The following is a 1071453-nucleotide window of genomic DNA, read 5'->3' on the forward strand; positions in this document are numbered from 1 at the left end:
TATGGCCAATAAACATGTGTAAAAAGCTCAACATCACTGATTATTAGAGAAATGCAAATCAAAACCACAATGAGATACCATCTCACACCAGTCAGAATGGCTGCTGTTAGAAAGTCAAAAAATAATAGATGCTGGTGAGATTGCAGACAAAAAGAAATGCTTATACTCTGTTGGTGGTAAAAATTAGTTCAACCAGGTGGAAGAGAGTGTGGTGATTCCTCAAAGACCTAAAAACAAAACTACCATTCAACTCAGCAATCTCATTACTGAGTATATACCCAAAGGAATATAAACATTGCATTGTAAAGACACATGCAAACACATGTTACTGCAGCACTATTCAGCAAAGACGTGGAATCAATCTAAATGCCCGTAAATGATGGACTGGATAAAGAAAATCTGGTAGATATACACCACAGAATACTATGCAGCCATAAAAAAGAATGAGATCATGTCCTTTGTAGGGACATGAATGGAGTTGGAGGCCATTATCCTTAATAAACTAATGCAGGAACAGAAAACCAAATACAGCATGTTCTCACTTATAAGTGGGAGCTACATTATGAGAACACATAGACACACAGAGGAGAACAAAACACACTGGCGCCTATCAGAGGGTAGCAGTTGGAAGGAGGAAGAGGATCAGGAGAAATAATGAATGGGTACTAGGCTTAATACTTGGGTGATGAAATAATCAGCACAACAAATCCCCATGACACATTTACCTATGTAACATACCTGCACATATACCTCTGAACTCTGAACTTAAAAGTTAAATATATATATATACACACACACATATACATACACACATACATACAAGACAAGACATGAACAAAATTGGGGCCTGTAGTCCCCAACTGGACACCTAACTTTTTTCTGGTGTGTGAAAGTTGTATTAGTCCTTGAGGCACAGATGACTTTTCTCCTGGCCTCCTTGCTTGCTTGCCCCACATGTTCAGGAACTAAGATCTGGGCTGGTCCTGTGTCTCTAAGAAGCCAGGCACCTCACTACGAGAATGAGGAGGAGTGGGGTTTGAGGAATGTCAGAGGAGAAGGTGAACTAAGGAAGAAAAAACAGGACAACCAGGCACCTGGGGCCACTGGTGGCAGTGTGGGCAGGAATGGCTATTGCCTGGGCAAGGTGATCCAGGGTGCCAGGAGTCACTGCTATTCCCAACCACCACCTAAGAGCACCAAGGCAAATCTGAAGTCATTCCTAAACTGGGTGCTCAAGAAACTGAAGAAGCAGCAGCTTCAGCTTGGAGTGGCATGAGGGTAAGTACATTGCCTGGCACCTGATGCCCACAGCTTTGTCTGCAGCCTGGGCCAGGGTGCCCACCAAAACACATTGGTGCAGCTGCCCTTGTACTTCTCTTGCCTTCTTCTGTTGTGCAAAATGTTCAGGTGGCTGCATCTCAGGCAGAGGGGTCAGAGATGTCTATAAGAAGCCCTGCTTGTGTTGCTGGCATGGAGGAGAGAGAAAGGTGGCCAGCTGGTTTGGGTTTTAGAGGGTAAAAACCTATAAGACCCTGTCTCTTCAGGGGTCTTTCATTGAAGTCTTACCTGGTCTCCACTCACCTGAGCCTCTGAAAACAGAAGAAATTGGCTCTTTTAGATTTTCCCAGCCATAGTGGTCAGGACCCTTGTGTGTGTGGCTCTCTGGGAGCCAGTCTACTTCAGGAGTATCCAGTCCAGGTGTAGTCAGGGCCTCCCAGCAGAGTTGCTGAGATGTCTGGGCAGATCTTTTTATTGCAATTGGCCTATCTGACCTTCAGTGTTGCAGGCCATGTCTGTTGCTTTCAGAAGCCCCCTGCAAGCCTCAGTGTTGCTGGGCCCAGGCCCTTCTCTCTTTATTTGTGTCCCATCTTACCCCTCAACACATGATCCAGAGCACTGACTCTGCCCTTCTTTCCCTTTCCCAGGACAGGGCCCACGCCCACTCCACTCTATCAGAGCATGTCTGGATCATATGTCTGTCTCTTTGTTGTTAAAAAAGGGAAAATGATTTCATTGGCTTTTTCTTTTAAATTCATAGAACTGATTTATTATTAAAATGTTCATTTTATAGGTAGATATACATGGAAATTTGTACAAAAACGCTAATGATGTGAGATTAACATTCTTACACTTTGTTTGATGATTATGGAGTTGCTATTTCACCTTTGCCTATTTTTATGTTTATGTGTTCAATGAAAAAATCTTTCAGTGAAGACTCCTCAGTATGATACACAAAATGTTGTGCAATCAACCATTGATAGATGCACAGTGAAGCGACTTCCAGTTCCCATTTGGAGCTAGAATTAAAAACTCCTGATGGTAAACTCGCATGATGAGGAGTTACAGGATGCCATCATTTTCTACACATCTATCTGCCTTCACAGTTGTTGTTTGAACTTGCCAAGGGAAAAAGTGGGAATATGTTTTCCTAAGACCTACTCTTCTCCATTTTATAGGTTTCTAGTTTGCGCTTTGTTCAGATTGCCCAGAAGCTGATGATCGCAGAGAAGAGGTCATATTGTCATGAGAAAGCTTTCCTGCAGATTCAGTAAAGGTGTTTACCACCAGGACCCGTGGTGCCTCCAGATGCAGGATGGGTCTCAAAACCCATCACTGAGGCCAGGAAGTAAGGACAAAAGTTGAGGGCTGCCCACAGGAAAGAGAAAAATGCTCTCTTTGGGTTTCCAAGAAGTTACTGCTTATTCTTGCATCAGTCTTGCTCCTGACCACGATGTGTTCCTTGTTCATTCTCCTTGGTATCCCACTGATTGTGCATCTAGGAAAAAGAAGACTGGATGGGGGATGGTGCAAAGAACAACTGCATCCTTCCAGAGCTGATGCCCTGATGAGCTCTGAAGCACACAGCAGAGCCTGAAATCTCTGGGCTTCTCTACATGCATCTGGAAAACATTTAAATTAACTTATTAAATTTTTCTCTACAAAAACTCTGGGTCAATTCAAACCCCAACATATCAGTACAGCTGGCCTGCCTTCCTAAATCAGCCAAGGCATGGACTGACTAGCTTCACTATTTACCTCCCTTTGACTGCAGGCTGCATGTTCTATCTCATTTTTCTTAGAGTTGCAGAACTTGGAGGCTTTTGGCTTTAGTTGGGCTGGTCAGGTTCATCTCCCTTACTTTGATTCTAGTGTGGCACCACATCTACCCCTGAGAGCTGTAAAAACCTAAGAAATGATGCTCCTATTATTATCCACCTATTGTAGGAAGCCTCACCCTGCCAGATGTGCTGTCTCATCCTTCCTTCTTTCTGCTGCCTGTGCTTCTTCATTTTTTTTATTTTATGTTTCTGAGGTGGAGTCTCACTCTGCCACCCAGGCTGGAGTGCATTGGTGCTATCTTGGCTCACTGCAACCTCTGCCTCCCGGGTTTAAGTGATTCTCCTGCCTCGGCCTCCCAAGCAGCTGGGACTACAGGCACAAGATTATCAATTTTGCTTTGTGATTAATCATTGGCTTCTCATGTTGATAACTCCTTTGAATCTTTTCTTGACTTATATGTGTTCCTGCAAAGTCGTGATTTGTTTTAGCTCTATTTGGCATTGCAGGGATGCACACGCATTCACATTGCACACATAACAACGTGATTACTTTACTTTATTAATATGTAAAAATATTAGTAGCTGCACATGGCTAAAATGAATGTTTCTGTCTTTAACAGTAAGTTAGTACTGGTAGAATTTGTTATGCAGTATTTGGTGATTTGGTTCCAGTCTCAATACTTCCTTCTTGGCATGTCATTGAATATCTAAATTAACCTCAGTATGAATTTCCTTTGAAATTCAGTAATTATTCAACTTTGTCTTACACTTGTCTATGGCTAGATATTGTTTATGGGTTATACTTCCAAACATAAGATCTAAATGATAAATTATGACATATACAAACAAATAAGTTCTCAGAATTTATTATTATTTTTTATTATACTTTAAGTTCTAGGGTACATGTGCACAACATGCAGGCTTGATACATAGGTATATATGTGCTGTGCTGGTTTCCTGCACCCATCAACTCATCATTTAGGTATTTCTCCTAATGCTATCCTTCCCCCAGCCCCCTCCCCGTGACAGGCCCTGGTGTGTGATGTTCCCCACCCCGTGTCCAGGTGATCTTATTGTTCAATTCCCATCTATGAGTGAGAACATGCGGTGTTTGGTTTTCTGTCCTTGCGATAGTTTGCTGAGTATGATGGTTTCTAGCTTCATCCATGTCCCTGCAAAAGACATGAACACATTCTTTTTTATGGATGCATAATATTCCATGGTGTATGTGTGCCACATTTTCTTAATCCAGTCTATCGAGTTCTCAGAATTTAGAGTAAGAAGAAATTGGATGTTACATACATTTATAATATTAAAATTGTATTAAAAATGTTTAAATCAATTAAATGGTAAAATAAGAAACCAAAATAATATTGAAAGAGGAAAAAACTTTATTTATTTATTTATTTATTTATTTATTTATTTATTTTTGAGATAGTGTCTCCCTCTGTCATCAAGGCTGGAGTGCAGTGTCTGCAAACTCAGCTCACTACAACCTCTGCAATCTGGGTTCAAGCAATTCTCCTGCCTCAGCCTCCTGAGTAGCTGGGACTACAGGCACGTGCCACCATGCCTGACTAATTTTTGTATTTTTAGTAGAGACGGGATTTCACCATGTTGGCCAGGCTGGTCTCAAACTCCTGACCTCAGGTTATTTGCCCGCCTCAGCCTCCCAAAGTGCTGGGATTACAGGAGTGAATCATAGCACCTGGCTGAAGAAGAAACTTTAAAGTTGAAGAGTATACGTGGAAAGAGCCAAATGTAAATTGAATAAAAGAAAAATAAAATCTTTAAATTGAATATACATTGTAGGGGTTAACTATTAACTTATAATAAGCCAATGAGAGAAATAGTTAACTGGGAGATTAAGCAGAGCAAATCTATGGTAATAAAGACAAACTGATAAAAAATGCAAATATATTTACAGATCTATAAAGACTAAAATTAGAAGGAATAAAATATACTTAATTGCTTTACTAAAATATACTTAAAAAATAAAACATAGCTTTAGTAAAAAAAAATTTTTTTTTGGAAAACTAAAAGACAGAAACAAATTCTTGAATGCAGAAATGCATAGTTTTCAACAAAAAAGCAAATTAAGGTAATAATTCCTGCAGAAATAATAGTCAAACTGTATAATATTAAAGGGACAGGGTGTCACCATGTTGGTCAGGCTGGTCTCGAACTCCTGACCTTGTGATTCACCTGCCTTGGCCTCCCAAAGTGCTGGGATTACAGGCGTGAGCCACCACGCCCAGCCAGGATCACTAATATTTTAAGCAAAGTCAAAAAGATTACTTCAGTCTTATATTAGTTCACTCCATGCAGTTATGTCCTGTTCTGCTTGATATTCATGAACATTTCAGCGTCTCCATGAGAGTCCTGACAGTTTTTTCTTTATTCTAATACCAAGATTTCCAAAGTTATCAGAAACCTGCATTTAAGAGCACCTGTCAACGTCCTATAGCTGATTATAAATTACCTTTCAAAGAGGATTGAAACAAGACAACAATTGTCTGTGGATGACAGAGAAGTCTTAGAACAGCCACTATTAAAGCCACAATTGACAGGGAGATTTTTGTTACTTCTGTTGCATACAGGAATTTTACATAACAATTATTACTATTAATAACATACATTAAGTCATATCGGAATTACAGGATTTTCCATTATTTTGAAACACATACAAAATAACATTTTTCTACAAGTACAGCCCAAGGAAAACAAAACACCATTTCATATTTGACAATGCCTTCTTTTTTGTTTTTGAGATAGTTTCGCTCTTGTTGCCCAGACTGGAGTGCAATGCTGCAAGCCGACTTGCTCACTGCAGCCTCCGCCTCCTGGGTTCAAGCGATCCTCCTGCCTCAGCCTCCTGAGTAGCTGGGATTACAGGTGCCTGCCACCACACCTGGCTATTTTTGTGTGTGTGTGTTTTTAGTAGAGACAGGGTTTCACCATGTTGGCCAGGCTGGTCTTTTACTCCTGACCTCAGGTGATCCACCCTCCTCAGACTCCCATAGTGCTGGGATTTCTGGTGTGAGCCACTGTGCCCAGCCTGACAATGCTTTCCGAGAATTCTTTCTGTATGATTTTTATACCAAATAAGCCAAATGTCGTTTTTGTCCTTTAAGAGATCTACTGTCTAAAAGATATTTAGGTAAGAAAAATACATAATTTATAATTTGATTTTTTAAAGTTTGTCAAATATCAAATCTCAGGTTATCATAAGTTCACTCATTAACCAAAATGATAACTCAAAATTTTAAGGCCGGGCATAGTGGCTCACGCCTGTAATCCCAGCACTTTGGGAGGCCAAGGCAGGTCAATCACAAGGTCAGGAGTTCAAGACTACCCTGGCCAAGATGGCGAAACCCTGTCTCTACTAAAAATACAAAATTAGCTGGATATGGTGGCACGTGCCTGTAATCCCAGCTACTCAGGAGGCTGAGGCAGAAAATTGCTTAAACCCAGGATGTGGAGGTTGCAGTGAGCCAAGATCACACCACTGCACTCCAGCCTTGGTGACAGAGTAGGACTCCATCTAAAAAAAAAAAAAAAAAATTTAAACTGGCAAAAACCTTTACTCATTAATAGAGGGAAGACTTCACTTCCCAAATAATCTTTTTTTTCCTTTCCCTTTGCTCCAGTTTATTCAAAAAAGCAGATAAAAATATTTCATTTTTAAAATGTTACATGAAAATCTTGTTCACAGTTTGCTAAATCTCACCCTTGTGTTAATGCACTATTGATGTCAAACCTAATTCTTAATAAAATCTTATAGGCAAATCTATCTAGTCTTAATCACTTTGATCATAAGGTAAGATTCCTGTAATCCTTTGATAACACTTTATAATTTTTGTGAAAAAGCAGATTAGTGCTGTAAGGAAAACCAGCTGTTCTTTTATTCCAGTGTTCAATTTGTAAAATAACTGAATATACCTTTAACTTTAGCCAATATGTTAACACAGAGAATTTCCTTTACAAGATTTGACTTTTGACAAACCTTTCATAACTTGGTTAAACCTTCAGCTCTATAATTTAGGCCAAAAGTAATCCACATTCCCATGACTTCTTGTAATCTTTTACCAAAAACACATTTTACTTTTTTTACATACCTAGCATGTAAAACTGTTTTTATTTCCCAAAGATTACTAAAGTCATGTAAACTGAAACATGACTTTAGTAAAACACACCACGGTTTCTATTTTTCTGATAATTATTTGATTTAAGCTCTTATTATTTTTAAACCAATTATTCAAAGCTCTTTCTTGTTGCACACACACCACTTATAAATACACAGATGGAAGAAGAAGATCAAGTACCTTTAAGATTTTTCCTTTGTCAGTTTTTTAATTGGATTACCACCCTGGCTTCAGGGTGGATGCCTCGGAGAAACAGGGCCAGGAAAAAAAAACCAAGCAGTTTCTACAGACTAGTAAGTAAGCACAGCTGGAGGGCAAAACAGATCCCTTCAAATTAAGACTATTTTTATACTATAACCTGAATCCCAAAAAGAGAAAATTAGTCCATCTCCCATTGGCATCTTATCTCTCAGTTAGGGGGAGGGGACATTTTCATACCTTCTAGGGAGCCAAGAGCACACTTCTCTGATTCAAATTTGCAAAAAGCCAAGTATCCCCCCATAGCTGCTATTAGCCATCACTCAATGTATATTTCCTACCTAGTTATTACATTTCTAAGTTCTCTCATAATGTGAAGTAATTTCTGATATTCCAGAAAGTAAAAACCATCAGACAATGCAATGCAAAATGGAACAGAGCCTTAGACTTTGAGAGGGATCTATCCACTTCCAGTTCCTGGGGTTTCATGAGGAAAACAGACGTTTTCCCCAAAATGCCTATTGTGGCACCTCCTCTGTTTTTTCCAAGGAGTTCCAGTTGTTAGAGCTTGAATATCTGCATTTAATTAAGCCAATTTTGGGGCCAGGCATGGTGGTTCACGCCTGTAATTCCAGCACTTTGGGAGGCCGAGGCAGGCAGATCATTTGAGATCAGGAGTTCAAGATCAGCCTGGCCAACATGGTGAAACCCCATCTCTACCAAAAATACAAAAATTAGCGGGGTGTGGCCACGGGCGCCTGTAATCCCAGCTACTCCGGAGGCTGAGGCAGGATCATTGCTTGATCCCAGGACGCAGAGGTTGCAGTAAGCCATGATTGCTCTACTGTACTCCAGCCTGAGTGACAGAGCAAGACTCTATCTCAGAAAAATAAATAAATAAATAAATAAACAAACAAACAAACATAAGCTGAATTTTAACCATGATGCACTTTTTAAAAAAAAATTGTTTATTTATTTATTTATCTTGAGATGAAGTTTTGCTCTTATCGCCCAGGCTGGAGTGCAATGGCATGATCTCGGCTCACTGCAACCTCCACCTCTTGGGTTCAAGCAATTCTCCTGTCTCAGCCAACAGTAGCTAGGATTAAAGGTATGCGCCACCATGCCTGGCTAATTTTGTATTTTGAGTAGAGACAAGATTTTTCCATATTGGTCAGGCTGGTCTCAAACTTTCAACCTCAGGTGAACTGCCCACTTTGGCCTCCCAAAGGGCTGGCATTACAGGTGTGAGTCACTGTGCCTGGCAAAAAATTTATTTCATTCTCTTATTACTTGACTTAAGCCATGCCAAAGTGTCAATATTTCTGACTTTTGAACTTTACTAACAGAACCTCCCAGGTGAAACCAATAAGCTTTTTTTTTTTTTTGAGACAGAGTCTCCCTCTGCCACCCAGGCTGGAGTGCAGTGGCCAAACTTGGCTCACTACAACTTCTGCCTCCTGAAATCAATGAGCTTTAACTAAGGTTATGGACCTAACCATAAGTGTACAAAGTATTTTCAAAAAGGTGGCAAGCAGTTTTTACAAAATCTAGAATCTTTAAAAGTAGCTCAAGATGATTCACAGAGGGGAAGAGAATCAACAAATGCTCACACAGATATCAAATCACAAATGACTCATTTCCTAAGCCAGAAATTGAAGCCTGAACTCGGGCTGCCACTGTGAGACAGCTAAGCCCAGCTACTGAGCTACAGCACTGAGCAGGCTCCATTGGAGTCTCCCAGAAGAAGCCTCCAGCAGCCAGTTTTGAGCTTGCAAAGGTTTTTAACTGCTCAAGATCATTTTTAGGGTTAACTAGAACACAAATTTAAAAACTTCTGTATGCTGGATGGTAGAAACCAAGAGAACATATTGCCACATGGCTACAAGGTCAAGCTCCCAAGAACATAAAACAAGAGGGAAACTTCATCCATTTTGTTGTTGTTTTTTTCAAGGCCTTCCTTTTTGTTTCTTTGTATCTTTGAGAGGGAGTCTTGCTCTGTCTCCCAGGCTGGAGTGCAGTGGTGTGATCTTGGCTCACTGCAACCTCTGCCTCCCAGGTTCAAGCAGTTCTCCCTGCCTCAGCCTCCTGAGTAGCTGGGACTACAGGTGCCTACCACCACCCTGGCTAATTTTTGTATTTTTAGTAGAAATGAGATTTCACTATGTTGGTCAGGCTGATCTTGAACTCCTGACCTCAGGTGATCCGCGTGCCTCGGCCTCCCAAAGTGCTGGAATTACAGGCATGAGCCACCTTGCCAGGCCTGTTTCAGGAACTTCTGACCAGAAGTTTCATCATGTGGTCTCTGGGAAAGATGGTGGCCCAGAGTAACAGAAAAGACAGGAAAGGGAAATACACATATATGTGTGTGTGTGTGTATACATATATATGAAGGCAAACAGATCCCTCTCCAAATTAAGACTACTATTTTATACTAGAACCTGGATCCCAAAAAGAGAAAATTAGCCTATCTCCCATTGGCATATTACCTCTCTCTCTCTCTCTCTCTCTCTCTCTCTAGAAGAGAGAGAGAGAGACAAGCATTGCCTATGACAGGGTGGGAAAGGCATTATAATACATTATAATTAGGGTGCCACGATCCATGATGACAATCAGAGGTCACTTTCATTCCCATCTTGGTTTTGGTGGATTTTTGTGGCTTCTTTACTGCAAACTGTTTTAGCAGCAAGGTCTTTGTGAACTGTATCATGAGCCAACCTCCTATTTGTCCTGTGACTTAGAATGCCTGACCTCATGGAAATGCAGTCCTGTAGGTCTCAGCCCCATTTTACCCAGCACCTATTCCAGATGCAGTCGCTCTGGTTCAAACGCCTCTGACATGGCCACAGGGTACTGGAATGTGGCTGGTCTGAACTGCAATGTGCTAGAAAGGTAAAATACAAGGTTACATTCAAAGATTTAGCTTCAAAATATATATGCTTTATTAACCATTGAATACTAATCACATATTAACATAATATTTGGACATATTGGGCTGATTAAATTGTTACAATGAATTCTACCAGTTATTCCATCTGTTTCCTTCTTTTTGATCTCTCTCTAGAGAGAGAGGCAAGCATTGCCCATGATAGGGTGGGAAAGGTGAGGAGCTCAGAAAAGTCATAGAAAGACCCACGCATTGCACTGAATCGAAAGTTCAGGTGGCCGCTTGTTGGTTATGAAAGAATCTTTTTCGGCAGTCCCATCAGCTCTCAAGTTTCCCACATGTTTCATGATCCCATACTCGCCTGATTCTGTCAGCCACAGTCATCCGTGAAACATGCAAGGTAGATTAATCCAAAAACAGGGATGGGTGCGGTGGCTCATGCCTGTAATCCCAACACTTTGGGAGGCTGAGGTGGGCAGATCACGAGGTCAGGAGTTTGAGACCAGCCTGACCAACACAGGGAAACCCTGTCTCTACTAAAAATACAAAAATTAGCTGGGCGTCGTGGCGTTTACCTGTAATCCCAGCTACCTGTGAGGCTGAACAGAAGAATCGCTTGATTCTGGGAGGTGGAGGTTGCAGTGAGCCGAGATCTCACCACTGGGCAACAAGAATGAGACTCCATCTCAAAACAAACAAACACAAAGGCAACAGTGGTTAACATTCCATAATGCCAAATCTAATCTTAGCTGAGAGGGACTTTACTGAGAGGGGCCTCTAACCCCCTAAATCTTAGGAAAGACTCTAACCTTTTGAAGTTGCACCTCAACCACAAGTTTTGTCAAGTGTTCTTGCCTTTTATTAAAGGGGACCTTTTGTCTTATCTGCCTTAGGAGACACTCTAACTCCCCTAAATTGGGCTACTAACCCAATCCCATTCTTTACCCGGATATGCCAGCACTTACAAAAAGTTAGCCAGTTGGTGATTCAGTCTATTTCCATTGAGTTGGGGCTTTCCTTAGTATCATCCCTTTGTGATTCATTGAAAGGAAGCTTCCAGAAATGGTCCCAATCCAGAACCGATGAGTAGGTTCTTGGATCTCATACAAAAAAGAATTTAGGGCCGGGGGTGGTAGCTCATACCTGTAACCCCAGCACTTTGGGAGACAGAGGCAGGCGGATCACCTGAGGTCAGGAGTTCAAGACCAGCCTGGCTCCCATCTCTACTAAAAACACAAAAATTGGCTGGACATGGTGGTGTGCACCTGTAATCCTAGCTACTCCAGAGGCTGAGGCAGGAGAATCTCTTGAACCCAGGAGGTGGAGGTTGCAGTGAGCCGAGATGGCACCACTACACTCCACCCTGGGGAACAGAGCTAGACTCTTCCTCAAAAGAAGAAGAAGAAGAAGAAGAAGAAGAAGAAGAAGAAGAAGAAGAAGAAGAAGAAGAAGAAGAAGAAGAAGAAGAAGAAGAAGGGGAGAGAGAGAGAGAAAGAAAGGAAGAGAGAGAAAGAGTTTTGGGCGAGTCTGCTGTGCAAAGCAAAAGCAAATGTATTAGGAAAATAACAGAATAAAAGAATAGCTACACCGTAGGCAAAGCAGCAGTGTGGGCTGCTCAACTAAAAATACTTATAGTTATTTCTTGATTATATGCTTTGAAAGGGGTGGATTTTTCATGAGTTTTACAAGAAAGGGGTGGGCAATTCCTAAAACTGAGTGTTTCTCTTTTTTTCAGACCATGTAAGGTAACTTTCTGATGTTGCCATGGCATTCGTTAACTGTCATGGTGCTGGTGGGAATGTCTTTAGCATGCTAATACATTATAATTAGGGTGTAACAATCCATGATGACAATCAGAGGTCACTTTCATTCCCATCTTGGTTTTGGTGGATTTTTGTGGCTTCTTTACTGCAAACTGTTTTACCAGCAAGGTCTTTGTGAATTGTATCATGAGACAACCTCCTATTTGTCCTGTGACTTAGAATGCCTGACCTCATGGAAATGCAGTCCTGTAGGTCTCAGCCCCCTTTTACCCAGCACCTATTCCAGATGCAGTCGCTCTGGTTCAAACGCCTCTGACATGGCCACAGGGTGCTGGAATGTGGCTGGTCTGAACTGCAATGTGCTAGAAAGGTAAAATACAAGGTTACATTCAAAGATTTAGCTTCAAAACATATATGCTTTATTAACCATTACATACTAATAACATATTAAAATAATAATATTTTGGACATATTGGGCTGATTAAATTGTTACAATGAATTCTACCAGTTATTCCATCTGTTTCCTTCTTTTTTATTTTGAGACAGTGTCACTCTGTCATGAGGCTGGAGTGCAGTGGTGTGATCTCGGCTCACTGCAACCTCTGCCTCCTGGGTTCAAGCAATTCTCCTGCATCAGCCTCCAGAGTAGCTGGGATTACAAGTGCCTGTCACCATGCCCGGCTAATTTTTGTACTTAGTAGAGACAGGATTTCACCATGTTAGCCAGGCTGGTCTTGAACTTCTCACCTCAGGTGGTCTGCCACCTCAGCCTCTCAAAGTACTGGGATTACACGTGTGAACCACTGCACCTGTCCCCACCTTTTTCTTTTTACTTTATTTGGCTAATAGAAAATTCAAAATTTATATGTGGCTCATATTTTACTGCAGAGGATTGCCTCCTTTTTGAAATCTCAGGCTGCCTTCATGTATTAGTCCATTTTCACACTGCTATAAACAAATACCTCAGACTGCATAGTTTTTTTTAAAGTGGTTTAATTAAGTCATAGTTCTACATGGCTGAGGAATCTTCAGGAAACTTACAATCATGACCATGACGGAAGGTGAAGGGAAAGCAAGGCACATCTTACTTGGTGGAAAAAAAGAGAAAACTGGGGATGGGGAGGGTAGGGGGGATGTGCCACATTTTTAAACCATCAGATATCTTGAGAGCTCCCTTACTATCACAAGAACAGCAAGAGGACAGTCCACCCCAATGATCCAATCACCTCCCACCCGGTCCCTGCCCTGACACGTAGAAATTACAATTTTTTTTTTTTTTTTTTAGACGGAGTCTCCCTCTGTCGCCCAGGCTGGAGTGTAGTGGTGCAATCTCGGCTCACTGCAAACTCCGCCTCCCGGGTTCAAGTGATTTTTCTGCCTCAACCTCCCAAGTAGCTGACACTATAGGCGCCCGCCACCACCCTGGCTAATTTTTGTAATTTTAGTAGAGACAGGGTTTTACTATGTTGGCCAGGCTGGTCTCGAACTCCTGGCCTCAAAGGAGCTCCCCGCTCCCCCTGCCCCAGCCTTCCAAAGTGCTGGAATTACAGGCGTGAGCCACCGCGCCTGGCCAGGAATTACAATTTGAGATGAGATTTGGGTGGTGCCACAGAACCAAACCATTATCACTGCAAAGGATCCACAGCAAGGAAGGTCATAAAATCCAAAATTTTAAAATAATTGTCTTTATATTTTTTCAATTTCTGAATAACTATATTATATATCATTTATAAATGCATATGACATTATACACAAGGTTAAAAGCAAATATCCTCTGTGGTTGGCCTGTCTCAGATCAGGGAAGAAGCCTTGGCTGTAAAGGCTGCAGCCTAGCCTGTTATTTTTGCTTTATTCAGCTCAGTGTTTGATCAAATTTTCTGTTACTCAGTGCCTGAAGGGCGGGGCCTCAAACCTTATCCAGTCAGAGGCCGTGGACTAGAAACTGTCCAATCAGGCATGCAGCTGGAGAGAACAGGACGCTTCCGTAATTTTGTGGGTCCTTTGTGTTTCTCTGCGCCCAGAGCTCCAGTCCAGTGCGGTGGCGTGATCTCACTTCATTACAACCTCGGCCTCCCGGGTTCAAGTGATTCTCTTGCCTCAGCCTCCCGAGTAGCTGAGATTACAGGCCTGTACCAGCACAGCCGGTGAAGTTTTGTATTTTTAGTAGAGACAGGGGTTTCACAATGTTGGCCAGGCTGGTCTTGAATTCCTGACCTCAGGTGATCTGGCCGCCTTGGCCTCCCAAAGTGCTGGGATTACAGGCATGAGCCGCTGTGCCCGGCCTCAGCTGTGTCTTAAGCGGGGTCTTAAGTCAACCATGCTTTTCTCACAGACTAACTCTGGCTTGCAGTAAAGTAATAAATTTTCAATTTTTCTGACATTCCCAAATGCCAACTTTTTTCTAACTCACATTATTATTTATTTGTCCTTTCTTGTATATTTCAGACACAGTACTTACATTAATTTTTTTTTTAAAGCATTGGATGACATTTTAAAAGTGTCATTCAATGTCAAACGGGAAAAAAAGTTTCCCGTTTGTAAATATTTAACCTAAGAAGAAAGTAGAGGCTGGGCGCGGTGGCTCATGCCTGTAATCCTAGCACTTTGTGAGACCCAGGCGAGCAGATCACTTGAGGGCAGGAGTTGGAAATCAACTTGGGCAACATGATGAAACCCCATCTCTACTAAAAATACAAAAAAATTAAGCGGGCGTGGTGGTGGGTGCCTGTAATCCCAACTACTCAGGAGGCTGAGACAGGAGAATCGCTTGCACCCAGTAGAGGGAGGTTGCAGTGAGCCGAGATCGTGCCACTGCACTCCAACCTGGACAACAGAGTGAGACTCTGTCTCAGAAAGAAAAAAAGAGAAAGAAAGAAAGCAGAGATTAAGCCTCTGACACTGTATTGTAAAAAATCTCTGTGCCTCTTTTTTTGTCTTCTCCATGCACGGACATCTTATCATAATGTCTGGGTTGAGTTATTTGGGGGGAAACCTTACAGGGTAATGTTTCTTCAGCCACACTTTAGGTTTTGCCTGGCCCTGGGTCTTAGTACTGCTTGTGGATAAACCAAGATACCCACTGTGGCCATGTCTGCTGGAGTGTCTAGTGCATATCATCTCCTGAGTTATTTTCTTTTTGAGAATAACACACGGTATAAAGTGTAGCCTTTCAAGAGAGCAAATGGATGCCCTGGGGCTGTGAGCAATCTCCTAGTATACTTTTCCTGTAAAAAGCTAATCCCTTGCGACATTAGGATTGTCTTTACCCAACTCAGCTTCCATTTCATGGAGACACATTGCTGGTCAGCCAATCAGATGCTGGTATTGAGGGAAAAACCCAGAAGTAATTTCTGCCCTCTGGATTCTGTCAGATTTGTGAAGGCAAAACAAACAAACAAACAAACAAACAAAAACTATCCCTAAAGTCTGTAGCAGGACAAGCCGCAGACAAAACTCCTCAGACACCGGATTAAAGAAGGAAGAGGTTCTTTATTCCGCCGGGAGCGTCTGCAGACTTGGGTCTTAAGAGCCGAGCTCCCCGAGAGAAATACCAGCTCCTCCTTGTACCTCTGGTAGAATTCGGCTGTGAATCCATCTGGTCCTGGACTTTTTTTGGTTGGTAGGCTATTAATTATTGCCTCAATTTCAGAGCCTGCCATTGGTCTATTCAGGGATTCAACTTCTTCCTGGTTTAGTCTTGGAAGAGTGTAAGTGTCCAGGAAATTATCCATTTCTTCTAGATTTTCCAGTTTATTTGCATAGAGGTGTTTATAGTATTCTCTGATGGTAGTTTGTATTTCTGTGGGGTCGGTGGTGATATCCCCTTTATCATTTTTTATTGCGTCAATTTGATTCTTCTCTCTTTTCTTCTTTATTAGTCTTGCTAGCGGTCTGTCAATTTTGTTGATCTTTTCAAAAAACCAACTCCTGGATTCATTCATTTTTTGAAGGGTTTTTTGTGTCTCTATCTCCTTCAGTTCTGCTCTGATCTTAGTTATTTCTTGCCTTCTGCTAGCTTTCGAATGTATTTGCTCTTGCTTCTCTAGTTCTTTTAATTGCGATGTTAGAGTGTCAATTTTAGATCTTTCCTGCTTTCTCTTGTGGGCATTTAGTGCTATAAATTTCCCTCTACACACTGCTTTAAATGTGTCCCAGAGATTCTGGTATGTTGTATCTTTGTTCTCATTGGTTTCAAAGAACATCTTTATTTCTGCCTTCATTTCGTTATGTACCCAGTAAGCCGAATTCTACCAGAGGTACAAGGAGGAGCTGGTACCATTCCTTCTGAAACTATTCCAATCAATAGAAAAAGAGGGAATCCTCCCTAACTCATTTTATGAGGCCAACATCATCCTGATACCAAAGCCTGGCAGAGACACAACAAAAAAAGAGAATTTTAGACCAATATCCCTGATGAACATCGATGCAAAAATCCTCAATAAAATACTGGCAAACCGGATTCAGCAGCACATCAAAAAGCTTATCCACCATGATCAAGTGGGCTTCATCCCTGGGATGCAAGGCTGGTTCAACATTCGCAAATCAATAAACATAATCCAGCATATAAACAGAACCAAAGACAAGAACCACATGATTATCTCAATAGATGCAGAAAAGGCTTTTGACAAAATTCAACAGCCCTTCATGCTAAAAACTCTCAATAAATTCGGTATTGATGGAATGTACCTCAAAATAATAAGAGCTATTTATGACAAACCCACAGCCAATATCATACTGAATGGGCAAAAACTGGAAAAATTCCCTTTGAAAACTGGCACAAGACAGGAATGCCCTCTCTCACCACTCCTATTCAACATAGTGTTGAAAGTTCTGGCTAGGGCAATCAGGCAAGAGAAAGAAATCAAGGGTATTCAGTTAGGAAAAGAAGAAGTCAAATTGTCCCTCTTTGCAGATGACATGATTGTATATTTAGAAAACCCCATTGACTCAGCCCAAAATCTCCTTAAGCTGATAAGCAACTTCAGCAAAGTCTCAGGATACAAAATTAATGTGCAAAAATCACAAGCATTCTTATACACCAGTAACAGACAAACAGAGAGCCAAATCAGGAATGAACTTCCATTCACAATTGCTTCAAAGAGAATCAAATACCTAGGAATCCAACTTACAAGGGATGTAAAGGACCTCTTCAAGGAGAACTACAAACCACTGCTCAGTGAAATAGAAGAGGACACAAACACATGGAAGAACATACCATGCTCATGGATAGGAAGAATCAATATCGTGAAAATGGCCATACTGCCCAAGGTTATTTATAGATTCAATGCCATCCCCATCAAGCTACCAATGAGTTTCTTCACAGAATTGGAAAAAACTGCTTTAAAGTTCATATGGAACCAAAAAAGACCCCGCATCTCCAAGACAATCCTAAGTCAAAAGAACAAAGCTGGAGGCATCACGCTACCTGACTTCAAACTATACTACAAGGCTACAGTAACCAAAACAGCATGGTACTGGTACCAAAACAGAGATATAGACCAATGGAACAGAACAGAGTCCTCAGAAATAATACCACACATCTACAGCCATCTGATCTTTGACAAACCTGAGAGAAACAAGAAATGGGGAAAGGATTCCCTATTTAATAAATGGTGCTAGGAAAATTGGCTAGCCATAAGTAGAAAGCAGAAACTGGATCCTTTCCTTACTCCTTATATGAAAATTAATTCAAATGGATTAGAGACTTAAATGTTAGAGCTAATACCATAAAAATCCTAGAGGAAAACCTAGGTAGTACCATTCAGGACATAGGCATGGGCAAAGACTTCATGTCTAAAACACCAAAAGCAACGGCAGCAAAAGCCAAAATTGACAAATGGGATCTAATTAAACTAAAGAGCTTCTGCACAGCAAAAGAAACTACCATCAGAGTGAACAGGCAACCTACAGAATGGGAGAAAATTTCTGCAATCTACTCATCTGACAAAGGGCTAATATCCAGAACCTACAAAGAACTCAAACAAATTTACAAGAAAAAAACAAACAACCCCATCAAAAAGTGGGCAAAGGATATGAACAGACATTTCTCAAAAGAAGATATCATACAGCCAACAGACACATGAAAAAATGCTCATCATCACTGACCATCAGAGAAATGCAAATCAAAACCACAATGAGATACCATCTCACACCAGTTAGAATGGCGATCATTAAAAAGTCAGGAAACAACAGGTGCTGGAGAGGATGTGGAGAAATAGGAACACTTTTACACTGTTGGTGGGATTGTAAACTAGTTCAACCATTATGGAAAACAGTATGGCGATTCCTCAAGGATCTAGAACTAGATGTATCATATGACCCAGCCATCCCATTACTGGGTATATACCCAAAGGATTATAAATCATGCTGCTATAAAGACACATGCACACGTATGTTTATTGCGGCACTATTCACAATAGCAAAGACTTGGAATCAACCCAAATGTCCATCAGTGACAGACTGGATTAAGAAAATGTGGCACATATACACCATGGAATACTATGCAGTCATAAAAAAGGATGAGTTTGTGTCCTTTGTAGGGACATGGATGCAGCTGGAAACCATCATTCTTAGCAAACTATCACAAGGACACAAAATCAAACACCGCATGTTCTCACTCATAGGTGGGAACTGAACAATGAGATCACTTGGACTCGGGAAGGGGAACATCACACACCGGGGCCTATCATGGGGAGGGGGAAGGGGGGAGGGATTGCATTGGGAGTTATACCTGATGTAAATGACGAGTTGATGGGTGCTGACGAGTTGATGGCTGCAGCACACCAACATGGCACAAGTATACATATGTAACAAACCTGCACGTTATGCACATGTACCCTAGAACTCAAAGTATAAAAAAAAAAAAAAAAAAAAAGGCTTACAACTTTAAGGGGTCCACGTGAAAGGGTCATGATAAATCAAGCAAGCGTGGGAAACGTGACTGGGGGCTACATGCATCAGCTAACAGAACAGAAAGTTTTACAATGCTTTTTTCATACAGTGTCTGGAATTTACAGATAACACAAGTAGTTTAGGTCAGGGGCTGATGTTATTATTATTACTTTGTCTAACTCCTAGGGCTGGTGGTGGTCCCAAGGTTGTCTGGCTATTTATCTTTTGTTTCTTTCTCTCTTTCCTCCTGTCTTGTGAACTAGGCAAGGTGGGGGGAGGAGGGCAGCAGGAGTAGTAGTGGTCTCCTTCCTTATCCCTCCCTTTGAGAATTTTACAGCATCCTGTAAAAGCGTCCCCACCTTGCCTAGTTCACAAGAAGACAAGAAAAACTGATCCCAATAAGATGGTGCAAGAATCTCAAAGTAATTGCACCTGGGGAACTCATTAAGGCACAGTGCTGCGTCTCCTGGAATGGTTGTCATTGAACATTTCAGTGAGCAGGATGCGCGTGGGAGACTCTGAAGTGATTGGATGGCTTGACTTGACACATGAGTCAGACATGTCTGTGTTCCAATCAGCACTGCCAGTCTCTGGGTGCGTCACTTTGAAAAGATATTTTCACTTCTTTCGACTTAAGTTAGTTAACTGTAAATCGCATTTTATCAGTAGAGCTCAATATGTAAGAAAATATTTACAAAGGGCATAAAAGAGATGAGTTTCACACAAAAAAATGTAGTCATCTATTTGTTAAAAATTCTCATTTGCCCTTTTCTTTTTCAGAGTGAGTGTAGAAATTTTCTCAGGTGTGTTACTTTTTGGCTGCGTGATTTCACACGGTATTCTAAGCTTAGCTTTGGGAATATTACCAAGGGAAATAATATGAAAAATGTCTCTTCCATTATCGCTGTAGGAAATGAACACATTTGCACAAGAAAATATGGTAGATAACTGGGGAATTACACAGATTTGTCAAAACATCAGTCTCTCTTTTTGCAAAATTAATATGTGACAGTAAATACCTCTGTTCTACATCCTGTTATTTTTATTTTTGAGACCGAGTCTCTGTCGCCCAGGCTGGAGTACAGTGGCACGATCTCTGTTCAATGCAACCTCCGACTCCTGGGTTCAAGCGATTCTCCTGACTCAGCCTCCCGGGTAGCTGGGATTACAGATACCCACCACCATGCCTGGCTAATTTTTGTATTTTTAGTAGAGATGGGGTTTTGCCATGCTGGCCAGGCTGGTCTCGAACTCCTGACCTCAGGTGGTCCGCCCACCTGTGCCTCTCAAATTGTTGGGATTATAGGCATGAGCCACCCTCCTGGCCCTGTTATCTTGATTTCTGAATTTTATGCTAAACTTTATGAGATGGGACTGGGCACCTTCTAGAAGTTTATTCATATTACTAATTGTTTACTGAATATTCTGTTATGGAAACAAGTTAGTGATATGTGTATTGTCTGAAAGAGATAGATACTTTTGCTTTTCTCATTGAGCTATAAAATGTAAGCACCTTAAAATTTTTTTCCCTTCCATAAGCACTACGTTTCAGTAATTTTTCTGGATTTATCTTCCACTTAGTTTCTAAAACTAAGTGAACATCTCTGACTTGGAAATTAAAGCCTGAGCCCTGTGACTCCAAGCTAAGAGCAATATGGAGCCTGCAAAAGGAGGTTATTGAAGACCTAGTCAGTTCTTTCTAGGGAGTCTCTCCTGCAGTTGTCCCAACCTGCTCATCCCAGCCATGGAAGAAGCCATTTTACTGAGATAAGCAACAGAGCTCAGAAAAGCTGGGGACCCACAGGCAGATGCAGTTAGAATTAGAATGGATGGTAATTGGGAGGATCTTATTGAAATTAAAGGTGTTGCTGTTTTGGGGGCAGCTTCTAGACTTTGTAAAATAAAACAAGTTCAGATTTAGGTAAGAAGTTCTGAATCCCAACAACAGAAAAAAGTGCCAAGTATAAGATTTTTAAGGATATCAGCGTATAGGCAGACAAGGACTTTCTTTCATAGAGAATAGCAAACAAGTTTAGAAAGAAGATGGAGTAAGAATGGTATGATAGAAGGGGACAAAATTAGATTCTAGATCAGAGAATGTTTTACCCTGAAGAAGCATGTTCTTAAGGAGAGACAGAAAATGGGGTTGTATGTTGGCTCAGACAGGGTACTCAAAGGTCAGGAGCCCTGAGAGAAGAGAAAAATTTAAGCAAAGTTGATTAAAAAATATTTTGACCACTGAAGAAAAGTATTTAGCTGATTCTTTCATAAGAGAGAGGTGAAAATTTGCAGAGTCTGTATCTGGCTATGTGATAAGTAAGAAAATACAAAACCATCTAAGTCATAATAGGAAAAAATATTTCTCTTAAGCTGTTGGTGAAGACCACAAAGGATGGAAAAATTAATTAATTAATTTAGAGACAGGCTCGCTCTGTCATCCTTGCTGGAGTGCAGTGGCATGATCTCGGCTCACTGCAACCTCCACCTCCCGGATTCAAGCAATTCTCCTGCCTCAGCCTCCAAAATAGCTGGGATTACAGGTGCCCACCACTGCGCCTGGCTTATGTTTTGTTGTTTTAGTAGAGATAGGATTTCACCACGTTGGCCAGGTTGGTCTCAAACTCCTGACTTCAGGTGATCCACCTGCCTCAGCCTCTCAGACTACTGGGATTACAGACATGAACCATCGCACCTGGCTGGAGAATTTTATTAATCACAGCTATTTACCAGGACTATCTATATGCCCCATCTTTCCCAAACTTTTTTCATACATCTTTTCTTTTCCATTTCACTGTTTCTTGGTTGCATGTTTTATAGTAAACTGGTTAACATAAGTACAGGATTTTGCAGAATTCTGTATCTCTATCAAATTATTGAACTTGAGGGAGATTATGGGAGTCCCCAATTTACAGACTGTAGCTGAGAAGCATAGATGGGTCCCTGGGATTTGTGACAGGCATGTGCAGTAAGGGCGATATGGTGACATTGAGCTCTGAATTATGGTCCGTGCCGACTCTGGGTGGTATCAGGATGGAAATGTTAGACAACAAGTTGGTGTTAAAAAATTGCTTGGTGCCAGCCTGGCCAACATGGTAAAAAGCTGTCTCCACTAAAAATACAAAAATCAGCTGAGCGTGGTGACAGGCGCCTGTAATCCCAGCTACTTGGGAGGCTGAGGCAGGAGAATCACTTGAACCTGAGAGGTGGAGGTTGCAGTGAGCTGAGATGGTGCCACTGCACCCCAGCCTGGGCGACAGAGTGAGAGACTCCATTACAAAAGAAACAAAAATTGCTTGGTGTTTAGCAAACTCCACAGATTTGGTGTCAGAAAAGAGATATTACAGAGGCCTGACCTGGAGGGGGACTCTGGGCATCTGGTAAGGGGAGGCTCTGTTCTCCTGCACACAGGCTGTCACACTGCACATTGTCCTGTGACTCTAGGTCTCCTCTCAGGGTGAAAGGGGACTAAAAGGAATTGTGATAACAGACCTCCTTTTTTCAGAGTTGCCACCACGTGATTCTCACCCATTCACAGACAGACCCACTAGACACTGATGCGTCCACATCCCTCCCAGGACTAGGCACCAACCTCAAGCATTCCACCACAGCGCTTTTGCTCTTAGTGCTTCTTGCCAAAATCCCACCAAAGTGCCTACAAGTTTTCTGGCATATCCCCAACCCCAGACACTGAATCTGCAGTAGCAACCTGTTTCCTCCACTAATGTAGGGGTCCGTATCACTTGATCATGGTCTAATCTGCCTGCATGGACACAGGACTAAATCAGAGTATAGCTCCACGTGGACCACTGTCTGTAGCATAAACCAGTCCTACCACTGACCTTGCACTCTTTCCCACCCATGAATTTTTTTTTTTTTTTTTTTTTTTTTGAGACGGAGTTTTGCTCTGTCACTCAGGCTGGAGTGCAGTGGTGTGATCTCGGCTCACTGCAACCTCCGCCTCCTGGGTTCAAGCGATTCTCCTGCCTCAGCCTCTTGAGTAGCTGGGATTACAGGTGCGTGCCACCATGCCCAGCTAATTTTTGTATTTTTAGTACAGACAGGGTTTCACAATGTTGGCCAGACTGGTCTTGAACTCCTGGCCTCAGGTGATCTGCCCACCTCGACTTCCCAAAGTGCTGGGATTACAGGCGTGAGCCACCGTGCCCAGCCAAATTGTTTTTCTTTTACCTTTTATTTTAGGTTCAGGAGTACGTGTGCAAGTTTGTTATATAGGTAAAATCGTATCATTGAAGTTTTTGTGTACAGATTATTTTATCACTCAGGTAGCAAGCATAGTACCCAACAGATTTGTTTTCTGATTTTCTTCATCCTCTGACCCTCCACCCTGAACTAGGCCTCAGTGTCTGTTTTTCTTATCTGTGTCCATGTGTTCTCATTATTTTGCTCCCACTTGTAAGTGACAACATACAGTATTTGATTTTCTGTTCCTGCACTAGTTTTCTAAAAATAACAGTCTTCAGTTCCATCTATGTTGCTGCAAAGGACACGATGCTGTTCTTTCTTATAACTGCATCGTATTTCATGGTGTATACATACCACATTTTCTTTATCCAGTCTACTATTGAAGACATACAGGTTTATTTCTGGTTTTTGCTATTGTGAATAGTGCTGTAATAAAAACATGTGTGCATGTGTCTTCATGGTAGAGTAACTTACATTCATTGGGTATATTCCCAGTTGTGGGGTTGCTGAGTCAAATGGTAATTCTGTTTTCAGGTTTTTGAAAAATTGCCAAACTGCTTTTCTCAATGTTTAAACAAATTTATACGCTCACCAGCAGCGTATAAGCATTCCATTCTTCACAACCTCACAAGCATGTGGTTTCTGACTGTGTTTATTTGAATTATTTCTTTTTACTTCATTAGTGTTGTGTTTTATCTTTTACCAGAATCAACTTCTGGTTTCGTTGAACTTCTTTTTATTTATTTATTTATTTATTTATTTATTTATTTTTTATTATTTTTTGACATGGAGTTTCACTCTTTTCACCCAGACTGGAGTGCAGTGGCACGATCTCGGCTCATTGCAACCTTCACCTTCCAGATTCAAGCGATTCTTTTGCCTCAGCCTCCTGAGTAGCTGGAATTACAGGAGCCCACCACCACACCCGGCTAATTTTTATAGTTTTAGTAGAGGCGAGGTTTCACCATGTTGGCCAGGCTGGCCTGGAACTCCTGACCTTGTGATCCGCCCACCTCAGCCTCCCAAAGTGCTGGGATTACAGGTGTGAGCCACCGTGCCCAGCCCGTTGAACTTTTTATAGTGATTTATAAATACTTATTTAACTATTCATAAAGAGTGATTTATAAATACTTATTTAACTATTTATAGTGATTTATAAATACTTATTTAACTATTTATAAATAGTGATTTATGTTTCAACCTTCTTCATTTCAGCTCTGATTTTGGTTATTTCTTGTCTTTTGTGAGCTTTGAAGTTGGTTTGCTCTTACTTTTGGAATTCTTTTAATTATAACATTAGATTTTTAAATTAAGATCTTTCTAACTTTTTGATGTAGATGTTTAGTGTTATATATTTTGTTCTTAACACTGCCTAAGCTGTGACCCAGAGATTCTGGTATGTTGTTATTCAGGTCTAATTAGTTTCAAAAATATTTTTTTATTTCTGGCTTAATTTGATTATTTACAAAATAGCCATTTGGAAGCTGATTATTCAATTTTTATGTAATTGTATCATTTCATATTTTTTGGATTATTATTCTATACATTTTCTTTTTTAAATTAATGATAGAGAAACATAAGAAGAAATGAAAATGCTGTGCTCTTAATCTAAATGCTAAAAATTATTCAACACTTAGTACCAACTCCCAGGATGCTATGAAAATTAAATCACAAAATGTGTTATTCCCAGCACAGCGTTCTTTGACATGCTCCAGAGCACATAGTACCTGCTTAATAAAAAATTTTTAGTACATGTGTACAGGTTTCCCAAGTGCAGATTTACTTGGACATTGCTGCCTTCTGTAAACTTAAAAAAGTTAACAAAAAATATAATATTTCAGCATGGTGGTTCGTTGTCTTTATTTGTACCAGAAGTGTTTGTATTGTGACAAATGTGGCGGGTGTAAGGGACTCTTTGCTGTGCCTGCTTTCTCTCGCTAATGCTAATAATGTGTCTGGGAAAGCACAATCAGCATTTACAGGGGACTTGTTGAAAAAGCCCATTCCTGGACCCTTTTGGATCCTGCAGAATCACTTTGCATAAAGCAGGGCCGAGATTATCAAGTAACTTATACACTTGAGGGGTTCAAGATACATTCAGGAGAGTTTAGTTCAACCTTTGCATCTAAGGAAGGCTGCACTGCCTGCCCTGTTTCAGTTTGGTAGAAAGAGGTCAGTGCAGTTCATGCTCCCATTACTGTAAAGAAGATTGCTGGTGTCTGATAGAGGAGGACAGGGAAAAAGAAACTTATATTTTAATAGTTATGGAGAAGCTCATTGTTCTCCCATTGCTCTTAAATCTTTTCCGTTATAAGCAACAAAAATGGGTGAATGTTTTCTTCAAGTCTCGGTCTTTCTGCCCATGGGTGTGTGTGGTGGTAGCAGGTAAATAGATTGTGCTTTAAAGGCATATTCTCAAGATGTTTGATATGTCCAGGGCATCTTATCTGAAAATACATTTCAGAGAAAGAGGAAGAAGAGAAAAAAAATCACTTTTCATCAAGTGAGCATGTCTCAGATCAAGAGCAGTGTCGGGGCTGGGCATGATCTCTCACACCTGTAATCCCAGCACTTTGGGAGGCTGAAGCAGACAGATAACGAGGTCAGGAGTTAGAGACCAGTCTGACTAACATGGTGAAATCCCGTCTCTACTAAAAATACAAAAATTAGCCGGCCGTGGTGGCGTGCACCTGTAATCCCAGCTGCTCAGGAGGCTGAGGCAGGAGAATCACTTGAACCCGGGAGGTGGAGGTTACAGCAAGCAAAGATAGCACCACTACACTCCAGCCTGGGTGACAGAGCCAGACTCTGTCTAAAAAAAAAAAAAGAAAAGAAAAGAAAAGAAAAATAGAGCAATGTCTACTCTGCCTTTTGGAATGCCATATGTTTGGAACATGCAAATTTTTACTTCTCTACTTGTGCTGTTTATCCCTAATGAGTTTGTTTCAATTATTCTTTGTTATTTTTATGATAGTCAAGGGGTTCTGAACAAAATAATTTTTTTCTGTATACCACAGCCTTCTATACATTCTCTTCATCTTGGGTTCTTGTATGCCACGCAGAATTCTCACCACAAATTTATGACCCGTAATATTTAAAATGTTCCCATTGTAGCTGTTGAACGTGAGAAGGTGTGGATACTCAAGATTTCTATTGGGGAAACACACTTGTCTTTGGTATTAGTGAAAAGTGAAACATGTCCTGTTGAGGTTTCATCTGTGTGCTCTATTAGTTCCATGCAGAACAGGATTTCGAAAATGCTCATTTAAACAGGATGGCATTTATTACCCAGGAAGTCCTGAAAAAATCATTAGAAGATACTTGCTTTCCAGGGTGCTAAAGGAAGACTACTTAAAATTACCGTTAAAAATTACAGCACGGGGAAGTTATCTGCACCTTCAACTTTGCATAAAACTAATGTTTCTTTATAACTAAATTTAAGCCAGTCGCGGTGGCTCATGCCTGTAATCCTAGCACTTTGGGAGGCCGAGGCAGGCCGATCACATGAGGTCTGGAGTTTGAGACTAGCCTGGCCAACGTGAAGAAACTCTGTCTCTACTAAACAAAATACAAAAATTAGCCAGGCGTGGTGGCACATACCTGTAATCCCAGCTACTCAGGAGGCTGAGGCAGGAGAATTACTTGAAGACAGGAGGCGGAGGTTGCAGTGAGCCAAGATCACACCACTGCACTCCAGCCTGGGCAACAGAGTGAGACTCAGTCTCAAAAAAAATTATATAGATAGATAATTAAATTTAGGTTACAATTTACTTCTCTGAGAGGAGAGAAATACTATAGCAGTGATGTTGTGTCCTGTGTGGACCAGCAGATAATAAAAATGTGTCCCCCGACAGTTGATAACAGTTTTACTCACTTGGTTCAAGACGTCTCTGACATTTTTTTTCCACTATAGAGTTAATTTTTATTCTCTCAATTATTAAGTACACATAGGAGATTTACAAGCTGAGGTGCATAAACTATCTCATTTAATATATTTGTCTTTTAAAAATGAAGGCTCTTATCTTTATTTACAGATGAGAGAAACTGGGATAAACTCAGACTCTGCCACTTACTGGATGTTTGACAACGTATGCTTTCTAGGCTAGAAACATTGGTGAGCTTGCTAAAAACTCAGAAATTCAGACTTTATCCCAAATCTCCTGAAACAAAATCTGCACAACAAGATCTTTAGTTTATTGCACATATTAAGATTTGAGAGGTACCTTCCAACTCCTCATGACTGTTATATCTGAGAAATACACACAACTTATTCTGCATGATGTAAATATAATGCTCAAAAATAGATATGTTCTGCTGGGTGAGGTGGCTCATGCCTGCAATCCCAGCACTTTGGGAGGCCGAGGCAGGTGGATTACCTGACGTTAGGAGTTCAAGACCTGCCTGGCCAACATGGAGAAACCCCGTCTCTACTAAAAATGCAAAAATTAGCCAGGCATGGTGGCTATGCCTGTAGTCCCAGGTACTTGGGAGGCTGAGGCGGGAGAATCGATTGAAACCCGGGAGGTGGAGGTTGCACTGAGCCAAGATCACACCACTGCACTCCTGGGCAAGAGAGCGAGTCTCCGTCTAAAAAAAAAGAAAGAAAGAAAGAAAGAAAAGAAAAGACAAAAATAGACATGTCCATGTTGATGTTCTTAATTTTATAATTTATCATCCAGAAAGGTATCATATCCACAGTACTATTGTGGATGTTATGCTATCCTCTTTTCTCAGAGTTAGAGAATACTTCAGTATTAAGAATTATCTTATTGAATAATTTTAGTCACTCTTATAAGTCAGAACCACTTCTCTTCACTCTGTTTTTTAACTTGAGTAACATAAAAATCTCTGCCTACGGCCACATTGTATTTGTGTGTTCATTAGTGTTTTTCGTATGTGAGTGTGTGTGTGTGTTTTCTAGGACTGCTGACATTCAGAGATGTAGCCATAGAATGCTTTCTGGCGGAGTGGCAATGCTTGGATCATGCTCAGCAGAATTTATATAGAGATGTGATGTCAGAGAACTACAGAAACCTGGTCTCCCTGGGTGAGGAAAACTTCAATACACAATTTCTAATATACCCTGAAAATGTTCTTTCTCTCTTTTCTAAGATTTTTTTGGTAATTTCTGCTTTGCATGAAATTTTAGCTCTCAGATTTTAAGAAAATCTTGGGGATTCACTGGTGTAGAACAAATTCTTTAAGATGTTTTATCTTGACCTGAACTTTTCCCTTTCCTGAGCTTATGTATCTTTTGCTCTAGGTTAGTGGCAATTCCAAAAATGTCATGGCATAAAATACTGTTGCCCACACCTTAGAATTCAGTTTCCACCACCAATGTTTGATTCAGTAGTACTGAGTAATGAAATTAAGGACCTACAAATTTAAAATATTTTCTAAATATGTAGAAAGCTCTGTTATGAACCAATATTACTTTTTTAGAATTTTCTATTATATCCTCTTTACTAAGCATAATATTAGGTTGGTAATTAAAGAATTCAGTAAATTTGTGTTACTTTTTTTTCTTAATTAAACAGGTATGGCTGTCTCTAAGCCAGACTTGATCACCTGCCTGGAGCCCTGTAAGAGCCCTGTAATATAAAGAGAATTGAGATGGTAGCCAAACACCCAGGTAGGTGAGAGTGAATGAAGCAGATGACATAGATGAAAGGTACACAAATCAGGGAGGCAGCCAGTCTTTAAAATGTGGTCTGGGGAGCTGTGCTTTGATGGAAAGTTTCTGGGGAGCCCGAGTCATTTTATTCTTTTGCTCTCACATAGGGACACCTTCTGCCCCATGCTTTTAAATTCTCTAAGGATTCTATTTTCTCTTCAGTAATCTTCCTTCAAGTTCAGTGTGAGCCAAAGTTTTCTTTATGGCTTACCAAGGACTGCACAAACTGACTGCTTTGCTATTGCTTTTGGGGACATACAAATATCTGCATATTTTTTAGAAACTCTATGTTAAACTATTTTTAAAATTCTTTTTTTGCATCATGTCCAAAATATGTGAGAATACTAGTTTCAGTTTCATTGGTGGTTGTCCACTTTTCTGCACTTGCCATTCTGTTTTTATTACTATAGCTTTGAAATATAGTTTAAAGATTTTTTACCAAATTTTTTTATTTTTTAATTTTTATCCACATATTTATTTATTTAGAGGCTGGGTTATGAGACTTGCTGTGGGGGGATATGCAAGCAGGGTACCGCTTATGTCTTCATTTTACTGTGTTGCATACTTTATATATAGATTCATAGATGGAATTGCTATATCATATGATAATTTCATTTTTAATTATTTGACAAACATTCATGATGTTTTTTATGATGGCTGCACCTTTTTTCTCACCAACAACTTACATAGGTTTCTATTTCTTTACATCATCAACATAGTTGGTGTTTTTGAAAAATTCATAGTGGCCATTCTAATTGATATAAGGGAATTTTGTTTTGTATTGTGATTTTGTTTTTCATTTTTCTATAATTTATTAATTATGTGCAACCTTTCAAATGTTTCTTCCAATTTGTATATCTTTTTTTAATTAAAATTTCGTTTAATCATTTGTCCATTTTTTCTTTTTAAGATGAAGTTTCACTCTTGTTGCCCAGGCTGGAATGCAATTGCATGATGTCAGCTCACTGCAACCTCCGCCATCTGGGTTCAAGTGATTTTTCTACCTCAGCCTCCCAAGTAACTGAGATTACAGGCATGCACCACCATGCCCAGCTAATTTTTTATTTTCAGTAAAGATAGGGTTTTACCATGTTGGTCAGGTCTCAAACTCCTGACCTCAGGTAATCCACTCACCTCGGCCTCCCAAAATGCTGGGACTACAGGCGTGAGCCATTGCACCGAGCTATATCAACTTTTTAAATTACAATTTAATAAAAGTAGAAAATAATAGCCAAAGAAACATTTAAAAACTCACCAATATGTGAACAGTAAACATGTTCCTGGACAACGAATAGGTCAAAGAGAAAAAGCAAAGGGAAATCAGAAAGTATAATGAGAAAAAAGAAAATAGAAACATAACATACAATAACCCCTGGGATACAAAAAAAAAAAAAAAAAACCCCACAAAACAGTTCTAAATCAGAAGTTTACAGTGATATATTTCTATATTAAGAAAAAAGAAAAGATGTCAAAAAACATAACTTTAATCCACAGAAATACTTGAAAAGAGCAACTAAATAATCCCAATGTAGGCATAATAAAGAAAATAATCTTAATTATGATTATTTTATAATCATAAAAATTATGATTTTTTTATGATCGGGTGCAGTGGCTCACACCTGTAATCCCAGCACTTTGGGAGGCGGAGGTGGGTGAATGACCTGAGGTCAGGAGTTCAAGACCAGCCTGGCCAACATGGTGAAACCCCATCTCTACTAAAAATACAAAAATTAGCTGGGTGCGCTGGTGGGCTCCTGTAATCCCAGCTACTCGGGAGGCTGAGGCAGGAGAATCGCTTGAACCTGCGAGGCGGAGGTTGCAGTGGGCCGAGATGTTGAATTGCACTGCGGCCTGGGCAACAAGAGTGAGACTCCGTCTCAAAACAAATAAACAAACAAACAAAGACAATAGTGGTTAACATTCCATAATGCCAAATCTTAGCTCAGAGGGACTTTACTGAGAGGGGCCTCTAACCCCATAAATTTTAGGAAAGACTCTAACCTTTTGAAGTTGCACCTCAACCACAAGTTTTGTCAAGTGTTCTTGCCTTTTATTAAAGGGGACCTTTTATCTTAATTGTCTTAGGAGACACTCTAACTCCCCTAAATTGGGCTACTAACCCAATCCCATTCCATACCCCGGTACGCCACCACTTACAAAACGTTAGTCAGTTGGTGATTCAATCTATTTCCTGTGGGTTAGTGGTTTCCTTAGTATCATCCCTTTGTGATTCACTGAAAAGAAGCTTCCAGAAATGGTCCCAATTCAGAACCGAAGAGTGGGTTCTTGGATCTCATACAAGAAATAATTCAGAGCCGTGGGTGCTGGCTCATACCTGTAACCGAGGCAATTTGGGAGGCAGAGGCAGGAGATCACTTGAGGTCAGGAGTTCGAGACCAGCCTGGCCAACATGGTGAAACCCCCATTTCTACTAAAAATACAAAAATTAGCCGGGCATAGTGGTGTGTGCCTGTAATCCCAGCTAATCCAGAGGCTGAGGCAGGGGAATCTCTTGAACCCAGAAGGCAGAAGTTGCAATGAGCTGAGATGGTGCCAGTGCACTCCATCCACCCTGGGCAACAGAGCAGGACTCTGTCTCAAAGGAAAAAAAAAAAAAAGAAAAGAAAGAATTTTGGGCGAGTCTGCAATGCAAAATAAAAGTAAATTTATTAGGAAAGTAAAGGAATAAAAGAATAGCTACTCTATAGGCAGAGCAGCAGTGTGGGCTGCTCAACTAAAAATACTTACAGTTATTTCTTGATTATATGCTAACCAAGGAGTGGATTATTCATGAGTTTTACAAGAAAGGGATGGGCGATTCCCAGAACTGAGTGTTTCTCTTCTTTTTAGACCATGTAAGGTAACTTTCTGATGTTGCCATGGCATTCGTTAACTGTCGTGGTAAACATGACAATAACATAACATAACTGGTTGAAATGTCTTTCACATGCGAATGCATTATAATTAGCATGTAACGATCCGTGAGGACAATCAAAGGTCCCTTTTGTTCACATCTGGTTTTGGTGAATTTTTGTGGCTTCTTTACTGCAAACTGCTTTATCAGCAAGGTCTTTGTGAACTGTATCTTGTGCCAATCTCCTATTTATCCTGTGACTTAGAATGCCTGACCTCATGGAAATACAGTCCTGTAGGTCTCAGCCCCATTTTTACCCAGCACCTGTTCCAGATGCAGTTGCTCTGGTTCAAATGCCTCTGACATGGCCACAGAGTGTTGCAATGTGGCTGGTCTGAACTGCAATGTGCTAGAAAGGTAAAATACAGGGTTACATTCAAAGATTTAGCTTCAAAAGCGTATATGCTTTATTAACCATTACACACTAATCACAAATTATAATAACAATATTTTGGATCTATTGGACTGATTAAATTGTTACAATCAATTCCTCCTGTTATTCCACCTGTTTCTTTTTTTTTTTTTTATTTTGAGACAGAGTCGCTCTGTTGCCAGACTGTAGTGCTGTGGCGGGATCTTGGCTCCCTGCAACCTCTGCCTCCCGGATTCAAGCGATTCTCCTGCATCAGCCTCTAGAGTAGCTGGGATTGCAAGTGCCTGTCACCACACCCAGTTAATTTTTCTATTATTGGTAGAGCCGGGGTTTTGCCATGTCAGCCAGGCTGGTCTTGAACTCCTGACCTCAGGTGGTTCGCCATCTCAGCCTCTCAAAGTGCTGGGACTACAGGTGTGAGCCACTGGGCCGGCCCCACCTTTTTCTTTTTACTTTTTAACATTTGGCCACTAGCACATTCAACAGTTACAAATGGCTCATATTTTACAGCAGAGGATTACCTCTTTTTTGAAATCTCAGGCTGTCTGCATGTATTAGTACATTTTCACACTGCTATAAACAAATACCTCAGATTGCGTATTTTTTTTTTTAAGTGGTTTAGTTGAATCATAATTCTACACGCCTGAAGAATCCTCAGGAAATTTAAAATCATGACCATGACAGAAGGTGAAGGGAAAGCAAGGCACATCTTACATGGTGGAAAAAGGGAGAGAACTTGGAGGAGGGACGTGCCACATTTTTAAACCATCAGGTATCTTGAGAGCTCCCTTACTATCACAAGAACAGCATAAGGATAATCCCCCCCAGTGATCCAATCACCTCCTACCCGGACCCTGCCCTGACAGGTGGGAATTACAACTTTTTATTTTTTCTTTGAGAAGGAGTCTCACTCTGTAGCCCAGGCTGGAGTGCAATGGTGCCATCTCGGCTCACTGCAACCTCTGTCTCCTGGGTTGAAGCAATTCTCCTGCCTCAGCCTCCCAAGTAGCTGGCACTATAGGCACGCGCCACTATGCCTGGCTAATTTTTGTATTTTTAGCAGAGGAGGGGTTTCACCATATTGTCAGGCTGGTCTCGAACTCCTGACCTCGTGATGGAGCCACAGAGTCAAACTATATCACTGCAAAGGATCCACAGCAAGGAAGGTCAGAACATCCAAATTTTTCTTTCTTTCTTTTTTTTTTTTTTTTTTTTGAGATGGAGTCTCACACTGTCGCCCAGGCTGGAGTGCAGTGGCACGATCTCGGCTCACTGCAAGCTCCCCTGAAAGGAGCTGGGCACATTCCTCAACCCCGGGCTCAAAACTCCCTGAGCCTAGCACAAACACATCCCATCCTCCCATCCCACCACCATATATCTCTCAAACTCCCTGAACCCAGTATAAACACCACCTGGAAAGTCTCCGATAAGGGGACAGCCGTTCAAGGTTACTGAAAGCGCAGGAGCCAAAAGAATTTCTTTGTTCCCCTGCAACTTTTGGGCTATAAAAAGCAAACGCTCGCATTGTTCAGGGCCCTCTTGTATACTGTGTAAAGGAGGGACCAAGTTTGAACTTGTAGTAAAGATCCTTGCCGCTTGGCTTTGACTCTGGACTCTGGTGGTCTTCTTTGGGGAACAAACAGTCTGGGCATAACATCTGGGGGCCCGTCCGGGATTCCCCAAGCCCACCAGACCCCTGGTCAACGGATCTGCTGTGATCGATCTACTGATAGGTGAGCTAGCTCGTCTCCGTTTGTCTGTCTGTGTCTGTGTGTCTGTTCTGAATCTGAATCTGTGACTCGCGAGGTCTGAAACTGAGGCTGGCACAGTCCTGGCGAACGCGCTATAGGACGGCCAGTGGAGACCGGTGGGAGACGTCCCCTGGCTCTCTTCTGATTTAAATTGCGATCTGAGTTGCCGGGAGCGTGTTCGCGATCCGGGCAATGTCTGAATCTGACCCCAGTCCCCGGGTGCGCGCTTGCGGTCTGAATCTGACCCCGGTCCCCGGGTGCGCGCTTGCGGTCTGAATCTGACCCCAGTCCCCGGGTGCGCGCTCGCTGTCTGAATTGCCCCAGTCCCCGGGTGCGCGCTCGCTGTCTGAATTGCCCCGGTCCCCGGGCTCCCGGCTTCCGGCGCCGCGCTCCCGGCCCGGTCCCAGGGCTCCCGGCTTCCGGCGCACGCTTCCGGCGCTGCGCTCGCGGCCCCGGTCCCCGGGCTCCCGGCTTCTGGCGCCGCACTCCCGGCCCGGTCCCCAGGCTCCCGGCTTCCGGCGCCGCGCTCCCGGCCCAGTCCCCGGGCTCCCGGCTTCCGGCGTGGGTCCGCGCTCCCGGCCCCGGTCCCCGGGCTCCCGGCTTCCGGTGCCGTGCTCCCGGCCCCGGTCCCCGGGCTCCCGGCTTTCGGCGCTGCGCCTGCGGCCCCGGTCCCGGGCTCCCGGCTTCCGGCGCCACGCCTGCGGCCCCGGTCCCCGGGCTCCCGGCTTCCGGCGCAGATTTCCTTTACAGGGATTCTAACCCACATTCCTTTACAAAAAGAGACACAGAAAGTGAGACTGGGGGGGAGAGGGAGAGAATGAGTGAGAGAGAGACCATAAGAGACGGGAGAGGGAGAAAGTGAGAAGGGAAATCGGAAAGAGAAAGGGGAGGAAACGGCAGACGTGGAGAGTCAGAGAGAGAGACAGAAAGAAAAAGAGACTGAGTGTGAAGGAGAAAGGACACGGGATGACAGAGAGAAAGAGAGCGCGCACGAGATAATGAAAGAGCAGGAGAGAGCAGGCGGAGGGGAGGCAGCCGGCACTCACGGGCCTGCTGAAAGGGAAAGTAACTTTGAGGGGCCGGCAGGGCGGACGCAAAGGCGTACTTTGCGGACTAGCGCCCCCCAGCCGCCTGACTCCACGGTGGCTTTACCCCTCCGGGAAATAGGACCCCCAGATGACACAGGAATGCCCAGGCTCCAGTACTGGCCATTCTCCACCAGTAATCTGTATAACTGGAAAACTCAGAGTGCCCTGTTTTCAGACAACCCCAAAGATCTACTGGCTTTACTGGATAGTGTCATGTTCACCCACCAGCCCACTTGGGACGATTGTCAGCAGCTCCTCCGAATCTTGTTTACCACGGAGGAGCGAGAGAAAATACAGGTAGAAGCTAGAAAGCTGGTCCCGGGGGACGACGGTCAACCGACTGCCAACCCCGACCTCATAAACGCGACCTTTCCTCTGACCAGGCCGGCATGGGACTACAACACGGCAGAAGGTAGGGGACGGCTACGCCTTTATCGCCAGACTCTAATGGCAGGTCTCCGGGCAGCTGCTCACAAGCCCACTAATTTGGCTAAAGTATATTCTATTCTGCAAGAAAAGACAGAGAGCCCAGCCACCTACTTAGAAAAATTAATGGAAGCTTTTAGACAGTACACCCCCATAGATCCAGAGGCTCCAGGAAGTCAGGCAGCTGTTGTAATGTCATTCGTAAATCAGGCAGCCCCAGATATTAAAAGAAAACTCCAGAAATTAGAAGACTTGGAAGGAAAGCGGATTCAGGACCTCCTTCAGATAGCCCAGTGGGTTTACAATAACAGAGATACTCCAGAAGAAAGGCAATTTAAGGCCACTGAAAAAATGACCAAGGTCCTGGCAGCAGTAGTACAGAAAGAGCATCTACAGCCAGAGTACACCCAACCCAGGCGGCCCCCCAAGGCATAATAATCTGAAAAAAGACCAATGTGCCTACTGCAAGGAGGCTGGCCACTGGGTAAGAGACTGCCCCAAAAAGAAACAACGAGGACAGGGACCCCCTAGGTCTACACCCGTACTAGTCACTCAAGATGAAGACTAGGGAAGACGGGGTTCGGATCCCCTCCCCGAACCTAGGGTAACTTTGCAAGTGGAGGGGTCCCCGGTCCAGTTCTTGGTCAATACGGGAGCACAGCACTCAGTCTTAATTAAAACTAATAGAAAATTATCCTCCAGGTCCTCGTGGGTACAAGGGGCCACAGGAGTTAAAAAATACCCATAGACAACACAAAGAACAGTAAACCTCGGAGCCAAGAATGTAACCCATTCTTTCCTGGTTATCCCTGAGAGCCCCTGTCCCCTATTAAGGAGAGACCTGCTAACTAAAATAGGAGCACAGATCCATTTCCTCCCTGAGGGGCCCATCGTGACCAACTCCCACAATCAACCCGTGTCCGTCCTAACTATAACCCTGGAAGATGAGTACCGGCTCCACCAGGAGCAAACGGCCCCTGACCAGGATATAGCAACCTGGCTCCAGCAATATCCAGAAGCTTAGGCGGAAACGGGGGGCTTAGGACTAGCAAAACACCGTCCTGCTTTATTTGTTGAACTTAAACCTGGGGCAGACCCCGTGCGGGTACGCCAATACCTGATGCCCCTAGAGGCCAAGAAAGGAATTGCCCCGCATATCCGCCGGCTCCTTGACCAAGGGGTCCTCCGCTCATGTCACTCACCCTGGAATACTCCATTGTTGCCGGTACAAAAACCTAATAGTGGAAAATACAGACCTGTACAAGACTTAAAAAAAATCAATAAGAGGGTTGTGGACATACATCCAACTGTGCCTAACCCATATACCCTCCTGAGTACCCTAAACCCTAAACATCAATGGTACACTGTTTTAGATTTAAAAGATGCTTTCTTCAGTTTGCCTTTAGCCCCTCAGAGCCAAAAGCTCTTCGCCTTCGAGTGGAATGACCCTGATAAGGGCATAAGTGGCCAACTGACATGGACCAGACTGCTGCAAGGATTCAAAAACTCTCCTACCCTGTTCAATGAGGCCCTCCATGAAGACCTGGGATAACTTTCCTGCCCCCAACGACCTTAAACCCTGCCTTGCTGCTGCCCAACCCGGACCTGGACGCCCCACTCCACGAGTGCACCGAGATACTAGCTCAGGTGCACGGAGTTCGAGAAGACCTGCAGGATCACCCACTTCCTGACGCCGACCTCGTCTGGTTCACTGATGGGAGCAGCTTCATGCATCAGGGCCAGAGGTACGCTGGAGCGGCAGTGACTTCAGAGACTGAGGTAATCTGGGCGGAACCCCTGCCCCCGGGGACATCGGCCCAGAAGGCCGAATTGATAGCGCTCACCCAAGCTCTTACCTTAGGGGAGGGGAAAAAGCTGACGGTATATACAGACAGCCGATATGCTTTTGCAACAGCGCATATACATGGGGCCATTTACAGGGAGCGGGGGTTACTGACGGCTGAAGGAAAAGAAATAAAAAACAAGCAAGAAATCCTAGCCCTGCTAACAGCCCTATGGAGGCCAGAAAAGTTAGCCATTGTGCATTGCCCAGGGCATCAGAAACTAACTACTCCAACTGCTCAAGGCAACTTTCTGGTGGACCAAACTGCAAGAAAGGTAGCGAAGGCTCCCAGCCAACTCCTTGCACTCCAGCTCCCTGACCCGGGCCCCCGGGACTTGCCATATTTCCCTGATTATTCAGAACAAGATCTCCAGTGGATTGACAAGCTTCCCCTGAAACAGATCCAGAATGGGTGGTGGACTGATACTAATGACCAAACTATCCTACCAGAAAAATTAGGACAACAACTGTTAGAACACATCCACCGAACCACCCACCTGGGTGCTCGGCAGATGATAGACCTGATCAAACGCTCTAAGCTCAAATTCAGACATACAGCCGAGATGGCCAGCAACATCGTGACAAGTTGCAAAGTCTGCCAGCTTAACAACGCCTATCCCCAATCCCAGGCTGCAACGGGAACAAGGCTCAGGGGAACCAGGCCCGGTATCTACTGGAAAGTAGATTTTACTGAGATAAAGCCAGGAAAATACGGGTATCGGTACTTACTTGTCTTTGTAGATACTTTTTCAGGGTGGACTGAAGCATTCCCCACCAAGAAAGAGACTGCTCAGGTTGTAGCAAAGAAAATCCTGGAAGATATCCTCCCCAGGTATGGCTTTCCCGTCCAGATAGGGTCAGATAATGGGCCGGCCTTCGTCGCTAAGGTAAGTCAGGATTTGTCTTCCATCCTTGGGGCAAATTGAAAACTACATTGCGCTTACAGGCCCCAGAGTTCAGGACAGGTAGAAAGAATGAATCGGACCTTAAAAGAGACCTTAACTAAATTGACTATGGAGACTGGCGCTAATTAGGTGGTCCTTCTCCCCTACGCTCTGTTCCGGGCCCGTAATACCCCTTATAGACTGGGCCTTACTCCTTATAAAATTATGTATGGCAGACCCCCACCCTTAGTTCCCAGCCTAAAAGATGATCTGCTCAAGTCCGAAACAGAAAATGTCTCTGAACTCTTATTTTCCCTACAAGCCTTGCAGAAAATTCATCAAGAAATCTGGCCCAAGCTGAAAGAACTATATGAGACTGGTCCCCCCGCCAACACCCCATCCGTACCAGCCGGGAGACTGGGTCCTGGTCAAGCAACACCAACAAGAGACCCTAGAACCCAGGTGGAAAGGACCACTCCAGGTACTCCTAACCACACCCACCGCCCTGAAGGTAGAAGGCATCGCATCGTAGATCCACTACACCCACGTCAAGCCAGTAGACCCAACCTCCGATCTTCTGGGACCAATCACGGCAGCGGCTGAAGCACCGGACACGTGGACTGTGGACAGAGCTAGGAACAACCCCTTAAAACTCACCCTGCGCCGGCAGCATAGCTCACTGCAAACATGCAGTTAGGTAGTCTAACCCTAACGTTAGTCGCCCTAGTGGCCGCTGGAGAAATCACAAAACCAGCTCATAATCCCTTTGTCTGGAGATTCTGGCTTTATGAAAACCGAACCCACCCTGGGCAACCTCATAAGCCCGGAAAATTACTGGCCAGTGCTGATTGCCCTTCCTCAGGGTGCAACAGCCCAATTCTACTAAATTTTACTGGTTTTCAAATAGCCAAACCTATGACACCAATAATATGCTTTGAGTTTGATCAGACTAAATACAATTGTAAACACTATTGGTGGCACCAAAATGCTGGCTGTCCTTATAACTATTGTAACATCCATAGACCCCGTTATTGGGGAGAGAAAAAACAGTTAGACCCTAAATGGCCCTTCCATCGTAGACGGGATAGAGACTTTTCATATACATGGATAGTTAGAGACCCCTGGAACTCCCGCTGGACCACGCCTCAACATGGGGCTGTATACTACTCCCCCTCCTCCACATGGCCTAGCAGTCACCTCTATCTGTGGCGAGGCCTTGTGCAAGTACTGCCCCTGGTCCACGGGAATATCCAACGACAGGAAAACAGACTAACACAAGACTTACGTCCTTTCTCCTGGTTAAAGTTATTACAAGAAGGACTAGAACTTGCTAACCTTACAGGACTTCATAGCCTGTCTGGCTGCTTTCTGTGCGCCACTCTAGGGCGTCCACCGCTAACTGCTGTCCCTCTGCCATGGGGATCCTCTACCTTTGCCCAAGCTAACAACCTCCGAAACCTCTCGTATGCTCCTATCCTGAACGTGCCCCTATACCTAAACCCCAGTCAGGAGAAGTTTCCCTACTGTTTCTCAAGAACCAATTCCAGCCTCTGCAGCATCACTGCAACGCCCCCTAATATCACCTTAAGGGCTCCATCAGGCATATTCTTCTGGTGTAATGGAACCTTATCTAAGAACCTACCTAGTCCTTCTGTTAATAACCTACTGTGTCTCCCTGTCACATTAGTTCCCCGGTTGACTCTACTAACTGCTGGTGAGTTCCTAGGATATACCGGTAACTGGACTAGTGCTGTTATTCACCCAGACCCTAGACCAAGACCTGCACGAGCCATATTTCTCCCCCTCATTGCAGGAATCTCCCTCACCGCATCCTTCATTGCGGCCGGACTGGCGGGGGGAGCCCTAGGTCACACCCTCATAGAAAGTAACAAGTTGTACCAACAATTTGCCGTTGCTATGGAGGAGTCGGCTGAGTCCCTTGCCTCCCTTCAGCGGCAGCTCACGTCCCTAGCTCAGGTAACCTTGCAGAACCGGAGAGCCCTAGACCTACTCACTGCAGAAAAAGGTGGTACGTGTATATTTCTAAAAGAAGACTGTTGTTTCTACATAAATGAATCAGGACTTGTAGAGGACCGGGTCCAACAGTTACGCAAGTTAAGCACTGAAGTAAAAACACGGCAGTTTGCTTCAGCTGCAGACCAATGGTGGAATTCCTCTATGTTTTCTCTGTTAGCCCCCTTCCTTGGACCCCTGCTAAGTCTACTATTTCTGCTTACCGTAGGACCTTGTGTTGTTAACAGAATTTTACAATTTGTTAAGGAAAGATCTGAGCCTAGCACAAACACATCCCATCCTCCCATCCCACCACCATATACCTCTCAAACTCCCTGAGCCCAGTATAAACACCACCTGGAAAGTCTCCGATAAGGGGACAGCCGTTCAAGGTTACTGAAAGCGCAGGAGCCAAAAGAATTTCTTTGTTCCCCTGCAACTTTCGGGCTATAAAAAGCAAACGCTCGCATTGTTCAGGGCCCTCTTGTATACTGTGTAAAGGAGGGACCAAGTTTGAACTTGTAGTAAAGATCCTTGCCGCTTGGCTTTGACTCTGGACTCTGGTGGTCTTCTTTGGGGAACAAACAGTCTGGGCATAACACCCCCTCCCGGATTCACGCCATTCTCCTGCCTCAGCCTCCCGGGTAGCTGGGACTACAGGCGCCGGCCACCACACCCCGCTAATTTTTTTTTTGTATTTTTAGTAGAGGCGGGTTTCACTGCATAACATCCAAATTTTAAAAATAATTGTCATTATATTCTTTCAATTTATGAATAACTATATTATATATCATTTATAAACGCATATGACGTTATACACAAGGTTAAACGCAAGTATCCTCTGGTGTTGACCTGGCTCAGATCAGGGAAGAAGACTTGCCTGTAAAGGCTGCTGCCTAGGCTGTTATTTTTACTTCATTCAGCCCAGTGATCAAATATTCTGTCATTCAGGCATGAAGGGTGGGGCCTGAAACCTTATTCAATCAGGGGCCGTGGACTAGAAACTGTTCAATCAGGCATGCAGCTGGAGAGACCAGGACGCTTCCGTAATTTTCCGGGTCCTTTGTGTTTCTCTGCGTCTAGAGCTCCAGTTCTTCTCTTCACGGCTCTGCGTCCTCTGCTCCTAGAGGCCAAGACTCTGTGGCTTCGTGTCCTGCAGGTATTCGCAGATTTATGGCTAAAACACCGGAATCCCCTGGAAGCCGAGAAACGGTGAGTACTGGGTCTGTCATCTGAGAGAGGGGCGGAAGCTGGTTGGAACCAGCTGAAAGTGGCTGTAGCAGGACCCAGACTTCCTCACAGTCCGCTCCGGGGTCTGAGGACCCATATCATCCTTGGCCCAGCTCGGCTCTTAGTCCCCTCGAAGCGGAAGATGCTGGGCAGCTCTGCCCTCCCAGCGCCTCATCTCACCCATTTTTGTTGTTTATAACGGAAAAGATTTAAGAGCAATGGGAGAACAATGAGCTTCTCCATAACTATTAAAATATAAGTTTCTTTTTCCCTGCCCTGCCCTATCAGACACCAGCAATCTTCTTTACAGTAATGGAAGCATGAACTGCATTGACCTCTTCCTACCAAACGGAAACAGGGCAGGCAGTGCATGCAGCCTTCCTTAGATGCGAAGGTTGAACTAAACTCTCCTGAATGTATCTTGAATCCCTCAAGTTTATAAGTTACTTGGTAATCTCGGCCCTGCTTTATGCAAAGCAACTTCCGGTTTCATTGAACTTTTTTTTTTTTTTTAAGATGAAGTCTCATTCTGTTGTCCAGGCTAGAGTACAGTGGTGCAATCTTGGCTCACTGCAACCTCCGCCTTCCAGTTTCAAGCAATTATCCTGCCTCATCCTCTCGAGTAGCTGGGATTACAGGCATGTGCCACACGCCCAGCTAATTTTTGTATTTTTAGTAGACACGGGGATTCACCATGTTGGCCAGGCTGGTCTCGAACTCCTGACCTCGTGATCTCCCCACCTTGGCCTCCCAAAGTGCTGGAGTTACAGGAGTGAGCCACAGCGCCCAACCCCTTGTACTATTTATGTCTCAGCTCTGATTTTGGTTATTTCTTGTCTTTTGCGAGCGTTGAAGTTGGTTTGATCTTACTTTTGAAATTCTTTTAATTGTAACATTAGATTTTTAAATTGAGATCTTTCTAACTTTTTGATGTGGGTGTTTCGTGATACACATTTTGTTCTTAACACTGCCTTAGCTGTAACAGAGATTCTAGTATGTTGTATTTTGGCTGTAACTAGTTTCAAAATTTTTTTTATGTCTGCCTTGATTTCATTATTTACAAAATAGCCATTTGGAAGATGATTACTCAATTTTTATGTAATTGCATCATTTCATATGTTTTTTGTGGTATTGTATTGAATTACTCTTCTATACATTTTCTTTTTAAAAGTAATGATAGAGAAACATAAGAAGAAAAAAATGCTGTGCTCTTAATCTAAATGCTAAAAATTATTCAATACTTAGTACCAACTCCCAGGGTGCTACGAAAATTAAATCACAAAATGTGTCATTCCCAACACAGTGTTCTGTGACATGCTCCTGAGCACACAGTACCTGCTTAATAAACATTTTATTAGTACATGTGTACATATTTCCTAGGTGCAGATTTACTCAGACATTGCTGCCTTCTGTTGTCCCTGTAAACTTAAAAAAGTCAACAAAAAATATAATATTTCAGCATGGTGGTTGGTTGTCTTTATTTGTATCACAAGTATGTGTATTGTGACAGACGTGGCGGGTGTAAGGGACTCTTTGCTGTGCCTGCTTTCTCTCGCTAATGCTAATAATGTGTCTGGGAAAGCACAATCAGCATTTACAGGGGACTTGTTGAAAAAGCCCATTCCTGGACCCTTTTGGATCCTGCAGAATCACTTTGCATAAAGCAGGGCCGAGATTATCAAGTAACTTATACACTTGAGGGGTTCAAGATACATTCAGGAGAGTTTAGTTCAACCTTCGCATCTAAGGAAGGCTGCACTGCCTGCCCTGTTTCCGTTTGGTAGGAAGAGGTCAGTGCAGTTCATGCTCCCATTACTGTAAAGAAGATTGCTGGTGTCTGATAGGGGAGGGCAGGGAAAAAGAAACTCATATTTTAATAGTTATGGAGAAGCTCATTGTTCTCCCATTGCTCTTAAATCTTTTCCGTTATAAACAACAAAAATGGGTGAATGTTTTCTTCAAGTCTCGGTCTTTCTGCCCATGGGCGTGTGTGGTGGTAGCAGGTGAATAGATTGTGCTTTAAAGGCATATTCTCAAGATGCGGGTTTGATATGTCCAGAGCATCTTATCTGAAAATACATTTCAGAGAAAGAGGAGGAAAAGAAAAAAATCACTTTTTCTCAGGCATGCATATCTCAGATTAAGCGTGGTGTCCATTCTGCCTTTGGCAATGCCATCTGTTCGGAACTTGCAAATTTTTACTTCTCTACTTGTACTGTTGATCCCTAATGAGTTCGTTTCAACTATATTTTTATCGTTTTTATGATAGGCAAGGGGTTCTGAAAAAAAATATTTTCTCTATATGCCATAACGTTCTATACATTTTCTTCATCTTGGATTCTTGTATGCCATGTAGAATTCTTACTACAAATTTATGACCTGCAATATTTAAAATGTTTCATTGTAGCTGTTGAACGTGAGAAGGTGTAAATACTCAATATTTCTACTGGGGAAACACAATTGTCTTTGGATATTAGTGAAAAGTGAAACATATCCTGTTGGGGTTTTATCTGTGTACTCTATTATTTCCAGGCAGAACAGGATTTAGAAAATGCTCATTTAAACAGAATGGCATTTATTACCCAGAAAGTTCTGAAAAAACTATTAGGAGATACTTGCTCTCCAGGGTGCTAAAGAAAGACTACTTAAAATTACTGTTAAAAATTACAGCACAGGGAAGTTATCTGCATCTTTGACTTTGCATAAAACTGATGTTTCTTTATAATTAAATTTAGGCCAAGTGTGGTGTCTCAGGCTTATAATCCCAGCACTTTGGGAGGCCGAGGCAGGCAGATCACATGAGGTCAGGGGTTTGAGGCTAGACTGGCCAACATGGTGAAACCTCGTCTCTATGGAAAAAACAAACAAACAAAAATTAGCCAGGTGTGTTGCATGCATCTGTAATCCCAGCTACTTGGGAGGTTGAGGCAGGAGAATTGCTTGAACTCAGGAGGTAGAGGTTGCAGTGAGACGAGATTGCAGATTGCACCTCTACACTCCAGCCTGGGTGACAGAGCGTGACTCCATCTCTAAAAAAAAAAAAAAAAAAAGAAAAACAAATATATGTACATCCATATAATTAAATTTGGATTACAGTTTACTTTTCTGAGAGGCGAGAAATACCACAGCAGTGATGTTGTGGCCTGTGTCCATCAGTACATAATACAAATGTATCCTAATAAAGTTGATAACAATGTTATTCACTTGGTTCAAGATCTCAATGACATTTTTTCCACTATTAATTATTATTCTCTTAATTATTAAGTACACTTAGGAGATTTCCTAGCTGAAGTGCATAAACCATCACATTTAATCTGGAAGTTGTCCTTTCTTTTTCGATGACTTTTTTTTTTTTTTTTTTTTTGAGACTGAGTCTCGCTCTGTCGCCCAGGCTGGAGTGCTGTGGCCGGATCTCAGCTCACTGCAAGCTCCGCCTCCCGGGTTTGCGCCATTCTCCTGCCTCAGCCTCCCGAGTAGCTGGGATTACAGGCGCCCGCCACCTCGCCCGGCTAGTTTTTTGTATTTTTTTAGTAGAGACGGGGTTTCACCGTGTTTGCCAGGATGGTCTCGATCTCCTGACCTCGTGATCCGCCCGTCTCAGCCTCCCAAAGTGCTGGGATTACAGGCTTGAGCCACTGCGCCCGGCTTCGATGACTTTTGCATATATTTGTCTTTTAAAAATGAAGGCTCTTATGTTTATTTACAGATGAGAGAAACTGGGAAAAACTCAGACTCTGCCGCTTACTGGATGTTTGACAAAATACTCTTAGTAGGCTAGAAACATTGGTGAGTTTGCTAAAAATTCAGAAATTCAGACTTTATCCGAAATCTCCTGAAACAAAATCTGCACAAGATCTTTAGTTTATTGCACATATTAAGACTTGAGAGGTACCTTCCAAGTCATCATGACTGTTCTATTTGAGAAATACACACCACTTATTCTCTATGACGTAAATATAGCACTCAAAAATAGTATGTCCAGCAGGTGAGGTAGGTCATGCCTGCCATCCCAGCACTTTGGGAGGCCAAGGTGGGTGGATCACCTGAGGTCAGGAGTTCAAGACCTGCCTGGCCAACATGGAGAAACCCCATCTCTAGTAAAATTACAAAAATTAGCCAGGCATGGTGGCTTACGCCTGTAGTCTCAGCTACTTGGGAGGCTGAGGCAGGAGAATCGATTGAACCCAGGAGGTGGAAGTTGCACTGAGCCAAGATCATGCCACTGCGCTCCAGCCTGGGCAACAGAGTGTGACTTGGTCTCAAAAAAAAGAAGAAAAGAAAAATAGAAAAAAAAGACATGTCTATGTTGATGCCCTTAATTTTAGAATTTATCATCCAGAAAAGTATCAAATCTACAGTTGTATTGTGGATCTTATGCTATTCTCTTTTCTCAGAGTTAGAGAATACTTCAGTGTTAAAAATTATCTTGTTGAATAATTTTAGTCACTCTTGTAACTGAAAACCACTTCTTTTTACTCTCTTAAGTCAAATACAAATCTCTGCCTACAGATACATGGTAACTGTTTGTGTGTTCATGAGTGTTTTTTTTGTTTGTTTGTTTTGTTTTTTCAGGGATTGTTGACATTCAGAGACATAGCTATAGAATTCTCTCTGGCAGAATGGCAATGCCTGGATCGTGCTCAGCAGAATTTATATAGAGATGTGATGTTAGAGAACTACAGAAACCTGGTCTCCCTGGGTGAGGAAAACTTCAATACACAATTCCTAATATATTGCCTTTCTCTCTTTTCTAAGATAATTTTGGTAATTTCTGCTTTGCATGAATATATTTTAGCTCTCCAATTTTAAGAAAATCTTGGGAATTCATTGGTGTAGAACAAATTCTTCACGATGTTTTATCTTGACCTGAACTTTTCCCTTTCCTGAGCTTATGTATCTTTTGCTCTAGGTTAGTGGCAATTCCAAAAATGTCATGGTGTAAAATAGCGTTTCCCATGCCTTAGAATTCAGTTGCCACCACCAATGTTTAATTCAGTAATACTGAGTAGTGAGATTAAGGACCCACAATTTTAAAATATTTTGTAAATATGTAGAAAGTTCTGTTATGAATCAATATTAATTTTCTAGAATTTTCTATTATATCCTCTTTACTAAGCATAATACTAGGTTGGTAGTTAAAGAATTCAGCAAGATTTATGTTACTTTTTTTCTTAATAAAACAGGTATTGCTGACTCTAAGCCAGACTTGATCACCTGTCTGGAGCAAAATAAAGAGTCTTGGAATATAAAGAGAAATGAGATGGTAGCCAAACAGCCAGGTAGGTGAGAGCGAATGAAGCAGATGACACAGATGAGAGGTACACAAATCAAGGAGGCAGCCAGCCCTTAAAATGTGGTCTGGGGAACTGTGCTTTGATGGAAAGAGTTTCTGAGAAGCTCAAGTCACTTTTTTCTTTTGCTCTCTCACAGGGACACCTTCTGCCCCATGCTGTTAAATTCTCCAAGGATTCTGCTTTCTCTTCAATAATCTTTTTTCAAGTTCACAGTGTGAGCCAAAGTTTTCTTTATGGCTTATCAGGGACTGAAAAAACTGACTGCTTTGCCATTGCTTTTGGGGACACACTAATATCTGTGTATTTTTGAGAAACTCTATGTTAAACAGTTAAAAAAAATTTTTTTTTGTATCGTGTCTAAAATGTGTGAGAATAGTAATTTCTGTTTCATTGGTGGTTGTCCACTTTTCTACACAGACCATTCTGGTTTTTATTACTATAGCCTTGAAATATAGTTTAAAGTTTTTTACAAAATTTTTTTTCATTTTTTAATTGTTATATATGTATGTATGTATTTATTTAGAGGCTGGGTTGTAATACTTGCTGTGGGGGGATATGCAAGCAGGGTATTGCTTATGTCTTCATTTTACTGTGTTGTATGTTTTAGATATAGATTCATAAATGGTATTTCTGTATTATATGATAATTTCATTTTTAATTATTTGAAGAACATTTATGATATTTTTATGATGGCTGCATCTCTTTTCTCATCAACAACTTACATAGGTTTCAATTTCTTTATATTATCAACATAGTTGGTGTTTTGAAAAAATTTCTAGTGGCCATTGTAATTGGTGTAAGGTAATTTTGTTTTGTATTGTGACTTTGTTTTGCATTTTTCTGTAAATTATTAATTTTGTGCAACCTTTCAAGTGCTTCTTCCCATTTGTGTGTGTGTGTATATATATCCTTTAAGTTCTAGGGTACATGTGCACAATGTGCAGGTTTGTTACATATGTATACATGTGCCATGTTGATTTGCTGCACCCATTAACTCGTCATTTACATTAGGTATTTCTCCTAATGCTATCCCTCCCCCATTCTCCCACCCCACGACAGGCCCTGGTGTGTGATGTTCCCTGCCCTGTGTCCCAGTTCTCACTGTTCAGTTACCACCTGTGAATGAGAACACGTGGTATTTGGTTTTCTGGCATTCTGATAGTTGGCTCAGAATGACGGTTTCCAGCTTCATCTGTGTCCATACAAAATATATGAACTCATCCTTTTTTATGGCTGCATAGTATTTCATGGTGTATATGTGCCACATTTTCTTAATCCAGTCTATCCTTTATGGACATTTCGGTTGGTTCCAAGTCTTTACTATTGTGAATAGTGCCGCAATAAACATACGTGTGCATGTGTCTTTATAGCAGCATGATTTATAATCCTTTGGGTATATACCCAGTAATGGGATAGCTGGGTCAAATGGTATTTCTAGTTCTAGATCCTTGAGGAGTCGCCACACTGTCTTCCACAATGGTTGAACTAGTTTACAGTCCCACCAACAGTGTAAGAGTGTTCCTATTTCTCCACATCCTCTCCAGCACCTGTTGTTTCCTGTTTTAATGATTGCCATTCTAACTGGTGTGAAATGGTCTCTCATTGTGGTTTTGATTTGCATTTCTTTAATGACCAGTGATGATGAGCATTTTTTCATGTGTCTGTTGGCTGCATAAATAAATGCCTTCTTTTGAGAAGTGTCCGTTCATATCCTTTGCCCAGTTTTTGATGGGGTTGATTTTTTTCTTGCAAGTTTGTTTAAGTTCTTTGTAGATTCTGGATATTAGCCCTTTGTCAGATGGGTAGATTGCAAAAATTTTCTCCCATTCTGTAGGTTGCCTGTTCACCCTGATAGTAGTTTCCTTTGCTGTGCAGAAGCTCTTTAGTTTAATTAGATCTCATTTGTCCATTTTGGCTTTTGTTGCTATTGCTTTTGGTGTGTTAGTCATGAAGTCCTTGCCCATGCCTATGTCCTGTATGGTATTGCCTAGGTTTTCTTCTAGGGTTTTTATGGTTTTAGATCTAACATTTAAATCTTTAATCCATCTGGAATGAATGTTTGTATCAGGTGTAAGGTAGGGATCCAGTTTCAGCTTTCTACATATGGCTAGCCAGTTTTCCCAGCACCATTTATTAAATAGGGAATCCTTTCCCCATTTGTTGTTTCTTTCAGGTTTGTCAAAGATCAGATGGTTGTAGATGTGTGGTGTTATTTTTGAGGGCTCTGTTCTGTTCCATTGGTCTATATCTCTGTTTTGGTACCAGTACCATGCTGTTTTGGTTACTGTAGCCTTGTGGTATAGTATAGTATAGTATAGTATAGTATAGTATAGTATAGTATAGTATAGTATAAGGTAGTATAGTATAGGTAGCGTGATGCCTCCAGCTTTGCTCTTTTTGCTTAGGATTGTCTTGGCAATGCAGGCTCTTTTTTGGTTCCATATGAACTTATATTTTCCAATTCTGTGAAGAAAGTCATTGGTAGCTTGATGGGAGTGGCATTGAATCTATAAATTACCTTGGGCAGTACAGTATGGCCATTTTCACAGTATTGATTCTTCCTATCCATGAGCATGGAATGTTCTTCCATTTGTTTGTGTCCTCTTTGATTTCGTTTAGCAGTGGTTTGCAGTTCTCCTTAAAGAGGTACTTGACATCCCTTGTAAGTTGGATTCCTAGGTATTTTATTGTTTGTAGCAATTGTGAATGGGAGTTCACTCATGATTTGGCTCTCCGTTTGTCTGTTATTGGTGTATAGGAATGCTTGTGATTTTTGCACATTGATTTTGTATCCTGAGACTTTGCTGAAGTTGCTTATCAGCTTAAGGAGATTTGGGGCTGAGACAACGGGGTTTTCTAAATATGCAATCATGTCATCTGCAAACAGGGACTATTTGACTTTCTCTTTTCCTAATTGAATACCCTTTATTTATTTTTCTTGCCTGATTGCCCTGGCTAGAACTTCCAACAGTATGTTGAATAGGAGTGGTGAGAGGGCATCCCTGTCTTGTGCTAGTTTTCAAAGGGAATGCTTCCAGTTTTTGCCCATTCAGTATGATATTGGCTGTGGGTTTGTCATAAATAGCTCTTATTATTTTGAGATATGTTCCATCAATACCTAGTTTATTGAGAGTTTTTAGCATGAAGCACTGTTGAATTTTGTCGAAAACCTTTTCTGCATCTATTGAGATAATGACGTGGTTTTGTCTTTGGTTCTGTTTATGTGATGCATTAAGTTTTTTTTGTGTGTGTATGTTGAACCAGCCTTGCATCCCAGGGATGAAGCCCACTTGATCATGGTGAATAAGCTTTTTGATGTGCTGCTGGATTCGGTTTGCCAGTATTTTATTGAGGATTTTTGCATCGATGTTCAGGGATATTGGTCTAAAATTCTTTTTTGTTGTATCTCTGCCAGGCTTTGGTATCAGGATGATGTTGGCCTCATAAAATGAGTTAGGGTGGATTCCCTCTTTTTCTATTGATTGGAATAGTTTCAGAAGGAATGGTACCAGCTCCTCTTTATACCTCTGGTAGAATTCAGCTGTGAAACTGTCTGGTCCTGAACTTTTATTGGTTGGTAGGCTTTTAATTATTGCCTCAATTTCAGAGTCTGTTATTGGTCTATTTAGGGATTCAACTTCTTACTGGTTTAGTCTTGGGAAGGTGTATGTGTCCAGGAATTTATCCATTTCTTCTATATTTTCTAGTTTATTTGTGTAGAGGTGTTTATAGTATTCTCTGATGGCAGTTTGTATTTCTGTGGGGTCGGTGGTGATATCCCCTTTATCATTTTTCATTCTGTCTATTTGATTCTTCTCTCTTTTCTTCTTTATTAGTCTTTCTAGTGGTCTATCAATTTTGGTGATCTTTTCAAAAAATCAGCTTCTGGATTCATTGATTTTTTTGAACCCTTTTTTTGTATCTCTATCTCCTTCAGTTCTGCTTTGATCTTAGCTATTTCTTGCCTTCTGCTAGCTTTTAAATTTGTCTTCTCTTGCTTCCTAGTTCTTTTCATTGTGATGTTAGGGTGTCGATTTTAGATCTTTCCTGCTTCCTCTTGTGAGCATTTAGTGCTACAAATTTCCCTCTACACACTGCTTTAAACGTGTCCCAGAGATTCTGGTACATTGTGTCTTTGTACTCATTGGTTTCAAACAACATATTTATTTCTGCCTTCATTTCATTATGTACCCAGTAGTCATTCAGGAGCAGGTTGTTCAGTTTCCATGTACTTGTGTGGTTTTGAGTGAGTTTCTTAATCCTGAGTTCTAATTTGATTGCACTGTGGTCTGAGAGACAGTTTGTTGTGATTTCTGTTCTTTTACATTTGCTGAGGAGTGCTTTACTTCCAACGATGTGGTCAATTTTGGAATAAGTGTGATGTGATGCTAAGAAGAATGTCTATTCTATTGATTTGGCTTGGAGAGTTCTGTAGATGTCTATTAGGTCTGCTTGGTGCAGAGCTGAGTTCAATTCCTGGATATCCTTGTTAACCTTCTGTCTTGTTGATCTGTCTAATGTTGACAGTGGGGTGTTAAAGTCTCCCAATATTATTGTGTGGGAGTCTAAGTCTCTTTGTAGGTCTCTAAGGACTTGCTTTATGAATCTGGGTGCTCCTGTTTTGGGTGCATATATATTTAGGATAGTTAGCTCTTCTTATTGCATTGATCCCTTTACCATTATGTAATGGCCTTCTTTGTCTCTTTTGATCTTTGTTGGTTCAAAGTCTGCTTTATCAGACACTAGGATTGCAACCCCTGCTTTTTTTTGCTTTGCATTTGCTTGGTAGATCTTCCTCCATCCCTTTATTTTGAGCCTATGTGCGTCTCCGCATGTGAAATGGGTCTCCTGAATACAGCACACTGATGGGTCTTGACTCTTTATCCAATTTGCCAGTCTGTGTCTTTTAATTGGGGCATTTAGCTAATTTACATTTAAGGTTAATATTGTTAGGTGTGATTTTGATTCTGTCATTATGATGTTAGCTGGTTATTTTGCCCGTTAGTTGATGCAGTTTCTTCCTAGCATCAATGATCTTTACAATTTCACATGTTTTTGCAGTGGCTGGTACCGGTTGTTCCTTTCCATGTTTAGTGCTTCCTTCAGGAGCGCTTGTAAGGCAGGCCTGGTGGTGACAAAATCTCTCAGCATTCGCTTGTCTGTAAAGGATTTTATTTCTCCTTCACTTATGAAGCTTAGTTTGGCTGGATATGAGATTCTGGTTTGAAAATTCTTTTCTTTAAGAATGTTGACTATTGGCCCCCACTCTCTCCTGGCTTGTAGAGTTTCTGCCAAGAGATCTGCTGTTAGTCTGACAGGCTTCCCTTTGTGGGTAACCTGACTTTTCTCTCTGGCTGCCCTTAACATTTTTTTCCTTCATTTCAACCTTGGTGAATCTGACAATTATGTGTCTTGGGGTTGCTCTTCTTGAGGAGTATCTTTGTGGCATTCTCTGTATTTCCTGAATTTGAATGTTGGCCTGCCTTACTAGGTTGGGGAAGTTCTCCTGAAGAATATCCTGAAGTGTGTTTTCCAGCTTGGTTCCATTCTCCCCATCACTTTCAGGTATACCAATCAAACGTAGATTTGGTCTTTTCACATAGTCCCATATTTCTTGGAGGCTTTGTTTGTTTCTTTTTACTCTTTTTTTTTTGTCTTAACTTCTCTTCTCGCTTCATTTCATTAATTTGATCTTCAGTCACTGATACCCTTTCTTTCACTTGATCAAATCAGCTACTGAAGCTTGTGCATGCGTCACGTAGTACTTGTTCCATGGTTTTCAGCTCCATCAGGTCATTTAAGGTCTTTTCTACACTGTTTATTCTAGTTAGCCATTCATCCATTCTTTTTTCAAGGTTTTTAGCTTCTTTGGGATGGGTTCAAACATCCTCCTTTAGCTCAGAGAAGTTTGTTATTATTGATCTTCTGAAGCCTACTTCTGTCAACTCATCAAAGTCATTCTCTGTCCAGCTTTGTTCTGTTGCTGGCAAGGATCTGTGTTCCTTCAGAGGAGAAGGGGTGCTCTGGTTTTTAGAATTTTCAGCTTTTCTGCTCTGGTTTCTCCCCATCTTTGTGGTTTTATCTACCTTTGGTCTTTGATGATGGTGACCTACAGATGGGGTTTTGGTATGGTTGTCCTTTTTGTTGATGTGGATGCTATTCCTTTCTGTTTGTTAATTTTCCTTCCAACAGTTAAGTCCCTCAGCTGCAGGTCTGTTGGAGTTTGCTGGAGGTCCACTCCAGACCCTGTTTGCCTGGGTATCATCAGCAGAGACTGCGGAACAGCAAATAATGCAGAACAACAAATATTGCTGCCTAATCCTTCCTCTGGAATCTTCATCTCAGAGGAGCACCTGCTGTATGATGTGTCAATTGGCCCTTACTGGGAGTCGTCTCCCAGTTAGGCTACACAGGGGTCAGGGACCCACTTGAGGAGGCAGTCTGTCCGTTCTCAGAACTCAAACACCATGCTGGGAGAACCACTGCTCTCTTCGGAGCTGTCAGACAGGGATGTTTAAGTGTGCAGAAGTTTCTGCTGCCTTTTGTTCAGCTGTACCCTACCCCCAGAGGTGGAGTCTACAAAGGCAGGCAGGCTTTGTTGAGCTGCAGTGGGCTCTACCCAGTTCGAGCTTCTTGGCCGCTTTGTTTACCTACTCAAACCTTAGCAATGGTGGATGCCCCTCCCACAGCCAGGCTGCCACCTCGCAGTTTGATCTTGGACTACTGCGCTAGCAGTGAGCAAGGCTCCATGGGTGTGGGACCTACTGAGCCAGGCACGGGATATAAACTCTTGGTGTGCCGTTTGCTAAGACCATTAGAAAAGCCCAGTATTTAGGTGGCAGTGTCCCGACTTTCCTGATGCAGTCTGTCATGGCCTCCCTTGGCTAGGAAAGAGAATTCCCCCGATGCCTTGCTCTTCCCAGGTGAGGCGATGCCCCACCCTGCTTTGGCTCACCCTCTGTGGGCTGCACCCACTGTCTAACCAGTCCCATTGAGATAAACCAGGCACCTTAGTTGGAAATGCAGAAAGCACCCATCTTCTGCATCAATCACACTGGGAGCTGCAGACTGGAGCTGTTCCTTTTTGGCCATCTTGGAACTGGGTGTATATCTGTTTTATTAAAGTTTAGTTTAATCATTTGTCCATTTCTTTTCTTTTTCTTTTCTTTTCTTTCTTTTTTGTTTTTGAGATGGAGTTTCTCTCTTGTTAGCCAGGCTGCAGTGCAATGGCACAGTTTTGGCTCATGGCAATCTCTGTCTTCCAGATTCAAACAATTCTTCTGCTTCAGCCTCCTGAGTAGCTGGGATTAGGGATGTGCCACCATGCCCAGCTAATTTTGCATTTTTAGTAGAGATGGGTTTCACCATGTTGGCCAGGCTGGTCTCAAATTCCTGACCTCAGGTGATCTGCCCACTTCAGCCTCTCAGAGTTCTGGGATTACGTGTGAGCCTCTGCACCAGGCTCATTTGTTCATTTCTAAATCAAGTAATTATTAGATTATTAAATCATCAGTTATTGTTGTCTAGTTCTAGGAGTTGTTTATATATTCTCAATATTAAGTCATCACATGTGATTTTCAAATATTGTCACCCATTTCTTGGGTGACAGTGTCACTCTATTAAATGTTTTATTTGATTGCAGAAATTTTGAAGTTTAGTCCAGTTAAAGTTTTCTGTTCTCCTATTCGTGGCTCATACATTTGATGGCATGTCTAAGAAAATGGTGCCAAGACCAATGTCATGTCTTTCCACTGTATTTTTTTCTAAGAGTTTCATTAGTTTTTTTTATTAGTCTAAGTATTTTGTTTAAAATATCTTTTGTATATGATGCGATTAAAGTATTCAACTTCATTTTTTCAATGTAGATATCCAGTTTTCAACATTATCTGTTGAAGGGATGATATTTTCTCCATTGTCTGCTCATGGCAACCTTGTGGCAGATTATTTGGTCATGCACAGAAGAGTTCATTGCTGGTCTCCCTATTTTATCATGTCTTTATCTGTCTTTTTGTGAATACCACATACTGTTATTGCAGCTTTTTATTGTGTTTTGAAATTATGGAGCATAATGCCTCTGTGTTTTTCATGTGCGTTTCTCTAGATATAGTTCATAATAAAATTTAAAAATTTTAAACAATATTTCAGGAATAAATATACTTTTGGAATTTTGATACAGATTATATTAAATTTGTTCACCACTGTGGGTTATACTGACTTCTTAACAAATTAAGTTGTCACTTAAATATGTTGACCCTTGAGCAAAAATATTAAATTAAATTAAATTATATAACCTTGTGCAAGAATATATTGAAGAATGTGTTTATTTCCACATATTTTTGATTTGCCAGTTTTACTTTTTTCCTTTTCAGTTTTATTTAGTTTTGATTAGAAAACATACACTGTATGATTTTGCTTTTCTTAAATTTTTTTCGACACAGCATTTCTCACTCTGTTGCCCAGACTGTAGTGCAGTAACACAATCTTGTCTCACTGCAGCCTCAACCTCTTGGACTCAAGTAATCCTTCCACCTTGGCCTCCTGAGTGGCTGGCACTACAGGCCTACCCTACCAAGCCCAGCTAATTTTTTTTTTTTGAAATGGAGTCTTGCTCTGTTCCCCAGGCTGGAGTGCAGTGGTGCAATCTTTGCTCACTGCATCCTCCGCCTCCCGGATTCAAGTGATTTTCCTGCCTCAGCCTCCTGAATAGCTGGGACTACAGGGGCCCACCAACACACCTGGCTTTTTTTTTTTTTTTAATTTTTTTTTTTTTTTTAGTAGAGATGGGGTTTCACCATGTTGGCCAGGATGGTCTCGATCTCTTGACCTTGTGATCCACATGCCTTGGCCTTCCAAAGTGCTGGGATTACAGGTGTGAGCCACCGTGCCTGGCCATGCCCAGCTAATTTTTAATTATTTGTAGAGACAGGGTCTCACCATGTTCCCAAGGCTAGTATCAAACCTCTTGCCCCAAGTGATCCTTCCACCTTGGCCTCCCAAAGTTCTGGGATTACACCTGTGAGCCACTGCACCTGGCTGATCTTTTTAAATTTACTAAGACTCGTGTGTTCTAACAGAATGCACCAGGTGCAAATAAGAATATTGTGTATCCACTTGCTTTTGACTGGAGAGCTCTGTACATGTCTGTTTAGCCTATTTGGTTTGTGATATGGTATAGATGCCCTCCAAATCTCATATTGAAATGTAATCTCCAATGGTGGATGTGGGGCCTAATGAGAGCTGTTTGCATCATGGAGACAAATCCCTCATGAATGACTTGGCACAATCCCCTTGGTAATCATAGAGTTCTCAGTCTGTTAATTCACATGAGAGCTGGTTGCTTAAAGGAACCTGATTACTCCACCTCACACGTGCATCATCTTTCACCATGTGACATGTTTGGTTCTTTTTTGCCTTCCACTATAATTGTGAGCTTTTTCATATCCTCACCAGAAGCAAATACTGGCATATACTTCTTGTACAGTCTACTGAACTGTGAACCAAAGAAATCTTTTTCTTTATAAATTACCCAGTCTCCGGATCACGAGGTCGGTAGATCAAGACCATCCTGGCTAACACGGTGAAACTCCGTCTCTACTAAAAATACAAAAAAATTAGCCGAGCATGGTGGTAGGCGCCTGTAGTCCCAGCTACTCAGGAGGCTGAGGCAGGAGAATGGTGTGAACCTGGGAGACGGGGCTTGCAGTGAGCCAAGATTGCACCACTGCACTCCAGCCTGGGCGACAGAACAAGACTCTGTCTCAAAAAGAAAATAAAAATAAAAATAAAATTACCCAGTCTAAGGTTATTTTCTATAGCATTGCAAAATGAATTCATACACAATATAATGTTCCTCAGGTTTTCTGTTTTTTAATTGATTTTTGTATTTAAATTTTTAATTTATTATTGAAAGTGAGGTCTTAATGTTTATAATTTTATGTTGCTATTTGATTTCTTGCTTCATTTTTGTAAATATTTGCTTTATACATTTTGAAGCCCTGATGTTATATATGCATATACATATAGATAGACATAATAGTTATAGATTCCTAGTAAATGGACTCATTTTACCATTATATAATATCAGTCTTTGTCTCATGCTAGTAATCAGTCTTTGTCTCATATTAGTAACTAGTAACATCTCATGCTAGTAATAGCATTTAAGATAATATGGATTATCTTAAATTTTATAAATTAATATATACATTTCTTTTGTGTGTCTATAAAGATTTTTTCTTTGTGCTACATTAGAGATTTTATAAAACCTGTTAATGCTACAACAGTATATTTTAACCTGGTTTAAAAAAATGACTTCAGTTGCATAGAAAAATTTGTCCTCATTATATCTACCCTATGCTTCTATTGATGTTGCTAATTGTATCATTTTATGTTTTATGATTTTTTTATGCTTATATCTTTCAAATTTTAAAGAATAACTAAAAATGTTTTCTGCAGCATCACAATAATACCACGGATTTGTTTTGTGTGTGTATATGCATGTTTCTCAAAAACATGTATTTTATATGATTATATATTTTTTTCGTCTATTATTTTAAGTTGAAAGACCTCTTTTCAGCACTTTATTTAGGGCACATGCGGTGCTTATATGTTTTTCCAGCATTTGTTTATTCTGGAAGATCTTTATTTTTTATTTATTTTATAGTACATTTTTTGCTGGTTACATTATTCTCACAATGAAGATTTTTTCTTCAGCCTTTGACCATTTAACACAGTTCTTTTCTGACCTGCAAGGTTTCTGTTGACAAATTCACTGGTTGTCTCAGAGGACTAGGCTTGTAAATAATACCTCATTTTTATCTTGCAGCTCCCAAGATTATATTCTGGTTTGTGACTTTTGAAACTTTGCTTAAATATGTGTTATGGATCTTTTTATATGTGTATATCCTAGTTTGTTTGTTTAGTTTCTTCATTTTTTACATTACTTTTTTCATACTTTAAATTTATTTCAGTTACTCTTTTTTACCTCCACAATTGTCTATTTTTATTATTCCAAGCCTTTTGTTGATATTCTCACTTATCTGATGTCTGGTTTTCCAGTTTTCTCATTGAGCAAAATATGGATTATCTTAAATTTTATAAATTAATATAGACATCTTTATTTTTATAGTTGCTTTTGAAAATTTTGTTTTTTTTTTATTGGACCATGTTGCCCAAATACTTTGTATACATTATAATCTTTGGTTAAGATTTAGACATTAACATAAAACTGCCTTTCACAATCTTTATAATGCAGCTCTTTTCTGGTATAGCCTGAAACCAATTGTTTTAGGTAGAGGTTCTGGGAGTCTCCCAAATATGTTCTCATGATGTGTCTTGTCTGCAATTTTGTATTTATTTTTCAGTTAGAAGACTTCTTCACATTTCTTATTACTTGTCAATAACTACTTTCTACACCTATTTTCCATCCATGGTACTGCAGTCTTTCTGCTGTTGTAACATTCACTTTTGATCTCAAGACTTAAAGCTGTCATTAAAGGCACCATGTTCTATTGGGGATGAGGAAGGGCTGTGTTGGGTAAATGTAGCTGACTTTTCTTTTCTCTATATATGGCTTTTGACATTGTGCTCACATCGGGCACACACTTACTCTATAAATTTCCACCAAAGGTATTTTGATTACTATGATGTTGTTACATTTATACATCTATGAAGGAATTGTGGCCTGTAGTATTTTAATATGCCATTTTGCTAATGTGCCTTGTATAATTTTATATATTCGATTTGTAAAGTATATTTATCTGAGTCTAGTAAGTGCTGTAACTTGTGATTTTTATGTCTTTCAGTTACATGTTCTCATTTCACCCAAGAACTTCATCCAGAGCAGGGCATAAAAGATTCACTCCAAACAGTAATACCGAGAACATATGGAAAATGTGGACATGAGAATTTACAATTTAAAAAATGCTGTAAAAGTGTGGGTGAGTGTGAGGTGCACAAAGGAGGTTATAATGAAGTTAACCGATGTTTGTCAAATACCCAAAACAAAATATTTCAGACTCATAAATGTGTCAAAGTCTTTGGTAAATTTTCAAATTGCAATAGACATGAAACAAGGTGCACTGGAAAGAAATATTTGAAATGTAAAAAATATGGCAAATCATTTTGCATGCTTTCACACCTAAATCAACATCAGATAATTCATACCAGGGAGAAGTCCTACAAATGTGATGAATGTAGCAAATCCTTTAACCGCTCCTCAAACCTTACTGCACATAAAAGAATTCATACTGGAGAGGAACCCTACAGATGTGAGGAATGTGGCAAAGCCTTTAGGTGGCCCTCAAACCTTACTAGACACAAGAGAATTCACACCGGAGAGAAACCCTACACATGTGAAGAATGTGGCCAAACCTTTAGGCGCTCCTCAACACTTACTAATCACAAGAGAATTCATACTGGAGAAAGACCCTACAAATGTGAAGAATGTGGCAAACAAAGCCTTTAGCTTATCCTCATCCCTCACTGAACGCAAGAGAATTCATACTGGAGAGAGACCCTACAAATGTGAAGAATGTGGCAAAGCCTTTAGCGTATCCTCAGCCCTCACTGAACACAAGAGAATTCATACTGGAGAGAAACCCTACACATGTGAAGAATGTGGCAAAGCCTTTAGCTGCTCCTCAACCCTTAAGACACATAAGAGAATTCATACTGGAGAGAAACCCTACAAATGTGAACAGTGTGACAAAGCTTTTAAGAGGCATTCAAGTCTTGCTAAACATAAGATAATTCATACTGGAGAGAAACCCTACAAATGTAAATAATGTGGCAAAGTCCAGCCCTCAGGTCTCATAATACAGAAAATAATTTATACTGGAATAAAACATTACAAGTGTAGAGAATATGAGAATATGGACAAGCCTTTAACAAGTTCCAAACCTTAATAGAAAATTAGAGAATTCATATTGGACAAAAATTTTATAAATGTGAAAAAATGTAACAAAGCCTTTGACCAACCCTCAAACCTTAATGAACCCAAGAGAATTTATTTTAAAAAAATGTATTTTTTTGAGATGGCATCTCCCTTTGTCACCCAGGCTGGAGTGCAGTGGCACGAAGTCAGCTCACTGCAACCTCTGCCTTCCAGGTTCAAGTGATTCTCCTCCCTCACCCTCCTGAGTAGCTGGGATTACAGGCATCTGCCACCACTCTGGCTGATTTTTGTATTTTTAGTAGAGATGGGGTTTCACCATGTTGACCAGGCTAGTCTTGAACTCCTGACCTCAGGTGATCCACCTGCCTCAGCCTCCCAAAATGTAAGAGAATTTATATTGGAGAGACCCTAGAAAGGTTAAAAAAAAAAAAAAAAGCGACAAAACCTTTAAGCACATCTTAGGCCTTACACAATATCTGTTCATTTGTTCTAGAGAGAAACCCTATAAAAGCAAAGAATGTGGTAACGCTTTTAACTAGTCTTGAACCTTCATTATACATAAGAGAATTAATATTAAAGAGAAACCCTACAATAAGGAATATGGCAATTTCTTTAAAAAGTCCTTAAACCTGAATAACTGTAAGATAATTGATATTGGAGAGAACCCCTGCAATTGTAGAAAAAAAATGTGGCAAAGCCTTTAACTGGTTCTCCATCCTTATTTATTAAAAAATTTTATACTGGAGAGAAACTCTACAGATATAAAAATGTGACAGAGCATTTAACCTTATCTCAAACTTTTCTAAAAAATAGAAATCATACTGGTGAGAAACTAGAAATGTGTTAAATGTGGCAAGGCCTCTAAATGGTAGTCACACATTATGGTAGGTAAGATAATTTATACTGAAGAAAAACTACAAATATGAAATGAACAATGTGGCAAAACTTTTAATAAATTCTGACACCTTATGGCACAAGAAAGCATTTATACTAGAGACAAATTGTAGAAATACAAAGAATGTGAAAAGCCATTAATATCAGCTCACATTTTACTCAATATCAGAAAGTTTATACTTAATAAAAGCATTATAGGTTGTGCGTGTTGGCTCATGCTTGAAATTCCAGCACTTTGAGAGGCCAAGGTCAGTGGATAATGAGTTCAGGAGTTCAAGACCAGCATGGCCAATATTGTGAAAGCCCATCTCTACTAAAAATACAAAAATTAGCCGGGGGTGGTGGCATGTGCCTGTAATCCCAGCTACTCTGGAGGCTGAGGCAGGAGAATTGCTTGAACCTGGGAGGTGGAGGTTGCAGTGAGCCAAGATAGAGCTGCTACACTGCAACCTGGGTGACAGAGCAAGACTCCATCTCAAAAAAACAAAAAAAAAAAATTATAAATATGATTACTGTAAAAATACCTTCTGGAAAATATAGCCCTTTAAAGTAAAGACTATTTATTCTGAAGACAAACATATGAACATAAAGAGGATTGTTGTGTCTTTACTTGCATTACAGATATTATTGTATGCATTCTATATTAAAGGAAAACCCTGAAGCAGATGCTCAAACTTTGTTGAACATCAGAGAATTTATATCGCAGAGGAAGCCTAAACATGTAATGAATGCGAAAAAACATTTGTTCAAAAACTACACCTTAGAAAACATCAGTTTATACTAAATATTTTTGCAGATCCAGTAAATGGGGAAAATATATTTAACCAAAAAGTAAGTCTATATAAACATTTGAGGATTAACAGTAGAAAGAATGAAGGCACTGAAACTAGACATTATACTAAATCAGAGTGTTGAGTGTAAAAGAGATCCAAAGATAACACTATGTACATTTTAAAGAAGTAGATTTTTTTGGAGATTTATAATTATATTTGAGGTATGCTTTTTCTGTAAAAAAAAAAAATACAGATTTTCTGAGAAGCAAATAATATTGTAACTCAAGTCTCAGATTACTTCATGTTGATTCTTTCATCCATTGTTTGTGAAAGTATTTGATCAATTGTTGCATCAGAGATATAAGAGATTGTTTATCAATTGTACCTTTATGTAATAAAATGCAATAAATTTAAAAAATTTTTAAAGATTATGTGTGAACTTAATTTTTCATTAAACAAAGTTGTTTTTAATGTGTTAAAACTGTTGTGCTTTCAATGAAGTGTTAATTTGCCATAAACATGAATGTGTCTCATCTTAAGGTTCTAAGTAAATGATGGGAACAATATACTATTTGTTAATGTAGGGGAGTAACATCTCTAGTAATCTCTTTTTTGCCAGTGTTTTTTGTTTGCTTGTTTGTTTTGAGACGGAGTCTTGCTCTGTTGCCCAGGCTGGAGTGCAGTGGTGCAATCTCAGCTCACTGCAACCTCCACTTCCTGGGTCCAAGCAATTCTCCTGTCTCAGCCGGCCAAGTAGCTGGGACTACAGGCACATGCCACCACACCTGGCTAATTTTTGTATTTTTAGTAGAGATGAGGTTTCACCATGTTGGCCAGGCTGGTCTTGAACTCCTGACCTCAGGTGATCCACCTGCCTCGGCACCCCAAAATGCTGGGATTACGAATGTGAGCTACCATGCCTGGCCCTCCAGTGGTTTTAAACTGGAAAGAAGTTGAAGAATTTTGTTCTCATAGGTGAAATTTGTATTCTTTTGTACCTTATTTAGATTTTTAAAAATTTTTTGTGGGTAGGTAGTGTGCATACACACTTATGGCATATATGAGGTATGTTAACACAGGCATACATTATTTAATTATCACAGCAGAGTATATGAAGTATTCATCACCTCAAGCATGTATTTATACTTTGTATTACAAACATTTCCATTATACAGTTTTAGTTATTTCAGTATGTGCAATTGAATTATTATTAACCATAGGGTCGTTTTATGATCATAAAAATTACATGAATATAATTAATATCCACACATTTCTGAGTCTTGATTAAATATTTTTAAAAATTGGTTTTATATATTTTTTGTACATGTGGCCTCTCTGCTGACCAACAAAGACAGACTTTTCGTTTTTATTTATATAGAGTTACATATACAAATATATTACTCTAAAGATGTACCAGCCAGGTGCAGTGGCTTATGCCTGTAATCTCAGCACTTTGGGAGGCAGAAGTGGGCAGATAATTTGAGGTCAGGAGTTCAAGACCAGCCTGGCCAACATGATGAAACCCCATCGCTACTAAAAATACAAAAGATGATCTGGGCATGATGATGTGTGCCTGTATTACCAGCTACTAGGAAGGCTTAGGCAGGAGAATTGCTTGAACCTGGGAGGCAGAGGTTGCAGTGAGCCAAGGTGGCACCACTGTACTCCAGCCTGGATGACAGAGTGAGACACCATAAAAAAAAAAAAGATATACCTTAAGTATAAAAAAAGTTATATAGCAAGTGAGAGTGTTTGTGTGCAACTTTGTATATGCATTTTCAGAACAGAAAAACAATATTGAAACAAAAAAGATTATTAAGGTGGATAATTAATGGGAAACCTGGAAACCTTAGAGATTCTCAAAATAAATCTATATTCTGTGCCTTACATTGAATTCATTACTGTAAAATCTTATCCCACCCAAATCTTATCTCAAATGATAATCCCCACGTGTCAGTGGAGGTACTTGGTGGGAGGTGATTGGAACAGGGGGGTGATTTCCCCCCATGCTGTTCTCATGATAGTGAGTTCTGAAAAGATCTGATGGTTTTATAAGTGGTGGTTTTTCCTGCTTTCCCTCTCTCCTGCTGCCTACTGAACAAGGTACTTGCTTCTCCTTTGCCTTCCACCATAATTGTAGGTTTCCTGAGACCTCCCCAGCCATACAGAATTATGAGTAAATTAAAACTCCTTTCTGAATAAATTACCCATTCTCTGGTAGTGTCTTTGAAGTAGTGTGAAAACAGACTAATACAGAAAATTAACACTGGGAGTTTGGGGCACTACTATAAAGATAATTGAAAATGTGGAAGTGACTTTGGAACTGGGTGATAGGCAGAGGTTGAAACAGTTTAGAGAGCTCAGAAGAAGAAAGATGTGGGAAAGTTTGGAACTTCCTAAACACTTGAATGCTTTTGACCAAAATACTAATAGTGATATGGATGATAAAGTCCAGGCTGAGGTGGTCTCAGATGGAGATGAGAAACTTATGTTTAAAATGGAAGCAGAACATAAAAGTTTGGAAAATTTGCAGCCTGACCATTAGGTAGAAAATAAAACCCCATTTTTTGAAAAGAAATTCAAGCCACTGCAGAAATTTGCAACAGTAAAGAGGAGCTGAATGTTAATAGACAAGACAATGGGGAAAATGTCTTTAGATCATGTCAAAGATCTGAGACAGGTCCTTCCATCACAGGCCAGGAGCCCTAGGAGGCAACAATGATTTCATAGTCGAGGCCCAAGGCCCCACTGCTCTATGAAGTCTTGGGACTTAGTGCCCTGCATCCCAGCTGCTCCAGATCCAGCTGTGGCTAAAAGGGGCCAAGGTACAGCTTGGGTTATTTCTTCAAAATGGCAGTCCTCAAGCCTTGGTGGCTTCCATGTGTGTTGGGCATGTGAGTGAACATAAGACAAAAGTTGAGTTTTAGGAACCTCTGCCTAGATTTCAGAGGACGTACAAAAATGCCTGGATGTTCAGGCAGAAGTCTTCTACAGGGGCAGAGCCCTCATGGAGAACCTGTAATAGGGCAATGCAGAAGGGAAATGTGGGGTTGGAGCCCTCATGCAGAGTCCCCACTGAAGCTGCCTACTGGAGTTGTGAGAAGTCCACTATACTCCAGACCCCAGAATGACAGATCCACCATGGGCTTGCACTATGCACCTGGAAAAGCCACAGGTATGCAATTCCAGTCCATGAAGGAGCTGCCCAAGGCCATGAGGGCTTACCCCTTTATCAGCATGGCCCAGATGTGGGACATGGAGTCAAATGAGATCATCTGAGAGCTTTCAGATTTAATGACTGCCCCAGTGGAATTCAAGCTTGCATGGGGCCTGTACTTCCTTGGTTTTGGCCAGTTTCCCCATTTGAAAGAGTTTGTCTGATTCCTGTACCCCCACTATATCTTGGAAGTTACTAACTTGCTTTTGATTTACAAGTTCATAGGCAGCAGACACTTGCCTTTTCTCAGGTGAGACTTTGGAGTTAGACTCTTGGATTAATGCTAAAATGAGTTAAGACTTTGGGGGACTGTTGGGAAAGCATGTTTGGTTTTGAAATATAAACAAGGCATGAGATTTGGAAGGGGCCAGGAGCAGAATGACACTCATGGTGTTCTTGTGATACTGAGAGAGTTCTCATGAGATCGGAAGGTTTTATAAGTGGTCATTTTTCCTGCTCTCCTTCACCTAGTGAAAAAGATATCTGCTTCTTCTTCACATTCTGCCATTCTTGTAAGATACCTGCTTCTCCTTCACCTTCTGCCATTCTTGAGGCCTCCCCAGTCATGCTGATCTGTGAGTCAAATTAGCCTCTTTTCTTTATAATTTACCTAATCTTGGGTGTGTCTTTATAGCAGTGTGAGAATGGACTAATAGACACAGTAACTTTGGAGCAACTTTGACTCCAGGGATAATACTCTTGAATACAACAATAAAAGCCCTTTCAAACAGAAAAGAAGTTACCTTTAACATCCATTCTTAAAAATTTAACAAAAATGAAAATGGATACATTTGTATTGTTATATATGTATATATGTGAATGTATATTATAAATAAGAAATACTTCATATAAGCCAGAAAAAAATAATTATTTTAATGAATAAAATTGAAAAGCAGGTCAAATAATTATTGTTTGCAGATAATATATGTGTTTACTTAGACAACAAAGGCAACTGAAAGGCTATTTTACAAATCTATTCAGGTGGGTAGGCAAAATTCTCAGATGACCCTCAGGTTCCCACTTCAGTGCACACCTGCTGTGTATCCTTCTCTCTGGAGTGTGAGAAAATGTGTGTGACTGTGGTGGAACATTATTCATGTAATTAGGTTACTAAGGTATTGGCTTCCTGTTTATCGTAAGAGAGATTATCTTTATTACACTAAACTTAATCAGACACGTTTTTAAGAAAAAGGGTACATCATAGAAAAACACCCCTGTTTCCCTGAAATTAATCAAACTTCTAGGTAAGCCAGGATGTAACCTGCTTATGGTGGGCACATGGCAAGGGATATATTTGTATATTGTCTCTATTTTTGCCTTCAACATGTTGCTTCCAGAAGGAAGAATAGGAGGATCCTACAGCAGAGGAAAAAGAAGGGATCTCATTTATGCAAGAAATAATCACACCTTAAGTGAGACAGCTTAAGAAAAACAGAGACTGGGGGGATGGGGGTGGGCGCCCAAGATGGCCAAATAGGAACAGCTCCAGCCTCCAGCTCCCAGCATAAGCGATGCAGAAGATGGCTGATTTCTGCATTTTCAACTGAGGTACTGGGTTCATCTCACTGGCGTGTGTCGGACAGTCGGTGCTGGTCAGTGGGTGCAGCCCAACCAGCGAGAGCTAAAGCAGGGTGAAACTTTGCCTCACCGGGGAAGTGCAAGGGGGAAGGGAATTCCTTTCTCTAGTCAAGGGAAACTGAGACACACAACACCTGGAAAATTGGGTAACTCCCACCCTAATACTGCACTTTACCAAGGGTCTTAGCAAATGGCACACCAGGAGATTATATCCCATGCCTGGCCCGGAGGGTCCCACGCCCACAAAGCCTCCACATTGTTAGCACAGCAGTCTGAGATCTAACTGCAAGGCAGCAGCAAGGCTGGGGGAGGGGCTCCCACCACTGCTGAGGCTTAAGTACGTAAACAAAGCTTCCAGGAAGCTCCAACTGGGTGCAGCCCATGGCAGTTCAAGGAGGCTGGCCTGCCTCTGTAGACTCCTCCTCTGGGGACAGGGCATAACAAAAAGCAGCAGAAACCTCTGCATAGGTAAATGTCCCTGTCTGACAGCTTTGAAGAGGGCAGTGGTTCTCCCAGCATGGAGGTTGAGATCTGCGAACAGACAGACTGCCTGCTCAAGTGGGTCTCTGACCCCTGAGTAGCCTAACTGGGAGACATCCCCCACTAGGTGCAGACTGACACCTCACACCTCACATGGCTGGGTACACCTCTGAGACAAGCCTTCCAGAGCAAGAATCAGACAGTAACATTGCAGTTCAGCAATATTCTATCTTCTGCAGCCTCCCCTGCTGTTACCCAGGCAAACAGGGTCTGGAGTGGACCTCAAGCAAACTCCAACAGACCTACAGCTGACGGTCCTGACTGTTAGAAGGAAAACTAACAAACAGAAGGGACACCCACACCAAAACCCCATCAGTACATCACCATCATTAAAGACCAAAGGCAGATAAAACCACAAAGATGGGGAAAAAGCAGTGCAGAAAAGCTGGAAAGTCAAAAAATCAGAGCTCATCTCCCCCTCCAAAGGAATGCAGCTCATCGCCAACAATGGAACAAAGCTGGATGGAGAATGACTTTCACAAGTTGAGAGAAGAAGACTTCAGTCAATCAAACTTCCCAGAGCTAAAGGAGGAACTACGTACCCAGTGCAAACAAACTAAAAACCTTGAAAAAAGAATGGATGAATGGATAACTAGAATAATCAATGCAGAGAAGACCATAAAAGAACTCATAGAGATGAAAAGCATGACATGAGAACTACATGACAAATGCACAAGCTTCAGAAACTGACTCAATCGACTGGAAGAAAGAGTATCAGTGATTGAAGATCAAATGAATGAAATGAAGTGAGAAGAGAAGTGGAGAGAAAAAGGAGTAAAAAGAAATGAACAAAGCCTCCAAGAAATATGGGATTATGTGAAAAGACCAAATCTACGTCTGATTGGTGTGCCCGAAAGTGATGGGGAGATGGAACCAAGTTGGAAAAAACTTGGCAGGATATTCTTCAGGAGAACTTCCCCAACCTAGCAAGGCAGGCCAACATTCAAATTCAGGAAATACAGAGAATGCCACAAAGATACTCCTCGAGAAGAGCAACTCCAAGACACATAATTGTCAGATTCATCAAAGTTGAAATGAAGGAGGAAAAAATGTTAAGTGCAACCAGAGAGAAAGGTAGGGTTACCCACAAAGGGAAGCCCATCAGACTGACAGCAGATCTCTCGGCAGAAACTCTACAAGCCAGAAGAGAGTGGGGGCCAATAGTCAACATTCTTAAAGAAAAGAATTTTCAACCTAGAATCTCATATTCAGCCAAACTAAGTTTCGTAAGTGAAGGAGAAATAAAATCCTTTACAGACAAGCAAATGTTTAGAAATTTTGTCACCACCAGGCCTGCCCTACAAGAGCTCCTGAAGGAAGCATGAAACATAGAAAGGCATAACCGGTACCAGTCATTAGGAAAACATGTCAAAATGTAAAGACCATCGATGCTAGGAAGAAACTGCATCAACTAACGAGCAAAATAACCAGCTAATATCATAATGACAGGATCAAGTTCACATATAAAAATACTAGCCTTAAATGTAAATGGACTAAATGGTTCAATTAAAAGACACAGACTGACAAATTGGATAAAGAGTCAAGACCCATCAGTTTGCTGTATTCAGGAGACCCATGTCACATGCAGAGACACACATAGGCTCAAAATAAAGGGATGGAGGAAGATCTACCAAGCAAATGGAAAACAAAAAAAGGCAGAGGTTGCAGTTCTAGTCTCTGATAAAGCAGACTTTGAACCAACAAAGATCAAAAGAGACAAAGAAGGCCATTACATAATGGTAAAGGGATCAATTCAACAAGAAGAGCTAACTATCCTAAATATATATGCACCCAATACAGGAGCACCCAGATTCATAAAGCAAGTCCTTACAGACTTACAAAGAGACTTAGACTCCCACGCAATAGTGATAGGAGACTTTAACACCCCACTGTCAACATTAAACAGATCAACGAGACAGAAAGTTAACAAGCATATCCAGGAATTGAACTCAGCTCTGCACCAAGCAGACCTAATAGACATCTACAGTACTCTCCACCCCAAATCAACAGAATATACATTCTTCTCAGCACCACATCACACTTATTCCAAAATTGACCACATAGTTGGAAGTAAAGCACTCCTCAGCAAATGTAAAAGAACGGAAATTATAACAAACTGTCTCTCAGATCACAGTGCAATCAAACTAGACCTCAGGACTAAGAAACTCAATCAAAACCGCTCAACTACATGGAAACTGAACAACCTGCTCCTGAATGACTACTGGGTACATAACGAAATGAAGGCAGAAATAAAGATGTTCTTTGAAACCAATGAGAACAAAGATACGACATACCAGAATCTCTGGGACACATTTAAAGCAGTGTGTAGAGGGAAATGTATAGCACTAAATGCCTATAAGCGAAAGCAGGAAATATCTAAAATTGATACACTAACATCACAATTAAAAGAACTAGAGAAACAATAACAAATACATTCAAAAGCTAGCAGAAGGCACGAAATAACTAAGATCAGAGCAGAACTGAAGGAGATAGAGACACAAAAAAGCCTTCAAAAAAATCAGTCAATCCAGGAGCTGGTTTTTTGAAAAGATCAACAAAATTGATAGACCGCTAGCAAGACTAATAAAGAAGAAAAGAGAGAAGAATCAAATAGATGCAATAAAAAATGATAAAGGGGATATCACCACCGACCCCACAGAAATACAAACTGCCATCAGAGAATGCTATAAACACGTCTATGCAAATAAACTAGAAAACCTAGAAGAAATGGATAATTTCCTGGACACTCACACTCTCCCAAGACTAAACCAGGAAGAAGTTGAATCCCTGAATAGACCAATAGCTGACTCTGAAATTGAGGCAATAATTAATAGCCTACCAACCAAAAAAAGTCCAGGACCAGATGGATTCACAGCCAAATTCTACCAGAGGTACAAGGAGGAGCTGGTACCATTCCTTCTGAAACTATTCCAATTCCAATCAATAGAAAAAGAGGGAATCCTCCCTAACTCTTTTTACGAGGCCAACATCATCCTGATACCAAAGCCTGACAGAGATACAACAAAAAAGAGAATTTTAGACCAATATCCCTGATGAACATCAATGCAAAATCCTCAATAAAATGCTGGCAAACCAAATCCAGCAGCATGATCAAGTGGGCTTCATCCCCGGGATGCAAAGCTGGTTCAACATACGCAAATCAATAAATGTAATCCAGCATATAAACAGAACCAAAGACCAAAACCACATGATTATCTCAATAGATGCAGAAAAGGCCTTTGTCAAAATTCAACAGCCCTTCATGCTAAAAACTCTCAATAAATTCGGTATTGATGGAACGTATCTCAAAATCATAAGAGCTATTTATGACAAACCCACAGCCAATATCATACTGGATGGGCAAAAACTGGAAAAATTCCCTTTGAAAACTGGCACAAGACAGGGATGCCCTCTCTCACCAATCCTATTCAACATAGTGTTGGAAGTTCTGGCTAGGGCAATCAGGCAAGAGAAAGAAATCAAGGGTATTCAGTTAGGAAAAGAAGAAGCCAAATTGTCCCTGTTTGCAGATGACATGATTGTATATTTAGAAAACCCCATTGTCTCAGCCCATAATCTCCTTAAGCTGGTAAGCAACTTCAGCAAAGTCTCAGGATACAAAATCAATGTGCAAAAATCACAAGCATTCTTATACACCAGTAACAGACAGAGAGCCAAATCATGAATGCACTCCCTTTCACAATTGCTTCAAAGAGAATAAAATACCAAGGAATCTAACTTATGAGGGATGTGAAGGACCTCTTCAAGGAGAACTACAAACCACTGCTCAGTGAAATAAAAGAGGACACAAACAAATGGAAGAACACACCATGCTCATGGATAGAAAGAATCAGTATCGTGAAAATGGCCATACTGCCCAAGGTAATTTATAGATTCAATGCCATCCCTATTAAGCTACCAATGACTTTCTTCACAGAATTGGAAAAAACTGCTTTAGAGTTCATATGGAACCAAAAAAGAGCCTGCATTGCCAAGACAATCCTAAGCCAAAAGAACAAAGCTGGAGGCATCACGCTACCTGACTTCAAACTATACTACAAGGCTACAGTAACCAAAACAGCATGGTACTGGTACCAAAACAGAGATATAGACCAATGGAACAGGACAGAACCCTCAGAAATAATACCACACATCTACAGCAATCTGATCTTTGAGAAACCTGACAAAAACAAGAAATGGGGAAAGGATTCCCTATTTAATAAATGGTACTGAGAAAATTGGCTAGCCATAAGTAGAAAGCTGAAACTGGATCCTTTCCTTACTCCCTATATGAAAATTAATTCAAGATGGATTAGAGACTTAAATGTTAGACCTAAAACCATAAAACCCCTAGAAGAAAACCTAGACAATACCATTCAGGACGTAGGCATGGGCAAGGACTTCATGACTAAAACACCAAAAGCAATGGCAACAAAAGCCAAAATTGACAAATGGGATCTAATTAAACTAAAGAGCTTCTGCACAGCAAAAGAAACTACCATCAGAGTGAACAGGCAACCTACAGAATGGGAGAAAATTTTTGCAATCTACTCATCTGACAAAGGGCTAATATCCAGAACCTACAAAGAACTCAAACAAGTTTACAAGAAAAAAAACAAACAACCCCATCAACAAGTGGGCAAAGGATATGAACAGACACTTCTCAAAAGAAGACATTCATACAGCCAACAGACACATGAAAAAATGCTCATCATCATTGGCCATCAGAGAAATGCAATTCAAAACCACAATGAGATACCATCTCACACCAGTTAGAATGGCAATCATTAAAATGTCAGGAAACAACAGATGCTGGAGAGGATGTGGAGAAATAGGAACACTTTTACACTATTGCTGGGACTGTAAAGTAGTTCAACCATTTTGGAAAACAGTGTGGCGATTCCTCAAGGATCTAGAACTAGAAATATCATTTGACCCAGTCATCCCATTACTGGGGATATACCCTAAGATTATAAGTCATGCTGCTATAAAGACACATGCACACTTATGTTTATTTTGGCACTATCCACAAAAGCAGACTTGGAATCAACCCAAATGTCCATCAGTGACAGACTGGATTAAGAAAATGTGGCACATATACACCATGGAATACTATGCAGCCACAAAAAGGGAGGAGTCGTGTCCTTTGTAGGGACATGGATGCAGCTGGAAACCTTCATTCTCAGGAAACTATTGCAAGAAGAGAAATCCAAACCCCGCATGTTCTCACTCATAGGTGGGAACTGAACAACGAGATCACTTGGACACAGGAAGGGGAACACACCGAGGCCTATTGTGGGGAGGGGGGAGGGGGAAGGGATAGCATTTGGAGATATACCTAATGTAAATGACGAGTTAATGGGTGCAGCACACCAACGTGGCACATGTATATGTATGTAACAAGCCTGCACGTTGTGCACATGTACCCTAGGACTTAAAGTATAATAATAATAAAAAAATGTTGTTGAGTTCAAATTCCTGGTGTTTTTTCAAATATTTTTACATCTGTGTTCTTGAGAGATATTGGTCCGTACTTTTACTTTCTGTTGTGATTTTGGTATCTTGGTAATACTGGCCTTGTAGAATGAGTTTGCAGTAATTTCCTCTTCTTTCATATTTTGTAAAGATGTAAGAAGTATTGGTATTAATTCTTCTTTAAATGTTTTCAGATGTTAACAGTAAAGCCATTAGTCCCTGTGCTTCTCTTTGAGAGGAGAGTCTTTATTTCCAGTTTGATCTTGTTAGTAATTATTTGTCTTTTTATGTTTGCTATTTTTTCATGATTTAATCTTGGTAGGTTGCATGTTTCCACAGATTTATCTTTTTTTTTTCCCAGTTTTTCATTTTATTGACATACAGTTGATCTTAATAGTCTCTTGTGATCCTTTGTATGTCTGTGGTAGCAGTTGTGATTTCTCTCTTTTTATTTCTACTTTTATTTATTTGACTATTCTCTGTTACTGTCTTAGTCTACTAGGAAGTGTTGATCTTATTATTTCAAGAAACCAACTTCATCATTCATATTTTCTATTTTTAATTCTCTATTTTATTTATTTTTACTTTGATTTTTGTTATTTCTTCACTTCTACTACTTTTTGACATTTGTTTCTTCTTATTTTGCTGGTTCTTTGAGATGTAATATTAGGTTATTTATTTGAAATATCTCTTCTTTTCCATGAAGGTGTTTATTGTTATAAACTTTTCTCTTATAATTGCTTTCACTGTATCTCAAAATTTTTTGATATGTGGTATTTTCATTTTCCTTTGTCTCAAGAAACTTAGCAGTTTTCAATTTTTTTCAAAATAAAAATTCATTCGATCTGTAACAAGATCATTGAATCTGCACATTTGCACACAAATTCACATTTAAAAACAGCAGAGCACATCAGTAAGTAAAAACATCTAAGATACAAGTGGAATATCCCAACCACCAGGAAGATTAAGGAAGGAGATGAGACCACTCTATATTCTGCTTCAAATGCCTCAAAATGGTCCCGGAGATTCCAGAGAGCACCTGCTTTAATAAAATGTGAGCACAGAAGTTTTGGGTCGCTTGGGACAAGGGTAACAGTCAGAGGGAGAGTCTTCTGGACTTGTTTTCCATGTTTAGAACAAGTCCTACAAAACAAAGCAGAAAGCAAAAAAAAGAAAAGAAAAAGAAAGAAAGAAAGAAAAGGTACCTTTAGATACGCCAAGCAAAGCAAAATCCAACACAACATGAAAATCAAACATTTTCCTGTGGGCTTGCTGATTGGGAAGCACTTCAGGGCCAGTTACCCAGTATTTTAGTTTGGGTATTAGCTCTGTATGTGTACACAGGACGCTGCCACCAGCATTACTTTGAGGACACAGATGGCAGCACCAGTCAAATGCTTCTTGGAGGATCTTCAAGCTGATTAAGGATGATTCCAGTTTAGAAATCCTGTCCTAGATCTCTGGGGCACTGAGAAAATGAGGTTGGTTTTCTTCTCACAGCAGGAGCGAGGGCCATTCACCTTCCATTTCCAGGCCGGAAAAGTATAGAAGCACCTTGCAATAACACTTTATGGTGTCAAGGGACCCCACACCCTGGGAGAAGGGTTAGGAGTGTGCAGCTTCCTGCTTTGGTGGCAGGCCTTTTCCTAATATGGATGTCAGAGGAGTTGAGGCAGCAAATATGCTTGGGTCTAATACATGCCTTGATCTTTTAGTTTGGAAGGGAAAATAAATTCCAAGATGTTTTTAAGTTAGATTGGTGCTGAAACAACTAAAATTTCATCTTATCCACCATGAAAAAGCAAAACAAAATTAAACAAAATGACACTAGCCATTCACCATTATAACCATCACTATAAGACACACCATCACTGAGGAAATGACAACTATTTCCATAGAGAATGCTGGATGAGAGTGCAGGACACAGATAGAAGTCAGCTTCAGGGTACACTCACTTATTCACAAGGGCTATGCATGATGGCACTGCTCTGCATGAGGACTCACAGGACAGCTAGGGCACTGATGCCTGCAGGACTGCGTGGCCAACAAGATGATGCACATTTAACATTCAAAACTAAACAAAGTATCCACAAATAGTCCAAAGAAGCCTGGGGGCCATCCCCTTTCCTGAGCAGGTCCCAGGGAAGAACCAACCCCATCCCCATTTGACCCAGGTCTCAGCCCAGAAGGCTGCCTAGGGAAGAAAGGACAGACAGGGCCTTTGTGCTGGCTGACACTCAGGAGGGGCCGGGGCAAGAGAGCAGAGCGAGCACAGGGCCAGGCAGGAGCTGCTGAGGATCCATGGGGGCTCAGGCTGCACAATGGGGCTGCCCCTCCTGGGTTGCAGGCAGCATCCCCTATGGGAGCTGAGAAAGTCCAGTCCTGAGATGGGACAGTGCTGCCCAGGAGTGTGTGGCTGGGCCCTGACAGCAGTCTCCCAAAAAGTGACCACATCACCAGGCTCAGTTCCCGGAAGCCTGAGAAGTGCCCAGTACACCGAGGATGCACTTGGACACCAAGGATGCAGTACACCGAGGATGCACTTGGACTCTGACCATCCAGCGTTCACCGGCCTCTCCTGCATATCAGCCACCACCCCTTCCCTTTTCCTCCTTTCTCCATCGTGTCTGAACCAGAGGCTGTGACCCTCTCTCCAGCCACAGTGGCCCTTCTTTTAGCCTTGTCCTGTCAGAGTTCCTGAGCAAGACTCCCCAGATCCATCCACGTACCTGCCTTGTCCACTTGCACTGGGGTGGCACCAGAGGCAATGAGGTTGACTGAGGGCCTCACATGTGGCGAGCTTGGTCCTTTACCTCATCCCTAGCCTCAGGGGGTTCTTAGGGTTGTCAGCCAGCAGCCCTGGGTTACAGCACCTCGCTGTCCTCCCTGTTTTTCTCTGACTCAGCCTCGCCCTCCTGTCCTCTGTCCATGGTGCTGACCAAGCCAGCAGGGAGCAGGTCCCCAGAGGGTGCTGCTGAGTGAGCTTTGGGGACCGACCGAGGCTCCTCTGCTGAGGGGTCCCAGGTGAGTCGCTGTTCCTGGTTCTACGTCATCTGCTGTCCTCTTCAGCACCATCCCCCCCAACCCCAGGCCGGCTCCATGCAGATGCATCCCCGAGTCACCAGTCTCAGGGTCCTCTGTTGTAGGATGCAGATTACTGTACCTGCTGTACACATTCATGTTTATTGTGTGAAATAAAGTATAGAATCTAAAGTAAATGAGGACTTTGGTTTGCATTTTCCTGATGATTACTGATGTTGAGCACTTGTTAGCCATTTTTATATCTTTTTTAAAAGATAAGTGTCTATTCAGGTTCTTTGCTTGTTTTTAAATCAGGTTATTAGATTTTGGTGAGTTGTCTCTCTTTTTTTCTATTCAATTGTGTGGGTTTATTATGTATTTTTATATTAACCCCTTATGGGATATATTGTTAGCAAGTATTTTCTCCGAGTTCATAAGCTGCTTTTTAATTTCATTGATTGATTTCTCCTGTGCAGAAGCTTTAGGGTTAGATATACTCCTACTTGTATTTTTGGTTTTTGTTGCTTGTGCTTTTAATGTCGTATTTAATAAATTATTATCTGAACCAATGTCAAGGAGCTTTTGCCCTATGTATTTTTCTAGGAGTTTTACAGTTTTTGGTTAAGTAACAATGGGATATCACCTCCCATCTGTTAGGATGGCTGTCATAAAAAGGACAAGAGATAACAAGTGTTGGTGATGGTGTGGAGAGAAGGGAACCTTTGTACACTGCTGGTTAGAATGTAAGTTAGTACAGCCATTATGGAAAACAGTATGAAGGTTCCTGAAAATCTAAAACTAGAACTACCAAATGGCTTAGTAGTCCCTCTTGTAAATTATATATCAACAGGAAATGAAATCAGCATGTTGTAGAGATATCTGCACTCCCCTCTTCCCCATGCTCCACCACAGCATCGTTCCTAACAGCCAAGTTATGGGACCAAGTTACTGTACATTGATGGACAAGTGGAGAAAAAAATTGTGGGGGAGGTGTTTGTGTGTGTGTGTGTGTATAATATATTATATAATATAATACTTTTCAGCTTTTAAAAAGGAGAAGATACTGCCATTTGTGATACCATAAATGAACCTGGAGGATATTAAGCTAAGTGAAATAGCTGAGAGAGAGAGAAAAATACTGCATAGTTTATGTTATGTATGAAATCTTTAAAAAGATTAAATACATAGAGACAGGATAGAATGATGACTGGGGGGAAAACAAACACAAGTCAACATTTCAGTTTATAAAATAAATGAATCTGGGGGACTAAAGTACAGTTTAAAGGTTATAGTTACTATTTTTATATGATATACTAGTAATTTTTTAACACAGCAAACTTTAGGTGCTTTGACACCAAAAGGAAACTACATGAGTTCATGCATATGTTAAATTGTTTAATTGCAGTCATCATTGATATGTATATGTATATATATAATTATGACCTCATTAAATTTAAATATTATAAATAGGTAACAAAGAATAAAGTTAATTAGAAATCTGTGTCATTAAACTTGATTTTGCCTAAATGACAAACTGAAACTACCTCCTAAATATTACTATTTGTATATCACATAAACTTCATATATTGGAAATATGTTTGAAGGAAAGGAATTATAAATTTTGATAAACACTAAATGACACAGTAAATGCAAAACAGTAGAAAGAAATGAAAATTGGATTAATCAGAGTGATTAATGCTTAGATATAATTAATGAGGTATTAGGTGCAATTTCAAGCCATTTACACGTAGATTTAATACCAAAGAGTTTAATGTGTACGCAGAGAGTAATTAAATGAAAAACTGATACATTTACAATGACATTAATTGATATTAAAATGAACATGGAAATCAACTGTCTAGTATAGAAAAAATAAAGAGTGTTAAGTATTAGAAAGTTTGAAACTTTATTAGAAAGTTAATTCAGTGGAAAAAGGATCAGCATTTTTGAGCACTAAAAAGAGGATGGACATAATTTTCCAGTACCAAGAAAATAATTTAATATTGCAAGGTTTTAAACCTAAATTAGTGTCTTTAACTTCACAAAGTCACAAATCCTATAAGCAGTATTTCTTGATCACTGTAAAATGACAATAAAAATTAAAGTGTAGCCAACAAGTAATGTGTAGCCACATGCAAATTTCCTTTCAGATTGTTTTATTATTTTTTACTTATTATTATTATGGTTTTGAGATGAAGTCTCACTCTGTCACCCAGGCTGGAGTGCAGTGGCGCAATCTCGGATCACTGCAAGCTCCGCTTCGTGGGTTCAGGCCATTCTCCTGCCTCAGCCTCCAGAGTAGCTGGGACTAGACGCCTGCCACCACGCCCAGAGAATTTTTTGTATTTTTAGTGGAGACGGGGTTTCACTGTCTTAGCCACATGGTCTCGATCTCCTGACCTTGTGATCCGCCCGCCTCAGCCTCCCAAAGTGCTGGGATTATAGGCATGAGCCACCGCGCCCAGTCCCTATTTTTAAATTGTATGTGAATTTTTTATTTGAATAGGTCTTTGGAGAACAGGTAGTGTTTGGTTACAGGGATAAGTTTTTTAGTGGTGATTTCTGAGATGTTGGTGCACCCATCACCTGAGCAGTGTACACTGTACTCAATGAGTAGTCTTTTATCCCTAAAATTGTTTTAAATGACATCTAGATTAAATGGAAAATTCAAACTGAGATGACTTTTATAGCACCAGAGAAATGCTAAAGAGGAAGCTTTGTGACTGAAACCAAAAGACCTGAATTTATATATTTAACTCTACTAATTAAGATTCTTAATTTTATAGAAAAACAGCAATTCTGCCCACGTGCAGGAGTTATGCATTACAGTGGAGCATGGTCACTTCAGATATTTGTCCAAAACATAAAAATTCTTCCAAGTATTAAGAAAATATTTACACTTCGTAGATAATGTTAGTGTATAATACATGGGCATTGAGATGTTTTAAATGAGAAAAATTGCAATTTCTCATGAGTCACTGTTCTACACAAAATATTTTTGTAACATTTTTTACTCATATATGCATGTGGACATTTGATGTTTTAGCACAGAATAACATATTCTCAAAGGTCATTTAATGTAGTAAATTAAAAATCTTTAAAATTTACAAGAATTCTAAAACTGCCCAGCAGAGCTGGTAGAAAAATATGGGAACTTCCCAGGACCAGAAGTGAATCAAGAGGCAAATTCATAGGAGGCACGACAGCAAGAAGTTAGAGCTGCCTGCAGGTACAGCTCTGATTGCAGGGCTGATTACAAAGACTTCAAGCCTGTGAGGATCGTCCACTCTGTCCCTTGGAATAAACAGAGAAAATTACTAACTAGCGCCATCTCAAATGTGAGATCTCTATAATGTAAGAACCAAATTGTAAGTAACGAAGCACACAAAATAAGTTACCCAAAAAAAGGTAAAGAAGAAATTATACATCATATAAACTTCACAGATTGAAAACATATTTAAAATAATTAAGTAACACAAATGGGGAAAGAGAATCAAAATAATTTTGAAAACACATGAAGTTATAAAGCGGGCACGGGGGGCAGTGGCTCATGCCTGTACTCCCAGCACTTCGTGGGGGCCAAGGCAGGAGGATCACTTGAGGCTGGGAGTTTGAGACCAGCCTGGGCAGCAAAGCAAAAGCTGTCTCTACAATGAATAGATATGAAAAATAATCCAGGCACAGTGGTGTGTGCCTGTAGTGTCAGCTACTGGGGAGGTGGAGGTGACAGTGTCTCTTGAGACCAGGAATTTGAGGTTACAGTGAGCTATGACCACCACTGAACTCAAGCCTGGGTGACAGAGAGATTCTGTCTCAAATACACACACGTGCACGCACGCACACACACACTGAGCAGGCATGTTTTATAAAGACTCAAATAGAAATTGAACAACTGAAACTTAAATAAACTTAATATACAATGTATGGTTTAATTATTAAATTAGACCAAGTTAATAACAGGATTAATGAATTAGAATACTGAAATGAATAAATAAAAAACTACAGAAAAACAAAATGATCACAATACAAATGTGATTATACATGTACAAAGAATAAAATGAGATGAAATCAAATACATTGGTTTCACTAGCTTACATACAAGTAACACATCACACTAATAACAAATATTTATAAATTTCTGAAACTGAATATCAGATAGGAACCCTTAAATGCAGAAGTGTATTGTGATTAAGTGAGCACCAATGAAAAATACTCAACAGAAATAAAAGTCAAACTGCATAACACCAAAGAAAAGAAAAAAATCTTTAAAGCCATGAGAGAGAAAAGAAGAGAGAACCAATGAAGGTGAGAGCAAACTCTCCACAGCCTGTGTTCAGCCAGAAAACAGAGAAATAAGTAAGGGTTCTGAGAGAAGTTACTGTTCAACAAATAATTAGATACTTCACTAACATATTTTGAATAAGTAAGGATGCACTAAATGATTTTCAAAAGTAAAAAAAAATGAGAAATCTTATTACCAATATGAGGTTATTAAGAATATGCTTCAAAAAGAAAAAATTAAAATGAAGTTCAAGAAATCAAAATGAAATGCAAAAAACTGCAAACATACTGAGCTATGAAATCACAGTGGACAATGAACTAAAGGATCCATCAAGCCTTTGGCAGCATCAGTTTCCAAATGATTTACATAAAATAATGGTGTTTGCAATGAAATAAAATATCAAATCCTCTGATACTTGAATAATTTAACTGATGTTAGAATCTCCTTTTCAGACAAGTATTTGCATAGAAAAAATATACAATACTTCTGTCACATCATTTGCAGAATATCAATTATCTTTTTTTCAGATCTTATTAGCACCAAAGGGCTCACAGTGGCATAGGCACTGGTCACACGCCTCTGGACACCCAGGATGACTGGGTCATACATTGATATCAGGATCAAGTAGGATGAGAGACTCAAATCCATCCAGTACATGACCACAAAGAAACTCACCAACAGCAAGACTGTCTTGGTGGCCCTTTTTTCTGGAGAAACTCTTGGGGAGAGCCTGGTGCTGTGAAGGTGCTGGGATTGCCTCTGATGTTTGCATAAGAGAGTCACCATGTATTCACTTGAGAACAGCATAATTCCCACAAAGGACACATCTCTGGATAATGAGAGAGTAAGAAAAACAAGGTTGCTGATGATGGACTTCCTTGGGGAAATGAGGCAGTATTTATTGAGCATCAGAAAACTGGTGTGAGTCGTATTGGAAGAAACCACAGTGTAGAAGATCATGTAATTACTGCAGGACAAACTGAAGGACCATAAGAAGACAAGAGCATATGAAATGTGATTTGTGAATTTATGTTTAAACCTCATCAACCAGGAGGTGCTGGGGCTGATGGTGACGGCCTAGAGCACACTCAGGAGGCAGGTGATGCCGATGGAGAGGCCCCGCATCACCCTTCTCAGCTAAAAATGCATCTTACACTCAAAGTCATCTTGAAAATGAAGGGACTTAAAAATGTCTCGAGACAGCAAGAACACAATGGTGAGCAGTGTCATGATGTGGATGAGGGCCAAGTGACTGGTGGTCAGGTCAGTGAGCTTAAGATCCAGGAGCTTCATGGTACAAGAGAAAAGGAGGAGGATTTTGATGGAGACTCCAATACCAGCTTGGGCAAAGAAGGCACTTTTGAATTATAATGTAAGTGGAAACTGTTCATTTTAATGGCAAATAGGAAATATTTTATGTACCTGAAAAAAACAACCAATAGAACTTCCATCATCAATGTTACTTACTTCAAATTCAAAATTATCATCATCATTATCATTTTAAATCCATCCATTCATTGTGATTAATGTTGACCATCACATATAAATTCTTAAACATACAGCCTGATCATTATATGATAAACCAAATTAGTAGTATAGTCGAGTGAACATGCACACATGCACAGTCACACCTGTAGAGGGCGCACATTATCTGTACTCCGATAGTACCAAGGACACACTTTTTTTTTTTTTTAATACTTTAAGTTCTAGGGTACATGTGCACAACGTGCAGGTTTGTTACATATGTATACAAGTGCCATGTTGGTGTGCTGCACCCATTAACTCGTCATTTACATTAGGTATATCTCCTAATGCTATACTTCCCTCCTCCCCCCTCCACATAATAGGACCCGATGTGTGATGTTCCCCTTCCTGTGTCCAAGTGATCTCATTGCTCATTTCCCACCTATGAGTGAGAACATGCGGTGTTTGGTTTTCTCTTCTTGTGATAGTTTGCTGAGAATGAAGGTTTCCAACTGCATCCATGTCCCTACAAAGGACACAGACTCATCCTTTTTTATGGCTGCATAGTATTCCACGGTGTATATGTGCCACATTTTCTTAATCCAGTCTGTCACTGATGAACATTTGGGTTGATTCCAAGTCTTTGCTATTGTGAATAGTGCTGCAATAAACTTACATGTTCATGTGTCTTTATAGCAGCATGACTTATAATCTTTGGGTATATCCCCAGTAATGGGATGGCTGGGTCAAATGGTATTTCTAGTTCTAGATCCTTAAGGAATCATCACACTGTTTTCCAAAATAGTTGAACTACTTTACAGTCCCAACAATAGTGTAAAAGTGTTCCTATTTCTCCACATCCTCTCCAGCACCTGTTGTTTCCTGACATTTTAATGATTGCCATTCTAACTGGTGTGAGATGGTATCTCATTGTGGTTTTGAATTGCATTTCTCTGATGGCGAGTGATGATGAGCATTTTTTCATGTGTCTGTTGGCTGTATGAATGTCTTCTTTTGAGAAGTGTCTGTTCATATCCTTTGCCCACTTGTTGATGGGGTTGTTTTTTTCTTGTAAACTTGAGTTCTTTGTAGGTTCTGGATATTAGCCCTTTGTCAGATGAGTACATTGCAAAAATTTTCTCCCATTCTGTAGGTTGCCTGTTCACTCTGATGGTAGTTTCTTTTGCTGTGCAGAAGCTCTTTAGTTTAATTAGATCCCATTTGTCAATTTTGGCTTTTGTTGCCATTGCTTTTGGTGTTTTAGTCATGAAGTCCTTGCCCATGCCTATGTCCTGAATGGTATTGCCTTGGTTTTCTTCTAGGGGTTTTATGGTTTTAGGTCTAACATTTAAGTCTCTAATCCATCTTGAATTAATTTTCATATGAGGAGTAAGGAAAGGATCCAGTTTCAGCTTTCTACTTGTGGCTAACCAATTTTCCCAGCACCATTTATTAAATAGGGAATCCTTTCCCCATTTCTTGTTTTTGTCAGGTTTCTCAAAGATCAGATTGCTGTAGATGTGTGGTATTATTTCTGAGGGCTCTGTTGTGTTCCATTGGTCTATATCTCTGTTTTGGTACCAGTACCATGCTGTTTTGGTTACTGTAGCCTTGTAGTATAGTTTGAAGTCAGGTAGCGTGATGCCTCCAGCTTTGATCTTTTGGCTTAGGATTGTCTTGGCAATGCGGGCTCTTTTTTGGTTCCATGTGAACTCTAAAGCAGTTTTTTCCAATTCTGTGAAGAAAGTCATTGGTAGCATAATGGGGATGGCATTGAATCTATAAATTACCTTGGGCAGTATGGCCATTTTCACGATATTGATTCTTCCTATCCATGAGCATGGTATGTTCTTCCATGTGTTTGGGTCCTCTTTTATTTCACTGAGCAGTGGTTTGTAGTTCTCCTTGAAGAGGTCCTTCACGTCCCTTGTAAGTTGGATTCCTAGGTATTTTATTCTCTTTGAAGCTATTGTGAATGGGAGTGCATTCATGATTTGGCTCTCCGTTTGTCTGTTACTGGTGTATAAGAATGCTTGTGATTTTTGCACATTGATTTTGTATCCTGAGACTTTGCTGAAGTTGCTTATCAGCTTAAGGAGATTTTGGGCGGAGACAATGGGGTTTTCTAAATATACAATCATGTCATCTGCAAACAGGGACAATTTGACTTCTTCTTTCCCTAACTGAATACCCTTGATTTGTTTCTCTTGTCTGATTGCCCTAGCCAGAACTTCCAACGCTATGTTGAATAGGATTGGTGAGAGAGGGCATTCCTGTCTTGTGCCAGTTTTCAAAGGGAATGTTTCCAGTTTTTGCCCATCCAGTACGATATTGGCTGTGGGTTTGTCATAAATAGCTCTTATTATTTTGAGATACGTTCCATCAATACCGAATTTATTGAGAGTTTTTAGCATGAAGGGCTGTTGAATTTTGTCAAAGGCCTTTTCTGCACCTATTGAGATAATCATGTGGTTTTGGTCTTTGGTTCTGTTTATATACTGGATTACATTTATTGATTTGCGTATGTTGAACCAGCCTTGCATCCCGGGGATGAAGCCCACTTGATCATGGTGGATAAGCGTTTTGATGTGCTGCTGGATTTGGTTTGCCAGCATTTTATTGAGGATTTTGCATTGATGTTCATCAGGGATATTGGTCTAAAATTCTCTTTTTTGTTGTATCTCTGTCAGGCTTTGGTATCAGGATGATGTTGGCCTCGTAAAAAGAGTTAGGGAGGATTCCCTCTTTTTCTATTGATTGGAATTGGAATAGTTTCAGAAGGAATGGTACCAGCTCCTCCTTGTACCTCTGGTAGAATTTGGCTGTGAATCCATCTGGTCCTGGACTTTTTTTGGTTGGTAGGCTATTAATTATTGCCTCAATTTCAGAGTCAGCTATTGGTCTATTCAGGGATTCAACTTCTTCCTGGTTTAGTCTTGGGAGAGTGTAAGTGTCCAGTAAATTATGCATTTCTTCTAGGTTTTCTAGTTTATTCATGTAGAGGTGTTTATAGTATTCTCTGATGGTAGTTTATATTTCTGTGGGGTCGGTGGTGATATCCCCTTTATCATTTTTTATTGCATCAATTTGATTCTTCTCTCTTTTCTTCTTTATTAGTCTTGCTAGTGGTCTATCAATTTTGTTCAACTTTTCAAAAAAACAGCTCCTGGATTCATTGATTTTTTTGAAGGCTTTTTTGTGTTTCTATCTCCTTCAGTTCTGCTCCGACCTTAGTAATTTCTTGCCTTCTGCTTGCTTTTGAATGTGTTTCCTGTTGCTTCTCTAGTTCTTTTAATTGTGATGTTAGGGTGTCAATTTTAGATATTTCCTGCTTTTGCTTGTGGCTATTTAGTGCTATAAATTTCCCTCTACACACTGCTTTAAATGTGTCCCAGAGATTCTGGTATATTCTATCTTTGTTCTCATTGGTTTCAAAGAGAAACCATCTTTATTTCTGCCTTCATTTCATTATGTACCCAGTAGTCATTCAGGAGTAGGTTGTTCTGTTTCCATGTAGTTGAGCGGTTTTGATTGAGTTTCTTAGTCCTGAGTTCTAGTTTGATTGCACCGTGGTCTGAGAGATACTTTGTTATAATTTCTTGTCTTTTACATTTGCTGAGGAGTGCTTTACTTCCAACTATGTGGTCAATTTTGGAATAAGTGTGATGTGGTGCTGAGAAGAATGTATATTCTGTTGATTTGGGGTGGAGATTTCTGTAGATGTCTATTAGGTCCGCTTGGTGCAGAGTTGAGTTCAATTCCTGGATATGCTTGTTAACTTTCTGTCTCGTTGATCTGTCTAATGTTGACAGTGGGGTGTTAAAGTCTCCCATTATTATTGTAGGGAGTCTAAGTCTCTTTGTAAGTCTGTAAGGACTTGCTTTATGAATCTAGGTGCTCCTGTATTGGGTGCATATATATTTAGGATAGTTAGCTCTTCCTGATGAATTGATCCCTTTACCATTATGTAATGGCCTTCTTTGTCTCTTTGGATCTTTGATGGTTTAAAGTCTGTTTTATCAGAGACTAGAATTGCAACCCCTGCTTTTTTTTGTTTTCCATTTGCTTGGTAGATCTTCCTCCATCCGTTTATTTTGAGTCTATGTGTGTCTCTGCATGTGAGATGGGTCTCCTGAATACAGAAAACTGATGGGTCTTGACTCTTTATCCAATTTGCCAGTCTTTGTCTTTTAACTGGACCATTTAGTCCATTTACATTTAAGGTTAATATTGTTATGTGTGAACTTGATCCTGTCATTATGTTATTAGATGGTTATTTTGCTCGTTAGTTGATGCAGTTTCTTCCTAGCAGCAATGGACTTTACATTTTGACATGTTTTCGCAATGGCTGGTACTGGTTGTTCCTTTCCACGTTTCATGCTTCCTTCAGGAGCTCTTGTAGGGCAGGCCTGGTGGTGACAAAATCTCTAAGCATTTGCTTGTCTTTAAAGGATTTTATTTCTCCTTCACTTATGAAACTTAGTTTGGCTGGATATGAAATTCCGGGTTGAAAATTCTTTTCTTTAAGAATGTTGACTATTGGCCCCCACTCTCTCCTGGTTTGTAGAGTTTCTGCTGAGAGATCTGCTGTTAGTCTGATGGGCTTCCCTTTGTGGGTAACCCGACCTTTCTTTCTGGCTGCCCTTAACATTTTTTCCTTCATTTCAACTTTGGTGAATCTCACAATTATGTGTCTTGGAGTTGCTCTTCTCGAGGAGTGTCTTTGTGGCGTTCTCTGTATTTCCTGAATTTGAATATTGGCCTGCCTTACTAGATTGGGGAAGTTCTCCTGGATGATATCCTGCAGAGTGTTTTCCAACTTGGTTCCATTTTCCCCGTCACTTTCAGGCACACCAATCAGATGTAGATTTGGTCTTTTCACACAATCCCATATTTCTTGGAGGCTTTGTTCATTTCTTTTTACTCTTTTTTCTCTACACTTCTCTTCTCACTTCATTTCATTCATTTGTTCTTCAATCGCTGATACTCTTTCTTCCAGTTGATCGAGTTGGTTACTAAAGCTTGTGCATTTGTCACGTAGTTCTCGTGTTATGGTTTTAATCTCTATCAGTTCTTCTAAGGACTTCTCTACATTGATTATTCTAGTTAGCCATTCGTCAAATCTTTTTTCAAGGTTTTTAGTTTCTTTGCACTGGTTACATAGTTCCTCCTTTAGCTCTGAGAAGTTTGATTGACTGAAGCCTTCTTCTCTCAACTCGTCAAAGTCTTTCTCCGTCCAGCTTTGTTCCGTTGCTGGCAATGAGCTGCATTCCTTTGGAAGGGGAGATGTGCTCTGATTTTTTGAATTTCTGGCTTTTCTGCACTGCTTTTTCCCCATCTTTGTGGTTTCATCTGCTTTTGGTCTTTGATGATGGTGACATAGTGATGGTGTTTTGGTGTGGGTGTCCTTTCTGTTTGTTAGTTTTCCTTCTAACAGTCAGGACCATCAGCTGTACGTCTGTTGGAGTTTGCTTGAGGTCCACTCCAGATCCTGTTTGTCTGGGTATCAGCAGCGGAGGCTGCTGAAGATTGAATATTGCTGAACGGTGAGTGTTGCTGTCTGATTCTTGCTCTGGAAGCTTCGTCTCAGGGGTGTACCCTACCGTGTGAGGTGTCAGTCTGCACCTAGTGGGGGATGTCTCCCAGTTAGGCTACTCAGGGGTCAGGGACCCACTTGAGCAGGCAGTCTCCCCGTTCTCAGATCTCAACCTCTGTGCTGGGAGATCCACTGCTCTCTTCAAAGCTGTCAGACAGGGGCATTTACCTCTGCCCAGGTTTCTGCTGCTTTTTGTTTAGTTATGCCCTGTCCCCAGAGGAGGAGTCTACAGAGGCAGGCCAGCCTCCTTGAGTTATGGTGAGCTCCACCCAATTGGAGTTGGGAGAGGCTTTGTTTACCTACTTAAGCCTCAGCAATGGCGGGTGCCCCTCCCCCAGCGTGGCTGCCGCCTTGCAGTTAGATCTCAGACTGCTGTGCTAGCAATGAGGGAGGCTCCCTGGATGTGGGACCCTCTGGGCCAGGTGTGGGATATAATCTCCTAGTGTGCAGTTTGCTAAGACCCTTAGTAAAGCACACTATTAGGGTGGGAGTTACCTGATTTTCCAGGTGTTGTGTGCCTCAATTTCCTTTGGCTAGGAAAAGGAATTCCCTTCCCCCTTGCGCTTCCCAGGTGAGGCATGCCTCACCCTGCTTGAGCTCTGGCTGGTCGGGCTGCACCTGTGGACCAGGACCAGCGCCAACTGTCCCACATGCCCCAGTGAGATGAACCTGGTACCTCAGTTGAAAATGCAGAAATCACTCATCTTCTGTGTCGCTCAGGCTGAGAGCTGGAGGCTGGAGCTGTTTCTATTCTGCCATCTTGGGCACGCCCTCAGGACACACTTCTTTAGTAAACATTTAGTTTTCACTTTTTGCATTCCTTTAGTTTTCACCATCCAGATTTGTGACACGTATATAAAAATGAATCATGGGTGTTTGTAGAACTGAACTTAAGTAGATTTTGTGCTAATGGAAAAAGCAATCACCAGAAGTATTTTGGAAAAAAAAAATAAGGCATTGAATGGCTGTCATATCACATCACTCTGACATCATGCTGAGTATCACATTCATGCATACAACGTTTCATGTATCCTATAAAAATTATATAAGACACATAGCAGAAGATGTTCTTTTCAGATAGTTTTGTGGTAGCAAAACCAAACAAACAAACCTCCCTATTAGCAATTAGTATAATAGGAGTAAATGTAATTTTATTAAGGTCATCTACTAAAATCTTCTTAATGCGAAGTATATTGAAAGTCTTGGGAGTGCGCCGGGCTGGCCCCGCGGTGGGGTCGCGCGGGGACTCACACGGGTGGTCTAGGGGACCGAGGCCGGGAGCCCATGGCCCGGGCCGCGACAGCCGAGCAGGGCTGCGTGTCTCCCGCCTAGCCCGCGCGCGGCACGGATGGGCTGCCGCGCGCCTTCCTGCAGAGCCTGCTCACCCTGTTAGACATCCTGGACCACCGGCGGCGCGGCTGATTGCACCTGCGAGAGATCCAGTCCCGCTGGCAGAGAGCCCAGGGGCTGCCTAGCGGGGTGCTGAAAGGACTGAGTCAGGTGGCCCCAGCTAGCTGCTACCTTACCTTCCAGCGCTTCGTTGCCGGTCTGCGCACCTAGCTGCTGAGAGCCGATGGCCGCACCCGGGGCCCCACGCGCGGCAGGGCCGGGCCCGGAGACCAGCCGCCGCAGCGCCTGCTGTTTGCACCGGCTGTCGATCTGCTGACGGTCCTGGAGAGGAAGCCCCTGTCCCTGGGCGTTCGCGCCGCTCTGACAGGTCCCAGAGGCCCGGCCCGCAGCCTGGAGCAGCTGTACGCCCCCGCCAAGGCGGCGCCCTGCCCAGCAGAGCCGGAGTGGTCCCAGAGCGCGGCGGTGGAACGGAGTCAGGGCGCCGACGCAGGTGCAGCGGCCTGCAGGGTCTTGGAGGCGGATTCAGGGGATGCCCGGCTGCCCCCCCGTGCCCGAGGGGAAGGTCGGAGGCACACCATCACCAGCGGCGTGGACTGCGGCCTGCTGACGCAGATGTAGAAACTGGAGCAGGAGAGGGAGATGCTGCTGCAGGGTTTGGAGATGATGGCGCCGGGCCGCAATTGGTACCAGCAGCAGCTGCAACGACTGCAGGAGTGCCAGTGCCGCCTGGGCCAGAGCAGAGCCAGCGCCGACGTTGGGCTGTGGGGAGCCCTCGCCCACTGGGACGGCTACTGCCCAAAGTAGAGGAGGTGGCCCGGTGGCGGGGGGAGCTGCTGGCTGCTGCTCACGTCCTCCTCCGGACCGCCTGCTCTGTCCTGACGTCCACCTTGTCTCCCGGATGGCAGCAGCAGATCATCCTCATGCTGAAGGAGCAGAATCGACTCCTCACCCAGGAGGTGACCGAGAAGAGTGAGTGCATCACGCAGCTGGAGCAGGAGAAGTCGGCGCTCATTAAGCAGCTGTTTGAGGCCGGTGCCCTGAGCCAGCAGGAGGCGAGGTCTCTGTACTCCACCTTCATCTTGCCGGTGTGGACTGAGTGGGCCCCCAGGGCCGGCCTGGCACTCAGCCCTTCGAGGGCGGGCGCCTTGTCGCACCCAACCTCTCTGGCTGGAGACCCCCAGCAGGCCCAGGCAGTCCAGGAGTCGGCGCCTTCCTGTCCGCCTTTCCATCTTTGTTCCCCAGGCCTGTCCCCAGCTGGCCCGGACACCGAGCCCTTGACTCGGTTTTGGCCTCAGGTGCTGACATGGGCTGGGGCTCTCTTGAGTCCGCATAGTCCGCAGCTACTACTGCCGCTGTGAGTGGACAGTGGGGGACCCCTCCACGAGTTACCAGATCTCTGGCTGCCCTGGCTTCCAGCGATGCTGCCTGCCCTGGGGTCCCATCTCCAGGGAAAAGAACTGCTCACTCCAGGCTGCAATTCCGACAAAGGCCAGCAGAGGGCGCCTGGCGGCTCGGTTGCGGCGCTGACGCTGCGCCCAAGACCTGCGGGTCCAAGGGCAGCTTCCCCCGACCTCAACCAGGGCACCAGGGCAAAGTGGCTGTCGCCCGGACGGGAGCAGATGGAGGGGGTGGGGATGACCTCTAGGCAGGGGATGCCCGCCTGGCACGGGAGCCCCAGGGATGGCGGTCGGATTTCAGGTCCCGGCCAAGCCTGAGAGACTCTGGCTGCAGCGAATCGGGGAGCCAGGTGGACTAGAGCTTGGCCTGCGTGTGCCTCCCGCAGACCCCGCGGTGATGGTCTTCCTCATCCTGGCCAGGTGATGGCCTTCCTTATCCTGTGGGACTCAACGTGGCTGCCCCACGTTGAGTGCCACAAAGCAACCTGTGAGCCTGGCTCCCCAGGAGGGCCCTGTCCCCAGGAGGGGCCTCCAGACAGTTCCAGGCACGTCATAGGCAGAGTCTGTCACCCCCCACTCAGGATTCCCAAGGTCTGGGGTCCTGCTCATCCCCCTTTCCTCCCACGCCCAGCCTGAACCCAGGTTTCTTTAGGGAGAGGCCACTTCCCTCAGCCAAGGAAAAGGAGAATCCCCAGGGTACAGGAGGAGGCTGGGGCAGGTCCCCTTTGGTGTCATTCCCTGCCCCCCTGCCCAGGCCCACTCCCGCTGGTTCTGGGATACGCACTGGTGGGGGCCCCATGCTCAGCCCAGCCTGGAGGGCTCCAGTGCCACCAGAGCCAGGGACACGGCAACATCATAGGTGGATTCTGAAGCCCAGGGCTCCTAATGCAGGGTCAGTGTGTGCTGGGCGCAGGGACCCTGATGAGGAGTCAGTGTATGGGGGGGGTGCACGGACCCCGATACAGGGTCAGTGTGTGGGGGGTGCAGGGACCCCTCGTGCCCAGGGCACTTTGGTGCACTGTTCCACAAGGCACCCCTGTCTCAGAGGAGGGGTCCTGGCAGGCAGGGCAGCAACTCCCTTCCGGAACCCAACTCCATGCTAACCTGCCCACAGGAACCCCACAGAGCCGCATTCCCTGCTGCACCCGGGCTGCAGGGGTGTTCTAGGACAGGCCCAAGCCAGCCCAGCGTACAGCTGTCCTCCTACCCTGAGGATGGGAGTGGGCTTTCCAGAGACATAAGGACGCCAGGCCTGGACATCCTGGGTGGGAAAAGGAGCGGGTCCTGAAGGCCTGTGCCCCACAGCCCCAGCACCGGGTGGACTGCAGTGCAGTGGGTGGGCCAGCGGCAGCTGGGGAGAAGCCCCCCATCAGCAGGCTGGGGTCTGCCCACCAGGGCCTCCCCACGTCTGCCTTTGAGGGTGCCTGCCATGCCCTGGGGGATCCTAGCCTCTTTACAGGACTGGAAGCAGAAGACAGAACAGTGTCTGTCCTGGGGTAACTTCATCAAGAAACCGCCCATGTAGAGCTGGACCCCGCAGCTAAAGAGGAAATGTGAGACAGGCTGGCATCTCTGGAAAAACTGCCTCTCAGCCTTGGTGTTCCATGCAAGGTGAAAAAAATATAGGTCCTCCAAGTTTACAGTTTGCAATCAGGCTAGTGCATGGCCCTGCAGACTACGAGGGGAGAATTTAAAGTGGCTCCCCGCTGGCAGGGTCTAGGTGGCTGGCAGAGGCACATGCAGACCCTGCCTGGAGCCCGCCCTAGTGATGCTGGGTCGGTCAGTATCCTTGCACCATATGAGCAGCATCCCTGGCCTCTATCCACGAGATGCCAGTAGCATGTGCAGGTACATACAAGTGCGTGCACACACAGTTGTGACACTCAGAACTGTCTCAGGATGTCAAAATGTGTCCCCGTGGGCAGAAGTGTCCCTGGTTGAGAATCTGCCCCAGAGGAACACAACCACAGGAGGCCTCAGGATTTTGTGTTGATCAGGTTCCAAGGAAAATGACTATCTCCACCGACCGCGGTGGCTCACACCTGGAATCCCAGCACTTGAGGCCAGGAGTTCGAGACCAGCCTGGGCAACATAGTGAGAAACCCCATCTCTACAGAAAAAGAAAGAAAGAAAGAAAAGAAAATGAGATCTCCCGTTTTAAAATTCCTAAACATCACAAGACAACAATACACTATGAGACCCAGCAGAAACAACACGTAGACTGTAGATACAGATACTGGAATTATCAGAGAGAATATAAAAGAACAGTGTTTTATATATCTAAAGAAATAAAAGAGATTTCTGGAAACATGAAAAAAAAATCTAGTTTTATCAGGTGATCATTCAAACCATCCTTAAGTATTATAAATACACTACAGCATTTCCAAACTTAAGCCGAAAGTGGTATAAATACATCACTCTGAATTAGTGCAGATTTGTAGTGTCTTAAAATGTAAAGATTTGTATAAATGCATAAAACAATTTGTTGTTGTACTAATTTATTAAAATTGAAAATAGTCAAACAAAATTCAAATTCAAATATGATTACATAATTTATTTATTATTATTGTACTTTAAGTTCTAGGGTACATGTGCACAGCATGCAGATTTGTTACATATGTATACATGTGCCATGTTGGTGTGCTGCACCTGTTAACTTGTCATTTACATTAGGTATATCTCCTAATGCTATCCCTCCCCCCTACCCCCACCCTACGACAGGCCCCGGTGTGTGGCATTCCCCACCCTGTGTCCTAGTGTTCTCATTGTTCAATTTTCACCTATGAGTGAGAACACACGGTATTTGGTTTTCTTTTCTTTTCTTTTCTTTTTAACTTTATTAAAATACTGAGTTTTATTTCACAGGTATATTTTTGTCTCCCCACCATTTCCATGTCTGACCACCGCTACTACTATGTCCTATCATAACATTGCATACTTAAAACCAAGCAAAGGGTGGAGTTCCATCTGTAAAAACTAAACAGGCATTTTGGACAACACATTCTTGGCAATGGAACCTGGACAATATTTATCAAACACGGTAGGGAAAGTTCTCACTCTGCATTATAAAAAGGACAGCCAGATATCAACTGTTACAGAAATGAAATAAGACGGAAAATTTTTAACAAATTGTTTAAACTATTTTCTTAAAGAGACTTCCTCCACTGCCAGAGATCTTGAATAGCTCTTGGTCAGTCATCCAGAAGCAATTCTTCACATATTTGATGAACTTGGCTTCCACTTTGGGAAGAGAACCACTTTTTTCTATACTTGCTTGCATTTTTGCTTTAATGTCTTCTACAGAACTAGGTCCTTTTGGTGTTTTAGGAGTTTTTTCCTGTTTTTTGAGGGATTCTTGTCCTTTTGATCTTGGTGTGATGATGGTTTTGAGTCTTTTCCATTCTGATTTGGCTTTTGTGCATTTTTGGCTGGAGTATCTCATATAGATTTCTTCACTGATGCTTTTTCTTTAGGTTCCTCATCATCAAAATCATCATCATCATCATCATCATCATCATCATCATCTTCATCAGCAGCAAGTTTTACTTTTTTCTGTGGAACCTTGCTACCACCTTCAGGGGCAGACCGCTTTCCAGATATACTTAAGAGTTTCACGTCCTCCTCCTCTTCATCTTCTGACTCTGCATCTTCCTCCACAGCTACTAAGTGCTGTCCACTAATATGCACTGGTCCTGAACCACACTTCAACCTTAAGACCACTGGTGGTGTTATTTCAAAGCCCCCAAGGGAAATCGTTGGCTATACAGACATTTTCAAAGTTGCTAGTGTTACTTTAATTGGACTGCCTTCGTAATTCATTGCCTCTGCTTCAACAATGTGCAATTCATCCTTTGCACCAGCCCCTAAACTGACCGTTCCTAAAGATAACTGGTGCTCATTTTCATAAAAGTGGATAATCTTTGTCGGCCTTTAGTTCACAACCGAAAAGATAGTTCTGGGGCCTCAGGGGGCTCATGTCCACATCCATCGAATCTTCCATCAGGTGGCGGCAGGCACTTAGGTGGGAGAGAAGGCGGACGGAGAGAAAGGAACGCTGCTCCAGAGAACAGCCGTGCAGGACGGAATCACACTAGGGACGGTGTTTGGTTTTCTGTCCTTGCTATAGTTTGCTCAGAATGATGGTTTCTAGCTTGATTACATAATTTCAAATTTTCTTCCACCAATCTATACATTTATATATTCATAATATTAATATTTCATCTGGAAATACCTACTGACTAGTTATAATTCAGTGAGATGTAAGAACAAATCGTGAGAGAATTACAGACATCATCCCACCTGAGTCTTGATCACTAACTGGTAAAGAAGCTGAGAAACAGACGCTTACCCGGCTGAGTCTTGGAGTGAGTCTGTGTATGAATTGTGTTCCCTGAACCATGGTTATAAGGAAGGGATACTGTGAGTTCATCTCCCTCACGCCCATAATTGTCATGTCACCTGTAGAAGCAGGATGGCCCTGGCCCTGGGATTGTTAGAAAAGGGAGCCACCAAAGCAAAAACTAAATGTACCTAATTCCTGAAAAACAGCAGAGTCGCCACAGCTGGGTTCTGAAGTTTATAATGAGTGCGCTCATTTTCTTAGGTAATCTTGCACAGATGAATTGCCTCCTCTCAGTCCTTGTCAACAAAACAGATGTTAAAGAATAACTCTAACTTCAAACTGTCTTTACATTTTCCTGTCAGATTACCAAAAGTTTCCTTACTGAAAAAAAATATATACATACATACAATGGGATGAATGAATATCACAATGTTGTATACAAGAAACCAGATTAAAAAGCATGCATAGTATTTAATTCCATTCATGAAAAAAATCAAAAAGCAAACAAAACTGAGTTTCTGGCTTCAGGTAAGAGTGAAATAGCTTGTTTAACAAGACTCTCACTGGAAAAATTTTACATTTTTGATAAAATATGATATGTAATTATATGGAAATATAATTTATATGTAATACATATGGTATAATACATGGGTGGGTAAGAAGTGAATAAGAATTTCAGCTTTGTCCACTGTAGGGGAGATAGGGTTTGGGATTGGAGTTGAGTTCAAATTAAGTTCTTCTAGAAAAATAATAATACTCCTCAAGAAACACAACAGAATCCAGAGTCTCTATAATTATTTATAGTTTCCAGCACATAATTTTAAAATTCATGAGATGTGTGAAAAAAGCAGGATAATGTAATTCATATACAAGACTAAAACTAAAACAGGCATTAGAAGCTATCTCCAAGGTGTTCAAGGTGTTGTAATAAGATGACAAGAATTGGAAAGCAGCTATTATAAATATGGTCATGGAAGTAAAGAAAAATATTCTCATAATGATTGAGCAGATGTGGGATCTCAGCAGAGAAATGGAAATTAGAAAAGAACCAAATAGAAAGATGATAATAAAAAAGTACTGTTGAGAGGATCAGCTGATTAGAAACAGAAGAAATAAACTTGAAGATGGAGCCCTAGAAATTAACCAATCTAAAGACAACGTTTCAGATGAATGATTGAAGAAAAATGAAAAGAGCCTTACAGATCTGTGAGATGACTGAGTCCTACTAGACAAGGCCTGCCTTTCCAAGTATTGAGTCCACAGTGCAGCTGACCTACTCCTGCCTGAGCATTTCAGCTGTGGCCCGCATTCTTCTGAGAGCCTGGCTCCAGAGGCCAATGGTCCACCCTGGGGCTCCTGCCACAGTCACTGTTGCCACTGCTATTGCTGCCACAAGGCCAAGGAGGAAGTGTGGAGACCAGGCACTTTCATGCACCCCAACAGTGGAATCCACCCTGTTTTTGAGGAAGGGAGGTGGCAAGTGGGCCACAACGTTGCACAGCTGCCAGCCTCCACTGCACCCACTGAGGGGGGAGCCTATCCTCCCCAGTAACAGGCCCATCACATAGCCACACTGCCCTTGCCTAGGTGTTTTGGTTTCAGCTGCGCACTCTTCTGAGGCATTGCAACTGCAAAAAACCAGCCCAGTGCAGAGCTGCCTGACATGGAATTCCCTCCCCAGCTGCTGGCAGAGCAGTTGACTCTGATGGAAGGGGTGAGCAGCTCTGCTCTTTAGGGCAGGGCAGGGTCAGGCCATGCCTCTGGCACCAGCTGTCTCAGACCAGCCATTCCCTGACTAGAGTCTAGTGATCTGGGTCTTATCCCAGCTCCACGTTTCACCAACTGTGCGACTTGGATGAGTTTCTTCACCCACCAGCCTTCCCTGTCCAAATGCAGACAGTGGGTATGGGACACAAACAGTGCCAACTGCAAAGAGTGACTGGGCACATCAAATGAGATGGAACAGATAGGAAGAAAAGTGGAGGCCTGGCCCATTTGTTGGTGGAGGTGCTCAAAGCAAGCAGGTCTATAGGTCGCCCACCCATCTGCCCAGGAGCCTCACCTGCCTCAGCACTTATTAGGCACCTGATGTATAGAGATTCTATGGCAGACACCCGACAGAGCCCTTAGTTGTGGCTGCCACATGATTCTCCCATCTTGCTCCCAAAGTGCGGGGATTATAGGCATGAGCCACCACCCAAGCTTAAGTTTTTTTCATTTTTGTTGTTTTTATATGCTTTAATTACTTTCTCTTTTTCTTCTGTGTATTTACTACAGTTTTTTTCTCCTAGTGGTTATCATAAGACTTATGTAAAACATCTTGTATCTTAACAATCTTGTTTAAGATGATGACAATTTAACTTCTATGCATAGAAAAACTTTACAAATTTTCTCCCTTTCATAGATTTTATACTATATACGTCAAACTTTACAACTTTTTATGTCGTGTGTCCATTAGTAAATTATTGTAGTTATTTCATTTTTAATATTTTTATAGATTTTATACTAAAGTTCAAAATGACTTGTGCAAAACCACTACAGTGTTAGAGTGTTCTAAATTTCACTAAGTATTTACATTTTCAGTAACATTTATACTTTAATGTTTTTCATATTATTTACATTCGATCATATCAATACGAAGACTTCCTTTTAGCATTTCTTACAAGACAGGTTGAGGTGTGATAAATTCCCTCACCTTCTTTTTTGTCTCGAAATGTTGGAATGTCTTGACCTCTATTATTTCTAAAGAACAGCCTTGTTGGTTAAACTCTGCTTAATTGTCAGTTTTTTTTCTTCTTTCAGCATTTTGAATATATGTTCTCCCAGTTTTCTTGCAAAGTTTCTGCTGGAAAATCCACTGATACCATTATAAAGATTTCCTTCTATATGAAGAATTTATCTCATGCTGCTTTCAAGATTTGTGCTTTATCTTTGTGTTTTGACGATCATAATGTGTCCAAGGGCAAACTTTATTAGGTTCTTCTTGCTGTAGGTATTTTGAGCTTCAGAAAACTGGATGTTCATATTCTTTTCTAGATTTGGAAAGTTTTAAGATGAAGGGGTAGCCTGCCCCTTCACACCTGTGGGTGTTTCTCATCAGGTGGGATGAGAGATTGAGAAAAGAAATAAAAGACAGAGACAAAGTATAGAGAAAGAAAAGAGGGCCCAGGCGACCGACACTCAAGTTCCCTCAGTATTTATTGATCATTATCTCTACCATCTCTGAGAGGGGAATGTGGCAGGACAATAGAGTAATAGTGGGGAGAGGGTCAGCAGGAAAACATGTGAACAAAGGTCTCTGTGTCATAAATAAGTTTAAGGAGGACGGGTGCGGTGGCTCAAGCCTGTAATCCCAGCACTTTGGGAGGCTGAGATGGGCGGATCGCGAGGTCAGGAGATCGAGACCATCCTGGCTAACATGGTGAAACCCCGTCTCTAAAAAAAAAAAAAAAAAAAAAAAAAAAAAAAAAAGAAAAAAGAAAAAAAAACTATGCAGGGCGTGGTGGCTCACGCCTGTAATCCCAGCACTTTGGGAGGCCGAGGTGGGCGGATCACAAGGTCAGGAGATCGAGACCATGGTGAAACCCCGTCTCTACTAAAAATAGAAAAAATTAGCCGGGCGCAGGGGCGGGCGCCTGTAGTCCCAGCTACTCGGGAGGCTGAGGCAGGAGAATGGCGTGAACCCGGGAGGCGGAGCTTGCAGTGAGCCGAGATCGCGCCACTGCACTCCAGCCTGGGCGACAGAGCGAGACTCCGTCTCAAAAAAAAAAAAAAAAAAAAAAAAAAGAAAAAAAAAAAGAAAAAAAACTAGCCAGGCGTGGCGGCGGGTGCCTGTAGTCCCAGTACTCGGGAGGCTGAGGCAGGAGAATGGCATAAACCTGGGAGGCGGAGCTTGCAGTGAGCTGAGATCCGGCCACTGCACTCCGGCCTGGGAACTTGAGTGTGGGTCCCCTGGGCTCTCTTTCCCCTCTCCGAGATGGTAGAGATAATGATCAATAAATACTCCAGCCTGGGTGACAGAGCAAGACTCCGTCTCGAAAATAAATAAATAAATAAATAAAATAAGTTTAAGGAAAGGTGCTGTGCCTTGATGTGCATGCACACAAACATCTGGGTGCAAGAAAGAGCAGTATTGCCGCCAGCATGTCTCACCTCCAGCCTTAAGGTGGTTTTCTCCTATCTCAGTAAATAGAACATAGAATCGGATTTTACACCAAGATATTCTATTTCCAAGAGGAGCAGGAGACAGATGCCTTCCTCTTGTCTCAACTGCAAAGAGGCTTTCTTCTTTCACTCATCCTCCTCAGCACAGACCCTTTATGGTGTCGGCCTGGGGGATGGTCAGGTCTTTCCCTTCCCACGAGGCCATATCTCAGGCTATCACATGAGGAGAAACCTTGGACAATATCTGGCTTTCCTAGGCAGAGGTCCCTGTGGCCTTCTGCAGTGTATTGTGTCTCTGGGTACTTGAGATGAGAGAATGGTGATGACTTTTACCAAGCATACTGCCTTCAAGCACTGTTTTTAACAAAGCACATCCTGCGCAGCCCTAAATCCATCAAACCTTGAGTCAACACAGCACATGTCTCTGTGGCACAGGGTTGGGGCTAGGGTTATAGATTAACAGCATCTCAAGGCAGAAGAATTTCTCTTAGTACAGAACAAAGCGGAGTCTCTTATGTCTACTTTTTTCTACATAGGCACAGTAACAGTATGATCTCTCTTTCCTTTCCCCACATAAGACATTATATATTTAAATCCCTTTTCCTCTTTCTCCCTTTTTCTGAAATTTCTGAAATGTGTACATTTGCTCACTTCATGATTGGTTACTTTTAAATAGCCTGTCTTTGAGTTTGCTGAATTTTTCTTCTTTAGGATTGAGTCTCCTGTTAAACATTTCTATTATATTTTTTTAGTTCTGCTACTGTTTATTTCAGTTCCAATTTCTGTAAAATTTTTTTGACTTGCTCAATCTCTTGATTTAGTGGCACACATAGAATGAATGAATTAGCTCTTAGTTGTGGCATAATTAGTAAGACTGATCTTGCTTATAGAAATAGGATCTTAATACTTCAGTCTCAGAACACTATAAAACCCAAGCCACAGTTTTTCTTTTGAGGATATGGAAAGCATTCCTCATTCAAATCTGATTATGGTTTTACAAAATATGTGCCTCATTTTTATTAGTCATTATCTTCATGCTGGATTCTAATATTCTTTTTGATGTCGATGTGTTCAATGATATAAACTTATATAGAGAAAATTCCTTACTTCTCAATTTATGAACAAAAATTTTAAAAGCAACATTTTTGATGTGGTAGGAAGACATTTATATGACATACACAGCTACTGCCTTAAACTGGCAAAAATAACAAAAGAAAAAATTGTTATTTATCCTTTAAATAATGAGTCTCTATTTGCTACAAATCTATAAATATTTTAAATATATTTCCTTCTACTGCAATAAAAATTAAGATAACCTTCTGTTTAACAGCTTATGGAGATGTTAATTTTATAAGGAAATAAAAAAGATTGACTTGCCTCCTGAATGTCCAGTGATAAACTGAATTCTAATTTCCCTCCCTCCAGAACATAAAAATGAAGTAAAGTGTATCAAGTATGTAACAAGTTAATATTAAAAATGATTCTTCATATGGTCTTTTGTAATCAATGTAAAAAGAATGTAAAAATGTGTTTTTGCTTGAAGATTTAGTGACTGTCCAAGGAATCACAATTTTTGAGCTTTTCTATCCAGAGAACTATACTATGTGAAAATACTATAATGCCCCATATAAAAAAGCACAGCAATAAAATTCCACATGTGGCTGGGCATGGTGGCTCAAGCCTGTAATCCTAGCACTTTGGGAGGCCAAGAGAGGTGGATCACCTGAGGTCAGGAGTTTGAGATCAATCTGACCAACACGGTGAAACCCCGTCTCTACTAAATATACAAATATTAGCCAGGCGTGGTGGCAGGTGCCTGTAATCCCAGCTACTCAGGATGCTGAGGCAGGAGGATCGCTTGAACCCGGGAGGTGGAGCTTACAGTGAGCCAAAATTGCGCCACTGCACTCCAGCCTGGGCGACAGAGCCAGACTCTGTTTCAAACAAACAAACAAACAAACAAACAAATTATCTCATTGTTTTGACTTTAGATTATTCTCTATATTAAACATTCTTGTTTAATGTAAACTTTGAAAAATTTAGTGCCTTTGTACTTTATCGTAAAAATTCTCTGATGTTCATTTAGACTTGATTTTTGAATACTTCTTCACATTTATTGCATTTGAAAAGTTTCCCTATGGAAAAATTCTCTATGAATTCTGGTTATTTCTAAGGTTTATATTTTAGATCAAACTCTTTCTACATCCATTACATGTATAGTATTTCTCTAGTATGAATTATCTGATCTTGAGTAAAGTGTGAGCTGTAGTAAAAGGCAAAAGAGCACACAGCACATAGAAAGCAAATCTGTTTTAGTCAATAAGATAAATTAATAATCTGTTTTCTATTTTAAAGAAAGTGTGAGGGATTTTTTTCCAGCTAGTCATCATCCTTTATTTATTTTTATTTATTTTTTTGAGATGGAATTTCACTTTTTTTGCCCAGGCTGGGGTACAATGGCATAATCTCAGCTCACCACAATCTCTGCCTCCCGGATTCAAGTGATTCTCCTGCCTCAGCCTCCCAGGTAGCTGGGATTACAGGCATGCACCACCACACCTGGTTAATTTTGTATTTTTAGTAGATAAGGTGTTTCTCCATGTTGGTCAGGCTGGTCTCAAACTCCCGACCTTAGGTAATCCACCCATCTTGGCCTCCCAAAGTGCTGGGATTACAGACATGAGCCACCGTGCTTGGCTGTCATCATCCTTTATATAGGCAGATTAGGGATCCCTGGGTGCTAGAAAAGGGGTCTCATGCCCACTTAGATATTCAAGAAGGTTCTGGTTGGGATTCTTTCATTTAACACAGAAATACTAAGCCGTTAACTTTGTGTGGTTACTTTTCTAGAACTTTGGCATAATTTAATGACTATAGCATATAGATCTCCGGGCCTCAATTCTATTCAATGAGTTAGACACTCCTTCAAAGTAGACAGACATCATAGCAGGTCATGTCCACAGAATGTGGGATAAGATGCCCAATGGCCTCTTCTACGTAGGGAGGCACTCTCTGGGATTCTGACCAAGATGACAGATCCTAGGACTAACTGTAAGGTGGGTGGAATTTGAGTTTATAATAAGTGCCTCCTGTCTCCCAAATATACGGGGGACATAGAAAGACCATGGTTGGGAAGAGGCTGAAAGAACCCTGGGCCTCATGCATCTTACGATTCCCATGAGAAGGCTGGGGTCTGGGTGTTCTGCAGAATAAAAGGAGTCAAAGAGAGCTGCAGATGGGCCTCAGGCCTCCTACCAAGGAAAGAGGAGACTGGAGCTCCCAGCCAGCCCTTTACAGACCCATCTCCATTACAATCACATCCCAGTTCTGCCTGTCCCCCTCTATCCCACATCTGGGGGCCCAGAACTGGAGTTGTGATAAGCAGCCTGCTTCTCATAACCCTCCTTCTGCGGGTGTCATACACAGACCTGGCAGGGAGCGTGCCTGCCGGTAGTCGAGGGCACTAGCTGAAGACGCTAAGGTCCCCTCCCCACCTTGGGCACCTCGGCCTGCGTAATTGTGCTCTGCTTGGCTGCAGCCACTGTGGCCGACACCTCCCCGGAGCTCCTGGAGAGTGAGGCAAAGAAAGACTCAGCCAGCACAAGACAAAGGTTCAGAGGGCTGAGGCTTCAAGGACGCGGAACGGGTGCCTGGGTGGAAAGTGGTCTACAGGTGTGAGTGGTACCGTGGGGCCAGTGCCTGGTTTTGCTGCCCCCGCTTCCTGAAGATCGCAGCTGGAGCCACCTGGGCGCAGCATTTGATGTGGCACCTGCAGTGGCAGAAGTGACACCCAACCGTGAGGATGCTGCAGGGAGTCGGCACGGAGATGTCTGTCCCCTCTGTCCCAAGGCCCCAGTTCCTGGCCAGCTTTGGCCAAAGTGAGAAGCTGGACTTTGGAGGGTGGGTATGAGTGCATGAGCTCATGTCCAGCCCCCCAGTGCTGGGCACGACAAGGTGACACCCTTGACATCACCACTGCCCCCACCCTGCTTTCATACCTGGTGGGCTAATAGGGGTGCCCAATGCAAGGAGAAGGGCAGTGGGCAGATGTCCCAGGGCTGTGGGGCCGCTGGCTGTCAGGGACAGGAAGATCGTGGTGGGTCTTCTAGAAGGGTTTGTGGGGCCAGCAGGGGGAAGGGTGAGCTGACCCCAACCTGCAGGGGTACCACGGTCCCAGAGGTGCAGCACCTACAGTCCCCAGCCTAGCCGGGCTAAGCGCTGTGCATGCCACCTGCTCTTTACATGAGCCCCGGGCTCCACGCAGTAAGCAGAGAGCAGTGGCCTGGTGGGCGGCTGCCAGGCACCTGCCCCCTTGGGACAGCCAATTCCTAGGGGGACTGAGGCATCCTCATCCCTAGCCTGGCAGCTTTGCAGGAAGGCTGTTGTCTGGTAAGTGGAAGGGGAGGGTTTGGGAGGGCCAATGGCACAGCCAACCTGAGTGATTTCCAAGTGAATGAGCTGGGAGTCCGTCTGCCTCTGGCTGAGGGTTGGGGTGGTGTCTGCCTGGACCTTGGGGGCTCCAGGCTGCCAGCTGCCTGTCCAGGCTCTGATTGCCTCCTCCAGACCTTAGATTCCTCAGCTGTCTGAGAGGACTGATAGGGCATGGTATGGCAGGAGTGTTTCAGGATTGGTCCAGATGATCCCCTGTAATCTCTTATCACTCCCTCCTCTCCCCTCCACTTTTCTGCATCCCAACTCCTTTTTATTTTTTTATATTATTATTATTATTTGCCTATTCCAAGTTTGTCATGAGACTTTGGGAGTGTCTCCGGTGGGGATGTAGGAAAGGTGAAACCCTTACCCTTGGCTTCAGAGTTCCTTCCAGGCACCCCCACTCCCCTCAGACTTTTTTAAAGCACAGACCTGGCACCATGTCCTGTACCTCAGAGAGCTGCAGAGAACTTCATGTGTTTCCAAAACCAGAACATTCTGATGCTGACTCCAGATCCTTATCTCATCCCAAAACCCAAATGCCTCGGGGCAGACAGCTTCAGACAGGAGTGAATTTGATGCTTATTCTCTGGGATTGACCCAAGGCTTACGTAATGGAGCACGCCTGCCCCTGTGTTTTGGGGGAGTCAATAGTAGTGACCCAGAACTCTGAGCACCATTTCCCACTCAGAGTACAGGGAACACAGCCCTCTCCAGGAGGCCGGGCTGGCTGTGGCCTGATGGACATCAGTCCCAAAGCAAGAGACCCAAGGCAAGGAATGTCTGTTGCCCCCGACTTTCACAATGCAGCCATTTAACTGGGTGTGGCGGCCTCTGTGGGTCCTCCAGCCTTCAGAGTGGGATGGTTACCATGTGCCACCAAGCGAAGCTGAAGCACAGGGCCAGTGGGTGGCAAAGTGAGAGGCTCTGGGATTGGGAAATACCACCTTAGACCCAGCATGGCCCGTTCAGGACATAACACCTCTTGGGATCCAACCATGGGCTGTTCTTTCCATGGAGCACTTTAGTTGTGGTCAGCACCCTGTGGGGTTGGGGATGGAGGCACCAGGAGGAGCAAGTGTTCCGGGATCCACAGGGGGAAGGAGGGGATATTCCCCCTTTGCCTCACCCTGGGCACAAAAGGTTTGTTCTCTGATGTGTGCAGGCATCAGTGTCTGCGTGGGTTTGGGTGGGGTTGCCTCATTTCTTGACCAATAAAGAACCATTCCTAGGTCTCCTGAGAGGCTTATGGGCACTACATGTACCTGGGAGCTGAGTGGGGTATATGAGGGCTCTGCAGTACTCTCCCCTGCTGCCTCCTCTCCAGTGGGAGCCAGGTCATGTGCCCTTAGTGCCCACTCATGCCCAGGCCCACGCTGCCCTTCACTCAGCAGGCCTTTCTCTGACTCCCCCAGCTCAGCTCTTTTTGGGTCTCTTCAGGCCCTTGTGGGCGGTGGGATAGAGTCACAGAAGCTGACAACTCTGCTGCCTGCCTCGGCCTGAAGTCAGAGTCCCTCGCGGGCAGGGTGGGCGGCAGGTCAGGGCTCAGCTTTTGGCTGAGTACGGGGTCCTTTTTCCATGCCACACTGATTGCCTCATTTCTTGACTGGGCAGGGCTGGCCTGGGGGCTGCTCTGTGGCCCCCCCTAGTCTGTGACTGCACCTGATTGAAGGCAGTATTTGTGCAGATGGCTTCACCTGTTGTCACTATCCAGACACTAGAACCAACTGGCTTTTGCTCTTGGGCCGGGGTCTTGGGCTGAGGCTGTCATGATCAGGACGTTCTCTGCCATTTGGGGGCTTCGGGCAGCTCCCAGTGCTGAGTGGTCCCCAAAAGACAACATAGCCAGGACTGAAGGCTGGAATTCAGGACAGGAGTATACCTGACTCTGGGGCTTCCAGAAACCTGGCCCTGAGTTGTGGCCTCTGCAAAAGACAGGCTCCTCTGAGTTCACGCCACTGCACTCCAGCCTGGGCGACAGAGCGAGACTCCGTCTTGATGAATAAATAAATAAATAAGACAGGCTCCTGTGGATATTTCAGGGGACAAATGTGGGTCCTTCTGGCTGGCAGGATTCTGATGATCACTGGACAGGTGGGGCTGGCTTAGGTAGGTGAGACACAATTGGGCCTGGCAGAGGAGCCAGGGAATGGTGTGGCCAAAATGGACAGCTAGACCTTTGAATCTAGGCCATACATAGGCAGAATAACAAGAGATGGTGCAACTAGCTCAGGCAGGTCTAGGTCAGGGCGCCTGCCATGTAGGAATATACACCCCTTTCCCAGACCCCAATCCTAGACCAGCTGCCTGCACTGGGCATTGTCTGGTCTTGACAGAAAGGCCTGGGGGTGATGATCAGCTGGTGTGTCCATGGGTCTCAGGCCTCAGTGGCTCCTTAGGAACTGGGCATTCAGTGGGCAGAGGGAGGGGCCCAGGGACTGGGCAAGGGACAAGTACATCTGCCTATGGGATGTGTTCCCACCCCAGCTTCTCAGCCCTCACTGGGAGAAGCCAGGGCTCCCCGCCTGCTCTGTTTCCAGCTCTGACCCACTCACCTGATGACTCTGATAGCTTCCTCACCCCAGCCTGGGTCCTGCCCTGTTAGATGGGGGTCCCAGGCTTCCTGCAGACAGAAGCCAACCACCAGCCCTACCTTGTGGGCCCACCTGGAACTCTTTACCCCGCTGACCAATGAGACCCAACTGGCCAGACCTGATGTCCTATTTGTGTATTGCCCTTTTCCCCGGTGTGTTTTCTGTAATGACTGCTGTGTGGAGCTTCCATATAAGCTGCAGAATAGAGAATGTCCTCTACCCCACAGAGCCCCCACCACTGTCCCACTAGGGCTGGTCGTGCCTTGCTCAATTTGATGTAAATGGCTGCTGCTGGCCTTGTGCAGTGGCTCACAGCTGTAATCCTAGAACTTTGGGAGGCCAAGTGGATCACCTGAGGTCAGGAGTTCGAGACCAGCCTGGCCAACATGGCGAAACCCTGTCTCTACTAAAACTATAGAAATTAGGCCAGGTGCAGTGCCTCACCCCTGTAACCCCAGGACTTTGGGAGGCTGAGGCAGGCATATCATGAGGTTAGGAGTTCGAGACCAGTCTGGCCAACATGGTGAAATCCTGTCTTTACTAAAATTACAAAAGTTAGCCAGGTGTGGTGGAGCACCCCCATAATCCCAGTTACTGGAGAGGCTGAAGCAGGAGAATTGCTTAAACCCAGCAGGTGCAGGTTGTAGTGAGCCAAGATCATGCCACGTCACTCCAGCCTGGGCGACAAAGCAAGACTCTATCTCAAAAAATAAAATAAAATAAAATAAAATAAAATAAATAATTTTTTTTTTTTTTACAAATGGCTGCTACAGTGTGCACTGTTGAATGTCATCCATCCATGTGGCTGCCTGACCCTATGTCTCCTTCCTTTTTGTTGCTGAGGTCTTTTCTGTTCCCCTGATCTTCCTGGACTGCTCTTGAAGCCAAGATGCGGGGTGGTGTAGACAGGGATCCCTCCTGGGGTAAATCTCAGCTGAGAGGGGCTGGCCTCACCCCCTCCTGTCATTTCCTCCGCTGAGCTTTATTTCTGCCAGATGTCATCAAAGTGCAGCCTGTCCCCACCTGCTCTACTGCCTCCCATGAGCCAAGGATGAATTTTACATTTCCAAATGGTCAAACAAACCAAAAGAAGAATCATACTTTGTGGCATTTTGAAATTGGAGTTTTCAGTGCCCATAAGTAAAGTTCTGTGAGATTGCGGCCACACGCCTTCATTCACAGGTTGTCTGCAGGAGGCTGCTGTCATGCTACAGCTGCAGATTTGAGTCATTGCAATCGACATGGGTTGGGAAAGCTGCAAATATTGGCCCCCAGCCATTTTGAGGAAGAGTTTTTGGACCTTGGTTTGAGAATTGTCTGGTGGGACTCTGGGTTCTAGGTCAGAGTCTTCCCCACTCAGGGCTGCTTTGACCTTCACTGGGGTGTCTGTAAAGTGGGGGTGCCATGTGCCTATTGTGGGGGAGTTAAGCCCCAGAGTGTCAAATATTGGGGTGCCTGCCTCATGGTCACCCACCTCACCTGCAGAGGTCCTAGGATCTGATCCCAACCAGCAGGAGCACTTGGTCTTTGGTAACAGAGACACCATGGAGCTAAGTTCCCACCTGCATCGAGGTTGTCCCCTGGGGCTCACTCCCTCGGTCAAGGATGGTACAGGACTGATGTCCTGAATCCCATTCTGGTGGAGCCTCAGACACTACAGGTGCTGAATGAGCTGCTGGCCTGCTGGGATGGGGGCGGCAGCTGGCAGAAATGGTTGTAGCTGCAGGACATTAAGGTAGCTGTGAGGCTACTGGGAGTCACACCTCAGGTCTCACTCCCGGTACTTGCCCAGCTGGAATATTTGTGCCCCAGTGATTACTATGCAACAGGACGTGGCACTGATCGGTGAGCTATGGCCACAGGCTCCCTGCGCTGGCCACAAAAAAGAGTGTTCTCCTTCCCTCTGCTAATTGGCTGGGTCCTCTTCTCTCATTCTCACTTAGCCACTTCATTGCCTGAAAGCAGACCCAAAGATTCTCCTTGGACTGAAAACAGTCATTTTTTTCAGCCACCTGGAGTGGCTACATCTCCTGGAGAACTTTGATTTTCTAGACACAGAGGGAAGGACAGGATACTGACAGGGCCTGGGTGGAAGATGCTGAAGGGGCCTCGTGGGGAAGGGAGGCAGCAGGGGCCCAGCCTCTCGGGGCCTTTCTCTTAAGAAGCTCCCTCTTCTCCAATCCCATGCCACCCCAATCTGTTCTCAGAGTTAGACAGATGGAGCAGCCTTCCTCCAAAGATTGGTCCTGATTTCAGTCCCCTATTCACACCTTTTATTGAGATGGGTCTCCTCTTTCTCTGTGTATCAAACTCTCCCAAAAAACCTAAGATGAAGAGAATGGAGCCAGGCAGTGTGCTGCCCAGGGAATCCTCTAACCCCTGGCCTGTGGATAAAGCCCATCCCCACCCCCTCTCATGCTGTACTACCACCAGTGCCACCAGGGTCAGCTTTTGGTATCAGGATGATGAAGGCCTCATTAAGTCCCTCTTTGTCACTTGTTTGGAATAGTTTCAGAAGAAATGGTACCAACTCCTCTTTGTACCTCCGGTAGAATTTGGCTGTGAAAACATCTGGTCCTGGGTCTTTTTTGGTTAGTAGGCTATTTACTACTGCCTTAATTTTAGAACTTGTTTTTGGTTTATTCAAAGATTCAACTTCTTTCAAAAAATATTTCAAAAACAACAGATGAAATTAGCATTTAATAACAGAACAAAAGATCAGTAATTTTTTTCTTTTTGAGCCGGAGTCTCACTCTGTCTCCCAGGCTGGAGTGCAGTGGCGCTATCTCAGCTCAACTGCAACCTCTGCCTCCCACATTCAAGTGATTCTCCTGCCTCAGCCTTTTGAGTAGCTGGAATTGCAGTTGTGCACCACTACACCTGGCTAATTTTTGTATTTTTAGTAGAGACAGGGTGTCACCATGTTGGTCAGGCTGGTCTCGAACTCCTGGCCTTGTGATCCACCCGCGTTGGCCTCCCAAAGTGCTCAGATTACAGGCATGAGCCACCGTGCCTGGTCAGGATCAGTAATATTTTAAGCAAAGTCAAAAAAATTACCTCCGTCTTATATTAGTTCACTCCATGCAGTTATCTCCTGTTCTGCTTGATATTCATGAACATTTCAGCGTCTCCATGAGAGTCCTGACAGTTTTTTCTTTACTCTGATTCCAAGATTTCCAAGTTATCAGAAACCTGCATTTAAGAGCACCTGTCAATGTCCTATAGCTGATTATAAATTACCTTTCAAAGAGGATTAAAACAAGACAACAATGTCTGTGGATGAAAAAGAAGTCTTAGGACAGCCACTATTAAAGCCACAATTGACAGGGAGATTTTTGTTAGAGGACATTCTGTATTCTGCAGCTTATATGGAAGCTCCACACAGCAGTCATTACGGAAACACACTGGGAGAAAGGGCAATATACAAATAGGACACCAGGTCTGGCCGGTTGGGTCTCATTGGTCAGTGGGGTAAAGAGGCCCAGGTGGGCCCACAAGGTGGGGCTGGTGCTTGGCTTCCATCTGTAGGAAGCCTGAGACCCCCATCTAACAGAGGAGGACCCAGGCTGGGGTGAGGAAGCTATCAGAGTCAGTAAGTGAGTGAATTACCAATTAACTTTTTATAAGTGCTGGCATATCCGGGTAAAGAATGGGATTGGGTTAGTAGTCCAATTTAGGGGAGTTAGAGTGTCTCCTAAGGCAGATAAAACAAAAGGTCCCCTTTAATAAAAGGCAAGAACACTTGACAAAACTTGTGTTTGAGGCGCAACTTCAAAAGGTTGAGTCTTTCCTAAGATTTAGGGAGTTAGAGGCCCCTCGCAGTAAAGTCCTTCTCAGCTAAGATTAGATTTGGCATTATGGAATGTCAGCCGCAATTGTCTCTGTGTTTGTTTGTATGTTTCTTTGTTTTGAGATGGAGTCTCGCTCTTGTCACCCAGGCTGGAGTCCAATGCGAGGTCTCAGCTCACTGCAACCTCCACCTCCCAGGTTCAAGTGATTCTCCTTCTCGGCCTCCCAAGTAGCTGGGATTACAAGCACACGCCACCACGTCCAGCTACGTTTTGTATTTTAGTAGAGATGGGGTTTTCCCATGTTGGTCAGGCTGGGCTCAAACTCCTGACTTCGTGATCCGCCCACTTCAGCCTCCCAAAGTTCTGGGATTACAGGCTTGAGGCACAGCACCCATCCCTGTCTTTGGATTAATCTGCCTTGCACTTTCGCTGATGACTGTGGCTGTCAGAATTAGGCGAGTACAGGATCATGGAACACTTTTTCCTCCCTAAAGTGGGAAACTTGAGAGCTGAAGGGATACATATGTATTTCCCTTTCCTGTCTTTTCTGTTACTCTGGGCCACCATCTTTCCCAGAGACCACATGTTGAAACTTCTGGTCAGAAGTTCCTGAAACAGGCCTGGCAAGGTGGCTCATGCCTCTAATCCCAGCACTTTGGGAGGCCGAGGCATGCACATCACCTGAGGTCAGGAGTTCAAGACCAGCCTGGCCAACATAGTGAAACTTCTATTTCTACTAAAAATACAAAAATTAGCCAGGGTGGTGGTAGGCACCTGTAGTCCCAGCTACTCAGGAGGCTGAGGCAGGGAGAACTGCTTGAACCTGGGAGGCAGAGGTTGCAGTGAGCCAAGATCCCACCACTGCACTCCAGCATGGGAGACAGAGCAAGACTCCCTCTCAAAGATACAAAGAAACAAAAAGGAAGGCCTTGAAAAAAACAACAACCAAATGGATGAAGTTTCCCTCTTGTTTTATGTTCTTGGGAGCTTGACCTTGTAGCCATGTGGCAATATGTTCTCTTGGTTTCTACCATCCAGCATACAGAAGTTTTTAAATTTGTGTTCTAGTTAACCCTAAAAATGATCTTGAGCAGTTAAAAACCTTTGCAAGCTCAAAATTGGCTGCTGGAGGCTTCTTCTGGGAGACTCCAATGGAGCCTGCTCAGTGCTGTAGCTCAGTAGGTGGGCTTAGCTGTCTCACAGTGGCAGCCCGAGTTCAGGCTTCAATTTCTGGCTTAGGAAATGAGTCCTTTGTGATTTAATATCTGTGTGACCATTTGTTGATTCTCTTCCCCTCTGTGAATCATCCTGAGCTACTTTTAAAGATTCTAGATTTTGTAAAAACTGCTTGCCACCTTTTTGAAAATACCTTGTACACTTATGGTTAGGTCCATAACCTTTGTTAAAGCTCATTGGTTTCAGGAGGCACAAGTTGTAGTGAGTTTGGCCACTGCACTCCAGCCTGGGTGGCAGAGGGAGACTCTGTCTCAAAACAAAATCAAAAACAAAAACAAAAACAAAATAGCTTATTGGTTTCACCTGGGAGGTTCTGTTAGTAAAGTTCAAAAGTCAGAAATATTGACACTTTGGCATGGCTTAAGTCAAGTAATAAGAGAATGAAATAAATTTTTTGCCAGGCACAGTGGCTCACACCTGTAATGCCAGCCCTTTGGGAGGCCAAGGCGGGCAGATCACGTGAGGTTGAAAGTTTGAGACCAGCCTGACCAATATGGAAAAACCTTGTCTCTACTCAAAATACAAAATTAGCCAGGCATGGTGGCGCATACCTTTAATCCTAGCTACTTGGTTGGCTGAGGCAGGAGAATTGCTTGAACCCGAGAGGTGGAGGTTGCAGTGAGCTGAGATCATGCCATTGCACTCCAGCCTGGGCAATACAAACAAAACTCTGTCTCAAAATAAATAAATAAATAAACAAAATTTTAAAAAAGTGCTTCATTGTAAAAATTCAGCTTATTTTTACTATTATTATTTTTTTTCTGAGACAGTCTTGCTCTGTCACTCAGGCTGGAGTACAGTGGAGCAATCTTGGCTTACTGCAACCTCCGCGTCCTGGGATCAAGCAATGATCCTGCCTCAGCCTCCGGAGTAGCTGAGATTACAGGCGCCCACGACTACACTCTGCTAATTTTTGTATTTTTAGTTGAGATGGGGTTTCACCATGTTGGCCAGGCTGATCTTGAACTCCTGACCTCAAGTGATCTGCCTGCCTCAGCCTCCCAAAGGGCTGGAATTACAGGCGTGAACCACCATGCCTGGCCCAAAAGTTGGCTTAATTAATTGCAGATATTCAAGCTGTAATAGCAGGAACTCCTTGGAAAAAACAGAGGAGGTGCCACAATAGGCATTTTGGGAAAAACGTCTGTTTTCCTCATGAAACCCCAGGAACTGGAAGTGGATAGATCCCTCTCAAAGTCTAAGGCTCTGTTCCATTTTGCATTGCATTGTCTGATGGTTTTTACTTTCTGGAATATCAGAAATTACTTCACATTATGAGAGAACTTAGATGTGTAATAACTAAGTAGGAAATATACATTGAGTGATGGCTAATAGCAGCTATGGGGGGATACTTGGCTTTTTGCAAATTTGAATCAGAGAACTGTGCTCTTGGCTCCCTAGAAGCTATGAAAATGTCCCCTCCCCCTAACTGAGAGATAAGATGCCAATGGGAGATGGGCTAATTTTCTCTTTTTGGGATTCAGGTTCTAGTATAAAAATAGTAGTCTTAATTTGGAGGGATCTGTTTTGCCCTCCAGCTGTGCTTACTTACTAGTCTGTAGAAACTGCTTGGTTTTTGTTTTCCTGGCCCTATTTCTCCGAGGCATCCACCCTGAAGCCAGGGTGGTAATCCAATTAAAAAACTGACAAAGGAAAAATCTTAAAGGTACTTGATCTTCTTCCATCTGTGTATTTATAAGTGTTGTGTGTGCAATAAGAAAGAGCTTTGAATAATTGGTTTAAAAATAATAAGAGCTTAAATCAAATATTTTATCAGAAAAATAGAAACCATCATGTGTTTTACTAAAGTCATGTTTTAATCTACATGACTTTAGTAATCTTTGGGAAATAAAAACAGTTTTACATGCTAGGTATGTAAAAAAAGTAAAATGTGTTTTTGGTAAAAGATTACAAGAAGTCATGGGAATGTGGATTACTTTTGGCCTAAATTATAGAGCTGAAGGGTTAACCAAGTTATGAAAGGTTTGTCAAAAATCAAATCTTGTAAAGGAAATTCTCCGTGTTAACATATTGGCTAAAGTTAAAGGTATATTCAGTTATTTTACAAATTGAACACTGGAATAAAAGAACAGCTGGTTTTCCTTAGAGCACTAATCTGCTTTTTCACAAAAATTATAAAGTGTTATCAAAGGATTACAGGAATCTTACCTTATGATCAAAGTGATTAAGCCTAGATAGATTTGTCTATAAGATTTTATTAAGAATTAGGTTTGACATCAATAGTGCACTAACATAAGGGTGAGATTTAGCAAACTATGAACAAGATTTTCATGTAATATTTTAAAAATGAAAGACTTTTGTCTGCTCTTTGGAATAAACTGGATCAAAAGGAAAGGAAAAAAAAGATTATTTGGGAAGTGAAGTCTTCCCTCTATTAATGAGTAAAGGTTTTTGCCTGTTTAAATTCTTTTTTTTTTTAAGATGGAGTCCTACTCTGTCACCCAGGCTGGAGTGCAGTGGTACGATCTTGGCTCACTGCAACCTCCACCTTCCAGGTTTAAGCAATTTTCTGCCTCAGCCTCCTGAGTAGCTGGGATTACAGGCACGTGCCACCATATCCAGCTAATTTTGTATTTTTAGTAGAGACAGGGTTTCACTACCTTGGCCAGGGTGGTCTTGAACTCCTGACCTTGTGATTCCCCAGCCTTGGCCTTCCAAAGTGGTGGGATTACAGGTGTGAACCACTATGCCCGGCCTTAAACTTTTTGAGTTATCATTTTGGTTAATGAGTCGCTTATGACAACCTGGGATTTGATATTTGACAAACTTTAAAAATCAAATTATAAATTATGTATTTTTCTTACCTAAATATCTTTTAGACATTAGATCTCTTAAAGGACAAAAATGACATTTGGCTTGTTTGGTATAAAAATCATACGGGAAGAATTCTCGGAAAGCATTGTCAGGCTGGGCACAGTGGCTCACACCAGAAATCCCAGCACTATGGGAGTCTGAGGAGGGTGGATCACCTGAGGTCGGGAGTAAGAGATCAGCCTGGCCAACATGGTGAAACCCTGTCTCTACTAAAAACACACACACACAAAAATAGCCAGGTGTGGTGGCAGGCACCTGTAATCCCAGCTACTCAGGAGGCTGAGGCAGGAGAATCGCTTGAACCCAAGAGGCGGAGGTTGCAGTGAGCGAGCCGATATTGCAGCATTGCACTCCAGTCTGGACAACAAGAGCGAAACTATCTCAAAAACAAAAAAGAAAGCATTGTCAAAGGACAGGGGCCTTCAATTAGTATAAAATTCAATATAAGATTGAATGTAAGATTGCTTCAATCTTATGTTAGTTTACTCTGTGCATTTATGTCCTGTTATGCTTTAGGCAGGGGCCCAGTCTCTTATGGTCTTTTTCTTAAGAGGCTCCCTCCTCTCCTCCAATCCCATGCCACCACAATCTGTTCTCAGAGTTAGATAGATATAAGCAGCCCTCCTTCAAAGATTGGTTCTTGATTTCAGTCCCCTATTCACATCCTTTATTGAGATAGTTCTCCACTTTCTCTGTGTATCAACCTCTCCCACTAAATCTAAGATGAAAAGAATGGAACCAGGCAGTGTGCTGCCCAGGGAATCCTATAACCCCTGGCCCATGGATAAACTCCGTCCCCACCCCCTCTCACTGCACTACCACCAGTGCCACCACGGTCAGGTTTTGGTATCAGGATGATGAAGCCCTCATTAAACGAGTTAGGAGGAGTCCCTGTTTTTCAATTGTTTGGAATAGTTTCAGAAGAAATGGTACCAGCTCCTTTTTGTACCTCTGGCAGAATTTGGCTGTGAAAACATCTGATCCTGGACTTTTTTTGGTTAGTAGGCTATTTATTACTGCCTCAATTTTAGAACTTGTTATTGGTTTATTCAAAGATTCAACTTCTTTCAAAAACATTTCAAAAACAACAGATAAATCTAGAATTTAATAACGGATGTACCATAGTTCTTAAAGTATAATTTTTTTTCTCTCTCTAGTCTCCCATTTTACTAAAGACAAATCATGGTATGACCAAGTTGCTTTGTTATACTTGGCCTGATTATTTGCATAAAATTCGGCAAGAATAATTATTTTTACATAGGTTTTAAAAATTGGATTTGATGAAACTTTGTTCCATGAAATGAATCTCAGATAAGACTTTTTAAAGCTGAGCCCAGCCATGAGTCTATACCCTCAAATATGAGTTGCATAAATTTCTCTTTTGAGATCACAGGATAACTTGGGGCTCAAGAGCCTGTCAGGAAGTGACATTATTTACTTACCACAGGTTAGGAACCCTGTGCAGGGACTGTGTAGACAAGGTAGAAAGCCAGTTTTCCTAAGGGACCTTTATTGGCTCTATAAGTCAATTTTGATTCCTTAAAGGAAAGTATGCTTTAATTTCTAGTTAAAGCCTTGGCAAAATAATTTCTCCAATTGTGTCCTGGTGCAGAAAAAAAACATTCTTTTGCACTTATTCAAATTATATTGCCGTAGTTAAGAATACTCACAAATAGTTTCCAAATTCTGGAGAAAACAGGTAGAGAGAAAAAAATGTGCTCCAAATTTTGTTTACAGAAGTGTATTTTACTCAATTGCTAAAAGCTGTAAATAGCTCAAAATAAAAGTTTCCTGGACCCTGAAAAACACAACAAAGTATCAGTAATGTTTTAAGCAAAGTAATTAAAAAAAAGATTACTTCAGTCTTATATTAGTTTACTCCATGCAGTTATGTCCTGTTCTGCTTGATATTCATGCACATTTCAGCGTCTCCATGAGAGTCCTGAAAGTTTTTTCTTTATTCTAATGCCAAAATTTCCAAATTTATCAGAAATCTGCATTTAAGAGCACCTGTCAACGTCCTATCCCTGATTATAAATCACTTTTCAAACAGGATTAAAACAAGACAACAATTGTCGATGACAAAGAAGTCTTAGGACAGCCACTATTAAAGCCACAATTGACAGGGAGATTTTGGTTACTTCTGTTGCATACAACAATTTTACATAACAATTATTACTATTAATAACATACACTAAGTCATATCAGAATTATAGGAGTTTTCCATTTTTTGAAACACATACCAATAACATACTTATACAAATACAAATAAGGAAAACCAAACATCATTCCATATTTGACAATGCTTTCTTTCTTTTTTTGAGCTAGATTTTCACTCTTGTTGTCCAGACTGCAGTGCAATGCCACAATCTTGGTTCGCTGCAACCTCTGCCTCCTGAGTTCAAGTGATTCTCCTGCCTCAGCCTCCTGAGTAGCTGGGATTACAAGTGCCAGCCACCACACCTGGCAATTTTTTTTCTTTTTTGTATTTTTAGTAGAGACAGGATTTCACCATGTTGGCCAGGCTGGTCTCTAACTCCTAACTCAGGATATCCACCCTCCTTGGCCTCCCAGATTACAGGTATTAACCACTGCACCCAGCCTGACAATACTTTCTGACAATTCTTCCCGTATGATTTTTATACCAAATAAGCCAAATGTCATCTTTGTACTTTAGGGGACCTAATATCTAAAAGAATTTAGGTAAGAAAAATAAATAATTTATAATTTGATTTTATAAAGTTTGTCAAATATCAAATCCCAGGTTACCATAAATCACTCATTAACCAAAATGATAACTCAAAAATTTTAAAAAGGCAAAAACCTTTACTCATTAATAGAGGGAAGACTTCACTTTCCAAACAATCTTTTTTTTTCCTTTCCTTTTGCTCCAGTTTATTCAAAAGGGCAGACAAAAATCTTTCATTTTAAAAATATGGCATAAAAATCTTGTTCATGGGAAAAAGCTAAACCTCACCCTTGCATTAGTTGACGTCAAACCTAATTATTAATGAAGCCTTATAGACAAATCTATCCAGTCTTAATCAGTTTGACCGTAAGGTAAGATTCCTATAATCCTTTCATAACACTTCACAATTTTTGTGAAAGAGCAGGTTAGTGCTCTATTCCAGTGTTCAATTTATTTAAAAAACAAAACTGAATACCCCTTTTACTTTAACCAATATATTAACACAGAGAATTTATTTTACAAGATTTAATTCTTTACAAACCTTTCACAACTTGGTTAAAACTTCCGTACTATTTTATCTAACTTAAAACAATCCTTTAACCCTTTAATTTAGACCAAAATAATCCACATTCCCATGATATCTTGTAATCTTTTACCAAAAACACATTTTACTTTTTTTTACATACCTAGCATGTAAAACTGTTTTTATTTCCCAATGATTACAAAAGTCATGTAAACTAAAATACACCACGGTTTCTATTTTTCTGATAAAATATTTGATTTAAGCTCTTATTATTTTTATTATTTTTTTATTATTTTTATTATTTTTAAACCAATTAATCAAAGCTCTTTCATATTGTACACAAAACACATGTAAATACACAGATTTATATGTGTTTGTATTTTTAGTAGAGACGGAGTCTCTACTAAAATGCTGGCCAGGCTGGACAGGTCTTCTGGTGGAAGAAGATCAAGCACCTGTGAGATTTTTTATTTGTCAGTTTCTTAATTGGATTACCATCCTGGCTTCAGGGTGGATCCCTAGGAGAAACAGGGCCAGGAAAGCAAAAACCAAGCAGTTTCTATAGCCTAATAAGTAAGCACAGCTGGAAGGCAAAACAGATCCTCCAAAATTAAGACTCCTATTTTTATACTAGACCCTGGATCCCAAGAAGAGGGAATCAGCTCATCTCCCATTGGCGTCTTCCCTCTCAGTGGGGGAAGGGAACATTTCCTTATCTTGTAGGTGGCCAAGAGCACACTTCACTGATTCCAATGTGCAAAACCCGAGTATCCCCCCATAGCTGCCATTATAGCCATTCCTAAATCTATATTTCCTACCTAGTTATTACATATCTAAATGCTCTCATAATGTGAAGTAATTTCTGATATCCTGGAAAGTAAAAACCATCAGATAATGCAATGCAAAATGGAACAGAGCCTTGGACTTTGAGAGGGATCTATCCACTTCCAATTCCTGCGGTTTCAGGAAGAAAACAGACGTTTTTCCCAAAATGCCTATTGTGGCACCTCCTCTGTTTTTTCCAAGGACTTCCAGGCTGTTAGAGCTTGAACATCTGCAATTAATTAAGCCAACTTTTGGGCCAGGCACAGTGGCTCATACCTGTAATCCCAGCACTTTGGGAGGCCAAGGCAGGCAGATCACTTGAGGTCAAGAATTCAAGACCAGCCTGGCCAACATGGTGAAACCCCATCTCTACTAAAAATAGAAAAATTAGCTGAGTGTAGTGGTGGGTGTCTGTAATCCCTGCTACTCAGGAGGCTGAGGCAGGAGAATCGCTTGATCCCAGGAGATGGAAGTTGCAGTGAGCCAAGATTGCGCCACTACACTCCAGCCTGAGTTACAGAACAACACTCCATCTCAAAATAAAATAAAATAAAATAAAATAAAAATAATAGTTAAGTCAACTTTTAACCATGATGCTCTTTTTTAAAAAAAAATGTATTTAATTCTCTTATTACTTGGCTTTAGCCATGCCACATTGCCCATATTTCTGACTTTTGAACTTTACTAACATAACCTCCCAGGCAAAACCAATAAGGTTTTTTGTTTTTGTTCTTTGTTTTGTTTTGTTTTGTTTTTTGAGACAGAGTCTCCCTCTGTCACCCAGGCTGGAGTGCAGTGGCCAAACTCAGCTCACTGCAATCTCCACCTCCTGAAACCAATAAGCTTTAACTAAGGTTATTAACCTAACCACAAGTGTACAAGGTATTTTCAAAAAGGTGGCAAGCAGTTTTTACAAAATCTAGAATCTTCAAATGTAGCTCAGAGAAAGGAAAATCCAAAATGCTTCTTGGAGGGGAAGAGAACCAACAAATGCTCACACAGATATTAAATCACAAAGGACTCATTTCCTAAGCCAGAAATTGAAGCCTGAACTCGGGCTGCCACTGTGAGACAGCAAAGCCCCGCTACTGAGCTACAGCACTGAGCACGCTCCATTGGAGTCTCCCAGAAGAAGCCTCCAGCAGCCAATTTTGAGCTTGCAAAGGTTTTCAACTGCTCAAGATCATTTTTAGGGTTAACTGTAACAAAAATTTCAAAATTTCTGTATGCTGGATGGTAGAAACCAAGAAAATATACTGCTACATGGCTACAAGGTCAAGCTCCCAAGAACATAAAACAAGAGGGAAACTTTATCCGTTATTTTGTTGTTATTTGTTTCAGAGACTTCTTTTTCATTTCTTTTTGTTTGTTTGTTTGTTTGTTTGTTTGTTTGAGACGGAATCTCTCCTTTCTCCCGGGCTGGAGTGCAGTGGCACGATCCGGCTCACTGCATCCTCTGCCTCCGGAGTTCAAGCAATTCTCCCTGCCTCAGCCTCCTGAGTAGCTGAAACTACAGGCACCCACCACCACTCTGGCTAATTTTTATATTTTTAGTGGAGACGAGGTTTCACTATGTTGGCCAGACTAGTCTTGAACTCCTGACCTCAGGTGATCCACCTGCCTAGGCCTCCCAAAGTGCTGGGATTACAGGTGTGAGCCTCCATGCCCGGTCTGTTTCAGGGACTTCTGACCAGAAGTTTCAACATGTGATCTCTGGACAACATGGTAACCCATAGTAACAGAAAAGATAAGAAAGAGACAGAGAAAGAGAGAGAGAGAAAAACAATGCCTATGGTGGAGCAGGAAAGGTGAGGAGCTCAGGAAAGTCAGAGAAAGACCCATGCATTGCAGTGAATCAAAAGTTTAGGTGATCGCTTGTTGGTTGTGAAAGAATCTTTTTCGGCAGTTCCATCTGCTCTCAAGTTTCCCACTTTAGGGAGGAAAAAGCTCCTCATGTTCCACAATCCTGTACTCGCCTAATTCTGTCAGCCACAGCCATTAGCAAAAAGTGCAAGGTAGATTCATCCAAAGACAAGGCCAGGTGCAGTGGCTCATGCCTGTAATCCCAGCACTTTGGGAGGCTGAGGTGGGTGGATCAGCTGAGGTCAGGAGTTTGAGATCAGCCTGGCCAACATTAAATCTCGTCTCTACTAAAAATACAACAATTATCTGGGTGCGGTGGTGGGCGCCTACAATCCCAGCTGCTCAGGAGGCTGAGGCAGGAGAATCGCTTGAACCTGGGAGGCAGAGGTTGCAGTGAGCCAAGATCTCACCATTGCACTCCAGCCTGGGTGACAGGAGTGAGACTCTGTCTCAAAACAAACGAACAAACAAACAAACATAAAACAAAAAAAAACCACAAAGGCAACAGTGGTTAACATTCTATAATGCCAGATCTAATCTTAGCTGAGAGGGACTTTACTGAGAGGGGCCTCTAACCCCCTAAATCTTAGGAAAGACTCTAACCTTTCGAAGTTGTGCCTCAAACACAAGTTTTGTCAAGTGTTCTTGCCTTTTATTAAAAGGGACTTTTTATCTTATCTGTCTTAGGAGAAACTCTAACTCCACCCAATCTCATTCTTTACCCGGGTACGCCACCACTTACAAAGTTAGCCAATTAGTGATTCCGTCTGTTTCCTTTGGGTTGGGGGTTTCCTTAGTATCATCGCTTTCTGATTCACTGAAAAGAAGCTTCCAGAAATTGTCCCAATCCAGAACCGAAGAGTGGGTTCTTGGATCTCATACAAGAAATAATTTAGAGCCGGGGTGGTGGCTTCTGCCTGTAACTCCAGCAATTTGGGAGGCAGAGGCAGGAGAATCACTTGAGGTCAGGAGTTCGAGACCAGTCTGGCCAACATGGTGAAACCCCATCTTTACTAAAAATACAAAAATTAGCCGGGCATAGTGGTGCGTGCCTGTAATCCCAGCTAATCCAGAGGTTGAGGCAGGAGAATCTCTTGAACCCAGGAGGCAGAGGTTACAGTGAGCCAAGAGGGCGCCACCACACTGCAGCCTGGGTGACAGAGTGGGACTCTGTCTAAAAGAAAAAAAAAAAAAAAGAAAAGAAAGAATTTTGGGTAAGTCTGCAGTGCAAAGCAAAAACAAATTTATTAGGAAAGTAAAGGAATAAAAGAATAGCTACTCTGTAGGCAAAGCAGCAGTGTGGGCCCCTCAACTAAAGATACTTACAATTATTTCTTGATTATTTGCTAACCAAGGGGTGGATTATTAATGAGTTTTACGAGAAAGGGGTGGGCAATTCCCAAAATTGAGTGTTTCTCTTCTTTTTAGACCACGTAAGGTAACTTTCTGATGTTGCCATGGCATTCGTTAACTGTCTTGGCGCTGATGGGAATATCTTTCACATGCTTATACATTATAATTAGCGTGTAACGATCTGTGAGGACAATCAGAGGTCACTTTCATTCCCATCTTGGTTTTGGTGGATTTTTATGGCTTCTTTACTGCCAACTGCTTTATCAGCAAGGTCTTTGTGAACTGCCTCTTGTGCCAATCTGCTATTTACCCTGTGACTTAGAATGCCTGACCTCATGGAATAGGAGTCCCGTAGGTCTCAGCCCCATTTTACCCAGCACCTGTTCCAGATGCAGTTGCTCTGGTTCAAATGCCTCTGACATGGCCACAGAGTGCTGGAATGTGGCTGGTCTGAACTGCAATGTGCTGGAAAGGTAAAATACAAGGATATATTCAAAGATTTAGCTTCAAAAATGTATATGTTTTATTAACCATTATATATTAATCACATAGTAAAATAATAATATTTTGGATATATTGGACTGATTAAATTGTTACAATCAATTCTACCTGTTATTCCACCTGTTTCTTTTTTATTTTGAGACAGAGTCGCTCTGTCGCCAGACTGGAGTGCTGTGGTGCGATCTCAGCTCCCTGCATTCTCTGCCTCCCGGGATCAAACAATTCTCCTGTCTCAGCCTCCCTAGTAGCTGGGATTGCAAGTGCCTGTCACCACGTCCAGCTAATTTTTCTATTTTTGGTAGAGCTGGGGTTTTGCCATGTCAGCCAGGCTGGTCTCGAACCCCTGACCTCAGGTCTTTCACCACCTGGGCCTCTCAAGGCACTGAGATTACAGGTGTGAGCCACTGGGCCCGGCCCCACCTTTTTCTTTTTACTTTTTAACATTTGGCTACTAGAAAATTCAAAATTTACATGTAGCTCATATTTTACTGCAGAGGATTGCCTCCTTTGTGAAATCTCAGGCTGCCTGCATGTATTAGTTCATTTTCACACTGCTGTAAACAAATACCTCACACTGCATAATTTTTTTTAAGTGGTTTAATTGAATCATAGTCCTTCATGACTGAAAAATCCTCAGGAAAATTACAGTCATGACCATGACAGAAGGTGAAGGGAAAGCAAGGCACATCTCACATGGTGGAAAGCGAGAGAGAACCGGGAAGCGGGGGAGGAGGGACATGCCACATTTTTAAACCATCAGGTATCTTGAGAGCTCCCTTACTATCACAAGAACAGCATGAGGATAATCCACCCCAGTGATCCAAGCACCTCCTACCCGGTCCCTGCCCTGACAGGTGGGAATTAAAATTTTTTTTCTTTGAGATGGAGTCTCGCTCTGTCGCCCAGGCTGGAGTGCAATGATACCATCTCAGCTCACTGCAACCTCCACCTCCTGGGTTCAAGCGATTCTCCTGCCACAGGCTATCGAGTAGCTGGGACTACAGGCGCTCGCCGCCACTCCTGGCTAATTTTTGTATTTTTAGTAGAGACAGGGTTTCACCATATTGGCTAGGCCGGTCTGGAACTCCGGAACTCGTGATCCGCCCGCCTCGGCCTCCGGAAGTGCTGGGATTACAGGCGTGAGCCACCTCGCACAGACAGGAATTACAATTTGAAATTAGATTTCGGTGGAGCCACAGAGTCAAACTATATCACTGCAAAGGATCTGCGGCAAGGAAGGTCATAAAATCCGAAATTTTAAAATAATTGTCATTATATTATTTCAATATATGAATAACTATATTATATATCATTTATAAATGCATATGACGTTACACACAAGGTTAAATGCAAATATCCTCTGGTGTTGGCCTGGCTCAGATCAGGGGAGAAGCCCTGCCAGTAAAGAGTGCAGCTTAGGCTGTTATTTTTGCTTCATTCAGCCCAGTGTCTGATCAAATATTACGCCACTCAGGGCGTGACGGGTGGGGTCTGAAACCTTATCCAATCACGGACCGTATATTAGAAACTGTACAATCAGGCATGCAGCTGGAGAGAACAGGACACCTCCCTAATTTTACCGGTCCTTTTGTGTTTCTCTGTATCCAGAGCTCCAGTTCTCTTCGCTGCTCTGCGTCCTCGCTCCTAGAGGTCAAGCCTCTGTGGCCTTGTGTCCTGCAGGCATCCGCAGATTTATGGCTAAAAGACCTGGACCCCCTGGAAGCCGAGAAATGGTGAGTGGTGGGTCTGTCATCGTGAGAGAGGAGTGGGCCCTGGTTGGAACCGGCTGAAAGTGGCTGTAGCGGGACCCAAACTTCCTCGCAGTCAGCTCCAGAGTCTGAGGACCCAAATCTTCCTTGGCCCAGTTCGGCTGTTAGTCTCCTCAAACCGTAAGATGCTGCCTGGGCCAGCGGCTGGGACCCTGGGAGTTCTGTCTTTCTCCTCTGCAGTGGCTTTGCGCTGGGCTGGAGTCCTCTCTGGGCAGCTCTGCATTCCCAGCGCCTCATCTCACCCAGATTGTACAGGGATGGGAAAGTCATCAGGGGAGAATCCAGACTCAGGGTGCAGGATTCATAATTGGTAAGAGCTGTAGTCCCTGGGGTCCCTAGTTCCTCATTTTTCCTTTTAGAAGTGTATGGGAGTCACTGTAAAAACATTAGAGAATTTAATCAAAGTGTGATTCAAGAATCATAGAGCGGGCTGGGCGCGGTGACTCACACCTGTAATCCCAGTACTTTGGGAGGTCGAGGCGGGCAGATCACGAGGTCAGGAGTTCGAGACCAGCCTGACCAACATGGTGAAACCACATCTCTACTAAAAATACAAAAATTAGCTGTGTGTGGTGGCACGCGCCTGTAGTCCCAGCTACTTGGTAGTCTGAGACAGGAGAATCGCTTAAACCTGGGAGGCAGAGGTTGCAGTGAGGCGAGATGACCTCACTGCACTGCAGCCTGCACATCACAGCAAGACTCCATCTCAAAAAAAAAAAAAAAAAAAAAAAAAAAAAAAAAGAGAATCATAGAGTGCCCAGCTATGGCTTCTGGGTTGTGATCCATGGGAGAGACTTGAAGAAAAGTCTGTTATAAGTTGCATGATGAAGCAAACCAAATTCAATAATTGGTTTGGTACAGTTATTTAGTTTTTTTATTTGTAAGATCCAGGTGAAAATTTATTGGTTATGTCATCAGAGATTCATTGGCAGATTGTGGTTACCTAGGCCCGACTATTTTCTTCAAGATAGTAATTTCCAATAAATGCTTTTTTTTTTGTTTGCTTTGGAGGGGGAGTCTCGCTCAGTCCTCCAGGCTGGAGTGCAGTGGTTCAATCTCACCTCTTTACAACCTCTGCCTCCTGGGTTCAAATGATTGTCCTGCCTCAGCCTCCTGAGTAGCTGGAATTACAGATGTGGGCCACCAGACCCAACTAATTTTTGTATTTTTAGTAGAGACAGGATTTCACAATGTTGTCCAGGTTGGTCTCGAACTTTTGGCCTCAGATGATCTGCGATCTGCCTGCCTCAGCCTCCCAACGGGCTTGACTTACAGGTGTGAGTCACTGCGCCTAATCGAATTTTTTTTCTTTTACCTTTTATTTTAGGTTCAGGAGTATATGTGCAAGTTTGTTATATAGGTAAAATCATATCGTGAAGTTTTTGTGTACAGATTATATTATCACTCAGGTACTAAGCATAGTACTGAACAGATTTGTTTTCTGATTTTCTTCATCCTCCGACCCTCCACCCTGAACTGAGCTTCAGTGTCTGTTGTTCTCTTATTTGTGTCCACATGTTCTCATTATTTTGCTCCCACTTACAAGTGAAAACATAAAGTTTTTGATTTTCTGCTCCTGCACTAGTTTTCTAAAAATAAGTCTCCAGCTCCATTGACGTTGCTGCAAAGGACATGATGCTGTTCTTTGTTATAGCTGCATCATATTTCATGGTGTTTACATACCACATTTTCTTTATCCAGTCTACCATTGAAGACATACAGGTTTATTTCTGGTTTTTGCTATCGTGAATTGTTCTGTAATAAACATATGCATGCATGTGTCTTCATGGTAGAATAACTTACATTTATTGGGTATATTCCCAGTTGTGGGACTGGGAATGGTAATTCTGTTTTCAGGTTTTTGAAAAAATGCCAAACTGTTTTTCTCAATGCTTAAATACATTTATACTCTCACAAGCAGCGTATAAGCATTCCATTTCTCCACAACCTCCCAAGCATCTGTTTGAGTTTTTTTTGTTTTGTTTTTATTTGAATTATTTGTTTTTTCTTCATTAGTCTAGTGTTTTATCTATCTTATTGTTTTTACACAGAATCAACTTCCGGTTTCATTGACCTTTTTTGAGGTGGAGTTTTGCTCTTTCACCCAGGCTGGAGTGTATGGCATGATCTCAGCTCACTGTAACCTCCACCTTCCATTTTCAAGCGATTCTCCTGGAATTACAGACATATGCCACCACGCCCAGCTAATTTTTGTATTTTTAGTAGAGACGGGGTTTCACCATGTTGGCCAGGCTGATCTCAAACTCCTGACCTCTTGATTTGCCCGCCTTGGCCTCTGAAAGAGCTGGAATTCCAGGAGTGAGCCGCAGCGCACAGCACGTTGAACTTTTTATAGTTATTTAGTTCTCAACCTTCTTCATTTCAGTTTTGATTTTGGTTATGTCTTGACTTTTGCGATCCTTGAAGTTGGTTTGCTCTTTTGAAATTCTTTCAGTTGTAACATTAGATTTTTAAATGGAGATCTTTCTAACTTTTTGTTGTGGATGTTTAGTGATACACATTTTGTTCTTAACACTGCCTTAGCTGTAACCCTGAGATTCTGGTATGTTGTATTTAATCTCTAATTAGTTTCAAAAATTTTATTTCAGCCTTTATTTCATTATTTACAAAATATCCATTTGGAAGCTGATTATTCAATTTTTATGTAATTGTATCACTCCATATGCTTTTTGTATTGAATTATTAATCTATGTATTTTCTTTTTAAAATTAATGATAGAGAAACATAAGAAGAAATAAAACTGCTGTGCTCTTAATCTAAATGCTGAAAATTATTCAACACTTAGTACCAGCTCCTGGGGTAGTATGAAAATTAAATGACAAAATGTATTATTCCCAGTACAGTGTTCTGTGACATGCTCCTGAGCACATAGCACCTGCTTAATAAACATTTTATTAGTACATGTGTACATGTTTCCCAGGTGCAGACTTACTCAGACATTGCTGCCTTCTGTTTTCTCTGTAAACTTAAAAAACCCAACAAAAAATGTAGTATTTCAGGGTGGAGATTGGTTGTCTTTATTTGTACCAGAAGTATTTGTATTGTGACAAATGTGGCGGGTGTAAGGGACTCTTTGCTGTGCCTGCTTTCTCTCACTAATGCTAATAATGTGTCTGGGAAAGCACAATCAGCATTTACAGGGGACTTGTTGAAAAAGCCCATTCCTGGACCCTTTTGGATCCTGCAGAATCACTTTGCATAAAGCAGGGCCGAGATTATCAAGTAACTTATACACTTGAGGGGTTCAAGATACATTCAGGAGAGTTTAGTTCAAACTTCGCATCTAAGGAAGGCTGCACTGCCTGCCCTGTTTCCGTTTGGTAGGAAGAGGTCAGTGCAGTTCATGCTCCCATTACTGTAAAGAAGATTGCTGGTGTCTGCTAGAGGAGGGCAGGGAAAAAGAAACTCATATTTTAATAGTTATGGAGAAGCTCATTGTTCTCCCATTGCTCTTAAATCTTTTCAGTTATAAACAAGAAAAATGGGTGAATGTTTTCTTCAAGTCTCGGTCTTTCTGCCCATGGGTGTGTGTGGTGGTAGCAGGTAAATAGATTGTGCTTTAAAGGCATACTCTCAAGATGCAGTTTTGATATGTCCAGAGCATCTTATCTGAAAATACATTTCAGAGAAAGAGGAGGAAAAGAAAACAATCACTTTTTTTCTCAGGTGAGCGTGTCTCAGATAAAGAGCGGTGTCCCCTCTGCCTTTTGGAATGCCATCTGTTCGGAACTTGCAGATTTTTACTTCTCTGCTTGTGCTGTTGATCCCTAATGAGTTTGTTTCAACTAATTTTTGTGATTTGTATGATAGTCAAGGGCTTCTGAAAAAAAATATTTTTTTCTATATTCCTTAGCGTTCTATACATTCTCTACATCTTGGGTTCTTGTATGCCATGCAGAATTCTCACTACAAATTTATGACCTGCAATATTTAAAATGTTCCCATTGTAGCTGTTGAACATGAGAAGGTGTGGATACTCAAGATTTCTACTGGGAAACACAGTTGTCTTCGGATATTAGTGAAAAGTGAAACATGTCATGTTGAGGTTTCATCTGTGTGCTCTATTAATTCCATGCAGAACAGGATTTAGAACATGTTCATTTAAACAGAATGGCATTTGTTACCCAGAAAGTTCTGAAAAAACTATTAGGAGATTCTTGCTCTCTAGGGTGCTAAACAAAGACTACTTAAAATTACTATTAAAAATTACACGACAGGGAAGTTTTCTGCACCTTCAACTTTGCATAAAACTGATGTTTCTTTATAATTAAATTTAGGCCAGGCATGGTGGCTCAGGCTTGTAATCTCAGCACTTTGGGAGGCCGAGGCAGGCAGATCACATGAGGTCAGGAGTTCGAGGCCAGCCTGGCCTACCTGATGAAACCCTGTCTCCTCTAAAAAAATACAACAATTAGCCAAGCATGGTGCCATGTGCCTATAATCCCAGCTACTCAGGAGGTTGAGGCAGGAGGATTGCTTGAACTCAGGAGGTGAATGTTGCAGTGACCTGAGATTGCATCACTGCACTCTAGGCTGGGTGACAGAGCAAGACTCTATCTCAGAAAAAAAAAAATATATATATATATACACTTATATATTTAAATACATATATATTTAAATTTAGTTACAATTTACTTTTCTGAGAGGTGAGAAATACCACAGCAGTAATGTTGTGTCCTGTGTGCATCAGCACATAGTAAAAATGTGTCCTAATAAAGTTGATAACAATTTTTATTCACTTGGTTCAAGAGCTCTATGACTTTTTATTCCACTGTTGAGTTAATTATTACTCTCTTAATTATTAAGTACACTTAGGAAATTTACTGGCTGAAGTGCATAAACCATCACATTTAATCTGGAAGCTGTCCTTTCTTTTTAGATGACTTTTGCATATATTTGTCTTTTTAAAATGAAGGCTCTTATCTTTATTTACAGGTAAGAGAAACTGGGGAACACCCAGACTCTGCCTCTTAGAAACATTGGTGAATTTGCTAAAAATTCAGAAATTCAGACTTTATCCCAAACCTCCTGAAATAAAATCTCACAAAATATTTAGTTTATTGCACATATTAAGACTTAAGAGGTACCTTCCAACTCATAATGACTGTTTTATCTGAGAAATATGCACAACTTATTCTGTATGATGTAAATATAGCACTCAAAAAATAGACATGTCCGGCTGGGCGAGGTGGCTCACACCTGCCATCCCAGCACTTTGGGAGGCCGAGGTGAGTGGATCACGTGAGGTCAGGAGTTCAAGACTTGCCTGGCCAACATGGAGAAACCCTGTCTCTACTAAATATACAAAAATTAGCCAGGCATGATGGCCTGTGCCTGTACTCCCAGCTACTCAGGAGACTGAGGCAGGAGAATCTATTGAACCCAAGAGGCAGAGGTTGCACTGAGCCAAGATCATGCCACTGCACTCCCACCTGGGCAACAGAGTGAGACTCGGTCAAAAAAAGAGGAAGACAAGAAAAAAGAAGGACATGTCCATGTTGATGCCCTTAATTTTATAATTACAGAAAAGTATCAAAGCTACTATGGTATTGTGGATCTTATGCTCTCCTCTCTTCTCAGAGTTAGAGCATACTTCCATGTTAAAAATTCTCTTATTGAACAATTTTAGTCACTCTTATAAGTGAGAACCACTTCTTTTTACTCTCTTTTTTAACTTGAGTCAAATAAAAATCTCTGCTTACGGCCATATGGTAAGTGTGTGTTCATGAGTGTTTTTTTTGTTTTTGTTTTTGTTTTTGTTTTTTCAGGGACTGTTGACATACAGAGATATAGCTATAGAATTCTCTCTGGCGGAATGGCAATGCCTGGATCATGCTCAGCGGAATTTATATAGAGATGTGATGTTAGAGAACTACAGAAACCTGGTCTCCCTGGGTGAGGATAACTTCGATACACAATTCCTAATATATTGCCTTTCTCTCTTTTCTAAGATGATTTTGGTAATTTCTGCTTTGCATGAATGAATTTTAGCTCTCCGATTTTAAGAAAATCTTGGGGATTCATTGGTGTCGAACAAATTCTTCAAGATGTTTTATCTTGACCTGAACTTTTCCCTTTCCTGAGCTTATGTATCTTTTGCTCTAGGTTAGTGGCAATTCCAAAAACGTCATGACGTAAAATAGCGCTGACCACGCCTTAGAATTCAGTTGCCACCAACATTTTTTGATTCAGTAGTACTGAGTAGTGAAATTAAGGACTTACAAATTTAAAATATTTTCTAAATGTTTAGAAAGTTCTGTTATGAGCCAATATTAATTTTCTAGAATTTTCTATTATATCCTCTTTACTGAGCATAATACTAGTTTGGTAATTAAAGAATTCAGCAAGATTTATATGACCAGGCTCACACCTGTAATCCCAGCACTTTGGGAGGCCAAGGCAGGCAGATCACGAGGTCAGGAGTTCGAGACCAGGCTGGAACTGGAGACCAGTTCGAGACCATACTGGAACTCCAATATGGTGAAACTCTGTCTCTACTAAAAATACAAAAATTAGCTGGACATGGTGATGCGTGCCTGTAGTCCCAGCTACTCAGGAGGCTGAGGGAGAAGAATTGTTTGCACCTGGGAAGTGGAGGTTGCAGTGAGCTGAGATCGTGCCACTGCATGCCAACCTGAGTGACAGAGTGAGACTCCATTTCAAAAAATAAATAAATAAATAAGATTTATGTTACTTTTTTTTCCTTAATAAAACAGGTATTACTGTCCCTAAGCTAGACTTGATCACCTGTCTGGAGCAAAATAAAGAGCCCCAGAATATGAAGAGAAGTGAGATGGTAGCCAAACACCCAGGTAGGTGAGAGCAAATGAAGAAGATGACACGGATGAGCTGTCCACAAGTCAAGGAGGTAGCCAGTCTTTAAAATGTGATCTGCAGAGCTGTGCTTTGATGGAAAGAGTTTCTGAGAATCTCCAGTCTTTTTTCTTTTTTTTTTTTGCTCACATTGGGACACCTTCTGCCCCATACTGTTAAATTCTCTACGGATTCTACTTTCACTTCAATAATCTTTCTTCAAGTTCACAGTGTGAGCCAAAGTTTTCTTTATGGCTTATCAGGGACTGCACAAACTGACTACTTTGCCATTGCTTTTGGGGACACACTAATATCTGCATATTTTTGAGAAACTCTATGTTAAACCATTAAAAAAAATTTTTTTGCATCATGTCTAAAATGCATGAGAATAGTAATTTCTGTTTCATTGGTGGTTGTCCATTTTTCTGTACATGCCATTCTGTTTTTATTACTATAGCCTTGAAATATACTTTAAAATTTTTTACAAATTTTTTATTTTTTAATTTTTATATATTTATTTATTTATTTAGAGGGTGGGTTATGATACTTGCTGTAGGGCGATATGCAAGCAGAGTACCTCATGTCTTCATTTTACTGTGTTGCATATTTTAGATATAGATTCATAAATGATATTGCTGTATTATATAATAATTTCATTTTTAATTATTTGAAGAACATTCGTGATATTTTTTATGATGGCTGCATCTTTTTTCTCATCAACAACTTACATAGGTTTCAATTTCTTTACATCATCAACATGGTGTTTTTAAAACAATTATAGTGGCCATCCTAATTGATGTAAGGTAATTTTGTTTTGTATTGTGGTTTTATTTTGCATTTTTCTATAAATTATTAGTTTTGTGCAACCTTTCAAATACTTCTTCCCATTTGTATATCTTTTTATTAAAATTTAGCTTAATCATTTGTCCATTTCTTTTCTTTTTTTTTTTTTTTTTTTTTTTTTTTTGAGACAGAGTTTTGCTCTTGTTGCCTAAGCTGGAGTGCAATGGGGTGATTTTGGCTCACAGCAACCTCTGCCTCCCAGATTCAAATGATTCTCCTGCCTCAGTCTCCTGAGCAGCTGAGATCAGGGATATGCCACCATGCCCAGCTAATTTTGTATTTTTAGTAGAGGTGGGTTTCGCCGTGTTGGTCAGACTGGTCTAGAATTACTGACCTCAGGTGATCTGCCCACCTCAGCCTCCCAAAGTTCTGGGATTACATGAGTGAGCCACCGTACCCGGTTCATTTGTGCATTTCTAAATCAGGTGATTCAATTATTGTTGTCTACTTCTAGGAGTTGTTTATGTATTTTCAATATTAAGCCTTATCACATGTGATTTTCAAATATTGTCATCTATTTCTTGGATGACACTGTCACTCTATTAAATGTTTTATTTGATCGCAGAAATTTTGAAGTTTAGCCCAGTTAAATTTTTCTGTTCTTCTCTTTGTTGCTCAGGCATTTGATGGCGTATCTAAGAAAATGGTGCCAAGACCAATGTCATGTCTTTCCACTATATTTTTTTCTAAGAGTTTCATTAGTTTTTTTTTAGTCTAAGTATTTTGTTTAAAATACTTTTTGTATATGGTGCAATTGAAGCATCCAACTTCATTTTTTCAATGTAGATATCTGGAACATCACACACCAGGGCCTATTGTGGGGAGGGGGAAGGGAGGAGGGATAGCATTTGGAGATATACCTAATGTAAATGAGGAGTTAATGGGTGCAGCACACCAACATGGCACATGTATACATATGTAACAAACCTGCACGTTGTGGACATGTACCCTAGAACTTAAGTATAGTAATAAAAAAAAAAGAAAGAAAGTGAGGTCTTAATGTTTATAATTTTATGTTGTTATTTTATTTCTTGCTACATTTTTATCAATATTTGCTTTATGTATTTTGAGGCCCTGATGTTATAGATGCATATACATATAGATAGACATAATAGTTATAGATTCCTAGTAAATGGATTTAGGTAATATCAGACTTTGTCTCATGCTAGTAATGGACTAATTTTCTTTTGTGTGTCCATAAAGAGTTTTTCTTTGTGCTACATTGGAGATTTTATAAAACCTCTTAATGTTACAATAGTATATTTTAAACTGGTAAAAAAAAGACTTCAGTTGCATAGAAAAATTTGTCCTCATTATATCTACCCTATACTTCTTATTGATGTTAATTATGTCTTTTTTATGTTTTATGATTATTTTTATGCTTACATCTTTCAAATTTTAAAGAATAACTAAAAATGTTTTCTGTACCATCACTATAATACCACAGAAGTTTATTTTTTGTGTATGCATATGTTTTTCAGAAAGTTATGTATTTTCATATTTTTTGTTCCCATTATATTATTTTAAGTGGAAAGACCTCTTTTCAGCATTTTATTTAGGGCACATGCAGTGCTTATATGCTTTTCCGGCATTTGTTTATTCTGGAAGATCTTTATTTTTTATTTATTTTGTAGTATATTTTTGCTGGTTATATTTTCACCATGAATATTTTTTTCAGCACTTTGACCATTTTACACAGCTCTTTTCTAACCGGCAAGGTTTCTGTTGACAAATTCACTGGTTGTCTTGGAGAACTAGGCTTATAAATAATACCTCACTTTTATCTTGCAGCTCCCAAGATTATCTTCTGGTTTGTGACTTTTGAACTTTGCTTAAATATGTGTTATGGATCTTTTTGTGTATATCCTACTTTGTTTGTTTAACTTCTTCATTTTTTACATTACTTTTTTCTTACTTTTAAATTATTTCATTTTCTTTTCTACCTCCACAAATGTTTATTTTTATTATTCCAGGCCTTTTGTTGACATTCTCATTTATCTAATATCTGGTTTTCCATTTTTTCTCATTGAGCAAAATGTGGATTTTCTTAAATTTTAAAAATTAAAATATACATCTTTATTTTTATAGTTGCTGTTTGAAAATTTTGATTTTTTTATTGGACCATGTTGCCCAAATATTTTGTATACATTGTAATCTTTGGTTGAGATTTAGACATTAACATAAAACTACATTTCACAGTCTTTATAATGCAGCTCTTTCTTGGCATAGCCTGAAGCCAATTGTCTTGAGTAGAGATTCTGGGAGTCTCCCAAACATGTTCTCAGGATGTTGTCTTGTCTGCAATTTTGTATTTATTTTTCAGTTAAAAGACTTCTTCATATTTCTCCTTACTGGTCAGTAACTACTTTCTACACCTATTTTCTGTCCATGGTAGCGCAGTCTTTCTGCTGTTGTAACACTTTTGATCTCAGAAGACTTAAAGCTGTCATTAAAGGCACGATGTTCTTCTATCAGGGATGAGGAAGGGCTGTGTTGGGTAAATGTAGCTGACTTTTCTTTTCACTCTATATGGTTCTTGACATTGTGCTCACATGGTGCACACACTTACTTTATTTATAAATTTCCAACAAAGGTATTTTGATCACTATGATTTTGTTACATTTATATGTCTATGAAGTAATTATGACCTGTGGTATTTTGATATACTCTTTTGCTAATGTACCTTGAATACTTTTATATATTTGATTTGTGCAGTGTATTTATCTGAGTCTAGTAAGTGAAGTAACTTGTGATTTTTATGTTTTTCAGTTATGTGTTCTCATTTCAACCAAGACCTTCAGCCTGAGCAGGGCATAAAAGATTCACTCCAGAAAGTAGTATCAAGAACATATGGAAAATGTGGACATGAGAATTTACAATTAAAAAAATGTTGTCAAAAAGGGGATGAGTGTGAGGTGCACAAAGGAGGTTATAATGAAGTTAACCAACATTTGTCAAATACCCAAAGCAAAATATTTCAGACTCATAAATGTGTCAAAGTCTTGGATAAATTTTCAAATTCCAATAGACTTAATACAAGATATACTAGAAAGAAATATTTGAAATGTGAAAAATATGGCAAATCATTTTGCATGCTCTCACACCTAAATCAACATCAGATAATTCATACTATGGAGAAGTCCCACAAATGTGAAGAATGTGACAAATCCTTTAACCACTCCTCAAACCGTACTACACATAAAAGAATTCATACTGGAGAGAAACCCTACAGATGTGAGGAATGTGGCAAGGTCTTTAGCTGGTCCTCAAACCTTACTAGACATAAGAGAATTCACACCGGAGAGAAACCCTACACATGTGAAGAATGTGGCCAAGCCTTTAGGCGCTCCTCAACACTTACTAACCACAAGAGAATTCATACTGGAGAGAGACCCTACACATGTGAAGAATGTGGCAAAGCCTTTAGTGTATCCGCAGCCCTCACTTACCACAAAAGAGTTCATACTGGAGAGAAACCCTACACATGTGAAGAATGTGGCAAAGCCTTTAACTGCTCTTCGACCCTTAAGACACATAAGATAATTCATACTGGAGAGAAACCCTACACATGTGAAGAATGTGGCAAAGCCTTTAGCTGCTCCTCAACCATTAAGGCACATAAAAGAATTCATACTGGAGAGAAACCATACAAATGTGAAGAATGTGACAAAGCTTTTAAGTGGCATTCAAGTCTTGCTAAACATAAGATAATTCATACTGGAGAGAAACTCTACAAATGTGAATAATATGGCAAAGTCCATCCCTCAGGCCTTATAATACATAAAATAATTTATACTAAAAAAAAAACACTACAAGTGTAGGGAATGTGGCCAAGCCTTTATCTAGGTCCAAACCTTAATTGTACATAAGGGAATTCAAATTGTGAAAAATCATATAAATGTATAAAAATGTAACAAAGCCTTTAACCAACTCTCAAACCATAATGAATCTAAGATAATTTATTTAAAAACAGATGGAGTCTCACTCTGTCACCCAGGCTGGAGTGCAGTGGCATGATCTCAGTTCACTGCAACCTCCACCTCCTGGGTCCAAGTGATTCTTCTGCCTCAGCCTGCCAAGTAGCAGCGACTACAGGCACTTGCCACTATGCCTGGCTAATTTCTGTATTTTTAGTAGAGATAGGGTTTCACCATGTTGGCCAGGCTGGTCTTGAACTCCTGACCTCGCGTGATCCACTCACCTTGGCATCCCAAAGTGCTGGGGTTATAGCCGGGGATCACCACACCTGGCCTGCCAGTGGTTTAAACTGCAAATAAGTTGAAGAATTTTGTTTTCATAAATCAAATTTGTATTCTTTTTTACCCTATTTAGATTTTTTTTTTAAATGTGTGGGTAGATAGTATGCATACACATGCTGAGACCAGTTCAGTTGGGGAGACCCTAACCCAGTGGTACTAGAGGAATTAAAGACACAAACACAGAAATATAGGGGTGTGAAGTGGGAAATCACAGATCTTACAGCCTTCAGAGCTGAGAGCCTCGCATATTTATTAACAGCAAGCCAGTCATTAGCATTGTTTCTATAGATATTAAATTAACTAAAAGTATCCCTTATGGGAAATGAAGGGATCAGCCAAATTAAAGGAATAGGTTGGGCTAGTTAACTGCAGCAGGAGCATGTCCTTAAGGCACAGATTGCTCATGCTACTGTTTGTGGCTTAAGAATGTCTTTAAGCTGTTTTCCGCTCTGGGTGGGCCAGGTGTTCTTTGCCTTCATTCTGGTAAACCCACAACCTTCCAGCATGGGCTTTATGGCCATCATGAACATGTCACAGTGCTGCAGATATTTGATGGCCAGTTTTGGGGCCAGTTTATGGCCAGATTTTATGGGGCTTGTTTCCAACATACATGCAGGCATACACTATTTAATTATCACAACAGAGTAAATGAGGTATTCCTCACCTCAAGCATGTATTTATTGAACAATCCCATTATACAGTTTTAGTTATTTCAATATGTGCAATTGAATTATTATTAACCACAGGGTCATTTTATGATCATAAAAATTACATAAGTATAATTAATATCAATACATTTCTGAGTCTTTATTAAATTTTTTAAAAACTTGTTTTATATGCATTTTTGTACATGTGGCCTCTCTGCTAACAAACAAAAACAGACTTTTAGTTTTTATTTACATAGAGTTACACATACAAATATATTTCTCTAAAGATATATCAGCCAGGCACAGTGGCTTATGCTGTAATCTCAGCACTTTGGGAGGCTGAGTGGGGCAGATAATTTGAGGTCAGGAGTTCAAGACCAGCCTGGTCAAAATGGTGAAACTGCATCTTTACTAAAAATACAAAAAATTAGCTGGGTGTGCTGGTGTGTGCCTGTATTTCCAGCTACTAGGGAGGCTGAGGCAGGAGAATCACTTGATCCTGGGAGGCAGAGGTTGCAGTGAGCTGAGATGCCACCACTGCACTACAGCCTGGATGACAGAGCAGGACACTGTTTAAAAAAATATATATATATATACCTTATGTGTAAGAAAGTTATGTAGCAAGTGAGTGAGTTTGTGTGTGAGTTTGTATGCATTTTCAGAACAGAAGAACAATATTGAAACAAAAAAGATTATTTTAATAAGGTGGATAATTAACGACAAACCTGGAAACCTCAGAGATCCTCAAAAAAATAAATCTATATTTTGTGCCTGGTATTGAATTCATTACTGTAAAATCATATCCCACCCAAATCTTATCTCAAATTGTAATCCCCACGTGTCAAGGGAGGGACTTGGTGGGAGGTGATTGGAACATGGGGGTAATTTTCCCCCATGCTGTTCTCATGATTGTGAGTTCTCAAAAGATCTAATGGTTTTATAAGTGGTTTTGTTTTCTGCTCTCTCTCTCTCCTGCTGCCTAGTGAAGAAGGTATTTGCTTCTCCTTTACCTTCCACCGTAATTGCAGGTTTCCTGAGACCTCCCAGCCATGCAGAACCGTGAGTAAATTAAATGTCCTTTCTGTATAAATTACCCATTCTCAGATATTATCTTTATAGTGATGTGAAAACAGACTAATACAGAAAATTAATACTGGGAGTTTGGGGCACGGCTATAAAGATAATTGAAAATGTGGAAGTGACTTTGGAAATGGGTAATAGGCAGAGGTTGAAACAGTTTAGAGAGCTCAGAAAAAGATAGAAAAATGTGGGAAAGTTTGGAACTTCCTAGAGACTTGTTGAATGCTTTTGACCAAAATTTTAATAGTGATATAGATGATAATGTCCAGGCTGAGGTCATCTCAGATGGAGATGAGAAACTTATGTTTAAAGTGGAAGCAGAACATAAAAGTTTGGAAAGTTTGCAGCCTGATCATGAGGTGGAATATAAAACCCCATTTTTTGGAAAGAAATTCAAGCCACTGCAGAAATTTGCAAAAGTAAAGAAAAGCCAAATGTTGACAGCCAAGACAGTGGGGAAAATGTCTTCAGGTCATGTCAAAGATCTGAGGCAGGTCCTTCTATCACAGGCCAGGAGCCCTAGGAGGAAACAATGGTTTCATGGTCAAGGCCCAGGGCCCCATTACTCTATGAAACCTTGGGACTTGGTGCCCTGCATCCCAGCCCCTCCAGATCCAGCTGTGGCTAAAAGGGGCCAACGTACAGCTTGGGTTATTTCTTCAGAAAGTGCAATCCTCAAGCCTTGGTGGCTTCCATGTGGTGTTGGGCATGCGAGTGCACATAAGACAAGAGTTGAGCTCTAGGAACCTTTGCCTAGATTTCAGAAGATGGATAAAAATACGTGGATGTTCAGGCAGAAGTCTTCTACAGGGGCAGAGCCCTCATGGAGAACCTGTAATAGGGCAATGCAGAAGGGAAATGTGGGGTTGGAGCCCTCATGCAGAGTCCCCACTGAAGTTGCCTACTAGAGTTGTGAGAAGTCTACTATACTGTAGACCCCAGAATGACAGATCCCCCATGAGCTTGCACTGTGCACCTGGAAAAGCCACAGGCACTCAATTCCAGTCCATGAAGGAGCTGCCCAAAGCCATGAGGGTCCACCCTTTGCATCAGCATGGCCCACATGTGAGACATGGAGTCAAATGAGAACATCTCAGAGCTTTAAGACTTAATAACTGCCCCGTTGGAATTCAAACTTGCATGGGGCCTGTAGCTCTTTGGTTTTGGCCATTTTCTCCCATTTGAAATGGCAGAATTTATCTAATGCCTGTAACCCCATTGTATCTGGGACGTTTCTAACTTGCTTTTGATTTACAGGCTCATAGGTACTTGCCTTGCCTTAGATGAGACTTTGGAGTTAGACTTTTGGGTTAATGCTTATTAAGTTAAGACTTTGGGGGATTCTTGGGAAAGCATGTTTGGTAAAAAGGGCATGAAATTTGGAAGGGGCCATGGGTGGAATGATACTCATGGTGTTCTCATGATAATGAATGAGTTCTCATGAGATCGGATGGTTTTTTAAGTGGTCATTATTCCTGCTCTTCTTCACTTAGTGAAAAAGATACCTGCTTCTCCTTCACCTTCTGCCATTATTGTAAGGTTCCCAGCCATGCTGAACTGTGAGTCAAATTAACCTCTTTTCTTTAAAATTTACCTAGTCTTGGGTGTGTCCTTATAGCAGTGTGAGAATGGACTAACAGACACAGTTACTTAATAACAAAGGTATCATTATTATCTTTAATTTACAAAGAAAGAAATCTATTCAGGTGGGTAGGCAAAATTCTCAGGTGACCCTCAGGTTCCCACTTCAGTGCACACCTGCTGTGTATCCTTTTCTCTTTAGTGTGACAAAATGTGTGACTGCTTTGGGACATTATTCATGTAATTATGTTACTAATGTATTGGCTTCCTGTTTATCATAACAGAGATTATCTTGATTAGACTAAACTTAATCAGAGGTGTTTTTAACAGAAAGAGCACATCGTGGAAAAACACCCCTGCTTCCCTGAAATTAATCAAACTTCTTGGTAAGCGATGCTGTAAGCTGTTTATCGTGGTCACATGGCAAGGTATATATTTGTATATTGTCTCCATTTCTGCCTTCAACATGTTGCTTTCAGTAGAGAGAATAGGAGGATCACATGGCAGAGGAAAAAGAAGGGATCTCATTAATGCAAGAAATAATCACCCCTCATCTGGGACAGCTTAAGAAAAACAGAGACCAGAACATGACCACATCAATGGGAAACAAAGGCAACTTGGTTGAAAGGGTTCACTGGCATTATGAAGCAATGTCTACACAGCCGAAGTAAATGATCAGCCTCTGGGATACCAATAGTTTACCAACACGGCTGAATTCATTCTCATTCTGATTAAGTTAGCATTCTGCACCATTCTGGTAACTCGGTTTTACATAATTCATGACAAAAATACCATCAGGGTGTGGTGGCTCACGCCTGTTATCCCAGCACTTTGGGAGGCGAGGCGGGTGGATCACCTGAAATTGTGAGTTTGAGACCAGACATACCAACATGGAAAAACCCCATCTCTACTAAAAATACAAAATTAACAGGGCATAGTGGTGCATGCCTATAATCCCAGCTAGTCAAGAGGCTGAGGCAGGAGAATCGCTGGGAGAACCCGGGAGGCAGAGGTTGCGATGAGCTGAGATCGTGCCATTGCACTCCATCTTGGGCAACGAGAGTGAAGCTCCATCTCCCTCCCACCAAAAAAAAAAGGAAAAGAAAAATACCATGTAGACCAGTGAGTACTATCCTAGAATTGAACTTATCATGGAAAAGCATAGCCAATTCTTTAATTTCAACATTGGAAAATGTTGAAAAAATAATGAATTCATTAATAATAATCTGACTTTCTAATTTTAGAGTATTCTACCATTCTGTAATACAATATTGACCTTTGATCACCTTAACATGAATATTTCTTGAATACGTATATTTTTATGTAGTTTCTCTTTTAGATTAAGACACTTAGAGCAAACAATTAGAGAAAACATTTGAAATAAAATAAAAGTCATCAGATCCACTTCTTTAAATGGCTTGGCATAATTGGCTCTTTGAAAGACGCAAAGACAAGATTTTGGCTTAGCCCAATTATTAAGTCCTTGACCTTTTGAAATCTAATATCCTGGCTAAAAAATTAGGAGGGAATATTTTTTAGGTGGCTGCCTAGAGTGTCCAAGGCAATATGAGAAGAATTTTAAAAATTAAGCAAGAAAATGCATACTACATACACACATTACTCTTCTCTGCTTTGCTTTAACATTGAAAGATTGGAAATTGCAAATCTAGTCCCTCAATTTAGGGAAAATTAACAAAAGATTCATGCTTCAGCTGTGCAAGTTATTGTATGAAACTTATAGGTAACAGATGACTTTATCTGCAAAAAACAAAATCGTATGACTAGATTCAGTAACTATCTAGCCATGCGAATGATAGATCAATTAGGTTAAGATCCTAACAGGTGCATGTAGAAAGCATTTATGTGCAATCTCTCTATTGTCTTTGTCCAGGTATGAGAGTTATTACCTTACCTGTGTTTTGGGACCAGGTATATGTCCCGTTTGAAATCTGGGCAATATTATGACCCTCCCCCAAACACCTTTTTCTGTCTCCTTACAGAGATACCAATTTTTCCTGAATGACTCAGGGTGAATACTGGGAACTGAGAATGCTCAGTGTTCAGAGTTGATTACCCAGAACAGAGTTAACACATCTCTTCGATATTATGAAGACATTTTATGAATCTTACTCTGCCTCAGAAAGGCATTTTTTTTTTTCTTGAGACGGAGTTTCCCTCTTGTTGCCCAGGCTGGAGTGCAATGGCACTATCTTGGCTCTACTCAACTCTGCCTCCTGGGTTCAAGCCAGTCTCCTGCCTCAGCCTCCCCAGTAGTATATGAAAGAGATCTGTTTCATATAATGTAAATATACTTAAAAGTACTAAACATAGAGCTTAAGTATATAACTTTAAAATGTTTAAGATGGTAATTATATGTTTTTAATCACAAATATTTACATCTTTCAAAAAATAGTTACATTTATAAAAAATTACTTCAAATAACAATTGTTTTTCTCACACAATAACATATATTCACACAATAAATAGATGGTAATTTTAGACTGTCTTTCTGACTACTCATCCAGACAATAAAACACTGACAACCACCCGAGAAAAGAAATAAACAAGATAATTAATAAACAAAATGGGACAATATTTACACAGGCAAATATCACATAAGTAACTTTTATAGGCAATAGAAATGTCTGACTTGTGGAGCTGGGCACGGTGGCTCACGCCTGGAATCCCAGCACGTTGGGAGGTCGAGGAGGGCAGATCACGAGGTCAGGCATTCGAGACCAACCTGGCCAGCATGATGAAACCCCGTCTTTACTAAAAATACAAAAAATTAGTCGGGCGTGGTGGTGCGCGCCTGTAGTCCCAGCTACTCAGGAGGCTGAGGCAGAATCTTGAACCGGGGAGGCAGAGTTTGCAGTGAGCCTGGCACCTGCCACTACACTCCAGCCTGGGCGACAGAGTGAGACTCCATCTCAAAAAAAAGAAAAAAGAAATATCTAACTTATACTTGTTTTTAAAAATTTTCCCCAAGTGAAACCCAGTGATTTATATTTGAGTTAAACACCACATTTTTTTTTTAGATGGAAGTTCACTCTTGTTGCCCAGGCTGGAGAGCAATGGCATGATCTTGGCTCACCGCAACTTCCGCCTCCCAGGTTCAAATGATTCTCCTGCCTCAGTCTTCCAAGTAGCTGGGATTACAGTCTTGTGCCACCGTGCCTGGCTAATTTCGTATTTTTAGTAAAGACGGGGTTTCTCCATGTTGGTCAGGCTGGTCTCGAACTCCTGACCTCAGGTGATCCACCTGCCTCGGCCTCCCAAAGTGCTGGAGTTACAGGTGTGAGCCACCTCGCCCGGCCCTCTTAAACACCACATTTTTATAAATAATTCAGAGTGAAAAATTACCATCCAAATCATAAATGTAAGGTTAAAAACAAAATACAATTAAATAATCAAAAGGAACCTATATGAAAAAACCATGAAGTAAAATGGAGTTAAAAACAAAAATAAAACATGTTGAAATACTGAATATTAGCATAGATGTATCAGAATATAATTTTTTAAATAACTACAGTTTTCAAATGTGACTATGAACTTATGAAAATCTGGCATTTTAAATTATTGGCATGCAATGTATAGCAGTAAAATTTCACAAAAAATATATTCGAAGAATTAGTAAAAGTCTAATGAAAATAGAACCTTTTTTTTTTTTTGAGACAGAGTTTTGCTCTGTTGCCCAAGCTGAAGGGCAGTGGCATTATCTCGGCTCACTGCAATTTCTGCCTCCCGGGTTTAAGCGATTCTCCTGCCTCAGCCTCCCAAGTAGCTGGGACTACAGGCGCATGCCACCCTGGGACTACAGGTGCATGCCACCATGCCCAGCTAATTTTTGTATTTTTAGTAGAGATGGGGTTTCGCCATGTTGGCCAGGATGGTTTCGATCTCATGACCTCGTGATCCGCCTGCCTCAGCCTCCCAAAGTGCTGGAATTACAGGCGTGAGCCACCAGCTCATGTGAGCCGCCATGCCCAGTTGAAAATGGAACCTTTTAATTAATAAGTATTTAAAAGATACTAGGTAAAGTTATTTCTGTTATTAATATATTCTTGCTATTACACAAATTATAAGATCTATAATATAGCCATATGAACACAAGAAAATAATATGGCAAAGCAAAAACAGTATTTTTTATAATACTGTGAGATTAATTATATATAAAATAAATATTGGAATTAAATTGTATCATTATTTAGGTATAGGTGGAGAAAAATGAGTAAAATACTAATGATGCCTGTAATGGTGGTGCATGAATTACTTTTAACTCAGGGATAAAAGATACGAGGCAAAAGTATTAAAAATACAGATAGCTTAAACAATTTATTATGAAATGCACAATATAAAAAATGTAGTGTAATAAAAATCATGTATTGAAGAGAGTAACATTGTTGAGTCTTTCTATACATCAAAGTTGAATTGTTATTATCATAAGCTAGACTCTCCTGAATGGGCCCGGCTTTCAAGAAGATTTTCACCCATCGCTGGGCCAGTCATATAGGTGATGTGTCTCTCCTCTGTTGCCTGGACCCTGCCCAAGTAAGAATTGTGTTGTATCACTTACCCAGCACCCAGCTGATATGACTCCCATGTCTGGTTCCTGCCCACAGGTGAAATTGTGACATATACATGGTCACAGCTCAAAGGTGAGATGATGACTCTCATACTTAGATCCAGCTAAGAGAACAGATTTTGACTCTGATATCTAGACTTGGGACAGCAGTCCTGGGTCTCCTACTTAAATGAAGGACATAGTGTATTACGATACTGAGGCATATTGTATGAAGCCCGCATGTGATACAGTGCCGTAACAGGACCCAGAACAAAGGTGAGATTGTGACTGTCATGCACATCCAGCTGATAGAATTGTCACCCTCACACATAGACAGTGCTCACTGGTGAGGTCCTAAATCTCACATGCAAACTCAATCCAGACTTGGAATTGTGACTGTCATATGTAGATGCAGCTACAGGTGAGATAGTGACTGATTTTTTTTTTTTTTGAAATGGAGTCTCGCTCTGTCCTCCAGGCTGGAGTGCAGTGGCCGGATCTCAGCTCACTGCAAGCTCCGCCTCCCGGGTTTACGCCATTCTCCTGCCTCAGCCTCCCGAGTAGCTGGGACTACAAGCGCCTGCCACCTCGCCCGGCTAGTTTTTTGTATTTTTTAGTAGAGACGGGGTTTCACCGTGTTAGCCAGGATGGTCTCGATCTCCTGACCTCGTGATCCGCCCGTCTCGGCCTCCCAAAGTGCTGGGATTACAGGCTTGAGCCACTGTGCCCAGCCTGATAGTGACTGATTTTTGAACCCAGCTCACAGGAATAGCAATGGAACTCATACCTGGACCCAGTCAATAGCAGAAATTCACAATCCGGGACATTTTCCAGCTAAAGGTATAGAGTCAACACCTCTTGTGGGTTGAGTTCAACTATGCAAGTCAATCACAACAGTGGACTAAATCAATGCATGAGAGCCCAAATCTCACCAACAGACTGTGTTTTGATAGGGGAAGCACATCCCCCAGGTGTTCTGAATCCTGGACTTGGTGTTATCATCTCATCTGTTGATTGGATTGATGTATAAGATTCACAGTTCCAACTCCATTGGCTCTTGGTGTGTGATTCAGAACCTCAACAGTGGGTTCTGTTAATGTGGAAGGATGATAATCCTTACTTTTGTCTGAGTTTGCATACAACAGCCACAATTTTCCCTGTGTGCTGGGCTCTGTTATGGCACTCTTTATAGCACTTGAGGGCTTCATACAATGTGCATGGAAATCATAGTTCTCTGTGACTATACTGCAATTTGAAGACCCAGGACCTTAGTTTTTGCCTTAAGACTAACTACAAGAGTCAATATATCTCCAGATGAGTCATCAGTCCACCCGTAAGCTGTGCCCATGTGTGTTTCCCAATTCCAACTGTGGAGAGAGACCAGGCCCAAGGGTTGCATCACCTGGGTGCTGGCCACAGATATGTCACAATTGCCACTTTGGGCAGGGTCAAAATCTCCTGAGTGCAGAGACAATTCAGGAGGGTCACATCACCTATGTGCTCGGCCAGCAATATGTCACAATGCCCTCTGTGGGCAAGGCCAAGCAGGACAGTTACATTACCTAGAAGCTGGAGCCAGTGCTATGTCACAATGCCTCTTGGGGGCAGGGATCAGGCAGGAAAGAAGAGTCACATCACTTAGCTGATGGGTCTAGAGATATTTCACGATGTTCACAATGCCTTCTGTAATAAGAACCCAGGAAAAATAGTTGTATCATTTGGGTTGGAGTCACTTCACTTTGATGATTGGCCCAAAGATATATTGCAATTTCTCCTGAGAACAGGGCTCATGCAGAAGAGGAACACCTGGATGCCTGGCCCAGTGGCACTACCATCCCTTATGTAGAAAGGGCAGAGGTAGCAAAAGAAAGTCACATTACCTAGCTGTATATCACAATCATTTGGTTAGCAGAGCACGGGCAATAGAGGAGAGTCATATTCCAAACTGGTGAGCTCAGTGACATGTCAAAATCCTTAATGGAGGCAGAACATAAGTAAGAAAGTAGAGCCACATCATATAGGTGATGGGCCCAGAGACATGTCACTATGTCCCCTGTGGGCAGAGCCCAGGTTGGAGAGTGACATTCACCTAGGGGCCTGGTTCAGGTATATTTCAGAATCTGAACTCCCATTTGTTGGCTAGGCTTCCACAGAACAGAAAAATCAATCAGCTGCTGGGTAAAAGTATATGTTACACCTGCAGGAAGGTCTGTGAATAAGATTCATAATCCCACGCATTTCAGGGTTCAGCTGTAAGAGTCAACACCTTCTGTGAGTTGTGTCCAAGTATGAGAGACTGAATCTCAATCATGGACAAAATCCACGAAGGAGAGCCTCCGCTCCACCTGTGAACAGCGTCTCAGTAGGGCAGCCACATGCTCACAGTTTTGCTGAATCTTGGTTTGAGAGTCACTCTCCTAACTGTGGACCAGATCCACATAGAAGAGTCACAATGTCATCTTTCAACTTCCTTCAGATGTAAAATTCAGAACCGTATTAGTGAGCTGTGGTTATGTGAGAGGATGACAATCCTTATTGTTGGCTGGGTGTACATAGCAGGGTAACAATCTCACCTGTGCGCTAGGCCCTGTTATTACACTCTTTGTACCACAGAGAGTTCCATAGGGTATGTGTGAGTCTGCTCAGAAACTTTAGTGGTGATATAATCCCATGATACTGCCCATGGCCCTAATTAGGCCCAGGCACAAGAGTCAATGCTTCTCTTACTGGCTGGGCTCAAGTATGAAAGTTATCACCTTGCCTGTAGGCTGGGTTCAGAAATGAGTCACCATCTTATCTGTGACTGGATCTACACACAATAGGCACAATTCCAACTCTAGACTCTGCCTACAACTGAGATTCAGGATCTCACCATTGGTCTCTGTCCATGTGTGAGGGTGACAATCCTGTCAGCTGGGTGTGCATAGGAGAGGAGTAATCTTATCTCTGTGTTAAGCCCTGCTATGACACTCTGTGTACACCCTGAAGGCTTTATACGATATCTGTTAGTGTCATAATCTTCTGTGTACTTTGTACAAGTAGGAGACCCTGGGCATACCCATTGTTCTAAGCTTATCTACAAGAGGCAAAATCTCTCTATTGTCTTGGTCCAGGTATAAGAGTTATTACCTTACCTGTGTTTTGAGCCCAGATATATGTCACAATTTGAACTCTGGGCAGGAACCAGGAAGAAAAATCACATCACCTAGGTGCTGAGTACGGCAATATATTAAAATCCTCCATAGTACAGGGCTCGCCCTGGCAGGAGAGTCACATCACCTAAGTGCTTGGCCCAGGTGTATGTAACAATCCCATCTGATGCATGCTGGGCCCACACATGAGAGTCATATTACTCAGATATTAGACAAAGGTATATGTCACAATCACACCTTTGGTAAAATCCAGACATGAGATTCACAATCCAGCACATATCTCAGCTCCAGGTATGAGAGTCAACATCTCCCGTGAGTTGGGTTCAAATACATGAGTCACATTCTACACAGCATTTGGTTTGTGCATGACAGCCCCAATCACACCTGCACACTGTGTCTTGGTAGAAAAATCACAGCCTATTAGGTGTGTTTAATCCTGGTGTGAGTCACCATCCAGCCTGCGGACTGCATTCACATACAAGGGTCACAGTTCGAACTTTTGACTGTCTCTGGTTATGAATTCAGAACCTCAACAGTGGGCTGTGTTTGTGTGGTAGTTTAACAATCCTTACAGTCACCTGGGTGTACATATGAGGGTCAGGTCACAATCATAGCTGTGTGCTGGGCTCTGTTATGACACTCTGTATACCACTGGAGAGCTTTATATGATATGCATGAAAGTTGCAATCAGCTCTGAGACCTTCATTCTGGTATGGACCCATGATCTTACCTGATTTTCTATTTTGAGGTACAAGAGTCAACTTTTTTGTTGGCTAAGTCCAGGTATGAGAGTCATCACCATGCCTGTGAGCTAAGTCCAAACATAGGTCACAATCCCACCTGCGAGAACTGACCAGGTAGGAGGGTCGCATCACCTGGGAGCTGGACCAGGAATTTGTACCCATTGTTCCAAGCCTAGGTACAAGAGTCAAAATCTCTCTATTGTCTTTGTCTAGGTATGAGAGTTATTACCTTACCTGTGTTTTGGGACCAGGTATATGTCCCGTTTGAATTCTGGGCAGGAACCAGGAAGAAAAATCACATCATCTAGGTGTCCCCTGCGGGAGAGGTCCAGGTAGGAGAGTAACATCTTGGTGCTGAGCGAAGTGAAATGTTCCAGTGCCCGCTGTGGACAGGGTCCAGGCAGGGGAGTAGAGTCACATCACCTAGAGGCTGAGTTCAGCAACATGTAAAAATATCCCCTTAGGGATATTTGCATGACTCATGCATGAGTGTCACATCACCCAGGTGCTTGGTCCAGGCATATGTCACAATCCCTCCTGAAGGCAGCACTTGGGCACAAAAGGAGAATTACACCATCTAAGGGATGGGCCCAGAGATGTCACAATGCCTCTGTGTGAAGAGCTTAGGCAGGAGAGTCACATCACATGGATACAGTGCCCAAGGATATTTACAATCCCCACTGGGACAGGGCCCAGGGAAAAAGACATGGGCCACATCCCCAGGTGCTTGGTTCAGTGATATATTACAATCTCCTTTGAGGATACCACCAAGGCATGAGTTACATAACCTAGGTGCCTGTGCCAGGTATATGTCACAATTCTATTTGTAGAATTAGCCCAGGCTAAAGAGGCAAATCACTCAGATGCTAGGAAAAGGTATATGTCAAAATCACACCTGTGGGTGTGGACAAGAAAACATGTTACACCACCTAGTGCTGAAGCAGGGATATGGGAAATGTATCTCTGTTGGCAGGGCCTAGGCAGAAGAATAACAATTCTTGGATGCTGGGCCCAGTGATATGTCAAAATTACTTTTGTGGGCTGGGCCTAGGTAAAAAGGAGGGTCATGTGGCCTAAGTACTGGGCCCAGGGATATGTCACAATTCTCCTTGTAGGGAGGGCCCAGTTAGGACAGTCATAGCACTTGGGTGCTGAGCTTAGAAATATGTCACGCCAGGCGTGATGGCTCATGCCTGTATTCCCAGCACTTTGGGAGGCTGAGGTAGGTGGATCATTTGAGCTCAGTACTGGGGGAACCCACCCCCAATATTTCAATGTAGGTTCTTTCTATTTTCCGTAAGTGTCGGCCAGCTGAGAAATAAAGAGAGACAGTATAAAGAGAGGAATTTTACAGCTGGGCTGCTGGGGGTGACATCACATATTGGTAGGACCGTGATGCCCCCTGAGTCTCAAAACAAGCAAGTTTTATTAAGGGTTTCAAAAGGTGAGGAGGTGTAAGAACAGTGAACAGGTACAAAGATCACATGCTTCAAAGGGCAAAATGCAGAACTACTAATGAGGGTCTAACAAAGATCACATGCTTCTGAGGGAACAGGACAAGGGCAAAATCAGAAATACTGATAAGGGTCCAACAAAGATCACAAGGCAAAGGGCAAAGGCAGAACTACTGATAAGGGTCCAACAAAGATCATAAGACAAAGGACAAAAGCAGAACTACTGATAGGGGTTTATGTTCAGTGGTGCACATATTGTCTTGATAAACATCTGAAATAACAAAAAACAGGTTTCAAGAGCAGGGAACTGGTCTGACCACAAATTTACCAGGGTGGAGTTTTTTCCCACCCTAGTAAGCCTGAGGGTACTACAGGAGGACAGGGCGTAGCTCAGTCCTTAACCACATAAGACAGACATTCCCAGAGCGGACGTTTATAGACCTACCCCCAAGAATGCATTCCTTTCCCAGGGTATTAATATTAATATTCCTTGCCAGGAAAAGAATTTAGTGATATTTCTCCTACTTGCACGTCCATTTATAGGCTCTCTGCAAGAAGAAAAATATGGGTCTTTTTGCCTGACCCCATAGGCAGTCAGACCTTATGGTTGTCTTCCCTTGTTTCCTAAAAATCGCTGTTATTCTGTTCTTTTTCAAGGTGCAGTGATTTCATATTGTTCAAACACATGTTTTACAATCAATTTTTACAGTTAACACAATTATCACTGTGGTCCTGAGGTGACGTACATCCTCAGCTTGCGAAGATAACAGGATTAAGAGATAAAAGACAGGCATAAGAAATTATTTGGGAACTGATAAATGTCCATATTAAAATGAAATCTTCACAATTTATGTTCCTCTGTCACGGCTCCAGTTGGTCCATCTGTTCAGGGTCCCTGACTTCCTGCAACAGGTCAGGAGTTCGAGACTAGCTTGCCCAACATGGTGAAACCCTGTCTCTACTAAAAATACAAAAAATTATCTTGGCATGGTGGTGCATGCCTGTAGTCCCAGCTACTTAGGAGGCTGAGGCAAGAGAATCACTATAACCTTCGAGGTGAAGGTTGCAGTGAGCCAAGATCACACCATTACACTCTAGCCTGGGCGACAGAGTAAGACTCTGTCTGGTGGGGGGGGAAGCAAAAGAAATATGTCAGAATGCCCTTTTTTGACAGATCCCAGATGAGAGAGTCTCATCACCTGATTGTTGGAGCCACTGATATGTCACAATTATCCATGTGGGCAGGGCCCAGGAAGAAAAATGAAAGTCATATCACCTGAGTGCTGAACCCATTGATATGTCAGAAGTCTCGCTGTAGGCAGGCCCCATGTAGAAGTGGAGAATCACATCTCTTAGGTGCTGGGTGCAGTGTAATGTCACTATCTTTCTGAGAGCAGTGCCCAGGCACATGAGTCACACCTCTTTGGTTCTTGGCCCAGGTATATGTCACAATTTTATTTGTGAACTGGGCCATCTGGAGAGTCAAATTACTCACACGTTGGACGAAGTTATATGTCACAATAACACTGGGAAAGGTCCAGTGATAAGTCCCACCATCCTGCACATGTCTTGATTCCAGGTAAAAGATTCATCATTGTGCTTATAATTGGGTCCCAGGTGTATGGCACAATACAACCTGTGAGGATGGAGAGGACAGAAAAGACACATCACCTGGGTGCTGGTCCAGAAATACATCACAATCCCCCTTGCAGGTGGGACCCTGGCAAAAGAATCATATCACCTGACTGATGGGCCCAGTGATATATCAAAATCCCCCCTGTAGGCAGAGCTTAGGCAGGAAAGGGGACTCACTTCACCTAAGTAATTAGCCTAGACATGTGTCACAGTGGCCCCCATGGGCACGGCCAAGGCAGGAGAGTGACATCACCTTGGTCATGGGCTCAGCAATGGGTCACAATCTCTCCAGTGGGCAGGAACCAGGTAAGAGAGGGGAATCACATCACCTAGGTGCTGGGCTAAGTGATACGTTCCACTGCTTCTTGTAGGAAGAACTCAGGAGGGTCACATTACCTGGGTGCAGTACCCCGCTAAACGTCACAATGCACTCTAAGCGCAGAGCCAAGGCAGTAGAATGAAGTCACATCATCTATGTAATGAAGCCAGAAATAAGTCACAATGCTCTTTGTAGGCAGGGAGCAGGCAGGGGAGTCACAGCACCTGGGTGACTGCTGGTCGCAATGAAATGTAAAAACGCCCTTGGCAGGCAGAGCCCAGAAAGGAGTTTCACATTACTTAGGTGACTGGTGCAGGTATATGTCACAATTTTATCTGTGGGCTGGGCCTAGGAAAGAGTCACATCACTCAGGTTCTGGGCAAAGGTATATTTCCCAATCACACACTTGAGAATGTATAGAAATGAGTTTCACAGTTTCACACAAGTCCTGGCTTCATGTGTGAGAGGCAACCCCTCCAGTGAGTGGGGTTCAAGCAAAGGAGTTACAGTCTCAACAATGCACAAATCCGTGCATAAGAGCCCCAGTCTCACCTGCAGATTGTGTTCTGATAGGGAACTCACAGCCTCACAGGTCTGCTGGACCATGGTTCGACAGCCACCAAACCAGCTGGAAACCAGATCCACACGTGAGAGTGACAATTCCAACTTGCAACTGTTTGTATGTGTGAGATTAAATGCCTCATTCATAGGCTCTATTTATGTGTAAGAATGAAGATCCTGTCGGCTGGGTCTGCATACAAGAGTCACAATCTCACCTGTTAGCTAGGCCCTGTTATAAAACTCTCTCTATCACTCTAGGGCTTTCTATGATAGTCCTGATGGTTGTCATGTTCTGTGAAATTTGTACAAGTAGGAGACCCAGGACATTACCTGTGGCCTAAGCCTGGCTACACAAGTCAAAATATCTCCCACTGGCTGTGTCCAGGTAAGAGAGTCATCATTGTGCCTGTGATCTGGACCCAGGTATGTGCCACAATTTCACCTGCCAGCAAGAACAAAATAGTAGAGTCACATCACCTGGGTGCTAGACCCAGTGATATGTCATGATGCCCACTGTAGGCAGGGCACAGGCAGGGGAGTCACATCATCCGAGTTCTTGGTTCAGCCGTATTTCACAATCCCTTCTGTAAGTAGGGCCCAGAGAGTAAGAAGAGTCACATTACCTAGCTGCTGAGCCTGGCAATGTCACAATGCTCCCTGTTAGCAGGACCCAGGAAAAAGCACAGAGTCACATCACACAGCTGATTGGCCCATGTTTTGTCACAATCTTCACCGGTGGCAGGGCATGTGAAGAAAAGGAGAGTCACATTACCTAGGTGATGGATCCAGCCAAATGTCATGAACTTGCCTGTAAGCAGGATCCATGCAGGACAGGAGAGTCACATTACTTAGGTTATAGGCCCACAGGTATTTCACAATTTCTAATGAGACCAGGGTCCTGGAATGAGAGAAAAGTTATACCATTTCTGTGAGGTGTCCAGAAGTATGTCACAGTGACCCTTTTGGGCTTGCCCACACAGGAGATGGGAGTCACATCGCCTTGGTAATAAACCCAGAGTCATGTCACAATTTTTCCTGAAGGCAGGGCCAAGGCAGGAGAGTCACATCACCTACGTTCTTGGCCCAGCAATATGTCACAATCCCTTCTAAAAGCACAAGCAGCAAAGAAGAGTCACATAACTTAAGTACTGGGCCCAGCAATATGCCACAATTCTCAATGGAGGCCAAGATGAGGCAAGACAGTAGAGTCACATCACATAGGTGGTAAGTCCAAAGATATGTCACAATGCACCCTGTGGTAAGGCCCAGGCTGGAGAGTTACATCACCTAGGTACTTGATCCAAGTATATGTCACAGTCCCAACTATTGGCTGGGCCCAAGCAAATTAGTAAAATAAATTAGGTGCTGTGTGAAAGTATATGCCACAATCACACCTGCGGGAAAGCCCAGGAATAAAATTCAGAATTCTACATATTTCCCAGCTTCGGGTCTGAGAGTCATCACCTTTGGTGAGTTGCATCCAAATACACAAGACACAGTCTTAACACTGGACAGGATCCGTGCACAAGAGCTCCATCTCCAGCTGCAAACGGTGTCCCCATAAGTAGGCATAGCCTCACTAGGGTGCAGAAACTTGGTCTCAGAGTCACTATTTTACCTGTTGACCAGATGCATGTATGTGAGTCAAACTTTCAACTTTTCATAGCCTCTGGGTGTGAGATTCAGAACCTCAACAGTGAGCTGTGTCTATATGGGAGAGTGACTATGCTTATTACTGGCTGGGTATCCCCATGAGATTCGCAATTTCTTCTCTATTTTTGGTTCTGTTATGACACTCTTTGTACCATCTGAGATCTTCACACAACATGCTTGAGAGTGGAATTCTGCTCTGAGAACTTTATGTTTCTATGGATCCAAGATCTTACCCATTACCCTAAGCCCAGGCAGAAGTCAACATAATTCTCTTGTCTGGGTCCAGATATAAGAGTCATCACCATGTTTGTGAGCTGGGTCCAGAAATGAGTCACAATCTTACTTGTGGTCAGATCCACATATGACAGTCACAATTTGGACTGTGAACTGTGTCCACAAGGCAAAGTCAGGACCTCACTAATGGGATCTGTCCCTGTGTGTGGGTGACAATTCTTACTGTCAGCTGGCTGTGCATGTGAGAATAAGTCTGAACTTTGTATTGGGCTGTGTGGACACTCTCTGTACCACCATAGGGCATTATACTGTACACATGAGTGTTGTGATTTTTTGTGACCTGTGTAAAACCCAGAACCATACCCATTTTCCCAAGTGTAACAGTGAGACTCAACGTCTCTTCTATTAGCTTGGTCCAAGTATAAAAGACAACACTGTGCCTTTGAGTTAGTCAAGAAATGACTTCCTCTTCGACCTGTGGCCAAATCCACACACGACAGTCATGATTCCAAGTGTGGTCTGCAACCATATGTGAGATTTATAACCTCACCAGTGGGCTGTGTCTAGGTTTAAGAGTGATAATCCCATTGTTGGCTGGATGTGCCTATGAGAGTCTCAATCTCACCTGCGTGTTGGACTGCATTATGACACAGCTCATAAAACTCATGGACTCTATAAAATATTTGTGTCATAATTTCCCATGACATTTTATAAGAAAAGCCAGACCCTTACCTGTGTCCCTAAGTCTAGCCAGGAGAGTAAAAAATCTGTTGTATTGGCTGGGTCTACGCATGAGAGTCATCATCATGTCCGCTAACTGGGCCTGGGTATATGTAACGATTTCACTTCAGAGTGTGGATCAGGTGAAACAGTCATATCATCTGAATTTGGGGCCAGGGATATGTCAACATTCTCCTTGTGTGCAGTGCCATGGCAAGAAAGCCATATCACCTGAACGCTGGGCTTAGTGATATGTTACAATGCATGCTGTGAACATAAGAGGATACTCAGATCACTTAAATGTTGGGTCCAGAAATGTCATAATGCCCACCCTAGGCATGGCCCAGGCAGGAGGGTAACATCATTTGGGTGCAGGATCCAGCGATATATTACAATTCTTACTGGAAGCAGGACCCAGGCAAAAGGGAAGAGTCACATCACCTAGGGGTGGGTCTAAAAATATATTATGATTTCCCCTGTGGGCCACGTTCAGGCAGAAAAAGATGGTAACACAACCCAGGTGATAGGCCCAGAGATATGTCCAAATTTCCCCTAAGAAAAGGGCCAAGACAGACGAGTAATATCACCAAAGTGTGTGGCCCAAATATGTGTCACTGTCTTGTGTATTTTATCCAGGCAAAATTATCAAATCTCATGAGCTGGGCAAAGGTATATGTCACAATCACACCTGCAGGAATGTCCAGAGATTAGATTCACAATCTCACATTGGTCCCAACACCAAGTATGGGAGTAAACACTTGTGAGTTGGGTACAAGTTTGCAAGTCAGAATCTCAGTGGTTAACTGGACTCCTGCATGAGAGCCCCAAGACCCTTGCAGACTTTTTCCTGGTAGAATAATAACAGCCTCACACGTGTGCTGAATATTTGAGAGTCATCATCTTTTTTTGTGGAACAAATTCACATGTAAGAGTCACAGTTCCAACTTTTGACTCTCTCTGAGTGTAAAATGCAGAACCTCAGCAGTGACTGGGCTGTGTCCATGTGGCAAAGTGACAACCCTTACTGTTGGCTGTGCCTATGAGAGTCCCAATCCCACCTGCGTGCTGAGCCCTGTTATGACACCCTCTGTGCCACTCAGGAACTTTATAAAATATGCACGAGTGTTGTAATCTCTGACCTTTCTACAAGTACAAGACCCAGTAAATAGCCTATTTCCATAAGCCTATTTAGAAGAGTCAAAACCTTTTCTATTGTCTTGGTCCAGGTAAGACAGTCATCATTATGCCTGTGAGTTGGGCTGAGGTATATGTCACAATCTCACATACGGCCAGGGACCACGCAGAAGTTCACAACACCTGGGTGCTAGGCTAGGAATATGCCAATATTTCCCCTGTGAACAGGGCCCAGGAGGAGAGTTACATCAACTGGGATCTTGGTTCCGTGATATGTAACGATTTCTTTTGTAGGCGTAGCCTGGGTAGGAAAGGAGAGTCACATCACATAGGTTCTGGGCACAGCAATATGTCTCAATGTCCCCTTTAATTGTGGCTTAGGCCAGGGAGCAGAGTCATGTCACCTAGTTTATGGGCTCAGTAATATGTCACAATCTTCAGTGGGGCTCGGCCCAGCCGGGAGTGTAGAGTCACATCTCCCAGAGATCTGTCACCATGCCTTCTATAAGTTGGGCCTAGAAAGAAGGAAAGAGTCACATCACCAGGTGATTGGCCCAGAGATAGGAAACAATTTCTCCTCAAGGCAGGGTCCAGGCAGGAGCATCACATCACCTATGTAGCCCAAGTATATGTCACAATTTCAACTATAGGCTGGGCCCAGGCAAAAAAGTAAAAGCAATCAGATGCTAGGCAAAGGTATATGTCACAATCGCACTTGCACAAAGATCCAGAAATAAAATTTCTAATCCTGCACATGTCCCAGCTGGAGGTTTGTGAGTCAACACCTCCTGTGAGTTGAGTCTACGCATGCAATTCGCAATCTCAACAGTAGACAGGTCCATACATAAGAGCCTCAACTCCACCTGCACACAGTGTCTTAGTAGGGCAGACACCCGAGCAGGAGTGCTGAAGTTTTGTCCAAGAGCTGAGGCAAGAGAATCACGATCCCGGGAGGTGGAGGTTGCAGTGAGCAGAGATGGTGCCACTGCACTCCAGCCTGGGTGACAGAGTGAATCTCCCAGGTGTGAGACTGAGAACCTCAAGAGTGGGCTGTATGCATGCGTTGAGGGTGAAATCTTAATTGGTGGCTGGGTGTGCCTATGGGAGTGCAAATTTCACTTGTGCACTGGCCTGTGACAACATCTTTGTACCACCCAAGGTCTTTATAAAATATGCATGAGCGTCCTAATAGTCTGTGACCTCTCTGTATGGAGAATACCCAGAAGCATACCTGTTGTAATAAGCCTAACTATGAGTAAAAATCTCCCTTATTGGCTGGGTCCTTGTACAACAGTTATCGTCATGCCTGTGAGCTGGACCTACATATATGTTGCAATCCCATCAGTGGGCAGCCAGGTAGGTGGGTCATGTTACCTTGGTTCTTGGCCAGGGATTTGTCACAATACCCACCGTAGGCAGAATGCAGGCAGGCGAGTGACATCATGCGGGTGCTTGGCCCAGTGATATGTCTTAGTCTTTTCTGTAGACAACGCCCAGGCAGAAAGGGAAAGTCATATTATCTGGGTGCTGGGCCCAGTGATTGTCACAATCCCCTTTGTAATCAGGGCCCAAGCAGGAGAGAAGAGTCATATCACCTAGATAATGGGCCTGGTGACGTGTCACAATCTTCACTTGGGGCAGGGCAAAAAGGGGAGAGTCACATTACCCCTGTGATGCGCTCAGAAATCGTTTCACTGCTGCCTGTGGACAGGTCCTAGGGAACAGAAGTAAGCCACATTCCTAAGTGATTAATCCAAAGGTATGTCACAATACACCTTAAGGGCAGGGCCCAATAAACAGAGTCATAGGCCGGGCGTGCTTGTTCACCCCTGTAGTCCTGGCACTTTGGGATGATAAGGCAGGCAGATTGCCTGAGGTCAGGAGTTCGAGACCAGCTGGCCAATATGGTAAAAACACCGTGTCTACTAAAAATACAAAAATTAGATGGGAGTGGTGGTGTGTGCCTGTAATCCCAGGTACTTGGGAGGCTGAGGCAAGAGAATCACTTGAATCTGGGAGGAGGTTGTGGTGAGCCAAGATTGCCCCACTGTCCCACTCCAGCTTGGGTGACAAAGTCAGACTCTGTGTCAAAACAAGCAAAAAAGAAAAGAAAGAAAGAAAGAAAGAAAGAGAGAGAGAGAGAGAGAGAAAGGAAGGAAGGAAGGAAGGAAGGAAGGAAGGAAGGAAGGAAGGAAGGAAGGAAGGAAGGAAAGAAAGAGTCATAGACCAGCTTGGGCAACACAGGGAGACCTCGTCGTTAAGAAAAATTTAAAAATTAGCTGGGCGTGGAGGCATGCTCTTGTAGTCCTGGCTATTGGGAGGCTGAGGTGGGAGGATCACTTGAGTCTGGGAGGTTGAGGCAGCAGTGAGCTAAGACGGCGCCACTGCACTCCAGCCTGGATGACAGAGTGAGACTCTGTCTCAAGAAAAACAAAACAAAAAACAAAAAAGCCTTTTTCCTGTCAGTTAGGATATGGTTTCCATCCTCCTAGTCACCCTTTCAGGTCATTGCTTCCCTGTAACCTGCTTGGGGCATGCTCTTCCCCCAGCCTCGGTGTTCCTGTGTGGTCCTGGGTACTTCCATTCATTCCATCCGTAACAGGGGAAAGTGGAGCAAGGAAACCACCTTCACCTTCCTTCCCATCGCAAGACAAAGACTTGGGAGTAGGGTGGTCTTGATTTAAGGATTTAATCTGGTAGATCCTTACAGGCAGTGACAGCAAAGCCTTAGCCAAATCATCAGAAGTGTGAAAGATCTACTCTGGCGGCGGGGAAAATGGAATCCCTGTACACAAGAAAATGGAGACACAGGGCTGACTTGTGAGAAACAGGGACAAGGTAAGGCACTGAGAGAAGGGACACTGGAAGAGAGAGAAGAAACAGAGTCAAGGATGAAGGAGCTCTGAGAAGTGAGATGCTCAGTGCTACTGGAAAGAGGATGGAGGGGTGGCTCAAACCCTCATTAGAATGCACTGCTGCTCCCACCAACACCACAGCAATGGGTGTTCCAAGAATAGAACAGGGCTGAGTTCCAGATCTGGGCTGTTGTTGGGACATAACAGGGACCCTTCATGGGGACAGCAAGAAGGTTCACTGACTGACCCAATTCAGAGGGCCTTCAAAATCACTATGACCATCAGAATGCCCTAGGAGATCAAAGAAATAACGGAGTGGGTGTGAGATCTTTAACAAATGTGTGCACTCAAACCGTGCAAAGGCAAATCTCCCAGGGAAATCAGAATTCAGAGCCCACCTCTAGAGAGCTTCCTCTGCCAGCAGCAGAGGAAGAAGTCAGAGATTCAAAGTAGGCAGGAGATGCAATGCACTTTTGCTGACTTTGAAGATGGAGGGAACAAATTGAGTAAAATGTGGGGAAACATCTACTTACAGAGAGTGGGTCCTAGCTAGCAGCGAGCAAGGGAACAAGGATCCCAGTCCTACAACCATGAGGAATTGGAAATTGGCAACAACCAGAATGGGTGTAGAAGTGGGTTCTTCCCAGCACGTCTAAATGAGAGCCCAGTCTGTCTGATACACTGACTTTAGCGTTGTGAAAACCAAAGCAGAGAGCCCAGCGGAGTCTTCTGGACTCTGAACCATAAGTTCTACAGAACCATGAGCTAGTAAATGGGTGTGTTCTAAGCCACTACATTTGTGGGGACTTGTTATGGAGCAATAGAAGACTAATATACCTCTCATGCCCTGCTCAGTGGTGACCTCAGCAGCACCTTCTAGGTCTAGGGGACTCATGTAATATACTCTTTTTTTTGAGACAGAGTCTCACTGTCACGCAGGCTGGAGTGGCATGGCACAATCTCAGCTCACTGAAACCTACCTCCAGGGCTCAAGCAATTCATGGGCCTCAGCCTCTCGAGTAGCTGGGACTACAGGCATGTGCCACCATGCCCGGCTAATTTTTGTATTTTTTCTAGAGACAGGGTTTCACCATGTTGACCAGGCTGGTCTTGAACTCCTGACCTCAGGTGATCCACCCACTTCAGCCTCCCAAAGTACTGGAATTACAGGTTTAAGCCACTGAACCCGGCCTTATCAACTTTTTAAATTATAATTTAATAAAACTAGAAATCAATAGCCAAATAAAAATTTAAAAACTCAGAAGTATGTAGACAGTAAACAACATATTCCTGAACAACCCATGGGTCAAAGAGAAAAACCAAAGGGAAATCAGAAAGCATGTTGACAAAAAAAGAAAATAGAAACAACATACAGTAACTCCTGGGATAAAAAAAAAAAAAAAAAAGACAAACCCACGAAACAGTTCTAAAACACAAATTTATAGTGCTATAGTTCTATATCAAGAAAAAGTAAAAGATGTCCAATAAAAAACATAACTTTAATCCACAAAATGCTTGAAAAAGAACAACTAAATAATCCCAATGTTAGCATTAAAAAAAAAAAAAAGGCCGGGCTAGGTGGCTCATGCCTGTAATCCCAGCACTTTGAAAGGCCGAGGTGGGTGGATCACCTAAGGTCAGGAGATCAAGATCAGGCTGGCCAAAATGGTGAAACCCCGTCTCTACTAAAACTACAAAAATTAGCCGGGCCTGGTGGCATGAGCCTGTAATTCCAGCTACTCAGGAGGCTGAGGCAGAAACATCGCTGGAACCTAAGAGGCGGAGGTTGCCATAAGCTGAAATCACACCACTGCACTCCAGCCTGGGCGACAAGAGTGAAACTCCATTGAAAGAAAGAAAGAATGAAAGGAAGGAAGGAAGGTAGGAAGGAAGGAAGGAAGGAAGGAAGGAAGGAAATAGAAAAAGGAATAAAAATTAGAGCAGAGATAGATTTCATAAATACTTAAAAGACACAAAATATAAGCAGAGAAAGAATTTACATATAAAAGGTATCTAAGTCAAAAAAAATTTTTTTTCAAAAAGAAGAGCTGGGCACGGTGCCTCACTCCTGTAATCCCAACACTGTGGGAGGCCAAGGCGGGCAGATCATGAGGTCAGGAGTTTGAGACCAGCTTGACCAACATGGTGAAACCCTGTCTCTACTAAAAATACAAAAATTAGCCAGATGTGGTGGCTCACGCCTGTAATCCCAGTTACTACGGAGGCTGAGGCAGAATTGCTTGAACTCAGTAGGCGGAAGTTGCAGTGAGCTGAGATTGAGCCGTTGCACTCCAGCCTGGGCAACAGGACGAGACTCAGTCCAAAAAAAAAAAAAGTAAATTCTTTTTTTAATTTTTAAGTTGAATGATTGTCTTATTTTTATTTTGTATTTATGCTGACAATAAGCAGGTCCAAAAAATTTATCCTGAACTCATCGTCATTTGATTTCCAGTAGGGTTTGTATTTACACACACCAGAGGTGTTGTTTTGAGTTTGTGAAAGAGCGTTTCTGGGGGGAAAAAAAAGGTAGAATAAGAGAACCTGATATAAAAAGTCTATGGGGGCTGGGCACAGTGCCTCACTCCTGTAATCCAGCACTTTGTGGAGGCTGAGGTGGGTGGATCACCTGAGGTCGGGAGTTTGAGACCATCCTGGCCAAAATGGTGAAACCCTGCCTCTACTAAAAATACAAAAATTCTTTAGGTGTGGTCGCATGCACTCGTAATTCCAGCTGCTCGGGAGGCTGAAGCAGAAGCATCCCTCAAACCCAGGAGGCAGAGGTTACTGTGAGCCAAGATCCTGCCACTGCACTCCAGCCTGGGTGACAAGAGTGAAACTCAGTCTAAGGTAAGAAAGAAAGAGAGAAAGGAAGGAGGAAGGAAGGGGAGAAAAAAAAAAAAAGATAGAGAAAGAGAAACAAGAGAAAGAAAGAAGAGAGAGAAAGAAAGAAAAAGAGAGAAAAGAAAGAAAGAAAGAAAGAAAAAGAAAGAAGAAAGAAGAAAGAAAGAAAGAAAGAGAAAAGGAAGGAAGGAAGAAAGAAAGAAAGAAGAAAGAAAGAGAGAAAGAAGAAAGAAAGAAAGAAAGAAAGAAAGAAAGAAAGAAAAAAAAAGAAAGAAAGAAAGAAAGAAAGAAAGAAAGAAAGAAAGAAAGAAAAGAAAGAAAGACAGACCTATGGGTAGGGAACAGTACACGGTTGGTGAAATGACTGGTTAGGGCTACGGAGACTGGTCCAGGCAAGATAGCTTGGACTTATAAATGTGTGCGTGCAGGCAGATGGGAGGGATGGATGACCCAGAATCCTAGGCTAGTGTAGAAAACAGGTCACTGGTGCAGATTCAAGATCTGGTCATAAAAAGAAGCCATGAGTGCTCTGGGAACTTATGTAGCCTATAGGCAGAAAACTCTAGAAGCAGAAGTTCTCTCAGCACAATTTCTGAGGGTGGAGTCTTGTCATGGGAGGAGTGTGGCTACATCACTGCCCAATGTGCGTGGGCGTGAGTGTGCAGAAATCACTTTCTAGCAGCGAGGTGGGGAGAGGAGTCTGCCCTCTGCACCGCTTTCCTTTGAGTTCTCAGTTCCCTCTGAGATGTCCCGGATGAGACATGGAATCACAGGACAATTCACAGCACAGCAGCTTGTGTGCTGAAGAGTAGAGTCTCCCTTCCCCAAAAGACTCACAGTCTCCTTCCAGCCAAGGCTTCAGTGATGTCTTTCTTTTTAGACCAAATATATGGCATTTGCTGACACCAGCCAACTCCTCAACACCAACTGGGTGTTCAACAACTCAATTCTGACAGAATCCAGAGTCACCACAGACCTGACCACTTGAGGACTCAGTTCCTCAATACACTCTCCAATGCACACGCCAGTGACAGGCACCATAGGCCCATCTATGCCTATAAGCAGCTATCTATAAATTATGGGCTGTTTTAAACTTCTCCCTGAAGTTTAATAATTTGATAAAACTAATCATAAATTTGATAAAACTCTCAAATTTAATAATTGATAGAACTTTACCAGGTTATTATAAATAATATAATTCAGAAAATGCCAACTGGAAAAAAAATGTATAGGGCACAGAAAAACGGGAGAGAAAGATGGGGTGGATAGTGTGTCCTGGTAAATAGCTACAATTAAGAAAACTCTCTAATACTTTGTGTTCTGTAAGAACAACTTACTGCAAAGAAAGATCCTTCGCATTATGAGTGAGATGATATGCCTTCTATTAGATATCACAGATTCACAGACTCCACATTACCATTGTTCTTCACACACAATTAATTTTGTCTTCAGCGTTCACAAGAAAATACCTGTTAAGCAAACTTTGCTTAAGTTTCTGTCTTTCCCCCAGAGCCCGGACTCTGCTCCACCTCCAGTCTGAGCAAACATACAACCCCTCTTCACGTCCCTTCCGAGAACAGGCTGACTTCAGGGTGCAACATTCTCTATTGCATTGATTTTGCCACCCTCCATTCTGCCCTCCACTCCCACCTTCTTTCTAATCTTGCTTGTTCCTCCATATGAATGACAGCCCTTTTCAGCCTAACTTTTGAGACATATGCAGATATTATGTTTGGTGCTTCCCCCATTGCAACACTATTAATTTTATTTGAAACAGAGTCTCACTCTGTCACCCAGGCTGGAGTGCAGTGGTGTGATCTCGGCTCACTGCAACCTGTGCCTCCAGGGTTCAAGCGATTCTCCTGCCTTCACCTCCCGAGTAGCTGGGATTACAGGTGCCCACCATCACACCTAGCTAATTTTTGTATTCTTAGTAGAGAGAGGGTTTCACCATGTTGACCAGACTGTTCCTGAACACCTGACCTCAAGTGATCCACCTGCCTTGGCCTCCCAAAGTGCTGGGATTACAGGCATGAGCCACTGTGCCTGGCCACAACATTACTTTAGAATAAAGTTACTTCATACTTACATATAAATTTATTTTATTTGACGGTATCTAAAAACAGCCCCAAAACAATAACAATTACATCCTGACAGAGGACATCACAACCCTCCTCCCATCTCGACTCTCACTGCCCCTGCCCGTGCATCCCCACAGCTGAGATGGTGACATATACTTTGACCCAGCTTACAGGCATTACACATAGGCCCAGCCAATGAGAGAGATTTTGACTCTCACAGATAGGCCTAGGGCCATGAATAAGGTCCTGGGTCTTCTACTTGTGTGAAGATCACAGAGGATTATGACACCCATGCATACTGAATAAACCCTGTGGGGGGTACAGAGAGTCTCATAACAGGGCCCAGAACACAGGTGAGATTGAGAATCCTGTATGAGCACACAGCCACAAGTAGAAATTGTCACATGTCCAAGTGTACGTAGCTCATGATTGAGGTTCTGAATCTCATACCCAGGGGCAGTCAAGAGTTGGAATTTTGACTCTCATATACAGATCCAGTCCACAGGTGAAGTGAGGACCCTCCAACCAGGATTCAGCACACCACTGAGGTTGTGACACCCCTACTGGGAGACAGCTTGGAGAAGGGATTGGGGCTCTCATGAGAGGATGCAATCCACTGTTGAGATTGTGACTCATGTACTTGGACCTAAGTCTCAGGAGTTGTTGACTCTGACACCTGGAGTGGGGAAATGTGGGTAATTGGGAGTCCCATTCCTGGGCCTTCCTGCAGGTGTCATTGTGACATGCACTTCTACCTTGAACCTTAGTAATTTGATAGTCCTTCTGTGCTCAAGACACAGATATCTTGTGACTCATACCTGGGCCAAGCCCCTAGGTGATGTGACTATTTTGTCTGGCCACTTCCTTCAAAGGAATTGTAATATATCTCTTTACTGAGCACCTAAGTGATGTAAATCTTCTCTCCTGCCTGGACCCTGCCCACAGGTAAGGTTATGACATATCACCAAGCTTAGCACTTACTGACGTGACTGTCCTATCTTGTTTGGGCCCTGCCCTGAAGAAGCATTGTGACATTACTGGCCTAAGTGAAAAGGTAATTTGAGTCTTCTGCCTGGGACATGTGCACCGGGGGGTTGTGAAATATCTCTTGGCTTATCAGCGTGTTCTCCTCTCTTGCCTGGAACCTTTTTACAGTTGGGATCACAACATATTGCTGGGCCCAGCACCGGGTGATGTTATTCTTCTCCCAGGGCCCAGCTCACAAGTGGCATTGTGGCATCTCTCTAGGCCCATCGCCTAGGTGATGTGACTCTGCTCCTCTAACTGGACACTTTCCACAAAAGGAATCGTGACATATAGCTGGACCCAGCTCCCTGGTCATGGAACTGTACTGTGTTGGCCCTGTGCAAAGGGGGCATTGTGATATATTGCTTGGCCAGGCAGCTAGGTGATATGATTCTCCTGAATGGGCCCGGCCCTCAGAGAAGATGTTCACCCATCACTGGGCCAGTCATATAGGTGATGTGTCTCTCCTCTGTTGCCTGGACTCTTCCCAAAGTAAGAATTGTGACATATCACTTACCCAGCACCCAGGTGATATGACTCTCATGTCTGGTTCCTGCCCACAGGTGAAATTGTGACATATACATGGTCACAGCTCAAAGGTGAGATGATGACTGTCATACTTGGATCCAGCTAAGAGAACAGGTTTTGACTCTGGTATCTAGGCTTAGGGCAACAGGCAAGGTCCTGGGTCTCCTACTTAAATAAAGGAAATAGTGTATTACAATACTGAGGCATATTGTATGAAGCCAGCATGTGATACAGTGTTACAACAGGACCCAGAACAAAGGTGAGATTGTGACTGTCATATGCCCATCCAGCTGATAGAATTGTTACCCTCACACATAGACAGTGCTCACTGGTGAGGTCCTAAATCTCACAAGCAAACACAATCCAGGCTTGGAATTGTGACTGTCATATGTAGATGCAGCCACAGGTGAGATAGTGACTCATTTTTTGACCCAGCTCACACGCACAGCAATGAAATGCATACCTGGACCCAGTCAATAGCAGAAATTCACAATCCGGGACATTTTCCAGTTAAAGGTATAAGAGTCAACACCTTTTGTAGGTTGAGTTCAATTATGCAAGTCAATCACAACAGTGGACTAAATCAGTGCATGAGAGCCCAAATCTCACCAACAGACAGTGTTTCGATAGGGGAAGCACATCCCCCAGGTGTTCTGAATCCTGGATTTGGTGTTACCATCTCATCTGTCAATTGGATTGATGCATGAGATTCACAGTTCCAACTCCATTGGCTCTTGGTGTGTGATTCAGAACCTCAACAGTGGGTTCTGTTAACATGGAAGGGTGATAATCCTTACTTTTGTCTGAGTTTGCATACAACAGCCACAATTTTCCCTGTGTGCTGGGCTCTGTTATGGCACTCTTTACAGCACTTGAGGGCTTCATACAATGTGCATGCAAGTCATAACACTCTGTGACCATCCTACAACCTGAAGACCCAGGACCTTAGTTTTTGCCCTAAGGCTAACTGCAAGAGTCAAAATATCTTCAGGTATGAGTCATCAGTCCACTTGTAAGCTGTGCCCATGTGTGTTTCCCAATTCCAACTGTGGAGACAGACCAGGCCCAAGGGTGCATCACTTGGGTTCTGGCCAGAGATATGTCACAGTTGCCACTTGGAGCAGGGTCAAAATCTCACCTTAGTGCAGGGGCAAATCAGGAGTGTCATATCACCCAGGTGCTGGACCCAGCGGTATGTCACAATGCCCCCTGTGGGCACGGCCAAGTCAGGACTCTTACATCACCTGGAAGCTGGGCCCAGTGATGCGTCACAATGCCTCTTGGGGGCAGGGTTCCGGTAGGAAAGAAGAGTCACATCACCTAGGTGATGGGTCTAGAGATATGTCACAATGCCTTCTGTAATAAGAACCCAGGAAAAAGAGTTATATCATTTGGGTTAAAGGTCCAGTGATATGTCACAATCCCAACTAAGGGCAAGACCCAGGCAGAAAAAGAGAGTCACTTCACTTTGATGATTGGCCCTAAGATATATTGTAATTTCTCCTGAGGACAGGGCTCGTTCAGAAGAGGAACATAAATTTTGTGCATGGCCCAGGTATATGTTACAATAGAGTAAAATTAATCAGAGGCTGGGAAAAGGTATATGTCAGAATCACACCAGCAGAAAAGTTTAAGGATAAGATTTAAAACCCCACAAATGTGCTGGCTTCATTTATGACAGTCAACATATCTTGGGATATGTGTTTAAGTAATTGAGTCACAATCTCAACAGTGCACTGGCTCTGTGCATGAGAGCCCGAACCCCACTTATAGACAGTGTCCCAGTAGGGGAGTCACAGCCTCACAGGGGCGCTGAATCTTTGTGTGAGAGTCACCGCCCTACCTGTGGACTGCGTTCACGTATGAGAGTCACAATTCCAACTTTTGACTGCCTCTGAGTGTGAGATTCAGGATGTTTTACGAAGGCTGTGTTCATGTGACAGGGTGCCAATTCTTACTATTAGCCAGGTGTGCAAATGAGAGTCAGAGTCTCACCTGTTTGCCGGTCCCTGTTATGACACTGTCTGTACCACCTGCGGGTTTTCTATGGCACATGTGAGACTCACAATCTGCTTTGAGACCTTTGTGCTTGCCCAGGCATTTGTTACAATCCCAAATGTAGGATCACGCCCATTGCCCTAAGCCCAGGCTTGAGAGTCAACATCTCTCTAGTTTTTAGGTCCAGGTAAGGGAGCCATCTTTGTTCCTATAATCTGGTTACAGAAATTGGTCAACATCCCTCCTGCGGCTCAGTCCACATGTGACAGGCATGATCCAACTGTGGACTGTGTGTGTCAGTGAGATTCAGGAAATGTTTTGCTCTCTCCATGCGTAAAGGTGACAATTTTAACAGTCAGCTGAGTGTGCATACAATACTCACAACCTCAGTGTTGTGCTGGGTCCTATTATAACACTCTCTGTCTCATCTGAGGGCTTTACACAACATGCTTGTGTGTTGTAATCACCTGTGATTTTTTTTTTAAGTAGAAAAGCCAGAATTTTATTTTTTGGCCTAAACCCAGCTATGAGAGTCAACACCTCTCCGATTAGCAGGGTCTGAGTACAAGAGTCATCACTGGGCCTGTAAGCTGGGTCCAGCTATGACTCACCACCTGACCTTTGGCCACATCCACATTGCATGGTCAATATTCTAACTGTGTGTTGTGTCCTCATATGAGAGTCAGGACCTCACCAGTAAGTTTTGTCAGTGTGTGAGGGAGACAATTTTAATTGTCAGCTGGGTGTGCCTATAAGAGTCACAATTTGGCCGGGCGCGGTGGCTCAAGCCTGTAATCCCAGCACTTTGGGAGGCCGAGAGGGGTGGATCACGAGGTCAGGAGATCGAGACCATCCTGGCTAACATGGTGAAACCCCGTCTCTACTAAAAATACAAAAAACTAGCCGGGTGAGGTGGTGGGCGCTTGTAGTCCCAGCTACTCGGGAGGCTGAGGCAGGAGAATGGCTTAACCCGGGAGGCGGAGCTTGCAGTGAGCTGAGATCCGGCCACTGCACTCCAGCCTGGGCGACAGAGTGAGACTCCGTCTCAAAAAAAAAAAAAAAAAGAGTCACAATTTTACCTCTGTGCTGGACCCTGAGATGACACTCTTTAGATCACCCAAAGACTTTATAGAATATGCATGAGGGTGATATATTGTGTGATCTTTCTACGTATAGAAGGCCCAGATCATTACCTGTTTTTCTAAGCCTAGCTAGAAGAGTTAAAATCTCTTCTACTGGGTGGGTTCACATATGTGAGTCTTCATTATACCTGTGAGCTGGGCCTAATGTGTGACCATCCCACCTGTGGGCAAAGACTAGGAGGTCAACTAGGTGCTGGGCCAGCGATGTGTCAATATTTTTACTATGGGCAGGGTCCTGGCAATAAAAGTCACATCTCCTGGGTGCTAGGAAAAGCAATATGTCACAATTCACCTTGTAAATATGTCCCAGGTAGAAAACAGTCACACCATCTAGGTGATGGGCCCAGTGATATGTAACCATTTCTCCTGTAAACAGATTCAAGGCAAAAAAAGAGTCACTTAACAAAGGTGATGGGCCTAAAGATATTTCACGGTAACCCCTGTGGACTGGCCCAGGCAGAAAGGGAGAGTCACATCGCCTAAGTGATTGGCTCAGAAATATGTCACAACACCCCGGGAGGGCAAAGCCCAGCAGGAAAGTCACATTATCTAGTCGCTCACCCTAAGTATATTTCACAATCTAAACTGTAGTTGGGGCCTAGGCAAAAGAGAAAAATCAGTCAGATACTGAGTGAAGGTATATATCACAATCACGTCTGTGAAAAGTTCCAGAGATAAAATTTACAATCTCTCACATGCCCAACTTCAGGATCAGAGTGAATACCTCCTGTGAGTTGCACCCAAAATGCATATTGTGGCACCTCCTCTGTTTTTACCAAGGACTTCCAGGCTGTTAGAGCTTGACTATCTGCAGTTAATTAAGTTGACTTTGGGGCCAGACACGGTGGCTCAAGCCTGTAATCCCAGCACTTTGGAAGTCCAAGGCGGGCAGATCATGAGGTCAGGAGTTTGAGGACAGCCTGACCAATACGGTGAAACCTGGTCTCTACTAAAAATGCAAAAATTAGCCAGGTGTGGTGGTGGGCACCTGCAATCTCAGCTACTTGGGAGGCTGAGGCAGGAAAATTGCTTGATCCTGGTAGGCAGAGGTTGCAGTGAGCCAAGATTGCGCCACTGCACTCCAGCCTGAGTGACAGAGCAAGACTCCATCTCAAAAAAAAAAAAATAATAAATAATAATAATAATTAAGCTCTTTTTAAAAAAATTTATTTAATTCTCTAATTACTTGATCTTAGCCATGCCAAACTGCCAATATTTCTGACTTTTGAACTTTACTGACATAACCTCCCAGGTCAAATCAAAAGGTTGTATTTTTGTTTGTTTGTTTGTTTATTTTGTGGTGGATTCTCTCTATGTCTCCCAGGCTGGAGTGCTGTGGCCAAACAAGGCTCACTGCAACCTCAGCCTCCTGAAATCAGTAAGCTTTAACTACGGTTGTGAACCTAACCACAGGTGTACAAGGTATTTTCAAAAGATGGCAAGCAGTTTTTACAAAATCTAGAATCTTCAAAGGTAGCTCAGAGAAAGGAAAATTCAGGATGGTTCGTGAAGGGAAAGAGAATCAGTAAATATTCACGCAGATATCAAATCACAAAGGACTCATTTCCTAAGCCAGAAATTGAACCCTGAACTCAGGCTGCCCCTGTGACACAGCAAAGCCCAGCTACTGAGCTACAGCACTGAGCAGGCTCCATTGGCCTCTCCCAGAAGAAGCCTCCAGCAGTCAAAAGGTTGTTTACTGCTCAAGATCACTTTTATGGATAACTATAACATAAATTTCAAATTTTCTATATGCTGGATGGTAGAAACAAAGAGAAAATACTGCCACACGGCTACAAGGTCAAGCTCCCAATAAAATAAAACAAGAGGGAAACTTCATCCATTTTGTTGTTGTTTGTTACAGGGACTTCTTTTTTGTTTCTTTGTTTTTTAGCTTTTTGAGATGGAGTCTCACTCTGTCTCCCAGGCGGGAGTGCAGTGGCACGATCTCAGCTTACTGCAACCTCTGCTTCCCAAGTTCAAGCAATTCTTCCTGCCTCAGCCTCCTGAGTAGCTGGGACTACAGGCACCCGCCACCACCCTGGCTAATTTTTGTATTTTTAGTAGAGACAAGGTTTTGCCATGTTGGCAGGCTGGTCTTGAACCCCTGACTTCAGGTGATCCAGCTGCCTCGGCCTCTCAAGGTGCTAGTATTACAAGAGTGAGTCACCATGCCCGGCCTGTTTCAGGGACTTCTGACCAGAAGTTCCAACATGTGATCTTTGAGGAAGATGGTGGCCCAGAGTAACAGAAAGGATAGGAGAGAGAGGGGGGGGGAGAGAGAAAGACAGCATTGCTTATGGTAGGACAGGAAAGTTGAGGAGCTCAGGAAAGCTAGAGAAAGACCCACGCATTGAATCAAAAGTTTAGGTGATCGCTTGTTGGTTGTGAAAGAATGTTTTTCACAGTCCCATCTGCTCTCAAGTTTCCCACTTTAGGGAGGAAAAAGCTCCACATGTTCCATGATCCTGTACTCGCCAATTCTGTCAGCCACAGCCATCAGGAAAAAATGCAAGGCAGATTAATCCAAAGACAAGGCCGGGCACGGTGGCTCATGCATGTAATCGCAGCACTTTGGGAGGCCGACGTGGGTGGATTGGCTGAGGTCAGGAGTTCAAGACCGTCCTGAACAACATGGTGAAACCTTGTCTTTACTAAAAGTACAAAAATTATCTGGGTGTGGTGATGGGTGCCTGTAATCCCAGCTACTCAGGAGGCTGAGGCAGGAGAATCACTTGAATCTGGGAGGTGGAGGTTGCAGTGAGCCAAGATCTCGCCATTGCACTCCAGCCTATGCAACAAGAACGAGACTCCGTCTCAAAACAAGCAAACAAACACAAAGACAACAGTGGTTAACATTCCATAATGCCAAATCTAATCTTAGCTGAGAGGGACTTCACTGAGAGGGGCCTCTAACCCCCTAAATCTTAGGAAAGACTGTAAGCTTTTGAAGGTGCGTCTCAAACACAAGTTTCGTCAAGTGTTCTTGCCTTTTATTAAACGGGATCTTTTATCTTAATTGTCTTAGGAGACACTCTAACTCCCCTAAATTGGGCTACTAACCCAATCCCATTCCATACCCGGGTACGCCACCACTTACAAAAAGGTAGCCAAATGATGATTCTGTCTATTTCCTTTAGGTTGGGGGTTTCCTTAGTATCATCCCTTTGTGATTCACTGAAAAGAAGATTCCAGAAATGGTCCCAATCCAGAACCAAAGAGTGGGTTATTGGATCTCGTACAAGAAAGAATGCAGAGCTGGGGGTGGTGGCTCATGCCTATAACCCCAGCACTTGGGAGGCTAAGGCAGGTGGATCACTTGAGGTCAGGAGCTTGAGACCAGTCTGGCCAACATGGTGAAACCCCAACTCTACTAAAAATACAAAAATTAGCTGGGCATGGTGGTGCGCGTCTGAAATCCCAGCTCCTCCAGAGGCTGAGGCAGGAGAATCTCTTGAACCCAGGAGGCAGAGGTTGCAGTGAGACGAGATGGCGCCACTGCACTCCCGCCTGGGCGACTGAGCAGGACTCTGTCAAAAGATAGAAAAGAAAAAGAGAGAGAGAGAAAAAGGAAGGAAGGAAGGAAGGAAGGAAGGAAGGAAGGAAGGAAGGAAGGAAGGAAATTTTGGGCGAGTCTACAGTGCAAAGCAAAAGCAAACTTATTAGGAAAGTAAAGGTATAAAAGAATAGCTAGGAAGGAAGGAAGGAAGGAAGGAAGGAAATTTTGGGCGAGTCTACAGTGCAAAGCAAAAGCAAACTTATTAGGAAAGTAAAGGTATAAAAGAATAGCTACTCCTGGCCGGGCGCGGTGGCTCAAGCCTGTAATCCCAGCACTTTGGGAGGCCGAGACGGGCGGATCACAAGGTCAGGAGATCGAGACCATCCTGGCTAACCCGGTGAAACCCCGTCTCTACTAAAAAAATACAAAAAACTAGCCGGGCGAGGTGGCGGGCGCCTGTAGTCCCAGCTACTCCGGAGGCTGAGGCAGGAGAATGGCGTGAACCCGGGAGGCGGAGCTTGCAGTGAGCTGAAATCCGGTCACTGCACTCCAGCCTGGGTGACAGAGCGAGACTCCGTCTCAAAAAAAAAAAAAAAAAAAAAAAAGAATAGCTACTCCTAGACATAGCAGCAGTGTGGGCTGCTCAATTAAAAATACTTAGTTATTTCTTGATTATATGCTAAACAACGGGTGGATTATTCATGAGTTTTGAAGAAAGGGATGTGCAATTCCCAGAACCAAGTATTTCTCTTCTTTTTAGACCATATACGGTAACTTTCTGATGTCGCCACGGCATTCATTAACTGTCATAGCACTGATGGGAATGTCTTTCGCATGCTAATGCGTTATAATTAACATGTAATGATCCGTGAGGACAATCAGAGGTCACTTTCATTCCCATCTTGGTTTTGGTGGATTTTTGTGGCTTCTCTACTGCAAACTGTTTTATCAGCAAGGTCTTTGTGAACTGCATCTTGTGCCAATCTCCTATTTATCCTGTGACTTAGAATGCCTGACCTCATGGAAAAGGGAGTCCTGTAGGTCTCAGTCCCACTTTACCCAGCACCTATTCCAGATGCAGTTGCAACGCCTCTGACATGGCCACAGAGTGCTGGAATGGGGCTGGTCTGAACTGCAATGTGCTGGAAAGGTAAAATACAAGGTTACATTGGAAGATTTAGCTTTAAAAATGTATATGCTTTATTAACCATTACATACTAATCACATATTAAAATAATATTTTGGATATATTGGGCTGATTAAATTGTTACAATCAATTCCACCTGTTATTCCACCTGTTTCTTTCTTTTTTATTTTGCGACAGAGTTGCTCTGTCACCAGGCCATAGTGCGGTGGCACAATCTCGGCTCACTGCAACCTCTGCCTCCTGGGTTCAGGCAATTCTCCTGCCTCGGCCTCCTGAGTAGCTGGGATTACAAGTGTCTGTCACCACGCTCGGCTAATTTTTGTATTTTTAGTAGAGATGGGGTTTTGCCATGTTAGCCAGGCTGATCTCGAATTCCTGATCTCAGGTGGTCCACCACCTCGTCTTCTGAACATGCAGAGATTACAACCGTGAGCCACTGAGCCCAGCTCTACCATTTTTATTTTCTTTTTAATATTTGGCTACTAGAAAATTCAAAATTTACATGTAGCTCATATTTTACTGCAGAGGATTGCCTCCTTTGTGAAATCTCAGGCTGCCTGCATGTATTAGTTCATTTTCACACTGCTGTAAACAAATACCTCAGACTGAGTAATTTTTTTAAAGTGATTTAATTTAATCATAGTTCTACATATCTGAGGAATCCTCAGGAAAATTACAATCATGACCACGACAGAAGGTGAAGGGAAAGCAAGGCACATCTTACTTGGTGGAAAAAGAGAGAACCGGGGATGGGGGCATGTGTGCGGGGGGAGATGCCACATTTTAAAGCCATCAGGTATCTTGAGAGCTCCCTTACTATCACAAGAACAGCATGAGGATAATCCCCCCTAATGATCCAATCACTTCCCACCTGGTCTCTGCCCTGACATGTGGAAAACACAATTTATTTTATTTTATTTATTTATTTATTTATTTTCGAGACCGAGTCTTGCTCTTTCACCCAGGCTGCAGTGCAGTGGCACGATCTCGGTTCACTGCGAGCTCCACCCCCCGGGTTCAAGCGATTTTTCTGCCCCAGCCTCCTGAGTAGCTGGGACTACAGACGCCCGCAAACCACCCTGGCTAAGTTTTGTATTTTTAGTACAGACGAGGTTTCACCATATTGGCCAGGCTGGTCTTTAACTCCTGACCTCGTAATCCACCAGCCTCGGGCTCCCAAAGTGCTGGGATTACAGGCCTGAGCCACCACGCCTTGCCATGAATTACAATTTGAGATGAGATCTGGGTGGAGCCACAGAGCCAAACCATGTCACTGCAAAGGATCCGCAGTAAGGAAGGTCATAAAATCTGAAATTTTAAAAAAATTGTCATTTTTTTTAGTTTATGAATAACTATATTATATATCATTTACAAATGCATATTACGTTTTACAGAAGGTTAAATGCAAATGTCTTCTAGGGTTGGCCTGTCTCAGATCAGGGAAGAAGCCTTGGCTGTAAAGGTTGCAGTCTAACCTGTTATTTTTTGCTTGGTTTAGCCCAGTGTCTGATCACATTTTTCGTCACTCAGGGCATGAAGGGTGGGTCCTGAAACCTTATCCAATCAGGAGCAATGGATTAGAAATTGTCCAATCAGGCATGCAGCGGGAGAGAACAGGACGCTTCCGTAATTTTCCGGGTCGTTTGCGTTTCTCTGCGTCCAGAGCTCCAGTTCTTCTCCTTACTGCTCTGCTTCCTCCGCTCCTAGAGTCCAAGCCACTGTGGCCTTGTGTCCTGCAGGTATTCGCAGATTTATGGCTAAAAGACCGGGACACCCTGGAAGCCGAGAAATGGTGAGTGGTGGGTCTGTCATCGTGAGAGAGGGCTGGGGGCTGGTTGGAACCGGCTGAAAGTGGCTGTAGCAGGACCCAAACTTCCTCGCAGTCAGCTCTGGAGTCTCAGGACCCAAATCCTCCTTGGCCCAGGTGGGCTCTTAGTCTCCTCCAGACATAATATGGTGCCTGGGCCAGCGGCTGGGACCCTGGGAGTTCTGTCTTTTTCCTCTGCAGTGGCTTTGCCCTGGGCTGGAGCCCTCTCTGGGCGGCTCCGCACTCCCAGCGCCTCATCTCACCCAGATTGTGCATGGGTGGGAAAGTCATCAGGGCAGAGTCCTGACTCAGGGTGTGGGATTCATAAGTGGAAAAAGTTGTGGTCCCTGAGGTCCCTAGTTCCTCATTTCCTTTTAGAAATGTATGGGAATCACTGTAAAAATATTAGACAATTTGATCAAAATGTGATTCAAGAATCATAGAGCGCCCAGCTATGGTTTGTGGGTTGTGGTCCATGGGAGAGGCTTGAAGAAGTCTGTTATAAGTTGCATGATGAAGCAAACCAAATTCAGTAACTGCTTTGGTAAAGTTATGTAGTTTCCTTATTTGTAAGATCCAGGTGAAAATTTCTTGGTTATGTCATCACAGATTAATTAGCAGTCTGTGGTTGACTAGGCCTGAATTTTTTTCTTCAATGTAATAATTTCCAAGAAATGCAATTTTTTTTTGTGAGGGAGTCTCGCTTTGTTGCCCTTGCTGGAGTGCAGTGGCGCAATCTCGGTTCACTGCAACCTCTGTCTGCCGGGTTCAATTATTGTCGCGCCTCAGGCTTCCGAGTAGCCGGGATTACGGGTGCCCGCCACCGTGCCCGGCTAATTTTTGTGTTTTCAGTGGAGACGGGGTTTTACCATGTTGGCCAGGGTGGTCTCGAGCTCCTGACCTGAAATGATGTGCCCTTCTTGGCCTCCCAAAGTGCTGGGATTACAGGCGTGAGCCACCGCCCCGGCCACAGAGATACATTTGAGTTAGATTTTTGTTTTTTTAAGTGAGAGCCGAGAAAAGTCAATCCACCTTGGTCCAATTGCCTGCTGTTTAAATATTTGCCTGTGGAAAGCCACAGGAAACTGGCTTTCCCTTGCTGTTATTTTTATTTATTTATTTATTTTGAGACAGAGTCGCTTTGTCACTCAGGCTGCAGTGCAGTGGTGAGATCTCAGTTCACTGCAATCTCCATCTCCTGGGTTGAAGTGATTTTCCTGCCTCAGCCTCTCGAGTAGCTGGGATTAAAGGCACCGGCCACCACGCCCGGCTACTTTTTGTATTTTTAGTAAAGATAGAGTTTTGCCATGTTGGCCAGGCTGGTCTCAAACTCCTGGCCTCAAGTGATCTGCCCGCCTTCGCCTCAAAATGCTAGGATTACAGGAATAGGCTATTGCAGGCAGCCTGCATTTTTCAACTGTGCCTTTTTCTTTCTTTCTTTCTTTTTTTTTAAGACGGAGCCTCATTCTGTCACCCAGGCTGGAGTGCAGTGACTCCATCTTGCCTCATTACAACCTCCGCCTCCCTGGTTCAAGTAATTATCCTGCCTCAGCCTCCTGAGTAACTAGGATTACAGGCCCACACCCAGCTACTTTTTGTATTTTTAGTAGAGATGGGGTTTCGCCATGTTGGCCAGGCTGGTCTCAAATGCCTGACCTTAGATGATCCGCCTGCTTGGCCTCCCAAGTGCTGGGATTACAGGCGTGAGCCACCACGCTGGGCCTCAACTGTGTCTTAAACAAGGTCTTGAGTCAATTTCCCTGTTCTCACAGACTAACTGGCCTGCAGTAAAATATTAAATTTCCAGTTCCATCTGACATTCCAAAATGCCAACTTTTCTAACTCACATTATTACCTATTTGTCCTTCCTTGTATGTTTCAGACACAGTACTTACACTAATTATTTTTTTAAAAAGTAATTGGATGACACTTAAAAAGTGCCATTCAATGCTTTGTAAAAAAAAAGTTTGCCATTTATAAATATTTCGCATAAGAAGAAAGCAGAGGTCGGGTGCTATATACCCCATCTTTCCCAACTTTTTTTTTTTTTTTTTTTGTCTTATACATCTTTTCCATTTCACTGTTTCTTGGTTGCATGTTTTATAGTAAACTGGTTAACATAAGTACAGGATTTTGCAGAATTCTGTGAGTATCTTTATCAAATTATTGAACTTGAGGGACATTATGGGAGTCCCCAGTTTATAGACAGTAGCTGAGAAGCATAGATGGGTCCCTGGGATTTGTGACAGGCGTGTGCAGTGAGGGCGATATGGTGACACTGAGCTCTGAATTATGGTCCGTGCCGACTCTGGGTGGCATCAGGATGGAAATGTTAGACAACAAGTTGGTGTTAAAAAATTGCTTGGTGCCAGCCTGGCCAACATGGTGAAACCCCATCTCTACTAAAAATACAAAAATTAGCCGAGCGTGGTGACAGGTGCCTGTAATCCCAGGTGTCAGAAAAGAGATATTACAGAGGCTTGGCCTGAAGGGGGACTCTGGGCATCTGGTAAGGGGAGGCTCTGTTCTCCTGCACACAGGCTGTCACACTGCACATTGTCTTGTGATTCTAGGTCTCCTCTCAGGGTGAAAAAAACTAAAAACTTAGAGAAAAGGAACTGTGATAACTGACCTCCTTTCAGAGCTGCCACCACGTGATTCTCACCCATTCACAGACAGACCCACTAGACATTGATGCGTCCACACCCCTCCCAGGACTAGGCACCACCCTCAAGAATTCTACCACAGCGCTTTTGTTTTTAGTGCTTCTTGCCAAAATCCAACCAAAGTGCCTACAAGTTTCCTGGCATATCCTCAACCCCAGAAACTGAATCTGCAGTAGCACCTGTTTCCTCCACTAATGTAGGGGTCCGTACCACTTGATCATGGTCTAATCTGCCTGCATGGACACAGGACTAAATCAGAGTATAGCCCCACGTGGACCACTGTCTGTAGCATAAGCCAGTCCTACCACTGACCTTGCACTCTTTCCCACTCACGAATTTTTTTTTTTTTTTTTTTTTTTTTGAGACGGAGTCTTGCTCTGTCACCCAGGCTGGAGTGCAGTGGTGTGATCTTGGCTTGCTGCCACCTCCACCTCCCAGGTTCGAGAGACTCTCCTGCCTCCCTCCTGAGTAGCTGGAATTATAGGTGCGTGCCACCACGCCCGGCTAATTTTTGTATTTTTAATAGAGACAGGGTTTCACCATGTTGGCCAGGTTGGTCTCGAACTCCTGGCCTCTGGTGATCTGCCTGCCTCAGCCTCCCAAAGGGTTGGGATTATGGGTGTGAGCCACTGCGCCCGGCCAAATTTTTTTTCTTTTACCTTTTATTTTGGGTTCAAGAGTATATGTGCGAGTTATATAGGTAAAATCATATCATGAAGTTTTTGTGTACAGATTCTTTTATCACTCAGGACCTAAGCATAGTACCCAACAGATTTTTTTTTCTGATTTTCTTCATCCTCTGACCCTTCACCCTGTACTGGGCCTCAGTGTCTGTTCTCTTATTTGTGTCCACGTTTTCTCATTATTTTGCTCCCACTTATAAGTGACAACATACAGTATTTGATTCTCTATTCCTGCACTAGTTTTCTAAAAATAACGGTCTCCTGCTCCATTCATGTTGCTGCAACGGACATCATGATGTTCTTTCTTATAGCTGCATCATATTTCATGGTGTGTACATACCACGTTTTCTTTATCCAGTCTACCACTGAAGACATACAGGTTTATGTCTTGTTTTTTGTAAATAGTGCTGTAATAAACATATGCATGCATGTGTCTTTATGGTAGAATAACTTACATGCATTGGTAATATTCCCAGTTGTGGCATTGCTGGGTCAAATGGTAATTCTGTTTTCAGGTTACTGAAAAATTGCCAAACTGTTTTTCTCAATGGTTAACCAAATTTATACGCTCACCAGCAGGATATAAGCATTCCATTCTTCCATAACCTCACAAGCATCTGTTGTTTTTGGACTTTTTAGTCTGATTGTGTTTATATGAATTATTTCTTTTTTCTTCATTAATCTAATGTTTTATCTATCATTAATTTTTTCATAGAATCAACTTCTGGTTTCGTTGAACTTTTTTTTTGAGACAGAGTTTCACTCTTTCGCCCCTGGAATGCAGTGGGCTTAATCTCGGCTCACTGCAAACTCCGCCTTCTGGTTTCAAGCAATTCTCCTGCCTCAGCCTCCTGAGTAGGTGGGATTGCAGGTGCCCGCCATCACGCCCAGCTAATATTTGTATTTCTAGTAGAGACGGGATTTCACCATGTTGGCCAGGCTGGTCTCAAACTCCTGACATCATGATCTACCCATCTCGACCTCCCAAAGTTCTGGGATTATAGGTGTGTGCCACTGTGCCTGGCCCATTAAACTTTTTGTGGTTATTTATGTCTCACCTTCTACATTTCAGCTATCATTTTGGTTATTTCTTGTCTTTTGCTAGCTTTGAAGTTAGTTTGCTCTTACTTTTGGAATTCTTTTAATTATGACTTTAGATTTGTAAATTGAGATCTTTCTAACTCTTTGATGTGGATGTGTAGTGTTATACATTTTGTTCTTAACACTGCCTTAGCTGTGACCCAGAGCTTCTGGTATGTTGTATTTCAGCTCTAATTAGTTCCAAAACTTTTTTTATTTCTGCCTTAATTTCATTATTTACAAAATAGCCATTTGGAAGTTGATTATTCAATTCTTATGTAATTGTATCATTTCGGATGTTTTTTATATTGATTTATTGTTCTATACATTTTCTTTTAAAAATTAATGATAGAGACACATAAGAAATAAAACTGCTGTGCTCTTAATCTAAATGCTAAAAATTATTCAACACTTAGTAGCAACTCCCAGAGTGCTATGAAAATTAAATCACATTATGTGTTATTCCCCGTAGTGTTGTGACATGCTCCTGAGCACATAGTACCTGCTTAATAACCGTTTTATTAGTACATGTGTACACATTTCCCAAGTGCAGACTTACTCAGACATTGCTGCCTTCTGTTTTCTCTGTAAACTGAAAAAAGCCAACAAAAAATATAATATTTCAGGGTGGAGATTGGTTGTCTTTATTTGTATCACAAGTATGTGTATTGTGACAGACGTGGCGGGTGTAAGGGACTCTTTGCTGTGCCTGCTTTCTCTCGCTAATGCTAATAATGTGTCTGGGAAAGCACAATCAGCATTTACAGGGGACTTGTTGAAAAAGCCCATTCCTGGACCCTTTTGGATCCTGAAGAATCACTTTGCATAAAGCAGGGCCGAGATTACCAAGCGATTTATAAACTTGAGGGGTTCAAGATACATTCAGGAGAGTTTAGTTCAACCTTCGCATCTGAGGAAGGCTGCACTGCCTGCCCTGTTTCCGTTTGGTAGGAAGAGGTCAGTGCAGTTCATGCTGCCATTATGTAAAGAAATTTGCTGATGTCCGATACGGGAGGGCAGGGAAAAAGAAACTTATACTTTAATAGTTATGGAGAAGCTCGTTGTTCTGTCATTGCTCTGAAATCTTTTCAGTTATACGCAACAAAAATGGGTGAATGTTTTCAGCAAGTCTCAGTCTTTCTGCCCGTGGATGTGTGTGGTGGTAGCAGGTGAATAGATTGTGCTTTAAAGGCGTATTCTCAAGATGCAGATTTGATATGTCGAGAGCATCTTATCTGAAAATACATTTCAGAGAAAGAGGAGGAAAAGGAAAAAATCACTTTTTCTCAGGTGAGCATGTCTCAGATCAAGAGCAGTGTCTGGGCCAGGCGTGGTGGTTTACACCTGTAATCCCAACACTTAGGGAGGCTGAGATGGGTGGATCACAAGGTCAGGAGTTTGAGAACAGCCTGACCAACATGGTGAAAATCCGTCTCTATTAAAAATACAAAAATTAGCCGGGCATGGTAGTGCACACCTGTAATCTCAGCTACTCAGGAGGCTAAGGCAGGAGAATTGCTTGAACCCAGGAGGTGGAGGTTGCAGTGAGCCAAGATCGCACCACTGCACTCCAGCCTGGTTGACAGAGCAAGACTCTGTCTAAAAAAAAAAAAAAAAAAAAAAAAAAAAAAAGAGCAGTGTCCACTCTGCCTTTTGGAATGCCATGTGTTCAGAACTTGCAGATGTTTACTTCTCTGCTTGTGTTGTTTATACCTAATGAGTTTGTTTCAATTATTTTTTGCTATTTTTATGATAGTCTCGGGGTTCTGAAAAAAATTTTTTTTCTGTATAGCATAGCCTTCTCTTTTTGTTGTTTTGTTTTGTTTGTTTGAGTTTTCACTCTTGTGCCCCAGGCTGGAGTGCAATGGCACAATCTCAGCCCACTGCAACCTCCTCCACCTTGCGGGTTCAAGTGATTCTCCTGCCTCAGCCTCTCTATTAGCTGGGATTACAGGTGCTCACCACCACGCCCAGCTAATTTTTGTATTTTTAGTAGAGACAGGGTTTCACCATGTTGGCCAGGCTGGTCTCAAACTCCTGACCTCAGGCAATCCGCCCACCTCAGCCCCACAAAGTGCTGGGATTACAGGCACCAGCCACCGTGCCCGGCCATACCAAGCCTTCTAGGTATTTTCTTCATCTTGGATTCTTGTATGCCATGCAGAATTCTCACCACAAATTTATGACCTGCAATATTTAAAATGTTCCCATTGTAGCTGTTGAACATGAGAAGGTGTAAATACTCAATATTTCTATTGGGGAAACACAGTTGTCTTTGGATATTAATGAAAAGTGAAACATGTCTTGTTGAAGTTTCATCTGTGTGCTCTATTAGTTCCATGCAGAATAGGATTTAGAAAATGCTCACATAAACAGGATGGCATTTATTATCCAGAAAGTTCTGAAAAAACTATTAGGAGATACTTGCTTTCTAGGCTGCTAAAGAAAGGCTACTTAATGTTACTATTCAAAATTATAGAACAGGGAAGTTGTCTGTATCTTCAACTTTGCATAAAACTGATGTTTCTTTATAATTAAAATGGGCCAGGTGCAGTGGCTCATGCTAGTAATCCCAGCACTTTGGGAGGCCAAGGTGGGTGGATCACCTGAGGTTAGGAGTTCAAGACAAGCCTGGCCAACATGGAGAAACCCTGTCTCTACTAAAAATACAAAAATTAGCCATGCATGGTGGCACACACCTGTAATCCCAGCTACTTGAGAGGCTGAGGCAGGAGAATCACTTGAACCCAGGAGGCATAGTTTTCAGTGAGCCAAGATCACGCCACTGCACTCCAGCCTGGGCAACAGAGCGAGACTTGGTCTCCAAAAAGAAAAAAAGAAAAAAGAAAAGGAAAAAATAGACATGTCCATATTGATGCTCTTAATTTAATAATTTATCGTCCAGAAAATTATACCTACAGTGGTATTGTGGATTGTCTGCTATCCTCTTTTCTCAGAGTTAGAGAATACTTCAGTGTTAAAAATTATCATTGAATAATTTTAGTCACTCTTATAAGTGAGAAACACTTCTTTTTACTCTTGAGTCAAATAAAAATCTCTGCCTATGGCCATGTGGTGAGTGTTTGTGTGTTCATGAGTATTTTTTGTTGTTTTTGGTTTTTTTTCAGGGACTGTTGACATACAGAGATATAGCTATAGAATTCTCTCTGGAGGAATGGCAATGCCTGGATCGTGCTCAGCGGAATTTATATAGAGATGTGATGTTAGAGAACTACAGAAACCTGGTCTCCCTGGGTGAGGATAACTTCGATACACAATTCCTAATATATTGCCTTTCTCTCTTTTCTAAGATGATTTTGGTAATTTCTGCTTTGCATGAATGAATTTTAGCTCTCCGATTTTAAGAAAATCTTGGGGATTCATTGGTGTAGAACAAATTCTTCAAGACGTTTTATTTTGACCTGAACTTTTCCCTTTCCTGAGCTTATGTATCTTTCGCTCTAGGTTAGTGGCAATTCCAAAAATGTTGTGGCGTAAAAGAGCATTGCCCATGCCTTAGAATTCAGTTGCCACCACCAGTTTTTGATTCAGCAATACTGAGTAGTGAAATTAAGGACCTACACATTTAAAATATTTTCTAAATAGTTAAAAAGTTCTATTATGACCAATATTAATTTTCTAGAATTTTCTAGTATATCCTCTTTACTAAGCATAATACTAATTTGGTAATTAAAGAATTCAGCAAGATTTATCTTACTTTTTTTTTCTTAATAAATCAGGTATTGCTGTCTCTAAGCCAGACTTGATCGCCTGTCTGGAGCAAAATAAAGAGCCTCGGAATATAAAGAGAAATGAGATGGTATCCAAACACCCAGGTAAGTGAGAGTGAATGAAGCAGATGACACAGATGAGAGATACACAAATCAAGGAGGAAGCTAGTCCTTAAAATGTGGTTTGGGGAGATGTGCTTCTATGGAAAGAGATTCTGAGAAGCCTGAGTCATTTTTTACTTTTGCTCTCAGATAGTGATACCTTCTGCCCCAGGCTTTTAAATTCTCTACGGATTCTACTTTCACTTCAGAAATCTTTCTTCAAGTTCAGCCAAAGTTTTCTTTGTGGCTTATCAGGGACTGCATAAACTGCTTTTCCATTGCTTTTGGAGTACACTAATATCTGCATATTTTTGAGAAACTCTGTTAAACCATTAAAAATTTTTTTGTGTCATGTCTAAAATGTGTGAGAATAGTAGTTTCTGTTTCATTTGTGGTTGTCTATTTTTCTGCACACGCCATTCCGTTTTCATTACTATAGACTTGAAATATAGTTTAAAGTTTTTTATAATTTATTTTTAAATTTTTATCCATATATTTATTTATTTATTTAGAGGTTGGGTTATGAGACTTACTGTGGGGGGATATGCAAGCAGGATACCTCTTATGTCTTCATTTTACTGTGTTGCATATTTTAGATATAGATTCATGAATAGAATTGCTGTGTTGTATAATTTCATTTAGAATTATTCGAAGAACATTCATGATACTTTTTATGATAGTTGTATCTTTTTTCTCATCAACAACTTGAATAGGTTTCAATTTCTTTACATCATCTACATAGTTGGTGTTTTTGAAAAAATTTATAGTGGCCATTCTAATTGGTATAAGGTAATTTTGTTTTGTATTGTGATTTTGTTTTGCATTTTTCTATAAATTATTAATTTTGTGCAACCTTTCAAATAGTTATCCCTATTTGTGTAACTTTTTTTATTAAAATTTAGTTTAATCATTTGTCCATTTCTTTCTTTCTTTCTTTTTTTTTTTTTGAGACTGAATTTCACTCTTGTTGCCCAGGCTGCAGTGCAGTGGTGCAATTTTGGCTCAGGGCAACCTCTGCCTCCCGGGTTCAAACGATTCTCCTGCCTCAGCCTCCTGAGTAACTGGGATTATAGGAATGTGCCACCATGCCCGGCTAATTTTGTATTTTTAGTAGAGATGGGGTTTTGCCATGTTGGTCAGGTTGGTCTCAAACTCCTAGCCTCAGGTGATCTGCCCACCTCGGCCTCCCAAAGTTCTGGGATTACAAGAATGAGCCACCACGCCCAGCTTGCTTGACCATTTCTAAATCAAGTAATTCAGTTATCGTTGTCTACTTCTAGGTGTTGTTTATAAATTCTCAATATTAAGTTTTATCACATGTGATTTTCAAATATTGTCACCCATTTCGTGGGTGGCACTGTCACTCTATTAAATGTGTTATTTGATTACAGAAATTTTGAAGTTTAGTCCAGTTAAATTTGTGTGTTCTTCTCTTTGTTGCTCATGCATTTGATGGCATGTCTAAGAAAATGGTGCCAAGACCAATGTCATGTCTTTCCACTATATTTTTTTCTAAGAATTTCATTAGTTTTTTTTCAGTCTAAGTATTTTGTTTAAAATATTTTTTGTATGTGATGCAATTAAAGCATCCAAGTTTATTTCGTCAATATAGATATCCAGTTTTCAACATTATCTGTTGAAGGGATGATATTTTCTCCATTGTCTGCTGATGGCAACTTTGTGGCAGATTATTTGGTCATGCACAGAAGAGTTCATTGCTGGTCTCCCTATTTTTTTCTGTCATGTCTTTATCTGTCTTTGTGTGGATACCACAGTTATTGTTATTGTTGCTTTTTATTATGTTTTAAAATTAAGAAGTATAATGCCTCTGTTTTTCATGTTTCTCTAGATATAGTTCAAAATAAATTTTAAAAATTTTAAACAATATTTCAGGAATAAATATACTTTTGGAATTTTGATACAGATTATATTAAATTTGTTAACCACTGTGAGTTATATTGACAACTAAGTTGTCACTTAACTATTTTGACCCTCAAGCAAAAATATTAAATTAAGTTAAATTATTTGACCTGTGCAAGAATACATTGAAGAGTGTGTTTATTTCCATATATTTTTTATTTGCCTATTTTACCTTTTTTCTTTTTGGCTTTATTCAGTTTTGGTTAGAAAAAAATAGGCTGTATGATTTTGCTCTTCTTAAATTTTTTTTTACACAGGGTTTCTTACTCTGTTGCCCAGACTCTAATGCAGTAGCACTATCTTGGCTCACTGCAGCCTAAACCTCTTGGACTCAAGTAATCCTTCCACCTTGGCCTCCTGAGTGACTGACACTACAGACCTACCCCACCATGCCCAGCTAATTTTTAATTCTTTGTAGAGACAGGGTCTCACCATGTTCCCAAGGCTGGTATCAAGCTTCTTGCCCCAAGTGATCCTTCCACCTTGGCCTCCCGAAGTACTGAGATTACACCTGTGAGCCACTGCACCTGGCTCATCTTTTGAAATTTACTAAGACCTATGTATTCTAACAGAATATACCAGGTGCAAATAAGAATCTTGTGTACCCACTTGCTTTTGACTGGAGAGTTCTGTACGTGTCTGTTTAGCCTAGTTGATTTTATAATATGGTGTCGATGTTTGTGCCCTCCAAATCTCATGTTGAAATGTAATCTCCAGTGTTGGATGTGGGGCCTAATGAGAGGTGTTTGCATCATGGAGACAAATCCCTCATGAATGACTTGGCACAATCCCCTTGGTAATCATAGAGGGCTCCCTCTATTAATTCACATGAGAGCTGGTTGCTTAAAGGAACCTGGCTCCTCCACCTCACACTCGCATCATCTTTCACCATGTGACATGTTTGCCTTCCACTATAATTGTAAACTTCCTCATATCCTCACCAGAAGCAGATGCTGGCATATACATCTTTTTTGCCTTCCACTATAATTGTAAGCTTCCTCATATCCTCACCAGAAGCAGATGCTGGCATATACATCTTGTACAGTCTACTCAACTGTGAACCAAAGAAGTCTTTTTCTTTATAAATTACTCAGTCTCAGTTTATTTTCTATAGTAATGCAAAATGAATTCATACACAATATAATGTTCTTCAGGTTTTCTGTTTTTTTAATCGATTTTTTATTTCAATTTTTTATTTATTATTGAAAGTGAGGTCTTAATGTTTATAATTTTATGTTGCTATTTTGTTTCTTGCTTCATTTCTATCAATATTTGCTTTATCTATTTTGAAGCCCTGATCTTATATATGCATGTACATATAGATCGACATAATAGTTATAGATTCCTAGTAAATTGACTCATTTTACCATTATATAATATCAATCTTTGTTTCATGTTAGTAATTCATTCATTTTCTTTTGTGTGTCTATAAAGATTTTTTCTTTGTGCTACATTGGAGATTTTATAACACCTCTAAATGTTACCACAGTATTTTTTAAACTGGTAAAAAAAAATGACTTCAGTTGCATAGAAAAATTTGTCCTCATTTTATCTACCCTATACATCTTATTGATGTTGATAATTATATCTTTTTATGTTTTATGATTATTTTTATACTTGTATCTTTCAAATTTTAAAGAATAACTAAAAATGTTTTCTGCATGATCACGATAATGCCGCAGAATTTTATTTTTTGTATATGCATATGTTTTTCAAAAAGTTATATATTTTCATACAATTATGTATTTTTTTCATCATGTTATTTTAAGTGGAAGACCTCTTTTCAGCATTTTATTTAGGGCACATGCAGTGCTTATATGCTTTTCCAGCATGTGTTTATTCTGGAAGATCTTTATTTTTTCTTTATTTTGTAGTACATTTTTGCTGTGTTTATTATTCTCACCATGAAGATTTTTTTTTCAGTACTTTAACCATTGTACACAGTTCTTTATTGACCTGCAAGATTTCTATTGTCAAATGTTTCAGAGAACTATGCTTATAAATAATACCTCATTTTTATCTTACAGCTCCCAAGATTGTCTTCTGGTTAGCGACTTTTGAAACTTTGCTTAAAGATGTGTGATGGATCTTTTTGTGTATGTCCTAGTTTGTTTGTTAAGTTCTTCATTTCTTACATTATTTTTTTCTTTTAAATTTTTTCAGTTATTCTTTTTTAATTCCACGATTGTTTTGTTTTTATTATTCCAAGCTTATTGTTGATATTCTTATTTTTCTGATTTTATTTAGGTGTCTGGTTTTCCATTTTTCTCACTGAGCATAATATATTTTAAAATTTATTTTAAATTTAAAATATATTTTAAAAATTAATATATGCCTCTTTATTTTTATAGTTGCTTTTTCAAAATTTTTTTTTTATTAGACCATGTTGTCCTCATGTTTTGTATACATTGTAATCTTTGGTTGAGATTTAAACATTAACATAAAACTACCTTTCATGATCTTTATAATGCAGCTCTTTCCTGGCATAACCTGAAACCAATTATCTTGGCTAGAGATTCACAGAGTCTCTCAAACATGTTTTCAGGATGTGTCTTGTCTGCAATTTTGCATTTATTTTTCAGTTAAAAGACTTCTCCATGTTTCCTCTTACCAGTAGGTAGCTACTTTCTACACCTGTTTTCTGCCCATGGACTGCAGTCTTTCTGCTGTTGTAACATTCACTTTTGATCCCAAAAGACTTAAAGGTGTCATTTCAAAAGTATACCACCATTTCATTCAGCACTTTCTATCATGGAAGACAGAAAGGCCCCTGTAAGCCAAAAGTAAAGATATAGGTCCCAGTATTTTTCTGGTCTTTTATAATAAAAAAACAGTTTGCTCCTAAAGACACCATATTCTTCTACTAGGGATGAGGAAGGGCTGTGTTGGGTGAATGTCGCAGACTTCTCTTCTCTTTATATATGGCTCTTGGCATTGTGCCCACCTGATGCACACACTTACTTTATTTATAAATTTCCAGCAAAGGTATTTTGATCACTGTGGTTTTGTTACATTTATAAACCTATGAAGGAATTGTGGCCTGTGGTAATTTGATATGCCATTTTGCTAATGTACCTTGTATAATTTTATGATTTGTAAAGTATATGTATCTGAGTCTAGTAAGTGAAGTAACTTGTGATTTTTATGTCTTTCAGTTACATGTTCTCATTTCACCCAAGACCTTCAGCCAGAGCTGGGCATAAAAGATTCACTTCAAAAAGTAATACCGAGAATATATGGAAAATGTGAACATGAGAATTTACAAGTAAAAAAATGTAAAACCATGGGTGAGTGTGAGGTGCAAGAAGGAGGTTATAATGAAGTTAACCAATGTTTGTCAACTACCCAAAACAAAATATTTCAGACTCATAAATGTGTCAAAGTCTTCAGTAAATTTTCAAATTCCAATAGACATAAGACAAGACATAGTGGAAAGAAACATTTGAAATGTAAAAAATATGTCAAATCATTTTGTATGGTTTCACACCTAAATCAACATCAGATAATTCATACTATGGAGAAGTCCTACAAATGTGAAGAATGTGGCAAACCCTTTACCTGCTCATCAACCCTTACTAAACATAAAAGAATTCATACTGGAGAGAAACCCTACAGATGTGAGGAATGTGGCAAAGCTTTTACCTGGTCCTCAACCCTTACTAAACATAAGAGAATTCATACTGGAGAGAAACCCTACACATGTGAAGAATGTGGCAAAGCCTTTAGCCGCTCCTCAACACTTACGAACCACAAGAGAATTCATACTGGAGAGAAACCTTACACATGTGAAGAATGTGGCAAAGCCTTTAGCTTATCCTCATCGCTCACTTACCACAAGAGAATTCATACTGGAGAGAAACCCTACACGTGTGAAGAATGTGGCAAAGCCTTTAACTGCCTCTCAACCCTTAAGAAACATAAGATAATTCATACCGGAGAGAAACTCTACAAATGTAAAGAATGTGGGAAAGCCTTTGCCTTCTCCTCAACTCTTAATGCTCATAAGAGGATTCATACTGGAGAGAAACCCTACAAATGTGAAGAATGTGACAAAGCTTTTAAGTGGTCCTCAAGTCTTGCTAATCATAAGAGTATGCATACTGGAGAGAAACCCTACAAATGTGAGTAACGTGATAAAGTCCAGCCCTCAGGCCTTATAATACATAAAATAACAAAAAAAATCACTACAAGTGTGGAGAATGTGGCCAAGCCTTTAACCAGTTCCAAGCCTTTATTGTACATAAGATAATTCATATTGAACAAAAGTCTTATAAATGTAAAAAAGTAATAAAGCCTTTAACCAGCCCTCAAACCTTAAGGAACCCAAGAGAATTTATTTAAACAAAATTTTTTTGAGATGAAGTCTCACTTTGTCACCCATGCTGGAGTGCAGTGACATGATCTCAGCTCACTGCAACCTCTGCCTCTTGGGTTCAAGCAATTCTCCTGCCTCAGCCTCCTGAGTTGCTGGGATTACAGGCGCATGCAACCACACTGGCTGATTTTGTATTTTTAGGGATTTTACCGTGTTGGCCAGGTTGGTCTTGAACTCCTGACTTCAGGTGATCTACCTGCCTCTCAGCTTCCCAAAGCCTAAGAGAGTATATTAGACTCTACAAAGGTAAAAAATGTGGCAAAACCTTTAAGCACATCTCAGGCCTTACACAGTATCAGATTATTCATTCTAGAGAGAAACCCTACAAAAACAAAGAATGTGGTTAAAAGCTTTAGGTTTTAACTAATCTTGAACCCTTATTATACATTAAGAGAATTAATATTGAAGAGAAACCCTACAATAAGGAATATAGAAATGTCTTTTAAAAGTCCTCAAACATTTGTTTGAATAAATGTAAGATAATTGATATTGGAGACAACCCCTACAATTGTTAAAAAAAAAAAAAAATTGTGGCAAAGCATTTAACAGGTTCTCCATCCTTATTAATTAAAAAAGTTTATACTGGAGAGAAACTCTACATACATAAAAAATATAACAGAGCATTTAACCACACCTCAAACTTTTCTAAAAAAGAGAAATCATACTGGTGAGAAACTCCAGAAATGTGTTAAATGTGGCAAGGCCTTTAAATGGTAGTCACACGTTTATGGTAGGTAGGATAATTTATACTGAAGAAAACCCCTACAAATATGGAGAATGTGGCAAAACTTTTAACAAATACTTACCTTATGGCACAAGAAAGCATTTATACTAGAGAAAAATTGTACAAATACAAAGAATGTGAAAAGCCATTAATATCTGTTCATATCTTACTCAATATCAGAAAGTTTATACTTAATAAAAGCATTATAACCCAGGTGTGGTGGCTTATGACTATGATCCCAGCACTTTGGGAGGCCAAGGCAGGCGGACCACAAGGTCAGGAGTTCAAGACCAACCTGGCCAACATGGTGAAACCCCATCTCTACTAAAAATAGAAAAATTAGCAGGACGTGGTAGCATGCACCTGTAATCTCAGCTACTTAGGAAGCTGGGGCAGGAGAATTACTCGAACCCAGGGTGTAGAGGTTGCAGTGAGCCGAGATCGCACCACTGTACTCCAGCCTGGGCAACAGAGCAAGACTCCATCTCAAAAAAAAAAAGTATTATAAATGTGATTACTATAAAAAGACCTTCAGAAAATTTAGGCCTTTAAAGACTATCTGAAGACAAACATTTCAAACATAAAGAGGATTATAGTACCTTTACTTGTAATACAGATTTTATTGTACACATTTTATATTACAGGAAAACCCTGAAGCAGATGCTCAAACTTTAATGAACATCAGAGGATTTATATTTGAGAGAAAGTCTAAAAATGTAATGAATGTGAAAGAACATTTGTTTGAAAACTATAGCTTAGAAAACACCAGTTTCTACTAGAAAATATTTTTGCATATGTAGCAAATGGGGAAAATATATTTAATCAAAAATTAAGTCTGTATAAACATTTGAGGATTCACAGTAGAAAGAATGAAGGCACTGAAACTTCAGACATTATATTAAATCAGAGTGTTGAGTGTAAAAGAGATCCGAAGATATCACTATATACATTTTAAAGAAGTAGATTTTTTTGGAGATTTATAATTACATTCGAGGAATGCTGCTTTTTCTGTAAAAAAAATTATAGATTTTCTAAGAAATAATAATGTAACTCAAGTCTCAAGTTACTTCACGTTGATTCCTTCTTCCCATTGTTTGTGAAAGTATTTGATCAATTGCATCAGAGGTATGAGAGGTTGTTTTCTATAGGTGTCCATTCTTCATGAACTCTCCTATGAAAGAGTAAGGACATTAGGCTGTAAGATGCATAATGAAAAATCTAAATGGAGAGGCTCTTTGTGGCTGACTTATAACATTGTTTTAGTGATGTATAAGGTGGGTGTTCACAGTAATATTCTGAATTCTAGTGAGAGGAAACTCTTTGAATGTTAGTAGTATTTTATCAATTGTACCTTTATGTAATACAATGCAATAAGTTTAAAATTTTTTTAAAGATTATGTGTGAACCTAATTTTTTCATTAAACATAATTGTTTTTAATGTGTTAAGACTATTGTGCTTTGAAAGAAGTGTTAATTTGCCATCAACTTTAACGTGTCCAATCTTACTTAAGGTTCTAGGTAAAAGATGGTAACAATATAGTATTTGTTAATGTAGGGGAATGACATCTCTAGTAATCTCTTTTTTGCCAGTGTGTGTGTGTGTGTGTGTATTTGTTTTGGAGCGGAGTCTTGCTCTGTCACCCAGGCTGGAGTGCAGCAGCGAAATCTCGGCTCACTGCCACCTCCACCTCCTGGGTCCAAGCGATTCTCCTGCCTCAGCCTCCCAAGTAGCTGGGACTACAGGCACGTGCCACCAAACTTGGCTAATTTTTGTATTTTTAGTAGAGATGGAGTTTCACCATGTTGGCCAGGCTAGTCTCGAACTCCAGACCTTAGGTGATCCACTTGCCTTGGCATCCCAAAATGCTGGGATATAGGTGTGAGCCACCACTCCTTGCCTGCCAGTGGTTTTAAACTGCAAATAAGTTGAAGAATTTTGTTCCCATAGGTCAAATTTGTATTCTTTTTTATCTTATTTAAATTTTTTAAAAATTTTTGTGGGTAGTGTGCATACACACTTATGGCATATATGAGATATTTTAACACAGACATACAATATTTAATTATCACAGCAGAGTAAATGAGGTATTTATCACCTCGAGCATGTACTTTTCCTTTGTATTACAAACAATCCCATTATACACTTTTAGTTACTTCAGTATGTGCAATTGAATTATTATTAGCCATAGGGTCATTTTCTGATCATAAAAATTTCATGAGTATAATTAATAGCCATACATTTCTGAGTCATGATTAAATTTTTTTTTTTTTTTTTTTTTTTTTTTTGAGACGGAGTCTCGATCTATCGCCCAGGCTGGAGTGCAGTGGCCGGATCTCAGCTCACTGCAAGCTCGGCCTCCCGGGTTTACCCCATTCTCCTGCGTCAGCCTCCGGAGTAGCTGGGACTACAGGCACCCGCCACCTCGCCCGGCTAGTTTTTTGTATTTTTTTTTTTTAGTAGAGACGGGGTTTCACCTTGTTATCCAGGATGGTCTCGATCTCCTGACCTCGTGATCCACCCGTCTCAGCCTCCCAAAATGCTGGGATTACAGGCTTGAGCCACCGCGCCCGGCCATGATTAAATATTTTTTTTTGTTTTATATATTTTTTAACATGTGGCCTCTCTGCTGACAAACCAAAACAGACTTAGTTTTTATCTACATAGTTACATATACAAATGTATTACTCTAAAGATACACCAGCTGGGTGCAGTGGCTCATGCCTGTAATCCTAGCACTTTGGGAGGCCAAGGTGGGTGGGTCATTTGAGGTCAGGAGTTCAAGACAAGCCTGGCCAACATGGTAAAACCCCATCTCTTCTAAAAATACAAAAAATTAACTGGCCATGGTCATGCGTGCCTGTAGTCCCAGCTACCCGGGAAGCTGAAGCAGGAGAATCGCTTGAACCCGGGAGGCAGAGGTTGCCGTGAGCTAAGATGGCACCATTGAACTCCAGCCTGGGTGACAAAGTGAGACACCATCTAAAAAAATTAAATAAATAAAAAGATATACCTTAAGTGTAAGAAAGTTATATAGCAAATGAGTGTGTTTGTGTGTGAGTCTGTATGCATTTTCAGAAGAAAAGAACAATATTGAAACAAAAAAGATCATTTTAATAAGGTGGATAATTAACTAGAAACCTAGAAACCTCAGATATTCTGAAAGAAAAAAAAGCTATATCCTGTGCCCTGTATTGAATTCATAACTTTAAGATCTTATACACCCAAATCTTATCTCAAATTGTAATTGCCGCGTGTCAAGGGAGGGACTTGGTGGGAGGTAGTTGGAACGTGGGGGAAATTTTCCCCCATGCTGTTCTCATGATAGTAAGTGAGTTCTCAAAAGATCTTTTGGTTTTATAAGTGGTGGTTTTTTCTGCTCTCCTTCTCTCTTGCTGCCTAGTGAGGAAGGTACTTGCTTCTCCTTTGCCTTCCACCATAATTGTAGGTTTCCTTAGACCCTAACCAACCATGCAGAATTGTGAGTAAATTAAGCCTCCTTTCTTTATAAATTACCCATTCTCTGGTAGTATCTTTAATAGTAGTGTGAAAACAGACTAATAAAGAAAATTAATACTGGGAGTTTGGGGCACTGTTATAAAGATAATTGAAAATATGGAAGTGGACTTTGGAACTGGGTAATAGGCAGACATTGAAACAGTTTAGAGAGCTCAGACAAAGACAGAAGATGTGGGAAAGTTTGGAACTTCCTAGAGACTTGTAAATGCTTTTGACCAAAATGCTAATAGTGATATGAATGATAAAGTCCAGGTTGACGTGGTCTCAGATGGAGATAAGAAACTTATGTTTAAAATGGAAGCAGAATATAAAAATTTGGAAAATTTGCAGCCTGACCATGAGGTAGAAAATAAAACCCCATTTTTTGGAAAGAAATTCAAACCACTGCAGAAATTTGCAAAAGTAAAGAGGAGCTCAAAGTTAATAGTCAAGACAATGGGGAAAATGTCTTCAGGTCATGTCAAAGATCTGAGGCAGGTCCTTCCATCACAGACCAGGAGCCCTAGGAGGAAACAATGGTTTCATGGTCAAGGCCCAGGACCCCACTGCTCTATGAAGCCTCAGAACTTGGTGCCCTGCATCCCAGCTACTCCAGATCCAGCTGTGGCTAAAAGGGGCCAAGGGACAGCTTGGGTTATTTCTTCAGAAAGGGCAATCCTTAAGCCTTGGTGGCTTCCATGTGGTGTTGGGCATGCGAGTACACATAAGACAAGAGTTGAGCTCTGGGAACCTTTGCCTAGATTTCAGAGGATGTATAAAAATGCCTGGATGTTCAGGCAGAAGTCTTCTACAGGGGCAGAGCCCTCATGGAGAACCTGTAATAGGGCAATGCAGAGGGGAAATGTGGGGTTGGAACCCTCATGCAGAGTCCCCACTGAAGTTGCCTGCTAGAGTTGTGAGAAGGCCACTACACTCCAGACCCCAGAATGACAGAACCCCCATGAGCTTGCACTGTGCACCTGGAAAAGCCGCAGGCACTCAATTCCAGTCCATGAAGGAGCTGCCCAAGGCCATGAGGGCCCACCCTTTGCATCGGCATGGCCCAGATGTGGGACATGAAGTCAAATGAGATCATCTCAGAGTTTTAAGACTTAAAGACTTCCCCGTTGGAGTTCAAACTTGCATGAGGCCTGTAGCGCTTTGGTTTTGGTAAATTTCTCCCATTTGAAATGGAAAAATTTATCTAATGCCTGTACCCCCATTGTATCTTGGAAGTAACTAACTTGCTTTTGAGTTACAGGCTCAGTTACAAGGTAGTAGGGACTTGCCTTGTCTCAGATAAGACTTTGGACTTACACTTTTGGGTTAATGCTAAAATGAGTTAAGACTTTGGGGAACTGTTGGGAAAGCATGTTTGGTTTTGAAATATAAAAAGGGCATGAGATTTGGAAGTGGCCAGGAGCAGAATGATACCCATGGTGTTTTCATGATAGTGAGTGAGTTCTCATGAGATTGGATGGTTTTATAAGTGGTAATTTTTCTGCTCTCCCTCTCTACTGCCACCTAGTAAAGGAGATACCTGCTTCTCCTTCAACTTCTGCCATTATTGTAAGGTTCTTGAGGCCTCCCCAGCCATGTGGAAGTGTGAATCAATTAAACTTCCTTTCATTATAAATTTTCCAGTCGTGGGTAGCATATTTATAGCAGTGTAAAAAGAGACTGATGCACAAATATAAGATAGGGCTATCTGTGTACTAGATGCTTCATCATTGGCCATAGTTATTCCTGCTTGAGTTTCTTTGTAACTCTCAATCACAGATGGAAAATATTCATGGTGAAAATATAACATTGATTCTGCATGTGCAGAGGACATCTGTTCTTAGGCTGCAAAAGGGCCTCTTTGAATTTAAATAAAAATTCTGTTTTTTAAATTTTCTGATTATCTTTTGTTCTTTCGTTTTGTGACTTTTTATGTTTATCCCAATGATGTATCCATCACAGCCCTTCCCATTTTTTTCTGTGTTGTGGCTACAGTTTTCTCACTGTTCTCTCTGTGCCACATCATTTCACACAGTACTTTGTAGGTTCTGATGAGAAAATTGGAATTTTTTAATATGGTGAAAAACTGTGTTAAACTTGGGAGTTTGAACTTATTTATAGCTTCTCAATGTAACTTCCAGATAAGTTAATTCAGATAAGAGGCATACGCTGTCCACAGGTGAGACAATTAAATCAGGTAGCACTATTCGTCTTTGTAAAAAAATTTTTTATTAGATTCTAAGGCAAACTATAGCACATACAAAAGTATTTAGAAAACATTTCTTAGAAATCCCAGGTGGGCGGATCACAAGGTCCAGAGAGTTAATATTAAGGGATAATTATTAAATGTAATTTTTATGATATATTTACAGCACAACTTAAGTTTTCATGCAGGATCTTGTATTTTTGAGTGTGAATGTTAAATGTTGCAAATAAAATGAGCTCTGTGAATTTAAAAATTGGAATAATATTTCCTTTTCATATTAATGTTTAACATGAACATATAATGTTTCATATTAATGTTATAATCGAGAGATTTTTCTATTATTTTATGATTTTTAAAATTACACTTTAAGTTCTAGGGTACACGTGCACAATGTGCTGATTTTTTTTAGTGGATGAGGTTCACAGTCTACAGTTTTCACTTAGTCACCTAACTGTAGCCAACATTTTGTTCATCTTTTCTGGAAAATTTTTGAGATTATGGCAACTTTTGGATAAAAACATTTACTCAGTTGTTTTTCATGCAAAGATGTTTATTGTGTTCACAGAGTGACCAATCATGACAGGTAGCAACACTTGATTTTTAGTGTCTTCCACTTATCTATAAGTTCTATCTAGGTGATGGTGTTAATATTGTAGTCACTTATAAGATAGCAAGAATTGGCCAGGTGCGGTGGCCCATGCCTGTGATCCTAGCACTTTGGGAGGCCAGGGCAGATGGATCACAAGGTCAGGAGTTCAAGACCAGCCTGACCAATATGGAGAAAGCCCGTCTCTACTAAAAATACAAAAAAATTAGCTGGGTGTGGTGGTGCATCCTTGTAATCCCAGCTACTCAGGAGGCTGAGGCAGGAGAATTGCTTGAACCCGGGAGGTGGAGGTTGCAGTGAGCTGAGATCACACCACTGCACTCCAGCCTGGGCGACAGAGTGAGACTCCATCTCAAAAAAAAAAAAAAAGGATTACTCTGTTTGGTTTAATGCAAAGTAGTTATATCTCTTCTAGATGTACATAGTGAATAGGGTTTCTATGATCATAAGCATGCAAGGTCTTTTAAGATGACCACTAAGATTAAAATAAAATTCATAGGCTTTTAGTAACATAAATTTTAATTTTTTTCTAAAAGAAGTGAAGAAGCAATAGAAATAAGTTGTTAAAATGAGTCCAAGGAAGCTACACGTGTGGTCATTAAATAACATTTAAAACCACATTGTAAGTGACTGGTTAGTAATTCTAATTTGTTTCATTTTAGTCACTGAGAAAACAATATTCTTCAATCATTACATATGAAAAAGTATTCTTTTTTTGTTTTTTTTTTTTTGAGATGGAGTCTCACTCTGTCACCCAAGAAAGAGCAGTGGTGCGACCTCAGCTAACTGCAATCTCCGCCTCTCAGATTCAAGCGATTCTCATGTCTCAGCCTGCTGAATAGCTGGGATTACAGGCACGTGCCACCATGCCTGGCTAATTTTTGTATTTTTAGTACAGACGGGGTTTCAACATGTTGGCCAGGCTGGTCTCGAACTCCTCACCTCATGCTCTGCCCACCTTGGCCTCCCAAAGTGCTGGAATTACAGGCGTGAGGCACTGCACCTGGCTGAAAAAGTATTCTTATATTACTGTTTTCAAAACTTTCAGAAACTTTATCCCACTCAATGAATAATGATGTAAATTTAGATCACAAATTTTAAATAAAATAATAGGCTCATTCTAGCTTTTTTTTTTTTTTTCAGATGGAATTTTGTTCTGCTGCCCAGGCTGGAGTGCAGTGGCACAATATCGGCTCACTGCAACCTCTGCCTCCCAGGTTCAAGTGATTCTCCTGCCTCAGACTCCCGAGTAGGTGGGATTACAGGCACCCACGATCACACCCATCTAATTTTTGTGTTTTAAGTAGAGACAGAGTTTCACTATGTTGGCCAAGCTGGTCTCGAACTCCTGACCTCAAGTAATCCACCTACCTGGGCCTCCCAAAGTGCTAGGATTATAGGTTTGAGCCAGTGCACTCAGCTTCATTCTAGCTTTTAATATAAAAGATATTTTTCAAAAGTACCATTAGTGACTCTTTTAAGTAATGGGAGGAATAAGGTCATTAGAAACCATTTACCAACCAAAGTGTTTGCGATAGGCTTTGTTTTGAGCACTTTGAACCCTAAATGAAGTTTTCTGTACTATCTAGGAGTGAAAAAAGTTGTTTTTAAATTCTGCTTCATTTCTAATAAATTAGAAAATTCAAAGCAAAAATGTTAAATAAGAAATGGAAAAAAACATTGAGTGAGAAGGGGCTGGCCATAATGGCCAATATTAAAGCTCGCTATCTGGTGGTCCCTGATTACATCCTGGTTCTGCCACTTATGGGCTGTGTGACCTGGAGACGGTTTCTTAACATCTCTGTGCTCGACTCGTCAGCTGTACAGTCAGGATAATACTGCCTGAATCCTAGGGTTTTGATAAAATTAAAGCAATTAATACCAGTAAAGGTGTCAGAAGAGTGCCCAGCATAGAGCGAGTGTACAGAAAATTTATTAGCTCTGGTGATTTGTAAAGTTTTTTAGATCAGGACCAATGTTAAGCCTGGGAGCAACAAGGTGGCCACACCAGGGGGTTGTAATTTATGTTCATGTTAATTGGTCAGTTTGGGACTATAATAGTCTATGGATATTTTTAATACTATTCTTGGCAAATTCTCATATATTCTCATACAGCCTGAATATAAATACTAAAGAAAGATCCCTCATCTTGAACTGCTCTTTACCACTCTAGTAACGCTAGTGAATAAGGACTTAAATGCTGAGTGTTGTCAGTTTTAAAATTAGAGAAAGAGGCAAATTGTTTTCTGATCTACTTGTTTGATAAATTCTTTTTTGTCAACTAATTTTTTATGTTCGCTTGATAAATTTAAAGGCAGTTTAAAATATATATTTAAATAAATTTGTAAGAGAAGAAAAAAATTTATGTTGAGCGAATTTTACTTTAAACAGTTGCTTTAGAGTCTGTCTTTGAAAGTATTCTATTATCAAACAAGGCCAGGCACGGTGGCTCATGCCTGTAATCCAAGCACTTTGGGAGGCCGAGGCAGGTGGATCATCTGAGGTTGGGAGTTTGAGACCAGCCTGACCAATATGGAGAAACCCCATCTCTACTAAAAATACAAAACTAGCTGGACATGGTGGCACATGCCTGTAATCCCAGTTATTTGGTAGGCTGAGGCAGGAGAATTGGTTGACCCTGGGAGGCAGAGATGGCAGAGCTGAGGTCACACCATAGCACTCCAGCCTGGGCAGCAAGAGCAAAACTCCATCTCGAAAAAAGAAAAGCAAGCAAGAAAAAAGAAAAAAGAAGAAAGAAAAGAAAGAAAGAAAGAAAGAAAGAAAGAATTGTATTATTCTGAACAGTAATAACAGTAATAATTAACATTTTATTATTGAGTGGTAGGTTCAGACTATTCACAATATCAAAAGTTTACTTACCTACATCACTAAATAAGCAAGCCATGTGTAATTAAAAATATATGTATGTCTTTCCTGAAATTATAAGATATGAAGATATATTTATTTCTCTGGCTCAATTTTTAAAGTTAATTTAAAAAAAATACATGTATTGCTGGTACATTTGGTTGACTAATCAAAATTATATACATTTATGGGGTACAGTGTAATGTTTTGATATATGTATAAAATATGGACTACGTCATTAACTAACATATCTATCACTTCACTTACCTAGTATTTTTTGTGGTGAGATATTAAAACTTACTGTTAGTTATTTTGAAATATACATACATTATCATTGACTATAATCACTCTACTGTGCAATAGATTTCAAAATCTCTTTATCCTGTCTGTAAAACTTTGCATTCTTTTATCAACAACTGCCTCTGGTAACCAATTATTCCACATTCTACTTTGTAAATAACAAATGCAACTTTATTAGATTTTACAAAAATAAGTGAAATCATGCAATATTTTTCTTGTGTGGCTGGGTTATTGTACTTAGCAAATATTCTCTAAATTTATCCTTATTTTTTCAATTGACAATATTTGCCCCTTTTTAAGGCTACATAGTATTCCGTTGTGTACACTATTATTCTAAATGTATATATCACCTTTAAAATAAAATTGTAGGTCGGGCGCAGTGGCTCCCACCTGTAATCCCAGTGCTTTGGGAGGCTGAGGCAGGTGGATCACGAGGTCAGGAGATTGAGATCATCCTGGCTAACACGGTGAAACCCCGTATCTACTAAAAAAATACAAAAAAATTAGCCAGGCGTGGTGGTGGGCAGCTGTAATCCCAGCTACTCGGGAGGCTGAGGTAGGAGAATGGTGTAAACCTGGGAGGCGGAGCTAGCAGTGAGCTGAGATCGCGCCGCTGCACTCCAGCCTGAGGGACAGAGCGAGATTCCATCTCAAAAATAAATAAGTAAATAAATAAATAAAATAAAAATAATAAAATAAAATTGTAATTCAAATATATATTCATCTATTGGTTGGAAAACTCATGTGTAATGGAAAAATATTGGTGAAAGCATGTATTAACATAATTCAGCATATAAATATCTCGTTAATAATAACTAATTTGTACTGAGCACTAACCATAACACTATACATGTGTTAATAAATTTTGTTGTCACATTGATGTGGTCTGGCTGTGTCCACACCCAAATGTCATTTTGAATTTTAGTTCCCATAATTCCCATGTGTCATGGGAGACACCTCGTGGGAGGTAATTGAATCCCGTGGTCAGTCACCCTCATTCTATTCTCATGATAGTGAGCGAGTTCGGATAAGATCTGCTGGTTTTATAAGGGGCTTTTCTCCCTTTTGCTCAGCATGTTTTCTCTTCCTATCACCATACGAAAAAGGATGTGTTTGTTTCCCCTTTCATTATGATTGTAAGTCTCCTGAGGCCTTCCCAGCTGCGCTGAACTGTTAGTCAAATTAACCTCTTTCCTTCATAATTTACCTAGTCTTGGGTGTGTCCTTATGGCAGTGTGAGAATGGACTAATAGATACAGTAACTTAATGACAAAGGTATTATTATTATCTTCAATTTATAAAGAAAGAACAGCCAGAGAGAGAAATAACTTGCTCACAATAGCAGAGCCAGTATTAAAACACAAGCAACTTTGACTCCAGGGATAATACTCTTAAATAGAACAATAAAACCACTTTCAAACAGAAAAGAGGTTACCTTTAACATTCATTCTTTTTTTTTTTTTTTGACACGGAGTTTTGCTCTGTCACCCAGGCTGGAGTGCTGCGGTGTGATCACAGCTCTCTGCAAGCTCCGCCTCCCGGGTTCACGCCATTCTCCTGCCTCAGCCTCCCAAGTAGCTGGGACTACAGGTGCCCGCCACCACACCCGGCTAATTTTTTGTCTTTTTAGTAGAGATGGGGTTTCACCATGTTAGCCAGGATGGTCTCAATCTCCTGACATCGTGATCTGCCCGCCTTGGCCTCTCAAAGTGCTGGGATTACAGTCGTGAGCCACTGTGCCTGGCCCATCCATTCTTAAAAATTTAACACAAATTAAAATGGATACATTTGTATTGTTATATATGTATGTATGTGAATGTATAATATAAATGAAAAATACTTCATATAAGCCAGAAAAAGATAATTATTTTAATGAATAAAATTGGAAAGCAGTGAAATTAATTATTACTTGCAGATGATGTCTTTGTTTACTTAGAAAGACAACAAAAGCAACTGAAAGGTTGTTTTAGATATCTATTCAGGTGGGTAGACAAAATTCTAAGACGACTCTCAGGTTCCCACTTCAGTGCACACCTGCTGTGTAATCCTTTTCTCTTGAGTGTGACAAAAGGTGTGACTGTGGTGGGACATTATTCATATAATTAGGTTACTGATGTATTGGCTCCCTGTTTATCGTAAGAGAGATTATCTTGATTAGAATAAATTTAATCAGCGGTGTTTTTAAAAGAAAAAGCACATCATGGAAAAACACCCCTGCTTCTCTGAAATTAATCAAACTTCTAGGTAAGCGAGGTTGTAAGCTGCTTATGGTGGCCACATGGCAACGGATATATTTGTATATTGCCTCCATTTCTGCCTTCAACATGTTGCTTTCAGTAGGGATAATTGGAGGATCTCATGGCAGAGAAAAGAGAAGAGATATCACTTATGCAAGAAATAATCACCCCTCATCTGGGACAGCTTAAGAAAACAGACACAAGAACGTGACCACATCAATGGGAAACACAGGCAACTTGGTTGAAAGGGCTTGCTGGCATTATGAAGCAATGTCTACACAGCTGAAGTAAATGATCAGCCTCTGGGATAACAATAGTCTACCAACATGGCTGAATTCATTCTCATTCTGATTAAATTAGCATTTCTGTTCCATTCTGTTAACTCAGTTTTACATAATTCATGACAAAAATACCAGGCAGGCCAGTAAGTACCTTCCTAGAATTGAACTTATCATGAAAAAACATACCCAATTCTTTAATTTCAACTTTGGAAAACATTGAAAACATAATGAATTTATTAATAATAATTTGACATTGAAATTTCAGAGAATTCTACTATTCTGTAATAGAATATCAAACTTTGAACATCTTAACATGAATATTTCTTGAATGCATAAATTGTGATGTAGATAGTTTCTCTTTTAGATTAATGCAATAAGACTAACAATTAGAGAAAACACTTGAAATAAAATAAGAGTCATCAGAACCACATCTTTCAATGGCTTGGCATAATTGCCATGCTCTTTGAAATGGTCAAGAAGCAAAGACAAGATTTTGGCTTAGCCCAATCACAAGTCCTTGACATTGTGAAATCTAATATCCTGGCTAAGAAATTAGGAGGGAATATTTTTTAGGTGGCTGCCTAGAGTGTCCAAGGCAATATGAGAAGAATTTTGATAGTTAGGCAAGAAAATGCATACTACTTACTCACACTACTCTTCTCTGATTTGCTTTAACATTGAAAGATTGGAAATTGCAAATCTAGTCCCTCAATTGAGGGTAAATTAACAAAGGTTCATGTCTCAGCTGAGCAAGTTATTGTATGAAACTTACAGGTAACAGATGTCATTAGCTGCAAAAAACAAAATAGTATGACTACATTCAGTAACAATCTAGCCATGCAAATGATAGACCAATTAGATTAATATCCTAATAGGTGCATGTAGAAAGCATTTATGTGCAATATTGTGACCCTCCCCCAAACACCTTTTTCTGTCTCCTTACAGAGATACCAGTTTTTCCTGAATGACTCAGGGTGAATACTGGGAACTGAGAATGCTCTGTGTTCAGAGTTGATTACCCGGAACAGAGTTAACACATTTCTTCGATATTATAGAGAAACTTTATGAATCTTACTCTGCCTCAGAAAGGCTTTTAGTAAAAGATGTTCATGTATAACACTCTATTTGGATTCATGGATATTTTCAATATTCCATTTAACTCAGAGACACTGAAATGTCAACCAAATTTCATAAAACATATTTGAATGAGATCAAGCCTTTCTTAGCTAAGAATTTTATTTCATCAGTACATTTAGAGGAAAATAATAAATGTGTGTACTTTAGGCCAAATCACAGTTTGCCACGTGGGAACAATTCAGACAAGTGCTCTTCATCATTACTCTTAAAGTAGCACTAGCAAAACACCTATTTCCTGGCATCAGATGGCCTGTTTTTCACTGATATGAAGTGCAGAAGACATTGAAACAGTGAAGAAGGGTGATATAAATGGAATAATTATATGAAGTACAATTGTTAATAAAAAGTAGCATTAGCTATTGTACAACTACAGATAAGACAACTAGTATGAGATAAAAATGGTTTTACTTTGACAGAATAACTTTATTCACAAAATTTCTATTTCAAATAATTTTTTACTTACTATCCAATATTACCTGAGCTCAATAGGAATCAACAAAATGAATATTTTACAGCAAGAATTTTATTCATGTATATGCTTAATTTGCTGAAAATACGTTAGCCTTCCATGAAAGATTTATACTTTTATTGTGCCATCTTTTTGCTAAGAAGTGGCTGTCCTGCCAGAGAACTGCTATTCTCAACTCTGTTCACATTGACTTTGCTCAGCAAAGTGACTGGAAGTGATGTGTGGATAAAAAGCAAATGTGTCTTCTTTGCATCTTTCTTCATCTATTGGCTGAAGAAAGAGAGAAAGCAGATAGAAATTTTTTTTAAAAATCTAATCTCCGAATAATCACAAACTTACACATACTCCGAATAATCACAAACTCCGAATAATCACAAACTTCTGGTTAAGTTTTCTTAACCAGAAATAAACCAAAGGGGATGGTGATGTAAGCAGAAAGTGTGTTATTTTGCTAAGCCTTTGAAATTTTAGGGTTTATTAGTATGACAATCTTCATTGCTTTAACAAACATATTACTCTTTCAGTTTTAATTATTCTGGATATGATTCAATTTCCTGATGAATCTGAACTGAGAGGAGAATAACTTACTTGTTAAAATTAAAGATGTGGGAAATAATATGTTGACTAAAACAAGATGGTCAAAAAGAGATAGGCAAAACAGAAAGTAAAATGTTTTCAGAAGTGGAAAAGAGAGAAGGAGAAGACAGCTTATTGGACATTAAAGTGCACTTTTTAAAGATAAAATTGATCTAGAGATCTGTTTCAAAATAATGTAAATATACTTAAAAGCACTAAACATATAGTGTAAGTATAAAATTCTATGTTTTTAATCACCAATATTTACATCTCTCAAAAAATAGTTACATTTTTAAAAATTAGTATAACAAGTGTTTTTCTCACACAATAACATATATTCAAACAATAGACGGTAATTTTAGAGTGCCTTTTTGACTACTCATCCAGACAATAAGACACTGACAACCACCCAAGAAAAGAAATAAACAAGATAACTAATAAACAAAATGGGGCAATATTTATACAGGCAAATATCACATAAGTAACTTTTATAGGCAATAGAAAAGTCTGACTTACGGGGCTGGGTGCGGTGTCTCACGCCTATAATCCCAGCACTTGGGTAGCCGAGGTGGGCAGATCACCTGAGATTGGGAGTTGGAGACCAGCCTGACCAATATGGAGAAACTCCACCTCTACTAAAAATACAAAATTAGACGGGTGTGGTGGCGCATGCCTGCAATCCCAGCTACTCGGGAGGTCGAGGCAGGAGAATTGCTTGAACCTGGGAGGCGGAGGTTGCGGTGAGCCGAGATTGTGCCATTGCACTCCAGCCTGGGCAACAGGAGCAAAACTCTGTCTCAAATAAACAAATAAATAAACAAACAAATAAAAATTTAAAAAATAAAATACCAACTCTAGGATATCCTGTTATGTAAGCAGAAAATGAAATAAAAGATTCACAGAATATCTAAATATATTTTTTAAATTAATAGTATGTGTCACACAAGAGACTTATTTTAGATTTAAGGGAAGACATAGGTTAATGGCTAAAGAATATAAAAAACCCATGCCAATGATAATTGAAACAGTGTAAGAGTGGTTATATTTATATCAGACAAAATAGGCTTCTAGAAAAAAAATCTGTCCCAAGAGACAAAGAAGATCGCTCTATAATAATAAGAGAATAATCTGTCAAAAAGATATAACAATTAAAAAATGTATGCACCCAACATTGAAGAATATAAATATATAAACATATAAAAAGAACTTTAGAACAAAACAGACAAATATGACAATAATAGAGGACTTTGTTACTCTACGTAAAACAATAGATTATTCAGACAGAAAACTAGAAAGAAAATAATATGTTTGGATAGTGCTGTAGAACAACTGCACCTACCAGACATATATAGACAATTTCACATAACAGTATGAGAATACACATTCTTATCAAGCACAGATGGAACATTATCCATGATAGATCATATGTTGGGCCAACAAAAACAAACCGTTTTCAAAGTTAAAAACATTAAAATTATATGAACGTTTTTTGTTTTGTTTTCTTTTGAGATGGAGTCACACTCTGTCACCCATGCTGGAGTGCAATGGCACAATCTCAGGTCACTGCAACCTCTGCCTCCCAGGTTCAAGCGATTCTTCCAGCTCAGCCTCCCAAGTAGTTGGGATTACAGGCATGCACCACCATGCCCAGGCAATCTTGTGTTTTTAGTAAAGACAGGGTTTCACCATGTTGGTCAGGCTGGTCTCAAACTCCTGACCTCAGTTAAGCCACCCGCCTTGGCCACCAAAAGTGCTGGGATTACAGGCATGAGCCACTGCGCCCAGCTGTATCAACTTTTTAAATTACAATTTAATAAAACTAGAAATCAATAGCCAACTAAAAATTTAAAAACTTACAAATATGTGGTCAGTAAACAACATGTCCCCGGACAACCAATGGATCAAAGAGAAAAAGAATAGGGAAATCAGAAAGGATATTGAGAAAAAAGAAAATAAAAACACAACATGTATAATAACTCCGGGGATACATAAAAAAAAACCACAAAACATTTGTAAAACAGAAGTTTATAGTGCTATATTTGTATGTTAAGAAAAAGGAAAACATGTCAGAAAAACAAAATTTTAATTCACAAAATACTTGAAAAAGAAAAACTAAATAATCCCAATGTTAGCATAATAGAGAAAATAATAGGTCTGGTGCAGTGGCTCACGCCTGTAATCCCAGCATTTTGGGAGGCTGAGGTGGGCAGATCACCTGAGGTCAGGAGTTCGAGACCAGGCTGACAAACATGGTGAAACCCCATCCCTATCAAAAATACAAAAATTAGCCGGGAGTGGTGGCGGGTGCCTGTAATTCCAGCTACTCGGGAGGCTGAGGCACAAGCATCGCTTGAATCCAGAAGGCGGAGGTGGCCGTGAACCAAGATTGCACCACTGCACTCCAGCCTGGGCAACAAGAGTGAAACTCCATCAAGAAGAAAGAGAGAAAGAGAGAAGGAAAGAAGGAAGGAAGGAAGGAAGGAAGGAAGGAAGGAAGGAAGGAAGGAAAGAAATAAAGAAAGAAAGAAGAGAGGGAAAAGGAAGGAAGTAAGGAAGGAATTAGAACACAAATAGATTTCATAGATACTGAAAAAAAAAAAAGATAAAAAGCAGAGAAAAGATTTACATATAAAAGGTATCTAAATTAATTTTTTTTTTAAAAAGAAGAGGTAATTCCCTTTTCTATTTTGAAGTTGAATGATTAAGTGTCTTATTTTTATTTTACATTTATGCCTACAATAAGCAGAACGAAAAAAATCATCCTGAACTCATGGACATTTGATTTCCAGTAGGGTTTGTATTTAGGCACCAGAGGTGTGGACTCGGGTTTGTGGAAAGAGTGTTTGTGGAAAAGAAAAAGGCAGAATAAGAGAACATGCTATAAAAAGCCTATGGGGGCCAGTCGCGGTGGTTCATGCCTGTAATCCCAGCACTTTGTGGAGGCCGAGGCCAGCAGATCACCTGAGGTCAAGAGTTTGAGACCAGCCTGGCCAACATGGTGAAGTCCCGTCTCTACTAAAAATACAAAAATTAGCCAGCAAAGGTTGCAGGCGCCTGTAATCCCAGCTACTCAGGAGGCTGAGGCAAGAAAATCTCTTGAACCCAGGAAGTGGAGGTTGCAGTGAGTCGAGATCCTACCACCACACTCCAGCATGGGTGACAAGAGCAAAACTAGGTCTCACAAAAAAAAAAGAAAGAAAAGGAAAAAGAAAAAAACACCATGGGTAGGGAACAGTACGTCATTGGTGAAAAGACTGGTTAGTGCTACAGATACTGGTCCAGGCAGGGTACCTCTGACTTGTGAATGTGTGTGCATGCAGGCGGATGGGAGGGACGGATTACCCAGAAGCCTATAGTAGTGGAGAAAACGGGTCACTGGTGCAGATTCAAGATCTGGGCATAAAAAGAAGCCATGAGTCCTCTGGGCACTTACAGAACCTATTGGAGGAAAACTCTAGAAGCAGAAGTTCTCTCAGCACAATTTCTGAGGGTGGAGCCTTGTCATGGGAGGAGTGTGGCTACACCACTGTCCAGTGTGCATGGGTGTGAGTGTGCAGAAATCACTTTCTAGCAGCAAGGTGGGGAGAGGAGTCTGCCCTCAGAACTGCCTTTCCTTTGAGTTCTCAGTTCCGTCTGAATCTGGATGAGACATGGAATCACAGGACAATTCACAGCACAACAGCTTGTGTCGAAGAAGAGAGTCTCCATTCCCCAAAAGACCCACAGTCTCCCTCCAGCTAAGGCTGCAGTAATGTCTTTGTTCTCACACCAAATACATGGCATTTGCTGCACACCAGCCAACTTTTCAACACCAACTGAGTGTTCAACAACTCAGAATCCAGAGTCACTGCAGACTCAACCACTTCAGGACTCAGTTTCTCAATAGTCTCCAGTACACACGCCAGTGACAAATACCAGGGGACCATCTATACCTCTAAGCAGCTATCTATAAATCATGAGCTTTTATAAACTTCTCTCTGAAGTTTAATAATTTGATAAAACTACTCATAGAACTTGGCAAAACACTCTACCTATGTTTACTGGGTTATTATAAAGAATACAATTCAGGAAATGCCAACTGGAAAAAAATGTATAGGGTACAGAAAAGTAGCAGAGAAAGACAGTAGTGAGTTCTGGCAAATAGCTACAATTAAGAAAACTCTCTAATACTTTGTGTTCTGTAAGAACAGCTTACTGCAAAGAAAGATCCTTCGCATTACGACTGAGATGATATGTCTTCTTTTAGATATCACAGATTCACAGACTCTCTACATTCCCATTGTTCTTCATACACAATTAAATAATTTTGTCTTCAGGGTTCAGAAAAAAACACTGTTCAAACAAACTTTCTTAAGTCTCTCTCTTTACCCCAGACTCCTGGACTCTGCTCCACCTCCAGCCTGAGCAAACATATGAACCCTCTTCATGTCCCTCCCAATAACAGGCTGACTTCAGGCTGCAACATTCTCTAATCTTGCATTGATTTTGCCACCCTCCATTCTGCCCTCCTTTCCCACCTTCTTTCTAATCTTGCTTGCTCCTACATACCAATGACAGCCCTATTCAGCCTAACTTTTGAGACGTTTGCAGATAATGTGTTTGGTGTTCCCCCATTGCAACACTACTTCATTAATTTTTTTCTTTTTGAGACAGTCTCGATCTGTCACCCAGGCTGGAGTTCAGTGGTGCGATCTTGGCTCACTGAAACCTCCACCAAGGTTCAAGTGATTCTCCTCCCTCAGCTTTCCAAGTAGCTGGGATTACAGGCACCCGCCAACACACCCAGCTAATTTTTGTATTCTTAGTAGAGACAGGGTTTCACTATGTTGATCAGGCTGGTCTTGAACTCCTGACTTCAAGCGATCCAAGCACCTTTCCCTCCGAGAGTGCTGCAATTACAGGTGTGAGCCACTGTGCCTGGCCACATTACTTTAGAATAAAGTTACTTCTTACCTACATCTAAATTTATTTTATTTCACAATATCTAAAAACAGCCCCCAAACAATAACAATTACATCCTGACAGAGGACATCACAACCCTCCTCCCATCTCGACTCCCACTGCCCCTGCCCGTGCATCCCCACAGCTGAGATGGTGATATATACTTTGACCCAGCTTACAGGCATTACACATAGGCCCAGCCAATGAGAGAGATTTTGACTCTCACAGATAGGCCTAGGGCCATGAATAAGGTCCTGGGTCTTCTTCTTGTTTGAAGATCACAGAGGATTATGACACCAAGTATAATGACCCATGAGTGGTACAGAGAGTCTCATGACAGGGCCCAGAACATAGGCAAGATTGAGAGTCTTATAGGAACACACAGCCACAAGTAGAAATTGTCACATGCCCATGTGTACACAGCTCATGACAGGTTCTGAATCTCACACGCAGGGGAATTTGAGAGCTAGAATTTTGACTCTCATATACAGATCCAGTCCACAGGTGAAGTGAGGACCCTCCAACCAGGATTCAGCACACCACTGAGGTTGTGACACCCCTACTGGGAGACAGCTTGGAGAAGGGATTGGGGCTCTCATGAGAGGATGCAATCCACTGTTGAGATTGTGACTCATGTACTTGGACCTAAGTCTCAGGAGTTGTTGACTCTGACACCTGGAGTGGGGAAATGTGGGTAATTGGGAGTCCCATTCCTGGGCCTTCCTGCAGGTGTCATTGTGACATGCACTTCTACCTTGAACCTTAGTAATTTGATAGTCCTTCTGTGCTCAAGACACAGATATCTTGTGACTCATACCTGGGCCAAGCCCCTAGGTGATGTGACTATTTTGTCTGGCCACTTCCTTCAAAGGAATTGTAATATATCTCTTTACTGAGCACCTAAGTGATGTAAATCTTCTCTCCTGCCTGGACCCTGCCCACAGGTAAGGTTATGACATATCACCAAGCTTAGCACTTACTGACGTGACTGTCCTATCTTGTTTGGGCCCTGCCCTGAAGAAGCATTGTGACATTACTGGCCTAAGTGAAAAGGTAATTTGAGTCTTCTGCCTGGGACATGTGCACCGGGGGGTTGTGAAATATCTCTTGGCTTATCAGCGTGATGATGTGTTCTCCTCTCTTGCCTGGAACCTTTTTACAGTTGGGATCACAACATATTGCTGGGCCCAGCACCGGGTGATGTTATTCTTCTCCCAGGGCCCAGCTCACAAGTGGCATTGTGGCATCTCTCTAGGCCCATCGCCTAGGTGATGTGACTCTGCTCCTCTAACTGGACACTTTCCACAAAAGGAATCGTGACATATAGCTGGACCCAGCTCCCTGGTCATGGAACTGTACTGTGTTGGCCCTGTGCAAAGGGGGCATTGTGATATATTGCTTGGCCAAGCAGCTAGGTGATACGACTCTCCTGAATGGGCCCGGCCCTCAGAGAAGATTTTCACCCATCACTGGGCCAGTCATATAGGTGATGTGTCTCTCCTCTGTTGCCTGGACTCTTCCCAAAGTAAGAATTGTGACATATCACTTACCCAGCACCCAGGTGATATGACTCTCATGTCTGGTTCCTGCCCACAGGTGAAATTGTGACATATACATGGTCACAGCTCAAAGGTGAGATGATGACTGTCATACTTGGATCCAGCTAAGAGAACAGATTTTGACTCTGGTATCTAGGCTTAGGGCAACAGGCAAGGTCCTGGGTCTCCTACTTAAATAAAGGAAATAGTGTATTACAATACTGAGGCATATTGTATGAAGCCAGCATGTGATACAGTGTTACAACAGGACCCAGAACAAAGGTGAGATTGTGACTGTCATATGCGCATCCAGCTGATAGAATTGTTACCCTCACACATAGACAGTGCTCACTGGTGAGGTCCTAAATCTCACAAGCAAACGCAATCCAGGCTTGGAATTGTGACTGTCATATGTAGATGCAGCCACAGGTGAGATAGTGACTCATTTTTTGACCCACCACACACGCACAGCAATGAAATGCATACCTGGACCCAGTCAATAGCAGAAATTCACAATCCGGGACATTTTCCAGTTAAAGGTATAAGAGTCAACACCTTTTGTAGGTTGAGTTCAACTATGCAAGTCAATCACAACAGTGGACTAAATCAATGCATGAGAGCCCAAATCTCACCAACAGACAGTGTTTTGATAGGGGAAGCACACCCCCTAGGTGTTCTGAATCCTGGACTTGGTGTTACCATCTCATCTGTCAATTGGATTGATGCATGAGATTCACAGTTCCAACTCCATTGGCTCTTGGTGTGTGATTCAGAACCTCAACAGTGGGTTCTGTTAACATGGAAGGTGATAATCCTTACTTTTGTCTGAGTTTGCATACAACAGCCACAATTTTCCCTGTGTGCTGGGCTCTGTTATGGCACTCTTTATAGCACTTGAGGGCTTCATACAATGTGCATGCAAGTCATGATACTCTGTGACCATCCTACAACCTGAAGACCCAGGACCTTAGTTTTTGCCCTAAGGCTAACTGCAAGAGTCAAAATATCTTCAGGTATGAGTCATCAGTCCACTTGTAAGCTGTGCCCATGTGTGTTTCCCAATTCCAACTGTGGAGAGAGACCAGACTCAAGGGTTGCATCACCTGGGTGCTGGCCAGAGATATGTCACAGTTGCCACTTGGAGCAGGGTCAAAATCTCACCTTAGTGCAGGGGCAAATCAGGAGTGTCATATCACCCAGGTGCTGGACCCAGCGGTATGTCACAATGCCCCCTGTGGGCACGGCCAAGTCAGGACTCTTACATCACCTGGAAGCTGGGCCCAGTGATATGTCACAATGCCTCTTGGGGGCAGGGTTCCAGTAGGAAGGAAGAGTCACATTACCTAGGTGATGGGTCTAGAGATATGTCACAATGCCTTCTGTAATTAGAACCCAGGAAAAAGAGTTATTTCATTTGGGTTAAAGGTTTGGTGATATGTCACAATCCCAACTAAGGGCAGGACCCAGGCAGAAAGGAGAGTCACTTGAGTTTGATGATTGGCCCAGAGATATAATTTCCCCTGAGGACAGGGCTCATGCAGAAGAGGAACATAAATTAAGTGCATGGCCCAGGTATATGTGGCAATCTCAACTATTCACTAGGCCAAGGCAATAGAGTAATATTAATCCATGCTGGGAAAAGATACATGTCACAATCACACCCGCACAAAGGTTTAAAGATAAGATTTAAAATCCCACAAATGTCCTGGCTTCACCTATGACAGTCAACATATCTTGTAAGATGCGTTTAAGTATTCAAGTCACAACCTCAACAGTGGACTGGCTCTGTGCATGAGAGCCCGAACCCCACTTTAGACAGTGTCCCAGTAGATGAGTCACAGCCTCACAGGGGCGCTGAACCTTTGTGTGAGAGTCACCATCCTACCTGTGGACTGCGTTCACATATGAGAGTCACAATTCCAACTTTTGACTGCCTCTGAGTGTGAGATTCAGGACGTTGTAAGGAGGCTGTGTTCAGGTGAGAGGATGAGAAATCTTTATTGTCAGTCAGGTGTGCGTATGAGAGTAAGAATCTGACCTGTTTGCCGGTCCCTGTTATGACACTGTCTGTACCACCTGTGGGTTTTCTATGGCACATGTGAGATTCACAATCTGCTTTGAGACCTTTGTGCTTGACCCGGCATTTGTTACAATCCCAAATGTAGGATCACGCCCATTGCCCTAAGCCCAGGCTTGAGAGTCAACATCTCTCTTGTTTTCGGGTCCAGGTCGGAGAGTCATTTTTGTTCCTGTTATCTGGTTACAGAAATCAGTTAACATCAGTCAACATCCCTCCTGTGGCTCAATCCACTTGTGACAGGCATGATCCAACTGTGGACTGTGCCTGTCAGTGAGATTCAGGAACTCACTCTTTGACTCTCTCCCTATGTGAAGGTGATAATTTTAACAGTCAGCTGAGTGTGCATACAGTAGTCACAACCTCAGTGTTGTGCTGGGTACTGTGATAAAACTTTCTGTACCATCTGAGGGCTTTACGGAATATGCATGTGTTTGATAATCACCTGTGGTATTTTTTAAAGTAGAAAACCCAAAACTTTATTTTTTTGGCTCAATCCCAGTTATGAGAGTCAACACCTCTCTTATTGGTGGGGTCCAGGTATAAGAGTCATCGCTGGGCCAGATACAATCCACCATCTGACCTTTGGCCAGTTCCACACTGGATGGTCAATATTCTAACTGTGTGTTGTGTCCTCATATGAGAGTCAGGACCTCACCAGTAAGTTTTGTCAGTGTGTGAGGGAGACAATTTTAATTGTCAGCTGGGTGTGCCTATAAGAGTCACAATTTTACCTCTGTGCTGGACCCTGAGATGACACTTTTTAGATCACCAAAAGACTTTATAGAATATGCATGAGGGTGATATATTGTGTGATCTTTCTACATGTAGAAGGCCCAAATCATTGTCTGTTTTTCTAAGCCTAGCTAGAAGAGTTAAAATCTCTTCTATTGGCTGGGTTCACATATGTGAGTCTTCATTATACCTGTGAGCTGGGCCTAATGTGTGACCATCCCACCTGTGGGCAAAGACTAGGAGGGAGAGTCGCATCAACTAGGTGCTGGGCCAGCGATATATCAATATTTTTACTATGGGCACGGTCCTGGCAATAAAAGTCACATCTTCTGGGTGCTAGGAAAAGCAATATGTCACAATCCACCCTGTAAACATGTTCCAGGTAGAAGACAGTCACACCATCTAGGTGATGGGCCCAGTGATATGTAACCATTTCTCCCGTAAACAGATTCAGGGCAAAAAAGAGTCGCATAACAAAGGTGATAGACCACAGGATATCTCACGGTAACCCTTGCGGACTGGCCCAGGCAGAAAGGGAGAGTCACATCGCCTAGGTGATTAGCCCAGAGATATGTCACAATACCCCGGGAAGCAGAGCCCAAGCAGGAAAGTCACATTATCTAGGCACTCAACCTAAGTATAATTTACAATCTAAACTGTAGGTGCAGCCTAGGCAAAGAGAAAAAGCAGTCAGATACTGAGCGAAGGTATATGTCACAATCATACCTGTGAAAGTGTCCAGAGATAAAATTTACAATCTCTCATGCCCCAGCTTCAGGATGGAGTCAATACCTCCTATGAGTTGCACCCAAAAGGCGAGTAGCAACCTCAACAGTGGACTGGATCGATGCTTGAGAGTCCCAACTCCACCTGCAGACAGTGTCCCAGTAAAAACGTCAAAATATCACAGGGGTGCTGATTCTTGGTCAAGAGTCACCATCCTACCTGTGTATGGGATCCATATATGATAGTAACAATGCCAAATTTGACTGCCTCTAAGTGTGAGAATCAGAACCTTAACAGTGCACTGTGTCATTTGGCATTTGGAAAGTGACCATACTGTTGGCTGGTTGTGCATATGAGAGTAACAATTTCACCTGTGTTTTGTGCCCTTTTATAATACTCTCTGCAATACCTGAGGGCATTATAAGGTATGCACAAGAGTCACAATACTCTCTGACATTTGCATGCTTGTGTGGACACATGATCTTATCGATTACTTTAAGCCCAGAGAGGAGATTCAAAATCTGTCCTATTTGCTGTGTTCAGGAATGAGATTTATCACTGTGCCTGTGAGTGGGGTCCAGAAATGAGTCACTATCCCACCTTTGCACAGATCCACATATGACAGTCACAATATCAACTGTGGACTGCACCCACAAGAGATTTAGGACCTCAGCAGTGATCACTGACTGTGTGTGAGGGTGACAATCTTAACTTTTGACTAGATGTGTATATGAGATTCACAATCCTAACTGTGTACTGGGCCCTGTTTTGACATACTCTGCCTGCACCACCTGAGGAAATTATACCAGTTACACTGTATGTTAGGGTTTCATAGTCCTCTGTGACCTCTGAACAGGTAGGAAAAGCAGAACCTTACCCATGGTCCTAAGTCTAGCTATGAGTCAATATCTGTCCTATGGACTTGGTCTGAGCATGAGAGTCAACACCATGCTTGTAAGCTGGATCTAGAAATTAGTCACCATCCAGCCTGAGGCCAGATTCCCCATATGACAGTCACAATTCCAACTCTGGACTGCATCTATGGGTGAGATTCAGAATCTCACCAGAGGTCTCTGTCCATGTGTAAAGGTGACAATTCCAATTGTCGGCTACATGTGTCTATGAGAGTCACAATCACCCCGTGTGCTGAGCCCTGTTTGTCACTCTCTATACACCCCAAGGGCTTTATAAAATACATGTGAGTGTCATAATCTTTTGTGACCTTTTTATAATCACTAGACCAAGGGTTTTAGTTGTTGTCCTAAGTCTAGCTATTAAAGTTCAGATTTCTCCTATTGGCTGAGTCTCTGAAAGAAAGCCATCCTCATGACTGTTGCCTGGGCCTAGGTATAGGTCATAATCCCACCTGTGGGCAGAATCAGGGAGGACAGTCACATCACCTGAATGCGGGGCCAGGGAAATATCGATATCCCTCCATGGGCAGGACCCATGCAGGAAAGCCATATCACCTTTATGCTAGGCTTAGTAATATGTCACAATGTCCACTTAGGAAGAACCCAGTCAAGAGCCACTATCGGGGAATCCACCCCCAATATTTCATTGTAGGTTCTTTCTATTTTCCATAAGTGTTGGCCGGCTGAGAAATAAAGAGAAAGACTGCAAAGAGAGGAATTTTATAGCTTGGTCGCCAGGGGTAATATCACATATCAGTAGGACCGTGATGCCCACCTGAACCTTAAAGCCAGCAAGTTTTATTAAGGATTTCAAAAGGGGAGGGGGTGTAAGAACAGAGAGTAGGTCAAAAAGATCACATGCCTCAAAGGGCAAAAAGGAGAACAAAGATCATATACTTGTGAGGAAATAGGACAAGGGCAAAATCAGAAACTCCTGATAAGAATCCAACAAAGATCACAAGGCAAAGGGCAAAAGCAAAGATCACAAGGCAAAGGGCAAAAGCAAAGATCACAAGGCAAAGAGCAAAAGAAAAATTACTGATAAGGGTCTATGTTCAGCAGAGCACGTATTGTCTTGATAAACATCTTAAACAACAGAAAACAGGGTTTGAGAGCAGAGAACCAAGGTGCAGTTTCCCAATCCTAGTAAGCCTGAGGGTACTGCAGGAGACCAGGGCGTATTTCAGTCCTTATCTCAACTGCATAAGACAGACACTCCCAGAGTGGCCGTTTATAGACCTCCCCACAGGAAGGCATTCCTTCCCCAGGGTATTAATTATTAATATTCCTTGCTAGGAAAATAATTTAGCGATATCTTCCTTACTTGCACATCTGTTTATAGGCTCTCTGCAAGAAGAAAAATATGGCTCTATTTTGCCCAACCCTGCAGGCAGTAAGACCTTATGGTTGTCTTCCCTTGTTCCCTGAAAATCGCTGAAAATCTGTTCTTTTTCAAAGTGTACTGATTTCATATTTTTCAAACACACATGTTTTACAATCAATTTGTACAGTTAACGCAATTATCACAGTGGTCCTGAGGTGACATACATTCTCAGCTTACAAAGATAACAGGATTAAGAGGTTAAAGTAAAGACAGGCATAAGATATTATAAAAGTATTATTTGGGAACTGATAAATGTCCATGAAATCTTCACAATTTATGTTCCTCTGCCGAGGCTCCAGCCAGACCCTCTGTTCGGGGTCCCTGACTTCCCACAACAAGCCACATCACCTTGGTGCTTAACTTATCAATATATCACAATCCTTTGTGTAGGCAGGGCCCATGCAGGAAAGGGGAGTCACATCACCTAGATGCTGGGCCCAGTAATGTGCCACAATCCACCCTGATAACAGGGCCAAGTCATGAGAGGAGAGTCATATCACCTAGACAATATGCCCAGATTATTTGTCACAAACCTTACTGGAGGAAAGGATAGTCAGGGAAGTAGAGTCTCATCACCTAGGTGAGGGTCTCAGAGATACCTTACAATGCCCCTTGTGGGCAGGGCCCAGGCAGGACAGTCACATCACCTAGGTATTTGGGCCAGGTATATGTCACAATCCCAACTGTTGCCTGAGCTCAGGCAAAACAGTAAAGTCAATCAGGGCTTTGAAAAAATCATATGTCAGCATCACACCTGCAGTAAGGTCCAGGGATGAGATGCCATGTCCCACACATTTCCTGGCTCAAGGTATAAGAGAAAACACCTTTTGTGAATTGTGTTTAAGTACATAAGTTACAATCTCAATTGTGGACAGAATTCATGCATAAGAGCTCCAACCTCACCTGCAAACGCTGTCTAATCAGGACAGTTACAGCGTCACAGGAGTGCTGAGTTTTGGTATAAAAGTCACCATTCTACCTGTGAACTGCATCCATGTATGAGATTCAACTGTAAACAGATGTGGATGTGATACTCAGAACCTCAACAATGGGCTGTGTCCATATGGAATGATGACATTCCTCACTGTATGTTGTGTGTGCGCAGAAGAATCACAATGTCACCTGTGTGCTGGGCCTTTGTATGACACCCTCTGTGCTACTTAAGAGCTTTTTAATTTTTTTTATGCATGAGAATGAAAATCTGCTCTGAGACCTTCATGCTGGTATGAACTCATGATCCTACATATTGCCCCAAGTTCAGGTATGAGAGTCAACATTTCTCTTATTTGCTGGGTCCACGTATAAGACTCATCAGTATGCCTGTGAGCTGGGTCCAGAAATTTGTCACCATCCCACTTGTGGATGGATCCATATGTGACAGTCACAATTCCAACTGTGAACTATTTCTGTGAGTGACATCCAGGACCTCATGAGTAGATTCTATTCACATTTAATAGTTACAATCCAAACTGTGACCTGTGTACGCATGAGTACAATCTCAATTTTGACATGAGCCCTGTTTTGACACTTTTTATACCACCTGAGGGCATTATGCAATATACATGAGTGTTGTAATTCTCTGAGACGTCTGTAAAAGTAGGAAATCCAGGACCTTATCCATTGCCCTAAGCCTAGATACAAGAGTCAACATCTCTTCTATTAAGTGGGACCAGGTATGAGAGTCATTGACATGCCTATGACTGGGTCCAGAAATGAGTCACCTTCTCACCTATGGCCAGATCCACATATGAAAGTCCCAAATTCAACTGTGGACTGTTTGCACATGTGAGATTCAGGACCTCACCAGTGGACTTTGTCCATGTGTGAGAGTGACAATCCGAATTGTTGGATAGTGTGCCTCCTATGAGAGGCACAATTTTACCTCTGTAATAAGCTCTGATACGACACAAGTATTTTAGAGAATATTTATGAGTGTCAAAATCCTCTGTAATTGTGATACAATTAAGAGACCCAGAGCCTTACTGATTGTTCTAAGCTCAGCTATGAGAGTCAGAATCTCTTCTATTGGCTGAGCTGTCATATGACTGTCATTATTATTCCTGTGATCCGAACCCAGGTATATGCCAGAATCACACCTGTGGGCAGAACCAGGCAGGAGAGTCACATAACCTGAATACTGAGCCAGGAGTATATTAGTATCCCCCCTGTGAGTTGAGTGCTGGTAGGAAATTCACATCACTATGGTGCTGGGACCAGTGATGTGTCACAATGCCCTCTGTGGGCAGAACCCTGTCTGAAGGATTACATCACAGAAGTGCTGGCCTCAGCAATATGTCACAATCCCCTTGTGAACAGGGCCCAGGCAGGAGATGACAATCACATCACCTGGAAATGAGACCAGAGGTATATCGCAATGCCACCTGCAAGAAGGGATTAGGCAGAAGGGTCACCGTACTGAGGCTATTGGCTTAGGCATAAGTCATAATTCAAACTGTGGGCTTTATTCAGACAGTATAGTCAAATCAGTCAAGTTCTGGCTGGGCAAAGCTATATGTCACAGTCACACCTGTGAGAAAGTCTAGGAATGGAATTTACATTCCTGAACGTGTTCTGGGTCCAGGTATAAAAGTACACACCTTGTGAACTTTTACAAACCTCATGTGTCCAAGAATGCAAATCACAACTTCTTTTCTTTTCTTTCCTTTTCTTCTTATTTATTTATTTACTTAATTATTTTGGAGACAGAGTTGCACTCATGTTGCCCAGGGTGGAGTGCAGTGGCGTGATCTTGGCTCACTGCAAGCACTGCCTGCCAGGTTCAAGCAGTTCTCCTGCCTCAGGCTCCTGAGCAGCTGGGATTATAGGCATGAGCCACCACATCCAGATAATTTTTGCATTGTTAGTAGAGATGAGGTTTCGCCATGTTGGCCAGGCTTGTCTTGAACTCCTGACCTCAGGTGATCCACCTGCCTTGGCCTCCCAAAGTGCTGGGATTACAAGCATGAGCCACCATGCCCTGCTGCAAGTCACAATTTCAACAGCAAATTGAATCCATGCATGACAGCCAAACCTCAGACAGCACCTATTAGGAGAGTTAGAGCCTAATATAGGTGCTAAATCTTGGTCAGAGACTCATTGTCTCACCTGAAGGCTGGACCCACATATAAGAGTAACAATACCAACTTCTGACTGCCTTTGGGTGTGAGATTCAGAACCTTAACATTGGGCTGTGTCCATGTGGGAGTGTGACAGTCTTTACTGTTGGCAGTGTATGCATATGAGAGTCAAAATCTCAACAGTGTACTGGGCCTTGTTATATACTCTTTGCACCATGTGTTGCTGTAAATATGTGTAAGACTTGCAATGCACTCTGAAACTTTTGTTCTTATATGAATCTACGATCTTACTCATTTCTCCAAGCCTAGGGATAAGATTCAACACCTCTTCTATTGACTGGTTTAGATATGAGAGTCATTACCACGCCTGTGAGCTAGGTCCAGCAATAAGTCACCATTTTACCTGGGGCCAGATCCACATATGACAGTCAAAATTCCAACTGTAAACTGTGTCTATTAGTGACATTCAGGACCTCAACTGTGGACTCTATCCATGCATGAGATTGACAATTTTAACTGTTGGCTATGTGCTGGGCTCCAGAATGACATGCTCTGTACCACCAAAGGGCATTATAGAATATGTATAAGCTTCCTCATACTGTGTGATCTTACCGGAAGCAGGAGACTGAAGACATTATACATGGTCATAAATCCAGCTAGAATAGTCAAAATCTTTTCTATTGGTTGCATCCATGTATGATAGTAATCATCATGCCTATGAACTGGACCCAGGTATATGTCACAATACCACCTGTAAGCAGAGACTAGGAAGGAAAGCCGCATCACCTGAATACTGAGCCTGAGTATGGCAACATCCCTTCTGTTGGAAGAGTCCTGGCAGGAAGGTCACATTACCTGGCTACTGAGCCCACTCATATGTCACAATGCCCTCTGTGGGCAGGGCGAAGGCAGGAGAGTCAAATGATCTGGGTGCTGGGTCCAGCAGTATGTCACAAATTACCCTGTGGACAGAGCCCAGGAAAAAGAGGAGACTCACATGACTTAGGTGATGGGCACAGAGATATAGCATGATATTCTGTGAGAAAAGGGCTAAGAAAGAAGAGTTACATTACCCAGATGTTTGGCCTAGGTATATGTCACAATCCCAACTATATATAGGCACTGCTAAGACAGAAGAGCCACATCACCAGGATGCTTGGCCCACTGATTTGTCACAATCCTTTCTGTAAGCAAGATCCAGGCAAAAAAGACAGTAACATCTACTAGGTGCTGGGCCCAGTAACCTGTCTCAATTCCCCACGTAAGCAGGTCCAAGGGAAAAGAGGAGATTCATATCACCTAGGTGATAGGCCCAGGGATATGTCCAAATTCCAAATGGGGGTGGGGCCCAGGAAGAAGGGGAGAGTCATCTCACCAAGGTGATGAACCCAGTAATATGTCACAATGCCCCTTGTGGGCTGAGCCCAGGCAGGAGAGGAGAGTCACATTACCGAGGTGATTGGTGCATGAGATATTTCTAAATCACCTCTGAGAGCTTGGCCCAGACAGGAGAGTCCCATCACCTATGTGCTTGGCCTAGGTGTATGTCACAATCTCATATTTAGTCTGAACCCAGGCAGAAATGTAAAATCAATCAGGTGTTGGGCAAAGGTATGAGTCAAAATCACACCTGCAGAAAGGTCCAGGGGTGAGATTAACAATATCGCATATGGTCTGGCTCCAAACGTAGGAATCAGCACCTCTTGTGAGTTCTGTCCAAGCACCTGAGTCACAATCTCAACTGTGGACTGGATCTGTGCATAAGACACCCAACCTCATCTGCAAACAGTATCCTGATATGGGAGACCCAGCCTCACAAGGGTGTTTGGTCTTGATTCAAAAGTCATCATCTTACCTGTGATCTGGATCCATGTATGAGAATCACACATCCAACTTTCAATTGCCTCCAGCTGTGAGATTCAGAACCTCAACAATGGGCTGTGTCCATGCGGAAGGTGATAATCCTTACCATCAGCTGAGTGTAAAACAAGAGTCACAATTTCATCTGTGTGCTGGGCCCTGTTATGAAATTCTCTATACCACCTGAGGGCATTGTATAATATGCTTGCGTGTTGTAAGGCTCTTTGACTTTTGTACAAGTAAGAAACCCAAGATGTTACCTGCTGCCCTAAGCCTAGTCACTGAAGTAAACATCTCTCATGTTGGCTGGGTCTTGGTATTAGAGTCCTTACCATGCCTGTGAGCTGGGTCCCAGAAATGAGTCACCATCTCACCTGTGGCCAGATTTACATGTAACAGTCACAATTCCAACTGTGGACTTAATCAGCATGTGAGATTCAGGGGCTTACCAGTAGGCTCCGTCCATGTATGAGAGTGACAATCCTAATCTTCTGCTGGGTGTGCCTATGAAAGTCACAATTTCACCTGTGTTCTGGTTTGTATTATGACGCTGTCTGTGCCAGCCAAGGACTTCATAATATATGTGTGCGTGTGTAGGAACTTTCTGTAACCTTTCTACAAGTAGGCGATGCAGGACCTTATCGTTTGCCCTAAACCTATCTATGAGAGTCAAAATCTCACCAATTGGCTGGTTCTACATCTGAGAGACATTATAATTTCTGTGTGCTGGGCCTAAGTAGAAGTCACAATTCTACCTGTGTGTGAAAAGAAAGCAACAAAGTCATATCACTTGGGTGATGGGCCATTGATGTGTCACAATTCTTTCTGTTGACAGTCCATAAAAAGAAGATACATCACCTGGGTGCTAGGCTTAGTGATAGGACACAATGCCCTGTGTAGGCAGGCCACAGGCAGGACAGTCACATTACCTGGGTGCTTGTCCCAGTGACATTATAATCCCTTAGGTAGAAAGGGCACAGGTAGCAAAAGAGAGTCACATTACCTAGGTGCTTGGCTCAGCTATATGTCACAATTGTTTTGGTTAGCAGGGCACAGCCAGTAGAGAGCCATATCACAAACTGGTGAGCTCAGTGACATGTCAAAATCCTTAATGGAGGCAGAACATAAGAAAGTAGAGTCACATCACTTAAGTGATGGGCCCAGAGACATGTCACAATGTTCTCTGTGGGCAGAGCCCAGGTCAGAGACTCACATCACCTAGGGGCCTGGTTCAGGTATATTTCATAATCCCAACTCCATTTGTTGGCTAGGCTTCCATACGACAGAAAAATCAATCAGCTGCTGGGTAAAAGTATATGTTACACCTGCAGGAAGGTCTGTGAATAAGATTCATAATCCCACGCATTTCAGGGTTCAGCTGTAAGAGTCAACACCTTCTGTGAGTTGTGTCCAAGTATGAGAGACTGAATCTCAATCATGGACAAGATCCATGAAGGAGAGCCTCCGCTCCACCTGTGAACAGCGTCTCAGTAGGGCAGCCACATGCTCACAGTTGTACTGAATCTTGGTTTGAGAGTCACTCTCCTAACTGTGGACCAGATCCACATAGGAGGGTCACAATGTCACCTTTCAACTTCCTTCAGATGTAAAATTCAGAACCGCATTAGTGGGCTGTGGTTATGTGAGAGGATGACAATTCTTATTGTTGGCTGGGTGTACATAGCAGGGTAACAATCTCACCTGTGCGCTAGGCCCTGTTATTACACTCTTTGTACCACAGAGAGTTCCATAGGGTATGTGTGAGTCTGCTCGGAAACTTTAGTGGTGATATAATCCCATGATACTGCCCATGGCCTTAATTAGGCCCAGGCACAAGAGTCAATGCTTCTCTTACTGGCTGGGTTCAAGTATGAAAGGTATCACCTTGCCTGTAAGCTGGGTTCAGAAATGAGTCACCATCTTATCTGTGGCTGGATCTACACACAATAGGCACAATTCCAACTCTAGACTCTGCCTACAACTGAGATTCAGGATCTCACCAGTGGTCTCTGTCTGTGTGTGAGGGTGACAATCCTGTCAGCTGGGTGTACACAGGAGAGGGGTAATCTTATCTGTGTTAAGTCCTGCTGTGACACTCTGTGTACACCCTGAAGGCTTTATATGATATCTGTTAGTGTCATAATCTTCTGTGTACTTTGTACAAGTAGGAGACCCTGGATGTACTCACTGTTCTAAGCCCAGTCACAAGAGGCAAAATCTCTCTATTGTCTTGGTCCAGGTATGAGAGTTATTACCTTACCTGTGTTTTGAGCCCAGATATATCACAATTTGAACTCTGGGCAGAAACCAGGAAGAAAAATCACATCACCTAGGTGCTGAGTACGGCAATATGTTAAAATCCTCCATAGTACAGGGCTCGCCCTGGCAGGAGAGTCACATCACCTAAGTGCTTGGCCCGGGTGTATGTATCAGATCAATCCGATCTGATGCATGCTGGGACCACACATGAGAGTCACATTACTCAGATATTAGACAAAGGTATATGTCACAATCACACCTTCAGTAAAATCCACAAATGAGATTCACAATCCAGCACATGTCTCAGCTCCAGGTATGAGAGTCAACATGTCCTGTGAGTTGGGTTCAAATACACGAGTCACAATCTTAACGTTGGACTTTATTTGTGCATGACGGCCCCAATCATACCGCACAGTGTGCCTTGGTAGAAAAATCACAGCCTATTAGGTGTGTTTAATCCTGGTATGAGTCACCATCCAGCCTGTGGACTGCATTCACATACGAGGGTCACAGTTCCAACTTTTGACTGTCTCCAGTTGTGAATTCAGAACCTCAACAGTGGGCTGTATTCATGTGGTAAACTGACAATCCTTACTGTCAGCTGGGTGTACATATGAGGGTCACAATCATAGCTGTGTGCTGGGCTCTGTTATGACACTCTCTGTACCACTGGAGAGCTTTATATGATACGCATGAAAGTTACAATCAGCTCTGAGACCTTCATTCTGGTATGGACCCTTCATATTACCTGATTTTCTATTCTGAGGTATAAGAGTCAACATTTTTTTTGTGGATAAGTCCAGGTATGAGAGTCATCACCATGCCTGTGACCTGAATCCAAACATAGGTAACTGTGAGAACTGACCAGGTAGGAGGGTCATATCACCTGGGAGCTGGGTCAGGAACACGTACCCACTGTTCTAAGCCTAGGTACAAGAGTCACAATCTTTATTGTCTTGGTCCAGGTATGAGAGTTATTACTTAACCTGAGTTGTGGGCCCAGATCTATGTCACAATTTGAAATCTGGGCAGGAACCAGGAAGAAAAATTACATCATCTAGGTGTCCCCTGTGGGAAAGGTCCCGGTAGGAGAGTAAAAAATTCTTGGTGCTAAGCCAAGTGAAATGATTCAATGCCCTCTGTGGGCAGGGCCTGCAAAGGAGAGTAGAGTCACATCACCTTGATGCTGTGTTCAGCAACATGTAAATATCCCCTTAGGGCAGGGCTCATCCAGGAGTGTCACATCACCCAGGTGCTTGGTCCAGGCATATGTCACAATCCCTCCTGAAGGCAGCACTTGGGCACAAAAGGAGGATTACACCACCTAAGGGATAGGCCCAGAGATGTCACAATGCCTCTGTGGGCAGGACCCAGGCAGGAGAGTCATATCACATGGATACAGGGCCCAGGGATATTTACAATCCCCACTGAGGACAGGGCCCAGGGATATTTACAATCCCCACTGAGGACAGGGCCCAGGGATATTTACAATCCCCACTGAGGGCAGGACCCAGGGATATTTACAATCCCCACTGAGGGCAGGGCCCAGGGATATTTACAATCCCCACTGAGGGCAGGACCCAGGGATATTTACAATCCCCACTGAGGGCAGGACCCAGGGATATTTACAATCCCCACTGAGGACAGGGCCCAGGGATATTTACAATCCCCACTGAGGACAGGGCCCAGGGATATTTACAATCCCCACTGAGGGCAGGGCCCAGGGATATTTACAATCCCCACTGAGGCAGGGCCCAGGGAAAACGACATGAGCCACATCACCAGGTGCTGGGCCCAGTGATATATCACAATCCCCTCTGAGGACAGCACCAAGGTAAGAGTTACATCACCTAGGTGCTTGTGCCAGGTATATGTCACAATTCTATTTGTGGGATTAGCCCAGGCTAAAGTGGCAAATTGCTCAGGTGCTAGGAAAAGGTATATGTCAAAATCACATCTGTGGGTGTGAACCAGAAAACATGTTACATCACCTGGTGCTGAAGCAGAGAGATGTAAAAAGTATTTCTGTTGGCAGGGCCGAGGCAGAAAAATAACACCTCTTAGATGCTGGGCCCAGTGATATGTCACAATTATTTTTGTGGGCTGGGCCTAGCTAGAAAAGGAGGGTCATATGGCCTAAGGACTGGGTCCAGGGCTGTCACAATTCTCCTTGTGGGGACGGCCCAGTCAGGAGAGTCACAGCACTTGAGTGCTGAGCTTAGAAATATGCCATGCCAGGCGCTGTGGCTCATGCCGGTAATTCCAGCACTTTGGGAGGTCGAGGTGGGTGGATCATTTGAGGTCTGGAGTTTGAGACCAGCCTGGCCAACATGGTAAAATCCCATCTCTACTAAAAATACAAAAAAATTAGCCAGGCATGGTGGCGCATGCCTGCAGTCCCAGCAACTCAGGCGGCTGAGGCAGGAGAATCACTTGAACCTGGAAGACAGAGGTTGCAGTGAGCTGAGATCACACCATTGCACTCCAGCCTGTGTGACAGAACAATACTTTATCTGGGGGGGAAAAAAAAAAAAAAAAAAAAGAAGTATGTCACAATGCCGTTTGTTAACAGATCCCAAACAAGACAGTCACATCACCTGATAGTTGGGGCCAGTGATATGTCACAATTATCCATGTGGCAGGGCCCAGAAAGAAAAATGAAAGTCATATCACCTGAGTGCTGAGCTCATTGATATGTCACAAGTGTTGCTGTAGGCAGGCCCCATGTAGAAGAGGAGAATCACATCTCTTAGGTGCTGGGTGCAGTGTAATGTCACTATCTTTCTGAGAGCAGGGCCTGGGCGCATGAGTTACACCTCTTTGGTTCTTGGCCCATGTATATGGCACAATTTTATTTGCGAACTGGGCCCAGTCTGAGAGTCAAATCACCACATATTGGACAAAGGCATATGTCACAATAACATCGGGAAAGGTCCAGTGGTAAGTCCCACCATCCTGCACGTGTCTTGATTCCAGGTAAAAGATTCATCATTGTGCTTATAATTGGGTCCCAGGTGTATGGCACAATACAACCTGTGGGGATGGAGAGGACAGAAAAGACACATCACCTGGGTGCTGGTCCAGAGAGATGTCACAATCCCCCTTGTAGGCAGGACCCTGGCAGAAAAGTCGCTTCATCTGGCTGATGGGCCCAGTGATATATCAAAATCCCCCCTGTAGGCAGAGCTTAGGCAGGAAAGGGGACTCACTTCACCTAAGTAAGTAGCCTAGACATGTGTCACAGTGGCCCCCATGGGCACGGCCAAGGCAGGAGAGTGACATCACCTTGGTGCTGGGCTCAGCAATGGGTCACAATCTCTCCAGTGGGCAGGAACCAGGTAAGAGAGGGGAATCACATCACCTAGGTGCTGGGCTAAGTGATACGTTCCACTGCTTCTTGTAGGAAGAACTCAGGAGGGTCACATTACCTGGGTGCAGTACCCCGCTAAACGTCACAATGCACTCTAAGCGCAGAGCCAAGGCAGTAGAATGAAGTCACATCATCTATGTAATGAAGCCAGAAATAAGTCACAATGCTCTTTGTAGGCAGGGAGCAGGCAGGGGAGTCACAGCACCTGGGTGACTGCTGGTCGCAATGAAATGTAAAAACGCCCTTGGCAGGCAGAGCCCAGAAAGGAGTTTCACATTACTTAGGTGACTGGTGCAGGTATATGTCACAATTTTATCTGTGGGCTGGGCCTAGGAAAGAGTCACATCACTCAGGTTCTGGGCAAAGGTATATTTCCCAATCACACACTTGAGAATGTATAGAAATGAGTTTCACAGTTTCACACAAGTCCTGGCTTCATGTGTGAGAGGCAACCCCTCCAGTGAGTGGGGTTCAAGCAAAGGAGTTACAGTCTCAACAATGCACAAATCCGTGCATAAGAGCCCCAGTCTCACCTGCAGATTGTGTTCTGATAGGGAACTCACAGCCTCACAGGTCTGCTGGACCATGGTTCGACAGCCACCAAACCAGCTGGAAACCAGATCCACATGTGAGAGTGACAATTCCAACTTGCAACTGTTTGTATGTGTGAGATTAAGTGCTTCATTTGTAGGCTCTGTTGATGTGTGAGAATGAAGAGCCTGTCGGCTGGGTCTGCATACAAGAGTCACAATCTCACCTGTTAGCTAGGCCCTGTTATAAACTCTCTGTATCACTGTAGGGCTTCATGTGATAGTCCTGATGGTTGTCATGTTCTGTAAATTTTATACAAGTAGGAGACCCAGGACATTATCTGTGGCCTTAAGCCTGGCTACACAAGTCAAAATATCTCCCACTGGCTGTGTCCAGGTAAGAGAGTCATCATTGTGCCTGTGATCTGGACCCAGGTATGTGCCACAATTTCACCTGCCAGCAAGAACAAAATAGTAGAGTCACATCACCTGGGTGCTAGACCCAGTGATATGTCATGATGCCCACTGTAGGCAGGGCACAGGCAGGGGAGTCACATCATCCGAGTTCTTGGTTCAGCAATACATCACCTTCTGTAAGTAGGGCCCAAGCAGCAAGAAGAGTCACGTTACCTAGGTGCTGAGCCTGGTGATATGTCACAATGTTCCCTGATAGCAGGGCCCAGGAAAGAGCAGAGTCATATTGCACAGCTGATTGGCCCAGAAATTTGTCACAATCTTCACTGAGGGCAGTGCATAGGAAGAAAAGGAGAGTCACATTAACTAGGTGATGGGCCCAGCCGTATGTCACAATCTTTCCTGTAAGCAGGGCCAAGCAGGATACGAGAATCACATTACATAGGTTATGGGCCCAGGTATATGTCACAATCCTTACTGAGACTAGAGTCCTGGAATGAGAGAAAAATTACACCACTTCTTTGATGTGCCCAGAGATACGTCACAATGATCCCTTTGGGCTTGCCCATGCAGGATGTGAGAGTCATATCATCAAGGTAATAAACCGAGAATCATATCACAATTTCCCCTGAAGGCAGGGCCAAGGCAGGAGAGCCACATCACCTAGGTTCTTGGCCCAGCAACATGTCACAATCACTTCTAACTGCACAAGCAGGAAAGATGAGTCACATAACTTACGTACTGGGCCCAGAAATATGTCACAATCCTCAATGAAGGCCAAGACAAGGCAAGAAAGTACAGTCACATCACATAGGTAATAAGTCCAAAGATATATCACAATGTACCCTGTGGTAAGTCCCAGGCTGGAGAGTTACATCACTTAGGAACTTAGTCCAGGTATATGTCACAATCTCAACAGTTGGCTGAGTTCGAACAAATGGTAAAATAAATTAGATGCTGTGTGAAAGTATATGCCACAATCACACCTGCTGGAAGGTCCAGGAATAAAATTCACAATTCTACATATTTCCCAGCTTTAGGTCAGAGAGTCAACACCTCTGGCAAGTTGCATCCAAATACATGAGACACAGTCTTAACACTGGACAGGAACTGTGCATGAGAGCTCCATCTCCATCGGCAAACAGAGTCCCCATAAGATAGGCACAGCCTCACCAGTGTGCTGAATCTTGGTCTCAGAGTCACTATCCTACCTGTTGACTAGATGCATGTACGTGAATCAAACTTTCAACTTTTCATTGCCTCTGAGTGTGAGATTCAGAACCTCAACAGTGAGCTGTGTCTATATGGGAGAACGACCATCCTTATTGTTTGGGTATGTATAGGAGATGCACAGTTTCCTCTCTGTTTTTGGCTCTGTTATGACACTCTTTGTACCATCTGAGATCTTCACACAACATGCTTGAGCGTGGAATTCTGCTCTGAGAACTTTACGTTTTTATGGATCCAAGATCTTACTTGTTACCCTAAGCCCAGGCAGAAGTCAACATAATTTCTCTTGTCTGGATCCAGGTATGAGAGTCATCACCATGTTTGTAAGCTGGGTCGAGAAAGGAGTCCCAGTCTTACTTGTGGCCAGATCCATGTATGACAGTCAAAATTTCAACTGTGAACTGTGTCCACAAGGCAAAGTCAGGACCTCACTAGTGGGATCTGCCCATGTGTGCAGGTGACAATTCTTACTGTCAGCTGGCTGTGCATATGAGAATAAGTCTCAACTTTGTATTGGGCTGTGTTGACACTCTCTGTACCACCATAGGGCATTATGCTGTATGTGATTTTTATGCTGTATGTGTTGTGATTTTTTGTGACCTTTTTACAAGTAGAAAACCCAGAACCATCCCCATTTTCCCAAGCGTAACAGCGAGAGTCAACGCCTCTTCTATTAGCTTGGTTCAAGTATAAGAGACAACACTGTGCCTGTGAGTTAGTTAAGAAATGACTTCCCCTTCAACCTGTGGCCAAATCCATATATGACAATTACGATTCCAACTGTGGTCTGCAACCATATTCAAGATTTATAACCTCACCCGTGGGCTGTGTCTAGGTTTAAGGGTGACAATCCCACTGTTGGCTGGGTGTACCAATGGGAGTCACAATCTCACCTGTGTGTTGGACCATGTTATGACACAGCTCATACCACCCAAGGGCTTTATAAAATATTTGTGTCATAATCTCCTGTGACCTTTTATAAGAAAACCCAGAAGCTTAGCTGTGTCCCTAAGTCTAGCCAGAAGAGTAAAAAGTTTGTTGTATTGGCTGGGTCTATGTATGAGAGTCACTATCATGTCCGCTAACTGGGCCTGGCTGTAAGTAACAATTTCACCTCTGGGTGTGGATCAGGCAAAAGAGTCACATCACCTGAATTCTGGGCCAGGAATATGTCAACATTCTTCTTGTGTGCAGTGCCATGGCAAGAAACCCACATCACCTGAGTGCTGGGCTTAGTGATATGTTACAACGCCTTCTGTGGACATAAAATGATAGTCACATCACTTACATGTTGGGCCCAGAAATATGTCACAATTCCTACTGTAGGCATGGCCCAGGCAGAAGAGTCACAACATTTGGGTGCAGGATCCAGTGATATGTTACAATTCTTACTGAAAGCAGGACCCAGGCAGAAGGGATGAATCACATCACCTAGGGGGTGGGTCTAAAAATATATCACAATTTCCCCTGTGGACAAGGTTCAGGCAGAAAAAGATGGTAACATAACCCAGGTGATAGGTCCGGAGATATGTCCAAATTTCCCCTAAGAAAAGGGCCAAGACAGGAGAGTAATATCCCCAAGGTGTGTGGCCCAAATACATGTCACTGTCTCATTTTTTGGTTTTGTCCAGGCAAAATAATCAAAGCTCACGACCTGGGTAAAGGTATATGTCACAATCACACCTGCAGGAATGTCCAGAGATTAGATTCACAATCTCACATTGGTCCCAACCTCAGGTATGGGAGTAAACACTTGTGAGTTGGGTACAAGTTTGCAAGTCAGAATCTCAGTGGTTAACTGGACTCCTGCATGAGAGCCCCAAGACCCTTGCAGACTTTTTCCTGGTAGAATAGGAACAGCCTCACACGTGTGCTGAATATTTGAGAGTCATCATCTTTTTTTGTGGAACAGATGCACATGTAAGAGTCACAGTTCCAACTTTTGACTCTCTCTGAGTGTAAAATGCAGAACCTCAGCAGTGACTGGGCTGTGTCCATGTGGCAAAGTGACAACCCTTACTGTTGGCTGTGCCTATGAGAGTCCCAATCCCACCTGCGTGCTGAGCCCTGTTATGACACCCTCTGTGCCACTTAGGAACTTTATAAAATATGCACGAGTGTTGTAATCTCTGACCTTTCTACAAGTACAAGACCCAGTAAATAGCCTATTTCCATAAGCCTATTTAGAAGAGTCAAAACCTTTTCTATTGTCTTGGTCCAGGTAAGACAGTCATCATTATGCCTGTGAGTTGGGCTGAGGTATATGTCACAATCTCACATACGGCCAGGGACCACGCAGAAGTTCACAACACCTGGGTGCTAGGCTAGGAATATGCCAATATTTCCCCTGTGAACAGGGCCCAGGAGGAGAGTTACATCAACTGGGATCTTGGTTCCGTGATATGTAACGATTTCTTTTGTAGGCATAGCCTGGGCAGGAAAGGAGAGTCACATCACATAGGTTCTGGGCACAGCAATATGTCTCAATGTCCCCTTTAATTGTGGCTTAGGCCAGGGAGCAGAGTCATGTCACCTAGTTTATGGGCTTAGTAATATGTCACAATCTTCAGTGGGGCTCGGCCCAGCTGGGATTGTAGAGTCACATCTCCTAGGTGATGAGCCCAGAGATCTGTCACCATGCCTTCTATAAGTTGGGCCTAGAAAGAAGGAGAGAGTCACATCACCAGGTGATTGGCCCAGAGATATGTAACAATTTCTTCTGAAGGCAGGGCCCAGGCAGGAGCATCACATTACCTATGTAGCCCAAGTATATGTCACAATTTCAACTGTAGACTGGGCCCAGGCAAAAATGTAAAAGCAATCAGGTGCTAGGCAAAGGTATATGTCACAATCATACCTGAAGAAAGATCCAGAAATAAAATTTCTAATCCTGCACATGTCCCAGCTGGAGGTTTGTGAGTCAACACCTCCTGTGAGTTGAGTCTACGCATGCAATTCGCAATCTCAACAGTAGACAGGTCCATACATAAGAGCCTCAACTACACCTGCACACAGTGTCTTAGTAGGGCAGACACCCGAGCAGGAGTGCTGAAGTTTTGTCCAAGAGCTGAGGCAGAAGAATCGCTTGAACCCGGGAGGTGGAGGTTGCAGTGTGCTGAGATCGCGCCACTGCACTCCAGCCTGAGTGACAGAGCACGACTCCATCTCAAAAAAAAAAAAAAAAGTTATAATTTTACCTGTCAATCAAATCCGCATATGAGAGTCACAATTACAAATTTTGACCGCTACCAGCTGTGAGATTGAGAACCTCAAGAGTGGGCTGTAGGCCGGGCGCGGTGGCTCAAGCCTGTAATCCCAGCACTTTGGGAGGCCGAGATGGGCGGATCACGAGGTCAGGAGATCGAGACCATCCTGGCTAACACGGTGAAAACCCGTCTCTACTAAGAAATACAAAAAATAGCCGGGCGAGGTGGCAGCGCCTGTAGTCCCAGCTACTCAGGAGGCTGAGGCCGGAGAATGGCGTGAACCCGGGAGGCGGAGCTTGCAGTGAGCTGAGATCCGGCCACTGCACTCCAGCCTGGGCTACAGAGCGAGACTCCGTCTCAAAATAAATAAATAAATAAATAAATAAATAAATAAATAAAAAAGAGTGGGCTGTATGCATGCGTTGAGGGTGAACATCTTAATTACTGGCTGGGTGTGCCTATGGGAGTGCAAATTTCACTTGTGCACTGGCCTGTGACAACATCTTTGTACCACCCAAGGTCTTTATAAAATATGCATGAGCGTCCTAATAGTCTGTGACCTCTCTGTATGGAGAATACCCAGAAGCATACCTGTTGTAATAAGCCTAACTATGAGTAAAAATCTCCCTTATTGGCTGGGTCCTTGTACAACAGTTATCGTCATGCCTGTGAGCTGGACCTACATATATGTTGCAATCCCATCAGTGGGCAGGAACCAGGTAGGTGGGTCATGTTACCTTGGTTCTTGGCCAGGGATTTGTCACAATACCCACTGTAGGCAGAATGCAGGCAGGCAAGTGACATCATGTGGGTGCTTGGCCAGGTGATATGTCTTAATCTTTTCTGTAGTCAGGCCCAGGTAGGAAGAGAAAGTCATATTATCTATGTGATGGACCCAGTGATTGTCACAATCTCCCTTGTAATCAGGGCCCAGGCAGGAGAGAAGAGTCATATTGCCTAGACAAAGGGCCTGGTGACATGTCACAATCTTCACTTGGGACAGAGCAAAAAGAGAAGGGTCACATTATCCCTGTTATGGGCTCAGAAATATGTTACAATGCTGCCTAGGGGACAGAAGTAAGTCACATTCTTAGTGATTAACCCAAAGGTATGTCACAATACCTCTTAAAGGCAGGACCCAAGAAATAGAGTCAAAGACCAGATGTGGTGGCTCACGCCTGTAATCCCGGCACTTTGGGAGGCTGAGATGGGCAGATCACTTAAGGTCAGGAGTTCGAGACCAGCCTGTTCAATATGGTAAAACACTGTCTCTACTAAAAATACAAAAATTAGCCGGGCATGGTGGTATGTATCTGTAATCCCAGCTACTCGAGAGGCTGAGGCAGGAGAATTGCTTGAAGCCAGGAGGCGGAGGTTGCAGTGAGCTACAACCAAACCCCAGCCTGCGTGACAGAGCAAGACTGTCTTGGGGAAAAAAAAAAAAAAAAAAAAAAAAAAAAAAAAATATATATATATATATATATATATATATATATTACATGAGTCCCCTAGACCTAGAAGGTGCTGCTGAGGTCAACATTGAACAGGGCATAAGAGGCATATTAGTCTTCTATTGCTCCGTAACAGGTTACCATAAAATTAGTGGTTTAGAACACACCCATTTATTAGCTCATGGTTCTGTAGAACTTATGGTTCAGAGTCCGGCAGGCTCCGTTGGGCTCTCTGCTGTAGTTTTCAAAACGCTAAAGTCAGAGCATCAAACAGTCTGGGCTCTCATCTAGAGGTGCTGGGAAGAACCCACTTCTATACCCATTCTGTTGCTACCAATTTCCAATTCCTCATGGTTGTAGGACTGGGATTCTTGTTCCCTTGCTCACTGCTAGCTAGGACCCACTCTCTGTAAGTAGATGTTTCCCCACATTTTACTCAATTTGTCCCCTCCATCTTCCAAGTCAGCAAAAGCACATCGCATTTCGCTCCTACTTTGAATCTCTGACTTAGAGAAAGCTCTGTGCTCTCAAAGGCCTGCATAATTAGGCCAGGCTGACCTGGATAATCTTTCTATCTTGAAACATAACACAATCACAGAACTGAAATCCCATATGCAGAAATTTCCGAGATTTGGACATCTTTGGGGAACAATATTAGAAATTCTGTCTACTACAAGAGCTAGGACTCAAAAAAGAGGCTTGGAATCCTAACTGGCAGGTTTTTGGCAGCAGCCAAAAATCCAAATGAGACTTCTGTGAGGGTAGAGGTGGGGTCTGAATTCTGACTCCCCAGGAGGTTTGCCTTTGCACTGTTTGAGTGCACACATTTGTAAAAGGTCTCATACCCACTCCTTTATTTCTTTGATCTCCTAGGGCATTCTGATGGTCATAGTAATTTTGAAGGCCAGGATCCTCCTTCCTCTGAATTGGGTCAGTGAACCTTCTTGCTGTCCCCATGAAGGGTCCCTGTTATGTCCCACGACAGCCCAGATCTGGAACTCAGTCCAAACCAGCCTGTAATCCCAGCAATTTGGGAGGCTGAAGTGGGTAGATCACCTGAGGTCAGGAGTTCAAGACCAGCCTGGCCAACATGGCAAAACCCTGTCTTTAGAAAAAATACAAAAATTAACCAAGCATGGTGGCACATTCCTGTAGTCCCAGCTACTCGAGAGACTGAGGCAGAAGAATTGCTTAAACCCAGGAGACGGAGGTTGCAGTGAGCCGAGGTCACGCAGTTGCACTCCAGCCTGCGCAACAGGAGGGATACTCCATCAAAAAAAAAAAAAAAAAAAAAAGAATTTTTACCATTTATTAGAAGGGAAAAAATTTTATTTTAATCAATATTTGCATTGTATTTTAATACACAGCAGGAACTTATAAGAGAAAACTCAGAAAAATAATTAGGATAGGGCTGGGTACTGTGGCCATGCCTGTAATGCCAGCACTTTGGGAGTCTTAGATGGGAGATCACCTGAGGTCAGGGGTTTGAGACCGGTCTGGCCAACATGGTGAAACCCTGTCTCTACTAAAAATACAAAAAGTTGGCCGGGCATGGTGACAGGCACCTATAATCCCAGCTACTCAGGTGGCTGAGGCAGGAGAATCTCTTGAACCCAGGAGGCAGAGTTGCAATAAGCCAAGATTGCACCATCACACTCCAGCATGGGTGAAAAGAGCAGGACTCCATATCTCAAAAAAAAAAAAAAAAAAAAAATAGAATAATCACACCTGCAAAAAGTAAGTGGATTAGCTTTACATAATAAACTTTAAAGGTAAGGATTCGCCAGGCTCTGTCACTTCTCCAGCTCACTCAAAAAAAGTAACAATTATCAAGGATAATAGAAAAGGGAAGACCCAGCTTCAGCTAGTTTCCTCCCTCCCCATGATGCTATTTTTTGCCAGTTTTGTATCGACAAGAAGAAAATGGAGTGAGAATGAGATCTGTACCCTTGGGGACTCTGGCAGTGAGAAGCAAAGTAGAATATGAGATATGCTTAAATATCCTAGAGAAAGATTTCTAGGTTAAGATTTGAAATGCACCAAAAACTTGTGTGGTGTTAATGAAATGACTCAACCTCTCTGGGTGTCAGTTTCCTAACCTGTAAAATGGAGATCTATGCCTACTTCATCAAGTTGTTGCCAGAGTTAAATTCTTTTATTTATTTATTTATTTATTTTTGAGACAGAATCTCATTCTATCACTCAGGCTGGAGTAAAGTGGCACAGGCGTGAGCCACTGCACCCAGCCTAAATTCACTAATATTTAAAAGTGGCGGTTACTGTAAGTGTCCACATTATTAATAAAATAGTATCAGTGGCCGGGTGCAGTGGCTCATGCCTGTAATCCCAGCACTTTGCGAGGCCAAGGCAGACTGACCATCTGAGGTCAGGAGTTCAAGACCAGCCTGACCAACATGGGGAAACCCTGTCTCTACTAAAAATACAAAAGTTAGCCAGGCATGGTAGTGGTGGGCACCTGTAGTCTTAGATATTCCAGGAGGCTGAGTTAAGAGAATCACTTGAACCCAGAAGGCAGAGGTTGCAGTGAGCCGAGATCCTTCCACTGCACTCCAGCCTGGGCAACAGAGCAAGACTCTGTGTCAAACAAAACAAAATAAAACAAAACAAAAAGGTATCAGACTTCAAAATACATAAAAGAGATAATGTTAATGAGACCAAAGACAAGATTCCCAGATTCATAAACAGTCCAGCAATATCCGAAGGAGAAGACTGACAAGTAAGTTGAATTCTTCACAGCTCCACTGGAGAAAATGAGCACGGGGGCTCCAGCAAGATAAGTACCTGGCCAATGTCCAGTGACTAGTAAGGGTAGAATCCCTAAAGATCCTGTGAAATACAGTTACACAACAGACTAACAGGAAAAAAGTGGAACCAACCAGGCCACCCAGCAGATACTACCAGGAATGGGAGAGCAGAAGAGGGTCAGAGCCACAAAATCTAACCAGAAGACACCAAATTGCAAAGAGATCCTGCTCCGTGCACAGCCGCTGTGGTTGCCTCAGGACCAATCTTCTCAGACAGCTGCCTTGAGATGGCTGACAGCACAGTGTCTTTGCAGCCACACACCAAACAGCAGTGCATCTAAACACAGGTCCCAAGACTCTCCTCTCCATTAATCCTCATTTTAAAATGATGGATAGCCTCACATTACAACATTCCCTTTCAACACTTGTGGGCAAGGGTAATCAGACCCCCTTACCAAAAGAGGGAACTGGGAGTAGGGTGAGAATGCTGAGGGATGGGGGAGGGATGCATGCACTTTACCACACAGACTGTCCCTAAGGGCCTTACTTTTAAAAAGAGCAGCACCCGGCTGGTGCGGTGGCTCACGCCTGTAACCCCAGCAGGTTGGGAGGCCGAGGAGGGTGGATCACTTGAGGTCAGGAGTTTGAGACCAGCCCGACCAACACCATAAAGCCCTGTCTCTACTAAATATACAAAAATTAGCCAGGCGTGGTAGCAGATGCCTGTAATGCAAGCTACTTGGGAGGCTGAGGCAGGAAAATAGCTTGAATCCGGGAGGCGTAGTTTGCAGTGAGCCAAGATTGCACCACTTCACTCCAGCCTGGGTGACAGAACGAGACTCCATCTCAAAAAAAAAAAAAAAAAAAGACTAGAGCCCTAGTATTGTGCTATCATCTCCATATATTTCCTCATCTTGCCACCTGCATAGATGACACATGGTTTCTCTTCCTTTCTTTACAAAGGCAGTGATGAATCCAGGTGTAATTAATCCTGAAGTGGTAAATTCTTCACAAGTTTTATAAGTACAGTAATAGATTTCCATGGTCACAATCATGTTTTCCCATTTTTTCTGATAGTGTACCACATTCAGAAATGACAAATGAAAAACTATTGGAATATGTGACATGAATGAATTATTACTTTCCTGTAGATTAACACCTGGGTTTTTACAGATTAGATATAAAAACAAGAAAGCTGGTACCAACTTTCTGAAAGTAACTTTCTTTTTTCCTTTTTTTTTTTTTTTTTTTTCTGAGATGGAGTTTTGCTCTGTAGCCCAGGCTGGAGTGCAGTGGTGCGACCTCAGATCACTGCAACCTCCACCTCCTGGGTTCAAGCAATTCTCCTGGCTCGGCCTCCCATGTAGCTGAGATTACGGGAACACGCCACCATGCCCAGTTAATTTTTGTATTTTTAGTAGAGATGCGGTTTCACCATATTGGCCATGCTGGTATCAAGCTCCTGGCCTCAGGTGATCCACCTGCCTTGGCCTCCCAAAGTGCTGGGATTACAGGTGTGAGTCACCATGCCCTGCCAAAAGTAACTGTTTCTGAGGACTTGGGATTTTAGGGACATCAATTATTTAGAGGCTACATGGAAGCAGAAGTGCTCCTGGATGTTTCCACTATCTAGACAGAACATTTCAACAGATCATTCCCAGCAAGTTCAGTTACATCCCTGACTGCAGGTCATGAGCTTTCCATCCAAAGCAGAGATGTTAAACCTCACAGGTTCAGATGCCTTCCAGATGATCTACACCTTGAAAGTTGCTCCCACAAAGCTGGAGCACCATCTCTTCCAGAGAGAGCTGGTCACCATCTATGTCTTTGAGACACTGGCCAGTCAGGTCTAAGGTGAGATGAGGCCCATGATTACAAGCGTAAAATATCAAAACGATCATCACCTTTAGGTTGATTTTTGGAGGCCTAGCCCCTTAAATGGGTTGGCGAAAATGTCCCACCAGACACATGCCTGGAAACATTGGTGCTTTCTCCTCTGCTTTTAACAGATCCCGGGTAAGCCAATACTTACTCTCCCTCATGTCTCGACTTCCACTTCCACGAAAAAGGGGTCAGTGAGGTTGACATTTTCACCAAACCACAGCCCATGTTACCCACTGCAAAGCTGAAGTTGTACACGGGCGGCCCAGGCAGCAAATCTCTCCCAAATGCTGCTGAACTGGCGCTCTGCCCGGAGTAAGCAGAGGCCGGTGGCACAATGTACAATGTCTCAGACAGACATCAGGCCAGTTTCTGCAGTAGTTTAGGAAAGCAGGCGGCTCCATCGGCTGGAGGAGGCGCGATGCTGTGGAAAGACCAGCGGGCAAGGATAGAGGAAACCGAGTTGCTCAGCCGGAGGTGGGACCTGCCAGATTTGTGCAAAAGCGAGGTGTACTTCGAGAAGTCACACCCTTCTCACTGTTCAGCCCAGTTTTATCCCTCATATTCCTCTCCAAACTCACTCCCCATGGACAAGGGGCATCAGGGGGTGAGCGGGCAGCACTGCATTGCCACACCACCCTGCCCCTCCCACTGAGCCCGGTGCCTGATGGAATTGTAGTCCTGCAGCCAGGCAACCAGAGAGCGGTGAGCCGTTAAGAGACTACAACGTCCCCGCATGATCGGCGAGGTGCGCAGCGCCCTGCCTCTCTTTCTTCTTATTATTTATTTATTTATTTATTTATTTATTTATTTTGACGGAGTCTCCCTCTGTCGCCAAGGCTGGCGTGCAGTGGCGCGATCTTGGCTCACTGCAACCTCCGCCCCCGGGGTTCAAGCGATCCTCCTGCCTCAGCCTCCCGAGTAGCTGGGACTACAGGCGCCCGCCACCACGCGCGGCTAATTTTACGTGTTTTTAGTAGAGACGGGGGTTTCACCGTGTTAGCTAGGATAGGCTCGATCTCCTGACCTCGTGATCCGCCCGCCTTGGCTTCCCAAAGAGCTGGGATTACAGGCGTAAACCACCGCGCCCGGCCGCCCTGCCTCTCTTTCTAAGGCTATGCCCAAACCCCGAGCCCGGAGCATGCCGGGATTGTAGTCCTGCAGTCCTGCAACCAGGGGACTGTGAGCAGTTAAGAGACTACAACTCTCAGCATGTCTAGCGAGGGGCGCACTGCCTTGCCCCAGGGCTTCGCACCGCCCCCAGCCTTGCGCATGCTGGGATTGTAATACTGTCGCCTTGCCACTAACGGGCTACGAGCGGTTAAGAGACTACAGCTCCCAGGATGTACGGTGATGGCATTCGTTTGGACTCCGCCCCTCTGCGCGTCTAGAGCGGTTCCCGATACGGAGGGGATGCTGGCTGTTCCCGAGTTTCGCTTGCCTGCGGGGAGCCAGCGTGGCCCGGGCAGCTAATCTCAACCTGTGATTGTGACATCACCCCTACCTGAGGAAGCCTCTCCCAGCCTGCTCAAGGTTGCCGTTGTTAGGTTTACCCTCCCTTCCTTCCCTCACCCGTCCTTTCCCTCATCCCTGCCCCTTCCTCTGTCCCACGCGGCTTTCAGACATGCATAGTGCAGCCCCTCCATAGCGCAGCCTCTCTGTAAAGGTGGAGCTAGTGGCCCGCGGGCCTAGCAGTTGTCAGGCCTTTTGGGAGCCCATGATGGGAGCTCCCTGGTAAGTGAAACCGTCAATTAACTGCCTAAAATGACAATACCCCATCTCTGGTATCTTTGCACTTGCCTCTCCCAAGCCACCTTTTCCTTTCTCTCTCTCTCTCTGGACTGCCACAAAGCCTCCTCTGTACCCCAAGAACACCCCATTGGATTTCCAGGCTGGCTGCTTGGCCTACACACCTGGGTCAGGCATCTAGCAGGGATGCTCCTGCCACTGTAATAAAGAGGAGAAAACGTCACAGGGGAAAGACCTGACTCCTTCATACAATCAGAATACTCAGAGAAGGGACCCCTTTAAGCCACTTTGGGAGCCACATCCACGACTCTGTGCCTCCCACACAGGCTGGTTCCCAGGAATCAGGTGTCCTAGTGTTAACACCGGCCAAAAGGACAAAACAGGACCCTAGGTCCTTCCCCAAACATTAGGAAAGTTTGTGTGCTGAGGTAATGTACAATGTCTTTTTGCCCTGAATAGGGCTCCCGTAGAAATTCTTTTAATAATGATTTTTAAATATCTCTCTGGAACCACTTTTAGTCATTTGCTGAAGGAACGTAACAGTAATTATGTTAATTCATGTTTTTCATGTTTTTCTTTTAGTTTTTCAGATTAAGTAATTAATACTGTACATTTCTGAAATTGAAGTATGCACAGCTTCAATTCCATGCAGGGAGGATGCAATAGGAGAGAATATCCTGGGCACATCTTTCTGGAGAATCACTTTTACTACAAGATTTGTAAGAAACAAATTTATTTCCAAGGTAAGAAATTAAAACTCTAAAACAAGGCTAGAAAGTCATCTGCCTTTAATAACCCTTAGTCATCTGTGCCTGATATGTGAGACATTCTCCAAGATAAATCTCTCAAGGATAACCTATTTTCCATCATTATAAATAGTAAAAGTTAGAAATCATAGAAAGTCAATTGAAAGCCCTGCCCTGCCAGTTTCTTAAATCACAGTATGGCCTTGGTATGATATTACTTAGATTTTCTTTTTGGGATTTGTTGACTGCTTGGATATAAAAATGTGGGGTTTTCACCAATTTTTGCAAGTTTTAAGCTATCAATTGTTACTTTTGCACCCCATTTAATTTTTCTCTCCCTTTACTCTTTCTGGGCCACAGTCTTCTCACAGATTGGTAAGACTGTTCATTTTCTTCAAACTTTTTGTACTTTTTTTTTTGGATTGAATAATTTCTATTGTTCTTTTTCTAATCAATGAATCAACCTCAAAGTACTATTTAAAAATTTCATTATCTTTCTATGTGGTTCTTTTTAATAATGTGCATTTCTCTACAGAGATTCCACATGTATTTACTCATTATGAGAATTTTTTTTCTTCACCCATGAGTATAGTTTTAATGGCTGCTCTCAAATACTTGACTGCTGATAACATCTTGGACATTTTGGGGATAGCTTCTTATGCCTATGTTTTATCTTGTGTATGGATTACATTTTTGTGTTTCTTCTCATGTCTCTTAAATTTTAAAATTGTATTTTAAAAACTATAAATAATATTTACAGAGACTCTGAATCTTGTTGTATTCCTTTGAAGAGTGTTGTTATTTTTTGAAGAGGGAGTTAATTTGGCTGGATTCAAATTCAAATACCTGTCTCCCTTTCAGTGGGCACAGCTAAAATTACCATTCAGTTCTTATTCCCACATATATCATATGTATGATATATAGATGTGTGTTTCTGTATAACAATATATGACATTGTATCCAGATTTTACCATTATTTGTAAGAGTAGTGTTCGACAAGCTACTCCACTATTACTGAAAGCCAAAACCTCAATTTTATATTCTTTTTGGATTTTACATAAGTTACATTATATAGTATGTATATTTTTACATCTACTTTCTTTTATACATCATATTTGTAATATTCATCAATGCTGCTGTAGATATGTAAGCACTGAGATTACAGGCATGAGCCAACATGCTCAGCCTAAAATATTTTAGGAGGCTAAGGTGGGAGGATCACTTGTGGCTGGGAATTTTAAACCAGCCTGGGCAATAGAGTGAGACCCTCTCTCTACAAAAAAATCAAAAATTAGCCAGGCATGGTGGCATGTGCCTGTCATTCCAGCTACTCAGAAAGCTGAGGCAGAAAGATCAGTTGCACCTGTGAGTTCAAGGCTGCAGGAAGCAATAATTGCACTCCTGCACTCCAGTCTGGGTAACAGAGCAAGACTCTGTCTCTTAAAAAATAATATAGAAATTTAATTTTATACATTATGTTAAAATACACACAAAATTAACTATTTTAACCATTTTAAAGGTTTCAGTTGAGATGAATTAAGTACACTCATTATTTTGCTACCATCATTTCCATATATAAAAAGCATTTTCCATTTTTTGAAACTGAAACTATACCCATTGAACAACAACTCCTTGTTATTCTCCCCCAGCCCCTGGGAAACACTCTCCTACTTTGTGTTTCTATGAATTTAATTAGTCTTAAGTTCTACACATGAGAGGGATCATATAGTAAAGAAATCATGAGGAAGAATGATAAAAAATGTATCACATGCTTATCAATTTTCAATAAAAACACCAACAGAGATCAGTAGTACCTGGTGATTATAAATAAATAGATAAATGCGAAAAAGGAATTGGCAGTGTGTATTATATTCATGACAATGGGGCCTCAAGTACCACAGCAGTGAGTCCTCTGCCCCAGTCACAGGGCTGGTCAGTGGTGGAACTGGGAGCTCAGTGTAGTTGTCTGACACCCAGATCCCATGCCTAGCCTAAATGTCACTGAGCCCTAAGGCACTTTGCTCCTGCTGGTCCAGGCACTCAGTGTCCCCTAACATTCATCATGGCATGTTCTCCATGGCCTTGAGGGTGGTGTTGCTGGCCTACTGGGATAAGCGATCCAGCTGGCAGGACAGGTTGTAGCTACAAGACATAGAGGCCGATGTGAGGCCTCTAGGAGCCACACCCCTAGTCTCCTTCCCAGTGCCTGCCCAGCTGGAGTGCTGGGCCCCAGGGGTCACCATGCAGCAGGGCCTGACACCAGGGAGCCATGGCCACAGGCTCTTGGCAGGTGGCCCAAAATAAATATTCTCCATGCCCTCTGCCGATCTGCTAGACCCTCACCTCTCAGTCTCACTGAGCCACTCCATTAACTGGAGGCAGACCCAAAATTGCTCCATAGGCTGAAGGTGATAATTGTCTACAGCCAGCTGAAACAGCTGCATCTCATGGAGAACTTTGATCTCCTGCAGCTAAAGGGAGGGACAAGTGGAAGATGTGGATAGGAGGGTCCAGGAGACAGGGGAGACAGGCCTTGAATGGACACCCAAAAGTGAGTATTCATCCCCATCACCACCCAACAGCACAGGGTGTTGCCTCCATCCTGGGCACATTTTCCAGTTATCTGGTGATGGGAGACCCTGCCAGAAAGGATTATATGGATGGGAGTGAGCCTGGCATGGGCAGGGTTGGAACCAGGATCCTGAGGCTTGGGAGAAGAGAATCCAGGACTACACCCTTAGATCTCAGCACTTGGCAAACTCCTCTCATGAGAGTCTCACGGCTGCCTCTGTGAGCTGAGGCATCAGGCCCCTTTTCCCTATGAATGTTGAGGACTCCACATCAGCTGTCAGTTCCTGTTCCCTGAGTGATGAAGCTGCAGAGCTGCCTGCTTGCAAAGCTCAGTGAGGTTTGGCCTGAGCTGGACTCAGACTCTCCCTCAGGTGGTGCCAATGGAAGGAAAGTAAACGACCTACTAATGGGGCCTGGGTGAAAGATGCTGAAGGGAACTTGTGGGAAAGAGAGGGAACAGGGGCTGGTTTCTGGGGCTCTTCTCTTAAGGGCCTCTTCCTGTTCTCTAATACCATGCAGTCCCAACCTGTTTTCAGAGTTGGATACAGATAGCCCCTCCTCCAGGAACTGGTTTTTGATTTCAGTCCCCTACTCACACCCTCCACTATGATGGGTCTCTTCCTCTGTGTGTCAAATCTTTTCAGTAAATCTAAGATGCAGATGATGGAATCTAAATCTGAGATTGCACAGGCTCCATCCTCTGCATCTCAGATTTATTGAAAAGGTTAAGTCAGGCACAGTGGCTCATGCCTGTAATCCCAGCACTTTGGGAGGGCAAAGTGGGTGGATCACTTGAGGTCAAGAGTTCGAGACCAACCTAACATGGTGAAACCCAAAAATATGAAAAATTAGCCAGGTGTGGTGGCGCATGCCTGTAATCCCAGCTACTCAGGTGGCTGAGGCAGGAGAATTGCTTGAACCCGGAAGGAGGAAGTTGCAGTGAGCAGAGATCATGCCACTGCACTCCAGCCTGGGCAACAGTGAGACTCTATATCAAAAAAAAAAAAAAAGTATATAAACATAGAGTATCCTCCCCAAGAGCATCTCTGACTTTCACCTCTCCACTCTCCCCCAGTGTTGCCCCAGCCGCTCACCTTCCTTTTCTTTCTGGGTGTTACGTTTTCCTGGAAGTCAGCCAATGTTCATCAGAAAGGTCCCTTGGACCCTGATTAGGTCCCCTCCCCACATTCTTCATACTGCATTACTGCCAGGGCCACCAGGATCAGGGGATGGGCACAAAGCAGGACTTGGGTCTGCATCAGGTTCTGGGGTTCAAAGGGGACAATGGGAGCTGAGGCTCAGAGACCTCCCACCCCAACTCTCTTTGATGACAGACATAAAAACTGAGGGCTTCCATTAAAAAACTGCTCAGCCAGGCCAGGCGCGGTGGCTCACACCTGTAATCCCAGCACTTTGGGAGGCCAAGGCCGGTGGATCACAGGGTCAGGAGTTCAAGACCAGCCTGGCCAAGACAGTGAAACCCCGTCTCTACTAAAAATACAAAAAATAGCTAGGAGTGGTGGAGGGCGCCTGTAATCCCAGCTACTCAGGAGGCTGAGGCAGAGAATTGCTTGAACCTGGGAGGCAGAGTTTGCAGTGAGCCAAGATCATGCCACTGCACTCCAGTCTGGGCAACAGAGCAAGACTCCATCTCAAAAAAAAAAAAAAAAAAAAAAAAAAAAGAAAAAGAAAAAGAAAAGGGCTCAGCCACATACGAGCTGCCTGCCCTTGGAGGGGCCTAAGTTTACTATCTTTCCATTGGCACCATCTGAGGGAGAGTCTGAGTCCAGCTCAGGCCAAACCTCACTGAGCTTTGCAAGCAGGCAGCTCTGCAGCTTCACCATTTAGGGAACAGGGACTGGCAGCTGATGTGGAGTCTTCAACACTCATAGGGAAGAGGGGCCTGATGCCTCAGCTCACAGAGGCAGCCGTGAGACTCTCATGAGAGGAGTTTGCCAAGTGCTGAGATCTAAGGGTGTAGTCCTGCATTCTCTTCTCCCAAGCCTCAGGATCCTGGTTCCAGCCCTGCCCATGCCAGGCTCACTCCCATCCATATAATCCTTTCTGGCAGGGTCTCCCATCACCAGACAACTGGAAAATGTGCCCAGGATGGAGGCAACACCCTGTGCCATCGGGTGGTGATGGGGATGAGTATCCACTTTTGGGTGTCCATTCAAGGCCTGTCTCTGAAATCTCATAAGCCCCTGTCTCCTGGACTCTCTTATCCACATCTTTTACTTGAAAAAGCCAAAGGCACTCAGCTGCCTCTCCCCAGCTCTCTCCCCTCTTCCTAGCTGGCCTCCAAAAACATGAAGCACCCCCTTGTTAACTCTGTGGTGAGATTTTAACAAGTCACAATGTTATGTGGTCCCTAGCCCCACCATTTCCCAAATCCACTCAGCCCAGCTCTTCCAGGCCTTTACTCTGATTTCGCTTATAGAGGCATTTCAGGGACTGTTGCCACAGGAGGAAAGGGCTGGGAGAGAAAGGCCCCTTGCTCTTTTGATGTGGAGGCCTCCAGCTGGGAGGGAGGAGCTCTTCCCTCTGACTCCCTGGAGCTCCTCCCCATCACAGGGACACTGCCTTTTTGCAGCTTTAGCGTCATCTGGGCTCTCTGTGTTTTCTTCTCGAGGGTGGCCAACTTGGGTGTCTTCATATGCCAGGGTCAAGGACAAGGTCAGTGCTACTATGCTCCCTTCATCCAGTTATGCCCAGTTACACTGACCTGGTACCCTGGATAGCTGGTGTGAGTAAGCTGGTCCAGTGCTCCTGCCACCTCCAGTAAGCTCTGATTCTAGATTCACTCCCTGCTCCAACACTCACTGTGTGTGGAACCTTGGGCATGCAGCCAGGCCTCCCTGAGACTGTTTCTTAACTTGAAAGTATGATGGGAACCACACCTACCTCACTGGGCCTCCTGAGGACTCAGTTATACGTAGCTGTCACCATTGTTCTCATCATCATCCCTCTCGGGAAGAGCCAGGCACAAGCACTCTCAAATTTCTTTTCTCCTTTGAAGCTCATCATTACCCTGTGAGGCTCATCATCCCTACCTTTTTTAGATAAGAAAACAGAGGCCCAAAGAGGGCAGTGACTTGCCCGGGGCCCTACAGAAGATGTCGGCCTCTCCCCGCACCTGGAGGCCCTGTCCTAGCTGACTTTACCCCACAGCCCAGCACTATCCCTGACTAGGATCCGATCTTGGTTCACTATGCTTTTTTAGGTCCTTAGGCAGGCTCAGCTTTGGTGGGAAAGAGGGTGTTTTGGGAGGCCTGGGCGAGTGGCCCCTCTAACCAATCTGCCAGGCCCTCAACTCTCAGTCTCACTGAGCCACTCCATTAATTGGAAGCAGATCCAAAATTGCTTCACAGACTGAAGGTGATAATTGTCTGCAACCAGCTGGTGCAGCTGCATCTCCTGGAGGAGTCTGATCTCCTGCAGCTAAAGGGAAAAACAGGATGCTGAGACAGGGCCTGCAGCATACACATAACTATAATTCAGAATGTAATATATACACACACACGTAAATATAATCAGAAAGTGATATAATCTTATATGCAAGGTTAAATACAAATGTCTCTCAGGCAGGGCCAGGACCCCAGCACAGGGAGGAATCTGCCTGAAAAAGGTGCAGGCAAAAACCTGTCACTCCTGCCTCGTTCAGCCCAGTGTCTGATTACATTTTCTGTCACTCAGGGTTTAAATGGGTGGGGCCTGGAGCCCTAGCCAATCAGTGGTGCTAGCGTGAAATTGTCCAATCAGGTGCGCAGCTACAGACGAAGAGGCGGCCTCTTCAATATGGCGGGGCCTTTGTCTCCTAGCTCCCGGGCTCTGAGCCCAGTTCCCGTCTCCACTGTTCCATCTTCTCCGCTCCTGGAGCTCCTCGGTGACTCTACCATAGCTTCTGTTATCCCGTGATCTGCAGGTACTGGGAGATCCATAGGGAGGACGGCGGAACATCCGGAGGCTGGGAAATGGTGAGAGCGTGGAGTGGGTGTCCAGAGAATGGGGAAGAGGGTGTTTGAATCCGGCCGGAACCGGCTCGGTTGTATCTCGGCCTTCTCGCGGTCGGCTCTGGAGTCTTCAGCCCCGAGTCCCCGCGGGCACAGCTCAGTCCTCATTTCCCTCCATCGCAGATGAGGGGCTGAGCCAGCAGCCAAAACCGTACGTTTTGTTTTTTCCATAAGCTCGAATTTCTCCCCAGTTCAGGGCCCTTTCTGGGCAGCTCTGTGCCGCAACCTCGAGTCTCCCTCCTCCAGATTGTGCGGGGATGATGGGAGCGTCATAAGACGAGAATCCTCATTTAGGGTCTGGAGTTCCTCCGTGGAAGAAGCAGTGGGCCTTGGGGTCCCTAGTCCCTTCTTTCTCCTTTTAAAAATAAAATTGTGGCCCCTTTTTTTTTCCCGAGACAGTGCCTCACTGTGTTGCCCAGGCTAAAGTGCATTTCTTCTCACTGCCGCTTCCACGTCTCGGGCTCAGCTGATCCACTCACCCCAGTCCTCCAAGTAGCTAGGACTAGACGGGTGCGCCACCATGCCTGTTTTTTGTTGTTGTTGTTGTTGTTGTTGTTGTTGTTTTGTAGAGACGGGCTTTTGCCATGTTGCTCAGGCTGGTCTCGAACTCCTGAGCTCAGGTCTCAGGTGATCCGCCCGCCTCGGGCCACCTAAAGCGCCGGGATTACATACATGAGCCACCGCCCTAGCCTAAATTTGAGGCAACTTTAGGATATAGTTTGGGTGTGTTTTCCAGCCCAAATCTCCTGTTTAAATGTAATCCCCCATGTTGGAGGTGGGGCCTGGTGGAAGGATTATGGGCGCGGATTTCTCATGAATAGTTTAGCACCATTCCTCTTGGTATTGTCCTCCCAATAGTGAGTGAGTTCCCTGAAGTTCATCATTTAAAAGTGTACAGCACCCCACCTTGTCTCCTTTTCAAGCTCTTGCTTCACCTTCCTCCGTGATTTTAAGCTTCCTGGGTGGGGCCTCCCCAGAAGCAGACGCTGGTGTTATGCTTTCTATACAGCCTGTGGAACCATGAGCTAGTTAACCCTCTTGTAGGTTACCCAGTCTGAGGTATTTACAGTAATGCCGGAAGCGATTAATACAAACAGTTTATTTGCACAAACAGCAATTTATGAATCAGAGAACAGCCAGCTATGATTTGTTGTTTGGGTGCTCAAAGGAGGGTCTTGGAACAAAAGGCTTCTTTTTTTTTTTTTTTTTTTTTTTTTTTTTTTAAGAGGTATGAGGAAGCAAACCAGATACAATATTTGATTGGTTCCAGTTATGTATTGCATTTGAAGCCCTCCGGTGGAAATGTCCTGGTTATGTAATTAGCTTTTTCTTGGCAGCTTGTGGTTGGTTAAGCCTAAGGTTTTTTTGTTGTTTTTTTGTTTTTCCTCAAAGTTAGTAATTTACAAAAAATTCCTTTGACGTAGTTAGGTTTCCTTAGGCAGAATCCCAGGGCGCCATGGCCACTTCAGCCTAATTGCTAGCTGTGTAATTATTTTAATGCTCCACAGGGTCGTTGGTTTTCTCTGCATTTTTCAAATGTTTGGCAAGCAGGGTCTCAAATCTAAAACTGTTCTCCCAGCCTAACTGTTCTAGGGACTGTAGAAAATTCTACATTTCCAATTTCTTTCCCACATTCCCAAATGCCAACTATCCCTCTCCAAATCTCATTATGAACTATCAGTTCTTTATTTAATTTTAAAACTGATGTGGCATTTTAGTTGTTTTTTTTTGTTTAACAGAGCCGTGGGTGGCTCTTTTTAATATATTCGTCTGTTTGTGAATATTTCACAGGACAGAAAAGCAAAGAGTAATCACCTGACACTCTGCGCATCTCCTCTCATCTTCTCTAGGCACCCGCGCCTTCCCAGAATGTCTTTGGAAAACTTTGCAGGGTCGTGTGTCCTCAACCACTCTCCTGTATTTTCCTGGTTCCAAGTATTACAACTTGTTGGGGATGATCCAAGACACCCACAAGGACCATGTCTCTTGGAGTGTTTAGCAAACACTAGCCCCTGGGTCATCTCCTTTCACAGAAGAGCCGGAGGTATTGGGTGGAGCCTCTCAGGGGAGCAGCTGGATGCCCTAGTGCTGAGGACAGTTTCCTGATTTACCCTTCCTCTAAAAAGCTAACCGCTTTAACATTAAGATTTTTTTCCCTCTCAACCCTAGTTTTCTTTTCTTGCAGACACGCTGGTGGTCAACCAGTCAGGTGCTGGTATTGAGGGGAAAAGGCGCAGACGCATCTTGCCCTCTGGTTTCTCTCAGGCTTGTGAAGGAGAATAACTGTCCCAAAGTACAGGAAAGATCCACCCTAGTGAGGGAGTGTATAAATTTGCAAAGCAAAATACACATCCGCCACACAGGGGGCAAGTGCAGTGTCTTTTGGGAGAGTAATGATGAAATACTTTAGTGAGCAGAATGGGGGTGGGGAGAATCTCTCAAGTAATTGACACATGAGTCTAATACATCTGTGTTCCAGTCAGCACTACTTCCCCCCGTGTTTGTCGCCTTGAATGTATATGTTCACTCACTTCAACTTCAGTTTTTCATTAATTGTATAATGGATTTTATCGTTAGAGCTTGAAAGATTTAAAAAAATGTTTTCCAAGAGAAAAGAGGTGGATTTAGAAAAAAATAGTTTGTATTCCATTGGTTAAAAATTCTCATTTACCTTTTATATTTCGCACAGTGAGCGTGGTAAGATTCTGAGGTCTGTTCTATTTAGTATGATTTCAAACAGAATCCCAGGGCTTAGCTTTGGGAATGCTACCTGGGAAAAGACATAGAGGAAATGTCTCTCATGATGCCTGCAGAAAAATAAATACATATCTACAAGAAAATGTAGTAGATTAACACATAAATTACAAAACATTCATGAAAACATCAGTTTCTGTCTTGTGCACAGTGGAGAATTTGTGACAGTGGCCAACTCATTTTTTAAAAAAATTTCTGCTTCATAGGAAGTATTTATGTGTACACAATAAAAGTACTTCCTACCATACATACATATCTTTGCTCAGGTTATATATATAATATAAAGCAATATGATTGTCTAGTATAATCGTAGCCAGTGAATCTGTAGTTTTTTTTTTTTTTTTTGAGCTGCAATGGATGTAACAGTTTTATCAGTAATTTTTTCTAAGCTTATAAAAATATTTTTAATCATATGTTCGTGGGAGGTGACAACCTCACCAAGGCAAAAACATTTTTTCCAATAAAATGAATGAAGCTGTTTTTTGAAAGCCAGGCAGATAATTAGCAGATTTTTTTCAAATAGAATCTTAATCTAAAACAGATTGGTGGCCATGCCTGTGGAAAAGTTAGAGAGAATTTGTCCAGTGCTGGGTTTTTTCAGAGCTATGTATAGAGAGAGCAGTGACCAGATATTTTAAAAGACATTACCCTTCAATTTAGTGGCACAGGTACTGGCCAAGAAAATCTGAAAGGGTTCCTTCCAACAAATTTGGAGTAAATCTTTTTCTTCATAAAAAGAGAAAATCAAATTTTATTTTTATATTATTAATATTAAAGCTAATTTTAGGAAAGCATTATAAACAGATGTATTCAATCTCAATCAGCTTTGACCGTACAAGATAAGATTTCTATAAACCTTTTATAACCCCTTAAAATTTTATTTTTCTCTTTCTTTCTCCAGTTTTCCATCTCCATTAAGTTTACCTCATTTTCTTTATCTTTTTTCTTTCAATTTTACATATTTTTTAAATAACCTCTAAACTCAGCAAAATTGCATTTTCTTTAAGAAAAACCACATCACGTCTGTTTCTAAAATATTTTTTCATAAAGAAACACATTTTATTTTCTTTGTACTCTGTATGTAAAGTTGTTTCTCTCCTTAACAATAGTTTTAGTTATTATATCTTAGGCAGAATTTTAATTTTTAATAATCTTAATTTATAGTGAAAGCCTGAGAAGTAAGCAATTTTAACTATTAGTCATGTACTAAAATTTTATAAGTATATATTTTATACTTTTTAGAAACATAGGATTTTAAATGGAAACATTTTTATTGTGGAATAAGACATACTAACAGATTTTAAACTTATATTTAAAAATTAGTTTAATTTTTAACTAATGAGCTGAGATCCGGCCACTGCACTCCAGCCTGGGCAACAGAGTGAGACTCCGCCTCAAAAAAAAAAAAAAAATAGTATCTTAGCATTTTATTACTTGGGGATAATTTAGATGTTTAATGAATAGCCATCATTTAATGTAACTTAACAACAGTCTGCGAGTGTAGTTTCCATAGATTTGAGACACTGAACACATTACAAAACAATTAGTATTGTAAGTTTATAAACTTTTGTCCCATTTACATGTTTTACTTATTCTTAACAATTATTTTTGTAAAATTTCATGAAACAGACTAATCTACTCATCTAAAGTTAAACTTCCTATTATCCATTTTTATATTACCATGTTGGGCAAGTATCATAAAAGCAATAAACTTAAAGTTAAATATATACATATTTTGCTGAGAAGTCAGAAGACATTGTTTTTTATTAAACCAACAATATTAAACTAGTCATGTTTACCAAAAGATTTACTCAGTTCACATATTCTTGAAAAATATTGGGCTTATTTTTTAATTCATGAGCAGTTATCTTTAAGTTAATTCAGTACCATGTAGATAATATACAAAGACATTTATAGACATATATATACATGTAGACACAACATATAACTTACTCATGTTTCTGTCTAAAAGCCCCAGAGAGGGAGTTCATTGTAAAAGGTAGTAGAGCTTCAGACCTCAAAAGAACCTGTTTACCCACAACTCTGGGGGCTTCATGAAGAAAAACAGAGGTACCCTGCCAAAAAGGAGAAGCCTATGGTGCTTTATCTGTGCTCTTCAAGGGGTCTCAGGCTGCTAGAAGTTTCCTTTAGTTGTCCTCTATAGTGACAAAAGGTTTTAAGTGGAACATAAGATACATAGAAGGAAATGGAAGAATTAATTCCAGAGGAGACAGTTTGAGAAGATTTTGTTTTCCAAAAAGCCAGTAAGGTTCATTATTCTTGGCAAAAATCACATCGGCAAGAGAAGAAACAAGCACATAGAGATACTAGTTTAGGGAGAGAGAAATTTAGTTAACTAAAGACCTTATATGGGAAAACCGTAGGCCTCAAATACGCGTGTGTATGTGTGTATATGTGTGTGTGTGTGTACATATACATATATATAGCCTGACTGTCAATTTTAAATAAATGGACTTTTGACTGTAGAGCATTTAATTTTTTAAAATTATTCTCCTGCCTCAGCCTCCCAAGCAGCTGGGATTACAGGTGCCCGCCACCACGCCTGGCTAATTTTTTGTATTTTTAGTAGAGGCGGGGTTTTACCATGTTGGCCAGGCTGGTCTCAAACTCCTGACCTCGTGATCCGCCTGCCTTGGCCTCCCAAAGTGCTGGGATTGCAGGTGTGAGCCACCGTGCTCAGACAAAAACATTTCTTTACTTGTCTTTTTCTTTCTAAAATTTACATCAAGAAGGAATTTTGGAGATGGGGCATTTTTGTTTCCTGGAGGACTAGGGTAATCACTATTCAAAGCTGTTTCTCTTTGAAATTTTTCAGTAAATAGTTTTCTTTTTTCCAAACCACAGTATATGGTTTTATTTAGTTCCAGAGAGAAGACTAAACAAACAAAACAACAAAAGTTTCTATTACACTCTAAATATAAACTGAAATTTTAAATTTTAAATTAAAGGCATACCTGAACTGGTGACTAAAAACCAACACAAACATTCATGAGGCCAAATCCAAGAAATCCTGTATGACTATAAAACTTCAAAATAACAAAAAAATTGTAGCTCTTCTATAATCAAAACTTATCCTAAGAACAGCTTACTGCAAATGGGTTGAAATCTATATTTTCAGGCCACATTTTTTAGTATCTCAGCTTCTCAGCTTACCATCTACCTGCAAAGGCCAGACACAAGATCTTAAGAAATGGTTGGTAAAACAGGAGAACGAAAGCTGTCTATGGGAGTAGACAAGTTTGCAAATGTGGACTCCAGAAGGTCAAGAACAAAAATCAAATAATAAAAACAAATACATTAGTAATTAATTATTATGTATGTAATGTTTTTGCCTAAGCTAGAGATAATTCATTGAGAAATAAAATTTTGAGATTTGGTCTAAAAATACTTGTTTTTTTTTTTTTTTTTTTTTTTTTCTAATTTGATCTCAGCTGGAATGCTGTTTTGCTAATTCTCTGGATGTTAACATTTCAAATCCATAGTAAGATTTACATCTCCGAGAGACTGAGAAAAGACTGGAGAAAGTTAAAATATGTATTGTAAATCCTGCAGCAAAGTCAAACAGGCAGTTTGAACATGTAAAAGGTTTTTTTTTTTATTTTGAGGAAGTGAAAGAGCCCTCTTAAAATGTACTTTGAAATCTCTTATTAGAATTTAGCCAGGCAAAACAGAAAGAAGGCCTTTCATTAAATTTCATTCTAAAACCTGCCTTTTCCAATTTCACATGGAAATATATTAATTTAGAAATGTCAAAAGACCTTCATTTTTCTCATTGCATTTTGGGGTCATCTGAAGTCATGTTGGTCCATTTACCTAGGCATTTGCAAGGTGAAGCTCCACAAGTGTTATACATAAGTTCAGCTTATGTTTCTAAGGGATGTTACCTAGAACGAAAAGCATGGTTTTGATGATCAGTTTTCCATAATTTAGAAACTTTTCAAAGGTAATCATGGCCAGAGCAGTGTGCCAGTTCTAAGTGTGCTGTTTATGAGCATCACTCCTCCAGGTGTCACCCAAGAGTTGCTGATTATAGTGCTGGGTGAGCAATGCTTATGTTTACCTTCCAGCTTAGTTAAAAGTTTCTGCAGGTGTTTTTCTTTTGGAAAGACCCTGTGAGACTGGTACACATCGTTGAAAATCATCCTAACACCTCTACGAAGTCTCAAGTTGCCTAGAGCACCCAAATGAGTCAGATAAAGAAATTGCCTTTTCTCTTTGGGATGAGAGAATTCACTCCCATGCACCTTTTGGTTTGAAGGTTCCAAAAAGTCAAGTTCAAATTAGAAGCAATAGAAAACAGCTGTGTTTTTAAAAGCATGTTACCTAATTTAGAACAAAAGAAGTAAAACCACCAGGGCTAGACTGCCAATATTATGACCCAGATTTTCTATCTTGAGACAGAAGCAGAGAAAGCAGTTAAAAAAATTGAAATTAAAAATCTAACTTTAATCAAAAATGGAAATTTTTTTTCTAGAAAGTGAGGGTTGAAAAGAACAGCTCAAGCAAAGTCTTGACCTCACGAAATAGTAGGGAAATCTGAAATCAGGAGTATTCATCCCTTACACTCAGTGAGGTACTGGGAGCTGGAAGAATACAAGGGCTTCTCATTGGCTAGTTTCTGAGTTCAAGAGGGATGTTGGATGGTTGGGGATGTCCCTCTGAATCCTGCTCACAGCACCACAAATGTCAATCTAAAGGAAGAAGCAGGGGCAAAAAAATAAAATTTTAAAGAATTTACTTGAGCCAAGGTGTGGACAGCTGCCTGGAAGACTCAGATGCATGTTACCTAAGATATGAACTTTGGCCTTTTAAATACGGTTTATAAAGTAAAAAGCAGAATAAATAGTTGGCCATTGTCAAGAATTCTTGTTAGTTTGCAGAAATAACATTGATTAATGATAAGCTATATGTTGTTGAACTACCGTCTATGAATTATGGCAGAATAGTTAGGTTAATTTATAGCTACTCATGCCGTCAATAAGTCTAGATTTCACATAGCAAGTAGCTTCAAGAAGTAATTGTTTAGCTTAAGGATGTAGATGGGGAGTGATATGGTTTGGCTGTATCCCCACCCACATCTCATCTTGAATTCCCGCATGTTATAGGAGAGACCTGGTGGGAGTAATTGAATCATGGGGGCAAGTCTTTCCCTTGCTGTTCTCCAGATAGTGAATACGTCTCATATCTGATGGTTTTTTATAAACAGGAGTTCCCCTGCACAAGTTCTTGGTTTTTTTTGTTTTGTTTTGTTTTTTGTTTTTGTTTTTTTGCCTGTTGCCATCCACATAAGATATGACTTGTTCCTTCTTGCCTTCCACCATAATTGTGAGGCCTCCTCAGCCAGATGCCCAGGCAGAAATTTGCTGCAGGGGTGTGGCCCTCATGGAGAACCTCTGCTAGAGCAGTGCGGAAGGGAAGCCTAGTGGAGCTGTGAGAAGAGAGGCACCATCCTCCAGACCCCAGAATGGTAGATCCACTGACAGCTTGCACCGTGCACCTGGAAAAGCTGCAGACCTCAATGCTAGCCCATGAAAGCAGCCAGGAGGGGGGCTATACCCTGCAAAGCCACAGGGTGGAGATGCCCAAGGCCACTGAAGCTCACCTCTTATATCAGTGTGACCTGGATGTGAGACATGAAGTCAAAGGTGATAATTTTGGAGCTTTAAGATTTGACTGCCCTGCTGGATTTTGGACTTGCATGGGACCTGTAGCCCTTTTGTTTGGCCAATTTCTCCCTTTTGGAGTGGTTGTATTTACCCGGTGCCTTTACCCGCATTGTATCTAGGAAGTAACTAACTTGCTTTTTGATTTTACAGGCTCATAGACAGAAAGGACTTGCCTTGTCTTGGATGAGACTTTGAACTGTGGACTTTTGAGTTAATGCTGAAATGAGTTGAGACTCTGGAGACTGTTGGTAAAGCATGATAGATTATGAAATGTGAAGATACGAGATTTGGGAGGGGCGAGAGACAGAATGATATGGTTTGGCTGTGTCCCCACCCAAATTTCATCTGGAATTCCCACATGTTGTAGGAGGGACCCTGTAGGAGTTAATTGAATCATGGGGGCAAGTATTTCCCATGCTGTTCTCTTGATAACGAATAAGTCTCATGAGATCCGATAGTTTTTAAAGAGAAGTTCCCTTGCACACATTTTTTTGTTTCGCCTGCCGCCCTCCACGTAAGATGTGACTTGTTCCTCCTTGCATTTTGCCATGATCGTGAGGTCTTCCCAGCCATGTGGAACTGTAAGTCCAATTAAACCTTTTTCTTTTGTAAATTGCCCAGTCTCAGGTGTGTCTTCATCAGCAGCATGAAAACAGACTAATACAGGGAGCGGGCGGGACATGACTGCTTCCTCATTTTTATGCCTCTGGGCCTAATAATTTAGAGGTTGCTCACATGAATCAGATAAAAAAGTTATATCTAATTTCTCATTGTTAATAGATTATGTGTATCCAGCACAGGGGTGGAAGCAATAGGGGGAGAAGGCTGTCCTGGAACACACACCTGGGCATAAATACATGAGCTGCCAAGCTTTGTGGAGGAGGCACAGATGTACAGCAGGATTTAGTATATGCAGAGACTCTCTCAGTAAGTAGCTGTTTTGGTCTGTTTTGGACTTGCAAGGAAAACCATGCCCTGGATGCAAAGGTAGCCTTCCCTCAATGCTCACCCATGTCTGAAAGCACACCTCAGTTTCTGGTTGGTCTATGCAGTGAGAGAAAAACTCATCTTCAGGTTTGTCTTCAAAAGGAGAGAAAGACAAGATTGCTTAGAACTTCAGGACTTCAACTTGCTGGGGTAGATAGAGACCAATATATGTTTCTTACTGCAATCACATTCTCACACTGACACAGCCCTTGATAATATGCTATGACCAAGGCTCCATACAGGCACACAGAGGTCTTTCTTCTTCTACATTAAAAGCTGCTGAATGTTCTGATAAGATGGTGGCATGAGGCTATTTACCCTGTGCCCTATAAATAAACATAGCTGCTCTGTCTGTTATTTTGCTATGACAAGTAAAGTCACAGGGAATAACCTCAGAAATATTTCTTTAACGTTTGTAAAGCTCTGTTGCATGATATAGTCACAGAACTGAGTTTGCAGGGTTCAAAGTTAATGCTTAGGTATTTTGTATATTCTCTTCTAATTGGATTGCACAAGAGTGTTTTTTACAACATCACTGAATATTGTGGAATTTTTCCAACTGAGAGGTAAAAATAGGTATCTCTCTGTAGTCTTAGTGTACATTTCTATTTCTATATTATTTTCAAATTTATGAGCCAACTGCCTTTATTCATCAACTTTTTGTCTATTATGTTAAATACCTAAAATTGTGTTAAAATCGATGTCTCTAGGATGTTACAAAAATTTTTAGCTTATTTTTGTGTCTTTTAAACTCTTTTAAGGTTGTACTTTTATGTTTTACATACCTCTTTAAAATTTTCTCCTAGATGTATTTATTGTAGCTTTGGTAATGCCATCTTTCCCCCCTCATTATATTTGTTAAATTTTCATTGGTTTTCTATATTAAAATTATCAAAAATAATATTGTAAAATATGCATAACATAAAATATATCATTTTAAGCCATTATTAAGTGTACATAGGCTGGGCGTGGTGGCTCATGCCTGTAATCCCAACACTTTGGGAGGCCCAGACGAGTGGATCACCAGGTCAGGAGTTTGAGACCAGCCTGGCCAATATGGTAAAACCCTATCTCTACTAAAAACTACAAAAAAATTAGCCAGGCATGGTGTCACATGCCTGTAATCCCAGCTACTCAGGAGGCTGAGGCAGGAGAATCTCTTGAACCTGGGAGGCGAAGGTTGCAGTGAGCCGAGATTGCACCACTGCACTCCAGCCTGGGTGACAAAGTAAGACTGTCTCAAAAAAAAAAAAAAAAAGTGTACATAAAGTGACAATAAAGTACGTTCACACTGTTTTGCAACCATAACCACCACTCATGTTCATAGTTCTTTTTGTCTTGCAAAGTTAAAACTCAATGTTAATCCCAGTCTCCACTGTTAAAACCACTGTTCTACTTTCCTTCTCTATGAATTCTACCATTCTCAATAAATTATGTAAGTGGAGTCATACAGTATTTGTTCCTTTGGAATTGGCTTGTTTCAGTTAGCATAATGTCCTCAAGGTTCAGCATGTGTAAAATTTATTTTCCTCTTTAAGGATTAATATTTCATTGCATGTAAGTAACGCATTTTGTTTTTCCATTGCTGAAGATGTGGGCTGCTTCCAGCTTATGGCCATTGTGAATAGTGCTGCCATAAACACAAGCATATAAATATTTCTTCAATCCCCTGCTTTTAATTCTTTTGGATATATATTTAGTAATGAAATAGCTGGATCATATAATTCTATGTTCTAAACGTAGAAGAACGTACATTTTATGTTTGTTTGTTCGTTTTTCAAGAAATGTCCACATTGTTTTTTATAGTGACTACACCATTTTACATTTGCACCAGGAGTTAAAAATCATTCTAATTTCTCCCTCTTCTTTTTACCGCTTGTTCTTTTAGGGATTATGCTGTTATTTTTCGTATGATAGCCATTCTCATGTGTATGAAGTGGTATCTCAATATGATAGAACATTGATTTTTATATTTATTTTATAAACAGGTTTATTTTTTATGCTGCCACTATGCTAAATCTTGGTATTTGTTGAATCGCTTGGGTTTCTAGGTATAGTGTATCATCTACAAATAGAAATCGTGTTTTTATTTTTTTCCTTTGGGAATCATGTTTGATAAGGCCAGGCACTGTTCTAGGAAGTGTTAAGATAGTAACTCGTGACATCAAAATACAGTATGAACAGGAGTGAAGATATAGACATTTCTAAAATTACGGCTGAGAATGTGACAAAAGACGTCTAATAGAGAAGAAAGTTGGCTTTAAAAAGGGCCTGAAACTTAAATTCCCACAATTAAAAAGTCAACTTTTATAAGTTACACAGACTCTTTGTGTCTCACAGCTTTCATTTGTGAAATAGAAATAATAATAATTACAGATTATTTATTTTATTGTTGAGTATGTTAAGAGACAGAAGTAATATCCTGACTTGAAAATTAAAATATTTATTAGTGTAATTAACTGAAATAACAGTAATAAGAATATGTCAGTTATTGGAATAGTTTAGATAATAGTTTAGTAGGACCATCAACATTTTAATTCTATAAAAAATGTACATCTTTCTGTTTACTCTTTACAAAACTGCTTAGTCACTCTCTATTACTTATTAAAACTTCCTAATTCTTAGTAAGGCCTTTCTAGGGCCACCTAAAATAAACAAACAAAAAAATACTATTCATAATAGCAAAGACATGGAATTAACCCAAATCGCTTTCAAAAGTAGACTGGATCAAGAAAATGTGGTAGATATATACCATGGAATACTATGCAGGCATAAGAAGGAAAAAGATCATGTCCTTGACAGGGACATGGATAGAGCTGGAAGCTGCTATTCTCAGCAAACTAACACAGGAACAGAAAACCAAACACTGCATCCTCTCATACTAATAAGTGGAAGTGAACGATGAGAACTTGGACACATTGGGGGAACAACATACCGTGGGGCCTGTCAGGGGGTGGGGAGAGAGTCAGGAAGAACAGCTAATGGGTGCTGAGCTTAGTACCTGGATGATAGAGGTTGATCTGGGCAGCAAGGCACCATGACACACAGGTATGTAACAAACCTGCACATCCTGCATATGTACCCCAGAACTTAAAAGTTTGTTTATTTGTGTATTTATGTATGTATGTATTTATTTATTTATTTTGAGACAGAGTCTCGCTTTGTTGCCCAGGCTAAAGTGCAGTGGCGCGATCTCGGCTCACTGCAAGCTCCGCCTCCCGGGTTCACGCCATTCTCCTGCCTCAGCCTCCCGAGTAGCTGGGACTACAGGCGCCCGCCACCATGCCCGGCTAATTTATTTTTTGTATTTTTAGTAGAGACGGGGTTTCACAGTGGTCTCGATCTCCTGTCCTCGTGATCCGCCCGCCTCAGCCTCCCAAAGTGCTGGGATTACAAGCGTGAGCCACCATGCCCGGCCAAAAGTTGATTTTTTTAAAAAAGTAAGAAAATAAATACCTAAAAGCAGGGGTATTTGTGGTACAAAAATTCATGGTAAACACACCCAAACTATTTGAAAACAACATAATCTTATCTGTTAATGCAATTATGTTCTGCTTTGTTACTTATATATTATAAAATATAGATTCACGGCATCATTGCCAAAGTCTTCCATCTATTCCTACCACATATCCATTGTTGCTGATTTGTTCTTTTTTTTTTAATTCGTTCATTTTCCAACAAAACTGGGATAAATATATATCTTCATGCTCATGCTATAATAATTTCTGACAATATGCCCTGAGTTACTCAAAAGGAAATGGAGTTGTTTTGCTGATGTTTTTGACACTTGGGTCCATCATCTACAACAAATAACATAAGAGGAGCCAAGGACACATGTGTGCCTGTGAGTCACTCAGCATGTGTCAGGCAGGCCCTGGGCTGAAGGGAGGCTCCAGGTGTCTCAGAAAAGGGAGGTTCTGTTCTACTGCACACAGACTGTCACACTGTAAATTGTTCTGTGATTCCATGTTTCCCCCAAGATCAACAGGAACTGAGGACCCATAGGAAATGAGTTATGAGAGCAGATTCCTTCTCCCATTTAGCTACCAGTATGAGATTCTGCCCCCCCCCCCCCCCGGGACACATGCACACTATGTAATAATGTGCTCACACACCTCTTAGGACAAATCTCCATGCTCACAAATTGCATCTAAATTTTCTTTGCCCTAGAGTTTTCAGCCAAATACAGGTGCCTAGAGGACTTTAGACTTATCCCTGTCCCCAGATCCTAAATCTGTGGCTATGATCTGCTCCATCCAGTCAACTGGGCTTCTGAGTCACCTGATCACAGTCCCTTCTACCTGCATAGACACAGAAATAAGCCAGAGCCTAACTGTTTCTGAGTCACTATCTGTAACACATATTAGTCTTTCCCCTAACTCAGGACTGTCCCCTGCCCATAGGTCCTGTGAAACTAAATAATTCAAAATTTAAGCTGTTTGATACTCTAAATTATTCCGGGCCTTAAAGGAATGTAAATACAAGATCTGGGTAATGTGACAGGCAGCTGTAACAAGGCAGCTGTCACCTTTGTTTTTTCTGTTTATGGATTACACTTACTTCTACATCTGCATTCTTTTGTCAGGTGTTGTAAATGGCTGAAGTGCCCCATGGAAGACCTCTTTCCCCTTCACCATTGACTTTTATTGTAGATTAACCTCCCTCTTACCTGTGGCTATTGCACTGTCTTAAGATGAAATGTTAAAATACACTCTTAGGTTGAAAAGGAAAGAAAAACCAGTTGTAAAAAAAAAAAGTTGGAAAAATACACTGTAACCGATTAATTTTTTACAAATCTTAAACCAGGCTTGTATAGAAAACTTTGTCATCTTGTTCAATTTCTTTGTTTTTGCCTGTAGAAATAAGAACTTGACTTTCAGCTATGAAGCACTCATCTCGTTTCACTAGAGCTATTGTCTCCTGGGTGACTGTTTCTAACTTTTCACTTGAATAAACTCTAAGATTGGATTTTGAGGCTTTGTTGATTATTCAGATTATTTCACATTAACAGTTCTTCATAGCATCTTTCTTCTGCCTTTACTTCCTGACTAAACCCTCTTTCATGTGAAAAATTATACCCAATACCACTCCTCGGGTGCCTGATTCAGATGCCTACTGGAAATCAGATGTCCATGAATTCAAGGTCATGGCCTTAGACTTGGCTGTTGTAAGGGCAAATACAAATTAGAAATACCAGACTTAATTATCCAAGTTGAAGATAAGGCATTTTGCTCTCCTTTTAAAACATTAATTTTAGAAAAATTTTATATGTAAATTTATTTTGTCTATTAAATATATGTACATCATTTAAATAGGTAAATAGGACTTTGTCAGTCTTTAAACTTAGAAATGTCTTTCTGTAGGATCTGGAAACCATTGTATTGAAATGTAAATGGTTTACCTTTCTGTCGGACGGTAGGTAAATTCATAAAATATTATGAAGTCAAGGAAAGCTTATTTTGCTTTTGAATATAGCCAATTTAAATTTTCATTGAATATACCCAGTATACATATAGGCTTCTCAATTGCCCAGTTAATTTAGGATGAACTATATATGACAAATTATGCTGTTAAGTCTTCTACTTAGACTAAATATGGTGATTTTTATTTCTGCTTTTGTAATCTCAGCAGATTGCCTATGATGGATGTCACATTGTGGTTTAATTATGTAAAAATAAATAATTTCTTTGTCTTCTACCATTTTAGAGTATCTCTGAGGTTGGAGATAATTTTGTTTTTAATTATGTTTCCCAAACACTGTACAGAATTACCAGACAGGATATAAACACAGGAGGTATTCACAAGGCTTTAGTTCAGAGAGGCTTTTCTCTCTTTGGCTTGCCCCAAAATCTGCAGGCAGAGTATTTATCTGCGTATTTTTAATACACAGTCCCTTCCAGAGCAGTTCAGCCAGATTTGTAGAAAAATAGCTTCACAGCACAGCAATCAACCATTCCAGCTCCATCTTTCAATGCACTTGGCACCTTCAGACCTGAAAGTAATCTCAACACCATGGGACCCTGAATCTCAAATCGTTAGCCAATGGGCTAATGTTTTGTAAATTTTACCTTTTCAGAAAATTATAACTTTTCATTATGTTTCTTTTGATTTTTTGGTTTTATATTCATTTATGTCTGCTATAGTTTTTACTGTTTTCTTCTAATTTTGGGTTTGGTTTGCTCTTGTCTAGTTCTGTATGATACATCATTAGTTTATTTGGAGATTTTTTTAACTGTTTTGATGTAGGCACTTACTGCTATAAACCTTCTTAGTACTTCTTTCATTGTATTCATAGTTTTGTTACGTTTTCATTTTCATTTGTTTCAAGAACATTTTAAATTTTTTTCTTAATTTCCTTATTGGCCCACTAGTCACTCAGGAGCATATTTTAATTTCTCTGTTTGTATAGTTTCCAAAGTTTTTTCTGTTAGTGATTATGAGTTTTATTCTATTATTGTCAGAGAAAATACTTGATATAATCACATTTTGGGGGGAGATTATTTTAAGAGTTATTTTGTGACCTAACTCATGGTCTATCCTTGAGAATAATTCAGGGACTGAAGTGTAGCATTTGTATTCTGTAGCTTTTTGATGAAATGCTTTGTAAATGTCTTTTAGGTCTATTTGGTTCACAGTATAGATTAAGTTCAATGTTTATTTGTTGATTTTACTATCTGGATGATCTATCTCCTGCTGAAAGTGAGTTGTCGAAGTCTCTGTTGTATTGGGGTTGATCTCTCTCTCTTTAGCTCTAATATTTGCTTCATGTATCTGAGTTCTCCAGTGTTAGGTGCATATAAATTTGCAGTTGTTGTATTCTCTTGCTGAATTAGCCACTTTATTATAATAACTCTCGTTGTCTCTTTTTATAGTTTTTGTCTTGAAGTCTGTTTTATTTAACATAGCTATTCCTCTTTTTTGGTTTCCATTTGCATGGAATGTCTTTTTCTGTCCCTTTATTTTCAGTCTTTCTGTGCCTTCATAGGTGAAGTGTATGTCTTGTAAGAAACAAAGTGTCAGGTCTTGGGTTTTTTTGTTTGTTTGTTTTAACCCATTTGGCCAATTTGTGTCTTTTGATTGGGGAGTTAATTTATATTCAGTGTTGTTATTAATAAATAAAGACACCTGCCATTCTGTTATCTGATTTCTTGTTGTTTTGTGTTCTTTTCTGTCTACTTTTCGCTCTCCCATTCATCCTGTCTTTCTTTTAGTAAAGGTGATTCTTTCTAGTGGTATGTTTTAATTTTTTGATTTTATGTATGCATGTCTATTACAGGTTTTTTTTATTTGAGGTTACCATGAGGCTTGCAGATAACATCTTACAACCCATTATTTTAAACTGATGGCAACTTAACACTTACTGTAAAAATGAACAAACAAGAAAGCAAAGAGAAAACTAATAAAAACTACAGTTTATCTCCCAACTTTTTAACATTTTATTGTTTGTATTTATATCTTATACTGTCTATGTCTTAAACTTGTTGTGGTTAGTATGTTTAATAACTATAAATGCCTCAAAAGTAGAAATATGAGTTATGGCCTTGAGGTAGAGAGTTATTATTTTTAATAATTACAAGTAGTTATAGACTAATCTTTCAGTCTTCTCAAAATATGAGTAGTTTACACACCACATTTATAGTGCTAGAAAATTTTGTCTTTGTCTGTGTCCTTCATATACCAGTGAGTTTTGTACCAGACGTTTTCTTATTGATCATTAATGTCCTGTTTGTTTAGATTGAAGAACTACCTTTAGCATTTTTTGTGGGACAGGTCTGGGGGTGTTAAAATCTCAGCTTGTTTGTCTTTTTTTTTTTTTTTTTTTTTTTAATGGTAGAAGGATATTTTTGCTGGATGTATTCTAGGATGAAAGTTCTGGCCTGTAAGATTTCCACTGAAGAGTCCACTGTCAAACATATTGGTGCTTGTTTGAATGTTGTTTGTTTCTTTTCTCTTGCTGCTTTTAGAATCCTTTATCTTTGACCTTTGAGAGTTTTATTAAAGATCTTCAGGTCGTCATACTTAAGTGAATTGTGGTTGGTATTCTATAACCTTCTTGTACTTGAATACTAATACTTTTTTTTTTTTTTTTAGGTATGGGAAGTTCTTCTTATCCGTTTGAATAAACTTTCTACCCAGAACTTTTTCTCTACCTCCTCTTTAAGGCCGTATTTCTTAGTGTTGCCCTCTTGAGGCTTTTTTTTTTTTTTGTCTCATCTGACTGTATCTTTTCAAATAACATGTGTTCAGACTTACTAATTCTTTCTTCTGCTTGGTCAATTCTGCTGTTGAGAGACTCTAATGCATTCTTCAATGTCATTTGAATTTTCGGCACCATAATTTTTGCTAGATTCTTCAAAATGATTTTAATTTATCAAATTTATTGGATCAGATTCTGAATTTTTGTTGTTGTTGTTGTTATTTTGAATTTTGCTGAGCTTTTTTGAATTTCCTGTCTGAAAGGTTACATATCTCTCTCTCTTAGGATTTGTACACTAGTGCCTTATTTAGCTCATTTAATGAGGTTGTGTTTTCCTGAATAGTCTTTGTGGATGTTCATTGATGTCTGGGCATTCTGGGCTTTTTAATACCTGTCCTTCTTAGAAAGGCTTTCCAAGTATTCAAAGGGAATTGAGTGTTGTAATCTAAGTCTTTGATCATTGCAGTCATATCTGCATTAGGGGACACCCCAACCTGAATAACATGGTGATGCTTGCAGACTTGTAGAGGTACCACTTTGGTGGTCATAGGTAAGATCCAAGAGAGTCTGTGGGTTACCAGGCAGACTCTTTTTCTATTTTTTTACATTCTGCCAAATAAATGGAATCTTTCTCTGTCTCCATGCTGAGCTGCCTGGAGCTGGGATGGGTGTAACACAAGCACCCCTGTGGTCACCATCACTAAGACTACACTAAGTCAGACCCAAAGCCAGCAAAGGACTGGCTCTCACATAAGGCCCACAGTGACCACTACCTAGCTACTGCAGATATTCACTCAAGACCCAGTTTCTCTTCAGGAGGTGGTGAATCCAGCCAGTCTCATGTCCTTTCCCTCAGGGCAGTGAGCTCTGTTACCCACCCTGGGCTGGGGAGAGCAAAATGCCATTTGGTAGCAAGAACATGGAGTCAGAAACCTTAGGAATCTACTTGGTGCCCTATTCTGCTGTGGCTTTGCTGGCACTGAGGCTATGAGACAACATCCTTTCTATTCTTTTCTCTCCTTTCTCAAGCATAAGAAACCACTCCCCATGACCACCAGCACCCAGAGCCAACAGCAAGTACTTCCAGGCTACTGCTGATATCCAGTGAAGACCTAAGGGATCTTCAGTCAGCTTGTGGTGAACTCTGCCCGGCCTGTTTCTTTGGCTTCAGGGAAGTGAGTTTTTTTCTGGCCTAGGGTAGTTCCAGAAATGTCATCCAGGGGCCAAGGCCCGAAATCAGAGACTTCAGGAGCTGTCTTGTTACAGCCACCCTACTATGGCCGAGCTGGTAATCAAGCTTCAAGACAAAGTCTCTTCTTCTTCCCTCTCTTTTCCTCAAGCAGGAGTCTCTCCACATGGCGGCCACAGCTTGGATTGCACTGCACTGGGTCTCACCCCCTGAAGGGATGCAGCAAGTACTACCTGGTTACTGCTGATGTTTATTCGTGGCCCAAGGGCTCTTTAGTCAGCAGGTGATGAATCTGCCAGAACTGGTATCTTCCCTTCAAGGCAGTGTGTTCTCTTCTGGCCCAGGCTATGTCTAGAACTGTCACTCAGAAACTAAGTCCTAGAATGGGGGCCTCAGGGCTTTTTCTGGTGATGTATTCTACTATGGCTGAGATGATGTCCCAGTTGCAGGACAAAGTGTTTTTTACTCTTCTCTCCCCTTTCCTCAAGTAGAAAGAAAGATTTTCTCCTGGAGCTGTGAACTGCACTGCCTATACCTGGGGTAACGGTAATGCAGGCACTTTCTTGGCCATCCCAGTTGACATCTCACAAGGTCACATGCACTTCGAGTTTTATGGCTCTGAGCCTAGCAAAGCACCCAGTGGCTCTTAGACTGCCTTTCAAGTTTATTTAGAACCCCAGAGTGCTTTAGCCCATGGTGGTGGGGCTACCTGAAACTCAGGTTTTGATTACTGAAATGGACAATTCCTCTCTGACTAGGGCTAGTCTGAGTGCTCCCTCTGTAGGCTCTAGCTGAATTCTGCCCCATGCTGCTTTCTGCTGTGACAGGCAGCACTGAGTTTTACTGCAAACTCTCACAATCACTGCACTCTCCCTTCTGTAAGCACATGGATTTTCTCTCTGCCAAGCTGCACTGCCAGGGAATGGAGGAGGGCTGCTGTTGGCAATTAATGGCTTTCTTTTTTACCCTCTTCAGTGCCTCTTTGATGCTAAAACTAGGTCCTGTGATCACTCCCCAGAGTTTTTGCTCTTATGAAGATGCTTCTTATTGGGATAGTCATTCTATTTGGTGTTTTATCTGGGGGATGATTGCTGGAGGATGTTTTTTAGTCATCTTGCTCCACTTCCCCTGTAGCCATGTTGTTTGAATTAAGTGCCGCATGTGAGGCTAAGGTGAGCCCAGGGTCAACCATGAGTGCTTTCAGATACATTCACAAGAGGTGAGTTTAGCTTTAGTTCCAAATGAAGATCATAGTGACTACTCTGCTTGGGTTTGGTAGGGGCAGGTCAGTGCGGCCCATATTCCCATTGCTGCAGTAGAAATTGCTGGCATCTATGGCAGAGAAGGGCAACTGAGTGTTGAAAAGGGGAAACTCACATTTTGGTTTTTATGTAGGACTTTACTGGTTCTGATACTCTCTTGTGTTAAAGGACAAAGGCAGACTTTATCTGCAATTCTAGGTCCTTCTGCCTGTGGGTGTGGTTGCTTCGGGGGAAGGAGTTTTGCTCATGCTTCAAAGGCATATTCTCAAGAAACAGGTGTAATTTGTGCAGATAATCACACCTGGGAAGGGATCACAGAGAAGGAGAAAAGGAAAGAAATGGCTTATTCTGAGGTGCATGTGTCTCAGGTCAGAGACCGTGTCCACTTTTTCTCTGAAATATTATGTGTGTAGAACTTGCAAATGTTTACTTCTCTACTATCGGGGGAACCCGCCCCCAATATTTCAACATAGGTTCCTTCTATTTTCCATAAGTGTCAGCCAGCTGAGAAATAAAGAGAAAGAGTACAAAGAGAGGAATTTTACAGCTGGGCCATCGGGGTTGACATCACATATCAGTAGGACTGATACCCACCTGAGTCTCAGACCAGCAAGTTTTTATTAAGGGTTTCAAAAGGGGAGGGGGTATAAAACAGGGAGTAGGTACAAAGATCACATGCTTCAAAAGGCAAAAAGCAGAAAAAAGATCAGCTGCTTCTGAGGGAACAGGACAAAAGGCAAAACAGAACTACTGATAAGGGTCTAGGTTCAGCTGTGCACATGTTGTCTTGATAAACAACAGAAAACAGGATTGGAGAGCAGAGAACCGGTCTGACCACAAATTTACCAGGGTGGAGTTTTTCCCTACCCTAATAAGCCTGAGGGTTCTGCAGGAGACCAGGGTGTATCTCAGTCCTTATCTCAAACACATAAGACAGACACTCCCAGAGCTGCCGTTTATAGACCTTCCCCCAGGAATGCATTCCTTTCCCAGGGTATTAATATTAATATTCCTTGCTAGGAAAAGAATTTAGCGATATCTCCTACTTGCACGTCCGTTTATAGGCTCTGTGCAAGAAGAAAAATATGGCTCTTTTTGCTGCACCCTGCAGGTAGTCAGATCGTATGGTTGTCTTCCCTTTTCCCTAAAAATCGCTGTTATTCTGTTCTTTTTCAAGGTGCACTGATTTCATATTGTTCAAACACACATGTTTTACAATCAATTTGTACAGTTAACACAATTATCACAGTGGTCCTGAGGTGACATACATTCTCAGCTTACGAAGATAACAGGATTAAGAGGTTAAAGACAGGCATAAGAAATTACAAAAGTATTATTTGGGAACTGATAAATGTCCATGAAGTTTTCACAATTCATGTTCCTCTGCCGCGACTCCAGCTGGTCCCACTGTTCGGGGTCCCTGACTTCCCGCAACACTCTACTTGTGATGTTTTGCCTTATCAGTTTAACTCCTTTTTCACTTTTTATTCTCATGATAGTCAAGGGACTTTGAGAAATACTTTTTCCTTATATACCCGAGTCTTCTCCTTATTCTCTACATCCCAGCTTTTAATAAACCATGAAAATATTGTCACCATGAATTTATACCGGCAACATTACAAATGTTTCTTTTGCGGCTGTCGAACATGGAAAGGTGTGGAGGCCCAAGATTCTTGTTTGAGATGGGATCAGGTCCTTGGTTATCAGTGAAGAAGGAGACCATGTACTGTTTAGCTTCCATTAAATCTAAGCAAAACTGCTTTTAAAAAATGCACATTTAACGAGAATGGTCTTTATTGCCAAGGATAGCTCAGAAAGTTCTGAATAAAAAACAGAAGAGACTTCCTCTCTAGGATGCTAAAACAAGGAAATATAAGAGAACACAAACAAATGGAAAAGAAATTCCATGCTCATGGATAGGAAGAATCAATATCATGAAAATGGCAATACTGCCCAAAGTAATTTATAGATTCAATGCTATTCCCATCAGGCTACCATTGATTTTCTTCACAGAATTAGAAAAACACTTTAAATTTCATATGGAACCAAAAAAGAGCCCATATAGCCAACACAATTCTAAGCAAAAAGAACAAAGCTGGAGGCATCACACTACCTTACTTCAAACTATACTACAAGGCTACAGTAACCAAAACAGCATGGTACTGGTACCAAAACAGATATCTAGACCAATGGAACAGAACAGAAGCCTCAGAAATAACACCACACATATACAACCAACAAACCTGACAAAAATAAGCAATGGGGAATGGATTCCCTACTTATAAATGGTGCTTGGAAAACTGACTAGTCATATGCAGAAAACAGAAACTGGACCCCCACTTCCTTACACCTTATACAAAAATTAACTCAAGATGGATTAAAGAGTTAAATGTAAAACCTAAAACCGTGAAAACCCTAGAAGAAAACCTAGGCAGTACTGTTTAGGACATAGGCACAGGCAAAGACTTCATGACTAAAACACCAAAAGCAATGGCAACAAAAGCCAAAATTGACAAATGGGATATAATTAAACTAAAGAGCTTCCGCATAGCAAAAGAAACTTTCATCAGAGTGAACAGGCAGCCTACAGAATGGGAGAAAATTTTTGCAATCTATCCATCTGACAAAGGGCAAATACCCAGAATCTACAAGGAACTTAAACAAATTTACAAGAAAAAAGCAACCCCATCAAAAAGTGGGCGAAGGATGTGAACAGACACTTCTCAAAAGAAGACGTTTATGCGGCCAAGAAACAAAAAAAAGTTCATCATCACTGGTCATTAGAGGAATGCAAATCAAAACAACAATGAGATACTATCTCACACCAGTTAGAATGGCGAGCATTAAAAAGTCAGGAAACAGATACTGGCGAGGATGTGGAGAAATAGGAACGCTTTTACACTGGTGGTGGGAGTGTAAATTAGTTCAACCATTGTGGAAGACAGTGTGGTGACTCCTCAAGGATCTAGAACCAGAAATACCATTTGACCCAGCAATCTCATTACTGGGTATATGCCCAAAGGATTATAAATCATTCTATGAAGACACATGCACACGTATGTTTATTGTAGCACTATTTACAATAGCAAAGACTTGCAACCAACCCAAATGCCCATCAATGATAGACTGGATAAAGAAAATGTGGCACATATACACCATGCAATACTCTGCAGCCATAAAAAAGAATGAGTTCGTGCCCTTTGCCGGGATGTGGATGAAGCTGGAAACCATCATTCTCAGCAAACTAACAAACTTACAGGAACAGAAAACCAAACACGGCATGTTCTCACTCATAAGTAGGATTTGAACAATGAAAACACCTGAACACAGGGAGGGAAACATCACACACCAGAGCCTGTTAGCAGATGGGGGCAAGGGGAGGGAGAGCATTAGGACAAATACCTAATGCATGTGGGGCTTAAAACCTAGATGATGGGTTGATAGGAGCAGCAATCCACCATGACACATGTATACCTGTGTAACAAACCTGCACGTTCTGCACATGTATCGCAGAACTTAAAGTTTAAAAAAAAAAAAAAAAAGTTTAACCAAAAATTAGAGATTATAGAACATGGGAGATATTTGTAGCTTAAATTTTGCTTAAAACTGGTGTTTCTTCATGACTAGACTCATATTAAGTTGACCCTTTTTATGTTAATGTTAATAATAGCACAGTAGTCTTGTATCCTTTGTTAATCAGCACCTGATACAAATTTCTTTTAATATAGTTGATCTTTATTTACTTGGTAAATATGCTCTCTGACAGATATTTTTCACTTGAGTTAATTATTTTTCTCTTTATTATTGATAGGTACCTTGGGGAGTTTTATCAAGTGATGTGCAAGAACAAGATTAAACCATATTTAATCTGATAGCTCTTCTTTCTTCTTACCTTCTCTTTGCATATAGCTTGCTATGGAAAATGAAGGCTCTCATCTCTCTTTTTTTTTTTTTTTTTTTTGAGACGGAGTCTCGCTCTGTCGCCCAGGCTGGAGTGCAGTGGCCGCATCTCAGCTCACTGCAAGCTCCGCCTCCCGGGTCTACGCCATTCTCCTGCCTCAGCCTCCCGAGTGCTGGGACTACAGGCGCCCGCCACCTCGCCCGGCTAGTTTTTTTGTATTTTTTAGTAGAGACGGGGTTTCACCGTATTAGCCAGGCTGGTCTCGATCTCCTGACCTTGTGATCCGCCCGTCTCGGCCTCCCAAAGTGCTGGGATTACAGGCTTGAGCCACCGCGCCCGGCCTCATCTCTCTTTACTGGTCAAATAAACTAAAAACCTAGGCTGTGCCACTTACTGAATTTTTGACAAAATATTCTTGGGCTAGAAGCAGTAATATCACTGGCAAACTTCTTAGAAATTTGAAAACTCAAGCTTTACCCTAGATCTTCAGAGTCAAAATCTAGGTTTTAACAAGATCTCCTGTTCATTGCTGTACACAATAAGATTTGAGAAGTATGCTTTTACTTCACCATGAAGTTTCCATATGGGAACTATAGACAGCTTAACTTGGATTATGTAAATATAGCATTAAGAAATGTACATGCCTGTGTTAATGTCCTTTATTTTATACAGTATCACCAAGAAAAGTATTGCACATACACTGGTTTCATGATCTTATTCCATCTTTTCTCAGAGGTAAAAATACAGTAGAGAATATTTCTGTGCTAGAAAGTATCCTATTGAATAACTCCAGTAACTCATATAAGTCAGAACCAGCTCTCTTTACTCTCATTTTACCTGATGTCAAATCAAGAATTCTTTCTATGGTCACTTGGTAAATATGTTTTGTTTTCCAGGGAGTGTTGACATTCAGGGATGTGGCCATAGAATTCTCCCCAGAAGAGTGGGAATGCCTGGACTCTGCTCAGCAGTGTTTGTATAGGGATGTGATGTTAGAGAACTACAGAAACCTGGTCTCCTTGGGTGAGAATAACTTCAATATACAACTCATATTCTACATTAAATATTTTATTTTCTTCTGTTTTTTTTTTTTTTTTTTTTTTTGAGGTTCTGCTTTGCATAAATAAGTTTCAGAATCCTGCTTCAAAAAGAAAAAATTGGGTATCTGTTGAGGTAGAAAATATAATCTTCAAGATGTTTCATCTTAACATTAATCTTTCCCTTTTTTGAGCTCATCTGTATACTTCAGTCTAAATTAGTGGTGATATCAGAAATTTAGTAGCATGAAATATTGTTACCCACACCTAAAAATGCATTTTTCATGCTGATTTTTGATTCAGTATTACTGGGCAATAGAGCTAAGAAGCACAAATTTAAAATACTTTCTAAATATTCTAAAGTCTCTGTTAGGAAACAGTATATTTAAATTAATTTTCTAGAGTCTTCTATAATGTTCTTTCTTCTCTACTGAGCACAGTACTAGATTGGTAATCGGATTATCCTAGCAAGAGTCATGTTATTTTTTTCTAATAAAACAGGTCTTGCTATCTTTAAGCCAGACTTGATGACCTGTCTGGAGCAAAGAAAAGAGCCCTGGAAAGTGAAGAGACAGGAGGCAGTAGTCAAACATCCAGGTAGGTGGGAGTAAATGAAGCAAATGACACAAATGACGGAACCCAATGTCAAAGAGGAAGCCAGACCTTTAAACATGCTTTCAGAAACTCTGCTCCAGTGGAAATAGTTTCTGAGAAGCCTTCATTTCTTTCTCTTGCTTTAACATAGGGACATTTTTTGTCCCATTCTTGTGAATTTTCCAAGCACTGTACTTCCCCTTCAGTAATGTGTGTGTGTGTATGTGTGTGTGTGTTGTTTTGTTTTTGTTTTTAGTTTACAGTAATGAAAGTCTTTCATGGCTTAAAAGAAAATGGGTGATTTGACTGCTTTTCCATTGCTTTGGGGAAACAGCAATATCTGTATTTTTGAGAAACTCTATATTAAACCATTTTTTAAGTTCTCTTTTTGGATAATGTCTAAATATATAAGTTTTGGTGATATTGTAATTTGGATCAGAAATTCCAGGAACACCACAAAAAGATGTATGCTTCCTGCTTTATAATTTTCTGTTCTATGGAGCCTTCAAATGTGATTTTACAGAAATGTATACTCAGTAATTATATCAAAACACTAAGCATCTCCCTAAATGAAACAAACTCTAAAATTGTGTTACGTCAAAATGTTATTCTTATAAAAACAAATGTTGGTAAATATGGCCAAATTCCTCAACTGTATGTAATGTAGTTCAATGTATCTACTTCAGACATTTATTAAATATACTATGTCACTGGGGAGCTTAAAACATTGCTGAGTATATATATATATATTTTTTGAGACGGAGTTTTGCTCTTGTTGCCCGGGCTGGAGTGTAATGGCGCAATCTCGGCTCACTGCAACCTCCGCCTCCCAGGTTCAAGCGATTCTTCTGCCTCAGCCTCCCTAGTAGCTGGGATTACAGGCATGTGCCACCACACCCGGAGAATTTTGTATTTTTAGTAGAGACGGGGTTTCTCTATGTTGGTCAGGCTGGTCTTGAACTCCCAGCCTCAGGTGATCTGCCTGCCTCGGCCTCCCAAAGTGCTGGGATTACAGGCATGAGCCACTGCGTCTGGCGTGCTGAGTACATTTTAAACTTCAATTTTAACTTTAATTTTAATTTTAAATGACATCATTTTGTGATTTTATTTAGTATAAAGCTTACTGTGATTGTGTCATTCATGTGTATATATATAAACACATTTATATATGCATGTGTATGACACACACACACATATAATCCCAGTAACGCGAATTTTTTTCACAAATAATAATTGAATACCTATGTATTATATACAATGTATTGATTTTATATGTGTATACATAATGAAATGATTAATACAGTTAAATTAATGAAAAAACACATTTATGACCTTACGAGTTACCTTTTTTGTAGTGAGAACAATTAAGATCTCTCAGCACGTTTTCAGCATACATAACAGTATTACTTTCAGTATTCAGAAAGCTGTACCTTAGGTTACCATAACTTATTTGTCCTTTAACTGAAAATTTGTACCATTTGAACAACATACTCCCCTTTCTTCACCTCCAGGGCCTAGCACTCACCTCTGTATTCTCTTCTCTTGGGAGTCCAACCTTATTATATTCTCCATAGAAGTGAGATCATACAGTATTTGTCTTTCTGTTTCTGTGATGTTTCACTTGGCATAACGTCATCTAGGTCCATCCATGTTGTAGAAATGGCAGGGTTTTATTATTTTTTATGGCTGAATAATATTCTATTTTGTATATATACCATGGTTTTTTTTGTGCAGTCAGTGTCCACAAACACTTGAGACTGCTTTCATATCTTGACAATTGTGAAAAATGTTTCAGTGAACGTGGAGGTGCAGGTATTTCTTTGAGATAGTAAATTTATTGTATATGCAGAAATGAGATAGCTGAATTGTATAGTAGTACTATTAAATATTTTTTAAAAGAACCTACATACTGGTTTTCATAATGTCTCTAGAAAATTCCACGTCACCAAAAGTGTACAGCATCTTTTCTTTAATATATTGTTGTCAACGCTTGTTATAAATCTTCTTCTTGATATTAGCAATCCTAACAGGTATAAAGTAATATCTCACAATGAATTTAATTTGCATCTGCCAGATTGGTGACATTGAGCACCTTTCTATATACCTGTTGCCCAATTGTATGTTTTCATTAGTAAACATTTATTTAATCCTTGGCTTATTTTTAAATCTTGTTATTATTACTATTATAGTTGTTGCCTTTTATTTGCATGAGTTTCTTATATATTTTTGATACTAACCACTTATCAGATGTGGTTTTCTTATTCTGTTTTTCCTTGGTTCTGCAGAAGTGTTTTAATTTGATCAGTTTAATTTGTTTATATTTGCTTTTATTGCTGTACTTTTGCTGTTGTATCCAAAAATTCACTTCAAGACCAATATTAAGGTTTCTTCATATGTTTTCTTTTAAGATTATTAAGAATTTATGTCATACATTAGAGTCCTTATTTTATATTTAGTCAGTTTTTAAATATAGTGTAAGAAAAGTGGTGTAATTTTATTATTTTACTTGTGGATATTCAGTTTTCCCAGCCCCAAGCATGGAAGAGACTGTACTTTCAGCATTCTCAGTGGTTCAGTGTCAAAGATAAGTTGATCTTACATGAGTGGATTTGTTTCTGGGCTCTCCATTCTGCTCCACTGATACCGGTGTGCATTTTTATGCACAGATCATCCTGTTTTTATTACAGTAGTCTTCAAATGTAGTTTAAAATCAGAAAGTATCATGCCCCTAGCTTTGTTTTTAATCCTCAAAACTGCTTTGGCTATTCAATGTTTTTTGTAATTCCATATAAATTTTAACATTAAAATTTTGAAAAATTTTACTAGAATTTTAATAGGGTATTTATTGAATCTAAATTTTCCAATTCTTTAGACTAATTTCAGCAGGTACAAATCTTCTCTTGGGTCAATTAGCTGATAGAATCTTTTTGTGTATGCAGTGGAGAGGGGTTATACGTGGGTCACATGGCTGCTTCTTGTTCTGTTGTGGAGTTTGCCTTTAGTGGGTTTGTTACCAGGAGCCTGGGTAGTTGTTAATCCTCTCTTATTTCTTGGCAGACTGAATTGCCTTCAGGACTTTGATCTGCAGGGCCAGCACTAGGGCAGTGTTCTGCAGTACAGTTGGTATACGGTGTGCCTGATGTGTGTTTTTTACTGAGTATGTGGCAGGATTTCCCCAAGTAACACTTTGAGTACCTAGGTTGGCAGAACTTGCCACAAACTGTGACTATCACTGCTGAAACTGAGTCACTGAACTGTTTCAGAGAGCACAGTAAAGGCCGAAGTCTGCAGACCTACTGCTATAACCACAAATAGGCATCTTTCTCTGGGTCTCTGATGTGCAGAACCACTCCTAGGCTATGGCTGGAAGAAGCTGGAGATGATTATGGAGTCACTACAGAATTTTAAGTCAAGTCAAAATAGGTGAACCATTTCTTGGCCTGTAGCCAAAGACCAAGGGTTTTCAAGTTTTTCACCTATATGAGGACCTGCCTTTTCAAAATGACTCCAGTCAATCTTTAGTTCTAGCAGGTCTTAAAACCCTCTCCCTGAAAAACAAAATTATTATAAAGGTCTCTTCTTTGAGAAGGGGTCTCACTATATCACCCAGGCTGGTCTCAAACTCCTGGCCAAAAATGCTTCTTCTTCTGCCTCAGCCTACAAAGTTGCTGGAATTACAGGTGTGAACCACCATGTCTGTCAACATAATGGACTCCATGTTGTATTTCTTATAAGACTGTTTTAGGGGTAATGAACACGCTTACCTTTGGTTCATTTTAGAAAGTCTTTATTTTTGTCTTATGTTTTAAGTAAATTTCTCCCAGATTAAGTATCCTTGGTTGGTAGCAGATTTTTTTCATCACTTTGAAATTTAGGAAGTTTTAATGAGTCCCTTTTTTCTTCAAATCACCTCTCTACCACTTTCCCTTGCATTCTTCTTCAAAGACTCCTTTCATGAATATATTGGTCTCCTTAATCGTATCTAATAAGTCACATATTCCATGTTGATGTTTTTCAAGTTTTTTTATTTTATTTTTTTCATGACTCTATAAATAACATGTCTTTAGTTTTCTGATTTTCGTTTTCTGATCATTAATTCTGTTGTGGCTTTACAAAATTTTTCAACAATTATTTTTCTGTTCCACAATTTCTTTTTTTAATATTTTTATTTTTTTATTATTATACTTTAAGTTCTAGGGTACATGTGCACAACGTGCAGATTTGTTACATATGTATACATGTGCCATGTTGGTGTGCTGCACCCATTAACTCGTCATTTACATTAGGTATATCTCCTAATGCTCTCCCTCCCCCCTCCCCCCTCCCCACAATAGGCCCCGCTGTGTGATGTTCCCCTTCCTGTGTCCAAGTGATCTCATTGTTCAGTTCTCACCTATGAGTGAGAACATGTGGTGTTTGGTTTTCTGTTCTTGCGATAGTTTGCTGAGAATGGTGGTTTCCAACTGCATCCATGTCCCTACAAAGGACACGAATTCCTCCTTTTTTATGACTGCATCGTATTCCACGGTGTATATTTGCCACATTTTCTTGATCCAGTCTGTCACTGATGGACATTTGGGTTGATTCCAAGTCTTTGCTATTGTGAATAATACTGCAATAAACATACATGTGCATGTGTCTTTATAGCAGCATGATTTATAATCTTTTGGGTATATCCCCAGTAATGGGATGGCTGGGTCAAATGGTATTTCTAGTTCTAGATCATTGAGGAATCGCCACACTGTTTTCCACAATGGTTGAACTAGTTTACAGTCCCACCAACAGTGTAAAAGTGTTCCTATTTCTCCACATCCTCTCCAGCACCTGTTGTTTCCTGATTTTTTAATGATTGCCATTCTAACTGGTGTGAGATGGTATCTCATTGTGGTTTTGATTTGCATTTCTGTGATGGCCAGTGATGATGAGCATTTTTTCATGTGACTGTTGGCTGTATGAATGTCTTCTTTTGAGAAGTGTCTGTTCATATCCTTTGCCCACTTTTTGATGGGCTTGTTTGTTTTTTTCTTGTAAATTTGTTTGAGTTCTTTGTAGGTTCTGGATATTAGCCCTTTGTCAGACGAGTAGATTGCAAAAATTTTCTCCCATTCTGTAGGTTGCCTGTTCACTCTGATGGTAGTTTCTTTTGCTGTGCAGAAGCTCTTTAATTTAATTAGATCCCATTTGTCAATTTTGGCTTTTGTTGCCGTTGCTTTTGGTGTTTTAGATATGAAGTTCTTGCCCATGACTATGTCCTGAATGGTATTACCTAGGTTTTCTTCTGGGGTTTTTATGGTTTTAGGTCTAACATTTAAGTCTCTAATCCATCTTGAATTAATTTTCGTATAAGGAGTAAGGAAAGGATCCAGTTTCAGCTTTCTACTTACGGCTAGCCAATTTTCCCAGCACCATTTATTAAATAGGGAATCCTCTCCCTATTTCTTGTTTTCGTCAGGTTTGTCAAAGATCAGATGGCTGTAGATGTGTGGTGTTATTTCTGAGGGCTCTGTTGTGTTCCATTGGTCTATATCTCTGTTTTGGTACCAGCACCATGCTGTTTTGGTTACTGTAGCCTTGTAGTATAGTTTGAAGTCAGGTAGCGTGATGCCTCCAGCTTTGTTCTTTTGGCTTAGGATTCCCTTGGCAATGTGGGGTCTTTTTTTTGTTCCATATGAACTTTAAAGCAGTTTTTTCCAATTCTGTGAAGAAAGTCATTGGTAGCATAATGGGGATGGCATTGAATCTATAAATTACCTTGGGCAGTATGGCCATTTTCACAATATTGATTCTTCCTATCCATGAGCATGGTATGTTCTTCCATTTGTTTGTGTCCTCTTTTATTTCACTGAGCAGTGGTTTGTAGTTCTCCTTAAAGAGGTCCTTTGCATCCCGTGTAAGTTGGATTCCTAGATATTTTATTCTCTTTGAAGCTATTGTGAATGGGAGTTCATTCATGATTTGGCTGTTTGTCTGTTACTGGTGTATAAGAATGCTTGTGATTTTTGCACATTGATTTTGTATCCTGAGACTGTGCTGAAGTTGCGAAGTTCTTTTAATTGTGATGTTAGGGTGTCAATTTTACATCTTTCCTGCTTTCTCTTGTGTGTATTTAGTGCTATAAATTTCCCTGTACACACTGCTTTAAATGTGTCCCAGAGATTCTTATATGTTGTATCTTTGTTCTCATTGGTTTCAAAGAACATCTTTATTTCTGCCGTCATTTCTTTATGTACCCAGTAGTCATTCAGGAGCAGGTTGTTCAGTTTCCATATAGTTGAGCTGTTTTGATTGAGTTTCTTAGTCCTGAGTTCTAGTTTGATTGCACTGTGGTCTGAGAGACAGTTTGTTATAATTTCTGTTCTTGTACATTTGCTGAGGAGTGCTTTACTTCCAACTATGTGGTCGATTTTGGAATAAGTGCGATGTGGTGCTGAGAAGAATGTATATTCTGTTGATTTGGGGTGGAGAGTTCTGTAGATGTCTATTAGGTCCATTTGGTGCAGAGTTGAGTTCAATTCCTGGATATCTTTGTTAACTTTCTGTCTCGTTAATCTGTCTAATGTTGACAGTGGGGTGTTAAAGTCTCCCATTATTATTGTATGGGAGTCTAAGTTTCTTTGTAAGTCTCTAAGGACCTGTTTTATGAATCTGGGTGCTCCTGTATTGGGTGCATATATAATTAGGATAGTTAGCTCTTCCTGATGAGTTTAATGGCTTTCTTTGTCTGTTTTGATCTTTGATGGTTTAAAGTCTGTTTTATCAGAGACTAGGATTGCAACCCCTGCTTTTTTTTTGTTTTCCATTTGCTTGGTAGATCTTCCTCCATCCCTTTATTTTGAGCCTATGTGTGTCTCTGCATGTGAGATGGGTCTCCTGAATACAGCAAACTGATGGGTCTTGGCTCTTTATCCAATTTGCCAGTCTGTGTCTTTTATTGGACCGTTTAGTCCATTTACATTTAAGGTTAATATTGTTATGTGTGAACTTGATCCTGTCATTATGATATTAACTGGTTATTTTGCTCGTTAATTGATGCAGTTTCTTCCTAGCATCGATGGACTTTACATTTTGGCATGTTTTTGCAATGGCTGGTACCGGTTGTTCCTTTCCATATTTAGTGCTTCCTTCAGGATCTCTTATAGGGCAGGCCTGGTGGTGACAAAATCTGTAAGCATTTGCTTGTCTGAAAAGGATTTTATTTCTCCTCCACTTATGAAACTTAGTTTGGCTGGATATGAAATTCTGGGTTGAGAATTCTTTTCTTTAAGAATGTTGAATATTAGCCTCCACTCTCTTCTGGCTTGGAGAGTTTCTGCCGAGAGATCTGCTGTTAGTCTGATGGGCTTCCCTTTGTGGGTAACCCGACCTTTTTCTCTGGCTGCCCTTAACATTTTTTCCTTCATTTCAACTTTGGTGAATCTGGCAATTATGTGTCTTGGAGTTGCTCTTCTCGAGGAGTATCTTTGTGGCGTTCTCTGTATTTCCTGAATTTGAATGTTGGCCTGCCTTACTAGGTTGGGGAAGTTCTCCTGGATGATATCCTGCAGAGTGTTTTCCAACTTGGTTCCATTTTCCTCGTCACTTTCAGGCACACCAGTCAGACGTATATTTGGTCTTTTCAGATAATCCCATATTTCTCGGAGGCTTTGTTCATTTCTTTTCACTTTTTTCTCTACACTTCTCTTCTCGCATTTCATTCATTTGATCTTCAATCACTGATACTCTTTCTTCCAGTTGATCTAGTTGGTTACTGAAGCTTGTGCATTTGTCATGTAGTTCTCATGTCATGCTTTTCATCTCTATCAGTTCTTTTATGGTCTTCTCTGCATTGATTATTCTAGTTATCCATTCATCCATTCTTTTTTCAAGGTTTTTAGTTTCTTTGTGCTGGGTACGTAGTTCTTCCTTTAGCTCTGAGAAGTTTGATCGACTGAAGCCTTCTTCTCTCGACTCGTCAAAGTCATTCTCCGTCCAGCTTTGTTCCGTTGCTGGTGATGAGCTGCGTTGCTTTGGAGGGGGAGATGCACTCTGATTTTTTGAATTTCCAACTTTTCTGCCCTGCTTTTTCCCCATCTTTGTGGTTTTATCTGCCTTTGGTCTTTGATGGTGGTGATGTACTGATGGGGTTTTGGTGTGGGTGTCCTTTCTGTTTGTTAGTTTTCCTTCTAACAGTGAGGACCCTCAGCTGCAGGTATGTTGGAGTTTGCTTGAGGTCCACTCCAGACCCTGTTTGCCTGGGTATCAGCAGCGGAGGCTACATAATGCTGAACAGCGAGTGTTGCTGTCTGATTCTTGCTCTGGAAGCTTCGTCTCAGGGGTGTACCTCACCGTGTGAGGTGTGAGGTGTCGGTCTACACCTAGTGGGGGATGTTTCCCAGTTTGGCTGCTCAGGGATCAGGATCTGTCCATTCTCAGATCTCAGCCTCCATGCTGGGAGAACCACTGCTCTCTTCAAAGCTGTCAGACTGGGACATTTGCCTCTGCAGAGGTTTCTGCAGCTTTTTGTTTAGCTATGCCCTGTCCCCAGAGGTGGAGTGTACAGAGGCAGGCAGGCCTCCTTGAGCTGCGGTGGGCTCCACTCAATTCAAGCTTCCAGGTGCCTTTGTTTACCTACTTAAGCCTCAGCAATGATGGGCGCCCCTCCCCCAACCTCCCTGCCACCTTGCAGTTAGATCTCAGACTGTTGTGCTAGCAATGAGGGAGACTCCGTGGGCATGGGACCTTCCGGGCCAGGTGTGAGATATAATCTTCTGGTGTGCCGTTTGCTAAGACCCTTGGTAAAGTGCAGTACTGGGGTGGGAGTTACCTGATTTTCTAGGTGTTGTGTGTCTCAGTTTCCCTTGGCTAGGAAAAGGAATTCCTTTCCCCCTTGCGCTTCCCAGATGAGGCGATGCCTTGCCCTGCTTCAGCTCTCACTGGTTGGGCTGTACCCGCTGAATAGCTCCGACTGTCCGACATGCCCCAGTGAGATGAACCCGGTACCTCAGTTGAAAATGCAGAAATCATCCGTCCTCTGTGTCACTCACGCTGGGAGCTGGAGGCTGGAGCTGTTCCTATTCGGCCATCTTGGTCGCCCCATCCTGTTCTACAATTTCTACTGGGTTCTTTTTTTTGTCTGTGTTCTATTTTTGTTATTGAGCATACTTAGTATCATTATTTTGACATGTTGGTCAGATAATGCAAAGATCTTCTTTTCTTAAGGATTGAGTTTTGGAAATTTATTTCTTCAAGTGGGGTATGTTTCCTGTTTTTTTCTTTTATGTCATGTGCTTTTATGAAATTTGGAAACTTAAAAACAGCCATCTAATCTAATATTTAAAGACTTGCTTAAAGAATGGCTATGGCAATGAGCCAGGCTATAGATTTTTTAGTGCTTCACAAACATGTTCTCAGTTATGTCTTTGGACTTTTGTGTGTAATTTCTAAGTTAAAGAGATTTTTCCTCATTTTCTTTTCAGATTCTATAATCTTTTGCTTCCCTAGATGACTGTGGCATGGCAATTCCTCTAGTATTATAACAACATTTGCCTTTCTTCTAGCAGATACAGACTAATTCTCATTACTCCATCATTTTCATATTAAGGGAGAGAGACTATTAATCAGAACTTTTTAAAAAATTTTAATTTAATTTATTTTTTTTTTTGAGATGGAGTCTCGCTGTCGCCCAGGCTGGAGTGCAGTGGCCTGATCTCAGCTCACTGCAAGCTCCACCTCCCAGATTCTCGCCAGTAGTAGCTGGGACTACAGGCGCCCGCAACCACACCCAGCTCATTTTTTGTATTTTTAGTAGAGATGGGGTTTCACATGTGAGCCAGAATGGTCTTGATCTCCTGACCTCGTGATCCACCTGCCTCAGCCTCCCACAGTGCTGGGATTACAGGTGTGAGCCACTGTGTCTGGCCTATTTATCAGAACTTTAAACAGATCCATTGTTTTAGATTTCTCCTGAGGATAATACTGGGAGTTGATTGTGTTTTACTTAGACCAATTGCTGTTGAAGGATAGAAAAGTTGTGTTGCAAAGTCTTTAAGCTAGACCTGGTTACCTTCTGCAGCATAGAAAATATTACTGGACTAGGAAGCGAGTGAAAAGAATAGCCATACACTCAAATAGGTCTGAATGATTTAGCAGGTAACACATGTGAAAGGTCCAAAGGTGAAGGAGAAACCCAGAGTTTAAAATGTGGATTGGGAGGCTGTTCTCTAATGGAATTGATTCTTGAGAAGCCTCTTACTGTCATGGAGGACAATTTTTTGATGTATGCTTATTAAGCTTTTGAATTCTTTAAGTCTTTTATCCATTTAATCTGCTGGTGCATTCACAGTGAGAGACAACTCCTTTTTATGCTGTAAGGATCTAAATAATCTAACTGTTCTTCTATTGCTTTGAGGGATCTGGAAAATTTGTGCAAATTTTTGAAGACCACTACTTTTTAAGCTGTTTTTAAAAATCTGTGCGTTATGTTAGACATCTGTGAGAGGAGTAGGGAGACATTGAGATTTGAGAGAGGCCCGGGACAGACGTCATACGTTTTCTGCTTTATAATTTCCAGTCAGTTGATCATACAGAAATTGAAAGTGAGAACTTTTATCAGAGCACAAAGCATCTGATTAAGTACAAGAAAATCTAAACATCTATTTCACTTCAAAAGTATATTTTTCTTAGTAGGAACTAAGCTTAGAAATGTAAATTCTATATGACAGATGCCTCTACTGTGGAATAGTTGATTTTGTCTACTTACCTCACAGAATTCCAAAAAATACTAATACCATAGGTTACTTAGAACACTCTCCAGCATATAATAAATTCCAAATTGTTACCTATTTCTTTGGTTTTTTTTTTTTTTTTTTGAGATGGAGTCTGGCTCTGTAGCCCGGGCTGGAGTGCAGTGGCCGGATCTCAGCTCACTGCAAGCTCCGCCTCCCGGGTTCCCGCCATTCTCCTGCCTCAGCCTCCCGAGTAGCTGGGACTACAGGCGCCCGCCACCTCGCCCGGCTAGTTTACCTATTTCTTAATAACTTACTTACAATTTATAAATAATTTATAATCTTCTTTACTATGAAGACTACTAGGGTTGTCGTATATGTTTTTCTTTCTGATTTGCTGTATAACAACTATGCCTGTAATTTCACAAGTTCTGAGGTAATGTGCTCAAATGTATGTGTTATATAAAACGTGAACTAGATAATTAACAGGCACACCATATATTATAATCTTTGATTTATATGTGTAAGTTTACTGTGTACAAAAAGTTACTAGCATTTTCATCAACTTTTCTCAAACTTTGTCTATTGATTATATAAATTTATTTCTAATTGTTTATTTTATTTCATACAATATTGTACTGTATTTGTGTTGTTTATATTATTTAGTAATGTAATACTTTGCTTCCAGAGGTCGTCTTACCTTTACATTTTGTGCAAAAATAGCAGCTATACATTAATGACATAATAAGTATGTCCAGTATTATTTAAGTGCCTATTCATATCAAAGCTTTTTATGAATGATTATAATGCATTTTCCATAATATGTTATTGCTTTCACTGTATACTAGTGATTCAAACTTTATTGTCTTTAATAACAATGACATGAAATCAATCTAGTTGCCCATCACTGGTGGATTGGATAAAGAATATTTGGTACCTATACACAGTGAAATACTACACAGCCAAAAAAAATTATGTTCTTTGTAGCAACATTGATGCAGCTGAAAGCCATTATCTTAAGTAAATTAATGGAGAAAAACAGAAAGCCAAATACTGTATGTTCTTACTTATAAGTGAGAGCCAAATATTGAGTATACATGGATATAAAAAATGAAAACAGTAGACACTGGGAACCACTAGAGGAGGAAGGGAGGAAAGAGACAAGGCCTGAAAAGGTACCTATGGGGTACTGTGCTGTCCACCTGAGTAGTAGTAGCAGTATCCAAAACCTTAGCAATACATAATGTACCCATGTAACAAACCTAAACATGTGGCTTCTGAACCTATAGGAAAAGTTGAAATTGAACAAAAATACCAAAATATGTGCTCTTTATAAATGTGCAGTCACAGTTAAAATGCATGGCTATCTAGAATAATTATTTTTTAGTAGTACACTATGTTGATTCAATATTTTTTGGTTAATTTTTTTGTTAAATTTTGTTCCACTATTTTCTATCTTAGTGGCTCATGTTTTACAGTAGGCTATGTCACATTAATTAATTGTGTTTTTAGTTTTTATTTATGTATTAAAATTTTGTATGCCAATATTTCAACTCTGTACACATTAAACCAATGTTTGGACAAAAGTCATGTTAATCAGTCATACATATGTTGCCAATATAATTATTTCTGTGTGTGTTTGCCTGTGTAAATATTACCCCTATTTTATGACTTGTATATTTGCTTTTTGTTGTTGTTGTTGTTAGTAGTCAATGATTGTTTTATATTCTTAATTGTAAGAAATACAAGGGCCGAGCATGGTGGCTCACAGCTGTAATCCCTGCACTTTGGGAGGTGAAGGCAGGCAGATCACCTGAGGTCAGAAGTTCAAGACCAGCCTGGCCAACATGGCAAAACCCCATCTGTAGTAAAAATATAAAATTAGCCAGGTGTAGTGGTGTGCACCTATAATCCCAGCTCCTGCAGTGGCTGAGGCAGGAGAATCGCTTGAACCTGGGAGGCGGAGGTTGCAGTGAGCCGAGATGGCATCACTGCAGTCCAGCCTGGTCTTCAAGAGCAGAACTCTGTCTGAAACGTAAAAGTTAAAAAAACAATATTTTATACTCTTTAATATTTTCAATTACATAGTTCAGCTTTAAGTATATTGACATTTTTAGCAACATATCTTTAGAACATTTTATTTTGTAAAAGAAATATGCTATACACATGAATCCACTACTTATTTTTCCTGTTGTCTGACCCTTTACAAACATCATTCTATTTTCTATTTTTAAGGATTCCATGTAAGTAGATTCATACAGTATTTGTGTGTGTGTAGCTGGCTTATTTAGCATGTTGTCTTCAAAATTTGTCTTTATAATAGGTATTAGAAGGTCTCCTGCTTTTTAAAAGCTGATTAATATTCCCTTTTTTGTATTTTAAATTATCCATTCATTTGGTAAGGAAAGTTTAAATTGCTTTTACCTATTTTCTTTTGTGTATAATGCTTCAATATGGTGTACAAATAACTCACTTGACCATATATTCAAGAGTTTATATCTGTGCTGCATTTTGTTTCATTACTTTGGTGTTCTACCTTTACACCAGTACCAAAGTGCTTTGATTACTGTAGGTTTATTTTGCGTTTGGAAATTGTTAAGCATAATGCTTCCAATATTTTTCTTCTTTTTAAAGATTGTCAGGCTTTTAAAGATTGTCAGTCCCTTGAGATCTTACGTAATTTTGTGGGTTTTTGTTTTTCTTTTTGGAAAAGTAAAATTAAAAATTGAAAAGGGGTGTGTTGAATGTGTGGGCCACTTTAAGCAGCATGGACATCTTCACAATATTACGTCTTCCAACCCTTGAAAAAGAGCATGCTTAAAAGTGTTGCTGGCTGGGTGCAGTGGCTCATGTCTGTCATCCCAGCGCTTTGGGAGGCTGAGGTGGTCACATCATGAGGTCAGGAGATCAAGTCCATCCTGGTCAACATGGTGAAACTTTGTCTCTACTAAAATACAAAACATTAGCTGGGCGCGTGGTGGTGCATGCCTGTAGTCCCAGCTACTCGGGAGGGGAGGCTAAGGCAGGGGTATCACATGAACACAGGAGGTGGAGGTTGCAGTGAGCCGAGATTGTGCCACTGCACTCCAGCCTGGTGACAGAGCAATACTCCATCTGGGCGGGGCGGCAGTGGGGGGAGAGAAAGTGTTGTTTTATTTTTATGTTTTTTGAATTTTTCAGCTTTTCTTCTGCTATTGATTTCTAGTTTCCTTCCATTTGGACCATAAATAATAGTCTGTAAAATTTCAATTAAAAAAAAATGTTAAGACTTCTTTTTTGATGTCACAGGTCATCCATCTAGAAAAATGTTTCATGAGATATTGAAAAGATGTGTATTCTGCTGTCTGTATACATTTGTTAGGTGTAATTATTTTATAGTGCATTCAAGTTTTTTGTTCCCTCATTGATATTCTGTCTTGCTCTATTTATTACTGAAAGTGGGATGTTGATGTATCCTTCCATTATTATATTGCTGTCTGTTTTTGCTTCAGTTCCGTCAATGTTTGCTTTATGTGTTTGGGAAAACTGTCTTGTATTTATAGGTTCTCAGTGAATGAACCCTCTTACTATAATTGAATGTCCTACTTTGTCTCTTGTGAATTTTGACTTAAAGTAAATTATATGAAATATGACAGTTTTCAACTTAATAAATTGTTGCCTCTTTTCCTCTCATTTGGTTAACACTTGAATAAATTGTATTTTTCATCCTGCCATTTTCAGTCATTTTTTTTTATTAGATCTGAAATGAGTCTCTTGAAGACATATAGTTAGATCTTGATACAGATCTTGATATAATGATACAGTTAGATTTTTTTTTTCTTTTCATTTTGAAGAATACTTTTGCTGGATAAGTTTCTTGCTTGGACTTTTTTTTTTTTTTTTTTTCCAGTGCTTTAACGATGTCATCCTACTCCCTTCTTGCCTGAAAGATTTGTGTTCTTAAATTTACTCATAATCTGGCAGAAGCATGCATATAAATAACACATCTCTTTTTTCTTCCTGAATTCCAGATTCTCTTCTTGTCTGCAACTTTTAAATCATTGTTTATGTTGTGTCTTGTTAGAAATCTCTTTGTGTTAATCTTAGTTGAAATTTGCCGAGCTTCTTGATTTTCTTATATTTTTTACTAATGTTGAAGTGCATATTAGTCTTTTTTTGTAGTTCTACACAATTTTTTTTTTATCTTTCTGTGCTTTTTATCTTTTTGTTGATTTCATTTTTGTTATTTCATTTTGGTGTTTTTTTTTTTCCATTTTACTCATTGAGCATCATTGAGATGTAATTGTGATTTTCTAGGGTGATTTTTTTTTTTTTCTTTTAAAAAGTAGATCTAGACTTTAATTCAAATTGTTTCATGTAATTTTTACATCTCCTTTTTTAAATAAATGATTTCTGGATATTCATTTTTATCTTTGAGCCATATTATCTTGATATTTTGTATATGTTGTAATGTTAGGTTGCAATTTGTACGATAAAAAGCCACATGTCAAAATCTGTATTAAGTGACTTTTGTCTGGGGGAATATGATACCAGTTTTTTAGGCTAGAGATTTTTGGAGTCTCTCAAGCCCGTTCTATGAATGTTTTCTCTGGGCTTGTGTGTTTTTTAGTTTAAAAAGATTCCCCATGTTTTTTTGTTTTGTTTTGTTTCTTTTGTTGTTGTTGTTGTTTTGTTTTGTTTTGAGTGTTACTCCTGTTGCCCAGACTAGAGTGCAATGTTACGAGCTTGGCTCATTGCAACCTCCACCTCCTGAGTTCAAGCGATTCTCCTTTCTTCTGCCTCAGCCTCCCAAGTAGCTGGAATTATGGGCGCCTGCCACCACGCCCTACTTATTTTTGTATTTTTAGTTGAGACGAGGTTTCACCATGTTGGCCTGCCTGGTCTTGAACTTCTGACCTCAGGTGGTCTTCCTGCCTCAGCCTCCCAAAGTGCTGGGATTACAGGTGTGAGCCACCACTCCTGGCCATTCCCTGTGTTTCTTACTGAGATCCTGTAGTCACTTGCTATACCCATTGTCTGTCTATGATACTGAAGTCTTTCATCTCTTGTAACAGTCATTTACCTTTGGTCTCATCTGTCTGAAACTGTCAGTATATACCACCTTTCCTTTCAACACTGTCATGGAATATAGAAATTAGTCTTTGGTAAGGTCTCAATAAGCCAGAAGCATGGACACATGTGCCACTATTTTATTTATTTTTGGAGGGGGAAGACAGGAGTTTGGAGTCCATAGTTAGAGTCATCATAGGATGAAGAATGACTGTGTTGGGTAAATATGAAATACTTTTATTAACGCTTCTATGTGGTTCTTGGCATTTGCTCACTTGGCATGCTGCAAATGCTTAACTGGTTCTTAGACTTCTCGCAAAGGCATTTTGGTCAGTATATTTCTGGTAGGTTTATATGTCTGTAAGAATATAGAGCCTGTGGTATTTTATTGTCATTTTGTTAATGTGCTTTGTATAATTATATATTTGTAAAGTGTATTCACCTGAGTCTAATGAGGGAGAATTTTTTTTTTTTTTCTCCAGCTGGCTCTTTTCATTTTACTGCAGAGATATTGCCGGAGCATGACATAAAAGATTCATTTCAAAAAGTGATTCTGAGAAAATATGGAAGCTGTGACCTTAATAATTTACATTTAAAGAAAGACAACCAAAGTGTGGGTAATTGCAAGGGGCAGAAAAGCAGTTATAATGGCCTTCATCAATGTTTTTCAACTACCCATAGCAAAACCTGTCATTGTAATAAATTTGGCAGCGATTGCCAGTTGTGCTCAATCTTCACTGAAAATAAGGAAATTTTTAGCAGAGAGAAATGCTACAAGTGTGAAGAATGTGGCAAAGACTGTAGGTTGTTCTCAGATTTTACTAGACATAAGAAAGTTCATACTGCAGAGAGATGCTACAAATGTGAAGAATGTGGCAAACCCTTTAAAAAGTTTTCAAACCTTACTGAACATAAGAGAGTTCATACTGGAGAGAAACCTTACAAATGTGAAGGATGTGGCAAAACCTTTACCTGCTCCTCAACCCTTGTTAAACACAAGAGAAATCATACTGGAGACAGACCCTACAAATGTGAAGAATGTGGCAAAGCCTTTAAGTGCTTCTCAGACCTTACTAATCATAAGAGAATTCATACTGGAGAGAAACCCTACAAATGTGAAGAATGTAACAAAGCCTATAGGTGGTTCTCAGACCTTGCTAAACATAAGATAATTCATACTGGAGAGAAACCCTACAAATGTAATGAATGTGGAAAAGCTTTTAAGTGGTTCTCGGCCCTTAGTAAACATAAGAGAATTCATACTGGAGAGAAACCCTACATCTGTGAAGAATGTGGCAAAGCCTTTACCCGCTCCTCCACCCTTTTTAACCACAAGAGAATTCATATGGAAGAGAGACCTTATAAATGTGAAGAATGTGGCAAGACCTTCAAGTGCTTCTCAGACCTGACTAATCATAAGAGAATTCACACTGGAGAAAAACCCTACAAATGTGAAGAATGTGGCAAAGCATCGAGCTGGTTCTCACACCTCATCAGACATAAGAGAATTCATACTAGAGAGAAACTCCACAAGTGTTAAAAACGTGGAAAAGCCTTTAACAAGTCCTCATACCGTGTTCAACATCAGAAATTTAATACTGAACAAATGCAGTATAAATGTAATAACGATGGAAGAACATTTATCATCTTAGAGGGTCTCTAAGAACTTTATGTGTTGCTTATGTGTTGGGTGCATATATAGCCCTTTGCTATTATGTAATGCCCTTCTTTTTTTTTTTTTTTAATCTATGTTAATTTCAAGTCTGTTTTGTCAGAAACTAGGATTGCAACCCCTGCTTTTCCTGTTTTCTATTTGCTTGGTAGACTTTTCTTTTTCCCCTTATTTTGAGCTTATTTGAGATGGCTGTCTTGATTAAAGCATACTGTTAGATCTTGATTCTTTATTCAGCTTGCCATCTGTGTTTTAATTTGGTTATTTAGCCCATACATGTTTAAGGTTAGTATTCATATGTGTGGATTTGATTCTGTTATTAGAATCTTAGCTGGCTATTTTGCACATTTGTTTATGTGGTTGCCTTATAGTGTCTGCAGTTTGTATACTTTAGTGTGCTTTTGTAGTGACTGGTAATAGTCTTTCTTATTTAATGCTTTCTTCGGAAGCTCTTGTAAGACAGATCTTGTGGTAACAGATTTTCTCAGCATTTGCTTATCTGAATAGGATCATATATATTTTTTAATTCTGAAGCTTACCTTGGTCAGATGTGAAATTCTGTGTTGGAATTCTTTTTTTAAGAATGTTGAATATTGGCCCCTAATCTCTTTTGACTTGTAGGATTTCAGCTGAAAGGTTCGTTGTTTTTCTGATGGGCTTCTTTTAGAGGTGACCTGTCCTATTTTTCTGTAGCTGCCTTTTAACATATTTTTTCTTTCATTTTGACCTTGGAGAATCTCATGATTATGTGTCTTGAGGATGACCTTCTCATGGGGTATCTTACTGGGGTTCTCCACGTTTCCTGCATTTGAATATTGGCCTCTCTAGGTTGGGGAAGTTCTCGTGGATGTTATCCTGAAATATGTATTTCGAGTTGTTTTCATTCTCCCCATCGCTTTCAGGCAATCTCTTGCATCATGGATTTGGTTTCTTTACATAATCCCATATTTCTTAGAGGTTTTGTTCATTCTTCTTTTCTTTTTTCACTATTCTTGTCTGTCTTATTTCAGAAAGTCAGTCTTGAAGCTCTTGAGATTCTTTCCTCTGCTTGGCCTCTTCTGCTGTTAATATTTGTGATTACATGATAAAGGTTTTGTATTGTGTTTTCCAGTTCTATCGGGTTGGCCACATTTTTCTCTACACTGGCTGTTTTTTCTGTCAGTTCCTGCAATGTTTTCCGTTCCTTGCATTGGGTTGCAACTTAACTTTTGTAACTCAGTGAAGTTTGTTTCTATCCATATTCTGAATTCTACTTCTGTCATCTTAAGCCTTGCTGGAAACGTAATTTGGTCATTTGGATAAAAATAGTCACTCTGGCTTTTTGTGTTTTTATCTTTGCACTGATTTTGTCTTGTCTTTGTGGGCATATCTTTAAGGTTGCTGACCTTTGAATGGGTTTTTTTTTTTTTTTTTTTTTTTTTTTTTTTGGTAATCCTATTTGATGGTCTTGAGTATTTGATTGTGGTATAAGATGGATGCAGCCAACAGGCTTTGTTCCTGGCAGTTTTGTTTTGTTTTGGTGGTGGTGGGGGGCGGGCAGTGCCCAGCTCACAACTCAGAGGCTGCATACTCTAACTCCGGGGGACTTGTATTGAGCCCCAACTGTGTTCTCTGGCTCCTTGAGATTTGGAGTTTGCGATTCTGTGGAACCAAGGTGCCACAGCTGGAGCAGAGTGCTAGTGGATATGGGGTTTCTGCCTGTCTTTGGCATTCACCTCACTGGCAGGAGCAAAGCAGCTGGGAGGGGAGTGGGGGATACCTGCTGGAGACTGTGTACTGTTGCACTTAAAGGTGGTGTTGGTATAGGGGAGGATGCTGGCCAGCGAAGGTTTTGATGCCTTCTCTGTGTCCCCCAAGAAGGAGTGATTGTTCAGAGTGTGGGAAGATACCCTGTTCTCCACACAGTGTTAGCACAAAGGCAGGAGTGGAGTTTTCTGGCTCTCTGCCCACCAAAGCTTCATCTACAGTGGCAGTTGCTGGGGGTGGCAGGGGCATATTGCATTTCCATTTGCTGGTGGGGCAAGCAAAGCCAAACCTGCCTTTGCAGACATCTGCCAGCAAAGAAATATGGGGAGTTGCTATGGTCTCGGGGGAAGCTGGAGTGTGGGGAAGAAGCGTGGGCTGGTGCAGTCATAGGGGCTGCCTTGCTGGAGCTTCTCATGGGTCAGGCATGGCCCACCAGTGCAGATGCTGTGGTATGAGCTTCCAGGGTACCTGAGACTGCCCTGTGAGCAGCTGTGGCCAGACTGGGGCCCTGGGAGAGACCAGCAGTCCAAGGAGTGCGCAGTTGGACCAGCTGCTTCTGATTTGCAAGACCATCCTGCAGAAATTAGGCCCAACAGTTCCCCTAGGGCTGAAGTCTCTTATGGGAGAAAGTTGAGCCTGGAGAAATGGCCGTCGCTGGCCACACTTTACTACAGATGCTCTTGCACCAAATCCTCTGGGTACCATGTGAGCTGGCTTGCTGCCCCATCTCTTTGCTTGTCTTCTGGGGGCTGCATCTTAGAGAGATGTAGGTCAGCAATCACTCAGTGCAGCCAGCCCAGGATGGAGGATCTGTACTTTTGGCCAAGTTAGGGGTTCACTGTCTGGTGAGGAGCAGTGGGTAGTTTGTGGGACCCATGGAGGATGGACTGGCCTCCTCTCCTTGGGTAAACTGCAGGTTGTTTGAGGTGTGAATAAGGCACTTAGGGTTTTGGATTTTTCATGAGTCTGAGGGTGGCAAGGACAGTTGTACTGCAGAGGCCCCTGGAGGCTCTGTCCAGGGAGTTGCTATGTTGCTACTGGCTCAATAGCTCTGGCAATGATTGGCTAGTGGCCCAGGCCTGGAGAACCTGCCTCATGAGAATATATGAGAACAGGTACTCACGTAACAGTCTGATGACTTCTGAAGGGCTGCTGCAGTATGCTGGGTGTCCACTGCAGTTTCTAGTCTCCTCAGATGTTCCAGTACCGGAAGTTATCACCACTGAATGCTGCAAAACAGCAACAATGGCAGCATGCCCTTTTCTCTGAGAGCTGCATCCCAGGGAGGTACAGACCTGTTTCCAACCCAAAAGCACCTGTAGGAAGTAGCTGGAAAGCCCCTGTTGAAGGTCTTACCCAGTGAGGAAAACATGATTGGGGACCCCCTCAAGAAAGCAGTCTAACCGCATTTTTGTAGGACAACTCTGCTGTTCAGAGGTACCACTTCCACCCCCAGTTTATTTGGATTCTCCAAAGCCAGAAGGCTGCAAGAGCTAACACACAAACAGCAAAAATGGCAACTCACTCTTCCTTCTAGGAACTATATCACAAAGAGGTTTCAAAACTCCATCCACCAAAGAGCGCTGGTGGTGGTAGCTGGAGACCCTCATTGGGAAGTACTTTCCAGTGAGAAGGAATGAAACTGGGGACCTGCTTTAACAGGCAGTCTGGTCTTGTCTTTTTAGAGCACCTGTACTGTGCTAGGAGATCCTTTCTGCCCCCAGTCAGCTTGGGCTCTTCAATGCCTGAAGGCTGGAATGGCTAAGTTGCCCAAGCAGCAAAGATGGTGACCCACTCCTCTTTCTGGTAGCTCCATCCCAGGGAGGTGCAGTGCTGCTACCAATGGTTGGCTGGAATCTAAGCCAGTAGGTCTTACTGTGTGAGGCATTGTAGAAGTGGGTCCTACAGACCATCACTACTCAGCCCCCTGGATTCTGCCTCTTTCCTATGAGTATGTACAGGGGTGTAAACTCCTGCTTTGCTCAAGTTGCAGCTGCTTTTTCTGGAAGCCTGGAAAGCCAGTATCTAAAGCTCTTGAATTTGCACAGGCCTGAGTAGCTGCTCTGCTAAGACTCCATGTAGCTCTGTGTGTTAAACTGAAGGCCTTGGTGAAGTGGGTCCATGAGAGTATCTCCTCACCTGAAGGTTGCGAAGATCTGTGGGAGAATTGTGCGTTCCCAGGGTCACACATACACTCACTGCTTTACTGGGTGGGGAGGTTCCCTTGGCTCCACGTTGTTCCCAGGTGGCCCACTGTCCTGCCTTTCTTTACTCCATTCTCCATAAGTTGTTTCTTTGATTATTCCCAATGCAAGTACCTGGATGTTTCAGTTGCAGGTGCTGTATTTGTGTATACCTTGCATTCCTCTCTATGAGAACTACACAGTCTAGCTGCTTCTAGTCAGCAGTCTCGATCACTTTTCTCTAAAAGGAACCTACTTTTTTATATTAAAAGGATTCAGTATTTTTTCAAAAGCAAATATTGATGTAATTTAATTCTTACATTTGATGCTATGTCTTCATTTCTAGAATTTATGTGAAAACATGGTCAATGATTGCTGCACCAGAGTTATGAGAGGTTCTTCTCTATTAGATGGACAGATTTATATACTTTCCCATGGAAGATTAAGTAAACTGAAATCTAAGATACATGAAGAAATCCTAAGTGGAAAGGCCACTTAGTAGTTTACAGCGGTGTCGTAAGTGACAGGATGATAGGAGTGTGGTAAGTGATCAGGATAATCTGCTTAGTAAGAGAAACAATTTGAATTTTAGAAGGAAATTGCTTTACCATTTGCAAATTAAGGTTATTAAAATACAGTGAATTTCAAAATGCCTTTTTAATGACAACGTGTGAACTTAATTTGTTTTAATAAACCAAAATTGTTGTTACTGTGTTAAGGCTATTTTACACTGAATATGTATCTTGCCACTGATGATAATTTATCCCATCTTAACCCAAGGTTATAGGTAACAATATACTGTTGGGTAACAGTGGAATAACATCTCTAGTGATCCCTTTGTCAGTGGTCTTTAACTTAAAATAATTTAGAGAATATGGTTTCTATAACTTACATTTTTGTTTTGTTGTAACTACAGGTTATTATGATGGTTGTAACAAAGATTATGAGTATAGTGGAGCTATATGTTTCTGAATTCTGAACAACTATTTACAAAATTTTATCCTACTTTTTTCTGTTGAACATGACTTCTCTGGTCTGCTAAACACATACAGACCTTTAATTTTGTTTTACATGGATTTAAATATACAAATATATCACTATGAAATAAACTTTAGGTGTAACAGATTTATAGAGAAAGTAATCGTATTTGTTTATGGTTGTGTACCTACTTTGAGAAGAAAAGAAAAATATTAGAGTGAAATAGATAATTTTACAAGCTTTGATCAGTTACCAGCAAACCAGAAACTTCAAAGATTTTGAAAGCAAATCTGTTTTCTCTGCTGTGTATTAAATTCATTTATCTAAAATGTTATTGCTCCTGGCTTAGAATCATCTTGTGCAAATTCTAATTTTTTGTTGTTTGTTTGTTTGCCTATTGCTCACCATAGACATAATATGTAATTTTCTTTTCGTCTAATTTCATAAAACATTCTTTGTATAATCCCCTCAGAGATTATGAAAGTGACTTTGATAATATTTAATGGTGTTCACAAAATAATTTTTCACATGTGAATAATTTCATAGTGCATGTATTGTATGTTTAGTATATTTTATATTTTGTTTCAATTAGAGAATGCTATTTAATCCAATTTTTGTTTAGTTATTGTTCATTTTACTTTATAAAATTGACATAATTGAGTTTATTAAATTTATTGAGCCAGTTTGTTGAAGTAAACAGTTGAATGTTTCATAAGTTATCAGGTCTTTTTGGCATATACATGAAGTAAACAAAGACAATACTAGCTATGTAACAGAAGCTACATAATTAGAAGTAAATATTCTTTTTGAAATTAGCCTGTGGTCTCAGGTGAAAAATGGAAAGTATCTGTAGTAAAAACAATGACATTAATTCTGCATATGAAGAGAGCATAATTGTACCCATGTTGCACAGTTGACTCTCACAATTGAAACAAGATGAAGAGATGGACATTTTAGCAAAACTAAGTGAAAACCTTGTAAAATTTTCAGATTATGTTTCTACATTTAAACATCTACTGGGGGAGGTAGTGGGCAATTCTATGCAGTCAAACCTGGAATTGCTGACACGTATTAAGAGTGTGCACCACAGGTATTGAAACCTAAAATACTCTGAACTCTTTTCATATAGATTAACAAAATATAAAATATGGTTTTAGGGCCAGGCGCGGTGGCTCACGCCTGTAATCCCAGCACTTTGGGAGGCCGAGGCAGGCGGATCACGCGGTCAGGAGATCGAGACCATCCTGGCAAACATGGTGAAACCCCGTTTCTACTAAAAATACAAAAAATTAGCCGGGCGTGGTGGCGGGCGCCTGTAGTCCCAGCCTCTCAGGAGGCTGAGGCAGGAGAATGGCGTAAACCCGGGAGGCAGAGCTTGCAGTGAGCCGAGATCGCGCCACTGCACTCCAGCCTAGGCGACAGAGTGAGACTCCGTCTCCAAAAAATATATATATATAGGATTTTAGTCATCCTCCTCTATATTCTGGCTTAGACAGAACTATTTCAAGTAGATTTAATTCTAGATCTTTTTTTTTTTCTTTTTTTGAGATGGAATCTCGCTCTGTCACCCAAGCTGGTGTGCAGTGGCGTGATCTCTGCTCGCTGCAACCTCCGCCTCCTAGGTTCAAGCAGTTCTCCTGCCTCACCCTCCTGAATAGCTGAGACTACTGGTGCCCACCACCAGGCCCAGCTAATTTTTTGTATTTTTGGTAGAGATGGGGTTTCACCGTGTTAGCCAGGATGGTCTTGATCTCCTGACCTCATGATCCACCCACCTCAGCCTTCCAAAGTGCTGGGAATACATGTGTGAGCCACCGCACCTGTCCTTGGTTTTAGATCTTGACACAGCACATCCTCAACTTACTGTCTCCGAGGATAGAAAAAGCTGTGTAATGGAAGAACAAAACCAAACGTTTATTACAACCCAAGGAGATTTTATTTCTGCCCTGCTGTCCTGGGCTCTCAGAAGTGTAGTTCTGGCAGACATTACTGGAAGGAGAAGTGGGAAACGATCCTAAATGAAAATTGGGTGTGTGTCAAGACGGTCTTCTTAGGACCTGGCAGGATCAACCTTCAGTTCTGGGTTGATTTGGGGGCAATTGGATGATATATAGAGTGGTTATGCTGCATCAGGTCCTAAAAAAGCCCACTTCTGTCAGTAGTAAAATCCAATAAGATTGGTATTCTTTTGGACTATGAATTTGGTGATTTTTTAAAGTAATGTAAGTGATAGGTTTGTTCTGTATATTTTAATGATTCTTTCACAAGAGCTGTTTGGCCTTATTTCTATACTGAAGCAGATTCTGAACATCTTAAAATCTGTTCATTATCAGATACTGAAAGATAAAGAACAAGTAAATGAATCTGTTTCAGTTTTTTGGGTAATTTAACCAGTAAATTTAATCTTATTTCTTTAATCTTTAAGTTTTACTGCTGAAGGCCAGAATAGATTTTTTTCTCCTAAATTTTTGGCAAGTATAAAGCACGTTCAGAATGTCACTTTCATAGATACTATGAATATCAATTGTCAAGTGTGTTGATTTCTAAGATAAAATATTTGAGAATGAATATTACCTAACTTGTCCAATAAAATGTTAAGTTGCCTATTTTTAAAAAATCTGTCAATTTTGAATTGCATACCTAGCTAAATTTTTTTTAAGATTGAGGGTGAGATGTAAAATAATTTATACAAGTAATATAAACTGTTTACTTAAATTATTTACTTAAAGAAATCTAATTACATTTAAATAAATTGCTGTTACCTGTTAGTATTTGTGTAGTGTATTTTTTTTTAAGTTTTTGCCTCTAAAGCAGGTAACAATTTAAAGAGAATAAAACAAAAATTCAATGATTGGGAGGAAAATAAAAGGTTTGTATGATGACCTAATTAAGATAATGTAAAGGATAAAAATCTTAATATTTGTTTTTACACATTTTTGGGCAAAAGTAACCCTGAGATAGTAATGTGCAGAAAATACTATTAATTATATTCTTGAGACTTACTGACTTTGGCACTTAGAGAACCTTCACCACAGGCCCAGGATTCCCTAGGTATTTCTCATGGAAATGGAGCAGAAGGCCATGTCCACAAACATAAATGGATGCTCACCTTCCATTTAGAGACCAGATGCTCACCTTCCATTTAGAGACCAGTAGGTGCAGGTTGCAGAAAGAGTGGGCCCTTCTTGGAGATTCAGGAAGGGGCTATGGGCACCATCCTAGAAAAGGGGTCTGAAGCTCCATGGAGCCCTCCTGCCTGCAGGAGCCACAGAGGGCCCTGGGTGAGGCCAGCCTAGGTTCTCTGTCCTGTCCCTAGCGCTTGAGTCCTGCCTCACCTGCTAGCTTTTTCCACCAAGAAATAAGGATGGCAACCCCCAGTGCAGCCCCACTAGAGGAAGGATATCAAGAGTGTCAAGGCCCACACCCACCTTGGTACATTAAGTGACTTTTTGGTTAACTAGTCAGTAAGTTAGAGTGGAATGTGCTGCTGCGATCCCCTGAGATCACATTCTAGGAGAAAACCTGGGTGGCACCTGCCTAAGGCTGTACATTGGAGGAAGGATGGTCAGGCCACCTGGGCTTCAGTGAGCATGTGCCCCCAGCCAACCCAGGGAGACATGGGCTTGGCAAGAGCAGGCAATAAGGGTGGCATACAGCAGACATGGTGAGCTGTCAGGTGGGCACAGAGGGGTAGGCAGGAGGAGTCGCTGAGGGGGACTCCTGAACTCAGCCCAGAGATCCCCCAGCTTTTTGAAACACAGGCTGTACCTGGAGCTGCAGAGTGAGCATTGTGCAGTCGCCTGGTAAAAGTGGGGTGAGCAGCCAGTCTTTCATTGCCCATTTTTCTGATGAGCACTTTGAGCCCCCAAAGCCACAAGCCAGGAAGGGCAAAAGCATTGGGCTGAGGCATCACTTTTTTTCTTCACTTGGCTCCTATGAGCCTCAGATCTCCCTGGGCATGCCTTTGAGGAAGAAGATCTGTCTTGTGAATGTAGGCATAGAAGCAGCCAGTCATGTGTGGCGTAAGCTCACCCACAGCCACTTTTGTGGGCCCACCTGGGCCTCCTCACTTCACTGGCCTGTGAAACCCAACTGGAATTCCCGAGTCCAGAATCCACATTTGGTTCTAGAACCAAAGTGTTCAGCACCCAGGCCAGAGCAGAAGTGGGCCTGTTAATCCCACTGCACAAGGCCCAAATCAGAGAACTGGCTTGACTGTTCAGCTGTACCCAGGCAGTGTGTGTACTGTTCCAAGCAGGTCCCGTTCTCTTCCTGCCTCCAATTATTTCACCTGCAACTTATTTATACCAGCTTTTTCTCTACCCCCTCATCCTATGGTTTTTTGAAATTCCCCTGAAGACTGCATGAGCTAAGCTTTAAGGGTCCCAGTACTCTAGCCTACTCAGGCTGTGCCAGGAAGAGAGATCTCTCAACCTACTTTGACTCTTAAGAGTCATGTATAAATAGTACCAACTCTAGCAGGAGGGCTGTCACATACTCAGACTTTGCTGGTCTCCATATCAAAAGATACGTTAGAATGACAAGGAAAATAAGACACAGACCTGGCAGTTCTGCCTTTTAAAGAGCAGCCGCAGCCTGGTCACCTTGAACCACAATTCCAGGGACTGGTTCAGCATGTCCCACCTTGGAAAATGGTGGAACTGGGGCCTCAGAATGTCATGGTCCAATGAAAGTCTGGAAAAGAGGCACCTCAGCAGCCTGTACACACCCAGTCACACCTGTAACGGGAACAGGCCCTACCAACTATGAAGCCATCTCATTAACTTAGACAACTGTACCAGCAATGTGCACACACATCAGGCCTTTAGTAAACTGTCAACCCAATGATTCAAGAAAAAGCAAATACTTTTTTGAATATAGTCTTAGGAAGAAGAACCTCCACTGCCTGAACCAGCCTGTATGATGGATGCAACTGACAGTGTTAACTTGACTCGGGCATACCTGGAGTCTGACCATGTATAAAAAATGCTTCTGAATGTTCAGAGTTTTAAGCTAAAAAATCTAGTAGTGGCCAACCTGGAGATTGTTTTTTATCTATGAGGAACATCTGAGCCCCTGGTCTGTCCCATCCTGTGGCATGGAACATAGGCCACACAGGGAATTGAGGCCATTCCTTTTTTGTTAAATGAAGTCTGACAGGTGAAAGGTTGCTCAGAAAAAAAGTGCTAAATAAAAATGCTATACAAACTGCATGCTTTCTGCAAGTGGGCATGGTTATCCTGCTAAGCCCACTGACACTGGACCTTCTCCCCTCTACGTAAGTCCCCAGTAAAACTCCATATCTCATTCACTGGTTCTGAGTCTCTTCTTTGACATCTTGAACCTGGTGCCATTTCCATGGGAGTCGAATTTGACATAACTTACCCCATAGTGAGGAAGGATTTCCGAGTGCTCAGTGTGCTTCAAAACTCACCAAGGCATCGGCTATAGAAGGATGCAGTTGTTCTCTTTACCACTCTCATCCATCTCATCTTTTCCTTAGATGCACAGTCAGTGGAATACCAAGAAAGATGACTAAGAAACACATCGTGGTCAGAAGCAAGAGTAATGCCAGAATAAGCAGTGACCACTTGGAAAGGAAAAGGGAGCATTTTTCTTTCTCCTGTGGGCAGCCCCCAACTTCTGTCATTACTTTCTGGATTCAGGAATGATTTTTTTTTTTTTTTTTTTTTTTGAGACGGAGTCTCGCTCTGTCGCCCAGGCTGGACCCATGGGCAATCTCGGCTCACTGCAAGCTCCGCCTCCCGGGTTCAATTCTCCTGCCTCAGCCTCCCTTCACCCACAACCTCGCCCGGCTAATTTTTTGTATTTTTAGTAGAGACGGGGTTTCACCGTGGTCTCGATCTTCAGGAATGAAAGCTCATCCTGCCTCTGGAGGACCCATGGGTCCTGAGTGCTAAACACCTTCACTTAATCCTGCAACAAAGCTTTCTCTTGACAAATACGACCTCTGTGATCATGAGCTTCTAAGCAATCTGGACAGTGCACACCCTGAAAACCTATGAAAGGGAGATGAGTAGGTCTGAGGGAAACAATTTCCCACTTTTTCCCTTGGCAAGTTGAAAACAATTATGATGGCAGACTATAACTCCTCATCATGTGAGTTTACAACCAAGGGTTTTTAATCCTAGCTGTGAGAGCTCCAAGTGAAAACCAGAAGTTACTTCACTGCATCTATCAATGCACAACATTTTGTCTATCATACTGAGGAGTCTTCACTGAAGATTTTCCCATTGAACATATAAAGACAGGAAAGGGTAAAATAGCAACTCTATGAAATCGTTAAATAAGATGTAGAAATGTTCATTTTTGCACATATTTGCATGTATATCTACCCAGAAAGCTGACATTTTCATAATAAGTTATACGTCAAGTTAAAAAAAATTTTTTCTCAGCTGGGCACAGTGGCTTACACGTGTAATCCCAGCAGTTTTGGAGGCCAAGGCAGGTGGATCACCTGAGGTCAGGAGTTCGAAACCAGTCTGGCTAACATGGTGAAACGCTATCTTTACTAAAAATGCAAAAAAAAAAAAAAAAAAAAAAAATTAGCTGGGTGTGGTGGCAGACACCTGTAATCCCAGCTACTTGGGAGGCTGAGGCAGGAGAATCATTTGAACCCGGGAGGCGGAGGTTGCAGGTTGCAGTGAGCTGAGATCACGTCACTGCACTCCAGCCTGGGCGACAGAGCAAGACTCCATCTCAAAAAACAAAAAAAACTTCTTTTATAACAAAGAAAAGACACATATGGTCCAAACATGCCCTGCTGCAGTGGAGTGGGTGTGGCCCTCTCCTGGGAAAGAAGTCAGTGCCCTGGATTATGTGTGAGGGATCCATTGGGACACACAGAGGCAGAGTCTTGGCCTAGCAACACTAAGACTTGCAGCGGGCTTCAGAAAGCAGCAGAAATGGCCCATGACACTGAATGCTAGATGGGCCTGTAACAATGAAAGATCTGCCCAGGGATCTTAGCAATCCTGCTGGGAGGCCCTGACTATACCCTGGGTTGGAGACTCCTGGGGTAGAGTGGCTGCCAGAGAGCCTCAGCAAACGAGTCTTGACCACTATGGCTAAGCCAATCTAAAATAGCTCATCCCTTCTGTTTTACAAAGCAAAATATAGAAAAATAAAGTGAAACAAATGAAATCAAGAGAACGAAAATGAAATATAAAGATAAATTTAAAGTAATTAAGAAATAGTAAGGACAAACTGAAATAAAGAAAAATAAACAAATGTGATTAAGATCAGTGAAAAATAAAATGAAGATGAAGATAATAAATACAATAAAATCAAGAGAAATAAATGGAATAATTTGCAACAAAATAAGAAAATTTTAAGAATTAGAAAAATGAAAAAAATGTGGAGAAAAATAATAGGGGATATGAATGGAAATAAAAGAAACAAAAAAATTAAATAAAACATTACAAGCAAGAATTCTAGAAAATTTGAAATGAGAATGTAATGAGAAAAAAGAAAAATAGAAATAAAATTAATAGAAAAAAATGAAAGTAAATAAAAAATAAAGAAAAAATAAAGATAAAGGCAAATGCAAAGGGAAATAAAAGGTTAAAAAGAAAAATAAGACCTGGGAATAATCTACAAAACATTTCACCCAACAATAGCATAATACATAATATTTCTAATTGCGTATGGCACGTGTACTAAGATAGGCAAACTTCTAAGCTAGAATGCAAGTTTTAGCATAAACAAATGGTAATCATAAAAAGTATTTCTGACTACAATGAAATATAACTGGAAATTAAAAACCAAAAGAAAACTAGCATGCCTGCATATATGTGAAAACTTAACAAAATTATTTGGCATACTATTTTTCAAGAATTAGAATGTGCAAGTTTCTTTAGATGTTAATGATATTCAAAATGATCTACAAATCAATGAGATCTCTTTCAAAAAAACCAATGGAACTTTTTGAAGCAGTACTAAAATATTCTAAAATGTTTGAATCAATATTTAGCTGTGTCACGCAGGCTGGAGTGCAGTGTCATAATCATGGCTTACTGTAGCCTTGACCTCTCAAGCTCAATTGATTTTTTCACCTCAGCCTTACAAGTAACTGGGACTGCAGGTGCATGCCACCAGGCTCAGCAAGTTTTTGTATTTTTTGTAGAAACAGGGTTTCACCATATTGCCCAGGCTGGTCTCAAACTCCTGGGCTCAAGCAATCCACCTGCCTTGGCTTCCCAAAGCTCTGGGATCACAGGAGTGAGCCACCAAAATATTGCCCTATAATTTCTGTAAACACTCAAAAAAAACCACAAGTAGCCAAACAACCTGGAAATAAATAATAAACTCAGAGGCGTAATTCTTTTTTTGTTTAAAAATATGTTGCAAATTTACAGTAATCAAAATACTGTGGTGTTGGCATAAAGACAGAAAAATGTTGAAACAGATAAAAGAAGCCACATGCATATACTAAGCTTATCTTAAATGAGGGTTCCAAATTCTCATGTTGCAGAACTTTCTCCTTCAGCAAAATTGGGTTCTTGTCACATGACTAGGAAAGATTAGGCTCAGGGACACTCTGAAGGATGAGGAGTAGAGTTGATTGGGTTAAAAACCGGAAAAAGAAAAAAAAAAAACCCTCAACAGAGTGAGTCGGAGTCCTGTTTACAGGCTCCACCTCCTAGACTGATGAACACCAGACCATCACACAGAAACTGAAGAGGCCAGGCTCATCCTCCCTGCACAAGGAGTAAACTTTCCACGACTCCACTCCCTTCCTCCAGTGTGCAGGTGGACATTATTCAGAGAGAATCAGTTAGAAAAAGGCAGGCTTCATCTGGGACCAGCAGTCTGATTTTTTAGCCTTCAGACTGTTTTAGGCTTGAAGATGGGGTTTCGCCCAGGACCCTTGGCTGTTTTCTAACTCTGTTATTTCCCTCTCTAAAGAAGTACATCTAATTGCTGTTAGAATCAAAATAAAGATGAGGACAAAAAACACTTTTAACTGCTTCCTGCTGACAGGGGGCACTGTTTTGGAAAAATGGCAGTCAGATCTCCCTAAGAGGCCTATCTAAGTGTCCTCTATGAAAGGGGCCGTTGTCCAAGGCTGTGGTTGTGTGACTGTTTGAAGTTTGGTAGCCTGAAGGTGGGAAGAATCAAACTGGGTTATTAAAAAGCATGTATTAAAACAAAACAGGGAAGGTGGCAAGGACAGCTAAAAAATTCCAAGGTATTTTACCAGTTTGCATAGGGAGAGGGGGGCCAAAAGCCCAACTGGGGAAAAAAAGAAAAAAAAATCCTTTTACCCTTTTGCCAGCATGTCAGGCTTCTGGGTTCTTTTGTTCTGAGTCCATCCCAAGCCACTCAGTCTAAGGTTTGGGAAATTAATTCTTCCAAGCTTGGAGGATGCATCTGAGGGGACTGCCCCATAGTATGAAGACATGATTACCTATCTGTAAAGAGAAGACAGAGGAGATAAAAGGAAAAAAGCATGTTTTCAAAGGAGTCCCAAGGGTTCAGGATGCATTTGAAAAGGGTATAGACTGAAGATGAATGAATGGCTACTCATCTAGGAAGAGAGGAGCAGGTGTCCCTGGTTCCTTTTTCGTCCTAGCAAATACCCAGGGTATGTTGACAGAAGAAAGAATGTTCTCTTTTCCCCTTCCATCCTTGTATCCCCAAGTCCCAGTGATTGTGACAGGGTGCCACCCATGGGTGTCCAAGCAGCTTTCACCCCGGTTAACAGGGAGGCCTAGGGGGGTGGAAATATTTGCTCTTACCCTATCTCTCCTGCTGTCTGTGGTTCTGGAGTTGACTAGACCTCATTTATTCCACAGATCGTTGCATGATCTTTATCTATGAAATGGGAGGCTTGGCTTAATCGGCTGGAATTAGTCTTGCTCGTTTGCACTGTGCCTTTTAACCTCCATTATCATCTGCCTGTGGATTTCTCAGATCCCATATTCTTTCCTAGGGCTTCAACCTGAAGCTTAGAATTGAGGTTGGGACAAAACTATGTCTCAGAGGATTGCATAGACTCCTTATGAGCTGAATGCTAAGATGAAGCTATGGAATTGAGTCCTTTTTCCACAAGGGAGAGAAAAGAATGTCTTTTGACACACCCAGATAACTAGTGGCTGTAGTTATGCTTACTGAGATTGGGATGGGCACCCAATTTATACCCATCACTCTGCAGGATTTGCAGGATAATTGCCCAGAAATAGAATATTAATCCAGATTTTTACATTACCCATCCCTTTTTGTTTCTTCTGAGCTACAGTTGAAGATCACTAGTTGGTTCACAGGAATAAACAGGGTTGATCTAAAATGTAGGCAAAAACTCAAAACTAATGAGTTTAGAATTTAATGACAAATGTATAATAAGTTTTGAAACATAATCTTTATCCAGTCCTCTTTTCTGTTAAAAACAAATCATGATAGGACTAAGTTATTTGTGAAATAAACTTCAGTCTTATACTTGGCCTGATTATTTGCATAAAGTGCAGCAAGTATAATTATTTTTACATAGGTCTTTTACATTGGCTTTGATGGAACTCTGTTCCACAAGAAATTTTAGATAGGACTTTCTAAAGTCAAGCCCAGCCATGGGTTTGTACTATGAAATACTTATGAGTTGGGTGATCCTCTCCTCTTGAGGTCCCAAGATAAACTTGGGGCTCCTGGGCCTATCAGAAAGTGTGATTCTTTACTTACCACAGATCAGGAACCCTGCACAAGGACTGAATAATTGAGGTGTGAGGCCAGTTTTTCCAACGGGCTTTTATTGGCTCTACAAGTTGAGCTTGATTCCATAAAGGGAAGCATACCTGATGCAAACAGCCATATTGCCATAGGTTAAGAATACTCACATTATTTTTCAAATTCTGGAGAAGCCAGGCAGAGAGACAAACATGCTCCAAATTTTGTTCACAGGAGTGCACCTTAGTCAAATATTAAAGGCTGTAAATAAGCTCAAAATAAGTTTCCTTGATGCTGGTAAACAATACAATGATCAGTAATGTTACAAGCAAAAGTCAGCAAGATTACTTCAGTTTTCTATTAGTCCAGTCCATTCAGTTAACTCTTGTTTAATATTCATGAACATTTTAGCTCTTCATGAGTCCTGTACATTTTTCCTATATTCCAATGTCACAAGCTCCAAGTTATCAGAAGCATGCATTTGAGAGCACCTGTCAAAGTTCTATAGCTGATTAAAAACCATTTTTTTGAAAAAAATCAAAACAAGACAACAATTGTCTGTGTATAACAAAATGTCCAGGGTAGTTACAGTCAGAAACATGATTGACAAAAAATTTTGGTTATTTCTGTGGTTTACAATAACTTAACAACCTTAATTGTGGTATAGCATATACTTCAGACATTAGAATTTTAGAAATCCCATACAATTTTGGAACATGTATTAGTATTATTCACCACAATATAATCTAAAGAATATTGAACACCATTTTGGCAATTCTATGTAACTAAACCTGTCATATAATCCTATTTACTTCTCTTGTGGATACTCCAGGAGCCCTCTTTAGCATCCAAAAGCCAGGAATTAGGAAAGACAATTTTGTAACTAGAGTTTGATTTTCAGAAGGATGTTACTTGTTAGGGGTTTAAAACACTTGATGTTATGAATAAAATTTCAGATTACTATAAATTATTTAACCAAAATGATGGCTTAGAAATGTAAAAAGCAAAAACCTTTCATAATTCTTCACAAATTTTGCTAAAGAGCAGATTAGTGCCTTAAGAGTACCTTGTTGTGCTTTTATGTCAATGCTAAATTTATAAAAAACCCTTTTTGAATTTAATTAATGTTCACACACAATTTTTTGGCAACATTTATTTTTACAATCCTTCTACAACTTGTTTGAACTTTTAGCTTTATCTTATGTAATTCAAAACAATTGTTTGACTCTAGGCAATAATTTATATTTCCATGCCTTCTTACAATATTTTATTTAAAACACATTTGACTGTTCTTACACACCTTGTATGTAAATCTACTTCCAGTGGTTTCAATTACATGTTACAATGGTAACGTCTAGCAATTTTTACTTTAATGTAAAACCAGGTAAATTGTTTTAATTATGTGCTAGGTGCAGCCAAGGGTTTGGCTGCTTTCAGCATAATTAAGGGTGTGGTTAATTCCATTTGTCTTCAGGTCTTACCAATTGTGAAGCAAAGTTGAACTGTTCTAAAAAAACAAAAAAGCAGTTTATAACCTTAAAACATATAGCAAACTTAGTATCTGACCTGCATAATTTAGTTCACCTACTCGTATATTGATGACATTTGTGTTTTGCCAATAATCTTTAAGGCTGTTTTTATTTCTCAAAGAGTAACAGTCATGTGAACGAAAAGGTACACAGCTTTTATCTTCCCTTCAAAAAATATTTTATCCAAGTGCTTATGATTCTTTAAATAAATTTATTAGAGCTCTTTTTTGTAGACATCACACACACAACACATACACAACTACACAGACAGGCAGAAGAAAACCCAGTCACCATAAGGTTTTTAATTTGCCAATTTCCTGATTGAATTACTGGCCTCTCATGCATGCATTAGAGTGGCAAGAAAAAATAAAGAAAAAGAATTCAGTTGACTGAGAAAAAAACCTTTTCCCAGCAAAACAAGATCCCAGAAGAGAAAAACATAAAGGTTTTTAAAATATACCTATAATTTGGATATCAACTTTTAATTAAGTTGAGCACTCTTTAAGAAAATCCTGTTAAATTCTTTATTACCTGACTCTAGCAGTGCCAAGCAGCCAGTATTTCTGGCTTTCAAACTTTATCAAAGGTAACTTACCAGGTGCTCAGTGGAAAAAAAAATTGAGGCAGTTTGTGAAGGGGAAGAGAATCTGCAAATGGCAAAAGTTACATGCTGATAGGAAACCAGAAGGGACTCATTCCTTAAATGGCAGAGACCAAAACAAAACATTGCCACGTGGTTACAGGTCATGCTCCTGAAAACATAAAACAAGATAGAGGCCTACAGCAAAATTTCCTAACAACCATAGAGAATGACGTACAAAGCACACCAGATTGGCCATAGCTCAAGACCAACCTCACAAATACCCTTTCACTTAAAACTGCAAAAAATGTAAGCAGTGATTGTTGAAGTCCTAGCCCAGCCAAACTTTTTCTAAGAAGAAGAAGAAAAAGCCTGTTGCTTAAAAGTAAACTGCTGAGAGTGTGAATAAAAGGGGGGAAAAAATGGGCAGGGAAGAAAATTTTCATTCTTAGGAAAATGGATTCCTTCAACAGAGGGAAAAAGCTTAATTGTTGTTGGATGAGGCTGGATCCCTTGGCCGGTGAAGGGGAAGACACCATGAATGCCTGGCATTTTCCAGCCCAGAGGAGACAGGGATGAGGAGCCGCTATTCACCTGTCTATCCCACATGTGCCTGGGGCTGTTGGGGTGGTGTGGTGCACAGTTTCCTCTACCCTTGGAGAAGTCCAAGGATGAAAATGCTTACAAGCAAAGGAGAAAAAGATTTTTGGTTTACATCTTACCCTTCCTCAAGCCCCACATTTAGACACCGAAATATTGTAGAACTTTTTCCTTCATCTAAAACTAGAATCTTATCACATGAACAGGAATGAATGGGCTAACAGTCACACTGAAGGGTGAGGAGTAAAGTTTATTGGGCAAAAAGGAAAAAGAAAAAAAAAAACTGTCAGCAAAATGAGAGAGACTCCTGTTAACAGGCCCCCTCCTCACATATTGACAAACAGCAGGTCACCACATAGCAACTGAAGAGTCCAGGCTCCTCCCTTGCCAAAAGGTGTGAATTTCTATGGCTCCAACTTCTTTTCCCAGTGCACAGGTGGAAATTATTCAGAGAGAAACAATCAGGAAAGGGTGGGCTTCATCCGAAACCAGCAGTCCAGTTTTTCAGCCTTCTTACTGTTTTAGGCTTGAAGGTGGAGTTTCGCCCAGGACCGTTGACTGTCCCCTGTCTCTATCACTCAAAATGAGAAAGGAACAGTCTTTTTAACAAATGGGTTGGAGAATACTGAACGTCCAAATGATAAAAAATAAAGGTAAACTTTACCACAAGTGTGAACTTAGAATGAAGTAAGACTTATTTTTTATAGCTATGGTAAATAATATTTTCTTGAATTTTTTTTCAGATGGCTTCTTCTTCTCATGTAAAAATGCTCCTAGTAATTTTTGTATGTTAATTTGGTATTCTGCCACTTTACTGAATTTCTTTATTAATTCTAAAGATTTTTAGTGTAGTATTTAACTTTTGCTATATAGACAATTACGTGATCTGCAGAGACAATTTGACTTTCTCCTTTTTTATTTGGATGTCTTTTATTTCTTTGTCTTGCATAAATCATCTGACTGGGACTTCCAGTACTCTATTGAATAAAAGTGGTAAAAGTAGACATCATTGTCCTGTGGTTTGGTGATGCATGATTCAGCACGCCTGTGAGGCTGGCACTCCCCTACTGGAACACAATCTTCAGGTGGGATTGGGCATCTTATCCATAGATCTTGCCCATTGTTAAGACTGTGACTCCTCTGCTTTGACCCAACTCACAGGAGGTGTTGACGAAGCCAGGACTTGTGTTGGACTGTAAAACTTACTTCTGAATTTTTCCTAGTGTGTGATTAGGCCATAAAAGCCCAACTCCTGAATAATTTGACTCTTCTTTTTAGGCCATGACCACAGATGAAATTGTGACATATGTGGACCATACACCTAAGCAAAAGTGCCTGGGCTGGCCTACAAAGGGCATTTTACAAATCACTGGGACCAGCACCCAAGTGATGACAATTCTTTGCCTGATCTCTGCCTATAAAAAGCATTGCAGCTGACTGGGCGTGGTGGCTCATGCCTGTAATCTGAGCACTTTGGGAGGCCAAGGCAGGTGGATGACCTGAGGTCAGGAGTTCAGGACCAGCCTGGTCAACATGGTGAAACCCCATCTCTACTAAAAACACAAAAAATTAGCCAGGCGTGGTGGCGGGCACCTGTAATCTCAGTTACTCCAGAGGCTGAGGCAGGAGAATCGCTTGAACCCAGGAGGCGGAGGTTTGCAGTGAGCCAAGATTGCACCATTTGCACTCCAGCCTGACAACAAGAGTGAAACTCCATCTCAAAAAAAGAAAAAGAAGAAAAATCATTGTGGCTTATATCTAGGTGCATCATGTAAGTGATGTGACTCCCTTCTATTGCCTTGGCCCTGCACTTAATGGTGCATTGTAACACATAATGGTACTGCACCCAGGTGATACAACTGCATTTTGGGTTGTGCCAACAGGAAGCTTTGTAGCATATCACTTGACTCAGCACCCAGGTGATGTTTCTCCTCTCTTGCCTTGCCCTGACCACAGGGGAGATTGTGACATATGCTAAACCCAGTGCCAAGGTGAGGTCACTTTCATACCTTGGTTTTGCACATAGCTGCCATTGTGACACATGTCTAGGCCAATTGCCCAGGTGAAGTCAGTGTCCGCACCTTACTAAGACCTGCCCACAGGGGGAGTTTTGATACATCACTAAAACCAGCATCCAGGTCATGTGACGCTTCTTCCAGGGTCCTGCCCACAAGAAAGTTTGTGACATCTCACTGGACCAGCACCCACACAGATGATGTGACCTTCCTGCTTGTTCTCTGTCCGCAGGTGATATTGTGCCATATATCTGAGACCAGATAAGAGAACTAATCCTGACTCTTAAACCTGGAGCCAGGTCATATGCAAGATGGTGACTCCCATTCCTGGAACTTTCCACCAGTGTTATTGTGACATATACCTTTGCCCAGCTCCTGAGTGATTTAATAATCCTGCCTAGGTGTAGCCCACAAATGAGATTGGGAAATTTACCTCAGCTGAGCATCTTGGTGATTTGACTCTCCTGTCTTAACAATATCCTCAGGAAGAATTGTAGTATGTCTCTGGACGTACCATCTAGGTTACCTGACTCTCCTCTGCTGCCTGGACCCTGCTTGCAGTAGGGATTGTAGCATTTATAAGCACTACATCCAAATGATATGACTCTCTTGCCTGGTTCTTTCAACAGGAGGCATTGTGACATATCTCTGGGCCCATCATTTGGGTGATATGAGCCTCCTGTTCTATCTGGACACTGCCCACAAGGGGCATTATGCCATACATCTGGATGTAACCCCCAAGTTATGCAACTTTTCTGCCAGGAACATGCCTATACGGAGAATACTGGAAAACTTCAGGCTCAGCATTTACGTTATTTGGCTGTCATTCCTGTTTCATTACCATAGAGAAAATTGTACATACACCTAGGCACAGCTCAGAGGCATGATAATGACTCTCATATGTAGATCCCACAAATAGGAGTAATTTTGACCTCATAACTTACTTTAGAAACACAAGTGATTAAATCTCTTTCTGGTTAAGAAAAAAAAATTTAAAAAGACAAAAGTTTATAGCAGCCTCAGATGTTTTAGAAAGCCCTTGGCTTGTACAGGGCGTGTCATAACAGAACCCAGCAGAAAGGTGAAATTGTGAGTCTCATATGCACATCCAGCTGACAATAAGGACTGTCACCGTCTCACATATATGAAGCCAACTGTCACTCATGAAAACAGGACATGTGTGGTATTGTAAATCTTATCCTGGGAATATTCTGCCAGTGTGATTGTCATATAAATCTTTGCCGAGCACTTGTGTGATTTGACTCTCCAGACTGGTTCCAGCCCACATATGTTATTGTGACCTCTACCTGGGCCAACCTCTAGGTGATGTGACTCTCTTGCCTGGGCCCTGCTTTCAGTAAGAATCATGACATATCACTAGATCCAGCACCCGGTCATGTTACATTTTCTCCTGAGCCGTGCCCGCAGAAATCATTGTGACATATCACTGCGTCAACCACTTAGGTGACGTAATTCTCCATATCACTGTGTCAACCACTTAAGTGATGTAATTCTCCTCATTAGAATGAGCCCTGCACCCAGTGGGGGATAGTAACATATGGTTGGGCCAGGCACACAGGTACGCTTTTGCTAGGTCCATGTCCTAAAGACAGCATTGTGACAAATCTCTGAACCTATCACCTAGATGATGTTGCTCTCCTGCTTCGGTCCTGCTTACCTGGATAGTGACATATTGCTAGGCCAGGCACAAAGTTGATGGTACTCTTTTGCCAGGGTCATGCCTCAAGGAGGACATTGTGACATATCTCTGGGCCTATCACGTAGGTGATGTGACTCCCTGCTCAAGCCCTGTCCACATGGAACATTGTGACATAAGGGTAGAACCTGCGCCTATTTGTTACAAGTCTCTTGCCTGGGGCCTGTCCTAAGAGAGCCTTGTTACACATCTCAGGACCCAGCATCAAGATCATGTGATCATGTGGCTCTTCTGCCTGCTTTCACCTCTCATGTTAGATTGTGTTATATACCTAGGGAAGCACCTAGGTGAAATGACTCTTCTCTTCTGCCTGAGCCCTGCCTACTTGGGACATTGGGCCACATATCTGAGCCCGTGTCCTAAGTGATGTGACTCTTTTCTTCTGCCTGAGCCTTTACAATGGGGTGATGTGACATATTGCTAAGCCCAATACTTAGGTAATATGACTCTTCTTTTTGTCTCGGACCATGCCCGTGAAAAGGAATTTTTGACGTATTGCAGGGCCCAGCACCCAGAGGATGTTCCTCGTCTGCCTGGGTCCTGCTTAAAGAGAGAATTATGGCATATTGCTGGGCCCCTCACCTGATGGTGTAAGTCTCCTGCCTGTGCCACAGAAACAGAAAGTATTTTTACATATCTTGGGCCCACTCTGTCGGTGTTTTTGCTTTCATCATTTGTCTGGGTTTTTTTTTTTCCACATTTGGGATTGTGCCATATTGCTGGGTCCAGCACCCAGTTAATGTAACCCTCATTTCTAGACCCCACCTAGAGAGGGCACTGTGACATATTGTTTGCCATAGCACCTAAGTTGTGCTACCCTCTTGCCACTTTTTTTTTTCTACAAATGGAATTATGAAATTTACATTGCTTCAGTTCACAGGCATGATGATCAAACTTAAATTGGAATTCCAGCAAGAGTAGATCTTTTGCCTCTCATCACTATGCGTAGGGCAATAGGTAAGGTTATGAGTTGCATACTGTAGAAAGCTCACAGAAGGTTGCAACACTAACTCATATTCTAAAATCTCCTTGGATGGTACACAGAGTTTCATAAGAGGGCCCAGCAGAAGGTTAAGATCATGACTGTTTATTACACATGCAGGTGAGAGCAAAAGTCACCATCCCACATTTACAAAGCCCACCGTTGAAGTCCTGAATCTAACAAGTAAATAAAGTACAAAGATAATATTGTGACTTTCATACGTGGATCTTACTACAGGTGAGATGGTGACTTGTTTCTGTACCCAGATCACAGGCATAATTATGGGTCTCCTCTCTGAACCCAGCCTATAAGAGAGGTGTCGACTAATTGGGTTTAGGGCAATATGTAAGTTTGCAAGTCAATGTGAGCATGGAGGCCTCAGAGTGGTTTGCAACTCTTATGCATGTTGTATAAAGCTTTCAGATGTTGTAGAGTGTGTCGTACAATGACCCAGAAAACACGTGAGATTGTAACTCTTATATACACACTAAGCTAACAGTTAAAGATGTCACCCTAAGAGATGAGGAGATTGTGTCATATCACTAGGCCTAGTACCCCAGTGTTGAGACTTTTTGGCTTAAACTACAGGTGCATTGGGATATATCGCTGGGTCAGAATCATAATAATGTGACTCTTCTGCTTGGACCCAGCCAACAGGGGATACTGTCACATATCTCTGGGCCTTCAGCTAGGCGATGTGTCTCTCTTGCCAGTGCCCTGCTCACAGGGGACACATATCTCTAGATATGGCATGTAGGTAATGTGACTATCCTCTCCTGCCTGGATCCTGCCCACTGAAGAAGTTGTGACATACTGCTGAGTGCAAAACCTAGGTGACATCACTCTCTTTATCCTGAACTCTTCCAGGAGAGGGAATTACAACATATTGCCGAGCCCAGCACCTAGGGAATGTGACTATCCTCTATTTTTTCAACCCTGCATACAGTGGGCATGATGACATATTATTTGGGACTGTCCCCAACTGATATGACTCTTCTGACTGGGTCCTGTCTATAAAGGAGATTATACTGTATCCCTGGCTCAGTACCCAGATGATGTGACTCTTCCGTCTTGTCTCTGTCCAAAGGTGAAATTGTGACATATACCTGGATTCAGCTCATATGCACAATCATAACTCTCATACCTAGACCCATCCAGGGGCGATATTTCAACTCTTATAGCCAGTCTTACGGCCATGGGTAAAGTCCTAGATCTCCCACCTGTAAGAATTCACAGAAAAGTGTGCTGCTCAGGCATAGCATGTAAAGCCTGAGTGGTACGAAGAGTGTCGTAACAGGCACCAGCAACCAGGTGCTATTGTGACGCTTGGATGCACACCCAGCTGACACGATTATCATTCTCACATGTAAAGAGAGCCTACAAATGAGATACTAAATCTCACACACTTAAGCAGTTGAAGCTTGAAATTGTTACTCTCATACATGAATCTGATCCACACGGGGTTTAGTGATGTTTGAACAATGATTTAGCACACCTGTGGTGCTTTGACTCTCTTACTGGAACACAATCTTCAAGTGGGATTGGGACTCTTATACATGAATCTTTTTTTTTTTTTTTTTTTTTTTTTTGAGACGGAGTCTCGCTCTGTCGCCCAGGCTGGAGTGCAGTGGCCGGACCTCAGCTCACTGCAAGCTCCGCCTCCCGGGTTCATGCCATTCTCCTGCCTCAGCCTCCCGAGTAGCTGGGACTACAGGCGCCGCCACCTCGCCCGGCTAGTTTTTTGTATTTTTTAGTAGAGACGGGGTTTCACCTTATTAGCCAGGATGGTCTTGATCTCCTGACCTCGTGATCCGCCCGTCTCGGCCTCCCAAAGTGCTGGGATTACAGGCTTGAGCCACCGCGCCCGGCCATGAATCTTGCCCATTGTTGAGACTGTGACTCCTGTACTTCGACCCAACTCATAGGAGGTGTTGACTTTTCATGCGCGAAGCCAGGACTTGTGTGACACTATGAAACTTATTTTTGAACATTTTCAAGTGTGTGATTGGGAAGTATGACTTTGCCCAGCATCTGAGTGTTTGGACTCTCCTTTCTAGGCCTAGAGCACAGTTGAAATTGTGACATACGTGGGCCAAGCACCTAAGCAATGTATAACACCTTCTTTGGCAACGCGACAAAGGGCACTTTTACATATCACTGGGACCAGCATCCAGCTGATGTGAAATCTTGGCCTGAACTCTGCCTACAGAGCATTGTGGCTTTTATCTAGATTCATCATGTAAGTGATGTGACTTCCTTCTACTGCCTTGGCCTTGCACTTATGGTGCATTGTGACACGTAGCTGGGTACTGCACCCAGGTGATGTGACTCTTTTTTTTTGGGGGGGGGGTGGTCTGTCAATAGGAAGCTTTGTAACATATCACTTGGCTCAGCACCTAGGTGAAGTTTCTTCTCTCTCGCCTGGGCCCTGACCACCAGAGAGATTGTGACATATTGCTGAAGCCAGCACCAAGGTGAATTCCCTCTCCTGCCTTTGTTCTGCACATTAGGGGCCGTTGTGACATATCCAGACCAATGGCCAAGGTGAAGTTTGACTCCTCTCCTGCCTAAGCCCTGCCCACAGGGGGGATTTAGATATATCACTGAAACCAGCATACAGGTGATGTGACTCTTCTTCCAGAGTCCTGCCCACAAGGAGGATTGTGGCATTTCACTGGAACGGCACCCACTCAGCTGATGTGACTTTCTTTTCTTCTCTCTGCCCACCGGTAATATTGTGCCATAAACCAGAGACCAGATCAAAGGCCTAATAATGACTCTTGTACCTGGAGCCGGGACATGTGCAGGATGGTGACTCTCATCCCCGAACCTTTCCACAGGTATTATTGACATATACCTGTGCCCAACTCCTGAGTGATTTAATAATCCTGCCTAGTTATAGCCCACAGATGACAGATTGACATATACCTGGGCCAAGAACCTTGGTGATTTGACTCTCATATCTTAACAGTGTCCTCAGAAGGGATTGTCACATATCTCTGGACGCGTCATCTAGGTTATGTGACTCTCCTGTCCTGCCTGAACCCTGCTTCCAGTGAAGAGCGTAGCATTTCTCAGCACTGCATCCAAATGACGTGACTCTCTTGCCTGGGCCCTTTTAACAGGAGTTATTGTGACATATCTCTGGGCCCAGCGTTTAGGTGATATGACTCTCCTCTCCTGCCTGGACATTCTCCACAAGGGGCATTATGCCATAGAGCTGGGCCTAGCACCCAAGTTTTGTGACTGTTCTGTTAGGGCCCTGCCTACAAAGAGAATGTTGGAATATTTCTGGCTTAGGATTTAGGTGATGTGGTTGTCCTGCCTGTTTAATAACTACAGAGGGGATGGTGACACATACCTAGGCACAGCTAACGGGCATGATAATGACTCATATGCAGACCCAGCTAATAGGAAAAATTTTGACTCTTATAACTAGGTTTAGGGACATGAGTGATGTAAAGGGGTCTCCTTCTGGTAAAAAGGTCGCAGAAGATTACAACACTCGCACATATTTTATAACGCTCTTGGGTTTTATAGAGAGTGTCATAACAGGGCCTAGCACATGGAGAAAATTGTGAGTCTCATATGCACACCAGCTGACAGTAAGGACTTTCACCGTCACAGATGGATGAAGGCAACTGTCCTACATGAAAACAGAATGTGTGTGGTATTGTAAATCTAATCCCTAAAATTTTATTTCATCGTGATAATCATGTGATATAAATCTTTGCCTAGCACCTGTGAGATTTCACTCTTCAGACTGGTTCCAGCCTACATATGGGATTTTCATATCTACCTGGGCCAACCTTGAAGTGTTAAGGAACTCTTCTGCCTGGGGCCTGCTCTCAGTAAGAATTGTGACATCACTGGTTCCAGCACCCAGCTGCGCCATTCCCACAGACATCATCATGACATATCACTGTGTCAATCACTTAGAAGACATAACTCTCCTCTCTGGAACGGGCCCTGCACAGAGCAGGATAGTGACATATTCCTAGGCCAGGCACACAGGTGATGATACTCTTGCCAGGGCCATGCCCAAAAGAGAACATTTTGACATATCAGAGGGCTTATCATGTAGGTGATATGGCTCTTCTTCTTGGGACCTGCCCACTTGAATAGTGACATATTGCTAGGCCAGGCACAAAGGTGATGGTACTCTCCTGCCAGGGCCATGCTCTAAGGAAGGCTTTGTGATATATCTCTGGGCCTGTCACCTAGGTGATGTGACTTCCTGCTTGGCCCTGCCCACATCGAGCATTGTGACATAAGCGTGGAACCTGCACCTAGGTGATGTAACTCTCTTGCTTGGGTCCTTTTCTAAGGGGGACTTGTGAATATCTCTGGACCCGGGACCAGTTGATGTGGCTCTTCACCCTGGGTTCTGCCCACCTATGAAATCGTGACATATACTTAAAGAGGCACCTACATGATATGACTCTCTTTTTCTGCCTGAGCCCTGCCTACTGGTGACATTGGACCATATCTCTGAGCCCCTGACCTAAGTGATGGGACTCTCTTCTTCTGTCTGGGCCTTTATACTGGGAAGATTGTGACATATCGATAAGCCCAGCCTTCGGTATTGTGATTCTCATCTTGTTGCTGAACAACACCCATGAACAGGACTTTTGCCGTATTTCAGGGCCCAGCACCCAGTTGATGTTACTCTTCTGCATAAAGAGGGAATTATGCGTAAAGAGGTCATGCATAAAGAGGGAGTTACAGCATATTGCTTAGGCCAGCACCCTAATGATGTGACTCTCCTGTCTGTGTCAGAGCCACAGAAGGTATTTCGGCATATCTTTGGCCCATTTTGTAGGTGTTTTGGCTCTCATCACTTTGCTGGGTTTCTTCCACGTGTGGTTGTATCATATTGCTGGCTCCAGCCATCAGTTAATGTGAGCCTCTTTCCTAGGCCCTGCCTAGAGAGAACATTGTGACATATTCCTTGGCAAAGCACCTAAGTGATGTTAACATTCTGCATAGTTTTTTGCCCACAAATGGGATTATGACATATACCTTTCTTCAGTTCAAAAGCATGATTATCAAGCTTATATTGGGATTCAGCCAATAGGAGATATTTTGCCTCTTACCACCAGGTTTATATCAATAGGTAAGGTCCTTCATTGCATAGTTGTACCAAGCTCACAGAAGTTTACAACACTAACTCATATGATAAAAGCTTTTTGGGTGGTACAGAGAGTTTCATAACAGGGCCCAGCAAAAAGTTAAGATTGTGACTCTCAACTACACACTCAGGTGAAGGTAAAAGTTGTTACCATCCTACATTTACAAAGCCCGTTGTTGAGGCCCTGAGTCTAACATGTGAAGACAGCACAAAGTTGGAGTTGTGACTTTCATAAGTGATTCTGGTCACAGTTGGGATGGTGACTCATTTCTGGACCCAGCTCACAGGCATAATAATGGTCTCATCCCTGAAGCCAGCCTATAGGAGAGACGTTGACTGTCATACCTGGGTTCAGGGTATCTGTCCACCTCATAGGTTATGTAACTCTCCTCTCTGGAATGGGCCCTGCACAAAGGAAGGATAGTGACATATTGCAAGGCCAGACACACAGGCAAGAGTACTCTTTTGCCAGAGCCATGCCCAAAGGAGGACATTGTGACATATCTCTGGGCATTTCACCTAGGTTATATGACTCTCCTGCTTAGGCCCTGCCAACCTGGAGAGTGACATATTTCTAGGACAGGCACACAGGTGATGGTACTCTTTTACCAGGGCTATGCTTCATGGAGGACATTGTGACATATCTCTGGGCCTATCACCTAGATGAAGTGACTCCCTCCTTGGGCCCTACCTACATGGATCACTGTGGCATGAGCAGAGAACCTGTACGTAGGTGATGTAACTCTCTTGGCTGGGTGCTGTCCTAAGAGAGCCTTGTGACCTGTCCCAGGACCCAGCACCCATGTGATGTGGCTCTTCTGTCTGGTCTCTGCCCACATGTTACGTTGTGACATATTCCTAGGGAAGCACCTATGTGATAGAACTCTCCTCGTCTGCCTGAGCCCTGCCTGCTGGGGACATTGGGACATATCTCTGAGCCCATGACCTAGATGATGTGACCCTCTTTTTCTGCCTGAACCTTCACAATAGGAGCCCAGAACTCAGAATATGTTATTCTCCTCTTTTTCCTGAACCATGCCCACAAAAAAGGAATTTTGACCTATTGCAAGGCCCAGCATCCAGATGATGTTACTCTTCTTCCTGGGTTCTGCATAAAGAGGAAATTATGGCATATTGCATATTGCTTGGCCCAGCATTCTTATGATGTGACTCTCCTGCCTGTGCTGGAGCCACCGAATGTATTTTGACATATCTCGGGCCCATTATGTAGGTGTTTTGGCTCTTATAACTTGGCTGGGTTTTTCCACGTGAGATGGCGTCATATTGCTGGGTCCAGCACCCAGTTAATGTGGCCCAATTTCCTATACCCTGCCTAGAGAAAGCATTGTGACATGCTGCTTGGCACAACACCTAAGTGATGTTACCCTCCTGCCTAGTTTTTTGCCCACAAATGGGATTATGACATATACCTGACTTCAGTTCACAGGCATGATGATCAAACTTATATTGGGATTCAGCAAATAGGAGATGTTTTGCCTCTCATCATTACGTTTAGAGCAATAGGTAAGGTCCTGGGTTGCATATTTGTACCAAAGTCACAGAAGCTTACAACGCTAGCTTACATTGTATCAACTCTTTGGTGGTAGAGAGTTTCTTAACAGTGTCCAGCAAAAAGTTCAGATTGGAACTCTCGATTACACACACCCAGGTGAAATTAAAAATTGTCACCATCCCACGTTTACAGTGCCCACTGTTGAGGTCCTGAGTCTACCAAGGGAATACAGCACAAAGTTGGAATTGTGACTTTTATATGTGGATCTGGCCACAGGTGGGATGGTGATGCAGTTCTGGACCCAGCCCACAGGCGTAATAATGGGTCTTCTCCCTTAACCTTGCCTATAGGAGAGATGTTGACTATCAAACCTGGGTTTAGGGCAACGTGTAAAATTGTGAGTCCATTTGAGCACATGGGCCTCAGAGAGGTCTGCAACTCTCATGCAGGTTTTATAAAGCCCTCAGATGTCATAGAGAGGGTTATACATTGGCCCTGCACACATGTGAGATTGTGACTCTAATACACACACTCAGCTAAAAGTTAAAGTTGTCACCCTCAAAGATGATGAGGTTGTATCATATCACTGGGCCTAGTACCCAGGTGTTGAGACTTCATTCCTCAAATTCCTTTCCATGGGTGCATTGTTACATATCACTGGGTCAGAATCACAGTAGTGCGACTCTTCTGCCTGGGCCCTGTCAGCAGGGGATATTATCACATATATCTGGGCCTGTCAGCTAGGTGATGTGTCTCTCCAGCTTGTGCCCTGCCCCCAGAGAACATTTGGAAATATCATTGAAACGAGCGTCTAGGTGATGTAACTCTCCTCTCCTGCCTGGGTCCTGCCTACGAAAGGAATTGTGACATATGGCTGGGTGCAAAACCTAGGCTGTATATGTCTCCTCTCTATTCTGCACTCTGCCACGAGAGGGGATTATTACATATTTATGAGCCCAGCAACTAGGTAGTGTGATTCTTCTCTGTTTCTTAAACCCTTTCTATAATGGGATTAGTGACATACTACTTGAGACTTTAGCTGGGTGGTGTGACTCTTCTGCCTTGTCCCTGCCCACAGGAGAAATTGTGCCATATACCTGGGTTCAGCTCACATGCACAATAATAACTCTTATTCCTGGACCCAGCCCGTAGAGATATTTTGACTCTCATAGCCAGTCTTACGGCCAAGGGTAAAATCCTGGTTCTTCCATTTGTATAAACTTCACAGAGGATTATGACACTTAGGCATATTATATAAAGCCTGAGTGGTACAAAGAGTGTCATAACAGGGACCAGCAACCAGGTGAGATTGTGACTCTTGGATGCACATCCAGCTGACACAATTGTCATTCTCATACATAAACAGAGCCTATGAGTGAGGTACTAAATCTCACACATAAAAAGCAGTCAAAGGCTGAAATTGTTACTCTCATACATGGATCTGACCCACAGTTGGTTTGGTGACGTCTGAACTATGATTCAGCACACCTGTGAGGCTGTGACTCTTCTACTGGAACACAATCTTCAACTGGGATTGAGGCTCTTACACATGGATCTTTCCCATTGTTGAGACTGTGACTCCTGTATGTCTACCAAACTCACAGGAGGTGTTGACTCTCATACCCGAAGCCAAGACCTGTGTGGGACTGTGAAACTTATTTCTTTACCTTTCTGAGTGTGTGACTGGGACATATAACTTTGCCCAGCCCCTGAGTGATTTGACTCTCCTTCCTAAACCGAGACCACAGGTGAAATTGTGTGATGCATGGAACAAGCACCTAACCTATAAAACTCCTTCTTAGGTTCTACCTACAAAGAGAAATTTTACATATCACTGGGACCAGTACCCAGGTGATGTGAATTTTCTGCCTGAACCCTGCCTTCAAAGAGCATTGTGGCTTATCTCTAGGTCCATCACGTAAGTGATGTGACTCCCTTCTACTGCCTTGTCCCTGCACTTGTGGTGCATCGTGACACATAACTGGGTACTGCACCCAGGTGACATGACTCTCCTTTTTGAGCGCTGCCAACAGGAAGCTTTGTAGCATATCACTTGGCTCAGCACCTAAGCGATGTTTCTCCTCTCTTGCCTGGGCCTTGACCACAGGGGAGATTTTGACATATTGCTCAGCCCAGCACCAATGTGAGGTCACTCTCCTGCCTTGGTACTGCACATAAAAGCCATTGTGACATATATCTAGGCCAATTGCCTAGGTGAAGTGAGTCCCCTCCCTTGCCTAAGCCCTGTGCAAAGGGGGGACTTAGATATATCCCTGAAACCAGCATCCAGGTGATGTGACTCTTCTGCCAGGTTCCTGCGCACAAAGAGGATTGTGACATCTCACCGGACCCACACACCCAGGCGATGTGGCTTTTCTACCCTCTCCCTACCCACAGGTGATATTATGCCATATACCTGGGACCAGTCCTCTTATACCTGAAGCCAGGACACGTTCAGAATGGTGACTTTTGTCTCTGGACCTTTCCACAGGTGTTTTTGTGACATATACCTTTGCCCAGCTCCTGCGTGATTTAATAATCCTTCCTAGGTCTAGCTCACACATGAGATTTTGACATATACCAGGGCCAGGCTCCTTAGCGATTTGACTCGCTTAACAGTGTCCTCAGGGGGGATTGTAGCATATCTTTATACCGTCATCTAGGTTACATGATTCTCCTCTCCTGCCTGAACCCTGCTTCCTGTGGAGATTGTAGCATTTCTAAGCACTGCTTCGAAATGATATGACTGTCTTGCCTGAACCCTGTCCACACAAAGCATTGTGACATATCTCTGGGCCCATCATTTAGGTGATATGAATCCCCTCCCTTGCCTGGACACTGCCCACAAGAGGCATTGTGCCCCAGAGCTGGGCCTAACACCCATGTTATGTGAATTTTCTGCCAGGGCCTTGCCTACAAGGATAATATTGGAATATTTCTGGCCTAGCATTTAGGTGATGTGGCTGTCCTGTCTGTCCCAAAACCACAGAGGGGATTGTGACATATACCTAGGCACATCCACAGGCATGATAATGACTCTCATATGTGAACCCAGCCAGTAGGAAGGAGTGATGTCCTGGATCTTTTTCTGCTAAAAAGTTCACAGAAGCCTACAACACCCACACATATTTTACAAAGCTTTTGGATTGTATAGAGAGTGTCACAACAGGGCCCAGCACACAGGTGAAATTGTGAGTCTCATTTGCACACCCAGCTGACAGTAAAGACTGTCACTCTCTCACGTAAATGAAGCCAACTGTCATACATAAAAACAGGACATGTGTGCTATAGTAAACCTCATTCCTGGAATTTTCTGCCAGTGTGATTGTTATATAAGTTTTTGCCAAGTGCTTGTGTAATTTGACTCAAAAAGCTAGTTCCACCCCACATGTGGGATTGTGATATTTACCTGGGCTAACCTCTACGTCATGTAACATTTTTGCTGGCCCCTTCTCTCAGTAAGGATTGTGACATATCACTGGATCCAGCACCCAGGTGATGTTACATTTTTGCCTGCACCATGATGACAGAAATCATTGTGACATATCACTGTGTCCACCACTTAGGTGATGTAACTCTCCTTTCTCAAATAAGCCCTGCACACAGGGAGAATAATGATATGTGTCTAGGCCAGGCAGAGAAGTGATGGTACTCTTTTGCCTGGGCCATTCCCCAAGGAGGGTATTGTGACATATCTCTGAGCACATTACCTAGGTGATGTGACCCCCTGCTTGGGCTCTGTCCACATGGAGCATTGTGACATAAGGGTGGAAGCTGCACTTAGGTGATGTAACTCTCTTGCCTGGGTCCTGTCCTAAGGTAGCCCGTGACATATCCAAGACCCAGCACCCAGGTGATGTGGCGCTTCTGCCTAATTTCTGCCCACATGTGACACTGTGATATATACCTCGAGAAGCATGTAGGTGATATGACCTTCCTTTTCTGCCTGAACCCTGCCTATTGGGGACATTGGGACATATCTCTAAGCCCATGACCTAAGTGATGTGACTCTCTTCTTCCACCTGGGCCTTTATAATGCAGGGATTGGGACACATTGCTGAGCAGCACTTAGGTGATGTGACTCTCCTCTTTCCTGAACCAGGCCCACAAAAAGGGAATTTTAACGTGTTGCTGGGCCCAGCACCCAGATGATGTCACTCTTCTGCCTGGGTCCTGCATAAAGAGGGAATTATGACATATTGCTGGTCCCAGCACCCTGATGATGTGACTTTCCTGAATGTGCCAGAGCCACAGAAGGTATTTTGACATATCTTGGGCCCATTCTGTAGGTGTTTTATCTTTTATCTCTTGGCTAGGTTTTTTTCCACATGTGGAATTGTGTCCTATTGCTAGGTCCAGCACCAAGATAACGTTACCCTCCTTCTGAGGGCCTGCCTGGAGAGGGCATTGTAACATGTTGCTTGCCACAGCACCTAAAGGATATTACCCCCCTGCCTAGATTTTTGCCCACAAGTGGGATTATGACATATACCACGCTTCAGTTCTCAGGCTTGATAATTAAGTTTATACTGCAATTCAACCAATAGGAGATATTTGCCTCTCATAGCTAGGCTTAGGACAATAGGTAAGGTTCTGAGTTTGCATATTTGTACAAAGCTCACATAGTTTAAAACATGAGCGTGTATTGTATAAACTTTTTGGGTGGTACAGAGAGTTTTGTAACAGGGCCCAGCTGAATGTTAAGATTGTGAGTTTCACCACCTCTTATGATGGCACTTGTCTTTCATGTGCATCTGATTCACATCTTTAACAGCTGTGTTCAGAGCTCCTGCTTCCTTTCAGTACAGAAATGCATTCCTCCCAGGAGCCCAGGCTTTACTCACCTCCTCTGTGAGGCTAAAGGCGAAAGTACTGCAGAGCTCAGAAGTTGCTTTTTAGAGAGGGTTTATATGCACAAAACTGAGTCTTGGTGTGTGGATTGGTCTGAATTACATTTTGAATTTATTTTCTCTCCCAATGCTTGTAAATCTGGTCTTTGTAAAATAGTATCTGTACCTTTTTTGGTGGTGGCCATTCATTCCAGAAAGTCTGTATTGCTTTCCATATGGATTTTCCAAGTTGCTACTGCTTGCTTTGGGTGTAATGCTCTAACATATGAAGGTGAACTTTTGTTATTGGTGACCTGGTATTGTGTTTTTAACTAACTTCAATTCTCACAGTATTAATGATAATTCCAAGAAGACTATGTTATGATAATATTTATAGACTTTGAAAATCTGACATAAAGTCCCCTGTTTCAGCAGCAAGTAAACATTAATTTTTTAGGTTAGTGTTTTTAGAAACTTGTGCTAAACAACAATCTGATTATTGTTGTTGGACTATAACCCATGTATTATTATAGCAGCTGTCCACTCTCAGTTTTGTGTATATATAAACATATCTTTATGTAATAATTTTATCTATAACTTTAAGATTTTTTTCTTATATTTTTCTTATTTTTCCAAACAGTGCTGGCATATTTTTAGATATATTACACAAAATGTACAACAAAATTCTAAATATTTATTTATTTATTTATTATTTCTATTTTTTTGACTTTTCTTTTTATTATTATTATTATTATTATTATTATACTTTGAGTTCTAGGGTACATGTGCATAACGTGCAGGTTTGTTACATATGTATACTTGTGCCATGTTGGCGTGCTGCACCCATCAACTCGTCATTTACATCAGGTATAACTCCCAGTGCAATCCCTCCCCCCTCCCCCCTCCCCATGATAGGCCCCGTGTGTGATGTTCCCCTTCCCGAGTCCAAGTGAGAAGACCTTGGCTTCCTGACCATTGTAAGTTTGTATTTTTTTTTTTAAGTTTGTATTTTTTATATTCATTTTACATTGAATTACAAATTTCTGTGTAAAGTTCTGTAATTATTTTTTTTTAATATTTGCAATGTTTTTATCAGATAAATAAAAACTAATAGTTTGGGTATCAGATTTCCTTCCTACAGTTTAAGTTTTGTAATGTCCTGTATAGTAAATAGCATCTTTTTAAAGAATACAATTTGCTGACTTTTACACATAGATACAGCAGTGAAAGCACCACCACATTCCAGATTCAAGATAATAAACACATTCCTCCCTCTCCAACGTTTTCTTCTCCCCCTTTCTAATTCATCTGTCCTTCTCCCTCCATTCTATTATCCTTCCCCTGAACTGCCATTTCATGTAATGGAATCGTACAGGACAGGTATTTTTGATGTTCTGGATTCTGTAAAGTCAGAAAAATCATTTTCACATTGATCCATATCATTTTACATATTAATCGTTTCTTCTTTTTTATTACTAAGTAAAATTCCTTTGTATGGTCATGTGACCGTGCGTCTATCCTCTGCCTAAGAGAGAGACATGAGGCTTCATTTTTCCATTTGGTCTTTGTCCTGAAAACCAAAACCAGCACCTTTGCAAGATTTTTCTGTGTATCCTTGCGTTTTCCAACTCCATGATCAATTGACAGGGAAAACATCCAATTGATTTTGTGTTTAAAATTGTTTAAACATATAGAACATAAATAATAATTATTTTGGAACTCTTGTTGAAAAATCATTGACATGAGACAAGTGACTTTTGCAATTACCGTTAACATTTTATTATAAAAACGTTCATACATATAGCATTGATTTGTTAACACTTTAATGAACATGACTTAACACATATCTACCCCATCTTTCCATTCCTCCATCCACTCATCACCCCATCTTATTTTAGATGTATTTCCAACTAAATTGGAGACATCAACATACTTCACACTGAATGGTTTAGCAAGACTAACATTAACTGAAATTCAGTATTTTTTAATAAAATTTTCTTCTAAAGAACAGTGGCATAGAAGAAAATATACAAATCTTAAGTGTAAGTTTACTAACTTTGAAACCAGCCTACCCCCACCCCCTTTCAAGATCTACAATATTATGTCATCCCAGAAAGTAAACTCTCCTTCCCAGCCAATCCCTTTCTCATCATAGGTTAATTTTGCTTAATCTAGAATTTCACATATATAGATGCAGGCCATGTGACAGGTACTCTTTTGTGTCTGCCTTATTCTGCTCAACACAATGTTTCTGAAATTATTCCCATTGTTGCATGGATTTCTAATTCAATTCTTTCCATTTAGGACTCAGCATATGCGTAGTCCTACCTGTTGAATGGCTCTCTGTTTAGGTCACTATCTTGAAAGAAACATTAAGATGTTTTCAAGAACATACAGCTAAGTCCTGAGGAATCTATGTAAGAGTGTAATCAGAAGCCATTATCATTATGGATATTTGGTTTTACGAAAAAAAATCACGGAAAATATTTATTAGCATAAGAATTATAAAAACTCTGCCATTAACATTATGAAAATTAAATAAGTTGGTGTTAATAGAACGTCAACAGAGCTGTCAGGCAAAAATAAGTTTTTTTTTTTACCTTTGTGTTCTTTATCAGAAATAAGGCATGAAGTTTCACCACTTAAATAGAAAATTATTTCTAAACTTTTCTGCCTTGTAGTTCTATGGTACGGATGGAAGGAAAGCTTCTACTCTTCTCTCTAAATGTTCACTGCAGAAATAAACTGACAACAGACAGTTTAACAGGAGAAGAAAACATACAACCCTATTAACAGGCATAAACATGGGAGCCAGCCAAAAAATGAGACTGCTAGAAGAGCCAGATTCTTGATGCTTAAAGAGCACCCTCTTCTCAGGGCAGAGTGAGATGGAGATGTAGGTAATTTAGAGGGGCACCACATGATTTTTTAGGGGAAATTAAAGAGCCCAAGGAACAAACAATTTTCCTGACACAAAATTCCTCTGAGATTATAGGGAAGAGGCAACAAACTGCAGGAAGGTGAAAAAAAGAAGTGCACTGTGTCTCATGAGGAAGAGAAAACCCTCTAAATAATAAATAAGAAGTGTGTCTGGACATGGTAATAAGTGGTAATTTCAAATTATATCATTCAAAGTGCATGTTCCTGGTTGCAGCTGGAGAGAGATCAGTATGTCAAAAGTCTGGACTTGGTAAGCATTTGGCTGCTAAGTTGTGCCATAATTTAGCTTTTAAGCGTTTTTATTTATTGGGTGAACTGAGCTCTACATTTTCTTTTGCTGTTCAGTATAGTAAAAGTGTCTGGGTGTCTAGGGGCTGAACCTTCTTCTGAACAATGACTTATAAAAAATACTAATACCACAATAATTTTTTATATTCAAGGAAAGAGGAAGAATGTTTTATTTTTACAACTCAGATAATTACACATCATTCAGCACTACCCTTCATGATACGTAGAAAACAGAAAATATATAAGTTATGAAGATATCTAGGTACATTAAACAGTCTCTACCCCACTTAGTCCTGAACAGAGAATTTTCAGTGTAAATTGGAGAAAGTTTTGGATTGAACCACTTTTTAAGTATTCCATTAAGAAAAGTTCAGTTGAGCTGTTTGACTTAGACATCTTTGCACCTTCTCATCTTTGTCCTTGTTATCTAGTCATCTATCCCATTATCTCCTAGGCAGGGAGGTTGTGGGTGCCTCACAATGTTTCTTTGCTTCTCGTTATTTCATATGTATGACATTTCTCCTAGCTCTGAACTGGGCCAGCTACTTTTCCCCTGAAACCGAGCAGTGGCTGTGGGATAGATGTGGTTGCTCTTTCATCTTTTTAGATCACCCATTGTTTCTATCAAAATCCTGGTACAGTATTTGCTTCTATTCTAGGTGCAAAAATCAGGAAAAAAAATCCTACAAAGAACTTGAAAGATGCTATTTCAATAAATAACTCTTGAATTTCAGAGGCATATAACCCACATCTGTGACAGGATTTGCATTGCATCTTGGCTATGATGAAAACAAGTATTTCATGTCTTAGAAGATTAAGATCATACAATATCTATATGGAATTCCTTGTGAGAATTCACTAATTGGTGAGAATATTTTGTGTTAGGTTTAAACCAGCTGCAGTGAAGCTGGTGTCAGGGAATGGAAAGTGGACTTTGAACAGAGCAGAAACAGAAGAAAGATGCTCTGCTGCAGATCAGGAAAAAGCAGGGGGTGAAATGTTACAAATTCTAGAACTCAGAGAACTGAAGGTAATTACTTCCTTTTCACATTGTGAAACATTTTAACCTGTGGTAAAATATTCATAACATTAGATGATAATTACCATCTAACCATATTGAAGTCTACAGTTCAGTTATTTGAAGTATATTCAGGTCATTGCATAATTATTGTCTGCTAAATGTCTTCTCTCAAGTCTTTCTTAAAGTCATGAAATGTAAATGATGAATCCATGGATTAACAGTGGAAAGCCTGGAAGTCCAATAGCCAGGAAGTCCATAGCCAGGAAGATATGCTGTCGGTCAGAGTCCCCACAGCATGAAAATGAGTTTGCCCTGGAAAAGGAAAAAACAGCTTTTTGCCCTCAGATTTCTCACCTTCTTCTCTTCCCATCTGAACCAAGGATTCAGGTCCATTTGTATGCATACAAAGAAAAGGGGTTTATCTTTTTCAGGAATTAAAACTGACCTGCAAGACGTCTTTTCTTAATGGAGATCTATAGAAGCTGAAGTCCAAAAGGTGACAATGAAGCTCGGCAATTACACAATCTACAGATAAAGAAAGATTGCCAAGGAAGAGTAAGATATTCATTGACACAAATACTGTTGTATGAACCATGTCCCAAAGAAAGTAGACAACTGTAATGTCCTTGAGAATATTTTCTGCAATATTTGTGGCAAATTCAGTGAGGATAAAATTGAGTTTTTTCTGCCTGCTTTGTTAGTTCAGTCTTCGTATTTTCTTTTCCTTCCTATATTCTTGTTTATAATTTTTTAGGGGGAAGAAAAGTACTGGTACTGGTATTGTTCAATTTAAGGCTTGGGTCACCTCTGGATTCATTATCACCCTCTTAGATTTTGGTCATATGACATTGTATTTTTCTGCCATATGAATAGTCTTTTTAAATTAATTGTGAGATGCTGACTAATAATATTTAGCGATGAATTAAAGCCTAGTAGCATTTTATCTTGCTGCGGAAAAGATGGGAGTCTACTTCTGGGGCATGGCCAGGGTTCCTAGCACACCTGGACGCCCTCTATATACTCAGCAATTGAGGCCATCAGTGCAGGCTCAGCCCCTACAAAGACCAGGGTACTTCCTGTCCATCTCTATTGCTGGTGTGTAACTCTTCTGGGTTCCAACCAAAGCCAGTGGACTTCAGAGGGGTCTGATTGGCAGACCCTCAATCCACTTTGTTTCCATCTAATCCCATGCATGTGTGCAAAAGCTGCTCTGCTTCTTTGCATCTCAGTCGTCCCTTTCAGAATCCAATGATGAAACTCAGGGAAATGGGCTCCAAATGTGAGGCTGACCTTCTTCCTGGGCTTTCTTCTTCTCCATCTCAGCTTCATGTCCGTTCACTTCTGTGTTAGCAATCTGATGAATTAAATTATGGGTTTTATATACTGTCTGGTGTTTCCTATTGTTCTCACAGGAGATCAGAAACTTCAGATGCACTCGTGTCTACTCAAGAGCAGAATGCTTCCTTAGATTCCTTCCGGACTCAGGTTTTGTGTTTCTAGTTTCCAAGGGCACAGCAGAAGTAGTGATGTCCTCACTAGCTTTTCACTTGCATTAAACTGTGACCTCATTTAGGGTGAGGACAGGACCCTGTTCCCATTTCAGCTTTAGCACCTCACAACACACTCCTTGCTTGAGGTCACTCCAGGTAGCATGTGTTGAAGGATGGCCTGGGTGGTCAGAAACAAGTACATTAACTTTCTCTTTAAAGTGTTATTGTTCATGTTTCCTAGAGTTCTTGGAATTTTACACGTCCTTCATATGAAATCAAGTATCAAGTGAGATCCTTAGAATCAGAACCATGAATCAAGTAGTGTGAAGGCAACACAGCAAACCTACCTTTTTAGGCCATTTTCTTTTTCTGCACTCATCTCTGTGAACCGAATCTTGTTAACGTTGCTCAACACCAGGGTGGATGATACGCAGTTGTCACCAATTTTCAGGACATAACACCCTGACTAAGTAGCCATTTAGATCATTTCTAATTCAGTATATGTGCACAGCACTCAAATTAGCCTTCTCTCTCAATAAAGATCTTTAAAGTCGATGATAAGAGTTCCGTTCCTGAATTATGGAAATGTACAGTAGTGAACTGCAGGGTTAATGACACCACGGTCTGGGAGGATCTCTCTAAGACTGATTGTCAGGATTTTGGCATTAGCCTCTGATGGAGAATCAGGTCTCCCACAGGAGGAGTAAGATGAGTAGCGATCCCTACTCTATCCTGATGGAGTTAGTTTTGATGAGTTGGTGAGGTCTGGTTTTCCACACTAAACTAAAATGAGCTTTTGCTGTGTCAAGCACAAGGCTGACCCCAGAAGCAGACATAGTAAATCTCACAGAAGCTTGTAATAGTCCTTACTTACTGAAGAATAGGAATATAGAGCTATTATGATGATTTGGAAATAACAGGTGACTTGCTAGGAGGCCAGAGTGTGATTTTTCTTTGTCCCTCAATGGAGGGTGTCAATTCTTCCTCCAGTTGTGAGGATCATTTGCTTCACTTATGGGAAGGTTGGCAAAGGACCTTTGAATGATGGCCTTCAGATGTCAGAAGGGAAGAGAGAATCCCACATGGGCTAGTGAATCATGTGCATGTATTTCCCTTCTCACCTCAGGAAGCTGAGAATGAAAGAACGTGAGTGAGCAGAAAACAAGAGACAGCTGTCAGAGGCAGAGGGAAATGTAAAATTGATTATGGAAAAAAAAACACAGCTACATGTGAGTTCAGAAATTGAACACCAGCCTCTTGGGAAACCTCCATTGGAGTGTTTTGTTTTCAACCTTTGTACAATGTTTAGACACAGTTAACACAGAAATAGAAACAAATGGTCAGAAGACATATATAAAGAGAGAGATAATTCACACAAGGGAAAACAAAGTACCTTAGGATTTACCAGTGACCAAAGCGTGTGAAGCAGGGAAACATCTCCTGGCCCCAATGCAGGTCAGATTGTGTGGAATCTAGGTTCATACTAGCCTTTCTAGGGATTGTGTGAGTTTTTGTCATCCTTAGAAAAGCACGTTGTTAGGACTACAGGCGTGAGACTCCGTCTCAAAAAAAAAAAAAAAAGAAAGAAAAGCATGTTGTTGTAGGATCAACCACATTCTTCAAACTGACCGTGTCTGTTGAGAAGCCCAGCTTTTTCTGCCCTGTGAAATATGGCAAAGACATTAATACAATGAGAATAGAGCTTTATGATAAAAGATGACAAGTGAAGGATGAATTAGGTACATATTGAGAATAGGCAAGAAAATTGTCAACTCAGAAACCATCAAGCATTAAGTAAAGCAGGAGGAATCATTATAGCAATACCTTTGATCATACTGTACTTTTATAACCATGTGAAAAATGTTTTCTATATATAGATTTACATAGGGTACAGTTATGAGATAACAGGAACATTACAGATTATTTAAAATCATACTGAAAATGGTGCTTTATCTGATGAAAGTAATTCTAAACCATAGGACAATGATTTAAGACATTCAAGAGCTGCAGTGGCGGGTAGAGGATTACTATAGATGAGAGTTAAGGAGCCTTCCTCCCCACAGTTATGGAATCTTTCAGTGCTGATGCAGATGATTCCACAACACTTGGACTCACTCAACATATGATTTTTCATGTGTTGGCTTTTTCAGGTCATGCCTTCTGCCAAGAAAGGCTCTCGAAGAATCCTGTCTCCCATGGAAGGAGTCAGACAAGGAGCAATCCCCTGCCTCCCAGATGCTCCATTTTGATTTAGTTGTGAACTTGTTAAATACTATTAAAAAAAGTGTTCTGAACTTGTTAAATCAAAACACGGTTTTTTTTCTTTGATATAAGGTCGCACATCACAAAGCATTTACTCAGTTGTTTCTAGCTTTTAGTACTGGATATTTGTATGTGCCTATGAAAGCTCAATAGGCTCAGACATGCCACTTCTTAACTTCTACAAAAAGAGTGTTTGGAACCTGTTTCATCAAAACGCATGTTTAATTCTGTGATATAAAACACTACATCACAAAGCATTTTTACAAATGGCTTATTTCTAGTTTTTAGGGCTGGATATTTCTATTTTTATGCAAAAGCTCAATAGGTTCAGAAACATCACTTCTTAGATTCTACAATAAGCCTGTTACAAACTTGTTGAATCAAAACAGTTTCCATTCTGTAATATAAAATAGCATATCCCAAAGCATTTTCACAAATAGATTATGTTAGAACTGGATATTCATATGTCTCTGTAAAGGTTCAATAGACTTTGAAATGTCACTTAGATTCTACAAAAGAAGTGTTTGAAACCTATTTCATCAAAATGCAGGTTTAATTCTGTGATATAAAATAGCACATCACAAAGCATTTTTACAGACAGAATGTTTGGGTTTTAGGGCTAGATATTCATATTTTTTATAAGGGCTCAATAGGTTCAGAAACAACTTTTTAGAATCTATAAAAAGAGTGAGTGTTTTGAACTTAAATCAAAACACAAGTACAATTGTGCTATATAAAATAGGAAATAACAAAGTGTTTTCACACATAGCTTGTTTCTAGTTTTTAGGGCTGGATTTTTGTATGTTGCTATAAAAGGACTCAATATACTCAAATATGTCACTTTTTAGATTCTACAAAAAAAAGCATTTGGAACCTGTTTTATCAAAATGCAAGTTCAATCCTGTGACATAATACAGCATATCACAAAGCACTTTCACAGATTGCTTGTTACTAGTTTTTAGGCCCAGATATTCATATTTTCTTATCAGGGCTCAGTAGGTCAGAAATGTAACTTCTTAGATTCTAAAAAAATCATATTTTGACCTTATTGAATCAAAACACAGGTTCTATTCTGTGACATAAAATAGCACATTACAAAGCATTTTCACAGATAGCTTGTTTCTAGTTTTTAGGACTGGATATTGATAAGTTCCTATAACAAATTAATAGGCTAGGAAATGTTCCTTCTTAGATTCTACAAGAAGAGAGTTTGGGACCTGATTTATCAAAATTAAGGTTCAATTCTGTCATATAAAACAGCACACCACAAACAGTTTTCACAGATAGCTTGTTTCTAGTTGTTAGGACTGTATATTTGTATTTTCTTATAAAGGCTCAATAGGTTTAGAAACATCACTTTTTAGATTCTACAAAAAGAGTGTTTCAAACTTGTTGAATCAAAACACAGGTTCCATTCTGTGATAAAAAAGAAAAAAGAGCAAAACACAAAGCATTTTCACAGATAGCTATTTTCTAGTTTTTAGGACTGGATATTTGTATTTTCTTGTAAGGGCTCAATAGATTCAGAAATGTCACATCTTAGATTCTACGCAGAAGTGTTTCAAACTTATTTAATCAAAACATAGTTTCCATTCTGTGATATAAAGCAGCACATCACACAGCATTATCACAGACAGCTTGTTTCTAGTTTTTTGCACTGGATATTTGTATGTTCGTATAAAAGCTCAAGAAGCTCATCTATGTCTCTTATTAGATTCTACAAAAAGAGTGTTTTGAACTTGTGGAATCAAATCACAGGTTCCATTCTGTAATACAAAACACCACATCACAACGTGTTTTCATAGAGAACTTTGTTTCTAATTTTAAGGGTAGGATATTCATATGTGCTATAAGGCTAAATTAGCTAAAAAATGTCACTTCTCAGTTTCTACAAAAAGAATGTTTGGAACTTGTTTCATCAAAATACAGGTTCAATTTAGTAATAAAAAACAGCACATCCCAAAGTATTTTCACAGATAGCTTGTTTCTAGTTTTTAGTGCTGGATATTTATATTTTCTTATAAGGGTTCAATAGGTTCAGAAATGTCACTTTTTGGATTCTACAAAAAGAGAGTTCTGAACTTGTTGAATCGCAACATGGATTCCATTCTGTGATATAAAACAGCACATCACAAAGCATCTTCACAGATAGCTTATTTCTAGTTTTTAGGATTAGATATTCATATGTTCCTATAAAGGCTCAATAGACTCAAAATTGTTACTTTTTGAATTCTACAAAAAGAATGCTTGGAACCTGTTTCATCAAAATGCAAGTTCAATTCTGTGGTATAAAACAGTAAATAACAAAACATTTTCACAGATAGCTTGTCTCTAGTATTTAGTGCTGGATATTCCCATTTTCTTATAAAACCTGAATAGATTCAGAAAAAATTACTTCTTAGGTTCTGCAAATATAGTGCTTCTAACTTGTTGTGTCAAAACACAGGTTCCATTCTGTGAAAAAAAATAGCACATCACAAAATGATTTCACAGATAGATTGTTTCTAGTTTATATTGCTAGATACTCATATTTTCTCATAAGGGCTCAATAGGCTCAGAACTGTCACTTTTTAGATTCTACAAAAAAGGGTTTGAAACCTGTTTTATCAAAATGTGGATTCAATTCTGTGATATAAAACAGCACATCACAAAGCATATTCATGGATAGTTTGATTCTAGTTTTTAGGGCTGGATATTTGTGTTTTATTATTATATGAGCTCAATAGATTCCTAACCATCACTTCACAGATTCTACAAAAAAGTGTTTCAAACTTGTTGAATAAAAAGGTTACATTCTTTGAAACAAAACAGCAGAACACAAACGTTTTCACAGATAGCTTGTTTCTACTTTTTAGGGCTGGATGTTTGTACTTATAAGGGCTCAATAGATTTAGTAACATCACATCTTAGATTCTACAAAAAGAAGTTTCAAACTTGTTGAATCAAAACACAGGTTCCATTCTGTGACATAATACAGCACATCACAGTGTTCTCACAGATAGCTTGTTTCTAGTTTTTGAAGCTGGTTGCAGCTATTTTATTCCAAACACTCAATAGGTTTGGAACTGTCACTTCTTAGATTTCACAAAAAGAGTGTTTTGACCTTGTTGAATCAAAACACAGGTTCCATTCTGTGATATAAATACCACATCCCAAAGCATCTTTACATATAGCTTGTTTCTAGTTTATAGAACTGGATATAATATATTACTACAGGGGCTCAACAGGCTCGGTAATGTCACTTCTAAGATTCTACAGAAAGAGTGTTTGGAACCTGTTTAATCAAAGCACAGGTTCGATTCTGTGCTATAGAACAGCACATAAGAAAGTGTTTTCACAGATAGATTGTTTCTAGTTTTTAGGATTGGATGTTTTTATGTTCTTGTAAGGGCTCAATAGGGTCAGAAATGCCATTTTTAATTTGTACCAAAACAGTATTTGGAACCTGTTTCATCAAAATGCAGGTTCACTTCTGAAATATAAAACAGCACATCACAAAGCATTTTCACAAATAGCTTTTTTTTTTTCTAGTTTTTAGGACTGAATATTCATTTGTTCCTATAAGGGCTTAATAGGCTTGGCAATGTCACTTCTTTGATCGTACAAAGAGAGTGTTTGGAACATGTTTGATCAAATGGAGGATCCATTTGGTGATATAAAACAGCAAATTACAAAAGGTTTTCACAAATACATTGTTTCTAGATTTTAGGACTGGATATTCATATGTTCCTGTAAGGGCTCATTGGGCTTGGAAATGTCACCTTTTCACATCTACAAAAAGAGTGTTTGGAATCTGTTTCATCAAAATGCACATTCAATTCTGTGTTTAAAAAAAAGAGCACATCACATAGCGTTTTTGCAGATAGCTTGTTTCTAATTTTTAAGGCGATATTTATATGTTTTTATAAGGGCTCACTAGGGAGGGAAATGTCACTTCTTAGATTCTACAAAAAGATTATTTGGAACCTGTTTCATCAAAATGCAGGTTGAATTCTTGGATATAAAATAGCACATCACAAAGCATTTTCACAGATATCTTGTTTCTAGTTTATAAAACTGGATATTTGTATGGTCCTAGCAGTGCTCATTAGCCTTGGAAATGTCACTGCTTAGATTCTACAAAAAGAGTACACTTCTACACTCTTTTTGTAGAATCTTATTTCATCAAGATGCAGTTTCAATTTTGTGATATAAAACAGCACATCACAAAACATTTTCACAAGTAGGTTATTTCAAGTTTTTACGACTGGATATTCATATGTTTCTATAAGGGCTCAATAGGCTTGGAAATGTCACTTGATGGCATCTACACAGAGTGTTTGTAACCTGTTTCACGAAAATGCAGGTTCAATTCAGTGATGCAGAATAGCACATTACAAAGTATTTTCACAGATAGATTGTTTCAAGTTTTTAGGACTGGGAATTCATATTTTCTTACAAGGACTCAATAGTTTGGAAACATCGCTTTTAGATTCTATAAAAAAGGGTGTTTCATCTTTGTTGAATAAAAACACAGGTTTCATTTTGTGATATAGAACAGCACATTATAAAGCGTTTTCACAGATAGTTTGTTTCCAGTTTTCAGGGTTGGGTATTTGTATATTCCTATAAGTGCTCAATAGACTCAAATATGTCAATTCTAGAATCCCCAAAAAGAGTGTTTCAAACATGTTTCATCAAAATGCATGTTCAATCTGTGAGATAGAACAGCACATCACAAAACGTTTTCACAGATAGCTTGTTTCTAGTCTTTCCTGTGTATATGTGTATTTTTTAATAAGGTCTTCTTAAGTTTGGAAATGGCACTACTTAGATTCTACAAAAAGAGTGTTTCAAACTTGTTGAATCAAAATAAAGGTTCCATTCTGTAATATAAAACAGCACATCACAAAGAGTTTTTACAGAAGCTTGTTTCTAGTTTTAGTTTTTAAGACTGGATATTCTTATGTTCCTATAAGAGTTCAACAGGCTCAGTAATATCACTTCTTAGATTTTTAAAAAAGAGCATTTGAAACCTATTCTTAGAAATGCTGATTCAATTCAGAGATATAAAACAGCACATCACAAATCATTTTCACAGATAGTTTGTTTCTAGTTTTTAAGGCACAATTTTTGTATTTTCTTATAGGGGCTCAATGGCTTCAGAAACAACACTTCTTAGATTCTACAAAAGAGCGTTTTGAACTTGTTGAATCAAAACACACATTGTAATCTGTGATATAAAACAGTACATCACAAAGCGTTTTCACAGATAGCTTGTTTCTTGTTTTTATGGCAAGATATTCATATTTTCCCATAAGGGCTCAATGGGGTAAGAAATGTCACTTCTCAGATTTTACAAAAAGAGTGTGTGTAAGTTGTTGCATTAGAACGCACTTACCACTCTGTGATATAAAACGGCACATGACAAAGCATTTTCACAGACAGCTTTTTTGTAGTTCTTGGGACTGAATATTTGTATATTCTTTTTTTTTTTTTTTTTTGAGACAGTGTCTCGCTCTGTCGCCCGGGCTGGAGTGCAGTGGCCGGATCTCAGCTCACTGCAAGCTCCGCCTCCCGGGTTCACGCCATTCTCCTGCCTCAGCCTCCCGAGTAGCTGGGACTACAGGCGCCCACCACCGCGCCCGGCTAATTTTTTGTATTTTTTAGTAGAGACGGGGTTTCACCGTGTTAACCAGGATGGTCTCGATCTCCTGACCTCGTGATCCGCCCGTCTCGGCCTCCCAAAGTGCTGGGATTACAGGCTTGAGCCACCGCGCCCGGCCAATATTTGTATATTCTTATAAGGGACCAGTAGGCTCAGAAATGTAACTTTTTAGACTCTACAAAAAGAGTGTTTTGAACACTGTTTTATAAAAATGCAGGATTAGTTCTGTGATATACAACAGCAAATCGCTAAGTGTTTTCACAGATACATTGTTTGTAGTTTTTAGGGTTGAATATTTGAATTGTCTTATAAAAGCTAAATAAATTTGGAAATGTCACTACTAAGTTTCTACAAAAGATTGTTTTGCACTTGTTTCATTAAGATGTGGGTTTAATCATGTGACATAAAACAGCACATCACAAAGCATTTTTACAGATAGCTTGTTTCTAAGTTTTAGGACTGGATATTCATATTTTCTTATAAGGACTCAAAGTTTGGAATGTCACTTTTTAGATTCTACAAAAGAGTGTTTGGAACCTTTTTCATCAAAACACAGTTTAAATTCTGTGATAGAAAACCGCACATCAGAAAGCATTTTTACAGATAGCTTGTTTTTAGTCTTTAGGGCTGAATATTTATCTTTTCTAAAAAAGGCTCAATAGCTTTGGAAACTTTACTTTTTAGATTCCAGGAAAAGTGTGTTTAGAACTTGTTGAATCAAAACAGAGGTTCCATTTTGTGATATAAAACAGCACATTACAAAGCATTTTCACAGATAATTTGTTTCTATTATAAAGGGCTATCTATATTTATAGTCCTATAAAAACTCAGTAAGTTCAGAAATGTCACATCATAGTTTCTACAGAAAGAGGGTTTGGAACATGTTTCATTAAAATAAAGTTCAATTCTGTGATATAAAACAGGACATCACAAAGTGTTTTCACAATATGTAACTTCATAATTTCTACGAAAACAGTGTTTTGAATTTGCTGAATCAAAGCATAGGTTTGACAGATTTTGACATATACTTGGGCCAAGCACTTTGATAGTTTGACTTTCCTGTCTTAACAATGTCCTCAGAAGGGACTGTAACACATCTCTGGACCCATTATCTAGTCACATGTCTCTCTTTTGCCTGGACCCTGCTTTCAGTCAGCATTGTAGCATTTCTCAGCACTGCAACCAAACAATATGACTCTTTTGCCTGGGCGGTGTTTACAGGAGACATTGTGAAATATCTCTAGGCCCATAATTTATGCGATATGACTCTACTCTCCTGCCTGGACAGTGCCCAAAAGGGGCATTGTGCCACAGAGCTGGGCCTAGCCCCCAAGTTTTGTGACTTTTCTGCCAGGACACTTCCTACAAGGAGAATATTGGAATATTTCTGGAAAAGCATTTAGGCAATTTGGCTGTCCTGCTGGTCTCAAAACCACAGAGGGGATTGACATACACCTAGGTATAGCTCACAGGCATGATAATGACTCTTATATGTGGACCCAGCCAGTAAAAGAAATTTTTACTCTCAAGACTAGGTTTAGAGACATTAGTAATGTCCTCAATCTCCTTCTGGTATAAAGGTCACAGAAGATTACAATACTCATACATATTATATAAAGACCTGTGTTGTTCAAAGAGGGTCATAACATGGCCCAGCACACAGGTGAAATTCTGAGTCTCATATGCTCACCCAGCTGACAGTAAGAACTGTCACTGTCTCACATATGTGAAGCCAACTGTCACACATGAAAACAGGACATATGTGGCATTGTAAATCTCATCCCTGGAATTCTCTGCCAGTGTGATTGTGATATATATCTTTGCCAAGCACCTGTGTAATTTGACTCTCCAGATTGTTTCCAGCCCATATATGGGACTGTGATATCTATCTAGGCTAACCTCTTTGTGATATGACTACTCTGCCTGGGGTCTACTCTCAGTAAGGATTGTGACATATCTCTGGATCAAGCATCCGGGTGATGTTACATTCTTGCATGCACCATGACCACAGAAATTACTGTGATATGTCACTGTATCCACCACTTAGTTGACATAACTCTCCTCTCTGGACTGAGCTCTTCATATGGGTGGGGATAGTGACATATTGCTAGGCCAGGCACACAGGTGATGGTACTCTCTTTCCAGGGTCATGCCCAAAGAAGGGCATTGTGACATATCTCTGGGCCTATTACCTAGGTGGTACGGGTCTCCTACTTCTGTCCTGCTCACGTGGATAGTGACATATTTCTATGCCAGGCTCACAGGTGATGGTACTCTTTTGCCAAGGCCATGCTTCATGTAGGGAATTATGACACACCTCTAGGCCTATCACCTAGGTGATATGACTTTCTTCTTGGGTGCTGACCACATGAAGCATTGTGGCATAAGGGTGGAACCTGCAGCTAGGTGATGTAACCCTCTTGCCTAGGTTCTGTTTTAAGGGAGCCTTATGACTTATCTCAGGACCCAGCACCCAGTTTATATGGTTCTTCTGCCCAGTTTCTGCCCACATGTTAGACTGTGACAAATACATAGGGAAGCACGTAAGTGATAGGACTCTTTTTTTTCTACCTCAAGCCTGCATACTGAGGAAATTGGAACACATCTCTGAGCCCATGACATAACTGATGCGACTTTCTTCTCTTGCCTGGACCTTTACAATGGGGGGATTGTGACATATATCTGAGCCCAGCACTTAGGTAATATGACTCTCCTCATTTTTCTGAATCATGCACACAAAGGGAAATTTTGATCAATTACAGGGCCCAGCACCCAAATGATGTTACTCTTCTGCCTAAGTCCTGAATTAAGATGGAATTATGGCATATTGCTGGGCCCAGCACCCTGACGATGTGACTCTCCTGCCTGTTCCAGAGCCACAGAAGGTATTTTGGCATGTCTTAGGCCCATCCTTTAGGTGTTTTGGCTCTCATGCCTCATCTGTGTTTATTCCACATGTATTAATCTGTCATATTGCTAGATCCAGCACCCAGTTTATGTGACCCTCCTTCCTAGGGCCTGCCGAGAGAGGGCATTGTGACATACTGCTGGACCAAGCACACAGGTATTGGTACTCTTCTTCCAGGGCCATGTTTCAAGGAGGACATTGTGACATATCTCTGGGCCTGTTACCAAGGTGATGTGACTTTCTGCTTGGGCCTTGCCCACATGGAACATTGTGAAATGAGGGTGGAACCTGCACCTAGGTGATGTTACTCTTTTGCCTGGTGTGATGGTTAATACTGCATGTCAACTTGATTATATTGAAGAATGCAAAGTATTGATTCTGGGTGTGTCTGTGAAGGTGTTGCCAAAGGAGATTAATATTTGAATCAGTAGGCTGGAAAAGGCAGAGCCATCCTTAATCTGGTGGGCACCATCTAATCAGCTGCCAGTGAATATAAAGCAGGTAGAAAAATGTGAAAAGGCGAGACTGGCCTAGCCTTCTAGCTGACATCTTTCTCTTGTGCTGGATGCTTCCTGCCCTCGAACATCAGATTCCAAGTTCTTCAGTTTTGGGACTCGGACTGGCTCTCCTTGCTCCTCGGCTTGCTGACAGGCTGTTGTTGGAGCTTGTGATCATGTAAGTTAATGCTTAATAAACTAACTCCCATATACATATATGGGAGTTTATTATCATGTTATATATATATGTGTGTGTGTGTGTATATATATATATGTGTGTGTGTGTGTGTGTATTCTATTAGTTCTGCCCCCCTAGAGAACCCTAACACAGATTTTGGTACCAGTAGTGGTTCTAACAGAAAATTAAAGACGGAGTTCTTTCATTGGTTTTGGGGTTTCTGGAGTTGGCTGCTTAATATGATTAGACCCCAAAATGCTAAGGACTCTACTTCTAATAGTATGACGAACACTGATAGTCCTTGGCATGAACTGTTTACAGAGTTATGCAAAATAAATGCATTTGACACTCCTGATTTACTGCTTGTGGGGGCAAGAAGTTTAGTGACTCTATACATAATGCCTTTGACCATATGTGGAGAATCATGGAACATAATGAAGCTTGTTGGTTGCTCCTAAGTTCAGTGGACAAAGTGATGAAAGAAAATGACAACATCAGGGATGCCATCTTGTGGCTTCAGAAGCAAATACTGAGCCTCAAATCTGCTAAGATTGCCCTGAATGAGAGTCTTATCTGCTGTAGAGAAAGAGCTGAAATTGTGGAAAAACAGACACAAGCTCTTATCATGCGAATGGCTGACCTGCAATGGAAGATGCATGCACAGCCTCTCCAGGTGTCTACTATTAAAGTGAGGGTATTGATTGGAAGAGAATGGGATCCTGAAACTTGGAATAGGGATGTGTGGGAGTACCCTGATGAAGTGACGGACACTGAATTTTTAAACTCTGATGAACCTATTTTACCAGAAGGAACAGTTTCCCCATCCCCGTAGTGGCAACATCCCCTTTCCAACCCATGCTGCCATCAGCATTTCCACCTTTGTCTGAGGAGATAAACCCTGGGTTGCCTGAGAATATTCTGTTCCTCTAGATGGCCTCCCCTGAGGCAGTTGCCAGGCAAGATAATGTTGATTCTCCACAGGATCCACCCCCAACACCCCTGTTTTCTTCTAGACCTATAACTAGACTAAAGTCCCTGTGGGCCCTCGAGGTGTGGTTGAGAGTGTGACCCATGAGAAGGTATGCTACACTCAAAAAGAACTGTTTGAGTTCTCTAACTTATATAAACAGAAATCTGGATAACGGGCATGGGAATGGATATTAAGGATAAGGGATAATGGTGGAAGGAACATAGAGTTGGATGAGGGTGAATTTATTGATTTGGGCCCACTAAGTAGGGACTCTGCATTTAATGTTACAGCTTGGGGAGTTGAAAAAGGTTCTAATAGTTTATTTGCTTGGTTAGCTGAAATATGGATTAAAAGATGGCCCTCTGTGAGTGAGCTGAAGATGCCTACTCTCCCTTGGTTTAATGTAGAGGAAGGTATCCAAAGGCCTAGGGAGATTGGGATGGTGGAGTGGATTAGTCACTTTAGACCTACTCATCCCAGCTGGGAAGGTCCAGAAGATATACCCCTGACCAATGCCTTCTGATATTGTTTGTGATAGGTTTGTGGGGGCAGCACCTGCATCTTTGAAGAGCCCTATAATTGCTCTTCTCTGCATGTCAGATCTAATGGTGGGAAATGCAGTCACTCAGCTACAAAATTTAAAATCAGTAGGAATCATTGGATCCCAAGGTGGCAGGGGCCAAGTGTTGGCACTCAACCAACAAAGGCAAGGTGAGCATAGCTACCATAATAGACAGCAGAGGCAAAGTGGCAGTCAGAATAGTCTAACTTGTGTAGAGCTCTGGCATTGGCTAATTAATGACGGTATTCCTAGAAGTGACACTGATAGGATGCCTACTACCTTCCTACTTAATTTATATAAGGAGAAAACTTCTAGGTGGAATGAACAAAAGACTAATTTGAATTATAAAAACAGAGAATCATGGCACCTTGATCAATTTCCAGACTTGAGCCAGTTTACAGACCCAGAGGGGAGGCCAGATTGTCTTGAGGAAGGACCCCACTACATTACTGACAATTTAGGTAGTGAATCTTTTACCCATCCTTCCCCAAGGAGACCTCCAGCCTTTTACCAGGGTGATTGTACACTGGGGAAAGGAAAATGATCAGACATTTTGGGGACTACTGGACACTGACTCTGAACTGACGTTAATTCCAGGGAACCCAAAACGTCATTGCAGCCCTCAGTTAAAGTAGGGGCTTTCTGGCCTCCCAGAATACTGGGGTGAATTTGTTTTTTTGTAGCACTGCCAGGATTTGATGGTGCAAGTCTTGTAGTCCAGAAACATCTTCCCGACGCTGCTCCCCATCTTGTGCCCTCTCTCTCCTGGCATCCTTACCTTTGAGGAAGGAGGAACTTTTCTCTTATGTTCTTTCCAGTCTCTCCCTGACAGGGAAGCCTGGAGATTAGGGTGCCTGCTTTCCACTGCAGCTGCAAAGTATGGGGGTGTCGGCTAGGAGGTGGCTTCCTGGGTGCCCTCCCCAGGGTGCTTGGTAGGAGCATCTGCTGTGCTCTGCTCTGTGGACTTTGATCCTCCTGGGCAGAGGACACTGGCATCAAGGGGGCAGCAGGTAGCCCTGTGCCCTGGCCCTTTCCTGGCTGGCAGCTGTGGTATGGTCTACTACCATCTAAGGTGCCCAAGAAAGAAGGGGGTTAGGGCCTGGTCCTGGGGGCACCTATTGTTCCTCAAAATTCTACTGGCAGGGTACACGTTTTACTGAAAACCGTCGATGTGGAGTGCACCTTCCTTGCACGAGGTGGGGGGCTCAATGCCGGGTGCCATTGTGAACCCAGAAAAAAAGGCAGGGGTCCTTCTCCCGCTGGAACAAGTTTTTTTTTTTGTTTTGTTTTTGTTTTTGTTTTTTGAGAGGGAGTCTTGCTCTGTCACCCAGGCTGGAGTGCAGTGGCATGATCTTGGCTCACTGCAACCTCTGCCTCCCGGGTTCAAGAGATTCTTCTGCCTCGGGTTCCTGAGTAGCTGGGACTACAGGCGCCCACCACCACGACTGGCTAATTTTTGTATTTTTAGTACAGACGGGGTTTCACCATGTTGGCCAGGCTGGTCTCAAACTCCTGACCTCAAGTGATCTGCCCGCCTCGGCCTCCCAAAGTGCTGGGGTTACAGGCTTGAGCCATCGCGCCGGGCCCTGCTGGAACAATTTGTCACTAGTTCTGGGACTTCCCTTCCTCCTTTCATACCGGCCCACAATCTAGTGTCGCTACCTCTGCCCCTAGTAACAGCCTCTGCCTGGGCCCCCTCGCCCCCTCCGGCCTCGCCCCTCTTAAAAAACTGCTACCCTGATGTTTGCTAAGACGCAGGGGAGGTTCTTCCTGTCACCGACCCGCTCCCTAGGAAGCGGAGTGTTTTCTGGGCCAAGGGCTCATCGAGGATGTGACCCACTCCCCGGCCAAGTGTGAGGCCGGGGCGTGGCGGCGGATCCCACTGCTCACTGGGGCACTTTCCTTTCCAGGCAGGGAGGAGCCCTGGAGGGCACCGGGATCCCACCCAGCGCAGAACGCACTGGACAGCGGGCCGCTTGGCAAGCGCCATGTGCCGCTGGCGACCCTCTTCAGCTCTGCATTAGTGAGAGGTTATGTAGAAGAGGAAAGAAATTTTCCCTGCTTAGCCGATTTGTCCTCCCTCTCTGCTTACTGGTTAGGAGATAGAAGGCGAGCCCAGATCCGGGGTAGCAATTCACATTCCATTACAAAACTCTACACAGCTTCCAAGCTAGCACCAGCATATATTTGGGGAACATCGGAGGAGTTTTCTTCTTCTTTTGTGGGTGGTCATGATCGTGGTCGTGGAGAGACATAGAAGGGAGAATAAAAAGTATAACGATGTGGTAAGTCAAAACACCTGGCTGGGATTTTTATTAACAGAAAATTAAACCCTCGATCTTCAGAGATTAAGCTTAGCCCTTTCTAAGTCAATGGAAACAAAATGCTTGTTGGATAAGAATGCTGAAAATAGTGAGAAATTTCTGTCTTAAAAAACCTTAAAATGATTTCTGCAAAGACAGAGTTTCCAGTGCACCCACATATATTTGAGAGGGTTTGTTTTGTTGTTTGTTTGTTTGTTTTTGAGACGGAGTCTCACTCTGTCGCCCACGCTGGAGTGCAGTGGCACAATCTCGGCTCACTGCAACCTCTGCCCGCAGGGTTCAAGCGATTCTCCTGCTTCAACCTCTCGAGTACCTGAGACTACAGATGCGTGAGAGGGTTTATTTTTCCTTACATATGTAGTTGTCTCTGAATTTGCAGACGATTATTCTGAAGGAAGTTTAATAGAATTGGAAGGTGAAGGAAAGAGAACTGCCAAGAGAAGGATGTGATTTTGTTTTCATTATTTCACACTCGTGAAAGGTATCCTCTAGATTTGGTGCTTTTTCAAGTAGGCAGGTATAGTTTTGAAGCCATATTTTAATTAGAGGATCTGAGGTTAAAGATCAAAGTCTGGGCTAAAACCTCTTTGAAAAAAAACCAAAAAAAAATGCTTAGTTCAGTGCTACATTCGAGATTCCACAGAACTTTTGCAGGAATGGGTATGAATTCCTTCAAAATGATCCTGTACTCCATTTCAGGTAAATGAAGTTACACTGTCTCATCATTCTTAAAAATATGGCTGGCCGGGCATGGTGGCTCATACCTGTAATCCCAGCACTTTGGAAGGCCAAGTTGGGCGAATCACCTGAGGTCGGGAGTTCGAGACCAGTCTGACCAATATGGAAGAAACCTGTCTCTACTAAAAATACAAAATTATCAGGGCATGGTAGGGCATGCCTGTAATCCCAGCTACTGGGGAGGCTGAGGCCAGAGAATCACTTGAACTCGGGAGGCGGAGGTTGGGGTGAGCCGAGATTGCGCCATTGCACTCCAGCCAGTGCAACAAGAGTGAAACTCCATCAAAAAAAAAAAAAAAAAATATATATATATATATATATATATATATATATATATACAGCTAAATTGATTGCATATTAGGGTGTCTTGTTTCGCAAAGGATTTGCTGAATGTGTGATACTTTTTAAAAATGCCATTGATGCTTACTGATATATGGAATATCATTATCTGGGGTTTTCTAGATACCATTTTATTTCTCATCAGAAATTCAGACTCTAAGCCCATATGGCAGACACGTGTTTGTTATGTGATGGGGAACATGTATCTCACTGAGCTGATACAGGTGGTGCACCTGTTCCTAACTTGTTACACCATCCAACGAGTGACCTTTTGATGAAATGATCTTTTAAGTTTCTTCAGGCAGACTCCTGAGGTCTTATTTGCATCTGACACAGGCACAGTATGTTACCTTAACTTAACATTTTTTTCTCCTTTAAGAGAGATCTGCCCACCTCAGCCTCCCAGAGTGCTGGGATTACAGTCATGAGCCACCATGCCTGGCAGAAATCAAATTTTGTAAAATCTCATTGGACCAGCTTATCTCTAAGAAGTCTGATAGTAGCTAGTGCTGTCTCTTGTGTCTCTTCAAAAAAACTGAAAAAACAGAAATCCTGGCTGGGGTTGGTGGCTCATGCCTGTAATCCCAGCACTTTGGGAGGCTGAGGCAGGTAGATCACCGGAGGTCAGGACTTTGAGACCAGCCTGGCCAACATGCCAAAACCTCATCTCTACTAAAAATACAAAAATCAGCCGGGCATGGTGGCAGATGCCTGAAATCCCAGCTATTTGGGAGGCTGAGACAGGAGACTTGCTTGAACCTGGGAGGCAAAGTTTGCAGCAAGCCAAGATTGTACCACTGTACTCCAGCCTGGGTGACAGAGTGAGACTCCATCTCAAAAATAAATAAATAGACAAACAAACAGAAATCCAGTCCAAAACATCAGAAACTATGACATGCTTATATTACAAATGAATCTGTCTAGACTGTTTTTAAATAAGTTTAACCTACGGCACCCATGTTACAGACAAATTTTGATGAAAATCATTTCTTAGCCAGATCTGCCTGTATTTGCTTTAAATCAGATAAACCAGAAATTAAGTATTTCATTTTCTCTTCTGCCTGTGCCACACTTATTACCCCAATCGGTCTCCAGTTTGACAAGTCAAGAATCTAAAGTTATACTTGAATTTTTACCCTTTGTTGGTTGTTAGCTTTTTTACGTAAAAACACACTCAGCGTGATAGCAGTAGGAGCAGAAGTTATAAGATCTAACTAATTGAGCACTAGCTACCAGCATCCTATTTTTTTTTCTTACGTCCTCTCATTCATTCATCACAACTCTTTTACACAGAGATGTAGATATAATTATTATCCTCAGGATTCGAATGAGGAAATAGAGACCCAGGGAGGTGGCCAGCTATTAGAACTCAAACTGCTAAGTGTGTCTCCAGGGCTATGACTCTGACCCCTTCCAGACTACCCGCCACAGAGTCATGATCCATTCACCGAACAAACACTAACTGAAAACCTCCTGTGTGCAGAGTGCTCCCTATGAGGCACATCAAGGGAAATAATGGGCACACCGAAAGAGAAAAACAAGTGTGTCAGCACAGGGTTCTGGCTTCCAGAAATAGATTACAGCACATTCTAGCTAGTATTTGGCAACATAAGTTAGGCCTTCACTTCTGTGATGGTCAGGAAGAGATGGATGTTTTGTGGAGGGAGGGGCTTGCGGAGGGGGTGTTAGTACATGGAAAGAACTGACTGGGATTTGTATGCCCTTAGAAAAGGGGAGGTCAACAAGACACTGAAGCAGAAGGCTGGCAGAGTGAGATCCAGGGGCAAAGTAGAGTGAAATCTTGGACAAGTCCTGCCAAAGACTGAATTTTTACCCTGTTCTCATTGGAAAGGCTAGGGTGTGGAATGGAGATGGTCTTTCACATGGTGGGAGATGTCCTAGAAGTGGAGAAGTGGGCGTGGACTCTGACATTCTGATGGTCTTCTGTGTGGTGGATAGTGGGGGACTCTCCTGTCTTTTAAAACCTCCCTTGTGGACATTTACTTTTAACCTCATTGAAAGTGCTGAGCCCTGTTCAAAGACTCATATGTAGCTTACTTTTGAAGAGACTTGAAGCTGTAAACTTTATAAGTGTTTGGGAAATTTAGTTTTGTTGGGTAGGGCCAATGCCTTGAGAACAGAGCCATTTTTTTATGTTATGAGAGGTTATTGTTATTTTACATAATATAGAAACTCAAGGTTTTGCCTCAGAATTTGTATTGGGGTGATCCCAAGAGGTTTATAAATGTGATATGTGTCAAGTAACAGCAACAACTGTATTGACCTAATTACTAATCAAATCTAAAAATTTGTTCAAGTTCAAGTGTGATAACCTCTGGGAGATATTATTTTGTTGTTGTTTTTGAAGCAGGAGGAGTCACGTATACTGGAGGACAGTGAGAGGAAGATTTTCTATCTCTCTTAGAGTGTGTTTGAGATGGGGGTCACCAGTGTGCCTCATTTGTTGTATGATGGTACCTGAGCAGGTTATAGAATTGGAAGAGTTTGCATTGTGAGAAGCACTTGAGGGTCTCTTTCCTGTTTTTTTCCTATCTGTGGATAAGGACTATCTTGACACAAGCAAGAAATAGAAAATTTAAGTCGCGCATGCTACCAGCTCAATTATAACTGACTTATCTTGTGTATTTAGTACTAGTATCATTATTATCATTGTTATTTTGCTAATGACAATGGGGGAGTTTTAGCAAAATAATCGTGAAAAGCAATCTGGATTAGTAGACAGGCATTCTGGCTCATTTTCTCATCTGCTGAATATCACCATCAGCAAGCTTGCATTGGGAACCATTTATTAACAATTACCCCAGTGCAAGGCTCTAGAACTGCAAAGATGGATAAAATATGGTTCCAGTTCTAAAACTCATCAGTGCCTCACAACCAGCAAGAACACATGGAGGACATCCAAGTGGAGAAGAAAGTAATGCTCTCAAAAGTGCAGGGTTTGCCATGTGGAGGAGAAAGATGTGTGAAAGGGAAAATGTACATTTAGGAAAAAAACAGTTTAAGTATAGGCATTGGAGTATAAAAATATGAGGCTTATTTGAGGACAGAGTAGGACAAGAAGTAGAGTGTGAGTAGCGAATAGAGATTGGAAGTGTTGTGTAGAGTTGTGATAGTAAGAGGTGTTGACCTTGGAAAAATGAATGGGGGATCTGTTGTGTTGGCTGCTATGAGCCATCAAATGTTTTGGAACAAGGCTGTGATGTGAGCAGCTCTGTGTTTCAGAGAGAACATGGCTAACCTAAAGGCAATGTTTCTAGCAAAGTGCAGTGTGAACTTGGAATTTCGTACCCTCTTTGACAGAATACATTTTCCCTTTTTTAAAAGAGATTTTTCAGCCCAGAATGTATGGGCTCCTTTCTATACATGATTAAATAATAATGGAAAGGTGAGAATATTTATTTTCCACAAATAAAGTGCAATTAGATAATGTTTAAACTTCCCTAATTGTGTTTTAGTAATTGGTACTTATTTAAGCTCTTTAGGGAGTGGAAATCTTTAGAGGGAAGGAACTCCTTTTTTCTCAAAAACATTGAGAGTGAACACTGGAATCTGAATGGAGATATATAAATAATAATTTTGGACAAATGGTTACTATAATGGGGAGCTCATATGAATCACTAAAATGTTACATAATTGAATAGCAAAATAAGCAGAAGACATAACTAGGCAATTCAAAAAGTAATACACTAAACATACATAAAACCAAGTTACCTGAATAGTTACCAAAATGCATATTAAAATAATGAGATGCCAGTTTTTTGACATACCAAAATGGAAAATGTATTTAAAAATAACATATATCATTAAACTGTTGACAAATGGTAAGTGTAGGGAAACAAGAGTTTTGTAATACTTTTTTTTTTTTTTTTTTTTGAGACAGAGTCTCACTCTGTCACCCAGGCTGGAGTGATATGATCTCAACTCACTGCATCCTCTGCCTCCTGGGTTCAAGCGATTCTCTTGAATCATCCTTGTAGGGTTACAAGAATGCACCACCATCCCCACTAATAGAAAAAAGGTTTTTTTCTACTAAAAAAAAAATTTGTATTTTTAGTAGAGATGGGGTTTCACCATTTTGGTCAGGCTGATCTCAAACTCCTGACTTCAAGTGATCCACCTGCCCTGAGAGCCTAAAGTGCTGGGATTACTGGTGTGAGTCTCTGTGCCTGGGCTCTAAGTGTAAGTGGTGTCATATTTGTATATGGCAGTTATTGCACTGTGCATCAGCAGCCTTAAAATGTGCTATATTTCTTAATACAGCAATTTTAACTAATAAATTTATCACTTATAAAATAATGAAGCAGTGTCATCTGTCTGGGGTAAATACTTGAGTTTTGTCATCTCATGCCAAGGAAATTGAGTATGTGGACACACAAGAAGTGGGTTTAGAAGTAGAGGTTTAATAGGCAAAAGAAAGAGAAAGGAAAATAGCTCTCTGTCCTGTGAGGGAGAGGGTTGCCCGAGTGGACTTCCGGCCTGCAGCAAAGTGCACCAGATTTTACAGACTGGCTTGAGGAGGCAGTGGCTGATTTACATAGGGCCCAAAGATTGGTTGGGCCAGGTGTGATGTTTATACAGTGCACGAGGAAGCTGGCTGCCTCCACCTAATCTTCTATTATGTAAATGGAGTCTTCGCCTGGGTGGTGCCCTGTTGCCTGCCACCATGTTGCCTGCTTCTTACTGTACACATGGTTTACAAAGGTAATGGAAGATAGAGCCACCATTCTGAACATGCCTAGTCCCCAGGTAGCACCTCTTCCTATTGGCACAGCTGCCAGCATTTATTTGTGCAAGCTTCCATCTTGCTTATCTATGTCTGCAGCTCAATTTTACACACTGCTCTATATTAGAAAAGAAGTAATTTGGGGTCTGCTTTTATTAAAATTAAAATTTATTTTTAACTCCTGCATCAATAATAGTTAATGTCATGGGAAGCATTCATAATGTATTTGTATTTATGAACAAGCAAGATAGCAAACTCTTGTGGTTCTTTTTAAGTTATTTATACAAATGTATGGGGTACAAGTGTAATTCAATTACATGCATATATTCCATTGTGGTGAGGTCAGGGCTTGTAGGGCATGCATCACTCAAATAATGTACATTACAACCATTAAGTAATTTCTCATCTTCCACCCCCATCCTAACCCCTCACCCTATTAAGTCAGGTGTCATACTGTGCTGTACCTCAATGACCAAAACAACAAAGATACATTAATTGTTTTCTGAGACTCAGTTTTAAAAATCAACCTAAGATAAAAGATGACTCCTATGCCAATAAAACATTGTATTTGCTGTACACACACACACGCACACACACGTGTGTGTGTGTATATATTTGTTTATACTCAAGAAATGTATACAGAGTCTTTCCCACTGCACAAACCTAAAAGTAAAGTCAAATGGCTCTATGCAATAAACATCATGGTAATAACTTCAAAAAGTAAGCTTCCTCCAATGAATGTAAATTCAAAATAAAAAGAAGAAACTGTTGCTCCAGATGTGCAGAAATCAATATAAAAACACAGGAAGCATGGAAAAGCAAGGTTTATGACACGTTCAAAAGAACACAATAATTTTCCAGTATTCTAGCAAAAAAAATTCATTGAAATATCAGACTTTAAAAGACTTTCAAAAAATAGATTTTAAAGAAGCTCAAAGAGATGCAAGAGAAATCTGAAAGCCAATACAAAAATAAATAAATAAATTCAGAGAATGAATGAGAAATGTATCAAGGAGGCAGATATCTTTTAAAAGAAATCCAAACAAAAATTATGGAGGTTTATTGAAGGAAAAAGAAAATACATTTCAAGATTCAATAATAGACGAGAACAGGAATAAAACGTATTTTCAGAACTTGAAAACAGGTCTTTCAAAACAATCTACTCAGACAAAAATAAGGAAAAAAGAATAAAAGAGCATGAACAAAGACTTTGAGATGTTTGGGACTAAATATAGTGACTAAACTTACAAATTATCAGTGTTTTTGAGGGGTAAAAAACATCAACATTTTAGAAAAGCTATTTCAGAAAATAATTGAAAATAAAGTTTAAGAAAACTTCTCAAACCTAGCAACAGAGTTAGACATCCATATACAGGAAGCCCAGCAATCACAGCAAAATACATTGCAAAAGGGGTTCATCATGGCATATGATAATCAGAATATCTAAAGTGCAAGAAATAATTCTAAAACCAGTAAAAGAATAGCATCTAGTCATTTATAAAGGAAACCACATCAGACTAACAGCAGACTTCTCAACAGAAACTTTACTGGCCAGAAGAGAATGGGATGGCACTTTTAATGTTGAAAGGAAAAGAAACTGCCAGCCAAAAATTTTACATTAAGCTAGATTAACCTTCACAAATGAAGAAGAAATAAAGTCTTGCCCTGACAAATAAATGCTGGGGAAACTAATTACCACTAGGCTGGGCCTATGAGAGAAGTTCAAAGGATTTCTAATATAAAAACAAAAGATTGATATTCACCATCATTAAAACATGTAAAAGTATAAAATACATCTTAAAAAACAAAAGAGAAAAAGAAAAAACATCAAATCACAACACGACAGAATTTTATCAAACCACAAATATAAAGATTAAAAAATAGAAAACAACATTATGACAGAAACAAAACCTTACATGTCAATATTAACCTTGAATACAAATCAATTAAATTCCCCATTATGTGGTATAGATTTAGCAAATGGATAAGAAAAGTTGATTCAATACTATGTTGCCTACAAGAATCTCACCTTACTTGTAAGACACATATAGACTAAAAGTAAAAGGAGGAATATATTAACACAAACAGAAACCAAAAGCAAACAGGAGTATCCATATTTACATCAAATAAAACAGATTTTAAATAAAAAACAGTAACAAAAAGGATAAAGAAGGTAATCATCCAATAATAAAGAATCAATTCAGCAAGAGGATATAATAATCCTAAATATATATGCGCCCAACATCAAAACACCCAGATTTTTTTAAAAATTACTAAACCTGTAGAAAGAGATAGACAGCAATACAATAATAGTGGAGAAATTAGAAATTCTACTCACAGCATTGAGAGATCATTGAAATAGAAAAGCTGAGAAATAATTATTGGACTTAAATTGGACTTTAGACCCAATGGACCTAAAAGACATTTACAGAACATGCTTCCCACTCAACCATAGAATATACACTCCTGTCATCAAAACATAGAACATTCTGCAACATAGACCATGTGGTAGGCAATAAAACAAGTCTCAACAAAGTACCCCCCAAAATCAAAATTATATCAACTACCTTTTAAAACCACAGTAGAATGAAACTACAAATCAATATGAAGAAGAATTTCAGAAACTAAAATTACAAAGAAATTAAACAACATGTTCTTAAACAGTCACCATGTCAATTAAGAAATTAAGATGGTCGCCTGCTTTCCCTGCTGTCAGTCAGCCTGCGCCCGCTTCTTCAGGGCCCAGTCCCTCAGATCCATCGCCGCTTCTAGACCCTACTGCGGTCTCGGATATTGCCGGGAAAATGTCTGGTGAATTTTCGTTGGCAGATGCACTACCTGAACACCCCCCTGCCAAAACCTCTGCTGTGAGCAATACAAAACCTGGCCAACCTCCTCAAGGCTGGCCAGGCTCCAGCCCTTGGAATAATCCGAGTGCTCCACCTTCGGTTCCATCTGGACTCCCACCAAGTGCAACACCCTCTACTGTGCCTTTTGGACCAGCATCAACAGGAATGTATCCTTCCATGCCTCCCATCGGACCACCTCCAGGACACCCAGCACTCTTTCTTCCTTCGGAACCATCATGCCCCCCACCCGGTGGTCCTTATCCAGCCCCAACAGTGCCAGGCCCTGGCTCCACAGGGCCATATCTTACACCAAATATGCCCTTTCCAGAGCTACCCAGACCATATGGTGCACCCACAGATCCAGCTGCAGCTGGTCCTTTAGGTCCATGGGGATTCATGTCTTCTGGACCTTGGGAGCCAGGAATGGGAGGGCAGTATCCTACCCCTAATATGCCATATCCATCTCCAGGGCCATATCCCGCTCCTCCTCATCCCCAAGCCTCTGGGCCAGCACCACCTGTTCCACGGGGCACCAATCCACCAGGAGCCTGAGGACCACCACACCATATCCTGCCCCTACAGGATTGTATCCCACACCGGGACTCTATCCTACTCCCAGTGATCCTTTCCAAGTGCCTTCAAGACCTTCTGGTGCTCCACCGATGCCTGGTGGTCCCCACTCTTACCATTAAGTTAACAATGGACGAACAGATGACGCTTTGCTTTTTGAAGTACACGTATATGCACATGAATGCATATATAAAAATTGCCAGTTTCACTGTTAGAGGGCATTCATGAAAGAACAACTCTTGCACCTCTCAGAGAGGATAACTGCCTCTTGTACTTGGATGTGTAGTACATCATATGTATACAATCATATAAAAGCATAGAAGTAAATCATTCAGATGTGATTTTTATTTGGTTTTCATGGAAAGTTATGGTGATAAAGTATATTGAATAGCTCTTTGACAGAATTTGTTTAAACTATGAAACTACACACTTAAAAATCTAAGATGTGGATTATTGCTAGAATCTGCGACTTCACTGGCAAATTATTTCAAGTATTTTTCTATAATCACTTTCCCCTTCTAGATAAATAAACTTTGAGAATAACCCATCATAATCCAAACAAATAATGCCTCAACATTTTGAGCTGTTCTGTCAGACAAAAAAACCTGGTCCTTTTGAGGTTATATTTTGGATATACATTTTTAAACTGTCAGTAATTATTGTCAGATGTGGAGTTCAATAGCCAGCCAGTGTTCATTTTTATCCTTGAGCTTTCAGTAAAAACTTTCTGGTTTTATTTTAGTCATTGGGTCATACAGCACTAAAGTCTGCTATTTATGGAAACTAACTTTTTTGTTTTTAATCCAGGCCAACATGTATGTAAATTAAATTTTTAGATAATTGGTTATCTCTTTGTACTACCTGAGATTTGATTATGAGATGTGCATATTGCTTTGGGAAGAGCTCGAGGAAGGAAATAATTCTCTCCTTTGTTTTGAACCTCAAACTAGATAAACCCTAGGCATTGCTTACTTGCAACAGGTAATTTTCATTCCCACAAAAACCTGAGGCAGCTCTTCTGCCCAGAGCATTCCCTGTAGCCACCGCCCCCACTTGCCCTTGGTTCTTTAGAAGAAGCACATTCCTTGATTCCTCCCTGATGTGGTAAACTGGCACACTCTAGGGGTCTAAAACATAAAACAGTTGTGTTTAGAGAACCTTAAGTCATGCAGACATGACTGTTCTCTTTGTACAAGTGTGAACCAAAATATGTATCTGTTTTTCAGAGTCTGGTTAAGCTATGTTATTGTCTACTGCATAGTTTCCTGAGTCTGTTTGTAAAGTGCTTATGGCTAACAGTTCAGTTCTGTATTTGTTGACAGGTAAATAAGTGGAGTTGAGTGCCATCTTTGAAAAAATTACCCTCTAGCTCTAACACTGAAAATAATAATAAATTGTAGATCTCTGCAACTAAGTTTAAAAAAAAAAAAGATGGTCAGCCGGGGTGGTGGCTCACACCTGCAACCTCAGCACTTTGGGAGGCTGAGGCAGGTGGATCACCTGAAGTCAGGAGTTTGACGCTAGCCTGGGAAACATGGCAAAACCCTGTGTCTACCAAAAATACAAAACAAACAAACAAGCAAACAAACAAACAAACTGGGTGTTGTGGTGTGCACCTGTGGTCCCAGCTACTCAGGAGGCTGAGGTGGGAGGATCGCTTGAGCCTAGGAGGTGGAGGTTGCAGTGAGCCAAGATCGTGCCATTGCACTCGAGCCTGGGTGACAGAGTGAGACCCCATCTCAAGTAAAAAATTAAGATGAAAAGTAAAAATTTGTGGGAACAAATTGGAAATAGAGACACAGTATAATAAAACCACAAAAACAGTACTAAGACAACAGTTTATAGCACTAAATGCCTCCATCAAAAAAGTAGAACGCTTACATATTAAGGACCCAACATCACACTTAAAGAAACTAGAAAATTAATGACAAACCAAATTCCAAGTTAGAAGAAGAAAACAAATGACAAAAATAAGAACATAATCAAATGAAATAAAGACCAAAAACTACAAATGATCAAAAGAATAAAGAGTTAGTTCTTCAAAAAGACAAAATTGATAAATTGCTAGCTAGACTAACTGCAAAAATAAGAGAGATCTAAATAAACAAAATCAGAAGTAAAAGAATAGACATTACAATGGGTACAACAGTAATAAAAAAGATCACTAAAAACATTCAAAAACAGCTAGACACTCACAAACCTGAAAACCTAGAAAAAAAATGAATTCCTGGAAACATACGACCTCTCAAGATAGAACCAGGAAGAAACAGAGTGCCTGAAAAGACCAATAATAAGTAGCATGATTGAGCCAGTAATTTTAAAAAGTCTTGAAAAAGAAAATCTCAGGACCGGATGAATGCACAAATTCTACCAAATGTACAAAGAATTAATAATAATCCTCCTGAAACTCTTCCCCAAAACTGAGGATAATGAAATTCTTTCTAGGTAATTCTGAGGTCATTATCACCCTGATACCGAAACTAGCCAAGGACACACAACAACAACAACAACAACAACAAAAAAAAAAAAAAAAAAAAAAAGATAAGCCAATATCCTTGGGAACATAAATGCAAGAATTTTCAACAAAATACTACTAAACTGAATCCAACATAAAATCAAAAAGAGAATATATCATGATCTAGTGGGTTCTATACCAAGGATGCAATAATGGTTCAAAGTACACAAAGTAGTATACATAATAAGTTACATGAACAAAATTAAGGACAGAAACCTATGGTTATCTCAATAAATGCAGAAATAGAATTTAATAAAACTCACCATTTCTTCATGATGAAAATCCTCAATAAAATAAACATAGAAGTAACATTATAATGAATGAGAAAAATTCTTTTTAAGAACCGAAACAAGAAAAGGATGCCATTTTTACAACTCCTATTTAATATAGTATTGGAAGTCTTAGCCAAAACAATCAGACAAAAGAAAGGAAGAAAAGGCACCTAAACTAGAAAAATAAAATTAAATTATTCCTGTTCACTGATGATGTGGTGTTATATTTAGAAAGACCTAAAAACTCTACCAAAATCGTTTAAATATGATAAATGAATTGAGTAAAGTGTCAAGATACAAAATCACCATATGAAAATTAGTAGTGTTTTTATACACAAACAACGATCCAACTGAGAACCAAATCAAGAAGGCAATCTCATTTACAATAGCTCCAAAAAGCAATGAAATACATAGGAACATATTTAATCAAGTAAGTGAGAGAGCTCTACAGGTAAACTACAAAACATTGATTAGACAAAATGTAAGTGCCACAAAAAGAAAAATGGCTCATGCTCATGGATTGAAAGAATTAATATTGGTAAAAATAACCATACTGCCCAAAGCAATCTACAGATTTACTGCAATCTCTATCAAAATACCTGCATTATTTTTTACAGAATTAGATAAAAACTATTATAAGATTCATAAGAAAGGGGCCCAAAGAGCCAAAGCAATCTTAAGCAAAAAGAACAAAGTTGGAGGCATCACTTACCTGACTTCAAATTATACTGCAACACAATAGTAACCAAAGCAGCATGGTACTGGTATAAAAACAGATATGTAGATTAAGGAAACAGAATAGAAAACCCAGAAATATGTAATCCCAGCACTTTGGGAGGCCGAGGCAGACAGATCACAAGGTCAAGAAACCGAAACCATTCTGGCCAACATGGTGAAACCCCGTCTCTACTAAAAATACAAAAATTAGCTGGGTGTGGTGGCGTGCTCCTGTAGTCCCAGCTACTTGGGGGGCTGAGGCAGAGGAATCGCTTGAACCCAGGAGGCAGAGGATGCAGTGAGCCGAGATGGCGCCACTGCACTCCAGCCTAGTGACAGAGTGAGACTCTGTAAAAAAAAAAAAAGAAAAAAAAAAAACCAGAAAGTCATATATCTTCTTTGATATTTGACTAAACTGATCAGAACATACACCAGAAGAAGAATACCCTGTTCAATAACAGTGCTGAGAAAATTGGATTACCATATACAGAAGAATAGAAACAGATCCCTATCACTCACCATATACAAAAATCAACTCAAGATGAATTAAAGAATTAAAGTAAGACTTGAAGCTATAAAAGTACTAAAAGAAGATGTAAGAAAAACTCTTCTGGGCATTGGTTTATGCAAAGTATTCATGACTAAAACCTCAAACATGCAATAAACAAAAGTAAAGGAAAATAGACAAATGGGACTCAAACTAAAAAATTTTGGCACAGCAAAAAAAAAAAAAAAAATCAACAGGGTAAATAGGCAACCTACAGAATAAAAGAATATATTTGCAAACTATGTGCCAACATGGAACTAATATTGAGAATTTACAAATAATTCAAATCAAGTCATCATAGTAATAAAAACAAAGAATCCCATTGAAAATGGGCAAATAACTAGGTCTTTTTCAAAAAAGACATACAAATAGCCAGCGTGTGTATTTTTAAAATGCTCAATATCACTAATTAGCAGAGAAGCAGAAAGTAATACCACAATGAGATATTACATTAGCCATAAAGGCTACTATTAAAAAGAAAAAAACATAATAAACGTTGGCAAAGATGTGGAGAAACGGGAACACCCTATACACCGTCAGCAGAAACATATAAATTAACGCAATCTCTGTACAAAACAATACGGAAATTTTTCAAATAACTAAGAATAGAATTACCATTTGATTCAGAAGTCTCATCACTGGGGATCCACCCACAAAAAGAATTTATTAAAATGATAGATACATTTGCATGTTTATTGCATCATACTCACAATAGCAAACCATATATACAATAAGAGTTTAATATTCAAAATATATAAGAAATTCAAAGCAAAGGTAAATAATAATGATGATAACCCAACTGAAAAATAGAAGACTGACAAAATATTTTGCCAACAAATATATACAAATGACCAATAGGTATACGAAAGAGTGCTCAATATCACCTACCATCAGGCAGTTGCAAATGAAAACAATGATGAGCCATCACTTCAAATCTGTGAGGATTGCAAAAATCAGAAAGAAAAAACAGAGAAATAACAGGCAATGTTTGTCATTGATGTTCCTGAGATTCCTGAAACAAATCTTAATATCACCACTGCTCTCACACATTTCAGACATGATGGAAAAAGAAAACTTTTAAAATGATTTAACACGCAGTTCCTCAAAAATAAAGATATTCTTGTATCCCCCCAAAGCCATGGAAGAGCAGGCATATCATGCAGTACCTTATAAGCCATAAAGACTCTGACTCTCATGGTAATCTCAAAGGAAAATCACAGAATGGGAAGTCGAGTCCTTAGGGAATTTAAGGGTATGGGACAGAAGATGCTCCTATTTGAGAGCAAGAGGAAAAAGTGGCTTTTTAGGAAACATTTCCGTTGAAGCAGAGTGCCCCATATCACATTTTAAGGTCTGGCATTCTTTTTGCCCTTTGTACCTCTGGTCTGTGTTATCTGCTTCATTCATGCCTACCTACCTTAGTATTTGACTACTGTCTCATGTCTCTTCACATTCCAGGGCTCTTTTATTTGCTCAAGGCAGGAGATCAGATTAGAGACAGCAAGACCTGTTTTGTTAGAAAAAAGTAACATGACTTGCTGGGATCCTCCAATTACAAACCTAACACTATGTTCAGTAAAGAGGAGAGAATATTATAAAATATTCTAAAAAATTAATTTCTAAATACTGTTTTCTGACAGAACCTTTAGAATATTTAAAACATATTTTACATTTCTGGGCCCTTAGCTCTACTATCCAACACTATTGAATTTAAAATTCGTGATGAATATTGGATTTCAATATTTGGGCAACAATATTTTATGCCACTGAATTTCTAGATTTCTACTAATCTAGAGTGAAGGATACAGATTAGCTGAAGAAAGGGGAAGGTTTCTGTTAAGATAAAACATCTTGAAGATTTTCTTTCTTTATTCCAAAAAAATCTTCAAGTTTTCCTCAAAAGTATTGATCTAAAAATAGTTTAAGTGAGGAAAAACTCCCAAAATCATTCTACAAAGGGAGCAAATAGAAACCTTAGGGTGTATTAGGAATTCCAGGGAGATGTTATTCTCACCTAGGGAAACCAGGTATCTGTATTTTTCTAACATCACATCCCTACATAAATTCCACTGAGCAGGATTCAGACATTCCCACTCCTTTTAAGATAATTCTATGGCCACATCCTTCAATGGTAGCAGTTTCTAAAAACACACACACACACACACAGAGCAAGTGGCCATGGGCAGAATTCTTAATTTGACTGTAGGTGTTTGAGAGTTAAGAGAGTTGACTCTGTTTTACATGAGAGACTTGAATTACCCAAGAAGATACTGTTTAATACAGAAAGATTCTCTAATGTTTTCCCTCATTCTGAGGAAAGAGAATGAAGTAAGATCCACAAAGCCAGTGTAGGTACTATAGTTTTCTGAATGATGCAGCATACGATTCATGGCATAAACACAAGCATATACAGTTTTGAGTGCTGTATTTACATTATACAGAGTAAGTTGTATATAGTTCTCATATGGAGAAGTCACAATAAGTTAGAAGGTACCTCTCATATGTTAATGTGTACATCAGTAAACTGGAGGTTTTGTTAAAATGCGTATTCTAATTCAAGAGACCCGGGATGAGACTTGAGTTTCTGCATTGCTAACAAACTCATCAAAGATCCCGATGATTCTAGCTAAGAAAAATATTTTGTAAAACATCTAGTAAGTGACAGAACCTGGGTTTTATCCCAGTGTATAAGACCGGTAAACAAAGATGACAACCTTCATTTTCTGAAGCAAGGTAGAAACAAAGAGAAACTAATAAGAAGGGGGCACTTCCAGGTTAAATGTGATTGTTTATGCACACTGATCAGAAAGTCTCTCCAAGATACCCGCTAATGATAGAGTTCAAAGAAAAAGTAACTTTGTGGTGGAGGAATCCTTTAGAGAGCACCTTAACCAAGTGAATAAAACTATCGGGACAAATTGGTATCAGGTGCTGATACATATAGGAGGATTCAACATGACTTCTGCAAGATTACTGGCCGAAAAACCTAACCATAATCAGAATTTAATCACAAAAAACATCAATTTTATGTAAAATTCAAGCTACATATGTTTCCCATATTTTGTAATTTGTAATAGTGTATTTAAGTACTCCCTCTTTAGCATCCTAGAAGGCACATTTTTAAAAATTAATCCCTTTTCCTACCTTCTGAATTATCCCAGGCAATTACTTCCATCCTTTTTAAGTGTGCATTTAAAAGTTATGTTCTTCATAGAACTAATGGAGCATCCAGATGGAACATAAACAGTGTACTTTTCTCACTCACTGATATCTGAGGACCCAGCACCATCCCCCCAAAAATGTTTTATATCCCCACCTGCCCAGAGTGATCTGTCTACAAAAGGAAACTTTCAATGTTTCAGAGTATAAATTCAAGGTGAGAATTATTTGTGATATGTAAGAAGCCTGGATGGAGAGAATGAAGATAAGGCTCTGGTATAGAGGGGAGAGTTATTTTAAAGAGGTCCTTTCACTGTCTTGAGAAGAAAAGGAAAAAGGTAGTTAAAATAATCTTGTTAGGCAGAAACATCAGAAGTAGAAATGGAAATGACTGCAATTCTAGAGACATGACATTCTAGAAGAAGAAGTGGACACAGTTTTTGACCTGGGACACACTTATCTGAGAATCGGCCATTTTTTCTCTCTTCTCTGATTCCTTCTTAGGAGAGATTAACCGAACAAATCTCACCTTCATCTTGAGAATGTGTCTGTAAAGGCATCAGGACAAACTTTTTACCTGGTACCACCACACCCACAGGCAGAAGGACCTTAAAGCGCTGAAAATGTTCTCTCCTCCTGGCCTTTGTGTAGAATTCAGAAACAACGACCAGCTATATAAAGATGAAATTGTGACTTTCTCGTTTTTCTGCCCTCTAGTACTCTTCCTTGCCACAGACTCCAGTGGTTTCTGTTACAGCTATGGGAATATAGGCCAAACTGACTAGCCCCCTACCAAACACAAGCAGAGCAGCCTCTGTGATCTCCCTTTGGGGAAAAAGCTGAAAGCTTTTCAGCTCTCCTGAAAGAATTCGGGAGCCTGTGTGCTTTACCCTGGCCTCACCTTGGAATCACATGGGGCAATTAATTAGAACGACATGAACGATTCCACCCAGAACAACAGGTAGAATCAGCATTTTTTCAAACTGGCCAGATGCTCTTAAGTGGAAGTTTGGGGTGAGAGCCACTTAGCTAAGCATTGCCTCTCAAACTTTCAGGTGCATATAAATTATTTGTTATTCCAGATCTCACTTGTAAGAAAATGTGATTATGTTGGTTTGGAAGGGAGCTCATTAGTTAAATTTTTTTTTTTTTTTTCCTGAGACAGAGTCTCGTTGTGATGTGCAGGCTGGAGTGCAGTGACGTGATCTCGGCTCACTGCAACCTCTGCCTCCAGGGTTCAAGCGATTCTCTTGCCTCAGTCTCCTGAGTAGCTGGGATTACAGGTGCCCGCCACCACGCCCAGCTAATTTTTGTATTTTTAGTATTGACGGAGTTTCACGATATTGGCCAGGCTGGTCTCGAACTCCTGACCTCAAGTGATCCGCCCGCCTTAGCCTCCCAAAGTGCTGGGATTACAGGCATGAGCCACCACACCGGGCCCTGTACCCTTTTTTTAAGCCTAGGCTTGAAGGCCATGCTGCCAGTTGGGTTGCAGTCACCACTCACAGCTCAAGATGCTCACCTACCCCAACTTCCTGTGGCAGTAGTAGAGGCTGTGCCTGCAGTGGTGTGCGAAGGGAAAAGAGGGGTCTCATTTGCTGTGCCTGAGCCACTGCACAGAGGCTGTGCAACTGGTGGGAGGGCATTTCACCCTTCATCTGCAGTGTGAGGACAGTTTTCGCACTTGTTGAGAGCAAAGTTACTTTTCTCAGTCCCAAGCAGGCAGCTCTTGGACTCTGAAAGTAGAATGCTTTTTCTTTTGTCCCAGTTTTGCCTTCTTGGTTCACTGAACTCTCCCCTTTCCCGGGAGCAGCACTCTGTAGGGCTAAACTTCTGGGAAACTGCATCATTCTTGGGTCCAGCCAACCCTGGGCCACTGCAGCCCTCCAAGCTGGCACTGGCCAATGTCAGCGGCAGCTCCTGAGATGCAGAGATAGGGGAACTGAGGTTCCCAGGGCTGGAGTCAGTCCCCTGATACCTGTATTTTCCCAGTGGCATCCTGACACAACCACTTGCATCTTGGTGGAAAGTGAGTAGCATAGTATGAGTCCCCAGTCTGGTGCTATGCCCTCAAGAGTTCTTGAAGTCAACAGCCGTGTTAGTGTCAGGGTTCATGAGAACAAAGGAGCTCTCCCACAACTCTGTGGCAGTCCACAGGAGAAATGCAGGCTGGAAACATTCCCCACTTACCTGTCCTCAGCGATGCTGAGGCCCTCCAGGTTCCTAGCAGCTCTCTGCTGAGCTGGCCTCTTGCTTCCTTTTCCTTTGGCTCCTCAGATTTTTTCTGTGAGTTCTCAATTAGGTTCCAGTGTTCTTTCCTTGATATTCTATTGGAGGTATAATTAATAGTTCACAATATTGTTCTTTCTAAGGAGAACTGACATCCAATGTCACAAATTTACCATCTTGAGCCCTTTCCTTTTTTAAATATTTTATCTACATGTATGTTTTCACAACTACCATGCAATGTAACATTTATTTGATGCCAAGTTGTACAGATATGCTGTAATTTTTGTTACTGTTGATACTGAATAACCTGGTTTTGTTTCCTTTTTTGCACATTATTTAAAATATTAGATAGTGGATAAAATACCATCTCACACCAGTTATAAAGGTTATTATTAAAAAGTTAAAAGGTAACAGATGCTGCTGCCGGGTGCAGTGGCTCACACCTGTAATCCCAGCACTTCAGGAGGCCAAGGCAGGCTGATCATGAGGTCAGGAATTCAAGACCATCCTGGCCAACATGGTGAAACCCCATCTCTACTAAAAATACAAAAATTAGCTGGGCATGGTAGCACATGCCTGTAGTCCCAGCTACTTGGGAGGCTGAGGCAGGAGGATCACTTGAACCTGGGAAATGGAGGGTGCAGTGAGCTGAGATTGTGCCACTGCACTCCATCCTGGCAACAGAGCGAGACTCCATCTCAAAAACAAAAACAAACAAACAAAAAAGTAACATGCTGCAAAATGTTGGAATAGTGGAAATGGAATGCTTGTACACTGCTGATGGGAATATAAATTAGTCCAGACATTGTGGAAAGCACTGTGGTGATTTCTCAAAGAACTACAAACAGAAGCAGCATTTGACCCAGCAATTTCATTATTGGGTACATAACCAAATAAATATAAATTATTTTATCATAAAGACACACATACACACATGTTCATTGCAACATTATTTGCAATAGCAATATCATGGAATCAGCCTAAATGTGCATCAACAGAAGACCAGATAAAGAAAATGTGGTACATACACCATGGAATACTACATATCCATTAAGAAGAATAAGATCCAGCAATTTGCAATAATATGAGTTGCAGGTCATTATGATAAGTTAAATAAGCCAGGAAAGGAAATGCAAACATTACATGTTCTCAATTATTCGTGGAAGCTAATAATTAAAACAATTAAACTCATGGAGATAGAGAGTAGAAGGATGGTTATTACAGGCTGGGGAGGGTGGTGAGTGGGGGGTTGGGAAGAAGTGGGGATAGTTTATGAATACAAAAAGTAAAACAAATGAAAAAGACCTAATATAACACAACAGGGTGACTATAGTCAATAATAATTTAATTGCACATTTTAATATATCTAAGAGTATAATTGGATTATTTGTAATGCAGAGAATAAATGCTTGAGAGGATGGACACTTCATTCTCCAAAATGTAATTATTATATATTGCATGTCCGTATCAACATATCTCATGTATTCCATAAATATATACACAAATATATATTTAAAAATATTTTTGGCCAGGCGTGGTGGCTCACACTTGTAATCCCAGCACTTTGGGAGGCCGAGGCAGGCAGAACACGAGGTCAGGAGTTCAACACCATCCTGGCTAACATAGTGAAACCCCATCTCTACTAAAAGTACAAAAACTTAGCTGGGCTTGTTGGCATGTGCCTGTAGTCCCAGCTACTTGGGAGGCTGAAGCAGGAGAATCCCTTGAACCTGGGAGGTGGAGGTTGCAGTGAGCTGAGATCGCGCCACAGCACTCCAGGCTGGGCAACAGAGCAAAATTCTGTCTTAAAAAAAAAAAAAGTTTATGAGGAATCATAGTAATATTTTCATTGTTTTGTTTTTTTTGTTAGAGGTACAAAATTTCTACAAATTTAACAATACAGATTTTTATATTTACTTTTAACATTTTACAAAAAAAATGGAGTTAATAATTGAAAATGAAAGACAAAAAAAATGGCTGGAGCCTTATGATGGGTACTCAGGAATTTTTGTGTAATTTTTATATCTTTGTTTACATTTTTAATTTCCATAATGAGTTTTAAATAAAAAATTTAAGGTTATTTTTAATAAAAACCTTCAAATACTGAACATTAGCCACGTTATGTAATAAAAAATAGGCAAATATCTTCTCATAAATTATAGTAATAAATTTAGAGATTAGTATCAGATTTGGGTATCAAGATTGGTTTTGAAGAAGCAATGAATGTGCAGCTTTTGCATTAGCAATAGGCTACTCTAACTGCAGAGACAGGTGCCATCAACCAACTTTATGTTAGATTGCTTCTCCAAATATTTTTAGTTAATAATTAATTTTTAATTTTTCCTCATTCTATGATGACATCATTACTTATTTGTAACAATCTGTGAGTTAGAGTACTCTTCTGTAAATCACTTCACTCTCCTAGTCTAGTAAAACCAGGTGGTTCCTATCCATAAATACTCCTTAAAAACTGTTTTCTTTTTGTTTACGAAACCTCTATAATGTTTTTGGTTGCACTTGTGTCCTCTTGTGGTATTTAAAGTATCTTCTTCTTCTTTCTTTAATATTTATTAAATCAGCAGAAATAACTTTGGTGCTAAGAGTCTGTTACTTGGGTTGCCTAAAGTCAGAAGTTATTTTAACACTTATGGCATGCTTGTTTTTGATAGGCTTTAATGGGATATAATTTATATAATACAATGACATTTTCATTGTAAATATCAATGTTTTATTTTTTATTTTATTTTATTTTATTTTTTGAGACAGAGTCTTGCTCCATCGCACAGTCTGGAGTGCAGTGGCGGGATCGCCTCATTGTAACTTCTACCTCCCGGTTCAAGCGATTCTCCTACCTGAGCCTCTGGAACTACAGGCATGTGTCACTACGCCCAGCTAATTTGTTTGTACTTTTAATAGAGATGGGTGTTACACCACGTTGGTCAGGCTGGTCTCAAAATCCTGGCCTCAAATGATCTGCCTGTCTGGGCCTCCCAAAGTGCTAGGATTACAGGCATGAGCCATCGCGCCCAGCCTGTTTTTAATATTTTAACAGAGTTATATATAGATTATCACAACTAACTTTAAAATATGTTCATCATCCCTGAGTAAAATCTGTCTTGTTTTCATTCACTTTCCACCATCACCCAGGCCTTAGACATCCATTAGTTTATTTTCTGTCTATCAATGAGCTTTTTATGGACTCTTCTTATATGTGGAATTATAAATTATGTAGTCTTTTTAAAACCTAGTTTGTTTCACTTCGTTTACTATTTTTGAGGTTTATTTCCAATGTAGCATGGATTATTGCTTAATTCCCTTTGATTGCTAAGAATTTTATTGCATAAATATGACACATTTTTTTTACTGGCTGATGGATATTTCGATGGTATTCCCCTTTGGCTCTTATAAACATTGCTGCTATGAACATTCACATACAAGTCTTTGTGTGCGTTAGGTTTTCATTTCCTTTGCATACATGTGTGGAAAAATACTTCAGGGCCATGTGGCAATTCTGTGTTTAAAATTTTGAAGAATTGCCAAATTGTTTTACAAAATGACTGCATTATTTTGCCTTTCCAGCTGCAATGCATAGAAATTCCATACTTTCCACATTTGTTGACACTTGTTATTGTCTCTTTGCTATAGCCAGTATAGTTTGTTCATTGTTATCTCATTGTGATTTGATTTTTATTTTCCTAATAGCAAAATATATTGAGCATATTTTTATGTTCATATTAGCAATTTGTATATCTTCTTTGGTGAAACATATATTCAAGTCCCTTGACCGTTTTTAATTGGTAATTTGTCCTTTTATTATTGACATATAAGAGTTTGTTTTGGTTTTGTTTGTATTCCAGATACTAGAGCCTAAAAAGATAGATAATTTGAAATATTGTCTCTCATTATGCAGTTTAGATTACATATTCTTCTTGGTGTATAAAAAAATGTTTTTTCAATTTGATGAAGTTTATCAGTTTCTTCTTGATTGTGCTTTTTTGTTGTGTTTTTTTAAGAAATCATTAGTTGCCAGGGAGCGGTTGCCATAGAGTTGAGCAGTTTTCCGCCTGCGCAGGGCAAAGTCCCTGATTGAGGTGCCGCCATTTTTGCTGCCCAGCAGCGGAGCGACAGTCAGAGACACTATCCGCTTACATCCGTCTCGCAGACCCTGTAAGAGCGGCTGCTGCTGTGGATGATCGAGGGGATTTGGTACCAGGCAAAGCTGGCCAAGCAGGCTGCGCAATACAGCGTGCTCTGGAACTGAACCCGCAGTATCATCCAAGAAATGGTGTAATCAATGAAGAAAGTAGCAGGGATGGATGTGGAACTGACAGTTGAAGAAATAAACCTCCTATCTATTGCATATAAGAATGTGATTGGAGCTAGAAGAGCCTCCTGGAGAATAATCAGCAGCATTGAACAGAAAGAAGAAAAAGGAGAAGACAAGCTAAAAATGATTTGGGAATATCGGCAAATGATTGAGACTGAGCTAAAGTTACTCTGCTGTGACGTTCTGGATGTACTGGACAAAAACCTCATTCCAGAAGCTAACACTGGCGAGTCCAAAGTTTTCCATTATAAAATGAAAGGGGACTACCACAGGTATCTGGCAGAATTTGCCACAGGAAATGACAGGAAGGAGGCTGTGGAGAACAGCCTAGCGGCTTATAAAGCTGCTAGTGATATTGCAATGACAGAACTTCCACCAACGCATCCTATTCACTTAGGTCTTGCTCTCAATTTTTCTGTATTCTACTACGAAATTCTTAATTCCCCTGACTATGCCTGCAGGTTGGCAAAAGCAGCTTTTGATGACACAATTGCAGAACTGGATATGCTGAGTGAAGAAAGCTATAAGGACACTATGGACTTCAGGCATGCAGGGTGATGATGAAGAACAGAATAAAGAAGCGCTGCAGGACGTGGAAGATGAAAATCAGTGAGACATAAAAACCAACAAGAGAAACCATCCCTGACCACCCCACTCTTCCCCATCCCGTCCCTTGGAAACTCCCGATTGTCCCTAAGAACCGCCAAATCTGACTTTCACATTTGGCCTCAGAATTTAGGTTCCTGCCCTGCTTTTTTGTTTTTGTTTTTTTAACAGTTTTCAAAAATTCTTAAAGGCAAGAGTGAATTTCTGTGGATTTTACTGGTCCCAACTTTTAGGTTCTTTAAGACACTAACAGGACTGCATAGAGGCTTTTTCAGCATTACTGTATTGTCCCCGTGCCAGATGTGGCAAGATTACCATTAGAAATGGAAATTACGTTTGAAAGCCATTAGGTGATGCTTCTAGATGATGCAAGCGTCTAAGGAAGATGTTAATCACACTATAGAGACATAAGTGGTATCATTTTTCGTTTTTCTAATTGTTTCAACCGTATTTTATACCAATGTTTGAAAGTAATTCGGTGTTAGCTTGACATGGTTAAAGATTGTTTGGGGAGGGAGTTTTGAAATGGTTTTGCTGTAAAAAGTTTTTCAAACTCTACAGAAATGTTGCTGAAAAGCATGGTGCTAATAACAGTTCAACAATCGTGGCTGCTCATTCTTGCCTACTTTTACTCTCCCACTGAAGCGGGTTAGGGTTGCAGGTGGTGTGGAAAAGCCTGCATGCATGTTCAATTATTTGTTTCTACTCCTTCTCCCTCCCCCTACCTGCTTCCCCTCACTCCTCCCCTCTGCTAGCTCAATCACTTCTGTTCAGTATATGTAACTTGAAGCTAATTTGTACTACTGGATATCTGACTGGAGCCACAGATACAGAATCTGTATTGTTCTTACTGAAACACAGCATGGAATTAACATTAAACTTAAATAAAACAAACCTAAATGTAAAAAATAAATAATCATTATCGAATACAAGATTATAAAAAATTACTTCTGTGTTTCTTGTAAAAAAGTTGTCATTTTAGCTCTTACATTTAGCTTTACAGCTCATATTAAGTATTTCAGTATGTGTTTGATTTGAATCTGACTTCTTATTTTAAATGTTTATAGCCAATTTTCTTAGAAACATTCTTGGAAAAGATGTTTCTTCCACACTGAAATTTTTTGGAACTTTTGTGAATGTTAATTTGCCATAAATGAACGTGTTTTTAAATGGATTTTTTTTTTTTTTTTTTTTTTTTTTTTCTGAGACGTTTGCTCTGTTGCCCAGGCTGGAGTGCAATGGTGGGATCTCAGCTCACTGCCACTTCCACCTCCCAGGTTCAAGTGATTCTCCTACCTCAGCCTCCCAAGTAGCTGGGATTACAGGTATGCACCACCACGCCTGGCTAATTTTTTTGTATTTGTCAGTGAGATGGAATTTCACCATGTTGGCCAGGTTGGTCTCGAACTCCTGACCTTAGGTGGTCCACCCACCTCAGCCTCCCAAAGTGCTGGGATTACAGACATGAACTACCACACCCGGCTGCATCTTCAAATATATTCTATTAATTACATGAATCTATCCTAGATAATAAGAATTCATATCAAAAAGTATAAATTGTTTTATTTTTCTTGTTAAAAACTGTTTTGTGTATTTGGTATTCTGTGCACATTTATATTGTTTTTTAAATCTTTTTTTAGAGACAGGGTCTCACTCTGCCACTCAGGCTGGAGTGAGGTGGATCAATCAAAGCTCACTGTTACCTCAAACGCATGTGCTCAAGCAATTCCACCCCCTCAGCCTCCCAAGTAGGTGGGGCTACAGGCATGCGCTTCCATATCCAGCTAATTTTATTTTTTTATCCTTGTAGACACAGTACCTTCCTATGTTGCCCAGGCTGGTTTTCAACTCCAGGCCTCAAGCAGTCCTCCAACCTCAGCCTCCCAAAGCACTGGGTTTATAGGCATGAGCCACCAAGCCCAGCTTATCTATATTTGTTTTTGGGAAGAACTTGTCAATTTCCATTAGAAATAGTTAAAACTTTGAAGATATTTTGTTGAATCTGTAGATCAACCTGTGAGATATTCTAATCTTAAAAATGGTGATTTAAAACTTGATTATTTAATGTACGTTAATTTATTCAGTTCTATGATTTTTGTGAATTAAAAAATAGAGTATAACATATTTGTATTTCTTTTTAAAACTTTAACATTTCTGCTTATTGCTATTATAAATATATTTTTATTTCATTTTCATTGTTGATTTATTTCATCTATAACTGCAATTTAATTTTGTTTTCTGACCTTTCATTTTGTGACATTAATTAACTTGTTTATAGTTCTAGGGATATTTTATTGAACTTATGTATTTTTATATAGAAAATTATATCATCTGCAAAAAAGATCTTTATTTGTTATTTTTCAATCTGGAGAACTTTTTTATTTTTGTTGTATACTTTATTTTATTGTATAATAGTTCTAATGTTGTCTGTTAGAAAGTATAAATTTCTTTTCAATTTTTGAAAGTTTTTTTAAACAATTGATATTATTTATTAAATATTCATTGAATTTGACACATAAGATGTCAGGCCCTAAACTTTTCTTTGTGGAAATATTTTAATTAATACTTTACTTGTTACGTGATTGTTTATATATACATATATATTCATATAGACTTTTTTTATTTTTAATTGTTACAGACACATAATAGTGGCACATCTTTATGTAGTACATGTGATAGTTTGATACAAGCATATAATATATAATAATCAAATCAGAGGAATTAGAATATGCATCACCTAAAACATATTTCATTTATTTTTGTTACAAACAGTCTCTGGGAAGTATATCTTATTTCTTAATTTTACTTTCATAATTTGTGACTACCAATTTATTTATTCCTATTTTGTGGTATTCTATGTGTAATAAATGTTTAGGTGACACAAAAATAGAAATAATAATATAGAGTAAGTCTTTTGTCCAATAAATAACCCAAAGTTTTCTTTGTTGTAAGATGAAGAATATAATTATATTTTTATCCTTAATGCTTATATTTATTATTTGAGGCAATAAAAATCTCAATCTAATCCAAATTAGTAAAACTGACATATAACTTTGGCTTTTATCAAGAGGGCAGATTGAATTGACCCCATAAACTTTATGAAAATTTTTTAAAGACAGGAAATTAATTTTAATAATAGTAAATGCAAAACAATATTATATTTGAATGATAATATAGAGAAAATAACTTGATAGAGAGGTTACTACTTAGCATATATAGATGAATATGTAAAGAAACTATAATAAATATATATGTATATGTAATTTATCTTTAATAAAGATGAAAATTCTGCCTTTTTCAGCAACATTGAAGAACCATGAAGACATTATGCTAAGTGAAATAAGCCAGATACAAAAAAACAAGTATTTATGTGAAATCTTTAAAAACTCAGAGTCATAGGAAAAGAAGAATAATAATTATTACAGGCCAGGATGTGGCAGGAAATGACAGGGTATCAGTCAAAATATACATACTTTCAGCTATAAAATAAATGCTGAGAAGGTAACATATAGACTGGTGACAATAGTTAATAATACTGTATACTTCAAATTTTTTCAAAATCAAATCTCAAGTAATCTCACCATACCCACTCACATGCAAACACATAAAGTATGGAAAGTGATAAATACGTTAACTAGCTTAACCGAGGTAATTAAAAAATGTGTACATGTCTCAAAACATCATATTCTAAATCCTAAATATATACACTTTTAGTTTATTTTATATATCGATAAATGTAAAAAAAAAAAGTTAAAGGTAATTAACAAGTATTATCTGGCCACATGTAAACTCCATTTAGAACCATTTTCAACATCTTCTGGATTAAATAAAAAATCTAAATCCATATTATGTTTTTGATATCAGGAAAGTGCTAACGAGAGAGAATGGTAATTGTAGAAAAAATCTGAATTAAGGTAAATGCTTTAACCCATATTAGCTTTATATTATATAAAACAGTAATTCTGGCTATATATTCATTGGAGTGTTTCTGAAATTTGTGCATAATACATATGTAATACATACATAGTAGTAAAAATAATCACACTTCACAAATTATTACAATGTGATGTATTGGGAAGGAGGTCTTCTACACGAAAAACCTTGAGATTTTGCACGAGATGATATTTTATGTCATAGACAATCTATGAGACATATTTTACTAATGTATGCAACTGTTGCTATTTATGCTTTTCAGGAAAATAATATATATTTTAAACATTTAATACAGATAATTAAAATTGTCGAGAAGTTAAAACAATCCATATTATGCTAAATATAGTTGAAGAAAAATATGAGAAATTCCCAGGACCAGGAGTAAATAAAAGGAATAATCCAGAGGAGTAGTCAATTTAAGAAGCACATGCTCTATTCAGACAGAACTAATCACAAGAATGTCAGATTCATGTGCGTTCAACTTCCAACAAGGCAAATGGAATCAGCAAAGAAACACACAGACTGGAGACATTCCAAGTATGATATCTTCCATATGTGAAAACTAAGTTATATATTATGTTGCACACTAATATATAACTTGCACACTAATATATAAACTACCAAGATGAAGGGTCAAAAGAAATTGTATGGTACATAAACATCAGATATTTGACTTATGTTTAAATATTTTTCAATACAATGGAAAAACAGAAAACCAAAGTAATGGGCAATGAAAAAAAAAAAAACTATAAGCTTCTCAAGTCATATCTGAAAAAAAAGCAAATTGAAAGTAAGCTATTACAAATGTGGTGAAGCAGTGTAATGTACAACGTATGGGTTACATATTAAAATACACTGAGCTGACAAGAGGCCAATAAAATAGAATACTAAGCAAAATTGATGTAGTTACATATTTTACAGGAGGCAAATTAATAGAGAATGAAATATATTTATACATATATGAAGATTGGATTGAGAAGAAATGAACATCTAATTGCTTTACTAGACTATATGAAAAATGAAATATTTAAAGAATTGGTGATTAAATAGCTTCTAAAACTGAAAACCTTTAAATCCTTTAAAAGTTTAGAAGTGTAATATATCAAAAAGAGATTAAAGCATTCTTAAGTAAAGTGATAGTCTGGCTATTAGGATTAGTACTGCAATAAACATGGTAGTAATTAATGTTGCCTCCTTGACATACTGATTTTATTTCCTTTTGATATATACCCAGTATTGAAATTGCTGAATCATAGGGTAGTTCTATTTTTAATTTTTGGAAGAATCTACATACTGTTTTTTCTAAAACATAATAATCTGTCATTCACAGCAACATGGATGTACGTGGAGGACATTATGTTAAGTAAAATATGCCAAGCATAGAAAGACAAACACCACATGATATCATTTTTATGTAAAATTTAAAGCTGATCTCATGGAAGTAGAGTAAAATGGTGGTTACCAGAGGCTGGAAAGGATGTGGGGAGGAAGAGATGAAAACAGGTTTGCCAATGAATGCAACATTATCATTTAAAAGAAAGAATAGGCAGGACATGGTGACTCACACATGTAATCCTAGCACTTTGGGAGGGAGACAGAGGCAGGTGGATCACCTGAGGCCAGGAGTTCGAGACCAGCCTGGCCAACATGGTGAAACCTTGTCTCTACAAAAAATGCAAAAATTAGCCAGTCATGGTGGCGAGTGCCTGTAATCCCGGCTACATGGGAGGCTGAGACACATGAATTGCTTGAACCCTGAAGGCAGAGGTTGTAGTGAGCAGATTGTGCAACTGCACTCCAACCTGGGTAACAGAGCGAGACTCTGTCTCAAAAAAAAAAAAAAAAAAAAAAATTTAAAAAAATTTAAAAATAACAGAAAGAATAATTTTTTGTGTTATATTACACAAAGTAGGGTGACTATAACTAATAATAATATGTTATTATATAGGTTAAGTTAGCTAGAAGAGAGAATTTTGCATGTTATCAGCACAGAGGAATAACAAATGTTGAAAACAATGGCTATGTTAATTATTCTGGTTCTATTATACAATGAATAAATGCACTGAAATATCACACTGTATCCTTAAATGTGTACAATTATATGTCAATTTTAAATAAAATAAACCTTAATTTAAAAAAAGGTCAAACTTCATAACACCAACACAAAGAAAAAGCTCATAAAAGCAGTGAGAGCAAAATGTCTCACCTTTGTATAAGCCAGAAAACAGAAAAAAAAGTTGCTAAAATGTTAAAGTAAAAGCTTCTACATGGCATAAAAAATAATCAACAGAGTGAAAAGACAAACTACAGGCCAGGTGTGGTGGCTCACGCCTGTAATCCCAGCACTTTGGGAGGCTGAGGTGGTGGACCACTTGAGGTCAGGAGTTTGCAACCAGCCTGGCCAACGTGGTGAAGCCCCTCTCTACTAACAGTACAGAAAATTAGCTGGGCATGGTGGCAGGTGCCTGTAGTCCCAGCTACCGGGGAGGCTGAGGCAGGAGAATCACTTGAGCCTGGGAGACAGAGATTGCAGTGAGCTGAGATCACGCCACTGCACTCCAGCCTGGGCAACAAGAGCGAGACTCTGTCTAAAAAAAAAAAAAAAACTGGCCGGGCGCGGTGGCTCAAGCCTGTAATCCCAGCACTTTGGGAGGCCGAGACGGGTGGATCACGAGGTCAGGAGATCGAGACCATCCTGGTGAACATGGTGAAACCCCGTCTCTACTAAAAAAAAATACAAAAAAAAAAAAAAAAAAACTAGCCGGGCGAGGTGGCGGCGCCTGTAGTCCCAGCTACTCGGAAGGCTGAGGCAGGAGAATGGCGTGAACCCGGGAGGCGGAGCTTGCAGTGAGCTGAGATCCGGCCACTGCAACTCCAGCCCGGGAGACAGAGCGAGACTCCGTCTCAAAAAAAAAAAAAAAAAAAAAAAAAAAAAAAAAAAAACTACAGAATGGAAGAAAACGTGCAAACTGTGCATCTGACAAGGGGTTAACATCTAAAACATATAAGGGACTCAACGCAACAGCAGAAATAATAATAATAATCACCCAATTTTAAAATGAGTGAAAACCTGAATAGATATTTCTCAAAACAAGATATATATATAGTTGACAGGTGTATGAAAACATTCTCAAAATCATTAGTCATCAGGGAAATGTAAAAGTAATATAGTTGTTACTTTACTTAAATTAGCATGGTCATTATCAAGAAGACAAAAGATAACAAGTGTTAGCAATATGTGGAGAGAAGGAAACCCTTATGCACTATTGAGACTAAAATGGTTATAAAATATAAAATAGTTACTAAATGCTGAAGTGATTAGAGGGGAGAGGAGGATAAAAAATTTTGGCCAAAAGGAATATAATTACAATTTTATCAGAGAAATAAACTTAATGCTGTTTTTTAAATAGCAAGGTGGCTATAGTTACTTATGAGATTGTACAGTCTTGAAAAGGGCAAAGATAATGGATGTTAAATGTTCTCACCACAAAGTAATAACTTAGATAATGCATTTGTTAATTAGCTAAATTTAATTATTTTACAATCTATATGTACTTTGAAACCTTTTGTTGTGCATAATAAACTTGTACAATGTTATCTTCAATTAAAAATAAATTTTAAAAGCATGCTTAGAAAAATTATTCAGCTGGGTGCGGTGGCTCACACCTGTAATCCCAGCACTTTGGGAGGCCAAGGAGAGCGAATCACCTGAGGTCAAGAGTTCGAGACCAGCCTGACCAACATGGAGAAATTCCGTCTCTAATAAAATACAAAATTAGCCCTGTGTGGTGGCACATGCCTGTAATCCCAGCTGCTGGGGAGGCTGAGGCAGGAGAATCCCTTGAACCTGGGAGCAGAGGTTGCAGTGAGCCAAAATCTCACCTTGCACTCCAGCCTGACAACAAGAGCACAATTCCATCTCAAAATATGTATATATTTTTTCAAAAGTAATAACCCTGAGTGATATGCTTGCTAATAGAAGTCACACAAGCATACACTCAGAAAAATGATGTTTTCCTGGCCAGGCACAGTGGCTCACACCTGTAATCCCAGCACTTTGGGAGGCCGAGGTGGGCAGATCATTTGAGGTCAGAAGTTCGAGACCAGCCTGGCCAACATGGTGAAGCCCTGTCTACTAAAAATACAAAACTTAGCCAGGCGTGGTAGCAGGCACCTGTAATATCAGCTCCTCAGGAGGCTGAGGCAGGAGAATGGCTTGAACCTGGGAGGCGGAGGCTGCAGTGAGCCGAGATCATGCCACTGCACTCTAGCTTGGGAGACAAGAGTGAAACTCCATCTTAAAAAAAAAAAAAAAAGAAAATGTTTTCCTGTATAAAGGTAAAATTAAAATTAAGTAGTGAGAGACATGCTTTGGGACTATTAAATCATGGGGGACCCTGAACTGAGAACAACATATAGTTCTTAGCACCAGGAAATTAAAAAAAAAAATTGAGACAGGCTGGGTGCAGTGGCTCACACCTGTAATTTCAGCACTTTGAGAGGCTGAAGTAGGCTGATCACTTGAGGTCAGTAGTTCAAGACCAGCCTGGCAAACATGGCTAAACCCTGTCTTTTAAAAAAAAACAACAACAACAAAAAATTAGCTGAGCATGGTGACACATGACTACTAGCTACTTTAGAAGTCGAAACAGGAGAATTGCTTGAACACAGGAGGCAGAGGCTGCAATGAGCCGAGATCGCACCATTGTATTCCAGCCTGGGCAACAGAGTGAGATTCCATCTAAAAAACAAATAGATATTATGAAAGTGAAATTCCACATGTTTTATTTAAATCGGATAGCAAATTCTGTGTTTTTAAATAATTGATGACAGCAAAATAATTTTTAGGAAATTTTATCACTAACTTGTTAAAAAGGGATGGCACTTCCAGTGAACCTTTGGCAGAATACTGATGATTCTCTTATCAGATCTGATTAGCACCATACGACTGACAGTGGCATAGGCATTGACCATAAACTTGTGGACACTGTAGATGACAGGGCTGAATACCCATAACAGCATTGTGGAGGATGAGACAATTAAGTCCAGTGAGTACATAACCACAAAGAAACTCACCAGCAGCAAGATGGTCTTGGTGGCCCTTTTCTCTGGGGAGGTTCTTAATAAAAAGCTAGTGCTGTGAAGGTGCTGGGAGCGCCTCTGATGCCTGGACAAGAGAATCATGATGTATGCACTTGAGAGCAGCATGATTCCTACAAGGAGGACATCTCCGGATAACGACAGAGTAACAAACGGCCTTCTGATGATGACGTTCATTGGAGAAAGTGAGCAGTATTTACTGACATTCAGAATTAGCTGGGTCACATTGGAAAAACCTACAATGTAGATTATCATGTCACTGTTGAAAGACAAATTGAGGGACCAAAAAAATAATAAACCTAGGATATTGTATTTTGTGATTTTATGTTTAAATCTCACCAACCAGGAGGTGTTGGGGCTGATGGTGATGGTCTGAAGCATGCTCAGGAAAGAGGTGTTGCAGATAGAGAGGCCCCTCACTACCTTGTATGTGCAGAACACAGCCTTACATCTGAAGTTATTCTGAAAATTCTGACTCAAACATATCTGGAGACAATAACTTTGCTGCAATGACTAGCATCACTATCTGGACAAAGGCCAAGTGACAGATGATCAGGTCATGGTTTTTAGGCTTGCTATACTCAAAGAATGTAAAAATGTGCCAGAGAAGAAGAAATATGTTGGCTGAAATTCCAATGCCAGCTTGAAAATAGAAGACCTTGGCCGGGCGCAGTGGCTCACGCCTGTAATCCCAGCACTTTGGGAGGCTGAGGCAGTTGGATCATGAGGTCAGGAGATCCAGACCATCCTGGCTAACACAGTGAAACCCAGTCTCCACTAAAAATACAAAAAGCTGGATGTGGTGGCGGGCACCTGTAGTCCCAGCTACTTGGGAGGCTGAGGCAGGAGAATGGCGTGAACCCGGAAGGCAGAGCTTGCAGTGAGCCGAGATCACGCCACTGCACTCCAGCCTGGGCGACGGAGCGAAACTCCGTCTAAAAAAAAAAAAAAGAAAAGAAAAGGCCTTTTTCAAAGATAACATATGAAATGTGTGTTCATCCTAATGACGTAGAAGAAACGTATTTTGAAGACCTGAAAAAAATAGATTTGTGTCATCAATGTTCTTTCGTCAGTGTTCAAAATTATTACCATTATCATTATTTTTATTTTACCCTCATTTTCTTGATTAACCCCATCTTATATAAATTCTTGATAATGGCCGGGCGCGGTGGCTCAAGCCTGTAATCCCAGCACTTTGGGAAGCCGAGACGGGCGGATCATGAGGTCAGGAGATCGAGACCATCCTGGCTAACACGGTGAAACCCCGTTTCTACTAAAAAATACAAAAAAAACTAGCCGGGCGAGGTGGCGGGCGCCTGTAGTCCCAGCTACTCGGGAGGCTGAGGCAGGAGAATGGCGTGAACCCAGGAGGCGAAGCTTGCAGTGAGCTGAGATCCGGCCACTGCACTCCAGCCTGGGTTACAGAGCGAGACTCCGTCTCAAAAAAAAAATAAATAAATAAATAAATAAATAAATTCTTGATAATGTATCTCTTATACTATTTTCTAAACCAAATAAATATATACATATATATTTATTATGAATATACATAATAAATACATTTTCAATTATGCCTGTCTAAGGGGCACACTACCTGTATTCCTCATGTACCTTGGCCTTCATCTCAGTAATCATATCCTTGTTTTATGTTCTCTCATTTTATATTTACCACTTCAATTAGGCATATAAAATGGATAGTATTTGTACACTTGAATTGAATGCATGTTAATGTGAAAAGACTCACTAAAACAATTAAAAATACATTAGGTTGAGTCTTTCTCATGATCTATCATTTTGATACAATTTATTCATCATCACTCTTCCATGGTTTTTGACCCCTGTGATTTTACTGGACTCACCATGATAATTCATGATATTTCTTCAGCATATTAGCAATTTTTATCCTATCTGCACCCTTATATTCTCTTTGTCATGAATTGTAATGTGTAATGTGATATCTTGAAATTCAGATGTCAATATGCTTATAGGGACTGGGGTACATTATTGTGCTTAATGAAACCCTAATTTACTGTGTATAATATAGAAATAGTTCTGGCTGTCTCTGTTTAGTTCACATCCCAGAGATTTATTATATGATCTCTCTTTATCTCAGAACACATTTTTAAATATTTTCCTCTCAGTTACCAAGAAGATAAACACTATTTTTTTTTTTTTTTTGAGACAGTGTCTTACTCTGTCGCCCAGGCTGGAGTGCAGTGGCATAACCTCTGCTCAGTGCAACCTCCGCCTCCTGAGTTCAAGCAATTCTCTTGCCTTAGCCTCCCAAGTGGCACCCACCGTGTGGTGCCCACCACCATACCAGCTAATTTTTGTATTTGTAGTAGAGACAATTTCACCATGTTGGCCAGGCTGGTCTCAAATTTCTGACCTCCCAAAGTGCTGGGATTACAGGCATGGGCCACCGAGCCTGGCCACTACTTTTAATTACTTTGTTTCAACCATGAAGTTGCATCAAAATAGTCACATCTTCCTGAGACTTCACTTAATACAGAGATACTCTACCACGCCTAGAAAAATATTTAGTCTTCAATAAGAAAGATAATTCCTCTCAAGTTTTCTTGTGATAACTTCAATACTATAACACCTTGTAAAATTTTGCAGAACAATTTTGCAGTTAGCATTTCATATTATTTGGCCAAGATTCAGACATAATTTATCATTTTAATTTAATCCAGGGCTAAGGACAATTTAGCTTCATGACACTAAAAAAGTGAAACACCGTTAAATTGACTCATTTTTTAAATAAAAGTGTGTCTGATTCAAGGTCACTTATCATTATACAATTCCATAAATAAAAATATATGAGATGATGCAAAAATGTCGACATTGAGTATCCTTGGATAATCAAAAATTAGTGACTGAGAAAATGTTGCTCTAAAATCACCAGATATGTTTGATTTTATAAAGGAAACATCTAGTTGAGTAAATGGTTATTACTCTTTCTATGAAACTTTAGTAAGTAAATGTTGTGGGAAGTCAGGGACCACGAACGGAGGGACCAATTGAAGCCATGGCAGAAGAACATAAATTGTGAAGATTTATTTCATGGACATTTATTAGTTTCCCAAATTAATACTTTTATAATTTTTTACACCTGTCTTTACTGCAGTCTCTGAACATAAATTGTGAAGATTTCATGGACATTTATCACTTCCCCAATCAATACTCTGATAATTTCCTATGCCTGTCTTTAATCTCTTAATCCCGTCATCTTCGTAATCTGAGGATGTATGCTGCCTCAGGACCCTGTGATGATTGCATTATCTGCACAAATTGTTTGTAAAGCATGTGTGTTTGAACAATATGAAATCTGGGCACCTTGAAAAGAACAGGATAACAGCAATTTTCAGGGAACAAGGAAGATAACCATAAGGTCTGACGGCCTGCGAGGCCGGGCAGAACAGAGTCATATTTCTCTTCTTACAGAAAGCAAATAGGAGAAATATCACTGAATTCTTTTCTTAGCAAGGAATAGCCCTGGGAAAAGAATGCATTCCTAGGGGGAGGTCTCTAAAATGGCCACAATGGGAGTGTCTGTCTTATGTGGTTGAAGATAAGGTATGAAATACACCCTGGTCTCCTGTAGTGCCCCCAGGCTTGCTAGGATTGGGAAATTCCAGCCTGGAGAATTCTAGTCAGACCAGTTTTCTGCTCTCAAACCCTGTTTCCTATTAAGATGTTTTTCAATGACAATGCATGCCCAGCGGGACTTGGAACCTCAACAGTAATTCTAATTTCACCCTGGCTTTGTGATCTTGCTCTGCCCTTCTGCCCTTGTGATATTTTATTGCCTTTGAAGCATGTGATCTCTGCGACCCACTCCCTATTCGTACACCCCTCCCCTTTTGAAATCCGTAACAAAAACTTGCTGGTTTTGCAGTTTGGGAGGCATTACAGAAGCTGCCGACATGTGATGTCATCCCCGGAGATCCAGCTATAAAAGTTCCCTCTTTTGTACTCTTTCTCTTTATTTCTCAGACTGGCCAACACTTAGGGAAAATAGAAAAGAACCAAAGTTGAAATATTGGTGGCTGGTTCCCCTGATAAGTACACACATTTATCTTAGAAACAAACAGCGAAAGGTTTCCACCTTACATCTACACCATCAGCACAGTTGAGTTCTGCTGTCAAGTTGGAATCAGAAAAAAACACAAAGTAATTTTAAATTAAAGACTTAATGGTATCCAAATTTTAAGGATCACACTTCAGTACTAGAAAAATATATTTGAACATGAGATAATAATATATGTACAGATGAGTTATTAACTATATGTCTATATAGTTTTATTAATGTAACCCATATATTATGAACCACACACCAAAAGAAGATATAGGACAAATAATTAGATTAAATAACATAGATAAGAATTTTAATATTTTATTTTTTCACCCTAGAAAACATCCAGTTTATGCTAATTCATTCTCCTTACTCTGTAAATAACCTAAACACACTGAAACAGAATAATCTTCTGCATGATCAGATGGTGTGTTTTTCCACTGAGGCTCTTGAGAGCATTGATGCTGATCCCAGATGAGATCAGCAATCTTGGTTGTCACAATCACGGTTGTCATAAATTAGAGCATACAAATAGAGTATGATTGAATTGATTGTATCTTCAAAAATTCTTATCACCTGCCAGAGCTAAACAATTGATAATTGCCTTTAACATATTGCAGAAGTCATTTTTAATACAAATATTAAACTTAACTGTGTTCTATGTTTTTATTTGATAAACCTGACAACTACACCACAGAAGAATTATGGAATTTGCATTAATATGATGTCAAACTGGGTGAAACAAAGTAGGAAAAAAAAAGTCCATAGATGCTACTTTTAGGTTGTTTAGAGTGCAAAGAAAAATTTGGTTTTATGTGACCCATTAAAAATTTCAAAATCGGGCCGGGCGCAGTGGCTCACGCCTGTAATCACAGCACTTTGGGAGGCCGAGGTGGGTGGATCACAAGCTCAGGAGATCGAGACCATCCTGGCTAACACGGTGAAACCCTGTCTCTACTAAAAATAAAAAAAAATTAGCCAGGCATGGTGGCGGGCACCTGTAGTCCCAGCTACTTGGGAGGCTGAGGCAGGAGAATGGCGTGAACCCAGGATGCGGAGCTTGCAGTGAGCTGAGATCGCGCCAGCCTGGGCGACAGAGAGAGACTCCGTCTCAAAAAAAAAAAAATTCAAAATCTGAATGCACAACTTAGCTCTCACCATTAGATAACCTAAGGCTGCTGAGGCTGACAGTGATGCTCCTGAGTACTCTCAGTAAACACATAACGCAGGTCAAGTTTACTCTCATTATACTGCCTTTCACATGTGTAATGTAGTGATTAACTCTACAAAATGTGATAAATGACGAAAGGAGATATTTGTTTACAGTTTCATGGTGACCAGAACCAAATCCTGTATGTGCTACCACACCACAATAAAACAAAATAATTTTATGGTCATTCACTGAAGCTAATTAATGTAAAATATCAAACAGTAATCATGCTTTGGGATGATTCTAAACATTATAATATACTTAAGTGTTTTCAACTTTAAAAGAACAAACAAATATGACTAAATTCTTATGAATTAGTTCAGATTTCTTGTGTTTCAAAAAATAAAATTTTAGCTAGGTGTATACAGTAAGTTAAACTGAGAAAAAGCTAGTATAATAACAAATAAAATACAATTACGATTTAAATACAGTATTACAAAATTAACAAAGTATTTATAAGATCAATACATTATGGCCCCGGTATTCATAAAGTTGCTTTTTTTCATTTGGAATCATATTAGATACTTAGATATGATTCACTGAGACATGACTGAAATTATGAAAAGAATGATCCTAACTCTTCATTGGGAAAATTTTGCCTCATCCCACCACTCACCTGAGTCTTGAGCTCTCACTGTTAATAATGCTGACAAACAGTCACCCAGCTGAGTCTTTGGAGTGAGTCCATGTTTGAGGGATGAGGCTCACAATGTGTGGTTTTAAGGAAGCAAGGCCGTCAGCCCATCCCCTCCAGGCCTGTAATTTTCACGTCAAATATAAAGATAGTACCAGCTCTGGTTTTGTGATTTTAAGAAAGGAACCACCAAGGGAAAATGAAACTTTTTGATTCCTAGAAAATACATTAGAAACAGCTGTGCTCCAACTTTTCCACGTGTAAGCTTATTTCCCCAGGTATATTCAGCCCAGTGGGTTGTATGGTGTCTGTTCTTATAAACGAAAGAGTAATCTCCCAATTACCCAACCTTCGAAATTAGTAAAACACATTGTCAAATTTCCCACTGCATTATTACTGGTTCAAGTAATTCATGGTTGCCCTCACTAATGTTCCCCAGCAATCTCTGATTTTCATGGTAAGAAGTAGACCAAAAGCACCTTTGTGAGAATCGGAAAAATGCCACCTCTGTCAGACCTATATGGGCAAAGTGCTCCATTTTCCTGAAGATACAGTTCTGAGTCAGGGCACTAGACATGGGAGCAAAATGTAGGCTACTTTATACCTCTCACTACTTTGTCCAGGTACATTTATAGAGTATAGAAGTGCACATCTATTTCAAGCAGTGAGTGTTTAGATACAAACTCTCCATGTCAAGAAATTTTATGTTTTTAGATATGGAGTATCAATGGGTTATTCTACCACCCTGACCCTCAGATTTCTTTGTGGCTTCCACTCACAGGAGTGCTTTACACACTCAGTAGTAAGGCACACGTTTTATAGCAAAGGCCATATTTTTGCTTCTGTGACACCCATCAAACACCATTATATTAAAACTAAAGTTAACATTAATCATAATTATCACTGCCTATTTGCTTTCTTAGTCTAATATTGTATGTTAAATTGTTGTATGTTAAAATAGTGAGTTCTATTTCTACAAATCTGTGGATCTTAGCACAGTGCAGGCGCTCAGCTCTTTAGTTTCAGCATGGCTGTGCTCTCATGCATCCATCTTTAATTCTCTAAAAAGAAGGCCCTCCATTTGGCCTAAGTCAGGACCAAACAACTCAGACTTCTATTGTCCACAAGTTTAATTCTTCCTGCTCTCTGCATCCCAGTCTAACGTATCATCAGCTGCCACCAATATAATTTTATTTTCAATTCAATTTAAAAACAATCTCATATCCATTTTTTTAGACCATAATTTAGTTGCCTTTTGGAAGCCTTTCAATTCCATTTAAATCTTTTTGTCTACTCATCGAAGAAAAACTGTCAAGAAATAATCTTCTGAATGCAAAAGCTATCAATAAAAAATAAAGGCAACATAAGGCCTTTCCAGGTAAACAAAAACTGAGTTGATTTCAGCTAGGTAAAAATACAAAAATTAGGTGGGTGTGGTGGTGAGCGCCTCTAGTCCCAGCTACTTGGGAGGCTGAGGCAGGAGAATCACTTCAGCCTGGGAGGTGGAGGTTGCAGTGAGCTGAGATTGTGCCACTGCACTCCAGCCTGGGCAACAAAAGGAGACTCTGAGAAAAAAAGAAAGAGAGAGAGAGAGAGAGAACCAAATAACCAAAGAGAACAATTTGAATCTACATGAAATGACAAAAGCACCAGTAAAGATAATCATGTCATTATAAAACACATCATGCATACATTTTTTTATTTCTTATTTTTAAAAATGAATGCATAACAATATAAATAAAATTGTATTGTTGGACCAATTACAAATACGTGTAATATACTTAGCAATAAGTAAACAAAACAGGTGAGTGATAACATGTCTTGCAATAAAAATTAGCTGAATATTCTGGAACAAATGAGAAAATTCAGAAATGAGAAATAAAAAGGTTAATATCAAATGATTTTTAGATGTATCTTTGCTCTTTTTTCTTTTCTCATCTCATTTTTAAAAATAAAATTATATAAAATAATAAGTGTAAGATAATAAGTTTATAGCATGTGTCAATATAAGTGTAAAATTTATATCACAAAATGAGAAGCAGAAATAGAAATACATAGAACTGATGTTTGTATAACTCATCAGTATTAAGTTATTATAAATATAAAACAGATTCTGATGAATGAAGATGTATATCAGAAGCCCTAAAACAGCAAGAGATAGCCACAAATATATATTAAAAATGATTGTTAAAATTGCGACGTTATATAAAAATGCTTTCTTAATGCAAAATAAGGCAAAATAGTAGAAAAAGAAATAAAATATACATATGATATGTAGAAAACAAAAATAATACAGAAAAAATAAATCCAACTACATAAATAATACAAAATATAAAAGGATTAATTAATTAAATATGAAAAACTAAGATTGTTAGACAGAATGTAAAAATAAGAATCCCTGCTCCTCGGGAGGCTGAGGCAGGAGAATCGCTTGAATCCAGGAGGCGGAGGTTGCAGTGAGCCAAGAATACCCTACTGCACTCCAGCCTGGGCGACAGAGCAAGACTCCATCTAAAAAAAAAATAAATTGACAAAAATAAAGCAAGAAAGATATAATCTAAAAATAACAGAGATTTAAATACTTCACTCTCAATAATGAATTAAAAAACAGTCAACAGGTCAAAGACTAAATAGACTTGAAGGAAGCAAAACCACTGAGATCTAGCAGACACATATAGTTCGTTCCACATAGCAGGAATAGACTATACATTTTTAGTAAGTTTACATGGAATGTTTTTTCTTGCTCTGTTGCCCAGCTGGAGTGCAGTGACGGGATCTCAGCTCACTGCAAGCTCCGCCTCCCGGGTTTAGGCCATTCTTCTGCCTCAGCCTCCCGAGTAGCTGGGACTACAGGTGCCCGCCACCTCGCCCCGCTAGTTTTTCGTATTTTTTAGTAGAGACGGGGTTTCACCGTGTTAGCCAGGATGGTCTCGATCTCCTGACCTCATGATCTGCCCATCTCGGCCTCCCAAAGTGCTGGGGTTGCAGGCTTGAGCCACCGCGCCTGGCCAGAATGTTTTTTAGAATAAACTATACTCTAGGTAATAAAATACACAATAAAATTAAAAGAATTGGCCGGGCATGGTGAGCCATGGTGATCTTGGTTGCGGTGAGCCAAGATCGTGCCATTGAACTACAGTCTGGGCAACAAGAGCAAAACTCTGTCTCAAAAAACAAACAAACAAAAATTAAAATAATTGTGTAAATGCAAAGTATTTTCTCTCACTGCAATGGAATAAAATTAAAAATTAATTACATCAGGAAATTTGAGTATGTGAAAATTAAGCAATGAAATTCTAAATAGCCAACGTGTCAAAGAAAAAATTAAAAATTGGAAAATATTTCAGATGAATAAAAATGTTTACTCAACAAAACATGCAAGATGCAGCAAGCATGCTGTCCAAAGGGCTATTTATAGCAGTTAATTTCTTCATGAAAAAAGGCATTTCAAATCAATAACCTTAGGCAAAGGGATTTCTTTGGGACAAAAAGTAGTCATACTGAAATGCCTACCAGGAGATAATGGAGAGTGCAATTCTTTGGGAATAAGATCTTTGAAAAGTGTCCACATAGTTAAGAGAATCTAGCAGGGAATGTACAGGATTAGGGCCAGCTGCCGGCTCAGAAAAGACCTAGAATGATCCTAATTTCTGACATCTATTTGACCTTCAATCTCTGGACAAGCAGAAAGTAAAGGGGAAGGCCAAGTTGAAAACGTTCTGGTTAAGTGGAAAAGGTATTTTACAAGAGACACACAGAACACAGCTTCAAGGACTTGAAATTTTTTGCATTGGTAAATTTATTTATTTAGGTTAGTAAGTTATTCTGTAGCTGACACATAATTCCAAATATAGGGTATAGCGTTATGTTTTAAAACATATGTACATTGTGTTTTGATAAAATTAGGGTAATTAGCATGTTCATCATCTCAAACCATTATCATTTCTTTATAGTGATAACTTTCAAGTTACTGTTTTCTAGCTATTGTAAAATAGATATGTTGTTATTATGCCATAGTTGTTAGAGTCACCCAACTGTGAATAGAACACCAGAACTTAATTTTTCTATCTAACTGTAGCTTTGAACCCAGTGAATGACCTCACTTAATCTTTTTCTTCCCAGACCCCTCTCCAGACTCTGGTAACTACCAGTCTATGCTTAACTTCTGCAAGATCAACTTTTCTATATTCCACTTATTAGTGAGCTCATGCAATATTTGCCTTTCAGTCTATGGTTTATTTCATTGAACATTATATTATCTAGGTTCACACATATTGCTACAAATGACAGCATTTTGTTTCTTTCCATACCCAAATAATATTCCATTGTGTATATATACCACACTTTCTTTATCTGTTTATTTATTGATGGCCACATTTTTATTTCATCTCTTGGCGACCGTGAATGGTGCTGGAATAAACATCATAGTGCGAATATCTTTTTGACATACTGATTTTAGTTACTTTGGCTATATACCAGTAGTTCAATAATGAACCATATGTTAGCTCTATTTTTAACTTTTTGAGAAATCACCATACTTTTTTTATAACGATTGTACTAAGCTACATCCCCACCAACAGTGTCAAAGAGTTTTCCTCTCACTGCCTCCTCATGTGTTTTTGTTATATTTTGTCTTCTTGATACTAGCCACTGTTACTAGGGTGGGATGGTATCTCATTGTGGCTTTAATTTTCATTTCCCGGCTGGGTGCTGTGGCTCACGCCTGTAATCTCAGCACTTTGAGAGGCCAAGGTGGGCAGATCACAAGGTCAAGAGACGGAGACCATCCTGGCCAACATGGTGAAACCCCGTCTCTACTAAAAATACAAACATTAGCTGAGTGTGGTGGCATGCGCCTGTAGTCCCAGCTACTTGGGAGGCTGAGGCAGGAGAATTGCTTGACCCCGGGAGGAGGAGGTTACAGTGAGTGAAGATTGTGCCACTGCACTCCAGCCTGGGTGATAGTGCGAGACTCTGTCTCAAAAAACAAAAACAAAAAAAATTCATTTCCCTTGTAGTTAGTAATGTTGAGCATTTTGTTATAAAGCTGCCAGCCATTTGTACACTTCTTTGGGAAAATTATCTATTAAGGTATTTTGCCATTTTTAAATTGAATTATTTATTTTGTTTTGTTGTTTGTTTGTTTGCTGGTGAGTTGTTTGAATCCTTTATATACTCTGGATATTCGTACAGTTTGCAAATGTTTGCTCCCATTCTGTAGCTTGTCTCTTTCATATTTTGTAAAGATTTGAGAAGTATTTGTAATAATTCTTCCTTAAATGTGTGTCAGACTTTGACAGTAAAGTCATTCATCCCTGGGCTTTTCCTGACAGTCTTTACTTCCAGTTTGATCTTGTTACTAATTACTTGTCTTTTTATGTTTGCTAATTTTTCATGATTTAATCTTGGTAAGTTATATGTCTCCACAGATTTATCTATTTTTTCAGTTTTTCATTTTATTGACATACAGTTGATCTTAGTAGTGTCTTGTGATCCTTTGTATGTCTGTGGTAGCAGTTGTGATTTATCCCTTTTTATTTCTAGTTTTATTTATTTGAGTCTTCTCTGTTATTTTCTTAGTCTACTAGGAAGTGTTGATTTTATTATTTCAAAAAACCAACTGCATCTTTCGTATTTTCTATTTTTAATTCTCTATTTTGTTTATTTTTACTTTGATTTTTGTTATTTCTTCCCTTCTACTACTTTTTTGAGATTTGTTTTGTCTTGTTTTGCTGGTTCTTTGAAATATATTATTAGGTTGTTTATTTGAAATATCTTTTTCATGTAGGTGTTTATTGTTATAAACTTATCTCATAATTGCTTTTGCTATATCTCAAATTTTTTTGACATGTGGTGTTTTCATTTTCATTTGTCTCAAGAAACTTATTGTTTTTAAATTTTTTTACTTACCCACTCATTGTTCCAGGACATGTCATTTAATTTCTATAAATTTGTATAGATTTTACCATTCCTTTTGTTATTCATTTTTAGTTTTCTTATGTTTTGGTCAGAAAATATAGTTAATATAATTTCAATCTTTATAAATTTACTAAGACCTTTATTGTGACTTAACATATGGTCTATCCTAAAGAATATTCCATGTCCTGTCCAGAAAATTTTATATTTTGCTGATGCTGGAGGAAATGCTCGGTAAACGTCCTGTAGGTACATTTGGCATAAAGTGCAGTTTAACTCTATTTTTCTGTTTCTTTATTTTCTGTCTGGATGACTTTTTTATTGCTGAAAATGTGGTGCTGAAATTTCCTATTATTATTGTATTACAGCTAATTTCTCCCTCTAACCTTATTAATATTTGCTTTACATATTTTGATGCCTCAGTGTTTAGGACTTTTTTATTTTTAACAATTTATTTACAATTGTTATAAACTCTTGTAGTATTGACCTCTTTATTATCTTATAATGGCATTTTACAATTCTTGACTTAAAGTCAATTTTATCTAATATAAGTGTATCTACTCTTGCTCTTTCTGGGTTTTCATTTCATGGTACACCTTTTTCCATCACTTTAAGTCTATGTGTCTTTGTAGATTAAGTAATGTTTTTATAGAAAGCATATATTTGGTCCTGTTTTTTTTATCCATTCAGCCATACTTCACTTTTTAATTGAATAATATAATCTATTTACATTCAAGGTTATTATTTATAGGTAAGGGTTTTCTACTACCATTTTGTTACTTCTTTTCTGGTTGTTCTGTAAATTTTTTTCTTTCTTCGCCTCTTCCTTTGTGGTTAAGTGATTTTCTCTAGTAGCATGTTATGATTTTATGCTATTTCTTTTAATGTATCTATAGATTTTTGTTTTACAGATAACATAATGAATGCTTAACAAAAACTCCTTATGATTATAGCATGCTCTTTTAAACTAATAACAACTTAACTTTAATTACAAATACAAGTAATATAAAACACTCTACACTTTAACACCATCCCCCTGGCACTCTTACTTTTTGATATTTTAAATTACATCTTCTTATATTACCTATCTCTTAACCAATTGTCATAATTATTCTTGTGGCTAGTACTTTTGTATTATGTCCATACTTAAAATATAAGCAGTTTACTTACCACGATTATAGTATTATTCTGAGTTTTTTCTGTATTCCTATTAAGGCTTCTACTCATGATTTGATGATTTTAGATGTTTCTTTGTTACATGTCAATGTTTATTCCTTTTAGATTAAAGAATTGTCCTTAGCATTTTCTGTAAGACACATTCTGGTGTCAAGAAATTCCCTCGGCTTTCATTTATCTGGAAAAGTCTTTATTATTTTTTGTGTTTGAAGGCTAGCTTTGGTGGGCACAGTATTCTCTTTTCTATTTTTGAGACAGAACGTCTCTGTCATCTCAGATAAAGTGCAGCAGCAAGACCATAGGTTGCTGCAGCACTGAATTCTTGGTCCCAAGTGATCCTTCCACCCCAGCCTTCCAAGTACCTGGGACTACACGGTTGTTTTAAATTATTCATAAAGCAATCCATAAATCTATGTTTCTTTAGGCTTGTTTTCTGAAGGTTTATTTTGTTCTATTGATTGAGCCATATTTCCCTGTTTTATATGCCTTATAATCTTTTTATGAGAGTTAATAATTTGCAGAAAAAAAAAAAAAAACCCAGGCACTTTATTCACTGTTATAGACAGGCTTACTGCAGGAATAAACTCTCACTAATCAGTGTGGTGTAGAGATGCTAGAAACTCACAAAAGCTTCCTGGGTTTTTAGTGTAAATTTTTATTCCAGTTTCTGATAAATATACTTCTCATGTATCAATTTACAGCCAGTTTTGTCTCAAAAGCCTAGGGTTTCTATTTTGTTTCTCTGACTGTAACTTGCTGCCTTCAGGTCCCTGGATTACTATAGAATTTTTGCAAATCTAACCCAACATGGTGCCTGCTGCTGATTTTCGCGGCCTCCATTCTGTTATCCAAATTTTGCTTCATTTATATCAGTGTTTCGAGTTGAATAAAACAGGAGTCACTACTTCAGTTAGTACAACAATGAGCTACAATGATCCAAGTCATTTCTAGTTATTCCATTTTATATGAGGTAGAAATTGTGAATTGACTGCCTTCCTTCAGATTACAGTGCACTGCACCAGATCAGGATAGAGAAAAAGCACGTGAAAAATGTCACCGAATTTTCTAGCATTTGAGGTGCAGTTTTTTTTTTTTTCATAACTAAGCATTCAGTTGGTTGCTACAGTTTCTCAGTTGATTGCTAGAATTGCCACAAAGATATTTTGTGGATATGTTGCTGCTAATCTCTTATTTCCACAGAGAACTAGGGGCCTGAAACTTCCTAGTATGCTGTCTTTCTGGCATTACCTCTTTAGAAAAAAAAGGGGGGCTTATTTTTTTTAATTGACTCACTGAATTATTGAGGCTGACAATGCTAAATCTGAAGAGCAAAGTGGCACTGGATACTTAGGGAAGTGTTGATGTTTTAGTCTCAAGTCTAAAGTTATTATGTAACTAGGATATTTTTACTTGGGAGAACTCAGTATTTCCTCTTAAAGCCTCCAATGGGTAAAATGAGTTTCTGCCACATTATGAGGGTAGTCTGCTTTGTTCAATTGAAGAAAATGCTAAATATTTAAATGTTAATCTCGTCAGAAAGATACCTTTACACTAACATCTAGACCGGTGTTTCACAAACAAAAAAACTTAGTACCAAAGCTTAGCCATGTTGATACATAGAATAAACCATCACAGACACTAAAACTATTGTTAGTTTCAAGTTATTACAAACCCTTCTTCAGTGAAGGGACTGGTATAGAGCTTAATGTGTTCTTTAATAGAATTTCTCTAAGTATATTCTCATATATATTCTCATAGGAAGAACTGTTGAGTCGTTATGTTTCTGTTTAATGTTATTGCCCTATTTACCCATGTTTGAATTTGTCCAGAGTTTTAATCTTTTTTTCATTCTGATTAATATCATTGCACCAAGACACATCACATCACTATCTTCAAGTTCTGCTGGTGATTGGTAATTGGAAAACTGTTATTTATTTTCAAATAGAAAAGTTATAAATGTATTGCACTTTTTGATTTAAGATTGATAAACCCAGACTAATAGTATATAAACAATGGATAATCCATAGTGAGAATTGACCCATTAATATAAACATGCAGAAAAGAAATAAAAAGTGCTTAAAATAGATGTCAACTTTGAATCAAATATAAGTGGAGTTAATAGAAAAAAATAGTTCTAAGAATCTTTACACTGTTGATATTTGAGAATATCTGGATATTCAGCCAAATGTCCTAATGGAAAACAAAATTATCAACATGAAAACAGAGGTAGTAAAAAAGATTAAAATCCTTTAAAAAAGGAGTGCTGAGAAAAACCTTTATATCACAGAAACTCACAAATATTTGATAATATTGAAAGCACAAAGGATAAAGTGTTAGAAATTTATTCAGACTTTGAAAACAAAATGACAATTTTTTAAGGCATAGACTTTTCAAGGCAAGAAAAGATGCTTACTCCATAGTGTAAGTTATACGACAAAAAGTAAAGCTTTACATGGTCATTTTACAGCCAAAACTACAGATCCAAAGAGGACTGTTTTATGGCTACAGTTTTCTCACTGTTTTCTCCATGCCATGTCATTTCACATGTACTTTCTAGGTTCTGATGAGAAGTTTGAAATTATTTAATGCGATGAAAACCTGTTTTTTAACTGAAGGGTCTGAGGTTCTTTTTAGCTTATCAATGCAATGGTTAAATCATTTAATTGAGATAAAAGACATAAATCAGGCAGTTAGCATCACTTGTCTTTCTCTCTTTTTTTTTTATGAGTTTCCAACACAAAATGTGGTAAATATAACATTAGTTAGAATAGGTAAAGCATGAACATGAGTAGGTTGCCTGTTGTAAGCATCATAGAAAGAAACAAATCAGATTTGTGAAATCTCTTAAGAGAAAAAGTATCTGACAAATAAAATTTTCAGGAAACCTAATGGTAAGTGAGTAATTCTAAATTAAGATTTTGGTGACACACATATACCACAACTTATTTTTCCATGCAAAAGCTTCTATTTGAGTGTGAATGTTAAGTGTGGAAAAATAATAGAATAACCTCTGTGGACTAAAAATCCAAAATGACCTTTCCTTTCCAGATTGAGATTACAATCTTGAAAACTTTCTAATATTTTTTTTATTTTACTGGGTGCAGTTTATGCCTACAGTTTTTAGTTACCTAACTGTAGCCAAGATTGGAGATCATGGCAGCTTTTTAATTAAAACATTTTCCACTGATTTTGGGTGCAAATTTATTTAATGTGTTTACAGAATAGTTAATTATGAGACCTGCCCTTTTAATGTCTTTCATACTATTACTGTTGCAGGAAACTGAGGGACAGAGAGACCGACATGAAGAACAGGAGGATTGTTTATTTTAGGTATGCAACGGCTCAGTGGATTCACATTCAAAATGCTGAGTCTTGAACAAAGACAGAGCAGGGTTTTTGTAAGAAAACTTACAGAGGCAAAACAAAAGCAGTTAATCATACAGTGACAGGTCATGTAATCTATAGCGTAACTGTTGACTTAGCATAACTTGTGGCCTTGCATAGCTAGTGACCTTGTAACTGTGTCAAAAGAAAAACAAGAACTGGCTAAATACAGACATTTGTAAAACATAATTATGCTTAAGAAACCAGGGAAAGGAGTAACAGTGAAAGAATTTGTCTTTCTCTTCTCTTTTTTCCTTCAACATTGTTCTGGCAGTTGGTAGGGGGATGGTGTCTGAAACCCATTCCTTTGGCCTTGGCTTTCCAGACAGTGTTGTCTTGTAACTGTCCTTGAAGTGAGCTGCTAAGCGGAGGAACAGTTGTTCTTTTCTTTTTAACCCTTACCTTTCCTGGTACTTTTCTTAGAGTGAATGAACACATTTATTTTTCAATTTCTGCCTCATTATCATCAGCACCAGAAACTCCAAGATGTCTCAAGCATAAAGAAAGGGCCCTAGAGTACACTGGCTCTTCCCATGTTCTGTGCTGGGTCTAGAATATGCTGGCAAATATTATAGTTTCTATAGTTATTAAATTTAAAAAATAAAACTGGCTGGGTGCGGTGGGTCACACCTGTAGTCCCAGCACCTTGGGAGGCTGAGGAGGGTTGATCACAAGGTCAGGAGATTGAGACCAGCCTGGCTAACATGGTGAAACCCCATTCTACTGAAAATACAAAAAATTAGCCAGGTATGGCAGCACACACCTGTAGTACCAACTACTCGGGAGGCTGAGGCAGGAGAATCACTTGAACCTGGGAGTTGGAGGTTGCAGTGAGCCAAGATTGTGCACTGCACTCCAGCCTGGGTGACAAAGTGAGACTCCATCTCACAAAAACAAAACAAAAAAAAAAAAAAAAAACACTAAACTAAAGATATATACTTTTGATAGGATTTAGTCAAGTTTATGACAAAGACACAGAGCATTTGAAACACTTTTGTTTAATAATGTTTTTAAAAACATATTTTTTAATTGATACATAAAATTTATTTATCCTGTAAAATATGATGTTTTAAAGTACATTGTCAAATGTATACATTGTCAAAGCTTAATGCTAGGTACTTAGCAAGTGCTTTATCTCACATCATTGACATTTTTGTGACAAGAACATATAAAATTGACTGTCTTAGCATTTTTTAAAAATGCAATACTGTTGGGAACAAGCCCCCCAAAATGTAGCCATAGACTGGCCCCAAAACTGGCCATAAACAAAATCTCTGCAGCACTGTGACGTGTTCATGATGGCTATAACACCCACACTGGAAGGTTGTGGGTTTACCAGAATGAGGACAAGGAACACCTGGCCCACTCAGGGTGGAAAACTGCTTAAAGGCATTCTTAAGCCACAAACAATAGCATGAGTGATCTGTGCCTTAAGGACATGCTCATGCTGCAGTTAACTAGCCAACCTATTCCTCTATTTTGGCCCATCCCTTCATTTCCCATAAGGGATACTTTTAGTTAATCCAGTTTTCCATAAGGGATACTTTTAGTTAATCAAATATCTATAGAAACAATGCTAATGACTGGCTTGCTGTTAATAAATATGTGGGTAAATTTCTGTTTGGGTCTCTCAGCTCTGAAGGCTGTGAGACCCTTGATTTCCCGCTACACATCTTTATATTTCTGTGTGTGTCTCTTTAATTCCTCCAGCACCGCTGGGTTAGGGTCTACCCAACCAAGCTGGTCTCGGCAAGTGGTGTCCATCATGGGGGTTCAAATCCAGGTTGAAGGGTTGCTGGAGGGATGGTTGGAGAACGTGGAACTGACTGGAGGACACCTAAATACTCTTAAAGCAGTTTCCATGGTGAATAAGAAGGGGAGCTTGGAAGCATCAGGGTAGCAATGGGACAGGTGTGGGCTATGGTTCATTCCACCTTGGAACTTTTTCACACCAATGATGAGGAGGAAGCGAAATATAATGAAGTAACAGAAGAGGTTACAGATCAGATTTATTTGCCAGCTAAAGCTAAAGCAGCAAAGGAGGGAGAGGTTCATCCCTAACCTTCTGCGCCCCCTCATTATTATTTTGAAGAAAAGGAACCTCCAGATCTTTCTTTTCTGGAGGACACTGTGGGAAAAGTAGTTGCCCCAGTGACTGTTCGAGCAGCGCCTCGAACAACTGCTCTTAGTTTTATTGAGGCAGGAATTCAGGAAGCTAGACAAGAGGGAGATTTAGAGGCTCGGCAGTTCCCTGCTAGGATACACCCCCCAGATCAACAGGGAAATATTATAGCTACATTTGAGCCTTTTCCTTTTAAATTACTCAAAGAATTTAAACAAGCTATAAATCAGTATGGGCCAGGTTCTTCTTTTGTAATGGGACTATTAAAGAATGTTGCTGTTTCCAGGCGAATGATTCCTATTGACTGGGATGCTCTTACTCGAGCTTGTCTAACTCCTGCTCAGTTCTTACAATTTAAAACTTGGTGGGCAGATGATGCTTCCATTCAGGCTGCCCACAATGCCCAGGCCCAACCTCGAATTAATATAACTGCAGACTAACTTTTGGGGGTTGGTGGCTGGGCTGGTTTAGATGCACAACTGGTCATGCAGGATGATGCCATAGAACAGTTTAGAGGAGTGTGCATTAGAGCTTGGGAAAAAATCACTTCAAGTTGAGAAAAATACCCTTCCTTTACTGCTATAAAATAGGGACCCAAATAACCATACATTGATTTTATAGCTCAGTTACAGGAGTCTCTTAAAAAGATGATTGCAGATTCAACTGCTCAGGATATAGTGTTGCAGTTATTAGCTTTTGACAATGCTAATCCCGATTGCCAGGCTGCTCTGCGACCTATCAGAGGGAAAGCACATTTAGTTGGTTATATCAAGGCCTGTGATGATATCAGAGGTAATCTGCATAAAGCTACTCTGCTAGCACAGACAATGGCAGAACTGAGAGTGGATAACAGAAATACTCCATTTCCTGGAGCTTGTTTTAACTGTGGGAAGCATGGTCATACTAAAAAAGAATGTAGAAAAAATCAGTGAGTCAGGTCACCAGATAGGGGAAAAAAGAAAACTGCTGAGCCTGAAATATGTCCAAAATGTAAAATAGGAAAACATTGGGCTAATCAGTGCCACTCTAAGTTTGATAAAGATGGGAACCTGATTTCAGGAAATGCCACGAGAGGCCCGTCCCAGGTCCCATTCTAAACATGGACATTTCCAACTTAGGCCATTCCCTCACCCCTGTACAATGTCTGTCACCCGCCACAGCCTGTAGTCCCACAGTGGATTTATGCTGCACAAAAGCTGTGAATGTTCTGCCTGGGGAACCCCTGCAAAAGGTCCCAACCAGAGTCTGTGGACCCTTGCCAGTGGGGATGATAGGATTACTTCTAGGCAGATCTAGTTTCAGTTTAAAAGGGGTACAAATACATACAGGAGTCATTGATTCAGATTACAATGGGGAAATTCAAATTGTTATATCTACTTCTGTTCCCTGGAAAGCAGAGCCAGGAGAACGTATAGCACAGCTCCTGATTGTGCCACATGTGTGAATGGGAAAAAGTGAAATTAAACGAACAGGAGGATTTGGAAGCACAAATAAATAAGGCAAAGCAGCTTATTGGGTAAATCAAATTACTGATAAACGTCCTACCTGTGAAATAACTATTCAGGGAAAGAAATTGAAAGGTTTGATAGATACAGGAGCAGACATTTCAATCATTTCTCTACAGCACTGGCTGTCCGCATAGCCAATTCAACCCGCTCAATTTAATGTAGTTGAGTTGGTAAAGCCCCTGAAGTATGTCAAAGTAGTTATATTTTGCATTGTGAAGGGCCTGATGGACAACCTGGAACTATTCAATCTATCATAACTTCTGTACCTATAAATTTATGGGGGGTAATTTATTACAACAATGGGGAGCACAAGTTCTAATTCCAGAACAATTATATAGCCCTCAGAGTCAACATACAATGCATTAAAAGGGGGCATGTCCCTGGTATGGCACTAGAAAAAATTTTGCAAGGTTTGAAAAAACCACTTCAAGTGGAAAGGCAAAGTTCCTGCCAAAGATTAGGATATCATTTTTGATGGCAGCATTGTTAAGCCTCCAGAATCTATACCTTTAAAATGGTTAACAGATAAGCCAATTTGGATAGAACAATGGCCACTAAGAGAAACTGGAGGTTTTAGAGAAATTAGTTACTGAACAATTAGAGAATGGGCACAGAGCTCCAACATTTTCCCCTTCGAATTCTCCAGTTTTTGTAATTAAGAAAAAATCAGGTAAATGGAGAATGTTAACTGACTTAAGAGCCATCAATTCAGTTATACAACCTCTGGGAGCATTACAGCCAGGATTGCCTTCTCCTGTTATAATTCCAAAATATCGGCCTTTAATAGTCATAGATTTAAAAGACTATTTCTTTACTATCCCTTTAGCTAAGTAAGACTGTGAAAGGTTTGCATTTACAATTCTTGCAGTAAACAACCTGCAGCCTACTAAGTGCTTTCATTGTTTCACAGATGGGTCTAGTAATGGTAAACCTTCTTATTCTGGATCAAAAGGTAAAGTTTTCCAGATGCCCTATACTTCAGCTCAAGAAGCAGAGCTTGTAGCTGTAATTGAGGTACTGACTGTTTTTGATACGCCTATTAATGTGATTTCTGATTCTTCATATGTGGTTCATTCCACACAGTTAATTGAAAATGCTCAGTTACAGTTTCATACAGATGAACAACTGATGACTTTATTTACCCAATTGCAAACAGCAGTTAGAAGTAGAATGCACACTTTTTGCATCACTCACATTAGGGCTCATACACCTCTTGCAGGACCTTTAACTGAAGGGAATCAAATGGCTGATCACCTAGTTGCTAATGCAATATCTAATGCTAGACACTTTCACAATTTAACACATGTTAATGCCTCTGGTCTCAAATGCAGATACAGCATTACCTGGAAAGAAGCTAAAGCTATTATCCAGTGATGCCCAACTTGCCAAATGGTACATTTCTCATCTTTTACAGGAGAAGTTAATCCTCGAGGATTGGAACCTAACTCTCTTTGGCAAATGCAAGTCACACATATTCCCTCATTTGGGAGACTAGCTTATGTACATGTATGTGTGGACACCTTTTCTCACTTTGTCTGGGCTACATGCCAATCAGGAGAGTCTCCTGCCTGTGTTAAATGTCACCTTTTGCAGTGTTTTGTGGTGATGGGCATTCCAGCTTCTATTAAAACAGATAATGCCCCAGGCTATACTAACCAAGCTGTAGCTACATTTTTCTCTGTGTGGAATATTAAACACATTACTGGTATCCCATACAATTCTCAAGGACAAGCCATAGTGGAAAGAACGAATCTTTCCCTAAAACAGCAGTTGCAAAAGCAGAAAAGGGGAATTAGAGAATATGGAACCCCACAGATGCAACTAAATCTAGCATTCTTAACTTTAAATTTTTTGAGCCTGCCCAAAGGCCAGATGTTATCAGCAGCTGAACAACATCTACAGAAACAGCCACAAAGACAGAAGCAGAACAACTGATTTGGTGGAGAGATCTGATAGCAAAAAGTTGGGAAATAGGTAAGATAATAATGGGGTAGAGGTTATGCTTGTGATTCTCCAGGCCAAAATCAACAGCCAATTTGGATACCATCAAGACACCTGAAACCTTTTCATGAGCCAGATTCCGGGAGGATCCTGAGGACCCCTCAGTTGCAGCCATGTCGAGACTGACGCTGAGGAGAACCCCAACTGTCATGAGCAACACCCGTCGAACACAGCCACCCACCTGGGGACAGATCAAGAAGCTGTCACAGATGGAGGAAGAAAACCTGAGGAAAGCGGGACAACCAGTCACAAAGAGTAATTTAATGGTAGCTATGATAGCAGTTATCACCACTGCTGTGAGTATTCCTTCAACAAGGGCTGACACAGAGAACAATTATACTTATTGGGCATATTTATCAATCCTGGCTGGTAATAATGCCTAGATGTAATCACTCTATGACACAGTTACACATGCTTTCTGATCTCAGTATTTACCGTAATAAATCTGCTCCTATAATTGAGGCATACCACTCTCATAAATCTATTTGTAAACAAAATTGAACCTGGCAAGAGTTCCTATTATCTGGAACCATGGCGGTATAGTGGCACCTCAACCTCAAATGATATGGCCCACTGTAGGAGCTAAACATTAAGGATTTGTGGAAACTATTAATAGCTCTTAATAAGATCAAAATTTGGGAAAGAATAAAAAAAGCATCAGAAGGACACTCTAAAAACTTGTCTTTGGGTATTACAAAATTAAAGAACAAATATTTAAAGCATCCCAGGCACACCTGACCTTAATGCCAGGAACTGGAGTGCTTGAAGGAGCTGCAGACAGATTAGCAGCTAGTAACCCATTACAATGGATAAAAACACTTGGAAGCTCTGTGATTTCAATGATGACTGTGCTTTTAATCTGTGTTGTTTCTCTTTTATAGTCTGCAGATGTGGATCCTGACTCCTGCAAGAAGTAGCTCACTGTGACAAAGCTGCCTTTGCTTTTATCGATTTGCAAATCAAAGAAGGGGGACATGTTGGGAACAAGCCCCCCAAAACCTGGCCATAAACTGGCCCCAAAACTGGCCATAAACAAAATCTCTGCAGCACTGTGACATGCTCATGATGGCCATAACACCCACACTGGAAGGTTGTGGGTTTACCAGAATGAGGACAAGGAACACCTGGCCCACCCAGGGCAGAAAACGGCTTAAAGGCATTCTTAAGCCACAAACAGTAGCATGAGCAATCTGTGCCTTAAGAACATGCCCCTGCTGCAGTTAACTAGCCCAACCTATTCCTTTATTTCGGCCCAGCCCTTCGTTTCCCATAAGGGATACTTTTAGTTAATCCCATTTCCCATAAGGGATACTTTTAGTTAATTGAGTATTTATAGAAACAATGCTAATGACTGGCTAGCTGTTAATAAATATGTGGGTAAATCTCTGGGTTCGGGGCTCTCAGCTCTGAAGGCTGTGAGACCCCTGATTTCCCACTTCACACCTCTATATTTCTGTGTGAGTGTCTTTAATTCCTCTAGTGCCACTGGGTTAGGGTCTCCCCAATCGAGCTGGTCTTGGCACAATACATCATTACTAACTATAGTCACTATTCTGTACAATAGCCCTTTTGAACTTATTTTTCCTAGCCAACTGTAATTAGGTATCTTTTCACAGACATCTCCACATACATTTCTTTCTTTAATTATCTTACAATCTGGTAACCACCACAAAACTTCTACTTTAATAACATCAAGTTGTTTAGGTAAGTGAACAACAGTGAAATTATGAGTTATTAATCTTTCTGTGCTTGGCTTACTTTAACAAATATAATTTCCTCTAGTTTCGTCCGTATGATTGCAAATGACAGGATTTTCTTATTTCATGTGTATGTATATGCTCAAAATATATATAAATATATATACTAAAATATAACCCAAAATATACATATATTATATATGTTTATACAAAAAATATATACAAACAAAAAATATATACCACATTGTCTTTATTCACTCATTGAATGATAGACACTTAGATTGATTCTATGCTATGAATCTGTGACGAGTTCTGCAATAAATATAGAAGTGCAGATTTCTCTTCAACACATGTATTTTGTTTTGGGATTTAGACCCAGTAGTGCAATTGCAGCATCATATGGTAGTTCTATGTTAATATTTTTGAGAAATCTTCATTCTGTTTTTTATAATGGCTTTACTGATTTATATTCACACCAACAGTTTTTAAGCATTCTCTCTCCCCTTATTATTTAGTTTCTTACTTCAACAGTCTTTAGCTTATAATTGAGATCTTTAGTTTATAACTTAGGAATAAAATAGTCACAGGTACATCAAAAGGTGGGCCGCAGTGACGTACCTGTGGTTATTTTATTCCTGCTGCCCTCTGCTTTTTACATGGCCAGTATCTGTTCCACCCTTAGAACTGAAGAGAGAGGTTGGTAGGGAGAGGCTCTTCCTTCACCTCTGGTGGAAAAGATTTGTTCAGGCTCTTCATCCTCCAGATGTCAAAGCTACACTTTAATGTAGCAGCTATTGGTCACGTGTGGCTACTGAGTGCCTGGTATGTGGCTGGTCTGAACTGCGATGTGTTAGAAAGGTAAAATACAGAGTTCGTTTCAAATATTTATTTATAAATATATATATACACACTTTATTAGTAATAAGTATTTATTACATATTGAAATGATAATATTTTGAATATATTGAGTTAATTAAATTGCTACAATCATTTCCACCTGTTTCTTCTTTTTTTAAAGTTTGGCTACCAGAAAATGCAAAATTCACATGTTGCTCACATTTTATTTCAGAGGATTGCCTCCGTTTTAAAAATCCAGGCTGCCTGCTCAACAACCAGAAGCCAGGAAGGTCATAAAATCTGAATTTGTTAAATAATGGTTATTATATTCTTTGCATTTGTGAATAGCCATATATTATTTATAAATGCATGTGATCTTATACACTTGGTTAAATGCAAATGCCCTCTAGGGCGGGCCTGGCCCAGCTCAGGAAGAAGCCCTGCCTGAAAAGGCTGCAGCTTAGGTTTCACTGTCTTCATTCAGCCCTGCATCTGAGCACATCTTCTGCTACTCAGGGCCTGAGTGGGTGGGGCCCTAAACATTATCCAATCAGGATCGCTGGGCTGGGCACCGTCCAATCAGGCACGTAGCTGGAGCAGACAGGACGGTTTCCGGGATTTGGCGCGGCCTTTGTCTTTCGCAACAGTTGGAGCTCCAGGTCTTCACTTCTCTGTGTCCTCTGCTTCTAGAGGCCCAATCTCTGTGTCCTTGTGACCTGTAGGTATTCAGAGATCCGCAGCTAAGACGCCAGGACCCCCTGGAAGCCTAGAAGTGGTGAGGGTGCCGGGTCCGACATCCCGAGAAAGGGGGAGAGGGCTGGTTGGAACCGGTAGGAAGTGGCTGTGGCGGGACGCGGGCCTCCCAGAACTGGGCTCCAAATTCCGCGGACCTCCTCCCTCTCCTCCCCTCCCGCCACCCCCTATCCCCACCCCCACTCCCAATTCTTGGCTCAGCTCGGCCCTCAGCCCCCTTTAGCCATAAGATGGCGGCCCGGCTCACAGCAGTGACTCCGGGCGTCCTGTCTCCTCCTTGTGGAGGCGGAGGTTGCAGTGAGTCGAGATCGGGCCATCGCACTCCAGCCTGGGGGACGAGAGCGAGACTTCCTTTCAGAAAAAAAAAAAAAAAGTCATTTTAAGGTGCATAATGAAGAAAGTCATTGGTTAGGTACGGTTACATAGTTTTCCAACTTGTATGATCGAGATGAAAATTTTCTGATAATGTAATCAGAGGTTAATTGGCAGTTTATAGTTGGTTAAGCCTAAATTTTGCTTTCTCCAATATAGTAATTGACCAAAAAATGCACTTGAGTTAGATTTTTTTTTTTTTAAAGTAGGAATCCAGGGGCTAGAGCCACCTCAGTCTAATTGCCTGCCATTTAATTATGTTCACACTCCACAGGGGACAGATTTTACCCTGCATTTTTCACATGTGTCCCAAACAGGGTCTCAAGTCTACCCCCCACCCCCTAATCCTTCGTCCTAACTCTGGCTTGCAGTAAAATACTAAATTTCCAGTTCCTTCTGACATTCCCAAATGCCAACTTCCCCTCCCTAATTTGCATGATCAACTGTTTGTTCTTTAGTGTACATTTTTGATACTGTGTTAATCATTATTAATCATTATGACAAAGTATTGGATGGCACTTTTTAAAACATTTGTTTTCTGTTTGTAAATATTTCTCATAAGAAGAAAGGAAAGAATAATCCATAGACACTGTATTGTAAAAAAAAGTCTGTGCCTCATTTTCTTTTATCTTTCCTAGGCACAGAGATCTTGTCAGAATGTTTTTGGGTCATGGTTTCCCTTTGGAAACTTTATGGGGTGATGTGTCCTCAGCCATCCTTCAGTTTTTTACAGGTCCTGGGTTTCAGTACTGTCTAGGGATAAACCGAGATACCCACCATGGCTATGTCTGCTGTAATTCTACTGACTCTCAGCTCCTAGGTCATTTTCTCCAATAGGAAAACCTGAGGTATGGAGTGTAGCCTCTTAAAGAGCAGCTGGATTCTCTAGGGCTGAGAGGAATCTCCTGGTGTACTATTTTTTTGAAAAGCTAACCCCTTGAGACATTAAGATTGTCTTCAAGCCAGATTCCATTTCTTGTAGACACATTGCTGGTCAGATAATCAGATGCTGGTATTGAGGGGAAAACAGAAATAATTTTTGCTCCCTGGATTCTGTAGGGGGGCAGAAAAATTGTGAAAGAAGTACAACAGAGGAAAAATTGTGAAAGAAGTACAACAGAGGAAAAATAGTGAAAGACAAATAGTGAAAATTTGTGAAAGAAAAAACAGTATTCCAAAAAACAAAAACTGACCCCAGTGAGATGGTTCAATAACTTGTAAAATGCAAAGTAAGATGCACCTGGGGCATAGTGCAGTGTCTCCTGAGAGACAGGTTATTGAGCACTTAAGTGAGCAGGATGGGGGGGAGAATCTCTTAAGCGATTGGATGGCCTGACTTGACACATGATTCAGACACATCTGCTTTTTAATCAGCACTGCCACACCATAAATTTGTCACTGTGAAAATATTTGTTTACTTATTTTGACCCTCAGTTTTGTTTTTTGCTTTTTTTTTTTTTTTTTTTTTTTACCTGAGACTGAGTCTTGCTCTGTCACCCAGGTTAGAGTGCAGTGGTGGGCTCTCAGCTCACAGCAACCTCCAACTCCTGGGTTCAAGCGATTCTCGTGCCTCAACCTCCAAAGTAACTGGGATTACCAGCGCACACCACCATGCCCAGCTAATTTTTATATTTTTAGTAGAGACTGGGTTTCATCATGTTGGCCAGGTTGGTCTCAAACTCCTGACCTCAGGTGATCCACCCACCTCAGCCTCCCAAAGTGCTGGGATTATAGTCGTGAACCACTGTACCCAGCCAGACTTCAGTTTTTAAACTGTAAATTGCATTTTATTAGTAGGGCTTGACAGGTAGAAAAAAAAAATTACAAAGGATATAAAAGAGGTGGGTTTTAAAAAAATTAATATGTAATCATATATTGCATTTGTTAATAATTCTCATTTACCTTTTTCTTTCCCAGAGTGAGTTTAACAATTTTCTCAGGTGTGCTTTTTATGGCTGAGTGATTTCAAACAGAATTTCAAGGCTTAGCTTTTAGATTACTAGCCACCAAGGAAAATTATAGGGAAAATCACTCTTTCATTTTGGTTTTAGAAAATGAATACATTTCCCCATCCTGGCTAACATGGTGAAACCCCGTCTCTACTAAAAATACAACCTGGGATGTAGAACTTGCAGTGAGCCAAGATCACGCCACTGCACTACAGCCTGGGTGACAGAGCAAGACTCTTGTCTCAAAAAAAAAAAAAGAAAAGAAAATTAATACATTTCCACAAGAAAATGTTGTAGTTAATTGGTGAGTTTCATAGATTCATGAAAACATCAGTTTCTTTTTTTGCAGGGTAAGTTTGTGACACTGACTATCTCTGTTCTATATCCTGTTATTTTGATTTCTGAGTTTCATGCTAAATTTTATGAGGTGAAACTTGGTACCTCTTAGAAGTGTTCCCATATGACTAGTTGTTTGTACATGATTATTAATGGAAATAATAAAATATATTTATTATCTGAAAGGAATAAATACTTTTACTTTTCTTATTGAGGTGTGAAATGTAAGCAGCTTATAAATTCCTTCCCTTTATAGTAACACCGTGTTTGAGTAATTGTGCTGGATTTTTCAAACACTTAGTTTCAAAAACCAAGTGAGTACCTTTGACATGGAAATCAAAGCTTTAGCCTGGTGACTCCAAGCTAGGGTTGATATTGATCCTGCAAAAGGATGTTATTAAAGGTCCAGTTAATTCTTTCTTGGAGGCCTCCCCTGCAGGTGTCCCAGCCTGCTCACCCCAGCCGTGAAAGAAACCTTTATACGGAGAACCTACAGAGCCCTAGAAAGCTGGGGACCCACAGGCAGTTGCAGTTAAGGTTAAGATGGAAGGGGATTGGGAGGGTTTTACTGAAGATAAAGTTGTTACTGTTTTGAGGCAGTTTCTAAACATTGTAAATTAAAACAAAGTTAGATTTATGTAAAAAATTTGATTTCCAAAGAAGCATTGCAACAGGAGGAAGAGCCAACTATGAGATCTTTAAGGACTGCAAAGTCTCGGCAGACAAGGGCTTTCTTTTATAGGGAGGAGCAAACAAGATTAAAGAGGGGATGGGGGCCAGGCACCGTGGCTCACGCCTGTAATCCCAGCACTTTGGGAGGCCCAGATGGGCAGATCACAAGGTCAGGAGATCAAGACCATCCTGGCTAACATGGTGAAACCCCGTCTCTACGAAAAATACAAAAAATGACCCGGGCGTGGTGGTGGGCACCTGTAGTCCCAGCTACTCGGGAGGCTGAGGCAGGAGAATGGCATGAACCCGGGAGGCGGAGCTTGCAGTGAGCTGAGATTGCGCCACTGCACTGTAACCTGGGTGACAGAGTGAGACTCCGTCTCAAAGAATAATGGTAATAAAATAAAAAGGAGGTGGGAAGGGGATGGAAAATGCAGGGTGAAAATAATTAGATTTTAGATCAGAACAGTTTTTACCCTGAACTCAGCATGTTCTTAAAAGGGACATAAAATGGGGTTCTGTGTTGGCTCAGACTGAGGGTAGCTCAAAGTTCAGAAGCTTGTGGGAAGGGGATAAACTTTGATTAAGAAGTATTTTATTCTGACCACTGAAGACAAATCCAACTGATTTTTTAATTAGAAAAAGACTTGGAGAGTTCATGTCTGGCTATGTGATAAGTAAGATGAGAGAGTACTTAAACCATCTAAGTCAAAATGGGAAGGTTGTTTTTTTCTGTAAACTGTTCCTGAAGAACACAAAGGGTGGATAATTTTATTAATCACAGCTGTTTACCAGGATTATCTATGTGCTTCATCTTTCACCATTCCTTTTTTTCTCCTATACATTTCTTCCATTTGACTTATTTTATTTTTTGAGACAGAGTCTTGCTCTGTTGCCCAGGCTGGAGCGCAATGGCATAATCTTGGCTCATTGCAACCTCTGCCTCCTGGGTTCAAGCAATTCTCCTGCCTCAGCCTCCTGAGTAGCTGGGATTACAGGTGCCCACCACCATGCCCAGCTAATTTTGTATTTTTAGTAGAGACAGGGTTTCACCATATTGGCCACGCTCAAACTCCTGACCTCAAGTCAGTCACCCACCTCGGCCTCCCAGAGTGCTGTGATTACAAGCATGAGCCACCACACTTAGCCTATACATTAGATTTGTAAAGTATATTCATTTGAGTCTAGCAAGTGAAGAAATTTTTTATTTTTATTTCTTTCAGTTATGTGTTCTCATTATGCCCAAGATCATTGACCAGAGCAAGGCATAAAGCCTTCTTTCCAAAAAGTGATACCGAGAAGATATGGAAAATGTGGACATAAAAATTTACAGTAAAGACATAAAAATTTACTGTAAAAGTGTGGATGAGTGTAAGGTGCACAACCGAGGTTATAATGAACTTAGCAAATGTTTGACAACTACTCAGAGCAGAATATTTCAAGGTGATAAATATATGAAAGTCTTTCATATATTTTTAAATTCAAAGTCATAAGACATCCTGACAAGAAACCTTTCAAATGTAAAGAATGTGGCAAATCATTTTGCATGTTTTCACACCTAACATGACATAAAAGCATTCACACTAGAGATAATTCCTACAAATGTGAGGCATGTGGTAGTTTTTAACTGGTTATCACAGCTTATTAAACAAAAGAATTCATACAGAAGAGAAACCCTACAAATGTGAAGAATGTGACAAAGCCTTTAACCAATCCTCAACCCTTATTAGACATAAGAAAATTCATACTAAAGAGAAATCCTACAAATGTTAAATACGTGGCAAAGGTTTTAGTGTATTCTTGATCCTTAATAAACATAAGATAATTCATACTGGAGACAAACCCTTCTAATGTGATGAATGTCACAAAGCCTTTAACCAGTTCTCAACCCTAACTAACCATAAGAGACTTCATACTGGAGAGAAACCCTACAAATGTAAAGAATGTGGCAAAGGTTTTAACCAGTTTTCACACCTTACTAAACATAAGAAAACTCATACTGAAAAGAAGTCCTGCAAGTGTGAAGAATGTGGCAAAGCTTTTAACCAGTTTGCAAACCTCATTAAACATAAAACAATTCATACTGGAGAGAAATCCCACAATATGAAGAATGATGCAAAGCTTTTACCCAGTCCTCAAACCTTACTGAACATATGAGAAATCGTACAGGACAGAAACCCTACAAATGCGAAGAATGTGGCAAAGGTTTTTTTTTTTTTTTTTTTTTTTTTTTGAGACGGAGTCTAGCTCTGTTGCCCAGGCTGGAGTGCAATGGCCGGATCTCAGCTCACTGCAAGCCCCGCCTCCCGGGTTCACGCCATTCTCCTGCCTCAGCCTCCCGAGTAGCTGGGAGTACAGGCGCCCGCCACCTCGCCTGGCTAATTTTTTTTTGTATTTTAGTAGAGACAGGGTTTCACCGTGTTAGCCAGGATGGTCTCGATCTCCTGAACTCGTGATCCGCCCGTCTCGGCCTCCCAAAGTGCTGGGATTACAGGCTTGAGCCACCGCGCCCGGCCTGTGGCAAAGGTTTTAATGGGCCCTCCTACCTTACATGACATAAGAGAATTCATACTAGAAAGAATATCTACAAATGTGAAGAATGTGGCAAAAGCTTTAGTGTATTCTCAACCTTTACTAATCATAAAGCAATTCATACTGGAGAGAAATCTTACAAATGTGATGAATGTGGCAATATTTTTTAACTAGCCTGCAACTCTTGTTGATCATAAGAAAATTCATATAGGAGAAAAACACTACAAATGTGACAAATATGGCAAAGCTTTTAACTGTTCCTCAAACCTTACTAGACATAAAAAAATTCATATTGATGAGAAACTCTACAAACCTAAAAGATATGACAATGATTTTGACAACACCTCCAACTTTTCTAAATATACAAAAAATCATCCAGGTGTAAAACCTTAAAAATGTGAAGAATGTGTGGCCGGGCGCGGTGGCTCACACCTGTAATCCCAGCACTTTGGGAGGCTGAGGCAGGCGGATCATGAGGTCAGGAGATCGAGACCATCCTGGCTAACACGGTGAAACCCCATCTCTACTAAAAATACAAAAAATTAGCCGGGCATGGTGGTGGGCGCCTGTAGTTCCCTCTGCTTGGGAGGCTGAGGCAGGAGAAGGGCATGAACCCGGGAGGCGGAGCTTGCAGTGAGCCGAGATCACGCCACTGCACTCCAGCCTGGGTGACAGAGCGAGACTCCGTCTCAAAAAAAAAAAAAAAAAAAAGTGAAGACTGTGACAAAGCCTTCAGGTGGTTGTCACACTTGATTATAGGTAAGATAATTTATACTGGAGAAAACTTTATAAGTAAAGAATGTGGCAAAACTGTGAAGGAATAGCCACACCTTATTGCACAGGAAAGCATTTATACTTGAGAAAGATGGTACAAATATGAAGAATATAAAAATGTCATTGATATCTGCTCACATCTTACTCAATGTCAGAATTTTTACTTAATTAGGAGCATTATAAAAGCAATTACTGTCAAAAGATCTTTCAGAAACTATAACCCTTTAAAGTAAAACGCATGTTTATGCTGAAGACAAATATTACAAATATAAGGAGGGTTGTAATACCTTTACTTGTATCACAAATCTTATTGCACACATTTTATACTAGAGGGAAACCCTGAAGCAGTTGCTCAAACTTTGTTCAAAATCAGATAATTTATATCGGACAAAAATCTTGCAAATGTAATAAATTTGGAAATACATTTAAAAAAAAACTATAGTCTAGAAAATACCAGATAATTTATACTAAAATATATTTTTGCAGATGAAGTATGAAAAATATGTAATTCACAATTAGTCTATGTAAATGTCAGAATTTACAGTAGAAATAAGTAAGTTACTGACACTTTAGACATTACACTAAATCAGAGTGTTCAGTATAGAAAACATAACTCAAGTTGTTAGATTATTTGTGTATAACTGTAAAAAGAGTAAGGCCAGATACAGTGGCTCACGCCTGTAATCCCAGCACTTTGGGAGGCCGACCTGAAGTCAGGAGTTTGAGACCTGCCTGATCAACTTAGAAAAACCCCATCTCTATTAAAAATACAAAATTAGCTGAGTGGGGTGGCGCATGCCTGTAATCCCAGCTACTTGGGAGGCTGAGGCAGGAAAATCACTTGAACCCGGAAGGAAGAGGTTGTGGTGAGCCAAGATCACACCATTGCATTCCAGCCTGGGCAACAGGAGCAAAACTCCGCCTCAAAAAGTAAAAAACAAAACAAAAAAACAGGAGTAGAAGATTTTTAAGAGAGTTATAATTACATTCAAAGTATACTTTTTCTTTTAAAAAGATTGCAGATTATTTGAAAAGTAAATAATGATGAATTCAACTCTCAAATTACATTATTCTGTTTCTTCATTCCTATTGTGAAAGCATGTAATGAATTGTTGCTGTGTCAGAGATATGAGATTCTTTATTGTTAGGTAAACACTATGATTTTTTTCTGTAGAAGAATAAGGGCATTAAAGCGTAAGATTTATAATGAAAATCTAGGCTCTTGGTGGTTAACTTATAATACTGAGTGATGAGGTAGGTGTTCAGAGTAATATTCTTCTGCATTATAGTGAGAGAAAAGCATTTTTAATTTTAGTTTAAATTAAAGGGGCTGGGCACAGTGGCTCATGCCTGTAATCCCAACACTTTGGGAGGCCAATGTGGGTGGATCACCTGAGGTCAGGAGTTAGAGACAAGCCTGGCCAACATGGTGAAACCCTGCCTCTATTAAAAATACAAAAATTAGCCAGGCATGGTGGTGTGTGCCTGTAATCCCAGGTTGTGGGGAGGCTGAGGCAGGAGAATCACTGGAACCTGGGAGGCAGAGGCTGCAGTGAGCCAAGATCGCGCCACTGCATTCCAGCCTGGGTGACAGAGCAAGACTCCATCTCAAAAAAAAAAAAAAAAGTAATTAAATACCAATTTACTAATTGTACTTTTATGCAGTAAAATGGAGTACATTTAAAAATTTTTAGATTATGTGTGAACTTAATTCTTTAATTGTACATTTTTTAACATGTTAAGACTATTGTGCATTCAATAAAGTGTTATTATGCCACTAACATTCACCTATTCCACCTTACTCAAGAGTGCAGGTAAAAGATAGTAACAGTATGTGATTTGGTAAAATAGTGGAATAATATCTCCAGTAATCTCTTTTGCTAGTGGCTTTAAACTGCAAATAAGTTAAAGAACATTGTTTCCATCACTTAAATTTTTATTTCTTTTTATTTAAATTTATATTTCTTAATTTTATGGGTACATAGTATGTGCATATATTTATGCCATATATGTTACGTTTTTTAGTTTTAGTTTTAGTTTAGTTTTGTTTTGTTTTTCACTCTGTCACCCAGGCTGGAGTGCAGTGGCATGATCTCGGCTCAATGCAACCTCCACCTCTGGGGTTCAAGTGATTCTCCTGCCTCAGCCTCCCAAGTAGCTGGGACTACAGGCATGTACCACCATGCCCGGCTAATTTTTTTGTATTTTTAGTAGAGATGGGGTTTCATCATGTTGGCCAGGCTGGTTTCAAACTCCTGACCTCAGGTGATCCACACGCCTCAGCCTCCCAAAGTGCTGAGATTACAGTGGTGAGCCACTGCACCCGTCCTATGTTATGTTTTGACACAGACATACAATCTATAATAATCACATCTGGGGGAATCAGGTATCCATCACCTCTAGCATTTATCCTTTGTATTACAAACATCCAATTGTATACTTCTTTTTTTTTGAGACGGAGTCTGGCTCTGTCGACCCGGCTGGAGTGCAGTGGCCGGATCTCAGCTCACTGCAAGCTCCGCCTCCCGGGCTTACGCCATTCTCCTGCCTCAGCCTCCTGAGTAGCTGGACTACAGGCGCCCACCACGTCGCCCGGCTAGTTTTTTGTATTTTTTTTTAGTAGAGACGGGGTTTCAACGTGTTAGCCAGGATGGTCTCGATCTCCCGACCTCGTGATCCGCCCATCTCGGCCTTCCAAAGTGCTGGGATTACAGGCTTGAGCCACCGCGCCCGGCCACTTCTAGTTATATTAAAATGTACAATTAAACTGTTAGTGACTACCAGGTCATTTTAGGTCATAATAAAAATTACATAGACATATACATAAAATTTATACATTTCTGAGTCCTAAATATTTTTTTAAATTTTATTATATTTTTCTATGAACATGTGCCCTCTCCTGGAAACACAGACTTTTAATTTTTATTTACATAAACATATATATATATATATATATTACTATAAAGATAAATGTTAGGTGAAAGTAAATTATGAAGTAAGTGTGTTTGTGTAAGTATGAGTTTGTACTTATTTTCAGAGTAAAAAGCAATATTGAAACAAAGCATTTTCATAAGCTAATTTACTAGCAAACTAAAAACTTCAAAAATGCTGGAAACAAATCTATGATCTCTGCTTTCTATTGAATTCATTACTGTAAAATATTAAGGCTTATGGTTCAGAATCTCCCCATGCAATTTTTTTTTTTCTTGCCTGGTACTCATGCTAGACTCATAATTATCTTGTATGTTATAATTTATTTGTTATATAGTATATAAAGTACTCATTATATGAGCTGGTAAGGGATTATATGAATGATTTTAATGAAATATAGTAGTGCACACAAAATAATTTTTAGATGTAATTCCAAAATTAGTGTATTATGTTTTTAGTTAGAATATTCCATTTAATTGCAGAACCCTGTATAAGCCTACTATTCTTTCTTTTTCTTTCATTCTTTCTTTTCTTTCTTTTTCTTTCTTTCTTTCCTTTTTTTCTTTCCTTTTTTCCTTTCTCTCTTTCTTTCCTTTCTTTCTTTCCTTTCTTTCCTTTTTTCTTTCCTTTCCTTTCTCTCTTTCTGTCTTTCTCTCTCTCTCTCTCTCTGTCTCCCCCTCTCCTTCTTTCTTTTTTGTGAGACAGAGTTTCACTCTTGTTGCCCAGGCTGGAGTGCAATGGCATGATCTCAACTCACTGCAACCCCCACCTCCCAGATTCAAGTGATTCTCAGCCTCCCAAGTAGCTGGGATCACAGGCATGTGCCACCACACCTGGGTAACTTTTTATATTTTTGGTAGAGATAGGATTTCACCATGTTGGGCAGGCTGGTCTCAAACTCTTGACCTCAGGTGATCCATCCACCTTAGCCTCCCAAAGTGCTAGGATTACAGGCATGAGCCACCGCGCCTGGCCAAGCTTACTATTCTTTAGTCATTGTTTCGTTTTTATAATTGACACAAGTAAATTTATCTATTGAACCGATTTGTTCAGGTAAGTACTGGGGAGGCTTTATAAGTCATGAAGATTTTTTTAAATATAAGTGTAGCAAAAAAACATGAAAGTGCTTGCTGTGTAACAGATGCTCCATAATAAGCCATAAATATTTCTGCCGGAGTTAGTTTGTAACTTCAAGTCAGAGATGGAAAATACGAATTGTGAAGAAATAACATTAACTCTTCTTGTGAAAAGAACATTTATTACAGGCTGCAAAGCTGAATTTTGCTGAATTTAAACAAATTCTGCTTCTATTCTAATTATCTTGTTTTGTTTGTCATTTTATTGTATTCCAACTATGTATGCATTACAGCCCTTCTCCTTTTTCTGTGTTATGATTACAGTTTACTCACTGTTGTCTTCATGCCATGTCATTTCACATGGTATCTTGTAGGTTCTGATGAGAAAGTTGGTATTTTTTAATGCACTAAAAAATTGGTTTTAACTGGATAATTTGTTTATTAATATAACGTTGAGATCAGTTAATTACTATAATAGGCATACACTGTCCACAGATGAGAGGATTAAATCAGTTAGCATTGTTTTCCTATGTGTGTAAAAGAAAAGTTTTATTAGTTTCTTACACAAATTGTGGCATATATAAAATTTGCTAGAAAATATGTCTTAGAAATTCTTAAGAGTTAATGGTGAGTGAAGAATTTTAAATTTAATTTTTTATGATACACTTATAGCACATCTTATGTTTCCATGCAGTTTTTTCTTTTTTAGTTTTACATGTAAATGTGAAGTGTTGCAAAATAATAAAACGAACTTTGTGGGTTTGAAATTTGGAATAATATTTTTTTCCATGTTGATGTTACAATTTGGAGAGATTTTTCTCTTATTCTATGTACAATTTTTAGGGGGTGTAAAGTTCAGTCTACAGTATTCATTTTAAGTCACCTAACTGTAGCCAACTCCCTTGTCATTTTCTCTGGAAAAATTTTGGACATCATGGCAGCTTTTGGATTAAAATATTTTCTGTTAATTTGTAAGGAAACTTGTTTACTGTGTGGGTAGTCATGGAACCATAAGCAACACCTGACCTTTTAGTGTTTTTCATATTGTTACAGTCTGCACCAGAAAATCCAGGTTTCCCAAGCTTTAAGTAAAAGCCCTATAGTACATTGGCTTCTCCCACGTACTGTGCTGGGTCCAGAACATGCTGTTAAGTCTCAAAGTTCTTATGCTTATTATTGACAAATTAAGTGACAAAAACAGCACAAAAATCATATATTTTTGGTGTCATTCAACCAAGTTTATGACAAAAACACAGTGTTTGAAACATTGTTATCCTCTTATAATGTTTAAAAATACATTTTTAACATGACAGATAAAATGTGTATTTATTTGGTAAAACATGGTTTTTAAATTTTATTTATTTTATTTTATTTTATTTTATTTTTTTCTTGAGATGGAGTTTCACTCTGTCACCAGACTGGAGTACAGTGGTGCGATCTCAGCTCACTGCAACCTCCACCTCCCGGCTTCAAGCAATTCTTCTGCCTCAGCCTTCCAAGTAGCTGGGACTACAGGCGTGTGCCACCACACCCAGCTAATTTTTCTATTTTTAGTAGAGACAGGGTTTCACCATGTTGGTCAGGCTGGCCTCGATCTCCAGACCTTGTGATCCGCCCACCTCAGCCTCCCAAAGTGCTGAGATTACAGACGTGAGCCACTGTGCCTGGCCAAACATGATGTTTTGAAGTACGTATACGTTATCAAATGCTTAATTCTTAATTGCTTTACCTCACATAGTTAACATTTTTCTAGTGAGAGAATCTTGTCTTCACATTATTCAAAAATACGTTATTATGAATTAAAGTCACCAGGCTGCAAAATAAATCTCTTAAACTCATTCCTCATAATAAACTATAATTATGTATTCTTTAACAGATATCTTTCCAACCCCTCTTTTTTCTAAATATCTTAGCATCTGGTTGTCACCATGTTATTTTCTACTTCAATGAGATTAAGTTATTTAGAATCCATGTATAAGTGAAATCATGAGATATTTATCTTTCTGTGCCTGGCTAATTTCGACTAATGTACTGTCTGCCAGGTTTAGCCATGTGATTGAAAATGACAAAATTGTATTCTCTTAGAGCCCACATAGCCAAAGCAAGACTAAGCAAAAAGAACAAATCTGGAGGCATCACATTACCTTACTTCAAACTATCCTATAAGGCTATAGTCACCAAAACAGCATGGTGCTGATATACAAATAGACATATAGACAATAAATGTGTGTGTAAGTATCTTTTTTCATATAATGACTTCTTTTCCTCTGGATAGATACCTAGTAGTGGGATTGTTGGATCAAACAGTAGATCTACTTTAAGTTCTTAAAAATTTTTTCACACTGTTTTTCCTAGTGGTTGTGTTAGTTTACATTCACACCGAAAGTGTAAAATCATTCCTTTGTTGCCACATCCCTGGCAACATGTCCTATTTTTTTATTTTTTGATTATGGTCATTATTGCAGGAGTGAGGTGGTATCACATTGTGGTTTTGATTTGCAGTTCTCTGATAATTAGGTATATTGAACATGTTTCCATACGCTTATTGGCTATTTGTATATGTGCTTTTGAAAATTGTCTATTTATGTTCTTAGCCCACTTTTTCACGGATTTTTTTTTTTTTTTTTTTGCTGATTTGTATGAGTTTTCTGTAGATTCTGGATATTAGTCTTTGTCAGATGTACAGATTGTGAAGATTTTTTCTCACTCTGTGGATTATCTGTTAACTCTGCTGATTATTTATTTTGCTTTTCAGAAGGTTTTCAGTTTAATTAAGCCCCATCTATTTATCTTTGTTTTTGTTGCATTTGCTTTTAGGTTCTTGGCTGTAAAGTCTTTGAGTAAGCCAATGTCTATAAAATTTTTTTCAGTATTATCTTCTAGAATTTTTATAGTTTCACATCTTAGATTTATGTATTTTATCCCCCTTGAGTTGACTTTTGCATAAGGTGAGAGATGAGTTTTCATTTTTATTCTTCTACATGTGACTTGCCAATTATCCCAGCATTATTTGTTGAATAGGGTGTCCTTTCCGCACTTTATGTTTTTGTTTGCTTTATCACAAATCAGTTTACTGTAAGTCTTTGGGTTTATTTCTGGATTCTCTATTCTGTTCTGTTGGTCTGTGTGCCTATTTTTATACCAGTACAGTGCTGTTTTGGTGAGTATGGCTTTATAGTATAGTTTGCTGTCAGGCAATATGATGCCTCCAGATTGTTCTTTTTGTTTAGTCTTGCTTTCACTATGTGAGCTCCTTTTTGGTTCTATATGAATTTTATGATTGTTTGTTCTAGTTCTGTGAAGAATGAGTTCATGGGAGCTGCGTTGAATTTTTATATTGCTTTTGGCAGTATAGTCATTTTCACAATGTTGATTCTACCCATCCATGAGAATGTGATGTGTTGTCATTTGTTTGTGTCATCAATGATTTCTCTCAGCAGGGTTTTGTAGTTTTTCTTGTAAGGTATTTCATGTTTTTGTTTAGGTATATTTTTAAGTTTGGTTTTTGTTTTTTTGCAGCTATTATAAAAAGTGTCGCATTCTTGATTTGATTCTCAGTTTGGTGGCTGTTGGTATATAGCAGAGCTACTAATTTGTGTACATTAATTTTGTATCCTGAAACTTCACTGAATTCATTTATCACTTCTAGAAGCTTTTTGGAAGGGTCTTTAGGGTTCTCTAGGTATCCGACCACATCATCAGCAAACAGCAACAGTTTAACTTTCTCTTTGCTGCTTTGGATAGATACCTCTTATTTCTTCTTCCTGTCTGATTACTCTGGCTAGGACTTCTAGTACTATGTTAAAGAGAAATGGTGAGAGTGGACATCGTTGTCTTGTTCCAGTTCTTGAAGAATGTTTTCAACTTTTTCTCATTCAGTATTATGTTGAGTGTGTGGTTGTCATACATGGCTTTTATTACATTGAGGTATGTCCCATGTATGCCAGTTTTGCTGAAAGTTTTAATTAAAAAGTGATGCTAAATTTTGTCAAATGATTTTTCTGCATCTATTGAGATAATTATGTGATTTTTTCTTTTTTTTTTTGAGACAGAGTCTCGCTCTGTTGCCCAGGCTGAAGTGCAATGGCGCAATCTCAGCTCACTGCAAGCTCCGCCTCCCAGGTTCACACCATGCTCCTGCCTCAGCCTCCTGAGTAGCTGGGACTACAGGCACCCGCCACCACGCCCGGCTAATTTTTTTGTATTTTTAGTAGAGACGGGATTTCACTGTGTTAGCCAGCATGGTCTTTATCTCCTAACTTTGTGATCCTCTTGCCTCAGCCTCCCAAAGTGCTGGGATTGCAGGCGTGAGCCACCACGCCCGGCCAATTTTTGTTTTTAATTCTGTTGATGTGATGTATCACATTTATTGACTTGCATATGTTAAACAATCCCTGCATTTCTGGTATAAAACCTTCATGATTATGGTGGCTTATCTTTTTGATATGCTGTTAAGTTAGCTAATATTTTGTTAAGAATTTTTGCATCTACATTCATCAGGAATATTGGTCTGTAGTTTCCTTATTTGGTTGTGTTCTTTTCTGGTTTTGGTATTGGGGTGATACTGGCTTTATAGAATGACTTAGAAAATTCCCTCTTGTGAAATACTGTCAATAGAATTGATACCAATTCTTCTTTGAACGTCTGGTAGAATTCAGCTGTGAATTCATCTGATCCTGGACTTTGTTATTGTTGGTAATTGATTAATTACCATCAATCTTGTTGCTTGTTATTGGTCTCTTCAGGGTTTCTAATTTTTCCTGATTAAATCTAGGAGGGTTGTATTTTTCCAGGAATTTATCCATCTCCCCTAGATTTTCTAATTTATGTACATAAATAATCTTTTGCATTTTTGTGGTGTCAATTGTAATATCTCCTTTTTCATTTCTGATTGAGCTTATTTGGATTTTTCTCTCTTTTTGGTTAATCTTGCTAATGTTCTATTAATTTTACTTATCTTTTCAAAGAACCAGCTTTTTGTTTCATTTATCTTTTTTTTTTTTTTTTTTCCCGAGACAGTCTCGCTCTGTTGCCCAGGCTGGAGTGCAGTGGCACGATCTCTGCTCACCGCAAGCTCTGCCTCCTGGGTTCACGCCATTCTCCTGCCTTAGCCTTCCAAGTAGCCGGGACCGCAGGGGCCCAACACCACGCCCGGCTAATTTTTTTTTTTTGTATTTTTAGTAGAGACAGGGTTTCCTGGTGTTAGCCAGGATGGTCTGGATCTCCTGACCTTGTGATCCACCTGCCTCTGCCTCCCAAAGTGCTGGGATTACAGGCGTGAGCCACCGCGCCCAGCCTTCATTTATCTTTTGAATTTTTTTTTCAATTTTGCTTAGTTCTACTCTGATCGTGGTTATTTTATTTCTTTTGTTGGGTTTGGGTTTGGTTTGTTCTTGTTTCTCTGGTTTCTTGAGATGTGACCTTAGATTGTCTATTTAGTATCCAGTTTCTTCAATAGCCTGACAGGCCCAAAAATCCTCTAAGTTGTTTCTTAGTGATGGGCATTAGGAAAGCTAAAATTCCTCTCACTCCGTCAGGTTACTAATCAGTCCTTTGACGGAGATTATATGCCCCAAATGTTTAACTTGCGATAAGCATAGCTAAAGTTTGTCTTCAGGCACTTTGTGTCCCTTGGTGGCTAACTCTTTGAGTAAATATAGGCTATCTTCCTGGGAGAAAGACAGTGTGTCTCAACAAAGGAGAAGGTCATCTACTGAATTGAGTGTTGAGCCCTGGGTCTTTCCAAGTAAAGGCAAACAAATACTGGCTGTCTGGATTTACAGGAATACTAAAAAAGGCACTACAGCGATCCACACTGAGAAACACTGGCTGGTAGTGGGTATAACTGGTAGAAAGGTATGTGGTTGGAGACTATTGGGTACCTGGGTAATACGACATGTTTATTGACCTCAAGTCCTGCACAAATCTCCATCCTCTCCCACTTGTTGTTTTTTTTTTTTTTTTTTTTACTGGGAATATAGGGTTGTTGCAGGGGCTTGTGCAGGAAATAATGAGCCCCTATTTCAGAGAATTGTGTATTATAGGGGCTTGTCCATCTATGGCTTCCTTTCATAGAGGATACTGTTTAAGGTTGGGTAGGGGTTTTGGGGGGTTTATCTCTACCTTTATTGGAGTGGCTCAGAATACTTTTTTCTATATCTGTATTTGACTGAGACCATAAGTGGGAAGGGACATCCTTGAGCAAGTGTTCCACTTCTGAGGGTAACAGAAAAATTAGAGAAGCTAAAAGGAGTTTTATTGTTTCCTGCTCTTTATTCCAATATTTTCTCTTATCCCCTAATATTTCCTCCTCTGTCTCATTTTTTATTTGCCTGGTTAAAAGATGATGTTTTAACATTACTAGTACTAAATTGTGGTACATTGTCAGGACAATTTTTGATTTGATATTTTTGGTCCCCTGGCTCCAATTATTTAAAAAAAGTTTACCTTTTGATGAAAAAGAGATATGGGCATCATGGATGTTGAGAATATCATAGCCCAAAAGATTGACAGAGACTGCAGAGCATATAAGAAACATATGTGGGGGCGGAGCAAGATGGCCGAATAGGAACAGCTCCAGTCTCCAACTCCCAGCGCAAGCAACACAGAAGACCGGTGATTTCTGCATTTTCAACTGAGGTACTGGGTTCATCTCACTGGGGAGTGCCAGACGATCGGTGCTGGTCAGCTGCTGCAGCCCGACCAGCGAGAGCTGAAGCAGGGCGAGGCATTGCCTCACCTGGGAAGTGCAAGGGGGAAGGGAATCCCTTTTCCTAGCCAGGGGAACTGAGACACACAACATCTGGAAAATCGGGTAACTCCCACCCCAATACTGCGCTTTAAGCAAACAGGCACACCAGGAGGTCATATCCCACACCTGGCCGGGAGGGTCCCACACCCACGGAGCCTCCCTCATTGCTAGCACAGCAGTCTGTGATCTACCGGCAAGGCAGCAGCGAGGCTGGGGGAGGGGCGCCCGCCATTGCTGAGGCTTAAGTAGGTAAACAAAGCTGCTGGGAAGCTTGAACTGGGTGGAGCTCACAGCAGCTCAAGGAAACCTGCCTGTCTCTGTAGACTCCACCTCTGGGGACAAGGCAATAACAAACGCAGCCGAAACCTCTGCAGACGCAAACGACTCTGTCTGACAGCTTTGAAGAGAGCAGTGGATCTCCCAACACGGAGGTTGAGATCTGAGAAGGGACAGACTCCCTGCTCAAGTGGGTCCCTGACCCCTGAGTAGCCTAACTGGGAGACATCCCCCACTAGGGGCAGTCTGACACCCCACACCTCACAGGGTGGAGTACACCCCTGAGAGGAAGCTTCCAAAGCAAGAATCAGACAGGTACACTCGCTGTTCAGAAATATTCTATCTTCTGCAGCCTCTGCTGCTGATACCCAGGCAAACAGGGTCTGGAGTGGACCTCAAGCAATCTCCAACAGACCTACAGCTGAGGGTCCTGTTAGAAGGAAAACTATCAAACAGGAAGGACACCTACACCAAAACCCCATCAGTACATCACCATCATCAAAGACCAGAGGTAGATAAAACCACAAAGATGGGGAAAAAGCAGGCAGAAAAGCTGGAAATTCAAAAAATAAGAGCGCATCTCCCCCGGCAAAGGAGCGCAGCTCATCACCAGCAACGGATCAAAGCTGGACGGAGAATGACTTTGACGAGATGAGAGAAGAAGGCTTCAGTCCATCAAATTTCTCAGAGCTAAAGGAGGAATTACGTACCCAGCGCAAAGAAACTAAAAATCTTGAAAAAAAAGTGGAAGAATTGATGGCTAGAGTAATTAATGCAGAGAAGGTCATAAACGAAATGAAAGAGATGAAAACCATGACACGAGAAATACGTGACAAATGCACAAGCTTCAGTAACCGACTCGATCAACTGGAAGAAAGAGTATCTGTGATTGAGGATCAAATGAATGAAATGAAGCGAGAAGAGAAACCTAAAGAAAAAAGAAGAAAAAGAAATGAACAAAGCCTGCAAGAAGTATGGGATTATGTAAAAAGACCAAATCTACGTCTGATTGGGGTGCCTGAAAGTGAGGGGGAAAATGGAACCAAGTTGGAAAACAGTCTTCAGGATATCATCCAGGAGAACTTCCCCAACCTAGTAGGGCAGGCCAACATTCAAATCCAGGAAATACAGAGAACGCCACAAAGATACTCCTTGAGAAGAGCAACTCCAAGACACATAATTGCCAGATTCACCAAAGTTGAAATGAAGGAAAAAATCTTAAGGGCAGCCAGAGAGAAAGGTCGGGTTACCCACAAAGGGAAGCCCATCAGACTAACAGCAGATCTCTCGGCAGAAACTCTCCAAGCCAGAAGAGAGTGGGGGCCAATAGTCAACATTCTTAAAGAAAATAATTTTCAACCCACAATTTCATATCCAGCCAAACTAAGTTTCATAAGTGAAGGAGAAATAAAATCCTTTACAGATAAGCAAATGCTTAGAGATTTTGTCACCACTAGGCCTGCCTTACAAGAGACCCTGAAGGAAGCACTAAACATGGAAAGGAACAACTGGTACCAGCCATTGCAAAAACATGCCAAAATGTAAAGACCATTGAGGCTAGGAAGAAACTGCATCAACTAACGAGCAAAATAACCAGTTAATATCATAATGGCAGGATCAAGTTCACACATAACAATCTTAACCTTAAATGTAAATGGGCTAAATGCTCCAATTAAAAGACACAGACTGGCAAACTGGATAAAGAGTCAAGACCCATCAGTCTGCTGTATTCAGGAGACCCATCTCACACGCAGAGACATACATAGGCTCAAAATAAAGGGATGGAGGAAGATTTACCAAGCAAATGGAGAACAAAAAAAAGAGGGGGTTGCAATACTAGTCTCTGATAAAACAGACTTTAAACCATCAAAGATCAAAAGAGACAAAGAAGGCCATTACATAATGGTAAAGGGATCAATTCAACAGGAAGAGCTAACTATCCTAAATATATATGCACCCAATACAGGAGCACCCAGATTCATAAAGCAAGTCCTTAGAGACTTACAAAGAGACTTAGACTCCCATACAATTATAATAGGAGACTTCAACACTCCACTGTCAACATTAGACAGATCAACGAGACAGAAAGTTAACAAGGATATCCAGGAATTGAACTCATCTCTGCAGCAAGCAGACCTAATAGACATCTATAGAACTCTCCACCCCAAATCAACAGAATATACATTCTTCTCAGCACCACATCGTACTTACTCCAAAATCGACCACGTAATTGGAAGTAAAGCACTCCTCAGCAAATGTACAAGAACAGAAATTATAACAAACTGTCTCTCAGACCACAGTGCAATCAAACTAGAACTCAGGACTAAGAAACTCAATCAAAACCGCTCAACTACATGGAAACTGAACAACCTGCTCCTGAATGACTACTGGGTACATAACGAAATGAAGGCAGAAATAAAGATGTTCTTTGAAACCAATGAGAACAAAGATACAACATACCAGAATCTCTGGGACACATTTAAAGCAGTGTGTAGAGGGAAATTTATAGCACTAAATGCCCACAAGAGAAAGCAGGAAAGATCTAAAATTGACACTCTAACATCGCAATTAAAAGAACTAGAGAAGCAAGAGCAAACACATTCGAAAGCTAGCAGAAGGCAAGAAATAACTAAGATCAGAGCAGAACTGAAGGAGATAGAGACACAAAAAACTCTCCAAAAAAATCAATGAATCCAGGAGTTGGTTTTTTGAAAAGATCAACAAAATTGACAGACTGCTAGCAAGACTAATGAAGAAGAAAAGAGAGAGGAATCAAATCGACGCAATTAAAAATGATAAAGGGGATATCACCACCGACCCCATAGAAATACAAACTACCATCAGAGAATACTATAAACACCTCTACGCAAATAAACTGGAAAATCTAGAAGAAATGGATAATTTCCTGGACACTTACACTCTTCTAAGACTAAACCAGGAAGAAGTTGAATCCCTGAATAGACCAATAGCAGGCTCTGAAATTGAGGCAATAATTAATAGCCTACCAACCAAAAAAAGTCCAGGACCAGATGGATTCACAGCTGAATTCTACCAGAGGTACAAGGAGGAGTTGGTACCATTCCTTCTGAAACTATTCCAATCAATAGAAAAAGAGGGAATCCTCCCTAACTCATTTTATGAGGCCAACATCATCCTGATACCAAAGCCTGGCAGAGACACAACAAAAAAAGAGAACTTTAGACCAATATCCCTGATGAACATCGATGCAAAAATCCTCAATAAAATACTGGCAAACCGGATTCAGCAACACATCAAAAAGCTTATCCACCATGATCAAGTGGGATTCATCCCTGGGATGCAAGGCTGGTTCAACATTCGCAAATCAATAAACATAATCCAGCATATAAACAGAACCAAAGACAAGAACCACATGATTATCTCAATAGATGCAGAAAAGGCTTTTGACAAAATTCAACAGCCCTTCATGCTAAAAACACTCAATAAATTTGGTATCGATGGAACGTACCTCAAAATAATAAGAGCTATTTATGACAAACGCATAGCCAATATCATACTGAATGGGCAAAAACTGGAAAAATTCCCTTTGAAAACTGGCACAAGACAGGGATGCCCTCTCTCACCACTCCTATTCAACATAGTGTTGGAAGTTCTGGCTAGGGCAATTAGGCAAGAGAAAGAAATCAAGGGTATTCAGTTAGGAAAAGAAGAAGTCAAATTGTCCCTGTTTGCAGATGACATGATTCTATATTTAGAAAACCCCATTGTCTCAGCCCAAAATCTCCTTAAGCTGATAAGCAACTTCAGCAAAGTCTCAGGATACAAAATTAATGTGCAAAAATCACAAGCATTCTTATACACCAGTAACAGACAAACAGAGAGAGCCAAATCAGGAATGAACTTCCATTCACAATTGCTTCAAAGAGAATAAAATACCTAGGAATCCAACTTACAAGGGATGTAAAGGACCTCTTCAAGGAGAACTACAAACCACTGCTCAGTGAAATAAAAGAGGACACAAACAAATGGAAGAACATACCATGCTCATGGATAGGAAGAATCAATATCGTGAAAATGGCCATACTGCCCAAGGTAATTTATAGATTCAATGCCATCCCCATCAAGCTACCAATGACTTTCTTCACAGAATTGGAAAAAACTGCTTTAAAGTTCATATGGAACCAAAAAAGAGCCCGCATTGCCAAGACAATCCTAAGTCAAAAGAACAAAGCTGGAGGCATCACGCTACCTGACTTCAAACTATACTACAAGGCTACAGTAACCAAAACAGCATGGTACTGGTACCAAAACAGAGATATAGACCAATGGAACAGAACAGAGTCCTCAGAAATAATGCCACACATATACAGCCATCTGATCTTTGACAAACCTGAGAGAAACAAGAAATGGGGAAAGGATTCCCTATTTAATAAATGGTGCTGGGAAAATTGGCTAGCCATAAGTAGAAAGCTGAAACTGGATCCTTTCCTTACTCCTTATACGAAAATTAATTCAAGATGGATTAGAGACTTAAATGTTAGACCTAATACCATAAAAATCCTAGAGGAAAACCTAGGTAGTACCATTCAGGACATAGGCATGGGCAAAGACTTCATGTCTAAAACACCAAAAGCAACAGCAGCAAAAGCCAAAATTGACAAATGGGATCTCATTAAACTAAAGAGCTTCTGCACAGCAAAAGAAACTACCATCAGAGTGAACAGGCAACCTACAGAATGGGAGAAAATTTTTGCAATCTACTCATCTGACAAAGGGCTAATATCCAGAACCTACAAAGAACTCAAACAAATTTACAAGAAAAAAACAAACAACCCCATCAAAAAGTGAGCAAAGGATATGAACAGACATTTCTCAAAAGAAGACATTCATACAGCCAACAGACACATGAAAAAATGCTCATCATCACTGGCCATCAGAGAAATGCAAATCAAAACCACAATGAGATACCATCTCACACCAGTTAGAATGGCGATCGTTAAAAAGTCAGGAAACAACAGGTGCTGGAGAGGATGTGGAGAAATAGGAACACTTTTACACTGTTGGTGGGATTGTAAACTAGTTCAACCATTATGGAAAACAGTATGGCGATTCCTCAAGGATCTAGAACTAGATGTACCATATGACCCAGCCATCCCATTACTGGGTATATACCCAAAGGATTATAAATTATGCTGCTATAAAGACACATGCACACGTATGTTTATTGCAGCACTATTCACAACAGCAAAGACTTGGAATCAACCCAAATGTCCATCAGTGACAGATTGGATTAAGAAAATGTGGCACATATACACCATGGAATACTATGCAGCCATAAAAAAGGATGAGTTTGTGTCCTTTGTAGGGACATGGATGCAGCTGGAAACCATCATTCTTAGCAAACTATCACAAGAACAGAAAACCAAACACCGCATGTTCTCACTCATGGGTGGGAACTGAACAATGAGATCACTTGGACTCAGGAAGGGGAACATCACACACCGGGGCCTATCATGTTGAGGGGGGAGGGGGGAGGGATTGCATTGGGAGTTATACCTGATGTAGATGACGAGTTGATGGGTGCAGCACACCAACATGGCACAAGTATACATATGTAACAAACCTGCACGTTATGCACATGTACCCTACAACTTAAAGTATAATAATAAAAAATAAATTAAAAAAAAAAAAAAAAAAGAAACATATGTGACCTACTCAGCATATCACACTTAGAGCCTGCGGCAAGGGATCTGAACCCCATAAAATGATAAGGTATAGGTTTTGACTTAAAACAAGATCCTTTATTAGACACACCTACCATGTTAATTCTTTCATTATCCAAGGAATGGGGTTTTTAAATAAGGTGGGATTTATCAGAGATATAGTCATGCCTGTGTAAAGGCAGTTGTGTCAAAGGCCTATGAACCAGAACAACTTCATCTTAAATAAGAGCTAGGTAAAATGAGGCTGAGACCTACTGGGCTGCATTCCCAGATGGTTAAGGCCTTCTAAGTCACAGAATGAGATAGGAGGTCACCACAAAATACAGGTTGTAAATACTTGCTGGTAAAACAGATTGCAGTAAACGAGCTGGCCATAATTCACCAAAACCAAAATAGCAACAAGAGTGACTTCTGGTCGTCCTCACTGCTACACTCCCACCAGTGCCATGACAGTTTACCAATGCCGTGGCAACATCAGGAAGTTACCCTATATGGTCTAAAAAGGGGAGGCATGAATAATCCACCCCTTGTTTAGCATATCATCAAGAAATAACCATAAAAATGGACAACCAGCAGCCCTCGGGGCTGATCTGTCTATGGAGTAGCCATTTTTTATTCCTTTCCTTGCTTAATAAATTTGCTTTCACTTTGCACTGTGGACTGTCCCTGAATTCTTTATTGTGCAAGATCCAAGAGTTCTCTTGGGGTCTGGATTGGGACTTTTTTCCTGTAACTTATTCCTGATGACCACAGAAGGGGCTATAGTGCAGAAACCCTGACCCAATGGCTACCTTTGGGTAAGTGTTGGGGTCCTGTAACATCTTTCTGGCAAACCTGGAAGGGACAATGCTGAAGAAACCTTCCCAACCCAAAGGAAATAGACTGCAGCACTGATTGGGTGACTTTGGGTTACCCGCATAAAGAATGGGTTTGGGTTAGAGGCCCAACTTAGGGGAGTTAGAGTCTCCCTAATACACAGTGGGTTAGAGGACCCTCCTAATAAAAGGCAAGGATGCTTGACTGACCTCAGGTTAGAGTCCTGACTTAGGAGGGTTAGAGTCCCTTCTAAGATTTAGGGAGTTAGAGGTCCTTTTCAGTAAAATTCCTCTCAGGTAAGAACAGGTTTGGCACTATAGGATGTTAACTACTATTCTCTTTGGATTGAACTGCAGTCTTTGCTGATGGCTGTGGGTGACAGGGTTAGGCATGTACAGGATTGTGGGACATAGGGAGCTTTTTCGTCCCTAAAAGGGGAAACTTGAGAGCTGATGGGACCGCTGGAAAACATCCCTTTGCTACCAACAAGCGGCTACCTGAACTTTTCATTGTCGACCCACATGAGTGGGTGTTTTCTCTGGCCTCCCTAAGCTCTTTGCCTTCCCCACCCTGCCACAGGCAATACTTTCCTTCTCTACTTTTCTTTTTTTATCTTTTCTGTTACTCAGGGCAACCTTCTTGTCCAGAGACCACGTGTTGAAATTCCAAGTTGGAGGTTGAATTAAAGATGATGAGGCCCATCTAGAGGAAAATTTAAGCCTTGTTAGTTGATAGCGGGCACTAAGCAGAATGGCTAATGGCTATTTTTATCACACGTATTTTGCTCTGGCCAGAATGAAAAAAAAAAAAAACTTGATGATGCGGCTTGGCCCCCAGGGCAATGGTACCACACGCCTGATCACTGGGGCCACTCAGGGTAAAGGAACCCAGAAGCCTGGCATGCCGGCAAAAGGGTAAAAATTTCTTACCAGATTTCTGGCTTCTCTCCCTCTGTGCAAATGGTTGAATGAATGGTTAAAAATAAAAATTAAAAATAAGTGTGGCTAGGTGCAGTGGCTCATGCCTGTAATCCCAGCACTTTGGGAGGTTAAGATGGGCAGATCACTTGAGGTTGGGAGTTCGAGACTAGCCTGACCAACATGGAGAAACCCCCGTCTCTACTAAAAATACAAAATTAGCTGGGCGTGGTGGCGCATGCCTGTAATCCCAGCTACTCGGGAGGCTGAGGCAGGAGAATCGCTTGAACCCGGAGGCAGAGATTGCAGTGAGCCGAGATTGCACCATTGCACTCCAGCCTGGGCAACAAGAGCAAAACTCTGTCTCAAAAAAAAATAAATGTGTGTTTATCTCCTCTGTAAAACTTTGACTAATGCAAAAAAGAATTCTAAGGCTAGTCTTAAGCTGGTGTATTTTGTGCTACAAATTTGTTTTTCTGTGTCAAGGGGTACTTCAGGATAAAATACGGGCTTAGAACACCTGGAAGCTGCTTTATTTTATTTTATTTTTTTTTTGAGATGGAGTCTCATTCTGTCTCCCAGGCTGGAGTGCAGTGGCACAATCTCGGCTCACTGCAACTTCCACCTCCTGGGTTCCAGCGATTTTCCTGCTTCAGACTCCTGAGTAGCTAGGATTACAGGTGCCCGCCACCATGCCTGGTTATTTTTATTTATTTATTTATTTATTTATTTGTTTGTTTTGTTTAGTAGAGATGGAGTTTCACCACCTTGGCCAGGCTGGTCTTGAACTTCTGACCTCGTGATCCACCTGCCTCAGCCTTTCAAAGTCCATGAGTCACCATGCCTGGACTGTAAGCCGCTTTTCAAGACGTGCCAGCAAGCTGGTCAGTAACAAACTCGGCTGCAGGTCCCTGAAACAAACAAAAAACTGGATGAAGTCTCCAACTTGTGTTTTGTCCTTGGGAGTGTTACCTTTTAATCATGTGGTGGTACTTTCTCCTTCCAGGGAACAGGAATTTTAGGGTTCACGTCATAGTTAGCTCTAAAAATCATATTAAATAGTTAAAAGCCTTTGCAAGCTCAAAATTAACTCCCAGAAGCTCCTTCTGGGAAAGGTGATGAAGACTGCCTTGTACTGTAGCTCAGTAGCTAAGGTTTTTGCACTTTCACAGTGAAGGTCCGGGTTTGATTCCCCACTTAGGAAGTAAGTTGTTTTTGGCTTAATATCTGCATGCCCTTGTCTATTCTATTCTTCTCTGCAGACTGTCTTAAATTTTTCTTTGTCTAAGCACGTGGGCAGTTATCTTTGGTAAAGTTTAAAAAGCCAGAAATATCAGGCATTTAGCATAAGAAATTCTGAAAGGACTTTATTAAAGAGTGCTATGATTAATATCAGTTTAATTGAAAGTGAATGTTCAAGCTCTAACAGCCTGGACTCCTTGGGAAAAACAGGAGGCACCAGAGACCCCTTTCCTGGCCCTGTTCTTCCAAGGGCTCCACCCTAAAGTCAGTAATCCAATTAAGACTTAAAAACTGGCAAATGAAAAATCTTACAACTACTGTAGTAATCTTCTGTCTTTCTGTGTAGCTATATATGTGTTGTGTATAATGTTTATAAGGGCTGTAATTAAGTGGTTGAAACAAAAATAAGTGCTTAAATGCAATATTATAAAAGCAAAATAAAAACTGTAATGTCTTTTAGTTCATGTAACTTTAGTAATCTTTTGGAAATAAAAATTTACCAAATTTTTGTTTTTGTTTTTGTTTTTTGAGACAGAGTTTCATTCTTGTTGCCCAGGCTGGAGTGGAATAGTGCGATCTCCACTCACTGCAACCTCCACCTCCCAGGTTCAAGCAATTCTCCTGCCTCAGCCTCCTAAGTAGCTGGGATTACAGGCATGTGCCACCACGCCCAGCTGATTTTTGGGATTTTAGTAGAGACAGAGTTTCACCATGTTGGCCAGGTTGGTCTCAAACTCCCGACCTCAGGCGATCCACCCACCTTGGCCTCCCAAAGTGCTGGGATTACAGGTGTGAGCCACCATGCCCGATCTCAAATTTTTTTGGGGGGGTGGAATTATTGATAAATAAAAATTATTGATAAGATAAAAACATTTAGTCTAAATTATGCCAGTCAGATATTGTTTGCTAAATGCTTTAAGGTTATCAACTGCTTCTTTAACTTTTAAAAATTGTTCAATTTACCTACCTTAAAGCCATTATATTCTCGATAAGGCCTGGGAACATGTGAAATTACCCATTCCCCCTAGCTATACAAAGAAGACTATAAAGAAAGAGATTTTAAAAGAAAGGATCTTGTATAGTAAATTTTTGTTCTAAAGTAAAATGACTGCTTGTTTAAAAGGAGGATGTTTAGGGCAAGTCAAAAAATCCAAGAATGCCCCAAATAGTCTGTGTAACTCCTGAAAGGATTTGTGAAAGGGAATTTATGCAAAAAATGTTGTACAATTCAAAGGTTGTTAGGCCTCCTAAATGCTTAATAAAATGCCAATATAACTCTTACTGTACAACTTGCCTGCTTAATTGAGATAAGGCCTGGGGACCTGTGGAGTTAGCCATGCCCCCTAGCTATGCTGGAGAGTCAGCCCTTATTTACCCTTCTGCCTGGTGTGTTCTAGGCTAGGATCCACACCTAGTACACAGTTAAAATCCCTTACCAAGGTTTTCGCCAAAAATAAAAGCTCCTAAGAGTTAACATAATAACATGTAATTGAAACTACTAAAGAAACAATTCTACATACAAGGTGTTTTTGGTGAAAGACTGTAAGAAGTCATGGAAATATGGGTTTTTTTTCTGCCTAGATTGAAGTGTTAAAAGATTGTTTTCAGTAAGAAAAAAAACTAAAGGTTTAAACAAGTTGTGGAAGATTTATAAAAATTAATTGTAAGAGATCCTGTGTGTGGACATATTGGCTAAAGTTAAAGGGGTATTATTCAGTTTTTCCATGAATTAAACATTGGAATAAAAGCACAATAGGTTTTTCTTAAAGTACTGATCTGCTCTTTCACACCAAACAATGTAAAGGTTTATAAAAGGTTTATAAGAATCTTACCTTATGGTTAAACATTAAAATTAGGTAAATATGTCTATAAGGTTTATTGGGTTTGACATTAATAGTACATTAATGTAAAGATGAAATTTGGCTTATGTAGTATAAAAATCTTACAGGAAGCATCAAATTCGAAATGGTGTTTTGCTTTTTTTGGACTATATTTGCATAAATTTGTTATTAGTATATGTTCCAAAGTTATGGGAAACTTCTATTATTCTAATATGACAGTGTATGTTATTAATAATTATACTTTTTATGTAAAATTTTGTGTGCCAAAGAGGTAACCAAATTTCCTTATCAGTTGTAGCTTTAATAGTGGCTATCCTAAAACTTTTTATTACCCATAGACAATTGTTTAATCCTTTTTAGAAGATGGCTTATAATCGACTATAGAACTCTAGCAGATGTTCTTAAATGCACGTTTCTAATAACTTTGGAAATTGTAACATTAGAATAAAGGAAACAACTTTTAGAACTCTCATTGAGAGGTGGAATGTTCATGAATGGAATGTTCGGTTAACAGCAGTTAACTGAATTAACTGAACCAATAGAAAACTGAAGTAATATTTTTAACTTTGATTAAAACACTTCTAATCTTTTGTTTTGTTTTTCAGAGTCAAGGAAACTTTTCTTTTGAGCTACTTATAGCTTTTAACAGTTGAGGTACTCCTGCGAACAAAATTTGGAACACATTTATTTCTGTCTACCTGATTTCTTCAGAATTTGGAAACTAGTTTTGAGTGCTCTTAACTTATAGCAATATAGTTATTTGCATAAGTGCAGTAAGAATTTGTTTTCTTTTACAACAGGACACAATTGGAGAAACTGGCTATTTTGCCAAGGCTTTGACTGGAATGATGTGCTTTCCCTTAAGGAATCAAACTTGACTTGTAGAGCCAGTAAAAGCCCTTTGGGGAACTGGGCTGATACCTTGCCTACAACAGTCCCTGTACATAGTTTCTTACCTGTGGTAAGTAAATAATGTCTCTTTCTTACAGGTCCAGAAGCCCTAAGTTATCTTGGGACCCCAAGAGGAGAGGAATTTACTCAATCTAAGATTCCTTCTATGGAACAGAATTCCATCAAAGCCAATTTAAAAAGAGCCTATGTGAAAAATAATTATTCTTACTGCACTTCATACAAATAATCAGGCCAAGTATAATAAAGCAAATTAGTCTTACCATGATTTGTCTTTAGTAAAAATGGGAAACTGGAGAGACGGATATTATGTTTCAAAAACTATGGTATACTTGTTATTAGATTCTAGTCTCATTAGTTGTTTTTAAGTTTATTTCTGCAATTTAGGCTAACCCTTCTTATTCCTGTGAACCAACCAGTGATCTCTGACTGCTGTTCAGAAGAAACAAGAGGGATAGGTAATATAAAAATCTGGATCGGCCGGGCGCGGTGGCTCAAGCCTGTAATCCCAGCACTTTGGGAGGCCGAGACGGGCAGATCACGAGGTCAGGAGATCGAGACCATCCTGGCTAACACGGTGAAACCCCGTCTCTACCAAAAAATACAAAAAACTAGCCGGGCGAGGTGGCGGGCGCCTGTAGTCCCAGCTACTCGGAAGGCTGAGGCAGGAGAATGGCGTAAACCCAGGAGGTGGAGCTTGCAGTGAGCTGAGATCCGGCCACTGCTCCAGCCTGGGTGACAGAGCGAGACTCCGTCTCAAAAAAAAAAAAAAAAAATCTGGATCAATATTCTAATTCTGGGCACATTGCAATCAGCTAGCAACCCTATATAAGCTTGGTTTCAACAGTTGCCCAGTTCATGGAAAGCCTTCTAATTTAGTTTACTTGGAATAACTTTACTTATTTTGTCTCATTCCTATGAAATGTATTGCTGTTATACTCTGTGTAGAAATACAGGACAAGCTTACTGTTTTCTTAAACTAAACACTTCTTAATGTGCCAGATACCACCTTTTGTTGAAACTCAAGAGTTACGAAGGGATCTTACCATACTGATGCTTTCTTACTGAGTTCCTCTCTACCCTGAATGCAAGAGACCCTCATAGTTAGGCAGGAATATTATCACCCCTGTTCAGCTGAAGAAGTTACAGAAGATGGCTCTTCATCCCTCTGAAACCCTTAGGGCTAACGGTTCTCTTATAAAAGGGAGGGGGGAAATATCAGAGGTGTGTGAACCAGAGCAACTCCATCTTGAATAGGAGCTGGGTAAAATGAGGCTGAAACCTACTGGGTTGCATTCCCAGATGGTTAAGGCATTCTAAGTCACAGGATGAGATAGGAAGCCACCACAAAATACAAGTCATTAAGACCTTGCTGATAAAAGAGTTTTCAGTAAACAAGCTAGCCATAACCCAACAAAACCAAAATGGCGACAAGAGTGACCTCTGGTCATCCTCACTGCTACACTCCCACAAGTGCCATGAAGTTTACAAATGCCATGGCAACATCAGAAAGTTACCCTGTATGGTCTAAAAAGGGGAGGCATGAATAATCTACTCCTTGTTTAGCATATCTTCAAGAAATAACCATAAAAATGGACAACCAGCTGGGCGTGGTGGCTCAAGCCTGTAATCCCAGCACTTTGGGAGGCCGAGACGGGCGGATCACGAGGTCAGGAGATCGAGACCATCCTGGCTAATACGGTGAAACCCGTCTCTACTGAAAAAAAATACAAAAGAAAAAACTAGCCGGGCGAGGTGGCGGGCGCCTGTAGTCCCAGCTACTCGGGAGGCTGAGGCAGGAGAATGGCGTAAACCCGGGAGGCAGAGCTTGCAGTGAGCTGAGATCCGGCCACTGCACTCCAGCCTGGGCAACAGAGCAAGACTCCGTCTCAAAAAGAAAAAAAAAGGACAACCAGCAGCCCTCAGGGCTGCTCTATGGAGTAGCCATTCTTTTATTCCTTTACTTTCTTAATAAATTTGCTCTCACTTTGCATTGCAGACTCTCCCTTAATCCTTTCTTGCACGAGATCTAAGAACCCTGTTTCAGGGTCTGGATCAGGACACCTTTCCTGTAACAGTTTTAAGCTCATGGTTTATTATTATATTAAGCTCTCATTTTGTTGGTCAGGATAGAATATTTGGAGAGATGAAACTTCTGTACTTCCTCAGAGCACCCCTAGTCTCCCTGAGTTGCATTTTACTGCCTTTTCTTTCATTTCAGCCTAAGAGAATCCCTTTTTTTTTTTTTTTTTTTTTTTTTTGAGACGGAGTCTTGCTCTGTCACCCAGGCTGGAGTGCAGTGGCCGGATCTCAGCTCACCGCAAGCTCCTCCTCTCGGGTTCACGCCATTCTCCTGCCTCAGCCTCCCGAGTAGCTGGGACTACAGGCGCCCGCCACCTCGCCCGGCTAGTTTTTTGTATTTTTTAGTAGAGACGGGGTTTCACCGTGTTAGCCAGGATGGTCTCGATCTCCTGACCTCATGATCCGCCCGTCTCGGCCTCCCAAAGTGCTGGGATTACAGGCTTGAGCCACTGTGCCCGGCCAAGAGAATCCCTTTTAAGCTGTCCTGATCCTTTACAGTAGTAATAGACTGGGACAGAAAGAGTTCTCAGACCAAGGGAGCTTAAAATCTTTCTATGGCTGACAGCTTTGAGGACTTAATTGCTTTAGCTGTAAGTGCATAACTCGGGCACTCTTCTGTTTTTCTTTTTTTATCTAGTGTGGGATAATTGGTCAGCTAAGTTAACTAGTTTACTAGTTCTTACTGTGGCCCAGTTTGTTATGTGGCATTTTACAAGGCTGGTTAAATCATCACCTACTCCATTTAAGAAATTTACATTTAATAATGTATCATTTTATTGTTTTCAAAGCAATCAGCTCACATCCCACAATATTGTCTTAAATTTTTATCAAAATGTGTGAAATAATCTAAAACTGATTTATTTGGGTTCTGGTGGCGTCGTTGGATTTTATTCCAAACCACAACCCTTTGGAACACTGAAGGAATAACATTTAACAGAGCAGTCGCTCATTCCCATGCATCTTTACGCCTGTCTTCTGGATTTTGGGGGCTGGTTGCTGTGGCTCTGTTGGACCTTCAGGGGCCAAATCAGCTATAGGGTCTGACCATTGTGCTTTTTTCCAGCCATTCTTTACCTTTAGCTTCTGAGACCAACATGTGAACTAGCAGATAAAGGTCTGAATGACCTGGGTCATAGGTTCTGCTAATGGGCTCAAATTCTTGGGCACGCCTGATTGGAACTTTTATGGGGGTCAGGAAATTTTTTTTTTTTTTTTTTTTTTTTGACACGGAGTCTCACTCTGTAGCCTAAGCAGGAGTGCAGTGGAGCAATCTCAGCTCACTGCCACCTCCACCTCCTGGGCTTAAGTGATTCTCGTGCCTCAGCCTCCTGAGCAGCTGGGACTACAGGCACATGACACCACGCCCAGCTAATTTTTCGTATTTTAGTAGAGATAAGATTTCACCATGTTGCCCAGGGTGGTCTCGAACTCCCGAGCTCAGGTGATCCACCCATCTCAGCCTCCCAAAGTGCAGGGATTACAGACATGAACCACCGCACCCTGGTGGGAATTTTTAAAATTATGCTTCATAATTCAGTCTTTGACCAAGGTTAGTAAATAATAACCTGGGTTCCCCTACCTGTTACTGATTGTTCCTGAAATGAGGCAATCACGAGAGAAGGTCCTTCTTTTTTACATCTTCCAGATGAGACACTGCCATTGGGGATTTCAGGGAGGCCTTTTAAGTCAGATTCCGGATTGCCTTCTGTTGAGCAAGTGTGAAACATGCAGGAGAAGAAGGGACAGGTCTGGTCTGGGAAGTTCAGAGAGGACAGGGTAGAGTGAGGCTGTAGGTGGAGGAGGGGGTGGTGCCAAGGGGGAAGTAAGGGATTTTGAGTATTTTTTTAAAGAGAGAGATAAGATGAGAGTTCTTGATTAGTATTTCTAAGTTGCTTGTTCGCCTCCTGTAGGGAGGTGAGGCAGTCTGCCCCTTTTGCTACTCTCCAAATACCACTAAAAATAACTCTCCCATTCTGGCCGCTTAGATTTGTGCCTGAATTTTTCATCCTGGTTCACAGGTACACTAATTTAGGTATCTCAAAAGATCTCCATTTAGGCCATTGGAATTTAGAATCTGCTTTGTAGTGGTCCACTTGGTTAAATGCGATTTACCATAAGCATTTTGCATATACCCAGCAGAGTTTCTAAAGGCAGAACCTTATTTTCTGCAGCACCCGGGGTCTTAGAGGCCTCGTTCCCCATAATTTAGAGCTCCTCTTCGGATTTGATCAAGTAGAGACGTGTGTCAAACCCAAAATGTGCTGCTTTCAGACCTAACTTTTCAGGGCCGTTACCCTCTGAACTGGTTCAGCCCACCTGTGTCGAAGCTAGTTGGCACCAGTGTGTCAGGGGCTCAAGGTGCAGTAGGGTTTGGCTCATTATATGCCCCTGCTAGATGAGGTTGGATCCTGAATATGTTCTTCTGAAAGGGGAAACCTATTTAGAACATCTGCACGTTTTAGGGAGCATCTCTCCTGGACACCCTCACATGATTCCCAGTCATCTGAGAATGCCCCAGAAGGCTGAGGGGAGCAAGGTGCTCTATTTCTTCAGAGTGGAAGATTACAAACTCATGAGCTAGAGGGTGCAAAGTTGGTCAGATCTGATAAGAGAAAGGACCAAAACACACACATATACAACACACACCAAAAAAAAAAAAAAAAAAAAAGTTAAGCATAACTAACAATGATCACACAAAATATACAGTTTCTGAGTGCTCTAAGTGTAGGCAGGAAATTAACACCAGCTGGTGATTAATGCTATTTTAGTCATTTAAAAGAATTTGCAGCTGGGTGTGGTGGCTCACGCCTGTAATCCCAGCAGTTTGGGAGGCTGAGGCGGGCAGATCACGAGGTCAAGGGATCGAGACCATCCTGGTCAATATGGTGAAACCCTGTCTCTACTAAAAATACAAAAATTAAGCCAGGCACAGTGGCTCACGCCTGTAATCCCAGTACTTTGAGAGGCTGAGGCAGGCAGATCACAGGGTCAGGAGTTCGAGACCAGTTTGGCCAACATGGCAAAACCCGTCTCTACTAAAAATAAAAATACAAAAATTACCTGGGCATGGTGATGTGTGCCTGTAGTCCCAGCTACTCAAGAGGCTGAAGCAGGAGAATTGCTTGAACCTAGGAAGTGAAGGTTGCAGTGAGCCGAAATTGCACCATTGCATTCCAGCCTGGGCAACAGAGCAAGACTCTGTCTCAAAAAAAAAAAAAAAAAAAAAAAAAAGCCAGGCGTGGTGGCATGCGCCTGTAATTCCAGCTGCTGGGGAGGTTGAGGCAAGAGAATCGCTTCAACCTGGGGAAGCAGAGATTGCAGTGAGCCCAGATTGCCCCACTGCACTCAAGCCTGGGCAAGAGAGTGAGACACCATCTCAAAAAAAAAAAAAGTTCAACAACAAAACAGAAAGAAGAGGAAGAAAGAAAAGAACGAAAGGAAAGGAAAAGGGAGGGGAGGAGAGGGGAAGGGGAAGGGAGGGGAGGGGAAGGGGAAGGAAGTGGAGGGGAAGGGGAGGGGAGGGGAGGGAATTTGCAAGGCAGAAGGGAAGGGAAGGGAATTTGCAAGGCAGAAGGGAAGGGAAGGGAATTTGCAAGGCAGAAGGGAAGGGAAGGGAATTTGCAAGGCAGAAGGGGAGGGGAGGGAGGGGAGGGGAGGGAAGGGAATTTGCAAGGCCGAATCCCAAACCAGTTTCTTACCTATTGATGGGGCCCATGCTGGAGATGACTCTCTGCCCGATGCAGAAGCAAATGAGCTCACCTTCCTTGATGGAAAAACTCCTACCAAAAAAGGTTTTTTTAACAGCAAATAAACCTCAGACTCCCAGCTGAAAAACATTGGAAAATCAGGGATCCCTGGAGAAAAGAAGTCCCAGACTTCTGCAAATTGTCCTGTCGGTTCGGGGTATAAGGTGCCCAAGCTGGTACCAAGCACTGAAAGGTGAACTGCCACAGGCCAGGTCACTTTCAGTCAGGATCCCTCTGTGGTTGCCAGATGTCAGTTGAAGTAAACAACGAGACACATCTCAATCATTTTAGGAGATTTATTTGCCAAAGTTAAGGACACACCCAGGAGACAGGTCTATGCCTTTTTCTGAAAATGATTTTGAGGGCTCCAAATTTAAAGAGGAAAGGGTGGGATATTGAGAAGCACAGTTTTTTACATAAAAGGGGACAGAGGAAAAATGTGGGGAATCTGCATTTTACATAACAGACAAAATGGGGTAGGAAAAAAATCAGATACACATTTGTGTCTGGCGGGCCAGGGTGACTGCACCTGTAAAGATAAGTTATCAAGTTGCACTGCCATGGTGAAGTTTTAAGATCTCACCAGGAATTTCCTTGTGTGCAAAATATGGGGGAGGTGTGTAGCTTTTCATCTTGTGACCATCTTATTTAGGAACCAAAAGGGGGAGACTGATTTGTGAGACCCAGTTCCCAGCTTGACTTTTCCCTTCAACTAAATGAGTTTGGGGTCCCAAAATTTAATTTCCTTTCACATTATATATAAAATAAGTAAAACCATGACTAAGACTATCTCAGGAGTACAGGATAAGTTGAACACTGTAAAATCTATACGTGTATATAAAATAGGAACAGAAAATAGCTCGGTAAAAGCCTTCTAGCAGACTAGAAATAAAAGATGTTATTTTATTTTGTAAATATACAGGGTATCTAAAATAAACTACAGCAAATGTACATAAACTATTAAAAGCTTGTTTTTTAATGTCATAAACATGATAATGATGCTGCTGTAAACATTTTTGTTAACTATTGCATCTGTGGTCCCAGTCAACAGATTAAAATGAGAAATTAGTTATACAATTATACTTGCAAAGAAGAATTAGTCAATAAACTAGTACCTAAACAATTGGTTCTACCTAGGTAGATTGGATACCTGAAGAGCAACTCACACAAAAAAATTGTTCACATAGATTAAGAAATTAAAACTTTTAGGAGAAAATACAGGAAAATATTGTATTATAACTGGGGTAAAAATTTTCTAAACATGGCACAAGATAAAAATAATGCATAAAATATGTTAGACTATATCAATTTTAAACTTTTGATTATTAATAACATAAATGTTTTACTACAGATGATGCAAAGGCAAAGCATAATTGGGAGAAAATATTTTTAAAAGACATAAAAGATTGGTATTTTAAAAATATATATTACAGACTGGGCATGGTGGCTCACACCTGTAATCCCAGCACTTTGGGAGGCCAACACGAGTGGATCACCTGAGGTAAGGAGTTCAAGACCAGCCTGACCAACGTGGTGAAACCCCATCTCTATTAAAAATACAAAAAAATTAGCCAGGTGTGGTGGTGTGCTCCTGTAATCCCAGCTACTTGGGAGGCTGAGGCAGGAGAATCACTTGAACCCAGGAGGCAGACGCTGCAGTGAGCCAAGATCGCACCATTGCACTCCAGCCTGGGCAACAGGAGAGAAACTTCGTCTCAAAAATAATAATAATTATTTTTTATATATATATATATAAACAGACTATGTATGAATTAAATAAGAAAAAGACATTAAATATAGGAGAGATGGCAAGTCTTGGAATACAAATGATCAATAAACTTACGAAAAATTCCAACTTCATTGGTAACTATGAAATGCTAATTAAAACTATAAATGATACACCTTTCTAATTCACCATTTTGTCAAAAAATTATGTCTAGTAATGCAAAGAGTTGGTAAAAATATGGAGTAATTGGAATTCACAAATATCCACTGGCAATAAGACTGATTTATAAATTGATGTATATTTATACTATGCAGCTGTGAAAATGGACAACTACAGCTATGCTAAGCAACATGAAATAATAAAAAATTATAAAGGAAGTCACAGATACAAAATGGTAAAATTTATATAAACGCAAAAAACAGGCAACACTAAAATGTATATGGTTTATAGATAAAATTGCAAAAATTAATAACACAAAATTCAGATGGTGGTTACATTGGAATAGGAGGTTAATAGGAGACTTCAGAGGTATTCACTTCTCAGGAGTGTGTGAGGGTTTTATGAAGCCAGACTCAAAGTTTTATGAGAGTAGAGAGCAATACTTTCTTCATTTTATTTCCTAAGCCTAGCAAAAAGGATGACACATTGTGTGTGCTCAACACACATTTATTGGTTAAATGAATAATTACATGCCCTTTGTAAACTGTCAAGCTATGCAAATTAAGACATTATTATTAGTTACCATAGCTTAGTTAATAGAATCAAAGGGGAATAAACCGTAGCAGTCAGCACTATTAAAAGTTTAATGTTAACCCAGCACTCTTGGGTAAAATAAATTGAAATTTTTCTGTAATCCTAGCACTTTGGGAGGCCAAGGTGGGCGGATCACATGAGGCCAGGAATCTGAGACCAGCCTGAACAACATGGCAAAACCCCATCTCTACTAAAAATACAAAAATTAGCCGGGCGTGGTGGCGCATGCCTGTAATCCCAGCTACTCAGGAGGCTGAGGCCTGAGAATTGCTTGAACTCGGGAGCCGGAGGTTGCAGTGAGCTGAGATCGCGACACTGTACACCAGGCTGGGCGACAGTGTGAGACTCCGTCTCCAAATTTAAAAAAAAAAAAAAATTTTTAAGTTGTGACCATTACAATTACATGTAAATTGCCACATGAAGATGGAACATGAAATCTGACTTCAGGTGAGCATAATTTGAAAGGAAAAGGCAAAGAGAAAAGAGATAAAAAGGATGAAAACTTAATTGGGTCAAATCTGCAAGTTCTACCCTGCGCTTCTTTTTAGGAAACAGTTTTCTCCTCTCCTGGCGCAGAGGGAGGCTGCCTGGGGGAGCCTGGGCCCCTCTGTTCTCCTCGCGGTGGCAGTGGCTGTTTGCTTAGGCATGAGGCGCGCCGCAATGCCCTGGGCCTGAAGCTGCCGGGCCCCGCCCCTCCTTCTTCCCCTGGACTCTTCCACGGTGTGTCTGTGGCCTTGTGTCTTCCTGTGCGTCCCTCTAATGAAAGGGGCGGTGGCAGCATGAAGCTGGTAGCAGGAACTGGCTCCGCAGGTTGATGAGGGTTCGCCCAGCTGTGGGAAATACTCTAGTTGACATCGGCTTTCTGTGCACCGATCTGGGCCTCGACCCAGGGTTACAGACGAGGCGTCCCTCGCCTGGGCGACCCCGGGGTCGGGCGCTCCGGCTGCTGCTGCGGTTCCTGCTGTGCTTGGCTGGGCCGCGGCTGGGACCAGCGCCCACCAGAAGTGCAGGAGCCGCCCCGCAGGCGGGAGGAGGTGGTAGCCATGGTCCCTGAAAACCAGGCTCTGCTGACAAATCTCAGACGCCAGGAACAGAAGAACCGAGAGAGCTGCAAGAGTTTGAGCCAAACGGACGGACTGTGCTGACAAATCTCAGACGCCAGGAACAGAAGAACCGAGAGAACTGCAAGAGTTTGAGCCAAACGGACGGACTGTTGGAGTAGCTGAGGGTGAAGCTGCCGGAACTCCTCAAAGTGGAACAGCAAAGCCAGCACCAGAGATGGACAAGAAAAACAAACTATCAACGAAAATTAGCAGAAATCAAAGTTAGATGCTAAAGCAGGGAAAAACCGTTCACGCCATGATAGAAACGGAGTTGATGATGCAGTCTGAGAAACGAACTTAGGGAGAGAAAGGACAGCAGTGAACATGGTCAGGTGCTAACAATTCTAGTCCACTGGACCCCCACCATCCCTAGGATAGTAAATACCATCCCAGTCATCACCCAGCAAGTTACCACCGCAGCATTTCCAGTGTGTTCCAAAAAAAAAAAAAGGTGATTCTTAACACAAGTGCAAATAAAGTCATTTATCATATTTTTAATCCAAACTGTCATAGTTTACATTTTAACGTTCTGTATTGTGCTAAAACCTTTGGTTTTTAAATTTAATTTATTTTGGGATGGAGTTGTTGCCCTATTGCCCTGGCTGGACTGCAGTGACGCGATCTCCGCTCACGGGAACCTCCGCCTCTGGGGTTCAAGCAATTCTCCTGCCTCAGCCTTCCGGGTAACTGGGATTATTGGTGCCTGCCGCCACTCCCAGCTAATTTTTGTATTTTTAGTAGACACAGGGTTTCATCATGTTGGCTGGGCTGGTCTCAAACTACTGACCTCAAGTGATCCGCCTGCCTTGGCCTTCCAAAGTGCTGGGCTTACAGGGATGAGCCACCATGCTCGGAAGAACATTCGTTTTTTAAAGTGGCAGCCACAATTTTTGTCTGTCTGGATATATTTTGGACTTTTGTATATTAAATATGATGTAAAATACAAACTTTATTATGTTTTAGGTAATCTAACATTGATGTATACAAACTTTACAGATTACTGTAGGATTCAGCAAACGATGTATGACATTTATGTCTAGTTTTTGATGTATTAATTTTATTTTAGAAAAGATTGGCTTCTTTAAAAATGTCTCCAAAAATGTTGGCTTATTTTATAAAATGCCAAAATAGTCAAAAAATGTAAAATACCATTTTGCATTTTACAAAAAGTAAAATACTATTTTGCCATTTTATACAATAAGCCTGAATTTGCCATACTGTATGAATACTGGTACTCAATTAAAACACCAAATATTGTAATCAAAATTATTTAAACAGTATGTTTATATCTCAATTTTTAACTACAGTGATAGACATAAATATTTCATAAATCAAACCTATTAGTATTAGGTTTTATTTAGAAGTAATATGTATAAAAGATCTGTTCAAAATGAATATTTTTCAAAATAATTTGGTGTTTTCAAATATGCTAAAGTCTTATTTTGATCAGAGTAAGCCTGGGGATAGCTGACTTATTTCACTTTTTTGTATAGTATGTTCCAAATTTTCTAGTTTAACTTAATATTGATTGATGATGGGTAAACATTTTTAAAAATATTATAGGCCTGTTAAATTGTCAATGTTTTTAATTTTAAAATTCTGTCTTTTAATATTGTTTCAGGGATTTAGGTCTAGTTGAATCCACACAACCTGTTAATCATTGTCACCTGCCAGATTCCAATTCACTGTCAGTGTGCCTGTATGACTCTTCTTTCCATATTCTTTGAATTAAATTTGTATTACTCATTTGAAAGTTATATAATACAGCTCATACATTTCAAATAAAATCACCATGTAAAATGAATTCTGGCTTAGTATAAAGAAGCTGTTACAATCTTAGTGTTACATATATAGATGGATGTGGCTCAACAATTTAAACAAAAATATTGAACTATAACATGTGTTGCCATGAGTCAGCCTCTAATGAGTTTATAGATAAATCCAGATATCATCATATTTATCCAGTTGTGTTCAATACCTCTAAAGTTGGTGTATCAAGAATTCTTACGCTGTCTGAGAAAACAGATTCTACTGTTACCTAAGAAGTCAGCTGGAAGGCATTTTTACAATCTTGCACCACATAAGGAAAAACTGAAAGGTAGTACTAATAAATGCAAACTACATCACCTGGAAAATGGGAATCCAGAATATCACTTTCAATATTTAAGTGTTGGAACTTTTCGTAAAAAATTAAATATGATAAAATAAACCTTTTGGTAAGTTTTGTGTAGCTTAACATCAGCATAAAATAGAAAACAAATCTTAAAAATAAAAACAATAACCTACACTAAAAAACAAAACAAAACTAGCATCCAATTCATATATATTGATCTTTGTGTTGGGAGAGTCTAAAGCAGAACATTTGATGGACTTGATACAGTTATTTTTACCATATGGGCATACTGATAAAATCATCTATATTTAATTAGACTAAAACATGTTGGCTGGGCGCAGTGGCTCACACCTGTAATCCCAGCACTTTGGGAGGCCGAGGTGGGGGGATCACCTGAGGTCAGGAGTTCGAGAACAGCCTGGCTAACATGGTGAAAACCCGTCTCTACTAAAAAAAAAAAAAAAAAAAACAAAAATTAGCCGGGCGTGGTGGCGCATGCCTGTAATCTCAGCTAGTCTACTCAGGAGACTGAGGCAGGAGAATCGCTGGAACCCAGGAAGCAGAGGCTGCAGTGAACCGAGATCATGCCAATGGACTCCAGCCTGGGCAACAGAGCAAGACTCTGCCTCAAAAAAAAAAAGTCTGTATCTTAAAAATACTACTTTGTACTATGAATAATAAATGTAAAGTCTTTATTCTCAAAAGGATCCTGATTCTCAACCCAACATATATGGCAACCCATTCCTCTGGTTCGTCCCAACTGAGGCCTCATTAAGGCTCAAATATGGAGTGAGAGAAACACAACAGAGCATGTGAAATAAGACGGCTGGGGTAGAATGTTCAGCTCTGAGGCTCAGGAATTGCCTGGAGCATCCCAATATAATGATGGTCAACTGTGAAGCTTACTATGTAAAAATAAACATAAAATGAACATTGGTGAAAGTCTCTGGAATTATAAAGAGTTGTGCCAAAAGGACTGAGCCAGGATGACAGGTATTTAAGAAGTAAGGCAAATGTTTACTAGCACATAAATATTTGTTCCAAAGTTTATTACAGTAGCAATATTTTCAGTAATGTCAGCTTTCTCAAGCTAAGGATGCCATAGACAAACTAAGACAAGTGCCTAATATATTGTAGGCAATTAGTTTCTAAATTCGACAAACTTGCAATAATTTTATAAATTTCACTGAACTCTGTTTCATGTATATATCTCACTGAAAGGCACTATCTAGTAGCTGTGTCCTTCAGTTTTTTCTGGGATTTTCTGTTGCTGGATTCCAAATCAAATCAACTTTATTTGAATCCTAGTCATTTCTAAAGTTCCAGATTTAATAACAGAAAGAAAGGAGAAATTAAGTTACCCCAAACAGTCCATATTTAATGTATGTGATTCCCCAAAAGAACCAAATATTACACAAAACAACAGTGGGTTTAAAATTCAACCTAAATTCAAAGGTAGCAGTTAACACCATATGCAAAAATTAGCAAAGTCACAATGTAGAAACTCTTAGTCTGTTATTCCAGAAAAAATAATAACATTTTTATTTTGGCATTTTTTGGAAAAAATAAATACATTAACTATGACAAAATATACCCACTAAACTATAATATAGGAACTTTGAAATATAAATGATTTTGTTCTTATTTTTAAACATTTACTGTAATATTTTCAGACAAGGCTTTCAGTGAAAAATACTTATAGCTACCATGTATGAATTAAAACAGTCCTGGGGGAATGGTACTTTTTATTAATAATGAAGATTGAAGCTCCAAGTGATACAGCAGGAGCACCGTCAACTCAAACACCGCCACTTTAAGTTCTAGCTCCCTTTCTAGCCTCATGCATTTCAAAGAAATCACTTCTCTTCTAACTACAAGCAGCCAGAAAGAGCAGACGGTAAAATACAGGTAAGACAGCTCAGGGAGGGCACAGTGGCTCACGCCTGTAATCCCAACACTTTGGGAGGCCAAGGCGGGCGGATCACGAGGTCAGGAGTTCAAGACCAGCCTGGCCATCATAGCAAAACCCCATCTCTACCAAAAACACAAAAAAATTAGCTGGGTGTGGTGCACGCGCCTGCTCGGGAGGCTGAGGCAGGAGAATCACTTGAACCCAGGAGGTGGAGGTTGCAGTGAGCAGAGACCACGCCATTGAACTCCAGCCTGGGTGACACAGCAAGACTCCCTCTCAAAGAAAACAAAAACAAAAACAGCCAGCTTGGGCACAGAGGGAGGTGGGGGGAAAGTCTCTTGAGTAACTGCCAAACTTCACCTTCATACAATGGGCCCCAGTAACACAGGGGGCCTTAATAAGCACATTCTTTCCCCTTCGGGTGCACTAAGATAGGGAAGCTAAAAGCAGACTGGGGGGATATGCCTGCAGCTGCAGAAAGATGTATGGGAACAGACACACAACTCTCCCTCCCACATAAGCACAACAAAGAGACACAGAAGCTGTCCAAGCCTCCAATTAACTCTCCCACCCTGAATCCTTAAAAACTTTTAGTCTGTAAAAGAATGTGGCTCTGACCTAACTCAGCCAGCTGCCCCTCTAGGTTTATTCAAAATAAACCTGTCCCTGTTGACTGTCCAGCCACCTTTCGTGTTTCTCTCCTCTTTCTGTAATTCTTACACCAAGGATGTAAAATAGTTTCCCCTGGGAACACAGCTAATGACCCAAATGAAGCTCAAATGAAGGCATTTAACATTCATAACTTATATCTTAAAAATAAAATACTCCTGAATGTAAAAAAAAAAAAAAAAGGAAAAAAGATATAAAAACAAATGAGAGAAAAGGAAGGAAATGGATTACTCACAATATCTAAGGTATGGAATCAACCTAAGTGTCCATCAACAGGTGAATGAAAAAAGAAAATGTGGTATATTTACACAATGGAATGCTACTCAGCCCTGTGGGGGAAAAAAAAAGGAACTCTTGTTATTTGCAACATTGATGAACCTGGAGAACATGATGCTAAATAAGACGACACAGAAAAAAACTTTCATAATATAATTTCTCTATAGAGTGTAAAAAGGTTTAAACTCATAGAAGCATAGAGTAGAATGATGATTGCCTGGGGCTGGGAGTGGAGGAGATGTTGGTCAGAAAAAATGGGTCTGATTTTGTGAAGAGACAAAGACTGAGCGGTTGTGGCTACATTGCCGACCTCAAGCAGCAGTCGGCTTCTCCTCGTAGAACCTGGGAGTAGGAGACTCAGAATTGAATGTCTTCTCCTTCCTTCCTCCTGTTTTTGGCTTTGTGGAAACCTTATCAAACACAATGGCCAGCAATGTTACCAACAGAACAGATCCTCGCTCCATGAACTCCCATGTGTTCATTGGAAATCTCAACACTTTTGTGGTCAAGATGTCTGATGTGGAGGCAGTCTTTTCGACGAACAGCAAAATTGTGGGTTGCTCTGTTCATAAGGGCTTTGCCTTCGTTCAATAGGTAAATGAGAGAAATGCCCCGGCTGCTATAGAAGAGAGAAGGGCATAATAATTGCTGGCCAGGTTTTACATATTAACCTGGCTGCAGAGCCAAAAGTGAACAGAGGAAAAGCAGGTGTGAAATTATCTGCAGCGAAGATGTATGGGTCAGTAACAGAACACCCTTCTCCATCGCCTATATTCAGCTCCTTTTGACTTGGACTGTGACTTTCAGTCGGATTATTTTGAAAGGATGTACAATTACCCAGCACATTTTCCTCCTTCTCCTCCTATTGCTCAGCCTGTAGTGCCCTCGAAACATCAGCGTGTATCAGAAAACACCTCACGAAGGGGCAAAAGTGGCTTCAATTCTAAGAGTGGACAGCAGGGATCTTCCAAGTCTGGAAAGTTGTAAGGAGATGACCTTTAGGCCATTAAGAAGGAACTGACCCAGATAAAAAGTGGATTCACTCCTGGAAAACCTGGAAAAATGAAAAAGAGCAGACAAGCAGTAGAGATGAAGAATGATAAGTGAGAAGAGGAACAGAGCAGGAGCTCAGTGAAGAAAAATGAGATTAATGTGAAGTCTGAGGGGGGCGCAGATGACTCTGCTGAGGAGGGGGATCTACTGGATGATGATAATGAAGATGGGGAATGGCCAACTGGGGTTGACCAAGGATGATTAAAAAGAGGCTGAGGAAGTGGAGGATGACAGTCAGTGCCAATGGCAAAAATGACTCTTAAGCACATAGTGGGGGTTAGAAATCTTATCCCAATATTTGTTTACCTACGTGCTTCTCTAAGATCAAATTTTTTACCAGATCTCCTCTAGTATCTTCAGCACATGCTCACTGTCCTTGTCCTTCCCATGTTAATTCATATTGCCCTGCACCTAAGTCCCATTTTCACCTCCTTTGACACTCCTAGTAGTTTTGTTAAGTCTTACCCCATAATTTTTGCTTTTAATTTTGAAACCTCTTTATGACTTAACAATAAAAAGGATGTGGGTTTTTTTGTTTTTTTTTTTTTCCTGAGATGGAGTCTTGCTGTGTTGCCCAGGCTGGAGTGCAGTGGTGCAATCTCGCCTCACTGCAACTTCTACCTCCCAGGTTAAGCAATTCTCCTGCCTCAGCCTCCGGAGTAGCTAGGATTGCAGGCACGCATCACCACGCCTGGCTAATTTTATTTTGTAATTTTAGTAGAGACGGCGTTTCAACATGTTGGCCAGGCTGGTCTTGAACTCCTGACCTCGTGATCCACCTGCCTCAGCCTCCCAAAGCGCTTGGACTACAGGCATGAGCCACTGTGCCCGGCCGGATGCATGGTTTTTATCAACTGTCTCCAAAATTATCTTGTTATGCAGAAAGTTTTTTTCATTCATACATAATTTCAGTAGTTGCTTCCCTAACTGCAAAAGCAATCTCATTTAGTTGCGTAGCTCCTAAAAGCAGCTTTGAGTTAGAAGTATGTGCGCTACACCCCCACATAAGTGTGATTTGTGGGGCAGTTCAACACAAATATAACAATGTGTTTTTGTGAATGAGTTGGCATGTTAAATGCATCCTCTAGAAAAATAGTGTTATAGTCTTAAGATTTGCTTTTTAAGGTTGATACTGTGGGTTATTTTTGTGAGTAGCCTGATGTTTGAGACCTGTTTTTCTCAAAATAAACAAGTTCTTACTAAACCAGAAATTTGGAGGAAAAAAAGCAATGTTTTCCCTACATTTCCTACCTTAACAAATAAGTTATTCTCCTCTCAGTTTTGATTCACCAGGGGATTGAATCATATCCTGAAGAATCAAAACCGAATAATGTATCTGTTAAGGCAATGCAGGTTGTACACTAAAATTTCAGATGCTTAGAATAATATATTTTTTGCTCACATCACCATCGTCTGTGAGCCTTTTTTTTTTTCTTTTGAGATGGAGTCTCGCTTTGTTGCCCAGACTGGAGTGCAGTGGCACTAGATCTAGTTGAATCTGCTCAACCTGTTTATCAGTGTCAGGTGCCAGATTCCAATTCACTCTCGGTGTGCCTGTATGACTATCAGTGTGCCTGTATGACTCTTCTTTCCATAGTCTTTGAATTAAATTATTACTTCTTTGAATGTTATATAATACAGCTCATACATTTCAAATGAAACCACCAGGTAAAATGAGTTGTGGCTTAGTATAAAGAAGCTGTTAGCAACTCAGTATTACATATACAGACGGATGCGGCTCAACAAGAATTTACACAAAAATAATGAACTATAATGTGTTGCCATGATTTAGTCTCTAATGAGCTTATAAATCAATCCAGACTTCAGCACATACATACAGTTTTGTTCAGTACCTCTAAAGGTGGTATATCAAGAATTCTTATGCTACGGAGAAAACAGATTCTGCCAATACCTGAGAAATCAACTGGAAGTTTTTTTTTGTTTTGTTTTGTTTTTTTTTTGAGAAGGAGTTTCACTTGTCGCCCAGGTTGGAGTGTAATGGCACGATCTTGGCTCACTGTAACCTCTGCTTCCCGGGGTTCAAGCGATTCTCCTGCCTCAACCACCTAAGTAGCTGGGATTACAGGCGCGTGCTACCACACCCAGCTAATTTTTGTATTTTTAGTAGAGATGGGGTTTCACCATGTTGGTCAGGCTGGTCTCAAACTCCTAACCTCAGGCGATCCTCCCACCTTGCCTCACAAAGTGCTGGGATTACAGGGGTGAGCCACCACACCTGGCCATCTGTGAGTTTTTTGTCTGCTTAAGAAGCCTTAATCTTTCAAGGATTGTATCTTCTTTCATTTTCTATCTGCATCTTCCTTTTTCTTTAGCCAATGGATGAAAACAATGTGTCAGAGAAGACACATTTGCTTCTTATCCACACATCACTTCCACTCATTACTAGTCAATATGGGTAGAGCTGAGAATAGCAGTATCCTGGCAGGACAGCCACTTCCTAGCAATAAAAACACACTAAAAAAATCATAAATCTTCTTTAAAAAGCTAACATATTTTAAACAAAATAAGTATATGCCTCAATAATAAAGTGCTTGTGGTAAAATATTACTTTCGTTGATCTCTATTGAGCTCGGGTAATATTTGACCAAAAGATAGCAAATATACAGCAGAAAAATATTATTTTAAATAAGAATGTTGTGAAGTTATTCTGTCAATACTATTATGACCTCATACTAATAGTCTCATCTATAGTTGTGCAACATCAAATGCTACTTTTTATTAAAAGTTGTATTTTATATAAGTATTTCATTTATATAACCCTCTTTCACTATTTCAATGTCTTCTTCCGTTTATATCAGTAGAAAACAGGCCAGCTGGTGTCAGGAAAGAACATGCTGCTATCGCTGTTTTAACGATGACGATGAAGAGCACTTGTTTGGGTGGTATTCAAGTGCCAAACACTGTTATTTGGCTTAAAGTACTGGTTTTCTATTTTCCCCTAAATTTATTGATAATATACAATTTTTTAGCTAAGAAGATTTTATCTCATTCATATGTTTTATGGAATTTGGTTTATGTTTAACTGTTTCTGATTTATCTGGAATGTGAAAATTTCCCATGAATCCAAATTGAGTACTAAAAACAATCTTTTACTAAAAGCCTTTGAGGCAAAGATTCATACTTTTTTTGTAATATGGAAGAAATGTGTTAACCATGTACACAGTAATCACTCTGAATACAGCACTCTCAGTGCCCAGTATTCACCCTGAGTCACTCAGAAAAAATTGGTATCTCTGCAAAGACACAGAAAAAGGTGCCAAAAGGACGTGCACCACATTGCACATAAATGCTTTTCACATGCACCTATTAGGGTCTTAATTTAATGGGCTGTTATTTGCATGTCCAGATGCTTCCTGAATCTAGTCATACAATTTTTTGGCAGCTAATGGCATCTTTTACCCATTAGTTTTATATAATTATTTGTCTGGCTGGAAAATAAATTTTTTGTCAGTTTACTCTAAATTGAGAGACTAGATTTGCAATCTTCAATCTTTCAGTGTTAAGGTAAATCAGAGAAGAGCAATGTGTTATGTAGCATGCATTTTTCTGCCCATCAAAATTCTTGTATTGCCTTGGAAACCCGAGGGAGCCATCTAAATTACACTCCCTTTGAATCCTTTAGCCAGAATTTTAGATTTTAAAAGGTCAAAAACATAATGATGGAGTAAAGCGAAAATCATGTCTTTGCTCCGTGTTAGTAATCAGGCCATTTCAAAAAGCATAGCAATGCCGGGCGCGGTGGCTCAAGCCTGTAATCCCAGCACTTTGGGAGGCCGAGGCGGGCGGATCACAAGGTCAGGAGATCGAGACCACAGTGAAACCCCGTCTCTACTAAAAATACAAAAAATTAGCCGGGCGCGGTGGCGGGCGCCTGTAGTCCTAGCTACTCAGGAGGCTGAGGCAGGAGAATGGCGTGAACCCAGGAGGCGGAGCTTGCAGTGAGCCGAGATCGCGCCACTGCACTCCAGCCTGGGCAACAGCGCGAGACTCCGTCTCAAAAAAAAAAAAAAAAAAAAAAAAAAAAAGCATAGCAATTATGCCAACCCATTGAAAAAATGTGGTTTTGATGAATTTTATTCTACTTCAAATGTTTCATCCAATTGTTACTTTTATCATGTTAAACTAAGAAAAACTATATACGTAACTCCATGCATTCTAGACATAATCATATTGTGTTTAAAGTACAATATTATATTACAGTATAGTAAAATCCTCTGTAATTAGATATCAATTATTAATAAATTTATTATGTCTTCAAGGTATTTCAATTGTACAAATAATTAGGTATGCTTTTTCATAATAAGTTCAATTCTAGGAGGTTACACACTAGTCTCCATGGTATGCTTGTAATGAGTAGTGTAAAACTGGGCTACCAGAATGGTGCAGACATGCTGATTTAATTATAGTAAGAATGAGATCCCTTGTTGGTAGACTGTTGATGTTCCAGAGGCTGATCATTCACTACGGCTTACTAAATGTCATTCCATAGTGCCAGTGAGCTCTTTCATCCAGGTTGTTTCTTCCTCCCATTGATGTAATCATGTGTTGTCTTCTCTGTTTATCTTAGGTTATCTCAGATGAGAGGGGAATTTTTTTTTTTTTTTTTTTTTTTGCATAAATTAGACTCCTTTTTTTCCCCCTCTGCCATGAGATCCTCCTGTCCTCCCTACTGGAAGCACCATGTGGGAGGCAGGAATGATACCAATATACAAATATATTTCCTGCCCTATGGCTACCATAAGCAGCTTACAGCATGGCCCAGCTAGAAATCACTTACTTCCAGGCCAGCTGAAGTGTTTTTCTATTATGTATCCCTTTCTCTTAAAAGCATCTCTGATTCAGTTTAGCCCAATCATGATAATCTCCCTTTTGATGGCCACAAAGGCAACACATTAGTGACCTAATTTTATGAGTAATTTCACACCACAGTGACAGTTTTATACTCAAGAGGAAAGGATTACACGGCAGGTGTGAAACAGACTGGGAATCTTGAGGATCATCTTAGAATTTTGCCCATCCACCTGAATAGACTTTTAAAGTAGTCTTTTAGTTTTTTTTTTTTTTTTTTTGAGACAGAGTGTCGCTCTGTGGCCCAGGCTGGAGTGCAGTGGCACGGCGCGATCTCGGCTCACTGCAAGCTCCGCCTCCTGGGTTCACGCCATTCTCCTGCCTCAGCCTCCCAAGTAGCTGGGACTACAGGCGCCCACCACCACACCTGGCTAATTTTTCGTATTTTTAGTAGAGACGGGCTTTCACCATGTTAGCCCGGATGGTTTTGATCTCCTGACCTCATGATCCACCCACCTCGGCCTCCCAAAGTGCTAGGATTACAGGTGTGAGCCACCGCACCCGACCTAGTCTTTCAGTTTCTTTTGTTATCTAAGTAAACACAGATAATACCTGCAAACAATAATTACTTTCCAATTTTATTCACGACAAATATTAACTAATTTTTTTTCTGGCTTAAATTATTTCTTTTTAATGTACTATTTTATACATTCATGCACAGATATAACAATGAAAATGTATCCAATTATTCAATTTCTAAAAATTTTGTATTTAAAATGAGTGTTTAAAATAGTTACTTTCTGTTTGAAGTTTTTTATTGTTGTACTCAAGAGTGTTATCTCTGTAGACAAAGTTGCCTGTGGTTTAATATTGGCTCTGCTATTGTGAGCAAGTCATTTCTCTCAGTGGCTCTGTTTCTTCCTCTGGTAAAATGAGGGTAAATAATGATATCTATGTTATTAAGTTACTGTGAGAATTAAACTTATTAACACATATATACTGTTATGGTCAGTACTCAGTAGAAATTAGATAACTTTAATAATATATGCTGAATTACATTAATACATGCTTTAACACAGAAATATTTTTCCATAAGACATGACTTTTTCAACCAATAGACAAATATATATTTATATTAATTATTTTAAAAATGTGGTATAAACAATGAAATACTATTCAGCATTAAGGGTAAATCCCATTATTTGAAACAAGATAATTTAGAAGACACTATGATAGATGAAATAAGCCAGACACAGAAAGAGAAATACTGCATAATCTCGTTTATATGTAGAATTTAATAAAGTTTTACTCAAAAAAGTAGAAAGTGGAGTAATGGTTACCAGAGCCTGGGGGTGGTTGGAAGGAAACAGAGAGTTGTTCATCAAAGGGTACAAAGTTTCAAATAGGGTAAATAGGTTTTGAGATCTATTGCACAGGAGAGTGACTATAGTAAACAACAATATATTGTGTATTTCAAAAGAACTAGGAGTACATTTCAAATGTCTCACCACAAAGGATAGGTAAGCGAGGTGATAGATATGTTATTCAATTCAACTTATTCCTTTTTTTGTTTTTTCTGAGATGGAGTTTCGCTCTTGTCACCCAGGCTGGCGTGCAATGGCACGATCTCGGCTCACCACAACCTCTGTCTCCCAGGTTCAAGTGGTTCTCCTGCCTCAGCCTCCTGAATAGCTGGGATTTACAGGCGTGAGCCATCCATATTATATGCGTATATTAAAACATCACATTGTACCCCATAAATGTATACAACTCTGATTTGCCATTTAAAAATACTATTAATACTTTTCTTAGAAAAAAGAGAAATAAACTAAGAATTTGGGCCAGAGAAAAAAGTGTTTTTTCATCTTAAAATTCCAGGAAATATATATATATAATATAAATTTTATATATATATATAAAATTTCAAATGGCTCGCTCATTTAGTGATATGGGTTAGTAAACTTTTAATGTTATGAACAGTATGAACCCAACACTCAAGAATAAATTTTCTTGATTTTTAATGTCCAAAATAATAAAATACTTTAAAAGGCTATAAAGCAACTGTTTTGAGTAAAATTCTCTCTAAATGTCTAAGTAAATGATTTCCTTCACTTGTTAGAGAAACAAGTTATTTGAATATATATACACACACACACATATATACATGCACATACTTTTTTTTGAGACAGAGTCTCGCTCTGTTGCCGAGGCTGGAGTGCAGTGGTGCAATCTCAGCTCACTGCAACCTCCGCCTCCTGGGTTCAAGCATGAATATATATTTTTAAACTACATTTAAATTTACTGGAGTCCTAAAGAGCAATACTCAGTAAGAAATGTTTCCATAATATTTATATTTATGCTGTATATGAATCTGCCAAGAATAGTATTAAAAACATTTAACTACTCTTATAGCCCCAGACTGACTGATTAGAATTAACATGGGTTACAAACTACTGATGTGGCTAGCTTGTTTTCAGGCTTAATATTAACCATGATCTAACAGAATAAAAAATGAGAGCTAATAATTTCCTGTATACTCGCTACGTGACTAAAAATGAAACAGACTGGAATTACTAATCAGTCACTTACAACATAGTTTTAAACGTTTAAGAAACACATGAAGTTTCTTTTAAACTCATTTAACAACTTATTTTTATTGATTTTTCACTTCTATTAGAAGACTAATTAAAATGTCTGTTACTACAAACCTATGAATTTTATTCATATCTAAACACAGTGGCAATCTTAAAAGATCTGTATGCTTAGACTTAAGGAAAGCCTGTTTTTTATTTACACTAAGAAGATAACTGCTTTCCAGTAAACCCAATGTGGTAATTATGACTCACAATAATAAGATCCCCATTCCCAATTAAAATAAAACAATGCCCCTTAAAAACCCTAATTAAAGTCTTGGGAATCCCATCAATAAGTAATTTAAAAAAAAACACTTTCTAATGTGCATTTTAAAAAGCTTGCAAAAAACCAAAACCAAACCTCTTAGTAACTCCAAACTGTCCTTGCTAAATCAAATACCAAATAATGTTCCCCCACCACCGCCTTTTTTAAACAGCCTAAAAAAAGCTTTCGTAAAAACACCTACTATATCCCAACTCAATAAAAAATAGGTTTATTATTCAGGCAGTTCCTAATATTAAAAACAAAAACAAAAACAAATTGCAAAAACAGACAGTTTCCAAAAATCTAATTTTGCTCAACCTCAATTTAAAACTTTGCAGTTTGTAAACAACACTCTCCTCTGTGCCCCAACTGAGGGGGTCTTTCAAAAAGGCACTAAGGTTCTTTTTAATTTTCTAGCAGGTAAAAAATACTAAATATCCAAATCTAAAGCTCAGCTCAAACTTCAGTAAGGTACTTAAGTCTAGTCTTGTCAAAAAACACTAAAGCAGACAGGCGCGGTGGCTCACGCCTGTAAACCCAGCACTTTGGGAGGCTGAGAAGGGCGGATCACGAGGTCAGGAGTTCGAGACCAGCCTGACCAACATAGTGAAACCCTGTCTCTGCTAAAAATACAAAAATTAGCCAGGCATGGTGGCAGGCACCTGTAATCCCAGCTACTCGGGAGGCTGAGGCAGGAGAATCGCTTGACCCTGGGAGGCAGAGGTTGCAGTGAGCCAAGATCACGCCATTGCACTTCAGCCTGGGAGACAAGAGCAAGACTTGGTCTCAAAAAAAAAAAAAAAAAAAAAAAAAAAAAAAGCACTATTAAAAATAAATATCCAAGCTATAAATATATTTTTTCAAAAAAGCACTATTAAAAATAAATATCCAAGCTATAAATATATTTTAAAAGCTTTTATGTTTTTCTCTTCATAAATCTTTTCTAAAAAAAGTTTATTAAGGGGCTGGGCACGGTGGCTCATGCCTGTAATCCCAGCACTTTGGGAGGCCAAGGCGGGCAGATCACAAGGTCAAGAAATCGAGATCATGCTGGCCAAGATGGTGAAACCCCGTCTCTACTAAAAAAAAATACAAAAGTTAGCTGCGTGTGGTGGCGTGTGCCTGTAGTCCCAGCTACTCAGGAGGCTGAGGCAGGAAAATCATTTGAACCTGGGAGGCAGAGGTTGCAGTGAGCCGAGATTGTGCCATTGCACTCCAGCCTGGGCAACAAGAGCAAAACTCTGTCTCAAACAAACAAACAACAAAACAAGAAGTAATTTAGTTTCTTCTTGGTCAACTAAATTAATTTTCTCCACTGTGCCCTGTCATTCTTGGTCCATTCCTAAAAGGCCCTAAAGTTATCTCTGGTGGCCTAAAACTTCTTAAAAACAAGAAAAGCACAAATCTCATTTTTAAAAAATTTTTCTCATAAAATCCCTAACAACTGTATTCCTAGACCTGTAAATAAAAACTGTATTTCTAGTCTTGTCCCTAAAAGGCTTTACCCAGAGGCCAATAATCCAGTTAAAAGTTGGCAAATAAAAAATCTTATAACTACTAAATCTTTTTTTTTTCCTGTGTGGTTATACACGTGTTGTGTGTGTAATGTCTATTTTAAAAAGCTCTAATTAAAAATAAGTGCTTAAATCAATTTAAAAAAAAAAAGGTTGTGGTACCTTTTAGTTTATGTAACTTTAATCTTTAAAAAATAAAATCAGTCTCAAAAATTATTAATAAAGTGTAAATGTCTTCAAAATGTAAATAGGTAACCAAAATTATTCTGGTGAAATGTTAAATTTGCTAAATGTTTTAAGGTTGTAAACTGCTCCTCTGGCCTTTAAAAACTGTTCTATTTGCCTGCTTCACAATGAGTAAGGCCAAAAAGCATATGCGCCCCTAACTATGCAAAAAAAATAGTCAAAATCTATCTGCACCTAGCACATAACTAAAACAATTTACCAGGTTTTACATTCAAGTTAAAAACTGCTGAACGTTACCATTATAACATATAATTAAAACTACTAAAAATAAATTTACAAGGTATGCAAACACAGTAAAATGTTTTTAGTAAGATCTTTTTTAAAAGTACATTTTGCCTAAAAATAAAAAAGTCTTAAAGCAAAAGCTTTAAATTGTAAAAAAAAAAAAAAGAATTGTAAAAATCTTGCAAAAAACTTCTGTATGTAAACATATCAACTAAATTCAAAAGGATATTATATAGTTTTTCAAATTAAGCATTAAAATACAAACACAAGGTTTTATTAAAGCACTAATCTATTCTTTAGCAAAATTTGTAAAGGGTTATAAAAGGTTTATAAAACTCTCACCTCATGGTCTAATTAGTTAAAATTAAAGAAAATTGTTTATAAGGTTTCATTAAAATTGGGGTTAACATTAACAGTATGCAAAAGTAAAATTTAGCTCTCTTTCTTTTCATCAAATTTTTTTGTTGTTGTTGTTAAGATACAGTCTCGCTCTATCACCCAGGCTGGAGCTCAGTGGCATGATCTCAACTCACTGTAATCTCCGCCTCCTGGGTTCAAGCTACTCTCCTGTCTCAGCCTCCTGAGTAGTTGGGACTACAGGCGCCTGCCACCACACCTAGCTAACTTTTGTATTTTTAGTAGAGATGGGATTTCACCATGTTGGCCAAGATGGTCTCGATCTCCTGACCTTGTGATCCACCGTCCTAGGCCTCCCAAAGTGCTGGAATTACAGGCGTGAGCCACCACACCTGGCCAATCAAAATTTTTGTGTAATAATAATAGCTAATAAAAAGTTTTGCTTTTTCAAATTTTAAGTCATCATTTTAGCAAAACAAATAACTTATGGTAATTTAAAATTTTATTTCAGAATATCAAGTGTTTTAAACCTCCAACATCTTCAACAAACTTCACAAAATCAAATTTCAGTTTCAAAGTTGTCTTTTCTAATGTCTAGCTCTTGAGTGCTGCAAGGGGCTCCTGGGGCATCCAAAACAGAGGTTAACAAAATTATTTAACAAGTTTGGGTATATAAAACTGTCAAATTAATATCTTCCTCAGGTCATATTTTAGTAAATATCATTAACATATGTTCCAAAACCATATAAAATGTGTAAGATTCTAATGTCTAAATGTGCACCATCAATCACAATTAAGGTTATGTTATTATAAGCTACAAAAATAACCAAATTTCTTTGTCAATTGTGCTTCTAACTGTAACCACCCTAAACATTTTGTCATTTGTAAACAAATCGTTATCTTAATTTACTTCAAAAAATGGTTTATAATTAGCTGTAAAACTTTTAACAAATGCTCTCCAATGCAGGTTTCTCATAACAAAACAAAAATTATAAATAGCTAAGATATTTATAAATATCACGCAAAACAAAAGTTAACAAAATAAACTAATAAAAAACAAAAGCAATGTTTTGTTTTTGTTTTTTTGAGACGGAGTCTTGCTCCGTCGCCCAGGCTGGAGTGCAGTGGCACGATCTCGGCTCACTGCAAGCTCCACCTCCCAAGTTCATGCCATTCTCCTCCCTCAGCCTCCCGAGTAGCTGGGACTACAGGCACCTGCCACCACGCCTGGCTAATTTTTTTTTGTATTTTTAGTAGAGACGGGCTTTCACTGTGTTAGCTAGGATGGTCTCGATATCCTGACCTCGTGATCCACCTGCCTCAGTCTTCCAAAGTGCTGGGATTACAGGCGTGAGTCACCGCGCCCGGTCAAAGCAATGTTTTTAACTTTTTCTTAAACCGTTGCTAATCTTGGCCGGGCACAGTGGCTCACGACAGCACTTTGGGAGGCTAAGGCAGGTGGATCACCTGAGGTCGGGATTTCAAGACCAGCCTAACCAACATGGAGAAACCCAGTTTCTACTAAAAATACAAAATTAGCCGGTCGTGGTGGCACTTGCCTGTAATTCCAGCTACTCGGGAGGTTGAGACGGGAGAATCGCTTGAACCCAGGAGGCGGAGGAGGTTGCAGTGAGCCAAGATCGCACCATTGCGCTCCAGCCTGGGCAACAAGAGCAAAACTCCATCTCAAAAAAACAAACAAACTAATCTTTATTTTGCTTTTCAAAGTAAGAATTTCTTAAAACCTTTTAACAAGCAAGGTATACTCCTGTAAATAAAATTTAAAATGCATCTGCTTCTCTCAGCCTAGTTCCTCTAAAATCTAAAAACTAAATTATTCTTGACTCACAACAATATAGTTGTTTCCATCAGCGCAACAAAAATCCATTTTCTTTTGCAACAAAACACAATAAAAAAAAAAAACTTGCTGTTTTACCAAAGCTTTAAATAAAAGAGTGTATTTCTCTTTTAAAAAATCAAGCTTAACTTACCAATAAAATCCCCTTAAAAGAAACTGGCCACGTACCTTATCTACACAGTCTCTGTATAGGGTTCCTAAGCTGTGTTAAGTAAAAAATCCTAAAATCCCTGTGCTTCTAAAACCTTAAAAAAAAATTACCCAACTCTTAAGTATTTAAGGGTACAAACCCATGGCTAAGCTTGGCTATAAGAAATCCTATGTAAAATTTCTCATAAAACAAAGTTCCATCAAAGCCAATCAAAAAGCCTATGTAAAGGTAATTACTTTTGTTGCACTTTATGCAAATCATCCCAGTCAAATATAAAACTAAAGTCTATTTTACAAATAACTCATTCCTATTATACATTTTAACAAAAATAAAAACTAAAAAAAAGTCTTAAAACTTATAATACATCTATCATTAACTTCTAGTTGCATTAGTTATTTTTACATTTCTGCCTGTATTTGAAACTAACTATACTTAGTTTAGTTAGCCAACCAGCAATCTCTAGCTGTGGTTCAAAGAAAACAAAACAAAAAAAAATTGAATTATGTAAAAATCTAAATAAATATTCTAGTTCTAAACAATAATACTGCAAATCCTGCTAAGTAATAAAAATAAATAAGGTGCCCATAACCCAAAGGTTTCCTTTTTAAAAAAGCAAAATCAAAAAAGCTAACCAAAGCCAAGCCTCATGCACCCAAATCTTAGAAAGCGTAACTATTGCCACCAATTATCGGGGTATGTCAGTAGCTTCAAAATTTTTAATCTGTCCTTACCCACCTTCTCTCATTTTAATACGTATCCTCTACTAACCCAAATTGTTTCTTTCCACCTAAAGGCTATCAAGCTCCAAACAGCAATGCAAACACACACACACACACACACACACACACACACACAAATGTGCACCTCTTCCAAAAACCCTTAAACTAGCATCCCCCCAAAAAAATCCTAGCTACTGTTCCCTTTGCCCCTTTCCAGCAAAAAGTAGCCCAAAAAAATCCAATGCCTAATCTCTGTAAAAGTAGTTAGGGTTTCCACTCCTGAGTGGGGACTCAAAGAAGTTTGCTTGCCTTAGGTATACAGCAAGAGAAAGGTCCCTGAAAAGTCCCCAGCCCATGAGTTATTGCCTCATCCCCACAAATGTAAAATGCAACCTGGAAAAAAAAATTCAAGCTGCAGCCATCAATAAAAAAACTGGCACAAAGTATTGTGCCTAAAAACATGCCCACAGCTGCACAAATAAAAAAACCTCCAGCCTATTTAAATAAAAGCTTGCACTGCCCGGCGCGGTGGCTCAAGCCTGTAATCCCAGCACTTTGGGAGGCCGAGACGGGCGGATCACGAGGTCAGAAGATCGAGACCATCCTGGCTAACACGGTGAAACCCTGTCTCTACTAAAAAAATACAAAAAACTAGCTGGGCGAGGTGGCGGGTGCCTGTAGTCCTAGCTACTCGGGAGGCTGAGGCAGGAGAATGGCGTAAACCCGGGAGGCGGAGCTTGCAGTGAGTCGAGATCCGGCCACTGCACTCCAGCCCCGGAGACAGAGCGAGACTCCGTCTCAAAAAAAAAAAAAAAAAAAAGGCTTGCACAAACCTCTAGCTCACTCAAATAAAAAGCAAGGCCTGGTATAAAATGCCTTTATCCTTTATATAATCAGAGGGCTCCACAAAAAGTTTCTACTCCTTTTGTGGGCATAAACACAGTGGACTCCAGTGGGCACTCACCTTTATTTAAACTCTACGGCGGCTCCTATAAATCATCACTTCAGCCCCTAATTGGTCCCAGGCCAAAGTCCCAGGCCAAGCTTTCACTTCAGCTTCTAATAGGTCCTGGGCCAAGCTAAGCAGCATCTATATATCATCATTTCAGCTTCTAATTGGTCCTGGGTCAAGCTAAGCAGCATCTATATATCATCATGGCAGCTTCTAATTGGTCCTGGGCCAAGCTAAGCGGCATCTACATATCATCATTTCAGCTTCTAATTGGTCCTGGGTCAAGATCTCAGCCCAAGCTTTCTAATTAGTCCCAGGCTAAGCTAAGTCACATGTTCTCCAAAACAGCCCACAAAACTAAGCACATTTCTTTTTATTCCTAGACCATAATAACCCTGAACTCCAGCCTCATAGGGGGAACCCCTATTCAGAAACCCCTCTCTGCTAGCAAAAAGCTTTCTTCTTTTGCTTATTAAACTTTCACTCCAACCTCACTTTTGTGTTCGTACTTTTTAATTTTCATAAAAATAAAACAAAAACCCCTAAGTGTTATCTCAAACAAAAGAAAACCTGTTAAATCTTGTTGCATTGCTAAAACTACAACAGAACTACTCTAGGAATATACCAGGAAAGGCAGGAGAATTCATAGTCCCTTTAAAGGAAGCAAATTGCTCCTGCAGGACCTGGGAGACAGCCCAAATATTCTGAGTGCCCAAACTGTAAAAGTGGAAAAAGGGGCTTTTTAAGCTCCCAAATTTATAAAACAGTAACTATTAGACCTAAGAAATTAAATAGACAGAAACATAATAATCATTGGGGACTTCAATACTCCACTGACAGTACCAGACAGGTCATCAAGAGAGAAAGTCAATAAAGAAAAAATGGATTTAAACTATACCGTGGAACAAAGGGGCTTAACAGCTATTTACAGAACATTCTAGCCAAAAACCACAAACTATGCATTTTATTAATCAGGACATGAAACTTTCTCCAAGACAGAACATACGATAGGCCACAAAACAAGTCTCAATACATTTAAGAAAACTGAAATGTTATCAAGTACTTTCTAGGACCGCAGTGGAATACAATAGAAAATTAACAACAAAAACCTTTAAAACCAGTCAAATACATGGAAATTAAATAACCTGCTTCTTCAACAATAAAATCAAGATAAAAATATTTTTTAAATTTAATGGAATGATATGGTGACAAAATCTATCAAAACCTCTGGGATACAGCAAAGGCCATGCTAAGAGGAAAGTCCATAGCTTTAAATGTCTACATCAAAAAGTCTGAAAGAGCACAATAGACTATCTAAGGTCACGCCTCAAGGAACTAGAGAAACAAGAACAAACAAAACCCAAACCCAGCAGAAGAAAGGAAACAATCAAGATCAGAGCAGAACTAAATAAAATTAAAAAAAAAAAAAGATAAATGAAACATAAATCTGGTTTTTTAAAAGATAAATAAAATTGATGGACCATTAGCAAGATTAACTAAGAAAAAAAGAGAGAATATCTAAATAAGTTTAATTTGAAACAGGAAATATCACAACTGACATCACAGAAATATAAAAGATCATTCAAGGCTACCATAAACACCTTTACACACATAAACACAAAAATCTAAAGGAGATGAATTAATTCCTGCATATGTACAACCCTCCTAGCTTAAATCAGGAAAAATCAGAAACCCTGAACAGTGAGTAAAAATCGTAATTTAAAAAATTAAAGTACAAGACCACACAGATTCACAGCAGAATTCTACACTATTCCACAAGACAGATTAAGAGGGAACCTTCCATAATTCATTGTATGAAGCCAGCATCACCCTAATACCAAAACCAGAAAAGAACATAGCCAAAAAAGAAAACTACAGACTGATATCCCTAATGAACACAGATGCTAAAATCCTTTAAAAAAATACTAGCTAGGCCGGGCGCGGTGGCTCAAGCCTGTAATCCCAGCACTTTGGGAGGCCGAGACGGGCGGATCACGAGGTCAGGAGATCGAGACCATCCTGGCTAACACGGTGAAACCCCGTCTCTACTGAAAAATACAAAAAACTAGCCGGGCGAGGTGGCGGGCGTCTATAATCCCAGCTACTCGGGGAGGCTGAGCCAGGAGAATGGCGTAAACCCGGGAGGCGGAGCTTGCAGTGAGCTGAGATCCAGCCACTGCACTCCAGCCCAGGCAACAAAGCGAGACTCCGTCTCAAAAAAAAAAAAAAAATACTAGCTAACTGAATTCCAACAACATATCAAAAAGGTAATCCACTATGATCAAGTGGGTTTTGTATCAGGGATGCAGGGATGATTTAACATACACAAGTCAAGAAACATGATACACTACATAAACAGAATTATAAACAATGATCATCTCAATAAACACAGAAAAAGCATTTGACACAATCCAGCATTCCTTTATAATTAAAACCCTCAACAAAATCTGCATACAAAGGACATATCTCAATGTAATAAAAGCCATCTATGTCAAACACACAGCCTACATAACACTGAACAAGGAAATTTTGAAAGCATTCTCTCTGAAAACAGGAACAAGACCAGGATGTGTACTTTCATCATTTTTATTTAACATAGCACTGGAAGTCCTAGCCAGAGCAATCAAATAGGAGAAAGAAATAAAGGGCATCCAAAGAGGAATCTAAGCTGTCACTATTTGTTGATGATACGATTGTATACCTAAAGAACCATAAAGACTCCTCCAAAAATCTCCCAGAACTGACCAGCGAATTCAACAAAGTTTCTAGATACAAAATTTACGTACACAAATCAGTCACTCTGCTATATACTAGTAGTGACTGGGTTGAGAATTAAATCCAGAATGCAACTTTTTTTTTACAATAGCTGGAAAAAAAATACTTAAAAATATACCTAAACAATGACATGAAAGACCTCTACAAGGAAAACCACAAAACACTGCTAAAAGAAATCACAGACAACACAAACGAATGGAAACACATCCCATACTCATGGATTGGTAGAATCACTATTGTCAAAATGACTACATTGCCAAAAGTGATCTAGAAATTCAATGTAATTCCCATCAAAATACCAACATCATTCTTCACAGAATGAGAAAAGACAATCCTAAAGTTTACATAACTTTATACTATAAAGCCATAGTCACAAAAACAGCATGGTACTGATCTAAAAATAGGCACATAGACCAATGTAACAGAATAGAGAACCCAGAAATAAAACCAAATACTTACAGCCAACAGATTTTTGACAAAGCAAACAAAAACATAAAGTGGGGAAAGGAAACCCTATTGAACAAATAATGCAGGAATGTTTAAGCAAGCCCATGTAGAATAAAACTGGAAACTCATCTCACAACTTACACAAAAATAAACTCAAGATAGATATAAGACCTAAAACAGTAAAAATTCTAGAAGATAACGTTTGAAAAACTTTTCTAGACATTTGCTTGGGCAAAGACTTCATGAACAAGAACCCAAAAGCAAATGAAACAAAAACAAATATATACAGATGGGGCTTAATTAAACTAAAAAGCTTCTGCAGAGCAAAAATAATCAGCAAAGTTAACAGACAACCCACAGAGTGAGATCAAATCTTCACAATCTATACATCTGTCAAAGAACTAAGATCCAGAACCTACAAAAAACTCATACAAACCAGCAAGAAATAAAAACAATCTCATTTAAAAGTAGGCTAAAGATATGAATAGACAATTCTCAAAAGAAGATATACGAATGGCCAAGAAACATACGGAAACATGCTCAACATCTCTAATTATCAGAGTAATGCAAATTAAAACCACAATATGATACCACCTCACTCTTGCAAGAATGGCCAAAATTTAAAAATTTTAAAATATATAAGAGGTGTTGGTGGGGATGCAGTGCAAAGGGAACAATTTTACACTTCTGGTGTGAATGTAAATTAGGACAACCACTCTGAAAAACAGTGTGGAGTTTTTTTAAAGAAGTAAAAGTTGATCTATCATTTGATCTAGTAATCCTACTACTAGGTATCTATCCAGAGGAAAAAAAGGCATTATATGAAAACAGACACTTGCATACCTGTTTATAGTCTATGTGCCTATTTGTATACCAGCACCATGCTGTTTCGGTGACTATGGCTTTATAGTATAGTTTAAAGTCAGGTAATGTGATGCCTCCAGATTTGTTCTTGTGGCTTACTCTTGCTTTTGCTATGTGGAATCTAAAAGAAAATTTTATTACTTTTGATCACATCAATTAACCTGGAGGACAGCATATTAGCTGAAATAAGCCAGGTACAGAAAGAATAATATCTCATGACCAAATAACATATTATTACTCCCTTTTACCTCCCTCGAGTAAAGTGAAAAAGGTTAAAGTTAATGGTATAATAACACTTCATTGAATGCACAATAGTCTTAACATGTTAAAGAAATGTTTAATTACAAAATTAAGCTTATACATAATCTAAAAATTTTCAAACGTACTGCATTTATAGCATAAAAGTACAATTAGTAAAATGACTCACTAGTAATTTAATTACATTTAATTTAAAGTAAAATTAAAAATGCTTTTCTCTCACTATGATGCAAAATATTACTCTGAACACCTACCTCATGTATCACTCAATATGAAAAGTAAACTAACAAGGGCCTCTGCACTTAGATTTTCATCATGAACCTACATTTTCATGCCCATACTCTTCCACAGAAAAAATCATAAATAATGCCCATCTAATAAAAAATAATCTCTCCTATACCTGACACAGCAACAATTTATCACATGCTTTCACATGTGAATACAATAGGAATGAAGATAAAGTAATTTGAGGGTTGAATTTCATTATTTACTTTTCAAATAAGCTATATTTTTTTCAAGGAAAAAAGTATATTTTCAATGTAATTATAACTCTCCAAAGAATCTTCTACTCCTTCTAAAGTTATTTACAAATAATCTAACAACTTATAGATTTTTTAATACTTAACACTCTGTTTTAGTGTAATGTCTAAAGTGTCAGTGCCTTAGTTATTTCTACTGTAAATTCTTTAATATTTACAGACTCAATTTTGGATTAAATATTTTTCATATTTACTGCATCTGCAAAAACACATTTCAATATAAAAACACATTTCAATATAAACTCGTGTTTTCTACTCTGTAGTTTTCAAAAAAAAAAGTTTTTCCAAATTCATTACATTTGCAGGATTTTTCTCCAATATAAATTCCCTGATGTTGAACAAAGTTTGAGCAACTGCTTCCGCATTTTTCTCTAGCACAAAATGTGTACAATAAGACTTGTAATACAAGTAAAGGTATTACAACCCTTCTACGCTCCTTATATTTGTTATGTTTGTCTTCAAAATAAATATGCTTCTTCACTTTAAAGTGTTATATTTTCTGAAATTTCCTGACAGTAATTGCATTTATAATGCTTTTATTAAGTATAAACTCTCTGGTGTTAAGATGTGAAAAGATATCAATGACTTTTTCACATTCTTTATACTTGTACAATCTTTCTCAAGTAAAAATGCTTTCCTGTGCAATAAGATGTGAGTATGGGTTAAGTTTTGTCACATTCTTTACACTTATAAAATTTTCTCCAGTATAAATTATCTTACCTACAAGCAAGTGTAACAATCATTGGAAGGCTTTGTCAAATTCTTCACATTTTTAGGATTTCTCAACAGGATGGTTTCTTTTATGTTTAGAAAGGTTTTAGGTATTGTCAAAATTATTGTCACATCTTTCAGGTTTGTAGAGTTTCTCACCAGTATGGATTTTCTTATGTCTAGTAAGGTGTGAGGACCGGTTAAAAGCTTTGCCACATTCTTCACATTTGTAGGGTTTCTCTCTAGCATGAATTCTCTTATGATTAGCAAGAGTTGCAGGCCAGTTAAAAACATTGCCACATTCATCACATTTGTAGGATTTTTCTCCAGTATGAATTACCTTATGGTTAGTAAGGGTTGAAAATAAAGTAAAGCCTTTGCCACATTCTTCACATTTGTAGGTATTCTCTCTAGTATGAATTCTCTTATGTCGAGTAAGGCTGGAGCACCCATTAAAAGCTTTGCCACATTCTTCACATTTGTAGGGTTTCTCTCCAGTATGAATTCTCATATGCTCAGTAAGGTTTGAGGACTGTATAAAAGCTTTGCCGCATTCTTCACATTTGTAGGATTTCTCTCCAGTATGAATTTTCTTATGTCTAGTAAGGTTTGCAAACTGGTTAAAAGCTTTGCCACATTCTTCACATTTGTAGGGTTTCTCTCCAGTATGAATTTTCTTATGTTTAGTAAGGTTTGAAAACTGGTTAAAATCTTTGCCACATTCTTCACATTTGAAGGGTTTCTCTCCAGTATGAATTCTCTTATGGTTAGTAAGGGTTGCAAACCAGTTAAAGGCTTTGTGACATTCATCACATTTATAAGGTTTGTCTCCAGTATGAATTATCTTATGTTTACTAAGGATTGAGAATAAACTAAAGGCTTTTCCACATTCTTCACATTTGAAGGGTTTCTCTTCAATATGAATTTTCTTATGTTTAATAAGGGTTGAAGATTGGTTAAAGGCTCTGCCACATTCCTCACATTTGTAGGGTTTCTCTCCCATATGGATTCTCTTATGTTTAATAAGCTCTGAGAACCAGTTAAGAACTTTGCCACATTCCTCACATTTGTAGGAATTCTCCCTAGTGTGAATTCTTGTATGCTGTGTTAGGTGTGAAAGCATGCAAAATGATTTGCCACATTCTTTACATTTGAAAAACTTCTTTCCAGTATTTCTTATCTTATGACTGTTTGAAAATTTACGAAAGACTTTCACATATTTATCACACTGACATATTTTGCACTGGGTAGTTGTCAAACATGGGTTAAGTTCATTATAACCTTCTTTGAACACCTTAGACTCATCCACACTTTTACAGCTTATTCTTAATTGTAAATTCTCATGTCCACATTTTCCGTATCCTCTCAGTATCACTTTTTGAAAAGAATCTTTTATACTGTGCTCTGGCCAAAGGTCTTCAGTGAAATGAGAATATATAACTGAAAGACATAAAAATAACAAATTACTCCACTTCCTAGACTCCGATGATTATTTTACAAATCAAATCTATAAAATTACACAAACTACATAAGCAAAATATAAAAATAAATAACCAAAAAATCCTGAAAGTAAAAAAAAAAAAAAAAGTACAAATGAAGCTCAACAAATTAGGATACACACAATGATATTTATAACAAACACATATATAAACACAATTTCAAAAGTCACAGACAAAAAGAGAATCTTGTGAGTTGCAGTATAAAAATGGTATGTCATTTACAAGCACAGTCTTTTTAAATAACCAGTGAATTTGTCAAGAAAATTTTGCAGGCAAGAAGAGAAGTGTGTGATATAGTCAAAGTCATGAATACCAAATGAGAAAAATACCATCAGCAAATCTGTCCTACAAAATGGAGGAAAAAAAAAAAACTTCCAAAATAACCACATACTGAAAAAGTATATTGGCACTGCAAATTCCCTACATATAAAAGATGCTGAAAGCAGTTTCTTCCACTGAAAATAACATGACAGAAAACAACACATTATTATATAAAAATACGTAACTTTATGAAAAAGATATGCATATACACAAATAGAATTCCTTAACATTATTATAATGGTGCAGAAAACGTTAATTATTCTCTCAAATTTGAAAGATATTAATAAATATACAACATAAAAGAAGAACTAGCAGCATTAATAACATAAAAGAAATAACTAGCAGCATTAATAACAAAGTTTGTATATCTGTATAGATATACAAAAGAAAATAGGAAGGAAGTGAAAGCATTTCAATACAAAAATCAACAAGACACCAAGAATGACAGAAAGAGAAAGTCAGAGACAAAGGTAAAAGAATCAAATAAAACAATAAAATAACATTAGTAAGTCTTTCTCTTTCAGAAAATTATCCAAATATATATATGTAAAATATATATGCAAAATTAACTTTCCAATCAAGAGACATACTTTCATTAAAGGGATTATTAAAGAATTTTAAGGCCAGGCATGGTGGCTCATGTCTATAATCCCAGCACTTTGGGAGGCTGAGGAGGGCGGATCAAGAGGTCAGGAGATTGAGGCCATCCTGGCTAACACGGTGAAAACCCGTCTCTACTAAAAATACAAAACATTAGCTGGGCGTGGTGGTGGGCGCCTGTAGTCCCAGCTATTCGGGAGGCTGAGGCAGGAGAATGTCGTGAAACCGGGAGGCAGAGCTTACAGTGAGCCAAGATTGCACCACTGCACTCCAGCCTGGGCTAAGGAGCTAGACTCCGTCTCAAAAAAAAAAAAAAAAGTTTTTTAAAAACCAAGATCCAACATGCCTTTTTACAAAAGTCAGGAAAGATCTAATGATAAACAGAGACTGAAAGTGGCAAGACGAAACTAGACATTTCATGTAAATATGAATCAAATGAGAGAAGAGGTCAAAATATTACACAAAACACATCTTAAGTCAACTGTCGTATTTTATGAAATATACTTGAAGTCAAACTCCAAATAGACAAAGAAGAATTTTATTTTATTTTTTTGAGATGGAGTTTTGCTCTTGTTGCCTAGGCTGGAGTGCAATGGCAAAATCTCGGCTCACTGCAACCTCCACCTCTCGGGTTCAAGCGATTCTCCTGTCTCAGCCGCCCTAGTTGCTGGGATTACAGGCGCCCGCCACCACACCCAGCTAATTTTTTGTATTTTTAGTAGAGAAGAGGTTTCACTATATTGGCAGGCTGGTCTCAAACTCCTGACGTCAGGCGATCCACCCACCTCGGCCTCCCAAAGTGCTGGGATTATAGGCATGAGCCACCACAACTGACTCACAAAGAAGAATATTAAACAATAATAGATTCATTTGCCGGGAACCAATGACAAATCTGTATATAGGAGATTTTGTGTGTCTGTGTGTGTGTGTGTATCTCACATTAAGTTTCCAAATATATAAAGCAAATATTGTCAGAATGAAAGAAACACATAGAGAGCAATATAACTATAGTAGAATATTTTAATACTTCACTTTCTGTAATAAAGATTTTAAAAAGACAAAATATTGGTAAAGAAACAGAGGACCTGAAGGGAGTATAAAACAATTATTTATAACAGAGGCATAGAGAACACTCCTCAACAACATCACAATAAACAGCCTTCTCAATACCTCCTACAACATTCTCCTTGATAGACAACCTGGTAGACCAAGAAAGAAATTTTAACAAATTATTTAAAACTAAATTTTTATAGATTACTTTCTATGACCAAAATGAGAGTATAGAACAGTAAGAAGAAAAAACTGAAAAATTCACAAATACATAGAAATTAAACATTACATTCTTGAACATGCTTGTTGAAATGTTAAAATAATTCATGCTGTGAAGATGTCCATCCTGCTCAATGTAATTTACAGACTTAACGCAATGTTGTTCAAATTTCTCATTGCATTTTTGAAGAAACAGAAACAGCAACCCCCAAAGTATATAAAGTCTTAAGAGATAAGAGTACCCAAAAATCTGCAATAAAATAAACAATTTTAAAGGCATTACAGTTTCTGATTTTGAAACACATTACAGAGCTACAGAATTATAACAATTTGGTATGAGTACAGAAGTAAAAATGTATACTAGTAGAACAGAATGCGGCACATATATAAACTTTCTCATATATGATCATATAGGTCATTTGCATACCTGTAATTATTGCAGCATTGTTACTGAGAGCCAATAGGTAAAAGCAGTGCAAATTTGTCACCAAATTACTCAGTAGATATAATTTAAAATATAAAATACTTAAATATCACCTAGTATTTAAAAAGCACAAAATATTCTAACAACTATAAAGCTTGATGACATTGTGCAAAATAAAATGAGCCAGTCACAAAAAGAGAGATTGTATGAGATATACAAAGCAGTTACACTCTTAGAGAAAACAGAGTGGTGTTTGAAAAGTGCCAGGAAATGGGTAAAATTCATAGTTTTTTAATGGGTATTGATATTTAGCTTTGCAAGATAAAAACATTCTAGGAATATGTTGCATAACAATGTCAATATAATAGGACTAAAATAAATATTTAAAAATATTCTATTGTAAATGTTATATGTTTTTGACAAGTAAAAATAGACAATACCTAAAAGAGACACAGAGTTATGACAGTTTCTACATTATCTTTAAATAGAAAAGTTTTTCTCCCATACAAAAATAATACAGATTCATGAATAAATAGATGTTGAAACTAGGAGAATTTCTATGACTGCTCACCTAGACAAGATTAAATAACCATTCGCAACAAACCTATACCAGAAATATAAAAAGAACAGGGAAAATATTTATACGGGTAAACACAGAGATTGTTATATTGGTAGTAGACATATGGCTGATTCATATTTGACTTTGTTCCACACTGTCTTAAATTTTACAGAGTTAAATATTGGCATACTCAATTATAATATAAACTAAAAAACCAAAACAATTAACTCATTTGAGGTGGCATATCCTAAAATATGTAACACAAAAATATAAAATTCCAAAAGAAAATTAAAACATGAAATGTAAAACTTATTGGACACCATCAAGTACATCAATATATTCATTTAAAAACTCTTAGAAGAAGAATGTAGGGAAAAAGTAATGTAGAGGTTACTTGTAGACAAAAAAGCCTGAGAACTTCCCAAATTTTGATGTAGCAATAAAATTCCTAACCAATAATACTTGATTCAAGATTAGTTTACTTTAAAAACAGATAAAAATAAAGACTTTTCAAAATAAAAGGTGACAGTGTTATGATTCATTATGACTAGCACAGTTCTACATGAAGGGCTACATAGTGACCTGGCAAAGTGGATTATGCCTGTAATCCTACATCTTTAGGAGGCCAAGGCAGTAAGATAACTTGAGACCAGGATTTCAAGATCAGCCTGAGCAACATAGTGAGACTCTGCATATAAACACACAGAAATGCTAAAATGACTACATTATTTTGAAGGAAAAAAATGATGCTGGACAGCATCATAAAACTATATATAAATATAAAGCTATTAAATGTCAATATACACACACATATAGAATTCTTTACTCTCATAATGATGGAGCATAAAACCTTTAAAGTTATTCTATATAAAGAGAAACTAAAAATAAATCTGCATAAATCTGTCGATACCCAATAAAAAATAATACAGTTTTTAACATCAATAAAAAAACTGGAAAATATAATAGTTTTTGTATTAAATTGAAGTTGTTATGAAATTAAAATATATTGTTTTAACTTTAAGATGTTTTATGTAATCTCCACTTTTCAAGATAATTACATTGTACTGTAATACCTAACCTTGTTTTTAGACTCTCCCTTAATCACCTAGCCTTGTTTCCACGTGAATAGGCTGTCCCTTAGCTGAGAAAGCCAGACCAACTCCATTTGGCTCCTTCATTTACAAGGCTTCAAGGACTCCCTACCCACCCCCGTCCTCAAGGAGTTAACTTGTGTAAGCAGACTCTCAACATATCAGAGTCCAATTAACTGATAAGGTACTGAAGCAAGCCACGTACTAAGTTCCCAGGATTTTGCTCAAGAGATAACACCATAAAGCCTTGAGTTTGTGTCCGGCAGAATCCCCATATATAACATCTTATCAAATATTTAGAGCCCCTGCACCTGGAAACTGTTTGTTGCTCTGTAACCATTTGTCTTTTTAACTTCTTTACATGTTTTTACTTATGTAGAATTGCTGCAACTGAGCTCCCCCTCCCCTTCCTAACCCGAAGTATAAAACAAAATCAAGCCCCTTCCTCAGGGCCAAGAGAATTTTGAGCAGTTGGCCGTCTCTTGGTCGCCGGCTAACAAAGGACTCTTAAATTTGTCTCAAAGTGTGGCATTTCTCTCACTCACATACAACAGTATTTCCAGAAAGTATGTGAAATAAAATTTGAAAATAGTCAAAGCATGTCACAATAAACTTAAACAAAAATTAGCAGGGCATGCTGGCTCACACCTGTAATCCCAGCACTTTGGGAGGCCGAGGCGGGTGAATCACCTGAGGTCAGTAGTTCGAGGCCATCCTGGCCAACATGGTGAAACCCCTTCTCTACTAAAAGTACAAAAATTAATCGGGTGTGGTGGCAGATGCCTGTAATTCCAGCTACTCAGGAGGATGGGGCAGGAAAATCACTTGAATCCGGGCGGCAGAGGTTGCAGTGAGCCAAGATCGCACCATTGCACTCCAGCCTGGGCAACAAGAGCAAGTCTTTGTCTCAAAAAATAAATAAATAAGTAAAACAAACAAAAATAAGCACTAAAATGAACAATGAAAAAGAAAACATATCTACAAGGAACACATAAAACAACAATAAACTGGTAATACTAACTTCATTTCTTTAAGCAATCATTTAAAAAATACATTAATTAAACTAATTAATAAAAAAAGGTGCCAGGCACAGTGGCTCATGCCTGTAATCCCAGCAGTCTGGGAGGCCAACACGAGTGGATCACATGAAGTCAGAAGTTCAAGACCAGCCTGACCAACATGGAGAAACCCCATCTCTACTAAAAACACAAAATTAGCCAGGCATGGTGACACATGCCTGTAATCCCAGCTACTAGGGCAGCTGAGGCAGGAGAATCACTTGAATCCAGGAGGCGGAGGTTGTGGTGAGACGAGATCGCACCACCCGCCATCACACTCCAGCCTGAGCAAGGACAGCAAAACTCTGTCTCAAAAAAAAAAAAAAAAAAGAGGAATCCCAGGACTCTGAGACGCTAAGGTGGGCTGATCAGTTGATCTCAAGAGTTTGAGGACAAATCTGGGGCATCATGGTGAATGGGAAGCAGGACTAGATTGCAGCTCCAACTCGGGCAAACAAAGTATTGTGTGGAGGCTTGCATCATAAATTTTAGCTTCATAATAACTGCAGGAATAAATCAGGAAACCTGAAATGACCCACAGATCCTCTGAATGAAGCAGACTGCTCCTACAGGACTCAGGAGACACCCCAAATACTGTGAGTGCCCAAACTGCAGAAGTGGAAAAGGGAGATCCTCCACCTCTGAACATGCACCCCCACTGGGAAAACTGAAGGTCTAGTTTGTGGGAGAAGATGCCGACCTTACCTGGAGGTGAGTCAATTGAGAGCCAAGTGAAATATGGGGGTGGAAGAAGCAGCAGAAAAGGCCCTAGGAGCTCACTGGGTCCACAAGCAGGCCATTCCTTCCTGGCATCACAAGGATCTTTTTGGAGGGCAGCCACAGGCACAGGAAAAACATCACAGGGAGAAGAAAACCTCCAGCTGAACTTTGTGACAATTTGAACCAGCTGAGAAGCCTCTGGGCCAGAACTTGGCAAAGGGCCCAAATTCATCAGATCAATCCTGCAGACTCCACAGGTCACAGGCCGGGGAAGAACTAATGCCCTTTTCTTTCACAGCCAGGTGGGTGGCCTGGGGCAAGTTCTTAGCCCTGCTTGCTAACTGCCTGAAAACAGTCTTGGTGCTGTTAGGTGGGGCACAGTAGGAGTGAGACCAGCCCTTTGGACTGTGTAAAAGTTGGGTGAGGCATGTGACTGCCAGCTTTTCCCCACTTCCCTGACAACTTGCATGACTTGCCAGAGGCAGCCATTATCCTCCTAGGTACATAAATCCATTGACCTGGGAACTTCACCCCCATCCTCAAAAGCAGCCAAAGCAGGACCCACTCAAGGAGAGTCTGAGTTCAGACACACCTAGCCCTGCCCCTACCCAATGGTCCTTCCCTACCCACCCTCGGATCTGAACACAAAGGGCATACTCTAAGAAGTTGTAAGGCCCCACCCACTGGGTTGTTCTCCGTACTACCACAGCGGATGCTCTCTGGAAAGCACCACTTCCCAGAAGGAGGTCAACCAGCACAGTAAGAAAGCATTAAATCACCAATGCTAAGAACACTAGAAGAGTCCATTTCACCCCCCTGCCACCTCCACTGAAACAGGTGCTGGTATCCACAGCTGAGAAACCCACAAACAGTTCACAACACAGAACTTCGGGCAGACAACCCTTAGTTCCGGCCCAAAGCCTGGTACACTTGCTGGGTGGCTAGACCCAGAAGAGAGATAACAATCAATACAGCTCGCTCTCACGAAGCCACATCCATAGGAAAAGGGGAGAATACTAAATCAAGGGAACAAAAGAATCTGAAAAACAGCCTTCAGCCCTAGACCTTTCTTCTGACAGAGCCTACCCCAATGAAAAGGAACCAAAAAACTAACTCTGGTAATATGACAAAACAAGGCTCTTTAACATCTCCAAATTATCACACTAGCTAACCAGCAAGAAATCCAAACCAAGAAGGAATCCCTGTTTTACCTGAAAAAGAATTCAGGAGGTTAGTTATCAGGCTAATAAGAAAGGCATCAGAGAAAGGTAAAGCCCAGTGCAAGGAAATTCAAAGAACAACACACAAAACAAAGGGAGAAATATTCAAGAAAATAGATAACATAAAAAACAATCAAAACTTCAGGAAACACTGGACACACTTATAGAAATGCTAAATGCTCTGGAAAGTCTCAGCAATAGAATTGAATGAGTAGAAGAAAGAAATTCAGGCCAGGCGCGGTGGCTCAAGCCTGTAATCCCAGCACTTTGGGAGTTCAAGACGGGCGGATCACGAGGTCAGGAGATCGAGACCATCCTGGCTAACACCGTGAAACCCCGTCTCTACTAAAAATACAAAAAACTAGCCGGGCGAGGTGGCGGGCGCCTGTAGTCCCAGCTACTCCGGAGGCTGAGGCAGGAGAATGGCCTAAACCCGGGAGGCGGAGCTTGCAGTGAGCTGAGATCCGGCCACTGCACTCCAGCCCGGGCTACAGAGCAAGACTCCGTCTCAAAAAAAAAAAAAAAAAAAAAAAAAGAAATTCAGAGCTCAAAGACAAGGTCTTCAAATTAACCCAATCCAACAAAGACAAAGAAAAAAATAACAAGAAAATATGAACAAAGCCTTCAAGAAGTTTGGGATTATATTAAATGACCACATCTAAGAATAATTGGCATTTATGAGAAAGAAGAGAAATCTAAAAGTTTGGAAAACACATTTGGGTTGATGACCGAGAAAAGCTTCCTCAGCCTTACTAGAGACCTTGACATCCAAATACAAGATTCACAAAGAACACCGGAGAAATTTATCACAAAAAGATTATCACCTAGGCATACTGTCATCAGGTTATCTAAAATTAAGACAAGGAAAAACATCTTAAGAGTTGTGAGACAAAAGTACCAGGTAACCTATAAAGTAAAAACTATCAGATTAACAGCAGATTTCTCAGCAGAAATCCTATAAGCTAGAAGGGACTGGGGCCCTATCTATCTTCAGCCTCCTCAAACAAAACAATTATCAGCCAAGAATTTTGTATCCAGTGAAACTAAGCATCACATATGAAAGATAGTCTTTTTCAGACAAATAAATTCTGAGATAATTCATCATTACCAAGCCACTACTATAAGAACTGCTAAAAGAGCTTCAAATCTTGAAACAAATTTTGGAAGTACACCAAAACAGAACCTCTTTAAAGCATAAATCTCACAGGACCTATAGAACAAAAATACAATTTAAAAAGCAAAAACAGAAAAACAAAAACCAAGGTACACACACAACAAATGGCTCGATAAATGAAATGGTATCTCACATCTAAATACTAACATTGAATGTAAGTTGCCTAAATCCTCCACTTAAAAGATACAGAATGGATAAGAATTAACCAACCCTCTGATGTCTTCAAGAGACTAACTTAACACATGAGGACGCACATAAAATTAAAGGGGTGGAAAAAGACATTTTATGCAAATGGCCACCAAAAGTGAGCAGGAGTAGCTATTCTATCAGACAAAACAAACTTTAAAGCAACTGGAGTTAAAAAAGGCAAAGAGAGACATTATATAATAATAAAAGGCCTTGGCTGGTTCAATCCCAGCACCTTGGGAGGCTGAGGCGGGTGGATCACAAGGTCAGGAGTTCAAGACCAACCTGGTCAAAATGGAGAAATTCCATCTCTATTAAAAATACAAAAATTAGCCAGGCATGGTGGCAGGCACCTGTAATCCCAGCTACTTGGGAGGCTAAGGAGAAGAAATGCTTGAACCCGGGAGGGGGAGGTTGCAGTGAGCCAAGATTGCGCCACTGCACTCCAGCCTGGGCGACAGAGGGAGACTTTATCTTAAAATAAATAAATAATAGTAATAATAATAAAAGGCCTTGTCCAACAGAAAAACATCACAATCCTAAACATTCATGCACCTAACATTGGAGCTTCCAAACTTATAAAACAATTACTCATAGACCTAAAAAATGTGATAAACACAGTAAGAGTGGGGAACTTCTCCAAAAGCCCACTGACAGACCTAGACAGATCAAGACAGAAAATCAACAAAGAAACAAAGGACTTAAACTATACCTTGAAACAAATGGACTTAACAGATACATACAGAACATTCCATCCAAAAACTGCAGAATACACATCCTACTCAACAGCACGTGAAACTTTTTCCAAGACAGACCACATAGGCCACAAAACAAGCCTCAATAAGTAAAAGAAAATTGAAATTATATCAGACACTCTATCAGACCACAATGGAATAAAACTAGAAATCGGCCGGGCGCAGTGGCTCACACCTGTAATCCCAGCACTTTGGAAGGCCGAGGCAGGCAGATCACGAGGTCAGGAGATTGAGACCATCCTGGCTAACACAGTGAAATCCTGTCTCTACTAAAAAATACAAAAAAATTAGCCAGGCATGGTGGTGGGCACCTGTAGTCCCAGCTACTCGGGTGGCTGAGGCAGCAGAATGGTGCGAACTCAGGAGGTGGAGCTTGCAGTTAGCCAAAGTCATGCCACTGCACTCCAGCCTGGGTGACAGAGTGAGACTCCGTTTCAAAAAAAAATAACTAGAATCAACTCCAAAAAAACCTTCAAACCCATGCAAATACATGGAAACTAAATAACCTGCTTCTGAACGATCATTGGGTCAAAAATGAAACCAAGATGAAAATTTAAAAATTATTCTAACTGAATGACAATAATGACCCAACCTATGAAAACCTCTGGGATACAACAAAGGTAGTGAGTGCTAAGAGGAAAGTTCATAGCCCTAAACACCTACATCAAAAAGACTGAAAGAGCACAAACTGAGACTGTAAGGTCACACTTCAAGAAACTAGAGAAACAAGAACAAACCAAATCCAAATGCAACAAAAGAAAGGAAATAATCAAGATTAGAGCAAAACTAAGTGAAACTGAAACAAAAAAAATACAAAAGATAAATGAAACAAAAAGCTGTTTTTTTGAAAAGATAAATAGGCCGGTGCGGTGGCTCACGCCTGTACTCCCAGTACTTTGGGAGGTCCGGGTGGGCGGATCACAAGGTCAGAAGACTGAGACAATGCTGGCTAACAAGGTGAAACCTCATCTCTACTAAAAATACAAAAAATTAGCTGGGCATGGTAGCGGGCACCTGTCGTCCCAGCTACTCATGAGGCTGAGGCAGGAGAATGGCATGAACCTGGGAAGCAGAGCTTGCAGTGAGCTGAGATCACGCCACTGCACTCCAGCTTGGGCAACAGAGCAAGACTCCATCTCAAAAAAAAAAAAAAAAAAGAAAAAGAAAATAAGAGAGAAAATCCAAATAACCTCAATAAGAAACAAAATGGGAGATATTACAAACTGATACCACAGAAATACAAAAGATCTATGTATACATAGATCTATGTATACAAAATACAAGGCTACTATGAATACCTTTACACACATAAACTAGAAAACCTAGAAGAGATGAATAAATTCCTGGAAAAATAAAACCCTCCCACCCTGAACAAATCAAAAACAAGTAGCCAGACTTAAATAGTAATTTTAAAATTACCAACCAATAAAGTCCAAGACCAGACAGATTCACAGCAGAATTCTACCAGACATTCAAAGAAGAATTGGTACCAATCCTATTGACACTATTCCGCTAGACAGAGTAAGAGGGAACCCTCCCTAATTCATTCTATGAAGCCAACATCACGCTAATATCAAAACCAGAAAAGGACATGATAAAAAAGAAAACTACAGACTGATATCCCTGATGAACACAGATGCTAAAATCCTTAACAAAATACCAGCTAACTGAATCCAACAACATATCAAAAAGATAATCCGTCATGATCAAGTGATTTTCATACCAGGGATGCAGAGATGGTTTAATATATGCAAGTCAATAAGTGTGATACACTACATAAACAGAGTTAAAAGTCACATGATCATCTCAATAGATGCAGAACAAGCATTTGACAAAATCCGGCATCCTTTATGATTAAAACTCTCAGCAAAATTGGCATACAAGGGACATACCTCCATGTAATAAAAGTCATCTATGACAAACCCACAGCCAACATAATACTGAATGGAAAAAAGTTAAAAGCATTCCCTTTGAGAACTGGAACAAGACAAGGATGTCCACTCTCACAACTCTTCTTCAACACAGCACTGGAAGTCCTAGCCAGAGCGATTAGACAAGAGAAATAAAGGGCATGCAAATCAGTAAAGAGAAAGTCAAACTGTCACTGTTTGCTAGTGACATGATCATTTACCTTGAAAATCCCAAAGACTCCTCCAAAAACTTCCTAGAACTGATAAAAGAATTGAGCAGTTTCCAGGTACAAGATTAATGTACATAAATCAGTAGCTCTTCTATACACCAACAGTGACCTAATGAAGAATCAAATCAAGAACTCAACCCCTTTTACAATAGCTGCAAAAATAATAAAATACTTAGAAATACACCTAATCAATTACATGAAAGACCTCTACAAGGAAAACTACAAAACACTGCTGAAAAAATCATAGACAACACAAACAAATGGAAACACGTTTTATGCTTATGGATGCGTAGAATTAATCTTGCGAAAATGACCATACTGCGAAAAGCAATAAACAAATTCAATGCAATTCCCATCAAAATACTATCATTCTTCACAGAATTAGAAAAAAAATTCTAAAATTTATACGGAACGAAAAAAGAGCCCACATAGCCAAAGCAAGACTAAGCAAAAAGAATAAATCTGGAGGCATCATATTACCTGATTTCAAACTATACTGTAAGCCATAGTTACCAGAACAGCACGTTACTAGTATAAAAATCGGCACATAGACTAACGGAACAGAATAGCGAACGCAGAAATAAACCCAAGTACTTACAGCCAACTGATCTTTGAGAGAGCAAACAAAAACATAAAGTGGGAAAAAGAAACCCTTTTCAACAAAGGGTGCTGGGGAAAATTGGCTAGCTACATGTAGGAGAATAAAACTGGATCCTTACCTCTCATCTTATACAAAAATAAACTCAAGATAGATTAAGGACTTAAATCTAAGACCTGAAACTATAAAAATTCTGTAAGATAACATTGGAAAAACCCTTCTAAACACTGGTTTAGGCAAGGATTTCATGACCAAGAACCCAAAAGCAAATGCAATAAAAACAAAGATAAATAGCTGGAACTTAATTAAACAAAAGAGCTTTTTGCATAGCAAAAGGAACAGTCAGCAGAGTAAACAGACAACCCACAGAGTGGGAAAGGATCTTCACAATTTATACATCTGACAAAGGACTAATATCCAGAATCTACAATGAACTCAAATCAGCAAGAAAGAAACAAACAATCCCATCAAAAAGTGGGCTAAGGACATGAATAAACATTTCTCAAAAGAAGATATACAAATGGCCAACAAACATAAGAAAAAATGTTGGCTGGGCGCAGTGGCTCAAGCCTGTAATCCCAGCACTTTGGGAGGACGAGACGGGTGGATCACGAGGTCAGGAGATCGAGACCATCCTGGCTAACACGGTGAAACCCCATCTCTACTAAAAAAAAATACAAAAAACTAGCCGGGCGAGGTGGCGGGCGCCTGTAGTCCCAGCTACTCGGGAGGCTGAGGCAGGAGAATGGCGTAAACCCGGGAGGCGGAGCTTGCAGTGAGCTGAGATCCGGCCACTGCACTCCAGCCTGGGTGACAGAGCAAGACTCCGTCTCAAAAAAAAAAAAAAAAAAAAAAAAAAAAAGTTCTGCATCACTAATGATCAGGGAAATGCATATCAAAATCATAATGCAATACAACCTTACTTTTGCAAGAATGATCATAATCAAAAAACCATAAAACAGTAGATATTGGCATAGATGTGGTGATCAGGGAACACTTCTACACTGCTGGTGGGAATGTAAACTAGCACAACCACTATGGAAAACAGTATGGAGATTCCTTAAAGAACTAAAGGTAGAACTACCATTTGACCCAGTAACCCAACTATTGGGTACATACCCACAGGAAAAGAAGTTACTATCTGAAAAAGATACTTGCACACACACATTTATAGCAGCACAATTTGCAATTGCAAAATTGTGGAACCAACCAACCCAAATGCCCATCAATCAACAATGGGATACAGAAACTGTGGTATATATATAGGATAAAATACTACTCAGTCATAAGAAGGAATGCATCAATGGCATTTGCAGTGACCTAGATGAGACTGGAGACAATTATTCTAAATGAAGTAACTCAGGAATGGAAAATCAAACATCGTATGTTCTCACTGATACATAGGAGCTAAGCTATGAGGATGCAAAGGCATAAGAACAATACAATAAACTTTGGGGACTTGGGAGGGTCGGGTGGGGCGGGGGGTGAGAGATAAAAGGCTACAAATAGGGTGCAGTGAATACTGCTTAAGTGATGGGTGCACCAAAATCTAAAAAATTATCGCTAAAGAACTTATTCATGTAACCAAACACTAATAACCTATAGAAAAATAAAATTTTAAAAAAATAATAAGAATTTGAGACCAGTCTGGACAACATGGTAAAACACTGTCTCTACCAAAAATACAAAAAAACTAACTGGATGTGATGGTGCTTACTTGTAACCCAGCTACTGGAGAGGTTGAAGTAAGAGAATTTTCTAAGTTTAGAAAGTTGAGGATGCAGTAGGCCATTAATTATCACGCCACTGCAAACCACCCTGGTTGACAGAGTGAGGCCCCAAGAAAGAAAGAGAGAAAGAGAGAAAGAAAGAAGGAAGGAAGGAAAGGAAGAAGGGAGGAAGGGAAGGAGGGAGGGGAGGGGAGGGAAAGGGGGGAGAGAGGGGGGGAGAGAGAGAGAGAGAAAGAGAGAAAGAAAGAAAGAGAGAGAAAGAAATAAGTCACCTGAATGGCTTAAGTAAAAAAGCATAGATTTTAGCATTGAGTCAAATAGGCTGAAAGTAACAAAATGAAAAAAATCTTATTTCATGCCAATAGTAACCACAATTGGGTGAGATGGTCATCATTATATTACATATAATATGCTTTAAATCAAGTACTTGGCCAGGCATGGTGGCTCACGCCTGTAATCCCAGCACTTTGGGAGTACAAAGCAGGCAAATCACTTGAGGTCAGTAATTCGAGACCAGCCTGGACAAAACGATGAAATCCCATCTCTACCCAAAATACAAAAAGTAGCCCGGCATTGTAGCACACACCTGTAATCCCAGCTACTCAGGAGGCTGAGGCAAGAGAATTGCTTGAACTCAGGAGGCAGAGGTGGCAGTGAGTCGAGATCACACCACTGCACTCCAGCCTGGGCAACAGAGTGAGATTCTGTCTCATAAAAACAAAAACACAAACAAATCAAGTTGTAGCATTAATTAAAGACTGATATTATATAATGGTAAGTAAAATGGGTCAATTTACCAGGAATCTATAACTATCATATTTATCTATCTATATGTATGTGTATTAATAACATCAGGTCTCCAAAATATATAAAGCAAATATTGACAAAAGTGAAGAAAGAAATACATAGCAACATAATAATTGTAGATATCAAGACCCTATTTTTAATAATAGAAAATTAAGATAAAAGATCAATAAGAAAACAGAAAACTTAGATATTATAGACTGTACTGATTATTTTGCATATAGAAGAATAGCTGAGAGTGGATGATTTATAAAGAAACATGTTTATTTGGCTCACATTTTGGCAGACTGTACAAGAAGTGTGTGCCAGCATCTGCTTCTGGTGAGGGTCTCAGGAAGCTTACGATCATGGTGGAAGGCAAAGAGTAACTGGACATATCACATGGTAAGAGACAGAGCAAGTGTGAGGTGAAGGAAACGCGTTCTTTTAATGAAGCAGCTTTCATTTGAATTAACAGTGTAAACTTTCTGATTACCAAAAGGATGGCGTCAGGAATTTGCCCCCATGACCCAAACACCTCCTACCAGGTCCCACATCCAACATTAAGGATTACATTGCAACAAGAGGTCTGGAGAACATGGACATCCAAACCATAGCATAGACCAACTAGGCTTAACAGACTCATAAAAAAACTTCTCAGTCAAAAGCAAGAGAATATATAATATTTTTATTTGCACCTAGTGTATTCTGTTAAAACACATAATGGGTCTTACTAAATTTAACAATAACATCTAGGTGCAGTGACTCATGCTTATAATTCCAACACTTTGGGAGACCAAGGTGGGAGAATCACTTGGGACAAGAAGTTTGAGACCAGCCTAGGTAACACAGTGAGGCCCTATCCCTACAAATAATAATAAAAAAAACAGCTAGACATGATAGTGCATGTCTGTAGTTTCAGCTACATGGGGAGCTGAGGTGGAAGGATCACTTGAGTCCAAGAGGCTCAGGCTACAGTTAGCCAAAATTATGCCACTGCACTCCAGCCTGAGTGACAGTAAGATTCTGTCTCAAAACAACAATGATGAATAAATCTAAGAACACCAAAATCATACACTATGTGTTTTCTAACAAAAACTTAATAAGGGCCAGGCACGGTGGCTTACGCCTGTAATCCCAGCACTCTGGGAGGCTAAGGCGGGTGGATCATGAGGTCAGAGGATCAAGACTATCCTGGCTAACACGGTGAAATGCCGTCTCTACTAAAAATACAAAAAAATTAGCCGGGCATGGGGGTGGGCACCTGTAGTCCCAGCTACTCAGGGAGGCTGAGACAGGAGAATGGCATGAACCCAGGAGGCGGAGCTTGCAGCAAGCTGAGATCACGCCACTGCACTCCAGCCTGGGCCACAGAGCGAGACTCCGTCTCAAAAAAACAAAACAAACAAACAAAAAAACTTAATAAAACTAGGAATTAAAAGCAAAGGAAAAATTGGCAAATCCAAAAATATATGAAAATGAAACACACAGGCTGGGTGTAGTGGCTCAAATGTGTAAACTTAGAACTTCAGGAGGCCAAGGCAGAAGGACTGCTTGTGCCTAGGAGTTTGAAAGTAGCCTGGGCAATGAAGTGAGACCCTGTCTTGATTATGTCTATAACTAACTAAACAACCATGAAAAAAAAGCATTATACTTCCTGATTGAAAAACATATTAAAAGCTACAACAGTAAAAACAATGTGGCGCACGGACACAATGACATATAAAGAGATAAAAAACAGAATAGACGGCCAGGCACAGTGGCTCACGACTATAACCCCAGCACTTTGGGAGGCTGAGGCGGGTGGATCACGAGGTCAGGAGATCCAGACCATCCTGGCTAACATGGTGAAACCCCGTCTCTACGAAAAATACAAAAAAATTAGCCGGGCGTGGTGGCGGGCACCTGTAGTCCCACTTATTTGGGAGGCTGAGGCAGTAGAATGGCGTGAACCCGGGAGGCGGAGCTTGCAGTGAGCTGAGATAGCGCCACTGCACTCCAGACTGGGCGACAGAGTGAGACTCCAAAAAAAAAAAAAAACAAAACAAAAACAGAATAGAGAGCCCAGAAAAGAACCCTTTTGTGTATGATCAAATGATCTTTCACTAAGTCACAACTAACGCATAATAGAGAAAAGATAATCTTTTCAAAAACGAACGTTGAAATCAGGTTATCTACGCTGATAAAGCTGAATCCTTTCCTTGAACTATATACAAAGAATATTTGAAATAAAATATTTAGAAATTTAAAAAATAACTATCTCTTAGAAAAAATATAGGGAAAAACTTGACATTCATATTGGCACCATTTTCTTAGATACGACATTAAATGCATGAGCAACAAAGAGAAGAACAGAATAACTGAACTACACTATACTTCAAAATTTCTGCAAATCAAAGAAAACATTCAAGAGTAGTGATGTCTCTTAGGAAATGGGTGAAAATATCTGCAAATCACATGTGATAGGAGTTAATATTCAGAATATATAAACAACTATTAAAACTGAATTATAAAGTTGAATAATGACTTAGAATTGGACAAATAATTGAACTAAATTTTCATCAAAATGATACAAATGCAAAAAAGCATTTGAAAGGATACACAAAAATACTAATTTGTAGACAAATGCATGAAAGTCACGATGAAAAACAGAATCCTCTCTCACATCCATTATAATAGCCACTAAAAGTTTTCTAGAAAACACCCAGTTGATGATGCAATGAAAATAAAATTCATGTTAATTGTTGGTGCAAAACAAGGATGCAACCATTATTGACAAATGTTATAAATGTTCCTCAAATAATTAAAAATTGAATTATTATTAAACACAGCAGCGGCCGGGCGCGGTGGCTCAAGCCTGTAATCCCAGCACTTTGGGAGGCCGAGACGGGCGGATCACGAGGTCAGGAGATCGAGAACATCCCGGCTAACACGGTGAAACCCCGTCTCTACTAAAAATACAAAAAACTAGCCGGGCGAGGTGGCGGGCGCCTGTAATCCCAGCTACTCGGGAGGCTGAGGCAGGAGAATGGCGTAAACCAGGCGGGCGGAGCTTGCAGTGAGCTGAGATCCGGCCACTGCACTCCAGCCTGGGCGACAGAGCGAGACTCTGTCTCCAAAAAAATAAATAAATAAAAAATAAACACAGCAATCCCACTTATGGATCTACATCCAAACTATGCAACGCAGGACCTGGAAGACATATTTGAACATTTATGCTTCTTGTACCAGCATTCATAAAAGCCAAAACATGGCCAGGCACGGTGGCTCACACCTGTAATTCCAGCACTTTGGGAGGTCGAGGCGGGCAGATCGCCTGAGGTCAGGAGTTTGAGACCAGCTTTGCCAACATGGTGAAACCTCGTCTCTACTAAATACACAAAATTTAGCCAGGTGTGGTGGCAGGTGCCTGTAATCCCAGTTTACTCAGGAGGCTGAGGCACGAGAATCGCTTGAACCTGGGAGGCGGAGACTGCAGTGAGCCGATATCTGATCCTGCCATTGCACTCCAGCCTGGGCGGCAGAGCAAGACTCCATCGCAAAAAAAAAAAAAAAGGCCGGTCGAGCACAGTGGCTCATCCTGTAATCCCAGCACTTTGGGAGGCCGAGGGGGGAGGTGGGCGGATCACGAGGTCAGGAGATTGAGACCATCCTGGCTAACACGGTGAAACCCCGTCTCTACTAAAAAAAATACAAAAAACTAGCCGGGGGTGGTGGCGGCTGCCTGCAGTCCCAGCTACTTGGGAGGCTGAGGCAGGAGAATGGCGTGAACCCGGGAGGTGGAGCTTGCAGTGAGCCGAGATGGCGCCACTGCACTCCAGCCTGAGCAACAGAGCGAGACTCGGTCTCAAAAAAAAAAAAAAAGCCAAAACGCTGAAGCAATCCGGGTGTGGAATATTACTCAGCCTTAAAAAAAAAAATTGGGAGGCTGAGGGAGGAGAACTGCTTGAACCTGGGAGGCAGAGGTAAGACAAGATGGCACCATCGCACTCCAGCATGGGCAACAGGAGCAAAACTTCGTCTCAAAAAAAACAAAGAAAATCTTGTCCCATTTTAATATAAATGTTGAGAGAATTATCTCACCTAAAATGAGCCAGTAACAAAATGATGGATACTGTATGATTCTACTTCTATGAGATATCTTAAGTAGTCACACTCATAAAAACAGAAAGTGGAAGGGTGTCTGTCAAGGGCTGAAGAGAGAGTAAAATGGGCAGTTGTTACGTAATGTGTACTGAGTTTTAGTTTTACAAGATGTAAAACTTTTAGAAGTATTTTGCCTAACAGTGTGAATACACTTAACAGGCTTGAAATGTACAACTTTTATTCTGAGAGGATCTCACTCTGTCACCCAAGTTGGAGTGCAGTGGCACAATTATGGCTCACTGTAGCCTCAACCAGGTTCAAGCAAATCCTCCACCATCAATCTCCCAAGTAGCTGAAACCCCAAGTGCACACCACCATGCCTGTCTTTAAAAAACGTTTTTTTTTTTGTAGAGACTGGGTCTTCACATGTTGCCCAAGCTGGTCTCCAAATTTTGGGCTTAAGTGATCCTCCTGTCTTGGCCTCTCAAAATCCCTGGATTACAGATGTAAGCCACCACCATGCCTGGCCCTGAAATGTACACTTCAATGAATTTAAGATGGTAAATTTTATGTTATATTTTCACAATTTTTTAAAAGAAAAACTGAAAAAATACAGAATTATGTATCTTTTCAAAAATTATCTTCAAATCACAAAAGTGTTTCTCTCATGCAAAAGAAATACATATTCATCATTAAACACATGATGAAAAGAAGGCGATTTCCATGACTACTCACTTAGAGATGATAGGACAACCACTGAAAATCAGCTAAGAAAGAATATATACAAAATAAGCCATAACCAAAATTGAGGTCATATTTGTAGATAAAAGCACACACATATATAAACTGATTGTGATAGACATATGGCTGATTTATCTTTTTTTTTTTTGGAGATGGAGTCTCACTCGGTCACACAGGCTGGAGTACAGTGGCGTGATCTCAGCTCACTGTAACCTCCGCCTCCTAGATTCAAGAGATTCCCCTGCCTCAGCCTCCCAAGTAGCTGGGACTACAGGCACCCGCCACCATGCCAGGCTAATTTTTGTATTTTTAGTAGAATGGGGTTTCACCATATTGGCCATGCTGGTCTCAAACTCCTGACCTTCAATCCGCCCACTTTAGGCTCCCAAAGTGCTGGGATTACAGGACTGAGCCACTGCACCCAGCTGATTTATCTTTTAATTAAACCTCATTTTGACTTAAAGTTTATAAACAGAATTGCAAAATGTCTAAATATATAAGTAAAACAAAAAATCACAATAAACTGATATTTAAAAACCTACACTAAATAAAACACTAATATGGAACTACAAAACAATAACTAGAGAAATGTTTACTCACAAAATCCGGTTTGCAATATTTATGTACCATTAAAAAAGAATTTGTCTAGATAATTACAATATTTGACTGTGTGTACTCATGGAAAGCAGGTATTTCAAATCATTGGCATGTGCTGTGTTGCAATAAAATTTCAGAAAAAAACAGTACAATTATAAATAAAAGATTATAACAATAAATTTATAATAAAAATTTAAAAGAAATTAATAAGTTTTTTGTTTTAAATATATGCTATTCTTACACAAAATAAAACTGCTGTAATTCAACCTTCAGAGCAAAACAATAGCCTTGCATTGCTAAATTTAAAAATTATATATTTTGCAGAATATGGTTAGCACTTCTTATATATAAAACAAATGCGGCCGGGCGCGGTGGCTCACGCCTGTAATCCCAGCACTTCGGGAGGCCGAGGCGGGTGGATCACGAGGTCAGGAGATCGAGCACATCCTGGCTAACACAGTGAAACCCTGTCTCTACTAAAAATACAAAAAAAAATTAGCTGGGCGTGGTGGCGGGCGCCTGTAGTCCCAGCTACTTGGGAGGCTGAGGCAGGAGAATGGCATGAACCCGGGAGGCAGAGCTTGCAGTGAGCCAAGATTGCACCACTGCACTCCAGCCTGGTAGACACAGCGAGACTCCCTCTCAAAATAAAATAAAATAAAATAAAAAACTTAGAAATTAGTTATGTTGTTATTTAGATATATGCTTAAGAAAGTGGATGAAAATACTATAATTCCTGTTTGCCTGCAGCAAACTTAAATTTATAAGTAACATCAGCCATATCATGTAAATTCTAGCATATTGTCCTAAATGTCTGAACCTAAAGTACAGAAAAATTTGAAATAGAAAATAGAAAGTAATATATATAGAGAGTGACATCAGTAAGATGGATAAATAAAAGGTTCCCTATTTGCTTATCATCCCACAACAAGAAAATTTATCAGCCATCCCTGACAAAAATGCGTTTATGTGAGCCATGGCTCACACCCGTAATGGAAGCTACATGGTACATTTAGGTTGGGGAACTGCTTCAGGCCAGGATTTCAAGACCAGCCTGGGTTATGAAGCCAAAACCCATCTCAAAAATAAGTGCCTTTAAGAGAGCTTTGAGATCCAGAGAAGGTGTTGTGAAACTCTGCTACAGTCTAAGATTAAGGAGCGTTCTTTTCAGAAGGCAAGCCCTCATTCAGGTGGAAAAATACAGGACCCCTGTTCTAAGCTACAGACCAGGAAATGGCCCACCAAATTTAGTCCCACTGAGAATTCTGAACTTACTCTCTAATCATCCCAAACTCCTCCCAGCCACAGACTGGGAGAGACCTGCCCTCCAGAAGCCTGTAGGAAGACACCCATTTATAGCCACGCAGGCAGGCCCGCAGACCTTGTCCTTTACTGTGGTTTCTGAAGCAGTTTAATGACTCAGTTCCAGCTCCCTGAGCTATAGTTCATGGCCTATTCTGCCTATATAGGAACCCACAGTGATCTGAAAAAAACCTCTTTGATACTCAGTGAAAGCCATACTCATCCACATTCTGATATAAGGCCCACCATATATAGACCAAATTACGAAAACGTGCCCTACTGTCTGCCCTACAGAGCAACATCCAGAAAAATATTTAGTCTGTTCCAAAATATAATGGAAATTACAATTACCCAAGCCCCTGTTAAGCCAACTAAAGGTGAGCCCTAGTGCAGACCCAGCAGCCTTGTGACCAAGCTACACCGCTCTCTACTACAAACCCAGAGGGCATCTCATCACCCTGAGAACCCAACAAAAAAAAAAATCTTTACCTCCTGAAACCAGTTTATAAAAACTTAAAGAGGTGTTTGCTCCTTTAAATTCAGACACCAATGCAAAACTATATTGTACCCACTGTAAATACTTTTAACATAGAACTGCAAGTATGTGGCAGAAGAATTAATCAGAAAGTTTTAAAACTCATTGAAATTGAAGACAAATGAGTAAAAACTTGCTGCTTATAGATCACATGCTCTTGTATATAAAAAATTATAAACTATACTAAAACCTGTTTAAATTAATAAATACACTAGGTAATTTGGCAAAATATAAAATTAACATACAAGTTTAAGTTTAAGTTCCATACACTTAAGCAAACTGATTAAGAAAATAATCTTATTTATAGTAGCATTAAAATCATTTCTGAGAACAAAGTTATACAAGGAGGTAAAAAAATCTTTACAATAAAAATATATTAATGAAATACATTAGAGAAGAGGCAAATAATTACATTTTTTTGAGACAGAGTCTCTGTCACACAGGCTGGAGTGCAGTGGTGGAATCTCAGCTCACTGCAGCCTCCACCTCCTGGGTTAAAGCAATTCTCCTGCCTCAGCCTTTTGGGTAGCTGGGATTACAGGCACCTGCCATCAGGCCAGGCTAGTAGAGATGGGATTTCACCCTGATGGCCAGGCTGATCTCAAACTCGTGACCTCAATGATCTCCCTGCCTTGGCTTCCCAAAGTGCTGGGATTACAGGCCTCCCAAAGTGCTGGGATTACAGTTGAGCCACTGTGCCTGGTCAACACAAATACATTTTAAAATACTTTATGTCTATGGATTGAAAGCATAAATACTGTTAAAGTGCCATATTATCCAAAATAATCTATGGATTCAATGAACTCCCTATCGAAACTCCAGTGGCATTTTTTTACAGCAATGAAAAATAAAATCCTAAAATTTATATGAAACTACAATAAACTTTGAATAGTCAAAGCAATCTTGAGGAAAAAGAACAAAGAAGGACATTATACTTTATAATTTCAAACTATATTTCAAGACTATCAAAAAAAGACTAAATAAAAACAAGACAAAGTGTGCAGAAAAATGAATCAAAAAATTGGAAAAGAAACCACTAATCACACATATTTCAGACATGATGTAAAAAGAGAACTTAAAAAATAACAGAGTTTCTCAAAATTTTGCAGATATTTGTGTGTCCCTAAAACAATGGAACATCAGTCAGATTGTGCAGTCTCTTATAAGCCACAAAGAGGATTCTGGCTCACAGTAAACTTGAAGGAAGATCACTGATGGGGAAGTAGAATTTTTAGAGAATTTAAGAGCATAAGAAAGAAGATGCCCCTATGTGAGAACAAGAGAAAAGAAACTGAGCTTCCCAGAAACTACTTTCTCTGGAACATAGCTTCCCAAATTCCATGTCAAGAACTGACTTTCTCTTTGACCTTTGGACCTCTCATCTGTGTCATCTGTTGTATTCGCTATCATTTTCACCTACCTGGGGGTTTGGCTACCATCTCCTGTCTCTTCCTATTCCACGGCTCTTTTCCTTGCTCCAAACAGGTTATCAGGTGAGGCTTAGAGACAGCAATACCTGTTTTATTAAAAATAAATAACATGAATCTTGCTCATCTCCTCCAATTACTGACCTACTAATGTGCTCAGTAAAGAGAATGTCATAGCATATTCTAGTAAATTAATCCCAAATTACTAATTTATAAGACATTTCTAAATAGTGAGAAAATACTTAAAATTTGTAGGTCTTTAATTTCACTACCCAGTACTACTGAATCAAAAATTGGTGGTGGCAATTAAATTTTAAGGTGTGGGCAACAACATTTTATGCCATCACATTTCTGTAATTACCACTAATCTAAAGTGAAGGATACAGATCAGCTCAGGAATGTGTAAAGTTCAGGTCAAGATGAAACATAATAAAGAAATTTTCTTTCTACATGGACAAATCTCAAAGGTTTTCTTGAAAACAGGGATCTGAAACTCATTTATGCAAAGCACAAATTACCACAAGTTATACAAAAACAGAGAAATAAAACTTTTAAGGCATATTAGGAATTGTGTGTTGAAGTTATCCTCACCCAGGAAGACCAGGTTTCGGTAGTTCTCAAACATCACTTTCCTGTATAAATTCCGTTGTGCAGTGTCCAGGCATTGCCACTCCTCTAGAGAGAATTCTATGGCCACATCCCTAAATGTCAATGGTCCCTGAAAAACACACACACACACACATATATATTTACTAAATAACCATGGGCAGAATTTTTATTTTGGCTCAAGGCAAAGTAAGACAATATAGAAAACGGATTCTGACTTAAAGGAGTGACTAAAATTATACAATAAAATAAATTTAAATGCAGAAATATTATCTAATGTATTCTTTAACTCAGATAACAGAACAGCACAAGATCCACAACATCAGTGTATATATACTTTTTTGAATGAAAAAGTATGAAAAGACATGAATACAAACGTGTAAATTTTTGAATGCTATATTTACATCATACACAACGAGTTGTATATATTTTTTCAGATGGAAAAGACACGTTGAGTTAGAAGGTACATCTCAAATTTTAATGTGTACAATAAACTGAAGATCTTATTATGCCGATTTTTTTTAAGGATCTAGAATAAAGTTTGAATTTCTGAATTTCCAACAAGCTCACCAGTAATGCCAATGTTTTTGGCCCAAGAAGAATATTTTGTCAAACATCCACTAAGTACAAGAGTCTGTGTTAGCTGGGCACAGTGGCTCACGCCTGTAATCCCAGCACTTTGGGAGGCTGAGCCAGACAGATCACCTGAGGTCACGAGTTCGAAACCAGCCTGCCCAACATAGCGAAACCCCATCTCTACTAAAAAAAATGTAAAAATTAGCCGGGCACGATGGTGTGCATCTGTAATTCCAGCTACTTGGGAGGCTGAGGCAGGAGAATCGCTTGAACCCAGGAGGCGGAGGTTGCAATGAGCTGAGATTGCACCAGTGCATTCCAGCCTGGGCAACAGAGCAAGACTCCATCTAAAACAAACAAACAAACAAAAAAGAACCTGTGTTTTTCCCAGTTTTTCTGGCTTGTAAATAAAGATGAGCGCCTTCATCTTCCAAAGACATATATGCAAATAAAACCTAAGAAAAAAAGGCAGCTGCCCAATCAAATGTGATAATTTATGCACATCAGCTGTATGAAGATACTTACTAATGAAGAGAAAAGTAATTAACTCTATAAAAAAAAACACTTGTCAGAGAGCTCTTTAGCCAAGTGAATCATTAACATCAACTGCACTAGGAACAAATTTTTATGATGTGCTGATGCACAAAGAACACAGCATCACTGCTGGAATACTGCTCCCGAAAAGTAAATTATAATCTAAATTTAACCATAAAGAAACATCAATTTTATGCAAAGTTCAAAATACAGATGTCTCCTATTTACTGTACTGTTAGTGATTTTAAGTAGTCTTTCTTCAGCACCCTAGAGAGCAGGAATCTCCTAAAATTTTTTTCAGAACTTCCTGGGTAATAAATGCCATTCTGTTTAAATAAGCATTTTCTTGGTCCTTTTCTGTATAGAGCTAATGGAGAACACAGGTGGATCCTCAACATTACATATTCTTTTTCTTTACTAAGGACCCCAGCTTTTCCCCAGTAGAAATCTTGAGTATCCACACATTCCCATAATTCAACAGCTACAAAGGAAATATTTTTAATATTGCAGATTATAAATTCATAATGAGAATTCTGCATGGCACATAAGAAGCCACAATGCAGAGAATATAAAGGCGGCTCTGGTACATAGGAAAAATATTTTTCAGAGACCCTTGACTATTATAATGAATTTTTAAAGTAATTGAAACTAGCTCATTAGGGAGGAAAAGATCAAGCAGAGAAGTAAAGGTTTGCAAGTACTAAACACATGGTATTCCAGGAGGAAGAGTGGACACAGCTCTTGATCTGAGACAGGTTTAAGTAAAAAAAAAGAACCAATTCTTCCTCTTTCTCCTTTTTTGGAATTCCTTCTCAGATGAGATTCTCTGGACAAATTACACTCGTATCTTGAGAACATGCCTCTAAAGGTATCAGCATCCCCTGTTTACCTGCTACCGCCACACCCACAGGCAGAAAAACCAAAACCTGGAGAAAAAGTCCACCCACTTCTGTCCTTTATACAAGAAGGGATTCAGGAACAATGAGACACTCCATGAAGATAAAAATATAAGTTTCTCGGCCAGGCACAGTGGCTCAGGCCAGTAATCCTAGCACACTGGGAGGCCAAGGCCGGTGGATTGCCTGAGCTCAGGAGTTCGAGACCAGCCTGGGCAACATGGTGAAACCCCATCTCTACTAAAATACAAAAAAATAAGGTGGGCATGGCAGCATGAGCCTGTAATCCCAGATATTCAGGAGGCTGAGGCAGGAGAATTGCTAGAACCCGGAAGGCAGAGGTTGCGGTGAGCTGAGATAGTGCCACTGCACTCCAGCCTGGGCGATAGAGTGAGACTCCGTCTCTTAAATATATATATTTTCCTTTTCCTGTTCTCAGGTGCCCTCCCCTGGCACAGACACCACCAATTTCTGCTACAATAATGGCAATATGGGCCACACTGACCTGTCTCTACCAAACCTGAACAGAACAGGCCCTGTGACCAACCCTGAATGCAAAGGTGGAACTTATCTCTCATGAATGTATCCTGAACCCCTCATACTTGACTCTGTCCTCATTTTAAGAGTCACATGAGGCCCTTACTTAGAACAATATGGATGCTTCCACCAAGAACAATTAACAGAACCTGTGGAAAGGGCACAAGTAAGATTTTTTAAATTAGCCATGTAATCCTAATTAGAAGCCTGGGCTGATAACCACTTAGCTAAGCATTGCCTCTCAAGCTTTAATGAGCTTATAAATCACTTGATAGTTTTGGTCCCACTCTATGTAATGTGATTCTGCAGGTTTGGAAAGGGTCCATGAATGGGTGTTTTAAACAAATCCCCTGTCAATGCTGATGTTGCTCTTCCTGGGCTCATTATCAGCATTAGCTGGAGAAAGCAGGCACAGCACAGACTCCCTTAAACTCAGCACTCTCATCACAACACAAAGACAACCAATCTCCATCCTCAAGTATCATATTCTTTGCTGGTCCTTTAAAGTTTACAGAGGAAACAAAAGGGAGCAACGTTTGAATGAGTCTGCATTCGGAAAACAACATGTACACATGCACTAGCGTAACGTTTATTAAGCAAGTGCTATGTCCTCAAGTGTTACAGAGCATTGTGCTGGGAAAAATACATTATTTGATTTAATCCTCATAACACCCTGGGAGTTGGTATGAGGTGTTCAATAAATCTCAGGATAAAGAGCCCAGGATTTTTATTTCTTCTGTTTCTGTCATTGATTTTTTTTTTTTTTGAAGATGTATAAAATAAAAGCTAAATATAGACAGACGAGAGGGATACAGAAAAGCTTAATGTAGTTTAGAAAAATTTTTTATTGTGTTTATATTTACTTTTTTGTGGCTTATGGAGCAACTACTAAATCTGCAGTAACAGAAAACAAGTTGCTACATGGAACATCTCAGCAAGTCCTGGTTTTGATAAAAAAATTAAAAATAAAAACTTAAGGCCTCAAAATAAATACTTTATTTTTCCCATTTATCTGCTTCTGAGTTTCAAAGAGTTATGGGCACCAGTTCTAAAAAGGCTGCAGGACTCACCAGCCAAAACTAATTTCTTCTAATCAGTTTGGTGAGGCAAGACTCCACAGTGGGGCCAGACCTAAATAAGGCCTCCAAAAAGAGTGAATCTTAGAACTGGGGGAGGGAGTGGACCCTATGTAGAATTCTGCTCTCTACGCCATTGAGGTATTTCCAGTTCTGATTTTTTTTTAGCTTACCTAAGAGAAACTTACATTATAGAGTTTGTGTAACTCTAATTTCTTTTAGTCACTGCCATGTCAATAAGTAATTTAAACAAATTCCTTAAGGTTTTCTAGGGTAATTTTATTAGAACATAAATATGTATTAACAGGAAAGTAAAAAAGAATACAAACAATAACAACTCTTCTGTTCATAAATATCCCTTCAGGTGATGACATCAGAAGTCACAACAATATAAAGAAAGTGGCCAAAGGCCAAGTTTTTTTTTTTTCCACACATTGTACCAACCATATAATGCTTCATTCAACCATTTATCCAGTTACTAGTCTAGACTAAAGTTCCTGCATGGTAGGCCGGGCGCGGTGGCTCTAAGCCTGTAATCCCAGCACTTTGGGAGGCCGAGACGGGCGGATCACGAGGTCAGGAGATCGAGACCATCCTGGCTAACACCGTGAAACCCCGTCTCTACTAAAAATACAAAAAACTAGCCGGGCGAGGTGGCGGGCGCCTGTAGTCCCAGCTACTCCGGAGGCTGAGGCAGGAGAATGGCGTAAACCCGGGAGGCGGAGCTTGCAGTGAGCTGAGATCCGGCCACTGCACTCCAGCCCGGGCTACAGAGCAAGACTCCGTCTCAAAAAAAAAAAAAGAAGAAAAAAAAAAAAAAAAAAGTTCCTGCATGGTAGGAACAATGATTGCTTCAACTATTCTCTAATGGCCATATAAAATGGAAGCAATTAGTTTATCTATTTGAGTCTCCAGACCCTTTCTTTTTTTTTCACCCAAGTACCAGGAAACTTGAGAAACTCTCATCTGGGTACCAACCAAGACATCTCTTGTATGAGGGGAGGAACAAATGCAGACTGACTCATTTCTCTTACACTGAGACAGAAGCATAATTAACCACTCTTGTCAGCCTGACACAGTTCTGCTCTGGACAACCTCAAATGTCTCAAAGATGCCTAGGTGATTGTAAGAGGGTTCCCAATGACCCTGGGCTGATGACCCAATGATGTGCCAGGCAGGAGGGACTCAGGGTGATCCTATGTAAAAAACGAAATTAGCCGGGCGCGGTGGCTCATCATGCCTGTAATTCAAGCACTTTAGGAGGCTGAGGTGGGCGGATCACAAGGTCAGGAGTTTGAGACCAGACTGGCCAACATGGTGAAACCCTGTCTCTACTAAAAATACAAAAATTAGTGTGGCATGGTGGCATGTGCCTGTAATCCCAGCTACTCGGGAGGCTGAGGGAGGAGAATCGCTTGAACCTGAGAGGCAGAGGCTGCAGTGAGCTGAGATCATGTCATTGCACTCCAGCCTGGGCAATGGAGTGAGACTCCGTCTCAAAAAAAAAAAAAAAAAAAAATTAAACTGCCCTGGTGGAGCTCCAGAATTTGGATCACCTGTCCTGATGAGCTAGCTCTTGGGTTAGAGGAAGGACAAGAATACTCTACTCCAGTACCACATTTTACAGGTAGATATAGTTGTGGTCATGGCTTTGGATACTCTGTGGCCTTGATCTCTCACTCCTAAGATGCTTGTTTACACTTACGGATTCTCCCATGAGATTCTATTTACACCTGGTGCCTCTCACAAAACTGTAGCAGGTCACTGAATAAGATCAGAAAAGCTCAAGCAGCCATACTCTCAGAAGGGAACTTTAGAATGTCTATGTTGACATCTCACAATGCAGAACATGCCTCCTGTTGGTTTTCTGTACATTCTCAATCCTAAGTCTGGCCCTGTATTGTAAATCCCAGGCAGAGGCCAAACCTTATTACGTGCAGATTCTAGGTGGGATTAACCTAGCTCTGCGTTCTTGGGTGTTACAGCAAATGGGGTACAACCAAAGGAGACTTCCCCTCACAGAGGCTGTTTTAGCACATTCTAAATGGTATGTCTACCTAAAAAAAATTTTTTTTTAATTAAAAAAAAAAAAACTGAGACACTGGACATGGTGGCTCACATCTGTAATCCCAGCACTTTGGGAAGCCAAGGCAGGTAGATCACCTGAGGTCAGGAGTTCAAGAACAGCCTGGCCAACAAAGTGAAACCCCGTCTCTACTTAAAATGCAAAAAAAAAAAAAAAAAAAAAAAAAAAAAAAAAGCTGGGCGTGGTGGCACGTGCCTGTAATCCCAGATACTTGTGAAGCTAAGGCAGGAGAATTGGTTGAGCCTGGGAGGCAGAGGGTGCAGTGAGCAGGGATTGCACCATTGCACTCCAGCCTGGGCAATAAGAACAAGAGTCCGTCACAAAAAAAAAAAAAAAAAAAAAAAAAAAAAAACTGAGGCAAAATGAACATAAGTAGACAGTTTATTTGGGTCAAGCTTGAAGACTGTAACTTGAGAGCAAAGATTCAAATTGTCAAAAATTTACACTTTGATTAGCAGCAGTTACAAGTAGATTTGTACAGGCAAAAATAGAGGGATAGAGACTGGACTGATACAAAGTTGTTAGAAATTCTTATTTACAAAAATAAAATTGATTACTAATTGGCTATACATTGTTAAGCTATAGGGTGTGGGTTATAGTATCCAGCGTGGAATTATTAGTTTAATTTATAGCTACTTATGGCTATAGTAAGCAGTTTTAAGAGATAAATCTTTCTTGCTAAAAGAAGCAAGAAAGACATAATTGTGGTCTCATTTAAATGTCTCTGAGTCTTATAAGTAAATGGACATGCATTTTTCAGATAAAATGTTTTATTTTTTTCCCAAAATCTCAAGATCCAGATTCAGAATTTGGAGTCCAGATTTAGGTCCTGAATAAATGGAGTAGTAGCTGGTGTTACCTGCAGATTTATGGACATTTTAGCAACACGAGGAAAGAGAAAGCGGAGATTCTCATTTCTACTCACTGCACACATGTTACTAAGTTTGTGAGCCTTATGGTCTCTGAATCAGTTTCAGGTCTGAAGATACAAGAGTCACTGAAAGAGGTAAAATGGTTGATTGCTGCCCTGTGAAATTTGGTCTAACCTCTTTAAAAGTGACTATAGAGGACTACAGATTATCAAACAGGCAGAGAAACAATTCTGCCTGCATATTTAGGGGAGAGCATGCATTCTGCAGCACAACTGTGAATGGACTGGAAGCCTGAGAGGGAAAGGACCCTCTAGAGTAAAGCTTGGTTGGCACCTTATATGTTTATGTCATGTCTGGTAATTCTAGACAGTTCTTGGGAAATATAATTAAAAGACAAATTTTCTCCAGCCTTAGAGCAACTCCACAATGACTGAACAGAAATAAAACTGTTACATTACACAATTAATCCAGAATTTGACATGCATCAAGGTCAATCTGCTTAACAGATTGCAAAGACAGAAAGATGGTCACCATAATTAGCCCAAGAGTAGAAAAACTTACAGCACCATGTCATGCATAGTTCATTCTGAATTCACCTGGTAATTGGGGAGGCCATCTGTGTATGTCGATTTGTTACATATAATTACAAAATAAACTTTTAAGATCTTCATGACAGAGGGTAGTTTTGCAATATAAAACCAGGTGCCTGCTGAAGGTAGGCTCTCAGTCTCCTACAGAAACATTTGAAAAGGGTGCTATCATTTTGGCTATTTACATTTTGAAGCAATGGCTCTCTACTCCCCGAGCGTTGGACTACAGAACTTCTGCATGCCCTCTCCTGGTGGCTGGAGTTTTCTCTTGACTCCTACCCTCTGCCACTGAGGTACAACCCACAATACAGGGTGAACAGCTGGCAGGTCACATCTCACATGAACCCCAATTGCCACAGCAGCACTCCAGCACCACATCAAAGAATGAAGCCTGAGCTGCAGGAGGAGAGCCTGCAGGCTTCCTGGGTAGGATCGCACCTTCACAATAAGGAGAAAGGGAACAGTGTTTTAGGCTGTTTCTATTTATAATGGTGACATGGAAAACGTTCTGCTGGATTTCCAGCATGAGTCTGGAAAAAGATAGCTCCAAGAGTTCCACTATGACAGCCCACCTCATTCATGGACACTGTGAAATGCTAAAATGGCTTCTGAAACAGACACTCAAAGCACTGGAGAAAAAAACAGCTCTCAGTCTCAGCAAGATTATATTGAGAGAAAAAAAATAAGTTAAATGTATCTTGAGAAAACACTCAGATTATATGTAAGATTGATGAAGTCAGCCAGAAAATATTTCACTATAAAATATTTATCTCTAAATACCCAAATTACACAGCTACTCTCAGCATGAGAAACATGAGCATTATGAAGAAGGGAGCATATTCTCAGTAGAATTTTATAAGATTCCTCCATCTCTGCTGCTCTCTCATCTTTTAGCCATTGAAAGGGGGATTCTATCGGAATACATCTGACTACATCCACCAGCACTTTTTTTTTTCTGAGATGGAGTCTCATTCTGTCACTCAGGCTAGGGTGCAGTGGCATGATCTCAGCTCACTGCAACCTCCGCCTCCCAGGTTAAAGCAATTCTACTGCCTCAGCCTCCAGAGTAGGTGGAATTACAGGCACCTGCCACCACACCTGGCTAATTTTTGTATTTTTTAGTAGAGACGGGATTTCACTATGTTGGCCATTCTGGTCTCGGACTCCTGACCGTAAGTGATCCACCCGTGTTGGTCTCCCTAAGTGCTGTGATTACAGGCATGAGCCATTGTGCCCAGTCACCACCAGCACTTTTTGATGAAAAATTAGAATCTGATTTTGTTTATATAGTAGAATATATTTGAGCTTGCAACACAGTTAAGAGGAGAGCTATTATAGTTTTTTGGTGGTCAGATCGTTTGTGTTTATTTGTTCTTTAATAGCAGCATTCTAACTTACTGAAATGAAAGACACAAAAATGGCCGGGCGCAGTGGCTCACGCCTATAATCCCAGCACTTTGGGAGGCCGAGGCAGGTGGATCACCTGAGGTCGGGAGTTCAAGACCTGCCTGACCAACATGGAGAAACCCCGTCTCTACTAAAAATACAAAATTAGCCAGGCATGGTGGCACATGCCTGTAACCCCAGCTACTCAGGAGGCTGAGGCAGGAGAATCGCTTGAACCCAGGAGGCGGAGGTTGCGGTGAGCTGAGATCGCGCCATTGCACTCCAGCCTGGGCAAAAAGAGCAAAACTCTGTCTCAAAAAAAAAAAAAAAAAAAAAGACACTAAAATCATGCTTACTTATTGTTATCCCTACTGGATAAGTAATAAGTATGTAAGACTAACATCTACTGTAACAATATGGTACTAAATTTTATTTGGATGTTAGAGATAAGTATCTAAATATAAATAATTTTAATGTACTGGTCATAATGTAAGATTCGTGAAAATTTTCTTTAACCATAATTCAGTTAAAACACTTTTTATTCAAAAAGTAGAAATAATAATATTAAAATGACTAAGGGTTTCGTTCAAAGTAAATATTGTGGCCTTATATTTATATTATTGTAGAAAATATTCTTTAATTTATATTAATGTTGACCAGACGTGGTGGCTCACGCCAGTAATCCCAGCACTTTGGGAGGTCGAGACGGGCAGATTACCTGAGGTCAGGAGTTCGAGACCAGCCTGGCCAACATGGCAAAATCCTGTCTCTACTAAAAATATAAAAATTAGCCAGGTGTGGTAGCACATGCTGGTAGTCCCAGCTACTCGGGAGGACGAGGCAGAAGAAATGCTTGAACCTGGGAGATGGAGTTGCAGTGAGCTGAGATTGCTACTGCACTCCAGCCTGGGCAATAAAGTAACACTCTATCTCAAAAAAAAAAAAAGTATATGATTATAGGTTGTCTACAAATGCTTCACCTGACAATGCTAATTGTTCTGAAGTAATAAATAGAAACCAAGGCTCAATTCCAACTCCACTGTTATATACTGAACCGTTTATTTAGCTACACCTAGGTTAATATGGTTTATATTATTTACATATATTTCAATAAAGCAGAGGAAAAAAGTACATATAATCCAAATGCTTTAAGAAAAGAGAGATGAGGATAATAGCCTTCCTTATTTTCAGGCAGGAAAATAAAGCCTCTTATTTTTATTTTCTCCTATAACAGCCAAGTCTTTAGACATGCTCTTGAATATCTGAATTTCAGTAGACACTGGATTCAGGCATCTAAGGAGTGGCCCTGGGCACACTGTGTGCCCTTGAAAGTTTACAGAGAGAAAAAGCAGAATACAGAAAGGTGTCATAAAAAAAATCTATGGATGCCCATGAATAAAACAAGTTCTCAGAGACCTATGAAGAGACTTAGATTCTGACACAATAATAGTGGGAGACTACAACACCCCACAGACACTCTTAGATTCTTAGGGCAGAAACTTTACAAAGATCTCAGGACCTAAACTCAACACTTGGACAAACAGTCCTACAGAACTCTTAATCTAAAAACAACATACTATACATTCTTCTCATTACCATGTGACACACACTCTAACATCGACCACGCAATCAGAAATAAAACAACCTTCAGCAAATTCCAAAACTTACACCAACCACACACACAGAGCACAGCTTGATAAAAATATAATTCAGTACAAAAAAAAAAAAAACACTTGAAATGATATAAGTATATGGAAATTATGCCACCTGAGCCTGAATGACTTTTGAGTAAATAATGAAATTAAAGCAGAAATCAAGTTCATTGCAAAAAATGAGAACAAAGATACAACATACCAGAATCTCTGCAACACAGCTAAGGCAGTGTTAAGGAGAAATTTATAGCACTAAAAGCTCGCACCCAAAAGTTAGAAAGATCTCAATTTAACAACCTAACACCATGAATAAAAGGAGAGAAAGCAAGAGCAAACCAACCCCTAAGCTAGAAGACAAGAAATAACCAAAATCAGATCTGAACTGAAAATTTAAACAGAAAAAAATATACAAGACCAAAAAATCCAGGAGTTAAATCTTTGTAAAAAAAAAAAATAATAAGATAAACCACTAGCTGCAATAATAAAGAAATAAGGTCCAAATAAACACAATTAGAAATGACAAAAAAAGACACTACCACTGACCCCACAGAAATACAAATAACTATTGACTATGAACACTTCTATGAACATGAACTAGAAAATCTATGCACACAAACTAGAAAGTAGAAGTTTCAGGATACGAAATAAGTGTACAAAAATCAGTAACATCCCTGAACATCAACAACATTCAACCAAAGGCCAAATCAAAAAAAATCCCATTCATAATAACTACAAAAATAATAAAATGTTTAGGAATACAATTAACCAGGGAGGTAAAAAATCTCTATGACAAAAATTACAAAATGCTTCTTAAAGAAGTCAGAGATGACATAAGCCAATGGGCAGCCATGTAATGCTCATGGATAGAAAAAACTGATATCATTAAAATAGGCATACGGCCAGATGAAATTTACAGAATTAATGCTATTTCTATCAAACTACCAAAACCATTTTTCATGGAACTAAAAAAAAAAAAAAGGTATTTTAAAATTTATATGAAACCGAAAAAAAACCTGAATAGCCAAGGCAATTACAAGCAAAAAGAACAGAGCAGGTGGCATTACGTTACCTGACTTCAAACTATACAACAGAGGTACAGTAACCAAAGCAGCATGATACTGGTACAAACACAGACTCACAGAACAACGAAACAGAATAGAGAGCCCAGAAATAATGCCACACACCTACAACCGTCTGATCTTCTACAAATCTCACAAGAGCAATGCAGGAAGAATTCCCTATTTAATAAATGGTGCTGGAAAAACCAGCTAGCACTATGTAAAAGACTGAAACTGGATGCCTTCCTTACACCATATAAAAAAAAAAAATCGACTCCAGGTGATTAAAGACCTAAATGTAGAACATAAAATGGTAAAAAAATTCTGAAAGAAAAATCTAAAATACCTATGTCAATTGGATAAAGAAAATATTATTGACATAGGAACTGGCAAAGAGTTTATGATGAAGATACCAAAAGCAATTGCAACAAAAGCAAAAATAAGACCTAAAGAAACTAAAGAGCTTCTTCACAGCAAAGCAAACTATCAATAGAGTAAACAACCTACCTACACAATAAAAAGAAAATATTTGCAAAATATGCTTCTGACAAAGGTCTACTACTCAAAATTTGTAAGGAATTTTAAAAATTTTACCATAAGGCAGTCCGAGCACAGTGGCTCACACCTGTAATCCCAGAACTTTGGGAGGCCAAGGTGGGCGGATCACGAGGTCAGGAGATCGAGACCATCCTGGTTAACACGGTGAAACCCTGTCTCTACTAAAAAATACAAAAAACTAGCCGGCCGAGGTGGCGGACGCCTGTAGTCCCAGCTACTCGGGAGGCGGAGGCAGGAGAATGGCGTGAACCCGGGAGGCGGAGCTTGCAGTGAGCTGAGATCCGGCCACTGCACTCCAGCCTGGGTGACAGCGCGAGACTCCGTCTCAAAAAAAAAAAAAAAAAAAAAAAAAAAAAAAAAAAAAATTTTACCATAAGGCAGTCCGAGCACAGTGGCTCACACCTGTAATCCCAGAACTTTGGGAGGCCAAGGTGGGCGGATCACGAGATCAGGAGATTGAGACCATCCTGGCAAACATGGTGAAACCCTGTCTCTACTAAAAATATAAAAATTGTCTGGGTGTGGTGGCTCATGTCTGTAATCTCAGCACTTTGGGAGGCTGAGGCGGGCAGATCACGAGGTCAGGAGGTCAAGACCAGCCTGGCCAACATGGTGAAACTCCGTCTCTACTAAAAATACAAAAATTAGCCGGGCAGGGTGGCGTATGCCTGTAATCCCAGCTACTTGGGAGGCTGAGGCAGAAGAATCACTTCAATCCAGGAGGTGGAGGTTGCAGTGAGCCAAGACCACGCCACTGCACTCCAGCCTGGGCAATAGAGCAAGACTCAGTCTCAGGAAAAAAAAAAAAAAAAAATTTACCCCAAGGCCGGGCATGGTGGTTCATGCCTGTAATCCCAGCACTTTGGGAGGCCGAGGCAGGCAGATCACTTGAGGTCAGGAGTTTGAGACCAGCCTGGCCAACATGGTGAAACCCATGTCTACTAAGAATACAAAAATTAGCCGGCCATGGTTGCATGCACCTGTAGTATAGGAGGCTGAGGTAGGAGAATTGCTTGAACCCAGGAGGTGGAGGACAAGAAGAGGAAAAACAGACACAGGCCGAGTTGAGGGTGGTGGGTGGGAGGATAGAAAGGACTAGAAAAAATACCTGTTTATGCTATGCATAGTACCTCAGTAACAAAATAATCTACACCAAACCCCCATGCCACAATTTTGCTTATATAACTACTCGCACGTTTACCCCGACCCTGAAACAAAAATAAAAGTTAAAAGGAATAAAATCCATGGGTGGGGGAGAGTGCAATGTAGGTGGAAGGACTGGTTTGTCCTACAGATAGCGGCCCACGTGGGGCTGTACTCGTTTATTTCTGTGTCTGGGCAGGCAGATGAGATTATGAACAGGTGGTACAGAACCGTTGGTCGTGGAGGAAGCAGGTTGCTGCTGCAGATTCAGTGTCTGGGGGTGGGGATATGCAGGAGACTGTAAACACTTTTGTGGATTTTTGGCAAAAAAAAACACTAGGATCAAAAATGCTGTGGTGAAATTCCTGATGGTGGTGCCTAGTCCTGGGAGGAGTGTGGACACATCAATTTCCAGTGGGTATGTTTGTGAGTGGGTAGGAATCCTGGGGTGGCAGCTGTGGGAAAAGGGGGCCTGTTATCACAGCTAATTTCCTCTAAGTTTTCAGTCCTCTCTCACCCTGGGAAGAGACCTGGAATTCCAGGACAATGGCGTAGTGTGACAGCCTGTGTACAGGAGAGCAGAGCTTCTCATTTCCAGACACCCAGAGTTCCATTCCAGGCCAGGCCTCTGTGATATTTTCCTTCTGGCACCAAATCTGTATTTGCTGAACACAAAGCAATTCTCCAACACCAACTAATTGTCTAACATTTGAATTCTGACACCATCCAGAGTCAGCACAGACCCTGATTCAGGGCTCAGTCTCACAACACTATCCTCACTCCAGAGGCCAGTCACAAACCTCACGGGTCCATCTATGCTTCTGACCTACTGTTTAAAAATTGGAAACTCTTATAAACTCCCTCCAATTACATAATTTGATAGAGCTACTCACAAAACTAAACAAAACACTGTAGTTATGTTGACCAGTTTATTATAAAAGATACCAAAAGGCCCAAAAAAGTCAATGGAAAAAGGTACAGGACGACAAAGAATAAAGGTGAGGAAGGATGAAGCACATAGATAATCCTGGTAAAAAGTTGTGATTAATAAAATTCTTTTATTCTTTGAGTTCTCCAGGAACAGTTTATGAAAAGAAACACCCTTCCCATTATGACTTAGATGGTGGGTGCTCTCTTTTCTTACCTGACACGTAGCCAGAAGCAGACTCCGCACATTATTTTCGTTATAAAAAATTAGCTGAATTTGCCTTCAGTTTTCAAGATAAAATACTTTTTAATCAAACTTTAGTTTCTCACCTTCCCACAGGCTCCTGAACATTGAGCTACCTTCAGTCTGAGCCAACACAGAACCCCATTTTATGTCCCTCCTAAGAACATGCTGACTTCAGGGTAAAACAATTCTCTCATCTAGAATTGAATTTTTTGTCCTTCAATTTGCCATTCCCCTCCCACCTTGTTTTTAATCTTGTTTCCTCCTCCCTATGAAAAAAAAGCCCTTGTCCTGAGGCCCTAGAAGGTAACGGGGGCTGCTGCTGAAGCGGCTGGAGTGGCCATTCTGATCAGCACACCAGGGCTGCCTCTCAGGACACTCAGAGCAGCCAGGGCCTTCCGGATGGAGCCTCCACTTGCTGCTTCTTGAGTTCCACCCAGCTTCCAGCACTTAGACGCTGACGACTCAGAATGAAAGGGCTTTAGGGGTCCCAGGTGAGCGTCTCTAGTGCTGCATTGTTCAACAGTAGCCCCTAGTCTCATGTGGCTGTTTAAATGTGCATTTGTTAAATAAATTCAATTTCCCATAAATCTAATTTAAATCAGTTCCCTAGTTGCACTAGCTACATTCAAGTGCGGGTCAGAAGCCAGAAGTACTTTATTGGACAGTGCAGACACAGAACATTGCCATTATCACAGAAAGTCCTACAGGACAGTGCTATGTAGACACTATTTCCAGCCCCAGGCAGTGGGTCAAATCCTTGACCTAAGCCTGGATCTCTCCAGCTTTATCCCTGCTCCCTATACCCAGCAGCCTCTGGCTGGGGCCTGCTTCCCCACAGAAAACAGTCTGAGACAGTTCTGCCATCTGCACCATTCTCCTGACACACTCCCTCATCTCAGTGACTGTTTCATTCAGCAGTTATTCACTGGGCATCTCCTATGTGCCAAAAAGTACACTAGAGCTACAGTGATAAACCAGACAGAGCTTCCAACCTAAAGAAGCATATGTTCCAGAGAGAGGAGACAACAAAGCTTGGATAATTACAAGGAAACAAAACATGGTAGTAACATGCAAAGTGGCGGTGATTTGTTTGAGTGGTCAGGGAAGCCCTGCCTGAGAAGGGGACATTTCAGCTGATTTTTAAGTGGGGAGAAAATCTGGGAATGCACATTCCAGGTAAAAGGAACACCCAGTAGAAAGGCTCTAAGGTGGGAATGAGCTTGTCAAGTTTGAAGAAAAAAGACCATTGTGCCAGGGGCTTAGCAAGTGGAGGGAGAGGGTTGGGAAATGAATTTGGACAGAGAGGCAGGAACCAGACTGTGTGGGTACTGGAGGCCGGGGCCAGCAGGCAAGTTAATTGTATTCTTCAATCAGTAGGATGGTTTCCAGGAAGGAATTGACATGATCTTGTGCAAGGATGCCAGCCCATATCAAACTGGAATTTTCTGCCTCCCCCACCAAACATTGGCTTCCCAGGGCTACAGGTCTCTGTGACCTCTCTTCGCTAAGCCCAAGTGACATGCAGCAGAGAGGCAGGGACTAAGTCAGTCATGCCAGGATACAATAAAACCTCAGGGTCTCTAAAAGGCTCAGAAGCATGAGAGCACAGAGCCTGGAAAACAAGAGACTTTTGAGGACTTGAGCCCACATTTAAATGATGCAGTAGTTTTGGTGTCTGCGGAAAAATCAGTGAACACCTTGCCTGCCTGCCTTTTTGATTAAACGTATTATGTATCAAGCTGAATGAAAAAACAAAAGTACTTTTGCAACCTGAGATGGATCAAAGTGAGCAAGCATGCCCACTCTAACACCAGCCCCTGTCATGCCAAGAGTCAGATTCCAGCCCATGCTGAGGTCCCAAGGGAGTGTGGGTGGATGGGTGGCAGATAGCTGAAAGAACAGACAGAGGGCCATAGGCAGATGAAATATGGTTTTATTCAGCAGCTCTCTTACACCGTCTGTCTCTGCCTGCTCGGGCTGTGGGACTCCTGCCGCTCCCATGCCTGCAGCTGCATTCCCTGGCCTGCAAGGCTGGCTCTCCCTTACAGGGTCAAAAACTTCACTCTCTCTCTTTGGACGTCAGGCGTATGCACAGTATCACCAGGGCAGTTATACCTTTTACAAACAAACAACAGTGGCTCTGAGTCAGGTGATGAACCTTCCCATGTTATGGTTACATAACTGTGACTATATAATAAGTCCTCCCTGGCTGGACACAGTGGCTCAAGTCCATTAATCCCAGCACTTTGGGAGGCCAAGGTGGGTGGATCACTTGAGGTCAGGAGTTTGAGACCAGCCTGGACAACATGGTGAAACCCTGCCTCTACCAGAAATATAAAAAATTAGCCAGGTGTGGTAGTGGGCGCCTGTAATCCCAGCTACTCACGAGGCTGAGGCAGAATTGCTTGAACCCAGGAAGTGGAGGTTGCAGTGAGCTGAGATCGCACCACTGCATTCCAGCCTGGGCGACAGGGCAAGACTCCATCTCAAAAACAACAACAAAAATCTAAACAAACAAAAAAACCAAGTGGATTTATATGCCTGTGCTCCAAACTTGCTGAGTCACTCTGGCCCCGATGTCTGCCTCGGCCTATTCCTGACCAAAGCACATCCATGTACCTTACAGCCCCTCAAATGAATAAAGCCTTTTCTAGAAGTTGCCAACTTCCTAATGAAAACTTTGCCCTTGACTTTGGTAACATCAAAAATTATAGATACATGTGCAAGGAAAATAAACTCTTGGGACGCTGAACTCACTATGCCAAAAGTTAAGCTGGGGACTGGGTCATGCAAAGATTGGCTTCCTTTTATTCCCAAACAGATAGCTGTAATTTCACATGCTTACTTTATCTTGTATAAAATGTAGATTTACTGAGGGAGAGAGAGAAAGGGGAATGCATGATTGACTTCCCATGAACCCTTTCTTTGCACATGTAAAATATAGATTCACTGAGTGCTAATCAGAGCCTCATGGCCCTCCCACTTGCTCTTTCCTCTTTAAATACTGAAGTTCCCAAAACACTCTTTGGAAAAAGCACAGGACACAGATCCTATTGTGACTTGTCTCTCTTTCTCCCCAGTGTGTCCTCAACATTACCAAAATAAATCTCAAAATTGACTGAAAAAAAAAAAAAGAAAAAAGAAAGCAAGCTCTAGTCTGCCTAAACTTTGCAATCTTTAAAGATTTATAGTTGGTGCTTCCTCCTTTGAAATTCTAAATTTTTTTTACATAAATCTGCGTTTTATTTTACAAAGTCCAGAAACTGCCTCAAAAAAACAACTTCATCTTCAGTAAGACCCTCCCAATCCCCTTCCATCTTAACCTTAACTGCATCTGCCTGTGCATCCTCAGCTTTCCAGGGCTCTGTAGCTTTTCTCAGTATAAAGGCTTCTTCCGTGGCTGGGGTGAGCAGCCTGAGACATCTGCAGGGGAGGCTCCCCAAAAAGAGCTAGGCCTTTTGCAGGGTCAATATTAGCCTTAGCTTGGAGTCACTGGGCTCAAGCTTTAATTTTCATGTCTGAGTTATTCATTTCGCTTTTGAAACTAACAGTTTGAACATTCAGCAAAATTACTTGAACACAGTGCTCAAGTAAGGGAAGGAATTTTTTTTTTTCTTTTTTGAGACGAAGTCTCACACTCTCACCCAGGCTGGAGTGCAGTAGCGAGATCTCAGCTCACTGAAACCTCCACCTCCTGGGTTCAAGCAATCTCCCTGCTTCAGCCTCCCTAGTAAAGCTGGGATTACAGGCGCCTGCCACCACACCCAGCTAATTTTTGTATTTTTTTCTTTTTCTTCTTTTTTTTTTTTTTTTGAGACAGAGTCTCACTCTGTCCCCCAGGCGGAAGCGCAGTGGCGCAATCTCTGCTCACTGCAAGCTCTGCCTCACGGGTTCACACCATTTTGCCTCAGCCTCCCCAGTAGCTGGGACTACAGGCGCCTGCCACCACGCCTGGCTAATTTTTTTGTATTTTTTTTTTTAGTAGAGATGGGGTTTCACCATGTTGGCCAGGATAGTCTCGGTCTCCTGACCTCATGATCCGCCCGCCTCAGTCTCCCAAAGTGCTGGGATTACAGGCGTGAGCCACCGCGCCTGGCCAATTTTTGTATTTTTTAGTAGAGACAGGGTTTCGCCATGTTGGCCAGGCTGGTCTTGAACTCCTGACCTCAGGTGATCCACCCGCCTCAGCCTCCCAAAGTGCTGGGATTACAGGCTTGAGCCACTGTGCCTGGTCAGGGAGGACTTTTCTGAAGATGCTTACATTTTACATCTCAATAGGAAAAGCAAAAGTATTCCTTTTAGATAATAAATGTATTATTTTATTATTTCCATTAAAAATTATGTAGTAAACAATTAGTCATATGGAAACACTTCTAGGAGGTACCATGTTTTATCTCATAAAATTTAGCATGAAACTCAGAAATCAAGATAACAGGGTATAGACTAGAAATATTCAATGTCACAAATTCACCTTGCAAAAAGAGGTACTAATGTTTTCAAGAATCTATGTACCTTCACCAATTATCTACCACATTTTCTGGTGGAAATGTATTCATTTTCTTTTCTTTTCTGTTTTTTTTTTGAGATGAAGTTTCACTCTTTCGCCCAGGCTGGAGTGCAGTGGTGCGATCTCGGCTCACTGCGACCTCTGCCCCCCAGGTTCAAGCAATTCTCCTGCCTCAGCCTCCCAAGTAGCTGGGATTACAAGCATGTGCCACCATGCTCGGCTAATTTTTGTATTTTAGTAGAGACAAGGCTTCACCATGTTGTCCAGGTTGGCCTCGAACTCCTGACCTCAAGTGCTCCACCCCCTCGCTTGGCATCCCAAAGTGCTAGGATTACAGGCGTGAGCCACTGCACCCGGCCACCCAGCCGGAAATGTATTCATTTTCTAAAGCCAAAATGGAAGAGAGATGTTCTCTATTTTTTTCCCTAGATAGCTAGCATTCTAAAAGTTAAGGCCTGGAATTCTGCTTGAAATTACCCAGTTGCGGCACGCCTGTGAACCCAACACTTTGAGAGGCCAAGGTGGGTAGAGCACCTTGATTAGGACTAGGAGTTTGAGACCAGATGGGCCATCATGGTGAAACCCATCTCCACTAAAAATACAAAAATTAGCTGAGCGTGGTGGCTAGCGCCTGTAGTCTCAGCTACTCAGGAGGCTGAGGGAGGAGAATCGCTTGAACCCGAGAGACAGAGGTTGTAGTAAGCCAAGATCGTGCAACTGCACTCCATCCAGCCTGGGTGACAGAATGAGACTGTCTCCAAAAAAAAAAAAAAAAAAAGAAAGAAAAAGAAAAGAAATTACCCAGCCATAAAAAAAACTACCTGTGACAATTACTAAACTCGGTCTGGAAAACAAAATAGTACATGAGAATTTTTAACAAATGGAATATACGTAGATATTAATTTTTTTCTGAAACTCACCTCTTCTATACCATTTGTAAATATTTTCTTACTTTTTAATTTCCTCTACAAATGTTTCACTATTTGTCTTTCACTCTTTTTTCATCATTTTTTTCACTATTTTTCTGCCCCCTTAGAGAATCCCAAAAGCAGAAATTATTTCTATGTTTTTCCCTTAATACCAGCATCTGATTGACCAGCAATGTGTCCCAAAGAAACAGAAGCTGAGTTGGGTGAAGACAATCGTAATGTCTCAAGGGGTCAGCTTTTCCAAGGAAGTGTACACCAGAAGATTTCTCTCAGCCCCAGGGCGTCCACCTGCTCCCTGGAGAGGCTACACTTTGTACCTCAGGCAGTCCTACGGGAGAAAATGACCCACCAGCTGATATTCATTAGGCACTCTGGCAGACATAGCCACAGTGGGTATCATGGTTTATTCCCAGACAGTACTGAAACCCAGGACCAGGAAAAATCTGAAGGGTGGCCGAGGACACATCACCCCATAAAGTTTCCAAAGGGAAACCCTGACCCCCCAAAATTCTGATAAGATCTCTGTGACTAGGGAAGATAAAAGGAAAAGAGGCACAGAGATTTTTTACAGTAGTGTCCGGGGATTACTCTTTGCTTTCTTCTTATAGAAAATTTTTACAAACGGAAAACAAACCTTTTAAAAAGTATCATCCAATGATTTCTCACACAATGATTAATTAAAACACAGTATCAAAAATGTACACTAGGGCCGGGCGCGGTGGCTGACGCCTGTAATCCCAGCACTCTGGGAGGACGAAGCGGGCGGATCACGAGGTCAGGAGATTGAGACCATCCTGGCTAACACGGTGAAACCCCGACTCTACTAAAAAAATACAAAAAACTGGCCGGGCGTGGTGGCGGGCGCCTGCAGTCCCAGCTACTCGGGAGGCTGAGGCAGGAAATGGCGTGAACCTGGGAGGCGGAGTTTGCAGTGAGCCGAGATCGCGCCACTGCACTCTAGCCTGGGCGACAGAGTGAGACTCCACCTCAAAAAAAAAAAAAAAATCTAACTCAAATACATTTTTTTTTGTAAATTGTTACATTGGGGGAAATAAAATTTATGCTTAACCAACTGTAAACTGCCAAGTACCCTCCGATTACATAACCAGAAAATTTCCACCTTGATCTTACAAATTAAGAAGCTATGTAACTGTACCTAACCGATTATTGAATTTGGTTTTATTTATCACATACCACTTAAAAGTCTTTCCTTCAAGCCCCTCCCATGGACCACAAATTACAAATCATAGCTGGGTGCTCTACGATTTTTGAACCACTCTTCTATTACATTTTTAAATATTTTTGCGGTGACTTCCATGAATTTTTAATAGAAAAAAGGAGGGGCTGGGACCCCACGGACCAAAGCTCTTCCCATTCATGAACCCGGTACTGCGAGTTATCAGGCAGAGATGCGGCACTGCGGCTGCAGAGCTGCCCAGCGAGGGCTCCAGGCCAAGGCACAGTCACTGCACAGGGAGGAGACAGGACGCCCGGGGTCCGGCTGTCAGCCCAGCCGCCATCTTATGGCTGAAGGGGACCGAGGGCCGAGCTGCGCCAAGGACAACTCGGGCCGCGGATTTTGGAGCCCAGTGCTGGGAGGCTGGAGTCCTGCCACAGTCACTTCCGACCGGTTCCAACCAGCCCCTCCCCCTCTCTCGGGGTGTCGGACCCGGCACTCTCACCATTTCTAGGCTTCCAGGTGGTCCTGGCATCTTAGCTGTGCATCTCCCAATACCTGCAGGTAACGGGGCCACAAAGGCTGGGCCTCTAGGAGCAGAAGACAGAGCAGTGAAGACTAGACCTGGAGCTCCCGCTGCAGCTAGAGACAAAGGCCCCGCCAAATCCCGGAAGCCGTCCTGTCCGCTCCAGCTGCGTGCCTGATTGGACGGGTCCCATTCCAGCGTCCCTGATTGGATAATGTTTAGGGCCCCACCCCCTAATGCCCTGAGTGACAGAATATGTGCTCAGCTGCTGGGCTGAACGAAGGAAGAGTGAAATTCAAGCTGCAGCGTTCTCATGCAGGGCTTCCTCCCTGAGTGGAGCCAGGCCCACCCCAGAGGCTATTTGCATATAACCTTGCGTATAAGGTCGTTTGCCTTTATAAATAATATATTATGTGGCTATTCACACATAAAAATAATGCAATAACAATTGTTTAAAATTTTCCAATTTTATGAGCTCCCTGGCTTCTTGTCCTTTGAGCGGGTAGCCTGACATTTTTTTTAAAAAGGCAATCCTCTGAAATTGAATGTGAGCCACATGTGAATTCTAAATTTTCTAGAAGGAAAATTTTAAAAAGAAAAAATAAACAGAAGGAATTCATTGTAGGAATTTAATTAACCCAATATATCCAAAATATTTTAATATGTGACCAGTATGTAATTATTAATAAACTATATATATTTTGGGAAAAAACATTAAAACTATGTATTTTACCTTTCTTACCACATCGTAGTTCGGACCAGCCACATTCCATGCACCCAGTAGCCACACGTGGCCAATAGCTGCCACATTGAAGTGCAGCTCTGACAGCAGAAGATGAAATCCTGAATATCCCTTTGCTGTTTTCTTTTCTTTTTATTTCCTTTCTCTTCTCTTTTTTTCTTTCTTTTCCTTTCTCTCCTTTTCTTTTCAGAGTCTCGCTCTTAGGCCCAGGCTGGAGTGCAGTGGTGCAATCTCGGCTCACTGCAATCTCCACCTTCTGGATTCAAGTGATTCTCCTGCCTCATCCTCCCCGGAGGAGCTGTGATTACAGGCATGTGCCACCATGCCTGGCTTATTTTTGTATTTTTAGTAGAGATGGAATTTTCCCTTGTCAGCCAGGCTGAACCCCTGACCTTAAGTAATCCTTCTGTCTCAGCCTCCCAAAGTGCTGGGATTACAGGCATGAGCCACCACACCAGGCTTGAACATCCTTTTCCTGCCATAAATAAGGAGAAAGTCTTTCCCTACCAACATCTCTCTTCAGTTCCAAGGGTAGAACAGATAGTGGCCATAGAAAGAGCAGAGGATGGCAGGAATAAAATCACAACAGGAAGACCACCTGTTGTCCACCTTTCTTCCAGAGATCAGACAGTGAACAAAGGACGATGGGGTGACAAAATAAGAAAGCTCTATGTCTACAGATCCCTCCCTGGTCTTTCTTTCTTTTTTTTTTTTCTTTTTCTTTTTTAAGACAAAGTTTTGCTCTTGTCATCCAGGCTGGAGTGCAATGGCATGATCTCAACTCACTGCAACCTCTGTCTCCCGGGTTCAAGCGATTCTAGTGCCTCAGCCTCCCGAGTAGCTGGGATTACAGGCGCCCGCCACCATGCCCAGCTAATTTTTGTATTTTTAGTAGAGATGGGGTTTCACTGTGTTGGTCAGGCTGGTCTCGAACTCCCGACCTCAGGTGATCCACCCGCCTCAGCCCTCCAAAGTGCTGGAATTACAGATGTGAACCACCATGCTAGGCCATGTCCCTAGTCTTTACCTCGAATTAAAAACAGACTAATTTTGCTATTTGCCCTTGACCCTAATTGTCAAGCTGTGGTTACCTGTTTTCTCCTGTGGTGTGGGGAACTGTGTGAGTATAAGCACCAATCACATGCATACATGTCTACATGTATTTCTGCATTATGCAATATTCTCTTACAAGACATCCAACTTTGAATAAGGAGAAAAATCAGTACCTTTATGGGGCCCACTGTTGGAAGGTAACTAGAAATCAACTTTGTCATTAAATCCTGGCATCCTGTCTGCACCGGGTGCATGTATTAATTAGCTATTGCAGCATAACAAACCAGCCAAAACTTCTTAGCTCATAATTGAGATGATCACCAATTTAGACTAGGTTCAGTGGGCCATTCTTCTGTTTTCAGCTGAGCTCCTTCAGACATGTGTCATCAGCTGCTTGTTGACTGGGCAGCTGTGATTCTTAGGGGACTCTTCTACTTGTAGGGCTGAAGCACACCTTGCTTCTCAAAATCAATGCCCAACAACACATCTTTATTTTTCATCACAAAAACAAATCTAAAACTTAAAAGAAAGTTAGAGAAATTAAATTTAACAAAGTTTAATTGAGCAAAGAATGATTTGTGGATCCAGAGTAGGTTCAGAGAGACTCCAGTACAGCCACATGCTGGAAAAAGATTTATAGACAGAAAAATCAAAGTGACACACAGAAAATGAAAGTGAGATACAGAAACAGCCAGATTGATTACAGCTTTGAATTTGCCTAATTTGAACATGATTGGAACAGTTTATGTTATTTTATTGTCAAAAACACAGTGATTGGTACAAGAATGGGTTACAGCCTAATTACATATATCTAGTTAGGTTTCAGTTTACTATGTACAAAAAGCCCTACTGACCAAAATTAACCATGGAAGTGGGCAGCTTTAGGCTATGATTAAACAATTTCTCTCATTTGTTCATCTTCTCAATTTTGAAAGTTAGACCAGCCGGGCGCGGTGGCTCAAACCTGTAATCCCAGCACTTTGGGAGGCCGAGACAGGCGGATCACGAGGTCAGGAGATCGAGACCATCCTGGCTGACACGGTGAAACCCCGTCTCTACTAAAAAATACAAAAAACTAGCCGGGCGAGGTGGCGGGCGCCTGTAGTCCCAGCTACTCGGGAGGCTGAGGCAGGAGAATGGCGTGAACCCGGGAGGCGGAGCTTGCAGTGAGCTGAGATCTGGCCACTGCACTCCAGCCTGGGCCACAGAGCGAGACTCCGTCTCAAAAAAAAAAAAAAAAAAAAAGAAAGTTAGACCAAAATTTTAGACATTGATACCAATCTAGCACCATCAAAAATGTACTTATTGCCCAGGTGTGGTGGTTCATGCCCGTAATCTCAGCACTTAGGGAGGCCAAGGCAGGTGGATCATCTGAGGTCAGGAGTTTGAGCCCAGCCTGGTCAACGTGGTGAAACCTTGTCTTGAAATCGTGCCACTGCACTACAGCTTGGGTGACGAGAGTGAAACTCCATCTCAAAAAAAAAAAATTACTTAATTAGTCTCAAATTCCACTGTAAAATAGCAGAACTGTGGGTTTGTAAAGTGGAAGGAAACAAAGACGTCAAGTTCTTATTTTTTTAAAAGGCTTACAGTAGGCCGGGCACGGTGGCTCATGCCTGTAATCCCAGCACTTTGAGAGGCCGAGGTGGGCGGATCATGAGTTCAGTAGATCGAGACCATCCTGGCTAACGCGGTGAAACCCCGTCTCTACTAAAAATACAAAAAAATTAGCCAGGCGCGGTGGCGGGCACTTGTAGTACCAGCTACTTAGGAGGCAGAGCCAGGAGAATGGCGTGAACCCGGGAAGTGGAGCTTGCAGTGAGCCGAGATCGTGCCACTGCACTCTAGCCTGGACGACAAAGCGAGACTCCGTCTCAAAAAATAAAAATAAATAAAAAAATAAAAAATAAAAGGCTTACAGTAAAGGGGAGCTCTTCAAGTTGAAATCTGCTGTTTACAGAAAAAAAAACAAAATCTGGTCTGTTTTAGGATCTATCTATTTATTTAAATTTTTACTTTGATTATGTTACTTCATTATGGAGTCACTTTAGCATAAGTGACTCCACTTTAGTTTGATATGGTCTGTTTGGACCTATTGCACAAGTGCAGTCCAGAATGGTGGACTCTAATAATTTTGGTTAAAAAATATCCCCTTTTCGGTTAAGTTCTCATATAGGTCAGAGTGTGACCAAAACTCAGGGCCTTAGTGCAACTTCTAAGTTTTTATTATTTTGGTTTTTTTCCTTATCATGTCATTCATAGGTTATGATGTCCTCATGGTCACATATGTCTTTTAGTTTTCGTCATTCCAGTTAAGGAGAGACTATTTGACATTCTACAGGAGACCACATGCAAACATTTAAAACTTTTGAGAGAATACAGCGTAGTAGGGAGACTCCTATTTTGACTATCAGGGAGGATAATAACAGGAGTTTGAAGTATGCTGTTTAAAAAGCCAGTGTCTCCATGAACCAACCAACTAAAATTAAATAGATCAAATAATTAGCTAGATAAATGGTCTACTCATTTTAACCAAGCAGCCTGTTAAGTAATCCCCTACAACGGAATCTCTGTAACATCTGATATATTTCTCCATGTGCAACTACAAGTATTAGCAACTGCTAATGCTTTTCTGTTTATCCAGTAAGTAATCTAGAGAAATTCTACTATTTGGCACAACTTTAGTAAGAAAATTTAAAGTCTAAATTGTGTAACCATAGCCTTTACAGTAGAATCTGCTATAGAGTCTATTATGGGGGATAAATTTTTCACCATTTCCTCATTTATTCTAAACCATAATAAAATGATGCCCATTCAGAAGAGTAATGGCCTCCTGACAATGCTCTTGAACCTATTCTGAATAAATTCTCTTTAACTTGTGAAGTAAGGTAAGAGCAGTGGATGAATATTCTGTTTCTGATATTATGAGAAAACAAATATTTCATAAAAATTTCTCACCCATATTGGCCCTTCATCTTTTGCCTATCAAGGCATAAATTTGTTCATATATATAAGCTTGGCTGCAAAATCCTCTGCATGTAAAACTATACTCTATGAATGCACACAAGAAACCCCCTTTTAAAAAATTTTTTAAATATATATATTTCAAAAATATTCTGAAAGTAAGATCACTGGGAAGAAAAAAAAATGAATACAATAAAATTTAGGAACAAAAATGCAAGAGAAGCTGCTTAATCCTGCCCCTTCCACCCCAAGTGGCACAGCACAGAGATGCGATTTATTTTGTGATCCCAAGTACATGCTTCTGGTCGACTAAGAATGATTTTTAAGGCCGGGCACGGTGCCTCACACCTGTAATCCCAGCACTTTGGGAGGCTGAGGCGGGCAGATCACAAGGTCAAGAGATTGAGACCATCCTGGACAACATGGTGAATCCCCATCTCTACTAAAAATACAAAAATTAGCTGGGCGTGGTGGCACGCACCTGTAGTCCCAGCTACTCAAGAGGCTGAGACAGGAGAATCGCTTGAACCCAGGAGGCAGAGGTTGCAGTGAGACAAGATTATGTCACTGCACTCTTGGGCAACAAGAGCAAAACTCTGTCTCAAACAAACAAACTACATTATAATTAAACCATTGGCTATGGGAATGGCTTTAAATGATGATAAACGAACAAATGAAAAGAAATTGATTATATCTGCGGCCTACAATAATTTATCATACTAACCATAATTATGATTAATAACATACACTCAGATATATTACATTTGCAGACATTTCATACAATTTTGGAATAATTATTAATAACATTTATTAAAATACAAGATAAAGAAGATCAAACATTATTTTATTTATTTATTTATTTATTTTTGAGATGGAGTTTCGCTCTTGTCACCCAGGCTGGAGTACAGTGGCACAATCTTGGCTCACTGCAACCTCCACCTCCCAGGTTCAAGTGATTCTCCTGCCTCAGCCTCCCAAGTAGCTGGGATGACAGGTGCATGCTGCCACGCCCGGCTAATTTTTTGTATTTTTAGTAGAGACAAAGTTGCACCATGTTTCTCAGGCTGGTCTTGAACTCCTGAGCTCACACAATCCACCTGCCTTGGCCTCCCAAAGTGCCAGGATTACAGGTGTGAGCCACCGCACCCAGTCGAGCGCTTTTTTTTTTTTTTTTTTTTTTTGAGATGGAATCTTGCTCTGTTGTTCAGGCTGGAGTGCAGTGGTGCAATCTCAGCTCACTGCAACCTCTGCCTCCTGGGTTCAAGCAATTCTCTGCCTTAGCCTCCTGAGTAGCTGAGATTACAAGTGCCCACCACCATGCCTGGCTAATTTTTTTTTTTGTATTGTTTGTAGAGCTGGGGTTTCACCATGTTGCCCAGGCTGGTCTTGAACTCCTGACCTCATGATCTGCCCACCTCGGCTTCCCAAAGTGCTGGGATTACAGGCATGAGCCGCCGCGCCCGGCCCAAACATCGTTTTTAATCTGACAATGCTTCCTATTAATTTAACATAGCATATAATCCTGTTTATCACTCTTTTGGATGCTGCATTGGCTCTCTGTAACATCCAAAAGTTAGGGGTCATAAAATAAGAAAGTTTTTTATTTTTGTTTTTTTAGATGGAGTCTCACTCTGTCACTCAGGCTGGAATGCAGCAGCCCAATCTCAGTTCACTGCAACCTCCGCCTCCCCTGTTCAAGCAATTCTTCCGCCTCAGCCTCCCAAGTAGCTGGGGCTACAGGCACCCGCCAGCACACCCAGCTAATTTTTGTATTTTTTGTAGAGACGAGGTTTAACCATATAGGTCAGGCTGGTCTGGAACTCCTGACCTTGTGATTCGCCTGCCTCAGCCTCCCAAAGTGCTGGGATTACAGGCATAAGCAAGTGTGCCCAGGCCCCAGTTGTTCCTTTAATATATCAGTGTTTCATACCACATTTTTTTTTTTTTTTTGAAACGGAGTTTCGCACTTGTTGCCCAGGCTGGAGTGCAATGACACGATCTCGGCTCACTGCAACCTCCGCCTCCCGGGTTCAAGTGATTCTCCTGCCTCAGGCTCCCCGAGTAGCTGGGATTACTGGCGCCCGCCACCACGCCTGGCTAATTTTGTATTTTTAGTAGAGACGGGATTTTCCCATGTTGAGGCTGGTCTCGAACTCCTGACCTCAGGTGCTCTGCCCGCCTTGGCCTCCCAAAGTGCTGGGATTACAGGCGTGAGCCACCGCGCCCGGCACACCACATTTTATAATATTCATAGTATTTCTGCACTTAGAAACAAAAGGGTTTTAATTACTTTTTAAGGATGGATTATAGCCTTTCCAGTTTGTGTAAGAAGAGCAGCAACATATTAATAACAAAGAAGTTTTTCTGGTATTATTTAATGCCTATTCCAAATATTTTTATCAAAGTTTTCAGTAAATAATTATAAAGCAGCTGGGCGCTGTGGCTCACACTTTGGGAGGCCAAGGTGGGCGGATCATGAGTTCAGGAGATTGAGATCATCCTGACTAACACAGTGAAACTGCGTCTCTACCAAAAATACAAAAAATTAGCCGGACATGGTGGCATGCTCCTGTAATCCTAGCTACTCAGGAGGCTAAAGCAGGGGACTCCTTTGAACTCAGGAGGCTGAGGTTGCAGTGAGCCAAGATCACTGCACTCTAGCCTGAGCGACAGAATGAGACTCTGTCTCAAAAAAATAATAAGAATAATAATTATTATTATAATGCGTTTATGGTTAAATGTTGTTGCTATTACTATAATATTAATGATTTAAAATTTGTGTTCTTCATGCATTTCCAGTCATAGTTGAAAATTGGCCGGGGCGCGGTGGCTCACGCCTGTAATCCCAGCACTTTGGGAGGCTGAAGCAAGTGGATCACGAGGTCAGGAGATCGAGACCGTTCTGGCTAACACGGTGAAACCCCGTCTCTACGAAAAATGTAAAAAATTAGCAGGGCGTAGTGGTGGGCGCCTGTAGTCCCAGCTACTCGGGAGGCTGAGGCAGGAGAATGGCGTGAATCCGGGAGGCGGAGCTTGCAGTGAGCCTAGATCGTGCCACTGCACTCCAGCCTGGGTGATAGAGCAAGACTCCGTCTCAAAAAAAAAAAAAAAAAATCACAGTTATCTAGAAAAATATTTGTTTAGTAGTATATTATTTTTATTCAGGATTTTATAGGTTAAAGTTTCTTTTCAATTTGTCTTGCAATTTTATATTTCTGTTTTTCAAATTTCAGGGTAGGTCAACTTACATAATTTGATTGAGTTTTAGTTTTTATTTATGTATTATAATTTTAATAGGAATATTCAACTTTATACACTTTAAGAAAGTGTGAAAAAAGTGAAATGTGCATGTCATATATCACTTAACGTATGTTGCTTGACTCAAGTTGTCTGTTGGCAGTTTATCTATGTGTTTGTTTGCCTGTATAAATATCACCTTTTTTTTTTCTTGAGACGGAGTCTTGTTCTGTCATCTAGACTGGAGTGCAGTTGCACCATCTTTGTTCACTGCGATTTCCACCTCCCTGGTTCAAGAGACCGTTGTGTCTCAGCATCCAGAGTAGCTGGGATTACAGGCACGTGCCACCATGCCGGGCTAATTTTTGTGTTTTTAGTAGAGACAAAGTTTTACCATGTTGGCCACGGTGGTCTCAAATGCCTGACCTTGTGATCTGCCCTCCTCGGCCTCCCAAAGTGCTGGGATTACAGGCATGAGCCACCACGCTCAGCCCACCTTTTTTTTTTTATTATGTGTATTGATTTTGGTTGGTGATCAATGGTTGTTTTATCCTCTCTAGACTAGTAGAAATAAAAGTTGTCCCAATTTCTACATCTGTTTATTGGTGAATCCATATATCATTTTTGTGGGAAGAAAATAGTTTGTGATTCAGAGTAATTTTAGAAAAGTTTTATAATTCTGCATTTTTTTAGGTTTTGTTTATCTTCAATAGTGATGAAAACTCTATAAATTTTACAGTCTTAAATATTTTTAATGTATAGTTCAGTCATTTTAAGTATAGTGACATTATTATGCAACATATTTCTAGAACATTTTTGTCTTTTTTTTTTTTTTGAGATGGAGTTTCGCTCTTGTTGCCCAGGCTGGAATGCAATGGCATGATCTCTGGCTCACCACAACCTCTGCCTCCCGGGTTGAAGCCATTCTCCTGCCTCAGCCTCCCGAGTAGCTGGGATTACAGGCATGTGCCACCAAACCTGGCTAATTTTGTATTTTTAGTAGAGAAGGAGTTTCTCCATGTTGGTCACGGTGGTCTCGAACTCCCAACCTCAGGTGATCCACCCGCCTCGGCCTTCCAAAGTGCTGGGATTACAGGCATGAGCCACCGCGCCTGGCGAACATTTTTATCTTCTAAACCAAACTCAATGCCCCTGAAACAACTGCCCAATTTCATATTATTTATCTTTTTCAAAATATCATTTTGGTTTCTGTTTCTAGCTATCTCGTATAAGTGGATTCAGACAGTATCTGTTTTTTGTGATTGTATACTTTATTTATGTTGTTAAGATTCATCTCATTTTTTAATGTTACATTTCCTGATTTTCAAAAGTTGAGTTTAATGTCTTCACTTATATCTTATTGTACACAGGAGAATCTATACTGGAGAGAAACCCTCAAACAGTTGTTGACACTTTCTTCAACTTTAGGAAATTTGTATTTTAGACAGACCCTATAAATCATTTAATAAATAGAGAAAAACCATTTGTTCTGAGAAGCATACCTTAGAAAACACCAGAGTGTTCACATTAAATAATATTCTTCAAATTCAGTAAATGTAAAAAAAAATAGAAATCAAGTAGAAGTAATCATCAGATAATTCTCAGTAGAAAGCACTAAGGCACTAACATTTTCAGACATTACTCTAAACAGTGTTTATTATACAGGGTAATCCAAAGTTAAAATATATCATTTACTTTTATGTAAGACTAAAAGAAGCAAGAGTTTGATCTTTTGAGGCGCTATAGTTATATTTAACTTTTCTTGTTTTGCGTTAAAAGCATTTTAAATTTTTAAAATATGAATGTTGAGGTAATTTAACTCTCAAATCACTTGATGTTATGCCGTCCTTTGTGGCATTATAAAAAAACATTTGATCAATTGTTGGCTGCATTAAAACTACGAAAAGTTCTTTGTTAGATTTGCTTTATTTATTTATTTATGAGATGGAGTCTTGCTCAGTCACCCAGGCTGGAGTGCAGCGGAGTGTTCTAGACTCACTGCAACCTCTGTCTCCCTGGTTCAAGCAATTCTCCTGCCTCAGCATCCCGAGTAGCTGGGGGCCACAAGCGCACACTACCATGCCCAGCTAATTTTTATATTTTCAGTACAGATTGGGTTTCACCATGTTGGCTAGGCTGGTCTTGAACTCCTGACTTCGGGTGATCCACCTGCCTCGGCCTTCCAAAGTGCTGGGATTGCAGATCTGAGTCACCGCGCCCAGCCACATTTTTTTTTTTTTTTTTTTTTTTTTTTTTTTTTTTTTTGAGATGGAGTTTCACTCTTGCCGTCCAGGCTGGAGTGCAATCATGCAATCTCAGCTCACTGCAACCTCCGCTTCCCGGATTCAAGAGATTCTCCTGCTTCAGCCTCCTGAGTAGCGGGGATTACAGGCGCCTGCCACCATGCCCAGCTAAGTTTTGTATTTTTACTAGAGACGAGGTTTCACTACCTTAGCCAGGCTTGTCTTGAACTCCTGACCTCAGGTGATCCACCCGACTTGGCCTTCCAAAGTGCTGGGATTACAGGCGTGAGCCACCACGCCCAGCCTCTCATTTTTTTTTTTTTTTTTTTTTTTTTTTTTTTGAGACGGAGTCTCCCTTTGTTGCCCAGGCTGGAGTGCAGTATCCCAATCTCAGCTCACTGCAAGCTCCGCCTACTGGGTTTACTCCATTCTCCTGCCTCAGCCTCCCGAGTAGCTGGGACTACAGGTGCCCGCCACCTCGCCCGGGTAGTTTTTTGCATTTTTTGGTAGAGACGGGGTGTCACCTTGTTAGCTAGGATGGTCTCGATCTCCTGAACTCGTGATCTGCCCGTCTCGGCCTCCCAAAGTGCTGGGATTACAGGCTTGAGCCACCACGCCCAGCCTATCATGTTCTTTTTTATGGAGAATTATAGATACTGAAATTTAAGATGCAAGGAGAAAATTTAAGTGTAGATTCTCTTTGTGATTGACTTTATAATAAGTCATAATATCCACAAAATGCATAGGGAAATGTTTAGAGTCATAGTCTACTGCATTATAGTCAGAAAAATTTGAAATTTAAAGAAGTAAATTGGTTTTACCAATTGTACTTTAAGACAATAAAATACAGTTAATTTTAAGATACTAGTTTTTTTTTTTTTGCTTCAGCGAAAACTCAAACTTAATTGAGAGTATTTTCAAAATTTCAGTCAAAGTTTCAATGTGACGTCATCCGTGTGTGTGCTGCTTCTTTTTTTTTTTTTTTTTTTTTTTTTTTTTTTTTTGAGGCGGAGTCTTACTCTGTCACCCAGGCTGGAGTGCAATGGCATGATCTCGGCTCACTGCTACCTCTGCCTCACGGATTTAAGCAATTCTCTGCCTCAGCCTCCTGAGTAGCAGGGATTGCAGGTGCCCGCCACCATGCCAGGCTAATTTTTGTATTTTTAGTAGAGACTGGGTTTCACCATCTTGACCAGGCTGGTCTTGAACTCTTGACCTTGTAATCCACCTGCCTTGGCCTCCCAAAGTGGTGGGATTACAGGCGTGAGCCACTGTGACAAACCACTTTGTCTTCTTTTTAACTTATGGCTGTCCATCTCCTGCTTCTGTAATCTTAGCATGCTTCAGATTAGGTGGAGTCTTCCCTTTTACATCAGGGCCATCTTTGCACTCACTCCCAGTCTTTTCCAGACCCAATTTCTGGCAATCACCTTCTAATTTATGTTGCTCAATCACAGGTGTATATTGTATTCTCTCTCTTGTCCAAGTTCAATATCCTAATTCTCAATTAGTGGAATTTTGCTTTGTTTTGTTTTGAGACCGAGTTTCACTTGTGTTGCCCAGGCTGAAGTGCAATGGCGTAATCTCAGCCCACTACAACCTCCACCTACCGGGTTCAACTGATTCTCCTGCCTCAGCCTCCCAAGTAACTTGGATTACAGGCATGCACCACCACACCCGGATAATTTTTTTGTGTATTTTTAGTAGAGACAGGGTTTCTCCATGTTGCTCAGGCTGGTCTCGAACTCCTTTTTTTTTTTTTTTTTTTTTTTTTTTGAGACAGAGTCTTGCTCTGTCACCCAGGCTGGAGTGCAGTGGCCGGATCTCAGCTCACTGCAAGCTCCGCCTCCCGGGTTCACGCCATTCTCCTGCCTCCGCCTCCCGAGTAGCTGGGACTACAGGCGCCTGCCACCTCACCCGGCTAGCTTTTTGTATTTTTTAGTAGAGACGGGGTTTCACCGTGTTAGCCAGGATGGTCTCGATCTCCTGACCTCGTGATCCGCCTGTCTCGGCCTCCCAAAGTGCTGGGATTACAGGCTTGAGCCACTGCGCCCGGCCCGAACTCCTTACCTCAGGTGATCTGCCCACCTCGGCCTTCCAAAGTGCTGGGATTACAGGCGTGAGCAACCGCGCCCGGCAGTGGTTTCTTTTATTGAGATTGATGGTGCTTCTGAGAAGTCATGAATGCAACCAAATCAGATTCCTCTTGACCATCTCCTCTTCCTCTGAATCTTGATCTTACTCGTGCACTTATCACTGCAACTAGAAGATGGTGAACTGAAGACCACCAAGTCTCAATCTCAGGTGAAAGAGTCCCAACCATTGGAATGCAAGCCACATCTAGTCCGTATGAACATAATTTTTAAAATCAAACAAAAGTGGCTTTAGTGTGTTTAAATAGTTGTGCATTGAATGAAGTATATCCTGCCACCATCCGTAACCTATCCCACCTTAATCAAGGTTGCAAGTAACAAATGGTAATAATACATTATTGGGAAACATAGTAAAATGACATCTCTAGTAATCCCTTTTCCCAGTGCCTTTAAACTTCAAATAATTTGAAGAACATTGTTCTCATAGATTACAACTTCATTTTTTCTATTATTTTTGTAACTACAGGGCTATAATCTTAGTTATTATAAACATTTGTTCAGAAGGATTTAATCATTCTTGGATCTTTCAAAGTTGAAAATACTTTAGTATGTTTATACTGATTGGAACCATTTACACTTAACATGTCATAAAGCATAAAGTCATTATCCAATTTTTCTAATTAATTAGCTTGTAGCAGATGACCATAAGAAATATTTATTTAATTCTGTTATGGCAATTGCTAATTGCCATAGTACATAGTACCATAGTAAACTGTACATAGTAAACTGAAACTTAACTGGATATGTAAATAGACTGTAACCCATTCGTGATTCGTGTACCAACTACTGTGTTTATGCCAATAAAAGGACATCAACTTTTCAAGCTATGTTCAAATAAGACATATCTCAAGCTGTAATCAATCTGGCTGTTTCTGTACCTCACTTTCATTTTCTGTATGTTACTTTGCTCTGTCTATAAATCTTCTTGTACTATGTGGCTGTGTGGCTGTGTTAAAGTCTCAGAGCCTACTCTGGGCCCACAGATTGCCTGATTTGCAAATAATACTTTGCTCAATTAAACTCTGTAAAATTCAATTTCTCTATTGAAAAGTATTCAAATTTTTTTCTATAAAAAAATAAGTACTGTGTTTCCGACTTTGATTTCTAAACTCATCTCTCAGCTATTTTCTCCACATTATTCTATGTCCCTTTTTTTTTCTTTTTTTTTTTTTCTTGAGAGGGAGTCTCGCTCTGTCGCCCAGTGAGCGCCATCTCCGCTCACTGCAAGCTCGGCCTTCTGGGTTCACCACATTCTCCTGCCTCAGCCTCCAGTAACTGGGATCACAGACGCCTGCCACCACGCCCGGCTCATTTTGTGTATTTTTAGTAGAGACGGGGTTTCACCTTCTTAGCCAGGATGGTCTCGATCTCCTGACCTCGTGATCCGCCTGCCTCGGCCTCCCAAAGTGCTGGGATTACAGGCATGCGCCACCGCGCCAGGCCTATTGTCCTTTCAAAAGGCTTCTCTGCGCGGGCCTGTAATCCCAGCACTTTGCCAAGCCAAGGCTGCTAGGTCACGAGGTCAAGAGACAGAGACCATCCTGACCAACATGGAGAAACCCCGCCTCTACTAAAAAATACAAAACTTAGCCAGGCCTGGTGGCCCTCACCTGTAGGCAGAGGTTGAGAGGTTGCAGTGAGCCGAGATCGTGCCATTGCACTCCAGCCTGGCGAGTGAGGCTGGCGAGTGAGACTCCATCTCAAAAAAAAAAAAAAAAAAAAAAAAAAAAAAGGATGATTTTAAGTATCAGTTTTCTGGCTGAAGGGCCCTGTCCAAAATCAGGATTAGAAATAGGTCAGCTGGGCGGGACGCGGTGGCTCATTCCTGTAATCCCAGCCCTTTCGGAGCCCAGGGCAGGCGGATCACTTAAGGCCTGGGGTTTGAGACCAACTTGGTCGGCATGGTGAAACCTGGTCTCTACTAAAAATACAAAAATTAGCCGGGCGCGGTGACTCACGCCTGTAATCTCAGCACTTTGGGAGGCCAAGGCAGGTGGATCACGAGGTCAGAATTCGGGACCACACTGACTAACATGGTGAAACCCCGTCTCCACTAAAAATACAAAAATTAACCGGGGGTGAGGTGGCGCGTGCCTGTAATCCCAGCTACACAGAAAGCTGAGGCAGGAGAACCCAGGAGGCGGAGGTTGCAGTGAGCTGAGATCCTGTCACTGCACTCCAGCCTGAGAGACAGAAGGACTCCACCTCAAATAAAAAAAAAAAAAGAAAGAAAGAAAGAAAAGAAATAGGTCAGTTGGTCTGGTAGTTAGACAAGATCAAGGGTTTGTTTTTGTGAGGGAGACTTCTGAATACTCCCAAATGTATGAAGTCCTCGTCACCAATGTACATCTTGATGAAGCAGTTTGTCCTCACAACCCTCTTGAACGACACAGCCTTAAACACAGGGAACTTCTTTTCTTTCTCTTCAAGTTGGGCCCTCACCTGGTCCACGATGTCCTGGGTCTCCCGGCTGGCCAGCTGCGTGCCTAAGGGCGCCCAGCACTTCGCCTTGGTTGCCAGGGAGGGGACCTGGTGAAGAACCCTTTTTTATTTCTGTTGTTTGTACAGCCATGAGAAAAACACTTCGAACTAAGAGTGTCATGATGGCAGAGATGGCTTTATTTTTGATCTTGTGAAAAAAAAGCTACCTACATCAAGATTGCTGTCTGCTTTTAAGGAGAAACTTCGCTGGTTAGCTTTACCTTAAGATCTCCAGTTTGGTGGGGCCCTTCTGAGTTGTAAGATTATGATCCCAAGGTTCAAGATCCCAAAGTTTTTCCGCAGTGTAGATGGCAAGCAGACTCAATCTTTAGGTTCTAGATTATATAAGATTACACTGTTCTTAGTCATTAGAGTATTAAAAGCTTTCGTTACCTTGTGACAATATATTTTGCCATAATGCATTAAAACCTTGCTGCATTTAGTCATATTAGACTTCAGTAGCAGAAGATGCATGAGGTTCTATCATGGGGTGCATAGGCCTTCCAATTACTATTTTATAAGGGTCAACACATTTTTCCCACTCTAAGTGGATCTGATTGTCATCAACCTGCAATTACAAGAGCAATCCAGTCAATTTAGTTAGCTTTGCTCAATACTATTGTATCTGTAATACCTTATTTAACAGATTTACAGCTTGTCTAGTGAAATAAGTATTTTTATTATTGAAGACTTTTTTAGAAATGTCCCATGAGGAATACATATTTCCTCATATCTTTTTAGCTAGTATTATAACATCAGCCTTCTTGTGTGAGAAAACTATTATATTACCATAAAATATGCATTATAAATGATAATTGAATAAAATTTCTCTGTAAATGTTTAAATGGCCCATCAGGTAGTAGAATGTACTTCAGTAGTACATGAAGTTTTGATTGTCTTCTCAGGATACTATGTTCGACCAAAAAAAATTAATGTATTTTAGTAATTTAGAATAGTCACCACACACATGCACACACTCATCTAATTTATATATAACTTGTTACCCAGGCTGGAGTGCAATGGTGTGATATTGGCTCACTGCAACCTCTGCCTCCCGGGTTCCAGCTATTCTCCTGCCTCAGCTCCCATGCCCAGCCTTTAATTTTTATTTAATTTATATTATTTTATCTCTTTTGTGATGATTAATGGAATACAGAGTTTTCAATAATGGAAACATTAAGAACTCATTAATGAACAGTGGCTATTGATTGTCTAGATTCTCCATGAATCCACACTTAACATTGAATTTATGTCCTGTTTAATACCAGACTTATTTCTCCAATTTAGGTCCATAGCACTGATAACTGAGGGATTCTCACAGGTAATTTGACTTGAATGACAGAGTTTATTCAAATAGCATATCTAAAAAATTTCAGTTGTAGCATAAAATTGTGGCAGACTATTTTCCTGATGTTTAATTAATTTTTGTTTTGCCTAAATTAGTAGTTTTATAAGTCCATCTCTTCTTTAGAATTTTTTTTTTTTTTTTTTTTTTGAGACGGAGTCTCACTCTGTCCCCCTTGCTGGAGTGCAGTGGCCGGATCTCAGCTCACTGCAAGCTCCGCCTCCTGGGTTCAGGCCATTCTCCTGCCTCAGCCTCCCGAGTAGCTGGGACTACAGGCGCCCGCCACCTCGCCCGGCTAGTTTTTTTGTATTTTTTAGTAGAGACGGGGTTTCACTGTGTTAGCCAGGATGGTCTCGATCTCCTGACCTCGTGATCCACCCATCTCGGCCTCCCAAAGTGCTGGGATTACAGGCTTGAGCCACCGCGCCCGGCCTTCTTTAGAATTCTTACGATCCCTACCCGGTCCAAACAATACAATCCTAAAATTATCAGAAACCTGTACTCACCTTGTCTGGACTTTTTCCATCTTTTCATGAACCTTCTTAAAGACACAATACTCGGCCAGACACAGTGGCTCACGCCTGTAATTCCAGCACTTTGGGAAGTTGAGGCGGGTGGATCACAAGGTCACGAGTTCGAGACCACCCTGACCAACATGGTGAAACCCATCTCTACTAAAAATACAAAAATTAGCTGGGGATGGTGGCGGATGCCTGTAATCCCAACTGCTCAGGAGGCTGAGGCAGGAGAATCGCTTGAACGCGGGAGGCAGTGGTTGCAGTGAGCCAAGATCGCACCATTGCACTCCAGCCTGGGCAACAGAGTGTGACTTCGTCACACACACACACACACACACTCAAAAAGAAACATAATACTCTAGGATTGTGCATGTTTTTGAAGTTTTTAGAAACTTGGCCAGGCGTGGTGGCTCAGGTCTGTAATCTCAGCACTTTGGGAGGTCAAGGTCGGCGGATCACCTGAGGTCAAAAGTTCAGCCTCCCAAAGTGCTGGGATTACGCCAACATGGTGAAACCTCATCTCTGGTAAAAATACAAAAATTAGCTGGATGTGGTGGTGCGCACCTCTAATTCCAGCTACTTGGGAGGCTGAGGCAGGAGAATCGCTTGAACCTGGGAGGTGCAGGTGGCAATGAGCCGAGATCGTGCCACTGCATTCCAGCCTGGTGACAAAGCAAGACTACATCTGGAAAAAAAAAAACAAAAAAACAAACAAAAGAAAATCTTCTGTAATTTTCTTTTTAATTTAATTAATTAATTTTGAGATGGAGTTTCGCTCTTGCTGCCCAGGCTGGAGTGCAATGCCGCCATCTCGGCTCACTGCAACCTCCACCTCCCGGGTTCAAGCGATTCTCCTGCCCCAGCCTCCGGAGTAGCTGGAATTACAAGCATGTGCCACTACGCCTGACTAATTTTCTATTTTTAGTAGAGAGGGAGTTTCTCCATGTTGGTCAGGCTGGTCTTGAACTCCCGACCTCAGGTGATCTGCCTGCTTCAGCCTCCAAAAGTTCTGGGATTACGGTCCTGAGCCACCATGCCCGGCTATTTTAATTTTTTTTTGAGACAAGGTCTCAAAAGGTTAATGTGCAGTGGTGTAACCAATCATGGCTCACTGCAGCCTTAACTTTCCAGGCTCAAGCAATCCTCCTGCCCCTGCCACCCGAGTAGCTGGGAATAAAGGCATGCATTATCATTCCTGGATAATGTATTTTTCATGGAGACAGGATCTTACTATGTTACCAAGGCTGTACTTTAACTCCTGATGTCAAATGATTCTCTCATCTCAGCCTGCCAAAGTGCTACAATTACAGGTATGAGCCACCATGTGCTTATGCAACTTATTGAGATTATTTCCAATAATAAACAGTACTATTTGGGCACAAATCTAAAAGGAATCTGGCTTCTATTTTAGAAGTGTTACTCTCCAGGATTTAGAGCCCTGGGGAGTGAGTCTCAGCCCAGTCACTTAATAGCTGTGGGTGTTTGGGCAATTTGTTGATGTGGAAGAGTTCTATAAGCCACATATACTCAAAAACAAAACAAAACAAAAAACCAAAAAACAGAATGATTCTGATTGCACAAGTGGTAGCAATTTTTTATTCTCCCTGTTCTATGCCCATTGCCAGGTGCTTTTACAGGCGTTCCCATCGAGATCCAGAATCTGTTTTCCAAACTCCAGATCTGGCTGGCCTTATTTGTTCAAGGTGGTAGAAACCTGTGAACATGACAGTGTGCTAGTTTGAGGCCTAGGCTCAAATGGTTTTAAATGCTTCTAATTGTTTTTCAGAATGCTACCATCTCCATGAAAAAAGCCCATGTTCGCCAGCTAGAGGATAAGATACATGGGGAGGAGAAGCAAGGTGCCCCTTGTTGACAATCCCAGAAGCAGAAGCTCATGCCCAGAAGCACAGCTGCCTAGTTGACAGGCAGCTGATGATACATGTCTGAAGGAGCTCAGTTGAGGCCAGAAGAATGGCCCCACCAAGCCCTGCCTAAATGGCTGACCATCACGATTATGATCTAAGAAGTTTTGGATGGTTTGTTATGCTGTAAGAGCTAACTAATACAGGTATCCAGTGCAGATAGGATGCCAAAATTTAATGGCAGGTTGATTACTAGTTACCTTCTAACAGTGGGTACCCTAAAAGTGCTGACTTTTTTTTCTTGATTTAAAGTTGGATGTTTTGTAATATTGAGAAATAAATAAATACATGTAGACATGTGTGCATGTGATTGGTGCTTATACTCACACATTCCCACAAACCACAGGAGAAAACAGATAACCACAGCCTGACCATTAGGGCCAAGGCCAAATGGCAAAATAAGTTTACCTTTCATCTGTTTTCTCTGTATTTATACATTAGAGGTTAAGACTGTGAACATATCTGAAGACACAGAGTTTTTTCTGCTGTGGACCCATCATCCTTTGTTCACTGCTTGATCTCTGCAACAAAAATGGGAAACAGGTGGCCAGCAGTGGTCTACCTGGGGTTATTTTATTTCTGCTGCCCTCTGTTCTTTCTTTTTTTTCTTTTCTTTCTTTTTTTTTTGAGGCAGAGTCTTGCTCTGTTGCCTGGGCTGAAGTGTAGTGGCATGATCTCGCTCACTGCAACCTCCGCCTCTGGGGCTCAAGCCATTCTCCTGCCTCAGCCTCCCAAGGAATTGGGATTACAGGCACCAGCCACCACACCCATCTAATTTTAATATTTTTAGTAGAGATGGGTTTTTGCCGTGATAGCCAGGCTGGTCTTGAACTCCTGACCTCAAGTGATCTGCCCGCCTTGGCCTCCCAAAGTGCTGGGATTATAGGTGTGAGCCACCGTGCCCGGCCACCTTCTGCTCTTTCTATGGTCATTATCTGTTGCACACTCGGAACTAAAGAGAGATGCTGGTAGGAAGAGGCTCTTCCTTCACCTCTGGCAGAAAAGGGATTTTCAGGCCCTTCACCCACCCTGACATCACAGCTGCACTTCAATGTGACAATTATTAGGTATATGTAGCTACTGGGTGCTTGGAATGTGGCTGGTCTGAACTGCGATGTGCTAGGAAGTTAGAGTGAAAATTAAATATACTTCATTAATAATTACACATTGCTCACACATTAAAATGATAATATTTTGGATATATTGGGTTAATTAAATGGTTGCCATTTATTCCACCTGTTGCTTCTTTCTTCTTAAAATTTGACTACTATTGCCAGGCGCGGTGGCTCACGCCTGGCTGTAATCCCAGCACTTCGGGAGGCTGAGGCGGGTGGATCACGAGGTCAGGGGTTCGAGACCAACCTGACCAACATGGTGAAACCCCGTCTCTACTAAAAATACAAAATTAGTTGGGCATGGTGGCGGGCGCCTGTAATCCCAGCTACTCAGGAGGCTGAGGCAGGAAAATTGCTTGAACCCAGGAGGCGGAGATTGTAGTGAGCCGAGACCGCACCACTGCACTCCAGCCTGGCAACAGAGTGAGACTCCCTCTCAAAAAAAAAAAAAAAAAAAAAAAAAATGCCGGGCGCGGTGGCTCAAGCCTGTAATCCCAGCACTTTGGGAGGCCGAGACGGGCGGATCATGAGGTCAGGAGTTCGAGACCATCCTGGCTAACACGGTGAAACCCCGTCTCTACTAAAAAATACAAAAAACTAGCCGGGCGAGGTGGCGGGCGCCTGTAGTCCCGGCTACTCGGGAGGCTGAGGCAGGAGAATGGCGTAAAAACCCGGGAGGCAGAGCTTGCAGTGAGCTGAGATCCGGCCACTGCACTCCAGCCTGGGCGACACAGCGAGACTGCGTCTCAAAAAAAAAAAAAAAAAAAAAAAAATTGACTACTAGAAAATTTAGAATTCACATGTGGCCCATATTTTATTTCAGAGAATTGCCTTCTTTTTAAAATCTCAGGCTGCCTACTCAAAGGACCAGAAGCTGGTAAGTTAATAAAATCTGGAATTTCAAAATAATTGTTATTACATTATCTTCACTTGTGCATAGCCATATATTATTTATAAATGCATATGATCTTATACACATGGTTAAATGCAAATACCCTCTGGGGCAGGCCTGGCTCAGCTCAGGGAGGAAGCCCTGCCTGAAAAAGCTGCAGCTTAGGTTTCACTCTATTTTCATTCAGCCCAGCCCCTGAGCACGTCTTCTGTCACTCAGGGCCTGAGGGGGTGGGATGTTAAACGTTATCCAATCAGGGACGCTGGGCTGCGATCCATCCAATCAGGAACGCAGCTGGAGAGGACGGGGCGGCTTTCGGGATTTGGCGCGGTCTTCGGCTGCAGCCGCAGCTCCAGGTCTTGTCTTCTCTGTTCTGTGTTTTCTGGTCCCACAGGCCTAGCCTCTGTGTCCCTGTAACCTGTAGGTATTGGGAGATCCACAGCTTAAGATGCCAGGACCCCCCAGGAAGCCTAGAAAGGGTGAGTCGGCCGGGTCCGACGCACCGAGAGACGGGGAGGGGCTGGTTGGAACCAGTCTGAAGAGGCTGTGGCTGGACTCCTGCCTCCCCGCTGTCGGCTCCAAAATCCGTGTCCCGAGTTCTCCTTGGCCAGAGTTGTCCTTGGCGCAGCTCGGCCCTCAGTCCCCTTCAGCCATAAGATGGCGGCTGGGCTGACAGCCGGGACCCCGGGCGTCGTGTCTCCTCCTTGCGCAGTGACTGTGCCATGGCCTGGAGCCCTCTGGGCAGCTCTGCACCCGCAGCGCCGCATCTCTTCCCTATTGTGCCGGAACCACTGGACTGTAGTCAAGGGAAAATCGTGACTCGGAGTGTGGGGTTCTTGAATGAGAAGAGGAGCTTTGGTCCGTGGTGTTTCCAGTCCTCCCGCCTTTTTTTTTTTTAATTAAAAATCTATGGGAGTCGGGCCGGGCGCGGTGGTTTACGCAGTAATTCCAGCACTTTGGGAGGCCGAGGCAGGTGGATCACTGAGGTCAGAAGTTCAAGACCAGCCTGGTCAACATGGTGAAACCCTATTTCTACTAAATATACAAAAATTAGGCTGGCGTGGTGGCGGGCGCCTGTAATCCCAGCTACTCTGGAGGCTGAGGCAGGAGAATCGCTTGAACCCGGGAGGCGAAGGTTGCAGTGAGCCGAGATCACGCCATTGCGCTCCAGCCTGGGCAGTAAGAGCGAAACTCCGTCTCAAAAAAAAAAAAAAAAAAAAAAAAAAAAAATAAAAATTAAGCGAGTCAAGGCAAAAATATTAAAGAATAAAATCAAAGAGTAATTCAAGAATTGAAGAGCACCCAACTAGCTATGGTTTGTAGTTTGTGGTCCATGAAAAACTTTATATATAAAACTTTATTTTTCTTTATAATGAGATTTTACTGCTTTTCTTATAATATCTCTACATAGCACTTTCTATAACGATTACTTTATTTTTTAGGTTTAGAAAATTTTTTTTTATACTTTCAAGTTCTAGGGTACATGTGCACAATGTGCAGGTTTGTTGCATATGTATACATGTGCCATGTTCATGTGCTGCACCCGTTAACTTGTCATTTACATTAGGTGTATCTCCTAATGCTATCCCTCCCCCCTCCCTCTACCCCACGACAGGCCCCGGTGTGTGATGTTCCTCACCCTGTGTCCAAGTGTTCTCATTGTTCAGTTCTCACCTATGAGTGAGAACATGCGGTGTTTGGTTTACCGTCCTTGCGATGGTTTGCTCAGAATGATGCTTTCCAGCTTCATCCATGTCTCTAAAACTTTATATATAAAAGAAAAACTATATATATATAGTGCATGATGGAAAAAACTTTATATATAAAGTGCATTATGGAGAAACCCAAATTCAATAATTGATTTAGTAGAGTTATGTAGTTTCTTAATTTGTATGATCAAGGTGGAAATTTCCTGGTTGGGTAATCATGGTTAATTGGCAGTTTATGGTTGGTTAAGGCTGAATTTTGTTTCCCCAAAGAGTAATTTACAAAAAAAATGCATTAGATTGCCGGTCACGGTGGCTCACGCCTGTAATCCCAGCACAATGGGAGGCTGAGGCGGGTGGATCATGAGGTCAGGAGATCGAGACCATCCTGGCTAACAAGGTGAAACCCCGTCTCTACTAAAAATACAAAATTAGCTGGGCGTGGTGGCACATGCCTGTAATCCCAGCTACTTAGGAGGCTGAGGCCGGAGAATGGCTTGAACCCGGGAGGCGGAGGTTGTGGTGAGCCGAGATCCCGTCATTACACTCCAGCCTGGGCAACAAGAGCGAAACTCTGTCTCAAAAACAAAACAAAACAAAACAAAAGCATTAGATTTAGAATGCATTTAAATTTTTGTCATTCAGTGTGCATTTTATATTCTGTATTTTAATCATTTTTTGATAAAGTGTTGAATGGCACTTTCTGTTTGAAAATATTTTCCATGAGAAGAAAGCAAAGAATAATACCCCTGACGCTTTATTGTAAGAATCTCTGTGCCTCTTTTCCATTTATTTATTTATTTATTTATTTATTTATTTATTTTAAGACGGAGTCTCTCCCTGTCGCCCAGGCTGGAGTGCAGTGGCCGGATCTCAGCTCACTGCAAGCTCCGCCTCCCAGGTTCCCGCCATTCTCCTGCCTCAGCCTCCTGAGTAGCTGGGACTACAGGCGCCCGCCACCCCCTCCGCCAATTTTTTGTTTTTTTGATAGAGACGGGGTTACACCGTGTTAGCCAGGATAGACTTGATCTCCTGACCTCGTGATCCGCCTGCCTCGGCCTCCCAAAGTGCTGGGATTACAGGCGTGTGCTCGGCCTAATTTTTGTGTTTTTAGTAGAGATGGGGTTTTGTCATGTTGGCCAGGCTGGTCCCAAACTCCTGACCATAGGTATTCTGCCCATCTCTGTCTCCCAAAGTGCTGGGATTACAGGTGTGAGCTACCATGCCCAGGCTTTTTTAGATACTGATTGTCTTCACCCAACCCAGCTTATTTCTTGGAGACACATTGCTGGTTAGCCAATCAGATGCTGCCATTGAGGGTAAAGCACAGAAATAATTTCTGCCCTCTGTATTCTCTAAGATTTGTGAAAGAAAAAATAGTATCCCCAAAGACAAAAAACCCAAACACGACCCCAGTGAAATGGTACAAGAACTTGCAAAGTAAAAAGCACCTGGGGCACTCACTGAGGCACAGGGCAGTGTCTCCTGAGAGGGTGGTCTTTGAGAACTTAAGCAGGATGGAGTGGGAGAATCAAGTGATTAGATGGCCTGATTTGACATGTGAGTCAGACACATTTGTTTCCTTATTAGTACTGCGGCTCATTAGGTTTGTTACCTTGAGAAAATTTATTCACTTATTTTGACTTCAGCTTTTAAACTGTAATTGGCATTTTATTAGTAGGACTTAAAAGGTAAGAAAATGTTCACAAAGGGCATCAAAGAGGTGGGTTTCAGAGTAAATTAATATCTGATTTCATACTCCATTTGTTAACAATTCTCATTTACCTTTTTCTTGCCCAGAGTGAGTTCTGGAATTTTCTCAGGTGTGTGTGTCTTTTTTAAATGGCTGGGTGATTACAAACAGAATTCCAAGACTTAGCTTTTAGAATGCTACCAAGGAAAAGAATAGAAAAAATGTCTTTCATTTTGACTGCAGAAAATAAATACATTTGCACAAGAAAATGTGGTAAATAATTGGTGAGTTTCATAGATTTATTTAAACATCACTTCCTCTTTTGGCAGAGTAAATTTGTGACACTGACTATGTTTTATATCCTATCATCTTGATTTCTGAGATTTATGCTAAATTTTATGAGCTGAAACTTGGTACTCCTAGAAGTGTTGCCATATGACTAGTTGTTTACTACATAATTTTTATTTTATTTTATTATGAGACAGTCTCGCTCTGTTGCCTAGGCTGGAGTGCAGTGGCACAAGCTGGACTCACTGCAATCTCTGCCTCCCACGCTGAAGTAATTCTCCTGCCTCAGCCTCCCGAGTAGCTGGGACTACAGGAGAGTGCCACCACGCCCAGCTAATTTTTTTTTTTTTTTTTTTTTGTATTTTTAGTAGAGACGGGTTTTCACCGTGTTATCCAGGATGGTCTCGATCTCCTAACCTTGTGATCCACCTGTCTCAGCCTCCCAGAGTGTTGGGATCACAGGTGTGAGCCACCGTGCCTAGCCTACTACATAATTTTTAATAGAAATAATAATGGGTTTATTTTCTGAGAGGAATATATACTTTTGCATTTCTTATTGAGGTATAAAATATAACTGTTGGCCGGGTGTGGTGGCTCATGCCTGTAATTCCAGCACTTTGGGAGTCCAAAGCAGGCGGATCACCTGAGGTCAGGAGTTCAAGACCAGCCTGGCCAACATGGTGAAACCCTGTCTCTACTAAATATACAAAAATTAGGCATGGTGGTGGGTGCCTGTAATCTCAGCTACTCAGGAGCCTGAGGGAGGAGAATCGCTTGAACCTGGGAGGCAGAGATTGCAGTGAGCTGAGATTGTGCTACTGCGCTCCAGCCTAGGCGACACAGCAAGACTCTGTTTCAAAAAAAAAAAAAAAAATTCTTATATTAACACCATGTTTGAGTAATTTTGCTGGATTTTTCAAACAGTTTCAAAAACCAAATGAATAACTGACATGGAATAAAGGCTTGAGCCCAGTGACTTCAAGCTAAGGCTAATATTGAGTCTGCAAAAGGAGGTTATTAAAGGCCCAGTTAGTTCCTTCTGGGGAGCCGCCCCTGCAGATGTCCCAGCTTGCTCACCCCAGGCATGGAAGAAGGCTTTATACTGAGAGAAGCTACAGAGCCCTGGAAAGCTGGGGACCCACAGGCAGATGCAGTTAAGGTTAAAATGGAAAAGGAATGGGAGGGTCTTACTGAAAATAAAGTTGTTATTTTGAGGCAGTTTCTAGATTTTGTAAAATAAAACAAAATTAGGTTTATGTTAAAACATTTGAATTTTAAAAGAGTATTGCAACAGAAGGAAGTGCCAACTGTAAAATCTTTAAGGATTGCAAAGCTTAGGCAGACAAAGGCTTTCATAGGGAGGAGCAAACAAGATTAGAAAGAAGGTGGAAGGGGAATGGCAAATGGAGTGAGAAAATATCAGATTTTGGATTAGAAAGTGTTGTACCCTGAAGTCAGCATGTTTTTAGGAAGGGCATAAAATGGAATTGTATGTTGGCTCAGACTGGTGGGAGGCATCGGGGCAGTATGGCTTGCTGCCTGGATGGATGTTGATAAGATGTTCTTGTGGCCGGGCGCGGTGGCTCAAGCCTGTAATCCCAGCACTTTGGGAGGCCGAGACGGGTGGATCACGAGGTCAGCAGATCGAGACCATCCTGGCTAACATGGTGAAACCCCGTCTCTACTAAAAAATACAAAAAACTAGCCGGGCGAGGTGGCGGGCGCCTGTAGTCCCAGCTACTTGGGAGGCTGAGGCAGGAGAATGGCATGAACCCGGGAGGCGGAGCTTGCAGTGAGCTGAGATCCGGCCACTGCACTCCAGCCGGGAGGCGGAGCTTGCAGTGAGCTGAGATCCGGCCACTGCACTCCAGCCTGGGTGACAGAGCGAGACTCCGTCTCAAAAAAAAAAAAAAAAAAAAAAAAAAAAAGATGTTCTTGTAATCAGGCAGTTTGGCCGTTTTTCCAGCAAGATGTAATAAGGAGGTTGCTTGGACTTTTACACAGACGGGTGTGATAAGAAAGTCCGGTGGTTGGGCAGGATGTTTGTCACGGCCCGAACCCCTGTGGAATGTTTCATTCTGACCATTGTCTGCGAAATGGTGGGGCTTACAAAATGGTGCAGCTTGGACTAACAGAATTCAAGTTTTAGACAGTGCATTGGTGTTGGAGAATTACTTGATATTTAGCAAACTACGGATTTGGTGCCAGAAGAAAGATATCTCAGAGGCCTAGCCTGGAATGGAACTCTAGGTCTGGGAATGGGAGGCTCTGCTCTCCTGTACACAGGCTGTCACACTGCCCAGTGTCCTGTGATTCCAGGTTACCTCCCAGGGTGAGAGAGGACTGAAAACTTAAGAGGAAAGGAGCGCTGATAACAGATTCCCTTTTCCCCACAGCTGCCACCACAGGATTTTCACCCACTAGCAAAGATACCTACTAGAGGCCCCGCCCCGCCCCGCCCCGCCCCCCCTCCCCGCGCAGTTGGCGGAGGCGTAGCGCTGCGACCCCCCAGCACCCCTGCGAACATGACGCTGAGCATGCGGGCTGTGCTCTGCACCCTGCGCGGCAGTCCTGTCGCCTGCCACGCCCTGCCCGCCTAAGCCCTGGCAGCTGGGGGTGGGCGCCGTCCGGAAGCTGCGCACGGGACCCGCTCTGCTCTCGCTGTGTAAATTCACAGAGAAACATGATAACAACAGAAAATGGTATTGGAACACTGGGAATCAGCAATTTTGCACAGGAAGCGTTGGGAGATGTTTACTGTAGTCTGCCTGAAGTTGGGACAAAAGTGAACAAACAAGATGAGTTCGGTGCTTTGGAAAGTGTGAAAGCTGCTAGTGAACTCTATTCTCCTTTATCAGGAGAAGTAACTGAAATTAATGAAACTCTTGGAGAAAATCCAGGACTTGTAAACAAATCTTGTTATGAAGATGGTTGGCCGATCAAGATGACACTGAGTAACCCTTCAGAACTAGAAGAACTTATGAGTGAAGAAGCATATGAGAGATACATAAAATCTATTGAGGAGTGAAAATGGAACCCCTACATAAACTAGTGTGAAATAACGCAACCCAGCAGAGTTGTCCTGAATTAGTAGTGGATGGAAGACTTAGAATAGCAACTTTTAGCATTACCAATGGGGATAAAAAACTGTTAACACTGCTAATGAAAGAAAATGCCCTGAGGCCGGGCGCGGTGGCTCAAGTCTGTAATCCCAGCACTTTGGGAGGCCGAGACGGGCGGATCACGAGGTCAGGAGATCGAGACCATCCTGGCTAACACGGTGAAACCCCGTCTCTACCAAAAAAATACAAAAAATTAGCCGGGCGAGGTGGCGGGCGCCTGTAGTCCCAGCTACTGGGGAGGCTGAGGCAGGAGAATGGCTTAAACCCGGGAGGCGGAGCTTGCAATGAGCTGAGATCCGGCCACTGCACTCCAGCCTGGGTGACAGAGCGAGACTCCGTCTCAAAAAAAAAAAAAAAAAAAAGAAAATGCCCTTTAACTTTCTAATGATTATGGATAAATATATTACGTGTCTTTTTCACAATATCCTATGATTTTTAGTCTAGGCTCTAGTATTCAGAAGTCATGAAATTATCCATGGTAAAAACTGGCTATAAAAATTACATAATTCAAAGATAACGTTATTATTCTTAAGCCTTATATAATATTGTAAATTTGGGCTGAAATAATGATCTTTCTACTGGAAATAACTGAGAGTGAAGAGGTTTCTGTTGCTTGTACAGTGTCAGATGAGGAACAACACTATCTTAATTTTGCAATACACTGCATTTGCTGATGGTATTTTTATACAGTGAAGCAACAGCTTTGCAGCAAAATAATAAAATACTTCTTAATCATGTTTTTTGTTTTGATGTTAATAGTTCATTTAGTGACTCTGCTAGTATTTGTGAAAGTGCTAACTTTAACTTATGGAAAGTTACTTTTTAAAAGAAAATATAAGCCAGAACAATGAAAAGCTCCAAGAAAATGTTTCCTTTAGTCACAAATCTGGTTTTTCTTAAGCCAAGATCTGTCACCTTTAACATAATAAAAAATAAAAATAAATCACCAACTTTGATTTTCTAAAAGAAAAGATACTAGACATTGACGTGCTCACACCCCTTCCAGGACTAGGCACCACCTGCAGGAATTTCGCCACAGCATATTTTATCCTGGTATTTCTTGCCAAAACCCACAAAAGTGTCTACAAGACTCCTGACATATTCCTGTACCAAGACACTGAATCTGCAGTACGAACCTGTTTTCTCCACCAGCCTAGGATTCTGGACCATCAGTTCATAATCTCGTCTGCCTGCATGGACACAAATCAGAGGACAGCCCTACCTGGGCCACTGTCTGTAGCACAGACCAGTCCTTCCACCTACATTGTACTCTCCCCAACCCATGGATTTTGTTTTTTCTTTTTCTTTTCTTGTCTTTTTTTTTTTTTTAAGATGGAGTTTTGCTCTTTTTGTCCAGGCTGGAGTGCAATGATACAATCTCAGCTCACTGCAACCTTCACCTCCCGGATTCAAGTGATTCTCCTGCCTCAGCCTCTCGAGTAACTGGGATTACAGGCGTGCGCCACCACACCCGGCTAATTTTGTGTTTTTAGTAGAGATGGGTTTCACCGTGTTGGCCAGGCTGGTCTCGAACTCCTGACCTCAGGTGATCTGCCCACCTTGGCCTCCCAAAGTGCTCTGGGATTACAGGTGTGAGCCACCATGCCTGGCTGATTTTTTTTTTTATTTTAACTTTCATTTTTGATTCAGGGGTACACGTGCAGGATTATTATATAGGTAAAATTGTGTCACGGGGTTTTGGTGTGCAGATTAGTTTGTCACTGAGGTACTAAGCATAGCGCTAAACAGGTATTGATTTGATCCTTTTTGTCCTTTCATCCTCCACCCTAAACTAGGCCTCAGTGTCTGTTCCTCTCTTTGTGTCCATGTGTTCTTCTTATTTAGCTCTTATAAATGAGAAAATGCATTTGGTTTTCTGTTTCTGTATTAATTTTCTAAAGATAGTGGTCTGCAGCTCTATCCATGTTGCTGCAAAAGAAAATAATCTTGGTCTTTTTTATGGCCACACGGTATTCCATGATGTTTATGTACCATATTTTGTTTTTATTAAGTCTTTTGTTTTATTTATTTTTAGAGGCAGGGTCTCATGCTGTACCCCAGGTTGGAGTGCAGTGGTGTGATCTTGGCTCGCTGCAGCCTCAACCTCCTGGGCTCAAGAAATCCTCCTACCTCAGCCCCCCAGGTACTTGGGACTACAGGCATGCACCATTATGCCTGGCTAATTTTTCTTTTCTTTTTTTTTCTTTTCTTTCTTTCTTTCTTTCTTTCTTTCTTTCTTTCTTTCTTTCTTTTCTTTCTTTTCTTTCTTTTCTTTCTTTCTTTCTTTCTTTCTTTCTTTCTTTCTTTCTTTCTTTCTTTCTTTCTTTCTTTCTTTTCTTTTCTTTCTTTTCTTTTTCTCTTTCTTTCTTTCTCTCTCTCTCTCTCTTTCTTTCTTTCTCTCTCTCTCTTTCTTTTTTCTTTCTTTCTTTCTTTTTTTTTCTTTCTTTCTTTCTTTCTTTCTTTCTTTCTTTCTTTTTCTTTCTTTTTCTTTCTTTCTTTCTTTCTTTCTTTTTCTTTCTTTCTTTCTTTCTTTCTTTCTTTCTTTCCTTCCTTCCATCCTTCCTTCCATCCTCCTTCCCTCCTTCCCTCCTTCCCTCCTTCCCTCCTTCCCTCCTTCCCTCCTTCCCTCCTTCCCTCCTTCCCTCCTTCCCTCCTTCCCCCTCCTTCCCCTCCTTCCCTCCTTCCCTCCTTCCTTCCTTCCTTCCTTCCTTCCTTCCTTCCTTCCTTCCTTCCTTTCCTCTTTCAACAGAGCCTCCCTCTGTTGCCAGGCTGCAGTGCAGTGGTGCAATCTTGGCTTACTGCAACCTCCGCCTTCTGGGTTCAAGTGATTCTTGTGCCTCAGCCTCCTGAGTAGCTGGGATTACAGACACACCACACGACACCCAGCTAATTTTTGTATTTTTAGTAGAGACAGGATTTCACCATGTTGGCCAGGCTGATCTTGAACTCCTGACCTTATGATCTGCCTGCCTCAGCCCCCCAAAGTGCTGGGATTACAGGCGTGAGCCACCGCACCCGGCCTAATTTTTCATTTTGTATTTTTTGTAGAGATGGGGTTTTTCCACATTTCCCAGACTGGTCTCGAACTTTTGAGCTCAGGCAATCCAAATCCCTTGGCCTCCCAAACAGGCATGAGCCGACATACCCTACTATATTATATTTTCTTTATCCAGTCTGTCATTGATAGGCATACCAGGTGATTCCATGTTTTTGTTATTGTGAATAGGGCTGCAGTGAACATGCATGTGCATTGTCTTTACGATAAAATATATTACTTTGGGTATATATCCAATTATGAGGTTGCTTTGTCAAATGGTAATTCTCTTTTTAGTTTTGTGACAAATTGTCACACTGCTTTTCACAGTGGTTGAACTAATTTATACTCCCACTAATAGTGTATAACCATTCCCTTCTCCAACCTTGCCAGCATCTGTGATTTTTTGACTTTAATAATAGCAATTCTGACTGATGTGAGATGGTATCTCATTGTAGTTTTTCTCTGCATTTCTCTGATAACTAGTGATGTGCATTTTTTTCATATGCTTGTTAGCCACATGTATGTCTTTTTTGAAAAGCATCTGTTCATGTCTTTTGCCTATTTTTTAACAAGGTTGTTTTTTCTTATAAATTTATTTATGTTCCTTATGGATGCTGGATATTAGACCTTTTTCAAAAGCATAGTTTGCAAATATTTTCTTTTGGTTTGTGGGTTGACTGTTTACTGTTGATAGTTTGCTGTGAAATAGCTCTTTAATTAGGTCCCATTAATCAATTTTTGCTTTTGTTTCAATTGTTTTTCTTATCTTCATCATAAAATCATTGCCAGTTTCTATGTCTAGAATGGTATTTTCTAGGTTGTCTTCCAGGGTATTTAAAAAAAAATATATATATATATATATTAAAATAAAAAAAAAATAAATATATATATATATATTTTTTTTTTTGAGACAGAGTCTCGCTCTGTCGCCCAGGCTGGAGTGCAGTGGTGTGATCTCGGCTCACTGCAAGCTCCTCCTCCTGGGTTCACGCCATTCTCCTGCCTCAGCCTCCCCAGCAGCTGGGACCACAGGTGTACGTCACCATGACCTGCTAATTTTTGTATTTTTAGTAGAGACAGGGTTTCACCGTGTTAGTCAGGATGGTCTCAATCTCCTGACCTTGCGATCCACCTGCCCCGGTCTCCCAAAGTGCTGGGATTACAGGCGTGAGCCATTGTGCCTGGCTGGGTATTTTATAATTTTAAGTTTCACATTTAAGTCCTTAATTTATCTTGAGTTGATTTTGGTACATGGTGTAATAAAGGCATTTGGTTTCAATTTTCTACATAGTGTTAGCTAATTATTCCAGCACTATTTATTAAATAGGGAATTCTTCCCACATTCCCCTTGTCAGCTTTGTTGAAGATCAGATGGTTGTAGATGTGTGGCATTATTTCTGGGCTCTATACTGTTGCATTGGCCTATGAGTCTGTTTTTGCACTAGTGCCATGCTGCTTTAATTACTATAGTTCTGTAGTATAGTTTGAAATCGGATAATGCCTCCAGCTTTGTTCTTTTTGCTTAGAAGTGCCTTGGCTATTTGGGCTCTTTGTTGGTTCCATGTGAATTTTTAACTAGTTTTTGTTGTTGTTGTTGAGCATGTTTTTGGTAGTTTGGTAACAATAACGTTAGCTCTGTACATTTCTTTGGGCAGTATGGCCATTTTAATTATGTTAATCTTTTATATCCATGAGTACAAAATAACTTTTTATTTTTGTCATTTCTGACTTCTTTGTTTTTCTTTTTCTTTTCTTTCTTTCTTTCTTTTTTTTTTTTTTAAGAAGGATTTCCACTTTGTCTCCCAAGCCAGAGTGCAGTGGTGTGATCTCGGCCCACTGCAACCTCTGCTTCCCAGGTTCAAGTGATTCTTCTGCCTCAGCCTCCAGAGTAGCTGGGATTACAGGTGCCCACCACCACACCCAGCTGATTTTTGTATTTTTAGTAGAGATGGGATTTTGCCATGTTGGCGAGGCTGGTCTTGAACTCCTGACCTCAAGTGATCTTCCTGCTTTGGCCTCCCAAAGTGCTGGGATTATAGACATGAGCCATTGTGCCCAGCCCATTTCTGACTTCTTTAAGCAGTGTTGTGCAGTCTTTGTGGTAGTGATCTTTCACCTCCCTGTGTAGCTGTATTCCTAGATATTTTATTCTTTTTGTGGCTATTGTGAATGGGATTTTTTTTTTTTTTTTTTTTTTTTTTTTTGGCTTTTGGCTTTTGGCTTGGATGGTGTTGATGTACAGGGATGCTAATGATTTCTGTACATTTGTTTTGTATCCTGAAATTTTGCTGCAGTTGTTTCAGTTTAAAGAGCGCTTCTTCTGAGACTATAGAATTTTCTAGATATAGAATCATGTTGTCTGAAAACAGGAATAGTTTAACTTCCTCTTTTCCTGATTAGATGCCTTTTATTTTTGTCTCTTGCCTGATTGCTCTGTCCAGGACTTTTTTTTTTTTTTTTTTTTTTTTTGAGATGGAGTCTCACTCCATCACCCAGGCTGGAATGCAGTGGCACGGTCTCAGCTCACTGCAACCTCTGCCTCCTGGGTTCACACGATTTTCCCACCTCAGCCTCCTGAGTGTCTGGGACTACAAGGACATGCTACCACACCTGGATGGTTTTTGTATTGTTATTAGAGATGGGGTTTCACCATATTGGCCAGGCTGGTCTTGAACTCCTAACCTCGTGATCTGCCTGCCTCGGCATAGGAGTGGTGAGGAAAGGCATTCTTGTCTTGTGCCAGTTTTAATGGAGGAATGCTTCTGGCTTATGTCCATTCATTATGTTGGCTCTGGGTTTATCATAGATAACTCATTATTTTGAAGTATGTACCTTCAATGCCTAGTTTGTTGAGGGTTTCTAAGAGAATGTTAAATTTCATTAAAAGCTTTCTGCATCTACTGGGATACTCTTGTGGTTTTTGTCTTTATTTTTGTTTATGTGATGAATCATATTTATTAATTTGTGAATGTTGAATCAACCTCATATCTCAGGGATAAAGCCTGATTGATTATAGTGGGTTAGCTCTTTGATGTGCTGCTGGATTCAATTTGCCAGTATTTTGTTGAAGATTTTTGCACCAGTAGTCATCAAGAATATTGACCTGAAGTTTTCTTTTCTTTCTGTTTTTTTTTTTTTTTTTTTTTGAGACGGAGTCTCGCTCCATCGTCCAGGCTGGAGTGCAGTGGTGCCATCTCGGCTCACTGCAACCTCCGCCTCCTGGGTTCATACCATTCTTCTGCGTCAGCCTCCCGAGTAGCTGGGACTACAAGCACCTGCCACCATGCCCGGCCAATTTTTTTTGTATTTTTAGTAGAGATGGGGTTTCACTGTGTTAGCCAGGATAGTCTCTACCTCCTGACCTTGTGATCCACCTGCCTCGGCCTCCCAAAGTGCTGGAATTACAGGTGTGAGGCACCGTGCCCGGCTGAAGTTTTCTTTTTCTGTTTTAGCTCTGCTAGGTTTTGGTATCAGAATGATGCTATTCTTATATAATATGTTGGGGGAGGAGTGCCTTTTTTGTACTCTGGTAAAATTCAGCTGTGAAACTCTCTGGTCCTGGGGTTTTCTTGGTTGCTTGGCTAGTTATTAGTAATTCAGTTTTGGAGCTTGTTATTGGTCTATTCAGGGATTCAATTTTTGTTGTTGTTCAGTCTTGTTAGGATATATTCAGAAATTTATTTGTTTCTTTTATATTTTCTAGTTTGTGTGCATAGAGATGTTCATAGTAGATTTCAATAGTTATTTGTATTTCAGTGGGGTCAGTGATAAGGTCCCTTTTGTCATTTCTAATTATGTTTATTTGAACCTTCTTCATTAATCTAGTTAGTGGTTTACTAGCTTATTAAATTGTTCAAAGATTTACTTCCTGAATTTCTTGAATTTTTTTTGGTATAGTTTTTTTTAATGTCTAAACCTCCTTTAGTACAGATCTAGTTTTGGTAATTTCTTGCCTTCTGCTGGCTTATGGGTTGGTTTTCTCTTGCTTCTCATTCTTTTATTATGTTAGATTGTTGAGGGCTTTTTAACTTTTTGATGTGAGCATTTAGTGCTATAAATTTTCCTCTTAACACTGCCTTAGCTGTGTTGCAGAGATTCTAGTATGTTGTATTTAGTTCTCATTTGTATCAAATAACGTTTTGATTTCTGCCTTAATTTCCTTATTTACCCAAACGTCATTCAGGTGCAGCTTATTTAATTTCCATGTAATTATATGGTTTCAAGTGGTTATCTTTGTATTGAATTACATTTTTATCAGTCTGTCATCTGAGTGTGTGGTTGGTATGATTTTGGGATGTTTGAATTTGCTCAGTGGCTCAGTGACTCACATCTGTAATCCAAGCAGTTTGAATTCTCAGTCTAAGCTCAGGAGTTCAAGACCAGCCTGGGCAACATGGTGAAACCCCATCTCTACTAAAATACAAAAGTTAGCTGGGCATGATGACACGGGTCTGTAATCCCAGCTACTAGGTTAGGCCGAGACAGGAGAATCGCTTGAACCTGGGAGGCAGAGGTTGCAGTGTGCCGAGATCGTGCCATTGCACTCCAGCCTGGGTGACAGAGTGAGACTCCGTCTCAAAAAAAAAAAAAAAAAAAGATTAACTCCCACTCTAACCACATGTGTTATCTATAGATTTCAGACATAGTATAGAAAAACATTCTTCAAGAAGCATTGTTCCTGCTCACCATCCCCACCTGGTCATGTACCTCATGCTTGCTTAATCTATCACAAGCTTTTCACATAGACCCTTTAGAGTTGTAAGCCCTTAAAAAGGGCCAGGAACTGCATGGGGGGAGCTCGTTTCTTGAGACGCAAGTCTGCCGACGCTTCCGGCTAAATATAAGCCTCTTCCTTCTTTAACCCGATGTCTGAGGGGTTTTGTCTGTGGCCCGTCCTGCTGCTGGTATGATTTTGGGATGTTTGGATTTGCTGAGGATTGTTTTATTTCTGATTGTGTGGTCAATATTTTAGAGTATGTGCCACATGGTGATGAGAATAATGTATATTACGTTGTTTTTAGATACATTTCTGTAGATGTCTATTTAGGAGAGTTTTGTGGATGTCTGTTAGGACTATTTGTTCAAGTGTTGAGTTTAGGTCCTAGTATCTTTGTAAAATTCTTGCCTCAATGATCTATTAGTGTTTCTGGGGTGTTTTAGTTGTCCCTTGTTACTGTGTGAGAATCCAAGTTTCTTCATAAATCTCAAAGAACTTGCTTTGTTATGTGCAGCCATATATTTTAAAATAACACCTTTCTCTCTTCTGCTTTTTTCCCCACAAACATTCTTGCAGTGTGCAAAATTCAGATGTCCTGGAGTTCAATAATATGTCTAGAGACCTGGCTATTGTAGGAGAAAATATAAATCAGAAACAAGAGGCTTTGGCTGGGCGTGGTGGCTCATGCCTGTAATCCCAGCACTTTGGGAGGCTGAGGCGGGCAGATGACAAGGTCAGGAGTTTGAGACCAGCCTGGCCAATATGGGTGAAACCCCGTCTCTACTAAATTACAAAAATTAGCTGGGCGTGGTGGCGCGCGCCTGTAGTCCCAGCTACTCGGGAAGCTGAGGCAGGGGAATTGCTTGAACCCCGGGAGGCAGAGGTTGCAGTGAGCCAAGATTGGGCCACTGCACTCCTTCCTGGGCTACAGAGCAAGACTCTGTCGCCCAAAAAAAAGAAACGAGGCTTTATTCTCCTTTGTAAAAATAAGAGAGGATATTTTGCCAATTTCTCTTTTCTTAAAGCATTCAGATTATATGTAGATTTTTTTCTTTGTTGTTTTGAAAGATATGTAAATCTTAGTAACCACTGTAGAAACCTTTTGTTATTATTTTTGACTCAGGATTGTCTTTATCGAGGACCTCAGATTAGTTTTTGTTTTGACAAAGGTTTTTTTTTTTTAATTTTTAGTCTTTTAGACAGATTTGTTTAGATTAAAGCTCATTTCAAGAGCACACAAAAATTGAGCACAAAGATAGGATTAAATTTAGCAGTACAGAATGATACACTTTAATATACTCAGTTCCTTTGACAAAAAATACTGATTATCCAAAGTAATTATGTAATATTTGCAGGCTGATGTACTTACACTGCAAAAGGTTCAGTGTATGAAAAGTGAAGTCTGTAGTTGTACTTTGGTTTCTGTTTATTACTTCAGAACAATAAGAATAGTTATGTGTAGTGTTTGTAGAAAAAAATTAAACAGTATTTTCTATAATAGTATAAATATAAAGCCACAGTATTTACTTTGAATAGATCCCTTAAATAGTCATTTTAATATTTTATTCATACTTTTGAAATATAAAGGGTTTTAATTGAATTATGGTTACAGACAACTTAAAAAATGTTTATGTACATTATGGGTAGTATACAAATTATTTATACTTAGATATTTACATCTAATATCCAAAGAAAATTCACTACCAAATTGTTACAGTAGATATTAGTCTCACATGCTTATTAATTTATCCAAAGGCATAATTATAGGTAAGCGTGATTTTAGTGTCTTTCATTTCACTAAATTGGAATGCTGCCGTTACAGGACAAGGGTGATGTGGGCACCCAAAAACCATAATACCTTGTTAGTTAGCCATGTTGCAAGCTCAAATATATGCCACCAAATGAACAGTCATATTTCAATTCTTCATCAAAAAGTGCTGATGGAAATGGCCAGATATATTTCAATATAAATCCCCTATTCAATGGCTAGGAGATGAGAGCCCCAGAGATGGGAGAGAAACCACATTACATTCTGGTAAGAATGTGCCCCATTTCTTCATAACGCTCATGTTTCTCATGCTGAGAGTAGCTGTGCACTTTGAGTGTTTAGAAAGAAATTTCATTTAGGGGAATAGTTTCTGGTAAACTTGATCAATCTTATATCTAATCTGAGTTTTTTAAAGAATGCTTTTAACTTCTTTTTCTCAAGTAGGCTGAGACAGGAGGATCACTTGAACCTGGGAGACAGAGGTTGCAGTGAGCTGAGATCGCGCCAACCCCGTCTCAAAAAAAAAAAAAAAAAAGAAATCAGCCTTGAGTCTCTGCTCTCTGGCTTATCATTGGGCCATCAGCCCAGGGTCACTAGGAATCCTCTCACTGTCACCTAGACATCTTCGAGACATTTGAGGATGCCAGGGCAGAACTGTGTCAGGCAGACAAGAGTGGTTAATTATGCTTCTGTTTCAGTGTAGGAGAAATGAATCATCCTGTGTTTGTTTTTCCCCTCATACAAGAGATGTTTTTGGTTGGTATCCAGATGAGAGTTTCTCAGTTTCCTGGTATTTGGGTCAAAAACAAGGAGGAGGCCTGGAGACTCAAACAGATTAACTAATTGCTTCTGCTTCATATGGTCATTAGAAAAATAGATTAAGCAGTCATCATCCTTACCATTCAGAAACTGTTAGTCTAGACTTGCTACTAAATAAATGGGTAAATTCAGCATCATGGTTGGCACAATGAATAGATGTGTGCAAAAAAACTTTACTTGGGCCACTTTATGTTGTTGTGACTTCTGAAGTTGTCACCTGAAGAGATATTTATGGACACAAGAGTTATTTCTATTTATTTTACCTTGCTAAGAATACATATTTATCTTCTAATAAAATTACCCTAGAAAACCCTAAAAACATTAAAATTACACAAACGGTGGGATTTAAGTTTCTCTTAGGTAAGCTTAGGGAAAACAACTGGAAATACCTCTGTGGCATAGAGAGCAGAATTCTACATAGAGTCCACTACCTGCCCCCAGCCCTGTTCAAATTTACTCTTTTTGGAGGCCTTATTTAGGTCTGGCCCCACCCTGGAGTCATGCCTCACAGAACTCTCATTAGAAGAGATTAGAGTATGAATCCTGCAGCCTTTCTAGAGCCAGTGCTCACAATTTCCTGAAACCTAAAAGCAGACACATTTTTAAAAAAGTATTTATTTTAGGGTCATAATTAAAAAAATTTTTTTTTAAAATTAAAACCAGTACTTGCAGACATTCCATTTAGCGACCTGTTTTCTATTTCTGCAGATCCTGTAGTTGCTTCACAAGTCACAAAAAAGTAAATATAAACACAATTACACTTTTTCTAAACTACATTAACCTCTTGTGTATCCCTCTTTCTATATTTACCTTTTATACATTATTTTAAAAATCAATGACAGAAACAAAAGAAAACATAAAAATACTGGGCCCTTTATCTGAATTCTAGGAATTTTTGAACACTTAGTACCAGCTCCCAAGGTGTTATGAGGATTAAATTGCATAATGTGTAATTTCCAGCAATGTGCCCTATAACAATCTCTTCAGCACATGGCACCTGCTTAATAAACATTGCATTAGTACATGTGAAAATGTTGTTTTCCCAATGCACATTTATTCAGACATGGCTGCTTTTTGTTTGTTCTGTAAACTTTAAAGAGCCAGCAAAAAATATGAAAATCAGTTGTCTTCATTTGTCCTAAAGTTGGCTTATTGAATTCACTTGTTCTGCCTTGGTTGGGAAGAAACATGACCTCTGATCTACTTCTGAGGCTTTATTACCAAACATATGCATATATGGGCATTACCTAAACAAACCCATGAAACACATTTTGTGTGTATACGTCTTTATTTATTATTATTATTATTTTTTTGAGACGGAGTTTCGCTCTTGCTGCTCAGGCTGAAGTGCAATGGTGCAATCTTGGTTCACTGCAACCTCCACCTCCCAGGTTCAAGCGATTCTTCTGCCTCAGCCTCCCAAGTAGTTGGGATTATAGGCACCCGCGACCACGCCTAGCCAATTTTTGTATTTTAAATAGAGACAAGGGTTCACCATGTTGGTCGGGCTGGTTTTGAACCCCTGACCTCAGGTGATCCACCCACCTCGGCCTCCCAAAGTGCTGGAATTACAGGCGTGAGCCAGCACCCGGCCAGTGTGTATCTGTTTATCCACAATCTTATATTTAAATGTAAATTTAAAAATCCCCCACGAATAACTAAGTCAGAGGTTCTTTCCATAGCCTTTACCTCCAGGCCAGGTGAATCCAGTCAGCCAATTCACTTTGTGAAGATTTATGTATTCCAAGCCAAACACCAAACCACATTTTTTAATGTGAAAATGTCCTTGATACTGGCTCCAAGTGTTTCACATTTAGTTTTTCATTAAATGAGCCCGCTTGTGGTTCTAACCATTCATCTATAAACAGTCAGAGATGCCTAACAACAGTGGGCCTAGACTTTCTCACAAACAAGCTCTGACCTGCTTAATAAAATCCACCTTTGACACTTCAGCACATGTTCACTATTACCTGGTAGAAATGTGGTAAGGTATGCTGGGCACCGTGGCTCACACCTGTAATCCCAGCACTTTGAGAGGTGGAGGCAGGTGGATAAACTCAGGTCAGGAGTTCGAGACCAGCCTGGCCAACATGGTGAAACCCCATCTCTACTAAAAATATAAAAATTAGCTGAGCATGGTGGTGCACACCTGTGATCCCAGCTACTTGGGAGGCTGAGGCAGGAGAATCGCTTGAACTTGGGAGGCGAAGGTTGCAGTGAGTCGAGATCATGCCACTGTACTCTAGCCTGGGTGACAGAGTGAGACTGTGTTTCAGAAAAAAAAAAAAAAAAGTGGTCAGGTACCATATACCATAATTTTAGTAACACAGTGTATCTTCTGAAAACAGACTTAGACTTTCTTTTCTTTACCATAAAGACCCTACTCTAGTCACAAAGATGTAAATACAAAAGTGTACTTTTACATCCCACACTCATAGGAACAAATTAGCCCCTATCTTGACAGAAGCTATAAGAAGAAATAAGCATTCTCAAATTTGGGTGAGTGCCTTTATGCTCAGGCTGGTTCATATGCGAGCCCATTTTTACCAGAAAAAGAAGAGTCAACCTTGACCTGGCAATGAATGATTCCCACGACCTTTTATTTTCAACTTTAGTCTCACATAATTGAGCAAAATGGACCAATGCTTCGTTTATATATATTAAATGCAACAGGATGTTGTACTATTGTAGATATAGTTTTTAGGGTATAGAAGTTTATACCTGCATGAAAGTTTTAAAAATTAATTTCGGTATCAATACCTATCAAATACTTCTACCACCTATATCTTTATTCTGTATAAATATGGTTACAAAATTGCATCGAATACATCTGCATATAGACGTATTTAGGTAGATAAACACAAACAGGATTATGTGGGTATGTTTATATAAATATGTATACAAAGCATGTTTCCAAAAGACATTTTTAATACCCAACTATATACTAAAAATGCAGATGTACACTTGCTGTTCTACTCTGTGGCACAATAGCATCCCAGAATGAAACACAGCCATACAATGTTGTTTGTATAAAACATAAGCAAAGTTCACCTTCAAGGGCAAGGTCTGGAAAGGAAGCTGCCAGTATAGAAATGTATTGCTTTATGTCCAGGTTAACACTTCAGGGTCCTGCTTTCTTTCTAGGTGTGTGAATGTGCTATTCACATCTAGCATTTGGGGTCTCAGTTGAGGAATCTGCAGTTCCTATTTAGATAATTGACTGGATGTACCCACCTAGGCTGAGTTGATTGGCTGATAGAAATCATCTAAGGTGAGCTAATTGGCTAATAGATACACCTGGGCTGAGGTAACTGGCTAGTTGAAGTCACCTAATTTTACTCCCTTTGAAAGTCAGGTGCCGGGCGCGGTGGCTCACGCCTGTAATCCCAGCACTTTGGGAGGCCGAGACGGGCGGATCACGAGGTCAGGAGATCGAGACCATCCTGGCTAACACGGTGAAACCCCGTCTCTACTACAAAAATACAAAAAAACTAGCCGGGCGAGGTGGCGGGTGCCTGTAGTCCCAGCTACTCGGGAGGCTGAGGCAGGAGAATGGCTTGAACCCGGGAGGCGGAGCTTGCAGTGAAGCCAAGATCCGGCCACTGCACTCCAGCCTGGGTGACAGAGCCAGACTCTGTCTCAAGAAAAAAAAAAAAAAAAAAAAAAAAAGTCAGGTGCCTACTTAGGTTTCTCCCAAGTGCACTTTCCTTCTTGCCCACTCCTGCTCTGGGGGGCGGGGGGAAGAACCTAATTTTTTGTTTTTTTTTGAGACTGAGTCTCGTTCTGTCACCCAGGCTGGAGGGCAATGGCGCGGTTTCAGCTCACTGCAACCTCTGCTTCCTGGGTTTAAGCCATTCTCCTGCCTCAGCCTCTTGAGTCCCTGGGATTATAGGTGCCCGCCACCACACCCAGCTAATTTTTTTTTTTTTTTTAAGTAGAGACGGGGTTGTGCACTTTGGCTAGTCTGGTCTTGAACTCCCGACCTCGTGATCCGCCCATCTCGGCCTCCCAAAGTGCTGGGATTACAGGCATGAGCCACCTCGCCCCGCCTGAAATAACCTATTTTTATAATTTATAATTTTTATAATTAAATTATAATTTATACTTTATAATTAAATTTTATAATTTGCTGATTGGAATTACCTGGGCTGAGATAATTTGCTAATTTTAAAAAAACTGTCCTGGCCGGGCGAGGTGGCTCACTCCTGTAATCCCAGTGCTTTGTGAGGCCTAGGCGGGTAGATCACCTGATGTCAGGAGTTTGAGACCAGCTGGCCAACATGGTGAAACCCCATCTCTACTAAAAATACAAAAATTAGCCAGGTGTGGTGGCCCATGCCTGTAATCCCAGCTACTCAGGGGGCTGAAGCAGGAGAATCGCTTGAACCCGGGAAGTGGAGGTTATAGTGAGCTGAGATCGCGCCACTGCACTCCAGCCTCCGAGACAGAGGGAGATTCCGTTCCCTTCCCCGTCCTCCACCCCCACTCAAAGAAAAACCAACTGACCTGAGCTAATTAGCTGGTTGGATTTACAAGTACTGAGTGGCTGGGATGAGTAGAGAATTCACATCTGACTCAGTTTTATTTCAAGGCTTTATTACAAGACATAATAGACATTTATATAACCCTGTGTGTTTGTATTTTTAGTCTATCTACATTTTTATTACTGTATCTAAATCCGTAGAGTAAAACTTCCAAAATAAACTGAAATGTGCTTTTAATATCATAGTCAAAGTAACTGCTCTTGGCTTTTCTTTTTTACCCCATAGGTTCACTTTTCCAGCCAAAAAATCCCACATAAATATGATATGGTATTCCTATGTCACATTTTCAAAAAAATAGATAGCATAAATTGATGAAAGCTGTAAAGAAAAATTTCTGGCACTTTCAAATTTAACAGTAACACAGCCCACCACTGAGGCTCTGAATCTCACATGAGGAAGTTGTCAAAAGCTTGTTGGAGAGCTTTTAAGCTGAAGCTACTTTATCTTTAGTTCTGTGTTCACCAGAATTAGAGTGGTCAGCCTTGACCTGGCAGTAAATGTTTCTCGTGGCCTTAGTGCATTTTCTTTTTGTTTTAAATCTTATTTTACTTTAAGTTCCTGGATACATGTGCAGAACGTGCAGGTTTGTTACATAGGTATACATGTGCCATGGTGCTTTGGTGCACCGATCAACCCGTCAACTAGGTTTTAAGCCCCACATGCATTAGGTTTTTGTCCTAATGCTCTTCCTCCCATTGCCCCTGACTCCCCTGACAGGCTCTGATGTGTGTTGTTCTCCCTGTGTCCATGTGTTCTCACTATTCAACTCCCACTTATGAGTGAGAACATGCGGTGTTTTGTTTGCTGAGGATGATGGCTTCCAGATTCATCCATGTCCCTGCAAAAAACATGATCTCATTTTTATGGCTACATAGTATTCTATGGTGTATATGTATCATTTTCTTTATCCAGTCTATCATTGATGGGCATTGGGTTGGTTCCATGTCTTTGCTATTGTAAATAGTGCTGCAATAAACATACATGTGCATGTATCTTTATATTAGAATCATTTATATTCCTTTTGAGTATATATCCAGTAATGGGATTGCTGGGTCAAATGGTATTTCTGGTTCTAGATCCTTGAGGAATCATCACACTGTCTTCCACAATGGTTGAACTAATTTACACTCCCACCAACAGTGTAAAAGCATTCCTATTTCTTTACAGCCTCACCAGCATTTTTTATTTCTTGACTTTTTAATAGTCACCATTTTGACTGAATCCTGCCTATTCCTGCTTCAAGCAAACCTCCATGACCCAGATGAACCCAGGTTCTGCCTGTCCCCAAACCCTAGCCTTGGCCTCTTTCTCTCTGGGCTTAGCATCCTTACCTGGCACAGAAAGCTCAAAGCTCCTGGCTTGCTTACATCATTAAAGTGCTACATTATGAAGACTCAGTGAAAGCATGAAACTGTATAATTGTATGTTCGAATACTTTCAACAAGTGCAAATGTATAGGCTTAAAGAAATAGAACTGGCCAGGTGTGGTGGCTCGTGCCTGTAATTCCAGCACTTTGAGAGGCTGAGGTGGGCGGATCACTTGAGGTCAGGAGTTCGAGACCAGCCTGGCCAACATGGTGAAACCCCATCTATACTAAAAATACAAAATTAGGCTGCGCTCGGTGGCTCATGCCTGTAATTCCCAGGACTTTGGGAGGCCGAGGAGGGTGGATTACCTGATGTCAGAAGTTTGAGATGAGCCTGGCCAACATGGCGAAACCCCGTCTCTATTAAAAATGCAAAAATTAGCTGGGCATGGTGGCACATGCCTGTAGTCCCAGCTACTAGGGAGGCAGAAGTTGCAGTGAGCTGAGATCGCGCCACTGGACTCCAGCCTGGGTGACAGAGCGAGACTGTCTCAAATTATATATATATACACACACAGACGTACATATGTATAAATATGTATATGTGTATGTATGAATGTGTATATATGTGTGAATATGTATATATATGCAAATATATGTATATATGTGTATGTGTCTGTATATGTATATATGTATATGTGTGTATACATGTATATGTATATATGTATGTATACATATGGGTTTATATATATATGTGAAATAAAACAATTATGTGCACTTTTTAGACCCAAGAGTTGAATCCCTGGAACTTAACAGCACAAGGATTTTTCAGGCAATACAGAGAATTGCATGAATACAATAATCTTTTTAAATTCGTAATTTGAGTTAACTTTTAGATAACTCTTGAATTAGACAAAATTATTCATTTTTCAATGAGAACCCATGTTTTTGGCACATTTAATATAAACCTATGGAGCAAAAATGTTTGAACTGCCCATCAGATGAGCATTTCATAGATGAGGACCATTCCACAATTTCGAAATAGATTTTCAAAATACTACTTTGTATCTTATCTATGTACCCAGTGTTTTCATTTTTAGCCATTTATTTAGACTACTTCTGAAAGCTGAGATATTACACAAAGGTAATTTAACATTATTTGTTAACCATTTTAAAGCTTGAGAACATTAGGTGTTTATGTAAAAACCTTTAAGTTAAATACATGGACATTTTGTTGATAACTCAAAATGTGTAGCTTTTTTAATATACCATATTAAATGTCTCATTTATTAAAAATCACAAAAAAATTATTCTACCTTGAGCTGGGTTTATAGTTTTATAATTTTTATGCTAAATGTTGACACCTAATGAAATATGGCACAGAGGTGATATTGTGACTGTTGCACACCCAGATGACAGTAAAGATTGTCATTCTTTAACAGTAACACAGTCCACCACTGAGGCTCTGAATCTCACATGAGGAAGTTGTCAAAAGTTGGAAAATTGCCTCTCATAGGTGAATCTGGTCCACAGGTGGGTTGGTGACTCTCAGACCAAGATTCAGCACAGCTGTGAGGCTGTGACTTCACTAAGGGTACACAGTCTGCAAGAGGGACTGAGGCTGTCATGCTTGGTTCCAGTCCACTGTTGAGATTATGAGTCATATACTGAGACCCAACATACAGGAAGTGTTACCTCTCATACCTATAACTGGGAAATGTACAGCATTGTTCATTTTATCCCTGGACTTCCCTGCAGGTGTGACTGAGAAATAAACCTCTGCCCAGCCTTTGACTTATTTGACTTTTCTGCCTCAGACAGCCCACCTATGGGATTGTGACATGTCACTAGACCCCACAACTAGGTAATGTGACTCTCTTCTCCTGCCTTGGCACTGTCTAAAGGGGGCATGTGATATATTGCTTGTCCTTAAACTCAGGTGATGTCACTCTCTCCTCCTGCCTTGGCACTGCTTATAGGGGACATTGTGACGTATCACTGGGCTCCACACCTATAACCCACATTATGTAACTCTCCACTCCTGGGCCCTGCTCATAGTGGCCATTGTGACATATTGCTGACTCCAAAACCCAGGTGATTTAACTCTTTTGCCTTGCCCCAGCCTGCAGAGGGCATTGTGACACACCTCTGCAAACATCACCAAGGTGATGTAACTCTCTTCTGACAATTCCGTGTTCTAAAAGGTGATTGTGACATATCACTGAGCTTAGCACCTAGCTGATGTGACTCTTTTTTTCTTCCTAGATTCTGCCTGCAAAGAAGATTGTGACATATTGCTGGTTGCAGCACCATGGTGATATTACTCTTTTGCCTTGGCACTGCCCCCAGAAGGCATTGTGATATGTTGGTGGTCCCAGCTTCAAGGGAATGTAAGTATCCTCTCTGGACCCTACCCACAGAGGGCATTGTAACATATCTCTGGGCCCATTAACTGTTTGATATGACTCTTCTCTGACCTGGGCTCTGCTCACAGGGCTCATTGTGACATGTTTCTGGGACCATCACCTAGTTGATGTGACTCTCCTTCTCTGCCTAGGCCCTGTCCATGATGGGGATTGTGACATACTGCTTGATCAAGCACCTAAATGGTGTGACCCTTTTCTCATGCCTGGACCCTGCCCCATAAAGCAATTGTAACATATTGCTGAACCCAGCTTCTAAGTTATGTGACTCTCTGCCTTGATTTAAGCCCTATAAACAGAAGGCATTGTGACATATCTCTGCTTTTCTCACCTGGATGAGGTGACCCTCCTACCTGGGACCTCCTCAGGGAGTATTGTGAGAATTTGCTTGACCCAATACCTGTGTGATGTCACTCTCCTCTACCGCTTGGCTTCTTTCCACAGAAGGAATTGTGATCTGTCACTGGGCCCAGCATGCAGGTAATACAACTCTCCTGCATGGGCCCTGGCCACAGGAATGATTGTGACAGATTGCTGATGTCAGCCCCCTACGTGATGTGACTCTTCTGCCTGGATCTTATTTTCTAAGCTCATTGTGACATAATGCTGAGCTGACAATCAGATTAATGTCACTTTTCCTTTTTTTGTGGTTTGTTGAGATTTAGGGTCTAATTATTATTTATTTTTTAAAAAAGAATTTACAAGATACAAAGGTCTCACAATACATTATCACTGATGATTGCTGTCTTTTTCTTTGTTTGTTTGTTTGAGACAGGGTCTCCCTCTGTCGTCCAGGCTGGAGTGCCGTGGCAGGATCTTAGCTCACTGCAACCTCCGCCTCCTGGGCTCAAGCAGTTCTCACACCTCAGCCTTCTGAGTAGCTGGGATTACAGGCACCCACCACCACAGCCTGGCTAATTTTTGTATTTAATAGAGACGGAGTTTCACCATGTTGGCCAGGCTGGTCTCAAACTCCTGACCTCAGGTGATCTGCCCGCCTTGGCCTCCCAAAGTGCTGGGATTACAGGCGTGAGCCACAGAGCCCAGCCTATTGATGATTGCTATCTTGACACCTTAACACAGGCCCTGATAGAAAGAACATGGACAGCGTGAGTCTGTTGGAGACTACCCCATGGACAAGCAGAATAAACTACAATGGGTTTGATGACAAATGATGTTGGGCCAGCCTGTTCCAAAAGCAAGCCAAGACGCAGTAGAAACCAATACGGCCTTTCTGTGGGGGAGGCATGAGTGTACTCCTTCTACCACAGGGACTCCCCAACACTGGCAGTGTCCATGCCTTATTCCACCACAGCAACAACAGAAAATGGTAAAATGGTCTTTTGCTGCTTTTTGCAGAGCTATTCGGGTTCCCAACTTCTTATTTCTGTCTTCCTCTTTATGTTTCAGTTCCAAATTCTTAAAGCAGTGTGGGTACTTACCATCTTGAATTTTTCAAGATCCAATTCTGCCCAGTGATAACACACTGAACTCTGCCTCCCAAGCCTATGGCTCTTGTTCAGAGGACATGTTGCCCTAGGCCCGACTGCCCTCAGCCCTGCTACTGGCACTGCAGTTTTCTTTTTGGGGTGTGTTTCTCTCCTGGCTTGATTCAGAAGGTACCTTAGCTCTGCTCTTTTCTCTGCTGCTCTTTTTCAAGCTTTGACAGCTGCTTTGGGTCAGAGGTAGCAGCACGGGGAGCTGATGATTCCAGGTCTATGGTCACAGGCCCTGGATTCTGAATGTGCACCTGCATGTGGGCCCCAAACTTGCCTGTATATCTTATGCAGCTGCTCCAGGAAGCCATTGTACAAGCCTTCTGCCTGCTCTGTGGGCATTGCCAGGTGGGCCTTTTTTTTTTTTTTTTTAAAAAAAAAAAACCCTGTCTACTGGTAACATTGTGACATGCATCTAGATGCAACACCTAAGTGTGTGTGTGTTGTTTTTTTTGTTTTTTAATGTAGTGTCCCTTTGTTGCCCAGGCTGGAGTGCAGTGGTGCAATCTCAACTCACTGCCACCTTTGCCTCCCAGGTTCAAGTAATTCTCCTGTCTCAGCCTCCTGAGTAGCTGGGATTACAGGTGCCCATCACCATGCCTGGCTAATGTTTTGTAATTTTAGTAGAGATGGGGTTTTGCCGTGATCTCGAACTCCCATCGTAGAGTGATGGGATAGGCCTCCCTGCCTCGGCCTCCCAAAGTGCTGGGATTACAGGCGTGAGCCACCACGCCCGGCCAACCAAAGTGATTTAACTCTCCTGTCTTGCCTGGGATATATCGCTGGGTTCAACATTCAGGTAATGCGACTTTCCTAGCAAGGACCCTGTCCACAGAGGCATTGTGACAGATTGGTAAGTCTATCACCCAGGGGATGTAACTCTCTTCTTTGAGACCTGCCTACAGGGGGCGTTGTGACTTATCTCTATGCCTATCACTCAGGTGATGTGATTCTCTTTTATTGCCTTGTTTTTGCTCACAGAAGAGATTTGGAACTATTACTGGCCCAGCACCCCTTTGATGTGACTCTTCCATTTTTCCTATATTCTGCCCACAGAATAGATGTGACATATGGTGGGACCCAGTACCTACATGATGTGACTCCTCTTCTGCCTGGGCCTTGCCCTCAGGAGATATTACAATATATTACTGGACCCAGCAACTAAGTGATTTGACTGTCCTGTTTTGCCCTGCTTTCTGGGAGGATTGTGACATAATTGCCTGGTCCAGTACCTAGGTGATGTGACTCTTCTCTTGCCTGGGCCTAGTCCACAAGGGACATTGTGACATATTGCTGGACCTAGCATCCAAGTAATTGTGACTTTCCTGCCTGGTTGTGACATATTGCTGAACCCAGCACCCAGGTGATGTGGCTCTTCTGCCTGGGTTTTATTCTTAGGGGTTTGTGACATATCTCTGCATTCATCAGGTATTTGATGAGAACTCTCCTCTCTGATGTGGGCTTTGCCCAAAAGAAAGATAGTAAAATATCTCTTGACCTACCACCTAAGTGGTGTGTCTCTCCTCTATTGCTAGTGCTCTGCTCAGAGTGAAATTGTGATGTATTGCTGAGTCTAGCAGCTAGGTAATAAGATTCTTCTATATGGGCCCTGCCCAAAGGGGTGTTATGACATATCCTTTTATTTATCACCTAGGCAAAGTGACTGTCTTTATTTGCCTGGACCCTAACCAAAAAGAGAATTGTGACATAGCACTGGATCCAGCACCTTGGTGCTTTTTTTTTTTTTTGCCTGGAGCCTGCATATTTTGGGTATTGTGACGTACTGCTGAGCTCAACACCCAAGGGATGAGAGACTTTTCTGGGCCCTGTCTACAGTAGCCCTTGTGACATATGTCTGCATCTTTCACTTTGGGGCTGTGATTTCCCTCTTTTTCTTGCACCCTGCCCAAATGGAAAATTGCAATATATCACAGGGCCCAGCAAACCAGGTGATGTGTCTCTTCTCATTTGGCCTTGCCCACAGGGAGCACTGGAATATATTGCTGGGCCTGGTGCCCAGGGGATTTGACTCTTTTGCCAGTTCCCTGCTCTCAGAAGGGTATCGTAACATATCTCTGGCCAGGCACCTGGGAGATGGGACTCTCCAGCTGGGTCCATGCTTTCATGGAAGATTGTGACATATCCCTGGCAGAGAGGCAGTCGATGTGTCTCTCTGCTTGCTCCATGCTCACGGATGGGATTGTGAAACACATCTTAGCCCAGCTCACATATGCAATGAGGACTGTCGTATCTTGAGCCAGCCAATAAGAGTGATACCATGTATGTTAGGTAGCCTTAAGGAAATGGGTAAGATTCTGGGTCTTCTCTCTATACTAAGGTCATAGAGGATTACCACTCTTTTGCATGTTGTATAAAACCTTCATTTGGTGCAGAGAATGTTATCACAGAGCCCAGCAAAAATATGAGACTGTGGTTTTTGTATGCACTCTCCACCAAGTGCTAGGATTGTCACCCTTTAAACATGGAAAGAACCCACTGGTGAGGTCCTTAATCTTACACCTGGGCACAGTCCATAGTTGGAATAGTGACTGTCATATGTAATCGTCTGGCTAAAGTTGGGATGGTGACTCATTTCTAGATCATAGGCAGGCAAGGCCTCTCATATCTGGACCCAACCAATTGGAGAGATGTTGACTGTCATACTTGGGCTTAGTGCTACAGGTTCAAACATGGGTCTATACCAGCAAGAAGGTCTCAGTGGATTTCCAACTCTCATGCATACCATATAAAACCCTCAGATAATACAGAGGGTGTCTTAACATGGCCCCACACAGAGGCAACATTATGACACTTGTATGCACACCCAGCCAACAGTAAAGATTGTTATCCTCACACATGAATGCAGCCCCCTGTTGAGGTTTGGAATCTGACACCCAGAAAGAGTCAGAAGTTGGAAAATTGACTCTCGTGCATGGATTTTTTTTTTTTTTTTTTTTTTTTTTTGAGACTGAGTCTGGCTCTGTCGCCCAGGCTGGAGTGCAGTGGCCGGATCTCAGCTCACTGCAAGCTCCGCCTCCCGGGTTCCCGCCATTCTCCTGCCTCAGCCTCCGGAGTAGCTGGGACCACAGGCGCCCGCCACCTCGCCCGGCTAGTTTTTTGTATTTTTTAGTAGAGACGGGGTTTCACCGTGTTAGCCAGGATGGTCTCGATCTCCTGACCTTGTGATCCGCCCGTCTCAGCCTCCCAAAGTGCTGGGATTACAGGCTTGAGCCACCGCGCCCGGCTTCGTGCATGGATTTTATCCATAGGTGGGTTGGTGTCCCTGAGACCAACATTCAGCACACTTGTGAGCCTGTGAGTCCACTAAAACAGTCTGCACAAAAAAACTGAGGCACTAATTCACAGACACAGTTCACTACTGACACTGTGACTCCTGTACTTGGTCTCAACATACAGGTGGTGTTTACTCTCGTATTGAAAACTGGGATGTGTCTGGGAGTGTTAATCTCATCTGTGGACCTTTGTGCAGATGGAACTGTGACATATGCCTCTGCCCATCACCTGATTTGACTCTTCTGCCTGGGACCAGACAACAGATGGGACTGTGACATCACTGGACCTAGCATTTAAGTAATGTGACTCCATTTGTCTGCCTTGGTGCTGCCGATAGGGGGCATTGTGACATGTTGCTGGGAATTGCACCCAGGTGATGTGAGCCTATTCCCCTGCCTTGGGGCTGCCTCCAAAACACATTGTAACATATCACTAATCTCTGCACTCAGGTTCTGTGACTCTCCTGTCTGTGCCCTGCCCACATGGATTATTGTGACATATTGCTGGGTCCAACACCCAGGTGATGTAACTCTCCTGCTTGAGTCCTGCCTTAAGTCCAGGGGGCATTGTGAAATATCTCTGCACTCATCATTCTGGTGATTTGACTCTCTTCTTGCCAGGTCTCTGCTCACAGGGGGGATTTTGATGTATTGCTAAGTCCAGCACCTAGCTAATGTAAGTTTTCTCTTCTTAGGTTCTGCCTGTAGAAAAGATTGTAACATAATGCTGGGCCCAACTTCAAGGTGGCATTACTTTTTTGACTTGGCCTTGCTCTCAGAAGACATTATAACATACTGCTGGGCCCAAAACCAAGGTTATGTTAAGTCTTCCTACTAAAACTTACCCACAGAAGACATCGTGACTTATCTCTGGGCCCATCAACTATTTGATGCGACTGTACTTTTATCTGAGATTTTTTAATAAAAGAGATTTTGACATATCTTTGGGCCCGGCACCTAGGTGATTTGACTCTTCTCCTGCCTGAGCCATGACCAGAGATGGAGAGTGACTTATTGCCTGAACCAGCACACAAATGTAATTATTCTGATTTCTTCCCAAAGAAGTAATTATGACATATTTTTGAGCCCATCACCTAAATGATACAATTTTTTGTTTCCTGACCCTTGCCCACGGAGGTGATTGTGAAATACAGCTGGGCTCAGCCCTTAGGTTATGTGACTCTCCTCTTTTTTTCTGAGCCCTATCCACAATGGGCATTGTGACATATCTCTGGGCCCGTCACCTAGGTGATGTGACTCTATTTTCTGGGCCTTCACTCAGGCTATATTATGATATATGCCTATATCTAGCACCTAGGTAATAGGACTCTCCTATTCTGTATGGGCCGTGCATATATTGTGTACTGTGACGTATTTCTGGGCCCAGCACCTAGGTGATTTTGCCCTCCAGCACAGCCCCATTTGCCCTCAGGATTATAATATATCTTTCCATTCATCACCTACATGATGTGACTCTTTGCTTTTGTCCTGCCAAAAGGGATTGTGACATTTCACTGAACCCAGCACCTAGGTGATGTGACTCTCCTCTTATGATTGGGACTTAGAATTTTTGGTAGTGTGACGTACTGCTGAGCTTAACACCTAGGCAGTTGGAGGCTCTTGCCTGGGCCTGGCTCACAGTTGCCCTGTGACATAATTTTGCATCAATCATCTGGGAGATGTGACTCTTCTTTTCTACCTTCACTCTGCCCAAAGGGAAAATTGTCACATATCACTGGGCTCAGCAACCAGGTATGTGTCACTCCTGCTTGTGACTTGCCAACAGAGAGCATTGTGACATACTCCTGAGCCAATCACACTGGTGATGGGACTCTGCTTCATGTGACTTGCTTTCAGGAGGAAATTGTAACATATCCCTGGTTGAGCACCCAGGTAATGTGACCCCTCCTGCCTCACCCCTGCCCTCTGGAAAGATTGTGACATATCCCTGGCCTATCACTGAGGTGATGTGACTCTTCTGTTGGCTCTCCGTGGACAGTTGGGATTTTGAATATACCTTGGCAAACTTGACAGGTATGATGAGGACTCTCATACCTCAAACTGGCAAATAGAAGAGATACTGTCTTTCATAAGTAGGCTTTAAAAACTGGGTAGCATTCTGAATCTCTTCTTCACACAAAGGTCATAGAGGATTACCACTGTCTTGCATATAATATAAAGCCCTCCGGTAGTCCACACAGTGTCACCAAAAGGTGCAAAGCACAGATGAAATTGTGCTTTTCACATGCACACCAACCACTGGGATTCTCACCCTAACACATTGATGAAACCCACTGGAGAGGTCCCAAATCTAAAATATAGATGCAGTCCAGAGTTGGAAATGTGAGTGTCACATGTGAACATCCAGCCACAAGACAGTAACAATTTTAACTGAAGACTGCGTTGGGATGGTGACTCATTTCTTCCTTTTCTCTTTTCTTTTGAGACAGAGTCTCGCTCTGTCACCCAGGCTGGAGTGCAGTGGCGCGATCTCAGTCACCACAACCTCCGCCTCCCGGGTTCAAGCAATTCCCCTGCCTCAGCCTCCAAAGTAGCTAGGATTACAGGCACGTGCCACCACCCCCAGCTAATTTTGTGTGTTTTAGTAGAGACGGGGTTTCACTATGTTGGCCAAGATGGTCTCCATCTCCTGACCTCGTGATCCACCCACCTCGGCCTCCCAAAGTGCTGGGATTACAGCGTGAGCCACCGCGCCTGGCTGGGGATGGTGACTCATTTCTTTTTCTTTTTCTTTTTTTTTTTTGAGATAGAGTCTCGCTGTGTTGCCCAGGCTGGAGTGTAATGGCATGATCTCCGCTCACTGTAAGCACTGCCTCCTGGGTTCACGCCATTCTCCTGACTCAGCCTCCCGAGTAGCTGGGACTACAGGCGCGCGTCACCACACCTGGCTAATTTTTGTATTTTTAGTAGAGATGGCGTTTCACCACGTTGGCCAGGCTGTCTCGAACTCCTGACCTTGCGATCCACCTGCCTCTGCCTCCCAAAGTGCTGGGATTACAGGCGCCCGGCCAATGGTGACTCATTTCTAAACCCAGCACACAGGCAGGTGAGGACTCTCCAATCTAGATCTATCCAGTTGGAGACATATTTACTTGCATATCCAGGCTTAGAACCATTGGTATGATCATTTGTCTATATCATCACAAAGGTTGCAAAGAAGACTGTGACTCATGCATACTGTATGAAACACTTGAATAGTGCTGAGTGCTGAGCTCAGCACACAGGTGACATTGTGACATTTAGATGTACATTCAACAGACAGTAAAGATTGTTGTCATTCTACATGAACACAGTCCACTGTTGAGATTCTGAATCTCACACCCAAAGTCAGTCGAAAGTTGGAAAATTGACTGCATACGTGGCTGAATCTCATACGTGGATTCAGTCCACAGGTGGGTTGCTGACTTTCAGACCAAGATTTAGCACACCCGTGATGTTGTGAATCCATGGAGGAGACAAAGTCTGCAGGAGAAATTTAGGCTCCCAAACACATATCTAGTCCACCACTGAGATTGTGACTTGTGTACTTATGTTGTGGGAAATTAAGGAACTGGAGAGATCGAATGAAGGGCAGGAAGTGTTTAAGGTGTGTACTGGCTCAGTGGACATGTGTCCTGAAAGTCTGAGCCCCGAACAAAGAACTCAGTTGCTTTTAAGTATTTTGAGGCGGGCACTATGTGAAGCAGGAAGCAGGCTTACAGAAGCAAGAACAAAGGCTGCTGTGATATTTTTGCAGCATGTCTTACATCTTTGGGAAAACTTGGTTTGTAGCTTATGCTTATTTGTTTTGTGACCTTGCAGCTAAGAAAGGAACGAGCTTATAGACCCTACAAAATATGTGGAGCGTACATATGGTTAATGTTTTTTGGGACAGGGAGTTAATATTTTTTTTAAACTTTAACTTTGTGGGGGGCTATGTAAATTTTTTTCAGCCTTGGTTAATACAACAATTCATTCTATGAGCTATTATTATTTGTCTATTACTCTAATCTTTACCATTATTACTTATGCTATTATTTTGTCATTTTCTTAATTTCTTACTTCACTTGTACCCAACCTACAGTGAGCAGTGACTCTCATACTAAGAACCAGGAAAGGTGTGAGATTGGTAGTCTCGTCCCTGGACCTCCTGCGGGTGTGATTTTAACATACACCTCTGCTCAGTACCTGAGTGATTTGACTCTCCTGCCTGAGTCCAGCTTGCAAATGAGATTGTGACATATCACTGGACCCAGCACCTTGGTAATATGACTATCCTCCTGCTTTGGCACTGCCCACAGAAGGTATTGAGACATATTGCTGGGCCCAGCACTTTTATGATTTGACTCTGCTGCTTGTACCCTGCTTTCAGGAAGGGATTGTAGCATATCTGGCCGAGCACCTAGGTGATGTGACTCTCTTGCCTGGTGCCTGCCCTCAGGGAATATTGTGATATATTTTATGATCCAGATCAAGGTGCAATAGTAAGTGTTGTAACTTGAGTCAGCCAATAGGAGAGATACTGTTTCTTGTAGCTAGGCTTAGGGTATTAGGTAAAATTCTGGGTCTCCTCTTTGTATGAAGGTCATAAAGAATTACCACTCACTCACATACCTTATAAAGCCCTCAAGTGTTACAGATAGTGTAATTACAGGGCCCAGCACACAGGTGAGATTGTTTTTTCTATGCACACCCTGCCAACTGTTAGGATTGTCACCCTTACACATTGAAAGAGCCCACTCATGAGGTTCTAAACTACACACATGTATGAGGTCTACAGTTGAAATTGTGATTGTCATATATCAACGTCCTGCTGCAGTTGAGAGGATGATTCATTTATAAACCCAGCTCATAGGTAGGTGAGAACTCTCATATCTGAACCCAGCCAATTGAAGGAATGTTAGCTCTTCTACTTGCTCTTAGGTCCACAGGTACAATCATGGGTCCATCCCAGCATGAAGGTCTCATACCAAATTTATTTTTTTGTTTTGTTATTACTATTTTTTCGAGACAGTCTCTCTCTCGAGAGGCTGGAGTATAGTGGTGTCATCTCAGCTCACTGAAACCACTGCCTCCTGGGTTCAAGCAATTCTTCTGCCTCAGCCTCCTGAGTAGCTGGAACTACAGGCGTGTACCACCACACCCAGCTAATTTTTGTATTTTTAGTAAGATGGACTTTCACCATCTTGGCCAGGCTGATCTTGAACTCCTGACCTCGTGATCTACCTGCCTTGGCCTCCCAAAGTGCTGGGATTACAGGTGTGAGCCACCGCACCTGGCCAACAGATTGCCACATTCTAAAGCCCTTGGGTGGTACAGAGTGTGTTTTTAACAGGGCCCAGCACACAGGTCAGATTGTGTTACTTGTATACATACCCAGCCAATTGTAAAGTTTGTCATCTTTTATAAACACAGTTCATTGCTCGGGTTCTGAATATCACATCTGAAGGTGGTGGAAAGTTGGGAAATTGACTCCCCTACAGAAATTCCATTCACAGAATGATGAGTGACTCAGGACCAAGATTTAGCACATTTGTGAGGCTGTGACTCTGCTACAGGTACGCAGTCCACAGGGGAGATCAAGGCTCTCATGCACGAATCTATCCACTGTTAATATTGTGACTTGTATACTTAGAAAGAAAATACAGGGGATGTTGACTCTTACCAAGAACTAGGACATGTACAAGATTGTTAATCTCATCCCTAGACCTTTTTGCAGGTGTGATTATGACATATGCCTCTTCTCAGCACCTGAATGATTAGACTCTTGCCTGCACCCAGCCCGCAGATGGAAATTGTGACATACTGCTGAACCCCAACCTAGGTGATGTGACTCTGTTCTTTTTCCTTGGTCCTTCCCACAGGAGCATCTTGACAGATTGCTGGACCTTGCACCCAAGTGATGTGAGTCTCCTCTACTGTCTTGGTGCTTTCCATAGGGGACATTGTGACACATTGCTGGGCAGCACACCCGGGTTATGTGACTCTCCTGCCTGTGCCCTGCCCACAGGCGCCGTTGTAACATTTTACTTGGTCCAACACCCAGTTGATGTAACTCTCCTGCCTTGGCCCTGCCTACAGGGTCATTGTGTGTCATATCTCTGTTGCCATTACTGTCATGATGTGACTCTCTTCTCTTGGGATTTTATGTGTTGGCATACTTCTAGGGTCTTGCATTAGTTCTCCTAACCCACCCAACTCCTGATATCTCACTGGGAAGCTACTGATGACCAGTTTTAGGTGTTTTCTATTAGGAGACTGCTGTTCCCTGGCAACAGCTGTCACCAGTTATTACTTTAGCGAGACAGTTAACTGCCTGGCCATTACCTGATTGCCACCTGACATTTCTGGTGTGTGTGGAGTGGGGCGCCCTTTCTTGCCCTGCTTATACCAGACTAGCTACCTACTGTCACACTGCATGTGACATATGGCTGGGTCCAATACCTAAGCAAGGTGACTCTCCTGCATGGGTCCTGCCCAAAGGGTATTATGATATATTTTTACATTCATGATTTAGGTGATGTGGCCTTCTCCTTCTGCCTGGTCTCTGCCAACATGTAGGATGGTGATGTATCGCTGGACCTAGCACCTAGGTGATGTGACTCTCCTCTTTCATGGGTCCCACATATGAGTACTGTGACATATCACTGGGCCAAACATGTAGAATTTGGGAGGTACCTGCCTATGCCCTGCAAACAGGGCTCTAGCCCTATGACTCTCAAGACCCTGGTGACATATCTCTGTATTCCTCACCAAGGAGATGTGACTCCTCTACAGCCTGCACCTGGCCCACAGGGGAGAATGTGACAATAACATTGACTCGGCAACAGGGTGATGTGCTTCCTTTTCCTGGGCCTTGCTCCCAGGGAGCATTGTGACATGTCTCTGGGCTCAGCACCCAGATGCTGTGACTCTGCTGCCTGTGCCCTGCTTTCAGAACAGGATTGTAACATATCCCTGGCTGATCACCCAGCTGATGTTACTCTTCTGACTGGTTCCTGCCATCAGGGAAAATTGTGACATATTCCTGGCCTAGTGCCCAGGTGATGTCACGCTCCTGCTTACTCTCTATCAACAGGTGGGATTGTAAAATATATCCTTGTTCAGCTCATGGGTGAGATGATAACTCTCATGCCTCAAACCAGCCAATAGGAGAGATACTGTTTCTTTTTTTTTTTTTTTTTTTTTTTTGGAGACGGAGTCTCGCTCTGTCGCCCAGGCTGGAGTACAGTGGCTGGATCTCAGCTCACTGCAAGCTCTGCCTCCCGGGTCTACGCCATTCTCCTGCCTCAGCCTCCCGAGTAGCTGGGACTACAGGCGCCCGCCACCTCGCCCGGCTAGTTTTTTGTATTTTTTTAGTAGAGACGGGGTTTCACTGTGTTAGCCAGGATGGTCTCGATCTCCTGACCTCGTGATCCGCCCGTCTCGGCCTCCCAAAGTGCTGGGATTACAGGCTTGAGCCACCGCGCCCGGCCGATACTGTTTCTTGAAGCTAGACTTAGGGAAATGAGTAAGATCCTGGATCTCCTCTGTATGAATATCATAGTGGATTACCAGTCTCTCACATATATAACTTTTTCAGGTGGTACAGACAGTCTCATCACAGGACCCAGGACACAGGTGAGATTGTGTTTTTCATATGCACACTCTATCAGCCATTAGGATTTTGCCCTCACACATGGACAGAGCCTACTGGTAAGGTCTTGAATCTCACATGTGGATGGAGTTGAAATTGTGACTGTTATTTGTGAACATCTGGCTGTAGTTGGGGTGGTGACTCATTTCTAATCTAGCTCCGAGGCAGGTGAGGACTCTTATTTTTCATTTTTATTTTATTTATTTTATTTTTTTGGAGACAAAATCTCACTCTGTCACCCAGGCTGATGTATAGTAGTTCAATAACGGCTCACTGCAACCTCCACCTCCCGGCTTTAATTGATTCTCCTGCCTCAGCTTCCTGGGTAGCTGGGATTACAGATGTGCCCCACCGCACCGGGCTAATTTTTGTATTTTTAGTAGAGATGGGGTTTCACCATGTTGGCCAGGCTGGTCTCGGACTCCCGACCTCAAGTGATCCACCTGCCTCGGCCTCCCAAAGTGCTGGGATTACAGGCATGAGCCTCCATGCCTGTCCTCTTTTATGTGGAACCAGCCAGTGATAGAGATGCTGACTCTCATACCTGGGCTTAGAGACACAGGTACAATCATGGGTGTATACCATCATGAAGGTCATAGAGTGGTTTGCAACTCTCGTTAATACTGTAGAAAGCTCTCGTGTGGTACTGAGAGAGCCTAGAACACAGGCAAAATTGTGACACTCATATACACACCCAGCCAACAGTAAAAATTGTTGTCTTTACACATGAACACAGCACACTGTTGAGGTCCTGAGTCTCTGTCATGAAAACAGTCAAAAGTTGGAAATTTGACTTTTTTTTTTTTTTTTTTTTTAAGAGTTTCACTCACTCTGACACACAGGCTGGAGTGCTGTGGTGCACTCTCAGCTCCTGCAACCTCCACTTTCTGGGTTCAAGCAATTCTCGTGCCTCAACCTCCTGAGTGGCTGGAATTACAGGCATGTGCCACCACACCCAGCTAATTTTTGTATGTTTACTACAGACAGGGTTTCACCATGTTGCCCAGACTGCTCTCAAACTCCTGGCCTCAAGTCCTGCCTTGACCTCCCAAAGTGCTGGGATTATAGACATGAGGCACCACCCCCAGCCTGGAAACTTGACTCTTATATGTGGATTCAGTTCACAGTATTTAGCACATCTGTGAGTCTTGTGACTCCAGTAAGGGTACATAGTCTGAAGGAAAACCTCAGACTCTCATAAACAAGTTGAGTGCACCATTGAGATTGTGACTCTTGTAATTAGATCCAACATACAGGAGGTGTTGACTCTCAGATTTAGAACTGGGACATGTGTGAGATTGTTAATCTAATCTCTAAACCATCCTGCAGGTGTGATTGTAGCATATGTCTCTGCTCAGTACTTGAGTGATTTGACTCTCAAGTCTGGGCCCAGTCCATAGGTGCAATTGTGACATATCACTGAACCCAGCACATGTGACTCCATACTCCTGCCTTGGTGCTGCCCACAGGGGAGATGGTGGAATATCCCTGGGCCTTGCATCCAAGTGATGTAAGTCACCATTTCTTTAATGTCTCTGCCTATAGGGGACACTGGGGTGTTCCTGGGCTCAAAACTCAGCTTATGTGATTCTCCTATTTTTTCCCTGCCCACCTGGGCCATTGTGACATACTGCTTAGTGTAACATCCATGTAATGTAACTCTTCAGCCTTGGCCTTGCCTACGCGAGCATTGTGATGTGTCTCTGCACTCATCACCCAGGTAATATGACTCCTGTCTGGTTTCTGTTCAGATGGGATATTTTTGCCTATTGCTGGGTACAGCACCTAGCTGATGGGACTCTTCCCATCTTTCTAAGGCCCACCCACATGAAGATGTGACATTTCACTTTGCGCTACACTAAGGTGACATTAATGTTGCCTTTGCCCTACTTTCAGAAGACATTGTGACATATTGCTGGGCCCAGCACCCAGGTGATGTGAGTCTCCTGCCTGAGCCTTGCTCACAGAGGGCATTGTGACATATTTCTGACTTCATCAACTCTTTGATGTGACTCTCCCATCTTACCTGGGCTTTGCCCATAAGAAGAAATGTGACATAGTTCTGGCACCAAAACCTAGGTGATGTGACTCTCTTCTGACAGGGTCATACCCACAGAAGAAAGATGGCTTATTGCCAAACCCAGCACACAGGTGAGGTAATCCTTCTGTCTGGTCCCTGCCCACAGGGGTTATTTTGACATATCTCTAAGCCCATCAGCTAGATTATGTGACTGTCTTCCTGTAAACTGTACAGAGAGAATATTGTGACATATCACTTGGTCCAGAACCTATGTGATGTGACCGTCATGACTGGGCCCTGCCACTTGGGGTGATTGTGAAACAGGTGGCATGAGCACCTAGGTTATGTAATACTTTTCTTCTCTGTTAGCCCTACACACAGAGGACAATGTAGCATATCTCTGGGTCTTTCACATAAATAATTTTACTTTTTTGCCTGGGCCATGTCCTGTGACATATCACTGGACCCAGAAACTAGGTGATGTGACTCTCCTCTACTGCTTAGGTTCTGGCAAAAAATAAAAAAATTGTGGTGTATCGCTGGGCCAGTACCTAGCTAATGTGACATTTTTCTATTGTCTGGACCCTGTGTATTTGGGTATTCTGACATATCGCTGGGCTCAACATGTAGGGAATGGGAGTACCACCTGGGCCCTGCTCACATGGGGCCTTGTGACATATCTCTTTATCCATCACCTAGGAAATGTGTCTCTCCTCTTCTGTCTGCACCTTGCCCACAAAGAAAATTGTGACATATTACTGGGCTTAGCAACCAGGTGATGTGTCTCTCCTGCCTGGGCCTGGCTGACAGAAAGCAGTGTGATATATTCCCGGGCCCAGCAAACAGGTGATGCCTAGTCCCTGGCCTCCAGGAAGATTATGGCATATTCCTGGCTCCAAAAAAACAGGTTATGTGACTCTACTTATTCCCTATCCACCGGTGTAATTGTCACATTTATCTTGGCCCAGCTCACAGATGGCATAATAAGTCTTATACCTTAAACCAGCCAATAGCAGAGATCCTGTGTCTCTTAGCAAGGCTTAGGCAAATAGGTGAGTTCACGGGCCTCCTCTTTATAAAGATTATAAATGCCACTCTTGCATATTGTGTAAAAGTCTTGAATGGTACAGAAAGTGTCATTGCAGAGCCTAGCACACAGGTAACGTTGTGTTTCTCATATGCTCACCTAAAAACCCTTAGTATTGTCACCCTCCCACAAGGATGGAGCTCACTGATGAGGTTCTTAATCTCAAACACAGTCCATAGTTGAAATTGTGACTGTCATATGTGAACATTCAGCCAGAGTTGAAATGGTGAAACATTTCTAAACCCAGCTCACAGGCAGGTAAGGCATCTTCTATCTGGACTCAGCCAGTTGGAGACATGTTGACTCTCATACCTGGGCTTAGGGCCACAGGTACAATTATGGGTCCATACCAGCATGAAGGTCTCAGACAAGATTGTAACTCCCAGTACATAGCCCTCAAGTAGGACAGAGAATGTTCTAATAAACCTCAGGACACAGGTGAGATTGTGACACTCATAAGCATACCCAGCCAACAGTAATGATTGTCACCCTCCCACATGAACACAACCCATTGTTGAGATTCTGAATCCCACAATCAAAAAAGTGCCAAAAGTTGAACATTGTTTATTTCAGTCCACAGGTGGGTTATTGACTCTCAGACCAAGATTCACTATACCTGAAAGACTGTGACTCCACTAAGAAAACAGTCTGTGAGAGGAATTGAGGCTCTTGCCCATGGATCTAGTCCACTGTTGAGATTGTGAATCATGTACTTAGGCCCAACATAAAAGAGGTGTTGATTCTCATACCTGGAATCTGGACATGTGCAGGATTGTTAATCTCATTTATGAACATTCCTGCAGCTGTGATTGTGACATATGCCTCTGCCCAGCACCTGAGTGATTCAACTCTTCTGCCTGGGCTCAGTCCACAGATTGGATTGAAACATTGCTGAACCCAGGACCTAACTAATGTAAATCTATTCTCCTGCCTTGGCACTGCCCACAGGGAACCCTGTGACATATTGCTGCACCCACCACCCAGGTTATGTGGCTCTCCTGCCTGTGCCTTGCCCACATGGGCTGTTGTGACATATTGCTGGGTCCACACCCAGGTGATATAACTCTTGCCTAGGCCCTGCTTACAGAGAGCATTGTGACATATCTTTCTGCTCATCACACAGGTAATAAGACTGTTTCTGCCAGGTTTCTCCTTACAAGGTGTATCAAAACATTGCTAGGCCCAGCACCTAGCTGATGTGACTCTTTCTAGGTTTTGCCCACAAGGAACATTGTGACATATCACTGGGCCCAACAATAAGGTGATGTTGCCCTTTTGCTTTGGCCTTGCTCTCAGAAAGCATTGTGACATATTGCTGAACTCAGCACCGAGGTGATGTGAGTTGGTATGCCTGTACCCTGCTAACAAGAGGCATTGTGACATACCTCTGGGACCGTCATCTATTTGATGTGACTCTTACCTGAGCTTCTGTTATAATAGAGATTGTGACATAACTCTGGGCCTAACAGCTAGGTAATGTGACTTTTCTTTTGCTTGAATCATGCCTAAGGAAGAGAGAGTGATGTATTACTAAGCTTATCACATACATGGTGTAATTTCTTCTGCTCGGTCTTTGCCCACAGGAATCATTTTGCTATATTTCTGATTTCATCACCTAGTTGATGTGACCCTTCATTTTTTCAGACTTGTCTGCAGTGGAGATTTGCTACATATTGCTTGGCCCAGCTCCTATGTGATGTGACTCTCCTCTCATACCTGAGTGCATTGTAGGCTACATATTGTTCATTTCTGAAATTCCCTGCTTCCTGTAGAGCTGCCTGCTTTTCAGCTGCAGTTAGGGTTTGGTTTAGGAGCAGCGTAACATCCTTCCATGTAAGGTGAAACACCTGAGTTAAATTTTGGAAAGCTTCTATATACTTACTGGGGGTCATCAGAAAATCAGCCTATGTCTTCCTTTATTTGGCTAAGGTCTTGTATTAAGAGAACTTGAGGTGGCTCTCAATAAGGGGGATTCTCAGATGGCTTCCCTGGAATTTGCTTTTCTAGTTCTGGTGAATAATTTTCTATAAGCCTGCCTGATATGACTTTTTAAAAAGCTGGGTTGATCTTACAACGCTTGCAAAGGTTTAGTATAAATGCCATGCCCTTGTGCAAAAGAAAATGAGTTGCTTTATTCTTCAAAGTCCCAAGGTTAAAGAAGTTCCAGTGTTATAGAATGCACTCTAGAAGGGTGCAAGCTGAAGTTGGTCTGTTGCCCATCTAGAAAAAGTGAGAATAAAAGAGTCCTTTTAGTCTCCCTTTTTTTGGGTATGACCAAGGGTGAAGGGGAAAACGGTTGGAGTGTCACCTCTACTCTTTTCTCTCCTTGGTTCCTGGCACCATGTTAAATGTGTCACTCATGGTTGTGGGTGTGACCTCTCCAAGCCATGAAACCAGATGAACTAGGTGATGGTTTTAGCCACAATTACCCACATAGCCTTATTTGTCCACTTGTGATTTCCCTTTGACTTTCTAGACTTGTGTGATCTGTGTGCCACCCCAAAAAATGGATTTCGGGAAAGAGTATGTAATAGTTGCCTTTGGGTAAGGCTCATTTAATGGAGGGATTGTGCTAGATGGAACTCTGTATTATACTCTTATGCCCCATGCTAAATCATTTACCCTTAGAAAATGATTCTGGTTAACTTTTGGATGTAAAGTCCCCTTACTAATTAAGTACTATTTTAGTTAAAAACAGAATAGGTGCCTTAAAGAACAGTAGGGACCTAATGGCATTTTTCTGCTGATAGGACAGTATTCAAACTAAAATTTGGCTATGGAGGACATTTTACTCTTAATTGTTAAAGGCAGCATTTTCTCACTCACAGAAGGGCATAGAGCCTGATTTTTAGTGGTGCAAAAAGAGAATTGGGAAGCTACAGTGTATTGCAGAAGGGTGACAATGTGCCTCATGGAGAGAATTTCTGTTTCCACTAGGGGGTGCTGTTGGCTTAGAAATACCATGTGCTCACCAGAGGCTGTGTAGAGAGAGATGCTTATTGGGTTACTATGGTATTTGCCGATGTTTCCTAACAGAACTGTTTCCCTGAATTGTAAAAATTCCCGCACATTGCATACACAGAAAAGATAAAAGACATGGTGACTACAGATAGAAAAGGAGAAATTTTGCAACAGGATAGCTGGAGATTCTCTTTGCTAACACCTGGATGGGTGGTTAGAGGCTGGCTTTAGTCCAGAAGACTTTGGATAACACCAGGGTGTGCCCTGGCCTGAAATTTTCAGTTGCTCCAAAACCTCTCTCAGCCCCATGTAATGACTAGGTCCTCCATGAAAGAAAACTGGTTTAAAGCATGACCAATGTGTGTATTGCGGGGGGTTCATCCTCTCCCCAGTAAGCCTCACATTTGAGTCCAAGAACAGTAGCCATACTAATCATATTTTTTTAATGACTGTTTGGATTACCTTCCTTCCTTTAATTGTTTTCAGGAGAGAACTTACTAAAAACAGTCAAACAGGTTGCTAATTCCCATGAAGTCTGTCTTAAAAATAATTCCCTGAACAGGTGGCTCCTTCCTCCTAAAACCCCCCAAATAGGAAGCTATCCAGGGGAGGACTGGCAGATAGACTTCACCCACATGCCAAAGACAAAGGGTATCCAATACCTTCTGTTATGGGTATATACTTTTGCTAACTGGGTGGAAGCATTTCCATGCCCAAAGGTCTCTAAGGTAACAAAAGTGTTAATAAAATAACTCCAGCCAGGCGCGGTGGCTCAGGCCTGTAGTCCCAGCACTTTGGGAGGCCGAGGCGAGCAGATCATGAGTTCAGAAGTTTGAGACCAGCCTGGCCAACATGGTGAAACCTCGTCATTTCTAAAAATACAAAAAAAATTAGGCGTGGTGGTGCACACCTGTAGCTATTCAGGAGGCTGAGGCAGAAGAATTGCTTGAACCTGGGAGGCAGAGGTTGCAGTGAGCTGAGATTGCACCACTGCACTCCAACCTGGGTGACAAAGCGAGACTCTGTCTCAGAAAAAGATAAAACAAACAAACAAACTCCCTGCTTTGGTCTACCTAAATACCTTCAAAGTGACAATGGCCCCTCATTTAAGGCAGCTGTCACATGGGGGTCTCAAATGTGCTAGGCATAGAATATCGTCTCCATTGTGCTTAAAAACCCCGATTCTCAGTAAAGGTAGAGAACAAATAATATTATCAAGAGACACCTCAAAAAACTTGTCACTCTTCCCATGGCCTTACTTTGGATAAGAAATATGCCTTCCAAGTTAGGTCTAGGCCGGGCATGGTGGCTCAGCCCTGTAATCCTAGCACTTTGGGAGCCTGAGGCAGGTGGATCCCAAGGTCAGGAGATCGAGACCATCCTGGCTAATACGTTGAAACCCCATGTCTATTAAAAATACGGAAACAAAATAAGCTGGGCATGGTGGTGGGCACCTATAGTTCCAGCTACTCAGGAGGCTGAGGTGGGAGAATGACGTGAACCCAGGATGCGGAGCTTGCAGTGAGCCGAGATCGCGCCACTGCACTCCAGCCTGGGAGACGGAGCAGGACTCTGTCTCAAACAACCAAACAAAAACAAAATTAGGTCTAAGCTCTATAAATGGCCTTTTCTTACCAATGATTTTTCTATTAAAACAGAAAACTTAATTTGGTTAAGTATGTAACCTCTCTAGCTCACTTCCAACAAAAATTAACACAACTAGCAGTAGCCTAACCCCAAGAAATAGGACCACCTTTATTTAACCCAGGAGATTTGCTATTAGTAAATCTCACACCTCTCTCTCTCTTTCCTTAAGCCCAAGCTGGGAAGGGCCCTACACTGTTCTTTTTTCAACCCCCTCTTCCCTTGGCAATAAAAGTTACAGGTATCTGGGGGGCGTGGTGGTTCATAACTGTAATCCCAGCACTTTGGGAGGCCAAGGTGGGCGAATAACCTGAGGCCAGGAGTTTGAGACCAGCCTGGCCAACATGGTGAAACCTCGTCTCTACTAAAAATACAAAAATTAGCTGGGCTGCATGGTGCGGGGCTGTGATTTCAGCTACTCGGGAGGCTGAGGCAGGAGAAACACTTGAACCCAGGAGGCTGAGGTTGCAGTGAGCCAAGATCACACCACTACACTTCAGCCTGGGTGACAGAGCAAGACTCCATCTCAGAAAAAAAAAGAAAAATTACAGATATCAACTCTTGGATACATCACACTCAAGTCAAGGCCTGAAGAACTGAGGGAGCAACCCCTTACAAGCCCAGAGGAATGTCCTGAATATCAGTGTGAAGAAACAGAAAATCTTAAGCTGAAAATCATAAAAGATAAGTAACTGAGGGCTACTCATCTTACTCACTGCTACCTCATCGGATACTTTTTGTCATTTCTGTTTTTCCTCTCCAAGATTGCCATCAACTGTTAAAACTTCTCTTTTAACACATATTTACAAGATAATTTTAAGTATTCATAGGATTGCATTCATAACTTCATAGAACCCCAAAGGGAAATTCTATATCTTGATGAATAAAATTTATAAATAAAAATTATCTACTACATCACTCTTGTGGGAGCTGCTAAACTCACTCTATTTGTAGTAGAACTATACACTATGGCACTCACAGTGTGGAATTCTACTTGCAAAATTTGAATTGCCATAATACTTAGCCTAATTATCATTTTTATAAAAGGAATAATAATTGAATAATTGTAGAAAAAATTTAGTCAAGGTTGCTTTGCTTAATTATTATCCTCATAGCAAGGGTAATAGTTACAGACAAGAAATAAGCAGGAAAGTTATACAATCACTGAGCTTGATACGACTTTTTATTAATGATTGGCAATATGATGCACTCTAAGCTATGGAAAGAAGGTTATAAATAAGAGAGATTTTATAAGCAAGGCTTGTATGGTAAATTCTTACCCTAAAAAGTCTGGTTCTAAAAGGAAGGATATTTAAGACAAGTCAGAAAGTTTAAGAATGTCGTAAGATAATCTGTGGAAGTCATGAATGAACTTAATAAAGGAGAGAAATTGCCTAGATTAACACAAGTTACTTTAGCCACTGAATAGTGTATTTCTCTCAATCATATTGCAAGTTATAAAAAATTGCCTGAACCTAAAATTATCTCCTGATGGCAAGCCAAGGGGATAAATGTATGTGTTTCTCAAAGAAAAATGTTACTTTTATATTAATGTTTCTGGTAATGTATAGCAACATCTAGTGGAGGCCTACCCCTATTACAAATCTATTGAAATAACAGGTATCAAACTCTACTGTCATAGTTATGACCTATAATACTCTCACTAATAATAATAATCTTAATACTCATGTTAAAACCCTATATTCTAAAACTTCTTGTAAAATTTATCTCTTTTTACCTAGAAGAAAACTCCAAATGGCGCTGCAAACAGAACCACCTGTGGACATGTCATTCTTCCGAGAACACTTAAATAAACCTCAGGAGGAGTCTCAGCTGCTGTTCCCCCACACGACACCCCTTTTCAGCAGGAAGTAGCCAGAAAGATTCGTTGTCCAACACCCCCAATAGCAGTTAGAATACCATCTTCTGAGGGGTGAATAATATAGGAGTTAAAAAAAAGTATTTTAGGCAGTTAACAAGGGTACAAGAGTTCTCGGTGGAATTTTCCTTCAATGAAAAGCAACCAAAAAACCATTTCTTTTCTAAAAGAAAGCAGCCTGAAAAGTCAAACTGCAAGCATAGATAAGCAAGCTGGAAGTTTGCATATGTAAATACGGGCAGCTGTACTAAAAGCCAAGTACACTCAAAATGGTGATTCCCTCTCCCTTTGTCACCGTGTGTGGGTGTCATGGTACCGGCCAGGTAGAGGCCACATTTGCATAATAAGATTAGTGTGGGAGGGCCAGTTTCCTCGTGTGCTAAGTAAATGCCACACCTGGTCAAACCAGTTTCCTGGGCCATATATAAATCAATCACCACCTCCTCAAGCCTCTCTATAAAATTGATCACATTCTGCTCCAAACCTGGAAACCTGCTATGGTGACCCACTTTCTCCACAGGAGGAAGCTCTCTCCCTCTCTCCTGTCTTTTGTGTATTAAACTTTCTGCTCCTTAAACTCATTCCGTGTGTGTGTTCGAGTCATTACTCTTCTCAGAGCAGGACAACAAACTTCGGGTGTTTCCCCAGACAATGAAGCCACTTCACTATGACTGCTGCGTGTGCTCTGCTTTCAGGAGAGGATTGTAACATATCTGTCAGGCTGAGCACCTAGGTGATATGACTCTCCTGCTTGATTTCTGCCCTAAGGGAAGACTGTGACATATCCTTGGCCAAAAACCTACATGGTATGATTCTTCTCACAACCCACAAGTGGGTTTGTGACATACATTTTAGCCAGCTCACAGGTGTATTGATTACTCTCATACTTCAAACCAGCCAATAGAAGAGATATTGTCTTACATAGCTAGACTTAGGAAATAAAGTAAGATGATAAGTCTCCTCTTTGTATGAAGGTCATAAAAAGTTACCAGTCTTACATATCATATAAAGCCCTCAAGTGGTACAGAGTGTGTCATCACAGGGCACACTAAATAAGTGAGGTTATGTTTCTCATATGTACACCCCACAAACTGTTAATATTGTCACCCTCACACACATAGACAGTGCCCACTGGGGAGGTCCTTATTCTCACATGTTGACACAGCTCACAGTTTGGACTGTGATTGTCACATGTAAACATCCAGCTACAGTTGAAATGGCAACTCATTTCTAATTCTGGCAGGTTAGATCTGTTCTATGTAGACACATTGAATTGGAGAGATGTTTACTCTCTTATTTGAGCTTTGGGCTACCGGTAGAATCATGGGTTCATATAAACACAAAAGTCTTAGAGCAGATTGTGACTTTATATTGTATAAAGCCCTCAGGTGTTACAGAGGGTGTCCTAACAAAGCATGGAATACAGGTGAGATTATGATACTTATACATACACCCAGCCAACAGTAAAATTGTCATTCTTCTACATGAACACAGGCCACTGTTGAGGTTCTGAATCTCACATCTAAAAAAAGTTGAAGTTGAAAAATTAACTCATACACGGCTTTGGTTCATAGGTGGGTAGGTGACCTTCAGAACAAGATCAAGCATATCTGTGAGGCTTTGACTCCATTAAAAGGACATAGTCTGCAGGAGGGATTGAAGCTCTAGTAGATGGATTCAGTAAAGTGTTGAGACTGTGGGTCATACACTTAGACTCAACATACAGGAGGTGGTGCCTGTCATTCCTGGAACCTGGACATGTGCAGGATTCTTAATTTCATGCCTGGACCTTTCTGCAGCTGCGATTGTGACATACACTTCAGCCTAGCACTTGAGCAATTTTACTCTCCTGCTTGGACTCAGCCGACAAATTGAATGGTGATGTATTGCTGCACCCAGCACTTAGTCGATGTGAATTTATTCTCTTGCCTTAGTTTTGCCTACAGGGAGAATTTTGACATATGACTGTTCTTCACACTTAGGTTATATGACTCTCTTCTCTATGCCTTGCCCACAGGGGCCACTGGGCCCCTGTGGGGGATTTAATCCCCCAGCCTGTGCTCTGCCTACAGAAGGCATTGTGACATATCTTTCCACCCATGGCCCAGATAATGAGACTCTCTTTATTTGCATGGTTTCTACTTGCAAGTGGAATTGTAACATATCACTGAGCCTAGCACCTCACTGATGTGACTCCTCTTCTTCCTAGATTCTGCCTACAGAGGACATTGTGACATATCATTGGGCTCAACATCAAAGTGACATTGCTCGTTTGTCTCGGCCTTGACCTCAGAAAGCATTGTGACATATTGCTGGACCCAGTGCCAAGGTGATGTGAGCCCTTCTCCCTGGATGCTGTTTCGGAGCTATTGTAACATACCTAAGGACCCATTGCCTATTTGATGTGGCTCTCCTCTATTACCTGAACTTTGCCCATAAGAAAAGTTGTGATATACCTCTAGGCCCAGCACTGAGATGTTGGCACTCTTCTCCTGCCTGTGCCATGCCTACAGAAATGAAAGTGACTTATCACTGTGCCCAGCAAACACATGATGTGACTCTTCTGCCTGGCCTGTGCCCACAGGAATTATTGTGATACACCTCTGGGCTCATCACCTAAATAATATGACTCTCCTCTTTTTTCTTAAACCTGACCACATTGGGGATTGTCACACATTGCTTTGCCCAGCAGCTATGTGATGTGATTCTTCTCTCACGCCTGAGCCTTGCCCTCTGGGCCGATGATGACATAGAGCTGGGCATAATCTTTAGGTTATGTAACTTTTCTTTCTAAGCCCTATCCAAAGGGAATATTGTGACGTATCTCTGAGCCCCTCACCAAGGTAATGTGACTCTCCTGCCCAAGGCGCTTCCTCAAAAGGTATTATGACATATTGCTGGTTCCAGCAATAGGTGATATAAACCTACTCATCTACTTGGGTCTGCCTAAGAATTGTGATGTATTTCTGAGCCCAGCACCTAGGTGATGTGATTCTTGCCTCTTGCCTGGGCCCTGAATACATTATGTATTGTGATATGTGGCTGGCCCCAGCACTTAGGTGATGTGACTTTCCTCTTTAGGCTTGGCCTTGCATATTTTGAGTATTTGTGACATATCACTGGGCCCAAAACCTAGGAGATAGAAAGATATTGCCTGGGCCCTTACCACAGGGGACCTTGTGACATATCTCTCCATCCATCACCTAGGAAATATGGCTCTTCTCTTCAGCCTGCACTCTGCCCACAGAGAAAATTGTGACATATTGCTGGGCCCAGAAACTGAGTGATGTTACTCTCTTGCTTGGTTCTTGCCCAAAGGGAGCATTGTGAAATATTCCTGGCCTAGCACCCAGCTGATGTGACCCTTCTGCATGCTCCCAATTCACAGGTAAGACTGTGAAATACACTTTGGCCCAGTTCACAGCTGTGGTGATGACTCTGTTACCTTGAACCAGCCAATAAAAAAGACACTGTCTCTCATAACCAAAACAGCATGGTAGTGGTAGAAACACAGACACATAGGCCAATGAAACCAGAAAAGAAAACTCGGAAATAAGACAGCACATTACAACCATCTGATCTTTGACAGACTTAAACAAACAAGCAATGGGGAAAGGATTACTTATTTAATAAGTGGTTCTGGGAGAACTGGCTAGCCATAAGCATATAATTGAAACTTGACCCCTTCTTTACACCTTATACAAAAATTAACTCAAGATAGATTAAAGACTTAAGTGTAAAACCCAAAACTATAAAAATCCTAGAAGAAAATCTAGGCAATACCATTCAGGACATAGACATGGGCAAAGATTTTATGACAAAAACATCAAAAGCAATTTCAACAAAAGTAAACAATGACAAATGGGATCTAATTAAACTAAAGAGCTTCTGCACAGAAAAACGAACTATTGTCAGGTGAACAGGCAACCTACAGAATGGGAGAAGGGTTTTGTAATCTATCCATGTGACCGTCTAATATCCAGAATCTAGAAGAAACTTAAACACTTTTTTTTTTTAAAAAAGAAACTCCATCAATAATTAGGCAAAGGACATGAACAGAGACTTCTCAGAAGAAGACATTTATGTGGCCAAAAAACATTTTTTAAAAAGCTTAACATCACTGATCATTAGAGAAATGCAAATCAAACCACAATGAGATACCATCTCACACCAGTCAGAATGGCACTTATTAAAAAGTCAAGAAACAACAGATGTTAGCAAGGCTGCAGATAAATGGGAATGTTTTTACACTGTGGGAATGTAAATTAGTTCAATCATTGTGGAAGACACTTTGACAATTTCTTAAAGACCTAGAACCAGAAATACCATTTGACCCCACAATCCCATTACTGGGTATATACCCAAAGGAATATAAATTATTTTATTACAAAGATACATGCATGTGTATGTTCATTGCAGCACTATTCACAATAGCAAAGACATGGAATCAATCCAAATGCCTATCAATGATAGACTGGATAAAGAAAATGTACATATACACCATGGAATACTATGCAGCCGTGAAAAAGAACAGGGTCATTTTCTTTGCAGAGACATAAATGGAGCTGGAAGCTCTTATCCCCAGCAAACTAATACAGGCACAGTAAACCAAACACCACGTGTTCTCATTTATAACTGGGAAATGAGCCATGTGAACACATAGACACCAATAGGGAACAACACACACTAGAACCTGTCTGGTGAAGCAGATGGAGGGAGAAAATCAGGAAAAATGGCTAATGGATGCTGGGCTTAATATCTAGGTTATGGGTCGATAAGTGCAGCAAATCACCATGACAACATTTACCTATGTAACAAAACTGCACACTCTGCACGTGTACCCAAGAACTTAAAAAATTATTATTTATTTCTTTTAAAAGAGAGAGAGACACGGTCTCTTACAGCTAGGCTTAGTCCTCTTTGTACAGAGCTCATAGAAAATCATTACTTTCTCACATATGGTGTAAAGCCCTGCAGTGGTACAGGGAGTGTCATTACAGGGCCCAGGACGCAAGACAGATATTGTTTCTCATATGGACACCCTTCCAACTGTTAGGCATTTCACTCTCACACATAGAGCCTCCTGGTGAGTTCCTAAATCTCACACATGAATGCAGTTCATAGTTGGAATTCTGACAGCCATATGTGAACATCTGGCCACAGTTTGGATGGTGACTCATTTATCAACCCAGCTTGTAGGCAGGTAAAAACTCTCCTATCTGGACCCAGCCAATTAAGGAGATGTTGACTCTAATACTTGGGCTTAGGGCCACAGGTAGAATAATGTTTCCATTCCAGCACGAAGATTCTAGAGTAAATTGTGACTCTCATGCATACTGTATAAAGCTCTTGGGTGGTACAGAGTGTGTCATAACAGGGAACAGCACATATATGAGATAGTGACACTTGTATTCATACCCAGCTGACAGAAAAGATGTCATTCTTCCCCATAGACATAGCCCACTGTGGAGGCTCTGAATCTCACACCAGGAGGCAGGTAAAAGTTGGAAAATGAACTCTTACTTATATGTGGATCTGGTCTACAGGTAGGCTGGTGACTCTCAAATCAAGGTTCAGCACACCTATAAAGGCTGTGACTTCACTACAGAGACACAGTCCATAGGAAGGATTGAGGCCCTCATGCAGAGATCCAGTTCACCATTGCGACTGTGGCTCATGCACATAGACTTAACATTCAGGAGACAGTGCCTCTTATACCTAGAACTAGGGCATGTGCAAGATAGATTGTTAATCTTATTCCTGGAGCTTCCTGCAGGTGTGATTGTGATGTATGCCTCTGCTCAGCATTTGAGTGACTTAATACTCTTGCCTGCCCCAACCAACAAATGGGATTGTTACGGATTTTATGTGACTCTTTTGCCTGTCCCCTACCCATGTGGGCAATTGTGATGTATTGCTCGGTTCAGAACCCAGGTGATGTTACTCTCCTGCCTGATTCCTGGCTACATAGAACATTGTGATATACCACTGCAGCCATCACCAAGGTGATGTGACTCTCCTCCTGTCTGGTTTCCACTCACAGGGGTAATTGTGACCTATCACTGGGCCCAGCACTGAGGTAATTTTATTATTTGCATCTTACTGGGTTCTGCCTACAGGGAAGATGGTGATATATCACTTTGCCCAGCACCAAGGTTACATTACTCTGCTGCACTGGCCCTGCTTTCAGAAGGCATTGTGACATATTGCTGGGCCTTTCACTTAGATAAGACGACTCGCCTCTCCTGCCTTGGTGCTTCCCACAGAGGGAACTGTGACATACTACTGGGCCACACTGCCAGCTTATGTGACTGTCTTGCCAGTGTTCTGCCCACGTGGGCCATTGCGACACTTGACTGGGTCCATCATTCAGGTGATGTAACTCTCCTGCCTGGGTTCTACCTAGAGAGGGCATTGTGACATCTCTACATTCATCATGCAGGTTATGTGACTTCTTTTCTGCCTGATCTCAGCTCACAGGGGAGTATTGTGCCATATTATTTGGTTCAGCAACTAGTTGAGATGATTCTTCTCTTCTTCATAATTTCTGCCCTCAGAAGAGATTGTGACATATTGCTGGGCCCATCACTAAAGTGACATTACTCTTCTACTTTGCCCTTAGAAGGTATTGTGAACTAATGCTGGGTCAAGCACCAAGGTGATATGAGTCTTCTGTCTTGACCCTGGTCACATGAGGCATTGTGACATATCTCTGGGCCCATCTACTATTTGGTGTGACTCTCCATTTTTACCTGGTATTTGCCCATAGGAAAGATTATGGCATATCTCTAGGTTTAGCACCTAGTTCTCTCCTGCCTGGGACACGCCCACTGAAGTGAAGGTGACCTTATCTCTACACACACAGATGATATGATACTTCTGTCTGGTCCCTGCCCACAGAGGTCATCATGATAGGTGTAGGTATTGTATACCTTGGGGCTATCACCTTGATAATGTGACACTCCTCTTTTTCCTGGGACCTGTCCACAGTGGTTGTTGTGACATATTGCTTTGCCCAAGACCTGATTTCATGGTTTATGCTACTCTCCTTTACCCTAAACCTTGCCCATGGGGAAAATTGGGACATATTTCTGGACCCCTCACCTAGGTATTGTGACTCCTACCTGGGCCACCACCTCTGGTGGTATTGTGACATATGACTTGACCCAGCACCTAGGCAATGTAACCCTCCTATACTACTAGAGCTCTTTCCAGGCAGAGAGTGGGATTTATTGCTAGTGAAGCACTCAGGTATGTACCTGTTCTCTCCTTCCTGGGATCCACATTTGTTGGTTATCGTGACATACTACTAGGTCCAACACCTAGGTGATTCGACTCTTTTGCATGGCCCCTGCTCACAGGGGTATTATGATGTGTCTTTTCATTCATCACCTAGGTGATACGACAATTCTACCCTTGCTCTCCCAAAATTGGAGATTGTGACATATCATTGGACCCAGCACCTAGGTGATGTGACCCTCCTCTTTTGCCTCAGTTTATTGTATTTTGTGTATTGTGACATATTACTGGGAAAAACACCTAAAGGATGGGAGGCTCCTGCCTGAGTCCTGCCCACAGGGGGTCTTGTGACATGTTTCTTCATCCATCAACTATGCAATATGACTATTAATCTCTGCCTTGGTTCAAAAAAAATAAATAAAAAAGAAAAGAAAAGAAAAAAGAATTGTCATTAGACCCAGCAATTTGTAACGTAACTCTCCTCTCTTTTCTGGACCCTGGATACATTGTGTATGGTGACATTTGGGTGGGTCAACACTGAAGTGATCTGACTCTTTTGAATGGCCTCTTCCCACAGAAGTGTTATTGCATAAATTTTCTTTCATCACCTAGATTGAATTGTTAATCTAATCCCTTGATCTTTCTGCAAGTGTGATTGTGAAATATGCCTCTCCCCAGCACCTGAGTGATTCGACTCTCCTGCCTTGGCCCAGTTCACAGACAGTATTATGACATATTGCTGAACCCAGCACCTGGGAGATGTGACTTTATTTTCCTGCCTTGGTATTGCCCACAGTGAGTATTGTGACACGTTGCTTGACCTTGCACCCAGGTGATGTGAGTCTCCTCTCCTTTCTTAGCATGGCCCACTGGCAGCATTGTGACATATTGCTGGCCCCCACATCCAAGTTGTGTGACTCTCCAGCCTGTGCCTTGCCCACATGGGTCATTGGGACATATTGCTGGATCTAACATCAAGCACATGGGTTACTGGGGCATATTGCTGGGTCCAACATCAAGGCAATTTAACTCTCCTGCCTGAGTCCCACCTATAGGGGACATTGTGACATATCTCCATGCCAATCACCCAGGTGTTATGACTCTCTTCTCCTATTTTATCCCTGTTCACAGTGGGGATTGTGACATATCACTAGCCTAGCACCTAGCTGATGTGACTCTTCTCTTTTTTCAAGGTTCTGTCCACAGGAGAGATTTTGCCGTATTGCTGGGCTGAACACAAAGGTGATGTAAATTTTCTGCCTTGGCCCTACCAAAGGAAAGCATTGGGACATATTGTGGACCCAGAACCAAGGTGCTGTGAGTCTCCTTCGTGGATCCTGGCTGCAGGAAGCACTGTGACGTATCTCTACACCCATCAACTATTTGATGGAGTGCTCTTCTCTTGCCTGGGCTTTTCCCACTGGAGATATTGTGACATATCTCTGGGCCCATGATCTAGATTACATGACACTCCTTTTCTTCCTGGGACCTGTCCACAGTGAAGATTGTGACATATTGGTAGACCCAGCACCTACATGAGGTAACTTTCTTCTCATACTGGGGTTATGCCCACTGTGGTGATTGTGACATATAACTGGGCCCAAACCCTTGGTTTTGTGACTCTCCTTTTTTTTTTTTCTGAGCCCTACACAAATAAAAAATTAGAACACATATATGGACCCCTCACTTAGGTGATATAACTCTCCTCTCTTGCCTAGCTGTGCCAACAGAAGTGAGAGTAACTTATGACCAGCACACAGGTGATGTGATTCTTCTGCCTGGTTCTCGCTGACAGGAGTCATTAAGACATATCTCTGGGCCTATCAGCTAGATGGTGCGACTCTCCTTTTCTGCATGAGACCTGTCCACAGCGGGATTTGTGACATATTGCTGAGCCCAGCACCTGTGTGATGTAACACTCCTCTCATTCTCTGGCTCTTCCAAATAGAGTGATTGTGACATGAAGCTGGGCCCAGCCCCTAGGTTATGTGACTCTTCTTTTCTTACTAAGCCTTACACATGGAAAAAATTGCAACTTATTATCGAACCCCTCACCTAGGTGGCATGGATTTCATGACTGAGCCATTCACTCAGAGGGTATTGTGACATATTTTTGCACACACACTGATGTGATATGACTCTCCTCCTTTGCTTAGGCCCTGTCCAAGGAGGTATTTTGCAGTATCACTGGGCCCAGTACCTAGGTTATTTGACTCCCCTCTTCTGCCTGGGTCCAAAACATAGATTATGTGGCTCTCCTCAATGGACTTTGCCCATAGAAGTATCAGAAGACATTAATAAAAGAGATTAAAATCTCTAATTCTACACCTAGGCAATTGGACTCTTCTTTTCTGCCTGGGCACTGCACACAGCTGAGACTGTGACACTCATGCATACCCAGCCAATAGCATCAACTTCTATCCTTCCACATAAACACAGTCTGCTGGTGAGGTTCTTAATCTCACACCCAAAGGCAGTTAAGAGGGGAAATTGACTCTCATATATAGATTGGGTTCACATTTGGGTTTGTGACTCTCAAACCAACATTTAGCAAACCTGTGAGGCCATCTCTCTACTAAGAAGACACAGTCCACAGGATGGATTGAGGCTCTCATGCTTGGATCCAGTCCACCACTGAGACTGTGACTCATGTAGTTATACCCAACATAACATTTCACTGTGCCCAGCACCTAGCTGATGTGACTCCTCTTATTTCTGGGTTCTGTCTCCAGAGAAGATTGTGAAATATTGCTAGGCCTTTCACCTAGATGATGTTACTATCTTACCTCGGCTCTTTCCTCAAGGAATATTGTGACATATTGCTGGACCTAGTACCTAGGTGATCTGACTCTTTTCTGCTGCTAGGGCTCTGCCTAAAAAAAGGATTTTGTTGTATTGCTGGGCTTAACACCTAGGCAATGTGACCCTCCCCTCCTACCTGGGTTCTTTATACATTGTGTATTGAGACATAGGGTTAGGTACAACACTTACGTTATGCAACTGTCCTTGATGGGCCCTGCCCTTAGGGGTATTATCTTTTTATTCATTGCCTAAGTTATGTCACTCTCCTTTTCTGCCTGAGCTTTGCCAGAAGGGGGCATTGTGACATATAACTGGACCCAGCACCTTGGTAATATGACTCTTCTTGTTTTCCTGGGCTCAGCATATTCTGGGTACTGTGATGTATCTCTTAGCCCAACACCTAGGTGGTGGGAGGCTTCTGCTTGGGCCCTGTCCACAGGGGGCCTTTTGACATGTTTCTGTGTTTATCACCTAGGAGATGTAGCTCTTCATTCTGCCTGAACCCTGGCCACAAAAAAAAAAAATATCGTGACCAATTGCTTGGGCTGGTAACCAGGTGATGTGAATTTCCTCTCCTGCCTAGGCACTGCCCACAGGGGGCACTGTGACATATCACTAGGCTCCACACCCAAGGTATGTGATTCTCCTGCCTGTGCCCCGCCCACATAAGGCATTATAACATATTATTTAGTCCAAAACCCAGGTAATGTAACTCTCCTGCTTAGACCTTGACTATAGGGGGCATTGTGACATATCTCTACGTGCATCTCCCAGGTGATATGACACTCTCATTCTGCCTGATCACTGCTTATGGGGGGGGGGGATTGTAAAATATCACTGGGCCAAGCACCAAAGTGACATTACTCTTTTCTCTTTGGTTTGGCCTTGCCCTCAGAAGGCATTGTGACATATTGCTGGACCCAGCACCAACATGATGTGAATCTCTTTCCTGAACTCTGTCCACAGGGGACATTGTGACATATCTCTGGGTCTGTCAACTATTTGATGTAATTCTCTACTCTTACCTGGGCATTGCCTGTAGAAGAGGTTGTGACAATTTCTTCCTGAAAGTAGAACACAGGCAGCAGAGTTACATAACCTGGGCACATGGCCTAGTGATAGTTCCCAATCTTCCTTGTGGGCACGGTGCAGGTAGGAAAGTCACATCTTCTAAGTGACAGATACAGATAAATATCAAAAGGCCCCCACGTAGGCAGGATCCATGCACAAGCCTCCCATCTTCTAGTGGTGGGGCCCAGCCATTTGTTACAATACCCAAAATATGTGAGGCCCAGGCAAAAGGAGAGAGCCATATGACCTAGGAGCTGTGTTCAGTGATATGTCACAATCCTTCTATTTGGCAAGGCTCTGGTGGAATAAGAGAGTCACATCACCTAGGTAATAAAGAAAAAGATATTTTAAAATACCCTGTGGGCAAAACCCAGGCAGGAGAGTCACGTCATGTAGGTACTGGACTCAGCCATATGTCATAACACACAATGAATACAGGACCCAGGCAAAGGAGGAGAGTCACATTATTTAGGTGCTGAGCCCACACATATATATCAGAATCTCACTTTTTGGCAAAGCCCAGGTATGAAAAGAGCATCACATCCAATAGATGAGGGGCCTAGAGCTATGTTACAATGCCCTGGGTGGGCAGGGACCATGTGGAGGATTAAGGTAAAAGAGAAAAGTTGCATGAAAAATTTGTAGATTAAAAAATATGTCACAATGCTCCCTATGGGTAGGGACCAGGCAGAAGAATTACATCACTTGTGTGCTGAGGTCAGCAATAAGTCATATTTTTTTTTCTGGGGGGGTTTGTCCAGAAGGAGGGGACCCAGAGACAGAGATATGTCACAATCTTTCATAAGCAAAGTGCAAGTAAGAATAGAGATCACATCAAATAGTTGATAAGCTTTGAGATATGTCACAATGTGTCTCCAGGCAAAAGAGGCACATCATTTTGGTGCTAGGCCCAGCAATAGGGCTGAATGCCTTTCGAGGTCAGGGCCAAAGCAAAAGAGTAACATTGTGTTAGTGTTGGGCCCAGTGATATGTCACAATTTTCCCTGAAGACAGAACCTAAAAAGAATAGAAGAGCCACAATCCCCTCTGTTAGCGGGAATCAGGAAGGAGAAGAGATTTATGTAACATGGTTGATGGGTACACACATGTATCACAATGTCCTCCGTAAGAAGTTCCCAGGCAGGGAAGTTTTATTACCTAAGCGTCAGGAATCAGGAAGGAGAAGAGATTTATGTAACCTGGTTGATAGGTACACAAATATATCACAATGTTTCCTGTAAGCAGTGCCCAGGCAGGAGAGTTACATTACCTAAGTGTTAGATTCAGCAGTATGTCCCATTGGCCCATGTGGGCAAGGCACAGGCAGAAGAACCACAAATCCTTGAGACAGCATGCAGCAATATGTCATAATGCTCCCTGTATACAACACCAAGGCAGAAGAAAAGACTCACATAACTTGGGTGCAAGACCCAGCAATATGTCACAATTCTTCATGTGGGCAGTGCCAAGGCTTGAGAATAGAGTCATACCACTTAGGTGCAGGGTCAAGCAATATGTCACAATTTTATCTGTGAGTTCACTCCAGGCAGCAGAGGCAAACCACTTACATGCTGGGTAGAGGTGTATGTCACAATCACACTTGCAGGAAGGTCCAGGAATAAGATTACAATCCCGCACATGTCCCAGTTCTAGGTGGGGGTGTCAACATATCTTGTATGTTGGGTCAATCTCTCCCAAGAGGATTGACCCTACACTCATATGCATATCCTGCTGACAGTAAAGATTGTTATTTCCGATGAACACAGCCCACTATTGAGATTCTGAATCTCACACCTGGAGGCAGTCAAAAGTTGGACAATTGACTCTCATAGGTGGATCATGTCCACAGGTGTTTTGGTGACTCTCAGGCTAAGATTCAGCAAACCTGTGAGACTATGACTACTAAGGTGAGACAGTCTGCTGAAAAGATTGAGGCTCCCATGCACTGATCCAGTCCACTGCTGAGATGGTGACTCATATACTTAAACCCAACATACAAGAGGTGTTGACTTTCATACCTAGAACCCGGACATGTGTGGGCTTGTTAATATATCATCCCTGTACCTTCCTACAGGTGTGATTGTTAAATAAGTCTCTACCCAGGTCTTTCTCTTTCAGTGATTTCTCTTGCCTGGGTCTAGCTCACAGTTCAAAATGTGCCATGCTGCTGGACCCGGCACCTAGGTAATGTGATCTAGTCTTCTGTCTCAGTACTGCCCACAGTGGGCATTGTGACATATCACTGGGCCTTGCACCCAGGTGATATGAGTCTTCTCTTCTGCTTTGGCACTGCCCAAAGTAGACATTGTTACATATCACTAGGCCTTGCATGCAGGTAATGTAACTGTCTTGCCATGACCCTGCCTACAGGAGGCTCCATGATGTCACACTCTTCTTCTACCTGTCTTTGCTCACAGCAGGTATTGTGACATATTGCTACGCCCAGAATCCAGCTGATGTGACTCTCCTCTTTTTTCTAGGTTCTGCCCATAAGGGAAATGGTGACATATCACTGTGCCCAGCACCAAGGTGACATTACTCTTTTGCCTTGGCCCTGCCGTCAGAAGACATTGTGACATATAGCTGAGTCCAGAACCAAGGTGATGTGTCTCCTGCCTGAAACCTGCCCACAGGGGCATTGTGATATATCTCTGGGCCAATCAACTATTTAATGTGTCTCTCTTCTCTTTCCTGGGATTTGCCCATAGGGAAGATTGTGACATATCTCTGGTCATAGTACCTAGGTGATATGACTTGTTATTCTTGTCTGGGCAATTTCCACAGAAGAGAGAATGACTTATTCCTGGGCTCAGCACACAGGTGATGTGATTCTTCTGCCGGATCCCTGCCCACAGGAGTTATTGTGACAAGTCTCTGGGCCAATTACCTGGATAATGAGACTCTTCTCTTCTTTCTGGGACCTGTCCACAGCAGGAATTGTGACATATGGCTTGGCCCAGCACCTACCTTTTTTTTTTTTTTTTTTTTTTTTTTTTTTTGAGATGCAGTTTTGCTCTTGATTTCTAGGCTGGAGTAAAATGGTGTCATCTTGGCTCATTGCAACCTCCGCCTCCTGGGTTCAAGCGATTCTCCTGCCTCAGCCTCCCAAGTAGCTGGGATTACAGGCACCCGCCACCACACTCAGTTAATTTTGTATTTTTAGTAGGGATGGGGTTTCTCCATGTTGGTCAGGCTGGTCTCAAACTCCTGACCTCAGGTGATTCGCCTGCCTCGGCCTCCTAAAGTGCTGGGATTATAGGCGTGAGCCACCGCGCCCGCCCACCACCTACCTTTTATGATTCTCCTCTTATTTCTCAGCACTGCCCACTGGAGCGATTGTAATATCTAGTTTGGGCAAGCCCTAAACTTACATGACTCACTTCTTCATGAGCCATACCCACAGGGGACATTGCGGCATATCTATGCCCCCCTTATTTAGGCGATGTGAGTTTTTTTCTTGGGGCCTACCCTCAAAGGGTATTGTGACAAATTGCCAAACTCAGCACCTAGTTTATGTGACTCTTTTCTATTGCTTGAGCTATGCCCTGAAAGGGACTGTGATGTACCACTGGGCCTAGCACCTAGGTGATGTGACTTTCATCTTCTGCCTGGGTGCTGTATATATTATGTATTGTGACATATGGCTTGGTCCAATGAGACTCTTCTGCATGGGATCTGGCCATAGGGGTATTATGACACTTTTTTTTTATTCATCACCTAGGTGACGTAACTCTCCTCTTCTTCCTGGGCCTCACATCAGTGGACCAAACACCTCTGAGATTTGACTCTCTTTTTTTCTCAAATCCATATACTTTGGATATTGTGACATATTGCTGGGTCCAAAACTTTCAGAATGGGAAGTTCTTGCCTGGGCACTGCCTTGTGATAAATACCTGCATCGTCACACACAGGGCCTTGTAATATATATCTGCATCTGTCACCAAGGAGATGTAACTCCCCTCTTCAGCCTGCATTCTGCCCATATGGAAGATTGTGACATATTCCTCTCCCAGCCACCGGTTGATGTGACTCTCCTGCTCAATCCTTACCAACTAATGACATTGTGACATATATCTTGGCATAACTTCTATGTGTGATGATGACTCTCATTCCTCAAATTAGTTAGTAAAAATAAATACTCTATCTTATAGCTAGGCTGAGGGAAAGAGGTAAGATGCTGAGTCTCCTCTTTGTACAACGATCATAAAGAATTACCACTTTCTCCCACATTGTATAAAGCCCTTGGGTGATACAGAGAGTGTAAATTCAGGCCCAGCACACAGGGGAGATTTTTCTTCTCATGTGCACACCCAGCCAACTATTAGCATTGTCACCTTGACACATGAAGAGAGCCCAATGGTGACATCCTCAATCCAACTTATGGATGCAGTCCACAATTAGATTTGTGATTACATATGTGAACATCTGAACATCTGGCCACAGTTGGAATGGTTACTCATTTCTTTTTTTCTTCTTCTTTTTTTTATTTTGAGACAAAGTTTCGCTCTTGTCGCCCAGGCTGGAGTGCAATGGCGCAATCTTGGCTCACTGCAACCTTCACCTCCCAGGTTCAAGGGATTTTCCTGCCTTAGCCTCACCAGTAGCTGGGATTACAGCTGCCTGCCACCACACCTGGCTAATTTTTATATTTTTAGTGGAGATGGGGTTCCATCATATCAGCCAGGCTGGTCTCGAACTCCTTACCTCAGGCAATCCACTCGCCTCGACCTCCCAAAGAGCTGGCATTACAGGCATAAACCACCACGCCCAGCCCATGGTTACTAATTTCTAAACTGAGCTTGTAGGCAGGTAAAGACCCTCCTATCTAAAGCCAGTCATTTTAAGAGATGTTCAGTCTCATATCTGTGCTTACAATCACAGGTAAGATAGTGGTTATAAGCCCAAATACGGTTATAAACCTAGAGCATTGTGACATATCTCTGGATCCAAGTACAAAGGTTTCAGAGCAGATTGCAACTCTCATGCATACTGTGTGATGCCCTCAGTAAGACAGAGAGGGTCCCTACAATATCCAGTACACAAGTAAAATTGTGACACTTGTATGCACACCCGGCCAACAATAAAGATTGTCATTTAACCACATAAATACAGCCAATGTTGGGGTCCTGAATCTCATACCCAGAGGCAGTCAAAAGTTGGAAAATGGACTCCCATACATGGATCTGGTCCACAGGTGGGTTTGTGACTCTCAGGCCAAGATTCAGCAAACCTGTGAGGCTGTGACTCTATGAAGAATATACAGTGGACTTGAGGGATTGTAGCTCCCAAGCATGGATCCAGTTGCCTGTTGAGACTGTGATTCATGTACTTGGACCTTACATACAGGCGGTGTTGACTCTAATACCTAGGACTGGGACATGTACATAATTGTTAATTTTGTCCCTGGGCCTTTATGCAGATGTGATTGTAAAACATTTCTTTGCCCAGTACCTGAGTGATTTGACTTTCCTAGCTGGGCACAACAGGTGGAATTGAGACATGTTGCTTAACCCAGAAACTACATGATGTGACGTTATTCTACTGCCTTGGCGTTGCCCACAGGGGCATTTTGCTATATCGCTGGGCTTTGCACCAAGGTTATGTGGGCCTCCCCTTCTGCTTTGGCACTGCTAACAGGGGCATTGCGACATGTTGCTGGGTTCTGCATCTTGGTAGTAGATGGCTTCTGCCTGTGCCCTGTTCCCAGGAAAATTGTAAAATGTTGGCTGGGTGCAGTGGCTCATGCCTGTAATTCCAGCACTTTGGGAGGCCAAGGTGGGTGGATCACAAGGTCAGGAGTTTGAGACCAGCCTTGCCAACATGGTGAAACTCCGTCTCTACTAAAAATACAAAAATTAACTGGGCGTGTTGGCATGCACCTGTAATCCCAGCTACTCAAGAGGCTGAGGCAGGAGAATTGCTTGAACCCATGAGGCGGAGGTTGCAGTGAGTTGAGATCGTGACATCACACTCCAGCCTGGGCAACAGAGCAAGGCTCTGTTTAGAAAAAAAAAAAAATTGGACATATTGCTACATCCAACACCCAAATGATGTAACTTTCCTGCCTCAGCCCTGCTTAATGGAGGCATCATGTTACATACCTCTGCATCTGTCACACAGGCGATGTGATTCTCTTCCCCTGCCTGGTCCTTACAGAGGAGACTGTGACTTACTGCTGGGCCCAGCACCTAGCTGATGTGACTCTTCTCTTTTTCCTAGGTTCTACCAACAGGGAAGACTGTGACATATCACTGGGCCTAACACTAAGTTGTAGCTACACTTTTGCCTTGGCCCTGAACTCTGAAGTTCATTGTGACATATTGCTGGGCCCAGCACCAAGGTGATGTGAGTCTCCTGCCTGGACCCTGCCCACAGGGGCTATTGTGACATATCTCTGGGCCCATTTACTATTTGAGGTTATTCTCTTCTCTTTCTTTGGCTTTGACTGTAGGAGAGGCAAATCCCAGTGCTTTGGGAGGCCAAGTGGGGACATAACTCTGGGCCCAGCACCTAGGTGATATGACTCCCTCTTCTGCCTGGATGGTGCTCACAGAAGAGAAAGTGACTTATTGCTGGGCCCAGCAGTGAGGTGACGTGATTCTTTTGCCTGGTCCTTCCCCACAAAACTCACTGTGACTTAACTCTGGGCCCATCACCTAAATGATGTGACCCTCCTCTTCTTTCTGCGTCCTGTACATGGTAAGTATTGTGACATTTCACCTGGCCCTGCACTTACTAATGATGTGATTTTTCTCTCATGCCTTGGGCCTGCCCACTGAGATAATTGACATAGCTAAACTCAGCCTTTATGTTATGTAATTTTCCTTTTTTTCTGAGTTCTACCCACAGGGAGCATTGTAACATATCTCTGGATCCATTACCTGGATAATGTGACTCTTCTTCTTGGGACCTATTCACAGTGAAAATTGTGACACATCTCTTAGGTAAGCAACTACATGACGTGACATTTCTCTTATGCCTGGGCTCTGCCAACTGGGGTGATTGTGACATATAGCTGGGCCCAGCCTCTAGGTTATGTGACTCTCCCATTGTTTCTGAGCCCTTCCCAAAGGGTAAATTGTGACATATCTCTGGGCCTGTCACTCAGGTGATGTGACTCTCCTGCATGAGCCCTCTCCTCAAAGGATATTGTGACATGTTGCTGAACCCAAAACTATGTGAATTGACTCTCTTCTACTGATTGGGCTTTGACCAAGAAAGAATTGTAATGTATCATTAGACATACCACCAAGGCAATGTGACTCTCTTCTATTGTTTGAGCTTTGTCCAATAAGAGATTTTGACATATTGCTGGGCTCAGATCCAGGTGATGTGACTCTCTTCTACTGCCTGGACCTTGTGTACATTGCATATTGTGATATATGACTGAGGCTGACACCTAGGTTTTATGAATTTTCTGCATGGGGCCTACATACAAGGGCATTCTGTCATATATTTTTGTTCATCACCTAGAAGATGTGACTCTTCTCTTTTGCCTGGGCATGGCCAAAAGGGGATACTGACTTTATTAGTCCATTCTCATACTGCTATGAATAACTGCCAAAACTAGGTACTTTATAAAGGAAAAAGGTTTAATTGACTTACAGTTCAGCATGACTGGAGAGGCCTCAGGAAACTTACAATCATGGTGGAAGGCAAAGGAAAAGCAAGGCACCTTTTTTACAAGGTGGTACGAAGAAGAAATGCTAAGCAAAGAAGGAAGAGCCCCTTATAAAACCATCAGATCTTGTGAGAACTCACTATCACGAGAACAGCATGGAATAAACCACCCCCCGATTTAATTACCCTCACCTGGTCCCTCCCTTTACATGTGGGAATTATAAAGATTACAATTCAAGATGAGACTTGGATGGGGATACAGAGCCAAACAATATCAGTGACATATTGGAGGACCAAAATCCTAGATGATGTAACTCCCCTCTTTTTGCTTTGCCCCACATATTTTTGGTTCTATGACATATCGCTAGACCCAGAACCTAGGGAATGTGAGTCTCCTGCCTGAACCCTGCCTGCAGGGATCCTTGTGAAATCCATCCATTCCCTAAAAATTGCGTCCATCACCTAAAAGTTGTGACTCTTCATTTCTGCCTGCATTTTGCCAACAAGAAAAATTGTGACATATTTCTGCATGCAGCAACCGATAGACGTATCTCTTCTGCCCGGGCCTTTCCTACAGGGAGCACTGTGACATATTGCTGGGCCCAGCATCCAGATGAAATGATTCTGCTTCTTCTGCATTGCTTTCAAGAAGAGATTTTAAAAAAATGCTCATCATCACTGGCTATCAGAGAAATGCAAATCAAAACCACAATGAGATACCATCTCACACCAGTTAGAATGGCAATCATTAAAAAGTCAGGAAACAACAGGTGCTGGAGAGGATGTGGAGAAATAGGAACACTTTTACACTGTTGGTGGGATTGTAAACTAGTTCAACCATTATGGAAAACAGTATGGCGATTCCTCAAGGATCTAGAACTAGATGTACCATATGACCCAGCCATCCCATTACTGGGTATATACCCAAAGGATTATAAATTATGCTGCTCTAAAGACACATGCACACGTATGTTTATTGCAGCACTATTCACAATAGCAAAGACTTGGAATCAACCCAAATGTCCATCAGTGACAGATTGGATTAAGAAAATGTGGCACATATACACCATGGAATACTATGCAGCCATAAAAAAGGATGAGTTTGAGTCCTTTGTATGGACTTGGATGCAGCTGGAATCCATCATTCTTAGCAAACTATCACAAGAACAGAAAACCAAACACCGCATGTTCTCACTCATAGGTGGGAACTGAACAATGAGATCACTCGGACACAGGAAGGGGAGCATCTCACACCGGGGCCTATCATGGGGAGGGGGGAGGGGGGAGGGATTGCATTGGGAGTTATACCTGATGTAAATGACGAGTTGATGGGTGCAGCACACCAACATGGCACAAGTATACATATGTAACAAACCTGCACGTTATGCACATGTACCCTACAACTTAAAGTATAATAATAATAAATAAATTAAAAAAAAAAAAAAAAGAAATAAATTCTTCCAAAAACTTGAAAAAAAAAAAAAAAAAAAAAAAAAAAAGAAGAGATTTTAAAATATTCTCTGCCACACACACAAATGATGTGACTCTCCTGTCTGGCCTCTGCTTTCAGGAAAGGTTGTGAAATATTCATGGCCTAGCACCTAGGTGATGCGGCTGTCCTGCTCACTTCTTACGGAGAGGAGGGATTGTGACATATATCTTGTTCCAGCCCACAGGTGCAATAAAGACTATTATACCTTGAACCAACCAATAGGAGAAATACCGTCTCTTATAGTTAGGCTTAGGGAAATGAGTGTGATCGTGGGTCTCCTCTTTGTGGAAAGGTCATAGTAAGTTACCACTCTCCTATATCATATAGAACATTTGGGTACTACAGTGTTATTGCAGATCCCAGAACACAAGTGAGATTGTGTTATTATATGTGCATTTCACCAGCCATTGGAATTTTTACCCTCAGACATAAACACAGCCTACTGCTGAGGTCCTGAAACTCACACACGAACACAGTCCACAGTTTGAATTGTGACTGTCATATCTGGAAAACAAGCCACAATTGGAATGGGTACTCATTTCCTATTGTCTGTGTCCAGATAGGAGAGTCCTCACCTGCCTATAAGTTGGGTTTAGGCTTATGAGCGGGTGAGGACTCTCCTTTCTGGACACAGTCAATAGGAAAGATGTTGACTCTCATACTTGGGCTTAGGGCCGCAGGTACAATCATGGGTCCTTTTCAGCATGAAGGAATCAGAGCAAAATTTGACTCTTATGCATGTTGTATAAAGCCCTCAGGGGGCCGGGCGCGGTGGCTCAAGCCTGTAATCCCAGCACTTTGGGAGGCCGAGACGGGCGGATCACGAGGTCAGGAGATCGAGACCATCCTGGCTAACACGGTGAAACCCCGTCTCTACTAAAAAAATACAAAAAACTAGCCGGGCGAGGTGGCGGGCGCCTGTAGTCCCAGCTACTCCGGAGGCTGAGGCAGGAGAATGGCGTAAACCCGGGAGGCGGAGCTTGCAGTGAGCCGAGATCCGGTCACTGCGCTCCAGCCTGGGCGACAGAGCAAGACTCCGTCTCAAAAAACAAAACAAAACAAAACAAAACAAAAAAGCCCTCAGGTGGTACAGAAAGTATTCTAATAGGGCCCAGCACGCAAGTGAGATTTTGACACTCATATGCACAACTAGGTGACTGTAAAGATTGTCTTTCTCCCACATGAACACAGCCCACTGTTGAGGTCCTAAATCTCACACCTTGAGGTGGTTGAAAGTTGGAAAATTGACTCTCATATGTGGATCTGTTCCACAGGTGGGTTTATGACACTCAGGTTAAGATTCAGCACACCTGTGAGGCTGTGTCTCCACTAAAAAGACACAGTGCACAGGACAAAATGGGGTTCTCAAGCATGGATTCTGTCAGCCATTGAAACTGTAACTCGTACACTTAGACCCATCATACAGGAGATGTTAACTCTTATACATAGAACTGTGGTGTGTGAAATTGTAAACCTCATCCCTGGACCTTCCTGCAGGTGTTATTGCTACATAGGCCCCAGTCCAATACCTGAGTGATTTGACTCTACTGCTTTGACCCAGCCCACATATGAGATTGTGACATATAACAGAACCTAGGTCATGTGACTCTATTTTCCTTCCATGGCACTGCCCACAGAGGGCATTTTGACTTCATTGAGACTTGCACCCGGGTCATGTGTCTCCTCTCATGCCTTGATACTGCCCACGGGAGGCACTGTAACATATCACTTGGTCCTATGCCCATTTGATTTAACTTTCTTGCCTAAGCCCTGCCTATACAAAAATTGTGACATATCATGGGCCTATCACCCAAATGATATGACTATCTTATTTTGCCTGGTCCTGGCTCACAGGGGAAAATGTAACATATGGCTTGGTCCAGTACCTAGCTGATGTGACTCTTCTCCTCTTCTGAGGTTTTGCTTATTGGGGAGATTGTGACATCATGCTGGGCCCAACATGATGGTAATGTTACTCTGTTTCTTAAGCATTGCCCTCAGAAGGCATTGTAACATATTGCTGTTACCAGCACCAAGGTGACCTGTGTCTCATGTTTGAACCCTGCCCACATGGGGGCATTGTGACATATCTCTGGGACCATCAACTATTTGATTTGACTCTCCCTGCTTACCATGTCTTTGCCTATAAGAAATATAGTGTTGGCCTGGTGTGGTGGCTCACGCCTGTAATCCCAGCACTTTGGGAGGCTAAGACAGGTGGATCACAAGGTCAGGAGATTGAGATCACCCCGGCCAACATGGCGAAACCCCGTCTCTACTAAAAATACAAAAATTAGCTAGGTGTGGTGTCATATGCCTGTGTTCCCAGCTACTCAGGAGGCTGAGGCAGCAGACTTGCTTGAACCTGGAAGGCAGAGGTTGCAGTGAGTCGAGATCTTGCCACTGCACTCCAGTCTGGGTGACAGAGCGAGACTCCATCTCAAAAAAAAAAAAAAAGAAAAGAAAAGAAATATGGTGATATATCTCTGGGCCCAGTACCTAAGTAATGTGATGTTTCTCTCTTGCCTGGGCCATGCCCAGAGAAGAAAGAGTAATATATTGCTGTTCATCTCCTAGGTGATGTGACCTAGCAAATCACCTAGCACAAAGGTGATGTGATACTCTTGCCTGGTTCCTGTCAATAGAGGTAATGATGATATATCACTGGGCCTATAGCCTAGATTATGTAAGTCTCCTTTTCTTCTTTGAACCTGTCCACAGTGGAAATTATAAAATATTAGCAGGCCTTGCATTCAATTTTTCTGACTCTCCTGCTTGTGCCGTGCTTACATGGGGCATTGTGACATATTTCTGAATCCAACACCAAAGTGATGTTACTCTCTTGTCTGAGCCCTGCCTACAGGGCATATTGTGACATGTCTCTGCACCCATCACCCAGGTGATTTGACTTTTTTCTCTTGCCTGGTCCCTAATCACAGAGGGGATTGTGACAAATTACTTGGCTCAGCACCTACATCATGTGGCTGTCCACTCATGCCTCAACCATATTCACTAGGATGATTGTGAAATATAACTTGGTCTATCCCACAGGCTTTATGACTTTCTTTTTCTTCTTCCTTAGTCTTAATGCAGGATGCAGTGTGATATACCTCTAGGCCTCTCACCTAGGTGATGTGACTCTCCTGCCTGGGCCCTCCCCTTAGGGTTTATTGTGACATATTGCTGGACCCAGCACCTAGGTGATGATGTGACTCTCTTCTACAGCTTGGGCTCTGTCCAAGGGATTGTGATGTATCACTGGGCCAAGAGGCTAGGTGATGTGACTCTCTTCTCCTGCCTAGGCTCGGCATACATTTTACATTGTGACATATGACTGGGATCAAAGCCTAGGTGATGCAACTCTTTTGCCTGCACTTTGCCTGCAAGGGTATTATGACATATTATTTTGTTCATCACCTAGGTGATGTGACTCTTTCCTTCTGCCTAGGCCCTGACAAAAAAGGGGATTGGAGTGTGTCACTTGACCCAACACCTAGGTGATGTGTCTGTCTTATTTGCCTGCACCTTGCATATATTGGGTATTGAGACCTATGGCTGAGCCCTACAGGAGTGGGATTTAAGACTCCTGCCTTGGCCCTGCCAACAGGGGGGCATTGTAAAGTATCCCCACATCTGTCACTGAGATGTGACTCTCCTGTTCTGCCTGCATCCTGCCCACAAGGAAGATTGTGACATATTGCTGGGTCCACGATTGGGAAAATGTATCTTTCCTGCCTGGATATTGCCTACAGGGAGCAATGTGACATATCATTGGGCCCAGCATGCAGGTATTGTGACACTGCTTTCTTTGTCCTGATTTCCAGAAGGAATTGTGACATATCCCTGGCCTGGTACCCAGGTGATGTGACTCTCCTGGTGCCAGTCCTCAGGGAATATTATAACATGTCTTTTTCCCAGTCCCCAGGTAAAGTTACTCTCCTGCTTACTCTCTACCCACAGCTGGGATTCTGATATATATCTTGTCCAAGCTCAGAGGTGTGACGATGTCTTTTGTTCCTTGAGCCGGCCAATATGAGCAATGCTGTCTCTTGTACTGAGGCTTAGTGTAACGGGTAAGACCCTGGGTCTCCTCTTTATATAAAAGTTATGGGCAGCCCAGTGCGGTGGCTCAGGTCTCTAATCCCAGCACTTTGGGGGGCCAAGGCGGGTGGATCATGAGGTCAGGAGTTCAAGACCAACCTGGCCAAGATGGTGAAGCCCCATCTCTAATAAAAATACAAAAATTAGCTGGGCATGGTGGAGGGCACATGTAATCCCAGGTATTTGGGAGGTTGAGGCAGAGAACTGCTTGAACCCGGGAGGCAGAGGTTGCAGTGAGCCAAGATTGCACCACTGCACTTCCGCCTAGGTGACAGAGCGAGACTCCATCTCAAGAAAAAAAAAAAAAAGTTATGGGAGCTGGGAGCAGTGGCTCACGCCTGTAATCCCAGCACTTTGGGAGACCGATGCGGGCAATCACCTGAGGTCAAGAGATCAAAACCATCCTGGCCAAAATGGTGAAACCTTGTCCTTACTAAAAATACAAAAATTAGTTGGGCATGGTGGCACATGCCTGTAGTCCCAGCTACTTGGGAAGCTGAGGCAGGAGAATCAGTTGGACCTGGGAGATGGAGATTGCAGTGAGCCGAGATCACACCACTGCACTCTAGCCTAGGCGACAGAGCGAGACTTCATCCACCCCCCCCAAAAAAAAGTTATAGGGGGTTACCACTCTCACATGTCACATAATGCCCTTCAGCGATACAGAGAGTGTCACCACAGGGCCAAGCACACAGGTGAGATTGTCTTTTCTGTATGCATACCCAGCTGAATGTTAGGATTGTCACCCTCACACATGAAAATAACAAATTGGGTAAGTCTTGAATCTCACACATAGATGCAGTACGCAGCTGGATTTTTTGACTCTCACATGTGAACATCCAGCCACAGTTGAAATGGCAACTTATTTTTAAACCCAGGACATAGGTAAGTGTGAACTCTTTTATCAGAAACTAGCTAATTAGGCTGGACTTGGGGGCTCACACCTGTAATCCCAGCACTTTGAGAGACCAAGGTGGGCAGATCACCAGAGGTCAGGAGTTTGAGACCAGCCAGGCTAACATGGCAAAAACCCATCTCTACTAAAAACACAAAAATTAGCTGGGCATAGTGGCATGTGCCTGTAATCCCAGCTACTCAGGAGGCTGAGGCAGGAGAATTGCTTGAATCCGGGAGACAGAGGTTGCAGTGAGCTGAGATGCACTCCAGCATGGGTGATAGAGTAAGACTGTATCCCCCCCACCCCCCACCCAAAAAAAAAAAAAAAAAAAAAAAGAAAGAAAGAAGAAAGAGAGAGGAAGGAAAGAAAGAAAGAAAGAAAGAAAGAAAGAAAGAAAGAAAGAAAGAAAGAAAGAAAGAAAGAAAGAAAGAAAGAAAGAAAGAAAGAAAGAAAGAAGCCGATTAGAAATATTTACTCTTACACATGGGCTTAGAGCCACAGGTATGATCATGGGGCCAGTACAAAGATATCAGACCAAATTGCAACTCTCGTGCATTCTGTATAAAGCTCTTGGGTGATAAAGGGAGTGTTCTCACAGAGCTCAGCACAGAGTTGAGATTGTGACACTCATGTGCAGCTAGCCTGTAAAAACTGGCATCCTTCCACATGAACACAGCCCATTTTTGAAGTTCTGAATTTTCCACCCAGAAACTGTGAAAATCTGGAGAATTGACTCCTGTCTCTCTCTTTTTGAGACAGAGTCTTGTTCTCTCATCCAGGCTGGAGTGCATTGGCACAGTGTCAGCTCAGTGCAAACTCTGCCTCCCAGGGTCAAGTGATTCTTGTGCCTTAGCCACCCAAGTAGCTGTGATTACAAGCATACACCACCACACCTGGCTAACTTTTGTATTTTTAGTAGAGATGGAGGTTTACCACGTTGGGCAGGCTGGTCTCAAACTCCTGGCCTCAAATGATCCACCCACCTTGGCCTCTCAAAGTGCTTAGATTATAGACATGAGCCACCATGTCCAGATGAAAATTGACTCTCATACATGGATTTGGTCCACATGTGAGTTGGTGACCCTCAGACCAAGATTCAGCACACGTGTGAGGCTGTGACCCTACTTCCTTTCCTAGGGCACGCCCACGAATGGAATTTTAATATTTCTTTGGGCCCAAAACTTACGTGATGTGATCTGCTGAGACCAGCTCAGTCAGGGAGACCCTAACCCAGTGGTGCTAGAGGAATTAAAGACACACACAGAAATATAGAGGTGTGAAGTGGGAAATCAGGGGTCTCACAGCCTTCAGAGCTGAGAGCCTCAAACAGAGATTTACCCACGTATTTTTTAACAGCAAGCCAGTCATTAGCATTGTTTCTATAGATATTTGATTAACTAAAAGTATCCCTTATAGGAAAAGAAGGGATGGGCCAAATTAAAAGAATAGTTTGGGCTAGCTAACTGCAGCAGGAGCATGTCCTTAAGGCACAGATCGCTAATGTTATTGTTTATGGCTTAAGAATGCCTTTAAGCAGTTTTCCACCCTGGGCAGGCCAGGTGTTCCTTGCCCTCATTCCCATAAACCCACAGCCTTCCAGCATGAGTGTTAGGACCATTATGAACGTGTTACAGTGCTGCAGAGATTTTGTTTATGACCAATTTTGGGGCCCGTTTATGACCAGATTTTGGGTGGCTTGCTCCCAATATGTCCCCCTTCTTTGATTTGCAAATTGATAAAAGCCAAGGCAGCTTTGTCATGGTGAGCTGCTTCTTGCAGGAGTCAGGATCTGCATCTGCAGACTATACAAAGACAAGCAACATAGATTAAAAGCACAATCATCATTGAAAACACAGAGCTTCCAAATGTTTTTATCCATTTTCAGCTCCTTTAAGCACTCCAGTTCCTGGCATTAAGATCAGGTGTCCCTGGGATGCTTTAAATATTTGTTCTTTAAATTTTAAATCCTTATGTTAAGCTCCTAGAGTGGGCCATATCATTTGAGGTTGAGGTGCCACTATACTGCTATGGTTCCAGATAATAGGAACATTTGCCATACTTCTTATCGTGGCACACAGACTGAGAGATGCAATTCAATCTAAACATCCCCTTAGGGGACCAATTAATAATGATTCCATAGGAATCGTTGTGCAGCACCTCTGCCTGTTCTGCAATGCAATCTTCCTAAACAAGTACGTTCATTTTTTCTAACTGGATATAATCCTGTTTACAAATATTTTTTTGAGGGCGATATGCCTCAGTTATAGGAACAGATTTATTATGGTAAATACTGAGATCAGAAAGCATGTGTCATAGATTGCATCCAGGCATCATTGTCAGCCAAGATTGATAAATATGCCCAATAAGTGTAACTGTTCTCTGTGTCAGCCCTTATTGAAGGAATACTCATGGCAGTGGTGATAACTGCTATCATAGCCACCATTAAATTATTCATTGTGACTGGTTGTCCTGCTTTCCTCAGGTTTTCTTCCACCATCTGTGACAGCTTCTTTTTTTTTTTTTTTTTTAAAAACAGAGTCTCGCTCTGTCACCCAGGCTGGAGTGCAGTGGTGTGATCTTGGCTTGCTGCAAGCTCCGCCTCCCAGGTTCACACCATTCTCCTGCCTCAGCCTCCCGAGTAGCTGGTACTACAGGTGCCCACCACCACACCTGGCTAATTTTTTGTATTTTTAGTAGAGATGAGGTTTCACCGTGTTAGCCGGAATGGTTTCTATCTCCTGACCTTGTGATCCTCCTGCCTCGGCCTCCCAAAGTGCTGGGATTACAGGTGTTAGTCACCATGCCTGGCTGACAGCTTCCTTATATGTTCCCAGGTGGGTGGCTGTGTTTGATGGGTATTGCTCATGACAGTTGGGGTCCTCCTCAGTGTCAGTCTCGACATGGCTGCAACTGGGGGGTCCTTGGGATCCTCCCAGAGTCTCTTCCTCGGCATCTGGCTCATGATAACGTGGCTCAAGATGCCAACAAGATGTCTTGATGGTATCCAAATTGGCTGTTGATTTTTGCCTGGAGAAATACAAGCATAACCTCTACCCCAAATTATTATTTTACGTATTTCTCAATTTTTTGTTATTGGATCTCTCCACCAAATCAGTTGTTCTTTTCTGTCTTTGCAGGTGGTTTCTCTAGATGCTGTTCAGCTGCTGATACCATCTGGCCTTTGGGCAGCCTCAAAAAATTTAAAGTTAATAATGCTAGTTCAGTTGCATCTATGGGGTTCCATATTCTGTCTCCCCCTTTCTGCTTTTGCAACTGCTGTTTTAGGGAGAGATTCATTCTTTCCATTATGGCTTGTCCTTGAGAATTATATGGGATACCAGTAATGTGTTTAATATTCCATATAGAGAAAAATGTAGCTAGAGCTTGGCTAGTATAGCCTGGGACATTATCTGTTTTAATAGAAGCTGGAATGCCCATCACCACAAAACACTGCAAAAGGTGACGTTTAACACAGGCAGAAGACTCTCCTGTTTGGCATGTAGCCCAGACAAAGTGAGAAAAGGTGTCCACACATACATGTACATAAGCTAGTCTCCCAAACGAGGGAACATGTGTGACATCCATATGCTGAAGAGAGTTAGGTTCCAATCATCGAGGATTAACTTCTCCTGTAAAAGATGAGAAATGTGCCATTTGGCAAGTTGGGCATCACTGGATAATAGCTTTAGCTTCTTTCCAAGTAATGCTTATCTGCGTTTGAGACCAGAAGAATTAACATGGGTTAAATTGTGAAAGTGTCTAGCATTAGATGTTGCATTAGCAACTAGGTGATCAGCCATTTGAGTCCCTTCAGTTAAAGGTCCTGGAAGAGGTGTATGAGCCCTAATGTGAGTGATGCAAAAAGGGTGCATTCTACTTCTAACTGCTGTTTGCAATTGGATAAATAAAGTCATCAGTTGTTTATCTGTATGAAATCATAACTGAGCATTTTCAATTAACTGTGTGGAATGAACCACGTATGAAGAATCAGAAATCACATTAATAGGCATACCAAAGCAGTCAATACCTCAATTACAGCTAGAAGTTCCACCTTTTGAGCTGAAGTATAGGGTGACTGGAAAACTTTACTTCTTGAGGCAGAATAAAAAGCCTTACCATTACTAGACCCATCTGTAAAACAATGAAAATGCTTAGCAGGCTGCAGGTTGTTTACCACAGGAATTGTAAATGCAAACTGTTCGCAGTCTTGCTCAGCTAAGGGAATAGTAAAGAAACAGTCTTTTAAATCTATGACTATTAAAGGTCAATTTTTTGGAATTATAGCAGGAGAAGGCAATCCTGGCTATAATGCTCCCATAGGTTGTATAACTGAATTTATAGCTCTTATGTCAGTTAACATTCTCCATTTACCTGATTTTTTCTTAGTTAGGAAAACTGGAGAATTCCAAGTGGAAAATGTTGGAGCTATGTGCCCAGTTTCTAATTGTTCAGTAACTAATTTCTCTAAAGCCTCCAGTTTCTCTTTACTTAGTGGCCATTGTTCTATCCAAATTGGCTTATCTGTTAACCGTTTTAAAGGTATAGATTCTGGAGGCTTAACAATTGCTGCCATCAAAAATGATATCCTAATCTTTGGTGGGAACTTTTTAAACCTTGCAAATTTTTTTCTAGTCCCACACCAGGGACATACCCCATTTCATGCATTGTATGTTGACTTTGAGGGCTATATAATTGTTCTGGAATTAGAACTTGTGCTTCCCATTGTTGTAATAAATCTCTTCCCCATAAATTTATAGGTACAGAAGTTATCATTGGTGGAATAGTCCCAGGTTGTCCATCGGGCCCTTCACAATGCAAAATATAACTACTTTGATATACTTCAGCAGCTTTATCAACTCCAACTATGTTAAATTGAGTGGGTTGAATTGGCCATGCAGACGGCCAGTGCTGTAGAGAAATGATTGAAATGTCCACTCCTGTATCTACCAAACCTTTAAATTTCTTTCCTTGAATAGTTATTTCACAGGTAGGACGTTTATCAGTAACTTGATTTACCCAATAAGCTGTTTTGCCTTGTTTATTTGTGCTTCCAAATCCTCCTGTTCATTTAATTTCACTTTTTCCCATTCCCACATACGGCACAACCAGGAACTGTGCTATGTGCTCTCCTGTCTCTGCTTTCCAGGGAACAGAAGTAGATATAACAATTTGAATTTCCCCATTGTAATCTGAATCACTGTATGTGTTTGTATGCCTTTTAAACTTAAACTAGACCTTCCTAAAAGTAATCCTATTGTCCCTGCTGGCAAGGGTCCACAGACCCTTGTTGGGACCTTTTGTGGGGATTCCCCAGGCAGAAGTCTCACAGCTTTCGTACAGCATAAATATACTGCAGCACTACCGGCTGTGGCAGGGGACAGACATTGTACAGGGGTGAGGGAATGGCCTGAGCTGGAAATGCCCCAGTTTAGAACGGGGCCTGGGATGGTTCCCTTCTTTATCAAACTTAGAGTGACACTGATTAGCCCAAAGTTTTCCTTTTTAATATTTTGGACATATTTCAGGATCAGCAGTTTTCTTTTTTCCCCTATCTGGCAGGCTGACTCGCTGATTTTTTCTACATTCTTTTTTAGTATGACCATGCTTCCCACAGTTAAAACAAGCTCCAGGAAATGGAGTATTTTCTTTATCCACTCTCAGTCCTGCCATTGCCTGTTCCAACAAGGTAGCTTTATGCAGATCAGCTCCTATACCATCACAGGCCTTGATATAATCAACTAAATGTGCTTTCCCACTAATAGGTCACAGAGCAGCCTGCAATCGGGATTAGCATTGTCAAAAGCTAATAACTGCAACACTATATCCTGAGCAGCTGAATCTGCAATTATCTTTTTTAAGAGACTCCTGTAACCAAGCTATAAAATCTACATATAGTTCTCTTGGTCCCTGTTTTATAGCACTAAAGGAAGGGTATTGTTCTCCACTTGTAGTGATTTTTTTCCCAAGCTCTAATGCACACTCCTCTAAGCTGTTCTATGGCATCATCCTGCACGACCAGTTGTGCATCTAAACCAACCCAGCCACCAACCCTCAAAAGTTGGTCTGCAGTTATATTAATTTGAGGTTGGGCCTGGGCATTGTGAGCAGCCTGAATGGAAGCATCATCTGCCCACCAAGTTTTAAATTGTAAGAACTGAGCAGAAGTTAGACAAGCTCGAATAAGAGTGTCCCAGTCAGTAGGAATCATCTGACTGGAAACAGCAACATTCTTTAACAGTCCCATTACAAAAGGAGAACCTGGTCCATACTGATTTTTAGCTTGTTTAAATTCTTTGAGTAATTTGAAAGGAAAAGGCTCAAAAGTAGCTATAATATTTCCCTGTTGATCTGGGGTGTGTGTATTCTCTACATCACTATTCGCCTATTGAAATAGGTGATGTGACTCTTCTCTACCGCTTGGGCTCTGCTCAAGCCTCTAAATCACCCTCTTGTCTAGCTTGCTGAATTTCTGCCTCAATAGAACTAAGAGTGGTCGCTCCAGGCACTGCTCAAACAGTCACTGGGGCAACTACTTTTCACCCAGTGTCCTCTGGAAAAGAAAGATCTGGAGGGTCTTTTTCTTCAAAATAATGAGGGGGTGCAGAAGGGTAGGGATGAACCTCTTCCTCTTTTGCCGCTTTAGCTTTAGCTGGCAAATAAACCTGGTCCGTAACCTCTTTTGTTACTTCATTATACTCTCATTCCTCATCATCACTGAAAAAGTTCCAAAGTGGTACGAACTAGACCCCACACCTGTCCCATTGTTACCCTGATGCTTCTGAGCTCCCCTTCTTACTCACCATGGGGATTGCTTTAAGAGTACTGGGGTGCCTTCCAGCTAGTTTTCCGTTCCAACCATCGCTCCAGTGACCCTTCGCCTGGATTCGAGCCCCCGGATGGACGCCACTTGCTGAGATCGGCTCAATCAGGGAGACCCTAACCCAGCAGTGCTAGAGGAATTAAAGACACACAAACAGAAATATAGAGGTGTGAAGTGGGAAATCAGGGGTCTCATAGCCTTCAGAGTTGAGAACCCCGAACAGATATTTACCCACATATTTATTAACAGCAAGTCAGTCATTAGCACTGTTTCTACAGATATTTGATTAACTAAAAGTGTCCCTATGGGAAATGAAGAGAAGGGCCAAATTAAAGGAATAGGTTGGGCTAGTTAACTGCAGCAGGAGCGTGTTCTTAAGGCATAGATCGGTCATGCTATTATTTATGGCTTAAGAATGCCTTTAAGTGGTTTTCTGCCCTGGGCAGGCCAGGTGTTCCTTGCTCTCATTCCTGTAAACCCACAACCTTCCAGCGTGGACATTAGGGTCATTATGAACATGTTACAGTGCTGCAGAGATTTTGTTTAGGGCCAGTTTAAGGCCAGATTTTGGGGAGGCTTGCTCCCAACATAATCTATACTCCTGCCTTGGAGCTGCCCAGAGAGAGGACATTTGTGACATATTGCTTGGCCTCCGAGCCCAGGTTGTGTGACTCTTCTGCCTGTGCCCTGCCCACATTGACCATTTTTACATATTGCAGTATCCAACACCCAGGTGATGTTACTTCCCTGCCTGGGACCTTTTTACAGGGAGCATTGTGACATATCTTAGCACTCATTACTCAGGTGTTCTGAATCCCTTTTCCTGCCTGGTTTCTGCTCACAAGAGGCTTTTTACCTATTGCCGCACCCTGCACCTAGCTATTGTGACTTTTTTCTTGTTCTTAGGTTCTGCTCACAAGGGATATTTTGACTTACTGCTGTGATCAAAATGAAGGTGATGTGACACTTTTGCCTTAGACCTTCCCTTGAAGACATTGTGACATATTTCTTAGCTCAGCGTCAAAATGATATGTCTTCTTACTAGACTACCAACATGGGGCATTGTGACATATCTCTGGGCCCATCAACTATTTGATGTAACTCTCTTCTCTTACATGGACTTTGCTCACAGAAGAGACTATTAAATAACTCTGGGCCCAGCAAATAGGTGATGTGACTCTTCTCTACTGCTTGGGCTCTGCTCATGAGAGAATTGTGATGGATTGCTGAACTGAGCAATGTATGCTGGTCCCTGCATACATTATGTATTTTGACAAGGGGCTCGATTGCAAACTAGGTAATGCTACTCTCTTGCATTGGTTCTGCCCACCGGGGTATTATAACAAAACTTTTCATTCATCACCCAGGTGATGTGACCCCCACTCCTCTGCTTGGACCTTGCCAAAAGAGGAAATTGTGACATATCACTGTACTCAGCACCTAGGTGCCATAACTTGCCTTTTTCCCCAGGCAATGCATATACTGGGAATTATGACACATCACTGGACCCAATATGTGGGGAACAAAAGACTTCTGCCTGTGTTCTGCTGATCTAGAACCTTGTGAAACATCTCTCCATCTATCACCCAGAGGATCTGACTCCCCTCTTCTGCCTGTACCTTGTCCACAAGAAAGATTGTGACATGTCACTAGACCCAATAACCAGGTGGTATGTCTCTCCTGCCTTGGCCTTTTTCACAGGGAGCTTTGTGAAATATCACTGGGCCCAGCACCCAGGTGATGTGACACTGCTGGCCCGTGTCCTGCTTTCAGGAGGGGATTGCAAAATATCCCTGGCCAAAAACCCGGATGATGTTTTCTGGGTTTGGTCCTTGTCCTCAGGGGAGATAGTGACATATCCCTAGCCTAGCACCCAAATAATGTGACACTCTTATTTGCTCACTTCCTACAGGTGGGATTGTGACATATATCTGGGGCCAGTTCACAAGTACAATGATGACTCTCATACCTCAAATCAGCCAATAGGAGAGATACTGTTACTCATAGCTAGCTTAGAAAAATGGGTAAGATCCTGGGTCTTCTCTTTGTATGAAGGTTATTCAAGACTACTGCTCTTTTGCATATCACATAAAGTCCTTGGGTGGTACAGCGTGACATGCCAGAGCCCAGCACACAGGTGAGATTGTGTTTCTCGTATGCACACACCACCAACCATAAGGATTGTCACCCTCAAACATGGACAGATCCTACTGGTGAGGTCCTGAATCTTACACGGAGATGTAGTTCACAATTGGAATTGTGATTGTCATTTGTTAACATCTGGCCACAGTTTGAATGGTGACTCATTTCTAAACTTACCTTATGGGCAGGTGATGACTGTTATTTTTACCCAGCCAATTGAAAAGATGTTGACTCTCATACCTGGGCTTAGGACCACAGGTACAATCATTGATCTGTACCAGCATGAATGTTTCAGAGCATATTGTTATTGTGACTCTCACGTATATTATATAAAGCCCTCGAGTGGAACAGAGAGTGTCCTAACAAGGCCCAGCACACAGGTGAGATTGTGATACTGGTATGCAAACTAAGTTGACAGTAAAACTTGTCATCCTTCACATGAACACAGCCCACTATTGAGGTTCTAAATTTCAGACACTTAAGCAGTTAAAAGTTTTAAAATTGCCTGTTATACCTGGATCTGATCTCCAGGTTAGTTGGTACTCTCAGAAACAAATTCAGCACACCTGTGAGGCTGTGACTCCACTAAAGCAACACAATCTGCAGAAAGGATTGAGGCTCTCATGCACAGATACAGTTTACCAATGAGACTGTATCTCATATAGTTAGACAAAAAGCACAGAAGGTGCTAATACTCACACCTACAACCAGGACATGTGCGGAATTGTTAGTCTCATCCCTGGACTTTCCTGCAGGTGTGATTGTGAAATATACCTCTGCTCAGCACCTGAGTGATTGAATCTTTTGCCTAGGCCCAGCCTGGAGATGGAATAGTGACATATGGCTGGACCCGCCATCTACTTAATGTGACACTATTCTCCTGCATTGATGCTGCTCACAGGAGGCATTTTGAAACATTGCTGGGCTTTGCACACAGGGGATTTGAGTCTCCTCTCCTGCCTTGGTGCTGGTCACAGAAGAATGTTGTGACATATACTTGGCCCTTTACCCTGCCCACTGTGGCCATTGTAACATACTGCTTGGTCCATAACTAGTGTTATGTTGCTGCTGGCCTCTTCCTACAGAGGGCATTGTGATGTATCTCTGTACCCATTACCCAGGTGTTGTGTCTCTGTGCCTTCTTCCTGATAGCAGAGGGGATTGTGATCTTTCACTGGTCCCAGTGCTTAGTTGATGAGACTCTTTTTGTCTTCCTAGGTCCTGCCAATAGAGGAGATTGTGTCATATTGCTAGGCCCAACAAAAAGCTGACATTACTGGCTGGGCATGGTGACCCATGCCTGTAATCCCAGCATTTTGGGAGTCCAAGGGCGGGGGGGTGGATCATGAGGTCAGGAGTTCGAGACCAGCCTGGCCAAGGTGGTGAAAACCTGTCTCTACTAAAAATACAAAATTACAAATTACAAAAATACAAAAATTAGCCAGGCATGGTGGCAGGTGCCCGCAATCTCAGCTACTTGGGAGGCTGAGGCAGGAGAATTGCTTGAACCTGGGAGGTGGAGCTTGCATGAGCCGAGATCACGCCACTGCACTTTAGCCTGGGCAACAGAGCAAGACTCCATCTCAAAAAAAAAAAAAAAAGAGCTGAATTTTGCTCAGCCCTGCCCTCAAAAGGTATTGTGACATATTGCTGAACCTAGCACCAAGGTGATGTGAGTCTCCATGTAAACCTTGCCCACAGGTGGCATTGTGGCATGTCCACAACTATTTGATGTCATTCCCCTCTCTTACCTTGAGTTTGCTCATAAAAGAGATTGTGACATATTTTTGGGCTGAGAACCTAGGTGATGTGACTCTCTTCTCTTACCTGGGCCATGCCTACAAAATAAGGTGACTTATCACCAGTACGCAGGTGATGTGATTCTTCTGCTTGGTCCCTGCCCACAGAGGTAATTTTGACTTACCTTGGGCCCATCTTATGGATGATTTGACTCTCTTCTTACTGGGATCTATCTATGGTTAGAACTGTGACATATCATTTGGCCCAGCACCTATGTTATATAACTTTTTTTTTCCTGAGTCCTACTAACAAAAGTCATTGTGATATATCTCTGGGCCCCTCACCTAGGTGATGTGAATCTCCTGCCTCACTGTTTCCCTCAGAAAGTACCGTGACATATTTCTTGACCCAGTATCTAGGTGATGTAATTCTCTTCTACTGCTTGGGCTCTGCCTGGGCACAGAACCTAGGTGACATGACTCTCTTCTCCTACCTGGGTCCAGCATACTTTGTGTATTTTGACATATGGCTGGGACCAACACCTAAGTGATGTGACTCCTGCCTTGGCCCTGTCCACAGGCATATTATGACATATCTCTTTATTCATGACATAGGTGATGTCACTTTCTTCTGCTGCCTGGGCCATGCCAAAAGGGAGGATGGGACATATTACTTGACCCAGCAGCTAAGTGATATGACTCTCCTATTTGCCTAGGCTTTGCATGTGTTTAGTATTGTGACAAATCACTGGGCTCTACATTTATAGAATTGGAGGTTTCTACCTTGGCCCTGCCCACAGAGGGACTGTTTACATCTCCCTGCATCCATCACCTAGAAGATGTGACTTTTGTTCTTCCTGCATCCTGCCCACAAAGAAGATTGTGACATATCGCTTGGTCCACCATTAAGGTAATCTGCCTCTCCTGAGAGGTCATCGCTCATACTGAGCATCGTAAGATATTACTGGGCCCAGAACCCATGTGATGTGACTATGCATTCTGTGCCTTGTTTTCAGGAGTGGATTGTCAAATAAGATCCCTCCCTGAGCACCCAGGTAATGTGACTCTCCTGCCTGGTTCCTGTCCTCAGGGAAGATTTTAACATATCCCTTGCCCAGCACCCAGGTGATGTGACTCTCCTGCTTGCTCTCTACCCATAGGCGGGATTATGATATATATCTTGGTCCAGCTCACAGGAGAGATGATGACCCTCTTCCTAGAAACCAGCCAATGTAAGACATACTGTCATAGCTAGGCTTCGTGAGTTAGGTAAGAGCCGGGGTCTCCTCTTTGTATGACAGTTATGGAGAAAGCATTGTGACATATTGTGGAGCCCAGAACAAAGGTGATTTGAGTCTCTTACCTGGACCCTGATTACAGGGGCATTGTGACATATCTCTGGGTCCATCAACTATTTGATGTGACTCTCCTCTGTTACCTGTGCCTATAGAAGATATTGTGACATATCTCTGGGCCCTGCACCAGGTGATTTGGCTTGCTTTTTCTACTTGGGCCATACCCACAGATAAAGAGGGACTTATCATAGAGACCAGCACACAGGTGATGTGTTTCTGCCAACAAGGGTTATTGATACATATCAATACATATACATATCTGTGGCCTCAACATGTAGATGATGTGACTATTTTCTTTTTTTTTTTTTTCCTTTTTTTTTTTTTTTTTTTTTTTTTTTTTTGAGATGGAGTTTCGCTCTTGTTGCCCAGGCTGGAATGCAACGGTGTGATCTTGGCTCACTGTAACATCCACCTCCCGGGTTCAAGCGATTCTTCTGCCTCAGCCTCCCGAATAACTGGGATTACAGGCATGTGCCACTACACCTGGCTAATTTTGTATTTTTAGTAGAGATGAGGTTTCACCATGTTGGCCAGGCTGGTCTCGGACTCCCGACCTCAAGTGATCCACCTGCCTCAGCCTCCCAAAGTACTGGGAATACAGGCGGGAGTCACTGCACCTGGCCTAATTTTTATTTTATGCAGATTATTTTATCTCTTCCATAGTGATAATGGAATGCACAGCTTTTTAATAATGGAAGCTTTAGGAACTCAGGAATGAACAAGTGGCTATTGGCTGTCTAGGTTCTTCATGGGTCCACACTTAACATTAAATTTATGTCCTCTTAAGTACCAAGTTTGTGTCTCCAAATTAGGAGCATAGCACAGATAAATGAGGGGTTCTTATAGGTAATTTGACTTGGACTACAGAGTTTATTCAAATGGCATATCTAAAAAATTTTAGTGCAGCTTCAGCGGACTTAAACGTTCCTGCCTGATGGCTTTGAAGAGTGCAGCAGACCTCCCAGCTCAGCGTTTCAGCTCCGCTAAGGGTCAGACTGCCTCTTCAAGTGGGTCCCTGACCACCATGTATCCTGACTGGGAGACACCTCCCAGTGAGGGCCGACAGACACCTCAAACAGGAGAGCTCTGGCTGGCATCTGGCAGGTGTCCCTCTGGCACTTCCAGAGGAAAAAACAAGCAGTAATCTTTGCTGTTCTGTAGCCTCCTCTGGTGAAACCCAGGCAAACAGGGTCTGGAGTGGACCTCCAGCAAACTCCAGCAGACTTGCAGCAGAGGGCCCTGACTGTTAGAAGGAAAACTATCAAACAGAAAGGATTAGCACGCCCACTCAGAGACCCCATCTGAAGGTCACTAACATCAAAGACCAAAGGTAGATAAATCCACAAAGATGGGGAGAAACCAGCGCAATAAGACTGAAAATTCCAAAAACCACAATGCCTCTACTCCTCCAAAGGATCACAACTGCTTGCCAGCAAGGGAACAAAACTGGACAGAGAATGAGTTTGATGAATTGACAGAAGCAGGGTTCAGAAGGTGGGTAATAACAAATTCCTTTGAGCTAAAGGAGCATGTTCTAACCCAATTCAAGGAAGTTAAGAACCTTGAAAAAAGGTTAGACAATTTGCTAACTAGAATAACCAGTTTAGAGAAGAACATAAATGACCTGATGGAGCTGAAAAACACAGCACAAGAACTTCATGAAGCATACACAAGTATCAATCGCTGAATCAATAAGTCAGAAGAGAGGGTACCAGAGATTGAAGATCAACTTACTGAAATAAAACAAGCAGACAAGATTAGAGAAAAAAGAATAAAAAGGAGTGAACAATGCCTCCAACAAATATGGGACCATGTGAAAATACCAAATCTACATTTGATTGGTGTACCTGAAAGCAACAGGGAGAATGGAACCAAGTTGGAAAACACTTTTCAGGAGATTATCCAGAACTTCCTCAACCTAGCAAGACAGGCGAACATTTAAATTCAGGAAATATGGAAAACACCACAAAGACACTCTTCGAGAAGAGCAACCTGAAGACACATAATTGTCAGATACACCAATGTTGAAATGAAGGAAAAAATGTTAAGGGCAGCCAGAGAGAAACATCGGGTTACCCACAAAGGGAAGCCCATCAGACTAACAGCAGATCTCTTGGCAGAAACCCTATAAGCCAAAAGAGAAAGGGGGTCAATATTCAACATTCTTAAAGAAAAGAATTTTCAACCCAGAATTTCATATCCAGCCAAACTAAGCTTCATAAGTGAAGGAGAAATACAATCATGTACAGACAAGCAAATGCTGAGAGATTTTGTCACCACCAGGCCTCCCTTATGAGAGCTCCTGAAGGAAGCACTAAACATGGAAAGAAACAACTGGCACCAGCCTCTGCAAAAACATACCAAATTGTAAAGACCATCAACACTATGAAGAAATTGCATCAACTAATGGGCAAAATAATCAGCTAGCATCATGATGACAGGATCAAATTCACATATAACAATATTAACCTTAAATGTAAATGGGCTAAATGCCCCAATTAAAAGACACAGACTGGCAAATTGGATAAAGAGTCAAGACCCATCAGTGTGCTGTATTCAGGAGACCTATCTCACATGCAAAGACACACATAGACTCAAAATAAAGAGATGGAGGAATATTTACCAAGCAAATGGAAAGCAAAGAAAAGCAGGAGTTGCAATCCTAATCTCTGATAAAACAGACTGGAAACCAACAAAGATCAAAAGAGACAAAGAAGGGCATTACATAATGGTAATGGATCGATGCATCAAGAAGCGCTAACTATCCTAAATATATATGCACCCAATAGAGGAGCACCTAGATTCATAAAGCAAGTTCTTAGAGACCTACAAAAAGATTTAGACTCCCACACAATAATAGTAGGAGACTTTAACACTCCGCTGTCAATATTAGACAGATCAATGAGACAGAAAATTAACAAGGATATTCAGGCCTTGAACTCAGCTCTGGACCAAGTGGACCTAAAAGACATCTACAGAACTCTCCACCCTAAATCAACAGAATATATATTCTTCTCAGCACCTCATCACACTTATTCTAAAATCAACCACATTATTGGAAGTAAAACACTCCTCAGCAAATACAAAAGAATGGAAATCATAACAGTCTCTCAGACCACAGTGCAATCAAATTAGAACTCAAGATTAAGAAACTGACTCAAAACCGCACAACTACATGGAAACTGAACAACCTGCTCCTGAATGACTACTGGGTAAATAACAAAATAAAGGCAGAAATAAAGATGTTCTTTGAAACCAATGAGAATAAAGACACAATGTACCAGAATCTCTGGGACACATTTATAGCAGTGCATAGGGGGAAATTTAAAGCACCAAATGCCCACAAGAGAAAGCAGGAAAGATCTAAAATTGACACCCTAACATCACAATTAAAAGAACTAGAGAAGCAAGGGCAAACAAATTCTAAAGCTAGCAGAAGACAAGAAATAACTAAGATCAGAGCAGAACTGAAGGAGATAGAGACACAAAAAACCCTTCAAAAAATCAATGAATCCAGGAGCTGGTTTTTTGGAAAGATCAACAAAATAGACAGACTGCTAGCTAGACTAATAAAGAAGAAAAGAGAGAAGAATCAAATAGATGAAATAAAAAATGATAAAGGGGATATCACAACTGATCCCACAGAAATGCAAACTACCATCAGAGAATACTAGAAACACCTTTACACAAATAAACTAGAAAATCTAGAAGAAATAGATAAATTACTGGACACATACACTCTCCCAAGTTTAAACCAGGAAGAGGTTGAATCCCTGAGTAGACCAATAACAAGATCTGAAATTGAGGCAATAATTCAATAATAGCCTGGTAGAGACACAACCATATAAGAAAATTTCAGGCCAATATCCCTGATGAACATTGATGCAAAAATCCTCAATAAAATACTTGCAAACCGAATCCAGCAGTATATCAAAAAGCTTATTGACCATGATCAAGTCAGCTTCATCCCTGGGATGCAAGGCTGGTTCAACATATGCAAATCAATAAATGTAATCCATCACGTGAACAGAACCAATGACAAAAACCACATGATTATCTCAATAGATGCAGAAAAGGCCTTCGACAAAATTCAACACCCCTTCGTGCTAAAAACTCTCAATAAACTAGGTATTGATGAAACGTATCTTAAAATAAGAAGAGCTATTTATGATAAATCCATAGCCAATCTCATACTGAATGGGCAAAAACTGGAAGCATTCCCTTTGAAAACTGGCACAAGACAAAGATGCCCTCTCTCACCACTCCTATTCAACATAGGATTGGAAGTTCTGGCCAGGGCAATCAGGCAAAAGAAAGAAATAAAGGGTACTCAATTAGGAAAAGAGGAAGTCAAATTGTCTCTGTTTGCAGATGACATGATTGTATATTTAGAAAACCCCATTGTCTCAGCCCCAAATCTCCTTAAGCTGATAAGCAACTTCAGCAAAGTCTCCGGATACAAAATCAATGTGCAAAAATCACAAGCATTCCTATACAACAATAACAGACAGAGAGCCAAATCATGAGTGAACTCCCATTCACAATTGCTACTAAGAGAATAAAATACCTGGGAATACAACTTACAAAAGATGTGAAGGCCCTTTCAAGAAGAACAACAAACCACTGCTCAAGGAAGTAAGAGAGGACACAAAGAAATGGAAAAACATTCCATGCTCATGGATAGGAAGAAGCAATATCGTGAAGAAGTAATTTATTGATTCAATGCCATCCTCATCAAGCTATCATTGAATTTCTTCACAGAATTGGAAAAAACTACTTTAAACTTCATATGGAACCAGAAAAGAGCCCGCATAGCCAAGACAATCCTAAGCAAAAAGAGCAAAGCTGGAGGCATCACATTACCTGATTTCAAACTATGCTACAAGGCTACAGTAACCAAAACAGCATGGTACTGGTACCAAAACAGATATATAGACCAATGTAACAGAACAGAAGCCTCACAAAGAACACCACACATCTACAACCATCTGATCTTTGACAAACCTGACAAAAACAAGCAATGGGGAAAGGATTCCCTATTTAATAAATGGTGCTGGGAAAACTGACTAGCCATATGCAGAAAACTGAAACTGGACTCCCTCCTTATACATTATAGAAAAATTAACTCAAGATGAATTAAAGACTTAAATGTAAGACCTAAAACCATAAAAATCCTGGAAGAAAACCTATGCAATACCATTCAGGACATAGGCACAGGCAAGGACTTCATGTCTAAAACACCAAAAGCAATGATAACAAAAGTCAAAATAGACTAATGGGATCTAATTAAACTAAAGAGCTTCTAAACAGCAAAATAAACTATCATCAGAGTGAACAGGCAACCTACAGAATGGGACAAAATTTTTGCAATCTATCCATCTGACAAAGGGCAAATATCCAGAATCTACAAAGAACTGAAACAAATTTACAAGAAGAAAACAACCCCATCAAAAAGTGGGTGAAGGATATAAACAGACAATCCTCAAAAGAAGACATTTATGTGGCCAATAAACATATAAAAAATGCTTATCATCACTGGTCATTAGAGAAATGCAAATCAAAACCACAATGAGATACCATCTCATGCCAGTTAGAATGGTGACCATTAAAAAGTCGGAAACAACAGATGCTGAAGAGGATGTGGAGAAATAGGAACACTTTTATACTGCTGGTGGGAGTGTAAATTAGTTCAACCATTGTGGAAGACAGTGTGGCGATTCCTCAAGGATCTAGAACTAGAAATAACATTTGACCCAGCAATCCCATTACTGGGTATATACACAAAGGATTATAAATCATGCTACTATAAAGACACATGCACATGTATGTTTATTGCGGCGCTATTCACAATAGCAAAGACTTGGAACCAACCCAAATGTCCGCCAATGATAGACTGGATAAAGAAAATGTGGCACTTACACACCATGCGATACTATGCAGCCATAAAAAAGGATGAGTTCATGTCCTTTGCAGGGACATGGATGAAGCGGGAAACCATCATTCTCAGCAAACAACAAAATAACAGAAAACCAAACATCGCATGTTCTCACTCATAAGTGGGAGCTGAACAATGAGAACATACGGACGCAAGGAGGGGAAAATCACACACTGGGGCCTGTTTTGGGGTGGACGGCTGGGGACGGATAGTAGGTGATGTGCTGATGGGTGCAGCAAACCACTATAGCATGTGCATAACTATGTAACAAAGCTGCACATTCTGCACATGTACCCTAGAACTTAAAGTACAATTTAAAAAAAACTAATGTAAAAACAAAAATTTTAGTGCTAGCTGATTTAGCATAAAAATGTGGCAGAGTATTTACCTGATGTTCGATTAATTTATGTTTTCCCTAAATTAGCAGTTTTGTGTGTTAGTCTCTTCATTAGAATTCTCACAGGTTTTTTTTTTTTTTTTTTTTTTTTTTTTTTGAGATGGAGTCTCACTCTGTCGCCTGGGCTGGAGTGCAGAGGCGCCATCTCGGCTCACTGCAACCTCCGCCTCCTGGGTTCAAGCAATTCTCCTGCCTCAGCCATCTGAGTAGCTGGGCTTACAGGAGCCCACCACTAGGCCCAGCTAATTTTTTGTATTTTCAGTAGAGACGGGGTTTCACCATGTTGACCAGGCTGGTTTAGAACTCCTGGCCTCGTGATTTGCCTGCCTCGGCCTCCCAAGGTGCTGGGACTACAGGTGTGAGCCACCATGCCCGGCCGAATTCTCACAATCTTTACCTAATTCAAACAATATAATTCTAACGTTATCAGAAATCTGTACTCAACTCATCTGGGCCTTTTCCATCTTTTCATGAACCTCCTTGAAGACACAGTATTCTAGGATTTTTCATGCTTTTAAAGTTTTTAGAAACTACATCAGAATTAAGCCATTAGCTGTGGAAATGACTTTACATGTTTGCAAAGAAACAAATTAAAAGAAATTAATTATATCTGTTGCCTACAATAATTTATCATAATAACCATAATTATGAATGAGTATATACTCAGATATATTTGATTTTTAGAAATTTCATACAATTTTGACATAAATATTAATAACATATTTATTAAAATATAAGTTAAGGAGGTCAAATATATATATACACACATATATATACACACACACACACATATATATATATACACACACTTTTTTTTTTTAAAAGATGGAATCTCCCTCTGTTACCCAGACTGGAGAGTAATGTCACAATCTCGGCTCACTGGAACGTCTGCCTCCTGGGATCAAGAGATTTTTCTGCCTCAGCCTCCTGAGTTGCTGGGATTACAGGCACCAACCACCACGTCTGGCTTAATTTTTGTATTTTTAGTAGAGACAGCGTTTTGCCCTGTCAGCAAGGCTGGTCTTGAATTCCTGACCTCAGGTGATTCATCCGCCTCTGCCTCCCAAAATGCTGGAATTGCAGGCATAAGCTACCAAGCCTGGCAAACATTATTTTTATTTTGATAATGCTTCCAGGTAAGTTAACTTTTTTTTTTTTTCAGTCGAAGTTTTGCTCCTGAGTAGCTCAGATTACAGGCACTCACCACCATGCCCAGCTAATTTTTGTATTTTTAGTAGAGACAGGTTTTCATCATGTTGTCCAGGATGGTCTCCATCTCTTGACCTTGTGATCTGCCCACCTCGGCCTCCCAAAGTGCTGGGATTACAGGCATGAGCCACCTCACCCTGCCTGTTTATCACTCTTTTGCATGCTGCATTGACACTCTATAGCATCCAAAAGTTCGGGGTCTAAAAAAAAGACACTTTTTAAGCAGAATTTCATGTTGGGAAGCCTGTCAAATATGTTATAGGGTTAAAACACTTCACCAAAATATAGGATCACAGATCACTATAAAATAATAGCCATTTATTTATCCAAAGTGATAATTAAAAGATTTAAAAAAGAAAATCATTTACTGTTTGATACAGGAAATTCAGTTTTCCAGTCAAAAAATCTGAGAACGATAGCATGAGAAAAATTCTATCTCTTTTCTACTTTCTTTATTTTAAACTTTATTCAAAAGGTGAACAAAAATATTTTACTATGTCATATTGATATGTAAAATTTTTGTTCGAAAGAAAATCAACTTTTACTTTTGTATTAGTGTATTATTAATACTAAAGCTAATTTTAATAAAACCTTATAAATAAATCCATCAAATGTGTCATTTTTGGCTACTGTAGATTTTCATAAATGTTTTATAGTCTGTTATAATAAATTTTTCAACTTTTTATATTATATTTTTGGTTTTTTCTTTTAATTTGAAACAATCATTAAGTAATTTCAAACTAGATAAAATGTTTCTAACTTTCTTCATTAAAAGCATATTTTGCCTTTGTTTATATATTATGCAGAATTGTTTTTCATACATCTAGTAGTTTTAATTATATCCATATTAATTACGTTAACTCTTAACAGCCTTGGGTTATTTTATACCTGCTGCCCTCTGCTCTTTTTATGGCCACGGTCTGTTCCACCTCAGAACTAAAGAGAGATATTGGTCGGGAGAGGCCAATATCTTCCCTCACCTCTGGCAGAAAAGGAATGTTCAGGCCCTTCAACCCCCTGTTGTCGAAGCTGCACTTCAATGTGACAGCTATTGGCCATGTATGGCTACCGGGCGTCCAGAATGTGGCTGGTCTGAACTGCGATGTGCTAGAAAGGTAAAATACAGAGTTAAAGATTTAGTTCCAAAAATATATACACTTCATTAATAATTACATATTGCTCAGATATTAATATAATATTTTTGATATAGTGGGTTAATTAAATGGTTAGAATGAATTCCACCTGTTTCTTCTTCCTTCTTAAAGTTTGCTAGGAAATTCAGAATACACATGTGGCTCACGTTTTATTTCAGAGGATTGCCTCCTTTTTAAACTCTCAATTGGCCTGCTCAAAGGACCAGAATTCAGAAAGGACATAAAATCTGGAATTTTAAAATAATTGTTACATTATTTTCATGTGTGAATAGCCACATAATACATTATTCATAAATGCATATGACTTTATACGCAGATTAAATGCAAATGCCTTCTGGTGGACCTGGCTCAACTCAGGGAGGAAGCCCTGCCTGAAAAGGATGCAGCTTAGGTTTCACTGTATCTTCTTCCAGCCCAGCATCTGAGCGTATCTTCTGTCACTCCTGAGGGAGCGGAGCAGCAAACGTTATCCAATCAGCATCGCTGGGCTGGGAACCGTCCAATCAGGCACGCAACTGGAGTGGACAGGACGGCTTCCGGGATTTGGCGGGGCCTTTGTCTCTGGCTGCAGCCGGAGCTCCTGGTTTTCTCTTCACTGCTCAGTGTCCTCTGCTCCTAGAGGCCCAGCCTCAGTGTCCCTGTGACCTGCAGATATTGGGAGATCCACAGCTAAGACGCCGGGACCCCCTGGAAACCCAGAGATGGTGAGAGTGCTGGACCCGACATCCCGAGAGAGGGGGAGGGGCTGGTTGGAACCGGTCGGAAGTGGCTGTGGCTGGACTCGGGCCTCCAAAATCCGCGGCCCCGAGTTCTTGGCGCAGCTTGGCCCTCAGTCTCCCACGGCCCGGAGTTCTCTTTGGCGCAGCTCGGTCCTTAGTCCCCTTCAGCCGTAAGATGGCGGCTGGGCTGACAGCCGGGGCCTTGGGCGTTCTGTTTTCTCCCTGCGCAGTGACTGTGCCCTGGCCTGGAGCCCTCTCTGGGCAGCTCAGCACCCGCAGCGCCGCATCTCTACCCGATTGTGCAGGGATGCCGGGGGGGGGGGTTGGGGGGGGGGGTCATCAGGAGAGAATCCTGAGTTGGGATGCGGGGTTCATGAATGTTTAAAAGCTTTAGTCTGTGGAGTTCCTAGTCCATCTTTTTTCTCTTAAAAATCTGTGGAAGTCACCGCAAAAATATTGAAGAATTTAATCAAAGAGTAATTCAAGAATTGTAGAACACCCAGCTGTGGTTTGTAGTTTGTTTTCCATGGGAGGGACTTAAGAAAATACTACTATAAGGTGCATGATAAAGGAAAGCAAATTCAATAATTGGTTAGGGAGAGTTATGTAGTTTCTTAGTTTTAGATCAAGGTGGAAATTTTCTGGTCACGTAATCAGAGCTTAATTGGCAGTTTATGGTTGATTAAGCCTAAATTTTGTTTTCCCCAATGTAGTAATTTACAAAAAAATGCATCTGAGTTAGACTTTTTTAAAAGTAAAAACCCTGGGACTAGAGCCACCTCAGTCTAATTGTCTGCCATTTAATTATTTTCACACTCCACAGGGGACAGATTTTCCCCTGCAACTTTCACATGTGTCTCAAGCAGGGTCTCAAGACTACTCCTTATTCCCCATTCTTTTAGTCTAACTGACTTGCAGTGAAATGCTAAATTTCCAGTTTCTTCTGACATTCCCAAATGCCAACTTCCACTCCCTAATTCACATTATCAACTATTTGTCCTTTAGTGTACATTTTAGATACTGTATTTTAATTAATCATTGTTGACAAATTATTGGTTGACACTTTAAAAAAATTGTTTGCTGTTTGAAAATATTTCCAATGAGAAGAAAACAAAAAATAATCCCCTGACACTGTATTGTAAAAAAAAGTCTGTGCCTATTTTCCTTTTGTCGTCCCTAGGCACAGAGATCTTATCAGAATGTTTTTGGGTCAGGGGTTCCCTTTGGAAACTTTATGGGGTGATGTGTCCTCAGCCACCTTTCAGTTTTCTCCTCGTCCTGGATTTCAGTACTGTGGATAAATCAAGATATCTACTGTGGCTGTGTATGCTAGAATCTCTGGTAAATTTCAGCTCCTGGCCTGGAATGGAACTCTGGGTATCTGGGAATGGGAGACATAGGACAATCTGAGGTTGGAGTGTAGCCTCTCAAGGGAGCAGGTGGATGCCCCGGGGCTGAGAGGAATCTCCTTCCTTTGGAAAGCTAACTCTTTGAGGCATTAAGATTGTGTTGGCTCAACCCAGCTTCCATTTCTGAGGCATATTGCTGGTCAGCCAATCAGATGCTGGTATTGAGAGGAAAACACAGAAATAATTTCTGCCCCCTGGATTCTCTTAAGATTTGTGAAACAAAAAATGGTATCCCAGAAGACAAAAAAAAAAAAAAAAAATTCAAACTTGACTCCAGTGAGATGGTACAAGAACTTGCAAAGTGAAATGCATGGTGGTCACTGAGCACTTAAGTGAGCAGGATGGGGTGGGAGAATCTCTCTAGTGATTGGGTGGCCTGACTTGACACATGAGTCAGACACATCTGTTTTTTAATCAGCACCGCCACTCCCTGGGTTTGTCACCTTGAAAAGATTTGTTCACTTATTTTGATTTCAGTTTATAACTGTAACTTGCATTTTATTAGTAGGATTTAAAAGGTAAGAAAATATTTACAAAGAGCATAAAAGAGGTGAGTTTCAGAAAAAAATAATATCTAATCATATATTCCATTTATTAAGAATTCTAATTTACCTTTTTCTTTCCCAGACTTAGTTTAGGAATTTTCTCAGGTGTGTTTTTTATGCCTGTGTGATGTCCAACAGTATTCCAAGGCTTAGTTTTTAGAGTGCTACCAGGGAAACAAAAAGGAAAAAAACCTCTCTTCCATTTTGGCTGTAGAAAATGAATACATTTTTACAAAAAAATGTGGTAGATAATTGATGAATTACATAGATTTATGAAAACAGCAGTTCCTCTTTTTGCAGGGTATGTTTGTTACAGTGAATACCTCTGTGCTATATCCTGTCATCTTGGTTTGTAAGGATAATGCTACATTTTTATTTTATTTTATTTTTGAGACAGAGTCTTGCTCTGTCGCCCAGGCTGAAGGGCAGTGGTGCGATCTCGGCTCACTGCAACTTCTGCCTTCCCGGCTCAAGCAATTCTCCTACCTCAGCCTCCCAAGTAGCTGGGATTACCGGCATGTGCCACCATGCCCGGGTAATTTTTGTAGTTTTATTAGACACAGGGTTTCACCATATTGGGCAGGCTGGCCTTGAACTCCTGACGTCAAGTGATCTGCCCGTGTTGGTCTCCCAAAGTGTTGGGATTACAGGCATGAGCCACTGCACCCAGCCGGTTAATGCTAAATTTTATAAGATGAAAGTTGGTACCTCCTAGAAGTGTTCCCATATGACCAATTGATTACTACATAATTTTTAATGAAAATCATAAAATAATACATTTATCATCTGAAAGGAATAAATACTTTTGCATTTCTTATTGAGGTATGAAATGTAAGCACCTTAAAATTTCCTTCCCTTGGCCGGGCGCAGTGGCTCACGCCTGTAATCCCAGCACTTTGGGAGGCCGAGACGGGTGGATCACGAGGTCAGGAGATTGAGACCATCCTGGCTAACATGGCGAAACCCCATCTCTACTAAAAATACAAAAAAAAATTAGCCAGGCGTGGTGGCGGGCGCCTATGGTCCCAGCTACACGGGAGGCTGAGGCAGGAGAATGGCCTGAACCCGGGAGGCAGAGCTTGCAGTGAGCTGAGATCCGGCCACTGCACTCCAGCCTGGGCGACACAGCGAGACTCCGTCTCAAAAAAAAAAAAAAAAAAAAATTTCCTTCCCTTGGCTGGGTGCAGTGGCTCATGCCTGTAATCCCAGCACTTTGAGAAACTGAGGTGGGCAGATCACCTGAGGTCAGGAGTTCAAGACCAGACTGGCCAACATGGTGAAGCCCCGTCTCTACTAAAAAGTTAGTCAGTCATGGGTGAAGGGCACCTGTAGTCTTAGCTACTCGTTAGCCTGAGGCAGGAGAATCGTTTGAACCTGGGAGGCAGAGGTTGCAGTGAGCCAAGAGTGTACCACTGCACTCCAGGCTGGGCAACAGAGCAAGATTCTGTCTCAAAATAATAATAATAATAAATTCCTTCCCATATATAAATACTGTGCAGAATTTTGCTGAATTTTTAAAGCTGTTTCAAAACCCAAGTGAATAACCTTGACATGGAAATTAAAGCTTGTGCCCAGTGATTCCAAGCTAAGGCTAATATTGAGCCTGCAAAGGGAAGGGAGGTTATTAAAAGCCCAGTTAGTTCTTTCTTGGAAGCCTCCCCTGCTCACCCCAGCCATGGAAGAAGCCTTTATTCTGAGAGAAGCTACAGAGCCCTGGACATCGGGGGACCCACAGGCAGATGCAGTTAACATTAAGATGGAAGAGGAATGGGAGAGTCTTACTAAAGATGAAGTTGTTATCGTTTTGAGGCAGTATTTTACTTTTTTTTTTTTACTTTGTAAAAACAGAATGAGGTTTCTCTAAAAAAAAATTGAATTTTAAAGGAGTATTGCAACAGAAGGAAGTACCAACTATAAGATCTTTAAGAATTGCAAAGTTTATGCAGACGAAGACTTTTTTTCTTAGGGAGGAGCAAAGAAGTTTAGAAAGAAGATCACAGGGGAATGGCAAATGAAAGGTGAAAAAATCATATACTAGATTAGAAAATGTTTTATCCTGAAGTCATCAAGTTTTTAGGAGGGACAAAAAATGGGGTTGTATGTTGGCTCAGACTGAGGGTAGCTCAAAGTTCAGGAGCCTGTGGAAAGGAGATAAACTTAAGTGAAGTTTGATTAAGAAGAATTTTATTTTGACCACTGAAGAAAAATTCAGCTAATTTTTTAATATGAAAAAGAACAAAATACGCAGAGTGAGTGTTTGGTTATTAAATAGTTAAGGAAAAGAGCACCATCGAAGTCATAATGGGAAGGGTGTTTCTTTTCATAAACTGTTCCTGGAGAACACAAAGGATGGGGAATTTTATTAATCACAGCTATTTACCAGGATTATCTATGTGCTTCATCTTTCTCTACCTCTTTTCTTTGTCCTGTACATTTTTTCCATTTAAATTTTCCTGGGTTGTATCTTGTATAATAAACTGGTCAACATAACTACAGTGTTTGCTGAGTTCTTTGAGTAGCTCTATCAAATTATTGAACTGGAGGGAGTTTATGGGTGTTCTAAATTTTCAAACAGTAGTTTTAGAAGCACAGATTGGCCCATATGGTGTTTGGCATCTGCAGTGAGGACAGTGTTGTGGGACTGAGCCCTGAATCAGGGTCTGCTGACTCTGGGGTCGGAATTCAAATGTTAAACAATGTGTTAGTTTTGGAGAATTGCTTGATATTAAGCAAACTTTACAGATTTGGTGCCAGAAGAAAGATATCAAACAGGCCTGGCCTGGAGTGGAACTCTGGGTGTCTGGGAATGGGATGCTCTACTTTCCTGCACACAGACTGTCACACTGCCCATTGTCCTGTGATTCCAGGTCTCCTGCCATGGTGAGAGAGGACTGAAAACTTAGAGGAAAGGTGCTCTGATTATAGACCCACTTTTCTTGCAGCTGCCATCCCAGAATTTCCACCCACTCACAAACATACCCACTAGACATTGATGTGTCCACCCCCCTCTCAGGACTAGGCACCGCCCTCAGGTATTTCACTACAGCCTTTTTTTATTCTAGTGTTTTTTGCCAAAAACCCACAAAAGTGTCTACAAGTCTGGCATATTGCTATTCCCAGACACTGAATCTGCAGAGCAAACTGCTCTCTCTACCAACCAAGGGTTCTGGACCACCTGTTCATAATCTCATCTGCTTGCATGGACACAGATAAATCAGAGGACAGCTCCATCTGGGCCACTGTCTGTAGCACAAACCAGTCCTCCCACCTACATTGCATTCTCTCACACCCATGGATTTTTTTCCTTTTAACTTTTATTTCTGTTTTGGGGTACACATGCAGGTTTGTTATATAGGTAAAATTGTGTCGTGGGGGTTTCTTATGCAGATTGTTTTATCGCTGAAATACTAAGCATAGCACCAAACAAGTATTTTTTTGACCCTTTTTGTTCTTTCACCTTCCACCCTCAACTAGGCCTCTGTTGTGCCCCTCTTTGTGTCCATATGTTCTTATTATTTAGCTCTTATACATGAGAAAATATATTTGGGTTTCTGTTTCTGCATTAGTTTTCTAAGGCTAATGGTCTCCAGCTCTATCCATGTTGCTGCGAAGGACATGCTCTTGTTCTTTTTTATCGCCACATGGTATTCCATGATGTTGATGTATCATATTTTGTTTGTATTAAATATTTTGTTGTATTTTATTTTTATTATAATTATTTTTGGAGACAGGGTCTCATCCTGTCGCACAGGCTGAAGTGCAGTGGTGTCATCTTGGTTCTCTGCAGCCTCAGCCTCCCTGGCTCAAGCAGTCCTACCTCAGCCCCCAAGTGTGTACCGACAGGTGTGTACCGTTATGCCTGGCTAATTTTTCTTTTTGTGTTTTTTGTAAAGACGTGGTTCTTTCACATTGCTCAGTCTGGTTTTGAACTTTTGAGTTCCGGAAATCCACATGCCTCAGCTTATGAAAGTGCTGTGGTTACATGTGTGAGTCACCATGCCCTACCATACCATATTTTCTTTATCCAGTCTACCATTAATAGGTATTTAGGTTGATTCCATGTCTTTGCTGTGTGAATAGTGCTGCAGTGAACATGCATGTGCACGTGTCTCTATGACAGAATAATTTATATTTCTTTGGGTATAAACCCAATTATGAGGTATCTGGGTCAAATGATAATTCTGTTTCTAGTTCTGTGAGGAATCACCACACTGCTTTTCACAATGGTTGAACTAATTTACGCTCCCACAGGCAGTATATAAGCATTCCCTTTTCTCTTCAACCTTGCCAGCATCTCTTATTAACAGTAGCCATTCTGACTGGTGTGAGATGGTATCTCATTGCAGTTTTTCTCTGCATTTCTCTAATGATTAGTGATGAGTATTTATTTATTTATTTTTTGAGACGGAGTCTCGCTCTGTCGCCCAAGCTGGAGTGCAGTGGCCGGATCTCAGCTCACTGCAAGCTCCGCCTCCCGGGTTCACGCCATTCTCCTGCCTCAGCCTCCCAAGTAGCTGGGACTACAGGCGCCCGCCACCTCGCCCGGCTAGTTTTTTGTATTTTTTAGTAGAGACGGGGTTTCACCGGGTTAGCCAGGATGGTCTCGATCTCCTGACCTCGTGATCCACCCGTCTCGGCTTCCCAAAGTGCTGGGATTACAGGCTTGAGCCACCGCGCCCGGCCCAGTGATGAGTATTTATTTATTTATTTGAGATGGAGTCTCACTTTGTCACCCAGGCTGGAGTGCAGTGGCATGATCTCGGCTCACTGCAACCTCTCCTGCCTGAGTTCAAGTGATTCTCCTGCCTCAGCCTCCCGAGTAGCTGGGATTACAGGTGCCTGCCACCGTGCCTGGCTAATTTTTGTATTTTTAGGAGAGACAGGGTTTCACCATCTTAGTCAGGCTGGTCTCGAACTCCTGACCTCATGATCTACCCGCCTTGGCCTCCCAAAGTGCTGGGATTACAGGCATGAGCCACCACGCCTGACCGAGCATTTTTTAAATTTGCTTTTTAGCCACATGTATGTCTTCTTTTGAAAAGTGTCTGTTCATATTTTTTTGCCTACTTTTTAATAAGGTTGTGTTTTTCTTATAAATTTCTTTAAATTTCTTATAGATACTGGATATTAGACCTTTGTCAGAAGCATAGTTTGCAAATATTTTATTTTATTCTGTAGGTTGTCTGTTGATAGTTTCCACTGCTGTGAAATAGCTAGTTTAATTAGGTCCTATTTGTCAATTTTAGCTTTTGTTGCAATTGCTTTTGACATCTTCATCATGAAATCTCTGTCAGTTTGTATGTTAGAATGGTATTTCCTAGGTTATCTTTCAGGGTATTTTATAATTTTAAGTTTTACATTTAAATCTGTAACTCATCTTGAGTTGATTTTTATATATGGTGTAGGAAGGGTATCCACTTTCAATGTTCTATATAGTGTTAGCTAGTTATTCTAGCATCATTTATTAAATACGGAATTCTTCCTGCATTCCTCTTGTCAGCTTTGTCAAAAGACCAAATGGCTGTAGGTGTGTGGCATTATTTCTGGGCTCTATTCTGTTGCCCTGGTCTATTGGTCTGGTTTTTGTTGTTGTTGTTGTTGTTGTTGTTGTTGTTTGTCTTTTTTTTTTTTTTTTTTTAAACCAGTACCATGCTTCTTTGGTTACTGTAGCCCTGAAGTATAGTTTGAATTCAGGTAATGCAATGCCTCCAGCTTTGTTCTTTTTGCTTAGAATTGCCTTGGCTATTCGAGCTCTTTGTTGTTCCATATAAATTTTAAAATCTTTTTTTTTTTTTTTTTTAAAGTTCTGCTAAGAATGTTTTTGGTAGTTTGATGGGAGTAATATTAGATCTGTACATTTCTTTGGGCAGTATGGCCATTTTAATAATTTTGATCTTTTCTATCCATGAGCATAAAATGACTTTCCATTTATTTGTGTCATATCTAACTTCTTTAAGCAGTGTTTTTGATTGTTATTGTAGAGATCTTTCACCTCCCTGGTTAGCTGTATTCCTAAATATTTTATTCTTTTGTAGCAATTGTGAATGAGATTGTGTTTTTGATTTGGTTTTCGGCTTGGATGTTGTTGATGTAGAGGGATGCTACTTATTTTTGTGCATTTATTTTGTATTCTGAAATTTTGCTTCAGTTACTTTTCAGTTTATGGAGCTTTTCTGTGGGGACTATAGGCTTTTCTTGATGTGTTGTCTGCAAACAGGGATAGTTTGACTTGTTTGGTTCCTATTTGGATGCCTTTTATTTTTGTCTTTTGCCTCATTGCTCTAGTGAGGACTACCAGTTCTATGTTGAATAGGAGTGGTGAGAGAAAGCATCCTTGTCTTGTGCCAGTTTTCATGGAGAAATGCTTCCAGCTTTGTCCATCCCGTATGTTGGTTGTGGGTTCCTCACAGATAACTCATTATTTTGAAGTATGTACCTTCAATGCCTACTTTGTTGAGGGCCTTTAGTTATTTTAATGCGAAGGATGTTAAATTTTATTGAAAGCTTCTTCTGCATCTATTGAGATAATCTTGTGGTTTTTGTCTGTATTTCTGTTTATGTGATGAATCACATTTATTGATTTGTGTATGTTGAACTAACCTCATATGCCAGGGATAAAGTCTACTTGATCATAGTGGATTAGCTTTTATGATTAGCTGGATTCAATTTCCCGGTATTTTGCTGATGATTTTTGCATAAATGGTCATCAAGGATATTGACCTGAAATTTTCTTTTTTGGTTATGTCTCTGTCAGGTTTTGGTATCATATGATACCATTCTTATATAGTGGGATGGGAAGAGTGCCTTCTCAATTTTTTGGAATAGTTTTAGGAGAAATGGTACCAGCTCTTCTTTGTACATCTGGTAAAATTCAGCTGTAAATCTCTCTGGTCCCGGTCTTTTTTCGGTTGCTTGGCTAATTATTAGTAATTCAGTTTTGGAGCTTGTTATTGGTCTATTCAGGGATTCAATTTCTATGTTTGCTCAGTCTTGGGAGGATGTATTTGTTCGGGAATTGATCCATTTCTTTTAGATTTTCTAGTTTGTGTGCATAGAGGTGTTCATAGCAGACTTCAACAGTTATTTGTATTTTTGTGGGGTCAGTGGTAATGCCTCTTTTGTCATTTCTAATTGTGTTTATTTAGATCTTGTCTTCATGAATCTAACTAGTGGTTTATTTAACTCATTAATTTTTTCAAAGATTTAACTCCTAGGTTTCTTGATCTTTTGTATAGTTTTTCATGTCTAAATTTCCTTTGGTACAGATGTGATTTTGGTTATTTCTTGCCCTCTGCTAGTTTAGAAGTTGGTTTCCTCTTGCTGCTCTCATTCTTTTATTTATAATGTCAGTTTGTTAAATTGAGATCTTTTTAACTTTTTAATGTGAACATTTGGTGCTGTAAATTTCCCTCTTAACACTAGGTCAGCTGTGTTGCAGTACTTTGTTCTCATTTGTTCCTAAGAACTTCTTGATTTCTCCCTTAATTTTATTATTTACCCAAAAGTCATTCAGGTGCAGGTGTTTGTTTGTTCTTTGAGACAGAGTCTCACTCTGTCACCCAGGCTGGAGTGCAGTGGCATGATCTCGACTCACTGCAACCTCTGCCTCCCAGGCTCAAATGATTCTCTGCCTCAGCCTCCCACCACCATGCCTGGCTAATTTTTTTGTTTTTAATAGAGGTGGGGTTTCACCATGTTGGTCAGGCTGGTCTCAAACTCCTGACCTCAAGTGATCTGCCTGCCTCTGCCTCCCAAAGTGCTGGATTACAGGCGTGAGCCACCATGCCCGGCCCAGGTTTTTTAATTTGTATGTAATTGTATGGTTTCAAGTGGTTTTCTTTGTATTCCATTGTATTTTCATCAGGCTGTGATCTGAGTGTGTGGTTGGTATAATTATGGGATGTTTGGATTTGCTGAGAATTGTTTTATTCTGATTAAAAATTGGTCAGTTTTAGAGTATGTGCCATGTGGTGATGAGAAAAATGTATATTATGTTATTTGTAGATGAAGAATTCTGTAGCTGTCTATTAGGACTATTTGGTCAAGTGTTGCATTTAGGTCCTGATATCTTTGTTAATTTTCTGCCTCAATGATTTATTAGTGTCTGTGGGGTGTTGCAGTCTCCCACTATTATTGTGTCAGAATCTAAGTCTCTCTATACACCTTTAAGAAATTGCTTTATTCATGTGCACATGTGAAAGCAAATTAAATCTTGGGACTCCAAACTCAGTAAGCCAAACAGAAAAGTTAATCTGAGAACTGGGTCACACAAACCTGCCTTTCCCTTTTGGTTCCTAAATAAGATGGCTACAAGATGAAAAGCTGCATACCTCCCCCGATACGTGTCCACAATAAAATTCCTAGTGAGCTGCAGATCTTTACCCCAAAGTGTTTCTGTTAAAATTTTATCATAGAAATGTAAATTGATAGTTTATAGGTTCAGTCACTTCCCTTTCCATCAGACTCAAATGCCTATCTGTTCCTCTGCCCCATTTTGTCTGTGTTATCTTATGTAAAAATTCAGGTTCCCTGCATTTTTCTTCTGCCCTATTTGTCTATGTCATCTGATGTTTAAAAAAAAAAAAATGCAGATTCACTGAGCCAGACAAAGGCATGAATGACTGTATTTTTCTCTCCTCTTCTTACATGAAAATTGTGTACTTACCAGTATCCCACCCTTTTCCCTTTAAACTTGAAGCCCTCAAAATCATCTTGGAAGAAAGACATAGACTTGTCTCCAGGGCACATATCCTTAACTTTGGCAAAAAAACCTCCTAAAATGATTGAGATTTCTCTTGTCATTTTTCTTGATTAACAAACCCATAGATTTTTTTTTTTTTTTTTTTTTTTGAGGTGGAGTTTCACTTTTGTTGCCCAGGCTGGAGTGCCGTGGCATGATTTTGGCTCACTGCAACCTCTGCCTCCCAGGTTCAAGCCATTCGCCTGCCTCAGCCTCCCAAGTAGCTGGGATTACAGGCATGCATCACCATGCCTGGCAAAGTTTTGTATTTTTAGTAGAGACGGGGTTTTGCCATATTGGTCAGTCTGGTCTCGAACTTGTGACCTTAGGTGATCCACCCACGTTGGTCTCCCAAAGTGCTGGTTTTACAGGCATGAGCAACCGCACCTCGCTGGATTTTTTATAACACCTTTCTCTCTCCGGTTTTTTTTTTTTTTTTTTTTTTTTTTTCTGTTAACATTCTTTCAGTTGCACACAGTGTGCAAAATTAAGATGTCCAAGAGTTTAGCTGGGCACGGTGGCTCATGCCTGTAATCCCAAGCACTTTGGGAGGCTGAGGCAGGTGGATCATGAGGTCAGGAGATCAAGACCGTCCTGGCTAACACAGTGAAACCCCATCTCTACTAAAAATACAAAAAATTAGCCGGGTGTGGTGGCGGGCACCTGTAGTCCCAGCTGCTTGGGAGGCTGAGGCAGGAGAATGGTGTGAACCTGGGAGGAGGAGCTTGCAGTGAGCCGAGATCGCACCACTGCACTCCAGCCTGGGCGACAGAGCGAGACTCCGTATCCAAAAAAACAAAAAAAATTGTCCAAGAATTCAAAAACATGTCCAGAGACCTGTCTGTTGTAGGAGAAAATTAAAAATAAGAGGCTTTATTCTCCCATGTGAAAATAACGGAGGATATTTTGCTAATCTCTTTTTTCTTAAAGGATTTAAATTATATGTAGATTTTTGTCTTTGTTGTTTTGAAAGATACGTAAATTATGTTAATAGCTAAATAAATTTTTGGTCATTGTTCTTGATTTGGGATTGTCTCTAAGACCTCAGATTTATTGCTTTGTTTTTGCTTTGGCCAATTTTTTGTAAAATTTTTAATCTTTTAAAGTAGACACAGATTTGTTTAAATCAAAGCTCATTTTAAGAGCACACAAAAGTTGAGCACAAAGATAGTATTAAATTTAGCAATACAGAATGATGAAGACTAAAAAATGCTGAGTAAATTCCTTTGACAGAAAACAGATTATCCAAGGTAATTATCTGTTATTTGCAGACTGAAATACTTCCATTGCAAAAGCGAGGTTCAGTGTATGAACTGAACAGTGGAGTATGTAGTTGTTGTTTGGTTTCTATTTATTACTTCAGAACAATTAGCCTAGTTAGGTGTAGCATTTGTAGACAAACTGCATTCATATCAATTAAACAGTATTTTCTACACTAGTATTTATTTTGAATGAATCCCTTAGTCATTTTAATATTGAATATTTATTTTGAATGAATATTACAAAATAAATATTCAATATTTATTTATTTTGAATGAATTTATTTATTTTGAGTGAATCCCTTAGTCATTTTAATATTGTTATTCATACTTTTGAAATATAAAGTGTTTTAATTATGGTTACATACAATATTTTAAAATCCTATGTATAGTATGACTAGTACATTAAAATTATTTATGCTTAGATATTTTATCCAATATGAAAGAAAATTTACTACCAAATTATTACAGTGGATATGATATGCTTACTGATTTATTCAGTAGAGATAATATTAGGGAAGCATGATTTTAGTATCTTTTGTTTCACTAAATTGGAATGCTGCTATTACAAGACAAATAAACAAGGGTGATGTGGCCACTCAAAAACCGTAATAGCTCTTCAGTTAGCCATGATGCAAGCTCAAATATATTCCACTATATTAACAAAGTCCTATTCCAATTGTTCATCAAAATGTTTTGGTGGAAATTGTCAGGCATATTCCAGTATAGATCTCCCATTCAATGGCTAGAAGATAAGAGAGCAGCAGAAATGAAAGAGGAACCTTACTTTGTGTTAAGTTGTAGTCTGGATTGAAGAGATGACCCAGGCAGGCTTTGTGTGAGCAGTGAGGCTGTTTATTCACTTGGGCGCGAGCTCACATAAAGCCTGCTTGGGTCGTCTCTTCAATCCAGACTGCGCTGTAACACACATTTGATGCCGAAACCTGGGATAGGGGAACTCCTTTGGGAGTCGTGTCCCCTAACCCCATCCCCTGACTTCTTGAAGAGACCCAGTCGCGACCTCGGTACCTTGGACTGGCTCTGTAAAAGCCCCGCCTCTGCCTTCGAATCGGTAAGAGACCTCCGTCCTTTCTCAAACTTTCCTTTTCTTAAAGAGAGAGCAGAGGACACTCGCTGTCTGTGTTTCCTAAATCTAACATTGGTCATGGATTATCTCCGGGAAGATAGTCTTCCCTAGGTGAGTGGTCAACCACAGGGACGTGCGTCTTGGTCACTCATCCACTGCACAATTCAGGACTCCAGTTGGGGACACCTGCTGAAGGTCCTTGTGGTTGCTCTCCTCCTAATTTCTCTCTCTCTGTCTCTCTGTTTCTTTAGTCCTCCACTGTCCATCATGGGCAACCTTCTGCCCTCCATTCCTCCTCCTCCTCCCTTGGCCTGTGTCCTTAAGAATCTAAAACCCCTGTGTCTTTCACCTGATCTGGAACCTAAACATCTCATTTTCTTCTGTAATATGACGTGGCCCCAATATAAATTAGACAGTGGCTCTCAGTGGCTGGAAAACGGCACTTTCAATTTCTCTATTTTGCAGGACTTAGACAACTTTTGTCACAAAATGGGCAAATGGTTTGAGGTTCCATACATCCAGGCATGTTTTACACTTCTGTCCCTCCCCAGCCCTTGTTCCCAATGTGATTCATCTCAAATTCTCCTTCTGTCCTTCCTGTCTGCTCCCCTACCACCCTCTGGCGACAGCGAGTCCTCCCTGTCCACAAACCCTTCCGATATTTCTCCTTTCTGCCCGTCCAACTCCGGTCCCAACCCTTCTCCAGACCCCAGTCCCCCTTCTACCCATACTGCGCCTCCCTATATCCCTTCTGTCCCCACTCCGCCCCATACCCGATCTGGCTTACAATTTGGTCCCACTTCTAATCCCCCTCCTCCCACCCCTCTCTTTCCCTTTTGAGAGGTGGCTGGAGCTGAAGGAATAGTCTGAGTTCATGTTTCTTTCTCCCTGTCTGACCTGTCTCAGGTCAGCCAGTGTTTAGGTTCTTTTCCATCAGACTCCACTAAATATATCTAGGAATTTCAATATTTAGCTCAGTCTTGTAACCTCACCTGGAGTGACTTAAATGTCATCCTCACTTCTATACTCACTCCCGAAGGGAGCGAGTTTGGGCCCTAGCTCAGTCCTATGCAGATGACCACTGGCGCCTTGAACTAGGTCTCCAGGAAGATGCCAGGGAGGTCCCCCGTGAAGAGCCCCAGTGGAACTATCAAACAGGATCTCCTGGTACGGCCAGGCGAGATTATATGATCACTTGCTTAGTAGAGGGACTCCAAAAAGCTGCATATAAGGCAATCATTAATGATAAGTTAAACCACTCATGGCAAGGACGAAAATCCAGCCCAGTTTATGGCCTGTCTGACTGCCACTCTCAGACGGTATACAGCTTTAGACCTTGAAGGGCCAGAAGGCCAACTTATTCTTAATGTGCATTTTATTACCCAGTCAGCTCCCGATGTTAAAAAAAAACTTCAAAAATTAGAATCTGGCCCTCAAATCCCACAACAGGATTTAATTAACCTTGCCTTTAAGGTGTTCAGTAACAGGGAAGAGGCTATCCGGTGGCAGCGTATTTCTGAATTACAGATGCTTGCCTCCGCTGTTAGATGAACCCCAACCACACCAATGGCCCGTAGGGATTTCAAGGCGTCCAGATCGCAGCGCCCAGCAGCCCCTCCAGGGCCATGCTTCAAGTGCCATAAAAATGGCCACTGGGACAAGGAATGCCTGCAGCCTGGGATACCTCCTAAGTCATGCCCTGTTTGTGCTGGCCCTCACTGGAAGTCAGACTGTCCAACTCAAGCTGCCATCCCTAGAGCTCCTGGAGCTCAACCCCACAGCCCCCTGGCTGACTCCTTCCCTGATGTCATCGGCTTGGTGGCTGAGGAATGACACTGCCCGAACACCTCAAAGGCCCCCGGACCATCATGGACCTCAGGTAACTCTTAAGGTGGAGAGTAAGTCCATCCCCTTTTTGATTGATATGGGGGCCACCCACTCCACCCTTCCCTCCTTTCAAGGACCTGTCTCCTTAGCCTCCATGACTGCTGTTGTGGGAATTGACGGCAAAGCCTCCAGACCTCTCCAGATTCCAATGGTGTGGTGTCAACTAGGTCAGCACTCCTTTTTGCACTCCTTCCTAGTCATCCCCACTTGTCCATTCCCTCTGCTCAGCCGAGACATCCTAACAAAACTGTCTGCCTCCCTCACTATTCCTGGGCTACAGCCACATCTCCTTGCCAGCCTTCTCCCCAACCCCTCACCAACCCCACAAGCTCCTCTAATGTCTCCCTTCCTTAGCCCCAAGGTCTGGGATATCACCTCTCCCTCCCTTGCTACAGATCACTCCCACCTCGTCATCCCTTTGAAGCCAAACCATTCTCACCCTGCCCAATGCCAGTACCCTATCCCTATGCCACCCCTAAAAGGCCTAAAGCCTTTTTACCTGCTTTTTACAACGTGGCATCTTAGTACCTGTTAACTCTGCCATCCTTCCCTTTCAAAAACCAGACAAGTCCTACAGATTAGTTCGAGACCTTTGTCTCATCAGTCAGATTGTACTTTCCATCCATCCTATAGTGTCAAACTCATATGCTCTCTTGTCCAAAGTACCTCCCTCCACTACCTATTATTCCGTTCTCAACCTAAAAGATGCCTTCTACACCATTCCCCTACACCCCTCCTCTCAACCTCTTTTTGCCTTCACCTGGACTGACCCTGACACCCATCAGTCCCAACAACTAAGCTGGACCATTCTTCCCAGGGCTTCCGGGATAACCCTCATTATTTTAGCCAAGCCCTTGCCTGCAACCTACTCTCTTTTCAGCCTTCCTTTTCCTACCTCATCTGATATGTTGATGATCTTCTCTGCAGTCCCTCCTAGGAATCCTCCCAACAGAATATCCTCCTACTCCTTCAGCATTTAGACTCTAAAGGGTACCGAATGTCCCCTCATCAATATTTATACTGATTCCAAGTATGCTTTCCACATCCTTCATCACAATGCTGCCATCTGGGCGGAAAGAGGTTTTCTAACCACACAAGGGTCTTCCATTATCAATGCCTTTATCATAAAGTTCCTCCTTAAGGCTACTCTCCTGCCTGCCAAGGCTGGAGTTGTGTCCACTGCAGAGGACACCAAAAACCGACAGACCCTGTCGCTAAAGCAAATGCCCACGCCAATAAAACAGCAAAAGAGGTGGCAAATGCCTCAGTGTCTGCAGACGTTCCAGTCTGTGCTCCAAAAGGCCAGTACGTTTCTTTCTCATCTATCATCCCTACCTACTCTTGTTCTGAAAGCCTGCTCTACTTGTCCTTTCCAACTCACAAGGCAAGTGGTTCTTAGATCACAGAAAGTTCCTTCTTCCTGCCTCAGAAGCGCAATCTATTCTCTCATCCTTCCATGACTGCTTGCGTGTAGGGTACAAGCCTTTGGCTCACCTCCTAGAGCCCCTTATTTATTTCTCATCGTGGAAGTCCATCCTTAAAGCAATCACCTCTCAATGTTCCATCTGCCACTCCACCAATCCCCAAGGTTTTCTTAGGCCCCCTCCTTTCACAACACATCGGGCCCGAGAGTTTACTACTACACAAGATTGGCAAATTGACTTCACTCATATGCCTCATGTCAAAAAATATAAGTACCTCCTAGTTTGGGTTGATACCTTCGCCAGATGGGTCATGGCTTTCCCTACTGGATCTGAAAAGGCTGCAGCAGTTATTACTTCTCTTCTAACAGATATTATTCTTTGTTTCGGCCTCCCTACTTCCATCCAGTCTGACAATGGTCCAGCTTTCATTAGCCAAATCACCCAGGCAGTTTCCCAGGCCCTTGGCATCCAGTGGAATCTCCACACCCCATACCATCCTCATTCCTTAGGAAAGATTGAAAGAGCCAGCAGCCTCTTAAAAACTCACCCTCCAGCTCCGAAAGGACTGGACTGTTCTCCTACCACTTGTGCTCCTCCGGATCTGAGCCACTGCCCATGAACCTACCGGGCATAGCCCATTCGAACTCTTATATGGTAGTACTTTTCTACTCGGGCCCAACCTCATCCCAGACACCAGTCCTCTTGGGGACTATTTACCCAGTCCTCCAACAGGCTAGGAATGAAATCCGTCAAGCTGCTAACCATCAGGTGCTAACCCACCCCAGATACCCAGCCATATGAGGACACTGGCTGGACAGCCCATCCTGATAAAGAGCTGAACCCCCCGATCTCTACAACCTCGGTGGACAGGACCCTTCCTGGTCATTTATAGCACCCCAACAGCTGTCCGCTTACAAAGATCCTCCTCAGTGGATTCATCCTTCCAGAGTAAAGCTGTGTCCATCTGACACTCAGCCTGACCCTTCTTCCTCCTCTTGGAAGTTACAAGTACTCTCCTCGACCTCGTTAAAACTCACCCGAATCCCTGAAGAAACTTAAATGTCCTGCTCCTGTCCACCCTGCTGCTTCACCCTCTTCCTCCACTCTATTTGCTAAGACATGTCCTGGTTTCATCCCCAAACTCCCACCTTAGATTCTCTCTTTAACCGGATAGATGGTCTCATCTTTTAGGGCACCCTGTATGACTTCTCCCCAGATGAAACGCCTCTATTTACCTTCCTACTCACTTTATCTATCCCTCCTGCTCCTTTGGCTGCCCCGCATGGCCGCACGCCCACTTCCAGTAATGCCTAATTACCTCTAGAAAACTCTCAACCCACTTTCTGTTAAACCAGTCCAAGCCTTCTTTGGCAAAGGACTGCTGGCTTTGCATTTCTCTATCAGCTACCACTTATGTTGCCACTCCCATTCCCACAAAAACTGGGTAGTTACTAACTTAACTTACCACCCTCGTTATGAAGGAAAAAGCCCTTTCCAACTCCTAAATATGCAGTCATTGGCCGACTTCTCCATCAATGAAATGACCGAAAATACCCCAACAGGACATGCAGTTCAACTTTTAGGCTCCTACATGTCCAGCCTCACCCATTACACAAGAAATGAAAAACCCATACACGGCCCTGTGACTACAAACACTGTCTTAACTTTCCAAGCCCCTTTATGCATCCAACACAACCTGTCATCAGGCCTACCCCTAGGTCACCTCCTGTTCCATCAGTGCAACTACACCTCGCAGCTTCAAGCCCCATCTGACTACATTAACTTCCAGGTCTCCCAAACGGCTACATTCAAACAGCCTGTCCACTTCTCAAAGCCCCCAGAAGTCATCAGCACCTCCCTGCTTAACAAACAATCCGGGTTTTATAATGGCAGGCATACACACTGCATGACCGACCATTCACCCCTGGACCCCCTGCAGCAGCACTCCCACCACTGACAAATGCCTCCTTTCCCCGCTTTCAGCTACCCTTCTGAGTGGCTTCTAGTAGATACAAAATGATTTTTCCTCCAATGGGAAAATAAAACTGGGAGCCACTCAGCTTATCCCAAACATCCCTTTTCAGCCACTCACGGGGGCCACCTTGGCAAGTACCCTAGGGGTGTTAGAAAATGAAAACAACAAATTCACACATCTTTTTAACATACACAGCCAGTTCTGCCTACCCAGCCAAGGCATATTCTTCTTGTGTGGAACTTCAACCTATGTCTGCCTCCCCACTAACTGGACAGGCACCTGTACCCTAGTCTTCCTAAGCCCCAAAATTGACATTGCCCTTGGAAACCAAACCTTACCAGTCCCTGTCAGAGCCCATGTCCATCAGTGTAGGGCCGTGCAGATAATACCCTTGCTTATAGGACTAGGAATTACCAATGCCACAGGAACAGGAATAGCAGGTTTGTCCCCTTCCCTGTCCTACTATTGTACACTCTCAAAGGATCTCTCAGCCTCCGAGACATAGTAAAATCCACCCTTACTCTCCAATCCCCAATAGACTCCTTAGCAGCAGTAACTTTCCAGAACCACTGTGGCTTAGACCTCCTAACCGCCGAAAAAGGTGGTCTGTGCACCTTTTTAGGGGAAGATTGTTGTTTTTACACCAACCAGTCTGGACTAGTACAAGATGCTGCCCAGCGGTTAAATGAAAAGTCTTCTAAAATCAGGCAACGTCTTTCAGACTCTTAACACCAATCTTTGGAGCTGGGCATTGTGGCTTCTCCCTAAAGCTTGGCCCCTCATTTCCATCATTCTCCTTCTCCTGTTCAGACCCTGTCTCTTCTGACTAGCCTCTCAGTTCCTACAAAATCTCATTCAAGCTGTTACCAGTCAATCTATGCGGCAAATGCTACTCCTAACTGCCCCTGAATGTCACCTCAACCCCAAGATCTCTCTCCCGATTAGGAGTCCATGCCACCCCAAGTCCCGCTTGAAGAATCCCTGAGAAACATCTCTGCGTCCACTTCTTTTCTTATTAAAACAAAAAGACAGGAATGTCATATCCCAAAAATACGGCTGCACTATTGCCAGCAGGCCATTATTACAGTGGGCCATTAAGAACTCTGTGAACGGCACATATGCCTCCAGACTTCCTGGAACCAGAAAACCTGCAACAACCAAAAACCACAAAAGAAGAACAGCGGGTTCCTGTCCCAACTGGTTGATCAACTTCTTGAGTCAACAAGTCCCAAAACTGTGTTGTAATTTTCCATCCGCCACTTTGCCCTATAAAGACTGCTCTCCCTCACGCCTCCGGGCTGACTCCCTTTTCAGACTCAGCCCACTAGCACCCAAGTGAATAAACAGCCTTGTTGCTCACACAAAATCTGCTTGGGTCTTCAATCCAGACCACGCTGTAACACACACTTACAAAATTTTGCTGAGAATATGCCCGCCTTTATTCTTTATGCTCATGTTTCTCACACTGAGGGTAGCTGTACACTTTGGGTTTTTACAGAGAAATGTGTTTTAGGGGAATATTTTCTGACTGACTTGTTCAATCATCTAATCTGAGTTTTTTTCTAAAGATGCTTTTATCTTTTTTTTTTCTCTCAATATAATCATTTTCAGCTGTTTTTCTCTTGAATGCATTGGGTGTCTGTTTTGGAAGCCCTATTACTATCCCATGGTGTCTGTGAATGAGGTGGGCTGTCACAGTGAGAACTCTTGGAGCTATCTCTATATGGACTCTTGCTGGAAATCTAGCAGAGAGATTTCCATGTCACCATTATAAATAAAAAACTGAGGTTTAAACACTGCACCTATTCCCATTATTGTGAAGGTGCAGTTCTACCCAGGAGTCCTGCAGGCTTTCCTCCTGCAGCTCAGGCTTCACTCTCTGATGTGGCATTGAAGTGCTGCTGTGGCAGTTGGGGTTATATATAGGGTGCCAGGTGTGAGCTCTGTGCTATGGACTCTGCCTCAGTGGCAGATGGTAGGAGTCAAGAGAGGACACAAGCCACCAGGAGATGGCAGGCAGGAGGCACCTGGCTTTAAGTTGCAGAATTACCTCTTGTCATGAAGATGTGAAAAGTTTATTTTGTCATTGATTATAACCAATTAGCATATATGGATGGCCTTCCCAATTACCAGGTGAATTTAGGGTGAACTATGTATGACATGTGCTGTAAATTTTTCTACTTGTGGACTAATTATTGTGACTGTCTTTCTGTCTTTGCAATCTCTTAAGCAGATTGACTGTGATACATGTCACATTCTGGTTTAATTGTGTAATAAAATGGTTTTCTTTCTGTTCTGTCATTGTGGAGTTACTCTGGAGCTGGACAAAATTTTTCTTTTAGTTATATTTTCCAAACACTGTCTAGAATTGCCACACATCATATAAACATATAAGGTGCCAACCAAGCTTTAACCTAGAGGAGGCTTTTCCTTTCAGGCTTTCAGTCAACTCACGATTGTGCTGCAAAATGCATGCTGTCCCCTAAATATGCAGGCAGAATTGTGTCTCTGCCTATTTGGTGTTATAGTCCTCTACAGTCACCTCTAGAGAGGCTAGGCCAGATTTCTACATACTTCACAGGGCAGCGATTAACCATTTTACCTCTTTAAATGACTCTTGTATCTTTAGACCAGAAGCTGATTTCAGAGACCATGGGGCCCAGAAACCCAGAGTAACGTGTGTGCATTAAGTAGACATGATAATCTCCATTTTTTTCCCTTCCTCCTGTTATTTTTTTTCTTTTTTTTTTTTTTTGAGATGGAGTCTCACTCTGTTGCCCAGGCTGGAGTGCAATGGCATGATCTTGGCTCACTGCAACCTCCACTTTCTGGGTTCAAATGATTCTCCTGCCTCAGCCTCCTGAGTAGCTGGGATTACAAGTGTGCACCAAGACGTCCAGCTAATTTTTGTATGTTTAGTGGAAGGGGGAGGTTTCACCATGTTGGCCAGGCTGGTCTCAAACTCGTGACCTCAGGTGATCGGCCTGCCTCGGCCTCCCAAAGTGCTGGGGTTACAGGTATGAGCCACCACACCCAACCCCTTCTTCCTCTTCTTAAAATACCCACAAATGTGTGGATGACACCTACTGCTACTGCACCCACCTAGGAACTAAATTTGTAGCTCCAAATTCTGAATCAGGGACTTAAGATTTGGGAAAAAAGAAAACCTTTTATTTGAGAAATGCAAATTCTTTTAGTTACAAGGTTCAGATACATTAAAATAATACCACAATTATGTATTTCTCTGTTCTTTGAGCTATGAATTTCTCTCTTGAAACTGCTTGCTATTGCCACAAGTAGCTATAAATTTAAATTAATAATGACACACTGGATCCTGTAACCCACACCCTATAGCTTAACAATGTATATCCAATCGATAATCAATGTTTTTTTTTTGTAAACAAATGAGAGTTTCTGACAGGCAACTTTGTATCAGCCCACTCTCTGTCCCTCTCTTTTTGCCTTTACAAATCCACTTGTAACTGCGCTAATCAAAGTGTAGATTCCTGGCAACTTGAATCTTTGATCCCTGGTTACAATTCCCAGTCTTGGCCCAAATAAATTCTCTACTTATATTCATGTAGCTTCAGCTTTTTCCTTTCAAGTAGACGTATTATTTAGAATGTGCTAGAGCAGCCCCTATGAGGCAATCTCTCCTTTGGTTGTACTCTACTTGCTGTAACACCCAAGAATGCAGAAGCAGGCTGATCCCACCTAGAATCTGTAAGGTCTGGCCTCTACCTGGAATTTACAAGACAGGGCCAGACTCTGGATTGAGAATGTATAGGAAACCAACAGGAGGCATTTTCTGCATTGTGAGATGTCAACATAGACGTCTTAAAGCTTCCCTTTGAGAGTGTTGCTCTTAAAACTTTTCAGATCGTGTTCAGTGACTTGCTACAGTTATGTGAGAGGGTCCAGGTGTAAATAGAATCTGATGACAGATTCTGTAAGAGTAAACAAGCATCTTAGGGGTGAGAGATGAAGGCCACAAAGTATTGAGAGTCATTATATCACAATTATACCTACCCATAAAATGTAATACTGGAGTAGAGTATTTTTGTCTTTCCTTTTGCCCAAGAGCTAGCTAATCAGGACCCGTAATCTGGAGCTCCACTGCGGCAGTTCGATTTTCTATTTAGAATCAGCCTGAGTCTCTCCTGCCTGCCTTATCCTTGGGCCGTCAGCCCAGGGTCACTGGGAACTCTCTTACAATCACCTAGGCATCTTTGAGATATTTGAGGATGTCCAGAGCAGAATTGTGTCAGGTTGACAAGAGTGGTTAATTGTGCCTCTGTCTCAGTGTAAGAGAAATTAGTCATCCTGTGTTTGCTCCTCCCCTCATACAAGAGATGTCTTTGGTTGGTATCTAGTTGAGAGTTTTCCAGTTTCCTGGTAGTTGGGTAAAAAACAAGGAGGAGGTCTGGAGACTCAAGCAGATAAACTAATTGCTACCATTCCATATGGCCATTAGAAAAATAGATAAAGCAGTCATGATCCCTACCATCTAGGAACAGTTAGTCTAGACTAGCAAGTGAATACATGGTTGAATTAAGCATCATATGGTTGGCAAAGTGAATAGATGTGTGGGAAAACGTGTGGGCTTTATTTGGGCCACTTTCTTTATATTGTTGTGACTTCCGAGGTCATCATTTGAATGAATGTTTATGGACCCAAGAGTTTTAAATATTTTTATTTCTCTTACTTTGCTAAGAATGCGTATTTATCTTAAAATTACCCTAGAAAACCCTAGGAGATTTGTTTAAATGGCTAATTAGTATATTTATACAGTTGATGGGGTGAGCAGAGTAATATATAGGGTTTACTCCCAGCTCCAGTTCTGTTCAGATTCACCCTTTTTGGAGGCCTTATTTAGGTCTGGCCCCACCCTGGAGTCTTGCCTCACAGAACTGATAAGAAGAGAACAGAGTTTTGGCTGGTGCCTTTCTAGAGTGGGTGCTAACAATTTCCGAATTCCACAAGGAGATAAATGGGAAAAAAAAAAGTATGCATTTTAGAGTCCTAATTTTTAAAATTTTTTATTAAAACCAGTGCTTGCAGAGACATTCCATTTAACAACATGTTTTCTATTCCTGCGGATCCAGTAGTTTCCCACAAGTCACAAAACAGTAAATATAAACACAATGAAAATTTCTCTAAACCATGTTCAACTGTTCTTATCTGTAGCCCTCTCATCTGTCTGTATTTAGCATACTTTTTTAATTCTATACATTTTTTTATTTTTTGAGACAGAGTCTCACTCTGTTGCCAGACTGGAGTGCAGTGGAGTGATCTCAGCTCACTGCAACCTCTGCCTCCCGGGTTCAAGCAATTCTCCTGCCTCAGCCTCCGGAGTAGCTGGGATTACAGGCATGCGCCACCGCACCCTGCTAATTTTGTATTTTTAGTAGAGACGGGGTTTCTCCATGTTGATCAGGCTGGTCTTGAACTCCCAATTTCTGGTGATCTGCCTCTGCCTCCTAAAGTGCTGGGATTACAGGCGTGAGCCACCATGCTCGGCCTAATTTTTATATTTTCAGTAGAGACGGAGTTTCACCATGTTGGCCAGGATGGTCTCGATTTCTTGACCTCGTGATTTGCCCACCTTGCCCTCCCAAAGTGCTGGGATTACAGGCATGAACCACCATACCCGGCTATCCTATACATTTAAAAAAAATTCAGTGACAGCTCATGGCCACTTGGTAAGTGTGTGTGTGTTTGTGTTTTTCAGGAACCATTGACATTTAAAGATGTGGCCATAGAATTCTCTCTGGAGGAGTGGCAATGCCTGGATACTGCACAGCGGGATTTATATAGGAATGTGTTGTTAGAGAACTACAGAAACCTGGTCTTTTTGGGTGAGGATAACTTCAATACACAATTCCTAAAATACCCTTAAAGTTTTATTTCTCTATTTTTGTAGACTGTTTTCTGGTAATTTATGCTTTGCATAAATGAGTTTCAGATCTCTGTTTTCAAGAAAATCTTTGAGATTTGTGTAGAAAATAATTCCTTCAAGATGTTTCATTTTGACCTGAGCTTTTCACATTAGTGAGCTAATCTGTATTTTTCACTCTAGATTAGTGATAATTCCAGAAATTTAGTGGCATGCAATATTGTTGTCCATGCCTTTAAATCTACTTTCCGACACCAATTTTTGATTCAATAGTACCAGATAGTAAAATTTAAAACCTACACATTTAAAATATTTTCTAAATATTTAGAAATTTATGTTATAAATTAGTATTTATTCTATTACATCCTCTTTACTGAGCACCTTACTGGATTGGTAATTGGAGAATATGATTAAGATTCATGTTATTTATTTTTAATAAAACAGGTATTGCTGTCTCTAAGCCATATCTGATCACCTGTCTGGAGCAAAAAAAAGAGCCCTGGAATATAAAAAGACATGAGATGATAGCCAGGCCCCCAGGTAGGTGAGAGTGAAAGTGAATACAACAGATGACAAAGATTAAAGGTCAAAGGTCAAAGAAAAAGCCAGTCCTTAACATGTGATTTGGGTAGCTGTATTCCAAAGGAAATACTTTCTGGAAACCCTGAGTGTTTTTTTTTTTTCTTTTGCTCTTACATAGGGGCGTCTTCTGTCTTATGCTTTTAAATTCTCTAAGATTCTGCTTTCCCTTCAGTGATCTTCCTTCAAGTTCACAGTGAGAGCCAAAGTTCTTTTCAAGGCATATAAGAGACTGCACAATCTGACTCTTTCGTTTTGGGGGACACATATATCTGCATAATTTTGAAAACCTCTATGTTAAACTGTTTTTTAAGTTATTTTTTGCATCATATCTGAAATGTGTGAGTAGTGGTTTCTGTTCCATTGGGTTTTTAAAAATTTATTTGTTCATTTTTCTGCACATTCCATTCTGTTTTTATTACTATAGTCTTGAAATATAGTTTGAAATTGTAAACTATGATGTTCTTCTGCTTTTTTCTTTTTTTCACAAAATTGCTTTGGCTCTTCAAAGCTTATTGTAGTTTCATGTAAATTTTAGAATTATATTTTTCATTACTGTAAAAATAATGCCACTGGACTTTCAATAGGGAGTTTATTGAATCTATAGATCACTTTGGAAAACATGGTACTTTACCAATATTTACTGCTTCAATCCATATTCATAAAATATTTTAAAATTTATTTGTGTCTTTAATTTCTTTCATTGTAAATTTTATTTACCTCCTTGGTTTAATTTGTTCTCAAGAATATATTATTTTAATGCTATTATAAATAGCATTGTTTTCTTCCTCTGTTTTATCAGATAGTTTGTTTTGAGTGGATGGAACCATAATTTATACTTGTATGTTAATTTTATATTTTGGTAATTTACTAAGTATATTTATCAGTTTTGACGGGTTTTAATGTATACTGTTTATGGTTTTGTATATGTAAGATTATATGATCTGCAAACAGCAACTTTTTACTTGTCTTCAATTTCAATGTTGTTTTATTTTATTTTATTTTAATTTATTTATTTTTGAGACAGAGTCTTGCTCTGTCACCCAGGCTGGAGTGCAGTGGCGCTATCTCGGCTCACTGCAAACTCCGCCTCCTGGATTCACACCATTCTCCTGCCTCAGCCTCCTGAGTAGCTGGGACTACAGGTGCCCACTACCATGCCCAGCTAATTTTTTTTTTTTTGTATTTTTAGTAGAGATGGGGTTTCACCATGTTGGCCAGGATGGTCTCGATCTCCTGACCTCATGATCCACCCGTCTTGGCCTCCCAAAGTTCTGGGATTACAGGCATGAGCCACCGTGTGTGGCTGCTTTTTTTTTTTTTTTTAAACTATTTGCCACATACTTTCAGTGCTATGATAAAAGCATTGACAATAGGTACTATATAGTTTTGCACTGGTGTCTGTGAATTTGAAAGAGCAAAAACCTCTTTAAGTTTTTATAAACTAATTTTAGGAGGTAAAGATCTTCTTTTGTTGAGCCCCCAGGTGACGGGATGCCCTCTGGGTTTGTTGTGGAGAGGGGTTGTAGCTTAGTCACAAGGATGCTGGGTCTGCACTAGGGTCCACCGTTATTAGCTTGTTACTAGAAGCTTGGGTAGTTTTAATTCCCATTTTAGTTTTGGATAGGCTGAATGTCCTTCAGGACGTTGCTCTGTAGGGCAGATATTAGGGCATGTTTTTGCAGTTGGGTCTGCATATGTTGGGCCTCATATCAGGATGTGGATGAGTATGGCTTTCACTGAATACCAGCGAGGATTTTTCCAGGTCACTGTGTGGGTTTTTTGTTTGTTTTTTTGAGATGGAGTTTCGCTTTTGTTGCCCAGGCTGCAGTGGCGTGATCTCGGCTTACTGCAACCTCCGCCTCCCAGGTTCAAGCGATTCTTGTGCTTCAGTCTCCCAAGTAGCTGGGATTACAGGCCCCTGCCACCATGCCTGGCTAATTTTGTATTTTTAGTAGAGACAGAGTTTTACCATGTTGGTCTGGCTGGTCTCCAACTCCTGACCTTACGTGATCCACCTGTCTCTGCCTCCCAAAGTGCTGGGATTATAGGCGTGAGCCACCACGCCCAGCCACTGTGTGGGTTTCTATGTCTACAGGCAGAACTGACCATGAACTGTGGATCAGGGAGCTGGAACTGAGTCATTGAACTGTTTCAGGGACCACAGTAAAGGCCAAGGTCTGCAGGCCTGCCTGCATGGCTACAAAGGGGTGTTCTCCTCCAGGCCTCTGGAAAGACAAGACCTCTCGCAGAATGTGACTAGGAGAAATTTGAGGTGATGACTGAGTAAGTTCAGAATTCTTAGTCGGATTAAGTTGGGAGGGCCATTTCCTGGTCTGTAGCCAAGTACAGGGGTCTTGTAGTTTGCCTCCTGAATGAGGGCCCACCTTCTGAAAAGGAACACTTCTCAATCTTTGGCTCTAGCAGTTTCATAAGTCCCTCCCTGCATCTCGGAGCTCTCTTAAAGGCACTTATTTTTTATGTATTTATTTATTTTCTATTTTTTTGGTTTTTTTTGTTTGTTTGTTTATTTTTAAAGGCACTTATTTTTTAGATGGGTTCTTGCTTTATAACCGAGGCTGGTCTTTAAATTCTGGTCTGAAGCAATTCTTCAACCTGAATATACCATGTAGCTGTCATCACAGGTGTGATACATGATGCCTGGCTCTCTCAGAAACACATTTTTTTTTTGGTCAGAGATAGCTGATAAATGTTTTTGCTGTTGGGGTATAAGAAAATAGGGCACCTTTTATTTTTCCATCTTACTGATGTTACTCTCTGTATACATTTTTGTTTTTTATTTCCTACTTTAAATTTGTCTGTAACTTTAGATTCAGACATTTAGGGCAATATACTAGAATTTACAAGTTATGCCTAAAGTAAATTAGATAATTAGTAGGCATTCCATATTTACTAAAATAGTTACTTACAAATTTGAGCTGTTGGTATAAACAAATCATAGGATTTTCACCCACTTTCTTCAGCCTATATCTAAGTAATAGCATAATTTATTCTCAAATACTTCTTTTATGTATTAGAGACTCTAACCATATTCTGTGCGCGCACACACACACACACACTTACACATATAAATATATATTACATACACAAATATATACATACACATTCTTATTTTCTCTACACACACACACACTTACACATATAAATATATATTACATACACAAATATATACATACACATTCTTATTTTCTCTTTATTTAGCAGTGTAAGGGTATTCTTTGCTTCTAAAATCAGATTACAGAAGTTTTATTTTGTGTAAGAATAGCATATATTTTAAATATCAGAATTATCTCCACTTCCTTTTAAATGCTCATTTATTAAAATTTTCTCATTAGCATTTTCTATTTATGATTATACTGCATTTTCTCTGAACTTTTACTGCCACACGACACATGCCATTGATTCAAAATACCTGTCTTCCATGAGTACACAGTTAAATATTGCAGTTATCTAGACAAATTCTTTCTTAATGGTACATCAATGTTGCAAAAAAGATTTCATGAATAAACATTTCTCTTATTGTTTTGTAGTTCCATATTAGTGTGGTTTTTCAGTGTAGGTTTCTTAACATCAGATTATTGGTGTTTTGTTTTACTTACATAATTTTAGACAATTTGCAATTCTGTTTGTACACTTTTAAGTCAATATGGGGTTTAAAAAATAAATTAGCCATATGTCTATTACAATCAGATTATATATGTGTGTTTTATCTATAAATATGACCCAAATTTTGGTTATGGCTTATCTTGTTTATATTCTTTCTTAGCTGATTTTAAATGGTTGTTTTGTCTAAGTAGTCATGGAAATCATCTTTTTTCACTGTGTGTTTAATGATGAATTTATATTTCCTTTGTGTGAGAGAAACACTTTTGTGATTTGAGGCAATTTTTGAAAAGATTTATAATTCTATATTTTTTTCAGTTTTTCTTTAAAATATTGTTGTAAAAACCCATTATATAAAATATACAGTTTTAAATCTATTGAAGTGTCATTGTTTTGAGACAGGATCTTACTCTGTCACCCATGCTAGAGTGCAGTGGCATGGCTGGCTTACTGCAGCCTCAGCTTCCTGGGCTCAAGTGATTCTTCCACCTCAGTTTCCTGAGTAGCTGGGACTACAGACATACTATGGGACCACCATGTCTGGATAATATTTTGATTATTTGTTGGAACAGGGCCTCATTAAGTTGTCCATGCTGGTCTCAAACTTCTGGCCCAGTAATCCTCCCACCTTGGTCTCATGAGCCCCTGCAGTTCACTGGTATTTTTAAATTTCATAAGACTTGGTATGATTCCTAACAGAATACACCAGATGCAAATAAGAATATTGTACATTTTGGGCCAGGTGTGGTGGCTCACGCCTGTAATCCCAGCACTTTGGGAGACCGAGGCAGGCGGATCATGAGGTCAGGAGATCGAGACCATCCTGGCTAACATGGTGAAACCCCGTCTCTACTAAAAATACCAAAATTAGCCGGGCATCGTGGTGGGCGCCTGTAGTCCCAGCTACTTGGGAGGCTGAGGCAGGAGAATGGAGTGAACCCAGGAGGCGGAGCTTGCAGTGAGCCAAGATCGCGCCACCGCACTCCAGCTTGGGCGATAGAGTGAGACTCTGTCTCAAAAAAAAAAAAGTGTACATTCTCTTGCTTTTGACTGAAAAGTTTTGTACATGTCTGTTAAGCTTAGTTAGTCTGTAATATGGTTTGCATGTCCATGTTCTGCAAACCTCATGCTGCAATGTACTCTTCAATGTTGGGTGTAAAACCTAGTCGTAAGTGTTTTGGCTATGGGGCCAAATTCCTCATGAATGGCTTAGCATCATCGTCTTGGTAATCAAAAAGTTTATACTCTGTTAATTCAAATGAGAGCTGGTTCATTAAAAGAAACTGGCTCCTTCACCTCATACTTCCTCTGTCTATGACCATGTGATATGTTCAGTTACTTTTTGCCTTCCACCATGATCGTAAGCTTCCTGAGACCCTCACTGGAAGCAGATGCTGTCATGCATTTCTTGTACAGGTGCAGTCTGTCAAACTAAGCCAAGTAAACCTTTTTTTTTTTGGAGACTGAGTCTTCCTCTGTTGCCTAGGCTGGAGTGAAATGGTGTGATCCCAGCTCACTGCAACCTCCACCTCCTGGGTTCAAGTGATTCTCCTGCCTCAGCCTCTGGAGTAGCTGGGATTATAGGTGCCTGCTACCACGCCTGGCTAATTTTTGTATTTTTATTAGAGACAGGGTTTTGTCATCTTGGCCAGGCTGGTCTCGAACTCCTGATCTCAGGTGATCCACCTGCCTTTGCCTCCCAAAGTGTTGGGATTACAGGTGTGAGCCACCACGCCTGGCTATTTTTTTCTTTATAAATTATCCGCTCTCAGGTATTCTTCTATATGTAAAAAAATTAATACAGTCTATAATGTTTTCTAAGTTTGCTGTTTTCTTATTGATCTTTTATCTGAACTATTTATTATTGAAAATGGGGTCTTGATGTCTACAATTATTATGTGGCTATGTATTTCTTGCTTCACTTTTGTAAATATTTTCTTTTCTTTTCTTTTTTTTTTTTTTTTTTTTTTTTTTTTTCTTTTTTTTGAGAAGGAGTCTCGCTCTGTCACCCAGGCTGGAGTGCAGTGGCCGGATCTCAGCTCACTGCAAGCTCCGCCTCCCGGGTTCACGCCATTCTCCTGCCTCAGCCTCCCAAGTAGCTGGGACTACAGGCGCCCGCCACCTCGCCCGGCTAGTTTTTTTGTATTTAATAGAGACGGGGTTTCACCGTGTTTGCCAGGATGGTCTCGATCTCCTGACCTCGTGATCCGCCCGTCTCGGCCTCCCAAAGTGCTGGGATTACAGGCTTGAGCCACCGCGCCCGGCCCGTAAATATTTTCTTTATATATTTTGAAGCCTTACTGTTATATATATGTATACATATAGATAAATATAATAGTTACATGTTCCTGGTGGATTAACTCATTATACTATTATATATCAATCTTTGTCTCATGCTAGTCTTCACTTAAAGCATATTATGTCTAATATAATTATGACTACCTCACCCAATTGTGGTTACTATTTGTATAGAATAAAGATATTTTCCCCATTCTGATATTTTCAACCTATTTGACTCAATGCTAATATGAGTTTCATTTTTATTTCTTTTTGAGATGCAGTCTTGCCCTGTCACCCAGGCTGGCTCACTGCAACCTCTGCCTCCCAGGTTCGGGGGATCTCCTGCCTCAGTCTCCTGAGTAGCTGGGATTACAGGAGTGTGTCACCGTGCTTGGCTAATTTTTGTATTTTTTTTTTTCTAGTAGAGACAGGGTTTTACCATGTTAGCCAGGCTGGTCTTTGCCTCCCAAAGTGCTGGGATTACAAGTGTTAGCCACTGTGCCAGGCCTAAAATTAGTCTCGTATAGGCAGCATATTGTATGCTTTTTTCTTAAGTCATTCAGGCTTTTTCTTTTTTTCTTTTTTTAAATGTATTTACTTACTCACTTATATTTAAGATGGGGTTTCACTCTGTCAATCAGGCTGGCTCATAATGTTGTAATCACAACTCACTGCAGCCTCAACCTCCCAAACTCAGATAATCCTCTTATTTCAGCCTCTCAAGTAGCTCCACTACAAGTGACTACCATCACACTCAGCTAGAGTTTTGTATTTTTTGTAGAGACAGGGTTTTGTTATGTTGCCTACGCTGGTCTTGCAATCGTAGAATCAAGTGTTCAGCCCACCTTGGACTCCTAAAATACTGGGATTACATTTCTTTTTATTAAGTTGTTTAGTTAATTTATATTTAAAATGATTGTTTAAATAAATGAAGTTACTGTTATCAGTTTTATTGTTATTGTTTTATGTGTTTCCTTTAGATATGTTTTTTCTTCTGTTTTCTTCAATTTAAATTTTAATTGTGTAGTGACATGCTTTATTTTTAAAATTTTTTTCATACATTCTATATATATTATTTTCATAATGGTCATGAAAAATGGAGATTACATAAAACATCTTAAAGTTAAAACAATTTTTTTTGTTTTTTTGAGACGGAGTCTCGCTCTGTCACACAGGCTGGAGTGCAGTGGCGTGATCTTGGCTCACTGCAACCTCTGCTTCCCAGGTTCAAGTGATTCTCCTGCCTCAGCCTCCCAAGTAGCTGGGATTACAGGCTCGCTGTAATTTTTGTAGTTTTAGTAGAGACAGGGTTTCACCATCTTGGCCAAGTTAGTCTTAACTCCTGACCTCATGATCCACCTACCTCAGCCTCCCGAAGTGCTGGGATTACAAGCATGAGCCACTGTACCCGGCCAATGTTTTTAATCTCATAACAACTTCAATTAAACACAAAAACTATACCTCTGTATTTTTCAGTTGTTGATATTACAAATTATTTTATATTGTATATTTATTAACAGATTAATATTTCATTTTTCATGTGCTTTTTTTTTTGTTGTTGAGACAAAGTTTCACTCTTGTTCAGGCTGAAGTGCAATGGCGCGATCTCGGCTCACCACAAACTCCACCTCCCGGGTTCAAGCGATTCTCCTGCCTCAGCCTCCTGAGTAGCTGGGATTACAGGCATGTGCCACCACATCCAGCTAATTTTATATTTTTAGTAGAGATGGAGTTTCTCCATGTTGGTCAGGCTGGTCTCGAACTCTCCTGACCTCAGGTTATTTGCCTGCCTCAGCCTCCCAAACTGCTAGGATTATAGGTGTGAGCCACCGCACCCAGCCGACCTCTTATTTTGGAAAGTCTTTATTTATATTTTTTTCTTTGAAGTAAAATAATTTTGAATCAAGTCTTACTGGTTAAAATTTTTTGTTACATCAAAATTTGGGAAGTTCTCTGCCTTTTATGTCTTCAGGTAACCTTTTTATTACTTTTTTCCTATATTCTTCTTCCAATATTTCTTTCTTGAATATATTGACATACTTGATGGCGTTTGATAAGTTTTACTTTCCATGTAATTTTGTTTTGCAATTTAATATTTTTGTGTTATATATTTTAGGATGTGCCATCTCACACCAGTTAATTGTATTTTGATGTTTTAGTTTATATTTTAATTGTATATGACAATATTTAACTCTGCAGTTTAAGACAGTGTGGAGCAAAATCAACTATAAATTAGCCATATTCATTGTCTACTGCCAATATAATTATCTGTCTTTATAAATATTATCCCTGTTTTTTTAATGACTTGTATTTTTCTGGTACAGGTTTGTTGTGAATGGTTGTTTAATTTTGTCTAGGTGAGCAGTCATAAAAATTCTCCTAATTTCAACATTTAGTTATATTTGAATCCATATTTTTGTGTGGGAGGAAACGTTTGGATTGAAAGATAATTTGAAAACTGTCATAACTCTATCTTTTTTAGGTATGATTGTTTATTTTTACTTGTCAAAAACACATAACAAAATTTATAATCAAGTATTTTTAAATATTCAATTTAGTCATCTTAATTATATTGACAGTGTTATGCAACATATCCCTAGAATGTTTTTATCTTGCACAACTAAAGCTCAATACATATTAAACAACTACCAGTTTTTCCCATTTTTGTCACACTTCACAAACACCACTCTGTTTTCTGATTCTAAGAGTGTAACTGCTTTATATATATCATACAATCTCCATCTTTTTGTGGCTGGCCCATTTCATTTTGCATAATGTCTTCTAGCTTTGTCTTTATAGTTGTTAAAATATTTCCTGCTTTTTCAATCCTGGGTGATATTCCAATATTTCTGTATTTCAAATTATATCTACTGAGTGGTTTGGTGACAGAAATTTGCATTGTTTTTACTTATGTGCTTTCAGTGACAATGCTACAATAATTATTGGTATGCAAATGATCATATATGTGTAAGTTTATATATGTACTGCATTCTACTTTATTAGTCAACCTTTTTTTACCTTTATGCTCCTACCAAATTGTTTTAATTCTGTAGCTTTGTAATGTGTTTTGAATTCAAGAACTGTAATGCCTTTAACATTGCTTTTTTTTTTTTTCTTTTTTTTTGGGGGGGGAAGATTCTTGGGTACTTTATTGTCTCTTGAGATTTTATATACTTTTGTGGTTCCTGTTTCTATTTCTTCAAAAATGTGATGAGAAATTTTAAAAAACATTGCATTAAATTAGTAGATTACTTTGAGCAGTATGGATATCTTCACAATATTAATTATTTCAACCCTTGAACAAGAGCATACTCAAGAGTGTGTTGTTTAATGTCTATGTATTTGTAAAAGTTTTCAGTTTCTTTTTTTTAGACACAGTCTCACTCTGTCACCCAGGCTGGAGTGCAGTGGTGTGATCTTGGCTCACTGCATCCTCCACCTCCCAGGTTCAAGTGATTCTCCTGCCTCAGCCTCCCGAGCAGCTGGGACTACAGGCGCCCACCACCATGCCCAGCTATTTTTTTTTTTTTTTTTTTTTTTTGTATTTTTAGTAGAGACGGGGTTTCACCGTGTTAGCCAGGATGGTCTCTATCTTCTGACCTCGTGATCCTCCCGCCTTGGCCTCCCTTATAGTCATGAGCTACTGCGCCCAGCCAGTTTTTCAGTTTTTTTCTATTATTGTTTTATATTCTCATTTCATTTTTGTCATAGAAAGTAATCCATAAAAATTCAATTTTATAAAATTTGTTAAGACTTCTTATTTGGCCTACCAGGTGGTCTGTCAAGGAGAATGTTCTATAAGCTATTGAAAAGTGTGACATCCTAATGTTCTTGAGAAGTGTTCTCTATGTTTCTGTTAAATATATCTGTTTTTTACTACCTTTGAGTCCTCTTTTCCCTTATATTCTGTCTTTATTTTTATTACAGAAAGTGGGGTATTGAAATATCCTACTATAATTATGTTGCTCTCTATGTGTTTCTTTTATTCTGTTAATATTTGCTTTATGTGTTTGAAACCATAATGTGAGATACACACACACACAACATACATTGTATATACAAATTTGTCATAGGTTCCTGGTAAATGAATCTATTATTGTTTAATGTTTCTCTTTGGAGTTTTGACTTAAAGTACATTTTATAAAATATGACAGTTTTTGACTTAAGATGTAGCTTGTGTAATTTTTTGGACATCTTTTCTCATTTTGTTAATATTTGTGTAGAATATATACATCCATCATGCCACTTTCAGTCTTGTTTTATAATTAGGTCTCAGCTGACTCTTGTAGAAAATCAAGTTGGATCTTGGTTTTCAAAAATTTTTAATCCCATTATTGAATGTATGTCTTTATTTATTTATTTGGGAAATGGAGTTTTGCTCTTGTTGCCCAGGCTAAAGTGCTGTGGTGTGATCTTGGCTCACTGCAACCTCTGCCTCTGAGGTTCAAGCAATTCTCCTGTCTTAGCTTTCTGAGTAGCTGGGATTACAGGCACCCGCCACTACGCCCAGCTAATTTTTGTATTTTCAGTTGAATCGGGTTTTACCATGTTGGCCAGGCTGGTCTTGAACTCCTGACTTCAGTTGATCCACCTGCCTCAGCTCCCAAAGTGCTGGGATTAAAGGTGTGAGCCACCATGCCTGGCCAAATGTTTGTCTCTTGATTTAATGTGTAGATATTTAAATAAGGTTAATTATGTGTATATTTAAATAATCTTCTGAAACAGAAAGACTTGGTAACCTTATTGTTTAATTTGATTCTTGTATCCTTGTCCCTTGTTTTCTCTCTTTCCTTCTTCCTTTGTGTCTTTTGATTTTTGTATTTATATGCTTTTATTTCTTTCTTACTTGGTTTTGTGTATCTACACAGATATATTCTTTGTGGTTCCTTGGGGATTACATAAAACCTCTACAAGATAAAACAGTATATTATAATCTAGTAAAAAATCAACTTTATTTGCATATGAAAATTCTTATTCATTACATCTGCCCTCAACTTTGTCATTGATGTTGTTAATTATATCTTTATATGTTGTATATTCATTAGCAGGTGTTTATAATAATTTCTGTGCTTTTTTATCTTTCACATTTTAGAGAATAATTAAAAATGCTTTATGCACCATTATGATAATGCTGTGAAATTCTGTTTTCGTGTATGTGCATATCTTTCCCAGAAAGTTATTTATTTATTTTTTTTAGATGGAGTCTTACTCTGTCGCCAGGCTAGAGTGCAGTGGTGTGATCTTGGCCCACTGCAACCTGTTTCCCGGGTTCAAGTGATTCTCCAGCTTCAGCCTCCTGAGTAGCTGGGATTACAGGAATGCACCATCACACCCAGCTAATTTTTGTATTTTTAGTAGAGACAGTGTTTCACCATGTTTGCCAGGATGGTCTCAATCTCTTGGCCTTGTGATCTGCTCTCCTCAGCCTCCCAAAGTGCTGGGATTACAGGCATGAGCCACCGTACCTGGCCAAAAGTCATGTATTTTCATGATTATGTGCCGTTTTCTTGTATCATGTTATTTTCAGTGGAAGGAACTCCTTTCAGCATCTTCGATATGTAGGGCATAGGCAGCACTAAAATACATTTTCAGAATTTTGTTATTTATTTATTTATTTTGAGATGGAGTTTCACTCTTGTTGCCCAGGCTAGAGTGTAGTGGTGTGACCTCGGCTCACTGCAACCTCCACCTCCTGGGTTCAAGCGATTCTTCTTTCTCTTCCCAAGTAACTGGGATTACAGGAGTGTACCACCATGCCTCACTAATTATTTTTTATATTTTTAATATAGATGAGGTTTTACCATGTTGATCAGGCTGATCTCGAACTCCTGACCGCAAGTGACCACTCACCTTGGTCTCCCAATGTGCTGGGATTACAGACATGAGTCATCACACCTAGCCGAATTTTGTTATTTTGGAAGGCGTTTTTCTTTTATTTGGCAGGACAGTTGTTGGTATTCTCACTTGACAGCTATTGTTTTCAGCACTTTGACTGTATCACACTTCCCTTCTGGCCTGATTCACTGGCTATCTTATAAGACTATTATTATAAATGACATATCACTTTCATCTTGCAGTTCCCAAGATTCTCTTGTCTGTTACTTTTGAAATTTTGCTTATATATGTTTATATACGTCTTTGTGTGTATTCTAGTTTGTTTGTTGTCTTTATTTTTACATTAATTTTTCTTTGATATTTTTGGTTTTTTTGTATTGTTACCTCCACAATTTGTTTTTTGCTATTTTTAATAGTTTTGTTGGTGTTCTCATTTTTCTGATTTTCCATAGTTTGTATTCCTATTCACTCACGGAGTATTATTCAATTTATTTTAAATTTTAAAAATTAATTTGTATATTTTTAGTTTTTAATGGTTGCTTTCTGAAAATTGCATAATTTTTGCGGGGCTGTATTGCCCTAATATTTTTTGTACATTGTAATCTTTAATTGAAATTTGTAAATTAAAAACAAGTTGTTTGTCACAATCTTTATAATGTAGCTTTGTCCTGGCATAGTTAGAAACCATTTGTCTCGAATAGTGATTCTGAGAGTCTTTCAGACATGTTCTTAGGATGTGTCTTGTCTGAAATTTTCTAGCTTTTTTTTTTTTTCAGTTAAAAGAGTTTGTTCGTGTTTCTTCTTGATAGTCAGTAATCACTTGCTACAACTGTTACCTGTCTGTAGTACTGCAGTCTCTTCACTGCTGTAACATTTACCTTTGATCTCAGCAGACTCAAAATGTCATTCCAAAGTATACCACCATTTCTTTCAGCCTTCTATGTCATGGGAGACAGAAACCAATGTCTGCGAAGGCATGTAGAAGCCAGAAATGAAGATGTATATGTTTGTTATTATTTTTCTTTTCTTTAAAAAAGAAAAACTAGGAGTAGGCAATTTACTTCTAAAGGCACTGTGTTATATTGGGGAACAGAAAGAACTTTGTTGGTAAATAAAACAGACTTGTGTCTTCTCTGTGGCTCTTTGCATTGTGCTCACCTGGGGCACTGCACACCGAACTCATGTATACATTTTCCACAAATGTATTTTGGTCATTATGTTTTTGTTACATTTATGTGTCTATGAAGAAATTAGAGCCTGTGGTATTTTACTATGCAATCTTGCTTATGTAGTTTGTACAATTTTATAGATTAGATTTGTAAAGTATATTTATCTGAGTCTAGCAAGTGCAGTAATTTCTTATTTTGATTTCTTTCAGTAATGTCTTTTCATTTTGCCCAAGACCTTTGGCCAGAGCAGAACATAAAAGATTCTTTCCAAAAAGTGACACTGAGAAGATATGGAAGATGTGAATATGAGAATTTACAGTTAAGAAAAGGCTATAAACATGTGGATGAGTGTATGGGGCACAAAGGAGGTCATAATACAGTTAAACAATGTTTGACAGCTACCCCAAGCAAAATATTCCAATGTAATAAATATATGAAAGTCTTTGATAAATTTTCAAATTCAAATAGATATAAGAGAAGACATACAGGAAACAAGCACTTCAAATGTAAAGAATGTGGCAAATTATTTTGCATTCTTTCACAACTAACTCAGCATAGAAGAATTCATACTAGAGTGAATTCCTACAAATGTGAAGAATGTGGAAAAGCCTTTAACTGGTTCTCAACTCTTACTAAACATAAGAGAATTCATACTGGAGAAAAACCCTACATATATGAAGAATGTGGCAAAGCCTTTAACCAGTCCTCACAACTTACTAGGCATAAGATAATTCATACTGAAGAGAAACCCAGCAAATATGAAGAATGTGGCAAGGCCTTTAAACAGGCCTCACACCTTACTATACATAAAATAATTAATACTGGAGAAAAACCTTACAAATGTGAAGAATGTGACAAAGTCTTTAGCCAGTCCTCACACCTTACCACACAAAAGATACTTCACACTGGCGAGAACCTCTATAAATGTGAAGAATGTGGAAAAGCTTTTAACCTATTCTCAAATCTTACTAACCATAAGAGAATTCATGCTGGGGAGAAACCCTTCAAATGTAAAGAATGTGGCAGAGGGTTTAACATATCCTCAAACCTTAATAAACAGGAGAAAATTCATACTGGAGAGAAACCCGACAAATGTGAAGAATGTGACAAAGCTTTTAACCAGTCCTTAAAACTTACTGCACATAAGAAAATTCTAATGGAAGGGAAACCCTACAAATGTGAAGAATGTGGGAAAGTCTTTAACCAGTTCTCAACTCTTACTAGACATAAGATAATTCATACTGGAGAGAAACCCTACAAATGTAAAGAATGTGGCAAAGCTTTTAACCAATCTTCAAACCTTACTGAACATAAGAAAATTCATACTGCAGAGAAATCCTATAAATGTGAAGAATGTGGCAAAGCTTTTAACCAACACTCAAACCTAATTAACCATAGGAAAATTTATACTGGAGAGAAACCATACAAATGTGAAGAATGTGGAAAAGCTTTTAATCGATCCTCAACCCTTACTAGACATAAGAAAATTCATACTGGAGAGAAACCCTACAAATGTGAAGAATGTGGCAGAGCTTTTAGCCAGTCTTCAAACCTCACTGAACATAAGAAAATTCATACAGGAGAGAAACCCTACAAATGTGAAGAATGTGGCAAAGCTTTTAACCGATTCTCAACCCTTACTAAACATAAGAGAATTCATACTGGAGAAAAACCCTATAAATGTGAAGAATGTGGAAAAGCCTTTAATCAGTCCTATCAACTTACTAGACATAAGGTAATTCATACTAAAGAGAAACTCAACAAATGTGAAGAATTTGGCAAGCCCTTTAAACAGTCCTCACACCTTACTATCCATAAAATTATTCATACTGGAGAGAAACCCTACAGATGTGAAGAACATGGCAAAGTTTTTAACCAGTCCTCACACCTTACTACACAAAAGATAATTCATACTGGAGAGAACCTCTACAAATTTGAAGAACATGGAAAAGCTTTTAACCTATTCTCAAACATTACTAACCATAAGATAATTTATACTGGAGAGAAACCCCACAAATGTGAAGAATGTGGAAAAGCTTATAACCGATACTCAAACCTAACTATACATAAGAGAATTCATACGGGAGAGAAACCTTACCAATGTGCAGAATGTGGCAAAGCCTTTAACTGCTCCTCAACCCTTAATAGACATAAGATAATTCATACTGGAGAGAAACCGTACAAATGTAAAGAATGTGGCAAAGCTTTTAACCTATCCTCAACCCTTACTGCACATAAGAAAATTCATACTGGAGAGAAACCCTATAAATGTGAAGAATGTGGCAAAGCTTTTAACCAATCCTCAAACCTTACTACACATAAGAAAATTCATACTTCAGAGAAACCCTACAAATGTGAAGAATGTGGCAAATCCTTTAACCAGTTCTCATCTCTTAATATACATAAGATAATTCATACTGGAGAGAAACCCTACAAATGTGGAGATTATGGCAAAGCTTTCAACCTATCCTCAAATCTTACTACACATAAGAAAATTCATACTGGAGAGAAGCCCTACAAATGTGAAGAATGTGGCAAAACTTAATTGATCCTAAAAACTTACTACACATAAGAAAATTCATACTGGAGAGAATCTCCACAAATGTGAAGAATGTGTTAAAGCCTTTAACAAGTCTTCAACCTTTTCTACACACAGAAGATATTTTATACTGGTGAGAAATCCTACAAATGTAAAGAATGTGGAAAAGCTTTTAACTAATCTTCAAACCTTACTGAACGTGAGAAAATTCGTACTAGAGAGAATCCTGCAAATGTGTAAAATGTGGCAAAGCCTTTAACTGGTCCTCACTTTTACTAAACATAAGGTAATTCATACTGGAGAGAAGCCATACAAATGAGAAGAATGTGACAATGCCTTTAATCAGTCCTCACACCTTTCTACACTTAAGAAAATTTATACTGGAGAGGCACTCTATAATTGGGAAGAATGTGGCAAAGCTTTTAACCAATCCTCATACCTTACCGTACAGAAATTCATACTGGAGAGAAAGTCTACAATTGTGAAGAATGTTGCAAAGCTTTTAACCTTCCTTAACCCTTACTGCAGATAAGAAAATTCATACTAGAAAGAAACCCTACAAATGTGAAGTCTGTGGCAAAGCTTTTAACTGATTCTCAACTCTTAACTACATGTAAGAGTATTTATACTGGAGAGAAATCCTACAAATGTAAAAAATGTGGCAATGCCTTAACTGGTCCTCACACCTTGCTACACATAAGACAATTTATACTTTGAGAGAAACCCTGCAAATGTGAATAATGTGGCAACACTTTAAACCAATCCTCAAACCTCACTAAACATAATACTGAAAACTTTACAAACCTGAATGATGTGACAATAATTTTGACAACACCTCAAACTTCCTAACATAAATCATACTGGTGAAAAATCCTAGAAATGTGAAAAATGTCACAAAGCCTTTAAATGGTTGTCACACTTGATTGTAGGTAAGATAATCCATACTGAAGAAAACTCCCAGAAGTGTGAAGAATGTGGTGACACTTTTAATAAATGCTCACCCCTTATTGCACAGGAAATCATTTATGCTTCTGAAAGATTGTACAAATACAAGGAATGTGGAAAAGCCATTATTATCTGCTCACATTTTACTCAACATTAGAGAGTACTTAATAAAAACATTACAAATGCAATTTTTGTCAAGAGATCTTTCAGAAAATATAAGCCTTTAAAGTGAAGAAGAGGAGCCAGGTATGCTGGCTCACATCTGTAATGCCAACACTTTGGGAGGCCGAGGTGGGTGGATCACGAGGGCAGGAGTTTGAGACCAGCCTGGCCAACATAGCAAAACCCCATCTCCATTAAAAATTTTACAAAAATTAGCTGCATATGGTGGCACGCCCCTGTAATCCCAGCTACTTGGGAGGCTGAAGCAGAATTGCTCAAACCTGGGAGGCAAAGGTTGCAGTGAGCTGAAGTCACACCACTACACTCCAGCCAAGGCAACAAGAGCAAAAACTTCGTCTCAAAAACAAAACAAAAGTATTCATTAGTATTCATTTTGAAGACAAGCGTTACAAATACGAGAGGGTTTTAGTACCTTTACTTGTATCACAGATATTGTTGTACCCATTTTGTACTAGAGGAAAACCCTGAAGCAGTTGCTCAAACTTTGTTCACCAGAAAATTTATGTTGGAGGAAAACACTGTAAATGTAATGCATTTGGAAAAACGTTTTTAAAAAACTGCAGCTTAGAAAATACCAGAGGCCTCATACTAAAATATATTTTTGCAAGTGCAGTAAATATAAAAATAATTTAATCCAAAATTAAGTCTATGTAAATATCAGAGAATTCACAGTAGAAATATCTAAGGTATTGACACTTCAGACATTGCACTAAATCAGAATGCTGAGTATAGAAAATAATTTAAAGCTAAAGTTGGTAAATAATTTGTATATAACTTTAAAAGTAGAATTTTTTTGTAGATTTATTATTACATTCAAATTATATTTTTTCTTGAAAAATTAGTTTTTGAAAAGCAAATGATGTAATTCAACTCTCAAATTACTTAATGCTCTTCATTCCTATTCACACATGAAAGCATGTGATTAATTTTTCATGCATCAAAGATATGAGAAATCATTTCTGTTAGGTGGGTATTATTTACGACACTTTCTATGAAAGAATAAGGACATTAAAATGTAAGATGTGTGATGAAAACCTGAGTGAAGAAGCTTTTTGTGTTTAACTTATAATACTGAGTGATCCATGAAGTAGGTGTTCAGAGCAATATTCTGCATTATGGTAAAGAATTTTTAATGTTAAAGTTAATTAGTAGTACATCATTTTACTAACCACTTTTATGTGATAAAATTGTGTGTGAAAAATTTTTTGATTATGCATGAACTTAGTTTTTTTATTAAACTTTTTTTTTTTTTAACATGTTAAAACTATTGTGCATTCAATGAAGTGTTTTCATGCCACTGACTTTACCTGTCCTGCATTACTCAAGGGTTTAGGTAAAAGAGGGTAACAATATACTACTTGATAACATAATGGGCTAACATCTCTAGTAATTATTTTTGCTAATGGCTTTAAATTACTAATAAAGAATATTGTTCCCATAGTTTATATTTTTATTGTTTTTAAAATTTAAACTTATTTCACTTAATTTTTGTGGATACATAGTGTATGTATATCTTTATGCCATGTATGGCATATTTTGATACAGGCATATAATTTTATGTATTAATCACTTCAGGGCAAAAGACGATCAACTCCAGTATTTCTCCTTTGTATTACAAACCAATTCTACACTTTCAGATACTTTAGAATGTACAATTGTTACTGACTACAGAGTCATTTTATGGTTGTAATAAAATTACATACAAGTATAAATAAATCATGAGGAAATTCTGAGTTCTGAATAAACATTTAAAAATGTTATATATTTTTCTTTGAACATGTGACCTCTCTGCCTGCAAACATACAGGATTTTAGTTTTGATTTACATACACTTAACTATACACATATATTACTCTAAAACCTTAGGTATAAGAAAATTATGGAGCAAATGAGTGTGTTTGTGTATTAGCTTGTACCTATTTTCAGAAGAAAAGAGCAATATTGGAACAAAACTAATAATTTTTTTTTTTTTTTTGAGCTGGAGTCTTGCTCTGTTGCCCAGGCTGGAGTGTAGTGGCGTGATCTCGGCTCACTGCAAGCTCCACTTCCCAGGTTCAGGCCATTCTCCTGCCTCAGCCTCCCTAGTAGCTGGGACTACAGGCGCCTGGCACCACGCCCAGCTAATTTTTTTGTATTTTTAGTAGAGACGGGGTTTCACCGCGTTAGCCAGGATGGTCTCAATCTCCTGGTCTCGTGATCCGCTTGCCTCGGCCACCCAAAGTGCTGGGATTACAGGCCAAAACTAATAATTTTTAAAAGATGACTAATTTACTAGACGACTGAAAACCTCAAAAATGCTGGAAGCAAATCTGTATCCTCTGCTTTGCATTGAATTCATTTCTGTAAAATCTGGCTTATGATTTAGAATCTCCCCATGCAAAGTTTTTGTTTATAGTTGCCTGATACTCATGCTACACCTATAATTTTCTTGTTACTTATGCTTTTCTCTTTTATAATTTATCAGATATTCATCATATGAGCTGGTCTTGGATTATAAGAATGATTTTTTATAGTTTAGCAGTGTACACAAAATAACTTCTAGATGTGTTTCCAAAATTTGTGTATTACATTTTATTTAGTTAGAACATTCTATTTCTTCTTTCCACTGGAGAATCCTATATAAGCCTACTTTAGTTAGTGTTCTTTTGTCTTATTATAATTGACATAAGTAAATTTATTTATTGAGCCAGTTTGTTCAGGTAAGAACTTGAAAGACTTCATAAGTCATGAAAGTGCTTTTATATATAAATGCAGCAAACAAACATGACATTGCTTATTGTGTAACAGGTGCTCCATAATGAGCCATATGTATTTCTACTGGTGTTAGTTTGTAACTACAAGTCAGAGATGGAAAATATTAATAGTGAAGAAATAACATTGATTTTTCATGTGGAGAGAACTTTTTTTTTCAGGCTGCAAAGCTGAATCTTGCTGAATTTAAAGAGAAATTCTGTTTTTTTTTTTTTAATTTCCTAATTATCTTCAGTTTTGTTTATCTTATTATGTGTCTTCCATGTATTCAACACAATCCTTCTTTTTCTGTGTTACTGCCACAGTTTTCTCACTGTTGTCTTCATGCCATGTCAATTCACATGGTACTTTGTAGGTTTTGATGAGAAAATTGGTATTTTTTAATGCACTGAAAAATTGGTTATAACTAGAGAGTTTGCTTATCAATATAATTTTCAGATTAGTTAAAATAAAAGGCATACCCTGTCCACAGGTGAGAGGATTAAATCAGCATTGTTTTTCTCTGTTTTTAAAAGGAAAATCTTATTAAATTCTTACATAAAGTGTGGCACATATTGTTTGCTAGAAAATATATCTTAGAAATTAAATTTTTGAGAGAGCTAATGGTAAGTGAAGAATTTTAAATTTAATTTTCTATGATACAGCACAGCATACTTTTTTTTTTTTTTTTTGCAGAATCTTATGTTTTAAAGTGTGAATATTCAAGGTTGCAAAATAACGACCTTTGTTGATTCAATATTTGGAATACTACGTCTTTTCTATATTGATAGTACAATTCAGAAAAATTTCTCTTATTTTATATAATTATTTTAATGAGTGAAGTTTAGTCTGCAGTTTTTATTGTTAGTCACCTAACTAGCCAACTTCTTTCTCTTTTCTACTTTCCACTTTCTATTGGAAAACTTTTGGAGATCATGGCAGCTTTTGGATTAAAACGTTTTCTGTTATTTTGCATGCAAGCTTGTTTACTGTGTTAACATAGTAGTTAATCATGAGACCTATAAGAAACACTCTCAGTGTCTTTCATGCCATTACCGTCTGCAATAAATACATGTGTATTTGTTCTGTAAAACATGTTTGGAAGTATATATACATTGTCAAATGCCTAATTTTAGGTCATTAAAGCTTTACCTCACAGAGTTAGCATTTTTGTGGTGAGAGCACATGACATTGCCAGCATTTTCCAAAAATACTAATATATTATTATAATCTATAGTCACCATGCTGTAAAAAAAACCTCCTGAACTTCTTTCTATCCAACTATAGTTACGTATTCTTTGACATCTTTCCACCCCCCCCGCCCCTTTTTTCTAAATACCTTGGCCTCTGGTGGTCACCATTTTACTCTCTACTTCAATGAGATTACATTTTGTTTATGTATTTATGAGACAGAGTCTCACTCTGTCACCCAGGCTAGAGTGCAGTGGTGCGATCTCGGGTCACTGCAACCTCTGCCTCCCAGGTTCAAGTGATTCTCCTGCCTCAGCCTCCTGAGTAGTTGAGATTACAGGTGTTCACGACCACCCCTGGCTAATTTTTTGTATTCTTAGTAGAGACAGGGATTTGCCACGTTGCCCAGACTGGTCTCGAACTCCTGAGCTTAGGCAATCCAACCCCTTGGCTTCCCAAAGTGCTACGATTACAGGCATGAGCCACCGCACTCGGCCGAGATTACGTTTTTTAGAATCCATGTCTAAGTGAAATCATGAAATGATAATCTTTCTGTACTTGGCTCATTTCAACAAATATTATGTTCTCCAGTTTATGTGATTGAAAAAATAGAATTTTCTTTTTTAAAGATGAATAGGATTTATTCCATAGTATGTACCACATTGTCTTTACTCGTTAAATGTTGAACTGTTGATTCCATATTTTGGAAATTGTGAAGAGTGTTGCAAGCCGTATAGAAGTGCAATTATTTCTTCATTCTGATTTCATTTGTTTTGGATATATAAACAATAGTGAAATTGGTGTTTTTTTTGTTTTGTTTTTTTCAAAAGAGTCTAGGTCTGTTGCCAGGCTGGAGTGCAGTGGCGCGATCTTGGCTCATTGCAACCTCCACCTCCTGGGTTCAAGTGATTCTCCTGCCTCAGCCTCCCGAGTAGCTGGGATTGCAGGCATGCACCACCGTGCCCAACTAATTTTTGTATTTTTAGTAGAGACAGGGTTTCACCATGATGGCCAGGATGGTCTCGATCTCCTGACCTCGTGATCCACCCTCCTCGGTCTCCCAAAGTACTAGGATTACAGGCATGAGCCACTGTGCCTGACTGAAATTGCTGTATTATATGGTAGTTTAATTTTAAATTTTTTTAGAAATCTTATTTAGTTTTTTATAATGACTGTCCTCATTCACATTCAAACCAGTGTGCAAGCATATTCCGTTTTCTTCACAACCTATTATCTTTGTAATAAAGTAATTCTCACAGGACTGACTTGATATCTCATAGGGTTTTGGTTTCTTTTCTCTGATAATTGATACTTAGCATTTTTTATATGTCTCTTGGCCATATGTCTGTCTTTTCTTGAACAATATTTAAGCCTTTTGCTCATTTTTAATGGTTATTTGTCTTTTATTGTATAGTCATTTGAGCTTTTTATTTTTTTTTATATTAACCCCTTGTCACATGTGACTTGCAAGCATTTTCTCCTCTTTTTTAGTTGTCTTATCCTGTTGGTCATATCAGATTCTGTGCAGCAGCTTTTTAATTTGAAGTGGTCCGACTCATCTATTTTTTCTTTGATTCCCTGAGATTTTGAGGTTAAGCTAAAGTCACTGCCTAGACCAATGTTATAGGGATTCACTCTATATTTCTCGTAGTAGTTTCAGAGTTTCAAACCTTATGTTTAAGTATCTAATTTATTTTGAGTTGATTTTTATATATGGTGTAATATGGTATCATTTCTCTGCATGTGGATGTAAAGTTTTCTTGACACCATTTGTTGAGGATACTATTTTTTCCCTACGAAATGTTCACCTACATCTATAATTAGTTATCTCTAAATACATGAATATACTTCTGGTCTCACTTTTCTGCTCCATTGGCGTATGTGTCAATACACACAACTACCCATGATTGGATCAGGAAAAAAGAGAAGTCTTGAACAAAGCAAAAATGTATTAAATGTATAATAAAATTGAATTTGTAATAAAAAACCTACAAAATATAACAAGCCCTGGATCAGATGAATTTGCAGCCTAATTTTACCACAAATACAAATATTATCTGGTACTAGTTCTACTGAATGTATTCCAAAAATGAAAATGGGTTTCCTTCCTAACTTGTTATATGAAATCAGTATCATCTTGATACGAAAGTCTAAGACACAACAAAAAAATCTACAGTCCAATATTCCTGGTGAACATTGAAACAAAAATCCTTCCTGAAATATTAGCAAGCTGAGTTCATAAGCAAATCAAAAAGTTATTTTTCCACAATCATGTGAGTATTATTTTATGACTGTGAAGATGTTTCATCATATGCAAGTCAATAAGTGTGATTCACCATGTAAAGATAATTAAACTCATAAGATCAGATCATTATAACAATAGATGCAGAAAAAGCACTCAAGAAAATCCAATATTTGTTAAAAAAAAATCCTCAGCAAACTAGGCATTGAAGAAACATATCTCACAATAATAAGAGCCATCTATGACAAATTCTCAGCCAACATCATACTGAAGAGGTGAAAGCTGTATACATTCTTCATAAGAATAAAAATGAGAATATCCACTCTAAACACTCCTATTCAACATAGTTTTGGAAGTCCTAGCCAGAGCAATTCAACAAGATAAAGAGATAAAAGTTCAACATACCAGAATCTCTGGGACACATTTAAAGCAGTGTGTAGAGGGAAATTTATAGCACTAAATGCCCACAAGAGAAAGCAGGAAAGATCTAAAATTGACACCCTAACATCACAATTAAAAACTAGAGAAGCAAGAGCAAACACATTCAAAAGCTAGCAGAAGGCAATAAATAACTAAGATCAGAGCAGAACTGAAGGAGATAGAGACACAAAAAACCCTTCAAAAAATTCAATGAAACCAGAAGCTGGTTTTTTGAAAAGATCAACAAAATTGATAGACCGCTAACAAGACTAATGCAGAAGAAAAGAGAGAAGAATCAAATAGATGCCATAAAAAAAGATAATGGGGATATCACCACCAACCCCATGGAAATACAAATTACCATCAGAGAATACTATAAACACATCTACACAAATAAGCTAGAAAACCTAGAAGAAATGGATAAATTCCTGAACACTTACACTCTTCCAAGACTAAACAAGGAAGAAGTTGAGTCCCCGAATAGACCATTAACAGGCTCTGAAATTGAGGCAATAATTAATAGCCTACCAACCAAAAAAGTCCAGGACCAGACGGATTCACGGCCAAATTCTACCGGAGGTACAAGGAGGTGTTGCTACCACTCCTTCTGAAACTATTCCAATCAATAGAAAAAGAGGGAATCCTCTCTAACTCATTTTATGAGGCCAGAATCATCCTGATACCAAAGCCTGGCAGAGACACAACAAAAAAAGAGAAGTTTAGAACAATATCCCTGATGAACATCAATGCAAAAATCCTCAATAAAATACTGGCAAACCGAATACAGCAGCACATCACAAACCTTATCCACCATGATCAAGTGGGCTTCATCCCTGGGATGCAAGGCTGGTTCAATATATGCCAATCAATAAACGTAATCCAACACATAAACAGAACCAAAGACAAAACCACATGATTATCTCAATAGATGCAGAAAAGGCCTTTGACAAAATTCAACAGCCCTTCATGCTAAAAACTCTCAATAAATTCGGTACTGATGGAACATATCTCAAAATAATAAGAGCTATTTATGACAAACCCACAGCCAATATACTGAATGGGCAAAAACTGGAAGCATTCCCCATGAAAACTGGCATAAGAGAGGGAGACCCTCTCTCACCACTCCTATTCAACATAGTGTTGGAAGTTCTGGCCAGGGCAATCAGGCAGAAGAAAGAAATAAAGGGTATTCAATTGGGAAAAGAGGAAGTCAAATTGTCCCTGTCTGCAGATGACAAGATTGTATATTTAGAAAATCCCATCATCTCAGCCAAAAATCTTAAGTTGATAAGCAACTTCAGCAAAGTCTCAGGATACAAAATTAATGTGCAAAAATCACAAGCATTCTTATACACCAGTAACAGACAAACAGAGAGCCAAATCATGAATGAACTCCCATTCACAATAGCTTCAAAGAGAATAAAATACCTAGGAATCCATCTTACAAGGGATGTGAAGGACCTCTTCAAGGAGAACTACAAACCACTGCTCAGCAAAATAAAAGAGGACACAAACAAATGGAAGAACATACCATGCTCATGGATAGGAAGACTCAATATTGTGAAAATGGGCATACTGCCCAAGGTAAGTTATAGATTCAATGCCATCCCCATTAAGCTACCAATGACTTTCTTCACAGAATTGGAAAAAACTGCTTTAAAGTTCATATGGAACCAATAAAGAGCCTGCATTGCCAAGACAATCCTAAGCCAAAAGAACAAAGCTGGGGGCATCACGCTACCTGACTTCAAACTATACTACAAGGCTACAGTAACCAAAACAGCATGGTACTGGTACCAAAACAGAGATATAGACCAATGGAACAGAACAGAGCCCTCAGAAATAATACCACACATCTACAACCATCTGATCTTTGACAAATCTGACAAAAACAAGAAATGGGGAAAGGGTTCCCTATTTAATAAATGGTGCTGGAAAAATTGGCTAACCATAAGTAGAAAGCTGAAACTGGATCCTTACTCCTTATATGAAAATTAATTCAAGATGGATTAGAGACTTAAATGTTAGACCTAAAACCATAAAAACCCTAGAAGAAAACCTAGGGAATACCATTCAAGACATAGACATGGGCAAGGACTTCATGTCTAAAACACCAAAAGCAATGGCAACAGAAGCCAAAATTGACAAATGGGATCTAATTAAACTAAAGAGCTTCTGCACAGCAAAAGAAACTACCATCAGAGTGAACAGGCAACCTACAGAATGGGAGAAAATTTTTGCAATCTACTCATCTGACAAAGGGCTAATATCCAGAACCTATAAAGAACTCAATCAAATTTACAAGAAAAAAACAAACAACCCCATCAAAAAGTGGGCAAAGTATATGAACAGACACTTCTCAAAAGAAGACATTCATACAGCTGACAGACACTTGAAAAAATGCTCATCATCACTCGCCATCAGAGAAATGCAAATCAAAACCACAATGAGATACCATCTCACACGAGTTAGAATGGCAATCATTAAAAAATCAGGAAACAACAGGTGCTGGAGAGGATGTGGAGAAATAGGAACACTTTTACACTGTTGATGGGACTGTAAACTAGTTCAACCATTGTGGAAAACAGTGTGGCGATTCCTCAAGGATCTAGAACTAGAAATACCAGTTGACCCAGCCATCCCATTACTGGGGATATACCCAAAGGATTATAAGTCATGCTGCTATAAAGACACATGCACATGTATGTTTATTGCAGCACTATTCACAATAGCAAAGACTTGGAATCAACCCAAATGTCCATCAGTGACAGACTGGATTAAGAAAATGTGGCACATATACACTATGGAATACTATGCAACCATAAAAAAGATGAGTTCGTGTCCTTTGTAGGGACATGGATGCAGCTGGAAACCATCATTCTCAGCAAACTATCGCAAGAACAGAAAAACAAATACCTTATGTTCTCACTCATAGGTGGTTATTGAACAATGAGATCACTTGGACACAGGAAGGGGAGCATCACACACAGGGTCCTATTGTGGGAGGGGGCAGGAGGAAGGGATAGCATTAGGAGATATACCTAATGTAAATGATGAGTTAATGGGTGCAGCACACCAACATGGCACATGTATATATATGTAACCAACCTGCATGTTGTGCACATGTACCCTAGAACTTAAAGTACAGTAATAATAATAAAAAAGAAATAAAAGTCATCCAATAGGAAAAAAGAAAGTCAATTTAATTCTCCACCAGGGAAACGGTAGAGATTTCACCAAAAGACTCCTAAGCCTAAAAAATGATTTCAGCAAACTGTCAGGATACAAAATTAACATACACAAATGAAGTAGCATTTCTGTACACCAATAATATTCAAGCTGAGAAAGAAATCAAGAACACAGCTTTATTTAAAATAGCCACAAACAAAAAAATAACATACCTAGGAATGCATTAAGTCATGGAGGTAAAATATCTCTACAAGGAGAACTACAGAACACTGCTGAAACAAATCAGAGACAACACATAGAAATGGAAAACATTCCATCCTCATGAATTTGAAGAATCAATATAATTAAAGTGTCCATGCTCCCTAAAGCAACCCACAGATTAAGTGTTATTTCTATCAAACTATCAATGCCATTTTTGTTGGAACTAGAAAAAAAAACTTCGAAATTCATATTAAAGAATAAAAGAGCCCATATAGCCTAGGTATTCTTAAACAAAAAGAATAAACCTGGAGGGCTAACATTACCTGACTTCAAACTGTACTACAAGCTACAGTAACTGATATAACATGGTTCTGGTACAAAAAATATACATATATACCGATGGAACAGAAGAGAGAGCCCTGAAATAAAGCTACACTCCTACAAACAACTTATTTTTGGCAAAGACAATAGAAATAAACAAAGGGAAAATAACTCCCTATCTAATAAGTGGTACTGGGAAACCTGGTTAGTCATATGTAGAAGAAAAAAACTGTACCCCTACCTCTCACCATATAAAAAACATAACTCAAGATAGTTTAAAGACTTAGCTGTGAAGCTTCAAGCTATAAAAATCCTAGTTGAACACCTAGAAAGTACTCTTCTAGATACTGGCCTCTGTAAGGAATTTAACACCTTAAAAATAAATGCAATAGGCCAGACGCAGTGGCTCATGCCTGTAATCCCAGCACTTTCGGAGGCCTAGGTGGGCAGATCATGAGGTCAGGAGTTTGAGACCAGCCTGGCCAACACGGTTAAACTCTGTCTCTACTACAGATACAAAAAAATCAGCCAGGCATGGTGGTGCATGCCTGTAATCCCAGCTACTTGGGAGGCTGAGACAGGAGAATTGCTTGAATCCAGGAGATGGAGGTTGCAGTGAGCTGAGATCATGCCATTGCCCTCCTTCCTGGGTGACAGGGTGAGAGTGTGTCTCAATAAATAAATAAATAAAAATAAATAAAAATTGAAAATTGACATCTAATCTAGAGCTTCTGCACAGCAAAATAAACTATTGACAAAGTAAATGGACAACCTACAGTATGGAATAAAGTAATTGCAAACTGTGTACAACAAAATAATATATAGAATCTAAAGGAAATTTAATAGGAAGAAAGCAGACAAATAATATGAATAGATACTTCTCAAAGGAAGACATGAAAACTGGCAATAAACATGCAAGAAAATTGCTCAACATCCCAAATTATCAGAGAGATGTAAATCAAAATGACAATATGATACCATCTCACACCAGTTAAAGTGGCTGTTACTAAAAAGTCAAAAAATAACAGATGTTGTAGTTGTGGAGCAAAGGGAATCTACACACTGTTAGTGGCAATGCAAATTAATTCAGCCCCTGTGGAACACAGTTTGGAGATTTCCCAAAGAACTAAAGATAGAATTGCCATTTGACCCATCAACCTTGTTACTGAGTATGTGCTTAAAGAAAAATAAATTATTTTACCAAAAAGACACCTGCACTCAGATGTTTACTGCAGCACTATTCGCAATAGCAAAGGCATGGAATTAAACTAGGTACATATGAATCTTACATTGATGTTTCATGTTAATTTGCTTAAAATAAAGGCCTGCTGTAGCCATGTTGCTGCAAAGAACATTCTTTTTCTTTTCTATGGCTCCATAGTATTGCATGTTGTATAAGTATCTCAAATACTACATGTTCTTATTTATAAGTGGGTGCTAACCCTTGGGTGAACACGGAAACAAAAATAAAAACAATAAACACTGGGAATTCTAAAAAAGAAAAAAAAAGGAGATAAGCTTTGAAAAACTACTTACCAGGTATGATGTACCCTACTTGGGCAATGGGATTATTAAATGCCCAAATCAATATCGTGCATTATACCTATGTTACAAATATGTACGTGTAACCCCTGAATCTAAAATAAAAATAATAAAACACTTTGTGGAATAATGACATGTTACATTTCTCCAGTTCTAAGTTAATAGTTGGAATTAGGAGTGAAAGACAGAGAATTATGTTTGCTTTGGGCATAGGGCAAATGTTTATGGTTTTTTTTTTTTTTTTTTTTTTTTGGAGACAGAGTCTTACTCTGTCGCCCAGACTGGAGTGCAGTGGCACAATCCTGGCTCACAGCAACCTCCGCCTCGCGGGTTCAAGTGATTCTTCTGCCTCAGTCTCTTGAGTAGCTGGGATTACAGGCACCTGGCACCACACCCGGCTAATTTTTGTATTTTTAGTAGAGACGGGGTTTCACTGTTAGCCAGGCTGGTCTCAAACTCCTGACCTCAAATGATACGTCCATCTCGGCTTCTGAAAGTGCTGGGATTATAGGCATGAGCTACCACGCCCGGCACGAGGGGTGAATGTTTCTATACCAGGTCTCCCCACATTCTATAAACTAACATATTTGAAAGCTCTTGGCCTGTAGCCCAAGAAGTGTTATTTTCCCAGTTGTGCAGTTAAAATAAATGACTCAACATCTTTGTTTTTCATTTATTTACTGTACACTAGACTATAGAGTTAATTTGTTACTCTACTCTTTGGGAGAAAAATGTTAAGCTGTTCAATTATGTTTGCGTTGGGCATAGGGCAAATGTTTATGTTTTTTGGTTTTTTTTGTTTTTTGTTTTTTGTTTGTTTGTTTGTTTGTTCGTTTGTTTGTTTTTGGAGACAGAATCTTACTCTGTCGCCCAGACTGGAGTGCAATGGTGCAATCTCGGCTCACTGCAAACTCCCCCTCCCGAGTTCAAGTGATTCTCCTTCCTCAACCTCCCCAGTAGCTGGGATTACAGGCCTGTGCCACCACGCCTAGCTAATTTTGTACTTTTAGTAGAGACGGGGTTTCTTTATGTTGGTCAGGCTGGTCTTGAACAGGCTGGTGACCGAGTGACACTCTGTCTCAAAAACAACAACAACAACAACAACAACAAAAAGCTGTACTTAACAAAAGTTGCCATAAATTTCAAGCTAATATGCTCACACATATATTCTCCCTAGACGAGCCTTGGTGTGTTTGGAATCAAGGTATATAGCATTTCTGGCTTTTCTTGGGCTTCTTTACTTAAAATAGGAAGACAAGAAGTAAAACAGTCAACCATGACATATCTAGTTTCTACAACCACAGCATCTGAATCCTCCTGTTATGTCAACTAGAAATATTGATAGTATTTCATAACTGAAAAAAATTGATACTTTATATTTTTAATTTTTTTAATTTATAAAAATTTTTAGTTTCTGAACTGTATAAGTTAAACAACTTGAACATGCAGATACCTAAAAGTTTTACCTAGATAATAGTAATAATATTTTGGCTGAGCACGGTGGTTTGCGCCTGTAATCCCGGCACTTTGGGAGGCAGAGGCGGGCGGATCACCTGAGGTCGGGACTTCAAGACCAATCTGACCAACATGAAGAAACCCCGTCTCTATCAAAAATACAAAATTAGCCCGGCATGGTGGCGCATGCCTGTAATTCCAGCTACTCGAGAGGCAGAGGCAGGAGAATCCGCTTGAACCCGGGAGGCAGAGGTTGCGGTGAGCCAAGATGGCACCATGGCACTCCAGCCGGGGCAACAACAGCGAAACTACATCTAAAAAAAATAGTATTAATATTTTAATATCTTATGATTGTGAGTCACAATTGCTCCATTGGGTTTAATGGAAAGCAGTTATTTATCTTCTAAATATAAATAGAGAATAGACTTTCTATAATCCTTAGCATACAGATCTTTTAAGATTAGCACTGTGTTTAGATAACATTCATAGGTTTGTAGTAACAGAAATGTTAATTTTTTTCTAATGAAAGTGAAAAATCAATAGAAATAACTTGTTAAAATGAGTTTAAAAGAAACCTCACATGTGTACATTAAATAGCATTTAAAACCACACTGATTATTCCAGTATATTTCATTTTAATCACTGAGAAAAGTTAGTATTTTTAAATTCTTCAGTTGGAAAAAGTATTCTTATATTAGCGTTTCTGAAAGTTTCAGAAACTGTAGACCACTCAGTAATGAGGAGGCACATACAGATCACAAATTTTCTATATAATAGGCTTATCCTAACTTCTTTTTTTTTTTTTTTTTTTTTTTTTTGAGACAAAGTCTCCCTGTGATGCCCAGGCTGGAGGGTAATGGCACGGTCTCAGCTCATGGCAACCTCCACTTCCCAGGTTCAAGTGAGTCTCCTGCCTCAGCCACCTGAGTAGCTGGGATTACAGGCAAGTGCCATCATGCCCAGCTAATTTTAGTATTTTTAGTAGAGACAGGGCTTCACCATGTTGGCCAGGTTGGTCTCTAACTCCTGACCTCGGGTGATCCACCCACCTCGGCCTCCCAAAGTGTTGGGATTACTGGTGTGAGCCACTGCACTCAGCCATCCTAGCTTTTAATATAAAAATTAAACATATTTCAAAAGTAAAATTAGTGGCCCTTTTAAGTCATGAGAAGGATATCATTGTTAGAATCGATTTGCCAAAGTATTTATGTTAGGCTTAGTAATAAGTGCTTTAAACCAAAATTCAAGTTCTACATACTATCTCAGGATAAAAAGTGGCTTTTATTTTATTTTTTTACCAATAAAGTATTTTTAAATGTTATTTCCAATTTAGAGGGGGAACACTTAACCTTTCTAGACTCCCTCAGTAATTTGTAAATTACTTTTTGTTATTATTACTTTTTTCTTTTTCCTTTTTTTTGAGAGAAAGGGTCTCAGCCTGTCACTCAGGCTAGAGTGCAGTGGTGCAATTATAGCTCACTGCAGCTTCAAACTCGTGGCCTCAAAAAATCCTCCCTCCTCAGCCTCCCGAGTAGCTGGGACCACAGGCACAAGCCAGTGTTCCCAGCCCATTATTATCACTTTTAATGTCTGCTAGTTCTAGGTGTGCACAAAGATTTAAAGGGCACATTTTTTCCAGGGTTTGGCCATAACATGAGCACTGGAAATCAAAGAAATAGGTCCTGTGGGTGTGACCACTTCACATCCCAACTTGGCTCTTGTCCTTTGAAGAGTCAGAGTAATAGCAAAAGGCAAGAAGGGGACTTGGGTTTGGGGTCAGAAGGTCTGATTTTATGTCTGGAGTTGACCTCTTAAAGGCTATGTGAGGTTGGCATTGTCTTCAGTCCCTCTCTTGCATCTGTAAAATGAGGAAGGTGAGGCTTGATGAGTTCTGAGTTTCCTTGCAGTCTCTTTTTTGTTAAATTTTTTATTTCCATAGTTTTTGTGGGGGGGAGCAGGTGGTATTTGGTTACCCGAGTCAGTTCTTCAGTGGTGATTTATGAGATTTTTGTGCACCCATCACCCAAGCAGTATACACTGAACCCAATTTGTAGTATTTTATCTCTCACCTTCTTCCCAGCCTTTCCCCCTGAGTCTCTAAAGTCTGTTGTGTCATTCTTATGCCTTTTCATCCTCATAGTTTAGCTCCCACTTATGAGTAAAACATAGGACGTTTCATTTTCCATTCCTGAGTTATTTCACTTAGAATAATAGTCTCCAGTCTCATCCAGGTTTCTGTGAATGCCATTAATTCATTCCTTTTTATGGCTGAGTAGTATTCCATTATATATATATATCTCCACTTGTTTATACGTAGTTTTTATCCACTTATTGATTGATGGGCATTTGGGTTGGTTCCACATTTTTGCAGTTGCAAATTGTGCTGCTATAAACATGCCTGTGCAAGTATTTTTTTTGTATAATGACTTCTTTTCCTCTGGATAGATACTCAGTAGTGGGACTGCTGGATCAAATGGTAGTTTTATTTTTAGTTCTTTAAGGAATCTCCACACTGTTTTCCATAGTGGTTATACTAGTTTACATTCCCATCAGCAGTGTAGAAGTGTTCCCTTTTCACCACATCCATGCCGTCTATTTTTTTCAATCTTTTGATTATGGCCATTCCTATGAAAGTAAGGTGGTATTGCATTTTGGTTTTGATTTGTATTTCCTTGATCATCAGTGATGTTGTGCACTTTTTCATATGTTTGTTGGCCATTTGTATATCTTCTTTTGAGAATTGTTTATTCATTTTCTTAGCCCACTTTTTGACGGGATTGCTTGTTCTTTCTTGTTAATTTGTTTGAATTCATTGCAAATTCTGGATATTAGTCCTTTGTCAGATGTATAAATTGTGAGAAATTTCCCCCATTCTGTGTCTTGTTGTTTACTAACTGTTTCTTTTGCTGTGCTAACGTCCTTTAGTTTAATTAAGTTCTACCTATTTATCTTTGTTTTTATTGCATTTGCTTTTGGGTTCTTGGTCATGAAGTTTTTGCCAAAGCCAATGTCTAGAATGGTTTTTCTAATATTATCATCTAGAATTTTAAGTTTAAGGTCTTAGATTTAAGTCCTTTATCTATCTTGAGTTGATTTTTGTATAAGGTGAGAGCTGAGGGTCCAGTTTCATTTTTCTATATGTGGTTTGCAAATGATCCCAGCACCATTTGTTGAATAGGGTGTCCTTCTTGCACTTTTTTGTTGTTGTTGTTACTGCTTTGTCTAAGATCAGTTGGCTATAAGTATTTGGGTTTATTTCTGTTTCATTGGTCTATGTGCCTATTTTTATATCAGTACCATGCAGTTTTGGTGACTCTGGCCTTATAGTTTGAAATCAGGTAATGTGATGTCTCCAGAAATGTTCTTTTTGCTCAGTCTTGCTTTGGTTTATTTGGGTTTATTTCTGTTTCATTGGTCTATGTGCCTATTTTTATATCAGTACCATGCAGTTTTGGTGACTCTGGCCTTATAGTTTGAAATCAGGTAATGTGATGTCTCCAGAAATGTTCTTTTTGCTCAGTCTTGCTTTGGTTTGTGGACTCCTTTTTGGTTCTCTATGAATTTTCGGATTGCATTTTCTTTTTTTTTTTTTTTTTGAGACGGAGTCTCACTCCGTCGCCCAGGATGGAGTGCAGTGGCGCAATCTCGGCTCACTGCAAACTCTGCTTCCCGGGTTCTCCTGCCTCAGTCTCCTGAGTAGCTGGGACTACAGGCACCTGCCACCACGCCCGGCTAAGGTTTTGTATTTTTAGTAGAGACAGGGTTTCACTGTGTTAGCCAGGATGGTCTCGATCTCCTGACCTTGTGATATGCCCGCCTCGGCCTCCCAAAGTGCTGGGATTACAGGCGTGAGCCACTGCGTCCAGCCCAGATTGCATTTTCTAGTTCTGTGAATAATGATGGTGGTATTTTGATGGGAATTGCATGGGATTTGTATATTGCTTTTGGCAGTATAGTCATGTTTACAATGTTGATTCTACCCATTCCTGAGCATAGGATGTGTTTTTATTTGTTTGTGTCATCTATATTTCTTTCTACAGTGTTTTGTAGTTTTCCTTGTGGAAGTCTTTGACCTTCTTGGTTAGGTGTATTGCTAAGTGTTTTATTTCTTTTCAGCTATTATAAAAGGGATTGAGTTGTTTATTTGATTTTCAGCTTGGTTGCTCTTTGTGTATAGCAGAGCTATGGATTTGTGTATGTTAATTTTGTATCCTGAAATTTGCTGAATTCATTTATCAGTTCTAGAAGCTTTAATGGAAGAGTCTTTAGGGTTTTCTAAGTCTACAATTATATCAGCAGCAAACAGCAACAACAACAACAAAAAACAGGTGTTTTTTTTTTTTAGACGGAGTGTTGCTCTGTCACCAAGGCTGGAGTGTGATGGCACGATCTTGACTCCCTGCAACCTCTACCTCCTGGGTTCAAGCAATTCTCCTGCCTCAGCCTCCCAAGTAGCTGGGACTATAGGCACCCACCACCACGCATGGCTAATTTTTTGTATTTTTAGTAGAGACCGGGTTTGACCATGTTAGCCAGGATGGTCTTGATCTACTGACCTCATGATCCGCCTGCATTGGCCTCCCAAAGTGCTGGGATTACAGGTGTGAGCCACCACGCCTGGCTGACTTTCTCTTTACCAATTTGGATGTGCTTTATTTTTTTTCTCTTGTCTGATTGCTCTGGCTAGGACTTCCAGTACTATGTTGAACTGAAGTGGTGAAACGGGGAAATTCTTGTTTTGTTCCAGTTCTCGGGGGAAATTTTTTCAACTTTTATATTTATTTTTATTAATTTTTTTTTTTTTTTTTTTTTTTTTTGAGACAGAGTCTCATTCTGCCTGGAATGCAATGACTTTATCTCAGCTCACTGCAAACTCTGCCTCCCAGGTTCAAGTGATTCTCCACCTCAGCCTCCCTAGTAGCTGGGATTACAGGCACCTGCCATCATACCCAGCTAATTTTTGTATTTTTGTAGAGACGGGGTTTTACCATGTTGGCTGGACTGGTCATGAACTCCTGACCTCATGAGATAGACCCACCTTGGCCTTCTACAGTGCTGGGATTAGAGGCATGAGCCACCGCACCCAGCCTGCTTTCAACTTTTCCCCATTCAGTGTTATGTTGGCTGTGGGTTTGTTTTAGATGGCTTTTATTACATTGAGGTATGTCCATTGTACACTGATTCTGTTGAGGATATTAATAATGAAGGATGCTGATTTTGTCAAATGCTTTTTCTGCGTCTATTAAGATGATCATGTGATTTTTATTTTTAATTCTGTTTATGTGGTATATTACATTCATTGACTCATGTATTTTAAACCATCCATGCATCCCTGGTATAAAACCCACTTGGTTATGGTGGATTATCTTTTTGATATGCTGTTGGATTTGGTTAGCTAGTATTTTGTTAAGAATTTTTGCATCTATGTTCATCAGGGATATTGGTCTGTAGTTTTTTTATTGGTTGTGTCCTTTCCTGGTTTTTGGTATTAGGGTGATACTGGTTTTATAGAATGATTTAAGGAGGATTCCCTCTTTCTCTATCTTGTGGAGTAGTGTCAATAGGATTGGTACCAATTCTTCTTTAAATGTCTAGTAGAATTCAGTTGTGAATTTGCCTGGTCCTGGACTTTTTTTTTTTGTTATTGTTGGTAATGTTGTTATTACCATTTCAATCTCACTGCTTATTATTGGTTTGTTCAGGATTTCTAATTCTTCCTGATTTAAGCTAGGAGGGTTGTATCTTTCAAGGAATTTATACATCTTCTTCTGGTTTTCTAGTTTATGCATATAAAGATGTTTATAGTAGCCTTAAATAATCTTTTGTATTTTTGTGGTGTTAGTTGTAATAGCTCTTGTTTTGTTGCTGATTGAGCTTCTTTGGATCCTCTCCTTTTCTTGGTGAATCTTGCTAAAGATCTATCAATTTTATTTATCTTTTCAAAGAACCAGGTTTTAGTTTCATTTATCTTTTCTATTATTTTGTTTCAATTTCATTTGTTCTGTTAGGATCAGACTTTTTGATGTAAGCATTTAGGGCTATAAACTTTTCTCTTAGCACCATGTTTGCTGTATCCCAGATGTTTTTATATTATTCAGTTAGAAGACTTTCTAGCATACCCATCTTGATTTTATTGTTGAGCCAATGATCATTCAGGAGCAAGTTATTTAATTTCCATGTATTTTCATGATTTTGAAGGTCCCTTTTGGAGTTGATTTCCAGTTTTATTCCACTGTGGTCTGAGACAGTACCTGATATAATTTCAATTTTCTAAAATTTACTGAGACTTACTTTGTGGCCTATCATATGGTTTATCTTGGAGAAAGTTCCATGCACTGATGAATAGAATGTATATTCTGTGGTTGTTTGGTAGAATGTTCCATAAATATCTGTTAAGTCAATTTGTTCCAGGGTATAATTTAAATCCGTCATCTCTTTGTTGACTTTCTGTCTTGATGACTTGTCTAGTGTTATCAGTGGAGTATTGAAGTCCCCCATTATTATTGTGTTGCTGTCTATCTCATTTCTTAGGTCTAGTAGTAATTGTTTTATAAATTTGAGAGCTCCAGTGTTAGGTGCATATATATATTTAAGATTGTGATATTTTTCTGTTGGACAAGCCCTTTTATCATGATATAATTTCCTTCTTTGTCTTTTTTAACTGCTGTTACTTTAAAGTTTGTTTTGTCTAATATAAGAATAGCTACTCCTACTCCCTTTTTGTGTCCATTTGCATGGAATTTCTTTTTCCACCTCATTACCTTAAGTTTATGTAAGTCCTTATGTGCTAGGAGAGTCTCTTGAAGGCAGCAGATAGTTGGTTGGTGAATTCTTATCCATTCTACAATTCTGTATCTTTTAAGTAGAGTGTTTAGGCCATTTACATTCAATGTTAGTATTGATATGTGAGGTAGTATTCTATTTGTGATGGTGTTTGTTGCCTGTATACCTTGGTTTTTGTTTGTTTTATAGGTTCTGTGAGATTTATGCTTTAAAGATATTTTGTTTTAACATGTTTCCAGAATTTGTTTTAAGATTTAGAGCTCTTTTTAACAGTTCTGGTAGTGCTGGCTTGGTAGTGGCAAATTCTCTGAGCATTTGTTTGTCTAAAAACAACATTATCTTTTCTTAATTTATAGAGCTTAGTTTTGGCTGCATGCGGTGGCTCACACCTGTAATCCCAGCACTTTGGGAGGCTGAGGTGGGTGGATCATGAGGTCAGGAGATCAAGACCATACTGGCCAACATGTTGAAACCCTGTATCTACTAAAAATACAAAAAATTAGCTGGGTGTGGTGGCACACACCTGTAATCCCAGCTACTCAGGAGGGCGAGGCAGGAGAATTGCTTGAACTTGAGAGGCAGAGGTTGCAGTGAGCTGAGATCATGCCACTGCACTCTAGCCTGGCAAAAGAGCGAGACTTCATCTCAAATAAATAAATAAAGAGATACATAAATAAAATAAAGCTTAGTTTCATTGGATACAAAATCCTTGGCTAATAATTGTTTTGTTCAAGGAGGCTGAAGATAGCGCCCCAATCCCTTCTATCTTGTAAAGTTTCTGCTGAGAAATCTGCTGTTAATCTGATAGATTTTCCTTTAGAGGTTACCTGGTGCTTTTGCCTCACAGTTCTTAAGATTCTTTCCTTCATCTTAACTTTGGATAACCTGATGACAATGTGCCTAGGTGATGATCTTTTTGTGATGAATTTTCCAGGTGTTCTTCAATTTTCTTGTATTTGGATTTCTAGGTCTCCAGCAAGGCTGGGGAAGGTTTCCGTAATTATTCCCCTAAATACATTTTCCAAACTTTTATATTTCTCTTCTTTCTCAGGAACATCAGTTATGTTTAGGTTTGGTCACTTAACATAATCCCAGACTTCTTGAAGGCTTTATTTTTTCTTATTCTTTTTTCTTCATCTTTGTTGGACTGGGTTAATTTAAAAACCTTGTCTTTGAGCTCTGAAGTTCTTTCTTCTGCTTGTTTGATTCTATTGCTGAGACTTTCCAGAACATTTTTTATTTCTCTAAGTGCATCCTTTATTTCCTGCAGTTGTGATTGCTTTTTATTCATGCTATCTATTTCACTGACAATTTCTCCTCTCATTTCTTGTTTTGTTTTTTTTTTATTTTTAAAAAATTGTACTTCACGTTTCTCTGATGCCTCCTAGATTAGCTTAATAAATGATCTTCAGGTAAATCAGGGATTTCTTCTTGGTTTGGATTCATTGCTGGTGAGCTAATCTGGTTTTTGGGGGATGTTAAAAAACCTTGTTTTGTCATATTACCAGATTGTTTTTTCTGGTTCTTTCTCATTTGGGTAGGCTATGTCAGAGGGAAAGTCTAGGGTTCAAGGCTGCTGTTCAGATTCTTTTGTCCCATTGGGTGTTCCTTTGATGTACTACTGTCCCCCTTTTTTTAGAGATGTGGCTTCCTGAGAGCCGAGCTATAGTGATTATTATCTCTTCTGGATCTAGCCACCCAGCAGGTCTACCAGGCTTTGGGCTGGTACTGGGGGTTGTCTGCACAGCATCCTGTAATGTGAACTGTCTGCAGGTGTCTCAGCAAGATTTCCTTGGATAGGGCTTGCTATAGCTGCTGCAGGAAATGTGGTGTTTTTCCCAGGTTAATGGAGTTATGCTCCCAGAAGGATTATGGCTGCCTCTGTGATGTCATGCAGGTTGTCAGGGAAGTTGGGGAGAGCCAGCAGTTACATACCTCACCCAGCTTCCATGCAACCCAAAAGGTCAGTCTCATTCCCACTGTACCCCACACCCCAACAGCACTGAGATTTTTCCAGCCAGTGGGTGAGCAGGGCTGAGTACTTGCCCCAAGCTACCAGCCTCCCAGCTGATAAAGTGAGCAGGGTTTTGGTGCCTTCCTGCCTGTAGAGTCTGCACACCAGATTCATGCCCTCCTGGAGTTCTTGCCAGGAGACTTTGTGTTCAGTTGGAATTGTTACAAAGTTCAGCTGGAGGTTTCCTTCCTCCTGTGGTCTTTTCCAAGTACTTCTGGCAGCTCTCCCCCAAAACACCTTCGAGGCAAGTATGAAATGGCTTCCCAGAGGACCCAGAAAGCCCACAAGGTTTTTTCTGCTGTTTCCTCTACCCCTGTATTTTACTCACTCTCTAAACTGCTCAGCTCCAGGTAAGGTCAGATCCTTCTCCCGTGACCTAGACATTCGGGTTCCCCAGTAAGATTATGTGTTTGGGGGTGGGTGATCCCTTTTTTCCACGTTCACAGATGGGGCACTCCCAGTATTTGGGCTGTCTCCCAGGTCCTGCAGGAGCAATCCACTTTCTTCAGAAGGTCTGTGGGTTCTCTCAGCTTTCCTGGTTTATTCCTGCAGTAGTTCTGGAGCAAAAGTTCACGATGCAAGTCTCCACACACTGCTTTGTCTGTCCTAGTGGGAGCTGCAATCTGGTTCTGCCTCCTGAATGCTTTTTTTTTTTTTTTTTTTTTTTTTTTTCAAAAAAGTGGTTTGCAAATTTCTCTTTATTTTTTACTAAATTAGAAAATTCAAAGCCAAAATGTTAGGTCAGGAATAAAAACAAGCATCAGGTGAGAGGGTGTTTAGCATAATGGTTAATATAGTGAAACTCAGAATCAGGTGGTTTCTGATTGCATCCCAGTTCTGCCACTTATGGGCTGTATGACGTATATACAGTTTCTTGACCTCTCTTTGTTTGACTTTTCAATGGTTCAGCGAAAATAATAGTCATAAATGCTAGGGTTTTTATAAAATTTAAGCAATTAAAAGAAAGATGTCCAAAGAGTACCCAGAACATAGCAAGTGTACAAGAAACTTATTAGCTCTTATTTGTCAATTCTGTTAGATCATGATTAATGTTAAGCCTGAAAACAAGGTCCCTACATCAGTGGTTTGTAACCCATGTCTATTCTAGTCAGTCTGGGGCTATAATGCTAGTCAAATATTTTTAATACTATCCTTTTATTTAAAAAAGCATAATAGTATTTTTGATTGACATATCAAAGTTGCATACATTTCTGGAGTACAATGTGATGCTTGAATATATTATACATATATATATACACACACATATGTAATATGGAATGATTAAATCAAGTTAAATAACATATCTATGAACTTGCTTACCTATTGTTTTTTGTCATGAGACACTTGAAATTTACTTTTAGTTATTTCAAAATATACAATACATTATTGTTTACTATAGTCATCCTGCTGTGCAATAGATCTCAAAACCTACTGAAACTTTGTACCCTTTGATGAACAACTCCCTGTTTTCTTCCCACCACACTCAGCCTCTGCTAAAGATGATTTTACTTTCTACTTTCTTGAGTTAAACTTTATTCTATATATAAATGAGGTCATGCAATATCTGTCTTTCTGTGTCAGGGTTATACCATCTAGTGTAATGTCTTCCGAATTTATATTGTTTGAAATTATGAGATTTACCCCTTTTTAAGGCTGAATAGTATTCCATTGTGTATCTACGCCACATTTGTTTTTCAAAAAAATTATTTAAGGCCAGGCTTGGTGGCTTATGCCCGTAATCCCAGCACTTTGGGAGGCTGAGGCGGGTGGATCACGGGGTCAGGAGACCATCCTGACCCACATGGTGAAACGCCAATTCTAGTAAAAATACAAAAATTAGCTGGGTGTGGTGGCATGCACCTGTAATCCCAGCTACTTGGGAGGCTGAGGCAGGAGAATGGCTTGAACCCAGGAGGCAGAGATTGCAGTGAGCCAAGATCACACCACTGCACTCCAGCCTGGTGACAGAGCGAGACTCTGTCCCACCAAAAATTAAATATATTCATCTATTGTTGAAAAACTCATGTTATGGAAGGATATTTCTGTGTTAAAACATGTATTAATATAATTCAGCATATACATATATTATTAATAATAGCTAATTTGTACTGAGCATGAGCCATAACACAATTTATGTGTTAATAAATTTAATGCTCACAGTAACTGAATAACAGGTATTATTATTATCCTCATTTTACAGAGAAAGAAACAAAGCCAAGGAGAAAAATGACTTGCTTACTATACCAAAGCCAATATTAAACCACAGGCAACTTTGTCTCCAGAGATAAACCAATAAAACAATAAAAACCCTCTTCAAACAGAAAAATTAATTTTATATATGTATATGTATATATATTTTGAGATGGAGTTTTGCTCTCGTTCCCCAGGTTGGAGTGCAATGGTACAATCTTGGCTTACCTGCAACCTCTGCCTCCTGGGTTCAAGCGATTCTCCTGCCTCAGCCTCCCGAGTAGCCAGGACTACAGGCATGTGCCACCATGCCCAGCTAATTTTTGTATTTTGAATAGAGACAGGGTTTCACCATGTTAGATTGGATGGTCTCAATTTCTTAACCTCGTCCCGCCTCGGCCGCCCAAAGTGCTGAGATTACAGGCATGAGCCTCTGCACCCGGCTCACAAAATTATTTTTGACATTAATTTTTAAATAAAAGTTAACCAGAATTGATTAATTGGATACATTTTCATTGTCCTATGTACTTGTGAATGTATAAAATGGTACATAAGCGAGAAAAAAGCCAGTAAAAGGATAAGTTAGTTAATATTTCAATGAATAAAATTGGAAAGTAGTTAATTATTATTTGCAGATGATATTTTTGTTTGCTTAGATGACAAAAGCAACTAAAAGACTATTTTAAAAGTCTATTCAGGTGCCTAGGCAAAATTCTAAGATGATCCTCAGGATTCCCAGTTTGTTGCACACCTGCTGTGTAATCCTTTTTTTAAGTGTAAAAAAAAAAAGTGTGACTGTGGTGGAAAATCACTCATGAAATTAGGTTACTAATGTGTTGCCTTTGTGTTCATCAAAAGGGAGATTATCCTGATTGGGCTAAACTAAATCAGAGGTGCTTTTAAAAGAAAGGGACACATCCTGGGCATGGTGGCTCACGCCTGTAACCCTAGCGCTTTTGGGAGGCCTAGGTGGGCACATCATGAGGTCAAGAGATGGAGACCATCCTGGCCAACATGGTAAAAATACAAAAATTAGCTGCGCGTGGTGGCACGTGCCTGTAGTCTCAGCTATTTGGGTGCCTGAGTCAGGAGAATCTCTTGAACCCGGGAGGTGGAAGTTGTGGTGAGCCAAGATCGTGCCATTGCATTCCAGCCTGGCGACAGAGTGACACTCCTTCTCAAAAACAAAACAAAACAAAACAAGACAAAAAAGAAAAAAAAAAAGGGACACATCAGAGAAAAACACCCCTGCTGGTCTGGAAGTAAGTGACTTCCAGGTGGGCTAGCTAAACTGCTTATGGAGGCCACATGGCAGGAAATACATTTGTATCTTTTCATTATTCCTGGCTCCCACATGTTGCTTCCAGTAGGGAGGACAGGAGGATCCCATGGATCCTCCCCATGGCAGAGGAAAGAAGAGGGGGTTCTCATTCATTCAATAAATAATCACCTGATGATCTGAGATAGCTTAAGATAAACAGAGGAGACCACACATGACCACATTAAAGGGAGGAAGGAGGCAATCTGGTTGAAAGGGGTCACCGGCATTAGGAAGCAACATTTAGTAAGTGGTAATGAATGATGAGCCTGTGGGATATTGATAGTCTACCATCAATGAGAGTGAACTCATTCTAATTAAATCAGCATGTGTGCACCATTCTGGTGACCCAGTTTTACACTACCCATTACAGAAATACCATGGGGACCAGTAGGTACCCTCCTAGAATTAAAATTATCATGAGAAACATATCTAATTTTTCATTTTCACAATTGAAAAATCTTGAGAACATTATTAATTTGATGATGAACTTATCTTCTGTTAATTTTAGATTTTAGAGAATTCTACTATACTTTAATACCATATTGAACTTTAAACATCTTAATATATATGTATTTCTTTTTTTTGTTTGGAGACAGAGTCTCAGTCCATCAACAAGGATGGAGTGCAGTGGCACCATCTTGGCTCACTGCAACCTCCACCTCCCAGGTTCAAGAGATTCTCCCGTCTCAGCCTCCAGAGCAGCTAGGCTCACATCACCACACCTGGCTATTTTTTTTTTTTTTTTTTTTGAAATGACAACATAAGTGTTTAATGATCTTCACCATGCTTTCCATTCCCAGTAAAAAGTAAAAACTCATAGATTTTAAGTGGGGTGGGGAGTAGTGAATGGGAGAAAACAAGTTTTAGGGAAGGACAGCCAAACTGTCTAATTTAGGCTCTCGTTAACCTCAACAGTCTTTGAGGCACCATAAAGCTGTTACAAAGCCATGACTAATGCTGCCTCTAGATGGAAGCATAACTAATTATAAAGGTGATTCTTGCCAGCCGCTGTGGTGCAACTATAGTTCCAGCTACTTGGGAGGCTGAGGAGGGAGAATCACTTGAGCCCAAGAGTTCAAGGCTAGTCTGGGCAACACAGTGAGACTCTACCTCAAAAAAAAAAAAAAAAAAAAAAAAAAAAAAAAAAAGCAAAAGGTGATTCTCTAGAGAGCGAACTCTGGGATATTGGAGAGTAACAATATAATGATCTCATTTCTGCCTACTTAGAAGAAACTCCTCTCCTTTTGCTGTGTGGGGACTGTTATTTCAAGCAGAAAGGACATCAGCAAAGAGTAAAATCGATACCTTTTACTCTCCACATTACAATAGTTCTCAAGCAAAGCTTGGATTTTCTATTTAATCAGTATTGATCCAAAGGTATCCAGAATGAAGTGATTTTCGGCATTTATCCTTTGCTAATCTTGCTATTATGAATCCCGAAATTGGTATGACACATTTCAAGGGTGCAACTTAAAGTAAGTCTACACAACATGTAAGGCTAACAATTGCCACATATTTTAATGAGAAAAACATCAAAAAAACTTCTCAAATTGTTTTCCAGTGGCATAGCCAATGGATACTTTTTTAAAGCTGCAAACAAATAAATGGTACTGATACTGTGTTAAAGGCCCCCTGGGTATGCTTCCATCATAGCATCTCCGTCCTCCAACTACAATAAATGCTAAGACTGATTAAGCCCTTAGGTTAAAAGGCCATGTCTACTGGAAATACTACAGGATCCGCTACTGTCTCCATTAAGGCAAACCATTTCTAAATGATGGTGAAAGGAATGTTTCTGAAATCTCCCAATTGTAAAGGACCTGAAAAGAAAGTATAAAAACAGCAAGAAAATGGGTACATATATAGAATCATACCATCTTTTCATCATGCAACATTGGCTCCTCACATCAGGAAGATTAAATAGAATATTTATACATATTCTTTGTACACATCTTTCTCTCCCTCTGTGAGTACACATGTACTTGTCCTTGCCTGGGTCTCCAAGGCTACATGTGGTAATGGGCTACATTTGCTGAACCAGAGTCCAGTTTGGTTTTGTTTCTTGCTGAGGATATGTTCTAGGTCTTCTCTTAATTTTTCCAGATATCCGCATACACCACAGACTCTGACTTGTTAATCTTGTCACTGTGATGTCCACCAGAGTGGTCTAACTGTGCATATATGACTGGGACCTGGTGAGATCCAGAAGGCAGTCTCTTTACAAAACCCTCAGTGTCAGAGTGGGACTTCCGAGGAGCCTGTTTAACTGGTGACAAACTCTCTGATGTAACCCCGTTTAGAATTTTTCCTTCTATAGAGGACAGCCAGAATCATGCTGATGAGCCGAGTGAGACCTAGGATCACAGTAGTAACTATGCCCCACACTACCCAAACTGGAAACACAGGCAAACTCTCTTTTTCTACAACATAGAGCCTAATGTGTCCAGACTGGAAAACAATGTCAGGAGGGTTTTTGACATCACAGCTATAGGTGCCATTGTATATAGACTGCATATTTTCTGTGTTGATTGATGCATCTTTCTTGTCAAGGTCTTCAGCCCAGCTGATTCTGTCTTTAAATAGTGGATAATTCCCAAGGTACACCTGCCCTTGGGAATAGTGGAAAAATGACGTGGTGGTGTCAGCCCCCTCTGGCTGGAAGCTTCAGAAGACTGAGGTCAACCCGCCAGTCATATTAGTAGACTTGAGCTTGCAGGTCAGCTTCCCTTATGTACCATTTGCCATGAAGATTTCTTTTGGTGTATATGCTTCCAAGGCTGGTACTCCAGCTGTCAAGAGCCCCAGCACCACTGCCAGCACTGACCACAGCCAGCGCCTCCTGTCTGGGGCTGCAATAACTGTCCCAGCTCTGGCAGGCGCTGCCATTGTCTAGCCACTGCAGTCGCTGCCGCTGCACCTCTGAGCCCGGGTCCCCACTGAGGTTGGCTCGGCTTGGGGAAGAGGGTTTTGATCTCTCTGCCACCCGTGCTGGGTAGCATCTCCATGCCACACTCCCTACTCTGGACCCAGCCGTGGCTCGCCAGATCTGCACCCTAGCCACAGTCCCGCTCCGGCCACACCTGGCTGATTTTTTTTTATGTTTAGTAAAGACGAGGTTTCACCACGTTTGCCAGGCTGGTCTCGAACTCCTGACCTCAAGTGATTTGTTCACCTCAGCCTCTCAAAGTGCTGGGATTACAGGTGTGAGCCACTGCACCTGGTCATAATATGAATATTTATTTATTTAGACAGAGTCTCTCCCTGTTGCACAGACTAGAGTGCAATGGCACGATCTTGGCTCACTGCAACCTCCGCCTTCCAGGTTCAAGTGATTCTCTTGCCTCAGCCTCCCAAGTAGCTGGGATTACAGGCGCACACCACCATGCCCAGCTAGTTTTTTGTATTTTTAGTAGAGATGGGGTTTCACCATGTTGGCCAGGCTTGTCTCGAACTCCTGACCTTAAGTGATCCACCCACGTTGGACTCCCAAAATGCTGGGATTACAGGCGTGAGCCACCGCACCCAGCCGTGAATATTTCTTTAATGTATGAACAGTTACGTAGATATTTGCTCTTAGAGTAACATAATAAAAGTAACAATTAGAGAAAACATTTGAAATGGGATAAAATTAATCAAAACCACATCTTTTCAATGGCTTGGCATAATTGCCATGCTTTTTGAAATGGCCAGATTACTAGCAAGAAGCAAAGACAAGATTTTGGCTTTGCTCAATCATTAAGTTATTGACCTTATGAGATCTAAAATCCTGGCTAAAGGATTTGAAAGGCGTATTCTTTAGGTGGCTTCCTAGGGTATCCAAGAAAATGCAAGAAGACTTTTGAAGTTAGGCAGGAGAATGCATTCGATACACATTGCTCTTCTCTGATTTGCTTTAACATTAAAAGATTGAAGATTGCAAATCTAATCTCTCTATGTAGAGTAAATTAGGAAAGGATTTATTTTTCATCCAGGGAAATAATTGTATAAAACTAATGGGAGTGTGGTGGCTCACATCCGTAATCCCAGCACTTTGGGAGGCCAAGGCGGGCAGATTACTTGAGGTCAGGAGTTTGAGACCAGCCTGACCAGCATGGTGAAACCCCATCTCTAGTAAAAATACAAAAAATTAACCAGGTGTGGTGGCGCATGCCTGTAGTCCCAGCTACCTGAGAGACTGAGGCAGGAGAACGGCTTGAATCTGGGAGGCGGAGTTTGCAGTGAGCCAAGATTACGCCATTGCACCCCAGGCTGGGTGACAGAGCAAGACTCTGTCTCCAAAAAAAAAATTAATTAATTAATTAATGGGTAACAGATACCGTTAGCTGCCAAAAAAATAGTATGACTAGATTCAGTAAGTATCTAGCCATGCAAATAACAGTCCATTAAGTTAAGACTCTAATATGTGTATGTGAACAGCATTTATGTGCAATGTGATGCACTTCTACTCAGCACCTTCTTTTGCCTGCTTGCAGAGGTATCAATTTCCCCTGAGTGATTCAGGGTGCGTACTGATAATTGAGAATGCTGTGTTCAGAGGGATTACTAGGAATATCATTAACACAATTTTTTCCATATTATAAAGAAATTTTATGAATCTTACTCTGCCTCACAAAGGCTTTTAGTAAAAGATTGTTTATTTACAGTGCTCGATTTGAATTCATGGGAAATTTCAATATTCCAGGTAAGTCAGAGACCCTTAAATGTCAACAAAATTCCATAATACATACTTGAATGAGATAAAGTCTTCTTAGCTAAGAATTTTATTTTATCCATAAATTTAGAGAAGAACAGAAAACCAGTACTTTGGGCCAAATAACAGTGTTTGACATGGAATTACCACCCAAGCAAGTGCTCTCCAACATCATCATTAAAATAGCAATAGCACCATGTGCTTTCCTAGAGACAGCTGGCCTGTTTTGCACTGATATAAAGTGGAGAAGGCGTTGAAATAATGAAGGGGGGTGATATACATTGAATAATCATATGAAATACAATTTTTAATAAAAAGAAGCATTTGAAGTTGTATAACTATAGATGAGACTATTAGTATGAGGTTATGATATTTTTACTTCTTTTTTTTTTTTTTTTTTGAGACTGAGTCTCACTCTGTCACCCAGGCTGGAGTGCAGTGGCACAATCTCTCGCTGCAACCTTGGCCACCCAGGTTCAAGAGATTCTCCTGACTCAGACTCCTGAGTAGCTGGGATGACAGGCACCTGCCACCGTGCCCAGCTAATTTTTGTAGTTTTTAGTAGAGACAGGGTTTCACCATCTTGGCCAAGCTGGTCTTAGAACTTCTGACCTCCTGATGCACCCACCTTGGCTTCCCAAAGTGCTGGGAATCCAGGTGTGAGCCACTGCGCCTGGGCAATATTTTTACCTCTATTGATAGGATAACTTCATTCACAATATTCTTATTTAAAATATTCCTTTTCTGTGGTATATTTGCTAGCTTTTGGTCAAACATTACCTGAGCTCACTAGAAATCAACAAAATGAATCTTTATTTTACCACAAGCATTTTATTTTTATTTATTTATTTATTTATTTATTTATTTATTTATTTATTTTTGAGATGAAGTCTTGTGTCGCCCAGGCTGGAGTGCAGTGGAGCAATTTCGGTTCACTGAAGCCTCCACTTACCGGGTTGCAGCCATTCTCCTGCCTCAACCTCCCGAGTAGCTGGGAATACCGGTGGTGCCACCACACCCAGCTAATTTTTGTATTTTTAGTAGAGACGAGGTTTCACATGTTGGCCAGGCTGGTCTCAAACTCCTGACCTCAGGTGATCCATCTGCCTCAGCCTCCCAAAGTGCTGGGATTACAGGCAAGAGCCACTGTGCCTGGCCAGAAGAATTTTGTTATTGATGCATATGCTTACTATGCTAAAAATACATTAGCTTTTTATGAAAAAAATCTTTCTTTCTTTCTTTTTCTTCCTTTTTTTTTTTTTTTTTTGAGACAGAGTCTCGCTCTGTCACCCAGGCTGGAGTGCAGTGGTGCAATTTTGGCTCACTGCAACCTCTGCCACCTGTGTTCAAGCGATTCTCCTGCCTCAGCCTCCCGAGTAGCTGGGACTACAGGCGCCTGCCATTGCGCCTGGCTAATTTTTGTATTTTTAATAGAGACAGGGTTTCACCGTGTTAGTCAGGATGGTCTCGATCTCCTGACTTCGTGATCCACCCACCTCGGCCTCTCAGAGTGCTGGGATTACAGGTATGAGCCACCGCGCCCGGCTCTTTCTTTTCTTTCTTTTCTCTCTTTTCTTTCTTTTCTCTCTCTTCTCTCTTTTCTCTCTTTCTCTCTTTCTTTTCTTTCTCACTGTGTTGCCAAGCCTGGAGTGCAGTGGTGTGATCTCGGCTCCCTGCAACCTCTGCCTCCTGGGTTCAAGCAATTCTCCTACTTCAGCCTCCCAAGTAGCTGGGACTTCAGGTGCTTGCCACCCACACCCAGCTGATTTTTTTTTTTTAACTAGAGATGGGGTTTCACTATGTTGGCCAGGCTCGTCTTGAATTCCTGACCTCATGATCTGCCTGCCTTGGCCTCCCAAAGTGCTGGGATTACAGGTGTGAGCCACCACACCCAGCCTATACTTTTCTTTCAGTGATATTTATTGCTGAGAAGTGTCCTGCCAGGAAACTGCTATAATTAATCAGCTCTACTTACATTACTAATAGTGAGTTGTTGATGTCTGAATAGGAAACAGGTGTGTCTTCTCTGCATCTCTTTTTAAATTTATTCACAGAAGAGGAGGATGCCGATAGAAGATGAAGAAAGATATGATCTTCCCCTTTCTTTGTCATCATGTGTGAAGTCAGAGAATAGGTAACATGGCACCCACCAGGTAGAGAATTCATCTGTATATTAAAAGATTAGGGTGCGATGGAAAGCTTCTTCACACACTATGTAATTGGCACACCTGTTCCAACAAATCCTCTGTGCCCTATGTAAATCAGACACCACCTCCTCAAGCACGTCTATAAAACCAAATGCAATTTGCCATGAATGAAGAGATCTGTTCGGAACCCTCTGCTTCTGCATGAGGGAACTCTTCTCTCTTGTTTATGAAATTTTCCCCCTTAAACTCACTCTTTGCATGTCTGTGTCCTTGATTTCCTTGACATGAGCAAGGAACATGGGGTATTACCCCAGACAAATGATGCTGCTTCACGGCCACAAATATAATTGAAATATATTTGTATTTTCAGCTTGTGTAGGCATTGGCAAGCCTTCTTCCAGAATGTAGTAGCAACTTATACTACTTGTTTATATGAGGGATTATTTATTATCTAATTATCCTTATTTTCTAAACCCTACAGTAAACACTCTGAAGACAGAGACCTTTAATTTCATTCACCACTATATTTGCAATTTTTCAATTAAGTACGTAAATTTGATTTGACTTTGAAGCATTTATTTATTTATTTATTTATTTATTTATTTAGAGACTGAGTCTTGCTCTGTCGCCCAGGCTGGAGTGCAGTGGTGCGATCTCGGCTCACTGCAAGCTCTGCCTTCCTGGTTCACGCCATTCTCCTGCCTCAGCCTCCCGAGTAGCTGGGACTACAGGCGCCTGCCACCGTGCCCTGCTAATTTTTTGCATTTTTAGTAGGGATGGAGTTTCACCTGTGTTAGCCAGGATAGTCTCGATCTCCTGACCTCATGATCCACCCGCCTCGGCCTCCCAAAGTGCTGGGATTACAGGCTTGAGCCACTGGGCCCAGCCTAAGCATTTATTTTTTTTAAAGAATAACTATCTGCCTGGCACAGTGGCTCATGCCTGTAATCCCAGCACTTTGGGAGACAGAGATGGGTGGATCATGAGTTCAGGAGTCCGAGACTAGTCTGGCCAATATGGTGAAACCCTGTCTCTCTAAAAGTACAAAAATTAGCCGGGTGTGGTGGTACGCACCTGTAGTCCCAGCTACTCAGGAGGCTAAGGCAGGAGAATCAGTTGAACCCGGGAGATAGAGGTTGCAGTCAGCTGAGATCGCACCACTGCACTCCAGCCTGAGCAACAGAGCAAGACTCTGGTCTCAAAATAAATAAATAAATAAAATGAAAATAAAAAATAACTGCAGTAAAGTTGATTCCTTTGCATGTCTCTGAACATGATTTTCTTTTCCACAGCTCTGTTTCTTTACATGTAGGATTTCTCTGCCAAAATTTTTTCATTCTTTTCTTAGCCATTCTCAGTCAGGATTATTTCTCTGACTGCACAGAAAGACTAACTGAGCAGGTGCAATTTCAGCAAAGTCTTGAAGAAGATAGTCCTCAGCTGACCAGGTAAACACTAAGCAACTGTAGATAATAATCTTTTAAAGGTGTATAATTTTTATTTTATATTGATTTACCAGGACAATCACCATTACAAAAAAATCAATTTAATTATACCAGGCATGGTGGCTCACACCTATAATCCCAGCACTTTGGAAGGCCGAGGTGGGTGGATCACTGAGGTCAGGAGTTTGAGACCAGGCTGGCCCACATGGTGAAACCCTGTCTCTACTAAAAATACACTCACACACACACACACACACACACACACACACACACAGCTGGGTGTGGTGGCAGGTGCCTGTAATGGCAGCTACTTGGGAGGCTGAGGCAGGAGAGTCATTTGAACTTGGGAGGTGGAGGTTGCAGTGAGCTGAGATCGCCCCATCACCCCCTGGGCGACAAAAAAAAAAATCAATCTAATTGCAATAGATCTAGAGATTTAACACACATCTAAATGTTAAATTGACACTACAATATAATATTTAAATCTGCAAAAAGACATTAGAACATGTGGTCAATAGTACCATGAGCTGCCATAGGCTTTTAGCAGATAATACAAATGAAAATCACCTCTTTATGCCCGTACAGGAGAAAAACATACTTATGCATCTCATATGTATGAGGAAAGAGAAAAAAGCAGAACTCAATATGCTAAAAAAGGTTGTTTATACCAGATATATACATTTTATTGATGGTTGTCCAATGTAATTTTTAAGTTTTCTGTATTAAATTTTACAAAATATATATAATCCTGTTGCTCACAAGTGAGGAGCAAAAGCTAAACTATTCAAATGGCCATAAGAAAGATTTTTTGGAAAATAATACATTGTTAAAAAGAAGCTGAAAGTGTAATAGTTGACCCCTTAGGAACCTTAAATATTACATTTAATTGTGCTTAGATGGCAAGAGTTGGAGTTTTGATAAAGTCGGCCAATTCAAAATCCTCCAGAGAGAAGTTACCAGGTATCAACATTTAAGGCAGATTTTATTCATTAAAAGCATCTTAAGAAGTAACGGAAACTGCAGAAATTAAGGAATTCAGGGCCGTGCGTGGTGGCTCATGCCTGTAATCCTAGTACTTCGGGAGGCCGAGGTGGGTGGATCACCTTAGGTCAGGGGTTCAAGACCAGCCTGGCCAATATGGTGAAACCCCATCTCTACTAAAAATACAAAAATTAGCCCGGTATGGTGGCGTGCACCTGTAGTCCCAGCTCCTCAGGAGGCTGAGACAGGAGAGTTGCTTAAACCCGGGAAGGAGAGGTTGCAGAGAGCCAAGATCATGCCACTGAACTCCAGCCTGGGTGACAGAGTGAGACTCCGTCTCAAAAATGATAATTAATTAATTAATTCAGGATTTCCACTAGTAATAAATTGTATTGAACATGTTGATTGTGTTGGCCATTTGAGAGCTGCCATTTATAACTGCTTCATAAGCCTGCTGAGTCACAGGGGCAGATAAGCAATCACTGTTGTTTACATGCTCCTTGTCAGGCAGCTTTTATTAGCATGCAAATACTATAATCTTCCCAACGAAGGACGCCAACATGCAAGATTTTACTTTGTGTCCAATAGGGGACAGCCTTGCTTGATTGCTTACAACCATCATGGTCATAAAGACAAAGTCCCAGTTCCCTGATACCTCTGCTTTCCAATCTGTGCATGAGACAGCCTTTGTGAGGTCCAGCATGGCCAGCTGTGCCTCTCCTTTCTGGTGGAAGTGTATTAAACACCTTTTAATTGCATTCACCTCCTTTTTATGTGTTAACATCCGGGCGAAATTCGTAAGGCCTGCTTTAGAAAAATCATGTTGCAGGCAGGGTGCAGTGGCTCACGCCTGTAATCCCAGCACTTTGGGAGGCTAAGGCGGGTGGATCACGAGGTCAGGAGTTCAAGACCAGCCTGGCCAACACGATGAAACCCCGTCTCTATTAAAATACAAAAAATTAGCCAGGTGTGGTGGCAGATGCCTGTAGTTCCAGCTACTCAGAAGGCTGAGGCAAGAGAATTGTTTGAACCTGGGAGGCGGAGGTTGCAGTGAGCTGAGATTGCACCAGTGCACTCCAGTCTGGGTGACAGAGCAAGACTCAGTCTCAGAAAAAAAAGAAAAATCATGTTGCTGTGCTTTGTTATCAGAAATAATATGGGGGTGGAAGCACAAAGCAAAAGTAACCAAAACATGGATAGTACTAATTCGTATTTGAAAGTATATTTGTGAAATATACTTTTACAGAAGTATCTTTGCTAGGATGTCAAGGAAGAGATCACTAAACATCAACTCCAACATATTCACATAAGTTTAACAATTTAGAGATGGTTGATACTTTTCATTCTAGATTATTTCTACTTTCAGTAAAGCAAGTATTGATTGTAATACAGAAGCACTGGGAAATTAACACAAATATAACTAATGTCTGAGTCCTGAAGAACTTCCTCTGGAGCCTCAGTAAATTTACTTAATCTAAATGGGCCCTTGTGCTGAGGTGATTACCTTTATCTTGTCTCCTGCTAAATCACGGAGGTTAGGGTAGTTCCTTCAGACCCCCAGTAAACTTGTTTGTGGAGGCCTGGCGGGGGTTTCTTCAGACCCCCAAAATCTTGTTTAATTCTACACAGGTCCTGTTAAGAATTCCTTCGTTATTTTGTCATGCTGTAAGGCCCAGGAAAGGCCTAGGCAAAACTCTTGGTGGGCTTTTGTTACATTCCAGGCTTTGTGTAAGGGCACTGTTTTTTGTTTTTTGTGTTTTTTTTGGGGGGGGGCACTGGGGGTGCCGAGGTTCACTCTTGTTGCCCAGGCTGGAGTGTAGTGGTGTGATCTTGGCTTACTGCAACCTCTGCTTCCCAGGATCAAGTGATTCTCCTGCCTCAGCCTCCCGAGTAGCTGGGACTGCAGGCATGCACCACCATGCCTGGCTAATTTTGTAGTTTTAGTAGAGATGGGGTTTCTCCATGGTGGTGAGGCTGGTCTCGAACTCCCAACCTCAGGTGATCCACCTGCCTCGGTCTCCCAAAGTGCTGGGATTACAGGTGTGAGCCACCATGACCAGCCAGGGCACTGTTTTTTAATATTTAACTTAACCTCTCAGTCGGTACTGAAATAGTTGTTTTGGAGGCCTGCATTAGTAAGACCTGGCCTGCCACAATCCCTACTGTCAATTTGTGCATGATTTCTGTCTTGTGTATTTATCACAAGAATTGGAGGGAGATGAGGGGGGTCATAATCATTCTGGCTACTTCCTGCTGAGAGGGGGTCATTGTTATGGGGCACTGAATGCAGTGCTGGAGTGGAGGAAGTCAATATGTTTCCTATAGCACTCTCTGTTTTGGGGGCTTAGAGGCAGCACCTCCTAAAACATAATAGTATGCAACAGAAACACATATAAATAGGTAGCTGCTCTTTTCTTCTGAAGTTTAAGTCATCTAGTCTTTAGTTCACAGGGCCTTAAGAAAGCACAGCTTGGGTTTTAGTGATTTCCTATGAGGAAAAATGGGGAAATAGAAAAATATAAAGGAAAAAATTAAAAACATTATTTTGGAGACTCATAGTCAGAAAAATTAGAATTTAATCCAAACTGTAGAAAATAATAAAATTTGAAAAATTTAGGTAACACTAGAATTTAATCACAGGTGTACTATTGTTTTTGAAACATAACTTCTTTCTCTGCAGTTTCTTAGTTTTACTAAAAGATAAATCGTGGTAGGTAGGACTGGTTTGCTTTATTATACTTGGCCTAATTATTTGTATACAGTGCAGCAAGAATAATTATTTTTCACATAGGCCTTTTAAATTGGCTTTGATGGAACCTTGTTCCATAGAAGGAATCTGAGATAAGACCTCATTCCTGTAATCCCAGCACTTTGGGAGGCTGAGGCAGGTGGATCACAAGGTCAAAAGATCAAGACCATCCTGGCTAACATAATGAAACCCTGTCTCTACTAAAAATACAAAAAATTAGCCAGGTGTGGTGGCATGCACCTGTAGTCCCAGCTACTCAGGAGGCTGAGACAGGAGAATTGCTTGAACCCAGAAGGCGGAGGTTGCAGTGAGCTGAGATTGCACCACTGCACTCCAGCCTGGGCAATAGAGCAAGATTCCATCTCAAAAAAACAAAACAAAGCAAAGAAAACCCACTAAACCCAACCATGGATTTGTACCATCAAATACTTATGAGTTGGGTGAATTATTCTTCTCTTGAGATTCCAAGATAACTTTGGGTTCCTGACCTGTTAGAAAGTGACATTCTTTACTTATCACAGATCAGAAACCCTGTACAGGAACTGTGTACACAAAATATGAGGCCAGTTTTGCAGAGGTTTTATTGATTCCATAAGTCAAGTTTGATTCCTTAAAGGAGAGCACACCATTCTAGTCAAAGCCTTGGTAAAATAACCAGGTTTGCCAATTGTGTCCTGTTACAAAAGAGAACTAGTTCTTATTGTACTTATGCAAATAACTATATTGCCATAAATTAAGAATACTCATAAATAGTTTCCAAGTTCTGGAAAAATCATGTAGAGAGAAACAAATATGCTCCAAATTTTGTTCATAAGGCGTATACTTAATTGTTAAAAGCTGTTAATAGCTCAAAAGAAAAGTTTCCTTGGTTCTGAAAAACAAAACAAAGGATTAGCAGCAATTTAAGCAAAAAGTCAATAAGATCAGTTTCCTGTTGGTTTATGTATTTAATTCCTGTTCTGCTTGACATTAATGAACATTTTAGCACTTCAAGAGTCCTAAACATTTTTCCTTTATTCTTATGTCACAATCTCCAAAGTGATCAGAAACCTGCATTCAAGAGCACCGTTTAGAGCTTTACAGATGATTATAAAACCACCATCTAAAGAGGACCAAAACAAGAAAACAATTGTTTATGAAAGACAAAAAGTTTTAGGCTAGCCATAGTTAAAAACACAATTGGCAACGAAAATTATTACCTCTATGGCACACAATAATTTAATGTAACAATTATAATTATTACTGATAACGTACACTAAGATAGAATTATAGAAGTTTCATATGATTTTGGAACAATAACATATTTATACAAATATAGCCCAAAGAAAGCCAAGCCCCATTTTATATTTGGCAATGCTTCCTGTATGATTTTTGGTACCAAATGAGCCAAATTTTACCTTTACATTGTTAAGCCCATTTCTTAATAAAACCTTGTAGACATATTCACCCATTTTTTTTTAAAAAACAGAGTCTTGCTCTGTCACCCAGGATGGAGTGCAGTGGCATGATCTTGGCTCACTGCAGCCTCCGCCTCCTGGGTTCAAGCAATTCTCCTGCCTCAGCCTCCCAAGTAGCTGAGAGTACAGATGTGTGCCACCATGCCTGGCTAATTTTTTGTATTTATAGTAGAGATGGGGTTTTGCCATGCTGGCCAGGCTGGTCTCAAACTCCTGACCTCATGATCTACCCACCTTGGCATCCTAAAGTGCTGGGATTACAGGTATGAGCCACTGCACTGGACCCACTAACCTGCTCTTTAACAAAAATTGTAAAGGGTTATAAAAGGTCTATAAAAATGTTATCTCATAAACATTAAAATTGGGTAAATATGGCTGGGCATGGTGGCTCGTGCCTGTAATCCCAGCACTTTGGGAGGCCGAGGCAGACGGATCATGAGGTCAGGAGCTCAAGACCAGCCTGGGCAACAGAGCGAGACTCCATCTCCAGAAAAAAAAAAAAGCCAGTTAGTGCTGTAAGAGAAACCCACTGTGCTTTTATTTTAATGCTCAATTTACAGAAAAACTGGACGATACCTCTTTAACTTTAGTCAGTATGTTTACATACAGAATTTCCTTTACAATCACCCTTCCACAACTTGCTTAAATCTTTGTCTTTATCTTATCCAACTTAAAACAATTCTTTAACCTTTTAATCTAGTCAAATATCCACATTCTCATGCCTCCTTATAATTTATTTTACCAAAAGTATATTTTATTTATCTTACATTGCATATAAACTGTTCCTTCAATAGTCATACATACATGTTACAATGTTAACTCATAGCAAGCTTTACTTTTGGTGAAAACCCAGGTTAGTTTGGGATTTTAATTGTGTACTAGATGTGGAGCCTAGGACCTAGACAGAAGTGCAGATAAGGTCTGACTTATTCCAGCACCTAACTCCATATATCCCAGACCTTACCTAGCTGTAAAGCAGGCAAGTTGTACAGCTAAGAGTCATAGTGGCATTTTATAAAGTATTTAGGAGGCCTAATTACCTTTAAATTGTATGACTTTCTTGCATAAATTTCCCTTTATGAATTCTTTCACTGCTTATGCAGACAAGCTATGGCATGCCTTGACTTTCTGACTTGTCCTAAACATTCCTTTTTTTTTAAACAACCAGTTATTTTACTTTAGGACAAGAATTTACCATACGAGATCATTTCTTACATAAAATCTCGGTTATTTAATACCTTTTTGCATAGCTAGTGGCATGGCTAATTTCATACATCCCCAGGCCTTATCTAGAATTTAACACTCCAAAATAAGTTGAACAATTTTTAAGTCAAAAAAGTAGTGTATGACCTAAAGCATTTAGCAAATGTAATATTTGATCAGCATAATATAGGCCAAATGTTTACATTTTTGAAAATATTTATATTTTACCAATAATCTTTAAAACTATCTTTATTTTTATAACTTTCTTTATATCTCCCTTATTTCCTGGTTTATTTTACTTTGTTTTATATATAACCTTTAAGTAAGCTTTGAATTAGATGAAAATTGGTTACCCTTCAAAAAGGACATAATTTCTAGAAAGAATGTTTTCCTACAATATATTTTTATTGGAAAATATCCAAATAATGAAATAACTGTTGTTTAATTTAACTTTAGATTCTAAATTATGACAAAGTTGTTTATGAGTATTTATCCCATTACATTTATCTAGTGATTTATTTTAATCATTTACCTAGATTATTTATGAAAACTGTGAAAGTCATTATTTAAAGTTATGAAACTGCCATTGCAAAATTATAACAGACAGTGAAAATAATCTGACCTAAGTGACTCCATCTTGCTTCTAACTTCTAGGCTATTCTTGTTCATTGACTTAGTTTATAGTTTAGCTTTGAAACAAAGATGATAATAGTCCTTTCCCAGAACAAACTTCCTTCATGACTATGGACTAGATTGCCTAAGGTCACAAAATTAGAAGTGAGGGTATTTTACTGAATTATTCAAGATGTAGCGATCTTCATTAAACAAATATTAATTTTTTTTTTATTAAGAGTTACACAGCAAAGATAATTCTGTTTTGGGCTGAGTTATAGTTTTGTAACCTCTATGCCAAATTTTGACACCTTATAGTATTTGGCAGAGATAAGTATAAAATTGCTATATCAATAAATGCAGGCAAAAATGTATGCTGGCAACTCTTAAGACATTTCTAATATTACTTTACCAATAATTTTTAAAGCTAGCTTATTTATTAAATATTTCACTAAGCCATATAAACTTAAAAAAGCATTTGACTAGTTTTTTCTTTTTTCTGTTAAAGTATTTAAGTGCTGGCTGGGCGCAGTGGCTCATGCCTGTAATCCCAGCACTTTGGCAGACCAAGGTGCGCGGATCACAAGGTAAAGAGTTTGAGACCAGCCTGGCCAATATGGTGAAACCCTGTCTCTATTAAAAATATAAAAATTAGCCAGGCATGGTATTGGGTGCCTATAGTCCCAGCTACCTGGGAGGCTGAGGCAGGAGAATTTCTTGAACCCGGGAGGTGGAGGTTGCAGTGAACCGAGATTATGCCACTGCACTCCAGCCTGGGTGGCAGAGCAAGACTCCATCTCAAAAAAAAAAAAAAAAAAAAGCAGCATTTAAGTGCTTTTTAGAATTTTTTTTTTATTATTATACTTTAAGTTCTAGGGTACATGTGCACAATGTGCAGGTTTGTTACATATATATACATGTGCCATGTTGGTGTGCTGCACCCATTAACTCATCAGTTACATTAGGTGTATCTCCTAATGCTATGCCTCCCACCTCCCCCAACCTCACGACAGCCCCAGTGTGTGATGTTCCCCTTCCTGTGTCCATGTGTTCTCATTGTTCAGTTCCCACCTATGAGTGAGAACATGTGGTGTTTGGTTTTTTTGTCCCTGCAATAGTTTGCTGAGAATGATGGTTTCCAGCTTCATCCATGTCCCTACAAAGGACATGAACTCATCCTTTTTTATGGCTGCATAGTATTCCATGGTGTATATATGCCACATTTTCTTAATCCAGTCTATCATTGATGGACATTTGGGTTGGTTCCAAGTCTTTGCTATTGTGAATAGTGTCACAATAAACATATGTGTGCAGGTGTCTTTATAGCAGCATGATTTATAATCCTTTGGGTATATACTCAGTAATGGGATGGCTGGGTCAAATGGTATTTCCAGTTCTAGATCCCTGAGAAATCACCACACTGTCTTCCACAATGGTTGAACTAGTTTACAGTTCCACCAACAGTGTAAAAGTGTTCCTATTTCTCCACATCCTCTCCAGCACCTGTTGTTTCCTGACTTTTTAATGATCACCATTCTAACTGGTGTGAGATGGTATCTCATTGTGGTTTTGATTTGCATTTCTCTGATGGCCAGTGATGATGAGCATTTTTCCATGTGTCTGCTGGCTGCATAAATGTCTTCTTTTGAGAAGTGTCTGTTCATATCCTTTGCCTGCTTTTTGATGAGGTTGTTTTTTTCTTGTAAATTTGTTTGGGTTCTTTGTAGATTCTGGATATTAGCCCTTTATCAGATGAGTAGATTGCAAAAATTTTGTCCCATTCTGTAGGTTGCCTGTTCACTCTGATGGTAGTTTCTTTTGCTGTGCAGAAGCTCTTTAGTTTAATTAGATCCCATTTGTCAATTTTGGCTTTTGTTCCCATTGCTTTTGGTGTTTTAGACATGAAGTCCTTGCCCATGACTATGTCCTGTATGGTATTGCCTAGAGACAGGGATGCCCTCTCTCACCACTCCTATTCAACATAGTGTTGGAAGTTCTGGCCAGGGAAATCAGGCAGGAGAAAGAAATAAAAGAAATTCAATTAGGAAAAGAGGAAGTCAAATTGTCCCTGTCTGCAGATGACAAGATTGTATATTTAGAAAACCCCATTGTCTCAGCCCAAAATCTCCTTAAGCTGATAAGCAACTTCAGCAAAGTCTCAGGATACAAAATCAATGTGCAAAAATCACAAGCATTCTTATACACCAATAACAGACAAACAGAGAGCCAAATCATGAGTGAACTCTCATTCACAATTGCTTCAAAGAGAATAAAATACCTAGGAATCCATCTTACAAGGGATGTGAAGGACCTCTTCAAGGAGAACTACAAGCCACTGCTCAATGAAATAAAAGAGGACACAAACAAATGGAAAAACATTCCATGCTCATGGATAGGAAGAATCACTATTGTGAAAATGGGCATACTGCCCAAGGTAATTTATAGATTCAATGCCATCACCATCAAGCTACCAATGACTTTCTTCACAGAATTGGAAAAAACTGCTTTAAAGTTCATATGGAACCAAAAAAGACCCCGCATTGCCAAGACAATCCTAAGTCAAAAGAACAAAGCTGGAGGCATCACGCTACCTGACTTCAAACTATACTACAAGGCTACAGTAACCACAACAGCATGGTACTGGTACCAAAACAGAGATATAGACCAATGGAACAGAACAGAGTCCTTAGAAATAAGACCACACATCTACAACCATCTGATCTTTGACAAACCTGACAAAAACAAGAATTGGGGAAAGGATTCCCTATTTAATAAACAGTACTGGGAAAACTGGCTAGCCATATGTAGAAAGCTGAAACTGGATCCCTACATTATACCTTATACAACATTAATTCAAAATGGATTAAAGACTTAAATGTTTGACCTAAAACCATAATAAATCCTAGAAGAATTATTTTATATATTTTCAGTAGTGAAACATGGTGTACAGAATATATAAATACATAGACATATTAGCCATGCCAATAGAAGTACATTTCATAGATTCATAAGACCTCCTTTTTCCTATCTCTGACTTGCAAACTCTTGATGACCTGGATTATTACTCTGGCAGTTGTCAGCTACATTGCCCTAAATCTGCATATGGAAGGAAATAGCTCTTAGGTGAAAATCAAATGGCAAAATTTACATCTCAAGGTACACAAAGAGAAAGTTTGGTGATGCTAGAGGGAGATTAAAAATGGATGCCAAATCAACAAAAAATTATAGAATTTTTTCATACCACTGTATAAGGGAACTGACTTTATTTAGATCTTGACTACCTATCTTTTAACTGGATCATTGAGCTCTGAGCAGAGCCCACACTGAATCCTGGATTTTCAAAAAGGGAGAATTATTATGAGACTAGACAATTTGATGCTTTTACAGTGCACTTAATTTTTTTCCCCAGATCAGGCATGGTGGCTCAAGCCTGTAATCCTAGCACTTTGGGAGGCTGAGGCAGGTGGATCACATGAGGTCAGGAGTTCAAGTCCAGCCTGGCCAACAGGACGAAACCTTGATTCTACTAAAAATACAAAAATTCAACAGGCATGGTGGTGGGCACCTATAATCCCAGCTACTTGGGAGACTGAGGCATGAGAATTGTTTGGGAGGCGGAGGTTGCAGTGAGCCAAGCTTGCGCCACTTCACTCCAGCCTAGGCAAAAAAAGTGAAACTTCGTATCAAAAAAAAGTATTTTTTTCTCCCCAAATGAAGACATTTCTAAGTGTCTAAATTATACTTTTCTTAAAAATCCCAGAGTAGGCAACCCGCTCAAGTCCCCTTACACACTGTGGAAGCTTTGTGCTTTTGCTCTTTGCAATAAATCTTGCTGCTGCTCACTCTTTGGGTCCGTGCTGCCTTTATGAGCTGTAAATAAAGAACTGTAACACTCACTGTGAAGGTGTGCTGTTTCACTCCTGAAGCCAGGGAGACCACAAATCCACCGGGAGGAAAGAACAACTCCAGATGCGCCACCTTTATGAACTGTAACACTCATCGCGAAGGTGTGCAGCTTCTCTCCTGAGGCCAGTGAGACCACGAACCCACCAGAAGGAATGAACAGCTCCAGATGTACCACCTTTAAGAGCTGTAATACTCACCATGAAGGTCTGCAGCTTCACTCCTGAAGTCAGCGAGACCACGAACCCACCAGAAGGAAGAAACTCCGGACACATCTGAACATCTGAAGGAACAAACTCTGGACACACCATCTTTAAGAACTGTAACATTCACCACGAGTGTCCGTGGCTTCATTCTTGCAGTGAGACCAAGAACCCACCAATTCTGGACACAACATGTTACTTGAACAGCCTGCAGAATTGTGAGCCAAATATATCTCTTTTCTTTATAAATTAAAAAAAAAAATCCCAGAGTAGCTTCTTTTGCAATAGCCATTAATGAAGAAATCAGAATTCAGTCAATCTAAGAAGAGAAAATTTTTGCTCAAAAAGGCAACGTCCTAGGAGAGAAATAAACAAAAATAAAATCATGGTTGCCTTTTAAATACAAACATGCACACATACGTATACACATATTGGATGTTAGCTTTTAATGAAGCTGACACTTAGCCATTGAGCTCCTAATTTTTTTTTTTTCTTCCCAGAAGCCTCTCAGCAGGAATGGACCCAATACCTCCCATTTTCAAGTTTACATGGTATCAAAAAGAATAATACAGATACATAGCAGATGTCAGTTCTGCAAAAGATAGAAAGTAGGTGATACAAGTAAGACTTAAAGACAACAACTCAGCAGCAAACACTTTTACATTTATTTAAGAAATATTTTCAGCCGGGCACAGTGGCTCACACCTGTAATCCTAGCACTTAGGGAGGCTGAGGTGGGTGGATTACCTGAGGTTGGGAGTTCGAGACCAGCCTGGCCAGCATGGAGAAACCCTGTCTCTACTAAAAATACAAAATTAGCCGGGCTTGGTGGTGCATTCCTGTAATTCCAGTTACTTGGAAGGCTGAGGCAGGAGAATTACTTGAACCTGGGAGGCAGAAATTGCGGTGAGCCAAGATCATGTCATTGTACTCCAGCCTGGGCAACAAGAGCGAAACTCCGTCTCAAAAAAAAAAAAAAAAGAAAAAAAATATTTTCAACTAGTTTACCAAATGATGTCAAAGTAGTGATTTGGGGGTTTGGCTGAATAGTGCAATCACCTGGAGACCTTCATATCACACTGTTGCCTGGGTCTCACTCCAGGGATTTTGATTAATTGTTCCATTGCAAATTGGGTTTGGGGACTTTAAAAACTTCACTTCAGTTTGTACTAATATTCAGCCAGGGATGAAAAGCATTGATTCAGGGTGAGGAATGCATTGGTTGTGTGTGATTTTTATATGTTCTTCAGGGCTTTGCCCTATAGCTACTCCTAAATTTGTGGTCTTATAAAATATCTTTGCCTTTTAAGGCATCCACAGCTGTTGGGCCAAATTGTAGCAGAAGAACATAGTCAGCAGCTCTATCAGACACAGTAATTTGACATAGTTTGTTTTGGAACTCATACATAGTCTACAAATACCAAGGAGTGATACAAACAGTTTGCAGATACATGGAGCATATTATAGGTGTTTTCAAATTTCTCCTGTGATAAGAAATTTAAAAATATAATTTTGGCCTTAATTTCTAAACTCAGTGCTCAGCTATTTCCTCAGCTTTTCCCAGAGGCTTCAGCAGTATTCTCTGGTGATAATGAATTTATTTCAATGTTTGAAGAGTACTAGGTAAATGGAATGAGAAAGTTATATATATATAGCTTCTATTTCAGAAATGTCTCTCTCCAGAACCTCGATGGACTAGAAAACCTGGCTGAGTAGTGTGGTCTATTGAGGTGTATGAGCTTTGGACTCAGGCAGAGTTAATCCTGAGTCCCAGCTCAGCTGCTTAGTAGCTGTGGGACAGTTATATAACTCTTATGTGCAAGAAAAGGCATAATAATATTGATTGAAAATAGAACAATTATTTTTATTCATTCTTATAGCCGTGCCCTTATGAATATGCTTGTATAGTAGTTCCCATCAAAAGGAAGAATCTGTTTTTCAAACCTTGGATCTTTCTGGTCTTATTTGCATGGGGCAAAACTGTGAATATGACAGTGTGCCAGTTTTGGTTCTAGGCTCAAAGGATCTTAAATTCTTCTAAAATGGGTCTTAAAAGTCCATTTTAGCCTGCTGAATATTAAAATATCATGGGGAGAAAAACCAAAGTGTCCCAGTTGACAGACAGCTCACTCTCAGAAGCAGAGCCACCTAATCTGCCATCAGTTGACCATTCATGCCTGAAGAAGTCCAGCTGAGCCCAGCCTAAATTTCTAACCAGCTCAATAATGAGCTAGTAAGCTTTGGGATAGTTTGTTATGCAGTTATGGCTTACTAACAAATACATTCATTATAGGCAGGATGCCAGGATTTCAGTAAAGGTTAATTACAAATAACCTCCAAATGTTTGGCACCCTATAAGTATTAATTTTCTTTTTCCTTCATTTAAAGTTAGATTTCACTGAGATGGTACTGGGTTATACGCAAGGGCAGGTAGATGTGGATACATGTGATTGGTGCTGAAACTCATACGGTGCCCCACATCACAGGAGAAAAACACATAGCTACAGCTGGACAATTAGGTCCAAGGCCAAATAGCAAAATAAGAAGTTGGCCTTTGTATTAGTCCATTTTCACACGACTGTAAAGAACTACCTGAAACTGGGTCGTTTATTAAGAGAAGAGGTCTGACTCACAGTTTTACATGGCTGAGGAAGCCTCAGGAATCTTCCAATCATGGCAGAAAGCAAAAGGAAAACAAGGCTTCACAAGGTGACAGAAAAGAAAGAGAGAGGAAGAAACACACTTATTAAACAACCAGATCTCATAAGAACTCATAAACACACTTATTAAACAACCAGATCTCATAAGAACTCTATCACAAAACAGCAAGGGGGAAGTCTGCCCCCCATTAATCACCTCCCACCAGGTTTCTCCCTTGACGCATGTGGATTACAATTCAAAATAAGATTTGAGTGGGGACACAGAGCCAAACCATATCAGCCTTTAATCTATTTTCTTCACATCTAAACTTTGGAGGTCAACACCGTAAAGAGTCCTGAAGGCATGGGGTTCCCTCCTGGGGCCCTATCATCCTCTGATGTCTGATGTTTGGAATGAAGAAGAATTCTCACCAAACAGAAACTGGGAGACAATGGTCCACATGTGGACCCTTCCTGCTTGCAGTGGCTGCTCATTCTAGGGGCACTGTCCCTCCCATCTTTGGGCCTGAACGGAGAAGTTTATAGGGAGATGTTGCAGGCTGAAAGAGCGAGGGTCATGATCAACTCAGCATACCACTGGAGGCTACATGAGTAAACAGCAAACTGTTCTCATAAATGCAGGATGTTAGCAAGCTGACAACTGCATCTGCCACCCAGAAGGAATGCTGAAGGCAGTCACGCAGCTGACCAATCATTGCCTCCTCCTCCCTGCTCTTTGTACCCAATAAATAAGAAGAGCTGTAGAAGCTCAAGATGGCCACCTTTGCTCATTAGAAGCCGGGAGCCCTCTTCTTCCCCTGGCCCCTCCCTTTAAAATAGTTTCTTTTGTTTTAGGTCGTCATTTCTTATTTGTCCTCCTTCATTCAGTCCCGTGGTAACCATGGCAAACTGCAGCAGGGAGAGACTATTCCTTTGTTTCCAGCAGAAGGCAGGTATTTAGGCCCTTCAGCTCCCTGAGATCAGAGAGTCAGATCCCTCAGAGCTGCTCTTTCATGTGGCAGCTACTTGACGTTTGAGACTTCTAAGTACCTGGAATGTGGCTGATTTAAAATGAGATGTGCTGCAAATATAAAATACAGAGTGAGTTAAGAAGGTTTAGAACCAAAAATTACTTTGCTAATAATTACATATTGATCACATATTAAAAATAATATTTTGGATATATTGGGTTAAATAATTACAGACAATTTCACTTGTTTCTTTTTATTATATTTAATGTGGCTACTAAAAAACTTAAAATTCAAGACGGGCACGGTGGCTCATGCCTGTAATCCCAGCACTTTGGGAGGCTGAGGGGGGTGGATCACAGGGTCAGGAGTTGGAGACCAGCCTAGCCAATCTAGTGAAACCCCTTCTCTACTAAAAATACAAAAACTTAGCTGGGCGTGGTGGCAGGCACCTGCAATCCCAGCTATTAGGGAGGCTAAAGCAGGAGAATCACTTGAACCGAGGAGGTGGAGGATGCAGTGAACGAAGATCATGACATTGTGTTCCAGCCTGGCGATGGTTGGAGACTCCGGCTCAAAAAAAAAAAAAAAAAAAAAAAAATTCACACTTGGCTAACATTTTATTTCTTAGAGGATTGCTTTCCTGTTAAAATCTCAGGTTGCCTACTCAAAATGTGTCTGGAATTTATTCCTTCCAGTGGGTTCTTGGTCTTGCTGACTTCGAGAATGAAGTCGTAGACCTTCACGGTGAGTGTTACAGCTCTTAAAGATTGTGTGTCTGGAGTTTATTCCTTTAGGTGTTCAGATGTGTCCAGAGTTTCTTCCTTCTGGTGGGTTCTTGGTCTTACTGACTTCAACAATGAAGCCGCAGACCTTTGCAGCCAGTGTTACAGCTCTTAAAGGTGGTGCAGACCCAAAGAGTGAGCTGCAGAAAGATTTATTGTGAAGAACAAAAGAACAAAACTTCCACAGCATGGAAGGAAAGCCAAGCAGGTTGCCACTGCTGGCTCAGGTGGCCAGCTTTTATTCCCTTATTTGGCCCTGCCCACATCCTGCTTATTGGTCCATTTTACAGAGCACTGATTGGTCCATTTTACAGAATGCTGATTGGTCCCTTTTACAGAGTGCTGATTGGTGCATTTTTGCAGAGTGCTGATTGGTACGTTTACAATCCTTTAGCCAGACACAAAAGTTCTCCAAGTCCCCACCCAACCCAGAAGCTTAGCTGGCTTCACCTCTCAACACCCCCTCTAAACAGGACACCCCAACTGCTGTTGGGAATTCGGCGATGACCACTCTAGCTACTTCCTGCTGGATAGGAGTGAAGAAGGGGCCCTGCAGTTGTAGTGTCCTCCAGAGGGGAACTCTTTAGGCTGGTGAAAAGGTCAGCGGGTAGGTCCAGGAGTCCTTGGTAGAAGTTGTTAGCTGAGCTCATTTGGGGTTCCATTTGTAAGACCATCTGTAGCTTGATGGCCTTGATTCCAGAGGAAACAAATTTGACAAGGAGGTTAAAAATACAGGGCCCGAAAGCAAGCAATAACAAGAATGCTGTTATGGGACCTAGAAAGGAGAGAAGTCATGTCTCCCAACTCCGGAGGTTGGTATAAAAGTTTGAAAGGCATTGTCTGATTTCAGAAGCCTTTTCCTGTAAATGCCAGGTGGCATCTCGTACTATCCCTGACTGTTTAGTGTAAAAGCAACACTCTTCCCCTGAGGAGGTGTGAAGTCCTCCATTCTCATCAGTGAGGAGGTCTAGGCCTCAGTAGTTTTGGAGAGTCACTGCTTCCAAAGAGTCTGTTTGGGATTGTAGAGTAAGGATAGAGTTCATTATTTCTTGCAAACTGTCTGAGAAATCCTTTGAGAGTGTGTGGCAGTAGGATAATGAAGTAGATAAACTGGCTATTCCAGTTCCTGTAGCAGTAGCCATTTCTAACCCTATAAGTAGGGGTATCAGTTGTATGGCTCTGTGCTGCTGGACTTGAACTTTGAGGTTACTGATAGGGTCTGATTTCCTGGGGCAATGTTAATGTTGGGACTTAGAAAGACTAAGGTGCAGGTGCCTGTCCAGTTAGTGGGGAAGCAGATATAGGTTGACGTTCCACATAGGAATATACCTTGGCTGGGTAGACAGAACTGGTTGTGTATGTTGAAAAGGTGTGTGGGTTTGTTGTTTTCATTTTCCCATACTCCTAGAGTACTTGCCAAGGTAGCTCCAGTGAGTGGCTGGAAAGGGGTGTTGGGAGCAAGCTGAGTGGCTCCCTGTGGTCTCTTTTCCCATTGGAGAAAAAACCATTTTGTATCTACTAGGAACCATTGGAGAGAGTGATTGAAAGAGGGGATGAGAAGCCATTCACTAGTGGTGGGGGCGCTGCTGCAGGGGTTTCAGGGGGTGAAAAGTCATGCAGGGAGTATGTTTGCCATTACAAAACCTGGACCATTTGTTAAGCAGGGAGGAGGTGATGATTTTTGGAGGCCCTGAGAAGTGGACATGGCATCTGAATGGAGCTGTTTGGGTGACTCGGAGTTACTATGATCAGATGGGGCTTGAAGTTGTAAGGTGTAATTACATGGATGGGGCAGTAGGTGCCCCAGGGGAAGGTCTGATGACAGGTTGAGTTGGATGCATAAAGGGGCTTGGAAAGTTAAAGCGGTATTTGTAGTTACAGGGCTGTGTATGGGCTTTTCATTGCTTGTGTAAGAGGTGAGGTTGGAAATGTAAGAACGTTAAAGTTGGATTGCACGTCCTGTTAGGGTATTCTTGGTCCTATCAGAGATGGGCAAGTCGGCTAATGATAGAAGTTGGAAAGGGTCTTTTCCTTCATAAGGAGGGTGGTAGGTTAAGTTGGTAAAGACCCAGTTTTTTGCAGGAATGGGAGTGGCAACATAAGTAGAGGTCGATGGAGAAATACAAAGCCAACAGTCGTTTGCCAGGGAAGGATTGGACTGGTTTAACAGAGAGTGGGTTAAGTTGAGAGTCTTGTAGAAGTAATTAGGAGCTAGTGGAGGGAGAGGGGCAATTGTATGAGTATCCAAGGAAGCAGGAGGAATAGATAGGCAAAGAGCATTGTTAATATGCTGCTTAATAATATGATGAAATAGTAAAAGGATTCGATTAAAGGGGCAAGGAGAGTTGTTAACTTTTAGCACATTTTACTTTTGTTGAAAATCTTGTAAGTTTGGGATTTCAATTATTCTTTGCTATTAATAAGACCTCGTTCAGTCCATATTAACTTAGAATTCGTATAGATGGCTCCTTCCTGATTCTGTAAGTACTTTCAGGTTTGGCTGAGCACAAACAGCTCGCATGTTTGAGCAGACCAATTATTAGGCAATTTTCCTAACTCTGCTTCTACAAGAGTTTCCTTATCACTTATTGAATACCCACTGTGTCTTTTTCCCTTAATTGCCCAGGAGGAACCACCTATCGTTCTGTCCTGAAGGGAGTTCCTCCTAGATCTGGTCAGACCTTTGTATGGTAATTAGTTAAGATTTAGATCCCATTAGGAAACCTGTTGGGTTAAGGATTTTTGATAGGAAGGCTATGGGTTGTCAGTGGCCTCAGTGGTTTCAAGCTATGCCCTTGTTTACACTGACAAGGTGGTATGGGAGTATTATAGGGTTACTGAGAAGGCCTTCAATTATCAATTATAGGTTTTAAATTTACCCTGGCTTTTAAAGGAATAGGGTACATTGTTTTTTCTTTACTACTTCCATCTCTCTTTCTTTCTCTTTGACTTTCTGTCTTTTCTCTCTCTGACTCTCTCTTTGTCTCTGTCTCTTCCTCTCTCTCTCTCTTTCTCTCTCTTTGACTCCTTTGTCTTTTCCTCTCTCTCTTTCCTTCTCTTTCTGTCTCTTTCTCTCTGACTTTCTGTCTATCTCTCTTCCTCCCTCTGACTGTCTCTCTCTTTCTATCTGAGTCCCTCTTTGTCTCTGTCTCTTCCTCTCTTTCTCTATCTTTCCTCTCTGCTGGTCTGTCCCTGCCTCTGCCAGCTGCTTGTGCTGCTGTTTTGCCCTCTCCTTCCCCTTTTGATGGCTTCAGCAGTGTAAGATTGCCACCTCCTTAGGCTTTTGCCTGCATGCAATAACTCCATGGTTTCCTTGTGACATTTAATGGGTGTTCTCCCAGAAGTTAGGAACTCCTTTTCTTTCCATACCGCAGCATAGGCATGTAGGATTAGATAAGCATACTTGCTATATGTAGCAAAGTCTCCCAGTTACAACAGAGGAGGTGGGAGAAATACCTGGTTACAGGCTGTCCCAGGATTCCTCGGATGGTAATGGACCTTGAGGACAGCTGTCTGGGACAGGAGATTAACACTGAGAAAGCCATGCCAGTGTTCAGGAGGAAGTCAATTTCCTGGCACTCAATGGCTAAATGTACCCAGGGCTCAGTTAGGGTGATGACATGAGCTGGGTTTTGCCCTGGGCACCCTCAGTCCTGTTGTTAGATCAGCTGGTTGGGGGGTTCTGGCCCAGAGAACCTTTGTCCTCTGGGGCAGGGCACCTTCCAGTGATTGCCTCAGAATAGTGGACATGGGTAAAGGGGCAGCTTATTTCTCATTAGAGTCTTTTTAAAAGTATCCTTGCAAACTACACTGGTAACAAGCCCTATCGGGTGATCAGCCTGCTCCATTTTCTGTTTGCTCTGAACCACCAAGGTTTGTTTGTCTGAGGACCATGACTAAGACTGCAGCCTTTCTCTGATCTCGCTTTTCCTTTTCTGCCTGTTCCTCTTGGTCCCTATTACAGAACACTAAGGTTGCCAGATTTAATAATGCCTCCAGATTTTGTTCAGGGCCAGGGCTTGCTTTTGGAGCTTTCTCCTGATATCTGCAGCTGATTGGGTAAAAAACTTATTTTTTAGGATCAACTGACCCTCGAGGGAGTTGGGTGACAGGGGAGTATATTTTTTTAAGACCTCCCATAGCCTCTCGAGGAAGGCAGAAGGATTTTCTTCCTATCCCTGAGTTATGGTAGGTATCATTGAATTATTCATGGACTTTTTCCTAATTCTCCTTAGTCCTTCTAGAATACAGGTAAACAGATGTTTGTGGCTCCATTCCCCATGATCTGAGTCTAGGTCCCAGTGGGGATCCATACTGGGGATGGCTTGCTGACTGGCAGGGAATTTGTCCCTTTCTTCAGCTGTCATTCTATCATTTACTTGACTAAGATACCAGGTATCTCTGAACTCTTGGGCTGCAACTAAAGCCGCATTCTTTTAATTAAAGGCCAGGGTTTGATCTAACAATAGCATGACATCTCTCCAAGTGAGATAGAAGGTTTGCCCTAGACCCTGTAGTACATCTATATAGCTATCAGGATTATCTGAAAACTTCCCCAGGTCTGCCTTGATCTGCTTTAAATCAGAGAGGGAGAAGGTGACATGTACCCGGGTTGGGCCAAATTCCCCTCCCCCTACAGCTTGAAGGGGACATAACCAATAGCCCGAGGTTTTTTTGTGGTCCCTTGGAGATTTGTTTGCTTGTTTCCTTGTGGGCAGGGGAGGTTAGAGGAGGCTTATCATTAACAGGAAGGGGAGCTATAGGGAGGCTAGGATATGGGGGTAAGCTGAGAGGTCCTCTTGTGGGATGTAAATTGCAAGCGTTGCATAATTGTGTATTCTCCTTCAATGAAAAGGAAGCTTGGACATAAGGTATTTCACTCCATTTGCCTTCCCTCTTACAGAAAATGTCAAGCTGCAGGGTAGTATTATAATTTATACTTCCCTCAGGTGGCCATTTTTCTCCATCAGAGAGAGAATACTGGGGCCAAGCCGTAGTGCAGAAAAAAATGAGCTGCCTCTTTTTCAGGGTTTGTGGGTCAAATTGGTCCCAATGGCTTAGGATGCATTTCAAGGGTGAGCCTGTTGATGCCTGAGTGTTTCCCATCTGCAAGACAAAACCGCCCATGGTTTTGGTTTGTTTGTTTCTCCCCCTGCCCAAGAATCCACAACAGTCCCTGGACCCTGCTGATCAGAGTAGTTGCACTCACTGACACAGCAGCAGAAACACATCTTCCCCAAGAACCCACAACAGTCCCTGGACCCTGCTGATCAGAGTAGTTGCACTCACTGACACAGCAGCAGAAACACATCTTGCCCAAGAACCCACAACGGTCCCTGGACCCTGCTGATTGGAATAGTTGTGCTCACCGATGCAGCAACAGAAACACTACTTTTCTTCCTAGACCACAAGGAGGACCCAGGAAGATCGGATTTAGTGGCCCCTACCACCACGTTCTTGAAAACCTGTTAGAGTCCTAAGCATTCTCCTGCTAGTAATGAGACCTTACCACTGTCCTACAAAGATGTTATGTCCCCAAAATGAAGGGGAGGGCCATACCCTGAGGGAAGGAAGGGATCTCCAGGGTTGGAAGAGTGACGCCTTTTGTCCTCACTTGAATAGGAAGGATATTATTTCCGAAGCTCCCCATATCCTAGCTTCAGGAATAGCTTTTGTTAGGCCTGCTAGTCTGAGGAGGGATCCTAAAATTCCAGATAGTCCCCTATCCCAATGGGGCTTTGGGCAAAAATTATGTCTTTCTGATTGGTGAGCCCGGGTGCCTAAAGAAGGGAACAGATTCCTGAAGTTTATACTAGAAATCATTCTTACAGGAGAAACTAGAAAAGCACCAGAGACAGGGAGTGGTTTTTAGAAGCAGGACTAGCCTTGTAGAAGAGAGCAAGAGGAAGTTTGTCTGACAAACATTAGGACCCAGGAGGCAAGGGTCAGGATAGATAGGATAGATGGGCGAGTCTTGCTTGGGTGACATGACTTTGAGAGTTCCACTCATGGCCACAGCGTCAACCAACTTGTTGTCGGGACCCTGGAGCTGAATGGCTTTCCTCTCTGGACCATCGGCTCAGCCCAGAAGCACAGGAAAAGTGGAAGCTGGTTTCAGGCAAACCAACGCTCCCAACTCTGAAGAGTCAGGGGTTGTGAGAGAGCTGTTTCCCAGAAAGCCTGACACCCATGTCTTTAGTCTGGCAACCACACTAGTCGCTTTTAACTGGCCACAGTATTTAGCCCCTGAATTCTAAGGAAAAATAGGACAGAATAGCAAGTGAAAGGGGTCTGATGGTACTAACTGCTTGGTGATTGTCCCTTTGTGGTTGCCAAAATGTGTCCAGAATTTATTCCTTCCAGTGGGCTCTTGGTCCCACTGACTTCAAGAATGAAGCCATGGACCTTCGCGGTGACTGTTACAGCACTTAAAGATTGTGTGTCTGGAGTTTGTTCCTTCAGATGTTCAGATGTGTCCAGAGTTTCTTCCTTCTGGTGGGTTCTTGGTCTCATTGACTTCAAGAATGAAGCCACTGACCTTCACGGCGAGTATTACAGCTCTTAAAGGTAGTGCAAACCCAAAGAGTGAGCAGCAGTAAGATTTATTGAGAGCGAAAGAAAAAAGCTTCCACATCCCCCTGAAAGAGGACCCCAGCAGACTAAGACTGCTGGCTCGGGTGGCCAGCTTTTATTCCCTTATTTGGCCCAGCCCACATCCTGCTGATTGATCCATTTTACAGAGTGCTGTTTAGTCCATTTTACAGAGTGCTGATGGCTGCATTTTTACAGAATGCTAATTGGTGTGTTTACAATCCTTTAGCTAGACACAAAAGTTCTCCAAGTCCCCACTGGACCCAGAAGCTCAACTTGTTTCACCTCTCAGAAATGTTATGAAATATTAAATATAAAAATAATTGTCATATATAGTTTCCACTTGTGAACAATGTATATGAGTGTGTGTATAAAATTTATAAATTGGCCGGGTGTGCAGTGGCTAATACCTGTAATCCTAGCACTTTGAGAGGCAGAGACAGGTGGATCACCTAAGGTCAGGAGTTTGAGACCAGCCTGGCCAGCATGATGAAGCCCCATCTCTACTAAAAATACAAAAATTAGCCAGGTGTGGTGGCAGGTACCTGTAATCCCAGCTACCTAGGAGACTGAGGCAGGAGAATCACTTGAATCTGGGAGGCAGAGGTTGCAGAGAGCCGAGATCATGCTTCTGCACTCCAGCCTGGGTGACAGAGTGGGGCTCTGTCTCAATTAAAAAAGAATAAACAAATGGACATAACCTTATACACAAGGTTAACAAATGCCCTCTGGGCACAGCTAGGCTCATTACAGAGAGAAAACTTTTCCTGAAAATGACTGGAGCCAAGAGCCTGTCATTCTGGACTCATTCAGTGCAGTGTCTGGTCGCAGCTTCTGTCACTCAAGTCTTAAGGGCATGGCTCCTGGAGCCCTATCCAATCAGGGAGCCCAGGTTGAAACTGTCCATTCAGGTGCACAGCCAGAGAGAAAGGGGAAGCTTCCAGGATCTGGCTGGGCCTTTGTCTATCAATGTAGCTGGAGTTTGGGGTTAGAGCTTCCCTGTGCCCGGGTTCTCTGGGTCCAGGAGGCCTCATGATTCTGCCACAGCCTCACCCTCCATCACTCTGGGACTTACTGGTATTGGAAGATCCATAGCTAAGACTCCAGGACACCCCTGAAGTCCAGAAATGGTGACTGTGCAGGGCAGGGCGTTCCGAGACTGGAGAGGGCGTCATTGGAACCAGCTAGAAATGGTGGTGGAGGGACCCATTCTGTTAGCCTGAGTCCCCTGCAGCTCAGCCCTTAGTCTCCTCCGGTGCTGGGACCCCAGGCATCCTGTTCCATCCCACATAATGGGTTTGGTGCCAGCCTGTAGCCTTTGCACATCTCTGCACCCACAGCCCCCCATCTTCCCCAAGCTGTGAGGTGAGGAGAAGGTCATCAGGGAAGGATGCCCACTCGGTGTGCAGGGTTCCTGCGTGGATGGAGCTGTGGTCTCTGGGGTCCCCAGTCCGTACTTTACCTTGTTCAAAATTAAACTGAGGCACCATTAAAACATTAAATGGCCGGGCGCAGTTTAATGTAATTCCAACACTTTGGGAGGCCTGGGCGAGTGGATTGCCTGAGGTTGGGAGTTTGAGACCAACTTGGCCAACACGGCAAAACGCCTCTGTACTAAAAATACAAAAAATCAGCCGGGCATAGTGGCATGCACTTGTAATCCCAGCTACTCCACAGGCTGAGATGGGAGAATCACATGAACTGGGGAGGCAGAGGTTGCAGAGAGCCAAGATTGCCACACTGCACTCCAGTCCGGGTGACAGAGCGAGACTCTGTATCAAAACAAACAAAACAAAACATTAAAGAATATATATGAGAAAACAGTGATTAATGGGAATTTTTTTTTTTTTTTAGACCGAGTCTTGCTCTGTCGCCCAGGCCTGAGAGTGCAGTAGCGCGATCTCGGCTCACTGCAAGCTCCGCCTCCCGGGTTCACGCCATTCTCCTGCCTCAGCCTCCTGAGTAGCTAGGACTACAGGTATCTGCCACCATGCCCGGTTGATTAATGGGAAATTTAATGGGAAAATCCCAGCCATGGTTTGTGATTTTGGGGCTATCAGAGGGTCTTGAAGAAAAGGCTTTTATAAGATGTGTGAAGAAGCAAAGCCAAATAAGTAATTGACTGGGTATAGTTATGTGGTCACATTATTTGGACTGTCCAGGTAAAAATTATCTTGTTATGCAATCAGAGATTAATTGGAGATTTATGGTTGATTAAGCCTGAAGTTTGTATCCTTTTAAGGTAGTAACTTCCCAGAAATGCATTTGAGTTAGATTTTTTTGTTTGTTTTTACATAGAAACTGAGATCACTAGAGCCACTTGAGTCTAATTACCTACTATTTATTTATTTTAACTTTAATCAAGGCACTGGTTTTCCCCTGCATTTGTCAAATGTGTGGCAAGCAGCATCTAAAATCCCCTATTCTGTTCTGCCAGCCTAACTTGGCTTGGAGTAAAATATTAAATTTCACATTTCTTTTTAACATTTCCCAAAGTCAACATCTTTCCTCCAATTCACAAAATTATCAACTCTTTTATCTTTTATTGTACATTACAGAAACAGCATTTTAGTTAACCACTTTTATGGACAGCAATGGATGGCACTTTTAAAAATACATGTATTATATTTGTAAATATTTCACATAAAAAAAAGCAGAAAGTAATCTCCTTACACTCCAGTGTCAAAAATCTTTCTGTTTTTTCTCCTTTTATCTTCCCTAGTCAGAAATGCCTTATCAGGGCATCTGTTTTTTTGTTTGTGTGTTTGTTTTCTTTAGTTTCTAATTCACATGTTTTAATTTCTTCTTTTAGGTGCATGTATGTTTATAAACTTTTATAACCAAAAGTTCTCTAAATAAGCATTTTTTAAATTAAAATGTTTACATAACCACATTGAGAATAGAAAGAGCTTTTTAAATATTGCTATTACCTGATGTATATAAAGTAAGTCTCAACTGGCAATTCAAAACCTTCTATGAACTATTCAGTTGAAATTTATTTCTTATTGATGTGTAATAGTTGTATATATTTATGGGGTACATGTGATTTTTTAAAATTATATTTTATGTTCTAGGGTACATGTGGACAACGTGCAGGTTTGTTACATATGTATACATGTGCCATGTTGGTGTGCTGCACCCATTAACTCGTCATTTACATTAGGTATATCTCCTAATGCTATCCCTCCCCTTCCCCCCACCCCACAACAGGCCCCGGTGTGATATTCCCCTTCCTGTGTACAAGAAATCTCATTGTTCAAATCCACCTATGAGTGAGAACATGTGGTGTTTGGTTTTCTGTGCTTGCAATAGTTTGCTGAGAATGATGATTTCCAGCTGCATCTATGTCCATAGAAAGGACATGTACTCTTCTTTTTTTATGGCTGCATAGTATTCCATGGTGTATATATGCCACATTTTCTTAATCCAGTCTGTCACTGATGGACATTTGGGTTGGTTCCAAGTCTTTGCTATTGTGAATAGTGCCACAATAAACATACGTGTGCGTGTGTCTTTATAGCAGCATGATTTACAATCCTTTGGGTATATCCCCAGTAATGGGATGGCTGGGTCAAATGGTATTTCTAGTTCTAGATCCTTGAGGAATCTCCACACTGTTTTCCACAATGGTTGAACTAGTTTACAGTCACACCAACAGTGTAAAAGTGTTCCTCTTTCTCCACATCCTCTCCAACACCTGGAGTTTCCTGACTTTTTAATGATTGCCATTCTAACTGGTATGAGATGGTATCTCATTGTGGTTTTGATTTGCATTTCTGATGGCTAGTGATGATGAGCATTTTTTCATGTGTCTGTTGGCTGTATAAATGTCTCCTGCATGGGCACGCACAAGACGGCTGAATAGGAACAGCTCCAGCCTCCAGCTCCCAGTGTGAGCAACACATAAGATGGGTGATTTCTGCATTTTCAACTGAGGTACCGGATTCATCTCACCGGGGCATGTCGGACAGTTGGCACTGGTCCATGCGTGCAGCCTGACCAGCGAGACCTGAAGCAGGGTGATGCATCTCCTCACCTGGGAAGTGCAAGGGGGAAGGAAATTCCTTTTCCTAGCCAAAGGAAATTGAGACACACAAGACTTGGAAAATTCGGTAACTCCCACCCTAATACTGCACTTTACCAAGGGTCTTAGCAAATGGCACACCAGGAGATTATATCCCACACCTGACTGAGAGGGTCCCATGCGCACGGAGCCTCCCTCATTGCTAGCACAGCAGTCTGAGATCTAACTGCAAGGTGGCAGCGAGGCTGGGGGAGGGATGCCCGTCATTGCTGAGGCTTAAGTAGGTAAACAAAGCCACTGGGAAGCTCGAATTGGGTGGAGCCCATCACAGCTGAAGAAGGCCTGCCTGCCTCTCTACACTCCACCTCTGGGGACAGGGCATAGCTAAACAAAAAGCAGAAGAAGCCTCAGCAGAGGTAAATGTCCCTGTCTGACAGCTTTGAAGAGAGCTGTGGATCTCCCAGCACAGAGGCAGAGATCTGAGAACGGACAGACTGCCTGCTCAAGTGGGTCCCTGATCCCTGAGTAGCCTAACTGGGAGACATCCCCCACTAGGTGCAGACCGACACCTCACACCTCACAAGGCTGGGTACACCCCTGAGACGAAGCTTCCAGAGCAAGAATCAGACAGCAAGACTCGCTGTTGAGCAGTATTCTATCTTCTGCAGCCTCCGCTGCTGATATCCAGGCAAACAGGGTCTGGAGTGGACCTCAAGCAAACTCCAACAGATCTGCAGCTGAGGGTCCTGAGTGTTAGAAGGAAAACTAACAAGCAGAAAGGACACCCACACCAAAACCCCATCAGTACATCAGCATCATCAAAGACCAAAGGCAGATAAAACCACAAAGATGGGGAAAAAGCAGTGCAGAAAATCTGGAAATTCAAAAAATCAGAACGCATCTCCCCTTCCAAAGGAACGCAGATCATCAACGGCAACAGAACAAAGCTGGAGGGAGAATGACTTTGATGAATTGAGAGAAGAAGTCTTCAGTCAATCAAACTTCTCAGAGCTAAAGGAGGAACTATGTAACCAGCGCAAAGAAATTAAAAACCTTGAAAAAAGATTTGACGAATGGCTAACTAGAATAACCAATGTAGAGAAGTCCTTAAAAGAACTGATCGAGATGAAAACCATAACATGAGAACTATGTGACAAATGCAAAAGCTTCAGTAACCGACTTGATCAACTGGAAGAAAGATTATCAGTGATTGAAGATCAAATGAATGAAATGAAGCAAGAAGAGAACTGTAGAGAAAAAAGAGTAAAAAGAAATGAACAAAGCCTCCAAGAAATATGGGACTATGTGAAAAGACCAAATCTACGTCTGATTGATGTACCTGAAAGTGACGGGGAGAATGGAACCAAGCTGGAAAACACTCTGAAGAATATGACCCAGAAGAACTTCCCCAACCTAGCAAGGCAGTCCAACATTCAAATTCAGGAAATACAGAGAATGCCACAAAGATACTCCTCGAGAAGAGCAACTCAAAGACACATAATTGTCAGATTCACCAAAGTTGAAATGAAGGAAAAAATGTTAAGGGCAGCCAGAGAGAAAGGTCGGGTTACCCACAAAGGGAAGCCCATCGGACTAACAGCAGATATCTCGGCAGAAACTCTACAAGCCAGAAGAGAGTGTGGGTCAATATTCAACATTCTTAAAGAAAAGAATTTTCAACCCAGAATTTCACATCCAGGTAAACTAAGTTTCATGAGTGAAGGAGAAATAAAATCCTTTAAGGACAAGCAAATTCTTAGAGATTTTGTCACCACCAGGCCTGCCCTACAAGAAATCCTGAAGGAAGCCCTAAACAGGAAAGGAACAACCGATACAAGCCATTGCAAAAACATGTCAAAATGTAAAGTCCATCGATGTTAGGAAGAAAAAGCATCAATTAACAAGCAAAATAACCAGCTAATATCAAATAACAGGATCAAGTTCACACATAACAATATTAACCTTAAATGTAAATGGATTAAATAGTCTAATTAAAAGACATAGACTGGCAAATTGGATAAAGAGTCAAGACCCATCAGTCTGCTGTATTCAGGAGACCCATCTCACATGCAGAGACACACACAGGCTCAAAATAAAGGGATGGAGTAAGATCTATAAGGCAAATGGAAAACAAAAAAAAGCAGGGGTTGCAATCCTAGTCTCTGATAAAACAGACTTTAAATCAACAAAGATCAAAAGAGACAAAGAAGGCCATTACATAATGGTAAAGGGGTCAATTCATCAGGAAGAGCTACCTATCCTAAATATATATGTACCCAATACAGGAGCACCCAGATTCATAAAGCAAGTCCTTAGAGACTTACAAAGAGACTTAGACTCCCATACAATAATAATGGGAGACTTTAACACCCCACTGTCAATATTAGACAGATCAACGAGACAGAAAATTAACAAGGACATCCAGGAATTGAGCTCAACTCTGCACCAAGCGGACCTAATAGACATCTACAGAACTCTCCACCCCAAACCAACAGGATATACATTCTTCTCAGCACCACATCACACTTATTCCAAAATTGACCACATAGTTGGAAGTAAAGCACTCCTCAGTAAATATAAAAGAACAGAAATTATAACAAACTGTCTCTCAGACCACAGTGCATTCAAACTAGAACTCAGGATTAAGAAACTCAATCAAAACAGCCCAACTACATGGAAACTGAACAACCTGCTCCTGAATGACTACTGGGTACATAACGAAATGAAGGCAGAAATAAAGATGTTCTTTGAAACCAGTGAGAACAAAGATACAACATACCAGAATCTCTGGGACACATTTAAAGCAGTGTGTAGGGGGAAATTTATAGCACTAAATACCCACAAAAGAAAGCAGGGAAGATCTAAAATTGATACTCTAACATCACAATTAAAAGAACTAGAGAAGCAAGAGCAAACACATTCAAAAGTTAGCAGAAGGCAAGAAATAACTAAGATCAGAGTAGAACTGAAGGAGATAGAGACACAAAAAACCTTCCAAAAAATCAATGAATCCAGGAGCTGGTTTTTTGAAAAGATCAACAAAATTGATAGACCACTAGCAAGACTAATAAAGAAGAATAGAGAGAAGAATCAAATAGATGCAATAAAAAATGATAATGGGGATATCACCACCAACCCCATGGAAATACAAATTACCATCAGAGAATACTATAAATACCTCTATGCAAATAAACAAGAAAACCTAGAAGAAATGGATAATTTCCTGGACACTTACACTCTCCCATGACTAAACCAGGAAGAAGTTGAAGCCCTGAAGAGACCAATAGCAGGCTCTGAAATTGAGGCAATAATTAATAGCCTTCCAACCAGAAAAAGTCCAGGACCAGACGGATTCACAGCCAAATTCTACCAGAGGTGCAAGGAGGAGCTGGTACCATTCCTTCTGAAACTATTCCAATCAATAGAAAAAGAGGGAATCCTCCTTAACTAATTTTACGAGGCCAACATCATCCTGGTACAAAAGCCTGACAGATACAACAAAAAAAGAGAATTTTAGAACAATATCCCTGATGAATATCAATGCAAAAATCCTCAATAAAATACTGGCAAACCGAATACAGCAGCACATCAAAAACCTTATCCACCATGATCAAGTGGGCTTCATTCCTGGGATGAAAGGCTAGTTCAACATATGTAAATCAATAAATGTAATCCAGCATATAAACAGAACCAAAGACAAAACCACATGATTATCTCAATAGATGCAGAAAAGGCCTTCGGCAAAATTCAACAGCCCTTCATGCTAAAAACTCTCAATAAATTCGGCATTGATGGAACAAATCTCAAAATAATAAGAGCTATTTATGACAAACCCACAGCCAATATCATACCGAATCAATAAATTCGGCATTGATGGAACAAATCTCAAAATAATAAGAGCTATTTATGACAAACCCACAGCCAATATCATACTGAATGGGCAAAAACTGGAAGCATTCCCTTTGAAAACTGGCACAAGACAGGGAGGCCCTCTCTCACCACTCCTATTCAACATATTGTTGGAAGTTCTGGCCAGGGCAATCAGGCAAGAGAAAGAAATAAATGGTATTCAGTTAGGAAAAGAAGAAGTCAAATTGTCCCTGTTTGCAGATGACATGATTGTATATTTAGAAAACTCCATTGTCTCAGCCCAAAATCTCCTTAGCTGATAAGCAACTTCAGCAAAGTCTCAGGATACAAAATCAATGTGTAAAAATCACAAACATTCCTGTACACCAATAACAGACAAACAGAGAGCCAAATCAGGAGTGAACTCCCATTCACCATTCTTCAAAGAGAATAAAATACCTAGGAATCCAACTTACAAGGGATTTGAAGGACCTCTTCAAGGAGAACTACAAACCACTGCTCAGCAAAATAAAAGAGGACACAAACAAATGGAAGAACATTCCATGCTCATGGATAGGAAGAATCAACATCTTGAAAATGGCCATACTGCCCAAGGTAATTTAGAGATTCAATGTCATTCCCATTAAGCTACCAATGGCTTTCTTCACAGAATTGGAAAAAACTGCCTTAAAGTTCATATGGAACCAAAAAAGAACCTGCATTGCCAAGATAATCCTAAGCCAAAAGAACAAAACTGGAGGCGTCATGCTACCTGACTTCAAACTCTACTACAAGGCTACAGTAACCAAAACAGCATGGTACTGGTACCAAAACAGAGATATAGACCAATGGAACAGAACAGAGCCCTCAGAAATAATACCACACATCTACAGCCATCTGATCTTTGAGAAACCTGACAAAAACAAGAAATGGGGAAAGGATTCCCTATTTAATCAATGGTGCTAGGAAAATTGGCTAGCCATAAGTAGAAAGCTGAAACTGGATCCTTTCCTTACTCCTTATAAGAAAATTAATTCAAGAGGATTAGAGACTTAAATGTTAGGCCTAAAAGCATAAAAAGCCTAGAAGAAAACCTAGGGAATACCATTCAGGACATAGGTATGGGCAAGGACTTCATGTCTAAAACATCAAAAGCAACAGCAACAAAAGCCAAAATTGACAAATGGGATCTCATTAAACTAAAGAGCTTCTGCACAGCAAAAGAAACTACCATCAGAGTGAACAGGCAACCTACAGAATGGGAGAAAATTTTTACAATCTACTCATCTGACAAAGGGCTAATATCCAGAACCTATAAATAACTCAATAACTCAATCAAATTTACAAGAAAAAAACAAACAACCCCATCAAAAAGTGGGCAAAGGATATGAACAGACACTTCTCAAAAGAAGACATTCATACAGCCAACAGACACATGAAAAAATGCTCATCATCACTTGCCATCAGAGAAATGCAAATCAAAACCACAATGAGATACCATCTCACACCAGTTAGAATGGCAATCATTAAAAAATCAGGAAACAACAAGTGCTGGAGAGGATGTAGAGAAATAGGTACACTTTTACACTGTTGGTGGGACTGTAAACTAGTTCAACCATTGTGGAAAACAGTATGGCGATTCCTCAAGTATCTAGAACTAGAAATATCATTTGAACCAGCCATCCCATTACTAGGGATATACCCAAAGGATTATAAGTCATGCTGCTATAAAGACACATGCACACGTATGTTTATTGCAGCACTATTCACAGTAGCAAAGACTTGGAATCAACCCAAATGTCTATCAGTGACAGACTGGATTAAGAAAATGTGGCATATATACACCATGGAATACTATGCAGCCATAAAAAAGGATGACCTCGTGTCCTTTGTATGGACATGGATGCAGCTGGAAACCATCATTCTCAACAAACTATCTCAAGAACAGAAAACCAAATACTGCATGTTCTCATTCATAGGTAGGAATTGAACAATGAGATCACTTGGACACAGGAAGGGGAACATCACACACCGGGTCCTATTGTGGGGAGGCAATAGTGGGGAGGGATAGCATTAGGAGATATACCTAATGTAAATGACGAGTTGATGGGTGCAGCACACCAACATGGCACATGTATACATATGTAACAAACCTGCACGTTGTGCACATGTGCCCTAGAACTTAAAGTATAAAATAAATAAATAAATAAATAAATAAATAAATAAATAAATGTCTTCTTTTGAGAAGTGTCTGTTCATTTCCTTTGCTCACTTTTTGATGGGGTTGTTTTTTCTTGTAAATTTGTTTGAGTTCTTTGTAGGTTCTGGATATTAGCCTTTTATCAGCTGAGTAGATTGCAAAAATTTTCTCCCATTCTGTAGTCTGCCTGTTCACTCTGATGGGTGTTTTAGACATGAAGTCCTTGCCCATGCCTATGTCCCGAATGGTATTGCATAGGTTTTCTTCTAGGGTTTTTATGGTTTTAGGTCTAACATTTAAGTCCCTAATCCATCTTATATTAATTTTTGTATAAGCAGTAAGGAAGGGTTCCAGTTTCAGCTTTCCAGTTATGACTAACCAGTTTTCCCAGCACCATTGATTAAATAGGGAATCCTTTCCCCATTTCTTGTTTCTGTCAGGTTTGTCAAAGATCAGATGGTTGTAGATGTGTGGTCTTATTTCTGAGGACTCTGTTCTGTTCCATTGGTCTATATCTCTGTTTTGGTACCAGTACCATGCTGTTTTGGTTACTGTAACCTTGTAGTATAGTTTGAAGTCAGGTAGCGTGATGCCTCCAGCTTTGTTCTTTTTGCTTAGGATTGTCTTGGCAATGCGGGGTCTTTTTTGGTTCCATATGAACTTTAAAGTAGTTTTTTTCCAATTCTGTGAAGAAAGTCATTGGTAGCTTGATGGGTATGACATTGAATCTCTAAATTACCTTGGGCATTATGGCCATTTTCACGATACTGATTCTTCCTATCCATGAGCATGGAATGTTCTTCCATTTATTTGTGTCATCTTTTATTTCATTGAGCAGTGGTTTGTAGTTCTCCTTGAAGAGGTCCTTCACGTCCCTTGTAAGTTGGATTCCTAGGTATTTTATTCTCTTTGAAGCAATTGTGAATGGGAGTTCACTCCTGATTTGGCTCTCTGTCTGTTATTGGTGTATAAGAATGCTTGTGATTTTTGCACATTGATTTTGTATCCTGAGACTTTGCTGAAGTTGCTTATCAACTTAAGGAGATTTTGGGCTGAGATAATGGGATTTTCTAAATATACAATCTTGTCATCTGCAAACAGGGACAATTTGACTTCCACTTTTCCCAATTGAATACCGTTTATTTCTTTCTTCTGCCTAATTGCCCTAGCCAGAACTTCCAACACTATGTTGAATAGGAGTGGTGAGAGAGGGTCTCCCTCTTATGCCAGTTTTCAAAGGGAATGCTTCCAGTTTTTGCCCATTCAGTATGATAGTGGCTGTGAGTTTGTCATAAATAGCTGTTATTATTTTGAGATACGTTCCATCAATACCGAATTTATTGAGAGTTTTTAGCATGAAGGGCTGTTGAATTTTGTCGAAGGCCTTTTCTGCATCTATTGAGATAATCATGTGGTTTTTGTCTTTGGTTCTGTTTATGTGTTGGATTATGTTTATTGATTTGCATATATTGAACTAGCCTTTCATCCCAGGAATGAAGCCCACTTGATCATGGTGGATAAGGTTTTTGATGTGCTGCTATATTCGGTTTGCCAGTATTTTATTGAGGATTTTTGCATTGATATTCATCAGGGATATTGTTCTAAAATTCTCTTTTTTTGTTGTGTCTCTGCCAGGCTTTGGTATCAAGATGATGCTGGCCTCATAAAATGAGTTAGGGAGGATTCTCTCTTTTTCTATTGATTGGAATAGTTTCAGAAGGAGTGGTACCAACTCCTCCTTGTACCTCTGGTAGAATTTGGCTGTGAATCCGTCTGGTCCTGGACTTTTTTGGTTGGTAGGCTATTAATTATTGCCTCAATTTCAGACCCTGTTAATGGTCTATTCGGGGACTCAGTTCTTCCTAGTTTAGTCTTGGGAGAGTGTAAGTGTCCAGGAATTTATCCTTTTCTTCTAGGTTTTCCAGTTTATTTGCATAGAGGTGTTTATAGTATTCTCTGATGGTAATTTGTATTTCCATGGGGTCGGTGGTGATATCCCCATTATCATTTTTTATGGCATCTATTTGATTCTTCTCCCTTTTCTTCTTTATTAGTCTTGCTAGTGGTCTATCAATTTTGTTGATCTTTTCAAAAAACCAGCTTCTGGTTTCATTGAATTTTTTGAAGAGTTTTTGTGTCTCTATGTCCTTCAGTTTTGCTCTTATCTTAGTTATTTCTTGCCTTCTGTTAGCTTTTGAATGTGTTTGCTCTTGCTTCTCTAGTTCTTTTAATTGTGATGTTAGAGTGTCAATTTTAGATCTTTTCTGCTTTCTCTTGTGGGCATTGAGTGCTATAAATTTCCCCCTACACACTGCTTTAAATGTGTCCCAGAGATTCTGGTATGTTGTATCTTTGTTCTCACTGGTTTCAAAGAACATCTTTATTTCTGCCTTCATTTCGTTATGTACCCAGTAGTCATTCAGGAGCAGGTTGTTCAGTTTCCATGTAGTTGGGCTGTTTTGATTGAGTTTCTTAATCCTGAGTTCTTGTTTGAATGCGCTGTGGTCTGAGAGACAGTTTGTTATAATTTCTGTTCTTTTACATTTCATGAGGAGTGCTTTACTTCCAACTATGTGGTCAATTTTGGAATAAGTGTGATGTGGTGCTGAGAAGAATGTATATTCTGTTGATTTGGTGTGGAGAGTTCTGTAGGTGTCTATTAGGTCCGCTTGGTGCAGAGTTGAGTTCAATTCCTTGATATCCTTGTTAACTTTCTGCCTCGTTGATCTGTCTAATATTGACAGTGGGGTGTTAAAGTCTCCCATTATTATTGTATGGGAGTCTAAGTCTCTTTGTAAGTCTCTAAGGACTTGCTTTATGAATCTGGGTGCTCCTGTATTGGGTACATATATATTTAGGATAGTTAGCTCTTCTTGTTGAATTGATCCCTTTACCATTATGTAATGGCCTTCTTTGTGTCTTTTGGTCTTTATTGGTTAAAGTCTGTTTTATCAGAGACTAGGATTGCAACCCCTGCCTTTTTTTGTTTTTCATTTGCTTTGTAGATCTTCCTCCATCCCTTTATTTTGAACCCATGTGTGTTTCTGCACCTGAGATGGGTCTCCTGAATACAGCAAACTGACTCTTTATCCAATTTGCCAGTCTGTGTCTTTTAATTGGACCATTTACCCCATTTATATTTAAGGTTAATATTGTTATGTGTGAACTTGATCCTGTCATTATGATGTTAGCTGTTTATTTTGCTTGTTAGTTGATGCAGTTTCTTCCTAGCATCAATGGTCTTTACATTTTGACATGTTTTTGCAGTGGCTGGTACCAGTTGTTCCTTTCCATGTTTAGTGCTTTCTTCAGGATCTCTTGTACGGCAGGCCTAATGATGACAAAATCTCAGCATTTGCTTGTCTGTAAAGGATTTTATTTCTCCTTCACTCTTGAAACTTAGTTTGGCTGGATATGAAATTCTGGGTTGAAAATTCTTTTCTTTAAGAATGTTGAATATTGACCCACACTCTCTTCTCACTTGTAGAGTTTCTGCCTAGAGATCTGCTGTTAATCTGATGGGCTTCCCTTTGTGGATAACCCGACCTTTCTCTCTGGCTGCCCTTAACATTTTTTCCTTCATTTCAACTTTGGTGAATCTGACAATTATGTGTCTTTGAGTTGCTCTTCTCGAGGAGTATCTTTGTGGCATTCTCTGTATTTCCTGAATTTGAATGTTGGACTGCCTTGCTAGGTTGGGGAAGTTCTTCTGGATCATATTCTTCAGAGTGTTTTCCAACTTGGTTCCATTCTCCCCATCACTTTCAGGTACATCAATCAGACGTAGGTTTGGTCTTTTCACATAGTCCCATATTTCTTGGAGGCTTTGTTCGTTTCTTTTTACTCTTTTTTCTCTAAACTTCTCTCCTCACTTCATTGCATTCATTTGATCTTCAATCACTGATATCCTTTCTTCCAGTTGATCAAGTCAGTTACTGAAGCTTTAGCTTTGTCACATGGTTCTTGTGTCATGGTTTGCAGCTCTGTCAGGTCATTTAAGGACTTCTCTACATTAGTTTTTCTAGTTAGCCATTCATCAAATCTTTTTTCAAGGTTTTTAGCTTCTTTGCGATGGGTTCTAACTTCCTCCTCTAGCTCGGAGAAGTTTGATCTTCTGAAGCCTTCTTCTCTCAACTCGTCAAAGTCATTCTCCCTCCAGCTTTTTTCCATTGCTGACAAGGGCCTGTGTTCCTTTGGAGGAGGAGAGGAGCTCTGATTTTTAGAATTTTCAGCTTTTCTGCACTGCTTTTCCCCCATCTTTGTGGTTTTATCTACCTTTGGTCTTTGATGGTGGTGACATAGAGACGAGGTTTTGGTGTGGTTGTCCTTTTTGTTTGCTAGTTTTTCTTCTAACAGTCCTGACCCTCTGCTGCAGGTCTGTTGGACTTTGCTGGAGGTTCACTCCAGACCCTGTTTGCCTGGGTATCAGCAACAGAGGCTGCAGAAGAGTCTCTATTGCTGAACAGCAGATATTGCTGCCCCATCATTCCTCTGGGAGCTTCATCTCAGAGGGGTACCCGGCCATGCGAGGTATAAGGTGTCAGTCTGCCCCTAGTGGGGGATGTCTCCCAGTTAGGCTACTCGGGGATCAGGGACTCACTTGAGCAGACAATCTGTCCATTCTCAGATCTCAAACTCCATGCTGGGAGAACCACTACTCTCTTCAAATCTGTCAGACAGGGGCTTTTAAATCTACAGAGATTTCTTCTGCCTTTTATTAGCCTATGCCCTGTCCCCAGAGGTGGAGTCTACAGAGAAGGGTGGGCCTCCTTGAGTTGCAGTGGCCTCCACCCAGTTCGAGGTTCTTGGCTGCTTTATGTACTTAAGCCTCAGCAAAGGCGGGTGCCCCTCCCCCAGCCTCACTGCCACCTTGCAATTAGATCTCAGACTGCTGCACTAGCAATGAGGGAGGCTCCATGGGCGTGGGACCCTCTGAGCCAGGTGTGAGATATAATCTCCTGGTGTGCCATTTGCTAAGACCCTTGGTAAAGTCCAGTATTATGGTGGGAGTGACCTAACTTTCCAGGTGTTGTGTGTCATGGTTTCTCTTGGCTAGGAAAGGGAATTCCCTTCCCCTTTGCACTTCCCAGGTGAGGTGATGCCTCGCCCTGCTTTGGCTTTCACTCTTTGGGTGGCACCCACTGTCCTGCACCCACTTTCTGACATGCCCCAGTGAGATGAACCTGGTACCTCAGTTGGAAATGCAGAAATCACACATGTTCTGTGTTACTCATGCTTGGAGCTGGAGGCTGGAACTGTTCCTATTCAGCCATCTTGGAACCACCTCCTAATTTTTTGAATATTTTAAGACTCATGTTGAGACCTGACATAATGTCTATCCAAGAGAATGATTCATGTGCTGAACAGAAGAATATATATTCTGCAGGCATTTTAGAAAGTGTTCTGTAAATATTCATTACAACCATTTGGTCCATACCACAGATTAGGCCTAATGCTTCTTTGTTGATTTTCTTTCTGGGAGATTTTTCCAGTGCTGAAAGTGGGATATTGAAGTCTCCAGCTATTATTATACTGGGGCCGATATCTCTCTTTAGCTCTCATATTTGCTCAAAATATCTGGTATTACTGTGTTGAGTGTATATGTATGTAACATTCTTATATTCTCGTACTTAATTCACCCCTTTATTATTATATAGTGATGCTCTTCATCTTATAGTTTTTTTCTTGAAATCTATTTTGTCTGATATAAATATAGCTACTACTGCTCTTGTTAGTTTTCATTGGCACAGAGTATCTTTTTTCATCTTATAGTTTTTGTCTTGATATCTATTTTGTCTGATATAAATATAGCTACCATGGTTCTCTTTGGTTTTCATTGGCAGAGTATCTTTTTTCATCTTTATTTTTAATCTATGTGTGTGTTTATAGGTGAAGTGTGTTTCTTGTTAGCAGCAAATCACTGGGTCTTAATTTTTATTCATTCAGCCACTGTATGTCTTTTGATTGGAGAGTTTAGTCCATTTACATCCAATGTTTTTATTGATAAGAAAAGACTTACTTCTGACAATTTGTTACTTGTTTTCTGGTTCTTTGTGGTCTTGTCTTTCTTCTATCCCTCTTCCCTGTCTTCCTTTTAGTAAAGGTGATTTACTCTGGTGCTATGATTTAATGTATTCTATTTTTTTTTCATTTTTTATTGTATGTTTTTTTATTTGAGGTTATGATGAGGCTTGCAAATTCTATTTTATCACACATCATTTTAAGCTGAAAACAAATTAACACTGTTTTTGTAAATTTAAACAAACTAATAAAAACTCTATACCTTAACTTTGTCCTTTGATTTTAATTTTTCTTGTTTTTATCTGTATCTTATTTTATTTTCTGTGTCTTGAAAAGTTGTTGTAGTTATCATTTTTGTTTGGCTCATCATTTAATCATTCTACTTAAAAGTAGTTTAAATGCCATATTTACAGAGTCACATAATATTCTGTATTTTTGTATGAACTTACTGTCAGTGAGTTTTGCATCTTCAGATGGTTTCTTCTTGCTTACTATTTTCTTTCTTATTGAGGTACTCTCTTTAGAATTTATTGTAGGACAAGCCTGATGTTGATGAGATTCCTCAGTTTTTGTTTGTCTGGGAAACTATTTCTCTTTCATATTTGATGAATATTTTTGTCAGATATACTACTCTAATGTAAAAGTGATTTTTTTCAGCATTTTAAATATGTCATGCCAATCTCTTTTGGCCTGTAATACTTCCACTGAAAACTCTACTGCCAGATGTATTGAAACTCTATTGTATGTTATTGGTTTTCTTTGTCTTGCTGCTTTTAGAATCCTTTTTATATCATTGATCTTTGGGAGTTTGATTACTAAACGCCTTGAAGTCTTCTTTGGGGTACATCTGCTTGGTGTTTTATAATCTTCTTATACTTAGATATTGAAAACCTTTTCTAAGTTTAGGAAGTTCTCTGTTGTTATCACTTTGAATAAATTTTGAACTCCTGTCTCTCTACCTCCTCTTTAAGGAGAGTAACTCTTCCAGATTTGCCTTTTTGAGGCTATTTTCTAGATCCTGTAGGTATCCTTCTGTGTTCTTTCTTTTTTTTTTTTCCCCCACTCTATATTTTCATATAGATTGTCTTCAAGCTCACTACTTTTCTTTTCTGCTTGATAAATTCTGCTATTAAAAGACATTCTTTGGTATCATAGTTGCATTTCTTCAACTCCAGAATTTTTACTTTTTGTTTATTTTGAATTATTGTTACAAAATGATTTCATATAATTAATACTTTTAATTAATGTTTTAAATGTACTTTAAATAGTTAATAATTTTAATTATTTCTTTTGAATTAGTATTCTTTTGAATTATCAATCTCTTTGTTAAATTTATCTGATAAAATTTTGAATTATTTCTCTTGGTTATCTTGAACATCTTCAAATTTCTACAGCTATTTTGAATTCACTCTCTGACAGGTCACATATCTGTGTTCCTCCAGGATTGGTCACTGTTGCTTTGTTTAGCTTATTTGGTTAGGTCATGTTTCCTTGACTGGTCATAGTACTTATTTTTCATCAGTGACTAGGCATTAAAAGTTAGGTATTTATTGTAGCCTTTGCAGTCTGGGGCTTCTTTATAACTGTTCTTGTCAAGAAGGATTTCCAGGTATTCAAAAGGACTTGGGTATTGTATTGCCAAATGAGACAAGCTTGACATAAAATAATACATATTGTGTGATGTCAGACAAAATTAACCAATGGTAATACAACATTAGCAAAGAAATAGCCTCTGGTTGAGAGTAAAATTGTCTGGAAAAAAGCATAAGGCAATTGTCTGAGAATAATAAAATATTCTATCATTGTATTCTAAATTCTATAGATAGAATAGGAAAATATTTTATTCATTCTTTTTTTTTTTTTTTTTTTTTTTGAGATAGTGTCTTGCTCTGTTGCCCAGGCTGGAGTGCAGTGGCGCGATCTCAGCTCACTGTAACTTTCGCCTCCCACGTTCAAGTGATTCTCCTGCCTCAGCTTCCTGAGTAGCTGGGACTACAGGCACATGCCACCCCTGGCTAATTTTTTTTAATTTTTAGTAGAGACAGGATTTCACCGTGTTAGCCAGGATGGTCTCGATCTCCTGACCTCATGATCTGCCTGCCTCTGCCTTCCAAAGTGCCGGGATCATAGGTGTAAGCCACCACGCCCGGCCCCTATTCATTCTTAAAATATATAAAGGTTATATGGGTTTATAAAATTTATATGGGTGCCAAAAATTTTCAGTTAGGAATTGTGCCTTTCAATGTGTGTACATTTGACCTCCAAAAACAAAAACAAAAAAGCTGAAGAAAATAATGAAGGATGGAAAACGGGTTGACTGGGAATGATTGAGGCAGAGAAGTGTAGGTGAAACTAGAATGGCTGGAGATTGGTAGTTGTTGATGCTTCATGACAGGTCTATTGCACTATTTTTTTGTTTGTTTGTTTTGCATATGTTTAAATTTTTCTGTAATAAAACACTTGGTTAAAAACACAAAATTGATCTACAATGTTAACTCTTAAGATTATGGTTATTGTTGCAGAAAAGAAAGTGATTCCTGGGGCATAAATGAGGCTTGTTTTGATTTGTTGTATTTTATTTGAGGCAGGATCATGCTCTGTCAGCCAGACCACACTGCAAGGACGTGATCTTGGCTCACTGCCATCTCCACCCACCTGGCTCAAGTAACCTTCCCGGCTTAGCCTTCCAAGTAGCTGAGATTACAGGCATGCACCACCACGCCCAGTTATTTTTTGGTACTTTTTTAGTAGAGACAGTGTCTCGTCATGTTGGCAAGGCTGTTTTTTAATACTCCTGATCTGCCTGCCTCAACCTCCCAAAGTGCTGGGATTACAGGCATGAGCAAACACTTACAGAAATGGCAAAATTTTACTAAAGGTAATTTAAAATTACAATGGAGTGTTCCCCTGAAAAAACACTGTTCTTTAAGAAGTGCGTTTGAAAATGAAGTCTCCCTAGTAAGTCTTATCTAGGGTTCACTGCTGATGTGCAGAAGCTTCTAAAAAGATTTCAATATTGTGGCTGGGTGTGGTGGCTCACCTTGTAATCCCAGCACTTTGGGAGGCTGAGGCGGGTGGATCACCTGGGGTCAGGAGTTCAAGACTGGTCTGGCCAACATGGTGAAACCCTGTCTCTACCAAAAATGCAAAAATTAGTTGGGCATGGTGGCAGTTGCCTGTAATCCCAGCTACTCAGGAGGCTGAGGCAGGAGAATTGCTTGACCCTGGGAGTCAGAGGTTGCAGTGAGCTGAGATCGTGACGTTGCACTCCAGTCTGGGTGACACAGTGAGACTCCATCTCAAAAAAAAAAAAAAAAAAAGATTTCAATATTTTTACCATTTTTTAAAATACTTTTTATAAAGGCAGATTAAAAGTCTAAGTCTTACAAAAGATTAAATCTACCATTTTCTTTAGTTGCTTTCCCTCCTTGAAAGTAAATAGAAAGCTATCCTAGATAAAGTGTTTGTAAAAGTAGACCCTCAGGTAAAGGCTTCTTTTTCATATTTATCCATGCTGAGACCAGGCATAGAGAATTCTTTCTTCTTTTTATTTTTTAATGGGCTTCAACCTCAACTCATAATTATACCTAGGAAACAGTAGTTAAGCTTGAAAGACCACCTTTGAACTAAATTAGAACTTTCTGATATTTAACTGTTTTGAAATTGTTTTATAAAAGAAATTTATATCTGTAAATGAAATCTCCATTTGTAAGGTGTTTGCCTTGCATTAAAAACATTTACTATTACTTTAAATTTACACAAGTCATACCTTTGTTTAAGATGCTTTTCTGGCCATCATATATATATATATATATATATATTTTTTTTTTTTTTTTTTTTTTTTTTTTGAGGCAGAGTCTCGCTCTGTCACCCAGGCTGGAGTGCAATGGCACGTCTTGGTTCACTGCAACCTCTGCTTCCCGGGTTCGAGCAAGTCTCCCTGCCTCAGCCTCCTGACTAGCTGGGATTACAGGTGCCTGCCACCATGCCCAGCTAATTTTTTTTGTATTTTTAGTAGAGATAAGGTTTCACCATGTTGGTCATGCTGGTCTCGAACTCCTGACCTCAGGTGATCCGTCCACCTCGGCTTCCCGAAGTATTGGGATTACAGGCGTGAGCCACCATGCCTGGCCCATCTTACTTTAACTAAATTTTACTTACACCACGTTTTCCTGAGTTGAAGATATAAGAAAATGTTTTAGCCTAAAGTGTTAGCTCTGTCCTGTAGAAATATAAACTTTACTGTATTACCTAAGTTGTCCCTTTAGAACACGCAGTGAGATAGGTGGCAACACAATAATAGTGAAGGACCCTCAATACTCCACTGACAGCACTGGACAGTTCATCAAGACAGAAATTCAACAAAGAAACAGTGGTCTTAAGCTATACCCGAGAACAAATGGACAAAACAAGTATTTACAGAACATTCTACCCAACAACTATAGTATATACATTTCTTTTATTCAGCACTTGGAATATTCTCCAAGATAGACCACATGATATGCCACAAAACATTTCAATAAATTTTAAAAAATTAATATTACATCAAGTACACTCAGGCCACAATGAAATAGGATTGGAAATCAACTCCAAAAGGAACCCTCAAAACTATACACATACCAGAAAATTAAATAATCTTTTCCTGAATGATCTTTGGCTCAACAATGAAATCAAGATGAAAATTAAAAAAAATTTTGAACTGAATGATAATAGTGACACAAATTATTAACACCTGTGGGATACAGCAAAGGCAGTGCTAAGAGAAAAGTTCATAGCACTAAATGCCTACATCAAAAAGTCTGAAAGAGGCCGGCGCGGTGGCTCAAGCCTGTAATCCCAGCACTTTGGGAGGCCGAGGCGGGCGGATCACGAGGTCAGGAGATCGAGACCATCCTGGCTAACACAATGAAACCCCGTCTCCACTAAAAATACAAAAAAATTAGCCGGGCGTGGTGGCGGCGCCTGTAGTCCCAGCTACTCGGGAGGCTGAGGCAGGAGAATGGCGGGAACCCGGGAGGCGGAGCTTGCAGTGAGCCGAGATCGCGCCACTGCACTCCAGCCTGGGCGACAGAGCGAGACTCCGCCTAAAAAAAAAAAAAAAAAAAAAAAAAAAAGTCTGAAAGAGCTCAAATAAAACATCTAAGCTCATACCTCAAGGAACTAGAAAACCAAGGACAAAGCAAACCCAAACTTAGCAGAAGAAAATACATAACAAGTATCAGCACACAACTAAATAAAAGTGAAACAAAAATTACAAAAGATAAATGAGAGAACTGTTGGTTATTTGAAAAGATAAAATTAATAGACCATTAGTGAGATCAACCAATATAGGCAGAGAGAAGATCCAAATAAGCTCAATTCAAAACAAAACAGGATATATGACAAACAATGCCACAAAAATACAAAAGATTATTCAAGACTACTATGAACACCTTTACATGCAAAACTAGAAAACCTAGAGGAGATGGATAAATTTCTGGAAATACAGAATTCTCCTAGATTAGACCAGGTAAAAATAGAAACTCTGAACAGACCAATAACAAGTAGCAGGATTGAAACAGTAATAAAAAAATTGCTGATGGCTGGGCACAGTGCCTCACGCTTGCAATCCCAGCACTTTGGGAGGCCAAGGTGGGCAGATCATTTGAGGTCAGGAGTTCAAGACCAGCCTGGCCAATATGGTGAAACTCCCTCTCTACTAAAAATACAAAAATTAGCCAGGTGTGCTGGCATGTGCCTGCAATCCCAGCTACTTGGAAGGCTGAGGCAGGAGAATGGCTTGAACCAGGGAGGCAGAGGTTACAGTGAGCTGAGATCGCTCCATTGCACTCCAGCCTAGGTGAAGAAGTGAGACTCCATCTCAAAAAAAAAAAAAAAAAATTATTGACAACAAAGAATTCAGGACCAGATGGATTCACAGCTGAATTCTATCAGATATTTAAAGGAAAATTGGTATCAATTCTACCAAAACTATTCCAGAAAACAGAGAAAGAGGGAATCCTGCCTAAATCATTCTATGAAGCCAGTATCACCCTAATTCAAAAACTAGGAAAGGATATAACAAAAAAACCCTGCACATCAATATTCTTGATTAACATAGATGCAAAAATTGTCAACAAAATACTAGATAACCAAATACAATAGCATATCAGAAAAATACACAATTACCAAGTGCATTTTACCACCAGGGATGCAGGGATGGTTTAAAAATGTGATATACCGCATAAACAGAAATAAAACAAAAATCATATGATCATCTCAATAGATGCAGGAAAAGTATTTGACAAAATCCAGCATCCCCTTATAATTAAAACGCTCAGCAAAATTGGCATAGAGTAGACAGACCTTAAGATAATGAAGCCATTTATGACAGACCCACAGACAACATTATACTGAATGGGGAAAAGTTGAAACCACATCTCCTAAGAACTGGGAAAAGGCAAGAATGCCCACTTTCACCATTTCTACTCAACATAGCACTGGAAGTCCTAGCCAGAGCGATAGACAAGAGAAAGAAATAAAGTGCATTCAAATTGGTAAAGAGGAAGTGAAACTGTCAGTGTTCAGTGATAAGATTGTATATCTAGAAAACCCTAAAGACTAGTTCAAAATCCTCCTAGATATGATAAATGAATTCAGCAAAGTTTTAGAATACAAAATCAATATACACAAATTAGCAGCACTGTTATACACCAATAGTAACCAAGCTGGGAATAAAATCAAGAACCCAACCCCTTTAACAATAGCTGCAAATAAATAAATAAATAAAAATTAAAAAATAGAAATATACCTAACCAAGAAAGTGAAAGATGTCTACAAAGAAAACTATGAAAGACTACTGAAATAAATTATAGAAACACACGTTATGCTCATGGATTGGTAGAGTCAGCATTGTGAATGTGACCATAATGCCAAAAGCAATCTAAAAATTCAAGGCAATTTCCATCAGAAAAACATCATCATTCTTCACAGAACTAGAAAAAACAACCCTAAAATTATATGGAACCAAAAAAAGCACGCATAGCAAAAGCAAGACTAAGCAAAAAGAACAAATCTGGAAGCATCACATTACCTGACTCCAAACTACACTACAAGACTATAGTTACCAAAGCAACATTGTACTGGTATAAAAATAGGCATGTAGACCAATGGAACAGAATAGCAAAACCAGATATAAAGCCAAATACTTTCAGCTAACTGATCTTTGACAAAGTAAACAGAAACATAAAGTGGGGAAAGGACACCCGATTAAATGAATGGTGCTGAAATAATTGGAAAGCCGCATGTACTAGAATAAAACTGAATTTTTATCTCTCACTTTATAAAGAAATTAACTCAAGGCCAGGCACGGTGGTTCATGTCTGTAATCCCAGCACTTTGGGAGAACGAGAATCGTCTGAACCCTGGAGGCAGAGGTTGCAGCGAGCTAAGATTCCCGCCACTGCACTTCAGTCTGGGTGACAGAGTGAGACTGTCTAAAAAAATGATTTAAGGACGGGTGCGGTGGGTCACGCCTGGAATCCCAGCACTTTGGGAAGCCAAGGCAGGCAGATAACCTGAGGCCAGGAGTTCCAGACCAGCCTGGCCAACGTGGTAAAACCCTGTCTCTACTAAAAATACAAAAATTGTCCAGACGTGGTGGCTTATGCCTGTAATTCCAGCACTTTGGGAGGCTGAGGCGGGCAGATCACAAGGTCAGGAATTCGAGACCAGCCTGACCAACATGGAGAAACCTTGTTTCTACTAAAAATAGAAAAATTAGCCAGCCGTGGTGGTGTGTGCCTGTAATCCCAGCTACTCAGGAGGCTGAGGCAGCAGAATTGCTTGAATCCAGGAGGCCGTTGTTGCAGTGAGCCGAGATGGTGCCACTGCACTCCAACCTGGGCAACAGAGTGAGACTCTGTCTCAAAAAAATACAAAAATACAAAAATTAGCCCTGGCATGGTGGCCGGCACCTGTTATTCCAGCTACTTGGGAGGCTGAGGCAGGGGAATCACTTGAACCCGGGGGGCAAAGATTGCAGTGAGCCAAGATCATTCCACTTCACTCCTGCCTGGGCAAAAGAGAAAGACTCTGCCTCAAAAAACAAAAAACAAAAAAGATTTTAAAAATCAACACGAGATGGATCAAAGACTTAAATCTAAGACCTGAAATTATAAAAATTTTAGAAGATAATATAGAAAAAACTCTTCTAGACATTGACTTAGTCAAAGAGTTTGTGACCAAGTACCCAAAACCAAATATGACAAAAAAAGATAAATAAATGTGACTTAATTACACTAAAAAGTTTCTGCACAGCAAAAGAAATAATTCAAACAGTAAACAGATAACCCATAGAATGAGAAGAAAGATTCACAAACTATGCTTCCAACAACAGACTAATATTCAGAATCTGCAAGAAACTCAGGCTGGGCATGGTGGCTCACGCCTGTAATCCCAGCACTTTGAGAGGCCAAGGCGCGTGGATCACCTGAGGTCAGGAGTTCAAGACCAGCCTGTTCAACATGGTGAAACCCCGTCTCTACTAAAAATACAAAAAATTAGCCAAGCATAGTGTCAGGTGCCTGTAATCCCAGCCACTCAGGAGGCTGAGGCAGGAGAATCACTTGAACCCGGGAGGCAGAGGTTGCAGTGAGCCGAGACTGCGCCACTGCACTCCAGCCTGGGTGACAAGAGCAAGACTCTGTCTCAAAAAAAAAAAAAAAGAAACTCAAGTCAGCAAGAATAAAACAAACAGTCTCATCAAAAAGTGGGCTAAATGCCTGAATAGACAATTCTCAAAAGAAGATATACATATGGCCAAAAAACATATGAAAAAAACACTCAACATTTCTAATTATCAGCAAAATGCAAATTAAAACTGCAATGTGATACCACCTTACTCCTTCAAGAATGGCTATAATTTAAAAATTAAAAAAATAGGGAAGGCGCAGTGGCTCATACCTGTAATCCGAGCACTTTGGGAGGCCGAGGCAGGTGGATCAGGAGGTCAGGAGCTCCAGACCAGCCTGGCTAACACGGTGAAATCCCGTCTCTACTAAAATACAAAAAAATTAGCCAGGCGTGGTGGCATGTGACTGTAGTCCCAGATACTTGGGAGGCTGAGGCTGGAGAATCGCTTGAACCCAGGAGGCAGAGGTTGCAGTGAGCCAAGATCGCACCATTGCACTCCAGTCTGGGCGACAGAGCGAGACACTGTCTCAAAAAAAAAAAAAAAAAAAAAAAAGAACAAAATAATGGCACTCAGAGCAACCTAGATAAAGTTAGAGATCATTATTCTAAGTAAAATAACCCAGACATGGAAAACCAAGCATGGTATGTTGTCACTTTTTAGCGGGAGCTAAACTGTGAGGATATAAAGGCATACGAATTCTGTAACATAATGGACTCTGGAATCTTGGGGGAAAGGGTGGGGTGGGATTGAGGGATAAAAGACTACACATTGGGCCGGGCGTGGCGGCTCACGCCTGTAATCCCAGCACTTTGGGAGGCTGTGGCGGGTGGATCACGAGGTCAGGAGATTGAGACCATCCTGGCTAACACGGTGAAACCCTGTCTCTACTAAAAATACAAAAAATTAGCAGGGCGAGGTGGCGGGCGCCTGTAGTCCCAGCTACTCGGGAGGCTGAGGCAGGAGAATGGCGTGAACCTGGGAGGCGGAGCTTGCAGTGAGCTGAGATCGCGCCACTGCACTCCAGTCTGGGCGACACAGAGAGACTCCATCTCAAAAAAAAAAAAAAGACTACACATTGTGTATAGCGTATACTGCTCTGTAGATGGGTGCACCAAAATCTCACAAATCACCACTAAAGAAATTCGTTTAACCAAACACCACCTGTACTCCCAAAACTATTGAAGTAATAATGATAAAAACAAAAAACACAGAAAACACTGTAAGTTTAAGTTTATAAGCTTTGGCATTTTATTTATTTATTTTTTTAGAAAGGGTCTCCCTCTGTCACCCAGGATGAAGTACAGTGGCTTGATCACGGCTCACTGAAGCCTCGACCTTCTGGGATCAGGCAATTCGCCTCCCTCAGCCTCCTAAATAGTTGGTACTACAGGTGCGGGCCACCATGCCCAGCTAATGTTTGTATTATTTGTAAACATAAGGTTTTGACATGTTGTCCAGGCTGGACTCATATTCCTATGCTTAAACAGTCTTTGTTTCTTGGCTTTTTAAAGTGCTGGGATTAGGTCGGGTATGGTGGCTCATGCTTGTAATCCCAGCATTTTGGGAGGATAAGAGGGTTGGATCACTTGCGGTCAGGCATTTGAAACCAACCTGGCCAACGTGGTGAAACCCCGTTTCTCTACTAAAAATACAAAAATTAGCCGGGCATGGTGGGATCTGTGATCCCAGCTACTTGGGTGGCTGAGGCATGAGAATCGCTTGAACCTGGGAGTTGGAGGTTGCAGTGAGCCAAGATCGCACTACTGAACTCCAGCCTGGGCAACAGAGTGAGACTCTATCTCAAATAAATAAAATAAAATAAAATTAAAATTAAAATAAATAAAAATAAAGTGCTAGTATTATAAGCATGAACTACCATGCCCGACCAGAATCATTTTTATATGATATAGAAAAGCTAAATATATTTAGATATGTTAATTAACAGAAAATATGATAGAACATCTTTTATTAAAAATACAGCCAGCCATGGTGGCTCACGACTGTAATCCCAGCACTGTGGGAGGCCAAGGCAGGTAGATTGCCTGAGCTCAGGAGTTCAAGATGAGCCTGGGCAGCACGGTGAAACCCCGTCTCTACTAAAATACAAAAAATTAGCCGGGTATGGTGGTGCATGCCTGTAATCTCAGCTACTTGGGAGGCTGAGACAGGAGAATTGCTTGAACCCAGGAGGCGGAGGTTGCAGTGAGCCGAGATTTCGCCACTGCACTCCAGTTCCACAAGACTCCAGTTTCAAAAAAAGAAAAAAATGTGGGCTGGGTGTGGTGGCTCACCCTGTAATCCCAGCACTTTGGGAGGCCAAGGCAGGCAGATCACCTGAGGTCAGGAGTTCCAGACCAGTCTGAAACCCCGTCTCTAGTAAAATTACAAAAATTAGCCAGGTGTGGTGGCAAGCACCTATAATCCCAGTTATTCAGGAGGCTGAGGCAGGAGAATCATTTGAACCCGGGAGGCGGAGATTGCAATAAACTGAGATTGTGCCACTGCAGTCCAGCCTGAGTGACAGAGCGAGACTCTGTCTCAAAAATAAGCTGGGCACGGTGGCTCATGCCTGTAATCCTAGCACTTTGGGAGGCCGAGGTAGGTGAATCACAAGGTCAGGAGTTCGAGACCAGCCTGGCCAATATGGTGAAACCCCGTCTCTACTAAGAATACAAAAATTAGCTGGGCGTGGTAGCATGTGCCTGTAATCCCAGCTATTCTGGAGGCTGAGGCAGGAGAATTGCTTGAACACAGGAGGTGGAGGTTGCCATGAACCGAGATCGTGCCATTGCACTCCAGCCTAGGTGACAGAGCAAGACTCCATCTCAAAAAAAAAAAAAAAAAAGATTATAAAATAAGTATGGAAAGATAGAGTGGGCAAAAATAACAGTTTTGATGGACTTATTTATAAAGTTTTATTAAAATTAACTTTAGTATTGATAATATACTAACACAAAAGTAAAAATTGATTTTCTTTTGAACAAAATTTTACATATTAACATTATACAATAAAATAATTTTGTTTACATTTTGAGTAAAGTTAAAAAGAGAAAGAGTAGAGATATAATTTTTCTCACACTGTCTTTTTCAGGTCTTTTGATTGGAAAACTTAATCTCTTGGATCAAACAGTAAAAGCTTTTTGTTTTGTTTTGTTTTTGTTTTAGTAGAGAGGGGGTTTCATCATGTTGGCCAGGCTGGTCTCGAACTCCTCATTTCAGGTGATCTGCCTGCCTCAGCCTCCCAAAGTGCTGGGATTACAGGTGTGAGCCACCGTGCCCAGTCCTTTTTTAAATTTTTTTCTTAAATCTTTTATCATTTTGCTAAATAAATGACTATTATTTTATGGTGACCTGTGTTCCTATTTTGGCCAAATGTTTTACCCCTCTGACATATTTGACTGTCTTCCTGAAATCAAATTTCAGCTTAAAAATTGTCTCTCTCTCTCTTTTTTTTTTTTTTTTTGACAGAGTTGTGCTCTGTTGCCCAGGCTTGAGTTCAGTGGCATGATCTTGGCTCACTGTAACTTCCACTCCCAGGTTCAAGTGATTCTCCTGCCTCAGCCTCCCAGGTAACTAGGATTACAGATGTGCGCCACTGTACTCAGCTAATTTTTGTATTTTCAGTAGAGACATGATTCAACCATATTGGCCAGGCTGGTCTGGAACTTCTGACCTCATGTGATCTGCCCACCTTGGCCTCCTAAAGTACTGGGATTATAGGCATGAGCCACTGTGCCCAACCTTAAAATTGTTTTTTGACCCCTAACTTTTGGATGCTACAGAGAGCCAATGCAACATCCAAAAGATTATTTGATATGTTAAATTGCATGGGAAGCATTGTCGAATTAAAAGTGATGTTTGACCTCCTTCAACTTATATTTTAATAAATGTTATTAATATTTATTTCAAAATTGCATAAAATTTCTAAGCATCTAATATGTGTGTATATGCTATTAGTCATAGTTATGTTATGATAAATTATTGTAGGCAACAGATATAATCATATTTTATAACCTTTTAAGTAATTTTTACAGTTAATGTTTAATTCTGATTTAGTTTCTGAAAACCTCAAAAGCACACAAAATTTTAGAGTATTGTGTGTTTAAGGAAGTTAACGAAAAGAGGGAAACTTAGCAGAGAATTGAGTCTTATGAAATTGTGAGCCCAGACAAGACAAAAATTAATTGAATGTCAGAAAAATACTCTACCACATTTTTATGCTTAATCAACCAGTACTGAAATTTTTTAGATGTGCCATTTAAATAAACTCTGTGGTCCAAGTCAAATTACCTATGAGAACCCCTCAGTTATCAGTGCTATGCACATAAATTGGAGAAAACGTCCTGCTATGTAAGACGACATGAATTTAATGTTAAGTGTGGACTCATGGAGAAACTAGACAGCCACTTGTTCAGTCCTGAGTTCTTAAAGCTTCCAATATTAAAAGCTCTGCATTCCATTACTCATCACAGAAAGGATCAAATAATTAGATATAAATTAAATGTGTGTGTGTTTAGTGCATAAATTACTAAAATAGGTTAAGACCAATTTTTTTTGTCAAACGTATAATCCTGAGAAGACAATCAAAACTTTACGTACATTTCTGCTACTTGATAGGCCATTTAAATATTGATACAGAAATTTTTATTCAATTTTCCTTTTTAATGCATGTTTTCTGGCAGTATAAAAGCTTTCTCATGTAAGAAGGCTGATGTTATAACAGTAGTTAAAAGGATATTAGAAAATATGTTTTCCTCATGGGACATTTCTGAAAAACTCTCCAATGATAAAGATAATTCACAAGATAAGTTGTAAAACTGTTAAATAAGGTAATACAGATAAAATAGTATTGAGCAAAGCTAACGAAAATGACTGGATTACTTTTATAATTGCAGATTGATGACAATCAGATCCACTTAAGATTGGAAAGAATGTGTTGACCCTTATAAAATAGTCACTGGAAGGCCTATGCCCCTAGTAATAGAATCTCATGTATCTTCTGCTACTGAAGTATAATATGACTAAATGCAGCAAGGTTTTAATGCACTATGGCAAAGCATATTTTTAGCAGTTAAAGAAAGCTTTTTCTTTTTGAGATAGTCTCACTCTTTTGCCCAGGTTGCAGTGCCATGATCTCTGCTAACTGCAACCTCCACCTTTCGTGTTCAAGTGATTCACGTTTCTCATCCTCCTGAGTAGCTGGGATTACAGCTGTGCACTACCACACCTGGCTAATTTTTATACATTTTTTTGTAGAGACATGGTTAAATTATGTTGGCTAAGATAGGCTGATCTCAATCCCCAATCTTAAGTGGTCCACCTACCTCAGCCTCCCAAAGTGCTTGGTTTAAAGGCATGAGCCAATGTGCTCAGCCAAGAAAGCTTTAAATAGTCTACGGACTCAGGACAGTAAAACCTTTTATAATGTAGGACCAAGAGATTGAGTCTGCTTGCCATCTACAGTGCAGCAAGACTTTAGGATCTTGTGCCTTGGGTTCATAATCTCACAACTCAGAAGGGCCCCTTCAAACTCTTGCAATTGTAAACCTATTGGAGATCTTGAGGTAAAGCTAACCAGAAAAGTATCTCCTCAAAAGCAAATGGCAACCTTGATGTAGATAGCCTTTCACACAAGACCAAAAATCAGGATATCTCTGCTCTCATGACAATCATTATTCACAGTTTTTTTCTTATGGCTCTACACACAACAAAAATAAAAAAGGGGTCTCTTGTGTGCACTCATGGGGTATACTTTTCTAAGTAGAGAATTTTGCAGCCACCTTGATATAGGAACAGACTTATGCCTTGATAGGTAAAAGATGAAGGGTCAATGTGGGTGAGAAGTTCTAATGGGACATTTGTTGCCTCATAATATCAGAAACAGGATATAGGTCCACTGCTCTTAACCTACTTCATAAGTTAAAAAGAACTAATTCACAATAAGTTAAAGAGCATTGCCTGGCCACTACTCTTCTAAATAAGCACCATTTGTTAGGTCTTTTTTTTTTTTTTTTCATGGTTTAGGGTAAAAAAATCAGGCATTGGTTAGACATTTATCCTTCATAATAGTCTGTATAGCAGAGTCTACTGTAAAGGCTATGGTTATTTAATAGACTTTAAATTTTTTTACTAAAGTTGTGCTAAATAATGGAATTTCTCTAGATTACTTATTGCATAAACGGAAAAGTATCTTTGTAGTTGTTAATATGTGTAGTTGCAAATGGAGAAATATAGAGATTATACAGAAATATATTACAGGTATTACAGAGATTCAGTTATAGGGGTTTAAGAAACAGACTGCTTGGTTGAAATGAGGAGACCATTTATTTAGCTGATAACTTGGTCTATCTCTCAAAATTGAGAAGATAACCAAAAGGGAGAACTTGTTAAATTATACCCTGAAGCTCTCTCTTTTCATGTTTGATTTTGGTAAGTAGGGTTTTTGTTTGTTTGTTTGTTTTTGGTATATAGTAAACTGAAACCTAACTGGTTATAACCTAAATAGATTATAACCCATTCCTGTACCAGCCACTGTGATTTTGCCAATAAAAGGACATCAACTCTTCAAACCATGTTCAAATAAGGCAAATCCCAAGCTATAATCAATCTGGCTGTTTCTGTACCTCACTTTCATTTTCTGTATGTCACTTTGCATTTTCTGTTCATCAATTTTTTTTACCATGTTGCTGTGCTGGAGTCTCTCTGAGAATATTCTGGGCCCACAGGCTGCCTGATTTGTAAATCATTCTTTGTTCATTTAAACTCTGTAGCATTCAACTTCTCTGAAGGTTTTTTTTTTTTTTTTTTTAAGAAGTTTACAGATTTTATCTAGATAAAAAAAATAAGTAATGTGTTGTTGGGCTTTGATTTTCTCAACTCATCCCTCAGCTATTTTTTCCACATATTCTATGTCCTTTCGAAATGCTCCTGTAATTTTTTTCTTTTCTTTTTCTTTCTTTCTTTTTTTTTTTTTTTTTTTTTTTGAGACAGGATCACACTCTTATCACCCAGGCTGAAGTACAGTGGCATAACCAATCATGGCTAACTGCAGCCTCGACCTTCCAGGCTCAAGTAATCCTCCTGTCTCTGCCACCTGAGTAGCTGGTACTACAGGATTGCCTCATGCTGGTTAATTTTTATTTTTATTTATTTATTTATTTATTTTGAGACAGAGTCTTGCTCTGTCGCCCAGGCTGGAGTGCAGTGGCGGGATCTCAGCTCACTGTAAGCCCCGCCTCCCGGGTTCAGGCCATTCTCCTGCCTCAGCCTCCCGAGTAGCTGGGAGTGTATTTTTAGTAGAGACGGGGTTTTACCATGTTAGCCAGGATGGTCTCCATCTCCTGATCTTGTGATCCGTGGTCTCGATCTCCTGACCTTGTGATCTGCCCTTCTGGGCCTCCCAAAGTACTGGGATTACAGGTGTGAGCCACCGCACCTGGCCATGACTGGCTAATTTAAAAAAAAATTTTTTTTCATGCACATAGGATCTTACGATGTTATTCAGGCTGCACTTGAACTCCTGAGTGCAAGTGATTCTCCCATCTCAGCTTGCCAAAGTGCTAGGATTATAGGTGTGAGCTCCCGTGTGCTTCTTCAATTTCTTAAGGATATTTCTAATAATAATAATAATAAACAGTGCTATATGGGCACAAATCTAAAAGAAATCTGGCTTCTATTTTAGAAGTGTCACTCTCCAGGATTTCAAGGGTCAAATGGAGTTAATCCTGAGTCCCAGCTCAGCCACTTAATAGCTGTGGGTCTTTGCACAATTTTTTTTTCTTTTTTTGATGTGGAAGAGTTATATAAACCACATATGCAAAAAAAGGCAGAATGATACTGATTGCAAAAATGTTAGCAATTTTTCATCTCTCCTGTAGCGATGCCCATTGCCACATGCATTTACAGCTGTTTCCATTGAGATCCACATCTGTTGTCCAAACCCTAGATCTGGCTGGCCTTATTTGCTCAGGGCAGTAAAAACCTGTGAACAGTGCAGTGTGCTAGTTTGGGGCCTAGGCTCAAATGGTTTTGCATGCTTCTGTTTTTCTTTCAGCAGGCTGCTATCTCCGTAAAAAAGCCCATGTTAGCCAGATGAAAGATAAAATAGTATGAGGAAGAGAAGCAAGTTGCCTCTGTTGACAGCCTCAGAAGCAGCAGGGCACCTCCAGCAGCACAGCTGCCTAGTCAACAAACAGCATGTCTGAAGGAACTCAGCTGAACTCAGTTGAGAAGAATGGCCTCACTGAGTACAGCCTAAATGATTAACCATCTCAATTAGGATGAATTTCACCTGTTTCTTCTTAAAGTTTGACTGCTAGAAAATTTGGAATTCACATGTGCCTGCAATCCCAGCACTTTGGGAGGCGGAGGCAGGCGGATCACCTGAGGTCAGGAGTTCCAGACCAGCCTGACCAACATGGACAAAACCCTGTCTCTATTAAATATACAAAAAGTAGCCGGGCGTGGTGGCAGATGCCTGTAATCCCAGCTACTCAGGAGGCTGAGGCAGGAGAATCACTTGAGTCTGAGAGACGGAGTTTGGGGTGAGCCGAAATCATGCCACGGTGCTTGAGCCTGGGGGAGAGTGAGACTCTGTCTCAAAAAAACAGAAAAAAATCTCAGGCTGCCTGCTCAAAGGACCAGAATCCAGTAAGGTTATAAAACCTGGAATTTAAAAATAATTGTTATATTCAGATGTGAATAGCTATATATTATTTATAAATGCTTAGGACCTTATACACAAGGTTAAATGCAAATGCCCTCTGGGGTGGGCCTGGCTCAGCTCAGGGAGGAAACCCTTCCTGAAAAGACTGCAGATTAGGTTTCACTCTGTCTTCATTCACTCCAGCACCTGAGCACATCTGTCACTCAGGGCCTGAGGGGGTGGGTTGTTAAACGTCATTCAGTCAGGGACGCTGGGCTGGGAACGGTCCAATCAGGCACCCAGCTGGAGCTGACAGTATGGCTTCCAGGATTCGGCGGGATCTTAGTCTCGCTGCAGCGGGTGCTCCAGGTCTCGCTTCCGTTCTCTGTGTCCTTTGCTCCTAGAGGCCCAGCCTCTGTTGCACTGTGATCTGGTTATTGGGAGATTAACAGCTAAGACGCCAGGATCCCCCAGAAGCCTAGAAATGGTGAGAGTGCGGGGTCCGACATCCGGAGAGAAGGGGAGGGGTGTGGTTGGAACCAGTCCGAGGTGGCTGTGGCCGGAATTGGGCCTTTGCGCCCTTGGCTCCGAAATCCGTGGCCCGAGTTCTTGGCACAGCTCGGCTCTCAGTCCCCTTCAGCCATAGCATGGCAGCTGCGCTGACAGCCAGGACCCCAGGCATCCTGTCTCCTCCCTGCCCAGTGACTGTGCCCTGGCCCGGAGCCCTCTCTGAGCAGTTCTGCACCCGCAGATATTGTGCAGGGACGACTGGAGGGTTGTCAGGGGAGAATCCTGACTCGGGATGCTGGCTTCATGAATGGAAAGAGTTTTCCTCCGCAGGCTTCCCAGTCCCTCTTTTTCCCTATTAAAATTTATGAAAGTCACCGCAAAAAATTAATAAAACAGTGATTCAAGAATTGTAGAGCACCCAGCTGTGGTTTGTAGTTTATGGTCTATGGGAGAGGCAGGAAGGAAACACTTGTATAAGGTGTATGATATAACCAAATTCAATAATTGGTTAGTAGAGTTATGTAGTTTCTTAATTTGTACAATGAAGGAGGAAATTTCCTGGTCATGTAATCAGAGGTTAATTGGCAGTTTACAGTTGGTTAAGCCTGAATTTTATTTTTCACATGGGAGTAATTTACAAAAAATGCATTTGAGTTAGATTTTTTTTAAACCAGAAACCCGGGGAGGCGGAGCAAGATGACCAAATAGGAACAGCTCCAGTCTCCAACTCCCAGCATGAGTGACACAGAAGACAGGTGATTTCTGCATTTTCAACTGAGGTACTGGGTTCATCTCACTAGGGAGTGCAGGACAGTTGGTGCTGGTCAGCTGCTGCAGCCTGACCAGCGAGAGCTGAAGCAGGGTGAGGCATCACCTAACCTGGGAAGAGCAATGGGGAAGGTATCCCTTTTCCTAGCCAGGGGAATTTTCCAACAGCTGGAAAATCGGGTAACTCCCACCCCAATACTGCGCTCTACCAAGGATCTTAGCAAACGGGCACACCAGGAGATTATATCCCACACCTGGCTGGGAAGGTCCCATGCCCACGGAGCCTCCCTCATTGCTAGCACAGCAGTCTGCGATCTCCCAGCAAGACAGCAGCGAGGCTGGGGGAGGGGTACCCGCAATTGCTGAGGCTTAAGTAGATAAACAACATGGCTGGGAAGCTCGAACTGGGTGGAGCTCACAGCAGCTCAAGGAGTCCTGCCTGTCTCTGTAGACTCCACCTCTGGGGACAGGGCACAGCTAAACAACAACAACAACAACAAAAGCAGCTGAAACCTCTGCAGACGCAAACGACTGTCTGACAGCTTTGAAGAGAGCAGTGGATCTTCCAACACAGAGGTTGAGATCTGAGAACGGACAGACTGCCTGCTCAAGTGGGTCCCTGACCCCTGAGTAGCCTAACTGGGAGACATCCCCCACTAGGGGCAGACTGACACCCCACACCTCACACGGTGGAGTACACCCCTGAGAGGAAGCTTCCAAAGCAAGAAGCAGACAGGTACACTCGCTGTTCAGCAATATTCTATCTTCTGCAGCCTCTGCAGCTGATACCCAGGCAAACAGTGTCTGGAGTGGACCTCAAGCAATCTCCAACAGACCTGCAGCTGAGAGTCCTGACTGTTAGAAGGAAAACTAACAAACAGGAAGGACACCCACACCAAAACCCCATCAGTACGTCACCATCTTCAAAGACCAAAGGCAGATAAAACCACCAAGATGGGGAAAAAGCAGTGCAGAAAAGCTGGAAATTCAAAAAATAAGAGCACATCGCCCCATGCAAAGGAACGCAGCTCATCGCCAGCAACGGATCACAGCTTGATGGAGAATGACTTTGACGAGATGAGAGAAGAAGGCTCCAGTCCATCAAACTTCTCAGAGCTAAAGGAGAAATTACGTACCCAGCGCAAAGAAACTAAAAATCTTGAAAAAAGAGTGGAAGAATTGATAACTAGAATAATTAATGCAGAGAAGGCGATAAACGAATGGACAGAGATGAAAACCATGACACAAGAAATACGAGACAAATGCACAAGCTTCAGTAACTGACTCGATCAACTGGAAGAAAGAGTATCAGCGGTTGAGGATCAAATGAACGAAATGAAGTGAGAAGAGAAACCTAAAGAAAAAAGAAGAAAAAGAAATGAACAAAGCCTACAAGAAGTATGGGATTATGTAAAAAGACCAAATCTACGTCTGATTGGGGTGCCTGAAAGTGAGGAGGAAAATGGAACCAACTTGGAAAACACTCTTCAGGATATCATCCAGGAGAACTTCCCCAACCTAGTAGGGCAGGCCAACATTCAAATTCAGGAAATACAGAGAATGCCACAAAGATACTCCTCGAGAAGAGCAACTCCAAGACACATAATTGCCAGATTCACCAAAGTTGAAATGAAGGAAAAAATCTTAAGGGCAGCCAGAGAGAAAGGTCGGGTTACCCACAAAGGGAAGATCATCAGACTAACAGCAGATCTCTTGGCAGAAACTCTACAAGCCAGAAGAGAGTGGCGGCCAATATTCAACATTCTTAAAGAAAAGAATTTTCAACCCAGAATTTCATATCCAGCCAAACTAAGTTTCATAAGTGAAGGAGAAATAAAATCCTTTACAGATAAGCAAATGCTTAGAGATTTTGTCACCACCAGGCCTGCATTGCAAGAGACCTTGAAGGAAGAACTAAACATGGAAAGGAACAACCAGTACCAGCCATTGCAAAAATATGCCAAAATGTAAAGACCATCGAGGCTAGGAAAAAACTGCATCAACTAACGAGCAAAATAACCAGTTAATATCATAATGGCAGGATCAAGTTCACACATAACAATATTAACCTTAAATGTAAATGGACTAAATGCTCCAATTAAAAGACACAGACTGGCAAACTGGATAAAGAGTCAAGACCCATCAGTCTACTGTATTCAGGAGACCCATCTCACATGCAGAGACATACGTAGACTCAAAATAAAGGGATGGAGGAAGATCTACCAAGCAAATGGAGAACAAAAAAAAGCAGGGGTTGCAATACTAGTCTCTGATAAAACAGACTTTAAACCATCAAAGATCAAAAGAGACAAAGAAGGCCATGACATAATGGTAAAGGGATCAATTCATCAGGAAGAGCTAACTATCCTAAATATATATGCACCCAATACAGGAGCACCCAGATTCATAAAGCAAGTCCTTAGAGACTTACAAAGAGACTTAGACTCCCATACAATAATAATGGGAGATTTCAATACCCCACTGTCAACATTAGACAGATCAACGAGACAGAAAGTTAACAAGGATATCCAGGAATTGAACTCATCTCTGCAGCAAGCAGACCTAATAGACGTCTACAGAACTCTCCACCCCAAATCAACAGAATATACATTCTACTGAGCACCACATCACACTTATTCCAAAATTGACCACATAATTGGAAGTAAAGCACTCCTCAGCAAATGTACAAGAACAGAAATTATAACAAACTGTCTCTCAGACCACAGTGCAATCAAACTAGAACTCAGGACTAAGAAACTCAATCAAAACCACTCAACTACATGGAAACTGAATAACCTGCTCCTGAATGACTACTGGGTACATAATGAAATGAAGGCAGAAATAAAGATGTTCTTTGAAACCAATGAGAACAAAGATACAACATACTAGAATCTCTGGGACACATTTAAAGCAGTGTGTAGAGGGAAATTTATAGCACTAAATGCCCACAAGAGAAAGCTGGAAAGATCAAAAATTGACACTCTAACATCACAATTAAAAGAACTAGAGAAGCAAGAGCAAACACATTCAAAAGCTAGCAGAAGGCAAGAAATAACTAAGATCAGAGCAGAACTGAAGGAGATAGAGACACAAAAAACCCTCCAAAAAATCAATGAATCCAGGAGCTGGTTTTTTGAAAAGATCAACAAAATTGATAGACCGCTAGGAAGACTAATAAAGAAGAAAAGAGAGAAGAATTAAATAGACGCAATAAAAAATGATAAAGGGGATATCGCCACCGACCCCACAGAAATACAAACTACCATCAGAGAATACTATAAACACCTCTCTGCAAATAAACTAGAAAATCTAGAAGAAATGGATAATTTCCTGGACACTTACACTCTCCCAAGACTAAACCAGGAAGAAGCTCAATTCCTGAATAGACCAATAGCAGGCTCTGAAATTGAGGCAATAATTAATAGCCTATCAACGAAAAAAAGTCCAGGACCAGATGGATTCACAGCTGAATTCTACCAGAGGTACAAGGAGAAGTTGGTACCATTCCTTCTGAAACTATTCCAATCAATAGAAAAAGAGGGAATCCTCCCTAACTCATTTTATGAGGCCAACATCATCCTGATACCAAAGCCTGGCAGAGACACAACAAAAAAAGAGAATTTTAGACCAATATCCCTGATGAACATCGATGCAAAAATCCTCAATAAAATCCTGGCAAACCGGATCCAGCAGCACATCAAAAAGCTTATCCACCATGATCAAGTGGGCTTCATCCCTGGGATGCAAGGCTGGTTCAACATACACAAATCAATAAACGTAATCCAACACATAAACAGAATCAAAGACAAAAACCACATGATTATCTCAATAGATGCAGAAAAGGCCTTTGACAAAATTCAACAGCCCTTCATGCTAAAAATGCTCAATAAATTCGGTATTGATGGAATGTATCTCAAAATAATAAGAGCTATTTATGACAAACCCACAGCCAATATCATACTGAATGGGCAAAAACTGGAAAAATTCCCTTTGAAAACTGGCACAAGACAGGGATGCCCCCTCTCACCACTCCTATTCAACATAGTGTTGAAAGTTCTGGCTAGGGCAATCAGGCAAGGGAAAGAAATAAAGAAAGAAATTCAGTTAGGAAAAGAAGAAGTCAAATTGTCCCTGTTTGCAGATGACATGATTGTATATTTAGAAAACCCCATCGTCTCAGCCCAAAATCTCCTTATGCTGATAAGAAACTTCAGCAAAGTCTCAGGATACAAAATTAATGTGCAAAAATCACAAGCATTCTTATACACCAGTAACAGACAGAGAGCCAAATCATGAATGAACTTCCATTCACAATTGCTTCAAAGAGAATGAAATACCTAGGAATCTAACTTACAAGGGATGTAAAGGACCTCTTCAAGGAAAACTACAAACCACTGCTCAGTGAAATAAAAGAGGACACAAACAGATGGAAGAACATACCATGCTCATGGATAGGAAGAATCAATATTGTGAAAATGGCCATACTGCCCAAGGTAATTTATAGATTCAATGCCATCCCCATCAAGCTACCAATGAGTTTCTTCACAGAATTGGAAAAAACTGCTTTAAAGTTCATATGGAACCAAAAAAGACCCCGCATTGCCAAGACAATCCTAAGTCAAAAGAACAAAGCTGGAGGCATCACGCTACCTGACTTCAAACTCTACTACAAGGCTACAGTAACCAAAACAGCATGGTACTGGTACCAAAACAGAGATATAGACCAATGGAATGGAACAGAGTCCTCAGAAATAAGAGCACACATATACAGCCATCTGATCTTTGACAAACCTGACAAAAACAAGAAAAGGGGAAAGGATTCCCTGTTTAACAAATGGTGCTGGGAAAATTGGCTAGCCATAAGTAGAAAGCTGAAACTGGATCCTTTCCTTACTCCTCATACGAAAATTAATTCAAGATGGTTTAGAGACTTAAGTGTTAGACCTAATACCATAAAAACCCTAGAAGAAAACCTAGGGAATACCATTCAGGACATAGGCATGGGCAAGGACTTCATGTCTAAAACACCAAAAGCAATGGGAACAAAAGCCAAAATTGACAAACGGGATCTAATTAAACTAAAGAGCTTCTGCACAGCAAAAGAAACTACCATCAGAGTGAACAGGCAATCTACAGAATGGGAGAGAATTTTTGCAATCTCGTCATCAGACAAAGGGCTAATATCCAGAACCTACAAAGAACTCAAACAAATTTACAAGAAAAAAACAACCCCATCAAAAAGTGGGCAAAGGATATGAACAGACAGTTCTCAAAAGAAGACATTCATACAGCCAACAGACACATGAAAAAATGCTCATCATCACTGGGCATCAGAGAAATGCAAATCAAAACCACAATGAGATACCATCTCACACCAGTTAGAATGGCAATCATTAAAAAGTCAGGAAACAACAGGTGCTGGAGAGGATGTGGAGAAATAGGAACACTTTTACACTGTTGATGGGATTGTACACTAGTTCAACCATTATGGAAAACAGTATGGCGATTCCTCAAGGATTTAGAACTAGAAGTACCATATGACCCAGCCATCCCATTACTGGGTATATACCCAAAGGATTATAAATCATGCTGCTATAAAGACACATGCACACGTATGTTTATTGTGGCACTATTCACAATAGCAAAGACTTGGAATCAACCCAAATGTCCATTAGTGACAGACTGGATTAAGAAAATGTGGCACATATACACCATGGAATACTATGCAGCCATAAAAAAGGATGAGTTTGTGTCCTTCGTGTGGACATGGATGCAGCTGGAAACCATCATTCTCAGCAAACTATCGCAAGAACAGAAAACCAAACACCGCATGTTCTCACTCATAGGTGGGAACTGAACAATGAGATCAGTTGGACTCGGGAAGGGGAACATCATACACCAGGGCCTATCATGGGGAGGGGGAAGGGGGGAGGGATTGCATTGGGAGTTATGCCTGATGTAAATGACAAGTTGATGGGTGCTGACGAGTTGATGGGTGCAGCACAGCAACATGGCACAAGTATACATATGTAACAAACCTGCACATTATGCACATGTACCCTAGAACTTAAAGTATAATAAAAAAACAAAAACAAAAACAAAAGCCAGAAACCCTGGGACTGGAGCCACCTCCGTCTAATTGTCTGCCACTTAATTATTTTCACAGTCCACAGGGGACAGATTTTCTCCTGCATTTTTCACCTGTGTCCCAAGCAGGGTCTCAAGACTCCTCCCTATTTCCCATTCCTCCAGCCTGACTGGCTTGCAGTAAAATACTAAATTTCCAGTTCCTTCTGACATTCCCAAATGCCAACTTTCCCTTCCTAATTCACATTATCAACTATTTGTCCTTTAGTGTACATTTGAAATACTGTATTTTAATTAATCATTTTTTGACACAGCATGGATGGCATTTTAAAAAAGATTTGTTATCTGTTTGTAAATATTTCCCATGAGAAGAAACCAAAGACTCATCCCCTGACACTATATTGTAAAAAATCTCTGTGCCCCCCCCCCTTTTTTTTTTTTTAATCTTCCCTAGGTACAGAGGTCTTATCAGAATATTTTTGAGTCAAGGTTTCCCTTTGGAAACTTTATAAGGTAATGTGTCCTCAGTCACCCTTCAGTTTTTTCCCTGGTCCTGGGTTTCAGTCCTTTCTGGGGATAAATTAAGATATCCACTGTGGCTGTGTATGCTAGAATCTCTGGTAAATTTCAGCTCCTGGCCTGGAATGGAACTCTGGGTATCTGGGAATGGGAGACATAGGACAGCCTGAGGTTGGAGTGTAGCCTCTCAAGGGAGCAGGTTGATGCCTTGGGGTTGAGAGGAATCTCCTGGTGTACTCTTCCTTTGTAAAGCAAACCCTTTGAGAAGTTAAGATTGTCTTCAAACCAACACAGCTTCCATTTCTGGAGACATATTGCTGGTCAATCATATGCTGGTATTGAGGGGAGAACACAGAAATAATTTCGGCCCACTGGATTCTCTAAGATTTGTGAAAGAAACAATAGTATCCCAAAAGACAGTCAAACCTGATCCCAGGGGGATGGTTCAAGAACTTGCAAAGTGAAATGTACCTGGGGCAGTCACTGAGGCATAGTGCAGTGTCTCCAGAGAGGGTGGTCATTGAGCACTTAAGGGAGCAGGATGGGGTGGGAGAATCTCTCAAGTGATTGGGTGTTGACTTGACATGTGAGTCAGATACATCTGTTTTTTAATCAGCACTGCCACTCCCTGGGATTGTCACCCTGAAAAGATTTCTTCACTTACTTTCACTTCAGTGTTTTAATTGTAACTTGCAGTTTATTAGTAGGACTAAAAGGTAAGAGGATAATTACAATGGGCATAAAAGAGGTGGGTTTTGGAAAAAAATATCTAATCATATATTCTATTTGTTAAGTATTCTCATTTACCTTTTTATTTCCCAGACTGAGTTTAGGAATTTTCTCAGGTCTGTTTTTTATGGCTGGGTGATGTCCAAGGCTTAGCTTTTAGAATGCTACCAAGGAAAAGAATAGGGAAAATATCTCTTCCATTTTGACTGTAGAAAATGAGTACATTTCTGGCCGGATGCGGTGACTCATGCCTGTAATCTCAGCACTGTGGGAGGCCGAGGCAGGGTGATCATCTGAGGTCAGAGGAGTTCTAGACCAGCCTGGCCAACATGGTGAAACCCTGTCTCTACTAAAAATACAAAAATTAGAAATTAGCCATGAATGGTGGTAGGCACCTGTAATGCCAGCTATTCGGGAGGCTGAGGTAGGAGAATCATATGAACCACATAGGCAGAGGTTGCAGTGAGCTGAGATTGTGCTGCTGCACTCCAACCTGGGCAATAGAGTGGGACTCCATCTCAGGAAAAAAGAAAGAAAGAAAATGAATATATTTCCACAAGAAGATGTGGTAGATAATTGGTGAGTTACACAGATTTATGAAAACATCAGTTCCTCCTTTTTCAGGGTACATTTCAGTGAACACCTCTCTTCTGTATCCAATCATCTTCATTTCTGAAGTTAATGCTAAATTTTTTGAAATGAAACTTGGATCATAACATTTTTAATGGATATAATAAAATAATGTATTTATTGTTTTAAAATAATACATACTTTTGCATTTTAGGTATGTAATGTAAGCACTTTAAAATTTCCTTCCCTTATGTAAACACTGTGTTTGAGTAATTTTGCTGAATTTTTCAGTTTCAAAAACCATTTGAACAACTCTGACATGGAAATTAAAGTTTGCGCCAATGACTCCAAGCTAAGGCTATTACTGAGCCTGCAAAGGGAAGGGAGGTTATTAAAGGCCCAGTTCTTTCTAGGAAGCCTCCCCTGCAGTTGTCAGAGCCTGCTCTCCCCAGCCATGGGAGAACCTTTACACTGAGAGAAGCTATAGAGCCCTGGAAAGCTGGGGACCCACAGGCAGATGCAGTATACATTAAGATGGAAGGGGATTGGGAGGGTCATACTCAGGATGAAGTTGTTATTGTTTTGTGGCAGTTTCTAGACTTTGTAAAATAAAACAAAATTAGGTTTATTTAAAAAAATTTCTAAAATCTTGCAACAGAAGGAAGTACCAACTATAACATCTTTAAGGATTGCAAAGTTTAGGTGGAAAAAGGCTTTCTTAGGGAGGAGCAAAAAAGATTAGAAGGTCAGAAGGGATGGCAAATGGAGGGTGTATACATCAGATTTAATTTTTAATTTTTAATTTAATTAAAATTTTTTTTGAGACGGAGTCTTACTTTGTTGCCCGGGCTGGAGTGCAGTGGCTGGATATCACCTCACTGCAACCTCTACCTCCTGGGTTCAAGTGACTCTCATGCCACAGCCTCCTGAGAAGCTGGGATTACAGCTGCCCGCCGCCATGCTGGGCTAATTTTTGTATTTTTAGTAGAAACAGGGTTTCGCCATATTGGCCAGGCTGGTCTCGAACTCCTGACCTCAGGTGTTCTGCTCTTCTCAGCCTCTCAAAATTCTGGGATTACAGGCATGAGCCACCACGCTCAGCCCAAATCAGATTTTAGATTAGAAAATGTTTTACCCTGAAGTCAGCAAGTTTTTAGGAGAAATATAAAATGAGATTGTATGTTGGCTCAGATTGAGAGTAGCTCAAAGTTCAGGAGCCTGTGGGAAGGAGATAAACTTAACTATAATTTGATTAAGAAGTATTTTATTTGACCACTGAAGAAAAATTCTGCTTTTTTTTAACTACAAAAAAGAAAATCTTATACATAGTGCTAGCTAGTTATTTCAGTACCATTTTATTAACTAGGGAATTCTGGCCGGGCATGGTGGCTCACGCCTGTAATCCCAGCGCTTTGGGAGGCCAAGGTGGGTGGATCAACTGAGGTTGGGAGTTTGAGACCAACCTGACCAACATGGAGAAACCCCGTCTCTACTAAAAATACAAAAAAAAAAAATAGCCGGACAGGGTGGCCCATGCCTGTAATCCCAGCTACTCAGGAGGCTGAGGCAGGAGAAATGCTTGAGCCTGGAGGTGGAGGTTGCGGTGAGCCGAGATCAAGCCATTGCACTCCAGCCTGGGCAACAAGAGCAAAATTCCATCTCAAAAAAAAAAAAAAAAATTCTTCCCACATTGCTCTTGGCAGCTTTGTTGAAGATAAGATGGTTGTAGATGTGTGGCATTATTTCTTGGCTCTCTATTCTGTTGCATTGTTCTATGAGCCTTTTTTTTTTTTTTTTTTTTTTTTTTAATCACTACCATGCTGCTTTGGTTACAACCTTACAGAATAGTTTCAAGTCGGGTAATGTAATGTCCAGCTTTGTTCTTTTTGCTTAGAATTGCCTTGTCTATTCAGGCTCTTTTTTGGTTCTATATGAATTTTAAAATAGTTTTTTAAATTCTGTTAAGAATGTTTTTGGTAGCTTGATAAGAATGACATTAGATCTGTAAATTTCTTTGGGCAGTATGGCCATTTTAATGATATTGATCTTTTCTTTTCTTTTCTTTTTTGAGACAGAGTTTCGCTCTTGTTGTCCAGGCTGCAGTGCAATGGTGCAATCTTGGCTCACTGCAACCTCCGCCTCCCGGGTTCAAGCGATTCTCCTGCCTCAGCCTGCCAAGTAGCTGAGTAGCTGGGATTTCAGGCAGGTGCCACCACGCCTGGCTAATTTTTTGTATTTAGTAGGGACGGGGTTTCACCATGTTGGTCAGCCTGGTCTTGAACTCCTGCCTCAAGTGATCCACCCACCTCGGCCTCCCAAAGTGTTGGAATTACAGGCGTGAACCACCACACCCGGCCTGGGATTGTGTTTTTGACTTGGCTTTCGGCTTGGATGCTGTTGATGTACAGGGATCCTATTAATTTTTGTATATTTATTTTGTATTCTGAAATTTTGCTTCAGTTTTTCAGTTCAAAGAACTTTTCTATGGAGACAGAAAAGAGAAGAACTTTTCTGTGGGTTTTCTAGATATAGAATTATGTTGTCTGCAAACAGGGATAGTTTGACTTTTTTTCTTTCTATTGAATACCCTCTGTTTTCGTATCTTGCCTGATTACTCTGGTGTGGACTACCAGTTCTATGTTGAATAGGAGTGGTAAGAGAAGGCATCCTTGTCTTGTGCTAATTTTCATGGAGAAATGCTTGCAGTTTGTGTCCATTCAGTATGTTGGTAATGGGTTTGTCATAGATAACTCATTATTTTGAAATATGTACCTTCAATGCCTACTTTGTTCAAGATTTTTAACATGAAAGATGTTAAAATTTTTTTGAAAGCTCCTTCTGCATCTATTAAGATAATCTTGTGGTTTTTATCTTTATTTTTGTTAATGTAATGAATCACATTTATTAATTTGTGTATGTTGAACGAACCTCATATCCCAGAGAAAAAGCCTACTTGATCATAACTGATTAACTTTTTGGTGTGCTGCTGAATTTAATTTGCCAGTATTTTGTTGAAGATTTTTGCATATCAATGGTCCTAAGGATATTTGCATAAAATTTTCTTTTGTGTTATATCCTTGTCAGGTTTTGGTGTCTGAATGATGCTGTTCTTATGAGTTGAAGGGGAGTGTCTTTTTCTTAATTTTTTGGAATAGTTTTAGAAAGAATGCTACCAGCTCTTTCTTTGTACATCTTATAGAATTTAGCTGTGGATGTCTCTGGTTCTGGGCTTTTTTTGGTTGCTAGGCTATTTATTACTAATTCAATTCTGTAGTTTGTTATTGATCTATTCAGAGATTCAATTTCTTTTTTGTTCAGTCCTTGGAGGATGTATTTTTCAGGAATTTACTATTTCTTTTAGATTTTCTAGTTTGTGTGCATAGAAGTGTTCATAGTAGACTTCAACAGTTATTTGTATTTTTCTGGAGTCAGTGGTAGTATCCCTTTTGTCATTTCTAATTGTATTTATTTGAATCTTCATTAATCTACCTAGTGGTTTAGCTTATTAATTTTTTTTTATAGATTTAACTCCTGGATTTCTTGATCTGTTGCATAGTTTTTTATGTCTAAATCTCCTTCAGTACAGCTCTTATTTGTTATTTTTTGCCTTCTGCTAACTTAGGGGTTTGTTTCCCGTTGCTTCTCTGCTTATTTTATTCATGAGGTTAGGTTGTTAAACCAAGCTTTAACCTAGAGGAGGCTTTTCCTTTCAGGCTTTCAGTCAACTCACAATTGTGCTGCAAAGTGCATGGTGTCCCCTAAATATGCAGGCAGAATTGTGTCTCTGCCTATTTTGTATCTATAGTCCTCTATAGTCAACATTTAGAGAGGCTAGACCTGATTTCTAAATACTTCATAGGACAGCAATCAACCATTTCACATCTTTCAATGACTCTTTAGACCAGAAACTGATTCAGAGACCATGGGGCCCAGAAACCCAGAGTAGCATGTGCACTGAGTAGACATGCAGGCATAAGAATCTCCACTTTCCCTTTCCTTCTCTTCTTAAAATGCCCGCAATGTGCAGATGACACCTGCTGCCATTCCACCCATCCTGGACCTAAATTTGCAGCTCCAAACTCTGAATCTAGGTATTGAGATTTGGGTGGGCGGGAACATTTATTTGAGAAATGCAAATTCTTTTAGTTATAAGGCTCAAAGGGACATTAAAATGAGACCACAATTATGTCTTTCTCCCTTCTTTGAGCTATGTATTTCTTGAAACTGCTTGCTATTTCTTCAAGTAGCTATAAATTAAACTAATAGTGACACACTGGACACTATAACCCACACCCTATAGCTTAACAATGTATATCCAATTAGTAATGTTATTTGTTGTAAATAAGAATTTCTGACAACCTTGTATCAGCCCACTCTCTGTTGTTGGGAACAGGCTCCCCAAAATCTGGCCATAAACAAAATCTCTCCAGCACTGTGACATGTTCATGACGGCCATAACACCCATGCTGGAAGGTTGTGGGTTTACCAGAATGAGGGCAAGGAACACCTGGCCCGCCTAGGGCAGAAAACTGCTTAAAGGCATTCTTAAATCACAAACAATAGCATGAGCGATCTGTGCCTTAAGGACACGCTCCTGCTGCAGATAACTAGCCAAACCCGTCCCTTTATTTCAGCCCATCCCTTCATTTCCCATAAGGGATACTTTTAGTTAATCTAATATCTATAGAAACAATGCTAATGACTGGCTCGCTGTTAATAAATATGTGGGTAAATCTCTGTTCAGGGCTCTTAGCTCTAGAGGCTGTGAGACTCCTGATTTCCCACTTCACACCTCTATATTTCTGTGTGTGTGTCTTTAACTCCTCTAGTGTCACTGGGTTAGGGTCTCCATGACCGAGCTGATCTGGGCACTCTGTCCCTTTCCTATTGCCTTTACAAATCCACTTTTAACTGTTGCTAATCAAAATGTAGATTTCAGGCAACTTGAATCTTTGCTCCCAGGTTACAATTCTCAAACTTGTTCCAAATGAACTGTCTACTTATATTGTTGCCTCAGCTCTTTTGTTTTAGGTAGACATATCACTTAGAATGTGCTACAGCAGCCTCTTTGAGGGGATCTCTCCTTTGGTTGTACTCTGCCTCCTGTAACACTCAAGAATGCAGAGCCAGGTTGATTCAACCTAGAATCTACACAGAAGGTCTGGCCTCTGCTTTAGATTTACAAAGCAGGGCCAGACTTTGGATTGAGAATGTACAGAAAACCAACAGGAGGCATTTTCTGCATTGTGAGATGTCACCGTAGACATCTTAAAGCCCCCCTTTGGGAGTGTGGTTCTTTGAGCTTTTCAGATCTTGTTCAGTGATCTGCTACAGTAATGTGAGATGCTCTTGTGTAAATAGAATCTGATGGCAGAATCTATAAGTGTAAATAAGCATCTTAGGAGTGACAGATCAAGGTCACAAGGTATCCACAGCCATGACCACAACTATACCTACCCATAAAATGTGATACTGGAGTAGAGTATTCTTGTCTTCCTTTTACACAAGAGCTAGCCAATCAAGACAGGTGATCCAGGTTCTGGAGCTCCACTAGGACAGTTTCATTTTTATTTAGAATCAGCCTGTCCCTCTCCTGCTTGGCTTATCCTTAAGCAATCAGCCTAGGATAACTGGGAATCCTCTCACAATCACCTAGGCATCTCTGAGACATTTGAGGATGACCAGGGAGGAACTGTGTCAGGCTGAAAAGAGTGGTTACTTCTGCCTCTGTCTCAGTGTAAGAGAAATGAATCATCCTGTGTTTGTACCTCCCCTCATACAAGAGATGTCTTTGGTTGATACCCAGATGAGAATTTCTTCAGTTTCCTGGTACTTGGATGAAAAACAAGGAGGTGGTCTGGAGACCCAAACAGATAAACTAATTGCTTGCATTTCATATGGCCATTAGAAAAATAGATGAAGCAATCATGGTCCATACCATCTAGGAACTGTTAGTCTTGCCTAGCAACTGAATACGTGGTTGAATTAAGCATCATATGGTTGGCACAATAAATAGATGTGGGCAAAAAAGTGTACTTTATTTGGGCCACTTAATATTTTTGTAACTTACGAGGTCATTTCAATGGATATTTATGGACACAATAGGTTGTTATTAGTATTTCTATTTCTTATGCCTTGCTAAGAATACATATTTGGCTTCTAATAAAATTACCCTAGAAAACCCTAAGAGATTTGTTTAAATTGATTATTAGTATATGTTATAAAATTGACAGGGCAGTGACTAAAAAAGATTAAAATTTCACAAACTGGGATTTAATTTTCTTTTAGGTAAGCTTAGCAAAAACAGAATAGGAAATACCCCAGTGGCATAGAGAGCAGAGTTCTACATAGGGTGCACTCCCTGCCCCAGCCTTGTTCAAGTTTACTGTTTTTGGAGGCCTTATTTAGGTCTGGCCCCACCCTGGAGTCTTGCCTCACAGAACTGATTAGAAGAGATGAGAGTACTCAGTGGTGAATCCTGCAGCCTTTCTAGAGCCAATGCTCACAATATTCTGAAACCTAAAAGCAGGTAAGTGAAAAAAATAAAGTATGTATTTCAGGGTCTTAAGTTGTAGTTTTTTAATTAAAATCAGTGCTTGCAGAGACATTCCATTTACTAACCTGTTTTCTATTCTTGCAGATGCTGTAGTTGCTCTGCAAGTCACAAAAAAGTAAATATAAACACAATACAAATTTCTCTAAGCTATGTTAAAGTTTTTCTTTCTGTATCCCTCTCCTATGTTTATATTTAGCTTTTATTCTATACATTTTTTAAAAAATCAATAACAGAAAAACAAAAGAAATAAAAATGCTGGGCCCTTTTTCTAAATCCTGGGAATTATTAAACACTTAATACCAGCTCCCAAGGTGCTATGAGGATTAAATCATGTAACGTGTTATTCCCAGCAAAGTGCTCTGTAACATTCCCTTCAGCACATAGTGCCTACTTAATAAACATTGCATTATTATGTGTGAAAATGTTGTTTTCCTTTTCTTTTTTCTGTTTTTTTTTGTTTTTTTTTTTTGTTTTTTTGGTTTTTTTTTGAGACAGAGTGTCATTCTTGTTGCCTGGGCTGGAGTGCAGTGGTGGATCTTGACTTACTGCAGCCTCTTCCTCCTGGGTTCAAGTGATTCTCCTGCCTCAGCCTCCTGAGTAGCTGGGATTACAGGCACCCACCACTATGCCCAGGTAATTTTTCTCTTTTTATTAGAGAAGGGGTTTCACCATGTTGGCCAGGCTGGTCTTGAACTCCTGACCTCAGGTGATCCACCTGTTTCGACCTCCCAAAGTATCCAGCCTGTTTTTCAAATGCAGATTTATTCAGACGTAGCTGCCTTCTGTTTGTTCTGTAAACTTAAAAGAGCCAGCAAAAAATATGAAAATTGATCGTCTTCATTTGTCCTAGAAGAATTTGTATTGTGACAAGAGTGCGAAGTGTAAGGGACTCTGCAGTGTCTCCTTTCTCTAACTAATGCTAAATCCCAGCACTTTGGGAGGCTGAGGTGGGCAGATCATAAGACCAGGAGTTCGAGACCAGCCTGGCCAACATGGTGAAACCCTGTCTCTACTAAAAATACAAAAATTAACTGGGCATGGTGATGCATGCCCGTAATCCCAGCTTCTCAGGAGCTGAGGCAGGCGAATCACTTGAACATGGGAGGCAGAGATTGCGGTGAACCAAGATCATGCCTCTGCACTTTAGCCTGGGTGACAGCGAGACTCCGTCTAAAAAACTAAAAAATGCTTGTTGAAAATTTCTCATTACAGTCTTCTATTTATAGTTATGCTGCATTTCCTCTGAAATTTTACGGCCATACAGTGGATGGCAGTAAATTCTTTCTTAATGTTCAAGAATGTCATAAGAAATTCTTTCTTAATGTTACACCAATATTGCAAACCAGATTTTATGAGTAAACGTGTCTCTTATTATTGTTTCGTAGTTCTATATTAGTGTTGTTTTTCAGTGTAGGTTCCTTAATATTAGTTTATTATAATTTTTGTTTTACTTACGTATTGTAATTTAAGACATTTTGCAATTGTTTGTACACTTTAAGTCAATGTGGGGTTTAATAGATAAATGAGGCACATGTCTGTCACAATCAGATTATATATGTGGGTGTTTTTATTTATAAATATGACCCCTATTTTGGTTATAGCTTATCTTGTTTATATTAATTCTTAGCTGATTTTCAATGGTGGTTTTATTTTGTGTAAGTGAGTAATCATGGAAATAGTCTTCTTTTTACCATGTGTTTTATAATGAATATATATTTCCTTGTGTGAGAGAAACACTTTTGTGGTTTCAGGGTAATTTTTTTTTTCCCATTTTTGGAGGTGGAGACTTACTCTTTTGCCCAGGTTGGAGTGCAGTGATCTTGACTCACTGCAACCTCCACCTTTTAGGCTCAAGCGATTCTCCTGCCTCAGTCTCCTGAGTGGCTAGGATTACAGGTGGCCACCACCATGCCTGGCTATTTTGTTGTATTTTTAGTAGAGATGGGGTTTCACCATGTTGCCCAGGGTGATCTCAAACTCCTCAGCTCAGGCAATCTGCCCGCCTCATCCTCCCAAAGTGCTAGGATTACAAGTGGGAGCCACTGCATCCGGCCTGAAGGTAATTTTTGAAAAGATTTATAATTCTGTATTTTTTTCAGTTTTTTAAAAAATTAATTGTTGTAAAAACTCATAACATAAAATTTATCATCTTAAATCTACTCGAGTATACATTTCAGGGCCAGGCATGGTGGTGGCTTCCATGTGTAATCTCAGGATTTTGGGAGGCCAAGACAGAGACGATTGCCTGAGCATGAAAGTTTGAGACCAGCCTGGGAAACATGGAGATTCAACTACAAATGTTTTGTTTTTCCTTTTAATAGCCAGGCATGGTCTTGTCCACCTGTGGTCCCAGCTTTCTGGGAGATTTAGAGAGGAGAATTACTTGAGCCTAGGAGTTTGAGGCTATACTGAGTGATAATTGTGCCACTGCACTCCAGCTCAGGTGACAGAGTGAGACTCTGTCCCCCCAAAAAAGCTGTTCATTTCAGGCATGTTAGGTATATTCACATGGTTATGCAAAAGACTTTTAGAAATTTTACATCTTGTGAAACTAAAACTTAATACCCATTAAGTAACAACTGCCCATTTTACCTTCTCTTTATCCCTTGACAGACACCCTTCCACTTTGGATTTTATGAGTGTGACTACTTAAGATCTCTCATAAGTGGAATTACAGTCTCTATCATTTTGTTACTGGATTATTTCAGGTGATACAATATTCTCAAAGTTTATCTTAAAATGTCACAAGATTTTCTATTTTAAGGCTGAATAAAATTCCATTTTGTGTATATGTTACATTTTTTGATGTGTTTGTAAGTCAAGGGACATCTAAGTTGCTTCAGCCTTCCAGCTTTTGTGAATACTGGTACAATAAACATAGATGTTCAAATATGTTTTTTGGGTCCTGGGTTGCATAGTTTGGATATAGATTCATAAATGGGGTTGCTGTAGTTGATGAAAACTTTATTTTATTTTTGAGACGGAGTCTCGTTCTGTCACCCAGGCTGGAGTGCTGTGACATGATACCAGGTCACCGCAACCTCTGCCCCCTGGATTCAAATGATTCTTGTGCCTCAGCCTTCTGAGTAGCTGGAATTACAGGCGCTCACCACCATACCTGGCTAAGTTTTGTATTTTTAGTAGAGACAAGGTTTCACCATTTTGGCCAGGCTGGTCTCGAAGTCCTGATCTCAAGTGATCTGCTTGCCTTGGCCTCCAAAAGTGCTGGGATTACAGGCATGAGCCACTGCACCCAGCCCATAATTTTATTTAGAAACATTTATAAAATTTTAAAATAATGGCTTTAAATTTCAAAAAAATGTTTATTGAGAAACATTTATAAAATTTTAAAATAACGGCTGCATTCTTGTTTTCCACCAATCAACATGGGGTTTATTTTTATTGCATTATCAACAGATTTGGTGTTCTTTTTTTAAAAAAATTGATTATGGTCATTCTAATTGGTATGAGCTGATTATTTTTTTGTTCCTTTTTTTTTTCTGAGACAGAGTCTTACTCTGTTGCCCGGGTTGGAGTGCAGTGGCACAATCTCGGCTCACTGCAACCTCTGCCTCCCAGGTTCACGCCATTCTCCTGCCTCAGCCTCCTGAGTAGCTGGGACTATAGGTGCCTGCCACCACGCCTGGCTAATTTTTTGTATTTTTAGTAGAGAAAGGGTTTCACCATGTTAGCCAGGATGGTCTCGATCTCTTGACCTCGTGACCCACCCACCTTGGCCTCCCAAAGTGCTGGGATTACAGGTGTGAGCCACTGCGTCCAGCCCAGGTGATTGTTTTTTATTGTAATTATTATGCATTAATCTACAAATAGTAATTTAGTGTGTTTTTTCAAATGCTTTTCCCCATTTGTATATCATTTTAATGAAAATTTACTTCAATTAATTGTTCGTTTCTAAATCAAGTTATTCAACTTTATTCTTTATTCTTTTTTTTTTTCCGAGATGCAATCTCACTCTGTTGCCCAGGCTGGAGGGCAGTGGCACTATCTCAGCTCACTGCAACCTCTGCCTCCCAGGTTCAAGCGATTCTCATGCCTCAGCCTCCCGAGTAGCTGGGATTACAGGCAGGCGCCACCACGCCCAGCTAATTTTTGTATTTTTAGTACAGACGGGGTTTCATCATGTTGGCCAGGCTGGTCTCAAACTATTGATCTCGTGATCTGCCTGCTTTGGCCTCCCAAAGTGTTGGGATTACAGGCATGAGTCACCATGCTGCTCTTTATTTGGTTTTAAGAGTTGTTTATGTATTCTGGATATAACTCCTATCACATGTGATTTGCAAATATTTTCACCCATTTTCTAGGAGACCTTGTCACTCTATTGAATGCTGTATTTAATGTGCAGCGATATTGAAGTATAGTGTACTTCAATTTTTCTGTTCTTTTCTTTGTTGCACATGCATTTAATGTCATGTCTAAGAAAATAATGCCAAGACCAATATCATGTCTTTTTCTTATATTCATTTCTAAGAGATTAACAGTTATTTTTTATGTCTAAGTTTTTTTTTTTTTTAGTATTTTTTGTCAAGAAAATGATCCAACTTAATTTATCAGTGTTATCCAATTTTCAACATTACTGTTCAAAGAGATTATCTTTTCTCTATTGTGTGCTCATGGCAACTTTGTGGAAGATCATTTGATCATATATAGAAGGGTTCATTTCTGGGCTCTCTTGTTCTTTCTTCTGTTTATCTGTTTTTGTGTCAATACCACATTGTTTTTGTTACTGTGGCTTTTATTATGCTTTGAAATCAGAAAGTATAATGCATCTTCTTTCTTTTTAATGGACGTTTTGCTATAGTTTATAATCAAATTTAAAATTTTTAAACAATATTTCTGTAAAAAAATTGTGCTATTAGAATTTTGTTAGAGATTATATTGAATTTGTTTACCACGGTATGTTGTATTGACATCTTTGAAACATATTTTATTTATTTATTTATTTATTTTTTTGAGACAAAGTTTCGCTCTCATTGCCCAGGCTGGAGCACAATGGCATGATCTTGGCTCACTGCAGCCTCCTCCTCCCAGGTTCAAGTGATTCTCCTGCCTCAGCCTCCCGAGTAGCTGGGATTACAGACTGCACCACCATGCCCAGCTAATTTTGTATTTTTGGTAGAGACGGGGTTTCTCCATGTTGGTCAGGCTGGTCTCAAACCTCCGATCTCAGGTGATCTGCCCATCTTGGCCTCCCATAGTGCTGGGATTATAGGTGTGAGCCACCGTGCCTGGCCGAAAAATTAAATTTTTTGACCATTGAGCAATAATATGTTGAAGAGTATGTTTTATTTTCATATATTTTTAGATTTTCCAGTTCTACTTTTGTTTTTAATTCCTAGGTTTATTCAGTTTTGGTCGGAAAATACACAGTGTATGATTTTGGTCTTAAATTTATTTGTTGTTGTTCTGAGATAGGATCTTACTATGTCACCCAAGCTGGAGTGCAGTGGCATAATTTTGGCTCACTGCAGCCTCAGCCTCCTGGGCTCAAGTGATCCTTCCACCTCAGCCTCCTGAGTAGCTGTGACTACAGACCTGCACTACCATGTTCAACTAAGTTTTTGATTATTTGTAGGGACAGGACCGCACTATGTTGCCCAGGCTGGTCTCAAACTTCTGACTTCAATGATCCTCCCAACTTGGTCCCCCAGAGTATTGTGAGTATAGGCATGAACCACTGCACCCGGCTGGTATTCTTAAATTTAATAAGGCAGCTGGGTGCAGTGGCTCATGCCTATAATCCCAGCATTTTGAGAGGCCAAGGCGGGTGGATCACGAGGTCAGGAGTTCGAGACCAGCTTGGCCAATATGGTGAAACCCCGTCTCCACTAAAAATACAAAAATTAGCTGGGCGTGGTGGCATGCGCCTGTAGTCCCAGCTACTCCAGAGGCTGAGGCAGAAGAATCACTTGAACACCGGAGGCGGAGTTTGCAGTGAGCCGAGATCGTGCCACTGCACTCCAGCCTGGGTGATAGATTGAGACTCCACCTCAAAAAATAAATAAATAAATAAATTTAATAAGCCTTGGTATGATTAATAACAGAATACACCAGATGCAGATAAGAATATTTTGCATTCTCTTGATTTTGACTGGAAAGTTTTACACACAACTGTTAAGCCTAGTTGGTCTGTAATATGGTTTGGATGTCCATGTTCTCCAAACCTCATGCTGCAATATCATCCTCAATGTTGAATGTGGGACCTAGTGGAAAGTGTTTGGGTCATGGGGGCAAATTTTTCATGAATGGTGTGACACCATCCTCTTGGTAATCAGAAAATTTACACTTAATTCAAATGGGAGCTGGTTCATTGAAAGAACCTAGCTTCTTCACCTCACAATTCCTGTCCTTTACCATGTGACAGGTCCAGTTACTCTTTGCCTTCCACTGTGATTGTAAGCTTCCTGAGGCTGTCACCAGAAGCAGATGCTGACACACACTTCTTGTACAGTCTGCCAAACTGTGAACAAATAAACCTTTTTTCTTTACAGATTATCCACTCTCAGGTATTCCTGTATATGCAAAATAATTAATGTAATCTATAATGTTGCCTCAGTTTTCTGTTGATTTTTTAATCTGAACCTTCTATTTATTATTGAAAATGGGATCTTGATTTCTGCAATTATTATGTTGCTATGTATTTCTTACTTGACTTTTGTTAATATTTGCTTTATACATTTTGGAGCCCGGATGTTGTACATGCACATACATATAGATAGAAAAATGTAATAGTCATAAATTCTTGATAAATTTACCCATTTTAGTATTATATGATATCAATTTTTGTCTCATGCTAGTACTCGACTTAAAGCATATTATGTTTAATATAATTATGACATTATGTTTAATATAATTATGACTTCCTCACCCAATTGTGGTTACTATTTGCATAGAATATAGATATTTTCCATTCTGATACCTTCAGCCTATTTGACTCAATGCTAATGAATCTCTTTTTTTTGAGATACAGTCTTGTTCTGTCACCCAGGCTGGCTCAATGCAACCTCTGTCTCCTGGGTTCAAGCAGTTCTCCTGCCTCAGTTTCCCGAGTAGCTGGGATTACAGGCATGCACCACCTCATCTGGCTAACTTTTGTATTTTAATTTTTTTAGTAGAGAGAGGGTTTTACCATTTTGGCCAAGCTGGTTTCAGCCTCCCAAAGTGCTGGAATTTCAAGTGTGAGCCACTGTGCCAGGCCTAAAATGAGTCTCTTGTAGGCCACGTGTTGAATGCTTTTTTCTTAAGCCACTCAGGCATTTCTCTCTCTCTCTCTCTCTCTCTTTTTTTTTTTTTTTTGTTATTTATTTATTAACTTTTTAAATTTTTTTTTGAGATGGAGTCTTGCTCTGTTGCCAAGCTGGAGTGCAATGGCATGATCTTGGTTCACTACAACCTCCACCTCCTGGGTCAAGCGATTCCCCTGCCTCAGCCTTCTGAGTAGCTGGGACTACAGGTGCATGCCGCCATGCCCAGCTGATTTTTGTATTTTTAGTAGAGACGGGGTTTCACCATGTTGGCCAGATGGTCTCGACCTCCTGACGTCGTCATTTGCCCACCTCGGCCTCCCAAAGTGTTGGGATTACAGGCATGAGCCCCCGTGCCTGGCCATCATTCATTTATTTTTAAGATACAGTTACACTTTGTCAACAGGCTGGTTTGCAAGGGTGTGATCATGGGTCACATTAGCCTCAAACTCCCAAACTCAGATGATCCTTTTATTTCAGCCTGTCAAGTAGCTGGATTACAAGTAAGTACCATTACACCCAGCTAGTTATTTATGTATTTTTTGTAGAGATAGGGTTTTGCCATGTTACCCAGACTTGTCTTGAACTTCCGGGATCAAGTGAATAGCCCACCTTGGCCTCCCAAAGCCCTAGGATTAATTTCTTTTTATTAAGTAGTTTAATTAATTTATATTTAAATTGATTATTTAAAGAAAGGAAGTTAGTTACTAGTTTGTTATTGTTTTATGTGTTTTTTCCAGTTTTACTGCCTTAATTTTTGTTTATTTTAATTGTGTAGTGACATGCTTTGATTATTTATTTATTTATTGAGACAGAGTTTTGCTCTTGTTGCCCAGGCTGGAGTGCAATGGTACGATCTTGTCTCACCACAATCTCTGCCTCCTGGGCTCAAGCCATTCTCCTGCCTCTGCCTCCCCAGTAGCTGGGATTACAGGCACGCACTACTATGCCCGGCTAATTTTTTATATTTTTAGTAGAGACAGGGTTTCTCCATGTTGGTCAGGCGGGTCTCGAACTCCCGACCTCGACCTCAGGTGATCTGCCCACCTCGGACTCCCAAAGTGCTGGGATTATAGGTGTGAGCCACCGAGCCTGGACTTAATTTTTTTTAATATGTGTATTTATTAATATATTAATATTTCATTTTGCCTTTTTTTTTTTTTTTTTTTTTTTTTTTTTGAGATAGAGTTTCACTGTCTTCACAGAGTTTCATTGCACCTGAGGCTGGAGCGCAATGGTGTGACCTCAGTTCACTGTAACTTCTGCCTCCCAGGTTCAAACAATTCTTGTGCCTTAGCCTCCCAGGTAGCTGGAATTAAAGGCACACACCGTAACGGCCAGCTAATTTTTGCCACGTTGGCCAGGCTAGTCTCAAACTTCTGGCCTCAAGCAATCCACCTGTCTCCGCCTCCCAAAGTGCTGGGATTACAGGTGTGGGTCACTGTGCTTGGCCTCATTTTTCGTATTCTATAGAAGTTTAAGGGTTTTATGCACCATCATTATTATAGTAAAGAATGTGTGTCTATATATTTGCATTTAATAAAGAGCTTTATGTTTACAAATATTTTTATAATGGTGTCCATTTTTCAACATAAGGGACTCATTTTAGCATACTTTTTTTATATGCAGTGTCTTACTATGTTGCTCAGGCTGATCTTCAACTCCTGCTTTGAAGTGATCTGACTGCCACGGCCTCCTAAAGCTGTAGAATTACAAGCATGAGCGACTGTGCTTGGCCACCACGTAACATTTTTTGTAGAAGTATTCTAGTGGTGATAAACATCCTCACCTTTTATCTTGGAAAGTCTTTATTTTTATCTTGTTTTTGAAGTCAAATAATTGTGAATCAAGTATTATTGGTTAGAGTTTTTTTATTACATCAAAACTTGGAAAGTTTTCAGACATTTTGGTCTTTAAGAAAGCTCTGGATTACTTTTATTTTTCAATATTCTTCTAAGATTTCTTTCATGAATATATTGATGTACTTGATGGTGTCTAGTAAGTTTTACCTTCCATGTTTTAATTTTCTTCTGCAATTTTATAGCTTTGAGTTAGATAATTTTAGGATATGCGCCACCTCAAACCAATCAATTGTATTTTGATGTTATATTATATTGTGTGTGACAGTATTTATGTCGTACAATTTAAGACAGTGTGGAGCAAAGTCAAATACGAATCAGCCATATGTCTACTGCCAATATAATTATCTCTGTTTGCCTCTATGAATATTATCCTTGTATTTTTTATAACTTGTTTATTTGTGGTGTTGGTTTGTTGTGAATGGTTGTTTAATCTTGTCTAGGTGAGCAGTCAAAAAAATTCTCCTAATTTCAACATCCGTTTATTTGTGAATCAATATTATGTTTGTTTGAGAGAAAAAAACTTTTGGATTTGAAGGTAATTTAAAAACTATCATAACTCTTTTTTTAGATATTGTTTATTTTTACCTGTCAAAAACACATAACAAAATTTATAATCAAGTATTTTAAAATATTCAGTTTAGTCATCTTAATTATATTGACAATGTTATGCAACATATCCCTAGGATGTTTTTATCTTGCAAAGCTACATCTCACTACATATTAAACAACTACCATTTTTTTCCATTTCATGGCAATTTTCAAACACTGTTTTGTTTCCTGATTCTAAGAGTGTAAGTGCTTCATATATCTTATACAATCTTTTCTGTGGCTGGCTCATTTTATTTTGCATAATGTTATCAAGACTTATCCTTATAGTTGTTAGAATATTTCCTGGTTTTTGAAAAATGAGTGATAAATTATGTTTACTGAATGATTTGTTGACAGAAATTTGCATTGCTTTTACCCATTGGCTTTCACTAACAATGCTGTGATAATTATGAGTATAAATATGATTCTTCATATGACTATTTGAAAGTTTATATATATATTGCATTCTATTAGTCTACTTTTTAACATTTGTACTCATACCAAATTGTTTTAATTCTGTAGCTTTGTAATATGTTTTGAAATCAGGAACTGTTCTGCCCCCAACATTGTTCCTTTTTTTTGAAGATTGTTTGGTACTTTATTGTCTCTTGACAAGTATATACCTTTGGGGTTGCTGTTTCTATTTCTTCAAAAATGCAATGAGAAATTTGGAAAACATTGCATTAAATCTGTGTATTACATTGAGCAGTATGGACATATTTACAACATTTATTATTTCAACCTTTGAACAGGAGTATGCTAAAGAGTATGTTGTTTAATATCTATATATTTGTGAATTTTTTGTTTTTTTCTATTGTTGTATACTCTTATTTCATGTTTGTTATAGAAAGTAATCTATACAAATTCAGTTCTAAAAAATTTGTTAAGACTTCTTTTTTGGCCTACCAAGTGTCCTATTGAGGAGAATGTTGTATGAGCTATTGAGAAGAGTGTGTAACATTAATGTTGTTAAGGAGTATTCTCTATAACTCTTTGTTAAATCTGATTGTTTTATAGTGCCTTTAAGCCCTCTCTTTCCTTACTAATATTTTGTCTTATTTTTATTAGAGCAAGTGGGTATTAAAATACTCTACTATAATTATATTGCTCTCTATATGTTTCCTCCATTCTTTCAATATTTACTTTATATATTTGGAACTTTAATGTGAGATACACAAACTCAAACACACACACACACGTAGAAATTTGTCATAGGTTCCCAGTGAATGAATCTATTATTTTATAATTTTTTAAAAATCTCTTTGGAGTTTTGACTTTAAAGTACATTTTATAACATGATAGTCTTTAACTTAAGATGCAGCTTGTGTAATACTATTTTGACCTCTTCTGCCATTGTTTTGTTAATATTTGCATGGAATGTCTACATCCATCTTGCCATTTTTATTCTTTTGTTATCATGACACTTCAACTGACTTGTAAAAAAGTTGGATGGGCCGGGCGCGGTGGCTCAAGCCTGTAATCCCAGCACTTTGGGAGGCCGAGACGGGCGGATCACGAGGTCAGGAGATCGAGACCATCCTGGCAAACACGGTGAAACCCCGTCTCTACTAAAAAATACAAAAAACTAGCCGGGCGAAGTGGCGGGCGCCTGTAGTCCCAGCTACTTGGGAGGCTGAGGCAGGAGAATGGCGTGAACCCGGGAGGCGGAGCTTGCAGTGAGCTGAGATCCGGCCACTGCACTCCAGCCTGGGCGACAGAGCATGACTCCGTCTCAAAAAAAAAAAAAAAAAAAAAAAAAAAAAAAAAAAGTTGGATGTTCATTTTAAAATTTTTTTCTATGGATTCATTGATGGAAAATATGTCTATTGAGGCCAGGCATGGTAGCTCACACATGGAATCCTCGCACTTTGGTGGCAGGTGAACCACCTAAGGTCAGAAGTTTGAGACCAGCCTGGCCAATATGGTGAAAATCCATTTCTACTAAAAATACAAAACTCATCTGGGCATGGTGATAGGTGCCTGTAATCCCAGCTACTTGGGAGGCTAAAACAAGAGAATCGCTTGAACTGGGAGGTTGAGTTTGCAGTGGGTCGAAATCATGCCATTGCACTCTAGCCTGGGTGACAAAAGTAAAACTCCATCTCAAAAAAAAAAGAAGAAGAAAAAAAAAGTGTATCCATTGATCCAAAAGTTAATTTTATATATATATTTAAATAATTTTCTGAGAAAGACTTACTAATGTTATTTTATTGTTTAATTCATTATATCTTTCTCATTTTCTTTTTTTCTGTCTTCCTTTGTGTCTTTTTTAATTTTTTTTACTGATATGCTTTCATTTCTGTCTTATTTTCTTTTGTGTATCTATACAGGTATTTTTCTTCTTGTACCTTGGAGATTACATAAAACCTCCAAAAGATAAAACAATATATTTTAACCTGGTAAAAAATAAACTTCAGTTGGATTCAACAGTTCTCTCATTACATTTGTTCTCAATTTTGTTGGCGATGTTGCCAATTACATATTTTTATGTGGTATGTTAGCAGATGTTTATAAAAATTTTTATGCTTTTATCTTTCACATTTTAGAGAATAAATAGAAATGTTTTCTGCACTATTATTATAATGCTAAGGTATTCCATTTTTGTGTATGTGCATGTCTTTCCCAGAAAGTTATGTATTTTCATATGATTATGTGTTGCTTTCTTGCATTGTGTCATTTTTAGTGGAAGAAACTCCTTTCAGCATCTTTGATATGCAGGGCAAATGCAGTGCCAATCTACTTTTTCAGGATTTGGTTGTTTTGGAAGGTGTTTTTATTTGGCAGGACAGTTTTGCTGCTGGTATTATTCTCACTTGACAGCTGTTTTCTTCAGGACTTTCATTATATCACACAGTTTCCTTCTGACCTGCAAAACTTCCATGAAAAATTAACTGGTTATCTCATAAGATTATGCTTATAAATGACACATTATTTTCATCTTGCAGCTCCCAAGATTCTCGTCTGTGACTTTTTAAATTGTGCTTATATATCTGCTTGTTACATAAGTATCTTTGTATGTATTCTAGTTTGTTGAGCCTTTTCATTTTTACATCATTTTATCTTATAGTATTTCAGTTATTTTTTGTATTTTTTGCCTCCGCAATTTCTGTTTCCTAATATCTTTCATTGTTTTGTTGTTATTCCCATTTTTCTGATTTTTAATAGTTGTCTGTGTTCCTGTTACACTAATGGAGTATTATTCAATTTATTTAAAATTTTTAAAACATATTTGTGCATCTTGTTTTGTTTTTGTTTTTGAGACAGAATCTTGCTCTGTGTTGGCCAGACTGGTCTCGAACTCCTGACATAAGGTCATATATCCGCCTCATCCTCACAAAGTGCTGGAATTACAGGCATGAGCCACCATGCCAAGCCCATATCTTTATTTTTTAATGCTTGCTTTCTGAAAATTTTATAATTGATAGGGCTACATTGCCCTAATAGTTTGTATACATTGTAATCTTTATTTGAAATTTGAACATTAAAAAAAGCTACCTGTCAGTGTTTATAATGTAACTTTATCCTGGCAAAGTCTAAGACCATTTGTCTGACTAAAGATTCTGAGAGTCTTTCAGACTTTTTCTTAGGATGTGTCATGTCTGAAATTTTTTAGGGTTTTTTTTAGTTCATTCTTGTTTCTTCTTAATAGTCAGTAGTCACTTGCCACAACTGTTCACTGTCTCTTAGTAGCTGTAGCATTTACCTTTGATCTCAGTGGACTCAAAATTTTGTCATTCCAAAGTATACTGCCATTTGTTTTAGCACTTTTTGTCACGGGAAACAGAAACCAGTGTCTGCAAAAGCACCTACAAGCCAGAAATAAAGATGTGTATATTATTATTTCTCTTGCCTTTTGAAAAAGAAACCGAGTTGGCAGTTTACTTCTAAAGGCACTGTGTTACATCGGGGAACAGAAAGAGCTGCATTGGGTAAATGTGAGAGACTTTTCTCTCCCCTTTGTGTTGCTCTTTGCATTGTGCAAACCTGGGGCACTGCACACACTTAACTCATTTATTAATTCTCCACAGATAGGTTTTGGTCAGTATGTTTTTGTTACATTTATATATCTATGAAGGAATCAGAACCTGTGGTATTTTGCTATGCCGTCTTGCTTATGTAGTTGGTATGATTTTATAGGTTAAATTTGTAAAGTATATTCATCTGAGTCTAGCAGGTGGAGTCATTTGTTATTTTTGTTTCTTTCAGCTATGTGTTCTCGTTTTGCCAAAGACCTTTGGCTAGAGCAGAACATAAGAGATTCTTTCCAGAAGGTGACACTGAGCAGATATGGAAAGTCTGGACATAAGAATTTACAGTTAAGAAAAAGCTGTAAAAGTATGGATGAGTGTAAGGGACACCAAGTAGGTTATAATGGACTTGACCAATGTTTAAAAACTACCTAGAGCAAAATATTTCAGTGTAATAAATATGTAAAAGTCATTCATAAATTTTCAAATTCAAATAGACACAAGATAAGACGTACTGAAAATAAACATTTCAGATGTAAAGAATGTGACAAATCATTTTGCATGTGTTCACGTCTAACTCAACATAAAAGAATTCACAGTAGAGAGAATTTCTACAAATGTGAAGAATGTGGAAAAACCTTTAACTGGTCCACAAACCTTTCTAAAGATAAGAAAATTCATACTGGAGAAAAGCCCTACAAATGTGAAGAATGTGGAAAAGCCTTTCACCAATCCTCAAGCCTTACTAAACATAAGATTATTCATACTGGAGAAAAACCCTATAAATGTGCACACTGTGGCAAAGCCTTTAACCAGTCCTCACACCTTACTAGACACAAGATAATTCATACTGAAGAGAAACCCTACAGATGTGAACAATGTGGCAAGGTCTTTAAGAAGTCCCCAACCCTTACTAAACATCAGGTAATTCATACTGGAGAGAAACCATACAAATGTGAGGAATGTGGCAAAGCTTTTAACCTATCTTCATAACTTACTGAACATAAGAAAAATTACACTAGAGAGAAACTCTACAAATGTGAAGAATGTGGCAAAGCCTTTAACCGGTTTTCAACCCTTACTACACATAAGATAATTCATAGCAGAGAGAAACCCCACAAATGTGAAGAATGTGGCAAATCTTTTAACTTGTCCGCAAAGCTTACTGAACATAAGTTAATTCATACTGGAGAAAAACCCTACAAATGTAAAGAATGTGGAAAAACTTTTCACCGATCTTCAATCCTTAGTGCACATAAGAAAATTCATACTGGAGAGAAACCCTACAAATGTGAAGAATGTGGAAAAGCCTTTAACCAGTCCTCACACCTTACAAGACATAAGATAATTCATAGTAAAGAGAAACCCTACAAATGTGAACAGTGTGGCAAGGTCTTTAAGAAGTCCCCAACCCTTACTGCCCATAAGATCATTTATACTGGAGAGAAATCTTACAAATGTGAGGAATGTGGCAAAGATTTTAGCCAACTCTCAAACCTTACTCAACATAAGAAAATTCATACTAGAGAGAAACCCTACAAATGTGAAGAAGGTGGCAAATCTTTTAACCAGTTCTCACAACTTGCTATACATAAGATAATTCATACTTGAATGAAACCCTAAAAATGTGAACAATGTGGCAGATCTTTTAACCAATTCTCAAACTTTACTACGCATAAGAAAATTCAAACTGGAGAGAAACCCTACAAATGTGAAGACTGTGGCAAAGCTTTTAACCAAGTTTCAACACTTACTATATGTAAGAGAATTTATACTGGAGCAAAACCTTGGAAATTCAAAGAATGTGGCAAAACTTATAATCCTCAAAACTTCCTACGTGTAAGAAAATTCATGCAGGAGAGAAACCCCACAAATGTGAAAATTTTGGTAAATAACCAGTTTTCAACCCTTTTTACACAAAATTCATACTGGAGAGAAACCCCACAAATATGAAGAATGTAGTAATACTTTTAACCAATTCTCAAACCTTACTAAACATAAGAAAATTGATACTGAAAATGTTACAAACCAGAGAGATGTGACAATGATTTTAACAAAACCTTCCAACTTTTCTAAACATAAAGGAAATCATACTGGTAAGAAATTCTAAAAATGTGAAGAATGTGACAAAACCTTTAAGTAGTTGTCACACTTGATTGTAGGTAAGATCCATACTGGAGGAAACTCCCAGAAGTGTGAAGAATATGGCAAAACCTTAATTCCTACACCTTATTGCACAGGAAAGCATTTATACTTCAGAAAAAAATTGTACTGATATAAAGAATGTGGAAAAGCCGTTAATATGTGCTTACATCTTATTCAACATTAGAGACTTAATACTTAATAAAAGCATTATAAATTCAATTACTATCAAAAACTCAAAGTATAAGGTTTTTGTTTTTGTGTTTTGTCTTTTTTTTTTTTTTTTTTAAATGAGACTATGTAATAGTCTGTCACCCAGGCTGGAGTGCAGTGGTGCAATCTTGGCTTACTGTAACCTCTGCCTTCTGGGTTCAAGCAATTCTCCTGCTTGGGCCTCCAGAGTAGCTGGGACTATAGGCATGTGCCATCACACCTGGCTAATTTTTGTATTTTGTAGTAGCGACAGGGTTTTACTGTGTTGGCCAGGCTCATCTTGAACTCCTGACTTGAAATGATCCACACACCTCTGCCTCCAAAGGGCTGGCATAACAGGTGTGAGCCACTGTGCCCAGCCAATATTAGCCTTTAAAGTAAAAAAAAGGGTTTTTATTTTGAAGACAAACATTACAACCATAAAGAGCGTTGTAGTGCCTGCCTTACTTGTATCACAGATCTTATTGTACACATTTTGTATCAGAAGCAGTTGCTCAAACTTTGTTCAACATCAGGGAATTTATATCGGAGAAAAACTACAAATGTAATACATTTCAAAAATTTTCCAAAAACTACAGCTTAGAAAACACCAGGGGATGCATACTAAACTATATTTTTCCAGATGCAGTAAATATAAAATACAATTCAAAAATAAGTATGTAAGTATCAAAGAATTCACAGTAGAAATATCTAAGGCACTGACACTTCAAACACTGCACTAAGTAAATGTGCTGAGTATACAAAATAACCTAAAACTAAAGTAGGTGGATAAATTATTTGTATATAACTTTAAAAGAAGTAGAAATATTTTTGCAGAGTTACAATTACATTCAAAGTATACTTTTTTCCTTGAAAAAAATTGCAGAATTTATGAAGTGAATAATGATGTAATTAAACTCAAATTACTTCATGCTCTTCATTCCTATTGCATTCACTAGTGAAAGCATGTGATCAATTATTGCTGCATCAAAGGTATGAGAGATTCTTTTTTGTTAGGTGGATATTAGTTTTGAATTTTTCTATGGAAGAGTAAAGACATCACAATGTAAGATGCATGATAAAAATCCAAGTGGAGAGGTTCTTTGTGTTTATAATATTGAGTGATGTATGAGGTAAGTGTTGAGATATTCTTCTGCATTATACTCCAAACAAAATAATTTTTGTTAAATTTAATTAGTATATAATTTTACTAATCGTACTTTTATGTAATAAAATGCAGTACAGCTTAAAAAATTTAGATTATTGTAAAGTTAAATTTTTAATTAAAAATCTTAACATGATAAGACCATTGTGCATTCAATGAAGTGTTATGCTGCTAACTTTAACCTATCCCACCTTACTCAAGGGTGTAGGTCAAAGATGGTAACGATAGACTATTTGATAACATCATGGACTAACATCTCCAATAATTTCTTTTGCCAGTGGCTTCAAACAGCAAATAAATTAATGAATATTGTTCCCATTGGTTAAATTTTTATTTTTATTGATAATTTAAACTTAGTTTTCTCAATTTTTGTGGGTACATAGTATCTGTTTATATTTATGTCATATATGGCATTTTTTGATACAGTCATATAATTTATTAATCAGATCAGGGCAAATGAAGTTTCTATCAACTCTAGCATCTATCTTTTGGACTACTAACCCATTCTACACTTTTACTTACTTTAAAATGTACAATTAAATTGCTATTGACTACAGGGTCATTTTTATGAGTATCATAAAAATTATTTACAAGTATAAATAAAATCCTGAGTCTTAAAATTCTGAGTTCTGTTTAAACATTTTTAAAAATTTATTACGTATTTTTCTTCGAACATGTGGTGTCTCTCTGCCTGCAAACATACAGAATTTTAGTTTTGATTTACATAGAGTTAGCTATGCACATATGTTACTCTAAAAATAAACCTTAGGTGAAAGAAAATTGCAGGTTAAGTATGTTTGTGTGAATATGAGTTGGTACCTATTTTCACAAGAACAAAGCAATATTGTAACAAAACAAAATTTTAATAAGTGACTTATTAACTGAAATTGAAAACCTTTAAAATGCTGAAAGTAAATCTATACTCTGCTTTTTAAAAAATTCATTACTGTAAAATCTTCTGACTTATGGTTCAGAATCTGTCCATGAAAATTTTCTGTTTTTCCTTGCCTAATACTCATGCTAAACCTATAATTTTCTTGTCTCATAATTTTTTCTTTTATAGTTTATGAGGTATTCATTATGTGAGCTGTTGACTAATAATGATTTTTATAAAATTAGTGCACACAAAATAATTTTTAGATATATTTCCAAAATTGTATATTATATTTTATTTAATTAGGACATTCACTTTGTTCTTTTCATTGGAGAATTCTACATAAGCCTATATTTTTTAACTTATTTTGTTCTCATTATAATTGACATAAGTATATTTATTGAGCCAATTTGTTCAGTTAAGAACTAGGGATGCTTCATAAGTCATGATTTTTTTATATATATAAATGCAGCAAACAAACATGACAGTGCTTGCTGTGTAGCAGATGCTCCATCATAAGCCATAAATATTCCTGCTAGAGATAGTTTGTAAGTTCAAGTCGGAGAGGGAAAATATCAATAGTGAAGAAATAAGATTGATTCTTCATGTGGAGATAATATATTTTTTCCATGCTGCGAAGCTAAATATTGCTGAACTTAAAGAGAAATTCTGTTTCTCTTATTTCCTAATTATCTTTAGTTTTGTTTGTCTTATTATGTGTCTTCTGTGGATTCATCACAGCTCTTCTCCTTCTTTTTCTATGTGATTGCTACAGTTTTCTCACTGTTGTCTTCATGCCATGTCATTTTACATGGTACTTTGTAGGTTTTGATGAGAAAGTTGGTATTTTTAATGTACTCAAAAATTTGTTTTAATTAGAAAGTTTGCTTATCAATATAACTTTCAGATCAATTAAGATAAAAGGCATACACTGTCCACAGATGAGAGGATTAAATAACTTAGCATTGTTTTTTTCTGTCTGTAAAAGGAAAATTTAATTAAATTCTTACACGAAGTGTGACACATTTAATATTTGCTGGAAAATACATCTTAGAAATTAAACTATTAAGAATTAATGGTAAGTGAGGAATTTTAAATTTAATGTTCTATGATATAGCACAACACATAATTATTTATTTATTTATTTATTTATTTATTTATGAGACGGAATCTTGCTCTGTCACCCAGGCTGGAGTGCAGTGGCGCGATCTCGGCTCACTGCAACCTCCGCCTCTTGGTTTCAAGCAATTCTCCTGCCTTGGCCTCCCAAGTAGCTAGGACTGCAGGCACCTGTCACCACACCCAGCTAATTATTTTTAGTAAAGATGCAGTTTCATCATATTGACCAGACTGGTCTCGAACTCCTGACTTCGTGATCCTCCCTCCTCAGCCTCCCAAAGAGCTGCGATTACAGGCGTGAGCCACTGTGCCCTGCTGAATCCTTTATTTTTAAGTGTGAATGTTAAAGGTTGCAAAATAATAAAATGACATCTGTGGATTTGAAATTCGGAATATTTCTTGTCCATATTAATATTACAACTCAGAGGAATTTCACTCTCTTGTGTGTTTTTTTAGTGAGTGAAGATCAGTCTACAGTTTATATTCTTACTCACCTGTCGTCAATTTCTTGGTCATTTTCTCTGGAAAAATTTTGGAGATTATGGCAACTTTTAAACTATTTTGTGTTATTTTTTATGCAAACTTGTTTATTGTTTTCCCAGAGTGGCCAGTCAGAAGTCTATAAGCAACACCTGCCCTTTTAGTGTCTTTCATACCATTACTATCTGTAATAAAGAAATGTGTATTTATTTTGTAAAACATAATATTTGGAAGTATATATAGATCGTCAAATGCTTAATTCTAGGTATGTTACCTCACATAGTTAACATTTTTGTGACAAGAGCACATGACATTGTCAGCATCTTTCAAAACTACAAATACCTTATTTTGATCTATAGTCACTATGCTGTACAAAAAAAAAAATCTCTTAAACTTATTCTATTAACTATAATTATGTATTTTTTGATCAACACCTTTTCAAACCCTCCTTTCTCCTAAATAACTTGGTGTGTGGTGGTCACCACTTTACTTCAATAAGATTAAGTTTTTTAGAATCCTTTTGTAAGTGAAATCATGAAATAATAATCTTTGTGCCTGGCTTATTTTGACAAATATAATGTTTTCCTCCAGGTTAATTCATGTGATTGAAAATAATAAAATTTCCTTCTTTAAAGATGAATAGTATTCCATTCATCTTTATATGTCATGTGTATATGCCATATAAAGTGTGTATATGCCACATTGTCTTTGTGTACTCATTAAATGTTGAAACCACTGATTCTATATTTTGGTAATTATGAAGAGTGTTGCAAAAAACAAGCACAAATGTTTCTTCATTCTGATTTCGTTTGTTTTGGATATATAACCAATAATAAAATTATATGGTGGTTTAATTTTAAATTTTTTTGAGAAAGCTTTATTTTGTTTTTCATAATGACTGTCCTCATTCACATTCAAACCAACAGTGTGCAAACATTGCCATTTTTTCACACCTTGACTAACACATTTTTAAAAATAAGAGTAATTCTAACAGAAATGAGTTTATACAGTTTTTTTTGCTTTCCTTTCCCCGATAATAACTTATATCGAGCATTTTTATGTATCTCTTGACCATATGTATGTCTTGAAAAATATTTAAGACTTTCACTCATTTTAATCGTCTTTTGTCATATAGTCGTTTGAGTTTCTTATGTATTTTTGATATTAACCACTTGTCACATGTATGATTTGCAAATATTTTCTCTATTTTTTTAGTTATCTCATTTTGTTGATTGTATCAGATTCCATGCAGCAGCTTTTTAATTTGAACTAATCTATTTCTCTTTTGATTTCCTGGGATTTTGAGGTGAATTTATTTTTTAATTTTTTTATTTTTTGAGACGGAGTCTCGCTCTGTCACCAGGCTGGAGTACAGTGGTGTGATCTCAGCTCACTGGGTCCTTCATCTCCCAGTCCAAAAGATTGTTCTGCTTCAGCCCACTGAGTGGCTGGGACTACAGTCGCATGCCACCATGCCCAGCTAATTTTTGTATTTTTAGTAGAGACTGGGGTTTCACCATGTTGGCCAGGCTGGTCTCAATCTCTTGACCTCGTGATCCGCCCGCCTCGACCTCCCAAAGTGCTGGGATTACAGGCATGAGCCACCGCGCCGGCCAAGGTCAAATTTTTTTAAGTCACTGCAGCCTAGAACTCTTGGGCTTAAGATGTCCTCCCTCCTCACTCTCCCGACTAGCTGGGACCACAGGTACAAGCCTGTGTGCCCAACCTGTTGTTATTACTTTTAATGCCTGCTAGTTTCAGGGGTGCACAGAGATTTAAAGGGCACATTTTTCCAGGGTTTAGGCATAACATGAGCACTGGGAATGAAAACGGTCCTACAGGGAAGGCAGTGCCCAGGAGAATAGAATCTGGGTGTGGGTGTTACCACTCCCTTTCTCAATTTGATTCTTTCTTGTTCTTTGAAGAGAGAGAGTGACAGCTAAAGAGAACTTGGGCTTGGGGTCAGAGGGTCTGATTTTAGGTCTGGAGTCGATCTCTTAAAGGCTAGGTGAGATTGACACTATATCCAGCCTCTCTTCTGCAAAATGAGAAAGGTGAGTCTGGATGAGCCCTGAGGTCCCTTTCAGTCTTTTTGTTTTTCATAGGTTTTGGGGAACAGGTGGTATTTGGTTACATGAGTAAGTTTGATGTGTTTTTGTTTTGTTTTTTGTTTTTTTGAGATGGAGTCTCGCTGTGTCACCAAGGCTGGAATACAGTGGCGCAATCTTGGCTCACTGCAACCTCTGCCTCCCGGGTTCAAGCGATTCTCCTGCCTCAGCCTCCTGAGCAGCTGAGATTACAGGTGCAAGCCATCATGCCCGGCTAATTTTTGTATTTTTAGTAGAGATGGGGTTTCACCATGTTGGTCAGGCTGGTCTGGAACTCCTGACCTCGTGATCTGCCTACCTCGGCCTCCCAAAGTGTTGGGATTACAGGTGTGAGCCACCGTGCCCGGCTGAGTAAGTTTGTTAGGGGTGATTTGTGAGATTTTGGTGCACCCATCACCCAAGCAGTGTACACTTAACCCAATTTGTAGTCTTTTATCTCTCACCTCCTTCCCAACATTCCCCTCTGAGTCTCCACCATCCATTGTGTCATTTTCATGCCTTTACATACTCATAACTTAGTTCCAACTTGTGAGTGAGAACATACGATGTTTGGTTTTCCATTCCTGAGTTACTTCACTTAGAATAATAGTCTTCAGTCCTATCTAGGCTGCTGTGAATTACATTAATTCATTCCTTTTTATAGCTGATTAGTATTCCATCATATATATACTACAGTTCCTTTGTTTGCTCATTGATTGATGGTCATTTAGGTTTGTTTCACATTTTTGCAACTGCAAATCATTCTGCTATAAACATGCATGTGCAAGTATCTTTTTTGTATGATATCTTTTTTTGCTCTGGGTAGACATCCAGTAGTGGGATTGGTGGATCAAATGGTAGTTCTACCTTTAGTTCTTTAAGACATCTCCACACTCTTTTCCATAGTGGTTGTGCTAGTTTAGATTCCCACCAGCAGTGTAGAAGTGTTCCCTTTTCACTGCATCCACATGAACATTTATTATTTTTTGATTATTTGATTATGGCAATTCTTGTGGGAGTAAGGTGGTATCACATTGTAGTTTGGATTTGCATTTCCCTGATTATTAGTGATATTGACCATTTTTTTTCATAGGTTTGCTGGCCATTTTTATATCTTCTTTTGAGAATTGTCTCTTCGTGTTTTTAGCACACTTTTCAATGAGATTGTTTTTTCTATGCTAATTTGTTTGAATTCATTGTAGATTCTGGATCTTAGTCCTTCATCAGATGTATAAATTTTGAAAATTTCCTCCCACTCTGTGGGTTTTTGTTTATAGTTTTAGGTCTTAGATCTTAGATTTAAGTCTTAGATCCATCTTGAGTTGATTTTTATATAAGGTGAGAGATGAGGACCCAGTTGTATTCTTCTACATGTGGCTTGCCAATTACCCCAGCACCATTTGTTGAATAGGGTGTCCTTTTCCCACTTTATGTTTTTGTTTGCTTTGTGAAAGATCAGTTGGCTGTAAGTATTTGAGTGTATTTCTGGGTTCTCCATGCTGTTCCGTTGGCTGTTTTTTATACCAGTACCATGCTGTTTTGGTGACTGTGGCCTTATAGTGTAGTTTGAAGTTAGGTCGTGTGATGCCTTCAGATTTGTTGGTTTTGGTTAGTCTTGCTTTGGCTATGCAAGCTCTTCTTTGGTTCCATATGAATTGTAGGATTATTTTTTATAGTTCTGTGAAGAATAATGATAGTATTTTGATGGCAATTGTGTTTAATTTGTAGATTGCTTTTGGCATTATGGTCATTTTCACAATATTGATTCTACCCATCCATAAGTAGGTATATATTTTCATTTGCTTGTGTCATCTGTAATTTCTTTCAGCAGTGTTTTGTAGTTTTTCTCGTAGAGATGGTTCACCTTCGTGGTTAGGTATATTCCTAAGTAATTTTTTTTTTCTTTTTGTGCAACTATTATAAAAGGGGTTGAAGTCTTAATTTGATTTTCAGCTTGGTTGCTGTTGGTGTGTAGCAGAGCTACTGATTTGTGTACATTGATTTTGTATTCTGAAACTTTGTTGAATTTATCAGTTTTAGGAGATTTTTGGAGGAGTCTTTAGTGCTTTCTAGGTATACAATTATATCATCAGGAAAAAATTACAGTTTGAGCTCCTCTTTACCAATTTGGACGCCCTTTATTTCTTTCTCTTGTTTGATTGCTTTGGGTAGGACTTTCAGTACTATGTTGAATGAAAATGGTGAGACTGGACATTTTTGTCTTGTTCCAGTTCTCAGAGAAAAATGCTTTCAACTTTTCCCCATTCAGTATTATGTTGGCAGTAGATTTGTCACAGATGGCTTTTATTACATTAAAATATGTCTCTGGTATGCCAATTTTGCTGAGGGTTTTAATCATAAAGGGATCCTGGAATTTTGTCAGATGCTTTATCTTCATCTATTGAGATAATCGTGATTTTTTGTTTTAATTCTGTTTATGTGGTATATCACATTTAGTGACTTCTACATGTTAAACCATCCATGAATCTTTGGTATAAAACCTACTTGATTATAGTGGATTTTTTTTAAATATGTTGTTTGATTTGGTTAGCTAGTATTTTGTTAAGACCTTTTGCATCTGTAGGCTGGGCCTTGTGGCTCACACCTGTAATTCCCACACTTTGGGAGGCTGAGGTGGGCAGATCACTTGAGGTCAGGAGTTTGAGACCAGCATGGCTTACATGGTGAAACCCCATCTCTACTTTTTATATATATATATATATATATATATATATATATATATTTTTTTTTTTTTTTTTTTTTCTGCAGTTCTTGGTTAGAATGTTCTGTAAGTATCTGTTAAGCTCATTTGTTCTAGGGTATAGTTTAAGTCCATTGTTTCTTTGTTAACTTGCTGTCTTGATGAACTGTCTAGTGCTGTCAGTGGAATATTAAAATTTTCCACTATTGTGTTACTGTCTCTCTCATTTCTTAGGTCTAGTAGTAATTGTTTTATAAATTTGGGAGCTCCAGTGTTAGATGCATATATATATTTAAGATTGTGATATTTTTCTGTTGGACAAGGCCTTTTATTATGATAAAATGTCCCTGTTTGTCTTCTTTAACTGCTATTGCTTTAAAGTTTGCTTTGTCTGTTATAAAAATAGCTACTCCTGTTTGCTTTTGGTGTCTATTTGCATGGAATGTTTTCTTCCACTCCATTACCGTAAGTTTTATGTGAATCCTTATGTTAGATGAGTCTCTCAAAGGCAGCAGATAATTGGTTGGTGAATTCTTATCAATTCTTCAATTCTGTATTTTTTAAGTGGAGCATTCAGGCCATTTACTTTCAATGTTAGTATTGAGATGTAAGGTACTATTTTATTCATTGTGCTGTTTGTGGCCTGAAAACTGTTTTTTTTTAAATTGTATTTTTGGTTTTTAGGTCCTGTGAGATTTATGCTATAAAGAGGTTCTGTTTGATGTGTTTCAAAGAGGTGTATCAATATTTTGAGCTCTTTTTAGTAGTTCTTTTAGTGCTGACTTGGTAGTGGCAAATGCTCTCAGCATTTGTTTGTCTGAAAGAGACAGTATCTTTTCTTCATTTATGAAGCTTAGTTTTACTGGATAAAAAATTCTTGGCTAATAATTGTTTAATTTTTCTAGCTTGTAGGGTTTCTGCTGAGAAATCTGTTCTTAATCTGATAGGATTTTCTTTCCAAAGTTTTAGATTTCTCTTTCTCCTCAGCAACACCAATTATTCTTAGCTTTGTTCACTTAAAATAATTCCAAACTTCTTGGAAGCTTTGTTCATTTTTTCTCATTCTTTTTTTCTTTGTTGTTGTTGGATTGGGTTAATCCAAAAACCTTGTCTTTGAGCTCTGAACTTCTTTCTTCTGCTTGCTTGATTCTATTGCCAAGACTTTCCAGAACATTTTGCTTTTCTCTAAGGGTGTCCTTCATTTTCTGAAGTTGTAATTGTTTTTCATTTATTCTATCTATTTAACTGAAGATTTCTCCCCTTATTTCTTGTATTTTTTTTTTCTATTTCCTAAATTGGACTTCACCTTTCTCTAGTGCCTCCTTGATTAGTTTAATAACTGACCTTCTGAATTATTTTTTCAGGTGAATCAGGGATTTCCTCTTGGTTTAGATCCATTGCTGGTGAGTGTGATTTTGGGGGAATGTTAAAGAACCTTGTTTTGTCATAATACCAGAATTGTTTTTCTGGTTCCATCTCACTTGGGTAGGCTATGTCCAAGGGAATGTCTAAGTGTCAAGGCTACTGTTCAGATTATTTTGTCCCATGGGGTATTCTCTTGATGTAGTACTCTCCCCTTTTTCCTATCAATGTGGCTTCCTGAGAGCCAAGCTGTAATGATTGTTATCTCTCTTCTGGATCTAGCCACTCAGCAGGTCCATCAGGCTCCAGGCTGGTACTGAGGGTTGTCCACACAGAGTTGATGTGAATTGAACGCAGGTCTCTCAGCTGTGGATATTAACACCTGCTTTTGTGGAGGTAGCAGATGATAAATTGGACTCTGTGAGAGTCCTTAGTTTTGGTTGTTTAATGCACTATTTTTGTACTGGTTGGCCACTTGCCAGGAGGTGGTGCTTTCAAGGGAGCATCAGCTGTGGTAGTATAGGGAGAATCAGGTGATGGGTGGGGTCCTAGGATTCCCAAGAATATATGATATTTGTTTTCAGCTACCAGGCTGGGTAGGGAGGGAAGATCATGTGGGGCCATGGGTAGGTGTGTTTGAGCTTAGCCTCTCCTTGGGCGGGGCTTGCTGCAGCTGCAGTGGGAAATGGAGGTGTGGTTCCCAGGTCAATAGAGTTATGTTCCCAAAGGATTATGGCTGCCTCTACTGTGTCACGCAGGTTGTCAGGGGTGTGGTGGAGAAGGGGAAAGCCAGCAGTTACATGCCTCACCCATCTCTCATGCAACCCAAAAAGCAACACTCATTCCCACCGTGTTCCCCACCCCCAAGAGCACCAAGTGTTCTGCCAGGCAGTGAGGGAGCAGAGCTAAGAGACTGCCCCTGGCCACTAGTCTCCCAGCTGCAAAAGCAGGCAGGGCTTTTGTGCCTTGCTGCCTGTGGAGTCTGCTCACCCAATTCACACCCTTTCTGAGTTTCTGGTCAGGAGACTTCAAGTTTGGTTAGAATTGTTAGAAAGTTCAGCTGGAGGTTTCCTTCTCCCTGTGGTCCTTTCCAAGTTCCCCTGGCAGCCCTCCCCGAGGACCCCTTTGAGGCAGGTCTAAAATGGCTTCCCAGAAGAGTCAGAGAGCCCACAGGGCTTTTCCTGCTTCTTCTACCTCTGTATGTAGCTCAGCTCTCTAAACTGACTCAGCTCCAGGTAAAGTCAGATTTCTTATTCCATGTTCTAGAATTTCAGGTTCCCTAGTGAGCGTATGTGTTCAAGGGCAGACTATCCCTTTTTCCCACTTTCACATCTTGAACACTATCAATATTTTGGCTGTCTGCCAGGTCCTGCAGGAGCAACTTGCTTCCTTCAGGGGGTCTTCACATTCTCTCAGCTCTCCTGGTTTATTCCTGCAGTACTTCTGGAGCAAAAGTTAATGATGTGAGTCTCCACATACTGCTCTGAGTGGGAGCTGCAATCTAGTCCTTGCCTCCTGTTCACTATTTTTTTTTTCCCAAAAAAGGGTTTTTAAAATTTCTCTTTATTTCTACTAATTTAGAAAATTCAAAGCTAAAAATGTTAGGTCAAAAATAAAAAGTAGCATTGTATGAGAGGGTGTTGGGCCTAATGGTTAAGATTGAAACTCTGTATTAGGTGGTTCCTTGCTGCCTTCCAGTTTTGCCATTTATGGGCTGTATGACATGAATACAGTTTCTTGATCTCTCTGTGCTTGACTCTTCAGCTCTTTACTGCCTAAATCTTAGGGTTTTGGTAAAATTAAAGCAGTTAATACAAATATATGTGCCCAATAAGTCCCTAGCACATACTGAGTGTACAGGAAATTTATTCACTCTTATTTGTTGATTCTTTTAGATCATGATTAACGTTAAACCAAAAAACAAAGTGGCCACATCAGTGCTTTGTAACCAGTGTTTCTTCTAGTCAGTCTGGGGGTATAATAGTAGTTGAATGTTTTAAATACTATCCTTTTAAAAATACATATATTAATAGTATTTTCACTGACCAATCAGATAATGTACATTATGGGTTACAATGAGATATTTGAATATATGTATGTAGTATGAAATGATTATGTCGAGTTAAATAACAACTTGCTTACCTATCATTTTTTGTGGTGAGATACTTGAAATTTACTCTTAGTTATTCTAAAATATACGTTATTGTTTACTATAGTCACCCTGCTGTGCAATAGATCTCAAAACCTGTTTATCCTGTCTATTTGAAACTTTGTATTTTTTGATCAACCCCTCTCTGTTTCCTTCCCACCACACCCAGCCTCTGGTAAAGATTATTCCACTTTCTACTTTTTTGAGTTAAACTTTATTCTTTTTTTTATACAAGAGTAATTAAAAAAATAAATATGTATTTGAATAACAAGTTTAAGTTCGAGCTGCAATGTTGGCAATGCAGGTTTTTGCCACAGATCACAAAAAGCGTGCACAAAAACATACTGGCACAAAGGACAAAATAATGCTAAGAATTAGGCTAAAAAGCTGCTGATTTTAAGAAAACAAAAGGCCTAAAATCACTATACAAAATATAAAATGTATTAAACACTACCATCCACAGAACAGTCTTTATTATTGATTATATTTAAAAATTATTTATATGTTGAATTGTAAATGAGTATTATACATGAACCTCCATTTGGAAGGCAATTCCTTATAGCACTATAGAACATTGCAAAAAGTATCCTTTTTTTGCTATCAATAAAGAAAACAGTTAGTGGGATTACTGTAAATATCAGGAAGGCTACATAAAAAAAAAGAAATAATATTTCTTTTTTGTCTTCAAAGTGTCTTCCAAGGAGCGAAGCACTTGCCGTGTTGAACCAATGCACTACTGGAGAATGTTCTGGGTCCGAGATGCTCTTGAGAGACAAGACTAGGCTTTTCAAATCAAACATTCAAAGGAATCATGCAACCTTCTTATGACTGGGATGCCATCATGTGCCACTGACCAATGCTGTCTCTCCAGAAAACCATTCAAGACCCTTAAAAAAAATCAAACTTATATGATAAATATACGTAAAATGAAGACACCAACTGCTATTTGACACGACTACTGGTTATGTCTGTGCTATGTGAAAGCACCTTTAAAAAGAGCCTATGTGGCAAGAGATAAGTGTCGAAAGATTCAAAATGAGTCATCAGTATTAGATAACAATATAATTCTTAACTCAGATGCTGCCTCAAGATTAGGTGCATCTTCAGTTAATGTAACAAGAAAAAAAGGCAATGGATTTTATTTTATTAATTGTATCCACTTACAAACTGACCTAAGGTCACCCGATGTGTAGATATAATGAGATTTTTGTTGCTTATAGTCTTTAATTGAAGTGACGATAACGGAAATAGATCTATTTAAAAACAAAACCAAACAGCTATTTCTGTCTAGATTAAGAGGTGGCCCCAGGTGTGGGATTCACATTTTGAGTGGCCACTTGTGGTGCAATCTTGATGATCCAGGGTTTGTCTATGATTCTGGCTGTGTGGTTGCCCTTCTCTACAATCCCAATAATCATGCTTGGTGGCCTTCACCACATCTGGAGGACTTTATCTCTGCACAGAACCGAGCTGCTTGCTCACGTGGTAAACAGATCAGAAGGCCGCCTGTCCTGTTGAGCCTCCCCATGTTCATCATCACCTTCTGGTAGGCCAGCTCTACATCTTCTTGGGTGACCACTAGTTTAATCTTATTCCATTTCTCAGGAATATCCAGCCACTGGTGCACAGTCACTGCCACCTGTGTCCCCAGGGGTTTTGTCAACACCAGCACGTCCCCTGGCACTGCATTGTCTGGCATGATAAATTCACTGGGCTGGCAGACAGTGGTAGCGACTCCTCCCAGGACAATCCAGGGGTTTAGTACTGTTTGGCTGCCTGTTACAGATGTTCCTGTTTATTCAACTGCATCTTTAAAACCTTGGATAATCAGAAGCATCACTTTATCTCTTTCCCTGTCGATCATTTTATTATTGACTCTAAGGAGCATCAGCATATTGCCACATTCCGTGACCCCCATTGCATAGAGGTCACTGAGGACATTGGCACATGCTATCCTGCCCATCATATAGGAGTAGTCTACGATCAGGTAAATGTAATCTGTGATTTGAACCAAGGAAAGCCCACTGTGTCTCAAAGGAATGACACAAGTATCCATTCCAATGCCAAGCCTTGGCATAACGGCTTCCAAAAATTGCTCATCTTCTTGGAAGTGGTTCGCCTGTAAAGATTTCAGCAATTTTTGCAGGATATCTTGGGGCACTTTGCAGCCTTAAGTTCAGTGAATCTGGTTAGCCGGAAGCTTTTGTCCAATTTGTAACTTTCCAGGTTAAAGGACTCCCGGGTAGACATGGTTCTTGGGCCCCGCTCTCCTCACAGCTCATCCCCTCCCCTCCCTTTGCAGGTTGGCTGGGTTCTTTATGGATCTAGCGGCTTGCTTTGCACCCCGAGTTAAACTTTATTCTGTGTGTGTGTGTGTGTGTGTGTGTATGTGTATATATATATATAATCATGTAGTATTTGTCTCTCTGTGTCAGGATTATTCCATCTAGTATGATGTCTTCTAAATTTATCTATATTGTTTCAAATGATGAAATTTACCACCTTTTAAGGCTGAATAGTATTTCATTGTGTATCTATACAACATTTATTTTTAAAAATTAAATATATTGATCAAAAAACTCGTGCTATAAAAGGGCATTTCCATCTTAACATACTAGTGTAATTCAGCATATACATATCTTATTAATTGTTAATTTGTACTGAGCATTAACTATAATACTATTGTGTTAATAAATTTAATTCTCACAGTAACTGAATAACATAGGTGTTGTTATTATCCTCAGTTTGCAGAGAAAGAAACAGAGCCAATATTAAAACACAGGCAAATGTGTCTCCAGAGATAACAGTCCTGAGTATAACAATAAAAACCATCTTTAATCGCTTGAACCTGGGAGGTGGAGGTTGCAGTGAGCCAAGATCGAGCCACTGCACTCCAGCCTGGGTGACAGAGTGAGGCTCTGTCTCAAAAAAACAAAACAAAACAAAAACTTCTTTAACCAGAAAAAAAATAATTATTTTTAACTCTCACTTTTAATAAAAATTAACAAAAATTGAATAATTGGGTACATTTTCATTGTTTACTGTTTTTGTGAATGTATAAAATGGTACACAAAGAATAAGCCAGAAAGAAGTTAATATTTTTAGAGGATTCTACTATACTGTAATACAATATTGAACTTTAAACACACACACACACACACACACACACACACACACACTTCTTTTCTTTTTTTTGGAGACAGAGTCTCACTTCATTACTCCAGCTGAAGTGCAGTGGCAGGATCTCAGGTCATTGCAACCTCCATTTCCCAGGTTCAACTTATTGTCCTGCCTCAGCCTGCAAAGCAGCTGAAACTACAGGCGCACACCACCACACCTGGTTAACTTTTGTATTTTTAGTAGAGATGAGGTTTCACCATGTTTGCCAGGCTAGTCTTGAACTTCTGACCTCAAGTGATCTGCCCACCTCGGCCTCCAAAAGTGCTGAGATTACAGGCATGAGCCGTCACACCTAGTCATAATATAAATATTGCTTGAATGCAAGAACGCTTATGTAGATATTTGCTCTTAGATTAACATGATAAAAGTAACAATTAGAAAAAAAATGAAATGGGATAAAACTAGTCAAAACCACATCTTTTCAATGGCTTGGCATAATTGACATGCTTTTTGAAATGGCCAGATTCCTGACAAGAAGCAAAGAGAAGATTTAGACTTTGGTCTATCATTAAGTTTTTTATTTTTGGAGTCTAAATTCCTGGCTAAAGGATTTGAAGAGGGCATTCTTTAGGTGGCTACCTAGGGTTTTCAAGGCAATACAAAGATAAATTTCATAGGTAGGAAATGGATACTATATACATACATTGCTCTTCTCTGATTTGCTTTAACATTAAAAGATTGAAGAATGTAAATCTAATCTCTCAATTTACAATAAATTAACAAAGGATTTATTTTTCAGCCAAGCAAATAATTGTATTGAATTAATAGGTAACAAATGCCATTAGCTGACAAAATATAGTATGACTAGATTCAGTAAGTATGTAGCCATGTAACTAACAGTCCATTAAATTAAGACCCTTATAGGTGCGTGTGGACATCATTTCTGTGCAATGTGATGCACCTCCACCTAGCACCTTCTTCTGCCTGTTTACGGAGATACCAATTTCCCCTGAGTGACTCAGGGTGAATATTAAAAATTGAGAATGCTGTGTTCAGAGGGATTACTAGGAACACATTATAAAGAAATTCTACAAATCTTACTCTGCCTCCCAAAGGCTATTAGTAAACAATTGTTTTTTTACAGTGCTCAATTGAATTTATGGAAAATTTCAATATTCCTGGTAAGTCAGAGACACTTAAGTGTCAACAAAATTTCATAATATATACATGAATGAGATAAAGTCTTCTTAGTTAAGAATTTTATTTTATCAGTAAATTTAGAGAAGAATAAAAAAAACAGTCCTTTGGGCACATCAGTACCACCCAAACAAGTGCATTTTTTCATCATCGTTAAAGTAGCAATAGCACCACATGCTTTCCAGGGACCAGGTGGCCTGTTTCCCACTGATATAAAGTGGAGAAGGCATTGAAATAGCGAAGGAGGGTGATACAAATTGGATACCTGTATAAAATACAATTTTTAATAAAAAGCATTTGATGTTGTAGAACTATAGATGAGACTGTTAGTATGAGGTCACAATATTTTTACTTCTTTTGACAGAATAACTTCACAATATTCTTATTTCAAAAAATATTCCTTTTTCTGCTGTATATTGCCTGGCTTTTGGTCAAATATTACCTGAGCTCCATAGAAATCAATAAAACGGATCTATATTTTGCCACAAGCATTTTATTATTGATGCATGTGCTTATTTTGCTTAAAATACATTAGCTTTTCATGAAAAATCTACACTTTTCTTTCAGGGTTTTGTTTATTGCTGAGAAGTGTCCTGCCAGAAAACTGCTGTTCTCAGCTCTATTTACGTTGACTACTAGTGAGTGGAAGCGATGTGTGGGTAAAAAGCAAATGTGTCTTTTCTGCATCTCTTTGTTAATTTATTCACAGAAGAAAGAGGAGGATGCAGATAGAAGATGAAAGAAGAAATGATTACTAAAATATCATGAGGAAGTCTTTTTATCAAGGAAAAAACCATAAGGGATAATGTGAGAAGAAAATATATTATTTTGCTAAGCCTCTGAAATGTCAGTATACAACCTGCATTGCTTTAACAAATACATTATTCCTTCAGTTTTGATTCTTCAGGATATGTTTCAATTCCCTAGTGAATCAAAACTACAAGGAAAATAACATCTGTTAAGGTAACAGATGTAGGAAAGACCCATTATGTTTGGCCAACATCTTTTCCACCCACAGTTGCAGGCAATCATTATTCTACTCTCTGCTTCTATGAGTTTGATTTTTCTTTTACACTCTGCATAGAAATGAGATCTTTTTAAAAATTTTTTTCCAATGCTGGCTTATTTTACTTAGCATAATGTCCTTTAGGTTCATTAAGCTTTTTGCAAATAACAAGGCTTTCTTCTTTTTAAGGGCTGAATAGCATTCCATTGTGTAAATAGACCACATTTTCTTTATTCATTCAACTGTTGATGACCATTTAGGTCGATTCCATATCTTGGCTATTGTGAGTAATCCACTTTCTTCTTTCTTTTTCATTTTTTATATCTTCTTTTTTATTTCTAGCGCAGTGGTGCGATCTCAGTTCACTGCCACCTCCACCTCCTGGGTTCAAGTGTCTTCTGTCTCAGCTTCCCAAGTAGCCAGGATTACAGGCACACACCACTACACCTGGCTAATTTTTGTATTTTTAGTAGAGATGGGGTTTTACCATGTTGGCCAGGCTGGTTTTGAACTCCTGACCTTGTGAACCACCCGCCTCGGCCTCCCAAAGTGCTGGGATTACAGGCATGAGCCACAGCGGCTGGCCAACTTTGTTGTTTTCAGTGATCCTCAGATATCTTCCATTGCAGAAAACTGTATTTTATTAGTTATTATTGTGTTTTTGGACTCATTTACATGGGATGAGTCCTAAGAGACTCAGTTTTAAAAAGTTTTTTTGGTACCTTAAGGACATTATTTATCTTTTGTAACCTGTTCATGTCTATGTCTGTTACTTGCATCAGGCAATGACTCAAACAATTCTCAAAAAACGGAAAGTATATTTCTCTTAAAGTTGGCTTATTAAGGGACTATGAGGTGATCCAATTCAATGAGAACCGAACTAGACCTACTAAGATCAGTCAGGACTATCAGAGAATTTTTAAAATACATTCACCATTAACCCTGAGATAATTGTGAATCCCAAGTTTTACCCTAAGAAAAATTATTGCAATGTAGTAAAGTTGACTTTGTCTTTAAAAAGAAAGAGGAGCACAATGAGATTTCCTGTGACCAGTTGAAGTTCATAAAGTTTGTCAAAGAATTTCACATACATAGTAAATCTTCTGATAGCATTTAGTTCCAATCACAATAAATTGTACTTGTCTCTGACTTCTATAATCTCTTCTCTCTTTAAAAAACGGTATTTTCTTTATAAAAATAGTGATTATTGGCTGGGCGCAGTGGCTCATACCTGTAATCCCAGCACTTTGGGAGGCCAAGGTGGGCGGATCACGAGGTCAGGAGTTTGAGACTAGCCTGACCAACTTGGTGAAACCCCATCTCTACTAAAAATACAAAAATTAGCCAGGCCTGGTGGCACGCAACTGTAATTCCAGCTACTCAGGAAGCTGAGGCAGGGGAATTGCTTGAACCCGGGAGGCGGAGGTTGCAGTGAGCGGAGATCATGCCACTGCACTCCAGCCTGGTGACAGAGCAACACTCTGCCTCAATATAATTATATAATTATAACATCCTAAGTATGTATTTGTTGGGTACACTGTCATATTTTTATGTTTATGCTGTAAAATGTTTAAATCAAGCTAAGTAACAAATTCATTACCTCACATACTTATTATACTTTTGTGACAAAAACATTTAAAATCTTTTTATACCAATTTTGAAATATACACTGCATTATTATTTATTATAGTCAATATTCTGTGCAATTAATCATTGAATCTTATTTCTCCTAAGTGAAACTTGGTCCACGTCCATCAACATTTTTTCTTTCTTCAACCACTTCCTCCCCAGCCTCTGTCACATTTTTTACTTATACTAAGTTACATTAAGGCCATTAATGTAATTAAAGAAATTAAATCTTTTGCTATGCAATAATGGTATGAACATAAATAATGTTAAATAACTTTATTAGAAAGTTTGACTAATTAGGCATATAAATAAATGGGCAGCAATTTTGGCCAGTAAATAAAAATATCCATTCTTTTCAAACACCAGACAATTATTTTAAATGGAAAGGTTTCAGGCCTAATATATGTCGTTGAATTTATGAAAGCAGAAACCCAGGAGGTAGTATTTTCTGAGCATTGTAAATAACAATGAAAATTATTGATGAAAATGAATTCAAGTAATATGTAGCCAAATAGAAATCTCATTAAAAAATTTAAAAGTACTGGATGCACCAGCTCATGCCTGTAATTCCTGCACTGTGGGAGGCCAGTGCAGAAGAATTACTTGAGCCCAGAAGTTTAAGACCAGCCTGAGCAATATAGTGAGACCTCATCTCTACCAAAAAAAAATTAATTAATTAATTAATTATGACATTTAAGGATCACTTGAGCCTAGGATGCTGAGGCTGCAATGAGCTGTGATCCTGACACTGCACTTACCTGGGTGACAAAGCAAGATGGTGCCTCAAAAAATAAAATTTTAAAATTAAGTTCTTAATCAAATGGAAAATTTAAACTGAGATCATTTTTATTGATTTAGAACAGTGCTGGCCGGCCGCAGTGGGTCACGAATGTAATCCCAGCACTTTGGGAGACCAAAGTGGGTGGATAACCTGAGGTCAGGAGTTTGAGACCAGCCTGACCAACATGGAGAAATCCCGTCTCTACTAAAAATACAAAATTAGCAGGGCATGGTGGCGCATGCCTGTAATCTCAGCTACTGGGGAGACTGAGGCAGGAGGATCACTTGAACTTGGGAAGTGAAAGTTGTGGTGAGCCAAGATCGCACCATTCCACTCCAGCCTGGGCAACAAGAGTGAAACTGTGTCTCAAAAAAAATAAATAAATAAATGAAGAAGAAGAAGAAGAAGAAGAAGAAGAAGAGGAAGAAGAAGAAACAAAAGAAACGTGCTAATGAAGAAGCATGGTGATCAAAGCCAAAAACTTGAATTTAGGTCAGTAATTTTGCCAGCATTGTCTTACTGATACAGAAAAACAGTATTCTGGCCATATGTAGGTATTATTCTCTACAGTTAAGTACATTTACTTCAGATATTTGTAAAAATATAAAATCAATTTTTTAGTATTAAAAATTATGGTATATTGAGGAAAGAATATGTTCTAACTGATACGACTTGAGATTTCTCATGAGATGCTATTGTCTGTCACACAAGAAAATTGTAAAATAATTTCCTCAGGTATATGCTGTTGATATTTGTGCATTTTGGAAAGATATTATGTATTCTGAAATCTTTAAATATAAAAATATTTTACATGCTAAAATTCTGAGAAAGTTACAAGAACTTTAAAAATCCTTAGTAGAATATTAAGAAACATATGAGAACTTTCCAGGTACAAAAGAAAACCAAAGGAAGAATCCAGAAAGTAATTAAACTAAGAAGCTAGTGCTCTTCTTAGATACGGGTGAACACACAAATAACAAATTTCTGTGGGTTGTCCAACTTGCCATAAGACAAATGAAAAAATAACAACATAGGGAGGGAGGGAGGGATAACATTCGGAGAAATACCTAATGTAAATGACGAGTTAATGGGTGCAGCACACCAACATGGCACAGGTATACATATGTAACAAACCTGCACGTTGTGCACATGTACCCTAGAACTTAAAGTATAATTTTAAAAAACACCCTAAAAAATAAAATAAAAATCCTTGTCTACAAAAAATAATAATAATAATAACAACATAAGCTAACTGCAGACATTGCAAACATGATATCTTTCACAAGTGAGAACCAAATTACAACTTATATTACCCACAGTTACAGGACTTAGGTTTAAAATATTTAATCCAGGCCGGGCGCGGTGGCTCAAGCCTGTAATCCCAGCACTTTGGGAGGCCGAGACGGGTGGATCACGAGGTCAGGAGATCGAGACCATCCTGGCTAACACGGTGAAACCCCGTCTCTACTAAAAATACAAAAAAAAAAAAAAACTAGCCGGGCGCGGTGGCGGGCGCCTGTAGTCCCAGCTACTCCGGAGGCTGAGGCAGGAGAATGGCGTGAACCCGGGAGGCGGAGCTTGCAGTGAGCTGAGATCCGGCCACTGCACTTCAGCCTGGGCGACAGAGCGAGACTCCGTCTCAAAAAAATAAAAATAAAAATAAAAAAAAATAATAAAATATTTAATCCAAGACAATGGGGGAAACAGAAAATATACTAATAATGTGAAAAGTACAAGAAGTTATAAGGGTGACAAGTCACATTTGTTTGTTTTGTGTGTGTGTGGGTTTTTGTTTTGTTTTGTTTTTTGTTTTGTGAGACGGAGTTTTGCTCTTGTTGCCCAGGCTGGAGTGCAATGGTATGATCTTGGCTCATCACAACCTCTGCCTCCTGGGTTCAAGTGATTCTCCTAACTCAGCCTCCCCAGTGGCTGGGATTATAGGCACCCACCACCATGCCCAGCTAATTTTGTATTTTTAGTAGAGATGGGGTTTCTCCATGTTGGTCAGGCTGGTCTCCAACTCCCGACCTCAGGTGATCCGCCCGCCTTGGCCTCCCAAAGTGCTGGGATTACAGGCATGAGCCACTGTGCCCAGCAACAAGCCATATTTGAAAAACAGCCAGCCTTTCCCCAGGTGGCCCGCATCCGCCGATTCCTCCTTCCTGGTCACTGCATCCTTGGCTGGCATCAGAAAAATAGCTACAAACTTCCTAGTACATGAGAAGATCTGGTTCGACAAGTTAAAATATGACAATGCAGAAAGGAGATTCTTCGAGCAGATGAACAAGGCTGTGGCCGGTGCCTCCTACCAGGAGAACAGCACCAGCATGATCCTCCATGACATTGCGAGAGCCAGAGAAAATTTCCAGAAATCCCTGGCCAGAAGCTCAGGCCCCAAGCTCATGTCCCGGGGCCTCCAGCGGACCCAGCGGAAACAACAATGAGCTCGTCTTCCAGATCACCAGTCTGGAAGTGGAGAACCAGAGCCTGTGCAGGTTGGTGCAGGAACTGCAGCAGGCCATTTCCAAGCTGGAGGCCCAGCTGAACATGCTGGAGAAGAGCTTGCCTGGGCACCACAGCCCCGCAGACCCAGAATGTGTCTCTCATGAGCCAAGTGGAGCCAACTAAGAAGCCAGCCAAACCAGCAGAGGATGATGAGGACAATGACATTGACTTCCTGAGGATAGGCCCCCAAATCTGGTCATAAATTGGCCCCCAAACTGGCCATAAACAAAATCTCTGCAGCACTGTGACACGTTAGTGATGGCCATGACACTCACCCTGAAGGTTGTGGGTTTACCAGAATGAGAACAAGAAACACCTGGCCCACCCAGGGTGGGAAATCTGCTAAAAGGTGTTCCTGAACCACAAACAATAGCATGAGCAATCTGTGCCTTAAGGACATGTTCCTGTTGCAGATAACTAGACAGAGCCTAACCCTTTGTTTCAGCCCATCCCTTTGTTTCTTGTTTTAGTTAATCTATGATCTGTAGAAACAATGCTTATCACTGGCTTGCTGTCACTAAATATGGGTAAAACTCTGTTCAAGGCTCTCAGCTCTGAAGGCTGTGAGTCCCCTGATTTCCCGTTCCACAGGCTATATTTCTATGTGTGTGTCTTTAATTCCTCTAGCACCACTGGGTTAGGGTCTCCCCGACTGTGCTGGTCTTGGCATTGCCCTGTTTGCCAGTGACAATGAGGAGGAGGACAAGGAGGCCGTACTGCTGCGGGAGGAGTGACTGTGGCAGTACACAGAGAAAAACGCCAAGAAGCCCGCACTGGTGGCAAGTCCTCCATCCTGCTGGATGTCAAGCCTTGGGATGCTGAGACTAACATGGCCCAGCCGGAAGCTTGTGTGTGCTCCATCCAGCTGGACCAGCTGCTCTAGGGGGACTCTAAGCTGGTGCCCGTGGGCTATGGTATCCAGAAGCTGCAGGCTCAGTGTGTGTGGAGGATGACAAGGCGGGGACAGACTTGCTGGGGGAGGAGATCACCAAGTTTGAAGAGCACATGCAGAGTGTCGACATTGCAGCTTTCAACAAGGTCTGAAGCCTTAGTGTGTGTGTGTGCGCGCACGCGCACATGCTTGAGGCCCTGCCATGATTAAAAACTGAGACCAGCAAAAAAAAAAAAAAGAAAGAAAGAAAGAAAGAAAGAAAGAGAAAAAAACAGCCAAATGTGAAGGAAACAATTGAAAATATAATCAGTCTACTTAATATACAACATATGTGTGAAACATTAAATTAGTCTGAGCTGATGAGAAGATTAGTGAACTAGAACACGAAGCAGTAATTAATTACTGTAAAGACAAATAAAAGGAGAAAAATTATATTAATAAAATCTAACATATACATGTATGACAGGGAGAATGAGATGGAGTAAACAAGTCTGATTATTTTTATAGAATACATTTTCAAAATCAAAGTCAATATTTGGAGTTGGTGACTCATAAGTTTCTAAAACTGAAAAGCAGACATAATTGCTTCTCAGCCTTTTGGCTAAAATCAAGTGAAAACCAGATATAAGTGCTTGAATTCAAACATGCAGTGTGCCAAAAAGAGAAAAATAGCAAAATTAATTCCTTAAAAAAATAAATTACTTAAAACAGGCTGCATAACACCAAGTAGAAGAAAAACACTACAAATCTGTGAGAGGAATAAAGATAATTTACAAAAACGAAAGTAAAGTTTTCAAACCTTGTGTAGAGCCAAAAATCAGAGAAATAAATGTTAAAGGAGCTGAGAGAAATCATCATTAAAGTTAGAAATGCTTGCTTACATTGCAATATTTTTAACACAAATGAGTAAATTAAAATATTTTCAAAAAAAACCCACTGGTTTGGTTTTCAATAGGATTCTCTTAAAAGCATACCTCATAAATTTTTTTTATTATTATTATACTTTAAGTTCTAGGGTACATGTGCACAATGTGCAGGTTTGTTACATATGCATACATGTGTCACGTTGGTGTGCTGCACCCATTAACTCATCATTTACATTAGGTATATCTCCTAATGCTATCCCTCCCCCCTCCCCCCTCCCCCCCCCCCCCCCCCACCCCAAAAATATTTTTTGTATCTAAAGTTAAAGAGAAAATGAAAAAGTACAAAAATTGATTTGGAAACTGGCATGTTCTTTCCTCAGGATTTTAGGTAACCAGCAGTCTTTCACTCTCCTACAACACTCTAGAGTTTAAAAACTATTTTTCTACCTATCTTTTCTCTGATCTTTATATCCCGTGAGGCTCTGCAAAATAGAGGCTTGTGTCCTATTTTGCAATTCAAAAAGCTGAGGCTCAGACAAATGTCACACAGAAAGTTTGGGACAGAACTGGGACTAGAACCCAGGACTTGAAAAGTAGTGCTCTTCTCATCACTAAAGCAGTCATAGGGCTAGGAATACATTAAGACAACAAAAGATAGAGCACTGCTTAATACATTCAACCAAGGTGAGACCAGACCCACCCCAAAATGCGAAGCAACTCCAGGGCCCTGTGGTAGAGAATTCAAAGTGGAGGGTGATGCTTACATCTGCATATCTGAGCTCCAATACAAATGCTGCCACTCAGCTGCAGAACCACACTTTCTGAGCCTCAGCCTTCTCTGCTATAAAATGGCACTACAAAAGGCACCAAAAATCTCAGGATGAGGGCCAAACAACATCCTAAAACAGGAGTGCCTGGAGGGAGTAAAGTACTCATTGACTTTTGGTTTAAGTACATGGATAATATGCTGTGTTTCATTGTGTCTTCTCCATGGTGCCTAGTTAATGACTGTAGATTCTGGGGTCCTCTAGTCAATCCTAATGCTATGTGATAGAGGGATGAATGGATATAGATGGGTGGATGGACAGGTGTGTGGATGCATGGACGTGTGCTCAGAAGAGCAGAAAGAAGAAAACAGGGAGTCAAAATGAGAATGTAAAGATGATTGAAGGATCAGGATTGATGGAATACAGGGACAGTCTCCAGTCCTCTTGCCCTCACCAAGCCCTACCACCATCTGCCTTGGGCAACAGTGGCACATGTTCTATATGACATCCCTGGTCACCATGACACTGCTGCAGAAGGTGCTGTAGAAATGAGGCTAATAATGGCTCATTAGGAATGTGCCAAGGGCCAGCAGAAAAATAACCCAACACAATGAAGCTGATGTGGACTGTCTTCTCATCTGCCATGGCTGCCTGGCCAGGCCCTAGACTCTCCACCCCTGGCAGAGGGAATGCATGTCCATCCAGCAAAAATACCCAGACAGGATCACAGGGAAAGATGAAGCTCTAAGATTGCTGCAAATTGAGGCTTAAATGTAAAGAAAGAGCAAGAACACTTTAGTTCTGGACCCAGTCCCTAAGCGCACAAGCTCATCATGGTTGGAGGCAGAATGGTTAAGTGAACAAGTGCACCCACCCACCCACCTTCACTCCTCACCCTCTTGTTTTCCCATTGGGTCAAGCAGGACTAGAATGCCTGTATGAATCTGAGTGAGAGAGCATGCAGGGGAAGGAGAATGAAAGCCTTTGATATCACACCACAGTGAAGCAGAACTAGGTAAATGCACTACCCTGCACCTTCCAACCCGGCAAAGAAGCATACAATTCTGCAGCCGGAAGATGTTAGCATGCTGCTGACAGATTCCAGGATCCCACAGTCTGGCATTTCAAAGTCCAGAATTTTAAACTCTTCAAGGACATATGAGCTTCCAGGGTTCAGGCATAATTGATGATACTATTACTAGATGGTGACTATGCACATGGCACTGTTCTTTTTTTTTTTTCTTGAGACGGAGTTTCACTCTTGTTACCCAAGCTGGAGTGCAATAGTGCGATCTTGGGTCACTGCAACCTCCACCTCCCAGGTTCAAGTGGTTCTCCTGCCTCAGCCTCCCAAGTAGCTGGGATTACAGGTGCATGCCACCACACTCGGCTAATTTTTGTATTTTCAGTAGAGACGGGGTTTTGCCATGTTGGTCAGGATGGTCTCGAAGTCCAGACCTCAGGTGATCCACCCGCCTTGGCCTCCCAAAGTGTTGGGATTACAGGCGTGAGCCACAGTGCCCAGCCCAAGGCAATGTTCTAAACATGTTGCAGCTGTTAACTTATTTAAGATACCCCCCTCAAGGCAGGTGCTACTGTCCTTACAGTAAAAAGGAAACTGAGCACAGAGAAGTAACTTGCCTACAGTCACAGAAATGGAAATAGCAGAGAAGTTGAGATGTGAACACAGAGTCTGTGTATCTAGCCACAGTGCAAAACTGCTTAACTGCAGCATGAGGTTATGAGTCCAGGCTCTGATGGTGAGGCAGGTTACCTGGGTTTGGATCTTGGCTCATCTACTGTGGGGCAACATGGTCTTGATCAAGTTCCCTTCCTTTGTTTCAGTTTCCTCCTCCATAAGATGGACTTAATAATAGTATCTCCTAGGATTGGAGCCGTCTTCAGGCTTAGCCTTTCTGGGTTTCTCTGTTTTCTTCCCACTCTGTGCACCATCCAGGACTACTTTAATGAGTTTCTACCCATGCCCCACCAAGGGTTTGGTGAACTAATGTTTTCAGGGTATAAATGGCTGATAACAACTTCCTCAGTTTCTATGGGGCCTAATCTAGGACGATGCCATCATAAGATGGCGCCTGAGCCTGCCTCGCGAATGGGCATGCACCAGTCTCAGGGCACCAGGAGACAGCAGTGAGCCACAGCTCGCATCACAGTGAACACCACCTTTGCCTGGCGACTAGTCCCTGTGGTTTAGCAGAAAAGGAGTCTTCTGTGGAGGTGTGTCGGAGATGGACTCTAGTCTCTCTTCTCTGGGGGATCCACAGGATAGTCCCATGATCCTAGTAGAGTGCAGTGGTGAGTCAGCCTGAAGAAACCTCAAGCAGAGCCCCAAGGATACACCGCAAAATCCATAAGGATGGGGTCTCACACCTTCACCTGCAAAAAAGGTGCAGACTGATGACACAGAAGGTGCTTCCAACTCCATTCTCACATTCGCTTCATTACACAATCTGTCCACACCGTGGCCTGGTGCCCAGGTGGGAGGATGCCAACGTGTGGGGAACAGTTGGAAACAGTGCAAACTGCAGCCTTTCTGGCCAGCTCCCAATTTGGGGTTTCATTCCCAGAGCCCCTTGAATCCATCTCGAATTTGGTTCCCAGCCGAGTAGGTGCTTCAGGTCGTGAGGCAGGCACTCTTCCATCTTCTGGGGATTTCATTCTGGGATGGAGAGTGTGAGCAGCAATAAGGTCAGATGGGGTGAGGATACAGTCTGGTGAAATGTGGATTGGGTCCCGCATCTTCACCTGCAAAAATGATGCAGACAGATGACACAAGAGGTACTTCCAACTCCACTCCCACATCCCCTTCATTGCACAAGCTGTCCACACCATGACCCGGTGCCCAGGTGGAAGGACTCCAATGTGCTGGGGAACAGTTAGAGAGCAAACCGGGGCCATTCTGGCCAGCTCACGATTTGGGCTTTCATTCCCAGAGCCACATGAAAGTGGGATAGATTGATGCTGGGTGAGATGTGGCCTCCACACTGGCATCCTCTTATCCTGACTTCCATATTCCTCATGGACCTAGGGTTTCCTAGGTCTGGCTCAAAGTCTTCAGCAGTAAACGTTTCCCAGTTCACGGAGGACAACCCTCATGGGGATCCATTGCATGAGTGTTTCCTTCTAAACACTGTCATGTTTTAATGACTGGGCAGCTGTGATACTTTTGGAGCTGTAAATTCCTGTTATATCCACCAACAAGGAAACTTGTTCTCCTGCTTCTATCAGAGGGCTGCATGATTCCTGTAGGATGAGAAGCAGGCAACTGTGTCTGGCTTTTGACTGGTAATCTAGGCCCTGTTTCCTTTCATCTGCAGGTCCTTTCTAATTGTGGAGAAGGTCTTTCATTGGGCTGTTGCTGGGTGGGACAGTCTCTGTATACAGTATTTGGCTGCCAGGGATTTCAGGAAGCAACAGGGACTTGGAGTAGGCTGGCTGCCCTCTAGGTTGCAGATAGTGGTCTCATTGTGGGGGCTGGGGTTGTTTGCACTTTGAGGAGGCTCTCTGGTTTTCTGGCAGGAATCCTTGAACAAGGCTTGTGCTCCGGCACAGGCCCTCTTGTCCTCGCAGGCTAGCCTTGATTTTCCTTAGCTTTCATGGAGGGTCCACAATGCCTCTCAACAGCATTCCTGGACACCCTTTTCAGGATTGCAGTCGCCCCAGATGGCCTCTGAGACACTCTCTCAACCTCATCTGCCCCCATGGGATGCCAGTTCCAGGTGTGAGACCTCTGCTCCACTTTGGATTTGCCTTTGTTTTCCAGACAGCAGTGCTGAGAAGCAGAAGCCCCTGGGAGACCCAGGATGAAGGGAGGCAGTGAGCTCAAGGGCCTGGCAATCTTCTGCTGACACCCTCCTCTGGGATCTCCGGTATGATTCCATCACCCGGATACCCCTCAACACCTCACCAGACTGTATACCCATCCTTCTGGGACCTTATTCCTCACACAGACTCTTTGGGGAAAGAAGTCAGAAGAGCAGTTTCCAGCGCCCACCTTAGTCTCCAAATGCCTCCTCCAGCGGGATCAACCACGGAGATGCCCCAAAGAGGCCATAGGGTCAAGACTTTTAGGGTCCCACAGTGAGTTGTCTCAGGCAGCCTTTTTCTTGAGATCAGACTGGCTATGCCTGTACTATTTTCCCCTGCTTAGGCAGGCTGACAGTCCTGACAGCGGGACACCTGAGCCTGCCTAGCCAATGCGCATAGGTCAGTCGCGGGGCACCAGGTGTGAGTGGTGAGCTGCGGCTCTCTTCACAGTGAACGCCACCGTTGCCTGGCCACGGGTCCCTGCAGCTTGGAGAACCAGTAGAACTCTGTGGATGTGCGTCGCCATTGGACTCTCACCTGTCTTCTCTGAGGGATCCACGGGATAGTCCCGTAATCCTAGAATTGGGCAGGGCTGACCCAGCCTGAAGAAACCTCAAGCGGACTCCCAGGGATGCAGATCAAAATCCCTAAGGATCCCAGGCGACCCGCAGGATGTGTCAGGCATGCCTAGGCAGTGTGTGGGTGAGTCTGTTTGATAGTTGCCCCCCCGGTGATTTATAGGTAAACCCTGCCTGTGTTCCCTAGGGTTGCTCTCTCCCCAGAGCGACTTCCTGGTGGAGTAGAACCGGGTAGCCTCAGAATGTGCTGGGTTGTGTATTTCTGTGGGAGTGTTGCGAGTGTTTGATGTCTGTGTGTGTGTCTGTGTGTACGTGTTTCTCTGTGTACCTGGAAGTGGGGTTGGTTAAAGGATGTGACTTATGCACTGGAGCGCTTGTTCTTTCGAGTCAGTCAATCCTCTTGTGCGCCTCTCTGTGTGCCTCCACTTTGGCTGTGGGGCTTTGTGTTTCTTCTTTTCCCCGTGGTTCCTGAAACCGCGGTGAAGTGGGGAGCTGACTGAGACTCGCAGGGGTACAAATCACTTTTCCCTGCAAAGGAGCCACTCTTCTAGAAATAAGAGAAGCATACTACACCGGAGAAAAGACACCTCCCAGGTACTCATTGTCCTGAGGCCAACCCTGGGCCAGACTATAGGAGTCTTGTTTGCAGGGCTCCTTGAATCCAATCGAATTTGGTTTCCAGCAGAGAAAGAGCTTCAGGTCTTAAGGCAGACACTCCTCCATCATCTTCATATTTCATTTTGGTTGGGATAGTGTGAGCCTAAATAAGGTCGGATAGGGGTGAGGATACAGTCTGGTGAGGTATGGATGGGGTCCTGAACCTTCACCTTCAGAAAAGAAGCAGACAGATGGCGTAGAAGCTGTTTCCAACTCCATCTCCACATTCGCTTCATTGCACAACCTATCCACAACATAGCCCAGTTCCGAATAAGGAGGACCCCAAAGTGCGGGGAACCCTTGGAGCCCAAAATGTGGCCTTTCTGGCCAGCTCCTCCCTTGGACCTTCATTCCCGGAGCCACATGGCAGTAGGATGGATGACTGATGCTACCTGGGCTTTCGATTCGACTCTGGCCTTCTCTTTTCCTGACTTCCATGCTCCTTGTGGGCCTACAGTTTCCTAGGTCTGGCTCAAAGTCTTCCACAGTAAACATTTCCCACTTGAGGGAGGACAACCTTTATGGGGATCCATTGCATGAATGTTTCCTTCTAAACACTGTCAGGTTTTAAGGACTGGGCAGCTGTGATAGTTTTGGAACTGTGGATTCCCATTACATCCACCAACAAGGAAACGTCTGCTCTCCCTATTCCATGGGAGGGCTGCATGATTCCTATAGGATGAGAAGTAGCCAGCCGTGTCTGGCTTTTACCTGGTAATGGAGGCTCTGTTTTATTTCATCTGCATGTCCTTTTACATTGTGGACAGGATCTTTCATTGGGCAGTTGCTGCGAGGGCCTTCCTCTTCTCAGGGATCTTCTTGGCAGCCATGGTTTTCAGGGATCAAAAGGGCCTGCGGTTTGGCTGGCTGCAGGCCAGGTTGTGGGTAGTGATCTAGTTGTGGGGGCTGGGTTGGTTTGCACTTTGCAGGTGGCTTTTGGTTCCACAGGCAGCAATCCCTCAATGTGAGTTGGACTCCAGCATGGGCCCTCTCATCCTCCTAGGTGAGCCTTGATTTTCATTTGCTTTCATGGACGTTCCAGAGTGACTCTCATCGGCACTCCTGGATACACTTATCAGACTTGCAATCGCCCCCAGACGGCTTCTGAGACATTCTCTTGACCTCATTTGCCCCTGTGGGATGCCAGTTCCTGGCCTGAGGCCTCTGCTCCATCTTGGACTTGCCTTGGACGTGGTACCTGCCCTTCTCAGACAGCCATGCTGAGAAGCAGGGGCTCCTGGGAGGCCCAGAATGAAGGGAGGCAGTGAGCTTATGGGCCTGCCAATTTTCTGCTGACACCCTCCTCTGGCATTTTAGCTAAAATTTCATCTCTCAGACACCTCTCAACCACTCACCAGACTGTATCCCCAGCCCCATGGGACCCAATTCCTGCACACAGCCTCTTTCGGGAATTCAATCAGAAGAGTAGTTTCCAGCGCCCACCTTACAGTCTCAAAGCGCCTCCTCCTCCAGCGAGATTGACCACAGAGGCTGTATGGTCGAGACTTTTAGGGTCACTCAGTGTTTGCTGCAGGCAGCCTTTTCCCCGAAACCAGGCCGGCTCTGCTTATACCATTTTCCTCTGCTTAGGCAGGCTGACAGCCCTGACAACCTGGTGATGGAGCATGCCTGGCGAATGCACATGCACCAGACGTGGGGCACCTGGCAGGAGCGGTGAGCCCTGGCTCGCATCACAGTGAACGCCACCATTGCCTGGCGACGAGTCCCTGCGGCTTGGCGGAGCAGGAGACCTCTGTGAACATGCCTTGGTGTTGGACTCAAGCCTATCTTCATTGGGGAATCTACAGGATAGTTCCGCGTTCCCAAAATGGTCAAGGCCAACCCCGGCTGAAGAAACGTCAAGGGGAGCCGGGGGATGCAGCGCGAAATGCGAAATCACTATGGATTTCAAAGGATTCGTAGGTTGCTTCAGGCCTGCCTAGACAGCATGGGGGTGAGTCTCTTCGAAAGTTTCCCTTCCGTCATTTCTAGGTACAGCCTGCCTGTGTTTCCCGGGGCTGCTCTCTCCCGTGAGGGTCTTGGTGGAACAGAACCGTGCAGCCTCAAGAGTTGCTGGACTGCGTGTTTCTGTGGGAGTGTTGCGAGTGTTGAATGTTGAATGTTTCGAGTGTGAGTGTGTCTGTGTGTGTGTGTTTCTGAGTGTGCGTGTAAGTGGGGTCTGGTGAAAGGATGGGTCTCACCCACTGGAGCGCTTGCAGATACAATCTAGTGTATCCGACTGGATGAGATCCTGAACTTTCGCCTTTAGGGGACGTGCAGACAGATGTTATAGAAGGTGCTTCCAACTCCATCCCCACATTCCCTTCATTGCAGAAGCTGTCCACACCGTCTCCAGCTTCAGAGGAAGGAGGACTCCAACGTGCCGTGAACTCTTGGAGCACAAACTGTGGCCTTTCTGGTCGGGTCCACCCTTGGACTTTCATTCCTGGAGCCACATGGCAGTAGGATAGATGATTGATGTTGCCTGGGCATTGGCTTCCACTCTGGCCTTGTCTTTTCCTGACTTCCACGCTCCTTGTGGATCTGGGGTTTCCTGGGTCTTGCTCAAGGTCTTCCACAGAAAATGTTTCACAGTTCATGGAGGACAACCCTCATGGGGGTCCATTGCATGAGTGTTTTCTTCTAAACACTGTCACATTTTAATGACTGGGCAGCTGTGATACTGCTGGAACTGTGGATTTCTGTTATTTCCGCCAACAAGGAAACTTGTTCTCTCTATTCCAGCAGAGTGCTGCATGATTCCTATAGGATGAGAAGCAGCCAGTCATTTCTGGATTTTGTCTGGTAATCTAGGCTGTGTTTCATTTCACCTGCGTGTCCTTTTCATTGAGAAAAGGGTCTTTCATTGGGCCGTTGCTGGGTGGGACTTCCTGTCCCCACAGATCTTCTTGGCTGCCAGGATTTCAGGGATCAAAAGAGACTGCCTTTCGGCTGGCTGCAGGCCGGGTTGTGAGTAGTGATTTCATTGTGGGGACTGGAGTGGTTTGCACTTGGCAGGAGGCTCCTCAGTCCACTGGCAGCAATCCTTCAAAGTGGCTTGGACTCCAGCATGGGATGATTGTGCTCCCAGGTGAGACTTAATTTTTCTTTGTTTTCATGGGGGATCCACAGTGCCCCTCAACAGCACTCCCAGACACCCTTTTCAGGCTTGCAATCATCCCCAGACGGCCTCTAAACCTCATCTGCCCCCATGGTTTTCCAGTTTCAGGTGTGAGACCTCTGCTCCACCTTGGACTTGCCTTTGACATGGTTCCTGCCTTTCTCAGAGAGCTGTGCTGAGAAGCAGGAGCCACTGAGAGGTCCAGAGTGTAGGGAGACAGTGACCTCAAGGGTCTGGCAGTTTCCCACTGACACCTCCCTCAGGCGTTTTAGCTAGGACTACATCACTCAGAGACCCTTCAATAACTAACCAGACTGTATTCCCAGCCCTGTGGGACCCGAATCCAGCACAATGCCTCTTTCAGGAATGGAATCAGAAGAGCAGTTTCCAGTGCCCACCTCACAGTCTAGATGTGCTTCTTCTTCCAGTGGGACCGACCACAGAGATGGCCCGAGGAGGCCCTATGGCTGAGACTTTTAGTGTCCCGCAGTGGTTGTCACAGGCAGCTTTTTTCCCGAGACCAGGCTGGCTCTGTCTGCACTATTTTCCTCTGCTTAGGCAGGCTGACAGCCCTGACACTCAGGTGCCCCAGCCTGCCTCGGGAATGCTCATGAGCCAGTCGTGGGGCACCAGGCGCGAGATATGAGCTGTCTCTCGCATCACAGTGAAGGCCACGGTTCCCTGGTGATGGGTCTCTGCGGCTTGGCAGAACAGGAGACCTCTGTGGAGGTGAGTCAGTGTTGGACTCTCGTGTCTTCTCTGAGGGATCCATGGGATAGTCCCGCGATTCTAGATGTGGGCATGGCGTATCCAGCCTGAAGAAATGTCAAGCGGGGCCCCAGGTATACAGCCCGAAATTCCTAAGGATCCCAAAGGATTCGCAGAATGCTTCAGGCCTGCCTAGACGGTGCAGTGGTGAGTCTCCTTGAAAGCTGCCCCACTGTGATTGCTAGGTACAGCCTGCCTGTAGCAACCCCCCAGGGCTGCTCTCTCCCTGGAGGGGCTTTCTGGCAGAGCACAACTGTGCAGCCTCAGAAGTTGCTGAACTGTGTGTTTCTGTGGGAATGCTGTGAGTGTTAGATGTCTACATGTGTGTGTCTCTGTGTGTGTTTCTGTGTGCGTAAGTGTCACCTGCTGAAAGGATGTGGCTCACACACTGGGACGCTCGTTCTTTTGAGTTGGTCGACCTTTTGTGGCCTCTGTGTTGCGCCGCTTGGGCTACAAGGCTGCCTGTTTTTTGCTTTCTCTGCAGTTCCTGAAACCGCGGTGAAGAGGGGGCTGGGTGAGACATGCAGGAATTCAAATCACCTTTCCCTGCAATGGAGCCACTCTTCTAGAAATAAGAGAAGCACACCACACCCAAGAACAGACAAGGCCTAGGGCCTCATTTACCTGAGGCCAAGCCTGGGCCAAAGCATAGGAGTCCTGTCTGCAGGGCCCCTTGAGTCCAATTCGAATTTGATTCCCAAAAGAGCAGGAGCTCCAGGTCCTGAGACCAGCACTCCACCATTGTCTTGGTATTTCATTCTGGGTCGGAGAGTGTGAGCAGCAATGAAGTCAGATATGGGTGAGGATAAAATCTGGTGAGGCAGAGCTGACCTGGTGAGGTGCGGATAGGATCCAGAACCTTCTCCTTCAGGAGAGGTGCAGACTGATGTCACTGAAGTTGCTTCCAACTCCATCTTCGCATTCCCTTCATTGCAGAAGCTTTGCATATGATAGCCCGTTTCACAGGAAAGAGGAATCCAACGTTTGGGGAATGGTTGGAACCCAAACTGTGGCCTTTCTGTCCCGCACTCCCTTTGGACTTGCATTCCTGGAGTCACATGGCAGTGGGATGGATGACTGATGCCGCGTGGGCTTTAGCTTCCACTCTGGGCTTCTCTTTTCCTGATTTCCATGCTTCTCCTGGGCCTGCGGTTTCCATGGTCTGGCTCAAAGTCTTCCACAGTAAACGTTTCCCAGTTCATGGAGGACAATTCTCATGGAAATCCAATGCATGAATGTTTCCTTCTAAACACTGTCACGTTTTAAGGACTGGGCAGCTGTGATACTTTTGGGCCCATGATTCCCGTTATTTCCACCACCACCACCAACAAAAAACTCTTGTTCTCCCTATTTCATCAGAGGGCTGCATGATTCCTATAGGCTGAGAAGTAGCCAGCCATGTCTGGCGCTTGCCTCATAATCGAGGTTGTGTTTCCTTTCATCTGAACATCCTTTGTCATTGTGGAGACTTTCATTTCACTGGGTACTTCCTCTTGCCATGGATCTTCTTGGCTTCCAGAGATTTCAGGGAAGAAAAGGGACTGCGGTTCGGCTGGCTGCAGGCCCGGTTATGCGTAGTGATCTAGATGTGAGGACTGGGGTAGTTTGCATTTTGCAGGAGGATCTTCGGTCCACTGGCAGGAATCCCTCAGGGTGGCTTGGACTCCAGCACGGGTTCTCTCGTATTCCCAGGCAAGCCTTGGTTTTTCTTTGCTTTCATGAGGGTACACAGTGCTTCTCAACAGCACTCCTGGACATCTTTTTCAGGCTTGCAATCGCCCCCAGACAGCCTCTGAGACACTCAACCTCATATTCCCCGGTGGGATACCAGTTCCAGGTGTGACACCTCTGCTCCACCTTGGACTTGCCTTTGACATGGTTCTGTCTTTCCCAGAGAGCCGTGCTGAGAAGCAGGAGCCCCTGGGAGGCCCACAATGAAGGGAGGCAGTAAACTCAAGGGCCCCGCAATCTTCTGCTGACACCATCCTCTCGTAGTTTTAACTAAGATTCTATCTCCCAGAGACCCCTCAAACAACTCACAAGACTGTATTTCCAGCCACATGGGACCCAATTCCTGCTCACAGCCTGTTTTAGCAATGGAATCAGAAGAGGAGTTTCCAGCACCCATCTCACAGTCTCGAGTCACCTCCTCCTCCAGCGAGACACCACCAGAGAGATGGCCAGAAGAGGCCCTGTGGTCAAGACTTTTAAGGTCCCACAGTGTTTGTCACAGGCAGCCTTTATCCTGAGATCAGGCAGGCTCTGCCTGCACCGTTTTCCTCTGCTTAGGTAGGCTGACAGCCCTGACAATCAGTCACCAGAGTGCGCCTCGCGAATGCGTATGCACCAGTAGCGTGTCGCCAGGCACGAGAGGTGAGCTGTGTCTTGCCTCACAGTGAATTCCACTGTTGCCTGGCAACGGGTCCCTGCGTCATGGCAGAGAAGGGGACCTCTGTGGACATGCGTCCCCGTGGACTCTCGCCTGTCTTCTCTGAAGGATCCATGGGATAGTCCCACGATCCTAGAAGTGGGCAGGGGCGACCCAGCCTGAAGAAACGTCAAGAGGAGCCCCAGGGATACAGCGCGGAATTCCTAAGGATCCCAAAGGATCCGCAGGATGCTTCAGGCCTGCCTAGACTGTGTAGGGGTGAGTCTCATTGAAACTTGCCTCCCTGGGATTTATAGGTACAGCCTGCTTGTGTTCTCCGGCGCTGTTCTCTCCCCGGAGGGGCTTTCTGGTGGAGCAGAACCGCCCAGCTGCAGAAGTTGCTGGGCAGTGTGTTTCTCTGGGAGTGTTGTGAGTGTTGGATGTCTGCATGTGCGTGTGTCGGTGTGGGGGTGTGTGTGTTTATGTGTGTGCGTTTAAGTGGTGTCTGCTGAAAGGATGTGGCTCACGTGGCTCTCGCACTGGGATGCTTGTCCTTTTGAGTCCACTGACCTTTGGTGCGCCTCTCTGTGTGGCTCTGCTTGGGCTGCCAGGCGGCGTGTTTGTTTTTTCCGTGTTTCCTGAAACTGCGGTGAAGTGGGGGGACTGGCTGAGACACGCAGGGGTTCAAATCACCTTTCCCTGCAATGGAGCCATTCTTCTAGAAACACTACACCCAAGAAGGAACACCTCCCAAGGCCTCATTGTACTGAGGACAACCCTGGGCCAAAGCGTAGGAGTCCTGTCCGCAGGGCCTATTGAATTCACTTTGAAATTGGTTCCCAGCAGAGCAGGAGCTTCAGGTGGTGAGGCGAGCACTCCTCCATCGTCTTTGTATTTCATTCTGCGTCGGAGAGTGTGAGCAGCAATAAGGTCGGATATGGGTGAGAATACAATCTAGTGAGGTGTGGATGGGATCCCGAACCTTCCCCTTCAGGAGAGGTGCAGACAAATGTCACAGAAGGTGCTTCCAACCCTAGTACTGCATTCCCTTCATTGCAGAAGTTTTCCACACCATAGCCCGATTCCAAGGAAGGAGGAATCCAACGTTCAGGAAACCATTGAAGCCCAAACTGTGGCCTTTCTGGCCAGCTCTTCCTTTGGACTTTCATTCCCAGAGCCACATGGCAGTGGGGTGGATGACTGATGCTGCATGAACTTTAGCTTCCACTCTGACCTTCTCTTTTCCTGACTTCTATGCTTCTCCCGGGCCTAGGGTTTCCATGCTCTGGCTCAGTCTTCCAAGTAAACATTTCCAGGTCACAGAGGATGACCATCATTAAAATCCATTGGATGACTCACTCCTTCTGAGCACTGTCACATTTTAATGACTGGGCAGCTGTGATACTGCTGGAACTGTGGATTCCAGTTATTTCCACCAACATGGAAACTCTTATTTTCTCTATTCCATCAAAAAGCTACATTATTACTATAGTATAAGAAACAGGCAGCCGTGTCTGGCTTTTGCCTGGTAATCTAGGCTGTGTTTCATTTCATCTGCACAACCTTTGTCACTGTGGAGAGGGTCTTTCATTGGGCTGTTGCTGGGTGGTACTTCCTCTCATCATGGATGTGGTTGGCTGCCAGGGATTTCAGAGTCAACAGAGACTGCAGTACAGCTGGCTGCAGGTCAGACTGTGGGTAGTGATCTCGTTGTGGGGACTGAGGTGGTTTGCATTTTGCAGGAGGCTCTTGAGTGCACTAACAGGAATCCCTCAAAGTGGCTTGGACTCTAACATGGGCCCTCCTTGTTCTCCCAGGTGATACTTGATTTTCCTTTGCTTTCGTGGAGAGTTCACAGTGCTCTTCAACACCACTCCTGGACACCTTTTTCAGGCTTGAAATCGCCCTTAGACAGCCTCTGAGACATTCTCTCAACCTCACCTGCCCCGGTGGGATGCCAGCTCCAGGTGTCAGACCTCTGCTCCACCTTGGACTTGCCTTTGTCGTGGTTCCTGCCTTTCCCAGACGACTGTGCTAAGAAGCAGGAGCCCCTGCGAGTCCCAGGATGAAGGAAGACAGTGAGCTTAAGGACACAGCAATCTTCTGCTAACACCGTCCTCCAGAGTTTTAACTAAAAATTCCACCTCAAAGAGACCCCTCAAAAACTCACAAGACTGTATCCCCAGCCCAATGGGACCCGATTCCTACACACAGCCTCTTTCGGGAATGGAATCAGAAGCACAGGTTCCATGGCCCAACTCACAGTCTCAAAGCCTGTCCTCCTCCAGCAGGACATGACCACGGAGACAAAAGGAGGAAGCCCTACAGTAAAGAACTCTAAGGTCCCGCAGTGCTTGTGGCAGGCACCCTATTTCCTGAGACCAGGCAGGCTCTGCCTGCACCATTTTCCTTGCTTAGGTAGGCTGACAACCTGGACAGCCTGGAGACTGAGCATGCATCACGCACGTGCCAGAGGGAGGCCAGCAGGAGCAAGTAGTGAGCCCCGGCTGGAGTCACAGTGAAAGCTTTAGTTGCTTGGTGACAAGTCTCTGCCACTTGGCGAAGAGGGGAAACTGTGACATGCGTACACATTGCGTTTTCAAGTGTCTACTTTGGGTATCCATGGGACACACCCATGATCCAGGATACAATAGAGGCAGGCCATTCTGAAGACAAGTCAGGATAAGGCCAACAGATACATCGCAAAATCTCTAAGTATCCAAAAAGATCCCCGGGAGCTTCAAGCAGGCCTAGTCGCAGTGGGGCTAAGTCTCCTTAAAAGTTGCCCCTCTGTGATTTCTGACTACAGCAGGCCTGTGTTTCCCGGGGTGCCTTCTCCCTGGAGGGGCTTCCTGGCAGAGAAGAAGGGCACAGCCTCACAAGCTGCCAGGCTGGGTGTGTATGTGGGAGTGTAGTGAATGTTGGATGACTGCATGTGACTGTTGCAGTGTTTGTGTATATCTGTGGGTATGTACGTGGCATCCACGGAAAGAAATATGGTTGAACGACTGAAAAATGTTTTTTCAAGGAATCCGACCTTGGGGAAGCCCCTTTGTGCACCTCTGCTTGGGCTGCGGGGCTTGGTGTAATTTACTTTTTCCACGGTTCCTGAATCCGGGATGAACTGCGGGGCTGGCTGAGACTCCCAGGAGCCCAAAGCACCTACCACTGTAAAGCAGCAACTCTGCAAGCAAGGAAGAGGAGCACACAACACCTGAGAACAGAAACCTCCGAGTGCCTCGTCTTACTGTGGCGAAACTGGGGCCAAATCTCAGCAGTCCTGTGCCGAGGGCTCCTCCAATCCCCCTCGAACTCGGTTCCAGACGTGAAGGCGCTTCACGACATGAAGTCGTGAGGTGGGCACTACTCCATCATCATGGGATTTCATTCTGGGGACGGAGAGGGTGGGCAGCAGTTAGCTCAGATGGGGTGAGGATGCAATCTGGTGAGGTGTGCATGGGGTCCCCCACCTTCATCTGCTAAAAGGTGCTTCCAGATGAATACGGAAGGTAATTCCCACTCCACTCCTGCGTTCCCTTGGTCGCACTAGCCGTCAGCAAAATAGCCCGATGCCCATGTGGGAGGACTCCAACGTGTGGGGGGATCAACTGGAGCACAATCCCGGGCCATTCTGGCCAGCTTGATTTCGGTTGTCATTCCGGGAAACACATGGGACTGTGATGGACTGAGGCTGGCTGGGATGTGGCCTGCATACCGGCCTCCTCTTTTCATGACTCCTACGATTATCGTGGGCCTAGGGTTTCCTGGGTCTGGCTCAAAGACTTGCACAGTCAACGTTTCCCTGTTCACGGAGGATGACAGTCATGGGAACTGTTCTACGAGTGTTTCCTTCTAAACACCGTCACGGTGCAAGGACTTGGCTGCTGTGATCCCTTTTGGAACAGGGAATTCCGGTTACATCTGCCAACAAGGAAACTCTGGTTCTCCCATTTCTCTCAGAGTGCTGCATGATTCCTGTAGGATGAGAAGCCGGCAACCACGTCTGGCTGTTGCCTGGTAATCTAGGTTCATTTCATCTGCACGTCCATTGTCCTCGTGGAGGGGCTGTTGCTGGGTGGAACGGCCTCTCGCCTCGGATCTTTGGGCTGCCAGGAACTTCAGGGGGCACAAGGCTCTTGGAGTGGGCTGACTTCAGTCCTGGTCGTGGGTCGTGGTCTCTTTGTAGGGCCCAGGTTTGTCTGCACTCTGCTGGAGGCTCTTGATTCCTCTGGCAAGAATCCGTGATCTTGACTTGGACTCCAGCACAAACCTTCTCGTTCTCCCAGGCGGGTCTTGCTTTTCTTTTGCTCTCACGGGGGATCCACAGTGCCCCTCAACAGCACTGGTGGACAACCACTTCGATCTTGCAATCGCCGCAGACGGCCTCTGAGACCCTCTCTCCACCTCACGTGCCCCCGTGGGATGCCAGTTCCAGGGGTGAGACCCCTTCTCCACCGTGTCCTTCCCTTGGTCCTAGTTCCCGCTTCTCTCCAACTGCCGTGCTGAGAAGCAGGAGTCCCTAAACAGCCCAGGATGAAGGGAGGCAGTGAGCTCAAGGGCCCCGCAACCCTCCTCTGGGGTCTCAGGTATTCATCCATCAGCCGGAGAGCCCTCAACGACTCACCAGAGTGCATTCCCAAGCCTCTGGGACCCGATTCCTGCGCAGAGCCGTTTTCGGGAATGAAGTCCGAAGAGCCGTTTTCAGCGCCCACCTCACAGTCTCCGATCGCCTCCTCCTCCAGGGGGAGCCGACCACGGAGACGGCCCCGGGAGGCCCTTTGGGGGAGACTTTTCGAGGCCCGCAATGGTAGTCGGAGGCAGCCCTTTCCCTCAGACCAGGCCGGCTCTGCCTGCACCATGTTCCTTGCTTAGGCAGGCAGAGAACCATGCCAGCCTGGCGCCCGAGCCAGCCCCTCGAGTGCGCATGCGCCAGTGGCCGGGCACCTGGCGCAAGTGCTGAGCCCTGGCTTGCGTCACAGTGAAGGTCTTCGTTGCCTGGCGACGAGTCCCGGCGGCTTAGCGGAGAGGGGGGACCTCTGTGATGGGCGTCGGTGTTGGGCTCTCGCCTGTGTTCTCTGGGGGATCCACGGTATAGTCTCACCATCTAGGACAGGGCAGGGCAATCCAGCCTGAGGAAACGTCAGGGGAAGGCCCAGGGATCCACCGCGAAATCCCTAACCATCCAAAAGGATCCGCGCCATGCGTCAAGCCTGCCTGGACCCAGTGGGGGTCAGTCTCCTTGAACGTTGCCCCCCCCCCGTGATTTCTGACTACAGCAGGCCTGTGTTCTCGGGGTGCTCTCTCCTGGGAGGGGCTTCCTGGCGGAGCAGAACCGCGCAGCCTGAGAAGGTGCCCGGAGGTGTATTTGTGCGGGATTGTTTCGAGTGTTGGCTGCCCGTGTGTGTAGGCGACACTGTGTGTGTGTGTGTGGATGCGCACATGCGTGTGTCTGTGTGGGCGTGTGTCTGTGTTTGCCTGTGTGCTGTGTGCGTGTACGTGGCGTCTGCTGATGGGAATATGGCTCAAGCACTGCAGCCCTTATTGTTTTTTTCTTTTCATGTACCCCCTCCCACTCCCGAGTCCACCGACCTTCTGGTCCGCCTCTCTGTGAGGTTCTTCTTGGGTTCCGGGGCTCCGTGTCCTTTATTGTTTTCCGTGGTTCCTGAATCCGGGGTGAACTGTGGGACTGGCTGAGACTCGCGGGAGCCCTAAGCACCTCCCCCCCGCAAAACAGCAAGTCTGCTAACAAGAAAGAGGAGCACACCACACCCGAGAACAGAAACCTCCGAGTGCCTCATTTTCCTGTGGCCAAGCCGGTCCAGATTCTAGCAGTCCTGTGCGCAGGGCTCCTCGAATCCCCCTCGAATTCGGTTCCTAGCCGAGCAGCCGCTTCACGTCGTGAGGTCATGAGGCGGGCACTCCTCCATCGTCTTGGGATTTCATTCCGGGGACTGAGAGAGTGGGCAGCAGTTAGCTCAGATGGGGTGAGGATGCAATCTGGTGAGGTGTGCATGGGGTCCCCCAGCTTCATCTGCTAAACAGGTGCTTCCAGATGAAGACGGAAGGTACTTCTGACTCCACCGCCGCGTTCCCTCCGTCGCACTAGCGGTCCGCACCCTGGCCCGGTGCCCATGTGGGAGGACTCCAACGTGCTGGGGATCAGTTGCAGCACAGTCCCGGGCCATTCGGGCCAGCTTTCGATTTCGGCTGTCATTCGGGGAAACACATGGGAGTGGGATGCACTGAGGCTGGCTGGGATGTGGCCTGCATACCAGCCTCGTCTTTTCATGACTCCCACGCTTCTCCTGGGCCTAGGGTTTCCTGGGTCTGGCTCAAAGACTTCCACAGTCAACGTTTCCCTGTTCACGGAGGACAACTCTCATGGGGACTTTTGTACGAGTGTTTCCTTCTCAATACCGTCACCGTGCAAGGACTCGACTGCTGTGATCCTTTTGGAACAGTGAATTCCGGTTACATCTGCCAACAAGGAAACTCTGGTCCTCCCAGTTCTCTCAGAGGTGCTGCATGATTCCTGTAGGATGAGAAGCGGGCAACCACGTCTGGCCATCGCCTGGTAATCTAGGTTCATTTCATCTGCGCGTCCATTGTCCTCGTGGAGGGGCTGTTGCTGGGTGGAACGGCCTCTCGCCTCGGATCTTTGGGCTGCCAGGAACTTCAGGGGGCACAAGGCTCTTGGAGTGGACTGACTTCAGTCCAGGTCGTGGGTCGTGGTCTCTTTGTAGGGTCCAGGTTTGTCTGCACTCTGCTGGAGGCTCTTGATTCCTCTGGCAAGAATCCGTGATCTTGACTTGGACTCCAGCACAAACCTTCTCGTTCTCCCAGGCGGGTCTTGCTTTTCTTTTGCTGTCACGGGGGATCCACAGTGCCCCTCAACAGCACTGGTGGACAACCACTTCGATCTTGCAATCGCCGCAGACGGCCTCTGAGACCCTCTCTCCACCTCACCTGCCCCCGTGGGATGCCAGTTCCAGGGGTGAGACCCCTTCTCCACCGTGTCCTTCCCTTGGTCGTGGTTCCCGCTTCTCTCCAACTGCCGTGCTGAGAAGCAGGAGTCCCTAAACAGCCCAGGATGAAGGGAGGCAGTGAGCTCAAGGGCCCCGCAACCCTCCTCTGGAGTCTCAGGTATTCATCCATCAGCCGGAGAGCCCTCAACGACTCACCAGAGTGCATTCCCAACCCTCTGGGACCAGATTCCTGCGCAGAGCCGTTTTCGGGAATGAAGTCCGAAGAGCCGTTTTCAGCGCCCACCTCACAGTCTCCGATCGCCTCCTCCTCCAGGGGGAGCCGACCACGGAGACGGCCCCAGGAGGCCCTTTGGGGGAGACTTTTCGAGGCCCGCAATGGTAGTCGGAGGCAGCCCTTTTCCTCAGACCAGGCCGGCTCTGCCTGCACCATGTTCCTTGCTTAGACAGGCTGACAACCATGCCAGCCTGGCGCCCGAGCCAGCCCCTCGAGTGCGCATGCGCCAGTGACCGGGCACCTGGCGCGAGTGCTGAGCCCTGGCTTGCGTCACAGTGAAGGTCTTCGTTGCCTGGCGACGAGTCCCTGCGGCTTAGCGGAGAGGGGGGACCTCTGTGATGGGCGTCGGTGTTGGGCTCCCGCCTGTGTTCTCTGGGGGATTCACGGTATAGTCCCACCATCTGGGACAGGGCAGGGGCAATCCAGCCTGAGGAAACGTCAGGGGAAGGCCCAGGGATCCACCGCGAAATCCCTAACGATCCAAAAGGATCCGCGCCATGCGTCAAGCCTGCCTGGACCCAGTGGGGGTCAGTCTCCTTAAACGTTGCCCCCTCACCCCCCGTGATATCTGACTACAGCAGGCCTGTGTTCTCGGGGTGCCCTCTCCTGGGAGGGGCTTCCTGGCGGAGCAGAACCGCGGAGCCTGAGAAGGTGCCCGGAGGTGTATTTGTGCGGGATTGTTTCGAGTGTTGGCTGCCCGTGTGTGTAGGCGGCACTGTGTGTATGTGTGTGTTGGGGTTTGTGTGTGTGTGTATGCGCGCGCGCGTGTGTGGGCGTGTGTCTGTGTGGGCCTGTGTGCTGTGTGCGTGTACGTGGCGTCTGCTGATAGGGATATGGCTCAAGCACTGCAGCCCTTATTTTTTTTTTTTCATTTTATGTTCCCCCCCACCCTGAGCCGCCCGACCTTCTGGTCCGCCTCTCTGTGCGGTTCTTCTTGGGTTCCGGGTCTCCATGTTCTTTATTTTTTTCCGTGGTTCCTGAATTCCGGGTGAGCTGTGTGTGTGTGTGTGTGTGCGCCCTTTTTTGCGTGTACGTGGCGTCTGCTGAAAGGAATATGGCTCAAGCACTGCAGCCCTTTTGTTAAAATTAATTTTACTTTCTCCCCTCGAGTCGCCCCACCTTCTGGTTAGCCTCCTTGTGAGTCTCTTCTTGTTCTGCGGGTCTCCGTGTCGTTTTTTTTCCCGTGGTTCCTGAATCCTCGGTGAGTTGGGGGTTGACTGAGGCTCGCAGGAGCCCAAAGCACCTCCCCCTCCAAAGCAGCAACTCTTCTAGAAAGAAGAGAGCACAGCACACCCGATAAGAGAAACCTCCAAGTGTCTCTTTTTCCTGTGACCAAACCGGGGCCAGACCCTAGCAGTCCTGTGCTCAGGGCTCCTCGAATCCCCCTCGAATTCTGTTCCCAACCGAGCAGGCACTTCACTTCGTGATGCAGGCACTCCTCAATTGTCTTGGGATTTCATTCTGTGGACAAAGAATGTGAGCACCAGTTAGGTCATATGGGGGAGGATGCAATCTGGTGAGGTATGGGTGGATCCCGCACCTTCACCTGCTAAACAGTTTCTGAGAGATTATAGGGAAAAGAAGGAGAGATCAGACTGTTAGCATGTCTATGTGGAAATGGATGCCGTAAGAAACTCCATTTTGACCTCTATCCTAAGCAATTGCTTTGCCCTTAGATGCTGTTGATCTGTAACGTTGCAACCTGAAATTCAGGTTAGACAAGTGCAAACCCCAAGAGAACATCAAGTAGAACAGAATAGAGTTTCTATCCTGGCAATGCCAATCCAAATACAATATCCACAATATCAGCCGCTGTGAAATAGAACCCAACCACCGGTAGTTTATCAGTACTGGCCGCCAGCTGTGCTTCAGTACGGGCAATCTCCAGAGGTTCAATACAGACCTCAAGTAGTGTGTCCTTCGCCAAATAGCAAGGCCCCATACCATCAAGCCATGGCGGTGGTGTTTAATCCTACACTACCACCTAGTGGCCACAGTAGTACACTGCATGAAATCATTGATAAAGCCAGAAAACAGGGAGATCTTGAGGCATGGTAGTTCCCGATAATTTTACAACCAATATCTGCCGGGAAAGGGAGTCAAGAAGGAGCTTCTGTCCCAACTGAGGCTAGATATTAATCTTCCACCATGAAGATGTTAAAAGATATGAAGGAAGGAATTTAACAATATGGACCCAACTGCCCTTATATGAGAACATTATTAGATCCCCTTGCTCATGGAAATAAACTTATTCCTTAAGTTTGGGAAATTTTGGCTAAATCTTCCCTTTCATCCTCTCAGTTCCTACAATTTAAAACCTTGTGGATTGATGGAGTACAAGAACAGGTACGAAGAAATCAGGATACTTATCCTGCTGTTAATATAGATGCCAACCAATTGCTAGGAACAGGTCCAAATTGGAGCACCGTTAACCAACCATCGGTAATGTAGAATGAGGCTATTGAACAACTAAGGGCTAATTGCCTCAGGGTCTGGGGAAAAAAATCAGGATCCAGGAGCCACTTGCCCTTCTTTTAATTCAATTAAACAAGGCTCTAAAGAGTCATATCCAGACTTTGTGGCAAGGTTGCAAGATGCCGCTGAAAAATCTATTTCACATGATAACGCCCAAAAAGGTATTGTAGAACTAATGGCTTATCAAAATGCAAATCCAGAATGTCAATCGGCCATAAAGCCATTAAAAGGAAAAGTTCCAGCAGGACTTGATGTAATTACAGAGTATGTGAAGGCTTGTGATGGGATTGGAGGAGCTATGCCTAAGGCAATGCTAATGGCTCAAGCAATGATGGGAGTCATTTTAGGAGGATAAGTTAGAACATTTGGGGGAAATGTTATAATTGTGGTCAAATCCATCATCTAAAAAAGAACTGCCCAGTCTTAAATAAACAGAGTAAAAATAGCGAGCCACCTGGCCTGTGTCCAAGATGTGGAAAAGGAAAACATTGGGCTAATCAATGTCATTCTAAATTTGATTAAAATGGGCAACTGTTGTCGGGAAACAGAATGAAGAGCCAGCCTCGGGCCCTGCAACAAACTGGGGCGTTCCTGATTCAGCCATTTGTTCCTCAGAGTTTTCAGGGACAGCAACCCCCACAGCAAATACCACCACTTCAGGGAGCCCTAAATCAATAGCCAAAAAAAATAGACTAAACAAAAGCCTGTTACAGGACTTGTCGGTGTGGGCATTGCCTCAGAAGTGTATCAAAGTGCCATGATTTTACATTGTCTAGGACCTGATAATCAAAAAACACGGTTCAACCTATGATTACTTCTATTCCAATTAATTTATGGGGCTGAAACTTGTTACAGCAATGGCATGCAGAGATTACTATCCCAGCCTCTCTATACAGCCCCACGAGTCAAAAAATCATCATGACTAAAATGGGATATCTCCCTGGCAAAGGACCAGGGAAGAATGGAGATGGCATTAAAGTCCCAATTGAGGTTGAGAGAAATCAAGAAAGAAAAGGAATAGGGTATGCTTTTTAGGAGTAGCCACTGTAGAGCCTCCAAAACCCATTCCATTAACTTAGAAAAACCTGTATAGGTAAATCAGTGGCCGCTACCAAAACAAAAGCTGGAGGCTTTACACTTATTGGCAAAAGAACAATTAGAAAAGGAACATATTGAGCCTTCATTTTCGCCTTGGAATTCTCCTGTGTTTGTAATTCAGAAAAAATCCAGCAGATGGCTCAGGCTAACTGACTCAAGAGCCCTCAATGCTGTAATTCAACCTATGGGGGCTCTCCGACCCGGGTTGCCCTCTCCAGCCATTATCGCCAAAGATTGGCCTTTAATTATAATTGATCTGAGCATTGCTTTTTTTTTTTTATCATTTATCTGCAAAACAGGATTTTGAAAAATTAGTTTTTGCTGTACCAGCCATAAATAATAAAGAACAAGCTACCAGGTTTCAGAGGAAAGTGTTGCCTCAGGGAATGCTTAATAGTCCGACTATTTGTCAGACTTTTGTAACTCAAGCACTTCAACCAGTTAGAGACAAGTTTTCAGACTGTCATATCATTCATTATGTTGATGTTATTTTGTGTACTGCAGAAACGAAAAACAAATTAATTGACTATTACACATTTCTGCAGACAGAGGTTACAAACGCAGGACTGACAATAGCATCTGATAAGATTCAAACCTCTACTCCTTTCCATTACTTGGGAATGCAGGTAGAAGAAAGAAAAATTAAACCACAAAAAATAGAAATAAGAAAAGACACATTAAAAACATTAAATGACTTTCAAAAATTGCTAGGAGATATTACCTGGATTCGGACAACTCTAGGCATCTCTACTTATGCCATGTCAAATTTGTTCTCTATCTTGAGAAGGGATCCAGAATTGAATAGTAAAAGAACATTAACTCCAGATGCAACTAAAGAAATTGAATTAATTGAAGAAAAAATTCGGTCAGCACAAGTAAATAGAATAGATCACTTAGCCCCACTCCAACTTTTGATTTTTGCTACTGCACATTCTCCAACAGGCATTATTGTTCAAAATACAGATCTTGTGGAGTGATCTTTCCTTCCTCACAGTACGATTAAGACTTTTACATTGTACTTGGATCAAATGGCTACATTAATTGGTCAGGCAAGATTACGAATAATAAAATTGTGTGGAAGTGACCCAGATAAAAATCATTGTTCCTTTAAACAAGGAACAGGTTAGACAAGCCTTTATCAATTCTGCTGCATGGCAGATTGGCCTTGCTGATTTTGTGGGAAGTATTGATAATCATTACCCAAAAACAAAAATCTTCCAGTTTTTAAAATTGACTACTTGGATTTTACCTAAAATTACCAGACATAACCCTTTAAAAAATGCTCTGACAGTGTTTACTGATGGTTCCAGCAATGGAAAAGCCGCTTACACTGGGCCAAAAAAAGGAGTCATTGAAACTCAATATCACTCAGCTCAAAGAGCAGAGTTGGTTGCCCGTCATTTCAGTGTTACAAGATTTTAATCAGCCTATTAACTTTGTATCAGATTCTGCATATGTAGTACAGGCTACAAAGGATGTTGAGACAGCCCTAATCAAATATAGTATGGATGATCAGTTAAATCAGCTGTTTAATTTGTTACAACAAACTGTAAGAAAAAGAAATTTCCCATTTCATATTACTCATATTCGAGCACATACTAATTTACCAGGGCCTTTAACTAAAGCAAATGAACAAGCTGACTTGCTAGAATCATATGCATTCATAGAAGCACAAGAACTTCATGCCTTGACACATGTAAATGCAATAGGACTAAAAAATAAATTTGCTATCACATGGAAACAGGCAAAAAATATTGTACCACGTTGCACCCAGTGTCAAGTCCTACACCTGCCCATTCAGGAGGCAGGAGTTAATCCCAGAGGTCTGTGTCCTAATGCGTTATGGAAAATGGATGTCACACATGTACCTTCATTTGGAAAATTGTCATTTGTCCATTGACAGTTGATACTTATTCACATTTTGTATGGGCAACCTGCCAGTCGGGAGAAAGTACTTCCCATGTTAAAAGACATCTGTTATCTTGTTTTGCTGTCATGGGAGTTCAAAAAATATTAAAACAGATAATGGGCCAGGATAGTGTAGTAAAACATTTCAAAAATTCTTAAATCAGTGGAAAATTACACATACAACATGAATCTCCTATAATTCCCAAGTACAGGCCATAATTGAAAGAACTAATAGAACACTCAAAGCTCAGGTGGTGAAACAAAAAAAGGAAAAAGACAGTAAGGAGTGTAACACTCTCCAGATGCAACTTAATTTAGCACTCCATACTTTAAATTTTTTAAACATTTATAGAAATCAGACCACTACTTCTGCAGAGCAACATTTTACTGGTAAAAAAAAAAAAGGACCACATGAAGGAAAACTGATTTGGTGGAAAGACAACAAAAATAAGACATGAGAAATAGAGAAAGTGATAACATAGTGGAGAGGCTTTGCCTGTGTTTCACCAGGAGAAAATCAACTTCCTGTTTGGATACCTACTAGACATTTAAAGTTCTACAATGAACCCATCGGAGATGCAAAGAGAATCGCCTCTGCGGAGACAGAAAACCCACAATCGAGCATCATCAACTTGCCAGATAAACAAAATGGTGGTATCAGAAGAACAGATAAAGTTGCCATCCACCGAGAAAGCAGAGCCGCCGACCTGGGCCCAATTAAAGAAGCTGACACAGTTAGCTGAAAAAAGCCTGAAGAACACAAGGGTAAAATGAACTCCAGAGAATATGCTGTCTGCAGCCTTGATGATTGTATCAATGGTGGTAAGTCTCCCTGTGACTGCAGGAGCAGATGCAGCTAATTATACTTACTGGGCCTATGTGCCTTTCCCGCCCTTAATTCAGGCAGTCACTTGGATGGATAATCCTATTGAAGTATATGTTAATAATAGTGCACGGGTACCAGGCCTCACAGATGATAGTTGCCCTGCCCAACCTGAAGAAGGAATGATGACAAATATTTCCACTGGGTATCATTATCCTCCTATTTGCCTCGGGAAGGCACCAGGATGTTTAATGTCTACAACCCAAAATTGGTTGGTAGAAGTACCTACTGTCAGTGCCACCAGTAGATTTACCTATCACATGGTAAGTGGAATGTCACTCAGGCCACAGATGAATAACTTACAGGACTCTTCTTATCAAAGATCATTAAAATTTAGGCCTAAGAGGAAGCCTTGCCCCAAGAAAATTCCCAAAGAATCAAAAAGCCCAGAAGTTTTAGTTTGGGAAGAATGTGTGGCTGATACTGAGGTGGTATTACAAAACAATGAATTTGGAACTATTATAGACTGGGCCCCTCGAGGCCAATTTTATTATAATTGTATGGGACAGACTCACTCATGTTCACAGGCCCTATCCATCTGGCCCGCTAATCCAGCCTATGATAGTGATTTAACTAAAAGACTGGACCAGGTTTACAGAAAGTTAAAATCACCCTATCCATGGAAATGGAGTGAAAAGGGAATTTCATCACCTCTACCAAAGTTAGTTAGTCCTGCTACTGGTCCTGAACATCCGGAATTATGGAAGCTTACTGTGGCCTTGCACCACATTACAATTTTGTCTGGAAATCAAGCTATAGGAACAAGAGATCATAAGCCATATTATACTACTAACCTAAATTCCAATCTGACAATTCCTTTGCACAGTTGTGTAAAACCTCCTCATATGCTAGTTGTAAGAAACATAGTTACTAAACGAGATTCCCAAACTATAGCCTGTGAAAATTGTAGATTGCTTACTTGCATTGATTCGACTTTTGATTGGCAGCACTATATTCTGCTGGTGAGGGCAAGAGAGGGCGTGTGAATCCGTGTGTCCATGGACCAACCGTGGGAGGCTTCCCCATCTGTCCATATTATAACAGAAGTATTAAAAAGAGTTCTAACTAGATCCAAAAGATTCATTTTTACTTTAACTGCAGTGATTGTGGGTCTTATTGCAGTCACAGCTACTGCTGCGGCTGCTGGAATTGCTTTATACTCCTCTGTTCAAACTGCAGAATATGTAAATAATTGGCAAAAGAATTCCTCAAAATTGTGGAATTCTCAGACCCAAATAGATCAAAAATTGGCAAACCAAATTAATGATCTTAGACAAACTGTCATTTGGATGGGAGATAGGCTCATGAGCTTGGAATATCTTTTTCAGTTACAGTGTGACTGGAATACGTCAGATTTTTGTACTACACCCCGAGCCTATAATGAGTCTGAGCATCACTGGGACATGGTTGGATGCCATCTACAAGGAAGAACAGATAATCTTACTTTGGATATTTCAAAATTAAAATGACAAATTTTTGAGGCATCAAAAGCCCATTTAAATCTGGTGCCAGAAACTGAGGCAATCGTCAAAGCTGCTGATGGCCTCACAAATCTTAGCACTGTCACTTGGGTTAAAACCATCAGGCGTTCCACTATTGTAAGTTTCATATTAATCCTTGTATGTCTGTTCTGTCTGTTGTTAGTCTACAGGTGTCTCCAGCAGCTCCGAAGAGACAGTGACCAGTGAGAACGGGCCATGATGACGATGGCGCTTTTGTCAAAAAGAAAAGGGGGATATGTAGGGAAAAGAAAGAGAGATCAGACTGCTACTGTGTCTATGTAGAAAAGGAAGACAAGAAACTTCATTTTGACCTGTACCTTGAACAATTGCTTTGCCCTGAGATGCTGTTAATCTGTAACTTTAGCCCCAACTTTGAGCTCACAGAAACATGTATTGTGTGGAATCAAGGTTTAAGGGATCTGGGGCTATGCAAGATGTGCTTTGTTAACAAAATGTCTACAGGCAGTATGCTTGGTAAAAGTCATCTCCATTCTCCATTCTCAATAAACCAGGGGCACAATGAACTGCGGAAAGCCACAGGGACCTCTGCCCTGGAAAGCCAGGTATTGTCCAAGGTTTCTCCCCATGTGATAGCCTGCGATAAGGCCTTGTGGGATGGGAAAGACCTGACCGGCCCCCAGTCTGACATCCGTGAAGGGTCTGTGCTGAGGAGGATTAGTAAAAGAGGAAGGCCTCTTGCAGTTGAGATAAGAGTAAGGCCTCTGTCTTCTGCCTGCTCCTGGGAATGGAATGTCTCGGTATAAAACCCGATTGTACATTTGTTCAGTTCTGAGATAGGAGAAAAACTGCCTTGTGGCTGGAAGCGAGACATGTTGGCAGCAATGCTGCTTTGTTACTCTTTACTCCACTGAGATGTTTGGGTGGAGAAAAGCACAAATCTGGCCTACGAGCACATCTAGGCATAGTTCCTTCCCTTGAACTTATTTGTGACACAGATTCCTTTGCTCACATGTTTCCTTGCTGACCTTCTCCCCACTATCACCCTGCTCTCCTGCTGCATTTCCCTTGCTGAGATAGTGGAAATAATAATAAATACTGAGGGAACTCAGAGACCAGTGATGTTTGCAGGTCCTCCATATGCTGAGCGCAGGTCCCCTGGGTCCCCTGTTCTTTCTCTATACTTTGTCTCTGTGTCTTATTTCTTTTCTCAGTCTCTCATCCTACCTGAGGAGAAATACCCACAGGTGTGGAGGCCTGGCCCCCTTCAACAGATGATACAGAAGGTACTTCCCACTCCACCCCTGCGTTCCCTTCATCGCACAAGCCATCCACACCATGGCCCAGTGCCCAGGTGGGAGGACTCCAACATCCCGGGGAACAGTTGGAGCGCAAACCTGGGCCGTTCTGGCCAGCTCCCAATTTTGGCTGTCATTCCGGCAAACACATGGGAGTGGGATGGACTGAGGCTGGCTGGGATGTGCCCTGCACACCGGCCTCCTCTTTTCCTGACTTCCATGTTTCTGGTGGGCCTAGGGTTTCCTGGGTCTGGCTCAAAGACTTCCACAGTCAACGTTTCGCTGTTCACGGAGGATGACCCTCACGGGGACCATTGTATGACTGTTTTCTCCTAAACACTGTTAGGTTTTAAGGACTAGGCAGCTGTGATACTTTTGGAACAGTAAATTCCCGTTATATCCGCCAACAATGAAACTCTTGTTCTCCCACTTCTATAGGAGTACAGTATGATTCCTATATGATGAGACCTAGGCAGCCAAGTCTGGTTTTTGCCTGGTAATCTAGGCTCTCTTTCGTTTCATCTGCATGTCTTTTCTCATTGTGGAGTTGGTTCTTCTTGGGCTGGGTGTGACTGCCTCTCGACACAGATCTTTTGCTTGCCAGGGATTTTAGTGAGCTCAAGGGATTTTCGGTAGTTTGACTGCCCTCCAGGTTGTGGGTGGTGGTCTCATTTTGCGGGCTGGGGTTTTTTGCACTTTACACGAGTCTCTTGGGTCCTCTGGCAAGAATCCGTGAACTTGGGTTTGACTCCAGCATAAACCCTCTCATTCTCCCATTTGAGCCTTTATTTCCCTTTGCTTTCATGGGGAATCCACAGTGCCCCTCAACAGCACTCCTGGGCACCCTTTTCAGGCTTGCAATCACACCAGACGGTTTATGAAACACTCTCTCAACCCTATGTGCCCTTGTTGGATGCCAGTTCCAGGTGTGAGACCTCTTCTCCACCTTGGACTTGCCTTTATTGTCGTTTCTCCCTAACCCAGACAGCCGTACTGAGAAGCAGGAGCCCCTGGGAGGCCCTGGATGAAGGGAGACAGTGAGTTCAAGGGCCCCGCAATCTTCCGCTGACACTCTCCTCTGGGGTCTCAGGTGTGATTCCATCACCCGGAGATCCCTCAACAACTCACCAGACTGTATTCCCTTCTTCCTGGGACCGGATTCTTGCACACAGACTCTTTCGGGAATGGAGTCCAAAGAGCTGTTCCCAGAGCCCACTGGAATCGCCTCTTCCTCCTGCGGGACCCGACTAATGAGACGGCCCAAGGATGCCGTATGGTCGTTACTTTTAGGCTTCCACAGTCATTGTCGCAGGCAGCATTTTCCCGAGACTAGGCCGACTTTGCCTGTCCCATTTTCCTCTGCTCAGGCAGGCTGACAGCCCTGACAGCCTGGTCCCGGCGCCTGCCTCGCGGATGCGCATGCGCCAGTCGCGGGACACCTGTCGCGAGCGGTGAGCCTTACCTCGTGTCTCAGTGTATGCCACCTTTGCCTGGTGACAAGTTTCTCCCGCTTCGTGGACCAGGGGACCTTTGTGGACATGTGTTGGCATTGGACTCTCGCCTGTCTTCTCTGGGGGATCCACGGGATAGTCCCACTACCCCAAGATAAGGCAGGGATGAGCCAGCGTTAGGAATCGTCAACAGAGACCCAATGCTTCCCCAAGCTCTCTCTGTAGTCCTGGTTTTGTCTCCTCCAAGGTGCTGGGACCTTAAGCAAGTCACTGCCTCTCCTGCAGGTCTTCGGTTAGGACAGAGATAAATGGATCAGGGAGAAAACAGAAAAGGTTCTTCTAGCCCTCCTCTCTTCTGCCCCTTCACTGTCTGCCTGGTAAAATGGTATCTCTTGGTCACATTTGCTACTCATTAAGTCACCTGTCCTGTGGGAAAGTCCTCACGTTGGTGATACCAGGTCCCACTCTCTACCCTTTAGGAATTGCAGAGTCTCATGAATCTGTGTGTGTTCATCCCAGGGTCACTTCGCACCTACACCTCCAGACCTCTAGGTTGCCCTGGGTTAATACTGAGACTAGAGGGAGAAGCAATTACAGGAGAGAAGGAGAGGAAGTGAGGAGGCATAAGAAGGGTTCTGGGGTTTGGTGATAGGGGAGAGATAGGGTCACAAAAGGTTTACTGGATATGAGAAGCCCGCCCACGGAAAAGCTTCTAAAGATGGATAAGGTGGTGCTGGGGCCACAGTGCCGTTGACCAAAGCAGACATCAACTGGGAGGGAATGGAGGAGATGAGAAAGCTAGAAGGAAAGGGAAGGCCCAGATCAGATCTTGATGCGCTCTTCTTCCTAGACTGGCATGGTTTCCATTACTCAAATTCTCACAGAACTGCGATCTTGGTTTAAATAAATCACTCTGGCTTACCGCTGAGGTCAGAAAAGACTGCAGGGGCCTTGGGCAGAAGCAGGGAGACTGAGACCAGAAAGGTAGCTACTGTGACAATTATGCAGGCTTAGGTGGGAGAAACCACACTGACGCTGACTAGGTTCTCTGGATTTCCACCTCTGCAAGGCAGCTTCCTTCCTCACCTATTCAATGAGGACACAGTCGTCTGTTGCAGAGCAGCTTTCAGGAAGAAACAAGGTTCACAGGCCCAGCTCAGCACACAGTAGGCTCTGATGGGGCCTCCCCTACTCAGTTGAATGAGCCTGGGGCATTTGATGAACTGTTGCTTGCTGTGTGACCCCTGGGAGGTTACTTCACCTTACTGAGCCGGTTTTCTCATTAAAGTGGCGTGGGGTAGACATGTCAGTATGCAGAATGGAGCTGGACCGAATGTAGGCATTTCTGCTGCATCTGGAAAGCAGATAAGTGAGTTCACTGTCACAAAAGGCACAGAAGAAGAAACTGAATTTGCACTTGGTGGAGAAAATGTAACTCTACTAATATAACCTGACAATTGCTACATGTTTACTGGGCACCTGGTGCAGAGCTAAGAAATCTTCCATTATAATCTGATGCAGTGGTACTGAGCCTGCAAAGTCAATGTGCACTCACAAACTCAGCCACTGTCATCTCATGTAACCCTCACACATCAGCTGTCTGAGGTAATCCCCAATCTCCACAGTACAGTTGAAGAGACTGAGGCCAAGATGGTGAAGGATCTTAACCAAAGTACAGTGGAGTCCTTAATGCAAAAGGAACTCACACCTGGGCACACCTGCATAAGGTGACATATGATACTTTTTACTTTCCGTCAAAACAGTAATTTCTGCTCATTGTGGTACAAGGAGGAAACCACAGAAGAGAATGAAAATGGAAAACACACATCATCACCAATGTTGCCTCCCAGAGATGGGCATGGTCCCCATGTGGAAGTCTCCTGTCCATTTCTTCCTTGGCCTGCACACATTATGATAGTGGCAGCAGATGGGTGCTGGGCACTTACCAGGCTGGCCATGACACCAAGAACTTTACAGATGTCCCTTTACTTATTCCTCGCAAAAGTGTTATGTCCCAAGGACACTGGGGCCCTTAGGGAGATACTTTTCCATGGGTGGTACTGGATTTGGACTAAGGTCTCATCTGGGTCAAATCCCTGTGTGTGTGCAAAGCTAGGTCTATCATTATTTTCTGATGTATGAAGTGGAGGCCATGCTGTGAATGTGTGCACCTGTAAGCCTTTGACACAGGCAGCTTTCTCTAAAATGCACAGCCTGCCTTACTGACTTAATTCCTCCCACACCTCAGACCAGCCCCTGCAATTGCCCTTTGCATGTTCTCATCCGGCCTCATGATCATCTCCTTCCATGTGGGTCTCCCTTCTTCCATGTGGCCCTGTATAGCCCTCCATTGTGCAGTGTTTTTTGTTGTTGTTTGTTTGTTTTTGAGATGGAGTCTAGCTCTGTTGCACAGGCTGGAGTGCAGTGGTGCGATCTCGGCTCACTGCAACCTCTGCCTCCTGGGTTCAAGTGATTCTCCTTCCAAGTAGCTGGGGTTACAGGCGCCCACCACTACATCCAGCTAATCTTTTTGTATTTTCAGTAAAGACAAGGTTTCACTATGTTGGCCAGGCTGGTCTTGAACTCCTAACCTCGTGATCCATCCGCCTCGGCCTCCGGAAGTGCTGGGATTACAAGCATGAGCCACCGTGCCCGGTCTTCTTCTTCTTCTTCTTTTTTTTTTTTTTTCTTAATAGTTCAGGGCTCTGGCCGGGCGCGGTGGCTCAAGCCTGTAATCCCAGCACTCTGGGAGGCCGAGGCGGGCGGATCACGAGGTCAGGAGATCGAGACCATCCTGGCTAACACGGTGAAATCCCGTCTCTACTAAAAAAAAAAAAAATACAAAAAACTAGCCGGAGGAGGTGGCGGGCGCCTGTAGTCCCAGCTATTCGGGAGGCTGAGGCAGGAGAATGGCGTAAACCCGGGAGGCGGAGCTTGCAGTGAGCTGAGATCCGGCCACTGCACTCCAGCCCGGGCGACAGAGCGAGACTCCGTCTCAAAAAAAAAAAAAAAAAAAATAGTTCAGGGCTCTGACTCTCAGCAGGGTGTCCTGCCCCAGGGTTCCCCTTGACCCATTTCAGAGGGGTGGTTGGGTGGGTCACTGGTTCCTCACCCTGTGCCACTCCAGAACTTGCATCCTGATGGGGGAAGCAGGAAGCACTACCTGCCATGAGGGCATAACCCCAGCCCCAGGGCAGGCAGAAAATTCCCCCACCCCTGTTAAGTTCCAGCCCCAATGCTGGTACTCAGGCAGGACCTGCCCGAGTGGGACCTATCTCCACCTTCCTCACACACCTCCCTGACGCTCACTCAAACTCCAGTCACCTGGGAACCTCTGCCAGACCTGTGCTTCCACCTGGGGAGCCCCTAGGGCCCTCATTTCACCCCATTCCCTGAAGCCTGGCAGCTGCTGCTACCCCACCCTCCAGCCAGAGGAGGGCGCTCCCTCCTCAGCTGTCCCTGTCACTATGGGGGTCCTTCCTCCCGTGAGCTCTGTGTCCTCGCACAGGCTGCTCAACACCTCTGAGCTCAAATCCCTGCCCCCATGGGGAAGCGTGTTCTGAAGATGAGAGGGGGAGAGGGCGAGCTGTAAGGGAAGCAGGTGACACGGGGCTGGACAGGGAACGGAACGGCCTGGCTCTCAAGGAAGGGAACTTCTCCAGATGGCTTCCTCCTCTGTCAAATGGGCCCATGAATACCCTATTGATGGTGAGAATTAAGAGATACGAAACCCATTCTTTCTTCATTATGATGATTTTTAGTTTCACAGTAGCACTTAGCACCTGCCCGCCCTCCTTCTCCACCACCCAGCAGGAGCGGGGCGGCCTGGATCTGTTTTCTGCCCCTGACCAGGGGGCCGCGTCTTCAGCAAAGTCTGCGGAGAGAAAGGTGCCGCTCCTGGAGGACAGCGGGATGGGACAGTCCCCTTCACACCCAGCCCCGCAGAGCGGGATAGAAACGCTGCCGCTGTCGACTCCATGCTGCCGGGAAGGGCACTGTGGGGGCCACTTTCTGAAAAGAAGAAACCGTCTGAACACAAGTGGCTCAAGCAATGTTCATCTATCTGCCAGGGAAACGGAGGTCCTGAGTGCCAGAGCCCAAGTCACCCAGCAAGAGAAAACTCGGGTGGAGCTCAGGGTGTCCAGCCCCCGTCCACCCAGCCGCAGCGGTCAAGGTTAATAAGGGCAAGGGGCCAAGCAGAACCGCCTACAAGGAACCGAGTGCCCACAAAGCGGGGAGCGAAGAACGTTTCTTGTATCTGGAGCGCAGCCCTTTTGCGGAAGGCACAGTCCGGGCTCCAGGAGCCAGGCAGGGATCCGGGCCTTGTTGCGGAGGGGACGCCCGGGCTGAGCTCACCTGCTGTAGGCGGCAGCCCCTGGAGTCATGGGGTCGCCGGCTTGTGGTGAGGGGCTGGCACTGTTCCTTGGCCCAGCTCCCCTCCCGCAAAGGGCCAGGAGGTCTGGCTCCCGGCGGTGTCCAGGCTCTCGCCCGCCGGTGCCTGAGCCGCACCCACCGCGTCCCCTCCGCTCCCACACCTGGTGCGGAGGGTCCGGACCCGGGGTCATCTGGCAGGGCCCTGCAGCTCCCATGGGCGCCTAGCAGCGCGGAGCCCCTTCTCACTCCTGCTCGGGTGGCCTCTCCTCTCCGGGGGCTGCGTCCTCGCTGGACGCCAGGTTCCCGGATTCTTCTAGGTCGCCCTGGCTCCTGGCAGGTCCTGATGCCACGCAGTCCTCCATGGGCTCCTCTGACCTGAGAGGGACAGTGCGATGGGGCTGGCGGGGATGGGGGTCCCCGCGCTGTGGAAAAGCAGCGGGGCTGCTGCTGACCGAAGCCGCCTGGGTTTGTTCGGGAACCGTCCCCCTGGGGCCCCTCCGCCTGGCAAACGCTCCAGGTGCGGTTTGGGAGTGAAGCCGGACACCGAACACCATCCACGCTCAGCTCCACGGGGCTCCAGGAGTCCTGAACCCAAGCCCCCACATTTGCATTTTATTTAAAAAACCTGAGGGTTAAAGTCGGGCAAGTCAGTTGCCTCCGTGTTTGTCGCCCGCTGCCTTGATGTCAGCTTCTTTTGCTGGCAGTCAGAGACCAATCCCCCAGGCCCTCCAGGACCCCCTATCTGGTGAGGACATCCTCTGCAATCATGAGCAGCACTGAGGTGCTTCAGACCCGGGTCACTGCCCCAACTGGTGAGAGGCCCCGCTCTGGGGACTGGAGATGTGCGACGCAGTCTCCCAGAGCCTCCATCCTCTTGCCCAAGGAGGCTGCGCACCCTCACTCAGGGCTGTGAGGGGGATGAGGGCAGCTCACAGGCTAAGGGGCTGCTGAAGGCAGCTTTTGTGGACAGGTGATTTATGAGCCTGGAGGAAGCAGGTTAGGGGTGTGTGTGTGTGTGTGTGTGTGTGTGTGTGTGTGTGTGTGTGTGAGAGAGAGAGAGAGAGAAATTCTCCCATGCGAGGATATCTGCCTGTCTCAGTAGAGTAGGAGTGAACAGCAGCATCCCTGCAGAGGAGCAGCATGTGGACAGAGTCACAGGTTCAATCACAACATATCCTTGTGAGTCAAGGAGAGCAGGTTCCCTGGTCACCTGTGGTCTGGGTTTTGTGTTTGCCTTTTACTGCTGTTCCAATAAGCCAGGGCACTGGGGCCAGATTGCCCTCAGCCATGGCCAACGGTTCCCTGACAAGCTAGGGAGGACCAACTCCCTTCCCATCATAGGGACACAGGAGATCAGAGCAGCCTGCCCAGTGTGGATCTGAACTCAGAGAGAGGAAGCCACTGTCTCAGAGTCACAGAGCAGGTCAGTGGCAGGGCCCATGTCCCTGACCCCCAAGCTCTATTTCTCTGAGGAAATATTCCACCTAAGAGCATGAGAGTTCTCTGAGCGTGGACTCCCTGGCAGGTGAGGGTCATTTTACCCATTATCTCTTTTCAACCACATTGTGTATGTGGTTTGTATCAGTGTCTTCATTGTAAGGCAGAAAACAGTCTCAGTGATGGGGCAAAGGCTGGTGCAAGACTACAGAACTCAGAAGTGGCTGAGCTGAGACAAGAACCAGCAGGCTTCCTTCACCATTGCTCTGCTCCATCTGGAGGTTGGACAATTTACCTGTGTGCCAACAGCCACGAGCCTTTGTTGGCTCAGGGTAGATATGAAAAGCTGGAAACCATGAAGCTTTCAGCCCCACTCATTTCTGCAGGGGCAGGTAGCTGTGCTTGGCATGGGCTCCCCCTTGCTCAAAATAGAGCCTCCTGTTCCTTCCGGTCATCCCAGAAATGAGTCACAGGTGGGTGAGGTTGCATCCGGGCCTGGGCAGGATGATGTCTTCTGAGCTAGGCTGAAAACTCAAGCCTTGCAGCTGGGCAAGTTATGACTTCGGTTCTGCCTCAGCCACTCCCAGGCTGGACAACTCTGGCCATCTCTCTCTGTAAGCTGCAGTTTCCTTATCTTTAAAATGGAGACAATGGCACCTCTCTCCCAGAGTAGCCACTGGGGTTTAATAAGGCTTCGGCATGAGAAGATGACTTGGGTATTCTCTGGCATTACCCAATGGCTGTATTGGTGAGTTTTCCTTGGTCTATGGTGACCTTCCTGAGGGTAAGGACCAAGTATGACTTGGCTCAGGACCCAGACAGGCACAGCACAGCCAGAACCAGAGGGGCGTAGGCCTGGGTATAAATTGGAATACAGGCATCTGGCCCAGTTTTTCTGACTCTGTCTCCTTCCCAACCTTTTCCAAACTGGCCCAAGGATCAGATTTGCCATGCTGCCCAGGCATGGTGGTCCTGTCTGAACAAGCAGCCTCAGAATTTCTCTGGTGCCAGCTGGACAACTCAGAGGGAAAAACTGGTCACCAATTTCTGCTTCAAGTGAATGGGGAAGAAAGCTACCACGTGCAGCTACTTATTATGTGTCACCAGTCAGACACTTTTCCTATTTAGTGGTCACCTCAGCTAAGTCATAAAGACACAGAAAGGAGTGCCTTGTCCCAGGTTCACAGCTGATAAGTGGGGTGTGGGAGAGGAGGTGCTGAAATCCACATTTATCTAAACCTTTCAGACCCATGTGCATTTCTCCATTTTTGCTACATTGTCCCCTCCTCAGTGACAGCCTGGGCTGCTACTCCTGCCTCTCACTTGCCTCTCTGCCTCCAAGCTGCCTGCACCTTAGGAAGCTCCATGTTGCGCTGTCAAACCAGCACCCCAATCTGTCCCTCACCTGCTTGTGCCTTTCGATGACTCTCATTGTCCTCAGAAAATGACCCTGGCTCCTAGGTGTCCACACCTTTGTGGCCCTGAGCATGCTGACAGAAATAAAACTGCATGCCTCCTTTCCTTCCAGTGAAAAGAAATAACTGGATATTGCAACAACGTTTAAATGTATGAATCACTTAGGAGAAATCAGAGTATCCTTTTTCATAGATAAAAAACAGTATTCAAACCTAAAAAGAAAGAAAACAATTCTCTTAAATGCTGCCACACTTGGAGAAACAATGGAAAACAAGCACTGGAATCAGCTAGGCCTACCGGAGTTGCTGAGGGAGAATTAAATGAGTTATTATGTAATTTTCTTAGCAACCGTGCTTGGCTCATAGTTAGTGCTCAGTAATATCAGCTAGTCTTGTTTTTATGGTAAATAGAAGAGAAGCTAGGAATGAATCCGTGACCTTGGATGGGCATCCTGTCTGCCTTCCCCAGGACAGGGGTTCAGTGTCATTTTCCAGGAACCTAATGAAGCAGCCTTGTTCTTCTGGGGTGATACCTGAGATTTGTTGTCTAATGGCCATAAAAAACTAGGATATGGACACACAAGAGTGAGGTTAAGAGCAGAAGTCTAATAGGTGGAAGAAAGAGACAAGCTCCCTCCGCTGCAGAGAGAGGTCCCAAATGGGCTGCAGGATCCACAGTGAAATGCAGGGGATTTTATAGATGCCTGATGAGGGGGGCGGTGTTTGATTTACATAGGGCATGAAAGATTGGTTGGACCAGGTATGTCATTTGCATGGAGCATGAAAAATTGGTTAGAGATATGTCATTTGCATGGATAATGGAAAATTTGCATAGGGTGAAAATTTGTGTCCACTCCCACCCTAATCTTATATTATGTAAGCAGGTCTTCGTCCTGAGCTGCACCATATTGCCTATTTCTTTACTGTACATGTAGTAACAACAACAACAACAAAAATGGAACCTCCATGTTGGACATGCCTGGCTCACAGCCCTTTTCTATTGGCACAGCTGCCAGCATTCACCCTTCCAAGCTTTCAGCTTGCTTATCTATGTTTGCAGCTCCATTTTTCAGGCCGATCTTTGCTAGTAAGAAAAAAATTTATTTGGCTCTCTTGTTAAAGGGAAGCTCTACCAAGTATTCTTTTATGCTCACTATCCATCAAATAATTTTATTCTACTTCCTGTATCATTAAGACTCATCATCACTCAGAGACAATCAAACACTGTGACATTTTGATATAACCCTTTCCTAAAGTGTATATTTTTCACAACTTCGAGCATGCAAGGCATACCATTTTTTCACTGAACACAGTCTATCATGAACATCTTTCCATAACTTAAAAGAAGCTGTGTACCAGAACAGTCCATCATGTTCTGTTTTCTTTCAGTAAATAGAAATCTTTAGAGATGGATCATTTTCCTTACAAGTAGATACCAAGTAAGAGGAGCAGCCTCTAAAGCAGAGAATAGCAGCTCATGCATGCTAATTATTGCTAACTTATCTGGCTCCCCTATTGATGGCATCTTGAGGGCAGTTATGAACATGTCATGCAGACTCCAAGCAACACACAGTAGGCCCACCATAAATAGATTTTCTGACCAGCATGGGAGGTGCAATGGTGAGTTGCTCTGTTTCCTCCCTCCTGTTCCCTTCCCCTCCCCTCCCCTTCTTTCCCCCTCCCCTCCCCTCCCCTCCCCTCCCCTCCCTTCCCCTCCCCTCCCCTCCCTTCCCTTCCCCTCCCCTCCCCTCCCCTCCCCCTCCCCTCCCTTGCCTTCCCCTCCCCTCCCCTCCCCTCCCCTCCCCTCCCCTCCCCTCCCCTCCCCTCCCCTCCCCTCCCCTCCCCTTCCCTTCCTCTCTCAGGAATCTTAGTCACAGAGAGAAAGGACAGCAGGGAACATGGTGAGGTGCTGACAATTCTGGTCCACTGGATCTCACCGTCCCTAGGACAGTAAATACTGTCCTAGTCACCACCCAGCAAGTTACCACCACATCATTTCCTACATGTTCCCAAATGAATAAAGGTAATTAAGCATAAATGCAAGCATAAGTGCAAATAAAAAGTAATTTCTCATGTTTTTAATCTAAACTGTCACCGTTTAGTTTACTATTTCAAGTTCTTTTTGTGCTAAATCATTTGTTTTTATTTATTTATTCATTTATTTATTTATTTATTTGAGATGAAGCCTTGCTCTGTCGCTCAGGCTGGAGTGCAGTGGTACGATCTGGGCTCACTGCAACCACCGTCTCCCGGGTTCAATTAATTCTCCTGCCTCAGCCTCCAGAGTAGCTGAAACTACAGGTGTGTCCCACCACACCTGGCTACTTTTTGTATTTTTAGAAGAGACAGGGTTTCACTGTATTTGCCAGGCTGGTCTCACACTTCTGCCCTCAAGTGGTGTAACAGTCTCAGCTTCCCAAAGTGCCAGGATTACGGGCATGAGATTCCATGTCCGGCCAATCATTTGTTTTTTTAAAGTGGCAGCCATAGTTCCTGTCCATCTGGATATATTTTGAACTTTTGTATGTAAAATATAACACTAAAAAACTTTATTATGTTTTAGGTAATCTAAGATTGGTGTATACAAACAAACATTACAGATTACTGTAGGGTTCAGAAAATGATGTATATATTATGACATTTATATCTCTAGTTTTTGATGTATAAATCTTCCTTTAGAAAAGATTGACTTCTTTAAAAAATTTCTCCACAAATTTAGGCTTATTTTATAAAATGGCACAACATTAAAAAAAATAAAAATACTTTTTACTTTTCTAAAAAAGTAAAATACTCTTTTATCATTTCACAAAATAAGCCTGAATTTGTCATACTATATAAATACTGGTACTCAAATAAAATACCAAATATTTTAATCAAAATTGTTTAGACAGTATGTTTATATAATTTTATGATTTTTAACTACAGTGATAGACATTCACAAATCTTCCATAAATCAAACATATTAGTATTAGGTTTTACATAGTAGTTATATATGAAAGATCAGGCCGGGCACAGTGGCTCATGCTTGTAATCCCAGCACTTTGGGAGGCTTAGACGAATGGATCACGAGGTCAGGAGTTCAAGACCAGCCTGGCCAACATAGTGAAACTCTGTCTCTGCTGAAAATACAAAAAACAATTAGCTGGGTGTGGTGGCAGATGCGTGTAATCTCAGCTACTCGGGAGGCTGAAGCAGGAGAATCGCTTGAACCCAGGAGGCAGAGGTTGCAGTGAGCCCAAATTATGCCACTGCACTCCAGCCTGGGTGACAGAGCGAGACTCCATCTCAAGAAAAAAAAAATTCTAAGATCTTTTCAAAATGGATATTTTTAATTAATAATTTGGTGTTTTCAAATACACTGAAGTCTTGTGTTAATCACAGTAACTCTGGGGATAGTTAATTAATTTTATTTTTTTATGTTTAAAAATTTTTAGTTTAACCTAATATTGATTGATGATGAGTAAACAAATTGATTTTTTTCAAATTTCATAGGTCTATTAAATTGTCAAATATATTTTTAATTTAAAAATTCTGTCTTTCAATATTGTTTCAGGGATTTAGGTCTAGTTGAATCTGCTCAACCTGTTAATCAGTGTCACATGCCAGATTCCAATTCACTTACAATGTGCCTGTATGACTTTTCTTTCCATAGTGTTTGAATTAAATTTTTATTACTTATTATATATAAGTTTTTATATATATATATATATATATATATAGCAGCTCATACATTTCAAGTGAAACCACAAGGTAAAATGAATTCTGGCTTAGTAAAAAATGAGTTCTGGCTTAATATAAAAAAGCTGTTGGCAACTCAACATGTATAGATAGATGTGACTCAACAAGAATTTAGACAAAAATATTGAACTATAACGTGTTGCTATGATTTAATCTCTAATGAGCTTATAAATAAATCCATATTTCAGCACATATATCCAGTTGTATTCAGTACCTCTAAAAGTGGTATATCAAGAATTCTTAGGCTACTGAGAAAACAGATTCTGCTATTACCCAAGAAATCAACTGGAAGGCATTTTTATAACCTTATACCACGTAAGGAAAAATGGAAAGGTAGTACTAATAAATGCAAATTAGCAAAATCACAGTACAGAAACCTATAGTCTGTTATTCCAGGAAAAACAATAAAATTCTTATTTTGGCATTTTTCAGAAAGAATAAATACATTAAATATGACAAAATATACCCAGTCAAGTCTAAAAAAATCTTTGAAATATAAATGATTTTATTCTTATTCTTAAATATTTACTGTAATATATTTAGAAGAGCTTTTCGGTGAAAAATGCTTGTAGCTACTATGTATAAATTAAAACAATCCTTGGAAAAATAGTATCTTTTATTAATAATGTAGATCGAAGCTCCAACGATATAAAAGAATTTCTCCTGGGTTCATAGATCATGACCCAAATCAAGTTCAAATGAAGATATGTAACAGTCATAAGTTATATTATTAAATGAAAATACTTCTAGAAATAAAAATAAAAAGAGTTAAAAGCAAATGAAAAAAAGGAAGGAAGTGGATTGCTCACAATTACTCCTAAGGTATGGAATCAAACTAAGTGCTAATCAACAGGTGAATTAATATAGAAAATGTTGTATATTTACACAACGGAATGCTATTCGCCCTTCAAAAGAAGCAACTCTTGTTATTTGCAACAACCTCAATGAACCTGGAGGACATTATGCTAAGTAAAATTAGCACAGAAACTATAGAAGCAGAGAGTAGAATGATGATTGCCTGGGGCTGGGGGTGGAGGAGATGTGGGTCAAAAGTAATGGGTCTTCCCTATGTCTCTTACCTTAACATATAATTTATTCTTCTCTCAGTTTTGATTCACCAGGGAATGGAATCATATCCTGAGGAGTCAAAACTGAAGGAAATATATATTTGTTAAAGAAATGCAGGTGGTATATTGAAATTTCAGAGGCTTAGAAAAATAATATATTTTCTGCTCGCATCACTATCCCCCGTGGTTTTTTTCATTTTTTCGTTGTTTTGTTTTGTTTAGTTTTTTGTTTTTTTCATGTTAAGAGGACTTCATGATCTTTCAGGAATCATATTATTTTTCATCTATCTGCATTCTTCTTTTTCTTCAGTGAATACGTTAAAAAAGAGATGAAGAGAAGACACATTTGCTTCTTATCCACACATCACTCACTCACTCTTAGTCAATGTTGGTAGAGCTGAGAATAGCAGTTTCCTGGTAGAACAACCATTTCTCAGCAGTACAGAAATCACTGAAAGAAAAGTGATTCTCATAAAAAGCTTTTCTTTTTTCTTTTTTTTTTTTTTTTGAGATGGAGTCTTGCTGTGTCGCCCAGGCTGGAGTGCAGTGGTGAGATCTCAGCTCACTGCAAGCTCCGCCTCCCAGGTTCACGCCTTTCCCCTGCCTCAGCCTCCCGAGTAGCTGGGACTACAGGCGCCCGCCACCACGCCCAGCTAATTTTTTGTAGTAGAGACGGGATTTCACCGTGTTAGCCAGGATGGTCTCAATCTCCTGACCTCGTGATCCACCCGCCTCGGCCTCCCAAAGTGCTGGAATTACAGGCCTGAGCCACCGTGCCCAGCCAAAAAGCTAATGTATTTTAAGCAAAATAAGCATATGCATCAATACTAAAGTGCTTCTAGTAAAATAAAGATTCATTTTGTTGATTTCTTTTTCTCTTTTTTTTTTTTTTTTTTGAGATGGAGTCTCGCTTTGTCGCCCAGTCTGGAGTGCAGGGGGCGATCTCCTTTCACTTCAAGCTCCGCCTCCTGGGTTCACGCCAGTCTTCCGTCTCAGCCTCCCGAGCAGCTGGGACTACAGGTGCCTGTCAGCACGCCTGGCTAATTTTTTGTTTTTAGTAGAGACAAGGTTTCACCGTGTTAGCCAGGATGGTCTCAATCTCCTGACCTCATAATATGCCCGCCTCGGCCTCTCAAACTGCTGGGATTACAGGCGTGAGCCACCGCGCCCGGCCTCATTTTGTTGATTTCTATTGAGCTCAGGTAATATTTCACCAAAAGGCTGGCATATATGTAGCCAAAAAAGGAATATTGTTTGAAATAAGAATATTGTGAATAAAGTTATTCTGTCAATAGGACAACATTATGATTTCATACAAGTCTTACCTGTAGTTGGACATCAAATGCTACTTTTTATTAAAAATTGTATTTTATATAAGTATTCAATTTCTATCACCTTTCTTCTCTGTTTCAACACCTTCTTCACTTTACACCAATGAAGAGCAAGCCAGCTGGTGACAGGAAAGCACGTGTTGCTATTGCCATTTTAATGATGACAATGAAGAGCACTCACTTCAGTAGTACTCACGTGCTGAACACTGTTATTACTGATAAAATTTTTGGCTAAGAAGACTATCTCATTCAAGTGTGTTTTATAGAATTGGGTTGACATTTAAGTGTCTGTGACTTACCTGGAATATTATAATTTTTCATGAATCCAGATTGAGTACTATAAATAAACAATCTTTTACTAAAAGCCTTTCTGAGGCAGAGTTGGATACATCAAATTTTATTATAATATGGTAAAAGTGTGTTAACCATGTGTAAGCCCTCTGAACACAGCACTCTCAGTTTCTAGTATTCACATTGAGTCACTCAGGGGAAATCGGCATCTCTGTAAACAGGCAGAAGAAGGTGCCCAGTGGAGGTGCACCACATTGCATGGAAATGCTGTCCACATGCATCTTTGGGGTCTTAATGTAACTAACTGGGCTGTCATTTGCATGGCTAGATACTCACTGAATCTGGTCATACTGTTTTTGGCAGCTAATGGCATTTGTTCCCCATCAGTTTTCTACAATTATTTGCTTTGCTGAAAAATAAATCTTTTGTTAACTTACTCTAAGAGACTAGATTTTCAATTTTCAATTTTCAAATATGAAAGCAAATCAGAGAAGAAGAATATGTGTATATAGCATGCATTTTCCTGCCTATCAAAATTCTTCTTGTATTGCCTTGGAAACCCTAGGAAACCACCTAAAGAATTCTCCCTTCAAATTGTTTAGCCAGAATTTTAGATTTCAAAAGATCCAAAACTTAACAACTGAGCAAAGCAAAAATCTTGTCTTTGCTTCTTGTTAGTAATCTGTCATTTCAGAAAACATGGCAATTATGCCAAGCCATTGAAAAAAAGGTGGTTTTGGTTAATTTTATCCCACTTAAAATGTTGTCTTTAATTGTTACTTTTATCATGTTAATCTAAGATAAACTATCTACGTAACTATTTATGCATTCAGGAAATATTATGTCAGGCGCGGTGGCTCACACCTGTAATCCCAACACTTTGAGAGACCAAGGCAAGTGGATCACTTGAGGTCAGGAGTCCCAGACCAGCCATGCCTACATGGTGAAACCCCATCTCTACTAAAAATACAATAATTAGCCAGGTGTGGTGGTGTGTACCTGTAATCCCAGCTATTTGGAAGGCTGAGGCAAGAGAATTGCTTGAAACTGGGAGACAAATGTTGAACTGCGCCAAGATCTTGCCACTGCACTCCAGACTGGGAGATAAAATGAGACTCCATCACACACACACACACACACACAAATATTATATATATATAATATATATATATATATTTCTATTAAGGAAGGTGTTTAAAGTTCAGTATTGTAGTACAGTATAGCAGAATTCTCTAAAATCAGCAGAAGTTCAATGTAATTTCAAGGTTTGTTTTTTTTTTTTTTTTTTTTTTGAGACAGAATTTTGCTCTTGTTGCTCAGGCTGGAGTGCAATGGCGTGATCTTGGCTCACAGCAACCTCTGCCTCCCGGGTTCAAGCGATTCTCCTGCCTCAGTCTCCTAAGTAGCTGGGATTACAGGCATGCGCCACCAAGCCTGGCTAATTTTGTATTTTTAGTAGGGATGGGGTTCCTCCATGTTGGTCAGGCTGGTGTCCAACTCACAACCTCATGTGATCGGCCTGCCTCGGCCTCCCAAAGTGCTGGGATAAGCCACCATACCCGGTCTGGTTTCAAGGTTTTTAAACTGTGAAAACAAATGATGATTAGGTATGCTTTATGCTTTTTCCTTTCTTTTCTTTTCTTTTTTTTTTTGTTTGTTTTGAGCCCGAGTCTCATTCTGTCACCCAGGCTGGAGTGCAGTTGTGAAATCTCAGCTCACTGCAACTTCCATTTTCTAGGCTCAAGTGATCCTCCCACCTCAGACTCCTGAGTAGCTGGGAATACAGCCTTGTGCCACCATGTCGGGCGATTTTTGTACTTTTAGTAGAGATGGTGTTTTGTCATATTGCCCAGGTTGGTTTCAAACGCCTGGGCTCAAGTGATCCATCCACCTCAAACTCCCAAAATGCTAGTGGTACAGGAGATAGAAAGAAATTGTTTGGGCAGATAGCAAGGGTAAAAGAGTCCCTGGCAAGGTTTCCCTTTTAACCAAAAGCAGCCTGAAAAATTGAGCTGCAAGCATGGATAAGCAAACCGGAACCTTGCACTAACTAGTGAATGCCAGAAGCTGTGCCAATAGAAAAGGGTTACCTGAGAGCCAGGTATGTTCGACATGGAGGCTCCGTCCTCCCTTTCCTCATCATGCCTACGTTAAAGAAATAGGCAATATGGCTGCTGGTCAGGCAGAGAACCTATCTGCATAATAAAAAATTAGGGTGGGGGTGGCCAGATTTCACACCTATGCAAATAGCACAACTAGTCCTAACCAGTTTTTTGCACTGTATACAAATAGCGCACCTAATCCAATCAATATTTCATACCCTATGTAAATCAGGCATTAACTTCTCAAGATCATCTATAAAGCACCTTGCATTTCACCCGGAAACCGGCAACCCATTTCTCCAAGAACCCTCTCTGTCGCAGAGAGCTCTTTTCTCTCTTTTGCCTATAAAGTTCCACTCTGAACCTAACTGTGTGTGTGTCCATGTTCTAGTTTTCCATGCCACGATGCCACGAGGATTATAGGCATGAGCCAAGGCACCAAGCTGGTATGCTTTTATTTTTTGGAGACAGAGTCTTGATCTGTCTCCCAGGCTGGAGTGCAGTGGCTCCATCTTGGCTTATTGCAGCCTCTGCCTCCCGGGTTCAAGCGATTCTTATACCTTAGCCTCCCGAGTTGCTGGGACTACAAGCGCACACCACCACACCGGCTAATTTTTGTATTTTTAGTAGAGATGAGGTTTCACCATGTTGGCCAGGCTAGTCTCGAACTCCTGACCTCAGGTGATCACCCGCCTCAGCCTCCCAAAGTGCTGGGATTACAGGCATGAGCCACCGTGACCGGCGCTGGTATGCTTTTTCATAACTTCAATTCTAGGAGGGTACCCACTGGTCTTTATGGGGCTTCTGTAAGGATACTGTAACCCTATTCCACCAGAATGGTGCAGACATGCTGATTTTATTAGAATGAGTTTAGTCTTCTTGGTAGACTGTTGGTATCCCAGAGGCTGACCATTCACCTCGGCTTACTAAATGTAGCTTCATGATGCCAATGAGTCCTTTCAGCAGGTTGCCTTTTTCTTCTCATTGATGTAGTCATGTTGTGACCTCTTTTGCTTGTCTTACGCTATTCCAGATAATAGGTGATTATTTCTTCCATAAGTTAGACCCTCTTTCTTTCTTTCTTTTTTTTTTTTTTTTTTTGAGACGGAGTCTCGCTCTGTCACCCAGGCTGGAGTGCAGTGGCGCGATCTTGGCTCACTGCAAGCTCCACTTCCAAGGGTCACGCCGTTCTCCTGCCTCAGTCTCCCGAGTAGCTGGGACTACAGGTGCCCGCCATCACGCCTGGCTAGTTTTTTGTATTTTTAGTAGAGACGGGGTTTCACTGTGTGAGCCGGGCTGGGATGATCTCGATCTCCTGACCTCGTGATCCGCCCGCCTTGGTCTCCCAAAGTGCTGGGATTACAGGCATGAGCCACCGCGCCCGGTCCCCTCTTTCTTTTCTCTGCCATTAGATCCTCCTATGACATATCTGTCTCTTTCTCTTAAAAGCACTTGTAATCCCAGCACTTGAAAGGACACAAAGATAGATGTGTATCCGCCCCCCACCCGCTACACCCTTGTTCTGCTCTCTAATCTTTGCACATACCAGAGATTTCGTAAGTTCTGTGAGTACCTGGTTTTCTGCACGTACCAGAGATTTTGTTTTGCACATACCAGAGATTTTGTAAGTTCTGAGGCAAGGTCACAAGACGTGTTTAAGTAAGATAAACTCTTGCTGCCATAAACCTGCTCTCCCGCCTCAAAGTTTGAACCAAAATATCAGAATGGCGGGAACCAATCATAGTTAGCCAAATCGCCTTGTTCAAACACTAGCCAATCATATATCTGATTTGTATAATAACTCTATGCCCACTTTTCTTAGACTATATAACACTGCTCGGAGCTCAGTGGGGGAGCTCTCCTGCCCGTCTCGTTTTCACGAGCGAGGGAGAGTTCCAGGTTCGAACCTGTAATAAAGATCCTTGCTGCTTAGCTTTGACTCTGGACTCTGGTGGTCTTCTTCGGGGAATAAACGGTCTGGGCATAACAAATGGGGGCTCGTCCGGGATTTCCCCCAAGCCCACCAGACCCCCAAGTCAATGGATCTTAATCTGTAGGTAAGCCGGCTTTGTCACTGTCTCTGTCTTTGTCTCTGTCTGTCTCCCTGAAATTTCGCGAAATCCGTAATCTGTAATCTGTATTGGTCTGTTTTATAAGTGGCATGGTCTTGGCGGACGTGCTAAAAGACAGCCACTCGGGACTGGTGGGAGACGTCCCCCAGTGCCCATCTGGGGGCCTCCATCCTTGGTTGCCCCGTCTGACTCAGGTCGGAAGTCCGACACGCGCTCGCGAAGGCTCCTCGTTTCTCACTGTCTGTCCATTATTGTTAAGTGTTAAGTGTAAGTCCAAAACGAAACATAAAACCTTTTCTTCCCCTTCCAGGACCGGACCTGTCGGGTACTCCCCTCTGCTTCACACTCATTTTCGTCCCTCCTTCTCTTTGTAGGAGCAGTCCAAAGATGGGCAACAACCAGAGCACGCCGCTCTCACTCCTTGTTACCAATTTTAAGGATGTGAAGGCTCGGGGGCGTAACTTAAGCGTAGAACTAAAGAAGGGAAAGCTAGTTACTTTCTGCCGTTCCGAGTGGCCCTCTTTCGGCGTAGGGTGGCCCTCCGAAGGAACTTTCTGTCTCTCTATTATTACTAAGGTAAAAACTAAGATTTTCCTGCCAGGGCAGTCAGGACATCCTGGTCAAATTCCTTATATTCTAGTGTGGCAAAATCTTGTGGAAGACCCACCGCCCTGGATAACTCCATTCATCCTTGAGCCTTGCAAGGTCCTAGTAATGCGACCTACAAGACAAAGGACTCCCTCTGCTCCCTCGGCCCCTGTGCTGCCAGACAGCCAGGACCCCCTAACGTTAGAACCCACACTTCCCCCACCATATCTGCACCTTATCCCGCAGGACCCAGTCCCCCAGGGTGGTGCTTCCGTAGAGGGAAACTGAGAAGCGGAAGCAGCCGAGAGCGAAAGTAACCCGGGGGGGCCGGCCAGCCGAACGCGAGGCCGCGTACTGCGGGACCAAGCTTCCCGACTCCCTGACTCCACCGTAGCCCTGCCTCTCAGAGAAATAGGATCGCTCGATGATACCGGGCTCTCCCGTCTCATGTATTGGCCTTTTTCCACTAGTGATTTATACAATTGGAAGTCCCAAAATGCTCGGTTCTCCGATAATCCCAAAGATCTAACCTCGTTGTTAGACAGTGTCATGTTTACTCACCAGCCAACCTGGGATGACTGTCAACAGCTCCTCCGAATCCTGTTCACAATGGAGGAGCGGGAAAGAATCCAAGTTGAGGCCAGAAAGCTGGTTCCAGGAGATGACGGCCAGCCAACTGCAAATCCTGACCTCATTAACGCGGCTTTTCCTTTGACCTGGCCCAGATGGGACTACAACACCAGAAGGTAGAGGACGACTGCTCATTTATCGCCAGACTCTAATGGCGGGTCTCCGGGCTGCAGCTCGCAAGCCCACAAATTTGGCTAAAGTATATTCTGTGTTACAAGGTAAGACAGAAAGCCCCGCTGTGTATTTAGAGAGATTAATGGAAGCTTTCAGACAGTATACCCCTATGGACCCGGAAGCACCGGAAAATCAGGCTGCGGTAGTAATGTCCTTTGTAAACCAGGCAGCATCAGATATTAGAAGAAAACTCCAGAAATTAGAAGGTTTAGAGGGAAAGCAGATTCAGGACCTCCTTCAGATGGCCCAGCGAGTTTATAAAATAATAAGGATACTCCAGAAGAAAAACAGTTCAAGGCAACCAAAGAAATGACCAAAGTTTTGGTAGCAGCTTTCCCCCAGGCAGGGAATGGCCAAAGCAGAAAGCAGACAAAGCAAGGCTCTAGGCAAGGATTAGAAAAGGATCAGTGTGCTTATTGCAAGGAACGTGGTCACTGGATTAAAGACTGCCCAAAGAAACGGAGACCAGCTAACCCTACCTCCGTACTCATTACCCAGGACTCTGACTAGGGAAGACGGGGTTCGGACCCCCTCCCCGAACCCAGGGTAACTTTGCAAGTGGAGGGGTCCCCAGTTCGCTTCTTGGTCGATACTGGGGCGGAACGCTCAGTCCTAACCAAACCAATTGGAAAAATGTCTAAGAAAACATCCTGGGTGCACGGGGCCACAGGCATCAAAAAATACCCCTGGACAACCCAGAGGACTGTAGACTTAGGAACGGGAAAAGTCTCCCATTCCTTTCTAGTCATCCCAGAGAGCCCCTGCCCTCTACTAGGGAGGGACTTGCTGACAAAAATGGGGGCCCAAATCCACTTTGAGCCAGAAGGGCCCAAGATAACTGATTCCCAAAACAGGCCAATATCTATCCTGACTGTCACCTTAGAAGATGAGTACAGACTCCATCAAGAGCAAAAGCCCCCCAATCAGGAAATTGACTCTTGGCTCCAGCGTTTCCCTGAAGCGTGGGCAGAAACTGGGGGCTTAGAGCTAGCTAAACATCGACCTGCCATATTTGTGGAAGTTAAGCCAGGGACGGACCCGGTTCAGGTTCGGCAATATCCTATGCCCCTGGAGGCAAAAGAAAGAATTACACCCCATATCCGCCGACTCCTAGACCAGGGAGTCCTACGGGCTTGCCACTCATCCTGGAATACTCCACTGTTACCTGTTCGTAAACCCAGCAGTACGGACTACAGGCCAGTACAGGATTTAAAAGAAGTTAATAAAAGGGTCATGGACATACATCCCACTGTGCCCAATCCATACACCCTTCTGAGTGCTTTACATCCCGAAAAACAGTGGTATACCGTTCTTGATCTAAAAGATGCTTTCTTCAGCCTTCCTCTGGCTCCCAAAAGTCAAGGACTCTTTGCATTTCAATGGACGGATCCTGAGAGGGGCATCAACGGTCAGCTTACATGGACCAGGCTGCCACAAAGGTTCAAGAACTCGCCAACCCTGTTCGATGAAGCCCTTCATGAAGATCTGGGTGAGTACTGGCGGCAACACCCTGAAATAACTCTTTTGCAATATGTTGATGATCTCTTAATAGCAGCCAGATCCCCGGAAACTTGTGTTCAAGGGACTGAGGACCTCTTGAAGACTCTAGGGGAGCTAGGCTACCGAGCCTCAGCAACAAAGGCTCAGATCTGCAAGTCGGAGGTAACTTATCTGGGGTACCTATTAAAAGGGGGGCAACGCTGGCTAACCAAAGCCCAAAAGGAAACAGTCCTATGCATCCCTAGACCCCAGTCGACACGGCAAGTAAGAGAATTCCTGGGGTCGGCAGGGTTCTGTAGGTTATGGATACCCGGATTTGCTGAGTTAGCCAAGCCCCTATACCAGGCAACAAAGGAACGGCAGCCCTTCAATTGGACGGAAGAGGCTGAGCTGGCCTTTCAACAAATCAAAACTGCCTTGTTATCAGCCCCCGCGCTGGGGCTCCCTGATGTCTCCAAGCCCTTCCACTTATACGTAGATGAAAGTAAAGGTGTTGCAAAAGCCGTGTTAACACAGTACCTAGGCCCCTGGCAGAGGCCAGTTGCCTATTTGTCAAAAAAATTAGATTCAGTGGCTGCTGGCTGGCCACCCTGCCTGCGGATAATCGCGGCGACCGCCCTAATGGTCCGAGACGCTGATAAACTTATCATGGGGCAAGAGTTGCGCGTTATAACCCCGCATGCCATTGAAGGCGTCCTCCGGCAGCCGCCGGACCGATGGATGAGTAACGCCCGGCTCACCCACTATCAAGGACTGCTGTTAAACCCCCTCAGAATAACTTTTCTGCCCCCAACCTCTTTAAACCCTGCTTCACTGCTGCCAAATCCAGACTTGGACGCCCCGTTCCATGAGTGCACTGAGATACTGGCTCAGGTGCATGGGGTGCGGGAGGACCTGCAAGATCGTCCGCTCCCCGACACAGAACTCACCTGGTTCACTGATGGCAGCAGCTACGTCCACCAAGGCCAGCGGTATGCAGGAGCGGCTGTAACGTCAGAGACTGAGATACTTTTTCAGGTTGGACAGAAGCGTTCCCAACTAAGAGAGAAACTGCTCAGGTTGTAGCAAAGAAAATTTTGGAAGAAATCCTCCCCAGGTATGGCTTTCCCGTCCAAATAGGGTCAGACAATGGACCAGCCTTCGTTGCTAAGGTAAGTCAGGATTTGGCTTCCATTCTTGGGGCAAATTGGAAATTACATTGTGCTTATAGGCCCCAAAGCTCAGGACAGGTAGAAAGGATGAATCGGACTCTGAAGGAGACCTTAACTAAATTGACCATGGAGACTGGAGCTAATTAGGTAGTACTTCTCCCCTACGCTCTGTTCCGGGCCCGAAATACCCCTTACAGACTAGGCCTCACACCATATGAAATCATGTATGGCAGACCCCCACCCCTGGTCCCCAGTCTAAAAGATGACTTACTCAAACCTGAAACTGAAAATGTCTCTGAGCTCCTGTTCTCCTTACAAGCCTTACAGAAAATTCACCAGGAATTTTGGCCCAGACTACGAGAACTGTATGAGGCAGGACCTCCGCCGACGCCTCATCCGTTCCAGCCGGGAGACTGGGTCCTAGTCAAGCGCCACCGGCAAGAAACTCTTCAACCCAGGTGGAAAGGACCACTGCAAGTACTCCTGACTACTCCCACCGCTCTCAAAGTAGAAGGCATCGCTTCGTGGATCCACTACACACACGTCAAACCAGTGGACCCAACATCCGACCTTCTCGAGCCGTCTGGAGCACCGGTTACATGGACTGTAGACAAAGCTAAGAACAATCCCTTAAAGCTAACCCTGCGCCGTCACCCACATAGCTGTAACCATGTCTAGCTTGCCTATGCTTTTATGCCTTATACATCTGACTCTCTTAACTGCTGCGCCGTCTAATCCCTATGTCTGGAGGTTCTGGCTCTATGAGAACAAAACTCACCCCGGGGAAACCCCCCAAGCGGGTAAACTGCTAGCTAGTGCAGACTGCCCCCCCTCCGGGTGCAATACTCCAATTTACCTCAATTTCACTAATTTCCAAATTGCCCAACCGGGGATACCCATGATTTGTTTTGAATATGATCAGACTGAATATAATTGTAAGAATTATTGGTGGAGCTCTTCAATGTTTTCCCTTCTGGCACCCCTTTTAGGCCCCCTAATGTCTTTACTACTTCTATTCACTATAGGCCCCTGTGTGGTAAATAAAATTTTACAATTTGTCAGAGAAAGGTTTGATACCATCCAACTAATGGTCCTCCGTAGCCATCACCAGCCTCTCCTGCACCCAGAAAGTGAGGCTATATTATAAGACTCTGGAAATCCAAGATTGGACATCCAGTTACTTATGAGAAGGGGGAAATGAAAGGACACAAAGATAGATGTGTACCCGCCCCCCACCCGCTACACCCTTGTTCTGCTCTCTAATCTTTGCACATACCAGAGATTTCGTAAGTTCTGTGAGTACCTGGTTTTCTGCACGTACCAGAGATTTTGTTTTGCACATACCAGAGATTTTGTAAGTTCTGAGGCAAGGTCACAAGACGTGTTTAAGTAAGATAAACTCTTGCTGCCATAAACCTGCTCTCCCGCCTCAAAGTTTGAACCAAAATATCAGAAATGGTGGGAACCAATCATAGTTAGCCAAATCGCCTTGTTCAAACACTAGCCAATCATATATCTGATTTGTATAATAACTCTATGCCCACTTTTCTTAGACTATATAACACTGCTCGGAGCTCAGTGGGGGAGCTCTCCTGCCCGTCTCGTTTCACGAGCGAGGAGAGTTCCAGGTTCGAACCTGTAATAAAGATCCTTGCTGCTTAGCTTTGACTCTGGACTCTGGTGGTCTTCTTCGGGGAATAAACGGTCTAGGCATAACACACTTTGGGAGGCCGAGGCGGGCGGATCACATGAGGTTGGGAGTTTGAGATCAGCCTGACCAACATGGAGAAACCCCGTCTCTACTAAAAATACAAAATTAGCCGGGCATGGTGGCGTATGCCTGTAATCTCAACTACTCGGGAGGCTGAGGTAGGAGAATCGCTTGAACCCGGAGGTGGAGGTTGTGGTGAGCCCAGATCACGCGAGTGAAACTCCGTCTCAAAAAAAAGTACCTCTGGGTCGGGCGCAGTGGCTCATGCCTGTAATCCTAGCACTACTTTGGGAGGCCAAGGCGGGTGGATCACTTGAGGTCATGTATAATATTATAGATAATATTATATATTATTATATATATTATATACAATAATATATTACATGAAAAATTACATACTGCTCACATATTAAAATAATATTTTGAATATTAGAATATTTGAATTCTAGAACTAGAGTATATAAAGATGAAACTTTTACAATAAATTCCACCTGTTTCTTCGTTTTTTTTTTTAAGTTTGGCTACTAGAATGTTTAAAATTCACATGTGACTTACATTTTGTTTCAGAGGATTGCCTCCGTTTTAAAATCTCAGGCTGTCTGCTTAAAGGACCAGAAGCTAGGAAGGTCGTAAAATCTGAAATTGTTAAATAATGTTATTATATTTTTTCCATTTGTTAATAGCCATATAATTGTGAACTTCAAATATCTGAGACAGATCTCAGTTAATTTCGAAAGTTTATTTTGAGGCCAGGCGCGGTGGCTCACGCCTGTAATCCCAGTACTTTGGGAAGCGGAGGCGGGTGGATCACCTGAGGTCAGGAGTTCAAGACCAGCCTGGCCAACATGGTAAAACCCCAGATCATGCGAGTGAAACTCTGTCTCAAAAAAAACTACCTCTGGGTCGGGCGCGGTGGCTCACGCCTGTAATCCTAGCACTTTACTGAAAGAAAAATTAGCCAGCTACTCTGGAGGCTGAGGCAGGAGAATCGCTTGAACTACGGAGGTGGAAGTTGCAGTGAGCGGAGATCGGATCGTGCCACTGCACTCCAGCCTGGAAGACAGAGCGAGACTCCGAAAGAGACAGAGAGAGAGAGAGAGAGAAAGAAAAAGAAAGAAAACTGGACATGGGGAGGGGGCTTCCAGGTCCTAGGTAGATAAAAAACAAATGGTTGCATTCTTCTGAGTTCCTGATTAGCCTCAGAAAAGGAGGCAATCAGATATGCAGTCATTTCAGTGAGCAGAGGGGTGACTTTGAATAGAATGGAAGGCAGGTTTGCCTAAGCAGTTCCCAGCTTGACTTTTCCCTATAGCTTAGTGATTTTGGGGCCCCAAAATTTATTTTCCTTTCACACAATATACTATTTATTAATACAAATGCATATGACCTTATACACAAGGTTAAATGCAAATACCCTGTGGGTGGGCCTGACTCAGTTCAGGGAGGAAGCCCTGATTGAAAAGCCTGCAGCTTAGGTTTCATTCTATCTTCTTTCAGCTCAGCAACTGAGCACATCTTCTGCCATTCAGGGCCTGAGGGGGCGGGTCCTTAAACATCATCCAATCAGAGACGCTGGGCTGGGACCCGTCCAATCAGGCACGCAGCTGGAGCGGACAGGACGGCTTCCGGGAATTGGCGGGGCCTTTGTCTCCTGCCTCAGCCGGAGCTCCGGAGCTCCGGGTCTCGTCTTCATTGCTCTGTGTACTCTGCTCCTAGAGGTTCAGCCTCTGTGGCCCCGTTACCTGCAGGTATTGGGAGATCCACAGCTAAGACGCCAGGACTCCCTGGAAGCCTGGAAATGGTGAGAGTGCCGGGTCCCAGATCCCGAGAGAGGGGGAGGGGCTGGTTGGAACTGGTGGGAAGTGGCGGTGGCGAGACTCCGGCTGCCCTGCAGTCGACTCCAAAATCCGCGCCCGGGAGTTCTCCTTGGCGCAGCTCGGCCCTCAGTCCCCTTCAGTCATAAGATGGCTGCTGGGCTGGCAGCCGGGACCCCGGGCGTCCTGTCTCGTCCCTGTGCAGTGACCGTGCCCTGGCCTGGAACCCTCTCTGGGCAGCTCTGCACCCGCAGCGCCGCATGTCTCCCCGATGACTCAGGGTGCAGGGTTCATGAATAGGAAGAGCTTTGGTTCGTGGGGTTCCCAGACCCTCCTTTTTTCTATTAAAATGTATGGAAGTCACCCCGAAAATATTGAAGAATTTAATCAGACAGTCGTTCACAAATTATAGAGCACCCAGTTGTGGTTTGTAGTTTGTGGTACATGGGAGGGGCTTGAAGGAAAGACTTTTATAAGGTGTATGATGAAGAAAACCAGTAGTTGGTTAGGTACCGTTATGTAGTTTCTTAATTTGTAAAATCAGGGTGAACATTTCCTGGTTATGTCATCAGAGGTTAATTGGTAGTTTATGGTTGGTTAAGCCTGAATTTTGTTTCCCCCAATGTTGTAATTTACAAAAAGTTTGAGTTAGATTTTTTTTTTTCCATTTCTTTCTGAGACGGAGTCTGACACTGTCGCTCAGACTGTAGTGCAATGGCGCGATCTCGGCTCACTGCAACCAGCGCCTCCCGGGTTCATACGATTCTCCTGCCTAAGCCTCCCAACTAACTGGGATTACAGGTGCACGCCGCAACGCCCAGTTAATTGTTTTGTATTTTAGTAGAAACTGGGTTTCACTGTGTTGCCCAAGCTGGTCTCGAACTCCTGAGCTCAGGCAATCCACCGGCCTCCGCCTCCCAATGTGCTGGGATTACAGGCGTGAGCCACTGCGCCCGGCCAATTTGAGTTAAATTTTTTTTAAATGGGGACCCTGGGACTAGAGCTACCTCAGTCTGATTGCCTGCTACTTAATTATGTTCACACTCCACAGGGGACAGATTTTCCCCTGAATTTTTCACATGTGGCCCAAGCAGAATCTCAAGACTACTCCCCACCCCCAATTCCTCCAGCTTAACTCTGACTTGCAGTAAAATACCAAATTTTCAGTTCTGACATTCCGAAATGCCAACTTCCTCATCCTAATTCACATTATTTTAGTGTACATTTTAGATACTGTATTTTAATCATTTTTTGACAAAGCATTGGATAGCACTTTAGAAAAACTTTTTTCTGTTTGAAAATATTTCCCAGGAGAAGAAAGCAAAGAATCACCCCCTGACACTGTGTTGTAAAAAATGTATGTGCCTCTTTTTAAAAAAATCTTCCCTAGGCACAGAGATCTTATCAAAATGTTTTTGGGTCAAGGTTTCCCTTTGGAAACTTTATGGAGTGATGTTTCCTCAGCCACTCCTCAGCGTTTTCCTGGTTTTGAGTTTTAGTACTGTCTGGGGATAAACCAAGATACCCACAATCCCTATGTCTGCTAGAATGTTTAGTGAATATCAGCTCCTGGGTCATTTTCTCCCATAGGACAGTCTCATGTATGGAGTGTAGCTTCTCCAAAGAGCAGATGGATGTCATGAGGCTGACAGGCATCTCCTGGTGCACTTTTTTTTTTATTTTTTATTTTTATTTTTTTTGAGACCGTCTCACTCTGTCACCCAGGCTGGAGTGCAGTGGGGCGATCGTGGCTCACTGCAACCTCTGCCTCCCAGGTTCAAGCGATTCTCTAGTTTCAGCCTGCCAAGTAGCTGGGATTACAAGTGCACGCTGACACACCTGGCTAATTTTTGTGTTTTTTGTAGAGACGAGGTTTCGCCATGTTGGCCGTACTGGCCTTAAAATAGTGTACCCAAAAAAAAAAAAAACAAAACTAAACAAACTTACTCCAGTGAGGTGGTGCAAGAACTTGCAAACTAAAATGCATCTGGAGCAGTAACTGAGGTATAGTGTCTCCGAACAGGGCGGTCATTGAGCACTTAGCAGGATGGGGTGGGAGAATCAAGTGATCATGGCCTGACTTGACAGGAGTCAAACACATCAGTTTTCTAATCAGCACTGCCACTCTATGGGGGTTTATAATCTTGAAAAATTTGTTCACTTTTTTTGACTTCAGTTTTTTACTGTAAATTGCATTTTATTAGTAAAACTTGAAAGGTAAAAATTTTTTAAAAAGTGAGTTTCAGGGAGAGAAATATCTAATTATATAGTCCATTTGTTAAAAATTATGATTTATCTTTTTCTTTCCCAGAATGAGTTTAAGGATTTTCTCAGGTGTGTCTTTTATGGGTGAGATCAAACAGAATTCCAAGTCTTGGCTTTTAGAATGCTACCAAGGAAAAAAATAGGGAGAATCTCTTTTTAATTTTGGCTGTAGAAAATAAATACTTTTCCACAAGAGTATGTAGTAGATGATTGGTGAGTTACTTACATTTGTGAAAACATCAGTTCGTACATGCAGGGTACATTTGTGACAGTGAATATCTCTGGTCTATGTCCTGTTATCTTGATTTCTGAGTTTAATGCTGAATTATATGGTAAAACTTGGTACCTCCCAGAAGTGTTCCCATATGACTAATTGTTTACTACATGATTTTTAATAAAAATTATAAAATAACATGTTTATCATCTAAAAGGAATGGATACTTTTGCTTTTCTTGTTGAGGTATAAAATGTAAACACCTTAAAATGTCTTCCCCTTATATGATCACTGTGTTTGAGTAATTTTGCTGGATTTTTTTAAACACTTTCAAAAACCAAGTGAATACCTCTGACATGGAAATTAAAGCTTCAGCCCAGTGACTTCAAGCTAAGGCTAATATGGAGCCTGCAAAAGGAGCTTATTAAAGGCCCAGTTAGGTTCTTTCTGGGGAGCCTCCCCTGCAGATGTCCCAGCCTGCTCACCCCAGCCATGGAAGAAGCCTTTATACTGAGAGAAGCTACAGAGCCCTGGAAAGCTGGGGACCCACAGGCAGATGCAGTTAAGGTTAAGATGGAAGGGGTTTGGGAGGGTCTTACTGAAGATGAAGTTGTTACTGTTTTAAGGTAGTTTCTAGACTTTATAAAATAAAACAAAGTTATATTTATGTACAAAGAAATTTGAATTCCAAAGGAGTATTGCAACAGGCAAAGTACCAACTATAAGATCTTTACGGATTGCAGAGTTTAGGCAGACAAGATTAGAAAGAAGGTGGGAGGAGATGGCAAATAGAGGGTGGGAAAATTAGATTTTATATCAGAGAATGTTTTACTCTGAAGTCAGTGTGTTCTTAGCTGGGACATAAAATGGTGTATGTTGGCTCAGACTGAGGGTAGCTCAAAGTTCTGAACCTGTGGGAAGAAGATAAACTTAAGTAAAGTTTGATTAAGAAGTATTTTTTCTTAGCCACTGAGACCAATTGAGCTGTTTTTTTCTGTTGTTGTCGTTTGTTTTTTAATGAGAAAAGAAAACATGGAGTCTGTTTGGTTATGTGGTAAGTAAGAAGAGAGCACCATCTAAGTCATAATGGGAAGGGTGTTTCCCATTACTGTCTTTCCATAAACTGTTCATGGAGAACAAAAAGGATGGATAATTTTATTAATCACAGCTATTTACCAGGATTATCTATGTGCTTCATCTTTCCCCACCTCTTTTCTTGGTCCTATTTCTTCCATTTGAGTTTTCCTGTGTTGTGTCTTTTATAATAAACTGGTCAACATAACTACAGTGTTTGCTGAATTCTGTGAGTAGCCCTATCAAATTATTGAACTTGAGGGAGGTTATGGGAGTCCCAGATTTTTAAACGGTAACCCCAGTGTATAGATGGGCCTATGGAATTTGTGACTGGCATCTGCAGTGAGGATAGTGTTGTGGGACTGAGCCCTGAATCAGGGTCTGTGCTGACCCCGGGTGGTGTCAGAATTCAGATGTTAGACAATTAGTTGGTGTTAGAGAATTGCTTGGTATTCAACAAACTCTAGAGATTTGGTACCAGAGAAGAGCTATCACAGAATCCTGGCCTGGAATGGAACTCTGGGTATGTGGGAATGGGAGGCTCTGCTCTCCTGTACCCAGGCTGCCACACTGCCCGTTGTCCTGTGATTCCAGGTCTCCTCCCAAGGTAAGCAAGAACTGAAAACTTAGAGGAAATGAGCTGTGATAACGGACCCCTTTTTTCCACAGCTGCCACCACAGGATTCCCATCCACTCTCAAACATACCCACTAGACATTGATGTGTCCACACCCCTCCCAGGACTAGGCACCGCCCTTAGGAATTTCACCATAGCATTTTTGATCCTGCTATTTTTTGCCAAACATCCACAAAAGTGTCTACATGTCTCTGGGCATATCCCCACCCCCGTACACTGAATCTGCAGCAGCAACCTGCTTTCTCCACCAACCAACAGTTCTGCACCACCTGTTCATAATCTCGTCTGCCTGTATGGACACAAATCAGAGTACAGCCCCCCTGGGCCACTATCTGATAGCACAAACAAATCCTTCCACCTACATTGTACTATTCTCCACTCATGGATTTTTTTTCCTTTTAACTTTTACATTTGGTTCGTGGTACACGTGCCAATTTGTTATATAGGTAAAATTGTGTCGTGAGGCTTTGGTGTGTAGATTATTTTGTCACTGAGTTAGTAAGCATAGCACCAAATAGGTACTTTTTCTGATCCTCTTTGTTCTCTCACCCCCCACCCTCAATTTGGCCTCTGTGTTTGTTGTTCCCTGCTTTGTGTCCATGTGTTTTTGTTTGTTTGTTTGTTTGTTTGTTTTGAGATGGAGTCTTGCTCTCTTACTCAGGCTACAGTTCAGTGGCATGATCTTACTGCAACCTCTGCCTGCCAGGTTCAAGTGATTCTCCTGCCTCAGCCTCCCGAGTAGCTGAAATTACAGGCACCTGCCACCATGCGTGGCTAATTTATTTATTTTTAAAAATAGTGACAGGGTTTCATCATGTTAACCAGGCTGGTCTCAAACTCCTGACCTCAACTGATCTGCTGGACTCTGCCTCCCAAGGTGCCATGTGTTCTTATTATTTAGCACTTACTTATAAATGAGAACATGTATTTGGTTTTCCATTTCTGCATTAGTTTGCTAAAGATGATGGTCTCCAGCTCAAACCATGTTGCTGCAGAGGACATAACCTTATTATTTTTTTAGGGCCACATAGTATTTCATGATGTTTATATATCATATTTTGTTTTTATTAAATCTTCTGTTTTATTTTGGAGACAGGATATTCTGTTGCCCAGGCTGGAGTACAGTGGTGTGATCTTGGCTGACTGCAGCCTCAATATCCTGGGCTTCAGCAATCCTCCTACCTCAGCCCCCAAAGTAGCTGGGACTACAGGCATATGCCACCACACCTAGCTAGTTTTTCTTTTTGTATTTTTTGCAGGTATGGGGTTTTGCCACGTTGTCCTGGGCTAGTTTCAAACTGCTGACCTCAGGCAATCCAACTGCCTCGGCCTCCCAGTGTGCTGGGATTATAGGCGTGAGCCACTGCACCCGATAATATGTTTTCTTCTTTTTTTCTCTTTCACAGTCTCCCTCTGTCACCCAGACTGGAGTGCAGTGGTGCGATATCGGCTCACTGCAGCCTCCACCATCCAGGTTTGAGTGACTCTCCTGCCTCAGCCTCCCAAGCAGCTGGGATTACAGGCATGCACCACCATGCCTGGCTAATTTTTTTCGTATTTTTTAGTAGAGACGGGGTTTCAACCTGTTGGCCAGGCTGGTCTTGAACTCCTGACTTTAAGTGATCTGCCCACCTTGGCCTCCCAAAGTGCCAGGATTATAGGTGTGAGCCACTGCGTCCGGCCATAATGTTTTCTTTATCCGGTCTACTATTGATAGACATTTAGGTTGCTTCCATGTCTTTGCTCACAAGTACTATTGTGAATAGTGCTGCAAGGAACATGCATGTGCATGTGTCTTTAAAATAGAATAATTTATATTTTAGGGGGTATATAGGGTATTTTTTGGGTATCCAGGTTGCTGAATCAAATGGTAATTTTGATTTTAGTTCTTTGAGAAATCATCACACTGCTTTCACAGGGGTTGAACTAATTTATACTCCCACTAACAGTACATAAGTATTCTTTTTTTTTTTTTTGGCAGCCTTGCAAGCATTGTGTTTTTTGTTTTTTGTTTTTTGTTTTTTTTTGACTTTTTAGTGATAGCCATTCTGACTGGTGTGAGATTGTATCTCACTGTGGTTTTTCTTTACATTTCTCTAATGATTAATAATGAGCATTTTTAAATACGCTTGTTAGCCACATGTATTTTCTTCTCTTGAAGAACATCTCTTCATGCTTTTTTCCTACTTAGTTTTTTTTTTTGTAAACTTGCTTAAGTTCTTTATCAATTTTGGATATTAGACATTTGGCAGAAGCATAGTTTGCAAATATTTTCTATTATTCTGTAGGTTGTCTTTTTACTCTGTTGATAGTTTCCTTTGGTGTGAAGAAGCCTTTAGTTTAATTAGGTCTCATTTGTCCATTTTTGCTTTTGTTGCAATTGCTTTTGGTATCTTCATAATAAAATATTTGCCAGTTCCTATGTCTAGAATGGTCTTTCCTAGGTTATATTCCAGGGCTTTTGTTTAATTTTAAGTTTCGTGGCTCAAGCCTGTAATCCCAGCACTTTGGGAGGCCGAGACGGGCGGATCACGAGGTCAGGAGATCGAGACCATCCTGGCTAACACGGTGAAACCCTGTCTCTACTAAAAATACAAAAAACTAGCCGGGCGAGGTGGCGGGCGCCTGTAGTCCCAGCTACTCAGGAGGCTGAGGCAGGAGAATGGCGTAAACCTGGGAGGTGGAACTTGCAGTGAGCTGAGATCCGGCCACTGCACTCCAACCTGGGCGACAGAGCGAGACTCCGTCTCAAAAAAAAAAAAAAAAAATTTTAAGTTTCAAATTTAACTCTCTAATTTATCTTGAGTTGACTTTTGTATGTAGTGTAAGGAAGGGGTCCAGTTTCAATCTTACACATAGTGCTAGCTAGTTATTCCAGCACCACTAAATAGGGAATTCTTCCCACATTCCTCTTGTCAGCTTTGTAGAAGATCAGGTAGTTATAGGTGTGTGGCATTATTTCTGGGCTCTCTATCCTGTTGCATTGGTCTATGAGCCTGGTGTGTGTTTTTTTTTTTTTTTTTTTTTTTTGGTACCAGTACCATGCTGCTTTGGTAACTGCAGCCTGGTACTATAGTTTGAAGTTGGGTAATGTAATGACTCCAGCTTTGTTCTTTTTGCTTAAGATTGCCCTGGCTATTCGAGTTTTGTTTGTTTGTTTGTTTTGTTTGTTTTTGTTTCATATGAATTTTAAAACAGTTTTTTTTCTGTTAAGCTTTTTGGTAATTTGATAAAATAGCATTAAATCTGTCAATTTTTATTTATTTATTTATTTATTTTGAGACGAAGTTTTGCTCTTGTCGCCCAGGCTGGAGTGCAATGGCGTAATCTCGACTCACTGCAACCTCCGCCTCCTAGGTTCAAACAATTCTCCAGCCTCAGCCTCCTAAGTAGCTGGGATTACAGACGCGCACCACCACGCCCAGCTAATTTTTGTATTTTTAGTAGAGATGGGGTTTCGCCATGTTGGCCAGATTGGTTTCAAACTCCTGGGATTACAGGCGTGAGCCACCATGCCCAGCCTTAAATCTGTAAATTTCTTTGGGCAGTATGGCCATTTCAATGATACCAGTCTTTTCTGTCTCTCAGTATTCAATGATTTTCCATTTGTGTCATCTCTGACTTCTTTAAGCAGTGTCTTGTAATTCTTGCCCTGGTTAGCTGTATCCCTAGATTTTTTATTATTTTTTGTGGAAATTGTGAATGGAATTGTTTTTGATTTGGCTTTTGGCCTGGATGCTTTTGGTGTACCAGAGATGCTACAGATTTTTGTACATTTATTTTGTATCCTGAAACTTTGCTGAAGTTGTCATTTTAAAGTGCTTTTCTGTAGAGAATACAGGGTTTTCTAGGTATAGAATCATGTCATCTAGAAACAGGGATAGTTTGACTTTCTATCTTCCTGTTTGGATGCCTTTTTTTTTTTTTTTTTTTTTCAATTGCTTGACTGCTCTGGCCAGGACTTAGAATTCTGTGTTAAATCGGAGTGGTGAGAGAAGGCATCCTTGTATTTTGGCAGTTTTCAAGGAGGAATTCCTCCAGCTTGTGTTCATTCAATATGTTGACTGTGGGTTTGTCATAGATAACTCATTACTTTGAAGTATGTACCTTCTCCCCCGCCCCACCAGATGGAGTCTTGCTCTGTTGCCCAGGCTGGAGTGCAGTGGCGTGATCTTAGCTCACTGCAAGCTCCGCCTCCCGGGTTCACGCCATTCTACTGCTTCAGCCTCCCTAGTAGCTGGGACTACAGGCATCCACCACCATGCCCGGCTAACTTTGTTTTGTATTTTTAGTAGAGAGGGGGTTTCACCGTGTTAGCCATGGTGGTCTCGATCTCCTGACTTCGTGATCTGCCCGCCTCGACCTCCCAAAGTGCTGGATTACAGGTGTGAGTGAGCCACTGCTAGGTTAAAGTAAGCTAGGCTAAAGTATGTACCTTTAATGCCTAGTTTGTTGAAGGTTTTTTATATTAAGTAAGTTAAATTTTATCAGAAGCTTTTTCTGCATCTGTTGAGATAATCTTGTGGGTTTTGTCTTTAGTTTTGTTTATGTGATAAATAACATTTATTGATTTGTGTTTGTTGAACCAACTTTGCATTTTAAAGACAAAGCCTACTTGATTATAGTGAACTAGCTTTTTTTTTTTGAGATGGAGTTTCACTCTTGTTGCAATGGCATAATCTCAGCTCACTGCAGCCTTTGCTCCTGGGTTCAAGTGATTCTCCTGCCCCAGCCTCCCAAATAGCTGGGATTACAGGGATGCACCACCATGCCCGGCTAATTTTGTATTTTTAGTGGAGACAGGGTTTCTCCATGTTGGTCAGGCTAGTCTCAAACTCCTGACCTGAGGTGATCCACCCGCCTCAGCCTCCCAAAGTGCTGGGATTACAGGCCACCGTGCCTGGCCAAACTAGCTTTTTGATGTACTACTGGATTTGGTTTGCCAGTATTTGTTGAATTTTTCATCAATATTCATCAAGGATATTGGGCTAAATGAAATTTTCTATTTTTTATTATATCTCTACCAGGTTTTGGTTTCCGAATAATGTTGTTCTTATATCATGAGTTGGGGAGGAGTTTCTTCTCAATTTTTTTGGAATAGTTTTTGTAGGAATGGTACCGGCTCTTTTGCGTACATCTGGTAGAATTCAGCAGTGAATCTGTCTGGTCCGAGACTTTTTTTTTTTTTGTTGTTGTTGGTTGGTAGGCTGTTTATTACTAATTAAATTTTGGAGCTTGTTATTGGTCTGTTCAGGGATTTGATTCCTTTTTTGTTCAGTCTTGGGAGGATGTATTTTTCCATAAATTTTCATTTTTTTCTAGATTTTCTAGTTTGTGTTCATAGTAGATTTCAAGTTATTTATTTATTTATTTGTTTGTTTATTTATTTTTTTAATATGGAGTCTTGCTCTGTCGCCCAGGCTGGAGTGCAATGGCACGATCTCGACTCGCTGCAACCTCCACGTCCCAGGTTTAAGCGATTCTCCTGCCTCAGCCTCCCGAGTAGCTAGGATTACAGACGTGCGTCACCATACCCAGCTAATATTTGTATTTTTAGCAGAGATGGGGTTTATCATGTTGGCCAAGCCAGGCTGGTCTCAAACTCCCAACCTCAGGTGATCTACTGTCCTTGGCCTCCCAAAGTGCTGGGATTACAGGCGTGAGCCACTGTGCCTGGCCAAGTTATTTGTATTTTTGTACATTCAGTGGTAATGTTCATTTTGTCACTTCTAATTGTATTTATTTGAATCTTCTTCATTAATCTAGCTATTATTTTATTAATTTTTTCAAAGATTTAACTTCTGAATTTATTAATATTTTGTAGTTTTTTTAATGTATAGATCTCCTTCCGTTCACATCTGATTTTAGTTTTTTCTTGTCTTCTGCTAGTTTAGGGGTTGATTTGCTTTTGCTTCTCTCATTCTTTTATTTGTGATATTAGGTTGTTAAATCTAGATCTTTCTAACTTTTCGATGTGAGCATTTAATGGCATAAATTTCCCTCTTAACACTGCCTCAGCTGTGTTCCAGGGATACTGGTGTGTTGTATTTTTGCTCTCATTTGTTTCAAAAAACTTCTTTATTCCTGTCTCAATTCCATTATTTACCCAAATAATCATTCAAGTGCGGGTTAAGTTCCATGTAATTGTATGGCTCACTGTAAACTCCGCCTTCCAGGTTCCAGTGATTTTTGTGTCTCAGCCTACCTAGTAGCTGGGAATCACAGGTGCCCGCCACCATACTCAGCTAATTTTCATAATTTTAGTAGAGTCGACATGGTTTCACCATGTTGGCCAGGCTGGTCTTGAACAGATCTGAGGTGATTCGCCTGCCTCGGCCTCCCAAAGTATTGGGATTACAGGCGTGAGTCACCATGCCGGACCATTTATGTTGTTTTAAGATGGAGAGTTCTGTAATTTCTATTAGGATTATTTGACCAAGTATTGAGTTTAGGTCCTAATATCTTTGTTAATTTCCTGCCTCAATAATCTGTCTAATAGTGTCTGTGGGGTGTTGTTATCTCCCACTATTACTGTGCTAGAATCGAAGTCTCTTCATAGGTTTCCAAGAACTTGCTTTATTCATATGCACTCATGAATAACACCTCTTTTCTTCTGTTTTTCCCTTGCCCCCATAAACATTCTTTAAAGTGCACACAGTGTGCCCAAGGTTACTGCTTAGATGCCAGAATCCAGTTATCTACTGAGTTCAGATGTCCAAGAGTTCAAGAGTATGTCCAGAGGCCTGTCTGTTGTAGGAGAAAATATAAATTAGAAATAAGAGACTTTATTACTCTGTTTCCTGAAAATAAGGGAGAATATTTTGCTCTTCTCTGTTTTCTTAAAGCATTTAGATTATATGTAGATATTTTTTTGCTTTTTTGAAATGTATGTAAATCATATGAACAGCTAAATCCTTTGTTTTTCTTTTTGACTCAGGGTTCATTTTAGTTTTTTTTTTTTTTTTTTTTTTTTTTTTTTTTTTTGAGACAGTCTCGCTCTGTGTCACCCAGGCTGGAGTGCAGTGGTGTGATCTTGGCTCACTGCAACTTCCGCCTTGTGGGTTCATGCGATTCTCTTGTTTTAGCCTCCCGAGTAGCTGGGACTACAGGTGTACACCACCATGCCCAGCTAATATTTGTATTTTTAGTAGAGATGAGGTTTCGCCCTGTTGGCCAGGCTAGTCTCGAACTCCTGACCTCAGGTGTTCCACCCACCTGCCTTGACCTCCCAAAGTGCTGGGATTACAGGCCTGAGCCACCGCACCCGGGCACCCGGACAGCAACTTGTTTTCTATTCCTGCAGATGCAGTGGTTGTTTCACAAATCACAAAAAACTAAATATAAACACAATAAAAATTCCTTTAAACTAGATTGAAATTTTCCTTTCTGTGTCTCTTTCATCTGTCTGTATTTTGTTTTTATTCTGTACATTTAAAAAAAAATCAATGACAGAGAAACAGAAGAAGAAATAAAAATACTGGGTCCTTCATCTAAATCCTGGGAATTACTGAACATTTAGTGCTAGTTCCCAGGGTGTTATGAGGATTCAATCACATAATGTGTTATTCCCAGTGAAGCGCTGTGTAACATACTCTTGAGAGTGAGAATACAGTGAACGCAGTGTCTGCTTAATAAACATTGCAGAGTACATGTGTATGTGCTGTTTTCCAAATGCAGACTTATTCAGACATTGCTGCCTTCTATTTCATCTGTAAACTTTAAAGAGACAGCAAAGAAGATACTTTAGGGTGGAGATGGATTGTCTTCATTTGTGTTGTGACAAGAGTGCTGAGTATAAGCTACACTTTGCTGTGCCTGCTTCCTCTAACTAGTGCTAATAATGAGCCTAAGGGGAGCAACATCAGCATTGACAAGGACTTGTTTAAAACTCCCATTCATGGTCCCTTTCCAAACCTGCAGAATCACATTACACAGAGTGGGGCCAAAATCACCAAGTGATTTATAAGCTCGTTAAAGTCTGAGAAGCAATGCTTAGTTAAGTGGTTATCAACTCAGGCTTCTAATGAGGATTACATGGCCAATTTGCAGAAATCTTTTTACTTGTGCCCTTTCCGCAAGTTCTGTTTAATGTCCTTGGTGGAAGCATCCATGTTGTTTTAATTATTAGATTGGTACAAAAGTAATTGTTGTTTTCGCCTTTTTTTGTTTTTGAGACAGATTTTTGCTGTCGCCCAGGCTGGAGTGCAATGGCTCTATCTTGTCTCACTTCAACCTCCGCCTCCTGAGTTCAAGCAATTCTTCTGCCTCAGCCTACCCAGTAGCTGGGATTACAGGCATGCACCACAATGTCCTGGTAATTTTTTTTTTTTTTTTTTTTTAAGTAGAGATGGGGTTTGGCCATGTTGGTCAGGCTGGTCTTGAACTCCTGACCTCAGGTGATCCACTCGCCTTGGCCTCCCAAAGTGCTGGGATTATAGGCATGAACCACTGCACCTCGTCTGCTTCTGCTGTTAAAAAAACAAATGAACAACTATTATTATTACTTATTATTTTTATTTCTTTTTCCTTGCCATTAAAAAGAAATTGGCAGCAACGACAATTACTTTCACACCAACCTAATGAGTGCCTCAGGTGATTCTAGAGTGAGAACAGAATCAGCTATGAGGGGTTCAAAATACATTCATAAGAATTAATTTCTGCCTTTGTACTAAAGGGTGGTCACAGGGCCAGTTCTGTTTGAATTTGGTAGGAACAGGACAGTGCAGCCCATATTGCCATTACTGTAGCAGAAATTGCTGGTGTCTGTGGCAAGGGAGGGCACCTGAGAACAGAGAAAGAGAAACTTTATTTTTATCTCTGTGGAGCAGCTCATTGTTCCTGAATCTTTGCTGTTATAAAGAACAGAAATGGGTGGACTTTATCTGTTTTGGACTTTTTCTTGTCATCTGCCTGTAGGTGTGGTGCTAGCAGGTAAACTGGTGGTGCTGACACTTCAAAGGCATATTCTCAAGATGCAGGTGTAATTTGTCCAGAGAATCTCATCTGAGAAGGAATCCCAGAGAAGGAGGAGAAAAGAGGAAAAAATGGCCTTTTTTTTTTCTTAGCTAAACATGTCTCAGATCATGCCCACTCTTCCTCCTGGAATGCCATGCATTTAGCACTTGTGAACCTTTGCTTCTCTACTTGCAGTTTTCTTCCCAAATAAGTTTATTTTAACTACTTTAAAAAGTTCTTATGATAGTCAAGGGTCTCTGAAAAATACTCCTTTCCTATATACCAGAGCCTATTGTACTTTCTCTACATCGTGGCTTCTTATAGTCCATGCAGAATTCTCACCATGAATTTGCGATATGCAACATTAAAAATGTTTCCTTTGTGGCTGTGGATACTCAAAATTCCTGTTGGGGAAAAGCTGGTGCCGAGACCAGCTTGGCTGGGGAGACCCTAACCCAGCGGCACTAGAGGAATTAAAGACACACACACAGAAATATAGAGTTGTGGAGTGGAAAATCAGGGGTCTCAAACAGCCTTCACAGCTTAGAGCCTCAAACAGAGATTTACCCATGTATTTATTGACAGCAAGCCAGTGATAAGCATTGTTTCTATAAGTTATAGATTAACTAAAAGTATTCCTTATGGGAAATAAAGGGATGGGTTGAAATAAAGGGATGGGTTGGGCTAGTTATCTGCAGCAGGAGCACATCCTTAAGGCACAGATCACTCATGCCATTGTTTGTGGTTTAAGAACTCCTTTAAGCGGTTTTCCGCCCTGGGTGGGCCAGATATTCATTCCGGTAAACCCACAACCTTCCAGCATGGGCGTCATGGCCATCATGAACATGTCACAGTGCTGCAGAGATTTTGTTTATGGCCAGTTTATGGCCAGATTTTGGGGGGCCTGTTCCCAACAAGCTGGGGTCATTTGTAAATATGGAGAACATGTAATGTTGGGGTTCCATTTGTGTTCTCCATTAGCTCTATGCAAAACAGAATTAACAAAATGCTTATTTAAACAGGATAACATTTATTACCCAAAAAGTTATAAAAAAAAATTTACTCAGAGATGGCCAAACATGGTGGCTCACGCCTGTAACCCCAGCACTTTGGGAGGTTGAGGTGGGCAAATCACCTGAGACCAGGAGTTCATGACCAGCCTGGCCAACATCTATCCTAAAAACACACAAATTAGCTGAGTGTGGTGGCGCATGCTTGTAGTCCCAGCTACTAGGGAGACTGAGGCAGGAGAATCGCTTGGGCCTGAGAGGCAGAGGTTGTAGTGATCAGAGATTGCATCACTGCACTCCAGCCTGGGCAACAGAGTGAGACTGTATCTCCAAAAAAAATATATTAGGAGAAAATGCTGTCTATGGTGTTAAAGACTACTTAAAATTACTATTAAAAATAACAACATAAGCCAGGTACGTGGCTAACGCCTGTAATCCCATGCACTTTGGGAGGCTGAGGTGGACAGGAGTTCGAGACCAGGCTGGCCAACATGGTGAAACTCCATCTTTACCAAAAAAAAAAAAAAAAAAAAAAAAAAATCAGCTGGCCATGGTGGCCGGCTCCTGTAATCCCAGGTACTTGGGAGACTGAAGCAGGAGAATCGCTTGAATCAGGGAGGCGGAGGTTGCACTGAGCCAAGATTACACCATTGCACTCTAGCCTGGGCAAGGGAACAAAACTGTCTCAAAACAAAAACAAAAACAAAACCACACACACAAAATAACAACATAAGAGTTATCTGTATCTTAAAGAGGGCATAAAACTGATGTTTATGTATGGTTACATTCAGACTATAATTTGCTTTTGCGAGGGGCAATGTTGAAGCAACGATGCTGTGTTTTTCTGTGTGCCTCAGCACATCATACAAATTTGTGCTAGTTCAGTTGACATTAGTGATTCATTTGGTATACCTATGTAACAGAACATGTAACCCAGAACTTATGTATAGTAAAATAAAAGAGCTCCCTGACAGATTTATTTTTCTTACTATAGAGTTATTTTTCTCGTCTTTATTAAGTATCTTTATGCAGCTGATGTGCGTAAACCACATTTAATCTGGAAGCTGCCCTTCTTTCTTAGGTTTCCTTTGTATATATTTGTCTTTGGAAAATAAAGGCTCTCATCTTTGTTTACAGGCCAGAAAATCTGGGAAAAACACAGGCTCTTCCACTTACTGGATGTTTGACAAAATATTCTTCTTGGGCCAAAAACATTGGCATTACTGGTGAGCTTGTTAAAAATTTGGAAACTCAAACTTTATTCCAGATCCTCTGGAAAGAAAATCTGCATAACAAGATCTCCAGTTTATTATTGTACACATTAAAATTTTAAAGCTAGCTTGTAACACAACATTTCTTTCTATCTGAAAAATATACACAGCTCATTCTGTATGATGTAAATATAGCACGCACAAATGTACATGTTTGTGTTTGTGTCATTAATTCTATACTTTATTATCTAGAAACGTATCATATATAAACTGCTATTGTGGATCTTCTGCCACTCTTTTCTCAGAGTTGGAGAATACATTTGAGAATATTTCTGTTTTGAAAATTATTTTATTGGATAATTTTAGTCACTCCTATAAGTAAAAACCAGTTCTCTTTACTTTCCCATTCCACCTTGAGTCAAATTAAAAATTCTGTCCAGGGCAAGTTGGTAAATATGTTTGTGTGTGTGTGTGTTTTTCAGGGACCACTGACATTTAGGGATGTGGCCATAGAATTCTCTCTGGAGGAGTGGCAATGCCTGGACACTTCACAGCAGAATTTGTATAGGAATGTGATGTTAGATAACTACAGAAACCTGGTCTTCCTGGGTGAGGATAATTTTAATACATAATTTAAAGGTTTCATTTCTCCTTTCTGTAGAAGGTTTTTTTTTGGAAATTTGTGCTTTGCATAAATAAGTTTTAGATCCCTGTTGCATAAATAAGTTTTAGATCCCTGTTTTCAAGAAAATCCTGGGGATTTGTTCATTTAGAAATGAATCTCTTCAAGATGTTTCATCTTGACCTGAACTTTCCTCATTCCTGAGCTACTCTGTATCCTTCACTCTAGATTAATGATAATTCCAAAAATTTAGTGGCATAAAAGTTGCCTACACCTTAAAATCTAATTGCCACCACCAATGATGCAGTAGTACTGAGTAGTGAAATTAAGAACATACAAATTTAAAATATTTTCTAAATATTTAGAAATTTATGTTATTAGATATTTTGGGATTAGTTTACTAGAATAATTACATCCTCTTTACTAAGCACATTACTAGGTTGATAATGGGAGAATATGAGCAAGATTCATGTTACTCATTTTTAATAAAACAGGTATTGCTGTCTCCAAGCCAGACCTGATCATTTGTCTGGAGCAAGGAAAAGAGCCCTGCAATATGAAGAGACATGCGATGGTAGCCAAACCCCCAGGTAGGTGAGAGTGACAGTGAATATAACAGATGACACAGATGACAGGTCTTTAAAGGTCAAGGAGAAAGCCAGTTCTTAAAATGTGATTTGGGCCAGGCGCGGTGGCTCATATCTGTAATCTCAGCATTTTGGGAGGCGGGGGGGATCACGAGGTCAAGAGATTGAGAGCATTCTGACCAACATGGTGAAACCCTGTCTCTACTAAAAATGCAAAAATTAGTTGGGCATGGTGGCATGTGCCTGTAGTTCCAGCTACTCGGAAGGCTGAGGCAGGAAAATCACTTGAACCAGGGAAGCGGAGGTTGCAGTGAGCCAAGATTGTGCCACTGCACTCCAGCCTGGCGACAGAGTGAGACTCCATCTCAAAAAAAAAAAAAGATGTGATTTGGGAAGCTGTGTTCAAAAGAAGTTGTTTCTGGGGAACTGGTTTTTTTTTTCTTTTGCTCTCACATAGGAGCATATTCTGTCTATGCTTTTAAATTCTCTAAGGATTCTACTTTCCCTTCAGTGATTTTTTTCCTTCAAGTTTATGGTGAAAGCTAAAGTCCTCTTCATGGCATATAGGAGACTGCACAATCTTACTGCTTTTCCATTGTTTTTGGGGACACACAGACATCTGCATAATTTTGAGAAACTATGTTAAACTATTTTTCAAGTTCTCTTTTTGCATTGTGTCTGAAATATGTGGGAGTAGTTTCTATTACATTGGGTTTTTCTTAATTTTTCTGCACATAAAATCCTGTTTTTATTACTATGGCCTTGAAATATAGTTTGAAATTATGAAGTATGATGACCTTCTACTTTGTTCTTTTTCCTCAAGATTGCTTGGGCTATTAAAAGTTTATTGTGGTTTCATGTAAATTTTAGGATTGTATTTGCCATTACTGTAAATAAAATACCATTGCAATTTTGATAGGAAGTTTATTAAATCTGTAGGTCACTTTGGATAAATGACACTTTAACAGTATTTATTCTTTGAATCCATATATGTAAAATATTTTTAAGTTTATTTGTGTCTTAATTTTTTTCATTGATATATCTTTCATTGTGAAGATTTTTTAGGCTGGGTATGGCTGCTCACGTCTGTAATCTCAGCATATTGGGAGGCTGAGGCGGGTGGATCACTTGAGGTCAGGAGTTCGAGATTGGTCTTGCCAACAAGGCAAAACCCCGTCTTTACTAAAAATACAAAAAATAAGCTGGACATGGTGGTGTGCACCAGCTACTTGGGAGGCTGAGGAAGGACAATCACCTGAACCTGGGAGGTGGAGGTTGCAGTGAGCTGAGATCACCCCACTGCACTTCAGCCTGGGCAACAGAGCAAAACTGTCAAAAAAGATTTTTTACCAGCTTGGTTAAATTTCTTCTCAGAAATTTATGATTTAATGCTAATGTAAATAAGATTGTTTTCTTCCTCTATTTTACCAGATAGTTTAAGTGTATGAAACCATATGTTAATTTTACATTTTGCTAATTTACTCAGTATTTATTAGTTTAAACAGGTTTTCATGTACTAGTTGTGGTTTTTAAAAGATAAGATCATATGATTTACAACAGCAACAGCAACTTTTTACTTATTTGTCCTCAATTTCAATGGCTATTTTTCTTTCTTTCTTTCTTTCTTTTTTGTTTTTGTTTTTGGAGATAGCGTCTGCTCTGTTGCCCAGGCTGGAGTGCAGTGGTGCGATCTAGGCTCACTGCAAGCTCCGCCTCCCGGGTTCATGCCATTCTCCTGCCTCAGCTTCCTGAGTAGCTGGGACTACAGGCGCCTGCCACCACGCCCGGCTAGTTTTTTCTATTTTTAGTAGAGACAGGGTTTCACCATGTTAGCCAGAATGGTCTCGATCTTGTGATCCACCCGCCTCCCGGGTTCATGCCATTCTCCTGCCTCAGCTTCCTGAGTAGCTGGGACTACAGGCGCCTGCCACCACGCCCGGCTAGTTTTTTCTATTTTTAGTAGAGACAGGGTTTCACCATGTTAGCCAGAATGGTCTCGATCTTGTGATCCACCCGCCTCCCAAAGTGCTGGAATTATAGGTGTGAGCCACCACGCCTAGCCTCTTTTTTTTTTTTTTTTTTTTTTTTTTGAGTTAATTCTTCTAATACATACTTCCAGTGCTATGTTAAAATAGAAGCAATTGACAGTGGCACAATATAGTTTTGCATTGGTGTCTGTGAATTTGAAGAAACAAACACCTCTTTAAGTCTTTATAACCTGGTTTCAGGGGGTAAAGATCTCTTTATGTTGGCCCCCAGAGTGATGGGTTGCCCTCTGGGTTTGTAGTGGAGAGGTAGCTTGCTCACAAGGATGCTGGGTCTGCTCTAGGGTCCACCTTTAGTTGGCTGTTACAAGGAGCTTGGGTAGTTGTAATTCCCATTATATTTTTGGACAGACTGAATCTTTCAGGACTTTGCTTTGTGGGGAATACACCAGGGCAGGTTTTTGCAGTTGGGTCTATATATGGTGGGCCTTTTATTAGGATATGGATGAGTCTGGATTTCACTGAGTACCAGAGAGGATTTTCCCAGGTCACTGTGTGGATTTCTATGTAGGCAGAACTGGCCATGAGCTGTAGCTCAGGGAGCTGGAACTGAGTCATTGAACTGCTTCAGGGACCATAGTAAAACCCCAGGTCTGCAGGCCTGTCCACATGGCTATAAATGTGTGTCTTCCTCCAAGCCTCTGGAAGGGCAGGACCTCTCCCAGACTGTGGCTGGGGAGGAGTTTGGGATCATTGCAGAGTTAAGTTCAGAATTCGCAGTGAGACCAAGTTGGGTGGGCCATTTCATGGTCTGCAGCCAAGAACAGGGGTCCTGTAGTTTGCCTCATGAATGAGGGCCTGCCTCCTGGAAAAAACACTCCTCCATCTTGGACTTTAGCAGAGTTTCATAACTTCCTCCCTGGATCTCAAAGATTCTTTAAAGGAGTTTATTTTGAAGATGGAGTGTTGCTATATAACCCAGGCTGGTCTTAAAATTCCTGCCTGAAGCGATTCTCCAACCTTAATGTACCATGTAGCTGTCCTTACAGGTGTGAGCCATGATGCCTGATTCTCCCATAGAGGCATTTTTGTCAGGGATGGCTGACAAATTGTTGTGAGGGGATAAACGAATAGGGCATCTTTTATTTTTGCATCTTACTGATGTCACTTTCCCTGTATAGTTTACTTTCTATTGTGCTAGTTCAAATTTTTCTGTTATTTTTATTTTATTTTTCTTTGAGGTAGAATTTTTAGCTCTTGTGTCCCAGGCAATGCCACAATCTCAGCTCACTGCAACCTCCACTTCCTGGGTTTAAGCGATTCTCCTGCCTCAGCCTCCTGAGTAGCTGGGATTCAGGCACCTGCCACCATGCCCAGTGTACTTTTAGTAGAGACGAGGTTTCACCACGTTGGTCAGGCTGGTCTTGAACTCCTGACCTTGTGATCCGCCTGCCTTGGCCTCCCAAAGTGCTGGGATTACAGGTGTGAGCCACCACGCCTGGCTGATAAATTCTTTTTTAATGGTACATCAATGTTGCATATGTTTACGAGTAAACATTTTCTATTATTGTTGCCATTCCAGATTAGTGTTATTTTATTGTAGGTTTCTTAACATCAGTGTATTGTGTTTTTTGTTTTTTACTTACATATAATTTTAGACAATTTGCAATTCTGTTTGTATACTTTAAGACAGTGTGAGGTTTAATTGAGATAAGTTAGTCATGTCTATCACAATCAGATTATATATGTGTGTTATTGTCTATAAATATGACCTCAATTTTGGTCATGGCTTATCTTGTATATATTCTTTCTTAGATGATTTTCAATGGTTGTTTCATCTAAGTGAGTAGTCGTGGAAATAGTCTTCTTTTCACCATATGTTTTTAACAATGTATATTTTTGTTGTTGTTGTTTGGTGTTTTTTTTTTTTTTTTTTTTTTTTTGAGATAGAGTCTCACTTTGTCACCCAGGCTGGAGTGCAGTGGCGCAATCTCGGCTCACTGCAAGCTCTGCCTCCCAAATTAATGCCATTCTCCTGCCTCAGCTTCCGGAGTAGCTGGGACTACAGGCACCCACCACCACACTCGGCTAATTTTTTTGTATTTTTAGTAGAGACGAGGTTTCACTGTGTTAGCCAGGATGGTCTTGATTTCCTGACCTCGTGATCTGCCACCTTGGCCTCCCAAAGTGCTGGGATTACAGGTGTGAGACACTGCACCTGGCCTGAATATATGTTTTCCTTATATAAGAAAAACACTTTTGTTATTTGAAGGTAATTTTTGGAAAGATTTATAATTGTGTATTTTTTCAGTTTTTCTTTTAAAAAACTAATTCTTGTAAAAACACATAACATAAAATTTGCTATCTTAAATCTATTTAAGTGTATGTTTCAGGGCCAGGTATGGTGGGGGCTCACATCTGTAATCCCAGGATTTTGAAAGGCCAAAACAGAAAGATCACTTGAACCCAAATGTTTGAGACCACCCTGGGCAACCTATGAAACCCTCTCTACAAATAATTTTTAATAATAGTCAGGCATGGTGGTGTGCACCTATGGTCCCAGCTACTAGAGAGATTGAGAGGGGAGGATAACTTGAGCCTTAGAGTTTGATGTTGCATTGAGCCAAAATTGTGTACGCCAACTTGGATGACAGAGTGAGACCCTGTCGCAAATGTACATAAAAGAATTTTTTAAAAGCTGTACATTTCAGACATGTAAAGTATATTCACATTGTTATGTTAAAAACTTCTAGAAATTTTATATTTTGTAAAACTGAAACTCAATACCCATTAAGTAACAACTGTTCATTTTACTCTCTTTGGCCCTTGACAAACACCCTTCAACTTCCTGTTTTGATCAGTGTGACTACTATCTCATATAAGTGGAATCATATAGTATCCATCGTTTTGTCACTGGTTTATTTCAGGAGACAATATTCTCAAAGTTTATCTTAAAATGTGACACGATTTTCTTTTTAAGGCTCAATAATATTCCACTGTATGTATATGTTACATTTTTTGATGTCTTCAAGGAACATCTGGGTTGCTTCAGCCTTTTGGGTTTTGTGAATAGTGGGACAACAAACATGAAAGTTCAGATATGTCTTTCAGGTCCTGTGTTGTATGTTTTGGATATAGATTCATAAATGGGATTGTTGTATGTGATGATTATTTCATTTTTAATTATCTGAGGAACATTTTTAAGAGTTTTAAATAACGGCTGCATCTGGTTTTTCGCCAACAATCAACGTGGGTTTTATTTTCCAATAAAAATGATTAAGATTTGATGTTTTTAAAAATTAGCAGTGGCCATTCTGTTGGATGTGAGATGATTTTATTTTTTATTGTGATTTTTATGCATTTCTCTATAAATTAGTAATTTTGTGTGTCCTTTCAAACGCTTTTTCCCGTGTGTGTGTGTGTGTGTGTGTGTGTGTGTGTGTTTTGAAATGGACTATATTGCCCAGGCTGAAGTGCAGTGGCATGATCTCAGCTGATTGCAACCTCCAGCCTTCCCCGGTTCAAGCAATTCTCCTGCTTCAGCCTTCCAAGTAACTGGAATTACAGGTGTGCGCCACCACACCTGGCTAATTTTTGTATTTTTAGTAAAGACGGAGTTTCACCATGTTGGCCAGTCTAGTCTCGAGCTACTGACCTTCAATAACCCTCCTGCCTTAGGTTCACAAGGTGCTAGGATTATAAGCACTAGTCACCATGCCTGGCCTGTGTATCTTTGATGAAAATATCATTAAATTATTTATCCATTTCTAAATCAAGTTATTCAACTTTATTTTTCCATTTTAAGAGTTGTTTATATATTCTGAATATTAACTCGCATCACATGTGATTTGCAAATGTTATCACCCATTTAGTAAGAGGCATTGTCACGTTATTGAATGTTTTCTTTGATGTGCAAAAGTTTTGAAATAGAGTGTAGTTAAATTTTTTTATTCTTTACGTTTGTTGCTTATGCATTTAATGTCATATGTAAGAGAATGTTGCCAAGACCAATGTCATGTCTTTGCCCTATATTTTTTTCTAAGTATCTTTTTTTTTTTTCTGAGATGGAGTCTTGCTCTATCACCTAGACTGGAGTGCGGTGGCATGATCTCGGCTCACTGCACCCTCCACCTCCCAGGTTCAAGCAATTCTCCTGCCTCAGCCTCTTGATTAGGTAGGAATACAGGTGTGCACCACCATACCCGGCTAATTTTTGTATTTTTAGTAGAGACGGGGTTTCATCATGTTGGCCAGGCTGGTCTCAAACTCCTGATCTGATCCTCCCGCCTTGGCCTCCCAAAGTGCTGGGATTACAGGCGTGAGCTACCGTACCTGAACAATTTTCTAAGTATCTTATTTAAAATATTTTTCATATATGGTTCAAGGAAATAATCCAATCTTCTGTTATCAGTGTTGAAGTCCAGTTTTCAACATTATATTTTGAAGAGAATATCTTTTCTCTATTGTGCTCATGACAACTTTGTGGAAGATCATTTGATCATATACGGAAGAGTTCATTTTTGAGTTCCCTGTTCTGTTCTTTCATTTGTTTATCTGTTTTTGCGTTGGTACCATGCCATTATGTTTTGAAATCAGAAAGTATAATGCCTGTTTGTTCTTTTTCATGGATATTTGACTACAGTTCATAATCAAAATTTAACAATATTTCTGTAAAATCTGTGCTATTGGGATTTTTTGTGGAAATTATATTGAATTTGTATGTTCAGGCTGGAGTGCTGTGGCACAATTTTGGCTTACTGCAACCTCTGCTTCTCAGGTTCAAGCGATTCTCCTGCCTCAGCCTCCTGATTAGCTGGGATTACAGGTTCACACCATCACACCCGGCTAATTTTTGTATTTTTTTTGTAGAGACTGGGTTTCACCATGTTGGCCAGGCTGGTCTCAAACTCCTGATCTCAGATGATCCACCCACCTCGACCTCCCAAAGGGCTGGGATTATAGATGTGAGCCACCGTGCCTGGCCGACATTTTTTAAAAAATTTAATGTTTTGACCCCTGAGCTAAAATACATTGAAGAGTATTTTATTTTCATATATTTTAAGATTTGCCAGTTTTACTTTTAATTCCTGGTATCATTCATTTTTGGTCAGAAAACACACAGTGTATAATTTTGGTCCTCTATACTTGTTGTTTTGAGACAGGATCTTAATCTGTCATCCCGGCTGGAGTGCAGTGGCATGATTTTCACTGGCTGCAGCCTCAGCCTCCTTGGCTCAAGTGATCCTTTTACCTCAGGCTTTTGAGTAGTTGGGGACTACAGACAACATGCACTACCATGTCTGGTTAATTTTTTAAATTATTTGTAGGGGCAAGGACTCTCTAGGTTGTGCATGCTGGTCTCAAAACACATGATTCTTTCACCTTGATCTCCCAAAGTGTTGAGATTATAGGCATGAGCCACTGCGCCTGACTGGTATTCTCTTTTTTTGGTCTGAGATGGAGTCTCGCTCTGTCACCCAGGCTGGAGTGCTGTGGCTCAATCTTGGCTCACTGCAAGCTCCGCCTCCCAGGTTCACACCATTCTCCTGCCTCAGCCTCCCGAGTAGCTGGGACTACAGGCGCCAACCACCACACCCCACACCCAGCTATTTTTTTAAAAATATTTTTAGCAGAGATGGGGTTTCACCGTGTTAGCCAGGATGGTCTCTATCTCCTGACCTTGTGATCCGCCCACCTCGGCCTCCTAAAGTGCTGGAATAACAGGCGTGAGCCACTGTGCCCGGCCATGGTATTCTTAAATTAAATGAGTTGATATGTGTCCTAACAGAATACACCCGGTGTAAATAAAAATATTGTGTAATCTCTTGCATTTGACTGGTAAATTTTCTGCATGTCTGTTAAGCCTAGTTGATCTATAATATGGTTTGAATGTCCATGTTCTCCAAACATCATGCTGCAATGTAATCCTCAATGTTGGATGTGGGAACTGATGGGAGTTATTTTGGTCATGAGGCAAAATTTCTCATGAATAGCTTGGCACCATCCTCTTGGTAATCAGAAAGCTTACACTTTATTAATTCAAATGAAAGCTGGTTCATTAAAAGAACCTGGCTCCTTCACCTCACACTTGCTCTCTCACCATGTGATATGTCCACTCTTTGCCTTTCATCGTGATTGTAAGCTTCCTGAGACCCTCACCAGAAGCAGATGCTGGCACATACTCCTTGTACAGTCTGCTAAAGGGTGAGGCAAGTAAACCTTATTTTCTTTATAAATTATCCTCTCTCAGATATTCCTCTATATGCAAAATGATTAATACGGTCTATAAAGTCTAAGTTTTCTTTCTTTTTTTTTTTTTTTGAGATGGAGTCTTGCTCTGTTACCCAGGCTGGAGTGCAATAATGCAATCTTGGCTCACTGTAACCTCTGCCTCCTGGGTTTAAGCAATTCTCCTTCCTCAGCCTCTCAAGTAGTTGGATTACAGGTGCCCACCACCACACCCAGCTAATTTTTGTATTTTTATTAGAGATGGGGTTTTGCCATGTTGGTCAGGCTGGTCTCAAACTCCTGACCTCAGGTGATCCGCCCGTCTCAGCCTTATAAAGTGTTGGGATTACAGGCGTAAGCTACCACACCTGGCCTTACGTTTTCTTTGTTTTATTAATTTATTTGAATTTTCTATTTTTGAAAATGGGGTCTTGATGTCTACAATTATTATGTTGGTATGTATTTCCTGCTTCACTTTTGTCAGTAATTGCTATATATATATTGGAGCCCTGATGTTATACATACATACACAGATAGGTAGATATAATAGTTATGAATTCCTGGTAAATTGACTTATTTTACCATTATATAATATCAATCTTTGCCTCATGCTAATGCTTTTTTTTTTTTCTTTTTCTTTTTTTGAGGCAGAGTCTTGCTCTCTTGCCCAGGCTGGTGTGCAATGGCACGATCTTGGCTCACTGTAATCTCCACCTCCCAGTTCAAGTCATTCTTCCACCTCAGCCTCCCAAGTAACTGGGATTACAGGCACTCCCCCACCATCGTGCCTGGCTAATTTTTGTAGTTTTGTAGAGATAGGGTTTCACCATGTTGACCAGGCTGGTCTCGAACTCCTGACCTCAGGTGACCCACCCACCTCGGCCTCTCAAAGTGCTGGGATTACAGGTGTGAGCCACCATGCCCAACCACTAATACTTAAAGCGTATTGTGTCAAATGATTATGACCACCTCACCCAATTGTGGTTACTATTTTCATGGAATACAGATATTTTCCAGTCTGTGACTTTCAACCTATTTGACTCAATGCTAAAATGAGTCTCTTGTAGGCAGCATATTTTATGCTTTTTTCTTAAGCCACTCTGGCATTCTATTTCCTTTTTTTTTTTTCTTTTAATAATTGTATTTATTTATTTATTTTCAAGATAGGGTCTCATTCTGTCAACTATGCTGGTTTGCACTGGTGTGATCTTGACTCACTGCAGCCTCAACCTTCCAAACTCAGATGATTCTATCATTTCAGTCTCTCAAGTATCTGGGTTACAAGTATGTACCATGACACCCAGTTAGTTTCTTTGTTTTTGTTTTTTTGTTTTTTTTTTTCCCTGAGACAGAGTCTCACTCTGTCACTCAAGCTGGAGTGCAGTGGTACGACCTCGGCTCACTGCAGCCTCTGCCTCCCAGGTTCAAGTGATTCTCCTGCCTCAGCCTCCTAGGTAGCTGGGATTAGAGCAACTAATTTTTGTATTTTTAGTAGAGATGGGGTTTCATCATGTTGGCCGGGCTGGTCTTGAACTCCTGACCTCAAGTGATCCTCCTGTCTCGGCCTCCCAAAGTGCTGAATTACAGGTGTGAGCCCCCATGCCTGGCTATTTTCTTTGTATTATTTGTAGAGAGAGGGCTTTGCCATGTTACCCAGGCTGGTCTCAAACTCCTGGTATCAAGTGATTAGTCCATGTCACACCTGTAATCCCAGCACTTTGGGAGGCCAAGGCGGGTAGATTACATGAGGTCAGTAGTTCGAGACCAGCCTGGCCAACATGGTGAAACCCTGTCTCTACTAAAAATACAAAACATTAACGAGGTGTGGTAGTGCATGCCTGTAATCCCAGCTTCTCTGGAGGCTGAGGCATGAGAATCACTTGAGCTGAGGATGTGGAGGCTGCAGTGAGCCGAGATGGTGCCACTGCACTCCAATCTGGGTGAAAGAGCAAGACTGTCTCAAAATTTTAAAAAAAAAAAATCACAAAATTTACAATAAATATTCTTAAATATTCACTTTAGTCATAATTATGCAACATTTTACTAAAATGTTTTTATCTTGCAAAGCTAAGTCTCAACACATATTAAACAACTACCAATTTTTCCCATTTTCATGGCACTTTTCAAACACCAGTCTTTTTTTTCTAGGAGTGTAACTGCATCATATATCTCAACAATCTCTGTCTTTTTATGGCTGGCTCATTTTATTTTGCATAATGTCATCAAAATTTATCTTTATAGTTGTTAGACTGTCTTCTGCTTTTTGAAAACTGAATGACAGTCCAGTTTTTTTGTTGTTGTTGTTTGTTTTGTGTGTGTGTGTATGTTTTTTTTTTGTTTTTTTTTTAATAATACAGATTCTCACTCTTTCACCCAGATTGGAGTACAGTGGTGTGATCTTGGGTCACTGCAACCTCTGCCCCTCGGGATTCAAGTGATTCTACTGCCTTAGCCTCCCAAGTAGCTGGGATTATAGGCGAGTGCCATCATGCCTGGCTAATTTTTGTATTTTTAGTAGAGTCGGGGTTTCACCATGTTGGCCAGGCTGGTCTCGAACTCCTGACCTCATGTGATCTGCCCTCCTCAGCCTCCCAAAGTGCTAGGATTACAGGCATGAGCCACAGTGCCCAGCCAAGTATTTTTATATTTCAGATTGTATCTACTGAATGATTTGGTGACAGAAACTTGTTTTGCTTTTACCTATTGGCTTTCAGTAGCAATAGTATAATAATTATGGGTATGAAAATGACTCTTCATATGACCATATATGTGAAAGTATATATATGTGCTACATTCTATTTTGTCTACTTTTTTTTAACCTTTATACTTGTAGCAAATTGTTTTAATTCTGTAGCTTTGTAATATGTTTTAAAATCAGAAACTATAATGCTTCCAACATTGTTCTGTTTTTGAAGATTGTTAGGTACTTTATTGTCCCTTGAGATTCCATATACTTTAGGGGTTGCTGTTTTTATGTCTTCAAAAATGCAATGAGAAATTGGGAAAACATTGCATTAAATCTTGTGTATTGAGCAGTATAGACATCTTCATAATATTAATTTCAACTTTTGAACAAAAGCATGCTAAAGAATTTGGTTTAATTTCTATATATTTGTAAACTTGTTAGCTTTTAATATTATTGTTTTATATTATCATTCCATTTTTGTTATGGAAAGTAATCCATAAAATTTCAGTTCTAAAATACTTTTTAAGACTTTTTTGACTTAGTTGGTGGCCTATCAAGAAGAAAGTTGTATGAGCTATCGATAAGGGTGTGTATCTTAATGTTGTTGAGTTTTGTATACCTACGTTAGGAATATTTGTTTTATACTGCCTTCAGGTCCTCTGTTCTCTTACTAATATTCTGTCTTGTTTTATTCTTATTTTAGAAAATGGGATATTAAAATATTCTATAATTATATTGTTCTCTATGTGTTTCTTCAATTCTGTTGATATTTGCTTTATATATTTAGAACCCTAATGTGAGACACACACACACACACACACACGCAAATTTGTCATAGGTTCCCATGAATCTGTTATTGTTTAATGTCCTTATTTGTCTCTTTGGAGTTTTGACTTAAAGTACATTTTATAAAATATGACAATTACTTAAGATGTAGCTTGTGTAATACTGTTTTGACGTCTGCTGCTCTCGTTTTGTTAATATTTGCATGGAATGTCTACTTCCATCTTGCCACTTTCAGTCTTTTTATTATTAGATCTTTTCTGACTCTTGTAGAAAGGCAAGTTGGATCTTGATTTTTCTTTTTTTTTTTTTTTTTTTTTTTTTTTTTTTTTTTTTTTAGCGGGAATCTTGTTCTGTCACCCAGGCTAGAGTAGTGCAGTGGTACCATCTCAGCTCATTGCAACCTCCGCCTCCCAGGTTCAAGCAATTCTCCTGCCTCGGCCTCCCAAGTAGCTGGGATTACAGGCGTCCACCACCATGTCTGGCTCATTTTTGTATTTTTAGAAGAGACAGGGTTTCACCATATTGGTCACGCTTGTCTCAAACTCCTGACCTAAGATGATCCACCGCCTCGGCCTCCCAAAGTGCTGGGATTACAGGCATGAGCCACCGCGCCTGGCCGATTTTTCAGTTCTTTAAATAAATCCCTTTATTAAATGTATGTCTCTTGATTGGAAAGTTAATTATATATATTCAAATAATTTTCTGAAGGTCTTATAATGTCATTTTATTAGTTATTTTCTTTGATTCTTGTATCTTTGTCCCTCATTTTTCTTTGTCTTCCTTTGATGCTTTCATTTCTTTCTTATTTGTGTATCCATACAGATATTTTTGGGGGTAACTTGGGGATTACATAAAACCTCTAAAAAATACAACAATATAGTTAACCTGGTAAAAAAAAATTAATTTCAGTTGCATACAAAGTTTTTTTTGTTTGTTTGTTTTGTTTTGTTTTGTTTTGTTTTTGAGACAGAGTCTCACTCTGTTGCCGAGGCTGGAGTGCAGTGACACAGTCTCGGCTTACTACAACCTCCGTTTCCCAGGTTCAAACAATTCTGCTTCAGCCTCCTGAGTAGCTGGGACTACAGGCACGTGCCACCATGCCTGGCTACTTTTTGTATTTTTTTTAGTAGAGACAGGGTTTCACTATGTTGGCCAAGTTGGTCTCGAACTCTTGACCTTGTGATTCACCGCCTTGGCCTCCCAAAGTGCTGGAATTACAGGCATGAGCTACCATGCCTGGCCGCATACAAGGTTTTTTCCTTGTTACATCTGTCCTCAACATTGTTATTGATGGTGCTAATTATATCTTTTTATGTTGTATGTCCATTAACAGTTGTTTATAATAGTTTCTATGCTTTTATCTTTCAAGTTCTAGAGAATAATTAAAAATGTGTACTGCACCATTATGATAATGCTAAGGAATAGTATTTTTCTGTATGTGCATATCTCTCCCAGAAAGTTATGTATTTTCATATGATTATGTGTTGTTTTCTTGCATCATGTTATTTTCAGTGGAAATAACTCCTTTTCACCATCTTTGATATGTAGGGCAAATGGAGTGCCAATATACTTTTTCAGGATTTGGTTATTTTGGAAGATCTTTTCCTTTTTATCTGGTAGGACAGTTTTGCTGATGGTATTATTCTCACTTGGCAGCTTTTTTTTTTTTTTTTTTTTTAAGGACTTTGACTATATCACACAGTTTTTTTTTTGGCCTGCAAAATTTTCTTGACGGATTCACTGGTTTTCTCATAAGACTATCCTTGTAAATGACATATCACTTTCATCTTGCAGCTCCCAAGATTCTCTTGCCTGTGACTGTTGAAATCGTGCTTATATATGTGTGTGTTATAAATATCTTTGTGTGTATCCTAGTTTGTTGAGCATGTTCATTTTTACATCAGTTTTTCCTACTTTTAAAATTTTTCAGTTTTTTTTTGTAATTTTACCTTAACAATTTGTTTTTGATATTTTTAACACTTGTTTTTATCCTCATATTTCTGATTTTCAATAGTTGTCTGTTCCTATTTAATTCATTGAGTATTCAATTTATTTTAAATTTTTAAAATTAATTTTTACAGCTTCATTCTTTAATAGTTGCTTTCAGAAAATTTTATAATGTTTTTGATGAGGTCATGTTGCCTTCATATTTTGTATGCATTATAATTTTTTATTGAGATTTGGACATTAAAAACAAGCTACCCATCACAATCTTTATAATGTATCTTTGTCTTGTCATAGCCTGAAACCAACTGTCTTGGCTAGAGATTTTGGTAGTCTCTCAAACATGTTCTTAAAGTGTGTCTTTTCTGAAATTTTTTGGGTTTTTTAGTTAAAGGAGTTTGTTCATGAGTCAGTAGTCACTTGCTACACCTGTTCCCTGTCTGTGGTACTGCAGTTTCTCCGCTGCTGCAACATTCACCTTGGGTCTCAGTTGACTCAAACTGTCATTCCATAGTATATCACCATTTCTTTTGCATTTTATGTCATGAGAGACAGAAATCAGTGTCTGGAAAAGTCCCTAGAAGTCTGAAATGAATATGTGTGTGCCACTATTTTTCTTCTCTTTTCAAAAAGAAACCAAGAGTTGCAATTTACTTCTTTTTTTTTGAGACAGAGTTTTGCTCTGATCACCTAGGCCGTAGTTCAATGGCGTGATCTCAGCTCACTGCAGCCTCTACCTTCCAGGTTCAAGGGACTCTCCTGCCTCAGCCTCCTGAGTAGCTGGGATTACAGGCATGCGCCACCACACCTGGCTAATTTTTGTGGTTTTACCAGAGAGGAGGTTTCATCATGTTGGTCAGGCTGGTCTTGAACTCCTGACCTTGTGATCTGCCTGCCTCGGCCTCCCAAAATGCTGGGATTACAGGCACGAGCCACTGCACCTGGCCTGCAGTAGACTTTTCTTTTCCTTCTGTATGGCTCTTTGCATTGTGCTCACCTGGGGCACTGCACACACTTAACTCATTTATATATTTTCCACAAATGTATCTTGGTCAGTATGTTTTGTTACATTGATACGTCTGTGAAGGAATTAGGGCCTGTGGTATTTTGCTGTGCCATCTTGCTTATGTAGTTTGTATATTTTTATAGGTTAGATTTGTAAAGTATATTCATCTGAGTCTAGTAAGTGAAGTAATTGTTATTTTTATTTCTTTCAGTTGTGTGTTCTCATTTTGCCCAAGACCTTTGGCCAAAGCAGGGCTTAAAAGATTCTTTTCAAAAAGTGATCCTGAGAAGATATGGAAAATATGGACATGAAAATTTACAATTAAGAAAAGACTGTAAAAGTGTGCATGAGCATAAGGTGCACAAAAGAGGTTATAATGGACTTAACCAATGTTTGACAACTACCCAGAGCAAAATATTTCAATGCGATAAATATGTTAAAGTTCTTCATAAATTCTCAAATTCAAGTAGACACAAGAAAAGACATACTGGAAAGAAACCTTTCAAACGTAAAGAATGTGGCAAATCATGTTGCATACTTTCACAACTAACTCAGCATAAGAAAACTGCTACTAGAGGGAATTTCTACAAATGTAAAACATGTGGAAAAGCCTTTAACCAGTTCTCAAATCTTACTAAACATAAGATAATTCATACTGAAGTGAATCCCTACAAATGTGAAGAATGTGGCAAAGCCTTTAATCAGTCCTTAACTCTTACTAAACATAAAAAAATTCATACTGAAGAGAAACCTTACAAATGTGAAGATTGTGGCAAAGTCTTTAGTGTATTTTCAATCCTTACTAAACATAAGATAATTCATACAGGAACAAAACCTTACAATTGTGAAGAATGTGGCAAAGGCTTTAGTATATTCTCAACCCTTACTAAACATAAGATAATTCATACTGGAGAGAAGCCCTACAAATGCAACGAATGTGGTAAAGCCTTTAACTGGTCCTCAACTCTTACTAAACATAAGAGAATTCATACTGGAGAGAAACCCTACAAATGCAATGAATGTGGTAAAGCCTTTAACCAGTCCTCAACCCTTACTAGACATAAGATAGTTCATACTGGAGAGAAACCCTACAAATGTGAAGAATGTGGTAAAGCCTTTAAACGGTCCACAACTCTTACTAAACATAAGAGAATTTATACTAAAGAGAAACCATACAAATGTGAAGAATGTGGGAAAGCCTTTAGTGTATTCTCAACCCTTACTAAACATAAGATAATTCATACTGGAGCAAAACCCTACAAATGTGAAGAATGTGGCAGCGCCTTTAGGGCATTCTCAACCCTTACTGAACATAAGAGAGTTCATACTGGAGAGAAACCTTACAAATGTAATGAATGTGGCAGAGCCTTTAACTGGTCCTCAACTCTTACTAAACATAAGAGAATTCATACTGGAGAGAAACCCTACAAATGTGAAGAATGTGGCAAAGCTTTTAACCGGTCCTCAAACCTTACCCGACATAAGAAAATTCATACTGGACAGAAACCATACAAACCTAAAAGACATGACAGTGCTTTTGACAACACCTCAAACTTTTCTAGACATAAAAGAAATCATACTGGTGAGAAATCCTAGAAATGTGAAGAATGTGACAAAGCGTTTAAGTGGTTGTCACACTTGATTGTATATAAGATGATTCATACTGGAGAAAACTCCGAGAAGTGTGACAAATGTGACAAAACAATTCTCATACCTTATTGCACAGGAAAGCATTTATACTTGAGAAAAATTGTATAAAGAATGAAAAAGTCATTAATATCTGCTCATATCTTACTCAACATCAGAAAGTTAGTACTTAATAAAAGCGTTATCAATGAAATTACTGTCAAAAGATCTTTCAGACAATATAAAGCTGTAAAGTGCAGCAGAGTATTTTGAAGAGAAACATTAAAAATACGAAGAGGTTTGTAGTACCTTTGCTTGTATCATAGATCTTACTGTACACATTTTGTACTAGAGAAAAACCCTGAAGCAGTTGTTCAAACTTTGTTCAATACCAGGAAATTTATGTTGGAGAAAAACCCTATGAGTGTAATGAATTTGGAAAAATACTTTTTCAACAACAGCTTAGAAAACATGAGAGGAATTATACTAAAATATATTTTTGCAAATGCAACAGTAAATATGAAATATATGATCCAAAATTAGGTTTATATAAATATCAGAGAATTCACAGTACAGATATCTTAAGATACTGACACTTCAGACATTACACAAAATCAGAGTGCTGAGTACAGAAAGTTATCCAAAACACAAGTTGGTAGATAACTAATAGTGAAAAAATTTTTTGCAGAGGTATATTTACATTCAAAGTACACTGTTTTCTTTGGAAAAAATTACAGGTTTTTAAAAAAGTGAATAATGATATAATTCAACTCTCAAATCCATGTTGTTTGGTCTTTTTTGGACGGAGTTTCGCTCTTGTTGCCCAGGCTGGAGTGCATTGGCGTGATCTCAGCTCACTGCCATCTCCGCCTCCTGGGTTCAAGTGATTCTCCTGCCTCAGTCTCCCGAGTAGCTGGGATTACAGGCATGTGCCACCACGCCCAGCTAATTTTGTATTTTTAGTAGAGACAGGGTTTCTCCATGTTGGTCAGGCTGCTCTCGAACTCCTGACCTCAGGTGATCTGCCTGCATCAGCCTCCCAAAATGCTGGGATTACAGGCATGAGCCACACACCTGGGCCATGCTTTTCTTCATTCCTATTGTATTCACATGTGAAAGCATGTGATCAACTGTTGTTGCATCAAAGATATGAGAGATTTTTTTTTTATTAGATGGGCATTACTTATGACCTTTTTAATGGAAGAGTAAGAACATTAAAATGAAAGACACGTGATGAAAATCTAAGTAGAGAGGCTCTTGTGGTTAACTGATAATATTGAGTCATGCATGAGGTAGGTGTTCAGAGTAATATTCTGCATTATAGTGAAAAGTTTTTAAATTTTAGTTAAAATTCAGTATTTTATGAATTGTGCTTTTCATGATAAAATGCAGTACATTTCAAAATTTTTAGATTATGTATGAACTTAGATTTTTAAACATATTTTAACGTGTTAAGACTGTTGTGTATTCAGTGAAGCATTTTTATGCCACAAACTTTAACCTGCCCCACCTTACTCAATGGCGTAGGTAAAAGATGATGATAGCAATATACTATTTGGTTACATAGTGGACTAACATCTTTAGTAATCTCTTTTGCCAGTGGCTTTAAACTGCAAATAAGTCAAAGAATATTCCCATAGGTTTTACATTTATATTTTTTCTTATTTAAATCTATTGTTCTTATTTTTCATGGGTACATAGTATGTTTTTATATTTATGCCATATATGGCATGTTTTGATACAGGTATATAATAGGTAATAATCACATCAGGGTAAATGAGGTATCCATTACTAGCATTTATCCTTTGTATTACAAACTGTTCAGTTCTATAATTTTATTTTAAAATGTACAACTAAATTGTTGTGGACTACAGGGTTATTTTTATGGTCATAATAAAAATTATAAAAGTATAAATAAAATACATTTCTGAGTCCTGAATATTTTTTAGAATATGTTATATATTTTTCTTCTAACATGTGGCCTCTTTGCCTACAAGCATATAAAGACTTTTAGTTTTGATTTACATAGAGTTAAATATAGATACATTTTACTTTAAAGATAAATCTCAAGTATAAGAAAATTGTAAGTGTGCTTGTGTGAGTATGTTTGTACCTATTTTCAGAAGAAAAGAGCAATATTGGAACAAAACAAATCATTTTAATAAGGTGACTAATTTACTAGAAAACTAACAACCTCAAAAATGCTGAAAGCAAATCTATACTCTTTCTGCTTTGTATTGAATTCATTACTGTAAAATATTATGGCTTATGGTTCAGAATCTCCCCATGCAGATGTTCTGTTTTTACTTGCCTGGTACTCATGGTAGAGCTGTACATTTCTTTTTTCTTACAATTTCTTTTACAGTTTATGAAGTATTATGTGAGCTGGTCAGGGATTACAACAATGATTTTTTATAAAATTTAGTAGTGTACAAAAAGTAATTTTTAGATGTAATTTTACTATTAGTCTATTAAGTTATAATTTACTTATTTAGTTAAAACATTGCCCTTTGTTCTTTTAATTGGAGAACCCTATGTGAGCCTACTTTTTAAAAGTTATTATTTCTTTCACTTTTCATAATTGATATAAGTAAATTTATTTATTTATTGAATTTGTTCAGGTAAGTACTAGGAAGGCTTCCTGAGTCATGAGGATGCTATTATATATAAACATAGCAGACAAACATGACAGTGCTTGCTGTGTAACAGATGCTCCATAGTAAGACGTAAATACTCCTGTTGAAGTTAGTTTGTAACTTCAAGTCAGAAATGGAATATATCAATGGTGAAACAGTAACATTGATTCTTCATATGGAGAGGACTTCTTTTTTTCTGGGCTGCAAAGCTGAATTCTGCTGAATTTAAAGAGAAATTCTGGTAATTTTCTAATTATCGTCAGGTTTGTTTGTCTTATGTGTATTCCAACAATGTATGCATCACAGCTCCTTCTTTTTCTGTATTATGGCTACAGTTTTCTCACTGTTGTCTTTATGCCATGTCATTTCGCATGGTAATTTAGTAAGTTTTGATGAGAAATTTCGTATTTTTAGTGCACTGAAAAATTGGTTTTAATTGGCGAGTTTGCTTATCAATATAACTCTCAGATTGTTAATTAAGATAAAAGACATACACTGTCCACAGATGAGAGGATTAAATCACTTGGCATTGTTTTTAACTGCAAAAGAAAAATCTTACTAGATTCTTACACAAAGTGTGGCACATATAAAATTTGCTAGAAAATATGTCAGAAATAAATTAATTTTTATTTATTCATTTTTTTTGAGATGGGATATCACTCTTTTTACCCAGGCTGGAGTGTAATGGCCCGATGTTGCCCCACCGCAACCTCCACCTCCCAGGTTTGACTCTCCTGTCTCAGCCTCCCGAGTAGCTTGGATTACAGGCATGCGCCACCATGCCCAGCTAATTTTGTATTTTTAGTACAGATGGGGTTTCTCCATGTTGGTCAGGCTGGTTGTGAACTCCCGACCTTAGGTGATCTGCCCACCTCGGCCTCCCAAAGTGCTGGGATTACAGGCATGAGCCACTGTGCCTGGCCAGAAATTAAATTCTTGAGAGAGCTAATGGTAAATCTGACTGGGCACGCTGGCTTAGGCCTCTAATCCCAACACTTTGGGAGGCTGAGCTGGGTGGATTACTTAAGGCCAGGAGTGCGAAACCAGCCCAGCCAAGATGGTGAAACCCTGTCTCTACTAAAAATACAAAAATTAGCCAACTGTGGCCGTGTGTACCTGTAGCCCCAGCTACTTTGAAGGCTGAGGCAAGACAATTATTTGAATGCAGGAGGTAGAGGTTGCAGTGAGCCGAGATCATGCCACTGCACTCCAGTCTGGGCAACAATGAGACTCCATCAAAAACAAAAAAAAAAAACAAAAAACCAACAACAACAAGAAAAACCCGATAAATCAAACATTTTGAATTTAATTTTCTATAATATAGCACAACTTATGTTTTCACACAGAATCTTCTATCTTTAAGTGTGGCTGTTAAACATTGCAAAATAATAAAATGACTTCTGTTGATTTGAAATTTGGAATAGTATTTCTTTTCCATATTGATATTACAATTTGGAGGAATTTCTTACTTTTTTAGGTGGAGTCTCACTCTTGTCACCCAGGCTAGAGTACAGTGGCGCAATCTCGGTTCACTGCAACCTTCGCCTCCCGAGTTCAAGCTATTCTCCTGCCTCAGCCTCCTGAGTAGCTAGGATTACAGGCACTTGCCACCACGCCTGGCTAATTTTTGTACTAATTTTTTTGTACTAATTTTAGTAGAGATGGCATTTCGCCATGTTGGCCAGGCTGGTCTCGAGCTCCTGACTTCAGATGATCCACCTGCCTCAGCCTCCCGAAGTATTGGGATTACAGGCATGAGCCACTGCTCCCGGTCTCACTTTAAAAAAAAAAAAAATATATATATATATATATATATATATATATATTTGGTTGGTGAAGTTCAGTCTACAGTTTTTATTCTTAGTCACCTATCTGTAGCCAACTCCTTGGTCATTTTCTCTGGAAAACGTTTGGAGATCATGGCAACTTTTGGATTAAAACGTTTTCTATTTCTTTGCATGCAAATTTGTTTTCTGAGTGGTGTCATGGGGCCATAAACAACACCTGCCCTTTCAGTGTCTTTCACACCATTACCATCTGTACCAGAAACTCCAGGTGCCCCAAGCTTAAAAACCCTAAAGTACATTGACTTTTCCCATGGACTGTGCTGGGTCCAGAACATGGTGTTAAATATCAGAGTTTCTGTGATTATGACAGATGACAAAAACCACACGAGAACTAAGTATTTTTGATACTATTCAGCCAAGTTTATGAAAAAGACAGTATTTGAAACATATATCCATAATGTTTTAAAAATGAATTTTTTGATGTGACATAAAATGTGCATTTTTTCTGTAAAACATGATGTTTTGAAGTATATGTACAATATGTACAATTGTACAATGTCAAATGCTTAATTCTAGGTTAATGCTTCACCTCACATAGTTAACATTTTGTGGTGAGAGCACTTCACATTTTCTTAGCATTTTTCTTAGCACTCTTCATTTTTTCAGTATTCTCTTAGCATATACAAATACATTATTATGAACTATAGTCACTGTGCTATACAGAAAAATCTTTTGAACTTAACCCTCTTATTTAACTATAATTGTGTATTCTTTGACAGACATCTTTCCAAACCTCACTTTCTTCTAAATACCTCGGCATCTGGTCATTACCATTTTGCTCTCTACTTCCGTGAGATTAATTTTTTTTAGAATGCATGTGTAAGTGAAATTATGACATATTAATCTTTGGCTTATTTCAACTAATATAGTGTCCTTCAGGTTAATCCATGTGATTGAAAATAATACGATTTTCTTTTTAAAAGGTGAATAGTATTCCATTGTGTACATACACCACAATCTCTTTATTGACTCATTAGATGTTGAACTGTTGATTCCATGTTTTGGCCATTGTGAAGAGTGTTGCAAACAACATAGAAGTGCAGATGTTTCTTCATTCTGATTTTATTTGTTAGGGATATATGTATACAATAGTGGAATTGCTATATTATACAATAGTTTGATTTTAAATTTTTTAAGGAATCTCTGTTTTGTTTTTCATAATGGCTGTCCTCATTTACATTTAAGCCAACAGTGTGCAAACATTTCGTTTTCTTCGTATGTTTACCAATACTTTTTTTTCTTTTTAATATGAGTAATTGTGACAGGAGTGAGTTGATATCTCATAGATTTTTTTCTTTTGGCTTGCTTTTCCCTAATAATAATTGATGTTTAGGATTTTTAAATGTATCTGTTGGCCATATGTATGCGTTTTTTTGAAAAAATATTTACTTAGGCCTTTTACTCACTTTTAATAGTTATTTGTTTTTTATTGTGTAGTCATTTGAGTTTCACATATATATACACACACACGCATATATGTATATACATATACATGTATAGATATATGTATATACACATATTTTGAGACAGAGTCTCACTCTGTTGCCCAGACTGGAGTGCAGTGGTGCAATCTTGACTCACTGCAACCTCTGCCTCCTGGGTTCAAGCGATTCTGCTGCCTCAGCTTACCAAGTACCTGGGATTACAGGCACCCACAACCATGCCCAGCTAATTTTTGTATTTTTAGTAGAGATGGGGTTTCACCATGTTGGCCAGTCTGGTCTCTAACTCCTGACCTCAAGTGATCTGCCTGCCTTGGCCTCTCAAAGTGCTGGATTTATAGGCATGAGCCTGCAGCCTGGCCAAGTTTCTTAAATATTTTTTGATAGTAATGTCTTGTCACATGTATGGTTTGCAAATATTTTGTCCCATTTTTTACTTTTCTTGTCCTGTTTGTTGTATCAGATTTTTTTCAGCAGCTTTTTATTAATAATTTGAAGTAATCTGACATCAATTTTACCTTTGATTCCCTGGGATTTTGAGATTAAATCGAAGAGTTACTGCCTAGACCAATGTTATGGGGGTTTTACTCTATATTTTTTGTAGTAGTTTCAGAGATTCAGGCCTTACATTTAGGTAAGTAAACTATTTGAGTAGATTTTTAGATATAGTGTGAAATGAGGGTCTCATTATATTGCTCTGCATGTGACTATAATTTTCTCAGCACCATTTACTGAAGATACTGCCCTTTCCCTAAGAAGATGTTACCTATATTTAAATTGAGTTAGCTGTAAATACATGGATATATTTCTGGTTTGTCTTTACTGCTCCATTGGCATATGTGTCTGTTTTTATTGAAGTACCATACTGTTTTGGGTACTATAGCTTTGTAGTATATTTCAAAGTCAGGTAGGGTAATAACTTTAGTGTTTTGTTTTTGTTTTTGTTTTTCCTTGATTGCTTTGGCTATACAGGATCTTTTGTGGGGTACCATATAAATTTTAGATATATATTTTTTAAATTGTTATTAAGTATGTCACTGGTATTTTCATAATGGTTGTATTATATCTGCAGATTATTTTCTGTAATATGGGTATTTAACAATATTAAATCCAATTCATGAATTAGTACTATTTTTTTATTGGTGTAGTATTTAATTTCTTCCTCTAATGTTCTTTAGATTACAGTGTAAGATGTTTTAACTTTTTGGTTAAATTGATTTTAAAGTGTAGTTATTACAGTTGTTGTAAATGAGATTGCTTTTAATTTTATTTTGAGGTAGCTAATTGTTCTTGTGTAGAAATGCTACTGACTCTTGTGTGTTGATTTTGTATTTTGCAAGTTTAAAAATTTGTTCATTAGTTCTAAGTGAAGTCTTAGGCTTTTCTATACCGAAGAGTATGTCATCTGCAAACAGGGATCATTTAACTTTTTTTCCAAGCTGGATGCCTTTGATTTTATTCTCTAAATTTTCTGACTTGGACATTTAATACCATGTTTAATAAGACTGACCAAAGTGGGCATTCTTGTCTTGTTCTAGCTTTTAGAGTAAAAGCTTACATTTCCTTGCTTAATATGTTATTAGCTGTGCATTTTTTGGTATATCTGGTGTATATTGGCTTGAGGTGCATTTGTCCTCTACCTATTTTATTAAGAGATTTATCATGAGTATATGTTGAATTTTGCCAAATGTCTATTCTACACCTATTTTTTTTTATTTATTGAGACGAAGTCTTGCTCTGTCACCTATGCTGGAGTGCAGTGGTGTGATCTCAGCTCACTGCAACTTCTGCTTCCCAGGTTCAAGCTATTCTCCTGCCTCAGCCTCCCAAGTAACTGGGATTACAGATGCCCGCCACCATGCCCAGCTGATTTTTACATTTTAGCAGAGATGGGGTTTCGCCATGTTGGCAAGGCTGGTCTGGAACTCCTGACCTCAAGTGATCCACTCACCTCAGCCTCCCAAAGTGTTGGGATTACAGGGGTGAACGCATAAACAGTTATGTAGATAGTTTCTCTTAGATTGACAAGATAAAAGAAACAGTTAAAACATTTGAAATGGGATAAAATTAATCAAAACAACATCTTTTTAATAGCTTGGCATAATTGCCATGCGTTTTGAAATGACCACATTACTAACAAGAAGCAAAGACAAGATTTTTGCTTTACTCAATTATTAAGTTCTGGATCTTTTGAAATCTAAAATCCTGGCTAAACAATTTGAAGGGAGAATTCTTTAGGTGACTTCCTAGGGTTTCCAAGGCAATACGAGAAGAATTTTGATAGGAAAATGCATGCTACATACACATGATTCTCTGATTTGCTTTCGTATGTAAAAATTGAAAATTGCAAATCTGGTTTTTCAATTAACAAAAGATTTATTTTTCAGCAAAGCAAATAATTGCAGAAAACTGATGGGGAACAAATACCATTAGCTGCCAAAACCAGTATGACCAGATTCAGTAAGTATCTAGTCATGCAAATGACAGCCCAATTAAATTAAGACCATAGAGGTGCATGTGGACAGCATTTCTGTGCAATGTGGTGCACCTCCACGGGGCACCTTGTTCTGCCTGCTTACAGAGATAACAATTTCCCCTGAGCAACTCAAGGTGAATACTGGGAACTGAGAATGCTGTGTTCAGAGGGATTACTGGGAACATGGTTAACACACTTTTACCATATTATAATAAAATTTGATGTATCCTACTCTGCCTCAGAAAAGCTTTTAGTAAAAGATTGTTTATTTATAGTACTCAACCTGGATTCATGAAAAATTACAATATTCCAGGTAAATCAGAGACACTTAAATGTCAAACAAATTTTATAAAACACACTTGAATGAGATAAAGTCTTAGCTAAAAATGTCTACTCTCTACTTCTATGGTTTAAATTGTTTGTACACTCTACATAGAAAATACTAGTGTGTGGCCAGGCAGGTGGCTTACACCTGGAATCCCAACACTTTGGGAGGCCTAGGCAGGCGGATCACCTGAGGTCGGAAGTTCGAGACCAGCCTGACCAACATGGAGAAACCCCGTCTCTACTGAAAATGCAGAATTAGCCGGGCATGGTGGTGCAGGCCTGTAGTCCCAGCTACTTGAAGCTGAGGCAGGAGAATCACTTGAATTCGGGAGGTGGAGGTTGCGGTGAGCCAAGATTGCGCCAGTGTACTCCAGCCTAGGCAACAAGAAAAACTCCGTCTCAAAAAAAAAAAAAAAAAAAAGAAAGAAAAAGAAATAATATTATGTGGGTTCTTTTCTCTGCTGACTTATTTTACTTAGCATAATGTCCTCCATGTTCATTGATGTTTTTGCAAATAACAAGAGTTGCTTCTTTTGATGGGCTGAATAGCATTTCGTTGTGTAAATATGTCACATTTTCTATATTCGTTCACCTGTTGATTAACACTTAGGTTTAATCCATACCTTAGGAGTAATTGTGAGGAATCCACTTCCTTTTTTAAATTTCTTTCTTGTTTTTATATCTCTCCTTTTATTTTTATTTCTAGAAGTATTTTAATTTAATAATATAACTTATGACTGTTACTTATCTTCATTTGAGCTTGATTTGGGTCATGAGCTATGTGCCCAGGAGAAATTATTTTACATCCTTGGAGCTTCAATCTACATTATTAATAAAAGATACTATTTTTCCAAGGGCTGTTTTAATTTATACATAGTAGCTATAAGCATTTTTCACTGAAAGGCTCTTCTAAATATAGCAAATATTTACGAGTAAGAATTTATATTTCAAAGACTTTTAATAACTGGGTATATTTTGTCATATTTAGTGTATTCTTTCCGAAAAATGCCAAAATAAGAATTTTATTATTTTTCCTGGAATAACAGCCTAAGGGATTCTGCATTGTGGCTTTGCTAATTTTAGCATATGGTTTTGACTGCTACAATTGAAATTAGGTTGAATTTTAAACTCACTATTGTTTAGCTTGTGTGATTTTTTGGTTCATTTGCAGAACCAAATATATTGGACATGAAGTGCGTGGGGTGACTTGGCTTCATTTCTACTCTCTTTTGTTATTACATTTGGAAATTTGGAAATGATTGGGTTCAAATAAGGTTGGTTTTGAATCAAGCAACAGAAAATCCCAGAAATCACTCACTGAAAGAAATAGCTACTGCATAGTGCTTTTCAGTGAGATTTATACGTGAAACAGAGTTTATTGAAAGTTTGTTGAAATTTGAAACTAATTACCTACAACATATTAGGCACTTGTCTTAGTTTGTCTATGGCATCCCTAGCTTGGGGATGCTGACATTACAGAAAAAAATATTGCTACAGTAATAAGATTTGGAACAAATACTTACGTGCTTGTAAACCTTTACCTTAATAATCTTTAGATAAATGTCACTCTGACTCAATCCTTTTGGCACAACTGCTTAAAATTCTAGAGTCTCCTTCCCACCAAAGTCAACTCATGGAATTTTCAGCTTTTTAAGTTATTTTATTTTATTTTATTTATTTATTTATTTAACCCAGTAAGCTTTATAGTTGACGTCATTATATTGGGATTCCTCAGGCAATTCCTGAGCCTTAGAGCTGCCCATCTTACCTCATCCTTCTTGTTTCACATTGTCTGTTGCTGGGTCCCTCTCACTCCATATTTGAGCCTTAATGAGGCCTCAGTTTGGAGAAACCAATGGAAAGCGTTGCCATATATGTTGGGTTGAGAATCAGGATCCTCTTGAGGAAAAAGACTTTGCATTTATTATTCATAGTACAAAGCTGTATTTTTGAGATGTGGACATGTTTCACTCAAATGAAACTTAAATTATTTTATCAGCATGCCAATATGCTCAAAATAACTATCAAGTTCATCAAATGTTTTGCTTTGGACTTCCAGAGCACAAAGATCAATATATAAGCATTTGTTAGTTTTTTTTTTTTTTTTTGGTGTCGGTTTTTGTTTTTCTTTTTAAGATATTTTCCTACTTTATGCTGATGTCAAGCTACACAAAGCTTACCAAAAGCTTTATTTTACCAAATTTTTTATATCAAAAGTTCAAATACTTAAATATTGAAAGCGACATTCTGGATTACCGTTTTCCAGGTGATGTAGTTTGCATTTATTAGTACTACCTTTCAGTTTTTACTTATGTGGTGCAAGATTATAAAAATGCCTTCCAGTTGATTTCTTTCTTCCCCCCCACCCCCCACCCAGGACAGAGTTTCGCTCTTGTTGCCCAGGCTGGAGTGTGATGGCGTGATCTCTGCTTACTGCAACCCAAGCCTCCTGGGTTCAGCCAATTCTGCCTCAGCCTCCTGAGTAACTGGGATTACAGGCCTGCGCCACACGCCCGGCTAATTTTTACATTTTTAGAGGCAACCGAGTTTCACCATGTTGGTCAGGCTGATCTCAAACTCCTGACCTCAGGTGATCCACCTGCTCTGGCCTCCCAAAGTGCTGGGATTACAGGCGTGAGCCACTGCGCCCAGCCCACCTTCCAGCTGACTTCTTAGGTAACAGCAGAGTCTGTTTTCTCAGACAGCAGCATAAGAATTCTTGATATACCACGTTTAGAGGTACTGAACACAACTGGATATATCTGCTGAAATATGAATTTATCCATAAACTCATCAGAGACTAAGTAATGGCAACACGTTATAGTTCAATATTTTTGTCTAAATTCTTGTTGAGCTGCATCCGTCTGTATATGTAATACTGAGTTGCCAACAGCTTCTTTATGCTAAGTCAGAACTCATTTTACCTGGTGGTTTCATTTGAAATGTATGAGCTGTATTATGTAACATTCAAAGAAGTAATACAAATTTAATTCAAAGACTATGGAAAGAAGAGTCATACAGGCACACTGACAGTGATTTGGAATCTGGCAGGTGACAATGATTAACAGGTTGAGCAGATTCAACTAGACCTAAATCCCTGAAACAATACTGAAAGACATTTTAAAATTAAAAGTATATTTGACACTTCAATAGATCTATGAAATTTGAAAGAAAATGATTTGTTTACTCATCAATCAAAATTTTTGAACACTCCATTAAAAAAAAATAAAATAAAATTAGTCAACTATCCCCAGACTTACTAAAACAAGACTTCAGTATGTTTGAAAACACAAATTATTAATTAAAAATATCCATTTCTTGGCCAGGCGCAGTGGCTCACGCCCGTAATCCCAACACTTTGGAAGGCCGAGGCAGGTGGGTCACCTGATGTCAGGCGTTCAAGACCAGCCTAACCAACATGATGAAATCCTGTCTCTACTAAATATACAAAAATTAGCTGGGCACAGTGGTGCGTGCCTGTAATCCTAGCTAGTCGGGAAGAGGAGGCAGGAGAATCACTTGAACCCGGGAGGTGGAGGTTACAGTGAGCCGAGATCATGCCATTGCACTCCAGCCTGGGCAAAAAGAGTGAAACCTCCTCTCAAAAAAAAAGGAGCATTTTTAATTTTTTTTTTTTTTTTTTTTTTACTACTGTGCCGTTTTATAAAATAAGCCTGAATTTGTGGAGTCGTTTTTTAAAGAAGTCAATCTTTTCTGAAGGAAGATTTATACATTAAAAACTACAGATATAAATGTCATTATATATATCATTTGCTGAACCCTACAGTAATCTGTAAAGTTTGTGTACACCAATCTTACATTACCTAAAACATAACAGTTTTTTATGTTACACTTAATGTACAAAAGTTCAAAATATATCTAGACAGAGGGGAACTGTGGCTGCCACTTTTAAAAAACAAATGTGGCTAGGCGCAGTGGCCCATGACTGTTATCCCAGCACTTTGAGAGGCCAAGGCAAGTGTATCACCTGAGGTCAGGAGTTCAAGACCAGCCTGGCTAACATGGTGAAACTCTGTCTCTACTAAAAATACAAAAATTAGCTGGACATGGTGGCAGGCACCTGTAATCCCAGTTACTTGGGAGGCTGATGCAGGAGAATTGCTTGAACCTGCGAGGCAGAGGCTGCAGTGACCTGAGATCACGCCACTGCACTCCAGCCTGGGCAGGAGTGAGATTCTGCCTTAAAAAAATTAAAAATAAATGAAAAACAAATGTTTGGCCAGACAGGGTGGCTCACGCCTCTAATCCCAACACTTTGGGAGACTGAGGCAGATGCATCACCTGAGGTCAGAAGTTTGAGACCAGCCTGGCAAAACATGGTGAAAACCCGTCTCTACTAAAAATACAAAAATTAGCCAGGTGTGGTGGCATGCGGCTGTAGTTTTCAGCTACTGGGCAGGCTGAGGTAGGAGAATTAATTGAACCCAGGAGGAGGAGGTTGCAGTGAGCTGAGTTTGTGCCACCATACTCCTGCCTGGGTGACAGAGTGAGACTCTGTCTGAAATGATGAAAAATATTTTAGCACAAAAAGAACAAAATAGTAAACTAAACTGTGACAGTTTAGATGAAAAACATGATAAATGACTTTTTATTTGCACTTGTGATGGGAATCACCTTTATTCATTTTGGAACACACAGGAAATGCTGCAGTGGTAACTTGCTGGGTAATGACTAGGATGGTATTTACTGTCCTAGGGATGGTGGGATCCAGTGGACCAGAATCATCAGTACCTGACCATGTTCACTGCTGTCCTTTCTCTCTGTGACTAAGATTCGTTTCTCAGACTCCTTCATCAACTCTGTTTCTACTGTGGTGTGGAGGGTTTTTTGCTGCTTTAGCATCTGCCTTTGATTTCTTCTAATTTTCTTTGAAATTTTATTTTTCTTGTCTATCTCTAGTGCTGGCTTTGCTGTTCCACTTTGAGGAGTTCTGGCAGCTTCACCCTCAGCTACTCCAACAGTCTATCCGTTTGGCTCAAGTTTCTCTGGGTTCTTCTGTTCCTGGCATCTGAGATTTCTCAGCAGAGCCTGGTTTTCAGGGACCATGGCTAGCACCATGTTGCAGGAAGTCAGGGACCCTGAACGGAGGGACAGCTGAAGCCATGGCAGAAGAACATAAATTGTGAAGATTTCATGGACACTGATCACTTCCTCAATCAATACGCTTGTGATTTCCTATGCCTGTCTTTAATCTCTTAATCCTGTCATCTTCCTAAGCTGAGGATGTATGTCACCTCAGGACCCTGTGATGATTGTGTTAACTGCACAACTTGTTTAAACAAGATGAAATCTGGACACCTTAGAAAAAGAACAGGATAACAGCGATGTTCAGGGAACAAGGGAAATAACCATTATGTCCAGCTGCCTGAGAGCTGGGCAGAACAGAGCCATATTTCTCTTCTTTCAAAAGCAAATAGGAGAAATATCGCTGAATTCTTTTCTCATCAAGGAACAGCCCTGAGAAAGAGAATGCATTCCTAGGGGTACATCTCTGAAATGGCCAATCTAGGAATGTCTTTTATGGTTGCAGATAAGGGATGAAATAAGCCTCGGTCTCCCATAGCACTCCCAGGACTATTAGGATGAGGAAATTCCTGCCTAATAAATTTTGGTCAGACCAGTTGTCTGCTCTCAAACCCTGTCTCCTGATAAGATGTTATCAATGACAATGCGTGCCCGAAACTTCATTAGCAATTTTAATTTCGCTCTGGTCCTGTGATCTCGCCCTGCCTCCATTTGCCTTGTAATATTTTATTACCTTGTGAAGCATGTCATCTCTGTGACCCACACCCTATTCATACACTCCCTCCCCTTTGAAAATCACTAATAAAACTTGCTGGTTTTGTGGCTTGGGGGGCATCACAGAACCTGCCGACATGTGATGTCTCCCTTGGACACCCAGCTTTAAAATTTCTCGTTTGTACTCTTTCCCTTTATTTCTCAGACTAGCCAACACTTAGGGAAAATAGAAAAGGACTCACGTTGAATTACTGGGGGTGGGTTCCCCCGATAGCACCTCCTCCCACCTGTGGGGTGGCTCCTGCACTTCTGGTGGGTGCTGGTACCAGCTGCGGCCCAGCCGAGCACAGCAGGAACCACAGCAGCAGCAGCTGGAGCGCCCGCACCCAGGGTCACTCAGCCCAGGGACGCCTTGCCTCCAACCTTGGGTCAAGGGCCAGCTTGGTGCACAGAAAGCCGAGGTCAACCAGAGCATTTCCCACAGCTGGGTGAGCCCTCCTCAGCCTGTGGCCAGTTCCTCCCACCAGCGTCATGGTGCCACTGCCCCTTTCATCAGAGGGACACATAGGAAGATGCAGGGGCACAGAGACACCCACCATGGAAGAGTCCAGGGGAGTGAGGAGGAGTGGGGCCTGGTAACCTCAGGCCCAGGGCATTGTGGCACCCCTCACACCTGAGCAGAGATCAGCGACTGCCACCGTGGGGAGGACAGAGGGGCCCCGGGTCCTCCAGTCAGCCTCCTTCTCCACTGGGAGAAGAGAGAACTATTTCCTTAAAAGAAGCACAGAAGGCTGGACGCGATGGCTCACACCTGTAATCCCAGCACTTTGGGAGGCCGAGGCGGGTGGATCACGAGATCAGGAGTTCAAGACCAGCCTGACCAACATGGTGAAACCCTGTCTCTACTAAAAATACCAAAATAAATAAATAAAATAAACAGCACCGAGGCCACATGGTGGCTCACGCCTGTAATCCCAGCACTTTGGGAGGCCGAGGCAGGTGGATCACGAGGTCGGTTCAAGACCAGTCTGGCCAAGATGGTGAAATCCGTCTCTACTAATAATACAAAAGTTAGCCGGGCGTGGTGGGCGCCTGTAATCCCAGCTACTCAGGAAGCTGAGGCAGAGAATTGCTAAACCTGGGAGGCAAAGCCGAGATCGTGCCCCTGCACTCCAGTCTGGACGACAGAGTGAGATTCTGTCTTAAATTTAAAAAAAAAAAAAAAGCACAGAGTATAACTTGCAGATCTGACCCGGTCGGGTTTTCATTTTTTTTTCTTTTATTGCATTTTCCTCTAAATTATGCTTGCCTTCAGTCAGATTTCGTGTTTCATACTCATGTGGCAATTTAAATGTAATTATAGTGGTCACAAATTTAGAAACAAAAGTTTTACCTGAGTGCTACTTTAACATTAAACTTTCAATAGTGCTTTCTAAATCCTACAGTTTATTACCTTCTATTTGAGTCTATTAATTAGCCGTAGTAACTAATAATAATAAAGTCTTGATCTGCATAGCTTGTCTGTTTACAAGGCAGTGTATTTATTCATTTAACTGAAAGCGTGTGTTAGCAGACACGATGTGCCATCCTTTTTGCTAGGCTTAGGAAATAAATTGAAGAAAAGAAAATATTGGTCTCTACTCTCATGAAACTTTCAGTCTGGCTGCATAAAACCCTCACACACTCCTGAGAAGTGGATACCTCTGAAGTCTCCTATTAACCTCCTATTCCAATGTAACCACTATCTGAATTTTGTGTTATCATTTACTTTATGCAATTTTATCTGTAAACAATATACATTTGAATGTTGCCTGTTTGGGGGATTTATATAAAATCTACCATAAGTTTTCATCTGTGACTTGCTTTTTTATTTATAATTGTACTTTTCTATTTTTCCATGTTGTCTAGAAACAGCACATTTTCATAAAGAGGGAAAGGGGACATCTCAAGGTCTCCTGGCAGTGCAGCCAAGGCCGGTGAATTATCATTAAAGAGGCTGAGATTATCATTAAAGAAAAATCTCTGAATCGCGCCACTGCACTCCAGCCTGGATGACAGAGCGAGACCCCATCTCCCCATTCCCCCCAAAAAGAAACATCTCGAAGCACATTTTTTAACACCAAATAGCAACAGGATTATCAGGTTCAGGATTCTGAAAGAGGGAGTTTAGATCACCTTATTTCATTTTCCTTTTGCTTTTTTTTTTTTTTTGAGATGGACTCTTGCCTTGTCGCCCAGACTGGAGTGAAATGACATGATCTCTGCTCACTGTAACCTCCGCCTCCCGTGTTCAAGCTATTCTCATGTCTCACCCTCCCGAGTAGCTGGGATTACAGGCACTCACCACTATGCCAGGCAAATTTTTGTATATTTAGTAGAGACAGGGCTTTGCCATGTTGGTCAGGTTGGTCTTGAACTCCTGACCTCAGGTGATCCACCCACCTCGGCGTCCCAAAGTGTTGGGATTACAGGCGTGAGCCACTGTGCTCATCCTTTCCATTTTTCTTGTCTACCAGAATTATTATTAATCATTGGCCTACCTGCTTTCTAAGGCTCTTGCCACGTTTCCTCTAGCTTTCTGCAAAGCCACAGGGATTAAGGGACCTCCAATTGTTCCAGAAAACCACCTGGAACCTTCCAGAGTGAGGAAAGGAGACAAACACATAAGCTGTTAGCTAAATGACATAAGTGCCCTAGTGTCAGAGCCCCAGAATGTCAGGGCAGGGGAATGAAGAACCTTGGGGGGCAGGTAGGCCAACACTCCCCATTAGACATAGGTGAAACTGTAGCCTCCCATGACAAGTGACTGGCCCAGGGCTGAATAATGAGATAGTAATTAGGAGAATCCAGATTTCCTGTCTCCAATGTTAGTGCTTTTTCCAATGCCTCTACTATAAAACTCATCTAATCCAACTATCTCAATTATTGATGAGGAAACAGAAGTTGCAGAGAGGACTGACTTAGCCAGGGTCACTGCACACATTAGTGATGGACTTGGGAGTAAATCAGAGCATTCAGGCCAGTCAGCAACCTCAGATGCCATCAAGCCAAGCCCCTCACTTAACTGTTGAAAAAACAGGCCTAGAAAGGAAGCAAGAGAATGGATTTCTTCCAAGGTCTGTTTTGCAGCCCAAGTGTGCTGGGTTAGGTGGGTAGAGTTGCCATTTCCTGAGCCTGGACCACAGGAGACACGGTAGCTTAGAGGGAGAAGTTGATTTGGTTTGAATGGGCCAAGAGGGAGGTTCTTGAGAGACATCAGCCCTTGAGTGAGTGAGGCTGCATGAGGAGGTGCCTGCATTGACGCAGGAAATGGGGCTATTTAGAAATCCCAGGTGCAAAACCAGACAATTCCAGAGAAGTCTCCAAATACTTGGAATGAAAGCCTTAACTCAGTAAAGCAAGTGCAGAATTTCTATTATATTTGCATGGGAACTTATGAATTAGTGAGTTCAATTCACAAGATGAGGAGAAAGAAGAAAAAGAGAACTAAGTCTCAAAATACAGTCTCAGAGCTTGAAAGACCTCAAATGTTTAACAGATAGGAAAATTGAGGCTGGGAGTTGGCAGAAACTTGGCTGAGGCTAAAGTTACAGTCAAAAACGAAACCAGCCCTTCTCCTCTCACCCACCCATTTTCAGCACATTGAGAAGAGTTTTCAGCACTAACAGCTGGGTTTGCTGTAGCTTCTAGAATCTCTGTAAACAGAGAGGGCAGCTGGGTCTTTCCCAGAATCTGACCCTTTCCTGTGTCTGCCTGAAATCCCTGAGGTCACTCCTGGTGTCAAGGCTTTCACCAGCCCTCCATCCACAGACCTCCCAGCTCTCAGTCCTTTGTCTTGGCTCCCAGACAAGATTTTCTCCTCTCACTGGTGTGCATCTGCCTCAAGCTTCAGGGCTGCCAGCAGAATCTCAGCCCTGGCTAATCCCAGAACTGCAGCCCCAGAATAGCCCTGGATGACTCACATGGGCAAAACATGTCTTTCAAAGAAGCTGAGACCTTGAGGTTTCTAATCTTAATTTTTTTTTTTTTTTTTATACACAGACTGCAGTTTCCTTTTTAAGAACATGAACTCAGAGGATGCAGCCACTTGCCTCTCCAGGAATAGGCACTGAAATCTACAAACCAGTGGGGCCACCAGAGACTATGGCCTCAATCCTTTCAAAGTTCATTGTGAGGAAAGAGCCTGTCCCTTTTAGAGTGGCTGGAGCTAGCTTCAAGAGTCTGAAAAATTCATTATGGCACCAAGCCTGATGCAGTTCTGGACTCAACAGGAATCTTGGGAGATTCCTCACATCTTTACTCGCCCATCTTTAAATCATCCACACTGATCATTCTCTCCTTTCTTTAATAAGAATTTAATGATTACTCTTCTAGGTCCCAGAACTTTTGCAGACAGCAGATAAAATAGACAAATATTTTTTATCTCAAGAAATAAGTATCTTAAGCAAGGAATTTTAAAAGAGACCTCTGTACTATTTTTTATATATAAAGATGCAGGCAAGTATAGAGCTTTGATGTTGGATGAATCTGAGTTTAAACCTGCTCTGTTCTGTGATCTTTGGTAGCTACTTTAACTTCCCCGATCTTCAATTTTCTCAATCCTAAAGTGAAGATAAAATTTTTACTTTATCCTCAATCAGTAAAATATAGATTTTTTTTTTTTTTTTGAGATGGAGTCTTGCTCTGTCACCCAGGCTTCAATGCAGTGGTGCGATTTTGGCTCACTGCAACCTCTACATCCTGGGTTCAAGTGATTCTCCTGCCTCAGCCTCCTAAGCTGGGATTACAGATGCACACTCTTGCCCTTATTAACCTTGACCGCAGTGGCTGGGTTGGGGGTGGCCACTCTGGGCTACACCCAAGTTTTCTCTTGCTGGATGACTTGGGCTCCGGCACTCAGGGCCTCCACTTTCCTGGTAGATAAATGAACATGGCTTGAGCCACTTAGTGTTCAGACAGTTTCTTCTTTACAGAAAGTGGCCCCCGATAGAAGTCGCTTGCCTTAGATGAATAACAAGGGAAGGGTCCCCGAGAGGCCCCAGCCCATGGGTCAGTGCCTCATCCCCACAAAACATAAAAAGCTGCCTTGGAAAAGATTCAAGCTGCAGGCACCGATAAGGGAAGGAGCACAGGGTGTTGTCCCTGGAGACATGTCCACAGCTGCATAGATAGAAAAACCTCCTGCCCATTTGGATAAAAACTTGCACACACTTCCAGCTCACTCAGATAAGGGAACAAGGCCTGGCATAGAAATGCCTTTGTCCTTTGTACAGTCAGTGGCCTCCTAGGAAAAGTTTCTTCTCCTTTTTTGGGCATGGTCACGGTGGGCTCCCGTGGGCACTCTACTTTCCTTTATTAGGATTGTAAGTCCAGCCTCTACGAATCATCACTTCATCCCGTGATTGGTCCCGGGCCAAAGTCCCAGGCCAAGCTTTTCCTTTAGCTCCTGGTTGGTCCTGGGCCAAGCTGAGTCCTGCATTCGCCAAGACAACCCAAAGACTAAGCACATTCCTTCCCCTTTCCAGTCCATAAAAACCCAGGAACCCAGCACCGCGCGGTAGCTCACGCTGGTCATTCCAGCACTTTGGGAGGCCGAGGCAGGTGGGTCGTTTGAGGTCAGAAGTTCAAGGCCAGGCTGGCCAACATGGTAAAACCCCGTCTCTACTAAAAAATACAAGAATTAGGTGGGCATGGTGGCGGGCGCCTGTAATCCCAGCTATTTGGGAGCCTGAGGCATGAGAATCACTTGAACCCGGGAGGCAGAGATTGCAGTGAGCTGAGATTTCACCGCTGCACTCCAGTCTGGGCGACAGAGCCAGACTCAGTCCAAAAAGAAAAAAAAAAAAAGGAAAAAAAATTGTTGTCAAAATATGCACTATTATTTCCAGCTTTGCTAAGTTTAGGTTCTGAAGCCAATTTTATAGTTTGATACACTCAAGTAAAAGATGTCTTCCTTTTAAATAAGAAAACCTACAGTTAATTAGCAAGTATCACTTAAAGGTAGAATATTATGTGAAATTCTGATAAAAATTCTAGATGCTGGGTTTGAAAAATTCTTGGTTTTTAACACATAAATTACACTTGTATTTGGACATCTTCCTAACCCCAAACATTTGGGGATATTTTTCTTTCTCCATTCCACAGAAGCTTGTAGCTATCAGATCTTGCCCCCCTCTTTTTTCCTCTCTATTTAATGAGGAAATTGTATTTATGAACTATGTCTCACGCCTTAAATTTTTAAAAAAATATTTTCAGGCCTATAAACTATATTAGTGCAACACTTCAATGAATATGATATAAACACATTCCAATAAAATTATAAATCTGTTATAATTAAGACTTAGTTTTTAAAATATCTTAAAGTTAATTATTGTTAATTTCCCAATGCTTCAGTATTACCATAAATTCTTGCTTTACTGAGAGTAGAAAATAATCTAAAAAAGAAAAATAATCAACCATCTCTAAATTATTGAATTTATGTGAATATGTTGGGGTTGATGTTTAGTGATCTCTTCCTTAACACCCTAGCAAAAATACTTGTGTAAAAGCATATTTCACAAATTTACTCTCCAATACCAATTAGCATTACTTACCTTTTGGTTACTTTTATTGTGGGTTTCCACCCCCATATTATTTCTAATAAAGCACAGCAACATGACTTCTTGAAAGCAGGCCTTGTGAATTGTGCCTGAATTTCAACTCATAAAAGGGAGGTGAATGCCATTAGAAGGTGTTTAATACATTTCCACCAGCAACAAGAGGCACAGCTGGCCATACTGGACCTCACAAAGGCTGGATTGGAAAGCAGAGATATCAGGTTACTGGGACTATGTCTTTATGACCGTGATGGTTGGAAGCAACCAAGCGGGGCTGTCCTCTATTGTATAAAAAGTACAATCAGGCATGTTAGGGGTCAGTGGTTGGGAAGATAATAATATTTGCATGCTAATAAAAGCTACCTGACAGGGAGAATGTAAACAACAGTGATTCCTCCTCTGGCCCTGTGACTCAGCAGGCTTATGAAGCAGTTAAAAATAGCAGATGTCAAATGGCCAACACAATCTAACAACATGCTCAATACAATGTATGACTAGTGGAAATCCTGAATTTCTTCATTTCTGCAGTTTCTGTTATTTCTTAAGGTGCCTTTAATGAATAAAATCTGCCTTAAATGTTGACACCTGATAACTTCTCTCTGGAGGACTTTTCATTGGCTGACTTAATCAAAATCCAGCTCTTGCCATCTAAGTACCATTAAATGAATTTTCTAAAAGTTCCTAAGGGGTCAACTATTACACTTTCAACTTCTTTTTAATGATATATTATTTTCCAAAAAAATCTCCCTTACAGCTATTTGAATAGTTGGGCTTTTGCTCCTCACTTGTGAGCAATAAATTATATATATTTTGCAAAATCAAATACAGAAAACTTAAAATTTATATTGGATAACCATCAATATGATGTATATATCTGGTATAAACAACTTTTTTTAGCAGACTGAATTCTGCATTTTTCTCTTTCCTGATATGTATGTGATGCAGCAGTACCAGTTTTTCTCCTGTAGGGGCATAAAAAGGGATTGTCATTTATGTTATCTACTAAAAACCTGTGGCAGCTTATGGTATTATTGACCACAGGTTCCAATGTCTTTTTGCAGATTTAAATATTATATTGTAGTGTCAATTTAATATTTAGATGTGTGTTAAATCTCTAGATATATTGTAATTAAATTGATTTTTTTTTTGTAACAGCGATGGTAATTAGCACACACTGAAAATCCAGCAATTATTTTCTTCTTTTTTTTGGTTTTTGTTTTGGTTTTTTAGACTGAGTGTCTCACTCTGTCACCAGGCTGGAGTGCAGTGGCGCGATCTCGGCTCACTGCAACTTCTGCGTCCTCCGCCTCCTGGGTTCAAGCGATCCTCCTGCTTCAGCCTCCCGAATAGCTGGGACTACAGGCACATGCCACCACGCCGAGCTAACTTTTATTTTTAGTAGAGATGAGGATTCACCATGTTGGCCAGGATGGTCTTGATCTCTTGACCTTGTGATCTGCCCACCTCAGCCTCCTAAAGTGCTGGGATTACAGGTATAAGCCACTGTGCCCAGCCTATTTGCTTTTTTTTTTTTTTAACTGAAAATCACATTTGTGGGTACCTATTATCAACACTGTATTCATGATTCAATTTATATTCTGTGTATCTAGTTATGAATTTTATATAGCAATTAATTTGGCACTTAATATAAATCTATTTGATTTCAATACAATGGTGTGTGTGTGTGTGTGTGTACTTCACTTCCTTGAGCCTTGGGAAATTGATTTTACAAATATATTACACAGATATAAATGTATCAGGCTTATTTTTTTTGCAAAGCTATATGTACATTTTTCATGTTTATTAAAATAATGGCATTGGTATTATGTAGACATATTTGTAGATCTCAGAGAAGAAATAAAATATTGCAAAAATTAATGCTTAATAAATATTTCTGGTAAATCAATAAAAAATAAAAAGTATACATCTTTACAAGGTAGTTATTTACAATTGCTTAAAGCTTACCTGGTCAGCCTAGGCCTATCTTCTTTAAGACTTTGCTTAAATTGCACCTGCTCAGTTACAGTCTCTCCTGGAGAGAAATAACCCTGAATGAGAATGACCAAGAGAACAAGGAAACATTTTGGGCAGAGAAATCATATGTGTAAAGAAACAGAGCTGTGGAAAATAAATAACGTTCACAGAAGGATAAATAAATCAATTTTACCACAGTTATTTTTAAGAAAATAAACGCTTTGAAGTCAAATCAATTTATTTAAAATTGCAAATATAGTGGTGAATGAAATTAAAGGCCTCTGTCTTCACAGAGTTTACACTGTAGGGTTTGAAAAATTAAGACCATTAGAGAATAAATAATACCTCATATAAATCAGGTAGTATAAGTTGCTACTACATTCTGGAAGAAGGCTTGCTAATACCTACACAAGCTGAAGATCCAAATATATTTTAATTATATTTGTGGTCATGAAGCAGCATCATTTGTCTGGGGTAATACCCAAGGTTCCTTGCTTCATGCCAAGAAAATTAAGGACACAGACACACAAGGAGTAAGTTTAAGAGGGGAAGTGTAATAGGTAAAAGAGAAAAACTCCCTCGTGCAGAAGAAGAACATTCAGAACAGATCTCCCCATTTGTGGCAAGATGCGCTTGGTTTTATAGATGAGCTTGAGGAGGTGTTGTCTGATTTACATAAGGCACAGAGGATTGGTTGGACCAGGTGTGCCATTTACATAGCATCCCAAGAAGCTGGCCATCCCACCCTCATTTCTTATTATGCAGATGGATTCTCTACTGGCCCATGCCATGTTGCCTATTCCCTGACTTCACACATGGTGACAAAGAAAAGGGAAGATGGAGCCTCCATGTTGAACATGCCTGGCTCCCAGGTAGCCTTTTCCTATTGGCACAGCTGCCGGCATTCACCTGTGCAAGCTTCCAGCTTGCTTATATGTTTGCAGCTTCAATTTTCAGGCTGCTTTTTGTTAAATAAGTCCTGATTTGGGGGCTGATTTTTATTTTAGAAAATCTAAAAAAGGACTTACTTACCCTAGCTGCCTAAATAATTTCTTTTTAGCTCCTTTATCAGTTATATATCTACATAACTGCACAATTTAAAAAATGCTCAAGACTGTTTATAAAAGAACTAAAAATCTGGAAAATCACCAAAATATTCATGAACAGTTGAATAAATAAATTGTAATGCATTTATATAATGTAACATTGTAGGTCAATGAATATGGGCAAACCACAACTATAGACAGAAACAAAGATCAATCTTACAACTATTGCTGAGCAAAAAAAAGCTGGCCAAAAATGAGAACTTCTTTTATTAGTCCATTTATTTAAAGTTCTAAAACAGGCAAATCTTATTTATTGTATAAAAAGCCAGGATATAAATTACTCTTGGGGAACAGTAATTGAAAGGGAAAATAAAGAAGGGCGAGTTCTCAGGTTTGTTAAACTCTTCCATCACTGGGTGCTGGGTTCATGGTATATGCATTTTGTAAAAATTCATCAAGCTGTTCTTTTATAATTTTTTTGGGGGGGTGGGGACTCTTTTTTTGTGGGGGGCGGGGTGGGGACTGAGTCTAGCTTTGTTGCCCAGGCTGGAGTGCAGTGCATGATCTCGGCTCACTGCAAACTCTGCCTTCTGGGTTCAAGTGATTCTTCTGCCTTAGCCTCCCGAGTAGCTGGAACTACAGGCATGCACCACCATGCCTGGCTAGTTTTTGTATTTTTAGTAGAAACGGGGTTTCACCATGTTGGCGAGGATGGTCTTGATCTCTTGACCTCGTGATCTGCCCACCCCAGCCTCCCAAAGTGCTAGGATTACAAGGTGAGCCACCACGCCCTGCCGAATTCTATTTTATGTTAAATCTCACTGAAAGACACTATGCAGTAGCTATGTCCCTCAGTCTTTTCTGGGATTTTCTGTTGCTTGATTCCCAACCAACCTTATTTAAAATCCTATTTATTTCTAAAGCCCCAGATGTAATTAAAAAAAAAAAAAAGCAGAAATGAAGCCTAGTTACCCCCCACAAAGAGTTCACATCTATTTTCTTCCCCAAATGAACCAAAAACCATACAAGCTAAAAAATCGTGGGTTTGAAATTCTAGTGAAATTCAATGACAGCAGTCAAAACTATATGCAAAAATGAGCAAAGTCACAATGTAGAAACTCTTAGTCTGTTTTTCCAGGAAGAATAATTAAATTCTTATTTTGGCATTTTTTAGAAAGGATAAATACAATAAATATGACAAAATATAGCCACTCAATTCTAATAGAACATATTTAAAGTATGATTTATTTCATTCTTATTGTTAAATAAATACTATTATATATTTAGACAAGACTTACAGTGAAAAAATACAGCCACCATGTATGAATTAAAACAGCCCAGGGGAAAAGAGTATTTTTACTAATAATGAAGATTGAAGTTCCAAGAATGTATAATAATATCTCCTGGACATATAGCTAATGACCCAATCAAGCTTAAATATGTTTGGTTTTAAAATGTTGATTTCCCCACTGTTGACAACGTCGACATAACAGTTTAACCTCAGACTCAGAGTTGGTAGTTGGAAATAAATCAAGACAAGTACTATTGAGGTAGGACAGGTAGCCAGGAAAGTTACCATGTCCTCGAAATGCAGCAACCATGGCGATTGCATGGCAACTGTATATTGTCAACAAAATAAGCCCCAGCATTTGCACTGTATTCCAGGTAATTCAGGTAAAGCTATCTCCAGTAGGGAAGTTTCCCTGTAGAGAGCATGCACATTTTGATTTTGCCCTCAAGTTGACATTTTACTCGTTATAATAGTAAAAACATACTTATGGGTGGAAATATAAGATTCTAATGAGACATGTGACATATAAACAAGTATGTATAGCTACTGTGTATGTGCCCTAAGAGGACCACCCAGAGCATGTTTACTAGTAACACTTCTTCCCATCTCCTTATAAATAATGATGTAAGACACCCATAAAAGGAGTCTCCCTTGCTGTCTCATTCTTACAAGCAACCCACCCTGAATCCCTTCTCTCTCTCTCAAAATGTGCTGGCTATTCTGCACCTAATTTGAAAATAATCTTACTCCTTTGCAAAAAATTATGCTGCGTCTTTGTTGTGTGTGTCTTGATTATTTTTAAACTACGAAGACAAGAACCAAACACTCACAACAGCCATCAACACTATTATGTTTTGTTTTGTATATTTTATTATCAATATTTTCTATTCTGTTATGTCAGTATTCACATTTTAAATAGAGTCAATTTGTATTGAAATCTATTATTTAACACTGTTGAATTGAAAATTTAAGTGATTACATAATTATTTGTCATAAAAGCATGCATATTTTTCAAGTTTCTGATTTATCACATTTCCTATTCAAATTAAAAAACATTGGACATACAGTCAAATACATGTATCGAGTTTAATGTTTTATTTAATGATTTGGATTCAATTCCAAAATAATTTATATTCATTTATGATTGTGTATACTTTTGACCAAATTTGACATTCCAAACTAAGGAAAAACTAAAGCATGTTTTCAAAGGTTAAAGGGACTTAAGCTTTCAGGCCTTAAGTGCTCTGTAGTAAAATAAACAAATAAAATCTCATCTTTTGTTACAAACATTTTAACAGCTTTATATCTGAGCACTTAGGCATCAAGGACACAACTCTGGATGATGTTTAGTGCATATTGAAATTGATAAAGTAGAAATAATTATCAGCCTAATAAGTGATGGGTACAGCAACATAATACTTGAAAAAAAAACCATTTAGGGCCAGGCGCGGTGGCTCGTGTCTGTAATCCCAGCACTTTGGGAGGCTGAGGCGGGTGGATCACGAGGTCAGGAGTTCAAGACCAGCCTGGCCAACATGGTGAAACCCAGTCTCTACTAAAAATACAAAAATTAGCCAGGCATGGTGGTGTGTGACTGTAATCCTAGCTACTCAGGAGACTGAGGCAGGAGAATTGCTTGAACCCAGGAGATGGAGGTTGCAGTGAGCCAAGATAGAGCCATTACACTCCAGCCTGGGTGACAGAGCGAGACTCTGTCTCAAACAAACAAACAAACCATTTAGGGTATGTTTGATACACAAAAAGGTTGCATAGGATCTGCACTGAACTGCTAATATAAAGTGTTCTCTTTCTCTCTGTAATTTAGTCTTTATTCTCAACCTTACAACCACTACATGCTTACATACACAGAATAAGAAAAAACAACTCTTTCCTAGAAGGCAGTGTTTTATTTTATTACATCTGTTCCACATTGCTGTGAGAATGCTGAAGTGCACCCTCTTTCACCAGAAGACTACCTGGGTGAATGCAAATAGACTGGCACTGGAGAGGACCAACTCAGCACAATCACTTGAACTGTGTCCCTTTGCTTTTCAGGCAGTGAAAATGCCTTTTAAGAGTGAAGATAAAGTGACTGCTGATTAAGCAGAGAGTTTTACATGGGAAAAGATTTGTTAATTGTTTGAAAGGTTCATTGCGTAGGCTATAATTTTTATAATGTGAAATGCTGCTCGGTGTGGGAGACGCATGAGGGAAGAAGAAAAGGCACACACACAATACCTTTCAGGGTAAACAACCTTTATCCCACATAAATGGCAACGCAGATATAAGCAAATAATATAATAAGCAAATGATATAATAAACAAATTTATATAATAAGCAGATTGATATAATAAGCAAATTGCAATGGGAAGGGGAGAAGGAAAAAGATAGATATGTACATATATTTACACTCACCAGACTATGGAGGATTCATCACCAGACTGGGAAGCAACAGCCTGGGCTCCAGAGTTGGACACTATGCTCACCAGACTATGGAGGATTCATTATCAGAAAGCAACAGCCTGGGCTCCAGAGTCAGATACTACACTCATAAGACTATGGAGGATTCACCACCAGACTGGGAAGCAACAGCCTGGGCTCCAGAGTCGACCACTCATCTGCGCACAGAAGAGGAGAGGTCTCATGAAGCTTCGGCATGGTCTGGGACCCTAGCTCTTTTTGTAGCAAGTTGTTTGGCATGAGGTCCAGTCATGAGGGCCCTTTGTGACTGGGCTCAAGGAACAAAAAAAGGTCAACTTGTTTTTGCGATTGTCCATTGTTTTTCAATAACTAACATACAGGACTAGACTGAAAGAGATATTTCTCTGAAACAGTGCTGAACGCTTCAAGGGGCTCACACAACCTGTTCCAGGACTTAGTGACCATTGTTTGTGTCCATGTTCAATTGAATTCAAATTTAATATTTAACTTTTCCTCCACAAATGGATAACATAAATACTGCACAAAAGATAAAATAGAAATGATGGAGTTTGCCACAAAGGAAAATCAAAGCTGTATTATAACAATGTAGAAAAATATATATCTACTGTCAGAGGAGGGTAACTTGAACTATTTGAGAGATGTTCTCTAAGAATCTAAAATTATTTTTAGTTTCTATAAAAAATGTTTCTTAAGCATTTTTAATTAAAAAATTTAAATGCTTTCTTCGTCAGTTTAATTTTTCTGAATAATTTAAATAGAATAGAGTAAAATAATAAATATCAAAAAATAACTTTTCTGGTAATAGATCAGTTAAAATTTCACACAAAAAGAGTTAAATTTTACAAAATTTTATGCTGACCAGCTTGATCAGAAGCCTCTTTCTTACAACTTGGAGAGATAACACAAAGATGCAGCTTTCATGTTGGGTGGGAGGAAAAGTGATTACCAGGGGATAGATGATTGTCGTTTTGAAGTGGCTCTGTTGTAGGGGTATACACCCTGGTTTTTGGTATCAGCCAAGAAAGAATTCACAACACAGACACACACAAGGAGTGGGTTTAGGAGTGGAAAGTTTAATAGACAAAGAAGAGGAGAGAGGAAAAAGGCTTCCTCATTCTGAGAAAGTGGGTCACCCAGGAAGAGTCTCTGGATTGCAGCAAAATGCAATCAGTTTTGTACAGAGGCTTGAGGAAGCAGCGATTGATTTACATAGGGCTCAGGGATTGGTTTGACCAGGTGTGCCATTTACATAGCCCACAAAAAGACTAGCCCTCCCACTCTAATCTTTTATTGTGCAAATGGAGCCTCCACCTGGTGGTGGCCAGGATACCTGCACATGTGGTTTAACCTGGAGGCTGCCATGACACCAGTACATGTGGTCACAAGGAAAAGAGGGTGGGAAACTCCATATTGAATGTACCTGGTTTCCAGTTACAGCTGCTTGCATTTACATATAAAAGCCTCTAGTTTGCATATCTGTGCTTAACTTTTCAGGCCACTTACTGTTAGAGAAAAAACGGTTTGGGGGCTGCTTTTTATTAAAAGAAAATTCCACTGAGAATGCTTTCATTCTGTCTAGCTGCCTAAATATAATAATTTCTTAATACCTCCTATATTATTTCCCCCCCTCAGGAGGTATAAGCCTAACTGCTGTTAGAAGGTGTTGAACAATATCATATGCCGGGGTTAGGCCCCCAAATCTGGCCATAAACTGGCCCCAAAACTGACCATAAACAAAATCTCTGCAGCACTGTGACATGTTCGTGATGGCCATGACGCCCACGCTGAAGGTTGTTGGCTTACTGGAATGAGGACAATGAACACCTGGCCCACCCAGGGTGGAAAATTGCTTAAAGGCGTTCCTAAACTACAAACAATAGCATGAGTGATCTGTGCCTTAAGGACATGTTCCTGCTACAGACAACTAGCCAGAGCCCAACCCTTTGTTTCAGCCTGTCCTTTTGTTTCCTGTAAGGAGTACTTTTAATCTATAATCTATAGAAATAATACTGTATCACTGGCTTGCTGTCAATAAATATGTGGGTAAATCTCTGTTCATGGCTCTCAGCTCTGAAGGCTGTGAGTCCCCTGATTTCCCACTCCACATGCTATATTTCTGTGAGTGTGTGTGTCTTTAATTCCTCTAGTGCCGCTGGGTTAGGGTCTCCATGACCAAGCTGGTCTTGGCAAGTGGTGCCCATACGTGGGGCTTGAACCCAGGTCAAAGGGTCACCGGAGCGATGGTTGGAGAATGTGGAACTAAGATGGAGGACACCCGAGTACTCTTAAGCGATCCCTATGGTGAGTAAGAAGGGGAGCTTGGCAGCATCAGGGTAACAATGAGACAAGTGTGGGCTGTGTTTCATTCCACCTTGGAACCTTTTCACACTGATAATAAGGAAGAAGGAGAGTATAACGAAGTAACAGAAGAGGTTACAGAGCAAGTTTGTTTGCCAGCTAAAGCTAAAGCAGCAAAGGAGGGAGAGGTTCATCCCTACCCTTCTGTACCCTCTCATTATTTTGAAGGAACAGAGTGGCCTGACCCTCCAGATCTTTCTTTTCCAGAGGACACTGGGTGAAAAGTAGTTGCCTCAGTGACGGTTCAAGCAGTGCCTCGAGCGACTGCTCTCAGTTCTATTCACGCAGGAATTCAGCAGGCTAGATGAGAGGGTGATTTAGAGGCTTGGCAGTTCCCTGTTAGGATACACCCCCCAGATCAACAGGGAAATATTATAGCTACATTTGAGCCTTTTCCTTTTAAATTACTCAAAGAATTTAAACAAGCTATTAATCAATAGGATCAGGTTCTCCTTTTGTAATGGGATTGTTAAAGAATGTTGCTGTTTCCAGTCGGATGATTCCTACTGACTGGGACGCTCTTACTCGAGCTTGTCTGACTCCTGCTCAGTTCTTATAATTTAAAACTTGGTGGGCAGATGAAGCTTCCATTCAGGCTGCTTGCAATGCCCAGGCCCAACCTCAAATTAATATAACTGCAGACCAACTTTTGGGGGTCGGCAGCTGGGTTAGTTTAGATGCATAAGTGGCCATGCAGGATAATGCCATAGAACAGCTTAGAGGAGTGTGCATTAGCGCTTGGGAAAAAAAATCACTTCAGGTGGAGAATACCCTTCCTGTAGTGCTGTAAAACAGGGACCAAAAGAACCATATGCAGATTTTGTAGCTTGGTTACAGGAGTCTCTTAAAAAGGTGATTGCAGATTCGGCTGGTCAGGATATAGTGTTGCAGTTATTAGCTTTCAACAGTGCTAATCCTGACTGCCAGCTGCTCTGCGACCTATTAGAGGGAAAGCACATTTAGTTGATTATATCAAGGCCTGTGACAGTATCAGAAGCAATCTGCATAAAGCTACTTTGTTGGCACAAGCCATGGCATGACTGAAAGTGGGTAAAGGAAACACTCTGTTTCCCGGAACTTGTTTTAACTGTCGGAAGCATGGCCATACTAAAAAAGAATGTAGAAAAAATCAGCGAGTCAGGCTGCCAGTTGAGGAAAAAAAAAACAACTGCTGAGCCTGGAATATGTCCAAAATGTAAAAAAAGAAAACATTGGGCTAATCAGTCTCACTCTAAGTTTGATAAAGATGGGAACCTGATTTCGGGAAACGCCATGAGGGGCCTGTCCCGGGCCCCATTTCAAACTGGGGCATTTCTGGCTCAGGCCATTCCCTCATTCCTGTGCAATATCTGTCCCCCGCTACAGCTGGTAGTGCCATGGTAGATTTATGCTGCACAAAAGCTGTGAGCCTTCTGCCTTGGGAACCTCTACAAAAAGTTCCAAAAGGAACAAGGGTCTGTGGATCCTTGCCAGCAGGGATAGTAGTATTCCTTCTAGGTAGGTCTAGTTTAAATTTAAAAGCAGTGCAACTACATACAGGAGTCATTGATTCAGATTACAATGGGGAAATTCAAATTGTTATATCCACTTCTGTTCCCTGGAAAGCAGGGTCAGGAGAGTGCATAGCACAGCTCCTGATTGTGCAGTATGTGAAAATGGGGAAGTGAAATTAAATGAACAGGAGGATTTGGAAGCACAAATAAACAAGGCAAAGCAAATTATTGGGTGAATAAAATTATTGATAAACATCCTACCTGTGAAATAACTATTCAGGGAAAGAAATTTAAAAGTTTGGTAGATACAGGAGCAGATATTTCAATTGTTTCTCAACAGCACTGGCTGTCCACATGGCCAATTCAACCTGCTCGATTTAACCTAGTTGGAGTTGGTAGAGCCCCTGAAATATATCAAAGTAGTTATATTTTGCAATGTGAAGGGCTCGATGGGCAACCTGGACTATTCAACCAATTATAACTTGTGTACCTATAAATTTATGGGGGAGAGATTTATTACAACAATGGGAAGCACAAGTTCTAATTCCAGAACAATTACATAGCCCTCAAAGTCAACATATGATGCATGAAATGGGGTACATCCCTGGTATGGGACTAGGAAAAAATTTGCAAGGTTTGAAGGAACTGCTTCAAATGGGAAGACAAAGTTCCCGCCAAGGTTTAGGATATCATTTTTGATGGCAGCCATTGTTAAGCCTCCAGAACCTATACCTTTAAAATGGTTAACAGATAAGCCAATTTGGATAGAACAATGGCCACTAAGTAAAGAGAAACTGGAGGCTTTAGAGGACTTAGTTACTGAACAATAAGAAAACATGACACATAGCTCCAACATTTTCCCCCTGATATTTTCCAGTCTTTCTTATCAAGAAAAAATCAGGTAAATGGAGAATGTTAGCAGATCTTAGAGCCATTAATTCAGTTATACTACCTATGGGAGCATTACAGCCAGGATTGCCTTCTCCTGCTATGATTCCAAAAAATTGGCATGTAATAGTCATAGATTTAAAAGACTGTTTCTTTACTCTCCCCTCAGCTGAGCAAGACTGTGAACAATTTGCATTTACAATTCCTGCGGTAAACAGCCTGCAGCCTGCTAAGGACGTTTTTATTGGAAAGTGTTGGCAGAAGGCATGTTAAACCGTGTAACAATTTGGCCGACTTATGAAGGGCAAGCAATTGAACCTACTTGTAAAAAATTGTCAGTGTTACATTATTCATTATGTGGATGATATATTTTGTGCTGCCCCCACTCGAGAAATACTACTCCAACTCCAACATTATGGTCACTTGCAAAATTCAATTTCTCATGCTGGTTTAATTATAGTTACTGACAAAATTCACACTACTCCTTACTCCTACTTGGGGACTTTAGTAAATGATACTACCATTGTGCCAAAGAAAGTAACATACATAGGATCAATTGAAAACATTAAATGACTTTCAAAAATTACTAGGGGACATTAATTAGATATGACCTGCTCTAGGTATTCCTACCTATGCCATAAGTAATCTATTTTCTATCCTTAGAGAAGATCCCACTCTCACTAGCCCTTGGCAATTAACAAGGGAGGCGGAGGCAGAGTTACAGCTGATTGAAAAGCAAGTCCATAAAGCTCAAATAAATAGGATAGATCCAGAAAATACTTTAGACTTACTGATTTTTTTTCAACTCAGCATTCACCTACTGGTGTTATTGTCCAAGAGCAGGACTTAGTAGAATGGTTTTTTCTTCCACATACTCTAACTCCTTATTTGGATCAAATCGCTACTATGATAGGAAATGGGAGAACTTGGACTGTTAAATTACATGGATATGATCCTGGAAAAGGTATTGTCCATCTCACGAAGGCACAAATATAGCAAGCTTTTATAAACAGTCTTACTTGGTAAACCCATTTAGCTGACTTTGTGGGTATTCTTGACAATCATTTTCCTAAAACAAAACTGTTTCAATTTTTGAAATTAACTAATTGGATTCTCCCTAGAATAACTAAATTTAAACCAATTGAAGGTGCTGAGAATGTTTTTACAAATGGGTCTAGTAATGGTAAAGCTTCTTATTCTGGCTCGAAAGGTAAAGTTTTCCAGACGCCCTATACTTCAGCTCAAAAAGCATAGCTTATATCTGTAATTGAGGTATTAACTGCTTTTAATATGCCTATTAATGTGATTTCTGATTCTTCATACGTGATTCATTCCACACAATTAATTGAAAATGCTCAGTTATGATTTCATATAGATGAATAACTGATGACTTTATTTACCCAATTGCAAACAGCAGTTAGAAGTAGAATGCACCCTTTTTACATCACTCACATTAGGGCTCATACATGTCTTCCAGGACATTTAACTGAAGGGAATCAAATGGCTGATTACCTAGTTGCTAATGCAACATCTAATGCTAGACACTTTCACAATTTAACCCATGTTAATGCCTCTGGTCTCAAATGCAGATACAGCATTACCTGGAAAAAAGCTAAAGCTATTATCCAGTGATGCCCAACTTGCCAAATGGTGCATTGCTCATCTTTTACAGGAGGAGTTAATCCTTGAGGATTGGAATCTAATTCTCTTTGGCAAATGGATGTCACACATGTTCCCTCATTTGGGAGACTAGCTTATGTACATGTATGTGTGGACACCTTTTCTCACTTTGTCTGGGCTATATGCCAATTAGGAGAGTCTTCTGCCTGTATTAAATGTCACCTTTTGCAGTGTTTTGCAGTGATGGGCATTCCAGCTTCTATTAAAACAGATAATGCCCCAGGCTATACTAGCCAAGTTCTAGCTACATTTTTCTCTATATGGAATATTAAACACATTACTGGTATCTGATATAATTCTCAAGGACAAGCCATAGTGGAAAGAATGAATCTGTCCCTAAAACAGCAGTTGCAAAAGCGGAGGGTGTGGTTGGGGAACAGGGACTATGGGACACTGCATATACAATTGAATCTAGCCTTATTGACTTTAAATTTTTTGAGCCTGCCTAAAGGCCAGATGCTATCAGCAGCTGAACAGCATCTACAGAAATCAGCTGCAAAGACAGAAGCAGAACAACTGATTTGGTGGAGAGATCTGATAACAAAAACTTGGGAAAGAGGTAAAATAATAACTTGGGGTATAGGTTATGCTTGTGTTTCTCCAGGCCAGAACTAGCAGCCAATTTGGATACCATCAAGACACCTAAAACCTTATCATGAGCCAGATGCTGAGGAAGAGATTCTGGGAAAATCCCGAGGACCCCCCCCGTTGCAGCCATGTTGAGATTGATGCTGAGGAGGACCCCAACTGTCACAAGCAACACCCATCAAACACCACCACCTACTTGGGGACAGATCAAGAAGCTGTCACAGATGGCAGAAAAAAATCTGAGGAAAGCTGGACCACCAGTCACAATGAGTAATTTAATGGTAGCTATGATAGTGGTGATCACCATTGCTGTGAGTATTCCTTCAGCAAGGCCTGACACAGAGAACAATTATACTTATTGTACATATCTATCAATCTTGGCTGGCAATAATGCCTGGATGTAATCACTCTATGACACAGTTACACATGCTTTCTTATCTCAGTATTTACCCTAATGAATCTGCTCCTATAATTAAGGCATACCATCCTCAAAAACCTATTTGTAAACATAATTGGACCTGTTCAGAAAAAAATGAACGTACTTGTTTGGGAAGATTGCATTGCAGAACAGGCAGAGGTGCTGTGCAAGGATTCCTATGGAATCATTATTGATTGGTCTCCTAAGGGGATGTTTAGCTTGAATTGCACCTTTGAGTCTGTGTGCCAAAGCCACATTATGTTCAGCTGGTCTGAACAAAATAGTCAGATGGCAGAAATGATAAGAAGTATGGCAAGAGTTCTTATTATCTGGAAACATGGCAGTATAGTGGCACCTCAACCTCAAATGATATGGCCTGCTATAGGAGCTAAACAAGGATTTGTGGAAACTATTAATGGCTCTTAATAAGATCAAAATTTGGGAATGAATAAAAAAGCATCTAGAAGGACACTCTACAAACTGGTCTTTGGATATTGCAAAATTAAAAGAACAAATATTTAAAGCATCCCAGGCACACCTGACCTTAATACCAGGAACTGGAGTGCTTGAAGGAGCTGCAGATGGATTAGCAGTCAGTAAACCATTAAAATGAATAAAAACACTTGGAAGCTCTGTGATTTCAATGATGATTGTGTTATCAATCTGTGTTGTTTGTCTTTGTGTAGTCTGCAGATGCAGATCCCAACTCCTGCAAGAAGTAGCTCACCGTGATAAAGCCACCTTTGCTTTTATTGCCCTGCAAAAACAAGAAGGGGGACATGCTGGGGATAGACCTCCAAATCTGGCCATAAACTGGCCCAAAACTGGCCATAAACAAAATCTCTGCAGCACTGTGACATGTTCGTGATGGCCATGATGCCCACATCGAAGGTTGTTGGCTTACCGGAATGAGGGCAAGGAACACCCAGCCCATCTAGGGCAGAAAACCACTTACAGGCGTTCCTAAACCACAAACAGCAGCATGAGTGATCTGTGCCTTAAGGACATGTTCCTGCTGCAGATAACTAGCCAGAGCCCATCCCTTTGTTTCGGCCAATCTTTTTGTTTCCTGTAAGGAGTACGTTTAGTTAATCTATGATCTATAGAAACAATACTTATCACTGGCTTGCTGTCATTAAATATGTGGGTAAACCTCTGCTCATGGTTCTCAGCTCTGAAGGCTGTGAGTCCCCTGATTTCCCACTCCACATGCTATATTTCTGTGTGTGTGTCTTTAATTCCTCTAGTGCTGCTGGGTTAGGGTCTCCAAAACAGCTGGTCTCGGCAAACATAACCCTTTCTGGGTACTTCCTATTGGAAAGGAGTGCTGTGGGCCAGGCGTGGTGGCTCGCGACTGTAATTTCAGCACTTTAGGAGGCCAAGGTGGGTGGATAACAAGGTCTGGACTTCAAGATCAGCCAACATGGTGAAACCCAATCTCTACTAAAAATACAAAAATTAGCCAGGCATGGTGGCATCTGCCTGTATTCTCAGCTGCTCAGGAGGCTGAGGCAGGAGAATTGCTTGAACCCTGGGAGGCAGAGGTTGCAGTGAGCTGAGATCATGCCACTGCACTCCAGCCTGTGCAACAGAGCGAGACTCCATCTCAAAAAAAAAAAAAAAAAAAAAAAAGAGAGAGAGAGAAAAAAGAAAAGAAAGAAAAGAAGTGCTGTGGTCGGGGGACAGCAGTTGGGGCTCCTTCTGAGGTAGATTTAAGTGTTCTCAAAATAACGCTGTGTCCATGTGTGGGTCTGTTCATAGCATCATTTGAAGTTTGATTGTTTCTAGGTGAAAAGAGACACATTTTTCAAGAAGGCTTGAAATATAGGGTTAGAATATGAGTATTTAGCTTATCATTGTTAGTAGAGGTCCTATAGACCATAACTATGACAGCAGAGTTTAACTGTTAGTTACATCAATGGATTGTAATACCAATTTCCCTCCACTAGATGTTGCTGTACACTGCCAGAAATGTCAATATAAAAGTAACATTTCTTTTGAGAAAACATACATTTCCCCCATGACTTGCCATTAGGGAATAATATTAGATTTAGGCCATCTTTTCTAACTTAAAATATCATTGGGAGAAATATGTTATTGGGTGGCTAAAATAACTTTAGTGTTAATCTTAGCAATTTCTTTTTTTAATTATTAAATTCTTTCATGACAGGCCCTCTCACAAGATTCTTAAACTTTCTGACTTGTCCTAAACATCCTTCCTTTGAACAACCAATCATTTCCTTTCAGGACAAGAATTTACCATACAAGATTTTTTTTATATAAAATCTTTTTATAACCTTCTTTCCATAGCTTAGAGTGCACCATATTACTAATCTTTAATACAAAGTCCTATCAAACTTAACGATAGTAAACTTTCATGCTTACTTCCTATCCATAACTATTACTCCTGCTATAAGCAAAACAACCTTGACTAAATATTTTCTGCAACTGCTAATCCTTTTACAAAGATAATAATTAAGCAAATTTTTTCAGCAATTAGAATTTTACAACCAGAATTCCACATTGTGGGTGTCACGGTGTACAGTTCTATTGCAAATAATAGCATTAATATAACAATTCCTGCAAAAGTGGTGGAGTAAATAGTTTCTGTTTAAAACTTTACTTGCCAAGATACAACATTTCCCTTTGGGAATTTATGAAGTTACAAATGCAATTCTATGTATAATTGAAATTTCCTGTAAATATTTGATGGTGAATTTTGAGAGGAAATGTAGAATTTTTTTAAAGTATCTGGTGAGGTAGATGGGACTGAGTAAGATGAGTAGCTCTTATTCAGTTACTTATCTTTTATGATTTTCAGTTTAAGATCTTCTATTTCTCCACATTGGTATTCAGGACATTCCTCTGGGCTGTCAGAGGTTGCTCCCTCAGCTCTTCAGGCTTTGACTTGAGTGTGATGCATTCAGAATTTGATACCTGTAACTTTTACTGCCAAGAGACTTGAAAGAAAATCAGTGTAGGGCCCATCCTAGTGTGAGTTTAGGGAAGGAGAGAGAATGGAGAGAGTTTTCACTAATACCAAATCTCTTGGGTTAAACAGAGGTGGTCCTATTTCCTGGGGTTGGGCTTCTGCCAGTTGTGTCAATTCCTGTTGGAGTGAGCTAGAGAGATTACATGCTTAACCAACTTAGAGGTTTTCTGCCTGAAAAGAATCTCTGAACACAATGATAAGATGTATCCTTTCCTAAGTGAAAAGCTTGTTGAAGGATTTTAAGGATTTTCCATTGGCTGGAGGCTAGCAAATGGAGTTTGCCATCCTCTGATGGTAGCCATCCTGAGAGATGAAAACAGACCCTCAAGAAGCAGCCCATTCTATTTCTGCAGAGAAATACTGAGTTTTAATTTCTCTTATGGAGCCTTCCTATATTAGAAGGGCTTGAAGTGTGTTAATTCTTTGAAGCTTCCTCACCTTTGACTTAGCTGTCTGATCAGATAACCTGTTTCCTTTGGTTACTTCATCTGTCCTCTTTTGATGTTCCTTACAATGCATCCCTGCTATTTTTCATGGAAGGAAAACTGAGGATAATAACCAGTTAATTTCTGGTGATATTTTATAGGAGATGCATTAGTGGTAAGAGAATTTCTTTCTACTTTTTATTTTAAGTTGTATTTCATACAGGTATTCAATTTATATCACCCTCCTTCATTATTTCAATGCCTTCTCCACTTTATATCAGTAGAAAACAGGCCACCTAGTCCCAGGAAAGCACGTGGTGCTAGTGCCATTTTAATGATGATGGTGAAGAGCACTTGTTTGGGTGGTACTCACATGCCAGACACTGTTATTTGGCTCAAAGTACTGGTTTTTAATCTTTCTCTAAATGTAGTGATAAAATAAAATAAAATTCTTAGTTAAGAATGACAAAGTTATGTCATTAAAGTATGTATTATGGAATTTTATTCACACTTGAGTGTGTCTGACTTACCCAGAATATTGAAATTTTTCATGAATTCAAATTGAGCACTGTAAAGAAACTTTTTTTTTTAACTAAAAGCCTTTGTGAGGCAGAGTAAGATTTATAAAATGTCTTTATAATACGGAAAAATGTGTTAATGATGTTTCTAGTAATCCCTCTGAACACACCATTCTCAATTCCCAGTATTCATCTTGAGTCACTCAGGGGAAATTGGTATCTCTGTAAACAGGCAGAAGAAAGTGTGGAGTGAAGTTGCACAACATTGCACAGAAATGTTTTCCACATGCACCTATTAGGGTCTTAATTTAACGGACTGTTATTTGCATGGCTACATACTTACTGAATCTAGCCATGCTATTTTCTAGCAGCTAAAGGCATCTGTTACCTATTAATTCTATATAATTGTTTTCTTGGCTGAAAAATAAATCCTTTTTAAATTTACTGTAAATTAAGAGATTAGATTTGCAATCTTCAATGTTTTAATGGTAAAGCAAATCAGAGAAAAGCAATGTGTGTATATTGTATACATTTTCCTACCTATCAAAATTCTTGTACTGCCCTGAAATATCAAGAACTTAATAACTGAGCAAATCCTAAATCTGGTCTTTGCTTCTTGTTAGTAATCTGGCCATTTCAAAAAGAGTGACAATTGTGTTAAGCCATTGAAAAGGTTCTAATTTTATCTGATTTTAAATGTTTTAATTGTTACTTTTATTATGTTAATCTAAGAGCAAATATCCACATAACTGTTCATGCTTTCAAGAAATACTCATATTATGGACAGATGTGGTGGCTAATATCTGTAATCCCAGCATTTTGGGAGGCTGAGGTGGGTGGATTATTTGAGGTCAGGAGTTCGAGACCAGCCTGGAAAACATGATGAACCCTCATCTCTACTAAAAATACAAAAATTAACCGGGTGTGGTAGTGCATGACTATAGTCCCAGCTACTCTGGAGGCTGAGGGAGGAGAAGGACTTGAATCTGGGAAGCGGAGGTTGCAGTGAGCTGAGATCACGCCACTGTACTTCAGTCTGGATGATGGAGTAAGACTCTGTCTCCAAAAAAAAAAGGAAATAAATATATATATTGGATTACAGTATAGTAGAACCCTCTAAAATTAGCAGAAGATAAGTTCATTATTAAGTTTATTATGTTTTCAAAATTTTTCAATTGTGAAAATGAAAAATTAGGTATGCTTTTTCATATTTTTAATTCTAGGAGGGTACCTAGGATAATGTAAAACTGGGTCATCAGAAGGATGCAGACATGCTGATTTAATTGGAATGAGTTCAGCCTTTTTGGTAGACTACTGGTATCCCAGAGGCTGACCATTCACTACAGCTTATTAAATGTTGCTTCATAAGACTGATACATGAGTGCTGGGAAGGGAAGAGCATGGTCCCTTTAAATAATATGGAAGTGGGGAAGGGAACTGCTGGGTAAAGGAGGGTGCAGTCACTGGCTAGGGCTCCACCCCCACGGACCTAAGTGAGGACATGCACTTCTGCCCTTGTGCCGAAATGTATTTTCCAGGACCACCCTGGCTCACCATGCCCCCATCCTGGGCCTATAAAAACCCGAGACCCTACCAAGGTAGAGACACAGGTGACCAGATGTGGAGAGGAGCACATCGGTGGAAGAAGATGCAAGCGGCTGGTCGTCAAGAGGACGTCGAGAGGAACACGCTGGCAGAAGAGCACACCCGCAGGCACCAGCAGGCCAGCAGGCCATCAACTGGTAGGACTAGGCTGAGTTTGGGTCACCAAGCAACCCAACTCCTGGGAAAGAACATCTTCCTTCTGCCTCCCCCATTGGCTGAGAGCTACTGCCACTCAATAAAACTTCACACTCATTATCTAAGCCCACGAGTGATCTGATTATTCTGGTACACCAAGGCAAGAAACCCCAGGATACAGAAATCCGCCTGTCCTGGTGATAAGGAAGGGGGTCTAATTGAGCTGGTTAATACAAGCTGCCTATAGACGGGAAACTAAGAGAGCATCCTGTAACACACGCCCACTGGGGCTTCAGGAACTGTAAACATTTACCCCTAGACACTGCCGTGGGGTCGGTCTCCCTGTCTGTACGCTTCCCTAGAGCAGTGGAGCACCGAAGAAGTGAACCACACCCGCATCACATGCCCTGTGAGGGGGACAAGGGAACCTTTCCCGTTTCAATGCCAGTGGGCTCTTTCAACCACACTGCCTTTTTCCTCTAATTGATGTGGTTGTGTTGTGGTCTCCTCTGTTAATCTTAAGCTATCTCAGATAAGGTGATTATTTATTGCATGACTAAGACCCCCCTTTTTTTCCTCTGCAATGGGAAATTCTCTTCTGTCCTCCCTACTGGAATCAACATGTGGGAGGCAAAAATGATGACAATATACAAACATATTTCCTGCCATGTGGCCTCCATAAGCAGCTTACAGCATGGCCCATGTAGAAGTCACTTACTTCCAGCCCACCTGGGATTTTTTTTTTCATGCGTCCCTTTCTCTTAAAAGCAGCTCTGATTCAGTTTAGCCCAATCAGGATAATCTCCCTTTTGATGAACACAAAGGCAACACACTAATAACCTAATTTTATGAATGATTTTCCACCACAGTCACACATTATTTTACAATCAAGGAAAAAGGATTCCACAGCAGGTGTGCAACAGACTGGCAATACTGGAGAATATCTTTAAATTTTGCCTACCCACCTGAATAGACTTTTAAAATCATCTTTTAGTTGCTTTTGTTAGCAAACAAAGATATCATCTGCAAATAATAATTAACTACTTTCCAATTTTATTCATCAAAATATTAACTAACATATTTTTCTGGCTTATTTCTTATGTACCATTTGATACATTCGCAGACACACAGAACAATGAAAATGTATCTTTTCAATTTTTGTTAATTTTTATCAAAAGTGAGTGTTGATTGTTTCTTTTCTGGTTAAAGAGGGTTTTCATTGTTGCACTCAGGAGTGTTATCTCTGGAGACACAGTTGCCTGAGTTTTAATATTCATTTCTACCCAATATTCATTTCTACCCATGGCTCTGGTTCTTTCTCCGCAAAATGAGGATAAGTGTAATACCTATGTTATTGAGTTACTGTGAGAATTACATTTATTAACACATAAATAGTATTATGGTTAGTGCTCAGTACAAATTAGCTATTATTAATATGTGTATGCTGAATTACAGTATGTTCTTTAACACAGAAATATCCTTCCATAACATCAGGTTTTCAATAAATAAATATATTTAATTTTTTTTTTTTGAGATGGGGTTTCATTCTTGTTGCCCAGGCTGGAGTGCAATGGTGCCATCTTGGCTCACTGCAACCTCCGCCTCCTGGGTTCAAGTGATTCCCCTGCCTCAGCCTCCCAAGTTGCTGGGATCACAGGCACTCGCCACCACACCCAGCTAATTTTTGTTATTTTTAGTAGAGATGGGGTTTCACCATGTTGGCCATGCTGATCTTGAACTCCTGACCTCAGGTGATGCACCCGTCTCAGCCTCCCAAAGTGCTGGGATTACAGGCATGAGTCACTGTGCCCGGCCTTTTAAATTAATTAAAAAAATATTGGATAGATACACAATGGAATATTGTTCAGCCTTTATCATTTGAAACAATATAGATGAATTTAGAAGACATTACGCTAGATGGAATAACCCTGGCACAGAAAAATAAATACTGTAAGAATAAAGTTTAATTCAGAAAGTAGAAAGTGGAATAATCTTTACCAGAGGCTGGGTGTAGTGGGAAGAAAACAGAGTTGTTGATCAAAGAATGCAAAGTTCCAAATAGACAGGGTAAATACATTTTGATATCTATTGCAAAGCAGGGTGACTACAGTAAACAATAATGTACTGTATATTTTAAAATAACTAAGAGTAAATTTCAAGTGTCTCACACAAAAAGTGATAGGTGAGTTGATGTGTTATTTAACTCAACATAATCCATAATCATTTCATATTATGTACATATATTCAAACATCACGTTGTACCTCATAGTGTACACAACTCTTATTTGCCAATAAAAATATTAATACTTTTTAAAAAAAGGATAATATCATAAACATTTGACTACTATTACAGCCCCGGACTGACTAGAATAAACATTAGTTACAAATCACTGATGTGGCCACCTTGTTTTCAGGCTTAATATTGATCATGATCTTACAGAATCAACAAATAAGTGCTAATAAATTTCCTGTACACTTGTTATGTGCTGGACAAACTTTGGGCACCTTTATTTGTACTAATTGCTTTAATTTTACCAAAACCCTACGATTTAGGCAGTATAATCCTCACCGTATGGATGAAGAGTTAAGCACAGAGAGGTCAAGGAACTGTATACAGCCCATAAATGGCAGAACTGGAATGCAATCAGAAACCACCTGATTCTAATTTTCAATCTTAACCATTATGTCCAAAACCCTCTCACCCAATTGTTATTCCTGATCTAACATTTTGGCTTTGAATTTTCTAATTTAGTAGAAATAAAGATGAATTTTAAAATCGGTTTTTTGACAAAAATAGCAGACAGGAGGCAGAAATAGATTGAAATAGATTGCAGCTCCCACTCAGAGCAGTGTGTGGAAACTCACATCATGAGCTTTTGCTTCAGAACTACTGCAGGAATAAACCAGGGAAGCTGAGAGAATCCACAGACTTTCTGAAGGAAGCAAATTTCTCCTGCAGGATCTCAGAGACAGCCCAAATACTATGAGTGCCCAAGATGTAAAAGTGGGAAAAAGGAATCATCTGCTCTCATACACACACCCTCACTTGGGAACCTGAAAGTCTAGATCATGGGACAAGGACCTGACCTTACCTCGAGCTGAGTCAATTTAGAGAGATGAGCTAAATACAGAGGTAGAGGAAGCAGAAAAAGCCCTGTGGGCTCTCTGGGTATTCAGGAAAGCTTTTAAGACTTGTTTCAAAGGGGTCCTTGGAGAAGTCTGTCAAGGGAAGTGGGAAAAGACCACAGCGAGAAGGAAACTTCCAGCTGAACTTTGTAACAATTCTAACCAAACATGAATTCACCTGGCCAGAATTTGTGAGCGGGCATGAATCAGGTGTGCAGACTGCAAAGTCAGTGAGGCACAAAAGGCCTGCTCGCTTCTGCAGCTAGGAGGCTGGTAGCCTGGGGAAAGTTCTCAGCCCTGCTCACCCACTGCCTAAAAGAAAACTTGGTGCTCTTGGTGGGGAGCATGGTGGGAGTGAGTCTGGTCTTTCAGGTTGTGTGGGAACTGGGTGGGACCTGTAACTGTTGGCTTTCCCCCACATCCCTGACAACCTTCATGACAGCCGAGGCAGCCACAATCCTCCTGGGAAAATAACTACATTGACCTGGGAACCACGCCGCCATTTCCTGCAGCAGCTGCAGCAAGCCCCGCCCAAATAGAGTGTAAGCTCAGATATGCCTAACCATCCTCAACCTGATGGTCCCTCCCTACCTATTCTGGTAGCTGAAGACGGATAGCTTATACTCTTGGGAGCCTTAGGGCCCCACTCACCACCTGATCCTCCCTATACTACCACAGCCGATGCTCCCTTGAAAGCGCCACCTTCTGGCAGGTGGCCAACCAGCACAAAAATAGTGCACTAAACAACCAAACCTAAGGACCCTCAAGAAGTCCATTTCACTACCTGCCACCTCCACTGAAGCAGGTGCTAATATCTATATCTGAGAGACCTGAACACAATTCACATCACAGGACTCTGTGCAGACAACCCCCACTACCAGCCCAGAGCCTGGTAGACTTGCTTGGGGGCTAGATCCAGAAGAGAAATAACAATAACTACAGCTCAGCTCTCAGGAAGCCACACCCCTAGGAAAGGGGGGAGAGTACTACATCAAGGGAATACCCCATGGGACAAAATAATCTGAACACAAGCCTTCAGCCCTAGAACTTCCCTTTGACATAGCCTACCCAAATGAGAAGGAACCAGAAAAACAATTCTGGTAATATGACAAAACAAGGTTCTCTAATATCCCCCCAAAATTATGCTAGCTTACCAGCAGTGGATTCAAACCAAGAAGAAATCTCTGATTTATCTCAGAAAGAATTCAGAAGTTCAGTTATTAAATGAATCAAGGAGGCACCAGAAAAAATGAAGTCCAATTTAAGGAAATCAAAAAACATACAAAAATGAGGGACGAAATCTTCAGTCAAATAGATAGCATGAATAAAAAGCAATCACAACTTCAAGAAATAAGGAACTCAGAGAAATGCAAAATATTCTGCAAAGTCTCAGCAATAGAATCAAGCAAGCAGAATAATGAACTTCTGAGCTCAAAGAAAATGTTTTTGGATTAACCCAATCCAACAATGACAAAGAAAAAAGAATAAGAAAGAAAGAAAAAAAAACTTCCAAGGAGGTTGGGACATAAGTGACCAAACCTAAGAATAATTGGTATTCCTGAGAAAGAAGAGATATCTAAAAGTTTGTAAAACATATTTGGAGGAATAATTGAGGAAAACTTTCCTGGTCTTGCTAAAGACCTAGACATCCAAATACAAGAAGCTCAAAGAACATCTGGGAAATTCATCTAAAAAAGATCATCACCTAGGCACATTGTCCTCAGGTTATCTAAACTCAAGATGAAGGAAAGAATCTTAACAGCTGTGAGGCAAAAGCACCCGGTAACTTATAAAGAAAAACTTATCAGATTAATGCCAATTTCTCAGCAGAAACCCTACAAGCTAAAAAGAATTGGGGCCCTATCTTCAACCTCCTTAAATAAAACAATAATTAGCCACAAATTTTGAATCCAGTGAAACTAAGCTTCATAAATGAAGGAAATATACTGTCTTTTTCAGAAAAACAAATACCAAGAGTAGTCACCACTACCAAGCCAGCACTACAAGAACTGTTAAAAGACCTCTAAATTTTGAAACAAATTCTGGAAACACATCAAAACAGAACCTCTTTAAAACATAAATCTCCCAGGAGCTATAAAACCAAAATACAAATAAAAAAGGTATATAGACAACAAATCACACAATAAAAGGAATACTACCTCACATCTCAATACTAACGTCAAATGTAAATGGCCTAAATGCCCCACTTAAAAGATACAGAATTGCAGAATGGATAAGAATTCACCAACTAGTTATCTGTTGCCTACAAGAGACTGACCTAACATACAAGGACTCACATAAATGTAAGGTATTGGGGAGGAAAAGGATATTCCATGCAAATGGACACCAAAGCAAGTAGGAGTAGCTATTCTTATATCAGATGGAACTTTAAAGAAATACCAGTTAAAAAAAAAAAAAAAGAGGGACATTTTATCATGATGCAAGACTTTTTCCAACAGGAAAATACCACAATCCTAAATATGTATGCACCCAACACTGGAGCTCTCAAATTTCTAAAACAATGACTACTGGACATAAAAAATAAGGCAGACAGTAACACAATGATAGTGGAAAACTTCAATACTCCACTGACAGCACTAGACAGGTCAACAAGACATAAAGTCAACAAAGAAACAATGGACTTTAGCTATACCCTAGAACAAATGGACTTAACAGATATTTACAGAACATTCTACCTAACAACTGCAGAATATGCATATATTTTTGAAAGACACATGGTTTCGCCATGTAGGCCATGCTGGTCTTGAGCTTCTGACCTCAAGTGATTGTCCCACTGCAGTTCCCCTAAGTGCTGAGATTACAGGCATGAACCACAGGGCCCAGCCTATAGACACAAAAATCCTTAACAAAATACTAGCTAACTGAATCCAACAACATATTAAAAAGATAATCCACCATAATCAAGTGGGTTTTATAGCCAATGATTCAGGGATAGTTTAACATACCCAAGTCAATAAATGTGATACACCACATAAACAGAATTTTTCAAAAAAATTACGTAATTATTTCAATAGATGGAGAAAAAGCATTTGACAAAATCCAGCATCCCTTTATGATTAAAACCATCAGCAAAATTGGCATACCAAGGACATATCTTAATATAATAAAAGCCATCTATGACAAACCTACTGCCAACATAATACTAAATGGGGAAAAGTTGAAAGCATTTCCTCTGGGAACTGGAACAAGACAAACATGCTCACTCTCACCACTTCTATTCAACATAGTACTGGGCATCCTAACCAGAGCAATCAGACAAGAGAAAGAAATAGAGGGCATCCAAATCAGTAAAGAGGAGCTGAAACTAATTGTTTCCTTATGATATAATTGTATACCCAGAAAACACTAAAGTCTCCTTCAAAAATCTCCTAGAACCAATAAATAAATTAGCAAAGTTTCAGAATATAAAATCAATGTGCACATATTAGTAGCTCTGCTATATACCAAAAGTGTCCAAGTTGAGAATCAAATTAAGAACTCAACCCCTTCTACAGTAGCTGCACAAAAAATAAAATACTTAGGAATATACCTAACCAAGGAAGTGAAAGACCTCTACAAGAAAAACTACAAAACACTGCTGAAAGAAATTATAGACGACACAAATAAAAACACATCCCATGCTCATGGATGGGTAGAATCAATATTCTAAAAATGACCATACTGCCAAAAGCAATCTACAAATTCAATGCAATTCCCATCAGAGTACTGACACTATTCTTCACAGAACTACAAAAAAAAAAATCCTAAAATTCATATGGAACCAAAAAAGAGCTTGCATAGCCAAAGCAAGACTAAGCAAAAGAAACAAATCAAAAGGCATCATATTACCCAACTTCAAACTATACAATAAGGCCACACTCAACAAAACAGCACAGTACTGGTATAAAAATAGAGACACGGAACAACAGAATAGAATGGAGAACCCAGAAATAAACACAAATACTTACACCCAACTGATCTTTGACAAAACAAACAAAAACATAAAGTGGGAAAAGGACACCCTATTCAACAAATGGTGCTGGGATAATTGGCAAGCCACATGTAGAAGAATGAAACTTGATTCTCATCTTTCACGTTATACAAAAATCAACTCAAGATGGATCAAGGACTTAAATTTAAGACCTGAAACTATAAAAATTCTAGAAGATAACATCAGAACACCCTTCTAGGCATTGGCTTAGTCAAGGATTTCATGACCAATAACTCCAAAGCAAATGCAATGAAAACAAAGATAAATAGCTGGGACTTAATTAACCTAAAGAGCTTTTGCATGGCAAAAGGAACAGTGAGCAAAGTAAAAAGCAACCCACAGAGTGGGAGAAAATCTTCACAATTTATATATCTGACACAGGACTAATGTCCAGAATCTACAACAAACTGAAACAAATCAGCCAGAAAAAAAAAAAAAAAATCTCATCAAAAAGTGGGCTAAGGATATAAATAGACAATTCTCAAAAGAAGATATAAAAATGGCCAGGAAACATGAAAAAATGCTCAACATCACAAACGGTCAGGGAAATGCAAATCAAAACCATAATGTGATACCACCTTGCTCCTGTAAGAAGGGCCATAATAAAAAAAAAATAATAAACTTTGGTGTGGATGGAGTGAAAAGGAAACACTTCTACACTGCTAGTGGGAATGTAAACTAGTACAGTCACTATGGAAAACAATGTGGAGATTTCTTAAAGAACTAAAGGGAGAACTACCATTTGATCTAGTAATCCTACTATTGGGTATCTACCCAGAGGAAAAGAAGTTATTATTTAAAAAAAAATACTTGCACACGCACGTTTATAGCAGCATAATTTGGAACTGCAAAAATGTGGAAACAACTCAAATGCCCATCAATCAGCAAGTGGATAAAGTGGATAAAGAAACTGTGAATATTCGAATACTACTCAGAAATGGAAAACCAAACATCATATGTTCTCACTCATAAGTGGGAGCTAAGCTATAAGGATGTAAACGCATCAGGTAAAAGACTACAAATTGGGTTCAGTGTATACTACTCAGGTGATGGGTACACCAAAACCTCAGAAATCACCACAAAAGAATTTACTCATGTAACCAAATGCCACCTGTTCCAAAAAATTTGTGGAAATAAAAAATTAAAAAAAAAAAAAAAAAAGACTGAAAGGGAACCCTGAGTTCATCCAGCCTTATTTTTCTCATTTTGCAAAGGAAGGACAGAGGTTGGAGACAGTGCCAACTTCACATAGCCTTTAAGAGATCAACTCCAGACCTCAAATCACACCCTCTGACCCCAAGCCCAAGGTACTTTTTTGCCTCCCAGTATTACTCCGTCTCTTCAAACAACAAGAAACAGCCAAGCTGAGAAGGAGAATGGTCACACCCAACCTAGATTCTATTCTCCTGGGCACTGCTTTCCCTGTGGGACCTACCTATTTAATTCCCAGTGCTCATATTATGCCCAAACCCTGGAAGAATGTGACCTTTGAATCTCTGTGCACCACAGGAACTAGCAGACATTAAAAGTAATAATAATGGGCTGGGCACACAGGTTTCTGCCTGTGGTCTCAGCTATTCAGGAGGTTGAGGAGGGAGAATATGTTAAGCTCAGGAGTTCCAGGCTGCAATGAGCAATGTTTGCGCCATTGCACTCCAGCCTGAGAGTGCAGAAAAAGTGATAATGACAAAATAAAAAGAGTAATTTACCAATTACTAAGGAAGTCTAGAAAGGCTAGGTGTACACCCTCTAAATCTAAAATAACAGTTTTAAAATAAAAATATTTTATTTGGTAAAAATAAATAAGATAAAAACCACTTTCTTTTTACCCTGAGATAGTAGGTAGAACTTGATTTTTGGTTCAAAGCGCTTATTACTAAGCCTAACACAAATAATTTGGCAAATAGGTTCTACCAATAATAAGTCTCTCATTACTTTAAAAAGTCACTAAATTATTTTTGAAACATATTTAATTTTTATATTAAAGCTAAGATGAGCCTATTCATACCTAGAAAATTTGTGGTCTGGAGGCAGTTTGAAGATGGCCAAATCGGAACAGCTCCAGTCTACAGCTCCCAGCATGAGTGACACAGGAGACAGGTGATTTCTGCATTTCCAATTGAGGTACTGGGTTCATCTCATTGGTGCTTGTTGGACTGTAGGTGCAGGACAGTCGGTGCAGCCCACCGAGTATGAGCCAAAGCAGGACAAGGCATCGCCTCCTGCGAGAAGCACAGGAGGTCAGGGAATTCCTTTTCTTAGCCAAGGGAAGCTGTGACAGATGGCACCTGGAAAATTGGGTCACTCCCACACTAATACTGCACTTTTCTAAAGGTCTTAGCAAACAGCACACCAGGAGATTATATCCTGCACCTGGCTTGGAGAGTCCCACAGACACGGAACCTCGCTCATTGCTAGCACAGCAGTCTGAGATTGAACTGTAAGGTGGCAGCGAGGCTGGGGGAGGGGCGCCCACCATTGCTGAGGCTTGAGTAGGTAAACAAAGTGTCCAGGAAGCTCGAACTGGGTGGAGCCCACTGCAGCTCTAGGAGGCCTGCCAGCCTCTCTAGACTAAACCTCTGGGGGCAGGGCATAGCTGAACAAAAGGCAGCAGAAACCTCTGCAGGCTTAAATGTCCCTGTCTGACAGCTTTGAAGAGAGTAGTGATTCTCCCAGCACAGAGTTTGAGATCTGAGAATGGACAGACTGCCTCCTCAAGTGGGTCCCTGACCCCTGAGTAGCCTAACTGGAAGGCACCCCCCAGTAGGGGTAGACTGACACCTCACATGGACTGGTACCCCTCTGAGATGAAGCTTCCTTCCAGAGGAACGATCAGGCAGCAACATTTGCTGTTCAGCAATATTCGCTGTTCTGCAGCCTCCACTGCTGAAACCCAGGCAAACAGGGTCTGGAGTGGACCTCCAGCAAACTCCAAGACCTACAGCTGAGGGTCCTGACTGTTAGAAGGAAAACTAACAAGCAGAAAGGACATCCACACCAAAACCCCATCTGTACATCACCATCATCAAAGACCAAAGGTAGATAAAACCACAAAGATGGGGAAAAAACAGAGCAGAAAAGCTGAAAATTCTAAAAATCAGAGCACCTCTCCCCCTCCAAAGGAACGCAGCTCCTCGCCAGCAATGGAACAAAGCTGGATGGAGAATGACTTTGAAAAGTTGAGAGAAGAAGGCTTCAGATGATCAAACTTCTCCAAGCTAAAGGAGGAAGTTGGAACTCATCACAAAGAAGCCAAAAACCTGGAAAAAAGATTAGATGAATGGCTAACTAGAATAACCAGTGTAGAGAAGTCCTTAAATGACCTGATGGAGCTCAAAACCATGGCATGAGAATTATGTGATGAATGCACAAGCTTCAGTAGCTGATGAGATCAACTGGAGGAAAGGGAATCAGTGATTGAAGATCAAATGAATGAAATGAAGCGAGAAGAGAAGTTTATAGAAAAGAGTAAAAAGAAATTAACAAAGCCTCCAAGAAATAGGGGACTCTGTGAAAAGACCAAATCTACATCTGATTGGTGTACCTGAAAGAGATGGGGAGAACGAAACCAAGTTGGAAAACACTCTTTGGGATATTATCCAGGAGAACTTCCCCAACCTAGTAAGGCAGGCCAACATTCAAATTCAGGAAAGACAGAGAACGTCACAAAGATACTCCTCGAGAAGAGCAACTCCCAGATACATAATTGTCAGATTCACCAAAGTTGAAATGAAGGAAAAAATGTTAAGGGCAGCCACAGAGAAAGGTCGGGTTACCCACAAAGGGAAGCCCATCAGAATAACAGCAGATTTCTCAGCAGAAACTCTACAAGCCAGAAGAGAGTGTGGGCCAATATTCAACATTCTTAAAGAAAATAATTTTCAACCCACAATTTCATATCCAGCCAAACTAAGCTTCATAAATGAAGGAGGAATAAAATCCTTTACAGACAAGAAAATGCTGAGAGACTTTGTCACCACCAGGCCTGCCTTACAAGAGCTCCTGAAGGAAGCACTAAACATGGAAAGGAATAACCGGTACTAGTCACTGCAAAAACATGCCAAACTGTAAAGACCATCGATGCTAGGAAGAAACTGCATCAACTAACGAGCAAAATAAACAGCTAACATCAAATGACAGGATCAAATTCACACAATAATATTAACCTTAAATGTAAATGGGCTAAATGCTCCAATTGAAAGACACACACTGGCAAATTGAATAAAGAATCAAGACCCATCAGTGTGCTGTATTCAGGAGACCCATCTCATGTGCAGAGACCAACATAGGCTCAAAATAAAAGGATAGAGGATGATCTACCAAGCAAATGGAAAAAAAAAAAAAAAAAAAAGGTAGGGGGGTGCAATCCTACTCTCTGATAAAACAGACTTTAAATCAACAAAGATCAAAAGAGACAAAGAAGGCCATTACTTAATGGTAAAGGGATCAATTCAACAAGAAGAGCTAACTATCCTAAATATATATACACCCAATACAGGATCACCCAGATTCATAAAGCAAGTCCTTAGAGACCTACAAAGAGACTTAGACTCCCACACAATAATAATGGGAGACTTTAACACCGCACTGTCAACGATAGACAGATCAACGAGACAGAAAGTTAACAAGGATATCCAGGAATTGAACTCAGCTCTGCACCAAGCAGACCTAATAGACATCTACAGAACTCTCCACTCCAAATCAACAGAATATACATTCTTCTCAGTACCACATCAAACTTATTCCAAAATTGACCACATAGGTGGAAGTAAAGCACTCCTCAGCAAATGTAAAAGAACACAAATTATAAAAAACTGTCTCTCAGACCACAGTGCATTCAAACTAGAACTCAGGATTAAGAAACTCAATCAAAACCTCTCAACTACATGGAAACTGAACAACCTGCTCCTGAAAGACTACTGGGTACATAACGAAATAAAGGCAGAAATAAAGATGTTCTTTGAAACCAATGAGAACAAAGATAAAACATACCAGAATCTCTGGGACACATTTAAAGCAGTGTATAGAGGGAAATTCATAGCACTGAATGCCCACAAGAGAAAGCTGGAAAGATCTAAAATTGACACTCTAACATCACAATTAAAAGAACTAGAGAAGCAAGAGCAAACACATTCAAAAGCTAGCAGAAGGCAAGAAATAACTAAGATCAGAGCAGAACTGAAGGAGATAGAGACACAAAAAACCCTCCAAAAAATCAATGAATCCAGGAGCTGGTTTTTGAAGAGATCAACAAAATTGATAGACCGCTAGCAAGACTAATAAAGAAGAAAAGAGAGAAGAATCAAGTAGATGCAATAAAACATGATAAAGGGGATATCACCACTGACCCCACAGAAATACAAACTACCATCAGAGAATACTATAAACACCTTTATGCAAATAAACTAGAAAACCTAGAAGAAATAGATAATTTCCTGGACCCTCACACTTTCCCAAGACTAAACCAGGAAAAAGTTGAATCCCTGAATAGACCAATAACAGGCTATGAAATCGAGGCAATAATTAATAGCCTACCAACCAAAAAGAAGTCCAGGACCAGATGGATTCACAGCCGAATTCTACCAGAGGTACAAGAAGGAGCTGGTATTATTCCTTCTGAAACTATTCCAATCAATAGAAAAAGAGGGAATCCTCCCTAACTCATGTTATGAGGCCAGCATTGTCCTGATACCAAAGCCTGGCAGAGACACAACAAAAAAAGAGAATTTTAGACCAAGATCCCTGATGAACATTGATGCAAAAATCTTCAATAAAATACTGGCAAACTGAATCCAGCAGCACATCAAAAAGCTTATCCACCACGATCGTGTGAGATTCATCCCTGGGATGCAAAGCTGGTTCAACATGTGCAAATCAATAAATGTAATCCAGCATATAAACAGAACCAAAGACAAAACCACATGATTATCTCAATAGATGCAGAAAAGGCCTTTGACAAAATTCAACAGCCCTCCAGAAATTAGGTATTGATGGAACATATCTCAAAATAATAAGAGCTATTTATGACAAACCCACAGCCAATATCATACTGAATGGGCGAAAACTGGAAGCATTCCCTTCAAAAACTGGCACAAGACAGGGAGGCCCTCTCTCACCACTCCTATTCAACATAGTGCTGGAAGTTCTGGCCAGGGAAATCAGGCAGGAGAAAAAAATAAAAGGTATTCAGTTAGGAAAAGAGGAAGTCAAATGGTCCCTGTTTGCAGATGACATTATTGTATATTTAGAAAACCCCATTGTCTCAGCCCAAAATCTCCTTAAGCTGATAAGCAACTTCAGCAAAGTCTCAGGATACAAAATCAATGCACAAAAATCACAAGCATTCCTATACACTAATAACAGACAGAGAGTCAAATCATGAGTGAACTCCCTTTCATAATTGCTTCAAAGAGAATAAAATACCTAGGAATCCAACTTACAAGGGATGTAAAGGACCTCTTCAAGAGAACTACAAACCACTGCTCACTGAAATAAAAGAGGACACAAACAAATGGAAGAACATTCCATGCTCATCGATAGGAAGAATCAACATCTTGAAAATGGCCATACTACCCAAGGTAATTTAGAGATTCAGTGTCATCCCCATCAAGCTACCAATGACTTTCTTCACAGAATTGGAAAAAACTACTTTAAAGTTCACATGGAACCAAAAAAGAGCCCACATTGCCAAGACAATCCTAAGCAAAAAGAACAAAGCTGGAGGCATCACACTACCTGACTTCAAACTATACTACAAGGGTACAGCAACCAAAACAGCATGGTACTGGTACCAAAACAGAGATACAGACCAATGGAACAGAATAGAGCCCTCAGAATTAATACCAGACATCTACAACCATCTGATCTTTGACAAACCTGACAAAAACAAGAAATGGGGAAAGGATTCCCTATTTAATAAATGGTGCTGGGAGAACTGGCTAGCCATATGTAGAAAGCTGAAGCTGGATCCCTTCCTTACACCTTACACAAAAATTAATTCAAGATGGATGAGAGACTTAAATGTTAGACCTAAAACCATAAAAACCCTAGAAGAAAACCTAGGCAATATCATTCAGGACATAGACATGGGCAAGGACTTCATGTCTAAAACACCAAAAGCAATGGCAACAAAAGCCAAAATTGACAAATGGGATCTAATTAAACTAAAGAGCTTCTGCACAGCGAAAGAAACTACCATCAGAGTGAACAGACAACCTACAGAATGGGAGAAAATTTTTGCAATCTACTCATCTGACAAAGGGCTAATATCCAGAATCTTCATGGAACTCAAACAAATTTACAAGAAAAAACCAACCCATCAACAAGTGGGTGAAGGATGTGAACAGACACTTCTCAAAAGAAGACATTAATGCAGCCAAAAGACACATGAAAAAATGCTCATCATCACTCGTCATCAGAAAAATGCAAATCAAAACCACAATGAGACACCATCTCACATCAGTTAGAATGGCAATCATTAAAAAATCAGGAAACAAGGAGTGTTGGAGAGGATGTAGATAAATAGGAACACTTTTACACTGTTGGTGGGACTGTAAACTAGTTCAACCATTGTGGAAGACAGTGTGGCCATTCCTCAAGGATCTAGAACTAGAAATACCATTTGACCCAGCCATCCCACTACTGGGTATATATCCAAAGTATTATAAATCATGCTGCTATAAAGACACATGCACATGTATGATTACTACAGCACTATTCACAATAGCAAAGACTTGGAACCAACCCAAATGTCCATCAATGATAGACTGGATTAAGAAAATGTGGCATATATACACCATGGAATACTATGCAGCCATAAAGAAGGATGAGTTCATGTCCTTTGCAGGGACATGGATGAAGCTGGAAACCATCATTCTCAGCAAACTATTGCAGGGACAAAAAAAAACAAACACTGCATGTTCTCACTCATAGGTGGGAATTGAACAATAGAACACTTGGACACAGGAAGGGGAACATCACACAGCAGGGCCTGTCGTGGGTTGGGGGAGGGGAGAGGGATAGCATTGGGATATATAACTAATGTAAATGACAAGTTAGTGGGTGCGGCACACCAACATGGCACATGCATACATATGTAACAAACCTGCACGTTGTGCACATGTACCCTAGAAATTAAAGTGTAATTAAAAAAAAAAAGAAAAAAAAGAAAATCTGTGGTCTGCACATGCCTCCCCATCCATTGAGTGGTCTACAGTTTCTGAAAGTTTCAGAAACACTAATATAAGAATACTTTTTCTGATTGAATAATTTAAGGATATTGTTTTCTCAGTGACTAAAATGAAATAGATTGGAATTACTAATCAGTCACTTACAATGTAATTTTAAATGTTATTTAATGAACACGTGAAGTTTTAAAAAACTCATTTGAATAACTTATTTCTATTGACTTTTTTCTATTAGAAAATATATTAAAATTTCTGTTACTATAAACCTATGAATATGAATTTTATTCAAATCTAAATATAGTGCTAATTTTAAAAGATCTCTTTGTTTAGGATTATGAAAGCCTATTCTCTATATACTCTTAGAAGATAAATAACTGCCTTCCAGTAAACTCAATGGGGCAACTGTGACTCACAATCATAACCTATTAAAATATTAATAATGTTATCTAGGTAAAGCTTTTAGGTATCTGCATGTTCAGGTTGTTTAACTTATATAATTCAGAAACTATAAATTTTTATAATCTATAAAAACAATTAAAAAGATAAAGTATCAATTTCTTTTTCTCAGTTTTGAAATACATTATTTCTAGTCGACATAACACTAGAATTCAGATATTGTGGCTATAGAAAATAGAAATGTCATGGTTTGCTTGGTTTTATTTCCTGTCTTCCTATTTCACACAAACAAAGCAGCACAAGGGAAGCCAGAAACGCTGCACCTTGATTGCAAACAAACCAGAACGCTTCTAGAGACAATGTATGTGTCAGCATAATAACTTGAAATTCATGGCATCTTTTATTGAAGGAGAGGCTTCAACAAAAGGCTGAATTAATCAACAAAAGGCTGAATTAATTTGCATTCTCACAACGAGTGTGTAAACATTCCCTCTTCTCCACATGTTATTTACTTTTTTTTTTTTTTTTTAACTGTTTAATAACATTGTAACTGGTGTGAGATGGTATCACATTGTCATTTTGATTTAATCTCTTTAATGGCTTGGGATACTGGGCAATTTTTTGCATGTTTCTTGGCAGCTTCTATGTCTTCCTTTGAGAAATATCTATTGATATATTCTGTGCTTTTATCCTATTACATTTCTTAAAGATTTAATATATTAATTTTTTCTTGTATGCAGTTTGCAAATATTTTTTTCCATGCTGTAGGTTGTCCATTTACTTTGTCAAATTTCTTTTGCTGTGCAGGAGGTCTAGTTTAATTAGGTGTCAATTTTTTTTTTTTTTTTTTTTTTTTTGAGACGGAGTCTCGCTCTGTCACCCAGGCTGGAGTGCAGTGGCCGGATCTCAGCTCACTGCAAGCTCCGCCTCCCGGGTTCACGCCATTCTCCTGCCTCAGCCTCCCGAGTAGCTGGGACTACAGGCGCCCGCCACCTCGCCCGGCTAAATTTTTGTATTTTTAGTAGAGACGGGGTTTCACTGTGTTAGCCAGGATGGTCTCGATCTCCTGACCTCGTGATCCGCCCGTCTCGGCCTCCCAAAGTGCTGGGATTACAGGCTTGAGCCACCGCGCCCGGCCCTAGGTGTCAATTTTTATTTTTGTTGCATTTACTTTTAAGGTGTTAGTCTCAAATTCTTTTCAGAGGCCACTATCTACAAGAGTACTTTCTAGGTGTTCATCTAGGATTTTCATAGCTTGAAGCTTCACATTCCGTTTTTAATCTATCTTGCGTTACATTTTTCACATGGTGAGAGGTAGCGGTTCAGTTTTTTTCTTCTGCAGATGACTAACCATATAGTCCACTATTTATCAGTACCATTTATTAGATGGAAAGTTATTTCCCCTTTATTTTTGTTGACTTTGTCAAAAATAAGTTGGTTGTAGGAGTGTAACTTTATTTCAAGTCTCTCTCTTCTGTTCCATTGGTCTACATGTTTATTTGTGTAGCAGAACCATGCTATATTGGTTACTGTAGCTTGTAGTACAGTTTGAAGTCAGGTAATGTGAGGCTTCCAGGTTTATTCATTTTGTTTAAAGATGCCTGGGCTATTTGGGCTCTTTTATTCTTCAATATGAATTTAAAACCATTTTTTAATTCTACAAAAAACTGCATTGATAGTTTGACAGAAAGAGCATTTAATTTACAAGTTGCTTTAGGCATCATGGACATTTTTATTATATTGATTCTTCAAATCTATGAGCATGAAATGTTTTCCATTTTCATGTGTTGTCCCTGATATCTTTCAGCAGTGTTTTGTAGTTCTCCTTCTACAGATATTGTACCTCCTTGACTCAATCCATTCCTAGGTATATTATTTTTTATTTGTGGCTATTTTAAATAGAGCTGTGTTCTTGATTTTGTTCTCTGCTTAAATGTTATTCAAGTGTTGAATGTTATTCAGGGTGTACAGAAATACCATTCATCTGTGTACATTGATTTTGTATCCTGACACTTTTCTGAAGTCATTTTTCAGGCTTGGGAGTCTTCGGGAGAAATCTTTAACGTTTTTCAAGTAGAGAATTATATCATCAGTGAAGATAATTTGACTTCCTCTTTTCTTATTTGGATGCCTTTTTCTTTTTTCTTTATCTTGTTGGATTGCTCTGGGCTAGGACTTTCAGAACTATATTAAATGGGAATATTTAGAGTGGATGTAGTTATTTTTATTCGTAGAATGCATCAAGCTTTTGCCTGTTCAGTATAATGTTGGCTGAGGATTTGTCATAGATGACTCTTATTATTGTGAGGTATGTTTTTTCAATGCCTTGTATGTTGAGAATATTTTTATGAATGAACATTAAATTTCTCTTAATGATTTTTCCACATCCATTGTAATAATTATATGGTTTAATCCTTTTAATTGTCTTTATATGGTGAGTCACACTTACTGACTTGCATATGATAAACACCCTTGCTTTCATGAAATAAAACTCACATGATTATGGCAAAATAACTTTTTGATTTGTTTGTGAACTCAGCTTGTTAGTATTTCATGAAAGATTTTTGTTTCAATGTTCATCAGGTATATTGAACTATAGATTTTTTTGCCATCTTAACTAAATTTTGGTATCCAGATAATACTGATTTCATATAACGACTTAGGAAGGATTAGTACAAGCTCAACTTTGTATATGTGGTAGAATTTGGCTATGAATTCATCTGATCCAGGGCTTTTTATACTATGTAGGGTTGTTTTTTTAATTATAAATTTAATTTTGTCATAAATTTTTCCTCTGTTCAAGACTTCTCTTTCTTCCTGGTTCAGTCTTGGGAGATTGTGTGTATACAGTTTATCTATTTTTTTTTAATTTTCTAGTTTGCATGCATAGAGGTATTTATAGTAGTATCTGAGGATGTTCTGTATTTATATGGGATTAGTTGTGATTTCACAACTCTAACATTTAAATAAATACAGAATAAAAGTTTCAAAAAATTCAACATTTCCTCATGATAAATCTCTGAAAAAAAATAGGTACAGGACAAATGCATCTCAAGCCAATAAATGCCATGTATAACCAAAAAATTCAGAGCTAACAACATACTAAACAGGAAAGGGTTGTAAGTTTTTACTCTAAGAGCTAGAACAAGACAAGGATGCCCACTTCCTTCAGATTTGCTGAATGTAGTACTAAATATTCAAGAGAGAGAAATTAGAGAATAAAATAAAAGGAATCCAGACTGAAAACACCAAAAAGTTAAACTATCCCTCTTTGCACATAACATAATCTAAAGTATAGAAAAGACTAACACTTCACTAAGAACCACCAGAACTAATAAACAAATTTGTTAAACTTGTAGAATTTAAAATCAACATTAAATAGTATCATCTTTGCACATTAAAAATTCTCTCAAAATGAAATTAAAAAACAATCCCATCTACAATAACTGTAGTAACTATACTTTGAAATAAATTTAATCAAAATGTTAAAACACCATACATTATAACCTAAAGAACATACAAGTAAAAATTAAATAATAAATAAATGGAAAAGTAGTACTTATTCATGAATTGGCCTTATTAATACTGCTAAATATCTGTATTACACAAAATGATCTATAGATATAATGCAAACTCTATCAAAATACCAATTACACACTTAATAGAAATTTTTTTAAAAATCTAAAATTTGGCAGGGCATGGTGGCTCAAGCCTATAATTCCAGCACTTTGGGAGACTGAGGTGGGTGGATCACCTGAGGTTGGGAGTTCAAGACCAGCCTGACCAACATAGAGAAACCCCGTCTCTAGTAAAAATACAAAATTAGCCAGGCATGGTGGCGCATGCCTGTAATCCCGGCTACTCAGGAGGCTGAGGCAGGAGAATTGCTTGAATCAGGTAGGCAGAGGTTGTGGTGAGCCAAGATCATGACATTGCACTATAGCCTGGGCAACAAGAGTTAAACTCTGTCTCAATCAATCAATCAATCTAAAATTTATATGGTACCACAAAAGACCCTGAATAACTAAAGCAACCAAGCAGAAAATAAAAAAAATAAAAATAGGCTGAAGGTATCACTATACCTGACTTTGAAATATCCTACTAATTATAATAACCAAAACAGTATGGTACTTGAATAAAAACAGACACATAGGTCAATGGAGCAGAAAAGAGATCAGAAATATATCCACATATTTAAGCTAACTTATTTTACAATTTCTTCAAAAAAAGGACAGCATCTTCAACAAATGAGGTTGAGAAAACTTTATATCCACATGCAGAGAAACAAAATGAGACCCTCTTCTCACACCAAATATAAAAATCAACTAAAATTAGATATTTAAATATAAGGCTTAAAACTCAGAAATTACTAAAGAAAATAAAGAGTGAAAGCCCATAACATTGATTTAGGCCATGACTTTTATTATTTAACCTCAAAATCCAACAAAATCAAAAGAAAAATAGATAAGTTAGATTACTTGAAATTAAAAAGCTGCTTCATGGAATCTGACAAAATCAACAAAATGAGACAACTGAAAAAATGGGAGAAAATACTTGCAAATCATACGTAGGACAAGCGGTTAATAACAAAAACATATAAAACACTTAAATGACTATACGACAAAAGACAAATAACTATCAAAATGAGCGAAAGGCTTAAATAAATATTTTTCAAGAAAAGACAAATGGTCAAGATATATAAAAAATGCTCAATATCAACTATTATCAGGAAAGCAAAAAGAAAAACTAGGAGATTATCAACTCACTCCTGTTAGAATTACTCTTATTAAAAAGAAAAGAAAGGGTTAGTCAAAGTATGAAGAAAAGGGAATGCTTGCACACTGTTGGTTTGAATGTGAATGAGGAGAGTCATTATGAAAAATGAAAATTTGTCAAAGAATTTAAAATTAAACCACAATATAATACAGCAATTTTACTGATATATATCTGAAACAAGTGAAATCAGAATGAAGAAACATATTTGCTTCTACGTTGTTTGCAACACTCTTCACAATTACCAAAATACAGAACCACAGTTCAACATTTATGAGTAAATAAAGACAATGTGGTATATATACACAATGGAATACTATTTCTTTAAAAAAGAAACTTCTATTATTTTCAATCACATGAATTAACCTGGAAGACATTATATTTGTCTAAATGAGCCAGGCACAAAGATTATTTTTCATGATTTTACTTACACAGGGAGTCTTAAAAGCTTAATCCCATTAAAGTAGAGAGTAAAGTGGTGACCACCAGACATCAAGGTATTCAGAAAAAAGGGGGGTTTTGAAAGATGTTGGTCAAAGAATACATAATTATAGTTGAATAGGAAGAATAAGTTTAAGAGATCTTTTTGTACAAGATAGTGACTACAGATCATAACAATGTAGTTGTGTTTTTGAAAAACGCTGACAATGTCACATACTCTGACCATAAAAATGTTAGTGATGTTAGGTAAAGCCTTAATTACCTAGAATTAAGCATTTGACAACATATACTTGCAAATATCACGTTGTACAGAATAAGTACACATTTATTTATTACAGATGGTAATAGCATGAAAGACACTAAAAGGGCAGGTGTTGCTTATGTTCTCATGACTGGCCACCTTGTGAACACAAAAAACAAATTTGCATAAATATAACAGAAAATGTTTAATCCAAAAGCTGCCATAATCTTCAAAAGTTTTCTAGAGAAAATGACCAAGAAGCTGACTATAGTTAGGTGACAAAGAACAAAAACTGTACACTCACCTTCACCCACTAAAAAAAAATGAGTGAAAAATTCCTCAAAATTGTAATATCAATATAAAAAAGAAATATTATTCCAAATATCAAATTCACAGAGGTCATTTTATTATTTTGCAACCTTTAAATTTCACATTTAAAAATAAAAGATTCTGCATGGAAATGTATGTTGTGCTATATCATAGAAAATTAAATTTTAAATTCTTCACTTACCATTAGCTCTCTTATAAATTAATTTCTAAGATGTATTTTCTAGCAAATTTTATATTTGTCACAACATATTTGCACTACACCCTGGGCAACAAGAGTGAAACCCTGTTTAAAAATTTAGTAAGTTTTTCCTTTTACAAACAGAAAAGAAAAAAACAATGCTAACTGATTTAATCCTCTCACCTGTGGACAGTGAATGCCTTTTATCTTAATTAACTGATCAGAAAGTTATATTGATAAGCACTCTCCAGTGAAAAGCGATTTTTGAGTGCATTAAAAATATCAACTTTCTCATCAAAACCTACAAAGTACCATATAAAATGACATGGCATGAAGACAACAGTGAGAAAAGTGGAGCCATCACATAGAAAAAGAAGAAGGGCTGTGATGAATACACAGAAGTCACATAATAAGACAAACGAAAGTAAAGGTAATTAGGAAATAAAAGAACCAAAATTTCTTTTTAAATTCAGCAAGATTTAGCTTTGCAACATGGAAAAAAAAGGTTATCTGCACATGAAGAATCAATATTATTTCTTCACTATTGGTATTTTCCATCTCTGACTTGAAGTTACAAACTAACTCCAGCAGGAATGTTTACAGCCTATTATGGAGCATCTGTTACACAGCAACCACTGTCATATTTGTTTGCCACATTTATATAAAAAAACATCCTCATAACTTATGAAGTATTCCTAGCTCTTACCTGAACAAATTGGCTCAATAAATAAATAAACTTACGTCAATTATAACAAGAGAAAAGAATAAGAAATATAGGCTTATATAGGATTCTCCATTTAAAAGAACAAATGGAATGTTCTAACTAAATACAATATAATTAATAAACAATTTTGGAAATACATCTAAAATTATCTTGTGTGCAGCACTAAATTTTATAAAAATCATTCTTACAATCCATGAACAGCTCATATAATAAATACCTCATAAACTATAAAAGAAAAAAATGGTAAGAAACAAGAAAATTATAGGTCTAGCATGACTAAGAGGCAAGTAAAAACAACATTTGCATGGAGAGATTCTGAATCATAAGTCAGAAGATTTGAAAGTAATGAATTCAATACAAAGCAGAGTATATATTTACTTTCAGCATTTTTGAAGTTTTCAGTGGTCTAGTAAATTACTTTATTAAAATATTTGTTTTGTTCCAATATTGCTCTTTTCTTTTGAAAATAGGTACAAACTCACACTCACACAAAAACACTCCATAATTTTCTGGCACCTAAGGTTTAATTTTAGGGTAATATACGTGTATAGTTAACTCTATGTAAACCAATAGTAAAATTCTGTTGTTTGCAGGCAGAGAGACATGTTCAAAGAAAAATACATAACAAAATTTTTTAAATGTTTAGGCAGAACTCAGAATTTTAAGACTCGGGATTTTATTTATACTTGTATATAATTTTTATTATGCCCATGAAAATGACCCTATAGTCAATAGCAATTTACTTGTACATTTTAAAGTAACTAGAAGTATAGAATTGGTTTGTAATACAAATGATAAACGCTGGAGTTGATGGGTACTTCATTTGCCCTAATGTGATTAATATATATTTATATGCCTGTATCAAAATATGCCATATATGGCATAAATATATACACACACTATGTACCCATAAAATTTAAGAAAAATATGTTTAAATAAGAAAAAAGAATAAAAATTTAACCTATGGGAACAATGTTCTTTAATTAAGTTCTTTAGTTTAAAGTCACTGGCAAGAGGAATTATTAGAGATGTTAGTCCACTATGTTATTAAACAGTACAATGTCACTATCTTTTACCTACACCCTTAAGTAAGGTGGGATAGGTTAGTTAGTGGCGTAATAACACTTCATTGAATGCATAATGGTCTTAACACGTTAAAAAAAAGTTTAATTAAAAAATTAACTTCACAATAATCTAAAATTTTTAAAAATGTGCTGCATTTTATTACATAGAAATACAATTAGTAAGCCAGGCGCGGTGGCTCACGCCTGTAATCCCAGCACTTTGGGAGGCCGAGGCGGGCGGATCACAAGGTCAGGAGATCCAGACCATGGTGAAACCCCGTCTCTACTAAAAATAGAAAAAAATTAGCCGGGCGCAGTGGCCGGCGCCGGTAGTCCCAGCTACTCCGGAGGCTGAGGCAGGAGAATGGCGTGAACCCGGGAGGCGGAGCTTGCAGTGAGCCGAGATTGCGCCACTGCACTCCTGCCTGGGCGACAGAGCAAGACTCCGTCTCAAAAAAAAAAAAAAAAAAAAAAAAAAAAAAAAAGAAATACAATTAGTAAAATGATATACTACTAATTTTAATTTAATTTTAACTAAAACAAAAGATATTTTCACTAGAATGCAGAAGAATATTCCTCTGAACACCTCCCTCATACGTCAATCAATATTATAAATTAAACACAAAGCGCCTGTCCACTTAGATTTTTATCATGCATCCTACATTGTAATGTCTTTACTCTTCCATAGGAAAGGTCAAAAATAATGCCCACCTAACAAAAAAGAATGTCTCATGTCCTTGATGAAGCAACAATTGATCACATGCTTTTACATGTGAATACAATAGGAATGAAGAGCATGAAGTAATTTGAGTTGAATTACATCACTCACTTTTAAAAAATTCTGTAATTTTTTCAAAGAAAAAAGTATACTTTAAATGTTATTATAACTAAAAATATTTCTAACTCTTTTAAAGTTATATACAAATAATTTATCTATCAACTTTAATTTTGGAGCATTTTCTGTACTCAGCACACTGATTAAGTGCAATGTCTGAAGTGTCAGTGCCTTAGATATTTCTACTGTGAATTCTCTGATATTTACACCCAGTTAATTTTGCATTAAATTTCTTTTATACTTACTGCATCTTCAAAAATATATTTTAGTATGAGTCCCCTGGTGTTTTCTAAGCAGTAGTTCTTGAAAAAATATTTTTCCAAATATATTACATTTGCAGTTTTTCTCCAATATAAACTCCCTGATGTTAATCAAAATTTGATCACTGCTTCAGGATTTTCCTTTAGTACATAATGTGTACAACAAAATCTGTGATACAAGTAAAGACACTACAACCCTCTTTATGTTCCTAATGTTTGTCTTCAAACTGCTTATATCTCTTTAAAGGCTTATATTTGTCAGGCACAGCAACTCACACCTATAATCCCAGCAATTTGGGAGGCAGAGGCAGGTTGATCATTTGAGGTCAGGAGTTCAAGACCAGGGTGGCCCACATGGTGACAGTCAGTCTCTACTAAAAATAAAAACAATTAGCCAAACGTGGTGGTGTGCGCCTGTAGTCTCAGCTACTCTGGAGGCTAAGGCAGGAGAATTGCTTGAACCTGGGAGGCAGAGGTTGCAGTAAGCCAAGATCACATCACTGCATTCCAGCCTGGGTGACAGAGCAAGACTCCATCTAAAAAAGAAAGTTTTTGTTTTCTGAGTTTTTTACACTAACTGCATTTATAATGCTTTTATTAAGCAATAACTCTCTAATGTTGAGTAAGATGTAACCAGGTATTAATGGCTTTTCCACATTTATATTGGTACAATTTTTCTGAAGGGCTTTCCTGTGCAATAAGGTGTGAAAATTAATTAAAATTTTTACCACATTCTTCGCACTTCTGGGAGTTTTCTCCAGTATAAATTATCTTACTTATAATCAAGTGTGACAACCATTTAAAGACTTTGTAACATTCTTCACATTTTTAGGATTTCTCACCAGTATGATTGCTTTTATGGTTAGAAAAGTTTGAAGGTGTTTTCAAAATCATTGTCTCATCTTTTAGGTTTGTAAAGTTTCCAGTATTAATTTTCTTACGTTTAGTAAAGTTTGAGATTTAGTTAAAAGCATTGCCACATTGTTCACATTTGCAGGGTTTCTCTCAAGTATGAATTGTCTTACGTGGAGTAAGGGTTGAGGATAGGTTAGCTTTGCCACATTCTTCACATTTGTAGGGTTTCACTCCAGTAGGATTTTTCTTACGTGCAGTAAGGTTTGAGGATAAGTTAAAAGCTTTGCCACGTTCTTCACATTTGTAGAGTTTCTCTCCAGTATGAATTATCTTATGTACAGCAAGGTGTGAGAACTGTTTAAAAGCTTTATCACATTCTTTACATTTGTATGGTTTCTCTCCAGTATGAATTACCTTATGCTTAGTAAGAGTTGAGGACCGGTTAAAGGCCTTGCCACATTCTTCGCATTTGTAGGATTTCTCTCCTGTATGAATTTTTTTATGTTCTGTAAGGTTTGAAGATCTGTTAAAAACTTTGCCACATTCTTCACATTTGTAGCATTTCTCTCCAGTGTGAATTATTTTATGTGTAGAAACGGTTGAAGACTGGTTAAAAGCTTTACCACATTTTTCACATTTGTAAGGTTTCTCTCCTGTATGAATTTTCTTATTTGTAGTAAGTTTTGAGGATTGACTGAAAGTTTTGCCACATTCTTCACATTTGTAAGGTTTCTCTCCTGTATGAATTCCTTTGTCTATAGTAAGAGTTGACACTTGGTTAAAAGCTTTGCCACATTCTTCACACTTGCAGGATTTCTCTCCAGTATGAACTTTCTTATGTGTAGTAAGGTTTACGTATAAGTTGAAAGCTTTGCCACATTCTTCACATTTATATGGTTTCTCTCCAGTATGAATTATTTTATGTGTAGTAAGGGTTGAGAACTGGTTAAAAGCTTTTCCACATTCTTCACATTTGTAAGGTTTCTCTCCAGTATGAATTTTCTTATGTTTAGTAAGGTTTGAAGATCGGTTAAAAGCTTTGCCACATTCTTCACATTTGTAGGATTTTTCTCCAGTATGAATTTTTTTATGTTCAGTAAGGTTTGATGATCCATTAAAAGCTTTGCCACATTCTTCACATTTGTAGGGTTTCTCTCCAGTATGAATTATCTTATGTGTAGTAAGGGTCGAAGATCGGGTAAAAGCTTTGTCACATTCATCACCTTTGTATAGCTTCTCTCCAGTATGAATCATCTTATGTTTAGTAAAAGTTGAGAAATTATTAGAAGTTTTGCCACATTCTTCACACTTGTAAGGTTTCTCTCCAGTATGAATTTTCTTATGTTCAATGAGTTTTGAGGATCGGGTAAAAGCTTTGCCACATTCATCACATTTGTACTGTTTCTCTTCAGTATGAATTATCTTATGTGTAGTAAGTGTTGAAGATCGGTTAAAAGCTTTGCCACATTCTTCACACTTGTAGGGTTTCTCTCCAAGATGAATTTTTTTATGTGAAGTAAGGTTGGAGGACAGGTTAAAAGCTTTGCCAGATTCTTCACATTTGTAGGGTTTCTCTCCAGTATGAATTATCTTATGTCCAATAAGGGCTGAAGATCAGTTAAAGGCTTTGCCACATTCTTCACATTTGTAGGGTTTCTCTCCAGTATGAATTTTCTTATATGTACTAAGTTTTGAGGATAGGTGGAAAACTTTGCCAGATTCTCTACATTTGTAGGGATTCTCTTCAGTGTGGATTATCTTATGTGCACTAAGGGCTGAAGACTGGTTAAAGGCTTTGCCATATTCTCCACATTTGTAGGGTTTCTCTCCAGTATGAATTAGCTTATGTCTAGTAAGGTTTGAGAGTTGGTTAAAAGCTTTGCCACATTCTTCACATTTGTAGAATTTCTCTGCAGTATGAATTTTCTTATGTTCAGTAAGGTTTGAAGATCAGTTAAATGCTTTGCCACATTCCTCATATTGTAGGGTTTCTCTCCGGTAGGAATTTTTTTATGGTAAGGTTTGAAGATTGTTTAAAAGCTTTGCCACATTCTTCACATTTGTAGGGCTTCTCTCCACTATGAATTCTCTTATGTGTAGTAAGGGTTGAGGACTGGTTAAAGGCTTTACCACATTCTTCACATTTGTACAGTTTCTCTCCAGTATGAATGCACTTATGTTCAGTGAGTTTTGAGGATCAGTTAAAAGCTTTGCCGCATTCTTCACATTCATAAGGTTTCTCTCCCGTACGAATGATCTTATGTGTATTAAAGGTTGAGAACTGGTTAAAAACCTTGCCACATTCTTTACATTTGTATGGTTTCTCTCCAGTATGAATTAACTTATGTTCAGTAAGCTTTGAGGCTTGCTTAAAAGCTCTATCACATTTCTCACATTTGCAGGGTTTTCCCCCAGTATGAATCGTATTATGTGTAGTAAGAGTTGATGACTGGTTAAAGGCTCTGCCACATTCTTCACATTTGTAGGGTTTCTCTTCAGTATGAATTCTCTTATGTCTAACAAGGTGTGAGGTCTGGTTAAAGGCTTTGCCACATTCTTTACATTTGTAAGGTTTTTCTCTCGTATGAATTCTCTTATGTTTATTAAGGGTTGAGGACCAGTTAAAGGCTCTTCCACATTCTTCATATTTGTAGAAATTCACTCTAATATGGATTCTTTTTTGTTGAGTTAGGTGTGAAAGCATGCAAAATGTTTTGCCACATTCTTTACATTTAAAATGTTTATTTTCAGTATGCCTCATCTTGTGTCTATTTGAATTTGAAATTTTATGGAAAACTTTTACATATTTATCACATTGAAATATTTTGTTCAAGGTAGTTTTCAAACATTGGTTAAGTCCACTATAATCTCCTTTGTGCTGCTTACACTCAACCACACTTTTACAGCCTTTTCTTAACTTTAAATTCTCATATCCACATTTTCTGTATCTTCTTAGGCTCACTTTTTGGAAAGAATCTCTCACATTCTGCTCTGGCCAAAGGTGTTGGGCAAAATAATAAAACATAACTGAAAGAAATAAAAATAACAAATTACTTCACTTGCTCAACTCAGATGAATATACTTTACAAATCTAACCCATAAAGTTACACAAACTACATAAGCAAGATGGCATAGCAAAATACCACAGGTTTGAATTCCTTCATAGGCACATAAATGTAACAAAAGCATACTGACCAAAATGCATTTGTGGAAAATTTATACATGAGTTAAGTGTGTGTAGTGTTCCAGGTTAGCACAATGCCAAAAGCCACATCTAAGGAAAAGAAAAGTCTGTTACATTTACCCAACACAGTTCTTTCTGTTTCTCAATATAACATAGTGTCTTTAGAAGTAAATGACCAACTTTTGCTTTCTTTTTCAAAAGACAAGAAAAATAACACACCCACATCTTTATTTCTGGCTTTATTAGGAGCTTTTGCTGACACTGGTTTCTGTCTCCTACAACATAAAGTGCAAAAATTAACAGTGGTATACTTTGGAATGACATTTTGAGTCTACTGAGATCAAAGGTAAATGTTACAGCAGGAAAGAGACTATACTACAGACAGAGAACAGTTGTAGCAAGTGATGACTATTAAGAAGAAACATGAATAAAGTCTTTTAACTAAAAAACAACTAGAACATTTCAGACAAGACACATCCTAAGAACATATTTGAAAGACTCTCAGGATCTCTAGCTAAGACAAACGGTCTCAAACGTTGCCAGGACAAAGCTACATTATAGACACTGTGATAGGTAGCTTGTTTTCAATGTTCAAATTTCAATTAAAGATTACAATGTATACAAAATTTTAGGGCAACATAGCTCTATCAAATATTATAAAATTTTCAGAAAGCAACCATTAAAAAAATTAATTTTAAAAAGTTAACATAAATTGAATAATACTCCATGAATGAAATAGGAACACAGACAACTATTAAAAATCAGAAAAATTGGGATAACAGAAATATTAAAAATATCAAAAAACAGAAATTGTGAAGGTAGAAAATACAAAAAAGGAACTGAAATATTATAAGAAAAAATGATGTAAAAATGAAAAAGCTTAACAAAGAAACTAGATACATGCAAAGATATTTACAATAAGAACATATATAAGTACAATTTTAAAAGTCACAGACAAGAGAATCTTGTGAGTTTCAAGATAAAAATGATGTGTTATTTATAAGAATAGTCTTTGAGGTAATGAGTGAATTTCTCAAGAAAATTTTGCAGGCCAGAAGGGAACTGTGTGACATTGTCAAAGTCCTGAAGAAAATAGCTGTAGCAAATACCAGCAGCAAATCTGTCCTGCCAAATAAAAAGAAAAAGCCAATCCAAAATAGCTAAATCCTGAAAACGTATACTGGCACTGCGTATGCCTTACATATGCAACTATATTTCAAAACCATAGTAGTAAAAACAGAATGGAATACACAGAAAAATAAACAACAACAACAACAAATAACAATGGAACAGAAACCACTACTCACACATTTCAGACTTGATGCAAAAAGAATTTAAAAAACTGTTTAACATAGAGTTTCTCAAAATTATGCACATTTGTGTATCCCCCAAAACAACAACAACAACAACAACAACAAAAAAAAAAACAGTCAGATTGTGCAGTCTTTTATATCCCATGAAGAGGACATTGGCTTTCACTGTGAAACTGAAGACAGATCACTAAAGGGAAAAAGGAATCCTTAGAGAACTGAAAAACAAGACAGAAAATGTCCTATGCGAGAGAAAAAAAAAAAAAAACTCAGGTTTTCCAAAAACTATTTCCTTTGGAACACAGCTTACCAAATCACATTTTAAGCAGTGTCCTTCTCGTTGGCCTTTTGACCTCTTCTCTGTACCATCTGTGTATTCACTCTCACTTACCTGAATGTTTAGCTACCATCTCAGGTCTCTTCATATCCCAGGGCTCTTTTTCTTGCTCCAGACAGCTAATCAGGTCTGGCTTACAGATAGCAATACCTGTTTTATTGAAAATAAATAACATAAATCTTGCACATATTATCCAATTACCAACCTAGTAGTGTGCTCAGTAAAGAGAATGTAATAGAATATTCTAGTACATTAATCCCCAAATGCTAATTTATGACAAAAATTTCTAAAGATTTAGAAAATATTTTAAATTTGTAGTTTCTTAATTTCACTACCTTGTACTACTGAATCAAAACAATTGGTGTTGGGAGTTAGATTTTAAGGTATGGGCAAAAATATTTTATGCCAATAAATTTCAAAAATTACCACTAATCAAGACAGAATGATAAAGATCAGCTCAGGAATGCAGAAAGTTATGGTAAAGATGAAATATCTTGAAGAAACTATTTTCTACAATGACAAATCTAAAAGATTTTTTTTTGAAAACAGGGATCCGAAACTCATTTATGCAAAGCATAAATCACCAAAAAACATTCTAGAAAAAAGAGAAATAAAACCTTTAGGATATATTAGAAAATGTGTATTGAAGTTACCCTCACCCAAGAAAACCAGGTTTCTGTAGTTCTCTAACATCACATGCCTATATAAACTCTGCTGTGCACTGTCCAGGCACTGCCACTCCTCCAAAGAGAATTCTATGGCCACATCCATAAACGTCAATGGTCCCTGAAAAACACAAAAACACACACACACACAAAATCACATACATTTGCCAAGTGACCATGGGCGTAATTTTAAATTTCAAAGTAAAATAAGACAGTAAAGAAAACTGGTTCTGACTTACAGGAGTGAATGAAATTATCCCTAAAATAATTCTTAACATAGAAATATTTTCTAATGTATTATCTAACCCTGAGAAAAGAAAGTGGCATAAGAGCCACAACATCTGTGTGTATATATGGTACTTTTCTGGTTAATAGAGTATAAATTAGGGCATAAACACAAACATGTCTATTTTCAAATGCTATATCTGCATCATACAGAATGAGTTGTGTATATTTTTGAGATGAAAAAGACATGTTGAGTTAAAAGGCGCCTCACGGCCGGGCGCACTGGCCCAAGCCTGTAATCCCAGCACTTTGGGAGGCTGAGACGGGCGGATCACGAGGTCAGGAGATCGAGACCATCCTGGCTAACACGGTGAAACCCCGTCTCTACTAAAAAAAAAAAAAAACTAGCTGGGCGAGGTGGTGGGCGCCTGTAGTCCCAAATACTCGGGAGGCTGAGGCAGGAGAATGGCCTAAACCTGGGAGGCGGAGCTTGCAGTGAGCTGAGATCAGGCCACTGCACTCCAGCCTGGGCAACAGGGCGAGACTCCGTCTCAAAAAAAAAAAAAAAAGGTACCTCACAAATTTTAATGTGTACGATAAACTTGAGATCTTGTTAATGCAGATTATCTTTTCAGAAGATCTGGAATCGTTTGATATTCTAAATTTCTAACAAGTTCACCAGTAATGTCAATGTTTTTGGCCCACTTACTGTCAAACATCCAGTAAGTGGATGAGCCCATGTTTTTCCCAGTTTCTCTGGCCTGTAAAAAGGGATGACAGTTTTCATTTTCCTAAGGCAGATACATGCACAGAAAATCTAAGGCAGCTGCCAGATTAAATGTTATGGTTTATGCACATCAGCAGCATAAAGATACTTCATAATGAAGAGAAAAATAATTATAGTAAAGAAATCTGTCCAAGAGCTCTTTAACCAAGTGAATCATTAACATCAACTGCACTAGGACAAATTTTTGTAATGTGCTGATGCACACAGAAAAATGCAGCATCACTGCTGTGATACTGATCTCAAAAGTAAATTAGAGTTTGAATTTAACCACAAAAAAATTAGTTTTATGGGAACTTCAAGATACAGATAATTCGTATGTTCTGTAATTTTTAATAGTGATTTTAAGTAGTCTTTCTTTAGCACCCTAAAGAGCAGGTATCCATCTCCTAATAATTTGTTTCAGAACTTTCTGGGTAATAAATGCCATTCTGTTTGAAAGAACATTTTGTTAATCGTGTTCTGCATAGAGCTAATGGAGAACAGAGATGGAACCGCAACATTACATGTTCTCCTTCTTTACTAAAGACCCCAGCTTTTCCCCAATAGGAATCTTGAGTAGTCACACCTTCCCATGTTCAGCAGCCACAGAGGGAACATTTTTCATGTTGCAGATTATAAATTCATAATGAGATTTCTACATAGCACATAAAGAGCCATGACGTAGAGATGTAGAGAAGCCTCTGGTACATAGGAAAAAACATTTTTCAGGGACCCTTGACTATCACAAGAATTTTTAAAAGTAGTTAAAACAAACTCATTAGGGAGAAACAACACAATTAGAGAAGTAAAGGTTTGCAAGAACTAAACGCATGGCATCCCAGGAGGCAGAGTGGACACAGCTCTCGATCTGAGACACGTTAAGCTAAAAAAAAAAAAAGGCCATTTTTTCCTCTTTCTCCTCTTTCTCTGGGATTCCTTTTAAGATGAGATTCTATGGACAAATTACACCTGCATGTTGGGAATATGCTTTTAAAGGTGTCAGCACCACCTGTTTACTTGCTACCACCACACCCACAAGCAGAAGGATCAAGACCTGCAGAAAAAGTCCACCCATTTTTGTCCTTTATAACAGAAGAAATTCAGGAAAAATAATCTGCTCCATGGAAATAAAAATGTAAGTTTCCGATCAGGTATGGTGGCTCACGCCTATAATACCAGCACTTTGGGAGGTCGAGGCAGGCGGATCACGAGGTCAGGAGATCGAGACCATCCTGGCTAACATGGTGAAACCCCATCTCTAGTAAAAATACAAAAATTAGCTAGGTGTGGTGGCGGAGTCCCAGCTACTCTGGAGGCTGAGGCAGGAGAATGGCATGAAACCAGGAGGTGGAGCTTGCAGTGAGCAGAGATCACGACACTGCACTCCAACCTGGGCAACAAAATGAGATTCTGTCTAAAAAAAAAAAAAAAAAAAAAAAAAAGTAAATTTCCCTGTTCCTGTCCTAATGTGCCCTCCACTGCCACAGACACCAGTAATTTCTGCTACGGTAATGGAAATATGGGCCACACTGCCCTCTTCCTACCAAATCCAAATAGGTACAGCCCTGTGACCACCCTTTATTGCAAAAGAAAACTTAACTCTCAGGCTGGGCACAGTGGCTGACAACTCTAATTCCAGCACTTTGGGAGGCAGAGGCAAGTGGATCACTTGAGGCCAGGAGTTCAAGACCAGCCTGGCCAACATGGTGAAACCCTATCTCTAACAACAACAAAAAATTAGCAGGGTGTTGTGGTAAATGCCTGCAGTCCCAGGTACTTCAAAGGCTGAGGCAGGAGAATCACTTGCACCTGGGAGGTGAAGGTTGAAGTGAGCAAAGATCATGCCACTGCACTCCAGCCTGGGTGACAGAGCAAGAGTGGGTCTCAAAAAACAAAACAAAACGCAACTCAATTCACATGAATGTATCTTGAACAACTCATACCTGATTCTGTCCTCACCTTGGAGTCACATGAGAAACTTAACTAAAACAACATGGATGCTTCCACCCAGAGTAATAAACATGTGGAAAGGGCACGAGTAAAGAAATTTCTGCAAATTGGTCATGTAATCCTAATTAGAAGCCTGGGCTAATAACCACTTAGCTAAGCATTGCCTTCCAAGCATTGAGCTTATAAATCACTTGGTGATTTTGGCCCCACTCTATGTAATGAGATTCTGCAGGTTTGGAAAGGGTTCATGAATGGGTGTTTCAAACAAGTCCCCTGTGAATGCTCCTCCTGGGCTCGTTATTAGCATTAGTTAGAGAAAACAGGCACAGCACAGTCCCTTACACTCAGCATTCTTGTCACGACACAAATACTTCTATGACAAATGAAGACAATCAACTTTCATATTCTTTGCTGGCTCTAAAGTTTACAGAACAAACAGAAGGCAGCCGTATCTGAATAAATCTGCATTTGAAAAACATTTTCACATGTACTAATGCAATGCTTATAAAGCAGGTACTGTGTGCTGAAGAGGGTATTACAGAGCACTTTACTGGGAATTACACATGTGATTTAATCCTCACAACACCTTGGGAGCTGGTACTAAATGTTTAATAATTCTCAGGATTTACATTAAAAGTGCAGCATTTTTATTTGTTCTCTTTCTCTGTCACTGATTTTATTTAAAAATGTACAGAATAAAAGCTAAATACAGACAGAGGAGAAGGATACAGAAAGAAAAAGTTTAATGTAGCTTAAATAAATTTTTATTGTGTTTGTATTTATTTTTTTGTGACTTGTGGAGCAACTACTGCATCTGCAGGAATAGAAAACAGTTTGCTAAATGGAATATCTCTGCAAGCACTGGTTTTAATAAAAATTTAAAAATTAAGATTCATACATTTTTTTCTATTTATCTGCTTTTGGGTTTCAGAAAATTGTGTGCACTGGCTCTAGAAAGGCTGCAGGATTCACTATCCAATACTCTGATCTCTTCTAATCAGTTCTGTGAGACAAGGCTCCAGGGTGGGGCCAGACCTAAATAAGGCCTCCAAAAAGGGTGAATCTGAACAGGGCTGGGGCAGAGAGTGGACCCTATATAGAATTCTGCTCTCTATGCCCCTGGGGTATTTCCAGTTCTGTTTTTCCTAAGTTTACCTAAAAGAAAACTAAATCACACAGTTGTGAAATTTTAATCTTTTGTAGCCACTGCCCTGTTAATTTTATAACATATGCTAATAAGCAATTTAAACAAATCTCTTAGGGTTTTGTAGGGTAATTTTATTAGAAGATAAATATGTATTCTTAGCAAGGTATAAGAAATAAGAATAATAAAACGCTTTTGTCCGTAAACATCCACTCAAATGATGACATCAGAAGTTACAAAAATATAAAGAAAGTTGCCCAAATAAACCCCCCCCTTTTTTTTTTTTTGCACACATCTATTCATTGTGCTAACCATATGATGTTTAATTCAACCAAGTTGAATTCAGTTACTTGTCTAAATTAACAGTTTCTGGATGGTAGGGACAATAATGCTTCATCTATTTTTCTAATGGCCATATGAAATGGTAGCAATTAGTTTATCTGTTTGAGTCTCCAGACCTCTTCCTTGTTTTTCACTGACGTACCAGGAAACTGGAGAAACTCTCATCTGGGTACCAAGCAAAGACATCTCTTGTATGAGGGGAGGGACAAACACAGGATGACTCATTTCTCTTACACTGAGAGAGAAGCTGAATTAACTGTTTTTGTCAGCCTGACACAGTTCTGCAGTGGACATCCTCAAATGTCTGAGAGATGCCTAGGTGATTGTGAGAAGATTCCCAGTGACCCTGGGCTGATTGCTTAAGGATAAGCTAAGCAGGGAAGACTCAGGCTGATTCTAAATAGAAAATGGAACTGCCCTGGTGGACCTCCAGAACCTGGATCACCTGTCTTGATTGGCAAGCTCTTGGGTAGGAAGGACAAGAATACTCCAGTATCCTATTTTACAGGTAGGTATAGTTGTGGTCATGGCTCTGGATACTTTGTGACCTTGATCTCTCACTCCTAAGATGCCTGTTTACACTTACAGATTCTGCCATCAGATTCTATTTACATCTGGAGCCTCTTACATTACTGTAGCAGGTCATTGAACAAGATCTGAAAAGTTCAAAGAGCCACGCTCTTAAAGAGGGGGCTTTAAGATGTCTATGTTGACATCTCACAATGCAGAAAATGCCTCCTGCTGGTTTCCTGTACATTCTCAATCCAAAGTCTGGCCCTGCTTTGTAAATATTAGGCAGAGGCCAGACCTTTTATGCAGATTCTAGGTCGAATCAACCTGGCTCTGCATTCTTGAGTGTTACAGCAAGCAGAGTACAACAAAAAAGAGATTCCCTCTTAGAGGCTGCTCTAGCACATTCTAAATGATATGTCTACCTAAAAGGAAATCACTGATGCAACATGAATAGTTCATTTGAACCAACCCAGAGGATTGTAACCTGAGGATTGTAACCTGGGAGCAAAAATTCAAGTTGCCTGGAATCTACACTTGGATGAGCAGCAGTTACAAGTGGATTTGTGAAGGCAAAATGAGAGGACAGAGAGTGGGCTCATACATATTGGTTTGTCAGAAATTCTTTTTATTCACAAAAATTAACATTGACTACTAATTGGATATACATTGTTAAGCTATAGGGTGTGAGTTATAGTGTCCAGCATGTCATTATTAGTTTAATTTATACCTACTTGTGGCAATAGCAAGCAGTTTCAACAAGTAAATACACAGTTCAAAGAAGGGAGAAAGGCATAGCTGTGGTCTAATTTTAATGTCTCTTTGAGCCTTATAACTAAAATAATTTGCATTTCTCAAATAAAGGTTTTTTCCCCCCCCAAATCTCAAGACCGAGATTCAGAATTTGGAGCTGCAAATTTAGGTCCTGGATGGGTGGAGTAGCAACAGGTGTCATCTACACATTTGTGGGCATTTTAAAAAGAGGAGAAAGGGGAAAGTGGAAAGTCTCATGCCTACATGTCTAGTCAATGCATGAATGTTACTCTAACTGGGTTTCTGGGCCCCATGGTCTCTGAATCAGCTTAAGGTCTAAAGACACAAGAGTCACTGAAAGAGGTAAAATGGTTGATTGCTGTTCTGTGAAGTATTTAGACATCCGGTCTAGCTTCTCTAGATGTGATTATACAGGACTAGATACCAAATAGGCAGAGGCACGATCTGCCTGCATATTCAGGGGACAGCATGCATTTTGCAGAACAATTGTGAGTTGACTGGAAACCTGAGATAGAAAGGCCCATCTAGATTAAAGCTTGGTTGGCACCTTATATGTTTATATCATGTGTGGTAACTTAAAACAGTGTTTGCAATATAAAATTAAAAGTTTTCTGCAGCCCCAGAGTAACTCCACAATGACACAACAGAAAGAAAACTGTTTCATTACACAATTAAACCAGAATGTGACATGCATCACAGTCAATCTGCTTAAGAGATTGCAAAGACATACTTGTATATTAATTGGTTATAATCAATGACAAAATAACTTTTCACATCTTTATGACAAGAGGTAATTTTGCAACTTGAAGCCAAGTGCCTGCTGAAGGTACGTTCTCCCTTTCCTACAGAAATGTTTGAATAGCGTTGAATATCTTTATTTTTTTTTAAATTTTTTTCTCCACTTAAATTTTATTTCTTACAAATATTGTTCATGTTGAAGTGAACCTATACAAACACTTCTCTCCAATGTTCAAAACCATCTTGATTATTCTTTTTTTTATTATTATTATACTATAAGTTCTAGGGTACATGTGCACAATGTGCAGGTTACATATGTATACATGTGCCATGTTGGTGTGCTGTACCCATTAACTCGTCATTTACATTAGGTATATGTCCTAATGCTATCCCTCCCTCTTGTCCCCTCCCCACAATAGGCCCCGGTGTGTGATGTACCCCTTCCTGTGTCCAAATGATCTCATTGTTCAATTCCCACCTATGAGTGAGAACATGCGGTGTTTGGTTTTCTGTTCTTGCAATAGTTTGCTGAGAATGATGGTTTCCAGCTGCATCCATGTCCCTACAAAGGACACAAACTCATCCTTTTTTATAGCTGCGTAGTATTCCATGGTGTATATGTGCCACATTTTCTTAATCCAGTCTGTCACTGATGGACATCTGCGTTGACTCCAAGTCTTTGCTATTGTGAACAGTGCTGCAATAAACATATGTGTGCATGTGTCTTTAGAGCAGCATGATTTATAATCCTTTGGGTATATACCCAGTAATGGGATGGCTGGGTCAAATGGTATTTCTAGTTCTAGATCCTTGAGGAATCGCCACACTGTTTTCCACAATGGTTGAACTAGTTTACAGTCCCACCAACAGTGTAAAAGTGCTCCTATTTCTCCACATCCTCTCCAGCACCTGTTTCCTGATTTTTTAATCATTGCCATTCTAACTAGTGTGGTTTTGATTTGCATTTCATTGAGGTTTTGATTTGCATTTCTCTGATGGTCAGTGATGATGAGCATTTTTTCATGTGTCTGTTGGCTGTATGAATGTCTTCTTTTAAGAAGTGTCTGTTCATATCCTTTGCCCACTTTTTGATGGAGTTGTTGTTTTATCGGGTAAATTTGTTTGAGTTCTTTGTAGGTTCTGGATATTAGCCCTTTGTCAGATGAGTAGATTGCAAAAATTTTCTCCCATTCTGTAGGTTGCCTGTTCACTCTGATGGTAGTTTCTTTTGCTGTGCAGAAGCTCTTTAGTTTAATTAGATCCCATTTGTCAATTTTGGCTTTTGTTGCCATCGCTTTTGGTGTTTTAGTCATGAAGTCCTTGCCCATGCCTATGTCCTGAATGGTATTACCTAGATTTTCTTCTAGGGTTTTTATGGTTTTAGGTCTAACATTTAAGTCTCTAATCCATCTTGAATTAATTTTTGTATAAGGAGTAAGGAAAGGATCCAGTTTCAGCTTTCTACTTATGGCTAGCCAATTTTTCCAGCATCATTTATTAAACAGGAAATCCTTTCCCCATTTCTTGTTTTTGTCAGGTTTGTCAAAGATCAGATAGCTGTAGATGTGTGGTATTATTAATGAGGGCTCTGTTCTGTTCCATTGGTCTGTATCTCTGTTTTGGTACCAGTACCATGCTGTTTTGGTTACTGTAGCCTTGTAGTATAGTTTGAAGTCAGGTAGTGTGATGCCTCCAGCTTGGTTCTTTTGGCTTAGGATTGTCTTGGCAATGTGGGGTCTTTTTTGGTTCCATATGAACCTTAAAGCAGTTTTTTCCAATTCTATAAAGAAAGTCATTGGTAGCTTAATGGGGATGGCATTGAATCTATAAATTACCTTGGGCAGTATGGCCATTTTCACGATATTGATTCTACCTATCCAAGAGCATGGTATGTTTTTCCATTTGTTTATGTCCTCTTTTATTTCACTGAGCAGTGGTTTGTAGTTCTCCTTGAAGAGGTCCTTTACATCCCTTGTAAGTTGGATTCCTAGGTATTTTATTCTCTTTGAAGCTATTGTGAATGGGAGTTCATTTATTATTTGACTCTCTCTTTGTCTGTTACTGGTGTATAAGAATGCTTGTGATTTTTGCACATTCATTTTGTATCCTGAGACTTTGCGGAAGTTGCTTATCAGCTTAAGGAGATTTTGGGCTGAGATGATGGGGTTTTCTAAATATACAACCATGTCATGTGCAAAGAGGGACAATTCGACTTCTTCTTGTCCTAACTGAATACCCTTTCTTTCTTTCTCTTGTGTGATTGCCCTAGCCAGAACTTCCAACACTATGTTGAATAGGAGTGGTGAGAGAGGGCATCCCCGTCTTGTCTCACTTTTCAAAGGGAATGCTTCCAGTTTTTGCCCATTCAGTATGATATTGCGTGTGGGTTTGTCATAAATAGCTCTTATTATTTTGAGATACGTTCCATCAATACCGAATTTATTGAGAGTTTTTAGTATGAAGGGCTGTTGAATTTTGTCAAAGGCCTTTTCTGCATCTATTGAGATAATTATGTGGTTTTGTCTTTGGTTCTGTTTATATGCTGGATTATGTTTATTGATTTGCGAATGTTGAACCAGCCTTGCATCCCAGGGATGAAGCCCACTTGATCATGGTGGATAAGCTTTTTGATGTGCTGCTGGATTTGGTTTGCCAGTATTTTATTGAGGATTTTTGCATCGATGTTCATCAGGGATATTGGTCTAAAATTCTCTTTTTTTGTTGTGTCTCTGCCAGCCTTTGGTATCAGGATGATGTTGGCCTCATAAAATGAGTTAGGGAGGATTCCCTCTTTTTCTATTGATTGGAATAGTTTCAGAAGGAATAATACCAGCTCCTTCTTGTACCTCTGGTAGAATTCGGCTGTGAATCTGACTGGTCCTGGACTTTTTCTGGTTGGTAGGCTATTATTGCCTCAATTTCAGAGCCTGTTATTGGTCTATTCAGGGATTCAACTTTTTCCTGGTTTAGTCTTGGGAAAGTGTGAGGGTCCAGGAAATTATCCATTTCTTCTAGGTTTTCTAGTTTATTTGCAGAGAGGTGTTTATAGTATTCTCTGATGGTAGTTTGTATTTCTGTGGGGTCAGTGGTGATATCCCCTTTATCATGTTTTATTGTGTCTACTTGATTCTTCTCTTTTTTCTTTTTTTTTTTTTTTTTTTTTTTTTGAGACAGAGTCTCGCTCTGTCACCTAGGCTGGAGTACAGTGGCTCGACCTCGGCTCACTGCAAGCTCCACCTCCTGGGTTCAGGCCATTCTCCTGCCTCAGCCTCCGAAGTAGCTGGGACTACAGGTGCCCGCCACCACGCCCGGCTAATTTTTTGTATTTTAAGTAGAGACAGGGTTTCACCGTGTTAGCCAGGATGGTCTCGATCTCCTGACCTTGTGATCCACCCGCCTCGGCCTTCCAAAGTGCTGGGATTACAGGCGTGAGCCACCGCGCCCGGCTCTTTTTTCTTATTAGTCTTGCTAGCGGTCTATCAATTTTGTTGATCTTTTCAAAAAACCAGCTCCTGGATTCATTGAATTTTGGAGGGTTTCTTGTGTCTCTATCTCCTTCAGTTCTGCTCTGATCTTAGTTATTTCTTGCCTTCTGCTAGCTTTTGAATGTGTTTGCTCTTGCTTCTCTAGTTCTTTTAATTGTGATGTTAGGGTGTCAATTTTAGATCTTTTCTGCTTTCCCTTGTGGGCATTTAGTGCTATAAATTTCCCTCTATACACTACTTTAAATGTGTCCCAGAGATTCTGGTATGTTGTATCTTTGTTCTCACTGGTTTCAAAGAACATCTTTATTTCTGCCTTCATTTCGTTATGTACCCAGTAGTCATTCAGGAGGAGGTTGTTCAGTTTCCATGTAGTTGAGTGGTTTTGATTGAGTTTCTTAGTCCTGAGTTCTAGTTTGATTGCACTGTGGTCTGAGAGACAGTTTGTTATAATTTCTGGGGTTTTTTGCATTTGCTGAGGAGTGCTTTACTTCCAACTATGTGATCAATTTTGGAATAAGTGTGATGTGGTGCTGAGAAGAATGTATATTCTGTTGATTTGGGGTAGAGAGTTCTGTAGATGTCTATTAGGTCCAGTTGGTGCAGAGTTGAGTTCCATTTCTGGATATCCTTGTTAATTTTCTGTCTCGTTGATCTCTCTGATGTTGACAGTGAGGTGTTAAAGTTTTCCGTTATTATTGTATGGGAGTCTAAGTGTCTTTGTAAGTCTCTAAGGACTTGCTTTATGAATCTGGGTGATCCTGTATTGGGTGTATATATATTTAGGATAGTTAGCTCTTCCTGATCTTCTTGCTAGATCTTCCTCCATCCCTTTATTCTGAGCCTATGTGTGTCTCTGCATGTGAGATGGGTCTCCTGAATACAGCAAACTGATGGGTCTTGACTCTTTATCCAATTTGCCAGTCTGTGTCTTTTAATTGGACCATTTAGTCCATTTACATTTAAGGTTAATGTTGTTATGTCTGAACTTGATCCTGTCATTATGATATTAGCTGATTATTTTGCTCGTTAGTTGATGCAGTTTCCTCCTAGCATCGATGGACTTTACATTTTGGCATGTTTTCCCAATGGCTGGTACTGGTTTTTCCTTTCCATGTTTAGTGCTTCCTTCAGGATCTCTTGTAGGGCAGGCCTGGTGGTGACAAAATCTCTAAGCATTTGCTTGTCTGTAAAGGATTTTATTTCTCCTTCACTCATGAAACTTAGTTTGACTGGATATGAAATTTTGAGTTGAAAATTCTTTAAGAAGGTTGAATATTGGCCCCCACACTCTTCTGGCTTGTAGAGTTTCTGCCAAGAGATCTGCTGTTAGTCTGATGGGCTTCCCTTTGTGGGTAACCCGACCTTTCTCTCTGGCTGCCCTTAACATTTTTTCCTCCATTTCAACGTTGGTGAATCTGACAATTATGTGTCTTGGAGTTGCTCTTCTTGAGGAGTATCTTTGTGGTGTTCTCTGTATTTCCTGAATTTGAATGTTGGCCTGCCTTGCTAGGTTGAGGAAGTTCTCCTGGATGATATCCTGCAGAGTGTTTTCCAACTTGGTTCCATTTTCCCTGTCATTTTCAGGCACACCTATCAGATGTAGATTTGGTCTTTTCACGTAATCCCATACTTCTTGCAGGCTTTGTTCATTTCTTTTTACTCTTTTTTCTCTATGTTTCTCTTCTCGCTTCATTTCATTCATTTGAGCTTCGATCACTGATAATCTTTCTTCCAGTTGATCAAGTCGGTTACTGAAGCTTGTGCACTTGTCATGTAGTTCTCGTGTCATGGTTTTCATCTCTATCAGTTCTTTTAAGGTCTTTTCTGCATTGATTATTCTAGTTATCCATTCATCCATTCCGTCTTCAAGGTTTTTAGTTTCTTTGTGCTGGTTATGTAGTTCCTCCTTTAGCTCTGAGAAGTTTGATTGACTGAAGCCTTCTTCTCTCAACTTGTCAAAGTCATTCTCCATCCAGCTTTGTTCCATTGCTGGTGATGAGCTGTGTTCCTTTGGAAGGGAAGATACGCTCTGATTTTTTGAATTTCCAGCTTTTCTGCACTGCTTTTTCCCCATCTTTGTGGTTTTATCTGCCTTTAGTCTTTGATGATGGTGACGTACTGATGGGGTTTTGGTGTGGATGTCCTTTCTGTTTGTTAGTTTTCCTTCTAACAGTCAGGACTCTCAGCTGCAGGTCTGTTGGAGTTTGCTTGAGGTTCACTCCAGACCCTGTTTGCCTGGGTATCAGCAGCGGAGGCTGCAGAAGATAGAATATTGCTGAACAGTGAGTGTTACTGTCTGATTCTTGCTCTGGAAGCTTCGTCTCAGGGTGTACCCAGCCATGTGAGGTGTGATGTGTCGGTCTGCACCTAGTGAGGGATGTCTCCCAGTTAGGCTACTCAGGGGTCAGGGACCCACTTGAGCAGGCAGTCTGTCTGTTCTCAGATCTCAACCTCCGTGCTGGGAGAACCACTGCTCTCTTCAAAGCTCTCAGACAGGGACTTTTACATCTGCAGAGGTTTCTGCTACTTTTTGTTTAGCTATGCCCTGTCCCCAGAGGTGGAGTCTACAGAGGCAGGCAGGCCTCCTTGAGCTGTGGTGGGCTCCACCCAATTCGAGCGTCCTGGCGGCTTTGTTTATCTACTTAAGCCTCAGCAATGGTGGTGCCCCTCCCCCAGCCTCACTGCCGCCTTGCAGTTAGATCTCCGACTGCTGTGCTAGCAATGAGGGTGCCTCCGTGGGCGTGGGACCCATGGGGCCAGGTGTGGGATATAATCTCCTGGTGTGCCATTTGCTAAGACCCTTGGTAAAGCACAGTATTAGGGAGGGAGTTACCTGATTTCCCAGATGTGTGTCTCAATTTCCGTTGGCTAGGAAAAGGAATTCCCTTCCCCCTTGCACTTCCCAGGTGAGGCGATGCCTCGCCCTGCTTCAGCTCTTGCTGGTCGGGCTGCATCCGTGGACCAGCATCAACTGTCCAACACACCCCAGTGAGACAAACCCAGTACCTCAGTTTAAAATACAGAAATCACCCGTCTTCTGTGTCGCTCACACTGGGAGCTGGAGGCTGGAGCTGTTCCTATTTGGCTATTTACATTTAAAAGCAATGGCTCTCTACTCCCTGAGCACTGGGCTATAGCACTCCTGCTTGCTCTCTCCTGGTGGCTGGTGTCCTCTCTTGACTCCTACACCATCTTTCCCTGAGGCACAACCCACAGCACAGAGCTCACAGCTGGCAGAACACATCTTAGGTTATCACCAACTGCCACAGCAGCACTCCAGTGCCACATTGCAGAGTGAAGCCTGAGTTGCAGGAGGAGAGCCTGCAGGCTTCCCAGGTAGGAATGCACCTTCACAATAATGGGAATAGGAGCACTGTTTCAGCCTCAGTTTCTATTTATAACAGAGATAAAGAAAAAATACTGCTGGATTTTCAGCATGAGTCTAGACAGAGATAGCTCCAAGAGCTCTGTGATAGCCCATCTCATTCACAGACATCATGGGATAGTAATGGGGCCTCTGAAACAGAAACCAAAAGAGAAAAACAGCTCTCACTCTGAGAAAAGCTGTATTGAGAGAAAAACAGTTAAAACCATCTTTTAAAAACACAGGCTAGATATAAGTTTGATCAGGTCAGTCAGAAAATATTCCCCTAATCAATTTTTTTAAACATCCAAAGTACACAGCTACTCTCAGCATCAGAAACATGAGCATTATGAAGGGGTCGTATTCTCAGCTGACTTTTATAAGGATTCTCTTCCATCTCTGCTGCTCTCTCTTCTCCTAGCCATTAAATGAGAGATCTATAATGGAACATATTTGCCAAATGGAACATATTTGCCAAAGAACACTTCTTTTTTTTTTTTTTTTTGAGATGGAGTCTTTTTGCTCTGTTGCCCAGGCTGGAGTGTAGTGGTACAATCTCAGCTCACTACAGCCTCCGCCTCCAGGGTTCAAGGGATTCTCATCCCTCAGCCTCCGGAGTAGCTAGGATTACAGGCATGCGCCTCTATGCCCAACTAATTTTTGTATTTTTAGTAGAGATGGGGTTTCACCATGTTGGCCAGGTTGGTCTTGAACTCCTGACCTCAAATGATCCGCCTGCCTGGACCTCCCACCACTGTAACTTTCCAACGAAGAACTGGAATATTACTTTATTCATATAGTGGAATACATTTGAGTTTGCATCATGGTGAAATGTAGAGCCATTATGGTTTTTGGGTGGCCAAATCATTCTTGTTTACTTTTCCTGTAATAGCAGCATTCCAATTTAGTGAAATGATAGGCACTAAAATCATGTTTACCTATAATTAACTCTACTGGATAAATTAGTAAGCATGTCATACTAATACTACTGTAATAGTTTGGTAGTAAATTTTATTTGAATATTAGATATAAACATCTAAGTATAAATAATGTACTAGTCATAATGTACATAGGATTTTAAAAAATGGCCTACAACCATAATTCAATTAAAACACTTTTTATTTCAAAAGTATGAATATAACATTTTTTTTTTTTTTTTGAGACAGAGTCTCACTCTGTTGCCCAGGCTGGAGTGCAGTGGTGCAATCTCGGCCCACTGCAACCTCCACCTCCCAGGTTCAAGCGATTCACCTGCCTCAGCCTCCTGAGTAGCTGGGATTACAGGCATGTGCCACCACACCTGGCTAATTTTTGTATTTTTTAGTAGAGACAGTGTTTCACCACGTCGGCAAGGTTAGTCTTGAACTCCTGACCACAGGCGATCCACCCACCTTGGCATCCCAAAGTGCTGGGATTACAGGCGTGAGCCACGGTGCCTGGCCGAATATAACATTATTAAAATGACTAAGGGATTCATTCAAAGTAAATATTTTACAGTTATATTCACACTAGTGTATAAAATACTGTTTAATTTATATGAATGCAGTTTGTCTACAAACACTACATATAACTATGCTAACTGTACTCAAGAAATAAATATAAACCAAAGCACAACTACAGACTCCACTGTTCACTTCATACACTGAACCATGCTTTTGCAATAAAAGTACTTCAGCCTGCAAATATTACCTGATTACCTTGGATAATCTGTAGTCTATGAAAGGAACATAGTATCTTTTAGTCTTTATCATGTTTTATTGTTAAATTTAATCCTATCTTCATGCTTAACTTATGTGTGCTCTTAAAATGAACTTTAATCTAAACAAATCTGTGTCTACTTTAAGAGACAACAAATGGAGAAAATAAACCTTTGCCAAAGCAATGAACTTGAGGTCCTAGATAAAGACAATCCCAAGTCAAAAACAGTGACAAAGGTTTAACTGTTAATATGATTTATGTATCTTTCAAACAACAGAGAAAAAACATACATATAATTTAAATGCTTTAAGAAAAAATCAATTAAGCAAATATACTCCTGGCCGGGTGTGGTAGCTCCCGCCTGTAATCCCAGCACTTTGGGAGGCTGAGGTGGGCAAATCATGAGGTCAGGAGTTTGAGGCCAGCCTGGCCAACATAGTGAAACCCCATCTCTACTAAAGATACAAAAAATTATCCAGGTGTGGTGCTGTGTGCCTGTAACCCCAGCTACTCAGGAGGCTGAGTACACTTGAACCCAGGAGGCAGAGGTTGCAGTGAGCTAGCTCGTGGCATTGCACTCCACCCTGGGCAACCAGGCAAGACTCCATCTCAAAAAAAAAAAAAAAAGAAAGAAAGAAAGAAAGAAAATATCCAACCTCCCTTTTTTCACGTGGAGAATAAAGCTTCTTATTTCTAATTTGTATTTTCCATTATAACAGCCAGGTCTCTGGACATTTTTTTGAACTATTGGACATCTTAATTTTGCACACCGTGTGCACTTGAGATACGTTTATGGGGAAAAAAAGTAGAAGAAAGGTGTCATTAAAAAAAAATCCATGGGTGTGTCAATCAAGAAAAATGACAAGAAAAGTCTCAATCATTTTAGGAAGTTTATTTCCCAAAGTTAAGAATGCACAGCCAGGAGAAAGGCCTGTGTCTTTCTCCCAAGAAAATTTTGGGGGCTCCAAATTTAAAGGGGAAAGGATGAGCTACTAAGTACAAAACTGTTATGTAAGAGGGAGGTAGGGAAAAATAGTCATTGATGCCATTGTCTGGTTCAGTGAATCTGCATTTTTTTTTAACATAAGATGACACAGACAAATGGGGCAGAGGAAAAATGCAGGTAATCTGCATTTTTACCTAAGATAACATAGACAAAATGGGGCAAGGGAACAATCAGATATGCATTTGTGTCTGGTGAAACCTATAAAGATATGCTATCAATTTACATTTCCATGGTAAAATTTTTACAGAAACACCTTAGGGTAAAGATCTTGCAGCTCACTAGAAATTGTCTTGCGGGCAAAATATGGGGGAGTCATGTAACTTTTCATCTTGTAGCCATCTTGTTTAAGAACCAAAAGGGTAGGTGGGTTTGTGTGACCCAGTTCCCAGACTAACTTTTCTTTTTGGTTTAATGAGTTTGGGCTCTGAAGATTTAATTTTCTTTCACAGGTACACATGAATAAGACAAGTTCTAAGAGATCTATAAAGATATTTAGATTCTGACACAATAATTGTGGGAGACTACAACACCCCACAGACACTATTAGACACATTTTTGAGGCAGAAAATTAATAATGATATTAGGACCTAAACTCAATACTTGACCTAATAGTCCTAATAGACATCTACAAAACTCTCCATCTAAAAGCAATATAATATACATTCTTCTCATCACCACATGGCCCATACTCTAAAATTGACCACACAATCAGAAATAAAACAATCCTCACCAAATTCAAACATCCCAAAATTATACCAACCACACACTCTGACCACAACTTGATAAAAATGTAAATCAATACAAAGAAAAGCACTTGAAACCATACAATTACATGGAAATTAAACAACCTGCATCTGAATAACTTTTGGGTAAATAATAAAATTAAGGCAGACATCAAAAAGTTCTTTGAAACAAATGAGAACAAAGTACAACATACCAGAATACCTGCAACACAGCTAAGGCAGTGTTAAAAGAAGAATTTATAGTACTAAATGCTCACATAAAAAAGTTAAAAAGATCTCAATTTAACAACCTAATATCATAAACAAAATGAGAGATGCAAGACAAAACCAATTCCTAAGTAGCAGAGGGCAAAAAATAACTAATCTGATCTGTACTGAAGGAGATTTAGATGTGAAAAACTATACAAAAGATCAAGAAATCCAGGAGTTAAATCTTTGGAAAAAATTAGTAAGCTAAATAAACCACTAGCCAGATTCATAAAGAAAGAAGATTCAAATAAACACAATTAGAAATGACAAAAGGGACATTAACCCTGACCCCACAAAAATACAAATAACTGTGGAAGTCTACTATGAACACTTCTATGAACACAAACTAAAAAATCTGAAAGAAATAGTAAATTCGTGGACCAATACATCCTCCCAAGACTGAACAAAAAAGAAATTGAATCTCTGAGTAGACCAATAACAAACTCCAAAACTGAATTAGTAATGAATAGCCTAGCAATCAAAAAAAGTCCAGGACCAGAGAGATTCACAACTGAATTCTACCAGATGTACAAAGAAGAGCTGGTACCATTCCTTCTAAAACTATTCTAAAAAAATTGAGAGGAAAACACTCCCCTTCAACTCATTACATAAGAACGCCATCATTCTGACACCAAAACCTGACATAGATATAACAAAAAGAAGAAAACTTTAGGCCAATATCCTTGATGACCATTGATGCAAAAATCTTCAACAAAATATTGGGAAATTAAATTCAACAGCACAACAAAAAGCAAATGCACTATGATCAAGTAGGCTTTATCCCTGGGATACGAGGTTGGTTCAACATACACAAATTAATAAATGTGATTCATTACATAAAAATAAAACCCACCAGATTATCTCAATAGATGCAGAAAAAGCTTTCAAGAAAATTTAACATCTTTCACGTTAAAAACCTGCAACAAACTAGGCATCGAAGGTACATACTTCAAAATAATGAGTTCTCTATGACAAACCCACAACCAACATACTGAATGGACACAAGCTGGAAGCATTTCTCCATGAAAACTGGCACAAGACAAGGATGTTTTCTCTCACCACTCCTATTCAACATAGAATTGGTAGTCCACACCAGAGCAATCAGACAAGAGACAAAAACAAAAGGCATCCAAATAGGAAAGAAAGGAAGTCAAACTTCCCATTTTTTGCAGACAACATGATTCTATATATAGAAAACCCCACAGTCTCCGCAGAAAAGCTCCTTAAACTGAAAACTGAAGCAAAATTTCACAATACATAGCAAATGTACAAAAATTAGTAGCATCCCTGTACATCAATAACATCCAAGCTGAAAGCCAAATCAAAAACACAATCCCCTTCACAACTGCCACAAAAAGAATAAAACATCTAGAAATACAGCTAACCAGGGAGGAGAAAGACCTCTGCAACAAGAATTACAAAACACTGCTTAAATAAATCAGATATGACACAAATAAATGGAGGTTTATTTTATGCTTATGGATAAAAAAGATCAATATCATTAAAATGGCCATACTGTTAAAAGAAATTTACAGATCTAATGTCATTCCTATCAAACTACCAAAAACATTCTTAATAGAACTAAAAACAACTATTTTAATATTCATATAGAACAAAGAGCCCGAATACCCAAGGCAATATACACACACACACACACACACACACACACACATATATAAAAAAGACTCATAGAACAATGAAACAGAATAGCCAGTAAATAATGCCACAATGCCACACACCTGCAACCATCTGATCTTCAACAAAGCTGACAAGAGCAATGCGGAAAGAATTCCCTATTTAATAAATGAGGCTAGAATAACTAGACAGCACTATGTAGAAGATTGAAACTGGATGCCTTCCTTACACAATATATAAAAAATCAAGATGAATTAAAGACTTAAACGTAGAACTTAAAATTATTTATATATATAAGTTATATATATATTTATAAATATATAAATATTATATATTTAAATATATATAATATATATAAATATATATAAATATAAATATATAAATATATATATTTAATGTCTCATATATATATATATATATAACCTGAAAATAACCTAGAAAACTCTAGACATAAAAACTGGCAAAGATTTTATGATGAAGATACCAAAAAGCAATTGCAACAGAAGCAAAAATTGACAAATGGGACCTAATTAAACTAAAGAGCTGCTTCACAGCAATGGAAACAATCAACTGAGTAAACAGACAACCTACAGACTAGAAGAAAATATTTGCAAACTATGCTTCTGACAAAGGTCTAATATCCAGCATCCATAAGAAACTTAAACAAATTTATTAAAAAAAAAAAAAAAAGAAGAAGAAGAAGAAGCCAGGGGTGGTGGCTCACGCTTGTAATCCCAGCACTTTGGGAGACTGAGGCGGATGGATCGTGAGGTCAGGAGATCGAGACCATCCTGGCCAACACGGTGAAACTCCGTCACTACTAAAAATACAAAAATTAGCTGGGTTTTGTGGCACGCACCTGTGATCCCAGCTACTTGGGAGACTGAAGCAGGAGAATCACTTGAACCTGGGAAGCGGAGGTTGCAGTGAGTCGAGATTGTGCCACTGTACTCCAGCCTGGTGACAGAGCAAGACTCTGTCTCAGAAAACCATAACAAAAACAACAACAACAAACCAAAAACCTAATTAAAAAGTAAGCAAAAACATGAACAGATACTTTTTTTTTTTTTTTTTTTTTTTTTGAGACTGAGTCTGGCTCTGTCGCCCAGGCTGGAGTGCAGTGGCCGGATCTCAGCTCACTGCAAGCTCCGCCTCCCGGGTTTACGCCATTCTCCTGCCTCAGCCTCCCGAGTAGCTGGGACCACAGGCGCCCGCCACTTCGCCTGGCTAGTTTTTTGTATTTTTTAGTAGAGATGGGGTTTCACCGTGTTAGCCAGGATGGTCTCGATCTCCTGACCTCGTGATCCGCCCGTCTCGGCCTCCCAAAGTGCTGGGATTACAGGCTTGAGCCACCGTGCCCGGCCCGAACAGATACTTTTCAAAAGAAGACATACATGTGGCTAACAAGCATATGAAAACAAAATTCACATTGTTAATTATTAGAAAAATGCAGAGATACCATCTCATCCAGTCAGAATGCCTATTGTTAAAAAGTCAATAAGAGATGCTGGTTAGGTTGCAGAGAAAAAGGAATGCTTATAAGTTGTGGGAATCAGGAGGTCGGGGAGACCACTGGGTGGAACAGGAAGATTTTATTTAGGTGGCCACCGGCCCAGCAGATAAACATCCAAAGGCTGAGCCCTGAACAGAGACAGGGCTTGACTTTTATACATGCATCCAGCAGGGGCGAGTCAGGTTTTTGGCGCAAAACCTGTAGGCGGGAAAGCAGTCTTACAGAAGCAGAACAAAGGCAGTTAATCATACTGTGACAGGTTTTACAACAGGCTTTGCAACATGAGCATACCTTACTTAAACATGTCTTGTGACCTTGCCATGCTACAGAAAGAAAAACAGGAACTTACAAAATCTTTAGAATTGCAGAAATAGTTACAAAAATAGTTGTGAGAACAGAACAAAGAATAATGGTATGGGGAGAGAATTTCAAATGGGGAAACTGATAAGGAGAACTTGTTTTTCTCATCTCTGCTCCTGAAGCCCATTCTTTCGGGGCCCCTGTCTGGCCTTGCAGATCATTATCATAGCTCCAACAGGACTTTGGAGTGAGTCAGACTGGTCAGGGAAGGACTTGTTTTCCCTTTACTTGTTTTTCCTTTTATATTTCCTGCTTCATTCCCTCCTTTGATACTTTTTATAAGTAAGGTTTAATAGAAAGCATCACTATCTTCATTTAGTTCTTCAAGAGGAAGTACCTATTTTCTTGGCAGGGGTTGATACTTAGGGCCATTAGTCATGTGGTAGTCTGTCTGTCCACAAGAGCCTCTATGGCTGTTTGGATATTTTTGACAATGAGGGGTAAGAGACAAGGGAGTGCAAGGCAGACTCCCAATATGGCTAGAACTACTCATACTAAGGTTTTAAATCCTCCAAGGGATGAGAACCAACCTCTGAAGAGGGAATCTGGAGACTATCCTTTCCAAGACTGAACTGGGATGTGGGCTAACTTTTGGATTTTTGCAGTTATTTCTTCGATGACCTTTCCATTGTCATCAATTTCCAGGCAGCAGTTAGTTAGGTTGAACTTTCCGCATACTCCCTCTTCCTGGGCTAGGAGGTAGTCTAAAGCCAGTCTATTTTGATAAATGGCATTTCTCATTTTTGTGGCTTGCTGGGCAAGCAGATTCAAGGCCCCTGCAGTTTCATTGGTAATGATTTCTAGTACTGCCTGCAATCTTATAATGCGGTTGAGCATGTAAATTGGGGTGCGGTATCCCCACATTCCATCTTCTGCCCAGGTGGCTGGGCCATAATATTGAATTATTCTTTCAGGAGGCCATTCATTTTCCTTCCAATCTCCCAGAGTTATGCCTCTTCTGCTTTTCCTTTTAGTTTCATCATAGATGGGGTATCCTAAGACTTCTCCCTGTTTTAGGGGGATTAGGAAGAAGGACGGCCTAATTGTCCCCAGTACACAGGCCCCTGACCACTTAGCTGGCAGCTGTCGATATGCCTGTGGCCCACAGATCCAGTAGAGGCCAGAGGGTGCCTGCCAGGTATTTGGAGCTTCAAGTTGGTACCAAGAATGGTTTAAAGATGGGAAACGAGAGAATGGGCTTGGGTGCGGTGATTCAGAATTATTGCTTTTGCCCCTCCATAAAGTCTTTCCTAGTGTCTCATTGTAATATTGTTGTCCTAGGCAAGTTAACTCTCCTACTGGGTCTGTAAAGGCCTTTCCCCAGCGAGCAATACAGAATTTTCCAATAATGGAGGTTTTTAAGAACCAGATGCTCTGACTTGTCAGTGCAGGTTCAAGGGAAGAGGCAGTTAGACTGAAATTATCTTGGGGCATTAGCTCCCTTGCTTCCCACGGCCATTGGTCTCCCACGTTCGTTCCCCCACAGACATAACATGAAGCGACGTGCAGGCTGCTGGCTATGTTTTCAGCCAGTTGGGCGAATAAATTTCTGGCCAAGGGAGGGGACTCAGGCAATTTCTGGTTAACATGCTCATAGAATGACTCAAAAACTCGGAACTGTTGGGTTGAGCGGGTCCGAGTTTTCTTTATTACATATAGATAGACATAGGCTCCTGGGTCAATTTCTTTACCGCTGACTCGTGCCCCTAGTGGTGCTTTTAAACCTGTTGTCCATATGGGCTGATCTGGCTCTAAGATGGTAAGATTTACAGAATTGCAAGTGCTTGTTTTACAATCTGGTTCCAATGATATTTTGGTAAGCATAATTGGCCCCAGTGATTGCTGGCTGCTGGACCACGTTGTGCAGTCCCAGCAAGTTGTTACTGGGGAATCAGTGGAACAAGCAGGGGGTGCACACCTATTTTTATGGCAGCTACTATAGTACTCCATGGAACTGAAGATTACGGGAAAGAGTGAGCCCATGGATGCTATCCGGCAAACATCAAAGTATAAGGATACAACACCCTTGCTGGAAGGAAAGACCTTGGTTTGGTTTAGAAGATCCCCTTCCTTTGACCCGACATGAATTTCAAACCAGGTCCCAGGTGAAGACTTAGGGTCATAACACACATAAGGCTGGCCCTTTCCTGGGTCACAGACTGAGTAGGTTGTCTGGTTGTGAGTACAAGTTCCTAGGCAGGTCCCAGCACACTCATAGTAAGTGTGATACAACAGGGTTTTAGTCATGATGCTCCCCGACCACGTAGTGTGGGTGCAGTGGAGGCATCCCTCCCAGGGTTCTCCTTTTAACATGGATAAGGGGAGTAGCAAGAACAAAGTGATGAGTAGCATGTTCACACCCAGCATAGACAGAAAAAGCTTTTACCCAGGGGAGAAGGCTGAGCAGTGACAGCTTAATAGCAAAATAATTAGTATTACAAGGAAAATTATTGGACTTCAGATTTCTAACCACGTTTACTGCCCTGATGATGACTCAAGCTTCGTCCGTGCATAGACTAGTCAGCCTCCGGGGTGACTAGAGCAGGGCTGTTGTCTCCTCAAGCTTCAGCCGTGCGTGGACTGGTCAGCTTCCGGAGTGACCAGAGCAGGGCTGTTGTTGTCTCACTGGCACCTTGGTCCTGTCGTAGAATCAGCTGAGTTGTATGGTCTAGGTCCTGTCGGCTGGTCCACTTGTCCTGGGCTGCTAGTTTCAGCTGACTGGATGGATGGATCCAAGGCACAATTCCTGCAACTTTAACAACAGTGGGAATACACAAGATTACAGTATGGAGACCATCCCATATGGGTCCCAGAGTGGTTGGGTTTTATTTTTTGACCCAAAGAGAGTCCCCGGGTTTAAAGGGGTGTATTGGATCTATCACGCTATGGGCATTCTTTCCTGGACCCAGCTATGGACACTTTCCATGGCTATCCCCAAAGCCTGCATTTGCCTCCTTAAAGTTAATTCCCCTAGTTCACAGAGATTACCCTTAATTTGACTTATGATTGGGGGTGGCTGGCCAAACAGTATTTCATAGGGCAAATACCCAGCTTGTTTGGTGGTGGTGCACCTGACTCAAAGGAAGACCATGGGCAGGACTTGATCCCATCTCAGAGGGGTTTCTTGGCAATATTTCTTCAGAAGCTATTTGAGTGTCCAGTTCATGCACTCTACTTTTCCTGAGCTCTGCGGCCAGTAGGCTGTGTGTAATTTCCATTTTATTTTTAACAGCCATGTTCCTGAATTATTTCAGCTAGAAATGCCAGTCTGTTGTCTGACCCTAGAGTCAGAGACAATCCAAATCTGGGGATAATGTTTCTTAATACTATTTTAGTCACTTCTCATGAGTTCTTGCTTCTGGTGGGGAAAGCCTTGGCTCATCCTGAAAAGGTGTAGACAAGTACTAACATGTACCGATAGCCCCCTGCCTGGGGCAACTCGGTAAAATCCATGAGCAGGTTTTCACAGGGCATGGTTCCTATTTCCTGAATTCCGGGGGGCTGAGTGGCCCCTTGTCTTGGGTTGCTCTGGGCACAGGTTAAATATTGTTCACAAACAGCTTGGGTGATGGCAGTGAGTCGCGGCACATAGAAATGGCATCCTAGTAGCATTTCTAGTGCCGTTTTTCCCATATGAGCTCCTTGATGGAATTGCTTTACGAATTTGGGGGCCACCATTTTGGGAATGGCCAATCTCCCATCGGAGAATTTCTACCATTCTCCTTCGGTATATTTTCCAGTTTCTTGGACAAAACTGGCCTTCTCATTTGGAGAGTAACTTGGGACCTCCTGGAGGGGAGGCTCTGGGAGGAGGGGCATAACTAAGGCTTCTTTTTAAAAATGAGGTGTAACCACTGCTGCCCATTTTGCCTCGTTTCCCTTTGTTTCCTTTTGCCTCTGACATGCCTGCCCTCTAGTGTCCCCTGCGGTGCATAGCTGCTACTTTCTCTGGGACCCATACAGCATCTAAGAGCTGTAGAATTCATTCTTTGTATTTTATTTCTTTGCCCCTGGCAGTTAAGAGTCCTCTTTCTTTATATATAGCTCCATGAACATGCAGTGTGGCAAAAGCATATTTGGAATCCATGTAAACATTGACCTTTTTGTCTTCTGTTAGCTGGAGAGCCCTCGTTAGGGCTATTAGCTCTGCCTTCTGGGCTGATGTTCCAGCAGGCAGAGGCTAAGCCTCCACCACTGAGTCTAAGGTCACCACTGCACACCCAGTCCAGCAGACCCCTTCCAGCTTAAAACTGCTTCCATCTGTGAAGTATTCTATATCTGGGTCCTTAAGGTGCTGGTCTGTAAGGTCTCCTCGACTGGAGAATACCTCGTCCACTGTTGCCACACAGTCATGGAAGATGATTCCCGGTTCAACTGGGAGCAGAGTAGCTGGTTTAAGGGTGTTCACTGTTTCTAAAGTTATGCGGGGATTTTCGCATAGGAGCCCTTGGTATTGAGTCATCCTTGGGTTTGATAACCAATGCTGCCCTGTCTGATCCATTAAAGTTATAAACGAGTGTAGTACCCGGATGGTCAGTTGTTGCCCCAGGGTCAGTTTGTCAGCTTCTTGTGTCAATAGGGAGGTAGCAGCTAGTGCTTTACACCAAGGAGGCCACCCTAGCGCCACAGAGTCCAAGTGTTTAGATAAGTACGCCACTGGGCGATGCCATGATTCTGACTTGAGTCAGGACCCCTATAGCCATTCCCTTTAATTCACGGACATACAGAAAGAAAGGCTTAGTTGTATCTGGCAGTCCTAAGGCTGGAGCCTGAGTTAGGGCTTCTTTGATTTGTTTAAACACCTTCTCCTGGTCAGTCTTTCAGAGGAGGGGTTCATTTTCACCCTCCTTTGTGGCTTCATATAAGGGCCTAGCCATAAGTGAGAAATTTGGGATCCAGATATGGCAGAACCCTGCTGCCCCTAAGAATTCCCCTATTTGGTGCCAGGTGGTTGGAGCTGGCCGTGCACAAACAGCTTGCTTTCATTCATGGCCAAGCCGGCGTTCCCCTTGGCTTACTATGAAGCCTAAATATTTGACCTTTCATGGCAAATTTGGGCCTTCTTTTTGGATACTCTATACCCTGCTTTCCATAAGAGATGGAGGAGGTCCTGGATTCCCAGATAACAGTCCTCTTGGGTTGGGGCTGCCAAAAGAAGGTCATCTATGTACTGCAACAAGGCGCAGTTATCATTTGGTGGGATGTATGCCTTGAGGTCTGAGGCCAGTGCTTCCCCAAAGATTGTGGGAGAATTCTTGAACCCTTGTGGGAATCTAGTCCAGGTGAGCTGTCCCCCCATGCCCGTGACTGATTCGTCCCATTAAAATGCATAGATGGGCTAACTGGTGCCAGGCAGAGACAGAAGAAGCATCCTTTAAGTCCAGGACTGTAAACCAGGTGGCAGTTGCTGGAATAAGTCCCATTAAAGTATACAGGTTTGGTACTACTGGGTATATGGTCACCGTAGCTTGGTTTACAGCATGCAAGTCCTGCACCAGTCTATACTCATCAGATCCTGGTCCTGGCAATGGTTTTCATACCAGCAAAAGTGGAGTGTTCCAGGGTGACTGGCATTGGATTATGGTCCCATGGTCATAGAGCCACTTTAAATGCTTATAAACACCCCAAATAGCCTCTTGGGAAAGTGGGTACTGACAAACCCGAACTGGAGTTGCTCCCAGTTTCAATTCTACCACTACCAGTGCCTGATCTACAGCCAGCCCAGGTGAGGTGTCTTCAGCCCAAGCTCCAGGAATTTGATCAATTAGCCTAAATAATAATTTCTCTTCCTCCTGTGTACAAGGCTGCATTGGTGCCTGTACTTCCTTTGTGTATAGTCTCCATTCCTCAGCCTGTGGGATGGTGAGGGTTAACACCATGGCCTTTGCTTGAGTTAGGCTTAAATATCTCCTTGTGACCCAAAGGTAATCTGTGTGTGCAACTTTTGGAGTAGGTCTCTTCCTAGTAGGGGCACTGGATAATTGGGGAAATATAGGAATTTATGTTGGACCTCTCATCCTCTGATGACACACCTCCTTGGCTGACAAAACAGCCTCTTCTGTGGGACGCCTGTAACCCCAACAATAGTTGTATGATCTTTAGATAATGGCCCTATGGGCTGGGTCACTTCCGAGTGTTCAGCCCTGGTGTCTACCATAAAGTTCATTAGCTGGCCCCCTACTTCTAATGTGACCATGGGCTCCTGGGGGCCTAAAGAAAAGGAGCCCAGTCTGGCCTAGTCTTCATATTCTCCAGTTCTCACCAGCCTGGTCAAGTTGGTATCTGACTCCCTTGGGACACGATAGCCCTTGGCTTGCAGTTTTCCAGTTTTATACTCTCTGTCATTTTCTTCATTGTCCTTTGGACATTCACCTTTCCAGTGTCCCCTCTTTTTGCACTGCGCACATTGATCCCTACATACTCTTGGCTGACTTTCAGGGTCTCTGACCTGAACCCTTCCATATCCGCGGCCATGTCTACACCCTCTCACGACACTACTTTCCCTTTCTGTGAGGGTTGCCACTAGCAGATTGGCCTTTTTCTTAAGTCTCAGATCAGGCTCTCTGTGTCTCCTGGTTATGGTTAACGTACATCTTGGTGGCCACTTCTAAAAGCTGAGCGGCACTGATGCCCGTGACAACTCTCTAGCTTTTGCAGCTTTCCCCTGATGTCTCTCTGGGCCTACCCTACAAACGCTGTGTTCACCATGTGCTGGTTCTCAGTAGCCTCAGGGTCAAACGGGGTGTAAAGCCGGAATGCTTTACAGAGTCTCTCATAAAACTGACTAGGACTTTAATTAGTCTCCTGCAGCACTTCCAAGATTTTCCCCATGTTGACTGCCTTTTCCCCACCTTCCTTTAGCCCTTGCAGGAGTGCCTCCCAGTACCTCTGTAGGTACTATAATTGGGCTGCATCATTTGGGTCCCAGTGTGGGTTGGCCTCTGGGAATTGGCCCTGGGCATATGCCTGGACATTAAGTGTGCCTTCTGGTGCACTGTGTTCCAGCCAGCGGAGGGCTGCCTGGCTCACCCTTTGGCATTCCTCGGTGTTAAAGAGCATCAGGAGGAGCTGTTTGCAATCTGGCCAAGTTGGATTTTGTGTCTGAAAAATGAACTGCATCAGATCTGTGAGGGCTTGGGGCTTCTCCATGTAGGAGGGAGTATGGTGTTTCCAGTTTAGGAAATCAGTGGTTGAAAAAGGCTGGTAAATAAAAGTCAGTTGTCCCCCTTGGACCTGCTCCTGTTCATAATAGATAAGTCCCCATGTTTCATGGAGGAGCATCTGCAACACTCTGGCGTGGCCAGATCGAAGGTGGTCTGCTTGATCATCCTGATTTTCCTTCTTGACCTCCTGGGGCGGGCGCTCAGATTTCTCCCTTTGAGGTGTAGCCTGGGGTGTGTCACCATCTGAGTCTGGCTGTTCAGGGGCTGCCCTTGGTAAAGGGGAGTAGATTGGCACATAGGGAGGAGTGGTTTCTATCTCCTCTGGTGGTTCCCGCAAAACGGGTTTTTCTTGTGGCTTTCCTTTTGTCTCTGTAGCTGACGGTGAAGCTGATTTTTCTTTCACTTTAGGCTTGGCTCAAGCTATGAGCATTTTCCAATAAGATGCCAGGCAGGGCTGCAGCCATGCAGGTCGAGTTTGAACTATATTTAGCCATGAGTCAATATAAGGAAATTGGCTGGATGCCCTGGCTGTCCTCCGACCCCAGTCACCACCTTAAATACACGGCCAATTGTTTCCCTATCTATAGTTTCTTTGGCCGGCCATCCAACATTGAAAGAGGGCCATTCTATTTCACAGAGAGTTCTCAACCTCTGGGGGGTCAACTTGATCTCATAATCCCCCATATAATCTTTCTTAAAGTTCCTTAACATATATTCTAATGGGGTGGGTTTCGACGACTTCCCTCCCATTTCCTCCCAGTTATGGCATAACACACTCACTCATCCTTTTGCTTCGGACTGATTAGACCGTGTCCCTCGCAGGAGTATTTCAGACACCACTTAGCTTTTATGGAGGGTTTGTATAAGTTTGTATAAGTTTGTATAAGTCCTGAACCTGAACAATCTATAAATTGTGGGGCACCTCCCTAAGCCATATGCCGTAGCCCCGGAGGACATTTGCCACTAGTCCCAGTCAGTTCCACACTTCGCTCAGATCGTACAGTCTATGCTAAGAGACCTGCAGCTCCACACGTCACTCACCACATTGGTTCCTTTTGGAACCGTCTCTTTCACACGCATTAACACACTTCCCCATTTCCAGTTTCCTTTCTTAACCGACCTAGCGAGCCACTCTCACGTCCTGGGTCAATTGGGGTGTAAGTTTCTTCCAACTTTGCAGGCCCCTCTCATGTCCTGAGTCGGATTACTAGATACATCCCAGGAGGTGATCAGGCTCCCCTTCCGTCCTTATGGGATGGGTCCTGCCTTGAGCCCAAACCTTACTGCAGTCCTGTAGTGTGCAGTCCTGGAATCGTCCTGTAGCCCCTTAGGTTCCATTGCACTGTCAGGGAGGGGCTCCAGGTCATGGGAGAGCTGATCTTCCCTCTGGGTTGAAGGTCTCCCAATGGTGCCTAGGGTCACAGGTCTCCCCCGGCCCGGGGCTCCAGTCCCACAGGCAAAGGAGACAGTAAACCTGTAGTCTCCCCTCCTGGCTGGCTCGTCAAAATGTTGCAGGAATCAGGAGGCTGGAGAGACCACTGGGTGGAACAGGAGGATTTTATTTAGGTGGTCACCGGCCCAGCAGATGAACATCCAAAGGCTGAGCCCTGAACAGAGACAGGGCTTGACTTTTATACATGCAACCAACAGGGGCGGGTCAGGTTTTTGGTGTGAAACCTGTGAGGCAGGAAAGCAGTCTTACAGAAGCAGAGCAAAAGCAGTTAATCATACTGTGACAGGTTTTACAACAGGCTTTGCAACACGACCCTATCTTACTTCAACATGTCTTATGACCTTGCCATGCTACAGAAAGAAAAACAGGAACTTACAAAATCTTTTCAAACTTGCAGAAATAGTTACAAAAGTAGTTGTAAGAGCAGAACAAAGAATAATGGTATGGGGAAAGAATTTCAAAGGGGGAAACTTGACAAGGAGAACTTGTTTTTCTCATCCCTGCTCCTGGAGCCCATTCTTTTGGGGTCCCTATCTGGCCTTGCAGATAATGTTACCATAGCTTCAGCAGGACTTTGGAGTGAGTCAGACTGGTCAGGGAAGGACTTGTTTTCCCTTTACTATTTTTTCCTTTTATATTTCCTGCCTTATATACACTGCCTGTAGTAGTGTAACTTAATTCAACCATTGTGAAAAGAATTGTGGGAATTACAGAACTAAAAATAGAATTACCATTTGACCCAGCCACCTCATAATTGAGTTTATACCCAAAGAAATATAAATTATTCTATCATAAAGACACAAACACAAGCATGTTCACTGCAGCACTACTCACAATAGCAAAGACATGAAATCACCATGAATACCTATCAATGGTAGACTGGATAAAGAAAATATGATATGGCACGGTGGCTCATGCCTGTAACCACAGCATTTTCTTTTTGTTTTTGAGATGGAGTCTTGCTCTGTTGCCCAGGCTGGGAGTGCAGTGGCGCCATCTCTGCTCACTGCAAGCTCCGCCACCTGGGTTCATGCCATTCTCCTGCCTCAGCCTCCCGAGTAGCTGGGACTACAGGCGCCAGCCACCACGCCAGCTATTTTTTTGTATTTTTAGTAGAGATGGGGTTTCATTGTGTTAGCCAGGATGTCCTCAATCTCCTGACCTCATGATCCGCCTGCCTCAGCCTCCCAAAGTGCTTGGATTACAGGTATGAGCCACTGCACCTGGTCAATCACAGCACTTTCACAGGCCAAGGCATGTGGATTGCCTGAGGTCATAAGTTTGAAACCAGCCTGGGCAATGTGGCAAAACCACATCTTTACAAAAAGTGCAAAAACAAAAATTAGCCAGGCATAATGGTATGTACCTGCAGTCCCAGCAACTTGGGGGGCTGAGGTTGAAGAATTGTTTGTGCCACGGAGATTGAGGCCGCAGTGAGCCAAGATCACATCACTGCACTTCAGCACCCTGTCTCCAAAAATGAATAAAATAAAATAAAATATTTAATAAAAACAAAATATGGTACATAAATATATTGAATACTGTGTGGGCATAAAAAAGAAGGATTGTGTCCTTTGCAGAAACATGGAAAGAGTTGGAGACCATTATCCTTAGAAAACTAATGCAGAAACAGAAGACCAAATGCATGTTCTCATTTCTAAGTAAGAGCTAAATAAGAATACATGGACACAAAGAAAGAAACAACAGTCACTGAGGCCTAGTTTAGGGTGGAGGGTGAAAGGACAAAAAGAATCAAAGAATACCCATTTGGTGCTATGCTTAGTATCTCAGTGACAAAATAATCTGCATGCCAAACCCCCCGTGACACAATTTCATCTACATAACAAACCTGCATGTGTACCCCTGAACCAAAAATTAAAAATTCATGGGTAGGAGATAGCGTAATGTACGTGTAAGGACTGGTTTGTGCTACAGATAGTGGCCCAGGTGGGATTGTCCTCTGATTTATTTGTGTGTTCATGCAAGCAGATGAGATTATGAACAGGTAGTCCAGAACCCTAGATTGGTAGAGAAAACAGGTTGCTGCTGCAGATTCAGTGCCTGGGAATAGGAATATGTCAGGAGACTTGTAGACACTTTTGTGGGTTTTTGGCAAGAAACACCAGGATGAAAAATGCTGTAGTGAAATTCCTGAGGGTAGTGCCTAGTCCTGGGAGGGGTGTGGACACATCAATGTCTAGTGGGTGCATTTGTGAGTGGGTGGAAATTCTGAGGGGGCAGCGGTGGGAAAAGGGGGTCTGTTATAAGAGCTCCTTTCCTTTCCTCTAAGTTTTTAATCCTCTCTCACAGTGGGAGAGACCTCAAATCCCAGGACAATGGGCAGTGTGACAGCCTCTGTACAGGACAGCAGTCTCTCATTCCCAGATACCCAGAGTTCCATTCCAGGCCAGGCTTCTGAGATGTCTTTCTTCTGGCACCAAAATTGTAATGTTTGCTGAACACCAAGCAATTCTTCAAAATCAACACATTGTCTAAAATTGGAATTTTGGCCCCACTCAAGAGTCAGCACAGACCTTGATCCAGGGCTCAATCCCACAACACTGTCCTCACTGCAGATGCCAGTCACAAACCCTATGGGCCCATCTATGCTTTTGAGATACTGTTTAAAAATTCAGGACTCCCATAAATCTCTCAAGTTCAATAATTTTATAGAGCTACTCACAGAACTCAGCAAAACACTGTAGTTATGTTTACCCATTTATTATACAAAATACAACCCAGAAAACTCAAGTGGAATAACGCAAACAGCGTTAATAAAATTCTCTATCCTTTGTGTTCTCCAGGAACAGTTTATGGAAAGAAACATCCTCTCACTATCACTTAGATGGTGCTCTCTTGTCCGATCTATCACATAACTAGACACTGACTCTGCACATTTTCTTCTTTGTTGTATTAAAAAATTAGCAAAATTTGTCTTCAGTGGTCAAAATAAAATGCTTTTTTGTTTGTTTTTTGAGATGGAATCTCACTCTGTCACCCAGACTGGAGCGTAGTGGCACGATCTTGGGTCACTGCAACCTCTGCCTCCAAGGTTCAAGCAATTCTCCTGCCTCAACCTCCAGAGTAGGTAGGATAACAGGCACATGCAACCATGCCTGGCTAATTTTTATATATATTTTTTAGTAGAGACGGGGTTTTGTCATGGTGGCCAGGCTGGTCTCAAACTCTCGACCTCAAGTGATCCACCCACCTTGGCCTCCCAAAGTGCTGGGATTACAGGTGTGAGCCACTGCACCCAGCCTAAAATACTTCTTAATGAAACTTTACTTAAGTTTATCTCCTTTCCATAGGCTCCTGAACTTTGAGCTACCCTCAGTCTGAGCCAACATACAACCCCATTTTATGTTCCTCCTAAAAACTTGCTGACTTCATGGTAAAACAATTTCTGATCTAAAATCTGATTTTTTTTCATCTTCCATTTGCTATTCCCCTCTGACCTTCTAATCTTTTTCGCTCCTCTCTAAGAAAGAAAGCCTCTATCTGTTTAAACTTTGCAATCCTTAAAGCTCTTATAGTTGGTACTTCCTTCTGTTGCAATATTCTTTTAGAATTCAATTTTTTCTTTTACATAAACCTAATTTAGCTCTATTTTACAAAGTGTAGAAACTGCCTCAAAACAGCAACAATTTCATCTTCAGTAAGACCCTCCCAATCCCATTCTATCTTAATGTTAACTGCATATGCCTGTGGGTCCCCAGCTTTCCAGGGCTCTGTAGCTTCTCTCAGTATAAAGGTTTCTTCCATGACTGGGGTCAGCAGGCTGGGACATCTGCAGGGAAGGTTTCCTAGAAAGAACGAACTGGGCCTTTAATAACCTCCCTCCCCAGCTGGGCGCAGGGGCTCACACCTGTAATCTCAGAACTTTGGGAGACCAAGGATTACCTGAGGTCAGAAGTTTGAGACCAGCCTGGATAACATGGTGAAACCTCGTCTCTACTAAAAATATAAAAATTAGCTGGATGTGGTGGCACCTGCCTGCAATCCCAGCTACCTGGGAGGCTGAGGCAAGAGAATTGCTGGAACTGGGAGGTAGAGGCTGCAGTGATCCAAGATATCGCCACTGCACTCTAGCCTGGGCAACAGAACAAGGCTCTGTCAAGAAAAAAGAAAAAGAAAGAAAGAACGAACCTCCCCTCTTTTTGCAGGCTCAATGTTAGCATTAGCTTGGGGTCACTGGGCACAAGCTTTAATTTCCATGTCAGAATTATTCACTTGGTTTTTGAAACTGAAAAATTCAGAAAAATTACTCAAACACAGTGTTTATATAAGGGAAGGAAATTTTAAGGTACTTACATTTCATACCTCAATAAGAAATACAAAAGCATTTCTTCCTTTAAGACAATATATTATTTTATTATTTCCATTAAAAATCATGTAGTAAACAATTAGTTATATGGGAGCACTTCTAGGAGATACCAAGTTTCATCTCATAAAATTTAGCATTAACATCACATATCAAGATGATAGGGTATAGAACAGAGGTATTCACTATAACAAATGTATCCTGCAAAAAGAGGAACTGATGTTTTCATGAATCCATGTAACTCACCAATTATCTACCACATTTTCTTGTGGAAATGTATTCATTTTCTATAGCCAAAATGGAAGAGAAATTTTCCCTATTCTTTTCCTTCGTAGCACTCTAAAAACTAAACCTTGGAATTCTGTTGGACGTCACCTAGTCTAAATTAAAGAAACACACCTGGCTAGGCGCGATAGCTCACACCTGTAACCCCAGCATTTTGGGAGGCCAAGGCGGGGAGATCGGGCAGATCACCTGAGGTTGGGAGTTCAAGACCAGCCTGACCAACATGGAAAACCCTATCTCCACTAAACATACAAAAAATTAGTTGGTGCATGGTGGCGCATGCCTGTAATCCCAGCTGCTTGGGACGCTGAAGTAGGAGAATCACTTAAATCCGGAAGGCAGAGGTTTCAGTGAGCTGATATTGAGCCACTGCACTCCAGCCTGGGCAACAAGAGCAAAACTCCGTCTCAAAACCAAACCAAACAAAACAAAACAAAAACAACAACGAAAATACACACCTGAGAAAATTTCTAAACTCGGTGTGGGAAAGAAAAAGGTAAATGAGTTTTGTTTTTGTTTTTGAGACAGAGTCTTCCTTAAATGAGTATTCTTAAGAAATGGAATATAGGATTAGATACTGATTTTCTTCTGATCCCCACCTCTTTTATGCCCTTTGTAAATATTTTCTTATCTTTTAAGTCCTACTAATAAAATGCAAGTTACAGTTAACCCAGGGAGCAGTGGTGCTCATTAAAAAATAGATGTGTCTGACTCATGTGTCAAGTCAGGCCACCCAATCACTTGAGAGATTCTCCCACCCTCATCCTGCTCACTTAAGTGCTCAGTGACCACCCTCTCTGGAGACACTGCACTAGGCCCCAGTGAGTGCCCCAAGGTGTATTTCACTTTGCAAGTTGTTGCACCATCTCACTGGAGCCAGGTTTGATTTTGGTTTTTTTTGTTTGTTTGTTTGTTTTTTGTCTTTTGGGATACTATTTTCTCTTTCAGAATTCTTGGAGAATCCAGGTGGCAGTAATTATTTGTGTTTTTCCCTCAATACCAACATCTGATTGGCTGACCAGCAATGTGTCTCGAGAAATTGAAGCCGGGTTGGTTTGAAGACAATCTTAACTTCTCAAAGGGTTTCCTTTTCAAAGGAAGAGTATCCCAGGAGACTCCTCTCGGCCCCCGGGGCATCCACCTGATCCCTTGAAAGGCTATACTCCAACTTCAGGCTGTCCTATGTCTCCCATTCCCAAATACTCGGAGTTTCATTCCAGGCCAGGAGCTGAAATTTACTAGACATTCTAGCATACATAGCCACAGCGGATATCTTGATTTATCCCCAGACAGTACTGAAACCCAGAACCAGGGAAAAAACTGAAGGGTGGCTGAGGACACATTACCTTATAAAGTTTCCAAAGGGAAACCTTGACCCAAAAATATTCTGATAAGGTTTCTGTGCCTACAGGCAATAAAAGGAAAGGAGGCACAGAACAGTGTTTACAATACAGTGTCAGGGGATTATTCTTTGCTTTCTTCTCTTGGGAAATATTTACAAACAGAAAACAAATCTTCTTAAAAATGCCATCCAATGCTTTGTCAAAAAATGATGAAAATATGGTACTAAAATGTACACTAAAGTGTACATTAAAGGACAAATAGTTGATAATATGAATTAGGGAGGGGAAATTGGCATTTGGGAATGTCAGAAGGAACTGGAAATTTAGTATTTTACTGCAAGCCAGAGTTAGGTTGGAGGAATGGGAAATGGGCAGGAGTCTTGAGACCCTGCTTGAGAAAGAAGTGAAAAATGCAGGGAAAATCAGTCCCCTGTGGAGTGTGAAAATAATTAAATGGCAGGCAATTAGACTGAGGTGGCTCCAGTCCTAGGGTTGCTTCTTTCAAAAAAATCTAACTCGAATGCTTTTTTTCTAAAGTATTACATTGGGGGAAAATAAAATTCAGGCTTAACCAACTGTAAACTGCCAATTAACCTCTCATTACATGACCAGGAAATTTCCACCTTGATCGTACAAATTAAGAAACTACATAACTCTACCTAACCAATTATTAAATTTGCTTTCCTTTATCATGAACCTTATAAAAGTGTTTTCTTCAAGCCCCTTCCATAAACCACAAACTACAAAACATAGCTTGGTGCTCTGCAATTCTTGAATTACTCTTTAATTAAATTCTTTAATATTTTTGCGGTGACTTCCACAAATTTTAATAGAAAAAAAGGGGGACTGGGAACCCCGCGGACCAAAGCTCTTCCCATTCATGAACTCCATACCCCGAGTCAGTGTTCTCCCCTGACCACCGTCCCGTGGTCCCTGCACAATAATCAGGGAGGGATGCGACAGTGGGGGCAGAGCTGCCCAGAGAGGACTCCAGGCCAGGGCACAGTCACTCCGCAGGGAGGAGACAGGACTCCCGGGGTCCCTGCTGCCAGCCCGGCCGCCATCCTATGGCTGAAGGGGACTGACGGCCGAGCTGCGCCAAGAAGAACTCTGGGCCGAGGATTTTGGAGCCAACTGCGGGTAGGCCAGAGTCCCGCCACAGCCACTTCCCACCAGTTCCAACCAGCCCCGCCCCTCTCTCGGGATGTCGGACCCGGCACTCTCACCATTTTTAGGCTTCCAGGGGGTCCTGGGGTCTTAGCTGTGCATCTCTCAATACCTGCAGGTAACGGGGCCACAGAGACTGGGCCTCTGGGAGCAGAAGACACACAGCAGTGAAGACTAGACCAGGAGCTTCGGCTGCAGCCAGAGACAAAGGCCCCGCCAAATCCGGAAGCCGTCCTGTCTGCTGTTGCTGCCTGCCTGATTGGACCGGTCCCAGCCCAGCGTCCCTAATTGGATAATGCCTAGGGCCCCACCCCCTCAGACCCTGATTGACAGAAGATGTGCTCAGATGCTGGGCTGAATGTAGAGAGAAACCTAAGCCTTTTCAGGCAGAGCTTCCTCCCTAAGCTGACCCAGGCCCTCCCCAGACGGCATTTGCCTTGTAAGGCAACCCTCTGAAATAAAATGTGAACCATATGTGAATTCCAAATTTTCTACTAGTTAAGAAGAAAGAAGAAACAGGTGAAATTCATTCTAACCATTTAATAACCCAATATATCCAAAATATTATTTCAGTGTATGAGCAATATGTAATTATTAATGTACTGTACATATTCTTGGAACTAAATCTTTAAATCTAACTCTATATTTTACCTTTGTAGCACATCGCAGTTCAGACCAGCCATATTCCAGGCATCCTGTAGCCACACATGGCCAGTAGCCACCACATTGAAGTGCAGCTCTGACGTCAGGGGGTTGAAGGGCCTGAACGTCCCTTTTCTGCCAAAGGTGAGGCAAGAGCCTCTCCCTACCAACATCTCTCTTCAGTTCCAAGGATGAAACAGATACTGGCCATAAAAAGAGCAAAGGACAGCAGGAATAAAATTACCTCAGGTACTGAGGTTACAAGCACTGCTGGCCACCAGTTGCTCACCTTTCTTCAAGAGATTAGACAGTGAACAAAGAATGATGAGGTCACAGGAGAAGAAAACTCTATGTCTTTAGATCTGTACATAGTATAGACCTCCAATGTTTAGAAACAGAGAAAATAGAAAAAGGCAAACTCATTTTGCTGTTTGGCCTTGGCCCTAATGGTCAGGCTGTGGTTTTTCTGTTTTCTCCTGTTGTATGTGGTGGTGCTATGTGAGTATAACCACCAATCACATGTATATGTCCACATGTATTTCTGCATTTTTCAACATTATCTTACAAGACATTCAACTTTAAATCAGGGGGGAAAAACTTAGTACTTTTAGGGTAACTAAATTAGAAGGTAACTAGTAATCAATCTGTCATTAAGGCCTGGCATCTTATCTGCACTGGGTGCATGTATTAGTTAGCTGTTATAGTGTAACAAACCATCCAAAGCTTATTAGCATCATAATTGAGATGGTCAGGCTTTTAGACTGGGCTCAGTGGGACCATTCTTCTAGTCTCAACTGAGCTCCTTCAGACATGTATTATCAGCTGCTTGTTGACTAAGGAGCTATGCTTCTGGGAGTGAGCTTCTGCTTCTGGGGCTGTCAACAGAGGCAACTTGCTTCTCCTCCCCATGGTATCTTGTCTGGCTTACATGGGCTTTTTTTCATGGAAATGGCAGCATTCTGAAAGAAAAACAGAAGCATTCAAGAACTTTTGAGCCTACGCCTCAAACTAGCACACTGTCATGTTCACTGGTTTCCACTGCCCCGAGCAAATAAGGCCAGCCAGATCCAGGGACTGGAAAACAGGTTCTGAGTCTCAATGGGAACAGCTGTAAAAGCACCTGGCAATGGGCATGGATACAGGAGGGATAAAAACATTGCTACCATTTTTGCAATCAGCATCATTCTGCCGTTTTGTGCGTATGTAGTTTATAGAACTGTTCCACATCAAAAAATTGTCCAAAGACCCACAGTGGCTGGGCTGGGACTCAGGATCAACTCTGTGTGACGCTTGAAATCCTGGAGAGTGACACTTCTAAAACAGAAGTCAGATTTATTTTAGATTTGTGCCCATATAGTACTGCTTATTATTAGAATAATTTTAAAATGGCTGGGCATGGTGGTTCACGCTTGTAATCCCAGCACTTTGGGAGGCCAAGGCAGGCGGATCACAAGGTCAGGAGTTCAAGACCAGCCTCGCCAACATGGTAAAACCCTGTCTCTACTGAAAATACAAAAAAACTTAGCTGGGTGTGGTGGTGGGTATCTGTAGTCCCAGCTAGTTGGGAGGCTGAGGCAGGAGAACCTCTTGAACCTGGGAGGCAGACGTTGCAGTGAGCTGAGATCACGCCACTGCACTCCAGCCTGGGTGACATAGTGAGACTCTATCTCTAAATAAATAAATAAATAAATAATCTTAAGAAATTGCAGAAACACACGGTGGTTCACACCTGTAATCCTAGCACTTTGGCAGTCTGAGATGGGAGAATCACTTGCACTCAGGAGCTCAAGTGCAGCCTGGGCAACATAGTAAGATCCTGTCTCCATAATTTTTTTTTTTTTAATTATCCAGGCATGCCTGTAGTTCCAGCTCCTCAGATAGCAGAGGTAGGAGTATTACTTGAGCCTAGAAGGTCAAGGCTGCAGTAATCCATGATTGGTTACACCACTGCCCTCTAGCCTGGGTTATAGAGTCAGACCCTGTCTCAAAAAAAAAAAAAAAGAAGAAGAAGAAAGAAATTGCAGGAGCATTTGAAAAGGGCATAGAATAATTTGGAAAAAATAGCTGAAGGATGAGTTGAGAAAATCAAAGCCAAACCACACATTACTTATTTTTTATCATAGAAAAATATTGAAAATTTAAAAAAAAAACTCTAGAGAAATGAAATGTTACAGAGTTTAATTGAACAAAGAATGATTCACAAATCAGGCAGCCTGTGGAGCCAGAGTAGGCTCAGAGAAACTCCAGCACAGCCACATGGTAAAGAAAGACTAATGAACAGAAAAAGCAAAGTGACATACAGAAAATGAAAGTGAGGTATAGAAACAGCCAGATTTACAGTTTGGGATTTGCCTTATTTGAACATGGTTTGAAGATTTGATATCCTTTTATTGGGAAAATCACAGTGGTTAGTACAGGAATGGGTTACAGTTAGGTTTCAGTTTACTATGTACAGAAAGAAAAAAACCTATTGACCAAAATTAAACATGAAAGGGGAGGGACAGCTTCGGGCTATAACTAATTTAACAATTTCTTGCTTTTGGTTATCTTCTCAATTGTGAGAGATAAACCACAACTTGATACATTATATTGTGCCATCATCAAAAATATACTTATTTAGTCTCAAATCTCACTGTGAAATAGCAGAACTGTGAGTTTTATAAAGTGGAAACCAGGACTTGAGGATATTAATATTTTTAAGAATTACAGTAGGGGGACCTCCGTACATTAAAATTTGCTTCTTACAGAATAAAAACAAAGCCTGGCCTGTTTTAGCATCTACCTATTTTCTTAAATTTTTAGTTTGAGTATGTCATATTTAGCATGAGTGACTCCATTTTGGTTTGGTTTGGTTTGGTCTGTTTGGACCTAGTGCATAAGTTCAGTCCAGAATGATAGCCTCCAATAATTTCTTTTAAAAATTCCCCCATTTTGGTTAAGTTTTCACATAGGTCAGAGTGTGACCAAAACATTGGGCCTTAGTGCCTCTCTCAGTTTCCATTATTTTGGGTTTTTGTCCTTATCATATCATTCATAGGTTATGGTGTCCTCATGGTCACATATGTCTTTGAGTTTTCATCATTCCCATTAAAGAGAGGTCATTTGACATTCTAGAGATGACTGCATGCAAACATTTATAACTTTTGAGAGAATACAGTGCAGTAGGGAGACTACTATTTTGACTGTTGGGAGGATAACACCAAGAGTTTGAAGTATGCTTTTTAACCAGAGTCCCCATGAACAAACCAACTAAACTTAAATAGATCAAATAATCAGCTAAATAAGTGGTCTACTCATTTCAACCAAGGAGTCTGTTTCTTTTTTTCTTTTTTCTTTTTTTTTTTTTTGAAATGGAGTCTCGCTCTGTCGCCCAAGCTGGAGTGCAGTGGTACGATCTCGGCTCACTGCAACCTCCGCCTCCCAGGTTCAAGTGATCCTCCTGCCTCAACCTCCCGAGTACCTGGTACTACAGGCATGTGCCACCACGCCCGGCTATTTTTTTGTATTTTTAGTAGAAATGGAGTTTCACCGTGTTAGCCAGGATGGTCTCGATCTCCTGACCTCGTGATCCACCCGTCTTGGCCTCCCAAAGTGCTGGGATTACAGGTGTGAGCCACTGTGCCCAGCCCAGCCTGTTTCTTAAACCCCATAATGAAATCTTTGTAATACCTGATGTATTTCTCCATGTGCAAGTACACGTCTTAGCAACTACACAATACTTTTCTGTTTATCCAGTAAGTAATCTAAAGAAATTCTATTATTTAGCACAACTTTACTAAAAAATTTAAAGTCCATTTTGTAACCACAGCCTTTACAGTAGAATCTGCTCTTGAGACTATTATGAAGAATAAATGCCTGACTATTGCCTGATTTACTCTAAACCATGAAAGAAAAAGACCAAACAAATGATGCTTATTTAGAATAGCAATGGCCTCCTGGCAATGCTCTTTAACCTATTCTGAATAAATTATCTTTCACTTATTAAGTAGGTTAAAAGCAGTGGACCTATATTCTGCTTCTGATATTATCAGAAAACAAATGTCTCATTAGAATTTTTCAACCACATTGGCCCTTCATCATTTATCTACCAAGGCATAAGTTTGTTCATATATAAGGTTGACTGCAAAATTCTCTACATATAAATGTATATCTCACGTGAGTGCACACAAGAGGTCTTTTAAAAAATTTTTGTTGTGTGTAGAGCCATAAGAAAAAAACTGTGAATGATGAGTGTCATGATAGCAGAGATATCTTGATTTTTTGGTCTTGTGTGAAAGGCTATCTACATCAAGGTTGCCATTTGCTTTTGAGGAGATACTTTTCTTGTTAGCTTTACCTTAAGATTTCCAATGGGTATACAATTGCAAGAGTTTGGAGGGACCCTTCTGAGTTGTAAGATTATGAACCAAGGCACAAGGTCCCAAAGTCATGCCGCACTGTAGCTGAGAAGCAGACTTAATCTCTTGGTTCTAGATTAGAAAAGATTTTATTGCCCTCAGTCAGTAGACTATTAAAAGCTTTCTTGTCCAAGCACAGTGGCTCATGTCTTTAATCCCAGCACTTTGGGAGGCTGAGGTGGGCAGACCACTTGAGATCAGGAGATTGAAATTGGCTTATCCTGGCCAACATGATAAAACCCTGGTCTCTACAAAAAATACAGAAAAATAGCCAGGTGTGGTGTCACACAACTGTAATCCCAGCTACTCCCAAAGCTGAGGGATGAGAATTGCTTGAACCTGGGAGGCAGAGGTTGCAGTTAGCAGAGATCATGCCACTGCACCCTGGGCGACAGAGTGAGACTGCCTCAAAAAGAAAAAGCTTTCTTTACTTGGTGAAAATATGCTTTGCCATAATGCATTAAGGCCTTGCTGCATTTAGTCATATTAGACTTCAGTACCAGAAGATACATGAGATTATATTATAAGGCGCATAGGCCTTCCAATGACTAGTCTATAATGGTCAACACATTTTTTCCTCTCTAAGTGGATCTGATTGTCATCAATCTGGAATTACAAAAGCAATCCAGTCATTTTAGTTAGCTTTGCTCAATAGTATTGTGCCTATAATAACTTTTTTAACAGTTTTACAACTTGTCTAGCAAAATAAGTGTTTTATTATTGGAGAGTTTTTCAGAAATGTCCCATGAGGAAAACACATTTTCTAATATCATTTTAGGTATGATTAGAATGTCAGCCTTCTTACATGAGAAAGCTTTTATACTACCAGAAAACATGCATTAAAAAACAAAAAAATGAAGCCTAGAGGTGGTGGCTCACGCCTGTAATCCCAGCACTCTGGGAGGCCGAGGCTGGCGGATCACGAGATCAGGAGTTTGAGATCAGCCTGGTCAATATGGTGAAACCCTGTTTCTACTAAAAATACAAAAATTAGCCAGGCATAGTGGCGGGCACCTGTATTCCCAGGTACTCGGGAGGCTGAGGCAAGAGAATCGCTTGAACCTGGGAGGTGGAGGTTGCAGTGAGCCGAGATCTCACCACTGCACTCTAACCTGGGTGACAGAGCAAGACTCTGTCTCAAAACAAACAAAAAACAAAAAACAAAAACCCAGGACAGTTGAATACAAATTATGTATAAATGTTTGAATAACCCATCAGGTAGCAGAAATGTGCATGAAGTTTTGATTGTCTACTTAAAATTGGTCTTAAACTATTTAAGTAATTTAGGCACTATACACACACACACACACGTTTAATTTATATTTAGTTTGGATTATTTGATCTTTTCTGTGATGAGCAATAGAATGCAGAGCTTTTAATAATGGAAGCTTTAAGAACTCAGGAATGAATAAGTGGCTGCCTAGGCTCTCCAATAGTCCACACTTAACATTAAATTTATGTCATCTTGACCGGGCACAGTGGCTCACACCTGTAATCCCAGCACTTTGGGAGGCTGAGGTGGGCAGATCACAAGGTCAAGAGATCGAGATCACCCTGGCCAACATGGTGAAACCCCATCTCTACTAAAAATACAAAAATTAGCTGGGCATGGTGGCATGTGCCTGTAGTCCCAGCTACTAGGGAGGCTGAGGCAGGAGAATCGCTTGAACCTGGGAGGCAGGGGTTGCAGTGACCTGAGATCATGCCACTGTACTCCAGCCTGGCGACAAAGTGAGACTCCATGTAAAAAAAAAAAAATTATGTCATCTTACATACCAGAACTTTTTCTCCAATTTATGTGCCTAGCACTGATAACTGAGTGGTTCTCATAGGTAATTTTACTTGGACCACGGAGTTTATTTAAAGAGCACATCTGAAAAATTTCAGTACTTGCTGATTTAGCATAAAAATGTGGCAAAGTATTTTCCTGATATTCAATTATGATCCTAAAATTATCAGAAACAGGACTCAACTTGTCTGGTCACTTTCCATCTTTTCATGAACCTCCTAAAGACACAATACTCTAGGATTTTGTGTGCTTTTGAGGTTTTTAGAAACTAAATAGGAATTAAACCATTAACTGAAAATTACTTAAATGATTATGAAAAAACAAATAAAAAATTGATTATATCTGTTGCCTACAATATTTTTTCATAATAAACATAATTATGACTAATAGCATATAAACAGATAGATATTAGATTTTTAGAAATTCTATAAAATTTTGAAATAAATATTAATAACATATTCATTAAAATATAAGTTGAAGGAGGTCAAACATCTTTTTTTTTTTTTTTTTTTTTTTTTTTGAGATGGAGTCTCACCCTATCACCCAGGCTGGAGTGCAATGGTGTGATCTCGGCTCACTGCAACTTCTACCTTCTGGGTTCAAGTGATTCTCCTGGCTCAGCCTCCCAAGTAGCTGGGATTACAGGCGTGTGCCACCATGTCCAGGTAACTTTTTTGTTATCTTTAGTAGAGATGGGGTTTCACCATGTTGGCCAGGCTGGTCGCGAACTCCTGACCTTGTGATCCACCTGCCTCGGCCTCCCAAAGTGCTGGGATTATAGGTGTGAGCCCCCGTGCCTGGCCCAAACATCATTTTTAATTTGACAATGCTTCCCATGCGATTTAACGTATCAAATAATCCTGTTTATCACTCTTTTGGATGTTGCATTGGCTCTCCGTAGCAACCAAAAGTTAGGGGTCAAAAACCAGTAATTTTAAGGTCGGGCATCATGGCTCATGCCTGTAATCCCAGTACGTGGGGAGGCCGAGTTCAGCGGATCACTTGAGGTCAGAAGTTCAAGACTGGCCTGGCCAACATGGTGAAACCCTGTCTCTACTAAAAATACAAAAATTAACCGGTCACGGTGGCACACGTCTGTAATCCCAACTACTCGGGAGGCTGAGGCAGGAGAATCTCTTAAACCCGGGAGGTGGAGGCTGCAGTGAGCTGAGATCAGGCCACTGCACTCCAGCCTGGGCAACAGAGCAAGACTCTGTCAAAAAAAAAAGACAGTTTTTTTTTTTCAAAGTTTCACTCTTGTTGCCAAGACTGGAGTGCAGTGGCGCCATCTTGGCTCACTGCAACCTTGGCCTGCTAGGTTCAAGCGATTCTCCTGCCCTAGCCTCCTGAGTAGCTGGGATTACAGGTGTCTGTCACCATGACCAGCTAATTTTTTGTATTTTTAGTAGAGATGGGGTTTCACCATGTTGCCCAGGCTGGTCTCAAACTCCTGACCTCAGGAGATCCACCTGTCTCAGCCTTCCAAAGTGCTGGGATTACAGGCATGAGCCACCATGCCCGGCCAAAAAAAGACAATTTTTAAGCTGAAATTTGATTTTAGAAAGACTGTCAAATATGTCAGAGGGTTAAAATACTTGACCAAAATAGGATCACAGGTCACCATAAAATAATAGTCATTCATTTAGCCAAAGTGATAATTAAAAGATTTTTAAAAACAAAACATGTTACTGTTTGATACAGGAGATTAAATTTTTCAATCCAAAAACCTGAAAAAAGGCAGTATGAGAAAAATTCTACCTCTCTTTTAAAATTTATTCAAAAGATAAACAAAAATACATTACTGTGTCGTATTAATAATAATACATAAAATTTTGTTCAAAAGAAAATCAGCTTTTACTTTTGTATTAGTGTATTATCAATACTAAAGTTAATTTTGGTGAAACTTTAAAAATAAATCCATCAAATCTATTATTTTTGTCCACTCTAGATTTCTGTATGTATTTTATAATCTCTTATAATTAATTTTTTAACTTCTAATATTTTAATCTGCATATGTCTTATTTTTTCAATTTTAGACAACCTTTAAGTAATTTCAAACTAGACAAAATGTTTCTGACTTTCTTGATGAAAGCATGTTTTGTTTTTGTTTATACACTCTCTATATCAAATTGTTATTCCTTAAATCTAATAGTTTTAATTATACATATTAATTACATTAACGAGCAACCAAATTTGTAGTGAAATTTCTAGGAAGTAATTTTGAACTGTTTTATATCAGTATTTTTAGATAAAAACCATTTTGTATTTTAATAAAAATGTTTTCTCAAATTTTCTGTTAAGTAACAGATCTAAATATATTTAATTTTTCTATGTCATATAAAAATAAGATTCTAGTCAGGCATTACGGTAGCTCATGCTTGCAATCCCAGCACTTTAAAAAGCCAAGACACAAAAACTGTTTAGCCCAGGAATGTGAGACCAGCCTGAGCAACATGGCAAAACCCTATGTCTACACATGATACAAAAATTATGTGGGCATGGTGGCCTGCACCTGTAATACCAACTATTTAGGAGGCTGAGGAAGGAGAATTGACTGAGCCCGGAAGCCTGAGGCTGCAGCAAGCTGTTGTCAAGCCACTACACTCTATCCTGGGTGACAGGGAGATCCTTTCTGGAGAAAAAAAAAACTGGCCAAAGCATATAAACTTAAACTTAGGGAGTTGTTGGTGTTTTTTGTTTTTATCATTATTATTTCAATAGAGGTGGTGTTTGGTTACACGAATAAGTTCTTTAGTGGTGATTTGTGAGATTTTGGTGCATCATCTCCTCAGCAGTGTACACTGTACCCAACGTGTAGTCTTTTACCCCTCACTACCCCCCACCCTTTCTGCCAAGTTTCCAGAATCCATTATGTTACATAATTCTTATGCCTTTGCATCCTCATAGTTTAGCCCCCACTAAAACGTGACAACATAATGATGCTTGGTTTTCCATTCCTGAGTTACTTCACTTAGAATAATGATCTCCAACTTTATCCAGATTGCTGTGAATGCCATTATTTTGTTCCTTTTAATGGCTGGGTAGTAGTCCATGGTGTGTATATATATCCTATTTTCTTTATCCACTCGGTTGACGGGCATTTAGACTGTTTCCATATTTTTACTATTGCAAATTGCGCTGTTATAAACATGTGTGTGCAAGTGTCTTTTTCATGTGATGACTTATTTTCCTCTGTGTAGATAACCAGTACTGAGATTGCTGGATCAAATGGTAGTTCAACTTTTAGTTCTTTTAGGAATCGCCATACTGTTCTCCGTATTTATTGCACCAGTTAACATTCACATCAGCAGTGGAAAAGTGTTCTCTTTCATCACATCTACACCAACGTTGTTTTTTATTATATAAAAATACATATATAATATATATAGCATATATATTGAGATGGAGTCTCGTTCTGTCACCCAGGCTGGAGTTCAGTGGCAAGATCTCAGCTCACAGCAACCTCTGCCTCCCAGGTTCAAGCAATTCTCCTGCCTCAGCCTCCCAAGTAGCTGGGACTACAGGTGCACGCCACATCACCCGGCTAATTTTTGTATTTTTAGTAGAGATGGGATTTCACCATGTTGGCCAGGCTGGTCTCAAACTCCTGGCCTCAGGTGATCTGCCTGCCTCGGCCTCCCAAAGTCCTGGGATTACAAGTGTGAGCCACTAAACCCAGCCTGATTTTTTAGTTATAGCCATTCTTGCAGGAGTAAGGTGGTATCACATGGTGTATTTTTTCTGTTTGTTTTTCGTTTTTGTTTTGTTTTGCTTTTTGAGATGGAGCCTCACTCTGTACCCAAGTCTAGAGTGCAGTGGTACAATCTCAGCTCACTGCTACCTCCGCCTCCCAGGTTCAAGTGATTCTCCTGCTTCAGGCTCCCGAATAACTGGGAGTACAGGCGCGTGCCACCACGCCCGGGTATTCTTTGGTATTTTTAGTAGAGACAGGGTTTCACCGTGTGAGCTAGGATGGTCTCCATCTCCTGACTTCGTGATCCACCCGCCTCGGCCCCTCAAAGTACTGGGATTACAGGCGTGAGCCACCACGCCTGGCCCACATTGTGATTTTGATTTGTATTTCCCTGATAATTAGTAATGTTGAGCATTTTTTCATACATTTTTGGCCATTTGTATATCTTCTTTTGAGAATTATTTATTTATGTGCTTAGCCCACTTTTTAATGAGATTATTTGTTTTTTTCTTGCAGATTTGTTTGAGTTTCTTGCAGATTCTGGATATGAGTCCTTTGTTGGATGGATAGTTTGTGAATATTTTTTTCCCTCTCTGTGGGTTGTCTGTTTAATCTTCAGATTATTTCTTTTACTGTGCTTTTTAGTTTAATTAAGTCATATTTATTTATCTTTGTTTTTGTTGCATTTGGTTTTGGGAACTTGGTCATAAACTCTTTGCCTAAGCCAATGTCTAGAAGAGTTTTTTCTGTATTATCTTCTAAAATTTGTATAGTTTCAGGTATTAAAGTCTGCAATCCATCTTGAGTTGATTTTTTTATATATACTTTTTTTTAGACAGAGTCTTGTTCCGTCACCCAGGCTAGAGTGCAGTGGCAGGATCTCAGCTCACTGCAGCCTCTGTCTCAAGGGTTCAAGAGATTCTCATGACTCAGTCTCCTGAGTAGTTGGGATTACAAGCATGTGCCACCACACCCAGCTAATTTTTGTATTTTTATTTTCTTCAGATGGAGTCTTACTGTGTCGCCCAGGCTGGAGTGCAGTGGTGTGATCTTGGCTAACTGCAACCTCCCCGTCCTGGGTTCAAGCACTTCTCCCTGCCTCAGTCTCCTGAGTAGCTGGAGTTACAAGTGCCCACCATCACGCCCAACTAATTTTTGTATTTTTAGTAGAGACAGGGTTTCTCCATGTTGGCCAGGCTGGTCTAGAACTCCTGACCTCAAGTGACCTAACCACCTCCGTCTTTCAAAGTGTTAAGATTATAGGCATGTGCCACCGCGCCCAGCCTTGAGTTAGTTTTTGTGTAAGGTGAGAGATGAAAATTCAGTTTTATTCTACTACATGTGGCTTGCCAGTTATCCGAGCACAATTTTTTAATAGGGTGTCCTTTCTCCACTTCATGTTTTTGTTTACTTTGTCAAAGATCAGTTAGATGAAAGTATTTGGCTTTATATCTGGTTTTGCTATTCTGTTCCATTGGTCTACATGCCTATTTCCTCTAGGAATCTGGATCTCTTCTCTTTTCCCCACCCTGCCCTCAACTCCCCTTACATACATACAACCTGGATCACAAGACCAAGAAAACCACTCCACCAGCCGCTGAGAGAAGAGCCACAAAAGGACCCAGAACTTCTGCATGGCTACCTTAGATCACCCTAAATGTACTACTGACAGCCATTGTTAGCATTCAGGAGCTGTTTATTCTCATTTTCACACTACGCTAAAGAATTTTAAACAGTCACAGGATAGACTGGCTGGAAGTTGGCGTTTGGAACATCCCATATCACCTAAAGCACAGTGCCACAGTCTCAGGTACACATCGGCCCACCTGCTACCCAAATAAAACAATTGTTTTCAAGAAACCAGAGCCCATGCAATGATGATGCATCAGCTGGGTGCAGTAGTGGCCAGCTAGCAGGGTCTTGGCTGTGTAAACTAAAAGGTACCTAAGACAGGTCTCAATCAATTTAAAAAGTTTATTTTGCCAGGGTTAAAGACATGCCTGTGACACAGCCTCAGAAGGTCCTGATGACATGAACAAGGTGGTCGAGGTACAGCTTGCTTTCATACATTTTAGGAAGACATGAGACATTAATCAATATGTGTAAGATGTACATTGGTTCGATCTGGTAAGGTGAGACAACTGGAGTTGGGGGCTTCCGGGTCATAAGTAGATAAAAGACAAAAGATTACATTATTTTGAGTCCTTGATAAGCCCATCACTGAATATAAAATTTATTCTGCCTCAGTGAATCTGCATTTTTACATAAACAATAGGGCAGAAGAAGCAATCAAATATGCATTTGTCTCAGGTGAGCCTCAGAGGGATGACTTTGAGTTCTGTCTGCCCTTTATTCCAAGGAATTTCCATATGGGCAAATTGTGAGGAAAATATGTAGCTTTCTATATTTGTAGCTATCTTATTTAGAAATAAAATGGGAGGCAGGTTTGCCTGACACAGTTTTCAGCTTGACTTTTCCATTGGCTTAGTGTTTTGGGGGTCCAGAGGTTTATTTTTCTTTCACAGTGGGCACCACTTTTATTATCCAGTGTATATGTTTAAACTAGACAGAATAAAACATGATATATATTCATAAGTAACAAATATAGGTTAATAAAAAACTTGTAAACACAAATGTAACTAATGCTACACCTTTCAGAACAGCCCATCCTAATTCTTCCATTTCTCATTAACTACAATTCCAATAGACTTTTCCCATAATGTTATAGTGGATCTTAATGTCAGAGGCATTCAAACAGTAGGGACGGGAGGCAGAGAAATTCTGGGAGGGCCGATCTCTGGTTAGGGCCCCACCTTCATGCCAAAAAGCCTGATAACACTGCTCAAAGTTAAAATTTACATCTCTGTTTTTCCGCTTGAATGTTGCCTTTTCCAAAACCACCCATGTCCCATCCCACTCCCCTTCTTGTGCCCATAAAAACCCCAGGCTCAGCCAGCAAAGAGAGGAGAAGCAGCTGGACATTGGAGACTATGGTTGGACATTAGAGAGAAGGAGCTTGACTTCACAGAGAAAGCATGATGGAATAATTTCAGAGAAAAGTCTGGCCAGGGATGACCAGACTTCAGGGGAACATAATCTTACTCAATATCCTTTTCTGCTCCCCTTCCAGCTGAGAGCCACTTTGATCGGCAATAAAATACCTCACATTTACCATCTTCAATTTGTTCTTGCAACCTCATTCCTCCTGGATGCCAGACAAGAACTCAGGTGCCATGAGTATGGATGCAAAAGGCTATCACACTGACCCTCCATTGAGCTGTTAACACTTAAGCTGTCCATGGACAGCAAAGCTAAAAGGGCACTGTTAACAGTCCTTCTGGGGTTTCAGAAGTCATGAGCACCTGCCAGATGTTGCCATGGGGCCCGTACAGAGTTTGCTCCTGCCAGGGTCCAAAAGTGTTTGTCTCAGCTCCTGTACCCACTTACCTGCATGCTCCCCATCCCACAAGTGGTGGAGCACAGTGGGTTGAGTGAGTGGAGTTTGTCCCTGCTGGCACCTGTGCACTCCAGTTTCCACCTGTGAAGGTGTCAGAGAGATATTCTGCTTCAAAATCAAAGCGACTCCATCTTAAATAGCAGCTGGGTGAAATAAGGCTGAGATCTACTGGGCTGCATTCCCAGGAGGTTAGACATTCTAACCTTCTATCAGGATGAGATAGAAGGCCAGCATAAGATACAGGTCAAAAAGACTCTGCTGATAAAACAGGATGTGGTTTAAAAAAATGCCAGCCAGACAATAACCAAAACAGAATGGTACTGGTACCAAAACAGAGATATAGACCAGTGGAACAGAACAGAGCCCTCAGAAATAATACCACACACCTACAACCATCTGATCTTTGACAAACCTGACAAAAACAAGAAATGGGGAAAGGATTCCCTATTTAATAAATGCTGCTGGGAGAACTGGCTAGCCATATGTAGAAAGCTGAAGCTGGATCCCTTCCTTACACCTTATACAAAAATTAATTCAAGATGGATGAGAGACTTAAATGTTAGACCTAAAACCATAAAAACCCTAGAAGAAAACCTAGGCAATATCATTCAGGGCATAGACATGGGCAAGGACTTCATGTCTAAAACACCAAAAGCAATGGCAACAGAAGCCAAAATTGACAAATGGGATCTAATTAAACTAAAGAGCTTCTGCACAGCAAAAGAAGCTACCATCAGAGTGAACAGGCAACCTACAGAATGGGAGAAAATTTTTGCAATCTACTCATCTGACAAAGGACTAATATCCAGAACCTATAAAGAACTCAAACAAATTTACAAACAAACAACAACAACAACAACAAAAAACTCCATCAAAAAGTGGGCAAAGGATATGAGCAGACACTTCTCAAAAGAAGACATTTATGCAGCCAACAGACACATGAAAAAAATGTTCATCATCACTTGCCATCAGAGAAATGCAAATCAAAACCACAATGAGATACCATCTCACATCAGTTAGAATGGCGATCATTAAAAAGTCAGGAAACAATAGATGCTGGAGAGGATGTGGAGAAATAGGAACACCTCTATACTGTTGGTGGGCCTGTAAACTAGTTCAACCATGGAAGACAGTGTGGCAATTCCTCAAGGATCTAGAACTAGAAATACCATTTGACCCAGCCATCCCACCACTGGACATATACCCAAAGTATTATAAATCATGCTGCTCTAAAGACACATGCACATGTATGTTTATTGTGGCACTATTCACAATAGCAAAGACTTGGAACCAACCCAAATGTCCATCAATGACAGACTGGAAATGTGGCACATATACACCATGGAATACCATGCAGCCATAAAAAAGGATGAGTTCTTGTCCTTTGTAGGGACATGGATGCAGCTGGAAACCATCATTCTCAGCAAACTACCACAAGAACAGAAAACCAAACACCGCATGTTCTCACTCATAGGTGGAAATTGAACAATGAGAACACTTGGGCACAGGAAAGGGAACATCACACACCAGGGCCTGTCATAGGGTAGGGGGAGTGGGGAGGGATAGCATTAGGAGATATACCTAATGTAAATGACGAGTTAATGGGTGCGGCACACCAACATGGCACATGTATACATATTTACCAAACTGCACGTTGTGCACATGTACCCTAGAACTTAAAGTATAATAATAGTAATAAAAATGCCAGCCAGAACCCACCAAAACCAAGATGGTGATGCTCATTCTCACTGCTCATTATACACTAGTATAATCTATTTGCACGCGAAAAGACTCTACCACGAGTGCCATGACAGCTCACAGATGCCGTGGCAAGATCTAGGAATTACCCTATAGCCTCTAAAATGGGGGAAGAAACCTCAGTTCTGGAAAATTTCTTCCCCTTTCCTGAAAAACTCATGAATAATCTACCCTTTGTTTAGCATATAATCAAGAAACAACTATAAGTATAGTCAATCAAGCAGTCGATCTCACCGCTCTGTCTGTGGAGTAGTCATTCTTTTGTTTCTTTATATCTCTAATAAACTTGCTTTCACTTTACTGTATGAACTGATTCTGAATTATTTCTTATGGGAAGTGCAAGAACCCTCTTTTGGGGTATGGATTCAGACCCTTTTCCAGTAACATTAAGATAAGGTTGGCTAGGCACAGTGACTAACACCTGTAATCCCAGCACTTTGGGAGGCCATTGGCAGGCGGATCATCTGAGGTCAGGAGTTCAAGACCAGCCTGGTCAACATGGCAAAACCCCGTCTCTACTAAAAATACAAAAATTAGCCGGGCATGGTGGGGCGTGCCTGTAATCCCAGCTACTCAGAAGGCTGAAGCAGGAGAATCATCTGAATTCGGGAGGTGGAGGTTGCAGTGAGCCGAGATTGTACCATTGCACTCCAGCCTGAGCAACAAGAGTGAAACTCTGTCTCAAGAAAAAAAAAAAAGAAAGATAAGAGTATGTTTGTTACATATATGGGATTCTTTACTCAAGGAATTCTTTACTCAGTGAGTGAATTCAGAGACTACAAAGTTACAGAGGGAGAAAGAAATGTCTTTGAAAGGATTATGAGAAACAAAAGTCACAGAAATGATTCCCATTGTTATTCACTGGCACATATATTCTCACTTTGGGAGGAACTGCATCTAATTTCAGACCGTGGTTTATAGAAGGTGCTATAAACCAGCAGCAAATTCATATCCAGAACTGCTCACTACAGAGGATTTTGTCTCCTTGCTGGTATCATAAATTTGTCTTTCACTGGCTGCTTTAAAACTTCTGTAATGGTGGTAGATTTCAGTAAAGTGGAGCCCTCACAGCCCAGCCTGTTATAGGTAGATAGATAGACATGATAGGGGCAGGAGAGGGCTCGCCCCCACCTCACCCACTATTAAAAATGTTAGGTGATGGTTTGGTAATTATGGCATTGCCTCACTAAAAGTGATAAATTGGCAGTGAAAACCAGGAAGAGGCCAGTTCCCGATGGTCTACACCTGTTAACATTTAAGTGTTAATTAAAGGCAGGCCCCAGGGAAAAGCAACTTCCTGGGCATGCACACTGACAGACAAAAATTGCAAAGTATGGTCTTCTGGGTACACTCCACCAGAGAAAAGAAGAAAGCTTCAGATGGGCAGGCGTTTAAGTTCCTAAATACACTGCATGTGCTCAATTTCCAAGGGTAAGGAGGGCATCACACCTGCAGAAAGCCCACCCTAGGGGAAAGAGGTGAGTCTATAAATTAGTCCCAGGATCAAAGTTAAAGGCCCCTTTTTTCCCCCCTCTTTGACCTTCAGGCACCCATTTGGATCTCTTCCAAGCATTCTTTCCTTTCTTTCCTGATCTAAAACCTTTTAAATAAACTTCCACTCCTGCTTTGAAACTTGCCTTGGTCTCTTTTTCTGCTCCTTCAGTCGAATTCTTTCTTCTGGGGAGGGAAAAATTGAAGTTGCTGGAGACCCATACAAACTCGCCCCCCAGTAACTCGGATCTCTTCCGCTGGTAACAAGCCTGCCCACCCCTTGCATCCACCAGCAGTGACATCCACCTTGAGCATGGTGAGGTAGGACATGCCATCGGTGCCCACCTTCCTACCGTTCACCTCCACATGCTAAGCCACTTCACACCGCACAGTGGAGCTCCATCTCACTGCCCAGCACCACCGTCAGGCTGAGCAGCAGCCATATATGTAGGATGGGACAGTGAGGACAGCAAAGGGTAGGGGCTGGACAGATTCCTCACTGCCTGCCTCTGCCTGCAGCTCTCGCCCAGCATGACCAGGGCATATGCCTGCAGGATGCTGCCTGATATGGTTTTGCTCTGTGTCTCCACCCAAATCTCATGTCAAATCGTGATCCCCACGTGTTGGAGAAGGAGCCTGATGCGCAGTGATTGAATCATGGGGGTGAACTTCACTTCCCCCTTGCTATTCATGGGATAGTGAGTTCTCATGAGATCTGGTGTGTGGCACTTCCGCCTTTACTCTCTCTTCCTCCTGCTCCAGCCATGTAGGATGGGCCAGCTTCCTCTTCACCTTCCACCGCAATTGTAAGTTTCCTGAGCCTCCCCAGCCATGCTTCCTGTATAGCCTGTAGAACCGTGAGTCAATTAAACCTCTTTTCGTCATAAATTACTCAGTCTCAGGTAGTTCTTTATAGCAGTGTCAGAATGAGCTAACACAAAGGGGAGCTTACTCTCCACTACGCTCTCCATGACCAGGCTCCACAGCTGGCGCCACTACTACGGATGGATCCTCAGGTGAGAGGACTGGATCACAGGTCCTGCCCTGCAAAGCCCTCCACTCTGGACCCAACACCCACCTTCGCCCAGGTCAAAGGTCATGCCTCCACCACCAGGCCGACCTTGATGCCCTGATGTGATGCACTTCATGGACTTCCTTATGGTTCTCTAGCCAGGAAATGGAGAGTATTGGATTGCTGGTGGCCACACAGTGAAAGTGAATGGGTTCAACAGCTGGCATGGCCAGCAGTTTTTTGTCCATCTTCTGGGGCTGAGTCCAGTAGGGGAACCCTGGCACATGAAGGTCACAACAGAGGTGAGGAACAGAGACCCATCTGACCCAACCCCTTCAATGGGTCCTTCTGGCTAACTCCAGACTCAGTTTCCCCTTGTGTGGAGGGAGAGTGTTGGCTTTTTGGGGACTCCTGCCTGGGCTGGACTGGACTCCGCAAGCATCAACACCATGTCCCCCAAACCCTGGGCATTCTCTGTGTCTCCTCCCTTCTCTGTCTGCTTCCTCCAAGCTGCTACTCCTGTTAAGAGGCCCAGTGTGCTCCAATCTGGCCTGTAGAACTTCAAGGCATGAGGGCATCTTCCAGGGAAGCCCTTACCCTCCAGAGGAGGACCACTGAGGCAGACCCAAAGGGGCATGGTCCAGAAACCAGCGGGCATCCCAGTTGGATGGATGAGCCAGGACAGGCATTAGTAGCAGTTTTCCAGGAGGGTGAACTTAGATGCCCACAGTGTGGAGAACCTAGAAGGCAGTGGGGTGGTGTCTGTCGACTAGAATCTGAGGCCCTAGGCCACCCTATGCAGTGTTTCAGGACCTGGTGGGCACTTAATAAGGATAGAGTTCTAGAGGCTTCTCCTCCTGCCCATCTTGGTGTCTAGGGCTGCTACACCTCCTTCCTCACAACCCAATTGGCTTTCCTTTTTCTTGGGGGCTGTGGTGGGAGCTGCCTTCCTGTGAAGATTCATGGAGTGTCTGGGTCAGCATCTGTCAGAGGGAGGCACCAGGGGCCCGGGACAGAGGAGGGAGGGAGCCCCTCTCCAAGACACATCCATCCCTCAGAGGACACTGAGGCACGGTGGGAGCAGTGTGGGCAGAAGCTAGGAAGAGGCATCTCCCAGAGCTCTGAGCTGCCCTCCCAGGCCTCCCAGGGTTGGTGGTGACCCACAGGGTGATCGAGAGAGCCCAGCAGGCTGTGGCAGAGGCTGTTTCTGGACCTGAGAGACCACAATGACCATCTGCCCACTGCCAGACGGTGCCTTCTGAAAGGTGACCTGCCAGTGACCCTCACAGCCCAACCAGACATGGGGCAGAAACCCAGTCACCTGCCTGGGATAGCCAGATGGGCAGGAGCAAGCAGGGACTCAGGGTAAGAAAACCAGAGTGTGTGTTCCAGGGTAGTGGCTGAGGGCTCAGATGAGCTGAGAAATTTAGATCCTCTTTCAGCATCTGCCTCTCTCCTGGGATCTGGGAAGGGACATGGACCAGCCCAGAGGCCAGCCATGACTGGAGCCTCCACCAGTGTAGGGTGGCAGATGAGGAAGGACCCCACGCTAAGCTGAGAGCTGACCCTTGACAGGATCACAGTTTGTCTGCTAAGTGCCAACAGAGGCCAGGAACCCCGACTTAAGGCAGAGGTGGGCAACAGGTTCCCTGCCTCCTGCAATTTTACCCCAGGGCCCACAGGGTCCCTGGGGAGACCCAGTAGAGGTTCAGTTGAGGGAGTCAGGCAGGGGTATGCCAGGTGAAAAACAGTGTGGGACTGGTTATGAGTGGGCACTAAGAGTGCCTGGTCTGACTCTCCCTGGGGAGGTAGAAGCAGGGCACAGGCCAGCTGAGTCCCCAGATGCTCCACCCAGCTGTCAGGCACACATGGCCCATAATCCCCTAAGCAGCCTCCACATGAGTTCTCTCTTGATCAAGAAGAGAGGGAACCCACCTCTACCTACAGACATTTGTCCTCACATACATCAAAGAACAAAACTCTGCCAAGGCCAGGGAAAGGAATAATTATCTCCCTACCCCACAGCACCATTTTTTTGCCAGAAACCCCACCCTTGCCCCACAAGGTGCTGAAGTCACCCAGGGTGCCACATGCCAAGAACAGTCCGCTGCTGCAGCAGCCCAAAGGCTGCTGAATCTTGCAGGGGCCTTATTGAGCCTGAGGAACATTTCCCAGTCACAGAGTCTTTCTGATTTTGTCACTCACTGGCCTTGTACCTCAATTTCTCCCACTGTGGCACAAGGTAAAAATCCCTTCCTGAAAGCCGGGAGACCCAGACAGGCAACCACATTCCATTAAATGACTGCAGCATGTGAAAGCCCGGGGTGAGAGTCTCTCCCTGCCCTGAGTCCCTTGCCCCAAGACTGATGTCCATGAGGCTACGCCAGGCCAGCCTGCTGGGGAGGATCACATTTTCTGCTGGGGAACCTTGTTCCCAATTCCAGGTTACCACAGTTAAGGTCCCCCAGTGCACTGGGGGAGGCACAGGCTGGGATGGAGGGGAGCAACACTCCATCATAAGGGCTTTGGGTCGACTCCAGAGAACAAAAATCAAATTTAGACTTCTGTCTGAAGCTGACCACCATAAGGGATTTTAATTTGGGGGTGAGATGAGGCCCTGGGGTCAGGAAAGGAGCGCGTCTTGTTTTGGACTCTTCAGCTGTCTTGGGTAGGAGATTTGTTGCCAGCTATGTGCTTTAATTGACTCTAAGGGGAGGGGGCGCCCAGAGGGGATTCTGAAGCCAAAGGTGAGAGTCCTGTCTTCCTGCCTCCCCAACTCACTCCCCAAGAGTACACATTGGGCAGTAGAGTTTCCTTACAAAGTCAGGAAAGAAAAAATCCAGAGACCAGGCAGGCTAATAAATGCTCACCAGGAATATCTGGCCTAATTATCAAAACAGCTCTGCCGTATTCATTGTTTGGGACAAGGGAGGAAACTGAGGTTCAAAATGGAAACCGAGAGTCTAGCCAGGCGTCGCCCTCCAAGCCTACCCACACCCAACCTTTCCGCCAAAGGGACGGCTCCACTCCCAGTTTATTCACCTTTAAATCACTCAGGGACCCCCTGGGCCACCTACTCCACTCCAATCCCCCTCGCTCATCCTTCCAGGGCCTCCCTATGCATGGTTTCCAGGCCGGGGATTGGGGTATCCGTGCACCCCTTGCCCCGGTTGGAGTTGGCTGTTTCCAGGGGAACAGGCTCTTGGCAGTCGCCCTCCAGGTCACCCCTCTCTAGTTGGTAGCCCGGAGTCTGGCAGCGTGTGTGCAGGGCAGATGGCACACAGAGTGCTTGGCGATTTGGCTGGGAGTTGCCAGTGCCACACCTCGGGGACAGCGTCAACTTTCCAAGGCGGGCTTGGAGCACCCTCTCCTTCTCTGGCCTAGGGGCGCCTCCTAGAAGACCCTCCTTTTCTCACAGGACCCTGACTGCCGGTAGCCCTACACTCCTGGGACATCTCCCCCCTTACCTCTCCCTGGTGATGGGTGTGCACCCCATGGGGCAGACAAATCCCTTAGCCCACCAGGCTTGAGAGTAGGGTAGGGGCAGTGGTGGCACTAGAGTGTCACCGCATCACGCTGGCCACTGGCTGGCAGGGGCTGCGCTTCAGTTGACTTCTGCACATCCACCCTCCAAATTCCAACCTCTGGCTTTGGGGCCGAGGGGCAGGGTCTGTGGACGCCACGGGCCAGGCTCCCCGCTAGGGCCTCACACTTGGGTGGTGGCCCTGCAGCTCCTGGCGCCACACAACCGCTGTCCCGGTTCAAGCAGTGATCTTCTGGAGGAGTGGCAACAAAACGCGGGACTAACCTGGCAGTGCCACTTACACGCGGCGACTTTTCCCCACCCAGGCGCCTGTGTCCAGTTCCCCAGCGTCCCCTGCAGGGCCCCGGACCCTCCTCAGTGCCCGCGGCCTGCTTCCCCGCCTGCTGCTCCTCGCACACCGCGCTGTCCTTGCTCAGGGCTCCAAGGCGGTGCCGGCCACCACGGTCACCGCCAGACTGAGCGCGAGGGCAGGGCGGGGCGGGGCGGGGCGTCCTCAGTCTCCCAGAGGGTGGCGACCCCCGCGCCCGGCTCCGGCACCGGCGGGAAGAGAGCGCCCCCCGGAATCTGGTGGGAAAAGAGGCCGGCTCCTTACCTAGGCTAGCAGAGCTAGAAGCGGCTGTGGGCGGGCTCCTGCTCCCCGATTCTCGCCTGGCTTGGCGCCTCCTCCTGGCTGCGTTCCCTGCCTGGCAGCTGCAGAGCCCTCCTGGGCAGCGGAAACAAACTTCCCAGAGCGGGAAGCCAGTGCCCCAGCCTCCTCTCTGCAAGGACCAGCCCGTGGGACACCCCGGCCCCTCCGCTCCTGCCCTGTCCCTCTGGCTACGGGTCAGGAGGGCTGGCATGAGACCGATCGGGACCCTGCGGTTCCAGAGCCTGCGCCCCGCCCCGCTGAGACCACACAGTCTCTGCTCTCTTAGGAGCCTTGACATGGCCCTCCTGACGAGTGGTTGGGGGACCAGGGTGTGTGTATATGGGGGACAGTTGGTCAAACGTGGCTTTTTGTTTCCTCAAAAATAAAGACCCCTTTGAAATTTTAGGTTTTTTCTTTTTTACTTAAAACAAGTAGGGTCTAATTATTCAAATGTACCCATGATCCCGTCAGTAAATTTGAGCACACTTTTATTAGTTTTTGTCAGTTAGTCATTTTGTTTGTTTCTGTTTTTATGGAGAATTTAAAATTCTATCTGAAATCAGTAACGTATCTTCAGAAAAATTTTATTGAGAAAAGAGCCTTTTTCAGGAGGAACTGGTATCTCTGGCGAATTTTCTGTCCCCTTGTTAGAGTTTATGAGTCAGTTATTTTATTAAACCTAAATTCAGTAAAAATTTCCTATAGTCGGTGGAGCAATATAAAAAATCTGGCGCAGTGGCAGTAGAGCAGTCTTTAGAATTCTTAGATATTCTGATGTGTCAAATTGAAGCCATGCCTGAAAAATTCATGTCACAACTATTGTGCTATTTTTCAAAGCTACTCTTTGCCCTGGAGGGAAGCAATGCATTCCTTATAACTCTAGCAGCCCAAAGAGCTGGCTACAACACCCTTCAAAGATTACATTTTAATGTAGTAGACCAGGAATACAAAAAAGCCTTAGCTTTTTTTTTTTTTCCCCCTCGGAGTTTCCCTCTGTTACCCAAGCTGTAGTGCAGTGGCTTGCTCTCGGCTGGCTGCAACTTCCACCTCTCAGCGATTCTCCTGCCTCAGCCTCCCGAGTATCTGGGATTACAGGCGCCTGCCACCACTCCCAGCTAATTTTTGTATTTTTAGTAGAGACGGGGTTTCGCTATGTTGCTCAGGCTGGTCTCGAACTCCTCACCTCAGGTGATCCACCCCCCCGCCTGGCCTCCCAAAGTGTTGGGATTACAGGCATCAGCCACCACGCCTGGCCTCTTTTAGCATTTCTTGTGCCTTTACATATGTTACTGAAAGAGTGTTCAGAAATTATAATTTAGGTATGTTAGGACTTCATTCTGTTGGGGATTCTAAAAAGTAATACATGTGGCCGGGAGCGGTGGCTCACGCTTGTAATCAGTGGTTTGCAATCCATAGCTTGTAATCTGTGGCTCGGTACTTTGGAAGGCAGAGGTGGGCAGACCACTTGAGGTCAGGAGTTTGAGACCAGCCTGGCCAACATGGTGACACCCTGTCTGTACTAAAAATACAAAAAAATTAGCCTGGCGTAGTGGCAGGTGCCTGTAATCCCAGCTATTTGAGAGGCTGAGGCAGAAGAATCACTTGAACCTGGGAGATGGAGGTTGCAGTGAGTGTGGAGATCGTGCCATTGCACTGCAGCCTGGGCCACAGAGCGAGACTCCATATCAAAAGAAAGAAAAAAAGAGAGAAAGAGAGAAAGAGAGAGAAAGGAAGGAAGGAAGGAAAGAAGGAAGGAAGGAAGGAAGGAAAGAAGGAAGGAAGGAAGGAAGGAAGGAAGGAAGGAAGGAAGGAAGGAAGGAAGGAAGGAAGGAAGGAAGGGTAACATATGTAATGTAAAATATATGTAAACCATGGTAGTTGTTAATTTCTTGTTGCTGACTTCTAAGTGTTTGTTATACATCTTAGATAATATTTCTTTTTCTTTCTTTCTTTTTTTTTTTTTTCAGACGGAGTCTCACTCTGTCGCCAGGCTGGAGTGCAGTGGTGTGATCTCGGCTCACTGCAACCTCCGCCTTCTGGGTTCAAGCAGTTCTCCCACCTCAGCCTCTCAAGTAGCTGGAATTACAGGCACCTGCCACCATGCCCGGCAAATTTTTTTGTATTTTTAGTAGAGATGGGTTTTCACCATGTTGGCCAGGATGGTCTCGATCTCTTGATCTTGTGATCTGCCTGCCTCGGCCTCCCAAAGAGCTGGGATAACTGGTGTGAGCCACCGCGTCTGGCCATTAGATAATATTTCTTTCCAGAGAGATATTTTGAAAATATTTTTCTTCCAGTCTGTGTCTTGTCTTCTTATTCAAATGAGAAGCAATGTCTTTCACAGAGTTTTCATTTCTTTGTTTTAAAATTTCAATAAAGGGTGGTATATCATTGCTCTATTCGGAGATCTAGATCTTTTCCTGTTTTCTTCTAATCTTATAGTTTTGTGTTTACATTAAGGTCTATGATGCATTCTGAGTTAATTTTTGAGAGGGGTGTAATGACTATGTCTATATAGATATGTATATATATATATATACACATATTTTTTTTTTTGCATGTGGATGTCTAGTTGTTACAGTACCATTTGTTGAAGACTATTTTTTCTCCGTTGTATTGTCTTTGATTCTTTGTGATAAATCACAACTATATTTGTGTGGATCTATATCTGAGATCTGCATTTGTTCTTTTGATCAATTTGTCGATGATTTTGCCAATACAATCGTTCATGATTAGTATAGATTTATAATAAGTATTGAAGTTGAGTAATAACAGTTCTCTTACTTTGTTCTTTTTCAATACTGTGTTGGTTGCTCGTTTTTATTTTTCTCTTTATGTACATGTTAGAAAGTGTTCTCAATATCCATAGCATAATTTTTTTTGTTTATGATTGTGTTGAATCTACAGGTGAAGTTAGACAGAAATGACATCTTGACAATACTGACTCTTCCTATATATGAGAAGGAACTATTTCTCCATTTATTTAGTTATTAATTTTTTATCAGAAATGTGTAGTTTTCATCAAATAGATCTTGAATGCATTTTGTTAGATTTATATGTGCTTTATTTTGAAAAGTGCTAATTTAAATGTTAATGCATTTAAAATTTCAAATTTGACTTGTTCATTGCTTCTATATAGAGAAGAATTTACTTCTGCATCCTTATTGTAATCACTTATTAGTTCCAGATTTTTTTTACTTTGACTATTTTGGATTTACTACATAGACAATTCAATCATGAGCTCCAGGAGCTCCATCTTCTGTCAGGTCAGCAGCAGCATTAGATTCTCATAGGAGTCCGGCCGGGCGCGGTGGCTCAAGCCTGTAATCCCAGCACTTTGGGAGGCCGAGACGGGCGGATCACAAGGTCAGGAGATCGAGACCATCCTGGCTAACACGGCGAAACCCCGTCTCTACTAAAAACACAAAAAATTAGCCGGGCGAGGTGGCGGCGCCTGTGGTCCCAGCTACTCGGGAGGCTGAGGCAGGAGAATGGCGGGAACCCGGGAGGCGGAGCTTGCAGTGAGCTGAGATCTGGCCACTGCACTCCAGCCTGGGCGACAGAGCGAGACTCCGTCTCAAAAAAAAAAAAAAAAAAAAAAAAAAAAAAAAAAAAAAGATTCTCATAGGAGTCCAAACCTTATTGTGAACTGCACATTCAAGGTATCTAGGTAACACACTTTTTATGAGAATCTAACTATTGCCTGATGATCCGAAGTGGAACAGTTTCTTTTGTTTCTTTTTTTTTTTTTAAGACAGAGTTTCTCTCTTGTTGCCCAGGCTGGAGTGCAATGGAGCAATCTCAGCTCACTGCAACCTTCGCTTCCCGGGTTCAAGCAATTCTTCTGCCTTAGCCTCCTGAGTAGCTAGGATTACAAGCACATGCCACCACACCAGGCTAATTTTTGTATTTTTATTAGAGACGGGATTTCACCATCTTGGCCAAGCTGGTCTTGAACTCCTGACCTCGTGATCCACCCGCCTTGGCCTCCTAAAGTGCTGGGATTACAGGCGTGAGCCACCATGCCCGGCTGTGGAACAGTTTCATTTCCCCCAGCCCTGGTCCATGGAAAAAATTGTCTTCCATGAAACTGGTCCATGGTGCTATAAAGCTTGGGGACTACTGCCTTAGTGAACATCAGAGAACTTATACTACAGAAGCTCTATACACATCTATATACTATGGAAGCTATATACTACATTCTACATACTACAGAAGCTCTATAATGAACATGGAAAGAGTTTTATTCAAAATATACACCTTAGAAATTACCAGTATTCACAGGAAAAAAAAAAAAAAGCTTTACAGATTTATAAATTTGAGAAAGTAATAAAAAAAAAATCAAGCTCAGTGTCTCGTGCCTCTAATTCTAGCACTTTGGGAGGCTGAGACAGAAGGATCACTTAAGGTTAGAAGTTTGAGACCAGCCTAGGCAACATAGCAACACCCCCATCTCTACAAAATGGAAAAAAATTATTATAAAAAATTAAGTCTAAATAAACATCAGAGGATTACACAAAAAAGTACCAACACTTTAAAGCTTCATGTTAAATGGGAGTTTTAAAATAGGGAACCCAAAGTCTAAACAATAAGATAATTTAGTTGTATGTTTTAAAGAATCAAGACAGGTCAGGCTCGGTGGTTCATGCCTATAATCCTAGCACTTTAGGAGGCTGAGGCAGGTGGATCACCTGAGGTCAGGAGTTCAAGGACCAGTCTGACCAACATGGTGAAACCACGTCTCTACTAAAATTACAAAAATTAGCTGGGTTTGGTGGTGGGCACCGATAATCCCAGCTACTTGGGAGGCTGAGGCAGGAGAATCGCTCAAACCCAGGAGGCAGAAGTTGCAGTGAGCTGAGACCGAGCCGCTGCACTCCAGCCTGGGCACCAGAGCGAGACTCTATCTCAAAAAAAAAATAAATAAATAAAAATAAAAATAAATAAAGAAGCAAGACTTTGATGTTTAGACAGATGTATTTATATTCAATGAATACTGGTTTTGTATTGACAATATTGGAAATTTTCAATTATTATGTAATTAAACTCTCAAAAATTGGTTAGTGAAATGCCTAAATTCCTTGCATTTATAAGAAAACATGTGGCCCACTGTTGCTGCCTCAGAGATATGAGAGGCCATTCTGTATTAGGTGGGCATCATTAGTATCAGTTTTCTTATGGAAGCTTAGTGGGAAATGTAAAATCCATGAAGAAAATCTAAAGAAGGATGCTCTTTGTTGTTGACTTAACAGTGATGTGCTGGGCGCGGTGACTCAAGCCTATAATCCCAGCACTTTGGGAGGCAGATATGGGTGGATCAACTGAGGTCAGAAGTTGGAGACCAACCTGGCCAACACGGTGAAACCTCTCTCTACTAAAAATACAAAAATTAGCCAGGTGTGGTGGCACACACCTCTAATCCCAGCTGCTTGAGAGGTTGAGGCAGGAGAATCACTTGAACCCAGGAGGCAGAGTTTGCACAGAGCTGAGATCAAGCCACTGCACTCCAGCCTGGGCAGCAGAGCGAGACTCTGTCTCAAAACAAAACAAAACAAAACAAAACAGTGATGCAAGTCAGCATGAGGTAGTTGTTCAGGGCATCATTCTCTATTAACGTAAGAAAGAAACATTCTAAATTTTTGGATATATAATTTTACCAATTTCTCCTTAAGAAAAAAGAACAAAACAGACCAATCCCCTAAAATATCAATGTATTTTAACAATATTTTAAAGTCTTAAGTATTATTTGATATAATAAAAGTTTTAAGAGTACAGATATCAGAGAAAAGTGAAGATAACTCCTCTAGGAAAGTTTTTTTTTTTTTTTTTTCTTTTTGGAGACAGAGTCTTACTCTGTCACCCAGGCTGGAGTGCAGTAGCTTGGTCTCAGCTCACTGCAAACTCTGCCTCCCAGGTTCAAGCAATTCTCCTGCCTCAGCCTCCTAAGTAGCTGGGATTACAGGTGCTCGCCACTGTGCCCGGCTAATTTTTGTATTTTTAGTAGAGACGGGTTTCACCATGTTGGCCAGACTGGTCTCGAACTCCTGACCTCAGGTGATTCATCCATCTCAGCCTCCCAAAGTGCTGGGATTACAGGTGTGAGCCAGTGTGACAGGCCTATGAAAGGTTTTAAATGTCTTATTAAATCAATGTTTTCTAAATAATTACCCTCAGTATTTAAAAATGGAGAAAGAAAATATCAGGCTGGGCATAGTGGCTCACACTTGTAATCCCAGCACTTTGGGAGGCCAAGGTGGGAGGATCACCTGAGGTCAGGAGTTCGAGACCAACCTGGCCAACTTGGTGAAACCCCATCACTACTAAAAATACAAAAATTAGCTGGGCGTGGTAGCGGGCGCCTGTAATCCCAGCCACTTGAGGGGCTGAGGCAGGAGAATTGCTTGAATCCGGGAGGTGGAGGTTGCAGTGAGCCAAGATTGTACCATTACACTCCAGCCTGGGCAACAAGAGTGAAACTCCGCCTCAAAAAAAGAAAAAAAAGAAAAGAAAATCTCTAAGATCACTAAATCGGAAAAAAACTAATGCCTCTTGCGTGCTTGTAACTGTGCTTTGACCAAGTAGCATATAGTGAGTTTTAAAATGTCTTATTTAGACAATGTGTGAGCTTAATTTAATTACGAAAACTAAATGGTTTATCATGTTTTGACACTGATGTGCAATGAATCAAATGTTATCTTTTCCATGGTAACCTATTCTACTTTATTCAACATTGGAGGTAACAGATAATAACAATATACTATTTTAGGTAACACAATGGAATTACTTCTTTAGTAAGTTTATTTTAAAAAGAGAATTGAAACCCTAAATCATTTGAAGACTAATGTTCTCAAGAGATATATTTTATATTGTTTTCTCCCTTCTGTAACTACTGGGACATTATGATAGTTACAATAAAGATTATGCAGAGTATAATTAGAAGCCATGGTTTCTGAATTCTGAATCACTAGTTATAAAATTGTATCCAATACTTTTCTTTGCATATTTTTTATTTCTGAGTCAATTAAACACTTTTTCTTTTGGTTTGATTTATATTACATGAAATATACCAATATATTAAGCTAAAGATAAACTTTAGTTATAAGAGATATAGAGAGAAAAAGTGTATTTATGCACGCCTCTGTGTGTGTGTGTGTGTGTGTGTGTGTGTGTGTGTATACCTTTTCAAACTGGAAATGAAATAGTAGACCAAAACAGATACTTTCAGAAGAGTTGATGATTTACCATCAAACAAAGTCCTTACAAATTCTTAAAGCAGAGGCCAGGTGCACTGGTTCACGCCTGTAATCTCAGTACTTTGGGAGGCTAAGGCGGGTGGATCACCCGAGGTCGGGAGTTCGAGACCAGCCTGACCAACATGGTGAAACCCTGTCTCTACTAAAAATACAAAAATTAGCCAGGGATGGTAGTGGGAGCCTGTAATCTCAGCTACTTGGGAGGCTGATGCTGGAGAATCGTTTGAACCCAGGAGGCAGAGGTTGCAGTGAGCTGAGATAATGCCATTGCACTCCAGCCTGGGCAACAAGGGTGAGACTCCGTTTCAAAAAAAAATAATAAAAATAAAGACCTCACCGGATCAAAGTGTTTTTAAGTAATTTAGCTGCCTCCTAGAACAAAACACAAAATTTACAGAAATACAAAAATATCCAGCACCCAATAAGGTAAAATGCCATAATGTCACAATGTTAGAATCCAATCAAAATTTACCACCCATGCAAAGAGGCAGAAAAAATGTAAACATAATGAGAAGACAAATCAATCAAAACAGACTTAGAACTGGCAAATATTAGAATTAGCAAACAGGAAGATCAAAACAGTTACTACAATTTTATTTCCTATATTTAAAAAATTTAGTAGAGACATTTAAAAGATATGTTAAAAGACAAAATCGAACTTCTGAAAACGTAAATCCCATCATGTGAAATAAAAAATACACCAAATGGGACTAATAAATTAGAAATTGCAGAAGAAAGGGTTAGTGAAAAATATCCAGAAGATGAAACTATCCAAATGAAACAGAGAGAACAAAGAATTCTTTAAAAATCAATAGGGCATCAGTCAGCGGAGCTGTGGAACAATTTGAAGCTGCCTAACACTTATGTAATAGCAGTCCCAAAAAGAGAGGAGGAGGAGGAGAGGACCAAAAGGTATTTAAAGAAATAACAGCCAAAATATGTCCAAACTTGATTTTTAAAAATTATAACAAATTTCAAGCACAAGAATTATGATGACAACTCTAAGGCACATCACAATAAAATTGCTCAAATCCAGTGATAAAGAATTAACATGCTTCTAAATAATCCATTGGTGAAAACAGACATCAAAAGGGAAATCAAAAGTATTTTCAACTGAATGAAAATAAAAAGAAAATTAAAATTTGTTAGCTTAAAACAGTGGTTAAGGGAAAATGTATAGCATCAACATCCATATTTATTTTACAAAAGGCTAAATCAATGAACTAAACTTTAACCTTAAAAAACTAGGAAAAGTAAAATTAAATCCAAAGTAAGAAAATAAGTAAATACTAAAGACCAAAGCAGAAACCAATAAAATAGAAAACAAAGCACACACAGAAAGAGAAAAATCATTGAAATTAAAGCTAGTTTTCTTTAGAAGATCAATAAAATTGATTAGCCTTTAGTCAGACTGGTCAAGAAAAAAAGGCAAAAAATACCAATATTAAGAATAAAAGATGTGCTATAGCTATAGGTACTAAAAGGGCAATAAAAATATTATATACAAATTTACATCAATAAATTATATAACTTGGAAAAATTGACAAATACCTTAGAGACAAACTACCAAACCCCACTCAAGAAGAAAAATCAACTAAGGGGCGTGATATTATTTAAAAATTGAATTTCTAGTTAAAAACTTGCGGGCCGGGCACGGTGGCTCAAGCCTGTAATCCCAGCACTTTGGGAGGCCGAGACGGGCGGATCACAAGGTCAGGAGATCGAGACCATCCTGGCTAACATGGTGAAATCCCGTCTCTACTAAAAATACAAAAAAAAAAAAAAAAAAAAAAAAAAAAAAAAACTAGCCGGGCGAGGTGGCGGGCGCCTGTAGTCCCAGCTACTCGGGAGGCTGAGGCAGGAGAATGGCGTAAACCCGGGAGGCGGAGCTTGCAGTGAGCTGAGATCTGGCCACTGCACTCCAGCCTGGGCGACAGAGCGAGACTCCATCTCAAAAAAAAAAAAAAAAAAAAAAACAAAAACAAACAAACAAAAAAACTTGCTCACAAAGAAAACTACAGGCCCAGATAGCTTCACTTTATGGTTTCTGTAAAACTTCTAGAAGAAAACTTTTAAGACACTGAATTATTCAATGATTTCTTAAATAGTACATAAAAAACACAATGTATAAAATAAGAAATTATTAAACTGGACCTCACCAAAATTAAAAACTTTTGCTTTTTGAAAGACAAGTTATAGTCTGAAAAAAAAATTGCAAATTATGTATCTAATCAAGGATGTGTTTTTATAATAGATAAGAAAACAACCTGATTTTAAAAATTGATAAAAGATTAGAATAGTCCACTCAAAGAAGATATATAAATGGCAAATATGTGCAAGAAAAGATGCCCAACATCATTAGTCATCAGGGAAATGAGAAACTACTACACATCTATTACAAGGCTAAAATTAAAATTAAAACGACCCACACCAAGTTGATTACAACGTGAAAAACTAGAACAATCACACTGCAGGTGGGAATGTAAAATGCTACAACTGCTTTGAAAAAAGGTTGGCGGTTTCTTAAAAATTTAAACATACAACTCCCATATGATCTAGCCATTTCACTCTTGGGTATTTGCCCAAAAGAAAGGGAGATATAAAAATATATGTCCACAGAAGACCATTCGCAGACGTTCCACTTCATTTGTTAAAGCTTCAAACTGGAAGCAGCCAAATGTCCATTAGCAGGTGAATATATAAACCATGAGAGAACCAAACAATGGAATAAGACTCAGCAGTGAAACAAAGCATGTTATAGATACATGCTTCAACATAGATCAATTTCAAAATAATTATGCTGAGTGAAAAAAAGCTATCCGCAGAAAAAGAGTTCTGCAGGATTCTATTTACATAAAACTCTAGAAACAAACTGATTTATAGTGACAGAAAGATCAGTGTTAGGCTAAGGATGTAAAGGGAAGAGGGAAGGAGGGGCTTGAGGAAGAGATTACCAAGGAAAATGAGGAAATTTGGGGACATGATGGCCATGCTCATTGTCATAATTGTGGTAATAATTTCATGGGTGCACATGTATTTCAAAACTTATTAAAGTATACTCCTTATTTTGTTTGTTTCTTTGTTTATTTAGAGATGGTGTCTCACACTGTGTCCCAGGCTGGAGTGCACTGGCAGTATCCATAGCTCACTGCGGCCTTGATCTACTGAGTTCAAGCAGGTCCTTCTACCCCAGCCTTCCCAGTAGTGGGGACTACAGGCATGTGTTATCATTCCTGGTTGATTTTTTGGATTTTTTTTTGTAGAGACTGGGTCTCACAATGTTGCCCAGGTTGGTCTGAAACTCCTAAGCTCAAGTGATTCTCCTGTCTTGGCCACCCAAAGTGCTGGGGGATGACAGGCATGAGCCATGATGCCCAGCTTATTTTTTAAATTTAATTTTATTTATTTATTTTACCGCAAGTTCTAGGGTACATGTGCACAATGTGCAACTTTGTTACATATGTATACATGTGCCATGTTGCTGTGCTACACCCGTTAACTCATCATTTACATTAGGTATATCTCCTAATGCTATCCCCCCCAATCTCCCTTCCCCTATCCCCCGGCAGGCCCTGGTGCGTGATGTTCCCCATCCTGTGTCCATGTGTTCTTATTATTCAGTTCCCACTTATGAGTGAGAACATGCAGTGTTTGGTTTTCTGTCCTTGCGATAGTTTGCTCAGAGTGATGGTTTCCAGCTTCATCCATGTTCCTATCAAGGACACGAACTCATCCTTTTTTATGGCTACATAGTATTCCATGGTGTATATGTGCCACATTTTCTTAATCCAGTCTATCATTGATGGACATTTGGGTTGGTTCCAAGTCTTTGCTATTGTGAATAGTGCCGCAATAAACATAGATGTGCATGTGTCTTTATAGCAGCATAATTTATAATAGTTTGGGTATATGCCCAGTAATGGGATGGCTGGGTCAAATGGTATTTCTAGTTCTAAATCCTTGAGGAATTGCCACACTGTCTTCCACAATGGTTGAACTAGTTTACAGTCCCACCAGCAGTGTAAAAGCGGTCCTATTTCTTCACATCCTCTCCAGCACCTGTTGTTTCCCGACTTTTTAATGATTGTCATTCTAACTGGTGTGAGATGGTATCTCATTGAGGTTTTGATTTGCATTTCTCTGATGGTCAGTGATGATGAGCATTTTTTCATGTGTCTGTTGGCTGCATACATGTCTTCTTTTGAGAAGTGTCTGCTCATATCTTTTGCCCACTTTTTGATGGGGTTGTTTGATTTTTTCTTGTAAATTTGTTTGAGTTCTTTGTAGATTCCGGATATTAGCCCTTTGTCAGATGAGTAGATTGCAAAAATTTTCTCCCATTCTGTAGGTTGCCTGTTCACTCTGATGGTAGTTTCTTTTGCTGTGCAGAAGCTCTTTAGTTTAATTAGATCCCATTTGTCAATTTTGGCTTTTGTTGCCATTGCTTTTGGTGTTTTAGTCATGAAGTCCTTGCCCATGCCTATGGCCTGAATGGTATTGCCTGGGTTTTCTTCTAGGGTTTTTATGGTTTTAGGTCTAACATTTAAGTCTTTAATCCATCTTGAATTGATTTTTGTATAAGGTGTAAGGAAGGGATCCAGCTTCAGCTTTCTACATATGGCTAGCCAGTTTTCCCAGCATCATTTATTAAACAGGGAATCCTTTCCCCATTTCTTGTTTTTGTCAGGTTCATCAAAGATCAGATGGTTGTAGACGTGTGGTATTATTTCCAAGGGCTCTATTCAGTTCCATTGGTCTGTATCTCTGTTTTGGTACCAGTACCATGCTGTTTTGGTTACTGTAACCTTGTAGTATAGTTTGAAGTCAGGTAGCGTGATGCCTCCAGCTTTGTTCTTTTTGCTTAGGATTGTCTTGGCAATGCGGGCTCATTTTTGGTTCCATATGAACGTTAAAGTAGTTTTTTCCAATTCTGTGAAGGAAGTCATTGGTAGCTTGATGAGGATGGCATTGAATCTATAAATTACCTTGGGCAGTATGGCCATTTTCACGATATTGATTCTTCCTATCCATGAGCATGGAAAGTTCTTTCAGTTGTTTGTGTCCTCTTTTATTTCATTGAGCAGTGGTTTGTAGTTCTCCTTGAAGAGGTCCTTTACATCCCTTGTAAGTTGGATTCCTAGGTATTTTATTCTCTTTGAAGAATGGTGAATGGGAGTTCACTCATGATTTGGCTCTCTGTTTGTCTGTTATTGGTATACAGGAATGCTTGTGATTTTTGCACACTGATTTTGTATCCTGAGACTTTGTTGAAGTTGCTTATCAGCTTAAGGAGATTTTGGGCTGAGATGATGGGATTTCCTACCATACAATAAACATACAATCATGTCATCTGCAAACAGGGACCATTTGACTTCCTCTTTTCCTAATTGAATACACTTTATTTCTTTCTCTTGCCTGATTGCCCTGGCCAGAACTTCCAACACTATGTTGAATAGGAGTAGTGAGAAAGGGCATCCCTGTCTTGTGCCAGTTTTCAAAGGGAATTTTTCCAGTTTTTGCCCATTCAGTATGATGTTGGCTGTGGGTTTGTCATAAATAGCTCTTATTATTTTGAGATATGTCCCATCAATACCTAGTTTATTGAGAGTTTTTAACATGAAGCGTGGTTGAAATTTGTCAAAGGCCTTTTCTGCATCTATTGAGATAATTAGGTGGTTTTGTCTTTGGTTCTATTTATATGCTGGATTACGTTTATTGATTTCCGTATGTTGAACCAGCCTTGCATCCCAGGGATGAAGCCCACTTGATCATGGTGGATAAGCTTTTTGATGTGCTGCTGGATTTGGTTTGCCAGTATTTTATTGAGGATTTTTGCATCGATGTTCATCAGGGATATTGGTCTAAAATTCTCTTTTTTTGTTGTGTCTCTGCCAGGCTTTGGTATCAGGATGATGTTGGCCTCATAAAATGAGTTAGGGAGGATTCCCTCTTTTTCTATTGATTGGAATAGTTTCAGAAGGAATGGTACCAGCTCCTCCTTGTACCTCTGGTAGAATTCAGCTGTGAATCCATCTGGTCCTGGACTTTTTTTGGTTGGTAGGCTATTAATTATTGCCTCAACTTCAGAGCCTACTATTGGTCTATTCAGAGATTCAGCTTCTTCCTGGTTTAGTCTTGGGAGAGTGTAAGTGTCCAGGAAATTATCCATTTCTTCTAGATTTTCTAGTTTATTTGCGTAGAGGTGTTTATAGTATTCTCTGATGGTAGTTTGTATTTCTGTGGGGTCGGTGGTGATATCCCCTTTATCATTTTTTATTGCATCTATTTGATTCTTCTCTCTTTTCTTCTTTATTAGTCTTGCTAGTGGTCTATCAATTTTGTTGAACTTTTCAAAAAACCAGCTCCTGGATTTATTGATTTTTTAAGAGTTTTTTATGTCTCTATCTCTTTCAGTTCTGCTCTGATCTTAGTTATTTCTTGCCTTCTGCTAGCTTTTGAATGTGTTTGCTCTTGCTTCTCTAGTTATTTTAATTGTGATATTAGGGTGTCAATTTTAGATCTTTCCTGCATTCTCTTGTGGGCATTTAGGGCTACAAATTTCCCTCTACACACTGCTGTAAATGTGTCCCAGAGACTCTGGTATGTTGAGTTTGTTCTCATTGGTTTCAAAGAACATCTTTATTTCTGCCTTCATTTTGTTATGTACCCAGTAGTCATTCAGGAGCAGGTTGTTCAGTTTCCATGTAGTTGAGCGGTTTTGATTGAGTTTCTTAGTCCTGAGTTCTAGTTTGATTACACTGTGGTCTGAGAGACAGTTTGTTATAATTTCTGTTCTTGTACATTTGCTGAGGAATGCTTTACTTCCAACTATGTGGTCAGTTTTGGACTAAGTGAGATGTGGTGCTGAGAAGAATGTATATTCTGTTGATTTGGGGTGGAGAGTTCTGTAGATGTCTATTAGGTCCACTTGGTGCAGAGCTGAGTTCAATTCCTGGATATCCTTGTTAACTTTCTGTCTCATTGATCTGTCTAATGTTGACAGTGGGGTGTTAAAGTCTCCCATTATTATTGTATGAGAGTCTAAATCTCTTTGTAGGTCTCTCAGGACTTGCTTATGAATCTGGGTGCTCCTGTATTGGGTGCATATATATTTAAGATAGTTAGCTCTTCTTGTTGAATTGATCCCTTTACCATGATGTAATGCCCTTGTTTGTCTCTTTTGATCTTTGATGGTTTAAAGTCTGTTTTATCAGAGACTAGGACTGCAACCCCTGCCTTTTTTTGTTTTCCATTTGCTTGGTAGATCTTCCTCCATCCCTCTATCTTGAGCCTATGTTGGTCTCTGCACATGAGATGGGCCTCATGAATACAGCACACTGATGGGTCTTGACTCTTTATCCAATTTGCCAGTCTGTGTCTTTTAATTGGAGCATTTAGCCCATTTACATTTAAGGTTAATATTGTTTTGTGTGAATTTGATCCTGTCAATATGATGTCAGCTGGTTATTTTGCTCATTAGTTGATGCAGTTTCTTCCTAGTATCAAAGGTGTTATTTGGCATGTTTTTGCAGTGTCTGGTACCGGTAGTTCCTTTCCATGTTTAGTGCTTTCTTCAGGAGCTCTTGTAAGGCAGGCCTGGTGGTGACAAAATCTCTCAACATTTGTTTGCCTGTAAAGTATTTTATTTCTCCTTCACTAATGAAGCTTAGTTTGGCTGGATATGAAATTCTGGGTTGAAAACTCTTCTCTTTAAGAATGTTGAATATTGGCCCCCACTCTCTTCTGGCTTGTAGAATTTCTGCTGAGAAATCCACTGTTAGTCTGATGGGCTTCCCTTTGTGAGTAATCCGACCTTTCTCTCTGGCTACACTTAATGTTTTTTCCTTTGTTTCAACTTTGGTGAATCTAACAACTATGTGTCTTGGAGTTGCCCTTCTCGATGAGTATCTTTGTGGCATTCTCCATATTTCCTGAATTTGAATGTTGGCCTGCCTCTCTAGGTTGGGGAAGTTCTCCTGGATGATATCCCGAAGATATCATCCAACTTGGGTCCATTCGCCCCATCACTTTCAGGTACACCAATCAGATGTAGATTTGGTCTTTTCACGTAATGCCATATTTCTTGGAGGTTTTGTTCATTTCTTTTTACTCTTTTTTCTCTAAACTTCTCTTCTCACTTCATTTCATTCATTTGATCTTCAATCACTGATACCCTTTCTTCCATTTGATCAAATCTGCTACTGAAGCTTGTGCATGTGTCACGTAGTTCTGGTGCCATGGTTTTCAGCTCCATCAGGTCATTTAAGGACTTCTCTACACTGTTTATTCTAGTTAGTCATTTGTCTACTCTTTTTTCAAGGTTTTTAGCTTCTTTGCAATGGGTTTTAACATCCTCCTTTAGTTCGGAGAAGTCTGTTATACTGATCGTCTGAAGCCTTCTTCTCTCAACTCGTCAAAGTCATTTTCCATCCAGCTTTGTTCCGTTGCTGGTGAGGAGCTGTGTTCCTTTGGAGGAGAAGAGGTGCTCTGAGTTTTAGAATTTTCAGCTTTTCTGCTCTGGTCTCTCCCCATCTTTGTGGTTTTATCTACCTTTAGTCTTTGATAATGTTGACGTACAGACGGGGTTTTGGTGTGGATGCCCTTTCTGTTTGTTAGTTTTCCTTCTAACAGTCAGGACCATCAGCTGCAGGTCTGTTTGAGTTTGCTGGAGGTCCACTCCAGACCCTGTTTGCCTGGGTATCACCAGCGGAGGCTGCAGAACAGCAAATATTGCTGCCTAATCCTTCCTCTGGAAGCTTCATCTCAGAAAGGCACCTGGCCTTATGAAGTATCAGTCACCCCTATACTGGGAGGTGCCTCCCAGTTAGGCTACTATGGGTTGAGGGACCCACTTGAGGAGGCAGTCTGTCCATTCTCAGATCTCAAAAACTCCATGCTGGGAGAACCACTACTCTCTTTAAAGCTGTGGGTCAGGGACGTTTAAGTCTACAGAAGTTTCTGCTGCCTTTTGTTCAACTATGTCCTGCCCCTAGAAGTGGAGTCTACAGAGGCAGGCAGGCATCCTAGAGCTCAGATGGGCTCCACCCAGTCTGAGCTTCCTGGCTGCTTTGTTTACCTACTCAAGCCTCAGCAATGGCGGGCGCTTCTCCCCCAGCCTCTCTGCCACCTTGCAGTTCAATCTCAGACTGCTGTGCTAGCAGTGAGCAAGGCTCCATGGGCGTGGGACCCTCCGAGCCAGTCAGGGGATACAATCTCCTGGTGTGCCCTTTGCTAAGGCCATTGGAAAAGCGCAGTATTAGGCTGGGAATGTCCCGATTTTCCAGGTGCCCTCTGTCACGTCTTCCCTTTGCTAGGAAAGAGAATTCCCAGACCCCTTGCGCTTCCCAGGTGGGGCAATACCCCGCCCTGCTCCATGGGCTGCACCCACTTGTCTGGCAAGGCCCAGTGAGATGAACCCAGTACCTCAGTTGGAAATGCAGAAATCACCCGTCTTCTGCGTTGTTCATGCTGGGAGCTGCAGACTGGAGCTGTTCCTATTCGGCCATCTTGGCACCATCCCCCTTTATATTATTTTTTTTGAGACAAGCTCTCACTCTTTTGCTCAGGGTGGAGCGCAGTGGTACAGTCATGGCTCACAGGCATGAGTCACAATGCCCATACCAAATAGCATACTTTAAATATGCATAGTTTATCATATGACAAGTATACATCAATAAAGCTGCTTTTACAAGGGTATGGTGATAAGTAACTTGGCCAAAGTCCCACAATAACAAAATGCCATAGAGTAGATTCACCACATTTTTTTTCTTTTTTTGAGAGGAAGTCTTGCACTGTCGCCCAGGCTGGAGTGCAGTAGCGCGATCTCAGCCCACTGCAACCTCTGCCTCCTGGGTTCAGGAGATTCTCCTACCTCAGCCTATCGAGTAGCTGGGACTACAGGTGCGTGCCACCACGCACAGCTAAGTTTTGTATTTTTAGTAGAGATGGGCTTTCGCCATTTGGCCAGGATGGTAGCGATCTCTTGATCTTGTGATCCCCCTGCCTTGACCTCCCAAAGTGCTAGGATTACAGGTGTGAGCCACTGCGCCTGGCCAGATTCACCACATTTAATGAGTCCTCTATGATTGGATATAGAGATTTTGTCAATTAGAAATAAAACTGTGATGCAATCTCTCTAGCTGTTTGGTATCTTTAATTATATTGAAACCTATTTCTCTTTTTCTTAAACCCAGTTTCAAGAAGTAGAATTACTACATGGGTCAAAGACTATGGACATTTCTAAGGCTATTAAACAAGTGGGTCTACAGGAAGCTTGTAGGAAGACCATGCCATCTGTTCCTTTAATTAGCCCATGTTCCACCAGAACACTTTCTTACCATGAAGGAGTAAATAAGTTCCCTTTTATCTCTTATTTTAGCCCATGATTTCCCCATTCCTGACTTCCTGTGGAAATATAGACAATGAAAGGGTCCCTCTGAGCTCTTAGTTTGCCAGCCTGTGAGATGAGCTTATGACCCATCTCTCTCCTTGGTAGCTGTGAGGCATGAGGACAGCAGTGGTGGGCAGAGCCTTCCATGAGGACATGGGACTTGGACCAGTCCACTCTGGGATGCCCTTGGCTAAAATCAGCTCCCTGTGAGCCACATGCACCAGGAGCAGTGCCCTACCTGCTCCCAGAACTAGGGAACAGTGCTGCTCTCCCCCATTTGTTGGTGTCCACCTCTAGAATGCCCATTGGATTGATTATGATGTTTTTGGACATCTTCTTGTACTTCCCAATCCACAGTGAGATGGTGAGCCGGTTGAGGTGCCCTGTGTACATAAAGGTCTCACTGTCCCACTTTTTCCATTCCAAACACCTGCAATCACAGGACAGAGGCTAAGCTGGCCCCACAAGGGATCCCAAGAGCAGCTCACAGCCCTGCTTTCAGAAAGAGGGAGATGGGAAACAAACCTCAAACCAGGCACTGGGAGAAACAAAACAAGGAAGAGGCCCCCTGTCACCTCCTTGGCTAGTGAGGCCTGCAGAAAAGCTAACAAGTTGCTACAACACAAGGCAGAATGAAGAAAGAACTAGAATATAGGAGCAAGGTGTTTTGAAAACATTAATTCTTTTTTTTCTTTTTTCTTTTCTTTTTATTTTTGAGACAGAGTTTCACTTTTGTTGCCCAGGCTGGAGTGGAATGGCATGACCTTGGCTCACTGCAACCTCTACCTCCCGGGTTTGAGTGATTCTCCTGGCTTAGCTCCCTGAGTAGCTGGGACTACAAGTGTTTGTCACCATGCCCGGCTAATTGTATTCTTAGTAGAGATGGGGTTTCACCATGTTGGCCAGGTTGGTCTTGACCTCAGGTGATCCACCTGCCTTGGTCTCCCAAATTGCTGAGATTACAAGTATGAGCCAAGGCGCCCGGCCTGAAAACATAAATCCTAACTGGGAAGTTTGAAAAAGGTTTTGTAATGGTGATAGTAGTGATTGTAAAAAAAATCATTACCACTACTGGGTATCCTTACTGTGCTAGGTGTCTATTGCACACTGTCTTGTTTAATTCTCTCAACAATCCCAGGAAGTTAGGATGACACCATTTTGTAGATGAGGAAACTCAGTGGCAAAATAACTTGATCAAGGTCACATAACTAGTAAATGGCAAAGCCCAGATTCGTAGCCAGGATTATTGAATTTCAGGTCTGGAAAAATCGATGGACTCGTGGTAATAGTCCATAGGATAATAGCTAACACCTATTGAGGCTTATTACATGCCAAGCCCTGTTCTAAACATTTGTATGTGTTAACTCATGTATCACCTTGAGGGAAAGAAAAGGGACAGGGAAGGACCACCAAGCCAATGAAATAAAGAGCTCTTGCAAAACCTCTAATGTAAGTGACTAGAGCTCAAACACAGAGAACAACTGTCCCAGGATGACAAGCCCATTAGGACCATTAGGAACACGGAAGGAAGTGTACCCTTCCTACTGAGATCTGTTTTTTTTTTTTTTTTTTTTTTGAGACAGAGTCTCACTCTATCATTCAGGCTGGAGTGCAGTGAGGCAATATCAGCTCACTGAAACCTCCACCTCCCAGGTTCAAGGGTTCTCCTTCCTCAGCTTCCCAAGTATCCGAGATTACAGGTGTTCACCACCACACCTGGCTAATTTTTGTATTTTTAGTACAGAAGGGGTTTCTCCATGTTGGCCAGGCTGGTCTTGAACTCCTGACCTCAAGTGATTTGCCCACCTCAGCCTCCCAAAGTGCTGGGATTACAGGTGGTGAACCACTGCACCTAGCCCCTCTTCATCTGCTTCTAACAATCCCTGTCTTCCTTTGGCTCAGGTAAGGCTAATTCTACTCACTGTGCCCCAGAAGGCACATGACTAAAGGCTGATTTTATTCTCCTGGCCACAGAGACAGGTTTAGAGATGGGCCTATGACCCAAATCAGGCCAACAAGACTGGTTCTAGGAAAGGCACTCTGCCTTTGTGGGAGTTGCTAAGCCGAATCTAAGCCTGAAAACTTCTGGGGCCTCTACAGGAAGACAGGCTGCAAAGAATGAAGTCGACCTAGAGGAAAGGAGAGACAAGAAATAGCAGATGTATGAAAAGATGGAAATGGGGAAGAGAAGGATCCTGGATCCAGCCATGCCTGATCCAGTTTTATTCCTGGACTTTAAAATCCCTTCTTGCTCAAGCAAGTATGATTTGAGCTTCTTTTACTCGCAACCAAAAGGCTGGTCAAATACTGGTCAGGCCTCCTAGAGAAAATCGCACTGGAGTTGGCCAGGCAAACAGCTCCACATGGAAAAGGGCTTTCCTACTATAAAAGGCCAGGGAGCTGGGAGAGAGCTGGTGTTGATGAAGGGATTCTTGTAAGTTAGGGGTGAAGGAACAAGTGGTTGAATTCCATGGCCAGTCATGCCTCCCTTCCCAACTCTGCAGCCCCAGGACTTGATACAACCCCAGAGGTGGGAGGGACTGAGTTGGGACACTGTATTTAAGCTGGAGAGTCACATGAAGTGAACGCAGAAGTCAGAAAGCCTGAGGCACTGGGTGGACTGGATCCTGACTAGAGCCAGCCAAGATTTTATGCAGGGAGCCAGTGCCATGAAAACCTACTCTTGGGACTATGTGTAGGTCAAAGAGAGGTGTGGGGTACCTGGAAAAAGGGCAACTGATCAGACAGCTATTACAACAAGCCAGGGATGAGGCAAAGGAATCAGAACTACAGGAGGGAAGGGAATGGGTGGGAAGATTGTCAAGAATTTTGGCTCTGAAATCAGGGTAATCTGGATTCCAGCCCCATTGACTAGCTAGGCCATACTGGATACACCACTCACACCAGAAACTCAATTTTCCCCATTTGTAAAACCAGCACAAGACCTACCAGGGTTGCTGTGAGCATTAGAAATAATGGACATCAATGGCTCATGGCAGGTCCAGGGCAGTGGGTAGTCCAGCTGGGCCTCTTGTCTTCCTGCCCACAGTGAATCCTGTAGTTTAGTTGAGGTTAAGAAGTGCTGACTAGGCTGCTTGGAGCCAGGTCTCATGGGCCAGAGGTGAGTCAGGTAAGTGTCCCTGATTTCCAGGAGCTCATAGTCTGATGGAGGAGACAGGAAGAAAAATGGAGAATCTGAACTCATGGAAATAGCTGGGAAAGAGGATGCAATTGAGGAGAAAGGGTAGGCAGGGCTCTGGGGCTAAGACTGTGACCAGCAGAACCAAGGGAAGCAGGCAAAGCGCCTCGAGACGCTGCCTTCCCCCAATCAGACCCGAGGTCTCATCTCTCATAGGAGTGGCTCTCCCCATCCATGCTCAGGCTCTTGCTGCAGCACCCCAAGCAGAGCTCACAGAATACAGAGGCTGCTAGGCCTATGGAAGGGTGGCAGCAGGAAACAGAAGCTCTCTGCAACCTGATGCCAGCAAGAGAGGAACAGAAGGAGGGGCAGCGGGAGCCAAGACACAGCCCAGGCCCCACAACCAGGCCAGCCCTGGACGCAGAGTAGGCTCCAACTGGGACATGGAACAACTGCATCTGTCAAGGAGTGAACCCTCCCTCACCGGAGGCTATGAGGCTCTTCCCTCGGGATCCTGCGCTGAGTTCCACCTTCTTACTTTAGTCCTCTCCTCTAAACCGGACAGAAGCACCTTGCTCAAAACTCAAACCTGGCAGCAAGGCCCTCTACAACCTAGCTCCAAGCTGACTTTCCAATCTTCTCCCCCTCCTGCCCTAGGCTTTCTCCTTTCCGGGCCTTTGCTCACACCATTCCCAGGCGCCCACACACCTTCGCCCAATCATTTCCTCCATTTCCCATTCTCCAGGCCCACTTCCGCCTACCGAAAGCCTTTCCTCCTGTGAGACGCTTGGACCAGGTGAGTTACCTGGGTTTTTTTTTGTTTGTTTGTTTGTTTTTTTGATGAGGAGTCTCGCTCTGTCGCCCAGGCTGGAGTGCAACGGCACAATCTCTGCTTACTGCAACCTCTACCTCCTGGGTTCAAGCAATTCTCCTGCCTCAGCCTCCCGAGTAGCTGGGATTACAGGCGCCCACCACCATGCCCAGCTAATTTTTGTATTTTTAGTACAGACGGGGTTTCACCGTGCTGGTCAGGGTGCTCTGGAACTCCTGACCTCGTGATCTGCCTACCTCGGCCTCCCAAAGTGCTGGGATTACAGGCGTGAGCCACCGCGCGCGGCCTATCTTAGCATTCTTTATATCCATCCCAGGTACCCGCACATGCCCTGCACACAGCGTACACATCCGGGCAATGTTGTGTTTCCCTCGCACCCTTTTTTTTTTTTTTTTTTTTTTTTTTTTTTGTTGTTGTTAATTTATTTGGTTCCAATCCCCCTCCAATGCCAGCTCTCCATGAAGTCCTGGCTCCCGCCTGCACCGCACCTCCCTTGCTGCCTTAAGTCCCACTTTCCCTGTCACCCGTGTTCCCGTGGCTCTGGGCCCCCGGCCGCACCAGGCGCGCTCTTCTGCTTCTGGCTGTCCCGCTGGCGCTGCTGCGCTTACACACCCCCCGGCGCGCAGTCGTTGGTAGATGTGGAAGGTACCGAGAGTCGTAGGAGGAAGAGGCGCGCTGACACCCAGCCCCTTCCCGCGCACCCAGAGCAGGAAGAGCAGCGCCCACCCGGCCAGCGACGCGGCGGGCCCCACTGTGCCGCGCGCACTCCGAGCGGGGAGGATTCAGCTAGGCAGGAGATTCCCCAGCCACTGAGGGTGGAAAACTGGCCTTGACCTCAGCAGGTCACGTCACTTCGTGTGCACAAGGCCTCGAGAGACACTTTTTGAAAAAATTTTGAGGTACTTTTCTTTTTTGTCTTTTTCTTTTCTTTTTTTCTGAGACAGAGTCTCGCTCTGTCGAGACTCACACCCCCTTGCTCCGCGCCCGTCCCAATCCGCACCCGCCTCCCAGGAACCCGGGCTAGCCCTCCGCCTCACAATTGTCTCGGGGCCCGGAGGGTCGGTGGCCAGTGGCCCGGGAGGTGATCACTGAGCAGTCGTGCTGGGGAATCAGACCAGGAACTCGCTGCTCTCATTGGCTGCGGGAGTCAGACCGTCCCACCCTCTTCTCCCAGCCGCCGCGGCAAGGCCGGGGCGAAAGGAACATGGGCGCTGCTGGGGTCCTGGGCACTCTGCGGGTCCGGGACTCAGGGCTCCTTAGGTGGCAACTTGTGGACACAGCCAGTAAGCGGTAAGGCGTCAGGTGTCCTCCCGAGGGGTGGGAGGCGCCCTGGCCTCGATTCATCCTTCAGCTAGGCAGGAGATTCCCCAGCCACTGAGGCTGGAAAACTGGCCTTGACCTCAGCAGGTCATGTCACTCCGTGTGCACAAGACCTCGAGAGACAGTTTTTGAAAATTTTTTGAGGCACTTTTCTTTTTTGTCTCTTTTCTTTTTTTCTGAGACAGAGGCTGGCTGTGTCGCCCAGTCTGGAGTGCAATGACGCGATCGCGGCTCACTGCAACCTCCACCTCCCGGGTTCAAGCGATTCTCCTGCCTCAGCCTCCCGAGCAGCTGGGATTACAGGCGCCCGCCACCGCGCCCGGCTAATTTTTGTATTTTTGTATATATATATATTTTTTTGGTACAGAAGGTTTCGCCATATTGGCCAGGCTGGTCTCCAACTCTTGACCTCAGGTGATCCGCCGGCTTCAGCCTCCCCAAGTGCTGGGATTACAGGCGTCAGCCACCGCGCCGGGCCCAGGCGCTTTTCAAAAATGTATTTGAGCTGTGCGGCAGTCCTGGGCAGTAGGTTGTGGTGAATCTCATGTATTCTCGTTGCAATGCCCTACTCCCAAATAAACATCTTCTCTTTGAGAGAGCCTTTCTCTGTTTGTTATTTTGGTTGGCAGTTTGAAAACATATAATAAAGCCGGGCGCTATGGCTCACATCTGTAATCCCAGCACTTTGGGAGGCGGGTGGATCACTTGAGGTCAGGAGTTCCAGACCAGCCTGGGCAATAATGGCTAAAACCTGTCTCTACTGAAAATACAAAACTTAGCTGGGCGTGGTGGCAGGCGCCTGTAAACTCAGCTACTCGGGAGGCTGAGGCAGGAGATCCCTTGAATCTGGGAGACGGAGGTTGTGGTGAGCTGAGATTGCACCATTGCATTCCAGCCTGAGTGACAGCCAGACTCGGCCTCAAAAGAAAAAAAAAGAAAAGAAATAGAAAGAAAAGAAAACAGATAATAAGGAAAATTCACTGAACCTTGCTCATTATAATGAATGTTTGGAGACAATTTAAGTGTCTTTTAATAACAGACTAATTGAATAAATTAAGCTACACACAGATGAGTGTGCATACACACACATTTATACACAACTAGTGTGTGTGTGTGTGTGTGTGTGTATATATATATATTTTTTAAACGGAGTCTTGCTCTCTGGCCCAGGCTCAAATGCAGTGGCATCAGCTTGGCTCACTACAACCTCCTCTCCCGAGTTCAAGCGATTCTCCTGCCTCAGCCTCCTGAGTAGCTGGAATCACAGGTGTGCACCACCACACCCAGATACTTTTTGTATTTTTAGTAGAGATGGGGTTTCACCATGTTGGCCAGGCTGGTCTTGAACACCTGATCTCAAATGATCCACCCACCTCGGCCTTCCAAACTGCTGGGATTACGGGCATAAGCCACCATGCCTGGCTTGTATCTATCTATCTATCTATCCATCCATCCATCTATCTTTTCAGAAGAGATATGATCTTGCAATGTTGTCCAGGCTCTGGGCAAATATATTTCTTTTTAACTTTATCATATTATTTTTAATTATTTTAAAAGTTTAAAAGATTATAACTTTATCATATTATTAGTAAATATACATAACATGACTGAACTGTATAATAAAATATATTTGATTCTAAATTTTATGTTATGTATTTTTACCACAAACAAAATTTAAAATGACACCTAAAAGAGTTATAAACTTGTTCAAAATTTGCCTTCAAACCTCAAAAGTATTTCTCTCACACTAAAATAATATAAACAATAAATAGATTTTAAAATTAAGAAAATTTCCATGACTACTCACCTAGACAGAACCAAACAATTATTGGCCACCAGCCAAGAATAAAAATATACAAATCATAAACAAAATAGAGGTAGTATTTATACAAGCAAACAAACACATAGATAATTATATTGACAATAGACATAGGGCTGATTCATATTTGACTTTTGTCCCACACTCTTAAGGTGTACAGAGTTGAATATTGTCATACAAAATTATAATATATAAATTAAAACTAAAAACACAATAAGCTGATGTGAAGTGGCTTACCCTAAAACACAAAATACAGAAATATAAAATTGCAAAACAGAGTTAAACATTAATCAAAAAAATTCTGACTCGTATACTGCACTTTGTAGAAACCAGAAACACAATGAACTGATGTGAGGCATCCTACTCTAAAAAAAATACAGAAATATAAAATTACAAAACATAATTAAGATAAGCTTTCACCCATAAAATCCTGAGTAAACATAGTGTTTATTCTAGATAACTACATTTTTTTTTTTTTTTTTTAGATGGAGTCTTGCTCTGTCACCCAGGCTGGAGTATGGTGGCAGGATTGCAGCTCACTGCAACCTCCACCTCCCAGGTTGAAGCAGTTCTCCTGCCTCAGCCTCCAGAGTAGCTGGGATTACAGGCACCCACCACCATGCCCAACTAGTTTTTGTATTTTTAGTAGAGATGGGGTTTCGCCATGTTGGCCAAGCTGGTCTCGAGCTTCTGACCTAAAGTGATCCACCTGCCTCGGCCTCCCAAAGTGCTGGGATTTCAGGCATGAGCCGTCGCCCCCCGACCAGAAAACCACAATTTTCAACTCTGCCTGTGCAGCCATGAAGAGCATGAGTTTTGAATCATTAGCCTACAGTTAGGGCAACAACATTTCAGAGAAAACACATTATAATTATTCTTAAAGAGCTTTGATGAGAAAGTTTTAAGGAATAAAAATTTAAATAATACTAGAGAAATTTAAACTATGCTATTGATACATTGCTGCTCTTCTTACATATAGTAGTAAGGCTGTAATCTAGCCTTTAGAAGAAAAGTCTTACATTTCTAAATACAAGAACAATATAAATATAGTAAGTAGGGTATAAAATGTTGATATATAAAAAATTAGGAATAAATTGTACTAACATTCAGATAAAGTTTTAGGAACATGGATGGAAATGCTAATAATAATATTCTACCTACAGTTAATTAAACATACAAGCCAAATATCTTAATAAATTATTATGTTACTTTATTTTAACATACACGTTCAAGCATGTTATTTTAGAACTTTTGAAACCAAAATTACAGACAAATATGACATATGACAACTCAGAAAGTGAAAACACAGCCATGGTAATCTTCATATTAAAGAAGACAGAAGTATAAAATAATAATTGAGAAATAAGGTAACAATTGGGAATTTACTATATGTATAACAATGTTCTAAGTTTTCTTATGGCATAAGCTTTTGCAAGAAATCTATGAAATGAGTACACACAGTAAACTCCCTTATAGTACAGGCTGTTGGCATATAGAGTTTAAATTTCTAAGATTAGCTCCTACTAAGAAAGAGAAAATTTTTAAGTGAAATAATTAGATTTTTCTCTGAGTCTTATGGCTGGGTACGGTGGCTCACGCCTGTAATCCCAACACTTTGGGAGGCCGAGGCGGGCAGGTCACGAGGTCAAGAGATCGAGATCATCCTGGCCAACATGGTAAAACCCCATCTCTACTAAAAATACAAAAAGTGGCTGGGCATGGTGGTGTGCCCCTGTAGTCTCAGCTACTGGGGAGGCTGAGGCAGGAGAATCGCTTGAACCTGGGAGGTGGAGGTTGCACTGAGCTGAGACAGTGCTTCTACACTCCAGCCTGGTGACAGACTGAAAGTCTGTCTCAAAACAAAACAGTCTTATAAAAAGAATATAGGGATAAATGGCTTAAAAGTTAGTTGGAAAAAATGGAAGGTTCTGATAAACTTTCACATTTCAAAGTGATGAAACAAACAGCACTACCAAAAAAGAATACTTCAAAAATTAGAAAAAAAGAGACTTTCAAAGATAAAAAAAAAAAAAGAGCTAAGGGTGTTCAACACCAGGATATTTCTAGAAAAAATGTTAAAGAGAGTTCATTATGTTGAAAAATGAAATGATACTGGACAGCATCATAAAACTGTATGAAAATATTAAGCTCTGTGTTGAATGTAAATATAGATGCAGATATACAATTTTCCACTATAATAATAAAGGTGCATAAAATTGCTAAATCTCGACTTGGCATGGTGGCTCATGCCTGTACCCAGCACTTTGGGAGACTGAGGCAGGCCGATCACTTGAAATAGTCAGAAGTCCGGCCGGGCGCGGTGGCTCAAGCCTGTAATCCCAGCACTTTGGGAGGCCGAGGCGGGCGGATCACAAGGTCAGGAGATCGAGACCACAGTGAAACCCCGTCTCTACTAAAAATACAAAAAATTAGCCGGGCGCGGTGGCGGGCGCCTGTAGTCCCAGCTACTCAGGAGGCTGAGGCAGGAGAATGGCGGGAACCCGGAAGGCGGAGCTTGCAGTGAGCCGAGATCGCGCCACTGCACTCCAGCCTGGGCAACAGCGTGAGACTCCGTCTCAAAAAAAAAAAAAAAAAAAAAAAAAAAAAAAAAAAGAAATAGTCAGAAGTCCGAGACCAGCCTGGCCAATATGATGAAATCTCGTCTCTACTAAAAATACAAAAACCAGCCAGGCATGGTGGCAGGCACCTGTAATCCAAACTACTCGGGAAGCTGAGGCAGAAGAATCACTTGAACCCAGGAGACGGAGGTTGCAGTGAGTTGAGATGGCACCACTGTTCTCCAGCCTGGGCAACAGAGCGAGACTCTGTCTCAAACAAAAAAAAATTGTTAAATCTCTGTTAATATACACACAATATATAAATTGTGATGTTAGTAAGAAAGTGGGAAAAAATTTAAAGTATACATTTTGTATATTAATGAAGTTGAAGGCAAAATCCTTTTGCCCTGGGGACCTTAGCACCGGGCAAGGGAGGACACAAAGCTGCCATTTTCTCTCTGTCTATTCTTCCATCTCCCCCATCAGAATTTTTCTTGGTCTGCAGGAATAGTCAACGGGGCCAGGCTCTGTCCTGTCACACATACACACACACACACACACACACACACACACAGGCTGGTATGGTGTGTATGGATAAAACCTGGAATTTAAAAAAAGTTTAAATTTCCTAAAAGTGGGAAACAGGACTTTGGGCTGGGGAAAGGGTAAGTCCTTGCTTCCTGCCATGTGGCTTCTCAGCAGAGTTGTTGGGGCCTTCTCCCTGCAGGTGTCCCCCAAGGAGATGATGCAGGAGATTTATCTGGTGCTCATGGTCCGTGATGACATGTGTCACTGCACCTGCTTGTCACTGCACCTGGACAGCAACATGCCAGACCACTTCTCAGAGCTATATAGCATTGAGGAGCTACAGGAAGGCTCAGCGCTGTGCACAATGGAGGGTTGGTTTGGAAGTTAGGTGGTCTGTCCTGGCGAGAGTCCCTAGACACAGGGCCAGGCACCTCACCACCCCTTCTGGGGTCTCTGTGTCACAGATGAGCACATGAAGGTGGGATTGGAGCCTAGGTCTGCATCTCAGGCTGTCACACCAGCACCTTCTAACTTCATGGCCCATGACTTAAAGAAAAGAGTTGTGATTCTGAAAAAAAATCAGGCAGTACCGAGCCAGGGCTTGACATCAGCCCAATCAAAATTTGTAAGGATAAATCATGTTTTACTAAAAAAAAGAAAAAAACCCCAAAACTTTAAAAGTTTCAGTCTTCTAATGCAGAAGTCTGCCCAGTACAGCACCACCAACTGGTGTGGTGAGATCAGGTTGGGTGTAAAGCAAAAGCTCTCAGGTACTCAAATTCCCTGGGGAGGAGCCACTCGTGTTCCCAGGACCTATCTGCTTGTTAAGAGCAGTGTGGGAAACATCTGTAGCTCAATGATGCCTATAACTGTTCACAGAACCTTTCCTTTTTCCTAAAAGAACCACCATTAAGCCGGGCACAGTGGCTCACCCCTGTAATCCCGGCACTTTGGGAGGCCAAGGCGAGTGGATCACAAAGTCAGGAGTTCGAAACCAGCCTGGTCAAGGGGGTGAAACCTCATCTCTACTAAAAATACCAAAATTAGCCAGACACGGTGGCAGGCACCTGTAATCTCAGCTACTCAGGAGGCTGAGGCAGGAGAATCACTTGAACCCCGGAGGGAGAGGTTGCAGTTAGCCGAGATCATGCCACTGTACTCTAGCCTGGGCAACAGAGGGAGACTCCATCTCTGAAAAAAAAAAAAGAACCACCATTAAAATCCCATGATGAGACTGGGAAGGAGGAGGCATCACCACCCAGGCGGTGGTGGAAAGGCTGGAGGAAACACCTAAACATGTGCAATCCCAATGCCCAGCTGCCAGGACCAAATCCATATCCCCCCAACATCAGATACCCTGGAGGTTCCAATCATGCCAATGCACTCTTTCCTCCAGGCCCCTTTTCTTCTCTACCAGGAGCTCCCCAGGGAAATCCAGCTTTCCCTCCAGGTGGGCCCCCTCATCCTGTGCTACAATCAGGGTATCCAAAATGCCAACCCTCAGGTCCCTACCCTCCTTTATACCCACCACCTGCCCCTGGAATGCCTCCTGTGAATCCCTTGGCTCCTGGTATATTAGGACCAGGAGTGATAGTGGACAAGAAGATGCAGAAGGCTGGGCATGGTGGCTCACACTTGTAATCTCAGTACTTTGGGAGGGCAAGGTGTGTGGATCTCCTGAGGTCAGGAGTTTGAGACCAGCCTGGCCAACATGGTGAAACCTGTCTCTACTAAAAATACAAAAATTAGCCGGGTGTGGTGGCGGGCGCCTGTAATCCCAGTTACTTGGGAGGCTGAGGCAGTAGAACCACTTGAATCTGGGGGGAGGAGGTTGCAGTGAGCCAAGATGGCACCACCACACTCCAGCCTGGACAACAGAGCAAGACTCTGTCTAAAAAAGAAAAAGAAAAAAAAAGACGCAAAAGAAAAGGAAGAAAGCTCATAAAAACATGTACAAGCACCAGAAGCATGGCCAGTATTCCTTCTCTTCCTCCTCCTCTTCCAGCAGTGACCTGCATGAATACAGGCCCTGGACCCTGTATTCAGACCCTCAAGTCGCACCAGTTCTGCTCGCCCATCAAGCTTTAGATCCCATGTTGTATTGGAGGAAAGTAGCCCTTGTGCTCTCCACCCCTACCCACGCCTGGGCCTCACCCTGCAGTTCAGCCTTGAGTGCCTAGAGAAAATGGGAAGAGGATTGGATTGCTACGGCACAACTATCTTCTTGCTGCTTGGATAGATCATATAGCCGGTGAATTTAGCAGGGGAACTATTTTCCAAAGATGATGAGCTAAATGTTGAAGACAAGTTTACAATCTGTAAAATGTTATTTTCTATTGCTTCTTTTAATATTTGTGATTGGGGCCAGGTGTGGTGGCTCACGCCTGTGATCCCAACACTTTGGGAGGCCAAGGCGGGTGGATCACTGGAGGTCAAGAGTTCGACACCAGCCTGCTCAACATGGTAAAACTTTGTCTCTATTAAAAATATAAAAATTAGCCGGATGTGGTTGTGGGCGCCTGTAATCCCAGCTACTTGGGAGGCTGAGGCAGGAGAATCGCTTGGGAGGCAGAGGTTGCAGTGAGCCGAGATTGTGCCACTGCACTCCAGCCTGGGCAACGAGAGCAAAACTCCATCTCAAAAAACAAACAAACAAAAAAACAAAAACAAAACAAAACTTGTGATTTAGGGGTTTTGTAGAAATTTAATTATGATGAAAAACCTATATCTTTTTTGTAATGTTGACATACCTCGGTAATTTAGTGGCAAATACATTTCCCAGTGGGACTTTTGTCGGTGGCACTAACTCAAGGTTGCTGGGAAGTGGAGTCCATTTTGTGGATGAGCTCTGACTGCCGTTTTGGAACCTCACCTCTACTTATTAGCCCAATACGCTGTCTCAGGTCCTTGTCTCATTCTCCAACTCTCAGTTCAAATAAAGTTATTTCTCCTGGAAAAAAAAATTCCGTGAAACGCCCATTGGATGACAGTACTGAAGTTGCATGCCCTGGGAAGTCCTCAGGACACCCCTGCATGAGGGCTGCCCCAGAAGAGCAGGGCAAGGTTGTGGAAGTCTCAAAGCTCTGAAGACCCTGCCTACAGAAGACAGGAGTGCACACAAAACAGTTGGCCTGTGGGCTCCCCAAGACCTACGTGTACCTCAGAGGCATTTGGCAGAAGATTTGCTGTGAACAAAAATCCCTGCCCACTAGGAGGCAGGGGTGTGTGTGTGTGTGTGTGTGCACATGCGCACATGTGTTGAAACCAGAACTCCACCTTATGTGTTCATTGTAGAATTTGAAAATGGAAGCCTAAAGTTGAAAATTAAAATCACCCATGATAGCCGTAAACTATTTTCTGTGCTAGATGGGTTGTTCCAGGGTGCAGGGTCCTGGTAACACCCTTCTTTCTCCCTTCCTAAAAGAGTTACACACACTGCTCAAGGCCTGAATCCACAGGTACCACGTCCAAGCCCTGCTCAAGAGTCTGGACCCATCTGCCACCTTCAGCAGGGTCGACTGAAGCTGCTTGTCCTTCTTGAGCATTTTATTCAATGGTGACCTAAGAGGGATGGGAGGCATTGGTGCCAGGACTGAACAGAGGGAAAGGGAGCAATGGAGGCCAGGGGCTGAGGACCAGGCCTTCTGAGATGGAGGGGTCTGGCCCTGAGACACCCAGACCATGATCACATTTAGGTAGAAAGACAGCTGGCCCCGGTTGGCCCTGTGCTGACCACCAGCCTTGGGTTCCTCATAGATATATAGTTATCACAGATATTCAAACAGTGGGAATTGGAAGAATGGCTTGGAGATGGGCCCTGTCAACTGTGGGTCACCTGAGCACATCCTGCCAGGGACCCAGGAGGGGCCATTGTGTCTCCAGAACCATGACTTGTCCGGAGCTGCACGCCCCGGCCATAGCGAATAATAACTGACGATTAAAAACGCCTGAGCTCTATTCATTTCCACCTTCTACCTCCTCCCTAGATTTACCTTTTTCCCTGTATTAATACCTCATAAAAGATGGCGCTCTTCCTGCTTCTTCTTCACCCATTTTTCCCGCGCCCATGAAAATTACTACCTGACAGCACAGGTGCAACATGACGTTCGACCAGAGAAACCAATACCTATCTGGCCACGCCTCCACTATGAGATCATTTTCGCCTTGGCCCAACCCCTTCCCCTCCAAGTGTATATAAGGCACTGCATTACCGCCATTAAACGAGACTTGATCAGAGCACTGTCTTGTCTCCATTTCTCGTATCTCTTGTTCCCCAAATTCCCACCCCCTCCTCCAGGGCCTGCTTTGACTATCCCGCGGGCCGGGATACGTGGCGCCCGAACAGGGACCTGGAAACGAGGGACTCCGTGAGGAAGAGGACGCCAAATGACGGTCGACCGCTAACAAAGACAAAAGGAATTAAACCGATCACCGCGGGAACCTGCCGCATCTGAATCGAAGGTAAGTGATGCGTCCGAAATGGGACAAGAATTAAGTCAACATCAAATATATGTAGGACAATTAAAAGAGGCTTTAAAGATACGAGGAGTAAAGGTTAAAGGTAATCACTTCTTTAAATTTTTTGATTTTGTAAAAGATACTTGCCCTTGGTTCCCACAGGAAGGAACTATTGATATCAAAATATGGCGTAGAGTAGGGGATTGTCTTCAGGACTATTATAATACTTTTGGGCCAGAAAAAATTCCTGTGACTGTTTTCTCTTATTGGAACCTCATTAGAGATTTAATAGATAGGAAGGAGGTCGATCCGCAAGTCATGGCTGCGGTCGCTCAGACAGAGCATATTTTAAAGGTGAGCTCCCGTTCTAACCTTGCAAAGCCTCTGCAAGATACGGAGGAGGGTCTCATTTCCCTCAAGGGTGATCGTGGGAGTGGATCCCAGTGGATGTGCAGATGGCTGGGCGGGTCTTGCATGTTTGCAGTTTTTGTAAATTTGTCGAGTACCATCTGAGAATAATTATTACTATTCAGTGATTCTCAAGCTTTCTCAATTTTGGCAGTGTATATGAACCACCTGAAGATTGTATTTTAATTGGTTAAAACGGTTCTCATTGAGTTTCAGCCTTCAGTGTGCATGAAACTCACCTGGGAGGCTTGTTCAATCACAGCTTGCAGAGCTCTGCCCTCCAAGTTTCTGATTCGCTGCGTCTGGGGTGCAGACCATTATTTACTTATCTACTATGTACCCAGGTGATGAGGTTTTTGGTCTTGTAGGCATGCTTTGCGTTTACAAGATTTAAGAGCAGTAAATATCACCATGATCCTTATGGGTGCCTTACAACCAGGATTACCTTCACCGGTTGCGATTCCTCAAAAATATTTTAAAATCATTATTGACCTTAAAGATTGCTTTTTTATAATTCCCCTTCATCCTGCTGACCAGAAAAGATTTGCCTTTAGTCTTCCATCTACAAATTTTAGACAACCAATGAAACGCTATCAATGGAAAGTCTTACCTCAGGGTATGGCTAATAGTCCTACCTTGTGTCAAAAATATGTAGCTGCTGCTATAGAGCCAGTCAGAAAAACATGGGCACAAATGTATATTATACATTATATGGATGATATTTTAATAGCAGGAGAAATTGGCGAACAAGTCTTACAGTGCTTTGCTCAACTCAAACAAGAGTTGGCAGCAGCTGGACTACAAATAGCCCCAGAAAAGGTACAATTACAAGATCCATACACCTATCTTGGTTTTCAAATTAATGGACCCAAAATCATTAATCAAAAGGCCGTTATACGTCGTGATCATTTAAAAACTTTAAATGATTTCCAAAAATTACTGGGAGACATAAATTGGCTTCGGCCATACTTAAAACTCACTACAGGAGAGTTAAAACCTCTTTTCGATATATTAAAAGGAGACTCTAATCCAAAATCTCCCAGGTCCATTACTAAAGAAGCATTAATGGCACTCCAACAGGTAGAACATGCCATTGCAACACAATTTGTTACCAGTATTGACTATTCTCAGCCATTAATATTCCTTATTTTTAACACAACAATAACCCCTACTGGCCTATTTTGGCAGAACAATCCCATTATGTGGGTACACCTGCCCTCCTCCCCTAAAAAGGTTTTGTTGCCTTATTATGATGCCATAGCTGATCTAATTATCTTGGGAAGAGAAAACAGTAGAAAATACTTTGGAATAGAACCCTCTACCATTATACAGCCCTACACTCAATCACACATTCATTGGCTATTACAAAATACGGAAGCCTGGCCAATTGCTTGCGCTTCTTACACTGGCTCAATTGACAACCATTACCCACCTAACAAACTCATTCAATTTTGCAAACTTCATGCGTTTGTGTTTCCCCATATTACCAGTAAAGAACCTCTCAACGACGCATTACTAATTTTCACTGATGGATCTTCCACAGGACTTGCCGCTTACACCTACAATAATGTAGTCGTTAAATTCCAGACCACTTATACATCAGCTCAGCTGGTCGAATTGCAAGCTATAATTGCAGCACTATCAGCTTTTCCTTGTCAGTCACTTAACATTTACACAGACAGCACCTACCTGGCTCATTCAATACCCCTCTTAGAGACCGTGCCTCAAATTAAACATATTTCAGACACAGCTAACCTATTTTTACAATGTCAACAACTTATTCGAAAAAGGACTACTCCCTTTTTTCTTGGGCATATTAGAGCACATTCAGGATTACCGGGACCTTTAACACAAGGTAACGCAACAGCTGACGCGGCAACAAAAATCATAGCCACAGTCACTACAGACAATTTGCAACAAGCACAAAAAGCACATGCCTTGCATCATTTAAACGCCCAAACCTTAAGACTCATGTTTAAACTTACCAGAGAACAAGCTCGACAAATAGTTAAACAATGCGCCAACTGCATAACGTATTTACCTGTTCCCTATCTAGGAGTTAACCCCCGAGGGCTCATCCCCAACGAAATTTGGCAAATGGACGTTACTCACCACTTAAAATTCGGTCAACTAAAATATATCCATGTATGCATAGACACCTATAGTGGATTCATTATTGCAACTCTCCAAACAGGAGAGGCCACCAAACATGTCATAGCTCATTTATTGCATTGCTTTTCTATTTTAGGAATACCCAAACAAATCAAAACAGACAATGGCCCTGGTTATATAGCCAAAACCTTTTTACAATTCTGTAATACCCTACAAATTAAACATACCACAGGTATTCCCTATAATCCCCAAGAACAAGGTATAGTAGAAAGAGCTCATCTGTCTTTAAAAACTGTTATCACAAAATTAAAAGGGGGGAGCTGGTACCCCGTGAAGGGTACCCCCAGAAACATACTCAATCATGCCCTGTTTATCCTTAATTTTTAAAATTTGGACAGTCATGGAAAATCGGCTGCCGATCGTTTCTGGCATTCTGAATCTCAAAAACAGTTTGCAATGGTAAAATGGAAAGATCCACTTGATAGTTCATGGCATGGCCCCGATCCAGTTTTAATTTGGGGAAGAGGCTCAGTATGCATCTTCTCACAAAAAAATGATGCAGCCAGATGGCTGCCTGAAAGATTGGTAAGACAAATAAATCATAACCATTGTCAGTCCAGGGAAGATAAATCTCCCTGAGAAGTTCTTTCCTTTTTGTTTTTCAGAAAATGAAGCCTAACATGAGATTCCTTTGGAGAATAATCGCTCTATATAACATAGTGACAGTCTATGCAGGTTTTGATGACCCTCGTAAGGCAAGAGAATTATTACGAAAACAATACGGCCAGCCTTGTGATTGCAGAGGGGGACAGGTATCTGAACCTCCGTCAGACAGAATCACCCAGGTGACTTGCGTGGGCAAGACAGCTTACCTAATGCCAGACCAGTCATGGAAATGAAAAGTGCTGTTTTTACGCCAACAAATCCGGAATCGTCAGAGATAAGATAAAGACTTTACAGGAAGAACTAGAAGACCGCAGAAAAGGTCTGGTCGCTAATCCCTTGTGGACTGGACTCGATGGACTTCTCCCCTATCTCCTGCCATTTCTTGGTCCTTTACTTACTCTTCTACTCTTTCTCACTCTCGGGCCTATAATCTTTAATAAGCTTATGGCATTCGTCAGACAACAAATCGAGGCCTTCCAGGCCAAACCTATACAGGTCCATTATCATCGCCTTGAGATGACTGAAAATGGTGAGTCTTATTTGTCTTAATAAGACCACCTCTCCTGTGTGCTGAACTGGACAGTCAATGACGGGTAAGAGGACACTATCTCCATCGGACCCTAAGACAGGAGGGCCGCCTTTGCTGCTGCCTTATCCCATGACGGGCCTAGAAGGTGGGGATGAGTTGACCCAACCTAAGACAGGCGCAGTTCCCGAGGGGTCGTTTTCTCATCATAAAATAATTAAAAGGGGGACCTGTCCGGAGCTGCACGCCCCGGCCATAGTGAATAATAACTGACGATTAAAAACGCCTGAGCTCTATTCATTTCCACCTTCTACCTCCTCCCTAGATTTACCTTTTTCCCTGTATTAATACCTCATAAAAGATGGCGCTCTTCCTGCTGCTTCTTCACCCATTTTTCCCGCGCCCGCGAATATTACTACCTGACAGCGCAGGTGCAACATGACGTTCGACCAGAGAAACCAATACCTATCTGGCCACGCCTCCACTATGAGATCATTTTCGCCTTGGCCCAACCCCTTCCCCTCCAAGTGTATATAAGGCACTGCATTACCGCCATTAAACGAGACTTGATCAGAGCACTGTCTTGTCTCCATTTCTCGTATCTCTTGTTTCCCAAATTCCCACCCCCTCCTCCAGGGCCTGCTTCGACTATCCCGCAGGCCGGGATAATGACTGGAAGGTGCAACTCCTATGGGGAGCAAGGAAGAGGGTCCTCATTAGGGCAGAGGGTCACACACCAACAGGCCTGGCTTATTCAAACTTGGCCATTCCTGCAGCACTTCCAGTGCCTACCATGAGCAACTGGAACCCACCCACTGGGAACTGCAAGATGCATGGGGACCTCATGTACCTGTCTGTAATTACAGCCAATGGCCAGTGAGGCAGCATCACTGCATCCACACGGGACTTTTACTGGAACCAGTAAGTATCTGCCAGCACCCCACAGGCTCTTGGGATGCCACTTGTTCTGGGTCTGTGGACAGACAACGAAGGCACTTACTTAGTGCCCATCCACTTCTTATAGGCCCACAGCCTATCACTCAAACCCAAGCCCACCAGCCCCGGCTTCCCAAGCCATTCCCACTGGAGCTGCTCAACCACATCAGCCTGAACTTCACAAAACCCTTTGTCATCCATAGCAAAAAGGTGATGGCTTTGTCCCACTGCCCCTGCCTTGTGTCATGTCATGTGGGGGTATGGGATGAACTGGCCAGCCTAACTCCAGTGCTTCTGCCCAAAAAACTGCCCCCACTGCCTGAGTCCCCTTCTAGGGAGCTGTCAGTCAATGTGGGAGAGAGCAACCCTGGGAGGGACCCCATCTGCTTCTGACTTCAGTGCCAAGAAGAACCTAGAGCAGGTAGAGGTCTCAGAGAAGAAGCCTGTGGCAGGGCTCTGAGCTTGGTGGGCTGTGTATCTCCCTCTCCACTGCCTGCCATGGGGCCTAGCACCACCCATTCAAGAGGACAACCATCCCATTCCAGGTGTGCAGCTGGACGGCTCCCAGGCAGGGGCTGCCATGACACTGTGTGCTCACAGAGGATGTCTACACCTTGAGGCTGGGCTATGAGGAGAACATTCCTGAACACGTGCATGCAGCCTGGCCCTGCCCTCACTGGGAACCCCCTTCCTCCTGGGTACCAGATAGAATTCTATGCCCTTTTCTGGAGGCTCCATGCTGGTCAGTTCATTTGGAAGTCTTAAGGCTATTAATGAAGAGGAAAAAAAAAAAAAAAAACAGAGAGAGAGACTTCTCAGAGCAGGTTGTGGAGCACAGGCTGAGCCCTTGTCTTCCTTCCTGGTCCCTCTGCAGACCTGGGATTGTAAGGAGCTGCAGATAATGAGGAAACTGCTCTGCCAGAAGTGGCCTGATTGGCTGCTTCAAGAAAGAGCCATAATCAAGGTGCCTATAGCCCCTGGTGACTGACTGGCGGCCTCAGGCCCAGCTGCCATCTGCAGGCAGGCTTTCTTGTGGACAGGATGAAAGCAAGGAAAGCTGGAATAAGCCCAGCCCTCTCAGGCACCCTGAAATGCTGTCTAGGTCTCCCTGCAAGGCCTTCTAGCCTTCTGCTTCCTGGCAGGCCACCCATGCACCTTTTTCTGGCCTCTTTGAGACCTTGATTCCTTGGAAGGAGGGGACTCTATTTCCCACTGGGCTGAGTGGCCAGGGCCTTCCCAGTTCCCATCTTCTACTAACAACCATGGGGCTCTCACCTGGGCACACACTGCCTAACCATGCCCCTTCTAAGGCAGGAGCTCATTTGTCTTACACTTTCAGCTTACTAGAACTTAAAAGTTATCAGTGCTGTTACTGAGATAGAGAAATGATGGGAGGAAGGTTACTTTCCCAGTATTCCCATATGGGGTGCAGGGAGTAGGGAGGCAAGTCAGGGCCTGTGGTTGTGCCTTTTGCTGTGCCTGAGGGCAGGCAGGTCAGGGCTGGGCACATGGATGTCTGGGGGACCACCACTGCTGACTCCCTCCCCTTTCCCCGGAGCTATAACCAGGCCAATCCATAATCTTATCATGGAGATAATCAGCACCAGTGACAGCATAGGTGAGGCTGCTGAGGATGCTGGGGGAGAGTTCCCAGCCTGTCCTGGCAGCCGGTCCTTGCCAGGGGTGGCTCATAACTCAGCCTCCGAAAGAAGCAGGCAGACATCTCTGCAGAAAACTGCGGGGCTGTGGCTCAGGGCAGCCCAGCCCCGCTGATGGTGGAGTGGAGCTACCTCCCATCAGGCTGTGTCTCCACAGCAGACCCTTGGAGTCAGGAGGTGATTTACAGAGTGTGCAAAGCAGTCAGCTCCATCAGATGCACGGCCTTCAACATTCAATTCAACTCTGACATCTCACCAGAGAAGCAATGGGGACCAGCCAGTGTAAAAGCCCTGCAAAGTTGGACAGAGCCTCACGTTGGGGGGTCTGGGGTCCTCAGTGTTGGTGGGCCTGTCTGCCCATCTGAGCACTGCTCCCTGGGGCTGTGTTTGCAGGCCTCCTGAAGGAGGGCTGTGGGCTCCCCAAGTGAGGTCCTGAGTCTGTGGAACATGCCTGAGGCCACGCTCACAGTGATTTGCGCCTACTTGCACCTCCTTGACCATCCCACTACATTATGAGTGACTGTGCCAAGGTGGGTGTCAAGCACCCTCTGGGCTGTATCAGAAAAGGCCTTTGGACCTGGCCTGGGATTGAAAGATGGCAAATG

At 41.0% G+C, this 1071453-nt stretch overlaps 13 protein-coding genes, 5 long non-coding RNA genes and 9 pseudogenes across 27 annotated transcripts; 17 read left to right on the forward strand and 10 right to left on the reverse strand.

Moving 5' to 3' along the window:
* Positions 1-41285: 41285 nt before the first annotated feature.
* LOC126950219 (zinc finger protein 722-like) lies at positions 41286-59418 on the forward strand. The gene is given in 5 exon segments (XM_050783504.1): positions 41286-41324; positions 45915-46041; positions 46526-46621; positions 58438-59084; positions 59086-59418. Coding segments are annotated over 5 exon segments (1242 nt in total).
* Positions 59419-87652: 28234 nt separating this feature from the next.
* LOC126950906 (suppressor APC domain-containing protein 2-like) lies at positions 87653-89076 on the forward strand (annotated as a pseudogene).
* Positions 89077-91980: 2904 nt separating this feature from the next.
* On the reverse strand, positions 91981-93195 carry LOC126950234 (nucleophosmin-like; annotated as a pseudogene).
* A 28591-nt stretch (positions 93196-121786) lies between these two features.
* On the forward strand, positions 121787-133454 carry ZNF735 (zinc finger protein 735). The gene is made up of 4 exons (XM_050783503.1): positions 121787-121995; positions 127821-127947; positions 128769-128864; positions 132478-133454. The coding sequence occupies exons 1-4, from the start codon at positions 121957-121959 to the stop codon at positions 133452-133454; spliced, it is 1239 nt and encodes a 412-aa protein (XP_050639460.1). The 5' UTR covers positions 121787-121956.
* A 30523-nt stretch (positions 133455-163977) lies between these two features.
* LOC126950908 (zinc finger protein 679) lies at positions 163978-188990 on the forward strand. The gene is made up of 6 exons (XM_050784844.1): positions 163978-164072; positions 172060-172353; positions 175158-175230; positions 179926-180052; positions 180538-180633; positions 185706-188990. Exons 1-6 carry the CDS (start codon positions 163978-163980, stop codon positions 186677-186679), a joined length of 1659 nt encoding a protein of 552 aa, XP_050640801.1. The 3' UTR covers positions 186680-188990.
* Positions 188991-224156: 35166 nt separating this feature from the next.
* On the reverse strand, positions 224157-236903 carry LOC126950281 (uncharacterized). Of its 2 annotated transcripts, none has more exons than XR_007724139.1 (2): positions 236333-236903; positions 224157-224367 (listed from the first exon to the last, which is right to left on the reverse strand). It is a non-coding gene; the product is annotated as an uncharacterized LOC126950281 (long non-coding RNA). The 2 variants fall into 2 exon arrangements; XR_007724140.1 differs by lacking the exon at positions 236333-236903 and adding an exon at positions 225238-230160.
* Positions 236904-244948: 8045 nt separating this feature from the next.
* ZNF736 (zinc finger protein 736) lies at positions 244949-295967 on the forward strand. The gene is made up of 4 exons (XM_050783502.1): positions 244949-245224; positions 270134-270260; positions 270776-270871; positions 287103-295967. Exons 1-4 carry the CDS (start codon positions 245222-245224, stop codon positions 288158-288160), a joined length of 1284 nt encoding a protein of 427 aa, XP_050639459.1. The 5' UTR covers positions 244949-245221; the 3' UTR covers positions 288161-295967.
* Positions 270886-286782, forward strand: LOC126950278 (uncharacterized). Its single transcript, XR_007724136.1, has 2 exons — positions 270886-273827; positions 273889-286782. It is a non-coding gene; the product is annotated as an uncharacterized LOC126950278 (long non-coding RNA).
* A 25803-nt stretch (positions 295968-321770) lies between the features above and the next one.
* LOC126950283 (uncharacterized) lies at positions 321771-330841 on the forward strand. Of its 2 annotated transcripts, none has more exons than XR_007724144.1 (4): positions 321771-321865; positions 327456-327579; positions 329641-329743; positions 330665-330841. It is a non-coding gene; the product is annotated as an uncharacterized LOC126950283 (long non-coding RNA). The 2 variants fall into 2 exon arrangements; XR_007724143.1 differs by lacking the exon at positions 321771-321865 and adding an exon at positions 322059-322203.
* Positions 330842-352379: 21538 nt separating this feature from the next.
* Positions 352380-353341, forward strand: LOC126950240 (MAPK-interacting and spindle-stabilizing protein-like). The gene is given in 2 exon segments (XM_050783519.1): positions 352380-353091; positions 353094-353341. Coding segments are annotated over 2 exon segments (735 nt in total). The 5' UTR covers positions 352380-352487; the 3' UTR covers positions 353225-353341.
* A 13250-nt stretch (positions 353342-366591) lies between these two features.
* On the forward strand, positions 366592-368376 carry LOC126950246 (14-3-3 protein epsilon-like). The gene has a single exon (XM_050783533.1). It carries the CDS (start codon positions 366836-366838, stop codon positions 367424-367426), a length of 591 nt encoding a protein of 196 aa, XP_050639490.1. The 5' UTR covers positions 366592-366835; the 3' UTR covers positions 367427-368376.
* Positions 368377-376267: 7891 nt separating this feature from the next.
* Positions 376268-377489, reverse strand: LOC126950229 (putative vomeronasal receptor-like protein 4). The gene is given in 3 exon segments (XM_050783514.1): positions 376268-376979; positions 376981-377165; positions 377472-377489. Coding segments are annotated over 3 exon segments (915 nt in total).
* A 68076-nt stretch (positions 377490-445565) lies between these two features.
* Positions 445566-446615, forward strand: LOC126950228 (heterogeneous nuclear ribonucleoproteins C1/C2-like; annotated as a pseudogene).
* A 10854-nt stretch (positions 446616-457469) lies between these two features.
* LOC126950211 (zinc finger protein 680) lies at positions 457470-931225 on the reverse strand. Its single transcript, XM_050783494.1, has 5 exons — positions 931222-931225; positions 512353-512509; positions 491082-491208; positions 490484-490579; positions 457470-467115 (listed from the first exon to the last, which is right to left on the reverse strand). The coding sequence occupies exons 2-5, from the start codon at positions 512380-512382 to the stop codon at positions 465782-465784; spliced, it is 1587 nt and encodes a 528-aa protein (XP_050639451.1). The 5' UTR covers positions 512383-512509; positions 931222-931225; the 3' UTR covers positions 457470-465781.
* LOC126950909 (glycine cleavage system H protein, mitochondrial-like) lies at positions 539251-539796 on the forward strand (annotated as a pseudogene).
* On the forward strand, positions 597912-604949 carry LOC126950286 (uncharacterized). Its single transcript, XR_007724146.1, has 4 exons — positions 597912-598289; positions 598428-598534; positions 603280-603349; positions 604663-604949. It is a non-coding gene; the product is annotated as an uncharacterized LOC126950286 (long non-coding RNA).
* On the forward strand, positions 626865-676498 carry ZNF107 (zinc finger protein 107). Of its 5 annotated transcripts, none has more exons than XM_050783484.1 (4): positions 626867-627156; positions 651229-651355; positions 651838-651933; positions 665090-676498. In XM_050783484.1, exons 1-4 carry the CDS (start codon positions 627154-627156, stop codon positions 667423-667425), a joined length of 2562 nt encoding a protein of 853 aa, XP_050639441.1. In that variant the 5' UTR covers positions 626867-627153; the 3' UTR covers positions 667426-676498. The 5 variants fall into 5 exon arrangements, with proteins under 5 accessions (XP_050639442.1, XP_050639441.1, XP_050639439.1 ...); XM_050783482.1 differs by lacking the exon at positions 626867-627156 and adding an exon at positions 640037-640196; XM_050783485.1 differs by lacking the exon at positions 651838-651933 and having other exon boundaries at positions 626865-627156.
* On the reverse strand, positions 695439-697031 carry LOC126950237 (myelin protein zero-like protein 1; annotated as a pseudogene). Its single transcript, XR_007724082.1, has one exon. The product of XR_007724082.1 is annotated as a myelin protein zero-like protein 1 (transcript).
* LOC126950910 (uncharacterized) lies at positions 778588-789730 on the forward strand (annotated as a pseudogene). Its single transcript, XR_007724299.1, has 2 exons — positions 778588-778857; positions 787072-789730. The product of XR_007724299.1 is annotated as an uncharacterized LOC126950910 (transcript).
* On the reverse strand, positions 802913-804020 carry LOC126950226 (selenide, water dikinase 1-like; annotated as a pseudogene).
* Positions 809805-812968, forward strand: LOC126950911 (elongation factor 1-delta-like; annotated as a pseudogene).
* Positions 833179-841928, forward strand: LOC126950257 (endogenous retrovirus group K member 19 Rec protein-like; annotated as a pseudogene).
* LOC126950912 (uncharacterized) lies at positions 846983-848747 on the reverse strand. The gene is made up of 3 exons (XM_050784845.1): positions 848154-848747; positions 847795-847908; positions 846983-847547 (listed from the first exon to the last, which is right to left on the reverse strand). The coding sequence occupies exons 1-3, from the start codon at positions 848459-848461 to the stop codon at positions 846983-846985; spliced, it is 987 nt and encodes a 328-aa protein (XP_050640802.1). The 5' UTR covers positions 848462-848747.
* Positions 868741-901977, forward strand: LOC126950209 (zinc finger protein 273). 2 transcript variants are annotated; one of them, XM_050783492.1, is made up of 4 exons: positions 868741-868915; positions 884776-884902; positions 885410-885505; positions 900349-901977. In XM_050783492.1, the coding sequence occupies exons 1-4, from the start codon at positions 868913-868915 to the stop codon at positions 901731-901733; spliced, it is 1611 nt and encodes a 536-aa protein (XP_050639449.1). In that variant the 5' UTR covers positions 868741-868912; the 3' UTR covers positions 901734-901977. The 2 variants fall into 2 exon arrangements, with proteins under 2 accessions (XP_050639449.1, XP_050639448.1); XM_050783491.1 differs by lacking the exon at positions 868741-868915 and having other exon boundaries at positions 875890-884902.
* A 34359-nt stretch (positions 931226-965584) lies between the features above and the next one.
* Positions 965585-974184, reverse strand: LOC126950204 (zinc finger protein 91-like). Its single transcript, XM_050783480.1, is given in 5 exon segments — positions 965585-970079; positions 970082-970117; positions 970120-971127; positions 972986-973081; positions 973591-974184. Coding segments are annotated over 5 exon segments (3081 nt in total). The 5' UTR covers positions 973703-974184; the 3' UTR covers positions 965585-968250.
* A 19614-nt stretch (positions 974185-993798) lies between these two features.
* ERV3-1 (endogenous retrovirus group 3 member 1, envelope) lies at positions 993799-1010159 on the reverse strand. Its single transcript, XM_050783487.1, has 2 exons — positions 1009893-1010159; positions 993799-996850 (listed from the first exon to the last, which is right to left on the reverse strand). Exon 2 carries the CDS (start codon positions 996463-996465, stop codon positions 994651-994653), a length of 1815 nt encoding a protein of 604 aa, XP_050639444.1. The 5' UTR covers positions 996466-996850; positions 1009893-1010159; the 3' UTR covers positions 993799-994650.
* A 1222-nt stretch (positions 1010160-1011381) lies between these two features.
* On the reverse strand, positions 1011382-1032257 carry LOC126950280 (uncharacterized). The gene is made up of 3 exons (XR_007724138.1): positions 1032210-1032257; positions 1023803-1023893; positions 1011382-1011434 (listed from the first exon to the last, which is right to left on the reverse strand). It is a non-coding gene; the product is annotated as an uncharacterized LOC126950280 (long non-coding RNA).
* Positions 1032258-1071453: the final 39196 nt, after the last annotated feature.

The sequence above is a fragment of the Macaca thibetana genome, chromosome 3, assembly GCF_024542745.1.
Source record: "Macaca thibetana thibetana isolate TM-01 chromosome 3, ASM2454274v1, whole genome shotgun sequence".
Classification (NCBI taxonomy): domain Eukaryota; kingdom Metazoa; phylum Chordata; class Mammalia; order Primates; family Cercopithecidae; genus Macaca; species Macaca thibetana.

Coding starts and splice junctions, on each gene's coding strand:
- ZNF735 (XM_050783503.1), top strand. CDS start 121,957: ATGGCTAAAAGACCTGGACCCCCTGGAAGCCGAGAAATG. Junction 121,996..127,820: donor CCCCTGGAAGCCGAGAAATG/GTGAGTGGTGGG, acceptor TTGTTTTTTCAG/GGACTGTTGACATACAGAGA. Junction 128,865..132,477: donor GATGGTAGCCAAACACCCAG/GTAGGTGAGAGC, acceptor TATGTTTTTCAG/TTATGTGTTCTCATTTCAAC.
- LOC126950908 (XM_050784844.1), top strand. CDS start 163,978: ATGCCCCCTGTGGGCACGGCCAAGTCAGGACTCTTACATCACCTGGAA. Junction 164,073..172,059: donor CTCTTGGGGGCAGGGTTCCG/GTAGGAAAGAAG, acceptor TGCTTGGTTTAG/CCCAGTGTCTGATCACATTT. Junction 172,354..175,157: donor ACCCTGGAAGCCGAGAAATG/GTGAGTGGTGGG, acceptor ATCCAACCAAAG/TGCCTACAAGTTTCCTGGCA.
- ZNF736 (XM_050783502.1), top strand. Junction 270,261..270,775: donor CAGAAACCTGGTCTCCTTGG/GTGAGAATAACT, acceptor CTAATAAAACAG/GTCTTGCTATCTTTAAGCCA. Junction 270,872..287,102: donor GGCAGTAGTCAAACATCCAG/GTAGGTGGGAGT, acceptor TTTTTTCTCCAG/CTGGCTCTTTTCATTTTACT.
- LOC126950246 (XM_050783533.1), top strand. CDS start 366,836: ATGAAGAAAGTAGCAGGGATGGATGTGGAACTGACAGTTGAAGAAATA.
- LOC126950211 (XM_050783494.1), bottom strand. CDS start 512,382: ATGCCAGGACCACCTGGAAGCCTAGAAATG. Junction 491,209..512,352: donor CACCTGGAAGCCTAGAAATG/GTGAGAGTGCCG, acceptor TGTGTTTTTCAG/GGACCATTGACATTTAGGGA. Junction 490,580..491,081: donor CCGAAACCTGGTCTTCCTGG/GTGAGGATAACT, acceptor TTAATAAAACAG/GTATTGCTGTCTCTAAGCCT.
- ZNF107 (XM_050783482.1), top strand. CDS start 640,059: ATGCCGAAACCTGGGATAGGGGAACTCCTTTGGGAGTCGTGTCCCCTA. Junction 640,197..651,228: donor CCGCCTCTGCCTTCGAATCG/GTAAGAGACCTC, acceptor TGTGTTTTTCAG/GAACCATTGACATTTAAAGA. Junction 651,934..665,089: donor GATGATAGCCAGGCCCCCAG/GTAGGTGAGAGT, acceptor GATTTCTTTCAG/TAATGTCTTTTCATTTTGCC.
- LOC126950912 (XM_050784845.1), bottom strand. CDS start 848,461: ATGGTGTTCGGTGTCCGGCTTCACTCCCAAACCGCACCTGGAGCGTTT. Junction 847,909..848,153: donor GAGAGGCCACCCGAGCAGGA/GTGAGAAGGGGC, acceptor CCATGACTCCAG/GGGCTGCCGCCTACAGCAGG. Junction 847,548..847,794: donor TCCGCAAAAGGGCTGCGCTC/CAGATACAAGAA, acceptor GTTTCTTCTTTT/CAGAAAGTGGCCCCCACAGT.
- LOC126950209 (XM_050783491.1), top strand. CDS start 884,749: ATGTTTGTGTGTGTGTGTGTTTTTCAGGGACCACTGACATTTAGGGAT. Junction 884,903..885,409: donor CAGAAACCTGGTCTTCCTGG/GTGAGGATAATT, acceptor TTAATAAAACAG/GTATTGCTGTCTCCAAGCCA. Junction 885,506..900,348: donor GATGGTAGCCAAACCCCCAG/GTAGGTGAGAGT, acceptor TATTTCTTTCAG/TTGTGTGTTCTCATTTTGCC.
- ERV3-1 (XM_050783487.1), bottom strand. CDS start 996,465: ATGCTGGGTGTGAACATGCTACTCATCACTTTGTTCTTGCTACTCCCC.